The sequence below is a fragment of the Ranitomeya imitator genome, chromosome 6, assembly GCF_032444005.1.
Source record: "Ranitomeya imitator isolate aRanImi1 chromosome 6, aRanImi1.pri, whole genome shotgun sequence".
Classification (NCBI taxonomy): Eukaryota; Metazoa; Chordata; class Amphibia; order Anura; family Dendrobatidae; genus Ranitomeya; species Ranitomeya imitator.
In genome coordinates this window covers 44,054,064-45,207,496 of record NC_091287.1, presented here as the reverse complement: position 1 = coordinate 45,207,496, position 1,153,433 = coordinate 44,054,064, and the positions used below count along the sequence as shown (strand labels likewise).

The 1,153,433-nt window shown below is 43.5% G+C and overlaps 5 protein-coding genes across 29 annotated transcripts; 3 read left to right on the top strand and 2 right to left on the bottom strand.

The window, feature by feature from the left end:
- Positions 1 to 26,912: 26,912 nt before the first annotated feature.
- On the bottom strand, positions 26,913 to 108,695 carry THNSL1 (threonine synthase like 1). Of its 5 annotated transcripts, XR_011313953.1 has the most exons (4): positions 107,552 to 107,630; positions 85,427 to 85,531; positions 32,263 to 32,363; positions 26,913 to 27,388 (listed from the first exon to the last, which is right to left on the bottom strand). XR_011313953.1 is itself a non-coding variant. In XM_069729587.1 (2 exons), exon 2 carries the CDS (start codon positions 102,663 to 102,665, stop codon positions 100,494 to 100,496), a length of 2,172 nt encoding a protein of 723 aa, XP_069585688.1. In that variant the 5' UTR covers positions 102,666 to 102,721; positions 108,635 to 108,683; the 3' UTR covers positions 100,082 to 100,493. The 5 variants fall into 5 exon arrangements, 2 of the variants coding, with proteins under 2 accessions (XP_069585688.1, XP_069585689.1); XR_011313954.1 differs by lacking the exons at positions 85,427 to 85,531; positions 107,552 to 107,630 and adding an exon at positions 108,635 to 108,695; XR_011313952.1 differs by lacking the exon at positions 85,427 to 85,531.
- Positions 108,696 to 120,232: 11,537 nt separating this feature from the next.
- ENKUR (enkurin, TRPC channel interacting protein) lies at positions 120,233 to 138,712 on the top strand. Its single transcript, XM_069729589.1, has 5 exons — positions 120,233 to 120,397; positions 126,129 to 126,274; positions 131,370 to 131,620; positions 135,668 to 135,814; positions 138,452 to 138,712. The coding sequence occupies exons 1-5, from the start codon at positions 120,321 to 120,323 to the stop codon at positions 138,623 to 138,625; spliced, it is 795 nt and encodes a 264-aa protein (XP_069585690.1). The 5' UTR covers positions 120,233 to 120,320; the 3' UTR covers positions 138,626 to 138,712.
- An 8,343-nt stretch (positions 138,713 to 147,055) lies between these two features.
- Positions 147,056 to 187,629, top strand: PRTFDC1 (phosphoribosyl transferase domain containing 1). Of its 2 annotated transcripts, none has more exons than XM_069729585.1 (10): positions 147,056 to 147,175; positions 156,102 to 156,181; positions 160,470 to 160,576; positions 164,393 to 164,576; positions 170,838 to 170,903; positions 172,037 to 172,054; positions 175,950 to 176,032; positions 178,198 to 178,241; positions 182,204 to 182,280; positions 187,198 to 187,629. In XM_069729585.1, exons 2-10 carry the CDS (start codon positions 156,131 to 156,133, stop codon positions 187,243 to 187,245), a joined length of 678 nt encoding a protein of 225 aa, XP_069585686.1. In that variant the 5' UTR covers positions 147,056 to 147,175; positions 156,102 to 156,130; the 3' UTR covers positions 187,246 to 187,629. The 2 variants fall into 2 exon arrangements, with proteins under 2 accessions (XP_069585686.1, XP_069585687.1); XM_069729586.1 differs by lacking the exon at positions 147,056 to 147,175 and adding an exon at positions 147,372 to 147,412.
- A 165,039-nt stretch (positions 187,630 to 352,668) lies between these two features.
- ARHGAP21 (Rho GTPase activating protein 21) lies at positions 352,669 to 499,757 on the top strand. Of its 6 annotated transcripts, none has more exons than XM_069729578.1 (25): positions 352,692 to 352,958; positions 414,776 to 414,955; positions 421,446 to 421,470; positions 431,712 to 431,804; positions 433,981 to 434,059; positions 434,810 to 434,864; positions 452,486 to 452,515; positions 453,538 to 455,389; positions 476,113 to 476,274; positions 478,868 to 478,967; positions 479,075 to 479,114; positions 481,672 to 481,797; positions 482,589 to 482,885; positions 483,446 to 483,516; positions 483,775 to 483,920; positions 484,787 to 484,923; positions 485,015 to 485,170; positions 485,256 to 485,334; positions 486,952 to 487,025; positions 487,787 to 487,876; positions 488,536 to 488,661; positions 488,846 to 488,887; positions 492,375 to 492,480; positions 496,643 to 496,674; positions 497,594 to 499,757. In XM_069729578.1, the coding sequence occupies exons 1-25, from the start codon at positions 352,872 to 352,874 to the stop codon at positions 499,244 to 499,246; spliced, it is 5,838 nt and encodes a 1,945-aa protein (XP_069585679.1). In that variant the 5' UTR covers positions 352,692 to 352,871; the 3' UTR covers positions 499,247 to 499,757. The 6 variants fall into 6 exon arrangements, with proteins under 6 accessions (XP_069585681.1, XP_069585679.1, XP_069585680.1 ...); XM_069729579.1 differs by having other exon boundaries at positions 352,703 to 352,958; positions 479,078 to 479,114; XM_069729580.1 differs by lacking the exon at positions 452,486 to 452,515 and having other exon boundaries at positions 352,669 to 352,958.
- Positions 499,758 to 513,572: 13,815 nt separating this feature from the next.
- On the bottom strand, positions 513,573 to 1,028,050 carry KIAA1217 (KIAA1217 ortholog). 15 transcript variants are annotated; one of them, XM_069729562.1, is made up of 20 exons: positions 1,027,571 to 1,028,047; positions 912,118 to 912,395; positions 725,403 to 725,598; positions 664,748 to 664,946; positions 642,180 to 642,273; positions 582,923 to 583,746; positions 552,816 to 552,920; positions 549,958 to 550,010; positions 539,372 to 539,538; positions 531,867 to 532,042; positions 526,521 to 526,648; positions 524,366 to 524,513; positions 523,147 to 523,630; positions 521,734 to 521,905; positions 521,237 to 521,367; positions 520,943 to 521,068; positions 520,022 to 520,141; positions 516,924 to 518,513; positions 516,434 to 516,559; positions 513,573 to 515,824 (listed from the first exon to the last, which is right to left on the bottom strand). In XM_069729562.1, exons 1-20 carry the CDS (start codon positions 1,027,785 to 1,027,787, stop codon positions 515,330 to 515,332), a joined length of 5,829 nt encoding a protein of 1,942 aa, XP_069585663.1. In that variant the 5' UTR covers positions 1,027,788 to 1,028,047; the 3' UTR covers positions 513,573 to 515,329. The 15 variants fall into 15 exon arrangements, with proteins under 15 accessions (XP_069585663.1, XP_069585667.1, XP_069585666.1 ...); XM_069729566.1 differs by lacking the exon at positions 1,027,571 to 1,028,047 and adding an exon at positions 979,200 to 979,342; XM_069729565.1 differs by lacking the exon at positions 1,027,571 to 1,028,047 and adding an exon at positions 924,811 to 925,013.
- Positions 1,028,051 to 1,153,433: the final 125,383 nt, after the last annotated feature.

Here is a 1,153,433-nt window from a genome sequence, read left to right as displayed (position 1 = left end):
AACCTGGGGAACACCTTGGAGTGGAACACACCATCTCTCTACACCCCATACCCAATTTGTAGGCCCAATGCAGCGTAGTTTCCAACAACTACTAAACGAGAGCATGATGATCGAAGCATTGGCGAGGAAACCTGGGGAACACCTTGGAGTGGAACACACCATCTCTCTACACCCCATACCCAATTTGTAGGCCTAATGCAGCGTAGTTTCCAACAACTACTAAACGAGAGCATGATGATCGAAGCATTGGCGAGGAAACCTGGGGAACACCTTGGAGTGGAACACACCATCTCTCTACAGTGGAACACACCATCTCTCTACACCCCATATCCAATTTGTAGGCCTAATGCAGCGTAGTTTCCAACAACTACTAAACGAGAGCCGGAAGATCGAAGCTCAGGAAAGGCAACCTGGAGAACACCTTGGAGTGGAACACACCATCTCTCTACACCCCATACCCAATTTGTAGGCCCAATGCAGCGTAGTTTCCAACAACTACTAAACGAGAGCATGATGATCGAAGCATTGGCGAGGAAACCTGGGGAACACCTTGGAGTGGAACACACCATCTCTCTACACCCCATACCCAATTTGTAGGCCTAATGCAGCGTAGTTTCCAACAACTACTAAACGAGAGCATGATGATCGAAGCATTGGCGAGGAAACCTGGGGAACACCTTGGAGTGGAACACACCATCTCTCTACAGTGGAACACACCATCTCTCTACACCCCATACCCAATTTGTAGGCCTAATGCAGCGTAGTTTCCAACAACTACTAAACGAGAGCATGATGATCGAAGCATTGGCGAGGAAACCTGGGGAACACCTTGGAGTGGAACACACCATCTCTCTACACCCCATACCCAATTTGTAGGCCTAATGCAGCGTAGTTTCCAACAACTACTAAACGAGAGCATGATGATCGAAGCATTGGCGAGGAAACCTGGGGAACACCTTGGAGTAGAACACACCATCTCTCTACACCCCATACCCAATTTGTAGGCCTAATGCAGCATAGTTTCCAACAACTACTAAACGAGAGCCGGAAGATCGAAGCTCAGGAAAGGCAACCTGGAGAACACCTTGGAGTGGAACACACCATCTCTCTACACCCCATACCCAATTTGTAGGCCTAATGCAGCGTAGTTTCCAACAACTACTAAACGAGAGCCGGAAGATCGAAGCTCAGGAAAGGCAACCTGGGGAACACCTTGGAGTGTAACAAACCCTCTCTCTACACCACGGAAGGGCTGATTCTTAGGAAGGAAGGCTGTCGGAAAGAAGCAGGGCGCGTCCGAGGGTGATTATATTCTTATTAGGTATATACTCACCCTCGGACGCGCCCTGCTTCTTTATTTGTAATGAATGTTTATTTGCAATGTGGTTTTGACTTACTCTATTTTTTTGGTAAATAATGATTTTATTATTTTCATTGTTTTGCATCTTCTTGGCAATAATATAAAGAAGACGCGACAGGACAACACTCGGTGGATGCCATATCTGTGTTTAAAATTGAAAAAACCTTTCAGTTAACTACTTGCAGGAGAAAGTTATTGTAGCTGGTGGCCATTTTTAGTACTGTACCAGATTTTTGTTGTATGTGTTTGTTTTTAATGTTAAAATGTCTGCATTTGATATCTCTCCAGTATTTTCTTTTTTATAAGCAAAATACTTATTTTTATATTTTCTGATGTTGGTTCCAGGGGTACACGGGCAGCAGTGGTGTGGTCAGTGGAGGCCTAGTGGAAGGAGTGACCGCAGACAGGCATCGAAGGCCTAAAATAATAACACATAGCTGTAGGCAATTTTAAATTGGTTCCAGGGGTACACGGGCAGCAGTGGTGTGGTCAGTGGAGGCCTAGTGGAAGGAGTGACCGCAGACAGGCATCGAAGGCCTAAAATAATAACACATGGCTGTAGGCAATTTTAAATTGGTTCCAGGGGTACACGGGCAGCAGTGGTGTGGTCAGTGGAGGCCTAGTGGAAGGAGTGACCGCAGACAGGCATCGAAGGCCTAAAATAATAACACATGGCTGTAGGCAATTTTAAATTGGTTCCAGGGGTACACGGGCAGCAGTGGTGTGGTCAGTGGAGGCCTAGTGGAAGGAGTGACCGCAGACAGGCATCGAAGGCCTAAAATAATAACACATGGCTGTAGGCAATTTTAAATTGGTTCCAGGGGTACACGGGCAGCAGTGGTGTGGTCAGTGGAGGCCTAGTGGAAGGAGTGACCGCAGACAGGCATCGAAGGCCTAAAATAATAACACATGGCTGTAGGCAATTTTAAATTGGTTCCAGGGGTACACGGGCAGCAGTGGTGTGGTCAGTGGAGGCCTAGTGGAAGGAGTGACCACAGACAGGCATCGAAGGCCTAACATAACAAAAATGTCAATACAATGGTATTGTCAGTGGCAGGCATTGAAGGATGTCAGCGCATAGACTAAACATTGGTGGAGCTGTGAGATAATTTTGCAAGTGGTAGAGCACTGTTTGAGCTGGGGGGGGGAACTGTCTTGTGGCCGGCGGTACAGGCCCAGGGCCCCTCATATTACAACGGTGTGTCTGACGTTGGGTGCGCACCACCACCGCCAGAGACACTTTATTGTACTAGGAGGGACCCAGTGGCAGTGCCGTCGACCAAAAGCGGGCTCACCCACCTCTTCAGACAAACTGCACTCTCACGGGTGCTGTCGCCAAGTGTCGATTCCACGGCCCCGTGTGGGGAGTTTGGCCATTTAGTGAGGTGTAAACATGTCGTATGCTGGACAATCAGGTGCAGAAAATTACGAGATTGGAAAAGGCATTCAGAATAGTCCACAGGCAAGACCTTTTCATAGGAAAGCTAGGTGTCAGCCGGGCAAGGTGGGGCAAAAGATTTCGAAATCCAGTTGTGGTTCATTTTAATGAAGGTTAGATCATCTACATTTTGGGTAGCCAGACGAGTCCTTTTTTCTGTTAGTATTGAACCTGCAGCACTGAATACTCTTTCTGATAGGACACTAGCTGCCGGGCAAGCAAGCTCCTGCAATGCATATTCTGCCAATTCTGGCCAGGTGTCTAATTTTGATGCCCAGTAATCAAATGGGAATGACGGTTGAGGGAGAACATCGATAAGGGATGAAAAATAGTTTGTAACCATACTGGACAAATGTTGTCTCCTGTCACTTTGAATTGATGCTGCAGTACCTGTCCTGTCTGCGGTCATAGCAAAATCACTCCACAACCTGGTCAGAAAACCCCTCTGGCCAACGCCACTTCTGATTTCTGCCCCTCTAACTCCTCTGGTCTGCTGGCCCCTGCAGCTCGTGTGAGAACAATCACGGGCGCTGTGTGCAGGGAATGCCAGAAGCAAACGGTCAACAAGAGTTGATTGTTTGGTTGCTAATATTAGTTCCAAGTTCTCATGTGGCATTATATTTTGCAATTTGCCTTTATAGCGAGGATCAAGGAGGCAGGCCAACCAGTAATCGTCATCATTCATCATTTTAGTTATGCGTGTGTCCCTTTTGAGGATACGTAAGGCATAATCCGCCATGTGGGCCAAAGTTCCAGTTCTCAAATCTGCGGTTGTGCTTGGTTGAGGGGCAGTTTCAGGCAAATCCACGTCACTTGTGTCCCTCAAAAAACCAGAACCCGGCCTTGCCGCGCCACCAATTTCCAGTGGCCCCGGAAAAGCTTCCTCATTAAAAATATAATCATCCCCATCATCCTCCTCGTCCTCCTCCTCCTCTTCGCCCGCTACCTCGTCCTGTACACTGCCCTGGCCAGACAATGGCTGACTGTCATCAAGGCTTTCCTCTTCCTCAGCTGCAGACGCCTGATCCTTTATGTGCGTCAAACTTTGCATCAGCAGACGCATTAGGGGGATGCTCATGCTTATTATGGCGTTGTCTGCACTAACCAGCCGTGTGCATTCCTCAAAACACTGAAGGACTTGACACATGTCTTGAATCTTCGACCACTGCACACCTGACAACTCCATGTCTGCCATCCTACTGCCTGCCCGTGTATGTGTATCCTCCCACAAAAACATAACAGCCCGCCTCTGTTCACACAGTCTCTGAAGCATGTGCAGTGTTGAGTTCCACCTTGTTGCAACGTCTATGATTAGGCGATGCTGGGGAAGGTTCAAAGAACGCTGATAGGTCTGCATACGGCTGGAGTGTACGGGCGAACGGCGGATATGTGAGCAAAGTCCACGCACTTTGAGGAGCAGGTCGGATAACCCCGGATAACTTTTCAGGAAGCACTGCACCACCAGGTTTAAGGTGTGAGCCAGGCAAGGAATGTGTTTCAGTTGGGAAAGGGAGATGGCAGCCATGAAATTCCTTCCGTTATCACTCACTACCTTGCCTGCCTCAAGATCTACAGTGCCCAGCCACGACTGCATTTCTTTCTGCAAGAACTCGGACAGAACTTCCGCGGTGTGTCTGTTGTCGTCCAAACACTTCATAGCCAATACAGCCTGCTGACGTTTGCCAGTAGCTGCCCCATAATGGGAGACCTGGTGTGCAACAGTGGCAGCTGCGGATGGAGTGGTTGTGCGACTGCGGTCTGTGGGCGAGCTCTCGCTTCTGCAGGAGGACGAAGAGGAGGAGGAGGGGGTGCGAACGGCTACAGCCAATTGTTTCCTAGACCGTGGGCTAGGCAGAACTGTCCCAAACTTGCTGTCCCCTGTGGACCCTGCATCCACCACATTTACCCAGTGTGCCGTGATGGACACGTAACGTCCCTGGCCATGCCTACTGGTCCATGCATCTGTTGTCAGGTGCACCTTTGTGCTCACAGATTGCCTGAGTGCATGGACGATGCGCTCTTTAACATGCTGGTGGAGGGCTGGGATGGCTTTTCTGGAAAAAAAGTGTCGACTGGGTAGCTCGTAGCGTGGTACAGCGTAGTCCATCAGGGCTTTGAAAGCTTCGCTTTCAACTAACCGGTAGGGCATCATCTCTAACGAGATTAGTCTAGCTATGTGTGCGTTCAAACCCTGTGTACGTGGATGCGAGGCTAAGTACTTCCTTTTTCTAACCATAGTCTCATGTAGGGTGAGCTGGACTGGAGAGCTGGAGATCGTGGAACTAGCGGGGGTGCCGGTGGACATGGCAGACTGAGAGACGGTGGGAGATGGTATTGTTGCCGCCGGTGCCCTAGATGCAGTGTTTCCTACTACGAAACTGGTGATTCCCTGACCCTGACTGCTTTGGCCTGGCAAAGAAACCTGCACTGCCGGAAGGGATGTTGCGTTGCTGACTAGCTTCATTGGCCGAGGGTGCTACAACCTTAAGGGACGTTTGGTAGTTAGTCCAGGCTTGCAAATGCATGGTGGTTAAATGTCTATGCATGCAACTTGTATTGAGACTTTTCAGATTCTGTCCTCTGCTTAAGGTAGTTGAACATTTTTGACAGATGACTTTGCGCTGATCAATTGGATGTTGTTTAAAAAAATGCCAGACTGCACTCTTTCTAGCATCGGATACCTTTTCAGGCATTGCAGACTGAGCTTTAACCGGATGGCCACGCTGTCCTCCAACAGGTTTTGGCTTTGCCACGCGTTTTGGGCAAGATACGGGCCCGGCAGATGGAACCTGTTGCGATGTTGATGCCTGCTGCGGCCCCTCCTCCTCCGCTTCAGAACTGCTGCCGCCTGCACCCTGTTCCCCCAATGGCTGCCAATCGGGGTCAAGAACTGGGTCATCTATTACCTCTTCTTGTAGCTCGTGTGCAACTTCGTCTGTGTCACCGTGTCGGTCGGTGGTATAGCGTTCGTGATGGGGCAACATAGTCTCATCAGGGTCTGATTCTTGATCAGCACCCTGTGAGGGCAATGTTGTGGTCTGAGTCAAAGGACCAGCATAGTAGTCTGGCTGTGGCTGTGCATCAGTGCACTCCATGTCAGATTCAACTTGTAATGGGCATGGACTGTTAACTGCTTCACTTTCTAAGCCAGGGACGGTATGTGTAAAGAGCTCCATGGAGTAACCCGTTGTGTCGCCTGCTGCATTCTTCTCTGTTGTTGTTTTTGCTGAAGAGGACAAGGAAGCGACTTGTCCCTGACCGTGAACATCCACTAACAACGCGCTGCTTTGACATTTACCAGTTTCACGAGAGGAGGCAAAAGAGCTAGAGGCTGAGTCAGCAAGATAAGCTAAAACTTGCTCTTGCTGCTCCGGCTTTAAAAGCGGTTTTCCTACTCCCAGAAAAGGGAGCGTTCGAGGCCTTGTGTAGCCTGACGACGAACCTGGCTCCACAGCTCCAGACTTAGGTGCAATATTTTTTTTCCCACGACCAGCTGATGCTCCACCACTACCACTACCCTCATTACCAGCTGACAATGAACGCCCCCGGCCACGACCTCTTCCACCATACTTCCTCATTGTTTTAAAAACGTAAACAAACTAACGGTATTTGTTGTTGTCACACAAATTACACGGTGAGCTATAACTTCAGTATGATTTAGCTACCCCTTTACAGGTGAGTGAGACCACAACGAAAATCAGGCACAATGTTACACACTCTGTTGTTGGTGGCAACAAATGAGAGAGATGCCACACACGCAGGACTGTCACTGAAGCACAAATGTAAATATTAATCTCCCACTGATTTGATTTTTTTTTTTTTTTTAAGGGAGACTTTAGGAAAAAAAAATAGAATAAAATGATTTTTTAAGGAAGAATTTAGAAACCAAATAAAATAAAATGATTTTTTCAGGGAGAATTTAGAAAACAAATAAAACAAAAAAAGGCTTTCTATGGCCCACTGAGTGAGAGATGACGCACACAGGAGTCAGGAGTGGCACACAAGCCCAGAGGCCAATATTTATCTCCCACTGATTGATGTAGTGATTTTTTCAGGTAGATTTTGGAACCCAAATCAAGCTAAAAAAATAATAGGCTTTCTATGGCCCACAATTGGAGAGAGAGAGAGAGATGGCACACCCAGGAGTCAAGACTGGCACACAAGCAGAAAGGGCAATATTAATCTCCCACTGATTTGTTTTTTGTTTTGTTTTTTTTCAGGGAGACTTTAGGAAAAAAAAAATAGAATAAAATGATTTTTTCAGGAAGAATTTAGAATCCAAATAAAATAAAATGATTTTTTCAGGGAGAATTTAGAAAACAAATAAAACAAAAAAAGGCTTTCTATGGCCCACTGAGTGAGAGATGACGCACACAGGAGTCAGGAGTGGCACACAAGCCCAGAGGCCAATATTTATCTCCCACTGATTGATGTAGTGATTTTTTCAGGTAGATTTTGGAACCCAAATCAAGCTAAAAAAATAATAGGCTTTCTATGGCCCACAATTGGAGAGAGAGAGAGATGGCACACCCAGGAGTCAAGACTGGCACACAAGCAGAAAGGGCAATATTAATCTCCCACTGATTTGTTTTTGTTTTTTTCAGGGAGACTTTAGGAAAAAAAAATAATAGAATAAAATGATTTTTTCAGGAAGAATTTAGAAACCAAATAAAATAAAATGATTTTTTCAGGGAGAATTTAGAAAACAAATAAAACAAAAAAAAGGCTTTCTATGGCCCACTGAGTGAGAGATGACGCACACAGGAGTCAGGAGTGGCACACAAGCCCAGAGGCCAATATTTATCTCCCACTGATTGATGTAGTGATTTTTTCAGGTAGATTTTAGAACCCAAATCAAGCAAAAATATAAATAGGCTTTCTATGGCCCACTGAGTGAGAGATGACACAGACAGGGATGGCACTCTAGCAGAAATGCCAATCTTAATCTCCCACAAAAAAAAAAAAAAAAAAAAAAGGAACTGTCCTTCAATTACTATCTCCCTGCAGTAATCTCAGCCAGGTATGGCAGGCAGCAATAAGGAGTGGACTGATGCACAAATTAAATAAAAAGTGAGGACAAACAAACAAGATAGCTGTGCAGAAAGGAAGGAACAAGAGGATTTGTGCTTTGAAAAAAGCAGTTGGTTTGCACAGCGGCGTACACACAGCAATGCAGCTATCAGGGAGCCTTCTATGGCAGCCCAATGAGCTACAGCGCTGAGGGAAAAAAAAAAAAATGTAGCTTCCACTGTCCCTGCACACCGAAGGTGGTGTTGGGCAGTGGAAATCGCTACAGCACAAGCGGTTTGGTGGTTAATGGACCCTGCCTAACGCTATCCCTGCTTCTGACGAAGCGGCAGCAACCTCTCCCTAGGCTCAGATCAGCAGCAGTAAGATGGCGGTCGGCGGGAACGCCCCTTTATAGCCCCTGTGACGCCGCGGACAGCAAGCCAATCACTGCAATGCCCTTCTCTAAGATGGTGGGGACCAGGACCCATGTCATCACGCTGCCCACACTCTGCGTTTACCTTCATTGGCTGAGAAATGGCGCTTTTCGCGTCATTGAAACACGACTTTGGCGCGAAAGTCGCGTACCGCATGGCCGACCCCGCACAGGGGTCGGATCGGGTTTCATGAAACCCGACTTTGTTAAAAGTCGGCGACTTTTGAAAATGTTCGACCCGTTTAGCTCAACCCTAGATTTGAGGTGTGGTGCACGCATTTGGAAGGTTTTGCTGTGAAGTAAACATGCAGTCAAAGGAGCTCTCCATGCAGGTGAAACAAGCCATCCTTAAGCTGCGAAAACAGAAAAAACCCATCCGAGAAATTGCTACAATATTAGGAGTGGCAAAATCTACAGTTTGGTACATCCTGAGAAAGAAAGCAAGCACTGGTGAACTCATCAATGCAAAAAGGCCTGGGCGCCCATGGAAGACAACAGTGGTGGATGATCGCAGAATAATCTCCAGGGTGAAGAGAAACCCCTTCACAACAGCCGACCAAGTGAACAACACTCTCCAGGAGGTAGGCGTATCAATATCCAAATCTACCATAAAGAGAAGACTGCATGAAAGTAAATACAGAGGGTTCACTGCACGGTGCAAGCCACTCATAAGCATCAAGAATAAAAAGGCTAGACTGGACTTTGCTAAAAAAAACATCTTAAAAAGCCAGCACAGTTCTGGAAGAACATTCTTTGGACAGATGAAACCAAGATCAACCTCTACCAGAGCAGCACACTGCAGCGCCAAAACATGCAAACTTGAAAACACGAAATTTGAACTGCATTACTGCACTAGAAATATGAAAAATGAGAGCTTTTAGCGCATAAAAATGGCCATATTTATGTGTACCTCGTAGCCACTTTACGGCATCTCTCTTATACGAGGTCCTACGCTTGACCTACCTAATGTATTCTCTAGCCTTCTGATCGTGCACTCCCGCCTCCTAGCCACAGGTGTTTTAATTATAGTAGGTCTAATACCCCTCCACAGAGAGTGAGAATTTGAGTCCAAGAAGAGGTTTCACATGTACCCATTCAGATGGAGACGTTTATTCTCAGCGAGGTAGGTCAAGCGTAGGACCTCGTATAAGAGAGATGCCGTAAAGTGGCTACGAGGTACACATAAATATGGCCATTTTTATGCGCTAAAAGCTCTCATTTTTCATATTTCTAGTGCAGTAATGCAGTTCAAATTTCGTGTTTTCAAGTTTGCATGTTTTGGCGCTGCAGTGTGCTGCCCTTTATACTTAACTATATACGAGTTGGCGACACTGGGTTCAGCACCTGTTCACACTCAGTCTGTGTTTGGATGTGCAGGTCAGGTTTTTGAAATGCAACCTCTACCAGAATGATGGAAAGAGAAAAGTATGGCGAAGGCGAGGTACAGCTCATGATCCAAAGCATACCACATCATCTGTAACACCCGGCGGAGGCAGTGTGATGGCTTGGGCATGCATGGCTGCCAGTGGCACTGGGTCACTAGTGTTTATTGATGATGTGACACAGGACAGAAGCAGCCGAATGAATTCTGAGGTATTCAGAGCCATACTGTATGCTCAGATCCAGCCAAATGCAGCCAAACTGATTGGTCATCATTTCATACTACAGATGGACAATGACCCAAAACATAAAGCCAAAGCAACCCAGGAGTTTATTAAAGCAAAGAAGTGGAATATTCTTGAATGGCCAAGTCAGTCACCTGATCTCAACCCAATTGAGCATGCATTTCACTTGTTAAAGACTAAACTTCAGACAGAAAGGCCCACAAACAAACAGCAACTGAAAACCACCACAGTGAAGGCCTGGCAGAGCATCAAAAAGGAGGAAACACAGCGTCTGGTGATGTCCATGAGTTCAAGACTTTGGGCAGTCATTGCCAACAAAGGGTTTTCAACCAAGTACTAGAAATGAACTTTTTATTTAAAATTATTTAATCTGTCCAATTACTTTAGGTCCCTTTAAAAACAGGGTGGCACATGTTAAGGAGCTGAAACTCTTAAACCCTTCATCCAATTTTAATGTGGATACCCTCAAATGAAAGCTGAAAGTCTGAACTTCAACTGCATCTGAATTGTTTTGTTTAAAATTCATTGTGGTAATGACTATAACCAAAATTAGAAAAATGTTGTCTCTGTCCAAATATATATGGACTTAACTGTATATATATACTGCTACTGAAGATAAGTGCAGGATTATACAGGCACCCTGAAATAGAGGAAAAGAAAACTCAAGTCATACAAACGGGGGTCAGACACAGAGAGGGCGGCGCGATACAGAAGGGACGAGCAGAGAATAGTCAGAACGTAAGCAAATGAATATATAGATTAGAGCACCATATAATCTAATGCGGAGCAACTCCCAATAGTCTATACACAATAAAGCAAATGGAGTCAAAGAGGCTCATTCATGAATACAAAAGTATAACATTTATTAAATACATCGTCATAAAACAATCTAAGCATAATAATACAAAAGTTAGTTATACAAAAAGAGGATTTCTCACTATTTGTACAAGGATCCAGGTAAAGATGTTCCTACACCCACACAAACATAAAGTGTATCGGCCAGAGGTTCAAGTTCTCAATGCTATGATATTACAATTGCATGTAGCCACTATACAGGGGCTGCCGTTACAAGGTGGTACAATATTAAAAAGACTGAACCTCACCCATGTTTGCCGTAGTGTGGATGCGGAACCGCCAGCCCCTACGCGCGTTTCGCGTAGGCTTCTTCACCTTGTAACGGCAGCCCCTGTATAGTGGCTACATGCAGTTGTAATATCATAGCATTGAGAACTTGAACCTCTGGCCGATACACTTTATGTTTGTGTGGGTGTAGGAACATCTTTACCTGGATCCTTGTACAAATAGTGAGAAATCCTCTTTTTGTATAACTAACTTTTGTATTATTATGCTTAGATTGTTTTATGACGATGTATTTAATAAATGTTATACTTTTGTATTCATGAATGAGCCTCTTTGACTCCATTTGCTTTATTGTGTTCAGAACGTAAGCAAGTAGTCATATACAGAGATAGCAGCGCAGTACAAAAGGGACAGACAGAACTCTAAACGGGGACAGAACCAGATCAGAACCAGACAAGCATAAATTAGCACAGGCACAAAGCACAGGCACAAAATACAGGCACAACAGGGTCACACACACTCGGCCAAGAGTCAGAGTACAAGCGACAGAGGATGGCTCCACAATGAGGCTATAAAAGCCTCCCAAAATCCCAGAGTGAGGCTATCCAAGTTAACCCTAAAACCACCTAATCCCAGAAACTCAGCAGACCATGACAATATAGCACAGCCACGTAGTATATAGCACAGCCACGTAGTATATTGCATAGCCACGTAGTATATAGCACAGAGATGTAGTATATAACACAGCCCAGGCAGTATATAACACAGGCCACGTAGTATAGAGCACAGCGATGTAGTATATTGCCCAGCCACGTAATATATACCACAGCCACGTAGTATGTAGCACAGCCCACATAGTATACAGCACAGAGATGCAGTATATAGCACAGCCCACGCAGTATCTAACACCACCATATCCCTGTTAAAAATAGAATTAAAATAAGGACGCTCCGGTCCCAAGAGTGCATTGCGGTCTCGCGAGATGATGAATAGCGGTCTCGCGAGACCGCTACGTCATTATCTCGTGAGACCACAATTCATGGACCGGTCACCAAAGCGTCGCGAGGAGCGGGAAAGGCCTCGGCTGGATCTGAGGAGCCAAAGGAGGGTGAGTATTGTTGTGAATTCTGTGGCAGAGCTCCCTCCTGTGGTCACAAGTGGTACTTCGGCTGATTCTCTCTATGAGCTTCCGTTGGTGGAGGAGAGTGGTACTGCGGCTTCTGAGTTTCCTTCCTCAGGTGATGTGGTGAAGTTGTTAGGTGCTTCTCTATTTATTTCCACCTAGTGCTTTGATCCTGGCCTCCAGTCAATGTTCTAGTATTGGACTTGCTTCCTCCTGGATCGTTCCTGTGGCCTGCTGCTCTGCATAGCTAAGTTTCGCTTGTGTTATTTTTGTTTGCTGTTTTTTCTGTCCAGCTTGCTTATTTGGTTTTTCTTGCTTGCTGGAAGCTCTGGGACGCAGAGGGTGTACCTCCGTGCCGTTAGTCGGTACGGAGGGTCTTTTTGCCCCCTTTGCGTGGTTGTTTGTAGGGTTTTGTGTTGACCGCAAAGTTACCTTTCCTATCCTCGCTCTGTTCAGAAAGTCGGGCCTCACTTTGCTAAATCTATTTCATCTCTACGTTTGTCTTTTCATCTTAACTCACAGTCATTATATGTGGGGGGCTGCCTTTTCCTTTGGGGTATTTCTCTGAGGCAAGGTAGGCTTATTTTCTATCTTCAGGCTAGCTAGTTTCTCAGGCTGTGCCGAGTTGCATAGGGAGCGTTAGGCGCAATCCACGGCTGCCTCTAGTGTGGTTGGAGAGGATTAGGGATTGCGGTCAGCAGAGTTCCCACGTCTCAGAGCTCGTTCTATGTTTTTGGGTTATTGTCAGGTCACTGTATGTGCTCTGACTTCTATGTCCATTGTGGTACTGAATTACCTAATCAGAACAGTACTGGAGGCCAAAAGTGCTAATGATTCTCAATAGAGGGAAAAAAGAAGTTCTGAGACCATTTTTTTTTCTCTGCACTGTGTTTTGCCTTTTTTTTCCCCTAGACATTTGGGTGGTTCAGGACACAGGTGTAGCGATGGACATTAAAGGTCTGTCTTCATGTGTGGATCAGCTCACGGCAAGGGTACAAAATATTCAAGAATTTGTGGTTCAGAGTTCTATGTTAGAACCAAGAATTCCTATTCCTGATTTGTTTTTTGGAGATAGAACTAAATTTCTGAGTTTCAAAAATAATTGTAAACTATTTCTGGCTTTGAAACCTCGCTCCTCTGGTGACCCAGTTCAACAAGTTAGGATCATTATTTCTTTTTTACGTGGCGACCCTCAGGACTGGGCATTTTCTCTTGCGCCAGGAGATCCTGTATTATGTAATATTGATGCGTTTTTCCTGGCGCTCGGATTGCTGTACGATGAACCTAATTCGGTGGATCAGGCAGAGAAAAATTTGCTGGCTCTGTGTCAGGGTCAGGATGAGATAGAGGTATATTGTCAGAAATTTAGAAAGTGGTCCGTACTCACTCAATGGAATGAAGGTGCGCTCGCAGCGATTTTCAGAAAGGGTCTCTCTGAAGCCCTTAAGGATGTCATGGTGGGATTTCCTATGCCTGCTGGTCTGAATGAGTCTATGTCTTTGGTCATTCAGATCGGTCGACGCTTGCGTGAGCGTAAATCTGTGCACCATTTGGCGGTATTATCTGAGCATAAACCTGAGCCTATGCAGTAGGACTTTGACCAGAGTTGAACGGCAAGAACACAGACGTCAGAATGGGCTGTGTTTCTACTGTGGTGATTCCATTAATGCCATCTCTGATTGTCCTAAGCGCACTAAGCGGTTCGCTAGGTCTGCCACCATTGGTACGGTACAGTCAAAATTTCTTTTGTCCGTTACCTTGATCTGCTCTTTGTCATCTTATTCTGTCATTGCATTTGTGGATTCAGGCGCTGCCCTGAATTTGATGGACTTGGAGTATGCTAGGCGTTGTGGGTTTTTCTTGGAGCCCTTGCAGTGTCCTATTCCATTGAGAGGAATTGATGCTACGCCTTTGGCCAAGAATAAGCCTCAGTACTGGACCCAGCTGACCATGTGCATGGCTCCTGCACATCAGGAAGTTATTCGCTTTCTGGTGTTGCATAATCTGCATGATGTGGTCGTGTTGGGGTTGCCATGGCTACAAGTCCATAATCCAGTATTAGATTGGAAATCCATGTCTGTGTCCAGCTGGGGTTGTCAGGGGGTTCATGGTGATGTCCCATTTCTGTCTATTTCGTCATCCACCCCTTCTGAGGTCCCAGAGTTCTTGTCTGATTACCGGGATGTATTTGATGAGCCCAAGTCCGATACCCTACCTCCGCATAGGGATTGTGATTGTGCTATCGATTTGATTCCTGGTAGTAAATTCCCAAAAGGTCGACTGTTTAATTTATCTGTGCCTGAGCACGCCGCTATGCGGAGTTACGTGAAGGAGTCCTTGGAGAAGGGGCATATTCGCCCGTCATCGTCGCCATTGGGAGCGGGGTTCTTTTTTGTGGCCAAGAAGGATGGTTCGCTGAGACCTTGTATAGATTACCGCCTTCTAAATAAGATCACGGTTAAATTTCAGTACCCCTTGCCGCTGTTATCTGATTTGTTTGCTCGGATTAAGGGGGCTAGTTGGTTCACCAAGATAGATCTTCGTGGTGCGTATAATCATGTGCGTATTAAGCGAGGCGATGAATGGAAAACTGCATTTAATACGCCCGAGGGCCATTTTGAGTACCTAGTAATGCCATTCGGACTTGCCAATGCTCCATCAGTGTTTCAGTCCTTTATGCATGACATCTTCCAAGAGTACCTGGATAAATTCCTGATTGTATACTTGGATGATATTTTGGTCTTCTCGGATGATTGGGAGTCTCATGTGAAGCAGGTCAGAATGGTGTTTCAGGTCCTGCGTGCTAATTCTTTGTTTGTGAAGGGATCAAAGTGTCTCTTTGGTGTTCAGAAGGTTTCATTTTTGGGGTTCATTTTTTCCCCTTCTACTGTCGAGATGGACCCTGTTAAGGTCCAGGCCATCCATGATTGGACTCAGCCGACATCTCTGAAAAGTCTGCAAAAGTTCCTGGGCTTTGCTAATTTTTATCGTCGCTTCATCTGCAATTTTTCTAGTATTGCTAAACCATTAACCGATTTGACCAAGAAGGGTGCTGATGTGGTCAATTGGTCTTCTGCAGCTGTGGAAGCTTTTCAAGAGTTGAAGCGTCGTTTTTCTTCTGCCCCTGTGTTGTGTCAACCAGATGTTTCGCTTCCATTCCAGGTCGAGGTTGATGCTTCTGAGATTGGAGCGGGGGCTGTTTTGTCGCAGAGAAGTTCTGATTGCTCGGTTATGAAACCATGCGCCTTCTTTTCCAGGAAGTTTTCGCCTGCTGAGCGAAATTATGATGTTGGCAATCGAGAGTTGCTGGCCATGAAGTGGGCATTCGAGGAGTGGCGTCATTGGCTTGAAGGAGCTAAGCATCGCGTGGTGGTCTTGACTGATCATAAGAACTTGACTTATCTCGAGTCTGCCAAGCGGTTGAATCCTAGACAGGCTCGTTGGTCGCTGTTTTTTGCCCGTTTTGACTTTGTGGTTTCGTACCTTCCGGGCTCTAAAAATGTGAAGGCGGATGCCCTGTCTAGGAGTTTTGTGCCCGACTCTCCGGGTTTATCTGAGCCGGCGGGTATTCTCAAAGAGGGAGTAATTGTGTCTGCCATCTCCCCTGATTTGCGGCGGGTGCTGCAAAAATTTCAGGCTAATAAACCTGATCGTTGCCCAGCGGAGAAACTGTTTGTCCCTGATAGGTGGACGAATAAAGTTATCTCTGAGGTTCATTGTTCGGTGTTGGCTTGTCATCCTGGAATCTTTGGTACCAGAGAGTTAGTGACTAGATCCTTTTGGTGGCCATCTCTGTCGCGGGATGTGCGTTCTTTTGTGCAGTCCTGTGGGATTTGTGCTCGGGCTAAGCCCTGCTGTTCTCGTGCCAGTGGGTTGCTTTTGCCCTTGCCGGTCCCGAAGAGGCCTTGGACACATATCTCTAAGGATTTTATTTCAGATCTTCCCGTCTCTCAAAAAATGTCAGTCATTTGGGTTGTTTGTGATCGCTTCTCTAAGATGGTCCATTTGGTACCCTTGTCTAAATTACCTTCCTCCTCTGATTTGGTGCCATTGTTCTTCCAGCATGTGGTTCGTTTACATGGCATTCCAGAGAATATCGTTTCTGACAGAGGTTCCCAGTTTGTTTCGAGGTTTTGGCGAGCCTTTTGTGCTAGGATGGGCATTGACTTGTCTTTTTCCTCGGCTTTCCGTCCTCAGACTAATGGCCAGACCGAACGAACCAATCAGACCTTGGAAACATATCTGAGATGCTTTGTTTCTGCTGATCAGGATGACTGGGTGTCCTTTTTGCCTTTGGCTGAGTTCGCCCTTAATAATCGGGCCAGATCGGCTACCTTGGTTTCGCCGTTTTTCTGCAACTCTGGGTTCCATCCTCGTTTCTCTTCAGGGCAAGTTGAGTCTTCGGACTGTCCTGGTGTGGATATTGTGGTGGACAGGTTGCAGCAGATTTGGACTCATGTAGTGGACAATTTGACCTTGTCCCAGGAGAAGGCTCAACGTTTCGCTAATCGCAGACGCTGTGTGGGTCCCCGACTTCGTGTTGGGGATTTGGTTTGGTTGTCTTCTCGTCATATTCCTATGAAGGTTTCCTCTCCTAAGTTTAAACCTCGTTTCATTGGTCCGTATAGGATTTCTGAGGTTCTTAATCCTGTGTCTTTTCGTTTGACCCTTCCAGATTCTTTTTCCATCCATAATGTATTCCATAGGTCATTGTTGCGGAGATACGTGGCACCTATGGTTCCATCTGTTGATCCTCCTGCCCCGGTTTTGGTGGAGGGGGAGTTGGAGTATATTGTGGAGAAGATTTTGGATTCTCGTGTTTCAAGACGGAAACTCCAGTATCTGGTTAAGTGGAAGGGTTATAGTAACATAGTAACATAGTTAGTAAGGCCGAAAAAAGACATTTGTCCATCCAGTTCAGCCTATATTCCATCATAATAAATACCCAGATCTAGGTCCTTCTACAGAACCTAATAATTGTATGATACAATATGTTCTGCTCCAGGAAGACATCCAGGCCTCTCTTGAACCCCTCGACTGAGTTCGCCATCACCACCTCCTCAGGCAAGCAATTCCAGATTCTCACTGCCCTAACAGTAAAGAATCCTCTTCTATGTTGGTGGAAAAACCTTCTCTCCTCCAGACGCAAAGAATGCCCCCTTGTGCCCGTCACCTTCCTTGGTATAAACAGATCCTCAGCGAGATATTTGTATTGTCCCCTTATATACTTATACATGGTTATTAGATCGCCCCTCAGTCGTCTTTTTTCTAGACTAAATAATCCTAATTTCGCTAATCTATCTGGGTATTGTAGTTCTCCCATCCCCTTTATTAATTTTGTTGCCCTCCTTTGTACTCTCTCTAGTTCCATTATATCCTTCCTGAGCACCGGTGCCCAAAACTGGACACAGTACTCCATGTGCGGTCTAACTAGGGATTTGTACAGAGGCAGTATAATGCTCTCATCATGTGTATCCAGACCTCTTTTAATGCACCCCATGATCCTGTTTGCCTTGGCAGCTGCTGCCTGGCACTGGCTGCTCCAGGTAAGTTTATCATTAACTAGGATCCCCAAGTCCTTCTCCCTGTCAGATTTACCCAGTGGTTTCCCGTTCAGTGTGTAATGGTGATATTGATTCCCTCTTCCCATGTGTATAACCTTACATTTATCATTGTTAAACCTCATCTGCCACCTTTCAGCCCAAGATTCCAACTTATCCAGATCCATCTGTAGCAGAATACTATCTTCTCTTGTATTAACTGATTTACATAGTTTTGTATCATCTGCAAATATCGATATTTTACTGTGTAAACCTTCTACCAGATCATTAATGAATATGTTGAAGAGAACAGGTCCCAATACTGACCCCTGCGGTACCCCACTGGTCACAGCGACCCAGTTAGAGACTATACCATTTATAACCACCCTCTGCTTTCTATCACTAAGCCAGTTACTAACCCATTTACACACATTTTCCCCCAGACCAAGCATTCTCATTTTGTGTACCAACCTCTTGTGCGGCACGGTATCAAACGCTTTGGAAAAATCGAGATATACCACGTCCAATGACTCACCGTGGTCCAGTCTATAGCTTACCTCTTCATAAAAACTCATTAGATTGGTTTGACAGGAGCGATTTCTCATAAACCCATGCTGATATGGAGTTAAACAGTTATTCTCATTGAGATAATCCAGAATAACATCCCTCAGAAACCCTTCAAATATTTTACCAACAATAGAGGTTAGACTTACTGGCCTATAATTTCCAGGTTCACTTTTAGAGCCCTTTTTGAATATTGGCACCACATTTGCTATGCGCCAGTCCTGCGGAACAGACCCTGTCGCTATAGAGTCACTAAAAATAAGAAATAATGGTTTATCTATTACATTACTTAGTTCTCTTAGTACTCGTGGGTGTATGCCATCCGGACCCGGAGATTTATCTATTTTAATCTTATTTAGCCGGTTTCGCACCTCTTCTTGGGTTAGATTGGTGACCCTTAATATAGGGTTTTCATTGTTTCTTGGGATTTCACCTAGCATTTCATTTTCCACCGTGAATACTGTGGAGAAGAAGGTGTTTAATATGTTAGCTTTTTCCTCGTCATCTACAACCATTCTTTCCTCACTATTTTTTAAGGGGCCTACATTTTCAGTTTTTATTCTTTTACTATTGATATAGTTGAAGAACAGTTTGGGATTAGTTTTACTCTCCTTAGCAATGTGCTTCTCTGTTTCCTTTTTGGCAGCTTTAATTAGTATTTTAGATAAAGTATTTTTCTCCCTATAGTTTTTTAGAGCTTCAATGGTGCCATCCTGCTTTAGTAGTGCAAATGCTTTCTTTTTACTGTTAATTGCCTGTCTTACTTCTTTGTTTAGCCACATTGGGTTTTTCCTATTTCTAGTCCTTTTATTCCCACAAGGTATAAACCGCTTACACTGCCTATTTAGGATGTTCTTAAACATTTCCCATTTATTATCTGTATTCTCATTTCTGAGGATATTGTCCCAGTCTACCAGATTAAGGGCATCTCTAAGCTGTTCAAACTTTGCCTTCCTAAAGTTCAATGTTTTTGTGACTCCCTGACAAGTCCCCCTAGTGAAAGACAGGTGAAACTGCACAATATTGTGGTCGCTATTTCCTAAATGCCCAACCACCTGCAGATTTGTTATTCTGTCAGGTCTATTAGATAGTATTAGGTCTAAAAGTGCTGCTCCTCTGGTTGGATTCTGCACCAATTGTGAAAGATAATTTTTCTTGGTTATTAGCAGAAACCTGTTGCCTTTATGGGTTTCACAGGTTTCTGTTTCCCAGTTAATATCCGGGTAGTTAAAGTCCCCCATAACCAGGACCTCATTATGGGTTGCAGCTTCATCTATCTGCTTTAGAAGTAGACTTTCCATGCTTTCTGTTATATTTGGGGGTTTGTAACAGACCCCAATGAGAATTTTGTTACCATTTTTCCCTCCATGAATTTCAACCCATATGGACTCGACATCCTCATTCCCTTCGCTAATATCCTCCCTTAAAGTGGATTTTAGACAAGACTTTACATAGAGACAAACCCCTCCTCCTCTCCGATTTTTACGATCCTTTCTAAACAGACTGTAACCCTGTAAGTTAACTGCCCAGTCATAGCTTTCATCTAACCATGTCTCGGTTATTCCCACTATGTCAAAGTTACCTGTAGATATTTCTGCTTCTAGTTCTTCCATCTTGTTTGTCAGGCTTCTGGCGTTTGCGAGCATGCAGTTTAGAGGATTTTGTTTTGTTCCAATCTCCTCACTGTGGATTGTTTTAGAAATGTTCTTACCTCCCTTCTGAGTATGTTTTCCTGGGTCGTCTTTGTTCGAGTCTAATGTTTTTCTTCCCGTCCCCTCTTCTTCTAGTTTAACGCCCTCCTGATGAGTGTAGCGAGTCTTCTGGCGAATGTGTGTTTCCCAGGTTTGTTGAGGTGTAGTCCGTCTCTGGCGAGGAGTCCATCATACCAGTAATTCACACCGTGGTCCAGGAATCCAAATCCTTGTTGTCTGCACCATCGTCTTAGCCAGTTGTTTGCATCAAGGATCCTGTTCCATCTCCTGGTGCCATGCCCGTCTACTGGAAGGATAGAAGAAAAAACTACCTGTGCATCCAGTTCCTTTACTTTCTTCCCCAACTCTTCAAAGTCCTTGCAGATTGTCGGTAGGTCCTTCCTTGCCGTGTCATTGGTGCCAACATGTATCAGAAGAAATGGGTGGACGTCCTTGGAGCTGAAGAGCTTTGGTATCCTATCGGTCACATCTTTGATCATCGCACCTGGAAGGCAGCATACTTCTCTTGCAGTTATGTCCGGTCTGCAGATGGCTGCTTCGGTGCCTCTCAGTAGTGAGTCTCCCACCACCACCACTCTTCGTTGCTTCTTGGCTGTACTTTTTGCTGTCACTTGTTGCTGTGTGCCCTTTTCTTTTTTGCTTGCTGGTATTGCTTCATTCTTAGGTGTGCCATCTTCATCCTCTACAAAGATTTGATATCGGTTCTTCAGTTGTGTGGTTGGTGATTTCTCCATGGTCTTCTTGCTTCTTTTGGTCACATGCTTCCACTCATCTGCTTTTGGAGGTTCTCTGACACTTTTTGCACCTTCTGTGACCAGTAGAGATGCTTCTGTTCTGTCTAGAAAGTCTTCATTCTCTTTGATGAGTTTCAAAGTTGCTATTCTTTCTTCCAGACCCCGCACCTTTTCTTCTAAAAGGGCCACTAGTCTACACTTCTGACAGGTGAAATTGGATTCTTCTTCTGGTCGATCTGTGAACATGTAGCACATGCTGCAGCTCACCATGTAGGTTGTCACATCTGCCATGTTGCTCCTAGATCCTGCTGACTTGCTGTGTGTTTTCCTTCTTGTGTAATCTACTCAGCCAAGCTCTCTTGCAATAATGTCCTACAGGCAAAAATTGGTGATGCTTTCGAAGCAGCTGGTCCCGGCTGTACCCAACGATCTTCTAGCTTAGGGAGACTTCGCTTCTCCCAGAAGGCACCTGGAATATGCAAATTAGCCTCCTGAAGCTTGAATCCCTGGTTTGGTGATGCTTTCGAAGCAGCTGGTCCCGGCTGTACCCAACGATCTTCTAGCTTAGGGAGACTTCGCTTCTCCCAGAAGGCACCTGGAATATGCAAATTAGCCTCCTGAAGCTTGAATCCCTGGTTTGGTGATGCTTTCGAAGCAGCTGGTCCCGGCTGTACCCAACGATCTTCTAGCTTAGGGAGACTTCGCTTCTCCCAGAAGGCACCTGGAATATGCAAATTAGCCTCCTGAAGCTTGAATCCCTGGTTTGGTGATGCTTTCGAAGCAGCTGGTCCCGGCTGTACCCAACGATCTTCTAGCTTAGGGAGACTTCGCTTCTCCCAGAAGGCACCTGGAATATGCAAATTAGCCTCCTGAAGCTTGAATCCCTGGTTTTGAAGCTTGAATCCCTGGTTTTCCTTGAATCCCTGGTTTTCCCTGGTTATGCTCAGGAAGATAATTCCTGGGTCTTTGCCTCTGATGTCCATGCTCCCGATCTTGTTCGTGCCTTTCATATGGCTCATCCTGGTCGTCCTGGGGGCTCTGGTGAGGGTTCGGTGACCCCTCCTCAAGGGGGGGGGTACTGTTGTGAGTTCTGTGGCAGAGCTCCCTCCTGTGGTCACAAGTGGTACTTCGGCTGATTCTCTCTATGAGCTTCCGTTGGTGGAGGAGAGTGGTACTGCGGCTTCTGAGTTTCCTTCCTCAGGTGATGTGGTGAAGTCGTTAGGTGCTTCTCTATTTAACTCCACCTAGTGCTTTGATCCTGGCCTCCAGTCAATGTTCTAGTATTGGACTTGCTTCCTCCTGGATCGTTCCTGTGGCCTGCTGCTCAGCATAGCTAAGTTTCGCTTGTGTTATTTTTGTTTGCTGTTTTTTCTGTCCAGCTTGCTTATTTGGTTTTTCTTGCTTGCTGGAAGCTCTGGGACGCAGAGGGTGTACCTCCGTGCCGTTAGTCGGTACGGAGGGTCTTTTTGCCCCCTTTGCGTGGTTGTTTGTAGGGTTTTGTGTTGACCGCAAAGTTACCTTTCCTATCCTCGCTCTGTTCAGAAAGTCGGGCCTCACTTTGCTAAATCTATTTCATCTCTACGTTTGTCTTTTCATCTTAACTCACAGTCATTATATGTGGGGGGCTGCCTTTTCCTTTGGGGTATTTCTCTGAGGCAAGGTAGGCTTATTTTCTATCTTCAGGCTAGCTAGTTTCTCAGGCTGTGCCGAGTTGCATAGGGAGCGTTAGGCGCAATCCACGGCTGCCTCTAGTGTGGTTGGAGAGGATTAGGGATTGCGGTCAGCAGAGTTCCCACGTCTCAGAGCTCGTTCTATGTTTTTGGGTTATTGTCAGGTCACTGTATGTGCTCTGACTTCTATGTCCATTGTGGTACTGAATTACCTAATCATAACAGAGTATATAATGATTTTTTATTTTTTTTCACATTAGATCTTTTTACTATTGATGCTGCATAGGCAGCATCAATAGTAAAAAGTTGGTCACACAGGGTTAATAGCAGCTTTAACAGAGTGCGTTAAAACGCGGCATAACGCAGTCCAGCCATTTTGCCACTGGACTGTGCCCGTTGCGACTTGGGATTTCCGTGACAGAAAGAAAGACAGACAGAAAGACAGACAGACAGAAGGAGAGACAGAAAGACGGAAGTGACCCTTAGACAACTATATAGTAGATAACATAATATAAACAGTATTTATAAATCACCTTTATCCGGGATGTAATAAAAGGGATATGGGCGCGCATCAGTTCTTGAAACCCCTTACAGGGACATCATATTGTTTGTGGGGAACTGTGTGATCTCTTAATATGTGTGGGGAGCTGTGGGGTCTCATACTGTGTGTGGAAGACACATCATACTATGTTTGGGGAGCTGTGGGTGCATCATACTATTTGGGGTGAATGTACTTTGGGGACATCATACTGTAAGGGGACAGTGTGGGGGCATCATACTGTGTGTGGTAGTTGAAACTATGTGGGCATCATACTGTATGGGGGGCATCATACTGTGTGTGGTAGTTGGAACTATGTGAGCATCATACTGTATGGGGGGCATCATACTGTGTGTGGTAGTTGAAACTATGTGAGCATCATACTGTATGGGGGGCATCATACTGTGTGTGGTAGTTGAAACTATGTGAGCATCATACTGTATGGGGGGCATCATACTGTGTGTGGTAGTTGGAACTATGTGGGCATCATACTGTATGGGGGGCATCATACTGTGTGTGGTAGTTGAAACTATGTGAGCATCATACTGTATGGGGGGCATCATACTGTGTGTGGTAGTTGGAACTACGTGAGCATCATACTGAAGGGGGGCACCGTGGGGGGATCATACTGTGTGTGGTAGTTGGAACTATGTGGGCATCATACTGTATAGGGGGCAGTGTGGGGGCATCATACTGTGTGTGGTAGTTGGAACTATGTGGGCATCAAACTGTATGAGGGGCACGGTGGGACCATCTTAAACTGTGTAGGGGCTGTGGGCGCATCATACTGTGTGTGTTGAACTGTGTGGGTGGCTGTGGGGGTATCATACTGCATTGTTTTAGTGCTTTTTCAGGCGAGTTCCAGACAGAATCCATCTGAAAAGACATTGTGCGCACATTATATACTAAAACTACCAATAAAAAAAGAACTGTTTTGGTTGATCATAGCAAAAAACAGTATTTTCAGAAATGTTTTTTTGTAAATGAGACACCCCCTTTTAATGAAATTAAATGTCTTCAGCCTCAACCGTCTAGACAGTGTGTAATAAAGTGCAAGGTCTGAAACTCGAATCTGCCGTGACCGCAATAAATCTATTCACTTTTACATTCTCGCTCAGTTCACAAAATAAACTCCGGTGTTTCTTCCTTCATTTCATATTTCATTATCCGGCAAAGAAACAAAGCAGAGCTGCCAGTCTAAACTAATGACTGATACACTGGATCACACACAATCAATTTTAGCTTTGTTCATTTATCTTTTAGCTACATTTCCCAGAAATGAAGAAAGCGAATTAATCAAATGGAGCTTCAGTCTCCTGATTGTTTAGAAACAAAGTGTCAATGTTCACATGACAAATATATCATTAGTCCTCAGAATCCGCGTACACTCATCTGGACACTCGTCCATCACATCAGCTTCCTCCATCAAAGCAGCTTGTAATCCAGCCTGAAGAAGATTTTATAATATGCAATGATATATGAAATATTTATGTAGAAAGCAAAGTAAATGGCAAAATACGGCATCCTATCTCAGCCAAGAGCAATACCTTGTACTTAAGTTGTGGCCAAAAGTATTGACACCCCTGCAATTCTGTCAGATAATACTCAGTTTCTTCCTGAAAATGATTGCAATCACAAATTCTTTGGTAGTATTATCTTCATTTAATTTGTCTTAAATGAAAAAACACAAAAGAGAATGAAGCAAAAAGCAAAACATTGATCATTTCACACAAAACTCCAAAAATGGGCCAGACAAAAGTATTGGCACCCTCAGCCTTATACTTGGTTGCACAACCTTTAGCCAAAATAACTGCGACCAACCACTTCCGGTAACCATCAATGAGTTTCTTACAATGCTCTGCTGGAATTTTAGACCATTCTTCTTTGGCAAACTGCTCCAGGTCCCTGATATTTAAAGGGTGCCTTCTCCAAACTGCCATTTTTAGATCTCTCCACAGGTGTTCTATTGGATTCAGGTCTGGACTCATTGCTGGCCACCTTAGAAGTCTCCAGTGCTTTCTCTCAAACCATTTTCTAGTGCTTTTTGAAGTGTGTTTTGGGTCATTGTCCTGCTGGAAGACCCAGCTTTCTCACACTGGGCCCTACATTATGCTGCAAAATTTGTTGGTAGTATTCAGACTTCATAATGCCATGCATACGGTCAAGCAGTCCAGTGCCAGAGGCAGCAAAGCAACCCCAAAACATCAGGGAACCTCCGCCATGTTTGACTGTAGGGACCGTGTTCTTTTCTTTGAATGCCTCTTTTTTTCTCCTGTAAGCTCTGTGTTGATGCCTTTGCCCAAAAAGCTCTACTTTTGTCTCATCTAACCAGAGAACATTCTTCCAAAACATTTTAGGCTTTTTCAGATAAGTTTTGGCAAACTCCAGCCTGGCTTTTTTAAGTCTCGGGGAACAAAGTGGGGTCTTCCTGGGTCTCCTACTATACAGTCCATTTCAATCAGATGCCGACGGATAGTACGGGTTGACACTGTTGTACCCTCGGACTGCAGGGCAGCTTGAACTTGTTTGGATGTTAGTCGAGGTTCCTTATCCAACATCCGCACAATCTTGCGTTGAAATCTCTTGTCAATTTTTTAGCGACAGTGCCATGGGCTTTAAACTTCTTAATGACACTGCGCACGGTAGACACAGGAGCATTCACAGAGGCACATCTGTAAGATGCGCCTATTCTGGCACTTAGCCTCTCTCTTCCCACTCCTGAGTAGCGGTGGGATATGGGGTAGTAAGGGGTTAATGTCACCTTGCTATGTGCCTTTTCTGGGGTGGCTGAGGGCAGATGTTTTTAGCCAGGGGGAGCCAATAACCATTGTCCCTCTCTGGGCTATTAATACATCCCCTCAGTCACTGGCTTTACCACTCTGGCGGAGAAAATTGCGTGGGAGCCCACGCCAGATTTTTCCGCGATTTAACCCTTTATTTTAACAGCTAGAGTCCCCAAATTTTGCACACATACACTTCTAACATTAGTATTGAGGAATATGTAATAAAATAAGGGATATGAAATCGTTTACTGTATGTAAACCATGTCTCATATCCTGTCGGGTTTGGGAAGGAGATAGCAAAAGCCGGCAATTGAATTACCGGCTTTTCTGCTATCTAGCGCTGTATGAAATATAAATATGTATATATATATATATGTCTCACTGACATATATATATCCCTATACAATGTGTAGACATAAATTTTATCTATTCTATTCTGTTCTGTCAGTGTGATTTTACTGTACACCGCACTGAATTGCCGGCTTTTCTATAGAACACCGCTGCGTATTTCTCGCAAGTCACACTGATGGTCCGTGTGTAATCCGATTTTTTCTTACCCCCATAGACTTTCATTGGCGATTCTCGGCCGAGATACGCTGACAATCGCAGCATGCTGCGGTTTCACTCGGATACTGAATACAGCCGAGAAAAAAACAGATAATAGGAGCTGCCCCATTGATTAACATTGAGCCGAGTGCAATGCGATTTTTTATTGCATTGCACTCGGCCGTATTACGGTCTAGTGTAACTCATAGAAATGCACACCACTTTTCAGATGCGCTGGATTCATCAAGATGTATGACTCCAACAAGCCCCCTCATCAAGACCAACATTGGTAATGCCAGTCTGGATTGTTACACATCTGTCCCGGGTCTGGACTTTGGTCCCTTCATCTCGATCCACTGCCATCTGTTGTGCTTCACATCAGGCTTTGCAGGTTGCACCGACAACCGGGTTTTATGTACCCACCCGGATCGGGACTTAGCGGGTCCACTTCACAAATTCAGCCTCACATGGATGAATCGTTGACTTAGTGTTCTAATTGCTGCTGAAACTGAAGCTTAATCAAATATGCTACTAAGGCTGCTTGGTGCACCCTTGGTGTGACCAAGACGTTCAGTGCCCTTTTTCAAGCACTGGTTTTGCATGCTCCTGCTTCCCCCCAGTGGTGATTCTGCCAGGAGTGAGGACAATCTGCAGAGAAAGTTCAGGCAAGCAAGGGCTGTCAATCACTAGTAAGAGAGGCAGGAACATGCAAAATCAGTAGGCAGAACTGTGTACTGAGTGTCTTGGTCAAACCAAGGGTGTGTAGGATGCTAGCAGGTGCGTAGGATGCAGTGACAGACAAGAGGCAGAGCAAGGGTTAACAGGTTCTTTATATATTGGAACAGTAATGGTACAAGCAGGGGGGTAAAGGATGTTATTGGGGGATGGGGAAAGTCAAATGCAATAGGATACAGCAGGTAAACTTATCAGTCTCTGTGCGCTGGAGGAAGGGGGCTGGAAGATCCCTCGGCGGCGCCGCAGACGGCATGAGATGTCTCCATGAAATATGTGGAAACAGTGTTTCCAACCTATAAGGTCAGTGTATTTTTACAATACCTTTTGTGCAGAAATGAAATGTGCCTTGGGCTTCTAGAAGTCTTTTCTTCCTTTTCTATTCATGATTGTGACCCAGATAGGAAAGTTCCATTTTTGCTTGATTGCATGTGGTATTGAATAGTAATGATACATTAACAACCACGGCTGGCTGCTACATCAAGTAGAAGTTTCCGTCCCTACAGTTGGAAAAAGCAGCTTTAAAAATAAAAATGTATAGCAAGTTATATAACCGCTTCTGCAGTAAAGTGACTTTAGGTTTAGGTCGTCCTTGGATCCTTCTCTGCGCAATTATCGGATTTATTTCATCATGTTCATTACCGTACTCATTTTATATTATGATTTATGCTTTATAAATTATGTCTAAATTAGTTAAATAATTAATTAATAAATTAAAGCTGAAAGTGCCATATGCTGATGTAATTTAGAACATTTTTTTTGCAACGAACGCATCATAAACTAAATGTATGAAAGCTCTTTAAATTTTAAAGGATATGGACCCCCCTTTTTCTTGTGCTTTGGTTTTACTTAAATGCAAGTACTTTGGCTGCAAATCATTTTTCTTGCAATTTCTTTTCATCAATCAAACTTTTGATTAAAGAATGGTGGATCGATCAGCAGGTACCGTAAAAAAGCAGCTTTTAATTCCCACCTCCCGCACCAAAAAATGGAAAGATTATTTAATAAAATTATTTATTATTATAGCGTCATTTATTCCATGGCGTTTTACATGTGAGGAGGGGTATACATAATAAAGAACAAGTACAATAATCTTGAACAATACAAGTCACAACTGGTACAGGAGGAGAGAGGCCCCTGCCGAGAGCTCACAATCTACAAGGGATGGGTGAGGATACAGTAGGCGAGGGTAGAGCTGGTCTTTTTGAAAGCCTGATAAATATTGGGCGTTCAAGACATTTGTTTTCCTCCACATATTGGGTATCTGCATACTCAGGAGAAATTGCACAACCAATTTTATGGAGCAATTTCTCTTGTTACCCTTATGAAAATGCAAAAGTTTATCTGGGAAAAATGTGATTTTATTTATTTTCACGGCTTATCGTTATAAACTTCTGTGAAGCACCTGGGGGTTCTAGGTGCTTAGTACACATCTAGATAAGTTCCCTAAGAGGTCTAATTTCCAAAAGGGTATCACTTGTGGGGGGTTTCCACTATTTAGGCATATCAGTGGCTCTCCAAACGCGACATGCATCCGCGAATTATCCCAGTAAATTTTACATTCAAAAAGTGAAATGGCGCTCCTTCACTTCCGAGCCCTGCCATGTGCCCAAACAGTAGATTTCCCCCACATAAGGGGTATCGACGTACTCAGGAGAAATTGCACAACAAAATGTATGGTCCATTTTCTCCTGTTACCCTTGCGAAAGTCAAAAAAATTAGGAAACTTTTTGTGAAAGAAAAGTACCGTAAATGTTTATTTTTTTCTTCCACATTCCAAAAAGTCCTGTGAAGCACCTGATGGGTTAATAAACGTCTTGAATGTGGTTTTGCGCACCTTGAGGGGTGCAGTTTTTAGAATGGTGTCATAGTTGGGTATTTTCAGTCATACAGGCACCTCAAATTTACTTCAAATGTCAGGTGGTCCATAAAAAAAATGGTTTTGCAAATTTTTGTTGTAAAAATAAGAAATTTAAATAAGAAAACTTTTAACCCTTATAACTTCCTAACAATTAAAAATTATGTTTCTGAAATTCTGCTGATGTAAAGTGGACATGTGGGAAATGTTATTTATTAACTATTTTGCGCGATATGATATGATGCGATATGATTTAAGGGCATAAAAATTAAAAGTTTGAAAATTGCAAAGTTTTCATAATTTTAGCCAAATTTCTGTTTTTCTAACAAATAAAAGCAAGTTATGACCACATAAAGTGACAGTGATCAGAATTGTAAAAATTGGCCGTGTCAGTAAGGTGAAAACAGGCTTCGGGGTGAAGGGTTTAAAGTGAAGCGATCACCTCATTTGATCTATCTAAGGCTTCTTTCACACTTCCGTCGGCAGGGGCCATCAGAATGCGTCAATGCGACGTATCGAAGGATGTCTTAAAGGGAACCTGTCACCCCGTTTTTTCAGTATGAGATAAAAATACAGTTAAATAGGGCCTGAGCTGTCCGTTACTATAGTGTATTTTGTGTACCCTGATTCCCCACCTATGCTGCCAAAATACCTTACCAAAGTCGCCGTTTTCGCCTGTCAATCAGGCTGGTCTGGTCAGATGGGCGTGGTGACATCGCTGTTTCTTCCCCCAGATCTTGCATATCTTTCCATTGGTGGCGTAGTGGTTTGCGCATGCCCAACAGGCAAATCCACTGCGCAGCTGGAGGAAAAGAGCGCGATCTGCGCTATTCAGCCGTTTATCGGTGGGCGCGGCCATCTTTGTGAGGCCGCGCGTGCGCAGATGGTACTACCTGGCTTCCCGGGGCTTCAGGAAAATGGCCACGGGATGCCGTGCATGCGCAGATGGAGATCGCGGCGGCCATTTTCCTGAAGCCAAGATGCGAACTCGGCTTCAGGAAAATGTCCGCCGCGATCTCCATCTGCGCACACGCGGCATCCCGCGGCCATTATCCTGAAGCCCCCGGAAGCGACTTTGGTAAGGTATTTCGAAGCATAGGTGGGGAATCAGAGTACACAAAATACACTATTGTAACGCACACCTCAGGCCCTATTTAACAGTATTTTTATCTCATACTGAAAAAACGGGGTGACAGGTTCCCTTTAAAAACACTGCACAACGGATGCAATGCATCCTGTGTCCTGACGGATGCGTTGAAGTTGGCGCTGCCTGAATTTCAATGTATAAAATTCGAGAGAGAGAGAATATAAAATAAATATATATCTCCTTGCAGGCATGCTCAGAAGAGAAAAAACGGGATACGTCACTGGATTCCTGTTTTTGACGATCAGCGACTGATCCTGCGCCCATTGGCTTCCATTATAGCTACCGACAGGCAGCGCAGGACCCGTCGCTGAGCGATTTTCCGACGTGCAGAAAGAATGTTCCTCTGAACGTTTTCTCCACCCAACGGACAGTTATTTTCCGACGGATCCAGTGCACAACGGATAAAACTGATGGCCATCCGTCACAATCCGTTGCTAATACAAGTCTATGGGAAAAAACAGGATCCTGCAGAAAAATTTGCAGGATCCTGTTTTTTCAAAATTCGATGGATTATGACGGGAGATAAAAGATGGAAGTGTGAAAGAGGCCTAAACTGTTAATATGGGCATACAGGTTATAGACTGCAGATGAGAGTGATACCTGTATGCCTCTTATCAGATATCTTGTTACTGAGAAATCATGGTAGCACAGTGGCTCAGTGGTTAGCACTGTCTCTATCAGATATTTTGTTGCTGAGAAATCATGGTAGCACGGTGGCTCAGTGGTTAGCACTGCAGCCTTGAAGCACTGGAGTCCTAAGTTCAAATCCCACCAAGGACAACATCTGCAAGGAGTTTGCATGTTCTCCCATTGATTGCATGTGTTTCATCCGGGAACTCCGGTTTCCTCCCACATTCCAGAGACATACTGATGGGGCTCACAATCTAAATTCCCTATCAGGGACAGCAATAATAATTAGTGATGAGCGAGTATACTCGTTGCTCGGATTTTTCCAAGCACGCTCGGGTGGTCTCTGAGTATTTGTTAGTGTTAGGAGATTAAGTTTTCATCGCCTTAGTTGAACGATTTACAGCTTCTAGTCAGCTTGATTACATGTGGAGATTCCCTAGCAACCAGGCAACCCCCCACATGTATCAGGCAGGCTAATAGCTGTAAATAATTCAACTCCGAACACTAACAAATACTCGGAGATCACCAGAGCAACGAGAATACCCGCTCATCTTTAATGATAATGTGTGCAAACTGTAAAGCACTGTGGAATATTTTGGTGCTATATAAAATTAAATATTATTATGATCTTTTATCACTTCACATAAATGACTTCTTCTAGCCTATGGGGAGGACGCTGCCTGGAAGATAACTTCAGAGCTTGTTTTACATGAAGGAAGAGATACCAGTGTGAGACAAGTAACTAACCCAAAACAGGAGAAATTACCTTTACCCTCTTGCAAACACATTTTTCCAGCTCTCTGAGCCTTGCTGTATTGTAACAATATCACAACCCTGTCTTCCTGTAAGGTGGAAGCTGAAGCTGGGAAGAACCTGCAGATGCATCCGGTATAATCATACAGAGTTGTGCTGGGAGATCAGGAAAGCAGGAGGTGGCCATTATCACATTGGTAACTCCCTCTTACATTTAAAAGTAGCTCTGGAGGCAGATTTATCTTCCAGGCAGCGTCCACCCCAGAGCCTGCAAAAAAAAATATTTATTGGGCGAATTTTACATCTGTGACTCTCAACTAAAGAGAAAAAGGGGTTCGGAGTTACTAATTCATAACAGCCACCAACATCCAATTTTACTATTACAATCAACAAGGTGGTTTCAATATCTGAGTGAGTCTCTCGCTATAAGAATCTATGGGAGTTATGGAAAGTAGCACTTGGCTCCTAATTAAAGGGGGTTTCCGGTTTTAAAAAAAATTGCAATGGTGAGCCATGCCGATAAAAGAAAAAAGTGCAATCACCTCAGGAATCTGCTCCACCACTCCTGCTGCTGATGGATCTGAATCCGTAAAATCTCGACCACCAGTCTCTGGAACCTGCAGCCAATCAATATCTGCAGTGGTCAGGTGACAGATGGCCGTCACGTCATCACATGTGGACTGGCCAAGGCCTTCAGAGCCACAGTGCTGGAGCCGAGAGTGGATTCCCAGGGTGAGTATAGCTTCTTTCCTTCTTTTATCCCCATGGTCCACAACTTAAAAATATGAAGGAAAGACCCTTAAACTTGATGGACTTCAATGGAAAGAGCCAGGGAACCAGTGATGTATCCCGAACCTGCAGGGCATTCATGGCATATCCTTTAATCAATATTCCCCAATGCAGTGTGAATAGTCCTAGATGATCCATGCTCCCCACAATGCTAATAATGGCAAACATAGAGATTACTTTAATTAAGTTAACATTACCTTTTGAAGCGTTGTCACAGCTCATGGTTGAGTATTATTCTCTTTTCCTCGGGTGTTTCATGCAGACTGGCATACTGTCAAACAGCATAGATTATGCCGAGCTAAAAGGAACAAAGACGGGGGAGAAGAAAGTCAAATCCTATTATCTGTTAGAACATGCGCAAAGTGTTGACTTATGACAGGTTTGTTTTTTTAATATTATTTATTTATTTAGATTGGATCATAGGGACATATCTGAGCCTAATTGTCTATAATCAGATCTTAACTGTGACGTAACTAGGGTCTGATGGACCAAGGACAAGTTTTGGGCCCGTCACCGAAAAACCTCCAAATTATCACCCCTAGTTCTCTGTATCTTCCACCAGCTCCCGTAGACATCAGAATCCCGTTTGTCTTTTTTATTCACTAAACCTGTATAAATGTCAGTATAGTATAGTGTAGATGTATTAATATACTCACCGATCACCATTTTCTAGGGTTAAACGTTCATCCGGTCCTTTTCTGGGTCACGTGATGGCTCTTCCGACTCTCCAGGTCCCATTGTGCTCTGTGTGTGAGTCAGAAGTGAGTTTTACCCTGTAAGTTTATGGAACGTCAGAACGAGACTCCATCGACTTACATTGTAAAAGCAACTTATGGCGTACACACAAAGCGCAATGTGAGCTAGCGAGTCCGAAGACCCGAACCGTGACCCAGAAGAGGCCCAGAGCAGCGTTGGATACCGGAGAGGATGGTGATCGGTGAATATAATATCACACTTATACTACACAACATATACATTCACACAGGAGTAGGGAATAACGAAAATATTGGGAGTACTTCTTTAAGAGCACGGAAACTGGAGCTGCTCAGCTCACATGTACCCTGACACAGTGGTAAAGTCCAGGGAGCAGCTCCTCCATATGAGCCTGGCTCAGCTGAGACGAGGACCCACCCGACCCCTCTTCAAAAGCTTCTTCATCACACGGGTCTGCAATGGACTCCATCGCTGTCCACACAAGACTTACGACAGTGTTTTTGCTTCTTTGTAGGTGGGCCCTTCAGCTCCCACCCATGCTCAATCCTGGTTGCGCTTCTTGAGATCTTAAGCAGATCACTGTTGTCTTTGCTTTTGCCGAGTCTTGGCCCATTTAGAAAAGCTGATAATTGGTGAACCAGTATTCATGACACAAGCTCTAGATAGGCCGGCCTTTACCCTACAAATGTGCAAAATGCTTGTTAGTTGGGTGCAATGTTTTTTATCAAGGTGAAAGATTTTCCAGCTGCTTTTCAGATTAAAAAGATCACAGTCCTGATACCTCCAAGAAACGTATTTTTCCTACGCATTTCAGACTAAATCTAAGTCTCTAATAGTAATCATGGACTTATATTATATTATGTTCCTTGGATGTGCCAGGATTCAGATTTTTATCATTTTTGGCATAAAAGTTTTGAATATTTTTAATTTGAAAATCGGCTGGAAAATCCCTCACTTTGATTGCAGCTTTTTCATATGAGGCAGGAGTTTCAATGGTGAGGAATCCTGAAAGCCTTAATTAGGGTGAACTTGTTTATACCCGTTTTATGCAATGATTTTATGCATGTATAAAAATCAACTTTTTTGGCAACACATTTTTTATGTAAATGTGTGATGTGCTGCTGGAAAGGTGATGCTGATCTCCCATTGTTTGATTGGCTTGTGTAAACACACCAGTAAATTATCACTGATTGTCCTCTATGTAACCAATGACTGGTTGCTGAATGGCCTGTATGTTTGGGCCACAGAGTTGGCTTTGAAGACTTAACACTGTGGCTGCTGAATCCAGTTGAAACTGTGCCTGCTTGTGGTGGCCATTAGCCACGCGATTCTTCTGGTCGATGGATGTATTATTGTCACAGTGGGTGAGAGAGAAGCAAGGTGCACAACAGCACAACAACAGGAGAGTGAGGGAAGGCCCAAACACTAGGGAAGGGGGGAGTGGCGACCCCTAGGCAGATCTAACAACACCCAGTCTACCCTACACATCCCAAAAACAGGTTCTGCACCTGTTGCCAAGCAGGAACCTAATCCCTGCCTGACCCTAGGCTAGGGAGGGGACTGGTGAGAGCTAGTCAGCCCCCACTACATCTAAAGAGAGGGTAAATAAACAAGGTGATACACTTAGCTTGACAAGATATCACTCCAGCAATCCTCCAAGAGTACTCAAAGGATACACTAGCTGACTGCTAGTACTTCCAACCAGACAGAGGGAAATTGAGCTAACACCCATACCCTGCTGCAGAAACTGAATGTATTTAAACCTTCAGAAAAGGTGTGTTAATTAGCAGCAGAAGGTGAAGGTAACTAGAGGGAGAAGAATATCACTCTATAACAGAGATATAAAAATCAAACAGGTGCTTATAGAGCTAAACACAATGACCTTCTACAGCTTGATCCAGGATGTCTGTCTGTCACACCTGACACACCGGTGACCCTATTATATTCAAGATCCTGTATCCATAGACCACCTCATGCAGGCCTCGTTTTGACCACATGCAGCAGCCAGAATGGAAAGACCCAACCTAAACCCGAAGGTGTTTCCAACATGTTGTTCTTCAACTGTTGTGAAACTACAACATTCAGAATGCCGGGACATCTTCAATCTCCCTAGGTTGGAGACCACAGAAATAATGAGTGGCCAGTGAAGCCTTCCTATTATTCCAACCAAAGTAAACAACTGATGTCCTCATAAATAATCATCCAGATAGCAGTCATGAGGAATGTTATAAGCCTGTACAAAGTTCCCACTGCAAATACAATCTGTTCAGGATGAAAAATCATCTAGACCCATGACAGCTAATCAAGGAGAATGATAGAAAAGACTAAGACAAGTAAATGTCTGTTACACCCTGGGGGCACAAAAGTCATTTATCCTGCATGAATAGCGTGGTAACGTGAATAATCAGCGCACGGAGAACAAGCTATTTGCTACAGCTAATGAGTGCAGAGAATTTTTCCTGTGGTTTGGGCCTTTTAGAATTTTATTTAGGCGACCCATCACTGCCCCTGACATTTCCGTTTAATAAATTCCAAATGAAATATCAATTCTGGATCATCGTTTCTTAAAACACTGTGTTGTGATCCTCCTCAGTCACTCTTCTTGGAAATGGGTGTCCAGTACCATCAGTTCTGACAGTGTCAGATAGGTGGTAGCATCCAAAAGACATCATTTACGAAAAGACATCATTCACTAATCTATCCACGTTTTTGGCCACATGCAACAGCTGCAAAATGAAAACATGTTTTTATTGCTGCCCAAAGAAGGAAAGACATTTCTCTTTCAGGTGGCTCTCCGCTCCATATTTTCCAAGGCGTTCTGTAAACAGATTGTAGAATGACAACCATGCAATTGACCATGGAAGATAAATTGCTGGTGGACAGAGCAGATTCTTCTTCTACTTACCTGGTTCCGGCATTTCTGCTAGCCGCATCGGTCATGCGGTCAGGATGTGCCATATTCTATGAACTATGGAGTGTGCATTATACAATATGAAGGACTATGTTGTTCATTATTATACAATATGGAGGACTATGGAGTGTGCATTATGCAATATGGAGGACTATGGAGCGTGCACATTATACAATATGGAGGACTATGGAGTGTGCATTATACAATATGGAGGACTATTGAGTGTGCATTATACAATATGGAGGACTATGGAGTGTGCATTATACAATATGAAGGACTATGGATTGTGCATTATACAATATGGAGGACTATGGTGTTCATTATTATACAATATGGAGGACTATGGAGTGTGCATTATACAATATTCATGACTATGGAGTGTGCATTACACAATATGGAGGACTATAGAGTATGCATTATACAATATTCAGGACTATGGAGTGTGCATTACATAATATGGAGGACTATGGTGTTCATTGTCATTCCTCTGCTCCATGCCTGATTGTCATTTGTCCTCATTTGACCCAGGTCCCTCTGTACCTTGCTCTGTCCTGTGCGTTCGCCATACCTTGCTCTGTCCTGTGCGTTCGCCATACCTTGCTCAGTCCTGTGTGTTGACCATTCCTTGCTCTGTCCTGTGTGTCCGTCATACGCTGCCTGTCCTGAGTTTCCGCCATAACCTGCCTGTATTGTGTTTCCGCCATACCCTGCCTGTCCAGTGTTCCCGCCATATCCAGTTTGTCCTGGGAGTCCGCCATATCCTGCCTATTCTTACTCTCAGCCATTGCCAGTCAGTCCTGTGTCTCCATTACAGCCAGTTCTGCGTCTTTTCCGCTCCTACTTCCTGTCCCCGGGTATCAGCTTCTGCGGCAATAGTCTCCCTTGGGCCTGCCCCTAACACCCCTGTATTGGTGGTGGTCCACCTGGCCAGCTCACCCTTGGGAGGTTCGTTGTCGTGGTTCTGCGGGTTCACTTTAGGAGTTCCAAAAGAGCTGACAGTACAATCAGGCCATGGACCTCGCTGTTACCCCGACTCCTACCCAAAAGGAACTACTGTTTCTCCAAGAGAACCAGTCTAGGATCATGTCCTTCTTAAAATCCATGGAGTATCATCTCTTGTCTCTGCAGGCCTCCGACCCTGGGACTGCTCTGCAGCTGGCAGGTCTCCAACAGGAGCTTGCTCAGCAGCGTGACACCCAAACTCACATCCTTAATTTTATGGCTTCCGTGGATGATCGCCTTCGAGTCCTCCAGTCACCAGCTCCAGTTTCCTCTCAATCCTCGGCCCCTCATCCCCCGCTTTGCCTGGCTAAACCACTTCGTTACAGTGGGGATCCTAAATTATGTAGGGGGTTTCTGAACCAGTGCCAACTCCATTTTGAGTTGCTCCCTATGCAGTACCCTACTGATCGAGCAAAGGTGGCCTTTGTAATTTCCCACTTAGAGAGAGAGGCTTTAGCTTGGGTAAACCCCCTTTGGGAGTGAGGTGATCCTCTTGTCTCTCAATTATCCATCTTTTTAGATACTTTTTGTAAAGTATTCGATGAACCGGGTCGTTTGGCCTCTTCCACCGAGTCTCTTTTTAACCTTCATCAGGGTTCTCTGTCTGTGGGTCAATACGCCATTCAGTTTTGCACACTTTCATCTGAGTTAGGATGGAACAATGAGGCTTTGGTGGGAGCCTTTTGGCTCATCTCGAATTAAGGACGAATTGGCAGGTCGGGATACTCCGACTACCTTGGAAGATCTAATATCCCTGGCAACCCGCATAGACTTATGTTTCCAAGAGCGTACCCGAGAATCCGCTAGGGAAAGGAGAGTTCCTCGTCTTCCTTCGGCTATTCTGTGTCCTTCCCGTCCGTCTCCTGTGACAACTTCTGCTGTTTCTGTCCCAGAGCCCATGCAGGTGGATCATCTCAAACCAGCGGAACAGCGCCGGAAGGAGAGACTGGCTCAAGGTCTCTGTTTCTATTGTGACAGTGCAGCTCATCTTTTGCATTCCTGTCCTTTGAGGCCAGGAAACGCCTCAACCTAGGACAGGTAAGAGAGGTCTCCCTAGGTATCCCTGAACCCTCTCAACCCCTCACTCTTTCACTTCTTTCGCCTCTGGGTAATAAGCATTTTTCTGATTTTGCTTACATAGATTCCGGGGCGGCCGGGAATTTCAGCCAACTCGAGGCAGTTAGGATGTTGCAGATTCCGGTCAGATCCCTGGAGACTCCTCAACAAATTGCGTCTGTCGATGGTCAACCTCTGCGGGAGTCCGTTACCTTGGTTACAGAAGAGTTGGAACTCCAAATTGGAATCCTGCATCAGGAGAAGATCGTCTTCTATGTGCTGCCCTCCTTGTCCCATACTATTTTGCTTGGTCTTCCTTGGTTGAGGACTCACGAGCCTTGTCTTGACTGGCGGTCTGGTGAAATCCTGGGCTGGGGACTCTTCTGTCAGAGTAAATGCCTGCTTCCTGTACAGCCAAGAAAACCACCCTGTCCAAGTTTTGTGCCTGCTAATTTACCTTCCTCATACTTGTCTGTCTTGGATGCCTTCGACAAGAAAGAAGCAGAGATCTTGCCTCCACATCGGCCATACGACTGCCCAATCGATCTTGTACCTGACTCCACTCCACCCTGGGGTCCTATCTATCCAACCGAGACCCAGGCCATGACTGAATATGTCCAGGAGAATTTGGCTAAAGGCTTTATTCGCAAATCTTCCTCTCCTGCAGGTACTGGTTTTTTCTTCGTAAAGAAGAAGGATGGATCCCTCCATCCATGTATTGACTACCGAGGCCTCAACAATCTCACAATCAAAAACAAGTAGCCTCTACCTCTTATTCCAGAGCTGCTTGATCGCCTTAGGGGAGCACGAATTTTCACGAAATTAGATCTTCGCGGAGCTTACAACCTAATTCGTATTTGTTCTGGAGACAAGTGGAAAACCGCCTTTAACACCCGAGACGGCCACTACGAGTATCTTGTAATGCCTTTCAGCCTGTGTAATGTTCCAGCGGTGTTCCAGGAGTTCGTGAATGATGTCTTCCGGCTTAACTTCAATGTTAACTTTTTTACTCAGCACAACTTGTTCACATACAGGCACTTCAAGTATCACAGTTGATTTCTTTCTTTTTGTCCCTTCTCTGTCCTTTCCTTCATTACGCTCAGCCTGTCGGACTGTATCTTCCGGTCCTGCAGAATCTGTTCGCTCTGGAATTCTTGCCGCACATGAGGGAGTCCTACACTGCTTCGCCCCAGTTCTAAGAACTGCTGCCCAGGCAAAGATCTGCCACATCTTGCTTGTGCTGCCCGGCTGAACAATCTTCTTTCTCTATGGGGACAGATTCCTTTAGCTACACCTGCAGCGTTTCCGCACTACTTTCCTCCTTGAGGAATCTTTAGTGTGCTGTTCTATGCTGGGCCATGTTCTTCAACATTGCGGGGCACAGTGACTTCTGGCTGGGCAGCCCTGTGAGCTGCACGGGCACCCAGGCCCCGAGTGACAAAAAACAGGAAACCTAACTATTCTTATCACACTGTGCCCCTCCTACTCTAACTATACACTACAGTGCCCCCCTCTAGTGGCCAACTATGGACACTACGCCCCTATCACTATACTGGGCCCGGGGACAAACTTTCCCTATCAACAGTGTGCAATTTGTGCCAAACACATATATATATATATATATATATATATATATATATATATATATATAAATCAGAGCAATGTACAGACAGTATAGCAATGCTCTTGTACACGGTGGTAATATACTTTATGTGTAGCAGTACCACCATGTACAAACACATTAATAATATACAATATTTGCATTCTTAAAAGGGTTGGAGAGAATAGGGAACACCATCCCCTTCATACCTGTTTTTGAGAATTGACTTTAAGCATTACTGCCCTTAATCATGGTTACATTTCAGGGCCATAATGCTCGAAATGCGTATAACATGTACATATTTTTGAGAATTGATTTCAAGCATTACTTCCCTTAATCATGGTTACATTTCAGGGCCATAACATTCAAAACGCGTATAACACATACCTATTTTAATTTTTTCAATAAAGAAATTTATTTTATTGAGTGCTTGATTTTCAGAAAATTTTTCATGATCCCTTGTTGCTGTTGGCATATTCATTGTTCACTTCAAGGTGGGAAAAAGCTGTCTCATTATGTGAAGAACAAAAAAGGCACAGAACATATTTAGATGAGGATAATATCTGAGCATTTTTACTCTACAAACCTCTGCCTGACCATCTGAACTCGGGCTTCTCATCCATTTTTTGGGATAGACAAACCGGTTAAGTGATCTGTTGCATTGGTTATGCAAACAGAAACAGTGGGTCCTCACCGATTATTATGGGGTCTGTCTGGGTTCCATTTTTTTCTAGAATGGAAGAAAAAGCTCTGAATGCAGGACTATGCGGGCTTCAGTCCTGCTCTGCCATTATTCACACTGAGGTCATTTTTTGTCACATGGTGAGGTTTTAATATTAGCAACGGGCTAGGAACCTCCCGATTTGGGTACACCTTGATGCAGTTTTTACTGATGGTTTTTACACGTTTTGTTTTTTAAAAACATAAACAGTATTTACTAAGTTCCCTATGTTATTTATATGCGCTATTATGTGTTACTTACAGCAGGGTATTTGCCCATTTTATTTCCATCCTAGGTTTTGTCTGTATAATAGCCAGCGCTCTTTATTTTTGTCTTTTACCTGTTTTGCGACTATTTAGTGCAAAAGTTGCATATTGCTCTGAAATGATGCAAAATTTGCACCAAAATATATGTCATACATAAATCACTCCAGGGGAGGGGGAGGGTGGAGTACATTTATAACAAAATTTACAACTTTTTTGAAAAGTCGTAAACGATTCAAGCGAAATTATTTGAAAAATCTAAACTCTTTCCATAGGGCAAACTAAAAAAAAAAACAAAAGAAAAAAAAAGAAAAAAGCAACAAATGACCACATAAAGAAAGTGACTTAACAAAAAAATGTAAATAGGGAGTTGAATAAGGTGCAAACAAACAAAAAAAGTAAAAAAAAAACACCCAGGAGATTTAAAATACCTACATGTACTTCTTTTCCTTTATTTTTTCTTCCCCTTCTCTACTTAGCCTGTTACCAAGGGATACATTTATTCTGTCTGGAAGAGAATTGCTGAAACAGAAACCTTTCCCAAATTAGAAACCAAGACTAGACCTTGTGCTTCAAGGGGTTACAGAATTGTTATTTTCCTTTTTGTTCTTTTTTCACTTTTGAGTCCCTTGTTTCATAGAGAAGGAAAGGCTCTAACAAGGTGAAGAGGCACCAGAGGTTATGATGAAAACAAGAAATGTAATGCGCAGGATTAGAGAGTAGGGGTCTAATCATTGGGATTATCAGCAGATGCCAAGTTTACCCCCTCTTAACAATGGCTCTGAAGATGTGCTACATACAGACAGGAGAGCAGGAATTCCTCATGTCTCGATGTGCTGTGTATGGGAGACATCAGTCATGCTCCATCCACTAGCTCAGAGACAACTGAAAATTAGAGATGGAACCTGCAAAGGGGAAAACTGGAAAAGAACACAAGATATAAATCATATAATGGCCAGAATTAGTATTATTCGTCTTGTACACACAAATAACATCTTATTCTAAAACGTTATCTGAAATTAAAAGCACAAAACATGAAGCCATAAAGTCAATATCATCTGGAAAACATGCATAGTACATCTGGAAAACATACATAGTGGGGGCCCTAGGCAGCTGCCTAGTCTGCCTGCCCCTAACGCCAGCCATGGGAGGATGGCAGGACACATTAAATAATTCATGCAGCCTAATGCCTCAAATCCAGGCTGTTGTGGGTATTTCACTAGGATGCTCCCTAATTAATAATTTCTACACGAGACAATGGTTCGTAATCCATTTATGTAAAAAATACATCAAAGTTTATTTCATCAATATATAACACAGACGAGCAAAACCAATAAACAACATTATAAAAACAGTCAACAAAAAGCAAAAACACAGGTGTTTATAGCAAATGGACCACAAAATGTACTGGGCAAGAGTGGTGAGTCCTAAACATGTAAAGAAAATTATGTAGAGATCATAGTATATCCCTATCCCCATGTGATGACACGAGCTAAGAATTTATGAGGAGACTAATGTCAACATTGTAAACATGTCCTAAGTCTACACTGAAAGTAAAGCTAATAAAGTGCATGTGCATCTGACCTGGGTTCATATATCATATATATCATCACCATGTCTACCATCAATAACAGCTCATGTCAGCAAAAAATTCAAAGCACATGTGCAAGCGCAGAGATGGTATGGTAATAGGGGAAAGATTAACACAGAAAAAGGAAGGAGCCTTACTCATCATGAACCCATGTGGACCCACAATATCAGCAACCCCATCCGTTACACTGATGCCTCTACCCTGTGCCAGTCATTGCACTGGTTACCCATTCTCCCCAAAGTTCAATAGAAACTTATCACTTTCCCCCACAAAGCTCTCCACGGTTCAGCACCACCCTACATCTCCTCCCTCGTCTCAGTCTACCACCCTACCTGTGCCCTCCATTCTGCTAATGACCAAATATTAACATTCTCACTAATCAGAACCTCCCACTCCCGTATCCAAGACTTCTCATGTGCTGCTCCAGTTCTTTGGAATTCGCTACCCAAGACAATTCGATTAATCCCCAATACCCACAGTTTTAAGTGTGCCCTAAAAATGTATTTCTTCAGACTGGCCTACGGCTTCACCACATTTATCTAACTATCTCTGTATTGCACATTCAAAATTTTCTTCAAAACTAGGACCCTTATATCATCTGTCCCCACACCCTTTATGCATTTAATAGCCCTCTGTGTCTGTACTTTTACACATACTGGTTGGTAACTGGCTCATACAGCATTACATGAACACCCGATTTATTACATTGATTGCTGGACCATACAATGAAAGCAATTGTTACCATCCACCTTTCGTTTCTCCCCTATTTTCTCATAGATTGTAAGCTTGCGAGTTGCAGAGCCCTCATTCCTCTTGGTATCTGTTCAGGGCTGCCACTAGGAATTTTGGGTCCCATACTGGCAAAATTTTCTGGGCCCCCTTGAGACTCCACCCAGGCTCCACCCCTCAAACTGCCCACAGCCCAACCGTTCTCTCTTGGAAAAACTCCACTTCTCACCAATCAAACATTAACAGTTCCAATCACCAGATCACACATATAGCCAGCAGCTTTTGTTATAGCCAAAAGATTTTTAAGCCGCCACCACGACAAGGTAGACTCTTTTGGCCGAGTACTACTTTACTCTATCCTATTACGGTAATTATTTGTTAAAATATCCAATTCAATTTTGGTATATTTTTATTTATTTATTTTTCAATTTTTAAAATGACCAATAATATCACATACCTGGGACAAATACCATCGCACCATGACCAGACACCATTTAACCACCACATAGTGACCTATAATACCATATACAAGGAACAAATACTGCCACACCATGTCCAGACCACATATTACCACCACAGTGCGACAGTGACCGAAAAATATCACATACAAGGAACAAATACCACCACACCATGTCCAGACCACATATTACCACCACATTGTGACCAAATAATAGCACATACAAAGGACAAATACCACCACACCATGACCAGACCACATATTACCACCAAATAGTGACAAAATAACAGCACATACAAGGAACAAATACCGCCACACCATGGCCGGACAATATTACCTTCACATAGTGACTGAATACTACAATACTGATCATTAATAAAAAACAATACTAATATCACCATAAGTGCCATTATACACAAGAGATCTCTACTTAGTAAGCAGTGTCTGTGTACAGGTAATACAGTGATTACCAATGACATTATACACAGGAGCTCTGTATATAGTGTACAGTGTACAGGTAATACAGTGATCACCAGTGACATTATGCACAGGAGCTCTGTATACAGTATCAATGTACAGGTAATACAGTGCTCAAGATGGACATTATACACACAAGCGATGTATATATTGTACAGGTTATACAGTGATCAATGACATTATACACAGAAGCTCTGTATATAGTGTCAGTGTAAAAGTAATACAGTGATCACTGGTGACACTGCACACAGAACTGCTGTATATAGTATACAGTGTATAGTGTCAGTATACAGGTAACACATTGACTCACCAGTGATGTCTATAGGTGAAGTCCTTCATCTTTGCTTTTCATCTTCATCCAGCACAGATCACCATTACTTATTTTAGCCAGAGATTGTCTTATTATTTTAGCCAGAGAGGAAATAACACAGTTATCTAGAGCACCGCTTGCAGAACACATTACTTATTTTTTTTCCAACTTCTGCACTACATCAGATGAAGAAAAAAAGGCAACATAGTGTCGCTCTGCACAGTAACAGGACTGCTCCCCATTTAAAACAGTATCCTCAAAAAATAAAATAAATACATAACTGCCTTAATTAGCCCCTATGTTAATAATATCCCTCATCCTGGCCCCCGTGTGTCTCATACCTGGCTCCAGCCATATGTTCTCCCATCCTGGCCCCATATGTTCTTCCATCCTGCCCTCATCAGTATCCATTCTGCCCCCATGTGATGTCCTGTGATCCTTCCCCATCTGCCCCATCTGTCTCCATTGTATCCATCCTGCACTATGTGTCTCCATCCTGCCCCCATGTCTACATCCTGCCCCATGATCCTGCACCATGTGTCTCCATACTGCCCCATTTTACTCCATCCTGCCCCATGATCCTGCCCCATCTGTCTCCATCTTGCCCCAGCTGTCTCCATCCTGCCTCATGATCCTGCCCCATCTGTCTCCATCCTGCCCCATGATCCTGCCACATCTGTCTCCATCCTGCCCCCTGTGTCTCCATTCTTGCCCCATGTGTATCAGTTCTTGCCCCATGTCTTCATTCTTGCCCCATGTGTCTCGATTCTTGCTCCCTCTGTCTCCATTCTTCCCCCCTGTGTCTACACTCTTCCCCCTGTGTCTCCATTCTTCACCCCTGTGTCTCCATTCTTCCCTGTCTCCATTCTTGCGCCCTATGTCTCCATTCTTGTCCCCTGTGTCTCCATTCTTCCCCCTGTGTCTCCATTCTTCCCCCTGTGTCTACATTCTTCCCCCCTGTGTCTCCATTCTTCCCTGTCTCCATTCTTGCGCCCTATGTCTCCATTCTTGCCCCCTGTGTCTCCATTCTTCCCCCTGTGTCTCCATTCTTCCCCATGTCTCCATTCTTCCCCGTGTCTCCATTCTTCCCCCTATGTCCATTCTTCCCGTTTCTCCAGTCTTGCTCTCTATGTCTTGATTCTTGCCCCGTGTCTTCATTCTTCCCCATGTGTCTCCATTCTTTCCCCTGTCTCCATTCTTTCCCATGTGTTTCCATTCTTTCCCCTGTCTCCATTCTTGCCTCATGTGTCTCCATTCTTGCCCCATGTGTCTCCATTCTTCCCCCTGTGTCTCTATTCTTCCCCCTATGTCTCCATTCTTCCCCCTGTGTCTCCATTCTTGCCCCCTGTGTCTCCATTCTTGTCCCGTGTCTCCATTCTTCCCCATGTGTCTCCATTCTTTCCCCTGTCTCCATTCTTCCCCTGTGTCTCCATTCTTCCCCGTGTCTCCATTCTTCCCCCTGTGTCTCCATTCTTCCCCTGTGTCTCCATTCTTCCCCCTGTGTCTCCATTCTTCCCCTGTGTCTCCATTCTTCCCCTGTGTCTCCATTCTTCCCCCTGTGTCTCCATTCTTCCCCGTGTCTCCATTCTTCCCCGTGTCTCCATTCTTCCCCCTGTGTCTCCATTCTTCCCCGTGTCTCCATTCTTCCCCCTGTGTCTCCATTCTTCCCCATGTGTCTCCATTCTTTCCCCTGTCTCCATTCTTGCCTCATGTGTCTCCATTCTTCCCCGTGTCTCCATTCTTCCCCGTGTCTCCATTCTTCCCCCTGTGTCTCCATTCTTCCCCATGTGTCTCCATTCTTTCCCCTGTCTCCATTCTTCCCCATGTGTCTCCATTCTTTCCCCTGTCTCCATTCTTGCCTCATGTGTCTCCATTCTTGCCCCATGTGTCTCCATTCTTCCCCCTGTGTCTCTATTCTTCCCCCTATGTCTCCATTCTTCCCCCTGTGTCTCCATTCTTGCCCCCTGTGTCTCCATTCTTGTCCCGTGTCTCCATTCTTCTCCATGTGTCTCCATTCTTTCCCCTGTCTCCATTCTTCCCCTGTGTCTCCATTCTTCCCCGTGTCTCCATTCTTCCCCCTGTGTCTCCATTCTTCCCCTGTGTCTCCATTCTTCCCCCTGTGTCTCCATTCTTCCCCTGTGTCTCCATTCTTCCCCCTGTGTCTCCATTCTTCCCCCTGTGTCTCCATTCTTCCCCGTGTCTCCATTCTTCCCCGTGTCTCCATTCTTCCCCCTGTGTCTCCATTCTTGCCCCTTGTCTCCATTCTTCCCCCTGTGTCTCCATTCTTCCCCGTGTCTCCATTCTTCCCCGTGTCTCCATTCTTCCCCCTGTGTCTCCATTCTTGCCCCTTGTCTCCATTCTTCCCCCTGTGTCTCCATTCTTCCCCGTGTCTCCATTCTTCCCCGTGTCTCCATTCTTCCCCCTGTGTCTCCATTCTTGCCCCTTGTCTCCATCCTTCCCCCTGTGTCCCCATTCTTGCCCCCTGTGTCTCTAATCTTCCCCATGTGCCTCCCATCCTGCTCCCGTGTCTCCCATCCTGCCCTCGTGTCTCCCATCCTGCCTCCCTGCCGCTTTCAATAAGAATTAAAAAAACCTTTCTCCTTACCTTTCCATGCTCCTGTGGCGATGTTCCCTCCATGCAGTTCAAGCGTGCCCTCACCGGCAAATGGAGCCACTATATATATGCACACCACGGACATATGAAACAACAATAACTCATATAAAGTAACAAGAATTTTATTGGCAAACCACACAAAAAAATTTAAAACATAATTTAAAAAAATGCATATAAACAACTTGGTCCATCCATTATTATAAACATATAGTGTTATAATACACAATCATATGCCCGCAAAACAATATAAAGGGAAAACCTATCCCCTGGCTCATGAGGTCAAAATGGGGACATACCCAAAACCTGGACACAAATACTGACCGCCCTGAACCACCAAACTGATGGAAAAGTGCAAGCAAAGGAGCAGAAACAGTAGCTAACTGCACAATAACATAGTGACCTACAAGCGATCACTCATAATGGACACATGGGGGAAAATCCCCAAACAAGAAATAGGCAGTGAGACAGTGCCCAGTACGATTAGTGGGTTAAATAACCCATAATAGAGCCAAGAGGTGCAGTATTACCCAGAGGAGTAACAGGCAGGCACACCGGAACCAAGACAACGCGACCCCACGCGTATCGCCCTCTGAATAGGGCTTCGTCAGGGCCAAGGGATAGGTTTTCCCTTTATATTGTTTTGCGGGCATATGATTGTGTATTATAACACTATATGTTTATAATAATGGATGGACCAAGTTGTTTATATGCATTGTTTTTAATTATGTTTTAAATTTTTTTGTGTGGTTTGCAAATAAAATTCTTGTTACTTTATATGAGTTATTGTTGTTTCATATGTCCGTGGTGTGCATATATATATAGTGGCTCCTTTTTCTCTTTTTTCTGGTTGTACATTGGCCACTTTTTGCACCCCGGCTGACACCTATTTTATACAATTTATTAGTTGTGCGCTTGGTGTTTTTTGGTTTCTCACTCACCGGCAAATGACAATGATCTCATACGCCAGCGACATGCGCGCTGACGTCAGCTGCCAGCCTCCGATTGGCTGGCGGCTTTTAACTATTGCCGTGCGTGCCCGGGCCCGCATGACAATAGAGTTTAACTGAAAATGCCTCTCTGACGCAGGTTCAGTTTCTGCATCGGAAGAATCCTGCCGCTGGCGGCCCTGTGTCTGTTGATTTATGTGATTCTTGTTATTCTATAAAGTCTTTTATTTTCTGTACAAGTCCCCTCTAAATTGTGAAGTATCTTGCACAATACATGAAGCTTTAGCTCCTTTGATAGTCTGTTATACCTTTCATCCATTATTCTTCCATTCTTCAGTTTGGAATAGATCCCACTAGATTCCCGATGTGGTACCATAAGTATAGTATAGATCCCTTTCTTCGTTTGGTGCTGCACGGAGCTATTACGGGACAAGGCTTGCAGCTGTACAGGAGATTGTGCCCTCCATTACTGTGTTCTCATGATCTGTTGCCCAACTCCCATTTACTGTTCATTCTGATATAATCAGTCTGGGAAGACACAGATTATGTAGTCTCCGTCTGCCTTCTCTGTTTTCTTTCACTGATTAATGTTTGCATCTAAATTTTGGCATCACAAGTGATGTTTGCTTGTAAATGCTAGTCAGCCGACACATCTATTCAGATGGCATCTGTGACGCATCAACAATGCCAATTCAGAATCCACTGTGCTAAGGAGGGTGCAGGTCCGGTTTTAGACAAAGTTTAACGTGGGACCCCACATGCTGACATATTGCACCATCACACAGAAACATGTTGGCTGTATTTACATGCGCTGAGTTCAGGCCGTTAAATGAGCACAATCAACAATATTGAAGTTTCTCGACGCTTGTTTACAGGACTCCTTACACCGGCTGAGGGACAATGATTGGCACAGAACGATTAGTAGTAGATCAAACTGTCTCCATACAGTATGATGTTATCAGCGGCATATCTGCAGTTTTCTCCAGACGATGTGCTGCTGAAAACAATGATTTTTATTCCGGCATTAACAATCCAACCACTCGATGAATGGGAAACATTTTCTTGCTTAGTATAAAACACCCCATAGTGCTCCATATAGTATAATAAGCACCCCATAGTCCTCCATATAGTATAATAAGCACCCCATAGTCCTCCATATTGTATAATGAGCACCATAGTCCTCCATATTGTATAATGCACACTCTATAGTCCTCCATACTGTATAATAAACACCATAGTCCTCCATATTGTATAATGCACACCTCATAGTCCTCCATATTGTATAATGAGCACCATAGTCCTCCATATTGTATAATGCACACTCTATAGTCCTCCATACTGTATAATAAACACCATAGTACTCCATATTGTATAATGCACACCTCATAGTCCTCCATATTGTATAATGAGCACTATAGTCCTCCATATTGTATAATGCACACTCTATAGTCCTCCATATTGTATAATAAACACCATAGTCCTCCATATTGTATAATGAACACCATAGTCCTCCATATTGTATAATGCACGCTCCATAGTCCTCCATATTTTAAAATGAGCCCCATAGTCCTCCATATTGTATAATGCACACTCCATAGTCCTCCATATTGTATAATGCACACTCCACAGTCCTCCATATTGTATAATGCACACTCCATAGTCCTCAATATTGTATAATGCACTCTCCATAGTCCTCCATATTGTATAATGCATTCTCCATAGTCCTCCATATTGTATAATGAATGTCAGCTCTTTTGGAACTCCTAAAGTGAACCCGCAGAACCACAACAACGAACCTCCCAAGGGTGAGCTGGCCAGGTGGACCACCTCCAATACAGGGAGTGTTAGGGGCAGGCCCAAGGGAGACTATTGCCGCAGAAGCTTATACCCGGGGACAGGAAGTAGGAGCGGAAAAGACGCAGAACTGGCTGTAATGGACACACAGGACTGACTGGCAATGGCTGAGACTAAGAATAGGCAGGATATGGCGGACGCCCAGGACAAACTGGATATGGCGGGAACACTGGACAGGCAGGTATGGCGAACGCACAGGACAGAGCAAGGTATGGCGAATGCACAGGACAGAGCAAGTTACAGAGGGACCTGGGTCAAATGAGGACAAATGACAATCAGGCATGGAGCAGAGGAAGGGCGTACCTTAAATACATGGTGTGCAGGAGGACTTCCGGGTCAGGGTCCTCCAGGCCATAGAGAAGAGAAGCAGCGTGCCAGTATGTCACAGAGGAAGTGCGCGTGTGCAGAGGGAGATGGAGTGCGCATGCACGGCCGGCGGACACCAGGAAGCTGCGGTGCATCAGAAGGAGAAGGGTGAACGCGCGCCTGCAAGAGGAGCGCGCTGGAGAGAGTAAGTATGCCGGCGAGGGGGGGGCGGACCAGCAAGCGGGGCGGGAGGAGCAGCAGTGCCAAGTGGCACCGTGACAGTACCCCTCCCCTTACTCCTCCTCTTCTAAGACCAGAAAGGAATCTGGCTAGAATACAAGGAGCCTGTATGTTTTCACAGGGTTCCCAAGACCTCTCCTCAGCGCCAAAACCCTTCCAATCGACCAGAAAGAGAGTTTTACCTCTAGACCTCTTCATGGCAAGAATATCTTTAACCTCAAAGATATCCGGGTCAGAAACCGGTAAAGGAGTTTGAGGAGGAGAAGCATGGAACTGATTAAAAACGACAGGTTTGAGAAGGGAAACGTGAAAAGAGTTGGGTATGCGAAGTGAAGCAGGCAACATCAACTTGTAGGAAACTTCATTGATACCAGCCAAAACCTCGAAGGGACCTATGTACCGCGGACCCAACTTATACGAGGGGATCTTAAGACGAATGAACCTGGAAGACAACCAGACCTTATCACTTGGCCGATATTGCGGAGGATCCAGGCATCTCTTATCGGCATGTCTCTTAATCCTGACTTGTGCCTGTTCAAGAGCAATTTTTGTCTCCTGCCAGACCCTGGAGAACTCCTCGCACAAAAGGTCGGCAGCTGACACACCTGAGACAGGAAGCACCGGCAGAGGAACTCTAGGATATTGCCCATAGACGATGAAAAAGGGAGATTTGGAAGAAGAATCATTGATATGGTTATTGTACGTGAATTCGGCCCACGGAAGCAATCAGCCCAGTTATTATGATGACTGTTGGAAAAATGAATGAGATAGGTCATTAGAATTTGGTTAGTGCGCTCAGCTTGTCCGTTGGTCTGTGGATGGTAAGCAGTAGCGAAATCCAAAGTAACATTCATCAGCTGCATAGAACGCGCCAGAATCGAGAGGTGAACTGGACTCCTCTATCTGAGACAATGTGTAGAGGAAAACAGTGAATCCGGAAGATGTGAGCTATGAAGATTCTTGCCAACTCTGGAGCGGATGGTAAACCAGGCAAAGGGACAAAGTGCGCCATCTTGGAAAATCGATCCACGACTACAAAAGTGACCGAATGTCCAGAAGAGTGAGGAAGATCAGTAATAAAATCCATGGTGATGTGTTGCCAGGGAGCCAAAGGAACTGGAAGCGGATGCAAGAGACCGGAGGGTAAATGTCTAGGAACCTTGTTCCTTGCACAAGAAGGACATGAGGCGACAAAACTTTGAACGTCTTGTAGAAGAGACGTCCACCAATAATAGCGTGTGATGAGAGCGAGTGTCTTCTTGTACCCTACATGACATGCTAATTTGGAAGCATGACCCCAACGTAGAACTCGAGACCTCTTGTTAGCCTGGATGAAGGTCTTACCTGGAGGTAAAGAAGACATGCTGATCAGAGCTACAAGAATGATCTTGCTGGGATCCATGATATGTGAAGGTTCTTCTTCTACATCAGATGCAAGAAAAGATCTGGAAAAGGCATCAGCTTTAAAGTTTTTGTTGCCAGGATGGAAATGTAGTTCAAAGTCAAAGCGGGCAAAGAATAACGACCATCTGGCCTGTCGGGGATTTAGTCTTTGCGCAGAACGGATGTATTCCAGATTCTAGTGGTCAGTATAGATCTTGAAAGGGTGAACAGCTCCCTCCAGCAAATACCGCCACTCCTCCAGCGCCAATTTGATGGCCAATAGTTCTTTGTCGCCAATGGCGTAGTTTCTCTCCGAGATGGAGAAAATTTTGGAAAAGAAACCACAAGTAGTCAATTGTCCAGAAGATGATCTCTGGGAAAGTACCGCACCAGCGCCAATGGCAGAAGCATCTACCTTAAGGATGAAAGGCTTGTTGACCTCAGGACGACGAAGTACAGGAGCAGAAGCAAAGGCTTGCTTAAGAGATTGAAATGCTTCTTCAGCTTCCAAAGTCCAGATGTGAGGATTAGACCCTTTGTGAGTTAAGGTAGAAATTGAGGAGACCAGAGTAGAGAAATGTGGAATAAACTGCCGGTAGTAGTTTGCGAACCCGAGAAAGCGTTGAATTGCCTTTACCCCTTGAGGACATGGCCAGTTAAGAACGGCAGAGACTTTATCCAGATCCATCCGTAAGCCTGAGTCAGAGATGACATAGCTGAGAAACTGTAACGAAGATTGTTCAAAGACACACTTCTCGAGTTTGGCATAAAGATGATTCTGTCTAAAACGAGATAGGACTTGGCGGACATCTCTCCTGTGGGAAGCAAGATCCGAGGAAAACACAAGAATGTCGTCCAAATATACCACCACACAGGAGTAGAGTAGAATCCGGAGTGGGTCTCCTTTATTGTGGAGCGGTCTGTGATGAATCCATCCCCGTAACGGGCAAGTCCAGATGGCGCAGAGAGCCAGCTACAAGGTACTGTAACAAAGAGATGGGATCTTATGCAGGAGGGGGTCCAGGGAGTGATACAGGGATTGCTGTCGGCCATGGCTACCTCCCTGGCTCCCCCTTCCTACAGGTACATGTCATACGTGTTTCAAGCGTTACTGCCCTGAATCATAACCACCGTTAATGGCGGTAATGCTCTAAAGCAATTTTTCTGAAAATTTTACAAAATTTGACTCAGAACCAGGGAGGAATCCAGAGCACCCATCACACAAGGGATACAGACTTACTTTTGTGGGCTTAATATGCAGTAATAAGTTCCCTTTTGTTAAGCAATTGGAGAAAACTGCAAAATTGAAGCTAAAAAATATAATAATTTTTCCTTTTGCAAAGAATAAACTTTTTCTTTTTTGCCTAAACTACAGTAGTATATCTCTTTAAGCTTGCACAATTGCTTTAATTGTAGAATACCCGCTGCGGATCAGCAGCCCAATCATCAGTCAGTGTCCTGCTTCCTGCTTTGATCTCTCGACATTTCTGAACTTTGTTGGAAAATGGAAAGTTCACCCGAATTTCACTTTTTTTTTAAAATAACTTTACTTGGAGATAAGATGGTTTGTCATCATCACAGATCCAATTTACATGCAAATTGCTATTTTCCCGGTGTGTCCTTTGATTGTAAAGTAATTATAGCACTATCATTAGTCAAGCAAATAAACATAATTAGGTTACAAACATAAAAACTCCGTAGACCAGAAGAAAGGGACCGCGCACTCATTTTTCATGGGCTATAAACAAATAAAAGGCAATAGGACTGAACGTTTTTTACAGACACATTTTCCTTTAATATTTCAATATAATTCTTTTATTAGCACGCAATCGTGGCACGCAATGTCGTTGATGCACTGCGGCTCATTAACGCGTGTTTTTTTCTTGGGTGTATTATGCACTCTTGATTAAGATAAATAAAAACACTTCAGTCGCTGATTGTATGATTACGTTTGTGAATTTTCCATGTTTTTATCTAGATATTATACCCAAGCGGCAACTGTGGACAAAAAGGAAAGTTAAAGGTTAAAGACGGTTAAAGAGAAGGCATATTTTTAGTGATCCATATTCTTTTATCTATTTTTTTTTTTTTTCTGGTTGTATTTTTTTTAAATTTTATTGTGTGTATATGGTGGAGGCAGCTATCGTTCCTCAGTTCTTGTTAGTAGCCACGTTGACTGCAGACAGAAATAAGGGAACATTTTTTGCTGCCTAAGGCTACTTTCACACTGGCGTTTTTTGCCAGACGTCGCAATGCAAAAAACGCATCCTGCACTGACTAGGCCAAAAGGCTGTAAGGCTATGTGCACACGTTGCGGATTAGGCTTAGGAATTTCTGGTGCGGATTCTGCCTCTCCCGGCAGAAAACGCACCTACGGATTTGTCGCGTTTTTTGTGCGTTTCTGCAGCATTTTTTGTGCGTTTTTGCTGCGGTTTTCTTGCGGATTTGCTGCGTTTTTTACCCCTGCGGTTTTCTATAATGGAAGAAGAGAATCCGCAACGTGTGCACATACCCTAATGGTGACGGCAGAGAGAACGTGAGCTGAGCGTGCGCTTTTTTTCCCCCATACATATAGCTGCATGACGGCTTGTTTTCTGCAGGACGAGTTGTACTTTTGAACATCACCATTAATTTTACCATATTGCGCACTGGAGAGTGGGGAAAAAATTCCAAGTGCATTGAAATTGCAAGAAAAAAAGTGCAATTCCACAATTTTTGTGGGGTTTTATGTTCACTATATGGTAAAACTGACCGGGCAATATGATTCTCCAGGTCATTATGATTACGCAGACACCAAACATGTATAGTTTTTTCTTTTTTTTTAAGTAAGTGGTGAAAAAAATGTGGAAATTTGTAAAAAAAAAATTATTGCTTTTGTCGCTATATTCCAAGACCCGTAATGCTTTCATTTTTCATGATCCGGGGTTGTGTGATGGCTTATTTTTTGTGCCCTGAGCTGATATTTAACTGATAACATTTTGGGATAGATACAATGTTTTGATCTCCTCTTATTGCATTTTATTTCAATATTGTAGTCGCCCAAAAAAACGTAATTCTGGCAATTTAATTCCTTTTTTTTCACTATATCGTTTACTGATCAGATTTATTTCTTTTATATTTTGATAGATCAGACAATTACGAAAGCAGTGATACCAAATATGTGTATTTTTTATTTTTTCTAATTGTTTTATTTTAATGAGGCAAAAGGGGGGGTGATTTGAACTTTTGGGTTTTTTATTTTTTTTTTCATATATTTAAAAAAATGTTTCTTTCCCCCTTTCTTTGTATGTAATAGTCTCCTTAGGGGACTTGAAGCTGTGATTGTCCGATCGCTTGTGCTGTACATAGCAGGGCTGGTTTTCACATGAGGGTTGTAATAACAGGCAAGGAGATCATCAGTAGACTCCCGGCTTTCTTGACAACCCAGAGTCACGTCATGACAAGGCTGAGGGGAGTGTTGAACGATGCGCCCTTCTACCGGCGTGTGTTAGATGCAGCTGTAAGAAACTAACAGTGGAAATCAACAGGTTAACAGCCACGGGCAAAGTTTCACCTGCAGCTGTTAAAGGCACATGATGGCTGGTTAAACTGGTCATCATGTACGGGGAAAGATGCAGTCTCGATTTTTGACGTACATGTATGTCAAAAGTTGTGAAGGCATTAAATATATGATACCAAGAAATAAACCAACCACATTTATACCATGTACCAGCAGTGAATAAACTTCATACATACAGTGAGTAAAGTGAAAACATAATTATATAGCATAAATATAAATATATAACAGCAGTGAATTTACCGCAATCATACACACATCCCACATATACAGTACGTGCCAGCAGTAACCAAACTGCATACAGAAATACGAACTACAAACACAAATATATAACAGCAGTGAATTAAGCACAATCATAAACATATCCCACATATATGTACTAGCAGTAATCAAACTTCATACAGAAATATGAACTGCAAACACAAATATATAGCAGCAGTGGAATAAAGGGGTTGTCCGGTCCAAACTGATAAGTCTGCAGTCACTTTGGGTAACTCCAGACTTATGAATCCCCTCAACTAATGCATTGTTCGCTGCAGAAATTTGCTGGTTTCTGACCCAGGACCGGAGGGTTTGTATGAGTTATACATACTCACCCTTGAGGAAGCGGCGTGGCAGAGCCGCGAAACGCGCGTCGGGGTCTCTTTTCCGGCGGGACCCTCCTCCTCTGCCTCCCCCCTGTGCTGGTAAGCTGACCTGTGACACTTTACTTGGGTTGTAATGACTGTCTATATTGTGGTCTGACTGGATCACTGTATTACTTACCATTGACCGGCTTGCCATACCATTAAGATACAGCACATTAAATGCAGATCTAGCAGAGCTCTGAATGCTGAGCTCTGTATAACCCCGCCCACACCACTAATTGGCTGCTTTCTGTGTACACTTTATATAAGCTGTTAATTAGCAATGGTGAATGCTTGGACCAGGAGGCACAAGACACCTAGTCCTGCCATGATAATCTCCTGCTGATAAAACACTGGTTTTATTGACACAGCAAAATAAAGTCCAGTAAGTGACACATCCCTGTAATCAGGGTCTCTGCCCCTACATCATGCTGCTCTCAGATTACACAGGAAAAACCTGATGACAAATTCCCTTTAAATACACATACAGAGATATACGGTACATACATTCAGCTATGACTGGGATGTTGTTTTACAGTTATTCCTGTCTGAAGCCACTCACTATACTTCCGGGTGTATTAGTGTAGGGAGCATCATCAGCACAAGTTCATAGCTTAATTTCTTAGCGCTGACATCAAATTACTACAAGACAGGTATCATTTTATTGTTATTCTACAACCTATACAGTCATACCACTAGTTTTAGTAGTAAAGTCATAGCGGCAAATTCTCTTTAAGGAAACATTGTGAAAGTTTTAATCATTCTATTCAAAAATAAAGTAATAATTTATCATGCGTTATATGTGCTAACCAGATCTTCATAACATTTACTTTTCCCAAGGCTGAGTTTTTCAGGTTACCACTCTTTCATGTTGCTGGTCTTCAAGTAAATTACTGGGGGGATACAGATTGGGCATCAGAAATCCAAATACGATGAGATTGGACATTAGTGCCATCTGGAGGTAATTAGTAGGAACTACATCACATAACCAAGAAAGTTGATTATACCATAATTTTAATTACCTTCTTTATTGATCCCTCCCCTTCCCCCCAATTCTGTAGACTTGCAAAAATAGACAATTATCTGCAGGCAGTATGTAAAATGAGCATACATAATTCTTCCACATTCTGCATAACTATAATAACGGTGACACAAATATTTATGGATTAACTCATAATCAGCCGATGTCTCAGTTCCTGAAAGTGCAACTCAGGGATATTGCATTTTTAACATCGCATTTTGTCACTATCTGCTATTGACTTCATATCATCATGGAAGTCCCATCACCACCATTCACAATCAAAGATCTGAGAGAATGGAGACAGTATCTTTCAAGCCTTCAAGGCCAGTCTCACACGTCCAGATAATTCCGGTACCGGAATTATCTGTGTCCGTGTGTCCGTGGGCTCCCGTGGTACATCAGTGTGGCACACGTGCGGCACACGTGTGCCGCCCGTGTGCCGACTGGGTACCACACGGAGCGTGCAGGAGACAGCGCTAGAGATAAGCGCTGTCCCCTGCATCTGGTGCTGAAGCGGCCATTCATATCTTTTTTCCAGCAGCGTTCGCTGGAAAGAAGATATGAAAAATCCTTTTTTTTTTGTCCTCGTGTTTAAAATAAAGATACCTGTCGCCACCCCCTCCCATCCCCTGTGCGCCCCCCCGCTGTTACTAAAATACTCACCCAGCTCCCTCGCAGCGTCCTGTCCTCGCCGCACCTTCTCCTGTATGAGCGGTCACGTGGTGCCGCTTATTACAGTAATGAATATGCAGCTCCACCCCTATGGGAGGTGGAGCCGCATATTCATGACTGTAATCGGCGAGCAACGTTTTTTTGTTCGGACGGTCCGCCACAACATGACGCAACCGCCGCAATGCGTCGCTAATGTTAGTCTATGGGGAAAAAAACGCATCCTGCAGACAACTTTGCAGGATGCGTTTTTGCCCCGAAACGACGCATTGCGACGTATCCCAAACGACGCTAGTGTGAAAGTAGCCTTAGTCCTGTGTTTGGAGGAGTCAAAGGAGATAGCTGTCAGCTGGACAATCATTCAACTATCAGCTATGTATTGTGTATTGGGGCCTTAACCCCTTCAGGACCTTGGGATTTTCCATTTTTCCCGTGTTAGTTTTTTGTTCCCCTCCTTCCCATAGCCATAACTTTTTTATTTTTCCATCAATTTGGCCATGTGAGGGCTTATTTTTTGCGGGACGAGTTGTACTTTTGAACGACATCATTGATTTTACCGTGTCGTGGTACTAGAAAATGTGGAAAAAATTTCAATTGCGGTGAAATTGCAAAAAAAAGTGCAATCCCACACTTGTTTTTTGTTTGGCTTTTTTTGCTAGCTTCACTAAATGCTAAAACTGACCTGACATTATGATTCTCCAGGTTATTACGCGTTCATAGACACCTAACATGTCTAGGTTCTTTTTTATCTAAGTGGTGAAAAAAAATTCCAAACTTTGCTAGAAAAAAAAAAATTGCGCCATTTTCTGAATCCCGTTGCATCTCCATTTTTCATGATTTGGGGTCGGGTGCGGGCTGACATTTTTAGTGATACCATGATACCATTTTGGTGCAGATACGTTCTTTTGATCGCCCGTTATTGCATTTTAATGCAATGTCGAGGCGACCAAAAAAAACGTAATTTTGGGGTTTAGAATTTTTTTCTCGCTACGCAGCGATACCAAATATGTGTATATTTCATTTTATTTTTATTGTTTTATTTTGAATAGGGCGAAAGGGGGGGTGATTTACACTTTTATATTTTTTTTATTTATTTCATATTTTTTAAACATTTTTTTTTTACTTTTGCCATGCTTCAATAGCCTCCATGGGAGTCTACAAGCTGGCATAGCCTGATCGGCTCTTCTACATAGCAGCGATCATCAGATCGCTCCTATGTAGCTGAATTACAGGCTTGCTATGAGCGCCGATCACAGGGTGGCGCTCACAGCAAGCCGGCATCAGCAACCATAGAGGTCTCAAGGAGACCGGAAGCGGTAGTTAAATGCTGCTGTCAGCATTTGACAGTCGCATTTAACTAGTTAATAGCAGCGGGTGGATCGCGATTCCACTCGCCGCTATTGCACGCACATGTCAGCTGTTCACCGCCGGAGCCCACATCAAAGCATGGGATCTGACCTCGGACGTACTATCCCGTCCGAGGTCAGAAAGGGGTTAAAGGAGTTGTCCAGGCTTCCGCACAAGTCTACCGGCACTATATATGTCTGCAGACTTGTGAATCCTCACAGCGCACAGTGCACACTGTCAAGATTCTCCAGTGCCAGCAGCGAGCAGTAAAGGGATCACAAGTTTTTTTTATTTGCATACTTCCAGCTACATTCAGACTAGAAGTATCTGGACTCGTTCAATTCACTTGTATTGAGTGAGGCCACACATGTCTAGTTGGCATGTGACTGCATGTATGCAAATCACTTACTTGGCCGCACACTTCCGGCAGTGAAAAATCCTGACAGCAAACACACTGTGAGGCCAGTCTCACACGTCCAGATAATTCCGGTACCGGAATTATCCGTGTCCGTGTGTCCGTGTGCTTACGTTGAACATCAGTGTGGCACACGTGCGGCAGCCGTGTGCCGCCCGTGTGCCGACTGAGGACCACACGGACCGTGCAGGAGACAGCGCTAGAGTTAAGCGCTGTCCCCTGCGTGCGGTGCTGAAGCCGGTTTTCATCCCTTCTTCCCAGCAGCGTTCGCTGGAAAGAAGGAATGAATAATCTTTTTTTTTTTTTTTTTTAAATAAAGTTGCCGGTAATCTGCTCCCTCCCACCCCCTGTGCGCCCGCCCGCTGGCATTAAAATACTTACCCAGCTCCCTCGGCGCTTACATCCTCTCAGCGTCGCTGCTTGTCCTGTGTGTGCGGTCACGTGGTGCCGCTTATTACAGTAATGAATATGCGGCTCCACCCCTATGATTAATTAATTAATTACTTTACACCTTGCAATAGAGGGATAAAGGGGCAGCTATATATAAAGCTATATATAAAGGCAATTTTGCAAGTGGAGCAAGCCTTGGTAGCATCAAAACAACTGTGCTGCACAAAGCTTGGCGAGATATTGGAAAAATGACTCCTGAGCTATGTTGGCATCATCTGGTGAGTATTTGTACAAGGGGATCCCCCACAGGAAAGATGCCTCTGCTATATATGCAGCGCTTTCCAACATTTCTGGTGTCATTGTGAAGGTTTGGGGCGGCTGCACATTTGACCCGTTGCTTTGCAAAGAATGGAATTCTCCCTGTCATGCAATGGATCTCAAACCTGCAGTTCTGTTCCGTGTATGTTCTAAATATCTTTTTTGCAACATGTGCATGAAATGTCTTAAAGTTTTATGCACTATGTTACTTGCACTGTAAAATATTTTCACTATGTAGTAACTTACCCTTAGGCCGGAGTCACACTACCCTATAATACGGCCAAGTCCTATGCTATAAAAAAATCACATAGCACTCGGACCAGTATTAATCTATGGGGAAACTCAGATCACCGTTTTTTTTTTCTCGGGCGTATTCAGCGTGCGAGTGATATTGCAGTATGCTACGATTTTACGCATATATCGGCTGAGTCTCGCCAATGCAAGTCTATAGGTGTGAGAAAAAAAAAATCGCACACCACGCGGACCAACCGTGTGACATGCGAGAAATACGCAACTATTTTCCTCATTGCAGCCCATTGAGCCATTAAATTCAATGAGGAAAAGCAGTGAGAAATGTAAAGCCATATGCATATCATGCGCATGTCATACGGATACTTAGATACCAGGAAATCGCATCCTCGCATTGCAAACGGATTACATGCGATCACCATACGGAGAACATTTGTACGATTCTCGGGAGAGAGAATCGGACCGATTTTTCATACATTAAGTGTGACTCCGGCCTTACAGAGGTTGTCCAGGCTTGCCTTTGATTTGGAAATAAAGTGACTCTATTTTTCAGAGTATACATAATGAATATGCACTGCACATCCAGCAGCAAAAAAATAAGCAGTTAAGAAAAAAAAGTGAATATCGTAAATAAATTACATTATGTATATATATATATATATATGTGTATATATATATATATATATATATATATATATATACAGTGGGGCAAAAAAGTATTTAGCCAGTCAGCAATAGTGCAAGTTCCACCACTTAAAAAGATGAGAGGCGTCTGTAATTTACATCATAGGTAGACCTCAACTATGGGAGACAAACTGAGAAAAAAAATTCAGAAAATCACATTGTCTGTTTTTTTAAACATTTTATTTGCATATTATGGTGGAAAATAAGTATTTGGTCAGAAACAAAATTTCATCTCAATACTTTGTAATATATCCTTTGTTGGCAATGACAGAGGTCAAACGTTTTCTGTAAGTCTTCACAAGGTTGCCACACACTGTTGTTGGCATGTTGGCCCATTCCTGCATGCAGATCTCCTCTAGAGCAGTGATGTTTTTGGCTTTTCGCTTGGCAACACAGACTTTCAACTCCCTCCAAAGGTTTTCTATAGGGTTGAGATCTGGAGACTGGCTAGGCCACTCCAGGACCTTGAAATGCTTCTTACGAAGCCACTCCTTCGTTGCCCTGGCGGTGTGCTTTGGATCATTGTCATGTTGAAAGACCCAGCCACGTTTCATCTTCAATGCCCTTGCTGATGGAAGGAGGTTTGCACTCAAAATCTCACGATACATGGCCCCATTCATTCTTTCATGTACCCGGATCAGTAGTCCTGGCCCCTTTGCAGAGAAACAGCCCCAAAGCATGATGTTTCCACCACCATGCTTTACAGTAGGTATGGTGTTTGATGGATGCAACTCTGTATTCTTTTTCCTCCAAACACGACAAGTTGTGTTTCTACCAAACAGTTCCAGTTTGGTTTCATCAGACCATAGGACATTCTCCCAAAACTCCTCTGGATCATCCAAATGCTCTCTAGCAAACTTCAGACGGGCCCGGACATGTACTGGCTTAAGCAGTGGGACACGTCTGGCACTGCAGGATCTGAGTCCATGGTGGCGTAGTGTGTTACTTATGGTAGGCCTTGTTACATTGGTCCCAGCTCTCTGCAGTTCATTCACTAGGTCCCCCCGCGTGGTTCTGGGATTTTTGCTCACCGTTCTTGTGATCATTCTGACCCCACGGGGTGGGATTTTGCGTGGAGCCCCAGATCGAGGGAGATTATTAGTGGTCTTGTATGTCTTCCATTTTCTAATTATTGCTCCCACTGTTGATTTCTTCACTCCAAGCTGGTTGGCTATTGCAGATTCAGTCTTCCCAGCCTGGTGCAGGGCTACAATTTTGTTTCTGGTGTCCTTTGACAGCTCTTTGGTCTTCACCATAGTGGAGTTTGGAGTCAGACTGTTTGAGGGTGTGCACAGGTGTCTTTTTATACTGATAACAAGTTTAAACAGGTGCCATTACTACAGGTAATGAGTGGAGGAAAGAGGAGACTCTTAAAGAAGAAGTTACAGGTCTGTGAGAGCCAGAAATCTTGATTGTTTGTTTCTGACCAAATACTTATTTTCCACCATAATATGTAAATAAAATGTTAAAAAAACAGACAATGTGATTTTCTGGATTTTTTTTCTCAGTTTGTCTCCCATAGTTGAGGTCTACCTATGATGTAAATTACAGACGCCTCTCATCTTTTTAAGTGGTGGAACTTGCACTATTGCTGACTGACTAAATACTTTTTTGCCCCACTGTATATATTTATATATACACATATATATATACATAATGTAATTTATTTACGATATTCACTTTCTTTTCTTAACTGCTTATTTTTTGTTGCTGGATTTGCAGTGCTTATATATATATATACTGTGTATACTGTATATATATATATATATATATATATATATAATCTTAAATGCACATTCTTTTTTGCAGTTGGGTTTAATTGAAAGTTTTTCATCATCAGACACCTATAGCCTCTGTATTGCACTGTCTATTGCTGGCTGCAGAATTAGTTAACTGAGAATCCATTAGCTACAGGTGCTTCTCACAAAATTAGAATATCATCAAAAAGTTAGTTTGTTTCAGTTCTTCAATACAAAAAGTGAAACTCATATATTATATAGAGTCATTTCACCCAGAGTGATCCATTTTACTTGGAGTACAATTCTGAAGTCACACAGCACAGTACGGGCTTTGGGAGCGGGCAGGTGCGTGACCATAAGTATGGGATTGCATACTTCCAGTCACATTCCAACTAGACCCAATGAGACCCCGCACGTCTAGTTGGCACATGACAGAAAATTGCATACTTGTGGCTACACACCCATCCATTTCCGACGTCAATGCTGAAGTATCCTGACAGCTCACACACTGCACACTGTGAGGATTCACAAGTCTGCAGTCACATAATGTCACTTCAGACTTGAGCGCCAAGCCTGGATAACACTTTTAAAAGTGCTTTTTCTATATATTCCCTATAAAATATAGAACGTCCTTTTGAGTTCTTACCTTTTCCCAAATGGATAGCACAATGTAGTCTGCTGAGACACCCAATGAGAAAATCATAATAAACTCATTATAAGGCTGCTGTCACACTAGCAGTATCTGGTCAGTATTTTACATCAATATTTGTAAGCCAAAACCAGGAGTGGAACAAATAGAGGAAAAGTATAATAGGAACATATGCACCACTTCTGCATTTATCACCCACTCCTGGTTTTGGCTTACAAATACTGATGTAAAATACTGACCAAATACTGATAGTGTGACGACAACCTAAGTCAACAGGAAGCCCAAGGTAGAATGACGGCTGTTTGGAAACATTTCCTTTAAACTTACTTGTCGGAAGAAATTAAAATAAGGCAAATAAGAATGGAACAAAAAAAATAACTAAATAAATGTCAGTGTTGTATTGTATCTTTACAGTTGGCAGGCTTTCTGCTGACTTATTTTTAGCAAAAACACCAAAATATTTCCAATGTTTGTAAAAAAAAAAAAATCTCATTTATTTTTTATTAAAACTTTGACATAGGGTATATAATAATATTGAAAAAAAATCAAAGCTTCGAAAGCAGAGTTCCATATACATTTCTAAACGTAATAAAATAATGCATTATACATACGGCCTGTCGGATCCCGACTCTGTTCTACTTGCTGTTGAGTTGCCCTGAAAAATTTATTTTCTTTTGTTCCTATTCTTTTTTCATATGCAGGAATAGAAATAAAGTAGATTTAACATAAAGCTGACTGACACCGTGCAGATTCATCCGGAAAATACTTCTGAGATAAAGCTCCAGGGAAACGGGGCCAGACTGAGACACCTCTTTTCAAAAGGCTTCAGCGACAATAAAAATGTTTTCATATTTCAAGATTGAAGCGAAGAAAAGAACATTCGCACATTTGGAAATAAAGTGACTCTATTTTTCAGAATATACATAATGAATATACACTGCGAATCAAGCAGCAAAAAATAATCAGTTAAGAAAAAAAAGTGAATATCTTAAATAAATTACATTATGTAAATAAATAAATATACACAGTACAGACCAAAAGTTTGGACACACCTTCTCATTTAAAGATTTTTCCGTATTTTCATAACTATGAAAATTGTACATTCACACTGAAGGCATCAAAACTAGGAACTAACACGTGGAATTATATACTTAACAAAAAAGTGTGAAACAACTGAAATTATGTCTTACTAGATGGCAGCCCGATTCTAAAGAATCGGGAGTCTAGAATCCATACATACTTTATTTATTCAAATGTAAGAATAATACAATTAATAAATAATAGTAAGAAAGAACAAAAATAATAGGCAGTATATGGAGAAAACACCAAACAAAAGTTCAAAATTGGTGTGAAAATGTCACTGAACCACTTCACAACTAAATATATATAGTTTTGGTAAATGGTATTATCATTTTTTTGACGAAATTCGGCAGGAGCTTGAAGAGCAACGTCACTGGGCCCGCCTCCACGCAGTAGAAACTTGCTGAGGTAAAAATTCAAAAATCACACCAAAATGGCGGGCGGAGTGTGTCACAGTACGGCACGTTTCTGATTGGTCGCTCGCAGCAGGCGGCAACCAATCAGACACTGGACACTGTTGACGTCACTTATCTCCGGACATTAGCTCCGGACATTAGCTCCGGACATTAGCTCCGGACATTAGCTCCGCACATTAGCTCCGGACATTAGCTCCGCACATTAGCTCCGGACATTAGCTCCGGACATTAGCTCCGGACATTATCTCCGCACATTAGCTCCGCACATTAGCTCCGGACATTAGCTCCGGACAAAGCCACGGAAGTTGGCACAAATTGCAGGAAGTAGTATTATAGGCAATTAATCTCCGGACATTAGCTCCGGACATTAGCTCCGGACATTAGCTCCGGACATTAGCTCCGGACAAAGCCACGGAAGTTGGCACAAATTGCAGGAAGTAGTATTCTAGGCAATTATATATTAGATATTCTAGGTTCTTCAAAGTAGCCACCTTTTGCTTTGATGACTGCTTTGCACACTCTTGGCATTCTCTTGATGAGCTTCAAGAGGTAGTCACCGGGAATGGTCTTCCAACAATCTTGAAGGAGTTCCCAGAGATGCTTAGCACTTGTTGGCCCTTTTGCCTTCACTCTGCGGTCCAGCTCACCCCAAACCATCTCGATTGGGTTCAGGTCTGGTGACTGTGGAGGCCAGGTCATCTGGCGTAGCACCCCATCACTCTCCTTCTTGGTCAAATAGCCCTTACACAGCCCTTAAACAGTCGGTTTCTTGTGCACCTTTTTCTACCACACATTTTTCTGCCACTCAACTTTCCATTAATATTCTTGGATATAGCACTCTTTAGCAATGACCTTTTGTGGCTTACCCTCCTTGTGGAGTGTCAATGACTGCCTTCTAGACTTCTCTCAAGTCAGCAGTCTTCCCCATGATTATGGAGCCTACTGTAACAGATTAAGGGACCTTTTTAAACCCTTGGGAAGCATTTGCAGGAATTTTTGTTAATTACCATATATACTCGAGTATAAGCCGACCCGAGTATAAGCCGACCCCCCTAATTTTGCCACAAAAAACTGGGAAAACTTATTGACTCGAGTATAAGCCTAGGGTGGAAATGCAGCATTTACCGGTGAATTTCAAAAATAAAAATAGATCATTATTTCCCCATAGCTGTGCCATATAGTGCTCTGCACCGTTCATATTTCCCCATAGCTGTGCCCCATATAGTGCTCTGCACCGTTCATTTTGTCCCATAGCTGTGCCCCATACTGTGCTCGGCACCGTTCATTATTGCCCCATATCTGTGCCCCATATACAATGCTCTGCACCGTTCATTTTGTCCCATAGCTGTGCCCCATATACAGTGCTCTGCACCGTTCATTGTGCCCCATAGCTGTGCCCCATACAGTGCTCTGCACCGTTCATTGTGCCCCATAGCTGTGCCCCATATACAGTGCTCTGCACCGTTCATTGTGCCCCATAGCTGTGCCCCATATACAGTGCTCTGCACCGTTCATATTGCCCCATAGATGCTCCACATAAATCTGTGCCGCCGCTGCTGCTGCAATAAAAAAAAAACACATACTCACCTCTCTTGCTTGCAGCTCCCAGCGTCCGGTCCCGGCGCCTCCATCTTCCCAGCGTCTCTGCACTGACTGATCAGGCAGAGGGCGCCGCGCACACTATATGCGTCATCACGCCCTCTGACCTGAACAGTCAGAGCGCAGACGCCGGGAAGATGGAGGCGCCGGGAAGATGGAGCGGCGCCCGGCGGCTGGAACGCGGACAGCTGAATATTACATACTTACCTGGTCCCAGCGATCCTGACGCTCCCTCTGCCTGGTCTTCGGTGCCGCAGCTTCTTTCTCTATCAGCGGTCACCGGCACCACTGATTAGAGAAATGAATACGCGGCTCCACCCCTATGGGAGGTGGAGCCGCCTATTCATTTTCTTAATGAGCGGTCCCACGTGACCGCTGAAGAGGGGAAGACGCTGCAGCACAGAAGATCGTGGGAGGGCAGGGGGAGCGCCAGGATCGCCAGGACTAGGTAAGTATACCTCAGCGCCCTCACCCCCTCACCCGCTGACCCTGCCACCCACCTTGACTCGACTATAAGCCGAGAGGGGCACTTTCAGCCCAAAAATTTGGGCTGAAAATCTCGGCTTATACTCGAGTATATATGGTAGTCTAATTTATGCCCCTTTCACACATCAGTTTTTTGCCATCAGTCACAATCTGTTGGATCGACGCATCCGTCGCAGATTGTGAAAAACTGATGCGACGGATCCATTTTTTGGACAGATCCGACTAGGGCATCTGGCTAATTGGATCGGAGCATGATTTGACGGATCTGGCGTTATAGACTTCCATTCTAGCAAACGACAGATGGCGACGGATCCATCGCTGTCCATTTTTTCAATGTACACAAAATATGTTACTTTGTCCGTTGTCTCCGGCCACCGGACAATTTTCGATGGATCCGGCAAACGACGGATGAAACGTGAGGCAATCCATCGCAATCCGTTGCTTATACAAGTCTATGAGAAAAAAAAGATCCGGCGGCATCAGTCGCAGGATCAGTTTTTTTAAAAATTCGACGGATTGCGACTGATGGCAAAAAACTGATGTGTGAAAGGGACCTTACTGACATAATTATTTTTGGGTTTTCATTTTCTGCAAGGCATAATCATCATCAACACTAACATAAATAAGCACTTGAAATAGATCACTCTGTAATGACTCTATATAATATATGAGGTTCACTTTTTGTATTGAAAAACTGAAATAAATTAACTTTTTGATGATCTAATTTTGTGAGAAGCAACTGTAGCTTGTTTTTTGCAACTCTGCTATTTTATTATTTGTCTTTTACACAGACCTCATCAAAGGAGAGCTGAACTTTCCTTTAATCATAAATCAAATACGTCACAAACCCTCATCAGAACAAACTCACTGATGGATTCTTAGTTAACTCATTCTGCAACCAGCATTAGGGCTCTTCCACATGTCCTGATATTTCCGGTATCGGAAAAACCAGTACCGGAGATATCAGTGTCTGTGTGTGTAATACTTGTGGCATATGTTTGACAATCATGTGCCAGCCGTGGGTCGCATCAGTACCACACGTACTGGCACTTGGGAAGCAGCGATACTGTTCACGATGTTTCCCGGCTCTGGGTGCTGAATATAGCCTGCATCATTCTACCCTTTTCATTCTGCGAACAGCGCCAGCAGGGGAGAATGTTCAGAGTTATATTCAACTGATAACAGTATTCACCAGCTGCCACCTGCACTATAATTAAATAAGAAAACTGGCATGGGATTCCCCTGTATTTTTGATAACCAGCCAGGCAAAACTGACAACTGAGGGCTGCATACATCAGCTGTCAGCTTCAGCAAGGCTGGTTATCAAGAATAGAGGGGTTCCCAAGATCTTTTTTTTAATTATTTAAATAAATTATGAAAAAACGGCATGGATTCCCACCCCCTTTTTTTGACAACCAGCCAAGCTAAACAGACAGCTGGGGTCTGGTATTCTCAGGCTGGTAAGGGGCCATAGATATTGGCCCTTACCAGCCCAAAAATATCAGCCTGCATCCGCCCAGAAAATGTTCATCTATTAGATATGCTAATTCTGGTTCTTTGCCAGGCTCTTCCCATTTGCCCTGTGGCAATGGCAGGTGGGGTTCAAATATGTGGGGTTGATGTCACCTTTGTATTGTCTGGTGACATCAAGGCCTCAGCATAGTAATGGAGAAGTGTCTATAAGACACCTGTACGTTACTAATCCTATAGTATTGTAAATAAAGACACAGCCAGAATAAAGTCCTTTATTTGAAATAAAAACAAAACACACCTCTTTTCCATTTTTATTTAAAAATAACAAAGTTATAGTCACCTAACCCCTAATTTAATTGAATAAAAAAACAATATCCCTCACCTGTCAGTCGTTCTGTCCCACGCTGTAATCCATGTCTGAGGATAAATAGTTTTCAGCTTGAACGGTGCCAAGATGCGACTGTCCAGGCTGAGAACCACTGGTGAATGAGTTGCTGCGAGCACAGCATCAGTGACTAGTGGTGATGTTATTGAGGTTACCGCCGGTCACTGAGGTTGCGTTCCAAGCCAGGCTGAACTGCAGTGACCTCAGCACCGTGAGAAAAAGTCACTGAGTTCACCGCAGTTCAGCTCACTGAGTTCACTGCAGTTCATCGTGAGAAATTTTAATAATGCCATCATAGCTAGCAGATCCAGTGAGCAATTCTCATGCACCATTGGTGGCTCCATGCTGACCACCCACAAGGTCCAAAGTAGTAAAAATTACAAAGATTCCGTGGAACCAGAGAATTTATATTGGGATAAAATGTAGCCAGAAATACAACAATAATGATAGCTGCTATTTATCATTGTATTTCTGGCTTGATAAAGGCCTGTCATGGCTGAAACTTCACATCGTCTACCTCATTTTTGTATTTTCACTGTGTGATTTTAAGAATGGAATAAAAGCTACACTTCATCCCAATGTAAATTATCTGGTGCCTCCGAATCTTTGGAATTTTTATCTTAGCCAGCAAAGTTCCCCTATAAATAGTAACACGATACTGCAAAAAAGTCCAGCTGTATATTATTTGTGGCGGTCTTTGGGACTCGAGTGGTTGATGAGTACATCCCTAACATTTTAAGGTGGTGCAGTTGTTATGATCAAATATATTTTGAGTTATTTTTTGTAATTATATAGTATGCAAATTGTCTCGTCAAAGTGGAAGAGGACTAGAACTCTAGCGCCACCTATTGGAAGTAGCAGTCCTAAAAGTCAGTATTGACCCTTTAACTAGCCTTGCCACATGACTTAGGATAAAAGCCTCATTGTGGTTCTTACCCATTAGCTGTGACATTTCTATGTTTAATATCCCTTTTCTGTGACACCACTGTACACAAACTTACAAAACTGTGAAATTGCTGCATGCAATAACTCTTTTGTAAGACTGTAGAGTGTGTAGTGACTAGAGATGAGCGAATTTGATCGAGTCCCCGCTTATTCAGTGAGCGCTATAGCTTGCCGAATAAGCAGGGACCCGATCAAATTAGCTCATCTCTAGTTGTGAAACCACTGAATTTGTTATTTTTCTTGTGACATCAATGTATTTATTATTTTTTCTGTGACATCACTGCATTTATCATTTCTCTTCTGTGACAACACTGTAATTAATATTTCTCTTCTGCGACCTCGCTATATTTATTTTTTCTGTGACATCACCGCACTTATTATTTCTCTTCTGTGACATCACTGCATTTATCATTTCTCTTCTGTGGCATCACTGCACTTATTATTTCTCTTCTGTGACATCATTGTATTTATTATTTCTCTTCTGTGACATCACTGTATTTATTTCTCTTCTGTGACATCACTGTATTAATTATTTCTCTTCTGTGACATCATTTTATTTATTATTTCTCTTCTGTGACATCACTGTATTTATTTCTCTTCTCTGACATCATTGTATTCATTATTTCTCTTCTGTGACATCATTGTATTTATTATTTCACTTCTGTGACATCACTGCACTTATTATTTCTCTTCTGTGACATCATTGTATTTATTATTTCTCTTCTGTGACATCACTGTATTTATTTCTCTTCTGTGACATCACTGTATTAATTATTTCTCTTCTGTGACATCATTTTATTTATTATTTCTCTTCTGTGACATCACTGTATTTATTTCTCTTCTCTGACATCATTGTATTCATTATTTCTCTTCTGTGACATCATTGTATTTATCATTTCTCTTCTGTGACATCACTGCACTTATTATTTCTCTCCTGTGACATCACTGTATTTATTATTTCTCTTCTGTGACATCATTGTATTTATCATTTCTTTTCTGTGACATCACTGCACTTATTATTTCTCTTCTCTGACATCATTGTATTTATCATTTCTTTTCTGTGACATCACTGCACTTATTATTTCTCTTCTCTGACATCATTGTATTTATTATTTCTCTTCTGTGACATCACTGCATTTATCATTTCTCTTCTGTGACATCACTGCACGTATTATTTCTCTCCTGTGACATCACTGTATTTATTATTTCTCTTCTGTGACATCATTGTATTTATCATTTCTTTTCTGTGACATCACTGCACTTATTATTTCTCTTCTGTGACATCATTGTATTTATTATTTCTCTTCTGTGACATCACTGTATTTATTATTTCTCTTCTGTGACATCACTATATTTATTATTTATCTTCCATGACATCACTGCACTTATTATTTCTCTTCTGTGACACCATTGTATTTATTATTTCTCTTCTGTGACATCATTGTATTTATTATTTCACTTCAGTGACATCATTGTATTTATTATTTATCTTCTGTGACATCATTGTATTTATTATTTCTCTTCTGTGACATCAATGTATTTATTATTTCTTTTCTGTGACATCATTGTATTTATTATTTCTCTTCTGTGACATCACTGTATTTATTATTTCTTTTCTGTGACATCATTGTATTTATTATTTCTCTTCTGTGACATCACTGTATTTATTATTTCTCTTCTGTGACATCATTGTATTTATTGTACTTGTTCTGTAACATTTCTGTTCAAAATAGAAGGGGCCCTGTTAGATGTTGTGTTGGTGCTAGATACATCTAGGGGTATATTCACACAGTGTTTTGTTCACCTGTATTTGGAAATGGGTTAGATTCATAATACTCTCTGAATATTCTCTGATGTCGATGTACCCTTAGACCCCTATATAGATTAGTTGAAAATCAGCTGAACCAGCCAATATAGTTGGCATTGACCAGCCACCGAATTTGTGTGATGACCTCCATATTCTCCCCTAACAGATGATGTCAAGGGAGACTTGGGTCTGGTAGTTTAAATACAGATGTACAACCCTTTTGTTCTCTTGGAGATAAGTCGCTCTGGTGGTGGATTTTCTCCTCTCTCCCCATTGAATGCACAACCTAGAGTTCACGTGTTTGGAAGAATTGGGAGAGACAACTGCTGACCGGACATTCTTGTTTGTGTATGGCCAACTTAATTGTCGAATCAAAAAATGATTTTATAGCAAAGTGTCCCATTACAGGACAGTCAGAGATCTTAAGAACTGCATGAAAACATCTTAGAAAATTTGATAATTTATTATTGTAGTCAAAAAACTAAAATGATAGGCGCCTGTGATACAACAAAAGAATGTAATCAATGTCCTCAAGAATGGAGTATGCAGTCCACTCTCCACCGATTAACAGATCAGGGAGAATTATTCTAATGTAAACTAGTAGATGTTCCATTTTATGCCTCATCCATAATCATCCACAGTTCCATCATTCAAGTCTCATGAATGTACAGACACCAGCTGAATTGAAGGTAATCAATGCTTCCTCCCCCATGCCAGTCCAGTAACATGCATCCAACTGGTGAAAAGAGACAGTGCAGATCCACCGACTTTCAGAGTAATAATAGAATATTTCATTTAATACCTTTACAAACACAGCTTACCCCTGACAAAGCTAAGTCTTCTGGGTAATTTCACAATGCATCGCCGGGAACGGAAGATGGCGGCCGGCGCGGTGGACAACGGAGGGTGAGTATAGCAGGTTTTTTGTTTTTTTTAATTATTTTTAACATTACATTTTTTACTATTGATGCTGCATAGGCAGCATCAATAGTAAAAAGTTGGGGACACACAGGGTTAATAGTGGCGGTAACGGAGTGCGTTACCCGCGGCATAACGCGGTCCATTACCACTGGCATTAACCCTGTGTTAGCAGTGGCTGGAGGGGAGTATGCGGGCGCCGGGCGGTGACTGCGGGGAGTAAGGAGCGGCCATCTTCTTCCGGACTGTGCCCGTCGCTGATTGGTCGTGGCTGTTTTGCCGCGACCAATCAGCTACTTGGATTTCCTTGACAGACAGAGGCCACAACCAATGAATATCCATGACAGAAAGACAGAAGGACAGAAAGACGGAAGTGACCCTTAGACAATTATATAGTAGATATATATATATACATAGCACTGTTTAATAGCTTTCGCTTGTTACCCTGAAGAACCTAAGCATCCCGAAAGGTACCTGTCCCTAAGTAGTACTTCTACAAGTGACGTGTCTATGGCCTGTGAGCAGTGAGTTCATTGCGTGTGTGGCTTTGGGACTTCTGCCCTTTGGTAAGTGGTAGCAGCATGGATTGACTTGGGTGTGTGGGCTGGTTGGGGGTACATGTTGTGCACAATCTGCAGAACGTGAGTGAGGGGCGAGTGTAAGATAAAGCTGTAGAATAACGTGGACCCCTTATAGTCACAACCATGTCACGGGGACGAGTGAGGACCCTGTCTGAGATAGTGAGTTAATTAAATAAGCTATTCTATGTCTACCCAGGTTTGCCTGGTCCTTGGTTTTGTGCCAGGTCAATAGACTGTATATTGGCTTTTTTTAACCCCTGCCCTCCGGCTTAACCTTAGCGAATGAGGTCGCATTCGGCTGAGTCTCAGCCTCATTGTAATAGTATGAATCATTTATAACCATTAGAATAACCGCTTCTAACAAATTTAATCACATTTTTTATTAAAGTGCAATTCAGAGAGGGTTTCATTTAATTCCCTCTGCGATTTTTTTTCTTTTATTAGCAAATTTACAGCATCAAAGAATTTGAAGCTGCAAAATTAAATCTACAATGGGAATAGAGTATTAAGCCCAATGGATTATAGATCTGTGACTGCCAATCGCGAGATGGTGAAGCTTTAATTAACTGCATTGTGGCGACTGAAGGAACATCAGCACGTCTACTCTTTCCGTGATTTTATTCATACTGATTAATGCAAGCAAGCAATACACACACATTTCCAGTGCTGTATAAAAGTTTTAGGCAAATGTAGAAATAATGCTGCAGAGCATAAAAATATACCGTAAGTGTTAAAAGTTTATTTTTATCAATGAACAAAAAAATCAAATCAAGATTTGGTCCAATCGCTCTTTGTCTTCAGAACTGCGTCAATTTTTCTAGGTACACATACACACAGTTTGGGATTCCTGAAGATAATAGGTGTATAAGTAACCAATTATACCAATTACGAGATAAGGATCATCATTTTACTTCTATTGATGAAAACATTCTTACTTCGCAGCAGTTTTTTTTCACACCTGCCTAAATCTTTTGCCTTGCACTTTATATATACAAAACAGTTACGGTACTCTGATACCTGACCCGGCTCGTTATTGACTTTGTTCCTAGATTATCCTTAAATTGATGTCTGTAGTAGACCTTCCTGGACTGATTCACCCTTTTTTTGCCCGTTTACTTTCTCTCTAATTCCGTGTCTGGTTCTGACCTTGACTTTTTTTCTGGCATTTACTGATGCACTCTGTGGCTCTATCTTCCCTGAATAAATCTGGCTAAATTACAATTCCTGCCACCTCACTCCACCAGCCAGCAATTACTCCATCAATGTAATACAGAGACTTTTGCAGTACAGGACAGATCCCTTTACATGGTAAAAGGCTGAACATCAAAGCATTCTTTGGAAGCAGGGTAGCGGGCTGCAAAGAATCAAGCTCTTTAAAGAGTTGCCAGAACTCCACATACATCCCATTACAATGTCATCCTGGGACACCTATGACCCCAGTGTGGTAGGGATATTAAGAGTTCAGCTTTCAGCTCTACAAAACAAGTGCATGCCCTTTACGATTAGTTTGAGGCATAGTTTATTCTAACCAAAATTTCTTGAGAAGAACAGATTTGTCAGGAAGCAGGCTTTACGTGCCTTCATTTAATGGGCAAAACATCTATAAAACCCAGACTGTCAACCTCATCTGCTTGATTGAAACACTACAAATCATCGGAGACATCAACAAAGGTTGTCTATTCAAACTGTTTATTATTAGATTGTGACCATCTATAACTGCGATTTGGGCAACAATCTGACAACATTTTGTTGGTTTTTAATGCAGAAATCCAGGTACAGACACGGACGAAAGTGTTGGCACCCTTGAAATTGTTCAAGAAAATGAAGTATGTCTCCCAGAAAATGATTGCAAATATACATGTTTTGTTATAGACATGTTTATTTCCTTTGTGTGTATTGCAACATCACAAAAAAAAACAGAAAAAGGCAAATTGGACCTAATTTCACACAAAACCCCCAAAATGGTCCGGGCATAATATTTAGCACCCTCAACTTTATATTTAGTTGCACATCCTTTGGAATAAAGAACTGCAGTCTTATAATCAACAACAAGCTTCTTATACCTCTCACCTGGAATTTTTGACGACTCTTCTTTTGCAAACTGCTCCAGGTCTCTCGTATTTGAAGGCACCTTCTTAAGATTTCTCCACAGGTGTTCAATGGGCTTTCGATCCGTACTCATTGCTGGTCACTTCAGAACTTTCCAGCACTTTGTTTCCATCCATTTCTGGGTACTTCGTGAAGCATGCTTGGCGTCATTGTCCTGCTGGAAGACCTATGACCTAGGAAGCAATCCAAGCTTTCTGACACTGGGCTCTACATTGGGACACAAAGTCCTTTGTCAATCTTCAGATTTCATGATGCCTTGAACACAGTCAAGGCACCCAATGCGAGAAGCAGCAAAACAACCCCAAAACATCTTTGAACCTCCACCATATTTGACTGTAGGTACTGTGTTTTTTTTCTTTGCAGGCCTCATTAATAGTAGAATGATGTGCTTTACCAAATAGCTCTATCTTGGTTTCATCTGTCCACAAGATGCTTTCCGAGAAGAATTTCGGCTTATTTATGTACATATTGGCAACTTTTTTATGTCTCTGTATCTGCAGTGGGGTCCTCCTGCATCTCTTCTCATAGAGTTTCATTTCATTCAAATGTTGATAGATAATTAGAGTTGACGCTAATGCACCCTGAGCCTGCAGGACAGCTTGAATTTCTTTGGAGCTTGATTGGAGCTGCTTATCCACCATCCAGACTATCCTAAGTTGAAACCTTTCATCAATTTTTCTCTGTCGTCCATGCCCAGAGAGATTAGCTACAGTGCCATGAGTTGTAAACGTCTTTATTATGTTGAGCACTGTGGACAAAGGAACATCAAAATCTCTGGAGATGGACTTTTAACCTTGAGATTGTTGATATTTTTCAACAAATTTGATTCCCTAGTCCTCAGACAATTCTCTTCTCTTTCTGTTCTCCATGCTTAGTGTGGCACACATAGACACAAAATGCAAAGATTGAGTCAACTTCTCAATTTTATCTGATTTCAGGTGTGATTTTCATATTGCCCACACCTGTTACTTGCTACAGGTGAGTTTTATTGAGCATCACTTGCTTGAAACAAAGTTGTTTACCCACTATTTTGGAAAGCTGCCAACAATTTTGTCCAGCCCATTTTGGGGGTTTTGTGTGAAAATTATGTCCAATTTGCTTTTTTTTCTCTGTTTTTTTGTGTTGTTCCAATACACATAAAGGAAATAAATCTGTGTAATTTCAGTAATTTTATAAGAGAAATACTTAATTGTCTGGAACAATCTCAAGGGTGCAAACACTCTCAGCTATCACTGTAACTCTAAAAGTATTTGCACACGTCACATTTTTCCCGCTTTTTTGCCACGAAAATCGCAGGATTTGAAGTATATGAGGTTTCTGAAATCTCATGCACACGTTGCTTATTTTTTACTTGTAGATTTAAAGTAGTTTCAAATCTGCGGTATTTAAATTTTTTTCTCCGTTTTTTATTCATTCTAGTGACTGGGAAAAAATACGTAAAACAAAGCACCAAAAACGTAGCAAAAACACGCTTATTTTCCTCTACATTTTACCTGCTAACATGTCGGTATTTGCAGAAGAAATGTCTGTAGTAAAAGCTTAATGTGTGCACATACCCTAATGGATTCACTTACCGAATATACTCGAGTATAAGCCGACCCGAGAATAAGCCGACCCCCTAATTTTGCCACAAAAAACTGGGAAAACTTAATGACTCGAGTATAAGCCTACGGTGGAAAATGCAGCAGCTACGGGTAAATGTCAAAAGTAAAAATAGATACCAATAAAAGTAAAATTAATTGAGACATCAGTAGGTTAAGTGTTTTTGAATATCCATATTGAATCAGGAGCCCCATATAATGCTCCATAGAGTTCATGATGGGCCCCATAAGATGCTCCATATTAAAATATGCCCCATATAATCCTGCATAATGGTTAATAATGGCCCCATAAGATGCTCCATAGACACATTTGCCCCATATAATGCTGCACAAATGTTGATTATGGCCCCATAAGATGCTACATACAGACACTTGCCCCATATAGTGCTGCACAAACGTTCTGGCCCCATACTGACACTTGCCCCATATAGTGCTTCCCAAACGTTCTGGCCCCATACAGACACTTGCCCCATATAGTGCTGCACAAACGTTATGGCCCCATATAGTGCTGCACAAACGTTATGGCCCCATAAGATGCTCCATACAGACACTTGCCCCATTTGCTGTTGCTGCGATAAAAAATAAAAATCACATACTCACCTCTCCGTCGCTCAGGCCCCCGGCACTTTCAATATTCCCCTGCTCCTCGTTCCGGCGCCGCTCCATCTTCAGCGTCTTCTGCATTGACGTTCAGGCAGAGGGTGTGCACTAACCACGTCACCGCGCCCTCTGACCTGAGCGTCACTGCAGAAGGCGCTGAAGACGGAGCGGCGCCGGAACGAGGAGCAGGTGAATATCGCGCAGCGCTGCACTCCCCGTTATACTCACCTGCTCCTGGCGCGGTCCCTGCTTCCCCGACGCCGGCAGCTTCTTCCAGTACTGAGCGGTCACCGTTACCGCTCATTACAGTAATGAATATGTGGCTCCACCCCTATGGGAGGTGGAGCAGCATATTCATTACTGTAATGAGCGGTACCATGTGATAGCTCAGTACAGGAAGAAGCTGGGGCGCCGGGAAGCAGGGACGTGCAAGGACCGCGCCAGGGGCAGGTGAGTATAATTAGACAGCCCCCCGCTCCCCTTCCCCTGCCAACCCCTGGGTATGACTCGAGTATAAGCTGAGAGGGGGACTTTCAGCCCCAAAAAATGGGCTGAAAATCTCGGCTTATACTCGAGTATATATGTGTTATGTAGGCAATCCAGTGACACAGTGTGCCAGCAATCAGAGCACATACAGTGCTCTGACAATAACCCAAAAACAATAGAACGAGCTCTGAGACGTGGAATCTCTGTAGACCGCAATACCTGAACCTAACCTTAACACAACTAAAGGCAGCTGTGGATTGCGCCTAACACTACCTATGCAACTCGGCACAGCCTGAGGAGCTGACTAGCCTGAAGATAGAAAAACAAGCCTGACTTGCCTCAGAGAAATACCCCAAAGGAAAAGGCAGCCCCCCACATATAATGACTGTTAGCAAGATGAAAAGACAAACGTAGGGATGAAATAGATTCAGCAAAGTGAGGCCCGATATTCTAGATAGAGCGAGGATAGCAAAGAGAACTTTGCAGTCTACAAAAAAACCCTAAAGCAAAAAACCACGCAAAGGGGGCAAAAAGACCCACCGTGCCGAACTAACGGCACGGCGGTACACCCTTTGCGTCTCAGAGCTTCCAGCAAAACGAAAAGACAAGCTGGACAGAAAAAGTAGCAACAAAAGAAAAAAGCACTTATCTAAGCAGAGCAGCATGCCACAGGAAGATCCAGAAGCTCAGATCCAACACTGGAACATTGACAAGGAGCAAGGAAGACAGAATCAGGTGGAGTTAAATAACAAAGCAGCCAACGAGCTCACCAGAACACCTGAGGGAGGAAGCTCAGAAGCTGCAGTACCACTTGTGACCACAGGAGTGAATTCAGCCACAGAATTCACAACAGTACCCCCCCCTTGAGGAGGGGTCACCGAACCCTCACCAGAGCCCCCAGGCCGACCAGGATGAGCCACATGAAAGGCACGAATAAGATCTGGAGCATGGACATCAGAGGCAAAAACCCAGGAATTATCTTCCTGAGCATAACCCTTCCATTTAACCAGATACTGGAGTTTCCGTCTAGAAACACGAGAATCCAAAATTTTCTCCACAATATACTCCAATTCCCCCTCAACCAAAACCGGGGCAGGAGGCTCAACAGATGGAACCATAGGTGCCACGTATCTCCGCAACAACGACCTATGGAATACATTATGTATGGAAAAGGAGTCTGGGAGGGTCAGACGAAAAGACACAGGATTGAGAATCTCAGAAATCCTATACGGACCAATAAAACGAGGTTTAAATTTAGGAGAGGAAACCTTCATAGGAATATGACGAGAAGATAACCAAACCAGATCCCCAACACGAAGTCGGGGACCCACACGGCGTCTGCGATTAGCGAAAAGTTGAGCCTTCTCCTGGGACAAGGTCAAATTGTCCACTACCTGAGTCCAGATCTGCTGCAACCTGTCCACCACAGAATCCACACCAGGACAGTCCGAAGACTCAACCTGTCCTGAAGAGAAACGAGGATGGAACCCAGAATTGCAGAAAAATGGAGAGACCAAGGTAGCCGAGCTGGCCCGATTATTAAGGGCGAACTCAGCCAACGGCAAAAAGGACATCCAATCATCCTGGTCTGCAGAAACAAAACATCTCAGATATGTTTCCAAGGTCTGATTGGTTCGTTCGGTCTGGCCATTAGTCTGAGGATGGAAAGCCGAGGAAAAAGATAGGTCAATGCCCATCCTACCACAAAAGGCTCGCCAAAACCTTGAAACAAACTGGGAACCTCTGTCAGAAACAATATTCTCAGGAATGCCATGCAAACGAACCACATGCTGGAAGAACAAAGGCACCAAATCAGAGGAGGAAGGCAATTTAACCAAGGGCACCAGATGGACCATTTTAGAAAAGCGATCACAGACCACCCAAATGACTGACATCTTTTGAGAAACTGGAAGGTCAGAAATGAAATCCATCGAAATACAGTGGGGCAAAGAAGTATTTAGTCAGTCAGCAATAGTGCAAGTTCCACCACTTAAAAAGATGAGAGGCGTCTGTAATTTACATCATAGGTAGACCTCAACTATGGGAGACAAACTGAGAAAAAAAAACCCAGAAAATCACATTGTCTGTTTTTTTATCATTTTATTTGCATATTATGGTGGAAAATAAGTATTTGGTCAGAAACAAACAATCAAGATTTCTGGCTCTCACAGACCTGTAACTTCTTCTTTAAGAGTCTCCTCTTTCCTCCACTCATTACCTGTAGTAATGGCACCTGTTTAAACTTGTTATCAGTATAAAAAGACACCTGTGCACACCCTCAAACAGTCTGACTCCAAACTCCACTATGGTGAAGACCAAAGAGCTGTCAAAGGACACCAGAAACAAAATTGTAGCCCTGCACCAGGCTGGGAAGACTGAATCTGCAATAGCCAACCAGCTTGGAGTGAAGAAATCAACAGTGGGAGCAATAATTAGAAAATGGAAGACATACAAGACCACTGATAATCTCCCTTGATCTGGGGCTCCACGCAAAATCCCACCCCGTGGGGTCAGAATGATCACAAGAACGGTGAGCAAAAATCCCAGAACCACGCGGGGGGACCTAGTGAATGAACTGCAGAGAGCTGGGACCAATGTAACAAGGCCTACCATAAGTAACACACTACGCCACCATGGACTCAGATCCTGCAGTGCCAGACGTGTCCCACTGCTTAAGCCAGTACATGTCCGGGCCCATCTGAAGTTTGCTAGAGAGCATTTGGATGATCCAGAGGAGTTTTGGGAGAATGTCCCATGGTCTGATGAAACCAAACTGGAACTGTTTGGTAGAAACACAACTTGTCGTGTTTGGAGGAAAAAGAATACTGAGTTGCATCCATCAAACACCATACCTACTGTAAAGCATGGTGGTGGAAACATCATGCTTTGGGGCTGTTTCTCTGCAAAGGGGCCAGGACGACTGATCCGGGTACATGAAAGAATGAATGGGGCCATGTATCGTGAGATTTTGAGTGCAAACCTCCTTCCATCAGCAAGGGCATTGAAGATGAAACGTGGCTGGGTCTTTCAACATGACAATGATCCAAAGCACACCGCCAGGGCAGCGAAGGAGTGGCTTCGTAAGAAGCATTTCAAGGTCCTGGAGTGGCCTAGCCAGTCTCCAGATCTCAACCCTATAGAAAACCTTTGGAGGGAGTTGAAAGTCCGTGTTGCCAAGCGAAAAGCCAAAAACATCACTGCTCTAGAGGAGATCTGCATGGAGGAATGGGCCAACATACCAACAACAGTGTGTGGCAACCTTGTGAAGACTTACAGAAAACGTTTGACCTCTGTCATTGCCAACAAAGGATATATTACAAAGTATTGAGATGAAATTTTGTTTCTGACCAAATACTTATTTTCCACCATAATATGCAAATAAAATGTTAAAAAAACAGACAATGTGATTTTCTGGATTTTTTTTTCTCAGTTTGTCTCCCATAGTTGAGGTCTACCTATGATGTAAATTACAGACGCCTCTCATCTTTTTAAGTGGTGGAACTTGCACTATTGCTGACTGACTAAATACTTTTTTGCCCCACTGTATGTGTCCAAGGCCTCTTTGGGACCGGCAAGGGCAAAAGCAACCCACTGGCACGTGAACAGCAGGGCTTAGCCCTAGCACAAATCCCACAGGACTGCACAAAAGTACGTACATCCCGTGACAGAGATGGCCACCAGAAGGATCTAGCCACTAACTCTCTGGTACCAAAGATTCCAGGATGACCAGCCAATACCGAACAATGAAGTTCAGAGATAACTTTACTAGTCCACCTATCAGGGACGAACAGTTTCTCCGCCGGACAACGATCAGGTTTATTCGCCTGAAATTTTTGCAACACTCGCCGCAAATCAGGGGAGATGGCAGACACAATGACTCCTTCCTTGAGGATACTCGCCGGCTCAGATGAACCCGGAGAGTCGGGCACAAAACTCCTAGACAGAGCATCCGCCTTCACATTTTTAGAGCCCGGAAGGTACAAAATCACAAAATCGAAGCGGGCAAAAAATAACGACCAACGGGCCTGTCTAGGATTCAAGCGCTTGGCAGACTCGAGATAAGTAAGGTTCTTATGATCAGTCAATACTACCACGCGATGCTTAGCTCCTTCAAGCCAATGACGCCATTCCTCGAATGCCCACTTCATGGCCAGCAACTCTCGGTTGCCCACATCATAATTACGCTCAGCAGCCGAAAACTTCCTGGAAAAGAAAGCACATGGTTTCAACACTGAGCAACCAGAACTTCTCTGTGACAACACCGCCCCTGCTCCAATCTCAGAAGCATCAACCTCGACCTGGAACGGAAGAGAAACATCTGGTTGACACAACACAGGGGCAGAACAAAAACGATGCTTCAACTCCTGAAAAGCTTCCATAGCAGCAGAAGACCAATTAACCAAATCAGCACCCTTCTTGGTCAAATCGGTCAATGGTTTGGCAATGCTAGAAAAATTACAGATGAAGCGACGATAAAAATTAGCAAAGCCCAGGAATTTTTGCAGACTTTTCAGAGATGTCGGCTGAGTCCAATCCTGGATGGCTTGGACCTTAACCGGATCCATCTCGATAGTAGAAGGGGAAAAGATGAACCCCAAAAATGAAACTTTCTGCACACCGAAGAGACACTTTGATCCCTTCACAAACAAAGAATTAGCACGCAGGACCTGGAAAACCATTCTGACCTGCTTCACATGAGAGTCCCAATCATTTGAGAAGATCAAAATGTCATCCAAGTAAACAATCAGGAATTTATCCAGATACTCACGGAAGATGTCATGCATAAAAGACTGAAACACAGATGGAGCATTGGCAAGTCCGAACGGCATCACTAGATACTCAAAATGACCCTCGGGCGTATTAAATGCAGTTTTCCATTCATCTCCTTGCCTGATTCTCACCAGATTATACGCACCACGAAGATCTATCTTAGTGAACCAACTAGCCCCCTTAATCCGAGCAAACAAGTCAGATAACAATGGCAAGGGATACTGAAATTTCACAGTGATCTTATTAAGAAGGCCGTAATCAATACACGGTCTCAGCGAACCATCCTTCTTGGCTACAAAAAAGAACCCTGCTCCCAGTGGTGATGACGATGGGCGAATATGTCCCTTCTCCAGGGATTCCTTCACATAACTGCGCATAGCGGCGTGTTCAGGCACGGATAAATTAAATAATCGACCTTTAGGGAATTTACTACCAGGAATCAAATTGATAGCACAATCACAATCCCTATGCGGAGGTAGGGCATCGGACTTGGGCTCTTCAAATACATCCTGATAATCAGACAAGAACTCTGGGACCTCAGAAGGAGTGGATGACGAAATAGACAAAAATGGAACATCACCATGTACCCCCTGACAACCCCAGCTGGATACCGACATAGAGTTCCAATCCAATACTGGATTATGGGTTTGCAGCCATGGCAACCCCAACACGACCACATCATGCAGATTATGTAGCACCAGAAAGCGAATAACTTCCTGATGTGCAGGAGCCATGCACATGGTCAGCTGGGTCCAGTACTGAGGTTTATTCTTGGCCAAAGGTGTAGCATCAATTCCTCTCAACGGAATAGGACACCGCAAAGGCTCCAAGAAAAACCCACAACGTTTAGCATAATCCAAATCCATCAGATTCAGGGCAGCGCCTAAATCCACAAACGCCATGACAGAATACGATGACAAAGAGCATATCAAGGTAATGGACAGAAGGAATTTGGATTGTACAGTACCAATGACGGCAGACCTATCGAACCGCTTAGTGCTCTTAGGACAATCAGAAATAGCATGAGTGGAATCACCACAGTAGAAACACAGACCATTCAGTCGTCTGTGTTCTTGCCGTTCAACTCTGGTCATAGTCCTATCGCACTGCATAGGCTCAGATTTAATCTTCGACAATACCGCCAAATGGTGCACAGATTTACGCTCGCGCAAGCGTTGACCGATCTGAATGGCCAAAGACATAGACTCATTCAAACCAGCAGGCATAGGAAAACCCACCATGACATCCTTAAGAGCCTCAGAGAGACCCTTTCTGAACAAAGCTGCCAGCGCAGATTCATTCCACAGAGTGAGTACTGACCACTTCCTAAATTTCTGACAATATACTTCTATATCATCCTGACCCTGGCACAAAGCCAGCAAATTTTTCTCAGCCTGATCCACTGAATTAGGCTCATCGTAAAGTAATCCGAGCGCCAGGAAAAACGCATTGACATTACTCAATGCAGGGTCTCCTGGCGCAAGAGAAAATGCCCAGTCCTGAGGATCGCCGCGCAAAAAAAAAATAATAATCAAAACCTGTTGAATAGGATTACCAGAAGAATGAGGTTTCAAGGCCAGAAATAGCTTACAATTATTTTTGAAATTAAGAAACTTAGTTCTATCACCAAAAAACAAATCAGGAATAGGAATTCTTGGTTCTAACATAGATTTCTGATCAATAGTATCTTGAATCCTTTGTACATGTGTAACGAGATTATCCATTGAAGAGCACAGACCCTGAATATCCATGTCCACACCTGTGTCCTGAAACACCCAAATGTCTAGGGGAAAAAAAAGACTGAACACAGAGCTGAGAAAAAAAAATGATGTCAGAACTTCTTTTTTCCCTCTATTGAGAATCATTAGGTTGGCTCCTTGTACTGTTATATAGGCAATCCAGTGACACAGTGTGCCAGCAATCAGAGCACATACAGTGATCTGACAATAACCCAAAAACAATAGAACGAGCTCTGAGACGTGGAATCTCTGTAGACCGCAATACCTGAACCTAACCTTAACACAACTAAAGGCAGCTGTGGATTGCGCCTAACACTACCTATGCAACTCGGGACAGCCTGAGGAGCTGACTAGCCTGAAGATAGAAAAACAAGCCTGACTTGCCTCAGAGAAATACCCCAAAGGAAAAGGCAGCCCCCCACATATAATGACTGTTAGCAAGATGAAAAGACAAACGTAGGGATGAAATAGATTCAGCAAAGTGAGGCCCGATATTCTAGATAGAGCGAGGATAGCAAAGAGAACTTTGCAGTCTACAAAAAAACCCTAAAGCAAAAAACCACGCAAAGGGGGCAAAAAGACCCACCGTGCCGAACTAACGGCACGGCGGTACACCCTTTGCGTCTCAGAGCTTCCAGCAAAACGAAAAGACAAGCTGGACAGAAAAAGTAGCAACAAAAGCAAAAAGCACTTATCTAAGCAGAGCAGCAGGCCACAGGAAGATCCAGAAGCTCAGATCCAACACTGGAACATTGACAAGGAGCAAGGAAGACAGAATCAGGTGGAGTTAAATAACAAAGCAGCCAACGAGCTCACCAGAACACCTGAGGGAGGAAGCTCAGAAGCTGCAGTACCACTTGTGACCACAGGAGTGAATTCAGCCACAGAATTCACAACATATATGGTACTTTTTTTGCATCTGTAGACCTCAGTGGCAAGAAATCTTCTTTATAGTCATCCTCAGATGACATAACTAGAGATGAGGCGACCAGTGGATCATCAGGAACGTCGGGTTCGACCAAGCCAAAAGCCACATAGGGAATGAAAGGTGCGAGGAACGAGACAGAGCCCTGCCGCTACATTCTAAGGGTATAAAACTTCCTCCTTCTACCAATCAGTTCATCTCCCGGCGGTATGACTCCCACCGTACGTTATCACCTGTACCATATGTGACTTGTTTTCACTGGACAGCCTCTTTAACTATGACTGAGCAACCAAATACCAACTATTTATAGGACGATATATCATTTATACTATTCCAAATCGCTCTTGCCAAGCACTTTTTATTCAATGATATATTACATGCAGACGGGGAAAAGAGATTATTTGTAAAAACATCTTAATCCAAGCTAACAGTAAGGACCCTTCATCATCTAAAATAATTGTCATTTCTTCAAAGCTTCACAAGTGACTTCTTATGACAAGTGGATTCCAATGATGCTACACCCGAAGCCAGACGTTAGCACGGCAATCCGCATATACAGTTCGTTAAGTTTATGCTAATTTTTTTTCTTGTAAATGTACTTACTTCATTAAACCACCAGAGGTCACCAAAAATCAAAAAAGGAATTTGCATGAAGCTGTTGGCTGCTGAGCTGACCATAGATTCATTAACACCAATACCAATCCAGTCCTTAAAGGGAAAGTTAAAATATACATAAAAATTCAAAAAGATTTAAAAAAATATATATTTTACTTATCTTGATTTAATTTTAAGAAAAATGTTCAGCACTAATATAAACTGTTAGTATAGTGTCTGTTTCTCACTGCCGCAGAACACGCTGCTTATCCAGAGTCTTCGTTGTTGCCTGTATCTGTCTGACTGATGAAGGGCATTATATGGCCGAAACGTCTTCTTTATTTTTGGATTGCCTACGCACAAAATTATCTTCTTACCAACATTTATCTGAATGCAAAGTTTTCTACAAGATTTATATGGGATAGGATCCCACTTGGGCACCATCCATGGATTGCCGAAATTACTATTTTCATATGTGTAGTTATAGGCTTTGCCTTATTGTGATAATGTCGTAGAGTGCACAGTATTGTAATGATGAGGTTAGAATATTGTGTGCATCTATCTGCTCTACTCTATTGAGAAAGAATGAAAATATTGTGTATCACTTTAACCCCTTAATGACCGCTTATACGCCTTTTAATGGCGGCAGTTAAGGGGCCTTTTTCGTCAGCGCTGCTTTTTAACGCACAGAGGAATAATTGTATAGCACCCCCCAGCGTCGTAAAATCTCAGAGGTCTTGGCTACCGGGGGTAGCTGAGACCCCGGAAAACATGATTCTGGTCGGTTTTTACAGTCTCCAGTCTTGTCATCGCCATTATTCATCAAATAACGGCGATCACAAAAGAAGTCAGATTTTTCATTCATTTCTCTCTCCTTTGATATGATCTAGCATACCAGAGGTGAGAGAAATGGGGTCCCCTAAGCCCCCCCGATACCTCCGCCATCCCCGGATCCTCCTGCTCCGTCCCCCGGCCCTCTGTGTTTTCTTCCTGGAAGAAAATGGCAAGCGCATGCGCAGTGTGCCCGCCGAGATCTGCTGGCCGGTACCCGACAACAATAGGAAATTTTCCTATTGGTTACATACATAGTTATTAAGGTTGAAGGAAGACTATATGTCCATCTAGTTCAACCCATAGCCTAACCTAACATGCCCTAACATGTTGATCCAGAGGAAGGCAAAAAAAAAACATGTGGCAAAGAGTAAGCTCCACATTGGGGAAAAAAATTCCTTCCCGACTCCACATACGGCAATCAGACTAGTTCCCTGGATCAACGCCCTATCAAGGAATCTAGTGTATATACCCTGTAACATTATACTTTTCCAGAAAGGTATCCAGTCCCCTCTTAAATTTAAGTAATGAATCACTCATTACAACATCATATGGCAGAGAGTTCCATAGTCTCACTGCTCTTACAGTAAAGAATCCGCGTCTGTTATTATGCTTAAACCTTTTTTCCTCCAACCGCAGAGGATGCTCCCTTGTCCCTGTTTCAGGTCTATGATTAAAAAGATCATCAGAAAGGTCTTTGTACTGTCCCCTCATATATTTATACATTAAAGTAAGATCACCCCTTAGTCTTCGTTTTTCCAAACTAAATAGCCCCAAGTGTAGTAACCTATCTTGGTATTGCAGACCCCCCAGTCCTCTAATAACCTTGGTCGCTCTTCTCTGCACCCGCCCCAGTTCAGCTATGTCTTTCTTAAACACCGGAGACCAGAACTGTGCACAGTATTCTAAGTGTGGTCGAACTAGTGACTTGTATAGAGGTAAAATTATATTCTCCTCATGAGCATCTATGCCTCTTTTAATGCATCCCATTATTTTATTTGCCTTTGTAGCCGCTGCCTGACACTGGCCACTGAATTTAAGTTTGTCATCCACCCATACACCCAGGTCTTTTTCATTGACGGTTTTGCCCAGAGTTTTAGAATTAAGCACATAATTATACATCTTATTACTTCTACCCAAGTGCATGACCTTACATCTATCCCCATTAAAGCTCATTTGCCATTTATCAGCCCAAGCTTCTAGTTTACATAAATCATCCTGTAATATAAAATTGTCCTCCTCTGTATTGATTACCCTGCAGAGTTTAGTGTCATCTGCAAATATTGAAATTCTACTCTGAATGCCCCCTACAAGGTCATTAATAAATATGTTAAAAAGTAGAGGGCCCAATACTGACCCCTGTGGTACCCCACTGCTAACCGCTACCCAGTCCGAGTGTGCTCCATTAATAACCACCCTTTGTTTCCTATCCCTGAGCCAGCTCTCAACCCACTTGCACATATTTTCCCCTATCCCCATTATTCTCATTTTATGTATCAACCTTTTGTGTGGCACCGTATCAAAAGCTTTTGAAAAGTCCATATACACTACATCCACTGGGTTCCCTTGGTCCAATCCGGAACTTACCTCTTCATAGAAACTGATCAAATTAGTCTGACATGAACGGTCCCTAGTAAACCCGTGCTGATACTGGGTCATGAGGTTATTCCTCTTCAGATACTCCAGTATAGCGTCCCTTAGAATGCCCTCCAGGATTTTACCCACAGTAGAGGTTAAGCTTACTGGCCTATAATTTCCGAGTTCAGTTTTTGTTCCCTTTTTGAATATTGGCACCACATTTGCTATACGCCAGTCCTGCGGCACAGACCCTGTTATTATGGAGTCTTTAAAGATTAAAAATAATGGTCTATCAATGACTGTACTTAATTCCTGCAGTACTCGAGGGTGTATCCCATCCGGGCCCGGAGATTTGTCAATTTTAGTGATGTTTAGACGCCGCCGCACTTCCTGCTGGGTTAAGCAGGTGACATTTAATTGGGAATTTTTATCACTAGACATTTTGTCTGCCATGGGATTTTCTTGTGTAAATACTGATGAAAAAAAGTCATTTAGCATATTGGCTTTTTCCTCATCCTCATCCACCATCTCACCCAGACTATTTTTAAGGGGGCCAACACTATCATTTTTTAGTTTCTTACTATTTATGTAGTTAAAGAATATTTTAGGATTATTTTTACTCTCTCTGGCAATGAGTCTCTCTGTCTCAATCTTTGCTGCCTTGATTTGCTTTTTACAGAATTTATTTAATTTTCTGTATTTATTTAATGCCTCCTCACTACCTACTTCCTTTAATTCTCTAAATGCTTTCTTTTTGTCACTTATTGCTCCCCTTACAGCTCTATTTAGCCATATTGGTTTCCTCCTAATTCTAGTATGTTTATTCCCATACGATATATACTGTGCACAGGTCCTATCCAGGATGCTAATAAACGTCTCCCATTTTCTTTGTGTATTTTTGTGTCTCAGGATATCGTCCCAGTTAATTGCACCAAGATCCTCTCTCATCCGTTGGAAATTTGCCCTCCTGAAGTTTAGTGTCCTTGTAACCCCTCTACTACACATCTTTTTAAAGGATACATGAAAACTTATTATTTTGTGATCGCTATTTCCCAAGTGACCCCCAACCCTTATATTTGATATGCGGTCTGGCCTGTTGGTTAATATTAGGTCTAGCAGTGCCCCCCTTCTTGTTGGGTCCTGAACCAGTTGTGAAAGGTAATTGTCTCTCATAATTGTCAAAAACCGATTACCTTTGCTGGAACTGCAGGTTTCTGTTCCCCAATCTATTTCAGGGTAGTTGAAGTCCCCCATAATAATGACTTCTCCTTGAGTCGCAGCTTCATCTATTTGCTTTACGAGGATATTCTCCATTGCTTCCATTATTTTTGGAGATTTATAACAAACCCCTATCAGTAATTTATTATTTTTTCCCCCTCCCCTTATCTCCACCCACAGGGATTCTACATTTTCATTAAATTCACCTATGTTATCGCGCAGGATGGGTTTTAAGGATGATTTTACATATAGACACACCCCTCCCCCTCGCTTATCTGTACGGTAATTTCTGAACAGGCTATAGCCCTGCAAGTTAACAGCCCAGTCATGGCTCTCATCCAGCCACGTTTCAGATATCCCCACCATGTCATAATTATGCTCCAACAACATTAGTTCTAATTCGTCCATTTTGTTGGCGAGGCTTCTGGCATTAGTATACATGCACTTTATGTTCCTCTCTGTACTTCTATTTCTTAAATTATTAACTGTTCTGACCCCACCCCCCATGCCACCGCCACCCCCAACTTCCTTATTTGTGCCCAGGTCTCTGTCTGCACTATCTTCCCCTCCTATAAAATGAATACCCTCCCCCCCAATTCCTAGTTTAAACACTCCTCCAACCTTCTAGCCATTCTCTCCCCCAGCACAGCTGCACCCTCCCCATTGAGGTGCAGCCCGTCCCTAGCGTAGAGCCTGTAGCCAACTGAGAAGTCGGCCCAGTTCTGCAGGAACCCAAACCCCTCTTTCCTACACCAATTCTTGAGCCACTTATTAACCTCCCTAATCTCCCGTTGCCTCTCTGGCGTGGCACGTGGTACCGGCAGTATTTCGGAAAATACCACGTTGGAGGTCCTTGCTTTCAGCTTGCAGCCTAATTCCCTGAAATCATCTTTAAGGACCTTCCACCTACCTCTAACTTTGTCATTAGTGCCAATGTGCACCATGACCGCTGGGTCCTCACCAGCCCCTCCCAATAATCTGTCCACCCGATCAGCGATGTGTCGGACTCGAGCGCCAGGTAGGCAGCACACCGTTCGACGATCCCTGTCTTTGTGACAGATTGCCCTATCTGTTCCCCTAATAATTGAGTCGCCCACTACCAGCACCTGTCTAGCCTGCCCTGCTCTCCTATTTCCCTCCTTACTGGAGCAGTCACTCCTCCGGCTTTCAGAGGACATGCCTGGCTGCAGCAGTGCTACCCCTGTACTGGCACCCCCCTCATCTGCCAACTTAGCAAACTTATTGGGGTGTTCCAGATCAGGACTAGCCTCCCTGGCACTCTTCCCTCTACCCCGCTTCCTAACTGTCACCCAGCTTGCTACTTCATTGTCCTGCAGCTCCATCCCACCATCCCCCCCTCATCTGTCCCATTGAGCGTCTGCTCCGTGAGCAGAAGACTCCTCTCCATATTGTCTATGGATCTCAGTGTTGCCAGCTGCACATTTAGAGTCAGAATCTGGGTTTCCAAATGCACAACGTGCTCACATCTCGCACAGCAGTATGCACCCTCGATCAGCTGCTCAAGGACTGCATACATGTGGACCCCATCACAGTGATCAAAATTTAAAAAAAAGTTAATTAAAGCTCCCTTTATCACCCCCTTAGTTACATAAAAAATTATAAAATAAAAAAATGTAATTTTTTCCATTCTTTGCAGTTAGGGTTAGGGTTGTGGCTAGGGTTAGGGTTGGGGTTAGAGCTGTGGTTAGGGTTGGGGCTAGGGTTAGGGTTGGGGCTAGGGTTGTGTTGGGGTTAGGCTTGTGTAGGAGTTAGGTTTGGGGTTACAATTGTGTTGGGGTTAGGGTTGTGGTTTGTGTTGTGTTATGGTTTGGGTTGTGGTTAGGGTTGGGATTAGGGGTGTGTTGGGGTTAGGGCTGTGTTAGGGTTGGAGTTAGAATTGGGGGGTTCCACCGTTTAGGTACATCAGGGGGTCTCCAAACGTTACATGATGCCCGCCATCGATTCCAGCCAATTTTGATTTTAAAAAGTCAAACAGTGCTCCCTCCCTTTTGATCTCTGCCATGTGCCCAAACAATGGCTTTCTGCCACATATGGGGTATCGGTATACTCAGGAGAAATTGCACAACAAATTTTGTGGTCCATTTTCTCCTGATACCCTTGTGAAAATTAAAAAAAGTCTGGGTCTAAAGTAAATTTTTTGCGAAAAAAGAAAAAACATTAATTTTTTCCTTCCTCATTGCATTAGACCTCGTGAAGCACCTGAAGGGTTAATAAACTTCTTGAATGTGGTTTGGCGCACCTTGAGGGGTGCAGTTTTTAGAATGGTGTCACTTTGGAGTATTTTCTGTCCTGCTGACCCCCCAAACTCACTTCAAATGTGAGGTGGTCCCTTAAAAATGGTTTTGTAAATGTTGTTGGAAAAATGAAAAATCGCTGGTCAACTTTTAACCCTTATAACGTCCTAACAACAAAAAAATAATGTTTCCAAAATTCTGCTGATGTAAAGTAGACATGTGGGAAATGTTATTTATTAACTATTTTGTGTGATATGACTCTCTGATTTAAGGGCACAAAAATCAAAAGTTTGAAAATTGCTAAATTTTCCAAATTTTTGCCAAATTTACGTTTGTTTTTTTCATAAATAAACGCAAGTCATATTGAAGAAATTTTACCACAAACATGAAGTACAATATGTCACGAAAATACAGTCGCAGAATCAGTGGGATACGTTGAAGCGTTCTAGAGCGATAACCACATAAAGTGACAGTGATCAGAATTGTAAAAATTGGCTTAGTCATTAAGGTCAAAATTGGCTCGGTCACTAAGGGGTTAAATGACATTGGAGCAGTTTTGTGTATTTTTAGGCTGTTTTCTATTATGATGTCACAGTTTTTTGTTTTTTTTACACTTTTATGTTCCATTGTGATGTGAATGCTGGATCCCGATTATCAGCCTGTGTAAACATGTTATTGACCATCCGACGAATGAGCTAAAGAATCGTATATCGGGTGATGGGATTTTATTATGTTGATATTGTTATCGGTACACATCGCTCAGTGTAAACGGGATGTGCTGCCGACAACATGACTCCCTATGGGAACAGAACATTGCATGAGCCATCAGTTTTTGTTAGACCATGAAAACAGATCAGTAACGAGCACTGATTGCTTTGAATATAGTTGATTGGTACTCAGTTTTAGAAAACTACTGTCCCCAGCTGCAATTTATTTATTTATTTAAATGCTTTACTCACCCTACCTGGGTCCAGCAGCTTTGACTCATCGATGGACCAGGGGAGAGTGAGTGACCAACAGCTTGTTTTTGCTTGTTTTTTTAAACAAACTGCAGCCATGAAATATTTTTTTTTCAAAAATGAAAAACCCACTTAAAATAATGTTACACGTGAATCAATGATAACTAAGTAGGTGTCACTACTATGTATTACAGAGTTGCTGCTTACGCCCCTGGACCTTACAGATAAGTTAAGGAAGTTTCTAATGACACACTTGCCAACATAAACAGTTGGACCCCTGGACGAAGCATTTAATTACGAAACGCGCGTCGGGTGTGGTGGGTCTCCAGGAGCGCTCCTTAGGTAATTATTGATGATTACTATATACACTTGTATTTACTTTGATTATTTATTTGCATGTTTGTACATGGTCACTTGGCACAATCATATGTTACGTTTTGTATTATGATATAAATATTTCACTATATTTGGAGTTTGCTCTCCTGGTTAGCCCACCTCTTTACCTGTGCTGTGGTTTTTACCTGTTACTGCTTACTACTTTTAAACATTCATTAATAAAGTATTTATGGATTTTATTGGCCCTGTGTGAAGGATGGCTTCTTCGGTGTTTGTAGCTGGTTATTCCCTTCATGGTATATATATATACAGTGGGGCAAAAAAGTATTTAGTCAGTCAGCAATAGTGCAAGTTCCACCACTTAAAAAGATGAGAGGCGTCTGTAATTTACATCATAGGTAGACCTCAACTATGGGAGACAAACTGAGAAAAAAAAATCCAGAAAATCACATTGTCTGTTTTTTTAACATTTTATTTGCATATTATGGTGGAAAATAAGTATTTGGTCAGAAACAAAATTTCATCTCAATACTTTGTAATATATCCTTTGTTGGCAATGACAGAGGTCAAACGTTTTCTGTAAGTCTTCACAAGGTTGCCACACACTGTTGTTGGTATGCTGGCCCATTCCTCCATGCAGATCTCCTCTAGAGCAGTGATGTTTTTGGCTTTTCGCTTGGCAACACGGACTTTCAACTCCCTCCAAAGGTTTTCTATAGGGTTGAGATCTGGAGACTGGCTAGGCCACTCCAGGACCTTGAAATGCTTCTTACGAAGCCACTCCTTCGTTGCCCTGGTGGTGTGCTTTGGATCATTGTCATGTTGAAAGACCCAGCCACGTTTCATCTTCAATGCCCTTGCTGATGGAAGGAGGTTTGCACTCAAAATCTCACGATACATGACCCCATTCATTCTTTCATGTACCCGGATCAGTCGTCCTGGCCCCTTTGCAGAGAAACAGCCCCAAAGCATGATGTTTCCACCACCATGCTTTACAGTAGGTATGGTGTTTGATGGATGCAACTCAGTATTCTTTTTCTTCCAAACACGACAAGTTGTGTTTCTACCAAACAGTTCCAGTTTGGTTTCATCAGACCATAGGACATTCTCCCAAAACTCCTCTGGATCATCCAAATGCTCTCTAGCAAACTTCAGACGGGCCCGGACATGTACTGGCTTAAGCAGTGGGACACGTCTGGCACTGCAGGATCTGAGTCCATGGTGGCGTAGTGTGTTACTTATGGTAGGCCTTGTTACATTGGTCCCAGCTCTCTGCAGTTCATTCACTAGGTCCCCCCATGTGGTTCTGGGATTTTTGCTCACCGTTATTGTGATCATTCTGACCCCATAGGGTTGGATTTTGCTTGTTGCCCCAGATCGAGGGAGATTATCAGTGGTCTTGTATGTCTTCCATTTTCTAATTATTGCTCCCACTGTTGATTTCTTCACTCCAAGCTGGTTGGCTATTGCAGATTCAGTCTTCCCAGCCTGGTGCTGGGCTACAATTTTGTTTCTGGTGTCCTTTGACAGCTCTTTGGTCTTCACCATAGTGGAGTTTGGAGTCAGACTGTTTGAGGGTGTGCACAGGTGTCTTTTTATACTGATAACAAGTTTAAACAGGTGCCATTACTACAGGTAATGAGTGGAGGAAAGAGGAGACTCTTAAAGAAGAAGTTTCAGGTCTGTGAGAACCAGAAATCTTGATTGTTTGTTTCTGACCAAATACTTATTTTTCACCATAATATGCAAATAAAATGTTAAAAAAACAGACAATGTGATTTTCTGGATTTTTTTTTCTCAGTTTGTCTCCCATAGTTGAGGTCTACCTATGATGTAAATTAAAGACGCCTCTCATCTTTTTAAGTGGTGGAACTTGCACTATTGCTGACTGACTAAATACTTTTTTGCCCCACTGTATATATATATATTGTGAGGTGCCAAGGGGAGAAGTACTAGAAAACAGATATGTTTCTCCCCGTTTCATTTCATATGTATCACGGTATTGATTGTGAAGCTGTTTATTTCTCTGTAATCCGGTCCTGGTTTCTTTAGTGATCAGCCTGAAAGCTCTGGTGCTTCCCTTCCACACATACGATCCAGCTTTTGCTTCAGCTGATATAATCAAGGAACTGCTGGGATCTCAGTCTCTCATCTGCTGGTCTGGGAGCTGACACAGTAAGGTTGCACAAACTTCTTTCTTGTTGTGTAGGTTTATTTTGCAGTTAGTATCTTGTTGTTAGTTAGTGGCCAGACGGCCTTAGACATTTTATTTCATGTTTGGCACGTGTAACATTGTACGGCAAATGTGTACAATAAATACACCTGACACATACCTGTGTGGAACTCGCTAGCCTGCTATTGTTCGTTGTGACTCCATAGCCACCTGCTTGGGCCAAAGCAGAGATCCCTGATGAGCTATATTCCCACAAATGGTTTTCAGAATGCGGGCATAGTGGCTGTTGGACTGTGACTGCAGATAAAGTGCTCTGTGTATGTCCTGGCTGAAAGCTCCGGTGCTTTTGAAGAGCCAAGAGTCCAGTAATATGGAGGAACTAGTGAAACAGTTATTGCAGGCAAATGTGCAACAACAGCAGACCAATACTTACTTCCAGCAAGCCCTGGACCAGCAAAACCAGATTCAGCAAGAGCAGTTGAATGCAATAAAGCAGGCTTCGATTCGGCAGCCCCGAGATGAGAGGGATCATGCACAAAGTGTTGCTGGTGCACGGAAAGCCGTACAAAAAACCCTGCTTAAAATGACTGCTGACAATGATGTAGAAGCGTATCTCACCGTATTTGAACGTATTGCAGAACGTGAGCATTTACCGGTGGACATGTGGGCTGAAGTGGTTGCGCCATTTCTGAGTGGAGATCCACAAAAGGCCTATTACGATTTAAGTGGAGTGGATGCTATGGACTATACCAAATTAAAAAGCGAAATCCTGGCAAGGCTGGGAGTAAACACATATGTACGAGCACAGAGGGTACATTTATGGACTTTTGTGGAAGATCAGCCAGCCCGCTCACAAATGCATGATCTTATCCATCTTGTAAAAAAATGGCTGCAACCAGAGATTTTGACATCTGCAGAGATGGTGGAACGTGTTGTTCTAGACAAGTACCTGCGGTCCTTGCCCCCTAAGTTACAGAGGTGGGTTGGACAAGGTGACCCATATACAGCCGACCAGTTGGTGAATATGGTCGAACGCTACAATGCTTCCGAAAGCCTACTCCAAGGGACGTTATCACCTCGCTGGGCTCCCAAGAAATCGCCAGAAAATACTGCGAGACCTACTTCATCTTCAAAAGAAGAGAACGTTGCAATAAAGGGTAGCAGACCCACAAAGAACTATGGAGGCGGTACAGTCTCACAGCAATTCAGCAGACCCTATCAGGCGTCTCCGGCGAGGAAGCAAGGACCTATACAATGTTGGCGATGTCGCGGGCTTGGCCATGTAGCAGCTAACTGCCCAATGACTACAGAGCCAATGGACTGTAACGCTATGAGACGTCTTTCGTTATATGTACAGTCAGTCTGTGTTGCAGAGGTCCTCACAGGAAATGAACGACACGTGTGTTGCCTCGAGGTCGACGGCCATAGTGTGAATGCCGTCTTGGATTCCGGCAGTCAAGTAACTCTGGTACATGCCAGTTTGGTGGACCCTAGAGCCCTAACGAACTCAACCCTGGGCATTAGTTGCATCCATGGTGATATAAAAAACTACCCCACTGCCTGGGTCACCCTTGCCACGTCAGTAGGAACCAAAAGACATCAAGCGGCAGTCCTAAAGTCTATGGGACATGATGTAATATTGGGGAGAGACTTTCCCTTATTTTGGGACTTGTGGAACCTTAAAAATGGCATGAGCACTCTAGTTGAGGAGGGTGCCGTGGGGCTAACCCCTGAGCTATTGCAGCAAGAGGGGGGGAGTCCATCTCAGAGGTAACTCCAGAATCTGTAGACTCACCTCTGGCTGTATATGCAGGCGACGCAAGTGAACTAGAGGAGGCTATAGAAATGCCAGGTCTTGAGGTGGCCCGTGGAAAGTTCGGGACCGCTCAACACCAGGACCCTACTCTGGCAAGGGCATGGGAAAATGTAAAGGTCTCTGAGGGAAGACCATTGTACCCAGGGGCTCAAAATGAGTTCCCACACCTAGCTGTGCAACAGGGTATGCTGTATCATATAGACAAAGTGCGGGGGGTGGCGGTAGAGCAACTAGTGGTGCCCAAGTCCTTTCGCCAGGTAGTTTTGGAACTGGCACATAAACATCCCTTGGGGGGACACCTGGCTGGAGAAAAAACAAAACACCGTATTCTGCAGCGTTTCTTTTGGCCGGGTCTAGGGGGGGACGTGACCCGGTATTGTCAGTCCTGTCCTACGTGTCAATTGACCACACTTATGTCACATTTTAGAAGCCCCCTTGTGCCCTTACCAATAATAGAGGTGCCCTTCGAGAGGATAGCAATGGATATAGTGGGTCCATTAGTTAAATCTGCCAGGGGACATCAGTACATTTTGGTAGTACTAGATTATGCCACTCGTTACCCTGAAGCAGTGCCTCTGCGGAATGCCAATGCAAAAGCAATTTCAAAGGAGCTTGTTAATATGTTTTCTCGCACCGGCATTCCGAAAGAAATACTAACAGATCAGGGAACCCCCTTTATGTCTCGAATACTTAAGGACTTGTGTAAGCTACTAAAAATCTCCCACTTGCGTACTTCAGTATATCACCCTCAGACTGACGGGTTGGTGGAGCGATTTAGTAAAACCCTGAAGGGAATGTTGAAAAGGGTGGTAGATAAGGACGGGAGGGATTGGGATGCTCTCCTACCATATCTCCTGTTCGCTATACGGGAAGTACCCCAATCCTCCACAGGCTTTTCGCCTTTTGAGTTAGTTTATGGGCGATGTCCTAGAGGCCTGTTAGATATTGCTAAAGAGACTTGGGAACAAGAGGTGACTCTTTATCGCAGTGTAATTGAACACGTAATGCTTATGAAAGATAGAATTGAGGCGGTCATGCCAATAGTTAAAGAATGTTTAGAACGTGCGCAACAGGCCCAAAGCACGGTATATAACCGAGCGGCTAAAACACGAGTCTTTCAACCCGGAGACAGGGTGTTAGTATTGGTACCCACTGTAGAAAATAAATTTCTTGCGAAGTGGCAGGGCCCATACGAGGTGTTGGAGAGAATAGGTGAAGTGAATTATAAGATATATCAACCAGACAAGGGGAAAACCGAACAAATCTACCACATAAACTTGCTTAAGGCCTGGCGGGATAGGGAGAGTCTAATGACAAAAGCCACCCTTAATGATGGACCTCGTAGGGCACCCCCATCTGTGGTAAATGACCCCCAGGTAGCATTGCCAGAGGTGGGTATTGCCGAGACACTATCCGAAAGTCAAAAACGAGAGACTAAGGAATTTATACAGAAAAACGCAGAGGTTTTTTCAGAGCTTCCTGGTCGTACTCACTTAATTAAACACGACATTGTTACTGATCCACAGGTCCGTGTACGACTAAAACCATATCGAATTCCGGAGGCTCGGAGACAAGCCATTGCCCAGGAAGTCGAGAAAATGTTAGAACTTGGAGTCATTGAAGAGTCCCGGAGTGATTGGGCTAGCCCAATCGTGCTAGTGCCCAAACCCGATGGGACTATTAGGTTTTGTAATGATTTTCGGAAATTAAATGAGGTATCAAAATTCGATGCCTACCCGATGCCGAGAGTTGATGAACTTATAGAGAGACTGGGTTCGGCCAGGTACATATCTACTATCGACTTAACAAAAGGTTATTGGCAGATTCCCCTCACGGATTCAGCCAAAGAGAAAACGGCCTTTGTAACGCCCCAGGGACTGTTCCAGTACCGTGATATGCCATTTGGGTTGCATGGTGCTGCAGCCACCTTCCAACGTCTAATAGATATTGTCCTTAAACCCCACGTCCGGTATGCGTCCGCATACTTGGACGATATCATTGTCTTTAGTGATGACTGGGACACACATTTGTCAAAAGTACAAGCCGTCTTAGACTCGATAAAAACTGCTGGGTTAACTGCCAATCCTAAGAAATGTACCTTGGGATTGGAAGAGGCTCGCTATCTGGGATATAGCATAGGGCGAGGAGTCGTAAAGCCACAGACCAATAAAGTGGACGCTATTCAGAATTGGCCACGACCGGTCAACAAAAAACAGGTCGGAGCCTTTTTAGGGATCGTTGGCTATTATAGGCGCTTCATTAAAAATTTTGCCACCATCGCGGCCCCTCTCACAGAGCTTACCAAGGGCTCAAAATCTATCACAATAAAGTGGAACGCAGAAGCAGAGAAGACCTTTCAGTATTTGAAAACGGTCCTCTGTGACCAACCAGTGTTGGTTGCCCCTGACTTTAAACGGGAGTTTATTGTCCAAACGGACGCCTCTGGTGTCGGCCTCGGTGCAGTGTTGTCACAGGAAGTGAATGGCGAGGAACACCCAGTAAGCTATCTGAGTAGGAAGCTTACCAGGGCAGAAAAGAATTATAGCGTGGTTGAGCGCGAAGCCCTGGCTGTGAAATGGGCCCTATTCACCTTACGCTATTATTTACTAGGTCGCCAATTTAGGCTAGTAACGGACCATTCACCCCTAACATGGATGTCCCGCGCAAAAGAGGGCAATGCGAGGGTGACACGCTGGTTCTTGGCATTACAACCTTTTAACTTTTCCGTTGAGCACAGGGCAGGCGCAGCGCACGGGAATGCAGATGCGTTATCCAGAACACACTGCTTAGTGACTCATCGTGTCCGACCCTACAGGCTCGAACAAAGGAAGGGGGTATGTGAGGTGCCAAGGGGAGAAGTACTAGAAAACAGATATGTTTCTCCCCGTTTCATTTCATATGTATCACGGTATTGATTGTGAAGCTGTTTATTTCTCTATAATCCGGTCCTGGTTTCTTTAGTGATCAGCCTGAAAGCTCTGGTGCTTCCCTTCCACACATACAATCCAGCTTTTGCTTCAGCTGATATAATCAAGGAACTGCTGGGATCTCAGTTTCTCATCTGCTGGTCTGGGAGCTGACACAGTAAGGTTGCACAAACTTCTTTCTTGTTGTATAGGTTTATTTTGCAGTTAGTATCTTGTTGTTAGTTAGTGGCCAGACGGCCTTAGACATTTTATTTCATGTTTGGCACGTGTAACATTGTACGGCAAATGTGTACAATAAATACACCTGACACATACCTGTGTGGAACTCGCTAGCCTGCTATTGTTCGTTGTGACTCCATAGCCACCTGCTTGGGCCAAAGCAGAGATCCCTGATGAGCTATATTCCCACAATATATATATATATATATATATATATATATATATATATATATATATATATATATATATGTTTTTTTTGTTGTTTTTTTTTTAGTGTACAAAAGTGGCCAAGGCCTTTAAAATTGACTTCAACATTGTGCCTCTGTCTAGTAAAATAAAAGTCCACTTTGGATACAAGCAAGATGCCGACAACATATTTATTATTGAATCGTTCTCTCCTAGTATAGACAGTCATTGGGGTAATTTGTACATTTTAGGGAATCGCTCATACCGCACTTCCTTTATATATGTAAAGTATATAAACAGCAGTTGTACCCACTTCCATAGTTAATTACTAAGTATTTGGTGTCATGTTTTCCTACAGGATTACAATACATTCCTGGCAAAACAGCCTAATTATAGATTGGTCTTTCCTTTTCTAAATTAGTATTGAAATAGCTTTCCTGCAATGTTTCTATGTTTTGCTCAATTTCCTAATCTGTTTTGGCGGAAGTTATTTTGCTATTGTGTTTTTATCTGGTTTTTCCAGTAGACGACTTTTTTTTTTTTTTATCTTATAGGAAAGATGATTACCGCCTTGGCCCTTAGTGAACCTTTAAAAATAGACTTTGTAGGTAGTTTTCGACACAGTCCATGACATGGATAGAATCAGCCTGGCATTTGTGGGTTTTGTGATGGTCTTTGTCTTTAAGCATTCCTAGCAGTGACTTGTGAGCCGGAGGCAAAGGGTGGAAGGAATTCAACACATGGAGCTGAGTTAATGGATTTTGCTTAATTTCTTCAATCCCTAATGCATGTAAAATAACAGGTGCAAACTTGGCGTAATGAGCAGTACATGATATGATAACTGGACATGTACGGTCCTGAACCCTGTCTGCAACTACTTTGGCAACAGCTGTGTGTGTGTCTAGGAGGTATCCTGTTGCACCGTAAACGGCACGGATTGCCGATACGCAGTCCGACTCCGAGCACCAGTCGCCAATAAGGTCGTGCTGTAAAAGACGGAGTAAATTATCTGGTAGCTGAAAATACCCTTGGCTATCCAATTGACTGTAGAGTTCATTGACAAGTCTTCCATCTTGGTTGGCAAGAAGATGCAAATAGCGTTCTAAATTGGACGATTTAAGGATATCAATCGCCGGGGAGAAGGACTGACGCAACTCCCTTCCGCGGAGATCATAAAGCCCAGTTTTTATAAAATCAGTCAAAATGTGATTTTGATTGGACGCACAAATAAATTTACGGATAGGAATCCCCATTTGTTTTGCATAAAGCGCAGCCATGATGTTGCCAAAATTTCCAGTGGGAATACACACATCGACTGGGGATCCGAAAGTAATAACGCCCTGACAAACCAGATCTAGGTAGGCAGACGCATGGTAGACGATCTGAGGAAGCAGTCTGGCCCAGTTGATGGAGTTAGCGGTACTTAGACTTGTTCCATATTCAGCTGTAAGAAAGCCAGTGAATTGTGGATTAGTGAACATTTCTTTAATGGCTTTCTGACAGAAATCAAAATCAGATTCCACTCCCACAGCTAATCCGTTCTCTCCCTGGCAGGCAATAATTTGTGATTTTTGCACTTGGCTAATTCCATTTTCTGGATAGAGACAAAATACGGCAATTCTCTGCTTGTCGAGGTCACTCAGGCGGCTGAATCCATCCAACACCGCACTGCCTGTGTCTCCAGATGTCGCTACCAAGACTAGGTAGTTACATACTTTTGGAATGCAATAAGCAAAAATATGAGGCATGAACTGTAAGGCCAAGTCCTTGAATGAAGCTGTTGGTCCATGAAATAGTTCGAGGATGAACTGATTCCCTGACAAATGTCTGACGGGAGCAATTTTATTACAAGAAAAGTTGTCACCATAGGCTCTTTCAAGAATTTCACCTAAAACTACGGAGGGTACGTCAGCCGGATGTATACACCTTTCCATTATCACCTGAGCCCTTTCGATGTATGACGATTGGACAAGTCTTCTCCATTCACCATCATTAAGCTTAGGAAGGGCGCTTCCAGGAACATAAAGTCCTCCATCACTGGCCAAGCCTTCTACGACGACATCACTGAAGAATTTTGATTGTTTTTGGTTTGCTTCTCGAGATCTCGTAGAAACAAAGGTTTCAGAATTGACACATTGATATCTTTTAACGGCATCGATGACTTTGTCAGCAACCACATCTACGCAATCCCCCGTCTGACAAAGTACACGCACATCATGCCACTTTTTATAAAAATGCTTCCTTTTCTTAAGTATGTCGCCTATTGAAATGCCGGCCCTTTGGCCAACAATGCGATCCACTTTCATTTGTTCAAGCCTCTCAATAATATCCTGTGAGTGGACATCAAGATAAACAACGATTCCGTTTTTCTTAGCGTGTTCCATGCTGCTAAGGTGAAGAGGGTTGGATCCCGTAAGGGAAATTACACTTCCAGATGCTGAAAACTTTAAAAGAGCTTTTCCTTCCTCATCTAAAAATTGCTCATCACCAACATCCTGCAGTTTATTGGAGACGCTCATATTCCAAGTTTTTTCAAGGACGTCATCATCTACATCTATAACGGGGCAACCAAGTTTTTGACCAAGTATTCTGCCAACAGAGGTCTTCCCCGAGCCTGGAGGACCCATTAGAATCAAATTCTTCTCTCCGACAAGAGAACTGAGAGTCGAGAGCTTGGAATGTGTCAAGGAATTTGAAAACAGAAACCTAGACATTTTCACTATGGAAAGCAGACTGCGGAGACTTGCCATTTTCTTCAGATTTGTAAACCTCTTATCAGTATTAGCACATGCATTGGTATGGCTCGCTGAAAAACAAAAATAGGGATTTCATCAACTGAAGTTTAACATCTAAACAATAAGAGCAAGTATATGTACAATTACGTATCTGGACCAGAAAGCCACTGAACAGCTCCATATAATCTCCAGAATGGATCACGGCATAAGAGGCTATAGGGTCGGGACAATATATTGTTTAAAAATGTATTACAAAATATACTGCACCATTGAATCTCTTGATCATTTCATACAAATGGTGATATAATGGATCTTTGCATAAGTTGTGTATTTAGTACATGGGACAGGTTCAGATCTGATCCTAGGGGTATAAAAAAAAGTCTTTACCAAAGGTCAGTAGTCTCATGTCCACAAACTGCACGTGAAAAATTCATCTTTGGTTACTATAAAAGAATACTCTGGGCAAGCTGACCAACTCTATTATGCCTAGTGCAGGGTTTGAAAGGAAAGGACATAAAACGGAGACTCTTTGTCATGCTCCATCTTCTCAGCTTTTACAAGAGTTATTCAACCTCTTGGCGCAATCTGCCCAATATTTATTGTGGATAAGAAAGGAAGTGTATGGAGCATGCTCAGGAGCTGAACTCAATCCGTACATAGCGGGTGACCACCAGATGTATTAATGATATGCAAGTGATGTAAAAACAGAAACAAACAATTTCAAAATATCCCGATTACGGTAATTCAGTATCGAATATGAGCTCCACATGCAGAAATGCCCTCACTTACATGTCTTGACTGCAACAAATGAAGTTATTAATGGTTTTCTAAGGAATGATCTGCCACAATGAATGCACTTGGGCAAATCATCAAGATTCTCCGCTGGCAGCTCCTGGACAACTACCAACCAACGACGTCCCAGAAGTGCTCGATGGGAGACAAGTCTGGAGACACTGCAGCCATGGTAGCACGTTTAGGCTACACATGCTGCTCACAGTAATAAGTGCGACAAATGGCCTCATGTTGTGGTGAAAAATGGCTCCTGGGACGCTTTGGAGAAATCGCCATATTACTGATTACACGATAGATCCATTCTGTACTACAAGTGATACTGGATATCACATACCAAGCCAAGGGATGACTTCAGACATCTGAATAGCATTTTGTGTATGGACCTTGATGTATGGATTAGTCATGGGTCTCCTGCCCCAAACTTGTCATCGTCATTGGTATGCACAGTATCAGACTGTTGGAATGTCTAAATTCCCCCTAGAGGCTCAATGTTTATGCAAACCATCAAAAAGCATTTGGACTACAAGCCACATGTTACAGATGTCCATTAACTTCACTCCACCGCTCTCAAACGCAATCATGGTGCAGAGGAAGATGGCAATGGAGGTCTTTCCTTTTCAATGATGAATCCCACTTTTGTCTTTGATCTTTTGTCAATGGTTTGGAGACCACATCGGCAATGCCACGAAGAGTCCTTCACGAGGAAACGTTAACCTTGTCCTACTCTCGGGATTATGGTTTTGGGTGGCATAATGTACAGTAGCTGGACCCCTATATTCATCATTTCAGATACACTAAAAGCTTGGCATTATATTGATTTGGTTGCAGAATCAATGGTGTGTTTAGTTTGGGTCTGGAGACCCACAGACCGTACAAGGTTGGTCTTTTACAAACGTCTAAATTAGACCTTACATTGGGCAAGATTCATTTTGCAGGCCTATCCCTATATCACAATATCCTGCCATGTTTTTTAACTTCTCTTGACGTCATCTATTTTTTGGGAGGGGGCCAAAGGAAGAATAATATTGCCATTACCGATTGGCTGGATGTCAACAAGAAGTAAAGAAAGGTGGGTTTTTTATTAGATTTTTTTTCAATATTTATAACTATGTGCCAGATATCTTTTATAGAGTAATGGTAAGCGCGACCATCCTGTGCAACACTCCTATTTCATTTTTCACAAATGTAATAATGTGAATTCCAATCGGAATAGTGCAATTTAATGTTGCATGTTAGTTATGTGCCAGGTACATCAATTACAATCCTAGCAACTCTGCATCTGAGAGCTCCAAGAAACGCGGTCCAGGGATGATGCCCAGCATTATTATTATTATTATTATTATACATTTTTATAGCGCCATTTATTCCATGGCGCTTTACATGTGAATACGGGGCAAATATAGACAAATACATTAAACATGCATATGACTTTCCTAGAGGATTCGGACATCTTCAGGGGCTTATAATTAAAGGAATGGATTTTTTGGCCAAAAAGCATTTTTGCAATATTGTCTCATTAAAAATGTTGCCCTGTTTGGTTTTTGTACAGTGGCCAATGTACAGAAAATTAAACGGGCCCTGTGGTCTTCAGATGTTGATGACCTTTTCTAAGGAGAGATCATCAATATCAGATTGGTGAGGGAATGACATTGTCCCCCGATTGATCAGCTTTTATTAACTCTGGTGGTAAGTGTGTGTTAACAGTGAATAGGGTACACAGTGTAGTGACCATTACCAAAAACTGCACATCAGCTCTTAATCTTTCGAGCTGCAGATCTGGGCAGCAGGTCACTGCACAGTGCTCGGAGCTGTGCTGTTCCAGCTCCATCCACTGTTTACATCCAGCTACCACCGGAGCTAATAAGAGCTGGTCGGCGTGAGGCCTGGTCTCGGACACCCACCAATAAGATATTGATAACTATCTTAAGGACAACCTCTTTAATGGCTACATGCAAATTTGATGTTGGAAAAATGGGTTAGAGAAATCTGATCTGAGGTTGTTCAAGGGTTGTTCCATCTTACACATTTGTGGCCTATCAACAGTAGAATAGGTCAAATACAGTGGATCAGGTAGAGACAGCACACAATCCAAGGTCAGGTCCATAACGGGATCAAAAGGGTTAGTCAGCAGAACAAAGCAAGGAACAAACTTGGGATCAGAACAGTACAAATCAATTCAGAATCAGCAAAACTAGGAAAAACTGGAAGTCACCGCAGAATTTATATAGGATTTTATGTACTCCCATTGGCATTCTGCAAGGAGGGCTACCATTGGAGAAGGTCTGGAGGCCTTTGCTAGTTGGCATGTGCATCTCTCAATGGAAGGAGTGATCACCCCCTGAATGAATGGTGGACTGAGCAGTGAGGACCCACAGAATCGGAGTGGAGGCACCAGGAGTTAGATAGAGGTCAGGTGAGTAGGTAACATATCCCCTATTCCATAGGTCAGTGGCAGTGCCGTACACCTCAATAAATAGAAATGGAGAGCAGTATTGATAAAAGGAGTCCTGCTGAGCCATCAAGGAATATTCACAAGCTTTAATGCAAAGATTTAATGCAAAAAAAACCAAAACAAAAACAACAACATTCTGCTACGGAAAATCTGTTCCATTCATCTGAATGAGTTCACAATTGGTGCAAACACATGGATTTCTGAAGACCTCATTCATACAAATAAGACAGTATCAGAAGCTTCTGCAACCTGTCTGCCATGTGCGACAACATTAAGTAGTGTAACTGCTTCTCTACAGTCTTATGTTCTGCAGAAGCTGGAGGCGTCTGTGATTTTTAGCAGCTGGTTGCATTGGCTTTGAAGGTCAAAGAACTCAGTGTCTTCCTAAGTTGTTGTGGGGTCGGTAACATAATCAATAGAGATGGGCAAAGCGGAACGATCACCTAATGTTTGGGCACGGACCCCGAACATAGATTTCTCTAGGAAGTCTGTGTGACTGTTGAGGTTCGTCACCCCGGACATCGGGTGTTTCGTACTCTGTCTGAATGACAGCCCAAGAAACATCGGCGGCTCTGATTGGAGGTAAGATTATTACTGCCGATCAGAGACCTGCGGTTCCCACGTTGTCAGATGACAGCATGAGCCAACAGCCGAGACTGGTGGTAAAAAGTTTACCGCTGGTCACAGGCGTCGGCTGATGAGAGAGTACTATTCCCATCAGCCTACACCTGCTGTCGCCAATAACCCCCGACAGCAGGAACCACTGATGGGAGTATTCATCAGAATTTTCTCACGGTGCTCGTGGTGATCTCATTGAGGTCATCACAGTTCATCGGACCACTCACAGTGAAGCTGCGTTTTAGGCAACTCGTTTTACCGTTGTTTTTCAGCCTGGATGCTTGCATCATGGCACCGTCCAGGTTGTAAACCACATATTGCAGAGATTTCGGCATGCGACATCTTCACTTCAGACAGGTGGTTGTGTATTTTTTGGGGGGGTACCTAAACCAAACTTTTTTTTTTTTTTTAGATGTTTGGCCGAACCTGCCAGACCCAAACATCCAAGGGATTGCCCATCACTAATCAATATAAAGTTAATGGAAATGATGAATTTGAATATTTTCTGCACAACAGATTTATGAAATGTGCAACTAAGTGGGTTTTGCACTTATATAAAAGTGTTTGGGCGCTCCACTTTTCTTTAAGTGCAATAACAAACAGATCAGGTATTCACTCTCCCTGGGTCCAGTGCTGGCTGTACACCACCGCTCTGGTCTCTGTGTTTTCACTACAGCGGTTGTGTCACATCACCACATAGCCAATCACTAACGACTTTGTGTGCCATCTTCATGAGCAGAGCCACAGAGCTCAATGATTGGCTGCAGCGTTGATGTGAGCTGTTAATGTCATGTCACTGCTGCAGCCAAAACATTGAAATGAGAACAGTATTGGAGAGTCATCAGCGTTTACTTTATGTATATAAAACGCGTTTTGGGTCCACGTCTCTTAAAGTGGAAAACCCCTTTAATTTTATAACTCTTTACACTGTAACAAGTGCATGGTAACATTGTATCCGGTGTATTTATGTTACAGAACTATATTTACACACACATGTCCATTCATAGAGTGGCCGCTGTGTACCGTATACGCTTCTTACCTGCAGACCTGGGGTTCGTTTACCCTGGCACTGACAGCAGTGGCAGCACAAGGCAGGTCTGCGCTCTTCTTCCTCCCTGCCTGACAAAGACACCTACCCACAATGCTTCACTTCACTTGTATTAAAAGGGAAACGTCTTAAATGGGCGATGCTTCCCATGATATTCTGCAAACACAGAAGCAAAATGCACTCGCCCTGAAGCAAAGTTTGCAATTTTAGACTGGTTACCAGTATATCTTACATATCCTTTTTGAAGGAGGAAACATTTCCTACTTTTGCCCCAACTTTTTCAATCCCATAAAAGATCTGCATTAGTAATCGAGACACTAAAAAACAAAGCCATCATATATATGAAAACAGTCAGCAAAGGACAAAAAAGTATTTCATATTTGCCAAATCAGATACGGTTGACAGTTTTCTTCCAACTCATGGAGAACTTGTTTGCATTCTCTTGCCTGCAAGTAAAAGTGCATTGACGCTGGCTGAATATCGGTTACAAGCATTCCTAGGATCGCTCGTTTCCCAATTATTGATCTGGCTAAATAGGTTGCCAATTAACCGGTGAATGAACAAAATGCTTATTCCTTGGGTGAAATGATTTTTAAAGGTTGCTTAAAAATCGTTGTTCTCGGCAGCACATCAGAACCTGTGCTGCCGAGGACAATATTCTATGTGCACAGAACGATCTACTTACCAATCATTCTGTGTGCATGGGAAGTGTAGTCTGCCTTACTAAAAAAAGCTATTAAATTACTTTTATGTAGTCGAGATCGGCAGTCGTTTAATGGGCGTTTGTCTGTCAGCCCACCATAAATCTCAATGTTGCAGCTGGACTTCTTAAATTAGAACCAATCTTCCTCCAAAGTGAATCAAGATCCACATCGGCTAGGTTCACATCTGTGTTGAAGGCTTGCGAATGCTCTATTTTTTTATCGTACAATTAGGACTCAAATCTGTGCAGTGTGAACACGGCCTTAGTGTTCCTGTTTGATTAACCAAATGGATGTAATTTGTGTAACACTATTGCCAATTTCCCTGCCTGGTTCCCCTTCCCCCTCCATGCAGGGACGCTGGCATACTCACCACTCTGGCCCCGCAGTATGGTTCCCGTCAGCTGGCAGGTCTCCTGTTTGCTCAGACTACATTTCTTGGCGGCACACCTAGTGTGCGCACTTCCCCATTCTTAAAGGTGTAGCGCGCGCACATAGTAACATAGTAACATAGTAACATAGTAACATAGTTAGTAAGGCCGAAAAAAGACATTTGTCCATCCAGTTCAGCCTATATTCCATCATAATAAATACCCAGATCTACGTCCTTCTACAGAACCTAATAATTGTATGATACAATATTGTTCTGCTCCAGGAAGACATCCAGGCCTCTCTTGAACCCCTCGACTGAGTTCGCCATCACCACCTCCTCAGGCAAGCAATTCCAGATTCTCACTGCCCTAACAGTAAAGAATCCTCTTCTATGTTGGTGGAAAAACCTTCTCTCCTCCAGACGCAAAGAATGCCCCCTTGTGCCCGTCACCTTCCTTGGTATAAACAGATCCTCAGCGAGATATTTGTATTGTCCCCTTATATACTTATACATGGTTATTAGATCGCCCCTCAGTCGTCTTTTTTCTAGACTAAATAATCCTAATTTCGCTAATCTATCTGGGTATTGTAGTTCTCCCATCCCCTTTATTAATTTTGTTGCCCTCCTTTGTACTCTCTCTAGTTCCATTATATCCTTCCTGAGCACCGGTGCCCAAAACTGGACACAGTACTCCATGTGCGGTCTAACTAGGGATTTGTACAGAGGCAGTATAATGCTCTCATCATGTGTATCCAGACCTCTTTTAATGCACCCCATGATCCTGTTTGCCTTGGCAGCTGCTGCCTGGCACTGGCTGCTCCAGGTAAGTTTATCATTAACTGGGATCCCCAAGTCCTTCTCCCTGTCAGATTTACCCAGTGGTTTCCCGTTCAGTGTGTAATGGTGATATTGATTCCCTCTTCCCATGTGTATAACCTTACATTTATCATTGTTAAACCTCATCTGCCACCTTTCAGCCCAAGTTTCCAACTTATCCAGATCCATCTGTAGCAGAATACTATCTTCTCTTGTATTAACTGCTTTACATAGTTTTGTATCATCTGCAAATATCGATATTTTACTGTGTAAACCTTCTACCAGATCATTAATGAATATGTTGAAGAGAACAGGTCCCAATACTGACCCCTGCGGTACCCCACTGGTCACAGCGACCCAGTTAGAGACTATACCATTTATAACCACCCTCTGCTTTCTATCACTAAGCCAGTTACTAACCCATTTACACACATTTTCCCCCAGACCAAGCATTCTCATTTTGTGTACCAACCTCTTGTGCGGCACGGTATCAAACGCTTTGGAAAAATCGAGATATACCACGTCCAATGACTCACCGTGGTCCAGCCTACAGCTTACCTCTTCATAAAAACTGATTAGATTGGTTTGACAGGAGCGATTTCTCATAAACCCATGCTGATATGGAGTTAAACAGTTATTCTCATTGAGATAATCCAGAATAACATCCCTCAGAAACCCTTCAAATATTTTACCAACAATAGAGGTTAGACTTACTGGCCTATAATTTCCAGGTTCACTTTTAGAGCCCTTTTTGAATATTGGCACCACATTTGCTATGCGCCAGTCCTGCGGAACAGACCCTGTCGCTATAGAGTCACTAAAAATAAGAAATAATGGTTTATCTATTACATTACTTAGTTCTCTTAGTACTCGTGGGTGTATGCCATCCGGACCCGGAGACTTATCTATTTTAATCTTATTTAGCCGGTTTCGCACCTCTTCTTGGGTTAGATTGGTGACCCTTAATATAGGGTTTTCATTGTTTCTTGGGATTTCACCTAGCATTTCATTTTCCACCGTGAATACCGTGGAGAAGAAGGTGTTTAATATGTTAGCTTTTTCCTCGTCATCTACAACCATTCTTTCCTCACTATTTTTTAAGGGGCCTACATTTTCAGTTTTTATTCTTTTACTATTGATATAGTTGAAGAACAGTTTGGGATTAGTTTTACTCTCCTTAGCAATGTGCTTCTCTGTTTCCTTTTTGGCAGCTTTAATTAGTTTTTTAGATAAAGTATTTTTCTCCCTATAGTTTTTTAGAGCTTCAATGGTGCCATCCTGCTTTAGTAGTGCAAATGCTTTCTTTTTACTGTTAATTGCCTGTCTTACTTCTTTGTTTAGCCACATTGGGTTTTTCCTATTTCTAGTCCTTTTATTCCCACAAGGTATAAACCGCTTACACTGCCTATTTAGGATGTTCTTAAACATTTCCCATTTATTATCTGTATTCTTATTTCTGAGGATATTGTCCCAGTCTACCAGATTAAGGGCATCTCTAAGCTGTTCAAACTTTGCCTTCCTAAAGTTCAATGTTTTTGTGACTCCCTGACAAGTCCCCCTAGTGAAAGACAGGTGAAACTGCACAATATTGTGGTCGCTATTTCCTAAATGCCCGACCACCTGCAGATTTGTTATTCTGTCAGGTCTATTAGATAGTATTAGGTCTAAAAGTGCTGCTCCTCTGGTTGGATTCTGCACCAATTGTGAAAGATAATTTTTCTTGGTTATTAGCAGAAACCTGTTGCCTTTATGGGTTTCACAGGTTTCTGTTTCCCAGTTAATATCCGGGTAGTTAAAGTCCCCCATAACCAGGACCTCATTATGGGTTGCAGCTTCATCTATCTGCTTTAGAAGTAGACTTTCCATGCTTTCTGTTATATTTGGGGGTTTGTAACAGACCCCAATGAGAATTTTGTTACCATTTTTCCCTCCATGAATTTCAACCCATATGGACTCGACATCCTCATTCCCTTCGCTAATATCCTCCCTTAAAGTGGACTTTAGACAAGACTTTACATAGAGACAAACCCCTCCTCCTCTCCGATTTTTACGATCCTTTCTAAACAGACTGTAACCCTGTAAGTTAACTGCCCAGTCATAGCTTTCATCTAACCATGTCTCGGTTATTCCCACTATGTCAAAGTTACCTGTAGATATTTCTGCTTCTAGTTCTTCCATCTTGTTTGTCAGGCTTCTGGCGTTTGCGAGCATGCAGTTTAGAGGATTTTGTTTTGTTCCAATCTCCTCACTGTGGATTGTTTTAGAAATGTTCTTACCTCCCTTCAGAGTATGTTTTCCTGGGTCGTCTTTGTTCGAGTCTAATGTTTTTCTTCTCATAGTGAATGCTCTCAGCCAGTTGCTGTGAGGTATTAAGTATAAATAGTACACCTGCACAATGGCTCCCAGCCAATTGCTGGGAGTCATCCTGTACAAAAGACTCCCTTCGCCTTAGGGAGTCACCAAAGCAGCAATTTTCATTACCGTGTAGTTTCTCCTACTACTGAGTTGTGAGGTCTCCTGGTCCAGGTGTGGCCAGGGTCCTGAACCCGAATCCCTGGTCCCGGTGTGGCCAACGTACTCAACCCAAACCCCTGGTATGTGTGTGGCCAGAGTCCTGAACCTGCTCCACTGGTCAGTGTGCGGCTAGTGTCTTGTACTTGCTCCCCTGGTCAGTGTGTGGCCAGGGCCTAAACCTGCTCTCCTGGTCAGTGTGCCGCCAGGACCTAAAGGTACCGTCACACTGAACGATATCGCTAGCGATCCGTGACGTTGCAGCGTCCTGGCTAGCGATATCGTTCAGTTTGACACGCAGCAGTGATCAGGATCTTGCTGTGATGTCGTTGGTCACTGCAGAAAGTCCAGCACTTCATTTCGTCGCTGGACTCCCTGCAGACATCGCTGAATCAGCGTGTGTGACGCCGATTCAGCGATGTCTTCGCTGGTAACCAGGGTAAACATCGGGTTACTAAGCGCAGGGCCACGCTTAGTAACCCGATGTTTACCCTGGTTACCAGCGTAAAAGTAAAAAACAAAAAAACACTACATGCTTACCTTCCGCTGTCTGTCCTCGGCGCGCTGTGCTTCCTGCACTGACTGTGAGCGCCGGCCAGCCGGAAAGCAGAGCGGTGACGTCACCGCTCTGCTTTCCGGCCGCTGTGCTCACAGTCAGTGCAGGAAGCACAGCGCCGAGGACAGACAGCGGAAGGTAAGCATGTAGTGTTTGTTTTTTTTTTACTTTTACGCTGATAACCAGGGTAAACATCGGGTTACTAAGCGCGGCCCTGCTGAACCTGCTCTCCTGGTCTGTGTGTGGCCGGTGACTGAACCTGCTCTCCTGGTCTGTGCGTGGCCAGTGCCTGAACCTGCTCTCCTGGTCTGTGTGTGGCCAGTGCCTGAACCTGCTCTCCTGGTCTGTGTGTGGCCAGTGCCTGAACCTGCTCTCCTGGTCTGTGTGTGGCCAGTGCCTGAACCTGCTCTCCTGGTCTGTGTGTGGCCAGTGCCTGAACCTGCTCTCCTGGTCTGTGTGGCCAGTGCCTGAACCTGCTCCCCTGGTCTGTGTGTGGCCAGTGCCTGAACCTGCTCTCCTGGTCTGTGCGTGGCCAGGGCCTGAACCTGCTCCCCTGGTCTGTGTGGCCAGTGCCTGAACCTGCTCTCCTGGTCTGTGCGTGGCCAGGGCCTGAACCTGCTCCCCTGGTCTGTGTGTGGCCAGGGCCTGAACCTGCTCTCCTGGTCTGTATGTGGCCGATGCCTGAACCTGCTCTCCTGGTCTGTGCGTGGCCAGTGCCTGCACCTGCTCCCCTGGTCTGTGTGTGGCCAGGGCCTGAACCTGCTCCCCTGGTCTGTGTGTGGCCAGGGCCTGAACCTGCTCCCCTGGTCTGTGTGGCCAGTGCCTGAACCTGCTCTCCTGGTCTGTGCGTGGCCAGGGCCTGAACCTGCTCCCCTGGTCTGTGTGTGGCCAGGGCCTGAACCTGCTCTCCTGGTCTGTATGTGGCCGATGCCTGAACCTGCTCTCCTGGTCTGTGCGTGGCCAGGGCCTGAACCTGCTCCCCTGGTCTGTGTGTGGCCAGGGCCTGAACCTGCTCCCCTGGTCTGTGTGTGGCCAGGGCCTGAACCTGCTCCCCTGGTCTGTGTGGCCAGTGCCTGAACCTGCTCTCCTGGTCTGTGCGTGGCCAGGGCCTGAACCTGCTCCCCTGGTCTGTGTGTGGCCAGGGCCTGAACCTGCTCTCCTGGTCTGTATGTGGCCGATGCCTGAACCTGCTCTCCTGGTCTGTGCGTGGCCAGGGCCTGAACCTGCTCCCCTGGTCTGTGTGTGGCCAGGGCCTGAACCTGCTCCCCTGGTCTGTGTGGCCAGTGCCTGAACCTGCTCTCCTGGTCTGTGCGTGGCCAGGGCCTGAACCTGCTCCCCTGGTCTGTGTGTGGCCAGGGCCTGAACCTGCTCTCCTGGTCTGTATGTGGCCGATGCCTGAACCTGCTCTCCTGGTCTGTGCGTGGCCAGGGCCTGAACCTGCTCTCCTGGTCTGTGCGTGGCCAGGGCCTGAACCTGCTCTCCTGGTCTGTATGTGGCCAGTGCCTGAAACTTCTTACCCCTGTCCGTTTCTATCCAGCCTGCTAAAACCAAATTAGCCCAGTCTGAAAAGAGCCCGAATCCGTGTTAGTAACTGTTCTGTAGCGGAGCCAGAACTTACCAGTCTGAACGGGGTCCTAGTCCTTAATCAGTGTAAGCGAATCTGAACAGACGCCGTACCGGGTTCTGCCTAGGAGTGGTACCTGGCGGCTACCTGCAGCCAAGCCTGTCTCCACCTTCAGGAGTTTCAGTGAACACATAGCTACACCCCTTCCTAGTCAGGCCCGGCCCTGTGGCACAGTGGATCCACGAATCATGTGCGCCACCTGCAGGAGTGGCAATTTGCCAAATATTTACTATAAAATGGTCATTTGTATGGTATAGTTAGATAATACTTTATTGTTTCTGCTCAGTGTTCTGGCACAAAATTTGGTGCAGGGGGTATTTGCCCAAAATATTTTGTAACTTTCTGCCCTTTTGCACCAGTCCTGATAATTTTTCTAAAAGTGTACAAAGAAAATGGGACAGTGACAACCACTTGGCAATAACTTTATTAAAATATATGCAGAAAACTGGCACACCTTCCTACTGAAATCAATGGCAGCTGTTGGTTTTATTTTCTGATGCACTACAGCCCGAAGATTGGCACACTTTTCTATGAGTTTTTAGTCCAAAATTGGCTCATAAAGTGCAACTTTTGATAAATTCTCACCACTCACCCAAATTGTGCCTATCTATACAATTAGCCACTTGAGTCCTAAGAGGTAAGAAATGTGGCAACATACCCCTTCCGAACCGGACTGCAAGGTGTTGATGGCACGGTCTTGGCACCAGGTGCCTAATTGGGGTTCCCTTGTCTGCCATGTTTGTACACCTATGAAGCCTATCTTGCGATTCTACAATGTGTTGTATAAGGGATCAAGCAATCATAAATTCAAGTCTCGTAGAAAGACTAATGAAAATACTAACAACAGTTACAAATATTTTTAAAATATAAAAACATACATGTAACTGTTCAATTCATGCCCTTTTTTCCAAAAGCTGAATAAAAAATCTAAGAAAAATAAAGCAAATAAAATATTTTGCATTATCATGTGTACAACTGACCAAATAAATAATACATCTTATATCTATCCCATGTTGTGATATGGCTGAATTGCTGTATTTTGGTCTCTTTGGTTCCCTTAAAAAATGAATAAAAAGGTGACAGAGTTGTATAGACCGCAAATGGAGCCGATAAAAATTACAACTCATACAAAAAAACAATAACATCCATAATTCTAAGAATTTGGCGACACAGATTGATTATAAATTTAGCATTGGGCCATCCCTACATATATGCTGATCAACAGGGGCTTTGAAGAAAAAAAAATGTCTAGGATTCCCCATACCAGACTGTCAGTCAGGATTAGCGAATATTCATTTCAGGTGATTTTCATATGAGTTGCATAAAAGCCATCGTTCTTTGCAGCTCTTCTTCCGAAGCTGCAGCATAATGCAGATTATTGATTTGCCAGAGGAAGGCTTTGGTTCTAGCATTGTAAAACTGTTGGCAGGCGGCTGAAAATGAACTTCATGCTAAAAAATGAAAAACTTCTAGCGTCCACAAGATTTTCAGTTGTGTTAAAGGGAAGCTGTCATCAGATAATAAGCTATTGTTTAAATCAAGTTTTTGTAATTTTTTCTCTATCTTTTTCTATAAAATAATGTTCCAGATAATTTTCTGTAGCTAAAATAAATAATAGAAATCTTGCAATTTTTCACACCGGCTTCTGGGGAATTTTTAAACTCCAACTACCTGTTGTTTCAGGAAATAATACATGTACATAGCCACAATGGTCAGACCCTAAGGGTATGTGCAGACGTTGCGGATTTTGCTGCGGAGTCGCAGCAGTATTTCCTGAGTTTACAGTACTATGTAAAACTATGGAAAACAAAATCCACAGTGCCCATGCTGCGGAAAAAAACGCGCGGAATGGGCGTTGTTTATTCCGCAGCATGTCAATTCTTTGTGCGGATTCCGCAGCAGTTTACACCTGCTCCATAATAGGAATCCGCCGGTGTATAACCGCAGGTGGAATCCCCACAAAATCCGCAAAAAATTGCGGTAAATCCTCTGTAATTCCGCAAGAAATCCGCAGTGCGGATTACCTGCGGATTTACCAATATCAGTCCGGAAAAATCCGCACCAATTTCCGCAACGTGTGCATGTGGCCTCACAATATCTTTTGTATGGAAGCATTCGATGAGTGGGCGGAAAGGTAATTGGGAATGAAGGCGGGGGAGCAGCATCAGCTGTGATATTGCCTAATGTGATTGGTGGATTTTGTATTATCACAGTTGTTATCTGTCATTGTAATCCTGCCTCTGATGATAAAGAGACTGCTGAAAACTCTTCCTGAAGGAACAGGAAATATGAGACTAAAAAAGCACCAATGGTCAGTGTTAATATTTACATGATTACTAATTGTGTCTTTTAATAATAATGTATTAAAAAATTGCAAAAAAAACCACAACACAAAAACCTGATTTAAACAATAGGTCATTTTTTGGTGATAGTTGCCCTTATTTTTATTGGGAAAATAAATGCACAGTAAATGATGTTGCTGTAGTTGTTATGTATGCTGTGCACAGAAGAATAATACAACCTATAGGGGGCAGCACACATCCGGTATACTGGAGTTTAGATTACTGGCTGATTACGGTGGCTCAGTGGTTAGCACTGTTGCTTTGCAGCGCTGGGGTCCTGGGTTCAAATCCCACCAAGGACAACATCTGCAAGGAGTTTGTATGTTCTCCCTGTGTTCCCTTGGGTTTCTTCCGGGTTCTCTGGTTTCCTCCCACATTCCAAAGACATACTAATAAGGAATTTAGATTGTGAGCCCCATCGGGGACAGTGATGATAATGTGTGCAAGCTGTAAAGCGCTGCGGAATATGTTGGTGCTATATAAAGATTATTATTATTATTTATTTATTATTATGTGATGCAGGCTGTCAGGTTGAAGTAATGGATAGTTGTAGCTCAGTGCCTTGTGGTAGGACCTGGGCTGAACCAGGAGGTGTCCTCAGTCTCCTAGGAACTGTACATTGCCATGCTGCAGTCCTGGACAAATCACCTGTATCATTATAGGATGTGTATTTCCTACTCACAGTAGGGGCAGGCAGAATCAGAGAGTATTGCAGTAATTGTTTTGGGATGACAATAGTTGTACATTATCGGGATTCAAGATGAAATAGAAGATGAAATACATGGCCAGTTACATAGGAGGGAGTTAAGCAGGAATGGATGAAGGTGTCCCTTCCGACTCCCGTCAGTCCCATCGCAACATGATTTCATAGTAGTCGATGGGACTACTTATTCATTTTACTCAATTATGCAGCACCATTAATTTCACAGAGTTTTACAGACACTATTATCACTGTCCCCATTGGGACTCACAATCTAGATTCAATAAAAAAAAGTGAAACTCATACATTATATAGAGTCATTACAAACAGAGTGATCTATTTCAGGTGCTTATTTCTATTAATGTTGATTATTATGGCTTACAGCCAATGAAAACCCAAAAGTCATTATCTCAGTAAATTAGAATACTTTATAACACCAGCTTGAAAAATAATTTTAGTAGTCTATTTCAGTAGGCTCCACAATCATGGGGAAGACTGCTGACTTGACAGATGTACAGAAGGCAGTCATTGACGCACTCCAAAAGGAGGGTAAGCCACAAAAGGTCATTGCTAAGGATGCTGGCTGTTCACAGAGTGCTGTATCCAAGCATATTAATGGAAAGTGGAGTGGAAGGAAAAAGTGTGGTAGAAATAGGTGCTCAAGCAACCGGGATAACCACAGCCTGGAAAGGATTGTTAAGAAAAGGCCATTCAAAAGTTTGGGGGAATAAGGAGTGGACTGCTGCTGGAGTCATTACTTCAAGAATCACCACACACAGATGTATCCAGGACATGGGCTACAAGTGTCGCATTCCTTGTGTCAAGCCATTCAGGACCAATAGACAATGCCAGAAGTGTCTTGCCTGGGCCAAGGAGAAACAGAACTGGACTGTTGCTCGGTGGCCCAAGGTGTTGTTTTCAGATGAAAGTACATTTTGCATTTCATTTGGAAATCAAGGTCCCAGAGTCTGGAGGAAGAGTAGAGAGGCCACAATCCAAGCTGCTGGAGGTCTAGTGTGAAGTTTCCACAATCAGTGATGGTTTGGGGAGCCATGTCATCTGCTGGTGTAGGTTCACTGTGTTTTATCAAGACCAACGTCAGGACATTTTAGAGCACTTCATGCTTTCCTCTGCCGACAAGCTTTTTGGAGATGGAAATTTCATTCTTCAGCAGGACTTGGCACCTGTCCACACTGCAAAAAGTACCAATACCTGGTTTAAAAACAAGAGTATCACTATGCTTGATTGGCCAGCAAACTCACCTGACCTTAACTGCACAGAGAATCTATGAGGTATTGTCAAGAGGAAGATAAAAGACACCAGACCCAACAATGCAGACGAGCTGAAGGCTGCTATCAAAGCAACCTAGGCTTCTGCAGCGCCCCAGGGTCCTGGTTGTTGCAGTAATATCGTTCTCCTCTAGGGGGGAGTGATGTTTCGTTTGAAGGCAATAAAGGAGATCTCTTTACCAGGTAACACCAAGCACTCTTCACAATTAGGTAAAACTGGTGGCCTGGATAGGAAGTTAGGGAGATGCGATCTGAGCTTTGCTCAGGCAGCTGATATCTGAGCTCTGCTCAGGTAGTGGGTCCCTGACAGGGGTGAGATCCTGTCAGAGGCCTAGAAAGAAGGACACGGAGCTGCACCTGCCCCATGTGCGGCAGTTCCTAAGGAACAGACACGAACAGAGAACTGTATTGTAGAGAGTGAGAAGAAGTCATAGCAAAAGGAGAGAAAACTAGAAGGAGTTCTGCCCTACTCAGGCTGCCTCCTTCTGAGGCACAGGATCCCGGTAGCCGGAATACTGAGGGAGTAAGGATCTCTACGCTTTACTTCAGAGAGTGTCAGGACAGCTAATTTCACGTTACTGATCCGCCCTATACCCAGGAGGCAAGGTGGCACCCACGAGAGGCTGGGGCATGATAGAGTCCCTGTAAAAAAGCCTCACGCCACCAGTCATGCGGGTTTGTCCTATCCATCTGGGGGACAGAGAGAGACATAACATCTAGCACATCTACAACAGTTGTGAGGACCTTATGAGAGGCTCAGCAGTAAGGTACTACAACACTCAGGCACTAGAGGAAGGCTACTGATTTCCAACTGGATAAGGGGACTCTGGATTTGCCTTCAGACCGGCCGGACTGTGCCTGCCCTGTGATCTGGTGCTCTGGACTGTGGATGCTGAAGTCTTCAGTAAAAAGGTAAAGAGACTGCAACCTTGTGTCCTCGTTCTTCACTGCGCCTCACACCATCCACCATCTTACACACTGGGAAGCCCTGGGGACACACTTCACCTGTGGGAAGGTATACCATCTAGCTGCCATAACATCACCCCAGCGGACCCCTTAAAGCAGCATCGGTCACCCTGACTGAATACCACAGGTGGCGTCACGAACATTTCCCCTTTAAAGACCTTTCCCTTTTATTAACGGACCTTCCGAGGGCCATGGACCGGGTCAGCCACCGTGACATCCCCCTTGAGAACCGAAGGACCCGGTACTGAGTACCCCTTGCCCTACACGGGGGCGATTCACTTCCATAACCCCTCAGCAGTGCCACAGGCTGATCGCCTCCATGCCACCCCACATTGATGGATTAATTGATGCAAAAGGAGCCCCGACCAAGTATTGAGTACATTTAGTGAACATACATTTCAGTAGGCCAACATTTCTGATTTTAAAATAATTTTTCAAGCTGGTGATATAAAGTATTCTTATTTACTAAGATAATGACTTTTAGGTTTTCATTGGCTGTAAGCCATAATCATCAACATTAACAGAAATAAACACATGAAATTGAACACTCTGTTTGTAATGACTATCTAATATATGAGTTTCACTTTTTGTATCGAAGAACTGAAATAAATTAACTTTTTGATGATTTTCTAATATTGTGAGAAGCACCAGTAGATCGAATTCTGCTAAAAGTGACAGTCTCCACACCTACCTGTGGTTCTAAAATTACAACTGTTCAAATAAAGCTAGTTGGAAAAAAATTAGAAAAAGCAGCCAGGGAAGCAGCAGCTGAGCAGATACTGTTGCCGTGGTGACGGTAGAGACAACACTGCTGCGCACAGGACTCGGTGACACAGAGCAGCATCAGCAGTGTGTCCTCTGTTATACGACCAGACCCCGAAAATGAAGACCATGAACCCAGCTGAGAACATCTATAACCTCATCCCCACAGAGGAGGTGAAAGTGCTGAAACCCCCCAGGTAAGTGACACAGGGGATCTATGACTGCTAAGTGTGGGGGCAGAGGTAATAAACAGCAAGCAGGTAATGCTATATATGTATACTGTGCTCCTCATTGTTCTCATATATGGCACATACAGTGGCTTGCAAAACTATTCAGCCCCTTGTCATTTTTCATGTTTTAATACCTCACAACCTTATTGTGAAGCAAATAACAAATAGGACAAAATAACTGAAAACTTCAGTGTGCACAACTATTCACCTCCCTAAAGTCAGTACTTTGTAGAGCCTCCTTTTGCAGCAGTTACAGAAGCTAGTCTTTTTGGTTAAGCCTCTATGAGTTTTCCACATCCTGCCACTGGGATTTTTGCCCAATCCTCAAGGCAATACTGCTCCAGCTTCTTCATTTTAGATGGTTTCCTCTAGTGAATAGCTATCTTCAAGTCTGACCACAGATTCTCCATTGGATCAAGGTCTGGGCTTTGACAGGGCCCCTCCAAGTTATAGCAAACAAAAAGGGGACGCGCTTCCTGGATAGGAGTCTCAGACAGTGTTAGTGCAAGGTTCAAGTTCACATACAAGCTGCGATGGGCCCTAACAGTACTAAGCTCCCAAACAGCAAGAGGGTGCATCAGGAATCTAGGGCAGATCCCTGGAGTAAGGGATTGGAGTATGCATTGGAGTCCTGGTCTCAATCTCTCATAAGAGGAAGAGGACGGTTGGGGAAGAGCGAGAGGGAACGGTGGCAGCCATCAAGAAAGATGGGTTGCTGGATGGGGTCATTTCTTTAGGAACAAGTGGATAACACTTTAAAACGCGTTGAATAGAATAAAAAACATTTATTTGAACAAATTGCTGAGAATTGATGTCTTCCATACACAGCAGCGTGGGAGGCATCCACAAATTATTCCTATATTCTCTCCTAAGAGATACAGACTGGTTGGGGAGAGCAAGAGGGAATGGTGGTGGACCTCAACAAAGCTGGGTTGCTGGGTGGAGAGTTCCTACTTCCAATAGAAGCTGTGGAAGTGGGGACAGTTCGGGCAGACCAGAGGCAGGACCTTAAAGCATTCTGTTTTATGGTGGGTGGCCCTCTTTGGCAGGTTTGTTGTGGTACAGTTGTATTTTTCCCTTTTGATGATAATGGATTTGATGGTGATGGGGCTTATCAGATAATGGGATTTTTTTTACATTTTTTTTTATATAACCCAGCCCCAACTTGTACTCCTCAACAACTTTATCCCCGACTTGTTTGGAGATACCCTTGGTCTTCATTGTGTTGTTTGGAAATCTCCTTGGTCTTCATGGTGGTTTTTGGTTAGTGGAGCCTCTTGTTAATGGTGTTGCAGCCTCTTTATCCTTTCAGAAAAGGTGAAGTGTATATACTGACAGACATGTGTCACTTAGATTGCACACAGGGGGACGTCCTGTCACTAAGCATGGGATTTATTAAGGTAATTTTCTAAGGGTTTCATGGCAAAAGGAGTGCATACAAATGCACGTGCCAATTTTTAGTTATTTGATCCCATAAATTTAATTTATGCCTATATTTTTCTCATTTCACTTCACTAACTTAGACCATTTAGTGTTAATACATCACAGACAAATCCGATTACAAAAATAAAAATATTTAAACACAGGTTGTAATGTAACAAAATAGGTTAAAAACCAAGGGGGTGAATACTTTCGCAAGCCACTGTACATAGAAAATATATAGAGGGGTAGACAAAGAAAAATGGATGGCTTATCCATCTCTCCATGTATTTCATATCTGTTATTTCATATCTATCTCTATCTAGCTATCTATCAATATACAGTATTTAAAGTCATGGCCGAAAGTGTTGGCACCCTTGAAATTGTTCCAGAAAATGAAGAATTTCTCCCAGAAAATGATTGCAATTACACATGTTTTGCTATAGACATTTTATTTTCCTATGTGTGAATTGCAACAGCACAAAAAAAAAGAGAAAAAAGGAATGAACTTTTATGTCAAATAAAATACCCAAAAATGGTCCTGGAAAAATTGTTGGCCCCTTTCAAAAATTTGGGTGAACAACTTTGTTTCAAGCATGCGATGGTCATTCAAACTCACCTGTGGCAAGTAACAGGTGTGGGTAATATGAAAGTCAAACCTGAAACCAGATACAAAGGGGAGAAGTTGACTAAATCTTTGCATTGGGTGTCCCACACTAAGCATAGATAACAAAAATATGAGAAGAGAACTGTCTGAAGACTTGAGAACTAAAATTATTGAAAAATATCAGCAACCTCAAGGTTATAAGTCCATCGCCAGAGATCTTGATGTCTCTTTGTTAGCAGTGTGTAACATAATCAACACTGTAGATAATCTCCCTGGACGTGGACTGCAGAGACAAAGATAGAGCTTTTTGGTAAATCACATCATTCTACTGTTTACTGAAAAAAAGAATAAGGCCTACAAAGAAAAGAACACAGTGACTACAGTTAAATATGGTGGAGGTTCGAAGAGGCTTTGCGGTTGTTTTGCTGCCTCTGCCACTGGGTGCTTTGACTGTGTGCCATGCATCATGAAATCTGAAGATTACGAAAGGATTTTGGGTCACAATATAGAGCCCAGTGTCAGAAATCTGGATTTGCGTCCTAGCTCATGAGTCTTCCAGCGGTTCACAGGGGGATGTCATGGTGGCTGACCCGGTCCGTGGCCCTGGGACGTCCATATAAAAGGGAAAGGTCTTTAAAGGGGAAAAGTCTATGTTCGTGACGCCACCTGTGGTATTCGGTCAGGGTGGCCGACGCTGCTTTAAGGGGTCCGCTGGGGTGATGTTATGGCAGCTAGATGGTATAACTTCCCACAGGTGATGTGTATCCCCAGGGCTTCCCGGTATATAGATGGTGAATGGTGAGTAGCGCAGTGAAGAACGAGGACAAAAGGTTGCAGTCTCTTTACCTTTACTGAAGGTAAAGGATGCTTCAGCATCCGCAGTCCAGAGCACCAGACCACAGGGCAGGCAGGGTCTGGCTGGTTTGGAGGCAAGTCCAGAGTCCCCTTGTCCAGGTGGAGAATAAAAGCCTTCCTTTGCGCTGTAGTGGTGTAGTCCCTTACTGCCTATGGCTTCACATAAGGTCCTCACAGATGTTATCTCTCTCTCTCCCCCGGATAGGATAGGACAAAACCCGTATGACTGGTGACTTGAGCCTGTTTATAGGATCTCTTAGATGACCGGCTCTATGGGTGTCACCGTGCTTCCTGGGTGTAAATGCAGACAAGTAACGTGCAATTAGCTGTCCTGCTGTTCTTTGATGTAAGGCATAGAGGTCCTCACAACCTCGTTGTTCCGGCTACCGGTGTTTCTGCACCTCAGAAGGAGGCAGCCTGCTCAGGGCTGGTCCCCTTCTGGTATCCTTTCCTGTGCTTCCTCTCCTGCACGCTCGCTGCAAACAATTCAGCCCTCAATGTCTCTTTCTGGGAGCTGCAGCTCTGTGGGCATGCACAGCTCCGTGAACCTTCTATCCTCCTCAGACGGGTGTCTGGAACTCACTGAGCTGAGCTCAGCCAGCAACCAACTTCCGCCTGGAACTCACTAACTTGCCCTACAGACCACCAGTTATATATATATATATATATATATATATATGGGGAGTGACCTAATAGGAGCAAAAGCTCCCCCTGGTGGCCTGGAGTGTTGCGTGTTTGTGGTACCTAGATGCAGTTATCCTTCTTTGCCTCCAAACGTAGCATCACTCTCCCCGGGAGGAAAGTAATACCACTGTGACGACCAAGACCCTGGAGCGCCACACATATGTTCAGAATTTGTTGACCAAATTAATTTCAACTTAATTGGTTGTCCAGTGAAAACAAGTTATCACCTATACACAGGATTGGTGATAACTTGTTGATTTGTAGGTGCTTGATCGCTTGAATCTGCACAGAATGGCAAAAACTGTGATATTTGTCACCAACTGGGATGTTTGATGCCTGCTACACCATGGAGTGGCAGGTCAGATGCCTGACCACTACTGGAAAAAGCTGAGTGCAGCACTCAACAGCCTCACAGGTTATGAATTGAGTACTGGCCAAGCATTGTCACCGCTGCTCCAGTCTAAAGAGGATAAAATTCCCCACTCTGTTGAACAGTGCAGGTTCCAGTAGTCGGTTCCTCATTGATCAATACATTATCACTAGTGATGGGCGAACCCCTAGATGTTTTGGGTACAGCCGTTCGGCCGAACAGTTAAAAAAGTTTGGTTCCAGTACAAGAACAGTATCCAAACCCTGACCCCATTAAGATGAATGGGGGGCCCGATCATCCATTGTTGGCCACTCTGTCATCTGCATAACAGTGCGGCAAACACTGCCTGTGATTGGCTGTAAGATTATTACTGCGGGTCAGAGAGTTGCGGTTCCCACGCTGTCAGATGACAGTGGGAGACAGCAGCTGTGACCGTAAAGTTTCTCACTCTGGTAGCAGAGATCTCACTGAGGTCACCGCAGTTGATCGGTCAAGCTCACACTAAAGAGAGCTGTGAATGCAGCCTCAATGATTGGCAGTAACCTCAATGACGTCACCGCTTGTCACTGACACTGCACTCACAGCAGCTAGGCACCTTTCAGGTTCAAAACCCATTGTTGCAGACATGGATTACGGTGTGAGACAGTTTGTTGAACAGGTGAGGCATAGGTTGTTTTTTAGTTTTGTATTTTCCACAGGAGACCAGGGCTTCAATGTATTGGGTGTTAGGTGAGTATTATTGTTTATTATTTTCTGTTTTTTTTACAAGGGACCAGAGCTTCAATGGAATGGACGTTAGGTGAGTATAACGCTGTTTGTTATTTTTTAACGGTGTGTATTTTTATTTCAAACAAAGGACTTTATTCTAGGTGTTTTTTTTATTGACAATATGACTATGAGGTTAGTAATGGATATGCGTCTTATAGATGCCTACTCCATTTACTGTGGGCTTGTTGTCACCTGACAATACAAAGGTGACATCAGCTCTGCAAATATTAACCCCACTTGTCACCACCACAGGGTAAGTGGGAAAAGTTGGGCAAAGCACTAGCATTGGAGCATCTTACAGATGCGGCTTTTCTGGAGGCTACGGGCTGCTATTTTTAGGCTGGAGGGACAATATCCATGGCCCCTTACCAGCCTGAGAATACCAACCCCTAGCTGTCTGCTTTAGCTTGGATTGTCAATTATTTATTTAAATAATTTAAAAAAAAACACATGGGGACCCCTCTAAGCTTTATCATGTCTAGTTATCAAGGAAACAGTTGAGGGTTGCATCCCGCAGCAGTCAGTTTTGCCATGCTGGTTATCAAAAACAGAATAGACACCACTTCATTTTTTAATTTATTTATTTATAATGCTCGCACTGTTCTTACCTCCAGTCACAGCTGCTGGCTCTCAGATGAACCGCATCTCTCTGACCGGCGGTAATCATCTTACCGCCGATTAGAGCCACCGGTGTTTTTTGCGCTGACATGCAGATGCAGTGTGAGAAACAATTGATGTTTGGGGTGTCAAACCAGAACAGTAACATGGATTTCTTGGAGAAGTCCACGTTCGGGTGTCCGGCCCAAGCAGCAGGTGTTCGATATGGACCACAAACTTTACTGTTCGAGTTCACCCATCACTAGTTATCACCTATCCTGTGGATAGCATCCTCTTTAAGCTCTTTTACTTTTTTAGGTCTTTCCCCTTATTTTAATGGGAATGTTGTAAATTCTACTAATGATATTATCTTACTACTTTTCAATCTTTGTGTTCAGATATATGTCAACGTTCAGGGATTCGGTGAAGCTGGAAGAGAAGAAAAATAAAGCAGCCCACAAAACCTTGGGTCCAGCCAAAATAGAAGTGCCTTCCCCTAAAGAGTTCCTACAGAAGCACACAAAAGAGGCCACCCTGGCACAAAGTAAGTTACCTCTTACATGTACAGGTAAAGTGTGCCTTGAAGATGGCTTCATCATGGTTTCATACAGAAGCTGTAAAATACCAGGATCAGCAAGAATAGTTTTCTCTACAGAAGCAGCGCCAACAGATGGGTGTAGAATAGATGATGGAAGCATGTGGCAGCCACATGAAGCAGACCCTATCCAAAGACTGGGGCTATACAATGATTTTGGCCCCTACACAGACTCTACATCACAGCATAGTGCAAGTGAATGGGGGCAGATTGTAACCTGCAAGGTACCACAACAAGCAATGGTTCCAACCTTTTGCGACTTGATTGTCAAGGTTCCTTATGGGGAGCAATGAAACCCCATTCAATTACATTATGTTGATGTATAGCAGGGATATATAGTGATGTTTAGATGCATGGACTTTGTCACTACCAAAGCCACCATGTAGCCCATCCTAATGGAGTTTTCCCATTCAATAAAATGATGGCATCATGGTAGGATATGATCAGTGAGGGGTGCAACCTCTGCTACCTTATCAATGCTCTGGCTACCTGGCTGTCAGGGATTTGTAGCCTATGTCCAGCAAAGTGAATAAGACCAGCTTCGTTTTCCTTTGTTTCCGGGTGATCAAGAGTGAAGCTATGCAAGGAACAGGGGGGACACGGGTTCATTTTCAGCAAAGATCCACATTGATCATAAAGTGATATGACATCATTTTATGAGCTGAGAATAACCCTTTAAAATCAAGACTTGCAGCAAACAGTATATTAACCCCTCTGTGACCTTAGACGTACTATCCCGTCGAGGTGCCCTGGGCTTATCTGACCCTGGACGGGATAGTACGTCATAGCCGATCGGCCGCGCTCACGGGGGGAGCGCGGCCGATCGCGGCCGGGTGTCAGCTGCTTATCGCAGCTGACATCCGGCACTATGTGCCAGGAGCGGTCACGGACCGCCCCCGGCACATTAACCCCTGGCACACCGCGATCAAAGATGATCGCGATGTGCCGGCGGTGCAGGGAAGCACCGCGCAGGGAGGGGGCTCCCTGCGGGCTTCCCTGAGACCCCCGGAGCAACGCGATGTGATCGCGTTGCTGCGAGGGTCTCACCTCCCTCCCTGCTCCCTCCAGCCCCGGATCCAAGATGGCCGCGGATCCGGGTCCTGCAGGGAGGGAGGTGGCTTCACAGAGCCTGCTTAGAGCAGGCACTGTGAAGGCTGCAGCGCTGCTAGTCAGATCAGTGATCTGACAGAGTGCTGTGCAAACTGTCAGATCACTGATCTGTGATGTCCCCCCCTGGGACAAAGTAAAAAAGTTAAAAAAAAAATTTCCAAATGTGTAAGAAAAATAAAAAAAAATATTCCAAAATAATGAAAAAAAAAAAAAAATATTATTCCCATAAATACATTTCTTCATCTAAATAAAAAAAAAACCCAATAAAAGTACACATATTTAGTATCGCCACGTCCGTAACGACCCGACCTATAAAACTGTCCCACTAGTTAACCCCTTCAGTAAACACCGTGAGAAAAAAAAAAAAAAACGAGGCAAAAAACAACGCTTTATTATCATACCGCCGAACAAAAAGTGGAATAACACGCGATCAAAAGGACAGATATAAATAACCATGGTACCGCTGAAAGCGTCATATAGTCCCGCAAAAAAAGAGCCGCCATACAGCATCATCAGCAAAAAAATAAAAAAGTTATAGTCCTGAGAATAAAGCGATGCAAAAATAATTATTTTTTCTGTAAAATAGTTTTTATCGTATAAAAGCGCCAAACCATAAAAAAATGATATAAATGAGGTATCGCTGTAATCGTACTGACCCGAAGAATAAAACTGATTTATCAATTTTACCAAACGCGGAACGGTATAAACGCCTCCCCCAATAGAAATTCATGAATAGCTGGCTTTTGGTCATTCTTCCTCACAAAAATCGGAATAAAAAGCGATCAAAAAATGTCACGTGCCCAAAAATGTTTTCAATAAAAACGTCAACTCGTCCCGCAAAAAACAAGACCTAACATGACTCTGTGGACCAAAATATGGAAAAATTATAGCTCTCAAAATGTGGTATTGCAAAAAATATTTTTTGCAATAAAAAGGGTCTTTCAGTGTGTGACGGCTGCCAATCATAAAAATCCGCTAAAAAACTCGCTATAAAAGTAAATCAAACCCCCCTTCATCACCCCCTTAGTTAGGGAAAAATAAAAAAAAATGTATTAATTTCCATTTTCCCATTAGGGCTAGGGTTAGGGCTAGGGCTAGGGTTAGGGCTAGGGCTAGGGTTAGGGCTAGGGTTAGGGCTAGGGCTAGGGCTAGGGTTAGGGTTAGGGCTAGGGTTAGGGCTAGGGCTAGGGTTAGGGCTAGGGTTAGGGCTAGGGTTAGGGCTAGGGTTAGGGTTAGGGCTAGGGTTAGGGCTAGGGTTAGGGCTAGGGTTAGGGTTGGGGCTACAGTTAGGGTTGGGGCTAAAGTTAGGGTTAGGGTTTAAATTACATTTACAGTTGGGAATAGGGTTGGGATTAGGGTTAGGGGTGTGTCAGGGTTAGAGGTGTGGTTAGGGTTACCGTTGGAATTAGGGTTAGGGGTGTGTTTAGATTAGGGTTTCAGTTATAATTGGGGGGTTTCCACTGTTTCGGCACATCAGGGGCTCTCCAAACACGACATGGCGTCCGATCTCAATTCCAGCCAATTCTGCGTTGAAAAAGTAAAACAGTGCTCCTTCCCTTCCGAGCTCTCCTGTGTGCCCAAACAGGGGTTTACCCCAACATATGGGGTATCAGCGTACTCAGGACAAATTGGACAACAACTTTTGTGGACCAATTTCTCCTGTTACCCTTGGAAAAATACAAAACTGGGGGCTAAAAAATAATTTTTGTGGGAAAACAAAAAGATTTTTTATTTTCACGGCTCTGCGTTATAAACTGTAGTGAAACACTTGGGGGTTCAAAGTTCTCACAACACATCTAGATAAGTTCATTGAGGGGTCTAGTTTCCAATATGGGGTCACTTGTGGGGGGTTTCTACTGTTTAGGTACATTAGGGGCTCTGCAAACGCAATGTGACGCCTGCAGACCAATCCATCTAAGTCTGCATTCCAAATGATGCTCCTTCCCTTCCGAGCCCTCCCATGCGCCCAAACGGTGGTTCCCCCCCACAGATCGGGTATCAGCGTACTCAGGACAAATTGGACAACAACATTTAGGGTCCAATTTCTCCTGCTAACCTTGGAAAAATACAAAACTGGGGGCTAAAATATAATTTTTGTGGAAAAAAAAATATTTTTTATTTGCATGGCTCTGCGTTATAAACTGTAGTGAAATACTTGGGGGTTCAAAGCTCTCACAACACATCAAGATGAGTTCCTTAGGGGGTCTACTTTCCAAAATGGTGTCACTTGTGGGGGGTTTCTACTGTTTAGGTACATTAGGGGCTCTGCAAACGCAATGTGACGCCTGCAGACCATTCCATCTAAGTCTGCATTCCAAATGGCGCTCCTTCCCTTCCGAGCCCTCCCATGCGCCCAAACGGTGGTTCCCCCCCACATATGGGGTATCAGCGTACCCAGGACAAATTGGACAACAACTTTTGGGGTCCAATTTCTCCTGTTACCCTAGGGAAAATACAAAACTGGGGGCTAAAAAATAATTTTTGTGGGAAAAAAATTTTGTTTTATTTTTATGGCTCTGCATTATAAACTTCTGTGAAGCCCTTGGTGGGTCAAAGTGCTCACCACACATCCAGATAAGTTCCTTAGGGGGTCTACTTTCCAAAATGGTGTCACTTGTGGGGGGTTTCAATGTTTAGGCACATCAGTGGCTCTCCAAACGCAACATGGCGTCCCATCTCAATTCCTGTCAATTTTGCATTGAAAAGTCAAACGGCGCTCCTTCCCTTCCGAGCTCTCCCATGCGCCCAAACAGTGGTTTACTGCCACATATGGGGTATCAGCGTACTCAGGACAAATTGGACAACAACTTTTGAGGTCCAATTTCTTCTCTTACCCTTGGAAAAATAAAAAATTGGGGGCAAAAATATAATTTTTGTGAAAAAATATGATTTTTTATTTTTACGGTTCTGCATTATAAACTTCTGTGAAGCACTTGGTGGGTCAAAGTGCTCACCACACATCCAGATAAGTTCCTTAGGGGGTCTACTTTCCAAAATGGTGTCACTTGTGGGGGGTTTCAATGCTTAGGCACATCAGTGGCTCTCCAAACGCAACATGGCGTCCCATCTCAATTCCTGTCAATTTTGCATTGAAAAGTCAAATAGCGCTCCTTCCCTTCCGAGCTCTCCCATGCGCCCAAACAGTGGTTTACTGCCACATATGGGGTATCAGCGTACTCAGGACAAATTGGACAACAACTTTTTGGGTCCAATTTCTCCTGTTACCCTTGGTAAAATAAAACAAATTGGAGCTGAAGTAAATTTTTTGTGTAAAAAAGTTAAATGTTCATTTTTATTTAAACATTCCAAAAATTCCTATTAAACACCTGAAGGGTTAATAAACTTCTTGAATGTGGTTTTGAGCACCTTGAGGGGTGCAGTTTTTAGAATGGTGTCACACTTGGGCATTTTCTATCATATAGACCCCTCAAAATGACTTCAAATGAGACGTGGTCCCTAAAAAAAAATGGTGTTGTAAAAATGAGAAATTGCTGGTCAACTTTTAACCCTTATAACTCCCTAACAAAAAAAAAAATTGGTTCCAAAATTATGCTGATGTAAAGGAGACATGTGGGAAATGTTACTTATTAAGTATTTTGTGTGACATATCTCTGTGATTTAATTGCATAAAAATTCAAAGTTTGAAAATTGCGAAATTTTCAAAATTTTTGCCAAATTTCCGTTTTTTTCACAAATAAACGCAGGTACTATCAAAGAAATTTTACCACTATCATGAAGTACAATATGTCACGAGAAAACAATGTCAGAATCACCAGGATCCATTGAAGCGTTTCGGAGTTATAACCTCATAAAGGGACAGTGGTCAGAATTGTAAAAATTGGCCTGGTCATTGACGTGCAAACCAAAAGGGGTTAAGAATATGCATCCTATAGATTTCATCGCTTATATTTTTTGCCCTCTTGTTGACAACAAGAGAGCGCTTTATATGATTCCACAGGTAGACCCCCCCGGTGCTTGGCAGAAGACAAGCGCCCCCCGGTACCACACAGAACAGACCAACCACTCATGGGAGTGCAAACTAACAAAAGCTTCATCACAACCAACGTAGCCGAGGCCGTCATGGCTGTGCCTAAGAAACCACAGCCCATCTATGTGGACACCAAAAAAGGGGATAAACATCTCCTGGAGACCTCTGGACTCGTTCCTAAATACATCAAAAAGAAGGTAATATTTCTGTATACGTCACACATGCTCTTAACATAACAGGAAAGAGTACATAATTTATACACTGCATTAATAATAGGCCGTATCAATCATCTCAAGTGGCAGTTATCATATACTTACTAAGCACTCCCTCTGATCTATACCGTCTTGTGCTCCACATAGCGTTATACCTAATGCATTGGATATATAATATGCTATAAACATGGCAATTACCTATTCTGAAGGACTCATATTCAGAAGTAAATGCATCCTCTGTAAAAAAAAAAAAAAAAAAAAGCAAAAACAAATCATTCAGAAAGATCTGTAGGAATCTCACACACTTTAGATAAAAGTAACTTGAACCCAATGTCTAAGAGGCCTTCTGACTCTCCCATGTCAAGTGATGTAAGGGGAAATAAGGATCGAGGCAACTGGAATTTTTTGGATTGATTCTTTTGATCGAGGCAACTAGAATTTTTTGGATTGATTCTTTTGTTCTACAAGCAAATAAACTGCATCTTAATGAGTTTGGCAGCGGCTTGCTCTACTCTCCCCATAGAAAACACCAGTGCGCTTGGCTGAGCCCGGAATTCATGTGTATGGGGGAATGGGAGCGATAGCTGTTGGTTGAACAGCTGTGTATGGGCATTTTTAAGTATCCTAAACTTGGCTGTTAAGTATTTGAAAGTTGCCAAAAAAGAAGGAATCAAAATTTCTGGACAAATCATCAACAATCTTAAATACGCAGACCATGAACATTGATAGCATAGATTTACTGCTACTCAACACAAAGAAGAAAAAGATATTGGCTATTGCCAGGTACAACTGGGACACATTAGAGATGGATGACGAACTCAAAGTTGTAAAGGACTTCAACTTACTTGGATCAATGATCCCTCAAGATGCAATAACGACACCGGTAGTCAATAGGAGAAGAACTATGGTGAAATCAACAATGAAGTCACTGGACAAGGTCTTCAAGTCGAGGAACACTTCACTGCCACTAAAGACATGACTGGTACATAGTTTGGTCTTTTCTGTGATGACATACCTGGATGATAAAAAGACAAGACAGAAGAAGAATTGACACCTTCGAAATGTTGTGCTAGAGAAGGATGTTAGTAATACCATAAATGGCAAGAAAATCAAATCAATTTCAGAACAAATCAAGCTAGACATGTCAATTGAAGCAAGGATTACCAAGCTACGACTTGCCTACTTTGGAGACATCATACAAAGACAGAAATCATTGGAGAATGACATCATGGTCGGAAGACTAGAAGGCACAAGGCTATGAGGAAGACCAGCAATCTGATGGCTTGGCAAATCATGATTACAGCGGAGAAGACCCTGCTGGACCTATCTAGGCTTGCACAAGATCGATCTACCTACAGATCGTTCCTCCATCAAGTCACCATGGCTTGAGATTGAGCTGCAGACCATTAAAAAAAAAACCTGGCCTTTCACATTAGATGGCTGTTGGCTGAAAGATCGTTCAGCAGACTCCCCCAAACAAAAGAGTGTTCATTTGGCTGAGTGCTTTTGTGTTCTCTATGAGAAAACCTTCAATTCACGTCAGCCGGTGGCTTATCTCATGGACAACAATGCAGTTAGCAGTCCGCAATTGGACATGCCTGATTGACATCTCTCCCGACCAGCTGTTGGACGGCACCCTCATACAGATTAGACCATCTATTGAACCAGTCAATATTGGGTTCAACCTACATAAGTTTTATGTGAATGGCTAGCTTTGGCTGTTGATTATAATAGAGGAGTACTTTAGCCATAGATGTTGATAAAACCTAAGTTAAAAGCAAAATAATAAAATACCCTGCAGTAAATAAATAGCAACAACGCATGAAAATATTATAGAGTACTTGGTTAACATAATTTTGATTAAAAAAACGTAAATTGCATCCCACCACGTCAAGGTGACCCTATTCGGAACAGTCCTAACTTCTAGTATTAAAACGTTACCATATGTCAAGTGACACAAGTGTGAATAAGGACTAAGGAAGAGAAGTGTGAATAAGAGCTGAGAAAGAAGTCCTGAGCCCTCATTCACACTTACATCACTTGACATATGGTAAGGTTTTAATACTAGAGGTTAGGACCTTCGCAAATAGGGTCATCTTGACATAGTGGGATGACTTATACATTTTTTAATCAACATCATATTAACTAAGTACCCTCTATTATTTTCATGCACTGTTGCTATTTATTTATTTACTACAGGGTATTTTCTTATTTTGTTTTTATTTTTGGTTTTGTCTGTTTAGTGGCCAGTGTGAACTACATGCCACTACAAGCTGCAGGCACACAAACTTATATTTCACCTCATCTCTAGGTTTTTGTCAGATATTGATGACATATTCCAATTATACACCATCAACATCCGATCCAGAAACATTGCAGCAGTCTTGCTGAGTAATGTTTCAAGAGTCTTGCTCGAAAAGATAAAAGCTTTAGAGCAAGAGGAAAACATTACTTAGTGCTGCAGCCCAGTAACTTAAATATGGACTATGGATAGAGTTGAACATCAGAATATTTTTTCAAGGCTTTTTGGTGAAGAATGAATAGCAAGATCAGTAAAAGATGGAAATCTATCAAAAATAGGATGTGATACACTTATGATCTTGAAAACAGATACAAAATCCATTGAGAAAACATTTACTTAAAGGGAACCCATCAATATGAAAGTCATTTTAAAAGGATTTAATAAACATTTCCTCTTTTATTTCTCCTTAAAATGTTTGAATAAAATGACTGATAGATGTAACCATCTACCTTGTAAAAAATGTGTGTACCAACAAAGTCTGAAAGTACCCATACACACTAAATATGAGCTCTCTCTCTCCCAATTTCTAGATAAAGTGAACACTTGGTTTGGCTTCTTTTCAATGGAGGAGAAAGATGCTAACAGACTGCTCTAGCAGTGGCTTATCTTCCCTGAGATGGTGTTTCTGCACCATGAGACTTTTTCTTACCGAGGTCACAGCAGTTCAGGGGCCCAGCTGGGACCACAGACTCAGTGACTGGCGGTAACCTCTATGACATCACCGCTTGTCACTGAAGCTGCGCTCGCAGCAGCTGATTACCCAGTGGTATTCAGTCTTGAAAACTGTTTGTCCCCAGACATGGATTACGGCATGAAACAAGACGACGGACAGGTGAAGGATATAGTTTTTATGTTATTTTTAAATAAAAAAGGAAAAGTGTGGATTTTTTTATTTCAAATAAAAGACTTTATTCTTGCTGTGTGTTTATTTACAATATAACTATAGGATTTGTAATAGATAGGTGTCTTACAGACGCCTCTCCATTACTAAGCCGTAGGCTCGATGTCATTGGACAACATAAAGGTGACATCAACCCCACAAATATGAACCCCAATTGCCACCACCACATGGCAAGTGGGAAGAGCCGTGTATTCAGACTCTTCAAAGCAGTATGAGTCTCTGAACCCTTAGCTATCAATCCCTTAGATAACTGTATGATTGTTGTACTCACATGCCAGGCTTCCTCAGACAGTGCCAACTCAGCCAAACTGACTTGTAATAAGAGTCCAGGAGAAACAGAGTTGATATTCTCTGAAATCTTGTATTAAGTACAATGCAGCAGGTGGAAAGAGTAATCCAAACAGAGGAGTATACATGTGCATCCAAAGATGGGTACAGAAAACTGATAATGAGGAAGAAGGGAGGGGCAAGGGCTAACATACCGTAATCAACTACAGGGGAGACAAAGGGACAAACTTCAGAGGGCAAGCTTCTCCATAGCAACAACAGAATGCAATGCAGAATACAGAAACTACACATGTTGTTCCCATTCATGGGACACAACACCGGGCAAAGCGCCTGAATTTGCGCATCCAATAGATATGTACTGTAGTAATCCACTGTAGTGTGAACTGTTGTAATCCTTTTTAAAAAAATTGGATGTGCCTTACGGATTAGGATTCTGCTTTATTGGGCTACAGCATATGGAGCAACCATCGGAAGATTTACAAACTAGATGTGTACGCTTCTCACATTTTTATTGCTCTTTTTGTTATTTTTTACCCTCCAGGATTATGGTTCTACTCCTGAGTATTTAGCAAAGAGAAATGAAGAAGTACAGAGAGCTCAAGAGGAATACGATGCCTATGTGAAGGAACGGCTTAGGATGGGAGCCATGAAGCAGCTCTCTGAAGAAGAGAGGCAGAGCGTGATCGAGGTAACCAGGTCTATGTTGTAGTCTTGTATGCAGGCACTTTTGGACACCCAAAGGCATTTTCTGGTCTTTATTTTTAGATTCTGTCTCTCACAGTTGAATTGAACCTACAGTAAAAATTACAGACCTCTTCATTCTTTGTAGGCTGGAAAACTTGCAAAATCGGCAATGTATCAAATAGTTATTTTCCCCACTGTGCATGACTCAATTAAACATGATTAAAAAGATTATACATAGAAAATAAGTAGGTAAACCAAATAGGACTGATTCAACAAAGTATTCAAATTGCAAGGTAATAAGGTATATCACATGTAAATCTGATATACTTAAAGTCTAAATTACCCAAAGCAGCATACGGTAATCGTTATAAGTAATCACCATATAGAGGACAGAGGCATTGTCACTAACAAAAAGCAACAGTTCAAAAAGTAAATATACTAAGATAGACCAGAACCCATATATCTAGACATGGTTCATCCATTAAATCCGACTTATGTTTCACACACGACTTAGTCAGGAGTGGTTGGTGAAAAATGTCTTTATGCAACCTTGGAGTAATTAAAGAATTACTTAATCAAATAAAATTACACAGGTGAACTTGAAGTGTGATCAAAACTGCTGGACAAATCATCGATTGTTGATGATTTTTTCCAGCAATTTTGATGACTTTTTCTTTTTAAATACGCAGACGATACAACATTGATAGCAACAAGTGTAAATTCAATAAAGGACTTATTACAGAGGGTGAAGATGGAAAGTTCAAACATGGGACTGCTACTCCACACAAAGAAGACGAAGATATTAACTACTGCCAGATACAACCGGGACACATTTGAGATGGACGGCGACAAACTGGAAGTTATAAAGGACTTCAACCTACTCAGATCAATGATCACTCAAGATGCAGCGATGACACCAGAAGACAATAGGAGAATAGCTATGGGCAAATCAACAATAAAGTCACAGGACAAGGTCTTCAAATCAAGGAACAATTCACTGGCAACAAAGACACGGCCCGTACATAGTTTGGTCTTTTCTGTGGTAACATACAGTTTTCAAACCTGGACAATAAAAAAGCAAGACAAAAGAAGAATCAACGCCTTCGAAATGTGGTGTTGGAGAAGGAGCCATAAATTGGAACTGCATTAACACAAGAAAGCACAACACTGGTGAGGTGATGATAATAACCACCTATAAACAAGTGCGAAATGGGAGGTTGTCACCACACAAATGTATCATCATTTCACTAGTTTTGTTCTTTACTGTGTTCAGTTCTGTAAATATTGGCGGGAAAGGTGTCTGACTCCCATTTTTGTCACAGATTAGCAGAAGTGCTCTGATCCATGTGGAGGTGTCTATTGCTGCAGCACATTCATTTAATGATCGGGGCTGGGCAGCAGTAGCAGACACGCGAGTGCGGCTGCACGGTCCCGTTTGACCTGAGGCTTCACTACTGCAGCTGACCTTCCACCATACTTCACATTGGGTCTGGTCATATGGTTAGACCTTGTTCTGTTTTTTGTTTGTGCCACAAGTTAACGGTTTTGTGCGCTCACATACAACTTACCGTATTTTTCTGACCATAAGACGCACTTTTTTCCCTCCAAATTTGGGAGGAAAGTGTGGGTGCATCTTATGGTACGGATGTAGCATGTGGGGAGGGGGGCAGCAGTGAGTGGGATCGCACTGTTATCCCACTTCAGGATGTCCCGCTGCCCGGAATCAGTGCTGGGGAAACTGTGTGGTCCCGATGATTAAGTGCAGTGAATATTCATTAGCTACTCCCCGCCCACCTATCAGCTGAGTGGTGAGCCAGGAGAGGCAAATGAATACTGCACTTAAGCAGGGATACACATGGCTTCCCCAGCGCTGATTCCTGCAGCAGCTGGGGAGATCGGTGTGTCCGGGGGAGAGGAGGCAGCAGCAGCAGGGTCCAGGGAGAGGAGATCAGTGCTGGAGCTGAGTGCTGTGCAGGAGGACCTGTGATGATGTCAGAAGTGGGCGGGCTGGAGGATCACATGGCAGCACAGAGCCCTTCCTCTTCTTGACATCATGACAGGTCCTTCAGACTCCAACACTAGAATCTGCTGGCTTCCATTACTTGTGCTGTGGAAAGGCAACAAGAGAGAGGGCTCTGTGTGCAGTCATGGGATGCTTTTACCTCACCACAGTGTGGCTGGCTGCCACAATTAAGAGGTTAGTCTTTCCAAAACACAATAAAGCACTCTGCCACTTCTTTAGTGAACTATAACTCCCAGCATGTCATAGGATCTGCAGGACATACTGGGAGTTATAGTTCTCCCATTGGATTTTAAAGCAGCACTCCAGTGTTATTTTGCAGTGCTGGAGTGGTGATTTAAATATAAGCCCTGTGCCCCCATTCTTATACTCACCCTCCAGCATCTTCATATAGTACTGTACAGACACCACACTGGTCCCGCAGCTTCCAACATAATAACATACTACTATATGTGGTGTTATTATATATAATAGTATGTTATTAAATATTTTACCACATTTTTTTGCTTCAAATATTTTTTTCCCTATTTTCCACCTCTAAAACCTGGGTGCGCCTTATAGTCCGGTGCGTCTTATAGTCCGAAAAATACTATCCTAACTGCATTTTTCTTCTTTTTATAGGGAATGAAGAAAAACTGGGATCAGTTCCACCATGAGTATCAAGGGCTATCAGTTGTGATTGATACGGTCCCCAAGAAAGCGCACAAGGAAAGGCTGGAAGCAGAAATGAGACAGTTGGAGCGAGATATTGAGATGATTGAACGACACAAGATCATCTACATCGCTAATAACTGAATACTCCCCACTCATGTACAGTGTGCACAGAAAGAATAGCAGAGACTAGCATTTCTAGTGGAAGCTAATAAATTATATTATGAGTAATTCTTTATTTTGCACTTGATTACATTAACAGTGTACAAAAATATATATTATATAGATGGGAGTGAAAAGCAGCAGCATTCTAGTAGTGCGGTGCAGACCCCAGGTCACTGACAGCTTGTCCTCCATGGCAGTATAGAAAAACCGTCAGCACCACTCTGTAGTAGTACCCAGCTTGTCCTATGGGCATGTACACGAAATGAGCCCTTCCTTCCCATCTTTTTAATAACAAACGACGTGTGTGTGTGTGTGTGTGTGTGTGTGTGTGTGTGTGTGTGTGTGTATATTCACATGTGCAATTTTTTTACATATGAGAAAAACACCAATTATTCTGACCAGTCTTTGATCAGAGTGTGGTCCAATGGGCAGAGTGTCATCTGATTTTCTCATACATGGAGAAATAAAAAAAATTTCTCCACCTTCTCCTTCTGTCAATGAAAATTGGACCATACTCGGATGACATCCGAGTCCTGATCAATGTTTTTCACAGATCCATTGACCTGCATTGATGATTTCGATCCGACCCTTGGATCAAAATCGGACATGTCTCTGATATTTTCCGCTGAACACTTGGTACGAGGAAAAATATCAGACAAAAAATCACAGATAGCACTCGTATGTGAAAACTGGACATCTAAATGTGTGAAGTACTTTTTGCAGATGAAGCCCCCATGAGCTGAACGAGGTCAAATTCAGACCTCCATGAAACACTGTTTGAGTAAGTAAGGACTGTGATGAAGCAGTTGAGTTCGGGTCAGGACACCCGTGACCATTCTGGCCTTCACTCTGCATACTTACACCATGCTTCATAGATATCTGAATTCAGCCTAAAGACAGCGAGATTCCTGATTGGCTGTGTAGTGCAGCAGGGATGGTGCAGTGTGACAGATAGGCAAAGACCACAGAAAAGTTCAAAGCAAATGTATTTTAATGTCCAAAAACTGACACACAGGAGTGCTGTCCTCCGATTTGCAGCCGAGTTTCCATAAACACAGTCCAGAACTCAAAACGTTGCCGTGTACAATGACCCCATTGTGTCTCTTGGGTGCAGCAGCCGCCTGGAAGTCCCTGGCTCTATGTTAGCTCCACACAGACCTGAGTTGCACAGAGCCACCTGCTCTGCAGCTTGCAAACTCCAACACTGACATCCCCAAGGCAAAACTGACAGATTTAAATGGAATCATGGCCATAGGGCCACTTCCAAAACCCGGAATGGAGAGAGGGATTCGCCCCACTACCAAACCTGCAAATCCCTCTAAAAATAAAAGCCCTTAACGGGTTTTCCTAAAAATATGACTGAGTCACTTGGACCCAATCCACTCATTCTTTTATTTTTTCTTGTGACTCACAGGCATCCTGCTGTGAACACAAGGCACTCCAGTGGGTTTAATAGTACTCTGTCTGCATCCTGGAGGATACATATCGCCCCTCACATATAATCCCCCTCACTGCCTCACAGCTGCCAAACCCACCCAGTAATTGGGTGGGACTTTGGATGTGCAATTTGCTAGAAGTGCCGCCTATCAACTTAGTTGTAAGTCGGGGGTCACACATCCATTTTTCATGGGCCAAGTAGAGACCAAAATGCACATAGTGACCATGGGTTTTCTCATCCAAACTTAAGTGCCTTATAGGCATATGCAGCGCCCCAGAGACCTGGTCGTTGCAGTATGGCCCCAAGGCGAGTAGCGGTACGTCCGATGGCACTAAAGAGTTCTCCTGACCAGGTATCACCAGAACACATTACACTTCACACTCCGGCCACTAGGGGGAGCAAAAGGCTTTATTTATTGGGCCACTTCTCACACTGGTAAAACTAGGGGCTGGGGAGGAAGTTAGTCAGAAGCTGACTGGGTTGGAACCAGGCAACATCCCGTGGCAGGGGGTGTTGCGGGGAGAAGACACAGGGGGGTCTCTGTCAGGCGTGGGAACCTGGCAGGTGCCTAGTGACAGAACAGAACGTAACGGAACCGCGCCTGCACACCTTGCGGCGGTATCCTAAGAAAGAGACAAGAGGGGAAGAATATTGTGGAACAGTGTAAATGAGATCAGCACAAAGGAGAGCCAGTAAGAGTCGTGCCGAGAGAGGAAGGCAACATCTTACTGAGGCGCGTAGTCGGTGGCCGGATCACCGTAGGAGTAACTGACTTCAGGCCTTACTTCAAATTCCGCTGGACAGTTGATTATAGGTTGGCTGTCTACCTATTACACCTACGAAGACATAGGGGGCAACATTGGGAGAGGGGCGTCTCTAGGGTTCCGGAAGACCTCCAAGCCTTCCCGTCAAACGGGTGGCGTCCTAGCCATACTTTATCTGGGGGACGTTAAAAACTAGCAACATCTGGAACCAAAGAACGTGAGAGAGAGAGAGCTGTAGAGAACGAACGAAAGAGAACAGCAGTTGTGAGGACTATTCCGAATGCTCAGCAGGGTAGGACTACAACACACAGGCGCTATTGGTAGGCAACGATTTCCATCTGCGAGGGAAACTCTGGATGTACCCATCGGACCGGCCGGTCTCTGATAGCCCGGTTGAACGTGCTCTGGACTGAGTGTACTGAAGCCTTCAGTAAAAGGTAAAGAGACTGCAACCCTGTGTCCTCGTTATTGCCTGCACCTCACACCATCACCATCCACCTTACTGGGAATCCCTGGGAAAATACTTCACCTGTGGGAAGGTATACCATCCAGCTGCCATTCCATCACCCCAGCAGACCCCACAGCAGCGTCGGTCACCCTGACCAAACACCACAGGTGGCGTCACAAACCCCTGACAGACTGTACTACCATTTCCATTGGACGCCCCTTAGCAGGGTCACGACCGGGTCCAGCCACCGTGACAACCGCAGAACAGAAGGAGAAGGGACCGGTACCGAGTGACTTGTGGCCCTGTGCCTGGGGGCGCTCCACATATCTAAGACTGTAAAGTTAGGATCAGGAGAACCGTGGTCCATATACTGACTTTCCCCCAAGCTAAAGCAGCCCACATGGGCTCACAATATAAATTCCCTATCAGTGTGTCTTTGGACTGAGAGCAGAATCCAGAGAACCCGGAAGAAACCCACGCAAACACAGGGAGAACATACAAACTCCTTACAGATTATGTCCTTGGTGGGATTTGAACCCAGGACCCGAGCGCTGCAAAGCAACAGTGCTAACCACTGAGCCATCCTTCTGCCATGAGATGGTTATGATCCCCTTAAATGAACTTTACTCAGATTTTCTTGTGGACCATAATCCAGAGGGCTCCAAGAAAAAAAACATACATTCACATGTAGAGGTATCATGAGGACATGGAAAGCTTATTAGGATACGGAGGAGACGGTTGAGGAAATAACCGGGGCTGACTGGAGCCATTTTAAAGAAACCACCATTCAGGGTCATAAATACCAGGAGAACAGGTTTTAAAACACTGAAATCTGACTCAGCTCAGAGCCATTTACCTAGACAAACACAAAAACCGGATCAGTGACCCATGTGCTTCCACGGATGTAAGACCTCGCTGCAGATGGATAATAATGCTCCTACAGAAGATACAAATGAATGAAGGAAAGATTTTAGAGATTCCTAATAAAAAATATCAGATCTAGGATTGCAATTAATGGCACCAAATAATTTGAATGTATGAAAATACTTCTTCATACCGCACCTGGCACATGTCCACAAGTCCGCATTCTGGAGCAAATGAATTTACTACAGAAGGCAGCACAGAGCAATTAGACAGTTATTGCTTTTGTAGAAAGCACATGTGACTGTCAGAAGTGAATGATTCTCATTAGTCACAAAACAAGGCAGCTTGTGAATGTTATATTAATGGACATCACATGTCACTAGAGAAACCCCCTACACTTCAAAATGTATCCTATACCTCCCGCAATATCAAGCCCTGACATAGCCTTCTCTGCTACCCAACCCTGCAGAGATATCTAGCTGCCATCCAATCAGCAGCAGAGATGAGCGAACCCCTGGATGTTTGGGTTTGGCAGGTTTGGTGAAAAATTAAAAAAAGGTTTGGCTCGTATAACAGAACAGTACCCCAGCCCGAATCCGAACCCAGACCCCATTTACTTGAATGGAGAGCCAGAACATCCAGTATTTGCCACGCTGTCATGTGCATGACAGCGTAGAAAACGCTGCTTCTGATCAGCAGTAAAATCATTACCGCCGGTCAGAGAGCCGCTGTTCCCATGCTGTCTAATGACAGGGTGAGCTCACAGCTGTGATCGGAAGTAAAAAGTTTACCTTCAGTCACTGGCATCAGCTGATGAGAGTACTGCTCCCATCAGCCGATGCCTGCTGTAGCTAATGAGAGAGAGCAGGCGGCAGTTGATGTGAGTATTCAACAGCCGGCACCTGCGCTCTAAATACATAATTTAAAAAAAAATTGTGTGGATTCCCTTGTATTTTTGATAACCAGCCAGGCAAAACTGATAGCTGCGGACTGCAACCCTCAGCTGTCAGCTTTAGCGAGGTTGGTTATCAAGAACAGAAATCAAGAAATTTCTCCCAGTGAACTGCGGTGAGCTCACCTCTGCACTGTGAGACTAATTGTCAGTGTGCTAGCGGTGATCTCATTGAGGTCCCCACAGTTCAGGGCCCTTTCTGGGAATGCAGCCTCAGTTACCGCTGGTAACCTCGATGACATCACTGTTGGTCACTGAGGCTGTGCTCGAAGCAGCTCATTCCCCAGTGGTTCTCAGTCTGGAGGATCACATCTTGGCTACGTCCAGGTTGAAAACTATTTATCTCCAGACATGGATTACAGCATAGGACAGAATGACGGACAGGTGAGGGATATTGTTATTATTTATTTTCTAAGTATTACAGGAGACGAGGGCTTTAATGCAATGGGCGTTAGGTGAGTTTAACGTTGTTTGTTATTTTTAAATAAAAAGGGAAAAGTGTTTTTGTTTATATTTCAAATAAAGATCTTTATTCTGGCTGTGTCATTACTTACAATACAATTATACGATTAGTAATGGGTAGGTGTCTTATAGATGCCTCTCCATTACTAAGCTGTGGGCTTATATCACCGAACAATAGAAAGGTGACATCAATCCCACAAATATGAATCCCACTTTCCATCACCATAGGGCAAGTGGGAAGAGCTGGGCAAAGAGCCATCTAATAGATGTTCCATTTCTGGGCAGCTGCGCTGTTTTTTTTAAGCTAGGGGAGCCAACATCCATGGTCCCTTACCAGCCTCAGAATACCAGCCCCCAGGTGTCTTCTTTTGCTTGGCTTCTTGTCAAAAATGGGGGGGGAACCCCGAGCTGTTTTTTTTTTTTTTTCATTTTTTTAAGTAATTTAAAAAAACAGCGTGGAGACCACTCAATTCTTGATAACCAAAATACAGGGGAATTCAAGGAGTATTATTATTATTATTATTTATTTAGCGCACAGGCAGCGGCTGGTGAATACTCTCATCAGCTGCCACCTGCTCTCACTGTTATTAGCAGCAGCAGGTGTCGGCTGATGGGAGTAGAAGTCCTTTCAACTGATGCCAGTGACCGTAGGTAAACTTTTTACCTCTGATCTCAGCCAATCATTTGACAGTGTGGGAACCGCGGCTCTCTGACCGGCGGTAATGATTTACAGTACCGCCGGTCAAAGTCACAGCTGCGGGATCACGCTGGCATCAGACTGCATGGCCCTGCAGTGCTCTGACCTACGGTAACCTTTCTGACTTTGAGAGCCACATTCAGCTGTGAAAGACGTGTCGCGAGCAACAATAAGCTCCTGCCCCTCTCACAATGGTGACACCCAGAGCCCCCATTACTGGTATAATGACACCCAATGCTTTTCCATAGAAATCACACTGAGGCAGTATACCAACATCCAGGTGTTCCAACCTTACCCACCTTCAACAAGCACTCCCACCACACTGTCCCATCCAGCTTCAAGAACTTCCTCTGACTGGCAATATCATCCTATCTCCCGCTTACCAGCGTGAAATGTCCTCTGAACCCCCAAACCAGTATATGCGCATCCAGATATGCTCTTCTGTGCTGGGCTACTCCTAAGAGTCACCATCTGGAGACTTGCTCTTCATAGCTGTTTGCTAGACCTGGTGGTAGCGCACCAAGCTGGCAGACAACCTCAATCTTCACATCATGGGCCAGCAAGCCACTTGTGGCTTCTGAGCCACAGGTTGGGGACCCCTGCTCTAGTCCATGACCACAGATTCTGGACAGGTGACCTGTAGACATTTAGGACTCATGAATGGGGTAACACCAAAAGGGTGCTAGTTTTTATTATGCTCAGCGCCATAGCAAGAAGAGTCTGGGCTCCATAGCAAACTTTTGAATGAGACTTCCTCCGGCACTCGCTGATCACTGCCAGACCCTCCCGTACGGCTGCTGCCTCTGTCATTAATTGCACATACGGTAATCTGTGACCACTGGACAGAAACCCTGAGACCTGCCTCTTATCTGACAGCACCGAGGCTCTTCTTTTGATTAGCTGGCCTGGCTCAACAGCACATGCATTTCACATCACAATGATGTTGCGCCAGGCTGGCTAATCAAAAGGATAAACTAAGATGCCATCAGTCAGGGAGTAGGCAGTACCCAGGGGTCCTGTCTAGCGGGCATAGATTACTGACATCACCGCTCATTACAGTCGCCGGATGTCGCGGAGCTCAGCAAAAGCCAGGTGTGGCTGCTGGTGATGAGCGAGTGTACTCGTTGCTTGAATTTTCCAGACCTCCGAGTATTTATGACTGCTCAGAGATTTAGTTTTCATCGCAGCAGCTGGATGATTTACAGCTATTAGCCAGCTTGAATACATGTGGGGATTCCCTAGCAACCAGGCAACCCCCACATGTACTCAGGCTGTCTAGTAGCTGTAAATCATTCAGCTGCCGGGATGAAACTAAATCTCCGAGCAGTCATAAATACTCGGAGGTCACCCGAGCGTGCTCGGGGAAAACCCGAGCAACGAGTACACTCGCTCAGCACTAGTGGCTGCTGCTTAAAGCTTATGGAACCTCAAAATGAGTCTCGGTAGCCTTTGATCGCCGGAATCGAAGAACGTCTTGGGAAGCGCTGGACTACGTTGGATCTGCGTGGTAACTTTGCTTTCTAATAAATTGGTGAACAAGGGACAGTCTCTTGTTTTTATTTCTCTCTTTTGATGTCTTTCAGGTTTCCATTTGTGGACTATGGGGGATTCCCTGGACTATGTCAGACCTGCATGGGTAATTTTTTTTTTTTTTTAATAAATTGGTGAACCAGGAAAAAAGTCGGGAGTGTTTTTTTAAAATAAAATGTTTGTGTGTGTTGGTTTCTTTTTACTTATTGGGTTAGTAATGGGGGTGTCTGATAGGCGCCTCTCCAGTACTAACACCGGAGCTTGATAGTAGCTGTGTTTTGTGACAATTCCCAGCTGACATTAACCCCAACTACCATTACCCTGATTGCCAATGCACCAGGGCTATCGGTAAGAGTGAAAGCGAAGTGTCAGAATTGGCACATCCAATGTGATGCTCCACTTCGGGGGTGACTGCGGGTTTGTATTTTTAGGCTGGGAAGCGCCCAATAACCAGGGGTCTTCCCAGCCTGATAATATCAGGTCACAGCTATCTGCTTTACCTTGGCTGGTTATCCAAAAATATTTTTTTTTTTTACTTTATTCATTTATTAGGTTAAACACTCTTTAGTGCCATATAAAATCCTCTAAGGGGTGTAAGTTAATTATACGTAGGGCACTTGCGACATTATATATCTACAGTAGATCTATCTATTCTAATATCTTTCTCTCATTTAGTTATCGTTTTATTTATTTTTTTTCTTTGAGATTTGTGGATGACAATCAGATGGCATACGGATGGTCTGATTTTTTTTCTCGTACCCATTGACTTGCATTGATGAGTCTCGGAAGTTTTACGCGGCCATACGCAGTATGCTGTGATTTTTTTTCTTTCCCCGGCACGATTCCAGCTGAGTAAAAATCTCACAGATAATTACTGTCTCATTGAATAACATTGGTGCAAGCGCAATGCGATTTTTAATTTTTTTTTATCACATTGCACTCGGCGATTTATACGCAGATGTTAGCGAACCCTTAAAGACTTGCAGTAATAGGAGGCCCCGTTGGAGCTTTTGCATTTGCGCCCATGAGATACAATTTACACCATTTCTGACCGGCTGTAGTAACGTTATCCCCATAGTCGCAATCTTACGTTTTTTTAGCCTTTTCCAGTTTTCCTAAACTTCTTGACCAAATAGGACTCACGCTTTGCAGTCTCTTCCTCCCAACATCTCACATGGCTCACGTTACGTAAGCCATGTGCGCTGCATGCCTCTCTGGGAAGGAAAGGGTTATCACTTGAGTCTCAGATTGCCAGCAAATTGTAGGGAAACAAGCAGTGTCTTTGAGCTGAGCCCTCCTTCCCCTCTCAGATCCTAACCTCCCCCATGTCCCCTTCTTCCTTTTTTCCCTCCACAGAAAGGAAGGAAAGTTGAGGTGAGCTGGGGCTTTGGGGTCTGCACATGATTGGGGAGGGGGGTCTTTAAGTGATGCAGTTAGAGGGGGGCTTCTACATATAGTAGAGTGGAGTTTCCTGGATTTTGGAGCTGTGATTCTATCAGCCAACACATGGGTCTGTATGGCTGTGATTTATGGGTGGGATCTCTGTAGGCTTACTGAGGAAGTAAGGGGCAGCGAGTAATGATAGATTATGGAAGATGATGTGGATGACACGTGAGTGCATGCAAAATACTGCTGCTTTATTAATGCAACTTATTAGTGTTATTACAGGTTAAAAGTTCCCAACAGGAGGCGTGAATTCTAGAAAATGCTTATTGATTCCGCATCTTTCTGCATCAGGGCCCGTTCACACTCTTATTTCTGGGGCACAGAACTCTAGCATATTCTCATGGATTTAGTTTTTGCCCATAGAAGTCTTTGTGGTTAATTGAAAAATGCATTCTTTTTCATGTACGTAGTCGCCTTTCTGCAGCTTTTCGTAAACCGCAATTTTAAAAAAAAGTGAATTTAGTTATAATGAAAAATCAAAAAAAATAAAAAAAATGCAACAGCGCAAAAAAAAAAAAGTGGAACAAAATTGGAGAAAAATATATCAAATGAGGATGCACAGAGTGCTGCTTTATAGCAATTCTGTGCTGCTCGATTATTTCACAGGCATGAGGCCGGGTTCAGGTGAGCGTATGCAAAAAATGTCCATTTTTATGTCGTGAAAAACAAGATTTTTCATCTGTATTGTTAGCCATATTCCGTTCGTGTCTCATTTTTTTTTTTTTAACATCTGCCTAAATAATAAAAGATTAAATACAGTTTGCTATGACAATTGCAATGGATCTGTTAAAAATTGGATGCTATATGTATGGCAACCGGTATGAGATCCGCTGTTTTGCACACCATTGATTTACAGTAGGCAAGTCTGGTCCAACATATGACTCAAAGTAGCGCATGCCGCAAATTTATGTATTTGTTTAATATGTAGATGATTGGTCCCTGTGAGTAAAAAAACGACTACATTGACTTGCACTGGTCCTTGTGTTGTACCTATGCTATTAGTTTTGCACATAGACAGCATATATAGACTAACTGTATACGCTTGACCGCACACACCCCAAGAATGAGATGATGGCATTCAATCCCTTGAACTCTGTTCACATGTTTCAAGTGGAAAACGCTTGTGGAAATCCTGTTTTGGAGAGTGTTTGGTTTTTTTTTTTTTTTTTAAAAACCTGTTTAGGAAAAAAATTCTGATTCAAACAGCAAAGTGGATTTTCCATAGAAATTAATTGGAAGAGTTTTCAAATAGCTTTGGTGCAGGAATATAATGAGGATCCTTTCCACACAAAAAAAAAAAAACTTTTCAAAAACCTAAATGTGAATGTTACATATATGAGGATTTCACACTCCGATTTCTAAATTGAATTCAACAGTGTTTGTATGTTAAAAACCTGGGTCAATTTTCTGCACTTATTTAACTGAATTTTGTGTATTTTTTTTGGTGCAACAAACCCAGGAAAAATAAAATGGACCAGTGGACCTCTCCATGGGATATAATGGGTACATGTCTGTAGGGAAAAAAAAAAAAAAAACAGAAATAAAGCATATGTGAAAAACTGAGTTATAAATGAGGCCAGACTTGAAGCTCCAGGGCCTAATGCAAAAAAGCTAAAAAAAAAATGTAACCTCTCCTGCCATGTGTCTTTTATGATATGCAAAAAAGGTTGCACTCTATCGTGCCAAAGCATATCTAATATGAAATACATGAACTATGAATAGCAAAATGGCTTTTGAACATTAGGAAAATATTTGAGAGACGCTTTGCACAAAATTTGATCAAATAGTGTGAGCCCATCAACCATCGTCAAGGTGGCCTCATTAAAACTGATGGGTCCCTGACCTCCCTGTCCAAATGTGAACACTTACTTTTACAATGGTAACCAGGGTAAATATCGGGTTGCTAAGCGCGGCCCTGTGCTTAGTAACCCGATATTTACCCTGGTCACCAGTGAACACATTGCTGGATCGGCGTCACACACGCCGATTCAGCGATGACAGTGGGTGATCAGCGACCAAAAAAAGGTCCTGATCATTCCCCATGACCAACGATCTCCCAGCAGGGGCCTGATCGTTGGTCGCTGTCACGCTTAACGATTTCGTTAACGATATCATTGCTACGTCACAAAAGGCAACTATATCGTTAACGAAATTGTTATGTGTGAAGGTACCTTTACCGAAGGCCAATGTCTGCATGCTTGGGTGAATGTGGACCATTTTGCTATTCATATTTCATGTATTTCATATTAGACAATGCTTTGGCACAATAGAGTGCAACCTTTTTTGTATATTGTGTATGCACCTATTCACACTAGTTTGGATGTGCCAGTCGTTTTTCTGTCATGTGTCTTTTATGAGGTTAGTCTTCTTGCTGCAGAGTCTTTGGAGCAGAAACTTTAAAAAGCTTCCAATTTTTTGAGGAGTTTTGAGATTTGTAGAGTTTTTATGCTCAGGGGTAAGATTTATAATCTGGCAATAGAGCCACAGGAGTTTTCTTTCACAAAGCCGCATTTGACAGTGGCTTTTTTTTCCTGAAGTTTGTTTGCGCCGATTCCGCCGCCGGCAGTTTTTCCGTCTCTTAAGAGAAGGATGAACATATTAATACTTTTAACCACTCCAACCCTGAAATGGTTAAAAAAGTAATAAAACACTGAACATGTGAACAGCAGTGACATTGTTGTGCGTTAGGTCCATTTTTTTTGGCATGCTTTTTCAGGTGGGTTTGGGAGTGGAATCCGCCTGAAAAAGATGTTGAGTGCACTAAGCCAGTTTCCAATCAAAAACTCCTTATGTAAAACTCTGTCTGCACATAACCCGAGACTTTGTGCATATGATGTCTTTTTCAGGTGGATTCCGCCTCATAAACCTAGTGAAAAAAAAACCTATAAAAAAAAAAAAAATTCAAAAGAATGAACATAAATACTTCTATGATGGGCTATGTTCACATAGTGAGCGTTTGGTGAATTTTTGATGTTGCAGATTTTCTGCACCCATTAAAGGGAACCTGTCACCCTGTTTTTTCAGTAGGAGATAAAAATACCGTTAAATAGGGCCTGAGCTGTGCTTTACAATAGGGTATTTTTTGTCCCCTGATTCCCTACCTATGCTGCCGAAATACCTTACAAAAGTGGCCTTTTTCGCCTGTCAATCAGGCTGGTCAGGTCAAATGGGCGTGGTCACATCGCTGTTTCTCCCCCACATCTTGCTTATGTTCCCGTTGGTGGCATAGTGCTTCTCGCATGCACAAGTGCCGAATGCACTGCGCAGCTGTAGAAAAAGAGAGCGCTCGCCGCTATTCAGCGGTTTCTCGGTGGGCGCGGCCATCTTCCTGAGGCCGCGCGTGCGCAGATGGAGTCTCCTGCTTCCCGGGGCTTCAGGAAAATGGCCGCGGGATGCCGCGCGTGCGCAGATGGACATCGCGGCGGCCATTTTCCTGAAGCCGAGATTCGAACTCACAGACTTGGCCCTATCCTGGATCTTGTCATACCTAACTGACCGAACATTCAGCGTCTCCCATTCACACACCACCTCCTCACCTCGCCCCTTATCTGTCGGAGTCCCACAAGGTTCAGTTCTAGGACCCCTGCTCTTCTCCATTTACACTTTTGGCCTGGGACAGCTCATAGAATCTCACAGTTTTCAGTATCATCTCTATGCTGATGACACACAGATCTACATCTCTGGACCAGATATCACCACCCTACTAACCAGAATCCTTCAATGTCTGTCCGCTATTTCATCCTTCTTCTCCGCTAGATTTCTAAAACTTAACATGGACAAAACAGAATTCATCATCTTTCCCCCATCTCATGCGACTCCCCCACTGAACCTATCCATTTCAGTAAACGGCTGCCCACTCTACCCAGTCCCACAAGCTCGCTATCTCTGGGCAATCCTTTTGACCAATCAGCAACATTGGCGCGGGATCTAATGTTAAAAATAATTTTTATAAAAAATCATTATATACTCACCTTCCAGATCCAGCCCAGGCCTTTCCTGCTCCTTGCGACGCTTCGGTGACCGGTCCATGCATTGCGGTCCCGCGAGATGATGACGTAGCGGTCTCGCGAGACCACTACGTCATCTCGCGAGGCCGCAATGCACTCTTGGGACCGGAACGTCGCGAGGAACATTGGTAAACGTCCCTGCTAGATCTGGGGGGCAGATGGAGGGTGAGTATGTAACTATATTTTTTATTTTAATTCTTTTTTTAACAGAGATATGGTGCCCACATTGCTATATATTACGTGGGCTTTGTTAGATACTGAGTGGGCTGTGTTATTTACTACATCTCTGTTCTATATACTACGTGGCTGTGCTATATACTACGTGGCTGGGCAATATACTACGTGGCTGGGCAATATACTACGTGGCTGGGCAATATACTATGTCGCTGGGCAATATACTGCGTGGGCTGTGTTATATACTACGTGGCTGGGCAAAATACTACGTGACTGCTATATACTACGTTGGCTGTGCTATATACTACGTGGCTGGGCAATATAGTACGTAGGCTGTGCTATTTACTATGTGGCTGCTATATACTATGTGGGCTGTGTTTTATGCTATGTGGGCTGTTATATGCTATGTGGGTTGTGCTATATTTCTCTGCTGTATCTGTGCATCATGAATCGTGGTATGTGTTAAAGAGGGGTGCCCACTGAGACTCGTTCGCCCGGGGCCCTCAAAAACCTGGAGCTTGCCCTGGCTTCACTGATTGGTCACGCCCGGCCACGAACAATCAGCGACAGGCACAGTCCGCCCGCGAATTGGCGCGGAATTTGAACCACGCTTCGCTAATTGGTCGCGGCCAGCCGAATCCTGTGTATAAATTGCATTATTCTGAAAACTTCATAAATAAACTACATACATATTCTAGAATACACAATGCGATAGAATCGGGCCACCATCTAGTAATAATAATAATAATAATAATAATAATCTTTAGTTATCTAGCGCCAACATATTCCACAGCACTTTACAGTTTAACAGTTTCAAACACAAGTCATAAGTAACAACATTAACAATACCATAATTGAAGCACAATAAGACGACCCTACTCGTGTGAGCTTGCAATCTACAATGAGGTGGGGGAGATACAAAGTACAGGAGCTTATTTACAGTGATGTATTTACAATGATGGTCCAGCCATCTTCAGGGGGTGGGGGATAGATGGAAATAGTGAATTGAGCTACACACGTGCCCTTACACATAAAATGACTTTTATTAGGGAATGTGATAAGCCGCTCTGAACAAATGTTTTGAAGGCGCGCCTAAAACTATGCAAATTGTGAATGATCCTAATTTCTTGGGGTAGAGCATTCCAGAGGATTGGTGCAGCGCCGGAGAAGTCTTGGAGACTGGAGTGGGAGGTACAGATTAGTGCAGAGGTTAGTCGAAAGTCATTTGCAGAGCACAGTGGTCGGCTAGGGAGGAGATATATGGGGGGGCCGCACTGTGGAGAGCTTTGTGGGTGAGAACAAGTACTTTGAATTGGATCCTATAATGAATGGGCAGCCAGTGTAACAAATGGCAAAGAGCGGCTGCATCTGAATACCCATTAGCCATGTAGATGACCCTGGCTGCTGCATTGAGGATAGACTGAAGAGGGGAAAGTCGAGTAACGGGGAGGCCAATTAATAGAGCATTACAGTAGTCCAGGCGGGAGTGTATCAGGGCAACATTGAGGGTTTTTGCTGTTTCCATGGTGAGGAAGGGCGGATTCTAGAGATGTTCTTTAGGTGTAAGCGGCACGAGCGGGCAACAGATTGTATATGGGAAGTAAAGGAGATATTGGTGTCAAACGTAACACCCAGACAGGCGCCTGCTGCCGGGGAGTTATTATGGTGCCACCCACGCAGAGGGAAGTGTCAGGTTTAGGGAGGTTAGTAGATGGTGGGAGCAGAAGAAGTTCAGTTTTGGAGAGGTTGAGTTTCAGATAGAGGGCAGACATGATGTCGGAGACTGCAGACAGACAGTCACTGGTGTTCTGTATTACAGCAGGAGTAAGGTCAGGGGATGATGTATATAGTTCTGTCATCGGCATAAAGATGGTACTGAAAGCCAAATCTGCTGATGGTCTGTCCACATGGGGCCGTGTCCACATGAGCCCTGTGGTACTCCGACAGTGAGAGGAAGAGGGGACAAAGTGGAGCCAACGAACGATACACAATGGTTGTATATACAGTTTACAACCCGGAAAGCTGCTAATGCAACCACTCCTGGCTGTAAACTACTGGGGAATGAATGAAATGCTGGGAGCGGAGCTTCGGTGACATCACCAAAGCTGCGCTCCCTGGTGGCCTGAACTAAGATGATCGCTTTAGCTGACATTTTCCCATGCTGAAGAGTTCATTTGAGTTCATGCCGGCAGGGAGCGCAGCTTTGGTGATGTCACCGAAGCTCCGCTCCCAGCATTTCATTCATTCCCCAGTAGTTTACAGCCGGGAGTGGTCCCATTAGCTGCTTTCACGGTTGTACACTGTATATACCCCAGATATGGATTACTGCATGGGACTTAACTGTACGGCGGACAGGTATGGGTATATTGTTGGTTTTTTATTTTGACAGGAGATTGAGGGCTTTGCTTGGAATGGCAGAAAAATAGAGATGGAAAAACTGTGTGTATTGTTTTATTTCATTAAAATACTTTTTTCTTACAGTGTGTGTGTGTTTTTATTAACCCTTTAACAACTGTAGGATTAGTAATGGAGAGGTGTCTTATTGACACCTCTCCATTACTAAGGCTACTTTCACACTAGCGTCATAATCGGCCCGTCGCAGTGCGTCGAGCCGACGTACCAACGCTAGCAGTGAATGCGCCGCACAACGGGGGCAGCGGATGCATTTTTCCAGCGCATCCGCTGCCCCATTGTGAGGTGCGGGGAGGTGGGCGCGGAGTTCCGGCCGCGCATGCGCGGTCAGAAATGGCGAACCGTCGGCAGCAAAAAACGTTACATGTAATGTTTTTTGCAGCCGACGGTCAGCCAAAACACGGCGCAACCGTCGCACGACGGTTGCGACGTGTGTCAATGCAACGCAATGCGTCGCTAATGTTAGTTTATGGGGAAAAAACGCATCCTGCAGACAACTTTGCAGGATGCGTTTTTTCCCCTAAACGACGCATTGCAACGTATTGAAAACGACGCTAGTGTGAAAGTAGCCTAAGCCGGCTTAATGTCACCTTACAATAGGAAGGTGACATTAATCCCTCATTACCCCATATGCCACTGCTACAGGGTAGTGGGAAGAACCGGGCAAAGCTCCAGAATTGCCACATCTAATAGATGCGCCTTTTCTGGGCAGCTGTGTGCTGCTATTTTTAGGCTGGGGTGCCCATATCCATGGCCCCTTACCAGCCTGAGAATAGCAGGCCGCACCTGTGAGTTTTTTTGCCGGGTTGGTTTTAAAATATAGGGGGGAACCTACATCAGTTTTTCTTTCATTCATTCTCCCCGACTCGCGCTGCTCATTGGCCGAGCAATGGAGAACGGATGACAGCCGGCTTCAGCACCACTTGCAGAGGAACAGCGCTTACTGTAGCGCTGCTTCCCGGCGGCCGTCCGTGTGGTACTAAAGAGGCACATGGCTGCAGCATGTGTGCCACATGGATGTGTCACACGGATATCACCGGTACCGTGTTCACCGGTACCGGAAATATCAGGACGTGTGAAACCGGCCTAATGAGACTGCTCATCATGGCCACCAGAACAACTGAGAGTAGCGTGAGAACCTGGCTGCAGTGACAACAGGTAATGTCACTAAGATTACGCAGTTCACAGCTGGCAGCTCACACAGAGGTTAACATAAGCACAGCCGGCTGTGACCTGCGGTAACCTTAGTGACGTCCCCATGGTACTGTGTGTTCCGGTGGCAGTGGTCAATGGTCATGTTACTGATGTCACCGCTCACAACAGCATCCGGATGTAGCAGACATGAGGATCATCATGGGACATCCATATTACGGATTTATGGCAGACCCTATGGATTTTTTTTTTGCTAATAAATGGGTAAAAGAGGGTAATTGTTGGGAAGTGATTTTTACAATTAAAGAACTTTTTCTCTGTGTGTTTATTTCAACTATAGGGTGTCTTATAAGATGCCTCTCCATTACAAACCCCTGAGCGTGATATCAGCAGATATTACTCAATAGACATCAACCCCAAAGCCATTATTCCAACTGCACCAGGGCATATTTTGCAACATTGCGTGATGATTTACTCTCTTTTAAGAGTTTGATAAATCCCCTCCTTTGTTTCAATTGACATCTCTCGTGTTGGAGCCATGATTCATGTCAGTCCACTTGGTGCAACAGCTCTCCAAGGTGTGATCACTCCTTTTTAGATGCAGATTTAATTTGATGCAGGTGTTATTTTTGGCTATGAAAATTTACAGGCTGATTCCATAATTTTTTCCTCAGAATTGAGTAACTCCATAATTTTTTCCTTATGCTTGGTTAAAAAAAGTAACCATTACTGACTACCACATTTTTTGTTCTTGATTTCTTTTAGTGTTTCTTAAAGCCAGAAAGTTGCCATTTGAAATGACTTTAGTTTTGTGCCATGTCTGTGATCTGCTTTGTTTCTACAAAATGAAACAACTGAATGAACATCCTCCAAGGCCGGTGATTCCATAATTTTTGCCAGGGGTTGTAGTATACATTATATACGGACCGGAACAATAGATTTCTATGTAAAGCCCAAGTGTGGGGAATTTGCTTGTCCCAACAGTTTTACAGGAAAGCAAACATGAGATCTTGGAATATACAGGTTATATTGTTTGCTCTTTGTATAAACCTGCCAAAAATTACCTGTTACAACGGGTATCATACACGTTGTGTTCCCTCCTCCTGCAGAGCTCGCAAGACATCCGGATCTGGCATAAATGGATGACAACTTCTCCCAGCTTTCTCACACCTCAGGTCGTGGACTGGTGGTAAGTAAACCCACACGTCTTTTGTAGGATTGGTGTAAGGCTCCATTCACACCTGCATTTTCAGTTCCTGATTCATGTGAAAAACTGATCCATTGAACAACGGATACAAAGTGAAGGATGAGGGCCCCGCTGACAATCATCGGGCCTGTCCGGTTTCCATTTTGCAGCATGCAGCACTTTTTGTTTTATTAAAAATAATTATTATAATAGACACAAACCAAAAATTAGGTGGACCCCAAAATACACTCAGCAACGACCACCACACACCATCGCTATATGGAGCGAGCTCAGGAGCTGAGCCTGATCCATGCAGCAATGGCGCTGGCCATGTTACACAGCCGACACCCAAGAGTAACTGATGCAACCAGAGAAAGTCCCAATCGCAACAATCTAACCCTCCTATCTCCTGCCCACTGTGCTTTTATTTTACTCAGCGTAAACTGACCTATGGTGCAGGATTCACATCAGCAACGTATCAATTTCTCTTGCGGTTACACCGAGTCTTATGTCCAGATTTTACCCATAGACCTGTATTAGATGCGGAAAATCCGCAGGTAAAAAAAAAAAATGTACATGTGCCTTTAGTGTGTTCCCATGGCGGAATCGCATCAAAAACACATGGGATCCGCAAGTGACCTGTATCCAAAAAGTTTTGTCACTGCCAGATACCAGGAAGCATCACAAACAAAGTGGCTTTATTTAAAGCATAACACACCAACAAGAGAAAGTAAAAAATGCATGTAAAAAGAAAAGGTTAGAATTCCATCAAGGAAACGGAACCTTGTCATGGCTGGTGAACACACAGGGATTGACCAATTTGGGCAGTAAGAACCTCAATTTTGCAAGTATATTCTATATGGTGATAAATATCGTTGCATATAATGTATATGCACAAACAAAGAAAAGAAAGAAGCAGCAATATGTGCGCGCTGAAATATTTGCAAGCATTGACTATATAAAAATGAATCGTCATTACCGCCATGTAGAATATACTTGGAAACTGAGGTTCGTACTGCACGGATTTACACAGGGGCCCACCAGGGGATTCCTCTATGAGCCAGTTCGAGCCTGGTTTCCATACAGTATACTGCACTCCCCTTAGTCCTCCATACAGTATACTGCACTCCCCATAGTTCTCCGTACAGTATACTGCACTCTCCATAGTTCTGCTTACAGTATACTGCACTCCCCATAGTTCTCCGTACAGTATACTGCACTCCCCATAGTTCTCCGTACAGTATACTGCACTCCCCATAGTTCTCCGTACAGTATACTGCACTCCCCATAGTTCTCCGTACAGTATACTGCACTCCCCATAGTTCTCCGTACAGTATACTGCACTCCCCATAGTTCTCCGTACAGTATACTGCACTCCCCATAGTTCTCCGTACAGTATACTGCACTCCCCATAGTTCTCCGTACAGTATACTGCACTCTCCATAGTTCTCCGTACAGTATACTGCACTCTCCATAGTTCTCCGTACAGTATACTGCACTCTCCATAGTTCTTCGTACAGTATACTTCACTCTCCATAATCCCAATACAGTATAATGCACTCCCCTTAGTCTTCCATACAGTATAATGCACTCCCCGTAGTCCTCCATACTGTATAATGCACTCCCCGTAGTCCTCCATACAGTATAATGCACTCCCCTTAGTCTTCCATACAGTATAATGCACTCCCCATAGTTCTCCATACAGTATACTGCACTCTCCATAGTTCTTCATACAGTATACTTCACTCTCCATACAGTATACTGCACTCTCCATAGTTCTTCATACAGTATACTTCACTCTCCATAATCCCAATACAGTATAATGCACTCCCCTTAGTCTTCCATACAGTATAATGCACTCTCCGTAGTCCTCCATACTGTATAATGCACTCCCCGTAGTCCTCCATACAGTATAATGCACTCCCCTTAGTCTTCCATACAGTATAATGCACTCCCCATAGTTCTCCATACAGTATACTGCACTCTCCATAGTTCTTCATACAGTATACTTCACTCTCCATACAGTATACTGCACTCTCCATAGTTCTTCATACAGTATACTTCACTCTCCATAATCCCAATACAGTATAATGCACTCCCCTTAGTCTTCCATATTGTTTAATGCACTCCCCGTAGTCCTCCATACAGTATAATGCACTCCCCGTAGTCCTCCATACAGTATAATGCACTCCCCTTAGTCTTCCATACAGTATAATGCACTCCCCATAGTTCTCCATACAGTATACTGCACTCTCCATAGTTCTTCATACAGTATACTTCACTCTCCATACAGTATACTGCACTCTCCATAGTTCTTCATACAGTATACTTCACTCTCCATAGTTCTCCGTACAGTATACTGCACTCTATATAGTTCTCCATACAGTATACTGCACTGTCCATAGTTCTTCATACAGTATACTTCACTCTCCATAGTTCTCTGTACAGTATACTGCATTCCCCATAGTCCCCATACAGTATAATGCACTCCCCTTAGTCTTCCATATAGTATGCTGCACTCTCCATAGTTCTCCGTACAGTATACTGCACTCTCCATAGTTCTGAGTACAGTATACTGCACTCCCCATGGTTCTCTGTACAGTATACTGCACTCCCCGTAGTCCCGCATACAGTATAATGCACTCCCCGTAGTCCTCCATACAGTATAATGCACTCCCTGTAGTCCTCCATACAGTATAATGCACTCCCCGTAGTCCTCCATACAGTATAATGCACTCCCCGTAGTCCTCCATACAGTATAATGCACTCCCCGTAGTCCTCCATAATACAGTATAATGCACTCCACGGTGTCCTCCATACAGTATAATGCACTCCCCATAGTCCTCCATACAGTATAATGCACTCCACGATGTCCTCCATACAGTATAATGCACTCCCCGTAGTTCTCCATACAATATACTGCACTCCACGTAGTCCTCCATAATACAGTATAATGCACTCCCCGTAGTTCTCTGTACAGTATACTGCACTCCCCTTAGTCCTCCATACAGTATACTGCACTCTCCATAGGTCTCCATACAGTATACTGAATTCCCCATAGTCCTTCATACAGTATACTGCATTCCCCATAGTCCTCCATACAGTATAATGCACTCCACGTTGTCCTCCATACGGTATAATGCACTCCCCGTAGTCCTCCATACAGTATAATGCACTCCCCGTAGTCCTCCATACAGTATAATGCACTCCCCGTAGTCCTCCATACAGTATAATGCACTCCCCGTAGTCCTCCATACAGTATAATGCACTCCACCTAGTCCTCCATAATACAGTATAATGCACTCCACGTTGTCCTCCATACAGTATAATGCACTCCCCGTAGTCCTCCATACAGTATAATGCACTCCCCGTAGTCCTCCATACAGTATAATGCACTCCCCGTAGTCCTCCACAGTATAATGCACTCCCCGTAGTCCTCCATACAGTATAATGCACTCCCCGTAGTCCTCCATAATACAGTATAATGCACTCCACGTTGTCCTCCATACAGTATAATGCACTCCCCATAGTCCTCCATACAGTATAATGCACTCCACGTTGTCCTCCATACAGTATAATGCACTCCCCGTAGTTCTCCATACAATATACTGCACTCCACGTAGTCCTCCATAATACAGTATAATGCACTCCCCGTAGTTCTCCGTACAGCATACTGCACTCCCCTTAGTCCTCCATAATACAGTATAATGCACTCCCCGTAGTTCTCCGTACAGTATACTGCACTCTCCATAGGTCTCCATACAGTATACTGCATTCCCCATAGTCCTCCATACAGTATAATTCACTCCCCGTAGTCCTCCATACAGTATAATGCACTCCCCGTAGTCCTCCATACAGTATAATGCACTCCCCGTAGTCCTCCATACAGTATAATGCACTCCCCGTAGTCCTCCATACAGTATAATGCACTCCCCGTAGTCCTTCATACAGTATAATGCACTCCACCTAGTCCTCCATAATACAGTATAATGCACTCCACATTGTCCTCCATACAGTATAATGCACTCCCCGTAGTCCTCCATACAGTATAATGAGCCTCCTGGGCTCACGGGTCCCAAAGCAGCCGCGTGGCTTACCGCCATTGGCAGTGTAACACTTGGTATCCCCTATAGTTAGTGACTTAAATATTTTTTTTTTATCAATGATTATTCATTAATTTTACAGCTAAACATAGACTTGTTATAACTAAGACAGTCATGAAATGTGCAGCTTTCGTGTCATTGTTGCATTACAAAATGTACGAAGAATGACTAATATTTTGACTTTGTAGATTTCTGACAACTGGACGGGATACAACTTAGATGTGTTCAGCCTCCCCAACCATTACCTCGAGGATCTGGAATGTGTCTTCATACCACACGGAGTCATAGTTGACAGGTATTCCCAGCACTGGGTGTCATACTGGCAAGCAAGTAACCAACAAAAAAAACAACCTGGTATTATCCCTCAACCATCCAGAAAAAATGTCTGATAAACATCTCCTCTCCTTTATTGTTCCCTATAATAGTTTTTTATGTATAGTTTTTCCATTCCCAGTGACAATAGATACATTGGAGCAGATTTCTCTTTGTGTTTACAAATAACATTAAATCTGACGTTTCCATCCCAATCTTTGAAGCCCCTGTAAGTGATGAGATTAATATTAATTAATTATCCATTAGACTTGCTCATTAATTCATAAGAATGAAGTGCACCATAAATATTAGTCACAAAGTATATACCGCTGAGGCCATACCCATGGAGATCGCATGGAAGCATCACACATGCTCATCATTTCATGCTCTATCAGAAACTGTCAGCAAGCAGGTTAGCTTTAAGAAAAAATCTGCCATTGTAAAAACAAAATAAACCTCCAAATAAGCTTGATGGTAAAGGTTCAAAGACTGGGGCTTCAGTACTGAGAAATTCAGATGATCCCATTGATTACATGTCCCATATGATTTGTTTCAAGTGCTGTGATAACACGGAGACCTTGTGTGGACTTATATTCCAGTGGGCTCAACAGGATTTTCAAGGATTACAAAAACATGTCTGCTTCCATTCAGAAGCTACGCCATCACTGACTATAGATCGTGACTTGTTTTGCGACTCAGCCCCATTGAAGTGAATGGAACCGAGATGCAATACCACAGGCAACCTGTAGTCAATGGCGGCACTGTTTCTGAAAGAATGCAGACTTTTTTTCATCCTGGACAACCTCTCTAAGAATTGTCAGCCATGTGCGTGCATTAAAAAAATATAAAAAAATATCTATGATTGTAGTTATTTGGGTTCACACAAGGTCATCAAAACAAGTCTACACCTAACAAAAATCAAAACAGGAAATATCCTCATCAGGATCCGTCAGTGTAGGGCAGCCTCAGATTCTAAGTGTGTAACTTCACGCCTCAATAATTTATCTTGGGGGGGGAAAAAAACATTTTAAAACTAACTGTGCTTTACACAACCTCCCCGGGTCCAGTGCTGTCTCTCCACAGCTGCTCTCATTGTCTGGTGTTATCTGCAGATTCCTCAGTGCTGGAGCCAATAACTGAGCTCAGCTGCTCTGCCCAAGTTGACAACAACGGCCATTGGGGGCAGTGTCTGACACTCAGCGCTTGACCTGGGGAAGGTGAGTAAGCGCAGTTTGTGTGTTTTAAACAAACTGCAGCCAGGAAAAAGGAGTTTTCCAAAACGTTTTTGGCTTATACTCCAGGTCTTTGGATTCCTCCTAATCTGCACAATGTAGAGGCCATGATGATGCTCCTGGATGTGTCCACTTTATTCGATACCCATGCATAGCAGATTTTCCATACGGGCGTCTTTGCCTGGTATTGAGACTTTATCTGATTCACTTCCATTGAAGTAAAAGGGATGAGCTACAGAAGACCTTTATGTGCATGTGTTAATAATGAAGGCCCCTTCATAGTGCTAGGTAGTTGGGTTCCTAGATGTCCGACCCAACCAATCGAGCATTGATGGCTTTTCCTCTAAGGTTTGGAGAACTTCCTTACGTCCGTTATAGTATACTAGATGGAGGCCCGAGGCTGTCGGGAGGGCGGTAACGTCAGGATGGGGGCAGGCATGCGATGCTGTTGTTGCCTAATGCATCCTGTGATAATCTAATGACTTTTGCATCAGGGGACTCATGTGCTTGACGCCTACGCTTATATGCATTGTTTTTGCCCCAGCGATGCTGTTGCTCTTCAAGAGTCTCATTTGCCCTTTGTTGTCTTCGACGTTGTGCCTTTGCTTCTTTCCTTTCATTGTCATTGGCGTACTTTTTTATGAGGAGTCAAGTTGGCGTTGATATTTGCTTTTTAAAGGGGTTTTCCCACGAACAAAAGTTCATTTTAAAAATTGTCTGTCTGACCGTGTACTGAACATACCACAGCTCCTGGGCAGGGGAGGAAGCAAAAGACAATACTGATATTACAGCAGGAGATTGCAGAGGATACATTTTGTGAGGTAAAATATTTTTTAAAACCAGTCAGTGAAATATTTTACCTCACAAAATGAATCCACTGTGATCCCCTGCTCTAATGTCAGTATTATCGTTTTGCTTCCTCCCCTGCCCAGGAGATGTTGTATGCTCAGACACAGTACATTTTTTAAATAAACTTTTGTTCATGGGAAAACCCCTTTAATGTGACCGGCTTCCTCTGCCTGCAGACACGTCGCGCATCTGCCGCTGGGATCAGCCGAATGATTCACTGCACTGCGCATAATTTGCGCAGGCACAGTAAATCAGACCGCCGCCATCTTTGTGCAGACAGATAGCGGCGGTCACGTTAAAACTGCTCATGCGCTCCTCCTGCACAAAGATGGCGGCAGTCAGTGAATCATTTGCCTGACACCGGCGGCGGCGTGTTCGCGACTGTGTTCCGCTGGTGGTACTGCGCAATAGGTTGGTACCAGCAGCAGTTTCCATATTGAGACACCCATCACTTGGGTGTCCCAATAAGGCAGTCGGTGAACTTCCTCCGCTTGGAATTCTGGGATATGGTTACATCTGGACAGAACAGGAAATGAAAACATTACAAGGCAATTATATAAATAGATAGAAAAGAAAAAAAACTATAACAAGCGTCTCTCGTTTTGGAGAACCCAGTGTGTCCTTGTATTACATGACCAGGCCGCTATTTTTACAATACGGTGCATATCCCGAAGAAGAATCCACTCAAATCCCCAAATTAATGCAAGTTAAAAGTATCTAAATTAAGAAAAACTTTGAAAAAAAGTGGCTCAAAGAGTCATCTGCTTCTTCATATTGCAGCACCAACAAAGGACCCACCATTGTCATTGGTTATTTTGACCACAACTGAGTCCTGGTGGAAGAAGGACTCTTCATATTGCCCAACGAAGCAACGTCTGTCCTATTGAGCATGACACCCAAATCAGCCACCAAGAGTGAAGGTCACATTCAGTGGCATAACTTGAAACTCATGGGCCCCGATGCAAAAGCTCCAACAAGGCACCCCAATATTTTAAAGCTTTAATAGCAATAATCTTTTTCTATAGGCCAAAGGGACTTTTAGGGCCCCCTAGGCTCCAGGGCCCGGGTGCGATTGCAACCCCTGCACCTGTTGTAGTTACACCCCTGGTCACATTTTAGGCTGTATAGACCGTTACTGGGCATTACCATACCATTAGCATTACCTCTCCTCAGTGGTGTAACTTGAAGGTCATGGGCCCCGATTACAGCAAGTCTTTAACAGTATTGGTCTTTTTATATAGGACTTTTTGGACCACTTAGGCTCAAGGCCTGGGTGCGATTTGAACCCTTATGCCTATTGTAGATACCTCCATGCCTCTCCTTATGCAATAACTTTGGGAATACGTTGTGCGTCGTATGCTGAAATTCCATGGCAGCCGCACATTGTGTCTTAACGTTGTCCACATTGCATCATTTTCCCACACTGCATTGTCCGTCGGATCTTTATATATCGGACTCACCCTTTTTTTTCTCTCCGTAGTTTCTATTAACAATAGTCTGGATCTTGAAAGAGAGAGGACGCTCTGATGTTCGCTGAAGAGCAGCTTTCATCTCTTACCTTTTGATGAGGACAATAACCTGACGTCCTGTAACCTCTATTATATTTTCCGTAATATCCTTAATGCCGCCGGCGTTAGATAATGACTCTCTTCCTCCTCCTCCGCTCTACTATGACGGCACATTGGACTCTGACACATTTTCCTTGTTTTGTTTTACAGGATAGAAAGATTGGCCAATGATATCATGAAAGACATCGGGGACAATCAGATCACCGTCCTGTGTGTGCTCAAAGGGGGCTACAAATTTTGCGCTGATCTTGTAGAACAAATCAAAAACCTGAGCCGCAATTCGGAAAGGTTCATCTCTATGAGAGTAGACTTTATCAGGCTGAGGAGTTACTGTGTAAGTCAATTATTATGTTATAGTCTTTTTCGAAACGGCATAAAGTAAAGAGGTTTTGGTTCAAGACAAAAAATAAATAATTTCAGCATGAAGTAATATTTCTATATATTTTGTGTAATCAGGTTAGTTTCACAAGGTCAACCCCTGTCCACAGGCATCACGGTAGAAGACCTCATACATGGGGAGGAAGGGATGGTGTAGGGGTCAGGGCAACCTGCAAAAATGGAAGTCTCCTCTTTAGGATGTTTGAGATCCTGCTTTCTTGTGTTACATGAAATGTACGGCTGGACTTGGCACTGGGGTTATAGAAGCTGGATCCATGACCATCTGTTGATTCCCAAATTTGCTGCATGAGTTGTAATTTTAGTAACAAGGATGGTATTAGATACTATCATGGAAGATCAATAAAAGCCTTTTGGAAATGTTTGCCTGATATTCCAGTAGAGCTTCTGATTTTTCTCATGGATGGGTATAACTATCCATGGTGGTGGCTTTTTGTCACTTAGCTCCTCTGAGGGTTCTCCTTTGTGTAGAAGACCTAAGTCTATGGCAGTGGTCCCCAACATTTATTATCTCGAGAGCCACTCAGCACTGAGAGGTTTGTGAGCCACATTCAGTGCCCCCGTTTAGTCACATCAAGCTCCTTCCCCCACACTAGTGACACCCAGATCCCCCTATATAACAGCCAAAGCTTCCGCATGGCTCCCCCATAATAATAATAATAATAATAATAATTTTATTTATATAGCGCCAACATATTCCGCAGCGCTTTACAAATTATAGAGGGGACTTGTACAGACAATAGACATTACAGCATAACAGAAATACAGTTCAAAACAGATACCAGGAGGAGTGAGGGCCCTGCTCGCAAGCTTACAAACTATGGGGAAAAGGGGAGACACGAGAGGTGGATGGTAACAATTGCTTTAGTTATTCGGACCAGCTATAGTGTAAGGCTCAGGTGTTCATGTAAAGCTGCATGAACCAGTTACCTGCCTAAGTATGTAGCAGTACAGACACAGAGGGCTAATACTGCATAAAGTGTATGAGAACATGATGCGAGGAACTTTTTTTTTTTTTTTTTTTTTTATTCTAAATAGGCCACACAGGGATCGTTAGGTTAATGCATTGAGGCGGTAGGCCAGGCTGAACAAATGAGTTTTTAGGGCACGCTTAAAACTGTGGGGATTGGGGATTAATCGTATTAACCTAGGTAGTGCATTCCAAAGAATCGGCGCAGCACGTGTAAAGTCTTGGAGACGGGAGTGGGAGGTTCTGATTATTGAGGATGCTAACCTGAGGTCATTAGCGGAGCGGAGGGCACGGGTAGGGTGGTAGACTGATACCAGGGAGGAGATGTAGGGTGGTGCTGAGCCATGGAGTGCTTTGTGGATGAGGGTAGTAGTTTTGTACTGGATTCTGGAGTGGATGGGTAGCCAGTGTAATGACTGGCACAGGGTAGAGGCATCGGTGTAACGGTTGGTGAGGAATATGATCCTGGCTGCAGCATTCAGGACAGATTGGAGCGGGGAGAGTTTTGCAAGAGGGAGACCGATTAGTAGAGAGTTACAATAGTCCAGACGAGAATGAATAAGTGAAACAGTCAGAGTTTTTGCAGAGTCGAAATTAAGAAAAGGGCGAATTCTAGAAATGTTTTTGAGATGCAGGTAAGAAGAGCGAGCCAGTGATCGGATGTAGGGGGTGAATGAAAGGTCAGAATCAAGGATGACCCCAAGGCAGCGGGCATGTTGCTTTGGAGTAATGGTGGAACCGCACACGGAGATGGCAATGTCAGGCAAAGGTAGGTTAGTAGAGGGAGAGAACACGAGGAGTTCAGTTTTTGACAGGTTTAGTTTCAGATAGAGGGAGGACATGATGTTAGAGACAGCGGTAAGACAATCACTGGTGTTTTCTAAAAAGGTCGGTGTGATATCGGGAGCAGAAGTGTATAATTGGGTGTCGTCAGCATAGAGATGGTACTGGAAACCAAATCTACTGATTGTTTGTCCAATAGGGGCAGTATACAACGAGAAGAGTAGGGGGCCTAGGACTGATCCTTGAGGAACCCCAACAGTAAGGGGAAGGTGAGAGGAGGAGGAACCAGCAAAACATACAGTGAAGGATCGGTCAGAGAGATAGGAGGAGAACCAGGAGAGAACGGTGTCCTTGAGGCCGATGGAGCGGAGCATAGTGAGGAGGAGCTGATGATCCACAGTGTCGAATGCTGCAGAGAGATCCAAGAGAATTAGCATGGAGTAGTGACCATTAGATTTAGCTGTTAGTAGGTCATTAGAGACTTTAATGAGGGCAGTTTCAGTAGAGTGTAAAGAGCGGAAGCCAGATTGAAGAGGGTCGAGAAGAGAGTTATCTGAGAGATAGCGGGTAAGACGGGAGTGGACCAGGCGTTCGAGGAGTTTAGAGATGAAGGGAAGATTAGAGACAGGTCTATAATTAGCGGCACAGTTTTGATCGAGGGATGGTTTTTTAAGTAATGGATGTATGATGGCATGCTTAAATGAGGAGGGAAAAATACCGGAAGTGAGGGAAAGGTTGAATATTTTTGTTAGGTGAGAGGTGATAGCCGGGGAAAGGGACTGGAGGAGATGTGACGGAATGGGGTCACTGGTGCAAGTGGTCGGGCGAGAAGATGCAAGGAGCCTGCTTACTTCTTCTTCTGTAACTGCTTCAAAGTCAGAGAGTGAACTAGATGCAGTGGGGGAGGGAGGACAGTGCATGGTATGAAGAGATTGGGAGATGATTTCCTGTCGAATGTGGTCAATTTTTTCTTTGAAGTAATTGGCCAGATCGTCAGCACGGAGATCCGTGGTTGGGGCCTGCTCTCTTGGGTTGAGTAGGGACTGGAACGTGTCAAAGAGACGTTTAGGGTTATTGGACAGGGAGGTGATGAGGGTGTTGAAGTAGGTTTGTTTGGAGAGGTGAAGGGCAGAATTGTATGTCTTTAGCATGAACTTATAATGGATGAAATCTTCGGGTAGATTAGATTTTCTCCACAGACGTTCTGCGCACCTGGAGCACCGCTGCAGGAAACGTGTTTGCAGCGTGTGCCACGGTTGTTGCCGTCTGTGCCGAGTTGTTTTATGTATAGGAGGAGCAGCTTCATCCAGAGCACTTTGCAGGGTTTCATTGTAATGCTTCAATGCAGAATCAGGACATGAGATGGAGGAAATAGGGGCCAATGAGGACTGCAAGTTCATCATAAGTTTCTGGGTGTTAATGGCCTGTATGTTTCTATAGGTGTGGAAAGTGGGGGTGACCTGAGCGGGATGGCAGTTCTTGATAGAGAATGAAAGAAGGTTGTGGTCAGAGAGCGGGAGAGGGGAGTTTGTGAAGTCATCCACTGAGCAAAGTCGGGAGAAGACCAAGTCAAGGGAGTTTCCATCTTCATGTGTTGGAGAGTTAGTATGCTGCGAGAGGCCAAAAGAGGAGGATAGAGATAAAAGGTGAGAAGCAGATGGGGAGAGGGGAGAGGCAATGGGGATGTTGAAATCACCCATGATAAGGGTGGGGGTGTCACAGGAGAGAAAGTGTGGAAGCCAGGTGGCAAAGTGATCCAGGAACTGATGAGAGGGGCCGGGAGGACGATACACCACCGCCACTCGCATGGAGAAGGCAACGTACTTACATCCAGGGGTTCACACTTTCTCCATTTGGTATTTTTGCATCAACCACTCCCACTGTATTATTGCATCCATCTTCAAGCAACCCTCTGACCGACAGTGTCCTCCTTTCTCCACCTTACCATAATTCATTTACATCTTCATACAGTAGACCAATATAAGAGCGTTCTGATCTGCTCTATGTGCATCGCTTCTCGCAAAAGTCACCACCTAGAGACAAGTTCTTTTATAGCATTGTTAGACCTGGTGCTAATGCACCAACTTGTGGCTCCTGAGCTACAGGTTGCGGACCCTCTGTTCTAGGGGATGTCCGGTTTATAAAAGTGCACGTTCATGAATTAATAATGGGGGTCCTAAGTTCTGGATTCTTATTTCTCTTGCCCAAAATGGAGAGCTGGACATGCCAGAAGTGTCCGAGTCCGATATCTTGTGAATGAGAATCCGCGGAGCGCCGTCAGGATTTAAGAGATGCGCCTTTCTTGCGATTCATTTGTACAGTAGAGTTGAAAATTGCTGGCCATATGGGTAGCACCTTTCCAATTCTGCCAGTTTGCAACATGGCCCCGTTCTCCACAAAGAGGTAGGTCGGGGAGATGGGATTCACAGCTAACAGACATGACATATTCCATTAATATGCTATAAATGTCTCAGAGGGGATGTCACCTTTTGGTTCCCCTGTGATCGGGCTGCAGGGAAAGGAAACACTTTTTAACAGATTCCCAGCGGATTCTAATAATTGATCACTGGGAGACCAAATATTATTATTATTATTATTAATAGCACCATTGTTTCCATGGTGCTTTACATGACAAGGGGTTACATACAAGTTACAGATATCACATACAGTAAACAAACTAACAATGACAGACTGATACAGAGGGGCGAGGACCCTGCCCTTGCGGGCTTACATTCTACAGGATTATGGGGAAGGAGACAGTAGGTTGTGGGTTGCAGGAGCTCCGGTGTTGGTGAGGCGGTAGCTTCGGTAGTGATGAGGCGGCAGCGGGATCAGTGCAGGCTGTAGACTTTCCTGAAGAGATGGGTTTTCAGGTTCCGTCTGAAGGATCCGAATGTGGTTGATAGTCGGACGTGTTGGGGCAGAGAATTCCAGAGGATGGGTGATATTTGGGAGAAGTCTTGGATGCGGTTGAATGAGGAGCGGATAAGTGTGGAGGAGAGAAGGAGGTCTTGGGAGGACCAGAGATTACGTGAGAGAAGATATTGGAAGATTAGTTCAGAGATATATGGAGGAGACAGGTTATGGATGGCTTTGTAGGTCAGTATTAGTAAATTGAACTGGATACGCTGAGGGAATGGGAGCCAGTGAAGAGATTTGCAGAGGGGGGAAGCGGAGGAGTAGCAAGGAGAGAGATGAATTAGTCAGGCAGCAGAGTTAAGAATGGACTGGAGAGGTGCAAGGGTGTTAGCAGGGAGGCCGCAGAAAAGGATGTTGCAGTAGTCAAGGCGGGAGATGATGAGGGCATGCACAAGCATTTTAGTAGATTGACGGTTGAGGAAAGGACGGATTCTGGAGATATTTTTGAGCTGGAGGCGACAGGAGGTGGAAAGAGCTTGGATGTGCGGTTTGAAGGACAGGGCAGAGTCGAAGGTTACTCCGAGGCAGCGGACTTCCGGTACGGGGGAAAGCATGATGTCATTGATTGTGATAGATAGGTCAGGTAAGGAAGATCTATGGGATGGAGGAAAGATGATGAGAATATTGGAACACTTTATCTGCTTATAATTAAAGGACCCTTCTAACAAGTAGGGTTTTTCCAAAACAGAGCTCCTAAAGCAGATCTGTTGCCAGATTTTACATTAGAAATGGTTTCCATTATTAAATGGATGACTTGATGGTGTTCTTACTTTGAAAATCCATGTTAGGATGTCTATGCAATTCTCATTTAAAAATGAGCATTCTACGAGATCAGATAGAGTCCAAGTGTATTCACTCTCCGCCAGCCCAGCTTGAATGACTGCTGCAGCTTGTTCTGAGCAGTGTGAGATCTCTGCAGGGAGGAGGGACATTGAGGAGCTAGGTGGGTGGAAATTGAGTGTAAACTTTTTTTAAAAGAATGTGTGATACCTAAAGACAGATCTGCCTTAAAGGAAGGAAGAACCAAGGAACTAAAGGTTCCTGTGGCTGGTTACTAGTGATGAGCGAACGTGCTGGGATAAGGTGTTATCTGAGCATGCTCGGGTGCTTACCTAGTGTCTTCGGCGTGCTCGGAAAATATGTTTGAGTCCCCGCAGCTGTAAGAACATTGACCTCATCAGTTGCCACATCAGTCATTCTCTTATTTCCAAAGTACCGGATCACTGTGGAAAAACCACGTGAGATCTACCATACTTTAGTTTTTATGCATGTTCCAGATTACTGAAAACCAAATTCTTCTCTATTTTGGAATTTTCTGTGTGCAATACTTTACTATAGCTTTATCTTTTTTTTTTTTTGCTATAAGCCACAAGTATTTTCTCTTTGAGCAATCCTGGCTATGTCCTTCCGCCTCTCGGGGTTGCTGCTTTGGCATTTCTAGGTGTAATGCTGATAATGGATGTGATATGACTCACGGATGAGTGTGCCGGTAATTTCCCGCTAATATCCCCATCTTGTTTTATTCAGAATGACAAGTCGACAGAAGACCTGCAGATAATTGGAGGGGAGGACCTGTCAAAATTGACTGGAAAGGTATTTCATGCATCATTTCACTTTAATATAAAGTGACTCCACTTAAACATTTACACCTTTCCCTACACACAACAAAAGCCGTATCCAGCTGATTCTCACTGGATGGGATGAAAATGTGGTATATGAGCAATGTTCATGTGACTAGTATTATTTCTAATTCAATAGGTGCTATCTATTGACTAAGGGTTCCGCTAAATACTAGCCCTGGCGTCACTTTCTTGTGCCAAATTATATTGAGCCTTAGCTAAATCACTTCTAAGAATGCCCTATTGGGTCACTTGGAGCTATTCACTTGACTGTACCAGTGTGTATCAGATCTTTGAAAAAAAAAAACTTGAAGGGAAACTGTCAGCAGGTTTTTACACATGGAAGTAGAGGTGTGACTGTAAAGGTGCTAGTCCACTATGAAAAATGAGACCTTTTTTCTAGAGATCCGATATGCCAGTCATGAGAAATTTAGTGGAGAAGATATATGCAAATCATACTGAAAGAGCACAGGGGGTGTGTCAATACACGGACAAGCTCCCAGTCCACTTCCATCTTGATTTGCATTTGACTTCTACAGTAGATTTCTCATGACTGACATATCGGATCTCTAGAAAAAAGGTCTCATTTTTGTTGGAGAATAAGCACCCATGCAGCAAAACCACTACTTCCATATGTAAAAAACTGCTGACTGTTTCCCTTTAAGGAGATATTCTCATGCTTATCGCATATCCACACCTTTTGGGATCTGCACCCTTCTTGAGAATGCGACCCTGTCTCGTGCCGTTGCAAATGGCTGCCCATACCCAGGTCTCTCTGTTTACTCTCAACTACCAGACATTTATGGCATATCCTGGGGGAAATCTACAGAGAATTGAAAATAAAAATATATATTGTAAAGTTGTATAATCGGTAATACCATAAAATGAGAGGATTTATAAAGAGGTCGTCTGAGATTAGAAATGGCGCCACCAGTGTCTGTGGGCTATACCTGGTATTGCACTGGTACAGACAAGTGTCGCTGTTTATGGAGAAGAAAGAAGTTTTTTCTTTTTAATGTAATCAGGGACAGCTCATTTATAACAATACCCTGTAACAGAATATCATGAAAATACCTGACAATTCATTTGAGTTTCTCTTTCTTCCAGAATGTCCTGATTGTAGAGGTAAGTACATTTGCGTTTTTTAATATTCTTTCTAGATCTTTTTTTTTTTTTTTCATGATATGGAGGCAGCCACCTATGGGGCCCGTTCTGCACTGTGCACGATCATTGTTGATGAGCTGCGATCCTATTGGGGGCTCTGTGCACAGAAATGCCTTCAGGACATGTTCACACATAGCGTTTCTGCTGGGTTCTTTCTATGTTTTTTAGGGGGGGGCAAAATTGTATTGTTTTCACAGTAGAAGCAAAATAAGATTTCTAAAATTTAATTCACACAGTGCTTTTTTTTTTTCTTTGTGTCTTTTGTGCTGCAGTATGTGTGTTTTATATAATTTTTTTAAACTGCTTTGAATGGGTAAAAACCCTTTCAACTGAATGCACAGAAAACTTTTTCTCCCGCCTTTTTTTTTTTCTGGCTCTTTTTTTCCCCGCCTTATTTCCATCACCTCTTTTCCCCCACCTCTTTTTTTCCCCTGCCTCTTTTTTTTCCCTGCCTCTTTTTTTCCCCTGCCTTTTTTTCCCCTGCCTCTTTTTTTCCCCTGCCTCTTTTTTTCTTTTGCCTCTTTTCTCTCCTGCCTCTTTTTTCCCCTGCCTCTTTTTTTTCCCCTGCCTCTTTTTTCCCCTGCCTCTTTTTTTCCCCTGCCTTTTTTTCCCCTGCCTTTTTTTCCCCTGCCTCTTTTTTTCCCCTGCCTCTTTTTTTCCCCTGCCTCTTTTTTTCCCCTGCCTCTTTTTTTCCCCTGCCTCTTTTTTTCTTTTGCCTCTTTTCTCTCCTGCCTCTTTTTTCCCCTGCCTCTTTTTTTTCCCCTGCCTCTTTTTTTCCCCTGCCTCTTTTTTTCCCCTGCCTTTTTTTCCCTGCCTTTTTTTCCCCTGCCTCTTTTTTTCCCCTGCCTCTTTTTTCCCCTGCCTCTTTTTTTCCCCTGCCTCTTTTTTTCCCCTGCCTCTTTTTTTTTTTTTCCCCTGCCTCTTTTTTTTTTTTCCCCTGCCTCTTTTTTTCCCCTGCCTCTTTTTTTCCCCTGCCTCTCTTTTTTTCCCCTGCCTCTTTTTTCCCCTGCCTCTTTTTTCCCTTGCCTCTTTTTTCCCCTGCCCCTTTTTTCCCCTGCCTCCTTTAACCCCCCACCTCTTATTTTTTTCTCTTTTCTCCAAGGGAAAACTTCAGTTTGGCAATATAAAGTATAAAAAAAAATGGTGCTCTCCTGTGGCTGACCTTCTTCTCAGTAGCACTTGTATGGCGACTACAGGAGTCTCAACAGGCTCTCGGCTGCAAATAGAAACCCATTGCCACATTGCGATCTTGTCCCAGGGGATGCCTGAATAAATGCCCCACCCAGGATCATGCTACTTAATTGCTGTTGTCAGAGATTGATTACACCATTAAAATGGTTAAATTGGAGCTGGCTGGGATTGCTACTGTTAATTAATAATTTGTCACGAAAATGGGAAAGGAGTTAAAGGAACATATCATATTTAAAATGCCATCTGTGCTGCAAGAGGAGATCAGTAGCCTGATATATCATTTTGCCATAAAAGATTCAGATTCAGTAGAGCTTGCAATCTATTAATTGAAATTTCAATTTATTTGCGATTTAAGAGTCCAGTGGGCGGTCCTATCTTTAATAGCGATCAATCGGTAGATGATCCCGCCCACTTGATTCAAAACCAAATAGACTTTTCCTGGAATCAATGTACTCGGCAAATCCTGCTTTGATCCACAGTACAGGGAGGGAGAGTAGACAGAAAGTTCCACATGACTGGTTACGATATGACTTTCTGTAGCCACCAATGGGGGGAAGTTTTTACATGCTGATATTGACCTCAGTGCCGTGCACTAATTTCCCCTTAGTGGTGACTGCAATATTTTGCACATATTATATAATATATATTAATATTATAAAATATATAATATTATTTTTTTATTTATTTTTTTTAAGACCGAGCCTCACAGATGTGAACAGTGGCCAATGCCATACTTGCTGTAAACGTTCTATTTCATGGCTTCTAGAACTACTCACACGGAGCATAAACTGCATTAGGCCAATTCACACATCCAAAGCGTTCCTCTGATTACTCGCCCCAGTAATATTTCTTGTACTATGAAGATAATTGGGCCTGACATAACTGTGCGGAGCTCTGCGCTCGCTCCCCGCCATGCGAACATGCCCATGTTAAATAACGATGTTGAAGCTTTGTGTCACCGATAGAACCAAGTCTAATATATGTTACACGGAGAAAGAGCCCGGACTATCGGATCTTGATGACTTCCCAAATTTGCTGTTTATTAAAACACCCTGTTACTTTAAAAATGAAAAAGTTGCGTACTTTGGCTGCGCCTCTGTACCTCTCCATCATAGTCGGCACTGTCCAGGCACAAACGGGTAACGAAAGGTCCAAATGACCCTCCGATGGGCTCGGGCTCTGAAACAATCATGGACACCAGAGATCCAGCAGAAAACCATTTATTTTAGACATGCCTTTAGAACTAATCACAGATTGGGACCGCCCACCGGACTCCTAAGAATAGAATGGGTGGGATTTAAAAAAAATAAAATCTAATTCTAGTTCAACTGAAGTATACCTCAATCTTTTCAGCTCCTCCTGTGTTGACACGATGGCGGACAGTGGAGGTTATATTGAATCTTTTCTTCCCAATCTATATATCAATCTATTTAGCTATATAATATGCTGCCTCCAGATCTGATACTATGTTCTATGTGACAAGTTCCTTTTAACTTATGACACTGTTATTAGAGAGGTAAAATAGTATAACGGAGGGGTTTCCACTTCTGGTGACAATTTTTAATTTTTTTTACTTAAATGCTGTTATTCGAGGCTAAAAAATTTCATTTTTCCAATTCAATTTGATTACATTTTGCACCATTTGGCTTTTACCTGCTCTTTGTTTCCTGGATATTCAACTTTCATGATGTCTGTGGTCATAAATCAGCGTAGAGGAGCAAAAAAAAAAAAAAAAAGAAAGATAGGAGTTACAAACTCTTCCATTGGCCTGTCATGATGAGCCCACTGACAGATTCTCCGTTAACTCATTCTGCATATAGACTCAGACAGTCCATCACGGAGGTCATAGGAGGATAATGGTGCAAAACTTGTAATGAAACCCAACTACCACAATGTTTTGTATATGCATTTAAATAAGAAAAATAAATGTACACAAAGGCGGAGAACACTTTAACACTAGATTTCTGTTCTGGGTACTGCCCATTTGTCTGTGACTTCACAGCTATAGATATTCAGCACACATCACTGTTATCTGTATAGAAAGATATTTAGAATTGAGAGTCCTCAGTGCTTGATACCTTTTAATGGCTAACTGAAAAGCTGGTAACGAACTGCAGCTTTCGAGACTACACAGGTCTCTTCATCAGGAATAGACTAAAACAAATTCTGAAGAATCACATATTTATGCACAACATGGCATAGAAAAAAAGGGTAAAACCATGGATAAGACAGGTGACATGAAGCAGAATTACCATGAGTGATAAACAGTTATGTCCATAAATATTGGGCCAGTTCTTAGATAAGGATTGTTTTATTGGGGTCGGGTTCTGTTGTGATGACCCCTCATAGTCTGAAGGGCAAGTTCCTTAGTTGATGTAAAAAGACATAAATCCATGCGACACATTCATTCCTGCACTAAGACTGTCAAAGGTCGTCATCAGTTTATATTCCCAGACTCTTCTGTCCTCTGAGATTTGAAGCTACCTTTTAACACAAGTAATTTCATGTCCATAATGTTATGATTTGGGAGACAGAAATGTATTGCCACAGGTAGATCCATTCTTTTTTCTCTTATTGTGTGGCGGTGAGAATTCATTCTTGTTCTAAGCTTTTGCCCTGTTTGCCCTGTATCTGTATAGTTACCCGGTGTCTTTATAATCTGCAGGATGTTATAGGAACCGGCAGAACGATGGAAGTTCTGCTAAGTCATCTGGAGAAGTACAATCCAAAAATGGTGAAAGTGGCAAGGTTGGTATCTGCACTAGATGGCTCTCTATACCCTTATATCTAGACCAGATTTTCTGCGACTACTTTTTAGTCCTATCCTAAACGATGTGCACTTGATAATGGCGCTAAACCTTTTTTTTTTTACAACCTTAAGGTAAAAATGGAGGAAAGGTACAAAGTTTTCTTGTCTATGATATTACCACAATTACAGTATATATTTTTGTCTAAAAACCATTGTTGTCATTTAAATCTTTTGCACCTTTTGCCATCTATATCCTCTGTGCTGTGGAATGAGTTAACTGAGGATCCATCAGTGAGCTCATTTTGACAGTCCAAGGAAAGATTTTCAAATGCCTTTTCATTCATTTTTTTAGCTCCTTCCAGTTGATTTGTGACCACATCAAAATTGGTTGTGTTAGGAAACCAAGAACAAAACCGTTTAAACATGTTTTAGTTTTTTTTTTTTTATGGAACCAAATTTTAAAACTTATTTTTAGACCCAAATACATGCATTTTAAATAATAATAAAAAAATAATATAAAATTGTCTCCAGAAATGAACGGACACTAAACCTAATCGACAAAAGTGTAAATTCAGCATGAAATATAGACTTATATGCAACAGCACACCACAATTAAAGGGGTTGTCCACTACTCGGACAACCCCCTTCTCAATCCTTATGTCTCCCCCAGTAAAATAATAATACTTATCCCCTTCGGTGTTGGTGCTATTCCAGCGGTGTCTGCACTCGCTCTCCCGGCCGTTACGTGAACCCTGCCATCAGTCACACTTTCCAAATCTGCTGCGTGTCAATTCTTTCAGCATTTTTCATCCATTAAAATGAATTGGAAAATAACGAATCGCAAACTTATTTTACGCAGCAATTTCCTGAAGAAAAATTTGCCGCAAAAATGAAATGTTTGCACATAGTCTTAGACTTCTTGGCCTGGAAACAGCCAGAAATCCTGCACAGAACAAAGAAGTAATCCCCTGCTGATCAGTTTTATCTTGGCTGGTGATTGGCTGAAGCCACGCCATTTTAGCCAATGAGCAGGGCTAAGTCACTTTTATCTGTCCTACTGCAGACAAGGAAAAGGGGGGAGGCTCCTGCTGCAACCATTTCCCATATGACTATATGAGAAGTTAAAAGGGCCAGGATTTTACCTCCCATCAATATAGTTTTTGTCAAACATCTAAACCTTACCCTTAGAGATTGTAGGACTTCTCCTAGCCTCCTTCATCCAGTACGTGGGTCAATCGGTGCCTGCTGGGGGTGTATTAAAGGGGGGCTGTCCACTACTTGGACAGCCTCTTGTTAAATGAAACAATGCCCCTCTGAAAATAAAAGCAGCACATACCCCCTCTCTGACCAGCGCTGTTTCAGCATTGTTTGCACCGTGTCTGCTAGCGCTCGTGTGACATTATTTCACATGAGCGCTGCAGCCAGTCGATTGTTAATATATAACCAGAATATGCTCTTGACACTTAAGTGTAGCCCCCCCACCACCTTTGTTTAAGAAAGTGATGTCCAAGTAATGGACCAGCCCTTTAATTTATGCAGATACGGAGGTTGTTGATTGGGTTAGCGATCCCAAGATCTCTACTATTGGATAAAACTTTGGGAGTGGCAAGAGATGAGCGAATCGGTTCAAGGAGGTGACTTGAATTTGCTGCAAATTTTATGCTTTTGAATCCAAATTTTTCATGCAAATTCTACGAAATGGCGGATGGACCCAATTTTTCCTGAATTGTGGAGAGTCGTAAAAGGGGATAAAAAAAAAGGTTAATGTTCTCGTCACTGTTTTCTCCCGTCCGCTCCTCCGCTCCCTACGGCCACTTCTTTCCTCTAGCACACGACGTGCTCCTCGGACACCTCCGCTCTGCACCGACACCGTGACGCATGTTTCTCGTACAACATTTGATAATAAAGAAACGCACATTACATTTTCTGGCCAAATTACGAGCGAATTGTTGAAATCGAATTTCACAAGGAAAGGAAATGGAAAGGGAAAGACATTGACGTTGGAACCACTGCTGCAATCTAAAAGCCAAGTAGAACTATGGCTGCCAAAAGTCGTCCCAGTGGATGGAGAACATCTGTTTCGCATGTTTCCTATGAATGGATGTGATTGGCTTTGTACATATAATCTATTCTTCATTTATTTTTTTCTTCTTCTTCCTTCCAGTTTGTTGGTGAAGCGATCGGCCAATAATAAATACAGACCGGACTGTGAGTCATTGGAACATTTCATTTTTATTGCAATGATTTTGATTTGATAGGGACTCTATAGCGACAGGGTCTGTTCCGCAGAACTGGCGCATAGCAAATGTGGTGCCAATATTCAAAAAGGGATCTAAAAGTGAACCTGGAAGTTATAGGCCAGTAAGTCTAACCTCTATTGTTGGTAAAATATTTGAAGGGTTTCTGAAGGATTTTATTCTGGATTATCTCAATGAGAATAACTGTGTAACTCCATATCAGCATGGGTTTATGAGAAATCGCTCCTGTCAAACCAATCTAATCAGTTTTTATGAAGAGGTAAGCTATAGGCTGGACCACGGTGAGTCATTGGACGTGGTATATCTTGATTTTTCCAAAATGTTTGATACCGTGCCGCACAAGAGGTTGGTACACAAAATGAGAATGCTTGGTCTGGGGGAAAATGTGTGTAAATGGGTTAGTAACTGGCTGAGCTGAGCTGACGGCGAGAACTGCAGTGCAGGTGACCGCCGAGACCTAGTTATCTCCGGTGGTCATCTGTAAGCTCCGCAGTGTCTGGATGTCAGGCTGGATGGAGGCATAATGCCACCGTTCAGCCAAAGGCATCCAGATGTAGCAGAGCTGGACTCGTCGTGGGACATTATGGATTACCTTCTCTGCGGACAGGTATGGTATAGTGTTGCTTTTTTATTTTACTTTTTTTTACAGGAGACCGAGGGCTTTGGGGAATTGGGTGTTGCAGTAACTATAGTTTAATTTAGAATATTAAAGAAGTCTCTGTCTTTATTCCAATTAAAGGACTTTATTCTGGCTGTGTCTTTACCATGTAGCTATAGTATTAGTAATGGATAGGTGTCTTATAGATGCCTCTGCATTACTAAGACGTGGGCTTGATGTCACCGGACAATACAAAGGTGACATCAACCCCACAAATATTACCCCGCTTGCCACCAATGCAGGGCAAGTGGGAAGAGTCCGGAAAAGTGTCACAATTGGCACATCTTTGGATGTGCCAAATGTGGGGCGGCTGCAGGCTGCTATTTTTAGGCTGGTGAGGGTCAAAATCCATGGGCCTCACCAGCCTGAAAATACCAGGCTGCAGCTGTCTGCTTTTTCCTTGGCTGGTTAACAAATATAGGGGGACCCCACGCTGTGTTTTTTTTGAGGGGATCCCACTATTTTATTATTTTTTTTTTTCCAATCCGCAGCGTCCAGATGTTACAGCATAGTGGAGGGGGATTTCATGAAATCCCATCTCCACTATGCGTGCAGGGATGCCTCCGGCTTTCCTGTGTATTCGCACATGCGGCGCGTCTTTCCAGACTGCAGTATGTCTATTTATCTTGCTGAGACTCTCAGTCTCCACAAGATAAATATCACAGTCAAATGTATAGGATGCGGTGATTCCGCACGGTTCAATGAACACATGCGAAACCACGGGAGTTCAAAAGCCGACAGCGCTTTGGATGGAGCAGACATGCCAATACTGACCGTGGACACATACCCTTAGAGTATGTGCACACACAGCCTTTTCGCTAGGTTTTTTTGAGCAGAAACTTCAAGTTTTTGAGTTTTTAGGAGGAATTTGAGTTTCCAGTCACATTTTGCTCCAAAACCTCTTTGTCTGCACATTCCCTCATTGTCAGAACTATACGGTAATTTTTCTCCAGCTTCCCCGGGGTGCGCACAGTAGCCAAGGTGATGGCTTACTATGCAAACACAAGGTTAGACTTGCCCCTGTGCATAGAATTTGCCCCGGGGGCAGAGCTGTGTGTCGCTGATAGTGGACTTATTCCTGTCTGCTGTTTAGTCAGCGTTTCATACAAGCTTAATTTTAAGCAAGGAGGGAGAAAATAAAATTCCTAGCGCGGCATTTCACAGATCGTATCAATATTTCCATTATAATGAAGCTTTGATGTTTAGAGCAGGAATGCAGAAATGTTACAATGTTCTGCCGCCTGGTAACAGAAATATATAGTTAGAACTTCGATCACCATTTAGTTTTTATATTTTATTTGTATAGTGACAACAAATTCTACAGAGCAGTACAGAGGTCATCCATCTCCATTCTGGTCACCATCTACATTCCAACTTATTGGAAAGTTTGGGTTTTTTTTTGTTTGTTTGGGGTTTTTTTTGAGGGTTGGAGGAAATGTAAGATTCTAGAGCAAAAACCAGGTAACACACAAAGTCTATGCAGATTTGAGCTCTGTTCACACATTGCGTTTTTTTGGAGAGAAAAAAAAGTGCAGATAAAGCAGGAGGTGAAATTCATTTATTTTTGCAATTTTCCCAATATAAACCATAATCTCTTGGAATCGTCACACGAGTATGGATGTTAGTATTTTTTTTTTACAATGTAATTTGCACTTACCTGTAGTTTTTTTTTTTTTTTTTTTTTTTTTAAAGCAACATCTTAATTAAATTACTGATATGCAAAAACCTGGAAGTTGCATCATGAATTTTTTTGGGTTGGGCACTAAACTTTATCAGCAACAACAAAAATGCAGCAAATACGCAGCAAAAAAAAAATGCAGCAGAATATGGCAGGAATATGGAAAGAAAAAAAAATTGTCTTCACCTTCATGTGGTTAACTGCATGTTTTCTAACGTTGACCACAAGGAGGCACTGTTCTGTAGAAGTCTATAGATTATCTCCTTTACCCTGTCTTATACCAGCCAAGAAAGTGGCGACAACCATATTACTGATGACAAAAAGTGATGGAAACATTAAAACCATTATGGTCAGGGTGTTGGGCCTCATTCACACATTTTTTTTTCTTCGTGTGCGATAAATACAGACCAAGTTTCATCAGTTTGGTCTGGGTGTCGTCAGGTTTCTCGTACGTAAAAAATCTTCTCCATCAGAGTCCGTAAAAATTGGACCGCACTTGGATGCTGTCCAACTTTTTTTTTATGGATCCGCAGACTTGCATCAGTAATCCTGATCCGACTCTGATCAAAATCAGACATGTCTACACGATTTTGCACAGACCCCTCGGTCCGAGGAAGAACCGGACATGTTAATGGCCTCATATATTATCAGGGGTCCGAGTCCTATCCTTGAAAAACACAACGCTCGTACAAGAAAAACTGAAGTCTGAATGAGGCCTTAAGCTTAGAGCATTTTATTCCATGTAAATAGGATGGATGTGAGGAGAGAACCAATTTGCTAATAAACTACATCATCCTCCGTCCTTCTATTTACTCAATTCTGATGCCACAATGTGAGTTCCTGCCCAAAAAAAATAGTGGTTGGAAATATTGGAAACATTTGGGTAGTAATTGCCTTAAAATCTCCATGAATTTTACTTTCGACAGATTTACAGACCGCGAATAGCTCATCGTGCCTTCTACTTGTGTCGCATCGTGCAGCAAGTTTACTTAAAGGGAATCTGTCATCAGGTTTTTGCTACCTCATCCGAGAGCAGCAGGATGTAGGAATAGAGACCCTGAATCCAATGATGTATCATTTAGAATACTTGGTGCAGGAGTTCTGACACAATCAGAGTTTTTAGATTTAGCAGTGCAGCAGAGCTGAGAAAGCTAACCCCACCCACATCAGTTAATCCCGCCCACACCAGGCTCTCTGAGTACATTGTATATTGATAGTGAGCTGCTTATCAGAGGAGGGGGCGTGGCCTATCTAGCATGCTCTTGCCAGCTAGTCAGGGCAAGGATAATCACCGGGTGATAAAACCTTCATTGAAAGTAAATAACAGCACACAGCTTGATAAGTGACACATTGCTGAAATCTGTGTTTCAGCCTCTATCTCCTGCTGACTTCAGATTACATAGCAAAAACCTGCTGACAGATTCCCTTTAATCTGATACATTGTCATACTGATCTCTGCCTACATAATTAGCGCTGACAAACTTGTCTCTGCTACATCTGTAATAGTGTTTCAATGTTGACAAATGAAATATCTCCATCTACCATTTTATATAATTTCTTTTTTCCTTTCTTATAGATATTGGATTTGAAATTCCCAATATTTTTGTGGTTGGTTATGCGCTAGACTACAATGAACACTTCCGAGACCTTCATGTAAGTGATCTTCACAATCATTGAGTGCTGAAATAATCTTTTTTCTGATCGAAGAACTTAAACAATAAATGAAAGGGGTAGAGGAGAGATAAAAGGGAATTTTTGTTTTCATTTTTTCAGAAACTCCACCATTTTTAAATAAGGACCCTCTAAATTTTCTACTTCTCTCCACTTAATGGATTAATCCAATGATCTGCCTTCAGAAGCGCACCGCTCCCCAGCCTCCTGACGTCCTGATGGCTGAGGAGCAAGCGCTCCTGAATGATTGACAGATCAGGAGAGCAGCACTGTTGCACAGCTGACCTGACACGTGCGCTCCCTCTGCAGCATCGGAGGAGCGCAGTGTGGCTGAAATTGGCCAGGACTAGGAGCTAACGGTGTGCTCCAGAGATACAATCAACTTCAGAGCAGCGCTTACAAGCTCTATAAGAAAAAGCTTGTAAGCTCTGCGCATATTTGGCCACTTCTGCTATACAGTAGCGACGACCGATTTCCTTTACAATAAGCAGTAAACAAAAAAAAAAAAATTTTGTGAAAATTAAAACTAAATTTTAATAAGCAAATTGCAAAGTTGCTTGTTTTTACAATTACTTGGCAATGATAGTCATGTTAGAAGATGAGAATAACCCCTGAATGGGTTATTCTCATCTCAGACATGGGGGTATGCCCAGGCTCGGACTGGACCACAGCCGAACAGGAGTGTTAGGCTACTTTCACACTAGCGTTTTTTGCAATACGTCACAATGCGTCGTTTATGGGAAAAAACGCATCCTGCAAAGTTGTCTGCAGGATGCATTTTTGCCCCATAGATTAACATTAGCGACGCATTGCCACACGTTGCAACCGTCGTGCGACGGTTGCGCCGTGTTGTGGCAGACCGCCGGGAGCAAAAAACGTTACATGTAACTTTTTTTGCTGCCGACGGACCGTTTTTTCCGACCGCACATGCGCGGCCGGAACTCCGCCCCCACCTCCCCGCACCTTACAATGGGGCAGCGGATGCGCAGGAAAAATGCATCCGCTGCCTCCGTTGTGCGGCGCTTTCACTGCTAGCGTCGGAACCTCGGCCCGACGCACTGCGACAGGCCGAGTCCGACGCTAGTGTGAAGGTAGCCTTAGGAGTCGAGTTCCCGCCGCTGCACAGGGGGAATCTCGAGCCGTGTCTGCTGCGGTCTCCCATTCTGCATCAGCCACAGTGGAGCCTGCTCAGCGGAGATGTCGGCCCCAGGGTCTCACTCAGCCTGATACTGTGCAAAGGGTTACTGCTGCCTTTTCAGGCTCTGCTATTGTACCCTGCACTGGTCTGCAGCGAGCAGGCTTTTCTGGGACTAAGTCCTGCTTTGCACACACTGAGCATGCCCAGGGTAAGATCTCTCAGTGGAGGTCTAGGGTCACATGCTCAGGTACTGCAGCGACTTCCATTGGTCCTCCAGGAAGGCCCTGTACCTGATCAAGTTCTGTGGCAGCCTTCCATTGGTCCTTCTTGGAAGGTCCTGTACATGCTGCAGCTATAAAAGGTTCGCATGGCCGCACGGCCATGCGCTAGTATCAGCTCATGTCATGAACTTGTTAATTGTGGTTGCGCCTGTATGTATGTGTTCAGGGACCCGGCTGAAATAAGCCCTTAGAATACCGGCAGCTCCGGTGAGGAGTGTTTGTGTGCTTTTCTGGGTGCGTGACCACTGACTGCCTCCAGCTCAGCAGTTAGCTGTGTTCCCCTGTGACACTAACAGGGCACAGCATCTTATTTCTAGCGACTCTGTGGAGTTAACAGAGTTCGCTTATACCGCCGCCATTTGCCAGCAGCAGGTTCCTCTCCTGCACGGTGGACCCCGGGTTGCGAACGCACCTTTTTATATATAACACTGGGTATACAACAAATATCTGAAGACTATTAGCAATAAAGGTCCCATATATCAAACACACTAAAGGGCTAAACTTGTTTGATATACTACAACAAAAGAAAGTAGGAAGAAAACCTATATTTACCCGTTAAAAAAATTCTCCTGATGAAGAGTTAACGAAACGTGCGTTGGGGCGGTGGGAACGCTGCAGGCAGCTGGGACAGTTACATGTAAGTTTATATACTGTTACCCTAGCTTCCCTTCTGTTGCAGATATGTGTTGGAAAGTTTTAAGCAATTAATCACAGTATATTTAGGGGACTATGTTATACTAATGCTACACTTTGCATGTCCTTTCACCTCCTGCATATGCCGATGTTCCCCTGCATGTGTATGCCACCAAGAACAACATCTGCAAGGAGTTTGTATGTTCTCCCCGTGTTTGTGTGGGTTTCCTCCGGTTTCCTCCCACGTTCCAAAGACATACTGATAGGGAATTTAGATTGTGAGCCCCAATGGGGACAGCGACGATAATGTGTGCAAACTGTAAAGCGCTGCGGAATATGTTAGCGCTATATAAAAATAACGATGTTGATGATAATGTATGCTTAGTAGCCTCCATTTTCTTATTCTTTTTTTTTTTGTGTATGTATGTATCAAGCCAATAAAGTATTTTTTAACGGGTAAATATGCTCTGTAGCATTCTTCCTACTTTCTTTTGTTGTTAAATATCTGAAGAATGCAGGTTCCATCTCACTAATTTTGAGAATGGAGGTCCCAGGCCTCGAATACTGGAGAGGAAACCAAGCATGCAAAGCTTACTCCTTTCACTTTTATGAGAGTTTCAAAAATAGCTTTTGCTATGCTATTTCTTTTTTTACTTCTAGCATGCACACACATGGTTTGGTTTTTTTTTTTGTCATCAGTATTTTGTGCTTTGCAATTTTTTTGGACATAGAGCGTGTCACTTTTTCTGAGTTTTTTTCAGCATTTTTCACCCATTGAAAGCAATAGGTAATGAAAAAAAGCAAGTACAGCAGTAAAAGAAACCCATTTATTTTTGTGATTTCTTTTTCCAGGTTATAACTATCTTGTCTTGGTCACCTGAGATGGTAGTTTGGATTAGTACAGTTGAATTAAATTAGTGATGCGTACAAAGTAAACATTGGCCAACAAAAGTGTGAGATTGAGCAATGCCTTTGGCTGACCAAGGTGTGAGATTGCACAGTGCTTGAGCAACTCAATGGCTGACCAAAGTGTGAAAGTTGAACAGTGTCCTACAAACTCAATGCACTGCCAGTGTCTTAGGTAAATTATTTCAGACCAATTCACCTCCCTCAGCTGTTGGTGTGCACTCAGGTCAGGGTGTAGGACCACACAGCTAGGCGCGGGATGCGCCGCTGACCCTACACAGGACTCCACACAGGCCCATAGAACCTATTACGGCCAGTCGTGTGCCCAGTTCTTCTTTACTCGGGACAGCAGCCCCTACTGGTTATACTGACAGGTCATGTCTTATACATAAGGGAGCACTTGCTTTTCCCACACTACCGCCACCTTTATGCGCTCATATCAAAGGACTAGAGTAACCCCATGAATAAGACCCGGGAGGGTCGAAACGTCGGGTTCATTGTCTACTTTTACCTATGTGGCAACCATCAATTTTTGTATTATTTCTTTGAATAAAATTGGCATATACCTTTTCAAGCACTATTCCAGTATTGAGTGTGCGGTAATTTTTCTCTATTATTAGCAGCAATGAACAGTCTCCGGATCTATCTTGGATCCTGTATTATCAGTTGTGTATAGATAAGTCACCTGTCATTGTAATCCTGCCTCTGATGATAATGAGCCTGCTGAAAAACTCTTCCTGAAAAAAACAAGCAGAGTCTAAAATAGCCCAAGTGACCAGTGTGAAAAGTACAAGTTTACTCATTTAGTATTTGAGATTTTTTTTTTTTAACAAAGATTATGACATGTAAAAAAAATATCATCGACAATTTTTGTTTTTTTAAAATACATTTTAACACAAAAACTTGATTTAAAAAAACGGGTAATTTTTGGATCATTCCTTCCCTCTACGTAAATGTTTCAATTCCATACTCCAATGTATGAGAGGGGCGATAAACTGCAAATAGGCTCCAGAGCTGAAATCTCTAAGGTAAGGGCACTGGTGGTCTAGGGCAGTAGAAGGGTTCTTTGTAATAACACCAGTTAGTTGGTGACTGGTGGGCAGTATAAAGGCTGAGCCTACTCTAATCTCATCCAGTAGTTCTTGCTATGATTGGGCAGAATCCACATTAGGAGAACCTGGAGTTTCCAGCATCTTTACATAATGCCTATCCTATGGAGGATCTAATACACTGAGACCTTTTTGGTGATCTATCCGGTAACATATGATAATTTTAACAATTCAGACAGATTACCTTGGAAACTGAACACACATGGAAGGATTAGGACTGTAAGACGGTGATATAACGAGATTTGTTGTGTTTAATTTTACTGTGTACAGAACGCATTTATATCTGTATAAGCCAATTATTACATGGGGATCGTAGACTATAAATACACAGCAGAAGCATCTGGGCGTCTGTGACATTTCTGCACTGCTGCCCTGTAGGATCCGGATATTCCCTGATGTACGGAGGTCGTTTTGCTGTAGTCCCCATAGCTGCTAAACCAAGCAATAGGAATCAACAGTGGTTTCCCGTAACGCACGTGCGCCACTGCTCCATCATTGTGTATAGGACTTCCATACAGGACTATGCTCTACTCCAACCAAAGGGGCATTTCAGATCCCCATTGCCGAGATTGTTCGGAGTGGGAGTCCCTGCAGTCAGACCACGTGTTGTGTATCCTGTAGATAATGAGATCTTGTTCATTTGGAAATCCATTGTTTAAATATTGGAGCCGGGTACTGATAAATAAAGGTAGATAGTGTAACATGAAATAAAGGTAGATAGTGTAACATGAAAAAATCCAATAGTCATATCCAAAAACCTAAAGTCAATGCGTTGCTGTGATTTTTAATTAATGTAACCATCTATAATCATTTCTCATTTTGGGTTTTGCAGCATTTATGTATCATCAGTGAAAAAGGCAAAGAAAAATATAAGGTGTGACAAGTGGTCGTCTGCAATAATCAACATCTGTAAAAGGAGAAAACCAAGTGAAACCTGAAAAGAACTGGAAAGACATTCTAATTAAAATACTCGCAATATTTCTTCTATACAACCTTGTGTACATTTCTCCTCCCAGTTGGATCTTTTTTTTACTTTAAGCATTTCATGTCCAGAGTTCATCCAGCAAAAGTCTGTATCATGGATGCGGCCCCGTTACTTTGCATGTCAATGGCTAAGGATGGACATTATGCAGCATATTGGCTAGTTCATGGTTAAAAGACTCCATGTACGGCAATCAGACTAGGTCCCTGGATCAATGCCCCATCGCAGAATCCAGTACCCATGACCGGTAATATATTTATCAATAAAGGCGTCCAGACTGTTGTGCTTGTTTATTCAATCTTCCATTACAACATCATGTGGCAGAGTGTTCCATAGTCTCTTACAGTAAAGAATCCATAGTCTCACTGCTTGAACAGGAAAAAATCACTTCCTGTGATAATGATTAAACCTTCCTTCCTTTCAGTCGTAGAAGATGCTCCTTTGTCATTGTTGTAGGCCTAATATGAGGCATACAGGTAGGACTGGTGTATCATTTCTATTACCTGTATGCCCATATTAATAGGTAATATACATCCCAGGGGGAACAGATTCCCTTTAATAGAGTTTTTTGATTAAAAAGGGAAATGATGGGGAATCAAAAAGAACAAACTAAGCATTACTTTGATGACCCTCTCTCTCCACTGCTCTACCAGGGTTTTCTTGATGGGTCTGCGGCGGTGGTGTCAACATATGACTTCGGCAGCCAATCAAAAGCATCAGCAGCTTTGAGCTGCCTACCTCAACATGAATCGATCAGTTGCAGGACTGCGGTCAGGAGATCACCACCGCTCAAGATGTTTAGCGCTATGTGTGGTGCTTGTATTATAAATAGTGATGAGTGAATATACTCGTTACTTGAGATTTCTCGAGCACGCTCGGGGGTCCTCCGAGTATTTTTTAGTGCTCGGAGATTTAGTTTAAAGCTGGAGTCACACATAACGATATCGTTAACGATATTGTTGCAACGTCATGCTTTTGGTGACGTAGCAACGAACCCGCTAACGATCTCGTTATGTGTGACAGCGACCAACGATCAGGCCCCTGCTGGGAGATCGTTGGTTGTTGGGGAATGATCAGGACCATTTTTTGGTCGCTGATCACCCGCTGTCATCGCTGGATCGGCGTGTGTGACGCTGATCCAGCGATGTGTTCACTTGTAACCAGGGTAAATATCGGGTTACTAAGCGCAGGGCCGCGCTTAGTAACCCGATATTTACCCTGGTTACCATTGTAAAAGTAAAAAAAAAAAAACACTACATACTCACATTCTGATGTCTGTCACGTCCCCCGGCGTCCACAGGGTTAAAACTGCTTTCGGCAGGAGCGCTGCTAATGCACGCGCTGCTGCTGAGATGCACTGACTATGTCAGCGCCGGCCGTAAAGCAGAGCACAGCGGTGACGTCACCGCTGTTACTGCCGATGCAGACACATTCAGTGCATCTCAGCAGGAGCGCTGCTAATCCACGCAGTTTTAACCCTGTGGACGCCGGCGGGGGACGTGACAGACATCAGAATGTGAGTATATAGTGTTTTGTTTTTTTTTTTACTTTTACAATGGTAACCAGGGTAAATATCGGGTTACTAAGCGCGGCCCTGCACTTAGTAACCCGATGTTTACCCTGGTTACCCGGGGACTTCGGCATCGTTGAAGACAGTTTCAACGATGCCGAAGTCGTTCCCCTGATCGTTGGTCACTGGAGAGACCACACAGTGACCACACAACGACTTACCAACGATCACGGCCAGGTCGTATCGCTGGTCATGATCGTTGCTAAGTCGTTTAGTGTGACTAAAGCTTTACTTGCCGTAGCTGAATGATTTACATCTGGTAGCCAGCTTGATTACATTTGGGGATTCCCTGGCAATCAGGCAACCCCCACATGTACTTATGCTGGCTATCAGGTGTAAATCATTCAGCTACGGCAAGAAAAACTAAAGGTACCGTCACACTAAGCGACGCTGCAGCGATACCGACAACGATGCCGATCGCTGCAGCGTCGCTGTTTGGTCGCTGGAGAGCTGTCACACAGACAGCTCTCCAGCGACCAACGATCCCGAGGTCCCCGGTAACCAGGGTAAACATCGGGTTACTAAGCGCAGGGCCGCGCTTAGTAACCCGATGTTTACCCTGGTTACCAGCGTAAACGTTAAAAAAACAAACACTACATACTTACATTCCGTGTCTGTCCTCCGGCGCTCTGCTTTCCTCTGCACTGTCAGCGCCGGTCAGCCAGAAAGCAGAGCGGTGACGTCACCGCTCTGCTTTCCGGCTGGCTGGCGCTGACACAGGATGCAGGAGGAGTGCAGAGAAGCAGAGCGCCGGGGACAGACAGCTGAAGGTAAGTATGTAGTGTTTGTTTTTTTAACGTTTACGCTGGTAACCATGGTAAACATCGGGTTACTAAGCGCGGCCCTGCTCTTAGTAACCCGATGTTTACCCTGGTTACCAGTGAAGACATCGCTGGATCGGTGTCACACACGCCGATCCAGCGATGTCAGCGGGAAGTCCAGCGACGAAATAAAGTTCTGGACTTTCCTCAGCGACCAACGATCTCCCAGCAGCGGCCTGATCGTTGGTCGCTGTCACGCATAACGATTTCCTTAACGATATCGTTGCTACGTCACAAAAAGCAACGATATCGTTAACGATATCGTTATGTGTGACGGTACCTTAAATCTCCGAGCACTAAAAAATACTCGGAGGACCCCCGAGCGTGCTCGAGAAATCTCAAGTAACGAGTATATTCGCTCATCACTAATTGTAAAGCCATCCCTTTTGAAAAAAAAAAAAAAAACTATTCCAGTTAATTGTCCTCTGACCTTTTATCCAATAATTCCTAACATTCTTATTTGTACAGGGAGGCCCTAATTAATCAAAGTAGTAAAAAATTAAATTAAATTGTGCTCCCTGCCCCACAACCCTCCAGCGGCACCCTCATCAGTGGTCTGTTCTGTCTCCAAATCGCCGCTCCCTTGGAAGTTGTACGTTTAATACAAGGAAAAACTTGTCAATGACTAGAAATCCATGGCTGCCTTTACCAAAAATGCAGTTCCACTCTAGTCTCCTGGCTATGACTAAGGCCGGAGTCACACTACAGCGAGATACGGCCGAGTCTCGCAGGTTAAAACCAAGCTCTGGCACCGGCACTCCGGAGCGGAGCGTGCGGCTCCATGTATTGCTGTGCGGCTGCACGCTCCGCTCCGTAGTGCCGGTGCCAGAGCTTGGTTTTAACCTGCGAGACTCAGCCGTATCTCGCTGTGTGTGATCCCGGCCCAATATTCCTGCTCAGCTCCATTGAAGCTACTTGGTCTAGAGATGGGAAAACCACAGTCACCCTGCAGACGGGGCGGGGGCTGCACCATTTTTGGAATTTAGCAACCATGTTTTTCAGTTACTTGGAAATCATTTTGACGGGTCGTTTGAAATTTTTCATCGGATTTTTCCCAAAATGTAGATTTGCGCTAATCACAATACACAGAGAGTGAGAAGGAGATTTTTTTGTGAGGGGGTAGAAGATTGAACAGTGTTTGAATTCATTTCAAAAACCTGACCTGCACATCCAAACATAGACTGAGTGTGAACAGGTGCTGAACCCAGAGTCGCCAACTCGTATATAGTTAAATAAATAGGGCAGCACACTGCAGCGCCAAAACATGCAAACTTGAAAAAACGAAATTTGAACTGCATTACTGCACTAGAAATATGAAAAATGAGAGCTTTTAGCGCACAAAAATGGCCAATTTTATGTGTACCTCGTAGCCACGTTAAGGCATCTCTCTTATACGAGGTCCTACGTTTGACCTACCTCACTGAGAATAAACGTCTCCATCTGAATGGGTACATGTAAAAACCTCTTCTTGGACTCAAATTCTCTCTCTATGTGGAGGGGTATTGGACCTACTATAATTAAAACACCTGAAGCTAGGAGGCAAGGAGTGCACGATCAGAAGGCTAGAGAATACATTTCAAAAACCTGACCTGCACATCCAAACATAGACTGAGTGTGAACAGGTGCTGAACCCAGAGTCGCCAACTCGTATATAGTTAAATAAATAGGGCAGCACACTGCAGCGCCAAAAAAGTGTTTGAATTCACTCATAAGTTACCATTCGTTTAAGGAATTTCGACTTGAACTCGATCCTCTGTGGATTGATCCGTTCATCTTTAACTTTCAATGTTGGAATCTGTTGGTCAATAGTTTGTCAGGAAATGAACTCAACGTAATATATAAAACATAAATCAGACGATGACGTTCCCTCTGGTGGAAATATGTAAGGCTCATGGCCTAGGAGGACGAGGAGGAGTATCCTCCCGAATTGCTTCATGTGTCTCTCCAGCCACCTGGTGACATGTCATCAGATCTGGAGATGAAGCCGGGTGATCAGCTGTGAAAGTGACCCATCAGCAGCTCAATTAATGACCCTCCACTTTGTGCCTTGTAGACTGTATGGAGAAAATGAGGGGATCAAAGGAAGAGTTCTTTGAAGTCCGTGTGCATGTCATAGTCTGGGAATGCATAAAATTAAGATTATTCTCTAACCACAATTTTCATGACAATAGTGCAGTTAAAGCCCAAATCCCTCCGACCCCAGCTGCACTTTGTAATATAGAGATATCGCCTTATTCCTGAATCCACAATGCAGATGATTAAAAACACTTTACATGTTCCTTACAGAAATGTGTATATCCTACATTATAATGCTGCTGCCCAGAATAAAACCACAAATTGGCTGCAAACTCTGTGGTAGCGCTGAGGTTCTGCATGGAAACTGGTTCATACAAAATACAACAAAATTCTTTATAGATTTCTATGGGTGAAACGGCTTTTCTGGCGCGCATCCCAGTTTTCATTAATCATCTCCATTGTGTTTTTCAATTTTTCCACTGAGTTTTCTGGGTTCATTCCATATACCAAAAAAAACCAAAAAACATACGAATAGTAAAATTCAGTATTGCTATGGCGTTGTTTTGGCCTTCAGGAGGTGTCCATAGGATAAGGCATCAATGTCTGATCAGTGGGGGTGCGACCCGGTACCTCCGCCAATCAGCTGGAGCACCAGGAACTGCTCACTTACGGAACTGGATAGCAGAGCGCCGTCAACTGTATAGTGGCCGCGTTTGGGTACTGCACATCCGCCCACTATTCAAATCGATAGGGGACGGATGCGTAGTACCCACTCGTGGCCACTATTCCGTCTGTGTAGCTCTGTAACTGAGCAGTACTGGTCACTGACATTGGGAACCGCTGATCATCGGGGGTTAACGTTTTCGTTTTTTGCTCCCCCCTTCTTCCCAGAGCCATAACTTTATTATTTTTCCACCAATATGGCCATGTGAGGGCTTGTTTTTTTGTGGGACAAGTTGTACTTTTGAACGACACCATAGGTATTAACATATCGTGTACTGGAAATCGGGGAAAAAAAACAAAATTCAAGTGTGGCGAAATAGCAAGAAAAGTGCAATTCCACAGTTGTTGCTGTTTTTTGTGTGTTTTTTTACCGTGTTCACTTTATGTTGATTCTGACCTGCGATTATAAGGTCATTGACACCAAGCGTGTCTAGGTTCTAATTCTAACGTTTGGTTAAAAAAAAAAAAATGGTGCCATTTTCCGTGACCTGTGGCGTCTCCATTTTTTGTGATTTGGCGCTGGGTGCGGGCTTATTTTTTGCGTGCTGAGCTGATGTTTTTATAGATACCATTTTGGTGCAGATACGATCTTTTATTCGCCCGTTATTGCATTTTATTGCAATGTAGTAGTGACCAAAAAAACGTAATTCTGACTTTTGAGGGTTTTCTTCGTTACACCGTTTAGCGATCGGGTTACTTCTTTTTTTTTTTACATTGATAGGGCGATTCTGAATGCAGCGATCCCAAATATGTTTATATTTTTATATTTTTTTTATTGTTTTAATTTGAATGGGGCGATAGGGGGGTGATTTGAACTTCTATATTTTAATTTTTTTTAAAATGTTAAATTTTTTTTATAGCTTTTGCATGCTTCAATAGTCTCCATGGGAAACCTAGAAGCTGCACTACTTCGGTCGCCTCTGCTACACACAGGTGATGATCAGATCGCCTGTGTGTAGCAGAAATGCTCACTTGCTACGAGCGCCGACCACCGGGCAGTGCTCATAGCAATTTGGCTATGACAACCATAGACGTCTTGTAGAGACCCCTGGTTGTCATGCCAACCCATCCGTAACCCACAATCATGTGATGGGGTCACCGATGGGCAGGATTAGTGGTTCGGCTCCGGTAAGTGCAAGTTAAATGCCGCTGTCCGAAACTGACAGCGGCATTTAACTAGTTAACAGCTTCGAGTGGATTGTGATTCCACCCGCGGCTGTTGCGGGCACATGTCAGCTGTATATATCAGCTGTCATGTGCCCGGTAAGGGGCGCACCAAAGATGGGGAGTCTGACATCAGCGTACTATTACACCCGATGTCAGAAAGGGGTTAAAGTCCTGGACAACACTTTTCAGAAAATGGTGCCATAGCCCTGATTTAAGTGTAGAAAAAAAGTGTAGCCCTGATTAAAGGGGGCAAAGGCAACTAGTGCATTTTTCCTGGGTTCTAGGTGGCAGGAGGTGCCAAAAAGCCAACTTTGATAGAGCCAAGGTATTTGGATACAGAGTGAGAGAAGTAGATAAGATGGCTCAAAATGAGTTTGCCACCCTCTTCCAAATATCACACTTTTACAATATGGCTACAAGTTGAACTGTTTAGGACAGTGCTAATGCCATGTTAAAGGGAACCTGTCAGCAGGTTTTTGATATGGAATCTGACAGCAGAATGATGTAAGGACAGAGAGCCTGATTCCAACGATGTCTCACTTAGTTTACTGGGTGAAGTCGTTGCGATAGAATCACAGTTTCTCTGCGCAAAGCTCTGAATGCTGAGCTCTGTATAACCCCACCCACACCACTGATTGGCAGCTTTCTGTGTGTACTGTATAGTGACCGAAAGCTGCTAATCAGTGGAGGGGAGGGGTTGGACCAGGAGGCTAGTCCTCTAGTGATAATCTCCAGCTGATAAAACATTAATTTTTATTTAAACAGCAAAAGAGAGTCTAGTAAATTTTTCTGGCGTCACCGCTGTGCTCTGCTTTACGGCCGGCCGGCGCTGACAGTCAGTGCGGGAAGCTGAGGCTGGGGGACGTGACAGACACCGGAATGTGAGTATGTAGTGTTTGTTTTTTTTTACTTTTACAATGGTAACCAGGGTAAACATCGGGTTACTAAGCGCGGCCCTGCGTTACCAGTGAACACATCGCTGGATCGGCGTCACACACGCCGATCCAGCGATGACAGCGGGTGATCAGCGACCAAAAAAAGGTGCTGATCATTCCCAGCGACCAACGATCTCCCAGCAGGGGCCTGATCGTTGGTCGCTGTCACACATAACGATTTCCTTAACGATATCGTTGCTACGTCACAAAAAGCAACGATATCGTTAACGAAATCGTTATGTGTGAAGGTACCTTTAGTGCCATTATTTTCAGTAACATCTCGCACACAATGAAACATACTTTAGTTTTGCAGGACAACCACTTTAAGATAGAAAACATAATTTTTTGAAAATCTCTTTGGCCACTGAACTTGTTTTACTGGCAGAAAATAAAGAAAAGATATTGAGAGATGTTTCTGCCAAATCTCATTCATTTCTATCAGTTTGTATGCAGCAATAAAGACTTCATTTAGAACAGAACCTGCCACAGAAATCTCATTACTAACTCTGGTTGTGATCACGGTACATGATTCCTAGGGTAAGAGGCCGCTCCAGCTCCTCTGCCCCCTTATAGGATGAGCAGCTTTAGCTTTCGTTTCCATTTGCAGTAATGTGATTTTCAGAAAGATAAATGTCATCATTTTATAAGCAAAAAGACATTATAATATAAACGGATATTAAGCAAATATAATTATAATATAATAATGTAAAGAGATTTCTGCCTCTGTGGAGCCTCAGATACCATGTAGATATAATCATGGGTGGGGGCACAGTATTAGGGTGCACACCGCGAAACGTCGGGTGTGAGAAAGGAGAATAACCACAGTGATGTCATCACACAGGCTTACTAAACGGTGACATCACAAAAGAGAGAGGAAGGAGGAAAATATGTCACAGTACAGGAATAAAAAAAATAATCACGGCCGAGGGATAAATAGTGACGTTATAGTACAGGGATAATACACAGTGATGTCACAGTACAGGGATAATACAGGGTGGGTCATTTATATGAATACACCTAAATAAAATGGGAATTGTTGGTGATATCAACTTCCTGTTTGTGGAACATTAGTATATGGAGAGAGAAAACTTTTGAAGATGGGTGGTGACCATGGCGGCCATTTTGAAGTCGGCCATTTTGGATCCAACTTTATTTTTTGTCAATGGGAAGAGGGTCATGTGACACATCAAACTTATTGAGAATTTCACACCAAAAAAACAATGGTGTGCTTGGTTTTAATGTAACTTTATTCTTTCATGAGTTATCTACAAGTTTATGACCACTTATAAAATGTGTTCAAAGTGCTGCCCATTGTGTTGGATTGTCAATGCAACCCTCTTCTCCCACTCTTGACGCACTGATAACAACACCACAGAAGAAATGCTAGCACAGGCTTCCAGTATCCGTTGTTTCAGATGCTGCACATCTCGTATCTTCGCAGCAAAGACAATTGCCTTCAGATGACCCCAAAGATAAAAGTCTAAGGGGGTCAGATCGGGAGACCTTGGTGGTCATTCAACTGGCCTACGATGACCAATCCACTTTCCAGGAAACTGTTCATGTAGGAATGCTCGGAGCTGACACCCAAGATGGTGCACCACCATTATAGAAATACATGCAGCCGCACACTCCGGTCCCGAGTACCGGCGGCAGCACCGGGTGTTGATTTGAGAGACTCGCGCGAGTTTCTCACATCACACTCGCAGTGTGACCCCGGCCTAACTCATGCATACCCTCCGGTCCCAAGTCTGAAACCGGCAAATCCCCCGCAGCGGACAGTGAGTTCACTGGGGTATTCATAAATCTGCAGTCACACAGAGTGATTGCAGACTTACTTGTTTGGACCAGACAACCCCTTTAAACAAAACTAAAGCTTCCAGAAAAAAACATGCCTTCAGACATTAATGTTGAAAGAAAAAGAAAAATAGGTTGTTGGAAAAAGGTGAGGAAAAAATGAAAAACTTCCTGGTTCTTAAAGGGTTAGCTAATAGATCAAATAGAGGAGTAGATGTATGGGTTTGGTCATTTCTTAGGTAATAGTTATTAAAAAATAATGTTTTCACTTATTCTTTCATAATATGGGAACTGGGACAATGTCCTTAAAGGGAACCTGTCACCCCGAAAATCGCGGGTGAGGTAATCCCACCGGCATCAGGGGCTTATCTGCAGCATTCTGTAATGCTGTAGATAAGCCCCCGATGTTACCTGAAAAAGGAGAAAAAGACGTTAGATTATACTCACCCAGGGGCGGTCCCGCTGCTGGTCTGGTCGGATGGGCGTCTCCGGTCCGCTGCGGCGCCTCCTATCTTCTTTCCATGACGTCCTCTTCTGATCTTCAGCCACGGCTCCGGCGCAGGCGTACTTTGCTCTGCCCTCTTGAGGGCAGACAAAGTACTGCAGTGCGCAGGCGCCGGGCCTCTGACCTTTCCGGCGCCTGCGCACTGCAGTACTTTGTCTGCCCTCAAGAGGGCAGAGCAAAGTACACGCCCCCAGGAGGAAGGTGTCGCGAAACGCGCGTCGGGGTCTGACAAGGTGTAGCGTGCCACGCGGCTGCTAGCAGAGATCTCCCAACAGTTAGGTAATATGCATCTTACAGATCTGTTTAGCGCTGTTAGGTTTTAGGCATCTGTTGCCAGTAATATTTGGGTTTATTGAAGGGTAACTTGTTAGATTATATGGAAGTTAGAGATTTGTGTGTATCCGTATACGTGAGCAGCAGGTGAATCTGATATGTGCTGTACAGCAGCTTAAGCTCAATCTGTGTATAAAGGACCTTTGTTGTATATTCTTTATAGGTCAAGCAATTTTGGCTATGGTATTAGGCTTTTCTAGCAGTTTCCAATTGGTATCTATTTATCTGAGCAGGTTATTGATTGTAATTGCTGGACAGTAGATCAGCTCATTTTTTGGTATATAGGATTCCACTTCCCGTATGGGTAAAGCACTTTGGCTATGACATCAGGTTACCAAGTATCTATTTATCTACTAACAGCGGTTGACATTTTTGCACTGTGAAAAAATCCAATTTTGGTCTTTGTGTAAAGATGCATAATTCTATAAACTAATCTAAAATTCGTCGCTCTAGTTATGAGTTATCTGCTAAGTAACACATGTTTAATACGCTTACCTGTCAGCTACTTTGTTTATTGTGGTTCAGAGGTATTGTTTTAATAATTTTTTTATATGTAATGTGTTTTTCAATAAAGTTGTAACTTTTTATATAAAATTAGCAAAAGACACTTTTTGACTCAGCATTCGGTTTAATAACTGGTTTAGTTGAGTAGTATGTTGATATATCTAGGAAAGTGTTGCCCGCCCCAAGTGTGAGGGTATGGGCGTGGGTAATATGTTTACCCATCTGAGAGCAGCATAATTTTGTTGCAGAGACCCAGATTCCAGCCATGTATCTCTAAAAGTACCTTCACACATAACGATATCGTTAACGATATCGTTGCTTTTTGTGACGTAGCAATGATATCGTTAAGGAAATCGTTCTGCATGACAGCGACCAACGATCAGGCCCCTGCTGGGAGATCGTTGGTCGCTGAAGAAAGTCCAGAACTTTATTTAGTCGCTGGACTCCCTGCAGACATCGCTGGATCGGCGTGTGTGACACCGATCCAGCGATGTCTTCACTGGTAACCAGGGTAAACATCGGGTTACTAAGCACAGGGCCGCGCTTAGTAACCCGATGTTTACCCTGGTTACCAGCATAAAAGTAAAAAAAACAAACACTACATACTTACCTACCGCTGTCTGTCCCCGGCGCTGTGCTTCTCTGCACTCCTCCTGCATCCTGTGTCAGCGCCGGCCAGCCGGAAAGCACAGCGGTGACGTCACCTCTCTGCTTTCCGGCCGCTGTGCTCACAGCCAGTGCAGGAGGAGTGCAGAGAAGCTGAGCGCCTGGGACAGACAGCGGTAGGTAAGTATGTAGTGTTTGTTTTTTTTACTTTTACGCTGGTAACCATGGTAAACATCGGGTTACTAAGCACGGCCCTGCGCTTAGTAACCCGATGTTTACCCTGGTTACCCGGGGACTTCGGGATCGTTGGTCGCTGGAGAGCGGTCTGTGTGACAGCTCTCCAGCGACCAAACAGCGACGCTGCAGCGATCGACATCGTTGTCGGTATCGCTGCAGCGTCGCTGAGTGTGAAGGTACCTTTAGTGGGCTGCTTGCTGCAGTTTTGATAAAATCACAGTATCCTCTGCTGCAGATCTACCATTTCTCTAAATGCTGAGCTCTGCATAACCCCGCCCACACCACTGATTGGCTGCTGTCTGTGTAAACTGTTTATAGACAGAAAACTGCACATCATTGATGAGGGTGTGGTTGGACTACCTGGCAGCAAGTTTACTAGTCCTCTAGTGATAATCTCCTGCTGATAAAACAATGATTTTATCAAAACTACAGGAAGCAGCTCAGTAAGCAACACATCACTGAAATCAGGGTCACTGTCTCTACATTATGATGCTCTCAGTTCAGGTAGCAAAAACCTGGTGATAGATTCCCTTTAAGGACTTTCATCTGGGTCTTATTATGTGATGATTGAAGAAACTGATGTCTCCATTTTAAAAGACAAATAAGACACATTTGAAGCTGTGACCTCATATTTCCAGCCTTCTGCATTGTATTCAGTCTGCCAAATCCAAAAAATGAACTTTAAGAAAATTTCTGCACATTTGGATCTGCAACTCTGGTGACCGGAAATTTTTAGCTACAGAATAAACCTGAAATGAGAAAGCCCCCAAATTTCAATCATTTTCTGATGGGGGGAAACTTCCAGATGTTGCTGTGCAAATGTAACGCTGCAGCAGATTGTGAGTCATAGGGTGTAACCATTCATGGTGAGAGATACTGGATGGAGCAGTCAAACATTCCAAGGAAAGGCAATTGCTGATCCGAGAGCTATTCACCGTCCATGTTGGCTGGTTCCACTTCATAACCTGAAGTGACTTCCCTAGTGAATCAATGGAATTATTGACTGGACCAGCCCTCTAGGAACAAAAGCTTTTCTAAAGTCTAATGCATGAAGTGTTCCATAGAATAAGCAGAGATGTAATAAAAGGCTTCGTGTTTGGAAAACAGTAACAAGAAATTTCTAAAATGTGGTTTAAAACACTTTTAGCATTGTGCCTCACGACTGTAATATTCAATCTACCCAAGGAGGAGGTGAACACCTTTTTCCGCACCCTACTGATACTTCATACCAGACTCTTCCCTGTGAGATGGGACCTCTACAGATGTGTTGTTTTTCCAGCACATCCCATAGATGCTTGATACGACTGAGATCTGGAATATCTGGAGACCAAGGTAACACTTTAAGTTATTTTTTTCTTTCTTCACGCGACTTGTAGTATAACTAAGCAATTTTTGCAGTGTGGTGGGCCATTAGGAATTTTATTATGTATACCCCTCCTCACATGTAAAGCGCTATGGAATAAATGGTGCTATAATAATAAATAAGAATAATAATTAGGAAGCAAATGGCCATCCTTTTCCCTTCATGCACAGTAATGATATTACACACCTGTCCCGGGTTTCTCAGATTCCCCTTCCTTCATCTCGTTGTGCTGCCCTCTGTTGTGCTCCGGGTGGGAGTTTCGCAGGTTGCCCAGTGTGATGCAGTGACATTATCTCCCTCTGTGCACACTGTGCTTAAAGAGGTTGTTCACTACGAGGACAACCGCCTTCTCAATCTGAATGTTTGCCCCCGTTAAAATAAAAATCACATATACTCATCTCCCGTGCTGGCACCGTTTAAGCTGTGTTGGAATTCGTGTTCCCGGGACTCGCGTGAGGTTTTTACATCTTTTGTGCCAATTCAGCCCGACGTCACTGTCCTGCCTTCAGACGTATGAGTAACCACAAAGTGAGAGCTGCGGCTGCTGTTCATGTACCCACCCGGTACTATGGCTTAGTGGGTCCTCTTCACAAGCTGAGCCTAACAAATGAGTTGTTGTAAAGTATCAACCTCATGCAGGAATCAGCAGTGGCTGATGGTGGGACACTGAAAGCCATGGGTGGGAGCTACTATGTTCTGTAGAGTAGTTAGGAGGATTCCTGCTGGTTGGTGAAAATTACAGTAAGGTCTAGTTTCCCTGATGTGTGGTCATGTAGTACAGCCTTCAACCATACTGTCAGGACCAAAACAAAAAGCTACCCAGTTGCAGGATAACTCACCAAAAAGGACATCACATTCAAAAAACATCACATCACAAAAAACTTCAGCTCCACCCCGGCAGTTCTTTCAACACCATTCCCGCCTTCGGTAGCAGGACCTCTTGTCCATTGAATGAGTACCTGGTCAGTCAGGTGAAGCTTACCTTCGCCTCACTTGTGGCCTTTTCCCACGGCATCCGAGGATGATAATGTGTGGAAGGCCGTCAGCACCGGACTTGACCGCATCCCTCTGTACTGTCAGGCCCCTCATGTCCAGCTCTTTCACTTCTGCTGTCGCCCTCCGGAATGCAGATCTTTGGGCTGCCATATTCTTCCTTTGACAAACCATGCACTCCTCACTCCTTGAGCTACGGTGGCAAAATGGTGCCGTTCTCTGACCCACTACATGCTTCTTGCTTGTTGGACTCTGCCTCGTCCAGGGTCTTTCTTCTGATGAATCCGCCACCTCATGTATCACTGTCGGTGACTCTGCCTTCAGCCACATCTCCTGCGCTTGCTGTTCTTCACCTAATGGGCCACACTTCGATTTGCACAACGCCCTCCTCCGGCATGCATCTCCCATCTTCGGCCGGGTCCAAGCTGCAGGGTACACCCTATTCTGGTCCGACATTCCAGTGGACTTGGCACCTTTTTGCACTCTCAGACACCATCCACTCCCACAACAGGCGTATTTTCTCCTTTTCAGTCTACCGGCCATCACTAGATTTGAAAGCATGCTTCTGGCCACCATCTTTGGTCAGCTATTATTAGGCGCCCCTGTTGTCTGCGCTATGGGTCTCCTCCACCCCAAATTCTTCCTGCAGGCAAACCAGATCCTGCCAACTACACAAATTCAGGTGTAAGAGGGGAATTCGATGGACAGCTGTCTCCACGCCCCTAACAACTTACATAGATGTCCTTAAGTGTGTGGGTTGTGTCTCGGCTTTCTCTTCTTTGAACTCACGGGGATGAAATCAGATCAGTTTGCAAAAATAAAGTTGTTTTACTTACTATGAAACTTATGTAGGGTAGCACGGTAGCAGGAATAAAGCTTGCTATTTTCATCTGCATAATACAGAGGCACATTCTTAATGGTACGGGACAGCAGCACATTCTTAATGGTACGGGACAGCAGCACATTACTTGTGAGAAACCTTACAGATGAACTACAGGACAGATTGGGTAACTCCATTTTCCTGGAACAGGGCCACACGAGTCGATGTGTTTTGCTGTGACCACTGCACAATAATTGCACTCTTGGGGTCAGCCTGGTTGACCCCATATTCCTTCATGGCTAAGCTCCAGGTCTGGCTAACACCACCATTTCCTTTAGCTTTTCCAGTCCTTAAGTGCCCCAAACTATGACAGCTATGAAAGCCTTGCCAGCTATGAGGAACTGCCGCCACTGAAGATCATTTGGTAAAATTTGCTCCCTTTTCTTGTCTTTTGCCCCACACACACCCAGTCATGATAACTTTCCTCAGACAGTGTCCTTTCTTGTCTTCTGCTCACTAACAACCAACTCTCAAACCAGAAACTGACATACTGGTCTCTAATACTCCTCCACAACTAAGGGTCAGCCCTACAGTTAACCCTGTCACCCCTGACAAACAGCAACTGCAGCCTCCAGGAGGATAAAAAAAATGCAATACAATACATTAGATGTGAATCTGTAAGTAAAACCTCTATTAAAATTAAAAATTGGAACCCTACGATTGTACTAGGGTCCAACATAATCTACGGGATCTGTACATGTATCTGCAATGTGACAGTACGTATGAGGTCTATCATGTCGCCATGATGTTAGTTTGCTGCATGTACACAAAGCACATATACGGCTGAGCTTCCTTGTCAGTCTGTGAAGAATCAGTTTATCACTCTGTGTGGGAAGCTATGGGGATATCTATATTTAACCTTTCAATTTGTATTTGCTAAAGTAACGAGAATAGCAGAAGAGATTGCTTTAATTTAATTAGAATTTCCAGTGATTATGTGAGACAGGATACTAATATATGTGGAGGAGATCTGTTTTATATCATTCATACATAATTGCAGTAATAGAAGAATTGTAGCTGAACATAAAGATGATGTGGTAGTTAGTTTGGCCATAGTCTACACCGTAATCAGCTTTTATCACAAATCAGCGCAATTTTCAGGCCCATTGTGAAGTCCATGTGTGACCTTCCTAAAGCACTTCTCATAACTATCAGCCACTGGCCACGAGACGATTTCCTATGTAAAAGGAGATCTGTCACCAGATTTCACAATACAAACTGTATAAATTACTAAATACTGTGCCTTGCGAAAGTATTCTGCCCCCTGGAACTTTTCAACCTTTTCCCACATATCATTTTTCAAACATAAAGATACCAAATGTAAATTTTTGGTGAAGAATCAACAACAAGTGGAACACAATTGTAAAGTTGAACGAAATTTATTGGTTATTTAAAATTTTTGTGGAAATTCAAAAACTGAAAAGTGGGGCATGCAATATTATTCGGCCTCTTTACTTAATACTTTGTTGCGCCACCTTTTGCTGCGATTACAGCTGCAAGTCGCTTGGGGTGTGTCTCTATCAGTTTTGTACATCGAGAGGCTGAAATTCTTGCCCATTCTTCCTTGGCAAACAGCTCGAGCTCAGTGAGGTTTGATGGAGATCGTTTGTGAACAGCAGTTTTCATCTCTTTCCACAGATTCTCGATTGGATTGAGGTCTGGACTTTGATTTGGCCATTCTAACACCTGGATACGTTTATTTATGACCCATTCCATCGTAGATTTTGCTTTATTTTTGGGATCATTGTCGTGTTGGAAGACAAATCTCCGTCCCAGTCTCAGGTCTTTTGCAGAATTCAACAGGTTTTCTTCATCCATCTTCCCATCAATTTTAACCATCTTCCCTGTCCCTGCTGAAGAAAAGCAGGCCCAAACCATGATGCTGCCACCACCATGTTTGACAGTGGGGATGGTGTGTTCAGGGTGATGAGCTGTGTTGCCTTTATGCCAAACATATAATTTCCTTTGGCATTGTTGCCAAAAAGTTCGATTTTGGTTTCATCTGACCAGAGCACCTCAGGGCAGCAAGGTGGCTCAGTGGTTAGCACTACAGCCTTGCAGCGCTGGAGTCCTGGGTTCAAACCCCACCAAGGACAACATCTGCAAAGAGTTTGTATGTTCTCTCCGTGTTTGCGTGGGTTTCCTCTGGGCTCTCCGGGTTTCCTCCCACATTCCAAAGACATACTGATAGGGAATTTAGATTGTGAGCCCCATCGGGGACAGCAATGATAATGTGTGCAAACTGTAAAGCACTGCGGAATATGTTAGCGCTATATAAAAATCAAGATTATTAAAAATAAAGATTATTATTGACAGGTCTCTTACATAGTGACTGAGAGCGGCACCAGGAAAAGGTTCCTTTTATTAACATTAGAAAAGATGTCTCCTTTCTTCCACCAACAATGCCATCTGTGTCCACTGGTTATATCTGATATCCAGGCTCAGCTCCATTCACTTTAATAGAACCGAGTTACAATAGCAGATACAACCCATGGATAGATGTGGCAATGTTTCAGGAAGGAAGAAGCCATTTTTTATTCCTGTACAACTTGGTACTTTAGTTTGGAAAAACAATTCACATGTATTTACATTTTTAAAGTGAATCTTTCAGAAGGTCAAAAGTGGTCATTTTTTCCCCTCCTATTTTATTCCCGCTACTCCCTTAAATATTTCGCATTTTGGGGTTTTCCTATGTGGTTCCAAAGTTATGAGCCTTTTTATTTAGTACAAATTTTTTATGGATTTCACCAAGGGGTGGAGCTAACAGATCCTCTGGGGTGTGTTTTTAGGCTGCTCTGCATAATTTCCCTGTGAGCCACACCCCCTTGTAAAGTCTACTAAAAACAAGCCCGAAATAAAAAGGCCCATGTCTGTGGAACTGTATTGTGGATTTTAGCAAAACAAAAACCGGAATACTCAGGGGAGCAGAGGAAATAAAATAGAAGCAAAAACTGGTCACTTTTGACTTGATGATATGTTCCTTTTAAAGTAAGTTCTTGACAGATTTGTAGAAAATTTACCAAGGATTACGCTATGTTAGGATGGGTGAATAGTAAATTAGGCGGAAGAGCTCAGCATTAACATCACATTCATTATAAGCAGTGACTCATGCTATATATATATATATATATATATATATATATATATTCTGACCTATTAGCTGCTAATTTACTCCTCCTCCGTGAATCTATAATGTTATTTAAAATCTAATTAAAATGGTCACTAAGAAAAATGTTCCCCTGGGACTAATAATAAATATATCATAGGACTTGTGTAATATGCTGGAAGGATTTCATAAACTTGGAATATTGAATTTCTGATTCCTGGTAGGCAAATTGCAGGATAAAGTGTGGTGAGTCATATTGGGAGAAAGTGTCATTAGCGGAGGTTTTGGATCTCCTGTTTCTACTACAGGTAAAGGGCATTGTGTATTTGCAAATGCATTGAGGTAAATTAACGACATTTGGTCATTTGCATCCAACCCTGAAAAATGTGGAAGGTTTCGCACTGAATGAAAATAATGTACCGTATTTTTTTGGACTATAAGACGCACTGGACTATAAGGCGCACCCAGGTTTTAGAGGTGGAAAATAGGGAAAAAAATCTTTGAAGCAAAAAAATGTGGTAAAATATTTAATAACATACTATTATATATAATAACATCACATATAATAGTATGTTATTATGTTGGAAGCTGCGGGACCAGTGTGGTGTCTGTACAGTACTATATGAAGATGCTGGAGGGTGAGTATAAGAATGGGGGCACAGGGCTTATATTTAAAGCACCACTCCAGCACTGCAAAATAACACTGGAGTGCTGCTTTAAAATCCAATGGGAGAACTATAACTCCCAGCATGTCCTGCAGATCCTATGACATGCTGGGAGTTATAGTTCACTAAAGAAGTGGCAGAGTGCTTTATTGTGTTTTGGAAAGACTAACCTCTTAATTGTGGCAGACAGCCACACTGTGGTGAGGTAAAAGCATCCCATGACTGCACACACAGAGCCCTCCCTCTTGTTGCCTTTCCACAGCACAGGTAATGGAAGCCAGCAGATTCTAGTGTTGGAGTCTGAAGGACCTGTGATGTCAAGAAGAGGGAGGGCTCTGTGCTGCCATGTGATGCTCCAGCCCGCCCACTTCTGACATCATCACAGGTCCTCCTTGTGCACACTGCTCAGCACTCAGCTCCAGCCCAGGAAGGTACAGCGATCTCCTCTCCCCCCAGACCCTGCTGCTGCTGCCTCCTCCTGCCCCGGACACACAGATCTCCCCAGCTGCTGCAGGAATCAGCGCTGGGGAAGCCATGTGTGTCCCTGCTTAAGTGCAGTATTCATCTGCCTCTCCTGGCTCATGGCTCAGCTGATAGGTGGGGGGAGTAGCTAATGAATATTCACTGCACTTAATCATCGGGACCACATGGTTTCCCCAGCACTGATTCAGGGCAGCGGGGACATCCTGAAGTGGTTTTACAGTGCTATCCCACTCACTGCTGCCCCCCTCCCCACATGCTACATCCCTACCATAAGACGCACCCACACTTTCCTCCCAAATTTGAAGGAAAAAAAGTGCGTCTTATGGTCAGAAAAATACGGTACTTGAAAGTCTGTCAAAGGCGTCAATCGTCATCGCGATCCTGCCTCTGATGATAAGGAGCCTGCTGAAAACTGTTCCTTGAAGGGAAAGAAGTATGTAGTATAAAGTATTATTCGTTTTGTTTGTCAATAAAGATTGTGATATGAAAAAAAAACATTGACAAGGTTTAAAAAAAAATAAATAAATGTAATACAAAAAGCTGATTTAAACACTAAGCTATTTTTGAATGACCCTTTCCTTTTAAGAGGTAATCCTTAGGAAATTACTACGTTTCTCATAAGAGACATTTATTACATATTTATGGACTATGGCATAAATGTCTATCTCCCCCGTCTAGCCCCAGAATGGATATCCACTGAGATGTATTTGGACCCCCCATAGCAAAAAATGGAGAGAACTGCGGGGCAACCTCTCACTGCTAATCAGACCCCAGCCGGGAATAGGGGGACGGAGAACACCCAGCTAAGAATTTTCCACTTATGGTAAAGCACAAGACAATTTCGTAATCTTTACTGAAATTATGATTTTTGCAAGGAAAATTACCTAAAAATAAAACTCCTTTAGTCTATCTATTATGCAATTTTTGTCTTTCAAAATTTGACAGCTATAGCTGCTTCTGGGATAACTGGGAAGCTCCAAAAAAAGGAAATGACAGAAGATATTCCTATGAAACAGAACTAGAATTTTTAAAGGATTGCTTAAAAGGGTCACCTACATTTAGAAAAATGTCTTCAAAATTACAAGTGCAGCTAAAACCTTTCTCTTTATCCTCACATCCCATCGATGTAATACTACATTTGTCCTGTGGAGGAGCTGCAGGGAAACTGAGCACATGTTGCTGTGTTCTCCCAAAAATATCAACTGATTGCTGGAAGTCCCAACAGCGGGGACACTTTTTCATGAGTTTCGTTTTGGCAGGTCCCTTTCACATGAAATGCAAATTTAATTGGAACCTTCAGGAGCAATTGCAGTGAAAGGTGGTCCTGCAAAAGTATTGACCCAACACAAATCCACGTCACAATTTTCAGATTCAGATTTTGAAAATATTTAGAAAACCATGCATCATTTCCTTTACACTTCACAAATATTTGCGGCTTTGCTTTAGTATTTCACATAAAACCCCAATAAAATGCATTTAAGTTTGTGTCTGTAACCTGAAAATAAATTGGAAAAGTTCACAGGGTTTGAATACTTTTTCAAGGCACTATAAATTCCCCCAAATATGGTTTTACTAGGCCTGTAAAATATTAAAATAAATAGATCCATTCTCTTCTCCTGATTGATTAGCTTCATCTTAAAGGTGTGGACTACCTTATCTTTATTGTATGGTTCTAACCCCAACACAAAATTCATAAGATTTTACTGAATCCTTCTTTTTTTTCACAACCTCCTCCTTTTCTCTGCTCTTTGACTACACCTTATAATGATTAATGGATATATGTTACAAGTTGCTACCCCATCTGAGAGCAGCATGATGAAGGGACAGATACCCTGACTCCAGTGATGAGTCGCTTACTGGGCTGCTTTACTGCTGTATTGATAAAATCACTGTTTTCTCTGCTGCAGATTTAGCAGTTCTATGAATGCTGAGCTCTGTATGACCCCGCCCACAACACTGATTGGCTGCTTTCTGTGTGCACTGTGCAGAGGCAGAAAGCTGCCAATCAGTGGTGAGGGTGGTGTTATTCAAAGCTCACGATTATGGAGGACTACATGACAGCAAGTTTACTAGTCCTCTCATCCTTCTAGATCACGATGATTGTCTTCAGGTCCTCGGCCTATACAGACAGTGTTTCTTGTTTCAGTAGGAAACCAGAAAAGGGTGTGAGGGTGGTCGGCGCACTCCTTATTTCAGCAGCTAAACCATCTCCATTTTCTGTCTATGCATTGATTTGACAGGAAAGGGGGCTGGCTTAGCTTTAGAAATGATCGGTAGTCAGTCCCCTTCACACACTGCTGACACAGGAAATGCTATATCATACCAGGGTTTAAGGGGTTACCAGGGGTTACGTGGCCTAACTGAACTACAGTATATTACTTTATAAGTTAGTCTTTAAAGGGGTTTTCAACTATTAGCGGCTCCACCAGTGACAGGATACAATTACAAACAGAATATGGAGCAGAACACCACAGCTTTCTACACTGTGTAGTAGCCTTTCTCGAGTACTGCAGTTCTACAAATTGGCCCGGAAACTAATTTTGGGAAATTCGATCATTTCTATTGATGACCTATCTATAGCTATTGATGATTTATTCCATTTATTTCAATCTGAGCTGAGCTCCAGTACCCAAGAGCAGCCACTACACAGTATATACCGCTGTGCTGTTCTGGCTTTATACATTGTTTACGCAGCCAATTTTTGATTAAAATTGGCCCTCACGAAAAATCCAAACATGATGTAGTTAATTCATAATTAAGACTTTTTTTTATGTCTGAAACGCACAGGAAACTGTTGTGAATTCAGCTTTTGGGCTCCCTCCGGTGGTTGTAGAGGGTAATGCAGTTGTGACTGGACTGCAGGATTGGACAGGTGTATCTACTAATTGCAAAACTGACTGGGGTATATAGCCTTGCTGGACTCTTTAGTCCCTGCCAGTTGTCCATTGTTTTTGAAGGATTCACTTCCCTGCTGGTCTCTCCAGTTTGCTGTGCTTTTCTACAAAGTTAAGTCATGGCTTTGTTTTTGCTGTCCACCTGCGGTGGACCTTATAGTTCTGTGCATATTCATGTTTTTGTCTTGTTCAGCTTTGTCTGTGAAGGATTTTTTGCAGCCTAGCTATGTCTCTGGAGATGCAGATATACCCCCCATGTCTTTAGTCAGATGTGGTGATCCGTATTTTCTGTGGTGGATATTTTCTAGTGTTTTTGTACTGACCGCATAGTACTCTGTTCTATTCTTTCTTTTTAGCTAGTATGGCCTCCTATGCTAAAATCTGATTTCATATCTGCGTATGTTATTTCCCTCTCCTCTCACAGTCAATATTTGTGGGGGGGCTATCTATCCTTTGGGGATTTTCTCTGAGGCAAGATAGGTTTCCTGTTTCTGTCTTTAGGGGTAGTTAGATCTTAGGCTGTGCCGAGGGGTCTAGGGAGTGTTAGGTACCCCCCACGGCTACTTCTAGTTGCGCTGCTAGGTTCAGGGTTTGCGGTCAGTACAGGGACCACCTTCTCCAGAGTCCGTCTCATGCTGCTCCTAGGCCACCAGATCATAACAGGAAACTACACCATGCTAAAATTTATTGCGAGCGCCAATTCTTACAATATGGGACAACATTTATTTTAAAGATTTTTTTATCAAGAATCGGCTACAAAATCTTCTGTTTGCTATGAAGTCTTTGGCCATAAGAGGCAGGAGTGGCATTTTCAGGACTAGATCTGTTTACATCCAGCCACCATTAGAGCAGCCAGTGGCCGATAGGTGTAGATGTCGGGGGTCGGACCCCCATCAACAAAATAATGACCTATCCAATAATAGTTCACCAACATCTAAATAATGGACAACTTCTATAAATGTATTGTAGAAATATGTTTGGGCATGGTATAATTTCTTGAAATAAAAAAAAAAATCTAAAAATTAATAAATGAAAATGTTCACTTCTAAGTCCTGCTTGGAATTGGCCAGATTAGTGCTTTCTTGGACAATATGGTTTAGGGTGCGTGGTATAATGAATAGGAGAGTGGCGATGAGTAATTAACATCTGGTCAAGACATAAAAAGAGCTAAGATTAAAAATATTTAAAAAAAAAATATACACATAGCATTTCATGGAGTCAGATGAAAAATGGGAGAACAATGACTCCAATGTCGGATATTGTAGGAATATGGATCGTGTGGTTTCTCCACAGAGAAGCCTTTAACTCTCCAGCTGCAGATTCTTCCATGGGAGCCAATGAATGTGCAGCGCTTTCCGCTTGGATGTGTACAGTTAGACAATAGTTTCGGGACCACTCCCTTCATCTTTAGAATTACCAAGGGAAACTCAACAACCAACAACAACAGTTGAACAGGAACTCACTTTAATGTGTTTTCTGGCCTGTTGTGAAAAGTCACAGCCCACTACTTTCTGGATCAGATGCAAATTTAATCCAATAAAACGGAGCATCTGGATTCTATCAAGAACCATAAAATGAAATACTTGAGCGCAGTAGACGTAACGTGCACGTCCCAGATTAATGAGGCTTCTTTTTGCAAAGGCTCCATCTCTAGTAAATAGCAAAATAACAAAAGGAAGAGAAAACTATTGAAAAGTGCAGTTCCCGATGTCCCTCCTCTCCCTTCCCCCATTCTACCTGTTCCCGTTTTTCACCTCGTTCTCCCCTTTTTCCATGTTTGTTTTGTTATTACTAGAATGGTTTTCCCTTCTGTGTATTGTTAACTAGGGTTGAGCGAAACGGGTCGAACATTTTCAAAAGTCGCCGACTTTTGGCTAAGTCGGGGTTTCATGAAACCCGATCCGACCCCTGTGCGGGGTCGGCCATGCGGTACGCGACTTTCGCGCCAAAGTCGCGTTTCAATGACGCGAAAAGCGCCATTTCTCAGCCAATGAAGGTAAACGCAGAGTGTGGGCAGCGTGATGACATAGGTCCTGGTCCCCACCATCTTAGAGAAGGGCATTGCAGTGATTGGCTTGCTGTCTGCGACGTCACAGGGGCTATAAAGAGGCGTTCCCGCCGACCGCCATCTTACTGCTGCTGATCTGAGCTTAGGGAGAGGTTGCTGCCGCTTTGTCAGAAGCAGGGATAGCGTTAGGCAGGGTCCATTAACCACAAAACCGCTTGTGCTGCAGCGATTTGCACTGTCCAACACCACCCTCGGTGTGCAGGGACAGTGGAAGTTTTTTTTTTTTTTTTTCCCCCTCAGCGCTGTAGCTCATTGGGCTGCCCTAGAAGGCTCCCTGATAGCTGCATTGCTGTGTGTACGCCGCTGTGCAAACCAACTGCTTTTTTCAAAGCACAAATCCTCTTGTTCCTTCCTTTCTGCACAGCTATCTTTTTTGTTTGTCCACACTTTTTATTTCATTTGTGCATCAGTCCACTCCTTATTGCTGCCTGCCATACCTGGCTGAGATTACTGCAGGCAGGGAGATAGTAGCTGCCTGCCATACCTGGCTGAGATTACTGCAGGCAGGGAGATAGTAATTGTAGGACATTCCCTGTTTTTTTTTTTTTTTTGGTGGGAGATTAAGATTGGCAATTTGGCATTTCTGCTAGAGTGCCATCCCTGTGTGTGCCATCTCTCTCACATAGTGGGCCATAGAAAGCCTTTTCATTTTTCTGTATTTTTTTTTGTGGGGTGTATAAATTCTCCCTGATAAAAATACAGTGGGAGATTAATATTGGCCTTTGGGCTTGTGTGCCAGTCCTGAGTGTGCCATCTCTCTCACAAATAGTGGGCCATAGAAAGCCTATTTAATTTTTTTTGGGGTTTTATAAATTCTCCCTGAAAAAAAGGGAGATTAATATTGGCCTCTGGGCTTGTGTGCCAGTCCTGAGCGTGCCATCTGTGCCAGTCCTGAGTCTGGCATCTCTCTCACAAATAGTGGGCCATAGAAAGCCTATTTAATTTTTTTTTGGGTTTTATAAATTCTCCCTGAAAAAAAGGGAGATTAATATTGGCCTCTGGGCTTGTGTGCCAGTCCTGAGCGTGCCATCTGTGCCAGCCCTGAGTGTGCCATCTCTCTCACAAATAGTGGGCCATAGAAAGCCTATTTAATTTTTTTTTGGGTTTTATAAATTCTCCCTGAAAAAAAGGGAGATTAATATTGGCCTCTGGGCTTGTGTGCCAGTTGTGAGCGTGCCATCTGTGCCAGTCCTGAGCGTGCCATCTCTCTCACAAATAGTGGGCCATAGAAAGCCTATTTAATTTTTTTTTTGGTTTTATAAATTTTCCCTGAAAAAAGGGAGATTAATATTGGCCTCTGGGCTTGTGTGCCAGTTGTGAGCGTGCCATCTGTGCCAGTCCTGAGCGTGCCATCTCTCTCACAAATAGTGGGCCATAGAAAGCCTATTTAAATATTTTTTTGGTTTTATAAATTCTCCCAGAAAAAAAGGGAGATTAATATTGGCCTCTGGGCTTCTGTGCCAGTCCTGAGCGTGCCATCTGTGCCAGTCCTGAGCGTCCCATCTCTCTCACAAATAGTGGGCCATAGAAAGCCTATTTTTTTTTTTTTTTTGGGTTTTAGAAATTCTCCCTGAAAAAAAAAGGGAGATTAATATTGCCCTTTGGGCTTGTGTGCCAGTACTAAGCGTGCCATCTCTCTCTCTCTCTCAGTCAGTGGGCCATAGAACGCCTATTTTTGGTTTTATTTGTTTTCTAAATTCTCCCTGAAAAAATCATTTTATTTTATTTGGTTTCTAAATTCTTCCTGATAAAATCATATTTTTTTTATTTTTTTTTTTTCTAAAGTCTCCCTGAAAAAAAAAAAAAAAAAACAACCAAAAAAAACAGTGGGAGATTAATATTGGCCTTTCTGCTTGTGTGCCAGTCTTGACTCCTGGGTGTGCCATCTCTCTCTCTCTCTCTCTCTCTCTCTCTCTCTCTCTCCAATTGTGGTCCATAGAAAGCCTATATTTTTTTTCCTTGATTTGGGTTCCAAAATCTACCAGAGAAAATAACTACATCAATCATTGGTAGAAAAATATTGGCCTCTGGGCTTGTGTGCCACTCCTGACTCCTCTGTGCGTCATCTCTCAGTCAGTGGGCCATAGAACGCCTATTTTTGTTTTTATTTGTTTTATAAATTCTCCCTGAAAAAATCATTTTATTTTATTTGGTTTCTAAATTCTTCCTGATAAAATCATATTTTTTTTATTATTTTTTTTTCTAAAGTCTCCCTGAAAAAAAAAAAAAAAAAACAACCAAAAAAAACAGTGGGAGATTAATATTGGCCTTTCTGCTTGTGTGCCAGTCTTGACTCCTGGGTGTGCCATCTCTCTCTCTCTCTCTCTCTCCAATTGTGGTCCATAGAAAGCCTATATTTTTTTTCCTTGATTTGGGTTCCAAAATCTACCAGAGAAAATAACTACATCAATCATTGGTAGACAAATATTGGCCTCTGGGCTTGTGTGCCACTCCTGACTCCTCTGTGCGTCATCTCTCAGTCAGTGGGCCATAGAACGCCTATTTTTGTTTTTATTTGTTTTATAAATTCTCCCTGAAAAAATCATTTTATTTTATTTGGTTTCTAAATTCTTCCTGATAAAATCATATTTTTTTTATTATTTTTTTTTTCTAAAGTCTCCCTGAAAAAAAAAAAAAAAAAACAACCAAAAAAAACAGTGGGAGATTAATATTGGCCTTTCTGCTTGTGTGCCAGTCTTGACTCCTGGGTGTGCCATCTCTCTCTCTCTCTCTCTCTCTCCAATTGTGGTCCATATATGGTCCTATATTTTTTTTCCTTGATTTGGGTTCCAAAATCTACCAGAGAAAATAATTCCATCAATCATTGGTAGAAAAATATTGGCCTCTGGGCTTGTGTGCCACTCCTGATTCCTGTGTGCGTCATCTCTCACTCAGTGGCCCATAGAAAGCATATAGTTTGTTACATTTGTTTTCTAAATTCTCCCTGCAAAAATCTATTTTTTTTTTTTTGGGGGGGTTTCTAAAGTGTTCCTGAAAAAATTAAAAATAAAAAAAAAATAATAGTGTGACATTAATATTAACATTTGTGCTTCAGTGACAGTCCTGCGTGTGGGGCATCTCTCTAATTTGCAGCCACCAAAAACAGAGTGTGTAACATTGGGCCTGATTTTCGCTGTGGTCTCACCAACCTGTAAAGGGGTAGCTAAATCATACTGAAGTTATAGCTCACCGTGTAAGTTGTGTGACTGCAACAAATAACGTTAGTTTGGTTACGTTTTTAAAACAATGAGGAAGTCTAGTGGAAGAGGTCGTGGCCGGGGGCGTTCATTGTCAGCTGGTAATGAGGGTAGTGGTAGTGGTGGAGCATCAGGTGGTCGTGGGGAAAAAAATATTGCACCTAAGTCTGGAGCTGTGGAGCCAGGTTCGTCGTCCGGCTACACAAGGCCTCGAACGCTCCCTTTTCTGGGATTAGGAAAACCGCTTTTAAAGCCGGAGCAGCAAGAGCAAGTTTTGGCTTATCTTGCTGACTCAGCCTCTAGCTCTTTTGCCTCCTCTCGTGAAACTGGTAAAAGTAAAAGCAGCGCGTCGTTAGTGGATGTTCACGGTCAGGGACAAGTCACTTCCTTGTCCTCTTCAGCAAAAACAACAACAGAGAAGAATGCAGCAGGCGACACAACGGGTTACTCCATGGAGCTCTTTACACATACCGTCCCTGGCTTAGAAAGTGAAGCAGTTAACAGTCCATGCCCATTACAAGTTGAATCTGACATGGAGTGCACTGATGCACAGCCACAGCCAGACTACTATGCTGGTCCTTTGACTCAGACCACAACATTGCCCTCGCAGGGTGCTGATCAAGAATCAGACCCTGATGAGACTATGTTGCCCCATCACGAACGCTATACCACCGAACGACACGGTGACACAGACGAAGTTGCGCAGGAGGTACAAGAAGAGTTATTAGATGACCCAGTTCTTGACCCCGATTGGCAGCCATTGGGGGAACAGGGTGCAGGCGGCAGCAGTTCTGAAGCAGAGGAGGAGGAGGGGCCGCAGCAGGCATCAACATCGCCACAGGTTCCATCTGCCGGGCCCGTATCTTGCCCAAAACGCGTGGCAAAGCCAAAACCTGGTGGAGGACAGCGTGGCCATCCGGTTAAAGCTCAGTCTGCAATGCCTGAAAAGGTATCCGATGCTAGAAAGAGTGCAGTCTGGCATTTTTTTAAACAACATCCAATTGATCAGCGCAAAGTCATCTGTCAAAAATGTTCTACTTCCTTAAGCAGAGGTCAGAATCTGAAAAGTCTCAATACTAGTTGCATGCATAGACATTTAACCACCATGCATTTGAAAGCTTGGACTAACTACCAAACGTCCCTTAAGGTTGTTGCACCCTCGGCCAATGAAGCTAGTCATCAACGCAACATCCCTTCCGGCAGTGTAGGACCACCATTTAGCGCACCACCTGCTGTATCTGTGCAGGTATCTTTGCCAGGCCAAAGCAGTCAGGGTCAGGGAATCACCAGTTTCGTAGTAGGAAACACTGCATCTAGGGCACCGGCGGCAACAATACCATCTCCCACCGTCTCTCAGTCTGCCATGTCCACCGGCACCCCCGCTAGTTCCACGATCTCCAGCTCTCCAGTCCAGCTCACCCTACATGAGACTATGGTTAGAAAAAGGAAATACTTAGCCTCGCATCCGCGTACACAGGGTTTGAACGCCCACATAGCTAGACTAATCTCGTTAGAGATGATGCCCTACCGGTTAGTTGAAAGCGAAGCTTTCAAAGACCTGATGGACTACGCTGTACCACGCTACGAGCTACCCAGTCGACACTTTTTTTCCAGAAAAGCCATCCCAGCCCTCCACCAGCATGTTAAAGAGCGCATCGTCCATGCACTCAGGCAATCTGTGAGCACAAAGGTGCACCTGACAACAGATGCATGGACCAGTAGGCATGGCCAGGGACGTTACGTGTCCATCACGGCACACTGGGTAAATGTGGTGGATTCAGGGTCCACAGGGGACAGCAAGTTTGGGACAGTTCTGCCTAGCCCACGGTCTAGTAAACAGTTGTCTGCAGCCGTTCGCACCCCCTCCTCCTCCTCCTCCTCCTCGTCCTCCTGCAGAAGCAAGAGCTCGTCCACAGACCGCAGTCGCACAAACACTCCATCCGCACCTGCCACTGTTGCACACCAGGTCTCCCATTATGGGGCAGCTACTGGCAAACGTCAGCAGGCTGTATTGGCTATGAAGTGTTTGGGCGACAACAGACACACCGCTGAAGTTCTGTCCGAGTTCTTGCAGCAAGAAACGCAGTCGTGGCTGGGCACTGTAGATCTTGAGGCAGGCAAGGTAGTGAGTGATAACGGAAGGAATTTCATGGCTGCCATCTCCCTTTCCCAACTGAAACACATTCCTTGCCTGGCTCACACCTTAAACCTGGTGGTGCAGTGCTTCCTGAAAAGTTATCCGGGGTTATCCGACCTGCTCCTCAAAGTGCGTGGACTTTGCGCACATATCCGCCGTTCGCCTGTACACTCCAGCCGTATGCAGACCTATCAGCGTTCTTTGAACCTTCCCCAGCATCGCCTAATCATAGACGTTGCAACAAGGTGGAACTCAACACTGCACATGCTTCAGAGACTGTGCGAACAGAGGCGGGCTGTTATGTTTTTGTGGGAGGATACACATACACGGGCAGGCAGTAGGATGGCAGACATGGAGTTGTCAGGTGTGCAGTGGTCGAAGATTCAAGACATGTGTCAAGTCCTTCAGTGTTTTGAGGAATGCACACGGCTGGTTAGTGCAGACAACGCCATAATAAGCATGAGCATCCCCCTAATGCGTCTGCTGATGCAAAGTTTGACGCACATAAAGGATCAGGCGTCTGCACCAGAGGAAGAGGAAAGCCTTGATGACAGTCAGCGATTGTCTGATCAGGGCAGTGTACATGACGAGGTACCGGGCGAAGAGGAGGTGGAGGATGAGGAGGATGATGGGGATGAGTATATTTTTAATGAGGAAGCTTTCCCGGGGGCACGGGAAATTGGTGGCGTGGCAAGGCCGGGTTCTGGTTTTTTGAGGGACACAAGTGACGTAGATTTGCCTGCAACTGCCCCTCAACCAAGCACAACCGCAGATTTGACAACGGGAACTTTGGCCCACATGGCGGATTATGCCTTGCGTATCCTCAAAAGGGACACACGCATTACAAAAATGATGAACGATGACGATTACTGGTTGGCCTGCCTCCTTGATCCTCGCTATAAAGGCAAATTGCAAAATATTATGCCACATGAGAACTTGGAACTAATATTAGCAACAAAACAATCAACTCTTGTTGACCGTTTGCTTCTGGCATTCCCTGCACACAGCGCCCGTGATCATTCTCACACGAGCTCCAGGGGCCAGCAGACCAGAGGTGTTAGAGGGGCAGAAATCAGAAGTGGCGTTGGCCAGAGGGGTTTTCTGACCAGGTTGTGGAGTGATTTTTCTATGACCGCAGACAGGACAGGTACTGCAGCATCAATTCAAAGTGACAGGAGACAACATTTGTCCAGTATGGTTACAAACTATTTTTCATCCCTTATCGACGTTCTCCCTCAACCGTCATTCCCATTTGATTACTGGGCATCAAAATTAGACACCTGGCCAGAATTGGCAGAATATGCATTGCAGGAGCTTGCTTGCCCGGCAGCTAGTGTCCTATCAGAAAGAGTATTCAGTGCTGCAGGTTCAATACTAACAGAAAAAAGGACTCGTCTGGCTACCCAAAATGTAGATGATCTAACCTTCATTAAAATGAACCACAACTGGATTTCAAAATCTTTTGCCCCACCCTGCCCGGCTGACACCTAGCTTTCCTATGAAAAGGTCTTGCCTGTGGACTATTCTGAATGACTTTTCCAATCTCGTAATTTTCTTCACCTGATTGTCCAGCATACGACATGTTTCCACCTCACGAAATGGCCAAAGTCCCCACACGGGGCCGTGCTATCGCCACTTTGCGCTTGGACCCTTGAGAGTGCTGTTTGTCTGAAGAGGTGGGTGTGGCCGCTTTTGGTCGACGGCACTGCCACTGGGTCCCTCATAGTACAATAAAGTGTCTCTGGCGGTGGTGGTGCGCACCCAACGTCAGACACACCGTTGTAATATGAGGGGCCCTGTGCCTGTACCGCCGGCCACAAGACAGTTCCCCCCCCCAGCTCAAACAGTGCTCTACCACTAGCAAAATTATCTCTCACAGCTTCACCAATGTGTAGTCTAGGCGCTGACATCCTTCAATGCCTGGCACTGACAATACCATTGTTTTGACATTTTTGTTATGTTAGGCCTTCGAAGCCTGTCTGCGGTCCCTTCTTTCTACAACTACTACACTGACCAGGCCACTGCTGGCCGTGTTACCCTGGAACCAATTTAAAAGTGCCTACAGCCAGCCCAAGTTTGTTATGTTAGGCCTTGGAAGCCTGTCTGCGGTCACTCCTTCCACTAGACTTCCACTGACCAGACCACTGCTGCCCGTGTACCCCTGGAACCAATTTAAAAGTGCCTCCAGCCAGCCCAAGTTTGTTATGTTAGGCCTTGGAAGCCTGTCTGCGGTCACTCCTTCCACTAGACTTCCACTGACCAGACCACCGCTGCCCGTGTACCCCTGGAACCAATTTAAAAGTGCCTACAGCCAGCCCAAGTTTGTTATGTTAGGCCTTGGAAGCCTGTCTGCGGTCACTCCTTCCACTAGACTTCCACTGACCAGACCACTGCTGCCCGTGTACCCCTGGAACCAATTTAAAAGTGCCTACAGCCAGCCCAAGTTTGTTATGTTAGGCCTTGGAAGCCTGTCTGCGGTCACTCCTTCCACTAGACTTCCACTGACCAGACCACTGCTGCCCGTGTACCCCTGGAACCAATTTAAAAGTGCCTACAGCCAGCCCAAGTTTGTTATGTTAGGCCTTCGAAGCCTGTCTGCGGTCACTCCTTCCACTAGACTTCCACTGACCAGACCACTGCTGCCCGTGTACCCCTGGAACCAATTTAAAAGTGCCTCCAGCCAGCCCAAGTTTGTTATGTTAGGCCTTGGAAGCCTGTCTGCGGTCACTCCTTCCACTAGACTTCCACTGACCAGACCACCGCTGCCCGTGTACCCCTGGAACCAATTTAAAAGTGCCTACAGCCAGCCCAAGTTTGTTATGTTAGGCCTTCGAAGCCTGTCTGCGGTCACTCCTTCCACTAGACTTCCACTGACCAGACCACTGCTGCCCGTGTACCCCTGGAACCAATTTAAAAGTGCCTCCAGCCAGCCCAAGTTTGTTATGTTAGGCCTTCGAAGCCTGTCTGCGGTCACTCCTTCCACTAGACTTCCACAGACCAGACCACTGCTGCCCGTGTACCCCTGGAACCAATTTAAAAGTGCCTCCAGCCAGCCCAAGTTTGTTATGTTAGGCCTTGGAAGCCTGTCTGCGGTCACTCCTTCCACTAGACTTCCACTGACCAGACCACTGCTGCCCGTGTACCCCTGGAACCAATTTAAAAGTGCCTCCAGCCAGCCCAAGTTTGTTATGTTAGGCCTTCGAAGCCTGTCTGCGGTCACTCCTTCCACTAGACTTCCACTGACCAGACCACTGCTGCCCGTGTACCCCTGGAACCAATTTAAAAGTGCCTACAGCCAGCCCAAGTTTGTTATGTTAGGCCTTCGAAGCCTGTCTGCGGCCCGTTCTTTCAACTACAACTACACTGACCAGGCCACTGATGGCCGTGTTCCCCTGGAACCAATTTTAACTTGCCTACAGCCAGCCCTATGTTATTATGTTAGGCCTTCGAAGCCTGTCTGCGTCCCGTTCTTTCAACTACAACTACACTGACCAGGCCACTGATGGCCGTGTTCCCCTGGAACCAATTTTAACTTGCCTACAGCCAGCCCAATGTTAGGCCTTTGATGCCTGTCTGCCGTCACTCCTTCCACTAGGCCTCCACTGACCTGTCTATTGCTGCCCGTGTACCCCTTGAACCAACCTAATAAAATATTTAAAAAATTAATTTGATTATAAAAAATAAGATCGTGTTGAGATCTCAAATGCAGACATTTTAACAATCAAAACAAACACACAACAAATATCTGGAACTGTACTACAAAGGTCCAACAGCTACAATTTCTTTCTCCTGCAAGAAGTTAACTGAAAGTTTTTTGGAGTTGTTAACACAGATATGGCATCCACCGAGTGTTGTCCTGTCGCGTCTCCTTTAAATTATTTCCAATAAGATGTTAAACTATTAATTTAATAAAATCAATAATTAAAAAAATAATTGAGTAAGTCAAAAGCACATTGCAAATAAACATTAATTACAAATCAAGAAGCATGGCGCGTCCGAGGGTGAGTAGATACCGAATAAGAATATAATCACCCTCGGACGCACAATGCTTATTTACAACAGCCTTCCTTCCTAAGAATCAGCCCTTCCGTGGTGTAGAGAGAGGTTGTGTTACACTCCAAGGTGTTCCCCGGGTTGCCTTTCCTGAGCTTCGATCTTCCGGCTCTCGTTTAGTAGCTGTTGGAAACTACGCTGCATTAGGCCTACTAATTGTGTATGGGTGAAACAGTGGCGCATCTGCGGTCCCTCCTTCCACTAGGCCTCCACTGACCTGTCTACTGCGGCCCGTGTACCCCTTGAACCAACCTAATAAAATATTTAAAAAATTAATTTGATTATAAAAAATAAGATCGTGTTGAGATCTCAAATGCAGACATTTTAACAATCAAAACAAACACACAACAAATATCTGGAACTGTACTACAAAGGTCCAACAGCTACAATTTCTTTCTCCTGCAAGAAGTTAACTGAAAGTTTTTTGGAGTTGTTAACACAGATATGGCATCCACCGAGTGTTGTCCTGTCGCGTCTCCTTTAAATTATTTCCAATAAGATGTTAAACTATTAATTTAATAAAATCAATAATTAAAAAAATAATTGAGTAAGTCAAAAGCACATTGCAAATAAACATTAATTACAAATCAAGAAGCATGGCGCGTCCGAGGGTGAGTAGATACCGAATAAGAATATAATCACCCTCGGACGCGCAATGCTTATTTACAACAGCCTTCCTTCCTAAGAATCAGCCCTTCCGTGGTGTAGAGAGAGGTTGTGTTACACTCCAAGGTGTTCCCCGGGTTGCCTTTCCTGAGCTTCGATCTTCCGGCTCTCGTTTAGTAGCTGTTGGAAACTACGCTGCATTAGGCCTACTAATTGTGTATGGGTGAAACAGTGGCGCATCTGCGGTCCCTCCTTCCACTAGGCCTCCACTGACCTGTCTACTGCGGCCCGTGTACCCCTTGAACCAACCTAATAAAATATTTAAAAAATTAATTTGATTATAAAAAATAAGATCGTGTTGAGATCTCAAATGCAGACATTTTAACAATCAAAACAAACACACAACAAATATCTGGAACTGTACTACAAAGGTCCAACAGCTACAATTTCTTTCTCCTGCAAGAAGTTAACTGAAAGTTTTTTGGAGTTGTTAACACAGATATGGCATCCACCGAGTGTTGTCCTGTCGCGTCTCCTTTAAATTATTTCCAATAAGATGTTAAACTATTAATTTAATAAAATCAATAATTAAAAAAATAATTGAGTAAGTCAAAAGCACATTGCAAATAAACATTAATTACAAATCAAGAAGCATGGCGCGTCCGAGGGTGAGTAGATACCGAATAAGAATATAATCACCCTCGGACGCGCAATGCTTATTTACAACAGCCTTCCTTCCTAAGAATCAGCCCTTCCGTGGTGTAGAGAGAGGTTGTGTTACACTCCAAGGTGTTCCCCGGGTTGCCTTTCCTGAGCTTCGATCTTCCGGCTCTCGTTTAGTAGCTGTTGGAAACTACGCTGCATTAGGCCTACTAATTGTGTATGGGTGAAACAGTGGCGCATCTGCGGTCCCTCCTTCCACTAGGCCTCCACTGACCTGTCTACTGCGGCCCGTGTACCCCTTGAACCAACCTAATAAAATATTTAAAAAATTAATTTGATTATAAAAAATAAGATCGTGTTGAGATCTCAAATGCAGACATTTTAACAATCAAAACAAACACACAACAAATATCTGGAACTGTACTACAAAGGTCCAACAGCTACAATTTCTTTCTCCTGCAAGAAGTTAACTGAAAGTTTTTTGGAGTTGTTAACACAGATATGGCATCCACCGAGTGTTGTCCTGTCGCGTCTCCTTTAAATTATTTCCAATAAGATGTTAAACTATTAATTTAATAAAATCAATAATTAAAAAAATAATTGAGTAAGTCAAAAGCACATTGCAAATAAACATTAATTACAAATCAAGAAGCATGGCGCGTCCGAGGGTGAGTAGATACCGAATAAGAATATAATCACCCTCGGACGCGCAATGCTTATTTACAACAGCCTTCCTTCCTAAGAATCAGCCCTTCCGTGGTGTAGAGAGAGGTTGTGTTACACTCCAAGGTGTTCCCCGGGTTGCCTTTCATGAGCTTCGATCTTCCGGCTCTCGTTTAGTAGTTGGTGGAAACTACGCTGCATTAGGCCTACAAATTTGGTATGGGGTGTAGAGACAGGTTGTGTTACACTCCAAGGTTTTCACCAGGTTGCCTTTCCTGAGCTTCTATCTTCAGGCTCTCATTAAATTGTGGTTAAATGGAACAACTGCATTTGGCGTACTAGTTGGTTTGGGGCCTACTATCGGTGTCTGCCACTCCTTGCTGTTCTCCTGGTTTCCTGTCCTGAAATTCCATTTTCAGCCTCTCGTTAAGTAGTTGTTAATGTTAGACTGCATTTGGCCTACTAGTTGGGTTGGGGCCTACTATCGGTGTCTGCCACTCCTTGCTGTTCTCCTCCACTGAACAAAGCTGTGCCGCCTGTTTACTACGGTTGTCAATTTTGAACTGCATTTCGACTACTTACTGATTTGGCCCTACTCTCTGTGTCAGCCTCTCATTCCAGTTGTCCTCCACTGCAATGCCCCCTGGTTATTCCTGTGTTACCAATTTTGAACTGCATTTAGCCCACTTTCTTCTTTGGGCCTATATCTGTGTTTCCACTTCATCGTGCCCATTGCCCAGCCAGTGATAGATGAGTCTGCTGGTACATTGACCCATAATGCAACATTCCCCGTGCACGCTACACAACAACATTGTGACCCTGCTGAAAGTCAGGTTGCTCTTCCCGCATACCATACCACCTTACACGGGGACAAAGAGGAAGGTGCAGATGAAAGTGCAGGTTCCTTCATCAGGTGGGGGGAGGAATACTAGTTGGCGAAGTCACTGGCACAGGGCCTCTCATAGTACGCAAAAGTGTTGCTGCCGGTGGGAGGCGCCCCCGCCGTGCAAACACACCGCTGTACTTTGAGGGGCCCTGTGCCAGTGCCAATGCCAACGAGTGGGCCCCCCTGCTTGCTCAGGTTCACAGCACTTGCAAAGTTGAAATACTTACCTCTCCCTGCTCCACTGCCGTGACGTGGTCCAGATTTCCTGGGCCCACTAATTACTTGAACCAGCCCTACCCCACACAACTTTAGCCAAATGACCCCCAATTTCAAATGCCTTCCAATTATTATAAGGTAAATTACGCTTGACAAGCTTCATTAAGAAGAATGGATGGTTTTGACATTAAAATGGGCACTCTAGGTGTTTTCCTGGCCCCCACTCACTGCCGACTATGCTGCCCCATTGACTTGCATTGGGTTTCGTGTTTCGGTCGATCCCGACTTTACGTCATAATCGGCCGATTTCACTCGACCCGACTTTGGACATAGTCGGGTTTCGCAAAACCCGGCTCGACTCTAAAAAGGTCAAGGTCGCTCAACTCTATTGTTAACCCGTCCCTCAAAAACTCAATAAAACTAGTTTGACGAAAATGAAGTCCAGGGATGGATAAAAAATCCATATGGGGCGAATTATTTGGATCTCTTCTTGAAGATGTTTTATTCCAAAAGACTAATACTAGAATGATCTGTGTCAGGGTTTGCTTGAAACAAGTATTCATTGCAAAATAAAGATAGGGAAGTTTCCCAAAAATAAAGACACGACTTAGTCTCCCACAGCTAAATCATTAGTGGACAGGCTGCTCCTAGTCTTTAGTCCAACTGTGATTCTTCTCATGACTAAGACCACATCGGCTTTCAGCTAGCCACAAGTTTCAGGTGGACAGTCCTCAGTCATTACTGACAATAGGTCAAAGCGGAGTTTCAATGCTCACAACACTCGGAGAATTCATTTTGCTGCTCCATGTCTCCTTCTGACTTCTCCACCCAACAGAATGGTGTCACCACCTACATTGAGTTCTTCCTAGGCCTATGCAGATGTTCATAACCACCCTGTGAACTACAGGCCTTAATAAGTATTGATTAACTAATGCCCATTAATGCCCCTTTAGCAGCAATCACCTCCTACAATTGTTTCCTGGAGTTGCAAATCAGATTTACACGACCTTGAGAAGGAAGTTTTGATCTTTGCTCCCTGCAGATGTGTTTCAGAGAGTCCTTCCAACTCTCATCAGGTCCTGCCACAGATTCTTGATAAGGTCTGGACTCAGATTTGGACATTGTAAGGGTATGTGCACACGTTCAGGTTTTTTTGCGTTTTTTTCGCGCTAAAAACGCTATAAAAGCTAATTAAAAACGCATGCATTATGCATCCTATCATTTAGTAACATAGTAACATAGTAACATAGTTAGTAAGGCCGAAAAAAGACATTTGTCCATCCAGTTCAGCCTATATTCCATCATAATAAATCCCCAGATCTACGTCCTTATACAGAACCTAATAATTGTATGATACAATATTGTTCTGCTCCAGGAAGACATCCAGGCCTCTCTTGAACCCCTCGACTGAGTTCGCCATCACCACCTCCTCAGGCAAGTAATTCCAGATTCTCACTGCCCTAACAGTAAAGAATCCTCTTCTATGTTGGTGGAAAAACCTTCTCTCCTCCAGACGCAGAGAATGCCCCCTTGTGCCCGTCACCTTCCTTGGTATAAACAGATCCTCAGCGAGATATTTGTATTGTCCCCTTATATACTTATACATGGTTATTAGATCGCCCCTCAGTCGTCTTTTTTCTAGACTAAATAATCCTAATTTCGCTAATCTATCTGGGTATTGTAGTTCTCCCATCCCCTTTATTAATTTTGTTGCCCTCCTTTGTACTCTAGTTCCATTATATCCTTCCTGAGCACCGGTGCCCAAAACTGGACACAGTACTCCATGTGCGGTCTAACTAGGGATTTGTACAGAGGCAGTATAATGCTCTCATCATTTAGAATGCATTCTGCAATTTTTGTGCACATGATGTGTTTTCTTCCGTGAAAAAAACGCATTGCGGCATAAAAAATGCGCAAAAAACGCAGGAAAATTTCTGCCAGAAATCCTGACGTGTGTACATACCCTAAAACACAAATCCTTTTTTGCTTTTTAACTATCCCTTTCGTTGAATTATTTGCGTGCTTTGTGCCATTGTCTTGTTTGATCACCCATCATCTCTTGTCTTGTCTATCATCACCTCAAGGTCATGGGTATACTTTTGAATTAATTGTTCCCCTCAGTAATTGCAATGTTCTTGGGGCAGCAAAACTAGTCCCAAACCATGACGTACCCTCATCATGATGTACCCTTCATCATGACGTACCTTTCACCATGACATACTCTTCACCATGACGTACCCTTCACCATGACATATGCTTCACCGTGACGTATGCTTCACTGTGACTTATCCTGTGCACTGATGTACTCTTCACCATGACATACCCTTCACCATGACGTACCCTTCACCTTGACGTACCCTTCACCATGACTTATCCTTCACCATGACTTATCCTTCACCATGACTTATCCTTCACCATGACGTAGCCTTCACCATGATGGACCCTTCACCATGACTTATCCTTCACCATGACATAGCCTTCACCATGACGTACCCTTCACCATGACGTATCCTTCACCATGACGTATCCTTCACCATGACGTACCCTTCACATATGTTCCTTCAGGCACCATGCGTCCAGTAGCACAACGTATTCACTATATAAGCGATGTCAGTCACTTGCCTTAGAGCGCCACACTTCTAGTCACCCCTCTCTTACAGAAATCTGCACCATTCTGATGAAGGTCTAGATGTTTGACCGAAACGACAATATTAATTTCCATATTTTTGGATTGCACTAATAAACTTTTCTTCTATTTTATTTGCATACCTTCGAGTGCTGACTTTCTTTTTATAACATTATACACCCATGTTGTGAGGTCTTCTGAAGAAAGTTTGGCTCAAGGAATGGTTTAGACTATTCAGTCTCTCTTGAGACGTTGATTGTCGGTTGGTAAGAAGGTCTTATTTATGTGATGCTTTTTGAATCTTATATTACTTTCAGTGAGTTGTTTTTAATTTCAGACAATAAGGACCCTTGACGTGGGTTGTGAGCTTCAGTATTTTGGCCAAAATAACGTCGTGCATTTTTCACATCTTTTTCATCTGTTTTTGTGCATCTTTTTTTCCTTTTTGTTCAGGATGCAGTCAGGCTTTTTAGCGTTGGCTGGAGGAACTTGGGGTATATTTCCTTGAGTTGTGCACTTATGCAATGCTGGGCATGCCCACCTGATCTAATAGTATGTGCGTGACCAATTGACTGAAAGCCATCATGGTGCACTACTTGTATCTGTGTGATTGGCGCCCTATACAAGCCTTATCCATGTGCATTTATAATAGTAGGCAACAGTCCCTTCCATGAATGGTCGGAGTGGTTGTTTCATCAGTGTTTTGCACCTGTGCTACCTCCACCTTTATCATGGGGGCTGATGCATCATGCAGTGCATTAGTTTTGTGACCTGCTGTTGGTAAATACAGCTCCTTTTTCTTCTGCGAAGTGTTTTGAATATTATGATGTTTCTTTTTTCTTGCGTACACCAGGTTTATCATTGACCAGTGTTCTTCTATTTAATGGGCGACACCCACGAGGAACCCAAACTTTCAATCTCATCTGTTTACTTGAAGCATCTTTTGCCAATTATCTCTTGGAGAAAATATAGTATTAACATAAAGGTTCACTTGCTTATTTTCCATGTACTGTGGATTTAATGAATAATAGGAGACACAACAGCCGTTTGTATTATTAGTTTAGCTAAATCGTGTTTTCCTATTAATAGATACAGAAAACATTTTTTTTTCTAGTAATCAATACAGAAATATGACTAGTTCCGTAGGGTTCGTTTACTTTTTCATGCAACTGTATGAAGGAAGGAGCAAGTAATTAATATTGCTGTCTCAATATAGAAGTCTTGTTAGGCTAAGCTACAATTTGTTTGCAATTTTTGCGCAGGTTTTTGTCCTGTTAAAAACCAGTAGTATACTAGTAGATCCACTGTCTTCCCATGAACTGATGACAGCCGGTTATCTAGTGAGTATTTTCTATAACCGTGACCAGTACGGAACAACAATAGAATGAATGGATAACCAGGGTTTAGGTAAGTCCTCACGTCCACACGGCACACAAACAGCTGGCCAGTTGGCTAACGAACGAATCATCTATGGAAACTGTGAACAGATAACTGGACAGATCTCTCCTTATTCATAAAAGTTCAGCCTGCAACTCATAAAATGTTCCATTGACTGGGCTGGAATGCAGACGTCAGCAGAGCCATGATCTCCTGGCACCTGTATTGTGAACATTTCATAGAGGAGAACTTCTTTTTTTTCCACTGTTTCGTCAGCACAATGTGTGTATTGAAAACAACTGCACAGTTCCTGAATTTCCCTGTACAGAATACCTGGGGAAGGCAAACAATAAGGGCATTTCTTATGAAACATCAGAAACTTTTGCATTTCAACTTTCAAGACTTTTTATCGCCTGTTCACTTTTTAGGGACAAGATCTGTATTCTAAATGGAGACCTATAGAATTACATGGGTGGAAATAATGACTTTTCACTTCTGCTTCCGTAGCAAACATGTTGCACTAATTCTCACAAGCTAAAGTCATTCCTTTTAGTAGGGAGGACCTTGGACCTTCTAGAACAGGGGTGTCAAACTGCATTCCTCGAGGGCTGCAAACAGGTCATGTTTTCAGGATTTCCTTGTACTGCACAGGTGATAATTTAATCACCTACACAAATAATGAGTTGGTGATTAAATTATCACCTGTGCAGCACAAGGAAATCCTGAAAACATGACCTGTTTGCAGCCCTCGAGGAATGCAGTTTGACACCCCTGTTCTAGAGCACCAACTCCCATTTGCAACTTCTTCTCCATTCATTGTCTCGGATCCACTGCCATAATTAAAGTTTTGAATATGCTTTTTTGAGTGAACCATTCATTTTTATTAATTCTAACAAGGCAATAAAATAATTTGTTTTATAAATGTGACCACCTTTACAGGTATGAAACAAACTATTATTCAGAAATCTTCCAAAGCAACATAAAGACCTTTGTTCGGAGCTGGCAAAGCTTCCCCTTACGGGATCTGCTTACAAAACTAATTAGTCTGCTGGTACTTCGTTACCTTATACAGTAATATGAATATAGTCATATATGTGTGTTATAAAAAAAAAAAAAAGCTAGCTAGAAGCATTTTAGGGCTATAGTTATAAAATAACTCTATTTTTGACCATTTTTTTTTTTCATATTTTTGGGGACCTGAGAGGGGCCAGGTCCTGAGATGTCCATCGATCACTCAAAAGACTATTCTTCAATGAGCATTTAAAGAAGTTCTCTGTTTAATTCTATCCTGCTTGGGGCAAACAATGTTATTAAATGATTTTTACTTCTATGTGTAGAGTACTTTTTTTTCAATAGTTGATTCGGGGTCCATAGTCGGACTTTAAAATCTAAATTAAATCGATATTTTGTGTGACCGCCCATTGCCTTCAAAACCGCATCTATTCTGCCATCATCTGAACTCCAAATGAGTATGTTCTGAGAGCAGTGCAGCTGAAGGAAGGCAAATACGCTGGGGAAAAGCTGGGGTTTGGAAGCCACTTACGTGCAATTTTTGTTTTACAGGAATGAAGAAAAATCGCCTAATTAAGTGATTTACAAAGTTTCAAAATTTTGCATGCTGGACAAAATTCTGAAAAAAAATAAATAAATGTTTAGTCACTAGTGTGCTCGTATAAGATGTTATCTGAGCCCGCCCGGGTGCTAAAAGAGTATCTTCGGCATGTTTGACTATTTTCAAGTCACCATCAGTGATGAGTGAGTATGCTCGTTACTTGAGTTTCTCCGAGCATGCTCGGGTGTTCCCCGAGGTATTTTGGCGTGCTCGGAGATTTAGTTTGTCGATGCAGCTGTAAATCATGCAAGTGGCATAGTTATAGGGTGGCAGGGGCTACAGTTGCATCTCCAGTTTCCCTTACGTGAGGCCTGGTGGTAACAGAGCCTGATGTGAGTGTTGGCCATATCAGTATTTTGCTATGTTGGAGCTATTTAATAAAAATTAAAATAAGTCTGTACTGAGGCACATTGATTACGATTCATCAAGACCGGCATTTTCACACTGGTCTTGATGAGGGGGCATGCTAGAGACAGACGTGCCCGATTCCTTTAGAGGCGCACACTTTTTAATGAGCCAGGTGTGTATGAAAAGTGGTGTGTGCCTTCCGTGCACCACACAAGAAATCTTACTCCCGTCAAACACTGAATTAAGATTTCTGCCTTAAGAAAACACCACCACTTGTCATGAATTAGACATGATGTGACGTAACGTCTTCTCTTCTGACTCCGCTCCTGCCCCTGGTCCTCTCATTTCAGCAAACCTGGGCAAAACTGGAGCAAAAGCTCTAAAAGTTCCCCAAATTTTGCAACTTTTTAACTGTTTTAGGCCAGTTTTCTGGCGTAAACACTTTGATGAATCAAAGCTTGTGAGTCCATGCTCTCAATATGATCTCTTTCTTTTTACAAAATTTCTGCCGCCTTCCCGTTCCAGTTCCGTCAATTTTGGCAGAGCTGGTCAAAACTGGAGTAAAAACTATAAAAGTTGCAAAAACTTTGGGGACTTTTCAAAAAAAATTTCAACAGTTTTCTGGTGTAAACACTATCATTAATCGGGGGGGCCTATGAATTATACAACCTACCTGCTTCATACAACCTACATGTACAAACTCTGCAAAAGTTACGGGTACACTGTAATGGCTGTGTGCAATGCAGAGGTTATATGGTACTATAAAGATGTGTTCACACATTGTATTTTTTCAGCATTTTTTTCAATGCAAAAATCACAGTGTTTTAAATTACCAGCAAAATGAATGAGATTTCTGAAATCTCATATGCACAATGCTTTTTTTTTATTTCTTTCAGATTAGAACCTTAAAAACGTTTTTGTAGAGTTTTTCTCCCACTAAACTGAATAAGAAAAAAAGCTAATTAAAATGCATAAAAAACACACACACAACACAGCAAAATAGCAGATATTTTATGCAATCTGTTGCAAATAACTCAATGTGTGTGCACATAACCTAAGGATGTCATATTTATTAGACCCAACTTCCATTTTACTATTCTGGATTACTGTGCAATGCAAAGTTAGGGACTTCAAGCCCCTCTCTTATTACTGTAAGGACATTCTTCTTTACTATGTTTTGTGATATGGGACAGCCACAATCATTATTTTCAATGCAGCCGTGGTCTTCCTAGGAAAATAGCACTGCCACCCAATTATTGCGGCAATGTCGATTCTCTGGACAACAGCTTTTAGTAATATTAGTATCGTGAATTACACGAGTCACATGTCAGAAATTATATATTCAAAAGTGAGCCCAAGGGAAGCAAGGAAGAGCTGCCAAACAGGAATGAGACCTAGTACTTGACTGATGTGAACAATTGGAGTGAAATGATATCATCAAATTGACTTCTGGATAAGGGAATAGACTAATAATAACCAAAAAAATAATAATAATTTCCACATTTGTGCGTAATAGTCTATGACTTGGTTTTATACATTTCTTCATATCTTATCAGCCAGCACAACATTACAATGAAAAGCTGTATTTTAGCTTAACCATGATTAAGCATGATTTTTTTTTCCATTGTCTCATTCTAAGAGGAATAAAAGAATGTTATTAACCATAAATCCCAAAGGTGTTTTTTTTTGTATACTTTTGGATCTAGTTTTATTGTTTAACCCCATCCCAATCACTGACGTATATCCATCATGGAGTGTATCCTGATTCCATAACTAGGCTTCGAGTTTGGGGCTCTGGAGACATCATTTTCTTGGCTGTTTCTATGTACCAGTACTCACAAGAAGAGATTTCATCAGATAGCTTGACTCAACTGCAGAGGTACGTATGAAGATTCCAGAAAAATGTTGGTTTCCAAGCTGAATTCTTGTAGTTACGCACCATTACAGTAGGTTAAAAAGACTATTCTGAACAAAAGATGCAAGACATGAGCTTCTTAACATGGCTGACATACACTATCTGGGGAATGAAAATGGAGGGGTTATAGACATCAGAGCAGAGGAGACAGACAGGGAGAGAAGGAGGACAAACTTCTAAAAGGCAAACCTGATTACATAGCAGTGTAACAGAAACAATAGAATCAGGGTTGAGTTTAGAGAAGCCAAGGTCCCAGGCTGTTTAGAAGGTGTGTGTCCCCCGTCCCCCAATGTATCACGTGACATGTCACATGACCCCCTTTGATAGATCATGTGATAAGTCACGTAACTAGCACACAGGTGCATTGGTTCACATCTGTAGATGCAAAACAAGAGAGATAGTGGAGCGCTATGCACATTGTTTTCCCGTATGTACAGGATAGTGCTAAATATAATAGAGCAGGCAGGAGCATAACAATCACAGTCGCAGAGGTCACTTCTTCGACTGGGCCCATGTGGGTGGGGGCTGTCGATGCCACCTCATACTTCAGCTGGATGTGCATCCTTGGCTGTACATTCAGCTGAAGTGTAGTGCAGCGCAGAGATTCACCAGATCCCGGTGCTGCAATACACAGCACCGGCAAATTAGAGGCTGACAGCTAACGTCTGTGTCCCATTAGCTGGGAGTGCATGGCAGTGAAGATATGCACTTCCCATCGCTTGCACACTGAATTCAGCTGTCGGCTTCAGAAGAGGATGCCGTGTGGTGGTGTGGAATGCAGTGAAGGTGAGTAGAATCGTTTCATTTTTTTCCCTACATTAAAGAACGGTGAACATATACAAGAGGATGGGCCCTAGATAGGAGACATATATATAAAAATATGAGGAACATATATTTATACCAAGATGGGCTCAGATGGGGGACATATAGACCAAGATTGACCCATATTGGGGATATTTGGGCCCAGATGGGAGATATATATATACTAGCATGGACCCAGATGGGAGACCTATACACCAGGCTCAGATGTGGGGCATAAATAACAGGATGAGCCTAGATGAAAGACATATATATATATACCTTGATTGGAGGCATATATACCAGGATAGGCCCAGATGAGAGACATATATACTAGGATGGGAGACATGTATATCAGGATGAGCCCATATGGGAGACATATATACCAGAATAGACCCAGATTGGGGACAGATATACCAGGATGGGCCCAGATGGGAGACATAATTACCAGGATGGGTATGTATCAGAACGCCCACATAGCTCCCTATAAACAGTATGTGCCCCCATATAGCCTCTTATACACAGTATGAGCCAAACGTTGCCCCCTATATATAGTATGAGCCCTCACATAGCCTCCTAAAGACAGTATGAGTCCCTACATAGCTTCCGTTATACAGTCTGAGCCCCACATAGCCCCCTATTTACAGAATGAACCCTCACATAGCCTTCTATATACAGTATGAGCACCAATTAGCCTCCTATTTACAGTATGAGCCCTCACATAGTTTCCTAGATACAGTATGCATCCATATGGCCTCTTATATACAGTATGAACCCCTACACAGAACCCCATATACAATATGAGCTCTCACATAGCCTCCTGCACACAGAATGTGCCCCCACATAGCGTCCAATATACATTGGGGGCCCCTATATACCTTACTAAATAATGTATGAGCACACATAGCTCCCTATATACAGTATGAGCCCTCACACAGCCCCTTATATACAGTATTAACACACTCAAATAGCAACCCTATATACAGCAAGAGCCCTCACATAGCCTCCTACAGTATATACAGTTTCAGTCTCCACATAGCTCCATATATACAGTATAAGCCCTCATACAGCCTCCTATATACAGTGGGATTGTAATCGATGTTCAAGGCCACATGACAAGTTATTGAGACATTGACATTTTTAATTGGGGTATTGACACTGTGACTGTAGGAAAGACAGGGAGGAGGGACCCTATACTGTCCCGCAATTTAGAAGGGCCCTAGTCTATCCCTAACTCTGGAGTTACACCTGAAGGTGGAGATGCCAGGTTCACGTGCATCTCTGTGCTCCTACGAAATCGTACGCTTCATACAAGGCAGGTGCCAGCTGTATTATGCAGCCAGCACCACCTGCTTTTAACAGCACATCGGGGCTAGCTCTGAACAGTGCTATTTAATCACTTAGATGTCGTTGTCAATCTGGGCACCCTTCTTTTTTGCCGCAATCTTGGTGTTCCCGTGAACCCTTCTGGGCTTTGAAGGAGACCGTAATTTTTACTATATACTGCAATAATGTGTATACTGAAGTATTGTAGGCTGGCCTTCATAAAGAACATAATTTTGCCTATATACTGGAGTATTGCAGTATGTTGATCAAGCGAATGAACAATCACAGGCTCAACTCCCTTTGGGGGGGGGGGGAGAGTAGAGATTAAAGCTATTAAAAAACTTCATAGAACTTTGAATCACTCTCATTTTCCCCATCCAAAAATAAACAAATTAAAAAGGAAAAAACAAACATATTTGGCATTGTCGAATCTGTACAAATTCAATCTACCAAAATATAAAATTGTTTAACCCATAAAGTGAATCGAAAAAAAAAAAATGACAATCTTACCTTTTTCAGTCTCCACACCTTCTACAATAAATGACCCCAAAATGTAAAATCAAAATAATATAGGGGCCCTAAAATGATACCAATAAAATTACTCAGCTATGCATGAAAAATAGGCCCTCACACAGCTCCCTTAATGAAATCATAAAAACATTACGGGTCTTGGAAAGTAGAAATACAAACCATGTTTTTTATTTACAAAGTTTAATTTTTTACAAGCTCTCATAAAGCTGTGTCAAAGTAATAATACAATAATACAAAAGTTGTGGGTCTTGGAAGAAGAGGAGGATAAAATAAAAATGCAACAATGAAAATGGGCTGTCCTTAGGGGGTTACTATTACCATTTTGGGTTACATGTAAAGTACAGTAGATATACATAGTCTACACACCCTGGTTAAAATTTCAAGGTTTTATTTTGTAAAAAAATTGTATAAAAAAGAAACATTTTGGGAATTTTACCACCTTTAATTTCACTGATAATATGTACAAATCCACTGAGCAAATGGAATCATTGCGAGGGGAAAAATAAAAATAACAAAACTAAAATGTAGTTGTGTAAGTGTGAACACCCTCTTATAATTGGGGATGTGGTTGTGTTCAGAAGTAACAATTCACTTTTACAATCATGGTCAGTAATAGTAGTCGGAACACGGCTGCCATCATTTACACTGATTCTGATTAACCCCATACATTTTAGCTGTTCTAATAGGATTTTTTCTAACATTTTCTTTGTTGCATTTTACAGCAAAATTCATCTACTATATAATTGTCTAAGGGTCAATCCGTCTTTCTGTCCTTCTGTCACGGTTATTCATTCGCTGATCGGTCTCGCCAGCTGCTTGTCATGGCTGCCACGACCAATCAGCGACGGGCACAGTCCAGAAGAAAATGTCCGCTCCTTACTCCCCGCACTCACTGCCAGGCGCCCGCATACTCCCCTCTGGTCACCGCTAACACAGAGTTAATGCCGGCGGTAATGGACCGTGTTATGCCACAGGTAAGGCACTCCGTTACCGCCGCTATTAACCCTGTGTGTCCCCAACTTTTTACTATTGACGCTGCCTATACGGCATCAATAGTAAAAAATGTAATGTTAAAAATAATAATAAAAAAAAAAAAAAAAACCTGCTATACTCACCATCCGTAGACGCTCGCGCCGGCCGCCATCTTCCGTTGCAGGTTCCGGTGGCAAAGATGGTATGGCAGAAGGACCTGCCATGACATCACGGTCATGTGACCGCGACATCATCGCAGGCCCTGCGCGCCTGCGCGAGAAGGACCTGCCATGACGTCACGGTCATGTGACCGCGACGTCATCACAGGTCCTGCGCTCATACCAACCCTGGGACCGGAAGCTGCCGTGGACTACAAGGGGCCCTCAGAAAGGTGAGTATATGTTTATTTTTTATTTTTTAAACTGTGACAAACCTGGCTGGGCAATATACTACGTGACTGGCGAATATACTACGTGGCTCTGTGCTGTATACTATGTGACTGGGCAATATAATATGTAACTGGCCAATATACTACGTGGCTCTGTGCTGTATACTACATCACTGGGCAATATACTACGTCACTGGACAATATACTATGTGGCTGCGCAATATACTATGTCACTGGGCAATATACTACGTGGTTGGGCAATATACTACGTGACTGCAATATACTACGTGGCTGGGCAATATACTACGTGGCTCTGTGCTGTATACTACGTCACCGGGCAATATACTACGTGGCTCTGTGCTGTATACTATGTCACTGGGCAATATACTACGTCACTAGTCAATATACTACGTGGTTGCGCAATATACTACGTAACTGGGCAATATACTACGTCGCTGTGCAATATACTACGTTGCTGGGCAATATACTACATCACTGGGCAATATACAACGTCGCTGCGCAATATACTATGTCACTAGGCAATATACTACGTGGCTGGGCAATATACTATGTGGCTGGGCAATATACTACGTAACTGGGCAATATACTACGTGGCTGGGCAATATACTACGTGGCTGGGCAATATACTACGTGGCTGGGCAATATACTACGTCACTAGGCAATATACTACGTGGCTGGGCAATATACCGTACTACGTGACTGGGCAATATACTACGTGGTTGGGCAATATACTACGTGGCTGGGCAATATACTACGTGACTGGGCAATATACTACGTGACTGTGCAATATACTACGTCACTAGGCAATATACTACGTCGCTGGGCAATATACTATGTGACTGGGCAATATACTATGTGACTGGGCAATATACTACGTGACTGTGCAATATACTACGTCACTAGGCAATATACTACGTCGCTGGGCAATATACTACGTCACTAGGCAATATACTACATAATTGGGCAATATACAATGTGGCTGCACAATATACTACGTCACTAGGCAATATACTAAGTGGCTGGGCAATATACTACGTGGCTGGGCAATATTCTACGTGACAGAGCAATATACGGTACTATGTGGCTGGGCAATATACTACGTGGTTGGGCAATATACTATGTTGCAGGGCAATATACTATGTGGCTGGGCAATATACTACGTGGCTGGGCAATATACTACGTGGACTGTGCAATATACTACATGGACTGTGCAATATACTATGTGGACATGCATATTCTAGAATACTCGATGCGTTAGAATCGGGCCACCATCTAGCAGTCAATAAACAGCTTACAACACAGCAAAGCGGCAGAATACTGGGTGCTCAATGGAAAGTATCAACCATAAAATTCAGAAGGAAAACCAAAGCATTCCAGACTCTAATGTAAAGACATTTATTGATACGGTTCATCAGCATATTGGTTTTATGGAGTTTGGCCAACTTTTCTGTCCCATTTGGACCATGGTGTGCCTTGGCTATCCTTCTGAAAATGAAACAATGAACTAATGGGGAAAAAAATCATTGAGTGCGTATGACATTTTTTCTTCACGTTCTTGATATTAGTTGACTTTGTTGTCTGTACGAGTATCACTACATGTATCATGAGCCGTAATCAAACTTTCTTCACATCTTGACTATGCTTTGTAGCTCATATTTACATGATCTCTCTCTTCTTACTTATGGATTTGTCATATTACTCCAAGACAAAAAAAGCCAAGTATGAATAATCCTATCAATCCCATAGATAGTAGAGTGTTTTTGAAGGAGTGCATGAGATTGCAAGGAATTGAATGAATCTCAATTGGTTTCTGCAAATCAATATGTAAGCATTGTCAAAGAATGCCGCTCTTAAATGGGAACTCCAGGTATAAACAAACGGGACAATGCAACTTCTGATAGACACACCTGTCAACTAAGGAGACAACAATGCCTCTGTTATCCAAGGGTTAATAAGCAACAGAAATAAAAATACAAGTGAAAGATGTGATTAAGTAAATGACACTGTTGAAAGGTTTCTAGGAGTGTCACGATATTTGTTTCAAGAAGGGAGTTCCACCTTTCGAAAACAAATTCCATCCTCGCCTTGCAATCATTAATGATATTTAGAATCTCAATAATCAAATTAATCTCCAGATTACCCATCAAATAGCACCCGTACTCTTCTCCATCCTCCAGAGCTGTAGGGACTCCATGTGCTCTGTCCGAGATGTATAGTTTTACTAGATCTGTAAATGTAAAGCAGCTAGTGGCTGGTACATGACATGGTGTCATTCTTCAGTATTGGGATCAGTCCAGGTATTTCCAGTTGTAAACCAACTTAATCAACCCCCCTTACAAATTGGGGTTCGTTAACAAATGTTATAAACTTTCTATTTTTTTGCGATGCACCGTGAAACAAGATGTATCTCAACACAACTAATATAACAAGAGGTGTCTCCAAATTCAGCACAAGATGCCACTGTTACTGACTACTGCAGTTTCAGAATTATTGTAATTTAATTGTTTTTATTATTTAATAGAGCCCCTCTGGCTGTTATGACCTGCTGCAAACATTATAAGTAGTCAGACTCCAGCTTCTAGCTGTATTCCTGAGGAATCTTAGCCCATTCCTCGTGTGCAATAGACCAATTCTCCAGTTCATTAATATTAGATTTTTTGTGGAATTCAAGTCATCAGCTCTGATGGTCACTCCGGAATCTTTCAAGACTTCTTCTGAAACAAAGCCTTGGTGGACTTTGAGGTATGCTTGGGATCACTGACCTGTTAGAATGTTCAATGAGGCCCAAACCACAGCTTCATCATAGATGACATTTCTCCAAGGATTTCCTGATACACACTGCAGATTTCCTGTGCCATTGAAAGCAAAGCCCAGAGCATCACCAAGCCTCCACCATGATTCACTGTAGGCAGGGTCCTCCATTGTTCATCTTTCAGGGATGCTGCTAGATCCTCTGGTAAGCCCAGATTCTGACACAAATATGGGGCCCTGTCCAAGATCCGAACATATCATGTCAACCGAGTGCAGCTGCACAGGAGCCTGATAAATTAAAGGTACTCTAAAACAAGATCACAGTTACTATTGTCAAATCTCTAACTGGACCTGCTCCAGCGACATCTACTTCAGTCACCATTATCTACAGTCTGCGGGCAGCGCTGGTGATGGAAGAGACATCATGGGCAGCTTCTTCAGTGGCACATACTCTGTCCAGCCAGATATTAGTGTGGCTGAGACTTGTGGTATGCCTAGCCAGTCTGAGGGGTGTGCGATGTCCGGTATGTCAGTAGGAGTAATCAGCTTCCTTCTGTGTACGATGGGTAAGTATCACACCCTACATCAACTCCTATCAAACTGCTTGGACCTGTCAGATATTGTGCCTGGATTACTCCCTGAGCTCTTGTGCTATTAATTGTTTTGCTATCTCTGGTACAGACCCGGCTTGTGAGCCTTATTACGTCCACCTCTGTGATTTCCTCATCTTGACCTTATGTTGTCTGACCACATTTTGACTAATTCCTGGCATTCACCTTGGCTATTTTCTTGACTACATTTTGGCCTTCTGGTTCTGTTCCTTCTGTTACAGATCGGACTAGTATGAATATTGCTGCCTTAGCCTCTCTCCTCTGGCAAGCAGCCGCTCCATGGATGCAACCCAGGGGACCCCATTATAAGTCCTCTGGGACCTGCTGGATGGAGTGGCCAGAACCAAGTCTGTCCAAGGTGGCCTCTTGAGCCTCTGATAGGTTTACCAACTGGTGGATTGTTATATAGACATAACGAGGCGCTCTATAATGAGCTTTTGGATAAGCAAGGAGCCAAATTATTAGTTTAGCATGGGCTCCTCTGCCACTGGCCCGGTCACATATATAACCCATAACGTTCAACAATAACAAACCCACGAGGGATTTTATCTTCCTTTCTAGGGGTATTTCACGAGTAATATTAGTTTTTTCCAGTAGTATAATCTGTACAAAGAAAGTCTGCAATACAAAAAAATAGTGGTTTTGAGTCTGTTCTGAGAAGCTAATGTGCAACAGAGTTTTCTCTGCAGTTCACCTTGAAATGTAACCAAGAGGACATGAGCAGAACTTCCGCATTCCAGCCTCCTAACAAACAACATTCAGATGATTTTCGTATCCGTCCTGCACAAATTGTACAATTACAAAACAAAGTAGAGTTACAAAGTTACATAACCAATGAAAAACACGTACATGGAAATAATGTCACTCATAGACGGATCCACCAGATGTTACCATATTTGCGTGGAACCGTTCTATGAAAGCGCCACGTATATCAACTCGCTATAATCACACACTCCCTGTGATCATTCTAAGAAAATCAAAGAATGAAGTTTGTCACGAAAATCATATTTTGGGAAAAAATATTAATTGCTCTTACAAAAATATTGAATTTGATTTACTAATGTTGCACTTGCTGTAGTTTACAGCCCAAACGTTTTAGTTTCTTAGGTTGACAAAAAAATATTTATGAAGCCACTGGAGCTGAAACGTCACACACATATGTGGGGGTGCAGGTGATGTTACTTTGGAACTTTTGGAACTGTTGGTCTAAGCTAATGTTGTTTGTAATCTTTTTTTTTATAATTATTCATAAAAATATATTCACTTTTTTTTTCATAAGTCTTCAAAGACCTTGGGCAAAAGTCACACCTATTTTTGTATATGCGGACCATGTCTCTTTTTTTCTACTGTTGACAGGGCCCTATTTAGAGTTTCTGCTGTCCTAGGCACTTTTAGTGCTGCCTCCCCCCTTTGGTGAGTATGAGAGTTGATTGTGACTTGTAGGATCGCTACTTCCAACAGGTGGCGCTATAGAGTTTAAGTCCTCTTTTTCTCAGAAGAGGCAATTTGCATATGACACTATTGGCAGTGACTTTGGCAAGAATCGCTGATGTGAAAGTCGCCTTTTGCAGCAGATCCGGCAGATTTTCTGCATGTGCCACATAACACATCAATTACGGCAACACTGCGTTTGGCCTCATTCATTCCCTATGGGATTTGCGGCACTTGCCATGATCTGGCAAATGCAGTACCATACCTCCCAACTTTTGAAGAAGCGAAGGAGGTATAAAGTTTGCGGCGCACTACGTGCACCGCAGCAAATTTTAGGCCACGCCTCTGACCACACCCATTTCACAACTAGTCACACCTATATCCACGTCCCAACCACACCCATATAGCACTGCTGATCACACTGTTTCATATACAATAATTATAAACAAAAATAAATATGGCCACACAGTGCTCCATACTGTATAATGGCCACACATGATGCTCCATACTGTATAATGGCCACACATGATGCTCCATACTGTATAATGGCCACACGCAGTTCTCTATACTGTATAATGGCCACACATGATGCTCAATACTGTATAATGACCCTGTTCCATACTGTATAATGGCCACACATGATGCTCAATACTGTATAATGGCCACACATGATGCTCCATACTGTATAATGGCCATACATGATGCTCTATACTATATAATGGCCACACATGATGCTCAATACTGTATAATGGCCACACATGATGCTCCATACTGTATAATGGCCACACATGATGCTCCATACTGTATAATGGCCACACATGATGCTCCATACTGTATAATGGCCACACATGATGCTCAATACTGCATAATGGTTACGCAGTGCTCCACATACTGTATAATGGCCACACATGATGCTCCATACTGTATAATGGCCACACATGATGCTCCATACTGTATAATGGCCACACATGATGCTCAATACTGTATAATGACCCTGCTCCATACTGTATAATGGCCACACATGATGCTCAATACTGTATAATGGCCACACATGATGCTCCATACTGTATAATGGCCACACATGATGCTCCATACTATATAATGGCCACACATGATGCTCAATACTGTATAATGGCCACACACAGTTCTCCATACTGTATAATGGCCACACATGATGCTCAATATTGTATAATGACCCTGCTCCATACTGTATAATGGCCACACATGATGCTCAATACTGTACAATGGCCACACATGATGCTTTATAGTGTATAATGGCCACACATGATGCTCAATACTGTATAACGGCCACACACAGTTCTCCATACTGTATAATGATCCCACATGATGCTCAATACTGTATAATGACCCCCTCCTGTATGCATGGCTCATCTCCCTCCCATCCCATATGTATGGCTCATATCCCCCCTCCTGTATGCATGGCTCATATTCCCCCCTGTATGCATGGCTCTTATTCCCCCACTGTATGCACATGGCTCATATTCCCCCCCGGATGCATGGCTCATATTCCCCCACTGTATGCATGGCTCATATTCCCCCCTGTATGCATGGCTCTTATTCCCCCACTGTATGCACATGGCTCATATTCCCCCCCGGATGCATGGCTCATATTCCCCCACTGTATGCATGGCTCATATTCCCCCCCCCTGAATGCATGGCTCATATTCCCCCCCTGTATGCTTGGCACATATTCCCCCCACCGAATGCATGGCTCATAATCCCCCACTGTATGCATGGATCATATCCTCCCCTGTATGCATGGCTCATCTCTCCACCCCCGCTCCCATCTTGCATGGCGCGGCTTACTGTCCTCCTTCATCCCCCTCCCCTGTCCTCCCGTCCCTCATACTCACCTGTCCCACACCGCGCGGCCGCGCCGACATCCCCCTGGCTCTGTACCGACTCCCGACGCAGCACCTTCTTCCTGCGTGAGTGGTCATGTGATACCACTCATTAAGTCCATGAATATGCGCATATTCATGACCTTAATGAGGGGTACCACGTGACCGCTCATTCAGGACGAGCTTCAGATGCCGAGAACAGGCATCGCTGGAGCAGGGTGAGTATCGTCTTCAAGGAGGGTGGGTGGGAGGCGGCCGGGCGGCCGAGAGGGGGGCGGCCGGTCGGGAGGTGACCCAGGACTTATTAAAAAAAAATTAAAAAAAAAACAAACCTTGCTCGGGTGCCGCCCCCTGCATTGTCCCTGCCCTAGGCACGTGCCCTCAAGTGCCTAGTGGCAAATACGGCCCTGACTGTTGAGCATTTTACTACTAGCCTCTATAACCCTGATCATCATGTAGTCACTTTAACCCAAGTTTGGTACCAGACCTGTGTTTGATGTAGGTCAGTACTGGCAATTGACCAGAACAATGTGAAAAGAGAGCTGGCAGAGCTAAGCCAGCCCCCTTCTCCAATGTATAAACAGGGTATGGGGCTGGCTTAGCTATTGAAATAACCCTCAGCCAGCCCTCTTCACCTGCTGCTCTGCTAGCATAGGATATACTGTACGGGAGGCTAGGACCACCAGATCTAAGTTCTATAACTTACTATTTTCAGCTCATTTCTAAACAGTTTATGTTTCCATAGAATAATACCCCCTTTAACCCCTTAACTACCAGAGGTATTTTCGTTTTAGCATTTTCGTTTTTTGCTCCCACAGCCATAACTATTTTATTTTTCTGTCAATATGGCCATGTGAGGGCTTTTTTTTGCAGGACAAGTGGTACTTTTGAACGACACCGTTCGTTTTAACATATCGTGTACTGCAAAAACAGGAAAATAATTCAAAATGCCGTGAAATTGCAAAAAAAAAGTGCAATTCCACAGTTACTTTTAATTGTTTTTACCATGTTCACTAAATGCTTACAGTGACCGGCCATTATGATTCTCCACTACGAGTTCATAGACACCTAACATGACTAGGTTATTTTTTATATAAGTGGTGACAAAAAAAACCAAAGTTTGGTAAAAAACAAATAGCTCAATTTTTCGAGAACTGTAGCATTTCCACTTACTGTATTGTGATCTGGGGCTGGGTGAGGGCTTATTTTTCTGGGCATCATGCTGATGTTTTTATTGATACGATTTTGGTGTACATATGGTCTTTTGATTGCCCGTTATTGCAATGTAGCGGTGACCAAAAAAAGGCAATTCTGGCGTTTTTACTTTTTTTCTCCTTACGCCGTTTAGCGATTGGGTTAATTCTTTTTTTACATTGATAGATCGGGCGATCCTGAACACGGCGATACTAAATATGTGATTTGATCTGATTTGATATCTGATTTGATTTTATGGTTTTATTTTGAATGGGGATAAAGGGGGGTGATTTGAACTTTTATTTTTTATTATATTTTTAAAAACATTTTTTTTTACCTTTTGCATGCTTCAGTAGTCTCTGTGGGAGACTAGAAGCTGCGATAATCCGATTGCCTCTGCTACATACAGGCGAAGATAAGATCCCCTCTGTGTAGCAGAAATGATCACTTGCTATGAGTGCCGACCACCTGGTGATGCCCATAGCAATCTGGCTACGGCAACCATAGAGGTGTGCTGAAGACCTCTGGTTGTCATGCCGACTCATCGGTGACCCGCAATCATGTGACGGGGTCACCGATGGGTGAGATTAGTAACGTGCTTCTGGTAAGTGTGAGTCAGAAATTGACAGCGGCATTTAACTAGCTAACAGCCGCGGATGGATTGCGATTCCACCCGCGGCTGTTGCGGGCACATGTTAGCTGTATAGATCAGCTGTCATATGCCCGGAAAGGTGCGGGCTCAGCGCCGGAGCCTGCGCCAAACAGGGGGAGTTTGACATTGTCGTACTGTTACGCCCAATGTCGGAAAGGGGTTAAAGCATATTAGTATATGGAGAAAGCTAAGAACTGGTAGTTGTAACCTTATAGTGAGGAGAGACGGCAGAAAATGTTATTTCAGAAGACACAATTATCCGTTGAACACTACGAGGTGATGATGTTGAGTCACGTTGTAGCAGCTGGTGGGCCAGTCCATTGCTATTTTCTGGATAAAGTATTTTCTGTTCCATGTGTGGGCATTATGAAGCCGATGACAGGCGTGCTGAGATGTTAATCTCCAACATATTTAGTGCAGCCAGATGTCTGCTCTCCCTGTGAAAATATCATTCTAGAAATCATTATTAAGAAAAAAAAAAAAAGAGATGTTTCTTCTCTTCACAGAACTTTTTTTGTTTCACGGTAAAAATTCAGTTTCAACCAATTCAGCCTGGACACACAATCTCTTAATGTTCCTCACATTACTGGTTGCCCTGATATAATAATTCTCTCCGGATTATAAACTGGGAAAACTTTCAACATTTATGGTTAAAAGGAACCAAAAATTACAAAATAATATTACAAAAACTAAAGGATTTAGTAATGACTTTGGCATAGCAAGTAGAGCCATGCATGTTCCTTTTCTCCCTTGCATACATCTGTTGCAGACTGGTTAGCCCTAGTCAGGGACAGTGGCAAGGCTTGAAGTTTATGGGCCGCAAAGCAAAATTTCCAAGAGGGTCCCTAACGATCATGGGTCTGTAATAGTATTGGTCTTCTAATATGTTTGGCTTGGGCCCCTTTACATTCCAGGGACCGGGTGCAACTGCCACCCCTTTTAGTAACAGCCCTGATCAAGGACATCAAAGTAAAGGTTGGTGGTCGCAACTTAGCTCTGGTGCCTGAGGAAGCCCAAAGCTCCCTCTGGCACATAAGAAAACACCACTACTATAAATGGCACATGGCACAATTTGTGTTGCTGCCAAGGAAAATCAAGTTATGCCACAGTCCTGATCAGTTCAATATATCCAAAGCGTCAGTCTGTTAGACAGGCTTTGGGGCTGATTCATCATAGCTTTTATGCAAGAAAACTACAACTTTTGCCGTTTTCACACCTTTTTAAGGCTGCTCCGTCAAAATTGTCAGAGCTGTTAAAAGTTAGCCGTTAAAAGTGCTGGCATTTCTCATGCCTGACCGGAATAACATTTCTGGGGATTCACATTGAGGTGCACGCCACGTAGAAGATGTGCCAAGTTCATTAAGTGGCATGCCTCATCATACTTCAGCAAACCTTTCATTAAGACTGGCGTGTGCATCTACACTTGATGGACAAGAAACTTAGAAAGGAGCACTTGGAAATGCATGTTTGCCTCACTTAAATGTTTCAGATCACCAAACAAATTTAAATATTAGACAAAGACAACACAAGTAAAACCAAAATGCAGTTTTAAAATGAAGATCTTTATTATTAAGGGAAAAAGAAATCCAAACCTACAGGACCCTGTATGAAAAAGTGATTGCCCCCTAAGCCTAATAACTGGTTGGGCCACCCTTAGCAGGAACAACTGCAATCAAGCATTTGCGATAATTAACAATGAGTATTCTACAACACTCTGGAACAATTTTGGCCCACTCGTCTTTGCAGAATTATTGTAATTCAGCCACATTGAAGGCCAGAAAATTGACTAGGCCACTCCAAAGTCTAAATTTTGTTTTTATTAAGCCATTCAGAGATAGACTTGCTGGTGTGTTTTGGATCATTGTCCTGCTGTATAACTCAAGTGCCCTTCAGCTTCAGGTCACGAACGGATGGCCGGACATTATCCTTCAGGATTATTTGGGATACAGCAGAATTCATGGTTCCATTTACCACAGAAAGTCTTCCTGGTCCTGAAGCAGCAAAACAGCCCCAGACCATCACACTACCACCACCATATTTTACTCTTGGTATGATGTTCCTTTTCTGAAATGCTGTATTACTTCTACACCAGATGTAATGGGACATACACCTTCCAAAAAGCTCAACTTTTGCCTCATCAGTCAACAGGGTATTTTGAAAGAAGAAATATAAGCCAGCTCACCCGTGATGCATAAACCAAACTTCAGGAGCACGGACCCGCTGTGTCCAGGCGTATAAAGTCCAAAACAAGAAGAGAATGTCCAGCTTCACTGAATCCATAAAAAAAAGTTTTCTTTATTCACAAACTTTAAGCATAGAGGATACAGACTTCAGCACGAACCATATAGGTAAGAATGTCAACGCGTTTCTGGAGACTAAGCTCCCTTAATCTGGACATTCTCTTCTTTCTTGTTTTAAACAGGGTATTTTCCCAAAAGTCTCGGTGATCATCAGGATATTTTCTGGCAAAACTGAGACAAGCCTTTATATTCTTATTGCTCAGAAGTGGTTTTCATCTAGAACTCTTCCATGCAGACCATTTTTGCCCAGTCTCTTTCTTATGGTGGTGTCATGAACACTGACCTTAACTTAGACAAGTGAGGCCTGCAGGTCTTTGGATATTATTGTGGGGTCTTTTGTGAGCTCCTGGATGAGTCATTGCTGCGTTCTTGAGGTAATTTTGGTCGGCCTGCCACACCAGGGAAGGTTCATTACTGTTTCATTTTGCAAACCACCGGAGGGCTAAGATGTGCCCTGTAATGTTCAAGTAATTCCATTTAGTAATGGAATCATTAAAATAACAATTTAAAATCCCATGACATAACCTTATGAACTTGAAATATAAAACATCATAAGGTCTATTGTCCACTGACCAGCTACAGCCACCTCTACCTTGTGGTTCTTCACTTGATGTGAAATTCCAGCACTGGATGTAAGACTAACAAGAGGTCTCAGTCATCGTCTTCAACATGCTGTATTGCAATGTAGTAATATAACGGGAGTTAAACAGTCACATTGACTTGTTTTTTATCCCTTCAATGTTAGCAGACAGAGGTGAGCGGATCTTTTGAAATTACAATTTGCCAAATTTTCCCCCAAAATTTGGTTAGTTGCGAATAAATTCATGTGAATCTCCATGCTAGAAAAATTATAATTGTAATCGTAAAATACACATGGGGTAAATTAGAGAAAGAGAGACAACCCTGCTGACCATACGTAAGACCTCCCCCTCCTCCTCGGACTTCATAATGAGCAGCGAATGCGTCGGAAAGCTGCATCCGCTGCCCACGCTGTGCACAATTTTGCACAACGTCTGTCGGTACTACTACTAGTGAATTCTATGGGGAATATGTCGAAACAAACAGTTTCATAATAGAAAATGCTGCATTAAATGCTGTCTTCTTACAAAATTTAAATACCCAAATGGTCAATATGTATCAGCTTACCAAATACAAACCCCTATTAAAATATAACTTTTAATGAATATAGATAAATAAAATAAAACCCTAATAAAGATCCCCCAGACTGAAAATGCCTCAATACACTGGGCTGAGAGACAGTGGAGCAAGACAAAATCGATAAATACACTATACTTCTCTAATAAACTAGTATACAATGATTTGAGGATATTACCAAAACTTCCTTTGTCAACAGTACAAAAATATCCAAAAAAATGCACCCAGTATTGGACCTCACAAACGAATAGCACCACAGTAGGTGGTAACTAAAAAATGGTGATATAATAGTGCTGGTATGTAACAACAGTCTTACTCAGCCAATGTGCAGAAATGAGCGACCTGTCCCTAAATTTCACTCTACCTGGATATCTACCTAGGTGCGGAGATTGGCACCCTAAGATACACCAGAATGGCGCCCCAGCTCGTGCGACGACTGTCCCTTATCGCCTACTCACACCCTATAAGACTTAAACACAGAAACAAAGGGCCAGATGGCCTGTATTATCTGTATGATGCATTCATGATATCTTGGCAGTGAAGAGTTATAGTAAAAGTGTCAAATCTTACTGAATCTCTAATTTGGAGAAGAATAAGGGGCTTGTTATTAAGCCCTCCGACAAGGGGGGCAACATGGTAATAATGGACCATACACAATATTTGTCTATGTGTCAACAAATATTAAGGGATGGAGAGACATGTGAAATCCTTAAAAAGGATCCCACTCCCCAATATGTTGATACTTTGATGGAGATCTTGGTCGGTGGACTGGATCTCAGGTTAATCACTAAGGAGGAATATTAATATTTACTACCTTCATTTCCCTGATGCCTGCTTTTTACTCTCTTACAAAAATACATAAGGGGCTGATCCTCTTAAGGGACGGCCCATTGTGTCGGGTGTTGATTCCTTAGGCCAGAACATTGGAGTGTATGTTGATAAAATCCTTTGTCCATTTGCTATATCTTTACCATCGTATTTGAGGAATACTATGGACCTACTTACTAAGTTTAAAATATCAGCACTGACACATACTTGGCCTCTATTGATGTGGAAGCGTTATACAGTAATATTCCACATAAGGTGGGCATCAGGGGTACAGAATTCTTATAATTCTTCCTTAACACTAGAGATACTCATCTTACCCCTCATAATGACTTGGTTATTGCACTGTTAACATACATTCTCCATCACAATGCCTTTCTGTTTAATGGGCGGACCTACCACCAGCTCAGGGGGACTGCGATGGGGAGTCCCTGTGCCCCATCGTATGCAAATCTCTTCCTGGACTGATGGGAGAAGACCATTGTTTTTGTGGAGGATGCATGGTGGTTCCCGTACATACTCTTCTGGTCGAGATTTATCGACGACGTTTTTATCTTGTGGACTGGATCGGTGGATGAGTTTAACCGGTTCATTATATGTCTAAATGAGAATGACATCAATATGAGATTCAAGTCCGAGATACACAGGGAAACTATCACCTTTTTGGACTTTCAAATAAGTAAAAATGAGAGCGGGGGTATCACCACCAAAACATTCAGAAAACCTACGTCCACTAATGGTCTCTTGCGTTGGGAGAGCTCTCATCTGGGTCCGCTGCGTAGGGGTATACCCAAAGGTCAATTCCTGCGTATTAAGAGGAATTGCTCCAACAATCAGGACTTTGTCACACAGGCTCATGACCTCAGGAGGAGGTTTCGCCAGAGGGGCTACCCGGGGGATATATTGGATGGAGCATGGGAATATGCGGCACGATGCAATCGCCATGATCTGCTACATCCACTACCTAGGGATACAATACCTGATATCCCAAGAATTATTGGTATGTTTGACAACAGATCAAACGCTGTACAGAGTATCCTTAGGAGACATTGGGGGACACTAAGAGCTGATCCCGAGTTAAGGGACTTTATCCCACCGACCCCCAGTATCACCTATAGGAAGGGTAGGTCCATTAAAGATCGGTTGGTACACAGCTTCTGTGACAAACCTAGACCACAGGGTACCTGGCTAGATCGTAAACCGTTTGGCACGTTTAGGTGTGGAGACTGCAATTTTTGTCCGTGGATAAGAAGGGAGAAATCATTTAAAGGCACCAAGTCAGATAGGGTGTGTTTCATGCGAGATTTTGCTAATTGCAAAACGGAGGGAGTAGTATATATGGCTACGTGGGCCAGATGGCCTGTATTATCTGTATGATACAATGTTGAAACAGTACATGTGTAAAATATATTTTATTATTTGTAAAATATTTATTTTATTACTGCTGTTTTATCTGATTCAGTGTGCACTATCACTAGCCAGAACTTATACTGGTACTTAGTTCCAGGAATTACATAAATTATTCTATGATGTTATTGTTAAACCCCTCCTTCTTTTTCCGTTTTTCCTCCCATGTCTTAGGGGCACTGCATTAATCATTAATGCACCTTTAGCATCCTTGCAGTAATTTTTTCATAATTATTTTCATGGCATTGTATAGCATTTAGCCCTACACCAGCAACTATATATATTAATAACCGTGTTTATAAATAAATCTCTTTGTTGTCTCTTATGTGCACTTTTACATCTATAGGTGTTGTGTAAATGTATCTGCTATATCTCACGGTTTAGGCTGCTGTTTTATATGGGCAATGTGTTACAGACGCTGTTTATTATGCTGTCTTTTAATCATGAATTTTCCGATATCGCATGTTCAGATAGCCGCTCCCCTGTAGTGGTAATTAGAAGAAGGGCAGCCTCACTTTTACTATAACGCTTCACTGCCAAGATATCATGAATCTCTCCTGATGAACCCGGTTGGGGGAAACGCGTCGAGAGTTGCTTCCTTCATCTAAGGAGTGATATCATCATGATTTTCAGCCGTCTGTATACAGTACTACATCGAGCAGATAAGTATAGCTTTGCAGGGGGACATATTCCTTTTTGTGCCCCTATTTAATCATTGTACAGTGAGTTGCCCAGCACTATTATATCACCATTTTTTAGCTACCACCTACTGAGGTGCTATTCGTTTGTGAGGTCCAATACTGGGCGCATTTTTTTGGATATTTTTGTACTGTTGACAAAGGAAGTTTTGGTAATATCCTCAAACCATTGTATAGTAGTTTATTACAGAAGTATAGTGTATTTATCGATTTTGTCTTGCTCCACTGTCTCTCAGCCCAGTGTATTGAGGCATTTTCAGTCTGGGGCATCTTTATTAGGGTTTTATTTTATTTATCTATATTCATTAAAAGTTATATTTTAATAGGGGTACATTAAATGCCGCACAAAAAATGTGCAGAGATATATACAGTATGTTACTCTACGCTTACAGCATTCATCCAGCCTCAGGCTTTACAACTAACTCTCTAGCCAACTTGCCTTAGGCAATGGTCATATCTTATGGACAAAACAGAGCAGCATGTGGACATCATGATGGAAACCTGATGGACGTTCTTATAGTTGGTATCCATCATGTAACAGATCGAGTACTGTCATTATTTTTATTTCGCTGTTTTTCTGTGCGCTTCTTCGCCCATTTAGGTGCAGGGACAGCGGTTCTGGCCAATAGAGGTGTCCATCTAATGAGACAATAAGGTGTTGGATCGCTGACATTTGACTATATAGTGAAACAATCTTATTAAATAGCCACTCTGACTGTGCTTTATAGTGAGGTTCACTCAATAAATGGTAATTATGTCATCATAAGTGCCGACCTTGATAAATCTTTCATTGTAGTAGAATAAAATCCATATCTATTTAATTATTTAAGAATTCTCCATTATAACCATTTTGCATTGATTTTCTTCATTGCAGTTATTTAATTGGTGGAATAATATTTCATTAAATTATTTTTACCATGCTGGCTGATTTATTTGTAGCATTTCATTCATAGAGGGGCTCTCTAGTAATAGAAGACAATAAATACAATAAATATCCTTAGAAATAAATTAATAAATATACTTGATTAGCAAATCATGCTGGCTATTGCTATAGTACATTAAAATGGTCACTGTTTTGTTACACTGACATACCATATTTTTCGGACTATAAGACGCACCGGGCCATAAGATGAACATAGGTTTTAGAGGAGGAAATTAGGAAAAAAATTGAAGCATAAAATGTGGTAAATTCTGTACTTAATATCCCCTATCCTGATACACATGGCCTCCTCATCCCTACCCTGGTACGTATGGCTCCTCTTCCCTATCTTGGTATGTGTGGCACCCCTAGGGGTATTTGCCACAAAAATAGTTACTGACAGTAAGTACAAATACTAAAATAGCAAGACTGCACTACCACCTCCGGCCAGAAGGGGGAGCTCCAGAGACTCCCCTTGATCCATTCTGGTCTGAGAGAAGAAATGGCAGTTGGGCCAAGGAGCTGATAGTGAGAGGTCATACAGTTGAATCTCTAACAGCCCTGTGACTGTTACCAGGCCTAAATCACCGGCCTGAGGAGAAGAGGGATAGAGAAAAAGGACATTGTGAGAACCGGGTAGCATTAATCACTACCCAGAACAGGCGCAAAGACGGATACCGGATCCGTGGCTGTATTCATTATATATAATACAGCAACCGGAAAAACGTGAGGTGATATCAGCTTCACTAGGGTCGGATGCAGCAACAGACACAGAGTTCAGCGGTACTCCCAGAGGGGGTAAACCGATAAAAGGACTCGGGTTGCCCGTCGAACCAGGACCCGGAGGGGACAGATTGGGCCGGCAGCCAGGTCACATACAGCAGCAGGGCCACACAGAAATTGCGCACAATAAGAGGCGAAGACCCCGGCAGAGTCAAAGTAACTCAGAGTTCCCATACAGACTCCGGTGACAGGACTGGTTGTAAATCCTTTTATGTTAAAGTAAACTGGTTAAACGTTTCAGTGCCTCAGTCTTTCATTTGGACAATAGCCATCTATCCAGGATCAGGATCGTCACCGCTGGGAGAACCTGCTGCTGATCAAGTAAGTGCCTGTCCCCTCATGATACCCCTTACACTGTGCATTGCCTGAGGCCACAGCACCGGGTCAAGCCACCCGTGACATCCCCCTCAAGAGACAGACTCCATTGGTCCGGTGCTGGGTATCCCGGTCTCCTGGGCGTCACAATTGGCGTCACGAACAGGATCTAGCCAGCCCGTATACCGGGTATTGTGTGCCGTGATTGGAGCCCAAAACTGTGAAAACTGGGATGAAAAATCTTGAAAATTGACTTTATTAAAGAAAAATCCATTCCCCATTGAAAACTATTGAAAGTGACTTTTCCCCATTGGTTATAATGGAGTAAAGATGGCCGCCATCCCCTGAGGTAATCACTTCATAACCGTTAGGCACGAGACTGTTAATTGAGCTACGCCATCACCTGAGCCCCAGTCTAACTGAAAAACTTCAGAATCCGCCATTACAGAGCGCGGTGGGTGGGAGCAGCAGGGGGCGTGTCATTGTGGGCGGCACCAAGCTGAGCGCTCTGACATCAGAGCAAGGGGAAAATCGATCCTGCTGCACAGCGGAACGAATCTACACTATCCCGACGGAAGCGGAGGACCGGAAGGGTCCGGATTAACTAAGGGGGCACAGTATGTCGCAGCACGGAGACGCCGCAGCACCCGGCGACGCTAATGCAGCTGAAAGACAGAGTGTCAATAGAGAGTCCGGCAGCGTAGCGGTGCAAGGAGTGGCGCCCATCATGCCGGTGCTGATGCCATATACCCCGGGTGGCCCATGGCTTCCAATGTATGAAGGTGAGCCTAATACCCTTGACGATTTCAGAGAAAAGATGCTGGCCCATTTTGACATGTTCCCTGTGGGTGAAGTTCAGCGTGTTAGTCTCCTGATGATGCAGTTAAGTGGCCATGCTAAGCGAGAAGTCACAGCATGGGCAGCTGATCTAAAAGGCACTGTTGAACGCATATTTGCTGGATTAAAAGCTACATTTGAAACCACGGCCAGCAGCAAAGCTAAAATACGATTCTTTAGTTGCAAACAAAAAGCTAATGAGGGCGTGAGAGACTTTGCCTTAAACCTGCAGGAAGCCCTTAAATCACTTACACTGGCTGAACCCATTTTTAACACCGGAGCGGATAAACTGCTAAGAGATCAATTTATTGAGGGACTCTACACCCCTTCTCACCGGGGGCATGTGAGCATGCTTGTTTTTAAGAACCCTGAATTGACATTTGCCCAATTAAAGGAGAGCGCTATACGTCTCCAGCTGGCAGAGGCACCTCAGGATCAGGATCCTGCGCAACCCATGGCAGAGGCACCTCAACAACAGGGAGTGCCAATGACATCAGCTATGTCTGGGGCCATTGCTAAGCCCCTGGGGCCCAGTACTAATGAGGCTCTTCAACAAAAGCTTGACTCTTTAGCTGATGTTGTTGCTTCAATGGCTAAAACCATGCAGGAGATGAGAGGACACAAGATGGAGTTGGCAAACTGTAGAGAGGATGTTAAAAGGATGAGACCCCGGAGATACCCGACATGGAGAGGACGACCACGCGACCGCTACCAACCGGATGGACAGCCCATTTGCCGCCGTTGCCAGCAGCCGGGCCACTTTGCACGAGATTGTGATTTAAACGGGAATCCCCTGGGAATGCGGGCCGCTTCGCAGGAATGAACTTTCAAGGCCCAACACCCTGGCACGACAGGTACATCGGAGGACGACCCATTATCCCTATCGTGCTGGACGGAATTCCCCTCAACGCTTTGCTGGACACAGGTTCCCAGATTTCATCTATACCGTATATCCTTTATAAGAGGTACTGGGCTGATGCAGATATTGATAAAGGGCCCTCTGATGTTGAACTAGATATATGGGCCAGTAATGGTAAGTTGGTACCGAAACTAGGATTCAGGGAGATGACCATAAAGATTGGTAAAGTAGAACTGAAGAAACAGGGTATAATTGTTGTTGATGTTGACCGGCGGAACTGTGAACCAACTGTATTGATAGGAATGAATGTGTTAGAGAACTGCTTTTCCGAAGTCATTTCTGTCTTACAGCAAATTGCTGAAACTGCCCAATCCTGCCAGCAGAGAGTTCTCCGGAGGGAAATAAAAGTATTGATGTTAAGGCAACAGGTAGAAGTTGCAGGTGGAGAAATCGGCAGTGTGAGGGTAAGTGATCCAACGTCTATTGTAATCCCACCAAAAACAGAAATGCTGGTATGGTGTAGAGCAGCCATTGGTACTAAGGGACGAGATTATCAAGCCTTAATAGAACCAGTGTACACCGACAGCAGGCCCACTATACTCACAGCACGAGGGATAGTCGAGGTACACCGGGGACGAGTGCCGGTACGACTTTTGAACTGTGGAGAGGAAGAGGTCACTTTGCCAAGGTATGCTACAATGGCAAAGCTATATACTGTTGACAACAATGCCATCACAACCATTGAGCCCTTAGAACCAACCTGTCAGGTGGAAGGCAATGGCTCAGATGGAGAAATGGAGGATTGGTGCCAACAGCTACACGTGGGCATAAATTCAACACCTACCCATCAAAAACAAGGGGTGTATAGGCTAGTGACGGAATATGAACAAGTCTTCAGTAAACACCCATTGGACTTCGGACGGATAGAAGGGGTAGAACACACAATCCCCACAGGTGACCATCCCCCAATAAAAGAAAGATATAGACCCATACCGCCCGCTCACTATCAATGTGCAAAAGATATGCTGAGGGAAATGAAACAGGCCGGGGTAATAAGAGACAGCTGTAGCCCCTGGGCGGCCCCTCTAGTGATTGTCAAAAAAAAGGACGGAACCATGAGAATGTGCGTAGACTACCGGAAGATTAATAACATCACCCATAAAGACGCCTACCCCTTGCCTAGGATAGAAGAGTCCTTAACTGCTTTGAAATCTGCTAATTATTTTTCCACCTTAGACTTAACAAGCGGGTATTGGCAAGTCCCTGTGGCTGAGAGAGATAAGGAAAAGACGGCATTCACCACACCAATGGGTCTATGTGAATTTAATCGCATGCCGTTCGGACTCTGCAACGCATCCGGTACCTTCCAGCGGCTGATGGAATGCTGCCTCGGACACAAGAACTTCGAGACCGTCCTCCTGTACCTAGATGATGTGATCGTCTACTCAAAGACTTACGAACAACACTTAATAGACCTGGCAGAAGTGTTCGAAGCCTTATCCAGGTATGGCATGAAAGTCAAGCCATCCAAATGTCACCTTCTCAAGCCAAAGGTACAGTACCTGGGACACATCGTGAGTTCGGAGGGAGTAGCACCAGATCCCGAGAAAATAAGCGCCATAAGGGATTGGCCAAGACCTACCAGCGCAAAAGAAGTGAGACAATTCCTGGGATTGGTGGGTTACTATCGCAGATTTATAAAAGGATTTACCAAGTTGGCAGCACCCTTGCAAGACACCTTGGTAGGGCAGACGAAGAAACCTTCAAACCGAAACCCTCCTTTTCAGTGGAACGACGAAAGGGAAGACTCCTTTGAACAACTAAAGAAGGCACTAACCGGAGAAGAGGTTCTGGCATACCCAGATTACCATAAACCTTTCATCCTCTACACCGATGCCAGTAATGTGGGACTAGGAGCGGTGCTGTCACAAAAGCAAGAAGGTCGGGAGAAAGTCATCGCCTTTGCAAGTAGAAAGCTCCGGCCTACTGAAAGAAATTCAGAAAATTACAGCTCCTTCAAATTGGAACTACTGGCAGTAGTTTGGGCTGTGACGGAGCGTTTCAAACACTATCTGGCCGCTGCAGAATTTATTGTCTATACTGACAACAATCCGTTGACCCACCTGGACACAGCCAAATTAGGTGCGTTAGAACAGCGATGGATAGCCCGGTTATCTAATTACAACTTCATAATCAAGTATCGAGCAGGTCGCAAGAATGGAAATGCCGATGCCCTATCCCGGATGCCACACTTGAGAGATGTAGAAGAGGAAACGGGGGAGCTTGAAGAAATTGAACTACCAGCCTTCCATCGTCCCAAGGCAAAACATCATCAGTCAAGTACCTATCAGAAACAACAAGAGGTGAATTTTAATCCGTTAGCACACCATAGATGGGCTGACACCCAAGACAGCAATCCGGCTGTGAAGTTGGTGAAGGAACTGTTGACTGAGCAAAGTGCATATCCCTATGAGGATGCCCCAGAAGAGACGCATCAACTCTGGAAAGAGAGAGGCAAAATGTTCCTGTATCAAGGGAAGCTCTGTAGAAGATACACCAATCCGAAAACACATGAATTGGTTTGGCAGATTATTGTGCCTAAACAAGATGTGAAGATGGTCCTCGAAGCTTACCATAATGGTGCTGGTCACTTCGGTTGGAAAAAGTTAGAAGTACTTCTAAGAGAAAGATTTTATTGGGTCGGGATGAGAAAATCAATCGAACAGTGGTGCAGAAATTGTGGCCCGTGTAACCTCAGAAGAAACGATCAAAAGAACCAAAGAGCACCACTGCAGCCCATAATCACCAAACAACCACTTGAACTTGTAGCCATGGACCACGTGAAGTTGACACCAAGCCGGTCCGGCTATGTCTATGCCTTGACCATCGTGGACCATTATTCACGTTTCTTGGTAGTAGTACCCGTAAAAGATCTGACAGCAAAAACAGCAGCCAAAGCGTTCCAAACGTACTTTTGTAGACCCCATGGATATCCGGAACAGGTTCTCACCGACCAAGGTACAGCCTTTGAATCAGAGATCTTCAGAGAATTCTGTAATATGTATGGTTGCAAAAAGATCCGGACGACGGCCTATCATCCACAAACAAACGGCTTATGCGAGAAGATGAACCATATTGTAATAGACCTACTAAAGACTTTACCTGAGACAGAAAGGAATCAATGGCCAGAGAAATTGCCTGACTTGGTGGATCTGTATAATCATGTCCCGGTGAGCTCCACCAACTGCACCCCAGCTTACCTTATGCGTGCAAGACCCGGCCAATTACCAATCGATCTAGAAATGGGAATTCTGAAACCAGACGCAGAAGTTCAAGACTCCAATTGGGATATCATACGGCAAAAGCAGTATCGCCAAGTGCAAGAGAGTGTGGAAAGAAGCCTTCAGCAAACTAGAGAAAGACAAGAGCGAACTTTCAACCAGAATGCTCTAGCGACCCCATTAAGACCGGGTGACCAAGTGCTCAAGAGAAATCGTCGAACCAATAAACTGGACAATCAGTGGGAAGCCGTACCCTACACAGTTTTACCAACAAGAGTGGATAATCCTAAAATGTGTCTCATTAGCAAAAACGGAGGCTTAACATCTGTACTAGTGTCAAGAGACAATCTTAAATTATGTCCGGAAGCATTGAAAGAGCCAGACGTTGTCCAGCCAGAACCAGAAGTTATTCAACCCATACAGGTTCAACCAGTAAAGGAAAAAGAAGAGGAAGTGTATCACACCTGTATAGGAGACTTTCCCAAAACCCTACTAACATACCATGGTGCAGTAGTGGTTCCCATGGTGGCCTTTTACCCAACACCGAACCCAATACCAGAAGTCCCAAGACAGGAAGAGGCTGACCCCGTACTACAGGAGGTTCCAGGCCAGGAAGAACAGATTCCTGGTCAGAGTAATCCCATTCACGGTGGACTTGCCAACTCCATAGTCGTGGAATTATCTTTAGCAGAGCGGACAGATCCTACATCCGCAGTAGACAGTAGTACACCACATGAAGAGACACCGCTATTACGTAGATCACAGCGTAGTACCCAGGGTCAATTACCGGCCAGGTATGCAGATTACCAACTATAAAGCTCATAATGTGAATTGTATATATGTTATGCCGTATATAGTTAAACAGAAAATGTAGTATAGTCATTGCTATCAGTCTGCAACGTTTAAGCCCAGTGCCTACAGAGACTTGTCTGTATGAACTTATTGCATATTCTTGAACTTTTTATCAGCCCGGAGGCACTAAATCAAAGCTCCGGAAAGACTGCTTTTTGAACTTTGCTTTTTGCTCTTTTTGAACTTTCTTTAGACTTTATATTGATAACTCCGTTGGAAAAATGGAACTAAATTCCTGGACATTAAGTACAGTGCCGTTCCTAATACCTTCAAGGATAGAACTGTATTAATGGACGCTATTTGAAGTGACTTTTTACAGAACTCTATTTTTGTTTCCTTGAGTGGTTTTTGTAACTTTTCATTTTTAAGACTCTGTACATATTAATTGTTATTTCAAAATGTTATTGTCCCACAGTCCCAGAGTACTGTTCTTAACTAAGGGGGAATGTGGCACCCCTAGGGGTATTTGCCACAAAAATAGTTACTGACAGTAAGTACAAATACTAAAATAGCAAGACTGCACTACCACCTCCGGCCAGAAGGGGGAGCTCCAGAGACTCCCCTTGATCCATTCTGGTCTGAGAGAAGAAATGGCAGTTGGGCTAAGGAGCTGAAAGTGAGAGGTCATACAGTTGAATCTCTAACAGCCCTGTGACTGTTACCAGGCCTAAATCACCGGCCTGAGGAGAAGAGGGATAGAGAAAAAGGACATTGTGAGAACCGGGTAGCATTAATCACTACCCAGAACAGGCGCAAAGACGGATACCGGATCCGTGGCTGTATTCATTATATATAATACAGCAACCGGAAAAACGTGAGGTGATATCAGCTTCACTAGGGTCGGATGCAGCAACAGACACAGAGTTCAGCGGTACTCCCAGAGGGGGTAAACCGATAAAAGGACTCGGGTTGCCCGTCGAACCAGGACCCGGAGGGGACAGATTGGGCCGGCAGCCAGGTCACATACAGCAGCAGGGCCACACAGAAATTGCGCACAATAAGAGGCGAAGACCCCGGCAGAGTCAAAGTAACTCAGAGTTCCCATACAGACTCCGGTGACAGGACTGGTTGTAAATCCTTTTATGTTAAAGTAAACTGGTTAAACGTTTCAGTGCCTCAGTCTTTCATTTGGACAATAGCCATCTATCCAGGATCAGGATCGTCACCGCTGGGAGAACCTGCTGCTGATCAAGTAAGTGCCTGTCCCCTCATGATACCCCTTACACTGTGCATTGCCTGAGGCCACAGCACCGGGTCAAGCCACCCGTGACATCCCCCTCAAGAGACAGACTCCATTGGTCCGGTGCTGGGTATCCCGGTCTCCTGGGCGTCACATATGCATGGCCACCTCTTCCCTATCCTGTTGTGCATGGCCCCCTTATCCCTACCCTGGTATGCATGGCCCTCATCCCCAACCTGTTATGTATGGCTCCCTCATCCCTAGCCTGGTATTCATGTCCCCCTCATCCCTGGCCTAGTATGCATGTCCCCCTTATCTCTAGCCTGGTAGGCATGGCCCTCTCATTCCTATCCTGGTAGGAATGGTCCCCTCATCCCCATCCTGATAGACATGCCTCCTCATCCCTATCCTGGCATGCATGGCCCCATCTTGTCCTAGTATGCATGGCCCCATCCCTATCCTGGTATACAGGGCCCCATCCTTAACCTGGTATGATTGTCCCCTGTTCTGATCAGGTGACCTTGGAGCAGCATGAAAACTTTCACTGGAGTAGGTGGTAATTATACTGACCGCAAACCCTGATCTTATCACCGCAACTAGAAGTAGCCGTGGGGTGTGCCTAACAAAACCTAGACACCTCGACACAGCGAGAGGACTAAATACCCCCTAAGATGGAAATAGGAATACTATCTTGCCTCAGAGCAGAACCCCAAAGGATAGGCAGCCCCCCACAAATAATGACTGTGAGTAGTAGAGGAAAAGACACACGCAGGCAGGAAAACAGGATTTAGCAAAAGAGTCCACTTCTAGCTAAATAGGAAAGGATAGGGCAGGATACTGAGCGGTCAGTATTAAAATCCTTCCAAAAATATCCACAGCAGAAAATACAAAAAACTCCACCACCTAACTAAAGATGTGGAGCGTATATCTGCAACTCCAGAGAATCCAACCAGACTGAGAAAACACTGACACAGTCTAAGCTGGACAATAGGAAACAAATGAATAACACAGAATATAAGCACACAGCATGTGTGCCACAAAGAAAGAAACAAACATTTATCTTTGCTGAATTGGCAGCTAAGCAGGAGAGGCCAGGCAGAGATCCAACACTTCCCAAGAAACATTGACAACTGGCAAGGACTAATGAGTCCTGCAAACCTAAATACTCCAGTCAGAATTGCAATCAGCAGATACACCTGTCCAAGACTGCAGCCCAGGGACAACTGCATTACCATCTACAACCACCGGAGGGAGCCCAAAAGCAGAATTCACAACAGTACCCCCCCTTGAGGAGGGGTCACCGAACCCTCACCAGAGCCCCCAGGCCGATCAGAATGAGCCAGATGAAAGGTACGAACCAAATCAGCGGCATGGACATCAGAGGCAAAAACCCAAGAATTATCCTCCTGGCCATAACCCTTCCATTTGACAAGGTACTGAAGCTTCCGCCTCGAAAAACGGGAATCCAAAATCTTCTCAACAACATATTCCAACTCCCCATCAACCAACACAGGGGCCGGAGGATTAACAGAGGGAACAACGGCTCCACATATTTCCGCAATAAAGATCTATGGAAGACATTATGGATAGCAAAAGAGGCAGGAAGCGCCAGACGATAAGACACCGGATTAATAATCTCAGAAATCCTATAAGGACCAATAAACCGAGGCTTAAACTTAGGAGAAGAAACCTTCATAGGAACATGACGTGAAGACAACCAGACCAGATCCCCAACCCGAAGCCGGGAACCAACACACCGACAACGGTTAGCAAAACGTTGAGCCTCCTCCTGAGACAACACCAAATTGTCCACCACATGAGCCCAAATCTGCTGCAACCTGTCAACCACAGAATCCACACCAGGACAGTCAGAAGGCTCAACCTGCCCAGAAGAAAAACGAGGATGAAAACCAAAATTACAAAAGAAAGGCGAAACCAAAGTAGCCGAACTAGCCCGATTATTAAGGGCAAACTCGGCCAATGGCAAAAAAGCCACCCAATCATCCTGATCAGCAGACACAAAGCATCTCAAATAAGTCTCCAAAGTCTGATTAGTTCGCTCGGTCTGGCCATTTGTCTGAGGATGAAATGCAGAAGAAAAAGACAAATCAATGCCCAGCTTAGCACAAAAGGCCCGCCAAAACCTAGAAACAAACTGGGAACCTCTGTCGGACACAATATTCTCCGGAATACCATGCAAACAGACCACATGCTGATAAAACAATGGAACCAAATCCGAAGAGGAAGTTAATTTAGGCAAAGGCACCAAATGAACCATCCTAGAGAATCGGTCACAAACAACCCAGATAACCGACATCCTCTGGGAAACAGGAAGATCGGAAATAAAATCCATAGAAATATGCGTCCAGGGCCTCTCAGGGACCGGCAATCGCAAAAGCAACCCACTAGCACGGGAGCAACAAGGCTTGGCCCGCGCACAAGTCCCACAGGACTGCACAAAATAACGCACATCACGTGACAAAGAAGGCCACCAAAAGGACCTAACAACCAAGTCTCTGGTACCAAAAATGCCAGGATGACCAGCCAACATGGAACAGTGAACCTCGGAAATCACTCTACTAGTCCATCTGTCAGGAACAAACAGTTTCCCCACAGGACAGCGGTCAGGTTTGTCAGCCTGAAATTCCTGAAGAACCCGTCGTAAATCAGGGGAAATGGCAGAAAGGACCACCCCTTCTTTCAGAATACCGACCGGTTCCAAGACCTCAGGAGAACCAGGCAAAAAACTCCTAGAGAGGGCATCAGCCTTAATATTCTTAGAACCCGGAAGGTACGAGACCACGAAATCAAAACGGGAAAAAAACAAGGACCATCGAGCCTGTCTAGGATTCAGCCGTTTGGCAGACTCGAGGTAAATCAAATTCTTATGATCGGTCAAGACCACAATACGGTGCTTAGCTCCCTCAAGCCAATGTCGCCACTCCTCAAACGCCCACTTCATAGCCAACAACTCCCGATTGCCGACATCATAATTGCGTTCAGCAGGCGAAAACTAACGGGAAAAGAAGGCACACGGTTTCATTTAGGAACCAACAGGATCCCTCTGAGACAAAACGGCCCCTGCCCCAATCTCAGAAGCGTCAACCTAAACCTGAAATGGAAGAGAAACATCCGTTTGGCACAACACCGGAGCAGAAGTAAATCGACGTTTAAGCTCCTGAAAGGCAGAGACAGCCGCAGAGGACCAATTCGCCACATCAGCGCCTTTCTTCGTCAAATCGGTCAAGGGTTTAACCACGCTGGAAAAATTAGCAATGAAACAGCGATAAAAATTAGCAAAACCCAAAAATTTCTGAAGGCTCTTCACGGATGTGGGCTGAATCCAATCATGATTGGCCTGAACCTTAACCGCATCCATCTCTATAGACGAGGGAGAAAAAATAAAGCCCAAAAAAGAAACCTTCTGCACCCCAAAAAGACACTTAGACCCTTTCACAAATAAGGCATTGTCACGAAGGATCTGAAATACCATCCTGACCTGTTGCACATGAGCCTCCCAATCATCGGAAAAAATCAAAATATCGTCCAAATATACAATCAAGAATTTATCAAGATAAGTCCGGAAGATATCATGCATGAAGGACTGAAAAACAGAGGGAGCATTAGAGAGTCCGAATGGCATAACAAGGTATTCAAAATGGCCTTCGGGCGTGTTAAACGCAGTTTTCCATTCATCACCCTGCTTAATACGAACAAGATTATATGCCCTCCGAAGGTCAATCTTCGTAAACCAACTAGCTCCCTTAATCCTAGCAAACAAATCGGAAAGCAAAGGTAAAGGGTATTGAAACTTGACCGTGATCTTATTCAAGAGGCGATAATCAATACAGGGTCTTAAGGAACCATCTTTTTTAGCAACAAAAAAGAACCCCGCTCCCAACGGTGAAGAAGATGGTCGAATATGCCCTTTCTCCAAAGACTCCTTAATATAGCTCCGCATGGCGGTATGTTCAGGTACAGACAGGTTGAAAAGTCGACCTTTAGGAAACTTACAGCCTGGAATCAAGTCAATAGCACAATCGCAGTCCCTGTGCGGTGGAAGGAAACTGGACTTGGGCTCATCGAATACATCCTGAAAATCAGACAAAAACTCTGGAATTTCAGAAGAGGAAGAAGAGGCTATTGACATCAAAGGAACATCATTATGAACCCCCTGACAACCCCAACTAGTCACAGACATGGACTTCCAATCCAAAACAGGATTATGCACCTGCAACCACGGAAAACCCAGCACGATAGCATCATGCAAATTATGCAACACCAGAAATCGACAATCTTCCTGATGGGCTGGCGCCATGCGCATGGTCACCTGTGTCCAAAACTGGGGCTTATTTTTAGCCAAGGGTGTAGCATCAATGCCCCTTAAAGGAATAGGGTTCTGCAAAGGCTGCAAGGGAAAACCACAATGCCTAGCAAACTCAAAGTCCATTAAGTTCAAGGCGGCACCTGAATCTACAAACGCCATGACAGAAATTGATGACAATGAGCAGATCAAGGACACAGATAACAGAAATTTAGGTTGTACAGTACTGATGGTAAATTAACTGGCGATCCTCTTTGTCCGCTTAGGGCAGACAGAAATGACATGAGAAGCGTCGCCACAATAATAACACAACCTATTCTGACGTCTGAAACCTTGTTGTTCTGTTTTAGACAGAATCCTATCACACTGCATAGGCTCAGGAATTTGCTCTGAGGACAACGCCACAGCGCGCACAGTTCTGCGCTCCCGCAAGTGCCGGTCAATCTGAATGGCCAGAGACATAGAATCACTCAGACCGGAGGGCGTGAGAAACCCCACCATAACATCTTTAACGGATTCAGAAAGACCCTTTCTGAAAATTGCCGCCAAAGCTTCATTATTCCATTTAGTCAACACAGACCATTTTCTGAATTTCTGACAATACAATTCTGCCGCCTCCTGACCCTGAGACAGGGCCAACAAGGTCTTCTCAGCTTGATCCACAGAATTAGGTTCATCATGTAATAATCCTAATGCCTGAAAAAAGGAGTCTACATTAAGCAAAGCCGGATTCCCAGACTCCAGGGAAAATGCCCAATCCTGTGGATCACCACGCAGCAGGGAGATGACGATTTTAACCTGCTGAATGGAATCACCGGAGGATCGAGGTCTCAAAGCAAAAAACAGTTTACAATTGTTTTTAAAACTCAAAAATTTGGACCTGTCACCAAAAAACAAATCAGGAGTAGGAATCTTAGGTTCTAAAACAGGAGTCTGAGCAATATAATCAGAAATACCCTGTACCCTAGCAGCAAGCTGGTCTACACGAGAAGCTAATTCCTGAACATTCATGCTAGCACAAGGCTCCTCAGCCACCTAGAAATAAAGAGGGAGGAGAAGACAAAGCAGACTGAAGAAAAAAAAATGGCTCAAGAGCTTTCTTCCCTTCTTCTGAGATGCATTTAACTCATTATTGGCCAGTTGTACTGTTCTGATCAGGTGACCTTGGAGCAGCATGAAAACTTTCACTGGAGTAGGTGGTAACTATACTGACCGCAAACCCTGATCTTATCACCGCAACTAGAAGTAGCCGTGGGGTGTGCCTAACAAAACCTAGACACCTCGACACAGCTGAGGACTAAATACCCCCTAAAGATGGAAATAGGAATACTATCTTGCCTCAGAGCAGAACCCCAAAGGATAGGCAGCCCCCCACAAATAATGACTGAGTAGTAGAGGAAAAGACACACGCAGGCAGGAAAACAGGATTTAGCAAAAGAGGCCACTTCTAGCTAAATAGGAAAGGATAGGACAGGATACTGAGCGGTCAGTATTAAAATCCTTCCAAAAATATCCACAGCAGAAAATATAAAAACTCCACCACCTAACTAAAGATGTGGAGCGTATATCTGCAACTCCAGAGAATCCAACCAGACTGAGAAAACACTGACACAGTCTAAGCTGGACAATAGGAAACAAATGAATAGCACAGAATATAAGCACACAGCATGTGCGCCACAAAGAAAGAAACAAACACTTATCTTTGCTGAATTGACAGCTAAGCAGGAGAGGCCAGGCAGAGATCCAACACTTCCCAAGAAACATTGACAACTGGCAAGGACTAATGAGTCCTGCAAACCTAAATACTCCAGTCAGAATTGCAATCAGCAGATACACCTGTCCAAGACTGCAGCCCAGGGACAACTGCATTACCATCTACAACCACCGGAGGGAGCCCAAAAGCAGAATTCACAACAGTACCCCCCCCTTGAGGAGGGGTCACCGAACCCTCACCAGAGCCCCCAGGCCGATCAGAATGAGCCAGATGAAAGGTACGAACCAAATCAGCGGCATGGACATCAGAGGCAAAAACCCAAGAATTATCCTCCTGGCCATAACCCTTCCATTTGACAAGGTACTGAAGCTTCCGCCTCGAAAAACGGGAATCCAAAATTCACAACAGTCCCCCATCTCATTCCTGGTATGGATGGCGTCATCCTTATCCTAGTATGATTGGCCCTCACCCCATCCTGGTATGCATGGCCCCATAAGAAAACATTTAAAAAAAATTACACTTACCTTCCCAGCGCTCCCTCTCAGCGTACTGCTGTTTTATATAAGATAAAATAATAAAGCAACCTAATACTCACCTCTCCGATGAGAAGATAACAATCCAATTGTCCCACAACGCGTCTAGCTCTGCTACATCTAGATGGCAGGCTGCATTGTTGCATGATGCAACAATACAGGCTGCCATTCAGCTGTCACTGAGCAGTGTGTGCTAGTACTGCTCAGTGACTCAGTTCACATGCTCGCTGTGCCATCAGGAAGGTCTTGGGAGTTCACAGAGAATGAGCACAGTTCAACTCACTGACGTCAGTATGAGCGACGATAGAACTTTTCCCACGGTACTTGCACTGACGTCAGTGAGTTGAACTGAGTTCATTGGCTGTGAACTCGAAGGACCTATCTGATGGCACCATGAGCATGTGAATTTTCTCATGCTGGCGGTGATATCAGTGAGGTGAAAGGAGTTCACGGCGAAGCACTGAGATAAGCAAGCATGCACAGCTCAATGTCTCTGCTGGATGGCAGGCTGTATAGTTGCAAGAAGCAATAATACAACTTGCAATCTAGATGTAGAGCTAGATGTGTTGCAGGACAAATGGATTATTATCTTCTCAACAGACAGGCGAGGAATATTGTTGTTTAATATTTTTATTCTGTTACAGGACATTTCTAGGGCAACTGAGAGCTGATGGTTTTTATCTGGGAGGGGGCCATTACCCATGGCCCCTTCCTAGGCTATTAATATAATCCAGCAGCTGTCTGCTTAGCCTTTGCTGGTTATTAATTATAGGGAGATCCTACATAAATTTTTGGGCAAGTCCTCCATTTTAATAACCAGTAAAGGCTACGTATTCAGCTGTGACCTGAAATTAATAACCTGGGAAGCACCGTGGGAATTACCCCCTTCCCAGGCTATAAACGTCTACTCCCAGCAGTCCGCTTTCCCTATGCTGGTAATAAAATGTCAGAGGATCCCACGGCATTTTTTTCAGAAAATAATTTATTATGTAAAAAAATACTTGTACAGTATTACATGTACACAAGCACTGTACTAATTATATATGTGACTTACATCTTTATATCTGTCTATTCTATGTGTACATGTATGTATATGTATGTATTTTTCAGATTATAAGATGCACTTTCATGATCCCTAAAGTTAGGGGGAAATGGGGTTGCGTCTTATAAACAGAACACTGTTCTTACCAATGCTGCGGGCCCAGAGCTGGGTGTGTTGTGTTGGTGGTGCGGTGGTCCTGTGGTGTGCAGTGGTGGTGCGGCAGTGAGCAGTGGTCCTGTGGTGGTGGTACAGTGGCAAGCGGTGGTCCTGCGGTGATGGTATGATGGGGAGTGGTGGTGGTACAGCGGTGAGCGGTGGCCCTGCTGCGGAGGCATATAGCGGTCGCCATTCTTCTTCCAGGGTCCGGTGTCCAGCTTCTCAATCAGCACAGGTGCAGATGGAGGAAAGACACGATCTTCATCCACGCCTGCCTCTATCAGATGTCTCCAAAAAAATTGCCGCAGATACGGTGCAGGCGCAGATGTGCTCTCGGCCCTGCCTCGATGATGTCACCGCTGGTGAATGATGCTACGCTCTCAGCAGCTCATTCACCAGTGGTTCTCAGCCTGGACGGTCGCATCTTGGCACCGTCCAGGATGAAACCTGTTTCTCCCCTAGACATGGATAACGGCATGGGACAGAACGACAGACAGGTATGGTACATTGTTTTTTTATTTTACTTTTATTACAGGAGATCGAGGGCTTTGGTGGAATTAGGCGAAGTCGTAAGTATGGTTTAATTGAGATTATTAAAATAGTCTGTGTCATTTTTTCAATTAAAGGACTTTATTCTGGCCGTGTCTTCATTTACCATATAACTATAGACACCTCTCCATTACTAAGCCGTGGGCTTGATGTCACCTGACAATACAAAGGTGACAACAAGACAACAAATATGAACCCCACTTGCCACCGCTACAAGGCAAGTGGAAAGAGCCAGGCACAGCACCAGAATTGGTGCATCTAATAGATGCACCTTTTTGGGGCAGCTGCGGGCTGCTTTTTTTTTAGGCTGGGGAGGGCCTATATCAATGGCCCCTTACCAGCCTGAGAATAACAGCCTCCAGCTGTGAGCTTTAGCAAGGCTGGTTGTCAAAAAATGGTGGGGATCCGACACCATTTTTTTAAATTATTTATTTACGATAAATAATTTAAAAAACAGCGTGGGGACCCCTCTATTCTTGATAACCAACCTTGATGAAGCGGACATCTGATGTTGCAGCCCCCAGCTGTGAGTTTTGCCTGGTTGGTTTAAGAAAATAGGGGGTAACCCACGTTGGGTGTTTTATTCATTTATTTTATTTTGCAGGCGGCGGCTGAGGAATACCCCGATCATCCGCTCCTGCTGTCACTGTTATTAGCGGCAGCAGGTGTAGGTTGATCGAAGTAATAGTCCAAAAAGTTTTTTGAGACCACCTTGATGTTGGTTGATGGGCAGGCATGATTTGGCCAAATTATGTGCAAATTGTCTCATTTTTTTCCTAATATTCATAAGCCGTATTGCTATTCATATTTCATATATTTCACATTGACATGCTTTAGCACGATAGAGTGCAACCTTTTATTGTATACAATGGGAGCAGCAGTGATAAAAGGCGGCGGCAGGTGATTTTAAGAGTAGGGGCAAGGACTTTACATTAGTAGCAACAACCAACACTGCAATTAAAAAAAAAACTGCTGGAGTGGTGCTTCAAGTGAGTGTGTAAAAAATTATGCAGAGTAAAAATGCTTTCACAAATTGAAGTCTTAGTGGTTTATTTTTATGAAATAGCAAAATGCACACTGAATTAACAAAAAAAAAATCTAAACCCTATTGGAATTTGGTGTGACCGCCCTTTGCCTTCAATACAGCATTAAAGCATCACATCTTCTAGGTACTTACACAGGTTTAGGAGCAAGTCAGCAGGGAGGTTGTTCTAAATATCTTGGAGAAATAACCACAGGTCTTATGTGGATGTCACTTGGGCAAATCATTCAGTCTCTTTATGTAATGCCAGACAGACTGGATGATGTTGAGATTAGAGCTCTGTGTGGGCCATATCATCACTTCCAGGACTCTTTTTCTGGACCCCAGTTCCTATACTTTGGTGCACAGTTGGAATTTTTTTCCCCACCTGCTCTTTACTGTATATTTTTTTGCATTTGTATTATGGGATAATACTCCCTCTTTTGCCTCTCCTGGATATTAGACAATGACAGCTTTTATTATTTGATGACTTCATCATAATACACCAACACAGCCGAATAAAAGTCCATGAGCTACAGGCGCGTAGGAATCTATCACAAAGTGATCTATTAATAAAACGTTGACTCATTACATTAAAAATGACCCGCCTGCAACCTCCTTAAAAAAAAAAATAAAAATAAAATATCGAGGCTGCCCTACATTCATTATTTCAATATCTGACCTTCACGGTGCATGGTTACCAAATTCAGATTTCGTTACTTGTACCTAAGTTGATCCACTTTTTCTACGACCTGGCTGGGAATAAATGATGGCAAGGGTTCGGACACCCAACGCCACGCTCGGCAATAGACGGGCAGGGTGGCGGCTTTGAAGACATGAGGTCATTGCCACCTATTACATAACCATTTCCTGCGTTTATAAGATTATTATTGAAGGTCGCCGCACTAGAAAGGAGAAAATGAATTAACGATAAGAAATTGCACTCCGATATTATGATTCGGTCATACATCATAAAAAACAAATAACCTTGGCACGGGGTATTATGTTCAATTTCGAGGACTACGCCCTAATGTTTATCAAGTGCTTTCAGCTCTGACTCACGCAAGGCGGAGAGGATTTAAGAGTTTTCTGCTTCTCTGTCAGCCAACATCTATAAATGACAACGCTGGGAGTAATTATTACACTCTGTCTATTTTCCGCCAGCTTCCATTCTAGGCAGCTTTTTTTTTTCTTTTCCAAAGATTTCCTTAATGCATGAACGTATATGGGTAAAAAGGGATTTATTTTTGGCACAAAGGAAAAAAAGTGGAAAAAAAAAAATCAGAGCAGTGAAATAAAGTCTTCGAGCCTTTGAAAAATAAAACAAAATCTGCTGGAATAGATGATTTCTCAATATTTCAATTTTCAATTTAGGTCAACATGGAAATGTTGGATGAGAGACAGAAACTGTTGCCAAATCTGGGGAAAATGTTTTTGTGTCTCCAAAAAATACAGGTTTTTTTTGCAAGGTTATCCCTTTAAATGGTCCTTAAAGAGGTGGTGCCATTATTTCTGTCCTCCAAAACGGGCGTTTATTGGAGGATTTATGTCTGTTCCTGTAAGATTAGAGATAGGGATTCACATTTTGGGAGTACAGATGTATGATTTGCTGCATCCATACTGCAACTTTTTCCCCTCTCGTAACACTGATTTTCATTTCTCTCCATGACAATGACAAATAGTATCCAGGGACACAGATTAATCGCAGGTTATGAGATGTTTTTACTGCAGAAATGTCCATACCGTCCATGTTCAGGAGTTTTGTTTCAATATCACATGACATAAAACATTGCATAAAAGTTAATACTGAACTAAAGTCAAGACCCGAAAAATCAGGAGTGACTGCATTTAAAGCCATCATCCCTGCTCCTAAAGCCTCTTTCACATGTCCATGTCTCTGGTACGTGTGGTGACAGTTTTCACACGTACCGGAGACACGTACACACGTTAAACCCATTCATTTGTGCACATGTCAGTGTGTTTCCACGGACCGTGTGTCCATGGGCAAAACACGTTGACATGCCCATTTTCAACCGTCAGCACGGATGGCAAAACGTACACACAGAGAGCACACATTGATGTCCTCCGTGTGACACGCATCGGCACCGAGGAAGAAGTGCTACAGTAAGCGCTGTTCCCCAGCGGCTGGTGCTGAAGCCGGCTGTCATCATTCTCCTCTGCTCACTGGCAGAGTAGGGGAGAATGACAGCCGGCTTCAGCGGCTGGTGCTGAAGCCGGCTGTCATTCTCCCCTACTCTGCCGGTGAGCAGAGGAGAATGATGACAGCCGGCTTCAGCACCAGCTGCTGGGGAACAGCGCTTACTGTAGCACTTCTTCCTCGGTGGCCATCCGTGTGATACTGATGCGGCACACGGGTGGCACACAGTTGCCACACATGTGCCACAAGTAGTACACACACGGACACGGATATCTCCGGTACCCTGTTTTCCCGTGTGAAACCGTCCTAAGGCTGTGTGCACACATTGCTTTTTTGCGGCATCTACAGGCAAAAACCTGCGCTCTTGGCAGTAAAGAACTTGCTTACAAAAAGCAAGTTTGCTGCTTTTTGGTGCTATTCTGCTGCATTTTTTTGTAGCTTTTTTGTATAGTTGTCATTTTTTTAACGAACATGTTTAATAAAGATAGTTTAATTCATCAAAAAAAGTAGCAAGAATGCATGGCTGCGTTTTTTGCAGCGTTTTTTGCACTTTCCTCATTGCTTTCTGTGGTTAAAAAAAATGCTGGAAAAACACTGAAAAGAGTGACATTCTGCAGTTTTTAAAAAATCAGCAGTTTTCCAATTCAGTCAGGGGGGGAACAATGTGTTTGTAAGAGAATTCTGAAATCTCATAGGTTTTGTTGGTACTATAAAAAGCAGCTATTAATTTACATTAAAAATGCATTTTTAAAAAAATGATGCAAAACTGCAACGTGTGAACATAGCCTTAATGTCTGTAAAGTGCTGTGGAATTAATGGCGCTATCTAAGTAAATAAAAAACTTGCTGATCACATGGGGATCCACCGCTGGTGTCCTCACCGATAGTCATTAAATGACTCCCATCCCCAGTCTGTCACTATATAATCATCGTATTTGCTCTGATGAACTGGTGCTAGCACTAGAAGGTCACTGTATGGTGCCAATATTCGTCTTTTTTTGAATAATGGCCCTTATTGGTGTTAGACACCGATCACTCAACCCAAGCCCTCACTTCTCTGTTGTATTTGTACTTTATATACCAGAAAATGTTATAAAGTTCCATTGTTTTTACATAGAAATTTTTTCCCTTTGTAGAATCATTTTATAAAAAAAAGAACAATGAATAGTAAAGTAAAGTGGAGCAATTCACAGCAGTGCAAGAAGCCGCAGTCTGGTCCATTACAGGCAATATGTGTGAAATGGTCACTTGGAGCTTATTAGAGAGTGACTGCTGTGAAGGCTGAAATATATCCAATGCTACATGAGAAAATCATGGCAGCCAGACACAAAATATAATCCCAAACCAAACAAGCCATCTGTGTTCTATACTCCCACCTCTCCTCACTGCCGCATACAACTCTATGTATCACACCAGCCTGCTGTAGTAGCGTAGAAAACTGGGGGGCAAACACAAGCGCAATAGGGTCTTAACTGGTAAAAAACGGGATATGCCCCCTGAGGAAGGAGTTCTTCTCCGAAACGCGCGTCGGGGATAGGACTCTTGGCCCCTCGCTCCAGCACCACATAGGTATGTTATGTGCGGCGGTGTGCCGTTAATGATATGTATATTGCATTACCATTCTGATTTAGCAACTGTGCGCTCCTGGTACATATATGTCTGTGGTGATGTGGGGGTGTGGGGCTGATTGAGTCTTTTTCAGCATGTCCGTGCTACGTTATGGGCACTAATTATCTCCCACTTTTTGTGACATTTACCTGATGTTTGTATTGATTTTAATGATTATCTATTAAACTTTGCTATTTTATGGGTCCTTGTTGACTGCTTTTTCTGTGGTTTTTTGTATGTAGTAGCGTAGAAAACCGGGGAGCAAACACAAGCGCGATAGGGTCTTAACTGGTAAAAACGGTGAGAATCAAATGGAGTACTAACTCACCTGATGGGGTTGCAAAATAGCAACATGGACAACAACTTAAAGGGAATCTGTCACCCCATTTTTCACCTATAAGCTGCGGCCACTGCCATCAGGGGCTTATCTACAGCATTCTGGAATCCTGTAGATAAGCCCCCGATGTATCCTGAAATATGAGAAAAAGAGGTTAGATTATACTCACTCAGGGGCTGTCCCGCTGCGGTCCGGTCCGATGGGCGTCGCGGTCCAGGTCCGGCGCCTCCCATCTTCATGCGATGACGTCCTCTTCCTTGCTTCTTGTCGCGGCTCAGGCGCAGGCGTACTTTATCTTCCCTGTTGAGGGCAGAGCAAAGTACTGCAGTGCACAGGTGCTGGGTCTCTCTGACCTTTCCCGGCGCCTGCGCACTGCATATAGAAAATACCCCAAATTCTGTCAAAAGGCTAATAAAATAAAAAAATACACAAACAAATGAATTTGTAGCATTGAAATCAGTCAAAAATAAATTACCATTTTCCGTAAGGGGTTTAAAGGAGATGCACTAAAATAGTAGAACTTTGTAGAATTAAGTTTTCACTAGAAAGTAAGAATTCCGTGTCCTAACAGTCTCACATGACCCGACGGTAAGCAGAGATCAACACGCAGTGAACTTTGGATACCCTCTTATGTATGTGTAGTATAAGCCAATTAGTCAAGCAGCACGTTACGCTGTAGTGTGCCTCTGAATGCAGAGAGGTGTACGGTGTGGGCAGACAGCGGGGTCTTTGTTAGCACGAACACTGGTTTGTGCCAAGGAGCAATGAACGTGACAGTACATCAAAGATGGAGTTGGATTACTATGGCCCCGATTCAACAAGATTGGCGCATTGTATACCAGATTTAATGAAGTGCGCGCTGCAGGGAGGTGCACCCCATTAATTAAGAGATGTGCGCCTTTAAGGAATTTGGCACCCTTTTCAACTGCCATCGCAAAAAATGTGCGAAAGTCAGGGACTGTCAATGTATGTCACTTTTGTGGCTTAAATTATGATGAGTCTGTCGGGCATGCTTGGCCATTCTTTCCCTCCACTTTTCAAAAGTTGGCTGATCTGGCTGGACCCAGTGTAAAAACGCCAAAAATCACAAAAAAATGGTATAAACCACTCGATGAACCAGCCGTACTTGATGGGTCTTGTACATCGTTTCCAGGATTTTTAAGTCACTTTCTTTGCACTGTAAGATTCAAATTCTTTAAAATTCCAAATTCTTTAAAATGGCGCACTTGGTTCATATATTTAGAACAAAATCAAAAATTCAGATAACTTTTTACTTTTTTTTGCTGCTTTTTAGTGCAAAAAGTTTTATGTTGAACTAAAATGTCACAAACTCATTTAGGCGGGGGCAAGAGTAAAATTGTGAAAATTGTTGCTACTTTTCGAAAAAGTTTAAAATGATAAATTAGCAAAAATTATCTGGAAATACTAAGACGAAAAACTGATGTGCTGTCCAAGTAAGAATCTAACAGAACACAGATGAATGAAAGTTAATAGGATTAATCAGATGACAGATTATTTTATACGGACAGTCTGCCCATGAGAAAGAGAAGGTAGCGCGCAATATTCGCTTCCAAGTATCGGATGACTCTTGCCCATTGAAGTCTGTGGTTTCTCAAAAAAAGTTTGGATCCCGTGCGGAACATCCTTATTGCATCTGACTTTTATGGATACTGTACATTGCCATTATTATTCTGGGAATCTGTATTTGATCGTGTACTTTTTAAACTGTTGATGTATAAAAACAGATGGAACACTGATGTAAAAGCGGACGTCACATGGATGAAAATCATCTGAGTTTTCTGGATAAAAAAGAGCAAAACATCAAACAATGGAAAAACAGGCACAAAAGCAATAATGAATTGAGCCACATATGTCTAAATCAACTTTTAAATAGGTTGTCCAGGCTTGGGGCTCAAGTCTGCAGCCACTTTATGTAGACTTGAATCCTTACAGTGTGTAGTGTGCGTGCTGTCAGACTCTCCATTGACGGCGCTGTCAGCAAGCGCACAAATGACCACAAGTATAGGAAGCAAATTCAGGAGAATTGAGTGAGGTCTAGTCAGAAAAAGTGGCTGTAAGTATGGAATTCGCTGGCAACGGAGAATCCTGACAGTGCGCACTGTGCGCGGTGTGAGTATTCACAAATCTGCTGTCTCATAAAGAGACTGTAACTTGTACCCCAAGCCTGGACAAGCTGTTTAACGATACATTTTTATTATTATTATATTCAATGGCACTATTTATAGTATACGCGTCCTGAAATCTTGCAGGTTTTACATTGGCCACTCATCCTAATACTGAGCTTATACGTTCTGTTCTGTAGAGATAACTTTTTAGTGGTGCATGTATGTGAATATTTACATACGTATTTACCATCTATTTTTGGTACATTTCAGGATATGTTCACTTTGTTATAAGGGTTCGTTACATCAGATTTCGTTTTTTTTATGACTAGTTCCTTATCGCCAAATTCTGAAAATGCGAACGCAGAAATTCAAAATCAAACACATATGATTTGAAAAAACAAAATAATCATTTAATGCATGCCACCAATAACGGGGTTATCCGGGACTTATTTTCAGGTTATGTCATCAAGATCCGATCGGTGGGTGCACGACACCCGCCCCCCCAGGTCTGCTGTTTGTAGAACATGCTACACTCCACAGCCCCATACACTGTAGAGTGGTCATATTTGGATATTGCAGCTCAGCTCTTATTGAAGTGGGTATATATGACAAATTGTATCTTTGTGGTTTTACATTCTATTACTATTGTGTTTTATCTGCTGATGATTTTGGCATCAACACTACATAGACGGGTTATGAAAGGAAGTTAGAAAAATCTTTGGCCATTGTTGCGTTGTGGATTTGAAAAAAAAATGTTGATGTTTTACAGGATGTAACTAAACACAAGCAACTAAATAACTCTTGGACAACAACAAATTAAAATCTTCATTGAATTGAGTCCAGTCGGTTATTACTTCGTCATGCTATGCAGTTCTATGCAAAAGTGTGTGCACCCCTGGATTTATGACTTAGTTACATGGTTCTGAATACTGTGACAAAGTCACTGGTAAAGTACTGAATGTGAGATTTGTATCACTGAGGTTCTTAGCTTCAGTGATAGGAACCTAGAGAAATTGCTCCAACACATCAAGCGGTAAGAGGGGTTAATCAGCCATGTTAAGGGCTAGGTTTTTAAGTGGACAGCTTAAGAGCCTGTAGGAGGATATTCAGCATATCTCCTCACCAGGTTTAGAAGGTAGATAGTCATTCAATGGTGACTGTGCCTGGAGTTGTGAACTCCAGAGCTGTGTGTGTGTGTGTGGAGGTTGCAGATCTCAAGGATTTTTTCATGCCTTTGCAAAAAGGACAAGAAGCTGGACTCTAAGCCAGATGGTCTTACCAGCATTATGATATGGACTTGTTACTTTTTGTTTGACCTTATGCCGGACAAAGGCTGTATTTACATTTTCTGGTGACGGGGTGTATGGGCATTGCAATAAACCAGCCTGACTTTAAATAGAAACGGTTCCTGTGTCTACCTCTGTGTGCAGCCGAGTGAGCCGATCAACCACAATACAATGTGTGAATACACGTGGAATAATAATTTTTGAGGCCATAATATGACTTAGATGCTGCATTATTAACCAAGTTCTCTCTCTACAGCCTCTAGCTCTGTTTTTCCGTTGTCTCTGAGCTAGTGGGTGGAAACCGAATGCTATAATGCATTTCATAAACAGCACAAAGAGTCTTAAGTTATTCTTGTTCTCCTGTCTTTGTATGGCATGTTTTCGGAATCAGCAGAAATAACATAAAAGACACAGTGTAGGTGTGAGTCTGACACTTGGGCGGGATAAACACTTACTAGAAAGCAACAGCACTGCTCTACCTTAGTATGTACCTCTTTTTTTCACTTTAAGTCTGGGACCACATGACCATCGATTATCAGAGAATCGGGCAGATTATGTTAATGACACTTGGTTCAAAACCAGAGTTTAATCTGAGTGTCACCTTAGTGTGATCCGATTTTCTCGCATGTGAGAATCATATCGTAGATGTGGAGAGGATAGAGAACTTAATTTCTCAATTTTCTCCTTTCTTGCTGTCAACAGCAATCGGACTGCATTCGGATGACATCCGGTGCAGGCCGATTTTTCACAAGCACTCATAGATTTGTATGGGTGCGTGTGATCCAATTATTGGAAGTACTCACAGCATGCTGCGATTTTTTGATGCCGGATTGGCATGATAAATAAATTGCAGATCTGCACTGCCCCATAGTATATCATTAACCTGAGTGCTATCCGATAAAACACGATCCCTTAATTAGACTTTAAAGAGCACAGTGGGCTCGCTACTTTTCCTGTAGATTTCAAGTACTATCCTTTGCTTGGCTGCTGTTCCTAACCCAGACCTTATCCCAGTTCCTGGATTAAGTTCCCACCTCGTCCGTTGTCTCTGACCACATTAAGTTTCATCCCTTGGTCTGTGTCCTGACTACAGGTCCATCTCATCCCTGTTACTGCATTCTGGTTGCTTTTTCGTTGTCAACCTCAGGTTACATTACTGACTTCATTGCAAGTTCTCCACTAACGTGCAATCCACAAATTTCCTCCAGATTGTGGCCTGGGAATCCGACCAGGAAAAATCATACCCCCTTGGTGAGGTTCAAGGTGCTGGACAGAGATTCTCTAGACTCTGCATCTCAGTCTAGCCAATTTTGGCTTCGAAGATCCATCTCTCTAGTGAGAAATCTATTAGATATTTAAATTATGGTTGAAACCAATTCTTAAAATATCTGAAAACACAATTACAGCTCCTGCGACTTGGCCGGTGATGTGGACACGTTGTGGTCTAGATTGTTCTCTGTATGTTAACACACTACCACATGTTTAGTCGTATTATTATTCATCAATGTCTTCATTATTATTCTTCACTTCTAGACTTCATCATTATGTTCAGGCCAAAGAAATGCCAAATATTTAGAGGAAAAACAGAGAGACATTTTTTGTGATGTTTTGGGACGGTATGTGGGTGGGGGACAGCTACTCATGTGGTTTACATTACACAATATTTAGTAGAAAATAATCACTCCAAGTTCATGAGGTTTATCGTAAATATATAAGATATTATCATCATTTATCAAACACTGTCAACTGGATAACCAAGCTTTCAGGTCGTGGTCATGGGTGGCCTTATAAAATGTGAATTTCAGCTTTTATTTTTATTATTATTATTATTATTACTATAGCGCCATTTATTCCATGGCGCTTTACATGTGAGGAGGGGTATACATAATAAAAATAAGTACAATAATCTTAAATAATACAGGTCACAACTGGTACAGGAGGAGAGAGGCCCCTGCCCGCGAGGGCTCACACTCTACAAGGGATGGGTGAGGATACAGTAGGTGAGGATAGAGCTGGTCGTGCAGCGGTTTGGTCAATTGGTGGTTACTGCAGGTTGTAGGTTTGTTGGAAGAGATGGGTCTTCAGGTTCCTTTTGAAGGTTTCGATGGTGGGCAAGAGTCTGATATGTTGGGGTAGAGGGTTCCAGAGTAGGGGTGATACGCGAGAGAAATCTTGTATGCGATTGTAGGAAGAGGAGATAAGAGGGGAGTAGAGTAGGAGATCTTGTGAGGATCGGAGGTTGCGTGCAGGTAAGTACGGGAGATTAGGTCACAGATGTAAGGAGGAGACAGGTTGTGGATGGCTTTGTATGTCATGGTTAGGGTTTTATGCTAGAGTCTCTGGGTAATGGGGAGACAGTGAAGGGATTGACAGAGGGGAGAGGCCGGGGAATAGCGGGGGGACAGGTAGATTAGTCGAGCAGCAGAGTTTAGAATAGATTGGAGGGGTGCGAGAGTGTTAGAGGGGAGGCCACAGAGCAGGAGGTTACAGTAGTCGAGACGGGAGATGATGAGGGCATGGACTAGGGTTTTGCAGATTCTTGGTTTAGGAATGTACGGATCGGTGAAATATTTCTGAGTTGAAGGCGGCAGGAAGTGGAAACCGCTTGGATATGTGGTTTGAAGGAGAGATCAGTGTCAAGGATTACCGCGAGACAGCGAGCTTGTGGGACTGGGGAGAGTGGGCAGCCGTTTACTGTAATGGATAGGTTTGTTGGGGGGGTTGCGTAAGATGGGGGAAAGACGATGAATTCTGTCCATGTTAAGTTTTAGAAATCTAGTGGAGAAGAAGGATGAAATAGTGGACAGACATTGAGGGATTCTGGTTAGTAGGGAGGTGATATCTGATCCAGAGATGTAGATCTGTGTGTCGTCAGCATAGAAATGATACTGAAAACCGTGAGATTCTATGAGTTGTCCCAGGCCAAAGGTGTAAATGGAGAAGAGCAGGGGCCCTGGAACTGAACCCTGCGGGACTCTGATAGATAGGGGGCGAGGTGAGGAGGTGGTATGTGAGTGGGAGGCACTGAATATCCGGTCTGTTAGGTATGACGAGATCCAGGCCAAGTCTGTGATGCCAAGGGATGAGATGAGAGGGTCTGTAGTAATAGGGGATGGTCCACTGTGTCAAAGGCAGAGGATAGGTCCAGAGGAGGACAGAGTTGTGTCGCTTGCTCTTGGCAGTTAATAGGTCATTGGTGACCTTAGTTAGGGCACTTTCAGTGGTGTGGTGTGACCGGAAGCCAGATTGTAAGCGGTCGAAGAGGGAGCAGGAAGAGAGATGGGAAGACAGATCAAGCTGGACGTGTCGTTCCAGTAGTTTTGAGGCATAAGGGAGAAGTGATATAGGGCGATAGCTAGATACAGAGGATGGGTCAAGAGAGGGCTTTTTGAGGATAGGTGTGATTGAGGCATGTTTAAAGCTTGAGGAGAAAACACCAGTTGTTACTGATAGCTTGAAGAGATGGGTTAGGGTTGGGAACAAGACTGTCGCGAGGTTTGGGATGAAGTGGAATGGGATCGGGTCAAGTGCATAGGTGGTGAGATGCGATCTTGAGAGTAGAGTGGAGAGTCGATCTTCTGTAATAGTGGAGAAGTTGGTTTTGGAGGTGGAAGGCTGGGCAGTTGGGAGGAAGGGCTTTGGGGGTTGTCGACTAAAACTTTCTCTGACGTTATCAATCCTCTGCTTGAAAAATGAGGCAAAGTCTTCAGCTGAGATAAGTGGGCAGGGAGGAGGTGCTGCGGGACGGCGGAGAGACAAGGAGGATATGAGAGATGAGAAGTAGGTTTGTTTCGTTGTGGCGAGTGTGGTCTTGAAAGTAGTGAGGGACTGTTTGAATGCGATGAAGTGCTCGTTGGAGTGGGATCTTTTCCATCTCTGCTCAGCAGCCCTGGCAGCACGCCTCAGTTCTTTGGTCAGGCTGGTGTGCCAGGGCTGTCTGTTGATTTTGCAAGCTTTGGTATGTGTGAGAGGGGTAAGAGATTCCAAAGCTACAGTTATTGTGGTGTTATATAGAGCGGCAGCATCATCCACATTGTGTAGGGAACTTATGTCTGTGAGAGGGAGGAGGGATTCAGAGAGTGAGTGTAGATCAAGGTGTTTAAGATTTCTGCGAAGGTGTGCAAGTTTGTGGGGTGGGGATTCTAGACAAGGAGTGGAGAGGGAAAAGATTGCGAGTAGATTGTGGTCAGAAAGAGGAAGTAGTGAGTTAGAGAGGTTAGATAGGGTGCAGAGGCGGGTGAAGATGAGGTCCAGTGTGTGACCATCTTTGTGAGTGGCTGCAGAAGACCATTGAGTAATGCCGAAGGAGGAAGTGAGAGATAGAAGTTTAGTGGCAGCTGAGAGGGAAGTGTCAATGGGGATGTTGAAGTCGCCCATGATGATAGTGGGGATGTCCGCAAAAATGAAGTAGCCAGGTGATAAAGTGGTCAATGAAGGTGGTAGCTGGCCCTGGGGGGCAGTAAATGACAGCCAGTTGGAGGTTGGAGGGGGAGTAGGTGCGCACAGAGTACACCTCAAAGGAAGGGAGGGTAACGGGGTGGCAGTGGGATTTGGGGTGAAAGAGCAGTTATCTGACAGGAGAAAACCAACTCCTCCGCCATGCTTGCTACTGGGGCGGGATGTGTCAGAAAGGTGGAAGCCACCATACAAAAGTGCAGCAGGAGAGGCTGTGTCAGAAGGGGTGAGCCAGGTTTCGGTGATGGTGAGGAAGGAAAGTTTGGTAGTAACAAAAAGATCATGGATGTAGGAAAGCTTGTTGCTGACAGAGTGAGCATTCCACAGAGCTCCTGTTAGTGGGACTGAGGAAGCAGGGGCTGGGCGCACGGTATAAGGTTAGAGAGGTTACGAAAATTTGTGACGGAGCGTGGATGGGAGGTAGAACTTACCGTGGGGATGTGGTGAGGAGGACCAGGATTTGGAGAGATATCTCCAGCAGTGAGAAGGAGCAGAGAAAGTGTTAGCTGGTGGGAGCAGGAGAGGGCATGAGGTGGATGTCTGTGCTTGGAGAGAGAGGATTGTATGGTGAGGAACAGTTCAGAGGAGGAAGTGAGATGGATGGGGAGGATTGAAGAAGAGATGAACAGTTCCTTACTAGGTGTAATGATTAGGGGGTTAGCAGAAAGTGAAGGATTATAGGGGTGAAAGTGAAAACAAACAGAAACATTGTTTACAGTGACTGTGTCCAGTTACTTTCTGTTCCCTTCTGGTTGAATTCTGGTTTCAATTCTACATTAATCTTCACACTTCTAGGACACACTTAAAGGATACACACTGCAGACTAAAGTCTTTGCAGACTTGTGCTATGCAATATATGTGCTACAAAGTGCATTCAGGTGTGAAGCAGAGAGGAGTGGTCTCCTTTCATCTTGGTCAGAGAATTAAGAGTGGACCAGATGCATACAATCAAGCCAAAGTAAACAACATAATAAATAACACTGGGGTAAGCTAGGGTCAGCTGAAACTGCATGTAGAAAAGCCGCAGACACACCATCACGTGTTTCTCAATGCAAGCAATAAATAGCCAGGTCTTTCACCGGGAAGGAACAACCACGGGAAGGGCAGCATCCCAAAAGGGAAAACCACCTATGCCAAAACATGGTATCCATCCACAGACAGCTGTTTCGGGGTATTTGCCCCTCATCAGTGTGGAGTAGGAAACTGGCTATTAGCAGCAGTGCCTAGTAAAAGGACTATAAACATAAGGATGAATGACCTCGGAGAGATCAAAACATCCGACACAGCGGAGACACCATCACGTGTTTCTCAACGCAGTGATCCAGAACACTGCTCCCATCCCTTATGGGAAATATGCAAATGCATGTAGAAAAGCCGTGGAGACACCCTCACGTGTTTCTCAACGCAAGCAATAAATAGCCAGGTCTTTCACCGGGAAGGAACAACCACAGAAAGGGCAGCATCCCAAAAGGGAAAACCACCTATGCCAAAACATGGTATCCATCCACAGACAGCTTTTACTAGGCACTGCTCCTAATAGCCAGTTTCCTACTCCACACTGATGAGACGCAAATACCCCGAAACAGCTGTCTGTGGATGAATACCATGTTTTGGCATAGGTAGTTTTCCCTTTTGGGATGCTGCCCTTCCCATGGTTGTTCCTTCCCTGTGAAAGACCTGGCTATTTATTGCTTGCGTTGAGAAACACGTGATGGTGTCTCCGCGGCTTTTCTACATGCATTTGCATATTTCCCATAAGGGATGGGGGCAGTGTTCTGGATCACTGCGTTGAGAAACACTTGATGGTGTCTCCGCTGTGTTGATGTTTTGATCTCTCCGAGGTCATTCATCCTTATGTTTATAGGGTTATCTGAAAGACATACCATGTGAATGCTAGGAGCAGAGAAAGTCTGTGTAGAAAGTTGGGTGATGTTCTATATGCACTTCATAGACAGACAAAGCAGGAGAGCTGGGTGGATGAACATACCTGTAGGAAGAATAGACATTCTTCATTTGTTTGGCCCCCATACACATTAAACTAATGTCTACTGCGTTCGCTGATATCAATGGATTTAAGTCAACAGTCTAACGTATATGGGGGCCTCCCAAAGGTCCACTGATTGATGATGTCGGGCAACAAAAATGTCTGGGTTGTTGTGTCCGATACAAGCTTGGCGCTCCTGTGTATGGGAGACTTGGTAGCGAGATAGCTGTTAGCTGCTCGATCCATAAATTCATTATTTGGCTGAATGTTATCTAAGATGTAGGTTTTTTTTTAAGATGAACTTGCCTTGAATTCTGCCAAAAATGTTTGCAATTCGCTTTGTGCGATATCAGCAAGATGGCATATAGCTGCCATTTCGCTGAATTATAGAATGATGAAAAAAATAAATGCTCATGTCGCTACTGACCTGTCCCTCCGTCTCACCGTCATTTCATTCACGTGTCCTCTTGGACTCGTCTGTCACCTTCACTCAACAGCAAGTACGTCTTAGATGTCACAATGTGCTAAGTGAAGATGATGGAAGAGCAGAAGAGGAGGCAAAGCAGGTCGTGAGATAGGTGAGATGAGTATTTTTTTCATCCTACGTATGTTTATTATTTTCTGCAATCCAGAGAGATCCCAAATAGAGAAGAGCAGATCGATCTTCAGAGTTGAATTTCCTAAAATTGGCAGTTTCACTTGAATTTCAGCACTTTGCTCTCCTATAGAGTGTAAGCTCTTATGGTCAGCGGAGTCCTCTCTCTCTCCTGTAGAGTGTAAGCATTTATGGTCAGCGGAGTCCTCTCTCTCCTGTAGAGTGTAAGCTCTTATGGTCAGCGGTGTCCTCTCCCTCTCCTGTAGAGTGTAAGCTTTTAAGGTCAATGGGTTCCTCTCTCTCTCCTGTAGAGTGTAAGCTCTTATGGTCAGCAGGGTCCTCTGTTATGATCCGGTGACCTTGGAGCAGCATGAAAACTTTCACTGGAGTAGGTGGTAACTATACTGACCGCAAATCCTGATCTTAACACCGCAACTAGAAGTAGCCGTGGGGTGTACCTAACAAACCCTAGACACCTCGTCACAGCCGGAGGACTAAATACCCCTATAGATGGAAATAGGAATTCTACCTTGCCGCAGAGCAGAACCCCAAAGGATAGGCAGCCCCCCACAAATATTGGCTGTGAGTAGGAGAAGAAAGACACACACAGGCAGAAAACAGGATTTAGCACAAGAGGCCACTCTAGCTAAAATAGGAAAGGTTAGGACAGAGTACTGTGCGGTCAGTATTAAAACCCTTCCAAAAATATCCACAGCAGATTATACAAAAAATTCCTCCATCTAACTAAAAACGTGGAACGTATATCTGCAACTCCAGAGAATCCTACACTCAGAGCAGAAATACAATCAAAAAACAAGCACACAGCTTGTGTGCCATAGAAAAAGAGACAGACACTTATCTTTGCTGAATTGGCAGCTAAGCAGAAGCCAGACAGAGGTCCAACACTTCCCAAGAAACATTGACAACTGGCAAGGACTAATGAGTCCTGCAAACCTAAATACCCCAGTCAGAATTGCAATCAGCAGATACACCTGTCCAGGACTGCAGCCCAGGGACAACTGCATTACCACCTACAACCACCGGAGGGAGCCCAAAAGCAGAATTCACAACAGTCCTCTCTATCTCTCTCCTATAGAGTATAAGCTCTCATGGTCAGCAGGTCCTCTCTCTCCTATAGAGTGTAAGCTCTTATGGTCAGCGGAGTCCTCTCTCCTGTAGAGTGTAAGCTGTTATGGTCAGCGGTGTCCTCTCTCTCTCCTGTAGAGTGTAAGCTCTTATGGTCACCGGAGTCCTCTCTCTCCTCTAGAGTGTAAGCTCTTATGGTCAGCGGAGTCCTCTCTCTCCTGTAGATTGTAAGCTCTTATGGTCAGTGGGGCCCTCTCTCTCCTGTAGAGTGTAAGCTCTTATGGTCAGTGGGGTCCTCTCTCTCTCCTGTAGAGTGTAAGCTCTTATGGTCAGTGGCGTCCTCTCTCTCTCCTGTAGATTGTAATCTCTTATGGTCAGCTGGGTCCTCTCTATCTCTCTCCTATAGAGTATAAGCTCTCATGGTCAGCAGGTCCTCTCTTTCTCCCATAGAGTGTAAGCCCTTGTAATCAGCAGGGTCCTCTCTCTCCTGTAGAGTGTAAGCTCTTATGGTCAGTGGGGTCCTCTCTCTCCTGTAGAGTGTAAGCTCTTATGGTCAGTGGGGTCCTCTCTCTGCTGTAGAGTGTAAGATCTTATGGTCAGTGGGGTCCTCTCTCTGCTGTAGAGTCTAAGCTCTTATGGTCAGTGGGGTCCTCTATATTTCTCCTGTAGAGTGTAAGCCCTTATGGTCAGTGGTGTCCTCTCTCCTGTAGAGTGTAAGCTCTTATGGTCAGCAGGGTCCTCTCTCCTGTAGAGTGTAAGCTCTTATGGTCAGCAGGGTCCTCTCTCCTGTAGAGTATAAGCTCTTATGGTCAGCAGGATCCTCTCTCTCTCTCCTGTAGAGTGTAAGCTCTTATGGTCAGCAGGGTCCTCTCTCTCCTGTAGAGTGTAAGCTCTTATGGTCAGCAGGATCCTCTCTCTCTCTCTCTCCTGTAGAGTGTAAGCTCTTATGGTCAGTGGGGTCCTCTCTCTCTCCTGTAGAGTGTAAGCTCTTATGGTCAGTGGGGTCCTCTCTCTCCTGTAGAGTGTAAGCTCTTATGGTCAGTGGGGTCCTCTCTCTCCTGTAGAGTGTAAGCTCTTATGGTCAGTGGGGTCCTCTCTCTCCTGTAGAGTGTAAGCTCTTATGGTCAGCAGGATCCTCTCTCTCTCTCTCTCTCCTGTAGAGTGTAAGCTCTTATGGTCAGCAGGGTCCTCTCTCTCCTGTAGAGTGTAAGCTCTTATGGTCAGCAGGATCCTCTCTCTCTCTCTCTCTCTCTCCTGTAGAGTGTAAGCTCTTATGGTCAGCAGGGTCCTCTCTCTCCTGTAGAGTGTAAGCTCTTATGGTCAGTGGGGTCCTCTCTCTCCTGTAGAGTGTAAGCTCTTATGGTCAGTGGGGTCCTCTCTCTCCTGTAGAGTGTAAGCTCTTATGGTCAGCAGGATCCTCTCTCTCTCTCTCTCCTGTAGAGTGTAAGCTCTTATGGTCAGCAGGATCCTCTCTCTCTCTCTCTCCTGTAGAGTGTAAGCTCTTATGGTCAGCAGGGTCCTTTCTCTCCTGTAGAGTGTAAGCTTTTATGATCATCAGGGACTTCTCTCCTGTAGAGTGTAAGCTCTTATATCCAGTAAGGTCCTCTCTCTCACGTCTATTTTCTGAGCAATTATCAGTTTCCAAGTAATGAGATTCATGTGAATTTACCACAAATCAAATTATTTGGGGAAAATGCAGCAAAGCCTGCATTTTAAATTTCAAATGATCTGCTGAGCTCTAACTCCAAACCATAAAGAACATTTGATTTGCACTGAATAACATTTGATGCGATTTGAGTTTCCTGGCGAAATTCGAACAAACTTTCCACTTCTGTCAGATTTGCTGATCACTACACACAATGCATTAATCTAAATGAGTAAACATCTCACCTCCTCAAAGTCAGCTGCACAAGGATTACAGAGGGCTGAATAATTTTTGAAACTGATGAGACTGGTGTACTTACTTTGAAAATTACATCAGGTAAAAAAAATTACATCAGGTAAAACATTACATATTCGTGGCAAGTGATACCTCCTCTTTATGTAGTATGAATGATTTGGATAATGTGACTTATACTTGCACTTATTTTCTAGTAAGTTGCTAGGAGAGGTTTAGAAGCTCTGATGGCTACAATCCCTGTAACACCGAGTCTTTTCATATTTTATTTAAGAGGTTTCCTTTTACCTTCATTATCGCCCCATTTACTTCAATGGAAGTAAGTGCACATTGCCCTAAAGTAAGTGGAAGATGATGATGACTCAACATCACTTGTAGACCCGACAGCAATATCGTCCTCTGACCACGACATCAGAGAATAGATAATAACATGGATCCAATGCATACTATCAATTTAATAAAACATAGGGAAATAATAAAGATTACGAGAGCCGCAAGAACTTCCCCAAATCCCACATTGCACAATGTTTAGGATTTTACAAATTCCTAGACTTTTAGGATATTTATCCATTTCAATCAAACAGAAATTATTTCAAAGAGGGTATAAATTACAGCATGCAGTAATGTAAACCCAGGACGTAATATGGAACAAATTATCCAGTGTGTGATTGAGAAATCTGTTCAGATGAGATGGCGGATGTGGGGTCCTTCCTAATTGCTGCTTTGTTCCATTTACTCAGTTTTATTCCTTGCATTACACTCAGGGCCGTAACTATAACGGGTGTAGGGGTCGCAGTTGTATAACGTGTCGGAGAGCACTAGTCGCGTCCGGTTGGGCTCTTGCAATTTACAGACAAGAGGTGTCTCAGTCCCAGTGTGCTGTAGGGTGTGAGGTGCACACACTTGTAGGCCACAAGCCTCCGCTGCCTCCAGGCTTCCGTCCTCAGGAGCCACCGCTCTCTATACACGGGACACCAAGCTCTTTGTAACTGTCAAACTTTTACTAAACAGTCCAAGTTCATCAGGTGGGCACAAGAGGGATATGGCACAACAATTTGCACTTCTTTCCGCCTTAGTACAACTTGTCTTCTATGTTGCCATGCATTCGTTCTGGACTACCCCTAAGCCCGCTGTCTCCATCATCCTCATTGTCCACTACATCAGTGCACGCAGGACTGATCCCCTGCCCTCCCTGTAATCCAACGTCCACTGACCTCATGATGTCAGAAGACCAGGCCGGCTATGACCCAACCCAAGCCCTAGGCTTCAGATGCTGTTGGAATGTCCATCAGCGAACTCCATTTGGCCGCCCACTGCCTCGAATGTTTGGTCCATGCTGCCCCTAGCAGCCCACTGCACCTGAACTTAAACTCCACTATACACTTCACTGGCTGATAATGAAATCCCTATAACCAGTAAGTGCCCCCTTATCAGCACTAGTGCCCACCCACTGGGCTAGCTTTATCTTTAACCATTTCCTATATTATGGGTTAGCCTATTATCCTCATTCTATAGCCTGTGCTGTCCTAAGCTTATCCTATGCTATATTCACATTATGCTTCCCACCTTATATACTGTACATCACCATAATACATTACATTAGACGCATGTCACGGACTGTACATATGAAATCGCACGGCGGCATTCACAGAGCACGTCTGGAACGAGGTAAGACAGTCCACAACCCTACAGTTGTACCCGAGTTCATAACAGAAGACAAATGCTAATAAATAATTAGGGGCCCTGTTTGAGATTTTGCATTGGAGCACACAAGCGTTAAAGAATACGTATCTCCAAAATCATCAAGGCAATTTTTTTTTATTAAAACAGAAATTAAAAAATATTAACTTTGAAAATGAAATTATTTATAAAAGAAAATAACGTACGTTGCATACCATGCAATACTATACTCATGGCATTCAAATTGGCAGCATTTTTTAGAAAGGTGCACCAAGCAGCCAAGTTTGAAGCTCCAATTACGCCAAGCGGCACTACGCCACTCCCCAGCAGTGAACACTCTCTCCCAAAAGCATCAGGATCTCGCAACTCAGTGTGGGGGAATGTAGGCTGATAATTCTGATGTGTGCACACTGTTTTTACTTTATTTCAGCAGCTATTACTGCCGCTCGACTGTGCTGCGCTGGGCATTACTATCAATCATCCATAGAGAGCTCCCACTGCCCCGCACAGCTAGATTTCACTGTTCTGACGAAATCACACTGTGGATGGCAAACAAAGCTCTCTATGGAAGATTGCATTCATGCCATAATCTATTATAATTGATTGTACACTCCTCAACATTGAAATTGCAACATCAAGAAGGAAAAGTCATTGAAATATGGAAATCACAGGATGGATAGACACACGACTGATATGTAAATTATGACAAAAATGGAAACAAAAATTTCAAAACATCTCATTCCATTCAGTATACAGTCAGAAATCCCCGCACTTACACGCAAGATTTATCTGAGGAATGTTCTGCTGCTCAGAAGAACTTGGGCAAATCATCAAGATCCACTGATGGCAGCTCCCTTTTCAACTGCCAACCAATGACGTCCCAGATGTGTTCAATGAGAAACAAGCCTGGAGACGCTGCGGGCCATGGTAGCATGTTTAAGTCATGTGTTACAGCTGTGACCGCAGACGCGGCCGAGCTGACGCCTCCACGTCACCTGACCATGACAACGTGGACGAGCGTCCCAACAAGGAAAGCAATGTGGACCCACTGGACCACATAGAGTAACCTGGACCTACCCAGACTAGGGAAGGGCAGCGAGCAGAGTCTGTGGCAGCTGAGCATGTGAACAAGATGTCGATATGCAGAATTAGACTACACCGCACAACTTCAAATAAAAGCACAGTACAGAACAAAACATAATGATGTCAGGATCCCGATTCCACACGTCTTGGAAGGGTACACGTCTCAGACGTCAGACGATGGCAGGAGTCATCACGGGTTGATGCAGTCCAGGGTCATCTGGTACGGGCTTACTAGAATGGCCTCTCTCTCAGGCTTCAGGTGTAGCGCAGGCTCAGCAGGAGAACATCAGACACCGATCCCAGAAGGACGTCGTCACAGGGTCCTCAGGCCATCAGGACACAGGCAGGACATCAGGACACAGGCAGGACATCAGGACACAGGCATGACATCAGGACATCGGACACTGGGTAGACATCTGGGACAATGGCGTGGCAGCCGAGGTCATCGGCTGGGACACTGGTGTGGCAACCCAGTGTATCAGGACATCGGACACAGGAAGGACATCAGGACAAAAGCAGGACATCAGGTCATAGGCAGGACATCAGGACACAGGCAGGACATCAGGACATCGGACACTGGATAGACATCTGGGACACTGGCGTGGCAGCCCAGGTCATCGGCTGGGACACTGGGTGGCAGCCCAGAGCATCAGGAACATAACACAAAGGACACAGTTCAGACAGGATCAGGTACTGGATATGCAGCCTCCAGGACAGGCGGATATGGGTACTCAACCCCAGAACAGGCGGAAAACACAAAACACAAATGGACTGGATATGCAGCCTCCAGGATAGGCAGGTCTGGGTACTCTGCCCCCAGAACAGGCGGACAAAACAAGATACAAACAGATCTGGGTATTCTGCCCCCAGAGCAGGCAGGATCTGGGTACTCTGCCCCCAGAACAGGCGGACAAAACAAGATACAAATGGATCTAGGTATTCTGCCCCCAGAGCAGGTGAGATCTGGGTACTCTGCCCCCAGAACAGGCGGTAGACAGGTATCAGCTCTCCCAGAACAGACTGCAGACAGAAAGGGAGCTGCATACCTAACTCACTAGGCAAGACACAGAAACACAATGCAATGCTCTGGCAACGCCCAACAGGAAAGAGGGAGTTTATATAAGAGCTGCTCCTCAGCAATAGGCTGAGGAAGCAACACAGGTGCACACTCAAACCCTAATAAAGCAGGGTAGGTGTGGCCGCGCGCACCCTAAGCACAAACAGCACATTACACCACAGTCAGTACAGGAACTGTAGCTTAGGGCACCTGGTAGCGACTGCTAGCCTGGACACACGTGGAAAGTCATGCACCAGCTGCAGAGGACCTCGCAAGCCGTGGCTAGCTTCCATAACGGCAGCCAGGGACTGCACATGCGAGTGGCCATGCAGCAGAGCAAAGACATCACAGCACATGTACAGCTACCCAGCGGTGGCAGGGAACTGAGCAGCGTCCATACAGGTAACAGACAACAGTATCCCTGCACATTAAGGGGAGAGGAGCAAGGGTTAAAGCAGAGACATGCAGAGTAACGCAGAAGAAACAAGGTATAAACCCAGCGGCATTACATCATGCAGGCAGCTCACAGTAGCACTAACAATACGCGGCCTGGCTCCTGACTTTGCTCTGTTGAAAAATGGCTCCTGGACACTTAGGGTAAACAGCCGCACCACTGGTTCCATGACTGATCCAATCTGTACAAAATGTGAAGTTAGACATCCCATACCAAGCCTAAGGCTTCAAACAGTTTCAACCATCGGAAGGGGTTTGCACAACATTGGGCTACAAACTAGACGTCCAGCTACGGGTGCTCCATTGATCTCATGTTCTCGCTCTCAAGCACTATCATGGTGCAAAGCACAATGGCATTGGATTCTAGAATAAAAGTCCAACCTCTTCAGTGATGAGTCACGTCTTTTTTCTTTGAAATCAATGATAGTTGGAGTTTGGTCTGGAGACGACATGGACAACTCCATGAAGAGACCTTCACGAGGTAACGTCACACCAGTGTTACTCTGGAATTCTGGTGTGGGATATCATAATTTCATCATTTCTTTTATCCAGGAGCCTCTAGTCTTCATTCCAGGAACACTAACTGCTCGGCGTTACATTGATTTGAAAGCCAAGCCAAATGGTACAGCCATATTTCCAATATGTCCCAGAAGCCTTTATTTAACATGAAAATCCCAGACTGCATGTTGCTCGCACTACTAGAAGTAGCCTGTGTGGCCTAAACATGTTATCATGGCTGCAGGATCTCCAGACTTGTCTCCCATCAAGCACATCTGGACTTCATTGGTTGGCATTTGCACAAGAGCTGCCAGCAGCTGATCTTGATGATTAGCCCAAGTGCATTCAAGGTTGTAGAACCTTCCTCAGATGACCATTAACCGCTTAATCCCATATGATGTACTATCCCGTCAAGGTGACCAGGGACTTAATTCCCAGTGATGGGATAGTACGTCATATGCAATCGGCCGCGCTCACGGGGGCTCACTGACTATCACAGCTGACATCCGGCACTATGTGCCAGGACCGCCCCCGGCACATTAACCCCCTGATCGCAGCGTTCCGGGGGCATAGGGAAACATCGCGCAGGGAGGGGGCTCCCTGCGTGCTTCCCTGAGACTCTCGGTACAAGGCGATGTGCTCACCTTGTACCGAGCGTCTCCTGTCATGATTCCAATGGCAGGGAATCACAAAAGGACAAGCACCAACGAGCTCTAGGGTGATGGAACCTGAGCTGACCGCGACCCTAAACCTGAACACACAAATAACAATAGCCGGGGAACGTGCCTACGTTGATCCTAGACGTCTCGCACCAGCCGAAGATCTAACTTCCCCTATTAGAAGAAACACAGACCTCTCTTGCCTCCAGAGAAATACCCCACAGAAATAGCAGCCCCCCACATATAATGACGGTGAAATGAGAGGAAGGCACATACACAGTATGAAATCAGATTCAGCAAAATGAGGCCCGCTAAAACTAGATAGCAGAGGATACAAAAGTAAACTGCGCGGTCAGCAAAAAACCCTTCAAAAAACCATCCTGTAATTACTTGAACTCATGTTCCAACTCATGGAACATGAGGAGCAATTACAGCCCGCTAGAGCAACCAGCAGCAAAGAAACAATTATATGCAAGCTGGACAAGACAAAAATAAATCAAAACGTGGAACAAGAAAATCAAAAACTTAGCTTGTCCTGAAGATTACTGAAGCCAGAAGCTGAGGTAACAAAACACTCTGATAACCTTGATAGCCGGTGGGGAAATGACAAGAAAGCCCGGTTAAATAGGAAACTCCCAAATCCTAATAGAACAGGTGGACACCAGAGACAGCAGAACACAAATCACCCAGTACCATCAGTAACCACCAGAGGGAGCCCAAAAACAGAACTCACAACAGTCTCCTCCCTGCATGCCCCGGATCCAAAATGGCCACCGGGCTACTTCCGGGTCCTGCAGGTATGTGGCTTACAAGCGCCTGCTCAGAGCAGGCGCCTGTAAGCCTGGAGCAGTGCACGTCAGATCGCTGATCTGACACAGTGCTCTGCAATGTGTCAGATCAGTGAACTGTCACTATATAGTGATGTCCCCCCCTGGGACAATGTGATAATGTAAAAAAAAAAATTTAGATGTGTAAACAAAAAAAAATAATAATTCCTAAATAAAGAAAAAAAAATATTGTTCCCATAAATACTTTTCTTTATCTAAATAAAAAAAACTAAACAATAAAAGTACACATATTTAGTATCGACGCGTCCATAACGACCCGACCTATAAAACTGTCCCACTAGTTAACCCCTTCAGTGAACACCGTTAAAAAAAAAACAAGGCAAAAAACAACGCTTTATTATTATACTGCCGAACTAAAAGTGAGATAACACGCGATCAAAAAGACAGATATAAATATCCATGGTACCGCTGAAAACGTCATCTTGTCCCACAAAAAACGAGTTGCATACAGTATCATCAGCAAAAAAATAAAAAAGTTATAGTCCTCAGAATAAAGCGATGCAAAAATTATTTTTTCTATAAAATAGTTTTTATCGTATCAAAGCACCAAAAAATAAAAAAATGATATAAATGAGGTGTCGCTGTAATCGTACTGACCCGAAGAATAAAACTGCTTTATCAATTTTACCAAACATGGAACGGTATAAACGCCCCCCACAAAAGAAATTCATGAATAGCTGGTTTTTGGTCATTCTGCCTCACAAAAATCAGAATAAAAAGCGATAAAAAAAGTCACATGCCCGAAAATGTTACCAATAAAAACGTCATCTAATCCCGCAAAAAACAAGACCTCACATGACTCTGTGGACTAAAATATGGAAAAATGGAGACGCAAAAACTATTTTTTGCAATAAAAAGCATCTTTTAGTGTGTGACAGCTGCCAATCATAAAAATCCACTAAAAACCCGCTATAAAAGTAAATCAAACCCCCCTTCATCACCCCCTTAGTTAGGGAAAAATAATAAAATTTAAAAAATGTATTTATTTCCATTTTCCCATTAGGGTTAGGGCTAGGGTTGGGGCTAGGGTTAGGGCTAGGGTTAGGGTTAGGGCTGGGGTTGGGGCTAGGGTTAGGGCTAGGGTTAGGGCTACAGTTAAGGTTGGGGCTAAAGTTAGGGTTAGGGCTGGGGCTAAAGTTAGGGTTAGGGTTGGGGGTGTGTTGGAGTTAGGGGTGTGGTTAGGGTTGGGATTAGGGTTAGGGGTGTGTTGGGGTTGGGGTGTGTTCGAGTTAGGGGTGTGGTTAGGGTTGGGATTAGGGTTAGGGGTGTGTTGGGGTTAGGGTTTCAGTTAGAATTGGAGGGTTTCCACTGTTTAGGCACATTAGGACTCTCCAAACGCGACATGGCGTCCAATCTCAATTCCAGCCAATTCTGCGTTGAAAAAGTAAAACAGTGCTCCTTCCCTTCCGAGCTCTCCCTTGCGCCCAAACAGGGGTTTACCCCAACATATGGGGTATTATCGTACTCAGGACAAATTGGACAACAACTTTTGGGGTCCAATTTCTCTTGTTACCCTTGGGAAAATAAAAATTTTGGGGGCTAAAAAACATTTTTGTGGGAAAAAATTATTTTTTATTTTCACGGCTCTGCGTTATAAACTGTAGTGAAACACTTGAGGGTTCAAAGTTCTCACAACACATCTAGATACGTTCCTTGGTGGGTCTAGTTTCCAATATGGGGTCATTTGAAGGGGGCTTCTACTGTTTAGGTACATCAGGGGCTCTGCAAATGCAACATGACGCCTGCAGACAAATCCATCTAAGACTGTATTCCAAATGGCGCTCCTTCCCTTGGATCTCTGCCATGCACCCAAACGGTGGTCCCCCCACATATAGGGTATCCGCGTACTAAGGACAAATTGGACAACAACTTTTGGGGTCCAATTTCTCCTGTTACCCTTGCGAAAATACAAAACTGGGGGCTAAAAAATAATTTTTGTGGAAAAAAAAGATTTTTTATTTTCACGGCTCTGCGTTATAAACTGTAGTGAAACACTTGGGGGTTCAAAGTTCTCACAACACATCTAGATAAGATCCTTAGGGGGTCTACTTTCCAAAATGGTGTCACTTGTGGGGGGTTTCAATATTTCGGCATATCAGGGGCTCTCCAAAAGCAACATGGTGTCCCATCTCAATTCCAGTCAATTTTGCATTGAAAAGTCAAACGGCGCTCCTTCCCTTCCGAGCTCTGCCATGCGCCCAAACAGTGGTTTACCCCCACATATGGGGTATCAGTGTACTCAGGACAAATTGCACAACAACTTTTGGGGTCCAATTTCTTCTCTTACACTTGGGAAAATAAAAAATTTTGGGGCAAAAAGATCATTTTTGTGAAAAAATATTATTTTTTATTTTTACAGCTCTGCATTATAAACTTCTGTGAAGCATTTGGTGGGTAAAAGTGCTCACCACACATCAATATAAGCTCCTTAGGGGATCTACTTTCCAAAATGGTGTCACTTGTGGGGGGTTTCAATGTTTAGGCACATCAGTGGCTCTCCAAACGCAACATGGCATCCCATCTCAATTCCAGTCAATTTTGCGCTCCTTCTCTTCCGAGCTCTGCCATGCGCCCAAACAGTGGTTTACCCCCACATATGGGGTATCGGTGTACTCAGGACAAATTGTACAACAACTTTTGGGGTCCATTTTCTCCTTTGGTAAAATAAAACAAATTGGAGCTGAAGTAAATTTTTTGTGAAAAAAAGTTAAATGTTCATTTTTATTTAAACATTCCAAAAATTCCTGTGAAACACCTGAAGGGTTGATAAACTTCTTGAATGCGGTTTTGAGCACCTTGAGGTGTCCAGTTTTTAGAATGGCATCACACTTGGTTATTTTCTATCATATAGACCCCTCAAAATGACTTCAAATGTGATGTGGTCCCTAAAAAAAAATGGTGTTGTAAAAATGAGAAATTGCTGGTCAAATTTTAACCCTTATAACTCCCTAACAAAAAAAAAATTTGGTTCCAAAATTGTGCTGATGTAAAGTAGACATGTGGGAAATGTTACTTATTAAGTATTTTGTGTGAGATATCTCTGTGATTTAAGGGCATAAAAATTCAAAGTTGGAAAATTGCGAAATTTTCGCCAAATTTCCGTTTTTTTCACAAATAAACGCAGGTAATATCAAAGAAATTTTACCACTATCATGAAGTACAATATGTCACGAGAAAGCAATGTCAGAATCACCGGGATCCGTTGAAGCGTTCCAGAGTTATAGCCTCATAAAGGGACAGTGGTCAGAATTGTAAAAATTGGCCCGGTCATTAACGTGCAAACCACCCTTGGGGCTTAAGGGGTTAATAACCTCAGTGATAGCAGCCGATTTCTGAACGTGACACTCAGGCTTGATACTAAATACCTCGAAATGTTTTGAAAATGTTGTTGCTACTTTTCCATTTGCTGATAAGTAACATGTCTATCCATTGTGTGATTTCAACAACTCCACAACTTTTCCTTCTTTTAGGGGTTTTGCATTTTCAATTTCCAGGAGTGTATTGTTAAAAATTACTTAATTTATACCCTGCCTTTTCGGTCTGTGAGGGTGCCGGTTAGTCCACCTTGGAGCTGGGCAGCTCGGCATCTTCCATGGTGTCACTTCAGCTCCGATTGTAGATACAATTTGAGTGTCCTTTAATGATAAATCAACTTTTGCTTTTAATTTCGCCATGCAAGTTATACATAAACCACATTATGACTCTTTGAATAATGGAGTCGGGGGAGTATTATATTCTTATAAAAGGTTACAAAAGCCATAAGTATAATTATTCTGAACCAAACCTTTTTTCCCAATTGAATAGATATATAAACAGTCTGCAAGGTGCTGCCTTTGAATTTACCCTGTGGGTAGCTCCACGCAGCCCCCAGGATAGTAATGTCATGCAAAATCATACACTCTAGGGAGCTTTTCTTTGCTATTGTATGATCGGAATATGTATAAATGCATTGTGGGCAAATCCAGTCTCAGACAAGAATAATAGACTTCTAGTGACATGACCTTTGAGATACAGAATCAGCATCAATAGAAGAAAAAGCTTTAATAATATTCAGAGATCACTTGGAAATGGGGAGATATAATCCCAAGTATAACATTTCATTAAATTCGTGTGTGCATCTCTCCTCTAATCCGTTTAATGCCAGGATTGTGCCATCTGCTTTACAAATTTAAGTGTGACCGCTTTTCTGATCTACATAACAATTATAAAAGGACTTAGGGGAATATGGAAAATATGAAAATAGAGGAACATGTATTAAAGAGTAAAGTAAAATAAAGGATCGGATCTATTTTAGGCTTTGAAAAAGTAGAAGGGAAAAGCGTCTACTGCAAGAGAGGAAGCAAATATGTTAGGCAGGCAAAATTGTTTCCATAGTGCAGTCATAGCGAGACTGGGCAAGTAGGTGCTAATAGTTGGGATAACTTATTAAAGGAAACCTGTCATGTCGCCAAACGCTATTACCCGGCAGATATAGTGCTAATCTACAGGTTAATAGAGTTACAATGCTGTCCATCTGTGTTACTGAAAGTGTAGCTACAGGGTGAAAATGAACTTTATACCTCCCAGTAGCCGCCATCTCTTAGTCATAGAGGTGCAACCGTTAGGGCTACATTCACTTATCAATACACAGTAAGCATTGGATGTAATCATGACCCGACACTTTGATTGACAGCTCACTCTGCAGCACATCTGGGCAGACCGAGCATTAAATCATAGTACCAGCGATGGTGGTGCTGGTGTTATATTCTTGTTCTGATGGTGGTTCTTGTGATGTATTTCTGTACTTATGATGGTTCTTGTGCTGTATTCATATACTGATACTAGTTATGGGTGTTATGAATGTGTACACGTTCACACAAGGGAAATGACGCATTTGCAAACTACTGATCCCTGTACAGTGTAGAAAGGCAGTAGCCACAAAGCAAAAAACACCATATAGGATATAACTACCTAAAAGGCGGTCAAGGGGTTTCTTGTACCTCCTGAAGAACCAGAGGGGAGGCCACAACACACTGACAACAAGGGGAAAGGAAAGTGTGAAGTAAGATACAAAAATCCAAGGTGAAAAACTAAAACACATTCATATAGGGCAGAGAGGGAAATCTAAGAAGAGCCAAAAATAAAAGGAACAAGTATAACCTTCCAAAAACCCAACAGTGGAAAAAGGTGCTGGAAAGAAAAGCAAACAGGCTCACTGTAAGAGTACAGCTGGAGTTTACCAAGCAACCTAAACCCCTTAGGTGAAGGGCTGGAACTCCTGAACAGACATCCACCAAGAGGTATAGAAAGAGCAAAGAAATGCAGTGAAGAGTGAAGTTATAAAACCCCAGCCAAAAAGTGAAAGGGCAAACTAAAACGGGAAAATGAGAAACACCTGGAGAGGAGCAAACCAAGAATATAAAACAAAAACAATAGAAACCATCAGCATTTGGACAGGGAACAAAGCGCAAGTGCAATAACTCAACAGACAGGGGAACCGATCACGCAGGAACAGGTCACTGGATTGAATCCCCTAAACCAAGCAATGACACTCAGTCTATATTCATGCACTGATGGTGGTTCTGGGTCTGTATTCATGTACTGTGATGTATTTCTGTACTGATGATGGTTCTTATGATGTATTCATATACTGCTATTAGCTCTGATTCTACACACATGTAACAACCTATACCTTACCATGAGGCATGGTAATCAAGAGGTCCAGGGTCTGATACAAAGAGAGCTCCTCAGGGGAAGGACAGAGGCATAGTCAGGTCGCGGTCTGAGGTCAGAGTTCCATGAAGTTAGGGGATCAAGACAAAGGGGCAAGGCAAATGGAAATTTAAATGCAAATCCAAGTTCAGGCAACAAAGATCAGAATACAATAACTCAGAGCACAGAGCAAACACATACAACTTGAGCTAAGCTACAATTGGAAGTAATTGGATGCAGAGAGACAGCTAAATAACCAGGTAATCACTCTGAACAAGAGACACATGGAGGAAGCCCCGCACATTCCGGCCCTGATTGGGTGACTGAATTGTCACTCAAAACACTGACAGCTCAGCACGCCCCAGACTCCGATTAGACGGCTGAGCAGTCCATCACCACACTGATCAGAAAGCATCAGACCTAGATTGGAGGGCTGAACTGTCACTCACTGTATCCAGACACACCGATAGGAGGGACCATAGCAGTTAGATAATACGATACATGGTTATGTTAATAAAGTATAGTGAGCAATGACTGAATATTAATGGGTCAAATCGCTCAAATGTGGTGCCAGATTCCCTTCAAACAGAAGAACCACAAGTATCAGATTTATTGATGTAAAACCTCAAAATTAAGCTTTAATCAGTCTGCGCCAAATAAACACAACATCATAACAATAACTGATTCCAAATTTCCTGGTACAAGCGGCAGCTGCTCACAACATTCAGATTGGGCTGGTAACAAATGAAAACTACACAAACTCCAATGTCCCTTAACTACATTGTATTCTTCATCTTGGCCAAACGGTACCCTAGCGGATACAGCTTAGGAGTACAAAGAAAAGTTAAAGAATGAGACTTGTATAACTTTTTGCAATGTACAGTTGTGTGAACAAGTGTTTGCCCCCTTCCTGATTTCCTATTATTTTGCATGCTTGTCAAGCTTAAATATTTTAGATCACCAAACAAATTGAAATATTAGACAACAATAAAACGAAGGTCTTTATTTTTAAGGGAAGGAGAAATACAAACCTACAGGGACCTGTGTGATAAAGTGTTTGCCCCATATAAAAAATAAATTAAATATGGTTTATCACATTTTTGGAAAGCCAAGTTCAAATTCCCTAGCCACATCCAGGCCTGAATATTGCCACACCTGTTCTCAATCAAGAAATTGCTTAAATAGGAGCTGCTCCACAAAACTAGAACAAAAGATCCTCAAAAGCTAGACATCATGTTGCGATCCAAAGAAATTCTGGAACAAATGAGAAACAAAGTAATTGAGATCTATCAGTCTGGAAAAGGTTATGAAGCCATTTCTCACGTTTTGGGACTCCAGTGAACCACAGTGAGGGCCATTATCCCCAAATGGCAAAAACAAGGAACAGTGGTGAACCTTCCCAGGGGTGGCCGGTAACCAAAATTACCCCAACAGCGCAGCAATTACTCATTCAAGAGGTCACAAAATAACCCAGAACAACATCCAAAGAACTGCAGGCCTCACTTGCCTTAGTTAAGGTCAGTGTTCATGACTCCACCACAAGAAAGAGACTGCACAAAAATGGCCTGCATGGCAGAGTTCCAAGACGAAAACCACTGCTGAGCAAGAAGGATATAAAGGCTCATCTCAGTTTTGCTGGAAAACATTTTGATAATCCACAAGACTTTGGGAGCATATTCAGTGGACTGGCGAGACAAAAAGTTGAGCTTTTTGGAAGGTGTATGTCACATTACATCTGGCTAAGAAAGTAACGCAGCATTTCAAAAAAGGAACATCATGCCAACAGTAAGACATGGTGGTGGTAGTGTGATGATCTGGGGCTGTTTTGCCGCTTCAGGACCTGGAAGATTTGCTGTGGTAAATGGAACATGAATTCTGATGTCTACCAAAAAATCCTGATGGAGAATGTCCATACATCTGTTTGTGACCTAAAGCACACTTGGGTTATGCAGCAGGACAATGATCCAAAACAACAAGTCCACCTCTGAATGGTTGAAGAAAAACAAAATTAACCCTCAAATGTGGCAGTATTAAAACAATTCTGCAAACATGAGTGGGCCCAAATTCCTCCAGAGCGTTGGAAAAGACTCATTGCCAGTTATCACAAACGCTTGATTGCAGTTGTTGCTGCTAAGGGTGGCCCAACCAGTTATTAGATTTAAGGAGCAATTACTTTTTCACACAGGGCCTTATAGGTTTGGATTTCTTTATCCCTTCATAATAAAGATCTTCATTTAAAAAACTGCATTTTGTGTTTACTTGTGTTATCTTTGTCTAATATTTAAATATGTTTGGTGATCTGAAACATTTCAGTGTGACAAACATGCAAAAGAATAGGAAATCAAAAAGAGGGCAAACACTTTTTCACACAAGTGTATGTGGGAGGTTTAAAGGGAACCTGTCACCTGAATTTGGCAGGACCGGTTTTCGGTCATATGGGCGGAGTTTTCAGGTGTTTGATTCACCCTTTCCTTACCCGCTTGCCTTGCGCAGGCGTGTACTATGGAGGACAGAGAATGAACTTCAATCCAATATTGCGGCCAGCATGCAGCCAGCGGGTAAGGAAAGGGTGAATCAAACACCCAAAAACTCCGCCCATATGACCGAAAACCGGTCCCGCCAAATTCAGGTGACAGGTTCCCTTTAAGTAGATTGTATCATAAAATGCAAAATAATTTGAAGCAACCTTAAAGGCTATTTTATGATTGCAATCTTAGGTCATCCATGTCTGTCGTCATCCTACCTTAAACACCATGTCTTGGAATTTCCACATGGATTGAATTGACATTTCATGTTCTGGAGCATCTTTGTCTATGACGCCCCAAATAGATGACAACATAAAGAGCAAATAAACAGAAGCCAGAAGTATCAGCACATAATAGAAATGGCAGAATGCGGAGTGCGCTCATCAGATGCCTGACTGCAGACATCATGCTCCTGTCTGTTTAATGGAATCTTTGTCATTGCTGAGCTATGACATTACGCTCATTCATAGCAGGCAGCGCTCACACACAGCGGCAACTGTTGTCACAGCCAGGATCAATCGTACACAGCGCAGCTCATTTAATAATTCAGTCAGCACAAAAGTGTAGTAATGCTGTGTGGTTATCAATGGAAAACCTTTATATGACCCGTAAATGGAAGATTTTATACAATTTCTGAAATTATTCTTGGCTCTGGGTTTTGTAACCTCTCAAACATGAAAAGTCATCCGCCATAAGCAATGAATGCATGTCTTCTGTCATAGGCATCCAGTCTGTCACCTGTAATATGGGCATAGCTTACAGCGCACCGTAAAGCAGGACAGTCCTCATCTTTGCAATGTTTATGGATATAAAGATCTGAAATTTCCATAATATCAATTAAAAGTAAGTATAAAACAGTACAAAAAAAATTGCTATTGATAACAAAAAGTAGTGTTTTCCAGTAAATAAAGAAATAATGCCATTCAACACTTAGATAGACAATACCCTACAGCTCACAAGCAAATTACAAAATTGTATCCACTTATACTGTATATATATTGTAATTTATGTAAAATACAACTCTGTATCCATAAAAAATATTGCCATGCAGCACCCAGATAAATAGTGACCAGATAAAGTGTATTACTTTTAAATGAAAAATGTTATTCAAAACCCAGTTAAATAGTGGCCTTCACCTTTCCAGTCAACTACAATACTGCATTCACATGTATGTTGCCATGTAGCACCCAGATAAATAGTGACCAGATAAATTACTGTTAACATTATTAATTTATTCAAAACCCAGATAAATAGTAACCTCCAGCTCACCAGTCAACTACAATACTGCATTCACATAAAATATTTCCATGCAGCGCCCAGATAAATAGTGATCTAAAGATTACAGGTAAGTGACTAAACTGTGTCCACATTAATATTGTCATGCAGCTCCCAGATAAGTAATGACCCACAGACTACATTGGAATTACAATAACATAGTCACATGAATTATGACAGCCAGCACCCAGATAAACACTCAACAAATAAAGTAGCACTCTACTTGTAGCATCTTACCTTCTCATATAAATGTAGGCTTTCACCCAAGAGAGGATTCAAATTAGGCAGGTTCCCAGCAACGAGAATCACCTTGTTGTGGCTGCTGGGTACACTTCAATTGGCCAATTTATGCGCAAAGTATTCTCAGTTTTTCTAATTTTCTAGAGCTGTAATGTAATTCCAATTTAATACATTTCATGTTTGCATGCTACAGCTTTACAGATTGCAGCTTTATTTGTTAGTTATATATGGAGATTCTAGTACCTGTTTGTTAGGTAATCCCTGCATGTGTTGCAGCTATGGAACAGCCGCGAGACATGCAGCCGCGGGGACTCGAACATATTATTCGAGGACACTTGGTTAGCACCCGAGCATGCTCAGATAACACCTTATCCGAGCACGTTCGCTCATCACCACCCAGAAACAGAAAAATTCTGCAGATTCAGCTACTTTTGAGAACCCCATTCACGAATCTAGCTATTACTACTAGTTTAGTATGGCGTTTAGCGCAACATGTATAAAAATTAAATAATCTTTAAAAGTAGAACATCAAACTGCAATTATAACCAGAATTCATTTTGATTACATTAGGGGAAAATCCAAATTGTAGGATCTCTTCAGGAGCTCATATCCCATTGTCCGTGCACACATTACAGATACAAAGGTCCACAAAGGTCTGCTCTATATTTCTTCATTCCTTTCTTTTTTTCATACAGCCTGTGCTTTTCTTTTATGCCCCTCTAAACTTTGGCTGAACTTCTTTTGCCCTCTCTTTAGAATGCAGCAGAGCCGTCTTGAATTTGGATTCCACAGAACATGTCGATGGAGGAACGTCCAAATATCTCTTTAATAATTTTAGTGATGGGAACTTTGTAATTAAGCCACTACTGATAGTAATAATATACATTCGATTGGGCCCATAACTCCTGATTGCTAGATTTAGGCCCAGGTGACCTTTACTTAATGGCTTATACTTCTGTTTTATACAGATTGCAGCTAAATACTCACATTAGGGGAGAGCAATATAAGCAACTCATAATTATGTTTCTATTATGTATTTTAATTAAAATAATGTTTAATGTTAATAAAATATAATTATGTTATTATATTTAACTATATATACAGTACAGACCAAAAGTTTGGACTATGAAAATTGTACATTCACACTGAAGGCATCAAAACTATGAATTAACACATGTGGAATTATATACTTAACAAAAAAGTGTGAAACAACTGAAAATATGTCTTATATTCTAGTTTCTTCAAAGTAGCCACCTTTTGCTTTAATGACTGCTTTGCACACTCTTGGCATTCTCTTGTGTGTTAATTCATAGTTTTGATGCCTTCATTGTGAAGGTACAATTTCATAGTCATGAAAATACAGAAAAATCTTTAAATGAGAAGGTGTGTCCAAACTTTTGGTCTGTACTGTATATATATATATATATAATATCTTGCTATAAGGGCTCATTCAGACATCAGTTTTTGAGGTACGAGTGCTTTCCATGTCTTTCATGGATAGCATTCATATCTATGATGCCTTATTCAGACTTCCGATTTTTGCGTACCAGTTTTATCTGTGTTTTTCACGGATTGCTCTTGTACCTGTGATATTCTATAGGGCTGCACACACGTCCAAATTTTTCCTCGGACCAAGTGATCAGTGGAAAATATCATGTCCGATATTGATCCAAGGGTCGGATCAAAATTAGCAATGCAAGTTAATGGGTCCATGAAAAAAATCAATTATATGATTTCCGAGTGAGACCCAATTTTCACTGACAGTCGAAATGGAAAAGGTGGAAATTTTTCATTTTCCATTTTTCTATGTACAAGAAAATCAGGTGACTCTCAAATAAAACTCTGATCAGAATAATAGATCTGTTTGCGTAAAAAAAAAACCCTGATGCCTGAACGAGCCCTGATAGTCTATGGGGATGTTCACATTTCTGTGCTTTTTTTTGAGGACTGAATGGTCTGAGCAAAAACGTGGAGACATGTCCAATGTTGATCCGAACGTTGGATCCAACTCCGCAATGAAAATCTATGGGTCGATGAAAAAAATAGGACAGTTCTAGATAGAAGACAGTGGAGAAACTTTTTTTTTATATTTCTTAAAAGAGAAAAATTGAAGAAACTCTGACCAAATGCTGATGACACTGATGAAACTGATCAAAAGCAGAGAAAATAACAGACGTGTGCATGAGCCCTAAGGCTTTTTTCAGATGTCCTCGTTTGCTCAATGAGTCAGATTTTACAATCAGAATTACATCAGGTTTTCTCGTATGCAAAAATAAAACTGATGGAGGCTTCCTAACGTCTCCTTTGGGCTCATTCACATGTCATTTTTTTCCATGGAGAAGAAAAACTGATCGAATTTCACCAGTGATTTCGGTCAGAGTTTCATCATAGTTTTATAAGAGTTTGGTCTAAGTTTGGGATTAGTTTTATCCATTATTCTTGTATGTGAAAAAAAAAAGTTTCCCTATGTTTTCCTATCTAACAGTCTGTGAAAAGCAGATGCGGACTCGGATGGTATCTGATCTTCTCATGGACCCAAAGACTTTCACTGACAATTTTGATCCAACACTCAATCTTGGACGTGTCTTCTCGAATTTGAGCCGACTGGCCGGTCTGCAAAAAACCAAAGATATGTGAATGGCCCCATTCACTGTTATAAGTACGAGTTCTATCAGTCAAAAACAAGTATAGTAGTAGTATACAAAAAGTGGACGTCTGAATGGGCAATATCGGTGAAAATTGGACAACATTTGGACAACAACTAGAGTGTCATCAGTGTGTTGTCCTTGTTTTTCACTGACCCATAGACTTGCATGGATGATTTTGACCTGAGATTAGCTTCAAAATCAGACATGTCTCCATTTTTTGGGGACACTTAGTCCATAAAAAAAACGGATTTGTGAACAGCACCATAAATTATATTGGGCATGTGTTCTTTCCATGAAAATAAACAGAAGAAGAGAAAAATAGACAAGTGAGACCTAAGTCCGAATTTAGATGTCTGAGTATGGACGGAGATGCATGGACCGGCCACGGGTCTTCTGACCTGAACTCAGCAGCATTATAAGTACATATGAGGCATTCGGGTCAATCCATGCATCACGATCTGTACTTGGACAGTCTCAATGTAAAAATGAAAAATATATAAACGTAACCTGCCCAGAAATGACAGAATTGTGCATTTGTTTCACCATTTCACTCCACCTGGATTTTTTTTTCTAGTCTTTCTGTACATTATTTGCTAAAATAAATGGTGTCAAGCTCTCACACGGCTATGTGGATGGAAAAATAAAGAAAATTATGACTCTGGAATGAAGGAGAGGAAAAAGTGAAAGCACCAAACCTACTCGTAGCTGCAGCCAGAATGGTTTATATTTAGGAAGCTATTTACAATGACATTTCTATTATTTATCTATTTTTTGTATATTCCTGGAGAATTCCCTAAAGCACCCCATATTGTTCCTCACTTTCTTGGGCATAAGGCCTTGGAGTGGTGGTGGGAAACCTATGGAGAACACACGTGAAGGCACATTTCTTACGCAAATTTGCAAACTTTTGTACAAAAATGGACTGTAAGAAGGGACTAAGACATTTGGACCCCATTTATTAAAACAATCTAAAAGAAAAATTGTATTTTGTGCCCATATGAACCAATCAGAGCTCAGTGTTCTTTTCTTTTTAAAAAAAAAACGGCTTTGGGAACATCAAATCTGAGCTCTGAGTGATTGGCAGGAACAGCAGAGTCCCATGATTTACAATTTAGTGTTTATAGATGACATATGGTACAAAGTTATGTTATTAAGGGGAGGTGCAGATGAGTGTATTTTTTGTCATTCGAGAAAATTATGCTAATCACACTCTGATCAGAGTATGATCATGCTGTTATCCGATTTTTTTGGATGTGGAGAAGATGGAAAAAAATGTCTCCATCTTCTCCATTCTGTCAGGCTGTAGAAATCAGACTGAACTCAGATGTCATCTGAATGACGTACAATTTTTTTTAGCAGACTTATTGACTTGTATGGCCGAGTGCAATATGACTATCAGAAATTTTTTTTTAATTTTCATGGCCCAATATACTAACATTAATCACATGTATCAGATAAAGGGGATGTAAATAATAATTTATTAAATCTGTCATGAGAACACAATGTACTGTCAGTAATCCATCAAGACAAAAACAAATTGCTGTCATCAGTAAAGTATTTGCTGGCTGATTACTTTTGTAGTATTTTTGTAGCTGAGGCGTTGTCTGGTTCAGTCATGCCATTGAAAAATATTTATTTAGGACACTTGTCTATTAGAGATGAGTTAATTTATTTGAGATGAATTTTAAGATATTTATTGGATCCCGAGGAATTCAAACAATTTGCAAAACTTACCAAAAAATGCTCATTGCCATTTTTCATTAAAAAGAAAACCGCATCCGCCAGAGAAGATTCACAAGTAGGGATGAGCGGACCGGTGGTAGTTCAGGTTCTTGTACCCGACCCGAACTTTAGTTCAAAATTCGGTTCGGGTACCAGAACTTTACCCGAACTTGAACCAGAACTCGAACCCCATTGAAATGTATGGAATGTTTGGGAACCGAATTTTGCAGATGGAAAAAATGATCTCTCCATCACTTCCCCCGGAACCCTGAACATTGCAACGGACATCCTGGGGAAGTCTGTTTTTGACATTTAGCCTTTGACACTAACTGTCCGACACAAACCCCTTTTAAGTTCGGGTTTGCTCATCTGTATTTACATGACCTTAGGTAAGGCCACATGGGCTGCCTCATAATGCCTTGCAGCTTTCATATCACTTGGTAAAGAACAGCAAATTGACAGGGACTACTATGGCCAGTATAAAAGCTGAGGCAGGGAATGCAGCAGTCACTTTGTAGTGAATCTAGATAGTAAGATTACATCACAATTCATGCTTTAGTAATAGATATAAGGAGAGAAAGCCATAAAAAAGCGAATATTAGAGACATTGTGTGACAAGATAGCAGTGAATAACAGCTACTACTCTTTTACTCATAGCCTTTTGCTGAATATGATGGCAGAGGGGGTATTTTTGACCGTCTACTGATGTTTTGCTAGATCTCATGTTTTGTTTTGCACTGCTATGCACTTTTTAAATGTTTTTAATATTATTTTTTGACACAGATTATTTGTACAGATTCACCTAATAAGCTGCAAGTGCTTCAGAAACAAACAAAAAAATACGCAAAAAAAAACCACTGACGTACCTCCTGAAGTGTCTTTCCCTTGGAATACCCAGCAGGGTCATCTACTTTTAAAAGACGCCACGTGCACATACCCTAACAGCTATTAGAAACAGTAGAACGGAGAAATACATTAACCCCTTAAAGACTGCTGATACACACTAAAATGGTGGCCACTAAGGGGCCATAAATCAACATTCGGGAATAAGGGAATAGCCCCCCAGAGTCTGAAGATCTCCAGGGGATAACATGGCCAGGGCCGTTTTTTCCAGTCCCTGATCACGATATAACATTTCAGAGGAGAGACAAATTATGTCACTAAGCCCTCTTGGTACCTCCACCATCCCCGGGTCCTCTTGCACCATCTCCCGGACCTCTGCTTCCTGATAATGAAGAAAAATGGCGGGCACATACCCAGTGTGCCAGCCGAGATTATTATGCCAGCAACAGCAGGGATTTTTCTTATTGGTTCCATTTTGATCAGTGTGACAGACCCTGTCACGGTGATGAAAAGCCCAATTAGTAAATCACCCCCCCTTGTCATCTCCTTAGTCAGACTACATTTTTTATAATTTTTATTTCTATAATTCTTTGCCGTTAGGGTTAGTGCTGGGCTTACGGTTGGGCAAAGGTTTAGGGTTAGGCTTAGAGTTAGGGTTGGTTTAAATATTTTTGTAATCCAATTTGTGTGTGATGCATCAGCACTAAATACTCTAAGCTGGTTAAGTGAAGTGTGAAAAATATAGGGATAAATTAAATGTATGGCAGCAAATAACTAAAAATTCCAATGTGCATATGTATTCACTCCTTTTGCTGTGAAGCCGTTAATAATTTCTGCTGGAAACAATTACCTTCATAGGTCACATGTGTAGTGAAATGAAGCCCACTTGTGTGCAATCTAAGTGTCACATGTTCTGTCAGTATATACACACATTTTATGAAAGGCCACAGAGGCTGCAACACCATTAAGCAAGAGGCTCCACTAACCAAACACCATGAAGATCAAGGAGATCTCCAAACAAGTCAAGGACAAAGTTGTTGAGAAGTACAAGTCAGGGTCGGTTATAAAAGAAATATCCCAAATCCATCATCATCCAATGGAAAGAACATGGTACCACAACAAACCTGCCAAGAGGGGGCCGCCCACCAAAACTCTCAGCCCCGGCAAGGCAGCACAGAGACCAAACGTAACCCTGATGGAGCTGCAGGATTCCCAAGCAGAAACTTGAAAATCTGTCCATACAACCACAATAAGCCGTACACTCCATAGAGGTGTCCTTTCCGAAGAGTGGGCAGAAAAAAGCCTTTACTTACACAATAAAAATTGTAAGTCTTATTTTGAGTTTGCTAAAAGACATGTGGGAGACTCCCCAAATGTATGGAGGAAGGTGCTGTGGTCAGATGAGAACAAAATTTAACTTTTTGGCTAATAGGGTAAATGGTATGTCTGGCACCAAATCAACACAGCTCACCACCCTAAGAACAACAACCCCAAAGTGAAACATGGTGGTGGTAGCATCATGCTGTGGTGATGTTTTTTTGCAGCAGTGACAGGGAAAATGGTCCACATCAAGGGAAAAATGGATGGTGTGAAATACAGGAATTTTCTTGAACAAAACTTGTCAGTGAACTGAGACTGTGACAGCGGTTCACCTTCCAACAAGACAATGAGCCAAAGCATACTGCTAAAGCAACACTCGAGTGGTTTATGGGGAAGCATGTAAATGTTTTAGAGTGGCCTAGTGAAAGCCCAGACCTTAATCCAATGGAGAATCTGTGGTCAGACTTGAAGATTGATGTTCACCAGAGGAAACCATCTAACTTGAAGGAGCAGGGGCAAAAATCCCAGTGGCAAGATGTGCAAAACTTATCCAAAGAGACTAGCTTCTGTAATTGCTGCAAAAGGAGGCTCTACAAAGTACTGACTTTAGGGAGGTGAATACTGTAGTTATGCACACTGAATTTTGTTGTTTGCTTCACAAGAAAAAAAAAACAATTGTTTACAGTTATAGGTATATTCTTTATATGAACTGATGCAAATCCTAAAAAAAAAGTGAAATTCCAGGTTGCAAAATATGAAAAATGCAAAGGGGGTGAATACTTTCGCAAGCCACTGTATATCCTCTTAATACAATCATAATGAAGGAAAGGGTAGAGAATCTGAAATTACAATGGAGCATATGGACCGAATTCTAAAAAGTAACTAAAGAGATGACAAATGGTTTATAGCAGGTGCAGAATGAGAATTTTCAATCTTCATAATTGCCATCCCAGGGGTAAACGAGTGCACAAGCTGAACAGACATAATATGAAAATAGCACAGAAGGACTGAATTGTTTACTATCCGGATTTCTCTGACTACATTCATCCGCAGAGCTCTGAGTTACGTCATCCAGACAGACTGCCGCATTTACCTGCACATGACTAAGGTGAAATAAATGCAACACCTATTATTTCTAATTCAATCTTATGGTCTGCAAAATGTTAATGGCATTGTGGTTTTTGCTATTAATTTAAGTAGCATCTGCAAAAAAATGTTTGCAAGAATTTCAACATTAAAGAGGTTGTCAAGGATAAGGAAAGATGGCTGCTTTCTTCTGAAAATGGCACAGGTTGGCGTGGTATTGCATCTCTGGTCTATAGTGGCATAGCATGGAACAAATTTTATAAGGGTGTACAAACTTGCGTCTCCGCCCTCACTGCTGCTTTTTATTGGAGTGGTGCAAGGCAGTGGCACATGCCCACCTGGCGAGCAAGACCCCTGTTGTGATTGGCTGGGTGCATTACATCCTCAGAATTTATAAAATGACCGGGGCCGCCACGCTTGGCTCACTGATTCCATTTCACAGCTCAGGAACAGTTCTGATTGGAGGGAGAGAGTACTTGTCCAGACCTGTGGGCACAGTTTTGGGAATCAGAGTCCTCTAGTGGTGATGCTTTGCTGAACCATCATACTAAAAGCCCTTGTGCTTGGCTGTTTCTATGCAATATAGTCAGCATTTAGCCTTGAAACAGCTACTGGAGCAGGGAGAAGGGCTGAATACAGCCTCTAGGCAGGGATTAGGGATTTGCATTCTGTTGCTAAATATGTAGCTGCTTCCCGGGACCACATTTTTTGGGGGGAGGTGAAAAAAATTACTATATTGATATCCGTACAGTTTTAGTTTAACTTAATTTTATCATAGAGTGTACTCAGAGAGCACGTTTATATGTGTACGGTGTTTATTGTTGTTTTTGTCATTTTATTTAAAACATTAAACTTATATTTTATATTTCATATCTACTCCAGGGGGTTTTCTACTTCAGCCACTTTGTGATTTGAAACCTTTATAGACCAACTTTTCCTCAGATGACAGCTATGATCGGCGGTAAAAAGGTTACCGCCGGTCACAGGTGTCGGCTGATGAGAGAGTACTACTCTCATCAGCCTACACCTGCTGTTGCTGATAACAGTGAGAGCAGGCATTGCTGATGGGAGTATTCATCACTAGGCGCCTGTGCTATAAATACAAAATTTTTAAATTGACATGGGGTCTCTTATTTTTGATAACCAGCGCAGGCAAAACTGACAGCTGTGGGCTGCAACCCTCAGCTGTCAGCTTTATCATGGTTGTTTATCAAAAATAGAGGGGTCCCAACATGGACAGCTCCAGGTTTTCTTGGGCCCCGGGTGAAAGAGCCTCAGTGGGCCCCTTTAACAAATACCAAGATTCATGATGCACAGATACGGCAGAGAAATATAGGTATACTGCAATGCCAAAGATTTCACTTCTTACATTATATGAGTGATATCTATTGTAAATTCTACAATAGCTCAGAAACTGGACAGTATAGTCATCCATACAGTATTATGGGCACCGCATAATGCTCCATACAGAATAATGAGCCCCATATATTGCTCTATACAGTATTATGGGCACCACATATTGCACCATACAGAATAATGAGTCCCATATATTGCTCTATACAGTATTATGGGCACCACATAGTGCACCATACAGAATAATGAGCCTCATATAAAATTCCATACAGTATTATGGGCACCACATTGTGCTCCATACAGAATAATGAGCCCCATATATTGCTCTATACAGTATTATGGGCACCACATAGTGCACCATACAGAATAATGAGCCTCATATAAAATTCAATACAGTATTATGGGCACCACATAATGCTCCATACAGAATAATGAGCCCCATATATTGCTCTATACAGAATTATGGGCACCACATAGTGCACCATACAGAATAATGAGCCTCATAAAATTCCATACAGTATTATGGGCACCACATTGTGCTCCATACAGAATAATGAGTCCCATATATTGCTTCATACAGAATAATGGACCCCATATAATGCTCCATACAGTATAATAAGCCCCACGTATTGCTCCATACAGTATAATGAGCCCCATATATTGCTCCATACAGTATAATGAGCCCCATATATTGCTCCATACAGAATAAAGGACACCATATAATGCTCCACACAGTATAATGAACCCCATATATTGCTCCATACAATATATTATGTTCCCCATAAAATGCTCCATACATAATAGACCCCATATATTGCTCCATACAGTGTAATGAGCCCCATATATTGCTCCATACATAATGAGCCCCATATAATGCTCCATACAGTATTTGATGGTCCCCATATAATGCTCCATAAATAATGGTCCCCACTTGTAGGCACTGACACTGGGCCCACAAAGCACGTTGGTGTCCCCAGCACTTCCCCGGGTGCGCCGGGTGCTGATGCCGGGGTCTCAAGCCGTTTTTTTAAATTATTTAAATAATTTAACAAAAAAAAAGCCCTGTGTAGTGACCCCCATGGGGTGCACAATCTCACACCTACAGGCTCCAGATATGTAAACCCGATACTGTGTATAGTACAGGCTATTGTTGGAGGTGCATTTGTTACCATCACGGACTCATAGTTACATAGGTTCGTCCATCAAGTTCAACCTTTCTCCACCAATTGCACATTTTGTCACTAAATTAACTATAACCCCCAATGTTATGTGTATCGAGGATATCGTCCAGCTCTTTCTTTAAAGCCGTCATAGTGTCTATCATTACTACCTCTTGTGGTCGGCATGCCACAATCTGACTGCTCTAACTGTAAAGAACCCTTTCCCTTTCCTATTTGCCAAAATCGACTCCATCTGTAAAACTAGAAATGAGCGCAGGGTCTATGGGAAAAGAAGTGACCAACCATTTTGCAGTGCGATACCAGTGCACAGAAGAGCAATGACTTTAGGTCTAATCACACATGAAACCCATCATTACCAGTGCTTGAGATAACAGACTTGTTGACATCGGCATCACAATTACTAAACAGGAACTGACTAATCCCGGCAAAAATTAAAACATGGAAACACCATTCGAAAACAAAGTCTGGCATGTTCCTTCTTCACTTGGTATTTTCATAGAGGGATGGTGAAATCATCAGACGCAGATTAAAATACTTAGAATTATTTTCCCTTATTTCTTTATCCAAAAATAGGACACATACCTACCTACCTACCTATCTATCTATCCATCCATGTATCTACTGTATCTAACTATACATAGATAACATAGAAACCTTGTAATTTTCACAATGGCCACAAGGCTTAATGCTAGACTCCTACTTTTTGTCATGTACAGAAGTTTTCAGCTGTTTTATCATCATCACAGCCTGGATTACAATCATAGGTAAAAACTCTATAACTTGAAGATAACAAAGTATCCACCATTCACAATAGGAGATGTCACAGCTCACCTCCTCCTCCTGTACAATGACTGATAACACCTCTATATACAGTAGATAACACAGAATCCATCATTCACAATAGGTGATATCACAGCTCACCTCCTCCTCCTCCTGTACAATGACTGATAACACCTATATACAGTAGATAACACAGGATCCATCATTCAGAATAGGTGATGTCACAACTCACCTCCTCCTCCTGTACAATGACTGATAACACCTCTATATACAGTAGATAACACAGGATCCACCATTCACAATAGGTGATGTCACAACTCACCTCCTCCTCCTGTACAATGACTGATAACATCTCTATATACAGTAGATAACATGGGATCCACCATTCACAATAGGTGATATCACAGCTCACCTCCTCCTCCTCCTGTACAATGACTGATAACACCTCTATATACAGTAGATAACAGGATCCACCATTCACAATAGGTGATGTCACAGCTCACCTCCTCCTCCTGTACAATGACTGATAACACCTCTATATACAGTAGATAACACAGGATCCACCATTCCCAATAGGTGATATCACAGCTCCCCTCCTCCTGTACAATGACTGATATCACATCTATATACAGTAGATAACACAGGATCCACCATTCATAATATGTGATGTCACAGCTCACCTCCTCATCCTGTACAATGACTGATAACACCTCTATATACAGTAGATAACACAGGATCCACCATTCACAATAGGTGATGTCACAGCTCACCTCCTCCTGTACAATGACTGATATCACATCTATATACAGTAGATAACACAGGATCCACCATTCACAATAGGTGATATCACAGCTCACCTCCTCCTCCTGTACAATGACTGATAACATCTCTATATACAGTAGATAACACAGGATCCACCATTCACAATAGGTGATGTCACAGCTCACCTCCTCCTCCTGTACAATGACTGATAACACCTCTATATACAGTAGATAACACAGGATCCACCATTTAGTGTGTCTTGCATTGAAAGCTGCTGCAATGACCCGGGTACACAATTTTTATCCGCTCCGCACGTGTTAACCTCTGCGAAATGTCAATGGCTGTAAACAAAGAGAAACTTCTAAATAACTCTTGAAAGAATAAAGAAACATTAAAACCAAGCACACCATTGTTTTTCTTGTGAAATTCTCAATAAGTTTGATGTGTCACATGACCACCTTCCCATTGGAAAAAATAAAGTTGGATCCAAAATATCCGACTTCAAAATGACCTCCATGGTCACCACCCATCTTGAAAAGTTTCCCCCTCCCATATACTAATGTGCCACAAACAGGAAGTTGATATCACCAACCATTCCCATTCTATTTAGGTGTATCCATATACATGGCCCACCCTGTAGATAACACAGGATCCACCATTCGTACCATAGTAAAATGACGAAATAGTGAATTCTACGGTGAATCGCAGCCTTCTCTATACATACACTACCATGCTACAGTATCCTAAAAAGGCAAAAAAAAAATTGTGAAATAAAAAATAAAGTTGAAAAATAAATGAAAAATGTTGAAAAATCTAAAATTAAAATCACTTCTCTTTTCCCAGCACGAAGATAAAAGAAAATGTTATAAAGAAACATATTTGATTTTGTGTCCATCCTGGTATGAGCTGACAAAATCTATAATCTTAAAATAGGCCGGCAATATGCAATTTTCCCACTAAGGTACACAGCTCTGGCAAAAATTAAGAGACCACCACATCCAAACCCCGTCATGGTCTTCCCAATCTCCAGACCTGAACCCCACCGAAAACCTCTGGAATGTAATTAAGGGGATGATGGAAGTCACAAGCCATCAACCAAAGAAGAACGGCTTCAATTTTTGCGCCAGGAGCAGCGTGAAAGACTGGTGGAAAGCTGCCAAGACGCATGAAAGCTGGGATTAACAATCATGGTTATTCCACAAAATATTGATTTCTGAACTCTTCCTGAGTTACAACATTAGTATTGTTGTTTCTAAATTATTAAGAACTTGTTTTCTTTGCATTATTTGGGGTCTGAACGCACTGGGTTGTTTTGTTTTGTTTTATATTTTGACTATTTCTCCTTTTCAGAAAAAAAATACAAAATGTATTGCTTGGAAATTCGGAGACGTCAGAAGTTTATAGAATAAAAGAAAAATTTACATTTTACTCAAAAAAATACCTATAAAGAGAAAAATCAGACAAACTGAACATTTTGCAGCGGTCTCTTAATTTTTGCCAGAGCTGTAGTATGTACTTCCTTCATCATATTCCTACATGGAATGCGTATTGCTGCCCGTTTTATACACCGCAGGGTTACACACCACGCATGCTTTTCTTGTGTTTGATAGATTTCATAAATGTTTTGTTTTTATTTTTCTTATCTTGTCAGTAAAACTCTACAGATATATTTCAGCCAGAAAGGAAATCAGTCCCTGAGGAATGAATGTCATTATTTCGCTTTCATAACATTCCAGTGTCTTGAAGCCAGACTATTGTCCCAGAATGTCAGACTGCAGCAAATGTGCTTGTCCTGGGTCCAAAAACTTATGAAAGTGACTTACGGGAGTCTGCAGCTCATGGATCCACTCACATCACTGATCACTGACTCCTTCCATCGTGGAAGAGAAATAGACCAAATATTAGGAGCGTTTCTAGAATAGTTGTTATTTCCAATGTTGTATCAATCTTAGAAGATTTGGCCCCAAAACAACTTCTTTGGGCCCATGAACCTGGTTGTAATATTCAAAACCCCAAGCTGTACAGAACTGTCCTGCCATCAGCTGACCATTCAGTTTTTCCTCCTGCCCCTCCTTTAATGAGGCTTAAAGGGAATCTGAGAGGAGCATTATGTAGGGGCCAGACCCTGATCCAGAGATGTGTCACTTACTGGGCTGTATATTGTTCCATGCCAAAAGGAGAGCAATTCAGAGCAATGATTTATAAAACAAACTTTAATTGCCATAAATAATACAAAAACATATCAAAATATTACATTATCTAATGACTAGAGCACAGGATGAATGTCCCAGGAATGCTGGAAAAGCGCCCATCCCCCCACTCCCCCAGATGTAAATACCCTTGTAATGGTATGCATAAGAAAAAGCACCTACACTATCCAACCAAGGTCACCCCAAAGCAGTGGGATTCTACAGTAATGCCATTAAGTATGGTGGTGGAAAAAGGGTGCTAGCACTTACCAGTACACAGAGGTGTGGGGGGGGGGGGGGGCGGTCGGGCGATGGTCCCCAACGCACGTTTCGTGGCCACCAGTGCCACTTCCTCAGGGGGATAACCATGTACTGCCTAACAGGACCTTAAAATAGCCCTTGGCCCCGGTCACATGGTACACAGCAGCCAATCACAGTGGCGCCATCGGCACATGTGCACTGTGTCCGGCAAGTCCCAGCAGTGGAACTCAGCGTCAGACCAGGTGCGCACGCCCAGGGCAAAGAAAAAATGTCCGGAGCGCACACACCGAGCCCTAAGACGCCGGTCCACACAGGGACAGGACGAATCACAGCGCAATGCGCACGGCCACTAGTGAGGGAAAATACTAAAAGTGCACAATATAAGTATAAAAGCTACTCCCTCCACATCCACTACTCATAGCTACTACCAATACAGGACAATTGGGGACCCATCAAAAATACAGCTCACAATAAAAACCGGTAAATGAACAAATATACAAAGTGGAACTAAACCGTTTTCTATACATCGGCATCACATTATAGTGGAAAAAGTGCATCGCTTCAGTTTAACAGTCTTCATAGTAAGAATATTTGTCCCATTCTCTCTGAAGCAGATGTCTTGATGAGTCCACTTTGCCCGGATTTGGATGGTATCCACGCTGGTTACTTGAACGGCGCCAAGGACATATTCAAAAGGCATACCTTAAGGCCACGGATCAATTATTATCACTAATAATGTAAATAAACCAGAGGTTAAAATCACAAACACAAACATAAAAACAAATGCTAAAACCAAAAGATCCCGAACCATACAAGCACTGGTCAGTTCTTGGGGCTGAGCCCTCTCTGGCGGCCTCCCTTGGCCCATACCCTCAGATGACCTCTAGGAGATGTAAAAATTTGAATGACCTGCTGGTGCGTAGCCACTATGTCCCCAGTCCGAGTAACCCATTTGGTTCGAGGGGCCCCACTTTGGGGTGTTTCCCCTGCGGGCACTGTCTTGCCTGCACCAATGTCCTGCGATGCTCCAGTTTCACTTCTACTGATGGAACGAGAGAATTTGACATCAGGGAACGGATCTCATGCGGCACAACCAATATAATCTACTAGGCGACATGCCCGTGTCCCATGATTTACATAGGTCTTACCACACGGGAGCTGAGAGTCCGTGTCCGTGAGCATGTCCGGGACATTGGTGCTGCCAAGACAGTGACCGACACATCAGACCTGAAACCCATTCCACGACATTTTTTGCGGCACCATAAGTGCAATGCAAATCTATTAAAGGTGAGGGGTATTGATGCCTTGCACTTGGGTATTCGGGGTGGGGACAATAAAAAACTTCTAGCACAAAAGGAAACTAGGTGGATAGTTAGACTTGGTACTCTGTCACCAGCGGGTCTGAATGAGGCTCTGAGCTTTGCTCCCTACTTATGAGTACTTAACGGCCAAACGGGAATCCCTGGTACCGTTTGTACTCATTATTTATTCCTTATTTGTGTGTGCCAAGGTGTCATCCTCTGCCTCCTTTTGTATTTAAATATATGACCCTTCCAGCCCTGGGCGTCCTTAACCCCTGTATGGTTCGGGATTTTTTTGGTTTTAGCATTTGTTTTTATGTTTGTGTTTGTGATTTTAACCTCTGGTTTATTTACATTATTAGTGATAATAATTGATCCGTGGCCTTAAGGTATGCCTTTTGAATATGTCCTTGGCTCCGTTCAAGTAACCAGCGTGGATACCATCCAAACCGGGGCAAAGTGGACTCATCAAGACATCTGCTTCAGAGAGAATGGGACAAATATTCTTACTATGAAGACTGTTAAACTGAAGCGATGCACTTTTTCCACTATAATGTGATACCGATGTATAGAAAACGGTTTAGTTCCACTTTGTATATTTGTTCATTTACCGGTTTTTATTGTGAGCTGTATTTTTGATGGGTCCCCAATTGTCCTGTATTGGTAGTAGCTATGAGTAGTGGATGTGGAGGGAGTAGCTTTTATACTTATATTGTGCACTTTTAGTATTTTCCCTCACCAGTGGCCGTGCGCATTGCGCTGTGATTCGTCCTGTCCCTGTGTGGACTGGCGTCTTAGGGCTCGGTGTGTGCGCACATTTTTTCTTTGCCCTGGGCATGCGCACCTGGTCTGACGCTGAGTTCCACTGCTGGGACTTGCCGGACACAGTGCACATGTGCCGATGGTGCCACTGTGATTGGCTGCTGTGTACCATGTGACCGGGGCCAAGGGCTATTTTAAGGTCCTGTTAGGCAGTACATGGTTATCCCCCTGAGGAAGTGGCACTGGTGGCCACGAAACGTATGTTGGGGACCATCGCCCGACCGCCCCCCCCACACCTCTGTGTACTGGTAAGTGCTAGCACCCTTTTTCCACCACCATACTTAATGGCATTACTATAGAATCCCACTGCTTTGGGGTGACCTTGGTTGGATAGTGTAGGTGCTTTTTCTTATGCATACCATTACAAGGGTATTTACATCTGGGGGAGTGGGGGGATGGGCGCTTTTCCAGCATTCCTGGGACATTCATCCTGTGCTCTAGTCATTAGATAATGTAATATTTTGATATGTTTTTGTATTATTTATGGCAATTAAAGTTTGTTTTATAAATCATTGCTCTGAATTGCTCTCCTTTTGGCATGGTTTGTTTTGAGCTGATTTGGTGAGGTCGGGGTCTTTTGGCGTATTTACTGCCAGACCTCGTGCGCTCACAATATGTAGCTGTGAGTTTTGTATTGTATATTGTTTCAGTACAGTGTTTTATCAGCAGGAGATTATCACTGCTGGACTAGGTGTCACGTGCCTGGTAGTCTATTGCTCTGTATAGCCACGCCTCCAACACTAATTAGCAATTTACACAGAAAGCAGCCAATCAGTAGTGAGGGCGGGGTTATACAGAGCTTAGCATTCAGAGGACTGCTAAATCTGGAGAGAAATCTGTGATTATATGAAAATACCAGCATCCAGACCAGCAGGTGGCACATCGCTGGAATCAGGCTCTCTGTCCCTACATCATTCTGCACTCAGACTACATAGGGAAAAAACCTGATGACAGCTACACTTTAACCTGGTGAGGAGCAATATTAATCTGTTGCCAAAATCAGAACTCTGGGTCAGCTCAAGTGTTAAGTGTGTTTTGGACTTATGTGCTTTGGTCAATCTGTAGTACAGAACATGGTAGAGAAATAGAATAACATTTAAGCTATGTGCACACGTCAGGATTTTCTGCCGAATTTTCCTGAACAAAACCGGACTTTTTCTGCAGGAAATCCGCATGCATTTTTTTTCAGCGTTTTTTATAGCGTTTTTTTCTGGAGCTTTCCCAATGCAATTAAATAGAGGTAAAAACACGAAAAATCCGCAAAATTAAAGAACATGTTGAGTTTTTTACCGCAATGCGTTATTTTCACAGAAAAAAATGCAACATATGCACAAAAATTGCGGAATGCTTTATAAATGATGGGATGCATATGTATGCGTTTTTAAAGTGTTTTTATAGTGAAAAAAATGCAAAAAAACGCAAAAAATCCTGAACGTGTGCACACAGCCTTAGGGCCACTAGTCTGACAGAAGGGGTTTAGACGACCGCAGATTTCCCTTACAGCTTAGGCATTGTTCACATCTGAGGCACCTCTGTGGCACAACTGCGACAGATATTGCCACTATTTACCCCTTTAAAATTACAAATGCCAAAATGTAACTTAACAGAACCCATTATAAGTCATTGGGGCCCATCAAGTGGTCCTGGTGTTCGCCTTACAACAGATCCAGCACTTTGTTGTAACTTATGGAAGTGGATGGAAGTGCGCTCGATAATGTAAGATCAGAGATGCAAGTGGAGTTGAGATAAGTGCAAAAACTGGAAGACATGAAGAGTTTGCTGTATACTCTTATAGGATGCAAAGTGTCAGGTGTTAATTGTGATAAATAGATGATGCTAGAAGTTGGACAAGCTCATATCATCAATGCAGACAAGACATTGTAACCCTCCTGGGTCTAATTCAATAATATCAGAGGTGCTAAGGTAAGAGGCCGCTCACACTGCTGTCCACCCTGTCTATCTGATCTAATATTGGAGACACCAGGAGTGCTGAGGTAAGAAGAGGCTGCTCACATTGCTGTCCATTCTGTCTAGCTGATCTAATATTGGAGATACCAGGGGTGCTGAGGTAAGAAGAGGCTGTTCACACTGTTGTACACCCTGTCTAGCTGATCTAATACTGGAGATACCAGGGGTGCTGAGGTAAGAAGAGGCTGCTCACACTGCTGTCTATCTGATCTAATACTGGAGACACCAGGAGTGCTGAAGTAAGAAGAGGCTGCTCACACTGCTGTCCACTGTCTAGCTGATCTAATACTGGAGATACCAGGGGTGCTGAGGTAAGAAGAGGCTGCTCACACTGCTGTCCATTCTGTCTATCTGTTCTAATACTGGAGATACCAGGGTGTTATGATAGGCAATTCAGTACCACAATGGACATAGCGGTCAGAGCACATACAGTGATCTGACAATAACCCAAAATCATAGAACAAGCTCTGAGACGTGGGAACTCTGCAGACCGCAATTCCTAATCCTCTCCAACACACACTAGAGGCAGCCGTGGATTGCGCCTAACTCTGCCTATGCAACTCGGCACAGCCTGAGAAACTAACTAGCCTGAAGATAGAAAATAAGCCTACCTTGCCTCAGAGAAATACCCCAAAGGAAAAGGCAGCCCCCCACATATAATGACTGTGAGTAAGATGAAAAAACAAACGTAGGGATGAAATAGATTCAGCAAAGTGAGGCCCGACTTTCTTAACAGAGCGAGGATAGGAAAGATAACTTTGCGGTCTACACAAAACCCTAAAGGAAACCACGCAAAGGGGGCAAAAAGACCCTCCGTACCGAACTAACGGCACGGAGGTACACCCTTTGCGTCAAAGAGCTTCCAGCAAAACAATTAGACTAGCTGGACAGAAAAAATAGCAAACAAATAGCAAAGAAGAACTTAGCTATGCAGAGCAGCAGGCCACAGGAATGATCCAGGGAAAAACAAGTCCAACAGTGGAACATTGACAGGAAGCCAGGATCAAAGCATTAGGTGGAGTTAAGTAGAGCAGTACCTAACGACCTCACCACATTACCTGAGGTAGGAAACTCAGAAGCCGCAATACCACTTTCCTCCACCAACAGAGCTCACAGAGAGAATCAGCCGAAGTACCACTTGTGACCACAGGAGGGAGCTTTGCCACAGATTTCACAACACCAGGGGTGCTGAGGTAAGAAGAGGCTGTTCACACTGTTGTACACCCTGTCTAGCTGATCTAATACTGGAGATACCAGGGGTGCTGAGGTAAGAAAAGGCTGTTCACACTGCTTTCGACCATGTCTCATCTAAGGCCGGGGTCACACTTGCGTGTGCAATGCAAGAAACTCGCACGAGTCTCTCGCATCAATACCCAACACTGCTGCCAGCACTGGGGACTGGAGTGTTCAGCTTCATGTATTTCTATGCAGCCACACACTCTAGTCCTGAGTGCCAGCGGCAGTGCTGGGTATTGATGTGAGAGACTTGCGCGAGTTTCTCACATTGCAATTGCAAATGTGACACTGGCCTAATCCTGTCGATACCAGGGGTGCTGAGATAAAAAGAGACTGCTCACACTGCTGTCCATGCTGTCTATCTAGTCTAATACTGGAGATGCCAGGACTACTGAAATATGAAGAGGCTGCTCACACTGTTGTACTCCTTGTCTATCTGATCTAATACTGGAGATACCAGGGGTGCTGAGGTAAGAAGAGGCCGCTCACCCTACTGTCCAGCCCGTCTATTTTATCTAATACTGGAGATATCAGGGGTGCTGAGATAACAAGAGGCTGCTCACACTGCTGTCCACCCTGTCTATCTGATCTAATATTGGAGACACCAGGAGTGCTGAGGTAAGAAGAGGCTGCTCACATTGCTGTCCATTCTGTCTAGCTGATCTAATATTGGAGATACCAGGGGTGCTGAGGTAAGAAGAGGCTGTTCACACTGTTGTACACCCTGTCTAGCTGATCTAATACTGGAGATACCAGGGGTGCTGAGGTAAGAAGAGGCTGCTCACACTGCTGTCCATTCTGTCTATCTGTTCTAATACTGGAGATACCAGGGTGTTATGATAGGCAATTCAGTACCACAATGGACATAGCGGTCAGAGCACATACAGTGATCTGACAATAACCCAAAATCATAGAACAAGCTCTGAGACGTGGGAACTCTGCAGACCGCAATTCCTAATCCTCTCCAACACACACTAGAGGCAGCCGTGGATTGCGCCTAACTCTGCCTATGCAACTCGGCACAGCCTGAGAAACTAACTAGCCTGAAGATAGAAAATAAGCCTACCTTGCCTCAGAGAAATACCCCAAAGGAAAAGGCAGCCCCCCACATATAATGACTGTGAGTAAGATGAAAAAACAAACGTAGGGATGAAATAGATTCAGCAAAGTGAGGCCCGACTTTCTTAACAGAGCGAGGATAGGAAAGATAACTTTGCGGTCTACACAAAACCCTAAAGGAAACCACGCAAAGGGGGCAAAAAGACCCTCCGTACCGAACTAACGGCACGGAGGTACACCCTTTGCGTCCCAGAGCTTCCAGCAAAACAATTAGACTAGCTGGACAGAAAAAATAGCAAACAAATAGCAAAGAAGAACTTAGCTATGCAGAGCAGCAGGCCACAGGAATGATCCAGGGAAAAACAAGTCCAACAGTGGAACATTGACAGGAAGCCAGGATCAAAGCATTAGGTGGAGTTAAGTAGAGCAGTACCTAACGACCTCACCACATTACCTGAGGTAGGAAACTCAGAAGCCGCAATACCACTTTCCTCCACCAACAGAGCTCACAGAGAGAATCAGCCGAAGTACCACTTGTGACCACAGGAGGGAGCTTTGCCACAGATTTCACAACACCAGGGGTGCTGAGGTAAGAAGAGGCTGTTCACACTGTTGTACACCCTGTCTAGCTGATCTAATACTGGAGATACCAGGGGTGCTGAGGTAAGAAAAGGCTGTTCACACTGCTTTCGACCATGTCTCATCTAAGGCCGGGGTCACACTTGCGTGTGCAATGCAAGAAACTCGCACGAGTCTCTCGCATCAATACCCAACACTGCTGCCAGCACTGGGGACTGGAGTGTTCAGCTTCATGTATTTCTATGCAGCCACACACTCTAGTCCTGAGTGCCAGCGGCAGTGCTGGGTATTGATGTGAGAGACTTGCGCGAGTTTCTCACATTGCAATTGCAAATGTGACACTGGCCTAATCCTGTCGATACCAGGGGTGCTGAGATAAAAAGAGACTGCTCACACTGCTGTCCATGCTGTCTATCTAGTCTAATACTGGAGATGCCAGGACTACTGAAATATGAAGAGGCTGCTCACACTGTTGTACTCCTTGTCTATCTGATCTAATACTGGAGATACCAGGGGTGCTGAGGTAAGAAGAGGCCGCTCACCCTACTGTCCAGCCCGTCTATTTTATCTAATACTGGAGATATCAGGGGTGCTGAGATAACAAGAGGCTGCTCACACTGCTGTCCACCCTGTCTATCTGATCTAACACTGGAGATATCAGGGGTGCTGAGATAACAAGAGGCCGCTCACACTGCTGTCCACCTTGTCTAACTGATCTAATACTGGAGATACCAGGAGTGCAGAGATAAGAAGAGGCTGCTGACACTGCTCTCCTCCATGTCTGACTGATCTAACACTGGAGATATCAGGGGTGCTGAGGTAAGAAGAGGCTGCTCACACTGTTGTCCACCCTGTGTATCTGATCTTATACTGGATATAGCAGGGGTGCTGAGTTATAAAGAAGTTACTAACACTGCTGTCCATCCAAACAAAAGCATGAACAATGGAAGTTTTATTCATAATACTAGAACCTGTATTAACCCTTGCATATAAGAGATTTCCGAGAGAAGGGAAATCCTTATCACTTCCATTACTAATTTAATGTTAACTCAATCAATAATAGTTGTCTATTAATCTAAAATTGAAACCTAGTAAAGGAATGTAAGACCAAGAGCAAATGTGGGTATCTTCAAATGGCTCCCTACTGGGCGTGTAAGTGTACTAAATAATGCCACAAAAGAAGCCCAAAAAGTTAGTATTAGAAAATCGATATCAAGAATTATTGACAATAAATAAAAACAGTGATAATACAAATAACAAATGGTGAGAGGAACAGCTAAAAATACATAAGTGGAGGAAATAGAATGTCATAACCCCTTATGGAGACTCGTCTCTCTCCCTAAGCTGTGCGCTTAAAGGGAACCTGTCACCCTGAAAATCGCGGGTGAGGTAAGCCCACCGGTATCAGGGGCTTATCTGCAGCATTCTGTAATGCTGTAGATAAGCCCCCGATGTTACCTGAAAGAGGAGAAAAAGACGTTAGATTATACTCACCCAGGGGCGGTCCCGCTGCTGGTCCGGTCGGATGGGCGTCTCTGATCTGCTGCGGCGTCTCCCATCTTCATTCTAAGACATCCTCTTCTGATCTTCAGCCACGGCTCCGGCGCAGGTGTACTTTATCTCCCTGTTGAGGGCAGAACAAAGTACTGCAGTGCGCAGGCGCCGGAAAGGTCAGAGAGACCCGGCGCCTGCGCACTGCAGTACTTTGACAAACAATGACTGTCAATTATATAACATATGATGCATTAAGGAATATATCACAAAGGTCTAAAGCGCTAACTATAGGCATAGTAAATACAAAAGGGAAAAAGTGCACATAGTAATATGGCAGGTTCAATATTATACTTAATAAGAAGAGTCCAGGGGCAATAGGCCGCTCCTGTTAATGACAGTCATTGTGAGGGAGCCAACATAGCAGGCAATGAAATATCAGAAACATCTAATAAAGTGCGTGACGTAGGCAGGGATACATCAATGACATAATTATTGGTAGGATAAAATACCTTGTGACATGATGTAGGCACGTAAGCGCACAGAAGGGGATGACAGGAGCGCATCAATGCACGTTTCACCTGCATGGCTTTGTCAGGACGCCTCCTGAGTGCGCCAATACCCTACATGTAATCGGGAATAATTTTTCAGGCACAGGGCAAAACTCAGAAGGGAAGGAGCACCCTAATATAGTGCAGATTTACTGTTATGGTTTGCGGGTACCATGACACACTGGGAGAGCCCCTTAGTTGCCAGAAGCCCCCATAAGTGACCCCATTTTAAAAACTACACCTCTCAATGAATTCATCTAGAGGTGCAGTGATAATATTGACACCACGGGTGTGTCACAGAATTTTATACCATTGGGCAGTGAAGAAAAAATTATTACATTTTTACCACCAAAATTTGTTTTAGCCCTAGATTTTCCATTTTCACACAAGAAGTTGGTAAAAATGGCACCAAAATTTGTCCTACAATTTCTTGTGAGGAACTCGGAAGGAACGGAGCGCTATTTGCCTCCTGGAGCGCAGATGTTACTAGAACAGTTTGCGGACTTCATATACAGAGCCCCTAATTGCTAGAAAAGCAGAATTCCCCTTCAAGTGACTCCATTTTGGACATTATACCCCTTTGGAAATGTATCTACAGTTGTAGTGCCGATTTCAACTCCATGGGTGTTTTCCAGAAACAAGCAGCAGTGGATGTTGCCGAGTGAAAATTGCAAGCTGCCGTTGTAGTGACCAGTACGTTGCAGTCACCAGTACGTTATGCCCAGCCCGTGCTTCTGGAGGTATACAACCGTAAATTAGGCATGCTCTCAACGCTTCAGAAATGCCAAAAATGTGGACGCTATATGTGGTTTAGGCACACTGGGGCTCAGAAGGGAGGGTGACATTTGGATTTGGGAGCGTGGAATTTACTGAATTTTTTTGAGAGTTGAGGAGTGAGCTCTCATCGCTTCAGAAATGCCAGATATGTGGACACTATATGTGGTTTAGGCACACTGTGGGGCTCAGAAGGGAAAGGCCATTTGGATATGGGAGCGGAGAATTTGCTGAATTTCTTTTGGAGGGTGAGGAGCCTTTGTACTACCAGTAACGTGGAAACCCCCTATATTTCCATTAACAGATGACAGAACTGAGTGGGGACATGTTTTTTTGTGGATTGAGTTGAAGCTTTAATTGGGAAAATTTTACATAACGTTTAAGATCACAGTTATCCGGCGCTCTACGCTGAGCACTTACTTTGGGGTTTCCATCTAAATCTCTGAGTGACATGACTCAGGTGATCCATTCACTATAATGAGGCAGCAGAGTTACTCTGGACTCCATCTGGCCTCTGTTCAGCGGTGTCCTTCTTTTCAAAAGTGCACAAAACTGTGGCCGACGGCACTCTTATTATTATTATTATTTATTGTTATAGCGCCATTTATTCCATGCCGCTTTACATGTGAGGAGGGGTATACATAATAAAACAAGTAGAATAATTTTAAATAATACAAGTTATAACTGGTACAGGAGGAGAGAGGACCCTGCCCGCGAGGGCTCACAATCTACAAGGGATGGGTGAGAATACAGTAGGTGAGGATAGAGCTGGTCATGCAGCGGTTTGGTCGATCGGTGGTTACTGCAGGTTGTAGGCTTGTCTGAAGAGGTGGGTCTTCAGGTTTTTTTTTAAGGTTTCGATGGTAGGCGAGAGTCTGATGTGTTGTGGTAGAGGGTTCCAGAGTAGGGGTGATACGCGAGAGAAATCTTGTATACGATTGTGGGAAGAGGAGATAAGAGGGGAGTAGAGAAGGAGATCTTGTGAGGATCGGAGGTTGCGGGCAGGTAAGTACCGGGAGACGAGGTCACAGATGTATGGAGGAGACAGGTTGTGGATGGCTTTGTACGTCATGATTAGGGTATTGTAGTGGAGTCTCTGGGCAATGGGGAGCCAGTGAAGGGATTGACAGAGGGGAGAGGCCGGGGAATAGCGGGGGGGCAGGTGGATTAGTCGGGCAGCAGAGTTCAGAATAGATTGGAGGGGTGCGAGAGTGTTCGAGGGGAGGCCACAGAGCAGGAGGTTGCAGTAGTCAAGGCGAGAGATGATGAGGGCATGGACTAGGGTTTTTGCAGATTCTTGGTTGAGGAATGAACGGATTCGTGAAATATTTTTGAGTTGAAGTCGGCAGGAAGTGGAAAGGGCTTGGATATGTGGTTTGAAGGAGAGATCAGTGTCAAGGATTACCCCGAGGCAGCGAGCTTGTGGGACTGGGGAGAGTGGGCAGCCATTTACTGTAATGGATAGGTTTGTTGGGGGGGGGGGTCGCGTGAGATGGGGGAAAGATGATGAATTCTGTTTTGTCCATGTTAAGTTTGAGAAATATAGCGGAGAAGAAGGATGAAATAGTGGACAGACATTGAGGGATTCTGGTTAGTAGGGAGGTGATATCTGGTCCAGAGATGTAGATCTGTGTGTCATCAGCATAGAGGTGATACTGAAAGCCGTGAGATTCTATGAGCTGTCCCAGGCCAAACGTGTAAATGGAGAAGAGCAGGGGCCCAAGGACTGAACCTTGTGGGACTCCGACAGATAGGGGGCGAGGTGAGGAGGTGGTGTGCGAGTGGGAGACGCTGAATGTCCGGTCTGTTAGGTATGATGAGATCCAGGATAGGGCCAAGTCTGTGATGCCAAGGGATGAGAGGGTCTGTAATAATAGGGAATGGTTCACTGTGTCAAAGGCAGCCGACAGGTCGAGGAGGAGGAGGACAGAGTAGTGTCGCTTGCTCTTGGCGGTTAAGAGGTCATTGGTGACCTTAGTTAGGGCAGTTTCAGTGGAGTGGTGTGACCGGAAGCCAGATTGTAAGCGGTCAAAGAGGGAGCAAGAAGAGAGATGGGAAGACAGTTCAAGGTAGATGTGTTGTTCCAGTAGTTTGGAGGCATAGGGGAGAAGTGATATAGGGTGATAGCTAGATACAGAGGATGGGTCAAGAGAAGGCTTTTTGAGGATAGGTGTGATGACGGCATGTTTAAAGCTTGAGGGGAAAACACTCTTATGGAATTCTAAAAAGACGGACACCGCCAGATCACAGGTCAGACAGTGTCCACAGTACCTCCATTTGCCTCATTACAGGGAATTTTCCGATAAGGCTTCCATCTGAATTATGTATTTCAGAGATTTACACGAAATCCCGGTGTAAGCGCTCAGCACAAAGCGCAGGATAAATGTGCATTGAGCCATACTGTCATCTTTGGGATGCAGAATGAAAAAATCAACAGCATGTGAAGAATTGGTTTTATTTATTTTAGGTTTTGTTTATTTTTTATGCCGTTCCTCGTGAGGTATAAGTGATTAGGCGACTTTACTCTTCGGGTCCGTGCAATTACAGCGATACCAGATTTATATAGGGTTTTTATGTTTGGCAGCTATCACACACTAGAAGACGCTTTATTGCCAAAACTAGTTTTTGCATCACCATATTTTGAGGCTATAATTTTTCCATACATTGGCCCAAAGAGTCATGTTAGGGCTTGTTTTTTGTGGGACAAGTGGACATTTTTATTGGTCCCATTTTCAGACACATGACGTTTTTTGATTGCTTTCTATTTAAATTATTTGGGAGGAAGAATGAACAAAAAGCAGCAATTCAGGATTTTTTTAAATGTTGCGCTTATGGTAAGATTGATAAGGCAGTCTTATTCTTCGGGTCAGTAAAATTACAGCAATACCATACTTATATATTTTTATGTTTTGGTGCTTTTACACAATAAAAACTATTTTATAGGAAACAAACTTATTTTTGCATCATTTTATTCTGAGGGCTATAACTTTTTAACTTTTCTGCTGGTGGAGCGTATGGCAGCTTGTGGGACAATTTAACGTTTTCAGCGGTACCATTGTTATTTATATTCGTCTTTTTGATCATGTTTTATTCCACTGTAGATTCAGCGGTATGATGATAAAGTATTGTTTTTTGCCTTGTTTCTTTTTAATGGTATTTACTAAAGGGGTTAACTAACAGGACAGTTCTATAGGTCGGGTCGTAGAAATAGATAAAGAGAAAGGTTGATTTACAACTGAAATGTTGCCACACCAGATGGGATAAAAGTTCACTTTTCCCACATTTATGTTTTGAAGTGCTGCCTCCTATAGATAGATAGATAGATAAACAATAGATAAAATGATAGATAGATAATAGATGATAGATAATAGATAGATAGATGATAGATAATAGATGATAGATAGATAGATAATAGATTATAGATAGATAATAGATAGATAATAGATAGACAAATTATAGATAATTTGAAAGATGGATAGATAGATAAATATGAGATAGATAGATAGATAATTTGATAGATATGAAATAATGATACTGTAATGTGTTAGGAATAACTGATCAAAAGAAGGGCCCCTTCCTTCCACCTTTCCATACACCGGTGACCCCTCTCCCAATCCACTGATATAATGTGTGCTGTACCTTCCCTTACTCACCCCCTTTAGTAATGTACTAAGACCAGAATTATAAGCCATGAGGGCTTTATGTCCGTCACTATTTTTCTTATGAGCTTTGGGATCCCAGACATTGACATGCATGTACTTGACGGCTGGATAACAGATTTAGGGAAGTTTATGGAGAGCCACTATGGATGATTGAGATTCTCCCTCCTTTAGCCACTCATGAGCCTACATTCTTCCCTCATTCCTCAGACTGGGGTGTAGAACATGTGACAGCTGACTGTAAGGGGTTAAACGCACTAAAAAAAAAAGCAATTTGCTGGAATGTGAGCTTCACATGCTGGTAAAAATTAACTTTTAGGTTGAAAAGTTAAACTTTATGACTAAAATGTGAAAATGCTGTGAAATGAAGCTTTGCTTTGGAAGAGCTTTATCTCGTTACAGACTGGGCCATATTTGCTTTCTGCACTTTCGATTTTGTCTCTACTTCTTTCAAGAGATATAACTTTTTCCCATTACATATAGTCGAATGAGGGTTTATTTTTGCCGGAAAGTTGGGATGCGGTTGAATTTGTTTTATATCTTTTAATGTTTCCTTAAGGGATCTGAACCTGCAATCTCTTGATTGCTTGCACCATGCACTGCAATACTAAGGTATTGCAGTGTATTGAAACCCAGCCGTGGGCTTTACCCTACAGACAATTAAAACAATGGCGCAGATTAATATTAGGGTTGTTCTCTACTGAAAAAAAATCCTTGCTAATGGACTCAACTTCCGGAATGGCATTGCTCCTCCGAAGTCGTCACTGCATCCCCTGCCCAATGCTGACTATGAAGGACTGGTGCCAGATCGGGAGGGGAGTATCATTTTTTTTTTTTTTTTAGTTTTCTCATCTCCATGGGGCCGATAGTGGACAAGGGCTTTCCGCAACCAACTTTAATTTGCTTTTGGTTACATGCTAATACAGACAGGTATCTGTGATTATCAGGACAACTTGTAGATCTGAGTCCATTCAGGCTGCTATCAACAGCATCTGAAAGTCTGTAAAAAAAATTAATAGCAACAGACAGAATCATTGCTATTTATCCGATCTTCCAATAAACTGGATCCCCAAAAGGTAAATCTGCAAGTAATTCTGTAATCCCATAAATTCATCATCCATATGTGGGAGCAGCAGCCTGTGTCTGACATATTGTATTTACCAACACTGATGGTAATAAAGGAAATGACAAACTTTATATGGTGAGTGTCATCGTCTTCTAATACTTATATGATCGGTAAACAGTAATTACTCTCCTGCCCAATCTTGTCTAACAATAAAACATATTCTCCAGGATTAGAACAGCCATAAAGGAAAAAGCCCCATGCTGACAGTTAACATTCCCAAAAAGATATTGTGCAACAATAGAAATTCTGCAAGAGACGGGAATAATTTTGGCAACTACTGGTAGTTTTTGAGGAAGCTGAACATTTGTCATTTCTTGCGCAGGTGTATGTTATATGAAAGGATAATGCTCATCGTTAAAAAGCAGGAAAATAGAACATTATATGATATGATGATTTCAATGCAATTAAGAGCCTCTATCTCTATGTCCAAAATGTTTCCTTTACATTTGAGATTTAGGGTATGTGCACACGTTGCGGATTCTCTGCGGATCCGCAGCGTTTTTTGAGGTGCAGAAACGCTGCAGATCCGCAATTGATTTACAGTGCAATGCAAATCAATGAGAAAAAAAAATGCTGTGCACACTTTGCGGAAAATCCGCTGCGGAAATGCTGCGGTTTAAAAGAAGTAGCGTGTCACTTCTTTTTTGTGAATCTGCAGCGTTTTTGTACCCATTCCATTATAGAAAACCGCAGGGGTAAAAAAGGCAGCAAATCCGCAAGAAAACCGCAGCAAAAACGCACAAAAAACGCTGCGGAACTGCAAAAAAAAGCGACAAATCCGCAGGTGCGTTTTCTGCCAGGAGAGGCAGAATCCGCACCAGAAATTCCTAAGCCTAATCCGCAACGTGTGCACATAGCCTTAAGGCTTGCAACCTGCAGAAAATACTATTTACATTGGAGAACTCACTTACATTAACTTAGTTGTTTAAGCAGAGACCCCAACCAATCAGCTGAAGGGGTCACTCACACTGCTGTTAACATGGTCTGTCTGAACAAATATTGGAGATACCAGGGATAGCTATGGTAAGAAGAGGCTGCTCACACTGCTGCCCACCCTGTCTATCTGATGTAATAGTGTAGATATCAGGGGTGATAAAGAAAGAAGAGGCTGCTCACACTGCTGTCCATTCTGTCTATCTGATCTAATAGTGGAGATATCAGGGATGCTGAGGAAAGAAGAGGCTGCTCACACTGCTGTCCACCCTGTCTATCTGATCTAATACTGGAGATATCAGGGGAGCTGAGGAAAAAAGAGGCTGCTCACACTGCTGTCCACCCTGTCTATCTTATCTAATACTGGAGATACCAGGAGTGATGAGGAAAGTAGAAGCTCAAGAAAAAACACCAGAAAAAGATATGCACAAACTGGGATCAACCATATATACTAAATTTTATTTTAACAAGTCTTTACTTCAAAAGGCAATAAGCAAAACACACAATTAAAAGCATTTAAAACCAGAACAGACCAACCCTCCTCCTCCAGGATTAAGGTAATGTAGATAAGTATACAGATGTTACATAGGGCATGAGATCAAAAAAACAGATACATATAATCCAAAATTTGGTCACATAAGAGATCAACAATGCCCCATAAGAGAGTCCATCCAGACCCCTACTTATAGCAATTATTTAGATAAACTCTCTAGCCCCTAATAAAGCAGCAGTAATGCGAAAACAGAGCACCAAATATACACCCAACCAATATGGTGCTGCACCCTATACCCGCACACCTGCTACACACCCAAACCTGGACAGCCAATCTCATACATCACCTAGTCTGGAAAAGATCCAGATCAATGCAGGAATAGTCCCTAGGTGGCCAAGGTACTGGACAAACAAGGAAAGGGTAATCAGAAACCCCGGTACGCGGAATAAATGTGTCCCTAAGAAGGGCTGAATGTAGCGAGGGGGTAGCTGACAGGGAGAGAAAGTCCAGGAGGAGGATGACGGCCCCACGCGTTCCGACGCTACTAAGGCGTAAGGGGACTTACAGAAAACGTTTGACCTCTGTCATTGCCAACAAAGGATATATTACAAAGTATTGAGATGAAATTATGTTTCTGACCAAATACTTATTTTCCACCATAATATGCAAATAAAATGTTAAAAAAACAGACAATGTGATTTTCTGGATTTTTTTTTTCTCAGTTTGTCTCCCATAGTTGAGGTCTACCTATGATGTAAATTACAGACGCCTCTCATCTTTTTAAGTGGTGGAACTTGCACTATTGCTGACTGACTAAATACTTTTTTGCCCCACTGTATATACATATATACATATCTTTTATATATATTTTGTGCCCATTGTTGCTATTACGTTTTTTCTGAGGTAAGAAGAGGCTGCTCACACTGCTGTTCACCCTGTCTATCTGATCTAATACTGTAGATTCCAGGGAAGCTGAGGTAAGAAGAGGCTGCTCACACTGCTGTCCACCTGATCAAATACTGGTTGTACCAGAAGTGCTGAGTTAAGAAGAGGTTGCTCACAATGCTGTACACACTGTCTTACTGTCTTTCTGAATGCTGAGTCAGCATGCAACCTAATACACTATCCTGAATACATTCTTAGAGAAAACTAAAGTTATTAAAGAGGAACGTTCACTAAATCTTTTACTGCCTAAATGTAATGTAAGCCAATGGAGCCAAGTTCTGAAGCTCCATAGACGTACACGGAGGTATTTCACAAGTAGTAGACATCGCTTGATATTGCTGAGATTTTTGGCAGCAAAAATTCAGATTTGACTGCAATATGTTTTCTATCAATGTGCTACATCTCTGATCACTAAGAGGCCGAAGAGTCCCAGATCTGCATTGTCAGTGGAATTTAATCTTAATCTGTAATTCAGAACAGTTGATGTTCTTTTGATCTTTAAAATTTGCCAGAAACCTACATCTACCTGGGGAAATGTGAAAAATGTAGGCACATCATGATGGATCCGTCTCATCAGCAGACACAGCGTGTTTACACTCCTCCAGTCAGCAGCTGATCTAAATAGCAAGATGACTCATTTTAACTAAAAATGTAAATGATGTGAAATTCCACGTTCCCTTCTAATTAGCGAGCACCATTTCACCACATCGCTCTTCAATCCTTTCTGCCAACAGCTGAATATTTCTACTCATCAAAATAACACGAGCAACAAAATATTCTAAATTCCACATTCCACAATTATGGAGATACCGTGGATCCAGTAACCAGGTATGGAAGAAATGCCTTCAAAATTTGATATCACAAGTATAGTGATAATTAGGGAGAATGTCAAGGTGATGTGGAGGAAGATTCTGATCTTCACAGAACTACAAACTATTGTGGTAGTTAGTTTGCTTAGGATTTCACTCCATGTTCAGGACCTTGTGTACATGGATGTAGAGGAGCTGCGGAGACACCATCACGTGTTTCTCAACGCAGGCAGTGAATAGCCAGGCCTTTCCCCGGGAAGGAACAAACAAGGGAAGGGCAGCATCCAATAAAGGAAAACATCCAATAAAGGAAAACCACCTATGCCAAGCATTGTATCCATCCACAGACAGCTGTTTCGGGGTTTTTGCCCCTCATCAGTGTGGAGTAGGAAACAGGCTATCAGGAGCAGTCTGTGGATGGATACCATGCTTGGCATAGGTGGTTTTCCTTTATTGGATGTTTTCCTTTATTGGATGCTGCCCTTCCCTTGGTTGTTCCTTCCCGGGGAAAGGCCTGGCTATTCACTGCCTGCGTTGAGAAACACGTGATGGTGTCTCCGCAGTTCCTCTACATGCATTTGCATATTTGGGGACAGTGTTCTGGATCACTGCGTTGAGAAACACGTGATGGTGTCTCCGCGGTGTTGGATGTTTTGGTCTCCACGAGGTCAATCATCCGTGCCTTTATAGACTTGTGTACATGGAGACATATGTGCAGGACATGTCCATAATGTTTTGTATTACAGAGCCGTAGCCACTCTCTAAAGAGATTTCCCCGAAGAAATCAATAGAATATGGCATCCGTTTCGCCACCCTGCCTTCATCTGGGGTTTCGGTACACTGCAGTCAGGGTTGGCATCATTCCAGAAAGACTCTATATGGGTATGTTTCCCTTAGTTTATTGAGGCTTACATTATGTATTACTTCGTACTATATACTCTCAGATGTACACTGGTATCTTGCCTTTGCTGTCCTCCCCTACTGTCTTTGATACTTTTACTGTAGAACTCATGTTATTGTGTTATATGTTCTCAATAAGGTTTATATTTGTGAATATATTAAAATCAATTTTTCTTTTTTTCTCTTATTTTTGTGTTTGTTTAAAAATAGCCAGTCCATGTTTTTTGACCACCTGCAAGAGATGGGTTGCCCTAAGCTTCAGCCAAGGATGTCCTCCTGTCCTGTGGCCTTCTAGTTGGGTTATGGTTTGGAAAATATGTTGGTTTCTCTTTTAACATTCATAGAGGGCTTTGGAATTGATTGACATTTTTTTTGGCATTTTCCATGAAGCAGAGGGGGCAGAAGATGATGGGATTCCAGACTGGATACAGCTCTCTGAGCGGCAGGAGAAAAAGAACAGAGTAAGATACCTCCCTCAGGTGGACCTCGGAGGTCTTTGATGCCCATTTATGTCATGATGGAAAATATACAAGTCATGGTAACAAATGCAATCCAGTAATGATCACAATGTCCTCACAGCCCCAGAATTACCGACGGCCTGTTATTCCATTACTTCTTATTAGTTATTCATTGACCGTCCAGTTCCAGGTTCACTGAGGAGACTTCTTTAGAAACTTTATAAATAAGAATCTAAGTTCCACGTTTCCTTGTCTGGGAGTTATATAACCAGCATTCCAGCCTTGTACTAAATGTCAAATGCTTAAAGGCAAACTATGCTTATTTTTTACTATACAGCCATCCACCTCTCGTGTCTCCCCTTTTCCTCATAGTTTGTAAGCTTGCGAGCAGGGCCCTCACTCCTCCTGGTATCTGTTTTGAACTGTATTTCTGTTATGCTGTAATGTCTATTGTCTGTACAAGTCCCCTCTATAATTTGTAAAGCGCTGCGGAATATGTTGGCGCTATATAAATAAAAATTATTATTATTATTATTCTATTATATACAGCCGAATTCACACATCAGATTTTTTTCTTGTATGCAAAAAAAAATCACATTTTCCATCAGTGTGCTGTTTTTAATTTTTATCCATTTTTTATTAAAATGTCAGCTTTTATGATCCATGTGTCATCCGTTTTTCTAAAATGAGTAAAAATAAAGGGATGGAGTTTTCCCAAGTTACTCTGAGCTAAGGCCATGTGCCCAAGGAGTTTTTCGATGAGTTTTTGGAGCAGAAACTTTCCAAATCTTTATCTAAAAGTCGAAATTCCTTAAAAATGTTCAGTTTCTGCTCTGAAAACTCAGCAAAAAACAGACAGAACATTGGTGCAATATGGATTACATCCATGTGATGTCTATTTTTGTGGCCCTATCCACTTAAAATGCGCTAGTTTGAGCCACATATTGGATCAAAATTTGGCATGACTCCATTTTTATTTTTCGGACTGATGTCCCATAAACAAAATGTTTGAATGGTGCACAGCAAATGATGTGCCAATAAGGCTACTTTCACACTAGCGTTTTCTGCAATCCGTCACAATGCGTCGTTTTGCAGAAAAAACGCATCCTGCAAAAGTGCTTGCAGGATGCGTTTTTTCCCCATAGACTTGTATTGACGACGCATTTGCGACGGATTGCCACACGTCGCATCCGTCGAGCGACGGATGCGTTGTGCTTCTGCGGACCGTCAGGAGCAAAAAACGCTACATGTAATGTTTTTTGCTCCTGACGGACCGCTTTTTTGCCGACCACGCATGCGCGGCTGGAACTCCGCCCCCACCTCCCCGCACCTTACAATGGGGCAGCGGATGCGCCGGAGAAATGCATCCGCTACCTCCATTGTGCAATGCGCTAAACGCTAGCGTCGGAATCTCTCCCCAACGCATTGCGACGGGAAGATTCCGACGCTAGTGTGAAAGTAGCCTAATCAAAAAGGGGCAACAATTGAGCCAGGGTACTATAGGCTGGGAAATTTAACCTTGGTTGTGGGCAAACTATTTGATGGTTTTCTAAGAGACGCTATCGTGAAGTTTGTTGAAAAATATCGTCATAATTTAGCATCAACTTGAGTTTGTGAGGGATTAGTCATGTCAAACTAATCTGATCAGATTCTATAAGGAGATACAGTAAGTTCCAGATTGGACCAGGGTAAAGACATGAGTGTCGCCCATTTTGACTTTTTAAGGGCATTTGATAAGGGGCCACATAACAGCTGGCTTAGTTACAGGATACAGAGGGTTGTTATTAATGGCACATAATCCGAGGGTAACTTGTGGATCAGTATTGGGCCCTCTTCTTTTTAATATACTTAATGTTGAGCTGATTGAGGGCATTCTTAAGAGCAATGAGACTATGGATTCTTTACTGCAAGAGCAGTGAGACTATGGATTCTTTACTGTAAGAGCAGTGAGACTATGGATTCTTTACTGTAAGAGCAGTGAGACTATGGATTCTTTACTGTAAGAGCAGTGACACTAAGGATGCTTTATTTTAAGAGTAGTGAGTCTATGGATTTTTTATTGTGTAACAGAGACTGTCAGGTTCCTGTCCCCTGAAGACAACAAATTGTGTAGTTTGAATACTCTCATGCGTTTTTACTGCGTTTTATGGTGTCATGTGAAATGTAAAATTTATGGAGTGTAATGTGAACAATGCAAGTATGATAGGTAGTGATGCTGCAATGTGGGTACTGTAAAGGTAACACCCACGATAACTCTGGTACACTCAGCTCGGGTATAGGGAAAGTATATGGTACAGTCTAATGCTTAGGTTAGAGATAGATAAGTACCATAGATACAGTTAATTATTTTGGAATAGCCCAGATTGGGAGGGGCTTGGGCAAGTTAAAAAAGGGAGCTACTTCTTGGTTTAGTTAGTTAGAGAAAGGGATGGTGAACGTGTTCATTGGAGGCAAGGTCAAGTTCAAGTGGCAGAAAGCATGGTGGTGGTGAATCATTTTGGTGGTATGAAGTTGTACAAAACGCCCAACGTATTCCTGCAATGTCCAGAACTATGGAAAGCACCAACAATGGAAGATGGACATGGAACCGCAAGAGGGAAACATAGCGGATCCTGGGAATACTGCGGTGCCGGACAGGCAATCCCTAGGGATAACAAGAACTGTTAAAGTAGGGATAGTTCGAGCTGAACGTAAGAAAATGATGGAAATGTATCGCTGTAGTGTAAGTGTTATGCCCGATACTGCGTGTTAAAGAGAAATGTAATTGATCTGTCCAGTAAAGTAGAACTTGTTAGAACGAACTGGGTGTCCCCCGATGTGCGGCTGCTCCAGGAACCATGGACGTGGACACAAGGGAGGCCTCCGGCCTACAAGTGAGTGCAATGCAATCCACAGGACACAACACATATGGACTGGGACATCATTTATTTGTAATGTGCCAGGGTGTTATGGAGCAAACCCAAAAATGATAACAACTGAATAAACGTGTAAAAATGGAGCAAGAAAGGATAGAATACAAACATTTACTATAAAAAAAAGAGCAAAAAGAATAAACAATCAGGACCTTTTTGTGCCACCGCATGATACCTCTGGACCAAAAACAGGACATACTGCACCATATTTGTAACCCATGTAGCTACACATGGGCCCAGACGGCCGGAGGGCATGAGATCATCAGTTCCTAGTACTAGTTTACGTGTAATGATACATTTGCATGAACAAATTTTCCCACTCCCATTGTCAGATCTCCAAAGAAAATCCGGTGTATCGTTCACATGTGAACATACCCTAAGGGCAGTCAGTGACAATTATTCCCATGGAATAAATACATAGGCCAAGATGCACAATGAACAATTTAATCTTTGCTAATTGGCTGTAGGAGGGCAGTGGGGGCCGCATTGAGCTCTGCAGAGTGTCCCACCGACCCCCCCTATATACAGCAGTGATCTACATGTAATTATTAGCTAGAAAACCCCTGTAATACGGCATGTCATACAGTAAGCCATGTGTCTGCTGAACTCTGTATAAATCCAACAGGATACACCTCCGTATGAACTCACAGCCATACAGCACGACCCCATGACATGACCATGTGCATGAGCATTTGTTATTGTTTTTGCCCATTGGGGGCATTATAAAAATGAATAGTGATGTAGGTACGATTTTTACTATTTCTTTAAGCAGCTGCATCCTCACTTTATCTTGGGACAGCAAACAAGATGCTTTATTCAATTGGGAGAAACCCTTCCGTAGGTTTTTGGAGACACCGTACCTACGTTTGACCTAAGTCCATCTTTACTCAGTTTTTATCAAATAAGTAGATTTTAGGAAGTCATTTTTTAGTTCCTACGTGTAACTTGTGTATAATTTAACAATTGGCTAGCAGTGCAGAAACTAGAATCCGATGGGCCCCTGTGCAAAATTTGGACACGGGCCCCCACCTGCATGTTGGTCAGATGTATGGTGCCTTGTAGTGTTCTAGAACCTATAAAAACATGCGTATTCATCCCTGCAGGTAATAATGTCCTCCGCCGTGTCTCCTTCCTGTAATAATGTCCCCAGTCCTGGCCCCTTCCTATAATAATGCCCTCATCCTGGTCCCTTCCAGTAAAAATGTTCTCCTCTTGGCCCTCTTTCTGAAATAATGTCTTTCTTCCTAGGCCCCTTACTATAATAATGCCCCTGCATCCAATAACAAGGTCCTCCATCCTGGTCCCTTCCTAGTGTAATGTCCCCCAACCTGGGCTCCTTCTTGTTATAATGTCACCCATCCTGGGCCCCTTCCTGGTATGTCTTCCATCCTTTGCCCCTTCCTGATATACTGTCCCTCATCCTGGGCCACTTCCATGTATAAGGTCCTCCGCCTTTGTCACTCATCCTGGGCCCTTTCCAGTAATAATGTCCCCATCCTGGCATCTTCCTGTAATAATGCCACCTTCCATACTGGATAATGGGCCTCATCCTATAGCAATCTTCCCTTTCCTGTAATAATGCCTCCCTCCATCCTTGACCCCTTCCTGTTATAATGTCCCTCATTCTCGACTCCTTCCAGTAATAATGTCCCTTTTTCTTAAAAAGAAACAAATGATTATTCTTACTTTCCAGCACTCCGAAGTCCTGCGGCGTCCTCTTCTATAGCTGGCCTGGAAACCGGCAGCTGACATCACAGGCAGCGCCTGTGCCATGTGCCGTCCGTGATGGGCAAGTTGACATCAGCTGCTGGCCTCTAATTGGCTGGCGGCGTGCATTACAGTGCAGAGACCTGGAGGGTCTCTGCGCTGCAATATATTTCAACTGAATGCGTGTCGGAGGATGCACATCCAGGTGAAATAAGCACTGGCGTCGACAGGTCTCTCTCCTGCTTGGGCCCGGTTGCAATCGCACCCTCTGCAGCCACGATTGTTATGCCCATGTTGGCTACAGTTTATTAAGAATGTATTAATTCTATGATTTTTGCTTTTATGTAATAATCAAAAAATAACATTATTATCTTGATTTTATATTATTACAGCAATGCAGTGTATCCCAGTGCAGGTATACTCTAGATATAATATAGTCTATGCCGGATGCACTTTAAAGGGATTGTCTGCTATATATAGCCCCCTATCCATATGTACTTGTATGGTATATACAATGTAGTATATGGTGTCATACTTATTCACATAGGCTCCTACAGGACGACAACTATGGTTAGACATTTTTGAGTAACTTCACGCCACCTTTTCGTTGATTTACTTTTAGATGAAATTTTCGAAGCATAGGTCTTCATTTCAACCCTTTAACAAAAGCCCCACCTTTTCTATCAAGCCGCACTCTTTATCGCGGGCATAGCGCAAAAAGTGTATAAAATACATAATAAATAGGCCAAAAACTACATTTGACAGTTTTGTGCCAAATGATTGAAAATATGGTGATTTTAATGCCAAAATTGACGCTCGCAATAAATCAGCCCATTGTCAGATCGATATATTCTGCTGGCTATCTAGAAAAAAAAATAACTTAAAAAAAATATATCAAAATTAACTTTTTAAGTCCAGAAGCGTCCCTAATTTTCGATAATAAAATCAGTCGCATACCTAAATCATCTGATAAACACTTTCAGACAAATGGAACAGAACTTCTGGCCTTTAGATATTACACATTTAGTAAGTTGCAAAAAAAATATATATATATATACATAACAAATATATTTACATTTTTTTAGACGTAAAATAAAACTGTCATACTTAGCTTTAGATAATGCTGCCATCATGTGAAAATGGTTAAAAATGATCTACATGGAGTTCTTTTTTTTCTTTTTATCCCCCCAATGGATGTTTCCTCCCGTAACATAGTGCCAGGTCAAACGGCTTCCCACAAAATTACCACTCAAGTCTGGAATAATTAGCTTAGGTGGGGTCTCATTAATTGTCGAGATGGATTGAAGCCAGTCCGGACAATGTGTGCACGGAACTACGGAATAAGGCGGCACTACATATTAAAAAAAAATAATAATAATGCCATAATATACTGTATATATGGTGTTTTTTTTAAACATACATCAATTCTGTTGCCTTGAACCCTGGTCATGTCCAACGTCCTAAAAGCCAGACAAGTAACTGAAGGGGAAGCCGAGCTATACAATCTGCCAGCCGTGTTCATTGACTCTATTCATTGGCAGAGCAGCATTTGGTGGGGGGTATTGTTCTTATGCCCCCCTCGGTGCTGGAGGGTCTTGTATGTGGCGCTCTGTTAATCCGCTCTGTGTTACGGGAGGCCGCGGAGCATTGATATGTTAATGCAAAATTTCTAATTCAGCATTTATGATGAACTGACCGGTTAGCAGCACCGTCTTGTCTGGTCTGGTCTCTTCCAGTTGTTGTGCAGCTCTGGCTTTAATGCTACATTTTTCTTTTTTAATCCACTAACATCTTTCTTTTTCTCTGCTGAACTCATAGTTTTAATTGCATTTTATTTTAACAAAAATTTTTTTTTCCAAAAGAAATCATTAGCATAAAGACAGAATATAAGATTTCTCAGGAAAAAGACCATTAATATGAGCATACAGGTAGGACTAGTGTAACATTTCTATTACCTGTATGCCCATAATAATAGGTCATATACGTCCCGGGAGGTGACAGATTCCCTTTAAGATTAAAATAAGATTAAAGAATAACACATTTCACATTGTGACATTTCCTCTTATTATTCCATGTAATTTTATTTAAACCCCGAGGAAATGTTCAATGATTCAAAAACCTGTTAGAGTCGTTTATCCACAATTTTGTCTGGCCCATCTTGTGATGTTTTGTGTGAAATTATGTCCAATTTTTTTTTCTTTGTTTTCTTTTTTACACAGAGGAAATAAACATAGCAAAACATGTGAAATAGTCATAATTTTCTGGGAGAAATAACAATTTCAAGTGTGCCAACACTTTTAGCCATGACTGTATAGTCTTCCCATGGGCAGGTGTCTGAACATTCAGACCCCTGTCCTGACCTATATTGACACAAAAGGTGAGGTTTCAATACTAGAGACAGGTTGGGCCCGCCCCGATTGGGTACACCTTGTCGCGGTGGGATAGGTTTTACGCTTTCTTGGTTAAACTATGTTAGGTAGAACAAAATGGCAGAAGTACTTAGCTTATCTGCGGAGAGTGTAGGCACCGGTGTACAGACCCATTAAAGCCAAAAGGAGGGGCTCAAAGGGGTGGAGTTTCATTTGATATTTTTAAAGCCCTCTTATCATCAATGAGTATTGTAGTGCAGTGGGGTTGTTGCAGTGCGACAGATAGGCCGCGACCACAGGAAAGTTCAAAGCAAAAAGTTTTTAATGTCCAAAAGAAACTTACAAATGGAAAACAGCGGTATCTTCCGGATCGTAGCCGGGGCATTAAAACTGGCCATATCTGAGACCTGTTGCCGTGGGCGACTGCACCACCGTGTAACGCTGAAGGGGCGCCAGACGTTCGCTTCCCATGGCTCTGTGTTAACTGCACACCGAAGTCAGATGTTGCAGAGCCACTGCTCTGCAGCTTGCAAACCAACACTGACACCCCCAACCCTTTGCTGCAGGGTTTTTACATGGAATCTGTGGCCGTGGGCCACTTGTAAGACTCAGCCTGGAGGGAGCGAACCGTCCCACTACCATCCTGTAGTTCGCTCCAAAAATAAAAGCTCTCAACGGGTTTTCCTAAACATTGCCATGGCCAAATAACTTGACCAGGTCAACACTTACTTTTGTTTTGCACTGCGATCACAGCTTTGCCTGTGACTGCAGTGCACTCCAGCAGCCTCAATACTATTCTATGCACATTCTGGGGGATACATATCGAGATCCTCCTCACTGCCTCACAGTATGTACTTTTTTTATTTTTGTGAACATAAGGTGGTAATTTGCTCCTTGAGTGGTTATGAAAACAACTGCAATAAAAGAGAACTTGCGGCAGCTCCTCCTGGCACCAAATGATAACCCAGATCAGGGAAGAATCGCTCGGAAATGTGCTGTGGAATCATTATCAGGTGACAACGAATGACACTAGTTTATTTTTAAACTAACCACACACAAATTTCAGGGAAAGTGCTGAAAAGATCTATTTTTGTGACTAACTTGACTTCCTTGGCTGCTTTTCACTGAGCCGGGGACAGCTCAAGGAGCACAGTCTATGGAGTGTGACACAGCGGGGGATCTGTCTGGTCGAAAAGTGAAAGTTATTTGTTCTCATTAATCCACAGACAATTTCTGATTTTTCAAGAAAGAAAAAAAAAGATCAGTTCTGGGAAACAAAAAGATGGAGTAAAAACCACAGATTCTTTATTCCTGAATCTGACGTCGCTAATGCAAATGTATAACTTTATGAGTTCACGGCATCGGTCCTTTTATTTTTTTTTGGCCAGAATTTTTTCTACAAATTAAATAAGTAAAAAATGTTGAAAAAAGAATAATAAAATAGTACTTAATGCAATTCTATCTTTTTTTTTTTTTGTTTAAATACAAAGCATGTTGGCCAGTACAGAAGTTAATAAAGATGTTCCTGTAGTAGATAGATAGATACTGTAGAGATATAGATAGATAGATAGATAATAGATAGATAGAGAATAGATAGATAGAGAATAGATAGAGAATAGATAGATAGAGAATAGATAGATAGAGAATAGATAGATAGATAGATAGAGAATAGATAGATAGATAGCACTAAAAGGTTGAATGGGTGTAAAGCAGGGCCGGACTGGGACTAACATTCAGCCCTGGCATTTGCAGTCACACACGCCCACTTGTCACATGGTGACTGTATAATATCTTTGTACACTTGTAGGTTACAAGTAGTGAGGGGAGTGTAACACGACTATATAACATATAATCACAGCTGTATCCGGCATTACAGCTCAGTCCTATTTATTGCTTTTAGTTGCAGAACCAAGAAAAGCCGCTACTTTACCTACATAACTGGATCTGGTAGATAATGAAGGGATGAGACGACCAAAGGCTGTGGAACCTCATTCTGATGCTCCATACACTTTGCCTACAGCCACTTTTGGTTCCGCTGCGCAGCACGAGACCCGGTGACTGCAGAGTGGTGGCATCAGAAACGTCACCACTCTTCAGATATTCCGGGTCTCGCGCTGAGCTCGGCGACTGTGAAGAGCGGTATTGTTACTATCGTCACCGCTCTTGAGTCGCTGGGTCTCTCCAGGTCTGGGCTAGTAGTGGGGTGACTGATAGACACCTCTCCATTACTTACACCAGGGATTGATAGCAGCTGACATTACGCAGCTGACATCAACCCTAAAATTCATTACACATACCAGAATTAAATGCTCTGGTGGCTGGAAAAGCAGTAGAGTTAGCGCTATTCCCAGGCGCCGGGTGCTAACTACAACCGTCATCATCTTTGCCTGGTCTCCCTGCGAAGCATTTCTGTTGTATTTACATGCGCTGATCTCAGGCCACTAAATAAGTGTGATCGACAATACTGAAGTCGCTCGCTTGTTTCCCGGCCTCTTTACACCAACTGAGAAAGAATGAAGGGAACAGAACAATCACAGTTAGATCAATCTGTCCCCATACAGTATCATGTTATCAGCAGCACAACTACAGTTTACACCGGCGATGTGCTGCTGAGAACAAGGATTTCTGTTCCCACATAAACAATCCAATCACTCCATGAATAGGCAGCATTTTGCTTGTTTAGTATAAAACACCCAATAGTCCTCCATATATTATAATGTGCACCTCAGTACTCCATATAGTATAATACGCTCCTCAGTCCTCCATATAGTATAATACACTCCTCAGTCCTCCATATATTAAAATACACTGCAATTCCTCCATATAGTATAATACACTCCTCAGTCCTCCATATAGTATAATGTACTGCCACAGTCCTCCATATAGTATAATACCCTCCTCAGCCCTCCATATAGTGTAATACACTCCTCATAGTGCTCCATATAGTATAATGCCCTGCCATTGTCATCCATGTAGTACAATTCACTTCCCATAGCATAATGCACCCCATAGTTCTTCATATAGTATAATGTATTCCCCATAGTCCTCGGTACAGTATAATGCAGCCCACATATAGTATAATCGTGCCACCCCACAGACTATATTGTAGCCCATTGAGTATAATGTAACCCCCAGAGAAAATAATGCAGCCCCATCCTATAGTATAATGCAGTCCCTGCATATATATGGTAGCCCCATCATAGAGCATAATGCAGCCCCCCCATAGAATATAATACAGCGCCCCATAGAATGTAATACAGCCCACCTCCCCATAGAATATAATACAGCCCCCATAGAATATAATGTAGCCCCCATAGAATGTAATACAGCCCCCCCATAGAATGTAATACAGCCGTCCCCCCCATAGAATGAAATGCAGCCGTCCCCCATAGAATGTAATGCAGCCAGCCCCCATAGAATGTAATGCAGCCAGCCCCCATAGAATGTAACGCAGCCAGCCCCCATAGAATGTAATGCAGCCAGCCTCCATAGAATGTAATGCAGCTAGCCCCCATAGAATGTAATGCAGCCAGCCCCCATAGAATGTAATGCAGCCAGCCCCAATAGAATGTAATTCAGCCAGCCCCAATAGAATGTAATGCAGCCAGCCCCCCATAGAATGTAATGCAGCACAGCCCCCATAGAATATAATGCAGCATAGCCCACATAGAATGTAATGCATCACAGATGCCGGTATAGTTGAATGCGGCGGCGCTGGAGGGGGGTGAGTCGGCGGTGGCGAGCGGCCCACTACTGCCACCGGCCCTTCTGGCATTTGCCAGAACTGACCGATGGCCAGTCCGGCCCTGGTGCAAAGTCTCCCAGCAATCAATCCATACTTGCCAATATGTATTAGGTCGTGCCACACCATGTGGACCTAGTAAAGTCCACCTCTTTTGGAAACTATTTTTTTGGAGTGCTGCCTCCCGTTTTTTGACTATTAGATAGATTTATCCTGTTGGGAGAAGACGAAAAGCGTGGTCGATAAAGCAGCGCAGTATGTGAGTGCATGTCACAGGCTGAGAGAAAGAGATATGATATTGACTTTCATAACCTCAACCCTGCCCCATCCATCATCCCCCACAATCCCTATCCTTAATGTACACTTGTAGTGTGTCTGCGATGCAGATACTGACAGCTTGGCCATCCAATCTGGTACTGGGGTGTGCTGAGCTGTCAGTATGTTGATTGACAGCTCGACTATCCAATCTGAGACTGAAGCATTGGCTGCCTCCAGGTGTTCATTATTCCAGGTAATTGCCATGCTTCTTAAGTGTGCTGTGTTTCCCAGAACTCTGCCAGATGTACATTCAGCTTGTGCTCTCTGTACCTTGTGTTCTATATGCTTGATTTGTTGCCTGACCTTGGACTTTGTTCTGACCATCTGCCTATTTAACTCCTTCAGCTCTGACCCGTTGTCCTCCTAGTACTCTGACCTCGGAATGTTACCTAAGCTTTTGTCTCTTCCTTCTGTTTATGACGCACTCTCCTGGCTTCTGACCTTGGACTCCTTGACCATTCTGACTCACGGTTTGGCCATTAGAAGTGAGTAGCATCACAATAGACAGACAGACAAATATATGGAAGGACAGGTGATAGAACATATGTTGGAATTAACATATTACTTAGATTCACAAATGTGTTAAAATTTAAACCTTGCATGATTCTTCTCCACAACTTTATCCCTGACCTGTCTGGTGTGTTCCTTGGCTTTCCTCATGCTATTTGATCCCTAATGTTTTCAAACAAACCTATGAGGCCTTCACAGAACAGCTGTAGTTATACTGAGAAGAAATTACACACAAGTGGACTCAATTTACCAATTCAGTGACTCTATTTAGGGGTGTCACACTACAGGCTGAATACAAATGGACGTCACAATTTTCAGATTTATATATATATATTTTTTAAATTATTAGAAAACCATGTATCATTTCCTTTACACTTCACAAATACTTGCTGCTTTGTGCTGTGCTATCACATAAAATCCCAGCAAAATACATTTACGTTTGTCAGTGTAAAAAAAATGTGGGGTGTGAATAATTTTTCAAGGGACTGTATACATAGATAGATATGAGATAGATAATGATGATCAGCGTGGACCGATTAAAATCTGTTTTTTTGGAGTTTTTAGATAGACAGACATATGAAGATAGATAATAGATAGATAGATGGATAATAGAGAGATAGATATGAGAAATTTGTTATTATCGGGCTCCCACCATCCTGCGCTGGAACTACTGTAAGAAGAGTCCCATGAAATGTTAATATTTAATGAGCGGACAGATGCGGCGCTCGCCCGGTCCCAGCAGGGGGGCACCGTCAGCATTAGTCCGGCCATGGGCTCACTTTACATAAGCTTCTCTTACACAGTCACAGCCTGGCTTCAGGGAGTGCGGAGAAAGTGGCCGTATACCAGTAACGGACATACGGTGTCGATGGCTGCGCCGCTGGCACAGAGAAGCGGCCATGAATTGTGAGATGAATGACTGGGTGCAGCCTTGTCCCGGCCACATGGGCTCAGGCTCGGGGTGGGCGGAGGGGGGATATACACTCGGGGGGACGCCGCTCTCCCTCCGCTCCTGCCGTGCACCTGCTCCCAGCCACAGCTGAGGCAGAGATGGGCCGGGCACAGCGGGCATCCCAGACACACATTACATCAGACGTGATATGGGGGCAGCCATTGTCTGTGAGGACAGGACCGCCGGGGAATACAGCAATTTCGGATCATTGTCTGCACAGGGAGGTGGCAGCACTTTGTAAGGGAAATGTAGACAACAACAAAAAACTACTGTATATGGATTTCCAGAAAAATATGTCCGTGTAGCTGCAAAGCTCTGCGGAAACAGAATTACACCTGTAACATTCACAGGACCACAGCAGTTTCTATGTAGGAGTCAGATTGACAGATGTCGCCGAATGTAAAGGTTCCATCATACGATCCGTGTATACATCTATATGGGATATATCGGTAATCCAGCAGTGCGACATTCCCCCCCGATGGTTCACACGGCCGCAGCTTATGACCACAGCCTACAGGCGTTCACACACTCTGCTTTATTCAGTACAAGAGCTGTAGGTTATGGCTGTAAGTACAGCAGAATATATATGTCAAAATGTGTTTTGTTTTTTGTGTGTCTTCATTTTTTTTAGGTGTAGCTTTTTATTTATTAATGTGTTTTCCTCTATAATTGTAAAGCGCTGCGGAATATGTTGGCGCTATATAAATAAAATGATTATTCCATAGGCTTCTTTATAAAAAAAAAAAAAGGAAGGTACACAAAAAAGGCATGAGTGCAAAAAAAGACCCCAAAAACACTAATAAAAATGAAAGTTATTTTTCCAATCCATAAAAACAGCGTTTTCTGTAAACATTTTTGATTTTTTTGTGGGTTTTTTTTTTGTCGATCTTCTCTTGTTTTTGAGGAACAGCTCCAAAACACTCCCCAGAAAGCTAAGTGCACGTACCCTTATGTTATGTGCACATGGCGTCTTTTAGACTCCTGCGCCCCTGTTGGGTTTTTTGCCGAGTGAACTGACACAAAGAGGCATATAGCAGTGCGCACATTCATCGACACTATTATTGAAGGGTTATGTAGCTTCTAAAAAAAAATAAAAATAAAAATCAACAAATATCATTTAAAAAAAATAAATAAATAAACCTACAAGCCTTTTGGTGGTCCCGCACAGCAGCTCTTCTCTGCATGTTACCTCTGCCAGCATGTTACCTCTGCAAGCAATCAGTGGCCATAATGGTTATGTGCTGCGCTTTAAAGCCATCATGGTACACTGCGGTATTACCAGAAAAGTGCAGCCAAATTAGATCCCTTGCTTTGCAATGATGAGGGGTAAATACCCCAAAACACATCTGGTTTGGATTTTATCCTAAAGGTACCGTCACACTGGACGATATCGCTAGCGATCCGTGACGTTGCAGCGTCCTGGCTAGCGATATCGTCCAGTGTGACAGGCAGCAGCGATCAGGCCCCTGCTGTGCTGTCGCTCGTCGGGGAAGAAAGTCCAGAACTTTATTTCGTCGCTGGACTCCCCGTAGACATCGCTGAATCGGCGTGTGTGACACCGATTCAGCGATGTCTTCATTGGTAACCAGGGTAAACATCGGGTAACTAAGCGCAGGGCCGCGCTTAGTAACCCGATGTTTACCATGGTTACCATCGTTAAAGTTAAAAAAACAACCGCTACATACTTACCTACTGCTGTCTGTCCTCGGCGCTCTGCTTCTCTGGTCTGGCTGTGAGCACAGTGGCCGGAAAGAAGAGCGGTGACGTCACCGCTGTGCTTTCCGGCTGCCCGGCGCTCACAGCCAGACCAGAGAAGCAGAGCGCCGAGGACAGACAGCGGTAGGTAAGTATGTAGTGGTTGTTTTTTTACTTTAACGATGGTAACCAGGGTAAACATCGGGTTACTAAGCGCGGCCCTGCGCTTAGTAACCCGATGTTTACCCTGGTTACCGGGGACCTCGGGATCGTTGGTCGCTGGAGAGCGGTCTGTGTGACAGCTCTCCAGCGACGCTGCAGCGATCCGGATCGTTGTCGGTATCGCTGCAGCGTCGCTGAGTGTGACGGTACCTTTATACTGTCAAGTCAGAAGGAAAAAAACAAAAACCCAAAAGTGTGGAAAAATAAAGCTGAACAAGGCTGTGTGCATACGGAGATTTTCAGGAAAGCTTCCAAATCCTTCTCCAAATCTCAAAACTCCTCAAAAATTTTGGGCTCTATTCATCAAGACCGGCGGATCTGGGAGAAATTGGCATGAAGACACCAAAAGTCGCGAAGTTTTGGTACCACGCTGAGTTGTGCCTAAATTTTTCAACGTTTCAAGGCTTTTACGCCAGAAATTTGGGTGAAAGCTTTGATGAATCAGGTTCTTTGAGTTTCTGCTCCAAAAACTTTGCAAAAAGACTCCGTGTAGATGTAGCCCCAAAATGTATCAAACACTGCGGTAGGAAACGGAAAAAAAAAAATCCCCCAAAAACAATCAAAAAAACCCCCACCAGCCATGCCTGAAGTGGAATCCTCTTGAAAACCATGTTGGATTTATTCACCTCCTAAAAACTCTGTGTGAACATACCCATGGGGTACACTAGTATGACGTTTGTTTTCTGCATGGATTTTTAATCGGATCTACTTCAAAATTCATATCAAGCATTAAATTACTTAGTTAACGGGAATATATTGCCAGGTTTTTGCTATATGATCTGACAGCATCATGATGTAGAGGCAGAGAACCTGATTCCAGCGATCTGTCGCTGTGTGCAGGAGGTGTGATAGAATGGCATTCATTATAAAGCAGAGCTGTGAATGCAGAGCCCTGTGTAGCCACATCCAAACTCCTGACTGGCAGCTTCCTGTGTACACTGTGCATAGGCAGAAAGCTGCCAATCAGAGGGGGAGGTGTGGATGGACCAGGAGGCACCAGACACCTTGTCCTGTAGTGATAATCTCCTGTTTATAAAACACTGATTTTACAGAAACAGCGAAACAGCCTAGTAAGTGACACATAGCTGGAATCAGGGTCTTTGTCCCTACATTATGCTGCTCTCAGATTACATAGCAAAAACCTGCTGACAAATTGCCTTTAATGTATATTTGTAAATGGCATCTAATTTTATTTTAACCCCTTAAAGACCTATGAAGTGCTATGTCCGTCATAGGTCACCTCCTTATCTTTGGCGCAGGCTCCGGTGCTCAACCCGAACCTTTTCCACCACGATAGCGGATCTGATCAGCTATCATGTGCACCTAACAGCAGTGCGTGGAATCGCGATCCACCCGTGGCTGTTAACTAGTTAAATGCAGCCGTTAATCTGCGACAGCGGCATTTAACTGACGCAAATAGGATGCGCGACTTAGCTCCGCCCATCGGCGCCCGTGTCACATGAATGCGGGTCGCCGATGGGTTGGCATGACAACCCGGTGTCTGCAGGAGACCCCTGTGGTTGTTATTGCTGAACTGCTCTGGGCGCCACCCGGTGGTCGGTGCTCATAGCAGAAGAGCATTTCTGTAGCACAGGCGATCGGATGATTACAGCTTATAGTCACCCATGGAGGATATTGAAGCAAGTAAAAAGTAAATAAAATTTTATTTTTTACAAAATATTAAAAAAAATAAAATTATAAAAACGTAAAATCACCCTTTTGCCCCATTCAAAATAAAACAATTAGAAAAAATAAAAAAAATGCACATATTTGGTGTTTCCGTGTTCAGAATCGCCCAATCTAACAACATATAAAATAAATGAATCTGATGGGTAAACGGCGTAACGAGAAAAAAAACCAAAACACCAGAATTACGCTTTTTTTGGTTGCTGCAACATTGCAATAAATGCAATAGCGGGCGATCTAAAGATCGGATCTATCCCAAAATAGTATCATTAAAAGTGTCAGCTCGGTGCAAAAAATAAGCCCTCAATCAACATCACGAAAAATGGAGACGCTACGGAGATCGGAAAATGGCGCCATTTTAAATATTTTTTTTTTTTTACAAACTTTGGAAGTTTTTTCAAACAACCTAGACATGTTTGGTGTCTATGAACTCGTAATGACCCGGAGAATCAGAATCGCAGGTCAGTTTTAGCATTTACTGAACAAGGCAAAGAAAAAAAACAGTTTGGGATTGCACTTTTTTTGTAATTTCACCGTACTTAGAATTTTTTCCCCGTTTTCTAGCACACGACGAGACGGTAAAACCAATGGTGTCATTCAAAAGTACAACTCGTCCCGCAAAAAACAAGTCCTCTCATCGCCATAGTGACGGGAAAATAAAGTTATGGCTCTGGGAAGGAGGGAGCGGAAATGGAAACACTTTAGCGCCTTTTAATGCAAAAAAAGCCGATGATCACAGAGACCTGCAGAGTCAGATCAGTCAGTTCTACTAAGTAATGGAAAAAAATAAAATGCAATTTTCATATTTTCCTGTTAATTAGAATCTTTCCCCAGTAATAAGAGCCGTGTCTCTGGCCTCGCTGAACTCCAAGGGCAAGTGTACAGCCACCTGCCCGGCGGCGCGGCCGGTGACCCAGCCCACTCCTGTCCTCGGACTCCGCTCCTTCTGCCCTCAACAGCCCCCGACACAGTTTTTAAGCGTTCAGGTATGTGACGTCACTTAACACCGCCCCCTTTTCCTTAACCTCTTCACTGCTAGCGCCGACTACAAGACACATTTACTTTTAAACGAAAACTTACGTCTCCGAACAGGTTAATAGAGTGGGCGGGGCAGATGACACCGACGTCGCCTCCTGATTGGTCGGAGTGGTGCAGACCCCGCCCACCCCCGCCGCTCTGGGCGCCTCTCACTCACACACTCTCTGTACACGGGGAGCGGGTGACACGATGTCCTCTCCGCTCCGCCGGACGCACGACCTGCCGCGGCCGCCCGTGTCCCGGTGACCGCTCCGCCTTGCTCCATGTCACCGCGCTCCTTCCTTCCCTCCAATGTGGACTCCTTCGCTTCTCCTTTGTAATTCTCACGGGGAATCATGGCGAGCCGCCGGACTGCTCCACCTGAGGGAGACGGCGAGGAGCGGCAGCAGCAGCAGGCGCTCGTTAGTCCGGGCGCTGAGGAGGTGAGAGGCTGTAGTGCCGCACAGGCCACCTGTAGCGGTGCATGCTGGGAGATGTAGTTCTCCACCAGTCCCCCCTACGGTGTCCCGCAGGGATCATCCCCAGTGTGGCCAGAATACCCCGCACTGCCCCCCTCTGCAGGACTCCGCTCCGCCCCTTTAATTCTCTTTTTATTCCTGCTTAGTAGCCGGTGCACTCAGACAAGTGTGTGATCCTGACTGCTGCAGAACCTCTTGGAGAGGGGGCTGTGCTCGGTCCTAACATCAGATATATGGGGCAGCCTGATGGGGATTGGTTCAGGCTGTGATCGGCTCTTGTGCGGTTTTGTGGGGTCACCACCGCAATGTGTGAACTCAGCCTGACCCGAATGTCTAGGCCGGTGCTTATTGTCCAGCTGCAGACACTATGGATCCACCAGGAGATGTCACCAAACCAGTATGGGACTGGGACCAGTGCTGACCCCGTGAGCCCTGCACTGGTGTTATGGTGAACGCTGGGAAATACGCTGACCGTTGTCATTGGAGATGATTTACATCTGAAGGGGGGTGTGCACTGTCCCCACAAACAGCGCCTCTCTAGTGCACAGGTCGTGTCTGGTATTGCAGCTTTTCCATAGTCGCCTTTTTGGGGCTGAAATGCAATACCGGGCGCGACCTGTGTGGAAGAGTGGCGCTGTTTGTGGGTGGATTTTATTTGCTGGTTGGATGAGGGTCTTTCTATTGTGTAACTGATTATTGGGGGGTCCCATCCCCTTTATCGCTGCACTGTGTATGTGGCTCTGCTGATGGTCTCATGTTAGTTGTATTATCGGAGAATCCTTTATAAAGGTTGAAATCTGCACACATGGTGTGTGGATGGCTGCTGCAGAGCCTCTTGGCAGGGTTTTGTCACTGTGCGGTGGTGGCTCTCTGGTTTCCTGCCTTGTGGTTACTTTGTTGCCATGGAGCGTCTTCCTTGGGGTTCTCCTCCCTGTAATCATCGCCCCTGGGGGCCGTGGATGTGTGAGATCTTGTGGAGACAGGTTGTTACTTGGTGTCTGGATGTTGCCAGCTGCTGCTGCCGAGCGTTTACACGGGATCCTGAGCTCTCGCCATATGTTACTGTGTCGGCGCAGCCTCGGAGCTTGTTTCTGTGCCGTCCTGTGACGTTCAGCTGCTGGGAGCCGGGCAGAGTGTACAGAAGAGAGGAAAGTCCTGGGCACCGTCCCCATGTGTCACACTGGAGACTGGCAGCGTTGTGGTGCTGGCCAACGTCCCCATGTGTCACACTGGAGACTGGCAGCGTTGTGGTGCTGGCCACCGTCCCCATGTGTCACACCGGAGACTGGCGGCGTTGTGGTGCTGGCCACCGTCCCCATGTGTCACACTGGAGACTGGCAGCGTTGTGGTGCTGGCCACCGTCCCCATGTGTCACACTGGAGACTGGCAGCGTTGTGGTGCTGGCCACCGTCCTCATGTGTCACTCTGGAGACTGGCAGCGTTGTGGTGCTGGCCACCGTCCCCATGTCACACTGGAGACTGGCAGCGTTGTGGTGCTGGCCACCGTCCCCATGTGTCACACTGGAGACTGGCGGCGTGGTGCTGGGCACCGTCCCCATGTGTCACACTGGAGACTGGCGGCGTTGTGGTGCTGGGCACCGTCCCCATGTGTCACACTGGAGACTGGCGGCGGCGTGGTGCTGGGCACCGTCCCCATGTGTCACACTGGAGACTGGCGGCGTTGTGGTGCTGGGCACCGTCCCCATGTGTCACACTGGAGACTGGCGGCGGCGTGGTGCTGGGCACCGTCCCCATGTGTCACACTGGAGACTGGCGGCGTGGTGCTGGGCGCTCATTGCTGCACAGCCTACAGAAATGGCAGTGCAACTCTGCCACACATCGAAGGGGTCAGTCCACTTTAACAGACCTGTTGTTACATCACTCTAGAAGGGTCTGTGACCTGGGACCACCACTGAAATCACCGACCATCTCACCTGGTCTGGTGACCTGTCCTCTAGGTAAATTGTAGAGGGGGCTGTGCGTTTCCAATAACGGTTGGGTGAGTGCTGGTCTGGCCCCAGCTATTCCTCCTGGACACCCAGTATACCTCTGCGCTTGCTACAGATGGCAGGAATTTTTCCCAGGACCCCCGTACACACTAGGTTCGGCCCGCCACTTCTATGTCGCACATGTGCACACGGATTGACTGGCAGCTATTCCCCCTGATCCCCCCCCCCCCCCCCCATACATCGCACACACTTGGTTTGTTGGATAGCTATCCCTTCTGACCCCCGTACACACGCACGCTCAGTTCAGCTCTTCTTCCTGCCATATACCTGTGTGCACTCCAGTTAAGTTTTCTCCTGACCCCCGTGTGTATATATATATATATATATATATATATATATATATATATTTTTATTACACGCTTGTTTTGACTGACAGCTATTCCTTTTACCCCCCCATCCCTGTACACATTCCCGTGCTGTTCAGCTGACATCTATACTTTGTTGCCCCCCATACATGTAGAAGCTCAGACTCACCGCTATTCTTCCTGCCCCCTCCATACACACGCAATGGATCAGCTGATGTCGGTTTGCCCCCATTCTTGGTTCGGCTGGCGGTTACTCCTTTCAGCACCCTATACACCAGCACAATCATTTCGGCCTAGCTCCCGTGTTTTCTCAAAGGGCAGAGAAGGGACACTTAGAAAATCAGTCCCACCACATGATAACAAAGGATAGGGCCTGTGGAAATTCAACATGCCCAATCCCTTCTGCTGTAGAAGTATGTGCCCCCTTCCTGTGCTACAGGGATGTGCGCTGACGGCTGTCGGGAGCGATCTGTGCTGACTTGTCTGGTGGAGGCACCCGTGAACTTACACACCTTCCATCCGCGGAGGCAGCTGCGCATCGTACAGTAGACGAGGACTGCCTGCAGCGCTGCTGTCACTCCCTGGGCCCCTATCCCCTGCTTATCACTCTCCTCTGCTGCATATCATTTGTGACCAACACGGCCCCGGGCGGCGGCAGCAGCAACGATGGGAATGAAGCAGGTTAAATGCTTTACGCTTGACATAATAATCTGCCTCGCATTTCTGGTGAACTCCCTTCTGTAACGTTAACGCCGCTTTACGGATAAACCTTTCTTTCATTAAGAAATTCAGCAAGTGCACGACTTTCCTTCCTGCAGCTCGGGCTGAACCCCGCAAAGGAAAAATCCCTATATAAATATAGAATATAGCCTTGGATATTTTTTTTAATTTTTCCTTCATTCTTTCCAGCATCGGGGCAGGGTGTGTCATTTTGGCATATTTAACACCTCAAGTAGGAAGCTATGAGGAACACCGACATATAAGATCATACTAAAGTGAGAGCCGCCGAGATCTCCATATGTCAAGAGTGGCCATGCTGTCGTCGCTGGCCTCTGGAGATCTGATTTCTGGTGGACTGTATGTAGAGGTTTGTTTGAGATTAAAAAACTGTTTCTTTTACCCCCAGAAAGAGCGCCACTCTTGTGTGTAGGCCGTGTCTCGTATTTTAGGTGTTTATTTGAAGACTATTGTTGGCAAGAATAATATCTCCATAAGAACCAAGCTGTCCTATTCATGGCAGATATATTTGGATAAGGCTAAATAAAGATGATCGCTTTTAGGGTTTTTTCCAAAATGCCTGTAGAATAGGGGAACCCCACTTCATTGAGGCCCGTACTAGGCCTCATGCATCTCCACCTCATACAGGGCAGGCTGCTGCGCCCATCGCGGTTCCATAATTCCGATCTCAATCACTAATGGTTCCAGAATTCCGGACCTTAGCGATCAGCATGTTTCCCCTTTTTTCTAGATAGGCGATAGTCTGTATCTTTGGGGGGAAAGGGCGCAGTCAGACGACTGTCTAAATCTGACCGCAATGCACGGACTGGCCTGTTGCTTCTTGCATTTCTATACAGTTGTCATACGCTGGTTGGTAGAGCAACCGACCAGTCTGTGCGCTGTTACAATTTATACGGCCGTCTGACTGCCACTAATGACTAGTTTCCAAATAAAATATCACTCGTTTTACTTGTCGTTTTATTTTAGATTTTTCACAAAGTGAAATAAGGAAAGCATCGCCACGTCTTTGGGAAATGTACATAATTGGACATGTAGTCTAGGACAGAACGATCAGAGAACCCTCTTCACGCTTCATGTATGTTACAATATGGGGGTCTATATAAGGACCAGACCCCAGATACTCACCTTTCTTGGATGTCCTATGGAGGGTACTCTTCCTTGTCATTGCCACTTTACACTGGGCTACAGAAGTGGCCTTTGAGGAGAAATAAAAATAATTCTGGACGACCCTTTTTTAATTGAGTAATATCAGATGAGGGTTTTGGTGCCAAGTATATAACCCTCACACATCATATTGTCCAGGTGTGAATAGACCGGCGGGCGGGCCTCGGCTCACATTCTTAGTAACACTCGGAGCTCTGCCAAATCCAGAGCAGGAAGTTGTGTGCACCATGGATAATTTTTGGTTTGGTCCGTTTTCCTAGTTTACTATAAATTACCCAGTGACTGGCGTCGGGTTCTCTTGTAAGTCCAATTATTGCTGCATAAGGCCTCAGTCACACTCCTGTGTGTAAAGGCGTAAGTGGGGAAAAAAGGTACTAGTGTAAACGGTGCTTTGGATTAGTTTGTCATCCATAGATCCGTTTCTACCATCAGTGTTTGGTCTGTGTCCGTATTTACTGTCAGTGTGCCGTCCGTGTTTGGTCAGTATTTACCGTCGGTATTTACCATCAGTGTGCCATCTGTGTTTGGTCAGTATTCCGTCAGTATTTACAGTCAGTGTGCCATCCGTGTTTGGTCAGTATTTACAGTCAGTGTGCCATCCGTGTTTGGTCAATATTTACCGTCAGTGTGCTGTCCGTGTTTGGTCAGTATTTACCGTCAGTGTGCTGTCCATGTTTGGTCAGTATTTACCGTCAGTATTTACTGTCAGTGTGCCGTCCGTGTTTGGTCAGTATTTACCGTCGGTATTTACCATCAGTGTGCCATCAGTATTCCGTCAGTATTTACAGTCAGTGTGCCATCCATGTTTGGTCAGTATTTACAGTCAGTGTGCCGTCCGTGTTTGGTCACTATTTACTGTCCGTATTTACAGTCAGTGTGCCTTCCATGTTTGGTCAGTATTTACCGTCAGTATTTACTGTCAGTGTGCCGTCCGTGTTTGGTCAGTATTTACCGTCGGTATTTACCATCAGTGTGCCATCCATGTTTGGTCAGTATTTACAGTCAGTGTGCCTTTCATGTTTGGTCAGTATTTACAGTCTGTGTGCCATCCGTGTTTGGTCAGTATTTACAGTCAGTGTGCCATCCATGTTTGGTCAGTATTTACAGTCAGTGTGCCATCCATGTTTGGTCAGTATTTACAGTCAGTGTGCCATCCATGTTTGGTCAGTATTTACAGTCAGTGTGCCATCCGTGTTTGGTCAGTATTTACAGTCAGTGTGCCATCCATGTTTGGTCAGTATTTACCGTCAGTATTTACTGTCAGTGTGCCATCTGTGTTTGGTCAGTATTTACCGTCAGTGTGCTGTCCGTGTTTGGTCAGTATTTACCGTCAGTGTGCTGTCCGTGTTTGGTCAGTATTTACAGTCAGTGTGCCATCCATGTTTGGTCAGTATTTACCGTCAGTATTTACTGTCAGTGTGCCATCCATGTTTGGTCAGTATTTACAGTCAGTGTGCCATCCATGTTTGGTCAGTATTTACCGTCAGTGTGCTGTCCGTGGTTCGTCAGTATTTACCGTCAGTGTGCCGTCGATGTGCTATGAGTTTTTATTCATGGCTAAATAAATGACAAAGCTTCTCTTATACTTTGTGCTGTTAAATCCGTTTTCTGTGCCTGTTTTTCACGCATTGGCCCTTGTCATCTGTGCTGCTTGGGGAAAAAAAAACCCTCCAAAAAACGGTAATGCGAACATCACTGTAGATTATAATGGGGGGGGGGGGGGGGTGTGCTGTGTCCATGAGAAGTGGATGTCACATGTACAACACGGACGTGTGAACAGGGCCTTAATTGGAGGGGGGCCTCTGCAGTAGAAGCCCCCATACACCTGAGACATACTGTATATGGGCCGATGATTGTTAGGCTGCCGTCACACTATCAGTATTTGGTCAGTATTTTACATCAGTATTTGTAACCAGGAGTGGAACAATCAGAGGAAAAGTATAATAGAAACATATTCACCACTTCTGGATTTATCACCCACTCCTGGTTTTGGCTTACAAATACTGATGTAAAATACTGACCAAATACTGACAGTGTGACAGCAGCCTTATGGTAAATCTGCTGCACTGCTGATTAGTGGGGTCTCATCAGGGTGGTCTGTGACATTACCATAACAATCTATGTAGAAACCTACCAGTAACCTGGCTGTGGATTTGCAGGGCCTATAAATCGCCAGTGTGTGCCATCCAGTTACCCATAGGTGTATGATGGCGAGCGGGAGTTTTGCAGGGGCGGCTGCCGGCTGCTGTTGCGCGGCTGCCGGCTGCTGTTGCGTGGCTGCCGGCTGCTGTTGCGTGGCTGTCTCCTGCCATTACTTCTCTACAGGTCTGACTGGAGCAATACAGCATCTGCCCTGGGTTAAGAATAAACAGCTTTGAAAAACAGCGCCACACCTGTGTATATAGGCTGGGTGTGGTATTGCAGCTGGGGTCCATTTATTTGGTGCGGTTTCTAGACCTGATTTCTGTCGCAGTTTCTCCCTTTTATGATGCGGTTGGTAATGGTTGACGAACCAGTTAGAGCCCCTCGTCCTCAGATTTTTGCCCCTCGCTGTATGAGGGGTGTTGCGCTCTCGCTTCTCTGCCCACAGACGTCTGCTTATTATTTTTCTGACCCGTGCAGGGTGTGCCGCCTTATCCAGCGGTGATCGCCGGTGCTGGAAGTGTCAGGGCGAGGTGAGGAGGGCGGAGGTTACATCATGGCCGTGATTCCCTGCAGATCTGCAGCTACTGGAAGCCGCAGCCGTTCCCGAAACGCCGTCCTGCTGATTTCTGGGGAAGGAAACCCCCATCCCTGCATTGATCCCATTACACAAGCTGATGCTGGGAGTTGTAGTTACTGACCCACACGCCTGTCCTGCTGCCTCCTCCCGAAATGAATATGCCGTTATTACATTATCATTTTTTTGCAATCACTGCTCTTCTGGGGGATGTCACTCTGCTTTCCTGGAGTCCTGAATGGCAGCACCTTACCATCAGTGATGCTGCTGGTGGGATTTCCTTTAGTGTCTGGATCTGGAAGCGCTGTTTTCTGCAGAAATTGATGATCCTCGCAGGGAAATGCGATGTCGCAGGGCTTTCCACTGTGCGACGTCCTAAGATGTCCCCGCAGAGTTGCTGTCTGACACCTGCCAGTGACCGGTCTCGTGCCGCATCTCTCGTCGCCGGCTGCTTCATTTGGGGGATTGCAGCGTCTCTTTGCCCATATTGGCCCAATAAAATAGTGTGCATATTGAAATTTGACTTTGATCTCATTGGATATAATCTGATGGCCGCTCTCTCCATTGGAAACACGAGGACTCGGGAGAATCTGGCGCTGTGCGGGGTTTACTGTGCGGGGTTTACTGTGCTGGGTTTACTGTGCAGGGGTTACTGTGCGGGGTTTACTGTGCGGGGTTTACTGTGCGGGGTTTACTGTGCGGGGTTTACTGTGCGGGGTTTACTGTGCAGGGGTTACTGTGCGGAGTTTACTGTGCGGGGTTTACTGTGCAGGGGTTACTGTGCGGGGTTTACTGTGCGGGGTTACTGTGCGGGGTTACTGCTCCGCTGCCCCTCTGTCACTCTTCAGGCTTCGTGTCTGAGGCCAATAGAACCATTGTCTACTCTCCTGTCTTGGCTGATTTTTCCCTCCTTACGACTCGTGCCCGGCTTTCTGGCCTTGTGCCTGTGGTTCCTGGGGCTGCGTCCTCCCAGTCCAGAGGTCGGCGGTGATTCACTACTTCTGTCATCTTGTCCTTTGTTGCTTTGCTGCCTGTTTAGTTATTGGAAATGTTTAATGGAAAAACACGTCGGTGACAGCTCTCGCGTAACCGTCAGATCCGAAATGTTTTGTAGCTTAAAAGGGTATTCACATCTCCAAGATCCTATCCCAATATCTAGTAGGTATAATAATATTAGCAAATACCTCCAATTAGAAATGTAGTATAGTTCTTCTGATTCAGTATATCTTTTCTCATGTGCGGACATTGCAGGACCTTGGGTATCCATGATTACGACTACTAATAGGTAGTTGCTAGTGGTCATAACCATGGATACCTAAGGTCCTGCATTGCCTGCACATGAGAAAAGAGACATCGCAAATCAGAAGAACTATACTACATTTCTAATTGGAGGAATTTGCTAATATTACATCTGCTACATATTGGAATAGGATCTTGGAGATGAGTACCCTTAAGGCCTCATTCAGTGATTTTTCTGGTACAGAAAAAAATTCTGATTTTCATCGGTGTCTGGTCAGTTTTTTTCCATCACTGACTTTCTTGTATAAAGCAATAAAGTTACAAGGTTTCTCCTATGCATTCATTGTTGATGGCGGACTGTACACTGATCCATCTGCTGTCTGTGATTTAATGGACCCATTGGGTTGGGGGGGGTAATTTAGTTCAGTGACTCTGTTTTTGGACCAGACCTGTTTCTGTGATTCATTTTATTGCAGACACAAAACATGGGCACCAGAACAGCCCCATAGGTTGTAATGGTATGTATTCTGTATGAAAACCACGGATAGGACACGTATGTGAAGGAGGCCTTAAAGGGTTGTGTGGTCTTAAGCTATAAGTCTGCAGTCACTCTTACTGTGCGCTCTGCGGACAAGTGCGCGATTTGTATTCTCCCGGTCACATTCCTACTAGACTGTATCCGGCCTCGCTTAAGTGAGGTCATCCCCGTCTAGTTGGCACGTGACCGCATGTATGCAAATCACCAACTTGCCGTCACTCGCCTGGTGGCGGCCTCTGGGAATTATTCTCAATGTGCAGTGCGTGCGAAATGAGGGCTCGCAAGACTGCACACTTAAGACCGGACAACCCCTTTTAGGGGTCCGTTTACACAGTGACACAGTACGACTGGCAATCGGTAAACTTGCCAGTCGGCGGTAGTTTTAATGCCTGTTCGCACAGGCAAAGCAAACAATGCTTTTTTGCTCAGTGCACATAGGCTGCCGTAGTTCTCGGCAGTGCAGGTCCTGATTACACAGGACAACACACTGCTGAAAATGCCTTTTGCTTGTTCTTCGGGTGATGGGCAGCCTGTTTATATGATTTTAACTCTCATTCAAGATGATCTTGTATTGTAAATGGCTCTTAAGGATTATTCCTTAAATCACATTGTGCTGTTAAATATGCGTGCCTATGTATGTATAATTTGTGCCAATATGACTCCTTAAATCTGCCTCCGTCTTGCACGTATAGCCCCCTACGGCTGCCTCTCCAAGCTCTAATTAACCTCCATTGGACTGGTCCCGTCGTTCTCTTGGCCGCACACGCGCAGTGATGGCCGCCTCTCGGCTGCTTCCAGCGTAGCTCGTCTGTGCCTCCAACATGGATAGCCGAGTCTATTCTACAGTCATTGCCAAAAGTATTGACACCCCTGCAATTCTGTCAGATAATACTCAGTTTCTTCCTGAAAATGATTGCAATCACAAATTCTTTGGTATTATTATCTTCATTTAATTTGTCTTAAATGAAAAAACACAAAAGAGAATGAAGCAAAAAGCAAAACATTGATCATTTCACACAAAACTCCAAAAATGGGCCAGACAAAAGTATTGGCACCCTCAGCCTAATACTTGGTTGCACAACCTTTAGCCAAAATAACTGCGACCAACCGCTTCCAGTAACCATCAATGAGTTTCTTCCAATGCTCTGCTGGAATTTTAGACCATTCTTCTTTGGCAAACTGCTCCAGGTCCCTGATATTTGAATGGTGCCTTCTCCAAACTGCCATTTTCAGATCTCTCCACAGATGTTCTATGGGATTCAGGTCTGGACTCATTGCTGGCCACCTTAGAAGTCTCCAGTGCTTTCTCTCAAACCATTTTCTAGTGCTTTTAGAAGTGTGTTGGGGTCATTGTCCTGCTGGAAGACCCATGACCTCTGAGGGAGACCCAGCTTTCTCACACTGGGCCCTACATTATGCTGCAAAATTTGTTGGTAGTCTTCAGACTTCATAATGCCATGCACACGGTCAAGCAGTCCAGTGCCAGAGGCAGCAAAGCAACCCCAAAACATCAGGGTACCTCCGCCATGTTTGACTGTAGGGACCGTGTTCTTTTCTTTGAATGCCTCTTTTTTTCTCCTGTAAACTCTATGTTGATGCCTTTGCCCAAAAAGCTCTACTTTTGTCTCATCTGACCAGAGAACATTCTTCCAAAACATTTTAGGCTTTTTCAGGTAAGTTTTGGCAAACTCCAGCCTGGCTTTTTTATGTCTCTGGGTAAGAAGTGGGGTCTTCCTGGGTCTCCTACCATACAGTCCCTTTTCATTCAGATGCCGACGGATAGTACGGGTTGACACTGTTGTACCCTCGGACTGCAGGGCAGCTTGAACTTGTTTGGATGTTAGTCGAGGTTCTTTATCCAACATCCAACCCTAATCAAAACCCTAAATCCAACACACCCATAATCCTAATCTCAACCCTAACCTCAAACCTAACCCTAATCCCAATACACCCCTAATCACAACCCTAATCTTAACCCTAATCCCAAACCTAACCCTAATCCCAAGCGTAACCCTAATTCCAACCCTAACCCTAATACCAACCCTAATCCAAACCCTAACCCTAATCCAAACTCTAACCCTAACTTTAGCCCCAACCCTAACCCTAGCCCTAAGGCTACTTTCACACTTGCGTTGTTTGGCATCCGTCGCAATCCGTCATTTTGGACAAGAAACGGATCCTGCAAATGTGCCCGTAGGATGCGTTTTTTGCCCATAGACTTGTATTGCCGACGGATCGTGACGGATGGCCACACGTCGCGCCCGTCGTGCACTGGATCAGTGTTTTGGTGGACCGTCAGCACAAAAAAAGTTCAATGTAACGTTTTTTTGTACGTCGCATCCGCCATTTCTGACCGCGTGGCCGTAACTCCGCCCCCTCCTCCCCAGGACATAGATTGGGCAGCGGATGCGTTGAAAAACTACATCCGCTGCCCACGTTGTGCACAATTTTCACAACGTGTGTCGGTATGTCGGGCCGACGCATTGCGACGGCCCCGTACCGACGTAAGTGTGAAAGAAGCCTAACCCTAAATTTAGCCCCAACCCTAACTCTAAATTTAGCCCTACCCCTAACCCTAATCCTACCCCTAGCCCTAACCCTAGCCCTAACCCTAGCCCTAACCCTAGCCCTAATTTTAGCCCCAACTGTTCTTCTCCTGCCGGCCGGCAGATGGAGACAGATGGCGGGCGCACTGTGCATGCGCCCGCCATTTTCTTTTGCCGGCGGCCAGGAGGAGCAGCAGGAGGACCCAGGGACACAGGTGAGTATGGCAGGGTCCCCGAATCCCCCTATTTCTCTGTCCTCTGATGTGCGATCACATCAGAGGACAGAGAATTACACTTTGACTTTTTTTTTTTGTGCGGTTGCCGGTAAACAGTTAATTACCGGCGATCGCAAAACAGGGGTCGGTAAAACCGACCCCGATCATGCTCTTTGGGGTCTCGGCTACCCCCGGCAGCCGAGACCCCAAAGATTCTCGCGGTGCCGGCCGGCGGGCGCACTGCGCATGCGCCCGCTATTTTGAAGATTGCGGCGCCCACCGGGAGCCACGAGGAGCATCGGGGGAGATAGGTAAGTATTGGGGGGCTACCTGGGACCCCTTTTCTCTGTCCTCCGATGTGCGATCACATCGGAGGACAGAGAAATTAAAAAGAGAGCGCGTTTCTTTTTTTTTTTGCGATCGCCGGTAAACGGTTAATTACCGGCGATCGCAAATGCGGGGTGGGTTAAAAACCCCCCGAATCATGTTCTCTGGGGTCTCGGCTACCCCCGGCGAAAATGTGACTCTGGGGGGCGCTATTTACTTTTTCCACAGCGCCGTTAATTAACGGCGCTGTGGTTTAAGTACCCTTAGCGGCCACCGTTAAAAGGCGTATCGGCGGTCGCTAAGGGGTTAATCCATGTCAACTGGCTGCAAGTGTGATTTAGGGTACCGTCACACTATACGATTTACCAACGATCACGACCAGCAATACGACCTGGCCGTGATCGTTGGTAAGTCGTAGTGTGGTCGCTGGAGAGCTGTCACACAGACAGCTCTCCAGCGACCAACGATGCTGAGGTCCCTGGGTAACCAGGGTAAACATCGGGTTACTAAGCGCAGGGCCGCGGTTAGTAACCCGATGTTTACCCTGGTTACCAGCGTAAAAAAAAACAAACAGTACATACTTACATTCCGGTGTCTGTCCCTTGCCGTCTGCTTCCCGCACTCACTGACTGCCGGCCGTAAAGTGAAAGCACAGCACAGCGGTGACGTGCTTCACTGGTAACCAGGGTAAACATCGGGTAACTAAGCGCAGGGCCGCGCTTAGTAACCCGATGTTTACCCTGGTTACCATGCTAAAAGTGAAAAAAACAAACACTAGATACTTACCTACAGCTGTCTGTCCTCCAGCGCTGTGCTCTGCTCTCCTCCTGTACTGTCTGTGAGCCGGAAAGCAGAGCGGTGACGTCACCGCTCTGCTTTCCGGCTCCCAGACAGTACAAGAGGAGAGCAGAGAAGCAGAGCGCAGCGCTGGAGGACAGACGGCTGTAGGTAAGTATCTAGTGTTTGTTTTTTTTTACTTTTAGCATGGTAACCAGGGTAAACATCGGGTTACTAAGCGCGGCCCTGCGCTTAGTTACCCGATGTTTACCCTGGTTACCGGCATCGTTGGTCGCTGGAGAGCGGTCTGTGTGACAGCTCTCCAGCGACCAAACAGCGACGCTGCAGCGATCCGGATCGTTGTCGGTATCGCTGCAGCGTCGCTAAATGTGAAGGGGCCTTTAGTTATTGCCAACACCTGTTAGGTGCCACAGGTAAGTTACAGGTGCTGTTAATTACACAAATTAGAGAAGCATCACATGATTTTTCGAACAATGCCAATACTTTTGTCCACCCCTTTTTTCTGTTTGGTGTGGAATTATATCCAATTTGACTTTAGGACAATTCTTTTTGTGTTTTTTTCATTTAAGACAAACTAAATGAAGATAATAATACCAAACAATTTGTGTTTGCAATCATTTTCAGGAAAAACTGAGTATTATCTGACAGAATTGCAGGGGTGTTAATACTTTGGCCATGACTGTACATTTGGAATACACTGGTGCCATACTCTAGTCTGCCGCTGCACCTTTATCTTCTGCCAGGCAGAACAATCTGTCTTCATGTGTGCTCTGTACATCATTGATCTGTTGGCTGGTTTCAAGCAAAGATCAACAGATCTGCACTCCATTTCACTCTGTGCTGCCTGCACAACCTGAGCTATTGAATTGTAATCAGTGTGTAATTAGTGAGATGGACAATTATCTGGTTTGGAGGGGTGGCTGGGGGGAGCCCAGTCCAGCAGATAGTCAGAACTCAAGTGTTAAACTTTAATTATTGACATTGCTGACAATGAGAAGTGAAACTGTCCAACCTCATTTACATTGGAATCTGATGCACAGATTTGTGATCTCCAAAACTGGAGACCCTTCCTCCCACAAAACTGCTTATAAAGAGACTGCTGACCAGCCGAGGGCTCACACTGGAGATGGGGCAGGTAGGCGTCCTGCTACAAAACCTAAGTGCAGGTACAGTCTATTGCGAATGAGGACACTCCGAATTTTCCATCTTCAAGTGGGCGTAATTCAGGTGCTTTTTTTTTTTTTTTAAATTCTAATTACCGTGTAATTGTGTTTGTTTTTTTTTCCCCACTTTTATTTATTTCCGGATAGGGGTCCAAAACGATGGTCTTTGTCCCCCATTTGGTGGCGTGTGCACCCTACCTTCACTCTTAAAGTCTACAACGCTCAGCCATCTATATCAAACGAATAGAATTTTAATAGAGAGGCCGCGTTCATGCACGACGGACTCATCCGTGAAAATGGAAAGTAGATTCGAGACCCCCTCCCTGTCCGGATGACTGGTGGCTGCTCAAGAGGTCGTTCTGCCAACAATTTAACAACTGACCAGATGCGTTTTTGTTTTGTTTTTTGTTGTATTTCTGCATTTTGACTATTTCATTATGTAGTTATACACCCCAGAGAAAAGTAAAATGGCGCTCAGTTGTTCATTCATTGATACGTTTCCAGAAGGATTTGTAGAGGAATCGATGCTGCAGTTATAATTTTAAGATGTTCCAGAATTATTTCATGTGGATTGCAATTGTTATGGTAAAACAGAAGGATGTGTCAGGAGACCACATAGGCCATCTTTAAAGCAACCCAATGGGGTTTTGTGTAGGATTGTATTTTTTTTATTTTATTTTATGGACAGTCTTTTTCTAGTAGTGGTTAGGTTGTGGCGGTGAGGCATCCATGCCGGAGGTGCACATTTTGCTTTCCTTGGTCAGCTGTAGCTGTATGGAGTTTGCTTGGCGACCAGAGAGACATATTGTGAAGAGCTGGAGAGGGCGTCTGAGCAAACAATGGCCGAGCTGCCTTCTGCCTGTGATCTACTGTAGGCAGAGGGCTCCTCATATACTCACACCCCATTGTTCTGGGGGCTACCTGCTGGGAATGTTTAGACAAATGTGCTCACTGTTTATCTGCAGTGTTTGCTCTGAGGCCCCTCTTGGCCTTCTGGTAACCAAGTATGGAGGACATTCCAGAGGCGTAGCTAGAGCTTTTGCCGCCCGGGGCTGGTCCCGAGCTTGGCGCCCCCCCCCCCCCCCCCCCCCAGCAGGAATAAGACCTCAGATGTAGAACTTTAATTGTTTCGCCGGTGAATGTTACCATCACATGATCGGGACTGCAAAAATAACCAAGTTCTGCTTACCTGACCGCGCTCCTGCTCTCTCCACGCAGCTGAAACGTGCACTCGCCGGCGACTGACAATGATGTCAGACGCCGGCGACATGCACACTGGGACTGACGTCAGCTGCCAGCCTCAGATTGGCTGGCGGCTGTTAACTATTGACGTGCGGGCGCGGGCCCACACGTCAATAGCGTTAAACAGCTGCAGCGCCGGCCGCAGCCCGGTGACCCACCCCCAGGGCCGGCTCCAGGTTTTTGAGGGCCCCGGGCAAAAGAGTCTCAGTGGGTCCCCCCCCCCCCCCCTTTAACACATACCCCGATTCATGATGCCCAGATACGGCAGAGAAATCTAGGTATAGTCCAATGCCAGATTTCACTTCTTACATGAGTGACAGCTATTGTAAATTCTACAGTGTATATATACAGGATAGGAGGAGTGGTACTGTGCAGTGTATATATACAGGAGGAGTGGTACTGTGCAGTGTATATATACAGGAGGAGTGGTACTGTGCAGTGTATATATACAGGACAGGAGGAGTGGTACTGTGCAGTGTATATATACAGGAGGAGTGGTACTGTGCAGTGTATATATACAGGAGGAGTGGTCCTGTGCAGTGTATATATACAGGAGGAGTGGTACTGTGCAGTGTATATATACAGGACAGGAGGAGTGGTACTGTGCAGTGTATATATACAGGAGGAGTGGTACTGTGCAGTGTATATATACAGGAGGAGTGGTACTGTGCAGTGTATATATACAGGACAGGAGGAGTGGTACTGTGCAGTGTATATATACAGGAGGAGTGGTACTGTGCAGTGTATATATACAGGAGGAGTGGTACTGTGCAGTGTATATATACAGGACAGGAGGAGTGGTACTGTGCAGTGTATATATACAGGACAGGAGGAGTGGTACTGTGCAGTGTATATATACAGGACAGGAGCAGTACTGTGCAGTGTATATATACAGGACAGGAGGAGTGGTACTGTGCAGTGTATATATACAGGAGGAGTGGTACTGTGCAGTGTATATATACAGGAGGAGTGGTACTGTGCAGTGTATATATACAGGAGGAGTGGTACTGTGTGGTGTATATATACAGGACAGTGGTACTGTGCGGTGTATATATACAGGAGGAGTGGTACTGTGCAGTGTATATATACAGGAGGAGTGGTACTGTGCGGTGTATATATACAGGAGGAGTGGTACTGTGCGGTGTATATATACAGGACAGTGGTACTGTGCAGTGTATATATACAGGAGGAGTGGTACTGTGCATTGTATATATACAGGGCAGTGGTACGGTGCAGTGTATATATACAGGGCAGTGGTACGGTGCAGTGTATATATACAGGGCAGTGGTACTGTGCAGTGTATATATACAGGGGAGTGGTACGGTGCAGTGTATATATACAGGGCAGTGGTACGGTGCAGTGTATATATACAGGGCAGTGGTACGGTGCAGTGTATATATACAGGAGGAGTGGTACTGTGCAGTGTATATATACAGGAGGAGTGGTACTGTGCAGTGTATATATACAGGAGGAGTGGTACTGTGCATTGTATATATACAGGGCAGTGGTACTGTGCATTGTATATATACAGGGCAGTGGTACGGTGCAGTGTATATATACAGGGCAGTGGTACGGTGCAGTGTATATATACAGGAGGAGTGGTACTGTGCAGTGTATATATACAGGAGGAGTGGTACTGTGCAGTGTATATATACAGGAGGAGTGGTACTGTGCAGTGTATATATACAGGAGGAGTGGTACTGTGCATTGTATATATACAGGGCAGTGGTACGGTGCAGTGTATATATACAGGGCAGTGGTACGGTGCAGTGTATATATACAGGAGGAGTGGTACTGTGCAGTGTATATATACAGGAGGAGTGGTACTGTGCAGTGTATATATACAGGAGGAGTGGTACTGTGCATTGTATATATACAGGGCAGTGGTACGGTGCAGTGTATATATACAGGGCAGTGGTACGGTGCAGTGTATATATACAGGGCAGTGGTACGGTGCAGTGTATATATACAGGGCAGTGGTACGGTGCAGTGTATATATACAGGGGAGTGATGGTACTGTGCAGTGTATATATTTCAGCAGCCGCCCAGCCCAGGCCCCCAGCACTTGTCCTGTATATATATTATATATACTGTCATGCAGGCTGTATAGATACAGTATATACATATACAGGACAGGTGCTGGGGACCTGGGCGGCTGCTGAAGTATATAATATACAGTATATCAGCTGTGGCCGCCCCAGGTCACCCAGACTGTCAGAATACAGCGATACATCGCACTCACTCAGGGCGGCAAGGCTTGCCAAGGAGCTCCTCCAGAATCTGCCTGTCCTGATGTAAGTTCAGCAGTCAGCGAGGGGCGGGCGGAGGAGCAGAGCAGGAGAACTCTCCGCCCACAAAACAATGTCACGCTGGCTGCCTTGTTAACCCCGATGTGCCTGCACTGCCTGGCCCTGCACTGACTGAAGAGATGCTTGTGCCAGCAGGGCTAGATGCCCGCCCCCCGCATTGTGCCGCCCGGGGCGGCCCGCCCCCCCCGCACCCCCCTTCCTACGCCACTGGGACATTCCAGGTCTGGCGAGTGCACAAGATCCCTGAAAAAAAAAAAAAAAAAGCTCAGAAGTGGAAAGTTGTTTATTAAGGGGAAAAAGTTTATGAAAGTGAAGACAAAACTTTCAACAATCTGGTGGCGTCTCTTCCCCGAACGTTCTTTGTATTTTCCATATTGACTCCTTGCATTTTCTGGAGAGGCCACACAGATTGTGATGGAGCTGGTCTGTGTAATACACGGGGGTCTTTATAATACTTGGTGGTCTTTCCCGCTAGCGTTATGCCCTGCCCCAACTTATTCTGCCATAATTAAATATTTACCTCTGTATTAGAGGGTTTTATTTTTGTTGTCTTTTTCGTACTCGGCGTAAATGCTGCGGAATCCGGCAGGCTTTCGTTTTCTTCTTGCCTCTCTCCATTCCTGATTTCCTGCGTATAAATCCAGTTAGTCCCTTCTCTGGCCATTAGAGAGATGACTACGCCCACTTGGAAAATAAGTACTACATTTACATATAGGAAAGAGGGGAGGGCTGTGCCTCAGGTGCAGGAACAAAAGAAAGCGTCCGATTCAGAGCGTTCACGCTAGGCAGAAAAATAGAGTTATGGAATATGACGCTGTGGTTATAAATTGAGGGGGATTAGGAAAAATGTTTAGAATTGAGAGTCCTCAGTGGTTGATACCTTTTTAATGGCTAACTGAAAAGATGGTAACAAATTGCAGCTTTTGAGACTACTCAGGTCTCTTCATCAGGCAAAGACTAGTAGAAATTCTGAAGAATCACATATTTATGCACAACATCGTATAGAAAAAAAAAAGGAAACACCATGGATAAGACAGGTGACATGAAGCAGAATTACCATAAGTGATAAACAATTATGTCCATAATTATTGGGCCAGCTCTTAGATAAGGATTGTTTTATTGTCCTCTGATTAGGGTCTCTGTTGTGATGACCCCACATGGTCTGAGGGGCAAGTTCCTTAGGGTACCGTCACACTATACGATTTACCAACGATCACGACCAGCGATGCGACCTGGCCGTGATCGTTGGTAAGTCGTAGTGTGGTCGCTGGAGAGCTGTCACACAGACAGCTCTCCAGCGACCAACGATGCCGAGGTCCCCGGGTAACCAGGGTAAACATCGGGTTACTAAGCGCAGGACCGCGCTTAGTAACCCGATGTTTACCCTGGTTACCAGCGTTAAAAAAAACAAACACTCCATACTTACATTCCGGTGTCTGTCCCTTGCCGTCTGCTTCCCGCACTGACTGACTGCCGGCCGTAAAGGTACCTTCACACTCAGCGACGCTGCAGCGATACCGACAACGATGTCGATCGCTGCAGCGTCGCTGTTTGGTCGCTGGAGAGCTGTCACACAGACAGCTCTCCAGCGACCAACGATCCCGAGGTCCCCGGTAACCAGGGTAAACATCGGGTTACTAAGCGCAGGGCTGCACTTAGTAACCCGATGTTTACCCTGGTTACCAGCGTAAACGTTAAAAAAACAAACACTACATACTTACCTACCGCTGTCTGTCCCTGGCGCTCTGCTTCTCTGCACTGGCTGTGAGCACAGCGGCCGGAAAGCAGAGCGGTGACGTCACCGCTCTGCTTTCTGGCTGACCGACGCTCACAGCCAGTGCAGGAGGAGTGCAGAGAAGCAGAGCGCCGGGGACAGACAGCGGAAGGTAAGTATGTAGTGTTTGTTTTTTTAACGTTTACGCTGGTAACCAGGGTAAACATCGGGTTACTAAGCGCGGCCCTGCTAGTGGTGGTCACACATGCTCACTGCCTCTCCATTCACTGTCTATAGTAGTGGTGGTGGTCGCTCATGCTCACTACCTCTCCATTCACTGTCTATAGTAGTAGTGGTCTCTTATGCTCACTATCTCTCCATTCATTGTCTATAGTAGTGGTGGTCGCTCATGCACATTACAGCTCCCTTCATTGTCTCTAGCAGTGGTGGTCGCACACTCATTACCGCTCCATTAATTGCCTATAGTAGTGGTCGCACATGCTCATTACCGCTCTCTTCACTGTCTATAGTAGTGGTGGTCTCATGCTCACTATCTCTCCATTCACTGTCTATAGTAGTGGTGGTCGCACACTCATTACCGCTCTCTTCACTGTCTATAGTAGTGGTGGTCGCACACTCATTACCGCTGTCTTCATTGTCTCTAGCAGTGGTGGTCGCACACTCATTACCGCTCCCTTCATTGTCTATAGTAGTGGTGGTTGCTCATGCTCATTATCGCTCTCTTCACTGTCTATAGTAGTGGTGGTCGCACACTCCTTACCGCTGTCTTCATTGTCTCTAGCAGTGGTGGTCGCACACTCATTACCGCTCTCTTCACTGTCTATAGTAGTGGTGGTCGCACACTCATTACCGCTCTCTTCACTGTCTATAGTAGTGGTGGTCGCACATGTTCACTACCTCTCCATTCACTGTCTATAGTAGTGGTGGACGCACATGCTCACTATCTCTCCATTCACTGTCTATAGTAGTGGTGGTCGCACACTCATTACCGCTCCCTTCATTGTCTATAGTAGTGGTGGTCGCTCATGCTCACTACCTCTCCAATAGAGGACACTAGGAATATCAGCAATCATACATTTATCTTTCCCATGGATAAATGCGGTGATCCGTTTGAGGACATTGCATTTGGTATTGGTGACCCTGGCACTTTAACGAGCTACGTACGCTGTGGTATTCTATACACTGGTAATATATCCGGAGGGTTTTGCTCCGGTGCTTGGTCTTTATATTTCTCCGTCCATGATTGTTGTAAACATTGTTCTTCAGGGCCGCTCTCTTCTTACCTCACCAAGTAGACGCTTCCTTGAATTGTGCCGCGTCTTGATGCATGGCCTCACCTGCTTCCTTACAGATGACATGAATAGGAAACTGCTTCATGAGAGCTGTGGACATCAGAATCTCCCTGCCAGTGATTGAGGGTCTACCCCTATTTAGCGGAGCGGTCACTAGAATATGACGGAAGTGGCCATCTTGGAACGCGTTTCCTGTTGGAAACAGCTAAGAGTTTTCTTGAAGTCCGAGCAGAAACGTGCTTTCCAGGAGCAGGTGTCGATCTACGTCGTACTCTGCGTTTTTGGGGGGCTGTCGGCAGGGCAGCGCTGATGTTCTCATACTCTGTGGAGGTTTGTAGGCCTATCCTTCCATCCTCATGGCTGAAGGTGTCGCTTCCCATTCTTTGTTTTGTTGGTGGTTCATCCAGCTGGTCAGATGATCACCATCCACTCATTGATGGTCTTTGTTAGTCAGTCTGTCAGCACAAAACGACTGTTCAAACCAAGCACCGGCCCTTGATGCACCCTTGGAGTGGTCGATCAGTTTAGGGAACTTCTACCTACAAGGCTTCCACCTTTATCTGCTCCCTCTGACTTGTATAAAGTCAGCTGTCAGTCATGGAAGAGAAGATGGATGCGAACTTGGAAGTTATATCGAACGGCAAAGAGCTTTGGTGCTTGGTCTGAACAGTCATTTTGTGCAGGCAGATTCCTTCAATGGGTAGGTCATCAAACCCCCCCAATCCACTTCATAGAATACAATGATACACCCATCAAGAAGGTACCATCTGTGGTGACACTTCTTGAGTAGACTTTCCCTAAGCATCAGTTGTAGCAGGTTTTCCAGATCGGCTGCGGACTTTCTGCCCCCTGGATCCATGAGCTCCTCAGTGACCTTTTATAGGGCTGTATATTGAGGGAAGGTTCCCCCAATGTAAAAGTAACCCAGAGATCAAGCTACTGAAACCCCTGAAATGTTATATCCCTTGGAGTTGTTGGATGACCATGGTTACATGAAGGTGGAGGAGATACGAGCGGTTCTTCACAGCAGGCCTCTGCCCTAGAGGAGGACTATTAGGTATGGAACCTCATGGTGATGTCCATCTTCTCTCGTCTGCCCATGTGCTGTGAGTACAGGGGGGATATTTATGTATCCTGTGCCGCAGGGGTCCCCAACCTGTAGCTCGGGAGCCACATGTGGCTCGCGGTCCCATGAATTCTGGCTCGCGACTGTCTGCCAGCTTGGTGCACTGGCTCCAGGTCTAGTAAACTGGTATGAGGAGCACATCTCGAAATGGTGAATTTTTGTGAGCACATCTGGATGCACATATACAGGTCTTGGGGGTTTAGAGATAATTTAAGTATGGTATGCTGGAGACAGGATGATACTACTGGTCAGGGGAGGTTCTTGAAGTTGGATGTGACAGTGTTTGGAGTGCTTGATGGTAGAATACTGCATGGGGACATTGTGGGAACCCTGGATCTTGGTATACTGCTTCAGGGGGATTTCTGTAGAAAAGCTTTGGTTATCATTGTACCTGTAATGGGGGCTTTCTTTCCATTACTGTGAGGTGGTGGGAGCTGGATGTGTCTCTCGAGGTCTGTAAGGTTGGAGAGCACCTCTGTACAGGGAACTGATGAAGTTTTGGGTATCGCTCCATGTGTCAGTGAGTCGGGTGAGATTCCTGGTTTCATCCATCTTCATGACCATACTTGGTGATCTGCTCTCGGAGCTCCTTTAGTCATCTTCTAGGTGTGCTCCGTCCTTACAGGTGGAGTCTCTGGTCCTGGGCAGGTTTCTGTTTATGCAGATCTGTAATGAGTCTTGCACAAGCATTAAATATAATGTATGTAGCAGTTATGGGGGGGGGGGGGGGAAGCAAAAAATAGGAGCCAGTAAATAAAAAGGGAGTGGTTTAATTTTCGGCAATTATCGGCTTTAGTTTTTAACACTTGTGTAAAGTTTCTGTACCTGCGTGGGAAGATCATCACTCATTAGTCAGATGCAGAGAACGTCGGTGTTACAGTGCGGACACGCTGGCTCTGCCCGGTGCCGCCTCGCCATAGACGACATATGGACCTGGCCTTTGGCAATGCTTGCTCGCACTGAACCTTGGCACACGTTTGGTCTGCAGGTGAGTCACTATCACTCTTCAGTTATATTTATTAGCCATCTGATGTCATGGGGCAGGACCATCACTGCTCACATGCAGCTCCTCTGCTATGCCCAAGATAAAGCTGATCTCTGAAATAAGTGATGAGTGGAACCTCCATATCACTCACTGGTTACTGAATTCTGGGTGGTTTTGTCTTATTCCCAGTGTTCCCTAATTTTGCATTCCGGAATATCATGACTTTTAGAGTCTTAGATTCTTCGAGACATCTTGCATAATGTTTTCATAAGTAGAAGAGTGAAAAGTGACGGCAACTGCTAACTTCTAGTTTTTGTGACTGGAGATCCATAAAACAGTCTCCATAGATGGAAAATTGTCCAATGATCTCATAGAAAATTTGGGGAATTGTGGAGGGGGAAGAACTTCACCAATCCTGCTGATTTTAGTGGTGTATTAGGAGGTGACGGATCTTCCCGCCAGTTGTTGGAGGTGAGGTTGATCCAGTATGTTGGGTTTTAGCAGGTCCTATATCTGTTGGGGTAAGCTACCATCAAGAGGTGCCTACTAGTGGCTTATTCCCTCCCCTCATTTAAAACGTATGCCCACTTGACCGAATGTATATATGGGGGGGACAGAGGGTAAGTGTTGGGGTGGTCCTCCTACAGTTTCAAACCTCTTTACAAATGGTACCAAAAGTTACTGCCTATTGGGAAGTTATCGCCTACCTATTCCATAGCTGAAAATTGTTTGCTACTGGTCCTTCTGTTGAGCCCCCCACTGATTGGAGCTTTAAAATGAAAGCTCTTAGTAGAGCTTTAAAAAGCCCCTTTAGTGTGTAATGGCGGCCGCACATTACTTCCAGAAGACCTGTAGACAACAGGAACTTAGGACCTAGGGTCAAACAACCATTTGGTGGGCCCCCAATGATGAGCAAGTTTTCACCTATGCTGTGGCTAAATAACTTGCAAAGTTGGGACCCCCCCTCCTCCCCATTAAAATTCTAGTTTGCTTTTTCTTCTTCATCTTAGAAGTAGATTGTAATCTTTACCATAAGGTCGGTAAACTGTGGGAACGTTCTGGGGACGGTTAATGTACACAATGTAGGTAATGTAACCTTGTATTTTTACACTCCGGTTTCCCTAAAGCTGTGACTGACCTACATATCACTTACAGAAATAATAGTCTAATTGTAATCAGGTGGAATAATTCTCCGCGGCGGAGGGTAACTCTTCATGTGGGCGATGTTCATGGCCCGCTGCCGAAGTCGGGAGAAACCGATTGCGGTCCAAAGTAGATTGGAATCGACTCGATGGAACCAGCTGCCAAATTCTTCATCGCCTTTCCAGAAATAGAAGTAGTAATTTTGTTCTAGGCAACCCTTGCATGTGTTGCGCCTGTCGAACAGCCTTGAGACATGCAGCCGCGGGGACTCGCACATATTCGAGCACGCTGAAGACACTCGGTTAGCACCTGAGCGTGGTCGGATACCCCCATATTAGAGCACGCTCTCCATCACTAGTTTTCCAAATTTTTTTTTTTATTTGACTGCACTTCATAAGAGATTTTGTGTGTGACCTTGCATGGTTTTATGTATTTGTCATTGACGGACTGTGGCTGAACTTTGACATGTCACATGCCTTTTGGCGCTTCTTTTCGAAAACATCTGCGTATATAACTGTCGGTCTGTTAATGGATCTTCATTGTGGTTCTGTCCTGTTGGATAACTTCGAAACGCGTTGACACTGTAACTACCTAATCGATATTGCATCTAGAACTCCAGCGTCCGAGTCCATTCGTGGAATCCTACCGGCAGCGCAATGAAAACTTATTATGGCATTGTTTCACCTCTGGAATTAAAGCTCCAAATTCGTGCTTTTATGTAGTTTCAACCTTTTGGGACCATAGTGAAAAGCTCTGAAGTTGGTGGGAACATCTTCATGTTTGAGACCACATGGAGGTGGAGATATTATAAATGTGACTGTAAGTGGATGTCGCCAGTCCACAGGATCGGTGATGAGATGTTAATCACTGGATGTCGCGCCTTGTGCACCCCACCGATCCTGAGAACGAGACCCTGGAGTTTCCCATTTGAGTGACACAAAGTTCGGGCATTTGCGCCCTTGTCTCTCGGAGTGTAGCACCAATACGCTTAGATCTGTCCATCTCCTGACCCCCTTTTCCCCTTGCATATGCATGCTCATTTGGACTGAGTGCGCATGTGTGTTTTGTGCAGGATGGGGGCAGAGTAAGCTGCTGTCGGATACCTCTGAAGCCGACTTACATCCGCGGAGATCAAAAAGATTAGTGTTGAAATTCAACATGTCTGGTCCTTCTCTCCCCCGACATCTTCTGCCTGGAGGAGGCCCCCATAAGGTCTGGTTCAGCCACCTTTTTTCCTAAGTTGTGTCACTGATTTCCATGACGTTTGTTCTTCCCTGAAGATCTAGAATCAATAAAATCCATGAAATAACGATCCTTGCATCACTTTTCTTGTAGTTCTGTTGATTTGTGTTTTTGGTCTTACTATTGTTCACTGTTTTTCAGCTTTTGCCATAAAATTCTGTTCCTGAATACTTTTTTTTTAGATTTTTTTTTTTCCTCCCTTTTTCAATGAGCCGTTTTCGGTGTGCTTGTCTGTCTATGGAGTTAGGTTTAATACAGTATGATACGAGGGTGCAGGAATGTTCCCCTCATGCCGGAGAGACAATGGGACAATAGTGTTTCCAGACAGGCCGATTATTCATACCCACCTAGTAATTCTTAGCTAATTTATGTCCATGCTGGGGATTGTTGTTGGGGTTGTGCTATTATTGTCCCGTGCAAGTGAGTTCTCAAGGTGCGCTAATCACGGGAATAGAGGTTAGACGAGCAAGCATTAGATTCTGGGCAGCACGGTGGCTCAGTGGTTGGCACTATGGTGGCTCAGTGGTTGGCACTATGGTGGCTCAGTGGTTGGCACTATGGTGGCTCAGTGGTTGGCACTATGGTGGCTCAGTGGTTAGCACTGTATAGTGGCTCAGTGGTTGGCACTATGGTGGCTCAATGGTTAGCACAGTTGCTTTGCAGCGCTGGGGTACTGGGTTCAGATCCCACCATGACCAGATCTGCAAGGAGTTCTATGTTCTCCCTGGGTTCCCATGGGTTTCGTCCGGGTTCTCCAGTTTCCTCCAACATTCCAAACACATACTGATAGGGATTCTAGATTGTGAGCCCCAATGGGGACAGCGATGATGTCTGTAAAGCGCTGCGGAATATGATGGCGCTGAGTAAGGTAAATAATATATTGTGATTGTATGAGTGTCTGCTTTTTCTGTATCAGACGAGGCATGCCCAGAGTCATAATCTATATTCTCAGGTTAGATTTTCTGAAGTTATAAGTTATCCAAAAAACAAAACAAAAAAAAAAAACTTGCTTGTCACTGGGGGTCCAACTTCTTTGCTCCCCGGCAATCCTGAGAATGGGGCTCTACCATGGACTTTTCATTACTTAATTCATTGTCTATGGGACTGCCTGAGAAAGCGGAGTACAGCACATGGTTTTGCCAACAGTCCCATTGATGGATGAAGTCCAAGCTAAGCGTGCCTTACCACCGATCCAGCCAGTTGAAGCTCCATTCTCACGATTGCTTTGTAGTTTCATAGATTGAATCACAGAAGATTTGCAAGTTATGTCCTATCCTGAATGTGGAGGATATCTTACAATTTAGGAATAACCCATTTTAAGGAACTTTGTTGCCCTTTTTTCACAGAACCCAGAAAAGCCGCCGTCATCTGCAAACCTTGGCGCCTATAGAAGGTCATATACGTTCTGAAAATCAGTGCATTTCTAGGTTTGTGGTCATCCTCTGCCTTTAGGGTGGTACTTGTTTGCTAGTGTCCTACAGCGCCCCGCCGGACTACAGGTTGTACGTTGGTGCCATTTTAGGATGACGGCCGCCTTGATTTTACGAATGCCGTTTAGCCCCGGGCCTCAGGTTTTGAGGACTGTCCTGTGTTCTTCAGTAAGGCGTAGACATGGTGCAAGACTGGGCTGTGATAAAGCGGGACGCTTCCCGTCAGCACCAGGCACGTCCGTGACTTGTCTCCCAATGGCTTTAATGTTTTTATTGAGTCTCCAGTCTTAATAAACCATCATTTACTCGTCTGCAGATGTAATTGCAAGTGCCGCGTTCTGATCTTTTTCTGTTAATTAAATTGACAACCGGTTATTATAAATGACATTTGTTAACTCTACGCCGTACAGAAGACCGGTGATTGACGGGCGAACCCTTAACGGAAAGCACAGGGCGTGTAGTAAAACGTGTAAATGGAATTTACAGGCAGATTTTGTAAGAGTAGCAATCGTAAACGGGTGGATTCTTTTTTTTTTTTTTTATTTTTTTTTTATTTTTGATGCATTGTGTGGTTTTTCTTTTTAACGTTAGTGTTACTTTTATGATATTTTATATAATATATCTGGTGATACAAGACTCATCGGTGGCAGAAACAGACTGAAGAGAACAGATTGTTGCCCCTCTGTGCGTGTCGGTGGCCCCCTTACCTCTGGAGCCCCTGTGCGGATTGACACATTGCGCCAATGTTATGTCCGCTCCTGAGACTAACGATGGCTTCTCCCCCACTGCAGGTTTTCTGCATAAATTTCCCGTATAAGTGAATAGGATTGTCTGCAGCGCTCGCTTGATTTCTGCATGTTGCTTTCAGATAAATGGGACAGTCGCAGAAATTTCTGCGTGGTAACATAATCTAAAGTATTGTAGCGTCAGGGTATACGTTCACACATTGCATTTTTCCCACGAAAAACGCAGCACTTTAATGTCCCAGCAAAGCGAAAGAAATTCCTATTAATGGGTGCACAGCTGATTGGCTGCAGCCGTCGGTTACATCAGACGGGAGAGTGAGCGCTGCAGCTAATCAGCGGCTGAGTGCTGGGCGACAGGACCACCATGTCCTTCCTACTTGTCCAGCACAAGTCTCATGTAGACGCTTGGTTCGTGGTCCGTCCGTCTGGGCTGATGGGTTCTCCTGGTGCTTTAGCGAGTCCATACATCTGAACAATGATGACCAGGACCCAACCAATCCCCCAGGGTTTCCCATAAGGGATTTCTATAGCCATCCCTATTATTCCTCAGGGAATCCTGCAGCAGGTGGAAGTGTTTTGTTGTCAGACGTTGCCAGAGAGATGCACTCTGAGCATTGATCTCGGGACGTCTCGCTGTTCACCAAGTCTCCTGTTCAGAAGGTCTAACCAGAATATGTAAATTGTGGTCATCCTTGAAAGGAAACATCTGGTTTTACAAAACCACCAAGTGCTCAGAATAAGCCCTTTTGTTAGTTTCATCACTTATTAACTTCCTCTCCTTAGCCTGTGGTGGATGGATGAACTGTTTTATTGTGCTGTCAGGTCTCTTATAACCATTGTCATAGCGGAGAAAGTGACCATGTCCGACACCGTGCTGCGTTACTAGCCGACAGTCCTGAATGCGAAGGAAAGACCCAGTTATTAGTTATTGGATGTGAGCCGACCCTCAAAGTAGCGGTTTCCAGTGCTCGATAGGTTACATGGTTTGTCCATTAGCACCTACCTACAGGACTGGATTGATGATAATGTGCAGGGGTCCAGGTGCCGTGGTTGCCCGAGGGGATCCAGGTGCGGTTGTTGCATGAGGAGGTTTAGCTGCTGGGTTTGCTTGAGGGGTCCAGGTGCCGTGGTTTGCCCGGAGGGGGTCCAGGTGCGGTGGTTTGCCAGGAGGGGGCCCAGGTGCGGTGGTTTGCCAGGAGGGGGTCCAGGTGCGGTGGTTTGCCAGGAGGGGGTCCAGGTGCGGTGGTTTGCCCGGAGGGGGGGCCAGGTGCGGTGGTTTGCCCGGAGGGGGGCCAGGTGCGGTGGTTTGCCAGGAGGGGGTCCAGGTGCGGTGGTTTGCCAGGAGGGGGTCCAGGTGCGGTGGTTTGCCCGGAGGGGGGGCCAGGTGCGGTGGTTTGCCCAGAGGGGGGCCAGGTGCGGTGGTTTGCCCGGAGGGGTCCAGGTGCGGTGGTTTGCCCGGAGGGGTCCAGGTGCGGTGGTTTGCCCGGAGGGGTCCAGATGCGGTGGTTTGCCCGGAGTGGGGTCCAGGTGCGGTGGTTTGCCCGGAGGGGGTCCAGGTGCGGTGGTTTGCCAGGAGGAGTCCAGGTGCGGTGGTTTGCCAGGAGGAGTCCAGGTGCGGTGGTTTGCCAGGAGGGGTCCAGGTGCGGTGGTTTGCCCGGAGGGGGGTCCAGGTGCGGTGGTTTGCCCGGAAGGGGGTCCAGGTGCGGTGGTTTGCCCGGGGGGGGTCCAGGTGCGGTGGTTTGCCCGGAGGGGGATCCAGGTGCGGTGGTTTGCCCGGAGGGGGGTCCAGGTGCGGTGGTTTGCCCGGAGGGGGGTCCAGGTGCGGTGGTTTGCCCGGAGGGGGGTCCAGGTGCGGTGGTTTGCCCGGAGGGGGGTCCAGGTGCGGTGGTTTGCCCGGAGGTGTCCAGGTGCGGTGGTTTGCCCGGAGGTGTCCAGGTGCGGTGGTTTGCCAGGAGGGGTCCAGGTGCGGTGGTTTGCCAGGAGGGGTCCAGGTGCGGTGGTTTGCCCGGAGGGGGGCCAGGTGCGGTGGTTTGCCCGGAGGGGGGCCAGGTGCCAGGTTTGCCTGAGGGGGCCAGGTGCGGATTCCGAGACAGTTGCCTGTGTGAATGGAGCTTCAATGAGTATGAGCGGTGGTCGCACATGCCAATGATGCTTCGTCAGTTGTACTATGCTGTGAAGTAAGTTGCAAAAAAATCCATCTGGCTCCGGCTTTTTTACTTGCCGCGGTCGTGGTACATTATGAACTGTGGGTTAATTTGCATTCAGCTGTGATGTAGCAGTGTTGCTGCCAAAGACGCAGTGTTAACTACATCCATGATCAGAGTTATTAAAGAGCCCAATAATGTATGGCTTTATAGTCCAAAAACCAGTTGGTCGCTTTCCCTTTACAGAATATGGTAGAATGTTACAAGCACCCATATATGCACCCGTGCCAGCCTTCTCTGCCCTGTCTGGACACGGGGCATTTACGGTTTTATTTATTTTTTTTCTTGACTGAATGTGCAGAAGTTTCCCAACCCCAGAGCTTCACGGTTACTATAAGCCGTCTCCATGTTGTGGCCCAGGTCCCGTTACATATTGGCACGACTGCGATTTTTGCCATGACATCAGCTGTACACCACGGTGGTGAATGAGCCCAGAGGTCGCTTTTGGGTGATGCCAAAAAACAACTCGACACCGTCACATATTCATCCGCCCTGTGAGGCCGTCACGCTGAGCCGGTGACGCCGTGCTTCTCTAGAAGCCCGTGCTTCGGACACCATTGATTCCTGGCCCTGCACCCTTCTCAATGTACCCGCTGGCACAGACCTGATGTCACTGGGGGATTGTGCTGGACTTGGAGGGTCCGAGCGTCTTTCTTGCAGCGCATTCATTGAGAATCTGACAGCAGTTCACAGATGAATGTTCTTGGCAGCGGAGGGTGGAATATGCTAAGAGATCTATGGAGTTTATTACTATTCTCACCATCTGCTCCTTTTTTTTCCTTTCCCCAACTTGTGACTGTACACAGCGCTTATTGTGGTGCCTCGGTGAGCAATTCTCGGTGGGAATTGGAGGGGTGGGGGCAATTTACTGAGCTGTGAGGTAACAATCCATATTCAGAGATGACGGAACATTGTGAGCTGTGGCTTTGAAGCTCTGGAGGGGGACGGCTTGGGAGAAGGTGCTAAGCAAAATGGGCTACAAGTAATCAACTTCTGCCATCCCCTGCAGAGTGCAAGGGGCAGAAGAGGCCGATACCCCATCAGTCCTTATACAAGAGGCAACACTACCGCTCTCCGCCGGGGTGTGATGATCCGCGGGACACCACCAGTCTCTGCCGGGGTGTGATGATCCGCGGGACACCACCAGTCTCTGCCGGGGTATGATGATGCGTGGGCACCACCAGTCTCTGCCGGGGTATGATGATGCGGGGACACCACCAGTCTCTGCCGGGGTGTGATAATGCGGGGACACCACCAGTCTCTGCCGGGGTGTGATGATCCGCGGGGACACCACCAGTCTCTGCCGGGGTATGATGATGCGGGGACACCACCAGTCTCTGCCGGGGTGTGATGATGCGGGGACACCACCAGTCTCTGCCGGGGTGTGATGATGCGGGGACACCACCAGTCTCTGCCGGGGTGTGATGATGCGGGGACACCACCAGTCTCTGCCGGGGTGTGATGATGCGGGGTCACCACCAGTCTCTGCCGGGGTGTGATGATCCGCGGGACACCACCAGTCTCTGCCGGGGTGTGATAATGCGGGGACACCACCAGTCTCTGCCGGGGTGTGATGATGCGGGGACACCACCAGTCTCTGCCGGGGTGTGATGATCCGCGGGACACCACCAGTCTCTGCCGGGGTGTGATGATCCGCGGGACACCACCAGTCTCTGCCGGGGTGTGATAATGCGGGGACACCACCAGTCTCTGCCGGGGTGTGATGATGCGGGGACACCACCAGTCTCTGCCGGGGTGTGATGATCCGCGGGACACCACCAGTCTCTGCCGGGGTGTGATAATGCGGGGACACCACCAGTCTCTGCCAGGGTGTGATGATGCAGGGGCACCACCAGTCGCTGCCGGGGTGTGATGATGCGGGGTCACCACCAGTCTCTGCCGGGGTGTGATGATCTGCGGGACACCACCAGTCTCTGCCGGGGTGTGATGATCCGCGGGACACCACCAGTCTCTGCCGGGGTGTGATAATGCGGGGTCACCACCAGTCTGCCGGGGTGTGATAATGCGGGGGCACCACCAGTCGCTGCCGGGGTGTGATGATGCGGGGACACCACCAGTCTCTGCCGGGGTATGATGATGCGGGGTCACCACCAGTCGCTTCCGGGGTGTGATGATGCGGGGACACCACCAGTCTGTGCCAGGGTATGATGATGTGGGGACACAACCGCTCTCTGCCAGGGTGTGATGATGCGGGGACACAACCGCTCTCCGCCGGGGTGTGATGATGCGGAGGCACCACCAGTCTCCGCCGGGGTATGATGATGCGGAGGCACCACCAGTCTCCGCAGGGGTGTGATGATGCGGGGACACCACCAGTCTCCGCTGGGGTATGATGATGCGGGGTCACCACCAGTCTCCGCAGGGGTGTGATGATGCGGGGTCGCCACCGCTCTCTGCAGGGGTGTGATGATGCGGGGGCTTTACCAGTCTCCGCAGGGGTGTGATGATGCTGGGGCTTTACCAGTCTCCGCAGGGGTGTGATGATGCTGGGGCACCACCAGTCTCCGCCAGGGTATGATGATGCGGAGGCACCACCAGTCTCCGCAGGGGTGTGATGATGCGGGGTCGCCACCGCTCTCCGCAGGGGTGTAATGATGCGGGGGCATTACCAGTCTCCGCAGGGGTGTGATGATGCGGGGACACCACCAGTCTCTGCGGGGGTGTGATGATGTGGTGATACTACCGCTCTCTCTGGGGTGTGATGATGCGGGGACACAACCGTTCTCAGCAGAGGTGTGATGATGCGGGGATACCACAGCTGTCTCCGTGGTATGATGCGGGGGCATTACCGGTCTTCGCAGGGTGTGATGATTCGGAGAGGCCTTAAAACATTCGACAGACATTACCGAATCTTTTTTTTTTTCCCCCGCAGGTCTCTTCAGTAAAGTACGCAAAAATGGTCTGCTCTGAATATTGTTTTTGCTGCTTTTTTTGTTATGCCTTTTTCAACTTTTCTTGTACTGTTAGATGCAGAGGATTTTCCACAAACAAGGAGCATTAATTCTCTGCATAAACATGGCTTTAAAAGGAAACGGTCACCAGGTCTTTACTACTCCTATCTGAAAGCAGCATGATGTAGAGGCAGAGACTCTGATTCCAGTGATATATCACTTACTGGGCTGCTTGCTCAAGTTTTAATAAAGTCCTTCTTTTCCCTGCTGCAGATTTAGTAGGTCTCTGAATGCTCTGCTGTGCGTAACCCCGACCCACACAACTGATTGGCAGCTTTCTGGCTATGCACAGACAAACATAACCAGAGAGTATATACCTATTAAAAAAAAAAAATAAAAATCATTATTTAATGTAACAGATTTAAAAACCGAATAGAAGCAAACTACTGGACATTAAATATTGGGGCACGCTAAATAGTGCAAATAGAGCATAGTAAAGTGCTTATCACATCATGTAAATCAACAAGGGAGATACCTCATACAAGTGTCCCCAACGCACGTTTCGTCTCAGTACTCTGTAAAATAAAAATGTCAGTTCGAATAAAAAAAAAAATCATTCTCTTCTAGTAAAAATAATAATAATTTTGACCATTTACAATACTAAAAACTATAAATGTTTGGTATTTCTGGAAATAATCTTTTTACCAGGCCTTTTTTCTGCTCAATGAATCTTTTTTTTTTTTTTTAACTTTTGTACAATGTCACCCCCCCACCCCCCCATTTTAAGATCCTGGAAGATTCTTGAAAATTGGCTGCATCGGGAAGGGGCTATGCTAAAATTGTGCGCTGAGCAAATATTAGAACTGTGTACCATTTGCAGAACTACAGCTCCCAGCATGCCACGACTTTGTGGTTGGGAGTGCATGCTACGAGTTGGGGCTTTAGGGTTAAAAATATCGAAAAATATTTAAGGAAGGTGAGTGTGGCATGTAGGGATTGCGGAGGCGATGCGCCCGCTGGCGGCCTTACGGTACTTTTGTGCTTTTTCGGGAATGTTTGTGTACTGTAGTCATAAATTAACTAATTTGAGCCCTGGAAATGAATAGCTTGTAATTGAGGAACCATTTGTTCTACCATGTTATTAAAATGCAGATTTTTTTTTTCCCCTTCTGCCTCCCTGATTTGTACGTTCTTCTGGAACATTAATTATTCCCTGGCTCCTCTGATCGCGCCTTGTTCTGGCCGCCTTCTGCCGCCATTATTTGCGCCTAGTGACTAGGATCTGTGCATACATCACTTTCCAGTTCTCCCAGCAATTTTCTTTGCTTGTTTTGCCGATTTGGCTGGGACCGACGACCATTTAATCTTCTATGTGGGAACGCGCGTAATGAAAATGCATGCACGCTCGGCCGATCAAAGTGTATAAAGGGGCAGCAGAGCGGTCCTCAGACCTAGGGGTCCGCCAGCAGTATGTGAGACCTTTAAATGGTACCTGGAAGGTATTGAAACCACTTGGTTCTGCTTCCTTGGAGGAAGGGTTGGGGTTTGAGCCCCTCAGTGATGTCGCCAGTCGCAGCCAATCGGAGCTCTGCTGATGCCCATGTGATGAACAGCTGAGCATACTGATTGGCTGCAGCGGTAAAGTCGCCACAGACCTGCGCAGTGGTGGACTCCCTGGGGGAGGGGCAGTAAAGCTCGGGCTTTTTGAACCTGCTGGGTGAAGACTGACAAAAGGAGAAACCCGGAAAGCATGGCTGTCGCTGACTATGGCCAGGGCTATGTTGATTTATGAGAACCCTCACAACTTCTTGTTAATATGATGTAAGACTCTCAAAACGTTGGTGACATGTGGAATTAGGGTTAATAGTTGGGTGTGACGCTCCAAAATGCCCGGGAGGCTTAGACCTTACATGTCACATACTGCACCGTGCCGGCAAAACGAAGGAGCCAAAGCCACGGCATGGATCCGAGCCATCAAAGGACATCAACCCTGAGGTGGTGCGTTCTCCACCCAAGTGCAGCAAAGAATTCAGAGTGCCACACAAATTGCAGGAGGGTCACAAGCCCACTCGGGACAGAACGGCCCCCAATAAACAAAACCTCAGCCCTTACACCAAGCTCCGCTCTTGCAGATGTCTCTTCAATTGAAGTTTCCCCCAAAATGTTAGAAAATCTTATATTTCTCCATGTCTGCGTAAGGCAGGGGTGTCAAACTGCATTTCTCGAGGGCTGCAAACAGGTCATGTTTTCAGGACTTCCTTGTACTGCACAGGTGATGAGTTGGTGATTAAATTATTATTTGTGTAGGTGATTAAATTATCACCTGTGCAGTACAAGGAAATCCTGAAAACATGACCTGTTTGCAGCCCTCGAGGAATGCAGTTTGACACCTCTGGCGTAAGGAACACGCAGAATCTTTGACGAATGTTTATAGTTTTCGGAGAATATATTTTGAACTGTAGACAAAGTGCACATGTAATCCCCACCCTTCAAAGTATGCAAAAGCAGAGAACAACACCGCAAAACGACCTTATGAACGCAGCGTTTTTACTGCCAATAGAGCGGAGATTTCGTCAGCAGTAAAAAAAAAAAAAAAAAAGTGTCAAAAACGCTGCAACTTTGCAACGGCATCTGGTTTTGGAAAATCGCATAGTAGGAGCCAAAGGAACGTGTCGCTACTTTGGGAAAACGCTCCACACTAGGCCCTGTCCAATCAAAAGGATACAAAAAAAAGGTAAAAAGCTTTAGGGGAAAAAAAATCTGCAAAAACACTTGAAAAGCTCTTCAAAAACAGCATCCGGAAACGACAAGAGTTTTAAGTTTTCGATATAAAGGCTTTGGGAGTCTTTTTCAGAGTTTTTGGAGCAGAAATGAAGTGCAAAACCATTTGGAGGAAGATTTGGAAAGTGTCTGCTCCAAAAACTCTTGTGTGCACATCTCCTCCGAGAGGCTTTATGACCTTTTGGCCAAGTTCCTGCGGCAGAGTCCGGTCACGGTGAAGACCCCCAATCCCATTGAGAATCATTGGTGTCAGTATGGGGGCACCTGCTGGGACTGTCTGGGGTTCACCACTGCTATATACCAGTGCCCGCTCTGGGAGAAGAGTATATCTCCATGTCCAGTGACAGGCCGGCATCTGTGTGATTTGCCTTTGATGTCATGGGCGTTGTTGGCACCGGAGCGCCAGTCATGAGATTTATAACCGCCCCAGGCCAGGAATGCCAAGATCTGCCGGCTGCACCCTTGTTTGCCAGGTGGATGTAAATCATAATCACTCGGATTGGCTCACCTATAAACACTTTTCAGGCCAAATCTACAGAATATTAAAGGGGTATTCTATATCTGCTTATTCCCATATCGGAAGGGAGGGAAGGGGCCAATATCATGTCTTTTGATACCGGCCGGGTTGCGGCCCTTATCCGTAGACAAGACGGCACTGATGCAGAAGTGTGTGGGGCTGTGATACTCCTATAGTGTTGTGGGTTATATATAATTTCACTTTAAATTTTATCCTAAATGTAAAGCGTTTTTTTTTTTTTTTAAGCTAAAACATTTTGGACTTTGAATGTTGAATGGAGGGCTCATAAGCAGTTTTTTTTGTCCCCCTCCCCGTAGGAGATTTTGTGGATGGTCTATGTTAAGAGACAACGTGATGGAATGGACTCTTGACATCTGTGATTTGCCCCCCCCCCCCCCCCCCCCGGCACCTGTATAAACGGAGCACGTCTGACCAATGCTCTAAAAGGAGTAATCCTTCCCCATAGAAGTGAGTGGAGCGGTGGTTTAGTCTGCTCACTACAGCTTCATGTACACAGATTGCTCTTGGGGTGACCTGTTAATTGTAAACATGAGCTGTTGCTTTAAGAGGTAATTGCTATTAGGGGTTCTTTTTTAAGATTCTTCGCTGATTTAACCCTTTGCAGAGATTCCCGGGACCATGATGGTTGTATTGGGGGACTTTAACATTTGCATCTGTCACAAGTCTTTACGGCTGGGTGGCCACTGAGCGTGAAGGGGTTACCCAGGACTTGTATAGTGATGGCTAATCCATAGGTTGTCGTCTTCCATCGTCATACTCGTGGGGGGGTCACCCCAGCCATCACCTTCTGGGTATATAGGGCTGGGGTCCGGTTCCATTCGCTGCGCAGTGGCTGTTCTGTTACCGTTCTCATTGAAGGGAATGGAAGCAGAGCCTCAGTACCTGAGAATGGAGGGAGCCGTAAAAAGCTGATCAGTATCGATCCTCCTCCGATTTTATACCATGTCATGAACTACCCCTTTAATACCAGGCATTACACAGATAAATATTTGCTCCCCCCCCAGACTGCAGATACTGCGGACATGACAGCTGGATATTGCTGCTGCATCCTATTTCTGCTCTTTAAATCAAGCTGTGCGACCAGCCCGGCTCTGCTACCTCTGCGTGATCATGGCTGCGAGTGCTCAGCATATTGGGCACTCGGCTGCACCATCCCGAGTCTTCTGTCCTGGTGGACCTGAGCCGTGTTTGTGGGATCCTGCGCTCTCTGATTGGTAAAGTGCTCGGCTGCTGCTGCGCCTCGCTGAGTGGCCGGAGTTGGGGAGAGGACGTCTCTGCATCACTGTGTAATGTGCCAGAGCCGGTGCTGCTCGCTAGGGGAAGCATGGCCCAGTTCGGGATCCTCGACTGTATGCTCAACCCCAACTGGAAGCTGCTGTGCAACCTGTACTGTGCATGGGGCAACCAGGTGAGTGCAGGTGGGGCTGATCGCCCGCAGCGGTGACCTTCACCTCCGGCCGGATGATGGGAGCGCGGCTTACCTGGCCGGGATGGCGGGGACTATGACAATACCTGATTTCATGCATTATTGTCCCTCCATTACAGCTGGTCGTTTCTGTGATTCTGGCATTGTAAGGACTTTCTGCTGCAGAGCATTCAGCGTCCTGCGGAGCCGATCGTTACATAGAGCTGCTCCGAGGGCGACGCTCAGCCGGCTGCAGTAGGCGCTGCTCTGGTTTGGGCTAAGCTTGTCGGGCCGCATCTCGCCTACATGGGAAATACTGCAGCATCACTAGGAACTCTGATTTTAAAGGGGCCAGACAGACAAGGGTTAATGAAAAGTTTTTTTTTACTTTTATACTGTTTCCATTCCTCAGTGATTTTGAAAATTAATGAGGAACAGAAACAAAAACAAAAAATTTTAAAGTTTGGACTTCTCAGAAATCCTGGTCTGTGCCGTATCCTGTGGCCACAACCCCGGCAGCCTCCCGGGATCCACCCCGGGATCCATCGTATAAAGCCTGGAGTCCTGGAGTCGGGATTGTCCTCGCTGGATACAGTTGTCACCCGTGAGACTGAGGTCTGCGCCAGGTGTAAACAGGGAAGCGTTCAGTCACAGACCTCAGACCGACATCCTGGAAAGTAAATTGTGGTAGAAAGTTACCTGGCCGTTAATTAGACAGTGATTATGAGTGATTTACATAAAGCTGGAAATCCCGGGAACGTGCAGATAATGGCATTATTGAGTTACCCGGACGGTTTTTGTGATTTTTCTTAATTAGGATTTCTCCATCCGTTTTCATGTCGGCACGGCCGGGTCACTCGTGTCTTATTACCTGCATAGATCTGATACTTTTTTTTTTTTGCAGTAAACTTATGGTGGCTAATGGTGAGACATCCTTCCAGACTGTGGCAATTGTAAGGTGTACGCACCCAACCGTGTCCACAGCTACGGCCACCATTGTTGTACTCCTTCACACACTTGAGATAGATAGAGATATATATATATATATATCTTTATACCTTCGAACACTCTTTTTATGGAAAAGACTAAAGGCCACCCACACACTAGATAATTTCTCCATACCTGTCAATTTTGGTCACTGTGGCCCCCTGGCGCTCATGGTTGGTGGTGGCTGTGGGCGCACATGGTTGGTGGTGGCTGTGGGGCCCCCTGGCGCGCATGGTTGGCGGTGGCTGTGGGCGTGCATGGTTGGCTGTGGCTGTGGGCCCCCCTGGTGCACATGGTCGTTGCTGTGGGCGTGCATGGTTGGCGGTGGCTGTGGGCCCCCCTGGCGCACATGGTTGGTGGTGGCTGTGGGCGTGCATGGTTGGTGGTGGTTGTGGGGCCCCCTGGCACGCATGGTTGGTGGTGACTGTGGGCGTACAAGGTTGGCGGTGGCTGTGGGCCCCCCTAGCGCGCATGGTTGGCGGTGGCTGTGGGAGCGCATGATTAGCGGTGGCTGTGGGTGCGCATGGTTGGTGGTGGCTGTGTGCTCCTTGACACACATGGTTGGCGGTGGCTGTGTGCTCCTTGACACACATGGTTGGCGGTGGCTGTGGGCGCGCATGGTTGGCGGTGGCTGTGTGCTCCTTGACACACATGGTTGGCGGTGGCTGTGTGCTCCTTGACACACATGGTTGGCGGTGGCTGTGTGCTCCTTGACACACATGGTTGGCGGTGGCTGCGGGCTCCTTGACACACATGGTTGTCGGTGGCTGCGGGCTCCTTGACACACATGGTTGGCGGTGGCTGTGTGCTCCTTGACACACATGGTTGGCGGTGGCTGTGTGCCCCTTGACACACATGGTTGGCGGTGGCTGTGTGCTCCTTGACACACATGGTTGGCGGTGGCTGTGTGCCCCTTGACACACATGGTTGGCGGTGGCTGCGGGCTCCTTGACACACATGGTTGGCGGTGGCTGTGTGCCCCTTGACACACATGGTTGGCGGTGGCTGCGGGCTCCTTGACACACATGGTTGGCGGTGGCTGCGGGCTCCTTGACACACATGGTTGGCGGTGGCTGCGGGCTCCTTAAAACACATTGTTGGCGGTGGCTGTGGGTGTTGGCAGTGGCTGTGTGCTCCTTGACGCACATGGTTGGCGGTGGCTGCAGGCCCGCCACCACGACACGCTCAGCTTGACTTCCTTTTTATATGGCAGCCTGTGAACATGGCTGTCCAGACAGTGTGGCATTTTTCTTTGGACTGGAGTCTGTGCTTTATAGGCTTTGGCAGCATCACGACTCTGCTAGTGTGAACAGGGCAATGGCGGAGTTGAGTCTACAGCAGGACTTGTAGAAAGCAACAATGGTTGGTTGCTGGGGGGAAGCACCCTCTAAGGGTATGTGCGCACATCGGCTTTTTCAGGAAGGTTCAACTCTAAATTCCTCCTGAAAACGTTCTACCTAAACTCTCAAAAGAATATACCTATGGATTTCCACGTTCCAATGACTTGCAGTTAGTTCAGTCTTTTGAGTGACTTTTAACCACTTCTGGTTTCACGCCAAGCTGTTAAGAGAAAACACGCTCTATACTTTGGAATGAAAGTCAATGGGAAAACTGAAAGGACTCCTAGAAGACACCAGCAACAACGCTCAAAAACCGTTTGTGGCTTTCAAGTTCATGAAAATGTGCGGCAAACCTTAAAATAAACCTAAAGATGACTCCCGAAATTGTGTATTAAAGTGGTCATCAATATCAGTGTGGTGGCACTCGATCACCTGCACCCCACCCTGATCATCAGCACTGTTGCGTATACAGCACAGTTGTGTACACCCGGTGGTCATTCTCAGGTACTGCAGCTCTTCTCCCACTGCAGTGAATAGGAGCGATGCTGCTGCAGTACCGGAGAACGGCCACTACACTGTACGGCGCTGTGATGTTTTGGTTTTGTACACCTGGCTGCAGGGGGCGCTATAATCAGCTGATTGGTGGGAGTCCCGGATATTGTACCCCAACCTATCCAATATTGTTCTGTTATTTTAAGGATAGGCAATGCTCTTTGTAGCCTTTTTCTACAAGAGAAGGCAGGGGGTTTACAATTCTAGTAAATTTTGACGTTTTTTTTCTTCATATTTTTAAATCTAGGAAGCACTTTACCCATTGCTTGGTGAATGAGCGTTTAAAGGTGATGACCAGTAGCCATTTTTTTCCCCCTCTAGATGACACTTAAAGGGGTATTCCCATCTGCAAGATTCTATCCCAATATGTATTAGGTATAATAATAGCAAATACCGACAATTAAAAATGTATAGTTCTTCTGATTTGCTAGGTCTCTTGCCCCATGTGCAAAGTATTGCAGTAGTTTAGGTATCCATGGTTACGAACACTTGTGTAGTGACAGTTGTTAGTGATCGTAACCATGGATACCTAAGCTACTGCAATGCCCTGAGGTAAGTGGCATAGCGAATTGGAAGAACTATACCACATTTCTGATTGGAGGTATTTGCTAATATTACTGCTACTACATATTGGGATAGGATCTTGGAGGGGAGAATACCCCTTTAAGTATTGATGCTGATTGTATAAGTGCGGGGAGAAGTACAGTGTCTGTTCCTGTGTATGGATGGTGGTATTGATCGTGGCGGTCTGTAGACGCCTCTTATGCCGCCATATACTGTGGCCTCGTGCCATGGGTTATATTTGTGTTAAAGCCATTATGTTCACTAACTGCTTGTTCATCCGCGCTGTTCCTGCAGGTCCATTCCATCGCTGCAGCCAGGAAGTAATTAGGCGGCATTAAGTGAACCCAGGCTTTTTATGGTGAATGCAGCAATTAACGGGCAGAGTACTCGGCCGGCATTACTCCTGGATCCGCCAGAGTGATACCTGTGGCTTCTCAAAATGCTTTACTTCCTAGCACTAATCTGCAGAATAAAAACACCAGCGACTCTCAGAAAAGCTTGTTACAACGGAATATTAATGTGCCGTGCTCCGCTCACCCCCCTACTTACAGGCGTTGCATTAAGGGGTCTCCAGCTACGACTGTGTTTACTAACATTCTTTGCTGACCCCAATATGGTGGTGGTCTCAAAACCGCGCAGCTCCGCTTTCGCATTGATTGGTGCTGTAGGAGGGTTTACTTTGCGCATATGGTCGGTGCTGTGTGAGAAGGGGCTGGCTAGCTCACTTCAATAGCTAAGCCAACCCCCTTTGTAGACAATGGTGCAAATCAGAGATGAGCTGATGGATTTGCGGGACTCTGGTCCAGGTCAGTGATACCTGGCGGCTAGGTGGGAGGCCCGCGGAGTCTCTTACCTTTTGGCGTACCCTCCCCTGGCTGCCCCATGAGCCGTCTCCCCCCCCCCCCCCCCCCCCTTCCAAAAACGCAGCAAAATCTTTTTTTTTTTGCAGCAAGTTTCTTACTGCCAAAAGTGCAAAGTGTGAACATAGTCCAACTCTTCACAATAACTTAGTTTTGATCAGGGGTGCCCAAACTTTTACATGCCACTGTATGACTTCTTAAACTAGAAGAGTGGCAGCACCCAGGTATACTTTTTTATTTTTCTTTATACGTTTTTAGGAGAAATAATAAAAGCAGCACAATATGCACGAACATGCGCACATACATACACATGAACATGCATACATACATACACATGAACATGCATACATACATACACATGAACATGCATACATACATACACATGAACATGCATACATACACATACAGACACGCGCGCACATACATACACATTCATGCACACACGAGCACATGAACATGCACTCACGCATACATACACATGCAGACACGCACGCACACATACAGACACATTCATACACACACATACATACATACATACATGCACACACATGCACACACATGCACACACATGCACACACATGCACACACATGCACACACATGCACACACATGCACACACATGCACACACATGCACACACATGCACACACATGCACACACATGCACACACATGCACACACATGCACACACATACATACACACACACATACACACACACATACATATACATACACACACACACACACATACATATACACACACACATACGCGCACACGCACACATACGCGCACACGTGCACACACACACCTACACATTCATGCACACACCCCCTATGGATCGGAGGCAGCGCTCCCAGCACTTACTGCCTGGATGATTCACACATTCTTCAGGGAGGTGGTTCAGAATCTGCTGCAATGCAGAACCAACCCGCACATTTGGACTTGCTCATCCTGAGACTTGCTGCTTCACCAATATATCACATGCATGGGGAAATACCTTCCATCCAGAAAGTCTGATAATGCGGTGCAGAACTGTAATATAAAGTGTGATCTCGCCGGCTGTAAGCTGAGGACTCGGGACATTTTTCTAGTTTAAAACCAGTTGTCCCTTATTTGAGGTCACCTGTATGTTTGATTCTTGTTCATGGAACATGCAAGTTTTACAAATTTTTCTGACTGTTGGATAATGTTTCATTCTGGCATGTTGCCCTTGTTGAAAGGAAGGTTACATATGTGTCTGTATACGAGCTGTACACTAAAGGTATGTGCACACGTTGCGGATTTTGCTGCGGATTCACAGCAGTTTTCCATGAGTTTACAGTACCATGTAAACCTACGGAAAACAGAATCCGCAGTGCCCATGCTGCGGAAAAAAAACCACGCGGAAACGTAGCGTTGTTTATTCCGCAGCATGTCAATTCTTTGTGCGGATTCCGCAGCGGTTTATACCTGCTCCATAATAGGAATCCGCAGGTGGAATCCGCACAAAAAACGCATAAAATCCACTGTAAATCCGCAGGTAAAACACAGTGCTTTTTACCTGTGGATTTCTCAAAACAGGAGCGTAAAAATCCGCAGAGGTTCCATCTACGTGTGCACATACCCTTACTGTTCGGAATGTGCAGAGTTGCCCTGGACTTTATGGATTTAGTCCTAGAAAATTTGGGATGTTCCCACCAAAAAAAAAGTATGGCGTAATGAGAGCGCGTCCATACATGGTGGCTTCGGGCAGGACTAAAGCGGCCTTAACTTTCCAAACTGACCCGACAGGGCACCAGAGGAGCCTCGAGAGTCCAATGATGGGTCCTTGAAGGGTTAGTCTATCGGCACAACATGACTGGTCAAACCATGGTGCGCCCATACAGTCCAGTGCACCTTCCCACCTTCCTGGTTTTCCTCCTCCTCCTCCATTGACAGCTCTTTCTGTTTAGAGCCAGAGATCGGTGGAGAAAGATCCCTGAACTGTTTGACCGCCCAGGGTTCACCGAGCGCCGGTACGGACTCTGCCTGTAATACCGCCGGACATCACATTTTGGGATGACCAGAACCAGGGTCTCTAGGATCTCTGGATCTAATTGATATGTTCTGGGTGCACATGTTCTTTAACAATCTATCATAAGCGGATGGTCGGGTTGTAATTGACTGTTTAGATATTTGTCATGTTGGGAGTAGTAATCCTATTAGAACTGGCGGCCGATCTGATTGCTGTTGTATGAGACGTTGGTGCATCCAAATCTGTAGTGGGTGAATTTTGTGCTCAATTATCTCTTCACTGAAGACTTTCTAATAATCTGCCTGGTAAACAAGTCTTCTGGCCCTAATCTGCCGAGTCTAGCCTCCAATCTAATCCCCCCCCCCCCCCACCGGTGCCCACCCCAAGCCTTCTAGTCAGTGCCACATTAAAGTGCTTGCCCACTTATAAACACACTTTTTTTTTTCCCCCCCTTAAATGCACGTTTGGATCTAAAAATTATTTGCAAATGTGGGGTGTTAAAATGTCTGCACCGTTTGGCTTTTACAGGCTCTCTGCTTCCCAGCACAATCAACGTTGTAATGGTCAGTGATCGTAAATCAGCTGAGAGGAGCTCAGAAAGACAGATAAGGGAGTCGGAGACCATAACGGCGCGCTCACTGACTGATTCTTACTTAACTCATTTGGCAGCCAGTGACTCAATACAACACAGCGGTTGTAGAAGGCGAACTGTGCAAAATTTGTTTTTATTATGTATAGCCCTCCTCACATGTAAAGCGCCATGGAATAAATGGCGCTATAATAATAAATAATAATAAAACCCAATTGCAAAACTTATTTTAGCCGCAGTTGCATGCATTTAAGACAAAGGAAAAAATGTTCTCCAAGGTAGACGACCCCTTGGGGAAACGTCGTATTACCCGACCGCCGCTCAGATGATCTTGTATTATAAAGTGCGCCGGTGCGGGTACCTCTCCATTCCGGCTCAGTAAGGGGTCTCTGATATCCATGAACAGTGGGGTCCTGAAGAGTAAATCGTCCGCCTGTAGATGCTATTAATGATCACCTAATACAGGTGCAGTAAGATTCCAATAATCCGGCTTTCTTCGGTGCTGCAGTCACAGCCGAGCGCTGTAGAGCGAAACTGCAGAAGGTGAACTGGAATATCCCAAAAACTGGCACCTGGCTGTCTTCTTTTGTAAATGCCGGATTAAAGGAATTTTCACCGAAATATCATAAATTCTGTTTGGCTGCTCTGTCTTCTCAGTCTTCGGCTCGATCTTGAGCCATGGTGAAGACTTGGGTGACCAATCTGTAGGAAGATCAGACTTATGTTAGCCTAGATATGTCCTCCAGGGTCTTCTCCACCATCTTGATAGTAACAAGCCATCTGGTTGCTGATCTTCCTCTTCGCCTTGTTCCTTCTATTCTTCAGACCATGATGTCCCTCTCTCTTGTATGATGGGAAGTCCTATCTTAGTGATCCTTCCTCCGAGTGACATGTCTGGTCTGATCAGTTCCAGAATTGATTTTTGTTCCTCGGTATTGATAACGTCCTTCCCAGCACCACTTTTCCAAGGTGCTGATTCTTCATCACACCATACATGTGACCTGTGTGATCAGCCGAGGCTTTGTGCTCTTCCTAGTTACAGACCTGGTGCCGGGAAGAAGCCGCCATTGTTTTCCCAGTTATTCATTAAGCCCAGGCGTGTCGATCTTCTCCTGATGGGCTGTGATGTCCGATATCGGCCATGTTGCGTTCCTCCCTTCTTGTGTTCTTTCTTGATGATGAGTCAGCTTCTTTCTGGGTCGTGGTCAGATTTCCTTTATGACGTGTTCACTTTTGTCAGACACAACTTTTTGGATACTTTTTCCTGTAGACCATGAATGGCGGACATGTGGAGTTGATCACATTCTGATGTAACATTTTGCTGCTGTTCGGTTCCATTTTTCTATAATCTACGGTAAAAGGAGCTTTGTTTGTTTTATTTTGTGGGGTAAATTCTATTGTTTCTTTAATTGGATACATAAAGCAGCTGGTATTCTGCGATTGCTCAGTCCCGGGCTGTTCTTGTTTTCCTCCGTCCGTGCAGTCAGTCCACCTGTGGTGCAGTCAGTCCACCTGTGGTGCAGTCAGTCCACCTGTGGTGCAGTCAGTCCACCTGTGGTGCAGTCAGTCCACCTGTGGTGGGCCGCTCTTGTGCAGCAGCGGGGTCGCTCTGCTGTCAGTTCTGCTGACTGGATGATCCGCACAGTAACTTTTTTTTTGTAAGCAATAAAGAGGAATGTAGCTTGTAGCAATCAAATGGACCAGATTTCAAAGGCTCCCGCAGATGATGGCATGGACTGCGGCACGGTCCCCAGACACGTGACTGTCCTGTCCTGCCAGGAATGGCATTTTATAGCCGCAGGCTGCAGTGTGTAAACATCACTGGCTTGGTAGCCGGGATGTCTGTGGTCTCCGCTGCTTATCTGCGGCCCCCAGTTGCCTCTTTAGTGTAGTAAGGCAATATAGGATGCTGGGATTGTGGTTTGCAAACCTTCTAAGGCTACGTTCACATTTGCGTTGCGCGCCGGTGCGTCGGCGACGCAACGCACGACGCACAAAAAACGCGCGCAAAAACGCTGCGTTTTGCGACGCGTGCGTCGTTTTTTGACGAAAATCGGACGCACAAAAAATGCAACTTGTTGCATTTTCTTGCGTCCGACGCTAGCGTCGGAAACGACGCACGTATCGAAAAACGCGACCAAAAAAACGCACGCGTCCCCTATGTTAAACATAGGGGCGCATCGCCGCTGCGTCGCCGACGCAACAGCGACACACATTAGCGTAACGCTAATGTGAACGTAGCCTAAAGTGATCACTTGGAGGAGAGCTGGAGACTACAGGAGTAAATCGATGCAGAAAGTCGAAAATATTAAAGGGGGTCTCCAAGGCGTACGTATTGCGTGTACCCTGCGGATGTCATCTGTCCCCCAGACCCATTCATGAGCCGCAGCGCTGGCCATGGCTACCTGTACAGATGGGCCGTGTGTGTAGTCAATGGAGAAGGTTACAGTCCCTTGATTGGGGGATGTTCATGAGGATGATCGAGTCCCAGAGTCTAAGTTCCCGGCATTCCCTAGAATAGTTATCCAGTGTATATACGTGTTTATGAATATAGGTCACTTATCTGAGTCGTTCATGTAGGAGCAGGATCAGCTGTATAATAGGGCAGGACGGCTCCAGGGAACTTCATACAATGCAGCAGTGGTGTGTATAGAAGAGGGGGCTCCACAGCCAAGATTAAAGATGAGCCCTTCCATGTGATGCCAGGTTTTGCATCCCTGGCTGTGTGATCCTTGTCCTCCCATCTCCTTCCCACAAATGCCGTTCCTTTGAATAGTAGATTCTTTCACATGTTATCATCAAATTGCAAATGGTACGGGGTGCACCCGACCTGAGCACCAATGTCGTAGCCCCCCCATGGCAATCTACGGTGTGCAAGCTTTTGTAATGCAGCAATATTCGTATATATCGAGGCTGTGGGGTCGGTAAGCCAAACCACCAACTACTCCATTTCCCTAACTATGACTCCACAGCACTTCCTCACTACTGAGCATGTACGGTACATAAAGTGCTGGACAGATTCATCTCATATACGACTCCACAGCACTGGTCACTACTGAGCATGTACGTAAAGTGCAGCACAGATTCATCTCATATATAACTCCACAGCACTGGTCACTACTAAGCATGTACATAAAGTGCAGCACAGATTTATCTCATATATAACTCCACAGCACTGGTCACTACTAAGCATGTACGTAAAGTGCAGCACAGATTCATCTCAGCTACGACTCCACAGCACTGGTAACTAATAAGCATGTACGTAAAGTGCAGCACAGATTCAGCTCATATATAACTCCACAGCACTGGTCACTACTAAGCATGTACGTAAAGTGCAGCACAGATTCATCTCAGCTACGACTCCACAGCACTGGTAACTAATAAGCATGTACGTAAAGTGCAGCACAGATTCAGCTCATATATAACTCCACAGCACTGGTCACTACTAAGCATGTACATAAAGTGCAGCACAGATTTATCTCATATATAACTCCACAGCACTGGTCACTACTAAGCATGTACGTAAAGTGCAGCACAGATTCATCTCAGCTACGACTCCACAGCACTGGTAACTAATAAGCATGTACGTAAAGTGCAGCACAGATTCAGCTCATATATAACTCCACAGCACTGGTCACTACTGAGCATGTACGTAAAGTGCAGCACAGATTCATCTCAGCTAAAAGCTAAGAGCCTTTGATCAGTAACAGACATTTATAGGACATTTCATAACTTTCCCAACTTCTTATCAAAACCTTTACAGCCCATCCTGCATTGTACTACTGTACCCAATGTATTATATATTTTAGGAGTCGGACCATTTTTTTCTGACTCTGACTCCACCAAAATGAACTCCGACTCCACAGCCCTGGTATATACAAGACCTGCCGTGCTATTATTGTAGGACGTCCTATTGGAGTGAATTGCTGTAGACAGAACTTGAAATTTTTCCAGAAAATGAAGTATTTCTCGCAGAAAATTATTTCAATTACACATGTTTTGTTATACACGTGTTTATTTCCTTTGTGTGTATTGGAACAACACAAAAAAGCAAATTGAACATAATTTCACACAACCCCAAAACTGGTCCAGACAAAATTGTTGGCACCCTCAACTTAATATTTGGTTGCACGCCCTTTGGAATAAATGACTGCAATGAATCGCTTTCTATAACCATCAGCAGGCTTCTTACACCTCTTAACTGGAATTTTGACCTTCTCTTCTTTTGCAAACTGCTCTAGGTCTTTCATATTTGAAGTGTGCCTGGTCCCAGCAGTAATTTTAGTATCTCTCCCTGGTGTTCAGTGGGATCCGGACTCATTGCTTCCACTTCAGAACTCTCCAGCGCTTTGTTTCCATCTATTTCTGGGTGCTTTTTGAAGTATGTTTGGGGTCATTGTCCTGCTGGACACGACTTAGGAAGCCAGCCCAGCTATCTGACAACGAGCTCTACATTATGACCGAAAATCATTTGGTAATCGTCAGGTTCCATGTGCCAGCAAAACTTCCCTGAACCTCCACCATACTTGACTGTAGGTACTGTGTTCTTTTCTTTGTAGGCCTCATTCCATTTTCAGTGAACAGTGGAATGATGTGCTTTACCAAAAAGCTTTGTCTTGGTCTCCTCTCCACAGTATGCTTTCTCAGAAGTATTTTGGATTACCCATGTGGATTTTGGCAAACTACAGTCTAGATGTTTTTGTCAGCAGTGGGTCCCCCCTTGCTATCCTGCCATAGTTTCATTTCATTCAAATGTCGACTGATGGTTCGCGCTGACACTGAAGCACCCTGAGCCTGCAGGACAGCTTGAATTTTTTTGGGAACTTGATTGGGGCTGTTTATCCACCATTCGGGCTATCCTGCGTTGAAACATTTTATCAATTTTCTCTGCCATCCATGTCCAGGAAGTTAGCTACAGTGCCATGGGTTGTAAACTTCTTGACTATGTTGCGCACCGTGGACAAAGGAACATCAAGAACTCTGAAGATGGACTTGTAACCCTGAGATTGTTGATATTTTTCAACACTTTTGGTTCTCCAGTCCTCAGACGGTTCTCTTCTCCATGTTTAGGCTATGTGTACATGTTGCGGATTTAGTACGGATCCGCAGCGTGTTTTCCGCGCAGAAACGCTGCAGATCCGCACTGTGATTTACAGCACAATGTAAATCAATAGAAAAAAAATGCTGTGCTAACGGTGCGGAAAAATCCGCATGAAATCCGCTGCGGATCAAAAGAAGGAGCATGTCACTTCTTTTGTGCAGATCTGCAGCGTTTCTGAACCCTTCCATTATAGAAATTGAAATATATACTACGTTTAACAGTTTATGCAACATGGATGTGCGTTTAATAAACTCGTACTCATTGTGTGTTTTTTATGTTGTGTTCACACTTTGCGTTTTTGCTGCTTTTTTAATGCAAATTTCAAGCTGCGTTTTACACTACCAGCAAAACCTATGAGGTTTCAGAAATCTCATGCACATGTTGGTTTTATTTTCCTGACTGATTTGGAAAACTTCAGCAATGTCACTACTTTGAGCGTTTTTTATTTCTGCGTATTTGCACCATTTTTTCACCCAGAGGAAACAATGGGTAAGTGCAAAAACTCCGGTATCTGTTTTTGCTGTGTTTTTGGTGCAGAAACAAAAGGAAGTTATATCGGGCGTTTTTTTTTTTTTTTTTAGGAGCACTAAACTTATCAACATGCACAAGCGACAACAAAAACAAAGCAATAAAAAAGCAGCAAAGTCTGCTTTTAGCAAGCAGCTTAAAATTTGCATTAAAAAACAGCAAAAATGCCTCGTGTGAACATAGCCTTCTAGATGCTGTTGATCTGTGCATTTCTCCTCCACGCCTCCCTTAGTCTCTGCATTTCTGTGCTAAATGCTATTAAAACACTATCAAACCTGCACCAAAAAAAAAAAAAAAAAAAGCCAAAAAAAGCAATAATTGAAGTAAATTGCGTATACGATCTGTACAATTTTAATACTTTTAATATGCCGGTTTTCTTTCTAAGCTGTGCTAATAAGTTGGTGACGTTTTATATCCCGATGGCTGAATTCTTCGTCGTTTATCGGCCTCTGAGGTTGAGGCTTCTGCCTTCTGAGGGTCTTCACAGCCGGTCTACGGGAGTTGGCGAACTTTGAGCTTATCAAACCTTTGCCTACATCCGATTTCACCCCCACATTTTTTTATTTTGTCTAAATCTGTCTGCAGGGTGATCAGATTTGCTGTCATTTACACAAAAATCAGAGTAACATTAATCTGCAGTGGATTTGTTGTGGCACCAGGGCAGCTGGAAATGTGCAAAATTGTATTAAGTCGTTAATCTTGGTGCAATTTGCTTTTTAAAGGGATTGTCTCTGCAGGTTTTTGCTACGAAATCTGTGTAGGGATAGTGACCCTGATTCCATTAATAGATCACTTAACTCGGCTGCTTGCTGCAGTTTTGATTAAAATCCATATTTTCTTTGCCGTAAATGTAGCAGAGCTATGAATGCTGAGCTGTGTATAACCCTATGTACACTGTGCATTGTCCGCAAGCTGCCAATCGGTGGAAGGAGACTGGTTACACAGATTAGCTGGACCGGGCTGCATGTGAGACCTGGTCCTCTAATAATAATCTGCTGACAACTGATTGCCGATTGTGTCGAAGCTTCACAGGCTAGTAAGTGATACATTGCTGGAATCAGTGTCTCTGCCCCTACATCGCGCATCTCTCAGATTAAATGGCAAAAACCTTCTGGCAGATTCTCTTTATGTCTAATACCTGAGGGCTGTCACATGCTTATCAGGGGGTAAAGTGGAGCGATGTTATCTCATATGCGCAGCAAAATTGCTAATTAATATCCCGGTTGTCCGTATGCCACAATGCTGCAATCCATTTTTCGGTTTTGTAAATTGTATTGTATGTCACTTGTAACTTGCTGGCCACAATATTGCAATACCGGGTAACCGTCTGGGGGTCCTGTGCCCTCATCACGTGTCCCACACAGGACTGCAGGCCGAAATCCTGACCCTGGGAGGGAAGGAGGCGCAAAATAAATAGCTGACCTTCCCGATGCACAATGCAGTGGGCCATCTACAAGCTGCGGCGTGCTGGGAGTTGTAGTTCTTGATTGCAGTTCATGCCCCCGCTCGGTGCAGCTGTCACCAGATCTCCAGGCCATTACCAGCGTCTTGGGGGGGCTTACATTGCTGTCAGTCCCGAGAGGTGTTATTGATTCACCAGCCTCAATGTAACCTAATTCTGACCGTCCCCGACGCCATATGTCCCCACAAATATTCCATTTATGCCGCTCTTTCATTGTGATGGAGAATATAGGGGCGAACCCCGGCTAATATTCGCTTTCTATTTCTGGTGCCGGGTGGGGGAGACGCTTTGTGCTCGGTCTTCTGGCTCCTGGATGGACAAAGGTCTCTTAGGTAAGAAGAATATTTTGGCGGACAAAGATCCCTGTAAGCTGGATCCTTAATCACATGATGGCTTTCTCCACTTGTATCCTCCATTCCCAGGGTCACCAACGTGCTGCAATCCAACTATTGTGGAACTACAACTCCCAGCATACTCTACTGCTGCTGCAGGCGCATGGTTTTAAGATCCATAGGATACGTTACCCCCCCCCAGGGTAATTAATTCCTGATTAAATTATTGCTGTAACCAAATATTGTAAGAAGATAAAAAATGAAGCATAAGGTGCAGGTTTGTAGATGCATCCACACATGGCACTGAGGGTATGTCCAGGTCTGCATTATAAGGGCTGCCTGTCTCCATGAAGTAGGGTCAGAACCCCTGATTCCCGCGATGCATCACTTACTGGGCTGCTTGCTGCAGTTTTGATAACAATTCTGTTTTCTCATCTGCAGATCTAGCAGTTCTCTGAATGCTGAGCTCTGTATAACCCCACTCGCACCACTGGCTGCTTTCTGCCTATGCACAGTGTACACAGAAAACATATAATCAGTGTTGCGGGTGGAGTTATACAGAGCCTTTGACTATGGAGGGCTACATGGCAGAGCAGGGTCACTAACCCTCTAATGGTGGTCTGCTCATACCAAGCAGTAAATGAAACCTCGCTGGAATCAGTCTCTCTACATCATTCTGCTCTTAGGTTATGAGGCCTAATCCCCGTGACGGCTTACCTTTTTAAAACTGCTGTATAAATACTTGTCACACCTCAAATCTTAATCTGTCAACACTTAATCTGTGCTGCCTCCCTTCAATAACGCTTCTGACGAAGAACTCCAAATCCTCCGCAAGAGCAGCCATTCCATTACAAAGTTCTGCCTGCCAGGAGCCGCCACTAGAGGGAGCTCAGGAGCCATACTCTTTGTACACAAAGCTCCCTCTAGTGGCGGCTGCCAGCATTGTCCTTCATCTCTCTACATGGATCTGGATTGCAAAATTGCAGCTCTGAAATCTAAAAAATCTCCGATACAATGAATTCATACAGCATCTCTGGCCAAACAAACATGGTATTAAAAGATGAATGTTTACTTTAAGGGCAAATTTGCACATAAGTGTGGTTTTGCAGAATCTTGCTGGTACACCCCTAGTGATCCATGTCACCTTACTATACAAAATCCAAGGTATACAGCGTTATTTTGTCCAGAATTGTTGCATGCTGCCATATACTGTACCTGACGGAGCATTGCATGGCTGGGGCATATTGTGTGCCGCCGTGCATCGCCAGTTTGCTTTTATTCCTAGGTATAGTTGTGGCGTTTCTTAGGTTTAGGTGCGCTCTCCAGTCTCCTGGTAAAGACCTATAGATCTAACCGTATAGGCGTCCGGTCTGTAGGGACTTCATATTGCCTCTGTACTTTCTGATCCGGCGGCGGTGTGGTAGTGTGCGGTTCGCACAGCAGAGCCGCATTGATCGGAGCCCCATGGCGGGAGCTGTAATATCATCCTCGCTGGATATGCCCCATCTAGTCCCTGCATAATCTTCTCCCCTCCCGGGGGATTCCTCAGCACTCTGCAGCTGCAGCCCAGATTTAATCACAATAATTTATCTCTTCGCTGACTGCGGATCAAGAGAAATGGGAAAAATCCCGAGATAAAGCTTCCTTTAAATGAGACCATAGAACATTACAGATGCAAAAAGGCCCGAGACCCCTGTGCTTCCCGGCAGCAATGTGTGCACTGGTCCCCCAGATACTGGAATTCCTGCAAGCCGGGAGATCCCAGGAACACAATGGCATAAAAGCGCAATTTATTGTTTTATTTTTTATTGTTTTGAGAGGGGGGGAGATTTAGACCATGGTTCATCAGATGTTAAAAGGCTTCATGAGCGAATGGATGCCATTATAATTCAATGGGGTCATTAAAAAAAATCCCCTTGTACTGGGAATAACGTGCTGATTATTGTTGGGGGTCTGGTCTGAACACTGGAGACCCCCCTCCCCCGCGTACCCAATGTACCGCACTCTTGAATGGAGCGCAGGTGTACATGCCCCACTTCTATCCATTGTCCACGGGACTGCCAAGTACAGCAACGAATGGAGAAGAGGCCTCCACTTTATTCAGGGCCCTTTGCATTTTTTTTTTTGGAGTGTAATAACCCTTGATAGGATATTCCCATTTTTAAGATCCTATCCCAGTATATAAAGAATAATAATTACCTCCATTTAGAAATGTAGTATAGTTCTTCTGATACGCTATGCAGGCATTGCAGTAACCTTGGTAACTATGGTTACAACCACTCATATAGTGAGTTAGTTGCCAGTGGTCGTAACCATGGGTACCTAAGTCCTGCAATGCACTGCACATGGGGTAAGCGACGTAGCATATCAGAAGAACTAGGCTACATTTCTAATTGGAGGTATTTGCTAATATTATTGCACCTGCTACATATTGAGAGAGGGTCTTGGAGATGGGAATACCCCATTTATAAGCCCTCTGGTCTCCATTTCTGTCTTTGTCAATGATCTGGCGTCGTCCATCTCAGGTGATGTTCTGCTATGGAGGCCTCCTCCTCACCAGAGCCTGAGCCTTCTTCCCACAGAGTTGGCTGTGAGGCCCGGCCTCCTCCTCACTGGAGCCTGAGCCTTCTTCCCACAGAGCTGGCTGTGAGGCCCGGCCTCCTCCTCACCAGAGCCTGAGCCTTCTTTCCACAGAGCTGGCTGCGAGGCCCGGCCTCCTCCCACCAGAGCCTGAGCCTTCTTCCCACAGAGCTGGCTGTGAGGCCCGGCCTCCTCCTCACTGGAGCCTGAGCCTTCTTCCCACAGAGCTGGCTGTGAGGCCCGGCCTCCTCCTCACCAGAGCCTGAGCCTTCTTCCCACAGAGCTGGCTGTGAGGCCCGGCCTCCTCCTCACCAGAGCCTGAGCCTTCTTCCCACAGAGCTGGCTGTGAGGCCCGGCCTCCTCCTCACCAGAGCCTGAACCTTCTTCCCACAGAGCTGGCTGTGAGGCCCGGCCTCCTCCTCACCAAAGCCTGAGCCTTCTTCCCACAGAGCTGGCTGTGAGGCCCGGCCTCCTCCTCACCAGAGCCTGAGCCTTCTTCCCACAGAGCTGGCTGTGAGGCCCGGCCTCCTCCTCACCAGAGCCTGAGCCTTCTTCCCACAGAGCTGGCTGTGAGGCCCGGCCTCCTCCTCACCAGAGCCTGAGCCATCTTCCCACAGAGTTGGCTGTGAGGCCCGGCCTCCTCCTCACCAAAGCCTGAGCCTTCTTCCCACAGAGCTGGCTGTGAGGCCCGGCCTCCTCCTCACCAGAGCCTGAGCCTTCTTCCCACAGAGCTGGCTGTGAGGCCCGGCCTCCTCCTCACCAGAGCCTGAGCCTTCTTCCCACAGAGCTGGCTGTGAGGCCCGGCCTCCTCCTCACCAAAGCCTGAGCCTTCTTCCCACAGAGCTGGCTGTGAGGCCCGGCCTCCTCCTCACCAGAGCCTGAGCCTTCTTCCCACAGAGCTGGCTGTGAGGCCCGGCCTCCTCCTCACCAGAGCCTGAGCCTTCTTCCCACAGAGCTGGCTGTGAGGCCCGGCCTCCTCCTCACCAGAGCCTGAGCCTTCTTCCCACAGAGCTGGCTGTGAGGCCCGGCCTCCTCCTCACCAGAGCCTGAGCCTTCTTCCCACAGAGCTGGCTGTGAGGCCCGGCCTCCTCCTCACCAAAGCCTGAGCCTTCTTCCCACAGAGCTGGCTGTGAGGCCCGGCCTCCTCCTCACCAGAGCCTGAGCCTTCTTCCCACAGACCTGGCTGCGAGGCCCGGCCTCCTCCTCACCAGAGCCTGAGCCTTCTTCCCACAGAGCTGGCTGCGAGGCCCGGCCTCCTCCCACCAGAGCCTGAGCCTTCTTCCCACAGAGCTGGCTGCGAGGCCCGGCCTCCTCCTCACCAGAGCCTGAGCCTTCTTCCCACAGAGCTGGCTGTGAGGCCCGGCCTCCTCCTCATCAGAGACTCAGCCTTCTTCCCACAGAGCTGGCTGTGAGGCCCGGCCTCCTCCTCACCAGAGCCTGAGCCTTCTTCCCACAGAGCTGGCTGTGAGGTCCGGCCTCCTCCTCACCAGAGCCTGAGCCTTCTTCCCACAGAGCTGGCTGTGAGGTCCGGCCTCCTCCTCACCAGAGCCTGAGCCTTCTTCCCACAGAGCTGGCTGTGAGGCCCGGCCTCCTCCTCACCAGAGCCTGAGCCTTCTTCCCACAGAGCTGGCTGCGAGGCCCGGCCTCCTCCCACCAGCGCTGGCTCGGGCCCTTGTTGCCATAGAGACACAATGCAATGTGCTGGGCCCATCAGGGAGCTGCTGTTTGTTCTGTGTTCTGCCAATGGCTCCGGCCTCGCTGCACAGAACAGCATTCTGTCACCTGCCGCCGAAAACCGCGTCCCCCACAAAATAAAGGCCAAATCGCCTCAGGCTTTCATATCTATCTTTCTCCCATGTGTAGAATCCCTGCACTATATACGTGTAGGCGCTGCCGTGCTGATCCGCCGGTCTTAGCTGTTGCTATGGCGATAGCGGAGATGTTTATTTGTCCTTTTTAGGTAATAATGAGGAAGACTGCAAATAAAAAAATATTCGTCATGAACAGTGTTTGCCGGAAGCAATAATAAAGGCGGCTCAGGCCCTTCTAATGTGTCGTATTCCAAGAGTTAATGTAAAAAAATGTCCATACGTCGCCATGTTGTCTCTGGACTGCAGACGGACTATAAGGCCTCGTACGGACAGCTAATATTTTAGCTTCCATATTATGGCCGCAATCCTGACCTTAAAGTGGTATTCCCATCTCAGAGATACTATTCCAGTATATAGTGGGTATAATATTAGAAAATACCTCCAGTTAGAAATGTAGTATAGTTCTCCTGATAACCTATGTCACTTACCCCATGTGTAGGTCATTGTAGTACATTAGATATTCATGGTTACAGCCAACAACTGTCACGGAGTCGTCGTAACCATGGATACTTAATGCAATGCTCTACATGAGGTAAGTGACCGGTTATCAGGAGAACTATTCTACATTTCTAATTGGAAGCATTTGGTAATAATTGTCCCTTTAAGCTTCCACATAAACATAAGATGAAAAATATTGGCTTTTTTTTTCGGATAAAGATGCTGCCAGTGTTGATTATCGGCCCAAAATATCAAGCATTCCTAACCAGTGTTTAGAAAGAAGAACGTTCATCAGTCAAAACAATCATTCATTTCATTATAGCAACCGATAATCACTCGTTATGGCCGACATTTGCCATGTTGTTGAGGTGAGGTAATAGGCCTGTCTAGATATGTGTTTTTAAAGCATACTTAATTATGTGGGGGCCTTAAATATTCCCTGGACCTGGGTAATCCATTCCCGAAAACTGGCGCAACACGAGGGAAGACTTGGAGATGGAAGTGGGATGTTTGAATTACGGAAATGTTACAGAAAGGAGGACAGTGGTAGGATGATGAGGGAGGAGAAGGATGGTGGCGCAGAACTGTGGAGCGCTAAGGCTACTTTCACACTAGCGTCGGAATCTCCCCGTCGCAATGCGTCGGGTAGAGATTCCGACGCTAGCGTTTAACGCACTGCACAACGGAAGCAGCGGATGCATTTCTCCGGCACATCCGCTGCCCCATTGTGAGGTGCGGGGAGGTGGGGGCGGAGTTCCGGCCGCGCATGCGCGGTTGGAAAAAGCGGTCCGTCAAAGCGGTCCATCAGGAGCAAAAAACGTTACATGTAGCGTTTTTTGCTCCCGATTGTCCGCCAAAGCATGACACATCCGTCGCACGACGGATGCGACTTGTGGCAATCCGTCGTAATGCGTCGTCAATACAAGTCTATGGGGAAAAAACGCATCCTGCAAGCACTTTTGCAGGATGCGGTTTTTTCTGCAAAACGACGCAATGTGATGGATTGCAGTTAACGCTAGTGTGAAAGTAGCCTTAGTGAGTCAGACCAGTTTCTATTGATTCTGTAGCTGATGGGTAACCATTGCAATGACTGGCACAATGTGGAGGCATCGGTGTAGTGGCTGGATAGAAAATCAACCATGGCGGCCACATTCGGGGTGAACGGTAGAAAGTTTTTTTCACAGCCTTTGTCTAGTCCTGAGGGGACTTCTTTAGTTAGCTGCTAATCTCGTATATTTGGGTCTTGTTGTGAGGGAGTTGTGTGCAGGACAATGGAAAACAATGCGGTGTGATTGCCTATCTGGGGCACCACCCGCTGATGGGCTGGAGTGGTATGTGATAAGGTAGCAGTGTTGGACACATAAGATAACGCCTCTGTTATGTAGTTTACACGCCCGCTATGTCACCACTGTGTATGGAGCGATGGATCACTAATGTATGTACAAGTTTTATGTATGATTATTATTATTCTAGCGCCATTTATTCCATGGCGCTTTACATGTGAGGAGGGGTATACATAATAAAAACAAGTACAATAATCTTGAACAATACAAGTCACCACTGGTACAGAAGGAGAGAGGACCCTGCCCGCGAGGGCTCACAATCTACAAGGGATGGGTGAGAATACAGTAGGCGAGGGTAGAGCTGGCCGTGCAGCGGTTTGGTCAATCGGTGGTTACTGCAGGTTGTAGGCTTGTCGGAAGAGGTGGGTCTTCAGGTTCTTTTTGAAGGTTTCGATGGTAGGCGAGAGTCTGATATGTTGTGGTAGAGGGTTCCAGAGTAGGGGTGATGCGCGAGAGAAATCTTGTATACGATTGTGTGAAGAGGAGATAAGAGGGGAGTAGAGAAGGAGATCTTGTGAGGATCAGAGGTTGCGTGTAGGTAAGTACTGGGAGACGAGGTCACAGATGTATGGAGGAGACAGGTTGTGGATGGCTTTGTACGTCATGGTTAGGGATTTGTACTGAAGTCTCTGGGTAATGGGGAGCCAGTGAAGGGATTGATTCCAGGGTCAGTAAGTCCAGGTTCTGATGCCTCCATTTCCCTCTCCCCACACACATTCCAACTCCTTACAATCTTTATAAATTAAAGCGTCTGTCCACCTTTTGTTGACAACTTTTTTTATTTTCCTGTATAAGTACTTGGGGCTTAAAAACCTTTTAGTGTTTGAAAGAAGAACAAAAATCATGAGCAGCCATGTCTATTTCCCATAGAAACACTTGGAAATCTTTAAATTCTGAAATTGCAGCTGAGCGCCATAAAAAGCTTAACAAAAAACTAACTTTCAAGTGAACATAATTTTTTTTTTTTTTGAGGGCTATGACAGCTTCAGTATGCACCAGGCCTCTCCTGCCACCAGTCCGTGCATCACTGTCCGATCTCGCTCCTCTTAGTACGGACATCTCAATGCGCTGTTGGACTGAGGTTCGGAGTTGTACTCGCTCCAAAGATGGCGCCTTTATACCCATAATGGTGGCTTTCTTTAGAGCCTTCATAACTAGGGCTTTTTTTCCCTCCCTTTTGGCCTATGATGTCCTGTAACGTCTCTCCCATAGAAACATTTGCTGTCCTCTTTTTTTTTTTTTTTTTTTTTTTTTTTTTTTTAACAGAATCCCAAACTGATGTTCTGTTTCCTGGAGTTCTCAAATGGCAAATAAACAGTTATCCTGGAGAAGAAATCTGCCTGGAATAACAATGTGATCAGTCATTGACATTTACTGTGATACTGACATTTTACTTACCGTAATCCAGATCCGATGGAGGAGATTTGTGTATATAGTCTTTCTGCACCAGATCCGTCACTTGCCTGATAAGCCGTCTGCTGGTATAGGGGGGGCTGCACCAGATCCATAACTTGCCTGATGAGCCATGTGCTGGGATGGGGGCGCTGCACCAGATCCATAACTTGCCTGATGAGCCATGTGCTGGTATGGGGGCGCTGCACCAGATCCATAACTTGCCTGATGAGCCATGTGCTGGTATGGGGGCGCTGCACCAGATCCATAACTTGCCTGATGAGCCATGTGCTGGTATGGGGGGCTGCACCAGATCCATAACTTGCCTGATGAGCCATGTGCTGGTATGGGGGCGCTGCACCAGATCCATAACTTGCCTGATGAGCCATGTGCTGGTATGGGGGCGCTGCACCAGATCCATAACTTGCCTGATGAGCCATGTGCTGGTATGGGGGTGCTGCACCAGATCCATAACTTGCCTGATGAGTCATGTTCTGGTATGGGGGCGCTGCACCAGATCCATAACTTGCCTGATGAGCCATGTGCTGGTATGGGGGGCTGCACCAGATCCGTCACTTGCCTGATGAGCCATGTGCTTGTATGGGGGGCTGCACCAGATCCGTCACTTGCCTGATGAGCAGTGTGCTGGTATGGGGGGGCTGCACCAGATCCGTCACTTGCCTGATGAGCAGTGTGCTGGTATGGGGGCTGCACCAGGTCCGTCACTTGCCTGATGAGCAGTGTGCTGGTATGGGGGGCTGCACCAGGTCCGTCACTTGCCTGATGAGCAGTGTGCTGGTATGGGGGGGCTGCACCAGATCCGTCACTTGCCTGATGAGCAGTGTGCTAGAATGGGGGGCTGCACCAGGTCCGTCACTTGCCTGATGAGCCATGTGCTTGTATGGGGGGCTGCACCAGATCCGTCACTTGCCTGATGAGCAGTGTGCTGGTATGGGGGGCTGAACCAGATCCGTCACTTGCCTGATGAGCCATGTGCTGGTATGGTGGGCTGCACCAGATCCGTCACTTGCCTGCTGAGTAGTGTGCTGATGTTGGGGTGCACCAGATCCGTCACTTGCCTGCTGATTGGTGTGGGGGGGTGCATGATGGCCATAATAACCTGATTTGGAAGAAGCGTTTTCATTTCCTCTTATTGGGACCCGCTTGACCGCAGACAATAGGGGCCTCTGTTGTGACATGTTCTATTGTCTAACTTAATGCAGGAATAATTTACCCTTTAATGCTGAGGTTTGCTAATGTGTTTGGATGGAAATACAATGTAGCACATGAGATCAGACTTCATTATCACAGGATGAAACCCTTGGCCAATAAGTGAAATGGCCTTTGCCCCTTTAATGTGCTCCTCATCATTTCACTTAATGTTTTCTAAACCTGAGAATGTTATTGGTGAATTCTGCGATAATAAAGGGGCTGAGAACTTCAGGGTCCTCATCCTTTTTTAGGCTCCCATACACATTATAGGAAAGACTGATCGGCCGACCATCTGATCTGTATGGGAGCACCCCGACTCTCCCATCAGATGACTGTTGTGGAGGAAGATAGATCAGACGTTGGATTTTCAATGCCTTTTTTTGTTCTTAGAGGAGATAAGCTGCTGCCAGAGGAGTCTGTCAGCGGCTCTCCTCTCTCCCCATTGAAAACTCATTAGCACTCAGCTGAGTTTACTGGTCTCGTGCATGGTGCAGTCGGCAGAGGTGTCTGAGTAGTGACACAAACTTCATGACTATGGACCGTGATGGTATCGTATGCCCAACATTCATGGTCTTAGTATGGACCGTGATGGTATCGTATGCCCAACATTCATGGTCTGAGTATGGACCGTGATGCTATCGTACGCCCAACAGTCATGGTCTTAGTATGGACCGTGATGGTATCGTACGCCCAACATTCATGGACTGAGTATGGACCGTGATGGTATCGTACGCCCAACAGTCATGGACTGAGTATCGACCGTGATGGTATCATATGCCCAACATTCATGGTCTTAGTATGGACCGTGATGGTATCGTATGCCCAACATTCATGGTCTTAGTATGGACCGTGATGCTATCGTATGCCCAACAGTCATGGTCTTAGTATGGACCGTGATGGTATCGTACTATGCCCAACAGTCATGGTCTGAGTATGGACCGTGATGATATCGTACTACGCCCAACATTCATGGTCTGAGTATGGACCGTGATGGTATCGTACGCCCAACAGTCATGGTCTGAGTATGGACTTTGATGGCCAGAATGGCCGCGAGTCTCCTTGCTGAAACTTTGCAGCCTCGTGTATGCCTGAGACTGCCGAGTTTGGGTTAGGAGTCCAGTGGGTGGTCCATACCGCACTATGAATGTTGGTTGTATAAAACTGGCCCTAATTAGTGATGGATCTATGACTATTTGCGAATGCCGTCCTAAAGGATGTCAAAACTTTGGACCGACTTTGATGGTGGAGTTTTCCTTTCCAAAAAGCCATATTTTATTGCTAAAGTAGTAAGTCAGCCGTGATGATGGAGTTCCTAATTTCCGTATCTCAGATATCTTATATTAAAATGATCACCGTGCTGAGCCCCTCCGAGATGTCGCCCTCGGTGTCTGGCTGCTGGGGGGTTTGTCCTCTCGGTGGCTAGCCAGTGCCAGTTAACGACTTGTTCACATACAGATTGTTATCTCCGGTGACAGAATTTGCAGAATGTGGGCTTGTTTTCAAGGGGGAGGGCCGCAGGGCAAAAGGTCAGAACTGAGCCGGAGTAGCAGCTGCCGTCTCCATGTAGCACTATGTATATGGCTGCTGAGTCTCCTTCCCCTGCCATGGAACAAAGGCGATGTCTGCTGCAAAGGTTCAGTGCGTCCTCCGCTTTTGTCATTCGGTGTAACTGGGATACAAACCTTTATTATGCCGCCGTGTTATATATTTTTGTGATGCAGTGAGAATGGGCTTTTTTATATATTCTGGTTTTTAATAACTTTCATCTTTCCCCTTTTTTTTTTTAAGGTGTCGAAAAACAAAGATGGACGAGAACATAGTGAGATGGTATCGCCGACGGAGGAGGAAGTCTTCTGCTGGCCCGGTCCAAAGAATGTGATGTTGCGGAGGGCCTCGGAGGGCTTTGGTTTTACATTAAGGCACTTCATTGTTTACCCGCCTGAGTCTGCAGTCCAGACCTCCATAAAGGTGAGTAATTGTCCGCCATCGGCCACCCCATCTCACGTGGGGTTTGTTTTGTTGCTCGCACACTTCCTTCGAGCAGTTAATGAGTAATTTTTAGCAAATTTGTATTTTTAAGGTCCCAGTTCTTTACTCATTTTCTGGGGTTTGGGACGGCATCATGGAGGGTCTTCTGCTTGCCATATACCGGCTGTCTGTCCAGCCTGAGAATCGGAAACTCCTCGCAGAATACAGGGACGGTTTATGGCCGCTCAGGATCGTTCTGAAAGGATACGGACGCCTTCTGGGGGGATCTGTTTTGACTATTTTATATATAATAATAATAAATAATAATAATAATCTTTATTTTTTTATATAGCGCTAACATATTCCGCAGCGCTTTACAGTTTGCACACATTATCATCACTGTCCCCGATGGGGCTCACAATCTAGATTCCCTATCAGTATGTCTTTGGAATGTGGGAGGAAACCGGAGTACCCGGAGGAAACCCACGCAAACACGGAGAGAACATACAAACTCTTTGCAGATGTTGTCCTGGGTGGGATTCGAACCCAGGACCCCAGCGCTGCAAGGCTGCAGTGCTATCCACTGAGCCACCGTTTCTGCTTGGTGAGGGGACTGGGTCCTGAGACCCCAAACCAGTATGATCCAAACATGGCTCTGAAGTCCACGTATCCTGCATGAGCGGTGCACGGGTTCAGTAGTAAATCTACGGGGTCCATACACGGCTCTGTGAGAGTGAATGTACAGACCCATAGACTTATGAATGAACCCATATGTTGCCCCTCACTGACCAATTGGCGGGGGGCTCAGGACCCAGACTCCACCGATCAGAAACACTATGTTAGGGGTTTAAAGTTTAGTAGCCATTTTTTTCCCCCCAGAAATTTACAAAACCTGTTTCTTTAGGCACCCATTCAGATTTAAAATGACTTTTGCTGGGCCTATATATTGGAAACTCTCCAAAAGTGATAGTTTTAAAAAAGCTCACCCCTCAAAACTGTCAGGAAAATTAGCCCTTCAGGTGCTATACAGGAATTAATGCAAAATGAAGTGAAAAAAAAGTTGTAATTTTTCCTCTAAAATGTTGCTTTAGCCCCAATTGTTTCACGATTACAAGGAATAACACAAGAAAATAAACCCCACAACTTGTTACCTAGTTTCTTCTGAGCGCGTCGATACCCCACATGTGGCCAGAAACTCTTGTTTGGATCCATGGCAGGGCTCGGAAGGGAAGGAGCGACATTTGATTTTTGGAACATAAATTTGGCTGAAATAGATGGCGGGTGCCATGTTGCAATTTGTACGGCCCCTAAGGTGCCAAAACAACAACAGACACCCACAAGTGACCCCTTTTTGGTATATTGAACATTTTGAACCATCATGTACTCCACAGAATTTGAGAACATTAAGTCGTCACATGAAAATTTTCCATTTTTTTGGAATTTTTTTTTCTTACTAAAATGTTTTAGCCCCAAATTTTTAATTTTTACAAAGAATAATTGGAAAAAATGGGCCCCAAAATTGGTTACACGATTTCTTCAAAACACGAAGATACCCCATGTGTGGTTAAAAACTGCTGTTTGTGCGCATTGCAGCGCTCAGTAAGGGTGCTATTTGATTTTTTTTGGAGTGTAAATTTTTCTGGAATAGATTGTGAATGCCTTGTCACATTTTTGAAGCCCCTTAGGTGCCAAAACAGCAGAAACCCCCACAAGTGACCCCATTGTAGAAATTACACCTCAGTGATTTCATTTACGGCTGCAGTGACTACTTTGGAACATCCACGGTGGGGCTCTGAAGGAGGGGGGCATTTAGATTTGGGAGTGCAGAATTCACTGGATTTTATTTGAGGGGGTAGAAGCCATGTCGCTGTTCCGTAGTTTTTGTTCTACCAGTAATGTGGACACCCCCTATAGTTCGTGACAGATGACATGCCTGAGTGGGGGCTGGTTTGGTGCGGAATAAATTAAAGTTTTTATCAGTAACATTTTGGGGTACATAAAATTTTTTTGATCGGTTCCAGAATAAGGCTGGATGACCTCCTTGTTATATGCCGATCACTTACCTCAGGGATTCCGTGTAAATCTCACAAAAATGTTATTCAGAAGAAACCCCTAACAGAACCTCTGACTATGAGGTAAATGTAGACGCTTTGGACTTTGCTTGGCGTCTGCGCCAGTGGTACGGAATCGCAGAACTGTTATCATCTACATTTGTGCTCTAAAAAAAACACCTAAAATGGACTCAGACTGGTCTTATTTCCAGTGGTGTCCCAAGTGACTCCATCAGCATCAAAAGTGAGTGGTTCCATCGGGGTTTTGTCTGAAACGCATTATTGGGGAATTTACACAAACGCCAACGTAAGCGCTCAGCGGAGAGCGCAGGATAAATGTGAGCAGAGCCTGGTTCTGATTTTTGAGTAGCAGTATAAGAACCATCATGATTTTGCGCTGTTCACCGTGCGATATGTGATGAGAGAACTTTATTCTTCGGGTCAGTGCGATTACATCGATACCAGACTTACCGTATATAGTTTTTTCACGTATTCCTGACTGCTGTTTAAAACTGCGGAACCGTAATGACGCCCCTTAACGACTGCCGTTTTAATGTGTATTGGCGATCGCTAAAGAGTTGTCCAGGATTAAAAAAAACACGGCTGCTTCCCACTCATCCACGGCGCCATCCTTGACCATAGGTTGTGTGGTGTTGCAGCTCAGCTCCTTACACTTTAACCCTTTTGCCACCACATGATGAAACATTGCATTATGTGGTAGATAGGAGCACGCTCAGGAACTGAGCCCCTATCAACCCCTGTGTTACACATCCAACATCTGCATGGAGCAGCAGCAACCAGAGCTGCTCCAATGGCTGCTGTTCAGCTATTTAGATGCCCCCCCCACCACAAAGCAATCACTGCAAACCACAATGGTATCCAGTAGGCCGCTCACGTTCCCCGTAACTCCCATCTTGGTAATAATGTCCTCACACGACCCCATTGATGGGGAAAAAATTGTATTACAGGAATTTAAGTTTGTCACCACTGATTTACAAGACCTGAAGAGGTTAAATGAACAGGCCTTTTTTTTTTGTGTGTGTGTATAATCCCGGACAATCTGCATAGGGTCAGATCCTAAATGGAAAGTCGTCAGTGTTAGATAACCCATCATGGCTGTCTTTATTGGATTACTTTCCAGTAGACAGATGTTGAAAAACTGGTGGGATGAAAGAATAAAATGCCAACAAAGTTCAATAGATTTTCGTGAGGAGACCCCCCACCCCCCCATAGACGTGAGTAGAAAGATTTCCTACCACTGATATGAACTGAGCCTGAAACTGAAGGTTTTTTTGTGTTTGTTTTATTTTCATTTTAGTTTGGCACAAAAAGAGTTGTCAGATTACTTTTTCATCTGAGGTTATAATTAAGCTTCTCACACACAAAGTATTGTGATGGCAAGCAGTGCTCTCCTGAGGGTTGGAGTTGATATACAGCCTGTGGGGGGGAGGGATCATCACCCTTGTAAAAGTTTTTATAGTTATCAACTTGGGGCGAACGTTACAGCCCCAGAGTGCGTCCCAGTCCTGGACTAAGCATTTCAGTGCGAAACGCGCGTCGGTGTGGTGGGTTCCTTGATCTTTACACCGTAGGTAAAACTACCTTGACAATGGTCTAAATTAATGATTGTGGTTTACATACTTTTTTTTAAGTACCGTACCTACTATTATTGCCTGTTTAAAAAAATGTTCTATATAACTTATGATACTGTTATCTTGTTCGTTAACAGGCTCCTTTATTATTTTATTTATTTTACTCACTTACCGTATATTATTACACACGGTCATCCTGTTCAGTGGAATTTCGTTGTTTTCTCAGATTCTGTTATTACTAATCGTTGCTACTTAAAGGGACATAACTATTTTGAATAATACATTAAGAGGATTGTCCCCATAAGGGAAAAAACGATAGACTATAATCCCCCCGCGCTTCTCTCCAGCTCTGCCGGACTTGAACCGGTAGCATCATTGACCACCAGTGGCCGGACAGCCGCCCCTCCCGTCCCCACCTTTCCCCACTGGTAAATTTACTTGTAAGAGAAAATAAATTTATACTGCCCAAAGTTTGTGTAAATTTAAAGGGGTTTCCCAGGCTTACGAGAGTGATTCCCTAACATTTAGGACAAGTGTGAAGTAACGGATTGGTGGGGATTTGACTCCCGGCTCACCCACCAATCAGCAATTGGCACAACTCCATACACCATGTAGTGGCCGTTCCTGGGTACTGCAGCTCAGATCACATTCTCTTCAAAGGTGGAAGAGCTGCAGTACCTGAGAACGGCCACCATACAATGTGTGGCGCTGTGCTGGTCTAAATTATACCAGTGTTTTCCAATCAGCTGTTTTTCCAAAAAGGAGAATCCTTCAGTTAATTATCTTGTGACTGACAAAAGGAATTTATTTTTTATCAAAAACTGATCCAGTCTACAGGCTGTCTCTTATTAGCTGCAGTGCCAGGCACCACCTGTAAATAAGAGTGGCGCTAGAAGGAAAGCACAACCTTTTTCTACACCCCAATCAGAGGATGTAAAACCATAAGACGTATTTGTTGTCTAGTACAGATCCATGGGGGGCTTGTGTGTTTTAGTGTGACATTGGGGGGGGGGGATCCTTGGTTCTGCCTGCCAAGCGTTGACTGAACTCTTGACTATACCACTTCCCCGGCTTGTTTTCCCTCTGCGAGCCGTAGACGTGCGCTCCGCACCACATCCTGCAGCAGGAAAGCCTCGTATTGTACTGTAGATGGAGATTAATCGGAGAGACGCGCTCGTACAGTGGTGTCGGACATCCAGCGGATCCCCCTCGGCTCTGTGTGCACACCCGTCTTACCAGTGATAATCTCTTCCTGTTTGGTTCTTGGCCGTGCTGCCGAGGACTTTTATTTTTCCTTCGCCTTCTGCGGATTCCTTTGTCAGCTGCTGCTTTTCGGTGTCATTCCTTAAGAACTCCGAAAAGCTCCTTGTTTTTACTGCTGAAGTCTCCGGTCATCTGGGAAATAAACCTAAGGCGCAGATCCTCCTCCGTGTCATTGTGCCGGCGGCGGCTGCTCCAGAGCAGCGCTCTTTGTTTTTTGTTTTTTTTGTATGTGAATTTCGTTTGTATATATTCCATTAGGCTGTGTTCACACATTGGATTTTTCTGCATTTTTTTTTCAAGCTTAAAGCTGCGTTTTACAGTATCAGTAAAGTCTGAGATTTCCAAATCGGTCAGGAAAATAAAACCAATGTGTGTATGAATTTTTTCTTTCAAAACTACTGCGGTTTTAAAACCTGCAACTTGTTGCGTCTTTCAGCTTTTTTTTTTTTCCTGTGCTTGTTTGCAATAGTTTTTTCACCCATAGGAAACCATGAGTAAATGCAAAAATGTTTCAACAGCTTTTTGCTGTTTTTGGTGCAAAAACCTAAGGAAGTTGCATCAGGCTTTTTGGGGGCTACAAGACCTTATCAATATGCACAAGAGACAACAAAAACGATTATGCAAAACCTGCTTTTTGTAAGCAGGTTTTGACTGCGGAAATAAACGCAGCGTGTGAACATTAACTTTAGACGATGTACACAGGCCAGTCAAAGGTTTTTTTTTTGTTTTCTTTTAAGGGATTGTCTTCAGAAAGTGATCTATTGTTTAAGATTGTGATGCGAATTTTTGTGTTTTTTTTTTTTTTTTTTTTTAAATATATATTTCGTACAACTACAAAGAAAAGCAAAAAAAAACAAAACAAAAAAACAAAACCATCACAGAAATCTTACATGCTGACTACTAGGCCTAATATTAGGTTTCTTCTTCCTGTTCTTTTCTGCAGCCACATAAAGCAGTAGACCGTACTGGACACTGGTTTGTGTAGATGTATAAACTGGGCTTGGTTTCATCTGGACAGAGGTCATTGTGAAGGGAGGGGGAGGAGGTGAGCTGTAACATCTTTTTGCAGTGTTAGGGGTCATTGTAATCCTGTCTGTGATGATAATGAGACTTCTGAAAAGTCTTCTGTAAAGATCAGGAAGCATCATTGTAGTTTAAAGGGAACCTTTCATGTCATTTTTAGCATCTTAAAGGCCACCAGTGCATCTCACACATTTTTTCATTAAAAACGGTGCTGTAATCATCTCCAAAAAGCACTTATTTTTTTTCACGGGCTCCACCTCCCGAGTAATCTGATGTTCTGCTGTAAAATCCAGTCTTGATGTCCAGACCAGGTCTCCTGACCTGAACTCAGCAGCCTCCTATAGACGGATGTAGATATATACCCCGTATGTAGAGATAAAATACATAAATCCTATTTGTGCAGTGCAGTGCAGGAGATGGGTGAGTGACCCACAAACACCGGATCGCCCCGGCGCCCTGCGGAGCCTCCTCCGGCTCTGCACCCGATGAGACCGTAACACTTATTACACACTAGAGCTGTATGTCCGATTCTGATTTGTTTTCCGATCTTATGTCTTACAGGATGAAGAAAATGGAACCCGTGGAGGTGAGTTAATACTCCATTTCTTTGTCTCAGTTACTACATTCTTGACTTTAACTGCTTGTGAACTGGTAAAGGACTTGACATGTCATGGAGGTCCGCATGGAACTCTGCGAGGAGGTACTAGATTGTCTTTTGAGGCCGTGCAGCTGCAGGAGGCGGCTGTCTGAGACCGGCAGTCTCTCCATACAGAAGGCAGAGATGGTTTGTTACCATCTCTGCCTTCCTGATTACTGTACACACTGCGCTAAGGGATCACTGTGTACACAGATTAGAAAGTACTGTTAAAGCGTCCTCCTCTCTGGTCCCAGGAATCATGTGATGTGATGTGATGGAGCAGGCGCTGACCCAGAACAGTTTTACAGGGGACACAAAAACCCAAACCCTGTATATCTGATATTTTAATTCTCGGATAAGACCCAATTTGCGCTGATCTTAAGGTACCGTCACACTAAGCGACGCTGCAGCGATACCGACAACGATCCGGATCGCTTATGCGTCGCTGTTTGATCGCTGGAGAGCTGTCACACAGACCGCTCTCCAGCGACCAACGATCCCGAGGTTACAGTTTTTCCTTGGTTATCTGATACTTTAAAAATAATTATTTAAAAGGAAAAACACATATTAGAATGCGTTTTAGTAGTCCTTTGTGGTCGTTAAAATAAATAAAAATAAAATAAAAAAATAGGCGGCATGTCTGGTCGTGAATGGGGGTAAAAGGCCCGGCCTTGAACCACTTGGGGGGAAAAAAAATTGTGGACTAATCGGGGTAATTTACGAAGACTACAAAGGGAATCTGTGCGTGAATCTGCTCATCGGTCGTGTGTTGGCGGAAGCACGGACATTCTTGTAATTTTCTGTGCTGATGGGGATGCGCAGGCAGCCATGACGGCCATGTGAGCGCGCTGACAGCTCCTGTTTGTGTAGGATATTCACTGAAGAGCCTCTCCCATCGTCCATCTTTTGTTCTTTCCTGTCCTCTGTGGGGAGGTTATGTTTATATAACGAAAATCCCACTTAAAGGTCTGAAAGCATCTGCCATTTATGTGAATTCCTTAAAGAGCGGCGGGTCCTTAGACGACATCGTGTTTGTTTTTTTTCTTTAAATACGGCCGTATAAGTGCAGGACAATAGACGGCGGTCAGATTGTGCTGTGCGGGGTGGAAGCTGGACTGGTGTCCTGGAGGTCTGTGGAGGAGGGTATGGATCAGGGGGACATCTCGGGACCCTCGGATTGTGGTGGGGAGGGAGCGGGAGACTGACCCCGGGGGCACCGCAAATTAGATCCTTAAAGGGTTTGTCTAGCGTCAGACGTCTGCATTGGGAGCGGAGTGGCATCAGACGCTTGCACAATCACCAAGTATTATCCGATTTATTAGGACTACTTTCTACTAGTGCAGTAATGACTGGTGCTGGACAATCCCTTTAATGGATTTTCTCATTGATAAGTGATGCAGTCCTAGGATATGCCATTATTTGGTTGGAAGTCTGACCTCTAACCCTAAGAGTTCTTATTTATAGTCTGGGGTGTATTTTCCTCATCACTGGGAACTCCCTCCCCCCCTCCCCCGCACACTATCCTGGAAATGGAGCCACTGGAACCCCAAAAAGCCAGCTCTGCAGCCCAGTCCTGATGGAGCAGTGGTCGCATGCGCAGCCTGCACTTTATTCACTGCCTATAGGGCTGCTGAGCGCTGCGCATGACTCGGTGTCCCATACACGATGAATGGAGCAGCAGTGGCCATGTGTGACCACTCCACCTGCAGGGGGGAGGGACCGTGGTCATCGGGACCCTCAGTAATCGGAAAATAATGCAGCTATGCTGCACATTACTAATTATCGTCTTTCCTAGGAAACTCCTTTTCATTCCAATCCATGCAGGGGGTATGGAGCTCTGCTCTAGAAAAATGGAGCATATCACTATACACGACAAATATTCAGGTCAGAATTTGCTCACTAATGGCCTCCTGCTAAAACAGGGGTAGGGAACCTTTTCTTTTCTGTCAAGGACTATATATGCCAAGTGTAAATTCTGGCTAAAAAAGAGCCCGCTATATTTGGTCAATCATTTAATTAACTCGCCCCTAATGTGAGGGCTGGAGCTGCTCCGCGTTGGTGCGGCTGTGATGTTGGGTGGGATTGGATGATGCTGCTCGTAGCTGCTTTTCCAGGTTGGCGTCGATCTGGAGCGCATTCGACTCGGGAATGAGTTTGGTAAAGAACTTGCCGCAGTACGTCGTACCGAATACAGATGAATTTTACACTGTGTGTATCCTCACCGTAGGAAATTCATCACTACTCGCGTAACATAGAACTGAAGCAGTGGGAGGACTGCAGTATATACATCACATAGGAGACACGGAGACTGCTGTATATACGTCACGTGGGAGACACGGAGACTGCTGTATATGCGTCACGTGGGAGACACCGAGACTGTGGTCTGTGCGTCACGTGGGAGACACCGAGACTGCGGTCTGTGCGTCACGTGGGAGACAGAGATTTCGGTCTGTACGTCACGTGGGAGACACGGAGACTGCTGTATATGCATCACATAGGAGACAGATTGCTGTATATACGTCACATGGGAGACACCGACACTGCGGTCTGTGCGTCACGTGAGAGATACAGAGACTGCGGTCTGTGCGTCACGTGGGAGATACCGAGACTGCAGTCTGTGTGTCACGTGGGAGACACCGAGACTGCGGTCTGTACGTCACGTGGGAGACACCGAGACTGCGGTCTGTACCTCACGTGGGAGACACAGAGACTGCGGTCTGTGCGTCACGTGGGAGACACCGAGACTGCGGTCTGTACCTCACGTGGGAGACACCGAGACTGCGGTCTGTGCGTCACGTGGGAGACACGGAGACTGCGGTCTGTACGTCACGTGGGAGACACGGAGACTGCGGTCTGTACGTCACGTGGGAGACACGGAGACTGCTGTATATGCATCACATAGGAGACAGATTGCTGTATATACGTCACATGGGAGACACCGAGACTGCGGTCTGTGCGTCACGTGGGAGACACCGAGACTGCGGTCTGTACGTCACGTGGCAGACAAAGAGAACTGTGGTCTGTCATGTTGGAGACACAGAAACTGCGGTGTATATATCTATACTGTGTATATCGGCTGCAGCCTTTTAGCATTTTGTCAGCACCAACATTGCTGTTACATCGCTGCTATGGTAGTCTAGTATCGATCGTTTTTATTTTTCATGGAAGTGAATAAGTGGGATCTGTCCAGTAGTGCAACCCCCTTAAATTAGTTTATATAACTATATAAGTGACACTTGTCCTACCATTAAAAAAATGTTATTTTTCTTGGAAAGAGAGGGATAGCGTATTAGTCGTATGCAAATCAGGCAGGAAGTGTATAGGGGGTGTGGAAGAAGCAGTCCCGAGTGTATTGACACGCCCCCGGTGCACTTCTAGTCTCTTTTGCATATTACTTCCAGACTAGATTTCTCAGGACTGGCCATCAGACCTCTTAAAAAAAAAAAATAATAAAAAGCTGTCATTTTAATGGGAGACAAGCACCTACACAGCCATACCACCAATTCCATATGTAAATGTGACGACAGCTTCTTCCCCATAGGGAAGGACAGCCATGTAAAGGTCATCACAGGTCAATAAGAACCCGGCTGCACATTCCGGCACCTCTGCATTATATGGAGGCCCTGAACTAGGATCCCCTGACGTTGATATGTTCCACAGTCTCTGTAATCCCTGGGTTACTGGCTGTCCGGTGTCAGACTGCTCAGATACAGGGGGCTGTTTGATGGGGTCACATTTAGCATTGTGGTGGTGACTGCTTTGTTACTCTAGTGGTATGTATTGCACAGAAGCTTTTGCAGAATATGATGACTGGAATAAGGCTGATATATTGCATCTAGTCATGTGTTTATAGTGCATCTAATCGTGTTTGTTTTTCTTTTTTTTTTTTTTAACTTTTGAAACACTTTTTTATTATTGCGAATAAAGCGCCATCTAGTGGACGTTTAGGCACGTGCAGCTGTATCTTTCTAATCACTAAAGCATGACACATTTTTTTTACCATTTAATGTTCCCAAAAATTTCTAAAATGACAAAATCCACAGCTATAAATTGTACAATCTAAAGAATTTAAAGAAGGTATTGAAGCCATCTACTGACTAATTGTGGCAATATGTCTAATTATGGCCAAGGTGATTAACTCTTCTTGTAGTGAAACAAGATCATGTAGATTTTAATTGGGAGAGTGATTAGGTACCTAGCACGGCTCATGTACCTGTTGGTATTCCCACTTGCCTCTTTTTTTTCCTACACTCCCTGGCATGCTGTATTCTCCTTTTTAAAGTGAAAAGGTCACCAGATTGCACATTACAAACTGTATACATTTAATAGAGGTCTTAAGCTGGATAAGGCTGGTGTACTTACTTTGATAATCCATTTCAGAATTGCTGCATAATCCTGACCTTTTAAGATGAGCGTTTCTGAAGTTCATCTATAGTGAGAGCCGATTAGTCCACGTTTAATCAATATCTGCCCACCCAGCCTGACTGACAGCTTGTACTGAGTAGGGTGAGATCTCAGCAGGGAGGCGAACACTGAGGAGCTGTCATTGGGGCTAAGATTGCATTAAACTTTAACAAGATTTCCACTTCCATGTTTCGCGGTCAGAATACGAGCAGCGATATACAGGTCTGCTGACCTGACCTTGATTACCATATAGGCATCAATAGAGCAGTCAAGGTCAGGAGTCCCGGGGCCTGTCCATGCATCGTGGTTCATATTCCGACTGCAAAAAAAAACCCCAGATGTGTGAATCTGACCTTGGACCTGATGAGGCTGGTGTTCCTGTGAATTCGGTCGTTGTGACCTATTTAGTAATGTATGCAGTTTGTACTGTGACCTCTGGCGACAGACCCACTGTGAGTGGATATTACTGTCCTCGGGGTCACCGTGCAGCGACACCTCCGGGCCCGTGACCGCTCAGGGGCCACGAGGCTTGCATTGTTTATATTGGCGCCCATTTTTCTGCCCCCTGGAGATGACTCGTGAATGTATTTGTGGCTCTGACTGTAATAGGATATTATTTACCAGGAGATGGCATTCCTATTAATGAGGCAGCGAGGACGCGGAGGGTCCGGCGTGTTACCCATGTCAGAAATGCCGCAGTTAAGAATAGTCCGGCATCTCGGGAATGCGGTGCGGCCGGAGAGGTGGTGATATTTTGTTGTGACCGTGCTGGATTTACGTGCGACATTACAGCCACCGCGGCCAAGTCTGGTCCTGCGCACGCCATACATACGGATGGACACGGGCTGCATACGGGAACATACATGTGTATCCGTGTACCATTACCGGTGACCCATATGGGACTTTATGGTTTTGGATAGTCCGTCAGCTCAAGAAAGGTGGGGGTCCAACACCACCATTATCAGCTGTACCATCCCTACCCGCCATCACTTACTCAGGCGTAGTGCCGCTATGGTGGTTGCGGCTGTATTCACTTTATATCAGACTTCACTGCTGTAAGCTGCAGTACCAGGCATGACCATGATGGTAGGTGTGGTGCTGTCTGGGTAAATAAAGGGCACCCTTAAACTGCTGGCGCTGCTGGAAGTTTGACCCAGACCACTATAATGATTCTGATGACCTCTTCAATATCTGATCGTGGGGGTCCGACACTCAACACCCCCTGTAATCAGCTGTTTTTAGCTTTGGTGGCCGGATTCTAACAGTGGCGTAGTTGTAAAGCCCCTGTTCACTTGATGGCTTTGTAGATCAGCGCCGCACTCATTGGAATATCTGCAGAACCCCAGCAGCAGCCACTGCACCATACATGGAGTTGGTGTTCCATCTCGCTGCTCAGAGGGGGTGCAGTTTCGGACCACCTCCGGGGATCGGTCGTCAATAGTCATAGTAGTGAAATACACCTTTATGTAAGGGTCTTCTAAAATGGCAGCATAACACTAGGATACGTCAGCACGTTATGGTTGGTAAAGGTCTGACCTCTGCGATTCCCACCTATTCTGAGAATCAAGGGCCTGCAGCACTGTATCCCCTGCCCTGTTTCCCCCCCCCCTGCAGCACTGTATCCCCTGCTCTGTTTTTCCCCCCTGCAGCACAACACCATATACCCGACTAGTGCTGTAATTCGACGCTGTTTTCGGGAAAGCTCAGACATGGCGGAGCTAACTCCGTGCTGCAGTGCTTTAATTTTTGGGGACAATGAAGGTTCCCAGACGTCAGATCCCCATGAATTATGGATTGATGGCGAATTTGCAATCACTTTAAAATGAAAATGGGTCCCAGAAACCCCTTTATAAAAACCCCATGACTAACGCCCTAGGTGGGGCTTCATGTCAGAAGCCGTCTTGTCTTTTTCCAGAGGGTCTACAGAATCCCCTGCACCAGCTAATGATAGGGAAAACACCTCAAGGTCCTGATCACAAAGGGGTCTTTCTGCATTACCAAACCTGAGCTGCTCCACCCCTCACGGACTCAGTCAGACGTCAATATTCCATGTAGGTATGTTGTGTGTTGTTCATTGGAAGGATACATACATACCCATTTGGAAACGTTTTCATGATTTATTTTTTTTTAATGGTTTTGGTTTAATGTTTTTTTTTTTTTGTTTCTTTTTTAAATGGGCAGAACAATGGTTTTCATTTTTATTTTATTTTTTTTTTTTTTATTATTTTTTTTTTTAAATAGTGGTCAATTTGTAGGGCAAACTCGCGTATTGAAGTGGAGATAATGGGTCCATGTGTCATCCGAGAGCTCACAAACATTTACTGTGCTCTTAACTCTTCTCCCCCATTTTCTTCATACTCATGAGAAGGCACTGATGGTAAAATGATAGAAATCGGGCCGTTTTTTTTCTTGTAGGCAGAATAAGGCCTAATTGTGACCATGAATAGGGGCTCTCCATGGTAGAGCTCTGGCCATCACGGCTGTCTGACACCGAGCTTGCCCCAGATGAAAGAAGCCTCCATACGAATCCTCTAGACCCGGCTTCTTCTAGTGTGACCTCCGGATCGGTATCAATAATGAGATCCCATTAGGGCCAAGTAATTGGCCGAGCGCAGGTGCACCTTCAAAGGAGACCTAGACCGGACGTTCCTGGACACTTACTACCTCTCCATACTTCACAATCTCGTGCGTTCTCCAGATCTTCGGTAACCTCCGTAGCCCGGTGGCTTTTGGACGCCGCATCAATGTAAATGACCGAGGAATTGATTGAAATCTGATCCGGTGTGTCCAGAGTTTGCCGAGCATGCGATCAAAATTACCGATGAGAACATTGGAATGGCTAAAAAAGACGGCGTTTTATTAAATAATTGACCCATGAGCGAGGGTTAATTGACTCTCGATACAGGAGATAACCCAAAATGATTCCACTTTATATTTTAAGTATTTGCTTAGTACCTGCCAACACTCTGCACCGACCCGGGAAAGCCACGGACGGGTGCGGATGGGAAGTGTTTTGAAATACTGTAAAAAATATATATATCTGCGCTAAAATAGCCGGTCTTTAAGGTCAAGTTTTTACATTATATTTTGTCCTTTGTGATATCTAAATAAATGAGATCTTGATGTATTGACCACTGATGGGCTGAAAAGTGTTCAGTGTAGATCACAGCTGTCCTCCAGCACAATGTCATCACACGGGACCAGTCATTGAGAGTAGGTGACATCACAGCTCACCTGCGGCCCTGTCTGCCCCAGGCCCCCTCTCTGTCTGCCCCAGGCCCCCTCTCTGTCTGCCCCGGGCCCCCTCTCTGTCTGCCCCAGGCCCCCTCTCTGTCTGCCCCGGGCCCCCTCTCTGTCTGCCCCCGGCCCTCTCTGTCTGCCCCGGGCCCCCGGCCCGCTCTGTCTGCCCCGGGCCCCCTCTCTGTCTGCCCCGGGCCCCCTCTCTGTCTGCCCCGGGCCCCCTCTCTGTCTGCCCCGGGCCCCCTCTCTGTCTGCCCCGGGCCCCCGGCCCGCTCTGTCTGCCCCGGGCCCCCGGCCCGCTCTGTCTGCCCCGGGCCCCCGGCCCGCTCTGTCTGCCCCGGGCCCCCGGCCCGCTCTGTCTGCCCCGGGCCCCCGGCCCGCTCTGTCTGCCCCGGGCCCCCGGCCCGCTCTGTCTGCCCCGGGCCCCCCTTCATTAAAGGGGTCCTCTGGGAGTGGACGGGGCGTCCGACTGCACAGGTTTCCAGCAGTGTGAAAACACCAGGCCGTTTTCATTCAATAATGATTACCTCCCTAGATGAAACACATGTGATTTGCTAATTCAGAGGTATTTAGGAATTTATTATTTTCTTTAATGTGTTTTTTTTCTTCTACTTCTTGAGAATCTCACTTAGGCTACGTTCACATTTGCCTTGTGCGCCGGCAACACACAACGCAAACAAAAACGCAACAAAACGCACGCAAAAACGCTGCGTTTTGCGACGCATGCGTCGTTTTTTGCCGAAATTTGGACGCAAGAAAAATGCAACTTGTTGCGTTTTCTTGGCCCGACGCTTGTGGCAAAAAAAAAAAACGCATGTGTCGCACAACGCAGCACAAAGACGCATGCGTCCCCCATGTTAAACATAGGGGCGCATGACGCATGCGTCGCCGCTGCGTCGCCCGACGCAAACATGCATAATGCTAATGTGAACGTAGCCTAAGTGACATGGCTTCCAAATCCGTGCAAACCGCAGCACCGCCATCACATGGGAGCGGTTTTCATTTGGATCTTTCCCGCTGTGCACAAATTTTTAATGTGGATCTTTAAGTGTGACCGTACTGTTGTTAATAAAGGATTTGATTGTATTAGGTCAGAGATGCATGAGTCTGCATAGGTGCTGTGGACCCAAAACGGCAGATATTTTTTTCTTATTTGCATTGTTGGAAAATTTGCTTCATCCTTAGTCTCAAAAATAGTTCTAAAACGTTTTAAAACAAGTTGCCCAAAGCACCACAAACCTGCCGCTAACGGTACCGTTAGCGTAATGGTGAGGGCCCCCTTTAACCCTTTCCGTTTTTGTTTTTCCGTTTTTACCTCCTACTTTCCAGAGCCATAACTCTTATTTTTCTGTCCACATACACATAAGAAGGCTTGTTTTTTGTACTTTTGAATGACATCGTTCATTTTTCCATGTACTGTGCTCGAAAATGGAGAAAAAAAAATCCAAATGCACTGAAATTGTGAACCCGACCCCACCACACCCCCCACAATTGAGTTTTTTGGGGAATTGTTTTCACTGCGTACATTTTGTGATAAAATTACCTCTCAATATGATTCTCAAACCTGTCCAGTTTTTTTTTTTTTTTTTTTATGTGGTGAAAAAAAATCAGAAATTTGCAAGAAAATTTGGGGGTTGTAATTTTCTGAGAACCGTAACATTTTTTTTTTTCTACATTTTTGTTTTTGAACCACGGAGCAGTGTCATAGCTTTATTTTATTTATTTTTTTGCGGGGCAAGAAGTTTTTATTAGTGCTGTTTTGGGATAGATGTGACTCTTGATCGCTTGTTTCAGCGTTTTTTGTGTAATTTCACCTACCACAAATACCTAATTTTGCCATTCTTATTTATTTATTTTTTTTCTTTCCGTTTATGGTGTTAATTGATTGGGTAAATTGTTTTTAAATTTTGATTGGACTTTTCTGAATGCGGCAATTACACCTGTAATTTTTTTTTTTTTTTTTTTAATAAAGTGATTCGAACTTTTGTTTTTTTTTTTTTTCTTTTAACTTTTTTTTTTTTTTTACTGTTTTTGTTAGCCCCCTTAGGGGACGTCACACTTGTGCTATATGCAGCGATCAGTTTCTCCTTTGAAGCCCGGCCACAGGCAGAATTTCAAAGGAGTTCCATAATGATAGTCACGCGGGTCATCACCTGACCCCCGGCTGTGATGACAACAACCCATCATGGGTGTCATGGCTGCGCCAATGGGTGGGGTTAATGATACGCATGTTAAATTCCACTGTCAGAGATTGACAGTGGCATTTAACAAGTTAACAGCCATCACCTGCCCGGTATGGGGCGGGCTCGCTGCATGAACCTGCTCCATACGCCCGTTCATGACATGCGCCGTACATATATGGCGGATGTCATGAAAGGGGTTAACAATTGCATCTAAAAAAAAAAAAAACAACAACCTATAAGCTCTGTAAGGCTTTGTGATGTATTTGTAGCCTGCCTATGGTGAATATAGCATCCACACTACGGGACTTGTGATAGTTGTATTGTGCGAGTCCTTTATTGTAAAGATCTACATCTCTTCCATAGGAAGACCCCGAAACCGGCTGGAGCCAATGGACACCATATTTGTGAAGCAAGTTAAGGAAGGCGGTCCAGCACATGAAGCCGGGTTATGCACAGGTGATTTATTACTTTGTTAAAGGGACTATTTAGTCAGAAAATGACTTATTTAAATTAATGTTTTATGTTAAAATGAAAGAAAAATTTAAAGGGGTTTTCCATTTTCATCAAAGTGCACCCCCAAACTTGTAAGGCGTCTAAACCAGATGATGCTTTCCTTCCCCCACTCGAGTTTTTGCAGAGAACCTTTGCTGGACCCGGACATGGTACAACTGGGTTTTGGTGTTGTACATGCCTGAAAACATTTGGTGTACTTTGCTGAAAATGGAAAAACACTTTTAACTATTACGTTGTTTTTTTTTCTTCCAACTTTACATATTACTGCCTATATGATGGATATAAGAATTCTTTCAGGTTTCGCACTCGCCACTAGACGTACTACTAGATCCATACTGTACTGTGCTGCAGACTGTTCAGCAGTCTCATTATCATCACCGAGCAGAATACAATGAGTGGTAACCCCTCTATATACAGTAGATAAAACAGGATCCACCATTAAAGGGAACCTGTCACCATTTTTTTTTGCCTATCAACTAAAAATATCATCTAATAGAGTGTGAGCTATACATTCCCCAACTACTTGTGAAACCCCCCTGACTCCCCATGAATCCCCCATAAGAACCTTTTATATTTCTCCAGCGCTGTATGGAAATATCCTCGGTCCGATGGGTGTTGGTTCTGGCCCTTCTCCCCACCCCAAATCGGCGTGCTGTACGCATTCCGTTCTGTGAATAGCGTTGTTCGCGTACAGGTCCCGCGCGTGCGCCTTCAAATTGCCTTCTGCGCGTGCGCAGTATGCTTTGCCCAACTGCGGGCAAAGCCGAAAAGCGATTAGTGCACATGCTCCGGAAGTACTATGTCCCTGAAGTCTTTCACTGTGTTCCGGGACGTAGTGTACCGGTGCATGCGTGCTAATCGCTTTTCGGCTTTCCTCGCAGTTGGGCAAAGCATACTGCGCACGTGCAGAAGGCAATTTGAAGGCGCACGCGCGGGACCTGTACGCGAACAACGCTATTCACAGAACGGAATTCGTACAGCACGCCGATTTGGGGTGGGGAGAGGGGCCAGAACCAACGCCCATCGGACCGGACCAAGGATATTTCCATACAGCACGGGAGAAATATTAAAGGTTCTTATGGGGGATTCATGGGGGGGTTCACAAGTAGTTGGGGAATGTATAGCTCACACTATTGGATGATATTTTTAGTTGATAGGCAAAAAAACTGGTGACAGGTTCCCTTTAACAATAGGTGATGTCACAGCTCACCTCCTCCTCCTGTACAATGACTGATAACACCTCTATATACAGCAGATAACACAGGATCCACCATTCACAATAGGTGATGTCACAGCTCACCTCCTCCTCCTGTACAATGACTGATGACACCTCTATATACAGTAGATAACACAGGATCCACCATTCACAATAGGTGGTCACAGCTCACCTCCTCCTGTACAATGACTGATGACACCTCTATATACAGTAGATAACACAGGATCCACCATTCACAATAGGTGGTCACAGCTCACCTCCTCCTCCTCCTCCTGTACAATGACTGATAACACCTCTATACACAGTAGATGACACAGGATCCACCATTCACAATAGGTGATATCACAGCTCACCTCCTCCTCCTGTACAATGACTGATAACACCTCTATATACAGTAGATAACACAGGATCCACCATTCACAATAGGTGATGTCACAGCTCACCTCTCCCCCCTCACTTCACAATGACCTAGATTAGTGCATACCCAGTTTATTCTTACAGCGTCTGTCAGTCTGATTTAAACATTCTGTGATTTTCTGACGATCTCTCTAAGGGTGAATACTCGCACCACGTAGGAGATCAGCAGACATTTAGAGGACCCCGTAAATGAATGGAGTTTTAAAATCCATATCCACAGGTAAAGGAAAAGGTCTGTGGAATCGAGATTCCCAGTCGCGGCATGCGAACTCTGTGGCCGATTTTTTTTTTTTTTCCTGCAGATTTTCCCTTTTCCAGTGGGTAGGATGAACCCACATCAGTTTACAAATTTGTGGCAAATTTTGAGTCCAGAGTGTCTGGATTTAGCCTGCATCTGCCGATTAGATTTCCCTTGTAATGTGATTTTTCGATGTTCTCTTGTTACCGGAGTCTTTGTATAGAATTCTTTCCTTTTTGATCTTTTAGGGGATAGAATCATCAAGGTGAACGGGGAGAGCGTCATCGGGAAGACGTACTCACAAGTGATTGCGTTAATCCAGAACAGGTATGTATTGCACTGTGTAGCGTCTGCCTGTGCGGGGGGTTTATATCTTCTGCTTTATGATCTATCGACAAGGGGTCTATAATAATTTTATTTCTAGAGCGCCAACATATTCCACAGCACTTTACAATTAAGCGGGGACCCCCGTCTTAGAAGTGATTTGTGTTGGCGTAAAATGCGCAATAATAAAAGTAGCTCGTCCTTCGCTGTTGATCTAAAGTGGCGCAGATTTGCTTTGTGATTTTTTTTTTTTATTTTTTTTTATTTTTTTTTTAAATTGCCATTTCTGGTGTAAAATCTGCACGTGCTGCTGGAGGTTTGGTCCTCTGTGCAATTGCTCCTGCTATTTTTGCCACTTCTTAAACATGGTGGAAAGAGTAAAAAATTGCTAATGTTATCCTATGCATGATGCGCCGATAGGTGACCACTAGTGATGAGCAAACGTGCTTGGATAAGGTGTTATCTGAGCATGCTCGGGTGCTAACTGCCATCTTTCCTATGTTATGCTATATATATAGATATATGTTTATACACATTTTCACGTCGGCCTCGTTTACCATGCCAGGCCAAAGATGTTTCCAAATAAGGAAGAGATGACTAATTTTTCAGATGAGAGATTGGGTAAGAATTTTGGGAATGTGGTATTTGGGGCAGAAACGGGCTCCTGCTAAGTTTTCAGTAATGTGAGATGGAGACGTTCAAATGCCAATAAAGATGTAACTAACCAGGATGTAAAATGTCATTTTTTTGCAGTGATTCCACCTTAGAACTTAGCGTGATGCCAAAAGATGAAGACATTCTCCAGCTGGTAAGTGTCTACCTGTAGTACCTGGGGTGAAGGGTTTTAGGCTGTAACATTCTAAGGCTGCATTCACACTGAAAACTCCCATCGGCATATGTCAAATATATCCATAGGTGACGATTTACTCAGCAACGGCCAAATGTGGCTGAATAAAGACCTCAAATGCAGCCAGAAAGAAGCCATCGCAGGGCTCGCTGGAGGGTCCCTGCAGTAATGGAGACAGCATTGACATAGAGATACTGCCCCTGTTACTGAACTGATAGGAAGATTTCAGATTGTAATTTTTTGTTTTAATTATCTCCCGAGCTTTGCAAAGTGATAATTTTTTTTGTAATTGCCTTCTCCAAAGTTTTTTCACATGGCCAGTTTATGCTTCTTTAGAAGCTGCTTTCAGCTGCTGCTCAACAAAATCTGTACACTACATTAAAAAAAAATCAACAGTACAGTATTTGCCTTGTTTGTGCAGGAGACTTTATTTTTCTTGGCCTCTGCTACCAACCTCGTACTCGGACAAGCAACTTTTTGATTCTTTTGAATGTAGCGTAGGGATTTTTGTAGTGCAGCAGTGAAAAGTCATTTCTAAAGGAGCATGAGCTGGGTGCTGAAACGGTACTGCAGCATTTTGATTGGGATTAAAGGAAGCAAAATAAGGTAATGAAATGTAGCAGAAGTTCTTCATAGCATTGCAAAGCCTTGAGGATAATTAAAAAAAAATAAAATAAAGTTACTCTTTAAGAGGGATAAACCAGAAAACCTATAATGCACAATTGTAGAATTTCAGGTTGTATGTGGTATTGCAGCTTAGTCTTTCGTTTTAACAGCGTTTAGTTCACTAGACACAATCAATAGCAGCTGTAACAGTTTACAAATGACTCCTTTGCTCCCTTAGAAACTGCTTTCAACTGCTGCTCTGCAAAATTCTCTGCTATATTCAAAAGAAAGCAGCCATGTTTGTTTTTTTTCAATAGGCAACTGCTCTTAATAATGTTATAACAATCAGTAATTGGGGCACAGGTCGGGTCAGATTGAAGATTGATGTTTTGTGTAAACCCAACCTAGAACTTGCAGGAGCGGCGTGCACGCCAACAAATTGAAGTCATGTGGAAAACATGTTGAAATAAGTTTAATTGTTGTTTTTGACTTTTGCCTCTGTCTCATCGTTGTATTGAGCAATGCGTGATGAGTCAAGGAGGTGTTTTTAGTTTGTTTTTTGGCAAAATTGTAGAGTAAATTAAATTTCTCAGCGCATCATTTTTTTTCCTCCATACTTTTCATTTTTGAAAATAACCTTTGTAATTAAATATAACTTATCGCTTGCTATAAAATATCTGGTTAAAATCTCTGAGCTCTTGTGATTCCGCTGGTCTTTCCCGGTTTGCACTTCGTCGCTCCATTAGAGAGAGGTTCACATTTGTTTCTTCTGGAGAGCAATATGTGAAATCTCTGCTTCGCATCCCAACTGGGCGATTCTTCAGTCTTTTGGGGGCGTGCACTTTCACCCTTCTAGTTCAGATGTTTCCAATCACAGCTCACCAGGGTCTGAGACTTAAACTGCAAGATCAGCTGCTGAGCTGTGATTGGCCGCATAGAGTGGTGAAGCGCACGCCTCCAGAGAAGACTGAAGAAATGCCCAGTTGGATTGCAAGTGGAGATTTCACATAATACGCTCCAGAAAAACAAATGCGAGTATCTCCGCAATAGAGCCACGCAGCCTAAAAGGGAAAATAGCGTCAGAATCAGCAGAGCTCAGGGAATCATACAAAATATTTTTCAATTTTTTGTGAGCAAGTTACCAGTCCTCTTTAATGTTACATTGGTAGAATGTAAGTAAGCAGTTTGGTTTTATTGACCGTGGACTACACCTTTAAATAAATGAGGCCTTTTTCACAGTTTATTTATTTTTTTGGATTGGTGACCATTTTCTGAAATAATTGATGTAGTCGTATGGAGTGGGCTCGGGAGCAGACTATTGCCTTAAAAGTACAATGATTTGTGATTCCGATGACGCTGGGATCATCACGTAGTAGAAGGTGAAGCCTCTGGGAATGATCAATTTTCTTTTATGCGAGAGTCTAAGTCTCTGGTAAGAGCTGCCTGCACGGCGGAGTACGATCCTTAGCGTGTTCTCTGTCAATCAGCCGACTCGTTGCCATGGTTACTCGCAGCCTCTCTCGTTACTTAATTACAGACTTGTGCTATATGTTTTGTACATCAACCTATACAACATGAATCCAGGCGCTTGCTTCTGTTTCTTTCGTTAACTGCTAGTTCCCCAGCTGAGCTGTCACTACTCCTTCATCCAAACCTCCACCCTATTTATAGCATTAGACAAGTTTCATTTTTCTCTGTAATTTTTGTAGACTTTTCCTTTTGTAAGGGTGCTCATTTATTTTTGGAGAATGACATTTTTCCATATTTATAGAAGTGCTAATGGCCAATTGACGCCACTGTATAGAGCAAGCCTATGGCCAACAGCTGCCACTGTATGCCTATATGGTAGAGCCTATGGCCAACAGCTGCCACTGTATGCCTATATGGTAGAGCCTATGGCCAACAGATGCCACTGTATGCCTATATGGTAGAGCTTATGGTCAACAGATGCCACTGTATGCCTATATAGTACAGAGAGCCTATGGCCAAGAGATGCCACTGTATGCCTATATAGTACAGAGAGCCTATGGCCAACAGATGCCACTGTATGCCTATATGGTAGAGCGAGCCTATGGCCAAGAGATGCCACTGTATGCCTATATAGTACAGAGAACCTATGGCCAACAGATGCCACTGTATGCCTATATGGTAGAGCCTATGGCCAACAGATGCCACTGTATGCCTATATAGTAGAGAGCCTATGGCCAACAGATGCCACTGTATGCCTATATGGTAGAGCCTATGGCCAACAGATGCCACTGTATGCCTATATAGTACAGAGAGCCTATGGCCAACAGATGCCACTGTATGCCTATATAGTACAGAGAGCCTATGGCCAACAGATGCCACTGTATGCCTATATAGTACAGAGAGCCTATGGCCAACAGATGCCACTGTATGCCTATATAGTAGAGGGCCTATGGCCAACAGATGCCACTGTATGGCTATATAGTAGAGAGCCTATGGCCAACAGATGCCACTGTATGCCTATATAGTACAGAGAGCCTATGGCCAACAGATGCCACTGTATGCCTATATAGTAGAGACAGCCTATGGCCAACAGATGCCGCTGTATGCCTATATAGTACAGAGAGCCTATGGCCAACAGATGCCACTGTATGCCTATATAGTAGAGACAGCCTATGGCCAACAGATGCCACTGTATGCCTATATAGTACAGAGAGCCTATGGCCAACAGATGCCACTGTATGCCTATATAGTAGAGACAGCCTATGGCCAACAGATGCCACTGTATGCCTATATAGTAGAGACAGCCTATGGCCAACAGATGCCACTGTATGCCTATATAGTACAGAGAGCCTATGGCCAACAGATGCCACTGTATGCCTATATAGTACAGAGAGCCTATGGCCAACAGATGCCACTGTATGCCTATATAGTAGACAGCCTATGGCCAACAGATGCCACTGTATGCCTGTATAGTACAGAGAGCCTATGGCCAACAGATGCCACTGTATGCCTATATAGTAGAGAGCCTATGGCCAACAGATATCACTGTATGCCTATATAGTACAGAGAGCCTATGGCCAACAGATGCCACTGTATGCCTATATAGTAGAGACAGCCTATGGCCAACAGATGCCACTGTATGCCTATATAGTAGAGAGCCTATGGCCAACAGATGCCACTGTATGCCTATATAGTACAGAGAGCCTATGGCCAACAGATGCCACTGTATGCCTATATAGTACAGAGAGCCTATGGCCAACAGATGCCACTGTATGCCTATATAGTAGAGACAGCCTATGGCCAACAGATGCCACTGTATGCCTATATAGTACAGAGAGCCTATGGCCAACAGATGCCACTGTATGCCTATATAGTAGAGACAGCCTATGGCCAACAGATGCCACTGTATGCCTATATAGTAGAGACAGCCTATGGCCAACAGATGCCACTGTATGCCTATATAGTACAGAGAGCCTATGGCCAACAGATGCCACTGTATGCCTATATAGTACAGAGAGCCTATGGCCAACAGATGCCACTGTATGCCTATATAGTAGACAGCCTATGGCCAACAGATGCCACTGTATGCCTGTATAGTACAGAGAGCCTATGGCCAACAGATGCCACTGTATGCCTATATAGTAGAGACAGCCTATGGCCAACAGATGCCACTGTATGGCTATATAGTAGAGAGCCTATGGCCAACAGATATCACTGTATGCCTATATAGTACAGAGAGCCTATGGCCAACAGATGCCACTGTATGCCTATATAGTAGAGACAGCCTATGGCCAACAGATGCCACTGTATGCCTATATAGTAGAGAGCCTATGGCCAACAGATGCCACTGTATGCCTATATAGTACTGAGAGCCTATGGCCAACAGATGCCACTGTATGCCTATATAGTACAGAGAGCCTATGGCCAACAGATGCCACTGTATGGCTATATAGTAGAGAGCCTATGGCCAACAGATGCCACTGTATGCCTATATAGTAGAGACAGCCTATGGCCAACAGATGCCACTGTATGCCTATATAGTAGAGACAGCCTATGGCCAACAGATGCCACTGTATGCCTATATAGTAGAGACAGCCTATGGCCAACAGATACCACTGTTTGCCTATATAGTACAGAGAGCCTATGGCCAACAGATGCCACTGTATGCCTATATAGTAGAGACAGCCTATGGCCAACAGATGCCACTGTATGCCTATATAGTAGAGACAGCCTATGGCCAACAGATGCCACTGTATGCCTATATAGTAGAGACAGCCTATGGCCAACAGATGCCACTGTATGCCTATATAGTAGAGACAGCCTATGGCCAACAGATGCCACTGTATGCCTATATAGTACAGAGAGCCTATGGCCAACAGATGCCACTGTATGCTTATATAGTACAGAGAGCCTATGGCCAACAGATGCCACTGTATGCCTATATAGTACAGAGAGCCTATGGCCAACAGATGCCACTGTATGCCTATATAGTAGAGTCTATGGCCAACAGATACCACTGTATGCCTATATAGTACAGAGAGCCTATGGCCAACAGATGCCACTGTATGCCTATATAGTAGAGCTAGCCTATTGGCCAATAGATGCCACTGTATGCCTATATAGTAGATTCTATGGCCAATAGATGCCACTATGTCTATATAGTAGAGCGAGCTTATGGCCAACAGGTGCCACTGTATGTATGCATATTAGTACTCAAAAAATCCTAAATTCCCTAGGTCACACTTCATACATAACTGTATTACTTAGAAGCATTAAAGGCACATGAAGTGTATAAGAAGTCATTAAAGTTTATTTCAAATAAATCCACATAAAATCTTGTCAATCATATATAATGGATGCCTCAAAGAACAACTAATGATGATGATTTTTGGGTTTTCATTGGCTCTGAGCCATAATCAACATTAACAGAAATAAACACTTGAAATAGATCACTCTGTAATGACTCTATATAATGAGTTTCACTTTTAACATTGAGGAACCAAAATAAATTAACTTTTAGATGATATTTTAATTTTATGAGAAGCACCTGTAAGTGGCGGACGTGCTTAGCGGTACCAGTCTGTCCCGGCTCACTTTATAGTAAATACTGATGATATTTAGGCTATGTGCACACGTTCAGGATTTCTCTCAGAAAATTCCTGAGAAAAACCTGAAATTTTCTGCAAGAAATTTTCATGCGTTTGACGCGTTTTTGGTGCGTTTTTGATGCTTTTTTTTCCGGACATTTCCCAATGCATTTTGTAGTGGCAAATCTGCACAAAAACCGCAAAATTAATGAACATGCTGCGTTTTTTACCGCGATGCGTTTTTTGCGCAGAAAAAAAAAAGCATCATGTGCACAAAACATGCAGAATTCATTCTAAATGATGGGATGCTTATTGTATGCGGTTTTTTTTTTTTGCGGTTTTATAGCGTTTTTATCGGGTGCACACAGCCTTACTGTCAAGGGACAAGACCATCAATAGTTTTTTTGTGTTTTTTTCCTGTAGCCCATCATCCCTCTCCTCTTGCCCATCCCCAAGAAGCCATGATGTGAAGTCTTCCTGGTATTTGCCATGAGGACCACCCTTACATTTGAGCCAACAGTGTTTAGCCACTTGCACAATTCTATTATAAGTTGATAGATCTGAATATAACTAGCCGGCCATGACACACGCGCGGCGGAAGTCCAACATTCACTTATTACACACTAATTCCATGTGTGCACACCCCACATACCGCACTCATTCACACACTGATACTAATCAGTAACCAGGCTCAGGGCGTGCATTCTCGTCACATTCCCGTCCCACTACCCGTATTACTTACATTTTTAAAAGGTCAATTAGTTTGTTGATTTTCCTAGTATTTAAAAGGTTTTTTGTGTTTTTTTCTTCTATTATCTAAAGTACGCCACCACTGATTTATGAGGCTCCCAAACACTTTTCTGGGTTGCACTACTGAGCTCCCTTAAAGAGTAACCCTTTAATTTTATGAAAAATTATTTTAATTCTCCTTTAATTGCAAGCAGATTATAATGTTTCAGGTCCTGAGACGCCCACCTATTGCCCAAAGAAAACCCCACCAGAGAAGTGCACCTGTCAGCAGACAAGCACAGCTCGTGCCTCGCAGCCCGTGAATCCATGCTCCGCTCTGTGCGCACACTCACACAGGAGCTTTGTGCTCCCGTCTGCTGAGCTACGCACCCATGAGGGTGAGGTCGAGTGATCGGTGCGGTGGGTGTCTAGGGACCTGGACTAACACAATTCAGCAATTAACCCTGCTGTTCTGTTGGTCAAAAATGACCGACTTTGAACTTCAATATTCTTTAAAATATTCAAGATGCGGCTCTGAAACCCGTGGCCGACCGACCCATCCTCATTTAAGTCAATCAACCACAAGTTTCAGAACCGCATCTTGAACACCCCAAAAAATACCAAAGTTCAAAATAGGTCTCCCCAGACCGAACAGAACAGCAGGGTTAAAAGGGCAGTTAAAAAAAAAATATATATATATATATATATATATATATATATATATAATATATATTTGTTAAAGGTTTACATTTTAAACTTTTACAAAAGTGACCCCAGGATCCGCAGTCCTAGTGGCTGGAATATCTTGATGCTAATTTCCTATAGAAAATAAAATACTAAAAAACACTGCACTTCTGTTGATGAATACATTTCAGCCCACATTTGCAGATATAATGGAGATTTTTCTATAATTCAGTAAGTAATCCTAAATTTAAAGTACATATCTCAGCATAATGTGTCGGCCGGAGAAACAGCGTAATGAAATAACTTGTGATAAGCAGTAACATCAGCATTAATAAGGAATACGTACGTACGTATACGCTCTCATATATACATATATGTATACACACTACCGTTCCAAAGTTTAGGGTCACTTAGAAATTTCCTTATTTTTGAAAGAAGCAGTTTTTTTTTCCAATGAAGCTAACATTAAATGATTCAGAAATACTCTATCTATTGTTAATGTGGTAAATGACTATTCTAGCTGCAACCGTCTGGTTTGTAATGCAATATCTTCATAGGTGTGTAGAGGCCCATTTCCAACAACCATCGCTCTAGTGTTCTTATGGTTCTTTGTATTTGCTAACTGTGTAAGAAGGCTAATGGATGGTCAGAATACCCTTGAAAACCCTTGTGCAAGTATGTTAGCACAGCTGAAAACAGTTTGGCTGATTAGAGAACCTATAAACCTGACCTTCCTTTGAGCTAGTTGAGAATCTGGAGCATTACATTTGTTGGTTCCATTAAACTCTCAAAATGGCCAGAATAAAAGAACTTTCATGTTAAACTCAACAGTCTATTCTTGTTCTTAGAAATGAAGGTTATTCCATTCGAGAAATTGCCAAGAAACTGAAGATTTCCTACAATGGTGTGTGTACTACTCCCTTCAGAGGAGAGCACAAACAGGCTCTAACCAGAGTAGAAAGAAGTGGGAGGCTCCGCTGCACAACTGAGCAACAAGACAAGTACATTAGAGTCTGTAGTTTGAGAAATCGACGCCTCACAGGTTCTCAACTGGCAGCTTCATAAAATAGTAAACGCCAGTGTCAACGTCTACAGTGAAGAGGCGACTCCGGGATGCTGGACTTCAGGGCAGATTCTTGCTTTTTATTGAAGTCCTGCCCTATTCCAGGGAATTTCCATATTCTCGCTACACTCCAGTTCCTCCAGATCAGATGAGTCACTATTGGTATTTAAGACTCCTGCATTCTTCCGTTTAATATGACGTCATTTCACGTGTAGCACCAGGACCCTCGGTGGGATTGCAGGAATAAAAAATCTCTGCTGCCCGCTTCCACAAAATGAAAAACAGCGCCACTCCGCTTTATAGGTTTTGTTTGGTATTGCAGATCACCTCTTTTTGAAGTTAATGGTGCATTTCCTCTTGCAAGGGCAAGTGGTATTAAATAGCGCCCATTAAAATGAATGGGTGACCTTGTGCTGAGTAAGAGCTGCATGATTGTAACTAGTGATGAACGAACGATAAGGTGTTATCTCAGCATGCTGGGGTGCTGACCGAGTGTATTCTACGTGCTCGAATAATATGTCCGAGTCCCTGCGGCTGCATGTCTCACCGCAGCACCTGCAGGACCACCTCCTAGACTCTGCCTCTATATAATCTAGATAGAGATGGGACCATGTCCTAGACTCTGCCTCTATATGATCTAGGCACAGATGGGACCACCTCCTAGACTCTGCCTCTATATAATCTAGGCACAGATGGGTCCACCTCCTAGACTCTGCCTCTAGATGATCTAGGCACAGATGGGACCACTTCCTAGACTCTGCCTCTATATTATCTAGGCACAGACGGGACCACTTCCTAGACTCTGCCTCTATATTATCTAGGCAGAGATGGAACCACTTCCCAGACTCTGCCTCTATATGATCTAGGCACAGATGGGACCACCTCCTAGACTCTGCCTCTATATTATCTAGGCACAGATGGGACAACTTCCTAGACTCTGCCTCTATATAATCTAGGCACAGATGGGACCACTTCCCAGACTCTGCCTCTATATGATCTAGGCACAGATGGGACCACCTCCTAGACTCTGCCTCTATATTATCTAGGCACAGATGGGACAACTTCCTAGACTCTGCCTCTATATAATCTAGGCACAGATGTGACCACCTCCTAGACTCTGCCTCTAGATGATCTAGGCACAGATGGGACCACTTCCCAGACTCTGCCTCTATATGATCTAAGCACACATGGGACCACCTCCTAGACTCTGCCTCTATATGATCTAGGCACACATGGGACAACCTCCTAGACTCTGCATCTATATGATCTAGGCACAGATGGGACCACCTCCTAGACTCTGCCTCTATATGATCTAGGCACACATGGGACAACCTCCTAGACACTGCATCTATATGATCTAGGCACAGATGGGACAACCTCCTAGACTCTGCATCTATATTATCTAGGCACAGATGGGACCACCTCCTAGACTCTGCATCTATATTACCTATTGTGCAAATTGCCTCTTCAGAGAAAAAGAGGACTTGAACTCTATAGCGCCACATGTTGAAAGTAACGATCCTACAATCACAATCAACCCTTTAACGAGTCGTGCAAGATGACATAGGATATATTATCTAGGCACAGATGGGACCACCTCCTAGACTCTGCCTCTACAGTATATTATCTAGGCACAGACGGGACCACTTCCTAGACTCTGCCTCTATATTATCTAGGCACAGATAGGCCTGCCTCTCAGGCTCTGCCTCTATATTATCTAGGCACAGATAGGACAGCCTCCTAGACTCTGCCTCTATATTATCTAGGCACAGATGGGACCACCTCCTAGACTCTGCCTCTATATTATCTAGGCACAGATAGGCCTGCCTCTCAGGCTCTGCCTCTATATTATCTAGGCACAGATAGGACAGCCTCCTAGACTCTGCCTCTATATTATCTAGGCACAGATGGGACCACCACCTAGACTCTGCCTCTATATTATCTAGGGACAGATAGGCCTGCCTCTCAGGCTCTGCCTCTATATTATCTATGCACAGATAGGACCACCTCCTAGACTCTGCCTCTATATTATCTAGGCACAGATAGGACAGCCTCCTAGACTCTGCCTCTATATTATCTAGGCACAGATGGGACCACCACCTAGACTCTGCCTCTATATTATCTAGGGACAGATAGGCCTGCCTCTCAGGCTCTGCCTCTATATTATCTATGCACAGATAGGACAGCCTCCTAGGCTCTACCTCTAAATTATAATATCACCGATAATATCACCTATCAGTGGTGGCAGGAGCCACTGAGGATTTTTGGTTTCTGGACTGTGGCAGTAAATAAAGTTATAGGTGATGGCTAAGTGAGGAGTTACGGAGGCCTCTGATACTTCATGGTTGAGGAATTGTTGATAATTTTACATGAAATTAATTAGCTGATTAGTCTTCTCCGGATGGCGTTGGACACAATCATGCTTTTCTTGACGGGAGGGGAGGATTCCTCATAATCCGCATTCTCGGCTGCTCTTGGTCTGATACTTGTACAGTCCGCACTGTCCATTGCTGTATGGATGAGTGAGAACAGTAGCCTTGTGTTTAACACAATGGAGCATATTTATCAACCCGCAGCTCCGCAGTCTAAAATAAAATGGCAGAAAATTTACTTTTTGACCGTCGTCTGGCTGCAGTTTAATGGCTGATCTGTAGAAAACGTCTTTTATCTTTTGTTTTCATCTTTTTAATATGTAAGGGGGCCGTAGAGGGGGTGTCCTGGACTTTTTTTTTGTAATTTGCCTTACGGCCACATTAACCCCATATGCTCTTTCTCCTCTTGCGGCTGGGGTTTATTACAGTATTAGATGGAGTTGTAGTGTTAAGTATATGGCTTATATGTCACATCTTATTTTATGTGAAAGGTGGGCCTGCCAGTGTGAGACATGTAGATCAGGACAGCAGACTGTCAGCCATTACACGTCTCTCACTAGTAACTCCTCCATTCATATAAAATAAGCTCTGGAGGCTGATTCTCGGGGAGATCTATGTCCAACCCATAGATCTTAACAGCTCATTTACATATTAAGAAAAATGTGGATTTCTCTGGCACAAGACATCGGATCTCACATATCAAGGTATCATTTTATTCGGCTTCTTATGATCTACATGCCCATATAGATGGCTTAGGAGGGTTGATCCTACTGACAGATTCCCTTTTAAGTACCCTCCATCCCAGTCAGAACACCAATTTTTTTTTTTTGTCAGGGCTTACATCATCCCTGTCCCTTTTGACCCAGGAGTCCTGGAAAATCTAGGACATTAGACAAGGTTGTGATCGGGAACATAAAATTTTATCATTCAACCAAATTATTATTTTTTTTTTCTATACAAATATTCCAACGGATAGTCAAATTTTTGGGATTACTAATGGTTGCGTGTTGGCAGCAGAACGACTTCCAATCTCTCACGTATTGTGTTGTAACGTATCCTCTGTAAAGGATTATTGATGAGTGAGCATGCTTGGATAAGGTGTTATCTGAGCATGCTCGAGTCTGAGTATTTTCGGTGTGTTCGAATAATATGCTCGAGTCTTCGCAGCTCCGTGTCTCATGGCTGTACAACAGCTGCAACACATGCTGGGATTGCCTAACCAACGGGATCCCTGGATGTGTTGCGGCTGTCGAACAGCCATGAAACCAGGGGACTCAATCATTTTTGTCGAGCACCCAGAAAACGTCTTATCTGAGCATGCTGAGATACATCTTACTCTGAGACTAAAGGGATAAATCATCCAGATGACATAAGTGCTGCCCCTTACTGATCTCTGGGTAAGCTATTGTACAAGTCACTGCCCCTTCATTCCTCCATTTGGGTGGTCTCGGGTCTCTGACCCCTGATTAACGAGGTCAAGAGGCGTTGCAGCAGGTACAAATGAATAATGGCTGATGGGGAATACTGCAAATTCTTTCTTTACTCTTGTGATTTTGGTGGAAAAGCCTGACGATGTCGCGAGCGTCCCGTCCGTACGTCTGTTGGCGGGATAAGACGTTGCGCAATTTACTATGAATTGGGAAGAGGAAAGTCATTTGATCGTGTCGGGTCTCGTTTCCCCTCATATTTCTTCAGCTTACATATAGGTCTTGATACCGAACTAGAAGTAACCAGTGTGTCGTCTCCAAAGGAGAAAAAAATAAAATATCCGCCGAGGCATGCTGGAAACCGTCAGTCGCTTACCTTCACAGGAGACCGTTGTCTAAGCCATGGCTTGTATTACTATAGCATGATAATTAGATAAAGTCTAATCATCATTTCCTTTCTGTAAGTAATTCTCTGCCTGGCACCAACTTGACCCACACATTGTGGAGTGGCCTGCAGATGGCTCCATAGATTCATGTAATTACGTAGAGCGGTATGTCACACACGGGCTCAATACCTTGAAGACGTGGCTGAAAGCTAGAGATTAAACGATACATTAAAAGGAATCTCTCAGCAGGTTTTTGGCTTTGTAATGTGACAGCAAAGGGATGTAGGGACGGAGACCCTGATTCCAGCGATGCATCACTTAGTTTACTGGGTGCAGCAGTTGTGATAGAATCCTAGTTTTCTCTGCTGCGGATCTAGCAGAGCTCTAATGCTGAGCTCTGTATGACCCCGCCCACACCTCTGATTGGCAGCTTTCTGTGTATACACCGAAAGAAGCCAATCAGGGGTGGGGCCTGGTGGGACCAGGAGGCACGAGACACCTAGTCCTGATGGTAAAAAGTGACAGAAGAACCAAACACTGAAAATCCAGACTCTTTGCGTGCGAGAAAAATCATTGACTTCTAAGGGCTGGTGCAGACGAGCATATTTTTCAGTCTGAGTACGATCCGACAACATTAAATCGCACTCAAAACCAATGTTGGTCTATGGGGCTGTGCACATATCCAAGTACGGATTCTGATCACATTCGGCCATGCATGTCAATGAGTCCGTGGAAACCATCGGATTGCACTCTGATGAATTCTGAGTGCAGTCCGATTTCCACATGTTAACAGGATGGAGAAGATGGTGCACTTTTTCTTTTTTTCTCTTTTTTCCCTCAATCTCCTCATCCGAGAGAATCAAATCATACAGACGCCCTCTGATCGGAATTTCATCGGTGTCAATTGCATAATCGATCCAATTCTATCCATGGTTGTCTGCACCATCACTGAGTTTCAGTTCGCACTTCTTCCGTTCTGCCCTGGGGAATAGAGGAGGTCAATGATATATCAGGTTGTTGTCCAATAACTCTATTAAAGAGTGGTTCCTACTCTGGAGGACTCAGCGCCACCATGTCTTATTCAAATGAATGGACAACTTGCGCTACCAGACTTCGCCTGCAGAGGCCGCTGCAGTGAAAATGCTCAGCTTCCCACAGTGGTGACATTTGATCGCTAGTGATTCTACCAATTTTTTTGTAAACAGATTACATTCCTTATCTTGTTGGTAATTCTCATGTGATGCTGCAGGCGGCTCCATCAACAATATTCTCATTATTCCCGACAACAGCTCTGGGTGATTTCAGACCATGTATTAGGTTAAAATAACTGATTTTTCACGGTTTCTGTAACCTCACACGCTCCTGTTTTTCTCATTGTCCATTTTGCGCAGATAAACATGGTACTGTAAGAGGTTTTCCCATTAATGTTGCACCAGTGCCTTACTGTGTTATTACAAGGTTATAACGCAGCGTTAAAGTGGTCCTCCATTTGCAGAGTTGCCACGTGCAGATGAGAGAGCAGCCCCTTTTAAAGTTTCCAAAAGATAAAAATGACTCTTCGTGAGGAACGCACTTCTCCTCTGCCTCCCTGCTTCCTGTCCTCCAGGGGCCGATGTTTTCCCTAAGATTGTCCGGACCAGCTGCATGGTCGCACTGCGCTGGCCCAGCTGTGTTCTCTGTTAGATGCGGCACGCAGAGACAGCTCGGACTCTGTAGCGTCAGAGGAGCACAGAATCCTGCCCGGCAATCTGCTCAGCTTCCTACGCAACGCTTGTAGGCTCTAAAAGAAAAGAGCTTGTAAGCGCACACTCAATGTCTAGGAAATAATCTGCAGAGGTGGCCGGTAACCAAGGCAATGAGCAGTACACTATTAAGCTAAAACTGTGAGCCTTGGAGGTGGGGCTGTGAGCCTTGGAGGTGGGGCTGTGAGCCTTGGAGGTGGGGCTGTGAGCCTTGGAGGTGGGGCTGTGAGCCTTGGAGGTGGGGCTGTGAGCCTTGGAGGTGGGGCTGTGAGCCTTGGAGGTGGGGCTGTGAGCCTTGGAGGTGGGGCTGTGAGCCTTGGAGGTGGGGCTGTGAGCCTTGGAGGCGGGGCTGTGAGCCTTGGAGGCGGGGCCCAACTGTCTCCTATGTGCATGTGAGGCTGATACGGTGCCAGAACATGAATCTGGAAGGCTCTGTCTAAATTTCCCGGCACTCATTGCATCCAGTTCTTGCACACGCAGTGGTATGGTGCTCTCGTATACTGTAGCTACGTACTAATGCTGTCTGGGCGATACTGAAAAACTCAGAATGGAGTCTGAACAACTCAACATTCTCACTGATGAGTACAGGCTGGTGCGTCAGTGATTTGTCGGCGTATGTCTGCGTCGTCCTCTGTGACTCTCGGCAGATGAGTAGTTTTACTGTTATGAGTATTCATGTGATCCGCGCACAGTTTGTTGTGAGATTAGACTCCATTTAATCCTCCTCATCCACCGATTTATTGTCTGCCTTCTCTGCCGCCATTATGCCTCTTTGTGGAATAATATTTTGCCCCTTAAATTTACTTCACACATTTAATATGTCCCCTGCTATAATTCCCATTCTTGATATTACATGCGGTAGTCCAGCTCTGCATATATTGCATTCATTTCTTTTGTGCCTTTTGTAAAATAAATAATGAAGCGGCTTTGCAAATAACCTTAATTGGAGTCTGTCACCAGGTTTTGTCACCCCGATTCCTGTGATGATACTTACTGGGCTGCTCACTATAGTTTTGATGAAATTGTCACTAGAGGACTAGTAAACCTGCTGCCAGGTAGTCCTCCATATTCATGAACTCCGTATAACCCCGCCCCCACCACTGATTGGCTGCTCTCTCTGTGTATAGGCAGAAAGCTTCCAATCAGTGGTCACCAGGTTTTTGCCACCTAATCTGAGAGCAGCTTACTGTAGAGACGGAGACTCTGATTCCAGTGATGTATCACTTACTGGGCTGCTTGCTTTGGTTTTGATTTAGAAAAAGATCACAGCAGGAGATCACTAGAGGACTAGTAAACCCACTGCCATGTAGTCCTCCGTATACGTGAGCTCTGTATAACCCAATCACCGGCTGCTTTCTGTCTACACTGGCAGCTTTCTGCTTATGCACAATCAGTGGTGGGGACGAGGTTATAGAGCTTTTTTTTTTTTTTTTTTTCACACAACAGTACAAAACAACTCAACCACGAAAGGGGCCCGGTCCCTGTTGTATCCTCTCCACAATACGTCACCCTTACAAACATAACACTTTAAGACATGGGGTTCACTCAAAGACAACTGTGGGACTCCATCCAGTATTTCAGACCACAGCCCCTCTTCAATAGGGGCTATCATGCCCTCCCACTTTTCTGGGGTGTTTTATTAATACAAGGTCCAACAGATGCGTATAAAGTAATGAGATTAGTCCCCAGAGTTATGGGAGCTGGGTTTGGGACTGCAAGGCCGCCCATTGTTTTTTTTCTCTTTGCAGAGTTTCGAGTTTAATTCTTGGAGTTCGTCTTCCCCAGATTAAGTCCCTGAACTAATTAATTGTAATGAAATATCTCTGGGGTAGCGGAATTGGAGCATTATGTAATACATATAGCAATGGTGGCATCCAGGTCATCTTGGTGCGACCCACCACTGACGGTGCTAGTATAGACCACGTGTCTAGTTAGGGTTAGAATCTCGCCAGTATTGGGTTGAGGTTAAGTTTCTCCTAGTAATTTTAGATGTTACATTGATACCTAGATATTTAAAGTCAGTGACCACTTGAAATCCCTCATCAGTATAGTGAGGTGCATTAATGTTCCCGTTATCCAGTGTTGGCAATACCGATTTAGTCCAATTAATCACCAAACCCGAATAATTTCCCAAACTTCTCAATTGTCTTCATATCCGCAGGTAATGTTTTGGAGGCGTCAGCCAAAAATAATAAAACATTGTCAGCGTAAAGCGTAATTTTCTCCTCCATATTCTTTCTGCGCCATCCCACTACCCCAGAGGGCTTCCTAATAATCACAGCTAATGCGAGCAATGGCGGGGACAGAGGACAACCCTGCCGCGCACCCCCCGCCAGTGCAAAGGCTGATAAGGACTAGCAGATTTGCAACCGATTAAAACAGCAAGGAGTTCAGTAAATGACCGTACTGGTATCGGGGTCTATGTCCTCCGATTGGGGAGCATAATCCTGGGGACAAATTCCCATTAGGTCCTGTCTTTCTGGACCCATGTTCATATGCAACATATAGATATAATTTGTAATAGAACAGTTTTTTTAGTTTTGTAACGTCTGGAGGACCAAGCAAGACCCATGGATATAAACTGGGACGGCCCATTGTTTTTCGGTAGTCACTATGTAATACCTCATTTCCCCTGCGGGAGTGCTGTAGGGAATTTGAACACTTGCTGCTTATTCCTCCATACCTTGTATTCGCTGGGTTTTATTGGGTGATCCTTTTTGAACAAAAATGTATACTTGAGGGAGAACTCATTCATCCTGCTGGGAAGAAAGACTGTGTACAGCGCCGCAGAGCATGTTGGAGCTATATATGTAATGGATAAATGGCTCTGCTGTAGGTACTTCCCCCATTTCATTGTAAGATGTATGTGCTGGGACTTGTAGTCCCAGGCCAGAGCCACAGGTTGCCTGCTGCAGCCCTATAGAGCAGACTTTGTATGCATGTGCCATCCACCCACCCAGATAAATGCTTCCCTGTGGATGTGTGCATTGAAGAAATCTCCACGGCGTCCTTCTAATTTTAGCAGGAATGTGGAGAAGGGGCAGCTTGCAGTCAGCTGAGCCGGTGCTCATGATTGTATGGGAAGCCGCACAGTTGGGGATGCATAATAGAGCATTGGTTTCGTCATCTCTAAGCTGCGCCGCCGAACGCTGTGGAGAGGGGAGCGAGCGTTATTATCTGTGGTGCATGGGAAGGAAGGATCGGTACATGTTGCAGAAGACCTGTCCATGAGCAGCACCCAGGCTCTGCCATCCTCCTCCTCCTCCTCCTCCAGCAGACGAGAGCCGTCCATGCAGTGACATATGCGTGTGCGAGCCCCTGCAGCCCTAGGAGGAAATGGGAATGAATCTGCTCCACCGCCTCGTCCATTCTTTTTGGTACCTTCCACAGAACCCAGCGTAGATGTATTTTTAGCTCGGCATCAATACGACAACATAATTCGATCTTTTACACCAATAAGCAGCTTTTTCTTCTTTTTCTTTTTTTTTTTCTTACTATGCTTTATTTCCTGCCCAGCTGCAGTTTCCAAAGGAGATCACAGCTCTGGTAAGATGCACAGAAGCCATGTCTCTCTATGGAATGTTTAATTTTCATTTAATATGTCTGACATCCTCGCTCGTTAACACCGGAACTGGTTATATTCCAGCAGTGCTTCACGTCTGTGTCTTGAAAATGTGGATTTGCATGCGATGCCTTTTTTTAAATTATTTTTTATAGAATTATTCCATTATTTTTGTATTCCATTTTTTTTTTTTTTTTGCATTTTTATGCATCGTTGTGAATGCTGCAGGGGGAGGTCAATGCCTCGCCCCGGGATCACTAGTTTCTGGGTGCACGCGTTGGCTTTCTACCCTCCCGAATGCACGGGAGGAGCGAGCAGGCTGGGCTCTTCCTCAGGAGGATGTCACCGGCTGAGCAGGAACTGCTGTAACCTGATCCCACACCTGTACTGTATAAATACCTGCGGACACCAATTCCATTTTTTCTTCCTCTCTGCATCGGCAGGCTCTGCAGTCAGCTTTTTGTTTTGCTCCGTACAGGAACCTTTTTTTTTTTTTTAACAGGATTTTTACCCGATGGAGCTCCTGTACATTCAGATGCTTGCCGTTCCCTACTAACCTGTAAATTACCCCCCCTCCCTTTGAATGCCGGAATTGTATTTTGCCATGATCTCTGAAGTGCGTTTTGATACGCAAGGGAGATGGATAAACCGTGCCAAATTTAGTTTAACGCTTTTTCAGAGGAGTCGGTCTCTAAGGCGCTACAAGGTAAGGTCTCCGCCATTGTGATTAGAAGGATTTGTGTTTCCTAAGCTCGTTCACAAACTGGGCCAAATACGTTTTTCGGTTAACCGCATCTACGGTGATAATTGGGTTAATAAGAAATGTATTTTTCTTTTGCATGTCGCTTTGCTCATCTGGCCTAAAAAAATAAATAAATATTGTATGGTTTATTCCCCATCATGCCCATTTGCTTTACGATTTCAGGTGGAACCAAGGATCTGTGTTGCAAAAATTGTTGTCAAATTTTTTCTACTATTTTTCTAATTGTTACTTGTCTCCATCTAGGCATATTCCCAAGATGCTTACCTGAAGGGAAATGATTCATACAGTGGCATCGCACACAATATTCCCGAACCTCCACCTATATGTTATCCCCGTGTAAAATCTGCACCCTCGGTGATGGCCCAACTGGCCGAAGCTTCACCTCAAGACACATCTTTGGCTAAGCAACCTGTTCGGCCGGTAAGAACATCAACACAACCAGACAGAAACCACCGAGTGGAAATCCAAGTGCCTCCATCGCCAACCGAGCTTGTGAAGACGAACACTGCTCTTTGCGTCTGCAATGAAGCTGTAAGAACTGTTATAGTGCCTTCTGGGAAGGTGGTAGAGCTTTCATCAAGTAGACCGAACAGTGCTGGTCCTTCACATCGGGTCGATCCGTGCGCACTCATGAAACCAAGGACCACATCTCCACCATCTGCAGCTGTCCCGGTCATGTCGATGGTAACCAGACCAGTTGATGGTGGACTTAAAAGTAAACCTCCAAGCTATGGAGGCCATGTTGACTCTCTTTGTACTGGGAGGGCAATTATCCCAGGCGAGGAATCGCCATCTCCTACTAATCATTATTCTTCAACTTCTCCCCAGCACATAGACTGGAGAAATTACAAGACATACAGAGAGTACATAGATAACAGACGTATGCAGATGTATGGCCACAGAACCATACAAGAGAGACTGGACAGCCTTAGAGCTGCATCGCAAAACACGGAATACAGCCAAGTTTCCCCCATCCGCTCATCATTCGAGATCCGTCGCCGCAGTACATCTCACGATAGGGTTCCTCATCCTGCCCAAATCCGGCAACGGAGCGTTTCTCAGGAAAGGCTTGAAGATCCTGTCATTTTGAAAGGTTGGAAAGAATGGCCCCGTAGTGCTTCCCAAGACACTCTTACATCACAGTCTGTCGTTCCCAGGAGCAATAGATCGGGGTCATGCGATTACCTTACTAAAAAACCAGATCACTATACTGGTGATCCTCGAGATGCAAATGGTGAAATAAAGCACAACTACAAATGGACTGGATTTACTGAACAGGATGATCGACGGGGTATTTATGATCGATCTAGACAGCATTCTATTCACATGTCCCTTCGAGCCCCAAACTTCCCTGTCGGACCCATTGTATATAGTTCAGATAACAGACGTCGCGTTTTAGGCTCGGCACATCCTTTGCAGAAGGTCCCAGCTGAGCATAAAGGCTCACCGGTAACGAGGAACTTTCAGAGTTCCTCCTGCAGATACTCACACTCTCGACCGCCTATATCCGAAAGAACCAACTTTCCACTTGCAAAAACGAATTCTGTAAAAAGCTCTTCCTACGGACCTAAACCGTTTTCCCCAAATATGAACTTCGATGACGCAATCGTCAAAGACCAAAAATCGGTGAACCACATCAGCAGACTTGGGACATTAAACACGCAGAAAGCCTCTCCGGCAGAAGCCGCTCATAATTTACATCTGGATGCAGTCATCAAATCTCCCATCTCTACTTCTTCACCGATTCCCACCAGACCTGTGCAACAACAGGTGACAAAAAGCTTAGCTACCTCCGATAGCATGGACGTTCAGAACGGGCAAAGCCCCGCAACAAAAGTCCATTTGTCTGCTTCAGAATTTAATTCTGTGGATCCCGTGATCTTAAGAGATAAATCTCCGTCTGGAAGCCAGGCGCTCCAGCCTCTACGTCAGCAATCTTACATTTTTGCCGTCAACGAGCAGGAACCTGTGTCCGACACGACCTGCTGGTTACCCAACGACGCCCGGAGAGAAGTCAAGATAAAAAGTATAGAACAGAAGAAGGTATCTGGAGCCAACTCACCGGGAGATTCACTGGCCTCCATACCCTTCATAGGTAAGATCTAGATTATTGATTGCTGATATTCGGGTTTGCCTATTTGGACTTTATCCTTTTAAGTATGGTGGCACCTCGTTTTAGGATTTCTTTTTGGAGGGCCATTGTGTGTGACACCAGTTGGGAGCTTCTTGAGTAATTCCATCATGAAATTGTCTAACTAGGCTTACCTTAATTTGGTAGACTAATTGCACCCCCCATTTGTGATTTATTCCTTGTAATACTGGTTCGCATTAAAGAAATCTGATCAATTCTCCTTTCCTGTTGAGATGACGACATTTGCTATCTAGTTTTTTTTTGTTATCTTCAGAATTGCAGATAATCATCCACGTACTGGAGGAGATCCGGTGTAGATCTGTTGTTAGTCAGATACATTGCAGAAGGCTTCATGTTGTTTGTGCCTAGGTGTATAGGAGGGAAGCTCGCACGGCCGGGTGTTGTGTGTACGATGGGCCCTGCCCTTTCTCTTCTCTGTGGAGATGCTTATCTGCCATATGCTTGCATCATAAATTAGTATATGACTCCTGATTAATTATTGAGCCTGAGTCAGTGACCTATTACCACTAATAACACTGCTGTCACTGGAGCGATGGCTCATACACCGGGCTATACAGTATGGGCCATCATCGGGATGTGCCGGCTATACATTGTATGACTACACAGATGTTTTCATGGATCCTGTTGTCACGGTCTTTCTGAAGCAGGGTCGTGGTCACACATGTAGGACTTTCTAGGTTTATGGGCTTCACCAGAGTGAGGAGATGATGATGGTGGGCCGTGTAGCACGGTCGGCTCTATAGTAGGACATCGTGGCTCATTTACTACAGTAGATGAAGTGAAGAATTCCCGGCACTCCGATATTGTGGACCTTGATTCTTTTATTTGTCAGAATCTGAATTTTTCAGCTCCACCCGAGCGTTCAACATCAGAAACGTTCAAGATTCACAATATCTGAGAGCCGGAAATTCTTCACTTCATTTAACTTCCACATGCACCACAAGGAGTGGAGTGTCTCACATGCCCCTGGCTTGGGTCATCATTGGTCCCCCACATGGCCCTGGGTATAGGCCCTCTGGCTCAGCATTAGGAGTGCCCACCCCCTCCCTCCGCTCGCATGGCCCTGGCTCAATGCGTGGGTTACCCCTAGCATGGCCCTGGCCCATGGATGACCACCCCCCCCCCACCAGCATGGTCCTGGCCCAAGACATGGGCTACACCCCCCGCACCCCAGCGTGTCCCTGGCCGAAGGCATGGGCTACCCCCAACATGGCCCTGGCCCAAGGCCATCCAGTTTCATATTTTCTAGAAAATGAGCCAACCTTACAGTGCTTGTCTTTTCGTGTAGACACCAGAATCCGTTCTTTGGTCAGTTCAAGAGCATGTATAGGGGCCATGATTGTTCATATAGTGTGATTATGCACCCGCAAGGTGAGCGCCTCTAACTTACAGGTGTCTCTCACAAAATTAGAATATCATCAAAAAGTTAATTTATTTCACTACGTCAATACAAAATGGAAATTTCATTCTCCAGCAGGACTTGGCACCTGTCCACACGGCCAAAAGTACCAACACCTGGTTTAAAAACAACAGTATCACTGGGCTTGATTGGCAGCAAACTCGCCTGACCTTAACCGCATAGAGCATTTCTGAGGTATTGTCAAGAGAAAGATGATAGACACCAGACCCAACAATGTAGATGAGCTGAAGGCTGCTATCAAAGCAACCTGGGCTTCCATAACCCCTCAGCAGTGCCACTGGCTGATCGCCTCCATACCACGCTGCATTGATGCAGTAATTGATGCAAAAGGAGCCCCGAGTGCATTTACTGATCATACATGTCAGTAGGCCAACATTTTGGATTTTAAAATAATTTTTCAAGCTGATGTTATAAAGTATTCTAATTTACTGAGATAATGACTTTTAGGTTTTCATTGGCTGTAAGCCATAATCATCAACATTAACAGAAATAAACACATGAAATAGATCACTCTGTGTAATGACTCTATGTAATATGAGTTTCTCTATTTGTATTGAAGAACTGAACTAAATTAATTTTTTGATAATATTCTAATTTTGTGAGAAGCACCTGTAATTGGAAGTAATGAGATCTAGTGAGTTTCCTTACCACGTCAGGAGGTCCGTCTCTAGGCCCCATTACTGAACACGGGGATATGGCTGGGGTCACACTTACGAGTTCAATGCGAGAAACTCTCATCAAGTCCCGGCACTGCCGCCGGCACTCGGGACCGCAGCATTTGGCTGTATAGAAATACATGCAGCCGCAAACTCCGGTCCCGAGTGCCGGCGGCAGTGTCGGGACTTGGTGCGAGAGACTCTCGTGAGGTTCTTGCATTGAACTCACAAGTGAGACCCCGGCCTATATCTGTCAGATCGGCCCAGAGTCTGTTAGGGCCTTTTGACAGATGATCTCAGGGTATCGTTGGATTTCGAGCAGCCGATCCTTTTGATCTCCTGGACAAAATGAATCTGTTAGCGGCTCTGTATTAGACAGCCGAGCGTTCCTGTGTATGGGGGGTGAGAGGGCCGTCGGCCAAACCATCATTCGGCTGGCAGATTTGTAATGGGGTTCCTATAGGTGCGGATGTTTATGTAGGTGCATCGCTGCCGCCCACGCCGTGCATCATTTACCTGCCATTTACAAGTCGTGAGCTGGGATTATTCCGAGTGTCTTGTAGGATGTGTCACCACGTCAGCCCCGCTTGTTCAGCCTACACATCCCCCGCGCCTCGGTATATGCTGCCCCATACAGAAATCATCGGTGTGCCATTAACGCTTTGTGGCTGTAGACTCAATCATTTACTACATAGTCTTATTCCAGCCCCCGTCCTCCTTTTAGGGATATTTTGATTTTTTTTGTCCAGTATTTGGCCAGTAAAGCAGGTTGTGCACAGATATGGTTGCCATTACGGCTTTAATAGGAGGTATTCAGCATCATAATTACTAAGGTTGCACATTTGAGCATATTTGGTTAATGTTGGGAAAGGAAAATTCATATAGAAAGGAAACTATCACTCATTACATTCTTTTTTTTGTATCCTGTTAGTTCAACGATTTGCTATAATCCACTGCAATTGTTAATTTTGCCTGCAGCACCCCCGAAGGTGAAATAAGGCATTACATTCTACTCATTAAAATCACAGCTATACCTGGTCCTCCAGTAGGTGCTGTTTTTTGTAATTCACTTTCTGCTTTGACTTTACCTGATATAACTTAGTGCACTTTGAATACTAGAAGAAACAACTTGAAAAATAGCCCAAAGAGCTGATAAATTTAGACGCTTTTTTTTTCTTCTTGTAGCGCTACTGGTTGACTTTAAGCAACGAGCTGCAATTCAAGGGGATCCGTGGTGTTGTATAAATTATGGCCGTCCAGCAATAATAGTGCTACATAGGGTCTCCGTGTAGCCCAAACCTTAATCCAGTGCAGTTACATATTTTGGTTCCTGTCCCTTTAAATGTCTGTAAATCTATTGGATTGTTTTATATATTTACCACCTGTACATGGAGAAGAGGTCGGCGTTAAGATCAAAGCCTCCCCTCGTAGGACACACAGGCGCACGCACGCACGCGTGCTGCCGATCACATGGCCGCGGCGCACATCTGTTACCATTTCAGCTCGAATTCCTCCATACTGCACCACGTGATGTGCCGCAACGGGCTTGTAAGGTAACAGACAGATAAAACGTTGCGTAAAAAGAAAAGGGGTATGGCTTTGCTAAAAAAAAAAATTTAAATAAAAAAAATCATACGTGTGAGCGGCGGGGGATGCGGGCCCGGTGTGTTCCGCGGTAGATCAGCGTTCTGCACCCTGGTGTCTTGGCATCGGGCCACACCAGAGAAGGGTGAATCCACTCTCACTGCGGCTCTACCAGTACAGACAGACAGGTTCATTAAGGAATGACTGGTTCACGCCGCCGGCAGGTTAACACTTTCCTTTCCCTGGGAGATCGCATTGGTTTAGATTACGTTGGTAAAACACAAATGATTGTGTCGAACTTCTGTCTGATGAGCGGCGCACCCCATGGTGGGCTCACCTCGCTGCGTTTTCGACAGCACTCATACGAAATGCTATTCTTTTGGTACTGCAAATGAGAATTTTTCGTCGTCTCCCCACAGCGTACACCAAGTTATTTCACATGGTGGAGGAGACTCCCATTCAAGTCTACAGGTGCGCAAAATAAAAATTGATTCCATATGGAGCCACCCTGCAGTTATCGATTTTTACCGATACATTTGCGATTCTCGAACATAGGAATCTGTATTCAGTCTTGTAAATTTTTAATAGTTGCCGATCTGTAAAAACGGATCAAAAATGAGAAACTAGTTTTCAGCTTATTTTTTATATACTTGTGACATTTTTTGTTTTGTTTCGTGATTGGTGGGGGTCTCCAAACCAATCTCTCCCCCCACCCACACCTGTTAGTATATAAAAAGAAAAATTAATAAAAAATAAATAAAATAGATGAGTAGGTAGTTGAGAGGATTCATTCTAGCCAGCTGCCGGCACTCAGAGATGGATGGATCGACTTTAATCCACCATTTCTCCATATTCCCTATTTACAAATTGAAAAAGAAGCAGGAGTAGAAAAACTGGTTTTTACTTTTGTCACCCGAAAATTTGCATATTGTCAGGAAGACTTATTTCTTTTATTTTCCCACCGAGTTTTATGTTCCTGATTTGTTTGATTTATATTTGTGCAACATGTCAACCTGTTCACCTATAGATGATCTGGATACCCCCTACGTGAAAATAATCAAGTGTGCACATAATATATATTTTGGATGCATCAGGCAGGAGAATCTGTGGAGCCAGAGCTTCTCACGCCCTTAGATGTGACTCTCCAAACCATCTCGGGAACATCTGCAGATTTACAGTAGGACACTTGCTCATCCCGTGGCCACAAGAAAATCCTACGGCCATTTTGTTCTCATTGACAGATGTCTGCATATAGACAGTCCCTTTAGAAGCCATTCTAACTTTTCACCCCCAAATTCTACCGAAATTATTATTCAAAGCTTTGGACTCCTTTTGAAATGTGGGATAAATCTAAATATCTGCCTCCAATCTTTTGTTTTTAGACCCCCTAATATGTAGTTTGCGGGTTATCCAAGTTTCAGATTTTTCTCTTGTACGAGCGTCTCTCCCAGTAATATAGGCTGGATTTGGTGCTCCTATATATCAGCACAGCTTCTATCCTGCATTGATTTCCTCTTTTCCTCTCCTATATACGGTAGCCTGTTTTTCCTCTGACCCCTGAGACGTCAGTGCATCGTCTTCTCTCCACTCTTTGGATGTCTCCGTACAACCCCTCGATCTGCTGTTATCTCCAACACTGAAAGAAGGGAAGGGAGGGCAGTCGGCGGCAGAAGCTTTGCTGGATGTATAACATTTTTGCCCATCCAGATACAGGTGCAAAATGGTAGAATATTTTTAATGAATATTTTAGATTTATTTCTTAATTTTGAAATTTATAAAAAGGTATGCTGAGGACCTCTGTACATGGTTGTGGAGACAGATTTTTCATTTAGTAGCTTGAGAAGCTACTTAAGAAGTAATGGCGGCCATATTCATTTTTTTTTCATCCTGATAACATGTCCATTAGAAATGTCTCGCCACTTGCAAAAAGCGTTAAAATGCTTAATTTGAGTTTTTATTGAGACATTAGCAAAGTATCCAGGCTTTAACAAGCAGAAGCAAGATGCATTAGTGTATATCCACTTAGCTAGTATTGTGGTACAACAGTACTAAGTGGCGGCACTAATGCATCTTGCTTCTGACTGTCTGAGCAGAGATACTTCCCTAGTGTCTCCATTAAACCCCAGTATGTTGACGACGTGTGGGTCATATCAGCTTGGACTTCAATGTACATGATCGCATTGCTAAATCTGACTTTGGATCGTTACTAATCAGAAGGACAGGAGTTATGATGGCTCAGCTCGGAAATAAATGGCAATCTGACCCCTTACAGTGCGATTAATATAGGTGGTCCTTGCTGACTTTGAGCCTCGCCATAAGATCATTTTGACTGGAACTCCTCCCTATGAATAATTTCACAAGAATTTCCATTGTTTCATTACAAGAGAGAGAAAGGCAACATTGGAAGAGACCTCCTGCGTCATCGTGTCCAACCCCCTGCTCAATGCAGGATTCACTAACCCATCTCAGACAGATCTGTCCAGCCTCTGTTTAAAGACTTCCATTAAAGGAGAACTCACCCCTTCTTGTGGAAGCCTGGTCCACTCATTGATCGCCCCTCACTGTCAAAGTTTTTTTTTCTATTTATTCCATTGCTTCTCGTGTCTCCATGTGCAAATTGAAATGATGATCCCTCTACACTGTGACAGCCCTTCAGATATTTGTAGACCGCTATTAAGTCGAACTATTTTGCAAGCTAAACATTCCCCAAACTTCTAACCTTTCCTCATAGGACAATGTTACATTTCCTTTGTATTTTAGGCAACAATATATATACACTGCTCAAAAAAATAAAGGGAACGCTTAAACAGAATCTAACTCCAAGTAAATCAAACTTCTATTAAATCAAACTGTCCACTCAGGAAGCAACACTGATTGACAATCAATTTCACATGCTGTTGTGCAAATGGAATAGACAACAGGTGGAAATTATTGGCAATTATGAAGACACCCTCAATAAAGGAGTGGTTGTGCAGGTGGGGACCACAGACCACATCTCAGTACCAATGCTTTCTGGCTGATGTTTTGGTCACTTTTGAATGTTGGTTGTGCTTTCACACTCGTGGTAGCATGAGACGGACTCTACAACCCACACAAGTGGCTCAGGTGGTGCAGCTCATCCAGGATGGCACATCAATGCGAGCTGTGGCAAGGTTTGCTGTGTCTGTCAGCGTAGTGTCCAGAGGCTGGAGACGCTACCAGGAGACAGGCCAGTACACCAGGAGACGTGGAGGGGGCCGTAGGAGGGCAACAACCCAGCAGCAGGACCGCTACCTCAGCCTTTGTGCAAGGACGAGCACTGCCAGAGCCCTGCAAAATGACCTCCAGCAGGCCACATATGTGCATGTGTCTGCACAAAGGGTTAGAAACAGACTCCATGAGGATGGTCTGAGGGCCCGACATCCACAGATAGGTGTTGAGCTCACAGCCCAACACCATGCAGGACGCTTGGCATTTGCCACAGAACAGGATTGGCAAATTCGCCACTGGCACCCTGTGCTCTTCACAGATGAAAGCAGGTTCACACTGAGCACATGTGACAGACGTGATAGTCTGGAGACGCCGTGTATAGCGATCTGCCTGCAACATCCTTCAGCATAACCAGTTTGGCAGTGGGTCAGTAATGGTGTGGGGTGGCATTTATTTGGAGGGCCGCACAGCCTTCCATGTGCTCGCCAGAGGTAGCGTGACTGCCATTATGTACCGAGATGAGACCCTCAGACCCCTTGTGAGACCATATGCTGGTGCGGTTGGCCCTGGGTTCCTCCTAATGCAGGACAATGCCAGACCTCATGTGGCTGGAGTGTGACAGCAGTTCCTGCAAGATGAAAGCATTGAAGCTATGGACTGGCCGCCCGTTCCCCAGACCTGAATCCGATTGTACACAACTGGGACATCATGTCTCGCACCATCCACCAACGTCACGTTGCACCACAGACTGTCCATGAGTTGGTGGATGCTTTAGTCCAGGTCTGGGAGGAGATCCCTCAGGAGACCATCCACCGCTCCATTAGGAGCATGCCCAGGCATTGTAGGGAGATCATACAGGCACGTGGAAGCCACACACAATACTGAGCATCATTTCCTTGTCTTGAGGCATTTCCAATGAAGTTGGATGGATCAGCCTGTATCTTCATTTTCCACTTTGATTTTGAGCATCATTCCAACTCCAGACCTCCATGGGATATTAGTTGTGATTTACATTGATAATTTTTAGGTTTTATTGTTCTCAACACATTCCACTATGTGATGAATAAAGATTTACAACTGGAATATTTCATTCAGTGATATCTAGGATGTGGGATTTTAGTGTTCCCTTTATTTTTTTGAGAAGTGTATATAGGCATATATATTTTCATCAATGGGCCAATGCAAAAGTTTGGACACTCTGCATGGTTAGTACCCAGTAGCACCCCCTTTTGCAAGTATCACAACTTGTAAATGCTCTTTGTAGCCAGACAAGAGTCTTTTTTTCAATTCTTGCTTGAGGAATTTTCATTTTTTCTTCTTTAGAAAAGTCTTCCAGTTCTGTGAGATTCCTGGGTCTTCTGCTATTTTGCGGTCTAGCCACAGAGCTTGTGATGCTCAGATCAAGGGACTGTGAGGGCCATTGTAAAACCTTAAGCTTGCACCTTTTGATGTTGTCTATTGTGGATTTTAACGTGCTTAGGGTCATCCATTTGTAGAAGTCATTGTCTTTTCAACTTCAGGTTTTTAACAGATGGTGTTATGTTTGCATCAAGAGTTTGTTGAAATTTCATTGAATCCATTCTTCACTCTACCCATGAAGTATTCCCTGTGCCACTGGCTGAAACACAATCCAAAGCATGATTGATCCAACCCAATGCTTATTGGTTGACGAGATATTCTGTGCCCTTTTTTCTCCACATATCCCATAGAACTGTTTGGCCACAATGATCAATTTTAACCTCATCGGTCCACAAGACTTGTTTCCCAAATGCATTATGCTTGTTTGGATGCTCTTTTGGATACTTCTGATGCTGAATCTTATGGAGAGGATGCAGGAGAGGTTTTCTTCTGATGACTCTTCCATGAAAGCCATGTTTGTACATGTGTCTCTGAACAGTAGAACAATGTACCACAGATCCAGAGTCTAAATCTTTATGAAGGTCTTTTGCAGTCGAGCAGGGGTTATTTGTCTCTCTAGCAGTCCTACAAGCAGCTCTCACTGAAATTTTTCTTGGTCTTCCAGACCTTATCTTGACCTCCACTGTTCCTGTTACATTTCTTAATTGCATTTCGAACTGAGGAACGGGCAACTTGAAAACTCTTTGCTTTCTTCTTATAGCCTTCTCCTGCTTTGTGGGCCTCCACCATTTTCTTTTTCAGAGTTCTAGGCCGCTAATTTCAAGAACCCATGGCTGCAGTTTTTGGCACAAGGTTAGAGGAGGCTGTGTGTTTATAAAGCTGGGAAATTTGCTCACCTGGCCTTTCCGAACGATGATGGTGAACAAGCCATAACCCCAACAACCCTTGGTCAATATCTAATCTAATAACAGTAATTTTGACCAGGGGTTCCCAAACTTTTGCATGACATTGTATACCTTGTGTAGTACCCACTTATGCGTACATGTCCTTGGATTGTGAACGTGGATGTTCATTGGGGTGTGGGAAGCTGTATGGCCCTGTTCCTTAGGCTATGTCCCCACAAGTTAGCTTTTGGTGATTTTATCTACACCTATTAAATTGGGTTACTTGTGTTTTTTTTTTTTTTATTGCGTTCGTGAGTGCATTTTTGTATATGCATTCTGGTTTTTGACACTTTTTTTTTTTTTTTCTTTTTTCTGGTTGGTGTCATGTTTTAAATAAAGCTGTATTTGTTTTTGATGCCTCCTGGTATTTGTCTTTGACGAAACATTATTGATATAGTCCTGTTTGGATAACAACATGTTTTTGATGCTTTTCTGCAGCAGAAACTTAAGTTTTTAGTATGTTCTTTCTTTTTACGTGTGGATTTTCCACATCTAATGCTAGACTTTGGGAAAGATCTGCATATAAGTGTGTACCCACAAGAGATGTTAACTTGAAAACTCCCACTGAAGGTCAGATTACACGAAGGAAAAAAGTCCACAGTGGGCAGGAGATCTCTAGAAGTCTTACCTGCTTTGCTGGAACTGTAAGATGCTGTGTTTTTTAAGGGATCGAAAATTTGCAGCATCAAAAACTCTTGGCGGGCACAGGGCGACGATGCCGCTGCGGTGACGGGTGCCGCTGCGAACCAGCTAAACCATCTGCTCCACTAATGAGCGGAGGTCCCAGTGTACCGGGATAGAAGCCACCCACTGACACGAATCTGCTGCGGGAGATAAAGGTCATACGTTGGAGGACGTCCCTGAGATTAGTTATTGCACCGCTCTTGTTCATGGGCTACATCTGGTATTTCAACTTTGCTTGCATCACGGCACCCACCTGCAGTACCCCACATTGCCCACAGACAAGAGTGGCGCTATTTACAGCGAAAAATAAAATAATGCAAAATGCCAATAACTTTCTTTCCATAGCAGACATGCCATTCCCAAAGTAACATCTACAATGTGATATTGTCAAAATCACACAATGGCATCACTTTTTTTTAGGTACTTGCTATTTAAGGAATTCTCTAAATCTGAATATTTCTTTGGGTATGTTCACACCCGTTTTTCTTTACTTTTTTTTATGCAGAAAAAAAAAATGCATTTTACCGTATCAGCAAAGTGAATGAGAATTCAAAAAATCATGCACGCTTTTTATTTTATATATTTTCCCTTTTTTTTTTTTTTTTAGCTTTTATTTATTTTTTATGTTTTAAATCTTTAGCACGTCAATTCATTCGGCATTTTTACTTTTTTTTTTTCTCCCACCGATTTCAATTAATAGGAAAATTATTTGTGCATATTGTACGCAGCAGTTTTCCTGCCTCCGCTCTGGTTTTTGGTGCAAGAAAATAAAAATAAAATAAAACCTCCTGTGTGTGAACATAGCCGCGCACCTGGCTGTGAGACTCCTCCTGTGTGTGAACATAGCCGCGCACCTGGCTGTGAGACTCCTCCTGTGTGTGAACATAGCCGCACACCTGGCTGTGAGACTTATCAGACATGAGCCCGGCCGTGTGTGACCAGGTTCTTCTCCCTCCACACCTTGCTTGTCTGCCGCACGCTGACTCACTTTCCTGCAGCCGGGCTTTGCACGTCATCGGGCAGACGGTGACAGCACAGCGCGGTTACTCATAGCCCTATTTTTGTGCACATTTTACAACGTAAAAAAAATTGACAGAAGAGAAGGAACCTGTAAAGTTCTTGTGGTCACGGATGAGTCTTTATTAACAGCCATTTCCGCCTTTCATAAAATTGGAACACCGCATTCCTAAATTTGCAACCACTCTGGTAAAATCCTGTAGTCAGTTTTCTACTGGCCACTAGTGAGGTAGAATGCTATTTTATGGAGGACATCTTTTTTGGAGGATGCGTAAGAGCAGCAAGCAAGTGTACTCTTATGTTCGACTGTTTACAACCCACCTACAAATTAAAGCAGACCTGTAAATTTGATACCATGGCTCCCTATACTTAATGAATGGGAAAGCATCTACAGTCTCATGGAGGACAGAGAAATTAATTTATATAAATGGAGGAAAGCATATGAAGTGCAGGATAGAAGTTGAGCTGCACCCTGGAAACATGTAGACCTCAGATCCAGCCTATATTGCTGGGAGAGACACTCCCACAAGAGAAAAACCTAACATTTAGTTCAGGTTGAAAAGTGCATATCTTATGAAAACGAGTGAAGGAATGAAGATGGCAGGATGTAACTTATATCTTCCTGCCCAGAACATTTATCATTCACTGGATAAGTGTCACATTTGTGCGTATACTATGATCTTTTCTAGACTCGCCAAACCGGTTTCCTGTAATTAATTCATGAAGTTAAGCAACAGTGTAGTTTTCACCCAGTGATACATTGGTGGAAACTTTTTGCTTTTTGGAAATACATGTGATACATTCATTCCTCTTGTACCAACTTGTGCTGCAGTCTGCAGTGCCGGCTTTGTGCAGTGCACCATTATATTGCCGCTTTTTACAGAGCAACTTGTGATTTGTTAAGGGAAGGGGGGAAAAAGGCACAATGCATCTCTAGCAGAAGCCAGAACAAAAGTGTGCTTGTTAATATTCCCGGGACTGGTTGCGGAGCCTCGCACATCGAGATGAAATCACCTCGGACGCTCTGGGAAGCGCGTATCGATCCCTTCATTCTTTTTATTACCTCTTTTTACCCTTTTTTCCATTGGGGCGCTGACGTAAGGCGTTACATGACGTGGACCCATGGCGCTTTACTTTATGGACATCGCGATTAGTCGAAGAATCACTCCTTGGTGACCCCATGGCACTCCTGGCTGTCGAGAGCGGTGTTTGCTGGACTTGCTTGGACTGTCAGGACTTCTATGAAGTATTAATAGAAGATGGCAGTGGTATGTTATCCGGCACTTGTCCCTGGGCTTTTACGTTGAAAAGCTTTTTATTGTAGGATAAGTCAAAGGTGTTCTTGGGTCATGGGGTTAATGATCGTGTATGGTTTGGGTTGTGGTTTGAGCTAAAAGGGGGAAAAGGTTATGCAAAATCGTTGGGTGCCTTATTTGCTCCGTGGACTAGAAATTTAGACATGGAGTGACATTTAAAGGAGTTTCTTAAGTAGAGAATCCCTTTAATCAGTAGAGCGGAAGGGCACCTCCCATTGCAGTATTGGCCAGCTCCCAATCCGGAGCATCTGGTTATTATACAGAAGACCTATGCCCCAATCTTGGTCACCCAAAGTAACTGCTGGTGATGGTGAGGACAGTAAACTATTCTCTGCTCTAAAGCATTATCGGCTTATTATAGTGGGGATCTTCCCGGTGCTTATTTCCTAGAATATTAGAGTTGGAATTGACCCCCAGAGTCATCGTGTCCAACCCCCTGCTCAATGCAGGATTCACTAAACCATCTCACACAGACGTCTGTGCAGCCTCTGAAGACTTCCATTGAAGGAGAACTCACCACCTCTTGTGGCAGCCTTTTCCAATCATTGACCACCTTCACTGTCAAACATTTTTTTCCTATTATCTAATCTGTATCTTCTCCATTTTAGTTTCATTCCATCTCGTGTTTCCATGTATAAATGTGAATAAGGATGATCCCTCTACACTGTGACAGCCCTTCAGATATTTGTAAACAGCTATTAAGTCTCCTCTTGGCCTTATTTTTTTGCAAGCTAAACATTCCCAGATCCTAGAAATATTTGCCTTTTTTTTTTGCTGCTGCATCACACTGTTGACTCATGTGCAGTCTGTGATTTATTAGTTTACCCGAGTTTTCTTCACACGTGCTGTTGCTTAGTTCTATTCCTCCTATTCTACAGATGTAATTGTCCTTTCTTGCCCAGAATCTTGCGCTTCTCCCTGTTAAATACCATTCTATTAGTCGCTGCCCATTGTTTAAACTTATCATAGTAACATAGTAACATAGTTAGTAAGGCCGAAAAAAGACATTTGTCCATCCAGTTCAGCCTATATTCCATCATAATAAATCCCCAGATCTACGTCCTTCTACAGAACCTAATTGTATGATACAATATTGTTCTGCTCCAGGAAGACATCCAGGCCTCTCTTGAACCCCTCGACTGAGTTCGCCATCACCACCTCCTCAGGCAAGCAATTCCAGATTCTCACTGCCCTAACAGTAAAGAATCCTCTTCTATGTTGGTGGAAAAACCTTCTCTCCTCCAGACGCAAAGAATGCCCCCTTGTGCCCGTCACCTTCCTTGGTATAAACAGATCCTCAGCAAGATATTTGTATTGTCCCCTTATATACTTATACATGGTTATTAGATCGCCCCTCAGTCGTCTTTTTTCTAGACTAAATAATCCTAATTTCGCTAATCTATCTGGGTATTGTAGTTCTCCCATCCCCTTTATTAATTTTGTTGCCCTCCTTTGTACTCTCTCTAGTTCCATTATATCCTTCCTGAGCACCGGTGCCCAAAACTGGACACAGTACTCCATGTGCGGTCTAACTAGGGATTTGTACAGAGGCAGTATAATGCTCTCATCATGTGTATCCAGACCTCTTTTAATGCACCCCATGATCCTGTTTGCCTTGGCAGCTGCTGCCTGGCACTGGCTGCTCCAGGTAAGTTTATCATTAACTAGGATCCCCAAGTCCTTCTCCCTGTCAGATTTACCCAGTGGTTTCCCGTTCAGTGTGTAATGGTGATATTGATTCCTTCTTCCCATGTGTATAACCTTACATTTATCATTGTTAAACCTCATCTGCCTTATCTAGATCCTTCCGAATCCTTTCTGTTAGCTATCCCTCCTAGCTTCGCATCATCTGCAAATATCATTTGTTTACCTTCTGTTCCCTTATGTAGATCATTTATAAACATGGGGCCGGGACAGAGCCTTGTGGTCCCCCTCTTGAAACCCTTTTCCAGTTGATTGTGCAACCATTTATTACCATTCTTTGAGTACGGTCGCTGAGCCAGTTATATATCCACCTAACCGTAGCCTTGTCAACCCCATACTTGGTCATATTTTTTTTAATAAGGATAGTATGAGATACAAAAAAAGAGTTGTCGAAACCGGATGACCCATTTAAAAGTGAATAAAAGGAGTCTAGGGATAGACAAGCACCACGGTCTGCCTCAACAGCCATTTTCATTATTTTCATTAAAGATTGCACACTAAGGGTTAGCTGTAGCCCCATTGATGGTTCGGACAGCCATCATCTTTCCTGACTCCTCCATGGCCAGAATGTTTTCTTCATCGAATGCACTTGTGTTCTGAGCGAGCCTCTGCCAGACTTTTCTGGCGGCTTACCTTGCTGAGAATAAAAGGATCAGCAGTCCTAAATCAAAAACATGCTGATTCCTTATCTCCCCCAACATTTTTTGTTGGGAAAGTGCTAGAAGGCCCACCACACACATCGACCATTCCCACTGATCTGTTTGCGTGGTCGTCGATGGTGTACTGGGAGCTTAAAGAGGATCTCAATCACTGTCTCCCCTAAGAAAAAATAATATCCCCTAAACTCTCCTCTGGTGCCTGCGCCGTTCCAGCAGCGTTGCCATTGGTTCTCTGGCTTGTCTGACATGATCCCTGCGGTCCCCTTACTGTCTGCTGATTGGTTGCAGTGATCGCCTCTGCGGAGGGGAGTATTGATGATCTTATTTGGAGGATACTTAGTGACTGAGAAGGGGCTGTCCGAGGAGTAGACCTAAAACATGGCGTAAACCTATATCTTGTAGATACCGTGACCCGTTAACCCATTATCTACCAATGTCCTGTTTTTGGGACGCCTAATCTTTAGCTTCTAGCAACTAAGATTTTATAATTTTTACAATTAGGTCCAATTTTTTGTGTTGTGTTTGTAAAATGAATGTTTTCAAAATAGGAAATCACGTCATTGCCTTTTTTAATTGAATATTTGGACGCCCTTTTCTGGAAAATCCGTACTTGAAAAAATGTTGCAAATTATGTTTCTGATTCATTATGACCCAAATCATTAAAAACCTGTCATAAAAATTTTTTTTTGTGCTAATTTGGCAAGTAATGGGTTAAGAGAAATTGTGAATTGGATAAGAAAAACGTAGCTGCTTTCTCCAGAATTCACTCCACAATGTAGGTTGTTTCTGGTATTCCATCTCATCGCCGGCAAAGGGAATATGTCCTCAGAAAATAAATATTTTTTTAAATAAAGGTTTTTATTGTTATCACTATATTAACCCCTTCCCGACCCATGACGCCACGTAGGCGTCATGAAAGTCGGTGCCAATCCGACCCATGACGCCTATGTGGCGTCATGGAAAGATCGCGTCCCTGCAGATCCGGTGAAAGGGTTAACTCCCATTTCACCCGATCTGCAGGGACAGGGGGAGTGGTAGTTTAGCCCAGGGGGGGTGGCTTCACCCCCTCGTGGCTACGATCGCTCTGATTGGCTGTTGAAAGTGAAACTGCCAATCAGAGCGATTTGTAATATTTCACCTATTATAACGGGTGAAATATTACAATCCAGCCATGGCCGATGCTGCAATATCATCGGCCATGGCTGGAAATACTAATGTGCCCCCACCCCACCGATCGCCCCCCCAGCCCCCCGATCTGGCTGGTACACTGCTCCGGCTCCCCTCCGTCCAGTGCTCCGCTCCCCCCCGTGCTCTTGTCCGCTCCCCCCGTGCTCCAATCACCCCCCCCCCCCCCCGTGCTCCAATCACCCCCCCTGCATTCCGATCCACCCCCCCCCGTGCTCCGTTCCACCCCCCGTGCTCCGTTCCACCCCCCGTGCTCCGTTCCACCCCCCGTGCTCCGTTCCACCCCCCGTGCTCCGTTTCACCCCCCGTGCTCCGTTCCAGCCCCCCCCGTGCTCCGTTCCACGCCCCCCGTGCCTCCGTTCCACGCCTGCCGCGCTCCGATTCCCCCCCGTGCTCCGATTCCCCCCCCCCCCCCCGGTGCTCCGATCCCCAAGGTGGTCCTCCCCCACCCCATCATACTTACCGATCCTGCCGGGGTCCCGTCCGTCTTCTCCCTGGGCGCCGCCATCTTCCAAAATGGCGGGCGCATGCGCAGTGCACCCGCCGAATCGGCCGGCAGATTCGTTCCAAAGTGCATTTTGATCACTGAGATAGATTATATCTCAGTGATCAAAATAAAAGAAATAATAAATGACCCCCCCCCTTTGTCACCCCCATAGGTAGGGACAATAAAAAAATAAAGAAATTTTTTTTTTCCACTAATGTTAGAATAGGGGTAGGGTTAGGGTTAGGGGTAGGGTTAGGGGTAGGGGTAGGGTTAGGGCTAGGGTTAGGGTTTCGGTATGTGCACACGTATTCTGGTCCTCTGCGGATTTTTCCGCTGCGGATTTGATAAATCCGCAGTGCTAAACCGCTGCGGATTTATGGCGGATTTACCGCGTTTTTTTCTGCGCATTTCACTGTGGTTTTACAATTGCGATTTTCTATTTGAGCAGTTGTAAAACCGCTGCGGAATCCGCACAAAGAAGTGATATGCTGCGGAATGTAAACCGCTGCGTTTCCGTGCAGTTTTTCCGCAGCATGTGTACAGCGATTTTTGTTTCCCATAGGTTTGCATTGAACTGTAAACTCATGGGAAACTGCTGCGGATCCGCAGCGTTTTCCGCAGCGTGTGCACATACCTTTAGAATTAGGCCATGTGCACACGGTGCGGATTGGCCGCTGCGGATTCGCAGCAGTATTCCATCAGGTTTACAGTACCATGTAAACATATGAAAAACCAAATCCGCTGTGCCCATGGTGCAGAAAATACCGCGCGGAAACGCTGCGTTGTATTTTCCGCAGCATGTCAATTCTTTGTGCGGATTCCGCAGCGTTTTACACCTGTTCCTCAATAGGAATCCGCAGGTGAAATCCGCACAAAAAAACACTGGAAATCCGTGGAAAATCCGCAGGTAAAACGCAGTGCCTTTTACCCGCGGATTTTTCAAAAATGGTGCGGAAATATCTCACACGAATCCGCAACGTGGGCACATAGCCTTAGGGTTAGGGTTGGAATTAGGGTTATGGCTACAGTTGGGATTAGGGTTAGGGGTGTGGGGGGGGGGTTACGGCTACAGTTGGGATAAGGTTTAGGGGTGTGTTGGGGTGTGTTGGGGTTAGGGTTGTGATTAGGATTATGGCTACAGTTGGGATTAGGGTTAGGGGTGTGTTGGGGTTAGTGTTGGAGGTAGAATTGAGGGGTTTCCACTGTTTAGGCACATCGGGGGTCTCCAAACGCAACATGGCGCCACCATTGATTCCAGCCAATCTTGTATTCAAAAAGGCAAATGGTGCTCCCTCACTTCCGAGCCCTGACGTGTGCCCAAACAGTGGTTTACCCCCACATATGGGGTACCAGCATACTCAGGACAAACTGCGCAACAATTACTGGGGTCCAATTTCTCCTGTTACCCTTGTGAATCTAAAAAAATGCTTGCTAAAACATCATTTTTGAGGAAAGAAAAATGATTTTTTATTTTCACGGCTCTGCGTTGTAAACGTCTGTGAAGCACTTGGGGGTTCAAAGTGCTCACCACACATCTAGATTAGTTCCTTTGGGGGTCTAGTTTCCAAAATGGGGTCACTTGTGGGGGGTTTCTACTGTTAAGCCACATCAGGGGCTCTGCAAACGCAACGTGACGCCCACAGAGCATTCCATCAAAGTCTGCATTTCAAAACGTCACTACTTCACTTCCGAGCCCCGGCATGTGTCCAAGCAGTGATTTACCCCCACATATGGGGTATCAGCATACTCAGGAGAAACTGGACAACAACTTTTGGGGTCAAATTTCTCCTGTTACCCTTGGGAAAATAAAAAATTGCAGGCTAAAACATCATTTTTGAGAAAAGAATTTTTTTATTTTTATTTTCATGGCTCTGCGTTATAAACTTCTGTGAAGCACTTGGGGGTTCAAAGTCCTCACCACACATCTAGATTAGTTCCTTTGGGGGTCTAGTTTCCAAAATGGGGTCATTTCTGGGGGATCTCCAACGTTTAGGCACACAGGGGCTCTCCAAACGTGACATGGTGTCCGCTAATGATTGGAGCTAATTTTCCATTTAAAAAGCCAAATGGCGTGCCATCCCTTCCGAGCCCTGCCGTGCGCCCAAACAGTGGTTTACCCCCACATATGGGGTATCGGCGTACTCGGGACAAACTGGACAACAATATTTGGTGTCAAATTTCTCCTATTATCCTTGGCAAAATAGGAAATTCCAGGCTAAAAAATCATTTTTGAGGAAAGAAAAATTATTTTTTATTTTCATGGCTCTGCGTTATAAACTTCTGTGAAGCACCTTGGGGTTTAAAGTGCTCAATATGCATCTAGATAAGTTCCTTGGGGGGTCTAGTTTCCAAAATGGGGTCACTTGTGGGAGAGCTCCAATGTTTAGGCACACAGGGGCTCTCCAAACGCGACATGGTGTCCGCTAACAATTGGAGCTAATTTTCCATTCAAAAAGTCAAATGGCGCGCCTTCCCTTCCGAGCCCTGCCGAGTGCCCAAACAGTGGTTTACCCCCACATATGAGGTATCGGCGTACTTGGGAGAAATTGCCCAACAAATTTTATGATCCATTTTATCCTACTGCCCATGTGAAAATGAAAAAATTGAGGCGAAAAGAATTTTTTTGTGAAAAAAAAGTACTTTTTCATTTTTACAGATCAATTTGTGAAGCACCTGAGGGTTTAAAGTGCTCACTAGGCATCTAAATAAGTTCCTTGGGGGGTCTAGTTTCCAAAATGGGGTCACTTGTGGGGGAGCGCCAATGTTTAGGCACACAGGAGCTATCCAAACGCGACATGGTGTCCGCTAACGATGGAAATAATTTTTCATTCAAAAAGTCAAATGGCGCTTTTTCCCTTCCGAGCCTTACCATGTGCCCAAACAGTGGTTTACCCCCACATGTGAGGTATTGGTGTACTCAGGACAAATTGGACAACAACTTTCGTGGTTCAGTTTCTCCTTTTACCATTGGGAAAATAAAAAAAATTGTTGCTAAAAGATAATTTTTGTGACTAAAAAGTTAAATGTTCATTTTTTCCTTCCATGTTGCTTCTGCTGCTGTGAAGCACCTGAAGGGTTAATAAACTTCTTGAATGTGGTTTTGAGTACCTTGAGGGGTGCAGATTTTAGAATGGTGTCACTTTTGGGTATTTTCAGCCATATAGACCCCTCAAACTGACTTCAAATGTGAGGTGGTCCCTAAAAAAAATGGTTTTGTAAATTTCGTTGTAAAAATGACAAATCGCTGGTCAAATTTTAACCCTTATAACTTCCTAACAAAAAAAAAATTTTGTTTCCAAAATTGTGCTGATGTAAAGTAAACATGTGGGAAATGTTATTTATTAACTATTTTGTGTCACATACCTCTCTGGTTTAACAGAATAAAAATTCAAAATGTGAAAATTGCGAAATTTTCAAAATTTTCGCCAAATTTCCGTTTTTATCACAAATAAACGCAGAATTTATTGACCTAAATTTACCACTAACATGAAGCCCAATATGTCACGAAAAAACAATCTCAGAACCGCTAGGATCCGTTGAAGCGTTCCTGAGTTATTACCTCATAAAGGGACACTGGTCAGAATTGCAAAAAACGGCAAGGTCTTTAAGGTCAAAATAGGCTGGGTCATGAAGGGGTTAAAAAATGTATTTGTTTTAAAAAAAAAGTGCAACTTTCAGTGTTCCCAAAACTTAATATTGACGCTCTGCTCTTGAGGCAATAGACGGACTCTCGCACCATATTTGTTTTTGGAGGAATGATCTGAGCATGCTCTAATCTGGCAAACGTGAAGGGAGGGGGAGGAGGTGAGCTGCGACATCACCCGTTGTGAATATTGGATTGTGAATTACATACAGCCTGTTACCTTTTCATTACGTTCCGGTCTGTGATAACGGCGAGACTGCTGAAAAGTAGTATGTACAGAAATAAAAAAGCATCCGTCAAAAAAAGAAAGTCAAATGTTTAAAAATGCATTTTTGCAGAAAACGTGTTAATAAACCATAGTTCATTTTCTGATGAGACAATGAAGCTGAGATTTACGACTACACACAACCGGTGGATAGGACTGGTGCAGTTTTTGAAGAATGAAGCCGTGGCAAATCGTATAGGCTATTCTGGGACTTGGAAGTAACTGTGCCCAGCATATGTTCCATGATTTAAATGCTAAAAAAAAAAAAAAATACAGAATAATCTATTGGAGACATTGTGCAAATGAACACTTGAGAATTTTCTGTGTACGTGGATTTATTTATTTTTTTCAGCAACTGGAGAGCCGCAATTTGATATTGCCGATTATTACTTTATTTGCTTTTTGCCTTTTAGACTTGGTTTTGCTGTATTTTTTGTCATTTTGATTGGATTTTGTATATGCCTAATCTGTAATATTTCACAAGTTATGCAGAAAGCGGTGTTTGATATGTTAATAGTGATTCTGTGGAATGTTTTCCTTTCTCCCCCTTGCAGATGAGCCGACAAGTCCCAGTTTAGACCACGAGATAGCGAACATTCCTGCGTCTGCTGTGATCTCCACATCTGCGCAGCAGCCGCTCCCCACCATCACTACTGTTCCTCCCAGCCCCACGGCGTCTGAACCTTCCTTACGCCGTCTCCATTCTCATGATAACGGTAAATATTCACTGACCTTTAATTCTTTCATTGATCTTAAAGGGAATCTGTTATTTAGATTTCATCCCCCCCCAAAAAAATGCATATGTACCACTTTCAAAGAAAAGTCCTGCAACACCTTTCCTTGGCCAGTCTGTTCCTCCGTTACTGAGAAATCAGCGTTTCAATTTGGCAAATGAGGCTGAAGAGCTATGTGTAGATCTGAAGCCTCTGCCACTCCAGCTCTATTCCCGCCCATTGCCACGTCGTCCTGCTTGATTGACGGCTCCTCTGCCTGAAGTCACACAGAGGCTCAGTTGAGCAGGAGGAGGTGGTGCTGAGCGTGGAATAGAGCTGGAGTGACAGAGGCTTCAGATCTACCATAGCTCTTCAGCCTCATTTGCATATCATTTCAAACACTGATTTCCCAGTAACAGAGCAGCGGTCTGCCCATGTAAAGGTATTGCTAAACGTTTCTTTGAAAGGGCTACATGGGCATATAAATTGGGGGAGGAGGTGAAATCCTGCTGAAAGGTGTCCCTTTAAGTGTAATGGCTGCCTAGATCTTGTAGTATGAGTCAGTGTTACTGTAGCGAAGCTGCACGGCACTGATTAAAAACGCAAAAATTTCGCCCATCTAGCCGATCATAGGCGGTAATATCAAATGGACAGCTGTGTAAATGTTGCCACCTAGTGGTAAAAAATCCAGCAAAAAATACTTTCCACAGTGAACCTGTTGGCTGATTCATGACGCCCGAACAGCAGGCAGCAGTATCGGTGGCTCTGCCGTATCGGTGGCTCTGCCGTATCGGTGGCTCTGCCGTATCGGTGGCTCTGCCGTATCGGTGGCTCTGCCGTATCGGTGGCTCTGCCGAGCCATATCGGTGGCTCTGCCGTATCGGTGGCTCTGCCGTATCGGTGGCTCTGCCGTATCGGTGGCTCTGCCGTATCGGTGGCTCTGCCGTATCGGTGGCTCTGCCGTATCGGTGGCTCTGCCGTTTCAGCCCTGACCATGACTGTCTGGTGTCTAGTCCCAGGGGCCGGTCCCCGGCAGCTTCTTCCGCCCTCTTCTCCTTGAGTGACAGGTCAAGAATGAATCCAGTTCCCTTTTAAACAGGAATTGATTATTAAAATTGTTATTATTGTGCAACTCGGTTATTTCTCTGCTGAACGGTTTTATACGTGCAGTAAATATATTTTTTCCAGTCCGTGCCAAGTGGCGAAGGTAGAATGTGTCAACACGGGATATCATTTCTCAAGAATTGAATTTGCTTTTACTGTTTGCATACGGTTAATAAATTACCAACGCCAGTGTATACATGCCCGGGCTTAGTGTGGATAAAGCAATGACTGGTGCATGGCCTCCCTACTAGTCAAAGCATGAAGTAAAATAATTATATATATATATTTTAATATTTTTTTTTTCCCCCTATTTTAGAACCTTGTAAGCTGTTGTTGTAGCAGGTCATGGAGTTACTGTCCCTTTTTTTATGCTTCGTATCGATGCAGTCATCATGTTGTGGCTGAAAACCCCATCAGTCCGGTCTTTTACTACTTCCCAGGATGGTCACTTAATTTTGCAGGGAAATAAATACAGCTACATTACATAGCACGACTACAGCATCATAGCACGGCCGCTGAGTGTGAACACAACCTTGAAATTCTGCAGTTTTAATACGGACTTTAAAGGGAATCTGTCACTGGGTTTTTGCCACCTAATCTGAGAGCAAATTACTGTAGAGACGGAGACCCTGATTCCAGTGATGTATCACTTACTGGGCTGCTTGCTGTGGTTTTGATTTAAAGATCACAGCAGGAGAACACTAGAGGACTAGTAAACCCACTGCCATGTAGTCCTCCGTATACGTGAGCTCTGTATAACCCCATCACCGGCTGCTTTCTGTCTACACTGTTACACCAGCAGCAGGGAAACCTGTGATTGGCTGCAGGGGTCAGAGCAACACGTCATTGGCTGTTTTTCTGTTGACGCACTGCACAAGTCGCCTGACCGGAACAGTGTCGTTTCCTCTTCCTGTTTCATTGGAGACCACGGAGCAGTCAGCGCCAGATCAATAGGCCACTTAATTTGTTATAGCTCCAGCTCCAAACCCAAAAAGTTTTTTTTTTCTTTTTGCCTGGACAACCCCTTTTAATATATAGGTCATTAGTGTGCCTTACTGTAAAATCTGTTTGGTAGCTCCTTCGTGTAGATCAGTAAAAACAGTAGAAACAACGAAGTTGCTTGAACTACTTTCACCACAAACCTTATGTAGTGTAATGGAGCATCCATACTGGTTGCAGAATAAACTAAATCCAATGTGCGCGAGGCCTGAGCGTGGGTGCGCCGTGCGCGAGGCCTGAGCGTGAGTGCGCCGTGCGCGAGGCCTGAGCGTGAGTGCGCCGTGCGCGAGGCCTGAGCGTGAGTGCGCCGGGCGCGAGGCCTGAGCGTGAGTGCGCCGGGCGCGAGGCCTGTTTCAACTCCTAGGACTTTGCAGTTTTAGCTACTTAGATTTATTTTTTTATGCATCTTACCAGTTGTACTCTGCGACATGTATTCTGCATATTGTATGACGGCTCTGCAGACCCACAACCTATCGGTATTATCTAATTCCAGAGCCCATCAGACCCAGCGCTCTTGAAGTCCATTCCGCTTCAAAGACTGAAAGGTCTAAATCCTGCGATGAAGGACTGGATGAATATAAGGAGGGGAAAGCGTAAGTTGCAGTAAACCCGCATTCATTCCTTGGACAGATTTCATCAGGTCACAGATCATCTGATCATTTTCTTCCCGTCTTTTTCCTATTTTTTTTTCTTTTTCCAGCAGCGCTCTGAAGCATGTATCCAGCTTGAAGCCCATAAAGGTTTGTACTGCTCCACTTGTTGTATGCAGATGACCTACAGTGCCTACAAGTAGTATTCAACCCCCTTCAGATTTAGCAGGTTTAATAAGATGCAAATAAGTTAGAGCCTTCAAACTTCAAACAAGAGCAGGATTTATTAACAGATGCATAAATCTTACAAACCAAAAAGTTTTGTTGCTCAGTTAAATTTTTATAAATTTTAAACATAAAAGTGTGGGTCAATTATTATTTAACCCCTAGGTTTAATGTTTTGTGGAATAACCTTTGTTTGCAATTACAGCTAATAATCGTCTTTTATAAGACCTGATCAGGCCGGCACAGGTCTCTGGAGTTATCTTGGCCCACTCCTCCATGCAGATCTTCTCCAAGTTATCTAGGTTCTTTGGGTGTCTCATGTGGACTTTAATCTTGAGCTCCTTCCACAAGTTTTCAATTAGGTTAAGGTCAGGAGACTGACTAGGCCACTGCAACACCTTGATTTTTTTCCTCTTGAACCAGGCCTTGGTTTTCTTGGCTGTGTGCTTTGGGACGTTGTCTTGTTGGAAGATGAAATGACGACCCATCTTAAGATCCTTGATGGAGGAGCGGAGGTTCTTGGCCAAAATCTCCAGGTAGGCCGTGCTATCCATCTTCCCATGGATGCGGACCAGATGGCCAGGCCCCTTGGCTGAGAAACAGCCCCACAGCATGATGCTGCCACCACCATGCTTGACTGTAGGAATGGTATTCTTGGGGTCGTATGCAGTGCCATCCAGTCTCCAAACGTCACGTGTGTGGTTGGCACCAAAGATCTCGATCTTGGTCTCATCAGACCAGAGAACCTTGAACCAGTCAGTCTCAGAGTCCTCCAAGTGATCATGAGCAAACTGTAGACGAGCCTTGACATGACGCTTTGAAAGTAAAGGTACCTTACGGGCTCGTCTGGAATGGAGACCATTGCGGTGGAGTACGTTACTTATGGTATTGACTGAAACCAATGTCACCACTGCCATGAGATCTTCCCGGAGCTCCTTCCTTGTTGTCCTTGGGTTAGCCTTGACTCTTCGGACAAGCCTGGCCTCGGCACGGGAGGAAACTTTCAAAGGCTGTCCAGGCCGTGGAAGGCTAACAGTAGTTCCATAAGCCTTCCACTTCCGGATGATGCTCCCAACAGTGGAGACAGGTAGGCCCAACTCCTTGGAAAGGGTTTTGTACCCCTTGCCAGCCTTGTGACCCTCCACGGTCTTGTCTCTGATGGCCTTGGAATGCTCCTTTGTCTTTCCCATGTTGACCATGTATGAGTGCTGTTCACAAGTTTGGGGAGGGTCTTAAATAGTCAGAAAAGGCTGGAAAAAGAGATAATTAATCCAAACATGTGAAGCTCATTGTTCTTTGTGCCTGAACTACTTCTTAATACTTTAGGGGAACCAAACACAATTCTGGTGGGTTGAGGGGTTGAATAATAAATGACCCACTGAAAAGATTTTTCACAATTTAAAAAAAAATAAACAAAGAAATAACATTCTTTTTTGCTGCAGTGCATTTCACACTTCCAGGCTGATCTACAGTCCAAATGTCACAATGCCAAGTTAATTCCAAATGTGTAAACCTGCTAAATCTGCAGGGGGTTGAATACTACTTGTAGGCACTGTATATATTCATCACCGTTCCCCATATGCTGAGTAACGAGTTCTGCGTTCCTGGACGTCAGGAGACATCACATTGTGTGATGGGTTTAGACTGATCTTGTAGAGATAGCGAGAAGCATTTACACCATGGAGATCCCGACATTATTTATAAGTGTGGTTATCTGCACAGTATTTCCATGCAAAAAAAAACCCCAAAACATAACGAGCGTACACCCTACCGCAAGTAGATAGTAATAGTACATGTAAATAACATGAGGTCCTTGGTTAGCGCTATTCTGATCCGAAGGGCATAAAGCCCATCCCACCGCGTCAAGGCGTACCCACCAGACGGACCTAACCTGACTAGTACTAAATCCTTACCTTGTATTTCTATGGACGGGAGATCTCAGATTCTATAAAGGATAATGTATAATATATGCGCTTTACAATTGTCTGATCAGTCCATTAAATTATCCCCATTTTTTTTGCTGACCACACACTTGGTGCTCCGTAGGAAGGCTTGGACAGGAGCATTTCTGCATGATGGAAGTTATTGATTTCTCTATTAAAAAAAGAGAGTCCTTAGTAAGGGAATATGTCCACAATGCCTATCAAATTTATCGCAAGACTGCAGTCAGACCAGCGTAACCGGTGTTTAACAACTCGTCTTGTGCACATTACATCAAAAATTGCCGAAACGTGAATATTTGCACAATGACCACTCGATAATTAAATACATGACCGATTTATCACGGTATTTAAAACCTGCCTTATGGCCTATTTAAATGAGCCAGTAATCGAAAAGCGCGTTGGTAGGAAATGGGCCAGCGATCACCCTACAAATGAACGTAATCATGTTACCCGCAGGGAATTACCCGCGTAAACACGTATTCTATATCCACAGTGTTAGATCGGCCAGTCGGGTTGTACCCACATGTCTTTTCTTTCAGGGCCCACAGAGCTTGCAGTCTTCCGAAGACTCGGACTCCAGAAAGGATTCTTCCTCGGATGTCTTCATCGATTCGAACAAGGAAGATTATTTATACTTCCGACAGCTGATCACCGATAAAGGAAAGGTAGGCGAGGATGAGCGTTCAGTCTGTGGTCATCACGATAGACCATCTCTCATTTTAGGTCGAAGACATCGAGTATCAGTCAGCAGAATAAAAGGGTCAGGCGTAGACAGTAACCGGATCACAACGATCACCATGAGACCTTCTCATGGCTTTATATTGTAGTGTCAAGCTAGTAAAGTGAATATATTCACCAGCTTTTGATTCACCGCAAATTTCCTGGAAGAATTTGAAGGACTCCACAGCCTACAATTGCCCTGAAAAGATGTGGTTGTAAGAATTTTAACCACATCGGCAGCTGCCAGCCGTGTGTCCATACCTCACAGAGAGTGGGTCCTCCGACTCTGACACAGTGGCTCTCCTCCTATCAATTAAATCTGTAATATTCACTTTACTTGCACACTAATTTTCACTGTCGTGCGGTCACAAACACTATATGTTTTGTTTGTTCTGTGTTTTATGACTTTCTCCCTATCTATATGGCTAAGCTGTGATCTGTAACATCTTCTCACTATCTAGATTCACCAGAAAGTGGCTGCTGCATTTCCTGCTGTAGCTTTTATACAGTCTTTGACAGACCCTCCTGATTGGCTGTGCTATACCATACAATGTTGTAGCTATAAGGCATTAAGGGTGCTCCAGGTTCTGCAAATTCCACAAAAAATTCAATGGAAACTTGATTTACATGAAATCGGTTTGCTCATCGCGACGAGCTCTTGCCGTAATTTAGAATCTACCCAATATGATATTGATCTGGTTTTGTAATCTGGCTTTTGTACCATGTTTATTTCCAGAAAGTTGGTGGCAGTATGAGGCCTTGGAAGCAGGTCTATGTCATCTTGCGCAACAGTTCCCTATATCTACACAAGGACAAGAAGGATCAGACTGGACACTTATCCTCGCAGTCTGAAGAAGAGCAGCCGATAAACATTACCGGCTGTTTAGCCGATATATCCTACAGCGAAACCAAGAGGAAAAATGTGTTTCGGATTACAACCTCCAACCAGGAGTATCTTTTCCAAGCTAAAGACAGGGATGAAATGTTGGCGTGGATCAATGTTATTCGAGAAAATGGCAACCAGAACGATGAGGTGAGTCTTCTTGTATATGTTGGGTTAAGAAAGGACCGTACAAGAGCTCATCAGTTGTCCCACAAAAACTTGCATTTGGTATCTAAAAGGCTCAGCTTTTGATCAACCTTCAACATAGACATTTTACATTATGAATCGCTCCAATTATAATCACGAAACCCAAACTTTTCTAATTTTGAAGCCACAATAAAGTGTAACCTGAGATGTTGAGCCATGCATAGACCCTGGCCACGTAATGTGAGAACCCTACATTTGTTGTCTATGGTGGTAAAATTTCCTGACGTATAAACCAATCTCTTCTGTGGAGCTCCATTCAACCAGTAGAGGCCAAAAAGTGTCCCTTTTGGCTTCCATCAGTCCGTTGTACATTTCTGTACCACATTTTCCCACTGATGTATACCCCAAAGTGTAAGGCTCTTAACATGACTTACAAAGAACCCAAGGGTGAAGTGAGCAGCTCTCCTTTGAAATTTGATTTTGTTCTATGATTTTAGTCATTGTGTATCAAGACTTGTAAGTACAACATTTATTTTATTTATGTTTTACCCCTTGCCATTTAGGAAACTAACCAGGCAAGCAGGGACCTCATAGAAGAACAACGGAAGCGCAAAGACTACAATGCCGCAGTGAAGTAAGTGATTTGAAGTTATTCTTTTTGGGGTTTTCTTTTTGGGGGTTTTCTTTTTGGGGGTTTTCTTTTTGGGGGTTTTCTTTTGGGGGTTTTCTTTTGGGGGTTTTCTTTTTGGCGTTTTCTTTTGGCGTTTTCTTTTGGGGTTTTCTTTTGGGGTTTTCTTTTGGTTGTTTTTTTTTTCATTTATGACACAATGTTGTCTCCTTTTGTAACGAGACAATTCAAAATCTTTATTTTCATTTTTTATTTCTATTTCAGATCCTCTAACAATAAAACCGAACCATCCCCCAAACCTGGCCGCCCACCCCTCAGTATACCAAATATCCTCAGCGCTAAAACAGATTCCAGGCTGCAGAGTCCGCACTCCCCGAAGCAGGATTCTGAGCGGAAGCTCGTCAACAAAGGTTCAAACTTATCTTTTTTTTTTCCCGATGAACTTTTTTCTCTTGACTGTATTATGACTGCGTTTAACGCCTTCCAAACATCCGCCATGCCTATAATTTTGCATGTCAGCTGCATAAAGAAAGGTGTGGAGGTGATTCTACTCCATAGACTGCAAAGTGCCGGCTGTGTTATATACACTTGGTACCTTATTTAATCCATACGGGAAACTTTGCAAAAAAAAAAAAAATCAAACCTCCAGAATGGTGGAGTTTTTTTTTTTTTTTTGGTTCTTTTCATCTTGCTTCCTTCAAAGAATGTTAGAAGCAATCAAGAGTTGGTATGCAGCCCCCAAAAAGTAACAAAAATATACTATAGCATGCCTTGCCATAAAATAAAAATTCACACAGCTGAATGGACTGATGAAAAAAAAAGTTATGGGTCTTGAAAATTGTCGATACAAACCAATTTATTTTACAAACTTAATTTTTTTGGAATCAGCAAAATCTTTAAAAAAAAAAAGGTTTGAATAATTTTACATGGGGGACTACTTCATTTAAAAAGTTAGACAACCCCTCTAAGGTAAACCACCCTCCTTCCCCCCCGCCCTTTAATAACTCCGTATTTCTGAGTGTGTTTTCGTACCCAGGCGACTCCCATTGTTGTGTTATCCACCGTGTGCGATGTAAACAGATAAATCTGGCAGCTCCGAAGTTAGCGATGAGCCTTCCTCTCTCCCATGACATCGCAGGCTGCTGACTCACTGATACTTCTGTTAATCACTTGACTCCTTCACACACCGGTCGGTTTACAGGGTTGTTGAGTTCACGGAGGCTGACTACCACTACTACTACATGTATTTATTGTATTTATTTTTTTTTAATCCAAGATGAGACCAGTCCTCCTAAAGACAAATTAACGTGGCGGCGCGGCATTAATAACATCATGATGAGGGGTAAGAAGCGAAGCAGCGGTGGTACCTTCGGCGTCCGCCTCGATGACTGCCCCCCCGCGCAGACCAATAAAGTAAGGACCGTTTCCTCTCGCCTGCCCGCAGTGTTCCTCTACGGTACTATCTCAGCCTTACGCAGTTTTTTTTTTTTTCGTTTTTTTTTAGTTTGTACCATTGATCGTGGATGTGTGCTGTAAATTAGTAGAAGAGCGAGGGTTGGAGAATACTGGGATATACAGAGTTCCCGGGAATAACGCCGCCATTGCCAGCATGCAGGAAGAGCTCAACAAAGGATTTACAGACATCGACCTGGAGGATGACGTATGTTTCTTCAAACCCAGTTTTAGCCTTTATGGAAGAAGGGCAATGCCGTATTTTTAACTTGGATTTTCCATCTCTTCCCTAGAAATGGCGGGACTTGAATGTCATCAGCAGTCTGCTCAAGTCTTTTTTCCGTAAACTTCCAGAGCCCCTGTTCACTAATGGTAAGAAACGTCACATTAATGACTGTACGGACATCGTCTCATAGATTAAAGCCTTTTCTTATGCCCATCTCCTGGTGTCAGAGGGGCTTGTGACCCCTTCACTATGAGCCAATATGCAATCCTTGTCCTAAAGAGTCGCCTTGGAGGACTCATTCATGTATTTGATTGGATGCATGCAGTACTACATTTCACTTGTGGTTGGTCACAACCCCTCTATTAAGGTTCCCCCCTTCATGCTCCATTAAGAGCTGCGTTCACTCTACATAAGGCAGGAGCCAGCTGTGTTATGCAGCCAGCGCTGCCTCTATTGGCGCCAGTTATTACTGATCCATGCAATTAAACCATTTAATCTTCCTACGCCAATCTCTGACAGTCCTGATGGGGCGTCTGTTCTGGTGCCCAACTACACCCTCCTGATTTGCAATTACGGAGTGTTGGTGGTTTGCCATGCCGCCCTGTCTCCGCCGTGCCGCCCTGTCTCCGCCGTGCCGCCCTGTCTCCGCCGTGCCGCCCTGTCTCCGCCGTGCCGCCCTGTCTCCGCCGTGCCGCCCTGTCTCCGCCGTGCCGCCCTGTCTCCGCCGTGCCGCCCTGTCTCCGCCGTGCCGCCCTGTCTCCGCCGTGCCGCCCTGTCTCCGCCATCTTGCTGAATAGGAGACTGTGATTCTATGGTGGGCGCTGGTATTTTTAATTCCATCTCTCGCTTGTTGCGGGTGACATGGTAAGAGCGAAGGGTGTTTTGGATGGCGTCCAAGTGGTTCTGCAGCGATTCAGCCCTTGACCTCTTTAAGTGTTAGCAGTAATGGCTGCTTAAGTGCAGTTCTTTTACATTGTGTTGACTGTAACTACATTAAGTCACGCTATTCAAGCTCCGGTAAGAGGAGCCGGTGTCCCAAAAAATGCAATATTTCTTAATTGCTCACAGGCATGTGCACACAAGCATTGACCAACTCTGGAAAGTCCTCGGCCTGGCTTGAACTTCACTTCTCTTTCCTCTTGTGTGTGGTTTTGCAACTCCGTCCCGGCCTTGTCATTGGAGCCGAGTTGCACTACCAGATACAACCCCATTCTCAAGTGTCGTTTTGTTCTAATCCCATGAAATGCAAATTAAGTGTCGTTTTGGACTTGGTCGGTCATGGGTATGCCAGTGTCCTTCTCGTTTTTCTGCTATATTATGGTATACAAAGAAATGACAGACTCTAAACTATACTTTTCTTCTTAGGATTTGATTTGGGATTTAAAAAAAAAAAAAGCTCCATTTGTCCAAATTTGACCGAAGGATCCTGTAGTCTCCTCTAGTGTAGCCTGCAGAGGACAGATTTTGTCCCCCTGTCTGTGCAGGAAATGTAAGGCCCCATTCACTTTAGACCAAAGTCAGCCAAATCGGCAAATATTTTTAGGGTTGGCCGACAGTGTAATATTTATGGGGCGTTTCAGATTCTTTCCCAATAGATGACATGGAATTTATCGAGTTTCAATGAGCGGGCCTTTGTTAATTTTCCAGTGTTGAGATAATCCATTGCCGGAGCCGTGAGGCCGCTACTCTCTTATGGTGCAGCTAGATGGATGGCGATCTCATGGCCGTGCTCCGACTGATGAATGTATGTATTTTGTTCCCAGATAAATACAATGACTTCATTGAAGCAAACCGTAAAGAAGACCCCAAGGAAAGGCTCATAACCCTAAAAAGACTGGTAAGATTCAGCGCCTCTCCCGCCATAGTAGGCCTTAGTCCTCATTAGTACACTTTCACAAGGATGGAGTCTGAATGATTTATTTTATTCTTTACAAAATGTTTGCATTCCTAATTCTGGGCTTTTGTAGGATTTTGAGAATTGATGCCCTTTATGTCTTTACACATGGATGTAAATTTGTGTACCATTAATGTGTGGAGACCATACGGCCATACGTAGTCCCATACTAGGCGCCTGGGACTTTTGGCTGGCTATATTTATTTTCTGACTTTCAGACTTAATTTAAAGGGGTAGTCCATGGCTGTTATATTGTCTGGTTAGATCACTATTATCAGACTAGCGGGGGCTTACATCTAGCACTTACCGATCGGCTGTTGTCAGCTCTGTTGGCGACTGGATGAAAATGGTGGATGGAGTCCAAACAGCACCGCTCCCTACACCGTGTAGTGGTCATTCTGGGTACTGCAGCTCAGATCCTAGTCACTTCACCAAGGGACAGTCGCTATGCAGTGTGCGGAGCAGCGCGGTTGCAGCTCAGTACACTGTTTTACATAATACCTGATTTGTGGGGGCGGTCGGGTGTCGTACGGACATTTAATCTTGATTTTTAATATGGTAATCTATTTTCTGGATAGGTCAACAGTATCAATCCCCCGAATGGTGACCTGGTGTCACAATGTTTGGTGATGCCCATAAAATTGCTGCTGCTGCTGCTCCACATGAGATAATTGTTTTGTTTTGTTTTTTCTTGTATTTTGCAGATCCATGAGTTACCAGATTATCACTTTGAAACTCTCAAATTCCTTTGCACGCATCTGAAAACGGTGGCGGAAAATTCTGAGAAAAATAAGGTGACTAGTCGGAAACATTGTCTTGGATCAAGTTCTGTTAAACTGCTTAGATCTATGGCGGCAGGGTGGCTCAGTGGTTAGCACTGGGGTCCTAGGTTCAAATCCCACCAAAGACCACATCTGCTAGGAGTTTGTATGTTCTCGTTTTTTGTGTGGGTTTCCTCTGGGTTCTCCGTTTTTTTTCCCACATTCCAAAGACATACTGATAGGGAATGTAGATTGTGAGCCCAAATGGGGACAGCGATGATGTCTGTAAAGCGCTGCGGAATTAATGGCGCTATATAAGCATAATAAAAAAAAAATTTTTAATCTATGTACGGCCTGGATGCACAACGTGAAGACTTTGTGAAAGAGGAGTATGAACGGAGTACTTTCACGATTAGGGTTAGATGGTCTTCTAGGGGGGCAGTCCCACCTTATATGTCCTGATCCAGCCTTTGTAGTTAATGGGGGAACCCCACGAAGTCCTGTCCTACACCAGTAGATTTATGGTCTTGTTACTCTCGTTAATACTGCACATACCAGTATAATTAGTCCAGGAACCCTCTGGATTCTCCTGCCCGTTAACTTGCCATCTGCTCCTCTTCAGTCAGTGGTCCTTCTTCATCAGCGGCCATTGCTGTATATGTGTTAAAACATTTAGATTTTTTCTTTATTAGATGGAACCCAGAAATCTGGCCATCGTGTTCGGCCCAACGTTGGTCAGAACATCCGAAGACAACATGACGCACATGGTCACACACATGCCTGACCAGTACAAAATAGTAGAAACCCTCATTCAATGTGTAAGTGATCCAGTGTGTATATATATATATATATATATATATATATATATATATATATATATATATATATATATATATATATATATATATACACAAACATACATACACACACACACATATTTTTTATTTATTTTTTTGCTAAATTAAAGGTCTCACTTCTATTATGTTTATTTTGTGTTTTTAGCACGATTGGTTTTTCAGTGACGAAAGTGCAGACGAACCAATTGTAAGTATTTTCCAATTTTATTTTTTTATCCTTTCTTTTTTTTTTTTTTAAGGAGGTAACTAAGACTGAACAATAGCGCAGCGCTGGTACCGATGACTTACTCAAAAGATTGATATGATGAATAGAAGGAAAAATCCTTACAGTTCAAAATATTTGCAAAACTTGAAATACAACTGATCTATGTTGTAAAAATGTAGGTGTAGCAGAGCTGAACGTGTCATGTAGGGTTTTTCGGTCTGTTATGATTATGGTATGCAAAAACACTTGGAACATTTGCTACGATGTCCTCTTTGTTATAATTTACAGTCAGATCCAGTGTTAAAAATTCAATAATTATAATGTGCTGATGTAGATCTGACCGATATTTGAGGTTTGGCGAAAAATGAATAAGTAGATGACACTTTGTAAGCGCATTATTTCTATAAATGCATGTATTTTTGGTGAAAGCATTTTTACAATAAGGTTTCATAGAAAAATGTTCAGCTTCTACAGCCTCTAGGTACATAGACGGCAAAACCCTGATGGCAGGGTTTGTAAGCCTCATTTATCATTCCTAGATCTTTAAAAAGTGCATTTACGCTGAATGATCATCGCGTATGAAGGTTCTCGGGGGCTAATCTGTGGTGGTTTAAACCACATTTGTGACCAGTTTAAGCTTTAAATGCATTGTTATACATAGAGGCTGCAGATAAAAAAAAACTAATTTGTACTGAGGTTATAGAAGCCAAACGGTCCAACATTTTTAATGAGACCCAATTATGAAACTACTTTTTACCCAGAAATGCATATTTTATATATTAAGCCAAGGTTGGGGTTTAATCCAACTTTTTAAAGGGCCATCATCTGTCCTCTTATTATGACTGCTTGGACTACCACTAATTACTGTAGTGGTTCATACATCCCTCAAAAAATTGAGAGAATATGATCAGGATTTTTCACGAACATGTCCTCAAATGCGAACCATTTAGTTTATATTCATTAGCAGACATGGAGTACATACACTTTTTATTATTATTATATTATTATTATTATACATTTTTATAGCGCCATTTATTCCATGGCGCTTTACATGTGAATACGGGGCAAATATAGACAAATACATTAAACATGAGCAGATAACAAGGCACACGAGTACATAAGGAGGGAGGACCCTGCCCGCGAGGGCTCACAGTCTGCAGGGGGTGGGTGAGGATACACTAGGAGAGGGAAGAGCTGGCTGTGCGGCTGTTCAGTAGGTTGAGGATCACTGCAGGCTGTAGGCTTGTCGGAAGAGATGAGTCTTCAGGTTCTTTTTGAAGGTTTCTATGGTAGGCGCAAGTCTGATGTGTTGGGGTAGAGAGTTCCAGAGTATGGGGGAAGCACGGGAGAAGTCTTGGATGCGGTTATGGGAAGAAGAGATGAGAGGGGAGTAGAGAAGGAGGTCTTGGGAGGACCGGAGGTCGCGTGTAGGTAGGTACCGGGAGACCATGTCACAGATGTATGGAGGAGACAGGTTGTGGATGGCTTTGTATGTCAGTGTGAGGGTTTTGAACTGGAGTCTCTGGGCGATAGGAAGCCAGTGAAGGGCTTGACACAGGGGAGAGGCTGGGGAATAGCGGGGGGACAGGTGGATTAGTCGGGCAGCAGAGTGTAGGATGGATTGGAGTGGTGCCAGAGTGCTAGAGGGGAGTCCAGAGAGTAGGAGGTTGCAGTAGTCGAGGCGGGAGATAAGGGCATGCACTAGCGTTTTTGCAGTGTTGCGGTCAAGGAAAGCACGGATCCGGGAAATATTTTTGAGTTTGAGACGACAGGAGGAGGCAAGGGCTTGGATATGTGGCTTGAAAGAGAGGGCAGAGTCGAGGATCACCCCGAGGCACCGGGCGTGTGGGACTGGGGATAGTGAGCAGCCATTGACATTGATGGATAGGTCTGGTGGAGGGGTAGAGTGAGATGGGGGAAAGATGATGAATTCTGTTTTGTCCATGTTCAGTTGTAGAAAGCGAGCAGAAAAGAAGGCTGAAATGGCAGACAGACAGTGCGGGATTTTGGTAAGCAAGGAGGAGAGGTCAGGTCCGGAGAGGTAGATCTGCGTGTCGTCAGCGTAGAGATGGTACTGCATACCGTGGGATTCTATGAGCTGTCCCAGGCCGAAAGTGTAGATGGAGAAGAGTAGGGGTCCTAGAACAGAGCCTTGAGGAACACCGACTGACAAGGGGCGAAGTGAGGAGGTGGTGTGGGGGAGGGAGACACTGAATGTTCGGTCTGTCAGATATGACGAGATCCAGGAAAGGGCCAAGTCTGTGATGCCAAGGGATGAGAGGATTTGTAGCAAAAGGGAGTGGTCTACAGTGTCAAAGACAGAAGACAAGTCCAGGAGAAGGAGGACAGAGTAGTGTCGCTTGCTCCTGGCAGTTAGTAGGTCATTGGTGACTTTAGTTAGGGCAGTTTCAGTTGAGTACACTTGACTACTTGCTTATTTTTGCAAACCTTCTTTTTTACGATAATGTATTTTTTTCCCCCCATGATAATGTATATTTTTTTCCCCCATACCAACATAGGTTGTGCAGTGTCTAATGCCCTTTTAAGTTTTGCTTCCGTCAAGTTTCCTTGGGGCTGTGCATTGTGCTGTTCCTCCATAATTCTGCCTGGACGTGTATAAATAAACGGGATGCGACGGTTTCCTTTGCTAAATAGGATGTGGTCTTACATACTCATACGGTGTCCAATCAGTGCGGAGAATGTAAGGGCGGTTTCACACTTCCGTGTTTCGCCATCCATACATCGTAGAACGTCTGACTACTCTCGACAGGAGACCCTCAGCTGGTCCGTGCACCACAGTCCGGACCATGAAATAAAAAACCTGTGAACCGGCATAAGGACTCATTCAAACTCAAACGAGAAATTCATCCCAGTTTCAGGGTTTTATCAGTTTTACCCAACTTTTTTTTCCTTTTTTTTCTGTGCTTACGTTTTTCATTTATTTTCAATGTAGCAGTTTGTGAAAAACGGAACCCCATTTTTTATTTTTATTTTTTTTCCCCCAAGGATCCACAGGTTTGCATTGTCGATTTTAATCCAAAACTCTGCTCAAAATCTGACACATCTTTGCAATTTTGCATCGAATATTAGTTCTGCGAAAAAAAATCATATTAGACGTACGAGTGCGATCTGTAAAGAACGCGTATAGCTCTTGTACGCAAAAAAAAAAAATGGAATGGTGAACGAGTCCTACACGTTTCTATAGTGGAACGAAATGTTTTTTTTTTTTACATATTGCATTTCCAGGAGAAATAACAGAGGAACCGCACAACAGAGTTCTAAAGAAATTCTGCGCCCAAATTTTTGTTTTTCCATGCAAGTAATTAATCCAATGAACCAAGTCAGGAAGAGGGGACGGGTCCCCATTGCTGGAGAAAAAAAATATGCAGAATGTAATGGCCGTAGAATTCTAGAATAGTCGTCGTTTTTTTGTGTGATGATGTTGAAGATCTCTGTTTATTAACTGTAGACAGCTGTACAGGAGGAAAGCACAGTAGAATCTCAGCCAGTGCCAAACATAGATCATTTACTCAGCAACATTGGAAGGACCGGCTTGTCCCCTGGAGACGTATCAGGTAACTCTTGCCTGTGCAGACAGCGTTAACCTGCAGGCTACACAGACACACACCAGCCTCTTCTCTTATCAAGAGGTTCCCAGGTTCTAATAAATGCTTCTTCTGTCTTATATTCCTGCTTAATGTCCCTTCAATCCTTACAAGTGTCCTTATTTTGTGCAGACCGTAAAGGATAATTTCACCCAAAGCTCGAAAAAAATGTTTTTCTATTGAATATCTGCTCCTTTGAGGCTACCCAGGGGATCGCCATTGCATATTCTTACAAGTGCCCTCATCATAAGGTTCATCCTCGTGCACAAGTTTTGGGTGGAATTATCTTATTGGCCACAACTGGTTAATACTATTTTGTTTTAGTTGAATCCTGCACAGCATTTTTGGGATCTGATGTAGAGTACAGGTTTCGTATTACTGATAACCCTACAATGAGCTATTGTCGATAAAAGCCAATATTATATGTAAATGCTCCGGCGTGTAAGCTACTGCATGGTCCTGAAAACAGACAAAGGTTTTAAAGCAGTGTTGCACGCTTGACAAACTGAATGTCCCCCAGAAAGAACTGAGGCTATGTTCACACGCTGCAGAAATGTTCCATGTAGATTTAGGAAAAAAATAATGTAAAACTTTATTTCCTGTGACTTAAAAAGGAGCCAAATCACAATTCATCGAGCAGTTTCCCCCAGAATTCTGGTGTAAAACTGCTTGATTACAATTTCGCTAAATTCTGTTTGGTTGATCTGCCATGTTGGATTTTCTTGGTCACGGTCTGTTGCTTTCGTTGAAAAGTTATTCATGCCAAATTAAAGATCTGCATCCTATGGAAGTATAGACCAAGCCACAGAACACAGCAGTGATTCACCGGTCGTTTTGTCTAAGCTGTCATTTCAGTTTACGTCATTTTTGTCCAAGGTGACAGCTTTCAATTTACGGAACTGTTGTCTGAGGCAACAGCTTTCACTTCACGACACTGTTGTCCAAGGTGATGGCTTTTAATTTAAGGCATTTTTGTCCAAGACCACCGTTTTTACTTTATGACCTTGTTATCTGATGCAAGAGCTTTAGCTTTAAGGTACCTTCACACACAACGATTTCGTTAACGATATCGTTGCAACGTCACGCTTTTTGTGATGTAGCAACGATCCCGCTAACGATCTCGTTATGTGTGACAGCGACCAACGATCAGGCCCCTGCTGGGAGATCGTTGGTCACTGGGGAATGATCAGGACCTTTTTTTGGTCGCTGATCACCCGCTGTCATCGCTGGATCGGCGTGTGTGACACCGATCCAGCGATGTGTTCACTTGTAACCAGGGTAAACCCGATATTTACCCTGGTTACCATTGTAAAAGTAAAAAAAAAAAAAAAAAAAAAACAGTACATACTCACATTCCGCTGTCTGTCACGTCCCCCGCCGTCAGCTTTCCGCACTGACTGTGTCAGAGCCAACAGTAAAGCAGAGCACAGCGGTGACGTTACCGCTGTGCTCTGCTTTACGGACGGCCGGCGCTGACACAGTGGACGCCGGGGGACGTGACAGACATCGGAATGTGAGTATGTAGTGTTTTTTTTTTTTTTTTTAACTTTACAATGGTAACCAGGGTAAATATCGGGTTACTAAGCGCGGCCCTGCACTTAGTAACCCGATGTTTACCCTGGTTACCCAGGGACTTTGGCATCGTTGAAGACCGTTTCAACGATGCCGAAGTTGTTCCCCTGATCGTTGGTCGCTGGAGAGAGCTGTCTGTGTGACAGCTTCCCAGCAACCACACAACGACTTACCAACGATCATGGCCAGGTTGTATCGCTGGTTGTGATCGTTGGTAAGTCGTTTAGTGTAACGGTACCTTAACTGCATTGTCCAAGGTGACCGTTTACAACTCAAAGCCTTGTTGTCAAAGACTGCAGCATTTTATTTACAGCACTATTATTTAAGGCGACCGCTTTCAATTGACGGCACAGTTGTCCAAGGGGACGGCTTTCCCAGATTAATCGTAAATGATTAGACATTTTTTAAAGTCAAAAATCCCTACCCCATGGCCAGCCTTGGCATTTTTAGCCAAAATGAAATAATAATCCACTATTGGTGAATTAGTAGGTACGTCTTGTTGAAGCCACCAAGATCTTAATTTATTTTCTGCTTCCAATTCGGCTGAGCAGTGTGCGATATCCACAATTCCTATATATGCCCCTTCTCCCTGGTCATAGCAGGCTTTACCACTGCGAAATTGGATGGAAATGTGCAACTTTGCTTTAAAACCTGATATTTTATTTTCAATGTGAATGCCTCCTAAGCAGAGCCAGCCATTATGTAGACTCGGGCAACACTTGAACGTTCTCCTGCCTAGTGCAGGCACGGAGATGTCGATAGGCCGCAGCATCAGGAATATTGCCCAGTCTACAAAATGCTGGTTTCCTCTACAAATATGAAGAAAAAGATGCAATTTCAGCTATGACGTGTGTACTAAAGTTCCTTTCCCTTCTGTCTTTCCACTTGCAACCTGTTCCTTGGCTAAGTACTAGTATCACAGGCGCTCTCGGCAAATCTCCCTTATCTGCTATCGCACTAACCAAGCATGTTATACTGCACAATAATATCCCTTTATAATACACAAGTGATATTACGTTGCTCCTAAACCCCAGTAATTAGCATCTGTGTATATATAAGCTATGACATCACAGCTATCAATGGAGGCGTTGTGATGTCATCGCTCAGATTAGTTGTGATGTCATCATTTCACATCTCGAAAACTTGTGTATCATAAAGACTACTGCGCTCCCTATTGTAAAGGTTCTCTGATGTCACCGCGGATTTCCATTACCCGTATAAAAGCATGCGGCTCACCACCCCTTGCTTTTATTCGCTTGCGGAAGTCCTTGATGACTACGGATCTCCGCGATCTTTACAGTAGAACGTGCGCTAACTCATATCTCTACATAATTCGGAGAGCATTTTTGCTTTTGTTTTTTTTTTGTTTTTTCTCCTTACCTTTTTTACTGTACCAATAAATCTATGCTGATGTGTAAACAGGCGAAATGGGAGGAGTCTATCACACAGTGATGTCACTAGTGGATTCTATGATGTCACTTATGGACAGCTGGAACTGTAGGAAGAAGGAGGATTGCTGCCCACATTGTAGCTGCCTTATCTGCAGAAATCCCCGATTTTTGTGAATGGACTTTGATATTTTTCAACTCTTTTTTTTTTTTTTTTCCCTTAATTAATTTTATTTTTTTTTAATTGGAAATCTGATCTTTAATTTAAAAAAAAAAAAAAAACCTGCACTGTACAATTTTTTTTTTTATTTTTCCTGCTCAGCGTAATTTAAACAGATCAATGCTACTTTCTTAAAAGTCTTTCTGCCGTTTCTTGTTATTTCTGAAGCAGACCCTGAGGAGAGCTAGCATGGTATGGTGGTCTACTGGTCTTCTTAGTCACAAGCATTAGCCATGTGTCTATAAGGGGTGTGGCATGGGGCTTAGCTCTCGCATTATTTACCAACGTAGAAAATTTACCATTCCAATTGACATTGTAGAACGGCCAGCTAGCCCCCTTCTACTCTCTTTATTCTTGTCTAGCCTCAGTTTTCTTTCCCTATAATTGATTATTTGATGTTCATTCCTCATCTCATAACAGCGGTAGCCCAGTCTAGCTACGTACCCCCCTCTATAAAATACCAGATTCTGAATTTCAGCATTGATTGCTCATTGGCTCGGCAATCAAAAACCTAAAATTTAAAAAAAAAAATTCAGATATTTCAATTTTTAGTTCCCCTGTGTATTCAGCTTTAAAGGGATCCAGATGCAGAGTAGTCTATCTGGTTAAGTTTGGGGGCCTCTCGCTCTAGATCAGCGTGCTTAGACGGGTCTTTTTAAACATCAGTGTTTTTTATTTTCTTTTTTGTTATTTTGAAGAACAGGGGGTTCCTTGCCATTCCTCTCATTGAGCTGGTTCTGCCTACAATTCACAGCATCCTTTCATGGCGGTGGCTTTCTGTGGTGAAGCTTGCATCTTCTGTGAGCTATGACTATCCCCTTTGTTTTCTTTTGCTTTGACACATTTTGTTCTGTGCTTGTCCTTTCCATGAAGCCTAGCATTATTTGTCACCACTGTGTATCTCGGCAAACACCGCTGACACGTTCCTTTCTATTATGATTTATTTTAACAGATTCCACTACCAGTGACTCTGCAAGATCTAAGGTATGTCTCCTTTATTCCCTCTTACATGTGTGGTCTTCTCCGGTCATCCTCCACTGTCATATGTCTAGCTGTCCTTGTGCAAAAGCCGGTGTCAATATTTGGATTTTCCAAGAGTGCACATTGATGGCTCATGATTAAGGTACCTTCACACTCAGCGACGCTGCAGCGATACCGACAACGATGTCGATCGCTGCAGCGTCGCTGTGTGGTCGCTGGAGAGCTGTCACAGCGGCAGCTCTCCAGCGACCAACGATGCCGAGGTCCCCTGGTAACCAGGGTAAACATCGGGTTACTAAGCGCAGGGCCGCGCTTAGTAACCCGATGTTTACCCTGGTTACCAGCGTAAATGTAAAAAAAACAAACACTACATACTTACCTTCTGCTGTCTGTCCCCAGCGCTGTGCTCTGCACTCCTCCTGTACTGGCTCTGAGCGTCGGTCAGCCGGAAAGCAGAGCGGTGACGTCACCGCTCTGCTTTCCGCTCACTGTGCTCACAGACACAGTGTGACAGCTCTCCAGTGACCAAACAGCGACGCTGCAGCGATCCGGATCGTTGTCGGTATCGCTGCTGCGTCGCTTAATGTGAAGGGGCCTTAACGATATCGTTGCTACGTCACAAAAAGCAACGATATTGTTATGTGTGAAGGTACCTTTAGGCTAGGGTCACATTACTGTATTGTCTCTCATCTGAGCAAATCGTGTGGTTGGAGTGTGGGGTTGGAGTGTGGGGTTGGAGTGTGGGGTTGGAGTGTGGGGTTGGAGTGTGGGGTTGGAGTGTGGGGTTGGAGTGTGGGGTTATCCCGTGGTTGGAGTGTGGTTATCCCAGTACAGTGCAATGTTTTTCCATGGGCGAGTGCAATCTGAATATTGGATTTCAGTTGTGCATACATGTAAATTCTGGTTTTCTATTTTTTTTCAGGGTTCTTGGGGTTCTGGAAAAGATCAGTATAGCAGAGAGCTGCTAGTGTCCTCTATTTTTGCTGCAGCCAGTCGAAAACGTAAGAAGCAAAAAGACAAAGTTCAGCCAAGCAGTTCCGAGGATGAGCTGGACAACGTATTTTCCCCTCAAGAGACACAAATATCAGAGAGTAGCAAATGTGAAACTCCAAAAAATAACAACGTGCCTCTAAAACCCAAAGCACTGACACTGAAAATAAATACAGAGAATCTAAGCATAAGTGATGCGAATGCATGCGTGGATGTAAAAGCCAGGAATGACAGTACCCCTTCTGATGAGCCAACTACTCCCTTAAAGCCGTCTCGTTCTCCTGACAGTAGACTAACACTGACTGTGCGGCCTGATGACAGAAAAATATTCCATTCCCAGGAGAGCATGTCCGATTCAGGAACTGTCCTCAGCACTTCATCCCAGACCTCCAGCCATCGACCAAAACCTAAGATCATCATTAGCCCCGATATAAGAAACAGTGACTTTCTAACCGCCGAGGTGAGCTCCATCACTTCAGACTACTCGACAACATCATCAACATTATACACGGTTGGGCTGGAACCAAACCTAATAAATCATGAGGTTCAGTCTGTAGCAGAAAGCAAAGGTGACGAGGCCGATGATGAAAGGAGTGAATTAATAAGCGAGGGTAGGCCGGTGGAAACCGATAGTGAAAACGACTTTCCAATATACGCTTCAGGCAATGCATTCGACAGGCAAAATCGGTTGAAGGTGGAAGAGTTCTCCCTTGGTAGTCGAAGGAACTCTGAAGGAAGTGCTAGCTGCACCGAGGGGAGCTCAACCCCACGGATGGACAGCCGACGGTTTAGTTCTCATAAACTCATTGAATGTGATACTTTATCAAGGAAAAAGTCTGCACGACAAAAAACGGACAGTGAATGTTCAACTGAAGGCAAAAATGACGAAACTCCAGCATCTTCTAATGTTGCAGGGGTTGTCGGCAAAGGAAAGCTTTCTGGCAACGCAGACTTGTCAATAAAAAGTGACCCAGAAAAGCAGGAACTTGGGTGGAGGCTTAAAATAACGGACAGGCTTAAACTGCGCCTTAAAGCTTCTGCAGACGATATGTTTGGAATAGGAAGTCAAAAAGCACATGCCAGCGAGAACAGAAAGAAGAAGAATATTCGGAGGAGGCACACACTGGGAGGGCAGCGAGACTTTGCTGAAATAAGTGTTTTAAATTCTTGGAAAATCCACGAACCATCTCGTGGTACAGAATATGAACTTTCTGCCGTGGATCGATTGAAACCAAAGTGTCCATCACAAGACCTCTCAATCTCCGAGTGGCTCGCACGAGAGCGTTTACGCACTAGCTCATCGGAACTCAGTACCGGAAATTTTGAGGAGTCCTCTTTACAGAACTTAAAGGAATCATCAACGCTAAATCCACAGACGTCATCTTCATCCCAAGTCAACTCTGCCGCCTCCAAAGATGGAATCGAAAATCTCTCCGACTTGACTTCTCCACAGTCAACCGATCAATTAAATGGAGAGAGCTACCAGAGCAAGAACAAAAGTAACTTTAGCCCTGCTGTTGACGCTCACCCGCATAAGCTGTCTGGTACTCAGGTCGCGAGATCTACTTTCTACCAGTACCTTTAAAGAACTTCAAATAAAAGTTACCGATGGGACTTGTATTGTAGTATGACCAGTCGGTGAGCGTAAAGCTTGCCTATATCTTGAGTAAAAATTCCAGTCTATATTGTTCTGTGCCTGAATTTGTTTTGATTTTTACTCGTCTGCAGCCTGTATAAGGGCTGAATTCACTCCTAGGCCCTGTGGAAAGTCTTCAGAGCGGCCGCAACAACACAAACACCTTCTCGAAATGGAAGTACTTCAAAAATTTGAACAAATTGTTTTTGCTTCTCGATTGTGCATCATGGAATCTGTAACCCAGGGTTTTCTTGTTAGCAGACATTCGCTATGTAACATATGTAACAATGTCCCGATTTCTGTTTTTTTTTTTTTATTTTTAGTCACCAAGAAAAGTGCCTCATTAAAAATTCATCTGTTGTGCTAGGGTGCCATATTGTTACATGCTAATTGGAGAAACCTGTCGCGAGCAGAACATTTTAGCAATTTCCAGATTTCATTAAATTTTACCGATTTTTAACAGGTGGACTCAGCGCTTCCATTCGTTGTGCATTCCGGTAGATTCAAGTTTTTTTTATATGCCAACTTTTTAATACAGTTTTACGTGACTTGAATTTTTAATCTTTCTGTAAGATACAGTAATAACTTAATGTGTATAGAAATATATATATATATATAAATATATATATTACATTGTGTATCTTTTCTTCAGATACCGGATTTGATATAAATATTGTAAGATAGGCATGTAGATAGTAACTGCTGGGTGAAACTGGTTCTTTCATTGAAAAGAGTATAATTCTGCATGACGATCTAATACCATCCTGTACATGCCTGTGTGCATACCCACTTAAACACTGGAAATAAAATTTGTTTTGGTGATTTTTTTTTTTTTTTTTTTAATTTCTAAAAAGAAAAAATTCTTAAATGCAACAAATATTTTTTCACAGTAGCAAATTAAAATTTTACAATTTTTTTAACTCCCAATTTAAAAAAAAAAAAAAGGTGTGTACATATTGCATTTCTATACGGTTTGTGATGTCCGCTGGCGTTCTCGGGGTTCCGTGGTTGGAATGTCTCCAGTGTTGGCGAGAAGCCGCCTCTAGTGCACTCCTTCTTATTGGCTGGCCTGTACTAGAACACAAATTGCTAGTTGCCCACGTAAACGGTTATATCGCTGAGATATCGAGAATGTGTGACCACCGGCTTCGGACAAATGGACAAGTATGAATCTGCATCTAGAAAATAGAACCATTTTTTTTTTTCCTTTAAAATTGTTCCATTTGATCACTTAGTATGTTTTTCAGGATCCTCTATAAATGATTATTTAACATTAGAATTCCTGCCGTATAAATTGCAGAGCTCGGACTGGCCGGCTGCTCTCCCGAGTGTGACAGCTTCATGTATTTCTATGCAGTAGGTAAAGCCACCGGCCAGTCCAAGCATTGTGTTCCGATCTGCGCCCTTGGGTATGTTCATAAATGTCACCTGATTCCGCCAGAGCTGCAGACAAACACAAAATCGTACTAATTTTTAGTTTCAATTTTCTTCTAGTTGACTTACTGGTGAAAAGGCAAAAAAAAAACAAAAAAAAATCCGCTATACTCTCGTCCCAGTAGCTGTTAGTCCGGATTCTCTGGCAGTTCTTGTACAACTCTGCCTCCTGTGATGACATCACTTCCCTTGTGACCCCTGGAGGTCTGTGATTGGCTGCAGCGGTCACCTACAATAAGGCATTGTACAAAGGCCAGCTAGAGAGCCACGTGAATATACGCGGAGGTTAATTATGAACTTTGCAAAAAAAAATGTTTTCTTTTATTCACAGGGCTGTCTGCAACAAACGTGGCTTACTTTCACACTGGAACTCTGTGAAAAATCCACAACAAAAATGAAATCTGCCCTGCACCACAGTTTCTATGCAGTTTTTGCCTGTTTTTTTTTTTCTTTTTTATATGCAGCGTGTAGAGGAGATTTAATAAAACCTAAAATCTCCCCCAATTTTCAACCAATGAAAAACAGATCATATCTCCTCCATATGGACATACCCTTAAAAAAATTTTGGAAGATGTTAGTGACAGTCTTCAGTGTGTTTACTGCAGGTACACCAATAAATAGTCTGGATCACAGAGGTAGAATTGAAACTTCCACCTTTCTTAATATTTGGATTTATTTCTGGTTTTAGTCTTAAAAAAAAACAAAAACCAAGATGTTTGATCCGGGCCTGACATTTTCTGACGAGGAGTCAAATTACTACACGTGGAAAATTGTCTCAATGGTCCTAACTAGTGGTGAGTGAGCGTGCTCCAAATAAGGTGTTATCTGAGCATGCTTGTGTCCTACTCGAGTATTTTTGGCGTTCTTGGAAAAAAAAATTGCAGCCGCGGCAACTTGAGCATTTTTTTTTCTCTCCAAGCGCGCTGAAAATATTCGATTAGGAAATGAGGGGCTTCAGTCTTAACTCAAAACTTTGAAGCCAAACTAAGGGTTGGGTGCAAAGACGGAAGAGGATGATACAGATCTTTTCTAAATTTATTTCTCCTGTGTAAAGTTTCAGTGCAGATTTTTACTGAATATAGAATACTGACTACATCAGCACTGTGTGAGTAAGGACTAAAGGGTAAATGTAAGGCGATGCCTTGGAAAACAATCTGCATGACCGGCCTGTCCTCTAACAGGACGTTTGCTCAGGGTTCAGTAGGAAATGCCCTGGATGTCACACGCTTGGTTTACGGAGGAAGGACGGTGGGAGGTGTTGGAGTCTTATGGCTGGAGCTTACTCACTTTTAACATAAAATCTTCTATAAAATGATATTTAAAGTGTAACTAAATTATTTAGTTCAAAGGGGCTCCTTCAAGCTGCACCTATAATAAAAAATTACTAAATGATAGTTATTGATTTGCTTCTAAAATGTTAAGTAACTTTGTAAATTAAACATTTCTGACGCTTTTCCTGCTGCCTAGTAAGTGCCGGTCCTTCACCTATCAGGTAAGTCTGCAAAATCTGACCATAGTCTGGAGCAGAGCGCGGATGGGTTCTTCTTTTCCCTGACATTACTTTACCCCTCATCTGTAGAACTGTGAAAAGCAGACTGCACACGTCTGGCATCCAAGTGCTGTCTAAATGTTGTATTTTTCATGGATCAATTTGGGATTCGTCTCTTGAATGTTTTTTTATTTATTTTTTTTTTTCTTTTACCTTGGATAGTGGTCTGTGTAAAGGCAGACATGTGAATGGCCCCATAGACTATAATATTCACCAGTGTTATCCCTGAAAAACACAGATGGCACTTGTACAAGAAACATTTGTGTGAAGTTACCCTAAGGCTGGGTTGGGAGTATCTCATCTTTTGGTCAGTGTGCTGATTTGCACTCAGCATTTCTAGTCATTGTATATTTAAATAGAATATAGATTTTGAAGTGCTGCCTATTATAGATTTAAGTGGCTTTTAATTTGTTCTGTATGTTACAATAATAATTTATAGATACCTTATTTTTTGGATTATAGGACGCATTTTTGTTCCCCTCAATTTTGTGTGTGTGTGGGGGGGGGTTTGCATCTTACAATCCGAATCTGTGTGCTGTGCTGTAGAGGAGGGGGGCGGCTCTGGAGTGGTGTTTGGGGGCTGGGGTGGCGGATTGCAGAGACAGCGGGAGGTCACATGCTCCCGCTCATTAGCCTCATGTAATATTCACTGCACCCGCTGTCCATCACATCGGTGCTGAAATCGCTCCAAGTTGGTTGACGGGAGCGGAGCCTATTGCACGTGCCTGCACTCCCCCAATCATGAATATGCTACTTCCCCTGGTCACTCTGCTGGCACGCACATGATGGAATAACAAACACTTAACTCCCCTTCCGATGATGGCTCCGTGCTCCCAGCTGCCCCGTGGCTCTTCCTATGTCTGTGCCGACATCCGATCGGCACAGCACAGTGATGTCATCACTGTGTGCCCAGGTCACATGATCGGATGCCCAGGAAGCGCAACCGTGGAGCTGGGAGCACAGCCATCATCGGAAGGTGAGTTAAATGTTTCTTATTTTATCATGTGTGTGCCAACAAGGGAACCTATAGAGGAGGGTGTCATGTGCGTGCCAGGAAGGGGTCATATACCGTGACCGGGGGGGCCATATCCAGGATGGGATGGGGGGAGGCTATGTGCCAACACAAGGGGGCAATGTGCCAGCAGCACGGGGGGTGGCCGTGTGCTAGCAGTGCTGACAAGGGGCAGATGTGTACCAGCAGCACTGGGGTTATATAGATACCAGGATGAGGGACATGTATGATTTGCAAGACTGACACTAGCATTATTTTTCTTCACCAAATTTGGGGATGCGTCTTATAATCAGGTGCATCTTATAAAGTGAAAAATGCGGTAAACTATATTGCTATATATTCTGTATCTTAAGATAATGGATTTGATATGCACTCCTCAAAAAAAAAATAAAAGGGAGCACTTAAACAACACTATGTAACTCCAAGTCAGTCATACTTCTGTAAAATCAACTTGTCCAGTTATGAAGCAACACGGATTATGAATCAATTTCTCCTCTTGTGCAAATGGAACAGACAACAGGTAGAAATGATAGGCAATTAGCAAGACAACCCCTATAAATGGGGTAGTTCTGCAGGTGGTGACCACAGACCATTTCTCTGTTCTCATCCTCTTTGGATACTTTTGCATTTTGTCATTGCTCTCACCCCTAGAGGTACTGTACAGTAGCATGAGGAGGAGTCTACAACCCACAGAAGTGGCTCAGGTAGTGCAGCTCATCCAGGATGGAACATCAATGTGAGTGCTGTGGCAAGAAGGTTAACTCTATCACCACAGTGTCCAGAGCATGGAACTGATACCAGGAGACATGGAAGGAGTCATAGGAGGACAGAAACCCAGCAGCAGGACAGCTACCTCCTTTGTGCAAGGAGGAGCAGGGCCAGAGCCCAGCAAAATGACCTCTAGCAGGCCACTAGCATCTATAAGTCTGCTCAAATTGTCAGAAACAGACTCCTTGAGGGTGGTATGAGGGCCTGATGTCACAAGTGGGTGTTGTTTACAGCCCAACACCGTGCAGGGCGATTGACATTTTCCAGAGAACAAGATTGGCAGATTCAACATTGCGCCCTGTGCTCTTCATGGATGAGAGCAAGTTCACTCTGAGCACGTGTGACAGTCTGGAGACACTGTGGAGAATGTTCTGCTGTCTGCAGCATCCTCCAGCATGACTGGTTTGGCAATGGGTTAGTAATGGTCTAGGGGAGGCACTTGGAGGGTTGCACAGCCCTCCATGTGCTAAGTAGAGGTACCGTGACTGCCATTAGGTACTGGGTGGAGATCCTTGGACCATATGCAGGTGCAGTGGGCCCCGGGTTACTTCTGATGAATGACAATGCTAGCTAGGCCTCGTGGCTGGAGCGTGTCAGCAGTTCCTTCATGATGAAAGCATTGATGCTATGGACTGGCCTTCTAGTTTTCCAGACCTCAATCCAATTGAGCATATCTGGGACATCCTGTCTTGTTCTATCCACCAACGCCACGTTACACCACAGACTGTTCAGGAGTTGACTAATGCTTTAATCCAGGCCTGGGACATGTCTCAGGAGATGCTGCCTCATCAGAAGCATACCCAAGTGTTGTAGGGAGGACATACAGGCACGTGGAGGCCACACACACTACTGAGCATCATTTCCTTGTTTTGAGGAATTTCCACTGAAGTTGTCAGCCTGTAATTTGATTTTCCACTTTGATTTTGAGTATGATGTAAAGTCAAGGCCTCCATGGGATATTAATTTTGATTTACATTGATCATTTTTATGTTTTAATGTTCTCAACACATTCCACTGTGTAATGAATAAAGATTTGCAACTGGAATATTTCATTCAGTGAAATCTAGGATGTGGTATTTTAGTGATCCCTTTTTTTTTTTTTTTTGAGCAGTGTATATATAGGTATGTAGATATACGGTACCTCTCCATAAAACTGGTTCTTTCAGTGAAAAGTCTAATTTTGCATGACTAATAGCAGCATCCTGTACATACATACACACTTTAAACTTTCCAAATGAGTGGGAGGGAGGGGGTTCTCAAAAAATATTGTATTGAATGCAAAGTTAGTGAATGAGAAAATGCACATGAGGAACATGTACAAATCTTGTCTGATTAATGCATGAGAACAGTGCATGTAATGGCAGGTAGTGATATGTGCTGTGGACAAGTGCATGGGACTGCAGGAAGATCCAGCCACGCCTGCCCAATAATTTCTCAAATTAATAAGCTTCCAATTTTCCACTTTTTTTGCTTCTTGAACCCACTGTGCTGGTAAAATAAGTACAGAATGAGTCAATCATGTGGATGAGATAAATATTGCTGCTGCCAAGAAAAAATAATGTGCAGATCATGATCCCTTCTACGAAAGCTGGTTTGGACTCAGAATAGACTAAGAGGAAGTTGTCTTTGGTTCTTCGAAACGCGTCGACTGAATAAAGTGTAACCTCTCATACTTTCGGACTTGCTTTTGGATTTATTCCATGGGATACCAGCAGTGCAGATTATCTGCAAATCCTCCTTATCTCTGTATATGAATTGGACAGTTTTAGAATATTTTGCAGCAAATCTGCCATATGTGAATTTTTCCTAACTGGCGTTTAGAGTAAGCTGTAAAGTTATTAGTAATGTCTCCCCCGAGCGCCACATAAATCATTTGATAAATTGCATTTCTTACCATATGTTATTGCCGTTTTCTTATTGATTGTGTCTGGTATTTAAATTGCTTAAAACCATGGGCTGTCATGTAGTTTCCTCCAGCTCCCAAGTAAAGGGAACCCTGGTGGATCATATCCGATAGGCACAGATATCAAACAGAAGTGACAAAAGAAAAATAATAAAGAGGGGTGCAGTCAAGAGGCAATATATCTTCTGTGCACTGTAGGAAATACAGCAATGAAGTACAAAGTGCTGCTGCATAAGGTGAAACTCTGCAAGATGAGGAATTTTCACATTTATTTTTTAAGAGACGCACTTTAAATTGTTCTTCAAGTCATTTCCCAATGTAGGCGATTGATTCATTTAACCCCTTTAGCCCCCAAGCCTGTTTTCACTTTCCTGATCAGGCCAAATTTTACAATTGTCCTGTGCCACTTTATGAGGTAATAACTCTGGAACCATGATGGTGGTAATATTTCTTCCATATGACTTGCGTTTATTTGTGAAAAAAAAAAAAAAATTTGGAACAAATTTCAAAATGTCGCCATTTTCAAACTTTTTATTTTTATGCCCTTAAATCAGAGAGATATGTCACACAAAATAGTTAATAATTAACATGTCTACTTTACATCAGCACAATTTTTTTTACTTTTTTGGTTTTTGTTAGGAAGTTATAAGAGTTAAAAGATGACCACCAATTTCTCAGTTTCTCAACAAAATTCACAAAAACATTTTTTTTTTTTTTGATGGACCACATTACATTTGAAGTGACGTTGAGGGGTCTATATGACAGAAATACCCCAAATTGAAACAATTTTAAAAACTGCACCCCTCAAGGTGCTCAAAACCACATTCAAGAAGTTTATTAAGCCTTCAGGTGCTTCACAGGAATTAATGGAATGTAGAAGGGAAAAAAAATGAATTTTAACTTTTTTTCACCAAAATTTTACTTTAGATCCCATTTTTTTTATTTTCACAATAACAGGAAAAATTTGACCCCAAAATTTCTTGTGCAATTTTTCCTGAGAATGGCGATACGCCATATGTGGGGGAAACACCACTGTTTTGGCGCACGACAGGGCTCGGAAGGTTAGGAGCGCTATTTGACATTTTGAATGCAAAATTTGCAGGAATTATTAGCGGACACCATGTTGCGTTTGGAGAGCCCCTGATGTGCCTAAACAGTGGATACCCCCACAAGTGGCACCATTTTGGAACCTAGACCTCTCAGGGAACTTATCTAGATGTGTGGTGAACACCTTGAACCCCCAGGTGCCATCACAGAAGTTTATAACATTGAATCATGAAAATAATTTAAAAAAATCATTTTTCCCACAAATGTTTTTTAGCCCAAATTTTTTATTTTCACAAGGGCAACAGGAGAAATTGCTCCAGAGTACATTGATACACCAATATAAGGGGGAAAACTACTGTTTGAGCGCATGGCAGGGCTCGGAAGGGAAGGAGCGCCACTAGACATTTTGAATACAAAATTTGCAGCAATTATTAGCGGATGTCATGTCGCATTTGGAGAACCCCTGATGTGCCTAAACAGTAGAAATTCCCCCAAATGACACTGTTTTGGAAACTAGACCCCTATGAAACCTTTCTAGATGTGTAGTGAGCACCTTGAACCCCTAGGTGCTTCACAGAAGTTTATAACATAGAGCTGTGAAAATGTAAAAAAAAAATCACATTTTTGCTAAAAAAAAATTAATTTAGTCCCAAATTTTTTATTCTCACAATGTAACAGGAGAAAATGGACCCCAAAATTTGTTATGCAATTTCTCCTGAGTGCGCTGATACCCCATATTTGGTCAAAAACTACTATTGAGGTACAGAATGGAAGGGAAGAAGCACCATATTGGACTTCAGATTTCGTTGAACTGGTTTGCAGTGATCACATTGACATCACGTGTGTGTCACAGAATTTTATACTATTGGGCAGTGAAAAAAATTACATTTTTACCACCCACATTTTGTTTTAGCCCCAGATTTTACATTTTCACACTGGGAAATGGTTAATAATGGGACCAAAATGTATTCCACAATTTCAGCTAAATGTAAAAAATACCCCATATGTGGCTGTGCTGTACTGCTTAGCCATACGTCGAGAGACACTGGAGGGATGGAGCCTTATTTACCTGCTGGAGCGCAAATTTTCCAAAATAGTTTGTGGACTCCATATACACAGCCCATGAGCGCTAGAAGAGCAAAATATCCCCCTTATGTGACCTCATTTTGGAAATTATACCCCTTTTGGGATTTTATCTACAGGTGTAATTACTATTTTGACTCCATGGGTGTTTTCCAGAAACAAGCAGCAATGGATTGGATGTTGCTGAGTGAAAATTGCAATTTGCCGTTGTAGTGACCAGTACATTGCAGTCACCAGTACGTTATGCCCAGCCTGTGCTTCTGGAGACACGCACCCGTAAGTTAGGCGGGCTCTTATCGCTACAGAAATGCCAAACGTGTGGATGCTAAATGTGGTTCAGGCACGCTGGGGCTCAGAAGGGAGGGGGGCATTTTGATTCGGGAGCTCAGAATTTGCTGAATTTCTTTGGGGGGGGGGATCCATTTTGCTTTTCCAGAGCCTTTGTGCTACCAGTAATGTGGAAGCCCCTATATTTTCAATGACAGACCTGAGTGGAGACTTTTTCTGTGGATTGAGTTGAAGCTTTTATTGGGAACATTTTACATAACGTTTGGATTCACATTTATCCTGCACTCTACGCTGAGCACTTACTTTGGGGTTTCCATCTATATCTCCAATTGACATTCAGATGAAACCCCCGAAGGATCCATTCACTATAATGATGCAGCAGAGTTATCTCTGTTAAGTGATGTCCTTTTTTTCAGAAGTGCGCAAAACTGGTGGACCGTGCTTTTATGCACATCTAAAAAGACGGACACTGCTCGATTGTAGGCCAGACGGTGTCCACAGTGTCTCCATCTGCCTCATTATAGAGAATTTTCAGCCGGGGAATCACGTATTTCAGAGATTTACGCAGAAACTCCAATGCAAGAGCTCAGGGCAGGATAAATGTGTGCCGAGCCTTGCTGCGATCTTTGGGAGGCAGAATGAACAAATCAACAGGAGGTGGAAAATTGGTTTTATTTTTTTTTTTTTTACGCTGTTACTTGAGTGATAAGTGATTAGGCGACTTTATTCTTCAGTCGGTGTGATTACAGCGATACCAGATTTATATCGGGTTTGGCTGCTGTCACACACTAAAAGGTGCTTTTTTTTTTTTTTTCAACAAAAAACAAGTTTTTGAATTGCCATATTTTGAGAGCTATAATTTTTCCATATTGCGGCTGACAGTCATGTGAAAGCTTGATTTTTGAGGGGAGAGTTGACGTTTTTATTGGTACCGTTTTCAGACACATGACATTTTTTGAGCGCTTTCTATTCTGATTTTAAAAATACATATTTTTTTTTAATTTTGTGATTTTTGAAAAAATATCTTTACACTTCTTTTTGCTTTTATATTTTGTCCCACTATGAGACTTTCACTGTTTGCAGTCTGATCGCTTGTAAAGCATAGCAAAGCTCCGCCTTTACAAACTGTCAATGCTGCTTTTTTTTTTTTTAATGCATTTTCACACTTATTTGATGCGTCTCTGGTGCAGATGTGACGCCACAATTTTAATGTTTTGGGTTTTTTTACAGTACAGAAAAGCTTTGATTCTGCACTTAAAAAGCAGCTGCATTTTTACATGTGTTTTCCACATCGAAAACAAGAGACAAAACTAAAAAGCACCAATACTGCAGAGTTCAGCAGAATCCTTGAACGCACAGCGGGGCGCAGTTTTCATGAAATCGCATCCACTTTGCTTGGACAGTTAAACGCAGAATTTCTGTGCAAAAATAAAAAACCTCCAGCGTTTACGCTACATGTGAATATGGCCTTAATGTCCAAGCAAAGTGGAAATTATTTCATTAACATTTCTGACCGCTGTGCGTCAAAAGACGGATCTGACTTGTGCAGTTTTGCTGCAATTTATCCAATTTTCTATGTGGAGCCTGAAATAAACACAAGTAAAAAAACGCTATTGTATTGTTAAGTGCAAGATCAAAGCTTTTCTGTACTGTTAGAAAAGGCTTAACTGTTCTTTCATATCTGCACCAAAAATGCATCAAAATAAAGAGAAAAACGCATAAAAACTGCAGCAAATAATGCAATAATCAGAGACTATTATTGCATAGTGTGGTGCTGGGAAAAAAAAATCAACATTTACATTAAGTGTGAACACGGCCTCAGCATTATATTTTTAATACTTTTTTATGAGTTTAATAGAGAGAAAAAAAAAATCAGACACCATTTTTTTTTCATGCTATTTATTAATCATCGTAATCTGATCACTGTGCTGCATGGGTCGTTATGATTACAGGGACACCAAATAAGTCTGAGAGCTGCTGATTTGTGATGTTTGCTTTTTTTTTTTTTTTCTTAAACTTGCATAGAAAAAATTGCATTATTGTAATGTCATTATTTTTTAGTAATTTTATAGGAAGACAATAACCGGACTTCTTTTTACTCTAGAATACAGGGACATAATAATACACAGCTATATACAATCTATATCTAATATATACAATATACCTGTAACTTCACAGCGTACAAGGCACATTCTCCCATACCTGTCAGTGCCGGCTTTGGCTCACAACTTTTGATGCTGCCTACAATTATGCAGGTTGTGGGTTTGAATCCTGGTGAGATCCGATCATGAAAAAAAATTGTTCATTTAATTGAATGTACGCATGTGCAGAGAAGCTGGCCACGTCACCTGAGCAGGAAGAGAAATGGTGAATGAAGAAAGCTGGAGAGAAGACATTGTACTGAGTCCAACCTCGCATGACAAGGGGACACCTCCCTCAAATTGGGACAATCCTACTGGATCCAGGACGGTTGGGAGCTGTGGGTACTCTGAGTAGAATCTTACCGTAGTGATTGTTGGGAATCCAAGTGCTCGGTCCACCAGCATTCCTGAGAATGGCGCTCTAACTTAGTAATCATTGGTAGTTCCGGTAAGTGCTGAGACCACCAGCAATCCTGAGAATGGCGCTCTTAGCAATCATGGACAGTCCTAATAAGTGCTAAGACCACCAGCAATCCTGAGAATGGCGCTCTAACTTAACAAACATGGACAGTCCTAATAAGTGCTAAGACCACCAGCAATCCTGAGAATGGCGCTCTAACTTAATAAACATGGACAGTCCTAATAATAAGTGCTGGGACCACCAGCAATCCTGAGAATGGCGCTCTAACTTAGTAATCATTGGTAGTTCCGGTAAGTGCTGAGACCACCAGCAATCCTGAGAATGGCGCTCTTAGCAATCATGGACAGTCCTAATAAGTGCTAAGACCACCAGCAATCCTGAGAATGGCGCTCTAACTTAATAAACATGGACAGTCCTAATAAGTGCTAAGACCACCAGCAATCCTGAGAATGGCGCTCTAACTTAATAAACATGGACAGTCCTAATAATAAGTGCTGGGACCACCAGCAATCCTGAGAATGGCGCTCTAACTTAATAAACATGGACAGTCCTAATAATAAGTGCTGGGACCACCAGCAATCCTGAGAATGGCGCTCTAACTTAATCATTGGTAGTCCCAGTAAGTCCTGGGGCCACCAGCAATCCTGAGAAAGTGGTTCTGCAGCCATGAACTGAGCATAGGTGCTCATGTTCGCTATCTGCCATATTGTCTATAACACTGCCAGAAACGTAGAGCATGTCCTCAAGTCCCAAGATAATGAATATGACGGAGGTTGAGTGCCAACTTCCACTCCATTCAAGACAGGGCTCTAAGAAACCCCATTCTCAAGACTACTGAGGGTCCCAGTGGTGCGACCACCAGTGATCATTGTTGTCCCTTACCCATAGGGGGATAACTTTCAATTCTGGGTTGGGATTTACCGTACAGTCACAGGGACCTGTAAACGCCATACTTAGGAAATGTAGGCATCAACCTCCCTTCCACAGCGGTGACATGTTTTACTGTAGGGCTATAGGAGGAGCTCACTGACCATCCCGTTCCTCCAGGCCACTTATCTACTGAGAAAGAGGCCCAGATACTCATCGTTGTCAATAGTCCCAAGTTTCCAGAAATAATTCTGGTGGATGCAGTCACGTCCCAGTGAAGTAAGGGAAATGGTTTATGTAAATCATGTCCAAAAGTGACTTCTCTGTTTGGGGTGAGCCAGGCGGGTGTCCTATATTTTACCAACCAAGATGTGGGTGAGTATGAATACTGACCTCATACTGGGGCCTTCTTCTAGTAAATGTCCAATCGCTGTTAAGACCCGTAGCACACAGTAACTTAGGATTGAAATTTACTTTGACCCGTGGCTTCCATGTTCTGGAGTCCGGATGTCTAGCTAAGTTTTAGTTTCTCTATTTGTAGGATGAGCGGGGCCCCATCAAAAATAGAAAACACTTTATAGAAATAAAAATGGGATGGAATTTGCAGAGCTTTAATGTCCATGGCAACCATGTTTCTAAATGTACAGTGCTCTGTTCTGATCTGTTATAGTTTATTTTTTTGTGTATTGTACGAATGGCTTTCATTTTCTTGGTTGTTAGGCCCAAACCTTGTTATTGTATGCATGCATGCATCAGTTAGTTGTAGTACCTATGTATTGGCCACTAGATGGCTCCAAAGCACCATACAAAGCACAGCGTGCAGGAAAGTAGATACTGCAGTAATGTTGTCAAATAGTCTCCTGTGCTGCTGCGGAGTCAGCGACATCTGCCCTGTGTATCAGTACTTGTAAGCCAAAACTAGTAGTGAGTCCTTTAGAGCAGAGGTCCCCAACTCCAGTCCTCAAGGCCCACCAACATGTCATGTTTTCAGGATTTCCTTAGTTTTGCCCAGGTAATAATTGCATCACCTGTGCAATGCAAAGGAAATCCTGAAAACATGACCTGTTGGTGGGCCTTGAGGACTGGAGTTGGGGACCTCTGCTTTAGAGGTGCAAATATTTCAATATTTTTCTCTGTATATGGACCACTCCTGGTTTTAGTTTACAAATACTGATTAACCTATGGCAAAACCAATATAATTTGTGATGGCACTAGGCGTGGCTGCAAAAAGATCATACTATTCGTTACCATTCATAAATCAATAGTACGCGTGAAAATGAGAAACTTTATAATATATCTTATCAGAGAAATCTGCTTCTTTCTCCGCCTGGAATTGATCATTCATTTTCAAAATTCTCAATTCTTGAGTAGAATCTGAATTCAGTGAAAACAGATTGTTACATTACTGAGATTAGAAATTATGGTTGGTGCTCATAACGTTCTATCTAGCAGAGAGGGAGGAGCTAGAAGCAGAGCTCCTCCCATCTACATAGCTCTTATGAGCTCCAAATGCCAGATTGTACTCTAAAATTGAGAATTTTGAGAATGAATGATCAGACCAGGAATAGAAAGAAGCCGATTTCTCTGATAAGATATATTACAAAGTTTCTTATTTTCAGATGTACTATTGATTTATGGAATAAAAATTAAAACAACAATTACTCTTTTACACATCGTAGTGTAGAACCAGCTTCGGGACTGGTTTGTTTCTCCATACCTCCAAAATAAAAAATTCTGCATTTATTCAACAGGACACATCGTATAGAGAACCGCATGCATCACTTTATTTTATTTCAGAAAAGTGATCTGCTTTTTACAGATATTTGATACAGTAGTTATACAAATTCAGAAATTTACAAAATCTGTGCAAACTCTTTCTTTCCAAGTTGCCATTGTTTGAACGCATGCATAAACAATGAGCGTTAGGCAATGCCTGGCCAGGACTACAACTGCTGTCGTCTGCTTCGCTGGGATGAAAGGAGTTGTAGTTGTACTGCCCCCTAGTGGCCCGCATTGCCTAACTGTACAAATCATGAGCACGTTTCTATGTAAAAGTAAAAAGTATGTCTATGTACACGCCCGTAATGTGCATCACAGGACAATAATAAAAAAAAAGAATATGGTCGGCAAGAGCAATCTGGAAAATCTAAACTGATAAATATGTGAAATCTTCAGAGCAAGAGTCTACACGATTCATGTTCTCGACTATAACCACAGGGGCAGTGGTGCCACTTAAAGGGGGTCGATCATCAAAAATATTACCTATAGTTCTTGTGGGTTTTTTTTTTCCATAAAGGCCTCCAAATGAAGTTACATTACAAAATTAAAATTTTCCATAACTTTATTATTAAAATAAAATATGCTTTGTTTGCTGTATATTTTGCAGCATTGTCAGTGTTTTGCTTTGTGGCAAATTTTTTTGTACACATTGGAAAAGATGCAATTGACATTTTGATAGACATTTACCAAGCAACATAACATATATAGATATCACAACTATAAAAGCACCAAGCCACAATGTCGTATAATATTATAATTTAATAGCAGGGGGGCTCGTTAGTCTATAAAATACATGTGAGCTGCTGCAGAACCTCTTTTTTCACTAGTAATGCATATATTCCTTTCTATTATTAATTGACATAAACTGTCTTCATTATAATTTTACAGAACCTGGGGGATTTATTATGAGATTTTGCTACAGATGGGGCAACAAAATTGTATAATCATCACTGCAGCTGCTGAAGAACCTCTTCCTTAATGAATTTCTGCAAAGCGATCATTGACCGGCCTCTACTGGGTACTGAGATAATCGGCACCTATGCAATGTCGCTTATCTCTGTGTAGTCAGAATGTGACATTTCTACAAATATTTACATCATGTGTGGAATATTTCCTAACTATTCTAGTAAGAAAATATTTTCTAGTCCCCGATTTTAGAACTATTTTTTTTCATTGATAGAAGATTTATTTTTGATGAAAGAATCCCTTTAAGAATATTTCTCTTGGTTGACCCCCTTCCCAGCCCTCCCGAATTCCCCAAAATACTATAAACATATTCTATGTCTCATTATAAGAAAATATTTTGGCAAAACAAAAAAAAAATAAAATAAAAGCAATCGTGATGTATAATTGAGAAAAATAGAAATCTGTAGTCAAAGCCAGCATGATTGTAAAATAAAAGCAAACAAAAACTCCACGCTCGAAAATTCATCTCCTGCAAGTCTGATAATGAAAAATATTCTATACAAAAAATAATCTGCATCCTCACGTAATGCCTTCCGAAGATTTACACACACATGCAGACATACAGAATAGTAATATATATATACAGTCACACACACACGCACTAATTTACATAGAAACAGGGACCAAGAAAAGAAAAGGCCTATAATTACAACAGCAACTATCTGGACAAGGATACATCGGTGTGTTATGTACATAGATGAAGACAACATGCCAGCGAAGGGTGCTGCAGTAGGTGCTGCACTGACGACACCTAGACTGATGAGTCTGCACAAGTTAGGAGGAGTCCTTTGGCGTTGCGACCTTGGTGGCGCTTCCATTCTGTGACTTGTAGCTGGTGAAGCTAGGTGTGTGGATGGTACGGATGCTCTTCATACCGTGAGTCAGTGAAGTGGGAGAGACAGAAGAAGAGGGGGAAGTAGCAGAAGAGGAAGGAGAAGGAGGAGATGGTCTGCCATTTGCATTCTGCAGTGAAAATGAGAGATGGTGACCTTTACCTGAATAGGTTGGGCTCTGCAGCTTCGACGTGCCGTTATGAACAGGACGGATAAGGGAGGAAGCGTTAACGGTACGACTGGGCTGAGAGTTAGAATTGGGTACAGGGACGTGAGACTTCACAGGCGGATTATGGGGGTTAGAGGTATCGTTACACTGAGCAGAAACAGAGCTGCTTTTTCCAGTGTTAGGAGAAAGAGCTGGAATCTTAGAAGCAGATAAAGTAGGGGAAGCAGCCTTAATATCCCCACCAGCTTTCTTAGTACCTCCGTTAGCCTGCAAATAAAGATGGCGGGAGACAGTTTGTCAAAATGTTTAACATTAATACACCAACAGGGGCGCAGGAAAAAAAAAGCCCCCACCCAAATGGAAACATTTAATGTTCTCACTGGACCTGGAAGAAACCATAAAGCACAGAAAGTTTTGGAGAACTTGGGACGTGAAAGATGTGGCGCCCAACCTGGGAGATGCGGTGCTCTGCTACATGCATTGTGAGGAGAATGGTGGCAAGCGGTTAATGGAATGCGGTGGCACATACATGTTAGTACCGGACGACATAGACACCACTGCACACACGTGCACTCTGATTTTGGGCTGCCGCATGTTACCACAGTATAAGCTGAGGTTTCACGCATCTCAGCTGAACATCTTGAAGTGGAACCAAGCAGTGGGTGTTTTATTGCGGGCATGCAGAGATATGGCAAGAGTGAGATAATACTACAGGATTTCTCATGCCACCAGATCCAGATGTTTAACGAAAACAAGAGTGAAAGCATACGCTATCCTTGTTTTGGTTACACTGATTCAGTAACTTGGCTTGAAGTCATTTTTAGTTTTCAAAATCTTTTTTGTCCTTCCAAAATTGCGTTTCTAAGGTAAAACTACCTGTCTGAATTGACGTTGTGGCTCCTGTAGCTTTGGCTGTTTGCTAGTTTTTTCCATACTTCCTTGTCTAGTTTTAGAAGACATTGGTATTGGCATTCTGCTGGTTTGTGAAGCTCCATTTGATCCCTACGGGAACAGCCAACAGGAAGAGAGAGACAGAAAAAAATAACAAATCAAATGACAGAACTGATTTCACCCAGTGTTCACATTCCATGCTTGACCAACATCATATCAATCTCTATAGTCATGCAGAAGAAACATCAGAGGTTATAAAAATCATGGAAGAAATACAAAAAACACAGGTCATGTCAATCAAGCAGGTTCTGTTTTGTTCTTCATCTGCCCATCACCAAGTTATCAAGCTTATTAAACCAGCATCTTGTTAGACACCTACAGGAAAAGCCAATCACCAGAAGAACACCACTCAGAGGATTAGGCGCAATTTGTCATCGGCACACTGTTAGGTTTTAGCAGTCTTGTGCACTGGTACCTTACGTGCTGTAGTAGGTATGGATGATGGAGTCTCAACAACTGTTTTTGTATCATCCACTAATGCAGATTCTTTAACAACCACAGAGGTGATCATCAACATTTTGTTATTGTCCCTGGATTCTATGAGATCAGATCCTGGTTTTGGGTTCATTTCACTTATTGTACTTTCTAGCTGCTTTATGGTTTGCTCAAGACTGTCTAAGGTTCTGTATGTATTTTGCCTGATCTCATCGGTTCTTGACACACAACCTGGTTCTTCAAAGTTGAGGCCTTCTGTTTGGCTATCGTCTTCTTTGCACTTCGATCTTTCAATTTCAAACCTTTTTGCTTCTTTGTGTTGCTTTACAGTCCCATCGAGCTCCTCCTCATCCTCGTAGACCACGACTTGTAGGGTCTTCTTCCCAGTTTTTGTCCCTGTACGGATGGCTTGTGTGAGAGCCACCAGCTGTTTTTTGGGAAATTTGAACTTAAACTTTTTCTTCACGTCTTGTCTCTGGCCATACAGGTCGTCGGAAATATCTGACTTTTCTTCGTCTACCGGGATTCCTTGGGAGACAGTATTATCGAGAAACATACTTTTCTTCATTTCTGCTAGAGATGGATAATTAAATCTGATTTTATTTGGAGACAAAAGACTTTCCTGATTATTGACCATTTTGGTTTCTTCAACCTTTTTTTCTTTGGGTGGAGAGACAATTGGTTCTTTATCTTCTTCTTCTTCCTCCTCCTCCTCCTCATCAATCTTTGCCTCTGACATAATTTTTTCCAAGTCATCATCACATTCTTCAAATATTGTTGATAACCTTTTATAGGCGGATTTTATATCCATTGGTTCATCAAAAATGATAATGACCGGCTTTTTGTCTGTGCACTCAACCGGATCTTGTAGGTCGGAATTGTTGGAAGGAATTTTCACATTTTCTTTATCCACGGAAACAGTTTGTACCTCTCCACCTTTCCGGTTTACAATATCTTGTACTTCACCTGTTGACAGGACCTGAACCTGAGTATTCGTGATAATAAAAGCAATGTTATCTGCTGGAGATCTTGGTTCAGGTGATGAGATAGTCGGAGATTCAATGTCCTCACTCTGTTGGCTTGTAGTCCTTCGAGTATTCTTCTGTCTTAATACAACTGTTTGGCCTAAGTCTAAGTAGGGCATTCCCTGTTCTTGGGTTGGAGAACTACCTACTGGGCTATCCTGGCTCTCTACACTAGAAACTTTGACAAATGTGGACTTGGACTCTGAGATTTTGTGATCTGTTCCTCCATTAACCACCTCTTGCATTGTAGAACTCAAGTGCTTTAGGTTTTCCTTATTGTGAAATTTATATATGCCCAGGTTTACCAATTCTTCATTTTTAATTTCTTTATTAGATTCTTCGCTATCTTTAGAGCTCGGCTGGTCCCTGCCTATGAATAGACTGTAGGTTGACTGTTCATTTGCTACAACCTTCTCCACCTGCCTAATCTGAGAAGAAATAGGTGCAGAACTTGGTATCGATTGAATTTTCCACTTGTCCTCTTTGCTTTCAACAAGTTTTGGGCTTTCAGGACTTACACTTTCTTTTGAAATAATGCATGACACCTATGAGGAAATATTAGAGGGGAAATCAACTTAATTAGAAATGTATTTCTCAATAAAAGTGAAATAAATCTATAATAAATGGTAAGTATGTTGTTAATTATAGAGATGAAATATGCTGACTTACATCTTGACTAAATAAAAAAAATAAAATAAGCAAATGCATTTTGATCAAACTATAGCCGTACTGTGCAATTCTAGTAAAATCTAGAGAGAAAGCTAAAAATATTTCTTGGAAATATTTAAAAAAAATGAAATTAAAATTTGTAATATTTTTTATTTATTCATAAAGGTCTCTAAATTAGTTCACCAAACACATAGATACACAGCAAGGAATATTCACACCCGCTGTGCCTAAGGATGGGGTCACAAGACCGTATTTTCTCTCGGCCGTGAAAATCTGTCCGATTATGCTAATCACGCTCTGATCAGAGAATGATCACAGTGTGATCTGATATTCTCAGATATGGAGACGATGGGAAAAAAATGTCATCATCTTCTTTATTTTGTAAGGCCGGGATCACACGTGTGAGAAACTCACACGAATTTCGCATCTCAATATGCAGCACTGCCGCCGACACTCGGGACCGGAGTGTGCGGCTGTATGTATATCTATGCAGCCGCACGCTTCGGTCCCGAGTGACGGCGGCAGTGCCGGATATTGAGATGTGAGACTCGTGAGTTTCTTGCACGTGTGATCCCGGCCTAAGTCCAATTTTTTGACAGAGCCATGGACTTGCATGGCCGCTTGTAATCCGATTTATGGATCCAAATCACGCATACTGCGATTTTTCTTAGGACCGACTCGGTCGAAGGAAAATATTGGACATGTGCATGACCCCTTGGACTAACATTGGTCAGAGTGTGATCCGATGTTTTGTCTGTCATCTACAGGAGCTCAAAAGGTTTACAGGGGCAGATTTCTTACCATAAAAAGGCGCCAATCAACCAATCGGTGCTCATTAAACTCCCTTTTTTTAATTTTAGGTGTTGCATTTCCCTGCAGTGGCCACCACAGGCTAAACTAAGAATTACACAATGTCATTCCAAATCACTGGGCTGTTTGCGTGATGCAGGACAGGACAGGTCCTTCAGAGAGAGAGACCCTCTTTAAAAGGTTGCTCTCCGATCTTGCTAAGAATTGAGGATTTCAGCAATGGGAACCCCCCCTCTATTAACTACGAATCTCAATGGGTTTCAAATCCATACAACCCATTTAACTACATTTCCCAGAATGAACGTAATCATAGCAGGCTCTTTGTAGATGTCAAACATGCAAGAAACACAGATTCGAAGCTGTCAGTAAATATACAGACCAATGAGAAACTGTAGATCTGCATGCAAGGTTGAAAGTGAGGTGAGGAAGTATCCGCTAGGGATAAGACATCTTGTAAGTCAGTTAGATACACAAGAGACTTCTAGCAGCTTGGGATATTGCACTGGTTTTTAGTAACTTTGGGTTAGTTGTATAGGCCTAGAAGGTTACTGATCGGCCTCACACATGAAATTACCTTCTTTTCCTTGGGTAGAGCTAAACCCGCAGTTCTGTAATCTCTCTCGTGAACCTCTGATTTAGGGGGCTCATATTGCACCTTTGAATTGATTTCCACTACAGAGCACTTCTGGAAAGCCTACGAGATGTACAACGTGACACACAATCTTAGAACTGACACAGAAATATTTTTTCTATATTCTCCTAAAGATATACAAGAAATTCAATATATACATAGGTGGTTATAGTCCAAACCAGTGGTGCCAGTACATATGCATCAGCACTCCTGTAGACAGAATGCTATGACCAACCATGGAGAACCAAAGAGCTGCCATCAGTCTCCTACAATCGGGTCTAAAGTAGAGGAGGGTGACCCCTTCTATAAGACTGAGGTCTGCGGCAGGGAGAGGCTACTGATCAGCTACAAATAATATCTTCCTTTACAGGTGGGTAGAGAGGTGCAGGGGTATGGGGGAAGATGTCTTATAATGGCCACCACTATTTTAAAGAAGACCTGTTTCCAAGTTAAAAGGGCCACTTTTGGTGATTATTTTATTCATGCTGCTCCTGGGGGGAGTGTCTTTTGGCTACTCTGCATTATTACCCTATGAGCCACGCCTCCTTGGAAAAGACTACAAAAAATTAGCACTAGATAAAAAGACCCATATCTCTGGGACCGTATGGTGGATTTTAAGAAAACACAAACCTGAGTACTCGGGAGGGCAGTAGGAATAAATCAAGAGCAAAACTAGCCACTTTGGACTCCGTGACGGGCCCTCTTTTAGGCTACGTTCTCATCTGCATCACTGTTGTAAAACAGGGTCAAAACCCATTCACTATAAAAATAATCTCTTGGATCCTTTCCTAGTTTTCCCTACATGGCAGAAACCTAAAAGGCAAAAACTATTGTACTACATGAAAAATAAAATGGGTCAGTTACCTGAAGTTCTGCCATGATTCTCTCTCCTTCCTCTTCCTCCTCATCTACTTGAGAAGTCTTGACGGGACTCTCCATTTCAGGCTTGATGGTTTTTGGTGGTGGTGGAGGAGGGACGTCTTCTAAATCCTATATTGATTTACAAAGGACATAATAATATGTTATTGGGATCCTGGTATAATGCTTTTTGGATGCTCGGACTACATCGCATGAAGGACATTTTGTAGTCACAGACGTACAAAGTCTAGTGATTAACTTACAGATGGCAGACAATGTGGCACCACAGACTCCTCTCACCTTGCTGTCTTTCCAGTCGGACGTCCATGAAGTGCTCAAACTACTTCCAAGGGGGTACATGCGACGAGGAGGGGGTGGAGGAGGAGACTTGATTAACTTATCATTTTCTTGCTCACTTTCCTGACCTCCTTCTAAAAGACAAAACAAGTGTAAGCCATAACCACAGCTAACGCTGGTCTTGATGCTGCTACATGACCAGAGATGTGTGGTTCAACTGGGTCACTGGTCAGATGTCCACCAACCCTACTCCATATGTATGTAACCTACTAAGAAGATGCGAAGGTCCACGGAGAAGGAAAAGCTCTCACACCTTTTCCCAACTTTAGAAATTAATCTATATTTCCTGTTCATAAGTTACCCAAAAACAAACAGGTACCCAATGAGATACCTTTATACGTGTTCTATTTATATTCTCAAAATATAGAAAATCCCACATTAAACACCTAAGATCCTAAAGCTAGTAAGTAAAGGACATTGTTCTTTATCGTGGATCATACCATTGACCTCTGATTTTTCTAGGCTCTCTAGTTTTGAAGTCTGGGGTGGCATTTCTAGGCTGGGTATTGACTTCATTATATTGGCTTGTGCTTCTTCCAGCATCTTCTCAAATTCTTTCCCATTGTAATGGTCCAAGTTTTGTCTTTTTTCTTCAAATTTCCTCTCTGCTTCCTAGAAGGAGAAACATGCAATCGATGACTAAACATTTTTCAAAAATGTAATGAACGTTTTACGGAATCGATAAAAATCTGTATGGTAAATAGTGAGGAGCACTAAAGGACACAACTCACACCGCCCAGTCCCTGCAACCAGGAGGCAAAATGACCACGAGGAGGGTCAAGACGAAAATGTATCTTTCTTGTCCCTTGCATCAATTATTCAGATACGATCATGGAGGTGACTTAGGGGGAAGATTCAGAAAGATACCGGGAAAATACAGCTACATAAAAAAAAAGCAGTGGGGAAATCTCACCCCAAAAATGACTTGTTTTAGTCTCAATTATACATTTAAAGGTTGTCCATCATTCATGATTCCAGAATGCTGAAAGGACTCACAGAAGAAACGGAGGTGGCAAGACATACAGAGTCATATTTAGGCCAGTTTCACGCACCCTACATTCATGGACAATATATGAACCTTTATGTCCAGACTCCCCGCCCGTCTCTAGACCTGAACGCGACAGCGTATGAAGCAGTTGACTTTGGGTCATGACTGAGCCCTGCAACCGGTACAGACGTTGCGGATCGTGAATGACGGACATGTGAAATCGGCCCTATAGAAGTCTAAAAAGCTTCATGCATAAAGCTGAAGCCTGGCGAGGTCGACAACTCTCTGGATGCCAAGTATGTATAAACCTGCTCTAGACCACCAACAATGCTGGTAATAATGCCCACTCATACACTGCCATAGACCACCAGGGATACACAATTTAACTCTTTCTTTGGTCAATTCTACCAGTGATACTCATATCAACACCTTCACTGCCACAGACCCCAAGATATTAGTATTAGGCCGGGATCACACACAGCGAGATACGGCTGAGTCTCTCTGGTTAAAACCAAGCTCTGGCACCGGCACTCCGGAGCGGAGCGTGCGGCCGCACAGCAATACATGGAGCCGCACGCTCCGCTCCGGAGTGCCGGTGCCAGAGCTTGGTTTTAACCTGCGAGACTCGGCCGTATCTCGCTGTAGTGTGACTCCGGCCTTACCATAAACCCACTCACTACCTTAGCTAATTATGACAAATTATTTGGAGCTATTTCAGGTCACCCAATTTAGCAGGAAAAGTCCTAAGTCCTCCTAACTTTCCTACTCAGTGGTACTACAATGTCTTGGGGGGAATATTGGGGGGCCATACAATAAATTCTGACACCATTATGCATAAAGAATAATACTCTAGTATTTCATGTACCTCTATAGACACTGCTCGATTCCTGTAGCTTACATGTTGAATTTCTTCAATAAATAAGCTTTGGCCAGAGGATCCGTTGTTTAGTTGAGTAGGTTGTGCCGTTGGAGTGTGCTCCGGTGTCGCGGGAGCTGCTGTGCTTGATGACTGGTGATTTGCTGATGAATCTACTAAATGGCTGCTCTGGGTATTGGAAGTAAAGGCATGGTTCACCAGAGCTGAGGAGTGTTGGGATTGCTGCATGAGGACGGGCGAACTCTGCACGTGGAGAACTTTAACTCCAGCAGACAACGGTACCACCTCTGACTTCACGGAGGTAGTCTGGGCTTCTACTGTGGCTCCTGGTTCGATCGGCGCTGACTGAAGGTAGACTTGACTCTTCTCTTCTTTGCTTTGGATTATTTCAGTTTCGGTAACTTTCTCGCTGATGGTGTATTGGTTATTTTGATTGTAGTCAACAGTCTTGGATGATCCATCAGAAACATGTCTAGAGATAAAATAAAGCAAACACCATGTGGCCACGAGAATTGTTTGAGACGAAGCGCTCTTCAGAATTTTGCTAATATTGAAGTTGCGGTACCACTTTCCTTCATTTTCCCCTCAGCACATGCTTTCATAGATAACAGTGCAGCAATGACACTGCCCATGAGATCTAGTTGAGATGAAACAGACGACTCTATACAACTGCTTGTCCTAGAATATGGCTGTGTTACCCCTTTAAAGTGTCCTGGTTGACCTCAACTTCTACTAGAATATGAAGGAGGTTCTGATGCCTTAATGGTCTCCCTCGGGTGTCAGGATTTTTTTAATTAAACTGGCTCTGTTAAGATTATGTTAAAAATTACACAAGTTTTACAGCTGTATAGATCACAGAATAACAAGAAAAATGACACCTGTCTTGTAGTAATCCGATGTGCCAGTGCTAAGAAATCCATCTTTTGCAGTAACATACAAAGTACCCTGGAAGTGCATTGGGGCGTGTTGATGCACCCTGAGCATATGGACACGCCCCCAATGCACTTCCATCCTGCTTTGCATGTGACTTCAAAGCTTGGTATCTCAGCGCTGGTACATAGGATTCTTACGAGACAGGTATCATTTTTATCGATATGATGAGACCTAAGCAGCCATGCCACTTGTTTCAGTAATAAAAACATACCGATCTGTTCCCTTTAAGTTTTAAACATGAAAAAAAAAAATGCACGTATTGAATTGAGCTCACCTTCTTAAGGCAGACAGGGCATCAGTCATGTTTCGGATCCTCTTCAGTAAGCTGTCCAGTTTGTGTGGCTCCTCCTTCAGAAACCTAACTGCTTCCACCTCAACCCGTAAGACAGCCCTCATTTTATTCTGTAGGTATGGAAATTCCCCTAAAAGTACAAAGAACATGCTACCTTTATGTTGAAGACTTAATGATGTCAGAATAAAGGCAAGGTGACTTGACTTTGCCCAAAAATTTCTAAAAATTATTTCTTAATAATATGCAAAAGGTAAAAAAAAATCATCTATCAATAATTGCAGAAAAATCTCATTGAACTTTCTAAATTTTTGCACTAAAACACATTATGGACTGACTCACTTCACACTACAGGAACGAGGGTCTTACACTCTTGCAAGACACGGCGACATTTTAGGTTGTAATGACACCACTAGGTGATGCTATTCTATCAAATTTTGCCCAAAAAGTATCATGTCTATCACAGATCTGCCATATGCTATTTTGTTAAAGCATTTTACACCCCTGTCTTAAACTATATGTATATATATATATATGTATTTACGTACACATACATTACTGTGCAAAAGTTTTAGACAGGTGTGTAAAAATGCTGCACAGTATGAACAATAGAAATGCTAATAGTTTATTTTTGTCAGTGAATAAAAGAAAAATTTAAACCAATATTTGATGCTTCCAAAGCATCAATTTTTGTATGCACGCAGTCAGGGGTTTTGTTCGAGTATGGTCTGGTGTATGAGCAACAAATTCTACCAAAAAGGTGGTAATGATCATCATTTTTCATACATAGGTGGAAATATAGTTATTAACCAAAACATAAACAAGTGGATATGAGGCTGAAAACTGGGTGAGTAACAGACACATTCTGCTACACAGGTGAGGTTGTGGAAGACAGTTTCATCCTATAGTAAAATATATACTTTATTAATATTATTAAAAGTAACATAGAAACCCTAATATTATGTCTGAATGTAATACGTCCAACCCACTCGCATAGTGGTCAGACCGAATTGTTACTTTTAATAATATTAATAAAGTATATCTTCTAATATGTGGGGGGGTTTCTTGATGTTAGAGGTGTTTAGGTTCTCTATGATTTATACGTGGAAGAGTTTCATGTCACAGGTCATACACCTTGGCAAGACTAAGTTCAGCAAAAAGATACAAGTGCCCCCACCCCTCCCCCCCCGATTCATCAAAGCAATTTTTATAGAAAAATTGCTAAAATTTTATGCAATTTGAAGTTGCTGAAAAATGTTGCGGCTTTTGGCGTTTTCATGCCAGTTTCCTCGAGCTCTGCCGATACAGGCAAATTGGGATGGGGGGCTCGTCAGCACAACTTGCCTAATTCCTGATGAGCTGTGGCGTTCCCTACACCAGAACTCTTACTCCGGTCAGAGACTCTTGATGCATCAGGAACGTCTGACTCTCAATCTATCACCCCATCAAGATCGATGAGTAAATCTCTGGTCTTGATGAATCACTGCCTACACTACTCCCCCAGGCAAAAATTTCAAAGCAAAAAGGGGTTTCAAGATGAGGGTTCTGGGAAGTTTGGGGCTGCATTTCGACAAATGGAATTTAGGGATTTGGTCAGGATTTATGGTGTCCTCAATGCTGAGACATACAGGGAGACACTTATCTATCCTGCAATACCATCAATGAGGAGTCTGATTGGTTCCAAATTCATTCTGTAGAAGGAAGGTGACCCTAAAGAACTATCTTCAGTGTACAGAAAACAAAAAGTCCTGGCAGTGGTGATAGGGTCCCCACAGAGCCTCCATCATAGACTCTGCCTGGGATTACACAAAGAGATTGAACAATTTGCACAAGTCACATCTTGAGAAGACCCGTGGTTAGCTTTCTCAGATGTTTGGAAAGACCTCCTGCCGAGATCCTTCAGTAACTGTCTGCAAGTGCCTAGAAGAACAAGTGACGCCTTGATGCAACTTTGGTTACTCCAAGTATTGATTTAGTTTTGTTCATTTACTTTGTTAATTGATAAAAATAAAGCTATAAGCTCTTCTGTCTGTAGAAGCGTTCTTACTCTGCAGCATTTTTTTCACCCCTGACGAAAAGTTTTACACAGTGCGGTATATGATGAAGAACCTAAACACACATGACGTTTCTTAGTCCCTACCTTTCAGGTTAGACACGGCTTCACCAATCTGACGCAGGACAAACGCCCGATCCTCCACATCCTTCAGAGTTACTCCTCGGGTACAGCTGGAATCCTTCTTTACGTCTTCTACAAAACTCTCCAAGTCACTGGAAGAAAGGGCAACAAAACTCATAATCTGACATCATTTTGAGCTTAAACCCATTCTCTTGGTTAAAGGGATTGTACAGGATTAAAGAAATATGTTTTCTTCCCAAAAATAGGCCACACAGACACCTCTGACCCTTCTCCATTGTTTGTGCCTCATCATGTCAGTATCAGGGGGAAGATAAGCTTTGTTGATGCCCCCTGATGGACAAACATTCATCTGAGAGCTTAGCCCCAATTTATCCAGCGTCCTATGCAGCTGCCTACTGTGCCAATCCCTGTTTTAGCCTTGCTCTTTAATTCATTTGGTAGGTATGTCCGGAAGACAGCGCACAGGAGAAAACAATTCAACCTCTTTCTCAGAAGCCATTATTATATGTGAATACATGCAGTTTAGTATTTGCAATAGTGAATCTTGAGACATGTCCGTTTAAGAAAAGAAGAATAAATTCTTGGAAATGTGCATTAATACGGAGAATTTTCCAGGAGGAAATCTGTCTGCCTGTAGCCACTGCTTGGCATTGCATACTAAACCTGGATGGGCATAGAATTGCAGGGGAGCTGTATACATTCGTATACAATCAGCACCCCCTAGTGGTGGCTTCAGACAGCCAGAAATGTATCATTCTTCTCTGAGGTTGTGAGATGAAAAGAAGGGGAACTGAAGGTTTCAAAATGCGTTTAAAGCGAAACAGTCACCAGATTTCAGAAAAGTAACTACATAAATATGTAAAGAAATCTTCAAACTGATGAGGCTGGTGTACTTACTTTGAAAATACATTTCAGAATGTCTGTATCATTTTTTAAAGCTTCCTTGCCTAATGATAAAATGAATGTTTTAGAAGTTCAGCCAAAGCTGGGATTAGATTAGGCATATCTGGGTACAACTTGTGCTTTTCTCTTACTTTATTATATCTCTTAGATCACTATTTTGCACCAATAATAAATCTGACATATTTTGCAGCTTCTCTTAGCCGTGGCTACTTTTTTTTTTTTTTTTTGACAATTGTGTAGTAAGGTGAAAAAATAAGTATCTAAAGCATATAATAATTGTGGTGCGGGACATGGATGCAAGTTTTAGTGCATTCTGAGCTATAATTTTTGTGCATTTGGAATAGTAAATCTGCCTTGATGTTTGTGTCGGACACAGGGAAATGAGATTGTGAGCTCTGTTGGGGGACAAGGACGTATATGAAAGGCGACGATCTCTGATAATTAGATACCAAGATCCTTATGTAATACAGACATTATTAAAAAGATCTCTTAGACCTGAGGAGGCAGGCGTACTTACTTTGAAAATTGTTTTATGAGCCTCTTATTAAAGTGATTATTTTAGGCATCTGATGTCTATCTTGGATAGTTATTGTAAATACAAGCAATTTTGTAATTTACTGCTTATTAAATTCTTCAGCCATTCTTGAGATATTAACACTTTTATTTTAGCTACAGCTCGTTTCCTTGGAAACCGACCTCTGCTGCTAGACAGTAAAACACAGCAGGGCTTATTACAAGCTCTTTACTATTAAGATATTAGGCATTGTTTTGAAACTGACAGTAGCCATCTATTAAGAAATAACTCTTTAACAAAAAGTCATGAAAACATTCAAGAAAGCATAATACAGATGTTCTGATAACATTTTCTTAAAAGTAAGTACACCAGCCTCATCAGGTTTAAGGTTTATTTAATAATGTTTGTCGTGTGAAATCTGGTGGCAGATCCAGTTTAATAAAAGTAGCAGGCCTTTGTCTGGCAGTGTGAACCAGGCGTAGATCGGCGACAGGTTTACCGCCACTTCTGAAGAGCAGCGAGAGAAGCGCAAATCTGATAAAAGTGGCAAATTGCGTAAATGTGGAGGATGCAATAATCCCCTGGTGCGTTTTACATAGATTGAGGGCGTCCGCAGACAAGATGAGCGCCTTATTCAGGTGCGACGGGTTACAATGGGAATGAGTGAAAATGGGCGCAGGTGGATATAGTGGCAGACACAAGATATGGCGGCAGACACAAGATATAGCGGCAGACACAAGATATAGCGGCAGACACAAGATATGGCGGCAGACACAAGATATAGCGGCAGACACAAGATATGGCGGCAGACACAAGATATAGCGGCAGACACAAGATATGGCGGCAGACACAAGATATAGCGGCAGACACAAGATATGGCGGCAGACACAAGATATAGCGGCAGACACAAGATACGGCGGCAGACACAAGATATAGCGGCAGACACAAGATATAGCGGCAGACACAAGATATGGCGGCAGACACAAGATATCGCGGCAGACACAAGATATGGCGGCAGACACAAGATAAAGCGGCAGACACAAGATACGGCGGCAGACACAAGATATAGCGGCAGACACAAGATATGGCGGCAGACACAAGATATGGCGGCAGACACAAGATATGGCGGTAGACACAAGATATGGCGGCAGGCACAAGATATGGCGGCAGACACAAGATATGGCGGCAGACACAAGATATGGCGGCAGACACAAGATATGGCGGCAGACACAAGATGTGGCGGCAGACACAAGATATGGCGGCAGACACAAGATATGGCGGCAGACACAAGATGTGGCGGCAGACACAAGATGTGGCGGCAGACACAAGATGTGGCGGCAGACACAAGATGTGGCGGCAGACACAAGATATGGCGGCAGGCACAAGATATGGCGGCAGGCACAAGATATGGCGGCAGGCACAAAATATGGCGGCAGGCACAAGATATGGCGGCAGACACAAGATATGGCGGCAGACACAAGATATGGCGGCAGACACAAGATATGGCGGCAGGCACAAGATATGGCGGCAGACACAAGATATGGCGGCAGACACAAAATATGGCGGCAGACACAAGATATGGCGGCAGACACAAGATATGGCGGCAGACACAAGATATGGCGGCAGGCACAAGATATGGCGGCAGACACAAGATATGGCGGCAGACACAAGATATGGCGGCAGGCACAAGATATGGCGGCAGACACAAGATATGGCGGCAGACACAAGATATGGCGGCAGATACAATATATATCGGCAGACACAAGATATAGCGGCAGACACAAGACGGGTGATTGATTTCACCAGGACCATCCCCGCCTGTTGCAGGGACGTTCCGTTAGAGGGAGCGGATCGGCACAACAGCTGCTGATGTCTCGGAGACGAATCGCTGCCGAAAACGCTGTCACTGAAAACCGAAGAGCTGAGAATAAAATAAAAAATCCCCTAAACTGGAACATTTCTATAAAAATGTCAGCGTCTCGTAGACTGCGGGGGGATTATGGATGTAGACCAAGGGCACCGATATCCGGCAGTAAATATGGACAGATTATGTGTCCTCGGTGACTAATGACCTTCTGCAGGAGAAGAGAGGAGGAGAAGACTGCGGCTGACAACAGCGACATAAATCCTATGTGTTACAGAAGGCGAAACTAGCAACTGCTGCTTGTATTAATGCATGAAATGCTGGGAATTGTAGTTCCACATGAGCTACGGGTTATAAAGTGAGGACTTGTATAATGCCGTCATGTGACGCCAGCACAAAATATAACATTTATACTGTATACAAGATACAGTATTCCAGGAGATATATATATATATATATATATATATATATATATATATATATATACATATATATATATATACATATATATATATATATATATATGTATATATATATATATATATATATATACATTTCTAAACACAGCAGGTGAAGCAAGTATTGAACAAGTCATCCATTTTCTAAGTAAAAGATGCTATTGGCATGAAATTCTCATCAGATGTCAGTAACAACCCATCCAGTCCACACAGGCATAGAAATCAAACCTGAGATGTCCATAACTTAATGTATGAGTAGTAATGAGAAATGACACAGGGAAAATATTGAACACAAGGAAAGAATGAAAGAAAGAGAGTGAAAGATAGAAGGAAAGAAAGGAAGGAGGGAGAAAGAAAGGAAGAAGGAAAAAATGAAGGGGAGAGAAAGGAAGGAAGGAAGGAAGGAGAAAGGACGGAAGGAAGAAAGGAAGAGGGGAAAAAAGAATGAAAAGGAGTAGGAAGGAAAGTGAAGGAAGAAAAGAAGGAAGGAAGGAGAAAGAAAGGAAGAAGGAAAAAATGAAGGAAAGAGAAAAAGAAAGAGAAAGAAAGAAAGAGAGAAAAAGAAAGAAAGAAAGGAAGAAAAAAAGAAAGAAAGAAAGAAAGAAAGAAAGAAAAGGAAGAAAGAAAGAAAGAAAGAGGGGAAAAAGAAAGAAAGAGAAAGGAAGAGGGGAAAAAAGAATGAAAGAGAGTAGGAAGGAAAGCGAAAGAAAGGAGGAAAGAGGGAAGGAAGGAAAGAAAAGAAAGATAGAAGTATGCAAGAAAATAAAAGAAGATAAGGAAAAAGAAACAAAAGGAAAGAAAGACAATTTAATAACCTGTCTTTCTTTTCTTAAATTGTATTTACACAGTTTATATATTTTCTATTTCCTACTGCTAATATATCACCACTGGATTCTGTAGCGCAGTACAGAGATTGTCATCATTCTCATCAGTTCCTGTCCCCTATTTCATCTCTCATATACATAAGTGATGATTTCATAGGAAGCTAGATTACCTCATCGTATTTTTTGGGAGTGTGGCACAAACCCAAGTACCTGACTGAAACCTACACAAATATGGGAGAGCACCGAAACTCCATGCAGATGATGCTTGGATTAGTACACATCTTTATATCATGATATATTTACAGGATTATGGTTGAAACAAAGGTTGCTAAATTTTCCTATTTCCTCCTGGTTTTCAAAATTATACTGTCATTCAAAAGAATTCTTTACCAGGACAAGTCGTGTGATGGACTCACAGGTGCACAGCTCAGTACAAGCGTGATGGACTCACAGGTGCACAGCTCAGTACGAGGTCATACCACCGTGTGAGCACCACATGATCAGGACAGGTTATTTAGGTCATGAAACTAAAAGCGTTATCCCAACTTCTGAACTGGGTAAAATTGCAATGTGCTTGTGAAAAAACAGCAACTTTGTGATTTACTTATTAAAAACCCCCTTCATTCTCCAGAACAGAGGGATTTTTAATGGTATAACCCCCGTATTGCGCTGCGCTATGCCTGTATTCTGTACTCCTCATACAGTAATGGGGTTGTGTCTCTTTTACGCCTTTTAGGACATTTCCATTTACTAGACAATCATGTCCGATTTGTTTTTGTCTTGTACCTTAACTTTAGGACGATCTGCTCCTCGTCCTGGAGGTATTTCTGCCGCTCTTGCTCCACCATGACGCGTTGTCTCTGCACCGGGTCCTCCAGGTTTTTGACCATTTCGGTCATTTTACTACTGATTTCCTGCTCGGCTTTCTTCATCATGGTTCTCACCATCTCCTGGTTCTGCACCTGCAATAATAATAATAAAAAAAGTTATTTTTTTCTTTTCCGTTCCTGTGTTTCCCCTCTCATGGTGGAGATGGAGCCAGCGAGGAGACGGTGATAACATAATAATACTGGGTGAGATGGAAGATTGCTCTCTGGCTTCACCATAAACCCAGCAGATATGGATGATGACGAGGACTACTTAGGCGCAGAGGCGTAACTTGCAGATCATGGCCCCAATGCAAAAGTTCTAGCAGGGCCCCCAATTAGCAAATGTATTTAATAGTATTGGTCAAAGGGTGTTCTGGGCCCCTCTAGACTCTAGGGCCCGGTGGACTACAGTTACACCTCTCATTAGAATTGATTGCCATTTCTATGGGTGTTTTCTTTAATTTTCTTTAGTCCCGAAACACATCAAAATGTGAGAAGGTGCAATTGATTGGATTAAAGGGAATATGTCACCAGGTTTTTGCCCATCTAGAGCAGCATGATGTAGGGGCAGAAATACTGATTCCAGTGATGTATCATTTATTGCGCTGCTTGCTGTTATTTTTACAAAAACACTGCTTTATCTGGTGCACATCTAGCAGTTCTCTGAATGCTGAGCTCTGTATAACCCCGCCCACACCACTGATTGGCAGCTTTCTGTCTATGCACAGTATACGCAGAAAGCTGCCAATCAGTGTTGAGGGCGGGACTGGACTATCAGGCAGCAGGTTTAATAGTCCTCTAGTGATAATCTCCTGCTGATAAAACTGTGATTGAATGAAATCTACATTAGGCAGCTCAATCATAGATACATAGCTGGAATCAGGGTCTCTGTCTCTATATTATGCTGCTATTATGCTCCCTTTAAGAAGGGATCTTTTGTGGCAAAGCTCTTAGTGTCTCTCTGCAGATGACAGAGACTGTGCAGACTTCCAGACCCGAGGGTTATGCAGTCTTTCCTGATGAATTTTAAGATAGGTGTGGCCATAAAAACGAAAAAAAAAATAAGCACACACTACTCCAAGTTTGGCCCTGAGATACGTTACTCTACAGTAATAATCATGGTGGGGTGGTCAATATTCCAGTCCAGACAAATCATTTTTGTTCCAAAAATAAGCTGATCACAGCGATCAGCTGAAAACTTTGGAGGAACTTGACAGTAAGTGTTCAGTTTCTCTGCAGCGCCACCACTGGGGAAATGTAGCATTACAGGACAGGCATTGAAAGCAATAATCTATGTAATGTATGGATATGTTGGGTCCTCCAGATCTAGAGATGCTTTTAATGATTTCTCTCTTCTCTCTCTAATTCCTAGAGGGGCTCTCCTATATTAATGAAGAACACCCTAATAGGGTGTTTAATGTAAAATTCTACAACTTCTCGTGTCCCAATTTTATAACATCACGGCTTTTCTCCCATGGAGTAGATATGACAGGATGACTAAGAGTCCATGGAGAAAAGTCTAATTACCGTATTTCTCACCAATTACTGGAAATAGATCTTCTGCAGATGACGAGTTTTAGGGAAGGAGAACACTAAGTTCCACGGTGGAGAAAGAAGCAATTAAATAGGCTGGGATTCATGTAAAATGTTGGATATATAAAAGGGAATGTGCGTGTTTTTTTAATGCCTCCTAATTACATGCAGTTACAATTCACAGATGAAAACTCTTCATTCCCGCCGAGGAAACAAACACGGCTTTTATGATAATTAAACAGCAGCCACATCGCTGCAGCCCGGCGAGCTAAATGTGGATTCATCACAGATCGACCCGGAGAATCCGAGCCGACGTCCAAAGCCACCGCTTATTACAGGGCGGCCGAAAACAAATTACAGGCTCCATATTGGGGGGTCCACATGTGTCGTGTATTTAGGGTTTGGATGTCAGATATTTTTCTCATGGAAACTTTGTTTGGATCCAAATATACAAAATACCGTGAAACCCAAAATTTTGCATTAACCCTGCTGTTGTCTTCGGTCAAAAACGACCGACCTTAAACTTCAATATTCTTTAAAATATTCAAGATGCGGCTCTAAAACCCGTGGCCGACCGACCCATCCTCATTTAAGTCAATCAACCACAAGTTTCAGAACCGCATCTTGAAGACCCCCAAAAATACAAAAGTTCAAAATAGGTTTCCCCAGACCGAAGACAACAGCAGGTTAAAAAGTGGCCTCCTAGGGGGTGGTCCTTTCAAAGAAGATGGGCACTATGTATAAAACATGGTGAAGCGCACAGCCAAAAATATTCATCAATAGGTACATTCCCATATGAATTCCACACTTATTCTCTGACCCTTCTTCTATCCCAATTTTCCCGAGACCCTGGGGCATAAGAAACCTTCACCAGTTTTCTGGAGGGTTTCAGTAATTTATGGCATTCCTACTAATTGGGTCACTTGTTCCCCTGAAAAAAAACAGAATGAGAAATAATCTATAATCATTACTCATACGGACAGCTTAATTTCCAACTCTGGCCGGATTCATCAGCAGGTGGGGTTTATTAAAGCCCTGCCTAAGAGTGGGTGCTCTCTGGTGGACCAGGGCAATACTGGCAGGAGTGGGTTGTGTACAAGGAAAGGCGAGGCTTAGTGGGGTGTGTTCAAGGAAAGGCGAGGCTTAGTGGGTTGTGATCAATAAAAGGCGAGGCTTAGTGGGTTGTGATCAATAAAAGGCGAGGCTTAGTGGGTTGTGATCAAGGAAAGGCGAAGCTTAATGGGTTGTGATCAAGGAAAGGCGAGGCTTAGTGGGTTGTGATCAATAAAAGGCGAGGCTTAGTGGGTTGTGATCAAGGAAAGGCGAGGCTTAGTGGGTTGTGATCAAGGAAAGGCGAGGCTTAGTGGGTTGTGATCAATAAAAGGCGAGACTTAGTGGGTTGTGATCAAGGAAAGGCGCGGCTTAGAGGGTTGTGTTCAAGGAAAGGCGAGGCTTAGTGGGTTGTGATCAATAAAAGGCGAGGCTTAGTGGGTTGTGATCAATAAAAGGCGAGGCTTAGTGGGTTGTGATCAATAAAAGGCGAGGCTTAGTGGGTTGTGATCAATAAAAGGCGAGGCTTAGTGGGTTGTGATCAATAAAAGGCGAGGCTTAGTGGGTTGTGATCAAGGAAAGGCGAAGCTTAGTGGGTTGTGATCAAGGAAAGGCGAGGCTTAGTGGGTTGTGATCAATAAAAGGCGAGGCTTAGTGGGTTGTGATCAAGGAAAGGCGAGGCTTAGTGGGTTGTGATCAAGGAAAGGCGAGGCTTAGTGGGTTGTGATCAAGGAAAGGCGAGGCTTAGTGGGTTGTGATCAATAAAAGGCGAGGCTTAGTGGGTTGTGATCAAGGAAAGGCGAGGCTTAGTGGGTTGTGATCAAGGAAAGGCGAGGCTTAGTGGGTTGTGATCAATAAAAGGCGAGGCTTAGTGGGTTGTGATCAAGGAAAGGCGCGGCTTAGAGGGTTGTGTTCAAGGAAAGGCGAGGCTTAGTGGGTTGTGATCAATAAAAGGCGAGGCTTAGTGGGTTGTGATCAATAAAAGGCGAGGCTTAGTGGGTTGTGATCAATAAAAGGCGAGGCTTAGTGGGTTGTGATCAATAAAAGGCGAGGCTTAGTGGGTTGTGATCAATAAAAGGCGAGGCTTAGTGGGTTGTGATCAAGGAAAGGCGAGGCTTAGTGGGTTGTGATCAATAAAAGGCGAGGCTTAGTGGGTTGTGATCAAGGAAAGGCGAGGCTTAGTGGGTTGTGATCAAGGAAAGGCGAGGCTTAGTGGGTTGTGATCAATAAAAGGCGAGGCTTAGTGGGTTGTGATCAAGGAAAGGCGCGGCTTAGAGGGTTGTGTTCAAGGAAAGGCGAGGCTTAGTGGGTTGTGTTAAAGGAGACGAGTGAGTTGTTCTCTAGTGGTCAACTCCAGCTTAATCAATTCAAGACCCCTTATAAAAAAAGTGTATAGTCGACTTCTGCAGCGTCACTGATCTAGTGATGTTGGTGGTATGTTTTGCATCACATGCCAGCTGCAGTCAATGAGCGAACACTTGTCAGCTGTAGCCTTCACTATTTCATCCACTGGAGTGAAAATGCCAAAAGTCACAAATCGTGATGAGCAAACGTGCGCAGATAAGGTGTTATCTCAGCATGCTCGGGTGCTAACTTAGTGACTTCTGCGTGCTCGAAAAATATGTTCAAGTCCATGTGCCTGCATGTCTCATGGTTGTTTGACAGCCGAAACATTTGCACTGATTTCCTGTTTGTTAGGCCATCCCTGCATGTGTGGTGGAAGTAGAACAGCCATGAGACATGCAGCCACCGGGACTCGAGCACGTTCGCCCAACACTAGTCACAAAATCTTTGCTCAAGTATATGTTAAGCAAAAAAGTGCAACTTTTTAAAATTAGTTTTCCAGCATAGAATGCTCAATGAATCGGGCCCCATAAACTGGCTGCCATTTACTTTTTGTGCCTTTTTGGAATAAAAGTTTGTTTTGTTTTTAAATATTTGGATTTTTAGACAGATTTATTATGGCTTTTGCAACATTTTTACTCAAATTTTTTCAGCTTGCTATATATTTTTTTGCAAGACAATGTGGGAGCGGTTTACATTAAACGGCTTGTTTTCAGCTAATTTAGTACTTGAGACTTTTTTGAAATGTTGCTAAATTTTGGCAGAAATGTACAGTCGCTGCAAACCCAGAACATCTATCTAATGTTTTTTCTGCGGCTATCGTGAAGGCTATCGTGAAGGCTATCGTGCAACTTTTTACGTTTTGTGGTAAATAAAGAGGGGAAAAAAGCATCTTTGCAAGGTCATGAACAATTTTTAATGAGTGTGGTGGAAAACCTTCCAATGCAAAAAGACAAAAATATAACATAAAAATGCAAATGATGGATTGGAGAATTAGAGTTATATTTGGTACAAAGTTGGTGCAAATCGATTCACCCATCCCAGTCTATCGGCCCCTGGCGGCCTGTGGCTGATGGAACCGCCTGATGACATCAGCATCTCATCTTCTTGATCAGCCGGACTGATGCCACATCATTGCTGCGGCGTGATGCACATGTCACGTCCTGATAGATGGACTGGGAGGTGTGAATCGATTTGCACTTATATAATACTATTCTTCAGCAGTTTCTCCAAAATAACCAAAGAAAAAAAAACAAACTTGGAACATGAGGTGTAATTCTTGCAACCCACCTGTAGGTGGTGCAATGAGTATTGTTATAAATATATGGATCTATATAAAGTATTTTCATTAGGTAAGACCATATGTTATACATAATATACACACATACCCCAATAAAATAGAAACTAGTGCTGGAAATCTCACTCATACTTATATGACTGCTTTAAACTAACCCCAATGAAATCCACTAGTCATTATCTCGTCTATTTCCACAGACGAAATCTGATAATAATTTGGCAACGTCCCAAAATTGCAATTCTATGAAAATGCCACTGTCCTGTGCTATTTATTACAATGATTCATACAACCTTCCCACAAGGAGTCGTATCCAGTATCTGCGAATAAAGGTTTTACTTGGTAATTACTTCCTATAGTCAGTCATTCACTTAAATGGTGCCGAAACCCGGGGCCCATAGAGCTATAATGATCCCTACTAGACTTTCATAAAGCTAAAAAAGAAGTAACGGCGACTGCAGATGACCAGAGTGGAGAAGGGCTCTGCCTCCAAAATATTTCCTAAATCCGATTATCATCCGAGAGCATAAAAATATTATTTTACTATATGCTTTATCCCTGTTTGGATCTATCCTGTGGATTATACTCCGGATCCCACTGGCAGCAGGTAGGGAAGGAATACAGCAGGACAGAGCAGCAGCCTCACACCTGCTGGGAGGTGTAGTTCCCAGTCATGTGCCTTCCCTTTCCCTGGCCCAAAAATACAAAGTTAGTATCGAGCAGGACGAGCGTTTTTTTTTTATTCTTTTCGCATTGTTTGTTTGCCTTTTTCATACTTAATTTTTGAGATTCCTTAAAAAGTTAACATCATTATGGGGGGAAAAAAATCTGAAATGCCAAATGGTTCAATGAAAATGTGTATTTTCATTACTAATACCCCAGATAGATTTACTTACGGTAATTTTTTTTCCCCAAATCTTCATTATTCTCCGCACACGTATTTCTGGACTTTCTATAAGTCCCTCTTTCCCCATTACGTCATCTTCTCCGCCCTCCCCTTACTTTCCACTCTTGCCGCCAGCATCTTATTACCGCTTATTCCATTTTTACAATTGCATAACTTGGCCAAAACCGTGCCCACCTCCCTCCATGATTAAGTGTAATGAAGAAGGATATAGATTCCAACAGATCACAAATGTACAGTAACACCACGGCGCCTATGGAACGGGAGAGGAGGAGATGGCGGCTCAGGAATGAACATCTGTAAATGCAATATGAGGACACAGGTGCTCGAGACAATGGTGGAAAATGTGCATTGGACGCATGCCCTGAACCTTTTCTGATCATTCACCAGGACTCTGGATGTGGTTATGGATACAACCCCCTGTAGATGATGGGAATGAGCAGAGCAGCAGCAGATGAGTGTGTTGATCTTGTAGGAGGCAGTGACGTCTTCATTTTTTTTAATAGCATCCAATGATTCTGTCATGCGAGAGAATCGGATGCTATAAGCAAATGACCCTCAGCTCGAACTCTGCTGCGAGCGTGAGCCGAGTGTCAATTTACTGTGATCCGATTCTCTCGCATGCGAGAATCGGATCACAGGTATGGAGAAGATGGAGAACTAAATTTCTCCATCTTCTCCATTGTGTGAGTCGGCATATATCAGAGTATATCAGACTGTGGGATGACATCCGATATTTTGCACACACCCATAGATTTGTATAGGTGCGCATTGTCCGATATACACTGCCAATCTCAGAAACGCTAGTCGGCGCCACTCCATAGTATAGTATTGGCGCACGTGCTATCCGATGACTCGTCCAAGTTATATGCTTGCTACTTGCCAGAATGAGTGAGCCCTAATACAGGAAAGTCAGTATATAACTGGCCCTGCAGGTAAACGAATGTAAGCAAGTAAGGCAAGCCAGAGATCATCATCTACATGCCAAAGAGGCTGTCCACACTGGCCACATAATCCAGGAAACACGGGCCGGGGGTCTCCTGACCCAAACTCATCAGTCTCAAATATGTCTATGAGACTGTTGTGTTCGGATCAGGAGACCTGAGGACAGTTTATTCTTGGACCATGAAACACCGATGTGTGAAGGCGGTTGAGTCGGAGGTTTGAGTCGGAGATCTGGTGCTGAACCATCTTTGAGAACAATTGTTGAAGAGCAGAGGAGCACTAAAGACGTCCTGATCCACACGAGTCACAGAAATTGTGCATTAAATGAAAGGATGCCATCGTGACCACTGACCTGCAGCTGCCTCATCTTCTGCAGCTGGAGTCGGAGTTCTGCCACATTTCGTCTCATGTCATAGAGACTGACTTGCATATTGGTTGAGCCGGGAGGCAGGGCTTGAGAAATGATGGCCGTTGTTTCGACGATCGTTAATGAATTTTTCCCACCGGATGCAGTGTGACCTGTACAGACAATGTAATCCATCATTTTAAAAGTAACAGAAAAGATTTGTCAACCGGAGATTGGAGATTATATTAATATATTACTACACAGCAAATCAGGAAGTCGAGAATCCTAAAGGTGCTGTCACTGATTAGAAAATAGAATCTGATTTTATTCTCCAGAAAAAGCACCACCCTTGTTCATGGCTGAGGGTAGTATTGCAACTCTTTTCTATTGAAATGAATGAGGATGAGCTGTAATACCAGACACTGCCATTAGATAGTAGTGGTGCTATTTCTGCAAAAAAATATACAATATATTCTGGGACAGAATATATCTCAAGGATAGAATACATCTCAAATCTAATTTCCCGATTCCAGACATACACATACAGGTAAGAGCCAAAGTACCTAGAGGAGCCCAATACAATAATGAGGGCACCATATAAAACTCAGGCAGTCGATGTCCCTGTCTATTTACATCTCAAGACCCCAGTGCTGCAAAGTACTATCACCAAGGAAAGACCTATGTATACAGGGTGGGCTATGTATATGTATACACCTAAATAAAATGGGAATAGTTGGTGATATCAACTTCCTGTTGGTGGCACATGAGTAAATGGGAGGGAGAAAACTTTTCAAGATGGGTGGTGACCATGGCGGCCATTTTGAAATTGGCCATTTTGGATCCAACTTTATTTTTTCCAATGGGAAGAGGGTCAAGTGACACATCAAACTTATTGAGAATTTCACAAGGAAAATAATGGTGTGCGTGGTTTTAACGTAACTTTATACTTTCACTAGTTATTTACAAGTTTCTCTTTGTTTACAGCCATTGACATGTCGCAGAGGTGACCACGTGAGGAGCGGATAGAAATTGTTTTGAGGTCTGGTGAAAGTAGTAGCCGGGTCATTGCAGCAGATTTCAATGCAAGACATCCTACGCAAGAAAACTGTCACCATTCTCATTTGAATGGCCCACCCCAAAAAGTTTGCCTCATCACTGGACATAATGTTTGGTGTAAACTAAGGGTCCTGTTCCAATTTTTGGTTTTCCCAAACTACAAATTCACTGCGTCGATTTGGCATCAGTCGAACATCCCTTCAGCGGATATTAGCTACTCACAAATGGCACCCTTACAAAATCCAGCTGCTGCAGCATCTCAATGAGAATGACCCAGATCGGTCAGCTAAATTTGCCAAATGGGCAAAACAAAAACTGGAACAGGACTCTCAGTTAATACAGAACGTGACCCTCTTCCCATTGGAAAAAATAAAGTTAGATTCAAAATGGCCTACTTCAAAATGGCCACCATGGTCACCGCCCATCTTAAAAAGTTTTCCCCCTCCCATATACTAATGTGCCACAAACAGGAAGTTGATATCACCAACCATTCCCATTTTATTTAGGTGTATCCATATACATGGCCCACCCGGTAGTTTGATCGGATGCGAAACCTGGACACTAATGAAAGAAAATAGAAGAATCAATGCCTTCGAAATATGGTGCTGGAGAAGGATGTCATCAGTACCATGGATGTCAAGAAGAACAAACAAATGAATTTTGGAACAAATCAAGCCAGACATGTCACTCGAAGCAAGGATCATCAGGCTATGACTTGTCTACTTTGGACACAGAAGAAGACAGCAATTACAAGAGAAGGACATCATCGTGGGAAAAATAGAAAAATCAAGGTGAAAAGGAAGACCAGCTACCTGACGGCTTGTTACTATCAAGATCATGACAGAGAAGACCCTGGTGGACCTATCTGGGCTTGCACAAGATCGATCTTCCTACAAATTAATCATTGATAAAGTTGCTATGGCTCGAGATCAAGCCGAAGGCTGTTAAAAAAAAAAAAAGAAAAGACAAAAAGGGGTATTAGCCCTGTTTTTATAACTGATACACTTTTATAGTTTTAGATTTCTAAAAGGTACAGTATGTCTCTTTAAAAAGAAATATCTGGAGAACTGGCTGGTTGACAATGGGACTTATAGAATGCAAATTCTGTGCTGGCAGAGAACATGGCCTTGGATTATATGAAACGTACATGCAAATATAGGTCTGGTAGCATGAAAGGAAACTTTGTTTGGAGCAAGAGAAAGCTGTGACTATGCATGCATGAATCAGAGATTATCTACTGCACCTCTCCGATTCCAAAGGATATAAAAATGGCTACTTTTGTTATTGCGATACAGGTATAACAGATATTTGACTGACTTCCTGAGAGACAAGCCAAGACAGGAAGAGTTGGCCACTGACGGGAAGACAGAAAATGCTCCCTGGGTTCTTCTGTTTACAGATGAAGCCTACAAGGAAGGGCCGGGCTTCCTTGGAGTGTTGAACTTGGAGCACCTTACACTTCTGTGTGCACTTATCGCTTGTTATAGCCAGAAACATTTAGATTTGTCAGGGTTCCTAGCATGATACAACATGAATACACAGCAAGAGCTGCGCGCTACCCATACCAACCCTTTTACACTATTGGGGTCACTTGGCCCAACTTTAGCAAGTCAAGCTTGTTTTTATTATAAAAAGTTAGACAACTTTTTACTTTAATTTTTGAATCAATTTTGTGGGGTTTTTTGTTTTGTTTTTTAAGATTTCTGCTTGTAGGAATTCATAAAAAAACATTCACCGTATACTTCCCACAATTAAAAATTTGCATTGGTCATATGAAGGACACAAAAGTACAAGGCCCAATAGAAGGCAAAGCTCTGATGTACTGCAATTAGCTGGCACCTGTATGCCGGGCACATGACATGGTCAGATATTTACATATCAGAAGTTTTCTATTTAATGACAGCAGGAAGAAATCTTAAAAACTGTGATCAATTCATATAGGAAGTATATTGGGAAAATAAGTTTAAATTATAAAACAATAGTTATGGACTCTACATCTTTAATTTCCATCAATTGCAAACTTTTTTACGTCACCAGCGTAGGAGCTATGAAGATGCTGAGGAAGCATCTGAGACAACGTTATCCTCCTTACATTTAATGAAATCTCAAACTCTACGTCACTTATTTTATAAATGTAAATGTTCTTTATAAAAAGGCAATAACCGTGCATTCAGAGTTAATTACTATCACAAGGTTCCTGTATTCTTAGTGGACATACATGCATTAGAAGATGAAGACCTAGCCAGACTACAATTTAAAGACATTTCAAAAACCTGACCTGCACATCCAAACATAGACTGAGTGTGAACAGGTGCTGAACCCAGAGTCGCCAACTCGTATATAGTTAAATAAATAGGGCAGCACACTGCAGCGCCAAAACATGCAAACTTGAAAAAACGAAATTTGAACTGCATTACTGCACTAGAAATATGAAAAATGAGAGCTTTTAGCGCACAAAAATGGCCAATTTTATGTGTACCTCGTAGCCACGTTAAGGCATCTCTCTTATACGAGGTCCTACGTTTGACCTACCTCACTGAGAATAAACGTCTCCATCTGAATGGGTACATGTAAAAACCTCTTCTTGGACTCAAATTCTCTCTCTATGTGGAGGGGTATTGGACCTACTATAATTAAAACACCTGAAGCTAGGAGGCGGGGAGTGCACGATCAGAAGGCTAGAGAATACATTTCAAAAACCTGACCTGCACATCCAAACATAAAAAAATTGTCCATTTTTGTGCGCTAAAAGCTCTCATTTTTCATATTTCTAGTGCAGTAATGCAGTTCAAATTTCGTTTTTTCAAGTTTGCATGTTTTGGCGCTGCAGTGTGCTGCCCTATTTATTTAACTATATACGAGTTGGCGACTCTGGGTTCAGCACCTGTTCACACTCAGTCTATGTTTGGATGTGCAGGTCAGGTTTTTGAAATGTATTCTCTAGCCTTCTGATCGTGCACTCCCCGCCTCCTAGCTTCAGGTGTTTTAATTATAGTAGGTCCAATACCCCTCCACATAGAGAGAGAATTTGAGTCCAAGAAGAGGTTTTTACATGTACCCATTCAGATGGAGACGTTTATTCTCAGTGAGGTAGGTCAAACGTAGGACCTCGTATAAGAGAGATGCCTTAACGTGGCTACGAGGTACACATAAAATTGGCCATTTTTGTGCGCTAAAAGCTCTCATTTTTCATATTTCTAGTGCAGTAATGCAGTTCAAATTTCGTTTTTTCAAGTTTGCATGTTTTGGCGCTGCAGTGTGCTGCCCTATTTATTTTACAATTTAAAGACAGACTTAGGGTAGAAAGCAAATACCGTCCTAGGTTATAAGATAAAACAGAGGACGAAGAGCTTCCCAAACCAGATGATAAAGACTTAACAATAGAATAAAATTACCTACTCGGGAGAGAAGATGAAATTTACCAAAGTTGGAAGATCTAGACAACCCAGAAGATATAAACCTAATCGCTAATCAGACTAGAAGATGAAGACCCACCCAGACTAGATGAAAACCTACCCAGACTAGAAGATCGAAACCTACCCAGACTGGAAGATGAAGACCCAGCAAGACATCAATTTAAAGTCCTACATGGGGTAGAAAGCAAAGACCTACCTAGGTTAGAAGATAAAACATAGAGGACGAAGAGCTTCCAAGACCAGAAGATAAGGACATAACTTGGCTAAAAGACCCAGGTTAGAAAATTAAATCTATAGAAGATCCAGAAGACCCAGGAGATAAAGATATAATCACCAATCAGACTAGAAGATGAAGACCTACCCAGAATAGAAGATGAAAACCTACACAAACTAGAAGATTAAGACCTACCCAATCTAGAAAAAGAACAACCCATGTTCGGAAATAAAAACCAAACCATGTTAGAAAATCAAGATCTACCAATATTAGAAGGAGACCTTTCCAGGTTAGCAGATCAAGACCTACACAGGGTGGAAGATAAAGGCCTACCTCTGTTAGGTCAGGTTCACACTAGAAAAGGAATCTACTGGATCGTATTGTAATGAATCGGGTCTGCTGGGCGTTGTTCGTGTCCATCATGAGACGGATCCGATACTACCATTTTTTTTTTTAGTTCTGTTCCCATGACGGAGCAGAACAACCAAAATCAAAATGTGTAGAGATGAACAAATAGAGCCTTACAAAATAGATACCTGCCTAGACCTACATGGGCGAAATTATATACAGTACAGACCAACAGTTTGGACACACCTTCTCATTTAAAGATTTTTCTGTATTTTCATGACTATGAAAATTGTACATTCACACTGAAGGCATCAAAACTATGAATTAACACATGTGGAATTATATACTTAACAAAAAAGTGTGAAACAACTGAAATTATGTCTTATATTCTAGGTTCTTCAAAGTAGCCACCTTTTGCTTTGATGACTGCTTTGCACACACTTGGCATTCTCTTGATGAGCTTCAAGAGGTAGTCACCGGGAATGGTTTTCACTTCACAGGTGTGCCCTGTCAGGTTTAATAAGTGGGATTTCTTGCCTTATAAATGGGGTTGGGACCATCAGTTGTGTTGTGCAGAAGTCTGGTGGATACACAGCTGATAGTCCTACTGAATAGACTGTTAAAATTTGTATTATGGCAAGAAAAAAGCAGCTAAGTAAAGAAAAACGAGTGGCCATCATTACTTTACGAAATGAAGGTCAGTCAGTTTGAAAAATTGGAAAAATTTTGAAAGTGACCCCAAGTGCAGTGGCAAAAACCATCAAGCGCTACAAAGAAACTGTCTCACATGAGGACCGCCCCAGGAAAGGAAGACCAGGAGTCACCTCTGCTTCTGAGGATAAGTTTATCCGAGTCACCAGCCTCAGAAATCACAGGTTAACAGCAGCTCAGATTAGAGACCAGGTCAATGCCACACAGAGTTCTAGCAGCAGACACATCTCTACAAGAACTGTTAAGAGGAGACTTTGTGCAGCAGGCCTTCATGGTAAAATAACTGCTAGGAAACCACTGCTAAGGACAGGCAACAAGCAGAAGAGATTTGTTTGGGCTAAAGAACACAAGGAATGGACCTTAAACCAGTGGAAATCTGTGCTTTGGTCTGATGAGTCAAAATTTGAGATCTTTGGTTCCAACCACCGTGTCTTTGTGTGACGCAGAAAAGGTGAACGGATGGACTCTACATGCCTGGTTCCCACTGTGAAGCATGGAGGAGGAGGTGTGATGGTGTGGGGGGGCTTTGCTGGTGACACTGTTGGGGATTTATTTAAAATTGAAGGCATACTGAACCAGCATGGCTACCACAGCATCTTGCAGCAGCATGCTATTCCATCCGGTTTGCGTTTAGTTGGATCATCATTTGTTTTTCAACAAGACAATTACCCCAAACACACCTCCAGGCTGTGTAAGGGCTATTTGACCAAGAAGGAGAGTGATGGGGTGCTACGCCAGATGACCTGACCTCCACAGTCACCAGACCTGAACCCAATCAAGATGGTTTGGGGTGAGCTGGACCGCAGAGTGAAGGCAAAAGGGCCAACAAGTGCTAAGCATCTCTGGGAACTCCTTCAAAATTGTTGGAAGACCATTCCTGGTGACTACCTCTTGAAGCTCATCAAGAGAATGCCAAGAGTGTGCAAAGCAGTCATCAAAGCAAAAGGTGGCTACTTTGAAAAACCTAGAATATAAGACATAATTTCAGTTGTTTCACACTTTTTTGTTAAGTATATAATTCCACATGTGTTAATTCATAGTTTTGATGCCTTCAGTGTGAATGTACAATTTTCATAGTCATGAAAATACAGAAAAATCTTTACATGAGAAGGTGTGCCCAAACTTTTGGTCTGTACTGTAGATACACCCACTCTACAGCATGGACATCAGCCCAGGCTAAAAGAATACTGGGCAGCACGGTGGCTCAGTGGTTAGCACTATTTTGCAGTGCTGGAGTCCAGGGTTCAAATCCTACCAAGGACAACATCTACAAGGAGTTTGTATGTTCTCCCCATGGTTACGTGGGTTTCCTCCGGTTTCCTTCCACACTCCAAAAACTGACTGACAGCAAATTTAGATTGCGAGCCCCAATGGGGACAGCAAAGATAATGTCAGTAAAATACTGTGGAATTTACACGCTATATAAGTGAATAAACTAAATAAATAAAAGAAATGCATCTGAGAGAATTGTTGGCTGATTTCTTCCTGATATAAAATACTTCCAGCCTGGAAATGCTCCTACAAATAAACTCGGGCTCCTGTATTTGCTTCTCCAAAACACACGACTCAAAGTGAGTGAAGAGGTGACAGCGGTGAAATAATCGTGTCAGAGGTTTTGTTATTTCTTCTTGGTGGAAGCATGTCTTCACGTTGGTCTTATATCCCCCAGACTCATGGGTTAATCACAGTCCTCCAGCTCATTGTGCTGAGCACGACAGACTACGCGCCTTCACTTTCTGCTGAAAGGAAATTTACTTTGGACGGCAAACCGCATTTCTGTGGCTACTTGACTGAGCTTGTCTTTTTTTTTATACCCAGACAATGAACGATCGTAATCAATTAGGTAGATAATATAAAAGAATTTTCTATTAATTGGTAACCACTGACAGTTCTATCAATAAGTAACCCACATACGGTAACTTAATTATGAACAGGCCAACATTTAAAGAGAATTTTTGTTCAATTTTCAATATCATTATCTACATTAAAAACAAAAATCGGAAGTTCTGCAGATTTCACACTGGTCCCAGGGCTAGTACTATGTCCATACTTTGTGTTCTGCACAAAAGACTTTTCATCAGACTCATTACCGTCACAGGCAGGATGACATTGAAAGGTAACACCTCTTTAAACAGTAGGATTCACCATTACCAATAGGTGATGTCACAGCTCACCTCCTCCCCCTCCTTCCTTTACAGATTACTATGACTAGGATCTGAGCATGACCAGAAAATACTTATATATAAGATCGGGTGTGTCTTTCATTCCCAGAACATTTGCTATTTAGGGTTAGTCAGGACGCTGACCTCATCTATACACACAGTGACGTCACCAATAACATTCAATAAGATTGTATCATTCATTTCTTAGAAATAAAAAAAGCAGGAAAAATATGTTTATCACAAAATTAACACAAAATTGTCAGTTATTTCAGCTTTGCAGTATATCATAAAGGAAGGAATTAAATTCCCGACCATCACAACGTAATCAGTTCTGCAGCATTACAAATAATTCTATTAATGTTAACAATTCTCTAGAGGGGTCGTGTCTTAAATAGGACCAATAGGACCTTTCACCAGTTTAGAAGTGGGCAGTTTTTGCTCTTATTTTTTTTCCTGTTGTTCCCCTGAGAATTCCGACTTAGTTCCAGACATCTGGGCATTCTTAAGAATCCGGTAAGCCACGCCCCTTTGGTAAAACCAATGCAAAAATTTGCATTAAATAAAAGGTTCCATGTCTCTGGAATGTACTGTATGGTGGATTTAAAAAAAGAAATTCAGGGGAGAAGCGAGAATAAAATAACTGGCCAGTTTTGACCATTCCCAACTATTAAAGTTACCACCTATTCATAGGATAGGTGATAATGTGCAGATCGGTGGGAACCCAACCATTGCAACCCTCGCTGATCCAAGAACAGGGCTCTGAAATGCCCCATCAAAGCCGCCACCACTTAGTACATTTTCTGTGTGACTGATTGAGAAGTACAGGGCTAGGGTTTTTCCGCCAGTCCCATAAAGAATGAAGCAGTGGCCACAGCTCCCCACCGACTTGATATTTCAGGGTACCCTTCTTGAAATAAGTGTGGTATTAGCTGTCCGATCTCCAACGATCCCCAATTTATTACATCTCATAGGGATAGGTGTCAACTTTGTATGTTGGGAACAACCATTTGACACAAAACAGTTATTGGCCGTATGAGCCTTTGTAAGAAAACTTGTTTCCCATCATTTGACTATGTCCGCAAGGCCAGTAATCAGCGGAATGTCAGGGATTGTTTGTCCCCATATGGTTTGCATTGACCCATGCAAAAGACCCTTTAAATAAGAACCTATTGATTTGCGATGGCCGGAAATTAGAGCGTTTAAAGGACCCTAGTTATCTAGACTGACATTTTTTCCTCGTCCCTGGTGTCCTCTTACCAGGACTTGTGTCAAAGAGTCAATAGTTGTGTTTTTTTCAGTAACCGGTCAGATTTCTGGTATAAACAGTTTAATGAATTAGCCCCATTATATGTTTGGAATAGCAGTAAATTTAGAGAATTGCTCTGTATTAAGGGGAATCTGCTAACAAAACCCTCAAGATATTAGTATTAAGGTACCGTCACACTCAGCAACTTTCCAACGATCACAACCAGCGATACGACCTGGCCGTGATCGTTGGAAAGTCCTTGTGTGGTCGCTGGAGAGCTGTCACACAGACAGCTCTCCAGCGACCAATGATGCCGAAGTCCCCGGGTAACCAGGGTAAACATCGGGTTACTAAGCGCAGGGCCGCGCTTAGTAACCCGATGTTTACCCTGGTTACCATTGTAAATGTAAAAAAAAAAAAAACACATACTCACATTCCGGTGCCTGTCACGTCCCCGGAGTCCGCTTCCCTGCACTCCTCCTGCATCCTGTGTAAGCGCCGGCCGTAAAGCAGAGTGGTGACGTCACCGCTGTGCTCTGCTTTACGGCCGGCCGGCGCTGACACAGGATGCAGGAGGAGTGCAGCGAAGCGGACGCCGGGGATGTGACAGGCACCGGAATGTGAGTATGTAGTGTTTGTTTTTTTTTACATTTACACTGGTAACCAGGGTAAACATCGGGTTACTAAGCGCGGCCCTGCGCTTAGTAACCCAATGTTTACCCTGGCTACCAGTGAAGACATCACTGGATCGGCGTCACACACGCAGATTCAGCGATGTCAGCGGGAGATCCAGCGACGAAATAAAGTTCTGGCCTTCTAGCTCCGACCAGCGATGTCACAGCAGGATCCAGATCGCTGCTGCGTGTCAAACACAACGATATCGCTATCCAGGACGCTGCAACGTCACGGATCGCTATCATTATCGTTCTAATGTTGCTCAGTGTGAAGGTACCTTAACTGTAAACCAGGATCTAATGGGATCTATCTTTTGTAGAGCTTAAGATAAGGGATTTACAAAAGTACAAGGACCACAACAAGCAGACATTATTGCAAATTTTTCGCATGCCCCAGTTTAGATGTCCACAGTGCCCCCCACATTAGGGACAACTCCATAAACGCTCATTTAAGCTGAATTCAGATCTAATTGCCTTTGTTTATTAGGTGCTGGAAGTAGAACTTGCTCTTAAATGTTCTCGTAGTGCCATTTCAGGTCCCACAGTCCTTCTGTTTGGCTGGGAAGGCCAAGGGAATAGTTTAGAGCTGTATTAACATTTACTGCGGGGCTGAGTTAGTCTTTTAGGCATTGGGCCAGTAGCCGACGGCCCTTGGCCAGGAGTAGACCACTTCCTCTGAGTCACGTACATTAAAATTTGATTGCAAATTCTGTACAAAAAAAATAAGCAAAACGTAAAAAAAAGACCACACTAAAGCCACTGTACCTGAGCTGTCGGTGACCGGCGGAGTGCTGCTCGCAGACTTTATGACTTTTTCACTGCAATAAGGAAAACAGAAAGATCAGCTAATATAATATCGAAACAGGAGAAAGAATAGACCCTGAGTTATTCCAATGGAGTCATGGATTGTCGATACACTCAATAATGCCAATCTTTTACGTGATACAGACTGGAAACATGAACTTTCCAAATCTATATTCCATAATATTTAGGAGCACAAATGATATTACAGATGGTTATCAAAGTCCTCCAAATAGAGACCAATGTTTATGTTACCCACTGCTGTAAGAGTGTGTTAGAAAAGTTAATGTATCACATGCATAAACACCTTTTATTTCATGGGGGGGATTTTTTTTGTCAAAAGCTATATGTCCTCTGCAGCTATTCTCCTCCACGCTCAAACCATGCAGACAAAATACTAAATAATTGCATCCAAGATTGGAAAATAACAGTACTCCGGCAATTGGAAAGTGGGCGAATAGAGCGTCTAGCACTTTCATTTTTTATAATTTGTACGAATCGAAAATGAATTTCTGATGCAAAGTTCCAAACTCCCTGCATAGCCATAGATTTAAAAGGGATGTCCACTACATATTTGTCTTTAGATTAAAGCACCACACCAGTGGTTTTTTTGTCTATTGCAGCGCTGGAGAGGTGCTTCTAAAGTAAGTTTCCTGCCTTTACATTATACTTACCAGCCGTCGTCTTCAACTGTTCCCAGTGCAGCTTCTCTCAGTCTCCAGCAGGTTGCGACCCAATTCAATGGAAATCTGTAAGAGCCAGAACCAGGGCAGAACAAGGCTCTCATAGACTTATATTGAGAGCTTGTGACCATTTGCCCTGACTTATGGTCAGTCAGAAAGTGGGGTCACAAGTTGGCTTCGCAGGACCAAAGCGGCGCCAGGAAGAGCTGAAGATGGCAGCTGGTGAGGGCAATACTAGGGTCAAGGAACTTAGATTAGTAGCACCACTCCAGTGATGCAATAAAAACACTTTAAAAATGGGTCCATGGGAGTCATAACGCCAAAAAGAACAAATACTCACCTACCGGACCTGGCTCAGAAAGGACATCAACCAGTTGTCACTGATTGACTCCATCCACCAATGATAGGGGAAGCCAGAAAACCAGTGGTGGAAATAGGCGTCAGTTCAGTGCAGATGTCTGGTTGCTGAGTATCTGTACTATTTCATTTTATGACACCTATGGGGCAGATTTTAATTAAAATATATATATGTATATATATATATATATATATATATATATATTGTGAAGTGTCACTGCGCATGATGGCGTCAGTGATGTAAAACCAGAGTAGTTTCCTCCAGCACACTATGTGTTGAGAGGATAAAATGAGAGTTATGTTATGGGCTGGTTTTAGTGGACCTCCATAGAGCAGGTGAGAGGGGGTTCACCGTATCTCCACCTGCAGAGTACTGACAGGACCTGTGTGATGTCAGGGTCATGTGATGAGCCACAATGTCTGGGCTTAAATGGCTGAAGGCCAGAGCTTTCAGTTTTCAGTATGTGCCTGGAGAGGGAGCATTCCATTAAGGTGTTGCTTGGACTTGGAAACCTGAACAACAGTGTGTGTGTGTTCTGCCAGCCATGAGTGAGAGGAACACTGCTCACAGAAGGACTGTGTTTGTTCTGCCGCCATTTTGCTTTGTTTTCCTGTTTTGCCCAGAGGGCTGTATTTTTCTTTACTACACCTTGGTTTATGCTGCCTACAATAAACCAAAGGAAGTTCTTAAAGCTGCAGTATAACCGTGTCTTCCTCCTTGGGCAGCCGAGTGAGCCGATTATATATATATATATATATATATATATATATATACACACACACACACACATACACACACATACACACATACACACACTGGACAGCCCCTTTAAGTTTCAAAATTCTGTTTGAATGCAGATGCCGCTAGCGGAAGCTTCCTGTCAGGGGAGGATAAACAATTAGTGCAACCAGTGCAGGGCTCCAAACGGTAAGGGGGCCTGACTTCCACCTCTAATGCAGCTAAAATTATGCATTATTATGAGTGATTGGTCTGCAAAGAGCCCATATATTGTTTTTTCACTAAGACCCTCTTCTGACTGTGTCCACTCCTGCTCTGTGTAGTCATTTTCATAAAATCACCCTTAATTAAGCACATAGAGTCGAGTGCTGAGACCTCTGTTGCCTTGCACTGCGGCTGTTTTGCATTTTTTTACTTCTACTGTGCATAGGTAGAAAACTGGAAATGAACGGGAGACGGTCAGCTTAGGAATATCGAGGACTTTCTGGGCTGCACACATAGTGGAGAGGACTCCAGTACTCGGTTCATTGCTGCACTTAATAAAGTGTAATGTTACCAAAACTACTGACAAATCAAAAACCGGGTAACAAATTCCCTTAAAGGGGGACCAGTCACCACTTGTTGCTTGTCGGTGTTGGTAAATATTTGCATTCCGCAGAAAGTAACAATTCCAGAGCTTCGTTTCTGGAGCTTTGTGTTGTTCGGTTTCTTCTGTTTTTCCTTCTAAATATTTGAATTTGAATTAACTGACACCTGTCGTAGCATTCCGCTTATCAAAGGGGCGTGTCACTGCACAGTCAGCACTGATTGGACGGAGTCAGAGTGTGCAGGGACACACCCCTCAATGGTAAAATCCCACAAGTCAAATTATTCATAAATCTCCAGCAATTTCCAGGCTGCACACTTCTGGAGGTGACATCGCAGCTACTCTATGTTTGCAGTTTCAAACATTTTTGACCAAACCCACTAATATTACAGCCAACATAATAAATTCCTCCCTGGGTATGGGCTAGACGAAAAATGAAAATCGTTCACATATTTACCCAGGTGCATCCTTATTGCTGCTTGGGCTGGGCCCTTTTAAAAGTGCATTCTGAACCAGGCCAGTAAGACTAGCAATCTGTTTCTCCATGGCATGCATCCTCTCTCTGCAAAACAAGGGAAGACCAGAATCTGCCATGTAATTAAAAAAAATAATATAAAAATAAACTAAAAATTATCTGGATTGAAAGAGTGGTCCAAAAAACAACTTTTATAGGTAATAGAAGAGACTATAAGTGCCAATAACGAGCACAGGTTTCCAGTATGATCGCAGCACTAGTGAGCATGTGCAACCACTGACCCATTCATGGTCTATAGGAGCAGTGGTCACACATGCTCACTACTGCTCCATCACACAGAGGACTTTGACCTTGTGATTAGTGGGAGGTCTCAGCAGTCCAGATCAAAAGAGATCGCACATTTATTCTCTATCCTGTGGATAAGTGATAAAAGTTGTTTAAAGAACTAACCCTTTAAGTGGTGGTCACAAATTACAGTCTAACCGTTACATACAGATAGTCAGACATTAAAAAAAAAAACAGATTTTTTTTTTCGAAATAGAAACTCAACAATAGGGTGGAAGGGGATGAAATATGATTGTGTCTTCTGGGAACCATTGATGGAGGGTAAGATCAAAATTATGGATGCAGATAACATAATCCTATCCTTAATTCACATTTAAGAACTGACCATTACAAATACATTCTATCACTGATCTTAAAAGTCCAGTCCTGAGTATTGCGTCATTGTGATGGGATGATGAGTGTATACACCAAATTACTTGTGGGCTGGAGAGCTAGGCTTACCGGTGGCCATCTTTCCCAACAACCACCCACTTAGCTTCATCTCACATATTTGAAGTCTCCATCTCTTACCTAAGGCATTATGTTGCTGTACAGCCCTGGTCTTGGCCACAAAGCCTATCTCCGCTAACTATATATTAACCAATTAACCAAACCAATAATCAACAAAAGTTCAAAACTCTTCAAATAAAAAAAGTGTTTAGAAAAATGTCTGTCTACAATATTGGGTGCTCATAGGGAGACTTTATAGCAGTGCACTTTTGGAATAGCATTATTAAAAAAAAGGCAAATAGTATTTCCATAGCTAAAAGCCATATAGACAAAAATTCATGAGCCTTAGGCTTCGTTTACACTTGCCGTGATTTTTGCGGCCCGTTTTTGCGGGCCGTATTGCCATCATTTTCACGGTCTGCTACAAAAATGGGCCGCAAAAACCTTGTGGATCACCGTTTTTCTGGTTTACAATAGAAGGGAAAAAGTAGGGGGGAAAAAAATCGGCAATCCGCAAATACATTCTTGATAGTGCACCTCAAAAACAAGCTTCCATTGTTTTGCTCGTGTCCATAAGCCGTGAAAAATATCGAGCAGGCTCGATAATTTTTCACGGCCGTAAGTAAATACGGTCCTCACGGCCATACGGTGTACGGCGCTCCAACAAATTTATGCGGCCCGGTTTTGCAGCCCCATACAAATCTATTGGGGCTGCAAAAACGGGCCGCAAATACACGGCAAGTGTAAAAGAAGCCTAAGCGTTAACCCCTTAGTGACGGAGCCAAATTTTTGAAATCTGACCAGTGTCACTTTATGTGGTAATAACTCTGGAACGCTTCAACAAATCCCAGTAATTTTGAGATTGTTTTTTCATGACAAATTATACTTAATGTTAATGGTAAATTTAGGTCAATATGTTTTGTGTTTATTTATAAAAAATATCAAACATTTGAGAAAAATTTAAAAAAATTAGCAATTTTCAAACTTTGAATGATTATCCCTTTAATCCAGATGGTCATACCACAGCAAAACATTAATAAATAACATTTCCCTCATGCCTGCTTTACATCAGCACCATTTGTAAAATGTTCTTTTATTTTGTTAGCATTTTAGGAGGATTAAAACTGTAGCAGCAATTTTTCATTTTTTTCAAAGAAATTTACTGAATTTATTTTTTTAGGGACTTATCCATGTTTGAAGTGATTTTAGGGGTTTCATATATTGGGAAACCCCCAAATGTGATACCATTTTAAAAACGGCACACCCTGACATATTGAAAACTGCAGTCAGGTAGTTTATTAACTCTTCAGGTGCTTTACAGGAATTAATGCAAAGTGGCATGACAGAAATGAAAATGTGTATTTTTACCACCTAAATACCTCTAACTTCTGAACAGATTACTACAGCAGTCAGACTCTAAGGCCGCTATTTGGTCGTGAATTGCCATGGCAAACATCAGAACCACAAAATCATGATCTGAGGGCACCAATTGGGACAAAGAGGAAGCCCCCACACTCTGTTAACCATTTATAATGATGTAATCACTATTGACAGCAGCATCTAAGGGGTTAAACAGATATTGACGGTGCAAACACTTATCGTGGCTGATGCAGAAAGTTGTCAGCTATAGTGTACAACCGACAGATGCTGGATTGTCACCTGTATGCGGAGGCCATTCTCTTATATGTCAGGTCAGTTAAAAGACGTATTGGCGGTCATTAAGGGGTTAAATATATAGAGATGCAAGTATTTAATCCTGCCGAAGGATCTGAACCGATAGTAAATCCGAAGACTAGAAAATGTATCTTTGGTGTAAATGAACATCTGGTGTCTCCTGACCTTAAAGAGGACCTTTGACTGGATTTTTTTTTTATTTCAATTTCTTTCAATTAGCACTGCTGCTCTAATTCGGGAACAGTCGTCCTTTTTCGTCTGTGCCCCTCCATTCCAACGATATTTGCCCATGTAATAATGGTGCACATTCTCCCTTCAACCAACTGGGCTTATACTCCCAGAGCTTCTCTGTGGGCATTTCCTTTTTCCCCTCTGATGCTGACCAATCAAAACGCAGCCATACGCACATCGATGTTCTGAGGTACACGCCCAGTTGGTTAATGAAAAAATTATCATCGGAGGTCATAACTTTGGAATGGAGGAGCGCACAAGAAAAAGAAAAACTGTCCCAGAATCTGTAGATCAGTGACAATTGGAATAGGGTTTATACAACAAAATCCATGGGAAAGTCCTCTTTAAGGGTCTGGTTCAGAAACCCCATAGACCAGAGGTGTCAAACTGCATTCCTCGAGGGCTGCAAACAGGTCATGTTTTCAGGATTTCCTTGTGTTGCACAGGTGATAATTTAATCACCTGCACAGAATGATTCCATCACCTGTGCAATACTAAGGAAATCCAGAACATGACCTGTTTGCAGCCCTCGAGGAATGCAGTTTGACACCTCTGCCATAGACAATGAATGCGCAATAATTGTTCCATTTAAATGGGGGCATTTTAGAGCCTCATTTTTGGGACAAGTGATGGCCCTAGATCAGTGGCAATGTTCAGGGTCTCCTTAAAGAAATGAATCATACTACCCAAAATAAACTTTTTCTTTGTAGAAAATATTGACCAAGCTTTGGATGAAATCTCGACTATGTCAAATTTGTCAAAAAAGTCATTTAATTTAGATTAAGATTTCATAATAAAGAGATGACATTTCCTTCTTGAAGCGGCCATAAAGTCCGGCTGTAGGACAAGATATATGTTTTCTAAGCTGCACAGTGAGGATCCCGGTCTATTTCTAGGTTGAGAAATCTGGAAACAATTCTGAGCTTTAAGTAAATTATGACTTTTCAAGGATGATCTTGGCTTTCGCTGGTAAACCACAGCATATATCATTTCTGGCAAAAAAAAAAAAAAAACGACTCGGAATTGGGGTAGAAATGTGAAAACTATCTGTTTTTTTTTTTTCCTGTCGCGAAATTCTATTATTTGAGATGTGGTGAGAGAAGATGAAAGGAAAGTGATGTAAAATTCCTCATATTTGACTCCATCGGGAACAGAGAAGTTCAGGGTGTTATTATCACTGTGTGCCGAGCACTGGAGATTAGGGAAGAGATGCGACGGCTCCAGCCATTCCCGAACAGACACCTATGTTTACAGGATGCTGACTGACAGCAGAGATAATAACATTTTTCTACATACTGTCATTCACTTGTCTGTTTTCTAGTCAGGTGGAAAGCATTAAACCATTCCGTTTGTTTTCTACTATATGTTAAACCCCCAGAAATTTGACATAAAGTAAAATTAAACATTGAAATTCAAGTAACAAACTAGAAAAAGCAGCTTTACACAGCGAGCAAGTAATACCGTCACACAACAGAGTGACCAAATACTACCGCTATAGAGCGGGATCATGTAACTAAATATACTGTGCAAAAATAGTACTGCGATCCAGTGACGAATTAACGTTACCGCATAATATTACCATGCAGCGCCAAAATAATATAGCACCTAAATCCTGCCACTATGGAGGAAGTCTGACACATAATTGAACACATGAATTCAATGCTGTGTCCACATAACAGGGCCATACAGTGCTGAACTAACAATGCCAAATAATACTGCCATTTAATACCAAAACAATACAGCACTTAAATACCAAAACTTATAACACTGTATAACTGAAAATATATAACTCTACCATAGTGTGCCAAAATAACAGTGCCATACAGTGTTGGAATAACAGTGTCATACAGTGCTGGAATAACAGTGTCATAAAGTGCTGGAATAACAGTGTCATACAGTGCTAGAATAACAGAGCCATACAGTGCTGGAATAACAGGGCCACAGAGTGCTGGAATAACAGGGCCATACAGTGCTAGAATAACAGGGCCATACAGTGCTGGAATAACAGTGCCATACAGTGCTGGAATAACAGTGTCATACAGTGCTAGAATAACAGTGTCATAAAGTGCTGGAATAACAGTGTCATACAGTGCTGGAATAACAGTGCCATACAGTGCTGGAATAACAGTGTCATAAAGTGCTGGAATAACAGTGTCATACAGTGCTAGAATAACAGAGCCATACAGTGCTGGAATAACAGGGCCATACAGTGCTAGAATAACAGGGCCATACAGTGCTGGAATAATAGTGCCATACAGTGCTGGAATAACAGTGTCATACAGTGCTGGAATAACAGTGTCATAAAGTGCTGGAATAACAGTGTCATACAGTGCTGGAATAACAGTGTCATACAGTGCTGGAATAACAGGGTCATACAGTGCTGGAATAACAGTGCCATACAGTGCTGGAATAACAGTGCCATACAGTGCTGGAATAACAGTGTCATACAGTGCTAGAATAACAGAGCCATACACTGCTGGAATAACAATGCCATACAGTGCTGGTATAACAGTGCCATACAGTGCTGGAATAACAGTGTCATACAGTGCTAGAATAACAGTGCCATACACTGCTGGAATAACAGTGCCATTCAGTGCTGGGATAACAGTGTCATACAGTGCTGGAATAACAGAGCCATACAGTGCTGGAATAAAAGAGCCATACAGTGCTGGAATAACAGAGCCATAAAGTGCTGGAATAAAAGTGCCATACAGTGCTGGAATAACAGTGCCATACAGTGCTGGAATAACTGGGCCATACAGTGCTGGAATAGCAGTGCCTTACAGTGCTGGAATAACAGTGCCATACAGTGCTGGAATAACAGTGTCATACAGTGCTGGAATAACAGGGTCATACAGTGCTGAAATAACAGTGCCATACAGTGCTGGAATAACAGAGCTATACAGTGCTGGAATAACAGGGCCACACAGTGCTGGAATAACAGAGCCATACAGTGCTGGAATAACAGTGCCATACAGTGCTGGAATAACAGAGCTATACAGTGCTGGAATAACAGGGCCACACAGTGCTGGAATAACAGTGCCATACAGTGCTGGTATAACAGTGGCATACAGTGCTGGAATAACAGAGCCATACAGTGCTGTAATAATAGTGCCATACAGTGCTGGAATACCAGAGCCATACATTGCTGGAATAACAGTGCCATACAGTGCTGGAATAACAGTGCCAAACAGTGCTGGAAAAAAAGCCATACAGTGCTGGTATAACAGAGCCATACAGTGCTGGAATAACAGTGCCATACAGTGCTGGAATAACAGAGCCATACAGTGCTGGAATAACAGAGCCATACAGTGCTGGAATAATAGTGCCATACAGTGCTGGAATAACAGAGCCATACAGTGCTGGAATAACAGTGCCATACAGTGCTGAAATAACAGTGCCATACAGTGCTGGAATAACAGAGCCATACAGTGCTGGAATACCAGAGCCATACAGTGCTGGAATAACAGGGCCATACAGTGCTGGAATAACAGTGTTATACAGTGCTGGAATAACAGGGTCATACAGTGCTGGAATAACAGTGCCATACAGTGCTGGAATAACAGTGCCATACAGTGCTGGAATAAAAGAGCCATACAGTGCTGGTATAACAGTGGCATACAGTGCTGGAATAACAGAGCCATACAGTGCTGGAATAACAGTGCCATACAGTGTTGGAATAACAGAGCTATACAGTGCTGGAATAACAGAGCCATACAGTGCTGGTATAACAGTGCCATACAGTGCTGGAATAACAGAGCCATACAGTGCTGGAATAACAGTGCCATACAGTGCTGGAATAACAGTGCCATACAGTGCTGGAATACCAGAGCCATACAGTGCTGGAATAACAGTGCCATACAGTACTGGGATAACAGTGTCATACAGTGCTGGAATAACAGAGCCATACAGTAACATAGTAACATAGTAACATAGTTAGTAAGGCCGAAAAAAGACATTTGTCCATCCAGTTCAGCCTATATTCCATTATAATAAATCCCCAGATCTACGTCCTTCTACAGAACCTAATAATTGTATGATACAATATTGTTCTGCTCCAGGAAGACATCCAGGCCTCTCTTGAACCCCTCGACTGAGTTCGCCATCACCACCTCCTCAGGCAAGCAATTCCAGATTCTCACTGCCCTAACAGTAAAGAATCCTCTTCTATGTTGGTGGAAAAACCTTCTCTCCTCCAGACGCAAAGAATGCCCTCTTGTGCCCGTCACCTTCCTTGGTATAAACAGATCCTCAGCGAGATATTTGTATTGTCCCCTTATATACTTATACATGGTTATTAGATCGCCCCTCAGTCGTCTTTTTTCTAGACTAAATAATCCTAATTTCGCTAATCTATCTGGGTATTGTAGTTCTCCCATCCCCTTTATTAATTTTGTTGCCCTCCTTTGTACTCTCTCTAGTTCCATTATATCCTTCCTGAGCACCGGTGCCCAAAACTGGACACAGTACTCCATGTGCGGTCTAACTAGGGATTTGTACAGAGGCAGTATAATGCTCTCATCATGTGTATCCAGACCTCTTTTAATGCACCCCATGATCCTGTTTGCCTTGGCAGCTGCTGCCTGGCACTGGCTGCTCCAGGTAAGTTTATCATTAACTAGGATCCCCAAGTCCTTCTCCCTGTCAGATTTACCCAGTGGTTTCCCGTTCAGTGTGTAATGGTGATATTGATTCCTTCTTCCCATGTGTATAACCTTACATTTATCATTGTTAAACCTCATCTGCCACCTTTCAGCCCAAGTTTCCAACTTATCCAGATCCATCTGTAGCAGAATACTATCTTCTCTTGTATTAACTGCTTTACATAGTTTTGTATCATCTGCAAATATCGATATTTTACTGTGTAAACCTTCTACCAGATCATTAATGAATATGTTGAAGAGAACAGGTCCCAATACTGACCCCTGTGGTACCCCACTGGTCACAGCGACCCAGTTAGAGACTATACCATTTATAACCACCCTCTGCTTTCTATCACTAAGCCAGTTACTAACCCATTTACACACATTTTCCCCCAGACCAAGCATTCTCATTTTGTGTACCAACCTCTTGTGCGGCACGGTATCAAACGCTTTGGAAAAATCGAGATATACCACGTCCAATGACTCACCGTGGTCCAGCCTATAGCTTACCTCTTCATAAAAACTGATTAGATTGGTTTGACAGGAGCGATTTCTCATAAACCCATGCTGATATGGAGTTAAACAGTTATTCTCATTGAGATAATCCAGAATAACATCCCTCAGAAACCCTTCAAATATTTTACCAACAATAGAGGTTAGACTTATTGGCCTATAATTTCCAGGTTCACTTTTAGAGCCCTTTTTGAATATTGGCACCACATTTGCTATGCGCCAGTCCTGCGGAACAGACCCTGTCGCTATAGAGTCCCTAAAAATAAGAAATAATGGTTTATCTATTACATTACTTAGTTCTCTTAGTACTCGTGGGTGTATGCCATCCGGACCCGGAGATTTATCTATTTTAATCTTATTTAGCCGGTTTCGCACCTCTTCTTGGGTTAGATTGGTGACCCTTAATATAGGGTTTTCATTGTTTCTTGGGATTTCACCTAGCATTTCATTTTCCACCGTGAATACCGTGGAGAAGAAGGTGTTTAATATGTTAGCTTTTTCCTCGTCATCTACAACCATTCTTTCCTCACTATTTTTTAAGGGGCCTACATTTTCAGTTTTTATTCTTTTACTATTGATATAGTTGAAGAACAGTTTGGGATTAGTTTTACTCTCCTTAGCAATGTGCTTCTCTGTTTCCTTTTTGGCAGCTTTAATTAGTTTTTTAGATAAAGTATTTTTCTCCCTATAGTTTTTTAGAGCTTCAATGGTGCCATCCTGCTTTAGTAGTGCAAATGCTTTCTTTTTACTGTTAATTGCCTGTCTTACTTCTTTGTTTAGCCACATTGGGTTTTTCCTATTTCTAGTCCTTTTATTCCCACAAGGTATAAACCGCTTACACTGCCTATTTAGGATGTTCTTAAACATTTCCCATTTATTATCTGTATTCTCATTTCTGAGGATATTGTCCCAGTCTACCAGATTAAGGGCATCTCTAAGCTGTTCAAACTTTGCCTTCCTAAAGTTCAATGTTTTTGTGACTCCCTGACAAGTCCCCCTAGTGAAAGACAGGTGAAACTGCACAATATTGTGGTCGCTATTTCCTAAATGCCCAACCACCTGCAGATTTGTTATTCTGTCAGGTCTATTAGATAGTATTAGGTCTAAAAGTGCTGCTCCTCTGGTTGGATTCTGTACCAATTGTGAAAGATAATTTTTCTTGGTTATTAGCAGAAACCTGTTGCCTTTATGGGTTTCACAGGTTTCTGTTTCCCAGTTAATATCCGGGTAGTTAAAGTCCCCCATAACCAGGACCTCATTATGGGTTGCAGCTTCATCTATCTGCTTTAGAAGTAGACTTTCCATGCTTTCTGTTATATTTGGGGGTTTGTAACAGACCCCAATGAGAATTTTGTTACCATTTTTCCCTCCATGAATTTCAACCCATATGGACTCGACATCCTCATTCCCTTCGCTAATATCCTCCCTTAAAGTGGACTTTAGACAAGACTTTACATAGAGACAAACCCCTCCTCCTCTCCGATTTTTACGATCCTTTCTAAACAGACTGTAACCCTGTAAGTTAACTGCCCAGTCATAGCTTTCATCTAACCATGTCTCGGTTATTCCCACTATGTCAAAGTTACCTGTAGATATTTCTGCTTCTAGTTCTTCCATCTTGTTTGTCAGGCTTCTGGCGTTTGCGAGCATGCAGTTCAGAGGATTTTGTTTTGTTCCAATCTCCTCACTGTGGATTGTTTTAGAAATGTTCTTACCTCCCTTCTGAGTATGTTTTCCTGGGTCGTCTTTGTTCGAGTCTAATGTTTTTCTTCCCGTCCCCTCTTCTTCTAGTTTAACGCCCTCCTGATGAGTGTAGCGAGTCTTCTGGCGAATGTGTGTTTCCCAGGTTTGTTGAGGTGTAGTCCGTCTCTGGCGAGGAGTCCATCATACCAGTAATTCACACCGTGGTCCAGGAATCCAAATCCTTGTTGTCTGCACCATCGTCTTAGCCAGTTGTTTGCATCAAGGATCCTGTTCCATCTCCTGGTGCCATGCCCGTCTACTGGAAGGATAGAAGAAAAAACTACCTGTGCATCCAGTTCCTTTACTTTCTTCCCCAACTCTTCAAAGTCCTTGCAGATTGTCGGTAGGTCCTTCCTTGCCGTGTCATTGGTGCCAACATGTATCAGAAGAAATGGGTGGACGTCCTTGGAGCTGAAGAGCTTTGGTATCCTATCGGTCACATCCTTGATCATCGCACCTGGAAGGCAGCATACTTCTCTTGCAGTTATGTCCGGTCTGCAGATGGCTGCTTCTGTGCCTCTCAGTAGTGAGTCTCCCACCACCACCACTCTTCGTTGCTTCTTGGCTGTACTTTTTGCTGTCACTTGTTGCTGTGTGCCCTTTTCTTTTTTGCTTGCTGGTATTGCTTCATTCTTAGGTGTGCCATCTTCATCCTCTACAAAGATTTGATATTGGTTCTTCGGTTGTGTGGTTGGTGATTTCTCCATGGTCTTCTTGCTTCTTTTGGTCACATGCTTCCACTCATCTGCTTTTGGAGGTTCTCTGACACTTTTTGCACCTTCTGTGACCAGTAGAGATGCTTCTGTTCTGTCTAGAAAGTCTTCATTCTCTTTGATGAGTTTCAAAGTTGCTATTCTTTCTTCCAGACCCCGCACCTTTTCTTCTAAAAGGACCACTAGTCTACACTTCTGACAGGTGAAATTGGATTCTTCTTCGGGTCGATCTGTGAACTTGTAGCACATGCTGCAGCTCACCATGTAGGTTGTCACATCTGCCATGTTGCTCCTAGATCCTGCTGACTTCCTGTGTGTTTTCCTTCTTGTGTAATCTACTCAGCCAAGCTCTCTTGCAATAATGTCCTACAGGCAAAAATTCGCGCGCCTTACGGCGCGCGGTTTGGTGATGCTTTCGAAGCAGCTGGTCCCGGCTGTACCCAACGATCTTCTAGCTTAGGGAGACTTCGCTTCTCCCAGAAGGCACCTGGAATATGCAAATTAGCCTCCTGAAGCTTGAATCCCTGGTTTGGTGATGCTTTCGAAGCAGCTGGTCCCGGCTGTACCCAACGATCTTCTAGCTTAGGGAGACTTCGCTTCTCCCAGAAGGCACCTGGAATATGCAAATTAGCCTCCTGAAGCTTGAATCCCTGGTTTGGTGATGCTTTCGAAGCAGCTGGTCCCGGCTGTACCCAACGATCTTCTAGCTTAGGGAGACTTCGCTTCTCCCAGAAGGCACCTGGAATATGCAAATTAGCCTCCTGAAGCTTGAATCCCTGGTTTGGTGATGCTTTCCAAGCAGCTGGTCCCGGCTGTACCCAACGATCTTCTAGCTTAGGGAGACTTCGCTTCTCCCAGAAGGCACCTGGAATATGCAAATTAGCCTCCTGAAGCTTGAATCCCTGGTTTGGTGATGCTTTCGAAGCAGCTGGTCCCGGCTGTACCCAACGATCTTCTAGCTTAGGGAGACTTCGCTTCTCCCAGAAGGCACCTGGAATATGCAAATTAGCCTCCTGAAGCTTGAATCCCTGGTTTGGTGATGCTTTCGAAGCAGCTGGTCCCGGCTGTACCCAACGATCTTCTAGCTTAGGGAGACTTCGCTTCTCCCAGAAGGCACCTGGAATATGCAAATTAGCCTCCTGAAGCTTGAATCCCTGGTTTGGTGATGCTTTCGAAGCAGCTGGTCCCGGCTGTACCCAACGATCTTCTAGCTTAGGGAGACTTCGCTTCTCCCAGAAGGCACCTGGAATATGCAAATTAGCCTCCTGAAGCTTGAATCCCTGGTTTGGTGATGCTTTCGAAGCAGCTGGTCCCGGCTGTACCCAACGATCTTCTAGCTTAGGGAGACTTCGCTTCTCCCAGAAGGCACCTGGAATATGCAAATTAGCCTCCTGAAGCTTGAATCCCTGGTTTGGTGATGCTTTCGAAGCAGCTGGTCCCGGCTGTACCCAACGATCTTCTAGCTTAGGGAGACTTCGCTTCTCCCAGAAGGCACCTGGAATATGCAAATTAGCCTCCTGAAGCTTGAATCCCTGGTTTGGTGATGCTTTCGAAGCAGCTGGTCCCGGCTGTACCCAACGATCTTCTAGCTTAGGGAGACTTCGCTTCTCCCAGAAGGCACCTGGAATATGCAAATTAGCCTCCTGAAGCTTGAATCCCTGGTTTGGTGATGCTTTCGAAGCAGCTGGTCCCGGCTGTACCCAACGATCTTCTAGCTTAGGGAGACTTCGCTTCTCCCAGAAGGCACCTGGAATATGCAAATTAGCCTCCTGAAGCTTGAATCCCTGGTTTGGTGATGCTTTCGAAGCAGCTGGTCCCGGCTGTACCCAACGATCTTCTAGCTTAGGGAGACTTCGCTTCTCCCAGAAGGCACCTGGAATATGCAAATTAGCCTCCTGAAGCTTGAATCCCTGGTTTGGTGATGCTTTCGAAGCAGCTGGTCCCGGCTGTACCCAACGATCTTCTAGCTTAGGGAGACTTCGCTTCTCCCAGAAGGCACCTGGAATATGCAAATTAGCCTCCTGAAGCTTGAATCCCTGGTTTGGTGATGCTTTCGAAGCAGCTGGTCCCGGCTGTACCCAACGATCTTCTAGCTTAGGGAGACTTCGCTTCTCCCAGAAGGCACCTGGAATATGCAAATTAGCCTCCTGAAGCTTGAATCCCTGGTTTGGTGATGCTTTCCAAGCAGCTGGTCCCGGCTGTACCCAACGATCTTCTAGCTTAGGGAGACTTCGCTTCTCCCAGAAGGCACCTGGAATATGCAAATTAGCCTCCTGAAGCTTGAATCCCTGGTTTGGTGATGCTTTCGAAGCAGCTGGTCCCGGCTGTACCCAACGATCTTCTAGCTTAGGGAGACTTCGCTTCTCCCAGAAGGCACCTGGAATATGCAAATTAGCCTCCTGAAGCTTGAATCCCTGGTTTGGTGATGCTTTCGAAGCAGCTGGTCCCGGCTGTACCCAACGATCTTCTAGCTTAGGGAGACTTCGCTTCTCCCAGAAGGCACCTGGAATATGCAAATTAGCCTCCTGAAGCTTGAATCCCTGGTTTGGTGATGCTTTCGAAGCAGCTGGTCCCGGCTGTACCCAACGATCTTCTAGCTTAGGGAGACTTCGCTTCTCCCAGAAGGCACCTGGAATATGCAAATTAGCCTCCTGAAGCTTGAATCCCTGGTTTGGTGATGCTTTCGAAGCAGCTGGTCCCGGCTGTACCCAACGATCTTCTAGCTTAGGGAGACTTCGCTTCTCCCAGAAGGCACCTGGAATATGCAAATTAGCCTCCTGAAGCTTGAATCCCTGGTTTGGTGATGCTTTCGAAGCAGCTGGTCCCGGCTGTACCCAACGATCTTCTAGCTTAGGGAGACTTCGCTTCTCCCAGAAGGCACCTGGAATATGCAAATTAGCCTCCTGAAGCTTGAATCCCTGGTTTGGTGATGCTTTCGAAGCAGCTGGTCCCGGCTGTACCCAACGATCTTCTAGCTTAGGGAGACTTCGCTTCTCCCAGAAGGCACCTGGAATATGCAAATTAGCCTCCTGAAGCTTGAATCCCTGGTTTGGTGATGCTTTCGAAGCAGCTGGTCCCGGCTGTACCCAACGATCTTCTAGCTTAGGGAGACTTCGCTTCTCCCAGAAGGCACCTGGAATATGCAAATTAGCCTCCTGAAGCTTGAATCCCTGGTTTGGTGATGCTTTCGAAGCAGCTGGTCCCGGCTGTACCCAACGATCTTCTAGCTTAGGGAGACTTCGCTTCTCCCAGAAGGCACCTGGAATATGCAAATTAGCCTCCTGAAGCTTGAATCCCTGGTTTGGTGATGCTTTCGAAGCAGCTGGTCCCGGCTGTACCCAACGATCTTCTAGCTTAGGGAGACTTCGCTTCTCCCAGAAGGCACCTGGAATATGCAAATTAGCCTCCTGAAGCTTGAATCCCTGGTTTGGTGATGCTTTCGAAGCAGCTGGTCCCGGCTGTACCCAACGATCTTCTAGCTTAGGGAGACTTCGCTTCTCCCAGAAGGCACCTGGAATATGCAAATTAGCCTCCTGAAGCTTGAATCCCTGGTTTGGTGATGCTTTCGAAGCAGCTGGTCCCGGCTGTACCCAACGATCTTCTAGCTTAGGGAGACTTCGCTTCTCCCAGAAGGCACCTGGAATATGCAAATTAGCCTCCTGAAGCTTGAATCCCTGGTTTGGTGATGCTTTCGAAGCAGCTGGTCCCGGCTGTACCCAACGATCTTCTAGCTTAGGGAGACTTCGCTTCTCCCAGAAGGCACCTGGAATATGCAAATTAGCCTCCTGAAGCTTGAATCCCTGGTTTGGTGATGCTTTCGAAGCAGCTGGTCCCGGCTGTACCCAACGATCTTCTAGCTTAGGGAGACTTCGCTTCTCCCAGAAGGCACCTGGAATATGCAAATTAGCCTCCTGAAGCTTGAATCCCTGGTTTGGTGATGCTTTCGAAGCAGCTGGTCCCGGCTGTACCCAACGATCTTCTAGCTTAGGGAGACTTCGCTTCTCCCAGAAGGCACCTGGAATATGCAAATTAGCCTCCTGAAGCTTGAATCCCTGGTTTGGTGATGCTTTCGAAGCAGCTGGTCCCGGCTGTACCCAACGATCTTCTAGCTTAGGGAGACTTCGCTTCTCCCAGAAGGCACCTGGAATATGCAAATTAGCCTCCTGAAGCTTGAATCCCTGGTTTGGTGATGCTTTCGAAGCAGCTGGTCCCGGCTGTACCCAACGATCTTCTAGCTTAGGGAGACTTCGCTTCTCCCAGAAGGCACCTGGAATATGCAAATTAGCCTCCTGAAGCTTGAATCCCTGGTTTGGTGATGCTTTCGAAGCAGCTGGTCCCGGCTGTACCCAACGATCTTCTAGCTTAGGGAGACTTCGCTTCTCCCAGAAGGCACCTGGAATATGCAAATTAGCCTCCTGAAGCTTGAATCCCTGGTTTGGTGATGCTTTCGAAGCAGCTGGTCCCGGCTGTACCCAACGATCTTCTAGCTTAGGGAGACTTCGCTTCTCCCAGAAGGCACCTGGAATATGCAAATTAGCCTCCTGAAGCTTGAATCCCTGGTTTTGAATGCCAGTGCTGGAATAAAAGAGCCATACAGTGCTGGAATAACAGAGCCATACAGTGCTATACAGTGCTGGAATAACAGGGCCATACAGTGCTGGAATAACAGAGCCATACAGTGCTGGAATAACAGTGCCATACAGTGCTGGAATAACAGTGCCATACAGTGCTGGAATAACAGTGCCATACAGTGCTGGAATAAGGCTGTGTTCACACGTTGCGTTTTTTTTGTGGTTTTTTCGCGGTTTTTCCCGATAAAAACGCTATAAAACCGCAAAAGAACCGCATACAATAAGCATCCCATCATTTAGAATGAATTCCGCATGTTTTTTGCACATGATGCATTTTTTTCCGCAAAAAAAACGCATACCGCACAAAATCCGGACATGCTCTATCTTTTTGCGTTTTTTTGCGGATTTCCCACTCCAAAATGCATTGGGAAGTGTCCGGAAAAAAACGCGGCAAAAACGCGTCAAAACCGCGGCAAAAACGTGTCAAAACCGCGGCAAAAACGCATGCGGATTTCTTGCAGAAAATGTCCGGAATTCTCAGGAATTTTCTGCAAGAAATCCTGAACGTATGCACATAGCCTAATAGTGCCATACAGTGCTGGAATAACAGTGCCATACAGTGCTGGAATAACAAGGGTCATACAGTGCTGGAATAACAATGCCATACAGTGCAGGACTAACAATGCCATACAGTGCTGGAATAACAATGCCATACAGTGCTGGAATACCAGAGCCATACATTGCTGGAATAACAGTGCCATACAGTGCTGGAAAAAAAGCCATACAGTGCTGGTATAACAGAGCCATACAGTGCTGGAATAACAGTGCCATACAGTGCTGGAATAACAGAGCCATACAGTGCTGGAATAACAGAGCCATACAGTGCTGGAATAATAGTGCCATACAGCGCTGGAATAACAGAGCCATACAGTGCTGGAATAACAGTGCCATACAGTGCTGAAATAACAGTGCCATACAGTGCTGGAATAACAGAGCCATACAGTGCTGGAATACCAGAGCCATACAGTGCTGGAATAACAGGGCCATACAGTGCTGGAATAACAGTGTTATACAGTGCTGGAATAACAGGGTCATACAGTGCTGGAATAACAGTGCCATACAGTGCTGGAATAACAGTGCCATAGAGTGCTGGAATAAAAGAGCCATACAGTGCTGGTATAACAGTGGCATACAGTGCTGGAATAACAGAGCCATACAGTGCTGGAATAACAGGGCCATAAAGTGCTGGAATAACAGTGCCATACAGTGCTGGAATAACAGTGCCATACAGTGCTGGAATACCAGAGCCATACAGTGCTGGAATAACAGTGCCATACAGTACTGGGATAACAGTGTCATACAGTGCTGGAATAACAGAGCCATACAGTGCTGGAATAACAGAGCCATACAGTGCTGGAATAACAGAGCCATACAGTGCTATACAGTGCTGGAATAACAGGGCCATACAGTGCTGGAATAACAGTGTCATACAGTGCTATACAGTGCTGGAATAACAGGGCCATACAGTACTGGGATAACAGTGTCATACAGTGCTGGAATAACAGAGCCATACAGTGCTGGAATAACAGTGCCATACAGTGCTGGAATAACAGTGCCATACAGTGCTGGAATAACAGTGCCATACAGTGCTGGAATAAGGCTGTGTTCACACGTTGCGTTTTTTTTGTGGTTTTTTCGCGGTTTTTCCCGATAAAAACGCTATAAAACCGCAAAAGAACCGCATACAATAAGCATCCCATCATTTAGAATGAATTCCGCATGTTTTTTGCACATGATGCATTTTTTTCCGCAAAAAAAACGCATACCGCACAAAATCCGGACATGCTCTATCTTTTTGCGTTTTTTTGCGGATTTCCCACTCCAAAATGCATTGGGAAGTGTCCGGAAAAAAACGCGGCAAAACCGCGGCAAAAACGCGTCAAAACCGCGGCAAAAACGCATGCGGATTTCTTGCAGAAAATGTCCGGAATTCTCAGGAATTTTCTGCAAGAAATCCTGAACGTATGCACATAGCCTAATAGTGCCATACAGTGCTGGAATAACAGTGCCATACAGTGCTGGAATAACAAGGGTCATACAGTGCTGGAATAACAATGCCATACAGTGCAGGACTAACAATGCCATACAGTACTGGAATAACAATGCCATACAGTGCTGGAATAATAGTGCCATACAGTGCTGGAATAACAGTGCCATACAGTGCTGGAATAATAGTGCCATACAGTGCTGGAATAACAGTGCCATACAGTGCTGGAATTACAGTGCCATACAGTGCTGGAATAACAGTGCCATACAGTGCTGGAATAATAGTGCCATACAGTGCTGGAATAACAGTGCCATACAGTGCTGGAATAACAGTGCCATACAGTGCTGGAATAACAGTGCCATACAGTGCTGGAATAACAATGCCATACAGTGCAGGACTAACAGTGCCATACAGTGCTAGAATAACAGAGCCATACAGTGCTGGAATAACAGGGTCATACAGTGCTGGAATAACAGTGCCATACAATGCTGGAATAACAATGCCATACAGTGCTGGAATAACAGTGCCATACATTGCTGGAATAACAGTGCCATACAGTGCTGGAATAACAGTGCCATACAGTGCTGGAATAACAGTGCCATACATTGCTGGAATAACAGTGCCATACAGTGCTGGAATAACAGTGCCATACAGTGCTGGAATAACAGTGCCATACAGTGCTGGAATAACAGTGCCATACAGTGCTGGAATAACAGTGCCATACAGTGCTGGAATAACAGAGCCATACAGTGCTGGAATAACAGTGCCATACAGTGCTGGAATAACAGTGCCATAAAGTGCTGGAATAACAATACCATACAGTGCAGGACTAACAGTGCCATACAGTGCTAGAATAACAGAGCCATACAGTGCTGGAATAACAGGGTCATACAGTGCTGGAATAACAGTGCCATACAGTGCTTGAATAACAGTGCCATACAGTGCTGGAAAAACAAGGTCATACAGTGCTGGAATAACAGGGCCATACAGTGCTGGAATAACAGTGCCATACAGTGCTGGAATAACAGGGCCATACAGTGCTGGAATAACAGTGCCATACAGTGCTGGAATAACAGGGCCATACAGTGCTGGAATAACAGGGCCATACAGTGCTGGAATAACAGTACCATACAGTGCTGGAATAACAATGCCATACAGTGCTGGAATAACAGAGCCATACAGTGCATACAGTGCTGGAATAACAGGGCCATACAGTGCTGGAATTACAGTGCCATACAGTGCTGGAATAACAGGGCCATACAGTGCTGGAATAACAGAGCCATACAGTGCTGGAATAACAGAGCCATACAGTGCATACAGTGCTGAAAAACCGCAGCAAAAACACGTCAAAACCGCGGCAAAAACGCATGCGGTTTTCTTGCGGATTTCTTGCAGAAAATGTCCGGAATTCTCAGGAATTTTCTACAAGAAATCCTGAACGTGTGCACATAGCCTAATAGTGCCATACAGTGCTGGAATAACAGTGCCATACAGTGCTGGAATAACAAGGGTCATACAGTGCTGGAATAACAGTACCATACAGTGCTGGAATAACAATGCCATACAGTGCTGGAATAACAATGCCATACAGTGCAGGACTAACAGGGCCATACAGTGCTGGAATAACAGGGCCATACAGTGCTGGAATAACAGGGCCATACAGTGCTGGAATAACAGAGCCATACAGTGCTGGAATAACAATGCCATACAGTGCTGGAATAACAATGCCATACAGTGCTGGAATAATAGTGCCATACAGTGCTGGAATAACAGTGCCATACAGTGCTGGAATAACAGTGCCATACAGTGCTGGAATAACAGTGCCATACAGTGCTGGAATAATAGTGCCATACAGTGCTGGAATAACAGTGCCATACAGTGCTGGAATAACAGGGTCATACAGTGCTGGAATAACAGTACCATACAGTGCTGGAATAACAATGCCATACAGTGCAGGACTAACAATGCCATACAGTGCTGGAATAACAATGCCATACAGTGCTGGAATAATAGTGCCATACAGTGCTGGAATAACAGTGCCATACAGTGCTGGAATAATAGTGCCATACAGTGCTGAAATAACAGTGCCATACAGTGCTGGAATTACAGTGCCATACAGTGCTAGAATAATAGTGCCATACAGTGCTGGAATAACAGGGCCATACAGTGCTGGAATAACAGGGCCATACAGTGCTGGAATAACAGTGCCATACAGTGCTGGAATAACAGTGCCATACAGTGCTGGAATAACAGGGCCATACAGTGCTGGAATAACAGGGCCATACAGTGCTGGAATAACAGTGCCATACAGTGCTGGAATAACAGGGCCATACAGTGCTGGAATAACAGTACCATACAGTGCTGGAATAACAATGCCATACAGTGCTGGAATAACAGAGCCATACAGTGCATACAGTGCTGGAATAACAGGGCCATACAGTGCTGGAATTACAGTGCCATACAGTGCTGGAATAACAGGGCCATACAGTGCTGGAATAACAGAGCCATACAGTGCTGGAATAACAGAGCCATACAGTGCATACAGTGCTGGAATAACAGTGCCATACAGTGCTGGAATAACAGGGCCATACAGTGCTGGAATAACAGAGCCATACAGTGCTGGAATAACAGAGCCATACAGTGCATACAGTGCTGGAATAACAGTGCCATACAGTGCTGGAATAACAGGGCCATACAGTGCTGGAATAACAGTGCCATACAGTGCTGGAATTACAGTGCCATACAGTGCTGGAATAACAGAGCCATACAGTGCATACAGTGCTGGAATAACAGTGCCATACAGTGCTGGAATAACAGGGCCATACAGTGCTGGAATAACAGGGCCATACAGTGCATACAGTGCTGGAATAACAGTGCCATACAGTGCTGGAATAACAGTGCCATACAGTGCTGGAATTACAGTGCCATACAGTGCAGGACTAACAGTGCCATACAGTGCTGGAATAACAGAGCCATACAGTGCTGTAATACCAGGGCCATACAGTGCTGGAATAACAGGGCCATACAGTGCTGGAATAACAGTGCCATACAGTGCTGGAATAACAGTGCCATACAGTGCTGGAATAACAGAGCCATACAGTGCTGGAATAACAGAGTCATACAGTGCTGGAATAACAGTGCCATACAGTGCTGTAATACCAGGGCCATACAGTGCTGTAATACCAGGGCCATACAGTGCTGGAATAACAGGGCCATACAGTGCTGGAATAACAGAGTCATACAGTGCTGGAATAACAGTGCCATACAGTGCTGGAATAACAGTGCCATACAGTGCTGTAATACCAGGGCCATACAGTGCTGGAATAACAGGGCCATACAGTGCTGGAATAACAGAGCCATACAGTGCTGGAATAACAGGGCCATACAGTGCTGGAATAACAGTGCCATACAGTGCAGGACTAACAATGCCATACAGTGCTGGAATAACAATGCCATACAGTGCTGGAATAACAGAGCCATACAGTGCTGGAATAACAGTGCCATACAGTGCTGGAATAACAGAGCCATACAGTGCTGGAATAACAGAGCCATACAGTGCTGGAATAACAGTGCCATACAGTGCTGGAATAACAGAGCCATACAGTGCTGGAATAACAGAGCCATACAGTGCTGGAATAACAGAGTCATACAGTGCTGGAATAACAGTGCCAAATGATACTGCCATTCAGTATTAATGTATTACAGTGCCCAAATAATTTGTCTAGAAATTTAGAAATCAATTAAATAACTATGGCCAAATAACACTACCATATTGTAATAAAATAATACCACCATACAACACAAACGGGTACCAAATACAACTATCCACAAATCAAAATAAAATTCCTTCTAAAATTACTGTCTACTTTTAGACAGCATCAAAGAAAAAGGAGACATATATGTCTCCATTATATATATACATTAGTGTGATAAAATAATACTGCCATACAGTAGAAGCTGGTACCTAATAAAATGACCCTACATGCTAAAACAGATTACTGTATACATTTAGAGATTAATGAGGCAAAATAAGGCAAACTAAGAATACCATAAAGTACTAAAATAATACCACCATATAGAAGAAAAATAAAACCAAACAAAGTTCCTTATAGATTTACGCACACATTTGCACCTTGACTAACAAAACTACAGTCATGGCCAAAATTTTTGAGAATGACACCAAAATTATATTTTCACATGATCTGCTGCCCTCTGGTTTTTATTAGTGTTTGTCTGTTTATATCACATACAGAAATATAATTGCAATCATATTATGAGTACCAATAGGTTACATTGACAGTTAGAATGAGTTAATGCAGCAAGTCAATATTTGCAGTGTTGACCCTTCTTCTTCAAGACCTCTGCAATTCTCCCTGGCACGCTCTCAATCAACTTCTGGACCAAATCCTGACTGATAGCAGTCCATTCTTGCATAATCAATGCTTGCATTTTGCCAGAATTTGTTGGTTTTTGTTTGTCCACCCGTCTCTTGATGATTGACCACAAGTTCTCATTGGAATTAAGATCTGGGGAGTTTCCAGGCCATGGACCCAAAATCTCTATGTTTTGTTCCATGAGCCATTTAGTTATCACCTTTGCTTTATGGCAAGGTGCTCCATCATGCTGGAAAAGGCATTGTTGGGCGCCAAACTGCTCTTGGACGGTTGGGAGAAGTTGCTCTTGGAGGACATTCTGGTACCATTCTTTATTCATGGCTGTGTTTTTAGGCAAGACTGTGAGTGAGCCGATTCCCTTGGCTGAGAAGCAACCCCACACATGAATGGTTTCAGGATGCTTTACAGTTGGCATGAGACAAGACTGGTGGGAGCGCTCACCTCTTCTTCTCCGAATAAGCTGTTTTCCAGATGTCCCAAACAATTGAAAATGGGATTCATCAGAGAAAATGACTTTGCCCCAGTCCTCAGCAGTCCACTCCCTGTACCTTTTGCAGAATATCAGTCAGTCCCTGATGTTTTTTCTGGAGAGAAGTGGCTTCTTTGCAGCCCTCCTTGAAACCAGGCCTTGCTCAAAGAGTCTCCACCTCACAGTGCGTGCAGAAGCACTCACACCAGCCTGCTGCCATTCCTGAGCAAGCTCGGCACTGCTGGTAGTCCGATCCCGCAGCTGAAACAGTTTTAAGATACGGTCCTGGCGCTTGCTGGTCTTTCTTGGGCGCCCTGGAGCCTTTTTGACAACAATGGAAGCTCTCTCCTTGAAGTTCTTGATGATGCGATAGATTGTTGACTGAGGTGCAATCTTTGTAGCTGCGATACTCTTCCCTGTTAGGCCATTTTTGTGCAGTGCAATGATGACTGCACGTGTTTCTTTAGAGATAACCATGGTTAACTGAAGAGAAACAATGATACCAAGCACCAGCCTCCTTTTAAAGTGTCCAGTGATGTCATTCTTACTTAATCATGACTGATTGATCGCCAGCCCTGTCATCATCAACACCCACACCTGTGTTAATGGATCAATCACTAAAACGATGTTAGGCTACGTTCACACTAGCGTTATGCTAGTTTGCGTCGGGTTAGCGTCTGGCGACGCAGCGGCGACGCATGCGTCATGCGCCCCTATACTTAACATGGGGGACGCATGCGTTTTTGTTTGTTGCGTTGTGCGACGCATGCGTCTTTTTTGCAGCAAGCGTCGGACCAAGAAAATGCAACAAGTTGCATTTTTCTTGCGTCCGAATTTCGGCAAAAAACTACGCATGCGTCGCAAAACGCAGCGTTTTTGCGTGCGTTTTGCAGCGTTTTTGCGTGCGTTGTGCGTTGCGTCGCCGAGGCAGCGGCACACAACGCTAGTGTGAACGTAGCCTTAGCTGCTCCTTTTAAGGCAGGACTGCAATGATGTTGAAATGTGTTTTGGGGGTTAAAGTTCATTTTCTGGGCAAATATTGACTTTGCAAGTACAGTAATTGCTGTTAAGCTGATCACTCTGATATTCAGGAGTATATGCAAATTGCCATTAGAAAAAATGAAGCAGTAGACTTTGGAAAAATTAATATTTGTCTCATTCTCAAAATTTTTGTCCATGACTGTATATACTCCAGAGGGAACATATGCAATTGCCACATGGGTGAAACACATGGGTGAATGCTCATGATGGTTGGATATGCAGATGAGGGGTGTAGGGGAAACATATACGTAGGTGACTTTTCAGAAAACTTGGGTCAGGGCCAGCTCCAGGTTTGAATGGGCCCTTGGATGAATTGTCTCTCTTTGCTTTCAATTTTTCCTCCTCGCCTTTCAAGAAAAATAATTTTTTTTGTTAATTTTTTGGTTGAAATGATTTGGGGGAAAACATCACTTTCTGGTCTATATTTATCCTATTTTTATTTAATTTTTTATTTTCATTTTGACATTCACTAGATATATTTTATTTACTTGGACACATATGCACGTAGTGACACCAAAATATATTAACTTTATTTTATTTTTTTATTTCATTTATGTTCCACAAAAAGGAGGACATTGAATTGTTAGATCCATTTTATATATTTTTTATTGTTTTTTTAACTCTTTTTTTTGCCCCAGTTTTATTAGTAGCTTCATAGCTAACAATGCAATTACCATTCTTTTATGAAACTCACCACAAGCTGGTGTACGAACATGGCAGTACCTTCAACTTCAACAAGTCCTCTACTGCCATAACCAATGCATCAGCACCATGTTTCCAACCGCTTAAATTCTGCTGTCACAATAGACAGTGGTATCTAATGGGGTTGAACCGCAAGCACCGATCGCAGCAGTTACTTGGTTGCCTGCTGTGCGACACAGCTGGCGCCTGTGCTGTAAGTAGTGAGCTCCGCTTCTGCAGAACATGTCCACCCTGTCCCCGAACACAGCAGACTCCACCACTTGCCAGTTTACACTGGGTGCTGACGCTGACCCTGAGTCGCCATTCGGAATGCTGTAGTCTCAACTTTGGGCAAGCGATACGGAAATGGCAGATTTTTTTATTTTTTATTTTAAAATAAAAAATGTTAGTGCAGCGCCCCAGGGTCCTTGTCGTTGCAGTAATGTCGTTCTTCCATCAGGGGGAGTGATGTTACATCTGATGGCAATAAAGGAGATCACCTTACCAGGTATCACAAACCACACAACACACTTCACACTCCAGTCCACCAGGGGGAGCTATGCTCCTATTTAGTAGGGCACTCTTCACAATTAGGTAAAACTGGTGGTCTGGATAGGAAGCTAGGCAAAAGCTGACTGGGCATTGACCCAGGCAGAAGCTGGCTGGGGATTGACCAAGTCAGAAGCTGACTGGGCTTCACCCAGGCAACACCTGTCAGGCAGACAGGGGAAAGGAGGAGCATCAAACAGCTGCAGACAGAGAGGTCCCTGACAGGGGTGGGACCTGTCAAAGACCTAGCCAGAAGGTTACGGAGCTGCGCCTGCCCCACATGCAGCAGCATCCTAAGAAAGGACACAAAGAGAATTGCATTGCTGAGAGTGAGAAACAAAGTCATAGCACAAGGAGAGGAAACCAGAAGGAGTTCTGCCCTGCAATAGGCTGCCTCCCTCTGAGGCGCAGAAGCCGGTAGCCAGAACACCGAGGGAGTAAGGATCTCTATGCTTTACTTCAGAGACTGGCAGGACAGTTAATTCCACGTTAGCTGCCCGACCTTATACCCAGGAGGCACGGTGGCAACTTGTGGGGGCTGGGGTGTTGTAGGGTCCCTGTAAAAAGCCTCAGGCCATCAGTCATAGGGGTTGTTCCTGTCCATCTGGGGGACAGAGAGAAAGAGACATAACATCTAGAACACCAACATCAGTTGTGAGGACCTCACCAAGAAGCTCATTAGGGAGGTAGTACAACACTCAGGCGCTAGAGGAAGGCTACTTATTTCCACCTGGATAAGAGGACTCTGGAGTTGCCTTCAGACCGGCCGGACTCTGCCTGTCCTGTGATCTGGTGCCCTGGACTGTGGACTCTGAAGCCTTCAGTAAAGGTAAAGAGACTGCAACCTTGTGCCCTCGTTATTCACTGCGCCTTACATTATCCACCATCTACACTCTGGGAAGCCCTGGGGACACACTTCACCTGTGGGAAGGTATACCATCTAGCTGCCATAACATCACCCCAGCGGACCCCTATGCAGCATCGGTCACCCTGACCGAATACCACAGGTGGCGTCACGAACATTATCCTATTAACTTTCGTCCTTTTATTGGACGCCCCTCAAAGGGCCACGGACCGTGTCAGGCCACCGTGACATCCCTGACGAGAACCGAAGGGCCCGGCTCCGAGTACCCCATTGCCCTAACGTGGGGGCGATCCATTAGGATTTTATGGAATATTATACAGAATATTTCTATTAAACATTGCACTGCATATAATAAAAAAAAACGATCCTTCCATTACCGTATGGACCTTAGCTCGTGTGGTGAAGACTAAGAACCGGGCTCAAGGAAAAATCACATAATCACAGTCTACGGTCTGTGGTTTGCGTCTCGTCTAAGGCACGGGCTGGAGATGGTTTCTCCCTAATAAGCACTTCTCACCACCGGTTTTCAGAACGTTATGGCGTAAATATAACAAAATGTGACAATCGACTGACCGCTCCGCTATTATTTATAGTGATTATAGCTTTTATTGCCTATAAATGACACATTTATTCTGGGAAGGGAGTTGGTCTTGACTTCACTACTGCAGAGTCTCAGACATGATATGGTTGAAGTCTGCGAGTGGCGGGCATTTCCACCCACAAGCCTTATAGTGAGGACTCAGGGTCACGGGGAGGCGGGAAGAGCTCTGTAATTATGAATACACCGGACTCCTAAATTATGTGTCCCTTGCATTCTTTCACAGGCCGTAGCTGCAGAACATCGCAACAATTTTTTGTCGTTTTGCTTTCTTAGAATAAGGATCTATATCGGTCATATGTTGCTCTAAAGCAGGGGTGTCAAACTGCATTCCTCGAGGACTGCAAACAGGTCATGTTTTCAGGATTTCCTTGTACTGCACAGGTGATAATTTAATCACCTACACAAATATGAGTTGTTGATAAAACTATCACCTGTGCAGTACAAGGAAATCCTGAAAACATGACCTGTTTGCAGCCCTCGAGGAATGCAGTTTGACACCCCTGCTCTAAAGGATACAGACCCTTTAGGGGCATTTTACTATTTTAAAACATTAATATTGTATTTTGGGCAAAAAAAAAAATCACTTTTTGCAATAGAGTTTTTTTGTTACAATTTTTGGCTTCTAGAGCCTCAGTATGGCATTATCTAGTCCTCATTGCAGGATGAGTTATCTGAGAATCTGTCAGTGAGCTCATTCTGACAGGCCGATAGATTTATGACCCGGGTTGAACTCCTTGGCTATATATTAGCTGACCTCAGAGAAAAGGAAAAAAAAATAGTTATAATCTCTGCAGTCAGAACGAGTTCACTGGTGAATTCTCATTTACCTTATTCTGCAGCTAGCAATGCACAGGCAAAGAAAGAGCCTGTAAATGCCAAAATACATGCATGTAAAAAAAAAATTGTCCATATTCTTTAAGCTTCAAGAAAACTCTTTTCAAATACCCTATTAGGACGTACAGGGGTAAATGAAGGTGATGAAAATAGTGAAATGTGAATGCAAATCAGTACCAGAGCCCAATAAATCATTAAGACACGTGTAGTGGGTGGGATTTAGGGCTGTTCATGGGAGGTCCCATCAGGAACTCCGCCCAGGCCAGAATAGGTTACGCCTTTGAGGATCTAGCTCACTGGTAAGGGGTGCTCAAAGTAAAAAATCCAAAACAGTATTAATTATTATTATAATGCCTTGGTATTAGGATCAATAATCCATCGATCAGGACTTTTAACCAGTGACTCATTATATCCAGCAATATTTAACCACGAATGGTGGTTTCTCCATAATCAGATCCAGTATAAACAAAACCTGCGGCTACATCTTGCCTTTGGATACACACATAATAAAAACATTATATCCATGCAGCGCCATAAAACTCTCCAGCTCATGAATATAATAGCGGAGCAGCACTCAGGCGCCAGTTGGCAGCCAAGCTGAAAATGAAACTCTTCTTTAATAAAAAAAAAAAATTATAGCTACATTAAAAGAGAAGACCGTTATACTAGAACCAATATTAACATATAAACAATTCATAAAGCTATGCTTTAATTACAGGTATTATTAGCTCATCCAGATGAAAATATTCTAATAATTCTGTATGTAGGGAAAAAATGATGAATGGACTTAAAAGAGTTTTTCAAGGATTTGTTTTAATTCCTCTGTCTGGTCTAAAGCAAGAAATAATGAAAAAAAAAAAAAGAAAAAATACTCTCCTTCCCTGATCTCCCACAGCTCCCATTCTGGGCTCACTTTTTCCCTCACTGGTCTGAGCTTACTGGTTCCATCACTGTGTGCAGAGGACAGGATTAGGAAGCACAGAACAGCAGGGACCGGGTGTTTCCCGCATTGGGTATTGAGGGAGATGGATTCAGGGAGTATCAATTCTCGGAAAAACACTCTACTGTATACTAAGCAAGTTATTATTTCTGATATCTTCATTATATAGAGTGCATCTTTTAACAGGACGTTTCACTAATTTGAGGTTGGACACATAAAAAAAAAAGAGACGGTAAGGGAAAACCTTAACTTTCAAATTGATCATGCAGTAGAAACTTCTATTTAGCAATTGTTTAAAGGGAACCTGTCACCAGTTTTGTCAGGTGTTAATGTGTCATGTGATATTCAGCCCCTGTGTTGCATTACATAAATGCTCATATAACCTCTTGACTCCCCCTATATAGCCCCCCATAACCTTTTAAAGTACTCCCACGCTGTATGGTCATCTGGTCGATCCGGTCCGAGAGGCGTCCATTCTGGGCTCTCTACTCTTCCTCCCAACTGTTCACCGTCCCCCTGCTTTCAATGATGTGGATGACTCCTCCTGCAGTCATCCATGTAACCGGGTGAAATCCCAAGCCTGCGCAGAGAAATCACCAGCTCATGCATGCGCACTACGCTCAGCCCTACTGCGGACAGCATCAAAAACGTCAACGCGCATGCGCACAGCATTGGTGAGCAGGAAAGACATGAGCCGGCGCATGCGCACTGATGTTTTCGTCTCTGTCCGCAGTATGGCGGAGCATAGTACGCAGGCGTGGGATTTCGGCTATCTGGATGATGCAGAAGGCGTCATCCACGTCAATCAAAACAGGACGACCGCCAGCAGCACCCTGGAGGAAGGGCAGAGGGCCGCCCAGAATTCCAGAATGGACGTCTCTCAGACCGGACCGACCGGATTACCATACAGCGCGGGAAAACTTGAATAGGTTTTTTGTGGGGGTATACAGAGGGAGTTAGGGGTTTAAGTAACCATTTATGGAATCCAGCTCAGGCGCTTAATAAGGTGATAGCTTTAGTTGACACATGACAAGACTCGTGACAGGTTCCCTTTAAAAGGGTCGTCTACTTTACAATACCTTGAAATATGCATTACAGAGTTAAACTGTTGTAAAACATTAGAAAAAAAAGCATGGCTGATTATTTCCAGAAACAGCGCCACAGCTGTATACATAGGTGGTTTGAGGTATTGCATCTCAAGTGCAATAACTTTAATAGCAGCAAGTTGCAATAGCTGATACAACCCAAGGACAGGTGAGACGCTGTTTTTGGAAAACTGTATCCACGTTTTTGTAGTTCTTTAAAAGTGGAATGTTCTCCATCCAGGAACCTCATCTGTTAGCCAGAGCACACAGGGTGTGCAATCAGAACATATTTTTTGGAGACCACTCAAGACAGCACCTTTTATTAGGAACTGTGTAAGGTTCAATTTTCAATTTAATGGTGCTGCGGGGGCTACGTTCACATTAGCGTTTTGCGGGGCTGCGTCGGGCGCAGCCGTGGCGACGCATGCGTCATGCGCCCCTATATTTAACATGGGGGCGCATGGACATGCGTTGTCGTGCGTTTTGTGACGCATGCGTTTTTTTTGGTGCAAGCGTCAGGGCGCAGAGGACGCAGCAAGTTGCATTTTTTTTGCATCCAAAATCATGCCAAAAAAGGACGCATGCGTCACAAAATGATGCGTTTTGCATACATTCTTGTTTGCGTTGTGCGTTGCGTCTCCGACGCAGCCAGCACCGCACAACTCAAATGTGAACGTAGCCTAAAGTGATCACTTCCTATAGACTTTTTCCAGAAAATACAAATGATCTTCGACAATCCCTGGAGCAAAAACAGGGATCCTCTATCAGACAACCCCTTTAAGCAAATATTACTTAGAAATGGCTCAATACCAACTACTCGGCAGATGAGTACAACTCCAGTTCTCCAACTTTCTGGCAATATTATGATTTTAAGGGGATTTGGATTGAAACTGCATTTCATTTGCATTTGTATAGCACAGCAGAAATATATCCCTACAAGTATCAGCAAAAATACAACCCTACAAGTATCAATCTGCAATTTTCATCCTCACATCCATAAACTCTGGGAATGAAGCCATCAAGAAAACCGCAGCATCGGCGAATGAAATTGGAAACAGAAGACCTTGTAATATACCATCAGAAGAGCAAAAACATCTGCATGGAGGCATGTACCCAAACACAACACAAGGACTGCGCAACTAGGCAACTACCGGTGCGGACTACCTGCTAGAAGAAACTGTATTCTTAACTTTTCAAAGTTTACCAGGATGAAAAATAATAACATTCATGCTCCATGCACCATGATGTTGTTCTGTTTATAATCCAACCTTTGATCCCAATAGTGTACTGAGCCTATAAAATATTCCCAATACACACAACGAGGCAAAAGTTCCAAACAAAAAAATTGCAATAATTCAACGTATTGGTGAAAAAGATGAAGAATGCGAAAAACATTTCATTGGAATATAGATAAGAAATTTTTGATTTTTTTCTTAAATTCTCAGTCCATAGTTTTGTTATTGTGCAACCATCTACAAGCATCATGGCTACTCATGCGGTTTAGTTGGTTAGCCTTTACAAGTAGAGTACATGCATATGTAAATGTGAAGAACCACTCAGTTCATTAATGGTCAACCCTTGATGATAATAACCAGAGGACATTAATTTTCAAGTACTAATTTTACATATACGTCCTAAGTGTGGCAGCAAAATAATTTTCCATTATGAGGTTAATCCTCATCAGAACATAAAAGGTTATACAGGATCGCAATATTGCTTACCGTGTAAAATTATCTTTGGGAGCTCCATATCCAGCGTACATTTGCTTTTCGGTAGAAGATGGGACTATATCAGCCATACCAAGTATTCCACCAGTGTTGCGGACTTTGGCTTCGACAAACATTCCGGGACCCTGATCTTTTTTAAAGGACTGTCGGATTGGAGAAGATCTCTCGCTGTGTATACCATGGGGAGGTACATGAGCGTTATGACCATGCATCTCCATCATCCTGATGTCAGTCACTCTCTGAGGCGAGGCTGGAGGAGTTTTAGATCCAAGGGTTGGCAAAAGACTGTCCGAGTGTTTTCTATTTTTCTGCCTATAAACTGATTGTTCCATCATTTCCACTTGCATAGAAGTGTTAGAATAAGTGCTTGAAGACCTCATTGCCCCTCTATGGAAAGCAATCAGATGATCCGGCATGTCAAGAGGGTGCCCGCCATGTGAAGACGCAATGCTCATCCGGCCTTCGTGATACATGTAGGGGTCTCCGTACATACTATCATTTCGCATCAATGGGACATTTTTATTACCCATATCCTCATCTGGTTTCACGTCCCTCCTTTCCAAGATGGCACTGGGGCTAGGCGAAATAGATCTTGAGATAGGCAAACTGGATAAGCGTTCCCTTGGCATCGTTGTGTTACTCTGTCCAACAGGTGGACGCCCTCCACCATATGGGATCCTGGATGGAGAAGGCGGCATGGAATGTGGCACAGGGGTAGGAGGAGGAGATATTGGGCCTCCATGTGAGGGGTATGTTGCTGACCCAGGCCGGTGGACTACTGGGCCTTCTCGAACGTTATAGGAAATATCCCTTTGCATCTGATGGAAACAAGAAAGAAAAATTAAATAAGATTTCACAAAGATCAAAATTTTTGCCTTAGAAAAAAAATAATGAGGTTCATATACAGAATATATTGAAAATGTTGAGTAATCAGTTTTCTTCCTGAATAATTTTTTTTTTAGAAGGCATTACATATTCAAGATGGCATAATTTCTAAGATTGTCAACCACTAACTAAAAAAAAATAGATAAAGAACAATTATATTATTTTTAAATATTTTACTTTTGCATGCACTTCATTAGAACCTTCAAAAACATTTTGAGACTTAGGAATGGAAACGATTACGTGAATTTTTGCAGCTATTAGTATATACTTTGATTTACCAGTTATATCATTTTATCTTTTTTGGCGTAAAATCTGTGTATCTCTATCCAAAAGTTTGATGGTTTGTTATTATGTAAGGTTAGTAGAATAAAGCCTTATCTAACATCAATTATATATAATTTTACTTTCCTCATATTACTCCAAGATAGTTCTCGTTTGGATTACTGCAATCCATTTCCCTCTGACTAAACCCTCCCCTTTCCAATCTATTCTGAACGCAACAGTCAGGGTCATATTTCTGTACAGCCTCTACACCGATTCCTCAACCCTGTGCCAGTTATTACACTGGTTACCCATCCGTTACAGAATACAATATAAACTTATAGCTCTCACCCATTAATTAAATTTACAGAACTGATCGCAAATATAGTCACCCAGATTAGCCAAAACCACAATAAGAGTTACAATTTAGTTGATCAATTTCAGGAACTTTCAGGCATGTAACACAGACAAAATTTACAAAACTAACTGCAGAGCCACCATGTTTCCCAATTATAGAAACAACTTAAAGGGGAAAATATCCCCAATTCTACGATAATCATGAATATTTATTATTTCTCAGAAATGTTCATACCTTTGTGTTGTGTTGGTGTGGAATTTGGGCTGCTTAAACTGGATATATTATAGTGAACCCTATGCATTTAGACATACTTGGTCTGTATAGCTTCGGCTCACAGCAGAGGTCTCGAATTTTAGAACAGAAACACGAATATATAAAAGTAATCTAGGATTAGAAATGAGGATATAACTTTTATTCCCCAGATGTAACACCATGCTTGTCTTTGGACTGTCTCCGGCAATCCAGTTTAGTACCATTCACTTGAATAGGGTTAAGCTGCAGTACCAAGCATAGCCTACAGACAGGTATGGCGCTGTTTTGGGAAAAATCTTCTAATCCTGGACAACCACATATCTATCCCCTTTAATGATAAGACTATATATACTCTACATTTCTTGGAACAGTCAACTAATGTGTTGGCTGAAGAAACGCTGCTTCTAGCACCATTACATTGTCTGTGGGATCGTTTGAATATTTTTGGTATGATATAACTGCAGCAAACTATCATATGCCACAGGAAAAATCCAGGCCATATGAAATCTACCGCAAGGAAAATTTATTGCAAGCATGGCTCTCTCTCCGAACTGACGTCTAGCAAAAGTCATATGTTATAATTAGGCTAAGAATTTTATTTGATCCTTTTTAAAGACCTCCGGCTCAAATCACAAACCATGACCTGCGAGAAGAGAGGCAGGAGTCACGTCAACCTAAGAGCTGCACCCTGGAAGTGTGAGGGAGGGCCAGGGCTATAGTCGTGGCTGAGATTAGCAGGTCTTGCACGCCCTGGTCTCCCATCACATGCAGATAATGTCTCATGGTTAATGTACTTGCCTCTTTATTGTTTGCACCATCTGGGCCTTCTCTCCGTTGCCTAAGGTCCCCTCCGGTCGTTTAGGTACAAATAGAGACACAGTCCAGTTGCAACTTGAAACATAAAACTTTACTTTCTTCTTTGCACATCCTTAACAGACACAGCATTTGCATAGGGTTCCTTAGAGCTCACACTTTCCACTTTCCCTGCACTCTTCCCTTGGTCCTTCAGTACCTGCTTGAGTCGTACCGCCTCTTGCGGTAACGCAGCGTCCTCCCTGTGCAGATTCTGTGCGCTTGGGGATTCCCTCGTCCATTTCGCAATGGATCTGAGGGTGTCAGCCCATGCGATGATCTGCCACATATTGAACGACCTGCTTCCCGGAATTGCGGTGGACCCACTGTTACTTCTGCTCCACCGCTGTTGAACCCCGGGCTAGTTCAGCTGTATTTCTGTCCACCGAGTCCTGGATGGCTGGGTCCTTCACTTTAATGCTGCAGGGCTGCTAAGTAGCTCGGGCTCTAAGCCCACCCGAGCTGTACGGGCTCCCTAGCACCTCTGGTCTACCTAGAGAACAGTTTCTGCCTTATCCCTCAGCTAACCCCTCCTACAGTTAACTAGTTACACCACTTACTATAATACGGTGTCATGGGTCCCATCTAGTGGGCCGGGCGGCGTACTGCGCTTTCCCTACGCTCAACACTATGTATTAGCCAAACATAGATGTATATATATATATATATATATATATATATATATATATATATATATAGATATATACACACACACAGTAAGTATCACACCGTCCCTGTATACCCCTTACAGAAGGGGCAATTTCTTTCAACATTCTTTGATATTAACCGCATTACTTATCTACGGGCAGTAGAGACAACATCTTCTATAAAGATAGCGGCTACAGTGATCAACTGATCAGTACAAGTGTGGTGTCTGGACCTTCTAAATGAACGAAGAGGATGTACTACATGGATCTGCTGGGTCCAACAAAGTGGAGGCCCAAATACACCCCTTCTAGGTCTTTCATATGCCCATATCGATGGAGGGTGTCTTTATAGGACAGCCACCTTCCACCAGAGGTCCTCTTTTGGACAACAGAGCTTTATACTTGTTATACCAAACTCAAATGTCCTGTTGTATCACAGCCAAATGTTTAGGTCTATGACCATTTGGGGTATGTGACAACTCACATGGCCATTATCACAGCTCCCATATGGAAGGGTATATTCAGGAGGCAGAAAATTAATTACCGTAGGTAGAAATCCAATTCATATCTCCGCAGGGTTTGTAGACACCTCATTCAGAGGTTTAAAAATGCATATCTGCTGTACAAACCTGCAGCGTGTGACCATAACACATTGCATCTTCATTGTATTTCTAGGCAAATTTCCCACTCAGGAGTCTAGAGAAAGTTTTCAATATGCTGCAGAAAAACTTTATTTGCAGTTTGCAAAAATGAGAGAAGACTTGATAGAAGAAAGATAGAGAAAAGATAGAGCAACTCATGACCAAGGAGGCTTATACACATGGTGGCATCCTGGGGCACACTTTGTGCTCCTATATGGTGCCTTTGTGTAGCTCCAGCAGTGGATAAACTGTCATGGGGCTACATTACGGCTCTTAAAACCAGTGGGCATCTGACCAACAAGGTTAATGGGTTTCTGAAATACAACGACATAGGTCATTAAGGGGCAAAGGGTTTAACTGATCAACAACATCCGAAACTACAACAATGTTATTTTGTAACATGATAAGTCAATGATTGCTAGTAGTCTGGCTGCTGAGACCCCCATCAATCCAGAGAACTAGGTCCAAATTCCGCATGTGAATGGAGTGGTATTGTGCATGTGCGACCACCATCCTTATATGTACAAGTTGTGTACAAGCAGCTGCTTCTTCATGCTCTGGCATCCTACAGAAAAATTGCGTTCAAATCCCGGTGTGCTGCTATGTGTGGGGTGCATCACACTTACTTGTGGCCAATAGGCCCTCCACTTCCTGCAGACATAACATAACCCTAATTCTCGGTCTGGATGGAGCATCCCTCTTGCTAACTCCTCTAGCACTATGAATTCTTCTTCATCGAAGGCAGTGCAGGCTCACGTTGGCCCTAGCAGCTCAATGCATATGACCACTACTCTAGCACTTCACCACACTCCCTCTAACTGAACTAACACTTCCTGAACTTGACACTAACTCGCAGTTCCCCATCCCAATCTTGGCCGGGTGTTACAGTTAACCATGTTTAGGCTATACTGCAGCCCCAGGGGGTTTTGCTTTCTCACTTGGGGAGAAAGAGATTGGAACACTATCTCCACCATTCCTACACATGTACGACCACATCCTTATATGAATGGAGTGGTACTGAGCATGTGCAACCATCATCCTTATGTGAATGGAGTGGTACTGAGCATGTGCAACCATCATCCTTATGTGAATGGAGTGGTACTGAGCATGTGCAACCACCATCCTTATGTGAATGGAGTGGTACTGAGCATGTGCAACCATCATCCTTATGTGAATGGAGTGGTACTGAGCATGTGCAACCACCATCCTTATGTGAATGGAGTGGTACTGAGCATGTGCAACCACCATCCTTATGTGAATGGAGTGGTACTGAGCATGTTCAACCATCATCCTTATGTGAATGGAGTGGTACTGAGCATGTGCAACCATCATCCTTATGTGAATGGAGTGGTACTGAGCATGTTCAACCATCATCCTTATATGAATGGAGTGGTACTGAGCATGTGCAACCATCATCCTTATGTGAATGGAGTGGTACTGAGCATGTGCAACCATCATCCTTATGTGAATGGAGTGGTACTGAGCATGTGCAACCACCATCCTTATGTGAATGGAGCAGCGGTCGCACATACTCCACTGCTCCATTCATACATGCTACTTTGGACTCTCCGATCTCAGGATCAGTGGATGTTCTAGAGGTCAGATCACCATGAATCATATATTTCTCATCTATCCTGTAAATGTTGTTTATTGGGCAGATCTTTTAATTAATATAAATTATAATTCAGATTTTTTTTTCCTGAAAACAGACAATTTTTTCTATTCATTTATACATTATTTCTAATAATATAAAACCCAAAGGTATAGCTTCCAGATAATTTTATTAGCTTTGGATGAGATTAACATTTAATATGAATCTGTAAATTTCATAAGTGTGCTCTATGAGGATTCCCTGGATATGATAACGCTGAACATACTGATATTCCAGACTGACATAAATGTGAAATTGGAGGATTTTGTATTCTTATAACAACGCTGTGATTCCCGCTGTCTTTTTTCCTTGGGCGCTTTCCTTTTTCTTTTCTGTTTTTGATCTTTGTGTTATTAATTTAACTGCTTCAACTCCTTCCAAAATACGATTTTAGCAGAGAATTTCAAGTTTTGATTGTCCAATGCCTCGCACTATGGAGATCATATTATGTGCTTCGCAGAATCAAAATGGTTACAAAAAATACAGTTTATGAAGGGGATGGGTGAGGATGTGAATGCGGAAGAAAAGGGACATTGTGTGTGTTATATTGGTTATTGCTGTACACTGTCACTGTTTGATCACTCCCTTAAAGGGGATTTTTCATTTTCAAGTTTCTTCAGCTCATAGGCTTGTGCCAACTAAAAAGAGCACACATTTCAATAATCCAGTGCAGGCTCTCTCCGGGTGATTGCTCACAGACTGCATTGGTGATGTTTACCGTTTGCAGCGGGAACGTCACAACTACAGTGCACATGATCTGTAAACAGTAACTGGAAGCACCGGCGGAGCACCGACACTGCAGCTGAAGGTGGATAGCACTCAATGTATTATTATTTTTAGCTAGCACAATGCTATGGTCTGAAAAAATAGAAAATAGAAACTCTTAATATACGCTGCTCAAAAAAATAAAGGGAACACTTAAACAGCAGAATATAACTCCAAGTAAATCAAACTTCTGTGAAATCAAACTGTCCACTTAGGACGCAACAATGACTGACAATCAATTTCACATGCTGTTGCGCAAATGTAATAGACAACAGACGGAAATTATTGGCAATTATCAAGACACCTTCAATAAAGGAGTGGTTCTGCAGGTGGGGACCACAGACGACATCTCAGTACCAATGCTTTCTGGCTGATGTTTTGGTCACTTTTGAATGTTGGTTGTGCTTTCACACTCGTGGTAGCATGAGACAGACTCTACAACCCACACAAGTGGCTCAGGTAGTGTAGCTCATCCAGGATGGCACATTAATGCGAGCTGTGGCAAGAAGGTTTGCTGTGTCTGTCAGCATAGTGTCCAGAGGCTGGAGGGGCTACCAGGAGACAGGCCAGTACACCAGGAGACGTGGAGGGGGCCGTAGGAGGGCAACAACCCAGCAGCAGGACTGTTACCTCAGCCTTTGTGCAAGGAGGAACAGGAGGAGCACTGCCAGAGCCCTGCAAAATGACTTCCAGCAGGCCACAAATGTGCATGTGTCTGCACAAAGGGTTAGAAACCGACTCCATGAGGATGGCCTGAGTGCCCGACGTCCACAGATGGGGGTTGTGCTCACAGCCCAACACCATGCAGGAAGCTTAGCATTTGCCACAGAACACCAGGATTGGAATATTCGCCACTGTCACCCTGTGCTCTTCACAGATGAAAGCAGGTTCACAATGAGCACATGTGACAGACGTGACAGAGTCTGGAGATGCCGTGTATAGCGATCTCCTGCCTGCAACATCCATCAGCTTGACCGGTTTGGCAGTGGGTCAGTAATGGTGTGGGGTGGTATTTCTTTGGAGGGCCGCACAGCCCTCCATGTGCTCGCCAGAGGTAGCCTGGCTGCCATTAGGTACCGAGATGACAGACCCCTTGTGAGACCATATGCTGGTGCGGTTGGCCCTGGGTTCCTCCTAATGCAGGACAATGCCAGACCTCATGTGGCTGGAATGTGTCGGCAGTTCCTGCAAGATGAAGGCATTGAAGCTATGGACTGGCCCGCACGTTCCCCAGGCCTGAATCCGATGAGCACATCTGGGACATCATGTCTCGCTCCATCCACCAACGTCACGTTGCACCACAGACTGTCCAGAAGTTGGCGGATGCTTTAGTCCAGGTCTGAGAGGATATCCCTCAGGAGACCATCTGCCGTCTTATCAGGAGCATGCCCAGGCATTGTAGGGAGGTCATACAGGCACATGGAGGCCACACACACTACTGAGCATCATTTCCTTGTCTTGAGGCATTTCCTTAAGTTGGATCAGCCTGTAACTTCATTTTCCACTTTGATTTTGAGCATCATTCCAACTCCAGACCTCTGTGGGATATTAGTTGTGATTTACATTGATCATTTTAAGGTTTTATTGTTCTCAACACATTCCACTATGTAATGAATGAAGATTTACGACTGGAATATTTCATTCAGTGATGTCTAGGATGTGGGATTTTAGTGATCCCTTTATTTTTTTTCAGCAGTGTATAAGGATGAAATAATAAGAAGCTAGAACAACTTCGAAACGCTTTGTAAATAAAATTCCCCTGTTTCCAATTTCCTGGTTACCCTGTTTTCTCTGGACCCAGTAGTACCCGCAAATACCGCGTTTTCAATTTTTTTCCTTTCATATTTAAGGAACACTGCATCAAAAGAGCAAAGAAGTCCAGTCCACCCAGAAGTGGAATTTGAATGAAGCAACAATACTGTTATGAAAGGCAATTCAGTACCACAATGGACATAGCGGTCAGAGCACATACAAGGATCTGACAATAACCCAAAATCATAGAACGAGCTCTGAGACGTGGGAACTCTGCAGACCGCAATCCCTAATCCTCTCCAAACAACACTAGAGGCAGCCGTGGATTGCGCCTAACTCTGCCTATGCAACTCGGCACAGCCTGAGAAACTAACTAGCCTGAAGATAGAAAATAAGCCTACCTTGCCTCAGAGAAATACCCCAAAGGAAAAGGCAGCCCCCCACATATAATGACTGTGAGTTAAGATGAAAAGACAAACGTAGAGATGAAATAGATTCAGCAAAGTGAGGCCCGACTTTCTTAACAGATCGAGGATAGAAAAGGTAACTTTGCGGTCTACACAAAACCCTAAAGAAAACCACGCAAAGGGGCAAAAAGACCCTCCGTACCGAACTAACGGCACGGAGGTACACCCTTTGCGTCCCAGAGCTTCCAGCAACAAATTAGACAAGCTGGACAGAAAAAATAGCAAACAAATAGCAAAGAAGAACTTAGCTATGCAGAGCAGCAGGCCACAGGAATGATCCAGGGAAAAGCAAGTCCAACACCGGAACATTGACAGGAAGCCAGGATCAAAGCATTAGGTGGAGTTAAGTAGAGAAGCACCTAACGACCTCACCAGATCACCTGAGGGAGGAAACTCAGAAGCCGCAGTACCACTTCCCTCCACCAACAGAAGCTCACAGAGAGAATCAGCCGAAGTACCACTTGTGACCACAGGAGGGAGCTCTGCCACAGAATTCACAACACAATACTCTGTAATGGGGACTAGCGACCCACCTCCCAGTCATAAACAGAAGTGCGGTTAGTGTTTATGAATTAAAAACAAATATTTGTCTACTGTCCTCGGGGGCTGGTAGCCCCACCTCTGAGGATCACTGCTATGGAAAAAAAGATCCAGACAGGAGTCTTCAATAATTATTGTCCTAAACAAGTTAAAAGAACATGAACATTAGTGCGGACATTGGTCATTTTACTTGTCAGACAGAAGATAATTTATTTCTATGGAGCAGGTGAAGTTAATTATAGACCGTGTTTTCCTTCTTTACAGAGAAGATTTACTATATGGGTGGAACCGTCTCATAAACAAGCCTCTGTGTAAAGAAGAGTTTTGGTAATCCGACAAAGGTTTTCAAGTCAGCAATGTGTTTACTCAGGATAACATTACAATCTAGCTGCTATTCAGAGTCCACGGCCAGATGGCAAATCATTGTCTTGTTCCCTTCTGATTTAACCACTAACTTTGCTAGTATGACATTAACCACATGCTCGTATGCCAAGTCACAGAAAAATCACCGGTTCCCAATGTGGTGCTGTCGAGCCCACAAAGGCTGAGAAGAGATGGGTAAGGGATCTTAGGGGTGCAATCGGCGGACTTTATTTTATATACAAAAGGGAATCTTTAGCTCTACTCATAAGGCAGAATGCAATGACATACCAAGCCAGTCACCTCTCCTGCCACAATATAACAAAAACTATAAACTATTTTACTATACTATACATTTTTATTTAATTACAAATCTTGAGAATTACAATTTTTATAAATTTTAAATGGTTGTTTTTTTGCGGTTTTTCTTTCTTTTATTTTTAAACATCACACGCATAGCACTTTTTAACTATGCATTTTGCATTACAAAATGTTAAAAATGCCAAAAAAAGGTCTTGAAAAAAAAAACATGTAAAATGTGCCTTATTTTACAGTGCGTGCGTGTGTGTGTGTGTGTGTGAAAGAACGCAGATCTAGGAATAATTTCATAAAATTATTCCTATATCTGACTACACCCCACCCTTTTATAGCTAATCACCCTCCTCCATAAACTACCATTTTTAAGGGCATTAAATATCTGTACGTCACGTGATTCCCCCATAACTTACCCAAAATGACATACCTTCAGCCAGGACCGTCCTTTCCCTCTTTACTCTTACTAGATGTACAGCCAGAGGTACGACTGTAGAAAGCCTATCACATTGCGATACATACCAGTGTGCGAGTCCTTGGGCCATATTTAGCATGTACTTCTAAAGGGTAAGATACGTTTCACATGTTGCAATCCTGTGCATTGAAATGGAGAACATGGTAGACCATTGTGGTGGACCAGGACTAGGATTTTATTTTTTGCCATATGTCCTAACATATGGTAACTTTAGGGTTTAACCATTATTTGAATGAAAAAAAAAGAACTAGATTATTGGTTTGCAGAATCTTTAAAGGGCAACTGTACTATCAGCTTTTCATAATAAACTGTTTGATGTGAGTACATGAGAAATAACTACTTCTGACCGTTATATGTCTTGCATTCTGCATTTTTACCAGTTTTCCTCTCTGCGGATTCTATCTCTCATTTTGCAATCTACTCTGAGCTGGAGGGAAGGAAAATAGCTTCTATGAGGTCTCCAATACACATCATACAGGGATGGTTTCCTGTTCTCCATTCATTTTTTTATGAACAGAAATATGGAGGAAATTACACAGCAGTAGTGATCAGGACAGATATTAATCCAGCACTGAAGTGAGGTAAAATACTTGCTAGAAAGCTCAGTATGATCTTTCTATGTCTCCCTCTGCTTGTTTCCTCACTCTGCTCTCTCCATAAAATATAAAGTGCTGTGTAAAGTGATACCACTGTGAGCCTTAAGTGCTTGTCTGAGATGGATGGATTTGTGCTGTTTTCTTGAGAGTGGAAGGTGAGTTCAGGAGGCAGACGGGAGAGAAAGATGTGTCTGACAAGTTGGGAAGGAGGCAGATTTCTCAAGTTTCTTCCATTTGCCTATAGTATTGATTTATGAAGTTTGTTGAAAATTCAATTTTCATTTTATTTCTATCCCTCCTTTCCTGCAGTTTTACACCTTGGACAACTGATGGATGAAGATCAACCACTATTCATCTCAACATCCCTGTATGCATGCCCTCTTGGCTAAGGAAGGAGTATAAGCCACTACCACACTTCTGTAATTTATCGTAAGCTTGAGGAAAGCATTGGACATGTTGAAATCCATCCTGCAATACCAATATAATCCAGTCTGGCTGGTTTTACATGAATAGATGGAAAGATTTACACAAGCGTCATACATGGAAGATCTGTGGTTAGTTCTCCAAGATGTTTAGAACAACCTGCCGAGTTCCTTCAAAAACTGTGTGCACGAACCTAGGAAAAATTGATGCTGTTTTAAAGGCAAATAATGGTCACACTAAAAATTGAATTATCTTTTTTATTTTGTTAAGTGCAAAAAATAAACTATTTATTTATTATGCTTGTTTATATAGCGCCATGATATTCTGCTGCATTTTATAGACATTGTCATCAGTGTCCCCTTTGGGGCTCACAATCTAACTTCCCTATCTGTAACATTTCCATTTTTGAAAGCATTCTTAGTTTGCAGCATTTTTTTTCCATAACTGCCTAAAACTTTTGCACAGCACTGTAACTAAACATTTCTCTGGCTTGGTTTTCAGGTTGACAAGGGATCGGTCAGAACGGAGGATACGGGAAGAGACAGGAAGGAACATTGCTTTTATTTATGACACTCATCCTGTTTCACGTAAAACCATTGTTTCTGACTTTGGATAATCTTTAACCCTAATCATTATATAAACATTTCCAAGATGTAATGAGCAATTTAACAGATGGAGGGAACCCACAAAAATGAATTCTGTGAAATCAGGAGGCTCTATGACTTTCACAAAAAACAGTGCCGAAAAGTCGTCATCTGAATGCCTAAAGCCTGGCGGGGATTATTCTGCTAGTGGACCTTGTAATAAATATAGATCACTATGTACGTAAATGAAGTCTAATTAAAATTCAGCACAAGACTTGAAGGTCTGCTTCCAGCCACCCGACCGACAATCAGATATTCAGGAGACTATCATTGATATGACTTTCAAGACGGATGACAGTGCTGCGCGACAACAGGTGCTGGCTGGCTATAGTCCCCGAAAACCAATGAGTTTTGTGACTTTGGTTTATAAAATATATATTAACCTGAGCAAATCAAAATATAAAACGTGATCATGCCTTATTACGGTATGATCACAGTGGCTCAGTGGTTAGCACTGCAGCCTTGCAGCGCTGGAGTCCTGGGTTCCAATCCCACCCAGGACAACATCTGCAATGAGTTTGTATGTTCTCTCCGTGTTCCCGTGGGTTTCCTCCGGGTTCTCCGGTTTCATTCCACATTCCAAAGACATACTGATAGGGATTCTAGATTGTGAGCCCCATCGGGGACAATGATGATAATGTATGCAAAAACTGTAGAGCGCTGCGGAATATGTTAGCGCTATATAAAAATTATTATTATTTATTATTATTTTGAGCTTATGATGGGAGGCCTGACACCTGGGACGTACATCTACTTGCCGGGGTACTGTACAACAGGGCGCATAAAAAAAACAGAGGATGTGATGGACGTACATTGATTTTAATGGGTAGTCTATAAACCATTATTGTAGGAAAAAAGGAGTGTTTCCATAGGGTCACCCTCAAACTAAAAGGGGCAGTACTCTTTCTTGATTGCAAGCGTCAGTCCTGATCTGCAGCATCGATAGCAGAACAGGAAGTTCCAGACATGTCACTTCCTGTATCCCGATAGTGGAGGAAGAAGCAGCATGCAGGTCAGTATGCACCCATTAGAAATCAGCAGCGATTGCCACAGCACATACTGACATGCTGCAGAATTAAATTCTGCGCCACAAGTCAATTTTGGATGCTCAGTTTTTCCAGAGTGTGAGATGAGATTTCATCAAATATCACCCCCATTGCTGGTATTGTAGTACGCAATGGATTTTTTTGCATACAAATCCAAACTGGAAAATCTGCTGTATATTTATCCTTTGGTGACAAAGCCTAAAAGTCTCCATACATAATGGATAAAAGTCGCCTGAACCTGAAGACTTTCTAGGGATCGGTCCAGCTCAACAAAGGTGCATTAACATTTCTTCAATTCATTATACCACAATGATTAGAAGCAGCATTAGCAAAACCATAAAAAATCCATACCGCCAACGCGTTTCTGGCAACAAGTGCTCTAACTCATCCTGTTCATGTACATACACCATGAGTAAGGACACTGGATGCCAGAAATGCGTTGGCGGTATGGATTTTTTAAATGGATTTGCTGTAACGATTTTAAACAATTTTGGAGGAGTAAACAATGATTTAGTATATCGCTGAACTAGAGAGGAGTGACCAAGTTATTAAAGGAATGGGTGGACCTCAGAGCTAAGACAGGTTATCAAACTTGGAGTTACTCAGTTTGGAAAAACAACTGCTTAAGAGTAATCTTATTACAACATACAACTATAAGAGGGGACAGTACAGTGATCTGTATAATAATCTTTCTACACCTAGGCCTGCGACTGGGACTAAGATGCATCTTTTGCATCTAGAGGAAAGAAAGTTTAATTATAATCATAGATGCAGATTCTTTACTGTAAGAGCAGTGAGACTATGGATTCTTTGCTGTAAGAGCACAGACTATGGATTCTGTACTGTAAGAGCAGTGAGACTATGGATTATTTACTGCAAGAGCAGTGAGACTATGGATTCTTTACTGTAAAAGCAGTGAGACTATGGATTCTTTACTGTATGAGCAATAAGACTATGGATTCTTTACTGTATGAGCAGTGAGACTATGGAGTCTTTACTGTAAGAGCAGTGATACTATGGATTCTTTACTGTAAGAGCAGTGAGACTATGGATTCTTTACTGTAAGAGCAGTGAGACTATGGTTTCTTTACTGTATGAGCAGTGAGAGTATGGATTCTTTACTGTAAGAGCAGTGAGACTATGGATTCTTTACTGTATGAGCAGTGAGACTATGGATTCTTTACTGTATGAGCAGTGAGACTATGGATTCTTTACTGTAAGAGAAGTAAGACTATGGATTCTTTACTAGAAGAACAGTGAGACTATGGATTTTTTACTGTATAAGCAGTGAGACTATGGATTCTTTACTGTATGAGCAGTGAGACTATGGATTCTTTACTGTAAGAGAAGTAAGACTATGGATTCTTTACTAGAAGAACAGTGAGACTATGGATTCTTTACTGTAAGAGCAGTGAGACTATGGATTCTTTACTGTATGAGCAGTGGGCCTATGGATGCTTTACTGTAAGAGAAGTAAGACTATGGTTTCTTTACTAGAAGAACAGTGAGACTATGGATTCTTTACTGTAAGAGCAGTGAGACTTTGCAGCTCTCTGTCACATGATGTTGTAATTGTTAACATGCTACTAAAATTTGAGAACGGTCTGGATGGCTTTCTTGAAAAATACATTATTATAGGTTATGGGTACAAGATTATGCAATGGGACATTGTCTGATTGCCGTATGTTAAGTCGAGAAATAATTTTTCCCCTATTAGTGTCTGCCCCATGGGGATTTTTCCTTCCTCTGGATCAACATGTTAGGCTATAGGTTGAACTCAATGGACTTAAATCTACCATCAACCTTTAAACTATGAAACTATTTAACCCCTTACCGGCATCGGACGTACTATACCGTCCGATGCCGGCTCCCCTGCTTTGATGCAGGGCTCCGCGGTGAGCCCGCACCAAAGCCGGGACATGTCAGCTGTTTTGAACAGCTGACATGTGCCCGTAATAGGCGCGGGCAGAATCGCGATCTGCCCGCATCTATTAACTAGTTAAATGCCGCTGTCAAACGCAGACAGCGGCATTTAACTACCGCTTCCGGCCGGGCGGCCGGAAATGACGTCATCGCCGACCCCCGTCACATGATCGGGGGTCGGCGATGCTTGTGAATGGTAACCATAGAGGTCCTTGAGACCTCTATGGTTACTGATTGCCCGTCGCTGTGAGCGCCACCCTGTGGTCGGCGCTCACAGCACACCTGCATTTCTGCTACATAGCAGCGATCAGCAGATCGCTGCTATGTAGCAGAGCCGATCGTGCTATGCCTGCTTCTAGCCTCTCATGGAGGCTATTGAAGCATGGCAAAAGTTAAAAAAAAAAGTTAAAAAAAAGTGAAAAAAATAAAAAAAACATAAAAGTTTAAATCACCTCCCTTTCGCCCCAATCAAAATAAATCAATAAAAAAAATATCAAATCTACGCATATTTGGTATCGCCGCGCTCAGAATCGCCCGATCTATCAATTAAAAAAAAGTATTAACCTGATCGCTAAACAGCGTAGCGGGAAAAAAATTCGAAACGCCAGAATTACGTTTTTTTGGTCGCCGCGACATTGCATTAAAATGCAATAACGGGCGATCAAAAGAACGTATCTGCACCGAAATGCTATCATTAAAAACGTCATCTCGGCACGCAAAAAATAAGCCCTCAACCGACCCCAGATGATGAAAAATGGAGACGCTACGAGTATCGGAAAATGGCGCAATTTTTTTTTTTTTTTTTTAGCAAAGTTTGGAATTTTTTTTCACCACTTAGATAAAAAATAACCTAGTCATGTTAGGTGTCTATGAACTCGTACTGACCTGGAGAATCATAATGGCAGATCAGTTTTAGCATTTAGTGAACCTAGCAAAAAAGCCAAACAAAAAACCAATGTGGGATTGCACTTTTTTTGCAATTTCACCGCACTTGGAATTTTTTTCCCGTTTTCTAGTACACGACATGCTAAAACCAATTATGTCGTTCAAAAGTACAACTCGTCCCGCAAAAAATAAGCCCTCACATGGCCAAATTGACAGAAAAATAAAAAAGTTATGGCTCTGGGAAGGAGGGGAGCGAAAAACGAACACGGAAAAACGAAAAATCCCACGGTCATGAAGGGGTTAAGAAACCTGTAATACTAGAATAGTGACTTTAAACCTCTCTGTTCTGCATCATTTCAGGTATAGTATGTAGAGATGGGGGGGAAAAAAAAAGCAGTTAACCAATTAAATATCTAAAATGGCTGGTCATACTAAAGTGAGTGATGGCAGACTCATCCTGCCGATAAGTGATTCTCTCCCATGTGGAGGGTATGAGAACGGCATTGAAAAAGGCACAGCTCCCCACATATTACACTCCTGGACAGATCTGCCTTAAAGTTGTCAGTGAGTTAAATAAGTTGTATAGGATTAGAAAATATACTTGCTATGTTCCAAAAAAAAAAAAAAAGCGCCACACTAATCCACAGTTTGAGTGCGGTACTGCAGCTCAGTCATGTAGCGGAGTTTCCATACCAGACCCATAGACCAATGTGGAGCTGCTTCTGGAGAAAAGCCGCATTTTTTTTTTTTGTGTGCAAATCCTTTACAGCCCATTTTTAAATACATTTTCTGTTGTGTGTTGTTTACATCTAATGACATCTATTTTCTGTTTTTTTTTTCTTTTGTTTGCGCGTTTCAAAAAAACATTTAGAAATCTATCGGCACAGCAATATCACACCAAAAGCGGAGATTGCGGAGCGCCAGCGGTGATACAAAGCGGATAATGTGCGGTGATTGCAGGAGAGAAATGACAGTGCTTTTAGAGTAAAATAAGGAGATCTAATTTAGCTGTTGCTGTATTATTATTATTATCGGTATCATTATGTCTCTTTTGTGCTCGCGCAGCTCCCCTATGAGCACGAGAATAAATCCTCGCACCAAACAAGCAGCAGTCAGCGACAATGCAGCAGCAGGCGACGATTCACTGAACGCTCATTTTATTCTGTCCTTGTGGAGACTATATAGATATTTAGGACAGACCCCTGAGATTTATAATGTTCCAGAAATATTACACATTTAAATATTTTATCATGAAATATAAATAAACATTTGTGTTTTTTTTAATAGGGGATATATCATGGAATTTGCACTTTTCCAGTCTGAAACCTATAAATTCACGAGGCACTTGTGTTCGAAGAAGATTTTCATTGATCCTTCCTTCTAAGCATCGCATTGTCCGTGTGCAATAAAAATAGTCCAATGTTGGCCGTTGGAGAGAAGGGGTCCAGTTGTAGTTGGTCCCATTTCCTTGGCCATTGGGCAGGACTTTATTCCCTAGAGCAGTGTTCCCCAACTCCGGTCCTCGAGAGCCACCAACAGGTCATGGTTTCAGGATCTCCTTAGTATTGCACAGGCAAGCATTCAATCACCTGTGCAATTCTAAGGAAATCCTGAAAACATGACCTGTTGGTGGCTCTCGAGGACCGGAGTTGGGGAACACTGCCCTAGAGGAACTGCACTGGAAGTGGAGGGGATTGGTCATTGAAGGTTTTTGAAAAAGGGAGAAGGGTGGAAAAAAAACACCCGTCCCATCTGTTTTGGATGCCAAAAGCTTGCACTCTTACAGGGGTTTTATTACGATACATGGCCCCATCTCTTTTATGCACATCTTTGACAACGTGGGAGAGCAAAGCAGTGCACTGCCTCTTCGTAGACCCAATACCAGATTGCAAGATAAGCAGTAGGGTGTGGGGTATGAGAGTGCCAACATCACCCCCACAGAGGTGTAATGTGATGCCCCTACAATTCGAAAAGTGGTCTGATATGGGATAAAAGGATCTATTGAGCGGCGCCCGGTCTACAGAACGTGAGAGCAACCTCTGAACACCATTTACGATATTGGTGTAAGTTCCAACAATGGGACTCTCATCAATAGCCAGAATGGTGGTCTTGTGTCCCCCATTCTTCTATGGTCCTCTACTGGCTGCAAGACAATGGTCAGGTTTTGAGGCCAAGGGAGAATCGAGGACTTTATGTGATTGTGGGGGTCCTAGCAGTTGGACCACACTGATCTAACATTTACAACATATCTCATAAATGGGTGATAAATAGAGATGAGGAGATTGATTTGCAGGACTCCGATCCAATCGGAGGCACCAAAAATCTGTTACCATCCAGCGTCCCCCAGCATTTGGCGAAACATCATCTGTGCAAATTGACATAGAGGTGATGTGTAGCCAGCCCTAGATAATTGCAAGGCTTACTGTGGAAGCCACAAGGTAAAAGATTCATTATCCTCCCAACTCGCTGCCAGATACCACTGACTTGGACACTGGACCAGAGTCCCGCAAATCAATCCATTCCTCTCTGGTAATGAATTATGTAGACCAGAGTACCGCTTTAGAGACCAAATTTGGAAACGTTTTACCTTTGGTCCCAGTAATTGGAGAAATGGGAAAATCATGGGATTAAGGTTGGAGCAAAGGCATCTTTGTGACTCTGAAGGCCACCTTTGTAGGAGAACCTTTTGGCATTTATTGTAGCCTGAGACTTGGCACCTTCATTCCTGTCTAGTTTTAAGCACGTTTTGGGAAGCCTTTATGCCTCTTGGGTCCTTCCTTCTGAGCATCGCTTTGTCCATGTGCAATAAAAATAGTCCAATTCCATCATTAATCGATCTGTCACATCTCTCCGTTATACTCAAGCTGCATTGCCTCACTTTCCACATTAGTAGTCTGGATTTCTCTGATAGAAAGCAGACGGCTGGTTTAATAAGCTGCTATAGTCACTGGTAACTCACATTTCAAAGTTTACCAGATACTTAAAAAAAAAAAACCCCGGAAGGCCTGGACGCTAAAATTTCCACTCATTGGCTATTTTCGGGCCAACCGACTTATATATGGCCAAGGTCCAAGCCTGATGTATGAAGTTAAAAATGCCCCGACGCTGCTATAAAGAACTGACATCACCTGGAAGCGGAGACTCGGACTATTCATAACCATCCCAGTCATGTGCAGGTTCTTCTTGGGTCACGGAAAACTGAAGAGATGCCACATTTACAAGACAACTAACTTTATAGGAGCAGAATATTAAGAATCGTCAAAATGTTTTGACTATATTTATCATGGTCTTAGCACACAAGGAAGTACTATATATAACAGTATCCTATAGTCTTTTATAAATATGGTATGTCTTGCTAACATCATATTATTCCAAGCAACCTTCCCCTCAATTATAACCCACAAACATTATGTTGACCATGACAAGGATGTACCATGAAGACAGTCAATGGTCAGCACTTCTGGGCGAGTCAGAGCCAACCTCAATCCCCATCTAACATGCTTGGTTCTTCATCCCTAACAGTACAATTGGGGACTTAAAGAGTAACTGTCATTTTTCATTTTTTCATAAATCAATAGTACAAGTGAAAATAAGAAACTTTGCAATATATCTTATCAGAGAAATCTGCTTCTTTCTTCTCTTGGACTGATAAATCATTCACAAAATTCACCGTTAAAATCTGTATTCAGTGAACACATTATTAAGATAGAAGAAGGCAGTTGGTGCTCATAAGGTTCTCTGGAGAACGGCAAGTGTTGTTTCAGGAGAACTTGTAAAATGTCCTCGTCTGCCTCCTTCCTCTCCACAGAATTTTAAAAGCACTAGCTGTCATTTCCTAGATCAGTAATGGCCAAGTCTGTCTTCTCGGAATACAGATTTTACTCATGAATCGAAAGAGGAGGAGAAAGAAGCAGATTTCTCAGATAAGAAATATTACAAAGTTGATTATTTTCATGTGTACTATTGATTTATGAAATAAAACTTGATAGTTGTTCCTTAGCTATTTTGGAGGCAGGGGTTGTAATCATATCCGGGCCTTGGTGCCTGGTGAGCCCAAAAAGTCCCTTTTGGTCGTATGTGAAGATCAAGATTTGGAGCAATATGATCCAGTCCCCTATTCCCCCCCACCCCCCCCCCCCACTACCAGAGTGATTTTACGTATAAGAGCAATTTTTACAACATTTTGAAGAGAGTGTGACTTTTTGCTGTAAAAAAAGTCACAAAAATAGTTAGACAGAAAAAAAAAGGACAATTTTTCACTTTGCGTAAAATCAATGAACCGTGTTGGGATAAATTTTACACAAACATCAGTGAATACCACAAGATAAAAAAATAAAAGTGGATTTAACAAAAACCCACAAATGATAAAGCCTGCATCATGTGTTTTTTTTTATAAGGAGAAAGGAATAAGTTGCTGCCAGACTCCTCTAGTGGCAGCTTTCTCTTCTCAGGCTCAATATTTCCAGATTAGCAGTTGGGTGGGAGGAACTGTTGTGCTAACATCATCTCCACACAGAGGTAGCATGATGGCTCCAATTAAAAATCAACTAGGCTTCCTCAGGGGCATAACTATAGGTGAAGGGGTTACAATTGCACCCAGAGCCTCAGTGCCTAATGGGTTCAAAGGGTCCCCATGGTCCATATAATAAGACTAATATTAAAGACCTGCAATAGTTGGGGGTCATTTTGGAGATTTTGCGATTGAGCTCACGAGCTGCAAGTTACGCCAATGGGCCTCCTGTACATTTCAAAGTGATCTCATATGGGAAAAAAGAAGTATTACGCCCCTTTCTTCCAGTCCTGGGTGCAAGTTCCACCATACCGTAGGACCCGTATAGAGTTACACCCTTCCCACTGTAGTCCTTTTCAAGATTGGCCAGCTATCAGACAGTCCCACTTCTGATTTCAAGTTGGTATAGGTTTTGTCAAGAAGGGGGACAAGTATTATGTAAGGCCAATTCATAGAAGCTCATGTAACCCAAGGAAAGGTAATTCTCATTTCGTATAGGGCCATCATCCAACCTCTCTTGATACCTCTAGTGGTTGACTAGCTCCTGGTAGCCAAATAATCAGTTTTGGAAATTTAGCATGTTCATCCTTCTTTATCTAGACATCATCCACCAGGGAAGAACCAGAAGGCTTTATTCATATCGGAGAGTCGGGAGGTATTGCCAACACTGTTGGGTTTGGCCAACTTTGCACTAATGTGTAGGACAAATACTCTGCTTGTCCCCAGTGGCGCAACTTGATACTTGAGGACCCCAATGTAATATCTCCAATGGGGTCCTTACTAGTGATGAGCGAATATAATCGTTACTCGAGATTTCTCGAGCATGCTCGGGGGTCCTTCAAGTATTTTTTAGTGCTCGGAGTTTTAGTTTTTCTAGCCGCAGCTGAATGATTTACATCTGATAGTCAGCATAAGTACATGTGGGGGTTGCCTGGTTGCTAGGGAATCCCCACATGTACTTAAGCTGGCTATCAGATGTAAATCATTCAGCTGCGGCAAGAAAAACTAAAACTCCGAGCTCTAAAAAATACTCGGAGGACCCCCGAGCATGCTCAAGAAATCTGGAGTAACGAGTATATTCGCTCATCACTAGCCCTTACCTAACACAGGACTCTAATTGTCTTTTCATATGGGGTAAAGGGACCTCTGGAGCCCCCTTAGTCTCCAGGGCATGGGTGCGATTGCAACCCCTGCACCTATTATAATCACGCCCCTGCTTGTCCAGATAGTTTATTGTCAAATATAACATCTGGAAACCTCGAAACCCCTTGCAGAATTCCCTGATGAAAATCAAAACTCTACGATTATACTTCAGTACGAAGTTTCAGGTTTCCTTTGTACATTGAGTCATTAGCTTCAGCAAACAGAGAAAATCCCTAAATGAACTTTCTTACGGCCCAGTGATTGTGAAGAAGCTCTGGTCGATACTTTAGGGATTATCGCAGTAAACAACCTGGAGGGATCAAGACTCCTGATAAATGAAGTGAAGTGACAACCACAGAGCGGAGGGTGTCGGAGACATTGAACGATGCCGACTGAGGAGGGATACGATTTAAAAATGTTTATGTGCTAAAGCGACTCATTCTGGCAAAGATATTTCAGGTCTATATTTAGACTTAAACATTTAACCAGCCCCGAAGCCGAGACCTCGGAGACTCTGTGGCTGCGCAAATTCTCTGCTGCTATTCCAAGAACCACCATCTGTGATTAACACTCGCCTGCTAGAGGGAGCAGCCCCTAAAACTTCACGTATGGCCCAGACAGCAATTATTTCCAAGAGCATTTTATCTATTGACATAATAATCTGTGGGTTTGACTCTAGATTAAAAGGGTTGTCCAGGTTTATCACAAAAGTCTGTAGTCACTCGTACCCATGTGAGGATTCTCCAGTGCCGGCAGTGAGACCAAGCGGTCTTGCGACCGCAAGTATACGGCTTGCATGCTCCTGGCCACATTCCGACTAGACATGGCCACTTGTGTTGAGCGAGGTTGCGTTCGTCTAGTCTGAGTGTAATGGGAGTATACATATCCCATACATATGACCACTAAGTCTCACCGCTGGCACCAGATTACCCTCACAGCGCGTGATGTGAAGAGTCACAAGTCTGCAGTCACAGAGTGGCTGCAGACTGTTGTGAAAAACCTAGGGAACTCCTTTAAGTAATAAGAACATTAGGAGTACAGGTAAAATATAACTCTAGATCTTTTTAAGAGAGAGATTTTTTTTAAAACAAGTATGCATTGCAGATTCCTCAAAAACAGGCTGCCCAATCCTGGTGGGGGCCATCACTAAAATGTTGTGCAATATCCCCTCGAGTGAGTCATGGAAAGAGCTTGAAATGGAAAATGACAGTCCTGGGTAGCAACACCAAACGCATCAGGGCCCTCCTAGTAATCAAAATGGGACTCCCTGATGGTGCTGCTTCCTAAAACTGCTTGGGCTCTACTTTATTCCCATTCTCCCTTTGACACATTCATTAGCACTAATGATGGATGGTGACAACATTACCATGTGGTAATGCATGTAGCGCCAACATCTCTGCTTGCTGCCCCTCTTCCCCGACAAAGATGCAGACTTACCGCTGCAGCCCCTGTCTCTCACTTCCTGCTCCACCTGCTGATGGCCGGTTGCGTGCAGTGCGTGCAGATCCCCAGGCACTGTGCTTAAGGCGCACTTGTGGTTCTCAAGTGTCCCCACCCAATGGCTCGTAGACCCTCATCATTTGAGGCACTTGTACCTGAAGTGAGGTGCCTGTGCAGTGTTGTAAGTTTGTTCCTAAACACTATTGTTAGTTCTTAGGTCCCAGTGCTCTTATTCCTGTATACCTGCCTGTGTATCAGCCAAGCCTGCCTGCCAGCTGGCCCAGCCTGCACCTGCTAGTGCTCATCTGACAACAGCTGTTCCAGGCTGCACCTGCCAGTGCTCATCTGTACATCAGCTGGTCCAGCCCATACCTGCCAGTGCTCATCTGTACATCAGCCGGTCCTACCCGCACCTGCCAGTGCTCACCAGTACATCAGCCGGTTCAGCCCACACCTGCCAGTGCTTATCTCTACATCAGCTGGTCCAGCCCACATCTGCAAGTGCTCATTTGTACGTCAGCCGGTCCTGCCCGCACCTGCCAGTGTTTATCTGTACGTCAGCTGCTTCAGCCTGCACTTGCCAATGCTCATCTGTACGTCAGCCAGTCCAGCCCATACCTACTAGTGCACATCTATATATCAGTCGGTCCAGTCTGAATCCTTGGCTCCCGTGTTTCTACAGCTCCTGCCTGCTTCTACTGTACCTTCCTATGAGTTATCCCAGCATCAGTCCCTTGGGGGTCACCTGCCATCTACGCAAAGTCAGTTCTGGTGTAGCACCTGGTCCACCTCCTTTGTCTCTCATTGGATCACGGTATTGTCAGCCACTGTGTATCCAACGTTGGATTAGGTGAAGCTCCTAGTTACGCCCCTTGGGCCCCTGCACAGTGATTCAACCACCCAGCCCGTTACAATGCACACAAGTTAGCCATCTGGTCCTACTGTAATCGGTTTGGTCTGCTGTCACTTATCTAAAGTGGATGCATTCATCAAATCTAAAGAACCAGTTACAGAATGCTGTAAACTCTAGTTTAGACCACTTCCCTCCAATGCCGTACAATGGCATGACAAATGACAAAAGAATGTAGTATAAACTGCTAAAAGAGTGGCCTCAGGGGTCAATTCTGCTCCGTCATAAATCACAGAAGAGAAACGCCCATCTCAAGCATGTTTCAAAAGTCTGTGAGACCAAAAAAAAGTGGCATGGTCAAAAATTTCATGAGCTTTCAACTTCAGGAAAACCTTAAAAACTGGCCAAGAGGCAATATGGTTTACATTGGTCACAATAGACTGGAGTCCTTGACATTACAAGACTTGGGTGGCAAGACTTCACCATCTGGAGAAGACTTGCCACACAAAGCAATCTCCAGGTCTCCAAGCCTTTTGCTAAGGATGCCACTGGCTGGCTCCATTAGGGCAGGAGACATTGGTAATGAATACATTGCTCGGCACCATGTTTCAAAGCTCTACGACTACCATTATGATATTGGATACGATGACGTTCGTTCCTTTTGTGATAGGAAATTATACTGTCTCCCCTAATATTTAAATATTAATATAAAATGCCTCCATTCATCAGCTTCTGTGTTCAGGTGATTAATCGAGCTGAAAATCATTACTCCATTCCATGATATGAATTTTCAAAGATGCATTAACAATCCAATGAGTGATGAATAGTCGGTTCCCGGCCGTATTCCCATCACAAAACCCCGACGGTGGAAGTGGCTAAAACAAGTGCATAAAGCGTTTCCCGTCGTCTGATACATCCATACGAGTCGCCTCGCGCTTGGCATTAGCCAGTATTCCCTGACTGTTCCTTGGCCACAAGGATGTAAGCCGCTCCGTGTGATTAACACAGGTTTGTAGAAAAACATAACCCTCAGGTCGGCTCTTCTAATTGACTGAATGAAAGCTCTCTTTGTGCTGCGGGACTGTGGAATGTAGCGCGTTAAGGCCACTGCCTCGCAGAGGTATGTTCTAATCTGAATCCTTTGCAATGGAAAGATCTCACAAAGCTGCAACATTTTTTTTTCAGTTTGTACAGAACTTGATATAATGCAAGCCGCGGGGCCGAAAAAAAGTTCGGCAAACATTTACCATTCTAATGTAATATTACTAGCCACATGAGCTATAATTATGTAATATTTATTTTATCCCTCTTATATAGCACCATTAACTAGACAGCACTCTACAGACATCATCGCTGTCCCCATTGGGGCTCAGTATCTAAATTCCCTATCAGTATGTCTTTGGAGAGTGGGAGGAAACCGGAGAACCCGGAGGAAACCCACGCAAACACGAGGAGAACATACAAACTCCTTGCAGAATATATAAACGTCACATATGGCCAGGTACGGAGGAGGGTATTTTCGGTCAGTACATTAAAAGTGCGGCACATAGGCAACAAACGGACCAATGTGAGTGAATGGGTGAGTTCAGATGAGCGGCACAAATGGCACAAACCCAGGACTGAAAAAAAGCAGCATAGACTACTTTATTTTAAAGATTAAACTCACACCGTGTCAGTCTAGATGGAGTACAGGAGGCATCAAATTCCTTGAGAGGAGTACAGCACTTACCAAATCTGGCACCTCTGCTGAGTGGAGTGCGCCACGCCAGAAATGCTACTCCAGTCACAGACTAGAGTAGCATTTCTGGCATCCAAAACTCCAGAATTTTTGATACATTTTCCAGGCGCGTGCCCCCTCCCATCCACACCTGTACTACAAAAGACAAAAGAACAAAAACTCCAAACAAAAACTACAATTTTTTAAAAAGATTTTATGCCAATTTTCTGACATAAATGTTTTGATGAATTGTTCCTAATGGGATCTGAAAAAAGTTGGATAGTAAAGGTACACAGTCTGTATGGCATTGTAGGGGCAGCGTGGCCGCTCAGTGGTTAGCACTGTATGGTGGCTCAGTGGTTAGCCCTGTATGGTGGCTCAGTGGTTAGCACTGTATGGTGGCTCAGCAGTTAGCACTGTATGGTGGCTCAGTGGTTAGCACTGTATGGTGGCTCAGTGGTTAGCACTGTATGGTGGCTCAGTGGTTAGCACTGTATGGTGGCTCAGTGGTTAGCCCTGTATGGTGGCTCAGTGGTTAGCACTGTATGGTGGCTCAGCAGTTAGCACTGTATGGTGGCTCAGTGGTTAGCACTGTATGGTAGCTCAGTGGTTAGCACTGTATGGTGGCTCAGTGGTTAGCACTGTATGGTGGCTCACTGGTTAGCACTGTATGGTGGCTCAGTGGTTAGCACTGTATGGTGGCTCAGTGGTTAGCACTGTATGGTGGCTCAGTGGTTAGCACTCTATGGTGGCTCAGTGGTTAGCACTGTATGGTGGCTCAGTGGTTAGCACTGTATGGTGACTCAGTGGTTAGCACTGTATGGTGGCTCACTGGTTAGCACTGTATGGTGGCTCAGTGGTTAGCACTGTATGGTGGCTCAGTGGTTAGCACTGTATGGTGACTCAGTGGTTAGCACTGTATGGTGGCTCAGTGGTTAGCACTGTATGGTGGCTCAGTGGTTAGCACTGTATGGTGGCTCAGTGGTTAGCACTGTATGGTGGCTCAGTGGTTAGCACTGTATGGTGGCTCAGTGGTTAGCACTGTATGGTGGCTCAGTGGTTAGCCCTGTATGGTGGCTCAGTGGTTAGCACTGTATGGTGGCTCAGCAGTTAGCACTGTATGGTGGCTCAGTGGTTAGCACTGTATGGTAGCTCAGTGGTTAGCACTGTATGGTGGCTCAGTGGTTAGCACTGTATGGTGGCTCACTGGTTAGCACTGTATGGTGGCTCAGTGGTTAGCACTGTATGGTGGCTCAGTGGTTAGCACTGTATGGTGGCTCAGTGGTTAGCACTCTATGGTGGCTCAGTGGTTAGCACTGTATGGTGGCTCAGTGGTTAGCACTGTATGGTGACTCAGTGGTTAGCACTGTATGGTGGCTCACTGGTTAGCACTGTATGGTGGCTCAGTGGTTAGCACTGTATGGTGGCTCAGTGGTTAGCACTGTATGGTGACTCAGTGGTTAGCACTGTATGGTGGCTCAGTGGTTAGCACTGTATGGTGGCTCAGTGGTTAGCACTGTATGGTGGCTCAGTGGTTAGCACTGTATGGTGGCTCAGTGGTTAGCACTGTATGGTGGCTCAGTGGTTAGCACTGTATGGTGGCTCAGTGGTTAGCACTGTATGGTGGCTCAGTGGTTAGCACTGTATGGTGACTCAGTGGTTAGCACTGTATGGTGGCTCAGTGGTTAGCACTGTATGGTGGCTCAGTGGTTAGCACTGTATGGTGGCTCAGTGGTTAGCACTGTATGGTGGCTCAGTGGTTAGCACTGTATGGTGGCTCAGTGGTTAGCACTGTTGCTTTGCAGCGCTGGGGTCCTGGATTCAAATCCCACCAAGGACGACATCTGGGCAGAGTTTGTATGTTCTCCCATGTTTGCGTGGTTGTCCTATGGGTTCTCCGGTTTCCTCCCACATTCCAAAAACATACTCATAGGGAATCTAGATTGTTGAACCCCAATGGGGACAGTGATGATGTCTGTAAAGTGGAGTAATTGTCCTATATAAGCAAATAAAATAAATATATTTTAATGGATCCATTTAAAAAATAATATAAGAAACTGAATTGGGCCTTTTATTACAGTATTTTAATTGTGGATTTAAAAAACAGACATACAGATGTAGAAAGGGACAGCGGAGGGCGAACAGCAATTTCTGCAGGAGCAGCGCCATCTCACTTTACTGCTGCTGTGATAAAATCCCCTCTGCAACCAACACCATTAAAGACACGTGATAGTTGGAGAATTGGGCATTAGGACCCACGAGCTACACGTTACCCCTCTGTTTATCGGTTACCTTCATAGACTTGTTCCTTTGCTTTATACCCTTTTCCCAGCGTATAAACAATGCAGAATATTTAGCTGCAGCACGGAGTGAAATTCAGATCACAATGTCGCAAAATCGAACCTTGTGAAAAAAAAATCTGCTGCCTTTATTTGATCTATTCTTATACAACCAAATTAAACCTTCACTAAATTATCAGATTAAACTTTGTGATAGTCACCCAGGCTTCCCCGTCGCCCCTGCTCGCCTCCCTTCTCCAATCTCCTCTGTAGCCTCTAATATTAAAGTTCAGATCTAATTCAGGGCAATATGGCAGCCCGGGAGCAAAAAGTTGTAAAACGCGAAGCAAGAAGTGACATTTATTAGGAATAACGTTATAACAATATTTCCTTCCCCGTCACATGGATTGCTGGGACCACTAGTGCAGTCGCATATAACACAACAGACAAGGCTTTGCCCTCACAGCCAGCGCTCCCTCGAAAGAAACAAAAGCTGAAATGTAATCGAAATGACAAGAACAAGAAAAAGATTTTTTGTTATAATTCTTTCCACACAACTTTGCTGTGTCATGTCACCGCCATGGAGCGGTAGGGGAATAAGAGTCGGACTCCGCAGCGCACAATCTCTGCTGTCAGTCACCAAAAAGTGTTACGACAACAACAACTTGTCAGAGTGAATTACGGGAACTGCAGCTCCAGGCTCCGAATAATGGAGCAAACTGCAGAAACAGAGACCCCCTGAGCAGAAGACAAGACCCCTGTGCATCAGCAGATATTCATCAGAAAATTAATCGCCATATTACGGATGTAGGAGAGCAAAGTTTGTATCAAACATTCCAAATAAACATCACATTCGCGTTCCATAAATATGTCATTTTTTAAACTTGGTGTAAATGCCGCTGTTCTCCTGAATCCGGAGTTGTTTTTATAATAATAATAATAATAATAATTTTTTATTTATATAGCGCCAACATTTTCCGCAGCACTTTTCAATTAAGCGGGGACATGTACAGACAATAAATTCAGTACAAGTTAAGACAATTTAAATAGTGACATTAGGGGTGAGGTCCCTGCTCGCAAGCTTACAATCTACACGGAAATGGGGGGACACAATAGGTGAAAAGTGCTTGTTATTTCAGGTCTGGCAATTATAATAAAACTAGATGGCGGCCCGATTCTAACGCATCGGGTATTCTAGAATATGCATGTCCACGTAGTATATTGCACAGCCCACGTAGTATATTGCACAGCCACGTAGTATATTGCCCAGCCACGTAGTATATTGCCCAGTCACATAGTATATTGCCCAGCCACGTAGTATATTGCCCAGCCACGTAGTATATTGCCCAGTCACGTAGTATATTGCCCAGCCACGTAGTATATTGCCCAGTCACGTAGTATATTGCCCAGTCACGTAGTATATTGCCCAGCCACGTAGTATATTGCCCAGTCACGTAGTATATTGCCCAGTCACGTAGTATATTGCCCAGCCACGTAGTATATTGCCCAGCCACGTAGTATATTGCCCAGTCACGTAGTATATTGCCCAGCCACGTAGTATATTGCACAGTCACGTAGTATATTGCCCAGTCACGTAGTATATTGCCCAGCCACGTAGTATATTGCCCAGCCACGTAGTATATTGCCCAGCCATGTAGTATATTGCCCAGTCACGTAGTATATTGCCCAGCCACGTAGTATATTGCCCAGCCACGTAGTATATTGCCCAGCCATGTAGTATATTGCCCAGCCACGTAGTATATTGCCCAGCCACGTAGTATATTGCCCAGTCACGTAGTATATTGCCCAGTCACGTAGTATATTGCCCAGCCACATAGTATATTGCCCAGCCACGTAGTATATTGCCCAGCCACGTAGTATATTGCCCAGCCACGTAGTATATTGCCCAGCCACATAGTATATTGCCCAGCCACGTAGTATATTGCCCAGTCACGTAGTATATTGCCCAGCCACGTAGTATATTGCACAGTCACGTAGTATATTGCCCAGTCACGTAGTATATTGCCCAGCCACGTAGTATATTGCACAGTCACGTAGTATATTGCCCAGTCACGTAGTATATTGCACAGTCACGTAGTATATTGCCCAGTCACGTAGTATATTGCCCAGCCACGTAGTATATTGCACAGTCACGTAGTATATTGCCCAGTCACGTAGTATATTGCCCAGCCACGTAGTATATTGCCCAGTCACATAGTATATTGCCCAGACATGTAGTATATTGCCCAGCCACGTAGTATATTGCCCTGTGACGTAGTATATTGCCCAGTCACGTAGTATATTGCCCAGCCACGTAGTATATTGCCCAGCCACGTAGTAAATTGCACAGTCATGTAGTATATTGCCCAGCCAGGTAGTATATTGCCCAGCCACGTAGTATATTGCTCAGCCACGTAGTATATTGCCCAGCCACGTAGAATATTGCACAACCACGTAGTATCTTGCCCAGCCACATAGGCAGCATCAATAGTAAAAACTTGGTCACACAGGGTTAATAGCGGCGGTAACGGAGTGAGTTACCCGAGGCATAATGCGGTCCATTACCGCTGGCATTAACCCTGTGTGAGTGGTGACTGCGGGGAGTATGGAGCGGGCGCCGGGCACTGACTGCGGGGAGGAAGGAGTGGCCATGTTGCCATCGGACTGCGCCCGTCGCTGATTGGTCGTGCCAATGGTCATGGGCGTTTTGCCACGACCAATCAGCGACTTGGATTCCATGACAGACAGAGGACGCGACCAATGAATATCCGTGACAGACAGAAGGACAGACGGAAGTGACCCTTAGACAATTATATTATAGATAGGGATTTTCATATAAAGCTGCATGATCCGGTCATCAGCCCGTGTGTTTAAGAGCAATAATCAAGTATCAAGTGCAGTTATCATGTGCATGGAGGGTGTGGAGACAGATGAATAGTAGGGTGCAGATTCACATGCAGATAATATTTGGAAGGAGGGAACAGGACAAAGTTAGTTTGCTGAGTAGTTGATGTGGTAGGCTTGTTTGAAGAGATGGGTTTTCAAAGCGCGCTTGAATAGGTCGGGGCTAGGTATCAGCCTGATCGTCTGGGGAAGTGCATTCCAGAGAGCTGGGGCAGCACGAGAGAAGTCTTTGAGACGGAGGTGCTAGGTTCGGATTACGGGGGATGTTAGTCTTAGGTCATTTGTAGAATGGAGGGCACGTGTAGGGCGATAGACGGAGATGAAAGAGGAGATATAAGGCGGTGCAGAACTGTGGAGAGCTTTGTGGGTGAGAGAGATGCGTTTATACTGGACCCTGTAGCGAATGGGTAGCCAGTGTAATGACTGGCACAAGATGGAGGCATCGGTGAAGCGGCTGGACAGAAATATGACCCTGGCTACCGCATTCAAGATGGATTGGAGAGGAGAAAGTTTGGAAAGAGGGAGACCGATCAGAAGAGAGTTGCAGTAGTCCAGACGAGAATGAATGAGAGCGACAGTAAGAGTCTTAGCAGTTTCCAAGGTGAGAGACGGTCGGATTCTGGAGATGTTTTTAAGATGCAGGTGACAGGAGCGAGTGAGTGATCGGATATAGGGAGTAAAGGAAAGTTCGGTGTCAAATATGACCCCAAGACAGCGGGCATGCTGCTGGGAGTTATGGTTGAACCCTCCAGGGTAATTTCGATGTTGGGTAGAGTGAGGTTAGTAGAAGGGAGAAACACAAGAAGTTCAGTTTTGGAGAGATTTAGTGTCCGATAGAGAGAGGACATGATGCTAAAGACAGCAGACAGACAATCCTTGGTATTTTGAATTAGAGTAGGGGTGATGTCGGGGGAAGAAGTGTATAATTGGGTGTCGTCAGCATAGAGATGGAACCATCTTTTCTTTCTGTGCCTCTCCAATTTATTCTTGATAGTCAAGTGGGAATGATCTTAGGTTCTTCATGGGCGTGTCCTTGATGATCCCGCCCAGCTGGCTAACGAAAGACTTGATTTCTTTACAGTAAAGAGGAGGCCATATCTCTGGAACGCAAAGGAGCAGCAACAAAAGAAAAACAACGCCGGAGTCAGGAGAACAGCGACATTTACACCAGGTAAAAAAAAATCATATTTATGGTAAGTGACAGATCCAATTTAAACATCTGTGTATCTACGGTGTGTAGTTTCCCCATACCAGATATCTATAACCCTGTATGTAACCCCTTTCTCATGTACAGCACCATGGAATTAATGGTGCTATATAAATACATAATAATAATAATAATAATACCAGCCCTCTAATGCTTCAAGCACAGACTTGATACACACTAGATTGAATCAGTTTCAGCAAATCACTACTCTGAAAAAAAAAACAAAACTACTTTACTTGTTGCTGAACTACAAGTCCCAGCATCCTACCTCAGTGTATGAAATGATCAGACTTGCAGATAGAGTCACAATAAATAACATACGTAATTGAACTTCATTACATATGTTATTTTTTAATTGACATGGGACTGTCAATTAAAAAATAATGTAATGATAATGTGTGAAAAACTGTAAAGCGCTGCGGAATATGTTAGCGCTATATAAAAAAAAATAAAAAAAGAAAAAAGACTGCAGGTACACCCCAGATTTATATTTCATAAGTTACCTGTTACACGCTAGATTGTATCTGTTCACTGCAATTTATTCAGCTAAAATGGAAACAATGAGACGTGTCTCATCATCATCATCAAATTCACCTGTTGCTGAACTACAAGTCCCAGCATCCTAACTCCAACTATAAATGGATGTGATTTGCAGATAGAGATTTGCAATTATCTCACATATATTTAGTCTTTTCAAGACTTATTTTTGCTGTTACATAGGACTGCACTCATATTATCTTGATATATAGAATCTTCATTATAGTATGTAATCTGTGGATTTACATAGGACTGCACATCCCCCCCACTGCATTACAATCTATATAAAGAATCTACATCACAATGTGCTATATGTAACTTTACACAGGACTGCAGGTATCCTCTTAGCTCTATATGTCTTTGCCACAATGGGTTACCTGTGGGTTTACATGGGACTGTCAGTATTTCCATTGCATTATGTGTATATAATGAATCTAAATCACAGTATATGTGCAGTTACATAGGTCTGTAGGTATTATCTCTACATAATGGGCCTTTTTTACAATGTTTTATCAGTGGATTTACATAGGACTGCAGGTATCACCACTGCATTGGAGATTTCATTAATGAATATTTATATACTGAAGCTTCAACACTGCTTGCTGCGTGTGGATTTACATTGGACCTTTATTGCAATGCTATAGGAATATATTTCCATAGGACTGCAGGTATGTCTATTTATAACTTTGATATAATAAATCCTCTTCACAGTATGTGAATTTACATAGGGCTGCAGGTTCCCACCTGCATTATTCTTACATGGAAACGTATTCTAATGCAGGAAGGAATCTCTCTGGATTTGCATAGGACTGTGTATGTATCTCCATGCCTTGGATATTACATTGTTGCATATTTATATAATGAATATTCATAGCAGCAGATGTGAATTTACATAGGACTGCTGCTGTTTCATTTACATTATCTTTATATATTGAGCACATCTTTGTACAATGTTTTAGTTGATTTTACATAGGACTGTGAGTATGTCAATTGCATAATCTTTATATTATGAATCTTCATCACAATATGACCTACTGGAATTTACATAGGACTGCAAGTATGCTCATTGCATGGTCTTTACATAATGAATCTGCATCATAATGTGGACTGCAAGCTGCGATTTTTTGTTTGCAAAAAAAGGCTCATTATATACAGATAATGCAATTTAAAAATATCTGCTTGCAGTCCTATGTAAAGCCACATGGACCACATTAGGGAGAAGATTCATTATATAAAGGTCATAGAAAACGAAACCAAGCGATTGCTGCTCACATATGGATTAAATGGAGAGTTGTCCTAAGATGATGCAGTCCTATGTAAATCCACTGACTAAACATTATAAGTAATGCTTGTTATATAAAGGTAATGGAATTTTCTTCCGGTGGATCGACATAGGACTGCAGGTATCTCCACTGCATTACTTTCATAAAACGAACATCCGTCACAACTTTATCTACGTGGATTTACACAGGGCTTCAAGCAGGTATATTTGCCTTTGCATTATCCTTATAGAACAAGCCTTTTTTTTTTTTTACCAAAGAAAAATATCTATGTCCGCAGTCCTATGTAAATCCATAACTACGCTGAAGATTCGTCCTATAAAGATCAGACCAAGTGCGTTCATTGTGTTGCCTTTACATGACAAATCTTCGTCATAACGTGGTCTATGTTGATTAACATAGGACTGCAATCCGATATGTCTTTGCACTATCTTTAGAGAATGAACCTTCTTTTTTTGCAAAGTAAACATCTATGCTTGCAGTCCTATGTAAATCCACCAAGACTGCATGGTGATGAAGACTCATCTTATGAAGATAAAACAATGAACATACTTGTAAACCTGATGATGACAAAACATTCTAAAATTAATGCAATGTGTTTTTTCTTCCATTTTTTTTTCAGTGAATTTACATAGGACTGCAGATATCTCCATTGCACTATTTTTTTTCCCATAAAATGAATATTCTTCGCAATATAGTCTTGGTGGATTTACATAGAACTGCGAACCTACCCTCTGCATTGTTTGGAAAGTTAACCTATTGCACAAGAGACGTTGTTACGAGTTAAACAACGCATTCGGCTCTGCTTCATCTAAGGATCGAACGGTGCAGGGAGTGAGATGATTGCAATGGACTGACAGCCGGCGTCACCAGGGCAGATGGCAGCCGCTACAGGTGCCGTATGTACGACGATACGTGCTGCAGACTTACCTTGCATGTCACCCTGATCTCAGGCCGGGGAGCGCACAGCTACGGAGGAAGCCGAGAGAATGAGAGCGAGCGAATGCGAGAGCCCTCCGGATACTGCGATTCCCTCCGTCTACCGTACATCCAACCGCTGCGAAAGGCTCGATCCTAATAAGTGCAGAACTGCAGCCATCCCTGATTCTCGCAGTCACTGCCCGCTGCGGGGCAGGATTCCTCATTACAATGTCACTTTAACTCTTCCCTCTCCAAGAACGCACAGATTAGAGGGGGGGGGGGGAACGTTGGGACTGAGCCCCCTCCGGGAAGGAAGGAGGCACACGTGACGTTTCTAAATCCAACATGACTCCTGTTAGCGTAACCTTCATCAATGACGAGGAAAAAAAAAATCCCAAGAGCAATATTGCCTCAGATTTCGAGGGTCCGTCCATCCAGCGTTCGACACATGCACCCTCCCCCCCCCCCCCACTCCACTCAAAAAAAGATAAATATATGTATTTTTTATTTTCCCTAGCCAAAAGATCCAAAACACTGGAACAAATATCAAACGCGGCCGGTCGCCTGCACTGGGAGTCGTTCTGGCGTTTTGCTTTAGAAACTTTGCCCCTGAGCAAAATGCGTTGTGATATCGGGATGAGAGGCGAAGGGAAGAGTCAAAGTCACCGCAGCGACGGAGCCGGAGCCGACAGGACACATTACAATCACAGAGACGGGCGCCGAGACATTGTGTTTGACGGAGGAAAAGGAAATTCTCAAAAAGTAAAAAAAAAAAAAGGTCATCAGGCTGCGTTACTGAACATGGGGATAAAATCTGTGGTCCCCGCACTGTCAGACGCCCCCCGAACCCATCTGATAATGTGATGAATACACAATCTGAACAGCGCTTTATATAAACACGACGCATTACCTGCCGTAAATAGGTCATCTGTGTACCCAGTCTAAATGTCGCTGTTCTCGGAAATCTTGTGTCGTTTTTCCTGTCCCGTTCCTCCCTATTCGGTGTCGGACTGGGGTACCAAGGGCCCACCAGTAACCAACTCCAGAACCCCACTATTCAGCTACATGCAGATGTGACATTATCCTCAATCGCAAAAGTATATAACAATGAACGGGGTAGATTGTCTGTACTTAGTGATACAAGTATATAGTGCCAAAGGGCCTGCACAGGGGCCCACCAGAGGATTCCCCGGTTTTCCTGTGGGCCAGTCCAAGCAAACATAGTCTTTACAACCAACCGGGCAGAGTTATCAACTCTTCTCTATGAGTATCTTCTTGAGGATTATGTCCAGTTGGTTAAAAAGATTAGATTTATGTACTGGGAAGATGAGGGCCTTATCTCAGGAATGGAGAGGAGCAGGAATACAAAAGATTCAGGAGAACAGTGGAATTTAAACCAACTACCAAAATGTTGTATTTATGGTAACTCTTTAAAAATTCTGGTGTCTCAGCGATGAAAAAATGCCCCAAAATGCAGCTACTTGGTGTCTCTCCTCTGTGTTCTCCACAGCCAGTTGTCAAGTGTATTTCATTTCCAGCAGTGGAAATAGATTACAGGAAGTGGGGGCAGGTCTTAATATTGCTACACAAAATGGGGGCGGATCTTAATATCGCTACACAAAATAAGGGCGGGTCTTCACTTTGCTACAAGAAGTAGGGGACGGGTCTTCACCTGGCTACAAGAATTAGGGAACGGGTCTTCACCTCGCTACAAGAAGTAGGGGGAAGGTTTTCATCTCGCTATAAGAAGTAGAGGGAAGGTTTTCGCCTCACTACAAGAAGTAGAGGACGGGTCTTCACCTCGCTACAAGAAGTAGGGGAGGGGTCTTCATCTCACTGCAAGAAATAGGGGAGGGGACTTCACCTCGCTACAAGAAGTAGTGAATGTGTCATCTCCTCGATACAAGAAGTAGGTGACGGGTCTTCACCTCGCCAAAATGAGTAGGGAATGGGTCTTCATTTCGCTACAAGAAGTACGGGAAAGGTTTTCGCCTCACTGCAAGAAGTAGGGGGAAGGTTTTCTACTCACTACAAGAAGTACGGGGAAGGTTTTCACGTCGCTACAAGAACTAGGGGGAAGATTTTCACCTCACTACAAGAAGTAGGAGATGGGTCTTCACCTCACTACAAGAAGTAGGGGGAAGGGTTTGAACTCGCTACAAGGAGTAGGGAAAAGGTTTTCACCTCGCTACAAGAAGTAGGGGGAAGGTTTTCACCTCGCTACAAGAAGTAGGGGGAAGGTTTTCACCTCGCTACAAGAAGTAGGGGGAAGGTTTTCACCTCACTACCAGAAGTAGGAGATGGATCTTCACCTCGCTACAAGAAGTAGGGGAGGGGTCTTCACCTCACTGCAAGAAGTAGGGGAGGGGACTTCACCTCACTGCAAGAAGTAGGGGAGGGGACTTCACCTCGCTACAAGAAGTAGGGGAAGGGTCTTCACCTCACTACAAGAAGTAGATGATGGGTCTTCACCTTGCCACATTAAGTAGGGGAGGGGTCTTCACCTCGCTAAAGGAAGTAGGGGGAAGGGTTTCACCTCACTACAAGGAGTAGGGAGAAGGTTTTCACCTCACTACAAGAAGTAGGGGGAAGGTTTTCATCTCGCTACCAGAAGTAGGAGATGGGTCTTCACCTTGCTACAAGAAGTAGGGGGAAGGTTTTCACCTCACTACAAGAAGTAGGGAGGAAGGTTTTCACCTCGCTACAAGAAGTAGGGGGAAGGTTTTCATCTCGCTACAAGAAGTAGGAGATGGGTCTTCACCTTGCTACAAGAAGTAGGGGAGGGGTCTTCACCTCACTGCAAGAAGTAGGGGAAGGGTCTTCACCTTACTACAAGAAGTAGATGATGGGTCTTCACCTTGCCAGATTAAGTAGGGGAGGGGTCTTCACCTCGCTAAAGGAAGTAGGGGGAAGGTTTTCACCTCACTACAAGTGGGGGGTCGAAATGGAACATCATCTGCACTGTAAGTGAGTATCTGTTATTAATATTTACAAGGAAGAATACTTTATTTAAAAATGGGTTGACCAGGTAGTAGCCCCTTTAAGAGGTTAGAAAGAAGGATGAATGTACCATGATTCAGTCCCAATTCCTGCCTTTAGCAGCAAAAGATACGTAGGGCTGAACAAAGCCTAAAACTGTACTACCACAATGGTAGCCCATTGGGCTGATCCGCGGCCCCTGGAGGGATGCATTTCAAGGTGATCCCCTCCCCATTTCACAAGAATGAGGTCTCTATTGAGGTTACAATATACTCGAGTCATGAGAATGGGATGGGGCACCAGGACTTGTGTTGGGGGTGATCAGATTTTGAGGTTTCTTTTCATCTGTGCTATGTAATTACACCACTGATGAACTTCCGATTCCATTTATTGGCTTTCAGTCTGACATGATGGCACGGACTGTGCACCGACTGACACATTTATAAGGAATTATCGATGCATATTGATCTGCTCTGTTCTTGGGTTTCTTCTGCTCTGTTCTGTTCCTCCAGCCCCATCGAGGTGTTTTCATTATGTAATCTATATCTGTTCTCTTGTCTAGCCCCGTCTGTCATTCCGCCGCATACACTAGCAATGATTTTGACAGCTTTTGCCTTTTAAGTCAGGATGACATCTTTACAATTCACCACGAGTCTGCGGAAATGACCTTAACATTTATAAATGACCAACCAAACTGCTAGTGCAGAACATTCGGAGACTCGGCCGGTTTCCTACTTAGCAGATACGAAGTAGCGATAATCGTATTAGCAGGAGATGGGAAATTTACCATGAGATCGGCCTCCCATAGAACATTATTTATAAGAATATGAGCATTAGGACTGAACGATGGCTACATTTTATTACATCCTTGATTTGGGGTTACGACAAAGGTCATGGCTCTATTCATTGTGGCTGGAGAGCAACCATTCTAAGAAAGTCTAAGGCTATGTGCTCACGTAGTGCTGGCTGGTAAAACACTGTGGAAAATATCTGCATTTTTGTTTCGTATTTTTGCCCACTCATTATTATGGGTGAAAATCGCTGCAAAAATTTACATGTTGCAGATTTGAAACTGCTGAAAAAATAACCGACATTTGTATGAGATTTCAGAAAGCTCATTCGCTTTGTTGATACTGCAAAATGCTGCGGATTTTACACATCAAATCTATGCCAAAAAAAACGCAACATGTGCACATAGCCTAAAGATCCATAAAAAAGCTGAGCCTTGAATTAGCGGAATTTGACCAATTACCAGCCACAATCAAAGTAGACCTCTTTTATAGTCCAAACCCAACTTGTACTTATCATTTTAATATATTCCAATCATCACATTATATAGCACTATGTACTTACAATTGTCTATGACATCACGTGATTAAAAAAAGGACTAGCTGAATCCTTCTAAGCTCAAGGTAGAACCCTGCATGAGTCATCATTAGAACTACAATCCTACATCACTGCAAAGTCACTGGCAGGGGGAGGAGTGGAGCAGCTGAGTCAGAAGATAAAGAAGAGGAGGGGCTGGGCTACCACTGACTTTACAGCAGGGGTGGATTATAATGGGGTCAATCTGGGCGGTCTGATGTCATTCTCATTCGCCGGCGAGTGCGCGCTTCAGCTGCGAGGAGAGAGCTTCGCCAAAGGAGCGTGGACAGGTGAGGAGAACTCTTTTTTTTTTTTATTGCGAACGGCAATCGGGGTTGGGGGTGGGGGGGGGGGGGGGGGTGGGAGGGATGCCTGGCCAGAATGCTGGAGACACTGAGGGCAAAGATGCTGGGCACACTGGGGGCAATATGCTGGAGAAACTGGGGCAGAATGCTGGACAAACTGGGGGCAATATGCTGGAAACACTAGGGGCAATAATCTGGAAAAACTGGGGCAGATTGCAGGACACACTGGGGACCATATGCTGGACACACTGGGGGCAATATGCTGGACACACTGGGGGCAATATGCTGGACACACTGGGGGCAATATGCTGGACACACTGGGGGCAATATGCTGGAGACACTGGGGCAGAATGCTGGACAAACTGGGGGCAATATGCTGGAAACACTGGGGGCAATATGCTGGAGACACTGGGGCTGATTGCTAGACACACTGGGGGCAATATGCTGGACAAACTGGGGGCAATATGCTGGACACACTGGGGGCAATATGCTGGACACACTGGGGGCAATATGCTGGACACACTGGGGGCAATATGCTGGACACACTGGGGGCAATATGCTGGAGACACTGGGGCAGAATGCTGGACAAACTGGGGGCAATATGCTGGAAACACTGGGGGCAATATGCTGGAGACACTGGGGCTGATTGCTAGACATACTGGGGGCAATATGCTGGACAAACTGGGGGCAATATGCTGGACAAACTGGGGGCAATATGCTGGACACACTGGGGGCAATATGCTGGAGACATTGGGGCAGATTGCTGGACACACTGGGGGGCAATATGCTGGACACACTGGGGGCAGGATGCTGAACACACTGGGGGCAATATGCTGGACACAGTGAGGGCAATATGCTGGACACACTGGGGGCAGGATGCTGGACACACTGGGGGCAATATGCTGGAGACACTGGGGCAGATTGCTGGACACACTGGGGGCAATATGCTGGACACACTGGGGGCAGTATGCTGGACCCAGTGGGGGCAATATGCTGGACACACTGGGGGCAGGATGCTGGACACACTGGGGGCAATATGCTGGAGACACTGGGGCAGATTGCTGGACACACTGGGGGCAATATGCTGGACACACTGGGGGCAATATGTTGGACACACTGGGGCAGGATGCTGGACACACTGGGGGCAGGATGCTGGACACACTGAGGCAGGATGCTGGACACACTGCGGGCAGGATGCTGGACACACTGGGGCAGGATGCTGGACACACTGGGGGCAGAGATGATGGACACACTGGGGCAGGATGCTGGACACACTGGGGGCAGAGATGCTGGACATATTGGGGGCAGAGATGCTGGACACTGGGGGCAGAGATGCTGGACACTGGGCCAGAGATGCTGGACACTGGGGGCAGAGATGCTGGACACACTGGGGGCAGGACTGGAGACAGATGGGGCAGGACTGGAGACATGGGCAGAATGTAGATATGGGGCATGATTGGAGACATGGGGCAGAATGAAAGACATGGGGTAGGATTGGAGACAGATCGTGCAGGATCATGGGGCAGGATGGATACGATGGAGACTGATGGGGAGATCATATGGGGTAGGATGGGGAGATCATATGGGGCAGAATGGATACTCATGAGGGCAGGATGGGAGAACATATGGCTGAAGCCAGGAATGAGATACATGGGGTCAGGATGGGGGATATTATAATTACCATACAATTAAGGGATATTATTACTGCAGTGATGTATTTATTTTATTTTTTGAGGACACTGTTTTAAATGGGGGGGCGGTCCTGTTACTGTGTAGAGTGACACTATGTCGCCTCTTTTTCTTCATGTGGTGTAATGTAGAAGTTGGGAAAAATTAAGTAATGTGTTCTGCAAGTGGAGCTCGAGATAACTGTGTTATTTCCTGCAGAGACAAGTCCTAGCTGGATGAAGTGATGACGGTCTGTGCTGGATGAAAGATGAAGGACTTTACCTAGAGACGTCACTGGTGAGTCAGTCTTACCTATACACTGACACTATACACTGTATACTATATACAGAGGTCCTGTGTATAATGTCACCGGTGATCACTGTATTACCTATACACAGACACTGCATACTAAGTACAGATCTCCTGTGAATACTGGCACTTATGGTGAAAGTACTGTTTGTTTGTTTTTCTTCCTAACTGAAGGGTAAATTGACTAGATCAATGGATGTTTGACAGGTTATAGTTTCACACAGCAACTATTTTTCTGGAATAATCTGGTTCAGGTATATGATGACACCGTCGCATGACCCCGTCACATGATCGGGGGGCCCACAGTGTCTAAACAGCCCGGGGCCCTGGTTACCCTTAATCCACCCCTGCTTTACAGTAATGTAGAATTGTAGTTCTAATGATGACTCATGCAGGGATACTATCTAGAATGGTTCAGCTAGTCATTTTTTAATCACACGATGTCATAAACCCAGTGGAAAAAGAAAAGAATGAACTGGGTAGAAAGGCAAAATGAGCAATTGTAAGTACACGGTGCCATATAATACGATGATTGGAATATATTAAAATGACAAAAACTTTGATGGGAGGAGTACTTTTTTAATCAAGGGTTTTTACACAAGGTTCAGCGTACATGATTCAGCTGCCCTCCTGAAATGGATAGCCAGCAGGGTAGTGTAGTGAAAGTGGCTCTCTTCCCAGTTGTAACAATTAGTAATATGGCAGCTGGTATCCAGAGATTTAGGTAAAGCTCCTGGGCCACAGTACTATATAGGGAAGGGGCAACAGGTGAATCTCCTGCACCCATGTTGTCTGGAAGTGCAATTTCTCAATCCCCTTATGGCTATAACAGTACAAGTAATAAACAAAGTCCTTCTAAAAAAATAATAATTATTTGCAATTTAATTCATATAACAAAATCCTCTCCATTCTCAATAATGGAAGGATTTATAATTTTATAGTTTACAGCTGATTTAGGTGAATAACAAGCGCAGTGCTTACAAGTTCTTTCCAGTAGAGGAGCCCTGGATTGCTGGAGGTCACTGCTCCTGTTCCCGTGAGTTTCAGTGCTCTAGTGCCCCTCTGCAGCTACGGCGCACGTTCAGTTTAGGCGGGGAGCTTGATAAAGTCACTGATCTGGCCTATCAATCAAGCGAGAGTGCACAGCCCACAGCATGCAGCAAGACGAGACAATCCCTTTAAATTTTTAGATCACTCCTGAGCACTGAGAGACGATGTTTATCCATGGGCACTGAAAGTGTTCACCGCATGTGATGAATCCACATGACTGGTAATTGCCATAATAGTGTCAATGTTGATAGTGTCACCACAAAATTCTAAAGAGTAAAAAAAAAAACAATGTATGAACACGCAAAACAACAAAAGAGGTAAGAAGCACTTTCCTTCCTTTTTTTTCAACACTTTATTTAGATGGATTTAGCATCACATATATTAAAAGGGTTGTCCAAGACTATGGCCTATAGTTAGGATAGGTCGTCAATGTCTGATCAGTGGGGGTGCGACACTTGGCGTCCCCGCTGATCTGCTGTTTCCGCTGTTGGCTGGAACTGTTCAGTTACAGAGCTGCACAGCTCCAACGGCGGCATAGTGGTCGCGACCGGGTACTGCACATACTCCCTATATTGACTTGAATAGGTGGTGGCGGTGCAGTACCTGCCTGCGGCCACTATACAGTTGATGGAGATTGAAAAAGGCCATCACGCCAAAACGCGCGTCGGGGTGGGTGTACTCGGTGGGCACTTGATTCCCTAACCTGCTCAGGTAATTATGTATTTAAATCTATGAATTTGCTATGGATAAATTGTACTGTATATATTTACGCCTGGGCTTGTGTTTAATAGGGTTGGACTTTCAATAAGATTTTATATAACTATATTCATATCGCCAGTATTACATAGGCTCGGATATTAATCTAATTGATGTTTATATTTGTTACCCATGAATGTGCACCCCTGCGTTTCTTACATGTGCAACATGGTATGAATCCTGTTTCCCTATGCTCTATATCCTGGAAATATTTAATAAAGTTTTTTCATTTTTTGTAATTTTTGGGTGTTGTTTGATCGCTTTTTTACTGCAGTTCGTATATATAGTTGATGGAGCTGTAATATGCAGTCTATGCCGGCACCGGTAACAGCTGATCGGCGGGGGTGCCGTGTGTCGCACCTCCACCGGTCAGACATTGATGGCCAATCCTAAGGATAGGCCATCAATATTAAAGTCCCGAGCAACCCCTTTAATGGAATAGTGTTGTTGAACTTTAGATTTACTCATTCTGAAAGTTTCTTCTCCAGTCACATCTCAAGCAAAAAGTACAACTTCTGTCAGATGCCAACAGGAATGTATTTGTGTCTTCTTTACAGTCCACATTAATCTACCACACCGGTCAGGTTTTTCTAGTTATGCAGCAGAAGTCACTGAACAGTTTTGTTGAAAAATATTCAGAATAATTTGTGTTTTACTCTTTGAAATCCCTTCTCTTTCTGAGATTAGGAGTCCAGTGGGCGGTTCTACTGAGAAATTGACAGCTATCAATATATTTAGTCATGCAGGATACACTTTTCGGTGCTTCGGAGTATGGTGTGTGGGTCATTATAGTAACTGCCAGCCATATCTGTATTTGCAAAGCTGTCAATCAGTGATTAGGACCGCCTACTGGACTCCTAAGCTCAGAAAGTGCAGCAATTAAAATTAATGAAACACTACTTTTACTGAACCTTTTCCCACAAATCTATGTATCAATCCACTCAATTCTTTTCACTCTTTAACATAAGGAGCACGGTATTGAATGCTATTTTCAATGTGACATATTCCCTTTAAAAGCTTAGATAAATAAACATATAATATGTACATGATCTACGACATGGACGCTCGACCATAGTGTGCAACCAAGTAAGGACATCCAAGGTAATATGCCGCACATGGAATAATTGGTGTGTATATCCCTTGTAAGAACTTGCCGTAGCCAGACTTATGGAAACCGTTGATGATGTAACATGACCACTGTCTTAAAATCTAGAGGTGATTCGGTTTACTCTACAAATGTAAGAGACCCAAGAACCAACCAAAGCAGTTCTGAGGGTCCAGGGTGGGAATTCACATAATCCAGGTTGTCATTTCAGATGCATCAGTAGTGATGAGTGAATGTGCTCGGATCAGGTGTTATCTGAGCATGCTCAGGTGCTAACCGAGTGTCTTCGGTGTCCTTGAATACTATGTTCGAGTCTCCGTGGCTGCATGTGTGGCGCCCCAGGGTCCTGGACCTCACGGGGAGAGTGATGTTATGTTTGGAAGCGATGAAGGATATCTTTTATCAGGTAACCACAATATACACATGTTCACACTCCAGGCCACAAGGGGGAGCTTTTGATCCTATTTCTAGGTGACTCCCCTATATATATATTGTGGTTTGGAGGGAAAGAGAGATTAGATTGTCAGAGACAGAGGAGAGACTAGACCGACACAGAGTGTCAGAAAGTCTGAAGGGGCCATGTAGTCTGAAGTACTACAGCTCCAAGAAAGAGACACATAGAAGGAAAGGACATTGTTCAGTGAGCGTGCAGGAGAGCAAAGCACAGGAGAGTGACACCAGGGGGAGGACAGCAGCGAGCAGACTGTCTTCCTGGCAAAGTGCAGATAACCGGTAGCCAGACCACTGAGGTTGTAAGGTACTCTAGGACTTACATCAGAGACTGGCAGGACAGCTGAATTGCAAATTACCTGTCCGCCACACACACCTGAGACACAGTGACACAGAGCCCGGGGCGTGCTAGAATCCCTGTAAAAAGGCTCGAGTTACCTGTCATGCAGGTATTGTCCTATCCTATATGGGGGACAGAGAGAAGAACAGTGCGGACCTTATCTGAAGCTATAGGCAGTAAGGGACTACAACACCACCGCGCTAGAGGAAGGCTTTTATCTCCACCTGGTAAAGGGGGCTCTGGATTCGCTTCCAAGCCGGCTGGGCCCTGCCTGACCTGTGATCTGTACCCTGGACTGTGGCTGCCTGAAGTCTTCAGTAAACACGGTAAAGAGACTGCAAACCTGTGTCCTCGTTCTTTACTGCACCATCTACACACCGGGAGCCCTGGGGACACACTTCACCTGTGGGAAGGTATACCATCCAGCTGCCATAACATCAACCCAGAGGACCCCTTAAAGCAGCGTGGGTCCCCACTGACCGAATACCACAGGTGGCGTCACCAACATAAACTTTATTCAAAATCTACCTTTTACATGGGTGCCCAGGGCCACGGACCGGGTCGCCACCATGACATCCCCCTGTGAACACCGGACCCGGTACCCCGCGGCCCTGGCAGGCGACTCACATGTCTCACAACTGCTTGACAGCCGCAACTCATACAGGGACTCCCTGTTTGTTAGGTGACCCCTGTATATGTTGCCGCGGCAGGGACATGAACATAATATTCGAGCACACCGGAGGCACCCTGTTAGCACCTGAGCATGCTGAGATAACACCTCACTAATCAGGAGGGCTCATAGATGGACCTGAGCATCACGAGATATTAGAGGGGTGCGGGGTACTACATCCAGCTCCATGGTTGGAGTAGTGGAATCCACTAGTGTTTTCATATATAGAAAGTGAAAAAAAAAATACTTTTGTGACTCCTAGATCATCACTATAAAAAGCCACCTTAGATGTCAAGATGATTAATTACAGGATTACTGTATCTTTCTGGTACCAGCATGTGAACTGGAGATGGATGTGTGATACGTCCAAACAAGAAGGGACACGTGACGTAATGGAGCTCGTGACTTACTACGACATCCCCAAACTAATACCCTCCATATACAGGAAGACAGATCAGGGCCCCACACACCTGTTTCTCCCAGTTAAAAATATACACAGACATTTCATTATAGGAGTTGGGTTTCTGAAATAGATCAGGAGTAATCAGATGATATGTATCAACCCACAAACCATTTTCCTTCACGGAGCTTAAACCTTAGTGGAATTTTCAGAGAGGTAACTATTAGGATGGGCCATTCATAGCCGATTGGTGGCCCCTCGGCCATCACCTGGTTTATCAAACAGCGCCAGACATTTGTTTGTGGCTGTGGCTGGTACTGCGGCGCACAGAAGCCAAGTCCCACTCACAAGGGCGGACGGATCACAGTACCAAAACCTCTTGTGATCATCTTAATCATAGAGATCCAATTTGACTTAACTTAACTTATTCTCAGTTTTTTTGTGTTTTTCCAACATAGACAAAGGAAACAAACATGTGTATAACAAAAACATGTGTAATCGCAATAATTTACTTTAGTTTCTGAAGCAATTTCAAGGGGGCCAATACTTCTGACCATGACTGTAGATAGAAAAATTGTTGTTTGATTTATGCATTTCGCATATATATTCCTCAATGTGGCTCTATAAGGATAACTTCACTTTAATGGGAATTTCTAGTAAAAAAAAAAAAAATTAATAATAATAACAATAGGGCTCATATAAGTCTATAAGGAGAATCAATATGTTTCACTGTACAGCTCCAGTTCCAAAACTTATCCGGTCCCCGGTGGCCACAGCAGAATTTCCAGTTCAGCCAATCATGGACAATAGCTGTGGCATAACTTGGCAAACGTTTGTCAAAAATGGCATTTCATCCTTGTCAAGAGGTGATCGGGAAGTAGATACCAGCGGAAACAAGATAAGGCTAGGGGCACACAAAGTTTTTTGGAGGAATTTTTGGAGCAGAAACGGAATGAAAAATCCGAAACCATCGCACCCAAAACGCATCAAAAACTTTTGCTCAGTTTCTGCTCCAAAAACTCAGCGAAAAGTCATGTTGGGAACCAAAGGGTAACGTTTCTCCTTGCGGAGAGTGACATGCCAAGGTGATGGATCCTAAGTCATGTGACAAGGCTCCTTAGGGGGTCGATATTGACTTTTAGGATTGCTACTTCCTATAGGAGCTAGAGTTCTAGTCCTCTTCCTCTAGTTGCATAGCCTTGTTGGAACAGGAGCTGCTCGGATAACAGCCTTTATTGATTCTTTTCCTAAATTTTTATTAAAAAAAAGTCAGAATCCTTTGAAATATATATTTTTATCTACTGAATAACTCCTTTAAAAGGAACCAGTGATGAGGTTTCTGCTGCCCGAACCACAAGCAGCATGAATCGGACTCTGGCCACATTATTGTTTTACTCGTTGGGTTTACAGATTTTAAAAAGCCGTCCGAGGACGGTGAGGACCTTAGGTAGAAGACGAGACCCCCGGTTCAGGCTCTTCACACTATGATTTCACAGAAACGCCGCAGCGAATAAAACATCCCAGGCGGCACTAACGCACCTGCTTCGGGCAGCATTAAACTCATGGCAGTTTCCCTTTAAAAACCTGAAATTACTTTTTTATTGTCTTACTGTTGGCAGAACTGAGTTGTGTTTATTGCTTTTATTTTTTGTTAGAAAGACGTTGGTGTAATCTACATGAACCGAGAAATGGAAAAATCAGAAGAGGACACAATGTGAGCGTATGATGGCGTACGGCCAGGAGAGGACAAGGGCGAGTTGATGGAGTCACCTTGGGAATACGGCAGAATTCTTGTAATATTATTACACATATCTTACATATATTATCAGGGCAGGCCGGGATGCAGGGAACGTCGTGTTTACAGTGGAAAAGTTTTATTTTTCTTTGCAGTAAAACTAAACTTGAAATATATTTGGATATTTTGTGCTTTGTCAGCTCTCCGGGAAAGTTCTACCCGCCGGAGATTACACAGTCGATCCCACATCCATGTACATTGCGAGCGATCAATATAGACTTGACGTAACTTTAGGTAAAAGTCCATCTCACACCTATAATCTTTTAACCCATTTAACTCATTAGTGCAGTTGGTAAATACGCTGGTGGGTTATGCGGCAGGTACGGTACCAACAAGACACATTATTACATTTCAAGGCTTGGACAGCAAATTGAAGTTTTGCTTTGGGTGAAGAAAAATTCTAATTGTGGAGAATGGAGAGAAGTGCTGTATGTGACGAAGGGGGCTGGCTGAGTGATTTATTTCAATAGCAAAGCCAGCCCCCTTCTCCATCATGGATGATGCAAAGATTTTTGATATGAGAAGCCAGTCCGACAACCTTCACACACGGCTCCGATGGCATGCCAACATAGGAAATGTTCTCGTGACAAGCTCAAGATTGAACTGGAGGTGCCAGACCCAACAACACTACCTACTGTAGAACTTGCAATTTTAATATCTTCTTCTTTAAAGTGGACATCCCCTTCAACTCATTAATAAACCAGTCTACAGAAAGCCACTAAGCATCCCACCGAGCGACAACCGCAGGCAGAATTTACTCAACGAGGGTCCACGAGCGGAATTTGCAGTTCTGTATGGGGAAAATGGAAGCTTTGACCGCTATAAACAAATACAGAATAAATAAAAAATAGAATAAAGAATAAATCCAATAAATGAATAGATTTTCCCAGAAGATTTCTCCCTGAATTCACTCTGATGGACGCGGTGATCTGACATGTTGGAACCGTCTCAAGAAAAGCTGAAAAAAGTGCGTAATGAAATTTAGTATTTCAAAGAGTTTCTGTTTGGTTCCCAAAGGTGTTTCATCTTCCACATGACAAGTGGCTCCAGCATCAGGCCTGCTGAGCGCGTGTAACATGCGGGGGCTTCTTGCAGGCATAAATCACCCCCCTATTCCTCAGTAACTCGGCAGAAGTGAGAAATAAATGTATTTAGGCTAGACATGTCCTGCACACCACGGCGCCGCTGACAAGTCGCGCTCTGTTCTCCTCCCATGGTTTTGCTATTGTTTTATAAAATAGCGTTTACTTGCAAACGCTCAAGTGGAAGAAATTTATTGTCCTAAATCCCATCCCAAAAGGGCAATCCCTAATGGGGTGGCTGGCCCTAGGTTACCAGACTGCAGTCACTCTGTGGGACTGCACATTTGTGAATCCTCACATCGTGCACGCTGCGCACTGTGAGGATTCTCCGCTGCCGACACCAGGACCTGTCAGTCATGTGATCACAAGTATGTGATATGCATATGAGTTGCCCCGGCAGGGCAGTGGGGTACTCGGTGGCTGTGACCCGATCCGTGGTCCTGGGACTCACTTTAAAAGGGGAACGGTCTTTAAAGGTGCTTTTGTATAAAACTTGTCGTGACGCCACCTGTGGTGTTCGGTCAGTGGGGACCGATGCTGCTTTAAAGGGGTCCTCTGGGGGATGTTGTTGCGGCAGTGATGGTGACGCTTCCCACAGGTGAAGCGGGGTCCCCAGGGCTCCCAAGGTGTGTGGCGATGGCTGAGTGGTTAAGCTCTTTGACTGCGGAGTGGGAAACATGGGTTCTATTCCCAGTGAAAGTAAATTTCTTACTGGATGGACAAATGTCTTTTTTCGGCCTCTGGGCCGCCAACAGTGCAGGTTTTCAGGATTTCCTTAGTATTGCACAGGGGTTGGAATCATCACCTGTGCAGATGATCACATTACCACCGATGCAATACTAAAGAAATCCTGAAAACCTGCACTGTTGGCGGCCCTCGAGGCCTGGAGTTGGGGACCCCTGTACTATATCATACAATTATTAGGTTCTGTAGAAGGACGTAGATCTGGGGATTTATTATGATGGACTATAGGCTGAACTGGATGAACAAATGTCTTTTTTCGGCTTCACTAACTATGTTACTATGTTACTATGATGAATGAGGTAAGGACACAACGTTGCCGTCTTATCCTGGTTTACTGAAGATGTAGCAGGCCTCAGTCCAGGGTACCGGCAACAGGTACATAAGGAGTCCAGGCAGCCCGGAAACAAGTGAAATCCATTTGGCAAGTCAGGTTGGGAGCTTTCCACTTTGCGCTCACTATACGTTCCTTGCTGCCTGAGGTATCCTAACAAGGTCCTGGTCCTCTTTCTGTCCTAAGACAGTGCCTGTATGATAGGCAGCTTGAGCCATTCCTTCTGGGGTCTCAGAACGGTGACTCCAGGCTCCAGAATGCTGCTGTACCACAGGCTTAATGAGGACAGTATATGTATAGTTCTATGCCCTCCGATTCTGCTGTGGGGCTTGCAGCTCCCCACAGCCTCGGGCTCCCGGTACCTGAGCCTCGAGCTCCCGATACCCGATCCCCGCGCTCCGGCTCCTCAGATGCCCAATAACAGCCTCCTTGAGCCCTAAATCTATCCTCTGCTCCTTTTCCTTCGCTGTCTGCTCCAACCTAAACTAGCTCCTCCTCCAGACCAGGATCTTTATTCAGGGAAGCTGCCCTGAAACCGGGTTTAGTGCTCCTCCTCCTGGCCTGGATTCAGAAGGTGTTGTGTGTGGTTTACCTGCCAAAGGAATTCCTCTTGTTTCCCGGCATAGCACTACCTTCCCCAAGAGGAAGGCAGCACTACTGTGGTACCCGAACTCCTGGGGTGCCACACATACTTCAGGCCACATGCAGACTAGACAGTGTTCAGCCTCGTTCAATAGACTTTCATCTAGTCCCCATTTAGTCGGCACGTGACCACATTACATTCTTATGGTCAAGAACCTGCTGCCAGCACTGGAGAATCCTCACAATCCACAGTGTGCGCGCTGTGAGGATTCACAAGTCTGCAGTCACATAGAGTGACTGTAGGACTGTAGACTTGTAGTCTGAGGCAGGACAAACTCTTTAACAGCATATATAATAAGTGATAAAACGTTTCATACTGCGACCTATTACTTTTTAATATGGTGGCTCAGTGGATAGCACTGTTGCTTTGCACCTCTTAAGTCCAAGGTTGAAATCTCACCAAGGACAAGAACTGCAAGGAGTTTGTATATTCTCCAGTTGTTCTCGTGGGTTTCCTCCGGGTTCTCCGGTTTCCTCCCACATTCCAAAGACATATTGATAGGGAATCTAGATTGTGAGCCCCAATGGGGGCAGTCATGATGATGTCTGTGGAATTAATGGTGCTATACAAGAGTAAAATAATAATAATATTAGTCTACAAAGGAAAAGATATTCAGATTGAGATAGGTTAAAGCTCAGCTCGTCACACTGGGCATCAACATAAGAGATCGTTAATCAACAACTTTACAAATTAGTTTCTTATGGTGCAAAAAGTGAATAAAATAATTGCCCCTGATTTTGCTCTAGCCTTCAACACCCCCGAGCAGTAGTTATCTGACAGGTACCATTGGCCGCTATTCTTTATAGTAGCTCATGGTGCTACCTTTTTTTTAACTACTCAGCCAACAGACAGACTTCTTTTCTCCTTATGTCCAAAAATATCCAAAAATTCCAGGACAGTCTGTAAAAATAGGATACTTTTTTGCCCTGTCTGTAAAAAAAATGCAAGCGTCCATGATTATTTTGAAGTTCAAGAAACTTCTGATTATTTTGACTGTAATTCTCATCACTTTCCAGTTTGGAATGAAAGCGGCCGAGGTCTCGTATCAGAATTATGGGCTGTAGACATGGATCGCTTAGGACCATACTGATATGATAGCAACCCTGCCTTAGTGTAGTCATCACTAAAAAGTATTTTTTAATGAAAATATTATAATTTTTGGGACAACGTTTTACCGTTCTCAAGTCCGGTGCTTTACTCCTTTTGTTGGTGATGGATTTATCTTTTTGGTGCATTGATAGATTAATAAAAAATAAGCACATTGTAACACGGGACCCTAAAAAGCGTTTAGGAAAATTAGGACTGAGGGAGGTGTCCGATGTATAGTGACACCATGGGGTTAAAAGGTGTGAAATTGACATACATCATAAATAGAAGGAGAACAATATATGTTTACATAGGACTGCTGCTATAGCATATGAAGTTATAAAGGGTAGGAGGAGCGACAGAGTATTTTTAGAAAATAGAGCCAACCCTGGTAGATCCAGCCCACAAAACGTGGAGCGAACCGCGTGTTATAAGGCGTCCATGGTCCATGTACTGACCTCACTTCTTGCGTGTACAACAGCATAGGAAACCCATGAATCAGCTGATAACAGCAGCGGTGGCAGCGCAGTGTTTATCTAGAAACAGGGAGGGGCGCAGTGACGTAACAGGTGCAACAACCTGAACTTGCTTTAAAAGGGACACACTGCAAACACCCTACAGCAAAATCCAAGCACCTGCATCAAGTCGAGCATGAGAACGAGATCTATTTTAGCAAAAAATCTAGGACATAAATTAGAAGGAATTTTCACCTACATTTATTTTTAGAAAAATATAATTAAAGGGTAATTAAAATGTAAACCATGCCTGATATGCCGTGGCTCCTTTTTGGTAATTTTCATAAGTGTGGGGGTCTGGGTAATAAGACACCCACCGATCATTCAAGCTAGCAAAGTTGTTTTACGGTTCCATATCAAAGGGTCGGCATTGGGCCTCCCTCATGAGCCCCCAGCTTGTCATGATCACAATCCGCTAGGTTACCATTTTGTGGGGGATCAATAGTGGTAACAGAGGGTCTTCTGTCTAACCACTTAGATGCTGTTGGTCACTATTCATCACAGCATCCAAAAGGTTGAACTGCTATGATCTGAGCCAGCCACTGGCGTTTGTCTGCTGTGTAATACAGCCGGTACCTGCCAGGTGTGCAGTGGGCACAGCATGTGAGCCCACTGCATGCAATTCCTGCCATTTTTGTTATACACTGCTCAAAAAAATAAAGGGAACACCAAAATCCCACATCCTACATATCTCTGAATGAAATATTCCAGTTGCAAATTTTTATTCATTGCAGAGTGGAATGTGTTCATAACAATAAAACATAACAATTGTATTATCAATGTAAATCAAAATGAATATCCCATGGAGGTCTGGAGTTGGAATGATGCTCAAAATCAAGGTGGAAATCAAATTACAGGCTGATCCAACTTCAGTGGAAATGCCTCACGACAAGGAAAAGATACTCAGTATTGTGTGTGGCCTCCACGTGCCTGTATGACCTCCCTACAATACCTCGGCATTCTCCTGATGAGGCAGCGGATGGTCTCCTGAGGGATCTCCTCCCAGACCTGGACTAAAGCATCTGCCAACTCCTGGATAGTCAGTGGTGCAACGTGACGTTGGTGGATGGTGCGAGACATGATGTCCCAGATGTGCTCAATCGGATTCAGGTTTGGGGAACGGGCGGGCCAGTCCATAGCTTCAATGTCTTAATCTTGCAGGAACTGCTGACACACTCCAGCCACATGAGGTCTGGCATTGTCCTACATTAGGAGGAACCCAGGACCAACCGCACCAGCATATGGTCTCACAAGGGGTCTGAGGATCTCATCTCGGTACCCAATGGCAGTCAGGCTACCTCTGGCGAGCACATGGAGCGCTGCGTGGCCCTCCAAAGAAATGCCATCCCACACCGTTACTGACCCACTGCCAAACTGGTCATGCTGAAGGATGTTGCAGGCAGCAGATCGCTCTCTACGGCATCTCCAGACTATCACGTCTGTCACATGTGCTCAGTGTGAACCTGCTTTCAACTGCGAATAGCACAGGGCACCAGTGGCGAATGCCAAGCATCCTGCATGGTGTCGGTTGAGACCACAACCCCCATCTGTGGACGTCGGGCACTCAGACCATCCTCATGGAGTCGATTTCTAACTGTTTGTACAGACACATGCACATTTGTGGCCTGCTGGAGGTCATTTTGCAGGGCTCTGGCAGTGCTCCTCCTTTTCCTCCTTGCACAAAGGCAGAGGTAGTGGTCCTGCTGCTGGGTTGTTGCCCTCCTACAGCCCCCTCCACGTCTCTTGGTGTACTGGCCTGTCTCCTGGTAGCACCTCCAGCCTCTGGACACTACGCTGACAGATACAGCAAACATTCTTGCCACAACTCGCATTGATGTGCCATCCTGGATGAGCTGCACTACCTGAGCCACTTGTGTGGATTGTAGAGTTCGTCTCATGCTACCACGAGTGTGAAAGCACAACCAACATTCAAAAGTGACCAAGCCATCAGCCAGAAAGCATTGTACTGAGATATCGTCTGTGGTCCCCACCTGCAGAACCACTCCTTTATTGAAGGTGTCTTGATAATTGCCAATAATTTCCATCTGTTGTCTATTCCATTTGCACAACAGCATGTAAAATTGATTGTCATTCAGTGTTGCTTCCTATGTGGACATTTTGATTTCACAGAAGTTTGATTTACTTGGAGTTAGATTCTGTTGTTTAAGTGTTCCCTTTATTTGTTTGAGCAGTGTACATATAGGGCAGGCATCAGGAGAAGTTGCCACCATTAGGGAAGACGGTGGCGTCCAGCACTGGACCTACGCACCTCATGGATTTTATTGTGTCCGCTTGGTCTGCCGCCATTGGTAGTACGCCACTCTCAAAATGATCAAGGATATACAGAGCAATACTTAGTGTCGGGAGGTCTCAAGACCCAGACCACTTATAATCAATCCAGGGACAATAAAATAGAAAAAAAATGTAAAGTTCAGTTAATCTGCAACTTTAAAGTGGCCATACATATTTGACAGTCGGTAGGCCAATATCTAAACCTCCCGACCACCATATATGTTCTCAAGGGCGAGAGGACAGCGAGCTGGTGCCAGACACCTCTGGAGGCGGCTTCTCTCCCATATGAACAAAGGATCTGCCTTCAAAATTCAACACTTTGTCCACATCAGATGGTCAGCTGATCCTGTCGAAATCGGCAGCTTGGCCACCGTGAGTCTAATGTGCATGGCCAACTCTACAATGGGGCTGTCAGCAATACCAAACCAGACACGGGCGAGTATCGTTCAATCATCCTGACACGGGCGAGTATCGTCCAATCATCCTGACATGGGGGAGTATCGTCTAATCATCCTGACACGGGCGAGTATCGTCCAATCATCCTGACACGGGGGAGTATCGTCCAATCATCCTGACATGGGCGAGTATCGTTCAATCATTCTGACACGGGCGAGTATCGTCCAATCATCCTGACATGGGCGAGTATCGTTCAATCATTCTGACATAGGCGAGTATCGTCCAATCATCCTGACACGGGGGAGTATCGTCCAATCATCCTGACACGGGCGAGTATCGTACAATCATCCTGACACGGGCGAGTATCGTATAATCATCCTGACACGGGCGAGTATCGTCTAATCATCCTGACACGGGGGAGTATCGTTCAATCATTCTGACACAGGCGAGTATCGTCCAATCATCCTGACACGGGGGAGTATCGTCCAATCATCCTGACACGGGCGAGTATCGTACAGTCATCCTGACACGGGCGAGTATCGTCTAATCATCCTGACATGAGCGAGTATCGTTCAATCATTCTGACATGGGCGAGTATCGTCCAATCATCCTGGCACGGGGGAGTATCGTCCAATCATCCTGACACGGGGGAGTATCGTCCAATCATCCTGACACGGGCGAGTATCGTACAGTCATCCTGACACGGGCGAGTATCGTCTAATCATCCTGACATGGGCGAGTATCGTTCAATCATTCTGACATGGGCGAGTATCGTCCAATCATCCTGACACGGGGGAGTATCGTCCAATCATCCTGACACGGGCGAGTATCGTACAATCATCCTGACACGGGCGAGTATCGTATAATCATCCTGACACGGGCGAGTATCGTCTAATCATCCTGACACGGGCGAGTATCGTTCAATCATTCTGACACGGGCGAGTATCGTCCAATCATCCTGACACGGGGGAGTATCGTCCAATCATCCTGACACGGGCGAGTATCGTACAGTCATCCTGACACGGGCGAGTATCGTCTAATCATCCTGACACGGGCGAGTATCGTCTAATCATCCTGACACGGGGGAGTATCGTCCAATCATCCTGACACGGGGTATCGTCTAATCATCCTGACACGGGCGAGTATCGTCTAATTATCCTGACACGGGCGAGTATCGTCTAATTATCCTGACACGGGGGAGTATCGTTCAATCATCCTGACACGGGGGAGTATCGTCCAATCATCCTGACATGGGCGAGTATCGTCTAATCATCCTGACACGGGCGAGTATCATCTAATTATCCTGACACGGGCGAGTATCGTCCAATCATCCTGACACACGGGAGTATCGTCCAATCATCCTGACATGGGGGAGTATCGTCCAATCATCCTGACATGGGGGAGTATCGTTCAATCATCCTGACATGGGCGAGTATCGTCCAATCATCCTGACACGGGCGAGTATCGTTCAATCATCCTGACACGGGCGAGTATCGTCCAATCATCCCGACACAGGCGAGTATCGTCTAATCATCCTGACCGTGACTTGCAAGGTTTTATACATGGCGCCGACACCTTTAAGACCATTAATGATTAACCACCTCCTTATGTAACGTGTAATCTATATTACAAGATAGATTTTTGTCCTCGCTGAAGCAGAATTACAGATTTTTCTGCATCATCATAATGCGCCGATTTTGACGACACCGGGCGACCATGATGTTTATAGAGGTCTCCTGACTTTTCCCTGACAGGTTATGGTCAGCTTTAGACATGTTATGTGTTTTGTCTTTCAATGGGGCGTTAACTTACTGAAAATGGGGTATGACCTAAATGTGACACTATGCATTAAGAAATGCACAAAAACTTTTACACAAATTTCAGGCACAAACTAAGCTAAAGTTCATAAAAATAGCATGAAATGTTGATAAATTAGACAGTGTTAATAAATCTGTCACTATGTATAAAAGGAATAGGGAGCGAAACGTGCGCTTCTGACCGCGTGCTATCACAGTCCTGTGAAATGAGAACAGAGTGGGAAAGGGGGCTAGCGGTCTGCTTATGTCAATGGTGAAGCCAGCCCCCTTCTGTGTCTGTGTCACAGATTCCAGCTTATGGCACAAGGACAACTGAAGATGCACCAGTTTACTACTTCAGAGGGCCTTAGTTTAAAGGGGTTGTCCAGCATTAGACAACAAGCCTGCAGTCACTAAGTAACTGCAGACTTGTGAATCTTCACGTCGCAAGCACTGCTCACTGTGTGGATTCTCCGGTGCCGGCATTGGGAGAAATGGGCATGTGATTTGCATACACTCAGTCACATGCCGACTAGACGGATGCCAGATACAGTCTAGTCGGAATGTGGCCGGTAATATGCAATCCGGATACTTGTGGTCACATGGCCGCCCGCTCTCAGCACAGGAGATTCCTCTCAGCTTGCAGTATGCACAATGTGAGGATTCAAAAGTCTGCAGTCACACAGAGTGACGGCAGTCTCATAGCCTATGGCCGGACAACCCCTTTAAGATTGGATAATAAAACACCAGTGTTTATGAATTCCCACATATATAACATTTATATGTTCCTATGGGTGTATAACCCTCATTGTTCTCCCAGGCTTTCTTGTATGTCTTAAAATACTAAATTCTAAGTGCCTTCTATATGAAATGGTCACAGACTAGTGCGTATGTTTGTCCATAAAAAAAATATAACCCAACGCAAGATTAATAAAAAATTCTCCATTTATAGGGAATCGATCTGACCTCTATAGTATTAATTCCAGAGTGATCCAACAGTGTCCGTTTTTAGGAAATGATCTTTCTCTATTTAATCCCTCGAGTCACCCCTTACATCGTAATAGAATATAATAAAATGTATATGCCAGGACACAAAGCAAAGTATTATAAAAAAAAGGTGAAATAATCAGTGCGGGGGAAAGTCCTCATATAGGCAACTAATCACGTAACTAAAAATATCAAGACCTTGATGTCACCGCAATAAACTACTAATCCTACAGAACCGCATGTGATTCCAGCACTTAATATCCCAATATCTGCGTTATTGTGGACTGGTCCTCATCCAGCTCCAGTCTGCTGCTTTCCATTAGTTGTCAATATAACACTACATCGTATGGGGCCGCCAACCCTCGTCTAGAACAGTGGTGCCGGGCATTGCAACGTATAGCAAGAAAGCGCCATCAGAAAATATCTTAAAGGGCCACTACACCTATAGTTAAATGTAAACTCTATTTCACTGTTACCAGCCATTCAGGCAGATTTTAAAAGGGAAGTTATCAGACAAAATAACCTATTGTTAAAATCATTTTTTTATGTCATATGTATTTATTTTTTTTAAATTGACAATTTGTTTTTTCTTTATATCACCATCTTTATTTAAAAGAAAAAAATTAGAAATCTTGCCATTTTCACACTAGGATTATTTTATACTCATATTTCCTATTCTTTTAGAAAGAGTTTTCAGCAGACTCCTTATCATCAGAGGCAGGACAGGTAATGCCTCTATACACATGATAACACAGGATCCACCAATCACAATAGGCGATGTCATAGCTAGCTGACTCTGCTCCACTCTCCAATCACAATGACATTTGCACATGCTCATTAGATACTTCAATACAAAAGATAGGGTCTGGGATTGACCGTCGCTGCTAATGTACATGTGTTGTTTTCAGAAAAAAGGGAAGTTAAGACTCTAAAAAGGACCCAGTGGCCAGTGTGAAAGTATTTTTATTACACATATATATATATATATATATATATATACACATATATCATGCAACTTTCAAACTTTCACACCGGCCACTGGGTCTTGTTTAGACTCTAACTTCCCCTCTATAAAGTATATATATGGCTTGAGAAAGGCGGAGAAATCTGCCAAAACGTTGCTGCTAACGGATCAGTAAAGCCATGGTTTTTCATTTTGATTTTTGGAGTGCTGCCTGTTTTTTTTTCTGATTTTCTACTTTGGAGGTTTGGACATCACCTTTAAAGGTTTTATTACACCCGGGTTTTTTTTTTTTGGTAGTGCTGCCAAATGTTCTTTAACTAATTTATATCTATCTATGTATATATATATATATATATATATATATATATACATATATACACACACATTTAAACAATAGATAATATTCTGATTACAGATTCCCATAAATGGAATTATGGACAGGAAAATCAAAAGTCGGCAGTCCTCCCCAATGATGTACGCAGTCCTCCCCCATGATATACTGTAGGTGGTGTCTTTATAACTATACATAGGCATATAGGACACATTTCCATGTATATCTATGAGTATTACTGACTTCTATACATATAGTTACGTAGTTAATACGGTTGTAAAATGACAATTATCCATCAAGTTTAATCGCCGGTGGAACGTGACGGACTCTTATATGAAGAAGGATACTGAAGAATAAGGAGGCACTTACCCTTACGTCTCCATTGACCGTCCTGGGAGTGTGGTTGAACGCGTGAGCTGGGTCTTTATTGTAAACCTTCAGGAAGGATCTGTCTTGAATATTCCTGGAAACACAAACATGAATATCTGTTGCAGATGAAAAGGCTTTGGACGTGTCCCCTTTCACATTTCACCTCTTCGTCTTCCAGCTATATGTATTTGCAGGAGAACACGGACAAGGCGAGAAGGACAGTTCTCTAAACTTTGCAGCCCTTTGACTCCAGGAGAACTTGTGTTCTACCAGAATAGCTCCACACCCTGTGAAATCAGATGGTGTCGGGCTCAGCAGACTGAAACCTGAATAAGAGCAAACTCCGGAAGAGAAATATTAGCAGAAGCATTTAACCATAAACTCAACCCTGGTTTGGTTAATATTTAAATGTCTCATTGAAAGCAAACACAAGAGACACATAGGAATGACCTGAGCCACGCACAAGCCGGGCTTTGTTCAGCACCAGGCAGTACTAATATACATTAGACCCAACTTACAGCCAGGCAGCTCTGCAATCTCTATCTCCTTCTTGCATTTCAGCGTCCAGACATCCTGCAGTCACCCGACTGCACAACTTCAACCGCCGGAAAAACAATCGGATGGATTTTCCAGCGTAAAAAATTTAACCGGTTCCAAAAAAAAGCCACAAAAGAATAAAGAAAAAGTCTGTCTATAGCTTTTCTTCAAACGCCTTCAGGAAAGACATTCCTTCTTAGATTGGAACCAGTGAATTAGGACGCTTTCTAAATGAGGGCTGAATTCCATTGCTCCAGGTGCAGAGACGGGGTTTGGTGGGTTGTGCTTAACCAGGGAGATTATGTTCAAGGGAAGGAAAAAGAAAAAAAAATGAAGAATGTTTTGGGCTGGTCTTACTTTAGTGCTTTTAAAAGGATAGTTTCCAGATTAAGCACAGAATGAGATACTGTCCCTCCCGGTGATATCAGCGACCAGATACATAGTCAATTCCATCCGCTATACTAGATTTAGCTTCTATAATGAGATAGAGTGGGAGACGCAAGAGAGAAGGAAACTTCCTTTGGGCTAAGTCCACACAACTGTATTAAAAAAATAATCTAATTTTCATCTAAATAGAAAATAAACAACAACACGATTTCTCATCTGTATTGTCATCCAGAGTGTGAGATTGAGGTGCCAAGGGTCCACCAGTAACCACCTCCAGGGCCCCACTATATGCAAATGTGAGATTATCACAGACTTCTATAACAATGAACTGCGTAGATTGGTAAATGAATAAGATGTCGCCTTTATCGGTACACAGTGATTCATGTATATTGTGCCAAGTACTGCTCATACAAGAGGGTGGTGGCCCACCCGAGGATTCTCCTACTCTCCTGTCGGCCAGTCCAAGGTTGCTCATCTATGCAGCATTCCTTTTTATATTAAGCCTTACAAGAACAAATACAGTTTCCTATATTACTCATTTCAATTATCGAATTATATACGGTTGATCTATCCAACTTTTAATGCGCACCCATAGACTTGAATAGGTGAGTCTCATCTGAAAGACGGAGACTAGTATATGCTCCGGTCATCTGAGCAGCCCTAAAGAATAACATTAATGAAATTGTTGTCCGTGCAAAATCATTTCTTTCCATGGACAGATCCCGGACCAAAAATATAGTCGTATGAACGTAGCCTAAGATGTCAGCACACTCTCATATCATCATTGGTCTTTATATTTTTATATTGATGTCGTATTCTAAGGTGATACAACATTCACCTTATTGAGCTGGATTCCATTAATGGTTATACAACCCCCCTGACTCCCCCTGTATTCCCCCCATAAGCCTTCTGAAGTTCTCCCACTCTGTATGTTAAACCTTTCAGTCCGGTCCGATAGGTGTCCTTCTCTATCCCTCCTCCCAGCTTCTCTATCCCTCCTCCCAGCTTCTCTATCCCACCTCCCAGCTTCTCTATCCCTCCTCCCAGCTTCTCTATCCCACCTCCCAGCTTTTCTATCGCACCTCCCAGCTTCTCTATCCCTCCTCCCAGCTTCTCTATCCCTCCTCCCAGCTTCTCTATCCCTCCTCCCAGCTTCTCTATCCCTCCTCCCAGCTTCTCTATCCCTCCTCCCAGCTTCTCTATCCCTCCTCCCGGCTTCTCTATCCCACCTCCCAGCTTCTCTATCCCACCTCCCAGCTTCTCTATCCCTCCTCCCAGCTTCTCTATCCCTCCTCCCAGCTTCTCTATCCCTCCTCCCAGCTTCTCTATCCCTCCTCCCAGCTTCTCTATCTCTCCTCCCAGCTTCTCTATCACTCCTCCCAGCTTCTCTATCCCACCTCCCAGCTTCTCTATCCCTCCTCCCAGCTTCTCTATCCCTCCTCCCAGCTTCTCTATCCCACCTCCCAGCTTCTCTATCCCTCCTCACAGCTTCTCTATCCCTCCTCCCAGTTTCTCTATCCCTCCTCACAGCTTCTCTATCTCTCCTCCCAGCTTCTCTATCACTCCTCCCAGCTTCTCTATCCCACCTCCCAGCTTCTCTATCCCTCCTCCCAGCTTCTCTATCCCACCTCCCAGCTTCTCTATCCCTCCTCCCAGCTTCTCTATCCCTCCTCACAGCTTCTCTATCTCTATCTCTCCTCCCAGCTTCTCTATCCCACCTCCCAGCTTCTCTATCCCTCCTCCCAGCTTCTCTATCCCTCCTCCCAGCTTCTCTATCCCTCCTCCCAGCTTCTCTATCCCTCCTCCCAGCTTCTCTATCTCTCCTCCCAGCTTCTCTGTCCCTCCTCCCAGCTTCTCTATCCCTCCTCCCAGCTTCTCTATCTCTCCTCCCAGCTTCTCTATCCCTCCTCCCAGCTTCTCTATCCCTCCTCCCAGCTTCTCTATCCCTCCTCCCAGCTTCTCTATCCCTCCTCCCAGCTTCTCTATCCCTCCTCCCAGCTTCTCTATCCCTCCTCCCAGCTTCTCTATCTCTCCTCCCAGCTTCTCTATCCCTCCTCCCAGCTTCTCTATCCCTCCTCCCAGCTTCTCTATCCCTCCTCCCAGCTTCTCTATCCCTCCTCCCAGCTTCTCTATCCCACCTCCCAGCTTCTCTATCCCTCCTCCCAGCTTCTTTATCCCTCCTCCCAGCTTCTCTATCCCTCCTCCCAGCTTCTCTATCTCTCCTCCCAGCTTCTCTATCCCTCCTCCCAGCTTCTCTATCCCACCTCCCAGCTTCTCTATCCCTCCTCCCAGCTTCTCTATCCCTCCTCCCAGCTTCTCTATCCCACCTCCCAGCTTCTCTATCCCTCCTCACAGCTTCTCTATCCCTCCTCACAGCTTCTCTATCTCTATCTCTCCTCCCAGCTTCTCTATCCCTCCTCCCAGCTTCTCTATCCCTCCTCCCAGCTTCTCTATCCCTCCTCCCAGCTTCTCTATCTCTCCTCCCAGCTTCTCTATCTCTCCTCCCAGCTTCTCTGTCCCTCCTCCCAGCTTCACTATCCCTCCTCCCAGCTTCTCCATCTCTCCTCCCAGCTTCTCTATCCCTCCTCCCAGCTTCTCTATCCCTCCTCCCAGCTTCTCTATCCCTCCTCCCAGCTTCTCTATCCCTCCTCCCAGCTTCTCTATCTCTCCTCCCAGCTTCTCTATCTCTCCTCCCAGCTTCTCTATCCCTCCTCCCAGCTTCTCTATCTCTCCTCCCATCTTCTCTATCCCTCCTCCCAGCTTCTCTATCCCTCCTCCCAGCTTCTCTATCCCTCCTCCCAGCTTCTCTATCCCTCCTCCCAGCTTCTCTATCCCACCTCCCAGCTTCTCTATCCCTCCTCCCAGCTTCTCTATCCCTCCTCCCAGCTTCTTTATCCCTCCTCCCAGCTTCTCTATCCCTCCTCCCAGCTTCTCTATCTCTCCTCCCAGCTTCTCTATCCCTCCTCCCAGCTTCTCTATCCCACCTTCCAGCTTCTCTATCCCTCCTCCCAGCCTCTCTATCCCTCCTCCCAGCTTCTCTATCCCACCTCCCAGCTTCTCTATCCCTCCTCCCAGCTTCTCTATCCCTCCTCACAGCTTCTCTATCTCTATCTCTCCTCCCAGCTTCTCTATCCCTCCTCCCAGCTTCTCTATCCCACCTCCCAGCTTCTCTATCCCACCTCCCAGCTTCTCTATCCCTCCTCCCAGCTTCTCTATCCCTCCTCCCAGCTTCTCTATCTCTCCTCCCAGCTTCTCTATCGCTCCTCCCAGCTTCTCTGTCCCTCCTCCCAGCTTCTCTGTCCCTCCTCCCAGCTTCTCTATCTCTCCTCCCAGCTTATCTATCCCTCCTCCCAGCTTCTCTATCCCTCCTCCCAGCTTCTCTATCCCTCCTCCCAGCTTATCTATCCCTCCTCCCAGCTTCTCTATCCCTCCTCACAGCTTCTCTATCTCTATCTCTCCTCCCAGCTTCTCTATCCCTCCTCCCAGCTTCTCTATCCCACCTCCCAGCTTCTCTATCCCTCCTCCCAGCTTCTCTATCCCTCCTCCCAGCTTCTCTATCTCTCCTCCCAGCTTCTCTATCTCTCCTCCCAGCTTCTCTGTCCCTCCTCCCAGCTTCTCTGTCCCTCCTCCCAGCTTCTCTATCTCTCCTCCCAGCTTATCTATCCCTCCTCCCAGCTTCTCTATCCCACCTCCCAGCTTCTCTATCCCACCTCCCAGCTTCTCTATCCCTCCTCCCAGCTTCTCTATCCCTCCTCCCAGCTTCTCTATCTCTCCTCCCAGCTTCTCTATCTCTCCTCCCAGCTTCTCTGTCCCTCCTCCCAGCTTCTCTGTCCCTCCTCCCAGCTTCTCTATCTCTCCTCCCAGCTTATCTATCCCTCCTCCCAGCTTCTCTATCCCTCCTCCCAGCTTCTCTATCCCTCCTCCCAGCTTCTCTATCCCTCCTCCCAGCTTCTCTATCCCTCCTCCCAGCTTCTCTATCTCTCCTCCCAGCTTCTCTATCCCTCCTCCCAGCTTCTCTATCTCTCCTCCCAGCTTCTCTATCCCTCCTCCCAGCTTCTCTATCCCTCCTCCCAGCTTCTCTATCTCTCCTCCCAGCTTCTCTATCCCTCCTCCCAGCTTCTCTATCCCTCCTCCCAGCTTCTCTATCCCTCCTCCCAGCTTCTCTATCTCTCCTCCCAGCTTCTCTATCCCTCCTCCCAGTTTCTCTATCCCTCCTCCCAGCTGCTGATCGCCGTCCTCCTGCTTTGATATACACGGATGACTCTTACTGCAGTCATCCAAATGGAGGGGCGAAATCTTGCGCCTGCTCAAAGAAATCAAGGCTCATGCCTGTGCACTATGGTTTGCCCTACTGTGGGCAAATGCTCAATTACGTTTTCGGCTTTGCCCACAGTAGAGCAAGGAATGGTGCGAAGGCGTGAGAGGTGGATGATGCAGGAGGAGTCATCCATGTCAATTAAAGTGGGAGGACAGCGAGCAGCAGCCAGAAGGAAGGATATAGAGAGCACAGAAAGGACACTTATCGGACCGGACTGACAGGATTACCATACAGCGAGGGAGAACTTCAAAAGATTTCCAGAGGGTATACAGTGGGAGTCAGGAGGTTATGTAACCAGCTACAGAATGCAGCACAGGCGCTGAGTATCGTGATAGTTTTAGCTGATTATGACAAAACTGGTGGCAGGTTCCCTTTAAGTCTGCAAACACCAGTGCGACCGGGATTCTACTGGCAGTTCTGGTCACAAGATTTGTTGTCATGACTCGACAGATGAGAAAATATGCCCGTAATAAGGCTATATGAACCTTCCCTTATGTGTTTGTATGTTTGGGTTCAGTTCGATGCATCAAAAAATGGGGCTACTATGTCCGTGATTGGGGCCCCCTGTTTATCTGTATGGCACAAAGATGCAGGACCAGACTTTATTGCATGCACTATTCCTTCCCGTGAAATAGACATGAGTAGTGCATGGAGCGATTTTTTTCCATGTGGATCATCAGTACCGATGGAAAAAGGTCCATGTGCACTGCACATTGGCTACGATTGATCCGTATGTGGTTTATCTTGCACGAACGTATAAACGAGCCCTTAGGCATCAGGAGACATGGGGGTGTAAGGGTGGTGGACTATGCTGTCGCGTTTCTATCCCCGAAGACACCAATCGTGTTGTGTATGCATCTTCTGTAAAACCGTGTCATGTAATGTATTATGTATACAGTGTGATAAGTATTGTAAGTATAAAATGCATAATGTTAGTAATATAGAATGGAGGGTACGATAGATATGTAGATAGTTGACGGTAGGGTAAGATAGAGTTAATGTTTGGGACTAGCCCACAGGGGGAGGGGTTAGTGTTATGAAAAGGGTCTGCTTCCTGTTAGTTTGACTATAAAAGTTTGGGAGTGCAATGTGAGCAGTGCTGCATAAAGATGGACTCTGAATGAGAGGAGACTAAGAAGAAGGGATAGTGCAATCCTGAAGAAAATTAGACAGAAAGGGATGGAATGGCCTTGCGGAGTTGGGTCCCAACAGAGTAAGAGAGGACTCCTAGCCCCGAGCATGTAACAGAGAAGATAGCAGGCTTTAGCAGGACTGAGAGATGGACACTAGTGAAAAGTCCTGAGCGGTAGATCCGGGGCACCAGTAGTGTAAGAAATAGGACGTGGAGCCACTGAGCAGTAAGGAGACTTGTTAATCAGGACTGTAGAGTTAAAGCTGGGCGATGGCAAAGTAGGGAGAGACAGTGTGCCTTGTGAACCCTTGCGTAGACTACAGAAGAAGGATACTGTGCAGAATGATGATTCATACTGTAAAGGAAACGTCCATAAGACTTTGTACCCACTGTCCCTTGTACATAACCCTTACCGAGTCACCGTTCAGTAAAGATTTTATTATGGAATGGTGGTCTCCCTCATTGAGCTGTGCAACATCTGGTCCTGGTAAGCCCACAACACTGGCTACACACCCAACCAGGACCCACACTTTCATGTAACGTGTCAGGGCGCTACACACCGAACCTGGACCCACACTTTCATGTAACGTGTCAGGGCGCTGAAGATGAGTGCTTCACCCTCAGCTACCGCCCCACATCACGTTACAGGGGCATACAGAGTTGTCGTGTCTATACAATGCTCCATTAGGTGCTCCCCTGTCAGCACTGTAGTGGTATGCTATGTTCTAATGACTTCTATTGCTGGTACGTGCATGGGACCTAAAGAAGCATAACGAGGTACACAATGCCGACACAGTTACTCACTGTGGCGCTATACTACCAGGCTGTAGGCACTGTGAGCAGCCGTATGAAGCCTCTGTACAGCACAGCATTACGGAGATAGACCACACTGAATCATTACTGTGAGATCTTATCAGACTTCTCTCATGCTGCACCCCTGTTTCCATCTCACTTCCACTCTTTCTCACCATCTACATATTTTACTCAATTTACCTGTTATCTCAAAGACTAGCTTTTATCCATCGGGTGGTCATTGGGATATGCTTATTGGAGTTATCTCATTGTATTCATTTAGAACATATTAACAGCATATACTATAAATGTCTGATAGATGCAGGTTCAACTATGGGTTACACATATATCTCATTAATGGGGGCCTGTCACAAGCCGTCGATTATGGAGTGGTGGCTTTTTATGTTCAGCTCTCTCCATTTTTATAGGAGTTTAAAATTTGCTGAGCAAACGAGCTCCAGACTTAGTTCTCGAGAGAGCTGTAGGTCCAAGCAGTGGGACCTGCATTAATCAGACATTACTAATAAATCCTTCAGGATGGGACGGTGCTAGTAGAAAAATGGATGGGATGACTTTAATTTAGCTGTTGTCTCCTAACTGAAACTGAAAGGTAGAAGATACAGATTAGATATTAAAAAAACTATTTGACAGTGAGGGACATCAATGAGTGGAACAGGCTGCCACGAGAGGTGGTGAGTTCTCCTTCAATGGAAGTCTTCAGAGGCTGGACAGACAACTGTCTGAGATGGTTTAGTGAATCCTCTATTGAGTAGGAGGTTGGACACGATGACCCTGGAGGTCCCACCCAACTCTAACATTCTATGATTCTATGTAGGGAATATAGGGAGATGTATGCTAACAGAGTTGACCATAAATCAAGTGATCTTGGTACTAAAACCTGGACTTCTCTGACATTCTTTGCCCTTTAATATTGGAAAGGCGCAAAAGGATTTCATTGGTTTAAAAACCATGTATCTACAGCCACAGCTCCATCTAATAAATAAGCGGTGATCTATGCAGGGATGGAAGTGCAAAACTGGCCATTCCAAGCCAAAGAGATAAAGTCATTTACAGGATGTCAATAAATTAATGTAGTTGGCGTTCTATTGACAATTTTTTTTGTTTTTCTGAGCGCCTTGTGCTGACAATTGGCAAATACTGCAATCAGCGGCTCAAAGAAAGTACGAGCTGTAACAGCAGCGACAGCTGAGCAGAGACAGATTGCAGAAATCAGCTCGAGACGACATTGAGTAAATTTGACTCTGATAAGAGAATGAAAACTTTTATGTAGAAATCTGTGAAAATGTTACAAAATACACAACATATTTCATGGCGCAGCTTGTACTCTTGGTCTAGATTTCCCCTATGGGAATTTATACGCGAATGTGAAATGAAACAGATTATTTGGCTCGGGCTGCCGACACAAAGACAAATTATTTTCAGCACCAACTAGTGGAAACTTGCAGAGATTAGATGGTTCTTATTAAATATTACAAGGATAGTAAGGTCAATGAAAGAGTCAAGAGCCAGACGTTCTAACCAACGTACGTGATACATAGGGGTGCACAGTTCCCAATGGAGCTTGTGAGATCTGCAAGACTTGGTCCAGCACCAACAACCTTACGTGGGGTCCAATACACCCAAAAATATAGATAGAAGTACGGGTTTATATACAGTACCTAGCCTAGGTGTCATCATTCTTTCCTTTAATCCATTCCTTCCTTATTTTCTTCTCGTTTTTATTTCTTTTCTTTTTTTTCCCTTTTCTCTTTCTTTCCTAGCTTCTTTTCTTCTCTCTCTCGCTTGTCTTTCATTCCCTCATTTTTTCTCTCCTCTCTCTCCTTCTATCTTTCTCTATGGCCCTGATGCATCAAAGCTTTTACGCCAAAAAAAAGTGGCATAAAAGCTTTGAAAAGTCGAAAAAATGTTGGTGCTAGTAGGAGTTGCAGCAAAACTTTGCGACTTTTGTTGTTTTCATGCGAGTTTCTCCCAGCTCCCCCAAAATGGGTGGAGCTGGGGCAGGAAGGGGGTGTGATGTCTAATTCATGAGGAGCTGTGGCGTTCCCCCTGACAGATATCTCACTTCAGTCCCTGACTGTAGAAAGATTTCTGGCATGGCGCACACCACTCATCAGATGCACCTCTTCATGAATCAGGAGCATCCGGCGGCCTACCACTAAGGCTCTGTGCCCACGATCACGCAGTTAAATCCATGTGTTCAGTGATCCTGATCGTGGACACTACCCTAATAGCAACAGATGACCCAGCTGCTATGGCAACATTGAATATGAGGGCCCCAGCACAGGCACCGCCACCGCCCTCCTGTCAACACTACTGTATATCCACGGCCTGGATGTAGACACAGTTGAAAGCAACGATGGAGGAGACTGCATCAGCTCTCTCCTTCATCATTTCCTAATGCATGATTTTTTTTTTAAGCACTGAGTACATTGTGCATGCAATCAAACTATTTGGAAGGCTATTTCTGAGGAGATCATACTATTGGTAGGCTATTTGTGGGGCCATCATAATATTTTGGAGGGCTATGTGATGCCATCATATTATTTAAGAGTGCATCATACTATTGGTAGGCTATTTGTGTGGCCATCATACTATTTTTGAGGGCTATGTGATGCCATCATACTATTTAAGAGTGCATCATACTATTTGGAGAGCTATTTGTGGGGCCATCATACTATTTGGAGGCCTATGAAGAGGCCATCATACAATTTGGGAGCATTATACTCTTTGGAAGCCATCATACTAATTGGAGTGCTATGTGGAGGTCATCATACTGTTTAGGGGGGCATCATACTATTTGGAGGACTATTTGTGGGGCATAATACTATTTGGACGCCTATGTGGGAGCCATCATACAATTTTGGAAGGCATCATACTATTTGGAGGCCATCATACTATTTGGGGGCATCATACTATTTGAAGGGATATTTGTGGGGTCATCATACTTTTTGGGGGACTACGTAGGACCATTATATTGTTTAGAAGGCTGTCAGGGGTGCATTATACCTTGAGGAGGATCATAGGGGGGCAATATACTGTTTGGAGTGCTATTGAGGGCCATTATAATGTGTGCAGGCCATCATACGGTGTGGAGGTTTGTGTGGGTGCCATGATACTGTATTGAGGGCCATCAAAGTGAATGGAGGCCTGTATGAGGGTCATCATATTGTGTAAAGGGCTATGTTGGGGCCATCATACTGTGTTGGGTTCAATTTGGTGGTATCATACAGTACTACCATAGGGTACAGTGGAGAAATTCACTGTGGGGGTATCTTACTTTGGGGGACACGTTTCTTGGCATCATATTTTATGGGAGCCATAAAAGGGATATTTTAAGGTACCGTCACATTTAGCGACGCTGCAGCGATATAGACAACGATGCCGATCGCTGCAGCGTCGCTGTGTGGTCGCTGGAGAGCTGTCACACAGACAGCTCTCCAGCGACCAACGATGCCGAAGTCCCCGGGTAACCAGGGTAAACATCGGGTTACTAAGCGCAGGGCCGCGCTTAGTAACCCGATGTTTACCCTGGTTACCAGTGTAAATGTAAAAAAAAATAAACACTATATACTTACATTCCGGTGTCTGTCGCGTCCCCCGGCGTCAGCTTCCCTGCACTGTGTAAGCGCCGGCCATAAAGCACAGCGGTGACGTCACCGCTGTGCTCTGCTTCACGGCCGGCCGGCGCTGACACATTGCAGGGAAGCAGAACGCCGGGGGACGCGACAGACACCGGAATGTAAGTGTGTAGTGTTTGTTTTTTTTTACATTTACACTGGTAACCAGGGTAAATATCGGGTTACTAAGCGCGGCCCTGCGCTTAGTAACCCGATGTTTACCCTGGTTACCAGTGAAGACATCGCTGAATCGGCGTCACACACGCCGATTCAGCGATGTCTGCGGGAGATCCAGCGATGAAATAACGTTCTGGCCTTCTAGCACCGACCAGCGATATCACAGCAGGATCCAGATCGCTGCTGCGCGTCAAACTCAACGATATCGCTATCCAGGACGCTGCAACGTCACGGATCGCTAGCGATATCGTTGTTAAGTTGTTCAGTGTGAAGGTACCTTTAGAGTGGGGAACATCAAAAGGGCTTCAATAGGGACAAAATTACTTTGTAAGGGCTGCAAACTTGGGATATGACTTCTGTGACCCGCCAAATATTATTTTGTGGGGGGGAGTGGGTAATTAGGACTTCTGCTATGGTGCCCCATGATTTCTATGTTCGCCCCTGGGAATGTCTGACTCCACCATTCTCCCTCATCTAGACCGGCGACAAAACTCACCAGTCTTGATGAATTGGGGTCTGTCTGGGTGTCTCTTTCTCTTTCCTTTTATTTCTCTTTCTTTGTGTTGTTCTTTCTTCCTCGGGCTCTCTTTCTATCTCTCTGCATGTCGATTTTTTTTTCTCTGTCTTTCTCTTTTTAGGTCTCATTCTGTCATTTTTTTTCTATTTCTTTTTCTTCCTTTCCCTGATTTACGGAAGGTTTCCCAATCAATCAATGGTCTAATGCTCTCTCTAATTAGTTGCTTCATTGGAGAGGTCTGACCAGTAGCAATCAGACTATTGATTAGGGAAGGGAGAGATGTCACAAGATGCTCATGGGACATCTAATCTACTGGCAGAGAACAATGTGGCACAGATGGCATAAACAACACCCCATCCGCCAACTATTTTACTTTAGAAGTTAATTATACAGGGGACTAGGATAAAGGGGACCTTCCAAAAAAAAGAAGTCTGGACATTTAATTATTGCCACATTGTTTTGAACAAATCATATGGAAGATTTTGTTTTGTTGCCCATCAAACTTTTTTTCAGATGCGGAGACATAGCCTGTACGGGACAATTCAGGTTTCCCATTATTAGGGTCAACTTATTTTAATATTAGGTTCAGTTTTGGTTATTCAGTTATTAGTGATAAGAACAGTATAGCATGCAAACACCAGAACAAAAGGAGCAGAGACTATGAGGACCTCAATATAAGATCTTCTACAGTATGTCTCCTGAATATATTGTCTACAGTATATGATTTATTATGGATGCATCACATCTGTCTTGGGTTCTGGAATAACGGGGTCCTGCTTCTTTGTGCTAACAATACTATACACATACATACTAAACACAAGATCCTCTTTTCTAGATTTTTTTTTTTTTACTTTTTGCTTTATTTGGTCTATATTGGGTGACCTTTAGGTCATCACAAGGACATACCGTTATATGAAAAAGTTTGGGAACCCCTATTAATCTTAAGCTTAATGTTTTATAAAAATTGGTTTTTTTTGCAACAGCTATTTCAGTTTCATATATCTAATAACTGTTGGACACAGTAATGTTTCTGCCTTGAAATGAGGTTTATTGTACTAACAGAAAATGTGCAATCTGCATTCAAACAAAATTTGACAGGTGCATAAGTATGGGCACCCTTATCATTTTCTTGTTTTAAATACTCCTACCTACTTTTTACTGACTTACTAAAGCACTTTTTTTGGTTTTCTAACCTCATTGAGCTTTGAACTTCATAGCCAGGTGTATGCAATCATGAGAAAAGCTTCTTAAAGTGGCCACTTGCAAGTTGTTCTCCTGTTTGAATCTCCTCTGAAGAGTGGCATCATGGGCTCCTCAAAACAACTGTCTAATGATCTGAAAACAAAGATTATTCAACATAGTTGTTCAGGGGAAGGATACAAAAAGCTGTCCCAGAGATTTAACCTGTCAATTTCCACTGTGAGGAACATAGTAAGGAAATGGAAGAACACAGGTACAGTGCTTGTTAAGGCCGGAAGTGGCAGGCCAAGAAAAACATCAGAAAGGCAGAGAAGAAGAATGGTGAGATCAGTCAAGGACAATCCTCAGACCACCTCCAGAGAGCTGCAGCATCAACTTGCTGCAGATGGTGTCACTGTGCATCGGTCAACTATACAACGCACTTTGCACAAGGAGAAGCTGTATGGGAGAGTGATGCGAAAGAAGCCGTTTCTGCAAGCACGCCACAAACAGAGTCGGCTGAGGTATGCAAAAGCACATTTGGAGAAGCCAATTTCTTTTTGGAAGAAGGTCCTGTAGACTGATGAAACCAAGATTGAGTTGTTTGGTCATACAAAAAGGTGTTATGCATGGCGGCCAAAAAACACAGCATTCCAAGAAAAACACTTGTTACCTACAGTAAAATTTGGTGGAGGTTCCATCATGCTTTGGGGCTGTGTGGCCAATGCCGGCACCAGGAATCTTGTTAAAGTTGAGGGACGCATGGATTCTTCTCAGTATAAGCAGATTCTTGACAATAATGTTCATGAATCAGTGACAAAGTTGAAGTTACTCAGGGGATGGATCTTTCAGAAAGACAATGATCCAAAACACCGCTCCAAATCTACTCAGGCATTCATGCAGAGGAACAATTACACTGTTCTGGAATGGCCATCCCAGTCCCCAGACCTGAATATCATTGAACATCTGTAGGATCATTTGAAGAGGGCTGTCCATGCTCGGCGACCATGAAACTTAACTGAACTGGAATTGTTTTGCAAAGAGGAATGGTCAAAAATACCTTCATCCGGGATCCAGGAACTCATTAAAAGCTACAGGAAGCGACTAGAGGCTGTTATTTTTGCAAAAGGAGGATCTACTAAATATTAATGTCACTTTTCTGGTGGGGTGCCCATACTGATGCACCTGTCAAATTTTGTTTGAATACAGATTGCACATTTTCTGTTAGTACAATAAACCTCATTTCAAGGCAGAAACATTACTGTGTCCAACAGTTATTAGATATATGAAACTGAAATAGCTGTTGCAAAAAAAAACAATTTTTATAAAACATTAAGCTTAAGATTAATAGGGGTGCCCAAACTTTTTCATATAACTGTATATAGGAATAAAACTGGACAGCTGTGGGGATGTCTTATATGGTGTTTTCTTTAACAAAATACTTCTAAAGTGGAAATTCAGAATATATACACCACACATCATATATGTGATACATAATGCCAAAGTGTCAATCCATGATAGGGGTTTCCGATGGAAAGTAGGATGATGGTGAAAAACCATCCGTCCGACGTCTTTTATGGCGTGCTGACATATATTTATACAGAGATTTAAAAGCTAAAACAAGAGGCTGCGTTCTGAAGATGAAAGGATCAGGGTAATGTCAGGAGAGGAATGATGAATTCTAGAAAAGGTTATATGTACAAACTAGACAGGCGATTAAACATAAACCCGTCATGTATACAGGAGGAACGGAATTAAAGCAGATCCCTACAATCATCCTAATAGATGTATAATATAAGTGACGGGTGTGTTTTATTACCTTGCTATAAAATTTAGGTAAGATTAAACATCTGAATACATGATATCGTCATTCAATCTTATTGTTTTAAAGGGGATGTCTACAACTAGGACAACCGCTGCTCATTTACTATGCTTGGTCCCGATAAAATAGAAAAGCTTAAACTCAACTCCCGTGTCAGCGCCATTCCTGCCGTGTTGGCACTCGTGGTCCCGACGCTCTTGCGGTTGTTATGGCACTTGAGCCCGGCACCCAATCAGATCTGGCGTCACTGTCTCCGCCTTCGGACAAATTGAACATGAAGAGGAAGTTTGGGCCGCAGCTGATTTGTGACTTCCTCTTCATGTTCAATTTGTCCATAGGCAGAGACAGTGACTCCAGCACTGATTGGGCACCATGTGTAATGCTCCCGCATGAAAGCACTGGGACCACAGGTGCCCATGTAATGCAGGTGTCTGGATGCAATGCACAGGCGCACAAGGCGGAACCAATCAGGGATAATTATAGTTCTATTTATACCCAGTGATTTAAAATAACACCAAATAAATAGTGTTAGTAGCTAGGCATTAAAACAAAGAGAACAATAAACTTGGAAAAACAAAGGAAGACTTTCTATATCTAACATCAATGTTCTGTTAACAACAGTGGTGAGCCCAGTTGTGGGAGCCACAATGTAAGTTCTCTCTCTCTTTCTGTTCATCTGGCCCAAGTTTCCCCCTAGGCTGCAAGTCTCTCTCTGACATAGTTTATCAAAACACGTTGAGCCTCCCACGCACCAACCGGCCCCATCTCAACCTGAGACCCTAATCCCAGCCAACCCCGGTATTGTATAGGATAGCTGATGGTCCGGCTCACACACACTGTCCTTCTGCAGTCCCCTGTGTTGCAGTCTCCTTATGAATCTTTTTGGTTTGACCGTTGACGGAAGTCTCTTAGGATTGGAACAGAGTGGACTATGGCTTGGCTCTTGACAGGCCACGTCTGGCCTCTTGAGCTTTACTGGCGTGGGCCATAAATCCTGGTCCTGACTAGTGCAGGCAGACCTTGGAGTCCTCCTGTGCAGAATCGGGGCCTTGTCAGGTGATGGACGATGCATTGATGTTGCAGACTTTCCGCTGAGGCCTGTTACGCTGCTCTCAGCGACATTCCTGGAGCATATCTGCTCCACTGTCTTTTCTGGCGTCATATCTGCCTGCGATTTGGCATGCACGGCTTTTGTATCAAGGAAGTCGTTCTTGTGGGTCACCTGATCAAGTCGAGGAAATCTTCCAGCACAATTTGGTTCCACTTGATTTCACTTGGCCAGCAGATGGCAGTCTCTTCTCATTAATGGCACATCCTGCAAGGGCTCTTCAGGGATTTCACTGCTTCTTATTACATTCCTTCCCCCTTTTTGCTCGCCAATCCTTGGAGGAGTGGATTCCTTTTGAGTTTGAAGTTTCCTGACAGGTAGCTCAAGTACGAACGCACTCCTTAGTTTTCTGTTATATCTAGGACCAGGGAAATTCATTCTGAGTTACTGGATAGGGGGAATTTTGGTGTTAGCATGCTGAGTCCTGTGGAGCGCTTCCCGTAGAGGCGCTTCTGGACTACTTGGAGACTCAGCCATCGGAGGTTGTAAGTCGACTTCTGGTTCATTTTCGGTCTCATTCAAAAGCAGCACCGGCATCTCCGTTGAACTCATCGGCCCTGCATGCAATTCTTCTTCTAAGGCTCCCCTTTGCGGGACCTCCACGACATCCATGGAGAGCGTCTGCTTCACTCTCTTCTCTGGTGCCAAATCTGCCTGTGGTTTAGTGCGCAGGGCTTTTATATCAAGTCATTCCTGTAGGTCACCTGATCATGTCCCGCGCACGGGAAGTCTCTTCCCCTGCAAATCTTCCAGCACAATTTGGTTCTGCTTGGTTTCGCCTGGCCAGCAGAAGGCGGTCTCTACTCATTAATGGCACATCTTGCAAGGGCTTTCATCGTGCGAGACTTGCACGGGAGGTGAGCATAGGCTTTCTTATTTTATAGGGGCCAAGCGTGGGAAGGAGAAGGGGTAATGGACAACCAATTGAATATTTATGTGAGAGAAAAAAAATAGTTTTTATGCTTCCCATTTACTATATTGGTAATAAGAAACCACCAATGAGTGGCCCCTGATGGATTAGTAGTTCTACATTTACCATTATTTGAAAAAATTGGCTAAAAATAGTAAGATAGCCTCTCCTGTAAACCTGCTGTATACTTTACTACTCATGCAACCTTACAGATTAAGACCTTAGTATACCCTAGAACCCCATGATTTTCTGTTTTTTGCACATTTCTGTTTTCCAACTCTTCCTCCGAGAGCCATGTCATGATATGTACTTTTGCCCTGTCCTCTATTTGAATAATATGCCATTTGATGTATGTAACTGTTCTCTGGTTTCTATTAGGCTACGTTCACATTAGCGTTGCGCCGCCCTGCGTCGGCGACGCAACGCGCGACGCATGTTAAAACGCGCGCAAACGCGCGCAAAAACGCGCGCGTTTTGCGACGCGTGCGTCGTTTTTGACGAAAATCGGACGCACAGAAAATGCAACTTGTTGCATTTTCTTGCGTCCGACGCTAGCGTCGGAAACGACGCACGTGGCGAAAAACGCCACCCAAAAAACGCACGCGTCCCCTATGTTAAACATAGGGGCGCGTCGCCGCTGCGTCGCCGACGCAACAGCGGCGCAACGCTAATGTGAACGTAGCCTTAGCTGTAATTTATGTATTTTCTTGGCTGGGAGTTCACCTGTAACAATGTCTCCTTCCCCCAATACTTGCAGCCCTAAGCTATAATGTAATTAAGCTTTGTCAACATCACTAGTGGAGGAATAGCCATTCTTCCTCACAGCAGGTGGCTAGTCAAATGTACATATTACATAGACTGCCTGGAGCCCACCAGTCTAGAATCTTCTGGTGGACCCAACCATTGAATAGAAGGTGTAACCCCTACCCCTTCATGGGCGGATCCCTGGAGCTCAGACAATCCATTTTTATTTTGAGATCAGATGTGAGTTGATCCTTGAAGGAGAAGGATTCGGGATTCTTAGCTGAGGCAAGACCCCATGTTCATCTGGGACTGCGGAAGCGAACGGGGCGAGACTTGAGCTGAGGACATATCTCGTCGTTTGTGAGATTGTTTTGGGATCTATTGGACTCATGTGGACTATTGCTTTGTTACCTGGCACAAGGATTATCGGGAGGTGCCCCCGAACCTGTTCCATTGGACTAATTGTGGACTCGTTAGATCTACCTGCATGTGTTATTTCAGCGTTCTTGATAATAAATCTGTTGAATCATCCCTCGGCCTGTTGTCCCTTCTTGCTCTGCCGTACACCCCGTCACAAGCCATACCTTTTTTCCTTTGACATAGCTCAGTTAATAAATACATTATAACACTGATTAATACGACTGATGAATAATGTGGACAATCAGTGCACTTGCCGGAATTGGCGTGGTCTTGGTGCACTTGCGGCCTTATTTGCTAGCACCACTGCATCGGGGAGAGCAGTTAAAATATACAAACTTATGTGCTTGGTCGTTCAGGCTGCATGACAACAGAATCCTACGTGTCCTCACAATACCATGGGAACGGATTCCATGGTCACCCATCTGTTTGACCAATCATATTGATATGGTTTAGCGTCCCTCCTGTAATCTCCACTGCTTAACATTGAAATTGCAACAGCAAGAAGGAAAGATGTGGAATTATGGAAATAGCAGGATGGATGCAAATGATGAAAAAAATTGAAACAAAAATTTCAAAACATCTCGATTTATTCAGCATCAAGTATGCGCATCACATGCAGAAATCTCTGCCCTTACAGCTGAAACCTATGAGGTTATTAATAGTTGTCTGAGGAATTTTTTACCACGCTGAATGCACTTGGGAAAATCATCAAGATCCACTGCTGGCAGCTCCCTTTGCAATTGCCGACCAATGATGTTCCAGATGTTTTTGATGGGGGCAGGCTGCTCATAATAACAAGCATCATGCAGCCTGATGTTGTGTTGAAAAAAACACTCCTGGGACACCTTCAAATTTTCTCATGAAGGCCTCTTCATTGGGTTGCCCACGTGGTCTGTAGACTAATTTCCTGCTATCATTGCATACAAGACATAAGAGCAACACATGGCTGACCAGCATATAAACCCATTCCAGTCCCCATTGCCGTCTTGCTCCGCATCATGATAGCTTTTAAAAACGATGGAGGGAGGTCAATAGAAATGTAGCTGGATGTCCGGTTTGTAGCCCAACGTGTAGAAATGTCTTCTGATGGTTTCTGCAGACAGTGTTAGACACCTTAGTCTTGTTATGCCATGCATAATTTCACCTGCAGCATAGATTGGATCACTACGCGCTAGTCTTCAAATCTTGATGGGACCATGTGGGCAAAGTCATGAAAAGGCCTTCATGACGGAACATCACATCGGTCCTACTTCTTGTTGTGATGGGCCATAATATATGGTAGCCAGACCCCTCCTGTCTTCAGTCCAGCTATACTTCAGCTCGGCGTTACATCGATGTGATTGCGGAACCAGTGGTATGTCCATTTCTCCAAAGTGTCCGAGGAGACGATTTTGAGCATGACACCAGGCCGCATGTTGCTCATGTTCCTGTGAGTGCGTAGCCTATATTTGTTAGCATGGCTGCAGCATCTCCGGAATTATCTCCCACCTCAACCACATCTGGGACGTCGTTGGTCGGCAATTGCACAGGAGCTGCCAGCAGTGGATCTTGATGATTCAGTACAGCACAGAATTCCTCAGATGACCATTTTAACCTCATTGATTACACCCAGGGCTGTAAGTGCTCATATTTCTTCACATGGCGCTCAAGCTGGATAATGAGTATATCAAGATCATGACCATTGAACTTTTTACACTTGTGTTCCAATATGTGAAAATGACATAAAAAGCCCAAAGCCTTTTCATTGTTTTCAAAATATATATGTATTTTTTTATTAATAATCAGTAAAATTACAAGTTAGTCTTTAACTTCTTATCTTATTAATTTTAGCGTTCCAAATGCCAGAGTAATAAAAATGCTTCAGCTTCAATAGACACTAAAAAGCGGCGAATCTGCATTCATCCAGGAATAATGCCCATCTCCTTTTTATGGGTTGTTCATTACTACAGCAGCTGGACATCCGTTAGCTAAAATGTAAAAAAAAATCTAAAAAAAAACATAAGATAAAAAGTAATAAAATTCTGTCTAACTTTTATGATTTTTTTTAAAACTAATTATACAGAATCAATAAAAAAGGAGAAAGCGCACCTTAATAAACTTTGTCATATAACGTGGAAGTGTTTTCCCACTCAATGGGAAAGTAGTAGACTTTTGCTTTTACTGAAGGGGGTAAAAAGTGATACAAAAAATTTACCAAAACTGAACGATAAAGTACAGAAAAAGCCATAGAAGTTATTTGTGTTAATTTCCATTATTTGCACATTCTGCATAATTCTAATCATATGCCCTGGTGTAATACTGTAATTTCACATGATAATGATAATGAGGCACTCGGAACGAGTCCTAAGGGTGAGATTATAGAATATTAATATCACTACTGCAGTACTTAAATTGCCTCGAACCTCCATGATGACTGACTTCGTATCAAGAGCCGTGAATGTCTAGAATATTAATAATCGCCATTTATTCTGATCTAGTGCTGACAGTGTACGCTGCACCCCATGTACAGGGATAACACGAGTCTTATAAATCTGGTGTTAGAGTATTTACACTTTCATTTTCCGGCACAAGGCAGAGAAGTGAGATGAATCAACTTTCACAAGATGTTACATTTTACATAAAATTTGACTTCGCTTATAAAGCTAAAATACAGCCGTCCTCATGTAGCGCTGCAATGATCCTACAGATCAAACAGAACAAAATGGTTTTAAAAGAGTCACATTACTGAGCTAGGATAATGAAGAACAAGAACCACAAACTGGGAAAACTTTGCCATCCTAATCTGTGGTCCTTGGGACTTGGCGCCCAGATCGTGAGAGCAAGGAATTCCGATGGGTGTGTACGAGTCTGACCCTCGATTATGGTATGGGCTTGTAGAAGGTTACAAGGAGGGTAGAAGTTGCTCATAAGGCAGTTTTCAGGTTATTGTAGGTTGGAGGTGTTTCTGAAAATACAGATTTTAAGGTCATTCTTGAAGGTTTCGATGGTTGGGAAGAGTCTGACCAGTTGGGGTAGAGAGAAGGACAGGCGGAATCCTGGAGATAGTGGTTTGAAGAGCAGACAAGTAGAGATTGAAGAAGGAGATGATTAAGTGTTGGGAGATAACGGGGGATTGGGTCAGAAATGTACGAACGGGATAGGTCATGGCCGTGTTTGTCAGTGTTAATAGATTGACAAATAAGAGAGGAAGAAAGGGAATGAGTAGAGGGGTGCATTAACTGAGGAAGCAGACTTGAGATTGGATCGGAGAGGAACAAGAGTTAGATGAGAGGCCACAAAGAAAAAATGTTGATGTGGTCTAGGGAAGAAATTATAATAGCAATTTTGTTGACTCAAGATTGAGGAAAGAGCATTTGAGATGTTTTTTTTTTAGATGGAGGAGGCAGGATGGAGTAAGGGATTGGATGAGAAGTTAAAAAGCCAAGATCATAGAATCATAGAATGTGAATGTTAGAGTTGGAAGGGACCTCCTGCGTCATCTGGTCCAACCACCTGCTCAAAGCAGGATTCACTAACCCATCTCAGACAGATGTCTGTCCAGCCTCTGTATGAAGACTTCCATTGAAGGAGAACTCACCACCTCTCATGGCAGCCTGTTCCACTCATTGATCACCCTCACTGTCAAAAAGTGTTCTCTAATATCTAATCTGTATCTTCTCCCTCTCAGTTTCGTTCCATTACTTCTCATGTCTCCATGTGCAAATGAGAATAAAGATGATCCCTCTGCAGTGTGACAGCCCTTCAGATGTTTGTAGACCGCTCTTAAGTCTCCTCTTAGCCTTCTTTTTTTTGAAGGCTAGAGTTTGTTTGGGAATGTATGGAGCAGTTAACTACGATTAATAAGTCTGGTAGGGAGTGAGTCAGATAGTTCAAAAATAAAGATAAACCGAGTTTTCTCCCATGCTAAGTTTTAGGAAATGAGAGGATATATGTGAGGCCCAGTGGTACGGGAAGATATGGGATTCCATGACATGTTTAAGGGCAGAGGTATGGATAAAGAGGAGTAAGAGGAAAACTGCAGAGCCTAAACATTTACTCAACTTTTTTTTAAATTAAGTATCCTCCTTGCAAAGTTATAAATTTTTGCAATACTTTGTAATATGTTATTACCTTATTTTACTTTCTTCTCTCCCAAACAAAATCAGCAGTTTCAATGCCCGCTTCATGATTCTTTAGGCACTGCTTTTAACTGCTGCTCTGCAAACAGCTGTACACTATATTCAATAAACTTGGATACATGAAATCCCCCTTCTGAGTACAGCCTTGGGAGACATGGGAATGAAAGGCTGAAAGAGAGGAATTCCCGTACACACAGTGTGTGGTTATCATGTACAGATGTTTGTCGAGCAGCAGTTGAAAACAGCTTCTAAAGGAGCCTGAACTGGGTATTAAAAGTAGAACTGCAGAGAAGTGTTTGGGAGAGAAGGAAGCAAAATAAGGTAATCAAATATATTACAGAAATTTACATATTTGAAAAAGCCTGGAGGATAATTAAATAAAAACAAAAAATGTTTAGATAATCTTTAAAAGATACCAACACACCAACGCAGGGAGCCTGAGATATTGAGTTGATACGTGAGGAGACATTTTATATTCAAACACATTTTACATTATATGTGTGATAATGGTAAATGAGATAAAGAAACACAACCCCCTGTTAGGGTATGTTTTCTGTCGTCGCTGGGTTTAATTTTATACTGTGCATTATGTACATTTTTTGGGGGCGCTCTCTTGGTACTTTTTTGGACAGATTCCCAGTGGAACCGTCTGAAAAAGACGTCGTGTGCACAAAGCCTTGTTAGAGATTTTTTACAATTTTTCTATAGATTACATGCTAATACTCATAAATATAATTCTCCAAGTATTACGTTCGCTTTGTTCTCTTACCTTACATCGCTCAGCTCATAATACAAATTCCTTCCTTCATCCTTTATATAAATGGCGGTACTGGGGGATTCCAGCACCTTCATTGTCAGCTGCTGCGGGAAGGCACTTACAAAGAGGGCACGTATGGTGTCTACACTGGTAATTTCATTGGGCATCTGGAGCTTCTTTGTGTCTTCTCCATACTGTAGAAAAAGCACACCTGCAATAAAACGGAAAGTGGTGCGTTAGTAGATGCTGACTACCGCTAATCGGCAAATAATACGAACAGTTTAGAAATGTCTAATGTGCCCATAGTCTATCATTTGCCAGATGTACAGAGGTTTCTACCCTTATCTCATCTTGGATTTGGTTTAGGATTTCTCACAAAATAATGGAAATAAAGTATGGTGACATCCCAGCAAACCTCTCGACGGGCCACAATCTACATCCCAACTACAGCATAGCCACAATAGACACATATAGCATAGACATCCCCCTTACAGAGTATCACAAATGATGTATTTCTTAAAAACTCATACAACATATCTCAAGACATGTTATGTTAAAAGCAAAGGAAACGAAGAACAAATCTTTATATCAGGGTGTCCTAATATATGATTGGTCAAAATACATTATTTCACTTATAATTGATGTACAATAATAAATTGTATTGTGGTACCGTGTTAGCCCAAAAAATCGATGTGAATATTTTTCTGCCCAATGATGGCAGAAGTATTCTAGGAGTGATACCTTTATTGGCTAACCTGAAAATAATATGTTTGCAAGCTTTCAGAGCACAGAGGCTCCTTCTTCAGGCAAGATTACAAAAAGTAATCATGCCTGAAGAAGGAGACACTGTGCTCTGAAAGCTTGCAAACATATTATTTTCTGGTTAGCTAATAAAGGTATCACTCCTAGAATACTTCTGCCATCATTGGGCAGAAAAATATTCACTTCACTTCAAATTGAAATGTTTGATAAAAAGGAGTGTTCCCAGCTCGTACAATTAGTCCGTATCCATAGGATATGTCCTACATATATATTAGATGTAGGTCCCGGCAATTGGACCCACATCTATTATGAGAAAGGGGCCTAGTTTCACCCTACTTTCAGTGGAGAATTGGTCCCAAACAAATTAATGGGATTACCGACCAACTCTCCACTGACAATGGCAGGCATCAGGGCCCCCTTGTTCTCAAGACAGATGCAGGTCCCATTGGTGGGATCCACATATACTACGCATTTATGGCAAGGCGCTGGGGTCCTGGGTTCAAATCCAACCAAGGATGACATCTTCAAGGAGTTTGTATGTCCTCCCGGTGTTTGTGTGGGTTTCCGCAAGGTTCTTCGGTTTCCTCCCACACGTCAAATACATCCTGAAAGGGAATCTAAATTGTGAGCCCCATTGGGGGTTAATTTTGGGTGCCAATGGCAGACCTATGGAACGGCATAGATATCCATTTCATGAAAAATATTAAGTGGTACCAGAAAAAGTAATGTGAGGGAAACCATAAGACATGATGCAATAACCCCCATAAAAACCAGAGCAAAGTCAACAAAACCCACCAATTTTGGCAGTTCCCAACACTTGTCCCAACAAAGTTTACCACTGAGCCATTGTGCTGCGGTACCGAAATACGCACTAACAAAACAACCTTGGAAATGTCCATCAATAGCCAATCATAAGACGCAAATTGGCCGATTTCATTAAAACTGACATTTTGTTTTTGAATGGGAGTGGTGTAAAAATGACAAAAGTTGCTAAATTTGTGCAAACAATTTGTGACTTTTCAAAGTGATTTATGCCATAATTCTGGCAAAAAAAACCAAAACACTTTCTTGAATCAGGCCCTAAACCTTATCTGCTCAGGTTAATAAAAAAAAGTATTGTATAATAATATAGCTGGAATGATGTTTATATTCATAGTCCGGAACTTGGACCTTTCGCTGTCGCTCTTAAGCTGTTCCATAGGAGTCTGAAATCAATTTTGCATCTCTTGCTCTTCCATTCCTTAATCATAACAGGATTATAATTCCTTTTACAACCTCTGAGGATAACAAGCGTGACATACACATGAATTTATGCATGAAAATAGCTACTCGGGATATTTAAACACCCGAGAAAACATTGACAATCTAATGGTTAAAACATTAATAAAGTAAATTATGCACTGATTAAAGCAGAGCCGTCTACACTTTTTTTTGTCGCTATCCTCGGGGGAGAGAATAACATATGGTTGCCGGGATAACTCAATAGAAATAGGTTTCTTCCAGACAATTTATTTATTTATTTTGCTCAAGGAGGATTTTCTGAAACGGTTTCTAAACTCCAGTGTATTTATAGAAATAGTATGGAATATTTAGATTAAAGTGTTTGCTTTTTTTTGGAAAGGTTTTTTTTTTTTTTTTTTTGGAAGGATACATTATCAATATTCTGCCCACAAGGTGTGTAACATCTGGAATCACCAGTGATCAGCGGTAATCAAAGCAAAAGCAAGTGTTCTGTTTTCCTACAGTGCCACCACAGGTGCAATGAAGTATTACACCATATTGAAATCGATGGACTTTATGTATAATGAAGACATGCTGGGTCCTCCAGAGTGAAAACTGATCCCAATGATATGTTATATTGGACTAAAATGTTTCTTGAATTTTCCTGAAGATGTATTTTTTATTAAATGAAATAAAATAGGTAATTTTTATAGACTACATTGAATTAGGTATTTCCTCACAATAAGACGCTCCGGAGTCTGACAGTTGCAATCAATCCCACCAGAGAATATAAGAGACAATGGAAGTTTTGGTTTCTAACAGCATTTCAGAGGCTTCTTCAGCTCTCCTGACAAGTCTGTCTTAATAAATGCTTGCATCTGCAATAAAATGCCAATTCTAGAGAATCTTCTCTTATAATGTTTTATTGTGCCGTCCTTCTATTATTCCTCCTAGAAGTTTATAAATAGACAGTTAGGTGTTACTATTGCCTTGTCAAATGGGTGTTTCTCTGAACACTTTGACATTGACCAATCAATGACAGACATTGTAGGGACACACCCCTGAGGACCTTGGGAACAGTAATGCCCAGTGGTGTATTTAAACATATGATAGGATCAACAGAGCAACGGCACAACACATAGCTAAGAAAACATGCTATAGAATTATTATTTCATGAGGGTCACAAGTATTTACCAAAGCAAAAATGTCAGGTGTCACAGCGCCTCTTCCTGCCACCGCGTCTGCCGCTGCACCTGCCGCACTCTTCCCTGCCCGCTGGCATACTTACCCATCCCGGCGTGCTCCTGCGGTGTGCAATCGCCTTCCGGCCTCTTCTCTTCATGACTCGCCGCTGGTCCCAGGTTCCCGTTGGGTGCGCGTGCGCACCTCCCACTCTAACTCCCTCTGCGCACGCGCACTTTCTTGTTCTCAACTGCAGACACTCCATTCCTCCACTCGGTGACCCTGGAGGACCCTGACCCGGATGTCCTGTGGCACGCAGCCTATTTAAGGTTACCCTTCCCTCTGCTCCATGCCTGATTGTCATTTGTCTCCATTTGACCCAGGTCCCTCTGTGCTTTGCATTTCTCTGTCCTGTGCGTGCGCCATATCCTGCCTGTCCTGTGTCTCCACCATAGCCAGTCTGTCCTGTGCATCCGCCATATCCTGCCTGTCCTGTGTCTCCGCCATAGCCTGTCAGTCCTGTGCGTCTGCCATATCGTAACCACCGATTGACCAATCCGCTGCATGACCAGCTCTACCCTCACCTACTGTATTCTCACCCATCCCTTGTAGATTGTGAGCCTTCGCGGGCAGGGTCCTCATTCCTCCTCTACCAGTTATGACTTGTATTGTTTAAGATTATTGTACTTGTTTTTATTATGTATACCCCTCCTCACATGTAAAGCGCCATGGAATAAATGGCGCTATAACAATAAATAATAATAATAATAATATTAATAAAGTGTGTGACCCACATTAAAGTTGCGCAGCTTCCAAGACATAGGGCTTGATTCACCATTTGCATTGTTTTAATTACTTTTATTGTTTTTTGTCTTTTAGTATTTGTTTGCGTTTTTTTTCCCAACAATTTCTTAAAATGCTTTTTTATTTTTCTCTTCAATCCCTACAGCCTTATATTGCATGTACTGTTAAAATATTGCACAATTTACAGAAACAAATTGAGATGCACATAAAATCACTGGGACTGAGTATTTGCAAAAAAATGTTTCAGCTTTTTAAAAAGTCACAATTGATAAAATCATCTGAAAACATCTGCAAACTCCAAACACCGTCTACAATGCTGTACATAGAAAACAGGAAAACATGTAAATTAGACTTCAAAAAGGGAGCAACTCAAAAAAATAAAAAAGCGCAAATGAAAAAATAGTGATAGGCCATCAATATAAAAGTCCTGAATAAACCCTCTGACACCAATTTTATCCTCATAATAAAATACTCTATAGGTTGATTATTAAAAAATGTTCGTGAAGATAAACGATCAACTCTAATTTTATGTGTTTATTTCATTATTATAAAGTCCTATTAGGAGCATATGAATAAACTATGAAATGAAGACAAAAATTAATGTTGAGTCAAATGGATACTCCTGGAAAATACAGGTAAAACTCCAATTATTTCTAACGTAATAAAAAAAATCTTTAAAAAGGGGTTGTCAAGTTTAAAAAAAAACAAAAAAACATTTTCTACATCCCTTTTCTGGATGATGAAAGAGCGTTTAATGATCTGGAGGACCTGTCCTTCCTTCATTATGCAGAAAAAGTATTGATTTCAATTGGCATTCTGTAATTCTTACATTTTCCTGCGGGGGTGCTGCTCAAAAATTGAGCACTTACTTCCGGGTTCCCCTACACTGCCTACTGCATAGAGCTAATTCAGTCTCAGGAAAGGGACATTGTATTGCCAATTTATTGATGGACTATTCTAAAAAGTAGAGATTGTCAAAAGCCGAGAACCCAATTAAAGACCAAATAAGATGATTCTTTTAGGATTGTTGAAAATCTAACTAGGGACTACGAGAAAAAAAAAAGGCAGAGAAAGAATTATCTGATTATTAGTAAAGTATAGAAATGGATTTAGGTTTACTGCATTATGGAGTCATTTTTTAGAACCCAAATTCTTTATGAACGAAAAATTACAAAATGTTCTACAAGACTTTTTTTTTTTAACAAGCCTTAAAAATATCAGTTATAGCAAAGAATTAGACTGTATTTTACATACATGAAAGGTTTGAAGCTAATTCAGGAAGGGTGACTGGATATTGACTGTTCTGCCAATATTTAGAAACATCTGGTCAGACATTATTCTTTAGAGAAGAAAAATATTTCCAATTTTGGTAGTAAAGTGTGTTCTTCATATCTTTCATTTTAACAATGTTCTTCATAAACCTACCTCCCAAAACCTCCAGATCTTACATCAATGCATTGTGTCTGGTGACAGCTGGCTTTTCTGGATAACAATGTGAGGATGGGGATCAAAGCAAAAAGGATCAGAAGTTATAAGAGAGAGTTTTTTTAAATGCTAAGTGCTTGTCTTTAGAACATTATGAGGCCTTTTTTCGTGAAACGTAACATTGACCACATTACATATGATTAATTTTGAAGATTATCAGCTTCTCAAACCATGTGATGTAGATCTTATCTTCATAGTATAATTGTCCAAAGCTTTATCTTACTACTGAATTGTCAAAATCGGTCCATTTATCCAAAAAACTGCCCAAATGGACAGTGGAACTTTGCCCCCATGGGGCTCAACGTTACAGTAGTGTTCTCCATTGAGCCCAGATTCTGATATGACAATATTGCTTGAAGGTCTTGGAGAAAACAATCTCGTTTGTAATTGAGCTGAAACCACTGAGAACTTTTATAGCATCAACCTACAAATAACGTATTTTAGGTAACAAACCCATTCCTGATAGGGCTATGTTTAGTTTTTGTGTTTCATTCTTTTCCAACAGGTGGCCCAAGACTTCTAGTCTTCTTACTCTCTGCATGTTTAATTTCCCAAAGGAGCATGCACGACTTATAAGTCTCCTCACTCTGACATGCCAGGCTTGGCTTGTCTCTCCACAAGGAGGAATGTTACCCTTTAGGCTCAAGTTCTTTTTCCTTCAAAAGTCGTAACTTTTGTTTATTTTTCTGTGCACAACGCTATATGAAGGCTTGTTTTTTTATGGGACAAGTTGTACTTTTTGAAATATACCATTCATTTTACCTTACAGTGTACTAAGAAACAGGAAAAAAAAAATCCAAGTGAATAGTGAAAAAAATGCCATGGTAAAATTGACCTGGTAATATGAGTCTTCAGGTCTCCAGGTTATTATGATTACGGTGATATCAAACTTGCAAAAAAAAACAGTTAATGTGACTAAAGGAAAAAAATAAATTTGGTAAAAAAAAAATTGGTTTGTACGAGTTGTAACCCCATTTTCTGATACCTTTAATATTTTTATTTTTCCATCAGTGGAGCTGTATAAGAAATTATGCTTTTTGTGTTGAGCTGATGTTTTCATTTATGCCATTTTGGATTGTATATACAACGCCTTTGAATAATCAATGTTTGGCTAACATTTGTATATTGACGTGTCAAAAGTATCAGATTAGAAAACGTTCAGTAGATGGGACATAAACATAAAAAAACAAAAACAAAATAACACTGGTTGCAAGAATAAATACACCATAGTCTTCTCAGCCCTTATCTTAATAGTATGAAGCCATCCGGTTGCTGGTCTTCCTCTTCGCCTTGTTCCTTCTATCCTGCCGACCATCTTGTTCTTCTCCAGTGATTGCTCTCTTCAAATGATGTGTCCAAAGTAGGCAAGTCGTAGCTTTGTGATCCTTGCTTCGAGTGACATTTCTGGCTAGATTTGTTCTTCTTGGCCATCCATGGTATTGATAGCATCCATCTCCAGCACCACATTTCGAAGACATTGATTCTTCTTGTCATGTTTCTCTATCATCCAAGTTTTGCATCCATATCTTACTACAGAAAAGACCATACACACATTCACCCATACTCATAGTGATTGTTCCCCTATACAAAAAAGTTCATTATAAGTTACAAATCTAATTTCCCTAAATTGACGTTAGTTAAAGTCTGGATCAGACTGCCTTCTAGAACACGAAAGACTTCTTTGTTGAGCTCAGGTTCGACCAACAATATGGGCCCCAGTGCTCAAGCAGAGGACTTCACTTGTCACTCGGCTCTTTTTCCTATGGATTGATTCACAAATAACCTTTCAGATTTTATTCATAGTGAATCATGTGCAATGAAAACAATTAAGAATACAACGCAACTAAAGGTGGACGAGAACATGTTCTTCATCGATGGTTAGTAGACCCACCAAAACATCTTGGGTGGACCCAAGGAACCCCAGTCTTATATTGTTTTATGGAGTCAGTGTAATGAATGCATCATAGTCTTGGTAAAATCAGTAGAGATTAGCCATTTCAATAATTCTGTCAAATTATTGTATTCACCGTTTAATAATTACGACCCTCCCGAACCAATTGGCCGCATCCGTCATATAGTCGCCACTTTGAAACAAAGAATGGGAACTGCAGCAGGTATGAAAAAAAGAATGGTCAGGGCTGGAGGAGGTGAGCACCATTTATTTTTCTGCTTTATAACGTTTGCCGGTATTTAGATTTTTATAGACGTTGGATAACGCCTTTAATTTGTAGGACTTCGTCCAGGTCATCGTTCCTCTTTCGTCAAGGTGATTATTTTCTTTCATACATATATCTCCTCTGTAACAGGCTATTAACATCATCGTTATCAGGACTAAATAAAGCATACATCTCCAAAAAATGAACCTCAACAAAAAAAAAATCCTGGGTAATAACACACCGTCTAATGAAACAATGTACGGTATATGTTTCTCATCCTCAGCAAAGAAAACATAGTAAGATAAAGAGTACATCTGGTTTTTAGGAATGTCATAAAAGACAAAGAGGTAAGGAGGTTTTTTTTTCTTCAAAATAAGGTCATAGAAAGTGCAGGAGGCCCACAAATACTGATTGTATACTTAGGAAGACCAAGTCTACGATACCATGGTGACCCCACCTTCTTAGGACTATACAAACATGTGGAGATCACAGATATTACTTTTCTCTTTCTAATAACCTGAGATTGTTCTCCATCAAAAGGGCATAAGAAGTAAGTGAACCCACATGGGAGACATAAATACGAAATATTACATTTTTTTCCTTTTATGGTGTACAGTAAATATCGTAAGTTTGAAGAATATGTTCTAAAAATAACAGCAATATCGATTTAATATTGTGGAATCTATCTACTCTCCTCAATATTAGAATTAGAACACCGAGAACGAAAAGTCATAAAATGATATAAATCACAGGATGGATAGACACGTTAATAAAATGCAAATAATGAAAAAACATTTTCAAAACATCTCGATTTATTCAGTATGGAGTATGGCGCAACGTACAGAAATCCTCGCCCTTAAAAGCCTTTGCTGCTACCAATGAGGTTATTAGTGGTGGAGGAATTTTGTGCTATGCTGAATGAATAATCATTGGGCAAATCATCAAGATCCACAGTTGGCAGCTGCCACCGCAACTGCCGACCAAATATGTCCTAGATGTAGCACCAGCAACATGCAGTCTGGCATCGTGGGGTTGAAAAACGGCACCAGGGACACTTTGGAGAAATGACCATGTTCCTGTCAGTGACTGCTACACATTTAAAGGGACTCTGTCAGCACAGAATGACTGTTGAGGCCAAGTACAGGCACTCGGTGCATCATGGTGCGGCCAGTCATTTAAATACACCTTCTCACCTGCTTTTTCCCCTCCACCCTCCACTTCTTTCATTGACAGTTCAGGCTTCATAGAGCCAGAGAAGGGGCGGAGATAGATGGAATCCAAGCAGGTGGGAAGGTGTATGTAAACGTTTGGCCGCACCATGATGCACCGAGTGCCCGTTATTGGTTTGAACCGTCATTCTGGGCTGACAGAGTCCCTATAATGAAGCATGAGTCTTCAGCTCTGTTCCATACGTTTACATCCAGCTACCAGAGCAAATACCAGTTGGTCGATGGGGTGCCAGGTGGCGGACCCCCACCAATCTCATTTTCTTGATCTATCCTATGGATATTGATGACCTATCTTCATCAATATGGTGTGATCGAACGATCGCTTTATTAACTCTGGTGGTCTTCACTGGGCCTAGATGTCAAAACATCCCTTTCTTTGGTTTCCCGATAGATGAGGCTTGTGATTGACTGCAGAGATCAAGTGGTTGGAAAAGAACATAATCATATTAACCATATGTGAATCGATGAGTATGCCTCTATTTAACAAAAAAAGTTGTTTTTTTGCTCAGTTGAGTCGAACAACCCCTTAAATGGGGTAGTCCGGGCTGCTCTTTTCTAAATCAGTGCCACTTATATCCAAGTGATGTGTCTTGAATTGTAGCACAGCTCCCTTCACTGCAATATCAGACTATTCCTGGATAACTATTTTAAAGGGAAGCTATGAATCATTTTTTTTGTGTTACATGTTTTTTTTTACATTTCTCAATCTTTATTAAAAAATATAAAATTAGTAATCTTGCAATTTTCACAAGGGCCACTTGGGCTTTTTTAGACTCTTACTTCCTGTCCTTTCAGGAAGAGTTTTCAGCAGGCTCCTTATCATCAGAGGCAGGATTACAGTGACAGGAAACACCTCTGTACACAGCTGATAACAAAGGATCCACCAATCACAAACAGGCGGTGTCACAGCTGACCCTTCTCCCCCTACCTTCACGATGAACATTGCACCCTCTCATTAGACACTTTAATACAAAATTTTGGGACAGGGTCTGACCACTGTGGCTTTGTACATGTTGAAGTGCTGTCCCCCTGTATCCAGATTCATGTGATGTATAACACCAGTTAGTCTGATTATAAAGGAAAGGAAAAGGGAGGGGTAGACATTTGAAAAAATACCACAATTTTACTTTTATTGTGATAATTAAAAAGCTCATAATTAAAATGTCCCTATACCTGACCAAGCATTCCCTTTGGGGGTAAGAGAGAATAAACCGAGGTCTACAATTCCAAAGGTACAAAAATCCCCCCAATTGAATTCAGTAAGACCCAAAAATTAGAATACTGACTCTGCTTTTCAGGGTAAATTGTATTCGATAATTAAATTGGAAATTGAGGACCCCGGTTTATTCGCTCTGAATCCCCAAAATAATTCTTATTCAGAGATAATGATGTTTTAATTATGAGCATTTTATTTATCACAATAAAATAAATTTTAGTATTTTTTTCACATGTCTACCCCTCTCTTTGCCTCTCCTTTATAATCAGGCTTTGTACATGTGTTGTTTCCTGATACAAAATAAAGTATAAGTCTTAAATAGCCCCAGTGGTTAGTGTGAAAATTGCAAAGTACCTATTATCTTTTTTTTTAATACAGATCATGCTATGTTAAAAAAAAATAAAAATGCTAAACATTTTTTCAAAATACTTTGAATACAAAAACCTGATTTAATAATAATGGGTAATCTTCAGATGACAGATTCAGTTTAAGATCTTCAAGGGAATTTTGAAGAAATTTTGTAAATCACGTTCGGTACTTTATCTTCCGGATGAACCTCTTGAGATGAAAGTGTTAATATCAATAGCGTCTTTTTCCTCTCTTTTTTTTTTTTTCTACGTTGCTAGACTTAAAATACAGAGATTATTCATGAAATTAAATCCTGTTTCCAGGGCCAAACTCATCAAATTGCACTTGCCGCTGATATGGTGAATTTACTAGGAATTTGCCACTAATCCCCCATTTCAAAGGGAGAGAGGCGGCTCGCACAATGGGTCAGCGCTTCATAAAGGAAGGTTAGCTCGCACTAATGTTTATAGCTTGCTTTGCGTTTGTTCTCGATTCGTGTAGAACATTTTTCTCGTGGAGCCGGGATCAATTTAACATTTAATTCCTCCTGACAATAAAGACTTCTTAAACTCCTATACGTTTTCGCAGGGTTCACTTTGTCAGACCCTACACAATGTGCCGTCTGCAGCTATTTGAGGCTCTGATATATTATGTCTTATAACTTGGGATCAAGTGATCGCCGTTTAATTTTCTTTGACTTTTAAGAAAGTAATAGGGAGGATTTCAGGTGGCGGATATTATATATACGGCACAGGACTGTCATATTGATGGCGGGTTTTTAGATTTACAGCAATAGCCACTACTGGCAGAGTGATTGTAATGCATTTCTATGATTTACGGACAGTATATTTTTTTTACAGCGAAGCTGTTAGGCGGAGGTTGGGTTGGAAAGACCATGATTTGGGCGACCTTTTAGTCCGTTTTTTTTATTACAAAAAATCTTGTTTATTTAGATTACAATAGTAAAATCCTAAATAATAGATTTATTGTTATCAAGATTATTACCTCAAAAGGGTATGAGGTAGGTGGGCTCACTCGGCTGCACACGGAGGTAGATACAGGTACACTGTCTCTTTAAATGTTCCACTGGTTTATTAGACATGTGGCATAAACCAACGCAAAATGAAAATAAACACAGCCCTTCAGGCAAAAAACAGGAAAAACCAATAGCCAATATCACAATAACGAACCATATTAGGTGAATAAATCCCATAGAAGTTATTAGTGTTCTCCAGCTCGTCACTTTCCAGCATGTCCTGACAATTGGTGCAGGGCGGTGTCTGCAGTTTTGCTGAAGACCCCTGATATACAGCTCTCTGTCCTTCATAATGTAATCAGATTGGCTCCTTCAGATATAAGTAAATATTGTGGCGATAATGGTGGATTTATAGTTTAAGCAATCTCCGAAATTATCCAAAGTGTCTGGTCTAGACACGTAATAATTGTACAGGATTTAGGACAATTTGTGGTATTGATGGATTTTTAAACTTCCGCCTCAATTGCTTTGAAGACGTTACGAGATTAGGGATTTTGAATAACAGAACACAGATGATGGGAGGAGGAACATCTGACTTTCATCTGCCCACATCATTCAGCCAAGGTCAAGGCTTAGCGATACTGGTGGTCTGTCAGCGTTCACTTTAGAAAAGCCAAAAAACATAGACTAGAACACAATAGAGAACAAAGAGCCTACAGGCCCCAGCCACAACAGGACCCAGGAGGTCCAGCAGAGTTCACGATGTGAAGGGGACAGCATATAGGGAAATGAAGGGGCTTCCAGCTCATCTTTTCTGGTGGGATCAAGGTGGTATAGTCAAACCCCAACAATAGATGTCATGTTCCAGTCAGAAAACCACTGCTCTTAAAGGGAACCTGTCAGCAGGATTGTGCACAGTAACCTACAGACAGAGTCAGGTTGGCGCCGTTACACTGATTAAAATGATACCTTGGTTGATGAAATCTGTCTTGTGGTTGTTGTTTAAGCTTTATTTGCAGTTTTCAGTTAATGAAATTCTCGTGCTTTGGGGCAGGGTTGTTGGCGGGGTTGTGGGCGGGGTTGTAGGCGGGGTTGTGGGCGGGGTTGTGGGCAGGGCTTTATGTGATGCTCTGCTTACATATTCATCTGTATGGGCTATGACAGGTCACTGATCCCTCAGGGACCTGCTCCCTAATTTACATACTGAACACCCAAAAAACGATAAAAGTCCTCCAAAATTATTATAAAAAATCTCACAAAAATGTACTGTTGGCAGGGCCTCTTTAATTTTTTAAGAACCATTAGAAATGTCCTTTAAAGCAACACTCCGATCAAAATGTTTATCCTCTAAATATATTGCAGTCATCATACAGTTATGGCCAAAAGTATTGACACCCCTGCAATTCTGTCAGATAATGCTCATTTTCTTCCTGAAAATGATTGCAAACACAAATTCTTTGGTATTATTATCTTCATTAAATTTGTCTTAAATAAAAAAACTCAAAATGAAATGGTCCTAAAGCCAAATTGGATATAATTCCACACCAAACATAAAAAGTGGGTGTACAAAAGTATTGACACTGTTCGAAAAATCATGTGACGCTTCTCTAATTTGTGTAATTAACAGCACCAGTAACTTACCTGTGGCACCTAACAGGTGTTGGCAATAACTAAATCACACTTGCAGTCAGTTGACATGGATTAAAGTTGACTCAACCTCTGTCCTGTGTCCTTGTGTGTACCACATTGAGCATGGAGAAAAGAAAGAAGACCAAAGAACTGTCTGAGGACTTGAGAAACCAAATTGTGAGGAAGCATGAGCAATCTCAAGGCTACAAGTCCATCTCCAAAGACCTGAATGTTCCTGTGTCTACCGTGCACAGTGTCATCAAAAAGTTTAAAGCCCATGGCACTGTGGCTAACCTCCCTAGATGTGGACGGAAAAGAAAAATTGACAAGAGATTTCAACGCAAGATTGTGCGGATGTTGGATAAAGAACCTCGACTAACATCTAAACAAGTTCAAGCTGCCCTGCAGTCCGAGGGTACAACAGTGTCAACCCGTACTATCCATCGGCATCTGAATGAAAAGGGACTGTATGGTAGGAGACCCAGGAAGACCCCACTTCTTACTCTGAGACATAAAAAGTCAGGCTGGAGTTTGCCAAAACTTACCTGAAAAAGCCTAAAACGTTTTGGAAGAATGTTCTCTGGTCAGATGAGACAAAAGTAGAGCTTTTTGGGCAAAGGCATCAACATGCCTTTGCATCAACATGCCTTTACAGGACAAAAAGAGAGGCATTCAAAGAAAAGAACATGGTCCCTACAGTCAAACATGGCGGAGGTTCCCTGATGTTTTGGGGTTGCTTTGCTGCCTCTGGCACTGGACTGCTTGACCGTGTGCATGGCATTATGAAGTCTGAAGACTACCAACAAATTTTGCAGCATAATGTAGAGCCCAGTGTGAGAAAGCTGAGTCTCCCTCAGAGGTCATGGGTCTTCCAGCAGGACAATGACCCAAAACACACTTCAAAAAGCACTAGAAAATGGTTTGAGAGAAAGCACTTAAGACTTCTAAGGTGGCCAGCAATGAGTCCAGACCTGAATCCCATAGAACACCTGTGGAGAGTGTTATGACCTGGTGGTGAGGACAATAATGGACCTGGTGGTTAAGAGTACACGGAATGACCTGATAGTTACTAATAATACAGGACAAGCTCTGAGACGTGGGAACTCTGCTGACCGCAATCCCTAATCCTATCACACACACTAGAAATAGCCGTGGATTGCTCCTAACGCTCCCTATGCAACTCGTCACAACCTAAGGAACTAGCTAGCCCTAAAGATAGAAAAATAAAGCCTACCTTGCCTCAGAGAAATTCCCCAAAGGAACAGGCAGCCCCCCACATATAATGACTGTGAGTTAAGATGAAAATTACAAACACAGAGATGAAACAGATTTAGCAAAGTGAGGCCCGACTTACTGAACAGACAGAGGATAGGAAAGGTAACTTTGCGGTCAGCACAAAAAACTACAAAAAGACCACGCAGAGGGCGCAAAAAGACCCTGCGCACCGACTCACGGTGCGGAGGCGCTCCCTCTGCGTCCCAGAGCTTCCAGCAAGCAAGACAAAAATCAAAATAGCAAGCTGGACAGAAAAAATAGCAAACAGAGAAAAACAAGCAGGAACTTAGCTTCTGCTGGGAAGACAGGTCACAAGAACGATCCAGGAGCGAACTAGACCAATACTGGAACATTGACAGGTGGCATGGAGCAATGATCTAGGTGGAGTTAAATAGAGCAGCCAGCTAACAAATTAACCTCGTCACCTGTGGAAGGAACCTCAGAAGCCGCAGCCCCACTCACAACCACCAGAGGAAGCCCATGGACAGAACCAGCCGAAGTACCATTCATGACCACAGGAGGGAGCTTAACAACAGAATTCACAACAGTACCCCCCCCCTTGAGGAGGGGTCACCGAACCCTCACCAGAGCCCCCAGGCCGACCAGGACGAGCCAAATGAAAGGCACGAACCAGATCGGCAGCATGAACACCAGAGGCAAAGACCCAGGAATTATCTTCCTGACCATAACCCTTCCACTTGACCAGGTACTGGAGTTTCCGTCTCGAAATACGAGAATCCAAAATCTTCTCCACCACATACTCCAACTCCCCCTCAACCAACACCGGGGCAGGAGGATCAACGGATGGAACCACAGGCGCCACGTATCTCCGCAACAACGACCTATGGAATACATTATGGATGGCAAAAGAAGCTGGAAGGGTCAAACAAAATGACACAGGATTGAGAACCTCAGAAATCTTATACGGGCCAATGAAACGAGGCTTAAACTTAGGAGAGGAAACCTTCATAGGAACATAACGAGATGACAACCAAACCAAATCCCCAACACGAAGTCGGGGACCCACACAGCGCCGGCGGTTAGCGAAACGTTGAGCCTTCTCCTGGGACAATGTCAAATTGTCCACCACATGAGTCCAAATCTGCTGCAACCTATCCACCACAGTATCTACACCAGGACAGTCCGAAGACTCAACCTGCCCTGAAGAGAAACGAGGATGGAAACCAGAATTGCAGAAAAACGGCGAAACCAAAGTAGCCGAGCTGGCCCGATTATTAAGGGCGAACTCAGCCAAAGGCAAAAAGGACACCCAATCATCCTGATCAGCAGAAACAAAGCATCTCAGATATGTTTCCAAAGTCTGATTAGTACGTTCGGTTTGGCCATTTGTCTGAGGATGGAAAGCCGAGGAAAAAGACAAATCAATGCCCATCCTAGCACAAAAGGATCGCCAAAACCTCGAAACAAACTGGGAACCTCTGTCCGAAACGATGTTCTCCGGAATCCCATGTAAACGAACCACATGCTGGAAAAACAACGGCACCAAATCAGAGGAGGAAGGCAATTTAGACAAGGGTACCAAATGGACCATCTTAGAGAAGCGATCACAAACCACCCAAATGACCGACATCTTTTGAGAGACAGGGAGATCCGAAATAAAATCCATAGAAATATGCGTCCAGGGCCTCTTCGGGACCGGCAAGGGCAAAAGCAACCCACTGGCACGAGAACAGCAGGGCTTAGCCCGAGCACAAGTCCCACAGGACTGCACAAAAGAACGCACATACCGCGACAAAGACGGCCACCAAAAGGATCTAGCCACCAAATCTCTGGTACCAAAGATTCCAGGATGACCAGCCAATACCGAACAATGAACCTCAGAGATAACTCTACTAGTCCATTTATCAGGGACAAACAGTTTCTCCGCTGGGCAACGGTCAGGTCTATCAGCCTGAAATTTTTGCAGCACCCGCCGCAAATCAGGGGAGATGGCAGACAAAATTACCCCCTCTTTGAGAATACCCGCCGGCTCAGGAACACCCGGAGAGTCGGGCACAAAACTCCTTGACAGGGCATCAGCCTTCACATTCTTGGAGCCCGGAAGGTATGAAACCACAAAATCAAAACGGGAGAAAAATAGCGACCAACGAGCCTGTCTAGGATTCAACCGTTTGGCAGACTCGAGATAAGTAAAATTCTTGTGATCCGTCAAGACCACCACGCGATGCTTGGCTCCTTCAAGCCAATGACGCCACTCCTCGAATGCCCACTTCATGGCCAACAACTCTCGATTGCCAACATCATAATTGCGCTCAGCAGGCGAAAACTTTCTAGAAAAGAAGGCACATGGTTTCATCACCGAGCCATCAGAACTTCTTTGCGACAAAACAGCTCCTGCTCCAATCTCAGAAGCATCAACCTCGACCTGAAACGGGAGCGAAACATCTGGCTGGCACAACACAGGGGCAGAAGAAAAACGACGCTTCAACTCCTGAAAAGCTTCCACAGCCGCAGAAGACCAATTGACCACATCAGCACCCTTCTTGGTCAAATCAGTCAACAGTTTAGCAACACTAAAAAAATTACTGATGAAGCGACGATAAAAATTAGCAAAGCCCAGGAACTTTTGCAGACTCTTCACAGATGTCGGCTGAGTCCAATCATAAATGGCCTGGACTTTAACAGGGTCCATCTCGATAGTAGAAGGGGAAAAAATGAAACCCAAAAATGAAACTTTCTGAACTCCAAAGAGACACTTAGACCCCTTCACAAACAAAGAATTAGCACGAAGGACCTGGAACACCATTCTGACCTGCTTCACGTGAGACTCCCAATCATCCGAGAAGACCAAAATATCATCCAAATATACAATCAGGAATTTATCCAGGTACTCTTGGAAGATGTCATGCATAAAGGACTGAAATACTGATGGAGCATTGGAAAGCCCGAATAGCATAACCAGGTACTCAAAATGGCCCTCGGGCATATTAAATGCTGTTTTACATTCATTGCCCTGTTTAATACGCAAAAGATTATACGCACCACGAAGATCTATCTTGGTGAACCAACTAGCCCCCTTAATCCGAGCAAATAAATCAGACAGCAGCGGCAAAGGGTACTGAAATTTGACTGTGATCTTATTAAGAAGGCGGTAATCAATACAAGGTCTCAAAGAACCATCCTTCTTGGCCACAAAAAAGAACCCTGCTCCCAATGGTGACGACGACGGGCGAATATGACCCTTCTCCAAGGATTCCTTTATATAACTCCGCATAGCGGTGTGTTCTGGCACAGATAAATTGAACAGTCGGCCCTTAGGAAACTTACTACAAGGAATCAAATTGATAGCATAATCGCAATCCCTATGAGGAGGTAGGGCACTGGATTTGGGCTCATCAAATACATCCCGGTAATCCGACAAAAACTCCGGGACTTCAGAAGGGGTGGATGACGAAATAGACAAAAACGGAACATCACCATGTACCCCCTGACAACCCCAGCTGGACACAGACATAGATTTCCAATCCAATACTGGATTATGGACCTGTAGCCATGGCAACCCCAAAACGACCACATCATGCAGATTATGCAACACCAAAAAGCGAATATCCTCCTGATGTGCAGGAGCCATGCACATGGTCAATTGGGTCCAGTACTGGGGCTTATTTTTGGCCAAAGGCGTAGCATCAATTCCTCTCAATGGAATAGGATACTGCAAGGGCTCCAAGAAAAAACCACAGTGCCTAGCAAACTCCAAGTCCATCAAATTCAGGGCAGCGCCTGAATCCACAAATGCCATAACAGAATAGGATGACAAAGAGCAAATCAGAGATACGGACAAAAGAAATTTCGACTGTACCGTACCAATGGTGGCAGACCTAGCGAAACGCTTAGTGCGCTTAGGACAATCGGAGATAGCATGAGTGGAATCACCACAGTAAAAACACAGCCCATTGCGACGTCTGTGTTCTTGCCGTTCAGCTCTGGTCAAAGTCCTATCACATTGCATAGGCTCAGGTCTATGCTCAGATAATACCGCCAAATGGTGCACAGCTTTACGCTCACGCAAGCGTCGATCGATCTGAATGGCCAAAGACATAGACTCATTCAGACCAGCAGGCATGGGAAATCCCACCATGACATCCTTAAGGGCTTCAGAGAGACCCTTTCTGAAAATTGCTGCCAGCGCACATTCATTCCACTGAGTGAGTACAGACCACTTCCTAAACTTCTGACAATATATCTCTACCTCATCCTGACCCTGACACAGAGCCAGCAAGATTTTCTCTGCCTGATCCACTGAATTTGGTTCATCATAAAGCAATCCAAGCGCCAGAAAAAACGCATCAACATCACGCAATGCCGGATCTCCTGGCGCAAGGGAAAATGCCCAGTCTTGAGGGTCGCCTTGTAACAAAGAAATAATGATTTTCACTTGTTGAACAGGGTCACCTGAGGAGCGAGGTTTCAAAGCAAGAAACAATTTACAATTATTTTTGAAATTCAGAAACTTAGATCTATCCCCAAAAAACAAATCAGGAATTGGAATCCTAGGCTCTAACATCGGATTCTGAACCACAAAATCTTGAATGTTTTGTACCCTTGCAGTGAGATTATCCATACAAGAGGATGTCCATATCTACACCTGTATCCTGAACCACCCAGAGGTAAAGGGGAAAAGAGAGACAAAACACACTGCAAAGAAAAAAAAATGGTCTCAGAACTTCTCTTATCCCTCTATTGAGATGCATTAATACTTTTGGCCACCTGTACTGTTATAACCTGGTGGTGAGGACAATAATGGACCTGGTGGTTAAGAGCACACGGAATGACCTGAGTTACTAATAATACAGGACAAGCTCTGAGACGTGGGAACTCTGCTGACCGCAATCCCTAATCCTATCACACACACTAGAAATAGCCGTGGATTGCTCCTAACACTCCCTATGCAACTCGTCACAGCCTAAGGAACTAGCTAGCCCTAAAGATAGAAAAATAAAGCCTACCTTGCCTCAGAGAAATTCCCCAAAGGAACAGGCAGCCCCCCACATATAATGACTGTGAGTTAAGATGAAAATTACAAACACAGAGATTAAATAGATTTAGCAAAGTGAGGCCCGACGTACTGAACAGACAGAGGATAGGAAAGGTAACTTTGTGGTCAGCACAAAAAACTACAAAAAGACCACGCAGAGGGCGCAAAAAGACCCTGCGCACCGACTCACGGTGCGGAGGCGCTCCCTCTGCGTCCCAGAGCTTCCAGCAAGCAAGACAAAAATCAAAATAGCAAGCTGGACAGAAAAAATAGCAAACAGAGAAAAACAAGCAGGAACTTAGCTTCTGCTGGGAAGACAGGTCACAAGAACGATCCAGGAGCGAACTAGACCAATACTGGAACATTGACAGGTGGCATGGAGCAATGATCTAGGTGGAGTTAAATAGAGCAGCCAGCTAACAAATTAACCTCGTCACCTGTGGAAGGAACCTCAGAAGCCGCAGCCTCACTCACAACCACCAGAGGAAGCCCATGGACAGAACCAGCCGAAGTACCATTCATGACCACAGGAGGGAGCTTAACAACAGAATTCACAACAGGAGAGATCTAAAAATGGCAGTTTGGAGAAGGCACCCTTCAAATATCAGGGATGTGAAGCAGTTTGCCAAAGAAGAATGGTCTAAAATTCCAGCAGAGCATTGTAAGAAACTCATTGATGGTTACCGGAAGCGGTTGGTCGCAGTTATTTTGGCTGAAGTTTGTGCAACCAAGTATTAGGCTGAGGGTGCCAATACTTTTGTCTGGCCCATTTCTGGAGTTTTGTGTGAAATGATCAATGTTTTGCTTTTTGCTTCATTCTCTTTTGTGTTTTTTCATTTAAGACAAATTAAATGAAGATAATAATACCAAAGAATTTGTGTTTGCAATCATTTTCAGGAAGAAACTGAGTATCATCTGACAGAATTGCAGGGGTGTCAATACTTTTGGCCATGACTGTATTATATAGTACTGTGTACTTACAATTGCTCATTTTTCCTTTCTACCCAGTTAATTCTTCTCTTTTCCATTAGATCTATTACATCACATGTGTAAAAACTGACTAGCTGAATCCTTCTAAGCTCTATATAGAAACTGGAGGTCAATTTTCCCTGCACGAGTCATAGGTCACTGAAATAGTCCCGAGCAGCTGGGTCAGAAGGTGAAGAGGGGAAGGATAACTGCAGGGACAAGAGACTTCCTGTTTCTACATGGAGCAGAAAAAAGAGAAAGAATAACTAGGTAGAAAGGCAAAATGAGCAATTGTAAGTGCACAGTGCTGTATAATATGATGACTGCAATAGATTAAGAGGATAAAAACATTGATGGGAGGAGGAGGAGTGCAAGTAGGCAAGAAGGTGCACTAAGCCTTTGTTTAGTTTGAAGAGTCATTTTGTGCTCAGGAGCTTTATGTTTTGTCTTCGGCATCTTATATGCCGCTATCAGTAGTCAGTGACTTATCCGAGGGTGGGGATGTAAAACCAGAGAGCTTCTTTATTTTTCTGATTTTTCTAGCCTTTTCAGAGGACATGACCCATGTCAAGAACAGGAGTCCAGCTCCCCACTTGGATAGCCCTTGTGGGGCAAAACGGGGCAGGAGATCCTTGACCTCCACATAAGTGGGGCAGCCCTACGGTGGAGGTCCCAAATAGTAGAAGTTCCACAAAAAATGTGATGTTTATCTGTATATTATACCTGGCTGAATTTTTCCTCCTTGTTTTACTATCCACAATTCTTTCTTTGATGTCATTTTTTTTTTTCACTAAAATTGCACGCAGCTTCCAAATAAAATCGATGTCCTGGCAAAAGCGAGGGAGAGATGAGAAAATTGAAGTCATTTAGAATAATAAAGATGACAAGCTTTAATCTAAAACAACTATTCACTCTCCCAAGTTTTGATATCTCCCTGTAATTGCGACGGATACGTTAAAAATCCATGCAGCTGCTTAATCAAAGCATGTGCATAATTCTACCCGAATAACAAACGGACAGGAAGACATTAATAATACAAAAATCCTAAAATTCTACCAATACGATTGGAATTATTTCATCTCCTCGAAGTTTATGGACCGGTTTATATCACTGGTAAAATCATCCTGATCATGCTTTCCCATGATTACTTTTGTACGTGTAGATGAGATGATGCGACGTATCGGTTCTCGAAGGCAAAAAAATAAAGCGTGACAGAATAAGGGAGTTTTGAACGCATTTTTCAGATTTTTGATGGCCTTTTTTTAACTGTTTTTGCATGGCTTTCTCCATAGTGTTCCCAATAAAACTTCAAAAGGCTTGTATAACATGGCAGAAAATACAAAACACCACTAAGAACTGTTAAAGGGGTTGTTCGGTCTAAAATATACAAAGTGACTGCAGACTCCTTTAAGACCATCATAGGCTACGTACACATTAGCGTTTTGCGTGTTTGCGTCGGGCGACGCAGCGGCGACGCATGCGTCATGCGCCCCTATATTAGACACGGGGGACGCATGGACATGCGTTGTGCTGCGATGTGCGATGCATGCTTTTTTTTGCAGCAAGCGTTGGGCGCAGAAAACGCAACAAGTTGCATTTTTCTTGCGTCCAAATTTCGGCAAAAAACGACGCATGCGTCGCAAAACGCAGCGTTTTTGCATGCGTTTTGGTGCGTTTTTGTTGTGCGTTGTGTCGCCGACGCAGCGGTGCACAACGCAAATGTGAACGTAGCCATAGATGACCGTTGGCCAAACAATGCATCGCGCGATCATTCGGCCGTCCCTCCCTCCTATACACAGGAGCGCTCGTTCGGCCAATCACTTCTCTATCAGACTGAGTTCTTGGTGCGTTTTTTTTACTGTACCAAAAACTTGCTCTTTTGGCAGTAAAAACCCTGTTTGCGGCATTTTTCGCTGCTTTTTTTTTGCAGCTTTTTTATGGTGTGTATTTTTTAATAAAATTAGTTTTATTCATCAAAAACACCATTTATTCCATTTTCTTGCAGCGTTCTATCCACTTTCTCTTTGCTTTCTATGGGTGAAAAAACGCTGATAAAATTGACATGCTGCGTATTTAAAAAGCGCTGAAGTTCTACAATTTGGACATGAGAATAGAAACAAACATGTGAGATGGATTTCTGAAATTACATAGCTCTTGGTGCTACTATAAAAACAGTTTTTAATTTGCATACAACACACGAGAAAAAAATTCTGCAAAAATTCTGCATGTGAACGTAGCCTAAGAGAGCTGCTGACAGATCATCTGGCGTCAACTTATCTAAGGGAGATCAAAAGAATTGGCAGCTGACGGCCCCCCTGAGGAAGCCTATGCGAAACGCGCGTTGGGGCTCACAGCATCTGATCTCAAGTGGATACAATGGGCAAGAACAAAATTTAGCCTGATTTCTGCAATTCTCGTTCCCTTAAAGCAATACACGCCTCATTATTTTATCAGTGATACACATCCTTCTTACATATATATTTTTTTCATATATAGTTTAAGAATTAGCACCTTTTCTGCAGGGGATCAATAACTGCAAGGGGCACTGGCACTTTATGAGACTTGCAGCTATTTTTTGTCTCCCCCATCCACTATACCTACTGGGGACCATGTGCTTTAAACCTGTGTAAATCAACTATACACTTTGTCTTTCTTTGTGTTTTATGTCATTTAGTTTTTTGTATTGTAATATATTTTTTGAATACACTTTATATATTTTATATGGGATAATTAATGCTCTTTTTCTTCTTTGCGTATTCATTAATTATGGAAGTATCCCATACTAAAATGGCCCGCTCACCACTTGGTATAGGGTTTGACATTATTATTATTATTATTATTATTATTATTATATGTTCTGTTTTAAGCATTCTGATTTTACCCTTTTGATGCCATGCATGAGGCGTGCAATGACTTTGAGTTGGAAGAACTAATGAGAAGAGGCGCCAGGGATGCCGACAGCATGGAGGAGGTTGTCAGGACTCTGGTCCAGCGCCCATGGACTACTGATGCATCCACTGGACCAAGGTCTTGCAAATCTTTGGGTACAACTCTAACAATGCCATGACCATCCTGCCAAGAGCATGATAATGTGGTGCTCCTTGCACTTGTGAGACACTGGTTCTTACATGAACAGTGCAAGTGGTTGCGTCATGTCTTGCAGTTTAGCTCCATAATAATGAATATGGATTCAGCAAAAAATGACTGTTCAAACCAAGCACAGGTTCTGCATGCATCTTTGGTGACAAGTTCAGTGCACCTTCCCACTGATTCACCTTCCTTGATTCACAGCTCTGGGTTTACAGGAGCCAGAGGAGGGTAGAGAACGATGGAAAACAAGTAGGTTGGAAGGTGCAATGAACGATTTGGTCACACCAAGGGTGCACCTGTGCTTGGTTTGAACAGTCTTTCTATGCAGGCCGGCTATTTTTAAGCAACAATAACACACACAGGAAACATCAATCCATGACATTCAGATTGGGGATTGGAGAACTTTCCATACATATAAGTGAAGGAAGAGGCCAGATATTTGCATAACACACAGGAATCTGGCGATCCCAGCCTTCAAGCCCGGCAAAGAAATGAATAAGATTCTATCAAGAAGTAGTTAATAATTTCATCAGGCAAATGTGATATTCATTCAATAGTCCTGCAGTCAATTCTTTAATTTGAAGCGATAGAGATCAGAATTAGATGAATGTCCCAATGATTTTGTAATGGAGCGTTTGTCTCGGCAGACATAAAAAGGCAATGTGCTACAACAATAGGAATAATTACCGTATTACAGTTTCCATTGCCTATGGTAAATATTATTCTGCAAGTACATTTGTAGTAATACGCAATTGTATCAATAAGTGCAGGCAGGAATACGATATATGGGGTGCAGTGGTAGTAAGGCAGGGAGATGATATATGGAGTGCAGTGGTAGGTAGTATTTGCAACCGGGTCCTGGTGTCCAAATTCCTCCTTGCATAATAAAGTCAGCCAAAACCACAGATATCGTTAAGACTGCCAACAGAGCAGTGAGACCATGGATTCTTTACTGTAAGAGCAGTGAGACTATGGATTCTTTACTGCATGAGCAGTGAGACTATGGATTCTTTACTGTAAGAGCAGTGAGACTATGGATTCTTTACTGTAAGACCAGTGAGACTATGGATTCTTTACTGTAAGACCAGTGAGACTATGGATTCTTTACTGTATGAGCAGTGAGACTATGGATTCTTTACTGTATGAGCAGTGAGAATATGGATTCTTTACTGTAAGAGCAGTGAGACTATGGATTATTTACTGTATGAGCAGTGAGACTATGGATTCTTTACTGTATGAGCAGTGAGAATATGGATTCTTTACTGTAAGAGCAGTGAGTGTTAGGGCTAGCGGAACGCACCAAATAATAAGACTGATAGTGTACGGTGCGTTCGTAGCCCGGGGTCCACCGTGCAGAGATGGAACCTGCTGCTGAGTAATGACGGACTATATGGCGGTACTCATAAGTCTACTCGCGTGGGTTAAACTTCACCCAACGTGAAGGAAGCGATCCTGTTGCGTCACAGGATCGCGGTACCGCACATAGAAGGCGAGCAAGCAGTCAGCGAACTTAACCCCAACTAGGATTGAAGTCCGATTAGACCACTTGCTGGCACAACACCGCAACAGGGTGTGTTAGGCAACTCTTATAATTAGAGCACCGAAGTGCGAACTGTGCCGTGCTGGCAGGCACCACTAAGCACCCAGACGTGGGTCAGGAAGCGCACTACTGGCGCGTGGCGCCGCACTGGCGGTCACAGCAATAGACGCTGATACGTGTGTGACACGTTGAGTGATTTGTCGGGCGCTAGATAGCAGCCATACTCCATACGCGAACAGTCATACAATAGGGTAGGGGTATTTAATGAACGACTTGCACTCACAACAAACACACGTATTCAATTGTACACTAGCGCATGGCCGTGCGGTCATGCGCAGTTTATATAATTGCAGGACAGGAAGTGGCCACAGAAACTTTGCCCTTCCAGGGCCTGCCAAGAGGACCAATGGAATGCGCTGCAGAGCCAGAGCACATGACCCTCGATCTCCAACGGGAGATCTTGCTCTGGGCATGCTCAGTGTGCGCAAACAAGGACTTAGTCCCAGGGAAGTCCACTCGCCGCTGACCAGCACTGACTTTAATGGCAGGAGCTGAAGAAGCAGCAGTAACTCTCTGTACAGAGTGAGAGCAAGCAAGACACTGGGAGCGACGTCCCTGCTGAGCAGACTCCACTGCGGCTGGAGGAGAATGGGAGACCGCAGCGGAGACGGATTGAGATTCCCCCTGTGCAGCAGAGGAAACTCGACTCCTAACATTACCCCCCCCTCCTAGGGCCCCCCCCCTCCTTGGGCCTCGCTACGTTCGAAGGCAGCAATGAGCTGTGGGGCCCGAATGTTTTCAGCAGGCTCCCAAGACCTGTCCTCTGGACCATAACCCTTCCAATCCACCAAATAAAACTTTTTGCCGCGTACCACCTTGCACCCCAAAATAGCGTTCACCTCGTAATCGTCCGTAGACGAACCCGATGTCCCGGCAGATGACTCGGAAAACCGGGACATGTATACGGGTTTCAAGAGGGACACATGAAAGGTGTCGGTGATACCCAAGCGTGGAGGAAGAGCCAGGCGGTAGACCACAGGATTAACCTGTTCGAGAACCTTGAAGGGACCCAAGTAGCGAGGAGCAAACTTAGTGGACTCAACTCGCAGCCTGATGTTACGGACGGAGAGCCACACCAAGTCGCCAGGGGCAAAAGTCGGAGCGGGGCACCGATGAACATCGGCGGAGGACCTCATTCTCTCCTTGGAGGCCCGAATGGCATCCTGCGTGCGATCCCAAATGTCCCGTGCCTCCACAGCCCAGTCTGCCACCCTGGGATCAGCGGAAGACACAGGCATGGGCACAGGAACACGCGGATGCTGGCCGTAATTTAAGAGGAATGGAGTCTGACCGGTGGAGTCGGCTACGGCATTGTTAAGTGCAAACTCTGCCCACGGTAGCAAGGATGCCCAGTCATCCTGTCTGTCAGAAACAAAATGTCGCAGATATGTGACCAAGGTCTGGTTGGCCCTTTCTACCAACCCATTCGTCTCGGGATGATATGCCGAAGAGAGATTTAACTCAATACTGAGTAGACGACATAGCTCCCTCCAGAATCGAGACGCAAACTGGGGACCCCGGTCACTAACAATTTTGTCTGGCATACCGTGTAAGCGAAAGATATGCTTGATAAACAAGACAGCCAACGCCCGTGCAGATGGTAGCCGTGGAAGAGGCACCAAATGCACCATTTTGGAAAAAAGATCGGTGATCACCCAGATAATGGTGCAATTACGAGACTTGGGTAAGCCAACCACAAAGTCCATCCCGACCATCTCCCAGGGCCTGTCAGCCACGGGCAGAGGATAAAGCAAACCAGCTGGCCGTTGCCGAGGAGTCTTGTTCCTGGCGCAAGAGACACACGCCCGAACGTACTCCGCGACATCACGAGCCATATGCGGCCACCAGTATGTCCTCGCCAGTAACTCTGATGTCCTTTTAGTACCAAAATGTCCACCCACCCTGGACGAGTGCGCCCAAGAGAGAACCTCCGGTCGCAAACTAGATGGAACAAAAGTCTTGCCCGGGGGCACAGACTCCAGCGAAACCGGGGCCACGGTTCTCAAACTCTTGGTGGGGACAATAAGCCGAGGCTCCTCCTCCTCCTCCGCAGATGACACAACGGAGCGAGAGAGAGCGTCGGCCCGAATGTTCTTCTCCCCAGAAAGGAAATGGAGGGTAAAATGAAACCGGGAGAAGAACAAGGACCATCTGGCCTGGCGAGAATTCAACCGCTGAGCTGTCTGCAGATACACCAAATTTTTGTGATCTGTGAAGACTTGGAAGGGAAAACGTGCTCCCTCCAAGAGATGTCTCCACTCCGAGAAAGCCAACTTCATGGCTAGCAACTCCCTGTCCCCGATGGAATAATTCCTCTCTGCTGGTGCGAAGGTCTTGGAGAAAAAGAAGCAAGGATGCTTCCGACCTTGAGCATCCTTTTGGAAGAGGACTGCTCCAGCACCAACAGAAGAGGCATCCACCTCCATGATAAATGGCTTATCAACATCGGGGCGATGAAGAATGGGAGCGCTAGCGAAGTGTGACTTTATAGAGATAAAAGCCTTGGAGACCTCCTCAGACCACAATTTGGGATTCGCCCCCTTCTTGGTGAGGGCAACCAAGGGAGCTACCAAAGTTGAGAAATGCGGGATGAACTGGCGATAATAATTGATGAACCCCATAAAGCGCTGCACCGCTTTAAGAGAATGGGGTTCCTGCCAGTCCATCACAGCCTGTAGTTTGGCAGGATCCATAGCCAATCCCTGGGCTGAGATGATGTAGCCTAGGAAAGGTAAGGACTCCTGCTCAAACATACACTTCTCCAACTTGGCATAGAGGGAGTTTGCCCGTAGGAGGTCGAAGACTTTGCAAACATCTCTCCGGTGGGAGTCAATATCTGGAGAGTAGATGAGAATATCATCCAGATAGACTACGACCGAGGTGGAAAGCATATCCCGGAAGATATCGTTCACAAAGTCTTGGAAAACGGCTGGGGCATTACAGAGCCCAAAGGGCATCACCAGATATTCATAGTGCCCATCCCTGGTGTTAAAAGCCATCTTCCATTCGTCCCCCTCACGGATGCGAATCAGGTTGTAAGCACCCCGCAGATCTAATTTAGTAAATACCCTTGCTCCCCGAAGCCTATCAAACAGTTCAGATATCAAAGGCAAAGGGTATTTATTCTTAACGGTGATGGCGTTAAGACCCCTGTAGTCTATGCATGGACGCAATTCCCCACTCTTCTTCTGCACGAAGAAGAACCCTGCCCCAGCAGGTGACACTGACTTCCTGATGAACCCTCTTGCCAGATTTTCCTGGATGTACTGTGACATTGCCTCCATCTCCGGGAGAGATAGCGGATAGACTCGACCCCGGGGAGGCTCAGCACCAGGCAAGAGGTCAATAGGACAGTCATAGGGGCGATGGGGCGGAAGGGTCTCCGCCGCCTTTTTGGAGAATACGTCTGCATACGACCAATACTGCTTGGGGAGAGAGGAAAGATCTGCGGGTACCTCAGTTGTAGCTACCTGAACGCACTCCCTCTGACACCTACCCTCACAAGATTCACCCCATCCCAGAATTCTGCCTGAGGACCACTCGATATGAGGAGAGTGGTACCGTAGCCAAGGTATTCCCAACAGGACTTCATCAATTCCCTCTGGAATGACGAGCAGAGAAATAATCTCCTGATGAGATGGCGACATGGACAGAGTAAAAGGGATGGTCTGGTGAGTTATCTGTGAGGGCAGAGTCGACCCATTCACCACTCGTACCGTTACAGGTTGAGCTAGCATAACCAGAGGTATTGCGTGGCGTTGGGCGAAGGCAGAAGACATAAAATTGCCCTCCGCCCCAGAATCCACGCAGAGCTCTACCGAGTGGGAGAATGAGCCTAAAGTAATTGTCCCCTTAAAGGACAATTTAGAGGCAAACGTCGCCGTGTCTAGTGTACCTCCACCTACGACCACTAGACGCTGACGTTTCCTCGACCGCTGAGGACATCTGGTGGCTAAATGTCCAGACTGCTGGCAAACATGACAGACCCTAAGTGCACAAGCGGTCCGGGACTTAGGTCCCGCTTGTGACACTTCCCTGGCCTCATGTGACTCAGGAAACAGGACCGGAGATTCCAGAGGTTTGGCGAAAGTAGGAGCCAGCCGAAACCTCTGCCTACACTGGGCTCGCTCTAACCTCCACTCGTTAAAACGGAGGTCAATTCGAGTGGAGACTGTTATTAACTCCTCCAGTGTGGCAGGAATCTCCCTAGTGGCCAGAGCGTCCTTTACATGGTCAGCCAAGCCCCTCCAAAATATGGGGATAAGAGCTTTATCCGACCATTCCAGCTCAGATGCTAAAGTGCGGAATTGGACGGCAAAATGACTGACCAAGGACTCACCCTGAGTTAATGCCAGCAGTTGGAGCGCAGTGTCATGGGTGACTTGAGGTCCTAAAAAGACCTGCGGCTGGAGGAGAATGGGAGACCGCAGCGGAGACGGATTGAGATTCCCCCTGTGCAGCAGAGGAAACTCGACTCCTAACAGTGAGACTATGGATTCTTTACTGTAAGACCAGTGAGACTAAGGATTCTTTACTGTATGAGCAGTGAGACTATGGATTCTTTACTGTAAGAGCAGTGAGACCATGGATTCTTTACTGTAAGAGCAGTGAGACTATGGATTCTTTACTGTATGAGCAGTGAGACTATGATTCTTTACTGCAAGAGCAGTGAGTCTATGGATTCTTTACTGTAAGACCAGTGAGACTATGGATTCTTTACTGTATGAGCAGTGTGACTATGGATTCTTTACTGTATGAGCAGTGAGAATATGGATTCTTTACTGTAAGAGCAGTGAGACTATGGATTCTTTACTGTTAGAGCAGTGAGACTATGGATTCTTTACTATGAGAGCAGTGAGACTATAAATTCTTTACTGTAAGAGCAGTGAGACTATGGATTCTTTACTGTAAGAGCAAAGATATATGGATTATTTACTGTAAGAGCAAAGATATGGATTATTTACTGTAAGAGCAGTGATACTATGGACTCTTTGCGATAAAAGCAGTGAGACTATGGATTCTTTACTGTATGAGCAGTGACGCTATGGATTCTTTACTGTAAGACCAGTGACGCTATGGATTATTTACTGTAAGACCAGTGAGGCTATGGATTATTTACTGTAAGACCAGTGAGGCTATGGATTATTTTCTGTAAGAGCAGTGACATTATAGATTCTTTACTGTAAGAGCAGTGAGACTATGGATTCTTTACTGTAAGAGCAGCGAGACTATGGATTCTTTACTGTAAGAGCAGTGAGACTATGGATTATTTGCTGTAAGAGAAGTGAGGCTATGGATTCTTTACTGTAAGAGCAGTGAGACTATGGACTCTTTACTATAAGAACAGAGAGACTATGGATTATTTTCTGTAAGAGCAGTAAGATTATAGATTATTTACTGTAAGAGCAGTGAGACTGTGGATTCTTTACTGTAAGAGCAGTGAGACTATGGTCTCTTTATTATAAGAACAGTGATACTATGGATTCTTTACTGTAAGAGCAGCGAGACTATGGATTCTTTACTGTAAGAGCAGTGAGACTATGGATTATTTGCTGTAAGAGAAGTGAGGCTATGGATTCTTTACTGTAAGAGCAGTGAGACTATGGACTCTTTACTATAAGAACAGTGAGACTATGGATTCTTTTCTGTAAGAGCAGTAAGATTATAGATTCTTTACTGTAAGAGCAGTGAGACTGTGGATTCTTTACTGTAAGAGCAGTGAGACTATGGTCTCTTTATTATAAGAACAGTGAGACTATGGATTATTTTCTGTAAGAGCAGTAAGATTGTAGATTCTTTACTGCAAGAGCAGCGAGACTATGGTCTCTTTATTATAAGAACAGTGAGACTATGGATTATTTTCTGTAAGAGCAGTAAGATTGTAGATTCTTTACTGTAAGAGCAGCGAGACTATGGATTCTTTACTGTAAGAGCAGTGAGACTATGGATTCTTTACTGTAAGAGCAGTGAGACTATGGAACTCTCTGCCACATGATGTTGTAATGGTTGATTCACGACCAAAATTTCAAGGGGGCTCGGATGTGTTTCTTGAAAATTAGAACATTGCAGGTTATGGGCACTAGATTCTTTAATGGGACATTGATCCAGGGAACCAGTCCGATTGCCGTATGGAGCATTGAAGGAAATTTTCCTGTAATATGAAGCTATTAGTCTCTGCCCATGGGGTTTCTTGCCTTCCTCTGGATCAACATGTTAGGCTATAGGATGAACTTGACGGATTTAAGTTCTACCTTCGACGTTAAAAACTATAAAAACAGTTTAATTTGAAAGGGGCCCCCAGCTCCACCTCAACAATGATGTTGGTGGACAGAAGGATCAGTCTGTTGGCATTTCAATGATTGATCCACTCTTTCAGTGCCGAGACAAGCCACTTCCAGAGGTGTGTGCGGAACTCTCATAGAGAACCCAAGAATGCTCGGCAGAGCCAAGTGTGGGGGAGTCCGGAGGGATAGCTGTCGGCAGAACGATATGTTTGATCAACAGATATCTAATGTGTCTGTTGACCCTAAAACTCCTGTGCCATATTAGAAAAGAAGGCACCAACAATTTAAATGTTAGGTGGGGGGCCTGTTACAGATTTTTAATTTTGTCCAAAAGCTCTAAGCTACTTGTATGGGGACAGATTCGGGTTTCCAACCCATGGAAACAGATATCAAGCTCACATGTCCCACTGGGGTTACCATACATCCAGTGCCTGACAGTGACAGTGATCAGACCCTTGAAAATTAAAGGTCATGGGCCTTTTATCATCCACTATTGCCATGGAACACTAGAGTTTGACTGATCAAGGGACGGTGGCCCGCTCCTGGCAATGGGCAGCTGGCACTGCCCTGATGGTTGGCTGTCAGTTTTCCGTTCCACCCAACTTGCCAGGTTCATGGATGGCAAAACAGTTTAGTTTATAAAGTGATATGTGAGTAGCAAGACTAGGAAGCGCGGGCAGGTGTGTGACCATACGACCGATACGGAAGCCATGTTAATGTGTGATCATTACGTTTAGAATGTAACTAGTATTTCGGCCAATAATCCTTCTTCTCGCAGTTTCCCGATATATCACACGGCTGTTATTGCACCATTACGGATAATGTTTTTTTTTTCTTCTAACTTGCGGTCAGTGTGTAGATTGGATACTTTTGCCTCTTGTTTTTGAGATTTATGGTAATAGAAATTGGTTTTCATAGAATCTCATTCAGACCAATGCAAAACCTCATCCTGTCTCTTCGGCTAAACTGCCAAGGAAATGTTGCCAAGTAAAAGTTACCGGACCATTTACTTTGGCCTCGGTGTGCGTGTGGGTAGCTGCCTTTGAACTATTAAACTGTGGGCAGGAAAGTATAACATTGCACAACATCTGGAAGCAAAGAATTAAATCAGTAGAGGAACACGATCTACAGCACATTGTTAATTCTACGACAAAACTTCTTTACACCAAGTTCACACTGGAGGATTGGACAATAATTATTTTGGTGTCACTTTGTTTGTTTTTTTCAAGGTACGGGGACAAGAAATAGATCCAAATGAAAGCAGAAGTTTATAGCAGAAATGGATTTCAGTGACAAGTATAGAAAGGGAATTGCTTCAAAACAATATAAAGTGGAAATAGGTTGAAAATAAAAAGTTAAAAAAGCGGGAATGGATCACAGGATCCCAAATAGAGGAGAAATATATAGCAACAAAGCGGAGCTGTAGCTGGATGTTCTTTCAGTTAGGGCAGAAGGTTTAAGGTACGGCCCGTATAAAGTATTAAATTCCCCCGGCCCCAGCAAACTATCTTGTCGGCACCAACCCGATACCCAACACTTATGACAATTGTTCTGCTTGGTCCCCTTAGCTGCACATCTGGACAAAGGAGTGTAAAATAGTAAAGAATCCATAAAAACAAGAAGTAAAAAGTAGAACAGATCCCAAGACCCAAAAGGAGTGATCACACAAGGAGAGAAGCCGTATACAAATTGTGAACGTTCCATAAAAAGGAGAAGACAAAAGTGGAAGAAATTCCAGGACCCCAAAGCTGAAACAGATGCTAGTTAGATACAGCTTAGAAATAGTTAGAAATAGATCCCAATGAGAGAAAAATGAGATAGGATCCCAGTGGAAAGGAAGTTTAATTCGAAAAGTGGGAGAAGATCCCTTAAAAAAGAGAAAAAGATAAAACGAGAGAGAAAAGATTACAGGATCCCAAATAGAGGGGAAATGTAGGAACAGATCTTAATGAGAGAAGGATAAAAGGGAACAGATCCCGATGAGAAGCGATATAGTGAATTAGAACAGGCCCAAATGGGAAAATAAATAGTAAAGGGTGTAATGCAGCGGTAGCATAGTACGCAGTGAAGAGGCAGTGACCCACAAAGTTCAAACACAAAAGTCTCTTTACTGTGTTACATCACACACGAAGATGCATAACGTTTTACAATACACGAGACACAGTTGCATCTCGGCTCAGTGCCCGTTTCACAGCACTACACATCATATGGCTTTTAGATTGCAGTCCCTAAACATGCCGGACCTCTCCTCTGACTAGTTCCCGTGGGGCGACTATATTACAGTCTCTATACACAGCCTCATATGTTCAGTCACTACACACGCCAGCCCTCCTCTGACTAGTTCCCGTGGGTGTGATCGCTGTATCAAAGTCTCTCTACTCACACAGCCGTACACAGCCCAGGATATCCTCCGGATAGCAGCCGGGCACCATATCCACCTGTTTGCAATCGTTACACATGCTAGTCCTCTTTCAGGCACAGGACATCCACCTCCCATAAAGGACTGTCCACATCCGAAACCAGTCACCATGGACGCCTTGCATCACTGTGTACGCTGCGGGTGCCAGGGTATTCAGTTGCTCAGGGTGCTGGCTCCGCTGGCCTGTGCCTCCATGCACTTAGCCAGCGCTTTGCAGACCTCTGCTCTGCACACCAGCACACACCAGACTGATGTTGCACCTGACACATTTGCCACAATCATACCCTTTACTGCAGGGCTTTTAACACACAAACCTGTGGCCATCAGCCACAAGGAAAACCCGTACCGGAAATCCGTGACTCCCATGCACACCCATGGCCTTCATGCGCCTCTGTGCCCATTCTGGGGAGCAAAAACAGCGCCCCCTAACTGGAACAGGAGTCACTGCCTCACAAGGGCAAAATATCTGAAAACAAGAGGCAAAAAGTGGGAATGAATTCCAGGATTCCAATGGCAGATACATATGGTACACATAGTGGAAAGAGCTCTGATTAAGAAGGGAAGAAAAAAAGAGGGAACAGATCACAGATAAATGGGAGCAGATCCCAATGAGAGTTAAGTTAAAATATAGAACAGATCCCAGAAAAAATAGCAGAGTGAACAGATCACAGGAACACATAGGGGAGATTTAAAGTGGGAAAATACCCAAAAGAAACTTAGTTAATAGTATTTTGATCAAAAGAGCCTAAAAGTCATCCCACTGCAAAAAGGTGACCACGGTGTGAATGTGCACACATTGCACTTATACCAATATGTGATCCGGCTCATTTATTTGGTTTTGCTTAAGCTTTTGTTCTTTATGCATACATGGGCTTCCCCACCTTTATGGGCTGTGCATCTTGTCTGTGTACTTTTCCTTGAGAAGGTGCAAAACAGTCAAGTCTGGATCCTGCGCTGCCCCACGTCAACTTTGAGGTCTGCTGAAACATAGTGAGGTGACCTATAAGAGCAAGGCCTCATTCACAAGTAGAGGTGAGCGAAGCTGAATTTAAAAGTCGAGCTTTCATACTGGACAGTTAGTGTGTGGTGCTAAATAATAATAATGATAATAATATTATATAGCTAAATGCCAAACATGGACTTCTGAAGATGAAAGCGAGAGTGAGAGAGAGTGAGATGGTAAGGGAGAGCAATAGGAAGAGAGTGAGATGCAGAGGGAGTGCAAGAGTGAGAGAGAGTGAGATGAAGAGCGAGAGGGAGATGGAGAGGGAGAGCAATAGGAAGAGAGAGTGAGATGCAGAGGGAGTGCGAGAGTGAGAGAGAGTGAGAGTGAGATGGTAAGGGAGAGGAATAGGAAGAGAGAGTGAGATGGTAAGGGAGAGCAATAGGAAGAGAGTGAGATGCAGAGGGAGTGCAAGAGTGAGAGAGTGAGAGAGTGAGATGAAGAGCGAGAGGGAGATAGAGAGCAAGAGGGAGAACAAGAGGAGAGAGAATGAGATAGAGAGGGAGAGAGTGAGTGTGAGATGGAGAGCGAGAATGAGAGAGTGAGATGGAGAGGGAGAGCGAGAGAGAGTGAGATGGAGAGGGAGAGCGAGAGAGAGTGAGATGGAGAGGGAGAGCGAGAGAGAGTAAGATGGAGAGGGAGAGCGAGAGAGAGTGAGATGGAGAGGGAGAGCGAGAGAGAGAGTGAGACGGCAAAGGGAGAGCGAGAGAGAGGGAGATGGAGAGGGAGAGCGAGAGAGAGGGAGATGGAGAGGGAAAGCAAGAGGAAGAGAGAGTGAGATGGAGAGGGAGAGAGAGGGAGTGCGAGAGTGAGATGGAGAGGGAGAGCGAGAGTGAGATGGAGAGGGAGAGAGTGAGATGGAGAGGGAGAGCAAGAGAGAGTGAGATGGAGAGAGAGAGTGAGATGGAGAGTGAGATGGAAAGGGAGAGAGTGAGATGGAGAGGGAAAGCAAGAGGAAGAGAGTGAGATGCAGAGGGAGTGCAAGAGTGAGAGAGTGAGAGAGTGAGATGAAGAGCGAGAGGGAGATAGAGAGCAAGAGGGAGAACAAGAGGAGAGAGAATGAGATAGAGAGGGAGAGAGTGAGTGTGAGATGGAGAGCGAGAATGAGAGAGTGAGATGGAGAGGGAGAGCGAGAGAGAGTGAGATGGAGAGGGAGAGCGAGAGAGAGTGAGATGGAGAGGGAGAGCGAGAGAGAGTAAGATGGAGCGGGAGAGCGAGAGAGAGTGAGATGGAGAGGGAGAGCGAGAGAGAGAGTGAGACGGCAAAGGGAGAGCGAGAGAGAGGGAGATGGAGAGGGAAAGCAAGAGGAAGAGAGAGTGAGATGGAGAGGGAGAGAGAGGGAGTGCGAGAGTGAGATGGAGAGGGAGAGCGAGAGTGAGATGGAGAGGGAGAGAGTGAGATGGAGAGGGAGAGCAAGAGAGAGTGAGATGGAGAGAGAGAGTGAGATGGAGAGTGAGATGGAAAGGGAGAGAGTGAGATGGAGAGGGAGAGCAAGAGGAAGAGAGTGAGATGTAGAGTGAAAGCATGAGGAAGAGTGAGAGAGAGCGAAAGAGAGCATGAGATGGCGAGATAGAGAGTGTGACACAGAGAGGGAGAGCGAGAGAAAGGAAGAGGGAGAGAGATTTCCAGCTGAAATGTTTGGGTCATGATTTTCAATGGAGTTCGGGTTCGGGTTCAAGTTTGGGTAAAGTTCTGGTACAGAACTTCCATGCGTCCGCTCATCTCTACTTGTAAGCAAAAATCAGGATTAGAGACTATGAGAAAAAAAACAACCAATAGTTAAAATAAATGGACCCATTATGTGTTTTGGAGCTACTCTTGGCTTTCACTTTAAAATACTGATGAAAGACTGACCAGAAACACTGATGTGTGAGTTAGGCCTTAGGGTCCATCCTGATTGGATACTCCCTGTTGTGGCTTTTATGCTCTATTGATCAAAATAATGTGAACTAAAGGTACCGTCACACTAGACGATATCGCTAGCGATCCGTGACGTTGCAGCGTCCTCGCTAGCGATATCGTCCAGTGTGACAGGCAGCAGCGATCAGGCCCCTGCTGTGCTGTCGCTGGTCGGGGAAGAAAGTCCAGAACTTTATTTGGTCGCTGGACTCCCCGTAGACATCACTGAATCGGCGTGTGTGACACCGATTCAGCGATGTCTTCACTGGTAACCAGGGTAAACATCGGGTAACTAAGCGCAGGGCCGCGCTTAGTAACCCGATGTTTACCCTGGTTACCATCGTTAAAGTAAAAAAAACAACCGCTACATACTTACCTACCGCTGTCTGTCCTCCAGCGCTGTGCTCTGCACTCCTCCTGTACTGGCTGTGAGCGTCGGTCAGCCGGAAAGCAGAGCGGTGACATCACCGCTCTGCTTTCCGGCCGCTGTGCTCACACAGCCAGTACAGGAGGAGTGCAGAGCACAGCGCTGGAGAACAGACAGCTGTAGGTAAGTATGTAGTGTTTGTTTTTGTTTTATTTTTAGGATGGTAACCAGGGTAAACATCGGGTTACTAAGCGCGGCCCTGCGCTTAGTTACCCGATGTTTACCCTGGTTACCGGCATCGTTGGTCGCTGGAGAGCTGTCTGTGTGACAGCTCTCCAGCAACCAAACAGCGACGCTGCAGCGATCCGGATCGTTGTCGGTATCGCTGCAGCGTCGCTAAGTGTGACGGTACCTTTAGTCCCTAATGTTATTTACATGCACTATTACTATTTACTCACTGCAGGGTATTTGCTCATTTTGTTTTTATCTGTTATATGGCCACAGTGTGACTGAGCTCCTACACATCGCACTTATACGAACACAGGCTTCTGCTCATTTCTTTGGTTATATAAATATAAAATAGTAATAAGATTAAAAAATATAAAGCTGAGATCCCAAAGACAAATAGAAGGAAAAAGCAGGACTGGATCCCAAATATTGGGGAAATGTAAAGTCGGAACTGATCCTAAAGACAAAATGTAAGAAAAAAGACTAATAGGACACCAACAACATCTCAAGGACAGGAAAATAGAAATGATAACAAGAAAATAAAAACTGTAGGGAAAGTGGGAACTTATTTTATGGAATAAGAAGTGAAGCTTTTCTTCTATGTATATAACTATTGCTATGGGACTGACGTTCTGCATAAGGGAGTGTAACATTTCCTAGCGCGAGTTTACGTTACCGAACAAGAAAAACGGGTTTTGACTTTTCATAGGAAACTGGCAGTTGAGTGTAAAAAAAAAACGCGACTCTTTTCTATATAATGGTCAGAAAGAACAAGTCAGTCACAATAGATAAACTGTAACTGTGTTAATATCCTGTAATTGTAATGGACTTATGTACTGGAGGAGACATCATTATGAATGGGGCTCAGCTGCAGTACCAGACTTAGCCAATGGACTAAAGTGGCGCTGTTTATAGGAAAACAGAGGTAGACAGCAAGTCATTGCCGCAGCTAAGTAAATCGCTGCAGAGGTGGCACTGGAGCATTGAGGGATGGAAGAGTATAGATTCTTTTTGGTATTTTATTATATTGCCTATCTTGGGTTAAAATTAGTTTATGATCTCAGAAACTCCCTTTAAAAAGTAATATTTCTTTAAATGTCGCTCAAGGCTATATTTTATCTTTTGTAACATTTTTTGGCTGATTTTATTTTATTTTTTTTATGGTGTTCATTATATTGGTTATAAACAGTTTTATAGCTTGGGTTGTAACAGATCAGCAATAATAAATGTGTACTTTATTGTTTACTTTAGTTTTTACATAAGACAGCATTTTTTTGTGCCAAAATATATTTGTTATTTTTTCATGCTTTTTTTTTAAATTATATATATATATATATATATATATATATATATATATATATATATATATATATATATTTTAAATATTTTTACAATTTTTCACCTTTTTGGCCCTCAATTTGCCCCATATAATAATAATAATAATATTTTTTATTTATATAGCGCCAACATTTTCCGCAGCACTTTACAATTAAGCGGGGACATGTACAGACAATAAATTCAGTACAAGTTAAGACAATTTAAACAGTGACATTAGGGGTGAGGTCCCTGCTCGCAAGCTTACAATCTACAAGGAAATGGGGGGACACAATAGGTGAAAAGTGCTTGTTATTTCAGGTCTGGCAATTATAATAAATAGGGATTTTCATATAAAGCTGCATGATCCGGTCATCAGCCCGTGTGTTTAAGTGCAATAGTCAAGTATCAAGTGCAGTTATCGTGTGCATGGAGGGTGTGGAGACAGATGAATAGTAGGGTGCAGATTCACATGCAGATAATATTTGGAAGGAGGGAACAGAGCAAAGTTAGTTTACTGAGTAGTTGATGTGGTAGGCTTGTTTGAAGAGATGGGTTTTTAAAGCGCGCTTGAATAGGTCGGGGCTAGGTATCAGTCTGATCGTCTGGGGAAGTGCATTCCAGAGAGCTGGGGCAGCACGAGAGAAGTCTTGGAGACGGAGGTGCGAGGTTCGGATTACAGGGGATGTTAGTCTTAGGTCATTTGTAGAACGTAGGGCACGTGTAGGGTGATAGACAGAGATGAGAGAGGAGATATAAGGCGGTGCAGAACTGTGGAGAGCTTTGTGGGTGAGAGAGATGATTTTATACTGGACCCTGTAGCGAATGGGTGGCCAGTGTAACACTGTCTTACTATTGGCCCCATATTATAATTCTGGACACCATCATGTAATAATTTTCCACTCTGTAAAAATGTCACCAATCCTGTCCTCCATCTTGTAATAATGTCCTCCTCCCTGTGATAGTATCCCCATTCCTGTAATAGTGTCTGCTATCCTGGCTCCCATCCTGTAATAATGTTCCCCATACTGACCTCCATCCTGTAATATTGTCCCTCATCTTGTCCTGGCCGCCATCCTATAATAAATGTTCTTCATCCTGTAATAGTGTCCCCATTCTGGCACCCATACTTCCCGTAATAATGTCCCCATCCTGTCATTATGTCCTTAATCCTGGCCCCATCCTATAATAATGTCCTCATCCTATCATTATTGTCACGGGTTTACCGCGACAGACAGTGGCCAGAAGATCGGTGCAGGTTTCTGTTAGCAGTGCAGGGGTTAATCTGTTCAGCTTGGAGTCTCTATAGCTTCCCATCTCAGATAATCTAAGCAGTTCAGTATTAGTCACTTCCCTCTCCTATACAGTATATACTCACCTCTGGCAATCTTGATTGCCAGTGCTAGTTTTGTACTGCCTGGTGAGGAGTGGAGGAGTCGGATGTTGATAGAGGCGTTTGGAGTTTAGATTTGTGACAGTTGCTAAGTGTTTTGGCTTTGTGCAATTCCTTTTCCTCTCCTATTTGGTTTTCCGTCATTTTCACCCCAGTGTTCCCCTCTGTTGTCTGTGAGTGCATATTTTTATGTTTGACATTTTTGTTTATCCCTGTATGTCCTTCCTTGTTTGTCTGGTTTGTGTATATAAATACATTATTACTCATAGAATGTAAGTCCGCAAGGACAGGGTCCTCTCCCCTTTGTACCAGTCTGTCACTGTAAACCTGCTTACTGTAATCGATATCTACAGTATAACCCTGTATGCAACTCCTTTCTCATGTACAGCACCATGGAATTAATGGTGCTATATAAATTAATAATAATAATTATTACTCCCCATGTCCTTGGGTAGGGGAGGGGGACAGATATATACGGCTGATTCAGGAGTTCAGCAAGACACGTGGCTTTATCATCTTCACCATCAGAAGCAATACGAGGTGGAGGGATTGCTAGCATTAGGGACAGGAAAGGAGCCTCTTGCTCCGGATATTCCGACAACAGAGTTGTGGCTATTATGTCTTTTTTTCCTGGCCCCCATCCTGTAATAACATCTCCAATCATGTCCCCTATACTGTAATAATGTTTCTCTTTCTGTAATAATGTCACCCTTTACGTAATAATGTCCCGAATCCCGGCCCCCATCTTGTAATAATGTTCAGCACCCTGACCCTCATACTGTAATAATGTCCCCCTTCCTGTAATAATGTCCTTTATCCTGGCCCCCATCCAATAATAATGCCCCATATGCTATAATAGTGTCCCCATCCGGTAATAATGTCCTTTTTCCTGGCCCTATTCTCTAATAATGTCCCCTTCCGTAGTTCCCTTGCTGTAATAATGTCCTTCACCTTGGCCCCATGGTATAATAATGTCCTCTAACCTAGCTATCTCTCTGTAATAATGTAACTCAACCTGTAATAATGTAACTCAACCTGTAATAATGTCCTCTATCCAGGGATATCTTCAAAGCAATCATATTTCCAGAAGCTAAAATCACATAAACCAAAAACAAGGAGGACCTACTATAAGCATATAGCCTCATGGATCTGATATTCTCGCCATGAGGCATGGGACAATCGGACCCTTCTTCTGCTGAAGTGCCCCTTCTCTGGTTCCTTAAAGGCCAGAGCTGTCAATCAAGGAAATTCCGGGCGTAGATAGGTGGAAAACATGTAGGAAGGAGGTGTTCTGACTGTGCGCCCATGCTTGGTTCGAACAGTCATTTTTCGCTAACAGACTCCCTTTAAGGAATACATGAAAAGACTCTTATTTACGGGTAAAATCTTAAATTGTTCTTGGCCTTGAAATATGAAAATTTCTGGCCTTTGGCATCATCCATATAGTCACCATTAAATCCAATGAAATAGAAACTTTATCCAACAAAGTCATAGTAGAAAAGAAAATACAAACTTCTGTATAGAATGTTTTAATTGGCAAAGTTATTAGTGGGAAATCGAGAATTCCTCCGTCCGCGCTGTACGTGGGCGAGCGCTAATACGTCTCATTTCTGGTTCCTGTAGGCAGTAATGAGGGTTTTGCGACCATTAATACAATGCAGCGGACAATTTGTTGTGTTTGTAGTCTGTGATTATTACAAATCACGGACACAATGTTTCATTCGAGGGCGAGGCCGTCTGGATTCTTGGTAATTAACCAAAAAAAGATCGTGTTTCTTTGTGAATCATTCGTTTGCGGGATGTTGGGTCCAGCGTTGCTCAGCTCATCTTTCTGGGACCACTGGGAAATCCGGCGTTTACTTCTTTTATACATATCGCTAGGCACTAGGGCTTGGCAATAATTCTGCTTACATTCTCAATGTCCAGGTGGATTATTATAGGCCGTAATATATAGAAGCATTAATAACAACAGGAGCCAAAGTCATGACAACGTTATCATTAGTAACGAGGATATATAAACTGAGAAGCAATCCTGCCAGGACAGGGTCACACTCTTCTTATAGTGGGGTTATACTGGGTCACAGCAGGCTACTGGTATGCACGCACGCATGCACGCATGGTAAATCTGAAATTATTGCAATATCTTAGAGGGACACCTACAGGGGGTTATTCAGTATAACAATAATAAGGCTGCCTTTTTCACATACTGATCGTAAGTTGTATGTAATATTTCAACTCAACTGCAAGCACGTCAATGGCGGTAAATATCAATACCCGACACAACCCATGAACTGGTATGGTCCCATTTCTGGAAGAAAGAAGAAGTTCTCCATAGGGTACAGTCAGAGGCCTTAAAAATTGGACCAAGATCAGACGGGCCGGCGGCTCTTCCCACCAAGCATGACCACTTCATGTATTTCTATGCAGCTGTCATGCTTGGGTCGGAAGAGCCACCGGCCAGTCCGAGCATTGCAGTCCGATCTCTGATTTATAAGGCCGCCTGACTGCGCCCTAATCCTGTATAATCCGCTTAGTTTTTACATAAATTAATGGACGGAGAAACTTTGAATATTTAGTGTGCAATACATTTTGCAAGCTCCGGAAAGATATGCTCAAACTCGGAAAGGCTGTGGTTGGGTCGTGGTGAAGGTTCGAGGAGGATCATGGACGGACGTACAATTGGGCAGACCATATACTGTTCCTGCACAAGGGCCCTCTTTTATTGATGTCCACCACTGAGGATGATCAGTGGAAGCCAACGAAAATATACAACGAGTTCTAGCTGCCCTGTAGGTGTTGCCGGAACAAGACCAGACTGGGTGAAGTGAACAGTGGACGGGCGTCTTTATGGAAGTTCTTGAGATGGTCACTTGGGTCTGCAGGCTACCCTAATGTTAATTTGTGTAAATCTGGAGACGGTCCTAATTCTGGCCCTCTAGTAAGATTGCCTACTGGATAGAATATTAGAGTGAGCAAAGAAGTGCACTTAGGATCAAGCACAAAACAACCAGCGCTGCCGAGAACAATGATCTTTTGTGCAGCACAAATCAGTAAATTGTGCCGCAGATCATTTCACCCATTCATTAGCTGATTAGCAGTCTGTACTATTATCGTGAAATGAGTGTTTCTAGGAATGCTCGTTTACAATAATATTGCAATGTAACTGGACCCTAAGAAATTAGCATGAGACCTTCTGAAATAACACAATGTTTCCGTGATCCTTGTGAGAAGAACAGAGACCTGAGCAAGAAGAGTACACAGATTTTTCTGTGTTTTATTAGTTTGTTTTGTTCTACAACATTTAAAGGGAATCTGTCAGCTGTGCATGAAGCTTTCAGAGACAAGTCCAGCAATGCCTATAAATGACCAGTTCGTTTCTCCATTAATAAGAAATCTGCGTTTCCATTTATATGCAAATGAGATTGAAGGACTATGGTAGATCGGAAGCCTCTGTCACTCCAGCTCTATCCCCCACAGAGCGACGCCTCCTCCTGCTTGATTGACAGCCTCTATGCTGTGTGATTTCAAGCAAAGGAGTTGCCAGTCAAGAAAGAGGAGGCGGCGTTGGGCAGGGAGTAGAGCTGGAGTGACAGAGGCTTTAGATTTACAAACAGCTCATCGGCCTCATTTGCATATCAAATAAAACACTGATCTCTCAGTACTGGAGGAACGGACTGCTCATATAACAATGAATGCAGTAAGGGTTGAGCATGCACACTTCGGTTACATTTAAGACGGGACTCTGTAGAACTTGGTTCCTGGGTTTCAGAGATCCGTTCTCAGGATCGATGGGGGTCTCAGCAGTCAAGATCCTAAATTTGAACCTACTATTTTGGGGGATAACCCTTTATTTCCATATGACAGCTTCATATAACTCACAACTTGTACAAAGAAGTCATGAGAATGAGACCTGAAAATAGTGTAGAAGCTTTGTATATTTGCTTACATTGGTTGTAGAGTTACATTGGAAAATGAAATATAAATGCTTAATTTCGAGTTAAAGGGGTACTCCGGCGCCATTCATTTCCCCATCCTATTGTAATGAATAGGACAGAGGCATGATACCAGTTTTTCTCTGCACACGAATAGCAGATATCTGCGTATCTGACATTACTGCCCCGCTTCCTAATGCGGAAGTGAACAAATCTAGATCACCTCTTTAATTATCAGCTTTATAATTTACAAGTTATTAAAAATGGCCTGAAATGTAAATGAAAACCTTTATGGGCTGCAGGCAGGAAAATAATAACACGTCAGGTATTAAGAATTGTGCACTGAGCGGAGTTTTCTTTTCCACACGGTGATGAGACGAAGACGCAGAAAATCACATTTGTATTAAGGTGTTGTCATCTTCCTAATGAGAAGTAATCGCAATATTTCATCTGGATCAGAGCGGTCCTTCATACTGTGCGAGTTAGTGCCACCGGATAATAAATAACAATTATTATTTGCTAATCATAGGCTTTACAGAAATAATCCCATGCTATTCGCAGGGGCATCGGAACGCTCAGCTAACGGGAGGAATTACATGGACTTTTCATGCTTTTCTATTTTTCTAGAGGTATTTATTTTACTGTATCTCCACCTACTTGTCTAATTTTTTTAAAATCTAGATTGTTTAAAAAGAGATTTATGAAAAATGAGGACATGGAAGTACATTTTAAGAAAGGTTAGAAGTGACAGCAATAAAATATAAAAATGTGTTTCTTTGTAATATATGTCAAAGGAAATAGATAAAATGTCTAAATAGAAAAACAGATGCACTATATCGGTTAAAGTATCAGGACCCCTACACATTAAACCTGTTGTGACTCTTGAGACATCTCATCCTAAATCCATGGACAGTAGTATTGAGTCGGCACCTTGGCAGCTGTATGAGCCTCCACTATGGTGGGAAGTCTTTCCACAAGATTTGGAGGTTTCTGTGAGAATTTGTGCCCGTTCATCCACAAGAACATTTGTAAGGTCAGATAGTGATGATGATAATGATGGAGAAGAGGCCAGGCTCACAATCTCTATTCTAGTTCATCCTAAAAGTGCAAGATGGGGTTGAAGTCCGAGCTCTGTGCGGTCGGCAGCTACGTTTTGACAGCTGACTGCCCTTTAATTTCTTATTACTCTATGAACACGGGCAAGGAATGTTCAGTACTGAACGCTGTGGCATGAGCAATGAAAGATTATGTCGTGATGATTACCAGTGCCAGCATCAGGAAGTATTTTGTTGGCGGTGTTAGCACGCAATACGCTCCCGTCGCACAAAAGTGCACAGAAGAAGACAGCAGTGGAAGAACCTGTGTCTCCTGTGATGTATATACCGCAGCCCAGTTCCTCCTTTCATGTCTATAACGCATCCTCAGGTCTCCTGTGATGTATATGTCCCAGCCGCATATCTCCTGTGATGTATAGACCCTAGTCACATGTCTCCTGTGATGTATATACAATAGTCTTGATATCTCCTTTGTGATGTATACAGCAGTCTCAGTGTCTACTATGTGATGTATACAGCAGTCTAGGTGTCTCCTATGTGATGTATACAGTAAGTCTCTGTCTCCTGCATGATTTATGTAGCAGTATTCTTGTCTCTTATGTCATGTATTTACAGCAGTCTTGTTGTATCCTATGTGATATATATTCTGCAGTCTCAGTGTCTCCTATTTGATTTACATACAGCAGTCTCAGACTCCCTTATGCGATGTATATACAGCATTCTCGGTGTCGACTATGTGATGTACATATGGCAGTCTCAGTGTCTACTATGTGTGTTACATACAACAGTCTCTCTGTTTCCTATGTGATGTATACACAGCAGTCTCGGTGTCTCCTATGTGATGTATACACAGCTGCCTCGGTGTCCCCTATGTGAAATACAGCAATCTCGGTGTTTCCTATGTAATGTATATGCAGCAGTCTCAATGTCTCCTATTTGATTTATATACAGCAGTCTTGGTATCTCCTATGTGATGTGTACAGTAGTCTCAGTGTCTCCTATGTTATTTATACAGCAGTCTCAATGTCTCCTATGTGATCTATATACAGGAGTCTGAGTATCTCCTATGTGATGTATACAGCAGTCTCAATGTACCTATGTGATGTATACAGCGGTCTCGGTGTCTCCTATGTGATCTATACACAGCAGTCTCAGCATCCCATATGTGAAGTATATACAGCAGCCTCAATGTATCTTATGTGATGTATATACAGCAACCTTTATGTCTCTTATATGATATATACAGCAGTCTCACTGTCTCCTATGTGATGTATACAGCAGTCTCAATGTCTCCTATGTCATGTATACAGTAGTTTCGGTGTCTCCTATGTGATGTACACAACAGTCTCGGTGTCTCCTATGTGATGTATATACAGCAGCCTCAATGTATTTTATGTGATATTTACAGTAGTCTCAGTGTCTCCTGAGTGATTTATACAGCAGTCTCTGTATCTCCTATGTGATGTACACAGCAGTCTCATTGTCTCTTGTGTGATGTATACAGCAGTATTGGTGTTTCCTGTGTCATGTATACAGCAGTTCCAGGAAAAGGATGTGCACACTGTCACTAGGTTGGTGCAGGCATGAACAAAATAGTCCAAGTATAAGAAAAATCAGCCGCACTCAAATGGTTGAAAGTTCAGCAAACTGTGTAGTTTCTTTATTAACACAAACAATAAACATCACCAAGTGCTTTTTTAGGAGGTAAATGGGTGGCGGACTATTCAATTCGGGTAACGTTTCGACACCAGCGGGTCTTTATCAAAACCTCCGCGATGTACTGTACACCGCACTGAATTGCCGGCTTTTCTCTCTAACACCGCTGCGTATTTCTCGCAAGTCACACTGCTGGTCCGTGTGTAATCCGTATTTTTATACACCAGGGGTGAGGGGCTGGATGTTATACACCGGGGTGAGGTGTCTCCTATGTATACAGCAGTTCCAGTGCCAACTATTTGATGTATATACAGCAGTCTCTGTGCTTCCTATGTGACGTATATACAGCAGAACTCCCACTGCTTAAGTTCTTAAAATGTTACAGGCGTAGTAATGGATTTCCCACTGTAAGAAGGCTTGCAGTGTAATATACATCTGGTTCCGTATGACTACTGCTGCAAGTTCTTTACAAAGCTTATCACAAAGTATTGCATGCGCTCCAGACAGACACAAACCTGGAAAAGCAGTTACAAATAGCAACATCATCAATACCACCTAACCTCAAAGGTCAACCAAAGAGAAGCAGCTCCAGCCGTCACATTAGGGGTGTTAATTAATTGCACATAGCAGGGTCATTTTCAAGTTGGTAAATTTGCACGGTCCCCTCATAGGAATGGTATAAACATCCAAATGGCCTTAGGCAGAAAAAAAGGTTCCCCACTCCTCGTCTACACCAAACTTCCCCCATAGGCCATGTACACTGCACACAGTCATAGGAACAGAAAAGGGCTTTCCCAAACTGTTCCCACAAAGCTGGAAGCTACAATTGTTCAAAATGTCTTGGTATGCTGAAGCTTTATTTCCTTTCATATGAACTAAGGGGGAGAGGCCAACCCCCGAAAAATAACCCCATAACATTAAAACCTTCAAAAAGAACCTGAAGACCCAACTCTTCCGACAAGCCTACAACCTGCAGTGATCCTTAGTTTGCTGAACCGCCGCACGACCAGCTCTACCCTCTCCTAGTGTATCCTCACCCATCCTCTGTAGACGGTGAGCCCTCGCGGGCAGCGTCCTCTCTCCTTCTGTATTTGTGTGTGCCTTGTTTTGATCATGTTTATTGTATTTGTCTATATTTGCCCCTTTCATGTGTAAAGCGCCAGGGAATAAATGGCACTATAAAAATGTATAATAATAATAATAATAATAACATTATTCCTCCTCCATCAAAATTTATAGCTGGCACAATGCAGTAAAGCAGGTAATGTTCTCCTAGCATTGACTAAATCCAGACGCGTCCATCAGTTCCCAGATAGAGAAGTGTCACTGCACAGAGCACGTTTCCCCTTCTCCAGACCCCAGTGGTGGTGGCTTTACAACTCAAAGCCACATTGTGCTTGGTGATGTAAGGCTGCATCCAGCTGCTCGGCCATGACGCTCCCGGTGGGGGTGCAGTGCTTGTGCTGATGTTAATATCAGAGGAGGTCTGGACTCTGCAGATTGGGAGTCAGTAGAGCAGTGTTGACTTTTCTGCCCTCTGCTCCACAGCAGTTGACCCCCCGCTCTGTAACGTTACATGGTCTCCACTTCATGGCTGAGTTGCTGCAGTACCTTCAACTCCTCAATAATATCACTCACAGGTGATGTGAGAAGATTTAGGATGGAAAAAATGTCTTGAATGACTTGTTACATCGGTGGCTCCTATTACAGGAGGTGAGGGGTGGGATGTTATCCACGGGGGGTGAGGGGTGTGATGTTATACACTGGGGTGACGGGCTGGATATTATACACCAGGGGTGAGGGGACAGATGTTATACGCCAGGAGTGAGGGGTGGGATGTTATACGCCAGGGGTGAGGGGTGGGATGTTATACACAGGGGGTGAGGGGTGTGATGTTATACACTGGGGATGACGGGCTGGATATTATACACTAGGAGTGAGGGGACGGATGTTATACACCAGGGGCGAGAGGCTGGATGTTATACACCGGGGTGAGGGGCGAGATGTTATACACCGGGGGTGAGGGGCAGGTTGTTATACACCAGGGATGAGGGGATGGATGTTATACACCAGGGGTGAGGGGTGGGATGTTATACACAGGGGGTGAGGGGTGGGATGTTATATACAGGGGGTGAGGGGTGTGATGTTATACACTGGGGATGACAGGCTGGATATTATACACTAGGAGTGAGGGGACGGATGTTATACACCAGGGGCGAGAGGCTGGATGTTATACACCGGGGTGAGGGGCGAGATGTTATACACCGGGGGTGAGGGGCAGGTTGTTATACACCAGGGATGACGGGATGGATGTTATACACCAGGGGTGAGGGGCGGGATGTTATACACTGGGGGTGAGGGGCTGGATATAATATACCAGGGGTGAGGGGCGGGTTGTTATACACCAGGGATGAGGGGATGGATGTTATACACCAGGGGCGAGGGGCTGGATGTTATACACTGGGGTAAGGGGCTGGATGTTATACACTGGGGGTGAGGGGCTGGATATAATATACCAGGGGTGAGGGGCGGGTTGTTATACACCAGGGATGAGGGGATGGATGTTATACACTGGGGGCGAGGGGCTGGATGTTATACACTGGGGGTAAGGGGCTGGATATAATACACCAGGGGTGAGGCGACAGATGTTATACACCAGGGGTGAGGGGCTGGATGTTATACACCAGGGGTGAGGGGCTGGATATAATACACCAGGGGTGAGGCGACAGATGTTATACACCTGGGGTGAGGGGCTGGATGTTATACACTGGGGGTGAGGGGCTGGATATAATACACCAGGGGTGAGGCGACAGATGTTATACACCAGGGGTGAGGGGCTGGATGTTATACACTGGGGGTGAGGGGCTGGATATAATACACCAGGGGTGAGGCGACAGATGTTGTACACCAGGGGCGAGGGGCTGGATGTTATACACCAGGGGTGAGGGGCTGGATGTTATACACTGGGAATGATGGGACGGATGTTATACATGAATATGAATTCAATAATTAATACGTTTGTCCCAAAACTTATAATGTAGATAGATGTGAGATGATAGAGCTTGGACTGTCATTATGGGGTCGGTAGGAAGTTTCCCATTATAACTGAACGTGGAGGCCATGCTTGTGCAGTGATGTTCTGGTTCACCGGTGAGTAATTAAAAGTCGAGGAAGTAACTAGTTCTGGTTCAGAGCCTGAGCCCCAGCAACGGGCTGGGAAAATAAAATGACACGGATTTAATGAATTGTAAGTCCCAGGCCGAGGATAAAGGTGATGGAGCTACTCCCCTGCTCCCAGGCCTATTCCACATTGTTCTCATCCTTCGCGTGTCTGGGTGTGTGCAGCTGCCTGCTGTATCTGTGCCTCGGGGAGGTGGCGGGTCCCACCTAACAAGCACATGGCATGTACGTCGTTCAGCTTCAAAGATGATTTATGGCGTCTTCTACATATTTGTTTTCATATTATTACAGCCAGGCATCCAATACATGCCCTGAGGTTTTGTACCAATGTTCCTCTTCTATTATTTATCTATTTCACTTCTTCCTTCCGTGGTCTCCGGACTCGTCTGGATGGATTCCAGTCACATCACCATTTACGAGCGCTTCCGTCCACAGTGTGACATGGAGGTATAAGGCTGCGGGGTTGGAGTAATATATGAAGCCATACAGTTATAGAGCGGCACTAATGCTGATAAAGAAATCAATATGCAAGGGTTCATTTGTATTTGGATGGCACCTATTGTCTGTAGAGTTTTACCGAATTGTTGTTTTTGCTGTGGGTTGTGTCATGATCCCAATGGCAGGGGATCACTAAAGGACAAGCACAGATACAAACAAGCTCTAGGGCGATGGAACCTGAGCTGACCGCGACCCTGAACCTAACACACAAATAAAAGTAGCCGGGGAACGTGCCTACGATGATCCTAGACGTCTCGCTCCGGCCGAAGATCTAACTTCCCCTATTAGAAGAAACACAGACCTCTCTTGCCTCCAGAGAAATCCCCCACAGAAATAGCAGCCCCCCACATATAACGACGGTGAAATGAGAGGAAAGCACATACGCAGTATGAAAACAGTTTCAGCAAAATGAGGCCCGCTAAAGCTAGATAGCAGAGGATACAAAAGTGAACTGCGCGGTCAGCGAAAAACCCTTCAAAAAACCATCCTGAAATTACTTGAACTCATGTGCCAACTCATGGTACATGAGGAGCAATTTCAGCCCACTAGAGCAACCAGCAGCAAGGATCACATATCTGCAGGCTGGACTAAAAACCAAATAAAGCAAAACACCAAAACAGGAAAATCCAAACTTAGCTTGACCAGAAGGTTCTAGGAGCAGGGAGCAGAGGTAACAAGACACACTGGATACATTGATAACCGGCGAGGAAATGCCAGCAAAGCCAGGTTAAATAGGAAACTCCCATATGCTGATGGAACAGGTGGAACCCAGAAACCCAGGAAAGACAAGTCACCCAGTACCATCAGTAACCACCAGAGGGAGCCCAAAAACAGAACTCACAACAGTACCCCCCCTTGAGGAGGGGTCACCGAACCCTCACGAGAACCACCAGGGCGACCAGGATGAGCCCTATGAAAAGCGCGAACCAAATCATCAGCATGAACATCCGAGGCAACCACCCAAGAATTATCCTCCTGACCATAACCCTTCCACTTGACCAAATACTGGAGTTTCCGTCTGGAAACACGAGAATCCAAGATCTTCTCCACAACATACTCCAATTCTCCCTCCACCAGCACTGGAGCAGGAGGCTCAAGAGAAGGAACAACAGGTACCTCATACTTCCGCAACAACGACCGATGAAACACATTATGAATAGCAAACGATGCCGGGAGATCCAAACGAAACGACACAGGGTTAAGAATTTCCAAGATCCTATAGGGACCGATGAACCGAGGCTTGAACTTAGGAGAAGAGACCTTCATAGGAACAAAACGAGAAGACAACCACACCAAGTCACCAACAAGAAGTCGAGGACCCACGCGGCGACGGCGATTAGCAAACTGCTGAGCCTTCTCCTGGGACAACTTCAAATTGTCCACCACATGACTCCAAATCCGATGCAACCTATCCACCACCATGTCCACTCCAGGACAATCAGAAGGTTCCACCTGACCAGAGGAAAAACGAGGATGAAACCCCGAATTACAAAAGAAAGGAGAAACCAAGGTAGCAGAACTAGCCCGATTATTAAGCGCAAACTCGGCCAGCGGCAAAAAGGTAACCCAGTCATCCTGATCAGCAGAAACAAAACACCTTAAATAAGTTTCCAAGGTCTGATTAGTTCGTTCAGTCTGGCCATTCGTCTGAGGATGGAATGCAGACGAAAAGGACAAATCAATGCCCATCTTAGCACAGAACGTCCGCCAAAATCTAGACACAAACTGGGATCCCCTGTCAGAAACGATGTTCTCAGGAATCCCATGCAAACGAACCACATTCTGAAAAAACAGAGGGACCAACTCAGAGGAGGAAGGCAACTTAGGCAAGGGTACCAGATGAACCATTTTAGAAAAGCGATCACACACAACCCAGATGACGGACATTTTTTGAGAGACAGGGAGATCCGAAATAAAGTCCATGGAAATGTGCGTCCAAGGCCTCTTCGGGATAGGCAAAGGTGACAACAATCCACTGGCCCGAGAACAGCAAGGCTTAGCCCGAGCACAAACCTCACAAGACTGCACAAAAGAACGCACATCCCTCGACAAGGAAGGCCACCAAAAAGACCTGGCCGCCAAGTCTCTAGTACCAAATATTCCAGGATGACCTGCCAACGCAGAAGAATGGACCTCGGAGATGACTCTACTGGTCCAATTATCCGGAACAAACAGTCTCTCAGGCGGACAACGATCAGGTTTAGCCGCCTGAAACTCCTGCAAAGCACGTCGCAAGTCTGGGAATACGGCCGACAAAATCACCCCATCCCTAAGGATACCAGTGGGCTCAGAATTTCCAGGGGAGTCAGGCACAAAACTCCTAGAAAGAGCATCCGCCTTCACATTCTTTGAACCTGGCAGGTATGAAACCACAAAATTGAAACGAGAGAAAAACAGTGACCAACGAGCCTGTCTAGGATTCAGACGCCTGGCAGACTCAAGGTAAATCAAATTTTTGTGATCAGTCAAGACCACCACACGATGTCTAGCACCCTCTAGCCAATGACGCCACTCCTCAAATGCCCACTTCATGGCCAAAAGTTCCCGATTACCAACATCATAATTCCGCTCAGCCGGCGAAAACTTTCTAGAAAAAAACGCGCATGGCTTCATCACTGAGCCATCGGAGCTTCTCTGTGACAAAACCGCCCCTGCTCCAATCTCGGAAGCATCAACCTCAACCTGAAAAGGGAGCGAAACATCTGGCTGACGCAACACAGGAGCAGAAGAAAACCGGCGCTTAAGTTCCTGAAAGGCCTCCACAGCCGCAGGAGACCAATTAGCAACATCAGCACCCTTCTTAGTCAAATCCGTCAAAGGCTTAACAACACTAGAAAAATTAGTTATAAAACGACGATAGAAATTAGCAAAGCCCAAGAACTTCTGTAGACTCTTAAGAGATGTAGGCTGCGTCCAGTCACAAATAGCCTGAACCTTGACGGGATCCATCTCAATAGTAGAAGGGGAAAAAATATACCCCAAGAAAGAAATCTTCTGGACTCCAAAGAGACACTTTGAGCCTTTTACAAACAAGGAATTGGCCCGCAGGACCTGAAACACCTTCCTGACCTGCTGAACATGAGACTCCCAGTCATCAGAAAAAACCAAAATATCATCCAAATACACAATCATAAATTTATCCAGATATTCACGGAAAATATCGTGCATAAAGGACTGGAAGACTGAAGGAGCATTAGAAAGTCCAAAAGGCATTACCAAATACTCAAAATGGCACTCAGGCGTATTAAATGCGGTTTTCCACTCATCACCTTGCTTTATTCGTATAAGATTATACGCACCCCGAAGATCAATCTTAGTGAACCATTTAGCCCCCTTAATGCGAGCAAACAAATCAGTCAACAATGGCAAAGGATACTGATATTTTACGGTAATCTTATTTAAAAGACGATAATCTATACAAGGCCTCAAGGAACCATCTTTTTTGGCCACGAAAAAAAAACCTGCTCCCAAAGGGGACAAAGATGGACGGATATGTCCCTTTTCCAAGGACTCCTTAACATAATCCCGCAGAGCAGTATGCTCTGGCACTGACAGATTGAACAAACGACCTTTAGGAAATTTACTGCCTGGAATTAAATTTATAGCACAATCGCAATCCCTGTGAGGAGGAAGCGAACTGAGCTTAGGCTCCTCAAAAACATCCCGATAGTCAGACAAAAACACAGGAATCTCAGAAGGAGTAGATGAAGCGATAGAAATCGGAGGTGCATCATCATGAACCCCCTGACAACCCCAGCTTAACACAGACATTGATTTCCAGTCAAGGACTGGATTATGAGTTTGTAACCATGGCAGACCAAGTACTAGAACATCATGCAAATTATACAGTACCAGGAAGCGAATCACCTCCTGATGAACGGGAGTCATACGCATGGTCACTTGTGTCCAGTACTGAGGTTTATTCATAGCCAAAGGTGTAGAGTCAATTCCCTTCAAAGGAATAGGGACTTCCAGAGGCTCCAGACTAAACCCACAGCGATTGGCAAATGACCAATCCATAAGACTCAGGGCAGCGCCTGAATCCACATAGGCATCGACGGAAATGGATGATAATGAACAAATCAGAGTCACAGACAGAATGAACTTAGACTGTAAAGTACTAATGGCAACAGACTTATCAACCTTTTTTGTGCGTTTAGAGCATGCTGATATAACATGAGCTGAATCACCACAATAAAAGCACAACCCTTTTTTCCGCCTATACTTTTGCCGTTCACTTCTGGACTGAATTCTATCACATTGCATTATCTCAGGTGACGGTTCAGACGACACCGCCAAATGATGCACAGGTTTGCGCTCCCGTAAACGCCGATCAATCTGAACAGCCATAGTCATAGACTCATTCAGACCAGCAGGCGCAGGGAACCCCACCATAACATCTTTAATGGCCTCAGAAAGGCCATCTCTAAACTTTGCAGCCAGAGCGCACTCATTCCACTGAGTAAGTACCGACCACTTCCGAAATTTTTGACAATAAATTTCTGCTTCATCTTGCCCCTGAGAGAGGGCCAACAAAGCTTTTTCAGCCTGAATCTCTTGGTTAGGTTCCTCATAGAGCAAACCCAATGCCAGAAAAAACGCATCCGCATTAAGCAACGCAGGGTCCCCTGGTGCCAATGCAAATGCCCAATCCTGAGGGTCACCCCGCAGGAAAGATATAATTATCTTGACTTGCTGAGCAGGGTCTCCAGAGGAGCGAGATTTCAAAGAAAGAAACAACTTGCAATTGCTCCTAAAATTCAGAAAACGAGATCTATCTCCAGAAAAAAACTCTGGGACAGGAATTCTAGGTTCAGACATAGGAGCATGTACAACAAAATCCTGTATATTTTGAACCTTAGTGGCAAGATTATTCAGGCTGGAAGCCAAACTCTGGACGTCCATGATAAACAGCTGGGATCAGAGCCATTCAAAGATTAAGAGGAGGAGGAAGTAGCCACGCTGCAATAAGGCTAGGCAGCAAACTCTGAGGGAAAGAGAAAAAAAAAAAAAACTTCCTCAGACTACTTATCCTCCTACTTCAGCCAATACAATTAACACTTTGTGGGCCGGTTATACTGTCATGATCCCAATGGCAGGGGATCACTAAAGGACAAGCACAGATACAAACAAGCTCTAGGGCGATGGAACCTGAGCTGACCGCGACCCTGAACCTAACACACAAATAAAAGTAGCCGGGGAACGTGCCTACGATGATCCTAGACGTCTCGCTCCAGCCGAAGATCTAACTTCCCCTATTAGAAGAAACACAGACCTCTCTTGCCTCCAGAGAAATCCCCCACAGAAATAGCAGCCCCCCACATATAATGACGGTGAAATGAGAGGAAAGCACATACGCAGTATGAAAACAGTTTCAGCAAAATGAGGCCCGCTAAAGCTAGATAGCAGAGGATACAAAAGTGAACTGCGCGGTCAGCGAAAAACCCTTCAAAAAACCATCCTGAAATTACTTGAACTCATGTGCCAACTCATAGTACATGAGGAGCAATTTCAGCCCACTAGAGCAACCAGCAGCAAGGATCACATATCTGCAGGCTGGACTAAAAACCAAATAAAGCAAAACACCAAAACAGGAAAATCCAAACTTAGCTTGACCAGAAGGTTCTAGGAGCAGGGAGCAGAGGTAACAAGACACACTGGATACATTGATAACCGGCGAGGAAATGCCAGCAAAGCCAGGTTAAATAGGAAACTCCCATATGCTGATGGAACAGGTGGAACCCAGAAACCCAGGAAAGACAAGTCACCCAGTACCATCAGTAACCACCAGAGGGAGCCCAAAAACAGAACTCACAACAGGGTTGACTTTTTCATACTATGTTATGTTTCATAAACTTACATAACGCAAAGTCATCCCCTACGGCCATACGTGCCAACAGACCAACAAACTGAGCCATAGAACAGACAGGGCTTACGCAAATCGCACCCCAAAGTAGGCATTCCTGGACATTTGGGGGCTCTCCGGAGCAAAAGTGATAACGTGATAAGATGGGAATAACCCTTTAAATCATGTATGCCTTTAAAGGGGTTGTCCAGCCTTGGGGTAAAAGTCTACAGTCATACAGAGTGAATCCTCACAGCGTGCACTCTTTGTACTGTCAGGACTCTCCAGTGCTGGCGCTGAGAACGGGCAATCATGTGACTACAAGTATGTCATCTGCATACTCCTGGCCACATTCCGACTAGACATGTCCGATCTCACTCAATACACTTGCATTGATGTCGTGCACGTCTAGTCTGCATGTATACAAAGAGTATAGTTGCGGTCACGCCCTGGCCGCTCATGCAGCCAGAGATTCCTAACAGCACGTCGTTAGGATTCACAAGTCTGCAGTCACATAGAGCAACTTGTACTCTAAGGTCGGAAAACCCCTTTAAATTAGGCCCCCATAGTCAATTGATAAAAATTGGCCGAACTGGCAAATTTCAGCAGTGCCCCACCACTAAGGCTGTCCATAGGCACAAGCCCACTTGCCTACAGGTAAAACCCACCTTCTTCTGCTCTTACTCGTGAACACACCTGAGTATATACGATACAATATTACAATATTACACCTATTAGAAATAATCAGGTCCTAGATATTGTCTGCATTTGGCGTCAAGTAAATCTCCTCTGCCCTCCGGCAGCAGTTGTGCTATTAACATGTAATAATAATTTAGTATTCATGCGTTTATTGCTGTTTCAGTCTCCTGTTTTGCTTCACACTATATTTTGACTACAAATAATATTGTAATGGCCGCTGCTGAAAAACTAAAGCAAAATCTAAATTTTAGCCTCTCTCCCATTGCCCATGGCAGTAACAATTTGAAGGTACAGCGCCCTCTGCTGGACCAGATCATCACGACTATAAATATTTACAAGATTCTTTTTTCTTATACAGATAATCGGAGAACACAACAAAGTGACCGTATGACAGCAACACAATGTGAACAAATCTGACCCAAATTACCACCTATTTCTATGTGCTAGAAGCTACAGTACGTATATGACGGGAACAAAACAGTAAAACAAAGTATTTGACCTATTTCACTTTTTAATGCAGAATTTACTGGTGAAATGATGTTAAAAGTAATATTTCATACAATTGAATCCAGTGTAAATAGAGTGACCAAACTCCGATGACGCTGATGAAACTCAGTACAAAAAAATGAGGCCAAACTATTATTGCAAAGCTCTTTTAAAGGGGTTGTCCACTACTGGGGTAACCCACTTCTCATTCCCTACATAAAGCCTATACTCACCTCCCGTGCTAGCGCCATTCCAATGGTGTTGACACTCACGGTCCCGAGCCTCTCGTGCGCTTGTACGACACATGACCCCGGCGCCCAATCAGATCTGGTGTCACTGTCTCCGCCTTCGGGCATATTGAACAGGAAGAGGAAGTCCGGGCTACGGCTGATCTCACTTCCTCTTCATGTTCTACTCGACAGAAGGCGGGGACAGTGACGGCAGTGCTGATTGGGCGCCCGTGTCACAGGCTTTTTTATTTTATCGGGGCCAAGCGTGGGGTATGAGAAGGGGTTGTCCTGGTAGTGGACAACCCCTTTAAACTACTAAGGATCTACAGGTCATGAGTTACTATTTCTCATGCTTCGTAGGGGGGGCGACTTATGAAAGGTTCTGGGTATACTGCTCTACGTGGCTTTAACAGTGTTCAGAAACCTAATTTAGCATTGAAAGAGCGGAATTTGCCTCTGGGGCAATATTTGTGGATTCCGTGTCGGCGTTGTACAGGAAAGTGTCTGATGAAGGCTTTGAAATGAATGCCCACACACGTGCCAGTCACAGTGGGTCAGAATGTGATGAAAAGCACAAAAAAAAACAACTGAAACTGTCGTAAAGTGGCCGTTTGTTTAAATAACTTTGATTTCAGCAGCTCGGGGTGTAATAACGATCCAGAATTGAGCGTTTGTTCTCCCCGGTATGTAAAGTAACACGGTAATATTCAATGAATAACTATGGATTAACACAGAAATCACAGGCTGTCACATCAGGACGGAGCCCGCCTGATAAATGATGTTATTTGGACATTATGTCGCCATTTTCTACAGCCTGCTGACAGTCATCGTCCTACCGCGTCACACATCTAATATATAATTGCCTAGAATACTACTTCCTGCAATTTGTGCTAACTTCCGTGGCTTTGTCCGGAGCTAATGTCCGGAGCTAATGTCCGGAGATTAATTGCCTAGAATACTACTTCCTGCAATTTGTGCCAACTTCCGTGGCTTTGTCCGGAGCTAATGTCCGGAGCTAATGTCCGGAGCTAATGTGCGGAGCTAATGTCCGGAGCTAATGTCCGGAGCTAATGTCCGGAGCTAATGTCCGGAGATAATGTCCGGAGATAAGTGACGTCAACAGTGTCCAGTGTCTGATTGGTTGCCGCCTGCTGCGAGCGACCAATCAGAAACGTGCCGTACTGTGACACACTCCGCCCCCCATTTTGGTGTGATTTTTGAATTTTTACCTCACAGCAAGTTTCTACTGCGTGGAGGCGGGCCCAGTGACGTTGCTCTTCAAGCTCCTGACGAATTTCGTCAAAAAAATGATAATACCATTTACCAAAACTATATATATTTAGTTGTGAAGTGGTTCAGTGACATTTTCACACCAATTTTGAACTTTTGTTTGGTGTTTTCTCCATATACTGCCTATTATTTTTGTTCTTTCTTACTATTATTTATTAATTGTATTATTCTTACATTTGAATAAATAAAGTATATATGGATTCTAGACTCCCGATTCTTTAGAATCGGGCTGCCATCTAGTTTAACATAATGTTGTAGAAATTGGTCACAAATAGTCACAAATCACGGATCGCACAGGATAGCTCCGGATGAATGGGCATGCAATTAAAGCGCAGGGATAGTGTATTTTTATATCTTAAAAGTAATCTGTCACCAGGTTTTTGCTATGTAATCTCAGGACATCATTATGTAGGGGCAGAGACTCCGATTACAACAATGTATCACTTACTGGGCTGCTTGCTGTAGTTTTGATAAAATCCCTGTTTTCTCTGCTGCAGATCTAGCAGTTCTCGGAATGCTGAGCCCTGTATGACCCAGCGCCCACACCACTGATTGGCAGCTTCCTGTGAACACTGAGTAAGCAGGAAGTTGCCAATCGGTGGTGGTGGCGAGGTTACACAGAGCAGGAGGACTAGTTAGTAGGAGACAACTAGTCCTGCAGTGATAATCTCCTGCTGATAAAACGCTGATTTTATTGAAAATACAAGCAGCCTAGTAAGTGACACATTGCTGGAATCAGTGACTCTGTCCCAGCATGGTGCTGCTTTCAAATTACATAGAAAAACCTGCTGACATATTCCCTTTAAAAATGATTAATCTGGTATGTCTTTTTTTTCAGTAAATCCTTTGATTCCCTGTGAAATAACAATTCTAGAGCATCCTTACCTAAAACTGTGGCGTTATTGTTCATTTCTTATTCCTGAAAATGTATAATACATTGATAACTCTTTCTCAATGGAAGAGGAATTGTTGCTAAAATTATAATCTTTTAAAACAGTATCTTATGATCCCCTTTGTGGTGGCTGTGTACTGACAGAATTTTTATATTTTCAATGGTTTCTGTAATTTCAGACAACTTGATCTCGTTTGATTGATAAGGTGATAAATAGACAATCTGCAAATCAATTTATTTAAAAATTAAGTCGTCCTACCCCCAGATCATCACCCCAAGGTGACAGCCACTAGGCGGTCTCATCTGTTTAATTTGCTGTGCACTGCCTGTTGTTAAGTATAATCCGTCACTCAGCAGAGATGGGTTATAAGAAGTGGCTTGCAGATTGTCTCCATTGCTGGCAAAATGCTAGAGAAGATTAACAGTCCAATCAAAAAGGTTTAGTTGGCAAGTTACAGAGCAAGAGAGTTTGGACTATGCTTAGACATATTACACTCGTATGTGCACCATATGAAGTTTTAAAGGAGGTATCCGGGACTTTACAAAAAAACAAAAAATGTATCTAAGCATTAACAGGCAGGCAAATGGAACTTACCTGCTTGTTGTGCCCAGCGCCGTTGTTCCCTGGTACAGAGTGGTCAGAGACCGCTCCTGCCGTGGATTCAGAGGCCTCTGCTGATGCCACGTATACAGAGCAGAGGCTTCTTCCATGCTAAGCTCTGTCAATGGGGCGGGATTTGCAAGGTCATTTTGATTGACAGCCAGATGCCCGCTGCCGAACTGGTGGAGCCGGATGTCAGTCTGTCAGTCAGTCTGACCTCGGACGTCCTGCTCTATCGCATTAGCAGAGGCAGCTGAATCTCCGGCAGGAGCGGTCTGTGCCAGGGAAGAACGGCGCCATGCACAACAGGCAGGTAAGTTGCAATTACCCGCCTATTAGTGCTTAGATACATTTTTGTTTTGTAAATTCCTGGATACACACTTTCAATTGTTGATGACACACATTTCAAAATTTGCTTCAATCCAATTATCATCTAATATTGTAAAATAATCCTTTACCTAATGACCTCTCCTTTGTCTGATTTGTTGACCTGACAACCGGCAGGCTGGCTCTCGTCCGGCTGCCTCTGATGAAGGACCCTGTTGATTCTCCTTCAAACATGGCTTCTCCGGAATCAGCGGACACCTCTGAGAGATCCTCCGACGGTTCTCCCAGGCTTGGCTGTGGACTTGACGAGAGCTTTGGACTTTTTGTCTATAAAAAAAAAAAACACAATAATTAATTAACATTTTTATATAAATATTATGCATTTAGTAATACTTAATTATTCATTTAAAGGGAATCTGTCAGCAGAATTTGACTCCCCAAACTATTTATCTGCACATCTAGTTCCTTCAAAGTCAAGTCCAGCAATATATTTACATGGCCAATCCACTCCTCCATTACTGAGAAATCAATGTTTAAATTAAAATGCAAAAGGTTGCTAAAGGGCTATGGTAGATCTGAAGCCTCCGCCACTCCAGCTCTATTCCCCACCCAGCGGCGCCTTTTCCTCCTTGACCGACAGCCTCTATGCTGGGTGACTTTTAGGTAAAGGACTCGTCAGACAAGTAGAAGGATGTAGAGCTGGGCGGTCAATAGAGCTGGAGTGACAGAGGCTTTATATCTACCAGTAGTTCTTTAGATTTACTTGCATATCAATTCAAACGCTGATTTCTCCAAAATGGAGGAATGGACCAGCCATGTAAATGTATTGCTGGACTTTTCTTTGAAAAAACTACAGGTTTGGGGGTTGAAATCCTGCTGACGAATTCCTTTACGTTTTATAATCAAATGACCATTGCACATTACAGTTTTCAATCAGGAAAGCCAAATACTTATGAGTCATCTGTATATTATTTTCAGCACATATGTTATACTTTACACAACAGCTCTCAGCTGTTTATTTTACATAGATTTATCTGTTTTCGTAAGCTAAAGGTTTAAGGCAGTGGCGTAGCTAAAGGTTTAAGGCAGTGGCGTGGCTAAAGGGGTGATGGAGGTTTAGGTATTCCCAGACACTGGTGTCACAAGGATACCATGACAGAGAGAGGCCAGAACATCGGCTGAACTCCTGCACGAAGTAGAACTACTTTACCATCCTATTAAACAGTGCAGGTTTTCCTTGCTCTGTCACTGCAAGGGTTAATCAGTTCAGTTGATCTGTTGGAGCTCTCCATCCTGAATTGTCTCAGCTGTTCAGTGTTGGCCACTCCCCTCTGGTATACATGCTCACCACTGGCACTTGGGAGTTGCCAGTGATAGTTCTTCTACTCCCTGGTTTGTTGTTGAAGGAGAAGTTCAGTGTCTGAAGTAGATGGTTGAAAAGTTTTTCATGAGATTGCTGCATGGAGTTGGTTTGCGTGTTTATCCTTATCCTCTCATATTTGGTTTGTGCCTCTTATTCATCCCGTTTCCCACTCTGCTGTTTTGTGAGTGTATTTGTATGAATGTAGTTTTCTTTCATCCCTGTCTGTCTTCCCTTGTCTGTCTGGTTATTGTTTTCCAATAGACTTCGGCCTCACACCTCCCTGAGTGGGGGAGGGAAGAGATGAGGGTTAACCCCTTCCCGACCCATGACGCCACGTAGGCGTCATGAAAGTCGGTGCCAATCCAACCCATGACGCCTATGTGGCGTCATGGAAAGATCGCATCCCTGCAGGCCGGGTGAAAGGGTTAACTCCCATTTCACCCGATCTGCAGGGACAGGGGGAGTGGTAGTTTAGCCCGGGGGGGTGGCTTCACCCCCTCGTGGCTACGATCGCTCTGAGTGGCTGTTGAAAGTGAAACTGCCAATCAGAGCGATTTGTAATATTTCACCCATTATAACGGGTGAAATATTACAATCCAGCCATGGCCGATGCTGCAATATCATCGGCCATGGCTGGAAATACTAGTGTGCCCCCACCCCACCGATCGCCCCCCCAGCCCCTCGATCTGGCCGGTACACTGCTCCGGCTCCCCTCCGTCCAGTGCTCCGCCCCCCCCGTGCTCTTGTCCGCTCCCCCCGTGCTCCAATCACCCCCCCGTGCTCCAATCACCCCCCCTGCACTCCGATCCACCCCCCCGTGCTCCGTTCCACCCCCCCGTGCTCCGTTCCAGCCCCCCCGTGCTCTGTTCCAGCCCCCCCGTGCTCCGTTCCACGCCTGTCGTGCTCCGATTCCCCCCCCCGTGCTCCGATCCCCCCCCCGTGGTCCCCCCCCACCCCATCATACTTACCGATCCTGCCGGGGTCCCGTCCGTCTTCTCCCTGGGCGCCGCCATCTTCCAAAATGGCGGGCGCATGCGCAGTACGCCCGCCGAATCTGCCGGCCGGCAGATTCGTTCCAAAGTGCATTTTGATCACTGAGATAGATTATATCTCAGAGATCAAAATAAAAAAAATAATAAATGACCCCCCCTTTGTCACCCCCATAGGTAGGGCCAATAAAAAAATAAAGAAATTTTTTTTTCCACTAATGTTAGAATAGGGTTAGGGTTAGGGGTAGGGTTAGGGTTAGGGTTAGGGGTAGGGTTAGGGGTAGGGTTAGGGGTAGGGTTAGGGTTAGGGTTAGGGGTAGGGTTAGGGGTAGGGGTAGGGTTAGGGGTAGGGTTAGGGTTAGGGTTAGGGGTAGGGTTAGGGCTAGGGTTAGGGGTAGGGTTAGGGCTAGGGTTAGGGCTAGGGTTAGGGTTTCGGTATGTGCACACGTATTCTGGTCCTCTGCGGATTTTTCCGCTGCGGATTTGATAAATCCGCAGTGCTAAACCGCTGCGGATTTACCGCGTTTTTTCTGCACATTTCACTGCGGTTTTACAATTGCGATTTTCTATTGGAGCAGTTGTAAAACCGCTGCGGAATCCGCACAAAGAAGTGACATGCTGCGGAATGTAAATCGCTGCGTTTCCGTGCAGTTTTTCCGCAGCATGTGTGCAGCGATTTTTGTTTCCCGTAGGTTTACATTGAACTGTAAGCTCATGGGAAACTGTTGCTTTTCCGCAGCATGTGCACATACCTTTAAAATTAGGCTATGTGCACACGGTGCGGATTTGGCTGCGGATTGGCCGCTGCGGATTCGCAGCAGTGTTCCATCAGGTGTACAGTACCATGTAAACATATGAAAAACCAAATCCGCTGTGCCCATGGTGCGGAAAATACCGTGCGGAAACGCTGCGTTGTATTTTCCGCAGCATGTCAATTCTTTGTGCGGATTCCACAGCGTTTTACACCTGTTCCTCAATAGGAATCCGCAGGTGAAATCCGCACAAAAAACACTGGAAATCCGCGGAAAATCCGCAGGTAAAACGCAGTGCCTTTTACCCGCGGATTTTTCAAAAATGGTGCGGAAATATCTCACACGAATCCGCAACGTGGGCACATAGCCTTAGGGTTAGGGTTGGAATTAGGGTTGTGGTTAGGGTTATGGCTGCAGTTGGGATTAGAGTTAGGGGTGTGGGGGGGTTAGTGTTGGAGGTAGAATTGAGGGGTTACCACTGTTTAGGCACATCAGGGGTCTCCAAACGCAACATGGCGCCACCATTGATTCCAGCCAATCTCGTATTCAAAAAGTCAAATGGTGCTCCCTCACTTCCGAGCCCTGACGTGTGCCCAAACAGTGGTTTACCCCCACATGTGGGGTACCAGCATACTCAGGATAAACTGCGCAACAATTACTGGGGTCCAATTTCTCCTGTTACCCCTGTGAATCTAAAAAAATGCTTGCTAAAACAAAATTTTTGAGGAAAGAAAAATGATTTTTTATTTTCACGGCTCTGCGTTGTAAACGTCTGTGAAGCACGTGGGGGTTCAAAGTGCTCACCACATATCTAGATAAGTTCCTTGGGGGGTCTAGTTTCTAAAATGGGGTCACTTGTGGGGGGTTTCTACTGTTTAGGCACACCAGGGTCTCTGCAAACGCAATGTGACGCCCGCAGACCATTCCATCAAAGTCTGCATTTCAAAAGTCACTACTTCCCTTCTGAGCCCCGACGTGTGCCCAAACAGTGGTTTACCCCCACACATGGGGTATCAGCGTACTCAGGAGAAACTGGACAACAACTTTTGGGGTCCAATTTCTCCTGTAACCCTTGGGAAAATAAAAAATTCTGGGCTAAATAATTATGTTTGAGGAAAGAAAACGTATTTATTATTTTCACGGCTCTGCATTATAAACTTCTATGAAGCACTTGGGGGTTCAAAGTGCTCACCACACATCTAGATAAGTTCTGTTCGGGGTCTAGTTTCCAAAATGGGGTCACTTGTGGGGGGTTTCTACTGTTAAGCCACATCAGGGGCTCTGCAAACACAACGTGACGCCCACAGAGCATTCCATCAAAGTCTGCATTTCAAAACGTCACTACTTCCCTTCTGAGCCCCGACGTGTGCCCAAATAGTGGTTTACCCCCACACATGGGGTATCAGCGTACTCAGGAGAAACTGGACAACAACTTTTGGGGTCCAATTTCTCCTGTAACCCTTGGAAAAATAAAAAATTCTGGGCTAAATAATTATTTTTGAGGAAAGAAAACGTATTTATTATTTTCACGGCTCTGCATTATAAACTTCTATGAAGCACTTGGGGGTTCAAAGTGCTCACCACACATCTAGATAAGGTCCTTTGGGGGTCTAGTTTCCAAAATGGGGTCACTTGTGGGGGGTTTCTACTGTTAAGCCACATCAGGGGCTCTGCAAACGCAACGTGACGCCCACAGAGCATTCCATCAAAGTCTGCATTTCAAAACGTCACTACTTCACTTCCGAGCCCCGGCATGTGCCCAAACACTGATTTACCCCCACGTATCAGCGTACTCAGGAGAAACTGGACAACAACTTTTGGGGTCAAATTTCTCCTGTTACCCTTGGGAAAATAAAAAATTGCAGGCTAAAAGATCATTTTTGAGAAAATAATTTTTTTTTTTTATTTTCATGGCTCTGCGTTATAAACTTCTGTGAAGCACTTGGGGGTTCAAAGTCCTCACCACACATCTAGATTAGTTCCTTTGGGGGTCTAGTTTCCAAAATGGTGTCATTTCTGGGGGATCTCCAATGTTTAGGCACACAGGGGCTCTCCAAACGTGACATGGTGTCCGCTAATGATTGGAGCTAATTTTCCATTTAAAAAGCCAAATGGCGTGCCATCCCTTCCGAGCCCTGCCGTGAGCCCAAACAGTGGTTTACCCCCCACATATGGGGTATCAGCCTACTCAGGACAAACTGGCAACAATATTTGGGGTCCAATTTCTCCTATTATCCTTGGCAAAATAGGAAATTCCAGGCTAAAAAATCATTTTTGAGGAAAGAAAAATTATTTTTTATTTTCATGGCTCTGCATTATAAACTTCTGTGAAGCACCTGGGGGTTTAAAGTGCTCAATATGCATTTAGATAAGTTCCTTGGGGGGTCTAGTTTCCAAAATGGGGTCACTTGTGGGGGAGCTCCAATGTTTAGGCACACAGGGGCTCTCCAAACGCGACATGGTGTCCGCTAACAATTGGACCTAATTTTCCATTCAAAAAGTCAAATGGCGCGCCTTCCCTTCCGAGCCCTGCCGAGTGCCCAAACAGTGGTTTACCCCCACATATGAGGTATCTGCGTACTCGGGAGAAATTGCCCAACAAATTTTAGGATCCATTTTATCCTACTGCCCATGTGAAAATGAAAAAATTGAGGCGAAAAGAATTTTTTTGTGAAAAAAAAGTACTTTTTCATTTTTACAGATCAATTTGTGAAGCACCTGAGGGTTTAAAGTGTTCACTAGGCATCTAAATAAGTTCCTTGGGGGGTCTAGTTTCCAAAATGGGGTCACTTGTGGGGGAGCTCCAATGTTTAGGCACACAGGAGCTATCCAAACGCGACATGGTGTCCGCTAACGATGGAAATAATTTTTCATTCAAAAAGTCAAATGGCGCTCCTTCCCTTCCGAGCCTTACCATGTGCCCAAACAGTGGTTTACCCCCACATGTGAGGTATTGGTGTACTCAGGAGAAATTGCCCAACACATTTTAGGATCCATTTTATCCTGTTGCCCATGTGAAAATGAAAAAATTGAGGCTAAAAGAATTTTTTTGTGAAAAAAAAGTACTTTTTCATTTTTACGGATCAATTTGTGAAGCACCTGGGGGTTCAAAGTGCTCACTATGCATCTAGATAAGTTCCTTGGGGCGTCTTGTTTCCAAAATGGGGTCACTTGTGGGGGAGCTCCAATTTTTAGGCACACGGGGGCTCTCCAAACGTGACATGGTGTCCGCTAAAGAGTGGAGCCAATTTTTGAATCAAAAAGTCAAATGGTGCTCCTTCCCTTCCAAGCCCTGCCGTGTGCCCAAACAGTGGTTTACCCCCACATATGAGGTATCAGCGTACTCAGGACAAATTGGACAACAACTTTCGTGGTTCAGTTTCTACTTTTACCATTGGGAAAATAAAAAAATTGTTGCTAAAAGATAATTTTTGTGACTAAAAAGTTAAATGTTCATTTTTTCCTTCCATGTTGCTTCTGCTGCTGTGAAGCACCTGAAGGGTTAATAAACTTCTTGAATGTGGTTTTGAGTACCTTGAGGGGTGCAGTTTTTAGAATGGTGTCACTTTTGGGTATTTTCAGCCATATAGACCCCTCAAACTGACTTCAAATGTGAGGTGGTCCCTAAAAAAATGGTTTTGTAAATTTCGTTGTAAAAATGAGAAATCGCTGGTCAAATTTTAACCCTTATAACTTCCTAGCAAAAAAAAATTTTGTTTCCAAAATTGTGCTGATGTAAAGTAGACGTGTGGGAAATGTTATTTATTAACTATTTTGTGTCACATACCTCTCTGGTTTAACAGAATAAAAATTCAAAATGTGAAAATTGCGAAATTTTCAAAATTTTCGCCAAATTTCCGTTTTTGTCACAAATAAACGCATAATTTATTGACCTAAATTTACCACTAACATGAAGCCCAATATGTCACGAAAAAACAATCTCAGAACCGCTAGGATCCGTTGAAGCGTTCCTGAGTTATTACCTCATAAAGGGACACTGGTCAGAATTGCAAAAAACGGCAAGGTCTTTAAGGTCAAAATAGGCTGGGTCATGAAGGGGTTAAGCTAGGAGCATAGCAAGGTACGTGACACCGGCGTCTCCATCATCTGTGGTAATCCAGGGGAAAGGGAAAGCCTAGAGTTCCCCTACTTCGAGGGATCGGGTAGGTGACCACAGTCTCTTGTCACTACGTGACACCTGGAGCCTAAGCATGCCACGTGGCCTGTTTGTTACATAACAGAACATTGGTGGGGGTGTCCTGCTACAGATTCTGCACTGGGTGCCCACTTATGGTTGAACACCTACATTTCTAATCAAGAACACAGGAGTTGGAGGAATGGCAGGTGTGTACATATGAGAGAGATTGTCTATGTGGCACTAGTCAGATGTAGTGATGAGCGCGTGTACTCGTTGTCCTGAACATGCTCGGGTGGTCTCCGAGTATTTGTTAGTGTTCAGAGATTTAGTTTTCATCACGGCACCTGAATGATTTACAGCTATTAGCCTGCTTGAATATATGTGGGGATTCCCTAGCAACCAGGCAACCCCCACATGTACTCAGCCTGGCTAATAGCCGTGAGGCTATGCGCACACGTATTTAGGTCCACTGCTGATTTTTCCAGTGGAAAACCACTACGGATTTATGGCGGATTTACCGTGGATTTTCTGCGGTTTTCACTGCGGTTTTACAACTGCGGTTTTCCATAGGGGCAGTTGTAAAACCGCTGCGGAAAAAGCAGAAAGAAGTGACATGCTGCGAAATGTCAACCGCTGCGTTTCCGCGCGTTTTTTTCCGCAGCATGTGCACAGCGTGAACTGTAAACTCATGGGAAACTGCTGCGGCCCCGCAGCTGCGGAAAAGCCGTGGATACACAGCAAAATCCGCATCGTGTGCACATACCCTCAATCATTCAGCTGCTGCGATGAAAACTAAATCTTCAAACACTAACAAATACCTGGAGACCACCCGAGCGTGCTCGGGAAATGAGTACACTCGCTCATCACTAGTCAGATGCTCAATAATCAACATGACCTATTCTGTGGAAAAATGAGATGGGAGTATCTCTTTAAGGGATAAACCGTTACCCTTTTTGCTAGGCATACACACAATATGAACTCGAAATAGAAGCATAACCTGAAGACCTAATACAAAAACTGTGACTGGCTATGTGCGCACAGCGTCTTTAATCTGACGGCTCCGGCACCAGCGGCTTTTTGCTCATAAATCCGGTTCATGAAAAGATCGGCGGCTTCTTTTTCTAAAGTAGCTCTGCTGACATTTTTGGACCCATTTTCACGGTAACTCTGCCACCATTGTCTCTATTGCCTGCCGCCTGGTGACTTTTCCGCTTTTTTTTTTTTAAGAGAGCAGAAGACCCCCAAAAAGAATAAGTATGTCACTTATTTTAAACGCTCTACGGTTTCCGAAGCCTGACGGGGTTAAAAGAAGTATCAAAAGACTGAACATGTACACAGCAATGTCATTTTTACATTGCTGTCCATTATGTCCTTTTTTAGGCCGTTTCGCAGCGCTTCTTCAGGCGGAATCCCCCTGAAAAAGAAGTCATGTGCACAGAGCCACTAGGGTCATAGCTACTATGTGTCAAATCATAATTATACTTGGGAATGAGTGATTTTCACTACTTCCGCACCCCCTAATAGTTATATGTTTGGTCATAATATAAGTAAAAAAAATGAGCTAAAATGAGAGCTTCAGGTCGATCCTGATTGTACGCATATCCTTGTAAGGAGGTGCTGCATCTCGAAATTTCAGGTACAATGAAGAAAAGCCTCTGTGCCAATTACCGTTTTTACTGGAGGATTGATTAACCAGGTGCATTATATTATTAGCGCCATTTGTAAGCTCGGGATTGTAAGAATACGTTATATATTTATTAGTTACATTTTCATTAGCGGAATAAGCCGCCTTCCAACAATTGTCGGCTTCTGTCACCGCCATTAAATTGTAATTATATGACAGGAATAAGTAGCGTGGAGAGCAGACCATCTGGAGGTCATGTCTGTGACATGTTGCTATTACAATATTAGGTATAATCTGGCACCCCGCCGTGAAATCAGTTGGATGCGTTTGCTCGGCAATTAGCAGGAGCTGGCTGCAGTATTTTTAGCAAGCAATATGCTTTCTCCTTCCATTGCACAATATAAAGTGTTTACTAAAAACACCGCGTGCGCTGCGCTCGGCTCCTCACCCCGGCATTACTGATCTGTTGATGACAACCTGATGTTATTGAATTACCACCGTGTTGCACATAGTAGCACTTTACTCTGATTGATCCCGAATGCCGGGCTGACATTTCAACCATCCATTTATTTTATTCTCCCGACGCTTTATGTCCATGGTGTTACGCTATTATGTCATCATGATGGTGGAAATAAATGTGTGGCCTTAAGGGAAAAAGCTTTTGATTCTGATAGCAAACCTTTATAAAAGGTATTTCCAAGAGTACCCCCCCCCCCAAAAAAAAAAAATGGCCGATTTCTTCCAAAAACAGCACCACGCCTGTCCACAGGTAACCTTTATTGCTCCATAGGGCCAGTTTCACACATCCTGATATTTCTAGTACAGTCCTGTTTTTTTTAATTATTTAAAGAAATAATTTTTGACAACCAGCCAAGCTAAAGCAAACAGCTGTGGGTTGGTATACGCAGGCTAGTAAGGGGCCATGTATATTGCTCCCCTCTGAGCCTAAAAATGGCAGCGCGTAGCTGCTCAGAAAAGACACATCTATTAGATGCACCAATTCGCTGGATAAATTATGTAGGTTTTAGATGCGTTTTTGGAGCGTCTTTACCCCATTCGTTTGAATAGGCGGAAAAAACGCTGAAAGAATTAATATGCTGCAGATTTAGGCTGCCGTCACACTGTCAGTATTTGGTCAGTATTTTACATCAGTATTTGTAAGCCAAAACTAGGAGTGGAACAATTAGAGGAAAAGTATAATAGAAACAACATCACCACTTCTGCATTTATCACCCACTCCTGGTTTTGGCTGAGAAATACTGATGTAAAATACTGACCGAATACTGATAGTGTGACGGCAGCCTTAAAACAGCGCTTTGATGGTTCAATTCTGCAAGAATGAAATAAGCAGCATGAGCATGCGTTTTCAGAAATTGTATTCACTTCGCTGGTACTTTAAAACTGCTGTTTTTTTCAGCAGCAAAAAACGCAGTATGTGAACAAGCTCTTAGAGTATGTGCGCACAATGTCTTTTTTTTTTCAGGAGGAAGATCCTGCAGAGTTTTTCTAGAGAAAGATGTTTCAGGAAACATCTGCATTTTTTTTCTTCCTTGAAATGTCTTTTTTGTCTGTTTTCTTTTTAAAATGTAGTTTCCTGGGAATTTTTTGGACATTTTTGACTGTCAGTGGTGTCTTTGAGCGTTTTTCCAGCAATTTTGTGGCACAACTTTTAGGCTGCCTTCACACTATCAGTATTTGGTCAGTATTTTACATCAGTATTTCTCAGCCAAAACCAGGAGTGGAACAATTAGAGGAAAAGTATAATAGAAACATATGCACCACTACTGCATTCATCACCCACTCCTGGTTTTGGCTTACAAATACTGATGTAAAATACTGACCAAATACTGATAGTGTGACGGCAGCCTTACTGGTCTTTCCAGATTATTATTTTTTTTTATTTTGAAGAAACAGCAGTTTTGGAAGCAAAATCACAGGCTAAAAGCTAAAAAAAAAAAAAAAAACTCCCGGACTTCTCTTGAGCCTACTCATTGACCTGTATTGTAAAGTATTGAGCGTCTTCCGGAGTGGAAAACCCCCGAAGAGCCTGAACAATGGATAGCTGACTATTAACAGCTTGATATATTGGAAATCTAACGATGCTCAATGGCTGAACGACATGTGGCTTTTACATACAAAATGCTTATGTTCATTCTTTTTGGGCATTTAGTTGGCACTTTATCAGGTGGTTTTTGGAGCAGGATCTGCCTGAAAAAGAAGTTGTGTGCACATACCCTTAAAGTGAATGGCGCAGTACCAGACTCGACATATGGACTTGTGTGGCGCTGTGGCGCATGCTTTTTTAATTCTGAACAACCCTTTTAATCCAAAGTTCCTGACATATGAGCAGTGAGGTACCCTGAGGATATCGAGGCATCTTCCTGGCATGGCTAGTATGTAACTTGTGCTTGTATGACCCTAGATTATACAGAAACCATTTCCTCTACCGACTATTTCCCCAGCTCATCACCCATCCAGCACTAACTTAGGCGCTGAATTTCCTCTCTAGCTAAGAATTGGGGCACTCAATGGCTATTTTTCAAGCAGATCATTACTTTTCTTAAGGGCTCATTCACATGTCCGATTTCTATGTACAAGGGTTACCTGTGGGTTACCTGTAGCACTCGTACCTGTGGTAGTCTATCGGGCCATTCACATTACATGATTTTTTGTCGACAGAGTGGTCCGCGGAAAATTGCGAAGAGATGCCTGATTTTGACCCAAGAGTCCAATCAAAATCGGCAATGCAAGTCATTGAGTCTGTGAATAAATTGGACCATACTTGGGATGACATCCATATGTGATCTGATTTTCAAGGACTGCTTGAATGGAGAAGGATGGAGAAACTTTTATTTATCTCTCCACGGACAAGAAAAGTGGATGATGACACTCGGACCACACTTGGAAAATCTGATCAAACTACAATCAAACTCCGATCAAACTCCAATCAAACTCCAATCAATCTCCAATCAATCTCCAATCAATCTCCAATCAATCTCCAATCAAACTCCAATCAATCTCCAATCAAACTCCAATCAATCTCCGATCAATCTCCAATCAATCTCCAATCAATCTCCAATCAAACTCCAATCAATCTCCAATCAATCTCCAATCAATCTCCAATCAATCTCTAATCAATCTCTAATCAATCTCCAATCAAACTCCAATCAAACTCCAATCAATCTCCAATCAATCTCCAATCAATCTCCAATCAATCTCCAATCAAACTCCAATCAATCTCCAATCAATCTCCAATCAATCTCTAATCAATCTCCGATCAATCTCCGATCAATCTCCAATCAATCTCCAATCAAACTCCAATCAATCTCCAATCAATCTCCGATCAATCTCCGATCAATCTCCAATCAATCTCCAATCAATCTCTAATCAATCTCTAATCAATCTCCAATCAAACTCCAATCAAACTCCAATCTCTGATCAAACTCTGATCAATCTCCTATCAATCTCCTATCAATCTCCTATCAATCTCCTATCAATCTCCGATCAAAATAATTGGTCCATTTTTTTCATACATGTAAAAATCTGACATACGAACTGCCATGAATTTGCTCAAGTTTATCTAGATTTTGTAAGAACTGTAAGAAAACACTAAGTTATACCTGCCGCTCAGAGATATCTGCCAGGGAGTAAAGAGGTTGTGCAGCGACTTTCATGTCACGCACATCTTATTCTAATTAAAAGGACATATTGGTCATACCTGCTGATGTTAAAGGGAGTCTGTCAGCACAGAATGACTGCTCAAACCAAGCACAGACGCTTCGTGCATCATGACGCAGCCAAACCGTTCCGTGCATATCGCAGTATACAGCTATTATCATGGTCTTGTATGAAGCCTATTCAGTGGGGTACCAGCACGGCAGCTCTGGGGGCTTTTGCAGGCCCTGGTAACTATTTGACACCCCATGATCACGTCTTAGGGGGGCTGAAGGGTACAGCGGTCCTTAAAAGCCGCTGTGAGAGAATGATAGCGGCATTTCAAGTATTAACAGCAGCGATCAGAGCTAACTCCGACCACTACTGTTACAGACAGATACTGGCTGTATAATACAGTCGGCATCTGCCACGTATAGTCCGAATTCCTAATCCTGCCCAGTAAACCCGCACCCAGCTCTGTACAACTATGGCCGACATACATCGCTATCATCCTCCCTGCAGTACTTCTTGATTCAGCCTATGATTTCATATGGAAACCTTCTTAATTATTTTTTTCTTATTCCACATTTTCAGATGCAGAATGATGGAGATATTCATATGACACACGGGGTCTCCACAGCTCCGCCACGTCAGAGACCTTACTGACATTCACGTTACTGGATTTCTCCTACGCCAATCAGTATGGCATTAATAACATTCTTCTTCCTAGGAGACAATTTTCCATCTGACTCCGTGCAGACTGAATGTCGGCGTTTCTCTGTACGTGTAAATCCAGGGCTCATATTCAAGGTGACATCTATTAATGCTGCCGTATGTAAAGCCTCACACTGATAAGCTGTCCGATTAATAAATATGCCCTCAGAATATAAAGAGAATAAATGCTATAAATATATAAAATATTATAGATTTCTGCAGATGCTTCAATTCATTGTTATAATCAATAGGATTTCTACAACAGGAGCTCAAAATGCTGAAAATAAGGTTTCTATATTTCATTTTTTTAAATTATTTTCCATGTCACAGTCTATATAAAAAAACCTGTACAATGACTGTGATAATACCTCTATATACAGTAGATAACACAAGATCCACCATTCACAATAGGAGATGTCACAGCTCTCCTCCTCCCCCTGTACAATGACTGATAACGCCTCTATACACAATAGATAACACAGGATCCACTATTCACAATAGGTGATGTCACAGCTCACCTCCTCCTCCTGTACAATGACTGATAACACCTCTATATACAGTAGATAACAGGATCCACCATTCACAATAGGTGATGTCACAGCTCACCTCCTCCTCCTGTACAATGACTGATGTGATGACACCTCTATATACCGTAGATAACACAGGATCCACCATTCACAATAGGTGATGTCACAGCTCACCTCCTCCTCCTGTACAATGACTGATGACACCTCTATATACAGTAGATAACACAGGATCCCCATTCACAATAGGTGATGTCACAGCTCACCTCCTCCTCCTATACAACGACTGATAACACCTCTATATACAGTAGATAACACACAATCCACCATTCATAATAGGTGATATCACAGCTCACCTCCTCCTGTACAATGACTGATAACACATCTATACACAGTAGATAACACAGGATCCACCATTCACAATAGGTGATATCACAGCTCACCCCTCCTCCTCCTTTACAATGACTGATAACACCTCTATATACAGCAGATAACACAGGATCCACCATTCACAATAGGTGATGTCACAGCTCACCTTCTCTCCCTCCCTTCACAATGACCATTGCATTGATGAAAGCATGCCCATTAAATGCTTCAATACAGTTCAGTAGGCTTAGAGTAAGTCTATTGTGGCTAATGTTCATGCACCCAACAGTTAATACTAGTCTAATTTTAGGCCTAGTAGGCAGCGTGAACATTTGCAAATATTTTTAATATTAAAAATAATATTAAAAACAAAATATATATATTTTTTTTTAAAGATACATTTAATAGAGATGAGCAAATCAATTTCATGGGATTCGAATTCGAATAATTTTCTTTTTAAATTAGCTGAATTTAAACAATTAGAGTTCTGATTAACGCAAATTGCCTAAAACGGCCACAGCACCTTTACACATTGCAGAAGGATGGATCAGCCAGAATAGTCTCCCATATCCTCAGGTGGTTTTCCTCTGAATGCCTTACAGCTAGCTGTCACATCACATGGTTTAACAAAGCCAGTCAGGAGGAACTATCATAGCCTGCATAAAAGCAGAGGCAGGGAATGCAGCAGCCATTTCATGACCACTCTGGATAGTGAGTGGACCTCACAGCTCACAACTTAGCCGTAGAAATAGAGAGAGAGAAAGACAGAAAACTCTATAGTGTGACAGCACCGCAGTAAAGAAGATTAGTGCTTTAGAAAAAGAACTTTGCAGAACCTTCTATTTGCAAGTTCAAAAATCAAGGAAACGTCTTTTTTATCAGCCTCATGGATGAAAAGTACCAATACAAGTCTAAGGGTCCATGAAAATCATGTACAGCAGACAGATGGCATCAGTTCTTATGTGGCGTCCATAATTAAAGGGGTAATCTGGGAATTTTCTTCTTTTTTTTACAATGTGCCTGAGCACTAAAAGGCAGGTAGTTGATCTCTCCTGGCACAGAGTGGTCACAGACGACTAATAACAGGGATTCTGTGGCTCCAGCAGACGTCACATCAACAGAGCAGCACCTTCTCTTCTACTCTGCTCTGTTGTGGGCGTGACTGCTGATGTCATGCTGATAGGCAGCAGGGAGCGGGCTGTCCAGCTGAGGGAAGCCAACTGTCAATCAGCATGACATTGGCAGTCACACCCAACCGACATAGCAGAGCAGAAAAAGAGCTGCTCTGTTGATGTGGATGAGCAGAATCACCGGCAGGAGCAGTCAGTAACTGCTCTATCTGAGCCAGCATCAGTTGCAACAAGCACTTAGTTGCCTTGGTAAGCTACTACCTGCCTTTTAGTTTTTAGGCCTGTAGTAAAAAACAAAACAAAACAAAAAAAAATTGGATAACCTCTCTAACATTGCAAAGGATAAATGAAGCTTTGTAATTTATTTATTCATCCATACGTGAACGTCAGTGTTGAAACACTTATGGTACATGGTGACACTGAACAACCACTGATGACACTTGTACCTTGTTTTTAAAGCCTGAATGAGGCCTTAATCGATAGATCATTGTCTGATGACATATTTCATTTAACAAATAATCTTTTAATGAAAATTGATTAAAAAATACCTTCCCAGTGCAGACAGAACAATAAATTCATTACGCTATAGGTCTTATTACAATAACCTGTGAATTCCCTACACTCGCCTGCTATCCCTTCCTAGCAGTGGGGGTGGGCACCCTACTAGACACGATTGTTTGGCGCCCCCACTCCGCGACGGCTGTCCATGACTAGCCCTAGTACATACTGTTATGCTAAAGGTTGGAAAACAATGAGCAAGAAAAGAAATGAAGGGACAGAACTTATCAATTTACAGAGAACAGGTTATCAAAAGTGTTGTGCGCCCTCTTATAATCTCCCTGCAATAGTCAGGTTAGGTTCACAAACATGTCCTGTTAAGACCATATAAATTAGATATATGATTTTTTACATTTAGATAGAACTACCACAAAAAAATCAATATGAGTGATTGGGACTAGTGAGGACTCGGCGACTGAATAAAGATAATAGTCCCTTCACAATTTTAACAGGACTTGCAAACACCATCAGAGGGGTCACACAGCTGATTAGACAGCATGGTTCACGCAAGAACAATTAACCACAATAGGTCACATAAAGACACATTGAAACATAATTAGTGGTCATTGAGAAGTAGTTGAAAAAAAGCCTAGCTGGTGTATTATCCCAGAAAACTTAGCTTCCAGCCTCGACGCGTTTCCCCGTTCATGCGGTTCATCAGGAGGCGCAATATGGAACCAGCTACTCCATAGATGTGAGGTGCCGCGATGAAGAGACAGACCCGTCCAGACCTATTCAGGGCTGATTTAAATACCCCCAAATGGAGTCAGAGGACCAATCAACTATTAAAACCACACCCCTTTTTCCCAGGGTGCACCGGGTGTTTCCTTAATATTACAGTTAGGTCCATATATATTTGGACAGAGACAACATTTTTCTAATTTTGGTTATAGACATTACCACAAAGAATTTTAAACAAAACAATTCAGATGCAGTTGAAGTTCAGACTTTCATTTTTTATTTGAGGGTATCCACATTAAAATTGGATGAAGGGTTTAGGAGTTTCAGCTCCTTAACCTGTGCCACCCTGTTTTTAAAGGGACCAAAAGTAATTGGACAGATTAAATAATTTTAAATAAAATGTTTATTGTTAGTACTTGGTTGAAAACTCTTTGTTGGCAATGACTGCCTGAAGTCTTGAACTCATGGACATCACCAGACGCTGTGTTTCCTCCTTTTTGATGCTGTGCCAGGACTTCACTGCGGTGGTTTTCAGTTGCTGTTTGTTTGTGGCCTTTCTGTCTGAAGTTTAGTCTTTAACAAGTGAAATGCTGCTCAATTGGGTTGAGATCAGGTGACTGACTTGGCCATTCAAGAATATTCCACTTCTTTGCTTTAATAAACTCCTGGGTTGCTTTGGCTTTATGTTTTGGGCCATTGTCCATCTGTAGTATGAAACGACGACCAATCAGTTTGGCTGCATTTGGCTGGATCTGAGCACACAGTATGGTGGCTCTGAATACCTCAGAATTCATTCGGCTGCTTCTGTCCTGTGTCACATCATCAATAATCACTAGTGACCCAGTGCCACTGGCAGCCAGGCATGCCCAAGCCATCACACTGCCTCCGCCGTGTTTTACAGATGATGTGGTATGCTTTGGATCATGAGCTGTACCACGCCTTCGCCATACTTTTTTCTTTCCATCTTTCTGGTAGAGGTTTATCTTGGTTTCATCTGTCCAAAGAATGTTCTTCCAGAACTGTGCTGGCTATTTTAGAGTTTTTTTTAGCAAAGTCCAGTCTAGCCTTTTTATTCTTGATGCTTATGAGTGGCTTGCACCGTGCAGTGAACCCTCTGTAGTTACTTTCATGCAGTCTTCTCTTTATGGTAGATTTGGATATTGATGCGCCGACCTCCTGGAGAGTGTTGGTCACTTGGTTGGCTGTTGTGAAGGGGTTTCTCTTCACCATGGAGATTATTCTGCGATCATCCACCACTGTTGTCTTCCGTGGGCGCCCAGGTCTTTTTGCATTGATGAGTTCACCAGCGCTTGCTTTCTTCCTCAGGATGTACCAAACTGTAGATTTTGCCACTCCTAATATTGTAGCAATTTCTCGGATGGGTTTTTTCTGTTTTCGCAGCGTAAGGATGGCTTGTTTCACCTGCATGGAGAGCTCCATTGACCGCATGTTTACTTCCCAGCAAAACCTTCCAAATGCAAGCACCACACCTCAAATCAACTCCAGGCCTTTTATCTGCTTAATTGAGAATGACATAACGAAGAGATTGCCCACACCTGTCCATGAAACAGCCTTGGAGTCAATTGTCCAATTACTTTTGGTCCCTTTAAAAACAGGGCGGCACATGTTAAGGAGCTGAAACTCCTAAACCCTTCATCCAATTTTAATGTGGATACCCTCAAATGAAAGCTGAAAGTCTGAACTTCAATTGCATCTGAATTGTTTGTTTAAAATTCATTGTGGTAATGTCTATAACCAAAATAAGAAAAATGTTGTTTGTGTCCAAATATATATGGACCTAACTGTATCTCTTATAATCCAATCCGCTGTACTAGTGCCCCCTTGATTACATTGGAAAGACGAGGAGGGAATTGAGAACCAGGATTGGTGAACATTTGGGAGATATTAGAAACAAGAGGGATACCCCCATTGCCCCTCATGTTAATGATATACATGGTGGACACCTGGATGACATCTCCTTTTGTATGATTGAATTAGTAAGACCAAAACCTTGGGGAGGAGATTTTGATAAAGCTGTCCTGAGGCGTGAGGCGGAATGGATTTTCAGGATGCAGTCGGTGTCACCGGGGGGTCGGAATGAATCCCTTTCGTATGCGTATTTCATATAAAATGGCTATTCTTCCATCCCACTGTTAAAAACTCTGTTGGATTAGACTATTTGGACATGTCTGTCCCGTATATGTTGGTGCGGGACCTAGTTTCAGGACCTATTCTAGAATCCTGATAGTATATCAGGTACCAATTATGGTTTAGTATGGTTTATTTCTTTATTTCCCCACAGAAATCACTTATTGTACGGATATAAAAGTAATACGCTGTGAGTCCAAGCAATTGGGGAATATGTATCACTATATGATAGGCCATGATGTATTGTTTTGAGAATTTAATAGATAAAAAATGGACGTTGGCATAAGTCCATGTGCTACCTGAATATATCTGTATATACTGTATCTATATATTTCTATTCATTTGGCCATAATATTTATTATTAACATATAGATGAAATAAAAATGAACGATAGAATCACTATTCCATCTCCTGTTTCTTTCCATCTATCAGATTGACTATTATATCTTAACTGCTATTCTTTGGTTTTTTATTTATACGTCCATTGATAATTACTATGAGGCCTTATTATTGCGCCAGGGAGACCAAGAATCTGGCATTTAATAAGGCTAGGTTCACATTACGTTATGTGAACCCGTTTAACGGACTACGTTACACCGCCGCATAACGCGGTGTAACGTAGTCCGTTAACGCCGCCATTGCTTGTAATGGCGAACGCATCGCTAGCGCACGCCCACATTGGGCGTGCGCTAGCGATGTGCCGTCATTTGAGTGATGGACCGCGAACGCTGCTTGCAGCGTTCGAGGTCCGTTCCTCACTAGCGCAGATCGGGTATCTGCGCTAGCGGGATCGGCAAACGCGATCCCTTTTGGGACATTGCGTTAGCGCAGTCCGTAGCGCTATGCTAGACGGACTGCCCTAACGCAATGTGAACCTAGCCTAACACACAAAGCAATAGAGATCTATAGCCCCTATGTGAGCGCTCTGGGACACCGCGCCAGGTATCTTCACAAGATGCTTAGCAACAGCCCGACGCGGCGCATGCGCATTGCCGCGCTCTAGTGAATCTGTATGCGTCACACGCTAGAGCACAGGAGGAAATGTCCCTGAAACAGGAAGTCCTATGACGTTTATCCTAGCAGTACGGGAGATGGCTTGCGTTCCTGGCTGGAACGCTCGGCGTATTCTTAGGTATCCATCCTTTTATTTATATATTGCTACGCTGTTCTTTGATCTTATAGCGTTATATATCTTATAGTGTTCGGGGATGGGCTCCAGTTGATGGACTAGTACAGGGGATTGGATTACAAGAGATAATATTAAGAAAACACCCGGTGCACCCTGGGAACAAGGGGTGTGGTTTTAATAGTTGACCGTGATTGGTCCTCTGACTCCATTTTGGGGTATTTAAATCAGCCCTGAATAGGTCTGGACGGGTCTGTCTCTTCATCGCGGCACTTAACATCTATGGAGTAGCTGCTTCCATATTGCGCCTCCTGATGAACCGCATGAACGGGGAAACGCGTCGAGGCTGGAAGCTAAGTTTTCTGGGATAATACCCAGCTAGGCTTTTTTTTCAACTACTTCTCAATGACCACTAATTATGTTTCAATGTGTCTTTATGTGACCTATTGTGGTTAATTGTTCTTGCGTGAACCATGCTGTCTAATCAGCTGTGTGACCCCTCTGATGGTGTTTGCAAGTCCTGTTAAAATTGTGAAGGGACTATTATCTTTATTCAGTCGCTGAGTCCTCACTAGTCCTAATCACTCAGTCATATTGATTTTTTTTGTGGTAGTTCTATCTAAATGTAAAAAATCATATATCCAATTTATATGGTCTTAACAGGACATGTTTGTTATCCTAACCTGACTATTGCAGGGAGATTATAAGAGGGCGCACAACACTTTTGATAACCTGTTCTCTGTAAATTGATAAGTTCTATCCCTTCATTTCTTTCCTTGCTCATTGTTTTCCAACCTTTAGCATAACAGTATGTACTAGGGCTAGTCATGGACAGCCGTCGCGGAGTGGGGGCGCCAAACAATCGTGTCTAGTAGGGTGCCCACCCCCACTGCTAGGAAGGGATAGCAGGCGAGTGTAGGGAATTCACAGGTTATTGTAATAAGACCTATAGCGTAATGAATTTATTGTTATGTTTGCACTGGGAAGGTATTTTTTAACCAATTTTCAATAAAAGATTATTTTTTTAAGGGATTATATGTTACACAGTTGATTTTTTTCTCCCTTTACCTTATAATATAATTTTTTGTACACATTTCATTTAACCCCTTAATGGCCGTCAATACGACTTTTTAGTGACCGGAGATATAAGAGAATGTATGTTTTTTTTTATTACATATAGAATTATTCTACATTGAAAGATGAGTAAAAGTTGTAAATACATTATGTCACTTATTTTTGGGGTAAATATGTTGTTTTGAATATTTCATACCCTAAGGTTGCTCACACTTTGATTTGCAATTGAGTTGGTGAATGGCACATTGATTATCTGCAGTGGATATCAATACCTCTGTGTACCTTCTACATGTGGCTCTATACTGGGGTATCCCCTGGTTTAAATAAAGTGCACCAAACCATTTCTATTATAGTTCCTTATACCTAAATATTCGATACAATAAGGAACATCGTAGAGTTCTATGGATTTGGTGGCACATTGCATACCGACCGGATGACATTTTTATGTCCATTTTTGCACATTGCACTTTAAGTATTGTGTCCTACTATTTGTGTCATTTTGGATTTTATAAATACCTTATTAAAAGGTAAATTTTAATCTCATCTGTTACACGTTTCCAATGTTCCAGGGATAAAATCCTTGCCATAAACATTTGAATTCGGCAATTGTGTATAGATGAAAACCTGGACGGACAGTAATCTGCCTGTAGAAACCTACGAAGAGCTCTCGTCACGATACACGAGAACAAAAATTCTAGACTAATTCAATAAAAGTTGGAGCAAGTAAACATTTAACTTTTTTTTGACTTGGTAGAACCTTCCTCCTCTGATGCAAAAGTTGGAAGATCAAATACCAAAAAGTCAAACGTGAGATCTAATTAGTGCCAATATTTTACCCAACCTATCGGCCAAAATTGTCCGACTACATCATTTCTCCCAACGTAACTCTATTCCCTTTGGTAGGTTCTCAGCGGTGTGTGCCATGGTTGTAGAACCTCACCTGTAGAGGGGGATTTTACCCAACCTATCGGTCAAAATTGTCCGACTACATCATTTCTCCCAACGTACCTCTATTCCCTTTGGTAGGCTCTCAGCGGTGTGTGCCGTGGTTGTAGAACCTCACCTGTAGAAGGGGATTTTACCCAACCTATCGGTCAAAATTGTCCAACTATATCATTTCTCCCAACGTAACTCTATTCCCTTTGGTAGGTTCTCAGCGGTGTGTGCCATGGTTGTAGAACCTCACCTGTAGAGGGGGATTTTACCCAACCTATCGGTCAAAATTGTCCGACTACATCATTTCTCCCAACATACCTCTATTCCCTTTGGTAGGTTCTCAGCGGTGTGTGCCATGGTTGTAGAACCTCACCTGTAGAGGGGAATTTTACCCAACCTATCGGCCAAAATTGTCCAACTACATAATTTCTCCCAACATACCTCTATTCCCTTTGGTAGGTTCTCAGCGGTGTGTGCCGTGGTTGTAGAACCTCACCTGTAGAGGGGGATTTTACCCAACCTATCGGCCAAAATTGTCCGACTACATCATTTCTCCCAACGTACCTCTATTCCCTTTGGTAGGTTCTCAGCGGTGTGTGCAGTGGTTGTAGAACCTCACCTGTAGAGGATTCCACCCCCTCTTCTAGGATGGTGATAATTCCGTAGCACCGGACCTAAGTGCAGCATTTCCATACTCAGGGAACTTTCCATTGGCTTTCCTTTGAGGATTGTGAAGACACCCTCCTATACGGTTACTCTTGATGGGCTGCACATGCCAAGCATATCACTTATTCTTTCAACACATAATGAGCCGAAGACACTAGGTTCATCGGGAAGAGCAATGTGACCTTTAACTACGCGACTCTTAATGCCAACTTGAAAGAAGATAAATCCTGAAACTGAATTATCTCCTTATTTCTGCTTTGCAAAGAATGCCAGTGGCATGCGCGGGAGGGGAGGATAGTAAAGTTCAACAGCGCAAATGACATTCTTAAAGTGGTTATACACTTAAGGACAAACCTTTAAAAATATCAAACGATATTGTACATAAAATAGAAGCCTCGTCACTTCGTTACACCTCGGTCATTACACCTCGAATTCAGTATCATTGTGTCCATGTAGAATAAAGACCCCTATAGTGACCCTATACTGGACCCTATAGAATTTATAGAAAGACACATCAGAATCTGTAAGAAGAAAAATTATGGAATGATTAATTGGATGGGAAACATTTGTCAGCTATCTGAAGATGATAAATGTATGACTGCCGGGGGTCCAGATTTTGAGACTTCCACCGATCTGGAGAACGGGAGGTCCAAAGCCCTTTGGGTGACTGGAGCAATATTGAGCATGTGCGACCACTAGCCGTACAGATATTGTATGTAGTAGCTAGCACTACTATTACTTTTATAATTGGTAAATATGCACCATATAGGTCACAGCTTATTGGTTTGTGTTTTTTCTCAGCAAACAAAGAATGACCATCATTTTAATTTTTATTTCATAAATCAATACACATGAAAAAGAGCACATTTGTAATATATCTCATCAGAAAAATGTGCTTCTTTCTCCTCCTGGACTGATTTTTCACTCTCAATTCAGGGGAAGAATTTGCATTCAGACGACAGTTGGTGCTTTGAAGGTTCTATGGAGAGGGGAAGGGGAGGAGCTAGAGGCAAACACAGACATTCTGCCGCTAATTCTCCTGAAACCACAGTTACATTTTTCCACTTTATGAGCACCAAATGCCATCTCCTATCTTAGAATTTCTGATTTCTCTGATAAGATATATTATGAAGTTTCTTATTTTCGTGTACGATTGATTTATGAAAAAAATTAAATGCCGGTTACTTTTTAACACAAAAATATGTTAGAAATATATCTTGCAAGAGAGTAAAAAGTCATGACAAAAACAATAATGCTAAACTGAAACAGCATTCCCCTTAATACAAAAAAACCAAGGTCCTGAAAGTTTTATTTGCATCAAGGATAAATAGACCTCATGTATTATTTGGGCACTATATATTATACGTTTATTATTTGACAACACTATAATTGTAATATCTGGGTACTAAATGGTTGTATTTTGGGGGGCAGTGTATATTTCTACTATACTGTCTTAATTGTATTACTTGAGCACCATAGTATTGGAATATTTGGGCACTGTTACTTATTCTCTTTAGGCACCGTAGCATTGGTATCTAATTTTATCATTTGGGTACTGTACTAGTCTATTGTTTCGGCCCTATCTGATTGTATTATGTGGGCACTGTAGTTTTGTAACATGCAGTTTTGTAATATTTGGGCACTGTAATTACGGTATGCATTATGTGGGCACTGTCTAATTGTATTATTTGACCACTGTAGTATTTCATTATTTGTGCACTATTTTTTTTTATGTGGTCACCGTCTAATTATATTATGTAGGCACTGTAGTATCTTGTTATCTGGGTACTATTTAACCCCTTAGTGACAGAGCCAATTTGGTACTTAATGACCGGGCCAATTTTTACAATTCTGACCACTTTCACTTTATGAGGTTATAGCTCGGAACGTTTCAACGGATCCCAGTGATTCTGAGAAAAAAATGTTGTGACATATTGTACTATCATTTCTTTGATATGACTTGTGTTTATTTATTAAAAAAATGTAAATATGGCGAAAATTTTGCGATTTTCAAACTTTTAATTTTTGTGCCCTTAAATTAGAGAATGGGGTCACACAAAATAGTTAATAAATAAAATTTTCCACATGTCTACTTTACATCAGCACAATTTTTGAAACATAATTTTTTTTTGTTAGGACGTTATAAGGGTTAAAAGTTCTAATTTTTCCAACAACATTTACAAAACCATTTTTTGTAGGCACCACCTCATATTTGAAGGGAGTTTGGGGAGTAAATATAACAGAAAATACCCAAAGTTCGGAAAACTGCACCCCTCGGGATGCGCAAAATTACATTCAAGAAGTTTATTAACGCTTCAGGTGCTTCACGAGAACTAAAGCAGTGTGGAAGGAAAAAAATCGACATTTTACTTTTTTCACAAAAAAAAATACTTTGGAACCAAACTTTTTATTTTCACAATGGTATCCGGAGAAAATGGACCACAAAATTTGATGTGCAATTTCTCCTGTTTGGGCGCATGGCATGGCTCAGAAGGGAGGGAGCACTGTTTGAATGCAAAATTGGCTGGAATCAATGGCGGGCGACATGCCACGTTTGGAGACCCCCTGATGTACCTAAACAGTGGAAACCCCCCAATTCTAACTCATACCCTAATACAGCCCTAACCCCAACACACCCCTAACCCTAATCCCAACCCTAACCATAACCACAGCCCTAACCTTAACACCACTCTAACCCCAAAACCACAACCCTAACCCCAACACAACCCTCACCCCAACCCTAACTCTAGCCCAACCCTAACCCTAGCCCCACCCTAACCCTAGCTCTAACCCTAGCCCTAACCCTAGCCCAACCCTAGCTCTAACCCCAACCCTAGCCCCAACCCTAACACTAGCTTCAATGCTAACCCTAGCCCAACCATAACCCTAGCTCTAACCCCAACCCTAACCCTAGTCCCAACCCTAACCCTAGCCCCACCCTAACCCTAGCTCTAACCCTAGCCCTAGCCCAACCCTAGCTCTAACCCCAACCCCAACCCTAACACTAGCTTCAACCCTTACCCTAGCTCTAACCCTAGCCACAACCCTAACCCTAGCTCTAACCCCAACCCTAGCCCCAACCAACCAATTAGATTTATTTAACCAAGGAGGTGATAATGGGGGTTTGATTTGCCATTTTTTTATTTTGATTTCTGTGATAGGATCTATCACAGTGATCAAAATGACCCAATCGGAAAAATCTCCCATTGTTGACGGGTGCTGGCCAGCAGATCTTGGCGGGCGCACTGCGCATGCACCCGCCAATTTCTTCCTGGAAGAAGACGCCGAGAGCGGGGGGACAGGACTGGAGGATGTAGTAAGTGCTGAAGGTACCGGGAGGGCTCAGGGGACCCCATTTCTCTCTCCAAAAAGGGTGTCTATATATAATACTGCGAATAACATTAAAGTAAAGGGAATATGTCAGCAGGCTTTTGCTATGTAATCTGAGAGCAGCATGAGATATCAGCTGATACACTAAATTCAAACATGTGTCACTTTTTTAGCTGTTTGCTGTTGTCTACTTACAGTGAAGGTGTTATCACTAAGAGATTATCACTGCAAGACTACATCAGCGCTTGAACCCTGGTCTGGCTCCGTTCCCTCCTGTGATAAGCAGCTCACTATCAATAGATATGTACATACAAAGCCTGGTGTAGGCGGGGTTAGCTTTCTGAGATCTGCTGCATCCTACATTTAAGAGCTCTGATTGTGCCGCAACTTCTGCATTAGGTAAACTAAGTGATTTATCATTGGAATCAGGCTCACTTGCTATATTATACTACTCTCATATTAAATAGCAACAGATTCCCTACAAGGCTGAAAAGTGACAACAACCTAATGGAGGCTGTAATGGTAGCCATGTGTGTTTTTACCCCACTTAAAGGGAATCTGTCCTTAGCCATCTATATGGGCATAGGAAGGTGAATTGATATCTTGATATCTGCGATCTGATGACTAATTTCTGATAAGTTAACATTTTTCTTAATATGTAAATGAACTGTTAAGATCTATGGGCCGGACATAGATCTCCCTGAGAATCTGCCTCCAGAGATTATTTTAAATAAATGGGGGCATTACCAGTGTGAGACCTGTAATGACTGACAGTCTGCTCTCCTGATCTACATGTCTCACATTGGTAGCTCCGCTTTTCATTTACAATAATCTCTGGAGGCAGATTCTCAGGGAGATCTTTGTCCCGCCCATAGATCTTAACGGCTAATTGACATATTAAGAAAAACTTGGATTTCTCTGGAATAAAACATCAGATATCAAATATCAATATATCGTTTTATTCAGCTTCCTATGACCTACATGCCAAAATAGATGGATTAGGAGGGTTAATCTTACGGACAGATGCCCTTTAATAAATTTCTCACCCGATATACCAGTATTACTCAATTGGTCTTTTTTTGGGGTTGGAACTGCCACTTTTGATACACCTAGTAATGACGTGTAATGCATGCAATCCTCCTACCAGGTTAACAGGTGCATTCACACTGCAAAATACACACGGGTTAGAAGAGTAAAATCTCAGGGCATAAAAAAAAATAAAATAAAACACACACAAAAAAAAAAGGAATAATGTACTAACTCTCTGAGAGGATTCAATTTTCATCAAGTACCTTTGAATGTCAAGTTCTGAATGGAGCGAGGCCAGCATACACTGCACAGCCTGCGAAAGAAGAAGGAAGACAAAAAGAGAAAAGAAAGAGGCAATTTGTAGCAGGAAAATAAAAAGATTTGTCCTGGCTCCTTATCCCTGTCATTATCTCTACTCACAATGGGACTAAATAAAGACAAGTTACAGACAAAAGTCAATGTGGATTACGAGACGGTGAAATGACGCGAGGTGGAGCTGAATTCGGGGACGATATTATCGTGGTTGGGAAGACAATGCCACTGTGCAGCGGGGAATTAACGGCCGACGCCTGTTTGTCGCCGCCGCCGCCGGTGGCATATCGCCCTTCATGTCAGCACCAGACTCTTACCACAGTGCTCGTCTCCCCACTTATTGTGATAACATCACTTATCCGGGCCGCTGAGTGGCGTACATGGCACTCAACCCATCATCGGTATGAATGGTGCTCAACGAGCCACTTATGCGGCATCAGAAATAGAAAGCAATGCCGACTCAGCCGCTATTACACCACGGCGCGCCATAAAATAAAGCATCACATTCAATGCAAGAAAAAAAAAATTATAACCAAAATGTTGGTCATTTTAGAAGAATGGAAGCCATCATCAAAAAGTCACCGAAGGTTTAAGTCAAGTTTTTTTTATGTGATATGTATTTTTTTTAAATTTTGGCAATTATTTCGATCCGTATTTTACATACGGATCGTATTTTACATCAGTGAAAAATGCAGAAGTGGTGACGTGTTTCTATTAGGCCGGGGTCACACGAGCGAATTACACGGGCCGAGGGCGATCTGATGTTTTATCAGATAGCACTCGGCCCAGTGTTATACTATGGGGAGTGCCGATCAGCCATTATTTTCTCATGCCGATTCAGTAGCATGCTGTGACTGGCAGTGAGACTCGGCTCACATGCATCCATGCAGGACTATGAGTGTGTGTGTGAAACATCGGACTGCACTCGGATGTCACCCGAGTGCAGCCCGATATATGCCGAGACAGGCAGCGGAGGAGATGGAGAAATTGCTTTCTCCATCTCCTCCACACCTGTGATATGATTATCTGATGCGAGAGGATCGTAGCACGCTCGCAGGAGCGGATCATGATCGCAGGCTATCGCATCAAATGCTATACGCTCGTCTGACTCCTGCCTAATACTTTTCCTCTGATTGTTCCACTCCTGATTTTGGCTTGCAAATACTGGTATAAAATACTGACCTAATACTGAACGTGTGAACGTGGCCTCAGGGCTACCCCATATTATTAATAAATAAATTGGCAACAGTTAACTGAATGAGGGCTGCCGTGCTGCATGACCTGGGTTGAGCTTCTATTGTTTTAACTTTCCAAAAAATTCCAAATAAGGTCCACAAGGACTAAAAAAAAATTCAATATTGCAGAAAGGCTTTTCCACAAACATCTGAACTTTGAGATGACATACAATCAACAAGACATGGTTTACGCCTACCTTCTAAACAATCTGAAATCACTAGCTTAAAAATGATTTTCCATAATGCAATTTTAATTTTAGCATTCTTCATTTATTTTTTTTTCTGATACAGTGTTCCAATTTCCCAGCATAGACATGGATTTCAAAAATAATAACATCCAACCACCACTAGAGGGAGATACAGAGCACGGAATGTTGAACTGTTTAGAATCTTTGGATTTATAGGTATCTGCACTTGAATGACAATTTAAGGGTACATATTTAAAGGGGTTACCAGGTAATTAGTGTTAATCACCTTGCTCTGGCATTAGGGTCAGGCGCTGTGTTATCCTCAAGCCTCAACCGACTCTCTCTGCTCTTCTGCGCATTGGTTACCAATGGTAAACTGGTGTAGGGCAGCACGGTGGCTCAGTGGTTAGCACAGCAGCCTTGCTGTCCTGGGTTCTAATCCCACCCAAGACAACATCTGCAAAGAGTTTGCGTGGGTTTCCTCCGGGTTCTCCGGTTTCCTCCCACATTCCAAAGACATACTGATAGGGATTCTAAATTGTGAGCCCCAACGGGGACAGTGATGATAATGTGTGCAAACTGTAAAGCGCTGCGGAATATGTTAGCGCTATATAAAAATAAAGATTATTATTATTATTATAGCCTGGCTTGCTCCCTTAGTCAGGTAGTCGATGAGCACACTGCTACCATGGACTGCTCTGCCGTCCTTGCCTTGGAACTTGTGACAAACACAGCACTGATACAATACTTGGCAATTCTGCTATATCACTACCAAGTTCTGATCATGGACCTTCTGACAAACCCAGCTCTGAAACAATGTTGAGTAACTACTATACTGCTGATCAGTTCTGACCTTGGACCTTATGAAAAACTCAATTCTCCGACATCACTGAGTCACCTGTGCACTAACACTAACTGCCCCCTCTGCATTGGACTCTGTGACAAACTCAGCTCTGCTACAGAGTTGCTTAGTCACCTCTGCAGTATCGTTGTGCTACTCAGTTTTGTTTTTCTGGGTCTTCATCACTGAGTCTGCTCTGCTTCATTGTATCCCGAGGTTCCATGTGTTCCTCCTTCAGCCGTTCTGCCATAACAGCGTCCGTTGTTCCATCTACACCAACATCATCTGTCTGTGCTGCATAACTGATCCGGACCAATGGCTTCCAGAATCCAACTCAGAAGGCGAGATAAATGTATGATAACACCAACCACTAGTCTCCTATACTAATGGGTCGGTGGTAGTGTGCATGTATGACCACTAGTGATGAGCGAATATACTCGTTACTCGAGATTTCTCGAGCACGCTCGGGGGTCCTCCGAGTATTTTTTAGTGCTCGGAGATTTAGTTTTTATCGCCGCAGCTGAATGATTTACATCTGTTAGCCAGCATAAATACATGTGGGGGTTGCCTAGTTGCTAGGGAATCCCCACATGTAATCAAGCTGGCTAACAGATGTAAATCATCCAGCTGCGGTGAGGAAAACTAAATCTCCGAGCACTAAAAATTACTCCGAGGACCCCCGAGCGTGCTCGAGAAATCTCGAGTAATGAGTATCTTCGCTCATCACTAATGACCACCACCTCTCAATTCACTTCTTTGGTCTTACGGGAGTGGTAGTGCACTGCTGTGACCACCGAGCCCATAGACTGTGAATAAAGTGGTGGACCCACATATGTCTTTGGTACCCCCGTTTTCATAATTGGTGGGGGGTCCAATCCCCCAATGATCACACATCTATAACCCGCATATATCACCCATATAGACTGTTTATATAACAGTACCACTTTGCTTAGCCGTAGGCTTAGTACCTGCTCCTTGGCCTTCTGGTAATTTCCATTTACACAGCACATCCTTCACTTTAGTGCCAAATAATCTAGGGAAATACCAGATGGCCATTTATCATGGAAAGAAACCACTACAGCATGGAATATGAGAAAGACTTGTGGGGGAGGTTGACGGAAAAAGGATGAGAGGAAGGAAAACTTCTCGTTGAAGCAGTGTGCAAAAAGGAAGAAATCCGGAACTTGATAAGTCTCGGGCAGATCCATTGCCTCTCACCCCCCACCCCGCCCCGTGGGAAAGGAAAGGTGAAACTTGGAATGGAAATTAGGCGCATATCAATTTGAGCTGGAAGCAGATCACTAACGAAAAAGCCTAGAGACAAGACAAAGCTGCGCGTATCACCAATATCTGACCCAGATATTCTTCCTAACACCCATGATAAATCTAATGCAGAGCAGATCTTCTAAATCCAAAAGGGCGAATTTTTATGTACTGAGGTCAAAATATTTCAAAAATCCACTGTATGTACAGTTATCCTATAACAATCTACTCTACAGAACTGCCAGGAACCTATTCCTCCTAACTCCACCACAGGCATACTTTATAGGTAACAGGGTCAGGACACCGGGCATCTGGACATCATGGAGCAGAGCGCTCTGTTGGCCTCTCTCTATTATCCAACGTATAGCCAGTGTCGGACTCAGTTGGCAAAGGCCCACCGATAACTGATTCTTGGGGCCCTCTGTTCTGCACATGCAAAAATAACCTGACCCTAGTAAATAAATTTACTTTTGCCTCTATGGAATATTAATATGGCTAGCTTGTTTAATGAATGATAAGATATCACTTTTTTTTGTACTACTCATTAGGACTTCTTCATAGCGGCCTACCGGAGGATTCTCCTGTTCCCCTGTGGGACAGTCTAATCCTGTGTATAAGCCACGTTACATTGTTAGTCCATCCCCGCCCTGAAGAAGGCTGCGTGCCGAAACGCGCGTTGGGAGGACGCCATCTAGGAGAGATCCATATTATTTTAGTAATTATCACTATTTTTCCACATATGGACCAACAATTACCCGGTCATACTTTGAACTCTCCTCTCTCTTGTATAACATCCCTATGGTGCCTGCATACTTCTCTTTATTTTTGCATTTACAGTGACTCCACAGTGACACTTGGTTACATCTAAAATCTTCTTTATTGGAGTTTTTCTTTACATTTAGCATTAAGCACTTTATTAAAAGGGTGTATGTATTTTTGTTTTCTTACAATTTTTCATCATAATTTTTAGTATGCATCTATTGGCATTTATATTGAGATTGGCACTGTACCCTTGGCCTTGTTATAACAATTTTGGCCATTCTTCGTACATGGATGTGTGGCCTTGTTTTTAATGTATTTTTTATACACATTGATGTGTTGTTTCCTAATTGTACCTCTATTTTACTATTAATAATAAATATTACCAAATTTTTCACTATTGGACTTTATGGTCGGCTTTTTTTCTTTCTGTTTGCTTGCTTCTTTACCAGCGTAGACTGGTCCACGGGTCTTCACTGGGGTAGGGCTAGGTCTCAGGTCTTGACCGGCATAGTCAGACACACAAGTCTTGACCGATGAGGTTTGGATCGCACTCACTGGCTCACGATGTCCCGTTGGGCCCGGCCTCCAAGCACATCCCGGTGACTGGGCCACGGTGTTCCTCTAAGCACACTTCTTTCAGGTTTCACTTATTGGCGCCTACTGGCTTCCCACCTTGCCACTCCGGCCTTTCACATCTGGTAGCTGAGTTACAGATGTCACCGACCCGGTGCTCTTTTTAGACCCGTCCTTCCAGAAACACTTTCGCCATCCTTTAGTTCTGCTGAATTCCGTTTGTACAGTAGGTGACCGTCTCGGGTCACAAATGCTGTACAACGCTGGGGAATCTCATCTTGCACAGCACACCCCCTTACATGTGCACCTTGACGCCTCCTTCTTAGATGTGTGGCACACCATGAGTCCGGTTGCCACAGTGGCATTGCCTTCCTCCGGGGGGTGATGCCAAGCCTGGAAGCAAGAGGAGTCCCCTTTCCAGGTAATTTCAGCACACAGCACCTTTCCTGTCTCCAGACCAGAAGGGGGAACTGTTTTATGGGAGCTTACCCATAAATTCTGGCCTGGAGGCGGGGTTAGTCAGTTCAGTGTGAGAGAGCACACGGTTAAGGAGGAAGAGGCAAGAAGTGAGGAGTATCTGGGGGATAGGAGCTGCAACTGAGCTCACCCCAGGACTAAGCGCCGAAGACTGGAAACCGGAGTCCATGTTTGTGTGGGAGAAGACTCTGAAGAAAAACCCAGTGGCACTATAGACAGAGATTTCACAAACTGCCTTCTGAAAGCAATATATGTGAAAATCTCAATAATGGAGCAATGTGGCTCAAAATTGAAATAAGCAATACATTTAGGGAAGCTTAGAGATATTATTTGAGGTATTTCGCCTAATTTTTTTGAGAAAGTGACAAGTGCTCCAGCAGTTTAGTATTGGGAAAAAAAATGTAAAATAATGTAATACAGAAATATGACCCGTCTTAGATTTTAGATTTTGATCTGATGACTATATCAGGCGAGATTCGCTTTAAATACATTGTCGCTTTCAGCAGATTTTTATTATGTTGTAAAACAAATGTACGCTTGTAAGAGGGATTGTGCTGGCAAATCCTTTTTGATAACATTCAGTAGTCATCTCTTTTTCTTTGTGTACGTTAATTCCATTTCTGCTGCTGCATTAATCCAGACTCTACCTGTTCTCCTTTGTATGAGGCATATTGCATTAGCTCAGATAACCTTATTTATATCGCTTGCATTGTACTGGTATTAATAGGGATCCTTTGCTTTCCAGACACAATCTCACCGAGAAACGAGAACACAATCCACCAGGCTTAGGCTCACAGTCCCAATCACACTGCGGCCATTGTACAGTACTACCCATACAGATAGTCTGTGTCCAGACAATCCTGTAAATGACAATCCTTTATTAAAAATGTTTTTGAAATTTAGCTGGAATCTGTGATAGAGGATAACATTCCTTTTATCTCTAGATCAATTTCTTAACACTAACATTTTCCCATGTATTCAGACTACAGTACACAGTTTGACTCGGAAACTGTGTAAAAAAAACTGCTGCATTATTTATATCAATTATTGAATGAGTAATTAATTATATCCAACAGGTGATAATGATCATCATTTTTATACGTTGGTTGAAACACAATAGTCATTAACTGAAACAGAAACAGCTGTGTAAGAGGCTTAAAATTGGATGAGGAGCAGCCAAACTCTGCTACAAAAGGTGAAGTTGTAGAAGACAGTTTCATGTCAAAAATGAGTACAGCAACACGATACAAGGTAGTTATACTGCATCAGCAAGGCTTCTCCCAGGCAAAGATTTCAAAACAGACCAGGGTTTCAGGATGTTCTGTTCAAGTTCTTTTGAAGAAGCACCAAGAAATGGATGAAAAAAAAAAGGACTGTAGATACAATGGTTGGCCAAGGAAACTTTGTGGAGAAGAGGAAAGAGACATCATGCTTACTTCCCTTTGAAATCAAAGGATGTCCAGCAGTGTCATCAGCTCGGGACTGGCAGCAGAGAGTGAGACCAAGCTACACCGAACTACTGACTAGGTGGTCTTCATGGAAGAATTGGGGTAAAAAAAAAAGTCATAACTTCGACATTGAAACAAGGCCAAGTGACTCAACTGTGCATCTGGGGAGAACAAAAATGCGGCAGGTGCCTTTTTAAAGTATAGTGTGAAATCATGGTGGACAATAAAAAGTTTATAACTTCAATAACTCTTAAAAGTTTCATGCAACTTTCATTAGTTTCTGCACAAATTTCATAACAAGACAAAGCATAAAACAAAATTACAATAAGATAGATATGAACTTTTTTTAAACATTAAGCTAAATTGCTATATTATAAGAGATGACCATCCACGCCTGACCATTAGATCTCCATGAGCTCCATGCTGAAATACAAGTTTACTGAGTAAAGACATAAAAGGGTTTTTCAAAACATAACATTAAAAGACTATTCTACTGCCATCAATACATCGTCGGTGAGGCTTTGACAGCCAGAATCCAAACCAATCAGCAGAACATATTGGCCACCAGAGATGGCGCAAGGCATTCCACCAGCACATGGATGGTGCTGTGTCAGATACTGCAAAGCACCATGGCTCCTATTTTTTTGACCCAAGAGTCGAACCCCACCAATCACACATTAAAATTAGGCCATCAATGACAGTCAGTCATAGAATAATGCATGACCGAACATGATCTGAGCATGATAGTTCACTTTAACTCTGCACTTAAAGTGTTGAATCAGCCATGAACTGTAGGCATTTTGTTGGAAAACGATGGTGACCTATTTACAATTCACATTATTAAAAAATAAAAAGTTTTGATTGGCAGAAGAGAAATTGTGGTAATCAGATATACAGGACATGTCAAGCTGTAGAACAATGGAGGGAAACTCGCATGAGTAAATTCATAAACAGTATATCCATAGAAAACATCTGAAAAGTTGCTGTTCCACTGAATCAACCATATTATCATAAGCATTGGATCATCGAACATTATATTATTTTCCAATTTATTCTGTCCTTGCTAAAATGGAAAGAGTAGACAAATATCCATACATTTCAACTATGAAAATAGCTTGATAGACCGTGAGGATGGAGGTAACAACCTCCTCAAGACAATTTAACCATTTCTGGAAGAAACTGGACCCCGATACACAATAGATTAAAGTATGTTACTGATTAAAAGATTATTTCAATGAGCACAGACGTAATCTAAGACAAAGTTTTAGTCCATATTGCCGATCTAGTCACACATGGTCAGTGACAGTGAGCAACAAAGAACGATCTTTCTGGGAATTATTTCAATGAGAGATCATGGATGAAGGATTTTTCATCGAAATTTTTTTTTCTCATCTGTCTTACACCTTGAAAATAAAATAGAACATGACCGACGTAATTTGAAATCTGAGATTTTCACGGACTGACAGAACCGAGAAAGTGGACAATTGTTTTTTCCATCTTCTCATCCAAGAAGATTGGATCACCTTATGATCAAAAATACGCTAGTGTGACCTTAGCCTTATTTTTGGTAGGTTGGATTTCTGGAGACATCGAAAAAGGGGAAAAAAAACTTTTCAAGAATACAGAGCACTTATCCTATGTCGATGGGCACGTTTGTATGACTTTCAAGACCAGTGGAGATGTGAATGAAAAATGATGATTTTCTGGAGGTCTCTAATGCTCAGTGAGTTGGCCCATGTTCTTAACTCTCTAGCTGGCCATACATGAGATAACTGTTCAGCAGAAATCTATTTTCGAGTACCTCGTATATGTGAGCACTTGGCTTGCCCAAGTGTTCATGTGTTTCAAGAAAGATGAGAAAGTCAATGTCAGACACTTTTAGGAGCGGCTTGTCAACTTTGAAAAGTAAAGAAATAGCTGTTGAAATTCCAATGGTCCAAACCTTCTGTGCCCCCAATATCATCTGTCCGGGGAGAATCAGGTGACCACATAGACATGAGATACTGTAGCAAAATAAGGTACGGTAGTTCTTTGAACTTTGATATAATGTGTTTTGTGAAAGAAAACTAGAGACACTTTCTCGAAGAGGAAATCATGAAGGTAATAATATCCGTGAAGCCTCTGGAGAGTTAGAGGTTGAAGACCACTGTTCTAGAAGTCTGAGAAGATAGAGAAGACTCAAAGCCAGAGAGAACACAAACAATGCAGAACGAGCAGTAAAAAAAATAGTTGGCTAGAGTTAATTAAATAACAGAATTCGAGCCACTTCTGACCGGCCCAGTGATATCCTTAATTTAAAATTAACCTAATGATCAAACAGATTCTAGGGCTTTATATTAACAAGCAAACTAACAGCGGCGCATAGCCAAGTGCTTCAGTCTCCCCAAATAATTCCTGGGCACTATGACAAGTTGGCGCAGGGATTTTATGCAGGCCTATATCAGCGCACAGATGCTGCATTAACAATGTATTATCCCCATGAATGCAGGAATATTTTTGGCATGCAAACATACAAGAAACTATTAAAATCCATAATAATTATCAAACATATTTAGACTACAAAAATAAAGTTTCCTGAAGTTTTGGAATTTCCTGTTTAGCTCTATCCAACTTGGTCTATAGTAAAATGGTATTTATTTGAATATCAGATTAGCTACTAACAACCACCATTGCATTGAAAAAATGTCTTCTAGATGATAGCCTTCTCACAAAAGATACCTTCAAGGTTTTTTTTTATTATTATTTAAAAAAAACATTCAAAGTAAACAAAATATACGTAACCAGGGTTGTGGAGTCAGTATGCCAAACCTCAGACACAGACTCCTCAATTTCCCTGACTCCTAACTCTACAGCACTGCCTCACTAGTGAGCATGTGCATAAAGTGAAGCACAGATTCATCTCCACAACGACTCCACAGCACTGGTCACTACTGAGCATGTACATAAAGTGCAGCACAGATTCATCTCAACTATGACTCCACAGCACTGGTCACTACTGAGCATGTACATAAAGTGCAGCACAGATTCATCTCATCGATGACTCCACAGCACTGGTCACTTCTGAGCATGTACATAAAGTGCAGCACAGATTCATCTCATCTACGACTCCACAGCACTGGTCACTTCTGAGCGTGTACATAATGTGCAGCACAGATTCATCTCCACAACGACTCCACAGCACTGGTCACTACTGAGCATGTACATAAAGTGCAGCACAGATTCATCTCATCTACGACTCCACAGCACTGGTCACTACTGAGCATGTACATAAAGTGCAGCACAGATTGATCTCATCTACGACTCCACAGCACTGGTCACTACTGAGCATGTACATAAAGTGCAGCACAGATTCATCTCATCGATGACTCCACAGCACTGGTCACTACTGAGCATGTACATAAAGTGCAGCACAGATTCATCTCATCTCATTTGTAATGCAGATAGTAAAATTAAAAATGTATCCAAAATATATATATAGAAAAAAATACATTTAACATAAAAATCTGATTTAAAGAGAACCCGTCTTCAGGATTTTATAACCTGGACTAATGGCCTGTATGTCAAGCCTATAAAATGCAGCATAAATCCTCACCTTTCTGGTAGAAATCTGTTTTGCCATTTTAGAAATATCCATAGATGAAATTGTATGTTAATGAGTCACAAGTGCAGTGGGCGGGGCAGGGCACCTACAGCTCTCCTGCCTCTCTGCCTACTCCCTGCCCACTGACTGCCTCCTGTCTCTGCCTTACAGGTCTCTGGAACATGAGTGACCTGTCAGTCAGAGATAGATGGCAGACAGTGGGCGGAGATTAGGGAGAGAGGCAGGAGAGCTGTAGGTGCACTGCCACGCCCACTGCACTTGTGACTCATTAGCATACCATTTCCTAAAACAGGAAATCCGATTTCCACAAGAAAGGTGAGGATTTACTCAGTATTAAAGCGCCTACATGTTCTCTTTAAACAGTAGGCCATTTTCTGATGTCAAATTCCCTTAAAGGGAACCTGTCACCCCGAAAATCGTGGGTGAGGTAAGCCCACCGGCATTAGGGGCTTATCTACAGCATTCTGTAATGCTGTAGATAAGCCCCGATGTTACCTGAAAGAGGAGAAAAAGACGTTAGATTATACTCACCTAGGGGCGGTCCCGCTGCTGGTCAGGTCGGATGGGTGTCTCCGGTCCGCTGCGGCGCCTCCCATCTTCATTCCAAGACGTCCTCTTCTGATCTTCAGCCACGGCTCCGGCGCAGGCGTACTTTGTCTGCCCTGTTGAGGGCAGAGCAAAGTACTGCAGTGCGCAGGCGCCGGGCCTCTGACCTTTCTGGCGCCTGCGCACTGCAGTACTATCCTCTGCCCTCAAGAGGGCAGAGCAAAGTACGCCTGCGCCGGAGCCGTGGCTGAAGATCAGAAGAGGACGTCATGGAAAGAAGATAGGAGGCGCCGGAGCGGACCAGAGACGCCCATCCGACCGGACCAGCAGTGGGACCGCCCCTGGGTGAGCATAATCTAACGTCTTTTTCTCCAATTTCAGGTAACATCGGGGGCTTATCTACAGCATTACAGAATGCTGTAGATAAGCCCCTGATGCCGGTGGGCTTACCTCACCCGCGATTTTCGGGGTGACAGGTTCCCTTTAAAATAGTCACTGAAAAAAAATCTTCTTTAGTTGCAGTTATGCTTTAAAAAATATATAATTGAATAACTCCCCAAAGATACTTTTTATATTTGCCCTGGAGCCCAATCACTTCTTTGCACAAACCTCTGTCATGCTTTACCCGTTTTTCCTCATTCTTAACTCTTATCTTCCCAGGGCATAATTAAAGCTTCTAGTTGTTGCATGTTTCATAAAACGCAAGATCATGACTGCTGAAGGCAATGCCATCTAAGCACAGTATGTCTATCTATCATCTAGAAGTGTCAGAAGACGCCGGACCCGATTAGTCATTTTTGCAGATTTTAGAGGTTTATCCATCTATTCTTTAATGTGTTTTTTTTTCCAGAGACGTGTACTTAGTACTAAGGTAAGAACGTGCAGTTTTTCTACCAAGACCAAGGAAAGTAAAAAAGGTTTCCATAAGAGCCCAGTGACATAGCCCAGTACAGTATGTCCACATAAGGATGTAGACTATGAGGACTACGGTATGCCGAGAGATTGCAGCCACCGGCCACTGGCCATCCTCAGCGCTAAGCCACCAGAAAACCATTACAGACGTTGCACCGGAGCCGAGCTGTAGAAATTCATACTTTTCTTGAACCCCGTGGACATGTTCCCATGTAGAATAATCACAGCATTTTTTCCGCTGTGCTTTTTTTCTGCTGCGCTCCACAGTTCATGCAAAGTTGACATGATTTCACAAAATTCAGGTAAAAATACAGTTGCTTTTGTAAGAGCGGAATCCTAGAGTTTACGTACAAAAATATGAGTAACCATAGACATGGAATAAAAGGAGGATGATGGGTCCATCAGTCATCATTCATGAAATAATCTGCGTGGTACCTTTCATTGGCACTGTCTTTATAGTGTAAAAAATATATATAAATATAAGAGCTATGTACTATGGTGCCCAAAGGGCAGTACCATAAGTTAGCCAAATGACACTTCCGGACAGTTACCTAAATTACAATGCTAAATTAGTGCCACCGCCAGCATATAACACATAGGTATACCCTATAGTGCCAACTGTATGCAGCAGTGTCACATACACAGTGGGCAACTAATGCCAACATACAGTGACCAGATAACAGCTCCGCATATAAAGTAATCTTATAGCTATGCTATGCCAGGACATGTGAGAGACGTTTTCTAGCAGGGGTAGCTCCATTCTAACCTGCTTGTGCTAGCACCACTTCAGCTGCCCATACACATGAGATAGCGGTCGGCAGCATATCTATTCCGCAGATAGCCATCTGTCCCGGTATTCCTATACACATGCGCTCAGCTTAACCAAGCTTTCGTTTGTCTTCAAAAGGGAATGATGAGAAAGCCGCTGCCAGACACCTCTGTCAGCAGCTTTTTCCCCCTGAAAACAAAATAATTAGGTGCTGAATTCCTCCACGTCATCAGTCGGGAGAACCCCCTACACATAAGATGGTAAACTGGTCATGCTGAAAATGGCGGCCTTTATACTAGGAAATAATCTATGCTGTGAAATTATTAATCCTCAGCGACTGCCCTTGACTGAGGATTTATTATGGTGGTTCTACACTAGGGCCCCGATTCATCAAAACTAGCGATTGTCTCGCCGGTCAAGGACGTGGTGGAGCCATAGTCTCCTGATTCATGAAGACGTGTACGCCTCTTACTGAAACTGGAGCATCTATCGAGTGGCGCGCGCTACGCCATAAATCTTACTCTCGTTAGTCACTGGAGTTAGATTTCTGACATACAGAATGCCACAGCTTTTCATGAATTAGACAAGCTGTGGCCTCACACCCCTTATGCGCCTTTGTCACATTATTGGTGGAGCTACGAGAAACTTGCGGGAAAATTCCAAAAACCACAAGGTTTTAATGCAATGCCAAATTGCACCAAAATTTTGTGACCATTCAAAGATTTTATGCCCCTTTCTTGGTGTAAAAGCTTTGTCGAATTGTGGCCTTTATGTATTAAAGTGGACCATCTAGTGTGTATGTGTGTATAAGAGCGCCCCGACTTTAACCCAAAACAGATGTTGGGGGAAGGAAGGATCAGGCTGATAGATTTTAACATACTTTAGCTCTTAGGGTAGATAATCTTCCATCAGAGGCATCTGGCAGCTCTTTACTCAAGTGTCCTCATCCAGAACACATGCACGCTCAGCCAAGCCGAGCATGCATGTGTATAGAGGTTCAGCTGTCAGTTATGTAGATTTTAGTGACCGTTACTTGAAAGAATCTGTTCTCCTTTGTTTATTTTGTTCCCGATATTATTGTCTTTTTCTCATATTTTATATTCTCTCACTTTCAGAATCAATGTAATAATTCCGTATATAAATCTGCTGTTTGGAGCATTATAGTATGGGTACATCTGCAGGAACAAGCCGCCTGGCAATATTCTGCTTTACAGCACATTTCCGTTTAGTTATCGGTGCTTTGTATTCCGCTTGATGCAAGAGAACATGAAAGCTTCATCTTTTTAACGTCAGTTTAACACTTCATAAATTATACAGCATGCCTTGCAGTGGATCCAATTAATATGACAAAGAGAAACATAAATAAATGGAAAACAAAAAACAATAATCCCCATCATTCGGCTATTGTTCATCTTTGTACACAGCTTGCCTAAAACAAACATTTTGGGGGAAACTTCAATTGAATTGAATTTAGCACAGACCAGCTGTTCATTTCATTTCCTGCCTGCAGGGAGATCTGGGTCGGTAAGAAAGAACATAGGGGTAGGACGTAGGCTTGAACGTAATTGTCACAAAAAAAAAATAATTCAATAAAACTTAAGCAACTTTGCTCATTTAAATGAAAATATTAAGACTTTAGAGAATCTCCAGAAATTCGACTCAAGCGGATTCACTCAATTCAGGGAGGAAATGTCAATGTAAGGTGATGGACATACCGCCCACGTTTCCTCTTGAAGACACGAATATTGCTGTATTGTATATGCAAATTGCCTCTTCTGAAAGGACGAGGACTTGAACTCTAGCACCACCTATTGGGAGCTGCAATTCTAAAAGTCAATATCGACCCTGTAACGAGCCTTGCCATATGACTTAGGATAATAGTCAAACCAGAATATCAATATGCAGACACGGTGTTTCGGGGTATTGCTGCTCGTCAGTGCAAAGTATGAGATCCGATTTGGCTGGGTGAGAGGCTTAAGAGCCAAATCAGTTCTCATACTTTGCATTGATGGGGGGCAATACCCCAAAACACCATGTCTGCAAATTGAGATTCTGGTTTGGCATTTATCATAAGTCATATGGCAAGGCTCGTTAAAGGGTTGATATTCACTTTTAGCATTACTACTTCCAACAGGTGGCATTAGAGTTCAAGTCTTCTTCCTCTCTGAAGAGGCAATTTGTATATTTAATCTCATGCATGGCGTTTAAGTCTTCTCACTCTGACATGACAGGCTTGGCTTGTCACTCTCCACAAGGAGAAACCTTAACCCTTAGATTGCTGGTTTGTGTAATGTCATGTGTATTGTGACATGCGTTATTAGTGATAAATTATATTTTGCCCTACAGTAGGGAGCATTAGGGTTAACGGTTGGGACTAGTCCAGAGTGAAGAAGGGGCTAAAGTGCAACAGAACAAGCCTTAGGTTTGACTCGTCAGCAGAGCCGCATGACAAGAGTGTCCCTGACGTGAGTGGAGACCGAGGTAGTGGATAGCAAGATCATGAGTAAAGATAGTAAAAGTGACAGAAGGACACTGGAGACGGGTCCTGGGACAGGTTGCCTAACAGTACGGCCCTGAGTTCGCAAGACAGAGAGGTAACGGGCCAGGAAAGAAAGGGGAATGTGAGACGAAGAGAGTGCCCCGAGCGGTTGTTCAAAGGCATCAACATGCAAAGAAATTAAGTAACAGCCATAATGGCAAACTAGTTCCCCTAAGGGAAAGGAGATTGTAGAACCGCAGATTGAGAATGGGACTCTTACTTACTGGACTGTAGTACTGTGCTGGGTTGTGGTGAAAGCAGAGGAATATGGGGGCAGAAACTAATAAGCCTTGAAGAGTTAGGGTGTGAAAATGCCCCATGTTGTAAAGGAAACTTTAGCAGAACAATATTGACTGGAACAGAACAATATTGTATCATACAATTATTAGGTTCTGTAGAAGGACGTAGATCTGGGGATTTATTATGATGGAATATAGGCTGAACTGGATGGACAAATGTCTTTTTTCGGCCTTACTAACTATGTTACTATGTTAAACATTTGTGAAGTTATCCATCTGCATCTATTGTACACACATGACCCCTGATGAAGCAGAGGTGAAACATGTGTTGGGTCTTGTGGTAGGTGAGCTGATCACTGTCATGCAGTACTACCTTTTTCCCTTGCGTATGTGTAAATATTACCTTACTACTACTAATATTCATTATTATATACCTTTGGTATATTTGTACATTTACCTTTATCAGCTGAACAATTCTATTAAACGTTTCATGTCCATGCATACCGGCACCTATTTTACCTACTACTATAGGATCATACTTTTTTGATCACCTGCGATTGTGCTTTCTTAGTACACATGTACTTGTGAAAGCTCCATGATTAGCTCACCATGGTTATATGTATGCACATGCATGTACTCTTGTATGTATCATGTAGCTTTTTTATGGCGTCTGTTTGTCTTTTGGTGTTTGCTTTAATTATTTTGGATATACATGTTCTTAATTAATTCATAGAATAAAACTTTACTTTTTAAATGATTCTTGTGATATATTTCATCCCCGGAACAATCTTTTTCTTTCTTTGGTTATTTTATTGTACAAAGTCCTCAACAAGTTGATGATCAGTTAAAGACTTCATTTTGGAGTGGTGGTCTCCCTCATTACACTTTACACCATCTGGCCCTGACAAGCCGAAGTCACCGGCATCATGCGTCCTCCAAGAGCGTAGCGCCCCCATTACGCACACACCCAGCCAGGACTCATATCTTTATATGGCGTGACGGGGCGTGGAAGACAAGTACCTCGCCCACGGCTACTGCCCCGCGCCACATTGCATCATCGGTCGTGCGATCTACTCTTCTGTCGTCTATGTTCTTTCTCCTATCTTCCTTCCATCCGAGTCTTCTGTTCAATTGACGTGATGGCGTGGGGCCTAGTGAACAGAAAATCAGTACAGAAGGAAGATAAAAGAGCAGATAGGAGGACAGGTATGGCGGAAAAGAGGAATAGAAGACTATTTTAAACCCCTTACTATGGTTTAGTAAAATTGCAGCTGCCATTTTACTAGATTAGCCTCCTAATAAATAAATTTAAAAAAAATCAGATTCTCGTGATTCAATTTTTCTTTTTTAAATTCAAGGTAAGATTGAAATATTTTACCATGTTGAGTTTAGAGCTCCTCAATAAAACCATGATTAGCAGCCTATAGATAGTAGATATATCTACATCAATTGTTGGCGTATTGATAGGATATTCCATCATCAAGGTCCGATTGTTTTGATCCCCATGGTCCTCAGATTGAAGGGTTTAGAGGAGCTGTAATAGCATTTGTCCCTTAAATCTCAGAATCAATGGATGTCCCAGAGGTTGAACACCCACCAGTCAGTATCTTATGGTATATACTATGGATATGCTATAACCTTGAGTGATAGGAATATGCCTTTAAGATGAGAAAATATTACAGGTTATAGTTATAAACCCTTTTGAACTTGATTTTTTATTGTTTTTCGCTTCCTAAATACAATACTGAGCAACTTTTTAAGTAGTCTTGGTAAAATGTGCAACAATATGCTCCTGTAGTATCTAAGTTACTCCTTCACATAGCTGGCTGTGCTGCAGGTTCTGATATAACAGAATACAGCTTGTAGCAGTGTTGGTTCTCTTTGGCTTTCTCCTTTGTTCTTTCAGTGTGAGAGATGCCAGCATGAGATCAGAAAGTGAAGTGGTAGGAAAGCATCCAAGCATTGAACAAGGGCAGATCACACAGGCTGTAGATAGGGAGGAAAGCACAAACAAGGCAGACTGGAGGGAAGCGTGTGGATCACATAGGCTAGGTATAAGCATACAGAGATAGCAGAGAACCTATGGCAGACTATATAGGGGGAAAGAAAGAGAAATCAAACAATGCTCAGCATCAATATATGACCCTGTCAAAGGAGAAATCACTTCAGGAATGAAGCTGCGCAGAATCATGAGAGCTAGTGAAGACAGCAGCATCCTGGACACAAACCTCACATCTTAACGGGTTTTTTCCATAAGTAATATCTTCACTCCCCATTACAATGCTCAGCATCAATATATGGCAGTACATGGTAGAAGAGACTCTGTCAAAGGGGAAATCACTTCTGGAATGAAGCTGCGCAGAGTCATGAGAGCTAGTGAAGACAGCAGCATCCTGGACACAAACGGCACATCTTAATGGTTTTTTTCCGTAAGTAATGTCTTCACTGCCAATGTTGCCAATGCCTGTTCTATGTTGGCTCCCTGCGTAGCAGTGACATCACAACTACAGCGTACGTGATCACTGCAGCCAATCACTGAACTCAGTGGATATTCCATGTACATCAGCCAAGTTGCTGTGCCCAGGGATTGGCTGCGGCGGTCACGTGTGCTGGACACAGTACATCATTGCTGCAGTCTATCAACAAAGATCCGGCTGCAGTAGAGATGCAGCTCCGGATCTGAGGAGGATACAGGGCCGGTGTCAGCACCCGGCATACCCGGGCAAGTGCCGGGGCCCTGGTGAGACAGGGGGGCCCATTCAGGGCCGGCGTTAGGGGCAAACAGCTGCCAGTGCCCCCGCTCCCCCAGTGGCCCTCAGCTAGCGGCACATCATGCAGCTGCTATGGGGCCCCTGTGAAGCAGGGGGGCCGCCTGTCACAAGCGCCAACTCCCCCGCCGCCGGCGTCTGCCGGTAAAGTTCAAAGCAAATGATGGAGGAGAGAGCATCACCTGATGCTCCCTCTCCCATCATTCCCCACTTTGCCTTTAACACTGCTGCTGCGGGTGCGCGATGATGTCATCGCACACTCGCTGTGTGCCAGGCAGTGCAGCGGCAGCTGCCGAGACCAGAGCAGGGAGGGAGCAGCGTGGCACGGGAACGTTGAGAGGTGAGGAGTGTTTTATTTTTTTTTCTGTTACTAACAGTGAGTACTGGACTATGGGGCCATTCTTGGGGGGAGGTGGGCTGTGCTGTGTACTACATGTCTGTGCCATATACTACATGGCTGTTCTATATACTACATGGCTGTTCTATATACTACGTGGGCCGTGTTATATACTACATGGGCTGTTACATGCTACGTGGGCTGTGCTTTATACTAAATGGCTGTTCTATAAACTACGTGGGCCGTGTTATATACTATGTGGCTGTGCTATATACTATATGGGCTGTTATATGGTACGTGGGCCGTGTTATATACTACGTGGGTCGTGTTATATACTACGTGGGCTATGTTATATACTACGTAGGCTATGTTATATACTAGGTGGGCTGTTATATGCTACGTGGGCTGTGCTATATACTACATGGCTGTTCTATAAACTACGTGGGCCGTGTTATATACTATGTGGCTGTGCTATATACTATATGGGCTGTTATATGCTACGTGGGCTGTGCTATATACTACTTGGCTGTGTTATATGCTACGTGGGCTGTTATATGCTACATGGCTGTGTTATATGCTACGTGTCTGTGCTATATACTACGTGGGCTGTGTTATATACTACATGGCTGTGTTTTGTGTTTCTATGTGATCATGAATCATGGTACTGTATGTGTTAAAGGGGGGGCCCACTGAGACTCTTTCGCCCGGGGCCCTCAAAAACCTGGAGCCGGCCCTGGGAGGATAGGCAACACCTGAGTTTATTAATGTAAAGCAACAACAGCCAATGGGGAGGAAAAGTTATTCATGGAAATCCACTTTAACTTTTTAATTATTATTATTTAAAGCTCTTTAATCCCTAAAAATCAGGGAATTAATTCTAACACTTGGTTCACCAGTAAGAAGTTTTACAAAATAAATGAACTGCCAGTAAAATGTGTAAATGCGAGGACATATGCACATGTCATGCATTCAGTTCTCTAAAACGTCAGCTGCGTTTCTATTTCAGGTCCAGGCTGTGACCATACATTATATTTCGGGGGGACTTCTAGGCCTCCTCTCTCCAGACATTTTTTAAATAAACTCAATTTGAAAAATCATTTCTTTGTGTCAATGATACCTAAAATAGCCTTGGACCACACAGTCTGGAACATCTCCATATACATGGCTGGGTGCTGCCTTCAGACTCTCTCCAGTAAGATCTGGCAGTAGTTATTGTCTGCAAGTCAGAAGATAAATATACTAAGGCTTAACATCTGTAGAATAACCGAGAAAGAAATAAACAGTTTTGTCTTCTAAAATCTTTTAGGCCGTGAAAGTCAGCTGTATCCATTGGCCAGCTGTAATTTGACGTGTCGGTAAACATTAGGTCCCAGCCACATGATGAACTATGAAGACTGTGACCAATCATCAGTTTTAACATTGTCCATGTGCGGGTGGTGTTGGGTACCTATACTATTAAATGCATATCATTGCCTTGAAAGGAGTTCTTCACTTGTAAAAATTACCTTTAGACATACTTAAATGATCAACTTGTACAACATGTTAATATACTTGCTAACTTTGGCCATGATAAAGATCAAGCCAATCACCCTTCATACCCATCACAAGTTATTCTGACTCTATAACTAGGCTGCAAGTGTGGGGCATTTGAGACAGCGTTTCTATGGAGGTCTGTATTGGCTGGTACTCACACCAAGAACTTTGTCAGATAACTTTAACTCAACTAAAGAGGCACACATGAAGATTCCAGAAGAGGTTTGTTCTCGGGCTGAATTCTTGTATTATGCTGTTAGGCTCACCAGGTGAAGTGGATCCTCCTAGCCCAAGGTCCTGGTGGTCACACGGGCGTCGGTGCAGAAGCTAAGTGGAGCACAGATGAGAGACTGGAACCACAGGTAAGCAAGTGTAAAGCTGGAAACCGCCGGCAAGCCGAAGTTCATGACACTACAAGCAAGCAGGTGGGATGATGGAAACCACAGGCAGGCAGAAGACATCAAGGAAACCACAAGCCAGCAGGCAGGAGACATCCAGGAGGCCACAGACTAGCAAGGATGATGATGGAAGCCGCTGGCAGGCAGAAGACATTCAGGAGACCATAGTCGGGCTGGTGAGATACATCCAGGAGACCACAGGCGGGATGCTGGAAATTGTTCGCAGGCAGAAGACTTCCAGGGGATTGCAAGCTGGCAGGCAGATGGGAGACATAAGGAGACCATAAAGAAGAAGGCAAGATGCAGGAATCTGCTGGCACGTGGGACACATCCAGGAGACCGCATTCAAGCAGGCGGGATGCTGGAAACCACTGGCTGGTGGAAGACAGCATCTGGGCAGGTTAAGGTGTGTAGAGCAAGCCAGAATCAAGCAATACTGTAGATTTAATGTCAAGACTTAGGTGTGTGTCTTGGTGAGCCTTATATAGGCCCAGGCAGATAATCACATGGGAGCACGCCAGAGTCCATGCAAAGTGGAGCACCGCAGAGTTTATTTAGCAGACTGGGATGAAGGAAGCAAAGCATGGATCTGGGACAGGTACTTAATATATGCACAATTGCATTAGCTGCAGCAGCAGCAGTAGGTTAAAAGACAATTCTGAAACAGAGATGTATAGAAATGATCCTAGCAAAATAGCAGACTAACACTGTCTTATTAAAAAGAGAGGGGTTCCTTACATCAGAGCTGGGCTACAGGGAGAGAGACAGGACAAACTTGTGGCAAACCTGTTTGCATAGCAGTGTAACAGCAATAATACAGTGACAATACAACACTCTATGATTCCCAAGTCATGTGATATGACACTAGTCATAGGAAGTGGGGAGAAAGCCCTTTCCTATGTCAACACATCCATGGATTACAGGGACAACTTATTGATTTTAATGAATAGTGCATAACGAGTGACAGAAGAATCCCACCCATCACACCTCCCCATAGGAGAAGATCGCAAAACTGTATTTGTATTGTCATACAGACCAGAGCATTGTGCTAGTGATCAAGTGCTCATAGTTTCAAGCCCCCTAGTGGGACAAAAAAAATTGTTTACAATTAAAAATAAAAATAAAAAAGTTTGAATTATTCCACTTCCAAATTTGAAAAAAAATCAAAACAACAAAATAAAATTAAAGTATAAATAATTGGTATTGCTACCTTTGTAAAAGTCTGAACCATTTAACCTCTTCCTGTCGGAGCCATTTTTTATGCTTCTGTTACTATTTTTTAAAAAATATTTTTCTACATAGCCGTATGAGGGTCTGTTTTATTGCAGGACGAGTTATAGTTTTTAAAGACACCATTCACTTTTCCATATAATTTAAATGCCAGAAACACGGAGCAACAGTCCTTTCAAAGAATTATTTCAAAATTGTAATAATACATATAAAGACAGGTATATACTGTAAACATATATATTACATAATGAGACAAGATAATATGAAGGGTTCAGTGGGAACAGGAGGACATATGGCCCCTCGAGGAAGCCCATGCGAAACGCGCGTTGGGGCTGCTGATTGACTCATCCTAGTAGTTCTAGAATAGATTTTTTTCTCTCCATACATGCATTTGTATGCAGTTTGGGATTTTTTTCTTCCTAGCTTAACTTCTTGACTGATTATGATTAAATACCATTTTACCAGCAATATCATGTTCTGTATTGGGATGATTCGAAATGCTGAAGCACTGGCACTTTATGATTGGAATTTTTGCACTAATTGAAACCCTCCATGGTTCATTTCCCATATCTACTATACTTTGCTCTTGGATGAGCCATTCTTCCTGTTCCCACTGAGCCCTTCATATTACTTTGTCTCTATATGTAATGTACATGTTTATACACCTGTCTTTATATGTATTTGACTGAATAAATTTTGTAATAATTCTTTGAAATTACTGTTGCTCTGTGTTTCTGCTGTTTAAATAGTATTTATGGAGTGACCATAATACATTTTGCCTATTTAAGGCAGAAGGCCTATACTTTGGATGGTCTATATAACTATGGTATCTGTTCTAGTATTATTGTTTTCACTTTTCCATATAATGTACTGAAAAACGGAAGAACATATTTTTTTCACCACTTTTTTTAGTCTCAGTAGGACACTTGAACCTATATATCAGGTACTTTAGACTGCAATACTGCAGCATATAAGTGGTTAAACAGTGGAGCGAGCCACGATCATGGTTGATAGAAGCAAGTGCATGCTATATAACACAGCCAGCAGCTGCCATGGATATATTGGGCTCAGCTCCTGAAGTCTTCAGACAATGAAATTAAGAAGAAAACATATGACTTGGAAAATCATAGGTGAATAAATGAAAGTAAAATCATAAAAAACAATAAAAAAAACATGATCTAGTCCTTATGGGGTAAAGCTGGTGTAATAATGAATGCTGAAGAGATAAAGGCGCTTCCAATCTGACGCCATAGTCTAATAATTACGATATATAGTAGCACCCAGGTAAATTACTTTTGCAAGGTTTTGCATTTTCAGCCTTAGAAGTTTACAGCATTAGCAAATCGGAAAGAAATGTCCATGCAAAGCTGTAATCTCCCTGAAAATGCATATCCTTCCCTCAAGTGATCCTGAACAAGAACCGAAATTGGAACATCCATCACCCCCTGAACCAGTCAGCATTTACTGGGATTAGCTCTTAGTTTGTACAAGAAAAACTTTTCGGCTTACGTCCTGACTCAGGGTGTTAGGAGAAGATAGGCTCTGGTCTTCGTCTATGTGAAACTTTATTTCCAGGTCTGAAGATTACGTAAACTTTGAGTCTAAGTCTTATTATAAACAAGACCCTAAATGAACCTGCGGCATTTCTTTATATGGCAAATTGCACCTTCTGTCATGTCAATGAGGAACTTATTTATGCCCAAATGGTAGCCATGAATAATAATGTATTTTTTACATAGGCGCCAATGGAAAAACGGTCATGATAATCCAAGGAGATAGATATATGGCATGGCCTTAGCTTTACTAATGTCTTGCCTTTAAGGGAATGTCTCACGTATGCTCTTTTAATATTATATATTTTTTCTCATTTTTAAAAACTTATGTGGCCAGATTCTGTAATGTCTGTATTGACAGTGCAGCAATGTGTGCGCTTTATGGCAGCTCTAATATTGAGAAGTAACGGCCACAAACGTTTCCAACTAATACAGTTTTTGTGAAGTAAAAGCCATCATACACTTTACATCCTTTTGTTTAATCCAATACTTTTGTTTGTCGGAGAGATAATCCTCTCTCATAAAGAACACGATCTTCTGAGCGGAGTTTTCAAAAATCTGGGGAAAACTATCTTTTGTACGTCAGCTATATAACGTATATAGTTAGCTTTATATAGCACAGCTGTAAGGAGATGGAAATGCTGCCCGTGTTCTCCCTTGAATGATATGTGTATTATTGATGTGTACGGTGAAATATGTTACGGTGTTGGTATTGTATTCTGCCCAGCAACAGGTAGTTGACAGGGACAGTTAAAGTTAATGGTTGGGACTAGCCCAGAGAGGGAGGTGCTAAGCCGAAGGGACAAGAGACAGTTCCTGTCAGAAAGTGAAATAGGGCCCAGAGTGCATTGAAGAAGACCAGAGGTCTGATGTGACCAGTGCCGCTGTAAAGGATACCGCACTCCCCGTGCTTACCGAGTCAGTGCGCGTGGCCTGAGTTGAGCGAAAGGTGCCCAGAGAGTCCAGAGAAGGGTGCTTCAGGTAAGAGGACCTGAAGCACGTGACCGCAAGGGGAGTGTCAGGGGCAGAGACAAGCTCCGGACCCCGGAGCTCTGGCTAGAGAAGCTCAGGGGGAGACCTGACAGGTGTGGGTAAACCAAGAGACGACACAGTACAGACGGAAATAGCCAATGACGTGGTCAATAGCAATCCAGGGTCAGAAAGCCGGAGATAGCAGCGTGGTATCAGACGGGAAACACAAAGCGGAAGGTCAGGGACAAGCAGAGGTCAAAACCGAGAGACTAAGCAAGTACAGAATCGGGTAGCAAACTGAGAAACAGGCCTGGACCGGGTAATACACAAGCAATCCCACACAGACAGTATCCACAGATACATGGGAATCAGGAACTCAGCCGAGGTCAGAAGTATCACTAACAACGGACAGAGCCCAAAAGAGGCTATTTAATGCCCTCCCACTGCCAGAGAGAGGCCAACAGCATTAACCCCTGAAGCACTAGACAAGAACTTCCATACAGACCATGACAGCCGCAAGACGTATTGAGCTGGGATGTGGTGAAGAGTAAAGGAACGTTGAAGATAGAGGATAAGAGATTAAAAAGGAAAGAATTGATATTGTGTGTCTAAAATGTCCCGTATTGTAAAGGAAACGATCATCAAGATATGTGCCCGCTGTCTCCTATATATAATCCCTTCCCAAGTTAGCGTTGAGTGATGAGTTTATTTTTGACTGGTGGTGTCAAACACCTGGCCCTGGCCAACCCAAATCATCGGATACATGCGGCCTGCAAGGCCCACATACACAAGTCCACACACCCAGCCCTGACCCTCGCCTTCACGTAACGCGCCAGAGCTCACAAGGTGAGCACCTTGCCCACAGCTACCACTCCGTGCCACTTTACACAGCCTTATTGCCCAGTGAAGGAGATTCATACAGACTTATATCTTTGCGTATCATGTTGGTATTCTGTCGTATCTAGGCCTTCAGTAATAGAATAAAACTGTTATCCACATGATCTATCAAGAATTAAATGACTCTGCAGACTCTACTCCAGTCAACACAGAAAATTGAAATGTGAGCTGCAGAAAACAGAAAACAGCAACTTAGTATGTAAAACTTGATTTCAGAATAAGATTAATATTAGAAAATGGGGGACAAAATAGCAAAGATTCTCTCAAGGGGGGTAATATCTGCCAGATGGTCGGTCTGTATGGTATGTCCACCACCAAAATATAATGAAGTGTTACACCATAGGTCTGGAGCATGTCGTAGGTGGCTGTATATGAGCGTCTTGTTATTGTTACTTTTGCATTCAGCATTCTTAAAACTGAATTCCGTAAGTCAACAAAGGTGTAGAAGGTCACCGTAATCTTGTATGGACATCTAAATGAACGACATTCTTTGGAAATCAGATGCCCGTGATTTCTGGGTTCTAAAGAAATTTATATCCAGTATGGTTCATACCACGGAGCAGAAAACCATGATTTGTGCTAACAAGCTGTGAAGGCTCATTTATTGATTTCCTCATACTGTGATCCATCCTTTAACTAAACCTCATTTCAGAAGAGCATTCGGACAACATCGAGGCTGGAGCCATATTAAACCGCATCCAGAAATCCAATCACCTCCTTGAGTCTGGTGTCAAGGATTCAAGTATCTCGTTAAGTAGAAACCAACATGTGTAGTGGCTTCTATTACTGGAACCGCAAATCAACCGTTGCATAATAGAGAAAGACGTCCTGCAAGGGATGAAAATAACAACATGGAGACCCAGAAAGGGTATTCACCGAGGTACAGCCAAATATCGCTTCCTTATATAGAAAGAAATCGAATATGCTGTTGGAATTGGCTGCCGGATATGATAAAGTTTCATAATATCAACTCCGACCTTGACGAAGTAAACACTGTGCAGTCAGACTGTGCCCGGTAGTGATCGAGGCTTTACAGATTTTACCTTGTTTGTTTTTTTCTATAGTTGATTTGGACATGAAAATAGTTTTCTTTATGTACTTGTGGCCAAGGTTTCTTATGCCCGAATTAATTGTATAATGATTCAGAATTTGTAGCCAAGTTCAAATAATGCTAGAAATCATCAAACTGAATACTCCATCCACTATCACATATTAGGGTATGTGCACACAGTCTTTTTCAGGTGGACTCTGCCTGGAACCCACCTGAAAAAGCGCTAAAAAATGTAAAATAAAAGGAACATGTACACATCAAGGCTGAAACGACTTGTTGTGCTCATGTTCCATCTTTTCTATGTTCTTTGAACCACCTCAGGCTTCGAAAGCCAGGAAGTGCCTAAAATAAGTGACCGCCGGTCCATTCTTCTGTTGGCTTTCATTTGGAAGGCCCAACTATTTTATATATGGAATGTATAATAATAACAAAAAAGAAAAGAGGAAGATGCTGGCAACAAAACCGCTGCAAAAGACTTCTAATAATACGTCATAAAAGACATTTCAGGAAAAACAAGGTGTGAAATACGATATGTGCACATAGAAGGGTACTGCAGGGGACATGTGGTATTATTATTAGGCACCCATTCGAGTGAATGGTTGTCCATATTCTATAGTAGATGGTTGCACCAGAGCTATACCTGGTCTTTGCGTTTCTCCATGGGACAAACTTCCTTTCCACGTTCCACCATAGCGGGGCTAAGTTAAGCTTAATAATTAGGCGTCCAATTACTTTTTTCTTTTTTTGAGGATCCTCTTACTCCATAGTAAATTATTAATACATCAACTTTTAGGATCCTGAATATGAAATAATAATAAAAAAATTATGCCTTTTCGAAAAGTCTTCATTGTCCGGTAGGAGGACAGACTTTTCTAGTTAGTCACGAGACTTCTGCATATACATTGTGGTATTAGATTACGTGTTATGGCTTTATTATACAGGGTTCAGACATTTGCTCCTAAATCAATGCAACAAACAGTGGAGAACAATAAGAAGTCATCCGTACTGAGCGCAGGAGAAAACACGAGGATGATACATTATTCGAACAGTACAGATAAATTCCAGCTGGCGAGACATCTTATGGAGAGTGTAGGGAACGGCCTGTAATTTATAGTACAGTGATCTATAAAGCTAAACGCTTTCACTTACTGTGGATGAAGGAATGGAGAACACATACCCTAGTGCTATGAAATTCCTGAATGCGGCTTTATAAAGCTGCGCCGGCCATCCTAATATTCTCATTGTCACATTTCTTCTAGAGTCCCAGGATTTAGCGAGTTGTGCTCAGGATTAGAGGACATCGGTCACCACTGCTTTGCTTTCTGCCAAAGGGATCCTTTTTTTTTAAAGTCTAAGAATGTTTTTTAACAACTTTTTTCAGATATTTTCTAGGCACAACGTTCACCATCTCCAGCTGAGCTGTTGGGCACTTCGAGTCGTTGCTCGCTGATTATGTACGGTCCAGTGATATATTTGAAAAGGAATTGGGACCGGTACTTTTGTCCTGTGGGATTATGGTACCTTCAAATGGGCAACCTAGTCGTGTTTGACCCCACCTCTGGCCTTGACCGAGCTATGTGTCCTTCAGAAATGCCACCCAAAAGTATTGTCTGAAGCAGAGGTGAAGTACATATTTGTAGTCGGTCTTCCTCCTGGTTTTTACCCCTGGATTTAATTCATTTATACTCCAGACAATACTATCTATCGCCAATCAGAAAATTACTCTGGGGTCTTCAAACTGTGAAGCTGACCAGGAAAGTCAATACCAGCTGGTGAAAGTTAACATGTTTTTTTTTTCTTACATACATGGAATTGGGGCTAAAAATATATTTTTTTACTTGGGTTATCATTAAAAAATTTGCACCGTTTGCCTACTATAGCGGCTGTGTTACACGGCCTACTGCCGGATGAATGTTGGGTTATCGGGGTTGGCCACATCATCTTTAGCTTATCAGATGTCTTTGGGTCCTGATTTTGTGGCACTTACTAATATATATGTGACCAGAACTGTCCATCGGTCTTGGCCTATTGAAAATCTCACACGACAAAACTGATGGACGGGTCTAGTCACTACTCCTCCACCAGCAGCCATTGTATGGACTGGAGAACGGTGCAGTTTGTGAGGAAAGCTACACTAACAAGAGCAGGAGGAGAACCTGTCCTACCTATACAATGAGAAAGAAAGGAAAGAGGCGCTCCATGTGTATTACCGCAATAATAAGTGGATAGATAAGGGAGGTTACCGCTCACCTGAGTAGGTCCTGGCACAACTCCGCAGAACACGATAAAGCACAATAGGCGAGTTCTGCTCTGGCCACTGACCCACATCCGGCCACAGAAATTGGAGAAACTGATGGAAAAAAGTGGCATTTCCCTGGCGCTGCCAAAAATATTAGGAGACTGAGTCAATGCGGAGAATTTATTCATACAACACGTTTCGGAGACGGTTCGATTCCTTCCTCGGAATTTCATGTACCTGAGGAAGCATTGGACCGTCTCTGAAATGCGCGAAATTCTCCACATTGACGCACATGTAGTGGGATACACCACTTTTTTTTTATCAGTTTCTCCTATTACTATACAATAGTAAGTGCCATAAAATCATGTCCTTAACACATCTGATAAAAAAAAGATAATGTGGCCGACAGTGTTATCTCATTCTGCAGCTGGCAACAGACAGTGTAATACCCCGGCTATAGGAGGCAAACGGTGCAATATTTTTAATGAAACCCAATTGCGAAAATGATTAATTTTTATTTCCCCAATTGCATGAACTTAAGAAAAGAAAAAAAACCGTGTTCGCAAATGTTGAACAACCCCTTTAATGGGTTTGTACTAGTGATGAGCTAACGTGTTATACGAGCATGCTCATTTGTAATCCAAGCATCTTCGACGTGCTCGAATAATATGATCGAGTCCCTGTGGCTGTTTTACAGCGTGGATTGCCTATAAGTCCTAACTATGGCCAGAAAGAGGCCAGCTCGAGACTCTCATAGACTTTTATTGAAAAGTGACCTTCGCGCTGCTCCATGAAACAGTGGAGCTGGCGGCAGGTCACTTTTCGCCAGAGACAGCCGGTAGCAGCGGTGAAAACAGATGAAGGCGGCGGCACATGACTATGAGAAGGGGGGCAGGGGACTTACATATAAAGCACCACTCCAGCTGTGCAACAAAAAAATGGTGGAGTGTTGCTTTAAGAATGTACAGATACTGTTTGGAGGAGCGTCTTTTCATTGTGGAAAACTCATTTGAAGACAGAGTCCTTAAAGAGATGCCAAAGTGAGTTTCTAAAGAAGTTTGGAGGTCGAAATCCACCGTCCAAACCGTGTATTGAAGCCTTCTTAGATGACAGCGCAATCTCCAAGGGACTGTGGCCACCATAATCAACTGATTTAACACCGCCAGAATTTTTCCTTTGGGGCCATTTGAAGGGTCGGGTGCACATTAACATTACAAGCACACCGAGAGAATGTTCAGCGAGAAATTCAGGTTGTGACCCCAGACATCCTGCGGAATTCATTCCACCATATAGAGCGAATCATGCAGACGCAATTGGATGTGGACATTTTCAACACCTGCTTTAAGACTAGGACTACTGGACTCGTAAACCCTGACTAGAACTATATCAAGTAAGTAGTCAAAATGACTATACCAGTAGTCCTAGTGTTAAAACAGCAGTTTCTCATGTACCAAGGTGTGTACAGTCAAAATGTCAGTACAATAGTCTCTTTTAGAAGTTACAGCAATCTTTCTGGGTGAAGTAGCGAGGGAGTTGATGGGCTCCGCTATGCGGCTGGCACTGTTGTACACTATTTTTCACTGTATTTAGCAGAGTGACCCGCGAGGTTGACTCTTCACTAAGAATATATTAGGGTGTTATATATCCACGCCATTATTTCTGCCATATTGATGTATTCCCGCAGCGCCCCTTCCATTATCCACTCTAACAAAGTATTGGAAATGTTCACAGCCATAAAATCTTCTTCTCCGCTTGAACATCATCAGAGCTTATCAAACCGAACAACTATTTTACCCTTGTTCTGTTTGGCTGAAAGATGAAAGCTTCGGGATAATTCATCTTGTTTTTTAATCTCCTAACCGTGTCTTACACAGCGGGGGGCAGGAAGCGATGACGCAGCTCCATGCCAGTCAAGACTACCGATCCCCGGGGTGAGAAGATGAAATCAGTGGATTAATCGCTGCACTTTAGTGTTTATTGCATTTATGTGAAGATTTGCCCCGCTGAGGATCTGAGCACTCTTATGGCTGTTTATATGAGGGGCGATTGATGTCTCTTACTCACCTGTATCGGCCACCTGGAGCTACATCATTACCAACACCGTCCATACTGCAGCGGCGGGGGCATGTTATACCGATCCCAATGACAAGAAATGGTGACGCTTTCATTACTAAGCCAGATTAAATGGCTTATCCATAAGTAGGAAGGATAGATGGATAATAGATAGAAGGTAGATAGATAGATAGATAGATAGATAGATAGATAGATAAAAAGAAAAAATTAGCACAGCACAGTAAAAATAGGGTGCAAAGCTTCACTAGGCACATACCAAACCTCATGAATAAAGAAAAAAAAGTTGAAGCAGCACTCCATAAGGCAGTTGTAGGGTGCTTTTTATTGGCCCATGTGTTGACGTTTCTGTCCTGGATGCAGACCTTTTTCAAGCTTGAGAAAGGTCTGCATCCAGGACCGAAACATCGCCACATTTGCCAATAAAGAGGACCTTACAACTGCCTTATGGAGTGCTGCTTCAACTTTTTTTTATTTTTTTTTATTTTAGATAGATAATAGCTAGATAGATATGAGATCGATAGATAGATAGATAGATAGATAGATAGATAGATAGATAGATAATAGACAGATTTTTCTGTATTTTCATGACTATAAAAATTGTACATTCACACTGAAGGCACCAAAACTATGAATTAACACATGTGGAATTATATACTTAACAAAAAAGTGTGAAACAACTGAAATTATGTCTTATATTCTAGGTTCAAAGTAGCCACCTTTTGCTTTGATGACTGCTTTGCACACTCTTGGCATTCTCTTGATGAGATTCAAGCTTGAAGGAGTTCCCAGAGATGCTTAGCACTTGTTGGCCCTTTTGCCTTCACTCTGCGGTCCAGCTCACCCCAAACTATCTCGATTGGGTTCAGGTCTGGTGACTGTGGAGGTCAGGTCATCTGGAGTAGCACCCCATCACTTTCCTTCTTGATCAAATAGCCCTTACACAGCCTGGAGGTGTGTTTGGGGTAATTGTCCTGTTGAAAAGTAAATGATGGTCTAACTAAACGCAAATCGGATGGAATAGCATGCTGCTGCAAGATGCTGTGGTAGCCATGCTGGTTCAGTATGCCTTCAATTTTGAATAAATCCCCAACAGTGTCACCAGCAAAGCCCCCCCACACCATCACACCTCCTCCTCCATGCTTCACGGTGGGAACCAGACATGTAGAGTCCATCCGTTCACCTTTTCTGCGTCCCACAAAGACACGGTGGTTGAACCAAAGATCTCAAATTTGGACTCATCAGACCAAAGCACAGATTTCCACTGATCTAATGTCCATTCCTTGTGTTCTTTAGCCCAAACAAGTCTCTTCTGCTTGTTGCCTGTCCTTAGCAGTGGTTTCCTAGCACCTATTTTACCATGAAGGCCTGCTGCACAAAGTCTCCTCTTAACAGTTGTTGTAGAGATGTGTCTGCTGCTAGAACTCTGTGTGGCATTGACCTGGTCTCTAATCTGAGCTGCTGTTAACCTGCGATTTCTGAGGCTGGTGATTCGGATAAACTTATCCTCAGAAGCAGAGGTGACTCTTGGTCTTCCTTTCCTGGGGCGGTCCTCATGTGAGCCAGTTTCTTTGTAACGCTTGATGGTTTTTGCCACTGCACTTGGGGACACTTTCAAAGTTTTCCTAATTTTTCGGACTGGCTGACCTTCACTTATTAAAGTAATGATATCCAATAGTTTTTCTTTACTTAGCTGCTTTTTTCTTGGCATAATACAAATTCTAACAGTCTATTCAGTAGGACTATCAGCTGTGTATCCACCAAACTTCTGCACAACACAACTGATGGTCCCAACCCCATTTATAAGGCAATAAATCCCACTTATTAAACCTGACAGGGCACACCTGTGAAGTGAAAACCATTCCCGGTGACTACCTCTTGAAGCTCATCAAGAGAATGCCAAGAGTGTGCAAATCAGTCATCAAAGGAAAAGGTGGCTACTTTGAAGAACCTAGAATATAAGACATAATGTCAGTTGTCTCACACTTTTTTGTTAAGTATATAATTCCACATGTGTTAATTCATAGTTTTGATGCCTTCAGTGTGAATGTACAATTTTCATAGTCATGAAAATACAGAAAAATCTTTAAATGAGAAGGACTCCAAACTTTTGGTCTGTACTGTAGATAATAGAGATGGATATAGATAGATAGATTTGAGATAGATATTGAATAGATAATAGATAGATATGAGAGATAGATAGATAATAGATAGATATGAGAGAGAGAGATACATAGATGGCCAAAGTCTCATCCTCCAGTCCTTCGCATGCAGAGCACAGAGCGTGTTTTCCTATAATCCTCATCACTGACTGACATCTGTCATGTAAATAATCTCCATCTGCTGAGAGCAGGAAAATGGAGCCGATGAGAGAAGTCACCGAGAGCCGAGTGGGTTTCCACAGCCACCATGAATCATCTTCTCTCTCCACAGATGTTCTGTACACGGAGATCACGTGCGTCGCCGCTGAGCTGTCACAGGATCGGTACAATGACAGACGTGTCGTCTACTTAACTTGTGTCTGCTGTAACTTACTGTATAAAAGTGCGCCTTTCCCTTTAAGAAGCAGATTACTCATGTAATATAAAAAGGACTTGGCACAAATATGAAAAACGTATCCATGAATTGAGCCCTTACCCCAAATACCAACAGTCTCAATAGTTTTATTTAGATTTGTAAAAAAAAAATTGAGTTTCCAATAATGTCATAGTACAATACATACAGGCACCAAAAATGTGGAGAATGGTAAAATTCCTTGATTTTCCAACCAATAATCCAGGCCTAAAGCTCAATACAATATTCTGATAAACATGCCCATTAAAATATTTATTCAGGTGTCCTGATAACGTAAGTAGAAAAAGATAACGACACCTTTTTTTCCCTTAAATTCTTGTATTTTGAACTTAAGATCATCTTTCCTGTTGGGTTTCATTAAAATTTCTGCCTTATTTGGCTTTTACAAGCTTTTTGTTACGCTGAACATTATTGGCTGCAAAATGAGTTAAAGGGAACCTGTCTCCTGAATTTGGTGGGACCGGTTTTCGGTCATATGGGCGGAGTTTTCGGGTGTTTGATTCACCCTTTCCTTACCCGCTGGCTGCATGCTGGCCGCAATATTGGATTGAAGTTCATTCTCTGTTCTCCGTAGTACACGCCTGCGCAAGGCAATCTTGCCTTGCGCACGCACAGTATGCATTGCCCAACTGCGGGCAAAACCGAAAAGCAATAGTGCGCATGCGCCGGCGCACTATGTCCCGGAATACAGCTAAATACTTCCGGGACATAGTGCGCCGGCGCATGCACACTAATGCTTTTCAGCTTTGCCCGCAGTTGGGCAAAACATACTGCGCGTGCGCAAGGCAAGATTGCCTTGCGCAGGCATGTACTACGGAGGACAGAGAATGAACTTCAATCCAATATTACGGCCAGCATGCAGCCAGCGGGTAAGGAAAGGGTGAATCAAATACCCGAAAACTCCGCCCATATGACCGAAAACCGGTCCCGCCAAATTCAGGTGACAGGTTCCCTTTAACTGAGAATTAGTGATGAGCGAATATACTCGGTACTCGAGATTTCCCGAACATGCTCGGGGGTCCTCCGAGTATTTTTTAGTGCTCGGAGATTTAGTTTTTCTTGCCGCCGGTTGGATGATTTACATCTGTTAGCCGGCATAAGTACATGTGGGGGTTCTCTAGCAACCAGGCAACCCCCAAAGCCCGTTACTTGCATTTTTGCTGTGTTTTTGCGAAGTGACATGCTGCAGCAGTTTTCCAATTCAGTCAGGGAAAAAAAAAACAATGTGTGTGTGTGAGATTTGTGAAATGTCGTAGGTTTAGCTGGTACTGTAAAGCGCAGCTTTTAATTTGCATTAAAAAAAAGCACAGCAAAAACGCAAAGTGTGACCATAGCCTAAGAGTCAGAATGAGCTCACTGATGGATTCTCCCCATTCTGCAGCCAGAAATATTCCGGGAAAGGAGCCTGTAAAAGTTATATAAAATGACCTCCTAGGGCAAAGATCTGCATGAACTAATAATACAAACAACTAAATAAAAATAAAAAATATTCTGTCTTCCAAGCAGCCGTGCGGAGCGGGGACTGTCCGCAGTTATTACTGTCTGTGTTGGATTTATGTCATTTTCCTCATGTAAATATGCAGATTGCTTACAAGGAATCCGGAGGGGGAGGTCTTGCTGCTTAGTGATCCCTTTCAACATCATTTTGCTAATCGTGTGTTGTCTTAATGGCGCTCTCTGGGTAAGCGCTAATTGTGGAAGCCTGGTAGTAGCTTTTTCCTGCTGGGAGACGCCATTGTGTATATCAGCAATTACCGTTAGAACAAATAAGGCAAACAGTGAGGTGACGTGTTCTTCGTAACCGGCCTGCGATCTATGTGGACATTTATTATTTATTTATCACACTTATATGGCGCCATTACAGCACTTTACAGACATTATCATCACTGTCCCCATTGGGGCTCACAATCTAGATTCCTCACCGTCACCAGTATGTCTTTGGAGTGTGGAATCTGGAGGAAACCCACACAAACACTTGGAGAACATAAAAACTACTTGCAGATGTTGTCCGTGGTGGCACTTGAACCCAGGACCCCAATGCTGCAAGGCTGCAGTGCTAACCACTGAGCCACCATACAGTGCTAACTGCTGAGCCACCATACAGTGCTAACTGCTGAGCCACCATACAGTGCTAACTGCTGAGCCACCATACAGTGCTAACTGCTGAGCCACCATACAATGCTAACTGCTGAGCCACCATACTGTCCTAACTGCTGAGCCACCATACAGTGCTAACCACTGAGCCACCATACTGTCCTAACTGCTGAGCCACCATACAGTGCTAACCACTGAGCCACCATACAGTGCTAACCACTGAGCCACCATACAGTGCTAACCACTGAGCCACCATACAGTGGTAACCACTGAGCTACCATACAGTGCTAACTGCTGAGCCACCATACAGTGCTAACCACTGAGCCACCATACAGTGGTAACCACTGAGCCACCATACTGTCCTAACTGCTGAGCCACCATACAGTGCTAACCACTGAGCCACCATACAGTGCTAACCACTGAGCCACCATACAGTGGTAACCACTGAGCCACCATACTGTCCTAACTGCTGAGCCACCATACAGTGCTAACCACAAAGCCACCATACAGTGCTAACCACTGGGCCACCATACAGCATTAACCACTGAGCCACCATACAGTACTAACCACTGAGCCACCATACAGTACTAACCACTGAGCGCTAACCACTGAGCCACCATACAGTGCTAACCACTGAGCCACGATACAGTACTAACCACTGAGCCACCATACAGTGCTAACCACTGAGCTACCATACAGTGCTAACCACTGAGCCAGCATACAGTGCTAACCACTGAGCTACCATACAGTGCTAACCACTGAGCCACCATACAGTGCTATCCACTGAGCCACGATACAGTACTAACCACTGAGCCACCATACAGTGCTAACCACTGAGCCACCATACAGTGCTAACCACTGAGCTACCATACAGTGCTAACCACTGAGCCACCATACAGTGCTATCCACTGAGCCACGATACAGTACTAACTACTGAGCCACCATACAGTGCTAACCACTGAGCTACCATACAGTACTAACCACTGAGCCACCATACAGTGCTAACCACTGAGCTACCATACAGTGCTAACCACTGAGCTACCATACAGTGCTAACCACTGAGCCAGCATACAGTGCTAACCACTGAGCTACCATACAGTGCTAACCACTGAGCCACCATACAGTGCTAACTGCTGAGCCACCATACAGTGCTAACCACTGAGCCACCATACAGTGCTAACTGCTGAGCCACCATACAGTGCTAACCACTGAGCCACCATACAGTGCTAACCACTGAGCCACCATACAGTGCTATCCACTGAGCCACGATACAGTACTAACCACTGAGCCACCATACAGTGCTAACCACTGAGCCACCATACAGTGCTAACCACTGAGCTACCATACAGTGCTAACCACTGAGCCACCATACAGTGCTATCCACTGAGCCACGATACAGTACTAACTACTGAGCCACCATACAGTGCTAACCACTGAGCTACCATACAGTACTAACCACTGAGCCACCATACAGTGCTAACCACTGAGCTACCATACAGTGCTAACCACTGAGCTACCATACAGTGCTAACCACTGAGCCAGCATACAGTGCTAACCACTGAGCTACCATACAGTGCTAACCACTGAGCCACCATACAGTGCTAACTGCTGAGCCACCATACAGTGCTAACCACTGAGCCACCATACAGTGCTAACTGCTGAGCCACCATACAGTGCTAACCACTGAGCCACCATACAGTGCTAACCACTGAGCCACCATACAGTGCTAACCACTGAGCCACCATACAGTGCTAACCACTGAGCCACCATACAGTGCTAACCACTGAGCCACCATACAGTGCTAACTGCTGAGCCACCATACAGTGCTAACCACTGAGCCACCATACAGTGCTAACCACTGAGCTACTGTGCTTCCCTTTTATAATTTTATTTAATGATTAAAAAAAGATATTTTAATTATTTCACATGCAGCAGTGTACGTGTGTGAGAATAATCAATGGAAAAACTTTCAGATTTGAACACTTGCCAGAACAAATAGTTAAGTTATAACGGTCTTTTTTTTTAATGGCCAAGAAAGTACCTATTGGATTTTTTTTCAGAGTGGTCACTCGTTTTTAACTTTTTTTTATCTTACATGCGTGTATTTGGGGCTAAAAATCATTTGTTGCAATTGGGTTTCATGAAGAATGTTGTACTCTTTGACTTTTAAAAGTTCTTTGTTTCTCCAGCACGTTCCACGTTTTATGTGATTTGTGGTCATAAATCAGATAAGAGGAGCTCAGGAAAAAAACAGAAAAGAGTTAGGGCTCATGCACGCGACCGATTTTCTCGGACAAGCACAGATAGTACTTGTACCTATAATATTCTATGGGGAGCGGCACATGGCCCATTTTTTCCTCTGTTCCAGTGGTCGGCATAAGAAAAATTGGTAATGTCCAATTTCGATCGGAGTGTCTGATAAAAATTCTCACTTGACTCATTGTGCAGAGGGCAATAGACTGCGCAACACGGAAGTTGTAGAAAGCAGACAGTGACAATTTTGGTTAAATCGGACAGCACATGTCCAACTTATACACTTGTCTGTACGAGACCTTAATGTGGTAACATACAGAGGCGCCAAACAGCACCAGAAAGTGCCTATGTCAAGTAACGTGTTCATGAAGAATTAGGCCGGCGTCACACTTGCGAGTTTTACGGACGTAAGAGCGCAGAATCTACGTCCGTAAAACTCGCAAAAAATACGGCACAATTATTCTCTATGCCCCTGCTCCTATTTGCCGTATTTTACTGATCAGTATTATACGGCTTTCTACGGCCGTACAAAATCGCAGCATGCTGCGTTTGTCACCGTACTGCGCAAGAAATACGCCAATGAAAGTCTATGGAAGCGTGAAAAATACGGATTACACACGGACAAGCAGTGTGACTTGCGAGAAATACGCAGCGCTGTTAGAGAGAAAAGCCGGCAATTCAGTGCGGTGTACAGTAAAATCACACTGACAGCTTACAGTCCAATAGGTAGAATAAATGTGTACACATAGAATAGGTATATATATATATATATATATATATATATATGTCAGTGAGACACATATATGTATATATATTAATATTTATTCCAGCGCTATACAGCTTGAAAGCCGGTAATTCCAATACCGGCTTTTTCTTTCTCCTTCCTAAAACCCGACATGATTTGAGACATGGTTTACATACAGTAAACCAGGTCTTCTCTCCATTTTTTTTGCAGATTCCACACTACTAATGTCAGTAGTGTGTATCTGCAAAATTTGGCCGTTCTAGCTCTTAAAATAAAGGGTTAAATGGCGGAAAAAATTGGCGTGGGCTCCCGCGCAATTTTCTCCGCCAGAGTAGTAAAGCCAGTGACTGAGGGCAGATATTAATAGCCTGGAGAGGGTCCACGGTTATTGGCCCCCCCCTGGCTAAAAATATCTGCCCCCAGCCACCCCAGAAAAGGCACATCTGGAAGATGCGCCTATTCTGGCACTTGGCCACTCTCTTCCCATTCCCGTGTAGCGGTGGGATATGGGGTAATGAAGGGTTAATGCCACCTTGCTATTGTAAGGTGACATTAAGCCTAATTAATAATGGAGAGGCGTCAATTATGACACCTATCCATTATTAATCCAATTGTAGTGAAGGGTTAAATAAAACACAAACACATTATTTAAAATTATTTTAATGAAATAAAAACAATGGTTGTTGCAGTATTTTATTCAACGCCCAATCCAGTCACTGAAGACCCTCGTTCTGTGAGTAAAAAAACATAATAAACCAACAATATACTTACCCTCCGCAGATCTGTAACGTCCAACGATGTAAATCCTTCTGAAGGGGTTAAAACATTTTGCAGCAAGGAGCTGTGCTAATGCAGGCTGCTCCTCGCTGCAAAACCCCAGGGAATGAGGCTAAAAATAGATCAATGATCTATATTTAGCATCATTTGCGGTGAGGCGCCCTCTGCTGGCTGTTCATAGATCGTGGGAAATTACCTAGAAAGCCAGGGAGCCAGGGAGCTTTCTAGGTAATTTCCCACGATCTATGAACAGCCAGCAGAGGGCGCCTCACCGCAAATAAAGCTAAATATAGATCATTGATCTATTTTTAGCCTCATTCCCTGGGGTTTTGCAGCGAGGAGCAGCCTGCATTAGCACAGCTCCTTGCTGCAAAATGTTTTAACCCCTTCAGAAGGATTTACATCGTTGGACGTTACAGATCTGCGGAGGGTAAGTATATTGTTGGTTTATTATGTTTTTTTACTCACAGAACGAGGGTCTTCAGTGATTGGATTGGGCGTTGAATAAAATACTGCAACAACCATTGTTTTTATTTCATTAAAATAATTTTAAATAATGTGTTTGTGTTTTATTTAACCCTTCACTACAATTGGATTAATAATGGATAGGTGTCATAATTGACGCCTCTCCATTATTAATTAGGCTTAATGTCACCTTACAATAGCAAGGTGGCATTAGCCCTTCATTACCCCATATCCCACCGCTACACGGGAATGGGAAGAGAGTGGCCAAGTGCCAGAATAGGCGCATCTTCCAGATGTGCCTTTTCTGGGGTGGCTGGGGGCAGATATTTTTAGCCAGGGGGGGGCCAATAACCGTGGACCCTCTCCAGGCTATTAATATCTGCCCTCAGTCACTGGCTTTACTACTCTGGCGGAGAAAATTGCGCGGGAGCCCACGCCAATTTTTTCCGCCATTTAACCCTTTATTTTAAGAGCTAGAACGGCCAAATTTTGCAGATACACACTACTGACATTAGTAGTGTGGAATCTGCAAAAAAAATGGAGAGAAGACATGGTTTACTGTATGTAAACCATGTCTCAAATCATGTCGGGTTTTAGGAAGGAGAAAGAAAAAGCCGGTAATTGAATTACCGGCTTTCAAGCTGTATAGCGCTGGAAAAAATATTAATATATATACATATATGTGTCTCACTGACATATATATATATATATACCTATTCTACGTGTACACATTTATTCTACCTATTCTACTGTAAGCTGTCAGTGTGATTTTACTGTACACCGCACTGAATTACCGGCTTTTCTCTCTAATATATGTGTCTACTGACATATATATATATATATATATATATATATATATATATATATATAGACAGTATATATATATTTTCTTTTCTTTTTGGGACACATGGATCACTTCTATAGCGGTATGTTGGTTTTGCTAGCCTGCGAGAAAACCACGCAGTACGGATGCCATACGGATTACATACGGAGGATGCCATGCGCAAAAAACGCTGACACACCCTGCCTACGGAGGAGCTACGGACCACTTTTTTCGGGACTTTTCAGCGTATTACGGCCGTAATATACGGACCGTATTGTTTTACGCTGTGTGTGACGCCGGCCTTAGTGTGGCCAAGGGCCCTCATATATTAGGTAAAATGGCTACAAAGAGTATACCTCGCTCTGAAGAACCTATACATCCATGTATTATTTCATAATGTAAGTCCACGATTGTGTAATACTAAATTTCTCCTGCGGAGGCACTGCAGAATTTGCCAGCAGGTTTACTGACGCATAGTGAATGAAGCTTAGATGCACACGGTTGGAAAAGTTGGGAATAGTTTACTATTGGTAACATTTTCTCCTTTGGCGTCGTATGTTTGACTAATGTTATTTTACAGCAATATCAATATACTGTACATACCGTAATAGTAACAGTGCCGACAGGACAAGATGCAAACAATGCGGGGGCACGACCATAACAAGAGCAGCACTTCATAAAGGGAAAGGTGATGCTTACTTTATTGAGACCCATTAACCTTTAATGTCACCATGAAGGTCAAACAGATGCAGCAGGCGTGTTCCCATTAACTGTTCAACCAAAATTTTTTCCGTGAAGCGCAGTCTCCACCTCAGTATAACCACACATGAGACGTTCTTCTGTTTACTATCAAATATCATTAAACAGTATCACTGCTCCAATGTCCTATTCATTCTATGTACCAACATCATCTTTAATGGGTATTCCCATTTTGTAATTCTAAGATTTGCCATAACTTTTTGACTAGTGCACATCCTTGTACATCCGTGCTCCCATCCTCTTAAAGGGGATATCCGGGACTTTTAAAAAAAATGATGTCATGCTGATTGACAGCCGCCTTCAACCAATTAGGCAGCGGAGAGCCGGCTATCAATCAGCATGACACTAATAGTCCCTCCCTGACAACTGCTGCTCTCTTGACGGGGAGTAACTAAATCTCTGGCAGGAGCGATCAATGACCAGCGTGGAGTACAATAGACAGATAATTGCCTCTGTTAACAACTATATGACTTTTCTCTAAATTCATGAATATCCTCTTTAAAACCTGTCAGCAGGATAGTGCACAGTAACCTACAGACAGTGTCAGGTCGGCGCCGTTATACTGATTAAAATGATACCTTGGTTGATGAAAGAAGAACTGTAGAACAGCTGAAATCATTAAATATACAAGAACTATGTCAAGTAAGCAGCAATACACAATGTCAGGCAGAGGTTGAAAAGGCAAACACAGTTTTTGGATGTACAAGAGATAAAGACTTGTGATTCTAATGTAATATTATTCCTCTGTCAATCCCTTCTGACATGGCACCAGAGTCAAAGCTGCCAATCTTGGTGTTCTCTGCAAATGCCAATTGCCCTGAACGGTGTTGAACAGTAAACACAACACCCACTTGTGGACATCAGGTCCTCATATCACCCTCATGGAGTCTGTTTCTGACAGACTGAGCAGACACATGAATATTAGTGGCCTGCTGGAGGTAATTTTGCAGGGTTCTTGCACTGCTTCTCCTGTTCCTTCCTCCTTTGAGAAAGGTGAGCAGTCCTGCTGCTGGGTTGTTGCCCTCCTACGGCCCCCTCCATGTCTCCTGGTGTACTGTCCTGCCTCTCATCTGCTCCATGCTCTGGACACTGTGCTGACAGACACATCTACCCTTCTTGGCACAGCTCACATTGATGTGCCATCCTGGATGAGCTGCACTACCTGAGTAACATCTGTGGGTTGTAGAAACCTTCTCATGCTATTGTACCTCTATGGGTGAGAGCAATGACAAAATGCAAAAGTGACCAAAACTACAGCCAAAAAGGATGAGAACAGAGAAAAGGTCTGGGGTCACCTCCTGCATGACCACTCCTTTATAGGGGTTGTCTTGCTAACTGCCTATCATTTCTACCGGTTGTCTGTTTCATTTGCACAAAAGGAAGATAAATAAATTCACTATCGGCATTGCTCCATAACTGGACAGGTTGATTTCACAGAAGTGTGATTGACTTGGAGTTATACTGTATTATTTAAGTATTCCCTTTATTTTTTTGAGCAGTGTATAATTATTGAACTTGAGGTGCCTTTTTTTCAAAATATGTAATGATCGAAAAACTGCAGGAAAAGGAAATTTGCGTCTATGTATAATCCTAAAATCTGGCCATGGAAATATGGCCCCAGGGTCAGTGCACACTGCTTTCCGCAGCACGTGAAGCGTCTAGGGGTCTGTACTACGAATTGCATGAACACACTGTATGCCGCCAGGTAAAGTAAAGGGCATTGCTCCTGTAGGAGGATATTGTAGTAATATATCAAGGCAAGATGCACGCTACAATTGTATATTTCACAGATTCAGGGAAAAAAACACCATTGTGCCAATGGATAAAATCACACTTGGCATAAAGGATTAGTATGGGCCCACAGCGCCATATAACCAGTCCACGCAGCGCGGATGTCTGATGTGGTTCTGTGCATGTTGCGTCACTTCAGTTTATTAGAAATACATATGGCTATTATAGAATATAACTCTACTCAATTGTTTAATTTTAAGCAATATTGTCTTACAGATTTCCACCGGACAATATTGCAGGAGCGCAATATAGAGGGGTAACAATGAATTGAGAATTAATTTGGTGTAAATAGGACAGAGCGGCGTATTTACCAGCAGAACGAGTTCTCATTACCCCAGTCTCATATACATGACGCACAGTGCTGTATTATTACTGTGCTGGGAACAATGACAACCCCACACAATGAGGTCAGATGAGACGTGGATGCCCTTTATTCGTGTGCGGGTTTTAATCTTGTCTGCACAGATGGGCACCTGCTGTACAAATATCTGTCCATAAGACCCAAGCTTAATAAATTCTGTGATCTAGAATTCCAGTATTCTCTGCGTCCATCAAGAACTGTTACAAGATTAGAAAAGAGCTAGCTCAAAACGGAGGAGTCATGTCCCTGTTTGTACAAAGTACAAGAAACTACAGCAAAACCAAGAAATGAGCTGGAGCATAAGATGTTTGTAACAGCAAGTTCATACTGTGGCCATATAATAGTCATAACCTAAGACAAAATGAGCTTATACCCTGTAGTAAGTAAACAAATAAATACTTAGTTAACACAATTTTTATAAACAAAAGCGTAAACTCCATCCAACCACGACAAGGTGCACCCAATCAGGAATGGTCCTAACTTTCAGTATTAAAACCTCACCTTGATACATTTTATTTATATAGCTTCCCACGGACAGGTGTCTGAACAGTCGAGCCTCGGTCCTGCTCTGCCTCCATCTATATTGAGGTCGGCTGAAACAAGGTGAGGTTTTAATACTAGAAGATAGGACCATTCCGATTGGGTTCTCCTTGACGCGGTGGGATGGCTTTTAAGCTTTTGTGATAAAAAATGTTAACCAGGTTCCCTATGTTATTTACATGTACGATTAATATGTACTTGCTAACTTACTACAGGGTATATGCTCATTTTATTTTTGCCTTAGGTTTTCAAGATTAGAAAAGGGGTCTGCCATTTTCCAGATACTGTGGTGCATGGGTTGTGTTCGATATAGCCTTATTGATACGAGTGTAATTGAGCTGCAACACGAAACAAGGTCACGAGTGGCGCCATTTCTGAAACAGAGAAAAAAAACACCTACACGATCTTAACGGATTAAATTTTCACATGTAAGATATTAAAGGCGTTAATAACGCTTGCACAATCAGAATGACATGCTACATCAAAAAATTTGTCTTACAGCAAAATACTGATTCCATGACACATTGTGACAGCATTTTATAGACTTCGTGATCCGCATTAATGAAGGTGTAACCTCATGACTGAGACAACGATTGACAATTAGGCTTTTCATGAGTTTTTAGTGTGCACTAATAGATAATAATCCTCATATTATGGAACGTGTCCTCGGAATCCATCACATCCTGGAGAAAACGTAAAAACATTCAACATTAGTCACGTACTAGGAGAGGAAAAAAAATGTGTCCGCTTTGAACTTTACTGATTTTTTTTTTCAGTTAGATGTTCTAACGATAAGCTGAATGTACAGTGTTTCATTGCTGAGAATCACAGCAATTGGTTGAAATCTACATTGGAGTCTTGCTGCGGGTGTAGAACTCTACTGCAGTGCCTCCGTAGGCAAAAAGCGGCATTGCATAGTGCTCATTAAAGTTAATGGGTTAGCTGTGTTCTGCGTGGATGTGTTTGGTCCTCCAGAGCTCGGTTCTCGATTGTGGCTTAAGGATCATATTCCTCACCAACCGTTACACCGATGCTTCTACCCTGTGCCAGTCATTGCACTGGTTACCCATCCACTCCAGAATTCAATATAAACTTATCACTCTCACCCACAAAGCTCTCCATGGTTCAGCACCACCCTACATCTCCTCCCCGTCTCAGTCTACCACCCTAACTGTGCCCTTTGTTCTGCTAATGACCTGAGTATAACATCCTCAATAATCAGAACCTCCCACTCCCATCTCCAAGACTTCTCACATGCTGCGCCAATTATTTGGAATGCACTACCCAATGAAAGCAATTGTTACCATCCACCTTTCCTGTCTCCCCTATTTCCTCATAGATTGTAAGCTTGTGAGCAGGGCCCTCATTCCTCTTGGTATCTGTTGTTTATGTGATTATTGTTATGCTGTAATGTCATTAGTGTCTGTACAAGTCCCCTCTAAAATGTAAAGTGCTGCGGAATATGTTGGCGCTATAGAGTTAAAATTATTATTATTATTATTATTATTAGTATTATTAATTGGGGGAATACTACTACATGCCCTACATTTTACAGTTGAGAAGGTCAATAGACTGAGAAATGGAATAACTTCATGCACAGATAGGAGTCACTTTTGGATTTCTTTTGGAGTTATAGTAAATAATCCCTCATGTATAACATTTTTCCCGACATACACTGATACATTGCCTGCGTCCGCCTCCATCTGTGGCATCATATCATCCCCGACTAGTTTAATTTATCAATATCCCTGTACAAGGCACCAACGGACCCGCCAATGTAACAGATCACATTTCATTTTATGATTACAATTATCACATTACATTCATACAAATCATTACTGATTGATTAATGATTGTGGGGCCTATTTAAGTCACATTTTCTTTTTAGCAGAGATGTAGATTAATATTTAAAGTGTCCCCCCCTGGGTTACCATAAGTTTGTGTAGTATATCAAAGTACTGATCTGACAACACAAGTCATTACTCCTCTACAGAAGCCATTGACCTACTCACGCTCCTAAATTATTAAAACGGGTTTGGCTAAAAAAAAAAAGATTAAAAAAAAAACACTTATCCAACAGGATACATACAGTAATAAATATATGATCACTGAAGGTCAGACTGCTGGGACCTCCACATATCTTCAAGATCCCCCTACGCAAGCCAGCACATGTCTAGGCCCATATGAAGTTCACCAATGACCATCTGGATGATCCAGAGGAGGCATAGGAGAAGGTCATGTGGTCAGATAAGACCAAAATAGATTTTTTTTGTATCAAACCCACTTGCCGTGTCTGGAGGAAGAAGAAGGATGAGTACAACCCCAAGAACACCATCCCAACTGTGAAGCATGGTAGAAGAAACATCATAATTTGGGGGTGCTTTTCTGCAAAGTGCACAGGACGACTGCACCATAATGAAGGGAGGATGGATGGGGTCATGTATTGTGAGATTTTGGCCAACAACCTCCTTCCCTCAGTAAGAGCATTAAATATGGGAGGTGGCTGGTTCTTCTAGCATGACAAGGACCTGAAAGACACAGCCAGGGCAGCTAAGGAGTGGCTCCGTAAGAAGCATTTCCAGCTCCTGTAATGGCCTAGCCAGTCTCCAGACCTGAACCCAATAGAAAATCTTTTACGGAAGCTGAAACTCAGTATTGCCCAGCAACAGCCCTGAAACCTGAAAGATCTGGAGAAGATCTGTATGGAGGAGGGGGCCAAAATCCCTGCTGCAGTGTGTGAAAACTTGGTCAAGAACTACAGGAAACGTCTGACCTCTGTAATTGCAAACAAAGGTTTCTGTACCAAATATTAACTTCTGTTTTTCTATTGTATCAAATACTTATTTCATGCAATAAAATGCAATTTCATTATTTTAAAATCATAGATGTGATTTTCTGGTTTTTATTTTTAGATTCTGTCTCTCACAATTGAGGTATGCCTATGATAAGAAAATACAGAAAAACTGGCAAATTCGGCAGTGTATCAAATCACTGCTGTGTATATATACAGTATATACAGACACACACATTGTTTTTTATTGTTTTTTAGTCTGTATATAAAATTGCATTACTTCTTAGCTAACAGCCTTTAAAATGCTAAGATGAGTATTTTTACTCTGCTAAAAATATTTAGTATGACCTCGGTTTGAAATCGTTTTCTTTCCATGGAAACTAATGGACAAAGTCTGAACAGAGCAACCAAATTGCTTTGGTAGAAAATAAAGTGGTAGAATAATGGCTGGAGGTATCAACAATTCTGAGTTTGGAAATGGATGGATGTTTTGAAGAGGAAGCGAGACATAAAAACAAATGCATTACCTTACATGTCCACCGATTCAGGCTTCATGTATTGCCCTGTATACGATTCTAATATTTTCTGATAAATGGATAGTGAAAAGCTGTTGTGTTAATATTTATTCCTAAGAAAGGATAAAAAGCCCCTTTAAGTATGATGAAAAGTTTAGTAATTTTCTAAAATATTAGGAAGATATTAATGCAGGGTGTGTTCAAAAGTTGCAGAACTTTTTTCAGCCATTTTTCAAACTACATCCCCATCACATACAGTACACACATTGAACTCATCATTTGCTCTGAAATACTGGTGAAATTCATACATAGAGACTGAGGAACGAAGTTACTTGCTGACCACAGAAATCGATGTAGAGGAAAGGGGGAAGCAGTTGCAAAGAGAGACGCAGATGATGCTGCTATTTCCTAGTAAGTGTTTTATCTAATTCCTATTGTTGGATTCACAGCTACACTGCTCTGTACTTCTGCAGACATGTGATAGGTAGAGATAGGAGAGCAGGAAACCTTCAAGTCTATGTGTACTGTCTATGGGAAACGATATGCAATCTTCTTCTTATAGCTCAGAGACAAATGAAAATTAGAGACAGAGCTCACAGAAGGGAAAAAACTGGTCAAAAATATAGGATCCAAGTCACATAATGGCCAGAAATAGAGCAGCCATGTAGACACACAGGACAGTTTATTCTGAAAAGATACCTGAAATGACAGGTACATTTTATCTGAGCTCCTACTTACATGCAGGGTTAACCAACTTTTTCTAGAATATATGTCAATGTAAGTGATGTCTAAGGGGTAACATATCTACTTGTGGAAAGTGACATGACTGTGTAAAGAGACTTATAGGCCATGCAATGTTCTTCCGGGAAATTAAATATGCAAACTGCCTCTTCAGTAACTCCTAGTTACATGCAGGGTTAACCAACTTTTTCTAGAATGTATGTCAATGTAAATGATGTCTAAGGCGTAACATATCTACTAGTGGAAAGTGACATGACTGTGTAAGGAGACTTAGAGGCCATGCAATGTTCTTCCGGGAAATTAAATATGCAAACTGCCTCTTCAGAGAGGATGAGGACAGGAACACCTCTCTATTGGAAGTAGCAATACTAAAAGACAATATAAACTCTTATCGAGCCTTGTTACATGACTCAGGATAAAAGCGAAACCGTGTTTCGGGGTATCTATGTGTTTATGGCTAGGCTTTTGTCCTAGGCTTGTCAAAGGGACGATATTTACTTTTAGGATTGCTACTAACAATAGGAGGCACTAGAGTTCTAGTCCTCCTCCTCTATGATGAGACAGTTTGCACATGTAAATGGTAAAATGGTGTCAAATGTATTTTTAAATATTCTCCTTATGTCAAAAGTGTTTTACATAGCTGATCTTCAATACCACATGTGTGCCCATTTACCCACACTTCAGTGATCTACTCTATTTAATAATCCATGGTCCAAACTACTCTGCTGTCATCCAGTTCACTCTCAGGAGCAGCTCGTTTTTCCGAATGCTAATAACATGTACGTAAAATGATACAACAATGAACTGGGTAGATTGCTAAATGAATAAATTGATGCCTTTGTACAGAGTGATTCAAGTATATATTCCAAGTATAAGAAAGTGGTGGACCACACTTTCACAGGGGCCCACCGGAGGATTCTCCTGTTCTCCTGTGGGCCAGTCCAAGCCTGCCAGTACTATTCTTACCGTTGCTGTGAAAAAGTTGTTTTCCTGATTTTTCTCCTGCAGAGTTTTCAGTGATTTTACATTACAAAGTATTTCAAAGAAACATTTGGATAATAGCGTTTTCCTTTAATAGCAGCTTTTTGGAGTTTTTTCAAAGAAATCACATCAATAATTGTCTTTTTCATCCTGTTGTGCTGAAACATGCAGTTTTGTAACTTTGTTGATGGAACTAAACAACTGCAGGTTTGGCGAAATTCAAAAATTGCTGAGAACGGTCCTTTCTGCTTATTTACTTAAAATCCCAGAAAATACATTTAACGTGTGAGGTTAGGCAAGAATACATTGTGGATATTTTGTGATGAATATAAAGCGAGAAGGACAGTGGCTGATATTCTGTCGCAAATGTTTGTGAACTGATATCTGCTTAAAGGGTTTCTCTAGGATAACAGATCTGAGATAGCAGAGCCCAAGGTTTGCTTTATTCCCCTGGTTCATAAATTGCTACTGTGGAAAAACAAACATGTGTAGCATGCATGGACAATAGAGACCTATGTATATATTACTTGTGAGATGATGGGACATAACTCAGCAAGCCTCCCCACCAACACACATTTGTGTTCCATATTTTCACTAGAAGCTGTGATGCAGTGACCCATGTTACAGCCAGGGGGCCCTGTATATGCTCTTCAGGATACGCACGGTGGCGTATCTGTAGTAGTGATAATGAAACAGTGTCCAGCAAGATTGTAAATGGCCGGTATGTGTTGCAGAGGAAGTCTGCGCTGTAAGCCTGTAGTATTGTTGTTCTGGGACATGTAGTCCCATAAGTATTTGTTTGATTACTAATAAGGGAGGCTTGCAGGGTTAGCTGGTGAGCTGGGCAGGACTGGCTAACCACACCCACCACCCATCTATGGGAGAGGTCACAGCTAAATAATGTGACCAGGGATTGGGTCACATGTTCAGAGTGCATTGCCTGTGTGTTGGAATCTCCTGGAGTGGGCTGGATTCCTGGAAGCACATGGTGAGACCATGGACTGAAGGCCTGTGTGTTGGAAGTGCCTGTGACTGGGCTTCCTGAATAGCGCACGGAGAGGCCATATCTGCAGAGCCTGGGACGGCTACTGTGTTGGGGAAGCTACAGTTCCTACTTCGGGTCTGGACTATCTGAGGTGCCCTGGTCACAAGGACGGTGATCCCAGTGATGCAGCTTTCCCCTGGGAACCTGGACTGACAGGAGTCAGTGTGTGGAGCCGAAGCTCCTGTAAGGTAACTCCAGATGAAGGGGGTTACGGGCATAGACGTATTTGCCATTGGAACAGACTGTCGGTGGTTAATGTGTTCCGTTGATGTAAATAATGAACTGGTCGTGGTGCGGTTTATGATGATTAATATACCGGATAGACTATTTATGTGGAGAAACCGTGCTGAGTGCTTTAATCCCGTTGCCAAGCGAGTTTCCCCAACCCACTTAGGTAGTGCTATCACCACAAAGCGTTACGTTAGACATTTTCCAGATTTGTCAAAAAATTACTCTTAAATTATGTGAAGTTTGAGTTTTTGGAACAAAAATGCCAGAAAATTGGCCTAAAAACAGTTGGAAGACTCTTCCTACTTATTGCAATGTTAATCCTCTTTGCTGTTCATGAACAGATTTTGAAAGTTTTTTTCGACTTCATGTTCTGAAAAATGCCTGTTGGATAAAAAAGAAAGTGAACATCATCACTTCTCTGTTGGAATCCATTCCTAAATAGGTACCGTCAAATCTAAAAAGGCTGGAAATACAGTTCTGAAAAGTTTAAAAATTCTTCAAAACTACTCCAGAAAACACTTTAGAAAAAGGAAAAACTCAAAAAACTTCTTAAAAACAAAACGTTTCCTGAAGCATTTTCAGTATGAAAAGCTCGTAGTTTCTGAAAGCCTCAAAAAAAACCTTTCATCTGATATTCATTTACTTACCTCAAAAAACAACAAAGATCATATGTCATCTCTACCTTCATGACCACTGTACTTAGCCACCGGCCTCAGTGGTGGATGGCACAAGACCGCTCAGGCTTGCGATTGGTGGCAGCAGTCATGTGGGTAGGTTGTCTACTTGCCAATAGCGGGAGTAATCCAACATTGGTTGGAAACACCAGGGTAAATGCCAGGGGACTTATGGGGTAAATAATATTTTTTTTATTCCATTTACATGTGGATTTCATAGTTAACAACTTTGGTCCCTGCTGGTTCTCTCTGAGAATCTGCCTCCAGAGCATATTTTACATTAAGAGGTGGGTGAGCCATGTGAGACATGTAATGACTGACAGTCTGCTCTCCTGACCTACAAGTCTCACACTGGTAACACTCACTTCCATATAAAATAACCTCCAGAGGCAGATACTCACGGAGATCTATGTCCGGCCCATAGATCTTAAAAGCTAATTTACATTTTTTTTTTTTTTAAATGGGATTTCTCGGGAATAAAACATCAGATTACAGATAGCAAGGTATCATTTTATTCAACTTTCTAAGACCTACAGGCCCATATAGACGGATTAGGAGGGTTGATCCTACTGACTGATGCCCTTTAAATTTCTGCTGAAGATTTTTGCAGCAGAGTTTAGATGACATTTGATAAAATGTCATCCACTTTGTTGCTACTTTAATTTGCCATGTTAGGAAGTTAGAGTTCAAATTGTTCTCAGCTTTTTCGTCCGCAGAGTGTGTAGAAGTGTAGTTATAGGGGGTGGAGAGGTAGCTGTCGCACTGGAGCCTAGTACAAGAGCGGAGCTGAGGGTCTTTACTACTTCTATATAAGACACCGGTGGCATGAATGGTTGGTGACTGATTTAATTGGAGCCCAGGAACGTCAAGTTGCTCCTCCAGGAGACATCCTGTTATGGAGAGTTAGTTATAAGCCAGTGCAAACACAGGGCGTATAAATAGACATACACCCTAGAAGTTGTTGTGTTTGTCTCGTCACTGCTCAAGTATTCTGTTGTCCTGTCGAGAAGCTATTACCCTTTGTCGTAAGATTTTATTTACCTTCGTATGTATTAGTTTCATCCTGCAACCAGTGATTATAAGATAAAAGAAGGGGACTAATTTTAGACTCCCTGTATTTAGTCACCGGACTGGAAAAAAAAAAGTTGAACGACGTTTTCACATTAGACCAGCAGGTTTGTATCTGCAAAATAGAAAATCTGGTTCTTGCTAAAAGAACACGTGCCTCTGAATGAATATGAGTATCTCAGTGGACTGGGGAAAAGGCACTCAGATACTGTATGTGCACAGGAGCGGAGTGGGAACCCAGTGAACCAGGGCAAGGTCCAGGCCCTCTGCACCCAGGTGGCCCACTCGGTCTTGATTTCCATTGGCGACATCCACTGTACATGTATGGCAGAGTGTATGGTGCTGGTATTACTTCCTAAATGCAAAGCTAAACAATTTTATGAATAGATTTCATTAAAATGTTTCTACTATTTTGCTGATGCAGAGTTTGTAAGTCATTTAAAGGGGTTGTCTGGTCTTAAGCTACAAGTCTGTAGTCACGATTTGTGACTGCAGACATGTGAATCCTCACATCGCGCGCCCTGCACCCTGTGAGTATTCTCTGGTGCCGGCACCAGGAGCAGGGGGTGCATGATTTGCATACATTTTTTCACGTGCCGACTAGATGGGCACGACCTCACTCAATGCAAGTGTATCGAGCAAGGCTGGCTATAGTCTAGACAGGGGACAAAGAAAACTGCCACAATAGTGTTGGGACTTTGAGTGTTAACCAGGTCCCTAAAAACTAGGGTCGCCCTAGTCTATCCCTGTCCCCCATATTACTCCTGAAGGTAGATACTCTGGGTTTGTGTGCCTGTCTAAGCTCCTATATCAACCCTTATCTGTCCCCTCCCCCACCCATAGTAGTGGAAGCTAAAGTATATAGGAACACACTAACCAGACAAACAAGGGAAGACAGACAGGGATAAATGAAAATACCAACCATACAAAATTCACACACCAAACACCAGAGTGGAACACAGAGGAGCTAGTGGAAGGAGAAACCAAATAGCAGAGGATGAGGAAGTGCACACAGACAAAACCACAAGCAACAAACTCCTGAACAATCTCCAAATGCCACCTTCAACCATGAAGAATACTTCTAACTCCAGAACCAGGAAATAAGAACTAACACTGGCAATCCATAAGTGTCAGAGGTGAGAATATATAGCAGAGGAGAGTGGCCAACACTGAACAGCTAAGACAATCCAGATAGGAAAACTCCAGGAGCCTCAACTGAATAGATCAACCCTTGCACTGCTAGCAAGGAAAAACCTGCAGTGTTTAATATGATGATGAGGTACAGACACCGCAGTCTTCTGGCCCATCTGTTGCTGTATCCCCGTGACAAAAACAAGCTAAAGACAAGGAGGAACGAATATGAAGAGGAAATAAGTGCAGGACTGATACATGAAAGCAAAAGAAGACAACAGCATTCTAGACACGCAGATCTCGTTTCCAGCCTATATTACTGGGAGAGACACTCCCACCAGAGAAAGATCTGAAGCTTAAATCAGGCTACAAATTCCATATCAGGGGTCGGAATTAAAGAAGATTGCAGGATGTAACCTAGCGCAAATTTACTAAAGGTAATCTCTAACATATGCAAATATCATTTTTTTTCAATGTTAAAAGATGTCCACATAGTTTGTCTTTGCTCAAAACAATTTTTTATTATTGGTATGAAAGAAAAACATTAATCAAGGTATTGATTATTAAATCTGGTCACATGATGGCCGGTGGCCTAGGTGAATAATGTAATGCATGATGGTGATTTATGTTAATTGAGTAGCTCCGCCATTCTCTCTCAGCGCATCATCATAGCGCCCCGCAGACATCGCGCTCGCGGCTGCCATATCTATAACTACATGAGATTCTACCTATTCTGCAAACTGAAAAAAACTACAATATTTCTCACTTTTGTCCTAGCATGTAGAATATATAGTACTAACATTTACTAAAATGACATCATTTACTTTTAATCAAAGAGAAACGAGGTGGAGCAAGCGGAGAACCAGACAGTATCACACACAATTATCTTCCACTGCAATGAAACATGAATGTTATTTAAAAGTCAGCGAAGATAAGAGTCGCAGTGAAGACATCGGCTATTAGAGATGCTCCCAGTAATTACTTGACATTTTCATTAGGATGACACAGTAACAATGCCATCAGCTGCAGAAATTCCAATTCCAGACAACGCAACAACCAATGGCTGGTGGAGGATAGATACAGAAATTCCGAACGGAATGTTATAAAACAATATTATTATCGCGATATTTGGGAAGTGGTTGTTTGAAGCAATTGTGAAGGGGGTTATCACCCTATTAAAACACTTGGGTGTCAGCAATGCAGTACCGACAGTTCCTTGCTGTTCCTGACTATTTTCTACGGAGAATCTGGAACTCCCCCATAGAAAGATGTGCCATTGACAACCATGATTTTTAAAGCGTTCTGTTACCAGATTTTACAACATAAATGGCATACATTACTAAATGGATCTTAGACCTGAACAGGCTGGTGTACTTACCATGAAAGTCCACATGAGAGTAGTTGCATAAAGGTTTTAACTTAACCTCTGCTCACCTTGTCTGATTGATAGCTCCTCAGTGTCCCTCTTTTGTGCTGCTGCTAAGATCTTACACAGCTCGGTACAAGCTGCAGTTGTCAGCCAGGCTGGGTGTGCACAGATTTAATACACAGTCTCATGAGTCTTCTCAGTCTATAGCTGGACTTAAACTGCTTGTCTTAAGGCTCAAACCCATCACCATATTTTTGAGTAAAATGTAAATAGTTCTTTTCTATAAACTTCTGACAACATGTTTCCGAATTTCCAAGCAATACATTTTGTATTTTTCTTCTCACACAGTAAAATGGTAAAAAAAAACAAAAAACAGTGCTTTCAGACCTCAAATAATGCAAAGAAAACGAGTTCATAATCATTTAGAAACAACAATACTAATGTTTTAACTCAGGAAGAGTTCAGAAATCAATATTTTGTGGAATAACCATGATTTTTAATCCCAGCTTTCATGCGTCTTGGCATGCTTTCCACCAGTCTTTCACGCTGCTTCTGGGGCAGAAATGTAAGCCGCTCTTCTTTGTTTGATGGCTTGTGACTATCCATCTTCCTCTTGATTACATTCCAGAGGTTTTCAATGGGATTCAGGTCTGGAGATTGGGCTGGCCATGACAGGGATTTGATGTGGTGGTCCTTCATCCACACCTTGATTGACCTAGCTTGTGGCATGGCGCATTGTCCTGCTGGAAAAACAAGTCCTCAGAGTTGGAGAACATTGCCTGAGCAGAAGGAATCAACTATTTTTCCAGGACAACTTTTTATGTGGCTTGATTAATTCATCCTTTGGAAAGATTAACCTGCCCAATTCCAGCCTTGCTGAAGCATCCCCAGATCATCACCGATCCTCCACCAAATTTTACAGTGGGTGCAAGACACTGTGGTTTGTACGCCTCTCCAGGTCTCTGTCTAACCATTAGTTGACCAGGTGTTGGGCAAAGCTGAAAATTAGACTCATCAGAGAAGATTACCTTACTCCAGTCCTCTATGGTCCAATCCTTATGGTCTTTGGCAAACTTCAGCCTGGCTCTCCTTTGCTTCTCATTGATGAAAGGCTTGAGTGCTGCCTCTAGGAGCCTGTTACAAACTGTTCTTGCCGTGCACTTCACCCCAGCTGCCATTTGCCATTCCTTTTGTAGGTCACTTGATGTCATCCTGCGGTTGCTGAGTGACATTCAAATAAGATGACGGTCATCCCGGTCAGTGGAGAGTTGTTTTCGCCCTCTGCCGGTCTGTAGCTTCGTTGTCCCTAATGTCTGCTGCTTGACCTTGTTGTAATGGATTGCGGTCTTAGAAATTTTAAGGATGGGGGCAACATGATGCTCACTGTGTCCCTCTGCAAGTAAAGCCAGAATTGAGCCCTTCTTTTCCTCACTCAAGAATTTTCAACTCCTTTGGCATGGTTAAAAGTTATTTTTTCATTCCTTTTACTTTTGGATATTACTAGCACTTGTTTTGCCATCCAGCTTGTTCTATTGTAAGAGGATTGTGAACACCACAGCAGGTTTTTATACTTTCCTTCGTTAAATAAGATTTGGTTCAGGTGATCACCTAATCAGAAGCACATTAAGTAGAATGAGGTGAACTCTGGTTGGAATTCAACTGACACTGGAATTGAATGGCTGTCAGACATGTAGAGAAGCTGATTTTTATTAATATATCTATATCAGCCCGCAGTTGTTTGCCTAGCTTTTGCTGGTAGAGATTTAATAGGGGGACTCTATAGAGATAGACGCCTCTCCATTACTAACCCCTGGGCTTGACGTTATCTGACAATACAAAAGGTGACATCAAGCCTCCTATCACCCCACTTGGCACCATACCAGGGCAAGTGGGAAGAGCGAGGCTAAGCACCAGAGCTGGCGCATCTAATGGATGCACCATTTCTGGAGTGGCTGAGAGCTGATGTTTTTAGTATGGGAGGGGGCCAATATCCATGACCACTTCCTAGGCTATTAACATTAACCCACAGCTGTCTGCCTAGCCTTTGCTGGTTATGACTTATATAATATAAAATACAATTTTATACAATACAAATACAATAAAATACAATTTTTTTTTATATAATATAAAATACAATTTTTTGGGGGTGTCCCTCATTTTAATAACCAGTAAAGGTGAAGCTGTGAGCTGATATTAATAGCCTGGGAAGCTTCATGGATATTACCCCCTTCCCAGGCTATAAACATCAGCCTCCAGCTGTCCGTTTTCCCTCTGCTGGTTAATAACATTTTGAGGGATCTCACACCATTTTTTTTCAGAAAAAAATGTATTGAGTAATTAAATACATGTACAGTAAGCTGCACAAGCACTGTACTAATTATATATGTCACTGACATCTTTCTATCTATCTATTCTATTCTAATTTGTCACACTGTGATTTTACTGTATGCGATAGACGAAATGTCAGGTTTTCAAGAACATTGGTGTGTAAAAATTGGATAGCACTTGCATGGTCCGAGAGCCGTGTGATTTTTTTATCACACCAATTGAATTACATTGGCAAGTCTCGTCTGATATATGCAGCCAATTTCACCATGCTGTCATTTTTTTTCCAGCCTGATTTGAGTTGAGAAAAAAATGGCAGATGAACAGGGACTCATTGGTCAGAGTGCAATCTGATTCTTTATCGGTTTGCACTCGTGCGTTTTTCCTGTAAATGAGTATGAGCCCTTATACAGCCATTCTGAAATTGATTTTTTCACAGTAAATACACCAACCCCATTGGGCCTAAGCGATCTATGCAGGGTGGATAAAAATCAATGTTTTTTTTTTTAAAAAATCAAAAAAATCGGATTTTTTCTATTTAAATCGGATTTTTTTTATTTAAATCGGATTTTTTTTATTTAAATCGGATTTTTTTCAATAAACTGCTTTTTGGGGAAAATATTTTACCATCCAAAGGTTCTTCCATCATGAGATAAAGCTGAGTTGTTTAACTCAGTAGAATAAAGGCTGTATATGTGTAACATTCACAATGCCATGCTCTTCTAGAGGTTTCTGTAGGATTAGTGGGCAGTTTCTCTCCTATATTATCACAGACGCTCGCTTTACTTACGCAGTTCTCAAAACTGAATTTGACTCCGCAGAGGTCCCAGCCTCTTCTTCATGGCAAAAATGTTACAACATGAACAGAGTTGAGAAAAAGACCTTAATCCTATTGTTCTACAAACCTATGAATACAGAATCAACCCCTTCAGTGCCAAGTCCAAGAAGTTAGACAATATGTTTCTGATTGTTTGGAGTGGAATAGATCTGCACAACACAAGTAGAATGTGAATCTAAGTGTGAGTAGGAGAGGAAGGGCAAGCAGACAAGAAAATGAAAGTGAAACTTTGAGCACAATACTGCAGCATAGCCACAGACAGACAAGTCTGGATCTGTTTGTGTGTACGATCTGAGGTTTATTACATTCTTTCCTTGTAATGGCAGCAGGCCGTAAAAGAGACCCAGTTTGGGAATATTTTAATGAAGCTCCTTCACCTATCGGTAAGGCAGGCATGCGTGCAAAATGCAAACGATGCAACAAAGAGATGCAAGGCCTGGTGGCGCGAATGAGGCAACATCATGAGAAGTGCGGTGATGAAGATGACCAAAGAAACACTTCTGAACAGGCAGGATCTTCAGGTTGGTAAACATTTTTATTGAATCCTATTTCTAAAGACTGAACTGTCATGTGTGAGAAAAATTATATTTCTTATTATTACTGCATGTTACTGTCATTTGGTACAGTTATGAAGAAAAACAAATATTCATTTTGGGGCAGGGGCAGTGATGTGTTGTGTACAATAAGCAGAAATTGTATAAACAATAAAATAACAGCATTGACTTTTTTTATTTAGGGGAATTCATGGATTCTGGAAACTATCCACCTCCAAGATCACCATCATCCTGTTCTACAGTTTCAGAGTTATCCATCCAGGATAGTGCTTCATTAGCAGCAGCATCATCATCAGACACCCACAGCCACATATCACCATCACCCAAAAGGAAGAAAAAACCTTTACCTCCTGGAACCACCATAGATAGGTTTGTGATAAGAACTAGCAGATTAGAAAAAGAGTTGATTGATGAAAAAATTGCCCAGTTTATTTATGCAACGAACTCTTCTTTCCGTCTGATTGAGAACCCACATTTCATTAATATGGTTCAGTCACTGAGACTAGGATACAGTCCACCCAGCAGAGCTGATGTTGCAGGGAAACTGCTGGAACAAGTGTATGATAGAGAAATGGAGCAATGTGCAACAGCTCTGGAGGGTAAAATTGTTAACCTAAAGGTACTGTCACACTAGACGATATCGCTAGCGATCCGTGACGTTGCAGCGTCCTCGCTAGCGATATCGTCCAGTGTGACAGGCAGCAGCGATCAGGCCCCTGCTGGGAGATCGCTGGACGGGGAAGAAAGTCCAGAACTTTATTTCGTCGCTGGACTCCCCGTAGACATCGCTGAATCGGCGTGTGTGACACCGATTCAGCGATGTCTTTGCTGGTAACCAGGGTAAACATCGGGTAACTAAGCGCAGGGCCGCGCTTAGTAACCCGATGTTTACCCTGGTTACCATCGTTAAAGTAAAAAAACAAACAGTACATACTTACCTACAGCCGTCTGTCCTCCAGTGCTGTGCTCTGCTCTCCTCCTGCTCTGGCTGTGAGCGTCGGTCAGCCGGAAAGCAGAGCGGTGACGTCACCGCTCTGCTTTCTGGCTGCCCGGAGCTCACAGCCAGACCAGAGAAGCAGAGCGCCGAGGACAGACAGCGGTAGGTAAGTATGTAGCGTTTGTTTTTTTACTTTTTAGGATGGTAACCAGGGTAAACATCGGGTTACTAAGCGCGGCCCTGCGCTTAGTTACCTGATGTTTACCCTGGTTACCGGGGACCTCGGGATCGTTGGTCGCTGGAGAGCGGTCTGTGTGACAGCTCTCCAGCGACCAAACAGCGACGCTGCAGCGATCCGGATCGTTGTCGGTATCGCTGCAGCGTCGCTATGTGTGACGGTACCTTAAGTATTGATGGGTGGAGTAATGTCCACAATGATCCTATTGTATGTGCTTGTATAACAACAGAAGAAGGTAAAGTCTTCCTTGCACAAACAACTGATACGTCAGGAAATGCACACACAGCAGAATACTTACAAGAAGTGCCAGTAAAAGCTATAACGACATGTGAACAAAAATTCAAATGTCTAGTACGCAGTTTGGTCACTGACAATGCTGCAAACGTATCCAAGATGAGAAGAGATTTAGAAGAGCAGGGAGGGAATACAAAGCTGCTAATAACATATGGTTGCAGTGCTCATTTGCTGCACCTCTTAGCCAAAGACTTAAGTGTTCCAGAAATAAAGGCTAATGTTGTTGAAATTGCTAAATACTTTCGTAATAATCATTTTGCTGCAGCAGCTCTGAAAAGGATGGGTGGAACCAAGCTAACGCTCCCACAAGATGTTAGATGGAACTCTGTGGTGGACTGTTTTGAGCAGTATATCAAAAACTGGCCTATTCTGATGACACTTTGTGAAGAAAATCGAGATAAAATAGATGGCACTGTCACGGCCAAAATCCTCAACATTGGGCTTAAGAGAAATGTTGAACATATACTGAGCTTCCTGAAACCCATCTCTCAAGCTTTAAACAAAATACAGAAAAATAGCTGTTTTATTGCGGATGCTGTTGAAATTTGGAAGGAACTGAGTGAACACTTAAAAACAGAACTACACATGGACAGAATTAAATTACAAGCAGTAAACAAACGAATGGGACAAGCACTGACTCCAGCTCATTTTTTGGCAAATATTGTCAATATCCAATATCAGGGTCAAAACCTAAGTGCTGAGGAAGAGGCGTTAGCTATGACATGGGTATCCAGCAATCATCCATCTTTAATGCCAACTATAATAAACTTCAGAGCTAAGGGGGAACAATTCAAGAAATATATGTTTGCTGAAGATATTTTAAGGAAGGTCACACCAGTAAACTGGTGGAAGTCACTTAAGCGCTTGGATTTAGAGACTGTTCAAGTAATGATTTCACTTTTAACAGCAGTAGCTTCTTCTGCAGGCGTTGAAAGAATACAGTTAGGTCCATATATATTTGGACAGAGACAACATTTTTCTAATTTTGGTTATAGACCTTACTACAATGAATTTTAAACAAAACAATTCAGATGCAGTTGAAGTTCAGACTTTTAGCTTTCATTTGAGGGTATCCACATTAAAATTGGATGAAGGGTTTAGGAGTTTCATATCCTTAACATGTGCCACCCGGTTTTTAAAGGGACCAAAAGTAATTGGACAATTGACTCCAAGGCTATTTCATGGACAGGTGTGGGCAATCCCTTTGTTATGTCATTCTCAATTAAGCAGATAAAAGGCCTGGAGTTGATTTGAGGTGTGTTGCTTGCATTTGGAAGGTTTTGCTGTGAAGTGAACATGCGGTCAAAGGAGCTCTTTATGCAGATGAAAGAAGCCATCCTTAAGCTGCGAAAACAGAAAAAACCCATCCGAGATATTGCCACAATATTAGGAGTGGCAAAATCTACAGTTTGGTACATCCTGAGAAAGAAAGAAAGCACTGGTGAACTCATCAATGCAAAAAGACCTGGGAGCCCATGGAAGACAACAGTGGTGGATGATCACAGAATAATCTCCATGGTGAAGAGAAACCCCTTCACAACAGCCGACCAAGTGACCAACACTCTCCAGGAGGTCGGCGCATCAATATCCAAATCTACCAGTAGTATTTAAGTTTTTCATGTGTCGGCTGGGCTGACAGTCTAAGTTTCTTATAATATATATATATTTTGTTTAGCCAAATTAGTTAACAAACATGGATGTTTGTTTAAGAAAATAACTTATGCTGTAATGTTGTTATTGTTTCAGTTGAATAAATCTATTTAAATTGTTATTAAGGTCAGGATTATTTTTCTCCTTCCTAAGTACAACAGAACAGTGGTGTCCAAATATGACTGATTAACCCATTAAACTGGGGAGAAAAAAGTAATATAAAAAGTGATTCTAAAAATCTTCATCTACTTGCATGTTAAAGTAGCAAGAACTAGTTTAGGTAGAAACTTTGATTTAAATCACTGATTTAAATCAAGCCTTGCTGACTAGTGATTTAAATCGTGATTTAAATCAGTTAGATTTAAATCAAATCCACCCTGGATCTATGTAATCTATACAATTTGTATTATGAAATCTGGTGACTGATCTGCTCTAAACCTGAATAAAATGGTTCAATCAGCTGACAAACTTTGCATTTTGCTTGCTCCTCGGCTAATTATTAAAGAATTAACAGAAAGTATAAAAAGTATTGTCTCCTTTGAGAAAGGTTTTCCCTATAAGCTCTATAGTAGTCTAAACGAAAATCTCTGAGTTATACTCACCCTCCCTAGGTCCAGTGCCGAGTCTCCGCCACTGCTCCCAATATCTTTTGTGGTCTGCAGCAGTGACGTCACGTTGACAGCGCTGCAGCCAGTGATGGAGCTCAGCGGTTCTGTCCAATATAGACATTATGAGCCGCTGAGCTCCTTTTATTGGCTGCAGCGCTGGAGACGTGACTTCAGCACTGCAGACTAGAGTTGAGCGACCTTGACCTTTTTAGAGTCGAGCCGGGTTTTGCGAAACCCGACTATGTCCAAAGTCGGGTCGAGTGAAATCGGCCGATTATGACGTAAAGTCGGGATCGACCGAAACACGAAACCCAATGCAAGTCAATGGGGCAGCATAGTCGGCAGTGAGTGGGGGCCAGGAAAACACCTAGAGTGCCCATTTTAATGTCAAAACCATCCATTCTTCTTAATGAAGCTTGTCAAGCGTAATTTACCTTAAAATAATTGGAAGGCATTTGAAATTGGGGGTCATTTGGCTAAAGTTGTGGGGGGTAGGGCTGGTTCAAGTAATTAGTGGGCCCAGTAAATCTGGACCACGTCACGGCAGTGGAGCAGGGAGAGGTAAGTATTTCAACTTTGCAAGTGCTGTGATCCTGAGCAAGCAGGGGGGGCCCACTCGTTGGCATTGGCACTGGCACAGGGCCCCTCAAAGTACAGCGGTGTGTTTGCACGGCGGGGGCGCCTCCCACCGGCAGCAACACTTTTGCGTACTATGAGAGGCCCTGTGCCAGTGACGTCGCCAACTAGTATTCCTCCCCCCACCTGATGAAGGAACCTGCACTTTCATCTGCACCTTCCTCTTTGTCCCCGTGTAAGGTGGTATGGTATGCGGGAAGAGCAACCTGACTTTCAGCAGGGTCACAATGTTGTTGTGTAGCGTGCACGGGGAATGTTGCGTTATGGGTCAATGTACCAGCAGACTCATCTATCACTGGCTGGGCAATGGGCACGATGAAGTGGAAACACAGATATAGGCCCAAAGAATAAAGTGGGCTAAATGCAGTTCAAAATTGGTAACACAGGAATAACCAGGGGGCATTGCAGTGGAGGACAACTGGAATGAGAGGCTGACACAGAGAGTAGGGCCAAATCAGTAAGTAGTCGAAATGCAGTTCAAAATTGGCAACCGTAGTAAACAGGCGGCACAGCTTTGTTCAGTGGAGGAGAACAGCAAGGAGTGGCAGACACCGATAGTAGGCCCCAACCCAACTAGTAGGCCAAATGCAGTCTAACATTAACAACTACTTAACGAGAGGCTGAAAATGGAATTTCAGGACAGGAAACCAGGAGAACAGCAAGGAGTGGCAGACACCGATAGTAGGCCCCAAACCAACTAGTACGCCAAATGCAGTTGTTCCATTTAACCACAATTTAATGAGAGCCTGAAGATAGAAGCTCAGGAAAGGCAACCTGGGGAACACCTTGGAGTGTAACACACCATCTCTCTCCACCCGATACCCATTTTGTAGGCCTAATGCAGTGTAGTTTTCTACAACTACTAAACGAGAGTCGGAAGATCGAAGCAATGGCGAGGAAACCTGGAGAACACCTTGGAGTGTAACACACCATCTCTCTCCACCCCATTCCCCATTTTTTAGGCCTAATGCAGCCTACTTTCCGACACCTACTAAACGAGAGCATGAAGATCGAAGCTCAGGAAAGGCAACCTGGGGAACACCTTGGAGTGTAACAACAACCTCTCTCTACACCACGGAAGGGCTGATTCTTAGGAAGGAAGGCTGTTGTAAATAAGCATTGCGCGTCCGAGGGTGATTATATTCTTATTCGGTATCTACTCACCCTCGGACGCGCCATGCTTCTTGATTTGTAATTAATGTTTATTTGCAATGTGCTTTTGACTTACTCAATTATTTTTTTAATTATTGATTTTATTAAATTAATAGTTTAACATCTTATTGGAAATAATTTAAAGGAGACGCGACAGGACAACACTCGGTGGATGCCATATCTGTGTTAACAACTCCAAAAAACTTTCAGTTAACTTCTTGCAGGAGAAAGAAATTGTAGCTGTTGGACCTTTGTAGTACAGTTCCAGATATTTGTTGTGTGTTTGTTTTGATTGTTAAAATGTCTGCATTTGAGATCTCAACACGATCTTATTTTTTATAATCAAATTAATTTTTTAAATATTTTATTAGGTTGGTTCAAGGGGTACACGGGCCGCAGTAGACAGGTCAGTGGAGGCCTAGTGGAAGGAGGGACCGCAGATGCGCCACTGTTTCACCCATACACAATTAGTAGGCCTAATGCAGCGTAGTTTCCAACAGCTACTAAACGAGAGCCGGAAGATCGAAGCTCAGGAAAGGCAACCTGGGGAACACCTTGGAGTGTAACAACAACCTCTCTCTACACCACGGAAGGGCTGATTCTTAGGAAGGAAGGCTGTTGTAAATAAGCATTGCGCGCCCGAGGGTGATTATATTCTTATTCGGTATCTACTCACCCTCGGACGCGCCATGCTTCTTGATTTGTAATTAATGTTTATTTGCAATGTGCTTTTGACTTACTCAATTATTTTTTTAATTATTGATTTTATTAAATTAATAGTTTAACATCTTATTGGAAATAATTTAAAGGAGACGCGACAGGACAACACTCGGTGGATGCCATATCTGTGTTAACAACTCCAAAAAACTTTCAGTTAACTTCTTGCAGGAGAAAGAAATTGTAGCTGTTGGACCTTTGTAGTACAGTTCCAGATATTTGTTGTGTGTTTGTTTTGATTGTTAAAATGTCTGCATTTGAGATCTCAACACGATCTTATTTTTTATAATCAAATTAATTTTTTAAATATTTTATTAGGTTGGTTCAAGGGGTACACGGGCCGCAGTAGACAGGTCAGTGGAGGCCTAGTGGAAGGAGGGACCGCAGATGCGCCACTGTTTCACCCATACACAATTAGTAGGCCTAATGCAGCGTAGTTTCCAACAGCTACTAAACGAGAGCCGGAAGATCGAAGCTCAGGAAAGGCAACCTGGGGAACACCTTGGAGTGTAACAACAACCTCTCTCTACACCACGGAAGGGCTGATTCTTAGGAAGGAAGGCTGTTGTAAATAAGCATTGCGCGTCCGAGGGTGATTATATTCTTATTCGGTATCTACTCACCCTCGGACGCGCCATGCTTCTTGATTTGTAATTAATGTTTATTTGCAATGTGCTTTTGACTTACTCAATAATTTTTTTAATTATTGATTTTATTAAATTAATAGTTTAACATCTTATTGGAAATAATTTAAAGGAGACGCGACAGGACAACACTCGGTGGATGCCATATCTGTGTTAACAACTCCAAAAAACTTTCAGTTAACTTCTTGCAGGAGAAAGAAATTGTAGCTGTTGGACCTTTGTAGTACAGTTCCAGATATTTGTTGTGTGTTTGTTTTGATTGTTAAAATGTCTGCATTTGAGATCTCAACACGATCTTATTTTTTATAATCAAATTAATTTTTTAAATATTTTATTAGGTTGGTTCAAGGGGTACACGGGCCGCAGTAGACAGGTCAGTGGAGGCCTAGTGGAAGGAGGGACCGCAGACAGGCATCGAAGGCCTAAAATAATCACACATGGCTGTAGGCAATTTTAAATTGGTTCCAGGGGTACACGGGCAGCAGTGGTGTGGTCAGTGGAGGCCTAGTGGAAGGAGTGACCACAGACAGGCATCGAAGGCCTAAAATATTAACACATGGCTGTAGGCAATTTTAAATTGGTTCCAGGGGTACTTGGGCAGCAGTGCCCTGGTCAGTGTAGTAGTAGTTGAAAGAATGGACCGCAGACAGGCATCGAAGGCCTAAAATAAAAAAATTGGGCTGGCTGTAGGCAATTTTAAATTGGTTCCAGGGTTACACGGGCAGCAGTGGTGTGGTCAGTGGAGGCCTAGTGGAAGGAGTGACCGCAGACAGGCATCGAAGGCCTAAAATAATCACACATGGCTGTAGGCAATTTTAAATTGGTTCCAGGGGTACACGGGCAGCAGTGGTGTGGTCAGTGGAGGCCTAGTGGAAGGAGTGACCACAGACAGGCATCGAAGGCCTAAAATATTAACACATGGCTGTAGGCAATTTTAAATTGGTTCCAGGGGTACTTGGGCAGCAGTGCCCTGGTCAGTGTAGTAGTAGTTGAAAGAATGGACCGCAGACAGGCATCGAAGGCCTAAAATAAAAAAATTGGGCTGGCTGTAGGCAATTTTAAATTGGTTCCAGGGGTACACGGGCAGCAGTGGTGTGGTCAGTGGAGGCCTAGTGGAAGGAGTGACCGCAGACAGGCATCGAAGGCCTAAAATAATAACACATGGCTGTAGGCAATTTTAAATTGGTTCCAGGGTTACACGGGCAGCAGTGGTGTGGTCAGTGGAGGCCTAGTGGAAGGAGTGACCGCAGACAGGCATCGAAGGCCTAAAATAATCACACATGGCTGTAGGCAATTTTAAATTGGTTCCAGGGGTACACGGGCAGCAGTGGTGTGGTCAGTGGAGGCCTAGTGGAAGGAGTGACCACAGACAGGCATCGAAGGCCTAAAATATTAACACATGGCTGTAGGCAATTTTAAATTGGTTCCAGGGGTACTTGGGCAGCAGTGCCCTGGTCAGTGTAGTAGTAGTTGAAAGAATGGACCGCAGACAGGCATCGAAGGCCTAAAATAAAAAAATTGGGCTGGCTGTAGGCAATTTTAAATTGGTTCCAGGGGTACACGGGCAGCAGTGGTGTGGTCAGTGGAGGCCTAGTGGAAGGAGTGACCGCAGACAGGCATCGAAGGCCTAAAATAATAACACATGGCTGTAGGCAATTTTAAATTGGTTCCAGGGTTACACGGGCAGCAGTGGTGTGGTCAGTGGAGGCCTAGTGGAAGGAGTGACCGCAGACAGGCATCGAAGGCCTAAAATAATCACACATGGCTGTAGGCAATTTTAAATTGGTTCCAGGGGTACACGGGCAGCAGTGGTGTGGTCAGTGGAGGCCTAGTGGAAGGAGTGACCACAGACAGGCATCGAAGGCCTAAAATATTAACACATGGCTGTAGGCAATTTTAAATTGGTTCCAGGGGTACACGGGCAGCAGTGGTCTGGTCAGTGGAAGTCTAGTGGAAGGAGTGACCGCAGACAGGCTTCCAAGGCCTAACATAACAAAATTGGGCTGGCTGTAGGCACTTTAAATTGGTTCCAGGGGTACATGGGCAGCAGTGGTCTGGTCAGTGGAAGTCTAGTGGAAGGAGTGACCGCAGACAGGCTTCCAAGGCCTAACATAACAAAATTGGGCTGGCTGTAGGCACTTTAAATTGGTTCCAGGGGTACATGGGCAGCAGTGTATGGTCAGTGGAAGTCTAGTGGAAGGAGTGACGGCAGACAGTCTTCGAAGGCCTAACATAACAAAATTGGGCTGGCTGTAGGCACTTTAAATTGGTTCCAGGGGTACATGGGCAGCAGTGTATGGTCAGTGGAAGTCTAGTGGAAGGAGTGACCGCAGACAGGCTTCGAAGGCCTAACATAACAAAAATGTCAAAACAATGGTATTGTCAGTGCCAGGCATTGAAGGATGTCAGCGCCTAGACTACACATTGGTGAAGCTGTGAGAGATAATTTTGCTAGTGGTAGAGCACTGTTTGAGCTGGGGGGGGGGGAACTGGCTTGTGGCCGGCGGTACAGGCACAGGGCCCCTCATATTACAACGGTGAGTCTGACGTTGGGTGCGCACCACCACCGCCAGAGACACTTTATTGTACTATGAGGGACCCAGTGGCAGTGCCGTCGACCAAAAGCGGCCACACCCACCTCTTCAGACAAACAGCACTCTCAAGGGTCCAAGCGCAAAGTGGCGATAGCACGACCCCGTGTGGGGAGTTTGGCCATTTCGTGAGGTGGAAACATGTCGTATGCTGGACAATCAGGTGAAGAAAATTACGAGATTGGAAAAGTCATTCAGAATAGTCCACAGGCAAGACCTTTTCATAGGAAAGCTAGGTGTCAGCCGGGCAGGGTGGGGCAAAAGATTTTGAAATCCAGTTGTGGTTCATTTTAATGAAGGTTAGATCATCTACATTTTGGGTAGCCAGACGAGTCCTTTTTTCTGTTAGTATTGAACCTGCAGCACTGAATACTCTTTCTGATAGGACACTAGCTGCCGGGCAAGCAAGCTCCTGCAATGCATATTCTGCCAATTCTGGCCAGGTGTCTAATTTGGATGCCCAGTAATCAAATGGGAATGACGGTTGAGGGAGAACGTCGATAAGGGATGAAAAATAGTTTGTAACCATACTGGACAAATGTTGTCTCCTGTCACTTTGAATTGATGCTGCAGTACCTGTCCTGTCTGCGGTCATAGAAAAATCACTCCACAACCTGGTCAGAAAACCCCTCTGGCCAACGCCACTTCTGATTTCTGCCCCTCTAACACCTCTGGTCTGCTGGCCCCTGGAGCTCGTGTGAGAACGATCACGGGCGCTGTGTGCAGGGAATGCCAGAAGCAAACGGTCAACAAGAGTTGATTGTTTTGTTGCTAATATTAGTTCCAAGTTCTCATGTGGCATAATATTTTGCAATTTGCCTTTATAGCGAGGATCAAGGAGGCAGGCCAACCAGTAATCGTCATCGTTCATCATTTTTGTAATGCGTGTGTCCCTTTTGAGGATACGCAAGGCATAATCCGCCATGTGGGCCAAAGTTCCCATTGTCAAATCTGCGGTTGTGCTTGGTTGAGGGGCAGTTGCAGGCAAATCTACGTCACTTGTGTCCCTCAAAAAACCAGAACCCGGCCTTGCCACGCCACCAATTTCCCGTGCCCCCGGGAAAGCTTCCTCATTAAAAATATACTCATCCCCATCATCCTCCTCATCCTCCACCTCCTCTTCGCCCGGTACCTCGTCATGTACACTGCCCTGACCAGACAATCGCTGACTGTCATCAAGGCTTTCCTCTTCCTCTGGTGCAGACGCCTGATCCTTTATGTGCGTCAAACTTTGCATCAGCAGACGCATTAGGGGGATGCTCATGCTTATTATGGCGTTGTCTGCACTAACCAGCCGTGTGCATTCCTCAAAACACTGAAGGACTTGACACATGTCTTGAATCTTCGACCACTGCACACCTGACAACTCCATGTCTGCCATCCTACTGCCTGCCCGTGTATGTGTATCCTCCCACAAAAACATAACAGCCCGCCTCTGTTCGCACAGTCTCTGAAGCATGTGCAGTGTTGAGTTCCACCTTGTTGCAACGTCTATGATTAGGCGATGCTGGGGAAGGTTCAAAGAACGCTGATAGGTCTGCATACGGCTGGAGTGTACAGGCGAACGGCGGATATGTGCGCAAAGTCCACGCACTTTGAGGAGCAGGTCGGATAACCCCGGATAACTTTTCAGGAAGCACTGCACCACCAGGTTTAAGGTGTGAGCCAGGCAAGGAATGTGTTTCAGTTGGGAAAGGGAGATGGCAGCCATGAAATTCCTTCCGTTATCACTCACTACCTTGCCTGCCTCAAGATCTACAGTGCCCAGCCACGACTGCGTTTCTTGCTGCAAGAACTCGGACAGAACTTCCGCGGTGTGTCTATTGTCGCCCAAACACTTCATAGCCAATACAGCCTGCTGACGTATGCCAGTAGCTGCCCCATAATGGGAGACCTGGTGTGCAACAGTGGCAGGTGCGGATGGAGTGTTTGTGCGACTGCGGTCTGTGGACGAGCTCTTGCTTCTGCAGGAGGACGAGGAGGAGGAGGAGGAGGAGGGGGTGCGAACGGCTACAGACAACTGTTTACTAGACCGTGGGCTAGGCAGAACTGTCCCAAACTTGCTGTCCCCTGTGGACCCTGAATCCACCACATTTACCCAGTGTGCCGTGATGGACACGTAACGTCCCTGGCCATGCCTACTGGTCCATGCATCTGTTGTCAGGTGCACCTTTGTGCTCACAGATTGCCTGAGTGCATGGACGATGCGCTCTTTAACATGCTGGTGGAGGGCTGGGATGGCTTTTCTGGAAAAAAAGTGTCGACTGGGTAGCTCGTAGCGTGGTACAGCGTAGTCCATCAGGTCTTTGAAAGCTTCGCTTTCAACTAACCGGTAGGGCATCATCTCTAACGAGATTAGTCTAGCTATGTGGGCGTTCAAACCCTGTGTACGCGGATGCGAGGCTAAGTACTTCCTTTTTCTAACCATAGTCTCATGTAGGGTGAGCTGGACTGGAGAGATGGAGATCGTGGAACTAGCGGGGGTGCCGGTGGACATGGCAGACTGAGAGACGGTGGGAGATGGTATTGTTGCCGCCGGTGCCCTAGATGCAGTGTTTCCTACTACGAAACTGGTGATTCCCTGACCCTGACTGCTTTGGCCTGGCAAAGATACCTGCACAGATACAGCAGGTGGTGCGCTAAATGGTGGTCCTACACTGCCGGAAGGGATGTTGCGTTGATGACTAGCTTCATTGGCCGAGGGTGCAACAACCTTAAGGGACGTTTGGTAGTTAGTCCAAGCTTTCAAATGCATGGTGGTTAAATGTCTATGCATGCAACTAGTATTGAGACTTTTCAGATTCTGACCTCTGCTTAAGGAAGTAGAACATTTTTGACAGATGACTTTGCGCTGATCAATTGGATGTTGTTTAAAAAAATGCCAGACTGCACTCTTTCTAGCATCGGATACCTTTTCAGGCATTGCAGACTGAGCTTTAACCGGATGGCCACGCTGTCCTCCACCAGGTTTTGGCTTTGCCACGCGTTTTGGGCAAGATACGGGCCCGGCAGATGGAACCTGTGGCGATGTTGATGCCTGCTGCGGCCCCTCCTCCTCCTCTGCTTCAGAACTGCTGCCGCCTGCACCCTGTTCCCCCAATGGCTGCCAATCGGGGTCAAGAACTGGGTCATCTAATAACTCTTCTTGTACCTCCTGCGCAACTTCGTCTGTGTCACCGTGTCGTTCGGTGGTATAGCGTTCGTGATGGGGCAACATAGTCTCATCAGGGTCTGATTCTTGATCAGCACCCTGCGAGGGCAATGTTGTGGTCTGAGTCAAAGGACCAGCATAGTAGTCTGGCTGTGGCTGTGCGTCAGTGCACTCCATGTCAGATTCAATTTGTAATGGGCATGGACTGTTAACTGCTTCACTTTCTAAGCCAGGGACGGTATGTGTAAAGAGCTCCATGGAGTAACCCGTTGTGTCGCCTGCTGCATTCTTCTCTGTTGTTGTTTTTGCTGAAGAGGACAAGGAAGTGACTTGTCCCTGACCGTGAACATCCACTAACGACGCGCTGCTTTTACTTTTACCAGTTTCACGAGAGGAGGCAAAAGAGCTAGAGGCTGAGTCAGCAAGATAAGCCAAAACTTGCTCTTGCTGCTCCGGCTTTAAAAGCGGTTTTCCTAATCCCAGAAAAGGGAGCGTTCGAGGCCTTGTGTAGCCGGACGACGAACCTGGCTCCACAGCTCCAGACTTAGGTGCAATATTTTTTTCCCCACGACCACCTGATGCTCCACCACTACCACTACCCTCATTACCAGCTGACAATGAACGCCCCCGGCCACGACCTCTTCCACTAGACTTCCTCATTGTTTTAAAAACGTAACCAAACTAACGTTATTTGTTGCAGTCACACAACTTACACGGTGAGCTATAACTTCAGTATGATTTAGCTACCCCTTTACAGGTTGGTGAGACCACCGCGAAAATCAGGCACAATGTTACACACTCTTTTTTTGGTGGCTGCAAATTAGAGAGATGCCCCACACGCAGGACTGTCACTGAAGCACAAATGTTAATATTAATGTCACACTATTATTTGTTTTTTATTTTTATTTTTTTCAGGAACACTTTAGAAACCCCCCCAAAAAAAAAAAATTGATTTTTGCAGGGAGAATTTAGAAAACAAATGTAACAAACTATATGCTTTCTATGGGCCACTGAGTGAGAGATGACGCACACAGGAATCAGGAGTGGCACACAAGCCCAGAGGCCAATATTTTTCTACCAATGATTGATGGAGTTATTTTCTCTGGTAGATTTTGGAACCCAAATCAAGGAAAAAAAATATAGGCTTTCTATGGACCACAATTGGAGAGAGAGAGAGAGAGAGAGAGAGAGAGATGGCACACCCAGGAGTCAAGACTGGCACACAAGCAGAAAGGCCAATATTAATCTCCCACTGTTTTTTTTTTTTTTTTTTTTTTTTCAGGGAGACTTTAGAAAAAAAAAAAATAAAAAAAATATGATTTTATCAGGAAGAATTTAGAAACCAAATAAAATAAAATTATTTTTTCAGGGAGAATTTAGAAAACAAATAAAACCAAAAATAGGCGTTCTATGGCCCACTGACTGAGAGATGACGCACACAGGAATCAGGAGTGGCACACAAGCCCAGAGGCCAATATTTTTCTACCAATGATTGATGGAGTTATTTTCTCTGGTAGATTTTGGAACCCAAATCAAGGAAAAAAAATATAGGCTTTCTATGGACCACAATTGGAGAGAGAGAGAGAGAGAGAGAGAGAGAGAGAGAGATGGCACACCCAGGAGTCAAGACTGGCACACAAGCAGAAAGGCCAATATTAATCTCCCACTGTTTTTTTTTTTTTTTTTTTTTTTTTCAGGGAGACTTTAGAAAAAAAAATAATAAAAAAAATATGATTTTATCAGGAAGAATTTAGAAACCAAATAAAATAAAATGATTTTTTCAGGGAGAATTTAGAAAACAAATAAAACCAAAAATAGGCGTTCTATGGCCCACTGACTAAGAGAGAGAGAGAGAGATGGAACGCTTAGTACTGGCACACAAGCCCAAAGGGCAATATTAATCTCCCTTTTTTTTTCCAGGGAGAATTTCTAAAACCCCCCCCAAAAAAAAAATAGGCTTTCTATGGCCCACTATTTGTGAGAGAGATGGGACGCTCAGGACTGGCACAGATGGCACACTCAGGACTGGCACAGAAGCCCAGAGGCCAATATTAATCTCCCTTTTTTTCTGGGAGAATTTATAAAACCAAAAAAATATTTAAATAGGCTTTCTATGGCCCACTATTTGTGAGAGAGATGGCACGCTCAGGACTGGCACAGATGGCACGCTCACAACTGGCACACAAGCCCAGAGGCCAATATTAATCTCCCTTTTTTCAGGGAAAATTTATAAAACCAAAAAAAAAATTAAATAGGCTTTCTATGGCCCACTATTTGTGAGAGAGATGGCACGCTCAGGACTGGCACAGATGGCACGCTCACAACTGGCACACAAGCCCAGAGGCCAATATTAATCTCCCTTTTTTCAGGGAAAATTTATAAAACCAAAAAAAAAATTAAATAGGCTTTCTATGGCCCACTATTTGTGAGAGAGATGGGACGCTCAGGACTGGCACAGATGGCACGCTCAGGACTGGCACAGAAGCCCAGAGGCCAATATTAATCTCCCTTTTTTTCTGGGAGAATTTATAAAACCAAAAAAATATTTAAATAGGCTTTCTATGGCCCACTATTTGTGAGAGAGATGGCACGCTCAGGACTGGCACAGATGGCACGCTCACAACTGGCACACAAGCCCAGAGGCCAATATTAATCTCCCTTTTTTCAGGGAAAATTTATAAAACCAAAAAAAAATTTAAATAGGCTTTCTATGGCCCACTATTTGTGAGAGAGATGGCACGCTCAGGACTGGCACAGATGGCACGCTCACAACTGGCACACAAGCCCAGAGGCCAATATTAATCTCCCTTTTTTCAGGGAAAATTTATAAAACCAAAAAAAAAATTAAATAGGCTTTCTATGGCCCACTATTTGTGAGAGAGATGGGACGCTCAGGACTGGCACAGATGGCACGCTCAGGACTGGCACAGAAGCCCAGAGGCCAATATTAATCTCCCTTTTTTTCTGGGAGAATTTATAAAACCAAAAAAATATTTAAATAGGCTTTCTATGGCCCACTATTTGTGAGAGAGATGGCACGCTCAGGACTGGCACAGATGGCACGCTCACAACTGGCACACAAGCCCAGAGGCCAATATTAATCTCCCTTTTTTCAGGGAAAATTTATAAAACCAAAAAAAAAATTAAATAGGCTTTCTATGGCCCACTATTTGTGAGAGAGATGGCACGCTCAGGACTGGCACAGATGGCACGCTCACAACTGGCACACAAGCCCAGAGGCCAATATTAATCTCCCTTTTTTCAGGGAAAATTTATAAAACCAAAAAAAAAATTAAATAGGCTTTCTATGGCCCACTATTTGTGAGAGAGATGGGACGCTCAGGACTGGCACAGATGGCACGCTCAGGACTGGCACAGAAGCCCAGAGGCCAATATTAATCTCCCTTTTTTTCAGGGAGAATTTATAAAACCCAAAAAAAAATAAAATAGGCTTTCTATGGCCCACTATTTGTGAGAGAGATGGCACACTCAGGACTGGCACACAAGCCCAAAGGCCAATATTAATCTCCCACTGTATTTTTATCAGGGAGAATTTATACACCCCACAAAAAAAAATACAGAAAAATGAAAAGGCTTTCTATGGCCCACTATGTGAGAGAGATGGCACACACAGGGATGGCACTCTAGCAGAAATGCCAAATTGCCAATCTTAATCTCCCACCAAAAAAAAAAAAAAAAAAAAAACAGGGAGTGTCCAACAATTACTATCTCCCTGCAGTAATCTCAGCCAGGTATGGCAGGCAGCAATAAGGAGTGGACTGATGCACAAATGAAATAAAAAGTGTGGACAAACAAAAAAGATAGCTGTGCAGAAAGGAAGGAACAAGAGGATTTGTGCTTTGAAAAAAGCAGTTGGTTTGCACAGTGGCGTACACACAGCAATGCAGCTATCAGGGAGCCTTCTAGGGCAGCCCAATGAGCTACAGCGCTGAGGGGAAAAAAAAAAAAAAAAAACTTCCACTGTCCCTGCACACCGAGGGTGGTGTTGGACAGTGCAAATCGCTGCAGCACAAGCGGTTTGGTGGTTAATGGACCCTGCCTAACGCTATCCCTGCTTCTGACAAAGCGGCAGCAACCTCTCCCTAAGCTCAGATCAGCAGCAGTAAGATGGCGGTCGGCGGGAACGCCTCTTTATAGCCCCTGTGACGTCGCAGACAGCAAGCCAATCACTGCAATGCCCTTCTCTAAGATGGTGGGGACCAGGACCTATGTCATCACGCTGCCCACACTCTGCGTTTACCTTCATTGGCTGAGAAATGGCGCTTTTCGCGTCATTGAAACGCGACTTTGGCGCGAAAGTCGCGTACCGCATGGCCGACCCCGCACAGGGGTCGGATCGGGTTTCATGAAACCCCGACTTAGCCAAAAGTCGGCGACTTTTGAAAATGTTCGACCCGTTTCGCTCAACCCTACTGCAGACAATAACAGTCACAAGGATCAGCATCAGAGACTCCACCCTGGACCCGGGGAGGATGAGTAAAGCTCAATATGTTTCTGTGGTTTTTTTCTACTAGTAACAACAGAGCTTATAGGAAAAACTGTTCTGAAAGGGGACAACCCCTTTAATGATAACGTCTGACTGCAAGCTTTTTCCATTAAAGGCAAATTTCAGTCATATTAAATGAAAGCACATGAGTAGGATGTGCTAGACCCCGACTAGTGCATGATGCCTGGGGTGGGTCCCCATGGTTCTGTCCACCGCTGTATCTCCTCCTATACACTGATCAGTGCTGTGCAGGTCCTGAAACTCTACTGTGTGACTGGTGGACGTCCCCGGCATACAGCCCCCCACACATCTGAAAAGCAGAGAAACCCCTTTTATCCCTTTTTTTTTTTTTTTTTTGCAGCCTTAAAAACAATAGCGGGAAACAAACTGGAGCTTCCAACTAGAAACAGCTTTACAACTTAGCCATATGAAAAGTGATGAATATGAAGCAGAGCTGAACGTGTCACTTATCTCCGCACTGTTTGTTCCTTATCTTTACTGAGAGCGTTATCACAAAATTTCAAAGTAGATCTTCCTGTAAATCCACAGATAACACCTTGTGACCGAACTGTGCTACATCTGACAAACTCCGCTCTGCTACATCAGACAAACTCTGCTCTGCTACATCTGACAAATTCCGCTCTGCTACACCGGACAAACTCCGCTCTGCTACATCAGACAAACTCTGCTCTGCTACATCTGACAAATTCCGCTCTGCTACATCTGACAAACTCCGCTCTGCTACACCTGACAAACTCTGATCTCTACATCTGACAAACTCCGCTCTGCTACATCAGACAAACTCAAGTCTGCTACATCTGACAAACTCTGTTCTGCTACATCTGACAAATTCCACTCTGCTACACCTGACAAACTCTGATCTGCTACATCTAACTCTGCTCTGCTACATCTGACAAACTCCGCTCTGCTACATCTGACAAACTCCGCTCTGCTACATCTGACAAACTCAATTCTGCTATATCTGACAAACTCCGATCTGCTACATCTGACAAACTCCGCTCTGCTTCATCTGACACAAATTCCACTCTGCTACATCTGACAAATTCCAGTCTGCTACACCTGACAAACTCTGATCTCCTAGTCCTACATCAGACAAACTCTGCTCTGCTACATCTGACAAACTCCACCCTGCTACATCTGACAAACTCCGCTCTGCTACATCTGACAAACTCAATTCTGCTACATCTGACAAATTCCACTCTGCTACATCTGACAAATTCCACTCTGCTACACCTGACAAACTCTGATCTCCTACATCAGACAAACTCTGCTCTGCTACATCTGACAAACTCCGCTCTGCTACATCTGACAAACTCCGCTCTGCTACATCTGACAAACTCAATTCTGCTACACCTGACAAACTCCGATCTGCTACATCTGACAAACTCCGCTCTGCTACATCTGACAATCTCAATTCTGCTACAACTGACAAACTCCGATCTGCTACATCTGACACAAATTCCACTCTGCTACATCTGACAAACTCCGCTCTGCTACATCTGACACAAATTCCACTCTGCTACATCTGACAAGCTCCGCTCTGCTACATCTGACAAGCTCCGCTCTGCTACATCTGACAAACTCCGCTCTGCTACATCTGTAGAATATTTGCTATCTGTACACGGTAGTTTCTGCTGTGGGATAAGTGTCAGATCTATTATTACAGGTCACACCGGAGTATCCTCTACCTTCCTGATTCCGGATTGGTGCCTGGATCCGGTGCAGCACAGCGATACGAATCTTTTCTCGCCTCGGCTCTTCTTGTCGGATTGTCCGTCTTTCTCCATCTCCATTCGCCCTCAGCTCCGGCTTGTGATCGCGGCCATGGAGCGTCTCGTCAGCAGTCGTCTCGTGCAGTCGTCTCGTGCAGTCGTCTTGTGTGAACATGTCCAGTTGCCGGATATTAGAGCGCGGTCTTCTTGTCAATGTCTCATTATTACACGGGAGACGCACAGAATAGGAGAAGGTGGAGTTATAAAGAGTGTAAATGTCTAAATCACCAAATCACCACTGCCCAAAAATAAGAAGCTCAGATGATCCTCTTAGGAATCCAGATCACAGAGGACAGAAGAATATCCCGTGCTCTTCGCTTCTCACCGCCGGCGCTGAATAAATCCTACTATAGGTAGAGATGACTAATAGAAGAGCGCAGCTGAGGGGCACAGAAAGCTGAGGGGCACAGAAAGCTAAGGGGCACAGAAAGCTGAGGGGCGCAGGAAGCTGAGGGGACCAGAAAGCTGAGGGGTGCAGGAAGCTGAGGGGCACAGAAAGCTGAGGGGCTCAGAAAGCTGAGGGGTGCAGGAAGCTGAGGGGCCCAGAAAGCTGAGGGGTGCAGGAAGCTGAGGGGCACAGAAAGCTGAGGGGCTCAGAAAGCTGAGGGGTGCAGGAAGCTGAGGGGCCCAGAAAGCTGAGGGGCTCAGAAAGCTGAGGGGCCCAGAAAGCTGAGGGGCTCAGAAAGCTGAGGGGCCCAGAAAGCTGAGGGGCGCAGAAAGCTGAGGGGCTCAGAAAGCTGAAAGGCTCAAAAAGCTGAGGGGACCAGAAAGCTGAGGGGCTCAGAAAGCTGAGGGGCACAGGAAGCTGAGGGGCACAGAAAGCTGAGGGGCGCAGGAAGCTGAGGGGCGCAGAAAGCTGAGGGGCTCAGAAAGCTGAGGGGCGCAGAAAGCTGAGGGGCTCAGAAAGCTGAGGGGCCCAGAAAACTGAGGGGCACAGAAAGCTGAAAGGCTCAGAAAGCTGAGGGGACCAGAAAGCTGAGGGGCTCAGAAAGCTGAGGGGCCCAGAAAGCTGAGGGGCGCAGAAAGCTGAGGGGCTCAGAAAGCTGAGGGGCCCAGAAAGCTGAGGGGCGCAGAAAGCTGAGGGGCTCAGAAAGCTGAGGGGCGCAGAAAGCTGAGGGGCACAGAAAGCTGAGGGGCCCAGAAAGCTGAGGGGCCCAGGAAGCTGAGGAGCGCAGAAAGCTGAGGGGCCCAGAAAGCTGAAAGGCACAGAAAGCTGAGAGGCCCAGAAAGCTGAGGGGCCCAGAAAGCTGAGGGGCTCAGAAAGCTGAGGGGCACAGAAAGCTGAAAGGCTCAGAAAGCTGAGGGGCCTAGAAAGCTGAAAGGCTCAGAAAGCTGAGGGGCCCAGAAAGCTGAGGGGCCCAGAAAGCTGAGGGGCCCAGAAAGCTGAGGGGCTCAGAAAGCTGAGGGGCACAGAAAGCTGAAAGACCCAGAAAGCTGAGGGGCCCAGAAAGCTGAAAGGCTCAGAAAGCTGAGGGGCCCAGAAAGCTGAAAGGCACAGAAAGCTGAGGGGCCCAGAAAGCGGTGGGGCACAGAAAGCTGAAAGGCTCAGAAAGCTGAGGGGCCCAGAAAGCTGAGGGGCCCAGAAAGCTGAGGGGCCCAGAAAGCTGAGGGGCTCAGAAAGCTGAGTGGCCCAGAAAGCTGAGGGGCTCAGAAAGCTGAGGGGCACAGAAAGCTGAAAGGCTCAGAAAGCTGAGGGGCCCAGAAAGCTGAAAGGCTCAGAAAGCTGAGGGGCCCAGAAAGCTGAGGGGCCCAGAAAGCTGAGGGGCCCAGAAAGCTGAGGGGCGCAGAAAGCTGAGGGGCGCAGGAAGCTGAGGGGCACAGAAAGCTGAGGGGCACAGGAAGCTGAGGGGAGCAGAAAGCTGAGGGGCGCAGAAAGCTGAGGGGCACGGGAAGCTGAGGGGCACAGAAAGCTGAGGGGCACAGGAAGCTGAGGGGCACAGAAAGCTGAGGGGCGCAGAAAGCTGAGGGGCGCAGAAAGCTGAGGGGCGCAGGAAGCTGAGGGGCGCAGAAAGCTGAGGGGCACAGGAAGCTGAGGGGCACAGAAAGCTGAGGGGCACAGAAAGCTGAGGGGCACGGGAAGCTGAGGGGCCCAGAAAGCTGAGGGGCACAGAAAGCTGAAAGGCTCAGAAAGCTGAGGGGCCCAGAAAACTGAAAGGCCCAGAAAGCTGAGGGGCCCAGAAAGCTGAGGGGCCCAGAAAGCTGAGTGGCCCAGAAAGCTGAGGGGCTCAGAAAGCTGAGGGGCCCAGAAAGCTGAAAGGCTCAGAAAGCTGAGGGGCCCAGAAAGCTGAGGGGCACAGAAAGCTGAGGGGCCCAGAAAGCTGAGGGGCGCAGAAAGCTGAGGGGCGCAGAAAGCTGAGGGGCACAGAAAGCTGAGGGGCACAGGAAGCTGAGGGGCACAGAAAGCTGAGGGGCACGGGAAGCTGAGGGGCCCAGAAAGCTGAGGGGCCCAGAAAGCTGAGGGGCGCAGAAAGCTGAGGGGCGCAGAAAGTTGAGGGGCGTAGGAAGCTGAGGGGCGCAGAAAGCTGAGGGGCACAGGAAGCTGAGGGGCACAGAAAGCTGAGGGGCACAGAAAGCTGGGGAGCACAGGAAGCTGGGGAGCACAGAAAGCTGAGGAGCACAGGAAGCTGAGGGGCACAGAAAGCTGAGGGGCACAGGAAGCTGAGGGGCACAGAAAGCTGAGGGGCACAGAAAGCTGAGGGGCACAGGAAGCTGAGGGGCACAGGAAGCTGAGGGGCACAGAAAGCTGAGAGGCACAGAAAGCTGGGGAGCACAGGAAGCTGAGGAGCACAGAAAGCTGAGGAGCACAGAAAGCTGAGGGGCACAGGAAGCTGAGGGGCGCAGAAAGCTGAGGGGCGCAGGAAGCTGAGGGGCGCAGGAAGCTGAGGGGCACAGGAAGCTGAGGGGCACAGGAAGCTGAGGGGCACAGAAAGCTGAGGGGCGCAGAAAGCTGAGGGGCGCAGGAAGCTGAGGGGCGCAGAAAGCTGAGGGGCGCAGGAAGCTGAGGGGCGCAGAAAGCTGAGGGGCGCAGGAAGCTGAGGGGCACAGGAAGCTGAGGGGCACAGAAAGCTGAGGAGCACAGAAAGCTGAGGGGCGCAGGAAGCTGAGGGGCGCAGGAAGCTGAGGGGCACAGAAAGCTGAGGGGCACAGGAAGCTGAGGGGCACAGGAAGCTGAGGGGCGCAGAAAGCTGAGGGGCGCAGAAAGTTGAGGGGCGCAGGAAGCTGAGGGGCGCAGAAAGCTGAGGGGCCCAGAAAGCTGAGGGGCGCAGAAAGCTGAGGGGCGCAGAAAGTTGAGGGGCGTAGGAAGCTGAGGGGCCCAGAAAGCTGAGGGGCCCAGAAAGCTAAGGGGCGCAGAAAGCTGAGGGGCGCAGAAAGTTGAGGGGCGTAGGAAGCTGAGGGGCGCAGAAAGCTGAGGGGCACAGGAAGCTGAGGGGCACAGAAAGCTGAGGGGCACAGAAAGCTGGGGAGCACAGGAAGCTGAGGAGCACAGAAAGCTGAGGAGCACAGGAAGCTGAGGGGCACAGAAAGCTGAGGGGCACAGGAAGCTGAGGGGCACAGAAAGCTGAGGGGCACAGAAAGCTGAGGGGCACAGGAAGCTGAGGGGCACAGGAAGCTGAGGGGCACAGAAAGCTGAGAGGCACAGGAAGCTGGGGAGCACAGGAAGCTGAGGAGCACAGAAAGCTGAGGAGCACAGAAAGCTGAGGGGCACAGGAAGCTGAGGGGCGCAGAAAGCTGAGGGGCGCAGGAAGCTGAGGGGCGCAGGAAGCTGAGGGGCACAGGAAGCTGAGGGGCACAGAAAGCTGAGGGGCACAGAAAGCTGAGGGGCGCAGGAAGCTGAGGGGCGCAGAAAGCTGAGGGGCGCAGGAAGCTGAGGGGCGCAGAAAGCTGAGGGGCGCAGGAAGCTGAGGGGCACAGGAAGCTGAGGGGCACAGAAAGCTGAGGAGCACAGAAAGCTGAGGGGCGCAGGAAGCTGAGGGGCGCAGGAAGCTGAGGGGCACAGAAAGCTGAGGGGCACAGGAAGCTGAGGGGCACAGGAAGCTCAGCGCCACCGCGCAGCCTTTCATGTCACTTTGCCTCCTTTCTATATTATACTCAGTAATTCAAGACAAACTAGTTAACTCCTTCGAAATCTAAAGTTTCAGCCGGCGAGGATCCAGCACTGACCTGATTCGCATTTCACGGGTTTCCAACGTGATGTCCAACAACAAAAACAGCAACAACAACAGACATAAAAAACGCAAATAGATTGCGAATGACCTGTTTAGCTGTTTGTTAAAAATTGGGGCCATCCTCCCTCGGTGGCCGCAACCTCTCTAGCCCCCTTATCTTCATACAGAGGTCTCCTTACTTAACTTTCCTTATTGATTGGCATATCCCATAATGATTGGCGAGAAATGGCAAGTTTAAAAAATATATATTGTGTGATACTCTGTTGGGAGAGGGTTATGCTATAAGTATCTATATATCTTTACCCAGGCCTTCTAAAGTGATCTGTAGCCTGTTGCGGGTTTTACATTGTAGAGCTGATGAAGTCACCTTTACCTTCCAGTAGAGGACCACTAACTGAGGCCGATTTATGCCCATTAATGATCATGATCAACTATATACCAGCTGATCAGCGATTGTTTAAAGAGGATGTATAGGACTTTAACACTGATGGCCTTTCCTTAGGATCAGTGGAAGGGGTGACAACCGATACCCCCGTCGATCAGATGTTCCTGGTGTCAGCATTGGTTGAAACTGCTCAGGTATGGAGCGGCACAGCTCCACCAACTGTATAGTGGCCGTGGTCAGGTACTGCACATCAATCGCCTATTCAAATCAATAAAGAGTGGAAGTGCAGTACCCAGCCGCGCCACTATTCCATGGATGGAGCTGTGCAGCTCCATAACTGTCGACACTGGGGAAAGCGGTGCGACACCTGGCCGATCAGACATTGATGACCTATCCTAAGAATAGGCCATCGGTGGTGTTATAGTCCCGGACAACCCCTTTAATGGTCCATTCATAAAGTCAAGCACAAACTGTATAAGAACATAATAATTATTCGGTCCCCATGCAACGTGCATATTGTTATCAGCACATCCCCAGTTTACACGGAGGATAGGCCATCAATATTAAAGTCTCAGACATCCCCTTTAATGGAAAGTAATATATGGCAACCATGGAGAGGACAGATACTAGGGATTATATCCCCTGCACTGCTCTGTTTGGCAGATTAGCATTGGATGAGTAACAACTTGGATAAATCAGAAGACAAAACAATAAGGACAGAAAAGTAGCGCCCTGACTCCCTGACGTCGTATTTATTTCCTCTCTCTGTGGAACTGGATGTGCAGATTTCAAATCTCCAAAAAGGTTAACTTTTGTTACAGATTTGCATTGCGGATATCATCAAATGTGAAATAAGCAGAAAATCTGCATCAAAATCCGCAACAGATTTTTGTAGATTTTGCTGAGGATTTTTTTTCCCCACAGATCCACATCAGTTTGTATGTGTCAACATAACCTTACGCTGACTTTGCTGTATAAATCAGAGTCCTGAAACAGCATGTTCTGGTCATGTGAGGCTGCCCTGGATTATTCTACCGCCTGGCACAGGGAGTGCCCTGCACTTTCTTTCTATTATGTAAATGAGAAGTCACATTTTGCCCGGTAAAACCTGTCCGACCTGCGCTCTTGTGAGGACACTGCCAGAGGCTGTAATATAGAGCAGGCTGAAACTTTATCTGCGGTGCTAAACACTACAGTAGCTCTGTATTCTGCGATACTTTCATCCATTGCTATTAATAATCATCAGTGATTTCTTCACAATTTAATAGAATAATCAACAATCATGAAAAAACGGCATAAAACATTGCAAAAATCCAATCGGGTTTATCAAGCGTAATTAAACTTTTAACTAATACAGATATAATCTATGCAAATTCATGACATTACTTGTGCTGATTCTCACTGCCTGTATTATACTTCAGAGCTGCATTCACAGTTCTGCTTGCCATCATTAGTAAAGACAGCTTTTTTTATGCTTTTTTTACGCAAATATTCAGTTGCTTTTTACAGTACCAGCAAAGCCTATGAGACTTCAGAAATCTCACGCACACACATTGTCTTTCTTTTGTCCTCAGCAGTTTGTGCTTTGCATGTTTTTTTGGACATAGAGCGTGTCACTTTGTTACTTCTTTCATGTTTTTTCACAGATTGACATGAGTGGGTGGGGAAAAAATGCTGAAAATCTGCAACAAAAACGCAGGTGTCAGGTTTTTTTGCGTTTTTTTTTTTTTGTGGCAAAACCTGATTCTGTACAATAGGACTTTTTTTCAACACTTATCTGTATCAGCATGCACAAGATACAAATCTAGCATGCCAAAAACACAAAAAAATGCACAAAAACTGCAGCAAAAAAAGCAAGGAAAATCTGCTTTATTTCTGCAGCTTCTTTCCTGCCAAGAGATCAAGTTTTGCTGCAGAAAAAAATATTTAAAAAAACGCCTAGTGTGAACTTAGCCTTAATATTAATAAATTATGGATTTTCTACAGATTACGCTCCTCCACTGCACATCTATCCGTGACAATAATCTGAGTGTCAGCTTCAGATTTTGGCCATTTTTGATGGATTCTGTACATTTTCGATTAACGTAAGTCATTTAGTATCTCAGATGTATCATTCCGAATCCTTAGCTTTTGACTCAATAGACTCAAAGATTTGTAGAGCAAGATAACCTGATTTTTAAAAAATCCACAATTTTGTAATACTCTGTGAAGAATTGTTTATGCTGTGTATGTCTGTATGAGGCCGTCCTTTAGTTGTGATGTGATATGCAGCGCCTGGGTTTTGCTAGTAACTAAACATGTATTATTAATACTTTATTATTATCAGCATGGAAAGGTAGGAAACTTTTTAAATCACTTAATTAAGGAATTTGTCTTCATTCCTGTGAAAAAAAATTGCATGCAAGTGTCTTCCAAGCCCCGGATTGACTGCCTTCATCTGCATGGATATCAGAGTGTACACATTTGGAGTAAAGAAGATGGCAGTGAAAGGGTCAGCATCTCATTAAGGGTTCATTCACACATCCAATTTTTCCACGTACAAGAAAAATGGACCAATTGTCTGATCAGTGTGTGGTCCAAGCATGGCCTGAGTGTTGCCTGAGTGTGGTCCATAGCATGGTCCGAGTGTGGTCCAAGTATGGCCCGAGTGTTGCCCAAGTGTGGTCCAAGCATGGTCCGAGTGTGGTTCAAGCATGGCCCGAGTGTAGTCCAAGCATGGTCCGAGTGTGGCCCAAGCATGGCCCAAGTGTTGCCCGAGTATGGTCCAAGCAAAGCCCGAGTGTTGCCCAAGTGTGGTCCAAGCATGGTCCGAGTGTGGTCCGAGCATGGCCCAAGTGTGGTCCAAGCATGGTCCGAGTGTGGCCCAAGCATGGCTCGAGTGTTGCCCGAGTGTGGTCCAAGCATGGCCCGAGTATTGCCCAAGTGTGACCCAAGTGTGGTCCAAGCATGGTCCGAGTATGGTCCAAGCATGGCCCGAGTGTGACCCGAGTGTGGTCCATGCATGTCCCAAGTGTGGTCAAAGCATGGTCCGAGTGTGGTCCAACCATGGCCCGAGTGTTGCCCGAGTGTGACCCGAGTGTGGTACAAGCATGTGCCGAGTGTGGTCCAAGCGTGGTCCAAGTGTTGCCCAATTGTGGTCCAAGCATGGTCCGAGTGTGGTCCAAGTGTGGGCCATTTTTCTTGCATGGAGACATAAATTAAAAAAGAGTTTCTCCACCTTCTCCATTCTAATAGTCTGTAAAAATCGGACCGCATTTGGATGTCACCTGAGCGTCGTCGATTTTTTTTTCATGGACCCATTGACTTGCATATCCGATTTTGAAAGTCGGACATGTCTCGACAGTTTTCTGCAGATCACTCGGTCAGCAGAAAATAACGGACATGTGAACTCTCACAGGTACGATTTTCACAGATGGCACTCGTACGAATGAGCCCTAACTCTGGGGATATGGCTTCTGCAGGAGAATGTTCCGATGGGCACAACCTTCAGAGGAGGATACCGGTGCTGACCCATCACTGCCATCATCTGTACTCTAAAGGAGTACATGATATCAATGTAGCAAAATGCAGGTGAATCAATTGGGAAATGCCGGGGTTTGGAAGTCACCAACATTCTAATTTTTTTTACAGAAATTAAGAGTTATCTCCTAAAAAAATATTTGCAAAATTTCCTAACTTTTCATGCAGGACAAAATTACTAAAAAGTTAATTTAAAGTTTTGTTATTCTAACAAAATTCATTAAAGGTTAAGGAAGCACACATGTCCTCAAGATTCCCTTAACCATGAGGATATTTACATAAATAAAGCAAAGTGATACTAAAAGAAGACAAAGTAACATAATAAAATAATATACAAATGTATCAGAGCCAAGAACTTCTCCTGGGCTGGAAACATAGACTGTGGCTCTGGTAGAGCCTATTCCACAGGTGTCTTTTCGTTATAAACGTTAAGTGAGAAATGTATTTATGGAAAGGACCAGATATTTCTTCTTTCACTTAAATTCTCTGCTCACATAAAATCAATGGAACATAAAATGTAAATAATTAAAGGCATAGTTTACAGAAATTACAGCATGACAGGAAGCTTTTCGGGCTCCGCTGACGACTCCATCTGTAATTACTTCTCAAACGGTGTTATTGTGCAATTACTAAATTGATTCTACCGGTGGCTGTTCATTAGTAGAGACACCACACGACTGACAGCTTCCATATGGCAGACGTGGACCGGAACTGATGCCCCCCGGCGGGAATTGGACGTTTACAAACATCACAGGTTGTCTAAGGAGGAGAAATCTTCAGAGATGAAGACGTAGAAAGGTGTCGGAAATGTTTAGCGGATTGTGTTATCGATGACGACAAGTGATTCGTATAATTTAAAGAAATACTTAATGAAATGCGGCGTGTACTAGCGCAGTCATAGGAGTCAATTCATCATTTGCCTTTTTATGGAGTAAAATGTTTTCTATAGGTATTTTTTTATTTACGTCTTATTCATTATCAAAGTAAGGGCTCGTTCACACTGCATTTCTTCGCAGACAAGTGCTGTAAATGTTTTTCACAGATAGCGCTCGTACCTGTGATCAGACAGCGCTCAGATGCCATTCGAGTGCAGTCTGTTTTTTTTTATTGATTTAGATAGGAGAAACTTTTTTTCACATATGAGAAAATTGGACTAAGTAAAGCACTTATGAAACTAGCACTGTTTTTCTCAAATGTGAAAAAAAACCTGATGTCTGAACAAGACTAAACTTTACCGTACTGCTCTCTATTATACTGCATGGGCTAAACTGCACTCTACCTGTACATATACCATGCTGCACTCTACCTGTACATATCCCATGCTGCACTCTACCTGTACATATACCATGCTGCACTCTACCTGTACATATACCATGCTGCACTATCCTTTACATATCCCATGCTGCACTCTACCTGTACATATACCATGCTGCACTCTACCTGTACATATACCATGATGCTCTCTACCTGTACATATACCATGCTGCACTCTACCTGTACATATCCCATGCTGCACTCTACCTGTACATATCCCATGCTGCACTCTACCTGTACATATACCATGCTGCACTCTACCTGTACATATACCATGCTGCACTCTACCTGTACATATACCATGCTGCACTCTACCTGTACATATCCCATGCTGCACTCTACCTGTACATATCCCATGCTGCACTCTACCTGTACATATACCATGCTGCACTCTACCTGTACATATCCCATGCTGCACTCTACCTGTACATATACCATGCTGCACTCTACCTGTACATATACCATGCTGCACTCTACCTGTACATATACCATGCTGCACTCTACCTGTACATATACCATGCTGCACTCTACCTGTACATATACCATGCTGCACTCTACCTGTACATATACCATGCTGCACTCTACCTGTACATATACCATGCTGCACTCTACCTGTACATATACCATGCTGCACTCTACCTGTACATATACCATGCTGCACTATCCTTTACATATCCCATGCTGCACTCTACCTGTACATATACCATGCTGCACTCTACCTGTACATATACCATGATGCTCTCTACCTGTACATATACCATGCTGCACTCTACCTGTACATATACCATGCTGCACTCTACCTGTACATATCCCATGCTGCACTCTACCTGTACATATACCATGCTGCACTCTACCTGTACATATACCATGCTGCACTCTACCTGTACATATACCATGCTGCACTATCCTTTACATATCCCATGCTGCACTCTACCTGTACATATACCATGCTGCACTCTACCTGTACATATACCATGATGCTCTCTACCTGTACATATACCATGCTGCACTCTACCTGTACATATCCCATGCTGCACTCTACCTGTACATATCCCATGCTGCACTCTACCTGTACATATACCATGCTGCACTCTACCTGTACATATACCATGCTGCACTCTACCTGTACATATACCATGCTGCACTCTACCTGTACATATACCATGCTGCACTCTACCTGTACATATACCATGCTGCACTCTACCTGTACATATACCATGCTGCACTATCCTTTACATATCCCATGCTGCACTCTACCTGTACATATACCATGCTGCACTCTACCTGTACATATACCATGATGCTCTCTACCTGTACATATACCATGCTGCACTCTACCTGTACATATACCATGCTGCACTCTACCTGTACATATCCCATGCTGCACTCTACCTGTACATATACCATGCTGCATTCTACCTGTACATATACCATGCTGCACTCTACCTGTACATATACCATGCTGCATTCTACCTGTACATATACCATGCTGCACTCTACCTGTACATATACCATGCTGCACTCTACCTGTACATATACCATGCTGCACTATCCTTTACATATCCCATGCTGCACTCTACCTGTACATATACCATGATGCTCTCTACCTGTACATATACCATGCTGCACTCTACCTGTACATATACCATGCTGCACTCTACCTGTACATATCCCATGCTGCACTCTACCTGTACATATACCATGCTGCATTCTACCTGTACATATCCCATGCTGCACTCTACCTGTACATATACCATGCTGCATTCTACCTGTACATATACCATGCTGCACTCTACCTGTACATATACCATGCTGCACTCTACCTGTACATATACCATGCTGCACTATCCTTTACATATCCCATGCTGCACTCTACCTGTACATATACCATGATGCTCTCTACCTGTACATATACCATGCTGCACTCTACCTGTACATATACCATGCTGCACTATCCTTTACATATCCCATGCTGCACTCTACCTGTACATATACCATGCTGCACTCTACCTGTACATATACCATGATGCTCTCTACCTGTACATATACCATGCTGCACTCTACCTGTACATATACCATGCTGCACTCTACCTGTACATATACCATGCTGCATTCTACCTGTACATATACCATGCTGCACTATCCTTTACATATCCCATGCTGCACTCTACCTGTACATATACCATGCTGCACTCTACCTGTACATATACCATGATGCTCTCTACCTGTACATATACCATGCTGCATTCTACCTGTACATATACCATGCTGCACTCTACCTGTACATATACCATGCTGCACTCTACCTGTACATATACCATGCTGCACTCTACCTGTACATATACCATGCTGCACTATCCTTTACATATCCCATGCTGCACTCTACCTGTACATATACCATGATGCTCTCTACCTGTACATATACCATGCTGAACTCTACCTGTACATGTACCATGCTGCATTCTACCTGTACATATACCATGCTGCACTCTACCTGTACATATACCATGCTGCACTCTACCTGTACATATACCATGCTGCACTATCCTTTACATATCCCATGCTGCACTCTACCTGTACATATACCATGATGCTCTCTACCTGTACATATACCATGCTGCACTCTACCTGTACATATACCATGCTGCACTCTACCTGTACATATACCATGCTGCACTCTACCTGTACATATACCATGCTGCACTCTACCTGTACATATACCATGCTGCATTCTACCTGTACATATACCATGCTGCACTCTATCTGTACATATACCATGCTGCATTCTACCTGTACATATACCATGCTGCACTCTACCTGTACATATACCATGCTGCATTCTACCTGTACATATACCATGCTGCACTCTATCTGTACATATACCATGCTGCATTCTACCTGTACATATACCATGCTGCACTCTACCTGTACATGTACCATGCTGCATTCTACCTGTACATGTACCATGCTGCACTCTACCTGTACATATACCATGCTGCACTCTACCTGTACATATACCATGCTGCACTATCCTTTACATATCCCATGCTGCACTCTACCTGTACATATACCATGATGCTCTCTACCTGTACATATACCATGCTGCACTCTATCTGTACATATACCATGCTGCACTCTACCTGTACATATACCATGCTGCACTCTACCTGTACATATACCATGCTGCACTCTACCTGTACATATAACATGCTGCATTCTATCTGTACATATACCATGCTGCACTCTATCTGTACATATACCATGCTGCATTCTACCTGTACATATACCATGCTGCACTCTACCTGTACATATACCATGCTGCACTATCCTTTACATATCCCATGCTGCACTCTACCTGTACATATCCCATGCTGCACTCTATTTGTACATATACCATGCTGCACTCTACCTGTACATATACCATGCTGCACTCTACCTGCACATATACCATGATGCACTCTACCTGTACATATACCATGCTGCACTCTACCTGTACATATACCATGATGCACTCTACCTGCACATATACCATGCTGCACTCTACCTGTACATATACCATGCTGCACTCTACCTGTACATATACCATGCTGCACTCTATCTGTACATATACCATGCTGCACTCTATTTGTACATATACCATGCTGCACTCTACCTGTACATATACCAAGCTGCACTCTACCTGTACATATACCATGCTGCACTCTACCTGTACATATACCATGCTGCACTCTACCTGTACATATACCATGCTGCATTCTACCTGTACAAATACCATGCTGCACTCTATCTGTACATATACCATGCTGCATTCTACCTGTACATATACCATGCTGCACTCTACCTGTACATATACCATGCTGCACTATCCTTTACATATCCCATGCTGCACTCTACTTGTACATATCCCATGCTGCACTCTATTTGTACATATACCATGCTGCACTCTACCTGTACATATACAATGCTGCACTCTACCTGCACATATACCATGCTGCACTCTACCTGTACATATACCATGCTGCACTCTACCTGTACATATACCATGCTGCACTCTACCTGTACATATACCATGATGCACTCTACCTGCACATATACCATGCTGCACTCTACCTGTACATATACCATGCTGCACTCTACCTGTACATATACCATGCTGCACTCTATCTGTACATATACCATGCTGCACTCTATTTGTACATATACCATGCTGCACTCTACCTGTACATATACCATGCTGCACTCTACCTGTACATATACCATGCTGCACTCTACCTGTACATATACCATGCTGCATTCTACCTGTACATATACCATGCTGCACTCTACCTGCACATATACCATGCTGCACTCTACCTGTACATATACCATGCTGCACTCTACCTGTACATATACCATGCTGCACTCTACCTGTACATATACCATGCTGCATTCTACCTGTACATATACCATGCTGCACTCTACCTGCACATATACCATGCTGCACTCTACCTGTACATATACCATGCTGCATTCTACCTGTACATATACCATGCTGCACTCTACCTGTACATATACCATGCTGCACTCTACCTGTACATATACCATGCTGCACTCTACCTGTACATATACCATGCTGCACTATCCTTTACATATCCCATGCTGCACTCTACCTGTACATATACCATGATGCTCTCTACCTGTACATATACCATGCTGCACTCTACCTGTACATATACCATGCTGCACTCTACCTGTACATATACCATGCTGCATTCTACCTGTACATATACCATGCTGCACTATCCTTTACATATCCCATGCTGCACTCTACCTGTACATATACCATGCTGCACTCTACCTGTACATATACCATGATGCTCTCTACCTGTACATATACCATGCTGCATTCTACCTGTACATATACCATGCTGCACTCTACCTGTACATATACCATGCTGCACTCTACCTGTACATATACCATGCTGCACTCTACCTGTACATATACCATGCTGCACTATCCTTTACATATCCCATGCTGCACTCTACCTGTACATATACCATGATGCTCTCTACCTGTACATATACCATGCTGAACTCTACCTGTACATGTACCATGCTGCATTCTACCTGTACATATACCATGCTGCACTCTACCTGTACATATACCATGCTGCACTCTACCTGTACATATACCATGCTGCACTATCCTTTACATATCCCATGCTGCACTCTACCTGTACATATACCATGATGCTCTCTACCTGTACATATACCATGCTGCACTCTACCTGTACATATACCATGCTGCACTCTACCTGTACATATACCATGCTGCACTCTACCTGTACATATACCATGCTGCACTCTACCTGTACATATACCATGCTGCATTCTACCTGTACATATACCATGCTGCACTCTATCTGTACATATACCATGCTGCATTCTACCTGTACATATACCATGCTGCACTCTACCTGTACATATACCATGCTGCATTCTACCTGTACATATACCATGCTGCATTCTATCTGTACATATACCATGCTGCATTCTACCTGTACATATACCATGCTGCACTCTACCTGTACATGTACCATGCTGCATTCTACCTGTACATGTACCATGCTGCACTCTACCTGTACATATACCATGCTGCACTCTACCTGTACATATACCATGCTGCACTATCCTTTACATATCCCATGCTGCACTCTACCTGTACATATACCATGATGCTCTCTACCTGTACATATACCATGCTGCACTCTACCTGTACATATACCATGCTGCACTCTACCTGTACATATACCATGCTGCACTCTACCTGTACATATACCATGCTGCACTCTACCTGTACATATAACATGCTGCATTCTACCTGTACATATACCATGCTGCACTCTATCTGTACATATACCATGCTGCATTCTACCTGTACATATACCATGCTGCACTCTACCTGTACATATACCATGCTGCACTATCCTTTACATATCCCATGCTGCACTCTACCTGTACATATCCCATGCTGCACTCTATTTGTACATATACCATGCTGCACTCTACCTGTACATATACCATGCTGCACTCTACCTGCACATATACCATGATGCACTCTACCTGTACATATACCATGCTGCACTCTACCTGTACATATACCATGCTGCACTCTACCTGTACATATACCATGATGCACTCTACCTGCACATATACCATGCTGCACTCTACCTGTACATATACCATGCTGCACTCTACCTGTACATATACCATGCTGCACTCTACCTGTACATATACCATGCTGCACTCTACCTGTACATATACCATGCTGCACTCTACCTGTACATATACCATGCTGCATTCTACCTGTACAAATACCATGCTGCACTCTATCTGTACATATACCATGCTGCATTCTACCTGTACATATACCATGCTGCACTCTACCTGTACATATACCATGCTGCACTATCCTTTACATATCCCATGCTGCACTCTACTTGTACATATCCCATGCTGCACTCTATTTGTACATATACCATGCTGCACTCTACCTGTACATATACAATGCTGCACTCTACCTGTACATATACCATGCTGCACTCTACCTGTACATATACCATGCTGCACTCTACCTGTACATATACCATGCTGCACTCTACCTGTACATATACCATGATGCACTCTACCTGCACATATACCATGCTGCACTCTACCTGTACATATACCATGCTGCACTCTACCTGTACATATACCATGCTGCACTCTATCTGTACATATACCATGCTGCACTCTATTTGTACATATACCATGCTGCACTCTACCTGTACATATACCATGCTGCACTCTACCTGTACATATACCATGCTGCACTCTACCTGTACATATACCATGCTGCATTCTACCTGTACATATACCATGCTGCACTCTACCTGCACATATACCATGCTGCACTCTACCTGTACATATACCATGCTGCACTCTACCTGTACATATACCATGCTGCACTCTACCTGTACATATACCATGCTGCATTCTACCTGTACATATACCATGCTGCACTCTACCTGCACATATACCATGCTGCACTCTACCTGTACATATACCATGCTGCACTCTACCTGTACATATACCATGCTGCACTCTACCTGTACATATACCATGCTGCACTCTATCTGTACATATACCATGCTGCACTCTATTTGTACATATACCATGCTGCACTCTACCTGTACATATACCATGCTGCACTCTACCTGTACATATACCATGCTGCACTCTACCTGTACATATACCATGCTGCATTCTACCTGTACATATACCATGCTGCACTCTACCTGCACATATACCATGCTGCACTCTACCTGTACATATACCATGCTGCACTCTACCTGTACATATACCATGCTGCACTCTACCTGTACATATACCATGCTGCACTCTACCTGTACATATACCATGCTGCACTCTACCTGTACATATACCATGCTGCACTCTACCTGTACATATACCATGCTGCACTTTACCTGTACATATACCATGCTGCACTCTATTTATAATAATAATTTTTATTTATATAGCGCCAACATATTCCGCAGCGCTTTACAAATTATAGAGGGGACTTGTACAGACAATAGACATTACAGCATAACAGAAATATAGTTCAATACAGATACCAGGAGGAGTGAGGGCCCTGCTCGCAAGCTTACAAACTATGGGGAAAAGGGGAGACACGAGAGGTGGATGGTAACAATTGCTTTAGTTATTCGGACCGGCCATAGTGTAAGGCTCGGGTGTTCATGTAAAGCTGCATGAACCAGTTATCTGCCTAAGTATGTAGCAGTACAGACACAGAGGGCTAATACTGCATAAAGTGTATGAGAATATGATGCGAGGAACCTTTTTTTTTTTTTTTTTTTATAAATAGGCCACACAGGGATCGTTAGGTTAATGCATTGAGGCGGTAGGCCAGTCTGAACAAATGAGTTTTTAGGGTACGCTTAAAACTGTGGGGATTGGGGATTAATCGTATTAACCTAGGTAGTGAATTCCAAAGAATCGGCGCAGCACGTGTAAAGTCTTGGAAACGGGAGTGGGAGGTTCTGATTATTGAGGATGCTAACCTGAGGTCATTAGCGGAGCGGAGGGCACGGGTAGGGTGGTAGACTGATACCAGGGAGGAGATGTAGGGTGGTGCTGAGCCATGGAGTGCTTTGTGGATAAGGGTAGTAGTTTTGTACTGGATTCTGGAGTGGATGGGTAGCCAGTGTATATTTGTACATATACCATGCTGCACTCTACCTGTACATATACCATGCTGCACTTTACCTGTACATATACCATGCTGCACTCTATCTGTACATATACCATGCTTCACTCTACCTGTACATATACCATGCTGCACTCTACCTGTACATATACCATGCTGCACTCTACCTGTACATATACCATGCTGCACTCTACCTGTACATATACCATGCTGCACTCTACCTGTACATATACCATGCTGCACTCTACCTGTACATATACCATGCTGCATTCTACCTGTACATATACCATGCTGCACTCTACCTGTACATATACCATGCTGCACTCTACCTGTACATATACCATGCTGCACTCTACCTGTACATATACCATGCTGCACTCTACCTGCGCTACATGTACTGTACTGCTCTCTACCTGCGCTACATGAACTATATTGCTTGCTACCTGAACTGATGTACTATGCAGAATGTACTAAATTGCTCTTTAGCTGTCCCTATACCATGCTGCACTCTCTACCAGTGCTACATATACTATACTGCTTTTTACCAGTACTATAGTTTTCTACCAGTGCTACATGTACTATATTGCGCTCTACCTGTATTACATGTGGTACTGTACTGTTCTCTACCTGTACTACATATACTGTACTGCTCTCTACCTGTACTACATGTACTGTACTGTTCTCTACCTGTGCAACATGTACTGTACTACTCTCTACCTGTACTACATGTACTGTACTGCTCTCGACCTGTACTACATGTACTGTACTGCTCTCTACCTGTGCTACATGTACTGTACTGCTCTCTACCTGTAATGGACATACTCTAGTGTTCTCTGCCTGCACTACATGTACTGTACTGCTCTCTACCTGTAATGGACATACTCTAGTGTTCTCTGCCTGCACTACATGTACTATACTGCTCTCTACCTGTAATGGACATACTCTAGTGTTCTCTGCCTGCACTACATGTACTGTACTGCTCTCTACGTGTAATGGACATACTCTAGTGTTCTCTGCCTGCACTACATGTACTGTACTGCTCTCTACCTGTAATGGACATACTCTAGTGTTCTCTGCCTGCACTACATGTACTGTACTGCTCTCTACCTGTAATGGGCATACTCTAGTCTTCTCTGCCTGCACTACATGTACTGTACTGCTCTCTACCTGTAATAGAAATACTCTAGTGTTCTCTGCCTGCACTACATGTACTGTACTGCTCTCTACCTGTAATGGACATACTCTAGTGTTCTCTGCCTGCACTACATGTACTGTACTGCTCTCTACCTGTAATGGGCATACTCTAGTGTTCTCTGCCTGCACTACATGTACTGTACTGCTCTCTACCTGTAATGAACATACTCTAGTGTTCTCTGCCTGCACTACATGTACTGTACTGCTCTCTACCTGTAATGGACATACTCTAGTGTTCTCTGCCTGCACTACATGTACTGTACTGCTCTCTACCTGTAATGGACATACTCTAGTGTTCTCTGCATGCACTACATGTACTGTACTGCTCTCTACCTGTAATGGACATACTCTAGTGTTCTCTGCATGCACTACATGTACTGTACTGCTCTCTACCTGTAATGAACATACTCTAGTGTTCTCTGCCTGCACTACATGTACTGTACTGCTCTCTACCTGTAATGGACATACTCTAGTGTTCTCTGCCTGCACTACATGTACTGTACTGCTCTCTACCTGTAATGGACATACTTTAGTGTTCTCTGCCTGCACTACATGTACTGTACTGCTCTCTACCTGTAATGGGCATACTCTAGTGTTCTCTGCCTGCACTACATGTACTGTACTGCTCTCTACCTGTAATAGAAATACTCTAGTTTTCTCTGCCTGCACTACATGTACTGTACTGCTCTCTACCTGTAATGGACATACTTTAGTGTTCTCTGCCTGCACTACATGTACTGTACTGCTCTCTACCTGTAATGGGCATACTCTAGTGTTCTCTGCCTGCACTACATGTACTGTACTGCTCTCTACCTGTAATAGAAATACTCTAGTTTTCTCTGCCTGCACTACATGTACTGTACTGCTCTCTACCTGTAATGGACATACTCTAGTGTTCTCTGCCTGCACCACATGTACTGTACTGCTCTCTACCTGTAATGGACATACTCTAGTGTTCTCTGCCTGCACTACATGTACTGTACTGCTGTCCACCTGTAATGGGCATACTCTAGTGTTCTCTGCCTGCACTACATGTACTGTACTGCTCTCTACCTGTAATGGGCATACTCTAGTGTTCTCTGCCTGCACTACATGTACTGTACTGCTCTCTACCTGTAATAGAAATACTCTAGTTTTCTCTGCCTGCACTACATGTACTGTACTGCTCTCTACCTGTAATGGACATACTCTAGTGTTCTCTGCCTGCACTACATGTACTGTACTGCTCTCTACCTGTAATGGACATACTCTAGTGTTCTCTTCCTGCACTACATGTACTGTACTGCTCTCTACCTGTAATGGACATACTCTAGTGTTCTCTGCCTGCACTACATGTACTGTACTGCTCTCTACCTGTAATGGACATACTCTAGTGTTCTCTGCCTGCACTACATGTACTGTACTGCTCTCTACCTGTAATGGGCATACTCTAGTGTTCTCTGCCTGCACTACATGTACTGTACTGCTCTCTACCTGTAATGGACATACTCTAGTGTTCTCTGCCTGCACTACATGTACTGTACTGCTCTCTACCTGTAATGGACATACTCTAGTGTTCTCTGCCTGCACTACATGTACTGTACTGCTCTCTACCTGTAATGGACATACTCTAGTGTTCTCTGCCTGCACTACATGTACTGTACTGCTCTCTACCTGTAATGGACATACTCTAGTGTTCTCTGCCTGCACTACATGTACTGTACTGCTCTCTACCTGTAATGGGCATACTCTAGTGTTCTCTGCCTGCACTACATGTACTGTACTGCTCTCTACCTGTAATGGGCATACTCTAGTGTTCTCTGCCTGCACTACATGTACTGTACTGCTCTCTACCTGTAATGGACATACTCTAGTGTTCTCTGCCTGCACTACATGTACTGTACTGCTCTCTACCTGTAATGGACATACTCTAGTGTTCTCTGCCTGCACCACATGTACTGTACTGCTCTCTACCTGTAATGGACATACTCTAGTGTTCTCTGCCTGCACTACATGTACTGTACTGCTCTCTACCTGTAATGGACATACTCTAGTGTTCTCTGCCTGCACTACATGTACTGTACTGCTCTCTACCTGTAATGGGCATACTCTAGTGTTCTCTGCCTGCACTACATGTACTGTACTGCTCTCTACCTGTAATGGACATACTCTAGTGTTCTCTGCCTGCACTACATGTACTGTACTGCTCTCTACCTGTAATAGAAATACTCTAGTGTTCTCTGCCTGCACTACATGTACTGTACTGCTCTCTACCTGTAATGGGCATACTCTAGTGTTCTCTGCCTGCACTACATGTACTGTACTGCTCTCTACCTGTAATAGAAATACTCTAGTGTTCTCTGCCTGCACTACATGTACTGTACTGCTCTCTACCTGTAATGGACATACTCTAGTGTTCTCTGCCTGCACTACATGTACTGTACTGCTCTCTACCTGTAATAGAAATACTCTAGTGTTCTCTGCCTGCACTACATGTACTGTACTGCTCTCTACCTGTAATAGAAATACTCTAGTGTTCTCTGCCTGTGCTACATGTACTGCACTGCTCTCTACCTGTAATAGACATACTCTAGTGTTCTCTGCCTGCACTACATGTACTGTACTGCTCTCTACCTGTAATAGAAATACTCTAGTGTTCTCTGCCTGTACTACATGTACTGTACTGCTCTTTACCTGTGCTACATGTACTGTACTGCTCTCTACCTGTAATGGACATACTCTAGTGTTCTCTGCCTGCACTACATGTACTGTACTGCTCTCTACCTGTAATGGACATACTCTAGTGTTCTCTGCCTGCACTACATGTACTGTACTGCTCTCTACCTGTAATGGACATACTCTAATGTTCTCTGCCTGCACTACATGTACTGTACTGCTCTCTACCTGTAATGGACATACTCTAGTGTTCTCTGCCTGCACTACATGTACTGTACTGCTCTCTACCTGTAATGGACATACTCTAGTGTTCTCTGCCTGCACTACATGTACTGTACTGCTGTCCACCTGTAGTGGACATGCTCTAGTGTTCTCTGTCTGCACTACATGTACTGTACTGCTCTCTACCTGTAATGGACATACTCTAGTGTTCTCTGCCTGCACTACATGTACTGTACTGCTCTCTACCTGTATTGGGCATACTCTAGTGTTCTCTGCCTGTACTATATGTACTGTACTGCTCTCTACCTGTAATGGACATACTCTAGTGTTCTCTGCCTGTACTATATGTACTGTACTGCTCTCTACCTGTAATGGACATACTCTAGTGTTCTCTGCCTGCACTACATGTACTGTACTGCTCTCTACCTGTAATGGACATACTCTAGTGTTCTCTGCCTGCACTACATGTACTGTACTGCTCTCTACCTGTAATAGAAATACTCTAGTGTTCTCTGCCTGCACTACATGTACTGTACTGCTCTCTACCTGTATTGGGCATACTCTAGTGTTCTCTGCCTGTACTATATGTACTGTACTGCTCTCTACCTGTAATGGACATACTCTAGTGTTCTCTGCCTGTACTATATGTACTGTACTGCTCTCTACCTGTAATGGACATACTCTAGTGTTCTCTGCCTGTACTATATGTACTGTACTGCTCTCTACCTGTAATGGACATACTCTAGTGTTCTCTGCCTGCACTACATGTACTGTACTGCTCTCTACCTGTAATGGACATACTCTAGTGTTCTCTGCCTGCACTACATGTACTGTACTGCTCTCTACCTGTAATGGACATACTCTAGTGTTCTCTGCCTGCACTACATGTACTGTACTGCTCTCTACCTGTAATGGACATACTCTAGTGTTCTCTGCCTGCACTACATGTACTGTACTGCTCTCTACCTGTAATGGACATACTCTAGTGTTCTCTGCCTGCACTACATGTACTGTACTGCTCTCTACCTGTAATAGAAATACTCTAGTGTTCTCTGCCTGCACTACATGTACTGTACTGCTCTCTACCTGTAATGGGCATACTCTAGTGTTCTCTGCCTGTACTACATGTACTGTACTGCTCTCTACCTGTAATAGAAATACTCTAGTGTTCTCTGCCTGCACTACATGTACTGTACTGCTCTCTACGTGTAATGGACATACTCTAGTGTTCTCTGCCTGCACTACATGTACTGTACTGCTCTCTACGTGTAATGGGCATACTCTAGTGTTCTCTGCCTGTACTACATGTACTGTACTGCTCTCTACGTGTAATGGACATACTCTAGTGTTCTCTGCCTGCACTACATGTACTATACTGCTCTCTACCTGTAATAGAAATACTCTAGTGTTCTCTGCCTGCACTACATGTACTGTACTGCTCTCTACGTGTAATGGGCATACTCTAGTGTTCTCTGCCTGTACTACATGTACTGCACTGCTCTCTACCTGTAATGGACATACTCTAGTGTTCTCTGCCTGCACTACATGTACTGTACTGCTCTCTACCTGTAATAGAAATACTCTAGTGTTCTCTGCCTGCACTACATGTACTGTACTGCTCTCTACCTGTAATGGACATACTCTAGTGTTCTCTGCCTGCACTACATGTACTGTACTGCTCTCTACCTGTAATGGGCATACTTTAGTGTTCTCTGCCTGCACTACATGTACTGTACTGCTCTCTACCTGTAATGGACATACTCTAGTGTTCTCTGCCTGCACTACATGTACTGTACTGCTCTCTACCTGTAATAGAAATACTCTAGTGTTCTCTGCCTGCACTACATGTACTGTACTGCTCTCTACGTGTAATGGACATACTCTAGTGTTCTCTGCCTGCACTACATGTACTGTACTGCTCTCTACGTGTAATGGGCATACTCTAGTGTTCTCTGCCTGTACTACATGTACTGCACTGCTCTCTACCTGTAATGGACATACTCTAGTGTTCTCTACCTGCACTACATGTACTGTACTGCTCTCTACCTGTAATAGAAATACTCTAGTGTTCTCTGCCTGCACTACATGTACTGTACTGCTCTCTACCTGTAATGGGCATACTCTAGTGTTCTCTGCCTGCACTACATGTACTGTACTGCTCTCTACCTGTAATGGACATACTCTAGTGTTCTCTGCCTGCACTACATGTACTGTACTGCTGTCCACCTGTAGTGGACATGCTCTAGTGTTCTCTGCCTGCACTACATGTACTGTACTGCTCTCTACCTGTAATGGGCATACTCTAGTGTTCTCTGCCTGCACTACATGTACTGTACTGCTCTCTACCTGTAATGGACATACTCTAGTGTTCTCTGCCTGCACTACATGTACTGTACTGCTCTCTACCTGTAATGGACATACTCTAGTGTTCTCTGCCTGCACTACATGTACTGTACTGCTCTCTACCTGTAATGGACATACTCTAGTGTTCTCTGCCTGCACTACATGTACTGTACTGCTCTCTACCTGTAATGGACATACTCTAGTGTTCTCTGCCTGCACTACATGTACTGTACTGCTCTCTACCTGTAATGGACATACTCTAGTGTTCTCTGCCTGCACTACATGTACTGTATTGCTCTCTACCTGTAATGGGCATACTCTAGTGTTCTCTGCCTGCACTACATGTACTGTACTGCTCTCTACCTGTAATAGAAATACTCTAGTGTTCTCTGCCTGCACTACATGTACTGTACTGCTCTCTACCTGTAATGGACATACTCTAGTGTTCTCTGCCTGCACTACATGTACTGTACTGCTCTCTACCTGTAATGGACATTCTCCAGTGTTCTCTGCCTGCACTACATGTACTGTACTGCTCTCTACCTGTAATAGAAATACTCTAGTGTTCTCTGCCTGCACTACATGTACTGTACTGCTCTCTACCTGTAATGGGCATACTCTAGTGTTCTCTGCCTGCACTACATGTACTGTACTGCTCTCTACCTGTAATGGACATACTCTAGTGTTCTCTGCCTGCACTACATGTACTGTACTGCTCTCTACCTGTAATGGACATACTCTAGTGTTCTCTGCCTGCACTACATGTACTGTACTGCTCTCTACCTGTAATGGACATACTCTAGTGTTCTCTGCCTGCACTACATGTACTGTACTGCTGTCCACCTGTAGTGGACATACTCTAGTGTTCTCTGCCTGCACTACATGTACTGTACTGCTCTCTACCTGTAATGGGCATACTCTAGTGTTCTCTGCCTGCACTACATGTACTGTACTGCTCTCTACCTGTAATGGACATACTCTAGTGTTCTCTGCCTGCACTACATGTACTGTACTGCTCTCTACCTGTAATGGACATACTCTAGTGTTCTCTGCCTGCACTACATGTACTGTACTGCTCTCTACCTGTAATGAACATACTCTAGTGTTCTCTGCCTGCACTACATGTACTGTACTGCTCTCTACCTGTAATGAACATACTCTAGTGTTCTCTGCCTGCACTACATGTACTGTACTGCTCTCTACCTGTAATGGGCATACTCTAGTCTTCTCTGCCTGCACTACATGTACTGTACTGCTCTCTACCTGTAATGGACATACTCTAGTGTTCTCTGCCTGCACTACATGTACTGTACTGCTCTCTACCTGTAATGGGCATACTCTAGTGTTCTCTGCCTGCACTACATGTACTATACTGCTCTCTACCTGTAATGGACATACTCTAGTGTTCTCTGCCTGCACTACATGTACTGTACTGCTCTCTACCTGTAATGGACATACTCTAGTGTTCTCTGCCTGCACTACATGTACTGTACTGCTCTCTACCTGTAATGGACATACTCTAGTGTTCTCTGCCTGCACTACATGTACTGTACTGCTCTCTACCTGTAATGGACATACTCTAGTGTTCTCTGCCTGCACTACATGTACTGTACTGCTCTCTACCTGTAATGGACATACTCTAGTGTTCTCTGCCTGCACTACATGTACTGTACTGCTCTCTACCTGTAATGGACATACTCTAGTGTTCTCTGCCTGCACTACATGTACTGTACTGCTCTCTACCTGTAATGGACATACTCTAGTGTTCTCTGCCTGCACTACATGTACTGTACTGCTCTCTACCTGTAATGGACATACTCTAGTGTTCTCTGCCTGCACTACATGTACTATACTGCTCTCTACCTGTAATGGACATACTCTAGTGTTCTCTGCCTGCACTACATGTACTGTACTGCTCTCTACCTGTAATAGAAATACTCTAGTGTTCTCTGCCTGCACTACATGTACTGTACTGCTCTCTACCTGTAATGGGCATACTCTAGTGTTCTCTGCCTGCACTACATGTACTGTACTGCTCTCTACCTGTAATGGGCATACTCTAGTGTTCTCTGCCTGCACTACATGTACTGTACTGCTCTCTACCTGTATTGGGCATACTCTAGTGTTCTCTGCCTGCACTACATGTGCTGTACTGCTCTCTACCTGTAATGGACATACTCTAGTGTTCTCTGCCTGCACTACATGTGCTGTACTGCTCTCTACCTGTAATGGACATACTCTAGTATTCTCTGCCTGTACTATATGTACTTTACTGCTCTCTACCTGTAATGGACATACTCTAGTGTTCTCTGCCTGTACTATATGTACTGTACTGCTCTCTACCTGTAATAGAAATACTCTAGTGTTCTCTGCCTGCACTACATTTACTGTACTGCTCTCTACCTGTAATGGGCATACTCTAGTGTTCTCTGCCTGCACTACATGTACTGTACTGCTCTCTACCTGTAATAGAAATACTCTAGTGTTCTCTGCCTGTACTATATGTACTGTACTGCTCTCTACCTGTAATGGACATACTCTAGTGTTCTCTGCCTGTACTATATGTACTGTACTGCTCTCTACCTGTAATGGACATACTCTAGTGTTCTCTGCCTGTACTATATGTACTGTACTGCTCTCTACCTGTAATGGACATACTCTAGTGTTCTCTGCCTGTACTATATGTACTGCATTGCTCTCTACCTGTAATGGACATGCTCTAGTGTTCTCTGCCTGCACTACATGTACTGTACTGCTCTCTACCTGTAATGGACATACTCTAGTGTTCTCTGCCTGTACTATATGTACTGTACTGCTCTCTACCTGTAATGGACATACTCTAGTGTTCTCTGCCTGCACTACATGTACTGTACTGCTCTCTACGTGTAATGGACATACTCTAGTGTTCTCTGCCTGCACTACATGTACTGTACTGCTCTCTACGTGTAATGGGCATACTCTAGTGTTCTCTGCCTGTACTACATGTACTGCACTGCTCTCTACCTGTAATGGACATACTCTAGTGTTCTCTACCTGCACTACATGTACTGTTCACACAGGTAATATACAGATGATCAGGTTTTTAAATACATCAGATAGGGATTGCATACATTAGTTAGGACTGCTCTGATATGGGTATACCGTGAAGATTGGTAGAGCAGCTTAGTATACATTTTTTGCAAAAAACGTATCAACCAAATACCCTGTTATTTACATCTTTTACTAGCACTTGCGGATTACTGCAAACATTTTTTCAAACTGAGTGTTTTTGGTTTTACCATTCTCTTTTGTGTCTTCTGTAATGGACATACTCTAGTGTTCTCTGCCTGCACTACATGTACTGTACTGCTCTCTACGTGTAATGGACATACTCTAGTGTTCTCTGCCTGCACTACATGTACTGTACTGCTCTCTACGTGTAATGGGCATACTCTAGTGTTCTCTGCCTGTACTACATGTACTGCACTGCTCTCTACCTGTAATGGACATACTCTAGTGTTCTCTACCTGCACTACATGTACTGTACTGCTCTCTACCTGTAATGGACATACTCTAGTGTTCTCTGCCTGCACTACATGTACTGTACTGCTCTCTACCTGTAATAGAAATACTCTAGTGTTCTCTGCCTGCACTACATGTACTGTACTGCTCTCTACCTGTAATGGGCATACTCTAGTGTTCTCTGCCTGCACTACATGTACTGTACTGCTCTCTACCTGTAATGGACATACTCTAGTGTTCTCTGCCTGCACTACATGTACTGTACTGCTCTCTACCTGTAATGGACATACTCTAGTGTTCTCTGCCTGCACTACATGTACTGTACTGCTCTCTACCTGTAATGGGCATACTCTAGTGTTCTCTGCCTGCACTACATGTACTGTACTGCTCTCTACCTGTAATGGACATACTCTAGTGTTCTCTGCCTGCACTACATGTACTGTACTGCTCTCTACCTGTAATGGACATACTCTAGTGTTCTCTGCCTGCACTACATGTACTGTACTGCTCTCTACCTGTAATGGACATACTCTAGTGTTCTCTGCCTGCACTACATGTACTGTACTGCTCTCTACCTGTAATGGACATACTCTAGTGTTCTCTGCCTGCACTACATGTACTGTACTGCTCTCTACCTGTAATGGACATACTCTAGTGTTCTCTGCCTGCACTACATGTACTGTACTGCTCTCTACCTGTAATAGAAATACTCTAGTGTTCTCTGCCTGCACTACATGTACTGTACTGCTCTCTACCTGTAATGGGCATACTCTAGTGTTCTCTGCCTGTACTACATGTACTGTACTGCTCTCTACCTGTAATAGAAATACTCTAGTGTTCTCTGCCTGCACTACATGTACTGTACTGCTCTCTACGTGTAATGGACATACTCTAGTGTTCTCTGCCTGCACTACATGTACTGTACTGCTCTCTACGTGTAATGGACATACTCTAGTGTTCTCTGCCTGCACTACATGTACTATACTGCTCTCTACCTGTAATAGAAATACTCTAGTGTTCTCTGCCTGCACTACATGTACTGTACTGCTCTCTACGTGTAATGGGCATACTCTAGTGTTCTCTGCCTGTACTACATGTACTGTACTGCTCTCTACCTGTAATGGACATACTCTAGTGTTCTCTGCCTGTACTACATGTACTGCACTGCTCTCTACCTGTAATGGACATACTCTAGTGTTCTCTGCCTGCACTACATGTACTGTACTGCTCTCTACCTGTAATAGAAATACTCTAGTGTTCTCTGCCTGCACTACATGTACTGTACTGCTCTCTACGTGTAATGGACATACTCTAGTGTTCTCTGCCTGCACTACATGTACTGTACTGCTCTCTACCTGTAATGGGCATACTCTAGTGTTCTCTGCCTGCACTACATGTACTGTACTGCTCTCTACCTGTAATGGGCATACTCTAGTGTTCTCTGCCTGCACTACATGTACTGTACTGCTCTCTACCTGTAATGGACATACTCTAGTGTTCTCTGCCTGCACTACATGTACTGTACTGCTGTCCACCTGTAGTGGACATGCTCTAGTGTTCTCTGCCTGCACTACATGTACTGTACTGCTCTCTACCTGTAATGGGCATACTCTAGTGTTCTCTGCCTGCACTACATGTACTGTACTGCTCTCTACCTGTAATGGACATACTCTAGTGTTCTCTGCCTGCACTACATGTACTGTACTGCTCTCTACCTGTAATGGACATACTCTAGTGTTCTCTGCCTGCACTACATGTACTGTACTGCTCTCTACCTGTAATGGACATACTCTAGTGTTCTCTGCCTGCACTACATGTACTGTACTGCTCTCTACCTGTAATGGACATACTCTAGTGTTCTCTGCCTGCACTACATGTACTGTACTGCTCTCTACCTGTAATGGACATACTCTAGTGTTCTCTGCCTGCACTACATGTACTGTACTGCTCTCTACCTGTAATGGGCATACTCTAGTGTTCTCTGCCTGCACTACATGTACTGTACTGCTCTCTACGTGTAATGGACATACTCTAGTGTTCTCTGCCTGCACTACATGTACTGTACTGCTCTCTACCTGTAATGGACATACTCTAGTGTTCTCTGCCTGCACTACATGTACTGCACTGCTCTCTACCTGTAATGGACATACTCTAGTGTTCTCTGCCTGCACTACATGTACTGTACTGCTCTCTACCTGTAATAGAAATACTCTAGTGTTCTCTGCCTGCACTACATGTACTGTACTGCTCTCTACGTGTAATGGACATACTCTAGTGTTCTCTGCCTGCACTACATGTACTGTACTGCTCTCTACCTGTAATGGACATACTCTAGTGTTCTCTGCCTGTACTACATGTACTGCACTGCTCTCTACCTGTAATGGACATACTCTAGTGTTCTCTGCCTGCACTACATGTACTGTACTGCTCTCTACCTGTAATAGAAATACTCTAGTGTTCTCTGCCTGCACTACATGTACTGTACTGCTCTCTACGTGTAATGGACATACTCTAGTGTTCTCTGCCTGCACTACATGTACTGTACTGCTCTCTACCTGTAATGGGCATACTCTAGTGTTCTCTGCCTGCACTACATGTACTGTACTGCTCTCTACCTGTAATGGGCATACTCTAGTGTTCTCTGCCTGCACTACATGTACTGTACTGCTCTCTACCTGTAATGGACATACTCTAGTGTTCTCTGCCTGCACTACATGTACTGTACTGCTGTCCACCTGTAGTGGACATGCTCTAGTGTTCTCTGCCTGCACTACATGTACTGTACTGCTCTCTACCTGTAATGGGCATACTCTAGTGTTCTCTGCCTGCACTACATGTACTGTACTGCTCTCTACCTGTAATGGACATACTCTAGTGTTCTCTGCCTGCACTACATGTACTGTACTGCTCTCTACCTGTAATGGACATACTCTAGTGTTCTCTGCCTGCACTACATGTACTGTACTGCTCTCTACCTGTAATGGACATACTCTAGTGTTCTCTGCCTGCACTACATGTACTGTACTGCTCTCTACCTGTAATGGACATACTCTAGTGTTCTCTGCCTGCACTACATGTACTGTACTGCTCTCTACCTGTAATGGACATACTCTAGTGTTCTCTGCCTGCACTACATGTACTGTACTGCTCTCTACCTGTAATGGACATACTCTAGTGTTCTCTGCCTGCACTACATGTACTGTACTGCTCTCTACCTGTAATAGAAATACTCTAGTGTTCTCTGCCTGCACTACATGTACTGTACTGCTCTCTACCTGTAATGGGCATACTCTAGTGTTCTCTGCCTGTACTACATGTACTGTACTGCTCTCTACCTGTAATAGAAATACTCTAGTGTTCTCTGCCTGCACTACATGTACTGTACTGCTCTCTACGTGTAATGGACATACTCTAGTGTTCTCTGCCTGCACTACATGTACTGTACTGCTCTCTACGTGTAATGGACATACTCTAGTGTTCTCTGCCTGCACTACATGTACTATACTGCTCTCTACCTGTAATAGAAATACTCTAGTGTTCTCTGCCTGCACTACATGTACTGTACTGCTCTCTACGTGTAATGGGCATACTCTAGTGTTCTCTGCCTGTACTACATGTACTGCACTGCTCTCTACCTGTAATGGACATACTCTAGTGTTCTCTGCCTGCACTACATGTACTGTACTGCTCTCTACCTGTAATAGAAATACTCTAGTGTTCTCTGCCTGCACTACATGTACTGTACTGCTCTCTACCTGTAATGGACATACTCTAGTGTTCTCTGCCTGCACTACATGTACTGTACTGCTCTCTACCTGTAATGGACATACTCTAGTGTTCTCTGCCTGCACTACATGTACTGTACTGCTCTCTACCTGTAATGGACATACTCTAGTGTTCTCTGCCTGCACTACATGTACTGTACTGCTCTCTACCTGTAATGGACATACTCTAGTGTTCTCTGCCTGCACTACATGTACTGTACTGCTCTCTACCTGTAATGGGCATACTCTAGTGTTCTCTGCCTGCACTACATGTACTGTACTGCTCTCTACCTGTAATGGACATACTCTAGTGTTCTCTGCCTGCACTACATGTACTGTACTGCTCTCTACCTGTAATGGACATACTCTAGTGTTCTCTGCCTGCACTACATGTACTGTACTGCTCTCTACCTGTAATGAACATACTCTAGTGTTCTCTGCCTGCACTACATGTACTGTACTGCTCTCTACCTGTAATGGGCATACTCTAGTGTTCTCTGCCTGCACTACATGTACTGTACTGCTCTCTACCTGTAATGGGCATACTCTAGTGTTCTCTGCCTGCACTACATGTACTATACTGCTCTCTACCTGTAATGGACATACTCTAGTGTTCTCTGCCTGCACTACATGTACTGTACTGCTCTCTACCTGTAATGGACATACTCTAGTGTTCTCTGCCTGCACTACATGTACTGTACTGCTCTCTACCTGTAATGGACATACTCTAGTGTTCTCTGCCTGCACTACATGTACTGTACTGCTCTCTACCTGTAATGGACATACTCTAGTGTTCTCTGCCTGCACTACATGTACTGTACTGCTCTCTACCTGTAATGGACATACTCTAGTGTTCTCTGCCTGCACTACATGTACTGTACTGCTCTCTACCTGTAATGGACATACTCTAGTGTTCTCTGCCTGCACTACATGTACTGTACTGCTCTCTACCTGTAATGGGCATACTCTAGTGTTCTCTGCCTGCACTACATGTACTGTACTGCTCTCTACCTGTAATGGGCATACTCTAGTGTTCTCTGCCTGCACTACATGTACTGTACTGCTCTCTACCTGTAATGGACATACTCTAGTGTTCTCTGCCTGCACTACATGTACTGTACTGCTCTCTACCTGTAATGGGCATACTCTAGTGTTCTCTGCCTGCACTACATGTACTGTACTGCTCTCTACCTGTAATGGGCATACTCTAGTGTTCTCTGCCTGCACTACATGTACTGTACTGCTCTCTACCTGTAATGGACATACTCTAGTGTTCTCTGCCTGCACTACATGTACTGTACTGCTCTCTACCTGTAATGGACATACTCTAGTGTTCTCTGCCTGCACCACATGTACTGTACTGCTCTCTACCTGTAATGGACATACTCTAGTGTTCTCTGCCTGCACTACATGTACTGTACTGCTCTCTACCTGTAATGGACATACTCTAGTGTTCTCTGCCTGCACTACATGTACTGTACTGCTCTCTACCTGTAATGGACATACTCTAGTGTTCTCTGCCTGCACTACATGTACTGTACTGCTCTCTACCTGTAATGGGCATACTCTAGTGTTCTCTGCCTGCACTACATGTACTGTACTGCTCTCTACCTGTAATGGACATACTCTAGTGTTCTCTGCCTGCACTACATGTACTGTACTGCTCTCTACCTGTAATAGAAATACTCTAGTGTTCTCTGCCTGCACTACATGTACTGTACTGCTCTCTACCTGTAATGGACATACTCTAGTGTTCTCTGCCTGCACTACATGTACTGTACTGCTCTCTACCTGTAATAGAAATACTCTAGTGTTCTCTGCCTGCACTACATGTACTGTACTGCTCTCTACCTGTAATAGAAATACTCTAGTGTTCTCTGCCTGTGCTACATGTACTGCACTGCTCTCTACCTGTAATAGACATACTCTAGTGTTCTCTGCCTGCACTACATGTACTGTACTGCTCTCTACCTGTAATAGAAATACTCTAGTGTTCTCTGCCTGTACTACATGTACTGTACTGCTCTTTACCTGTGCTACATGTACTGTACTGCTCTCTACCTGTAATAGAAATACTCTAGTGTTCTCTGCCTGCACGACATGTACTGTACTGCTGTCCACCTGTAGTGGACATGCTCTAGTGTTCTCTGTCTGCACTACATGTACTGTACTGCTCTCTACCTGTAATGGACATACTCTAGTGTTCTCTGCCTGCACTATATGTACTGTACTGCTCTCTACCTGTATTGGACATACTCTAGTGTTCTCTGTCTGCACTACATGTACTGTACTGCTCTCTACCTGTAGTGGACATGCTCTAGTGTTCTCTGTCTGCACTACATGTACTGTACTGCTCTCTACCTGTAATGGACATACTCTAGTGTTCTCTGTCTGCACTACATGTACTGTACTGCTCTCTACCTGTAGTGGACATGCTCTAGTGTTCTCTGTCTGCACTACATGTACTGTACTGCTCTCTACCTGTAATGGACATACTCTAGTGTTCTCTGCCTGTACTATATGTACTGTACTGCTCTCTACCTGTAATGGACATACTCTAGTGTTCTCTGCCTGTACTATATGTACTGTACTGCTCTCTACCTGTAATGGACATACTCTAGTGTTCTCTGCCTGTACTATATGTACTGCATTGCTCTCTACCTGTAATGGACATGCTCTAGTGTTCTCTGCCTGCACTACATGTACTGTACTGCTCTCTACCTGTAATGGGCATACTCTAGTGTTCTCTGCCTGCACTACATGTACTGTACTGCTCTCTACCTGTAATGGACATACTCTAGTGTTCTCTGCCTGCACTACATGTACTGTACTGCTCTCTACCTGTATTGGGCATACTCTAGTGTTCTCTGCCTGCACTACATGTACTGTACTGCTCTCTACCTGTAATGGACATACTCTAGTGTTCTCTGCCTGCACTACATGTACTGTACTGCTCTCTACCTGTAATGGGCATACTCTAGTGTTCTCTGCCTGTACTATATGTACTGTACTGCTCTCTACCTGTAATGGACATACTCTAGTGTTCTCTGCCTGTACTATATGTACTGTACTGCTCTCTACCTGTAATGGACATACTCTAGTGTTCTCTGCCTGTACTACATGTACTGTACTGCTCTCTACCTGTAATGGACATACTCTAGTGTTCTCTGCCTGTACTATATGTACTGTACTGCTCTCTACCTGTAATGGACATGCTCTAGTGTTCTCTGCCTGCACTACATGTACTGTACTGCTCTCTACCTGTAATGGGCATACTCTAGTGTTCTCTGCCTGCACTACATGTACTGTACTGCTCTCTACCTGTAATGGACATACTCTAGTGTTCTCTGCCTGCACCACATGTACTGTACTGCTCTCTACCTGTAATGGGCATACTCTAGTGTTCTCTGCCTGCACTACATGTACTGTACTGCTCTCTACCTGTAATGGACATACTCTAGTGTTCTCTGCCTGCACTACATGTACTGTACTGCTCTCTACCTGTAATGGACATACTCTAGTGTTCTCTGCCTGCACTACATGTACTGTACTGCTCTCTACCTGTAGTGGACATGCTCTAGTGTTCTCTGTCTGAACTACATGTACTGTACTGCTCTCTACCTGTATTGGGCATACTCTAGTGTTCTCTGCCTGCACTACATGTACTGTACTGCTCTCTACCTGTAATGGACATACTCTAGTGTTCTCTGCCTGTACTATATGTACTGTACTACTCTCTACCTGTAATGGACATACTCTAGTGTTCTCTGCCTGCACTACATGTACTGTACTGCTCTCTACCTGTAATGGGCATACTCTAGTGTTCTCTGCCTGCACTACATGTACTGTACTGCTCTCTACCTGTAATGGACATACTCTAGTGTTCTCTGCCTGCACTACATGTACTGTACTGCTCTCTACCTGTAATGGACATACTCTAGTGTTCTCTGCCTGCACTACATGTACTGTACTGCTCTCTACCTGTAATGGACATACTCTAGTGTTCTCTGCCTGCACTACATGTACTGTACTGCTCTCTACCTGTATTGGGCATACTCTAGTGTTCTCTGCCTGCACTACATGTGCTGTACTGCTCTCTACCTGTAATGGACATACTCTAGTGTTCTCTGCCTGCACTACATGTGCTGTACTGCTCTCTACCTGTAATGGACATACTCTAGTGTTCTCTGCCTGTACTATATGTACTTTACTGCTCTCTACCTGTAATGGACATACTCTAGTGTTCTCTGCCTGTACTATATGTACTGTACTGCTCTCTACCTGTAATAGAAATACTCTAGTGTTCTCTGCCTGCACTACATGTACTGTACTGCTCTCTACCTGTAATGGACATACTCTAGTGTTCTCTGCCTGCACTACATGTACTGTACTGCTCTCTACCTGTAATAGAAATACTCTAGTGTTCTCTGCCTGTACTATATGTACTGTACTGCTCTCTACCTGTAATGGACATACTCTAGTGTTCTCTGCCTGTACTACATGTACTGTACTGCTCTCTACCTGTAATGGACATACTCTAGTGTTCTCTGCCTGTACTATATGTACTGTACTGCTCTCTACCTGTAATGGACATACTCTAGTGTTCTCTGCCTGTACTATATGTACTGTACTGCTCTCTACCTGTAATGGACATACTCTAGTGTTCTCTGCCTGTACTATATGTACTGCATTGCTCTCTACCTGTAATGGACATACTCTAGTGTTCTCTGCCTGCACTACATGTACTGTACTGCTCTCTACCTGTAATGGACATACTCTAGTGTTCTCTGCCTGTACTATATGTACTGTACTGCTCTCTACCTGTAATGGACATACTCTAGTGTTCTCTGCCTGTACTATATGTACTGCATTGCTCTCTACCTGTAATGGACATGCTCTAGTGTTCTCTGCCTGCACTACATGTACTGTACTGCTCTCTACCTGTAATGGACATACTCTAGTGTTCTCTGCCTGCACTACATGTACTGTACTGCTCTCTACCTGTAATGGACATACTCTAGTGTTCTCTGCCTGCACTACATGTACTGTACTGCTCTCTACCTGTAATGGACATACTCTAGTGTTCTCTGCCTGCACTACATGTACTGTACTGCTCTCTACCTGTAATGGACATACTCTAGTGTTCTCTGCCTGCACTACATGTACTATACTGCTCTCTACCTGTAATAGAAATACTCTAGTGTTCTCTGCCTGCACTACATGTACTGTACTGCTCTCTACCTGTAATGGGCATACTCTAGTGTTCTCTGCCTGCACTACATGTACTGTACTGCTCTCTACCTGTAATAGAAATACTCTAGTCTTCTCTGCCTGCACTACATGTACTGTACTGCTCTCTACCTGTAATGGGCATACTCTAGTGTTCTCTGCCTGCACTACATGTACTATACTGCTCTCTACCTGTAATAGAAATACTCTAGTGTTCTCTGCCTGCACTACATGTACTGTACTGCTCTCTACCTGTAATGGGCATACTCTAGTGTTCTCTGCCTGCACTACATGTACTATACTGCTCTCTACCTGTAATAGAAATACTCTAGTGTTCTCTGCCTGCACTACATGTGCTGTACTGCTCTCTACCTGTAATGGGCATACTCTAGTGTTCTCTGCCTGCACTACATGTACTGTACTGCTCTCTACCTGTAATGGGCATACTCTAGTGTTCTCTGCCTGCACTACATGTACTGTACTGCTCTCTACCTGTAATGGACATACTCTAGTGTTCTCTGCCTGCACTACATGTACTGTACTGCTCTCTACGTGTAATGGACATACTCTAGTGTTCTCTGCCTGCACTACATGTACTGTACTGCTCTCTACCTGTAATGGACATACTCTAGTGTTCTCTGCCTGCACTACATGTACTGTACTGCTCTCTACCTGTAATAGAAATACTCTAGTGTTCTCTGCCTGCACTTCATGTACTGTACTGCTCTCTACCTGTAATGGGCATACTCTAGTGTTCTCTGCCTGTACTACATGTACTGTACTGCTCTCTACCTGTAATGGACATACTCTAGTGTTCTCTGCCTGCACTACATGTACTGTACTGCTCTCTACCTGTAATAGAAATACTCTAGTGTTCTCTGCCTGCACTACATGTACTGTACTGCTCTCTACGTGTAATGGGCATACTCTAGTGTTCTCTGCCTGTACTACATGTACTGCACTGCTCTCTACCTGTAATGGACATACTCTAGTGTTCTCTACCTGCACTACATGTACTGTACTGCTCTCTACCTGTAATAGAAATACTCTAGTGTTCTCTGCCTGCACTACATGTACTGTACTGCTCTCTACCTGTAATGGGCATACTCTAGTGTTCTCTGCCTGCACTACATGTACTGTACTGCTCTCTACCTGTAATGGACATACTCTAGTGTTCTCTGCCTGCACTACATGTACTGTACTGCTCTCTACCTGTAATGGACATACTCTAGTGTTCTCTGCCTGCACTACATGTACTGTACTGCTGTCCACCTGTAGTGGACATGCTCTAGTGTTCTCTGCCTGCACTACATGTACTGTACTGCTCTCTACCTGTAATGGGCATACTCTAGTGTTCTCTGCCTGCACTACATGTACTGTACTGCTCTCTACCTGTAATGGACATACTCTAGTGTTCTCTGCCTGCACTACATGTACTGTACTGCTCTCTACCTGTAATGGACATACTCTAGTGTTCTCTGCCTGCACTACATGTACTGTACTGCTCTCTACCTGTAATGGACATACTCTAGTGTTCTCTGCCTGCACTACATGTACTGTACTGCTCTCTACCTGTAATGGACATACTCTAGTGTTCTCTGCCTGCACTACATGTACTGTACTGCTCTCTACCTGTAATGGACATACTCTAGTGTTCTCTGCCTGCACTACATGTACTGTACTGCTCTCTACCTGTAATAGAAATACTCTAGTGTTCTCTGCCTGCACTACATGTACTGTACTGCTCTCTACCTGTAATGGGCATACTCTAGTGTTCTCTGCCTGCACTACATGTACTGTACTGCTCTCTGCCTGTAATAGAAATACTGTAGTGTTCTCTGCCTGCACTACATGTACTGTACTGCTCTCTACGTGTAATGGACATACTCTAGTGTTCTCTGCCTGCACTACATGTACTGTACTGCTCTCTACGTGTAATGGACATACTCTAGTGTTCTCTGCCTGCACTACATGTACTATACTGCTCTCTACCTGTAATAGAAATACTCTAGTGTTCTCTGCCTGCACTACATGTACTGTACTGCTCTCTACGTGTAATGGGCATACTCTAGTGTTCTCTGCCTGTACTACATGTACTGCACTGCTCTCTACCTGTAATGGACATACTCTAGTGTTCTCTGCCTGCACTACATGTACTGTACTGCTCTCTACCTGTAATGGACATACTCTAGTGTTCTCTGCCTGCACTACATGTACTGTACTGCTCTCTACCTGTAATGGGCATACTCTAGTGTTCTCTGCCTGCACTACATGTACTGTACTGCTCTCTACCTGTAATGGACATTCTCCAGTGTTCTCTGCCTGCACTACATGTACTGTACTGCTCTCTACCTGTAATAGAAATACTCTAGTGTTCTCTGCCTGCACTACATGTACTGTACTGCTCTCTACCTGTAATGGGCATACTCTAGTGTTCTCTGCCTGCACTACATGTACTGTACTGCTCTCTACCTGTAATGGACATACTCTAGTGTTCTCTGCCTGCACTACATGTACTGTACTGCTCTCTACCTGTAATGGACATACTCTAGTGTTCTCTGCCTGCACTACATGTACTGTACTGCTCTCTACCTGTAATGGACATACTCTAGTGTTCTCTGCCTGCACTACATGTACTGTACTGCTGTCCACCTGTAGTGGACATACTCTAGTGTTCTCTGCCTGCACTACATGTACTGTACTGCTCTCTACCTGTAATGGGCATACTCTAGTGTTCTCTGCCTGCACTACATGTACTGTACTGCTCTCTACCTGTAATGGGCATACTCTAGTGTTCTCTGCCTGCACTACATGTACTATACTGCTCTCTACCTGTAATGGGCATACTCTAGTGTTCTCTGCCTGCACTACATGTACTGTACTGCTCTCTACCTGTAATGGACATACTCTAGTGTTCTCTGCCTGCACTACATGTACTGTACTGCTCTCTACCTGTAATGGACATACTCTAGTGTTCTCTGCCTGCACTACATGTACTGTACTGCTCTCTACCTGTAATGAACATACTCTAGTGTTCTCTGCCTGCACTACATGTACTGTACTGCTCTCTACCTGTAATGGACATACTCTAGTGTTCTCTGCCTGCACTACATGTACTGTACTGCTCTCTACCTGTAATGGGCATACTCTAGTGTTCTCTGCCTGCACTACATGTACTGTACTGCTCTCTACCTGTAATGGACATACTCTAGTGTTCTCTGCCTGCACTACATGTACTGTACTGCTCTCTACCTGTAATGAACATACTCTAGTGTTCTCTGCCTGCACTACATGTACTGTACTGCTCTCTACCTGTAATGAACATACTCTAGTGTTCTCTGCCTGCACTACATGTACTGTACTGCTCTCTACCTGTAATGGGCATACTCTAGTGTTCTCTGCCTGCACTACATGTACTGTACTGCTCTCTACCTGTAATAGAAATACTCTAGTGTTCTCTGCCTGCACTACATGTACTGTACTGCTCTCTACCTGTAATGAACATACTCTAGTGTTCTCTGCCTGCACTACATGTACTGTACTGCTCTCTACCTGTAATGGACATACTCTAGTGTTCTCTGCCTGCACTACATGTACTGTACTGCTCTCTACCTGTAATGGACATACTCTAGTGTTCTCTGCCTGCACTACATGTACTGTACTGCTCTCTACCTGTAATGGACATACTCTAGTGTTCTCTGCCTGCACTACATGTACTGTACTGCTCTCTACCTGTAATGGACATACTCTAGTGTTCTCTGCCTGCACTACATGTACTGTACTGCTCTCTACCTGTAATGGACATACTCTAGTGTTCTCTGCCTGCACTACATGTACTGTACTGCTCTCTACCTGTAATGAACATACTCTAGTGTTCTCTGCCTGCACTACATGTACTGTACTGCTCTCTACCTGTAATGAACATACTCTAGTGTTCTCTGCCTGCACTACATGTACTGTACTGCTCTCTACCTGTAATGGGCATACTCTAGTGTTCTCTGCCTGCACTACATGTACTGTACTGCTCTCTACCTGTAATGGGCATACTCTAGTGTTCTCTGCCTGCACTACATGTACTGTACTGCTCTCTACCTGTAATGGACATACTCTAGTGTTCTCTGCCTGCACTACATGTACTGTACTGCTCTCTACCTGTAATGGGCATACTCTAGTGTTCTCTGCCTGCACTACATGTACTATACTGCTCTCTACCTGTAATGGACATACTCTAGTGTTCTCTGCCTGCACTACATGTACTGTACTGCTCTCTACCTGTAATGGGCATACTCTAGTGTTCTCTGCCTGCACTACATGTACTGTACTGCTCTCTACCTGTAATGGGCATACTCTAGTGTTCTCTGCCTGCACTACATGTACTGTACTGCTCTCTACCTGTAATGGACATACTCTAGTGTTCTCTGCCTGCACTACATGTACTGTACTGCTCTCTACCTGTAATGGGCATACTCTAGTGTTCTCTGCCTGCACTACATGTACTATACTGCTCTCTACCTGTAATGGACATACTCTAGTGTTCTCTGCCTGCACTACATGTACTGTACTGCTCTCTACCTGTAATGGACATACTCTAGTGTTCTCTGCCTGCACTACATGTACTGTACTGCTCTCTACCTGTAATGGACATACTCTAGTGTTCTCTGCCTGCACTACATGTACTGTACTGCTCTCTACGTGTAATGGACATACTCTAGTGTTCTCTGCCTGCACTACATGTACTGTACTGCTCTCTACCTGTAATGGGCATACTCTAGTGTTCTCTGCCTGCACTACATGTACTGTACTGCTCTCTACCTGTAATGGACATACTCTAGTGTTCTCTGCCTGCACTACATGTACTGTACTGCTCTCTACCTGTAATGGACATACTTCCTGTAATGTTATGAACTGTATGGGAAGTCATCCTTTCATTCTGTTATCAATTCCATGAGAACGAGGAGACACCCGTCAATATGGGGTAATCACCCTGAGTATCAGGATCCATCCTTTCACTGTAAGGTCATCGGTAACCCGGGCATACAGAACCATTCTGTCGCCATGTCATCAGTCAGAACACACATCCTCCATCAATATCTCAGCCCTAATGGAAGGAAGTCCAGGAGCGGTGCTTCTTCCAGGTGGAAGCATGCCTTGTGCAATTGATGTACTCCTGTGTTCTCATCCTACTTAATGGCAATATAAATGACATCAAATCCGATTCCAGATGTCTACTGACACTCATTTCATCCCTCAGCTTCCCTTTTATAGCCCCAGATTGATTAGCCATAGACTTGTTAGATTTTTGAGACCGGGGATTTATTACAGCCATTCAAAGCTTCCCAAAACCCAGAACAACATTTTAGACGACGCGCTTTGTTAGTTTTATGTAATACGAGATCCCCACAGCTATATAATAGCCGCCCATAAATAAGCGCTTTCTTCTTCACACGTACGCGGCTAATGATTTTACACAGCTCGTTTGTCACTCTTCCCGTGTTTATCTGCTGAATGTCTATTTAATAAATATGAAATAATCCGGTATAATATAATATAACACAACATCAATATATAATAAAATACACGCAATTCCGGAAGACCTTATCTAAACAATTCACGAGCAACCAATGGTGGTGGTCAGGCCAATAGGTCTAAGATATGTCTAAGGCCACGTTCCCATGACGAGTTTTTGATGTTGCAGATTTTCTGCACTCACTAAGCAAAATAGGTTACTTGCATTAAAAAAAACAACAAAAAAACGCAGCATAAAAAAAAAAATCAGCAAAACTAATTGTGGGAACGTAGCCTTATGGCTTTTACTTTGTGGAAGGTTCAGTCTCTGATAGTTGGGAAGCAACAATTCCAGTCCGGATCTCTCCTGCTGCGAGCGTCTCAGCTCCTGCATCCCACTGGCACTAATTCCTGCCCAAAAAATATATTCAGAAGTACCGCAAAAAATAAAAAAATCTGCTGGGGATTTCTTTCGAAATCTGCAAAAAAAATACGCTTGTATGACATCGTTGCAGATTTTTCCTTATGCATTGAAATCCGCGGTGAAAATCTGCAGAAAGCATTGATACGATGGAGATTTAAACCGTACCCAAAAAAAAAAAAAAACAGGAGCGCCAGCCAAAAAAGCAAGAAAGGAGATCTCTCAACCACATTTGCAAATGTGTGACTTGGGAATAAGCCCCAAAGGCAAAGTGCGCACATATCAATCAGGGCTAACAGAGGCAATGAAAAACCTCAGAAATCACTGACGTGTTGTGTTTGATCATTTTGGAGTTGTATTGTTTTTTTTTATTATTATTTTTGTGTCGCTACATAAAGTCATAGGTTTTTATTTTTCATGAATGATCCCGTTTTTGCTGGTCAGGAAAAATGCAGCCAAGACATCTAAAGTATCTGACAGAGAGAGAGAAAGAACAACTACTGTGCAGAACCAATAAAATTCCTCATACTAATGATAGAATGATTCCTTTTTAGTTTAAACCCAAGTAAACCAATAACGGTAATGAAGGAACAAGTAATGAAAAATATAACAACATTTTATTTGGATATATAAAAGAATGTAATAAACAAATAGAATAGTTCATGAATCATGACACAAAAGTTAAAATTACACTTCGACACAATAGCACTAGCTATGTAGCAGAAGCACGCCACATCACATGATTTAGATTGCCTGGAATGTTAGAGAAATGTTATGGGTATTTATAGAATAGATAAATCCAAACCCTTGTTATAAAGCAGATACCTATCAAAGCCAATTACAAATTTAGCACAGGTAATGGACAGATCTAAATAATTAGTAGAATTAGCACCATTAATAGGGATAGCGCAATGTAGGCGCATATAATCATATATCCATGAGGATGTCTAATCAATTACCAGTAGCCATAGTGTGAGAGATGTGTGAACTGCTCACTTGCACCTCGACGCGCGTTTCGCCGCCTCTATAGCTTCGTCGAGAGGAAGAGCAGCTCAGTGATTAGCACAATATAAAATAGGGCTAATCGCTGCGCTACTCTACCTCTCGATGAAGCTGCAGAAGCGGCGAAACGCGCGTTGAGGTGCAAGTGAGCAGTTTACACATCTCTCACACTATGGCTGCTGGTGATTGATTAGATGTTGATTAGTTAGCCGAGCATGTGTGCTGGCTGCATCCGCCATGTTGCAGTGTCACAGAGGGGACGGCGCTCAATGCCCACGTCATCCAATCATGTGACCCGGTCGTGTGACCGGCCTCATAACCAGGATGAGGCGCCGCACTTGGCCTTATTCTTTAATCATACATATATACCTAAATATTTAGTTACATATGAGGAATATGATAAATAACAGTATTCATATATTGGAATAAGTTACAGTCATCTAACATATTACAGACTATAGGATGACACACATAAACATTTGTTGCTATACTGTATAACCCTGCCTGTTTCATACAGAAAACACATGATAGACTAATTTGTTTTCAGCACTGGACATATTAACAACTACTGCGATCAGAGTTATTCCTTGACCATGGACTGGCACCATGAGTAAGATCATAAATCTTCTATGGATTTTAGAATGATTTTCTTTTTGTTCCCGATTGATTCCAGAACACAGATTAAAGAATAAAAATAAAGTTTCCGGCGTTCTAGACGGACTGCACCTTTGGTATCATTCTGCGTTCCGTGTCGGCCTGTACAGGGAGCGCACATGTCATAACAAGAGTAAAGTATGCACCCGCCGCAGCCTGAAATATATCCGCATCAGCACTCCTGTCAGTTTTTGTGATTTGGTTTAGCCTCTGTTATCATTATCTTACTCGACAAACTCAGGCGAAGCTTTTACTCTCACGTCAGTCCCAATAAGGGAACATGAAACACGATCTTCTATTCAGATATTTTATGGTTTAAGCAAAAACAGCAAAAATAATAACTAGTATAGAAAGTACCAAAACTCTAATGATCTATCTTTCACGAACGAACCTCGAAAGATAGATCCAAGAGCTGGCACCCAAGAGAGAGTCACTAAATTCTCTGAATGGCTCGCACTGGCGTAAAATCCCGGTGTACGCGGACATAACTCCACCCACTCTAACCAAACTCCTCCCATTCACCACTCTAATTGGATAACAAAGTAGGCGGAGTTTCTGCCATAGGTGGGCGGGGTTTCACCTATTGTGAACACATATTTAATACGGAACCATTTAGGATCCAAAAGCGCCGGCTTTTTTTGGTGAGATCCCTAAATAGAGCTGGACTGCCTATCAGTACAACAGTCACCCATTGTATAGTATGAATGCTACTCCAATTTCTAGATATCCACCAAAGCCTGATAGAGTAAATTCTGATAATTCTCTTCACCAGTATGTTCTACTAATTTATGGTACAGGACAGCGCCTCCTAGTGGTCGGATAATTTAATAAACTGTGAAGCCTGTAGTCTTACAGTAGGTTCACATGTACATTGGAGGCTTTGTTTAGAACAGTGTATCCCAAACTCCAGTCCTCGCGGCCCCCACGGGTCACGTTTTCAAGATTTCCTTAGGGTCTAATGTGTAACGTTTCTTCTTATGGAGTGACAAGCCAAGCCTGGCATGTCAGAGTGAGGAGACTTATAAGTCAGACATGCTCCTATGGGAAATTAAATATGCAAATTGTCTCATCAGAGAGAAAGAAGACTAGAACTCTAGCGACACCTATTTGAAGCAGCAATTTTACAAGTCACTATTGACCCTTTAACGAGCCTTGCAATATGACTTAGGATAAAAGCCAAATCAGAATGTCAATTTGTAGACATGGTGTTTCGGAGTGTTGCCCCTCATCATTGCAAAGCATGAGATTTGATTTGGATTGGTGAGATGCTCTGGGTTCTAAGGGGTAACATTTCTCCTTGTGGAGAGTGACAAGCCCAGCCTGGCATGTCAGAGTGAGGAGACTTATAAGCCATGCATGCTTCTCTGGAAAATTAAGTATGCAAATTGTCTCTTCAGAGAGGACTAGAACTCTAGCGCCAATTTGCATGCAGGATTTCCTTAGCATTGCATAGGTGAGAGAATTCCTGATCCTGAAAACATGACCTGTGAGGGCTGGAGTTTGTGAAACACTGGTTTAGAGCCGCTGTCACAGGTTCTGTCTCAATTACCAGTACTGGTTCCAGTAACAACACACACCATGATGAAAACGTGATAGATCCCACCATAGTTAATGGGATCTATCAGATATCGTTGGTGTCCAACAAGTGACAAATCAATTTGGGAATAAAAGTCAGCTTCCCATGTATTCTCCTGGGCGGTCACATTTTGCATTCTCAGGTCACAAGCCAACTAGTCTCTCCTGGCTTCTTTCACTAGAGGAAAACTGAGAGTCTAGTTGGCCTGTGACCGCAAATATGCAAATATGACTGCACACCTGCACAGGGAATACGTGAAAATCGTGACAGTGTCAGGACGTAGCACACTGTCATAATTCGTCGGAGAATTAGCATTTCAGCATATTTGTATAATAGGTGGAGATCCTTACATACAAAACTAAAATGCAGGTTACCCCGCAGGCATTAGTAAGAGGAGATCAGTAAAAACATGTATGCCGTTAGCTCCCCCTACTGGTAGTTGTATATAATCAGACTTATAATATTTAATACTGTCTTTGCAGGGGATATGGCTTTATATATATATATATATATATATATATATATATATATATATATATATATATATATATATATATATATAGAACTCCGACCACTATAATGAAATTAGACCGTGCAGAATTTTGGGATTGAATATATCTTGAATCAATTTAATAGCTTCTCGACACCCATCGTTCTTGTCCGGTGCATATTTGGTGCATTTAAAAACAAATACACATTTGGCATTTCCACATTCACAGAAGCCCGAGTCAACAAAATATTATTTTATTTTGTCGTGCATGATAAAAGCTGTAAAGTGCAAAAAAAAAAAAAAAGAAAGCAAACTTAAATCATATTGCCAGGTCACCTTTACGACACAATTAATGTTATCAAAACAAAACAAGGGAGGAATTATGTTTTTTTTTTTTTTCACCATTTCATTTTTTTTTCCATTTTTTCAGTACATAATGGGGTAAAGTAATTGATCTGATTAAGGGTAAGTTCACACTAGGGTTTTTTTTTACCATTTTTTTTCTGCAGCAAAACCTGATCTTTTGGTAGGAAAGAAGCTGCAGAAAAAAGCATGTTTTTCTTGCTTTTTGTGGTGGTTCAGATTTGTCTCTAGTACATGCTGATAGGATTTTTTTTTCATTACTAATCTAATTCGAAGAATGAGGTTTTGGCACAAAAACTGCTGCAAAACATGATACCTGCGTTTTTGGTGCATTTTTCCACTACCCATTCAAGCCAATGGGTGAAAAACACTGAAAACAGTGACCTGTTCTATATCCAAAAAAACATATAAGGCTATGTGCACACGTCCGGAAAGTATGCAGAAATTTCCTGAGAAAATTTTGAGGTTTTCCGCAGGAATTCTGCAAGTGTTTTTATTGCATATTTTGCGCGTTTTTTGTGCAGATTTTTCGTGTTTTTTTCCGGAGGTTCCCAGTGCAATAACATAGTGAGAAATCTGCTTAAAATCCGCAAAATTAATGAACATGCTGCGTATTTTTCCGCATGCGTTTTTTTGCGGAAAAAAACGCAACATGTGCACAAAAATTGCGGAAACCGTTAAAAATAATAGGATGCTTAATGTATGCGTTTTTAAGCGTTTTTTGCAGCGGAAAGCTGCCGAAAAAAACACGCGAAAAATCCACGAATAATCCGGAACGTGTGCACATAGCCTAATAAAGCACAAAATGCTGATGACAAAATAACCAGTGTGTGTCCATCAGATTTCTGAAATCTCATAGGCTTTGCTGGTACTGTTAAAAACAGATGAAAATTTGCATAAAAAAGCAGCAAAAACGCCTCCAGTGTGAACTTAGCCTTAAAACTACAACTGCCAAAAAAAACAAGCTCTCACACCGCAGGGTCTATGGAAGAATAAAAAAAAATGATGGCTTGTGGAAGAAAAAAAAACAAAAGCACAAAAATGAAAATTGGCCGTTGTGGGAAAATAGAAGTTAAACCCGTATGATTAAATATTAAACGTTGTGCGGCGTTTTAGTTGTGCTTACTTTAGTCTGGTTACTTCCGTCCATTCTGTGTGCGTCCTCGCAGCAGAACGCGCTCCGTGCCTCCACTCGCTGGATGACACTGCACTGTCTGACAGTGCGGCTGGACTGCATTCATCGACACAGCGCTGACCAGAGGCGCCAAGTGTCACTCAGCACCTTGTAAATGAGCCATGAAGCTTCATTATTTACCAGATCCCAGAGAGAGAACTTCCCTAAACTAGTTTTTCTGCTGTGAGCATGTGCCAGGGAAAAAAATTAACTTTTCTGTGCAGGAAGTGAGAAGAGCGACTGCCTCATACACAGAATTCCTTACCCTACAAATAAAGCAAAACCCTAAAGCCAGGTAACCAGTTCTTTTAAATAGTGGCTTCAGGGGGACAAACCTTGGAATTTGTCTTTCAACCTGTCTATATTTATTATTATTATTTATTATTATAGCGCCATTTATTCCATGGCGCTTTACATGTGAGGAGGAGTACACATAATAAAAACAAGTACAATAATCTTAATCAATAGAATTCACGACTGGTACAGGAGGAGAGAGGACCCTGCCCGCGAGGGCTCACAATCTACAAGGGATGGGTGAGGATACAGTAGGTGAGGATAGAGCTGGTCATGCAGTGGTTTAGTGGATCGGTGGTTACTGCAGGTTGTAGGCTTGTCGGAAGAGGTGGGTCTTCAGGTTCCTTTTGAAGGTTTCGATGGTAGGTGAGAGTCTGATATGTTGTGGTAGAGAGTTCCAGAGTAGGGGTGATGCGCGAGAGAAATCTTGCATGCAATTGCGGGAAGAGGAGATAAGAGGGGAGTAGAGAAGGAGATCTTGTGAGGATCGGAGGTTGCGTGCAGGTAAGTACCGGGAGACGAGGTCACAGATGTATGGAGGAGACAGGTTGTGGATGGCTTTGTATGTCATGGTTAGGGTTTTGTACTGGAGTCTCTGGGTAATGGGGAGCCAGTGAAGGGATTGACAGAGGGGAGAGGCCAGGAAATAGCGGGGGGACAGGTGGATTAGTCGGGCAGCAGAGTTTAGAATTGATTGGAGGGGTGCGAGAGTGTTAGAAGGGAGGCCACAGAGCAGGAGGTTGCAGTAGTCAAGGTGGGAGATGATGAGGGCATGGACTAGGGTTTTTGCAGATTCTAGGTTGAAGAATGTACGGATCCGGGAGATGTTTTTGAGTTGAAGTTGGCAGGAAGTGGAAAGGGCTTGGATATGTGGTTTGAAGGAGAGATCAGAGTCAAGGATTACCCCGAGGCAGCGAGCTTGTGGGACTGGGGAGAGTGGGCAGCCGTTTACTGTAATGGATAGGTCCATTGGAGGGGTCGAGTGAGATGGGGGAAAGACGATGAATTCTGTTTTGTCCATGTTAAGTTTTAGAAATCTAGCGGAGAAGAAAGATGAAATAGTGGACAGACATTGTGGGATTCTGGTTAGTAGGGAGGTGATATCTGGTCTAGAGATGTAGATCTGTGTGTCATCAGCATAGAGATGATACTGAAAACCATGGGACTCTATGATATATATCCCCCTAGAAAGGAGGCCCAGAATAAGGGACATATATACCAGGATGGGGCCCAGGATAAGGGACATATACAGCTCTGGCAAAAAATTAAGAGACCACTGCAAAATTTTCAGTTTCTCTGATTTTTCATTTAATATGTATATGTCAGAGCTGTATATCAGGATGGGGAACATATATACCAGCATGGGGCCCAGGATAAAGGACATAGATACCAGGGTGGGGGATATATATATATATAGCAGGATGTGGGGGGGGCCCGGTCTATATCGTGCAATCGGGCCCATCAGACTCTAGTTATGCCACTGCCAATAGACATTGAATCAAGTGGTGGTATGCAAAAGTGACCACCGCTCCATTCAATCTATTTCCAAAAGTGAAGTTTGTCCCCTTTGAACAAGACTGATTTGGCTTTATATCAAGTCATATGGCCCTTTAAATGGAATTTGTCAGAAAATCACCTTTTGTTTAAATGAGGTTTGTTACGTGATTTTTTTAAAAACATTTTAGACTTATTCTTCCTTCCCTTTTCAGGAAGATTTTTCAGCAAGCACCTTATCATCAGAGGCCGGATTACAGTGATATGTAATGCCTCTCTAGTCACAGCGAATAACCCAGGATCCACCAATCACAATAGGTGACATCACTGGTTACCCAGCACTCCCTCTCTTCACAATGACCTTCGCACCACACGCTCATTAGATGCTTCAATACAAAAGATAGGGTTGGACTCAATCTATTGCTGCTAATGTGCATGTCAGTTTCATGAAACAATAGTAAGTTGGAGTTTAAAAGTGTGAAAAATACAAGATTTCTAATTTTTACCTTTAATGACAATTGCGATATATAGAAAAAAGTGAACATTTTTAACATTTAACACAAAAACCTCATTTAATGTAAATAATGTCATTTTCTGATGATACACTGACATTAAAGATTAATAATGTTGAATTCCAGGATTGCTACCTCTAATAGGTGGCACTTGTGATTTTCCTCTTTAGAGAGGCCATTTCTAAACTTCTGCACCAGGAATAGGACCTGAACTCTCCTTTCGTCATTATTGCTAGATATCCCGAAAACCTCCAAGCATTAAATGCCTTTGAAGTATCACTGTATTGTAAAAGTTGGAGGAAAACTTCTTTCAGAATAGTTATGAGCTGGGAAAAGAATAAATGCTCATCCAACAATAAAACGGACTGAATGGGTAACCTATCTATTTCTTGCTGTCTGCAATCACATTTCTGGTTTCTAAAGAACTCACACAATTGTAAAAACCTGTTTGGCGACACGGTGATCTGGAATTTCCTAGGTAATGCTAAGATTTACAGTCACTTAAAAAAAAAAAAACATTAAGGACACCTATGGTAAACATGTTTTCTATTTTTTAACATAGAGAATATTGTCGTATGATGAGCTAAAATAGACCTGACACCTGCTACTTTTTATATGTACTGCACACATAGCAGTAGCAATATACTCTAGCCTCTTTGCGCTTTATAGTTAGTAAGTAACATAGTTAGTAAGGCCGAAAAAAGACATTTGTCCATCCAGTTCAGCCTATAAAAAGTTTAGCAATTCCATTTGCAAGTTCCCATGGCGGGGCTAGAACCGTGGTCTCCCATGCGCTAAGCAGCAGTCATTACCACTGGGCTACACTGCTGGCTGAATGGCTGGGTTTAAATGGGCCCCCTGAAAGATTGGACCCATTAGCATCTGACATGTCTGGGAACAAAGGGGTATCTCCATCTTCATCATATTTGACATATCTGGAGGATACATGATCAATGACTGGTAAGGGTGAGCGACACATCTGGATTCCTCACTTATCGGGAGAAAAGGGGTCACGGCAAATCATGGAGGGTGTCTTGTATAGAGTATTTCGGCAACTCCCATGCGAGCATGGCCACCTCTCTATTCACTTCTATGGAATCGCTTGTCACAAGGTGCCCAATCGGAGAGGGAACCAACACTTATGAGCCTTCCCTACATCTTACATGTGAATTTGGTCATAGTCCATGAGATATTCTTACTTCTTCTCCATACACATAGGTATGATAGGAGCACCTCAATTACTCATAGGCACGTAATGGCCCATAGCGATCATAAGATTTTCTCTGTTATTATCTATCCGTCTATGATCGGCTTAACTTCTCCTTTTCTTTACGGGATTAATAGCAGACAGGACCTTTATGGCTGTTTGCCTAGACTGAGCAGGTGATAGAGGTAAATAAGGAGCGGGATTATTTCTCTAGTACACTGATTTCTTTCCAGTCGTTGATGACAGTGAGTTACTCCAACGTATCACCTCTACAAGACCTGCGTAGACATTAAAAAACACAGATCCTCTGACCTGAGCCCTTCCAAACACAGCTTCACTAACGGAATTCCCGATGTTCTTCAGGCTTCATTCACACAAAGCTTTCGAGCAGAGATTTTGGCAACATGATTCTTCAGGTCAATACTATTACGGTGATAACACAACCGCCACAGCGAGCCAACGTAATACTACCGCAGCCAATATAGTATATACTAATATATCTTAAGGTACCGTCACACTTAGCGACGCTGCAGCGATACCGACAACGATCCGGATCGCTGCAGCGTCGCTGTTTGGTCGCTGGAGAGCTGTCACACAGACCGCTCTCCAGCGACCAACGATCCCGAGGTCCCCGGTAACCAGGGTAAACATCGGGTAACTAAGCGCAGGGCCGCGCTTAGTAACCCGATGTTTACCCTGGTTACCAGCGTAAAAAAACAAACAGTACATACTTATATTCAGCTGTCTGTCCCTTGCCGTCTGGTTCCTGCACTGACTGCTGGCCGCAAAGTGAAAGTGAAAGCACAGCACAGCGGTGAGTCACACAGCGGTGACTCACCGCTGTGGCTGTGCTCTGCTTTCACTTTATGGCCAGCAGTCAAGGCAGGAACCAGACGGCAAGGGACAGACAGCTGAATGTAAGTATGTACTGTTTGTTTTTTTACGCTGGTAACCAGGGTAAACAGCGGGTTACTAAGCGCGGCCCTGCGCTTAGTTACCCGATGTTTACCCTGGTTACCAGTGAAGACATCGCTGAATCGGTGTCACACACGCCGATTCAGCGATGTCTGCGGGGAGTCCAGCGACGAAATAAAGTTCTAGCCTTTCTTCCCCGACCAGCGATCTCCCAGCAGGGGCCTGATCGCTGCTGCCTGTCACACTGGACGATATCGCTAGCGAGGACGCTGCAACGTCACGGATCGCTAGCGATATCGTCTAGTGTGACAGTACCTTTATGCTGGAGAGGGGTTAAAGGGTTTTCTGGTTTCAGGAAGTCCCTGACCCTCAGAGCAGGTTATTAAAAAAAAACGAAACTGAGCTTTACTCACCTTCCTCAGGTCCAGTGCCGAGTCGCAAACATTGCTCTAGGTGTCTGGTATTGCTTGCAGTGCTGACATCACGTCAATAGCCCGTGGCATACATCATTTCCTGCGACCCTTGGGCAGATCTCCAGGGGCCACAGTGCTTGGACCGCATGCCCTTTTATCATACCAAAGGGTGTGCACATGCAGCATTCACTACTGAACGCTGTGGCGCATGCAATGCTGGATTACGTCCTGATGCTAGCCAGCGTTAATGTCAGGATGTTCCTTGTGTGTGGTGTTAGCATTCCCTGTGTTCCCATCCCACTCCTTGTAATGTGCTCACTAGATGTAATACCCTGTGGAATATATACAGAAGACACAGCATAGCCTTTATGATATATATACAGCAGTCTTAGTGTCTCATGTGTGATATATATATCTATACAGCAGTTTCTGGGACTCCAAAATGATGTATACATCAGTCTCAGTGTCTCCTGTGTGATGTATAAACAGCAACCTCAATGTCTCCTATGTGCTGTGATGTATACATAGCAGTCTTGGTTTTCCCTATGTGATATATATGTCAGTCTCAGTGTCTCCTATGTAACGTATATACAGCACCCTTGTTGTTTCCTATGTCATGTATACACAGCAGTCTCAGTGTCTCCTATGTGATGTATACATAGCAGTTTTTGTTTTTCCTATGTGATGTATATGTCAGTCTCAGTGTTTCCTATGTAACGTATATACGGCAACCTCGCTGTCTCCTATGTGATGTATACACAGCAGTCTCAGTGTCTCCTATGTGATGTATAGACAGCAGTCTCAGTGTCTCCTATGTGATGTATACACAGCAGTCTTGGTGTCTCCTATGTGATGTATACTGCAGATCTCCCACTGCTTGGGTTCTATAAATGTAACATGAGCAGTGATGTGATGAATTTCTCACTATGAGGAGACCTGCATTGTAATATACATCTGTGTTCAGAACAACACCAAAGAGAAGCAGCTCCAGCCGTCACATTAGGGGTGAGTTAATGAAATTATTAAAAATGATCCTGCTATATTTGGTCAGGCTGATATATTTTTTGTGGCTGCAAATGATGTTATAAATATCCAAATGGCCCGTGGTAGAAAAAATAAAGTTCCTCATCCTCACCCTTGCTGTACAGTGTCATCTTTCGGAGAATTTTGATGGGTGTTTACATCTGACAATTAAATGTATACTTCCGACAGACACTGCAAAACGCAATGTGAAAAGGGCCTGAGAGCATAAATTAATTCATATAAGATACTAGTAAAAGATGGAAATATATTTTGTTACGTAGCCCTAGATTTGACAGGGTGTGAGGATCAATGATGGCGCCTAACTTTCAATTAACATGGAGAGCACAGAGAAGTACAAGAAAAGCTGCAGGGACAAGGTGATGGAGGTCTGCTGCAGGCTGTGCAGCCAATAATTTCAACATTTGGCCTATAAGCGCCCTATGGAGATTTTCAAAGTAATAAAATGTGCAAAGCATTCTGGGTTTTCCATACAATCACAAATGACAGGACCTTCATTTTGCACTAAAATGGTTTCATCTTGTATAGAAAGATTTCAGATTTAGAAAACTGTAAATGTCCAAAATTTTATGACAAAATATATAGAAATAACTGTAACAAAATGTTCTCGGAGGTGAGAATCGTTCCAATGAAATACTCCAATGTTCCATTATGTGTGTTCAAGTGCCAATTGAAGAGGTGGATGCGTAGATCCTTCATAGTCGTGTTCTTAGATCTCATGTACAAAGCTAGACCTGAATGGTGTATCCTCACCCATCCCTTGTAGATTGTGAGCCTTCGCGGGCAGGGTCCTCATTCCTCCTGTACCAGTTATGACTTGTATTGTTTAAGATTATTGTACTTGTTTTTATTATGTATACCCCTCCTCACATGTAAAGCGCCATGGAATAAATGGCGCTATAACAATAAATAATAATAATAAAAATAATAATAATAATGGTGGTGTAACAACTCTGCTGGCATCAAGCCATGGCCTCTCATCTCTCACACTATCTTACCCACTGCTCCAGGTCATACTGTGGTTTCTGTTTGTTGCCAGCTCCATATTCTGTGCCTCTGCTCTCTGCATGCTTCCTGGTTGTGTGCATAGGGGGGGGGCGGTGCCAGAACTCTCTGGTTCTTATAGAATCAGGGCGCACCTGCCTAATCTGTTCCTGATCAATTACCAAGAGGCCTCCAGTATTTAGGACAGCTCCACCCTGTGGACTGGGCCTGTGCAATGTGTAAACTCAGTGTTTAGCTTCTGAACTGCCAGACCTTGCTCTGTGTTCCTCCATCTCTGGAGGCTCTACCCTTAGCTTTGCCTTGTTCTTGTTGGTCTGCCCTCCAGGAGGCTGTATATCCTGATCTCTGTGTCTGTGTCCTTGCTTTGCCTTGTTTAGGTTTGTCCGCCCTCCAGAAGGCAGAATATCCTGGTCCCTGTGTCTTTGTTTTTGTACCTTGTCTTGTTCCATTACCTTGTCTGAACTTTGTCCAACCTCTGTCTCCTTGTCTGTGGTTTCCTTCCCTGCTGTGTTTTTCCTTTCGTCCTTTCTGTTTGCTTATGCTCTGCACTCTTGTGGCTCTTGTGACTTTGCCTGTGCTCCGCTATCTTGCAGCTTTACCTCTGCTGCTGCAGTAATCTCTTGCTGCAGTTCCTCTCCGCATTCCTTGTGGCTCCGCTCTGCTTAGCTTCTGCCGCTGCAGTAATCTCTTGCTGCAGCTCTTCTCCGCATTCCTTGTGCTTCCGCTCTGCTTATCTTCTGCTGCTGCAGTAATCTCTTGCTGCAGCTCCTCTCCGCATTCCTTGCGGTTCCGCTCTGCTTAGCTTCTGCTGCTGCAGTAATCTCTTGCTGCATCTCCTCTCCGCATTCCTTGTGGTTCCGCTCTGCTTAGCTTCTGCTGCTGCAGTAATCTCTTGCTGCAGCTCCTCTCTGCATTCCTTGCGGTTCCGCTCTGCTTAGCTTTTGTTGCTGAGCTATCTCTTGCTGCTCTTCCACTCCTATATGCAGCCTTGCACTTCTCTTCCTGTGTGAACAGGTCCCAACCTGTTCCTTCATACTCCTTTCCTTCATCCTTCATATCCATACCTGCATCTTCTGTGTGATCAGGTCCCAACCTGTTTCTTCATACTCCTTTCCTTCCAGCTTGCATCCATACCTGCACCTCTTGTGTGAACAGGTCCAAACCTGTTCCTTCATACACCACACCAGCCAGCCCTGTGTCTCTGCCGTTTCTGCCAGCCCTGTGTCTCTGCAGTTTCTGCCAGCCCTGTGTCTCTGCAGTTTCTGCCAGCCCTGTGTCTCTGTTGTTCCTGCCAGCCCTGTGTCTCTGTGGTTCCTGCCAGCCCTGTGTCTCTGCCGTTCCTGCCAGCACTGTGTCTCTGCCATTCCTGCCAGCCCTGTGTCTCTGCTGTGCCTACCAGCCCTGTGTCTCTGCCGTTCCTGCCAGCACTGTGTCTCTGCCATTCCTGCCAGCCCTGAGTCTCTGTCAGCCCTGTGTCTCAGCCGTGCCAGCCTACTCGTCTGAGTTTCATCCGTGCTCATCTGCCAGCCCTGCCTGATGCCTGCACCTGTCCTAGTGTTCCTGTTCTCCAAGTGGGATCAGCAGCCACAGCCAGACACCACACTGGAGTAGCACCTGGCAGCTGCCTGCCGCAAAGTCTGACGTCACCATCAGAGGCTCCAGCGAAGACCAAGGCAGCTGTCATAGTTACACCCGTTCCAGGGTAGTCTGGTTTGTGGCACAGTGGGGCCACAAACCCCCCGAGCTCGCACCCACCAGTCAGGGCGTGAATCTATCACTTCCAACATTCAATTTAAACTACTTATACAGTCCTATAGGGGACTTAGCCCCCCTAAAACACATGCCTGCAGTATAGATTTACCTTCTTTAATTGTACAGAAAAACATTTTAATTGCTTATGCAAATTAGGGCTGCTTGGTGCACCCTCTGTGTGGCCAAGGGCTGAGTGACCGCTTACATCCCATCAATCATCATGCCATGCACCTCCCCTTAGATTGATTTACAGCTTTAGCTTGCCCAGAACAAGCACTGTCTAAATAGAAGCCCAGAGAGTGAACGCACACACAGTGTCACTGAGAGTGTGCTTGCTTTCACCCTCTTGCCTTTCCGTAATCAGGCTCAAGAGAGTGTGGAGTGTGTCAACACTGGCACAGGGCGGTCACGTGCTTGCTGAGTTTCTGCAGTATCAGTGTGGATGTGTAAGGCTTGGAAATGCAGTCAATCAACAGAAGGTGCACGACATGTTGATTGTAGGTATGAAATGCTGCACAGAGTCCTTAGCTATGCCAACAGTGCACCAAGGTACCATCATTAGCAATAAAACCGTTATTCTGTGCAATTCACCAATAGAAATCTATACCAGTCTGTAGGTATTAGTTTTTCAGGGGCTAAGTCCCATATATTTATATATATTGGGATTATAGGCTCTGTGTGTCCATAGCATAGTACCTATTTAAAGGTTTATTCCCAAAATAATATATCCCATCCATAACTTAATGATCGCTGAGGATAAATTACGAATGGTTGGAGGCCCCACTGAGATCCACTGAAATCCCAAGATCAGGTCTTTGGAACTTGGACTCTGTAGTGCCCTGACTTGCATGGACAGTAGGAAGGCATTCCTGTCCTCCACTCCATTCATTGTCTGTGGGACAGGTAGAGAAATTTGATTGCATCTCTACTCCTGTCCTCTGCAGAGCCTGGGTGCTAGTGTACCCAATCGGGAGGGCAGGTGGTTGTTTGGGTACAGCAGTGTGACGTCAGTGATCCCCTATCCATAAGAAAATATTTTGAAAATATCTCTTTAAGACATGGAAATGCTCCATAATAGAGCATAATAAAGCATTCAGCATGAATCAGGGGCCTTTGGGCATGGTGGTTTTGGTGGTTAGCACTGTTGTTAAATTATTCTTACACCACAAAAATGTACCATTAGGTTGACTGACTTTTTAGAAATGATTCCTACAGTGTAAAAAATATGCACGTCTCAGGATATGTCCGCTTGTATATATTGACATTAAAGGGGTATTTACAATTCTAAGATCCTATCCCAATACGTAATAGGTGAAATAATAATATAAACAAATACAATTAGAAATGCAGTATAATTCTTCTGATTGGCTATGTCCCTTACCCCATGTCCAGGGCATTACAGTAGCTCAAGTTACACCCACTGATATAGTGACAGCTAGTTGCTCGTAGTCATAACCATGGATACCCAAGCAACTGCAATGCCCTGCACATGGGTTAAGCAACATAGCTAATTATAAGAACTATACTACATTTCTAATTGGAGGTATTTGTTAATATTATCATTATTAGGCCCCCTTCACATGTGTTTGACAGTTTCCACACGTACTGGAGACACTTACACACGTAGACCCATTATAATCTATGGTGAAAGAAAAGCTGAACTCACAAATTCGATTAAAAAATTAAAAAGTCCTTTATTCCCAACTTGGGACATGGACAAGTGTATGCAGGGAAGCAGAGGAATGTGGGGAGACAGACAGGACGACAATGTATTGCGTTAGTCCAACGTTCATTCTCAAGGGGAATGAGAAAGTGACACATCTAACACACGAAACGCGCGTTGGGGCATTCCATCCAGCCTTTTTTGACAGCCTGAGTCTTTCCCCTCCATCTAGGTAAGAGGCACTTCTCCAATTGTGTGCACTTATATTGGTACATCCACCTAGAGACTAATATTATGTTAGCAGCTGCTTTGGGTTGTGCCTCTTTCACTTTACCGCATTATTTTGAATAGAGTATATGATATTTGATTGACTTACGACTATCATTTCGTTTGCTTGTCTTTGTCTCTCCTTTTATAGACTTTTTTATAACTATTAGCTGTTTTTCATGTGATTCACCTATTAAAAACTTTTTCATGTAAACTTGCTACTCTGTTTCCTCTGGGGTTTTTTTCACGTATTTTTTACGGCAGAAATCTAGTTTCTGTTTTCTAAATTCATTGTTTTTAGCATTTCAGACTCTAAGAAAGCCCCAATGGCCAGTGTGAAAATTGCAAGATTTATATATATATTTTAATGCAATTTGTGATAAATAAAAAAATAAGAAATAAACACCATTACCATATAAAAAATACATTTAAACACAAAAAACTGATTTAATCAATTGGGCACTTGTGTGTCTGTAGGGGCCTAGGTCCAAATTTTGCACTGGTGCCCATCGCACTTTAGCTATGTCACTGGTTACAAGACAAAGATAACTGAATATGATACACATGGGGACATTTGAAGGTCGCATATTTCCCAATCATTATTTAGTGAAATGCCCTTTAATGATCACAAAGTCCGTGCAACTATTATTATCTGCTATCTGTGGGATGATGCAACGTTCTGCCGTCCTCCAAAGAAAAAAAGCTTTGAGCTTGTTTATATCCATTTTATAATTCGCCACGTGATGTAATCCTAGATCATTAGACAAACTGTAAGATGAGAAAATGGACTGGTCTTCATACCGCACATGATAGAACTTGCCTTCTGTATCCATAGGCTTAAATGACGTTTATCAATATCAGCCGTACATCTGAGATAATGAGATTCCAAAGCAGAGGTATTTTACTCTAGGGGCTTTTTTCCAAATATGTAAGCAGAAAAGTGACAATCACAAGAGTCCCATCTGAGTCTACGTCAGAGATATACGAGGGGGATCCCCCAACACCCACCTCCCAGCGTACAATGGCCACGGGAAAAAAAGGTATACGTGGAAGGGTGAAAAAGGGGCATGTCTCTGCAAACATCGAAGGTATACATTGTGAAATGTGCCACACATATACCTCCACATGTGCCCACAAACCCACTTCTGCTGGAAAAATCTTGGGAAATGGACCTTTTAAAAGGGTTACAATTTAGCAAACCTACACCCGAAAGTGGCTGTTTTATGTGTTTTTGGGGTGGGGGGTTGGAGAAGTGGAATCTAGGGGTGGGATTTGAATGTCCAAAATTTTGCGTTCTAAATGTTGGTAAGTAATGCATTAGAATTTTTAATAAAGTTTTGGTGGTTATCCCACCCAAAATAAAAATTCTAGGCAAAGACATGCCCTCTAAATAAAGGCCCACCCATATAGATTAGACTAATATCGATATCGACGGATGGGTTCAGCCGACCCTCTAACGTGTATGGGGCCGCCGACCAAATGAACGTTGGGGGAGATGATGATCTGGCACGTCCGATTTTGGTTCGCCAATCGATTTGTTCTCCTAGAAAGTAACCTCTGGCAAAGATGTCTCATAGAGAACACAGCAGCTCTCCAGTGTATGGGGGAGAAAGACAAAATAGCTGAATGCTGAACGATCAGCCGAAGCATTGTCCTCCCGACAGCCATGTAATGCGTATTTTTGGCTTAAGAGGTTCCAGTTTATTTCTTTATTCGAATGTCTCAACGTGTGTCATCTCAGGTGAATAGATAGATAGATAGATAATAGATAGAAATATAGATAATAGATAGATAGATAGATAATAGATAGATAGATAACAGATAAATAGATAATAGATAGAAATATAGATAATAGATAGATAGATAGATAGATAGATAGATAGATAGATAATAGATAGATAGATAGATAGATAGATAGATAATAGATAACAGATAGATAGATAATAGATAGAAAGATAGATAATAGATAGATAGATAGATAGATAGATAGATAGATAGATAGATAATAGATAGATAGATAGATAGATAGATAGATAGAAAGATAGATAATAGATAGATAGATAGATAGATAGATAGATAGTAGATAGATAACAGATAGATAGATAGATAATAGATAGATAGATAATAGATAGATAGATAAATAGATAGATAGATAGATAAAAAGATAGGTAGATAATGGATAGATATGAGATAGATAATAGATAGATAGGTGATAGACAGATATGTAATAGATAATAAATATGAGATAGATAAATGTAGAAAAAAATGGCGATTCAGACATCATGATTGGAAAGGGTTCTTTACAGTTAGAGGAATTATAATATGGGAAATGCCCTAGGCACCTAAAAGTAGCAATTGCAAATATGGAATTAAAGTGCAAGGTTTAATGGAAAATGGCCTTAAGGCTACACGTAATATAGAGATGAACGAAGTTTATATGCTTGGAAAAGTTGATAGATTTATTTTTTAAACCTAAGTAAGCAGCTACAGGCGCAACCACTGTGTGGTCTAAAGGGGCGTTTTTTGTTTTTTTTTAAGCCTGTCATATGACATTATTAGTCTGTGTACCTCTGATTTTATAGCAATAAATTAAAGGAAAAAAATTATTTTGTCATATTTCATGAGATGACGTTGCATTATTGATTAGAGAAGGACCATACAGAGATACCTGGATGCAGAACGAGATGACTCCGTGTACCACGCAGGTTCCTACATACAGCTAGATATACATGGGGGATGAAACGCATCTGCTCTCCTTTGTTATTATATACAATTATTAGGTTCTGTGGAAGGACGTAGATCTGGGGATTTGTTATGATGGAATATAGGCTGAACTGGATGGACAAATGTCTTTTTTCGGCCTTACTATGTTACTAACTATGTTACTTACTAACTACTAACTATTTTACTATATACACTTTCCATCCCGTAAGAAATATTAGTATTTCTCGCACTACACTGGCTGGAAATAACCGCCGGTCTGTGACCAAAGACATAAAGATACGATCTGTGGCCCGTGCTCAAGCTCAGGTTCGGTCCCAACAACGTTTTTTTTACCATCCAATGTCGGTATTCTTGATGGTGATCACAGTGTGGAGCTGGAGGAAAAAAAATAAAACATCTTTCCACCTTCTCCATTACGTCAGTCCGTGAAAATGTCATCCAAGTGCGGTCCTATTTTTTTTCATGGACTGGCAAACATGAATGGGCAAGTGCCATTCAATTTTTGGAGGCAAATTGTGCATGCTGCAATTATTTTCCCCGGACCACTCGGTCCAGGGAAATAGTCAGACATGTTCACAGTGCCATAGAATATCATGGGTATGAGTGTGATCCGTCAAAACCACGATTAAAGCGGTTGTCTTCATGAGCTCTCACGTCATGGTTTCTGTATATAGTAAGAATCACACCATGATCGTCACCGATCGTCTCCACTGAATTTCCTGGGATCGCTCCTGCAAGAAATGGTCATGGTCATAAAAAAATACCGGAATACCCGATAGAAAATGAATAACGAACACAACCTAATACTATTATGTTTTGTATCCACTCCAAAGACGCATCAAATAGAGTTCTGTGAGAATCTGACCCCGTGGCGGTGCCACCCAGAGGAGGGTGGAGGAGCCATATTTTATTCTTGATGCAATCACCTTCTAATTTCACAGTAATCCCAATTCCTTTATAGACCAGACCTGAGGCGATGATTCCTGCATTGTTCACATCCTGTTCATTACTAGGTCACATGCACCAACCCAACCTCGCCCTCCCAAATCCAACCTTGTTTTGCAGATTCTTAGCATAGACATGATGAGGAAAATATATAACTTGAGTGTAAGGCTATGTTCCCGCGATAAGTTTTTGGTGCGTTTTTTTTCTAAAGCGTATTTCTGGAAAAAAATGCAAGTAACCTATTTTGCTTAATAGGTTCAGAAATGGTGTAGAAAATCTGCATCAGCAAAAACTCCCCTAAAGCGGATCATGGGAACGTAGCCTTAAAGTAAAAAATTCATATAAATGTTCTGCATTGGGGACATTAAAGTCGGCCACACACATTAGGTGGCTGTCGGCTGAACGATCTGCTTTGGCTGACAGCCATCTCATCCGACTCTTCCATACACAACAGTACTCGTTTGGCCGAGCGCTTCTGAGCTCTCTTTGGGAAAGCCACTGAGGAACATCTCCGGGAGAGCAATGCGATCGGGAATCCAAAATCAGACATCTCTGCCAACCATCAGCTAGCTAGTGTCCCCATACACTGGGCATTCTGCCAAACCCATCGATATCGGCACCAAACGATTATCACCATAAAACTGCAGCAGAAATTCCAACTTTTCCAAAATTCCTGGAAAAATCATTTATGGCACACAGATCACCATAAACACACACGCCTGTGCCAGGGGCACATATAATGACCCGTTGAAGGACCCGTTGAAGTGCCATCTAGCACAAAACGGCCGTTGTCCGTTTGCTTTTCACATTCCTCCCTGCTATTGTTTTAATATATGTCCGAATAAAGTTGTGACCATCGCACCGGGGTAAGTGCGCTTCTTTTTCTTCTTCTTTTTTATGGCACATATAATGACGCCCACACATGCAGAATGCTGCACAATAACGGACTGCAGCACACACTGCCTGAAACCTTTATTTTCACATACCTTCAATGGAGAAAGGTATTGGGACACAAGTCTTAATGTCCTGCTATAATGGTAAGGAAGGGTGGCCTCAAACTGTGACTGAAACTGTGACCCTAATTATCCCTGTCCCAGGGGGTACTCTTGATGGTAGAGAGGCCTGTGTCTCCACCCTTACTATGCTCCTGTTAAACCCTGATCTGTCCTCTCCCCAACATATAAGGCCTGGGACAGAAATATAAGGCAAACAAGACACAATGACAAAACAGGGATAACAAGGAACAAACATACTGAGGCTAGTTTCACACTAGCGTTTTGAGGAGCTGCAGAGGGCTGCGGACTTCCTCCGTGAAGCCCCGCCCTCGGCCGCTAGCTCCGCCTACTTCTGCATGCGGCCGGCATGCGGCCTGCGTACCTATCTTTAACATTAGGTACGCAGGTCGTGCCGCTGTATGCGGATGCTTCCGCATGGTCGTTTTGACGATGCAGAGAAAAAAAAATTGCTACAAGCTGCGTTCTACGCTGGTCGCCGCATCGTCAAAACGACGCATGCGGAAGCATCCGCATACAGCGGCACGACCTGCGTACCTAATCTTAAATATAGGTACGCAGGCCGCATGCAGAAGTAGGTGGAGCTAGCGGCAGAGGTGCGGCCGAGGGTGGGGCTTCACGGAGGAAGTCCACAGCTGTCCACAACGCTAATGTGAAACCGGCCTAACACAAAAGGTAAAGAGGTACATAGAGAAGGATAGGACTGAACCAAACAAATAGGAACAGAGACTAGGAAATAAACACACGCGTACTACAGCAAACTAAAGATCACTACTACAACAACTCCACTCCAACCAGTAAACAGCACAGGAAGACGAATCTCCAGTAGCAACAACAATGTCCTATGCAGAACAGCATCTCCAAGGAGCTAGGAAGCAAAGCTTTCACTGGCAAGACAGAGAAGGTCTGGCCAGGTTTTATAGGAAGAGGTAATGACCAGATCAGAGGCAGCTGAAAATGGAGCTGCAAGTTTCTGACCAGCATAGAAAGGGTCATTAAACTCTTCAGCCCCAAAGGAAACAAAAATCCATTTAATATGGGACACAAACACACAGGCTAAATGGAAGGTCTGCAATTCACAATATGCAGTGATCTTCTATCCCCCAGGTCTCCCAGGAGGACGTGACACACTCATCGTGACACTTAATCATTGAATTCAGGTTTCTTATTCTTTTCCATTACCATGTGTATTTGGTGCAGCCCGCTCTCACCAATATGATGGCGCTGCAGCAGAGCGGAGTTGTGATAACTTTAGAAGTGAAGATCGTGCAGTCATTTTTGTGTAGTACCTCATCCATTTGACTTGTGCCAAATGTCAATCCCAGTGTAGATTAATTCTTTTCACTTTTATTAAAATATGTAATGCTAGTTATTGCAACAGCAAACCAGCTCTGCTACATCAGGACCCATTGTACGCGAAAAGTGCAGAATTTTTAACAGTAACCAATGCTTCATCTATCCTAGCTCAATGCACATGTATGCGATTGTAGCCAAGCAGTTTCCAATTCGTTATTATCTACCGTGCACAGTAGCTCAGCTCTGCTACATCTCCGTATACGCCTGACTGTAGACAGTTTTCACTTTCACACTAAATTTCCAGCTTGTACGAACATGCAGACCGTGCGGAGGGCTCACATTTCATCAGGATACCAATGATACATTTAAACATTACGGTAACATTTCACAGGTATCGCTGAAATACTTCATAAGCGATGTAGCAGGGTTGAATGTGTCATTTAACCCCTCAAGGCTGCATCGATGACGAGATCTTAGAATCCATGGTGCGTGGTGACGAGATCTTAGAATCCAGAGTTGGAAGGGACCTCCAGGGTCTCCAGGTGTCGGACCCCCTGCTCAATGCAGGATTCACTAAACCATCTCAAAGTTTGCCATCCTAGGGGGCGTCACGCAAAACAAAAGAATGGGTCCTAAAAATACGTCTCAAGGCGCGTGATAACATGCTCAACAAGACAACCCGCACGCCGCTGCTGAGGATTATCTATCATGCTATGCAAAAGCGTATTATCAAGATTTGCGCCACATTGCAAACTCGGCTCTACTGCGTCCGACAAAGCCAGCTCTGCTGCATCTGCACTTTTTTTTTTTTTAAAGCATTTTAAAAAGCTATTCGCACTAACAAATCCAACATTAACACTCGCTTTATGCTCTGCAAATAGCAACCAGCATGTGCATCTGATAAGACTCGCCCGCAATAGGTGACTTATTTATTAAAGGGGGTGTCTGCGGTTACCTGGCGGAGGGCGGCAAGGCGTCCTGCAAAGTCGCAATCCAAAGTCAGATCCTGGGCAAACCCTTGCACTCCTTTGACTCGGTCAGGTAAATACTGGCGCCATCTCCCTCCTGTACTTTCTTGAAAACTGCTTGCAGCTTATGGGACCTTCTACCGCTGCAACATGTCGACTCTGCTGCCTTGACATGCTTTCCCAACCGTGACATCATAACATCTCCATGGTGACTACAACCCCACCTGGCAAAACTACTTCTCACAACTACTGGCTAATGTGAAGAAAAAGAAAAGAGGAAAAAGTTTAAAAGTTTTCTTTTTTTTTTTTCGAAAATTGTTTTTTTCTAGCACCTTCTGCTTCCTGAGCTGTCAGCACCTCTCTCTGCCTGAAGTTCCCCAGTGAAGAGGGTTGATGATGAGTTTTGCAGAGGGCCACTGGTGTTGAATAGAACAATGCCCTCTCGTTATCTGCCCCTCCCTGTCTGACAATGTCACTATCTGCTGAACAGTTGCCCCTAGGTTTTTTGCTGGCAGCGCTGGAGGGTCCCAGTATTCTGCCCCAGCAGGTTTTTTGTTTTTACTATTAAACAATCTTTCTATTGTACTATTACATTTTCAGATTTTACTCTTACTTTTATGTTGACTTTTTATTTTTTTCAAACTTTTTTCATGGAAATGTTCCCCCCCCAAAATGATCTTTTTAACTATTTTTCAATCACTTGTTCCAGCTTTGTGGGAAAAAAAAATCTATCCCCTTCCATCATTTCTACTGTTATTGCACAAATGGGGCAAAGTTTGTGTAGATGATACATACAGTGCCTTACGAAAGTATTCGGCCCCCTGGAACTTTTCAGCCTTTTCCCACATATCATGCTTCAAACATAAAGATACAAAATGTAAATTTTGGGTGAAGAATCAACAACAAGTGGAAGACAATTGTGAAGTTGAATGAAATTTATTGGTTATTTTAAATTTTTGTGGAAATTCAAAAACTGAAAAGTGGGGCGTGCAATATTATTCGGCCCCTTTACTTTCAGTGCAGCAAACTCCCTCCAGAAGTTCATTGTGGATCTCTGAATGATCCAATGTTGTCCTAAATGCCTAATGATGATAAATATAATCCACCTGTGTGTAATCAAGTCTCCGTATAAATGCACCTGGTCTGTGATAGTCTCGGGGTTCTGTTTGAAGCACAGAGAGCATCATGGAGACCAAGGAACACAACAGGCAGGTCCGTGATACTGTTGTGGAGAAGTTTAAAGCCGGATTTGGATACAAAATGATTTCCAAAACTTTAAACATCCCAAGGAGCACTGTGCAAGTGATCATATTGAAATGGAAGGAGTATCCTACCACTGCAAATCTACCAAGACCCGGCCGTCCCTCTAAACTTTCATCTCAAACAAGGAGAAGACTGATCAGAGATGCAGCCAAGAGGCCCATGATCACTCTGGATGAACTGCAGAGATCTACAGCTGAGGTGGGACAGTCTGTCCATAGGACAACAATCAGTCGTACACTGCACAATTCTGGCTTTTAAGGAAGAGTGGCAAGAAGAAAGCCATTTCTTCTTTGGATATCCATAAACAGTGTCATTTAAAGTTTGCAACAAGCCACCAGGGAGACACACAAAACATGTGGAAGAAGTTGCTCTGGTCAGATGACACCAAAAACAAACTTTTTGTAAGCAATGCCAAATGATATGTTTGGAGTAAAGGCAAGAGAGCTCATCACCCTGAACACACCATCCCCACTGTCAAACATGGTGGTGGCAGCATCCTGGTTTGGGCCTGCTTTTCTTCAGCAGGGACAGGGAAGATGGTTAAAATTGATGGGAAGATGGATGGAGCCAAATACAGGACCATTCTTGAAGAAAACCTGTTGGAGTCTGCAAAAGACCTGAGACTGGGACGGATATTTGTCTTCCAACAAGACAATGATCCCAAACATAAAGCAAAATCTACAATGGAATGGTTCACAAATAAACATATCCAGGTGTTAGAAAGGCCAAGTCAGAGTCCAGACCTCAATCCAATCGAGAATCTGTGGAAAGAGCAGAAAACTGCTGTTCACAAACGATCTCCATCAAACCTCACTGAGCTTGAGCTGTTTGCCAAGGAAGAATGGGCAAGAATTTCAGCCTCTCGATGTACAAAACTGATAGAGACATATCCCAAGCGACTTGCAGCTGTAATTGCAGCAAAAGGTGGCGCAACAGAGTATTAAATTAAAGGGGCCGAGTAATATTGCCCGCCCCACTTTTCAGTTTTTGAATTTCCCAAAAAATTTAAAATAAAGAATAAATTTCGTTCAACTTCACAATTGTGTTCCACTTGTTAATTCTTCACCAAAAATTTACATTTGGTATCTTTATGTTTGAAGCATGATATGTGGGAAAAGGTTGAAAAGTCCAAGAAACCGAATACTATTGCAAGGCACTGTATTTTTTGGGCAACTTACTAGGCAGCACTGATGGTTACTCGTACATTTATATTCAGAAATATAGCTTTAAGGGGTTGTCCAGGCTCGCTTGAATCCTCACAGTACACACATTGCGCTGTCAGAATTCTCTGGTGCTGGCGCCGGGAGCGAGCAGTCGTATGACTGCAAGTATGTGACTTGAATACTCTCAGCCACATTCCAACTAGACATATCCAGCCTGCTCAATTGATCAACGGCACATACGTCTAGTTGGCATGTGACCGTATATATGCAGCTCCTTCTGCCGGCAGCAGAGAATCCTGACTGCGTGCTGTCAGGATTCACAAGTCTGCCCTAACATAGAGTGATGGCAGACTTGTACCCCAAAGCTGGACAATCCTTTTAAGCTGGGCAGAGGTAGCAGTTGCATGTGGGTTCGGGTAGCAGCGCATCTACTAAATAGGAATGATATGTGGGGGATCAGTTACAGATTTTACAAGTTACTTAAAACACATCCGTGATTCACATACGTGTTCTAGGCGTCATAGCTCAAACTCGCTCATTTAAATCAATGGGCAGCACATGGATGCCATCGTGCGTCATCTTTGTCCTGACCGTTTTTACTGTTTAATGGATAGGGTAAGCATGGTATTTTTTTTTTTCATAGACGTAACACAGATGTAACGCTGATGTCAAAAATGGACACACCGACCAAAAGTGTAGAAAATCATATTCACCACATTGAAGAAAAACGCTCTATTTTTCACATTTATAAAGACTGTAGAGCAGCTGGTATTTCCACATATTAGGGTAAAGTGAGATGGCCACATAAATCTGAGCAAGATCAGGCCTTATAAATCTGAGCAAGATCGGACCGCAGTGCATGGACTGGCTGCCGGCTCTCCCGGCCTGAGCGCGACAGCTACATAGAAATATTTGAAGCTGTCAAGCTTAGAACGGGAGAGCCTCCGGTCAGTTCGAGCATTGCGGTCCAAAATATACGGCCGTCTGACTGATCAGAATAAATGGTTAACTGACTTTAATATCCATTGTTTCCAATGGCATCTAATGGGGAATCACAGTGGTTTTCATTGATTTCATGGTAGGAATAGTGTTGCCATACTGAAATGCTGGAGGCACTAATGTTACTAAAATGGGGCATGTTAGGCCTCATCCAGATATCAGTGATTCTTCTCACCAATTTTATTACTTTGGGTCAGATTTTCACCAGTGTTTGGTCAGTGAGTCAGTTTTTAACCATCAGAGTTTCATTGGTTTATTTTTTGCATATGAGAAGGTTTCTCGAGTTTCTAGGGTCGATCTAAACTGAAAGAGGACAGCAAACAGATACAATTAGGATGGCATCCAAGTGCCTATCCACTGTCCAAATTGTTTTTTCATGAACTAATAGATTTGCATTGGTGAGTTTTATCTGTGACTCGCATCAAATTCGTACAAGTTTCCATGTTTTGATGCAGATCACTTGATGCCACAAACATGTGAACAGTCCCATAGACTATAACGGGTACAAGTTCTAACTGTGAAAAAGAAGAGAAAAAAAACCGCTCTTCCACGATGTCTTTAGGGTTTTGAATCAAAGAATATATATTCATTGTAGGAGGCACAAAGTACTTGGCCTGAGATATGGAGACATAGGCGCCCATGTAGGATGTTTCGACCCTTCTGGATCTTTTTCACATGGTCACTATGCCAAAAGATGAGGAGGAGAGCAGGGAGTGCACATACCTTAGCGCACACATACCTTAGCGCACATTGCTCCCTGCTCTCCTCCACATCTTTTGGCACAGGGACTATGTGAAAAAGATCCAGAAGGGTCGAAACGTCCTACATGGTTGCCTATGTCTCTATACCTCACGCCACGTACATTGTGCCTACTACACAAATACTCTTTGATTCAAGACCTCAAAAACCTCACGGATGAGAGGTTGTTTTTCTTATACACTACATTTTGGGACAATCCTTCAAGTAAACCATCACCTCCCAAAAGCGCTAAGTGCACACCAATTTTTCTTCTCCATTTGTGAAAAACACATATCATATGACTCACAAACGTCTAAATGAGTCCTCAGAAAACTCAATGGCTGATTAATAACAGAACATAGTAACATAACATAGTTAGTAAGGCCGAAAAAAGACATTTGTCCATCCAGTTCAGCCTATATTCCATCATAATAAATCCCCAGATCTACGTCCTTCTACAGAACCTAATAATTGTATGATACAATATTGTCCTTCTCCAGGAAGACATCCAGGCCTCTCTTGAACCCCTCGACTGAGTTCGCCATCACCACCTCCTCAGGCTAGCAATTCCAGATTCTCACCGCCCTAACAGTAAAGAATCCTCTTCTATGTTGGTGGAAAAACCTTCTATCCTCCAGACGCAAAGAATGCCCCTTCCTTGGTATAAACAGATCCTCAGCGAGATATTTGTATTGTCCCCTTATATACTTATACATGGTCGTCTTTTTTCTAGACTAAATAATCCTAATTTCGCTAATCTATCTGGGTATTGTAGTTCTCCCATCCCCTTTATTAATTTTGTTGCCCTCCTTTGTACTCTCTCTAGTTCCATTATATCCTTCCTGAGCACCGGTGCCCAAAACTGGACACAGTACTCCATGTGCGGTCTAACTAGGGATTTGTACAGAGGCAGTATAATGCTCTCATCATGTGTATCCAGACCTCTCTTAATGCACCCCATGATCCTGTTTGCCTTGGCAGCTGCTGCCTGGCACTGGCTGCTCCAGGTAAGTTTATCATTAACGAGGATCCCCAAGTCCTTCTCCCTGTCAGATTTACCCAGTGGTTTCCCGTTCAGTGTGTAATGGTGATATTGATTCCTTCTTCCCATGTGTATAACCTTACATTTATCATTGTTAAACCTCATCTGCCACCTTTCAGCCCAAGTTTCCAACTTATCCAGATCCATCTGTAGCAGAATACTATCTTCTCTTGTATTAACTGCTTTACATAGTTTTGTATCATCTGCAAATATCGATATTTTACTGTGTAAAATATTTATCCAGATGAGTTGGGAACATGGACAAGGTGTCAGTTTATGGCGACTACAGTGCAAGAACTACAGACGGAAAAACAATAATGTGGAAACAAAGTGCAATTCTTTTAAAGGGGTTGTCTCAAATGTGTAGATATGCTCAAGGCCACTATTAGCTGAGTAGAGACCTTGTGCAATCTCTGGGCTTTTCTCTGGCTGACCCAAATAATTCATTTAATGTCTAAAAAAATGCAAAAATTAAAAAAAAAATTATACTAAAATATATCCATGCATCTTTTCCCAAAACAATTTTAATTTTTTTTACATGCTCAGAACCATTTTCAATTGTTTGAGGATGAGATTAATATCGTTGACTAGCACAGAAAACCAACGTTGCATGGTAAAGACCCTTTGGTCTGGTAACTGGGAGAATGTGGAAGCTAATTGTCTAGCCCCAGGTCGCAGGGAGACCGGGCAGGATCCGAGCTAGACTTCCTGCTCCACGGCTGGAGTCAAAAGGTTTCCAATTGTCTTATAATTGGGTTATAAATAGGATGAGATCATGTGAGGAATGTGATGGAGCAGGTCCTATGGAGCAACATGAGGGCACTGGTGCATGACGAAACCCTACAAGTTCAAGTCATATTCTGGAATACGGAAAATATATACCTAATATAATTTCTATTTCTAAAAATTTCCGAGGGTGTATTATTAAAGAGCAAATGCACCAAAAAATGATTGTCTCACTGCTGGATATCCCTATATAGCATTTATTTCTATTGCATCGTGAATTATTACACCGATGCTCTCCGACCTAAGAGTCTCCGGCTACGGATATCGGTGTATAGCGGGGAACGTCGTTGTGCAACAACATAGTGACCATTGAAAAGAAGTGTCCTGCCGAGCGGAAGTCACCGAGCCAGCCTCAACTATACTGTCTCCATATGTCTCTGTACTATGGAACTGTCCGACAAATGGTGCCTCCATATGTTGGGAACAACTGAGATGCAATTGACCTTTTTGGTATTTTTCCATAGTTCTAAAGAAGCGCGACTGCATGTTGTCACATAGCCTGAGCCAAGGGGTTGTCCGGTTAAGTGGGACACCAGGTGATCATAATATTTTCTTTTCGAAAACGTGCCCCAACAAATGGTCTAAAAAGTGAGAACTCCCTTTTGAAAACTCTACTTTTGGAATGTAAAAAATAGATGTAATATTTTAATAAATCCCAGCAAAATTAGCAGCATATATAAGTCTATAAGTGTAGTGTTACTCACATTTTTCGTTTTGGCATTTTGTGTTTTTTTTCCTATTCTTCCATGAGCCATAACATTTACCGTATATTTGTTCGCTTGTTTTCTTGCAGGACGAGTTTGTAGATTTCAATTACCTTACATCATTTATTTCATAATATACCATTAAATGTACAGAAAAAAGGATTGAAATAGTTAAAAAAAAAAAAAAAACACAATTTTGGGGGTTTGGTTTTCATGGAGTTCATTGTGCAGTAAAAATGATCTGGTGACAAAATTCTTCAGGTTAGAGCTCGCTCGCACGTGCGGTATAAACAGGATGCAGAAAAAAAAGGCAGCAAATAATGATACCTGTGTTTTTGCTGCGTTTTTTCAACACCCATGCAAGCCAATGGGTGAAAAACGCTGCAAAAAAGCTGAAAGAAGTGACATGTCCAAAAAAAGCAGCAAAGCACAAAATACTGATGGCACAAAAAAAATCAATGTGTGTGCAGGAGATTTCTGAAATCTCATAGGCTTTGCTGGAACTGTCAAGGCTATGTGCACACGTCAGGATTTTTTGCGTTTTTTTTGCAGATTTTCCCGATAAAAACGCTATAAAATCGCTAAAAAAACGCAAACAATATGCATCCTATCATTTAGAATGCATTCTGCATGTTTTGTGCACATGTTTGCGTTTTTTTTCCGCAAAAAAAAACGCATTCCGCAAAAGGAAGTAGCATGTTCATTATTTTTGCGGATTTTTTGCGGAAAAACGCAAAAAAATCAGCACAAAAAACGCGTAAAATCCGCCCAAAAAACGCGCAAAAAACGCATGCGGATTTCTGGCAGAAATGTCCTGATTTTGTCAGGAAATTTCTACAAGAAAATCCTGACGTGTGCACATAGCCTTAAAAGAAGCTGAAAATTAGCATAAAAAAGCAGCAAAAACGCCCAGTGTGAACTTACCCTAAATGGTCCTGTAAAAGATTAATAGCTGCAGAATTAAAAAAAAAAACGTATTGTACATGGATGAGACGTGAGAAAAAAATCGCGTCACCCATTTCGGAATCAGAATGGGACTGATTTTTTATCTGCTAGTGTGAGCGCACCCTCAATACGATAAACACCTACAGTGGCATGAAAAAGTTTGGGCACCCCTGGTCAAAATTACTGTTAGCTCAGGGAACCACTAGCGTGTGTGAGAGCGTCGGATGTGATTTGCTAATGACCCTCGGCTCCTGCTCTGCTGAGAGTGTGATCCAAGTGTCATTCTACCTTGCTCCGATGCTCTCGCATGAGAGAATCACAGCACAGGTGTGGAGGAAAAAGAGAAATTACTTTCTCCGTTTCCTCTGCTGCCGGAGTCGGAGTGAATCGCACTGCACTTGGGTGACATCCGAGTGCAGTGTGTCATTTCACAAGCACCCATAGACTTATATGGGTGCGTGTGATCCAAATTTGGCAGGCAAGCACAGCATTCTGAGATCTTTTTCCTGTTAAAACGCGATCCGATCGGAGCAGGAAGAGAAACGCCATTGAGGACACAAGCATAGGATTAAATTGGTACAAATACAATCTGATTTTTAATCACAAGATGGAACAAGCCCTAATTGTGAACAGTTAAGCAAGTTAAAGATGAAATGATCTCTAAAAGGCCTAATGTTAAAGATGACACATTTCTTTTACATTTTAGGCAAAAAAAAATTATGTCTTTTATATTTTAAAAATTACTAAAAGTAAAACTGGCCGATGCAAAACTTTGGGCACCCTGCATGATTAGTACATAGTAGCACCTCCTTTTGCAAGTATCACAGCTTGTAAATGCTTTTTGTAGCCAGACAAGAGTCTTTCAATTCTTGTTTGGCCGGTTTCACACGTCAGTGGCTCCGGTACGTGAGGTGACAGTTTCCTCACGTACCGGAGACACTGACTCACGTAGACACATTAAAATCAATGAGTCTCTGCACATGTCAGCGTGTTTTCACGGACCGTGTGTCCGTTTGAAAAACACGGAGACATGTCATTGTTTGTGGGAGCGCACGGATCACACGGACCCATTAAAGTCAATGGGTCCGTGTAAAACACGTACCGCACACGGATGCTGTCCGTGTGCAGTTTGTGTGCCGTGCAGGAGACAGCGCTACAGTTAAGCGCTGTCCCCTGCGTGCGGTGCTGAAGCCGGTATTCATCCCTTCTTCCCAGCAGCGTTCGCTGGAGAGAAGGAATGAATAATCTTTTTTTTTTCTTTCCCCATAAAAATAAAGTTTGTGTGTCCCCTCCCGCCTCCCATCCCCTGTGCACCCCCCCGCTTGCCAGGAAATACTCACCGACAACCAGCTCCAGCGATGTCTCCTCTCAGCGCCGGCAGCCTGTGCTGTGTGAGCGGTCACGTGGTCCCGCTCATTACAGTGAGGAATATGCGCATATTCCTCACTGTAATGAGCGGGACCACGTGACCGCTCATACAGGGCCTGCTGCAGCCGCTGAGAGGAGACATCGCTGGACGAACAAACTTTATTTTTAAGGGGAAAGAAAAAAAAAAGATTATTCATTCCTTCTCTCCAGCGAAAGCTGCTGGGAAGAAGGGATGAATACCGGCTTCAGCACCGCACGCAGGGGACAGCGCTTAACTCTAGCACTGTCTCCTGCACGGTCCGTGTGGTCCTCAGTCGGCACACGGGCGGCACACGGCTGCTGCACGTATGCCACACTGATGTGCTACGTAAGCACACGGACACACGGACACGGATAATTCCGAGACCGATTTTTCCAGTACCGTAATTATCTGGCCTTTGAGGGATTTTCATCCATTCTTCCATGAAAAATGTCTCCAGTTCTGTGCTCCTCTGGGAAACTAAATATGCAAATTGCCTCTTCTGAGAAAAAGAAGACTTAACTCTATAGCGCCACCTGTTGGAAGTAGCGATCCTACAAGTCACAATCAACTCTTTAACGAGTCGTGCAATATGACTTAGGATAAAAGCCAAATCAGTATCTCAATTCGCAGACACGGTGTTTCGGGCTGTTGGCCCTCGTCAGTGCAAAGCATGAGAATAAGTCTCCTTACCTTGACAAGCCAGCTGATATGTCACTCTCCATAAGGAGAAATGTTACCCCTTAGACCAGGGGTGTCAAACTGCATTCCTCGAGGGCCTCAGACCATGCGTGTTTTCAAGATTTCCTTTGCGTTACACTAGGTGCTGGAATAATTCTGTGCAGGTGATTAAATTATCACCTGTGCAATACAAGGAAATCCTGAATGACCTGTTTGCGGCCCTCGAGGAATGCAGTTTGACACCCCTGCCTTAGACCCCAGTCCAGAGCCTCTCACCTAGCCAAATCGGTTCTCATGCTTCGCAATGACGAGGGTCAACAGCCCGAAACACCGTGTCTGCGAATTGAGATACTGATTTGGCTTTTATCCTAAGTCATATTGTACGACTCGTTTAAAGGGTTGATTGTGACTTGTAGGATCGCTACTTCCAACAGGTGGCGCTATAGAGTTTAAGTCCTCTTTTTCTCAGAAGAGGCAATTTGCATATCCAGTTCTGTGAGATTCCTTGGTCGTCCTGCATCCTCTGCTATTTTGAGGTCTAGCCACAGATTTTCAATGATGGTCCGATCAGGGGACTGTGAGGGCTATTGTAAATACCAGACTTGTATATACATTTTTATAATTATTTTAGTGGTTAAAAAAACCCAGAAACTTGGTTTGTGCTGTCATTTTCGAAGACCCCGTCGGGGTGACCCTATGTCCCCATCCTGGTATAATATCCCCCATCCTGAATCCCTCCTGGTATAATATCCCCCATCCTGGACCCCTTCCAGTAATAATGTCCCCAATTCTGGTGTAATGTCTCCATTTTGGGCCCTTTCAGTAATATATCTCACCATCCTGGGCACTTCCAGTATTATATGTCCCCCATCCTGGTGTAATATCCTCATTCTGGCTTCTTCCAGTTACATATGTCCTCAATCTTGGCCCCGCCCAGTTATATATGACCTCCATCCTGGGCCTGCACGCCGACGTCAGCTGCTGGCCTCTGATTGGCCAGCGACATGTATTGAAGTGCAGGGATCAGGCAGGTCTACAATTCCGAGGACGCACATCTATCTGAAATAGGCAATGGTGTCAGTAGGCCCAGCTGCAGTGACCGCGATCATTGCGCCCTTGATCATAGTATATACGTTCAAGTCCATCAGGTGAAATAAAAAAAACTTTGTTTTTTTTGCAATACAAAAAAAATAAATAATACAAAACTTGAAATCATCTCCTTTTCCCAATTAAAAAAAATGGAAATAAAAAAATAAATAAACGTGAAATTGCGGCATCTGAAAAAGTCCATGCCATGATAATATGAAACTAACTAAAAAGGTAAGCTGCCTAAAGAAAAAAACCTATTGAATTGTATTTTACAAGCAATGCACTTCCCGCAAAAAAAGCAATTGAAATTTCATATCTACCCCAAAATTGTATTTACAAAAATTACAGCTCATCACACAAAAAAAACCAAAACATTGCACAGCTTCATCTACAAAAAAAAAATAATAAAAACTTATGGGCTTGTGTTTTAGGTCTGGGGCGGGTGTGGGATATTTTGACGGGTCTTGCTGAAATAATTAACAACTGTATGCAAAAAAATGTTTTCCGCTCTGGAATGTAAGTGTGAAGCATGCCGTCATCTCACACTAGATGATCTGGTAGAGATAGAAAATTAAAAAAAAGTAATTATGGGGAGAGACCTGTCAATCAAGTCAAGTAAGGCAGGAAGAAGCCAGAAGGAGACAACTGGTGGACTCTTCTCCATGTGTCAGGAGTCCTCTCCCCTTGTCCAGCTTGCTTTTCAAATTACATTTGCTCTGGATCAATGACACATGTAGAGTCTCTGAAGAGGCAATTTGCATATTAAAATTCCCAGAGGAGCATTGCATGGCAAATAAGCCTCCTTACCTTGACAAGCCAGAGCTGGTATCTCACTCTCCATAAGGAGAAACGATACCCCTTAGGCCCCAGTCCAGAGCCTCCCACCTAGCCAAATTAGTTCTCATGCTTTGCACTGATGAGGGCCAACGGCCCGAAACACCGTGTCTGCGAATTGAGATACTGATTTGGCTTTTATCCTAAGTCATATTGCACGACTCGTTAAAGGGTTGATTGTGACCTTCCAACAGGTGGCGCTATAGAGTTCTCTGAAGAGGCAATTTGCATACATGTAGAGTAAACATAGAATTCTGTAATGAGAAAATCTCTAAATTTCATGCTGCCAATGGTTCAGGTGGACAAGTTATCTTTCACTGTTGTCTCAAGGAACTTTGCATAAATGAATAGTACAAGCGATACAAGAAACTTTGCAATATATCTATTATGAGAAATAAGTTCCTTTCTTCACTTATGAGCCCCTTCTTATCCTTTCCTTGCCCCCACAACTCTTCATTCACTGCTAATATCCATCCTGGTCAAGCTCACTTAGATTACAGCTTCTTGTTCAAGTCTGTGCAAAGAGTAGGGAAAGGAAGGAGAGAACAGAGAAAGGAAGACGCATGCAGACCATCCACAGAGCTGGATTCACAGTTACACTGTTCAGTATTGCTGTATAATGTCCTCTATATTGATGCTGCTTCTGAACATGCACTACAGAGAGACGGGAGAGCAGGAATCCCTCATGTCTCTGTGTGCTGTGTATGAAAATATCATAGTAGCTAGCCACAATAGAACAGAGAAAGGAAGACACATACAGACCATCCACAGAGCTGGATTCACAGTTACACTGCTCACTACTGCTGTATAATGTCCTCTATATTGATGCTGCTTCTGAACATGCACTACAGAGAGACGGGAGAGCAGGAATCCCTCATGTCTCTGTGTGCTGTGTATGAAAATATCATAGTAGCTAGCCACAATAGAACAGAGAAAGGAAGACACATACAGACCATCCACAGAGCTGGATTCACAGTTACACTGCTCACTACTGCTGTATAATGTCCTCTATATTGATGCTGCTTCTGAACATGCACTACAGGGAGACGGGAGAGCAGGAATCCCTCATGTCTCTGTGTGCTGTGTATGAAAATATCATAGTAGCTAGCCGCAATCCACTAGATCAAAAACAACTAAAAATTAAAGAAGGAGCCAGCAGAGGGGAAAACTAGTGAAAATACTGGATACAAATCATATAAAGGCCAGAAACACAGCAGTCGCCTAAATCGACAGGTTCACTTTCAATTATAATTTAGTTTTCTCCAACACAAGAACTATTTCACATGACTTTTGTAGTATTTTACATACTAAGCATTGATCAAACCTATGAGATAGAAGAGATAAGAGATTTATTGACTCGTAATCTTCCTGCCATGAAAACACTTCTGGACAAATCTACAGAGAATTCCACGTTCGGGTTAATAATTCGCAGATGTTATTTCCGATTGGATGCGGTGTGGAATGTGTTGTGTGCTTTTTATATTTAGTTTGACCTCTGCGTACAGTTACAGCACCAGTCCTCTCGGCTTTCTGTGCGTGGACACACTGGATCCTTGCTCTCACACATGCGGGGACTCCCGGGGGCTGTTTTCATGCTGTTTCTCGTTTGTGTATTTTCTAAAGCTTGGAGCAGAAACAAAAGGAAAATATAAAAGAAAAACTGATACATTTGGGGAAGTAAGAGCGCGTTCACACTTGTCAGAATGTTCGAGGTTCTGTGTATAGGAATCCGCAATATAGAAGCGGTGGAGAACTCTGTAGACCGGCAGATATGTCATTAGGCTCGATAAATTAAACAGTTTGTTGTTTTAACTCTTTCCTTAACAGATTGAGCCTAAAACACCCATACACATTCGACAAAAATTGGTCACAACCACTGATCGTCCAACAGTCTTATGCATATGGGGGCATCCTGACTCACCCCCCAACAGATCACGTCGGGGAAGAGAAGGTTCGGCATGATGGATTTCCAACTGCAGCTCTCTCATAGAGAACACAAGAACGTTTGGCCGAGAGTTCCTTTGTATGGGTATGGGGTTCCTTTGTATGAGGATTTTAAATGGAATTTGTTTTTGCTACCTAATCTGAGAGCAGCATAATGTAGAGACATAGACCCTGATTCCAGTGATGTGTCACTTACTGGGCTGCTTACTGTAGTTTTGCTAAATCACTGTTTTATCAGCAGATTATCACTAGAGGACTAGTGACTGCTGCCATGTAGTCCTCCACAGCCTCTGTAAACCCCGTCCCCACCATGGATTGGCAGCTTTCTGCCTATGCACTGTGTACACAGAAAGCTGCCAATCAGTGGTGTGGGCGGGGTTATACAGAGTTCAGCATTCAAAGAACTGCAGCAGATAAAAGAGGGATTTTATCAGAACTGCAGCAAGCAGCCCAGTAAGTGACGCAACCCTGGAATCAAGGTCTCTTCCCGTACATTATGCTGCTCTGAGATTAGATAGTAAAAACCTGGTGACAGATTCACTTTAAAAGTGAACACTGGTTGCTGCAAATGTACAGCAGAACCACACAAATATTAGCCTTAATGTTATTCAATGGGACTGATCCTTGTATTTTCCATGTGTAATCCACGAAAATAGGGAGACTGATTTTTTTTTTCAAGGTGTGGGCAAAAATCCACGTGGAAACTTTTCAGAAACTTTATTATATGCATGGGTTGGGGAATGTCATGTAAACTGACCCCGAAGCTATTAGGTTATGGTTTTTCAGTACACAGAAATCTAAATATTTGCCATGGAATGAAATAGTATAAATAAGAAAGTTGCAGAACTTTTCAATGCACTGTGGCCAAACTCCATTTCCCCTTGTGTTTCCCAGATGAAGCCGCAGACGGTCACTGAATAGCGCGCGCGTGATTAACATGCGGAGGATCTGCAGGAGCGACGACTGAGCAACAAATAACACATCAAAAGCAATTCCAATCTAAATTCAGAGAACAGGATTATTAAAGGGAACCTGTCACCTGAATTTGGCGGGACTGGTTTTGGGTCATATGGGCGTGGTTTTGGGGTGTTTGATTCACCCTTTCCTTACCCGCTGGCTGCATGCTGGCCGCGATATTGGATTGAAGTTCATGCTGTGTCCTCCGTAGTACACGCCTGCGCAAGGCAAGATTGCCTTGTGCAGGCATGTACTATGGAAAGACACAGCATGAACTTCAACCCAATATTGTGGCCAGCATGCAGCCAGCAGGTAAGGAAAGGGTGAATCAAACACCCCAAAACTCCGCCCATATGACCACAAACCTGTCCCGCCAAATTCAGGTGACAGGTTCCCTTTAACAAAGCGTCACATTTCTGAATGTGCTCGTTACAAACAAATCTTATAAACAGCAGATTAGGAAAGTACACTCCATTATTCTTCACAAATATTAATATTATATTCCCAGCTGCCTCCACTGTTTAGCATATCAATGTGCTGGAGGACTGAAATGCATCTCTCGCCAATTGTAAAAACTGAAAATACTGGATGTTCAGATCGACAGCACCTTATTAATCTGTATACTGCTTATCGTATATGTGTCGGTGGTATATTATGGTGGCAGCCAAAGTTGCCGATGCTGCCACCTGCGAGCTCGTGTCATCCTGATCTAAATGATGGGTACTGCTGCCTGTAAGCAGCAACAAATATTGCACAACGGCTGTAAAACATCACCAAAACCCACACATGTAGTCCATGGTGATTTACTCTGCCGTGCCACCGCAAGGACTAGACTACATTTTTGTTGTAATTTCCTCCTCTTTTCAGCATAAAATTTTGCTGAATTTGTCGTCAATGCTTATACACACAGTCCCTCGAGTAAGCTTTGTCCACTTTTCCAAAAATTGGCTGCTACTGGCGTAAAAATGACGGGGGCCACAAATTTGCTTTTGCGCAATAATAATAATCTTTATTTTTATATAGCGCTAACATATTACGCAGCGCTTTACAGTTTGCACACATTTTCATTGCTGTCCCCGTTGGGGCTCACAATCTAAATTCCCTATCAGTATGTCTTTGGAATGTGGGAGGAAACCGGAGTACCCAGAGGAAACCCACGCAAACACAGAGAGAACATACAAACTCTTTGCAGATGTTGTCCTTAGTGGGGCTTGAACCCAGGACTCCAGCGCTGCAAGGCTGCTGTGCTATCCACTGCGCCACCGTGCTGCGCAATGAGTTGTGCCTTTATTTTGCAACATTTCAAGTAGTTTAATGGCAGAAAACTGGCAAAATAGGGGACAAAGAGTGCAGTACCTCCTTACTGACCCTGTAACAAACACTTTCCACAATGCTTGTAAGATATGAAAAGGTATGTGTCATGGTTAGGACATGGTTAATGTCCTGTTCTCTCAGGGTTAATGTTGTTGGCCTCTCTTTCAAGATGGGAGGAGTATTTATACTCACTCCTAGCTGGGTTTCTCTGTCAGCTATAGGTTCTGCTTTAGTCTGTGTGCTTGACCTCTGGAGTGTGTGCCCTGTTTGCATTGTGTTTCTCTTGCTCTCCGGGCATTACTCTGTTTGTTCTTCTATATAATACTGAACTCTGGCTTTGCTTCTGACTATCCCCTGTCTCTCCCTTATGGTACCTCGTGATCTCCTGGCTCCGATCTTTGCTTGTTTGATAACTCTCTACATAGTGTTTATCCCTTCTCTCTTCCCCGGCATCTGGCTCTGCCTCCTGATCTCCTCCCACTCTGTCACATGTCTATGGTCCTGTTGGTTACCAGGTTAGTAATCCGGTGTTTAGCTCAGCTCCTTTGCTGCTGTGTGCAGCTCTCCCCGCAGCATCAATACCCGGGAGCCGTAACAGTATGAGAGAAAGGAATTGTAACTAGTGATGAACGAACATGCTTGGATAAAGAGTTATCGGAGCATGCTCACGTGCTAACCGAGTGTCTTCGGCATGCTCACATATTATGTTCGAGTCTGCATGTCTCGTGGCTGTTCGACAGTCGCAACGCATGCAGGGATTTTCTAACAAACAGGCGATCCCTGCATGTCTTGATGCTGTCGAACAGCCATGAGAAATGCAGCTGCGGGGATTCGAACATATTTTATGAGCACGCTGAAGACACTCGGTTACCACCCGAGGATGCTTGCATAACACCTCCTCTGATCACGTTTGCTCCCCACTAGCTATAACATCATTTGGGGACTCCCCCTCCGATAACCAAATCAAGCAGCAAGAAATCAACTCAAAATTACTACTACGAAGTTTGGTAGATTTTGACATTTTTCTCGATCAGAATCATTTTGGCACAAAGTCGCAGAGGCTTCCTAAATAGAAGAGGCATTGATGATGCTAGGACCTAGTAATAGCATCTGATTTTCAGGGCTCTCGTTTGGTGGCCATGGACTATCGACGTAGCCACTGGACCATGATCTCGAGAATCATTTTGCTCAACTGCAGTAGATAGTCGGTAGGTACAAACATCGATCTGGTCACACTTCTGCCCCGCGGTTTTTAGTGATCGGTGAGGATCTCAGGACTTACCCTTTAAATTCCAGTCAAAGTAGCTTCCATTACAAAGACATTGCACCACAGGTTAATAATCCTGCTGTCCTGAGGTCTCCATGATATTATGGTATACAGTCAGCTCCTACCTGTGCCATGCCTCTAGCTATAAGCATATTAAGTGCATATTACAATTACATAAATAGTCTGATACTTTATCCAGAAATTATAATTTAGCAAATAGTAATAAATATATAATCACTAATGAAACTGTTTTCTTGAGCGCCATTTTTCCCATCCTTGCATGATACAACTCCAGGAGCTCATCCATGCTGACTATGGCTCTCGCTTGCCACAATGACGCTCACAATGGCTGAATCATCAGAGTACTTAGTCCTTTAGATGACATGTATTTATCACTGGCAACAAGATGGATCTATGCCATCACAAAAAGCAAGAAAACATCACTGAGAAGCCTGAAGACCCAAACAGAAGACAAGACGACCTGGAGGATCACAATGAATCAAAGTCAACCAAGATCTGATCACATACAGAAAGTGTCAGCTAAGTAGCACTGGAGTCTACTGTACTGTTGGATCGCATACCTGATCTCTCAGACGTTCTTGGTGACCCATTATTGCAGTTGCATGATGAGGGTATTTGTATTTAAGGTGCTCCAAAAAGGCTTCCCTCTTCCTGTCCATGTCTGATGACTGCATTCCCAAGATTTCTTTCGAGCTACGTGGCCCACCTACTGTGTGTCTCCTGGGAATATTCCGACCGCCTTTGGATAGGTTATGACTCTTTCCATTAGACAGATTCTCCTTGGATTGGTGACATTCTGTATCATCTAATGAGCCTCCAAATGAATTTTTCGTCTGACCTGAAAAAAAAAATAAAAAAAATCACATAAAATATGTTACTATATCAACAACGGATCCGATGCAAAATCTGTAGTAGCGGCTTCAACTCATGACCAGGCGGTGGGCTGTTTCTGAAGGAAAGCATCCACGTTTTTGAAATCTTGTACAACCCCCTCACAGGGTCTTAGATGCGCACCGGAAGATTTATATTGCAGATTTAAAGGATTTGGTTGGGGATCTTATAAACGTCGCCTAAGAGCAATAAATACTGAGTAATTAAATCCCACACCATTGCGATGTTTCGTTCCAGTGGTCTACGCTAGTCTTGCAGACAATCACTAATCTCAGTGGTCATATAGTGTAGTAGACTATAGCTGCAGCGGTCACATAGTGGCAGTACTGGAAAAGTAGGGGATTTAGCAGGTGAGTGTTAGTTATTATTATATTTGAAAAACATTTTTGCATATAGACCACTTTCTCAAAATCCTGAACACCTCTTGTAAAAGGGTTTGTCCTAGGTTCTGTGTTAAAGAGGCTGTTCACTACCCTGACTCAGTTAAGAGTTTTACCATAAATGCTTAAAGGGGTTGTCCACAATTTGGACAACCCCGTCTGATTCCCCACTCTTGGCCCCGATAAAATAAAAAACCTTATACTCACCTCCCGTGCTGGCGCCATTCCAGCACTCGCGTTCCCGGAGCTCCTATGTGGTTGTGACACGTGAGCCCGGCGCCCAATCACCGTTGACATCACTGTCTCCACCTTAGCGTGAATTGGCCATGAAGAGGAAGTGAGAGAGCAGCTGTGGTCCTGACTTCCTATTCATGTTCAATTTGTACAAAGATTAGATGCCAGGCTCACTTGTCACAACCACACATGAGCCCCTGGACCGCGTGTGCTGAATGGTGCCAGCACGGGAGGTGGGGAACGGGAAGGGTTGTCTAACTACCCCTTTAAAGATAATGTCCCTAAAGATTCCCAAATAGCTTTTCTGCCAGTTTCATGGTGTTTTATTCTTTTCTGTTTCACTTCTTGTGCCCTGGTACCAACTTTGCTGTCACAGTCAACACTTCCTCTTCAGCATCCTCTGCTCCATTCTGACTACATTTCCCACTATCCCATGTGCTAGGCTGCAAGCCAGCAGTGAGCACAGGTCTGTGACTCCTCTAAAATCCCTCTCGCTCCATCTGTAGCATCACACACAACACCAGCACGATCTCCTGTACTGAACACTGGTACAGGGAATAGAAGTAATGCACAAAGCACCAGAACAGTAGCCCCAGCAATAAAGATGATTCCCCTACTCACAATCACTGACTAATGGATGGGTGGGGAAAGAGATATGAATGTGTATATACATTACCCTATAATAGAGACTGTTGGTTTTTAGCATGACGGATAAGAGATTTTTAGGAGGCCATCTGGTTGGTATAACATTGGGGTGAGTCTTGCATGGTATGATTAAGGAAAACACTTAAAAATAATGACTTCGGGTGAATATTATAGGTTTTAAAACACATAGTCACCCAAACTTCATAGTCATACATTTTACCCTAGTATACTGATATAATAGAAATGTGTAACTAAAATGTAAAAAATGATAAATCCCATGGAACAGAAAACTCTTTCTCAACCTGGACCCATAGAGCTAATTTAATGGCTACACATTCCCTAAAAATTCCCATGCACCCACATCGATAACATTTTATTTTGTACACCACACGGCCAGCAAATACATAGTTAATAGGAATGTGCTTCCCGCTGCAGAAAGACTTGGCCGGCATTGGTGCGGAATGTCAACAATAGGTTATTTCCCCATGAAATGATGTTATGTGACCTTAAAGGGAACCTGTCACCTGAATTTGGCGGGACCAGTTTTGGGTCATATGGGCGGAGTTTTCAGGTGTTTGATTCACCCTTTCCTTACCCGCTGGCTGCATGCTGGCCGCAATATTGGATTGAAGTTCATTCTCTGTCCTCCATAGTACACACCTGCGAAAGGTAATCTTGCATTGCGCAGGCGTGTACTACGGAGGACAGAGAATGAACTTCAATCCAATATTTCGGCCAGCATGCAGCCAGCGGGTAAGGAAAGGGTGAATCAAACACCTGAAAACTCCGCCCATATGACCCAAAACTGGTCCCGCCAAATTCAGGTGACAGAGTCCCTTTAAGGGAAAACATGGTGAAGTATTTATCCTGCACAGAATCGCAGCCACATTCCACATCGCTTCCAAATCACAAGTAAAGTTACTGGAACCAAAACAGAAGTAATCGAGTCCCCCAGCTCCAAATATATCCCCGGCTGGACGCCTTCCAGGAGTCTATAAAGTCACCACTAATTCTCCCTACTTCACTCTTTGTTTGCAGTGGCTTAGCCCAATGCATTACACAGAGTACACCGACTTGTAGCAGAATTGGATTTGTCATTTAAAAGCATTTATGTAATGATTTACGGAAAATAAGTCCTCTTCTGTGAAGTGGTTACATAGTCTATTCTAGCCTATTCGTAAAGAGATCTGTGTATGGAAAGCATATAACGAGTTGCCCCGTTCCCTACAAGAGTTGCAACCGAGGACCTGGGGAACGTGACTCTGTGTATTGGAAAATTATATATACCATACTATGTAAATAATTAACATGGCGCTGAGTAACGATGGAGAATAATGGCCACAGCAGCCTTTATTGATTACCATATAAATATAACAGAAAACTTAAATCACCCTTCTTTCAGAGGAGATCCTTGATGGCCAACCAGAAAACACGGGGCTGTACAAACTAAAGCACTCACCGGTCGCACCGCTCCAACTCGGGGTTGACAAACTGTCATAGTACTGCCCACATAACCTTTTCACTGTTCCTCGAAACCGTTCCAGAGGGAACTTACCACACTGATTAAGGGTCACCATCCCCCTGATGTGCCCAAAGCCCATTTATCCAAGGTCATCCCTGACCTCCTCACCTCCAGCTGCCATGACAAGACAAACATAACAAATTGAATCCCACACAACCAAATGTGGTCAATGACACCGCCAAAATTAAGGGTGGGAGGTATTGACGTTCACTGGTCTTGAAACCTTGGAAATAGTGTTGGTTGAGGGGTCCTCCTCTTCCTTATAAAGGTACCCTATACTACTCCTCCCCCCACAACTTGTACCCAATGAAACCTAATGCCCCTTGTGTGACCTGCCCTTTTACCCATGCCCCCTTTTCCCTCTCTACAAGCCTACTATCATTAACCCTTTCCTTACTTCCTAATTTCAAACTCCTGTCATGTGCGGCCTTCCACTAGCTGTGCCCACTCCAGCTCTATCTTACCCAAGGGCTCCCAGCTATATGTACGGAGGATGCACTGATGAAGAGCTAAGGCAAGACTTTCATTCAGGGCAAAGATTCATTTTCCCTGACCTACGCCTATATACCAGGTCCAGAACCTGGCGTACACACCTGGACAAATTAGATAGATACAAGAGTAGACATATTTTATTATTTATTAATCTTTGCTTGTGTAGCGCTATCCTATTCCGCAGAGCATTACAGACATCATCACTGTCCCCATTGGGGCTCACAATCTACATTCCCTATCAGTATGTCTTTGGAGTGTGGGAGGAAAGAGGAGAAACCAGAGGAAACCCACGCAAATATGGGGAGAACATAAAAACTCAATGCAGATGCTGTCCTTGGTGGGATTTGAACCCAGGACCCCAGTGCAGCAAAGCAAGAGTGCTAACCACTGAGCCACCAGACAGTACTAATCACTGAGCCACCGTGATCTGAACCAGCACTGCTGATCTCCGCCTTGCTTGTGTCCTGTGTTGCTTATTGCACAGGGTACCAAGTTCTCTTTTGAGGCAGAACGTTAGGGGTAAAGGTCCCCTGGGCATCGGACTGTTCTCATTGGATGCATCCTTATAGTTTTATAAAATTTTGTTTTCTTCTAACAGCCTGTCAGCCCTGGGACTATACCTAAAGACCTCCGGCAGGAAAGGCAGAATCTCTAACAGTGAACCACAGATTGCACTGGGGTGTATCTGAGAATTTTCTCTGCCTAATAATCCTCAGTTTTGGTTTTCTTTTCCTAACCATAATGTACTGGTATATATATATATATATATATATATATATATATATATATATATATATATATATATATATATATATATATATATATATATATATATACATATATATATATATGTATATATATATATATATATATATATATATATATATAATATGTAGGGATATTGCAATATGCCAGTACATTGTAGGTTTAAAAAAAAAAGTAAAAGTCAGAGATTTTTTCCATACAGCTACTAAACATTTATGGTACAAAAACCATTCCAATAATCACATTTTTTGCAATAAACTTTTTAATATAAATGTCACAGTAAATAACATGAAGATATTTTGTATCCTTGTAACTGCAACAACCCACACAATACAGAAAACACCAAATTTATGATGTTCTGCAAATGTCAAATAAAAATGATGCAATTTTTTTTATTTCTGCTATTAACACATAATGGAATCTAAAATAATGTCGCTCATTTACGTAGACAGACAGATAGATAGATATGGGATAGATTGACAGATAATATATAGATAGATATTAGAGAGGTAGCTACAGAGCTATTATTCAGCATAGTTATATGACATTAGGATTATTAATTAGTTGCCGCAGTGTAATTTGAGTGCAGCTTCTACATTTGCAGTTCATACTTTGGAAGCCACCATATGTTACTGCACGTTACGTGCCAATATCCTGTGCCGCCACAGTGTGTTCTCTCTGCTCTTTCTCTCCTCTTTAACACCGGTAATCGTTAACAAGCCACAGAAATGACCTCCCGGCTCATCCTCACCCCAAGCATCCTCATCACATGTTTTCCTTGTGGCAAACTGCATGAGAACTGTCTTGTACGGTAGATCTCTGGTGAATGCTAAAGAGTCACAAGGAAAGACCGCAGAATACAGCGCTAATTCTGAGAACATACCGTATATTTGTTTTTTTCTAAACACAGTAGACTTCTTGTCAGTCATTACATTGATGCTATTGTCAGTTTAAGCTGCAGATAATAACATCAAAAACTGTGAAAATCTATTTGCTATAAAGGTTTACAATATTTTGGTAATGTTATTAAGAATAACTGTTTGAAATCTAAGATACGTGGATGCAGTCCAACCAAATCACTCTAAGTAGGAGGTCATCGATGTGACTATGGGGTTATATGGTGGCACTAGAGACCAATATGGATCCCTCTATAAATACTGCTTTCAAAGTTATCCGCGTCTTCATGAAGCGGATAGAGTTAAAAAATGTGGCAGAGCAGGGAGCAATACGAGCCTCCTGATGAAGACAAAGCGAAACGCGCGTAGAGGTGGCAGGATCGGGTCCCGATAATAACATTACACCAGTAATTATCTACCTATCTCATGCACTTTAATTCACTAGTGGTGCTGCACCATTAGCACTACTAAACACCTTATATTTTTTTCATATATACACACTTGTGTCCTCACTTGAGATTACTGTCCCATATTGTTTACACTAGCAATCTGCTGGTGTTACCCAACCTCTAATTTGAGTGATATTCTGTACTTCAATATTAGATTTTGCTTTTAGGGTAATTTTCATTCATTAAGTACATACAGTATATATGAGATGCTGGATATTATGATTTACTTCTGGTTGTTATCGACTGATCATGGACTCCCATTTATTCCTGCTTTGGCAGTATGATTCTGATTACTAACTACTTTTATGTATTCTATTGAAATAAAATGTATTATTTGGTACAAGATACTCTTTTTTTCCATTTTGCTTTAATTATCCTGTAAGGGTAGTGCATGCCAAAGTGTAAACATAGCCTAAGGGTATTTGCACATGTCAAGTATTTGCTGCAGAAATTTCGTCCTCATTTCTGCACTTCTCAGAAGGAGAAAAACAGTGCGATGAATAATTGTTTGCCACGTTTTTGTTGCCTTTTTTTACAAGTGTTTTTTGCTGCAGATTTTTCCCCTCTCATTAGTATGGGTGAAATCAGCAGCAAAAACGGTGAAAGAATTAACATACTGCAGATTTAAATCTGCAAGTCAAAAATAAGCAACGTGTCTCATTTACTTTGCTGGGACTAGGAAATCCTTCAAGTTTTGTGATAAAACCGCACAGACAAAACATAACAAAAATGCAATGTGTGTACAGACCCTTAACTTGGCACAAAGGTGGCATTATTACTTTTGGAGTGTGCACTCATTTGTCGTTATTACTTTTTAAGAGGGCATTATGTCTTGAAATGGTCACTCTAGGGTCATTAATGTTTTAAGGGGCACTCAGGGGGGATATTAATGCTTTATTCTGGGGTGAAATATTTGACCTGGCAATAGAAACCCCTGTCACCCCACTTCCTACAATATGGTTCACCTATTCTGTCTATTTGGGCAGATTTATACCCCTCAGACAACAGCCTCCAAACTTCTGTCCCTTACTTCATCTTTTGGACTTACTCAGTGGTCCTCCGCAGCCACTCACACAGACGGACATACATTAGACCTGGTCTTCACCCGTGTCTGCTCTCTATCTAACTTTACCACCTCCCATCTCCCTCTATCCGACAGCCATCTGCTCACTTTCTCATCCCTGTCCTCCTCACCAGTCACCCATGTCCAGCAACATGCGCACCCCCGCAGAAACCTTGCAAACTTAGACTCCCACACGATCTCTGACTCTATCCTACCACTGACATCCATTTCCTCACTCCACGACACAGAAAGTGCCACTGCTTTCTACAATGCCACTCTCGCATCAGCTATTGACACGGTCGCCCCTCTCATTCATGGCAGAGTGAGACATATCAGTAGACAACCCTGGCACAACACCACTAAAAAGCTCCGGCAAGTGTCCAGGGTTGCAGAGCAGCATTGGAAGAAAACACATTTGCAAGACGACTTCACTGCATTCAAACAGGCAACACTCGCTTTTAAATCTGCTCTCACCTCTGCTAAACAGGCCTACTTCACAACCCTCGAATCTTCCCTATCCTACAACCCTAAACAGTTATTCAAAACCTTTAACTCCCTCCTTCGCCCCCCACTGCCCCCTCCAACCTCCCTCATCTCTGCTGAGGACTTTGCCTCACACTTTAAAAATAAGATCGACCAAACAAGGCAAGTCTTCATTGTTCAACCACCACAACCCCTTTGTATACCAGACCAATGCCCAAACCCCATAACCTCCCTATCCAACATCACGGAAGGGAGGCTTAATTGCCTCCTCTCCAAATCGCACCTCACCACCTGAGCGCTTGACCCCATCCCATCCCACCTCCTCCCCAACCTCACCACCACACTTATCCCATCCCTAACCCACCTCTTCAACCTAACACTAACTTCTGGCACCTTCTGTGCTGCTTTCAAACATGCCACAATCACGCCCATCCTTAAAAAGCCAACCAGCTATTGCCCAATATCGCTGCTCCCATTCACTTCCAAACTCCTGGAGCAGCACGTCCACGCTGAACTTTCCTCCCACTTATTATAACTTGCTCTTTGACAATCTACAATCTGGTTTCTGCCCCCATCACTCAACTGAGACAGCCCTGACCAAAATCACTAATGACCTACTTACAGCCAAAGCTAACGGACAATACTCTGTACTCCTCCTTCTAGACCTGTCCTCTGCTTTTGGCACAGTTGACCACTGCCTCCTACTACAGATCCTCTCCTCCTTTGGCATCAAATACCTCGCCCTATTTGGGATCTCCTCATACCTTTTCAATCGCACATTCAGCGTCCCCCACTCCCACACTACCTCCTCATCCCACCCTCTCTCTGTTGGAGTCCCCCAAGGCTCTGTTCTAGGACCCCTACTCTTCTCAATCTACACACTTGGCCTGGGGCAACTCATAAAGTCCCATGGATTCCAGTACCACCTTTATGCTGATGACACTCAGATCTACCTTTCTGGACCAGATGTCACCTCTCTGCTGTCCAGAATCCTGGAGTGTCTATCAGCCATATCCTCCTTCTCCTCTCGCTTTCTCAAACTCAATATGGACAAATCTAAACTTATCATCTTTCCTCCATCACATAGATCTTCCATACCTGACCTATCTATCGCAATTAACAACATCATGCTTTCCCCTGTACCGGAAGTCCGCTGCCTCAGAGTAATACTTGACTCTGCCTTGTCCTTCAAACCGCACATCCAAGCTCTCTCCACCTCCTGTCGCCTCCAGCTCAAAAATATGTCCAGAATCCGTCCTTTCCTCAACTGTCAATCTACTAAAATGCTTGTGCATGCCCTCATCATCTCCCGCCTTGACTATTGCAACATCTTTCTCTGTGGCCTCACTGCTAACACCATTGCACCTCTCCAGTCCATCCTTAACTCTGCTGCCCGACTAATTCATCTCTCTCCTCTGTACTCCTCCGCTTCCCCGCTCTGCAAATCTCTTCACTGGCTCCCATTCCCTCAGCGTATCCAGTTCAAATTACTAATACTGACCTACAAAGCCATCCATAACCTGTCTCCTCCATATATCTCTGAACTAATCTCCCGATATCTTCCCTCACGTAATCTCTGGTCCTCCCAAGACCTCCTTCTCTCTTCCACACTTATCCGCTCCTCATCCAACCGCCTCCAAGACTTCTCCCGAATATCCCCCATCCTCTGGAATTCTTTGCCCCAACACATCCGACTATCAACCACATTCGGATCCTTCAGATGGAACCTGAAAACCCATCTCTTCAGGAAAGCCTACAGCCTGCACTGACCCCGCTGGCTCCTCATCACTACCGAAGCTACCGCCTCACCAACGCCGGAGCTCCTACTACCCTCAAAACTATTGTCTCCATCCCCATAATCCTGTAGAATGTAAGCCCGCAAGGGCAGGGTCCTCGCCCCTCTATATCAGTCTGTTATTGTTAGTTTGCTTACTGTAAGTGATATCTGTAATTTGTATGTAACCCCTTCTCATCTACAGCACCATGGAATCAATGGTGCTATATAAATAAATAATAATAATAATTTACAACTGGCACAGATTGATCGAACGGTGTAAGCGCATGCAGCAGATTTAGTCTGATCACCGATCTTGTTCTGTTCTGCAGAGGGCCATGATTTGCTGAAACCTCATGTCAGATCTTGGCAAGGCGACATTGAGGAAGGGTTTTTCAAACACGTCATTATTTATATTTGTTTGCCATTTTGCTGATCTCGCCTCTATCCATAGTGAAATGAGAAAATTTGGTCCAGATACTGTTTGTTTATATGGTGGGCGATGCATGACCCAATGGGGGGGATATTGGCAGATATCCGTACAGTCAATGTTGACACGACTCGGTCTAACCTGAAAGTAAACAGCAGATTTCAGGGGTCGCTGAGCAGAAAGCCTGAGAAAGTCTATTCCTTTCTTCATCGCTGTTTGCGCTGCACTGAACCGTAAATATACAAAACACACGACTATTTACACAGCGCACGGCGGCGGCACATCAGGGTGACCTAATGGCGGCTGGAAGACATCTCCATACATGTTGGAGTTTTTGCACAAACTGTTTTTACAGAATTGATCCTGAATCATAAAAGGACATTATATAGGGATATTATGTGTGCCGGGAATGTTTATGGAACAGTTTATCCCTACACATCAATATAATCATCATCTTGCGACATGTCTTGTCTTGAAGACATTATCAGATGTTTGCAGTCACCCAAGGGATGGTGACTGCTTAGTGTAAATAAAGTTTATTGAAACAATGGCCGTAGATTTTAAGAAACTGCCAAAAGTAAAAACAGATCTGTCTTTGTTGCCCCTAGCAACCAATCGCAGAGCAGATTTTATTTCCTATATTGCTCCTTAAAAATGAAGGCTGCGCTGTGATTAGATGCTACGGGTAACAAAGAGATTTTCTTTGAGACAGTTTTCATTGTATAAATAAGGAAAAAGGGGGCTCATAGCAAATAGGGCACACATATATTGGACACCCTTTTAATGCTCCTGTAGTTCATCGCATCTAACACAGCAGGGCTTGATACCTCCCCCATTTACTTTCTGTGATCTGGGAGTTGATTATGCACAACCCTGTTAATACACTGCTCAAAAAAATAAAGAAAACACTTAAACAAAATCTAACTCCAAGTAAATCAAATTTCTGTGAAATCAAACTGTCCACTTAGGACGCAACAGTGATTGACAATCAATTTCACATGCTATGGAATAGAGAACAGATGTAAATTATTGGCAATTATCAAGACACCCTCAATAAAGGAGTCGTTCTGCAGGTGGGGACCACAGACCACATCTCAGTACCAATGCTTTCTGGCTGATGCTTTGGTCACTTGTGAATGTTGGTTGTGCTTTCACACTCGTGGTAGCATGAGACCGACTCTACAACCCACACAAGTGGCTCAGGTAGTGCAGTTCATCCAGGATGGCACATCAATGCGAGCTGTAGCAAGAAGGTTTGCTGTTTCTGCCAGCGTAGTGTTCAGAGGCTGGAGGCGCTACCAGGAGACAGGACAGTACACCAGGAGACGTGGAGAGGGCTGTAGGAAGGTAACAACCCAGCAGCAGGACCGCTACCTCCGCCTTTGTGCAAGGAGGAACAGGAGGAGCACTGCCAGAGCCCCGCAAAATGACCTCTAGCAGGCCACAAATGTGCATGTGTCTGCACCAACAGTTAGAAACCGACTCCATGAGGATGGTCTGAGTGCCCAACATCCACAGATCGGGGTTGTGCTCACAGCCCAACACCGTGCAGGATGCTTGGCATTTGCCACAGAACACCAGGATTGGCAAATTTGCCACTGGTGCACTGTGCTCTTCACAGATGAAAGCAGGTTCACACTGAGCACATATGACAGAAGTGACAGAGTCTGGAGATGCTGTGGAGAGTGATCTGCTGCCTGCAACATCCTTCAGCATGACCAGTTTGGCAGTGGGTCAGTAATAGTGTGGGGTGGCATTTCTTTGGAGGGCTGCACAGCCCTGCATGTGCTCGCCAGAGGTAGCCTGACTGCCATTAAGTACCAAGATGAGATCCTCAGACCCCTTCTGAGACCATATGCTGGTGCAGTTGGCCCTGGGTTCCTCCTAATGCAGGACAATACCAGGCCTCATGTGGCTGGAGTGTCAGCAGTTCCTGCAAGATATGAAGGCATTGAAGCTATGGACTGGCCCACCTGTTCAACAGACCTGAATCCAATTGAGCACTTCTGGGACATCATGTCTCGCTCCATCCACCAATGTCATGTTGCACCAAAGACTGTCCAGGAGTTGGCAGATGCTTTAGTTCAGGTCTGGGAGGAGATCCCTCAGGAGACCATCCCCTGCCTCATCAGGAGCATGCCAAGGTGTTGTACGGAGATCATACAGATACGTGGAGGCCACAGACAATACTGAGCATCTTTTCCTTGTCATGAGGCATTTCCACTGAAGTTGGATCAGCCTGTAATTAGATTTTCCACTTTGATTTTGAGTATCATTCCAAATCCAGACCTCCATTGGCTATTCATTTTGATTTACATTGATAACTATTATGTTTTATTGTTCTGAACACATTCCACTATGTAATGAATAAAGATTTGCAACTGGAATATTTCATTCAGAGATATCTAGGATGTGGCATTTTAATGTTCCCTTTATTTTTTTGAGCAGTGTACATAATAAAGAAAAATTGCAAATTACAGTTTGCAAATTTGGTAAAAATCTGGAGAACTGTATGAACAGCTTATAACATGAGATGAGCGAACCTAAACTTTGGGGTTTCGTACCGGACGGTTAGTGTTCGGTGCTAAACGCTGAACACAGACTTCTCCCAGAAGTCCGTTGCAATGTTCGGAGGTCCAGGTGAAGGACAGAGAGAGAATTTTCCAATTCAAAAATTCAGATCTCCATTATTTTCATTTGGTTTCAGGTTCTGGTTCAAATTCGGGCACAATTCTGTTACCCGAACCGGACTTTGGAATAAAGTTACCAGAATGCCAGAACCCGAACTTCCACAGATCCGCTCATCCCTACAACTTTGCTGCACTTATACTCTGTCATCTAGCATGTCCATGTACAACAGCACATACACACAACCCATAAGGGGCCAGCGAAGAGATCTAAGCTATGGAAACAAATTTTCAGACGTTGTAAATTGCAAAGTGTACAATTGCAGTACGGCGAAGAGTAAATGCTAATCCCACAGAGACCATAACTTCACTGTACAAGGAATATTAAGTGCTGTAATTTTCAGATCATTTGTTTTTGTACGGAGAAAAACAGAGTAAACTGATACCGCCAAATGTCTACAGTATCAAGAAACGGAATTCTCTTACTTTTAGTTGTGAATGAAGGGGTTACGTAGTATAAAGCCGCGCACAGTATAGCTATATATATGTAGTAGAGCAGTACTAAAGCTCCGACCTCCTCGAAGACTAATCCTGTTACTCACCGTTGATTTGCCTGCCACTCAGAGCCAGGAAAGGCTGAGACTTGAGGATTCTATTTTCTTCCTCCATTATCAACAGCTGAAGGCTTTTTTTTTTTTTTCAACGAAACTTTCAAAACAGGAAGAGATTACGGAAAAAACAAAAGATCATTCCAGCCGGGTTTGATCCCACTCCCGGGAATAAGGAGGTTTCTGGTAGGACTCGACTACGGTCTGCCTTGGCTGGAGCTCCTGCTGCTGGTGTAGTCAACAGGTGATGGGCTTCTCTGCCCACTACTCCGCATATAGCTCCAATGACTGCAGCGTTATGAATGGAATGACTTCACTGGAGGGCGGAATTGTACCGAATTAAAATCCTAAGAGCGACATTAGTGTTTTTGTAGCCGGGGAACATAGCTCTGAGCTCAGCATGCCTTGATTTTATATTAACATGTGCACTTTTTCTTTCTAGCTCTGTGCGCTTGACCTATTGACCCTTGACTCATCCCTTCTTGCTGAAATATTACCCACCCACACTTACGAAATATAGAGCATTATGAAACCATAGAAAGATCACACACACATATATATTTATATATATATATATATATATATATATATATATATATAGGGATTTTCAACAGGATAGGTCGGAGTGTCGGAAAAGGTGGGACCTACTGGCTACCTTTAACATGGACACCTCCAGCTTTTCCTTGCAAAGTGGGAAGATGATAAAGTGTGTCTTGTGATAGGTCTTGGATATGTGGATGTTCCATAAAAAAAAACATTTAACATATAAAACCATTATCCGTCAGTCCTTGGTGTCCAATTAGTTACTTAAAGGGGTTCTTTGCCATCAGAAATCCCCTTTGTTTATTCTTACAGTTTGTTTCAAACAAACAAAAAGCTGTGCTTTACTCACCATTCATGGGTCCAGCGCTGAGTCTCTACCGCTGCTCCTGGAGGGTGTTTTTTTTTGTCTGCAGTGGTGACAGCGCTGCAGCCAATAACTGAGCTCAGCGGCTCTGCTCATGTTGATGGCGTGAGCAGCTCAGAGCCATGATTGGCTGCAGCAATGTGGTCGTGATGTCAGAGCTGCACACAATAATAGGCACAGGGAACAGCGGCAGAGACTTAGCGCTGGACCTGGGGAGGGTGAATAAACCACACGTGTTTTTTTAAGCAAATTGCAGCCTGGGAAAAGAGGCTTCCTGAAACCGGATATCACATTTCCACACAAGACTTGAAGAGGTTTTCAAGAACTCCAACACGATGGCCTCCCCCTAGAATAGATTGTCAATGTTTGATCAGTCGGGGTCCAACCCTCATTACTCCCTAATGATCAGCTTGACCAAGGGGGTCCTAGTGTGCCTTCATTTTTGCTTTCGCTGGTTATGTCTGATAGTGCAGCACAGTCCAATTACAGTGTTCTTTTGATCAGTGGTCATGGGGATGGGAACTCCATCAACATGAATGGCCTATCCTTAAGTCCTAAAAAACCCTTTTAATTGAGTACTCTGGCTATGATAATACCTTATAATATGCCCTATAAGGCTATTTTGAGATATTTTAAAATGACACTTTTTGCTCTAGAGAACCTTAAATGTCTGTCAATATAAAAGGATGGCCAATTGATTTCAATAGAAAATGCTCTTTTTTGCACACTGTCCCCCCACTGATAACAGCTGGCAGCTGATTTCCAATGTCCCAGTAACAGCATGGATCCATATTGATTGCAGTAGTTTATCACCACATAAAACACTTAAGAATACTACAAAAGTACCATCCACTATGTCCCTTTTGCAAAAATGTCAGCTTCAATAGCAGTAATGTCACTATCTATGTAAAACCCATAAGAAAAATGTTGTAAACAAACTTTCGTGTTTGGCATAATTTATTAAAAAATGATCATTACTAAATAGGAAATGTGATGCTATACCTCTCCTGACCACACGGTGTGCTATCATTGTGGAACATGTCAATAATTAACACAAGTACAAGCCCATATTAGTAAAGCATGATAAGTGCAATGTATTCCATCACCACCTAGTGGCAGAAGTATATAGTACAGTAATTCAATTGTCGGTAATTAATCACACAAATCCTGGGAATTGCTTCTATATTATGCCACAATATGCAAAATAAATAACCAGTTCTGGATAATAATTTCAGTTTTAATGACAAGTAGATATACCTGTAAAATGTTGGATAATCCTGTACATGGTTCAATTGTATTGTGAAATAAAAATAGTCATGGAGTTTAATGTACATTTGTAACATTAGATTTGCAAATTGTTTCTTCAGAGAAGAGGACTTGAACTCTAGCGCCACCTATAGGAAGTAGCAATGCTAAAAGTCAATATTGACCCTTTAACGAGCCTAGCCACATGACTATACATTATATTGTTACGATATATTTTGCTGACACATTTATTACATTATTTTGCTCACATTTATTCTTGCACTACTGGTACACAAACTCACTCACTTCCATCCTTTATATAAATAATATTGGTCAGTGACAGACAAAGATGGAAGAGGGCCCCTGTGCAAAAACAAATACGGCCCCGCTACAGTCCAAGCGCTTATCAAAATACAGAATTGCACCTGCTTTGGAGGAGACATTTGGCCCCTTAACCTCTTGGGCCATTGTACAGATGCACAGATTGCACCAATGATACGTCCGCCCCTGGTGTTAGTGCATGCATGACGGATATGATGACTGTAAAATACATATACAGTTGAAACTAGACGTTTACATACTCTATATAAAGAGACACATCTGCATGTTTTTCTCAATCTCTGACATGAAATCAGAATAAACCTTTCTTGTTTTAGGTTAATTAGGATTGCAATAATCTATTTATATAATTGCCTTGTAATGTTTTCATTTCCTGTTCTGTCCAGATGTCACCGTATCCCAGAATTCCAAGCGGAGGAAGTTCACCGACCGCCATATTAGGACACCCAAGTGATGGGTGTCTCAATATGGAAACTGCTGGTGGTACCAACCTATTGCACGGTACCACCAGCGGAACACCGTCACACCACACACTTACGCAGCCTCTTACGTGGTACCACCAGCGGAACACCTTCGCAAACACGCCGTCGCCCGAATCAGCCAAATGATTCACTGACTGCCGCCATCTTTGTACAGAAGGAGCGCATGGGCAGTTTTAATGTGACCGCCGCTATCTGTCTGCACAAAGATGGCGGTGGTCTGATTTACTGTGTCTGCGCAAATTACGCGCAGGCGCAGTGAATCATTCGGCTGATCCCGGTGGCAGATGCGAGACGTGTCTACAGGCAGAGGATGCCGGTCACATTAATGGAGTTTTCTCACTAATGAAAGTTCATTTTAAAAATTGACTGTGTCTGACCGAGTACGGAGCATACCATATCTCCTGGGCAGGGGATGAAGCAAAAGATGATACTGACATTACAGCAGGGGATCACAGAGGATTCATTTTCTCAGGTAAAATATTTTACTGACTGATTAAAAAATATTTTACCTCACAAAATGTATCCTCTGCGATCTCCTGCTGTAATATCAGTATTGTCTTTTGCTTCCTCCCCTACCCAGGAGCTGTGGTATGTTCAGTACACGGTCAGACACAGGGGTGAGTGTGTCTGACCGTGTTCGGAGCATACCACACCTCCTGGGCAGGGGAGGAAGCAAAAGATAATACTGACATTACAGCAGGGAATCACAGTGGGTTCATTTTGTGAGGTAAAATATTTCACTGACTGTTTTTAAAAAATATTTTACCTCACAAAATGTATCCTCTGCTGTAATGTCAGTATTGTCTTATGCTTCCTCCCCTGCCCAGGAGCTGTGGTATGTTCAGTACGCGGTCAGACGCAATTTTTAACCCCTTCATGACCTTGGGATTTTCCATTTTTCCGTGTTCGTTTTTCGCTCCCCTCCATGTCTAAGTTCTCTTTTATCTAAGTGGTGAAAAAAAATTCCAAACTTTGCTAAAAATTTTTTTTAAAACAATTGCGCCATTTTCCGATACCCGTAGTGTCTCCAATTTTCATGATCTGTGGTCGGGTGAGGGCTTATTTTTTGCGTTCCATGCTGACGTTTTTATTAATACCACTTTTGTGCAGATACGTTCTTTTGATCACCCGTTATTGCATTTTAATGCAATGTCGCGGCGACCAAAAAAACGTAATTCTGGCATTTCAAATTTTTTTTTCTCGCTATGCCGTTTAGCGATCAGGTTAATGCTTTTTTTTATTGATAGATCGGGAGATTCTGAACGCGGCGATACCAAATATGTGTAGGTTTGATTTTTTTTTGTTTTTTTTTAATGGGGCGAAAGGGGGGTAATTTAAACTTTTATATATTTTTTTCACATTTTTTTTTACTTTTCTTTTCTACTTTTGCCATGCTTCAATAGCCTCCATGGGAGGCTAGAAGCAGGCACAACTGGATCCAAGGACCTCTATGGTTACAATTCAACCAAGGACCTCTATGGTTACAATGCAGAAGCATCGCTGACCCCGATCATGTGATGGGGGTCGGCGATGTGCGCATATCCGGCCGCACGGCCGGAAGCGGTAGTTAAATGCCGTTGTCTGTGCTTGACAGCGGCATTTAACTAGTTAATAGCGGCGGGTGAATCGCGATTTCACCCGCCGCTATTGCGGACACATGTCAGCTGTTCAAAACAGCTGACATGTCCCGGCTTTGATGCGGGCTCACTGCCGAAGCCCACATCAAAGCGGGGGTTCTGACCTCAGACGTATCGGACGTACTATCCCGTCCGAGGTCAGAAAGGGGTTAAAATGAACTTTTGTTCTTGGGAAAACCACTTTAAAAAGCAAATATCGCCAATATGGCTCCTCCTAAAAAGTAAACCAATGACAATGAAAGGAAAGCAGCAAAGGCACAACGTCGAAGACAACAAAGGGCAAATGAGACTCTTGAAGAGCAACAGCATCGCTGGGACAAAAAAATGCATATAAGTGTAGGTGTCCAGGACACGAGTCCCTAATGCAAAAGCCATTAGATTATCACAGGATACCATTAGGCAACAAAAGCGCCGCATGCCTGCCCCCATCGTGACATTACCACCCTCCCGATGCATTGGGCCTCCATCTAGTTATTAATATATGCCAAATGACAGAATAATGAGAGAGAGAGAGAAAATGTTTTAAGGTATTTCTATTACTGCAAAGTCAAAAGTTTACATTAAAATGTAATTAGTATTTGGTACCATTGCCCTTAAACTGAATGACTTGGGTCGAACGTTTGGGATATCCTTCCACAAACTTCTCACTATAGTTGGTCACAATTTGGGCCCATTCCTCCTGACAAAACTGGTGTAACTGATCCAGGTTTGTAGGTCGCCTTGCTCGCATCGGCCTTTTCAGCTTTGCCCGTAAATTTTCAATAGGATTGAGATCAGGGCTTTGTGATGGCCACTCCTATACACTGACTTTGTTATTCTTAAGCCACTTTGTTACCATTTTGGCATAATGCTTCCGGTCATTGTTCATTTGGAAGATCCATTTCGGTCTAAGCTTTAACTTCCTGGCTGATGTCTTGAGATGTTGCTTCAGTATTGCCACATAATCTTCTTATCTCATGATGCCATCTATTTTCTGAAGTTCCCCAGTCCCTCCTGCAGCCAAACAACCCCACAACATGATGCTGCCACCCCCGTGTTTCACAGTTAAGATGGTGTTCTTAGGCTTCCAAGCTTCTCCCTTTTTCCTCCAAACGTAATGATGGTCATTATGCCCCCAAAATTCCATTTTAGTTTCATCAGACCACAGGACATGTCTCCAAAAAATAAGGTCTTTGTTCCTGTGTGCATTCGCAAACATTTTATGTTTCTTTTGGAGTAATGACTTCTTCCTGGCAGAGTGGCCTTTCAGCCCATGTTGATACAGTAGTCTTTTCACTGTGGATATTGATACAATCTTACCAGCTTCCGCCATCATCTTTCACAAGGTCTTTTGCTTTTGTCCTTGGGTTGATTTAGGGTACCGTCACACACTGCCATTTCGATCGCTACGACGGTACGATTCGTGACGTTCCAGCGATATCGTTACGATATCGCTGTGTCTGACACGCAGCAGCAATCAGGGATCCTGCTGAGAATCGTACGTAGTAGCAGATCGTTTAGAACTTTCTTTCGTCGCTGGATCTCCCGCTGGCATCGCTAGATCGGTGTGTGTGACACCGATCTAGCGATCTAGCGATGCGATCTAGCGATGCGTTCGCTTGTAACCAGGGTAAACATCGGGTAACTAAGCGCAGGGCCGCGCTTAGTAACCCGATGTTTACCCTGGTTACAAGCGTAAAACTAAAAAAAAAACAAACAGCACATACTTACATTCTGGTGTCCGTCAGGTCCCTTGCCGTCTGCTTCCCGCACTCAGTGACTGCCGGCCGTAAAGTGAAAGCAGAGCACAGCGGTGACGTCACCGCTGTGCTGTGCTTTCACTTTCACTTTACGGACGGCAGTCACTGAGTTACTAAGTCCTCGGTCCTGCGCTTAGTAACCCGATGTTTACCCTGGTTACCCGGGGACTTCGGCATCGTTGGTCGCTGGAGAGCTATCTGTGTGACAGCTCCCCAGCGACCACACTACGATTTACCTACGATCACGGCCAGGTCATATCGCTGGTCGTGATCGTAGGTAAATCGTATAGTGTGACGGTACCCTTACACATGTCAGACCAAAGTACGTTCCATCTCTGGGACACAGAACCCGCATCCTTCCTGAGCGATATGATGGCTGGACATTCCCATCTTGTTTGTACTTGCAAATAATTGTTTGTACAGATGAACGAGGCACCTTCAGGTATCTTGAAATTGTACCCATAGATGAGCCAGACTTGTGCAAGTCCGCAATTTTATTCCTGACATCTTGGCTGATTTCTTTAGACTTTACCATGATGCTACACAAAGAAGAAGTTTGTTTCAGGTGTGCATTAAAATATATCCACAGGTGTGTCTCTAACTCAGAAGTTAGCAGAAAATCTGTCATAAGCTTCCAAACACATGAGATCATCATATGGGCAGCCCACAATTGTTTAAAGGCATAGTAATCTTAGTATATGTACATTTTTGACTTTGCAGTAAGTAATAAAAATACCTTAAAACATTCTCTCTCTCTCTCTCTCTCATTATTCTAGCACTGGGCAAACATTAATAATTATGGCAATCTAACTAACTAAAAATGGGAAAGGTTAATTCTGATTTAAATGTCAGATATTGAGAAAACATGCATATGTGTCTTTTTATATAGTGTCGGGAAACTTCTGGTTTCAACTGTAAATACTCTATCTGTCAATCCAGGACTATGTACTTAAGACATGTTCTGTTTTGTCTTTTTTAGAAGAGACTTTCTTCCAGCAGTGGTTCAGGAAAAGTTTTAATCTTTCACGAAAACCATGATTTTTTGCACGACATTGCTCCATTGCAGCATCAAAGTCTCCACTGCTCAGCTGCCAGTCTAAAGGCCTTAAAGATGAAAGAATAATGACACGACACCTTCCTCGCCTGACCTAAACACTACTGAGAACTTGTGGACCCTTCTTAAACGGGATATTTATGGTGAAGGAGAACAGTCACCTCTCTGATCAGTGTCTGGGGGCGCTGGGGTTGGTGCTGCCCAAAAAGTTGATCATCAACAGATTAGGAAACTGACAGACTCCATGGATGGAGCTTATGATTGTTACTGATAACAAGGGAAGCTTTAATACTATATGGGTCACTGATATTTTTTTGAAATGTCAAAATTATATATTTATAGAATTTGAGTTGTTTGGTTATTATTCTCACTTTAACAGATGAAATTAAACAATGGAGATGAGAACATTTATGCTTTTCATTTACTTGCCCAATAATTCTGCACACACAGATATTCTCCTAAAGCCGGGGTCACACTAGACCGTAATACGGACGAGTGCAATGCGATAAAAAAATCGCATAGCACTCGTCCCAATGTTAATCAATGGGGCAGCTCCCATCATCCGATATTTTCTCGGCCGTATTCAGGATCCGAGTGAAATCGCAGCATGCTGCGATTGTCAGCGTTTCTCGGCCGAGAATCGCCAATGAAAGTCTATGGGGGTGAGAAAAAATAGCACAGCACACGGACCATCAGTGTGACTTGCGAGAAATTCTCAGGCATTGGGCAGGTGACAGGAAAGGCTCAGCCATTATTTGCTCATTTTGCAAGTGTGTGAGAAAATCTCACCATACGGATGCCATACGGATGTCACACGGATGTCACACGGATCATTTAATGCGAGAAAATCGCATCCTCGCACTGCACACGGATCATTGTTTTGGTAACATTTGTGCGATTCTCGTCCGTCAAAAACGGACCGTTTTTTTATACGTTGTGTGTGTCCCCGGCCTAAGACTAATCTTCACTTTTACTTTCTTAAATATTCAGTGTCTTGGTTAGGACATGGTTAATGTCCTGTTCTCTCAGGGTTAATTTTACTGGCCTCCCTTTCAATCTGGGAGGTGTATTTATAATCACTCCAGACTAGGATTCACTGTCAGCTTTACTTTCTATTCTAGGCTGTGTGCCTGACTGCTGAAGTGTGCTTGCTCTCCATGCTGTACTCTGTTTGTTCTTCTGGATTTCTGACATCTGGGTTCACTTCTGACAATCCCCTGTCTCACCCCTTTGGTACCTCGTGATCTCCTGGCTCCAATCTTAGCCTGTTTAACTACTCTCTTATGTTTATCTCTTCTCTGCACCCCGGCATCTGGCTCCGCCCTCGACCACCTCCCTCTCTGTCACATGGTTCAGGTCCTGGTTGTACCTGTTAGTAACCTGGGTTTTTGCTCAGCTCCCTTGCTGCTGTGTGCAGCTCTCCCCACAGCAGTATTACCCGGGAGGCGTGACATTCAGTTTTTCAGGTTAATTAACCTTTCAAATTGACCGACAGAGCTGTAGTTGTTCAATAATAAAAGTATTCATCAACAATACAGATTGCCTAATAACTGTGCAATCATCATGAATAAGAGTACAGAATGCACGAGAAACGCATTGATGTTTTAATTTATGGATGCACGTGAAGTCATTTTAACAATACACCAAAAAAAAATAAAGATTTTTACTCCATTGAGCTGCATAAACTGACTTTTTAGCTGTTTGTTATCGTCTCTTTCAGTGACATTCCTTACTGAAATATGATGCCAGTTCTCTTTCACAAGTTCCCAACCAAAATCTGATCCCAGATCTCTTTTACACGTTCCTGACCAAAATTTGAACCCAGGTCTCTTCTATACGTTCCCGACCAAAATCTGATCACAGGCCTCTTCTACATGTTCCCGACCAAAATCCGATCCCAGGTCTCTTCTACACGTTCCAGACTGAAATCTTATCCCAGGTCTTTTCTACCCGTTCCCGACCGAAATCTGATCCCAGGTCACTTCTCCACTTTTCTGGCCGAAATCTGATCCCAGGTCACTTCTCCAAGTTTCTGGCCAAAATCTGATCCCAGGTCACTTCTCCACGTTTCTGACCGAAATCGGATCCCAGGTCTCTTCTACATGTTCCTAAAGTTGGTGCATACTGGACGTCTCACTTAGTTATGTGTACAGGTTTTCCTTCAACTCTGCGAGCCTTTCTCAGTAGATATTTTGTAAAGTAAGCATTGTGTGCATCTCCTCTAAGCAGTAAGTACAGCTTGATAAAAAAAAAACACTGCTCTACATTGGGAACATGCATCGAGAACAAGCCGACCGGCGATATTAACTTTGCTATAAATTATATTTCGGAAATAACAACAGTGCACGTGAATGGTGAATGCAGACTAAGCTAAGACTACCAATGCTTATTAACTGAGCTCTATTCAAAGGAAAACTACAGTAATTTCACATATTAATCCTTTCATTTGGGTTTCAGGAGTTGGCAGGCCTCCCAGAATAGGAAAATGTGGATACAAAGAATTTATAGAAAAGAGGTCAGGTCATGGATAACTTGATCAGGCGTCTGCTACCTGCAATCCTTCTACGATGAATGACACACTTTCCACAGACTTTAGTCTAAAATAAAGTTTTGGGCATGATATTCTACACGAGAATAATCCTGTATGAGTATTATATTGACCAGTTATTAGGTAAGAAAGTACGGGAGGGAGTTTCAGCATTAGTGGGAGAAGAAGTAGTAGACCACCAGACCAAGTCAGGAGAACGTTGATGTCTTATGCCCTCTGCTTCACAGCACACGTTCTGTGACTTTACATGGCCTCCACTTTGTGGATGAGATGTTGTGGCTTCAATTTCTCAATAATGTCGCTCACAGGCGATCGTGGAATATTTAGGAAGGTAGTAATTTCACAAACTGACTTCTTATATAGCCCATCCTACTATAGGACAATAATGAGATCTTTAGAGAGAGATATTCTTTTACAATTTTTTTAAAGGCAAGCTGCAAGAGACTGATTTTATTCACCTTTGTCAATGGGACTCATTGAAATACTTAAAATCGATATGTACGTTGTTTATGGGAGAACCCCTTTAAGGCAGGCGTATAATCTGTAATGGAAAGCAATGGGTTAAATAGTGGTAAATAGAATTGGGCTATATATCACTTATATATTATATTGCTAGATTATGGCAGCAATGGAAATTTCCAATATTGCACTATTTCACTTTTGCTACAATAGTGTCATGTACAATGTGGGAAGACTAAGTGCAACACAAAGGGAAGAAGGGGAAGGAACCCCAAACGCTAGGGAAATGGAGAGTGGAGACCCCTTGGCAGATCTAATAGCACCTTGCTTCCCCTATCTTCCCTATATTGGTTCCACACCAATCGCCGAGCAGGAACCTAAGCCCTGTATTTCCCTAGAGCTAGGCTATGAATATGGAAGGGGGGATAAGAAGGGAGACAAGCAAGGGGGAAGCAACTCATCTTGAGCAGACTCCAGAGAGATAACAACAAACATCCTCCAATAGCACCAGAGAGGAAGTAAGCCGACTGCTATAGCTCCAAGCCTTAACAAGGGGAAAATGTGAATATCACCAGCAACTCCCTGTAGACTGGGAGTCTATAAATACCCAGGTCCAGGCGTGTCAATTAGAGCCAGATGAAGGTTGCCACTGGGTCCACGAGTCAGGAGGATTAAGAGCGCTGCAATGCCAAATGCAGAGACCTTCTGCAGCCAGATGCAGAGCGACTGTCTGTAGCATCTGACACACCCGTGGCAAATAGTTCCCCACAACCTGCACTGTAAAGCCAAGTTCAGCGGATTAGTCTCAGATTTGCAACTTGCAGTGTAACAGAAGCATAAAGAGGTTTTTTCAAAACCCTCATCACATATTGCGGAAGAAAACCTGCACAAAATTGAAAGCAAGGTGTAGATTTCAAAGATGCAGATTTTCTATGCGGTTTTCACCCTATTCAAGGAGCCTTATATGTACAACAGCAAACAATACGATGCAACTAAAAGTCTACTTATACATGGTCTGTATAGATAATGGATGATGGATCTTAGGCCCATTTTGCCCGAGGAACTTTTAGAATAACCAATTTTCTTAGTAAACTTATTTCCAAAGGTGATATGGACATGAAATTCTCACCAGATGTCGGTAACAACCCACCCAATCCACACAGGCAAAGAAATCAAACCATAGATGTCCATAAATTAAGTTATATGTAATAATGAGAAATGACACAGGAAAAACGTATTATTTCACCCGCTGTGTCTGCTGCAAAAGCGTTTGCTATTTTAGAGTAATAGAGTTTCATATCTGATATTATTTAACTCTTTGTTTCATTCCTCTCCCCTATAGAGCTTAATGATAAAAATGTAGGAACAGTTAATATAACGTATTTTTACCAGAAAAGCACAGTGATGCATGCTGAGTTATTCATCGCCTTTCCAGCAATCAAGTCCTTATATATTATAGTTATGGCTGCCCCAAATAGACAGCTAAAATACTGCGGAAAATACCATACAGAAGCAGGACAGCGCAGAGTAATGAGATACAGAGTACATAGTAGAAGAAAACTAGACTTCATTAAAAAAGATAGGACAGATAATAGGACTTTTTTACTGTTACTTTCAGTCTAAAATTTTTCATGCTCTGTGCACGCTTTGTAGCCCCCACATACAAAGAAAAGTTGTCCAAACATTTCAGCTGTACAAGGCAGTACTTATGAGCAAACATGGTCGGATAAGGTGTTATCTGAGCATGCTCGGGTGCTAACCGAGTGACTGTGACGTGCCCTAAAGAAAAGAAAATATGTTCAACTTATGCAGGGATTGCCTAACAAACAGGTAATCTCTGCATGTGTTGCCTCTGTCGAACAGCTGCGAGTCATGTAGCCGCGGGAATTCGAACATATTTTTCGAGCACACTGAAGACACTTTTACCCATTTATCATCATTAGGCCATCATCTTTATTTTATCACAATCCGTATAAGAAAGATGAACGAAGACACTCACCAGTCTTCAAAAAGTCAATTCTTTATTGATACCAACTCCAGATAAAATTCATGGTCGGGGGAGAGGGAGCCGAAGCTCGTGTGAGCAGGGGAAGACGACGGCCGTTTCGCGCTGTGTCTGTGCTTCTACGGGACCCATAGAAGCGCAGGCACAGCGCGAAACGGCCGTCGTCTACGGATTGTGAAGATAGATGTCTTTTTCCAGAAGAGCACCTAAGGTCCTATACAAGCGGTGTCTGAGTTTGTGATGTATTGCAACATACCCTGATCATAGTCTCGGAAAAACCACAGCACAAGGGACTGTGCCGCTCCTGATTTTTTCGTTTTTCTGGCATCTTTATTTTATGTCTTCTGTTTCCTGTGAGTAGCTGACTTTATACACCACTCTCGGCCATTTTCACTCTCATAGTGACGCATTTCGCGTCACCCGGTCACCCAGCAGGTCATCGTCCTTCCTTTCTCAATCTCAAGTAGCTATGGAAATAGAAGAAGACTCTCACCCATTTCACTGTGCTATGACATGACGAATCGAAGCCAACGTCTTTCTGCTTTTACATTTCTGAGAACATTTTCTTTACACAACAAAAGGACCATTGACGAATATTAACACATGTCATGTATGGATTACGCTGACATCGCAAGAATCTTGCATTTCAGGATGGGTACTAGTGTTAAGTATGTGAAATTGAGCATAATTTTATTCTTGTGTATGTTTAAATATGGGAACTTTACATTATTTTCTTAGTCTCTTTATCTGTTCTTTTCCAGCCATTACAATGTTTTCTAGATTCTTAAAACAGTTCTGTTTTTATATTGGAAGAAAAATAAACAAGTCAAAGCTAAATAAGAATAGAATACCACCAGCATGTTGATTTTGATACAGAGCTCCAAATTCCCTGCCTAGACGTACATTTCTATGATGACATACTGCCTTGATTCGCCACTTAGTATGCAATAAGTTCTGACTAGCGGTGGCACCAATTAAAACTACACAAATAAATGAAATAAACTGTTACTATATAGGCGAGATCTCTGAAGACCGACTTGTAACCTTAAGATTGTTGATATTGTTCAACAATTTTGGTTCTCAAGTCCTCAAACAGTTCTCTTCTACTCTTTCTGTTCTCCGTGCTTCGGGTGGCACACACAGACACACAATGCAAAGATTGAGTCAACTTCTCCCCTTTTTATCTGGTTTCAGGTGTGATTTTCATATTACCCACACCTATTACTTGCCACAGGTGAGTTAGAAGGAGCATCAGATGCTTGAAACTAAGTTTTCTATCTACAATTTAAGAAAGGCGCCCACAATTTTATCTGGACCATTTTTGGGTATTTGTGTGAAATTATATCCATTTTGACTCTTTTTCTATCTTTTTTATGTTGTTCAAATGCACACAAAGGAAATAAACACATGTATAACAAACTGTGTAATTGCAATAATTTTATGGAAGAAATTTCTCAGGCAGAGAGTGGCGGCATCGATAAGGTCACCTCCAGTCACCTTAGTGACGCCAGCGCCCAGCACTAAACCTGCCTTCTCACACTCAGCTCAGTGTCTCCTGGATGCAGGACTGAGTGGTCTCATTTTATGTGACCACTCAGCAAAGCATCCAGATGTAGCTGAGGGCTCTTTGCATGTCAAATGGATTATCGGTGGACAGGTGAGGATTTATTTTTCTTTGGACATTAATTAATGGGTAAATGAGGGTCAGGGAGTTTTTATTTTGAACAAAGGACCTTACTATGTGTTTGTCTTTATTTTATTTGACTATTGGGTAAGTAATGGGGGTGTCTTATTGAAGTCTGCACTACACTACTACTCCTAGGCTTGATGCCAGCAGACATTACAAAGCTGACATCCACCCAAATACTATTACTCCACTTGCCACCACACCAGGGAGCGAGAATGGATGCACCATTTCTGGGGAAGCAGAGGGCTGATTTTCTTACTCTGGGAGGGGGCCAATATCCATGGCCCCCTTGAAAATGGGCTGTCTGGTTAAAATAAGTTATTATAGTGCCTTGCGTAAGTATTCGGCTCCCTGGAACTTTTCAACCTTTTCACACATATCATGCTTCAAACATAAAGATACCAAATGTAAATTTTTGGTGAAGAATCAACAACAAGTGGAACACAGTTGTGAAGTTTAACGAAATTTATTGGTTATTTTAAATTTTTGTGGAGAATCAAAAACTGAAAAGTGGGGCGTGCAATATTATTCGGCCCCTTTAACTTAATACTTTGTTGCGCCACCTTTTGCTGCGATTACAGCTGCAATTCCCTTGGGGTATGTCTCTATCAGTTTTGTACATCGAGAGACTGAAATTCTTGCCCATTCTTCCTTGGCAAACAGCTCAAGCACAGTAAGGTTTGATGGAGATCTTTGTGAACAGCAGTTTTCAGCTCTTTCCACAGATTCTCGATTGGATTGAGGTCTGGACTTTGACTTGGCCATTCTAACACCTGGATACGTTTGTTTGTGAACCATTCCATTGTAGATTTTGCTTTATGTTAGGGATCATTGTCTTGTTGGAAGACAAATCTCCGTCCCAGTCTCAGGTCTTTTGCAGACTCCAACAGGTTTTCTTCAAGAATGGTCCTGTATTTGGCTCCATCCATCTTCCCATCAATTTTAACCATCTTCCCTGTCTCTGCTGAAGAAAAGCAGGCCCAAACCATGATGCTGACACCACCATGTTTGACAGTGGGGATGGTGTGTTCAGAGTGATGACCTGTGTTGCCTTTACGCCAAACATATCGTTTGGTATTGTTGCCAAAAAGTTTGATTTTGGTTTCATCTGACCAGAGCACATGTTTGTATCTCCCAGGTGGCTTGTTGCAAACTTTAATCAATACTTTTTATGGATATCTTTGAGAAATGGCTTTCTTCTTGCCACTCTTCCATAAAGGCCAGATTTGTGCTGTGTACGACTGATTGTTGTCCTATGAACAGACTGTCCCACCTCAGCTGTAGATCTCTGCAGTTCATCCAGAGTGATCATGGGCCTCTTGACTGCATCTCTGATCTGTCTTCTCATTGTTTAAGATGAAAGTCTAGAGGGACGGCCGGGTCTTGGTAGATTTGCAGTGGTATGATACTCCTTCCATTTCAATATGATCGCTTGCACAGTGCTCCTTGGGATGTTTAAAGTTTTGGAAATCATTTTGCATCCAAATCCAGCTTTAAACTTATTCACAACAGTATCACGGACCTGCCTGTTGTGTTCCTTGGTCTTTATGATGCTCTCTGTGCTTCACACAGAACCCTGAGACTATCACAGAGCAGGTGCATTTATACGGAGACTTGATTACACACAGGTGGATTATATTTATCATCACTAGGCATTTAGGACAACATTGGATCATTCAGAGATCCACAATGAACTTCTGGATTGAGCTTGCTGCACTGAAAGTAAAGGGGACGAAAAATATTGCACGCCCCAATTTTCAGTTTTTGAATTTCCACAAAAATTTAAAATAACCAATAAATTTCGTTCAACTTCACAATTGTGTTCCACTTGTTGATTCTTCACCAAAAATTTACATTTGGTATCTTTATGTTTGAAGCATGATATGTGGGAAAAGGTTGAAAAGTTACATGGAACCGAATACTTTCGCAAGGCACTGTACCTCTTTGCAGAAAAGGGTGAAAACTTGCTAATTATTGGAATTCCGAGTGCACGCTGCCACCGAGTGGTTTGAGGAAAAAAAATGGACATGTGCACAGCCTCATTGGATAACATTGATCCGAGTGCGATCCGATCTGTCAAACTTTGGTCATCTGCATAAGTCTTAATAGCCATAAGAATGATCTGTTCTGCCGATCAATGCCGGACCAAGTAGTCGGACACCCACTGATTAACAAGTTATCAGGTGATACCTTTTCTACACTGGACAATTCCTTTAATCACTTGATAATAATAGAAGAAAGATGAGAGCCTGTGTTAAAAACTAGATGTGAATAGTCAGTTCTCTAAATACCTGTGTTTTAGGTGAGGCCAACATGGAGGAGTTGAAATAATAGAGGCTTATGCACACACAGGCTCGGTCACTTACACCTGGTCTATTGCGAGATCTTCCCATTAGAGAAAGTAGCAGCGCATATGTTTTGGCGCAGAAAATCTGTGATCATTGGTAAAGAAGAGAAAACAATGTGTTCAGACATCTAGGAGAGGATTATGAGAAGCCCGAGTAAATCAAAGTGGAAAATGATCCCAGCAGAACAACATGTTGTTGAATACTAATATCGATTCAGTGGATGTCAATCTAATGTGTATGGGGGGCCTTAAGGGTACGAGGATGGTGGGTCCATTATGCTTTGATGAATACGTGAACTCAGCCATGCACATGGATGTCTTCCAGCATTTCTACGTATATACGTTCTTTCAGCAAGAATACGTTTTGTTCATTTTCTAAGCTGTATTATGTATACTGGAAAAGATCACCTCCTAGAAGACCACTTTCCAATTCAATCACAGGCGGTAATCTCAAAGAGATGGCAATGAATAATATTTCTTCACCCTTTGTGGATGTTTAGGGATTGTCATTGACTATTTCATGGTGCATCAACCAAGTTCAAACACAAAAAACGGTACAATGTCCTGAGAAAAGGCAATATCTGCTGATTTACGAAGCGTGACAAATATTTCCCTTCCTTTAGCTGATCATTAGTATCTTTCTGATAACCTACGTTACAGAGATTGCCCATTCATTTATACTAAAAACATTAATCACCCAGATGAAACAAAACTACTGGGCTGAAAGAGATAAATGATGAATGAATGGCATCTAGTATGTTTACGTAGGGCAAAAGGGATTCCATTTTTTACATACTCAAGTGATCAAAGGTAACATATCCCTTTGAATTAGAAATTTGCAAAGTCTAAGCTAATGAGAGGCAGCAATAATTAATGAGCTACGGAACCCGCATACAGGTGACGTGATTGTACAAAGTCTGAAGTCTTGTGAATAAGGCACCTAATGAGGAATGAGTAATATGGAAGGAGCCCGTGGAATGACTCCTGGAGTCCGCAGATGTTTAACCCTACCATGTAATGCCAGTGTTGGTCGTCAGGGCAGGGTTGGGTCAAAATTGTTAATCTTTCAGCGTTAGAAAAAAGTGTGAAAACAAAAATGTGATAAACTAACAAAATAAACAATGTTCACCTCTCCTATTCCCCAGCTTTCCAGCGGAGAAGCTCCAGTGATGTTACCCACCTGTCCCGGGTATCCTAGGCGGCTCTGCTCCCTTCTCCTGGGTCTGCTGCCCTCTGCTGTGCTCCACGTTGGGTTTTGCAGGCTGACCATCAGGGATCAATGACATTTTCTCCTAGACTTTTTAAAGGTCCATTGAAACGCACACCTGTGTCTTGGGATTGGGTTTCTAGACCTCTATGTTTTGTGTCCTCCACCTTCTGTGCATACTAGGTTTTACCTGCTACCATCTCTGCTGGGTTCCATTTAATCCATCCTGCTGTTCCTGAGATGATTCCAGAGTGCGCCAGGTCCTCGCTGCCATGTGTCTTCCAGCTTGCTGCCTCAATGCCCCTGGGGTCCATGTGTCCACCTGGAACTGGGGCTTTGAGGATCCAACTCACCTGGTGAGCCTTAACAGGTAGATCTTACCAGTGGCTAACAAGCGTCAGCTCCAGCCAACCAGTGAGACTGGCATTATTACTGGCATCGTGGCCCCAGTCGCTGAGCAAGTACACCAGAATTACAACACATATGACCACTGCTGCCACAATCAAAAGACTTTGGGGAATAAGGATAACTTAGTTCTCAGGATAAAGAGAAGAGGTACCGTAAGTATTGTATATTTTGATACATTCCATGTGAAAAAAAACACATGTACGGTTAATTAGTTTTCTTCCGGATTAAGAGAAATCTATTTAATCAGTGCCACCCACCTACAATAATTTGCACTAGCAAAATTTTTGTCTTTCCTTCCAAAATAGAGATACTCACAATTAGGCCAAATTCACACTACCATATTTTCAGTCTGAGTGCTGAAAAAAGCTGGTCACAGGGAAACATTAAGACCAATGTTATTCAATTAGGCTGTTCAGATAAGTGTTTTTTAATGGATCTAACCTGTGCACGAAAAAAATTGTAGCATTCGCTAGTCTCTTCCATATATCGGACGAGACTCTCCTCTTTCACGAATATGGGTCAGCCCTATAGCATCCATTTTACGAATAAATTGCAATTCTTTTAACATAGGAAACTGTATTAGGTGTTATAAATTTTTATAATTGCTGACGTACAAAAAATGCGCGTCGGAGAGAGTGGTTGCCCCGGACTGGACTGGTCTGGAGACATTATTATTATGGGTAATTAACCCTTTACTTATTTCATGTTCCATATGTTTTTCTGGTGCAGCGCTCTAGTATGATATGCAGCTTCATAACCTATAGTAGCCATATGTTTTTGACTGGGATTGCCTTACCTTTTTTTGTAAGCACTATATGTGGGCCAAGGGTTTATGATTTTTACCCTGTTACTACAATATGGCTACATATACAGTACATGTCTATTTTGATATTACTCTTAGCGCTGCATCATATGGGTCCAGGTTAGCGGCCACTCAACGTTTTCACCTTTTTGGATCACGCTTTTTTCCATACAAGTGAAGTATTTATTTATATTGCATTGATTTTCTATGTTTTGTGTTTTGGTATCAATAAATGTTATTTTTTAATATACGAAGACTCAGATTCTCCTATTTTCTAAATGTCATATCAGAGTCAGTATATTGGTAAAGATTGTATTATCCTGTGGCTGTTTTTTTGCATCTCATGTTATGTTTTTCTTTTATCTGAGAAAATTGGTCTGATTATACTCTGATCAGAGTGTGATCCGATTCTCTCGAAGGTGGAAAAAAAAAAAAGACACCGAGTCAGGTCCAATTTTTTTCCATGGACCAATAGAGTTGAATAGCACGACTAGTGGGATCCGATATCAGAGGCAAATCGTACATGCTGTGATTTTTTTCCTTGGACCACCTCGGACTGAGGAAAAAAAAATCAGAAATGTGCACAGCCCCATAGAATAGCATGGGGGCGCATGCTATGCCTGAAAACCACAGCTAGCACTCCTCTGATTTTTACGGTCGTCTACATGAGCCCTATGGCTCACTCTCTGACAAAATAATACCTCAACCGCTGGTAAAAAATGGCTGCTGTAAATTAGTTACTTTCTGGACCTACAAGATGGAGTTGGAGCGTGAATCGGTTGACATAGGATGAAACATAGAACATTGTAGAACAAATACAAGTTTTACGATAACATGAAGAATATTTTTATATTCTATACTGTGCTGTATATAGCTTCTTTTTTTTTTTTGCTCAGAAAATTAGTGAAGGAAGATGAATGTAAGAAGTGTCATATGTATGAATTGTAGTCATCTCCCCACCTTGGCAGGATCAGAGCTGCACATATGGCTACATGAATAATTCTCACTTCCTCCAGAGTATTTATATATTCATATATATGAGTAACATACCGTCCAACATCTCAACATTTCCATCCGCACTTTGCTGCTGGGTAGACTTGTACACGGTGCGCACACACACAATCATTGCTTCCTACAATGTCTCGAAGCCAGAAAACAAGTGAAACAATAATTCAACCTTCAATTTTCAACATGGCCCAAACTGGTTAAGATTGTGATGAATAAGTATTTTACTATATTTGCATTACATCTCGTGCATAATTAGAATTGTCCAGGACAAAAAACAAATACTTGGAACTCTTCATTAATCAGGACATGTGAGGACAATCTCATGACTGTGACTTTCCGCTTCCATGCAAAAATAGACGGTATACAAATGGACTGTCAAAGTCTAAAATCCATCAACGAATAGTCTTGCATTCTATAAGTGAATCTGACGTGATACAAGGCATTTTGTGTTTGAAACAAATACTGTTTTTTTGGGGGGAATTTCTTTAATATTTTACTGACCCAACCTATGGCCTAAACCGTGAACGAACAAGTGATCAATTAGTAAGAAGATACTTGAGTGGTAGACGTTCACTTGCCTACAGTTCATGCTCTTACTGTACCTTGGGGTAATATCAAGTGAGCTGTTGACAATGGAAAGGGGTTAGTCACGGGAACGAGGATTTACAGTAAGACTCCACCGAGCTTAATTGTGGAAAGAGTTCATGACTTGAAGAAACTGGATATTGCTAAAACTTTACAATAATCTGGTACAATTAATCTGGAACCCAGTGGTCTGGAATTTCTAGCCGTCCTCCATTGGGTCATATATAGTTACAGCACCACGCATGTATGTAACAGGACCGCGACAGTATATTATTGGACAGAGACTCAATGGTCCAAATGTAAAAGTGGTAATATAATGAGTCCTACACTGGAAAGACTTTTTTACATGTGATTTGCTCCGAAGGACTCGTATTACATTGTGTCCTAAGGCTCGTCCGTCAGTCTGTCAATAGTATAGCAGCAGGGACATAAAAAGCGGTTAAGATGGGGTAACTTTAACCCCTTACTGACAGGGCCAATGTTTTTTAAATCTGACATGTGTCAGTTTATGTAGTAATAACTCTAGTATGCTTAAAGGGAATCTGTCACCTCCCGGGACGTATATGACCTATTAATATGGGCATACAGGTAATAGAAATGTTACACTAGTCCTACCTGTCTGCCTCATATTCATGGTCTTGTTGTGGAGAAATGTTATATTCTGTCTTTATGTTAATGATTTCTTCCAGGCTCCGGGACGTGCGGTGCCTGGTAGAAATCCCTGCCCCCTATCTTCATTGTAATACTTACCCACCTCCCATCAGCGTCAGTTATGGCCCCAGAATCCTGCGCCCTCCACTCCCTCCACAATACATACCTCATCCTCCCTTCTGTGGGCGCTGCATTTAGGGATCATCTGCGCAGGCGCTGGTGGGTCACTGTGACCTCCGGTGTGAGCGCCGTTAAGGTGTTCTCCTCACTTCCTCCCTGCACAGACATCGTTTGGAACCATTTGTACATAGCGATGACTATGCAGGGAGGAAATGGGGAGAACACCTTATGGGCGTGCACACTGGAGGTCACGGTTACTCGCCTGCGCAGAAGATCATTGAATACAGTGCCCTTAGAAGGGAGGATGAGGTATGTATTTCCTAGGAAGTGCAGGGTGCAGGTTTCTGGAGTCATAACTGATGCTGATGGGAGGGGGATAGTATTATAATGAGGACAAGGGGCGGGGATTTCTTCCAGGCACCGCACGTCCTATAACCTGGAAGAAATCATTAAAATAAAGACAGAATATAACATTTCTCAGCATCAAGACCATTAACATGAGGCATACAAGTAGGACTGGTGTAACATTTCTATCACATGTATGCCCATATTAATAGGTCATATACGTCCCGGGGGTGACAAATTCCCTTTAAACATATCCCATTGATTTTGACATTGCTTTTTTTTGCGACACATCAAACTTTATGATAATGGTAAATTTAGGTTGATATGATTTGCATTTATTTATAAAAATATCAGAAATTTGACAAAAATGTTTTAAATATTGCAATTTTCAAATTTTGAGCGACTATCCCTTTAATCCAGATAGTCACAGCACACAAAAGCATTAATAAATAACATTTTCCACATGTCGGCTTTACATCATCACCATTTGTAAAATTGCTTTATTTTATTAGCATTTTAGAATGTTTGAAAAGATAGCAGTAATTTTTCATTTTTTCAAGGATATTCACAAAAATTATTTTTTTAGGGACCTATTCAGGTTTGAAGTGACTTTGGGGGTCCTGTATATTGGAAAGCAACAAAAGTGATAGCATACGCACACCTCTCAATATTTTGGAAATTACGTTCAGTTAGTTCATTAACCCTTCATCTACTTTTCAGGAATCAATGCAAAGTGGCATGACAGGAATGAAAAAGTTTATTTTTACCACCTGAATTTTGATAACTTTTGATCAGGCCGCTATAGACGTCAGACTTTAGGGCCGTTATTTGGCTATGAACTGCCATGGTAAACATCAGGACCACCCGATCAAGATCTCAGGGTGCCAATGGAATTAAAGAGGAAGACCCCACACTCTGTTAACCATCCAGATGCCGTAGTAACTATAGACAACAGCATGTAAGGGGTTAAACCATAGTTGATGCCAACACTGATCATGGCTGATGCAACAAGTTGTCAACTATAGTGTACAGCCGACAGCTACAGCACCTGACGGGGGAAGCTAGTCTGTTATATCGCAGGTCAGTAAAAAGACGTATTGGTACAGGAAAATAATGAAGGTACTGTATGTATGGGAATTGTGTAAAGCTATTGTCGGACAGGTTGCATTAGGGCGCCATCCTTTTTTATGTGAAACCCTCCTACTAGAATGATATGGTAGAAATGCATCTTTTGTTGAGACAGCCACATCAGTAAAATATATTTTCTCAGGCTTCCTCTGCTCTTAATTCATATACAAATAAAGCTTAAGTGCTCTGGGTGTGACCGGAGCACTTCCCAAGCCGTTGCCCCTCTGGCTCTATTGCTGCCCAGCCCAACCTATCTCTGTTTGACTGACAGCTCACTGGTGGGTGGATAGTGCTGACAGATTCCCTTTAAGGACCCAATAATTTGGGGTCTTCAGAACACTGTCTTTCCTTTTTTTTCTTTGCAGCTAACGAGGTCTTCTGTTTTGCAGGTCAAGTTGAAATAAAAGCCAAATTTTTGTATTTTACTAGATGCATATGATTTTTTGTCCTTAAGAACGTTCATACACCTGAACTGAAACATTGCCACTATGGGCTAAATAGACCACTCTTTTTGCCACTATTTTTGGAGTGCTACCTTCAGTTCTTGCTGTTCATATGATTTTTAGACATTATCATATTTTTTTGTACCGTTTATCGCATGATATCAGTTCACTCCCTCCAGCCGGGTCTTACAAGTGGCCCAGGGCAACAGATTCTATTTAAAAACCCTGCAGCAAAAGGTTGGGTGTGTAAGAGTTTGTTTGCAAACTGCAGAGCAGGTGGCTCTGCAACATCCGGCTTAGGTGTGCAGTTAGCACAGAGCCAAGGGAAGTGAACGCCTGGTGCCCCCTCAGCGTGACATGGTGGAGCAGTCGTCCACGACAATTGGTCTTGGGTACGGACTGTTTTGACGCCCTGGCTGCAATCCGTCATTTTCATTTGTAAGCTTCTTTTGAACATTCAAGACACTTTGCTTTGAACTTTCTGTGGTCCCTGCCTATCTGTCGCACTGCACCAGCCCCGCTGCACTACAATAGTGACTCGATAATGCCAACATACTATTGGTGGCACAACATTAACGCCATACAGTGACGATATGGCAGTTGTGCAGCTAGTACCGGGAATCCCAGGCACATACCCCAGACTTTTGGTCTGCGTCGGGAGTCCTTTTTTCTCACCACTTTCAACTGTGTCCACAACCTCTATCTGACTTTATCTTCGTCTCGTTATGTCACCTTAATCGCTGCCCTTTCCAAGTTATCGTTGGTTGACGCTCCATTGGTGATGAGAAATCACTACACACTCTCTTCCTGTCATTTTATACATAATTTATTTTTCCAGAACTTTTTTTTTTATGGCTAAGGAGAGGAGCACAAACTGCAAGACGTGAGACGTGTGACGGAGATGAGTAATACGATAGAGGACAGCAGTGCGGAATGCTTAATGGCCGGAGTATATCAGAGATGACAGGACGGGCTACCGGAGACTGATATCGGTGACAGCAAAATAGTTACCGAGTGCTTCTATATTGTTTTTTAATCAAGAAGGAAAGGTTGCTAGTTTTTACAACCAAAAGCAAAGGTTTCGATCAGGGGTATAAAGGTTTTCTGTGTAGAATTGCTATGGAAGACAAGTGGGCATTTGGGATTTATATCTATATATTTACAATAATGTCACAGGACATAAACCTAAAACACTAGACTAACATAAAGGAAGGTTCCTGGAGGTTCTGAAAACGCATACAATTAATACACATACATATAAAGGGAACCTGTCAGTCAAATAATGGCAGCATGAATCAGAGCTTGGATGCACCATTGTAGCCAAGTATATTATCCGCAAAACGCTCCGATGTTTACCGATCTGGCCGGGGACTGTAGAGAGAAGAGACCAGTCCGGCACCTCCCTCATCCTGATTCTTCCTTATTGCTCCACTTTATTCACAGGTCTCTGCCATGTGCATACATCGGGAGAACCGTCAATCACCTAGAGAGATCCGGGGCAGCGCCAGACTAGTCACGACCCCGGCCGGGTCATTAAACTATGTTTTCTCTAAAATACCAGAGTGTTTCGGAAAAAAACATACCTGGTTACAATCGCACAGAAGAATAACCGGCATGTTAAATTTCAGCCTCCGATCCTTATTATTCTCTCCAGAGATAAGTTGCTGCCAGAAGAGTCGACAGCGCCTTTTTCATAGACAACACAGAAGTGCTAAAGCAAGCGTTCCTGCATGAGGGGGATTTGGGAGTGACCGCTGTCAATCGACAATTATCTACTGCATATCGGGCCGCTCCTTCTGGAACATGGCCGCTGATGGAAGGACACATGACCAGATCAGTCCATCCATGGTCTCCAATAACAACATGCACGGGATGGAGGCCACTAATGGAAGAGTCAGGTTACAGCCCCCATTTCAGAACTATGTGAGTGCTTGGAACTTTGAAAATTTTGGAAATCATGGATTAGCAAATGCAAAATATTTGTCACTGCATATAAAGGGGTTTTCAGGTTTGGGGAAACCACTGCCTCTCAGTTCTAGTATTTTTTTGTGCTTTACTCATCCTCTATGGGTCCAGTACTGAGTCTTCACCGCTGCTCACAGTCACTGTTATTGTCTGCAGTGCAGATGCCACACGGACATTGCAGCTGTCAATCAGTGAGCTCAGACGCTTTGTCCGAGTTGCTGGCACAAGCTGCTAAGTTTACTGATTGGCTGCAGCGCTGCCGACCATAACTGACACTTGGAGCAGCAGTGAAGACTCTGCAGAGGACCAGGGGATGATGATCAAATGATCAATGCACAGTTTTATTAAAAGCCAGGGGAAAGGGGTTTTCCTAAACCTGAAAATCCTTATAAATTAATGTTCTTTTAATAATTGATAAACATTTTTTTTTTTTTTTTAGAAAAAGTGTCCAACTCCTTTAACCCATTACTTGCCAAATTAGAAATTTTCATTTTACGGATTTTTCAGAAAAGGGCGTCCCAATATTAATATTAAAAATGACAATGACATGATTTCCTATTTTGAAAACATTCATTTTACAAACACAACACAAAAAATTGGACCTAATTATAAAAATTATAAAATCTTAGTTGCTAGAAGCAAAAGATTAGGCGCCCCAAAAAAAGGACATTGGTAGATAATGGGTTAAAGAGAACGTATCATGATGCAACGCTGGCCGGTTCATTCCATGCCCTCACGAATCCAGAAGCCAGATGATGAGGATTTCTCTGTATTCTTCCTTTACACCAGATCTTCATATATTAGTGGATTCAAGCTACAGGCACATTATAGGATGAGATTTCACAGCAAAAATAAAGATGGCGTCATGATGCAACCCATAAATACATCTCCATTATTTTTCTGCAATTCCTTCTTTAAAGTGTCCCCATCACAACCTCTCACCGTCCCGGCTGGAGTTCTCTATATTCTTCTTTACCTTCTGTTGGTCAGAAAACACAGTATCTGAGCACACAAGGTGTTAACCCAAGAACAATGCTAAAAGTTCAGAAAAAAAAGCCATCGAGTATCGTCTATTGTTTGGAATAAGGTTAATTAACTGATCCCGATAAAAATAGACTTTTCCTTAAAAAGTAATGACTTACAAGAAGCAAAAAAAAAAAAAGTAACAATCCTCCCTAGAGGAAGTCGTCCAATGCATTCTTCCTACACAGGACGGAACGCAGCACACAAAACACTCGTAAAAGCGGTAATCAGGAATCTGGCGTCATTTCCAGGCCACTAATTGGTAAAATACCAGAACAGTCCTGCCAAACAACAACTAATAATTCACATGCAAATGCACCAGTGTGCTGCCTGAGCAGATAAGAAGAATAGTTTGCTGTAATTTGAACACATGCCAATCATTGCATTTGGCGGAAAGTCAGGTATTTGGGGTACAAACATGAGCCAGACAGGATTTAAAGGGTCCGGCGATTTACAGGGAATTAAAGAACATATACTTCATTGTTTGGGAGATAGAAAGTCCACATTTATGCTCAGCTGTCTGTCTACTGTATAGTACATCAATCTCATATCTATCTATCCATCCATCTATCTACTATATATCTATCCATCCATCTATCTATTATCTATCTATCATCTATTATCCATCCTAATATCTATCTATCTATCTATCTATTATATATATATATCTATCTATTATATATTTATCTATCTATTATATATCTATCTATTATCTATTATCTATCTATCTAATATCTATCTATTCATCTATCTATCTATTATCCATCCTAATATCTATATATCTATCTATTATCTATCTATCTATGAACCTTTCTCATCTATCTATCTATCTATCTATCTATCTATCTATCTATCTATCTATCTATCTATCTATCTATCTATCTATCTTATCTATCTATCTATCATGTATTATTTATCTATTATTTATCTATCTATCCATCCTAATATCCATCTATCTTTCTATCTATTTATCTATCTATAAACACCTCTGGCAAAAATTAAGAGACCACTGCAAAATGTTCAGTTATTTTTGAGTAAAATGTAATTTTTTCTTTTATTCTATAAACTACTGACACCATGTTTCCGAAGTTCCAAACAATACATTTTGTATTTATTTTCTAAAAATGAGAAATAGTCAAAATAACAAAAAAATGCATTGCTTGCAGACCTCAAATAATGCAAAAAAAAAAACCACTCCCATAATCATTTATAAACAACAATACTAATGTTTTAACTCAAGTAGGTGCTGCTTGGAGAAAATAGCGTAAATAGGGTCTTATCCAAAATTCAATCAAACTGCACTCACCAGATAGAACTATAAATTACGCTTATAGGAGATATCCGCTGCAGCAGATCCTCAGGTCCAGTAACGGCCACCAGATAAATAGAAATTAGGTAAAAAACGTGGACTTATTCTGCGCTGCTGAATAGCTGAAGATCCGAGTATATTAAATAAAATGTGGTTTTATTCAACGCGTTTCAAAGTACTGAGACTTCTTCATCAGGAAATACCACAAAACAAGGGATCGCACTTGGACCAATGATATTCTTTGGTTCTGTGCTCATGTCCGAGCTGTTTTTTTCATCAGAATAGTAATTGCGGTATGCATGATTTGCCTAAATAAATCAGATCGCTCTCTGATCATACTCTGATCTAACTCTGATCAGCGTTTAATCAGAATATGATTAGCCTGATCAGACTGATTTTCTCAAATGAGAGAAAATGCGGTCATGTCTGACCTTAGCTTTAAGGTGTGGTATATGTTGGATGATCAGTAGGAAGGAGATCACATAGTGATGCAAATTAGCCTAGTAGTGCATTGGGCGCGTGTCCATGTACTCTGAGCAGTGAGTCAGATAAGGATGGAGACCAGGTCCAGGGGAGATAGGATAATGCTTGAGGGTACATGACTCCACATGAGTCTGCAAGTAGTCCAACAGCTTGGGGAATAGTTATTCTAATTATACTCTTTCCTTTTGCAAATTGTCTCTTCAGAGAGGAAGAGGACTAGAACTCTAGTGCCACCTATTGGAAGTAGCAATCCTAACAGTCAATGTCGACTCTTTAATGAGTCTTTTCGCATGACTTAGGATAATAGCCAAACCAGAATCTCAATTTGCAGACACTGTGTTTCGGGGTGCTGCCCCTCGTCAGTGCCAAGTGGAGATCTGGTTTGGCTGGTTGAGAGGCGTCTGACCGGGATCCAAGAAGTATTGTTTCTCCTTGCGGAGAGTGACATGATAAGCATGTCGAGGTGAGGAGACTTAAAGCCACAATGCTCCTCTGTGAAATATGCAAATTGGATCCCGGTCAGACGCCTCTCAATCAGCCAAACCAGATCTCCACTTTGCACTGACGAGGGGCAGCACCCCGAAACACAGTGTCTGCAAATTGAGATTCTGGTTTGGCTATTATCCTTAGTTATGTGACAAGGCTCATTAAAGAGTCGACATTGACTGTTAGGATTGCTACTTCCAATAGGTGGCACTAGAGTTCTAGTCCTCTTCCTCTCTGAAGAGACAATTTGCATATTTCCCAGAGGAGCATTGCGGCTTTAAGTCTCCTCACCTCGACATGCTTATCATGTCACTCTCCGCAAGGAGAAACGATACTACTTGGATCCACTGTTTCCTTTTAAAAGAGAAAGTTCCAAACCCACCTGACTGTAATAAAGTTGGAGAGTAGGGAAAAAGTTGATTGGAGAGAATCATGAAATATATTCTAATCCCTAAATAGCAGTGATGAGTGAGTGTGCTCGTTACTCGAGTTTTCCGAGCATGCTCGGGTGTTCTCTGAGTATCTTGGGCATGCTCGTAGATTATGTTTGAGTACCTGCAGCTGCATGATTTGAGGCTGCTAGACAACCTGAACACATGCTGGGATTGCCTGTTTGTTAGGGAACCCCCACATGTATTCAGGCTGTCTAGCAGCCGCAAATCATGCAGCTGCGGGGACTCAAACATAATTTATGAGCATGCCCAAATACTCAGACAACACCCGCGCATGCTCGGAAAACTCGAGTAACAAGCACACTCGCTCATCACTACTAAACAGCAGTTAACCGTAAACATAGTAACATAGTAACATAGTTAGTAAGGCCGAAAAAAGACATTTGTCCATCCAGTTCAGCCTATATTCCATCATAATAAATCCCCAGATCTACGTCCTTCTACAGAACCTAATTGTATGATACAATATTGTTCTGCTCCAGGAAGACATCCAGGCCTCTCTTGAACCCCTCGACTGAGTTCGCCATCACCACCTCCTCAGGCAAGCAATTCCAGATTCTCACTGCCCTAACAGTAAAGAATCCTCTTCTATGTTGGTGGAAAAACCTTCTCTCCTCCAGACGCAAAGAATGCCCCCTTGTGCCCGTCACCTTCCTTGGTATAAACAGATCCTCAGCGAGATATTTGTATTGTCCCCTTATATACTTATACATGGTTATTAGATCGCCCCTCAGTCGTCTTTTTTCTAGACTAAATAATCCTAATTTCGCTAATCTATCTGGGTATTGTAGTTCTCCCATCCCCTTTATTAATTTTGTTGCCCTCCTTTGTACTCTCTCTAGTTCCATTATATCCTTCCTGAGCACCGGTGCCCAAAACTGGACACAGTACTCCATGTGCGGTCTAACTAGGGATTTGTACAGAGGCAGTATAATGCTCTCATCATGTGTATCCAGACCTCTTTTAATGCACCCCATGATCCTGTTTGCCTTGGCAACCTTTTACATTTTTTTTTGAACATATGCATTGAAATCCTTTTGTAAACTGACTTCACACCAAAGGTAAAACTCCCGCGCCCCAATGAAAATTCTGCCTCCCATATGGGGTATGTGGGTTCCTTCAGGCACTGGGGCCTGGGGGTGACTACAGCCAGTGCACCCCTGACAGACGACAGGTCATTCAACGATTTATGTAGTATACCAAATGACTGCTTGTTCAGTATCTCCGGCGCCCCTACAAGATTAAGAAATCCATTTTGCTCAGAAACAGTAAAATGCCAGCTGCTCAGTGTCGGATGCCTGCACGGTTTTTGTAATTCATCAACATATGGTAGTGATAGAAAACACAAAACATGGCCTGTGGTTGGAGAGATAAAATATTTAGGTGTTCACAGCTTCTCTTTTGGAATAATTCAATTGTTAATTAGGGTAAATGATATTCGATGTGGGCGTCTTCTCTGTATCTACTGTGGCGCACCTGTTCTTGGCCTAAGTGGAGCATTGCCGGCATTAATGGCTTAGGGTATTATGAGGACAACCTCATATTGTGGCATGAAGGAACGTGCGCGCTATTGCTTCTGCAAACTGTAAGTCTTTACCTACCTGCTCGGAAATATGAGGCAGCTGCCTGGTTAAAGTTCTTCACCTTCAGCTTCATTCATCTTTATGACTTTATGACCTACATGAGTTGGGTTTCCACCTTCAGGAAATTGGGCCATGAATGTTCTAAAGTACCTAACAAAAAAACAAAGACAAACAGACCAGGAACTCACTCATCCTATGTCCAGCGCCGGCTTCCTCCTTGCTGTTAGGTTCTTCACTAGTGATGAGCGAATATACTCGTTACTCGAGATTTCTCGAGCACGCTCGGGGGTCCTCTGAGTATTTTTTGGTGCTCGGAGTTTTAGTTTTTCTTGCCGCAGCTGAATGAATTACATCTGATAGCCAGCATAAGTACATGTGGGGGTTCCCTAGCAACCAGGCAACCCCCACATGTACTTATGCTGGATATCAGATGTAATTCATTCAGCTGTGGCAAGAAAAAGTAAAACTCCGAGCACTAAAAAATTCTCGGAGGACCCCCGAGCGTTCTCGGGAAATCTGGAGTAACGAGTATAATAGCTCATCACTAGTCTTCACCACTACAACCAGTCACTGAGCTCTGCTAAGATAGACAGCACGAGCTGCCGAGCTCAGTGTTTGGCTGTAATGGTGATGTGCACTGTAGACGTGACTTCACAGCTATAGCCAAAACATCGAGACCCGAGCAGCGGCCAGGAGCCAAGGAGAGTGAGTACTTGCTCTGATTGTTATTTTAGGTGTTTTAGAGAATATGGGGTCAACTTTCCTGAAAGTGGACAGTATACCCCTTTAAAGCTAAAGAATCCGTATTCCTTTGCTAGATCACAAAATGAAAAATAGAACACTTTTTCATTTGGATTGTTTGCACACTTGTTTTTGCGCCCTTGTTGTTCTTTTGATTTCCTCTCTACATTTGATCTTGGAAAACCCATTTGAAGATCTGACATGTCAGCTTTATCAAATATTTGTATCCCTCATTATATAACCATTCCGGAGTATGATTTCTTATAACCCATCGTTGTGCAGTTCTTCTGTCATTCCTCCTAAAAAATTATGAATTAGCAACTGGGTATAACCAGCTGGAGGTGTGTCCTAGACATTGTCCAATCAGCGCTGGCACTGTCAGGCTGTAAAGGGACACACCCCTTTGCAAGCGGAATGATAACGCCCAGTTGACAAATTATTTATAGTTTTATAGGAGGAATAACAGAGGAGAAATATACAGTAAGTTAGTATGATTTATTATGCTTTGCTTTTATAGCGCCATTAATTCCACAGCATTTTAAAGACATTACCCTCACTGCCCCCATTGGGGCTCACAATCTAGATTCCCTATCAGTATCTCTTTAAAGTGTGGGAGGAAACTGGAGAACCTGGAGGAAACCCACACAAAGACGGGAGAACGTACAAACTCTTTTCAGATGTCAAAAGTGGGATTAGAACCCAGGTCCTAGCGCTGAAAAACAACAGTGACAACCGCTGAGCCACCATACAGTGCTAACCACCGAGCCACTGTACAGTGCTAATCACCAAGTCACCATACAGTGCTAACCACTGAGCCACCGTGTTGTCCAATGAGAAAACTTGCACCAGAAGTGTTATTATATAATAATAATAATTTAGCAAACAAGATTATTATTTTCTAACGCAGACTCTTTAAACGTAATGTATCACCAATATTACATTTCATATTTTTATCCATTCAGTTTTTTATTTGTGTATTATTTACTTAATATTTATTTTAATTTTTGTGCATGATTATGGCGTCAATTGAATGGCCTGAACTGCCATTAATAGAGATATGCTTTACAGCAATCACACGGATTTTTTTTATTATTATTATTATTTATATAGCACCATTAATTCCATGGTGCTGTACATGAGAAAGGGGTTACATACAGGGTTATAGATATCGTTTACAGTAAACAGGTTTACAGTGACGGACTGGTACAGAGGGGAGAGGACCCTGTCCTTGCGGACTTACATTCTACGGGTGAGTTATTTAGGCACGCTCTGTGATCTGTGCAGAGGTCACTGTGCAGGGAGTAGGAGGACGACAACCTCATGCGAATCTTGTGATCTACATACAGGTGTTCTCTGCTATTGCAGTGCTGCCTATGATGATAATGAGACTGCTGAAAAGTCATCTCTACAGAACAGGAAGTATTAACATAAAAAACTTAACTTAAACAATTAGCCATTTTCTGCTGTCACTTAGGACCACACAATGTTCCAGAAGGATTAGCGCAGGAGGATTTACTCTCGTACACGAAAAAGTTAAATTTTGTGTCTTTCACGCACAGAATTGATGGATGGAGAACCCGGCGTAGCTGCTACCTTTGATTTACTGTTCTCTATCAGAAGTTTCTTTTATTTCCAAAATGTACAAACTGCACAGGGACAGCATTGATGTCTTTGAAAACTAAGTACAAAGGAATATTTTACATATTCATCAGATTTTTCTCTCGTCTGCAGTCAGTGATTTGCAAATTTTAATATAAATTTACTTACAATGGGGAGAAAAAAAAACACCTTTCTGATAATTTAATATGATTTTTGGCGCATTATGTTACAGAAGGAGAAACATATCAATAAATGGAGGAAAGAAAACGGTACACATTGGAGGATTATTTGCGGTCATTAGTAGCAGCCGACCATACGTGTTCTGTACAGCTCCGCCATTCAAACAAGTGCTAATCATAGGCAATTTCTCCCGCATTGAAGTGACTAACAATGCCGGGCAAATTTTATTTATTCTTTACCGATAATTGTCGGAAACGTAACGACAGAAAACAGCATAGGCCGCAGCTGTGCAGGCGGTAGTTACCAATCAATAAGGGTATTGCTGTGAATAATGGCGCTCATTATGGAAATCAGGAGTTCCTATGGAGCCGTTCACAGCGTAAAATGAATAATTTCATGGTGTAAACTAGGAAAGGATTGGCTGAAGTCAGTCCATATGGAGCCACTTATATCATTGCATTTACTTTCCATTTTCCAAAGTCCTTCTGCACATTTTTTTGCACAACTAAGGCCTTAATCAGATGTCCAATTTTTTGGCCGTACACGAAAATCAGACCAATTATTCTGATCAAACTCTGTGGGGCGAGTGTCATCTGATTTTCTCGTACATGTAGAAATGTAAAAAAAAAAAACAATTCCTCCACCTTCTCAATTCTAAGAGTCCGTGAAAATCGGGCTGCACTAGGTTGTCAATTGTTTTTTTTCACGAACTCATTGACTTGCCATTGTCGATTTTCACCCGACCCATGAATCAAAATCAGACATGTCTCCGATATTTGCTGCAGACCACATGGTTCAAGAAAAAAAATCGGACAAGTGAATGGTCCCATCATGGATACAAGTGCTATCCGCGAAAAACATGGATAGTTCTCGTACGTGAAAATCGGACATCTGAATGAAGCCTAGCAATGGTTGCCTAAGTAGAGAGCAAATCGTTAGAAGTGGCAGCGCTGCCGTGAAGGAGTTGTGCCACTTTGTCTTCTGTTGGCGCCACTAGACTTTTTTCAGAGACATATTCTAGTCTTGATACATAAGAAGAGACTGAAAGCGCACTCACCGGTTTTTGAACAATCAGAGCGGTTTATTCACATGAGATCATGCGGTGCAGGGAGGGTATATGAATACCCTCCCTGCACCGCATGATCTCATGTGAATAAACCGCTCTGATTGTTCAAAAACCGGTGAGTGCGCTTTCAGTCTCTTCTTATGTATCATATTGGATCTGTTTTTCTTAAGCAGCACCAAGGTATAATCTTTTCAGCGGTTTTTTTGTTTAGTTTGTTTTCTGACAAAAGGCTTAAACAGTGCTTTTTTTTGCCCCTGGAGCAGTAAGGGTCTAGCGTATAGCGGCTGTGCGATTGCATTTTTTTCTCTTTACTCTGATATTCTAGTCTTTGTCTGAACAAGGGGTCATCCAGAAAAAGCCAAGACTTGATCCTAGGGGACAAAGCAGGACAGCACTTTACTATTGCAGCTGCCACTTGAAGGGTTTGTCCACCACTCGGACCACCCTTTCTCAATTACTGTATTCCCCCATGTAAAATAAACACAACCTGTATTTACTTCCTGTGCCGGAGCCATTCCAGCTATGCCGGAGCCATTCCAGCTATGTCGGCGCCGGGTCTCTCGGGGTTTCCATGATCTTGTTATGTCACATCATGAGGCCAGCAGCCAATCAGTGGCTGCCAATCAATGGCTGCTAATTAGCTGCAAAGCTCATGTGACTTAATGTGAAGTGAGACCCGGCGCCGACATCGCTTTCAAAACCATATGGTATTTAGATTTTGATTTTTCAAGCACTTTTATCCAGGTCAGGGATTTGAACCGAGGACCAAAAAGCAATGGTGCTACTAACTACTGAGCCACCGTGCACATTTTTTTCTGCAGTTTTTGGTGCCAAAGCCTGAAGTGGGCACGGTGGCGCAGTGGTTAGTATAGCAGCCTTGCAGAGCTGGAGTCCTGGGTTCAAACCCCACGAAGGACAACATCTGCAAAGAGTTTGTATGTTCTCTCCGTGTTTGCGTGGGTTTCCTCCAGGTTCTCCGGTTTCCTCCCACATTCCAAAGACATACTGATAGGGAATTTAGATTGTGAGCCCCATCGGGGACAGCGATGATAATGTGTGTAAAGCGCTGCGGAATATGTTAGCGCTATATAAAAATAAAGATTATTATTATTAAGTGGCTCAGAAGAAATTGGAAAAATATCTTACACTTTCCATCTTTGGATTTCATGAAAAAAAAAAAAATTGCAATAAAAATTGCAGTGGTCTTTTTCCAAAAAATGCTAGTGTGAAATCACCTTTGCTCAGTTAAAATGCAATGTAAACATCGATAGATCCCTGCATTAAGGCAGCACAGAAGAAAAGAATACAAGGACCTTTATCTACTTAAGGGGATAAGCTCTTTGAACTCTACGACCCCTTTAATGTTTTTGAGGAAGGAAGAGATGAATGAAACCTTCCAATGAATAGAACTAATGTACGGTATGTTATATCACCAAAATTACTTTATTGTACATTTCTAGATAACGGCAGCTGTTTCATAATTACCTAAAAATGTTCCCATAATTGCACTGAATAAATCTTTGCCTGGAATATTAATTATCATCTGGTAAAATTAAGGAAAAAAAAAATAAAGAAAAACCCTGAAGTATCCAGTGAGGCTTAAAAATAAAAAAAAAATTGCAAACCCCTGGAAACTTACCTGTAGCTTTAGACTAGTTTCTCAAAGACACCGAGGGAATCTCTCAGGGGATCGGTGTCATATATTATTTAGAGTTCTTCACATAAAGTACCTGGAATGTAATAAACCAATACTGATATATTCACGGCTTCTTACAAGAGGCGGCGCATTAACCCCTTCATGGCCACCCGCTAACTTTCTCCGAAAAAGGGTTGCCTATTTCTAACAAAAAATTTGTCCGGAGCATGTATACAATGGGACCAATTTACTATTGCATTCAGACCTTTTTTGGTCTAGTTTTTTTTTAGTTTTACGCCTGGTTTAGATTTTTGACCAAATTCATCTTTTAAGTTTTGCCTTTTTTGAAGCCTAATTTTTTTTATGTATTTGCTTGTTTTTTTTTGCAATATTTGACAGTAAGGGTGTGATGTTTGGTTTTCAGATATGAGTGAGTCATCAATTAAGACTTTAAAAATGGCAAAATTTTGGTTCCAAATGTTCTCCATTTCTCCCCTAAAATGATTTCATGCACTTTTGATATTTCTGCTCAAATTATGTGACTTGTTAACACAACTGTGACATGTTGCTCTACAATGAAGCAATAAAATGAAAAAGACAAAAATAAAGAGCGTTTTTGATTTTGCGCAAAAATTGACAAACCTTTGAGCGCCATTTAGAAGAATTTGGTGCAAAAAAAAAATACCCCAAGGCAAAAAAGAAGTTATTTAAAAGAAAATCAAATGATGAATCTCGTCTCGTCAACATAAGGATGTGGAAGCGGTGGAGCAGCTTCGCACAACTATGATAATTCAGGAGATGAAGCTTAACGGGATATTTCCAATGCACACATTGGTTTTATATTGACATGCCATGCAAAAATGTCCCATGGATGCAAGGACCCGCCCCCACCATGCTGTCCTAACTCTAGATTCGACAGGTGGGGAGACCACCAGCTACAGCATGCAGGTAGGGAATGAATGGGGAGGTGGCCACACACGTGCACAGCTCTCCATTCACTTTCGTAAAACTAGGCTGCACCTTGGGTTTGTATTCAGATGCTAGATGCCAAATACTAGGATATTTTAAAAGGAAGGCTGTGCAATATGAAAAATAAGTGAAAACATTAAAAGAGGTTGTCTAGCCAGAACGAAAACTCCTGCCTATTCGGATTAAAACTCTACCAGTTTATTTGAGCAGCTTCAAATTCAGGTAAATGTAGAGATGTCGTCAGAGCAAAAACTGACGCGTTTCAGGCATGGTATTGTCCTTAGTCATGGGATGACTGAAATGCGTTGCTGATGATGAATTGAGCCCACCCTCTTCATTCAAGGATGTGGAACTGGTAGAGCAGCTTGGCACAACTATGATCATTACGTACAATCCCAGGCCCGAAATGCGTCAATTTTTTGCTCTGATGCCATTTCTACATGAATCTGAATTTTAAACTGATCAAAAAAATCTTAATCCAAAGTGGCTGGAATTGTTGTTCTATCCTTGTCTACATCTGTGATCCCAGCAGGAGCACTTTCCTCTCCGTGCTGAGAATTAATTACAGATGAACCGATATTCAGTATTACATGTAAAAACTGCCCAGGCTAAGAGCCAGATAGGGAGATGGGCGGTTTTAAAGGGGTTGGATTGGGGATATTTTACTAATTGCTAATGAACCCCTGAAATCCCAAGAGAGGGGCCTTGCAGAGTCCCGGCTGTATGGATCAAGTGTTAAGTATGCGCATTTCTGCTCACTGGGAAGAAAAAGATAAATGTAAGACACAGTGAGCAACGGATTGTATATGCTCACCTGCCTGGGTGCTGACCTGGCACATCACCATACTTGTAAGACTGAAAAGCTGCTGCGCCGACCAATGACCCACAAGCCGATAGGAAGAAATGTATTCAAGCTAAACAGCGTAGTTGATGAAGGAGTCAAAACAATTTCGAAACGCATTGTATGAATAAAGATCCAGAGAACATACGCACTTGTTTGGTTTGAATACATGGGGAACTGTCGTAGATAGTGGAGTACAAGGATTTGCTAACCCCAGCAGTCCCATAGTCAAAGAATGAAGCGCAAAGTCAAATGCCAGAATACCACTGCTGATGGACCCAGAGGTCAGACCCACAAACATCAGCAAGTTACTCCCAATCCTACGGTAACCTATAGATAACTGTGCACTAAGTCAACATTTGACACATAAAAGATTCTTGAAAAATATCTTGAAATCTTGGCCATATCAGACACCCATCTGTAGACAGCTGTTTCAAGGCTCCTTGAAGTCAAAGAAAGTTCTACTTCCGCACTGCTGCGATTAGCTGACCCCAAAGTGCACAACACCTTAAATCACATAAAATGGGCATGTATGGCTGATAATATCCTTTAACATTACCAACGGGGTGCTGCATCCAACAAAAGCATACAGAGTTCATGAAGAAAAAAACAAGAAAAAGATTGGAGCGCACTTACCCAGGTAAAATAGTCACCACTTTATTAGGACTTTGTACAAAAAGCAGGGAAGGGGGTGGACAAAGATCGGACGACGGCCGTTTCGTGCAAAGTGGCACTTCAACGGGTCCTATCTTGAAATCTTGGCCATATCAGACACCCATCTGTAGACAGCTGTTTCAAGTCTCCTTCCCTGTATAAATAGTGAAAAGGCTACTGGCCATCAGGGGGCACAGTTATCTATAGTTTTCTTCCCAATTTCCATACTTTTTCCCAGACATCATTTCTGTAAAACTCCCTACTGCACAGGTACGGACTGGGGCTGAAATTCAGCCCTGGCATTTGAAATCACACAGACCCATGCGGTCCCCATCCCCAAGCACTAGATGGGATATATTAGTAAGATTACCCTGGGTGGAGGAAGCAAGATCTACTACAAGAATTATTTCTAATGTTCCCTATGGCCTGCTGGCACTTTGTGCTTGTCACACCTCTTAACAGTATGGGTGTCTTGAGAACACCGATTCTGTTAATAACATAGCAGACAATGTGGCCCATGACCAGACAGGCCCTTTTGGCATTTGCCAGAATTGCCCAATGGCCAGTCCGGCCCTGCTACTGCAGTTGGATCTCTTCATCTCTTCAAGGAGTGTGCGTAACACCCCAAAAAGAAAAATGGAGAATTAAATGATTTGTTGAAAAATAAATTTCTATTAGCAATAAAAAAAAATCTCATACGAGTAGTTTCCCATCAGTCACTTCTTGCAGAAATAACCTGCGCAGGCCATTTTGTTTTAGCACCGTGTAATGCACATTGGACACGGCTGGAAATTCTCTCGATCAATCAATACAATGGAAATTAAATATCATACAGAAATGCCCTCATGACATGACTTCCAAGAGCTTTCACCAAACACTACGTTTTAATGAGTTTCATAATGATTTCATGACATTTACAAACACATATTAACAGATGGCGATTTATATTCCGTAAATTACTGACCAGGAAATACCGTATGTTATCTTTAATAGTAAAAATATTAACGTAAGATGTTTCACCGATTAAAAGCTTTGGGAGAGATTTCAAAGTTTGTGTCCTTCACAAAAATAAATATCATAAAATGCAGCAAAGTTGTAAGACGTTTCCTAAAAAGGGCAATTAGATCTTAATCCTCATGTAAATATTGAAACAAATTAATTTAGGATTGCCTGGTCATATGATATTGATGACCTACTCCTAGGAAAGGTCCAACACCTGGGATGCCCCCATGATCATCTCTGGTGACAGACGAGTTGTAATTCAAGTGAATATGGACTGTTCTGCGGTACCTAGCAGCGGCTGCTACATATTGAATCCTGCTGCCAGTATAGCTAAAAACAGCTGACCATGGGAGTGCCTGGTGTTGGACCCTCACAGATCTGATATTAATGATATATTCTGAAAACAGCTGATCAATATCATACCTACCAAAGAACTTCTTTAACAATTGGGTATTACCGTTCCCCTTGTCAATAGGCCATGTCCCTTCACAGTAGTATAGAATGTTAGAGTTGGAAGAGACATCAAGGGCCATTGTGTTGAACCACCTGCTCAATGCAGTGCAGGTACAGTTATTAGCTAACCATATATTTCCAGGAGGAATTGCAGAGGAATAGCACAATGCAGAGTCAGGCGAGTCTTCTTCTCTGTGGTTTTATGTGTAGGAAAAAACCCTTCTCATGCAGGAGCGGATGTTTTATTGGTGCAATGAGCTGAAGAGAGCATTCGGAACCAGACAACAGTCTTTCTCTTCAATCAATCCCTTACCAAAAGAACACCGTGTGATATATCGAATACACAGTGGTGCTCAGCTGCGTGCTTAAATAGAGTCCAAATGTCACGCACACTGTGGGAAGATTAAGTGCAACATGAGAGGATGAGAGGAAGGGAGCCCAACACTAGGGAAGAGGGGAGTGGGGACCCCTAGGCAGATCTAAAATCACCCTGTCTGCCCTAAACATCCCTATATAGGTTCTGCACCTATCGCCGAGCAGAAGCCTAATCCCTACCCAACCCTGGAAATAAGCCCTGCAAAGGGAAGGACAGGGTTTCACTAGTCAATCCCCACTACAACTAAAGACAGCTGGGATAGACAAACAAGGGGGACTCTTATCTTGAGTAGACTCAGAGAGATAACAGAGATGTCTTCCAACAGCACCAAAGAGGAAGATAGCTGACTGCTATAGCACCAAGCCTCAAAAGGGGGAAATGGAAATATCACCGGAGATTCCCAGAAGCAGACAGGAAGTCCATAAACATCCAGGTCCAGGTGTGTCAGTTATAGCTGGGGGGAGGTGGCCATTAGGTCCAAGAGTCAGAAGGACTAGAAAGGCATCTGCAAAGCCAATTACAGAGACCTTCTGCAGCCAGATGATGTGCGACTGTCTGCAGTCTCTGACACACCCGTGACACCAAATATGAAGAGAAGAAAAAGTGGCACTCACCAATCCATGAAAAATCAAGTATTTATTCCAAAGTTCAGGACATAGACATGGTACGCAGGGTGTGCGGTGAGAGAAGAGAGAAGAAGATGATGGCCGTGTCATGTTAATGCAGCGCTTCTACGGGTCCAGGTGGCAGTCTGGTGAGTTTTCCTTCTCTTCATATTTGGTATTGTTGGTGCAACCTGCGCAGCCGGACAGGGGCCCAAGAGGTAAGGGGGCTCTTTCCACCTCCAAGCCATGTGGAATTGTGCATTATGATGCACTTCTGGACTGCAAAGGGCACATATTAACTTCTTGCACAGGAGCCTCTTCTGTCTTTGTCCTCTAATGTTCCCACGTAAGAGGTCATTGAGAGATATTGCTCCTCTCTGCTGACTAGGCAATAGCGTCATACTTATGACCTTTTTAGTTGGTAGGTGCAATGCTTAAAGTTTAAGGGAAGTTTGGTAAAAAATAAATTCCTCTTATGACCCTAAATCAAGTGACTCATGGCAATAGTGGTTCGTAAAAGATACATAACCATAACCTTAAACATGAAATTCAGGGTGATATTGATGACTTATCATTAAGATAGGTGATAAGCACAATGTATACTTCCAACGACTGAGGGACCAGGTAACAGCTGATTGGTAGGCGATGCCAGGAGTCAGATCCCCATTAATGTAATTTTGATAACCTACCCTAGGGATAGTCAGAAGGAAATCAGCTGTGCTCACATGAATACTTAAGAAATTTTTATAATGCTGAAATTTTATTTCTACAAAACAGCAAAATAGCGTGATGCTGAGTCTGGGGATATAACTGATTGATTCCGAAGACGTGAGACGTTTCCACCAGTCCTGGGTCTTTTTCACATAGTCATTGTGTCCAGAGAAAGAGGCATGATGGTGTATAGCGCAGCGTGCGCTGAAGAAATAGTGTAAGTGCTATACACCACCATCCCTCTTGCCTAAGACTTGATGTGTGTGGTTGATTTTCTTCTGTCTTCTTGTTGGGAAGCCACACAGTTTGACCAGCACCTCCCCATTACTCTGCATGCATAGCAAATCTCCTGCTGGGATCCTAAGGTTAGGACATCAATGTCTAAGCCCTGGACAACACCCCTAATGCCAGGACCCAGATCACTCTTTGATCACCCCCGCTTAGAAACTTGAGTGGACCTTCAAAACTAAAACAAAGTTTCGTACATTGCATCAAATAAAAGTCTTATTAACCATATATTTCCAATTAATGCTTGGTTACATCCTTTGGAGTTTACCCTGAGAGTCTTGTTCGGGTCAAAGCACTAGTCTTCCACTCAGCAGGACTCGGAAACTCAGCTTGAGACAGCAAATTCTACATTCCCACTCAAACCGCAGCATCCTGAAGTTGTCAATCACTCGAAATACTGAAGAGGAAATGTTATCTATTTTTATATATCTGCTACTTATACTTGTATATAAATGTTTCATTCGACAGATGTATAGACATATTGGGAACAAAAAAACATATTGCTATTTATATTTCTGAATAAATGTAATTATTATATTTCTTTAAACAATAAACTTCATATCAGATTTAGAGGAGTTGTTTGGTCTAATGCTGGGAATTTCTGAGTTTATACATGAAGGTTCTCTGTTTGGGATGCACCTGTCTGGCCACAATGGAGCGTAGCTACAAAGAGAAAGAAAAGCTCTGGGGAATGTAAATGGTCACTGTTGTTTATATACAGTAAATCAATAATACAAAGAATATAAGAAACTTTGTAATATATTTTATGCTTTTTTTTCCAGCTATAAGTCACTTTTTTTTCCTACCCCTTATTATGTATTTAGAAATTCAGCTAAAATCCATATTTAAGCTAAAATCCATTCAAGACAAGACGAGTTGCCTCTCACTGAGGGACCATTTACAGGTGCCAATTGCAGTCTATAGAGAGTGCTGCTAATTTCTATTTTGTGTTTTATTTCACTGCAGTGCTGCATTCACATCTGCAGTGCTACATTCACAGCTACACTGCTTAGTACTGTTGTTTAATACCCGCCAAGCTACTCCTGCTTCTGAATATTTGTACTGCTTAGAAGCAGAATTGCGGAGTATGAGATATAGCTTCACAGGAAGTCTACACTCACTGACTGAGACAACTGAAAATTCCCATGCACAGAATAGAACTGGTGAAAAACGTAGGGTACAAGTCACAATCCTCATATACACACGCTGTAGCTTATTCTGAAAACTAAAGGTACCGTCACACTAAGCGACGCTGCAGCGATACCGACAACGATCCAGATCGCTGCAGCGTCGCTGTTTGGTCGCTGGAGAGCTGTCACACAGACCGCTCTCCAGCGACCAACGATGCCGGTAACCAGGGTAAACATCGGGTAACTAAGCGCAGGGCCGCGCTTAGTAACCCGATGTTTACCCTGGTTACCATCGTTAAAGTAAAAAAAACAACCACTACATACTTACCTACCGCTGTCTGTCCCCGGCGCTGTGCTTCTCTGCTCTGGCTGTGAGCGCCGGGCAGCCGGAAAGCAGAGCACAGCGGTGACGTCACCGCTCTGATTTCCGGCCGCTGTGCTCACAGCCAGAGCAGAGAAGCACAGCGCCGAGGACAGACAGCGGTAGGTAAGTATGTAGCGGTTGTTTTTTTTACTTTAACGATGGTAACCAGGGTAAACATCGGGTTACTAAGCGCGGCCCTGCGCTTAGTTACCCGATGTTTACCCTGGTTACCAGCGAAGACATCGCTGAATCGGTGTCACACACGCCGATTCAGCGATGTCTGCGGGAGTCCAGCGACGAAACAAAGTTCTGGACTTTCTTCCCCGACCAGCGACAGCACAGCAGGGGCCTGATCGCTGCTGCCTGTCACACTGGACGATATCGCTAGCGAGGACGCTGCAACGTCACAGGTCGCTAGCGATATCGTCTAGTGTGATGGTACCTTTACTGTAAAGAGTTTGCCTGGGTCATTAACATTGATGGCATATCCTTATGATAGGTCATCAATGTCTGATCGGTGGGAAGGCGACATCCGACACCCCCACTGATAAGATGTTACCGGTACTGGTGTAGACCGGAACTGCAGTTACAGAGCTGCAGTACACAGCTTTGTGAATGGAATAGTGGCTGCAGCCGGGTACTGCACATCAAATGATTAGAGGGTGGCTGTGAATTACTCAGCCGTGGCCACTATTACATCAACAGAGCAGCGCACTGCAGCTCCGTAACTCAGCAGTTCCAGTCGCCACCGACACCTGGAACAGCTGATCAGCGGGGGTGCCGGGGGTCGCACTCTCACCAATCTGACATTGATGGCCTACCCTAAGGGTAGGCCATCAATGTTAAAGTCCCAGTCAACCCATTTAAACTATAGGTACTCTTTAACACGTTTGTACCTTACATTTGCTTTGGTTGGCACCATGTAATGCTTAATTTTCCCAAAGGTGGAGGTGCAGATAAATAATAAAACAGGTTTGAGCTTACTATTAGGGATCCAACCACTGGTCACCCTATGATTAGTCACAGGAACCCTTTTAAGTGCAGCCAAAAAATGTAAGCGGCCCCCCTGGAGTTGTTCAATGGACCTCAGACTGTCTTGTGCCGTCATGTGTTCAAATGGGCATTACCTCATTGTACTTTCTCTTCCATATCAGGATGGTGTCGGACAATTCGGACTTTACGCTTGTCAGTCAGGTTAAGGAGACCAGGAGACACACAAAGGTTTGGACTGGCCCATAGGAGAACAGGAGAATCCTCCGGTGGGCCATAACCCTCTTGTATGAGCAGTACTTGGCACTATATACTTGAGTCACTGTGTACAGATAAAGGCGGCATCTTATTCATTTACCAATCTACCCAGTTCATTGTTATATACATTTGTGATTGAGGATAACTTCACATTTTCATGTAGCTGAAAAGTGGGTCCTGGTCCTGGAGTTGGTTACGGGTGGGCCCTTAGCCCCCCAGTCCGACACTGGACACACATATAGCATTGCACATGGACGCCCCGCTGTCTCTCACTGCAATTTTTTTATGCAACAGATTCGATAAACCTTGGCTTTGTGTGAACTCACTTGGCGGTACACCCAAACCATTTCTCACTTTCTGCAATGTGAATGGCAGATGGCTGAAATCCAAAGAAAAATAATATTTCTATATTTGGAATAATGAGAGTACAAGTCAGCGATTGGCTACACATACTACTATACATATTGCTCCCTGCCTGCTCCTAAAAGAAAGGTTGTTCTCAATAACCAGACTATAGATTTTTCCTTGTAGACTGTTCTCAGGTGGGATTTATATGTGCAGAGATGGGATCTGAAACTTCCGTATTGAAATCTGGAACATGGTCCCTGTCCTAACTCTGCTTCCTCTGCCCTCCGGTCTCCGTATATATCTGAAAAATTACTGTCTCTAGAATATCACAATGTAAGAAATATAAAACCACAACATATCAGACTCTCGCCTACCATCGAAACCTTCAAAAAGAACCTGAAGACCCACCTCTTCCGACAAGCCTACAACCTGCAGTAACCACCGATTGACCAAACCACTGCACGACCAGCTCTACCCTCGCCTACTGTATTCTCACCCATCCCTTGTAGATTGTGAGCCCTCGCGGGCAGGGTCCTCTCTCCTCCTGTACCAGTTGTGACTTGTATTGTTCAAGATTATTGTACTTGTTTTATTATGTATACCCCTCCTCACATGTAAAGCGCCATGGAATAAATGGCGCTATAATAATAAATAATAATAATAATAATAATAATAATAAAATAACATCTTACAGTTAGGAAAAAAAAGACAAATGGATTTGGTTAAAAAGGGACATGGTTATTGGACGTAATGGAATACGATGGTAGATATATGGATCGGGCAGCCTCCCTTACCGAAAGGTTTACAAGTTTCCATAATGTGTAGTTCAGTAGATGTTAAATTAACAATCATTCATGAAATTATGGATCCAGGTACCTCAGCGTTATCTGCGTCCAATATTGAAATCCACAAATTGCTCATTCCTTTTCACAGTGGCACCATAGGTGGTCACCTTCTCCGCTACCCCTTGTCCTGGCCCTTAGCGGAGGGATAGGTTGCAGTACTAAGATTTAGCAGACCTCGTCTCTGTAGAGCTATTAGTTATTAAATTATTAACTTTTTTTTATTTTTCTCCAGTAGCCGTACAGGTAAACTGAGAATTATGAAAATATAAAGATAATCCCATCAGCCTAAGCTTCCAGAATGAATCAACTGAGCTCTTGTTCTAGTCGAAATATCAAACGCATGGAGGATGAGAGATGAGATGTGTTCATACGATATTGCCAGTTACGATGCCACATGTTCTCCAGACTGGCAATATATACAATCTACAAGTATATGTATATAGTATATGTATTGCTCTCCATGCATGTGTTATGACTGTGACACAGCCACGACACATGAGACCGATCAGCCGCTGCGCTCCAGGTATCCGGGTTCCCTCTGCAGCTTATTCGGTAAGCGTTATAGCTTGCCGAATAATATATATATACATATTATATATTATATATACACAGATAGTGCTTAATATAGTACTACCAAAGTCCCTTCCATATGGAGGACACTGTACCATAAACAATTCAATATCTCACACTCAGCGCGATCAAATAATAAAATGATCTAGACTATGGTACTGATATAAAAACCATTATTTTTATTAAAGTGAATCACATGAAAACATCATCATTTAGAACCAACATATATCTACATGACAAGAAGGGTACATAATCCATAAACAAGGGACTATTCTGCCATAGGCTTTTTAAAAAAACCGGGCTGACCAATAATGCGTGTGTAAACACTAAACCAATGATGTAAAACCTGAGTATTTGATGAATCAATACATTGTTGCTATAGAGAAGTGTGCATGTCTGTTAGGATGCAAGTTTCATTCCACAATAGTACATGAGTAGGTAAACACCTATCCTCATAGCGATATAACAAAACCGCACACTACCGCAAGATGGTATACATAAAACATTGACGAATAATCAATAATATACCTTATAGTCAGCCACATGGAAAAATACCTTGGCGTCCCTCTGCCCCGACGCGCGTTTCGCAATGCTTCTTCGGGAGGCGTGTCAGGGCAGGGGGTTAGCCGGTTTAAATAGAGAAGGCCATGATGTTAATTGGACACGGGAGCCGAGAGCAACTACAATCAGCTGGAATGATGTGGTATTGCATAGTCTGCGCCGGCGCCTGAATGAGGAGCTTGCCGAATAAGCAGAAACTCGATCAAATTCGCTCATCTCTACTTAATATGTGTAATAAACAGATGAGCAAATACAAAGTTAGAGCCTACATGAGTCTCCTCCTGATGGAATGACGCCTGTCGACACATATTATGCAGCTTCAATGTTTCAGTGCTGCGTCTTTTTGGATACATGACATCTTATATTTTTTTGCACTTTGTAATTACATCTTTTTGCATTTTGCTCTTTGTTACATTGCCTATTCATGACATTCCTGCTTTCCAACTTTCCCAATAAATTAAAACCCCTTAACATCCCCCCGAGGTTTTTTCGGTTTTGCGTTTTTGTTTTTCGCTCTCCTCCTTCCCAGAGCCATAACTTTTTTTTTATTTTTCCGTCAATATTAGCGCGTGAGGGCTTGTTCTTTTGAACGACACCATTGGTTTTACAATGTCGTGTTTAGAATTTTTTTTCACCACTTAGATAAAAAAAGAACCTTGACATGTTTGGTATCGACGAACTCGAAATGACCTAGAGAATCATAATGGCAGTCAGTTTTAGCATTTAGGGAACCTAGCAAAAAAGCCAAACAAAAAACAAGTGTGGGATTGCACTTTTTTTGCAATTTCACCACACTTGGAATTTTGTTCCCATTTTCTAGTACACGACATGGTAAAACAAATGGTGTCGTTCAAAAGTACAACTCGTCCCGCAAAAAATAAACCCTCACATGGCCATATTGATGAAAAAAATAAAAAAAAGTTATGGCTCTGGGAAGGAGGGGAGCGAAAAAACGAAAACGCAAAACCGAAAAAAGCTGCGGTCATGAAGGGATAAAACATTAATAAAGAGCCTAGTAAGTGACATATCGATTCCATTTGAACTCAGCTTACCAAAGATGGGATAAACCGCAGTTCATTTATGTTTTAGAGGGAGGGGGCAATCACTTTTTCACGCAGGACCCTGTAGGTTTGGATTTCTTTTTCCCTTAATAATAAAGACCTTCATTTATAAACTGCATTTTGTATTTACTTGTGCTGTCTTTGTCTAATATTTACATTTGTTTGCTGATCTGAAACTTTTAAGTGTGACAAACATGCAAAAGACTAGGAAATCAGGAAGGGGCAATCACTTTTTCACGCAGGACCCTGTAGGTTTGGATTTCTTTTTCCATTAATAATAAAGACCTTCATTTATAAACTGCATTGTGTGGTTACTTGTGTTATCTTTGTCTAATATTTACATTTGTTTGTTGATCTGAGACATTTAAGCGTGAAACACATGCAAAAGAATAGGAAATCGGGAAGGAGGCAATCACTTTTTCACACAACTGTATATTTTTTTCTAGACATTCTTTACACTTCCACAGTTCTGCTTGGAAAACTGAATCTAAACACGTCAGTATGTATTATGTATTCAGGCATGATTTTGACAGATTTTCATTTCTGCTCACTTGTCCTTCAGGAGAATGTAACCAGCTTTCTGTTAAAGGAAACAAGTAAATGCAAATGTTCTTACCGTATGTGACAGCTTGTAATCCAAACTCGCACATGTATCAAAGATACCGTGAATTTGTTATCTGGTTTTATCAAGTCAGTTCTATAGGAAATTGCAAAGTGATTTCCTTATTCCACTTATTTATTCACATCTCTAAAACTATATAACATTTGCTCTAATATACTGCTGAACCACCCACGACAAATGTCATTGTGTCATCCTGTGAATCTAGAATTGTCGTCGCTTTATTGAATTCCAGATTATCAAAAATTCCAAAATGATCATCTCTGCATAGCACTAAGTTTCCTAAGGCCATGGTCCCACACTACACAGCACTTTTTTTGTGTATAAAATCTGCTGCTTTTAACAGTTAAAGCATGGCGGATGTAATTTCATGAAAACTCAGATGCTGTTTGGTGCATTTCCCCCCCCCCATATGCTTCGATTGGGAGCTTGATAAAAATGCATGGAAAAAATGCAATTGTGCTTTTAATTCCGTAATTTCAGGGTTTCAGGACTAAAAAAAAAGCATTTAAAAAAGTTATATCAAATTTGCACCAAAACTGCATAAAAAAGTGAAAACATATAAAACAATATTTCAAAAATGTAATACACAAAAACATATTTTGCAGGAAAAAAAATGCAGAGTTTTGAAAAGCGAGAGCATTGTCAAAAAGAATTGCAATAATCCATGTGGCAGTGCAAACTATGGAGGTCTTGGGATATGGCGGAACTACTAAAAAAAATCTCAACACCATTTTTGGTACTTTGTGAAAACAGCAACAGAATACTGTCACCTAGTGGGCAGTTAGTTGCAGAAACTGACGGCTACTTTACAGCTTCAAACCGTGAGGTTCTTAGCTACCCAGAATATCATAGTAATGCCTGGCAGTCAAAAGTAAGATTGATGGAAACCAATATGGCGGTAATACTTCTCCTACACTTGTGTCCAATATTACCCGAAAATCTGTCTATTCACACGGAAGAAAACAAAAAGAAAAACTAGGCAGCCACATTGGTTGTCACCCACGTTCCCAGAAACCATTGGCTAACATGTTAATAACAGAAGAAAGATAAATATGTATTTTTTTATTTACATTTATTATTACTCTTACTACATATGTAAAATTCCCATTGGAATGAAACTAAAACACATATTTGGAAATGTGTCTGAAAACAAACCCGCAGGTGATCTTAGGAGTGTTGTCAATGAAATTCAATCCGCAATGATCGGCATTAGAGGAGGGAGCTGGTGGCTACACATTTCTCCTGCAGTGGCCACTTCAGGAGAAAGGCAGTATTACATGGCATCCATCCCTTTAAAGGGGATCTCCAGGAATAAATAAAAGTTAAATAACTAAAAGAAATGTCATTACATTTAATTAGAAAATCTCAATTGTTTTGTCTAAGGAGTTGATCACTGTAGAATTAAAATGGCCACTGAGAGAAACCTGTCCCAGAATGTTATCTCCTGATCATAGCAAAGAGCTTCCTACTGCACATGCTCTCAAGGTCTTGTACTCTGGCACATGGTCACAGGCTCATGTCCTACAACATATGCTAACAGGCTTCTGTCCTACTGCACATGCTCTCAAGCTCCTGCCCTGCTGCACATTCTCACAGGTTCCTGTCTTACGGCACATGTTCACAGGCTCCTGTCCTACTGCACATGCTCGCATGCTCCTGTCCTACTGCACATGCTCACAAGCTCCTGCCCTACTGCACATGCTCACAGGCTCCTGTCCTACTGCACATGCTCACAGGCTCCTGTCCTACTGCACATGCTCACAGGCTCCTGTTTTATGGCACATGCTCACAGGCTCCTGTTTTATGGCACATGCTCACAGGCTCCTGTCCTACTGCACATGCTCACAGGCTCCTGTCTTACTACACATGCTCACAGGCTCCTGTCCTCTTGCACATGCTCACAAGCTCCTGTCCTACTACACATGCTCACAAGCTCCTGTCCAACTGCACATGCTCGCAGGCTCCTGTTTTATGGCACATGCTCACAGGCACCTGCCCTCCTACACATGCTCACAGGCTCCTGTCCTACTACACATGCTCACAGGCTCCTGTCCTACTGCATATGCTCACAAGCTCCTGTCCTACTGCACATGGTCACAGGCTCATGTCCTACAGCATATTCTAACAGGCTTCTGTCCCACTGCACATGCTCGCAGGCTCCTGTCCTACTGCACATGCTCACAAGCTCCTGTCCTACTGCATATGCTCACAAGCTCCTGCCCTACTGCACATGCTGACAGGCTCCTGTCCTACTGCACATGCTCACATGCTCCTGTCCTACTGCACATGCTCACAGGCTCCTGTCCTCTTGCACATACTCACAAGCTCCTGTCCTACTACACATGCTCACAAGCTCCTGTCCTACTGCACATGCTCGCAGGCTCCTGTCTTATAGCACATGCTCACAGGCACCTGCCCTCCTACACATACTCACAGGCTCCTATCCTACTACATATGCTCACAGGCTCCTGTCCTATGGCACATGGTCACAGACTCCTCTTACAGCTCATGCTCACAGGCTCCTGTCCTGCACATGCTCACAGGCTCCTCCCTTGTGGCACATGCTCACAGGCTCCTGTCTTCCTGGACATGCTCTCAGGCTCCTGTCCTCCTGCACACACTCACTGGCTCCTGTCCTACCAATCTAAGACAGGTTTCTGTCAGTGTAACAAGGTGATGGCCATTTTAATTCTACAGTCATTATTTCTCTAGACAAAACAATTATGATTTGATTAATTAAATGTATTTAGGAATTGATTTATAATGCCATTTCCTTTAGTTATTCATTTTTTCTATTCCATTCCTCGAGAACCCCTTTAAATAATATAAATATTTGTTATCTACAAATATATAGAAATTTTCTAGAGAAATACGTCCTAAGGTTAGACGCCATTCTACGGCATGTGCCAGTGTTTGCTGGAATTCTTATAGTCTGTGAAAAGCCTAATGCTGCGCTCCCCCCACAATCAATTGTACATTAAAGCAGATGCCTGGACTTTATAGTATGTGTATGGTTGGTGATATATGTAGACTCCCCGCCAGCTGGGTGAAAGCAATCATCCAAAAAAAAAGAACTGCACCAAGCATTATTAAATGTCTGACTATTTCCAGGCAACTAATTTGTCCTCATTATGAAGTTCCCAATGCAGCACAAAGTGGCAATCTGCAAACTGCCGTCTCTCCTTACATGTGCCAGGAGCTCACGCCAGAAGAAGTGGCCTAAAGATGCCAGCTTTTGGGACATTTAGTGGCCCACCTAGTATCGTCAGACGGTCAGAGCAATTCCTTAATATATCGTGATTAATGAAATCGCTCCTTTTGCAAGGAGAATCAATTTAATAAAATCCTATTTGAATGGACTCTCTCAGAAGCCCACTGCTTCTTTTTGTGACGGAATACAGACTGCTATAAACTTGAGCAATTCCCTAACATAATAATTAGAGACAATTACATTATTGAAATGATTAACTAGAAAAAAAGCTAGAAGCATAAGAATTTGTATTATGTTTATGGACTCTCCCAGAAGCCCAACACTCCCCTTTTGTGACAGAATACAGGCTGCCATAAACTTGAGTGATTACCTAATATGCTAATAAGCGGCATTTACATTATTACTAGTTAAATATTTCAATAATGTAAATGCCCTATTAGAATCTTAGGTAATTGCTCAAGTTTATGGCAGTCTGTATTCTGTCACAAAAGGGGAGCGCTGGGCCTCCAGTGGAGTCCATTCACATAATATGGATTCTGTTATTATCAGTGATTATTACTAGTTAATTATTTCAATAATCACTGATAATAACAGAATCTGTATGATGTGAATTGACTCTACTGGAGGCCCAGCGCTCCCCTTTTGTGACGGAATACAGACTGCCATAAACTCGAGCAATTACCTAATATGCTAATAAGCGGCATTTACATTATTGAAATAATTAACTAGTAATCATCACTAGTAATAACAGAATATGTATGATATGAATGAGTTCGATTAGAAGCCCAGCGCTCCCATTTTGTGACGGAATACAGGCTGCCATAAACTTGAGCAATTATCTAATATGCTAATAGAAGGCATTTACATTATTGAAATAATTAACTAGTAATGATCACTAGTAATAACAGAATATGTATGAGGTTCATGGACTCTACTAGAAGCCCAGCGCTCACCTTTTTGTGACGGAATACAGACTGCCACAAACTTGAGCAATTCCTTAGTATAACATTTAGAGGCAATTACGTTATTGAAATAACTAAATATTAATAATTACTAGTAATTACAGAATATGTATTATGTGAAAGAGCTCTCCGTCAAGCACAGAATCCTTTGTGACAGAATACAGACTACCATACACTGTAATATAATAATTAGTAGCAATTACGTTATTGAAATAATTTATTAGTAATAATAATAAGTGGAGTGTTATAAAAAAAAAAACAATTGAAACCTATCATATAATTGTAATTCTAGGGATCATATACCGCCTTTAGATAAAATAATACTGTCTTAGAAGTCACTAAAAACCTCCGATACTATATACAGCTATGTTCACACGTTGCATTTTTTCACGCTTTTTATGCAAATTAAAAGCTGCGTTTTACAGTACCAAAAGCGTCCATTTCAATAATCTCATGCACACAATTCTTTTTTTTCCTGACTATATTGGAAAGCTGCTGCTTTTTTAAAAGTCACTTCTTTCAGTGCTTTTTTAGCATGTTTTCACCATAGAAAGTGCAAAAAAACACATTTTTGCTGTGTTTTTGGTGAATGAAAATAACTTTATTAAACATGAGCTGCAGACAAATGAATCTGCCCCCAAAAAGCAGCAAAAAAGTAGCAAAACCTGCGCTTTGTAAACAGCTCTTTTTTTTTTTTTTTTTACTGCCAAGAGAACAGGTTTTGGCTGCAAAAAAAAAATAATGCAGCAATAAAGCAACATGTGAACATAGCCTAAAAGTATGAGATTATAAGTGGAGGATATGTTTATGGGTTGCACAATCTCAAGATCCCTTCTTATATTTTCTATTATGTAAATAAGAAAGAACATTCAAATCTCAACCGCTGCACAGCAAAAAAAAAAAAAGTAGACTAAATAGTCCCTTATTCTTTTTATGAGAAGTTCTGCAGCAGCTGCAATGGATTTTATGATGTTCTGCATCAGCTGGGACACTAAGCTGTATAATACATGCTACAGCTGCTGAAGAACCTCTTTGTTAAATAGAAAAGGAGAACAATATATTAATAAGGGCCCCTTTCCATTTGTGAGAAAAAAAAACGGTCCGTAATCTGGACCGAAAAAACGGATGTAACGTATGCGATTGTCATGCGTTTGTGATGCGAGTTCAATGCGGTTTTTTAATCGCACCATCCGTTTTACATCCGTATGCAATCCGCTTTTTTTCTCTGCAACTATTTTTATACAGTCATTTACAGGACTCTTTACAGTGTTCTATGCCACAGAATGGTAAGGTATCCGTAACAAACGGATGGAATATTGATGGTCCGTATTCCATGAGTTTTTTTTTTCTCGCATCCATTGACTTGCATTGGCGAGTCTCGTCCGAGACCCGCAGCATGCTGCGATTTTTTTGTCAGCCGACCCAGATTTTTCTCAGTCCGATTTCGGCTGAGAAAAAAAAACGCAAATGAAAAGACACCTATTAAATAACATTGGTCCGAGTGCAATCCGATTTTTTTATCGGATTGCACTCGTCCGTTTTCCTTGTAAGTGGAAATGAGCCCTAAGCGGGGGGAAAAACGAGACGAAAAACGAGTTAAAACGAGATAATCAGCGACGCTCATCTATGGGACATCGCCGCCTGGTCCTTATATCTGGGTTATTATAGACAAAGTAATGGAAAATTTCTAATATTATTATTTTCTAGGTAACGCAAGTTCAACATGCAAGGAAAAACTGATAGGACGGACTTCCACCAAAGTTTCCGTAGTTCTTTTTCCATAAAGCTGGAGACATCTAGACGTTATTCCTAAACTCGTATCTATCAGCCGAAACCCTACATGACGACTACAGCTCCCATCAGATGCTGTCATCTCGTGGAGTCGGAACTTACTGTTATCCAGGCTTATTATCCAGGCTGATGACTCCCACCAGTTTCATATGTCAGAAACAGATACCCAGACTGGATCCGCCGCACTGATTTTTCCAGATCTCATTATCCATTTACTGGAGAACGAATTTGCGAACGAAGGAAAAAAAAAAAAAAGAAAAAAAGTGAAAATATTTTTGTTCTTGCGTCCCAATGGCGGTGCCCCCTCTCTGCGGCTGCACCGTGACACTTCCTGCCTCACCCCCTCCCTCCGCTGCTCCTGTTATTATACCACAGTGTGAGGATGTCTGCCGAGAAATGGAACAGGCCTTAGAAGTTCTGCAACTTAAAGGAAAACATATGCAGGATTTCCTGCCGCTCAGCCCCTATTAAAACCTACGGGCCTTGTGGATATCTGTAGGATTCTCAGGGGCTCAGTTTGGAAAGGAGACAGCTACTGTTTATTCTTATCACAATATATGATGAAAGCAGATGGCCGCCTCTACTGGGTATTTCCTATGTTGGAAAACGCAGATTTCTTAAATAAAGCTTATATTATTCCTTATTTAAACGATCTGGACTCCTGTGACGCACATATGTTTTGTCTTTGTTTTTCATCAATTTCAAATATTCCAGGGAAATATTAATTTAAACGTTTTAAAATTGACCATAAATATGTAATTATTTTTTTTCCTCTGGTGTAAATGCCGCTGTTCTCCTGAATCCGGCGCTGTTTTTCTTCTGTTCCTGCGCCTCTCCAGTCCTGAGATATGCCTCTTTCTTTCCTGGATATAAATCTAGACTTTTTAGCCAAGTGGGCATGCCCCTCAATTTGGTCTCCGTAGAGATGAGTTGATGATCACGCCCACTTGGTTAACAAGACTACAGAAAAGATTAGGCTGTATCTCAGGAATGGAGAGGCACAGGAACGAAAGAAAAACAACGCCGGATTCAGGAGAACAGCGGCATTTACACTGCTTCGTGTGTGTGACAAAAGACAGGTCTTCTTTAAAACGAGGGCTCCACTTTTTTAGGCAGAGCCTGAACGCTGGCTGCTAGTGATAAGCGAACGTGCTCGGATAAGGTGTTATCCGAACATACTCAGGTTCTAACCAAGTGTCTTCTGTGTGTTCGAAAAATATGTTCACGTCCCTGATCCTGCAGGGATTGGCTAACAAACAGGGGATCCCTGCATGTGTTGTGGCTAACAGCCGCGGCGACTAGAACATATTTTTTGGGCACTCGGTTAGCACCCAAGCATGCTCAGACAACACCTTAGCCGAGCACGTTCACTCATCAATAATGGCTACTTCTTTGTGTTGCAGAGATATAGAGATTCCTGTGGGCAATGTTACGTTGGTTTATTATCACCCAGAAAACCCATTACAGAAAAAGGAAATATTTGAGCAAACCCCTATCTACTGTATATGAAAAACAATCTTTGTTGCCCTTCACAACCAACCAGTCACAACGTTTTCATGTATTAAAAACAGAATATGAAATCAAAACTCTGTGATTGGTTGCAAAAAGTTTTTCTTTTTCACATTTCTTAAATTTCCCCCAATAGGTTAAATAAAATTTTTATATATATTGTGAGGCAGTTATTTGCGAGGGTCGCTATGTGTGCGGATGCGCACAGAAGCGTATTGAGGCCGCTGGAGTGAATTGCAGTCATAGGCGTAGCTGTGATTGCAATGCAAAATAAAAGTAAGTGTTGATCTTGGACAAGCTACTTGTCCAAGGCAGATTTAAGAAGACCTGCCATGAGCTTTTATTTTTTAAAAGGACTACAGGATGGTAGTGGGGTGGTCCGTTTCCTTTCACCCAGGTCTTCCAAGTGGCCTACGGCCACATGTTCCTTGTAAAAACCCTGCAGCAGAGGGCTGGGTGTGTGTTTTGGTTTGCAAGCGTGCAGAGCTGGAGGCTCTGCAGAGCTCAACCTGTGTGAATCAACACGGAGCCAAGCCTAGCCAAAAGGCCTTGCACCCCTTGCAGTCGCCCATGGCAATCGGTCCTGGTTACGGACTATCTTGTTTCCCAGCTGCGATCCGGAGGATACGATTTGCTTTCTGTTTGTGAGTACGCTGACCATTAAAGAGACTTTGTTTTTTAACTTTCCTGGGTCGATGCCTGTCTGTCAGACTGCACCAACCCCGCTGTACAATATGTTTCCACTATAATCATTAATTTTACCCTTTCCCACCCTGCTTTGTAAAAAAATAGCTGATAGTCCAAAACACAGACTGGGTTTCCATTTGCGACATCCACAGCGCTATACAACCAGCTACCGAACCTATCTGCTGAGATCGGAACTAACTCTGATTGCAGCAATTTATCGTAACCTCTTTGATGCCACCATCGATCGTGACAGCAGCATAGAAGAGTCTGGGAATGGAGGAAGGTAGGCCTTTCCCCAGCACAACATGATTGTGGCGTGCCGATGGCATTGTCATGTTAGCCAAGGGGGTGTTGTCTCCTTCAGGCTCCTGTGTCTGCTATGTTTGTATATTTGTGCCTGCGGCGGAGTTTCATAGGAGAGCATTACTTTTTTGACACCCTGCAATACCGCCGTATTGCAGTGAATTGTACATGCGATCAAGTGTATTCAGGTTCAAGTCCTCTAGGAGAATCCATAAAAAATGTAAAAAAGTAGGTAATTATATTTTCTAAAAAATTTTTTAAAAAAATATATCACCCCTCTTTTCTTGGAACATAAATACAAGCTAAAAAAATATAAAAATAAAATATTTGATAAATGCCAAAATGAAAAAAAAAAAAGAAAAATGGCAGAATTGCAGATTTTGGTAATTTCGTCTCCCAAAAAAAATGGATTTAAAAAAGGATCAAAATACTCGCATCAGCCGCTCCTGTTCTCGCTGTTATTAGCGGCAGCAGGCGGCAGCTGATGGGAGCAGTAGTCCCATCCACTGACACCAGCGATCGGAGGTAAACTTTTTGACGGAATGGGAACTGCGGCTCTCTGACCTGCGGGGATTATTACACGCCGATTAGTAGCGGTCTTGCCGCGCTGTCAAGCACATGACAGATCAACAAATACCCGGTGTTCAGGATCCGAACCCAAACAGTAACACAGACTTCCTGGTGGTATTGTGGTACTATTCAGCTGTTACTGTATGGTAGCATTCTGTACACACTGTATAGTGGTATTATTCAGGGGTTACTGTATGGTGGCATTCTGTACACACTGTATAGTGGTATTATTCAGGGGTTACTGTATCGTGGCATTCTGTAAACACTGTATAGTGGTATTATTCATCTGTTACTGTATGGTGGCATTCTGTACACACTGTATAGTGGTATTATTCATCTGTTACTGTATGGTGGCATTCTGTACACACTGTATAGTGGTATTATTCCTCTGTTACTGTATGGTGGCATTCTGTACACACTGTATAGTGGTATTATTCAGGGGTTACTGTATGGTGACATTCTGTACACACTGTATAGTGGTATTATTCAGATGTTACTGTATGGTGGCATTCTGTACACACTGTATAGTGATATTATTCAGGTGCTACTGTATGGTGGCATTCTGTACACACTGTATAGTGGTATTATTCAGGGGTTACTGTATGGTGGCATTCTGTACACACTGTATAGTGGTATCATTCATCTGTTACTGTATGGTGGCATTCTGTACACACTGTATAGTGGTATTATTCAGATGTTACTGTATGGTGGCATTCTGTACACACTGTATAGTGATATTATTCAGGTGCTACTGTATGGTGGCATTCTGTACACACTGTATAGTGGTATTATTCTGGTGTCACTGTATCGTGGCATTCTGTACACACTGTATAGTGGTATTATTCATCTGTTAATGTATGGTGGCAATCTGTACACACTGTATAGTGGTATTATTCAGGTGTTACTGTATGGTGGCATTCTGTACACACTGTATAGTGGTATTATTCAGCTGTTACTGTATGGTGGCATTCTGTACACACTGTATAGTGGTATTATTCACGTGTTACTGTATGGTGGCATTCTGTACACACTGTATAGTGGTATTATTCAGGTGTTACTGTATGGTGGCATTCTGTACACACTGTATAGTGGTATTATTCAGGTGTTACTGTATGGTGGCATTCTGTACACACTGTATAGTAATATTATTCAGGTGTTACTGTATGGTGACATTCTGTACACACTGTATAGTGGTATTATTCATCTGTTACTGTATGGTGGCATTCTGTACACACTGTATAGTGGTATTATTCATCTGTTACTGTATGGTGGCATTCTGTACACACTGTATAGTAATATTATTCAGGTGTTACTGTATGGTGACATTCTGTACACACTGTATAGTAATATTATTCAGGTGTTACTGTATGGTGACATTCTGTACACACTGTATAGTGGTATTATTCATCTGTTACTGTATGGTGGCATTCTGTACACACTGTATACTGGTATTATTCATCTGTTACTGTATGGTGGCATTCTGTACACACTGTATAGTGGTATTATTCACGTGTTACTGTATGGTGGCATTCTGTACACACTGTATAGTGGTATTATTCAGGTGTTACTGTATGGTGGCATTCTGTACACACTGTATAGTGGTATTATTCAGGTGTTACTGTATGGTGGCATTCTGTACACACTGTATAGTGGTATTATTCATCTGTTACTGTATGGTGGCATTCTGTACACACTGTATAGTGGTATTATTCAGGTGTTACTGTATGGTGGCATTCTGTACACACTTTATAGTGGTATTATTCATCTGTTACTGTATGGTGGCATTCTGTACACACTGTATAGTGGTATTATTCATCTGTTACTGTATGGTGGCATTCTGTACACACTTTATAGTGGTATTATTCATCTGTTACTGTATGGTGGCATTCTGTAAACACTGTATAGTGGTATTATTCATCTGTTACTGTATGGTGGCATTCTGTACACACTGTATAGTGGTATTATTCATCTGTTACTGTATGGTGGCATTCTGTACACACTGTATACTGGTATTATTCATCTGTTACTGTATGGTGGCATTCTGTACACACTGTATAGTGGTATTATTCATCTGTTACTGTATGGTGGCATTCTGTACACACTGTATACTGGTATTATTCATCTGTTACTGTATGGTGGCATTCTGTACACACTGTATATTGGTATTATTCAGCTGTTACCTTATGGTGGCATTCTGTACACACTGTATAGTGGTATTATTCATTTTTTAGGCGGGTGTCATATTAGCGTTTCTGTGCACAGCGTAGGCCTGCGTACTTCTTTCCTTAAGATCCGCATAGATCCGCATGCGTCTTGCACCCCTATATTTAACATTGTGTACACAGGGACATGCGTTGTATGCGGATGCGTCCCCGTGCGTCGTTTTGATGTTGCGTTCGGCGGGCATGTCAAAACGACGCACATATGAGGGTTGAACCTACTGACAGATTCCCTTTAAGGCTGACCACATGTCCAGTAGTTATTTCTCTGTTTGCATCAGTTTTGGAAATAAAAAAAATTAAATGATCCAGGACTGAATCAATTCATTTGAAAAGGGGACAGAAATTCAATTTGACTAAAATCCAGATGCAATATGTTTTTTAGCCAATTATTTGCTTAACTTTAATGTCCTAAAAAAACACAAAACGGATGACAACTGGATCACTTTGGTAACTCATTAAAGTCAATGTGAACACACTTAAAGTGGATCCGTTTTTCTTCCTTTTGTAATTAATCCAGTTTTTTTGTTACTGGATCTGTTTCAAATGGATAATTATAATTACTGTACAGAGATGAGTTGTTCCTCTGTCTCTCTGGTGCCGCTTATGTCAGAGGAAATGTAGAATCAGTTAGGAAAAATCCAACATTATTATTTTATTTTTACAAAATCAACTGTCAGACTAGATTGTTGGTAATTCCAGAAAAAATAGGGGATATGCCGACAAAAACTAATGGATATGGACAGCTTCCGATAAGCAACTTCTATCATTATGATTAAAAGCACAAGTCCTCTTTATCTAACCCCTCATGTCTACTACAGATAGGCTAATTGTCCTGAAGGACATCAGAAAGATCCATTTAAAGTGCTTTTTTTTTTGTTTTTTTGCTTTAACTCTTTCACAACCACAAAGTCCTTTTCCTATTTTTTTTTAATCTTCACCAAAGCCATAACTATTTGATTCATTGGCAGGATGAGGGTTTGTTTTTGTCAGGTGAGTTGTATATTCCGATGAAAGTAGGAAATAGACAGCAATCCCACCATTTTTTTTTTAATCTTAAAAAGTAGGTAATCAGAAAATGATAAATAAATCAGATTTTTATAATAAATTTATTTAAAAACAAAAAACTTTGTTAATTTTTTTTTTTTTTTTTATAACATGACCGCCATTAAAAAAAGAAAATCTTGCCGTTTTTACACTGGCCACTGGGGCCGGGTGCACTTGATCCAGAAGTAGCAGCGCTTTGGACATGCTGGTATGGATGCGCCGCATGTTTGTCTCTGCAGGTGATCCGCGGATGACTGTGGACGCATTGTGGACATGGGATTTCTTGAAATACCATCCACTATGCTGTAACATCTGGACGCTGCGGGATTGACGCTGCGGATTTAGGCCAGGATCACACATGCGAGAAACACATCCGTGTCTCGCATGTGAAATCCAAGCTCTGCCTCCGGCACTCCAGAGCGGAGCGTGCGGCCGCATAGCAGCACATGGAGCCGCACGCTCCGCTCCCAAGTGCCGGCGCCAGAGCTTGGATTTCACATGCGAGACACGGACGTGTTTCTCGCATGTGTGATCCCGGCCTTATGCAGCGTCAAACCCACAGCAATTTCGGATCATGGGCACGTATCCTTATGCTTTCTGCTCTTTACCCACGACTTTTCATAAGTTTCATTATCATCACAGACAGGATTACAAACATAGGAAATACCTGTATCTACTGCAGGATCCGCCATTCACAGAAGGTTATGCCATCCTCTCCCTCCTATACAATTACCTTTTCACATGCTCATTAGATGCTTTAACCCTTTCATGACTTTAGGAGCTACAATTTTTTTTTTCCAATATAGCCGTATGATGGCTTGTTTTTTTTCTTGCGGGACGAGTTGTACTTTTGAATTACACCATTGAATTTACCTGACACTGGTATTGCTCTATGGGAAAAAGGGGGGAAATACCTCCTGCTCCAACCAATCGTTGACTCCACCTTTGATCCCAACCCGACTATTTACCCACCATTTTCCCAATTAAAGACAGAGACCGTTATTTCTTTGGAATTGATTAGGCCACAGCAGCCTTTTTATTAAACATACAACAATTAACAATGAATTTAAAAGCATAAACATTTTAAAACTAGGAGAAGTCCTTGGAGCCCACAAGAATCTGGTGATTTAACCATAACGTGAACATAACTTGACCAATATTTTACTCCCAGCCGTTGTAACCCTGGCTCGGGAGCACCAAGAACCCCACAAGAGGGTTCACTGTTCACAGTAATAATCTGGAGATCCGACCACCCCTGCCGGAACTCCCCACCACCAATCACCAGATCCGAAACATATTAAACTCCAAAACAGAGGAGCCATATACCGATGGACCCCCCCAAACCAATTTCCACCAACTTCAAGGACTCCCCCCAGCCGCCCCGACCGCAATGACCCCCAAAAAAACAACAACATGTATAAGAACTATAACTACCCGCTCAACGCGAGTAATATAAACCAAAAAAGACCACAACACAAGGGCAGGAGGGAGGGATGCTTCTCAGAGAGGTGAGCGGGAACTGACCGCCCCCCGCCACCTGACCCCTCTCCACCCCCCACCACTAGCCCCCCATGTAATTAGCCTATTCCACCCACCCCCTCCTCTCCAACCCATTGCCACGATGGCCTTCGCTTAGGCCATGGGGGGAGGGGACGGCTCGCTCCGGCCTGTCCTATATAGTCTACGGAAAATAGGATAAAAAATTCCAAGTGCGTTAAACTGCAAAAAAAATTCCACAACTGTTTTTTTTTTATTTACCATATTCACTATATGGTAAAATTTACCTGCCATTATGATTCTCCAGGTAAGTACGAGTACGCAGACACCAAACATGTCTAGTATTTTTTCATTTACGTGGTGAAATTTTTTTTTAGAGATTTGTAAGAAAAAATAATTTTGCTTTTGTTGCCATTTTCCAAGAACTGTATCGTTCTAATTTTTTGGGATCTGGGGCTGGGTGAGGGCTTATTTTTTGTGGATTGAGCTGACATTTTAATTGATACCATTGTGGAATAGGTGATGTTTTGAACGCCTCTTATTACAATTTATTGCAATGTTGCAGAGGCCAAAAATGTAGTTACCGATTGGATTAATTTATTTTATATTTTGATAGATTGGACATTTCAAAAAAGGGCGTGTTTTGATCTTTTGTTTTTTTTATTTCTTACATATTTTTAAAAACTTTTATTCTAACAATTTTTGCTGACTTCAATAGGTCCCTTAGGAGATGTGAAGCTTCGATTGTCTGATGCTGCGATTCACCTGTGCTCCAGCACTGCTATGTATACAGTAGTGAAAATTCCCAATGACATGCACACGGGTCTTTTATAGACCCTCAACTGTCATCACAACCCATCGGCGCCCTGCAATCATATGACAGTGATGCTGATGGGCGAGCTTTTTGATGAGCATCAGGCAGGTGGTGTGTTAAATCCCGCTGTCAGTGATTGACAGCAGGATTTAAGAGGTTAACAGCAACGGCGACGCACTGCTCCACCAGCAACAGTTAAAGGCACTTGATGGCTGATTAAATCAGTCATCAAGTGCGGGGAAAAGATGAGGGCTCAGCACAGGATCCCGTCACAAAGGCAGGAACACGACCTTTGACGTAAATGTACGTCAAAGGTCATGAAGGGGTTGATACAAAACATAGGGTCTGAGTCAGTCTATAGCGTCTTATGTAAGTGTTTATTTCCTGAACAAACAAGTGTGAGTCTAGAATCCAAGTGACAAGTGTCATCCCTGTGTCATCAGTGTGACATGTACCGGCACCTGGAAATCAGTTGTACTGTTCATGCTGTACCCCGGTGCTGGGTACTGAAATTAAGACAACTCACATCACTGTCCCCTGCTCATGCTGTGATCAGCACTAGCAGGGGACATTTTTGAGAGCTACAGTGGGGCAAAAAAGTATTTAGTCAGTCAGCAATAGTGCAAGTTCCACCACTTAAAAAGATGAGAGGTGTCTGTAATTTACATCATAGGTAGACCTCAACTATGGGAGACAAACTGAGAAAAAAAAATCCAGAAAATCACATTGTCTGTTTTTTTAACATTTTATTTGCATATTATGGTGGAAAATAAGTATTTGGTCAGAAACAAAATTTCATCTCAATACTTTGTAATATATCCTTTGTTGCCAATGACAGAGGTCAAACGTTTTCTGTAAGTCTTCACAAGGTTGCCACACACTGTTGTTGGTATGTTGGCCCATTCCTCCATGCAGATCTCCTCTAGAGCAGTGATGTTTTTGGCTTTTCGCTTGGCAACACGGACTTTCAACTCCCTCCAAAGGTTTTCTATAGGGTTGAGATCTGGAGACTGGCTAGGCCACTCCAGGACCTTGAAATGCTTCTTACGAAGCCACTCCTTCGTTGCCCTGGCTGTGTGCTTTGGATCATTGTCATGTTGAAAGACCCAGCCACGTTTCATCTTCAATGCCCTTGCTGATGGAAGGAGGTTTGCACTCAAAATCTCACGATACATGGCCCCATTCATTCTTTCATGTACCCGGATCAGTCGTCCTGGCCCCTTTGCAGAGAAACAGCCCCAAAGCATGATGTTTCCACCACCATGCTTTACAGTAAGTATGGTGTTTGATGGATGCAACTCAGTATTCTTTTTCCTCCAAACACGACAAGTTGTGTTTCTACCAAACAGTTCCAGTTTGGTTTCATCAGACCATAGGACATTCTCCCAAAACTCCTCTGGATCATCCAAATGCTCTCTAGCAAACTTCAGACGGGCCCGGACATGTACTGGCTTAAGCAGTGGGACACGTCTGGCACTGCAGGATCTGAGTCCATGGTGGCGTAGTGTGTTACTTATGGTAGGCCTTGTTACATTGGTCCCAGCTCTCTGCAGTTCATTCACTAGGTCCCCCCGTGTGGTTCTGGGATTTTTGCTCACCGTTCTTGTGATCATTTTGACCCCACGGGGTGGGATTTTGCGTGGAGCCCCAGATCGAGGGAGATTATCAGTGGTCTTGTATGTCTTCCATTTTCTAATTATTGCTCCCACTGTTGATTTCTTCACTCCAAGCTGGTTGGCTATTGCAGATTCAGTCTTCCCAGCCTGGTGCAGGGCTACAATTTTGTTTCTGGTGTCCTTTGACAGCTCTTTGGTCTTCACCATAGTGGAGTTTGGAGTCAGACTGTTTGAGGGTGTGCACAGGTGTCTTTTTATACTGATAACAAGTTTAAACAGGTGCCATTACTACAGGTAATGAGTGGAGGAACGAGGAGACTCTTAAAGAATTGTGATTTTCTGGATTTTTTTTTTCTCAGTTTGTCTCCCATAGTTGAGGTCTACCTATGATGTAAATTACAGACGCCTCTCATCTTTTTAAGTGGTGGAACTTGCACTATTGCTGACTGACTAAATACTTTTTTGCCCCACTGTATATTCAACTGTTAACAGCAAGAGCAGATGGTGGGTGATGTGAGTATTCATCAGCCACCGCCTGTGCTATAAATACATTTTTTTTTAAATTACGTTGGATTACCCTGTATTAGCAAGGCAAAACTGACAGCTGCTGGCTGCAATCCTCAGCTGCTAGCTTCAGCAATGCTGATAATCAAGAATAGAGGGGTTCCCACTCAGTAATTTTTAATTATTTAAATCAACAATTTAAAAGAGCAAAGTGAGGTCCCCTCATTTTTGACAACCAGCCAAGCAAAAGCAGACAGGTGGAGGCTGGTATTCTCAGGCTGGTAAGGGGCCATGGATGTTGCCCCCCCAGCATACAAATGGCATCCTGCAGCCCCCCAGAAAAGACGCATCTATTAGGTGCACCAATTCTTGCGCTTTGCCTGGCTCTTCCCACTTGCCCTGTAGCAGTGGCAAGTGGGGTTCATATTTGTGGAATAGAAAACCAAAACAGAAAAAACAAGGATCCCTAAAAAGCTCCTGTATCTTTTGTGTAGCTGCCTAACCCCTGACGAACCCCTGTTATCCCCAATGGGGGGGAAACGCGTCGGGCATTACCTGGGGATTTACTGACAGACTATGGTCAGGATGACATCTATTCCTCCACATGGATTTCTGGGTCAACTTGGAAATACCATAATACACCTCAACAAATAGATAAGTACAGCAGTGACACATTTTTAAGCGTACTGTCTATGTGGTCAGAACGATTGTGTTCAAGTACCTTGAGGATTACAAAAGAGGTGTATTCATGTTTTGAATTATTGGTCTATCTTGGATATCCATTTATTTACCTGGTGGATCCATGTCTTTAGAAGTATATGTCCTATTATGATGAGAAATATGCTGCCTTTTCATTGGTATATATATGTTGCACATTGATGTGGATCCAGTGTGTTCTGTAAGGCTATCCTGTTGCTATTAAGCACTCGTCTCTCATTGAACATTGTAATAAGACGGGTACTGTGTGATTAATACACATTTGTCATCAGACATATTCTGGTCAGGATAATTTGATTTGGACATAATATATCTTGACACTCCGTTATACCCACTTATCTGTAGAGGTATCTTTGGGGTGGCATATATTACTATGCTATACCCACAATATACTGCTATATATTAGCTGTGATAGCAATTGTACCCACAATATACTGCTATATATTAGCTGTGATAGCAATTGTACCCACAATATACTGCTATATATTAGCTGTGATAGCAATTGATTTTCTTTTTTCTTGTTCATTTTTTTGTTTTTCATTTCTCCATTTTTGTGTGTTTTTCACGGGTATCGGAGGTGTGTTTGGGACATCATCTTTTGTCTATCCCTATTACAGGGACTTATTAGGGACCCTAGGGCCAGCCGCCGAGGAGTGGGGGCGCCTACCGCAGAAATTTAGGGTGCCAACCTCCACTGTTAGGTAGTCATCAGTATAGGATTGGACTTTAGGGCTCACCAGGTTTCCTGTATCACAGGCTTCATTTAGGGTTTTAAAAGGGTGAGCCGTCGAGGAGTGGGGGCGCCAACCGCGGAAAATTAGGGTGCCAACCTCCACTGACAGGCAGGATTCATTGTAGTCCATTACAGGGTTCTGTAGGTACATTCTGTAATTTTTTATCATATGTGTTGTATAAAGTCCTCTATTTTAACTATTGTGATTAAAAGTTATTTTTTAGGGATCCTTGTTTTTTCTGTTTTGGTTTTCTATTGCTCTAGGGTTCCAAATTATTCAGATTGTTTTTTTTTTTTTCATATTTGTGGAGTTGATGTCACCTTTGTATTGTTCGGTGACATCAAGGCCACGGCTTAGTAATGGAGTGGCGCCTATAAACACCTATCCATTACATATTTTATAGTATATATAAAGAATCTAAATTAAACTATGCTTATGACATCGTCCAGTCCACAGAAGCCATGGTCTCCTGTAACAGAATTAAAATAATAAACAACAATATTTCTTACCTATCCATCGAGAAGTTAATAATCCACTTGTCCCACAACGGGCCTAGCACTGCTACATCCAGATGGCAGGCTGCATTGTTGCATGATGTGACTATACAGCCAGCCATCCAGTGGAAAGCCTAAGCAGCATCTGCTACCGATGCTCAGAGTCTCGAGGTGAACTCGTATGACCTGCTGACATCACAGCGGGTGTGAGAAAGTTCTCATGCTCGCGGAAAGGTCCTGGGAGTTCACAACCAATGAATTCAGTTCAACTCACAGATGTCAGCGAAAGCGCCGTTACAACTTTTCACACGATCCATTCAAGGGGTACGTAAAAAAAAAACTCAAAAAACATAGAGCCACATTCCAGAATCTGATTTTTATGGATACATTACAATTCTGTAACATAAGAAACTGTAAATTGTCTTGTAAATGACTACTGAGTAAAAAAAAGTTGTATTGTACAAAGATGGCAAGTGAGAAATAAATTGTTCCACTTTTCTGGGTGAAACGCTGACCGATTTTTTTTTTTTTTTTATACCTCCCTTAAATTGTGAAACACCAAATACTAAAATTTATATCTCAGAATGTAATGTGTCTATGAACAGATGGATATAAAATGATTGAATGTACAGCAGATTGCCGATTCTTCTCTGTGACTCGTCCTATTATTTACGTGTATCCCGGATGTATCGGCGTGTGACTGTTCGTGCTAAGAGATCAGTGAAAGTAAAGGAACCGACTTTTTGTGGCGGCCTTTTCCGGATAAGTTTAATTGCGGATCCAAGTAAAACAAACTTGTTCTTTTCTTATGACTGACAGAAAGTCTAGTTACAACACGACTGGACCAATTGTCATGCCGCCTGTTACAGCAATAAAGGATTTAAACAGATTAGCCGGCGTGACAACTTACTGAAGACGAAGTGCCAAGGGTTTTTTATTTTTTCATTTTTTTTTTTACTTCAGCAGCAGATGTAAGATACCGAGCTCCTAACAAAATTGGTAGAGAAAAGTGCAGCAACTGCAAGGGCATTGACGATTAATCTGTGCCGTCTGCAACATGACTTCTATTATAGGAAAACTAGAGATGTCCCATCAGAAATAATACAGAAAGTCAAAGTTTAGAAGTAGAATCAACAATACAACAAAGCTTCTTTCCTCCGAGGCATCATGATTTTTTAAAGACGCCTCCAATGCCCAACACTAAGATGTTTGCACTATTATGATGTCAATAATTGATAGAATAGAGGTAAATGGAGCTGGTTTACACACATAGCCTGTGCAGCACAGGGGCCCCGAGGTGACAGTTGAGCCCACAATGGTCATGGAAGGTTTTAACACTGCTATGCTGCTCCTCTTCCAACCTTCTCCTGTTGACGGTCGACAGGAGTCTCCCACATTACACAGATACTGCACCATTTCAGCAGCTTTAACTACCCGAACCCTTCACTGCCCCAGACTACAAGAAAATACTGACTATCCACGGCAAGGGAGCTGAGAGCAGAGCGGCGGGGAACTCACCGGGTTGCAAACAGGATCTGAACCATGTGACAGGGAAGGAGGTGGTCAAGGGCGGCACCAGACATGGGAGTGCAGAGGAGACAATGTACACTGGAGAGTAGCTAAACCTGCCAAGATCAAAGCAGGAGATAACGAGATAACCAAGGGTGAGGCAGAGGGATACTCAGAAAAGGAGCCAAAGGTCAGAAAACCAGCAGAACAAACAAGCAGAGTAACCCACTGAGCGCAAAGCAAACAAATGCAAACCTAGCACACATTCAAGGGGTCAGACACAGAGACTAAACGAAAGTATAGCTGACAGGAAATCCTAGTCTGGAGTGAGTATAAATACCCCTCCCACATCCAAAGAGAGGCCAGCAACATTAACCCTGAGAGAGCAGGACATGAACCATGTCCTATACCATGACATCCATTTGCTTGTTAGAATATGTATTTTTCTTAAAGGAGTTGTCCTGTTAAAGTTATCACCTATCCACAGGACTATCTCCAGCAGTCCCATGGACAATGTATTAATCGGTGTGAGACCCAACAGTCAAACCCCCACAATCACCTACAGATAAGTGATAACTTGCGCTTGTTGGGACGACACCGTTAAATAAGAAAATATGGAATTTATAGGCATGGAGGCAGATGAGAAAGCCGATAAGAAAGAGAAAAAGGAACTACGCTTGGACAAGCACATCCCACAATGTAATATTTTTCAATAACCTATATATTGATTAGTAAGAAGAAGGTTCCTTGTGGCCATCTCGACAAAATGTGATCTTTTCAGAACCTCAATATTTCTCTATGGGGGAAAAAGTTTCAAAACAATCAAGCTTTCCGCCAAGCTGCCAGATAATTTTTTTTCTCCTTTAATAAGATAGAGGCCTTGCAGTTCACTGCATTATGTATGAGCACAAGCACATGTGGGGTTAAACTTGAAAAATTAGGGAATTAGCTCTAAGGCTGATCTAGTACTGCACGTCTTGATTCTAGAGATTGTCAGACCCATACCAATTAGGAAGAGGTGACACCCCCATGCATGTTTGTCACACTTAAATGTTTCAGATCACCAAACAAATGTAAATATTAGACAAAAATAACACAAGAAAACACACAATGCAGTTTTTAAATGAAAGTCTTCATTATTAAGGGAAAAAGAAATCCAAACCTACAGGGTCCTGTGTGGAAAAAGTGTTTGCCCCTAAACCTAATAACAGGTTGGGCCACCCTTAGCAGCAACAACTGCAATCAAGCGTTTGTGTTAACAGGAAATGAGTCAACACTCTGGAGGAATTTTGGCCCACTCATCTTTGCAGAATTGTTGCAATTCAGCCACACTGGAGGGTTTCCAAGCATGAATCACTTTTTTAAGGTCAAGTCACAGCATCTCAATCAGATTAAGGTCAGGACTTTGACAAGGCCACTCTAAAGTCTTAATTTTGTTTTTCTTAAGCCATTCAGAGGTACACTTGCGGGTGTGTTTTGGATCATTGTCCTGCTGCATAACCCAAGTTTGCTTTAGCTTGAAGTCATGAACAGGTGGTCGGACATTTTCCTTCAGGATTTTTTGGTAGACAGCAGAATTCATGGATCCATTTACCACAGCAAGTCTTCCAGGTCCTGAAGCAGCAAAACAGACCCAGACCATGATACTGCCACCACCATATTTTACTGTTGGTATAATGTTCCTTTTCTGAACTTCTACTTCTACACCAGATGTAATGGGACATACACCTTCCAAAAAGTTCAACTTTTGTCTAGTCAGTCCCCAGATAATTCTCCCACAGGTCTGGGGATCATCAATATGTTTTCTGGCAAAACTGAGATGAGCCTTTATGGTCTTATTTCTCAGCAGTAGTTTTTGTTTTGGAACTCTGCCATGCCGGTCATTTTTGCCCAGTCTCCTTCTTATGATAGAGTCATAAACACTGACCATAACTGAGGCAAGTGAGGCCTGCAGTTCTTTGGATGTTGTGGAGTCTTTTGTGACCTCTTGGATGAGTCACTGCTGTGCTCTTGGGGTATTTTTTTGTCGGCCAACCACTCCTGGGAAGGTTCATCACTGTTCTAATATTTAAATTTGTTTGGTCATCTGAAACATTCAAGTGTGACAAATGAAGGGGCGAATACTTTTTCACATCTTTTTAAATTTAGGAAAAGGGGGTGATTTAAACTAGGGCTAGGCATCACATCTTCAGATCAATATGGCAGCCTGGCTGCTACAACAACCCATCGGCACCCTGAGATCACATAATTACGGGGTCGATGTGCACTCAAACCAACACCTAACTTGAATTGACCTTGCCTTAAATGCCACTGACATAGACTGACAGCAGCATATCTAGGGTTCAGTTGCTACTGCTGGCAGTGAGTGCTGGCTGTATAATACAGCCAGCATCTGTTAGGTATGTTTCAGGCCTGAACCCTCTTCATACACCCGCACCGGGCATGTGGCGTATATGTACATCACACATCAGGAAGAGGTTATGGAATCAACTATCACAGCTGTAACAACTTTAGTTGCTCTTCTCTGCACCTGCTGTAGATCAGCCATGTCCTTCTTGAAAGCTGGAGCCTACAATTGAACATACTATCTAAGTGTAGCCGCACTGTGACTTGTATAGAGGCAAAACTATGTCCTGGTCATGAGCCTCTATGCCTCTTTTAATATATGCCATTATTTTATTTGCCTTGGCAGCAGCTGCCTGACACTGATCACTAATGCTAAGTTTATGATCCAGCAAGATCCCTAAAGACCCCACCTGCAGCCTGAATTTCTCTGTTCCCTTACTTTCAAAAAATGGGAAGGGAACAAAGGTCTTGATGAGGTGAGGGGTCATGCTGGAGTCGCAGGTGCCTGATTTATTTTAAGAGGCGCACATGAATAAGGTGCGCCTGAAAAGTGACATGCGCCTTGCCACAAATCTTACTCCATTCGAGAACTAGAGTAAGATTTGTATCACAAGCCACGACGCAGCTCATCATGCCCCCAATCTGACACAGCTCCACTCACTTTGAGCTGGCTGAAACAGGCGTGAAAATGGCAAAAGTTGCAACATTTTTTAGCAACTCCGCGTTGCGCAACAATTTCACAAGTTTTCAAAGTTTTTTCCGCCGGAATTCTGGCGCTACCGCTGTGATGAACTAGGGTCTTATTATTTTTCCAGCTCTTTTTTGGCCCAACACTATGTTCCAGCCCTGGAGAGACATGCCGTTTTAGTTATTGCATAACCCTCCTCCATTTATCATATATTTGTAACCTACATGAAAATCTATCATAACCCTTGGCAATAATAATAACGGTATAAAAGTATTACGTTGTTATCACTGATGGCGGTAGCGGAATAATGAGTCCATGTGTCTGCACTGTCGTTGGTTCGGCTCTCTGCACCCCAGGCGCTTGTAAGGTTTTATTTCTTTAGGTACAGATGTGGGGACGGGAAGTGAAGGAGAATGACATTAGGATTCCGCAGTGATACATTGTTGCAACGGATGATTTACCGAGTGTGAGGGGCCAGTGTATCCCCTCTCTGTGGAGCACCATGTGTTTTTACTTGATCCTATAAAAATGTATCACAATTATATTTCAGCGAACATTCTCCATACTTAAATACATCCTCTGTCTCCAGCTCCAGATGATTTAATTCCTGTATCCTAAAAGGAACGTTCTTAGAAAACAGCAGAACTAAACTGACATCACCAGAGGCAATGAAGTTTTCATGTGCATTAGAGGTAAATTATTGTGTGCCTTGAAAGCTTTCTGCGTCCTTTCTATCAGAATCTCTTTATCCTTTAAAATGTCAGATATTGTCGCTGCAGGGAGATTTCATTACTGGCCGCTGCATAAATCGCGCTTATTAATTCACACTTTATAAAACAGTATGAAGCTGTCTGTAAAATCACAAAAAGCCTGATACTTCAACATTTATATCTCCCTTTGTAAATGTTGTGATGCATCAATAGAGCTCTTTCTACACTCTTTAAGGCTTTCGTAAAATGTATATACCTTTGATGGGTAATGGCGGCATCAGTCGCCCATTGAGTGCTACCGTAAAATCCGTAAAACATACTTTTTTTTTTACTGGATGACTCTTCATCCAATAGCTCGGTCTACTGCAGTAAAAAATGGAAATCCGACGCATATCACCCAAATTGGCCCCAATTGGATAATTGGGCGCTATGCATGGAGTAATTATTCACTACCATGTGGGCCACATGTAGGCCTAGATCTGGATGGACCGTACTGTCATTGACAGCCATTATAGCGCTCTACTATTGGTAGTTTTTTTACCTAAATATCACACCTCTTTGGCGTCCACCTTCTTGACATCGACTCCTCTTGATCTCATTGCTGTCCAATATGGCACCCAATGAAGTCAGTAGGAGAATATGGTCATACCTGATATACCAGAGCTCAGAAAGTGATTGTTTCCAACACACTGGAGTAATTGATTTTTCTATATTTTAAAGCTATTTTATAGCTTTATATTTTACATGCACCTTGGAAAATAAAGAGACAAAATAATTATTCTGCTACCCTGGAAATAGTCACTTTCTGATCTTATCTACAACTTGGTGGGAAGTTGTCCCAAGTATGCATGGACTTTGGAGCTGTGCATAGAAAAACCACCATGGATATGCCAGAGTGAGAGCCAATTATTGCAGTAGTTCTCCAGTCAGCAAAGATTCCCCTACGATTTCCATCGGAACAACAATTATCTATGGTCCAAGACAGTTTTCTGATGTCTCCTATTGGGAGGCTTGCGGATCAGAAAGGTTTGGGTTAGAGTCATAGAATGTTAGAGTTGGAAGGGATCTCCACGGTCATCGTGTCCAACCCCCTGGTCAATGCCGAATTCATTAAACCATCTCAGGCAGATGTCTGTCCAGCCTCTGTTTGAAGACTTTCATTGAAGGAGAACTCACCACCTTTCATAGCAGCATGCTCCACTCAGGTTTTTGCATGTGTAGACCTAGGATTTAGAAAATGGATTGCTATACACACTAATAGGAAATTCTAAGTCAACGGAGTCACATTTGTGTTAGATCCTTATTTCTTACAGCTCTCTTACACATTAATCTAATGTTGGCCGAACCCACCGATAATGTCGGATTTGGCTAACATTCTAATGTGTATGGAACCTCGGACAAATTATTGTCAATTGAGGTATCGGATGGCTGATCCATTTGTTCTGCTGTAGATAAGCCACTGCCACACATGGCTCTCTCATAGAGAACGGAGCGCTCAGTCAACAGCCTTCTCAAGTGTATGGCCGGCTTTAATCAAAGTGAAGAATGGTCACAAAAGTTCTCTGGAGAACCTGTCTTGTCCTTCTTACAGATAACCTACTGATCTGAATTGACCCTATATAATACCTTGTTTCTCCTTTGGTGGTGCTGCAGGGAAATCACACACCTATTGTTAGATATTGCTATAGATTTTCTGTAGATGACATCTGATTGTCAGAGTTTCGGCAGAAGGACACTTCGTTAACAGCTTATCATCATGGGAGAACATGGATAATAAGCAATAACTGTCATTTCCAGACACCAGAGTGCTGATGTTCTACTTTATACATGATTCACTGTTAGAATAATGCTTATTAATAAAAATATTGACTCACTTCTCTGTAGGTTTTTCTAATAATGCTGCCTGTCTCTGGATAATACTGGAATATTGCTAAGTTTACTCACAGATAAAAACAATAGAAGTTTTTCTTCTTGTAGATATTCACCCCTGCTTCTGAAAAATAGCAAATTGTACTTTCTCTTTTTTCTAAAGTAGAAAACTAAAATTTGAGAAATGTTCCCCAGAAATCATGGGCAATAATAAAATCATGTGCATTGCTTTGGTGTAAGGGGGATGGAGACTGGCTGTATAGTGGGCACTGAGACTGGCATTTGTATGGGCGCATAGAGCTGATATGATGGAGGCATTGTGGCTGGCTGTGTTCGGGGGATACCATTATGGGTACTGTTATGATGGTAGGATAGACACTAGGGTTGGTGGAGCAGTACATTTCAGGTGAACATTACTTTATCTTTTCAACACTTTTTTTCGGTGAACATTCCTGCAATTAATGTCCATAGTAGAGTTGAGTAGAAGGATTCACACTGCCCTGGTCTGGCGTCTAGTTCAGTTCTATCACAGCTCACTCAGAGCAGTCTCAGATGAAGCTCGCAAACCGGTATCCTGGACTCCTCTAGAATTTGCTGGACCTTGCAACTTTCTTATGTCGCAATTGTCTCATGAGGCTGTGTATCTAGACCCTGAGCAACGTGATGATGCTGCAGGGCTTAGTAACCGTCAGAGGTGCCCAGGCCAGGATGCCAGGCTGAGGAGGTTGGGTTAGCAAGTGAAGACTGCCCAGTCTGGCTACGACAGAGGAGTGGACTGGATGCCGGACCGGGGTAGCGCAAATCTTTTTGCTCAACTCTACTATGTATAATATTTGCAGGACTGTTCATCTGGTAAAGATGTTGAATAAGTAATGATCACTTGCCATGTAGTACCCTACTAATCCTACTGTGTCCTGCCCAAATATTCGTACCCCTTGTGCTCCCTAATAGACATAGCAAGACATGTAGAAGCTATATGTGCACAAAGGAGAGACACAATGTGCAGAAATGGCCTTGCCTCCTCACCTCGGAGTGCAGAAAATGTTGGTTAAAAGTAATCTGTTAGCAAAAATGACTGTTCAAACAATACACAGGTGTTTGGTGCAACCTTGGTGTGGCTTGCACCCTCCCACTTGCGTTTTTCTAACACTGTCCTGCCACCTTCCTTGAATGACAGTTCTGGCTTTACAGTAGCCAGAGGATAGCAGAGATAGATGGAAAATACATTGTCACTATTCTACCCCTCACTGTGTCCGAAGGATGCTGTCAATGACAGCTCAGCCCCCCCCCACCCACAGGATCAGGGACATGCTCATGTTGAAATGTCAGAATTGTTAGTGACAGCTCAAGCTGTCTAATCTGGCCAGGCCTGTGGGATATCCTCCAGGTATCACTTGTTCTGGGTATTTAGCTGGCTGGCAATGATTAGAACATTGCCAGTTGTAGCTCAGATCAGGTGGTGGGTATTTTCTCTGTGCTCTGAGTACTTATATTCTGATCTTTGTTGCCTATCCTTGAATTTGCCTTTGACCATCCATTTGCCTAGCCCCTTTCTCTTGATCTGCTACCTTCCTGGAATTCTGAACCCCGGACTGTCACCTGACTACTCCTTTGTCTCACTCCTCTGTCTATGAGATACCCTTCTGGCATATGACCTTGGACTTCTTGACTTCCCCTACTCCCGGCTTGCCTTTGAGAAGGGATTCAATGTCACATAAATACTATAGATATGAAGGTTAACTGATCAGCTCAGCCACGCCAAGGGTGCACTAACAGTCACGCCAAGGGTGTTTAAACAGTCATTTTGTGCTGACAGTGTCCCTTTTAGGGCAGAATGAAAAAGATGGAGACATTTTTTCCATCTTTTCCTAATCCGAAAAAATTGGATCACACTATGCTGACGCTCTGGTCAGAGTGTGATTTGCATAATCGGACGATTCTCTCGGATGAGCGAAAATACGGTCACGTGATCCTAGCCTTAATCAAATTCTCTGCACTCCTACTTAAGTATCTCCTACTACAATTTCTACAAAAATGAATGTAGCCAAAACAAAAACACATATTACACATGATTTTCTCCATAGTCCCGCCATTGCATATCCTAATCATTGGAAGCCCCCATTAAATAGTCCCATCTATAAATTCCGGAGTAGACATAGTCACACATGGTTTGCATTTATTGACTTCGATCATGTCTAATGTTATGTGCTAAGACATTAATTTGCTCCAATCAGCATTTATTTCCAGCGTCTCACTATCCTACGGCTTCTGCATTGTATTAGATGAAACCGCAGCACTTTTATTGACTCAGTCTTCAGTATTTCAAAGGAGCTGTGTTATAAGTGATAGCGTCTAGCAGAAGCATCACTCACAGATATTCCCACAACAGTCGCCGTTTGGAGCCGCAGAGTCCTCAATCTCGGCTTACTAACACAAAGTTTCTATTTTTTCCCCCAAGAAGCCTCTATCGGTGTCTGTATTTCATCTGCTGATCCGCGGTGTTGCGCACAGACGTGCCGTACACTTTCCAGTACGTCAAGAATATTTGAAGACATGGCCAGAAGTTGCAGTAAATTACCACAAGTCTCTAATTTAGTGAAAGTCTGTTCTGAATCCGAAAAAAAAAGTTTGCAGAAAGCGATTTTAGCCGACAGCCACGTAATAGTCTCAGGAAGGAACTGCACAGCGGCAACAGGGAATAAACCAATGGTTCAAACTGTCACACAAAGTGGCAAAAAGAGAATATCGAAAACATACAGAGCCACTACTCATTGGACAGTGCCTTCTGGAAAAAGTGCCGAGCTTACAAACTGAATAGAAAAGAGCTTGCGATTGTTCGACTACCAAGACAGCTGTGGTGGTCGGAATCCAAGGCAACAAGATGTAAACAAGAGAAAAGTGTTAAGAGTGGCTAAAAATTGTTATGAACACTAAAATACAAAAGTTCTTTTTTTTCGAGGGCTACATAACATTGCTCATTTTTGAAGATGGGAATAATTCACGGATTTTAGAACGGACTAATAATTTATTTATTTCATTTTCTTTTTCATTTTTTTATTTTTACATTTGAAGCGCTATGACTTTTTAATTTTTCCATCGATAACGCATGATGACAGATATTTTTTTTTTAAATTTGTTATGCTACATTTTTAGGGTTTATATAATGCATTAATTTTTTTATGTTGTTTTTCTGCATGTTTTTCTGCTTTTTATCACTGAGTGTAAGTAACAAGTTGCATTTATTCTACACTGTAGGTCAGTACAGTTATGGTGATGCCGATAACAAATTAGTAAAGTTTTTTTTACATTTTAATACTTTTGTATAGTAAAAACTTGTTTGTTTTGTGTTGTATTTTTTTAAGTCATTTTTATGTAGTCGAATTCTGAAAGGTTTAACTTTTTGAGTTTTTCCGTCACCGCAGACATATGACAACTTATTTTTTGGCTGAAATAGTTCAAGTTTTCATTAATACTATTTTGGGATGAATAATTTATTAAGTTATTTTCTTAGAATTTTGAAGGGGTTAGGATTGCAAAAAAAAAAAATCACCAAAAAAACATCAATTTCATTTTATTTTTTCATTTACCATGCAGTAAAAATATCAAGGTCATTCTATAGGTTGTAATGTTTGCAGGGGTAGCAACTACATATTTTTTGGTGATTTAAAAAAAAATATATATTTTATATTTGCAAAAAAATCACCCAAAAAAACATCAGTTTCATTTTATTTTTCATTTACCATGCAGTAAAAATATCAAGGTTATTCTGTAGGTTGTTTGCAAGGGTAGTAACTACATATTTTTAAGTGATTTTTTTTTAAATTAAATATTTTATATTAGTGATGAGCGAGCATGCTCGGGTGTTCTCATATATTGTGTTTGTGTCCGCGCAGCTGCATGATTTGCGGCTTCTAGACAGCGTGAATACATGTGGGGATTCCGTAACAAACAGGCAATCACTGCATGTGTTCAGGCTGTCTAGCAGCCAGAAATCATGCAGCTGCGGGGACACAAACATAATTTAGAGCACGCCCAAGATACTCGGAGAACACCCGAGCATGCTCGGAAAACTTGAGTATCGAGCATACTCGCTCATCACTATTTAATATACATTAAGTATTAAAACATTATTGGGGTGCAGGAAAGCTTTTTTCCCCCATGAAACATTATTGAACTTAGTTGTATTTTTGCTTCCTTACGGGGCTTGAACTGGCCAGTGTAAGCCCTAAATCTTCCATACGACAGAATCAACCCAATGCATTGTATTACTGGGGAACAAATTACGAATGGGAATCCACTTCCTCAATCGAACACCTTAGATGCCATGAACGCTATCAAATTACTTGACTAAGACTACATTGACTGCATTTTTATCAATTCTTGATGCCCATGGCTGTCTGAAACCACATTCCACAATGGGATTGTGAAACGCGTAGCCCTGTGGTCTTCAATTTAGGTTCTCATTGAGGAGTAAAGTCCTGGCAGGGCTGTACCTACATATGTCCCACCGCAATGTCTGCCAAAATGAGTGGAGCCGAAAAGAAAAATGTTTGTAACAATCACATTAATAGTGCTCATATATTTACATAGCCAGGCCTTTGTAGTGTCCCCCAAGTCCTACGGATTCCCTTCTTGAACGGAGAAAATCTTTAAAGGTTACCGGATGTTTAAAAACGCAATCAATTTTTGTTACAAAATTTAATTTCCCCAAAGTTTTTCCAAATGTACAATTGAGACGACCTAACGGAAGATTCAGAGGAGTAAATACAGTCCCATCTAACGTGCCTAGACGCAGTGCTGCTTGGCATCGCACCGTCCCTGGATAAATGTCAGCAGCCTGATGTGATTGCTACAAGGCCCCTGCCATATGGTGCATGTGATATGTATGAGATGGCTCATAGGCTTCTTGACATCGACCATCATTAATCTTCAATCTGTCATCAAGACTAATTTAATATAATGAAGTTGTGGAATACGGCGTAACGAGGTTTTCATTACCTGAAGAGCGTAATAGTGAATTAATGATTGCATTCAGACTCCGGGAGTGATAACGGGACGGTATGTACAGTATAGAAACCCAATGACTGGTCCTAGCTCATTGAGCAATCGTCATGTATAAAATAATTATTCATCCACTCTATATGTATATATAGTATATACAGTATTTACTAGAGCGGAGTTACCATAATCTTTATTTTTTTTTTTTTATATATAGCGCTAACATATTCCGCAGCGCTTTACAGTTTTTCACACATTATCATCACTGTCCCCCAATGGGGCTCACAATCTAGAATCCCTATCAGTATGTCTTTGGAATGTGGGAGGAAACCGGAGTGCCCGGAGGAAACCCACGCAAACACGGAGAGAACATACAAACTCTTTGCAGATGTTGTCCTGGGTGGTATTAGAACCCAGGACCCCAGCGCTGCAAGGCTGCTGTGCTAACCACTGTGCCACCGTGCCGCCCCCATCCATAACATACCCAATAAATGTGGTTGTAACAAATGTAGTTGTAACCAAATAGTGTTTTTTTTTATTTACTGATTTTCTTTTTTTAGAAAGTAAAAATGATTTCATAAGTATTTATATCATTATTAAACCCTGCACATCCTTACTTACAGGTAGTCCTCCAGGAGAAAGTGTTCCTTACATGGCCTGGCTCTTGAGCCGAGCTCTGCCTCTTCCTTCCTCAGTGGTCCTCTCCCACTGAACGTTTTGGGATAACATGGTAAACTGACGTGTGCCGATGATGTCACTCCCTAGGCTTTATGGTTGTGGCACACCACTTGAGTATTCAGGTAGTGTGGCATCTATGCGGTATGAGGAACTCTTTGCTTGTGCTCTTTGTGCCACTTAACGAACCTGGTACTGATGTACCTAAGTGCCTGACTGCATATATGACTCCATTGTTTCAAGTTGTCTGTACACACACTGGGCTATGCTGTATCAAGGTCCCTGTCTGCATGTTCAGTTCCCCATGCTGCCCAGCATATCCAACTTCACTGATCCATGCTGTTTATGTATTGTCCAGAAGATCCAGCTCCCCTATTCTGCATGCTGTCTTTCATATTCACGAGTACATGTCGCTCTGGGTGCCAACCTGCAAATCCAGCTCTGCTGCTCCACACGCCTTTCATCTTATTCAATTCTGCTGTATCTCAGTGCACCTTTATTCAGAGCTGACCATTCAGACCTTTGACTTAGCAAATCCACGTTATCAGGTCATAACAGAAAGGAGTTCAGGTTAAGTGGAATCTGTCAGCAGAACTTCATCTGCTATAAACTATTTATGTACATATGTGGTTCTTTCAAAGACAAATTCAGCAAAACCTTTACATGGCCGATCCACTCCTCCATGACTCAGAAATCAGCATGTGAATTGATATGCAAATTAGGCTAAAGAGTTATTTGTAGTTCTGAAGCTTCTGTTCCCACCCAGTGCTGCTGTCTCCTACTTGATTGTCAGCTCCCTTACCAGATGGACAGCATAGAGACTGCCAGACAAGTGTAGGGGGTAAGCCCCTGCTAAGAACTGAATTACATTGTGACTTTAAGAGACAATGCTCCCTTCTGATTTCTGTGCACTTGGACTTGGACGTCCTCCCTGCAGGTTGCTGTGTGTTAGTTTTGAACAAGGAACAGGAAGTGTGTCGGTTCAGGAAGTAAAGAGGGATCCACGTGCCTGTGAGAGACAGGTAGGACTATAACAGTGTCCTAACAACGAGAGACTGGTACATGAAATAACAGCTTCAAGGGAGAAGATCGTGTCCTGTTACCACAGGATTGATCACCAGGACTGTTTCAGAAGGTAAGAGTCGCATTGCACAGCTAGAGTGGTTCCCCCCCCCCCCCCCCCCGAGCAACTGTAACTTGAGAGAGAAAACACTGCCAGTAATCTCTCAACATTGAAAGTTGAAATGAGACTTGCTTGGATTCGGAAGAAGACAAACTTGGCTCTACTACATCAGGACCAAGCAGCAGATACCAGACTTTGTTCTGAGTGCTGCAGAACTGTGAGTATGACACTGATGTTCAACTATGTTAGGGTGTAGAGCCGGCTTCTTTACAAAGCAGCTGTCTTGTTTCTGCCTCCTCATCTACTGTACCGTATATAAGTTCTGCCAGTGCTGACATCAGGCACAACTACACAAGCAGGAAGAGACAGTGTTAGGTGGGAAATAGAGCTAGAGTGACAGAGGATTCAGATCTACCATAGCTCTTGAGCCTCATTTGCCAATTAATTAAAATGTTGATTTATCAGTAATTGAGGAACGGACTGACCATGTTAAGATGTTGCTGGATTTGTCCTTGAAAGAGCTACATGTGCATATATATAGTTCTGGGGTGAAATTCTGGTGACTGATCCCTTTAATATGAGATAGTTTTCTTCTTTCTGGAGAAGGGCTAATTTGCATACTCCCAACTTCTTTTTTTTAAAAGTTAGGACATTTTTATATTATTTACTAACACCAATTTGGGATTTTTATGTTTAATGCTGCAAATATTTTTGCAAAAGTGTCAACACAAAGTGCAGTCATAGAGGTTGATACTTATAAATTTGCACCTCAGTATTAGCAACTTATTTTGTCACCATGTTTATTCTATAAAAGAGCAACACAACTGAGGTGCTAATTAAGTAATGAGAGCTTTCTCTGATTCTGGAGATATAGGACATTTCCTCATAAAATATTGAAGACTGACATAGATAGATAATAGATAGATAATAGATAGGAAGATAACAGATAGACAGAAAAATTTTACACACCCGTTAAAATGCTAGGTTTTTATCAAATGAATAAGAATAATTTCATTACATTTTACACCTATAATAAGAACAAATCAAATTACAAGAAAATGGAAGCATTTTGTGGATGAAGATGCAAAACTAATGTGCCTGCATTACCCTATTATAATTAGGATATGGTTGTCCTCAGAATTACCTAATCACATTTAAACTCGTACTAAATAAGTCAGTACACAGCTGACATCATTTACAGTGATTCTGATTCACCCCATAGAAAGTTTAGCTCTTCTCTTAGGATTTTACTGACATTTTCATAGTTGAATTTTGCAGGAAAAGCCATGGTTCATAAACAGCTTACAACACAGCAATGGGATCTAATTGTTGAAAGTTATCAGTCATGAGAAAATTTTCAAGTCACTACATATACCATGGAAAACTGTGAAGATGTCATCAAGGACTGTCTTAAATTTGACACAACTGTGACATTACTTACAATAACACATTCCTTGAAGATTGATGAAAAGATAAGAAGGAAATTGGTCCAGGAGGCTGCCAAGAGGCCGCAAGCAACATTAAAAGATTAATAATTGTGTACTGCCTGTGACAACAATCTCCTGTGTTCTTCACAAGTCTAACCTATGGAGTTGGGTGGGAAGATGGAACCTTTTCTTACAAAAAAACAAGCACCCAAGCTCTGCTATGTTTGGACCTTTTGACCATAATTCTTAAAGGTATGTTTGGTGCAAAGTCAACACTGCACATCATCAAGAGAACACCATACACACAGTGAAACATGGTGAAGGCAGAAGTATATCAGTATATTCTGCAACAAAATCTTCAAATGTCTGATACAAGATGAAGAGGAATTTCACCTTTCAGCAAGACAACAACCCTAAGCATTCCTCCAAACCAACAAAAGAATGGCTTCGACAGAAGAAAATAAAAGTTTTGGAATGGCCCATCCACAGCCTAGAGCCACATCCGATTGAAAATTTGTGGGTGACCTGAAGAGGGTGATTTACACAGGCGATGCCCTATAGCAGGGTGGATAAAAATCAATGTTTTTTTTTAAAAAATCAAAAAAATCGGATTTTTTTTATTTAAATCGGATTTTTTTGATTTAAATCGGATTTTTTTTATTTAAATCGGATTTTTTTTATTTAAATTGCTTTTTTTTCAATAAACTGCTTTTTGAGGAAAATATTTTACCATCCAAAGGTTCTTCCATCATGAGATAAAGCTGAGTTGTTTAACTCAGTAGAATAAAGGCTGTATATGTGTAACATTCACAATGCCATGCTCTTCCAGAGGTTTCTGTAGGATTAGTGGGCAGTTTCTCTCCTATATTATCACAGACGCTCGCTTTACTTACGCAGTTCTCATAAATGAATTTGACTCCGCAGAGGTCCCAGCCTCTTCTTCACGGCAAAAATGTTACAACATGAACAGAGTTGAGAAAAAGACCTTAATCCTATTGTTCTACAAACCTATGAATACAGAATCAACCCCCTCAGTGCCAAGTCCAAGAAGCTAGACAATATGTTTCTGATTGTTTGGAGTGGAATAGATCTGCACAACACAAGAAGAATGTGAATCTAAGTGAGGAGGAGGAGGAAGGGCAAGCAGACAAGAAAATGAAAGTGAAACTTTGAGCACAATACTGCAGCATAGCCACAGACAGACAAGTCTGGATCTGTTTGTGTGTACGATCTGAGGTTTATTACATTCTTTCCATATAATGGCAGCAGGCCGTAAAAGAGATCCAGTTTGGGAATATTTTAATGAAGCTCCTTCGCCTATCGGTAAGGCAGGCATGCGTGCAAAATGCAAACGATGCAACAAAGAGATGCAAGGCCTGGTGGCGCGAATGAGGCAACATCATGAGAAGTGCGGTGATGAAGATGAGTCAAAAAGACATTTGTCCATCCAGTTCAGCCTATATTCCATCATAATAAATCCCCAGATCTACGTCCTTCTACAGAACCTAATTGTATGATACAATATTGTTCTGCTCCAGGAAGACATCCAGGCCTCTCTTGAACCCCTCGACTGAGTTCATAGTAAGTTCACCTATTCCACTCCAAACAATCAGAAACATATTGTCTAACTTCTTGGACTTGGCACTGAAGGGGTTGATTCTGTATTCATAGGTTTGTAGAACAATAGGATTAAGGTCTTTTTCTCAACTCTGTTCATGTTGTAACATTTTTGCCGTGAAGAAGAGGCTGGGACCTCTGCGGAGTCAAATTCAGTTAGGTAGAAACTTTGATTTAACTCACTGATTTAAATCAAGCCTTACTGACTAGTGATTTAAATCGTGATTTAAATCGTGATTTAAATCAGTTAGATTTAAATCAAATCCACCCTGCCCTATAGTCTGACAGATTTGGAGCTACTGCAAGGAAGAGCAAGCAAAAGATTGCCAGTTTGATATGTGCCATTCGGATAGACTCCTACACAAATTCACCCCCCAAATTCACTTCAAATGTGAGGTGGTCTCTAAACAAAATGGTTTTGTAAATTTTGTTGGAGAAATGAGAAATCGCTGGTCAACTTTTAACCCTTATAATGTCATAACAAAAAAAAATTATGTTTCCAAAATTGTGCTGATGTAAAGTAGACATGTGGGAAATGTTATTTATTAACTATTTTGTGTTACATCACTCTCTAATTTAAAGGTACAAAAGTTAAAAGATTGAAAATTGCTAAATTTTCTAAACTGTTGTCAAATTTCCATTTTTTTTCATAAATAAATGCAAGTTATATGGAAGAAATGTTACCACTAACATGAAATACAATATGTCACGAAAAAACTATCTCAGAATCAGTGGGATACGTTGAAGCGTTCCAGAGCTATAACTTCATAAAAGGACACTGGTCAGAATTGGAAAAATTGGCTCGGTCATTAAGGGGTTAAGATTGTGTTGTGTCCCACATCAGGGGATTAAACTCTGCTATGCTATCTATATATATAATTGCCTAAGGGTTTTTCCGTCTGTCTGTCTGTCTGTCTGTCTGTCTGTCCTGGAAATCCCGGCTCTCTGATTGGTCGAGGCCAGGCGGATACCCGATGCGTTAGAATCGGGCCACAATCTAGTAATAAATATATAGCTGAAAAGAACACAAAAGTTAAATAGGACCTTTGATGGCTCAGGAGTCAGGACTAGTCCGTTTTTCTAAATACTTGTATCCCTATAATATAACTATTCTGCAACTTTTCCTAAATGACAGCTGGGTGTTCCATTACCCTCGTCTGAAGGTTGGGTCCCTATGTAGTCTCATATTGACTGAAAAGTATCAGTCTTCACACAGAGACACATCCCACAAAAATCTAACACTATAACAGAAGCCACACAGAACCCATTGTAGTTAATAGGGCCCTTCCATTTCCATTTACATCCATCATTGATTCCTTTTCTCTGTTCCTACAACAGAATAGAGAATTACAAACTGTTCACAAAGCCTTACTAGTGCTCACCAATAGTGCGCTGCAATGTTCGCTACAATTGTAATTCTATTCAGTAAATTATCACCACTTTCAAACATCTGTGAACCTGCCAGTCCTAAGCCAAATTCAGATGTGCAATAAACACGGTCAGAGCATGGACCATGATGTCTGCTCAGGAGACCCTTGCCCATTCTCTGCATCACAGTCCATATTTTATTTTATGCGCATCTGAATTCGTCCTTTGAGTGGGAATTGAAATAAACTCCTCCTGAAAGGCAAATGCTTTAGAGGGTTATTCAGAAAAAAAAAAAAAACAATTTAACATCTACTATCCATAAGATAGGAGATAACTTTATGATCACTGGGGTCCAAATCCTATGAACGTCTGCAATTTTGAGATCAGGTCTGTGGAACCTCGACACCAGTAGCCCCATCCTGAATGAAACGGAGGTGCACATGGACAACCTCCACTCCATTCAATGTCTATGACAGCCACGGGCTGTTTGTGGCTTTTCTTTCGGTCCCCGTGTAGATTCCCCGGGATCACACAGTGCTCGAGCTGACAGCCATGTCTTGCTGGCCGCTGGGAATTTAAACCCTTTTTGCACTGGGAGCATGTGCATGCAGCATTCACTACTGAATGCTGTGGGGCATGCATTGAAGCCTGTGACATACAAGCTCCAGCCAAAATGTGTCCTGTGATGTATGAGCTCAAGCCCCAATGTCTCCTGTAATGTATGTGCTCTGGCCCCAATATCTCCTGTGGTGTACATGCTCCAGTCTAAATGTTTCTTGTGACGTATGCGCTCCAACCCCAATGTCTCCTGTGATGTACAGGCTCCAGTCCCAATGTCTCCTGTAATATATGTGCTTCAGCCCCAATGTCTCCTGTGATGTACAGGCTACAGTCCCAATGTGTCCTGTGATGTATGTGCTCCAGTCCCAATGTGTCTTGTGATGTATGTGCTCCAGTCCCAATGTCTCCTGTGATGTATGTGCTCCAGTCCCAATGTCTTCTATGGTGTATGTGCTCCAGCTTCAATGTCTCCTGTAATATATGTGCTTCAGCCCCAATGTCTCCTGTGATGTACAGGCTCCAGTCCCAATGTGTCCTGTGATGTATGTGCTCCAGTCTCAATGTGTCTTGTGATGTATGTGCTCCAGTCCCAATGTCTCCTGTGATGTATGTGCTCCAGTCCCAATGTCTTCTATGGTGTACGTGCTCCAGCTTCAATGTCTCCTGTAATATATGTGCTTCAGCCCCAATGTCTCCTGTGATGTACATGCTCCAGCTTCTCCTATGTGATATATATGCTGCAGTCCCAGCATCTCCGTTATGATGTATATATAGCAGTCTTGGTGTCCCTTATGAGTTGAATTTACTTCAGCCATAGCATCTCCTATATGATGAATATACAGCAGTTTCTGTGTCTCCTATGCTTCAGCCTCAGTGTCTTCTTTGTGATGCATATAATCCTGCCCCTCCTATGTATTGTGTACACAGCAGTCTCGGTGTCCCCTATATGATATATACAGAAGTCTCAGTGACCCCTAAGTGATGTATATACTGCAGTCTTTGTGTCTCCTACGTGATGTATATACTGCAGTCTCTGTGTCTCCTATATGGTGACTATACCACAGACCTCCCACTACTTGAGTTCTATAAATGTAACATGAGCAGTGATGGATTTGCCACTGTGAGGAGACCTGCAGTGCAATATATAGCTGTGTTCCGTATGATTTACAGATATATATTACACTACAGCAGCGAGTTCTTTACAAATCGTATCTTCACAAAATATCACCTGCACTCCAGACCAACACAAACCTGGAAAAGCAGTTGTGAGTAGCCCCATCATCAATACCATCTAACATTATACGTTGCACCAAAGAAAAACAGCCTCAGTCATCACAATAGGGGTGAGTTAATTATTTGACCAAATGTAGCAGAGTAATTTTCAAGTTAATAATTTTGTGCAACCCCCGAATGATGGTATAAATATCCAAATGGCCCTTGGCACAAAAATGGTTTCCCACTCCTAGACTATGGGAATTCTGATTACAGCACTCGAGGTGGCCGAGCAAGCACTTCTCTGCTATTTTCAGGATGAGGCCTTAAAGTCTTGGTCTCTGGGGTTCTAGAGCGGCAATCCTGGGATCGATGAGAGTCTCAGCATTAATATTTATAACTGATGTGTGTATGGATCAATGAAACCCTATGGGTCACTGTGCTGCCAAGAAGAAAAACGGACAACACTAGTATGTATCTCACGGATGTGTGACTTGTGCAGCCCAAGGTAGATAGCCATGATTTTCAATTTTCTATAAGAATATTGCTTCCACAGGGTCCTTGAAAAATAAAGAGAGAAGAAGCTATTTGTGACTCAGCCTGTGTAAATAAATTGTTGAGTTTTATTCGGCATAGGTTCTGGTCTGATGCAGTTTAATCATTGCCTATAGAGATTTCTCCCACATGGCCAACCTTACGCGAGCAATGCCAACCCTACCGCCCTGCTTCATAAGGACGTCACCACTCGGCAGAACTTGGGCTATTAAAATAAAATGTAATGGAGCAAATATTTTCCAACAGTCTTTCAATTTCACAGTCTCTCCACCAACTATTATTTTACCGAGACGTTAGAGGCTCCTCCGCTAAACCTCATAATAAGGGAAGGAACATCTATTATACTCTTTATGACTTTCGTCAACATCCAGCTCCCTTTTATTTGCTCCTCTCGGGAGCACGGGCTATCGTGTTTAGCATTCAGCAGATAAATAGCTCTAGATATCATCTTGTATAACAGAGGGGAATATATTAGCCTCTATAAATCAGCGCCCGGGCACTCGAAGATATCCTTGGTAAAATACACTTCCAAGCACCAATAAAAAGAATTCGATCAATACTTTCAGTTTCACGCTTTAGAAAATCTTCACATAAAATCCAGCCAACTTCGGATTAATTATCTCCAGAATGCGGTAAATTTAAAGTTTCAGCTGACTTCTTTATAACCTGCATTATATTTTTTTTTATCGCGGTTTCTGTTAGTTTTTAAAGATTTTAAATCCACTTTAATATAACTGTTGTTGGTGCTTCTGGTAAGGAGATATCAGGAGCTTTACTGCAGGAAAATGGGCAGCAATATTGTCAATAAATCAATGTAAAATTAACCCTAAGCAAGAAGACCTCTTTGGGTCTTAAAATGAGTGTTTCACCCCCAAAATGCATATTAAATGATCTGTACATTGATATAGGGGACTTAGCTCCTATAAAAATCATACTAGCACTATATGTATTAGTGAAGTGGATCCTCCCAGCCCAAGGTCCGGGTGGGCACATGGACCACAGGCATTGGTGCAGCAGATAGGTGGGACACGCGGGTTACAGACAGCCGGGGGCAGGAGACTGCTGGCAGGTAAGTGGGATGCAAGAAAAGGCAGGCAAGCGGAAGACATCCAAGTATCCGCAAGCAGGCAGGATGATGGAGACCGCAGGTAGACGGGCGACATCCAGGAAACGACAGGCAAGCAGGTGGTATGCTGGAAACCGTTGGTAGGTGAGAGAGACCAAGGAGAACACAGGCAAGCAGGTGGGATGCCGAAAATCACTGGCAGGTTGGAGACGTTAGTACACCACAGGCAAGTAGGTGGGATGCTGGAAACTGCTGGCAGGCAGGCGATGTCCAGGAGACCATAAACAGCAGTTGAGCAGGTCAAGGTGTATAGAGCAAGCCAGAGTCTAGCAAAATCAAAGTTTTAATACGAAGACACAGGTGTGTGTGTTGGTGAGCCTTATATAGGTCCCAGAGAATAATCACATAGGAGCACGCTGGGCCATCTGCAAAGCCTGACGTGGAACACAGCAGAGTTTAGTGGACCGGGGTGAGTGAAGCAAGGCGCAGATCCAGACAGGCACACAACGGGGCTTCAGTACAACCTTGAGTCACCAAGTTCTGCTTTTAATTTTCCATTGTATCTTCACATGTACCACGGCCCCTTCCCTTCAGCTGCCTTTAATCAGATTAATCCCATCTCATTTGGACCACATTACAGAAACAGCCAGCGTAACGAAAATCTGCACGAGGCATGACATTCCTGCCGATACATAAACTGCGGACAAGTCCTGTTAATAAAGCTGTGTGGATTATTGTAACCAGAGGATATAATCCCTGCACGCTGATGTTCAGCCCTGATAACATTACAGCCGGGCCTCGTACACTTATCACTATAGTTTTATGACTCTATATATTCTGAGTTGTACGGAACCATAATATGGCGCCAAATGACACATTGGTTTGGTTCACACATTGCATATTTGGTGCGGATTTTACATCCAGGTTTGTAAAATGATATCCGTAGCATTTCTGAATAAAAAAACCTGGGTATATTTTTGCCAACAATTCATGCATTGCTTTGTTGCGGACGCACACTAAAAAATACAACATAACAATGCCTGGCCAAGTTTAACCCCTATCTGACCTCGGACGGGATAGTACGTCCGAGGTCAGATCCCCTGCTTTGATGCAGGGCTCCGCGGTGAGCCCGCATCAAAGCCGGGACATGTCAGCTGTTTTAAACAGCTGACATGTGCCCGTAATAGGCGCAGGCAGAATCGCGATCTGCCCGCACCTATTAACTAGTTAAATGCCGCTGTCAAACGCAGACAGCGGCATTTAACTACCGCATCCGGCCGGGCGGCCGGAAATGACGTCATCGCCGACCCCCGTCACATGATCGGGGGTCGGCGATGCGTCTCGATTGTAACCATAGAGGTCCTTGAGACCTCTATGGTTACTGAACGCCGGTGGCTGTGAGCGCCATCCTGTGGTCGGCGCTCACAGCACACCTGCATTTCTGCTACATAGCAGCGATCAGCAGATCGCTGCTATGTATCAGAGCCGATCATGCTATGCCTGCTTCTAGCCTCCCATGGAGGCTATTGAAGCATGGCAAAAGTAAAAAAAAAAAGTTGAAAAAAATGTTAAAAAAATAAAAAAAATATAAAAGTTTAAATCACCCCCGTTTCGCCCCAATCAAAATAAATCAATAAAAAAAATATAAAATCTACACATATTTGGTATCGCTGCGCTCAGAATCGCCCGATCTATCAACTAAAAAAAAGCATTAACCTGATCGCTAAACGGCGTAGCGGGGAAAAAATTAAAAACGCCTTAATTACGTTTTTTTGGTCGCCGCGACATTGCATTAAAATGCAATAACGGGCGATCAAAAGAACGTATCTGCACCGAAATGCTATCATTAAAAATGTCATCTCGGCACGCAAAAAATAAGCCCTCAACCGACCCCAGATCACGAAAAATGGAGACGCTACGGGTATCGGAAAATGACGCAATTTTTTTTTTTTGTAAGCAAAGTTTGGAATTTTTTTTCACCACTTAGATAAAAAATAACCTAGACATGTTAGGTGTCTAAGAACTCGTACTGACCTGGAGAATCATAATGGCAGGTCAGTTTTAGCATTTAGTGAACCTAGCAAAAAAGCCAAACAAAAAACAAGTGTGGGATTGCACTTTTTTTGCAATTTCACCGCACTTGGAATTTTTTTCCCGTTTTCTAGTACACGACATGGTAAAACCAATGATGTCGTTCAAAAGTACAACTCGTCCTGCAAAAAAATAAGCCCTCACATGGCCAAATTGACGGAAAAATAAAAAAGTTATGGCTCTGGGAAGGAGGGGAGTGAAAAACGAACACGGAAAAACGAAAAATCCCAAGGTCATGAAGGGGTTACTCTGAGGATTTAGGTTCCTCATTGAAATGCATGGGTAAAATCCGCACCAAAAAAAGTGTTTCCGCAATTAAAATTTACATTTTATAAATTTTTCAAAAGCGACAATTGTTAATTTTAGTGCAGATTGTGCAAAAGTCCCCTGCCCCTCTCCAATAAAATTAAATAAATGCACCATATGAATAATAATAATCTAAAACTCATGCATTTTTCTGGTACTTTAAAATATTGTGGATTTTACGTAAGTAAAATCTGCACCAAATACGTAAACATGTGAGCCTAGTCCAAGCATGGATGATCTAATATCTAAAGCTGAGTGTATGTATGTGTGTATGTATGTATTGACCACGCCCACTCCACATAGTCCCGCCCACTCCACAACCAATCACTAAGCATCTTTCATTTCACCAGAGCTGTTTAAAAGATGAAAGCTGAGCTGTGATTGGTTGTTATGAGCAACAGTTTTCCTTGTAGACAGTTGTGGTAACTGAGGCCTATTATTCTTATCATTTCTATGGTGTTATCGTCTTTCTGTAGAGCTGGAAATAACACAATTTATAACCGTGCCGACACAGACCACCCTCTGCCACAGACTGCAGAGGAGCCCAGAATCAGGAACTTCTCTTTAGGTACCGTCACATTAAGGGACGTTGTAGCGATATAGACAACGATGCCGATCGCTGCAGCGTCGCTGTGTGGTCGCTGGAGAGCTGTCACACAGACAGCTCTCCAGCGACCAACGATGCCGAAGCCCCTGGGTAACCAGGGTAAACATTGGGTTACTAAGCACAGGGCCGCGCTTAGTAACCCGATGTTTACCCTGGTTACCATTGTAAATGTAAAAAAAAAAAACAGTACATACTTACATTCCGGTGTCTGTCGCGTCCCCCGGCGTCAGCTTCCCTGCACTCCTCCTGCATCCTGTGTAAGCGCCGGCCGTAAAGCAGAGCGGTGATGTCACCGCTGTAATCTGCTTTCCGGCCGGCGCTGACACAGTGCAGGGAAGCAGAACGCCGGGGGACGCGACAGACACCAGAATGTAAGTATGTAGTGTTTGGTTTTTTTTACATTTACACTGGTAACCAGGGTAAACATCGGGTTACTAAGCGCAGCCCTGACGAAGCTGACGCGAAACGCGCGTTGGGGCCACAGCGTGGAGTATCCTGTCTGCCAGCACCTGGGTAAGGACTAGTGCGGGTTTATTATTTCCCCTCACGTCTGTTTGACTATTGACTTTATTTACTGACCTGACCTCCAGTATCTGAGCCTGTGCGCAGGGCTCTATACACTTTATTAGTGATTGGTTCATTACCTCTTGGCAACATGAAAATACCTAGCCCTATGCCCATCCTTTACTTGCACTATGCACTTTAATAATAATTATATGGCATTCAGGAGTATCCAGGCTGTGCTTTTTCCATCTTTGCTACCTCCACCCCCCTGTTTTCTGTTTGTAATTTAATGTATTATGAAATATGATTTGTATATTTATACGGCTATGGTTGTTATTTGTGTAACTAATAAACTTGTTAATTTTTATGGACATTAACTCCGTTTGTTCTTCTATGCTGGGATATTAAGGATAGTAGTCCAATGGCTTTGACGGGATGTGGGATATTAGTGGTAGTAGTCTGGTGATTCTGGGTGATGGGATGATCTGGCATATTAGGGGCAGTAGTCCAGTGGCTCTGGCTGATGGGATGACGTGGGATATTAGTGGTAGTAGTCCAGTGGCTCTGGCTGATGGGATGACGTGGGATATTAGTGGTAGTAGTCCAGTGGCTCTGGCTGATGGGATGACGTGGGATATTAGTGGTAGTAGTCCAGTGGCTCTGGCTGATGGGATGACGTGGGATATTAGTGGTAGTAGTCCAGTGGCTCTGGCTGATGGGATGATGTGGGATATTAGTGGTAGTAGTCTGGTGACTCTGGCTGATGGGATGACGTGGGATATTAGTGGTAGTAGTCCAGTGGCTCTGGCTGATGGGATGACGTCGGATATTAGTGGTAGTAGTCCAGTGGCTCTGGCTGATGGGATGACGTGGGATATTAGTGGTAGTAGTCCAGTGGCTCTGGCTGATGGGATGATGTGGGATATTAGGGGTAGTTGTCCGGTGGCTCTGACACAATGATGTGGGATATTAGGGGTAGAAGTCTGGTGGCTCTGGCTGACGGGATGATGTGGGATATTAGGGGTAGTAGTCCGATGGCTTTGATGGGATGATGTGGGATATTAGTGATAGTAGTCCGGTGGCTCTGGCTGATGGGATGACTTGGGATATTAGTGGTAGTAGTCCAGTGGCTCTGGCTGATGGGATAATGTGGGAAATTCTCCACAGTGTCAGTGCACGGTGCAGTCCACTGTTTTCCACGCACTCACTGACTTGCATGGCCAAGTGAGGTCCGAACATTGGATCAAACTCGGTCATGCCATGACTTTTTCGACTTTGTTGAATAAAAAAATCAGGACATGTGCGCAGCCCGGTAGACTAACGTTGGTCCTTTCCGATGTTTTATTGGATTGCAGTAGGACCAATAATACAGTAATATGAGCGGACCTGATGTGTTTGGCCAGCCTTCCTAGCGGACCTGATATGTTTGGCCAGCCTTACCATCGCATAATTCATCGTTTAAACAATTATTTTCTTGTGTGCGTGAACCCTTATTCTGCTTATGCGTTTCTACCTATCTTGTCTCTTTGGTTCATGCCACTTCTATGGTTTAGATCAAAGTGTCTTTGCCATTACAGAAGACATGAACGCTTCCCGGAGTCACACTCATACTGACTTCTCAAGTCTGGTCTCAGATAGTCCTGAAATCCAGCTTTACTAATGAAGCACTTAATCCATCAGCTCTGATAAGGTAATGTGTCATCACCTTTGTTATGTGGCCTAGAGCAAGTCATGCTGAAAAAATGCTTTAAAAACCTCTCCAGAGCCACAGAGCCAGGAATGTTAACCTCTGAGGCCTCTGGGTAAACTTAAAAAGCAGTCGTTTCAGGTTACAAAATCCCATCCTGGCAGGTTTTGAGAACTTGCATGAGTAATGTTAGCAAGGCTTGAGGGAGAGCACGGCACATTTGGCAGGGAAAAGACTGGCAGTTGTTCTTGACTTCTGAGCAAATCACTTTATTTCACCTATAAATTGAGGCTTTCACACAAAAGGATCCACTTACAAAGGTGTGATAAAGGCCTCTTATTCATTGTGAGTCTCCCTGGAATCCTCCTGTGTCTGCTCTTGAAACAATGGACGTCTTGTTTGATGCCTTACTGTCTAATCGGAACAAGGAGAATGTTCTTTGCGCCCACTCGCAGCTATGGCAGCGTTATAAAAAATATGTAAACGTGTATTTTGGTTTTACATAAATTAATTTTAATCGTATTTTGAAAACTTCTACAACTTTCTAATATACCTTGAGGGGATATAATGAAAAGTGTCCTTTTAAATAACAGGTTTTATGAAACGTCTGCTGCAGTAAGTTGTGCCAAATTGACGTTGTAAGAATTTGGTGCATCTTTAGACTTTCCTTGTGCCAGAATCACAAATCTACTCTAAAAAAAAACTACATTAGTGTTGCACTATAATTTATTATGCTACTTTTGGCCATGTTCACACAGTGCGTTTTTTTCTGCGGAACCGCAGCGTTTTTGCCGCTGCGGTTCCGCAGCTGTTTTCCATGCAGGGTACAGTACAATGTACCCTATGGAAAACAGGAACCACTGTGCACATGATGCGGGAATCGGGAAAAAAAGCCGCGCTGAATAGCCGCGGTAAAAAAGAAGTACCATGTCACTTCTTTTTTCGGAGCCGCAGCGGTTCTGCACCCATAGACCTCCATTGTGAGGTCAAACCCGCAGTAAAACCCGCAGATCAAAAATATATCTGCGGGTTTTATTGCGGTTTGTGGTGCCGAACCGCTGCAGCAGGAAGTGTGGGGAAGCGGGCGGAAGTGCGTGGGCGGAGTGTGGCTGCCCCGATCCCACACCCCCATGCTCCGATGCCCCCCCCGTACTCCGATGCCCACCCCCCCGTGCTCCGATGCCCTCCCCCCGTGCTCCGATGCCCCCCCCCCGTGCCCTAATCTCCCCCCCTTATACTTACCCGGCCTCCCGGTGTCCGTCCGGCCGTCTTCTCCCTGGGCGCCGCCATCTTGCAAAATGGCGGGCGCATTTGCAGTGCGCCCGCCGAATCTGCCGGGCGGCAGATTCGTTCCAAAGTGCATTTTGATCACTGAGATATAACCTATCTCAGTGATCAAAATAAAAAAAATAGTAAATGACACCCCCCCCCCTTTGTCACCCCCATAGGTAGGGACAATAAAAAAATTAAGAATTTTTTTTTTCCCACTAAGGTTAGAATAGGGTTAGGGGTAGGGGTAGGGGTAGGGTTAGGGTTAGGGGTAGGGTTAGGGGTAGGGTTAGGGGTAGGGTTAGGGGTAGGGTTAGGGTATTTTCAGCCATTTTAACCCTAAAAAACTTCCTAGAAAACACACAGACTCTGCATAGAAAACTGCATAAAAAAAGCATCAAAAAACGCATCAAAAAAGCACCAAAAAAAGGACCTGCGTTTTCTGCAAAGAGCTGCGGTTTCAGTCCTGAAAAAAAAAGGAGGGAAATCAGGAACGTGTGAACATACCCTTGTACTATCTCTCCTGACTCACCATGCACAGGACAGCTCAGACTGGTCACACGCTTCTATGCTGTGTCCTCCAGACTCCTCTGCTGGCAGCAGCTTATCTCCAAGGATCGGCCATTGATATTGAACAGGCCAGAGTCTTCCCTCTCCTACTTTATCCATACCTCCCAACTTTTGAAGAAAGCGGCGCGTGCAATGGCAACATTTAGGCCACACCCCTGGCCACACCCATTTCACAACTAGTCACACCCATATCCACGCCCCAACCACACCCATTTATCACTGTTAATTACGCTGTTTCATAAACAACAATTATAAGCAGAAAAAAATATGGCCACATAGTGCTCCATACTGTATAATGACTACACATGATGCTCAATACTGTATAATGGCCACACAGTGCTTCATACTGTGTAATGGCCCCACATGATGCTGCGTACAGTATAACGGTTGCACATGATGCTGCGTACAGTATAATGGCCACACATGATGCTCCATACTGTATAATGACCCCACATGATGATGCATACCGTATAATTGTCACACATGATGCTCAATACTGTATAATGGCCACACAGTGCTCCATACTGTATAATGGCCCCACATGATGCTCCGTACTGTATAATGGCCACACATGATGCTCAATACTGTATAATGGCCACACATGTTGCTCAATACTGTATAATGGCCACACATGGTGCTCAATACTGTATAATGGCCACACAGTGCTCCATACTGTATAATGGCCCCACATGATGCTGCATACAGTATAACTGCCACACATGATGCTCCATACTGTATAATGGCCACACAGTGCTCCATACTGTATAATGGCCTCACATGATGCTGTGTACCGTATAATGGCCACACATGATGCTGTGTACACTATAATGACCCTACATGATGCTGCGTACACTATAATGGCCCCACATGATGCTGCATACAGTATAATGGCCCTACATGATGCTGCGTACAATATAATGGCCCTACATGATGCTGTGTACTGTATAATGGCCTCACATGATATTCTGTACTGTATAATGGCACCACATGATGCTGCGTAATGTATAATGGCCCCACATGATGCTGCATACTGTATAATGGCCTCACATGATGCTCCCTACTGTATAATGGCCTCACATGATGCTCCATACTGTATAATGGCCCCACATGATGCTGCATACTGTGTAATGGCCACACATGATGCTGCATACTGTACAATGGCCACACATGATGCTACATACAGTATAATGGCCCTACATGATGCTGCATACAATATAATGGCCCTACATGATGCTGTGTACTGTATAATGGCATCACATGATATTCTGTACTGTATTATGGCACCACATGATGCTGCGTAATGGCCTCACATGATGCTCCCTACTGTATAATGGCCTCACATGATGCTCCCTACTGTATAATGGCCTCACATGATGCTCCCTACTGTATAATGCCCTCACATGATGCTGCATACTGTATAATGGCCCCACATGATGCTGCATACTGTATAATGGCCTCACATGATGCTCCCTACTGTATAATGGCCTCACATGATGCTCCCTACTGTATAATGCCCTCACATGATGCTCCCTACTGTATAATGACCTCACATGATGCTGCATGCTGTACAATGGCCTCACATGATGCTGCATACTGTATAATGGCCACACATGATGCTGCATACATTATAATAGCAACATGGTGTTGAGTACTGTATAATGGCCCCACATGATGCTGTGTACAGTATAATGGCCCCACATGATGTTGGGTACCATTAATATTAAAATAATAATTTGAATTAATTTGCTAATATTAATATTGAACAGAATTAAATTCAGACTACTGGTTCTGCCCTCTGCAACAGTCACATTCTGTCATGTGGCTGGTCACGACAATTAATTGCCCACCCCTGCTTTAGACTGTTGGCGATCACTTCGATATCGGCAGATTCAGTGACATTTAGTTTATTGTGTATGGATCCCTTAAGCATTATGAGCCAGTTTTCAATTTTAAGCCATGATAATTTCTCCCTTTTCTTTCAATTTGGCACCATCTTAAATATCTAGGTTCTCTGTAATTGAACTAGACAATCTTTTATACATCTAATGCAGTTCTAATCTCCCCCATACACATTGGATTAAAGAATGTTGCTGATTGAATGAACTTTTACGAGAAATCATAACGTCAACCCAGTCGTACACATTTTAGTCCATATTGCTTGATATAGTCGTTCAACTTGGTCACATGTTTTCAGTGACACCGGGACGTGAATCTTTTTGGGCATGTTGTATATATGACAGGTCATTCAGATCCTTTGGATGACTTCCAGTAAAAAAAATAAGATCAGCTGACTTCATTTCAAACTGTTATGGTCTGTGATCGTATATTCACAATGATTGCTCTCAAAATTTGACATACATTCCTCCCAAACGGAAGGTAAAGTACTCAATAGCAAAATATCTCTCACATGTAGTGTGAACAAAAGTATAGATTAATCCACACTATGGTACTAGATAAAAGTACAGTTTATTTGAATCATATTAAAAACATATAAAATACATAACTACAAATCAAGAAAGGTGCATTAAATCCACAAAAAGAGGGACATAAATGCCATAGGCAAATTCAAAACCCACATATGCACTGTCACCTATACTGGTGATAACCAACTACAAAGGCCACTAAGGGTAAGTACATGTATGGAGGCCTCCAGAAGAAGCAAACGCGAAACGCGCGTCGGGGCAGAGGGACGCTGAGGCATTCACCCCGCACATACCACTAGGTAATTAATCCATATTTACCTCTACAGGCTGTTATTTCCGTCATAGCCACTTATGTTTGGGAGCACTACTACCCTTGGGCTACTTTCCCTTTGGGATTGCTTATACACTTTTTATTATATTGAGGTTTGTTGTAGCCCCTTACATTTTGGCATACATGTACTTACCCTTAGTTTGAAATAAAGATGGGGGCGTTTAGATTTTTATTCCTCCCCTCCCCCCCCCCCAATACATTTTTTTCTGTAGGCAGATAAATGGCTGCCAGGTGAATTAAGCTGAAGCTTACTCCACTCTCCCCATAGGAAACATTAATTTTAACAACACTGAGTAAAAAAAAAAGCACAAGGAAGGAAGCATGAGGTTTCCACAAATCCCATCTACTTTGCGGGAATTGTAAGACGCTGCGTTTTTGAAGCAGCAAAACTATGAAGCTTCAGAAACTCATTGAAAACTCAAAGTGATTTTTTTTTTTTGTATGTGGATTTTTCAGCTTGAAAAATCCTTGTTAAAAACTTGGATTTAAACCTTCCCTTTTAGTCTATTTTTGCATTTCCAATGGGTGGGTGGACATTTATTGACAAGCCGGGGTCCTGTGACTTCCACGCTTGGTGCACGCTGTAAAATGAGCCAGCGTGTTCCCCATGCTATTTATAAAGAAATGATGCAAGCGTAAAACAGCGGACATAATGCCGTCTCCCATGAGTCCCCCCAACATGTCATTCCAGAGGCAGAAATCATGACTTCTGACATTGCATCAGCAGACTCGGTGTTAATAGGAAACCGGGGCAAGTCAGGACACCAGTACAATCCTGAACTGTTTTGCGCTGTCGGAAAGTAAAAAAAAAAAAAAAAGAGGCCAAACAAGGTCTTTTCTTGACAGTCCTTCAATAACCAGAATACGGTGTAATTGATTCCAGGGCGGTAGATAACGGGCCATGAGATGGCGGTGAGTCCTGGACTTCTGCGGAGCTGGATACTACATGTCTAACGCTTCCGTCAAAGCAGCAGCAACATATGATGATCCCACCGCCGGCAGCGGCGGAGAAGCCTTCAGCCTCCGAGCACACGACCTTTTCTACATTTACATTGACTGCGGCCATTTCTCCCTTTACTGCCACATTTCTAACAATTTCATCAATTTCTTCCAGGAAATGTAGGAGAGTCTTTACCTGTTTCCATCCTAATAGGCCCCTGGCTATGATTTATTCATACTTCCGTGATAAGCTTTTTTGGTAAATGCCGCATTAACCTTGGCCGTGGCAACGGATTCAGCTTTCATGAGACTTTTCTCTATAGGAAGAATTTGTTTAATGAGCATCTGTCAGGAAAATTATATTTTCCGATTTTTTTTTTGCTTGTTTATTAATATCACTGGCCACACCGCTAACATGTATGGGGGGGTCCCTGACATCTGATCAGAAAAGTCAGGTAGGAGGGGAATAAAATGGAGAGGGGTGTCACATGTGCCTGGCTTTCCCTTTTGACGTTTACGGGAGTAAAAGAAACAGCAAAAAAAAAAAAAAAGCTTGGGACTGTGCAAAAAGGTTGTAAAAAGAGAGAAAATTCATTTTTGTTTATTTATGAAAATTAAGAAAATTTTTGTGATATAAAATTAAAGTATTCTAAATTAGGCGTTTGGTAATTTGAAGGTTGAAGGTTGAACTTAAGTCCATCGAGTTCAACCTATAGCCTAACACATTGATCGAGAGGAAGGCAAAAACCCCATGGGGCAGACACTAATAGCTCCATATTAGGGGAACAATTATTTCCTGACTCCATACAGCAATCAGACTATCTCACTGGATCAAGGCTCATTACAGAATCTAGTGCCCATACCTTGTAATATTAGATTTATCAAGAAAGGCGTCCGGACCCTTCTTGAATTTTAATAGTTACAAAATCATCTGGCACAGAGTTCCATAATCTCACTGCTCTTACAGTAGAGAATCCATACTCTCACTGATCATACAGTAAAGAATCCATAGTCTCACTGCTCTTACAGTATCTCACTGCTCTTACAGTAAAGAATCCATAGTCTCACTGCCATTACTGTAAAGAATCCATAGTCTCACTGCTCTTACTCTAACGAATCCATAGTCTCAATGCTCTTACAGTAAATAATCCATAGTCTCACTGCTCTTATAGTAAAGAATCCATAGTCTCACTGCTCTTATGGTAAAGAATCCATAGTCTCACTGCTCTTACAGTAAAGAACCCATAGTCTCACTGCTCTTACAGTAAAGAATCCATAGTCTCCCTTCTCTTACAGTAAAGACTCCAAAGTCTCACTGCTCTTACAGTAAAGAATCCATAGTCTCACTGCTCTTACAGTAAAGAATCCAAAGTCTCACTGCTCTTACAATAAATAATCCATAATCTCACTGCTCTTACAGTAGACTCCATAATCTCACTGCTCTTACAGTAAAGACTCCATAGTCTCACTGCTCTTACAGTAAGGAATCCATAATCTCACTGCTCTTACAGTAAAGAATCTGTGTCTGTGAATATGATTAAACCTTCTTTCCTCTAGACGTAGAGGATGCTTCCATGTCCTCATCACAGGCCTAAGTGTAAAAGGTTCATTGTTAAGGGAGGAGGTGAGCTGTGACATCACCTATTATTATTGGTGGATTCTGTGTTATCAGCTGTGTATTGAAGTTGTCATTGTAATCCTGCCTCTGATGCTAAGGAGCCTGCAGAAAACTTTTATTGAAAGGAGAGGTAGTATGAATCTAAAAATGCCCTAGTGACCAGTGTGAAAATGTCAAGATTATTTTTTAAAAACAAACAAACATTGTAATATGAAAAAATATACTGCCAAAAATGTGTTGAAACTACATAGAACACATTTACCTGATTAAATCAATAGGCAATTTTCTGACGACTCATTAAAGGGAACCTGTCCCCCCCCCCCCCCCCCCTGCCGTTTGTAACTAAAAGAGCCACCTTGTGCAGCACTAATGCTGCACTCTGTGAAGGTGGCTCTTTTAGTTCGGGTCCCTGCCAACGCTGAAATATTCGTTTTTATAATCTGCCCGCCATACCTGTAGTCTGTCCGGGGGGCATGTCTTTTCCCCCCCGACACAACCGCCTCCCAGCCGTCACTCATTTCCTCCGTGCGCCGGGCGCCGCCTTCTCTGCATTCATTTACGTTCCCGGCGCCTGCTCTGTAAGTTCCCATCATGTGATGGGAGTCGAAGGGCAGAGCAAACTGCGCATGCCCGGAAAAAAAAATTACAGCGCAGGCGCCGGGTACGTAACTGAACGCTGAGGAGGCGGCATCCGGCACAAGGAGCCAACGACTGATGGCTGGGAGGTGGTTGTGTCCAGGGGGGAAAAGACATGCCCCCCGGACAGACTACAGGTATGGCGGGCCAATTATAAAAATGATTATTTCAGCGGTGGAAGGGACCCCAAATAAAAGAGCCACCTTGAAACAATTAGTGCTGCACAAGGAGGCTCTTTTTAGTTAAAAACGCCAGGGGGGTGACATGTTCCCTTTAAAGAGAGGTAAGAGGTTTTTGGGAAGAAGCGTCACAAGACAATACATAACCAGACAGTTTCTATATGATACGCTGCAGTTTGCCAATTATATGACAATCAATAACAAGACAACCTTCTATAGGAATAGTGAAAACTGATGGCTTCCGTATAGGCGGCACGGAGGTAGCAGGCCCCAATGCGGACATGGCCTTAAGGCTGCATATAAGAAGACATGACCTATTGGAACCGCAAGTTATCATTTAAAGGGGTTTTATGATTTTGGAATACTATTGTCCTCCAGTTGCAGTTTGCGTTACCCATCCTACCCTGGTCCAACGGTGAGTCTATACCGGTGCTCTGAGTGTCCGTTATTGTCTGCAGTGCTGACGTTCTGTCGACAGCGCTGCAGCCGATCAGTGAGTCGCTGTCATCCATGCAGACAATAACTGACACCAGGAGAAGCGGCAGACACTCAGCGCTGGACCCGGGGAGGGTGAATAAAACTCAATTTGATTCTTTAAAACCACCTGCAACCAGGAGAGAGGGGTTTTCCGAAACCAGAAATCCCCTTTCTGGGAACTTCCACATTTACTTTCCAATCCCCAGTTGGCATTTATTGTTCCGAGCATTAACCCATTGCAAACTACTTTTGAAAAAGTTTAAGCCTCTTTTAGCGCTTGATGAGAAAACAAGAGCGAAATCCATCATCCCTAAGAATCCATAAATTTCTCCGCAGACAACGTAAGGATATGCCATAAAGATGCGGCTGAAGCATACGATGATCTCTAGACGGTGTCTTACCTTTGGAAGTGTTGGTCCCAGGCTGCTTGTTGGGTATCTGCGCCATTCTCGCCTGCTGCTGCTTCCTTACCAGGCTTCCTTCACTGCCGGCTCTCAGAATCTTTTCTCCTAAGCTGATTTTTTTTGATCTGCTGTTAAAATCTTCAATCCTACTCACGGGCAGCTTAGACGTTACGTTAGCTGACAAGGGCCTGGCCAAACGCGACGGCTTGGACATTCTCGATGGGATGTAGTAAATTTCCACCAAATGAAAAAGAAAAAAAAAAAAGAAAAGAAAAAATTTGATCCTTCTCCTTTTCAGTTTGGCATATTTTGCAGTTAAAGGAGCAGCGAGGGAATAGTCAGATGCACCTTGTGCTGCTAGGACAGAACTGCTGAGAGCTGCACGTTTAACCCGTCGGAGGGTAGAGGCAGCCGGCGGTCAGACGGGCGATTATCAGACCTGTGGAATGTGATTGTGCCCCAAGACCAAGGCTTATGACTCCTCTGCGGTGCTGCACGGATGCTGCCGGGAAGCGAGTGACTGGGCGAGAATCTGCTGCATGCTCAGACTAGAACTGACCATCGTTATAAAGTAACAGGAATTTACCAATGCCCAACCCACTCAGGTAACACTACAGAGGTGCACTCTACCCGAAAAAGAGACAGAATTGGTGTAAACTCTACCGATCGGCCTTATTGAGTGCAAAAGTACATATATATTTCGATATCGTACGTTTAATGGATTGGGACGCGGAATTAAATATTTCAATGTGTTTATGAGTTTATAAGTTTTGGGACTTATTATTGTTTTTTTACTCTTATATTAGACCTGGGTCGAAATTGACCCCAACAACTCAAATGTTATAATTTTAATAAGAGCATTTTACAATTTAATAAAATAGTTTTATTTTATTGTATTTTGTTTAACAATAAGTTACTGAAAAAGTCAAAAAGTCTTGATGCAATAAACAAATGTATGTAGAATTTGTATGCATTTAAAACCTAAAACGGGTCGGTCACGACCCTAACACTAGAGGAAGGTTAAAGAGAAAGTATCTCCACTTCCAAAACTAAAAAGTATATGTTGTATATCTAGACTCTAGACTGTAACTTCTAGAGCAAGATTTAATGCAATATATTATTACTATTTAAAGGCTGGAAGCAATGGGTTTATTTCTGCGCTGCCAGAAGATCTACGATGGAAAGGAGTCAGATATCCATGTGTAGGAACATGGTGGACCGGGCCGGTGATGCTTCTATTGTGCCGGTTCCGGAACTATCGGGGCTGTCACCATTGTTGTTGGGGGAAAGCTTTCCAAACCGGACAGACCTTTGCTCTCAATTGTAGGGGGCATGTAAGGTATAAAAGGGGTGATGTGCGGGAAAGCGGGACACTTGGCGGGAAGACAGAGCGCACAGCAGGAGAAGGTTGACTCACTTTCCGTGGGGCTACGCAATAACCCAGGCCGGCGCTGCAGTTCCTCAGACCTTGCACACGCTGACCGTGAGGGACGTGAGGTGGTGTGTCCGTCCATTTTGACTACCGAAGCTCTGACCCGCACTGCTCTGCTACCGGCCGTGAGTGTGCGGCCTAGAATTGACCAGGTGGATTGTTGAGAACCGGGTACATCCCCAGCACCAGCGCTGTTCAGAGACATCTTCCAGTGGAGGCAGAGATTGCTACACCTAGGGGATATTGCCCCGGTAACCCGCTACCGCGCCTGAGAGAACCAGGATATGCCATTTCCGCTGGGAGACAGTGCTTCACCTTCCTTCAAGAACAGTCCAGAGACTTCATGCGTCACCTATGGCGCCACCGTGGGATTTCCACAGCCCGGAAGCCATCAGACTGGTAAGTTTACTAGTTTCCTAACCGTTTGTACATACCCTGATGAAAATCCAAGTTTACTTTCCCCTTAACCATTTATCTCCCTGTGTGGAGTAATCTTTGTAATAAACCCGTTAACTCTTGCTCTGCCTCCTGCTCGTCCCTGCATCCCACGTTCCTGCTATCTCACACATGAATAGAAGATTTTATTGTCAACGCGTTTCGAAGTGGCACACAAGAAGTGTGCTACTGAGGCGAACTCCAACCACACCCCCTCCTGTGATAAGCAGCTCCCTGTCCATATACAATGTACACAGCGGTGGTTAGGGTGGGGTTAGCTTTCTGAGCTCTGCTTTATGCTACAACTAAGAACTCTGATTGTGTCACAACTGCTGAAACCAGGTACCTTCACACTCAGCAACTTTACAACGAGAACGACAGCGATCCGTGACGTTGCAGCGTCCTGGATAGCGATCTCGTTGTGTTTGACATGCAGCAGCGATCTGGATCCCGCTGTGACATCGCTGGTCGGAGCTAGAAGTCCAGAACTTTATTTCGTCGTCAGGTCGGCGTGTATCGTCATGTTTGACATCAAAAGCAACGATGCCAGCAATGTTTTACATGGAGCTAACAACCAGCGAGAACGAGAAGTGAGTCGCCGTTACGTCACTGGATCGCTCCTGCATCGTTCTGGAGTTGCTGTGTTTGACGTCTCTACAGCGACCTAAACAGCGACGCTCCAGCGATCGGCTCATTGTCTATATCGCTGCAGCGTCGCTGAGTGTGACGGTACCTTAAGTGACACATCGCTGGAAACAGGGTCTCTTTGAATACATTATGCTGCTCTCAGATGAGATAGCGAAAACCTGCTGAGAGATTCCATTTACCGTAAGTGGATTTTGAAGTGGATCCCCTTCAAAATCCTTATCAAAAATTGGTTTGAATACTATTCCCATTGAACTCAATGAAAAATCCATAAAGCATGAATTTGTTTTTATTTTTTTTTCGCTCATTTCCTGAGCATTTTCCCAGCAGTTTTTTGGGGATTTTTTTCCCATGGTTTTCAATAAGTTTTTTTTATTGTCATTTTTCAGGGTTTTTTTTCACTCCATTGAATAACGAAGAAACCGCGAGTGTTATTTGAAGCAAAAACTATAGTAAATCACTTCAAAAATCGCCAGGGCGTCTTCCAAGTGTGTTTTGACCTTTCCCATTGACTTGTATTGTAAATGGCAGAGCCGAAAAAGCCAGAAGAACGGACATATCTAGTGATGAGCGAGTAGCATTGTTGCTCTGGTCTCCCCGAGCACGCTCGGGTGATCTACGAGTATTTGGATGTGCTCGGAGATTTAGTTTTAATCACTTCAGCTGCAAGATTTACAGCTTCTGGACAGCCTGAATACATGTGGGAATTCCCTAACAAACAGGCTTTCCTCCATGTATTCAGCCTGGCTAGCAGCCGTAAATCATGCAACTACGTCAACAAAACCTAAATCTCCGAGCAGTCACAAATACTCGGAGATCACCGAAGCGCTCTCGGGAAAACCCGAGCAACGAGTACACTCGCTCATCACTAGATATGTCGCTTCTTTTAGACGCTTGGTGTTTTTAGAAACCTGTAGTTTTTACACACAGTAGAAATGCATGTGTTAGTTCCTTAAGTGTTTTCTGATGGCTTTTTCACTTGGTTTTAGTTAGGGACTCTGCCTGAAAAAGACGTTGTGTGCACATAGCCCAAGAACGTATCCTCACAAGCAATCACTTTCCATAAATACTGAAGTCTCCACCTATAGTTACAATCTAGCTGAGGTCGGAGATCGGATGTGCTGCAGACTACAACTATTCAGTCCATGTTACCGTCAGGGCTGACAATTGTCCCCGCAGTCACAGGCAATCTATAAGAATAGGAAGCTACGGCTATGCGGAGATAGATGCACCCGTCATTATTTTGTCACCGGAGGACGCCTGTCATGTGGGGCTGAAATGGTCTAAATTGGCCTTTGTTTAAGCTCATTCAACCATTGATTTCTGCAGTTCTTCGCCCGGAGACCACGGACCTAAAGGGAAGGAGACTTTTCTCTATCTCCATCTTGAGAATCTAACTGCGATCATCTTGTATTTCAGCTTACAGCTATTCATTTTAATTTTAATTTTGGAAATTCTCGGATATGGAAAGAGAAAAAAGTTTCTCTACTTTCCCCATTCTGACAGTCCGTGAAAATCACACGACATCCAAGTGGGGTCTGATTTTTTTTATTTTTTATGGACCCATAGACTTGCATTGCCGATTTTGTTCCAACTCTCAGATCAAAGTCAGACATGTCTCCAAAGGACCACTCGATCATGGACAGGTGCACAGCCTCATAGAAAATTAGAGCTACGAGTGCTATCCGTGAAAACCACGGACAGAACTCGAACAAGAAAATTGGTCGTGTGCACGAGCCCTAATACTCACCTTGGAAATTATACGCTAAATTTGTGCTCCCCAACTACTCTCTACACGCAGCAGTATAGTCATGGATGGTACTGCACCCAACAGAACAGCATTAGGGCAATGCATGTGCACCCTGGAGACATGGCGGGCACCCCCTGGGTTTAGAGGCACAGTAGTATATATAATACCTATGCAGACCTGACAGGTTCAATTTATCAAAACTATTTACAAAGCTGCTTCATACTTTATCTTAGATGTATTGGAACAATAAAAAAAAAATGGTTGCCATAGTGGATCTTCCCTTTAAAGAGGACCTTATGCCGTTAATATGTCTTTTTTAGGCCGGTTTCACACGTCAGTGGCTCCGGTACATGAGGTGACAGTTTCCTCACGTACCGGAGACACTGACTCACGTAGACACATTAAAATCAATGTGTATCTGCACATGTCAGTGTGTTTTCACGGACCGTGTGTCCGTTTGGAAAACACGGAGACATGTCAGTGTTCGTGGGAGCGCACGGATCACACTGACCCATTAAAGTCAATGGGTCCGTGTAAAACACGTACCGCACATGGATGCTGTGCAGGAGACAGCGCTACAGTAAGCGCTGTCCCCCCAGCATGTGGTGCTGAAGCTCCATTCATTTCTTCACTCCAGCAGCGTTCGCTGGAGAGAAGGAATGAAAAATCATTTTTTAAATTTTTTTTTTGTTTTTAAAATAAAGTTCCCGGTAATCTCCCCCCTCCCACCCCCTGTGCGCCCGCCCGCTGGCATTAAAATACTTACCCAGCTCCCTCGGCGCGTCCATCCTCTGAGCGTCGCAGCTCTTCCTGTATGAGCGGTCACGTGGTGCCGCACATTACAGTGATGAATATGCACCATGCAGGGGAGACAGCGCTTAGTGTAGCGCTGTCTCTCCTGCACGGTCTGTGTGGTCCTCAGGCGGCACACGGGCAGCACACGGATGCCGCACGTGTGCCACACTGATGTGCCACGTGAGCACACGGACACGGATAATTTCGGTACCGGAATTATCTGGACGTGTGGGACAGGCCTTAACCGGTATAAATGCCCCTGCCCATTAATCTGTTTCCTTTAGCTCCTACTCCTTTGCATTCTTCAGATATGGCCCCCTCTTCCTTGTATGTAATCTAGTCTTGTTAGCCAATGGGGTGTGGTACTCATGAAGAATTCAGCATCTCGCCCACTTGGCTAACAAGAGTAAATTTACATATAGTGAAGAGGAGGCCATATCCCAGGAACGGAGAGGAGCAGGAACAAAGGGAAAAGAACGCAGGATTGAGGAGAACAGCGGCATTAAGACCCGATAAAACAGTTACATATTAAATGGCAAGTGGCAGATCATCTTTATCATGGAAACATGGAGAATTATCAGATTACAGATATTATTAGGTATAACTCACTAGGTGCAGCTCAGAAACATTTTAGTCATTTTTTTTTTAATCACTTGATAGGAGGAAGAAACCACAACTTTACTTACCAGACACATTTACACATTTGTACCGTGTGTTAGCGAAACTGTGAAGAATTCTATTTATGTGCACTTGAGTGAACTTTCTCCTGATTTCCTTGGAAGCGACACACTGAGATGACTTATAAAACAGTAATGGTGCACTGGGAGACATTCCGAAAAAGTCATGTTCACGTGGATCCCCATCTAAACAGAAAGAAGACAAGATGGAGAACAAAATTTCTCCATCTTCTCCATTGTGTCAGTGCTCAGTAATCAGACTGCACTCAGATGCCTTCCGAGTGTAGTTTGATTTAAGTGATTGATTAAAGTCCGAAAACAGGGGATGAGTTTTTTTTCTCCCATCTATTCACTCACCATACCAAAAACCGCCCAGGAAGAAAAGTTGTACTTTTTCTGAACCATTTTTAATTAATTGAGCCCATTTAACTGTATTAAAATGCGACCACAAGTATACATTCTTTTTTTCCCCTCTGGCAGGTAAAGTTCAGTGAATTTATCCTCCATCTGGACAACAAACTTTTGTAATAATCTTTTGTATAAATTAAATCTAAAACATCTCCAGGCAAAAGTAATTATTCCCCTGAGAGTGCCTCGTTCATTGCGACTTTCATCGGAAAAATGCAATTACAAGTCCTTTCTCCTCCGCTAATAAACTCCTTGCTGTTTTGCAGCATTTACCACAAATCATCTGCACTGATAATAAATGAGAAAAAAGTATATATTCATCCACACATCCAATCTAGGGCATATCCAGCTCAAGGGAAACTTCACCGATATTCAAGAGGTGCTTCTGACGGAACTTAAAATAGTAATTAGAAGAAGTCGGAAACTATATGTTCAAAATTGTCTCAACAAGAAATTAAAAAAGGATGAGAGTTCTCTGAATGAAGTCAGTAATGTAAAAAATGGAGCTTGTTGTAACCATGTTAAAAGACGGACGGGTATGTCAACGGTGCCTGTGGTGGACATCATTGCATCAAACATACAGATATTGGAAGGAGGTACCTTCAGGAGGTATCAAAATTGTCTCTTCAGAAAAGAAGAGAACATGAACTCCAGCGTCACATATTGAAAGTAGCAATCCTAAAACTCAATGTCGACCCTTTATGAGCCTAGCCATTGATTTAAGATAAAAGCCAAACCAGACACTCAATTTGATGACATGTGTTTCAGGGTGTTTGCTCCTCATCAGTACAAAGCAAGACATATGAGTTGGCTGGATGAGAGGCAGGGTCTAAAGGGTAATGTCTCTCCTTGTGGAGAGTGCCCAGATAGTGTAAGGAGACTTATAGACAATGCAATGCTTGTCTGGAAAATTAAATATGCAAATTGTTTCTTAAGAGGAGAAGAGGACAGAATCTCCATCGCCACCTACTGGAAGTACAAATCGTAAAAGTCAATGCTGACCTCTGTCACATGACAGGATAAATGTCAAACCAGATACTATCTTGCTTTGCACTGATGAGAGGCCAAACACCCCAAAACACGTGTATGCAAATAGAGTGTCTGGTTTGGCTTTCATCCTAAGTCATGTTTCAAGGATCTTTAAAGGGTCAATATTGACTTTTAGCATTGCTACTTCCAATAGGTGGCTCTAGAGTTCTAGTCCTCTTCCTCTCTGAAGAGTTAATTTACTTATTTAATTTTCCAGAGGAGCATTGCATGGCCTTTAAGTCTCCTTACAATGGTTTGTACTCTCCACAAGGAGAGATTTTGCCCCTTACACCCCCTTCAGAAGGTGAGCATGGGTTGGAGTTTTGAAAATGTAGTTCCTTAGGACTTGCATATAGGGCATAACAGCTGGCATTGGGGCATGGAGGCTGGCATGGGACTATTGTGGCTGCCATGGGGGTAAGATGTGACACATATTGGCGGTACAGAAGGAGCCATTCTCAGGTGGCAACGTCTGCAGAAAAGCATCACAGCTGGTAATTTTCATGGTCTGGGCTGGACGGATAAGGCCTTTTCCACACTTCCGTTTTTACAATCTGCACAGAATCCGTCAAAATGTTGAAATGACGGATACTGTACAGATTGTAAAAACCGGGTGTACTGGGCCCGTTTTTCTGACGGACCCGTCGAGGCTATGTATACCTGTTGTGTATGCGTCTTCGCAGCGGTTTTCCGCTGCGAAAACTGATACACAACACAACCCAGGATAAAATAATTAAAAAAAAAAATCGCAATATTCTTACCTTCCGGCGTCCCTCGCAGCGTTACCGATGCTCGCGATGCTCCCAGCAGCTCCCGTTTCCAGTAATGCCTTGCGTGCAATGACCTCTGATGATGTAGCGGTCTCGCGAGACCGCGATGTCATCAGGTCATTTCGCAAAGCGTTACTGGGAACACTAGCTGCCGGGAGCATCGCGAGCATCGGTAACGCTGCGCGGGACGCCGGAAGGTAAGAATATTGCGATTTTTTTAAAAAAAAAATTATTTTTAACATTATATCTTGTTACTATTGATGCTGCATAGTCAGCATCAATAGTAAAAAGAGAGAGAGCGAGCAAGAGAGAATTTCCCTGACTGGAAATTCTTCCACGCATGCTCAGTTTCAAAAGACGGAACCCGTCACTGGATTCCTGCTTTTGACAGTCAGCGACGGATCCTGCGTCCATAGGCTTCCATTATAGCCAACGACGGGCAGCGCAGGATCTGTCGCTGAGCGATTTTCCGACGTACAGAAAAAACGTTCCCCACCCGACGGACAGCAATTTTCCGACGGATCCAGTGCACGACGGATGAAACGGATGGCCATACGTCATAATCCGTCGCTAATATAAGTCTATGGGAAAAAACAGGATCCAGCAGAAAAATTCAGTTTTTTCAAAAATCGACGGATTTCAACGGGAGCTCAAAGACGGAAGTGTGAAAGAGGCCTAACACGTGATAAGACCAATGACGAACAAATAATCTTTCACTTTATCGTAGTTAATTCTCTGATTGCTCCTGTCTTTTCTGTTTCTATGGTGGTAATAACTGGTCATGTTATTTTTATATTTGTAGGTACAGTATGCTATAAGTACGTACAGTATATTGGCCTAAGCCATGCTTCCCGCAGTGCTACTTCCAGCTGCCAGGACCTTCCCTTCAGTATAATCAGTAATCAAAGTGTTAGGATCCAGCAAGGTCCCTGCAACCTGCAGCTTTCCAGCTGTTGCAAAATGACTACTTCATATGTGTCCTGAGAGCCACATGTCCTTGATCACAGCTCTGGGGGTCAGAAAGGAACATGATTCTGCACTGCTGAAATCCCCATGCATAGTAACAATGGGCTTAGAAATGACACAATAGAAATGGAGTCAAATCTGATGAGATTTCACGATACAGTAAAAATCCCATTATTTCTAGCTTCCAATAATCCTAAAATTTTAACAATGAAAAAAAAAAAAAAAGATTAGGCCTAAAAGATTTAGGGTTTGTACACATGGGATGTATATGCAGTTGGATTTTTTTTTTTTGTCCGGAAAGTTTATTGCATATTTCAGTGGCAGCGTTATGGATGACATTTTATCGACGTGCCGCAGGGAAAATATTGTGCTGTGGATTTTACCTTTCGGAATGCAAAAGGTGATAAGGTTCTGCAACAAAATCTGCAGCAGTTTTTGCCGTTGCAAATTTTCTGTGTTCATAAAACCTAAAGAGACTACCAGGCTTTAGAAATACAAGGCTCTTTTCTTGTAGAAACAGTGTCACTTTTGTCCTTGGGTTGTACCTGGTATCGCAGATCAGACCCATTCAAGTGAATTTAGTTGGAATAACAGAATTACCTCAAAATAATCAGTAAGTCCAACCTATAATTCCCTTAACAGAAGACCTTGAGTACAAGCCTACCAACCCCCTTCCTTACAGATTTCAGGATCACCATGCCTCCTAATACCTATGAGCAGCTTTACTACCACAAGGGAGTTGGATAAACCTGTTAACGGTGAATTCAGACTTTCCGCTGAAAACCTGTTCTGCAGATGTGCATTCTCGTGCCAAATGGCAACTCTGTTTAGGGATTTTCCACGCTGCCAATGAAATGATTCAGAGCTTGAGGCCTTCAGTTGTATTGATGTATTATTAAGCAGATGTAAAATAGATCACCGGCTCTCTTCAACATGTGATGTTATGGGCACAGATTTTTAGGATGCTAAACCACAGAATTATCCAGTGACTGATTTTGCCCACCTCTACATCCCCTCATAGATCTGTTAGCCATGAAGACCTCTGTGCTAAATATTGATGTCTCTCTCATAGACATCAGTGGAGTTATTACAGGTTCCTATGGCCAATTTTTTGGGCCCATTTGCGGCATTGTTCTTCCAGAAATTAGGACTGTGGCAAATATAGATTGTATAGCGACCTCACCATTTATTCTCTTAAATCAGTGTATAGATTTATGGTATATTACATATGGATATCCATGCAATGAGGCCTATAAGCCAAATAGTGCACATGCCTCATAATATTGCCAGTCATAAAAAAAAAGAATTTCCATAACATTGCCAGCCGCAGTGCCCTCATAACAGTCCCAGTCAATGCTGCACAACACCACCCACTATAGTACATTTATTTGTGCAAACCATTGTTTCCCTTACCCAATATTCCCTGTATCTAGAATGTCCAAGACACTCTCAAAGATAAGCTTATCTTCCTACTTCAATGGAGCATTGAAGACTTCCTGCTTTCCAAGTCTACATTGTAGACTCAGCATGGAAAATGGAGGTGATTGTACCTTGGTCAAGATCAGAGAGTATGCATATGATGAAACTTTATAAAATTCTCAGTGGAAACAAGTCTTTTTCAGGCTTCACCACTAAATATTTTACAGTGAAGTAGTAGATGTCACGATTCCAGCCCTCAGTGTGTCTGAGATGCAGTTACTGACAGCTTAGTCATTCAATCTGGTGCAGGGACTTGCTGAGCTGTCGGTATTTGATTGACGGTGCTGGGCTGCCTTCAGGTGTTCCCTGTCCCAGGTGATTGCTCAGCTACTTAGCTGGGCTGTCAGTCTAAGACCTCTGCCAGATGCAGAGACTTTGCAACAGTAAAACTTTTACTAAAAAGTACAACTTCATCAGGTGGATCCAGGTGGGATAAGGCACAGCAATTCACACTTCCTTCCTAATAAGCACAACTCCTCTTCTGTTCTGTCACATGTTCATCAGCCCCAGGAATTTGTTGTCCACTTCACCTGCCCCTCTTGTAACTCCAAGTCAACCAACCTTGTGATGTTGGAAGACCAAACCCGCTTCATGGCACCTGGCCTGAGCCCTAGGCTCCAGCCCACAACTGTATGCTTTCCCTCAGCTGGGTATTAAAAATAAGGGGGACTCCACAATATTTTTTTATTTTATTTCTTTATTTATTAGCTAAATACATGTCCAGTAAGCTACACAGGAACTACACTAATTATATATATCTCACTGACATATTTCTTACTATGCACAGGTGTCGGCTGCTGAATACTCTCATCAGCGTCACCTGTTCTCACTTGAATGGGGTTCGGGATCACGTTTAGGTACCATTCTGAACCAAACTTTTTTTTATAAAGTTCGGCTGACAAATCCAAGCATCTACAGGTCTGTCCATCACTTCTTGTCATTAAATAATTACGATAAGCAGTCACAACACATAAAATGTCAATTAATAAGCAAGTTCTATAAGGACTGTTTTCTAAATTTCTCAAATTGTTCATTTTTTGGACCAGTGTAAAATAAAAAAAAAAAAACGAGAAATTGAAACAACATAAAAAGTTATGAAAACATTACAGGTTATGCTACAATTTTATATCTGTTAAAGTGACTCTCTGCTCTGACATAAACATGTAATATTGTCTTTGAAATGGAAAGTAAAGTTACCTATTTCTTCCTTATTGCATGCTTCTGCTGCTGATCTGCTGATTCCAAGGTTCTCTCTTTCACCCAACCAAAATGGCTACAACCATATGCACATTGTCTAGGTAATCTAAGACTTTCCTCCACATCTGTTTATATGGCTGGTATGACCTGTCCCACCTGGTAGGGTGGTAGGCAACTGCTCCATCCCAGTGGAGACTGAATGAAGAGGTGGCAGCTCATGTGTCTGGCGCTTACCATTGACTTCCGGGAGCAACTGTGACAGTCAATGTGAGACCCTCATTCTGGACATACGTGTAGGTACCAGAAGTTAGATCTGTATTTATCAAATAATTATAGCATATCCTGTGAATTTACCATAAATTCCTAAGGCGTTCATACCCGTGCCGTAGTTTTCATTAATAACACATTCCAAGGCACATTGCCATATCTGTCATACAACGGATGCCAATGGTGCCCATTGAAATCCATTCACTTCTAAATCAATATTATCTGCCAACAGTGACTTCTGACCAGTGGGGTAATGAGGACCGTTGCAGACGGTGTGACCGTGACTTGGCCCAGAAGGAAGGCGAAACAGCCAGATCCACAGGCAGAAACATCTTTAAATGGTACCTGCGTTCTCACGCCTGTGGCCTGAAGGAAGTTGGGAGTGTACAGAGGAAGCAAAAAGGGGCACTCTTGTATAGAGACACAAAAGAGCATTATTATCGTGTGGCGGCACAAAGGGGACATTAATAGCATATTGGGGCACATCAGGTGAATTATTATAATGTGGAGGCACAAAAGGGGCATTATTATGGTGTAGGGACACAAAGGGAACATTAATATTGGGCTTAGTGGCATATCAGGTGAAATGCTACAGTGTGGGGGTACAAATGGAGCATTACTATTGTGTGGGGGCACAAAGTGGACATCGTTATTATATGGATGAACAAAGGGTATGTTATTATTGTGTGAAGGCACAAATTGGGATCTGTTAGAGTTGTGGGGCACTATTACTGCGAGGGGCACAATGATGGGGTACTGAAACCATGTATAGCAATGGGAGGGATTATTGCTGTCTATTGCATGTTGCACTATAAATGTTTATAGTACTATGGTTTTTTTGTTGATGTGGTTGGCAAAATGAGGCACGTGGTTGGAAAAGCGATGAGGAAATGAAGTCTCTATTTTTCATTCTGCAGAGACGAAACAGTCATCATAGAGGTCTGGACCAGATGGAGAAGGGAACAACGAACCATTACAATTAGAGAAAACATTAAATCAAAAGTATATAAAAATACACGTAGCAAATCATAAATATGACAGATGCGTGCACAAGAAATACCTATGCAACAAAAACTTCCATATGCCTCTGTAAAAGATCAGAGGCACATAGAGCAACAATATGGGCCTACAGCAGGGCACGGGCTGCAAATTATCGATTTGTACCATGCAATTTCATAATACAATCCTGTTTGTTAGACCGAGAAATGCTTTTGCTTGGAACTGCTCTTTCAAATTGCAGTTGTTCCTGTTTCAATCTCCAGGTTATTTTTACTGAAACGTTACTTTTAGAACTATATTTAAAACCAATTTCATATATCAGCAGATTTTTCACATCAATATTCATCTGAATGTAATTTTGCTTTAACAATATTTTTTCTTAAGAAGAACAAGTGATTGAATTTTAATGATATTAGCATTGCATCTCTTGAAAGTAATTTAGCCTGGAGAATAAAATGTACCAAACGATATATTTTATTCATAAAAATGATTTACCATTTACCTTCTTAAGGTGCAAAATCTGCGTTTTAATCACCCAGCATCTGCTAATACAAGGAATGAGAAAACAAATATTACCTTGTATGTCTGTGTGTACAAATGTCAGGGTTTAAATGGATTTCTTGCTTGCACAGATAGTTTTTCCCGATGACCACTACTCAGCGGAGAGCTTACGTTTAGTGCCACTGTTGGACCACCGAGCAGTTTTTGAGCAATCAGTGGAGGTCTCTGGACAGAAATAAAGCAATACTTACAGAAAAAAATTAAAATTCATAAAGACATCTCCAGAGAAGATAGAAGAGCTGTCATGTCAACTTCCATTGAAGTAGGACTCCGCATTGAGCATATGGGATTAATTATAGCTGGAGAACAGAGAAAGTAAGTAAGTAAAAGAGAACTAACACTTCAACTTCCCTTGAAGTAGGGACATCCTGCAGTGTCCAGGTAATTACAACAGAGATATGCTTTGAGAAAAAGACAACAAGACCTGAATTTGTTTATCAGAGGCGGAGAAGTGCAGAGGTTTCCTTTGTTCCAAGGAAGGCGTATTCTCTGATCAAAGAACTTTGCTGAGACATTTTGCAGCCAGTGGTCAGTGATAAATTTTGGGGTTTTGCATCGATACAATTTTTATGGGAGATATAATTTGGCATCGCAACAAAGGGATGGATAAAACACATTCACTCACATCACCATATAGCTGGCAGAACCCTTCCAACTTAATATGATGGATAATGCTATACATGCCATATTTCATCACTATTGGAAGGTAAAACTGTGATAGGAACCAAACCATGACGACGATATCTACCGCCTGGGACCTCCACGGGTGAAGATATCCTTCCTGAATGTTGGGAATGTCATAAAATTTTGAAGGACTTAGCACATCTCACATAAGCTCATAAAGGGGAGGTGTTATGATCAGGTGGCCTTGGAGCAGCATGAAATGACCTTCGCTGGAGCAGTGGTAACTTTACTGACCGTAAACCCTGATCCTATCACCGCAACTAGATGTAGCCGTGGGGTGTGCCTAACCAGACCTAGACACCTCGACACAGCCGGAGAACTAAATATCCCTAAAGATGGAAATAGGAAAACTCTCTTGCCTCAGAGTAGACCCCCAAAGGATAGACAGCCCCCCACAAATAATGACTCTGAGTAGGAGAGGAAAAGACATACGCAGACTGAAAACAGGGATAAGCAAAGGAGGCCACTTCTACCTAGATAGGAAAGGAAAGTACAGGATACTATGCGGTCAGCATAAAACACTACAAAATATCCACAGCAGAAAAATACAAAAACTCCACCACCTAACTAAAGATGTGGAGAGTATATCTGCGACTCCAGCGAATCCAACTAGACTGAGAAAAACATCAGGCACAGTCTAGCAGGAACAAAATAGAAACAAGATAGCACAGAAAATAAACACACAGCAGTGTGTCTAAAACAAAATGAAGCAAACACTTATCTTTGCTGAATTGGCAGCAAGCAGGAGAGGCCAGGCAGGACCAACACTTCCAAAGGAACATTGACAACTGGCAGGGACTAATGAGTCCTGCAAAGCTAAGTACCCCAGTCAACTTTGCAATTAGCAGATACACCTGTCCAATCCTGCAGTCCAGGCACAACTGAATTACCCTCTACAACCACCGGAGGGAGCCCAAAAGCAGAATTCACAACAGTACCCCCCCCCCCCCTTGAGGAGGGGTCACCGAACCCTCACCAGAGCCCCCAGGCCGATCAGGATGAGCCCGATGAAAGGTACGAACCAAATCAGCGGCATGGACATCAGAGGCAGAAACCCAAGAATTATCCTCCTGGCCATAACCCTTCCATTTGACAAGGTACTGAAGCTTCCGCCTCGAAAAACGAGAATCCAAAATCTTCTCAACAACATATTCCAACTCCCCATCGACCAACACAGGGGCCGGAGGATCAACAGAGGGAACAACGGGCTCCACATATTTCCGCAACAAAGATCTATGGAAGACATTATGAATAGCAAAAGAGGCCAGAAGCGCCAGGCGAAAGGACACCGGATTAATAATCTCAGAAATCCTATAAGGACCAATAAATCGAGGCTTAAACTTAGGGGAAGAAACCTTCATAGGAACATGACGGGAAGATAACCAAACCAGATCCCCAATCCGAAGCCGGGAACCAACACACCGACGACGGTTAGCAAAACGTTGAGCCTCCTTCTGAGACAGCACCAAATTGTCCACCACATGAGCCCAAATCTGCTGCAACCTGTCGACCACAGAATCCACACCAGGAAGGTCAGAAGGCTCAACCTGCCCAGAAGAAAAAGGAGGATGAAAACCAAAATTACAAAAAAAAGGCGAAACCAAAGTAGCCGAACTAGCCCGATTATTAAGGGCAAACTCGGCCAATGGCAAAAAAGCCACCCAATCATCCTGATCAGCAGACACAAAGCATCTCAAATAGGTCTCCAAGGTCTGATTAGTTCGCTCAGTCTGGCCATTTGTCTGAGGATGAAATGCAGAAGAAAAAGACAAATCAATGCCCAGCTTGGCACAAAAGGCCCGCCAAAACCTAGAAACAAACTGGGAACCTCTGTTGGACACAATATTCTCCGGAATACCATGCAAACGTACCACATGCTGAAAAAACAACGGAACCAAATCAGAAGAAGAAGGCAATTTAGGCAAAGGCACCAAATGAACCATCTTAGAGAATCGGTCACAAACAACCCAGATAACCGACATCCTTTGGGAAACAGGAAGATTGGAAATAAAATCCCTAGAAATATGTGTCCAGGGCCTCTCGGGGACCGGCAATGGCAAAAGCAACCCACTAGCACGGGAGCAACAAGGCTTGGCCCGCGCACAAGTCCCACAGGACTGCACAAAAGACCGCACATCACGCGACAAAGAAGGCCACCAAAAGGACCTACCAACCAAGTCTCTGATACCAAAAATACCAGGATGACCAGCCAACACAGAACAATGAACCTCAGAAATCACTCTACTAGTCCATCTGTCAGGAACAAACAGTTTCCCCACAGGACAACGGTCAGGTTTGTCAGCCTGAAATTTCTGAAGAACCCGTCGTAAATCAGGAGAAATGGCAGAAAGGACCACCCCTTCCTTCAAAATACCGACTGGTTCCAAAACTTCAGGAGAATCAGGCAAAAAACTCCTAGAGAGGGCATCAGCCTTAACATTCTTAGAACCAGGAAGGTACGAGACCACAAAATCAAAACGAGAAAAAAACAAGGACCATCGAGCCTGTCTAGGATTCAACCGTTTGGCAGACTCGAGGTAAATCAAATTCTTATGGTTGGTCAAGACCACAATACGGTGCTTAGCTCCCTCAAGCCAATGTCGCCACTCCTCAAACACCCACTTCATAGCCAACAACTCCCGACTTCCGACATCATAATTGCGTTCCGCAGGTGAAAATTTACGGGAAAAGAAGGCACACGGTTTCATCAAGGAACCAACAGGATCCCTCTGAGACAAAACGGCCCCTGCCCCAATCTCAGAAGCGTCAACCTCAACCTGAAACGGAAGAGAAACATCCGGCTGGCGCAACACTGGAGCAGAAGAAAAACGATGTTTAAGTTCTTGAAAGGCAGAGACAGCCGCAGAGGGCCAATTCGCCACATCAGCGCCCTTCTTAGTCAAATCAGTCAAGGGTTTAACCACGCTGGAAAAATTAGCAATGAAACGGCGATAAAAATTAGCGAAACCCAAACATTTCTGAAGGCTCTTCACGGATGTGGGCTGAATCCAATCATGAATGGCCTGAACCTTAACCGGATCCATCTCAATAGATGAGGGAGAAAAACTAAAGCCCAAAAAGGAATCCTTCTGCACCCCAAAAAGACACTTAGACCCTTTCACAAACAAGGCATTGTCACGAAGGATCTGAAATACCATCCTGACCTGTTGCACATGAGACTCCCAATCATCGGAAAAAATCAAAATATCGTCCAAATAAATGATCAAGAATTTATCAAGATAACTCCGGAAGATATCATGCATGAAGGACTGAAAAACAGATGGAGCATTAGAGAGTCCGAATGGCATCACAAGGTATTCAAAATGGCCTTCGGGCGTGTTAAATGCAGTTTTCCATTCATCACCCTGCTTTATACGAACAAGATTATAAGCCCCCCGAAGGTCAATCTTAGTAAACCAACTAGCTCCCTTAATCCTAGCAAACAAATCAGAAAGCAAAGGCAAGGGGTATTGAAACTTGACCGTGATCTTATTTAAGAGGCGATAATCAAATACAGGCTCTCAAAGAACCATCTTTTTTAGCAAGAAAAGAGAACCCTGCTCCCAACGGTGAAGAAGATGGACGAATATGCCCCTTCTCCAAAGACTCCTTAATATAACTCCGCATGGCGGTATGTTCAGGTACAGAAAGGTTGATGTCATGATTCCAATGGCAGGGAATCACAAAAGGACAAGCACCAACGAGCTCTAGGGTGATGGAACCTGAGCTGACCGCGACCCTAAACCTGAACACACAAATAACAATAGCCGGGGAACGTGCCTACGTTGATCCTAGACGTCTCGCACCAGCCGAAGATCTAACTTCCCCTATTAGAAGAAACACAGACCTCTCTTGCCTCCAGAGAAATACCCCACAGAAATAGCAGCCCCCCACATATAATGACGGTGAAATGAGAGGAAGGCACATACACAGTATGAAAACAGATTCAGCAAAATGAGGCCCGCTAAAACTAGATAGCAGAGGATACAAAAGTAAACTGCGCGGTCAGCAAAAAACCCTTCAAAAAACCATCCTGTAATTACTTGAACTCATGTTCCAACTCATGGAACATGAGGAGCAATTACAGCCCACTAAAGCAACCAGCAGCAAAGAGACAATTATATGCAAGCTGGACAAGACAAAAATAAAGCAAAACGTGGAACAAGAAAATCAAAACTAAGCTTGTCCTGAAGATTACTGAAGCCAGAAGCTGAGGTAACAAAACACTCTGATAACCTTGATAGCCGGCGGGGAAATGACAAGAAAGCCCGGTTAAATAGGAAACTCCCAAATCCTAATAGAACAGGTGGACACCAGAGACAGCAGAACACAAATCACCCAGTACCATCAGTAACCACCAGAGGGAGCCCAAAAACAGAACTCACAACAGTACCCCCCCCTTGAGGAGGGGTCACCGAACCCTCACGAGAACCACCAGGGCGACCAGGATGAGCCCTATGAAAAGCGCGGACCAAATCATCAGCATGAACATCAGAGGCAACCACCCAAGAATGATCCTCCTGACCATAACCCTTCCACTTGACCAAATATTGGAGTTTCCGTCTGGAAACACGAGAATCCAAGATCTTCTCCACAACATACTCCAATTCTCCCTCCACCAGCACCGGAGCAGGAGGCTCAAGCGAAGGAACAACAGGTACCTCATACCTCCGCAACAACGACCGATGGAACACATTATGAATAGCAAACGATGCCGGGAGATCCAAACGAAATGACACAGGGTTAAGAATTTCCAAGATCCTATAAGGACCGATGAACCGAGGCTTGAACTTAGGAGAAGAGACCTTCATAGGAACAAAACGAGAAGACAACCACACCAAGTCCCCAACACGAAGTCGAGGACCCACGCGGCGACGGCGATTAGCAAACTGCTGAGCCTTCTCCTGGGACAACTTCAAATTGTCCACCACATGACTCCAAATCCGATGCAACCCATCCACCACCTTGTCCACTCCAGGATAATCAGAAGGCTCCACCTGACCAGAGGAAAAACGAGGATGAAACCCCGAATTACAAAAGAAAGGAGAAACCAAGGTAGCAGAACTAGCCCGATTATTAAGGGCAAACTCGGCCAGCGGCAAAAAGGTAACCCAGTCATCCTGATCAGCAGAAACAAAACACCTCAAATAAGTTTCCAAGGTCTGATTAGTTCGCTCCGTCTGGCCATTCGTCTGAGGATGGAATGCAGACGAAAAGGACAAATCAATGCCCATCTTAGCACAGAACGTCCGCCAAAATCTAGACACAAACTGGGATCCCCTGTCAGAAACGATGTTCTCCGGAATCCCATGCAAACGAACCACGTTCTGGAAAAACAGAGGGACCAACTCAGAGGAGGAAGGCAACTTAGGCAAGGGTACAAGATGAACCATTTTAGAAAAGCGGTCACACACAACCCAGATGACAGACATTTTTTGAGAGACAGGGAGATCCGAAATAAAGTCCATGGAAATGTGCGTCCAAGGCCTCTTCGGGATAGGCAAAGGTGACAACAATCCACTGGCTCGAGAACAGCAAGGCTTAGCCCGAGCACAAACCTCACAAGACTGCACAAAAGAACGCACATCCCTCGACAAGGAAGGCCACCAAAAAGACCTGGCCACCAAGTCTCTAGTACCAAATATTCCAGGATGACCTGCCAACGCAGAAGAATGGACCTCGGAGATGACTCTACTGGTCCAACTATCCGGAACAAACAGTCTCTCAGGCGGACAACGATCAGGTTTACCCGCCTGAAACTCCTGCAAAGCACGTCGCAAGTCTGGGAAGACGGCCGACAAAATCACCCCATCCCTAAGGATACCAGTGGGCTCAGAATTTCCAGGGGAGTCAGGCACAAAACTCCTAGAAAGAGCATCCGCCTTCACATTCTTTGAACCTGGCAGGTATGAAACCACAAAATTGAAACGAGAGAAAAACAGTGACCAACGAGCCTGTCTAGGATTCAGACGCCTGGCAGACTCAAGGTAAATCAGATTTTTGTGATCAGTCAAGACCACCACACGATGTCTAGCACCCTCCAGCCAATGACGCCACTCCTCAAATGCCCACTTCATGGCCAAAGGTTCCCGATTACCCACATCATAATTCCGCTCAGCGGGCGAAAATTTTCTAGAAAAGAACGCACATGGCTTCATCACCGAGCAATCGGAGCTTCTCTGTGACAAAACCGCCCCCGCTCCAATCTCGGAAGCATCAACCTCAACTTGGAAAGGAAGCGAAACATCAGGCTGACGCAACACAGGAGCAGAAGAAAACCGGCGTTTAAGTTCCCGAAAGGCCTCCACAGCCGCAGGAGACCAATCAGCAACATCAGCACCCTTCTTAGTCAAATCCGTCAAAGGCTTAACAACACTAGAAAAATTTGTTATAAAACGACGATAGAAATTAGCAAAGCCTAAGAACTTCTGCAGACTCTTAAGAGATGCAGGCTGCGTCCAGTCACAAATAGCCCGAACCTTGACGGGATCCATCTCAATAGTAGAAGGGGAAAAAATATACCCCAAGAAAGAAATCTTCTGGACTCCAAAGAGACACTTTGAGCCCTTTACAAACAAGGAATTAGCCCGCAGGACCTGAAACACCTTCCTGACCTGCTGAACATGAGACTCCCAGTCATCAGAAAAAACCAAAATATCATCCAAATACACAATCATAAATTTATCCAGATATTCACGGAAAATATCGTGCATAAAGGACTGGAAGACTGAAGGAGCATTAGAAAGTCCGAAAGGCATTACCAAATACTTAAAATGGCCCTCAGGCGTATTAAATGCGGTTTTCCACTCATCACCTTGCTTTATTCGTATAAGATTATACGCACCCCGAAGATCAATCTTAGTGAACCATTTAGCCCCCTTAATGCGAGCAAACAAATCAGTCAACAAAGGCAAAGGATACTGATATTTTACGGTAATCTTATCAGCAAGATTATTCAAGCTGGAAGCTAAACTCTGGATGTCCATGATAAACAGCTAAGGTCAGAGCCATTCAAAGATTAAGAGGAGGAAAAAAAAAAAAAAATCAGCCTGGCTGCAATTAAGGCTAGGCAGCAACCTCAGAGGAGAGAAAAAAAAAAAAAAAAAAAAACTTACTCAGACTACTTTTCCTCCTACTTCAGCCCAAACATTTGGGCCGGCTATACTGTCATGATTCCAATGGCAGGGAATCACAAAAGGACAAGCACCAACGAGCTCTAGGGTGATGGAACCTGAGCTGACCGCGACCCTAAACCTGAACACACAAATAACAATAGCCGGGGAACGTGCCTACGTTGATCCTAGACGTCTCGCACCAGCCGAAGATCTAACTTCCCCTATTAGAAGAAACACAGACCTCTCTTGCCTCCAGAGAAATACCCCACAGAAATAGCAGCCCCCCACATATAATGACGGTGAAATGAGAGGAAGGCACATACACAGTATGAAAACAGATTCAGCAAAATGAGGCCCGCTAAAACTAGATAGCAGAGGATACAAAAGTAAACTGTGCGGTCAGCAAAAAACCCTTCAAAAAACCATCCTGTAATTACTTGAACTCATGTTCCAACTCATGGAACATGAGGAGCAATTACAGCCCACTAAAGCAACCAGCAGCAAAGAGACAATTATATGCAAGCTGGACAAGACAAAAATAAAGCAAAACGTGGAACAAGAAAATCAAAACTAAGCTTGTCCTGAAGATTACTGAAGCCAGAAGCTGAGGTAACAAAACACTCTGATAATCTTGATAGCCGGCGGGGAAATGACAAGAAAGCTCGGTTAAATAGGAAACTCCCAAATCCTAATAGAACAGGTGGACACCAGAGACAGCAGAACACAAATCACCCAGTACCATCAGTAACCACCAGAGGGAGCCCAAAAACAGAACTCACAACAGGTTGAAAAGTCGACCCTTAGGAAACTTACAGCCTGGAATCAAATCAATAGCACAATCGCAGTCCCTGTGCGGTGGAAGGAAACTGGACTTAGGCTCATTGAATACATCCTGAAAATCAGACAAAAACTCCGGAATTTCAGAAGAGGGAGAAGGGGCGATTGACATCAGAGGAACATCATTATGAACCCCCTGACAACCCCAACTAGTTACAGACATGGACTTCCAATCCAAAACAGGATTATGGACCTGCAACCACGGGAAACCCAGCACGACAGCATCATGCAAATTATGCAACACCAGAAATCGACAATCTTCCTGGTGGGCTGGCGCCATGCACATGGTCACCTGTATCCAAAACTGAGGCTTATCTTTAGCCAAGGGTGTAGCATCAATTCCCCTTAAAGGAATAGGATTCTGCAAAGGCTGCAAGGGAAAACCACAACGCCTAGCAAAGTCAAAGTCCATCAAATTCAAGGCGGCGCCTGAATCTACAAACGCTATGACAGAAAATGACGACAATGAGCAGATCAAGGACACAGATAACAGAAATTTAGGTTGTACAGTACTGATGGTAAATGAACTGGCGATCCTTTTTATCCGCTTAGGGCAGACAGAAATGACATGAGAAGCATCGCCACAATAAAAACACAACCTGTTGAGATGTCTGAAACCTTGTCGTTCCGTTTTAGACAGAATCCTATCACACTGCATAGGCTCAGGAATTTGCTCTGAGGATAACGCCATAGTGCGCACAGTTCTGCGTTCCCGCAAGCGCCGGTCAATCTGAATGGCCAAAGACATAGAATCACTCAGATTGGAGGGTGTAGGAAACCCCACCATAATATCCTTAACAGATTCAGAAAGACCCTTCTTGAAAATTGCCGCCAAAGCATCATCATTCCATTTAGTCAGCACAGACCATTTTCTGAATTTCTGACAATACAATTCAGCCGCCTCTTGCCCCTGAGATAGGGCCAACAAGGTCTTCTCAGCTTGATCCATAGAATTAGGCTCATCATACAATAACCCCAATGCTTGAAAGAAGGAATCAACATTAAGCAAAGCAGGATTGCCAGATTCCAGGGAAAATGCCCAATCCCATGGGTCACCACGCAGCAGGGATATGATGATTTTAACCTGCTGAATGGGATCACCAGAGGACCGGGGTCTCAATGCAAAAAACAGTTTACAGTTATTTTTGAAACTCAAAAATTTGGATCTGTCACCAAAAAATAAATCAGGAGTGGGAATCTTAGGTTCTAAAGCAGGAGTCTGAACAATATAATCCGAAATACCCTGTACCCTAGCAGCAAGCTGATCCACTCGAGAAGCTAACTCCTGAACATTCATGTTAGTACTAGGTTCCTCAGCCACCCAGAGATTAAGAGGGAGGAGAAGACAGATCAAACTGAAGAAAAAAAAATGGCTCAAGACCTTTCCTGCCTTCTTCTGAGATGCATTTAACTCATTGCTGGCCAGTTGTAATGTTATGATCAGGTGGCCTTGGAGCAGCATGAAATGACCTTCGCTGGAGCAGTGGTAACTTTACTGACCGTAAACCCTGATCCTATCACCGCAACTAGATGTAGCCGTGGGGTGTGCCTAACCAGACCTAGACACCTCGACACAGCCGGAGAACTAAATATCCCTAAAGATGGAAATAGGAAAACTCTCTTGCCTCAGAGTAGACCCCCAAAGGATAGACAGCTCCCCAGAAATAATGACTGTGAGTAGGAGAGGAAAAGACATATGCAGACTGAAAACAGGGATAAGCAAAGGAGGCCACTTCTACCTAGATAGGAAAGGAAAGTACAGGATACTATGCGGTCAGCATAAAACACTACAAAATATCCACAGCAGAAAAATACAAAAACTCCACCACCTAACTAAAGATGTGGAGAGTATATCTGCGACTCCAGCGAATCCAACTAGACTGAGAAAAACATCAGGCACAGTCTAGCAGGAACAAAATAGAAACAAGATAGCACAGAAAATAAACACACAACAGTGTGTCTAAAACAAAATGAAGCAAACACTTATCTTTGTTGAATTGGCAGCAAGCAGGAGAGGCCAGGCAGGACCAACACTTCCAAAGGAACATTGACAACTGGCAGGGACTAATGAGTCCTGCAAAGCTAAATACCCCAGTCAGCTTTGCAATTAGCAGATACACCTGTCCAATCCTGCAGTCCAGGCACAACTGCATTACCCTCTACAACCACCGGAGGGAGCCCAAAAGCAGAATTCACCACAGGGAGGTATGTGGACATAACTTTGGCCTAATAAAAAGATACATTTGGGTTTGGTCTTTTGTCAGTCATTGGAAGGTATAGCTTGCTGTGGGTTCCCTTCGTTTTGCTAAGAAATATCTACCTCCGCTAAGCTCTGAGCCATTTCCATGACATCGGGTTTAGTAATTTTCTTTCGGTATTCCTTTTTATGTTATGTAATTGTATATACCGTATTGTTTGCTCCCATTTTGTACCATCTTTGTATATGTTTATAAACACTGCCTACCTTTCTGGATTAAATATATAAAATTTAATATCTCTGTTCCTCTTGCTCTGTAAACCGCACCCCTGAAGCCATGAGCTACCTACAATGGGTGTCCAATCAGCCTGTATTAACAATTGGTGGTAGCAGATAATTGTAATTGTGGAGTTGGCAATGACTGTATGGGGTATATGTATATGTTCCATGCATTGGAATCGAATGTGTATATACCATATGCTCACTAGGAGTTCCAAATTAACTGGCCTAGTAGTGTACACAGCCGCGGCCTCGTCCAACACTCATCAGCAGGAATGGACTGGGACTGAAATTCAGCCCTGGCATTTGAAATCACAGAGGCCTATGGTGTTTCTGCCCCCGAGCACTAGGTGGCGTATATTATATTAAACTGCCTGGATGAAATCAAGATTTATTACAAGACCAATATTTCTAATAATACCAATAATACTGCTATATAAGATTAAATAATTATAATATCAAAATAATAATATTGCAATATTACATACAAATACCAGCAAACCTTAACCAAATATAACCAGCATATACATTATTGTGGTATACTGGTATTATATTACCAGTGTGCTGATCGTTAAAGGGGTTGGGGTTAAAGTCCATGTAACTTTATACTTCTGAATCCTAATAGCGCACACGGTGAGGAATCTTCGGCGCTGGTAATAAGAGCAGGTCGTCATGGCTTTTGCTAATTTCACTTGTATTGAGCGAGGCCGTGCACATCCAGTCAGCACGTGATCGCATTTATACAAATCTCATACTTGCGGTAAAATGATCAGGGGCAAAACTACAGTAGGTGCAAGGGTTGCAATCGCACTCGGACCCTGGAGCCTAGGGGGCCCCAAAAGTCCCTTTGGCCAATATAAGAAAAACTAATGCTATTAAAGAGTTGCAATAATTGAGGGCCCCATTACAGGTTTAGCTTTCCTTGCCCAGGAAAGGTGACATATCAGGACAGGGACCCAACTTTAAAGGACGCCTTGATGTGGCAGTAGGGTTCACATATATTGGCCAATCAATGTGCTAAGTACTTTCTTTTTTACTGTATTTTTCATAGCAATTTTGCAGATGAATATTTCATACATACGCTATATAGCGCTTTTTTTCCTTTTTTCACATTTTTTATGACAGTAATGCAGTTTCAATATTCTAGCATAATCATTCTTGGTAATTCATGGTGCAACCTTTACAGTTTTTCATGTTACCATGTTGGTGCTGGCCTCGGTAGGTCGCAGACAAAAGGGATGCCAGTGGCCTGCTGGGGTAAGTGATGAAGCCAGCGACTTTGTGTTGTGTCACAAATGCTAACAGTGTGGGCGTCTTGAGGATGCAGATCCTGATAACAATGTAGCAGCCAAGGTGGAACAAGACCAGACAGGCCCTTCTGGCGTTTTCGAGATAGCCAGTCCGGCCTTTTCTGTCACTATCTACCTGCCCTCCGTGTATAGTGCAAGGGTCTGCCACTCCCTAGCTGCCCTCCATGTGTAATGCAGGTTTCTGTCACTCCCTACCTGCCCTCCATGTGTAGTGTGGGGGTCTGTCACTTTCTACCTTATCTCCATCTTTAGTGCGGGGGTCTGTCACTTTCTACCTTCTCTCCATCTTTAGTGCGGGGGTCTGTCACTTTCTACCTTCTCTCCATCTTTAGTGCGGGGGTCTGTCACTTTCTGCCTTCTCTCCATCTTTAGCGCGGGGGTCTGTCACTTTCTACCTTCTCTCCATATGTAGTGCAGGGGTCTGTCTCTAACTGCCCTCCATGTGGTGGGCACAGGTCTGTCACTCTATACATGCCCTCCAGGTGTAGTGTCAGGTTGAAAACTATTTATCCCCAGACATGGATTACAGCATGGAACAGAACGATGGACACGTGATGGATATTGTTGCTTTTTTATTTTTGTATTATTACAGGAGACGAGGTATTCAATACAATGGGCCTTTGGTAAGTTTAACTATGTTTGAGATAGATATATATATAGAGAGAGAGAGAATGTGTATCGAGCCACGCCCACTCCGCATAGCCACGACCATTCCGTATAGCGGGCACAGGACACATCTAGCTCCACTCCATTGTGTCTAGAATGGAGTTGCTTCTGTGAGGTATGACGTCAACAGAAAGGGAAGAGCTTCATGGATAAAGATGTGAGGGGGAAAATGAGAGATGTCAGGGGGAAATGAGAGAAGTGAGGTGCTGCTGCAGTATGAGGCTGTGTATAGAGAAGAGTGAGGCGCTGCAGGTGGAGGCTGTGTATAAGGCCACATTCACCCGTTCAGTATTTGGTCAGAACTTTATCTCAGTATTTATAAGCCAAAACCACGAGTGGGAAAAAAATACAGAAGTGGTGACCTGTTTCTAATAAACTTTTCCTCTGATTATTTTACTCAAAGTTTTAGCTTACAAATACTGAGGTAAAAATACTGAACAAATAACATGTGAAAGAGGTCTAAAGGAGAAAAGTGTGGTGCTGCACAAGAAGTAGGCTGTGTATACCATACGCTTTATTGCAATTAGTGCAATTTCTCTCGGGATCAAGTGTTTCCAATTGTATATGGAAGTGGAGTGGCGGTGCTGCCGGAGGAGGCTGTGTATAAAGGAGAAAAGCTGTGCTGCAGAAAAATGCAGTGTCTAAAAGGAGGAGCATGAGGTGCAGGAGGAATAAGGACCCTTAACTGCCACCGTTAAAAGTCATATTGGCAGTCGTTAAGGGGTAAATATTGTGTTAAAAAAATACTATATACAGGGGGAGATGACATACAGGTATATACTATATACAGGAGATGACACACAGCAATATTCTATATACAGGAGGAGATGACATACAGCTATATACAGGAGATGACATACAGGTATATACTATATACAGGAGATGACATACAGGTATATACTGTATACAAGAGATGACATACAAGTATATGCTATATACAGGAGATTACATACAGGTATATACTATGTACAGGAGTTGACATTCAAGTATATGCTATATACAGGAGATGACATACAGGTATATACTATATACAGGAGATGACATACAGGTATATCCTGAGGGGAAAATTAGAGGTTTGAGATGAAAATGAGAGGTGTGAGGGGAAAATAGTGGAGTGACCGGAAAATGACAGGTGTGAGGGGGAAAGTGAGAGGTGTGAGGGGGGGAAAATGAGAGGTGTGAGGGGGAAAATGAGAGGAGTGAGGGGAAAAGTAAGAGGAGTGAGGGGAAAAATGAGAGGTGTGAGGGGAAAAATGAGAGGTGTGAGTGAGAAAATGAGAGGTGTGAGGGGAAAAATAAGAGGAGTGAGGGGAAAAATAAGAGGAGGGGAAAAATGAGAGGTGTGAGGGGAAAATGAGAGGTGTGAGGGGAAAAACGAGAGGTGTGAGGGAAAAAATGAGAGGTGTAAGTGGGAAAATGAGAGGTGTGAGGGGAAAAATAAGAGTGAGGGGAAAAATAAGAGGAGGGGAATAATGAGAGGTGTGATGGGAAAATGAGAGGTGTGAGGGAAAAAATGAGAGGTGTGAGTGGGAAGATGAGAGAAGTGCTGTAACTAACCACAGTTACTATGCCCGTGCAACGCCGGGCTCTTCAGCTAGTCTAATATATAAAGCTGAATGTGTGTATGTGTGTGTGTGTGTATGTGTGTATGTATGTCCGGGATTGGCATCTGCACCGTCGCAGCTACAGCCACAAAATTTTGCACAGTCACACGTCTGGACCCCGAGAGCGTCATAGGCTATGTTGTGAGGCGAAATTTTAACCCCGCGCGTTCCAATTCACCAAACAATTTTGCCCCTATCTACATAATGGGGAAAAAGTGAAAGGAAAAGTGTTGGAAGCGTCGCAGCTACAGCAACAAAATTTTGCACAGTCACACGTCTGGACCCTGAGAGCGTTATAGGCTACGTTGTGAGGTGAAATTTTAACCCCGCGCTTTCCAATTCACCAAACAATTTTGCCCCTATCTACATAATGGGGAAAAAAGTGAAAGGAAAAGTGTTGGAGGCGTCGCAGCTACAGAAACAAAATTTTGCACAGTCACACGTCTGGACCCTGAGAGCGTCATAGGCTACGTTGTGAGGTGAAATTTTAACCCCGCGCTTTCCAATTCACCAAACCATTTTTCCCCTATCTACATAATGGGGAAAAAGTGAAATGAAAAGTGTTGGAGGCGTCGCAGCTACAGCCACAAAATTTTGCACAGTCACACGCCTGGACCCTGAGAGCGTCATAGGCTATGTTGTGAGGTGAAATTTTAACTCCGCGCTTTCCAATTCACCAAACTATTTTTCCCCTATCTACATAATGGGGAAAAATGAAAGGAAAAGTGTAGGAGGCAAATTGACAGCTGCCAGATGTGAACAAGGGGGACTTAAAGAGTGAGAGCGATGGCGCCAAAGAGTATATACCGTACAGTTGCTAAGGTGGGACCCTGACATGGGATACTCACCACACACGGGGATATGAACACACACAAAATGCGCCACACACTACCACGTGCTTGAACACATATACCACCCTCAGCACACATTTCACCACACATACACCAACCTCGCCACATAAAAGTCGAAACACAAAAGTCGTCGCTCAAAACTCACCACGCGCAAAACTCGCCACATGCAAAAACTAGGCTCACGCAAAACTCGCCACAAGTGCAAAACTCACCTCATGGAAAACTCGCCACACGCAAAACTTGCACACGCGGAAAAATTGCCACATGCGCAAAATTTGCAACACATGCAAAAGTTGCCTCACACAAAACTTGCACATACTCAAAAGGCACCAGACATAAAACTCACCACGCGCAAAACTCGCCATGCGCAAAACTTGCTGCACACAACTTGCTACACTAACCTGTCACATGCAACTCGACACACAAAAAGTTGCTACACGCATGTTGCCACACAAAACTCATCTCACAAAAGTCGCTACATGCATATCGCCACACACAACTCAACACACACAACCTGACAAACGAAACTCGCCCTAAAACACACACAAGTCTGGTATTAGCCTTCAAAAATAAAAATCTGATTAATAAGCAGACAAACTACAAGAGCAACAAATGTACCATATAGGAAATACGGCAGCTGTCAGTCACATGACATGTCTATTATGTGTATGTGTGAGCTAATATATACTGCCAGGGGGGAGGGCTTCCTGTTGGCTGGGGATCAGGCTGCCAATTTATCTTACAAATAATGAGGTAAAAATACTGAGCAAATAACGTGTGAACGAGGTCTAATACAGGAGATCACACAGGTATATACTATATACAGGGGAGATGACACACAGATATATACTATATACAGGAGAGATGACACACAGGTATATACTATATAGAGGAGGAGATGACATACAGGTACATACTATATACAGGAGGAGATGACATACAGGTATATACTATATAAAGAAGGAGATGACCCACAGGTATATACTATATACAGGAGCAGATTACCTACAGGTATATACTATATACAGGAGATGACATACAGGTATATGCTATATATAGAAGATGACATACAGGTATATACTATATACAGGAGGAGATGACACACAGATATATACTATATACAGGGGAGATGACACACAGGTATATACTATATACAGGAGGAGATGACATACAGGTATATACTATATATAGAAGGAGATGACATACAGGTATATACTATATATAGGAGGAGATGACATACAGGTATATACTATATATAGGAGGAGATGACATACAGGTATATACTATATATAGGAGGAGAAGACATACAGGTATATACTATATACAGGGGAGATGACACACAGCAGGTATATACTATATACAGGGGAGATGACATACAGGTATATACTATATACAGGAGATGACATACAGGTGTATACTATATATAAGGGAGATGACAAACATATATATACTGAGGTGAAAATGAGAGGTGTGAGGTGAAAATGAAAAGGTGTGAGTGCAAAATGAGAGGAGTGAGGGAAAATAGTGTAGTGATCGGAAAATGACAGATGTGAGGTCGAAATGACAAGTGTTAGGCGGGAATGAGAGGAGTGAGGGAGAAAATGAGAGGTGTGAGGGAGAAAATGAGAGATGTGAGGGGGAAAATTAAAGATGTGATTGGGAAAATGAGAGGCGTGATGGGAAAATAAGAGAAGTGACGTGCTATAACTAACCACAGATATTTACTATGCCCAGGCAACGCCGGGCTCTTCAGCTAGTTTTTAATAAAAATGAAAAGTGTGTTTTGTTTTATTTCAAATAAAGAACTTTATACTTGCTGTGTCTTTATTTACCATATAGACGCTGTATAGACACCTCTCCATTACTAAGCAATGGGCTTGATGTCACCTGACAATACAAAGGTGACATCAACCCCAAAAATATGAACCCCACTTGCCACCGCTACAGGGCAAGTGGGAAGAACCGGGCAAAGAGCCAGAATAGGAGCATCTAATAGATGTGCCGTTTCTGGGCAGCTGCAGGCTGCTATTTTTAGGCTCGAAGGGTCAATATTCATGGCCTCTTACCAGACTGAGAATACCAGCCCCCAGCTGTCATCTTTAGCTTGGCTGGTTTTCAAAAAATATTTTATTATTTAAATAATTTAAAAAACAGCAATCAACACCTGGTCGTCTAGTGGTTAAACAGAGACCTGGAGAGGCGTACAAGCTACAGTGTCTTGCAACCACTGTGAAATTCGGTGGCAGATTGGTGATGATCTGGGGATGCTTCAGCAAGGCTGGAATTGGGCAGGTTTTTCTTTGCGAAGGACGTATGAATCAAGCCGCATACAAGGTTATCCTGGAAAAAGAGTTGATTCCTTCAGCTCAGGCCACGTTCCCCAACTCTGAGGACTGGTTTTTCCAGCAGGACAATGCGCCATGCCACACAGCTAGGTCAATCAAGATGTGGATGAAGGAACACCACATCAAATCCCTGTCATGGGCAGCCCAATCTCCAGACCTGAACCCAATTGAAAGCCTCTGGAATGTAATCAAGAGGAAGATGGATAGTCACAAGCCATCAACCAAAGAAGAACTGCTTACATTTTTGTACCAAAAGTGGCATAAGGTCACCCAAAAGCAGTGTGAAAGACTGGTGGAAAGCATGTCAAGATGCATGAAATCTGTGAATAATATTCATGGTTATTCCACAAAATATTGATTTCTATACTCTTACTGAGTTAAAACATTAGTATTGTTGTTTCTAAATAATTATGAACTTTTTTTTGCATTATTTGAGGTCTACAAGCAATTCATTTTTTTGTTATTTTGACCATTTCTCATTTTCAGAAAATAAATACAAAATGTATTGCTTGGGAATTCGGAGACATGTTGTCAGTAGTTTATAGAATAAAAGAACAATTTACATTTCACTCAAAAATAAACCTATAAAGAGAAAAATCAGACAAACTGAAAATTTTGCAATGCTCTCTTAATTTTTGCCAGAGCTTTATATATGTGCGTCCCTATAGATAGATTTCCTTTCTGCGGTAGAAAGATGAATAGTTTTGGATGATTACAATTGTCCATTCATTGGTTGCGCCGTTGCTTCCAAATCACCGGTTCAAAAATTCAAAGTATGTCATTGGGTGGGAAGGGGTTAAACAGGCAGTTTGGATGACATCACAAAGGACATAAAGATCATAGACGTCATATGACATCACAATTGGCGTAGAATGTGCAAAGTGCAACACCTGAGCCATCTTGTTTCATTAGATTAGAGCCTGACAGCTTGAAGGAAACAAGTCCAGGTAGGGAACTCTTCACTTACGACTTCAATCACAAATTGTATGGATGGGGGTTTAGTAGTCCTTTAAAAGAAAATCTTAGCAAAACCCATTGTATCATGTGTCCTGTGACTGTTATAATGATTCTATGATTTAGAAAAAAATGTGATTGACTAGATTCCAAGGAAAGTATGAACATTTTGGTTCTTCATTAAGTCAGTGTGAACCCGGCCCTGGCGGGGTTACCAATCTGGACAACCCCTTCCCTAAATGAGGACTTGTTATCGATCAACTGATCATGTGTCAGTCGTCTTGAAGACCCTCAGCAATCGTCTGGTTTGCCCTCTGTGACACCCATGTACTCTAATGAAAGCATATAGAAAGGGGTGGGCCAGGTGAGACAACTCCATTTGGTTCCATTTTTGGGTAGCTTTGCCATTAATGTTGCGAAAACGTTATCGTAACAAGTTTAATTGCAGACTGCTACAGTTCTCCATTGTCAGCTGTCTTGGCCCTGTCGGATCAGGGGTGACCGGGAGCTGACAGTTTATCCTGTGTTTCCCTTTAGTTTATAGAACAGTAGGTGATACGGATTAGAATAAAATGGTGGAAAAGTTTAGGTTTTAACGTGCGTCATGACTCAATTAAAAATGAGGCTGGTGGTTATTTTCAGCCTCTGATTTTGTTTTATTAATTCTACAATTGGAAACCTGTTACATAACACACCAGTGGCCATTATTATGACATCACAGGGCACATGACATCAGAGATCACATGACCTCACAATTGGTAGAGAATGTATAAAGTTATTATCCTGAAGCACCTTGTGTCCCCAGAGGGAGCAGCTTGAGGAAAACAAGTCCCGGTAGGTAGCTGCTCACTTAACACTAAGGCCCCATTCATACAATGTGTGCCTTTGGGTTGTTCGTGGTGATGTTTAGAACTGCACCATTTACCCCTAAAAAATGTCAGCAAATATCTCTGACGTGTTGACTCTTGTGTATCAGAATGGTTCCTTAAATAGGACCTACCATTTAATCCTCTTTTTGTAATGATAGGTGTCATGTCTCATCTAGTTCAGATGAGCAGCTGTAATGAAGCACGGACAGATGACGGTGGCGCAGCAGGAAGGCTGAGCAGAAACAATAGACAACGTAGTGGCTTGATGCCAGCAGGAGGACCAGAACTGGAACCACAGGATATAATCAGCAGAACTGATTTAACTGCAATTGGCGTACTAGAGTTACAGACTCAGATCAGAGTTTGATGAAAGTGGCATCAGTTTTTCTCGGACGTGGAGAGGGGAAAAAAAGGTTTCTCCACCTTTTCTATTATGTCAGTCTGTGAAAATCGAATCGCACTCAGATGTCATTCAAGTGGGGTCCAATTTTTTCACGGGACTATAGACTTGCATTATCGATTTTGACTTGTTTCCGATTTTTTTCAGTGGACCACTGGGTCCGAGGAAAAAATCTGACATTTGCACAGCCCCATAGACTATCATAGGTACGAGTGCTATCCGTCAAAACCACGGATGGCATTCAGATGACAAAATTGGTCGTGTGCACGAGCCCTTATGTGGAGTTGATCAGTGGGCGACTGGGTCTTGAGAAACCCACAGCTGCTCTATAGCATGCTGCTCAACAGACAGAAGCACAGAGCTCTGCCTGAGTCGGCTCAAATCTATGTACAGGCTCGATAGAAAGGCTATTAGCCTGTATTGTACTCTGTGTACAGGCTTATAGAATTGCACAAATACACACAAACACATGGATATTTATTTATTTTAATCACTTACATAGCTCCATTAATTCCACTATGTATACATACTATATATAATAAATGTATTTATACATATATGTTTATATATATTTTCTCCGATTTTTAAACTGTCAAAATGGTGAAACTTTTTTTTCCCCCTCTCTACCTGTGAGAGAAATGGATGCCACTTCGATCGCACTCTGATGAAAGCCTGGTCGAAGTCTGAAATTCTATTATATATATGTAATTTGTGAACTAAAAGGCTACGTCCCCATAGTATTAGGCAGCGCTTTGGACGCAGCACATGTCCGCTCCGTCCAAAGCACTGCCGGCTTTTGAACGCAGGTGATTCCGCATGTGTTCATTGAACCGTGCGGAATCACCGCGCCCTATACATTGTATGAGTGATATTTATCTTGCGAAGACTGAGCATCTCCACAAGATAATTAGACATGCTGCGGTCTGGAAAGACGCGCCGCATGTCTGTCTCCGCAAGTGTTGGTGCACGCATAGTGGGTAGCTTGCCGGGGGGGGGGGGTGGCACCACAGGAGCCAGGGTCACTGCTTCAGCAGGCTGGCGGTGGCAACAGGAGTGGGCCGATGCTGCTGGCCCTGGGCTCTCATAAGATGTTTGTGCTGATGAGTGGAGTCCACTTTCCCATTGATTTCCCTGTGGTGGGCTTTGGGAAAATCGCTGCAGGAGGCCGCGCATGTTCGGATTCAAATCTTGGGAGAAGAGATCTTGGAAGACGAGATCTCGTCTCCAGAGATCTCAATCTGCGCATGCGCCACCTTCGGCAGCTATTTTTTCGAAGCTCATAGCAGGGAAATCGATGGAAAAGGAGGCTCTGCTCACCAGTGCAGTCATCATATGAGAGCCTAGGGCCAGCAGCATCGGCCCACTCCTGTCGCCTCCGCCAGCCTCCTGAAGGAACGACCCTGCCTCCTGTGACTTCGCTCCACCGCAGTCGCCACTTCGGTAAGCAACCTTCAGATTATAAAACGCACTCATTTTCCTCCAAAATTTGGAGGGAAAAAAGTGGGTTTCATAATTTGAAAAATATGGTATGCCTGCAGAAGCAGGGAGTTGCTTTGTGCATGGTCAAGTGTCAAGTTTGCACCCTTAACGCCGGCCTTGCATAGATGTTTAGAAACCTTGTGGTGCATTAAATTTCCCAGTGTGTGGCTTATTCCCACTGGCAGACTCAACTTCAGACGGTCAATGAGCGATCTGTAATAAATCATTCAGGTGCAATATTCTCGCCAGCACATGTCCTATTTACACAGGAGGGTGTGCCACCAAGAACGATGATCTTTTTGTGAGACAGAAAAGATCATTTCACCTGATGAACAAGAGTTTTGCTCATTCATTGGATGATCTGCTGCCTGTTTAGATTTTACAATTACCGTGAACGAGCGTCCCTAAGAAACTCTTGTTCGCAGTAATCTTGCAGTGTAAATGCACCTTTGGCAGCTGAATATCTATTGCTAATTAGATCAGCAAAGTATATATAGAATTGGATTGTAAACTAGGAGCAGGGTGTAGATTAGTCTGTATGCTTTCATTAGCATGTATATTGTATATTAGATTGCAAACTAGGAGCAGGGTAGGAGCAGGGTGTAGATTATTAAGTCTATAAACTCTCAGGGGCTGCCTGTATATTGTATATTAGATTGTAAGCTCCTTTAATGTTACACAAATAAATATTTTAACTTTTATTTCCTGGTTGGATTTGCCGACATATGCCCTCTCGTCATTTCTGTATCGCTCTAATGACCAGCGGGTGCGGCACCCACCAGCATGTCTCCAGGCTGAACCGAAGATCGCAAGATGTCAATGTAGTGAGCTCCTATACTCCCCTTCCCTCATTTACCTGTACATTATTCTGTATGCTCTCAACAGCATGTATATTGTATATTAGATTGTAAGCTCCTAGGAGCAGGGTGTATATTGTACATTAGTTTGTAAGCTCCTAGGAGCAGGGTGTATATTGTATATTACTTTGTAAGCTCCTAGGAGCAGGATGTATATTGTATATTATATTGTAAGCTCATAGGAGCAGGATGTATATTGTATATTAGTTTGTAAGCTCCTAGGAGCAGGGTGTATATTGTATATTAGTTTGTAAGCTCCTAAGAGCAGGATGTATATTGTATATTATATTGTAAGCTCCTAGAGCAGGATGTATATTGTATATTAGTTTGTAAGCTCCTAGGAGCAGGGTGTATATTGGATATTAGTTTGTAAGCTCCTAGGAGCAGGGTGTATATTGGATATTAGTTTGTAAGCTCCTAGGAGCAGGGTGTATATTGTATACTAGATTGTGGCCCGATTCTAACGCATCGGGTATTCTAGAATATGCATGTCCCCGTAGTATATGGACAATGATGATTCCAGAATTCGCGGCAGACTGTGCCCGTCGCTGATTGATCGAGGCAACCTTTATGACATCATCGTCGCCATGGCAACCATTATGACATCATCATCGCTGTGCCCGTTGCTGATTGGTCGAGGCCTGGTGGCATCGACCAATCAGGGACGTGGGATTTCCAGGACAGACAGACAGACAGACAGACAGACGGAAAAACCCTTAGACAATTATATATAGACTAGATTGTGGCCCGATTCTAACGCATCGGGTATTCTAGAATATGCATGTCCCCGTAGTATATGGACAATGATGATTCCAGAATTTGCGGCAGACTGTGCCCGTCGCTGATTGGTCGAGGCAACCTTTATGACATCATCGTCACCATGGCAACCATTAAGACATCTACGTCGATACTGTGCCTGTCGCTGATTGGTCGAGGCAAATTCGCGGCAGACTGTGCCCGTCAGGAGCAGGGTGTATATTGTATACTAGACTGTGGCCCGATTCTAACGCATCGGGTATTCTAGAATATGCATGTCCCCGTAGTATATGGACAATGATCATTCCAGAATTTGCGGCAGACTGTGCCCGTCGCTGATTGGTCGAGGCAACCTTTATGACATCATCGTCGCCATGGCAACCATTATGACATCTACGTTGATACTGTGCCCGTCGCTGAATCAGAAACGTGGGATTTCTACGTCCTTTATGACATCATCGTCGCTGTGCCCGTTGCTGATTGGTCGAGGTCGCCAGGCCTCGACCAATCAGAGACGCGGGATGTCTACGTCCTTTGACATCATCGTCGCTGTGCCCGTTGCTGATTGGTCGAGGCCAGAAACGTGGGATTTCTACGTCGCTGATTGGTCGAGGCCTGGCGGCCTCGACCAATCAGAGACGCGGGATTTCTACGTCGATGCTGTGCCCGTCGCTGATTGGTCGAGGCTTGGCGGCCTCGACCAATCAGAGACGCGGGATTTCCTGGACAGACAGACAGACAGACAGACAGAAAGACAGACAGACAGAAAGACAGACAGACGGAAAGACCCTTAGACAATTATATATATAGATTACTTTGTAAGCACCTAGGAGCAGGGTGTATATTGTATATTAGATTGTAAGCTCCTAAGAACAAGGTGTATTTATCTTTTCCCTTCCAAATCGACTCTCCTGAACTTATAATATAGTTAGATATAGAGCAATATGCAGCAGGACAGATGTGATCCAGGGAAATATCCGATCGCCACAACTGGGGTCAGGAAGGAATTTTTTTCCCCCCTGAGGCAGAACTCTCCGGGGGGTTTCTTCGCCTTCCTCTGGATCTTTCAATCCAGTGGCTCTCAGCCAGTCCTCAATGCCCACATCTAGTTCTGTGGTCTGCATAGGGCCTGACCAGAGAGTCACTGTGATCATGGTTTAATTTCTTAAAGGGACAGTAATATTTTTATTACAGTGTTGTTTATTGCTATTCCAATAAAAAAAAAATTAAAAGAAAAAATAAAAGTGTCATGGGAGTTTTTGTATTCACTTTCTTTTTACATAGTTACAATGATAGGAGTGATCATTACTACCCTCAATACTCTACAAGTTGAACCAGGAATTATAGGGGGGCGCTATTTACAGAAAACAGACCACATATATCTCCACCGTTAGTGGTATCATAATGTCAGCTCCTGTCCAAGATACATTAAGCCCTTAGTGACAGAGCCAAATTTTTTAAATCTGACCAGTGTCACTTTGTGGTAATAACTGTGGGACGCTTCAACAAATCCCACTGATTTTGAGACTGTTTTTTCGTGACACATTATACTTTATGATAGTGGTAAATTTAGGTCGATCTATTTTGTGTTTATGTATAAAAAATATCAGAAATTTGAGAAAAATGTTTAAAAATTGGCAATTTTCAAACTTTGAATGATTATCCCTTTAATCCAGATGGTCATACCACAGCAAAACATTAATAAATAACATTTCCCACATGTCTGCTTTACATCAGCACCATTTGTAAAAATTATTTTATTTTGTTAGCATTTTAGGAGGTTTAAAAATGTAGCAGAAATTTTTCATTTTTTCAAGGAAATTTACAAAAATTTTTTTTTTTTAGGGACCTATCCAGGTTTGAAGTGACTTTAGGGGTCCTATATATTGGAAAATCCCCAAAAGTGATACCATTTTAAAAACAGCACTCCCTGCCATACTGAAAACTGCAGTCAAGTAGTATTAACCCTTCAGGTGATTTTCGAGAATTATTGCAAAGTGGCATGATAGGAATGAAAATGTGTATTTTTATCACCTAAATGCCTCTAACTTCTGAACAGGTTACAACAGCCATCAGACTCTGAGGCCGCTATTTGGTCATGAATTACCATGGCAAACATCAGGACCACACAATCATGATCTGAGGTCACCAATTTGGCTAAAGAAGAAGCCCCCACACTCTGTTAACCATTTATATGATGTATTCACTCTTGACAGCAGCATCTAAGGGGTTAAACAGATTTGGGCGGTGCAAACACTGATCGTGGTTGATGCAGCAAGTTGTCAGCTATAGTGGACAGCCGACAGCTGCTGGATTGTCACCTGTATGGGGAGGCTATTCTCTTATATCTCAGGTTAGTTAATAGACGTATTGGCGGTCATTAAGGAGTTAAAAGTGTAATCGAGGCAGTGCCCTAAAGTAGCTTATGTCCTACACAACAAGCTACCTGATAGAAGACTGAAGACAAGGACACAGCACTGCGGAATGCAAGAGACACAAGTAGTGTAGGATTGGGGTGCCAAGGGCCCACCTGTAACCAACCCTAGGGCCCCACTTTTCTGCTGATAATGTGACATTATCATCAATCACAAATTTATATAACAATAAACTGGGTAGATTGTTCCATGAATAAGATGGTGGTGGTGCACTCTTACACAGTAACCCACTAGAGGATTTTCCTGTTCTCCTGTGGGCCAGTCAAAGCCTGGGTATAATATGTGTAATGTAAGTAAATGTAATACTTTGTGTTTGTAGTGGTGATCTGTCCAGCTACATACTGTAGGTACAGACATAGTTAAAGCTTGGGACTGGCCCATAGTGGGAGTGGAAAGCCCTAGTAAAACAGGACTACTTCCTGATAGCCAGATAGGGAAGTACAGTATGGTGGACAGCCATCATTCAAGGCAATGGGAGGTCTTACTGGAATCTCTTGTGGACATTCCTGCAACATCCGGAGCCTAGGGCTCAGTACAGATACTAAAAAGAGTGCCTTATCCTCTAATGTACAGAGGAAGTGAAAGGGAAACCGCGTTAAGGGAAGGTTGCACTGTGGGACTGGACATGAAATCCCTGGAAAACCAGTTAAAAGAAATCTGTCACCCCCCCCCTCAGGGCCTATTTAAGTAAAAGAGCCATCTTCAGCAGCACTGAGGCTACGTTCTGTGAAGGCGGCTCTTGTGTTTATTATCCCTAGGAACGCTGAAATAATGAGTTTTATAAATTTCCCACCATACCTCTATTGAGTCAGGGAGGTATGTTTTCTCCCCCTGACTCAACCGCCTCACAGCCGTCCATCATCCCCCTCTGACCTCCGGGCACCGCCTCCTCTCTTTCTCATGATGTCGCCGGCGCCTGCGCTCTGCAATGAGATCTCAGGTATGCACCGTGCGCGCTGCCCGGGAACTTACATCAGGATATCGTGCCTCCGTGTAGTGGAGGCCCCAGATCCCGCCCCGCAGTGTGTTATACTGTATTCACACTGCAGGGCTGGGAATCTGGCGCCTGCGCAGAGGGGAGGGTCACTGTGCTCCATTAAAGATAGTGCCGATGTCTTACGGGATTTGTGAAGTCTCGCTCTCGCGAGACTTTGGCACTTCTATCGAGGAGCACGGTGACCCGCTCCACTGCGCGGGGGGCATGGGGGGGGGGGGAAGGTTGGTGACAGGCTCCCTTTAACATGAGGATAGTCCAGAAGACATTATTGCAGCAAAAACTCAGGTATCATTATTTTCTGCCTTTTTGCTGCTGAAAATCCAAGGACACCAAAAAAAGCACCAAAAAAACCGCACCAAATACGCACCAAATACGCACCTAAGTTAGCATAAAAAAGCAGCAAAAATACGCAGCAAAAAAGTCCTGTGTGAACTTACCCTAATATATCTTATCAGGGAAATCTTCTTCTTTCTCCTCCTGGACTGATCATTCCTTCTCAAGTCTCAATCTGTATTAATTGAAGACAGATGTTTACATTACTGATATAGGAGATGATAGTTGGTGCATTTAAGAATATATATGGATGGGAGGGGGTTGGTGGAGGGAAGAGCTCCGCCTCTAGCTCCTCCCCTCCCCTCTTCATAGAAGTTTATGAGCACCAACTGTCATCGCCTTCCTTAGTAATCTAAAATTCAGATTTTACCTGTGACTTGAGACTTTGATAATGAATGATCAGTCCAAAGGGAGAAAGCAGCAGATTTCTCTGATACAGTGGGGCAAAAAAGTATTTAGTCAGTCAGCAATAGTGCAAGTTCCACCACTTAAAAAGATGAGAGGCGTCTGTAATTTACATCATAGGTAGACCTCAACTATGGGAGACAAACTGAGAAAAAAAAATCCAGAAAATCACATTGTCTGTTTTTTTAACATTTTATTTACATAGTAACATAGTAACATAGTTAGTAAGGCCGAAAAAAGACATTTGTCCATCCAGTTCAGCCTATATTCCATCATAATAAATACCCAGATCTACTTCCTTCTACAGAACCTAATAATTGTATGATACAATATTGTTCTGCTCCAGGAAGACATCCAGGCCTCTCTTGAACCCCTCGACTGAGTTCGCCATCACCACCTCCTCAGGCAAGCAATTCCAGATTCTCACTGCCCTAACAGTAAAGAATCCTCTTCTATGTTGGTGGAAAAACCTTCTCTCCTCCAGACGCAAAGAATGCCCCCTTGTGCCCGTCACCTTCCTTGGTATAAACAGATCCTCAGCGAGATATTTGTATTGTCCCCTTATATACTTATACATGGTTATTAGATCGCCCCTCAGTCGTCTTTTTTCTAGACTAAATAATCCTAATTTCGCTAATCTATCTGGGTATTGTAGTTCTCCCATCCCCTTTATTAATTTTGTTGCCCTCCTTTGTACTCTCTCTAGTTCCATTATATCCTTCCTGAGCACCGGTGCCCAAAACTGGACACAGTACTCCATGTGCCGTCTAACTAGGGATTTGTACAGAGGCAGTATAATGCTCTCATCATGTGTATCCAGACCTCTTTTAATGCACCCCATGATCCTGTTTGCCTTGGCAGCTGCTGCCTGGCACTGGCTGCTCCAGGTAAGTTTATCATTAACTAGGATCCCCAAGTCCTTCTCCCTGTCAGATTTACCCAGTGGTTTCCCGTTCAGTGTGTAATGGTGATATTGATTCCCTCTTCCCATGTGTATAACCTTACATTTATCATTGTTAAACCTCATCTGCCACCTTTCAGCCCAAGTTTCCAACTTATCCAGATCCATCTGTAGCAGAATACTATCTTCTCTTGTATTAACTGCTTTACATAGTTTTGTATCATCTGCAAATATCGATATTTTACTGTGTAAACCTTCTACCAGATCATTAATGAATATGTTGAAGAGAACAGGTCCCAATACTGACCCCTGCGGTACCCCACTGGTCACAGCGACCCAGTTAGAGACTATACCATTTATAACCACCCTCTGCTTTCTATCACTAAGCCAGTTACTAACCCATTTACACACATTTTCCCCCAGACCAAGCATTCTCATTTTGTGTACCAACCTCTTGTGCGGCACGGTATCAAACGCTTTGGAAAAATCGAGATATACCACGTCCAATGACTCACCGTGGTCCAGCCCATAGCTTACCTCTTCATAAAAACTGATTAGATTGGTTTGACAGGAGCAATTTTTCATAAACCCATGCTGATATGGAGTTAAACAGTTATTCTCATTGAGATAATCCAGAATAACATCCCTCAGAAACCCTTCAAATATTTTACCAACAATAGAGGTTAGACTTACTGGCCTATAATTTCCAGGTTCACTTTTAGAGCCCTTTTTGAATATTGGCACCACATTTGCTATGCGCCAGTCCTGCGGAACAGACCCTGTCGCTATAGAGTCACTAAAAATAAGAAATAATGGTTTATCTATTACATTACTTAGTTCTCTTAGTACTCGTGGGTGTATGCCATCCGGACCCGGAGATTTATCTATTTTAATCTTATTTAGCCGGTTTCGCACCTCTTCTTGGGTTAGATTGGTGACCCTTAATATCGGGTTTTCATTGTTTCTTGGGATTTCACCTAGCATTTCATTTTCCGCCGTGAATACCGTGGAGAAGAAGGTGTTTAATATGTTAGCTTTTTCCTCGTCATCTACAACCATTCTTTCCTCACTATTTTTTAAGGGGCCTACATTTTCAGTTTTTATTCTTTTACTATTGATATAGTTGAAGAACAGTTTGGGATTAGTTTTACTCTCCTTAGCAATGTGCTTCTCTGTTTCCTTTTTGGCAGCTTTAATTAGTTTTTTAGATAAAGTATTTTTCTCCCTATAGTTTTTTAGAGCTTCAATGGTGCCATCCTGCTTTAGTAGTGCAAATGCTTTCTTTTTACTGTTAATTGCCTGTCTTACTTCTTTGTTTAGCCACATTGGGTTTTTCCTATTTCTAGTCCTTTTATTCCCACAAGGTATAAACCGCTTACACTGCCTATTTAGGATGTTCTTAAACATTTCCCATTTATTATCTGTATTCTCATTTCTGAGGATATTGTCCCAGTCTACCAGATTAAGGGCATCTCTAAGCTGTTCAAACTTTGCCTTCCTAAAGTTCAATGTTTTTGTGACTCCCTGACAAGTCCCCCTAGTGAAAGACAGGTGAAACTGCACAATATTGTGGTCGCTATTTCCTAAATGCCCAACCACCTGCAGATTTGTTATTCTGTCAGGTCTATTAGATAGTATTAGGTCTAAAAGTGCTGCTCCTCTGGTTGGATTCTGCACCAATTGTGAAAGATAATTTTTCTTGGTTATTAGTAGAAACCTGTTGCCTTTATGGGTTTCACAGGTTTCTGTTTCCCAGTTAATATCCGGGTAGTTAAAGTCCCCCATAACCAGGACCTCATTATGGGTTGCAGCTTCATCTATCTGCTTTAGAAGTAGACTTTCCATGCTTTCTGTTATATTTGGGGGTTTGTAACAGACCCCAATGAGAATTTTGTTACCATTTTTCCCTCCATGAATTTCAACCCATATGGACTCGACATCCTCATTCCCTTCGCTAATATCCTCCCTTAAAGTGGACTTTAGACAAGACTTTACATAGAGACAAACCCCTCCTCCTCTCCGATTTTTACGATCCTTTCTAAACAGACTGTAACCCTGTAAGTTAACTGCCCAGTCATAGCTTTCATCTAACCATGTCTCGGTTATTCCCACTATGTCAAAGTTACCTGTAGATATTTCTGCTTCTAGTTCTTCCATCTTGTTTGTCAGGCTTCTGGCGTTTGCGAGCATGCAGTTTAGAGGATTTTGTTTTGTTCCAATCTCCTCGCTGTGGATTGTTTTAGAAATGTTCTTACCTCCCTTCTGAGTATGTTTTCCTGGGTCGTCTTTGTTCGAGTCTAATGTTTTTCTTCCCGTCCCCTCTTCTTCTAGTTTAACGCCCTCCTGATGAGTGTAGCGAGTCTTCTGGCGAATGTGTGTTTCCCAGGTTTGTTGAGGTGTAGTCCGTCTCTGGCGAGGAGTCCATCATACCAGTAATTCACACCGTGGTCCAGGAATCCAAATCCTTGTTGTCTGCACCATCGTCTTAGCCAGTTGTTTGCATCAAGGATCCTGTTCCATCTCCTGGTGCAGATAATTTGCATATTATGGTGGAAAATAAGTATTTGGTCAGAAACAAAATTTCATCTCAATACTTTGTAATATATCCTTTGTTGGCAATGACAGAGGTCAAACGTTTTCTGTAAGTCTTCACAAGGTTGCCACACACTGTTGTTGGTATGTTGGCCCATTCCTCCATGCAGATCTCCTCTAGAGCAGTGATGTTTTTGGCTTTTCGCTTGGCAACACGGACTTTCACCTCCCTCCAAAGGTTTTCTATAGGGTTGAGATCTGGAGACTGGCTAGGCCACTCCAGGACCTTGAAATGCTTCTTACGAAGCCACTCCTTCGTTGCCCTGGCGGTGTGCTTTGGATCATTGTCATGTTGAAAGACCCAGCCACGTTTCATCTTCAATGCCCTTGCTGATGGAAGGAGGTTTGCACTCAAAATCTCACGATACATGGCCCCATTCATTCTTTCATGTACCCGGATCAGTCGTCCTGGCCCCTTTGCAGAGAAACAGCCCCAAAGCATGATGTTTCCACCACCATGCTTTACAGTAGGTATGGTGTTTGATGGATGCAACTCAGTATTCTTTTTCCTCCAAACATGACCAGTTGTGTTTCTACCAAACAGTTCCAGTTTGGTTTCATGAGACCATAGGACATTCTGCCAAAACTCCTCTGGATCATCCAAATGCTCTCTAGCAAACTTCAGACGGGCCCGGACATGTACTGGCTTAAGCAGTGGGACACGTCTGGCACTGCAGGATCTGAGTCCATGGTGGCGTAGTGTGTTACTTATGGTAGGCCTTGTTACATTGGTCCCAGCTCTCTGCAGTTCATTCACTAGGTCCCCCCGCGTGGTTCTGGGATTTTTGTTCACCGTTCTTGTGATCATTCTGACCCCACGGGGTGGGATTTTGCGTGGAGCCCCAGATCGAGGGAGATTATCAGTGGTCTTGTATGTCTTCCATTTTCTAATTATTGCTCCCACTGTTGATTTCTTCACTCCAAGCTGGTTGGCTATTGCAGATTCAGTCTTCCCAGCCTGGTGCAGGGCTACAATTTTGTTTCTGGTGTCCTTTGACAGCTCTTTGGTCTTCACCATAGTGGAGTTTGGAGTCAGACTGTTTGAGGGTGTGCACAGGTGTCTTTTTATACTGATAACAAGTTTAAACAGGTGCCATTACTACAGGTAATGAGTGGAGGAAAGAGGAGACTCTTAAAGAAGAACTTACAGGTCTGTGAGAGCCAGAAATCTTGATTGTTTGTTTCTGACCAAATACTTATTTTCCACCATAATATGCAAATAAAATGTTAAAAAAACAGACAATGTGATTTTCTGGATTTTTTTTTCTCAGTTTGTCTCCCATAGTTGAGGTCTACCTATGATGTAAATTACAGACGCCTCTCATCTTTTTAAGTGGTGGAACTTGCACTATTGCTGACTGACTAAATACTTTTTTGCCCCACTGTAAGATATATTACAAAATGTCTTATCGTTATGTCTACAATTGATTTATGAAATAAAAATGAATACAATAAATACACTATAAGCCTCAATGTAAATAGATTAAAGATTTCTTTTTTTAGTCTTCTTATCTCCTGTAGCTCCAAACACTTCTGGCCAGCGTGGGCAGAACGGGAATATGGCGGCAATACGTGTGCTATACAATCTCCAGTGTAAGGGAATAATGATTGGAGTGATTTGATCCAAGAGATAAACTTCTGATGCTTATATCAATCCCGTAGTAATGGCCAAAACACTTTATATCTGATTGGTACATATAAGATGTAAGATGAATATTTATGACCTGTCATCCGAGCCTTGTGACCACGGGCGTATTGAATATTTATAGCCTCTCTAGCACCACTAGAACATCTTATTTGCGGCATATTGTAGCACTTGTACTATGACACTTAGCCTTAGGATAATACAAGAACTCAACTAGGAATTTTCTCTAAGGAAAATAACGGTAACATTTTGGCTATTCGATATTTATGATATTTAGTCCATTAAAGAGTAAGTAAACGCTGAGGAGATTTTTTTTTTCTACTTTATTCTCTTAAATTCTGAACAAACCAATGGGGGACCCAGGTCCTGAGACCCCATCACCATCCCCCATTGCGCAAAAGACCTTTTAAAAGTGAACAATTCCTACCTGGAAATATAAAGAACAGAAGCGCCTGAAGGGTTAATAATCCTATAATTATCTTATCAATATTAAATACCAGATTAAAAACCTAATATATCACACCGCTATTCATTTCTAGTGTATTCATGATACATAACTTTTAGTAAGGCTACGTTTACATTTGCGTTGTGCGGTGCTGCGTCGGCGACGCAACGACAACGCATGCAAAACGCAGCTTTTTGTGACGCATGCGTTCATTTTTGCATGATTTTTGGCGCAGAAAAAACTGCATCATGCAGCATCCTCTGCGCCGATGCTTGCGCCAAAATGACGCATGCGTCCCAAAACACAAGACAATGCATGTCCATGTGCCCCCCATGTTAAATATAGGGGCGCATGACGCATGCGTCTCCGCGGTTGCGCCCGACGCAGCACCGCACAACGCTAATGTGAACGTAGCCTAAATGATAACAATTTAGATGTAGAAAACATCTAAAAAATATCAGGGACAGAAGAATAACTTCTTCTGCACATTGAAGCTGCATGTGGTCGCCACTTAGATGATCGCCGGATCAGCTGGTTTTTAGTCGTATAACATTAGATAGTGTATGCGCCTGCAGGTCGCCACACTCGTTATTAAAGAAGTCTGGTTCCCTGTTCATTAAAGAATATTTAGGTCTGTCCCCCACCTCTACTTGTTTCGCCAGCTTCATCAGGGGAAATGGGTCAAAAACCATTTTTTTCACTATCCACACTCCTAGGCAATAGCTTGGGATCAGTACCGATGCAAGAAATGATGCCATGCTGCCTGAACTTATCCAAGGAGAGAATTTTAGAAGAGTATAAATGTGTGGCGAGTTTTGCCCTATATGTTGGAATTTTCACCAAATGATCCTTCTCGGAAACACGTTATATATGGGAAACAAGGACTTGGTACTTTCAGGAATCTCAGGAATTTTTGCTGCATCAATGCTCGGGGTCCATGTGCTCACCAGTACCTGAGGCTTAAAGGATCCACCTCACCAGGTGAGCCTAACACAGGGGTTGTCGGAGTGGCGCGTCACTCTCAGCAACAGGATGGATTAAATGGAATCCGGCAGGGATAGAAGCAAGTCAAAGTGTGCCCAGAAGATGGAGCACACCAAACATAGAGGTCTAGAAGCTCAATCCCAAGACACAGGTGTGTGTTCTAATGGGCCTTAAATAGGCCCAGGGAGATAATGTCATTGATCCACGCCGAGCAACTTGCAAAACCTAGCGTGGAGCACAACAGAAGGCAGTAGATCCAGGGGAAGGAAGCGGAGCACAGGTGTTGTGATAGGCAATTCAGTAACACAATGTACATAGCGATCAGAGCACATACAGTGATCTGACAATAACCCAAAGGAAAAGGCAGCCCCCCACATATAATGACTGTGAGTAAGATGAAAAGACAAACGTAGGGATGAAATAGATTCAGCAAAGTGAGGCCCGATATTCTAGACAGAACGAGGATAGGAAAGATAACTTTGCAGTCTACACAAAACCCTAAAGAAAACCATGCAAAGGGGGCAAAAAGACCCTCCGTACCGAACTAACGGCACGGAGGTACACCCCTTGCGTCCCAGAGCTTCCAGCAAAACAAATAGACAAGCTGGACAGAAAAAATAGCAACAAATAGCAAAGAAGCACTTAGCTATGCAGAGCAGCAGGCCACAGGAATGATCCAGAGATACACAAGTCCAACACTGGAACATTGACAGGAAGCATGGATCAAAGCATTAGGTGGAGTTAAGTAGAGAAGCAGCTAACGAGCTCACCAGATCACCTGAGGGAGGAAACTCAGAAGCTGCAGTACCACTTTCCTCCACAAACGGAAGCTCCCAGAGAGAATCAGCCGAAGTACCACTTGTGACCACAGGAGTGAACTCTGCCACAGAATTCACAACAGTACCCCCCCCCCTTGAGGAGGGGTCACCGAACCCTCACCAGAGCCCCCAGGCCGACCAGGATGAGCCACATGAAAGGCACGAACAAGATCGGGAGCATGGACATCAGAAGCAAAAACCCAGGAATTATCTTCCTGAGCATAACCCTTCCATTTAACCAGATACTGGAGTCTCCGTCTTGAAACACGAGAATCCAAAATCTTCTCCACAATATACTCCAATTCCCCCTCCACCAAAACCGGGGCAGGAGGCTCAACAGATGGAACCATAGGTGCCACGTATCTCCGCAACAATGACCTATGGAATACGTTATGTATGGAAAAAGAATCTGGGAGGGTCAGACGAAAAGACACAGGATTAAGAACCTCAGAAATCCTATACGGACCAATAAAACGAGGTTTAAACTTAGGAGAGGAAACCTTCATAGGAATATGACGAGAAGATAACCAAACCAGATCCCCAACACGAAGTCGGGGACCCACACGGCGTCTGCGATTAGCGAAAAGTTGAGCCTTCTCCTGGGACAAGGTCAAATTGTCCACTACCTGAGTCCAAATCTGCTGCAACCTGTCCACCACAGTATCCACACCAGGACAGTCCGAAGACTCAACCTGTCCCGAAGAGAAACGAGGATGGAACCCAGAATTGCAGAAAAACGGCGAAACCAAGGTAGCCGAGCTGGCCCGATTATTAAGGGCGAACTCAGCCAAAGGCAAAAAGGACACCCAGTCATCCTGATCAGCAGAAACAAAGCATCTCAGATATGTTTCCAAGGTCTGATTGGTTCGTTCGGTCTGGCCATTAGTCTAAGGATGGAAAGCCGAGGAAAAAGACAAGTCAATGCCCATCCTACCACAAAAGGCTCGCCAAAACCTCGAAACAAACTGGGAACCTCTGTCAGAAACAATATTCTCTGGAATGCCATGCAAACGAACCACATGCTGGAAGAACAAAGGCACCAAATCAGAGGAGGAAGGCAATTTAGACAAGGGTACCAGATGGACCATCTTAGAAAAGCGATCACAGACCACCCAAATGACTGACATCTTTTGAGAAACGGGAAGGTCAGAAATAAAATCCATAGAGATATGTGTTGTGAGTTCTGTTTTTGGGCTCCCTCTGGTGGTTACTGATGGTACTGGGTGACTTGTGTTCTCTGCGGTCTCTGGTGTCCACCTGTTCCATCAGGTTATGGGAGTTTCCTATTTAACCTGGCTTTCTTGTCATTTCCTCGCCGGCTATCAATGTAATCAGTGTTTCTTTTTACCTCTGCTACCTGCTTCTGTAATCTTCAGGACAAGCTAAGTTTTGATTTTCCTGTTCCACGTTTTGCTTTATTTTTGTCTTAGTCCAGCTTTCAGATATGTGATTCCTTGCTGCTGGTTGCTCTAGTGGGCTGAAATTACTCCTCATGTTCCATGAGTTGGCACATGAGTTCAAGTAATTTCAGGATGGTTTTTTGAAGGGTTTTTCGCTGACCGCGCAGTTCACTTTTGTATCCTCTGCTATCTAGCTTTAGCGGGCCTCATTTTTGCTGATTCTGTTTTCATAACTACGTATGTGCTTTCCTCTCATTTCACCGTTATTACATGTGGGGGGCTGCTATTTCTGTGGGGTGTTTCTCTGGAGGCAAGTGAGGTCTGTGTTTCTTCTAATAGGGGAAGTTAATCCTTCGGCTGGCGCGAGACGTCTAGGAATCATCGTAGGCACATTCCCCGGCTACTGCTAGTTGTGTGTTTAGGTTCAGGATCGCGGTCAGCTCAGGTTCCATCACCCTAGAGCTTGTTTTGTTTTTGTGCTTGTCCTTTTGTGATCCCCTGCCATTGGGATCATGACAGTTTAGCCGGCCTGAAAAAATTGGTCATCGTTTTGGCTGAAGTAGGAGAAAAAGTAGTCTGAGGAGGTTTTTTTTTTTTTTCCCTCCTCAGTGTTTGCTGCCTAGCCTTAATTGCAGCCTGGCTGCTTCTTTCCTCCTCTTAATCCTTGAATGGCTCTGACCTCAGCTGTTTATCATGGACGTCCAGAGTTTGGCTTCCAGCCTGAATAATCTTGCTGCTAAGGTTCAAAATATACAAGATTTTGTTGTACATACTCCTATGTCTGAACCTAGAATTCCTATCCCAGAGTTTTTTTCTGGAGATAGATCTAGTTTTCTGAATTTTAGGAACAATTGCAAGTTGTTTCTTTCCTTGAAATCTCGCTCCTCTGGAGACCCTGCTCAGCAGGTCAAGATTGTTATATCTTTCCTGCGGGGTGACCCTCAGAATTGGGCATTTGCATTGGCACCAGGGGATCCTGCGTTGCTCAATGTGGATGCGTTTTTTCTGGCATTGGGTTTGCTCTATGAGGAACCTAACCTAGAGATTCAGGCTGAAAAAGCTTCATTGGCTCTCTCTCAGGGGCAAGATGAAGCAGAAATATATTGTCAGAAATTTCGGAAATGGTCGGTGCTTACTCAGTGGAATGAGTGCGCTCTGGCTGCAAAATTCAGAGATGGCCTTCCTGAGGCCATTAAAGATGTTATGGTGGGGTTCCCGGCGCCTACAGGTCTGAATGAGTCCATGACTATGGCTATTCAGATTGATCGGCGTTTACGGGAGCGCAAACCTGTGCACCATTTGGCGGTGTCTTCTGAACAGGCACCTGAGATAATGCAATGTGATAGAATTCAGTCCAGAAGTGAACGGCAAAATTATAGGCGGAAAAATGGATTGTGTTTTTATTGTGGTGATTCAGCTCATGTTATATCAGCATGCTCTAAACGCACAAAAAAGGTTGATAAGTCTGTTGCCATTGGTACTTTACAGTCTAAGTTCATTCTGTCTGTGACTCTGATTTGTTCATTATCATCCATTTCCGTCGATGCCTATGTGGATTCAGGCGCTGCCCTGAGTCTTATGGATTGGTCATTTGCCAATCGCTGTGGGTTTAGTCTGGAACCTCTGGAAGTTCCTATTCCTTTGAAAGGAATTGACTCTACACCTTTGGCTATGAATAAACCTCAGTACTGGACACAAGTGACCATGCGTATGACTCCCGTTCATCAGGAGGTGATTCGCTTCCTGGTACTGTATAATTTACATGATGTCTTAGTGCTTGGTCTGCCATGGTTACAAACTCATAACCCAGTCCTGGACTGGAAAACAATGTCTGTGTTAAGCTGGGGATGTCAGGGGGTTCATGATGATGCATCTCCGATTTCTATCGCTTCATCTACTCCTTCTGAGGTTCCGGTATTTTTGTCTGATTATCGGGAGGTTTTTGAGGAGCCTAAGCTCAGTTCGCTTCCTCCTCACAGGGATTGCGATTGTGCTATAGATTTGATTCCTGGCAGTAAATTCCCTAAGGGTCGTTTGTTCAATCTGTCTGTGCCAGAGCATACTGCTATGCGGAATTATGTTAAGGAGTCCTTGGAAAAGGGACATATCCGTCCATCTTCGTCCCCTTTGGGAGCAGGTTTTTTTTTCGTGGCCAAAAAAGATGGTTCCTTGAGGCCTTGCATAGATTATCGTCTTTTGAATAAGATTACAGTCAAATATCAGTATCCTTTGCCATTGTTGACTGATTTGTTCGCTCGCATTAAGGGGGCTAAATGGTTCACTAAGATTGATCTTCGGGGTGCGTATAATCTTGTGTGGATAAGGCAGGGTGATGAGTGGAAAACCGCATTTAATACGCCTGAGGGCCATTTCGAGTATTTGGTGATGCCTTTTGGACTTTCTAATGCTCCTTCTGTCTTCCAGTCTTTTATGCACAATATTTTCCGTGAATATCTGGATAAATTTATTATCGTGTATTTGGATGATGTTTTGGTTTTTTCTGATGACTGGGAGTCTCATGTTCAGCAGGTCAGGAAGGTGTTTCAGGTCCTCCGGGCCAATTCTTTGTTTGTAAAAGGTTCTAAATGTCTCTTTGGAGTCCAGAAGATTTCTTTTTTGGGGTATATTTTTTCCCCTTCTACTATTGAGATGGATCCCGTCAAGGTTCAGGCTATTTGTGACTGGACGCAGCCTACATCTCTTAAGAGTCTACAGAAGTTCTTGGGCTTTGCTAATTTTTATCGTCGCTTCATAACTAATTATTCTAGTGTTGTTAAGCCTTTGACGGATTTGACTAAGAAGGGTGCTGATGTTGCTGATTGGTCTCCTGCTGCTGTGGAGGCCTTTCAGGAACTTAAGCGCCGGTTTTCTTCTGCTCCTGTGTTGCGTCAGCCAGATACGTCGCTTCCTTTTCAGGTTGAGGTTGATGCTTCCGAGATCGGAGCGGGGGCGGTTTTGTCACAGAGAAGCTCCGATGGCTCGGTGATGAAGCCATGTGCGTTCTTTTCTAGAAAATTTTCGCCCGCTGAACGGAATTATGATGTTGGTAATCGGGAGCTTTTGGCCATGAAGTGGGCATTTGAGGAGTGGCGTCATTGGCTTGAGGGTGCTAGACATCGTGTGGTGGTCTTGACTGATCACAAAAATCTGATGTACCTTGAGTCTGCCAAGCGTCTGAATCCTAGACAGGCTCGTTGGTCACTGTTTTTCTCCCGTTTCAATTTTGTGGTTTCATACCTGCCAGGTTCAAAGAATGTGAAGGCGGATGCTCTTTCTAGGAGTTTTGTGCCTGACTCCCCTGGAAATTCTGAGCCCACTGGTATCCTTAGGGATGGGGTGATTTTGTCGGCTGTCTCCCCAGACTTGCGACGTGCTTTGCAGGAGTTTCAGGCGGATAAACCTGATCGTTGTCCGCCGGAAAGACTGTTTGTTCCGGATAATTGGACCAGTAGAGTCATCTCCGAGGTCCATTCTTCTGCGTTGGCAGGTCATCCTGGAATATTTGGTACTAGAGACTTGGTGGCCATGTCTTTTTGGTGGCCTTCCTTGTCGAGGGATGTGCGTTCTTTCGTGCAGTCTTGTGGAGTTTGCGCTCGGGCTAAGCCTTGCTGTTCTCGGGCCAGTGGATTGTTGTCACCTTTGCCTATCCCGAAGAGGCCTTGGACGCACATTTCCATAGACTTTATTTCGGATCTCCCTGTCTCTCAAAAAATGTCCGTCATCTGGGTTGTGTGTGACCGCTTTTCTAAGATGGTTCATCTGGTACCCTTGCCTAAGTTACCTTCCTCCTCTGAGTTGGTCCCTCTGTTTTTTCAAAACGTGGTCCGTTTGCATGGGATTCCGGAGAACATCGTTTCTGACAGGGGATCCCAGTTTGTGTCTAGATTTTGGTGGACGTTCTGTGCTAAGATGGGCATTGATTTTTCCTTTTCGTCTGCATTCCATCCCCAGACGAATGGCCAGACGGAACGAACTAATCAGACTTTAGAAACTTATTTAAGGTGTTTTGTTTCTGCTGATCAAGATGACTGGGTTACCTTTTTGCCGCTTGCTGAGTTTGCCCTTAATAATCGGGCTAGTTCTGCTACCTTGGTTTCTCCTTTCTTTTGTAATTCGGGGTTTCATCCTCGTTTTTCCTCTGGTCAGGTGGAGCCTTCTGATTGTCCTGGAGTGGACATGGTGGTGGATAGGTTGCATCAGATTTGGAGTCATGTGGTGGACAATTTGAAGTTGTCCCAGGAGAGGGCTCAGCAGTTTGCTAATCGCCGTCGCCGCGTGGGTCCTCGACTTCTTGTTGGGGACTTGGTGTGGTTGTCTTCTCGTTTTGTTCCTATGAAGGTCTCTTCTCCTAAGTTCAAGCCTCGGTTCATCGGTCCCTATAGGATCTTGGAAATTCTTAACCCTGTGTCGTTTTGTTTGGATCTCCCGGCATCGTTTGCTATTCATAATGTGTTCCATCGGTCGTTGTTGCGGAAGTATGAGGTACCTGTCGTTCCTTCGCTTGAGCCTCCTGCTCCGGTGCTGGTGGAGGGTGAATTGGAGTATGTTGTGGAGAAGATCTTGGATTCTCGTGTTTCCAGACGGAAACTCCAGTATTTGGTCAAGTGGAAGGGTTATGGTCAGGAGGATAATTCTTGGGTGGTTGCCTCTGATGTTCATGCTGCCGATTTGGTCCGTGCATTTCATAGGGCTCATCCTGGTCGCCCTGGTGGTTCTCGTGAGGGTTCGGTGACCCCTCCTCAAGGGGGGGGTACTGTTGTGAGTTCTGTTTTTGGGCTCCCTCTGGTGGTTACTGATGGTACTGGGTGACTTGTGTTCTCTGCGGTCTCTGGTGTCCACCTGTTCCATCAGGTTATGGGAGTTTCCTATTTAACCTGGCTTTCTTGTCATTTCCTCGCTGGCTATCAATGTAATCAGTGTTTCTTTTTACCTCTGCTACCTGCTTCTGTAATCTTCAGGACAAGCTAAGTTTTGATTTTCCTGTTCCACGTTTTGCTTTATTTTTGTCTTAGTCCAGCTTTCAGATATGTGATTCCTTGCTGCTGGTTGCTCTAGTGGGCTGAAATTACTCCTCATGTTCCATGAGTTGGCACATGAGTTCAAGTAATTTCAGGATGGTTTTTTGAAGGGTTTTTCGCTGACCGCGCAGTTCACTTTTGTATCCTCTGCTATCTAGCTTTAGCGGGCCTCATTTTTGCTGATTCTGTTTTCATAACTACGTATGTGCTTTCCTCTCATTTCACCGTTATTACATGTGGGGGGCTGCTATTTCTGTGGGGTGTTTCTCTGGAGGCAAGTGAGGTCTGTGTTTCTTCTAATAGGGGAAGTTAATCCTTCGGCTGGCGCGAGACGTCTAGGAATCATCGTAGGCACGTTCCCCGGCTACTGCTAGTTGTGTGTTTAGGTTCAGGATCGCGGTCAGCTCAGGTTCCATCACCCTAGAGCTTGTTTTGTTTTTGTGCTTGTCCTTTTGTGATCCCCTGCCATTGGGATCATGACAGATATGTGTCCAAGGCCTCTTCGGGACCGGCAAGGGCAAAAGCAACCCACTGGCACGAGAACAGCAGGGCTTAGCCCGAGCACAAATCCCACAGGACTGCACAAAAGTACGCACATCCCGCGACAGAGACGGCCACCAAAAGGATCTAGTCACTAACTCTCTGGTACCAAAGATTCCAGGATGACCAGCCAACACCGAACAATGAAGTTCAGAGATAACTCTATTCGTCCACCTATCAGGGACAAACAGTTTCTCCGCTGGGCAACGATCAGGTTTATTAGCCTGAAATTTTTGCAGCACCCGCCGCAAATCAGGGGAGATGGCAGACACAATTACTCCTTCCTTGAGGATACCCGCCGGCTCAGATAAACCCGGAGAGTCGGGCACAAAACTCCTAGACAGAGCATCCGCCTTCACATTTTTAGAGCCCGGAAGGTATGAAATCACAAAGTCAAAACGGGCAAAAAACAACAACCAACGAGCTTGTCTAGGATTCAAGCGCTTGGCAGACTCAAGATAAGTCAAGTTCTTATGATCAGTCAATACCACCACGCGATGCTTAGCTCCTTCAAGCCAATGACGCCACTCCTCGAATGCCCACTTCATGGCCAGCAACTCTCGGTTGCCCACATCATAATTTCGCTCAGCAGGCGAAAACTTCCTGGAAAAGAAAGCGCATGGTTTCATCACTGAGCAACCAGGACCTCTCTGTGACAAAACAGCCCCTGCTCCAATCTCAGAAGCATCAACCTCGACCTGGAACGGAAGAGAAACATCTGGTTGACACAACACAGGGGCAGAAGAAAAACGACGCTTCAACTCCTGAAAAGCCTCCACAGCAGCAGAAGACCAATTGACCAAATCAGCACCCTTCTTGGTCAAATCGGTCAATGGTTTGGCAACACTAGAAAAATTGCAGATGAAGCGACGATAAAAATTAGCAAAGCCCAGGAACTTTTGCAGTTTTTTCAGAGATGTCGGCTGAGTCCAATCATGGATGGCTTGGACCTTAACCGGATCCATCTCGATAGTAGAAGGGGAAAAGATGAACCCCAAAAATGAAACCTTCTGCACACCAAAGAGACACTTTGATCCCTTCACAAACAAAGAATTAGCACGCAGGACCTGAAAAACCATTCTGACCTGCTTCACATGAGACTCCCAATCATCCGAGAAGATCAAAATGTCATCCAAGTACACAATCAGGAATTTATCCAGGTACTCACGGAAGATGTCATGCATAAAGGATTGAAACACTGATGGAGCATTGGCAAGTCCAAACGGCATCACTAGATACTCAAAATGACCCTCGGGCGTATTAAATGCAGTTTTCCATTCATCGCCTTGCCTGATTCTCACCAGATTATACGCACCACGAAGATCTATCTTAGTGAACCAACTAGCCCCCTTAATCTGAGCAAACAAATCAGATAACAATGGCAAGGGGTACTGAAATTTAACAGTGATCTTATTAAGAAGGCGGTAATCTATACACGGTCTCAGCGAACCATCCTTCTTGGCTACAAAAAAGAACCCTGCTCCTAATGGCGACGATGACGGGCGAATATGCCCCTTCTCCAGGGATTCCTTCACATAACTGCGCATAGCGGTGTGCTCAGGCACGGATAAATTAAACAGTCGACATTTTGGGAATTTACTACCAGGAATCAAATTGATAGCACAATCACAATCCCTATGCGGAGGTAGGGCATCGGACTTGGGCTCATCAAATACATCCCGGTAATCAGACAAGAACTCTGGAACCTCAGAAGGGGTGGATGACGAAATTGACAAAAATGGAACATCACCATGTACCCCCTGACAACCCCAGCTGGACACCAACATGGAATTCCAATCCAATACTGGATTATGGGCTTGTAGCCATGGCAACCCCAACACGACCACATCATGCAGATTATGCAACACCAGAAAGCGAATAACCTTCTGATGTGCAGGAGCCATGCACATGGTCAGCTGGGTCCAGTATTGAGGCTTATTCTTGGCCAAAGGTGTAGCATCAATTCCTCTCAATGGAATAGGACACTGCAAGGGCTCCAAGAAAAACCCACAACGTTTAGCATAATCCAAGTCCATCAAATTCAGGGCAGCGCCTGAATCCACAAACGCCATGACAGAATACGACGACAAGGAGCATATCAAGGTAATGGACAAAAGGAATTTTGACTGTACAGTACCAATGGCGGCAGACCTAGCGAACCGCTTAGTGCGCTTAGGACAATCAGAGATAGCATGAGTGGAATCACCACAGTAGAAACACAGCCCATTCAGACGTCTGTGTTCTTGCCGTTCAACTCTGGTCAAAGTCCTATCGCACTGCATAGGCTCAGGTTTAATCTCAGGTAATACCGCCAAATGGTGCACAGATTTACGCTCACGCAAGCGTCGACCGATCTGAATGGCCAAAGACATAGACTCATTCAAACCAGCGGGCATAGGAAATCCCACCATGACATCCTTAATGGCTTCAGAGAGACCCTTTCTGAAAATGGCTGCAAGCGCAGATTCATTACATTGAGTGAGCGCGGACCATTTTCTAAATTTCTGGCAATATAGCTCTATCTCATCCTGAGCCTGACAAAGAGCCAGCAAATTCTTTTCTGCCTGATCTACTGAATTAGGCTCATCGTACAGCAATCCGAGCGCCAGGAAAAACGCATCGATATTACTTAATGCAGGATCTCCTGACGCAAGAGAAAATGCCCAGTCCTGAGGGTCGCCACGCAAAAAAGAAATGACGATCCTAACCTGTTGCGCTGGGTCACCAGAGGAGCGAGGTTTCAAAGCCAGAAACAGTTTACAATTATTCTTGAAACTCAGAAATTTAGTTCTATCTCCAAAAAACAAATCTGGAATAGGAATTCTCGGTTCTAACAAAGAATTCTGAACCACAAAATTTTGAATATCTTGAACTCTTGCCGTGAGCTGATCTACACATGAAGACAGACCTTTAATGTCCATTGTAACACCTGTGTCCTGAACCACCCAAATGTCTAGGGGAAAAAAAAGACAAATCACAGTGCAAAGGAAAAAAAATGGTCTCAGAACTTCTTTTTTCCCTCTATTGAGAATCATTAGTACTTTTGGCTTCCTGTACTGTTGTGATAGCCAATTCAGTAACACAATGTACATAGCGATCAGAGCACATACAGTGATCTGACAATAACCCAAAGGAAAAGGCAGCCCCCCACATATAATGACTGTGAGTAAGATGAAAAGACAAACGTAGAGATGAAATAGATTCAGCAAAGTGAGGCCCGATATTCTAGACAGAACGAGGATAGGAAAGATAACTTTGCAGTCTACACAAAACCCTAAAGAAAACCATGCAAAGGGGGCAAAAAGACCCTCTGTACCGAACTAACGGCACGGAGGTACACCCCTTGCGTCCCAGAGCTTCCAGCAAAACAAATAGACAAGCTGGACAGAAAAAATAGCAACAAATAGCAAAGAAGCACTTAGCTATGCAGAGCAGCAGGCCACAGGAATGATCCAGAGATACACAAGTCCAACACTGGAACATTGACAGGAAGCATGGATCAAAGCATTAGGTGGAGTTAAGTAGAGAAGCAGCTAACGACCTCACCAGATCACCTGAGGGAGGAAACTCAGAAGCTGCAGTACCACTTTCCTCCACAAACGGAAGCTCCCAGAGAGAATCAGCCGAAGTACCACTTGTGACCACCGGAGTGAACTCTGCCACAGAATTCACAACACACAGGATACCTGGGACATGTGCGTAACACGCTGCTTTTCACTTATTTCATAACTCTAAAACGTATCCACAGCCGGCATTTGGGAGGAGGAGGTCCAGCAGCAATTCACGCATGTGTGGCAGTAAGCATCTGACAGCAGCATAATGTAGGGACAGAGACTCTGATTTCAGTGATGTGTCACTTACTGGGCAGCTTACTGTAGCTTTGATTAAATCGCTCTTTTATCAGCAAGAGATTATCACTAGGGGACTAGTAAACCTGCTGCCCTGTAGTCCTCAATATTCATGAATACCATATAACTACACCCACACCACTGATTGGCAGCTTTCTACCTATGAACAGTGTACACGGAAAGCTGCCAATCAGTGGTGTGGGTGGGGTTATGCACAGCCCAGCATGCAGAGATCTGCAAGATCTGCAGCAAAGAAAACTGTGAGCAGCCCAGTAAGTGATACATCGCTGGAATCAGGGTCTTTGCCTCTACATTATGATGCTCTCAAATAGGGTAGCAAAAACTTGGTGACAGATTCCCTTTAATCATTGGATTCAGGTTTGTCATTCAGTCCCATTGCCCCCAGTGTAGGACATCCCACCCCTTGCCTTGTAATTTGCCTTTTTCTAATATTTGTGATAAAATTGCTCACTGATGTCAGCGTGTTCCTGTAGCAGGATGGAGCAATGTTCGTCTTTCCTTAATGTTTTGCATGTGTCCGTGGCCTCACTAAATCAGCAGGCAGCTGTCTCCTGACTTTTTCGTTTCTTAGACCCTGTTATCATAATCTGATCACATGACCACTTAATACCAGGGGTCTTAACTTCTGCAACCCTGCCCGCTCTCTGGCTTTCTCTGGATACGGACTAAAGCCACGATAATAGCTCAGTTTCAACTACTCAAATTGGAAATTAACTACATATATTATACGATTTTCAAATGATGTCAGTGTACTTGCCAAAAACGAAGGATTCCAGTCCTGCCGTACCCAATGTGTATTTTTAGGCTTTCAGACCTGGCTGCTGCCCTGCCGATCTGTTCTCATGTAAAGCTGTTGTAATCCTGTCATTTAATTCAAATGTGTAATCGCCTGTCTCAGCCCGTGCCCGGGTTACCGGACCAGCGATCCGCATTTGTCACCTCCAGCGTGCTAATAATATTGTGGAAACGTATGGAGCTGTGATCTGTAATCTGCAGTCTGCCGGAAAAGTAGAAGATCCGGTCATGGTGGGACGTGGGACGTCTGAAAATAAAATTCTGATATAACAATTTTTTGGGTAATGGTCTTCTGCTCAATGATCAGTCATTTGTGCATAGCTTCAAGTCCATCTGTTAGGTTTCTTATATATTAAGGGACATGATGACTTTGGGGGATCTATGGATTTCTTTCATTTAAAGGGAATCTTTCAGCAAGTTTTTACCACCTAATCAGAGAGCAGGGTAATGTAGAGATAAAGACCCTGATTTCAGCGATGTGTCACTTACTGGGCTGCTTCCTGTCGTCTTGATAAAATCACTTTTTTTCATCAGCAGGAGATTATCACTACAAGACTAGAAACCTGCTGCCATGTAGTCCTCCATATTCATGAGCTCTGGATAAGCCCGCCCCCACCACTGATTGGCAGCATTCTACCCACACAGAAATCTGCCAATCAGTGTTGTGGGCGGAGTTATACAGGACTCAGCACTCAAAGGATTGGTAGATCTGCAGCAGATAAAACAATTATATCAAAACTACAGAAAGCAGCCCAGTAAGTGACACATCGCTGGATTCAGGGTATCTGCTCCTACATCATGATGCTCTCAGATGGGGTATCGAAAACAGATTCTCTTTAATTATTTTTTTTTTTTAATCTATTTAACTGCTGCCAGGAGGAGACAATCTATGGATGCCTTTACACTGGCCGACAATAGGGAACAAGCTTTGCAAGTATTAATTGTTTACCAATAATCGGCCAGTGTAAACAGGATGCCAATCACCGAACAAATCAAAAAAATTCACTTTTGTTAGGTGAAATGATTTTTAATGCGTACATGTCACATACTAAAACATTTTATTTACCTGCAGATTGAGTCGCAATTTGCAGGGAAATATTGTTTAAATTGTTTAGCTGGCATGCTGAAGCAGCAACAGGGAGAAAATGAAGTTATATTCTCCCTGCAGTCACTTGGTGCCATAAAGTAACATAGTAACATAGTTAGTAAGGCCAAAAAAAGACATTTGTCCATCCAGTTCAGCCTATATTCCATCATAATAAATCCCCAGATCTACGTCCTTCTACAGAACCTAATTATATGATACAATATTGTTCTGCTCCAGGAAGACATCCAGGCCTCTCTTGAACCCCTCGACTGAGTTCGCCATCACCACTTCCTCAGGCAAGCAATTCCAGATTCTCACTGCCCTAACAGTAAAGAATCCTCTTCTATGTTGGTGGATCATTTATATATATCGAGGAAGTGTAGTGATCATTTACAGTGACTGCCAACTACACAGTGACTGCACTGTAATCACATTGACAGACTACTCTGCATATATACACACATTAACATACGGGCACGCACACAAACACACATGGACGTACGCACACACGCACATACGCACACACACTCACTGCAGAGCTGGCAGCCAACCTGGTTTGGCCATACTATACACTGGTCACTGAGAACACTGGGGCACATACTGTAGATCAAAACTTAATTAAATAAACTGTCTTTAATGAGCAAGTGTAGCGTGGCATGGGGCGAAGCTCCTGTGCTTCATGCCCCGATACGCATCATGGAAATGGTGGTCCTGGCTGGGTGTGTGGACTATAGATGTGATGCCGATAAACCCTTGCAGACCGCATGATGCCAATGTATTTGGTCAGCCAGGATCAGATGTTACAGAGCTCAGTGAGGGACGCCATAGTTCACTAACAGACATATTTTTACTGAAGAATAAATTATGAGGAACCATGTACAGCAGGTAGTAGGTATTCATCTTCATAGACATTTCTGCTTTGACATGGACCATCATCACGCACTTTCTCCTCTTTTTCCTCGAGTCACTTTCACTTTCTACTCCGAATATTACTTACCTACCAAACTACTGAGCTCTTCTGCCTCAACACAGCCCCGCACACTATTCCGGGAGCGTCTTCATCCCCAATAACGGCACTCCAGTACAGGAAGCAAGAGCCCTATAATTCCACCGGCGGTTCTGCGTACTTCTCCCATTAGGGGAGTGTTCTCTGCCAATATGGCCGCTACTTAGCGTTGCACTTTATTGCTTCCCCTGGACTACCACATAGTGGTATTTACTCGTTGTCTCGCTCCATCCTGTTACTCTACTGACAGACAACTCCTTACCGTCCACTATACTTCTTGCCCTAGGCCACGATACTTCATCATTTTCTCTCGTTTGCTCCGACCGACTCCAGTCACTACTCACTTCCTTCTCATTGTTGCTTCTCTCGTAGGAGCTTACTACCTGCCTCCGTCATCTCTCTCTTGCCACCAAAGCACCCACTGCATGTTGTTCCGTTGACTAGCCAGACCTGAGGTCTGCTACTACTGCCGGCTCGTCCCTATCTGTCATTCTACCCCAGAAGCTCTTTGTTGTGCCCCCACTTAGCTCTTCCCCTCTGGGCTAGTCCCAGATATTAGTTCTAACTATATGGTGGCTCAGTGGTTAGCTCTGCAACTTTGCAGCGCTGGAGTCCTGTGTTCAAATCCAACCAAGGACAACATCAAGTTTGTATGTTCTCCCCATGTTTGAGTGGGTTTCCTCTGAGTTCTCTGCTTTTCCCACACTCCAAAGACATACTGATAGGGAAACTAGATTGTGAACCCTGATGGGGACAGCGATGATAATGTGTGTAAAGTGCTGTGGCATTAATGGCGCTATATAAGTGAGTAAAATAAATAAATAAGGGTACCGTCACACAGTGCCATTTTGATCGCTACGACGGTACGATTCGTGACGTTCCAGCGATATCGTTACGATATCGCTGTGTCTGACACGCAGCAGCGATCAGGGACCCTGCTGAGAATCGTACGTCGTAGCAGATCGTTTGGAACATTCTTTCGCCGCTGGATCTCCCGCTGTCATCGCTAGATCGGTGTGTGTGACACCGATCTAGCGATGCGTTCGCTGGTAACCAGGGTAAACATCGGGTTACTAAGCGCAGGGCCGCGCTTAGTAACCCGATGTTTACCCTGGTTACCAGCGTAAATGTAAAAAAAAAAAAACAGCACATACTTACATTCCGGTGTCCGTCAGGTCCCTTGCCGTCTGCTTCCCGCACTCACACTGACTGCCGGCCGTAAAGTGAAAGCAGAGCACAGCGGTGACGTCACCGCTGTGCTCTGCTTTCACTTTACGGCCGGCAGTCAGTGAGTGCGGGAAGCAGACGGCAAGGGACAGACACCGGAATGTAAGTATGTACTGTTTGTTTGTTTTTTTACGCTGGTAACCAGGGTAAACATCGGGTTACTAAGCGCGGCCCTGCGCTTAGTAACCCGATGTTTACCCTGGTTACCCGGGGACCTCGGCATCGTTGGTCGCTGGAGAGCTGTCTGTGTGACAGCTCTCCAGCGACCGCACTACGACTTACCAACGATCACGGCCAGGTCGTATCGCTGGTCGTGATCGTTGGTAAATCGTATAGTGTGACGGTACCCTAACTTTCTCTGTCAACTAAATCTGGATGGGTCAATTCTATCACTAGCAATATAAATTATATTAAACATACAAACATCATAATGTTTTACATCACATATCTTCACAGGGGAGTGTGGCAACACCTCCACCTCCTTACACAAGGAACCATTCAGCTTTCTGCTATCCAATGTCAGACTGAGGTGCTAAGGGCCCACCAGTAACATTGACTTTGGCGGAGCCCACTTTTCACCTGCATACAAATACGACACTACACTCGTTCACGAAGTTACTTATATCTCTATATAATAATAAACCGAGTAGTTTGGTTAGTGAATGATGATAGGCTGCTTTTTTCTGTACTGAGTGAATTAGTGGAATTATGCCAAGTACTGCCCATACAGTGGGGTTGGGGGCCCAAGTCTACACAGGGGCCCATCTGGGATTTTCCCTGTTACCCCATGGGCCAGTCCGAGCCTGCTGCTATCCATAAAGAAAGCACCATATACATCTGCAATGCAGAGTGCCAGTGACACACACACATCATTTGTGATCTTCAGGCCGCCCGTCAGTCAGACATCAGGCTAAGATTCACAGACCAGAGAAGTTGTGAACAAGCTGGTACAGCTAAAACAGATAAACGCTTCACAGAGCCGGCACATATATCGCACCTCTGCTGACAGTGTTTCCAAGAGAAGCCAAGAGCTACTGCCATATCTTGCAATCCATTACCTCCTCAAGTAATATATTCTACAAGACACGCAAGGTCAAACTCTAGAAAAGAAAACTGTAGCACGGCCTGGAAGCTACGGCTAAGTGCTTGTTGCACATTTTGACATTGAGATTAAAGGGAATCTGTCATCTACTTTTTCGTATATAAGCTGCGGCCACCGCCTTTAGGGGCTTCTCTACAGAATTCTGTAATGCTGTAGGTAAGCCCCCGATGTAACCTGAAAGATAAGAAAAACAAGCTAGATTATACTCACCCAGGGGCGGTCCCAGTGCGGTCCAGTCCGGTGGGTGTCGCGGTCCCGTCCGGCGCCTCCCATCTTCATGCGATGTCATAGTAACATAGTAACATAGTAACATAGTTAGTAAGGCCGAAAAAAGACATTTGTCCATCCAGTTCAGCCTATATTCCATCATAATAAATACCCAGATCTATGTCCTTCTACAGAACCTAATAATTGTATGATACAATATTGTTCTGCTCCAGGAAGACATCCAGGCCTCTCTTGAACCCCTCGACTGAGTTCGCCATCACCACCTCCTCAGGCAAGCAATTCCAGATTCTCACTGCCCTAACAGTAAAGAATCCTCTTCTATGTTGGTGGAAAAACCTTCTCTCCTCCAGACGCAAAGAATGCCCCCTTGTGCCCGTCACCTTCCTTGGTATAAACAGATCCTCAGCGAGATATTTGTATTGTCCCCTTATATACTTATACATGGTTATTAGATCGCCCCTCAGTCGTCTTTTTTCTAGACTAAATAATCCTAATTTCGCTAATCTATCTGGGTATTGTAGTTCTCCCATCCCCTTTATTAATTTTGTTGCCCTCCTTTGTACTCTCTCTAGTTCCATTATATCCTTCCTGAGCACCGGTGCCCAAAACTGGACACAGTACTCCATGTGCGGTCTAACTAGGGATTTGTACAGAGGCAGTATAATGCTCTCATCATGTGTATCCAGACCTCTTTTAATGCACCCCATGATCCTGTTTGCCTTGGCAGCTGCTGCCTGGCACTGGCTGCTCCAGGTAAGTTTATCATTAACTAGGATCCCCAAGTCCTTCTCCCTGTCAGATTTACCCAGTGGTTTCCCGTTCAGTGTGTAATGGTGATATTGATTCCCTCTTCCCATGTGTATAACCTTACATTTATCATTGTTAAACCTCATCTGCCACCTTTCAGCCCAAGTTTCCAACTTATCCAGATCCATCTGTAGCAGAATACTATCTTCTCTTGTATTAACTGCTTTACATAGTTTTGTATCATCTGCAAATATCGATATTTTACTGTGTAAACCTTCTACCAGATCATTAATGAATATGTTGAAGAGAACAGGTCCCAATACTGACCCCTGCGGTACCCCACTGGTCACAGCGACCCAGTTAGAGACTATACCATTTATAACCACCCTCTGCTTTCTATCACTAAGCCAGTTACTAACCCATTTACACACATTTTCCCCCAGACCAAGCATTCTCATTTTGTGTACCAACCTCTTGTGCGGCACGGTATCAAACGCTTTGGAAAAATCGAGATATACCACGTCCAATGACTCACCGTGGTCCAGTCTATAGCTTACCTCTTCATAAAAACTGATTAGATTGGTTTGACAGGAGCGATTTCTCATAAACCCATGCTGATATGGAGTTAAACAGTTATTCTCATTGAGATAATCCAGAATAACATCCCTCAGAAACCCTTCAAATATTTTACCAACAATAGAGGTTAGACTTACTGGCCTATAATTTCCAGGTTCACTTTTAGAGCCCTTTTTGAATATTGGCACCACATTTGCTATGCGCCAGTCCTGCGGAACAGACCCTGTCGCTATAGAGTCACTAAAAATAAGAAATAATGGTTTATCTATTACATTACTTAGTTCTCTTAGTACTCGTGGGTGTATGCCATCCGGACCCGGAGATTTATCTATTTTAATCTTATTTAGCCGGTTTCGCACCTCTTCTTGGGTTAGATTGGTGACCCTTAATATAGGGTTTTCATTGTTTCTTGGGATTTCACCTAGCATTTCATTTTCCACCGTGAATACCGTGGAGAAGAAGGTGTTTAATATGTTAGCTTTTTCCTCGTCATCTACAACCATTCTTTCCTCACTATTTTTTAAGGGGCCTACATTTTCAGTTTTTATTCTTTTACTATTGATATAGTTGAAGAACAGTTTGGGATTAGTTTTACTCTCCTTAGCAATGTGCTTCTCTGTTTCCTTTTTGGCAGCTTTAATTAGTTTTTTAGATAAAGTATTTTTCTCCCTATAGTTTTTTAGAGCTTCAATGGTGCCATCCTGCTTTAGTAGTGCAAATGCTTTCTTTTTACTGTTAATTGCCTGTCTTACTTCTTTGTTTAGCCACATTGGGTTTTTCCTATTTCTAGTCCTTTTATTCCCACAAGGTATAAACCGCTTACACTGCCTATTTAGGATGTTCTTAAACATTTCCCATTTATTATCTGTATTCTCATTTCTGAGGATATTGTCCCAGTCTACCAGATTAAGGGCATCTCTAAGCTGTTCAAACTTTGCCTTCCTAAAGTTCAGTGTTTTTGTGACTCCCTGACAAGTCCCCCTAGTGAAAGACAGGTGAAACTGTACAATATTGTGGTCGCTATTTCCTAAATGCCCAACCACCTGCAGATTTGTTATTCTGTCAGGTCTATTAGATAGACATGTCGTCCTCTTCCTTGCTTCCTGTCGTGGTTCCTGTGCAGGCTTACTTTATCTGGTTGAGGGCAGAGCAAAGTATTGCAGTGCGCAGGTGCCGGAAAGGTCAGAGAGGCCCAGCGCCTGAGCACTGCAGTACTTTGCTCTGCCCTCAACAGGGCAGATAAAGTATGCCTGCGCAGGAGCCGCGACAGGAAGCAAGGAAGGGACATCATCGTAAGAAGATGGGAGGCGCCGGACGGGACCGCGACGCCCATCATACCAGATCGCACCGGACCGACCCTGGATGAGTATAATCTAACTTGTTCTTCTTATCTTTCAGGTTACATCGGGGGTGGGGGGGCTTATCTACAGCATTACAGAATGCTGTAGATAAGCCCCTGATGGCGGTGGCCGCAGCTTATATATGAAAGGCAGATTTAAAGTTCTGCTGGTGAGAAAAGGCTTAGAAATCAGAAAAAGTGATACACATGGGATCTAAAGGGTATCATTTCTCCTTGTGGAGAGTGACATGACAGGTCTGGCATGCCAGTATGAGGAGATTAAAAGCCTTTCATGCTCCTCTGGGAAATTAAATATGCACATGAGGCCGGGTATTCTCCTCCACCGCGAGGATCCAAGAGCCCACTGCACCAGCAAAAAGTCTGACAATGGCTCTAAGGATTTCACACTGCTACCTAACAACACCAGGGTACTGTTGGTTTCTGCATCCCACAAAGGATTTGCCTCCACAGACCTCCATATTGGCCATACAGGATGTTGTTGCAGGCAGTATAATCCTCACCATGGCATCTCCAGTCTCTTTCACATCTGTCACATGAGCTCAGTGTGAACCTGAAGAGAATGAGATGCCAAGAGCAGACATGGTGTTCTCTGGTGATTGCCGTAGTGCTGGGCTGCAAGCACAGGTCCTACTATGACGTATCGCCCTCATGTAAACCTTCTAGTGATGTCACACATGGACGTGCCATAATGAAGAAGGTGAACTACCTGTATGGCTGCAGTTACCGCCTCATGCTACCAGTAGTGACAAGGACACCAGCAACATGCAAAACTAGAGAAAAATTATACAGGAATTTTGATGTGATTTAAATGTCTCCTTTATTCACCTCCTTTGCATTTTGTTGATTGATAGAAATAAATAAATAATGGGGTTGTCTACTAACTTAACAAACAAACTTTACAATTTTACAAGTCTCCCTTAAATAAATAAATAAAAATAACAGATGTTCACCTTTCGCACCAGCACCGTTTTATGTATTATGATCCCTGCACATCATCAGTCACGGCTGGGCTCTCACTTCCATCAAATGAAAGCAATGGCGGCTGATGTATATAATACCTAATCTTTATCTGATTTTTCTTGAAATGTATATATAAACACACGAACATACAGTATATATGTGGCACCACAGAAGTCCGGTTGCCACAATGGCATTGCCTTCCTCACAGGAGGGTGATGTCGTGCCTGGAGGTAAGGAGGGATTCCCTTAGCAGGTAATACAAACATACAATACTTTCCTCACTCCAGGCCAGAAGGGGGAGCTCTAAACCCGGTTTCAGGGTAGCTTCCCTATAAGTTCTGGTATGGAGGCGGGGTTAGAGAGTTCTGTGTGAGACAGTGAAGGGAGAGGAAACATGTGAGGAGAGAGTCTGGGAATGGAGCTGTGACTGAGCTCTTCCCAGGATTAAGCGAAAAAGAAACCGGACACCGGAGTCCGAGGTTGCACGGGTACTAAAAGCCCAGCAACTAGAACAGGAGGGCAGGAGATTGCAGGTCTCCTGGCCCATCTGACACCCGGAGGCACCACAGCAGGTCAGGAGCCTGGGGCTGCCAGTGAGAAGACAGTGCCCATGAGAGGTTCATGCTGTCAGCCATACGGGTTAGGAGTAACAGACACTGAGAGGAACTTGTGTAAGGCTTCAGGCAGCAAGGGACAGAGAATACAGGGCAGAAGGAAGGCTTCCAACCCCACCTGGCTAAGGGGATTCCAAGTTACTTCCAGGCTGCCCGGACCCCATCATCACCTGTGCCCCGGACTGCACCTGCAATTCACCAGTAAAAAGTAAAGGAAACTGCAATCCCTGTGTCCTCCAATCATTTCCTGCACCCTCAGTCCTGCACCCCACCGTCAATCATCCCTTACCAATTGTACCTGTAGCCCTGGGGACTAAGCTCTACCTGTGGGGAGCTATACCAACTCTGCTGCCACACCATAAGCCCCAGTGGTCTCCTTTGAGCAGCGTCGGCTATCCTTGGCCGAGTACCACAGGTGGCGTCACGAATTATCACCCATAGACTTTATTTGCCACTTCCCTTTGTCATTTTTTTGTTGGATGCCCAGGGCCACGGACCGGGTCACTGCTACCGTGACCACTCTTTTAAGTACTGCTGGACCCAGCCCAATTACCCCACGGTCCTAGCGAGTGCTCCACATACATATACACACACATACACACATGTCAAGACACATCAGATGAAAATTTGGTGTTATTTCTCCTATTGTCTTATTTTATGTGTGAAGAATTACAGACCTTGAAATGCGTTGTTGACTTTGTGTTCTTGTTTGCTTCTCAATTATTTTGGATGATGGTTGCCTCATTGCCTCAGGAGGATTCTATTTCCTTTTTGGATAAATATTTGTGAACTGTAAGGCAAACACTATATTTATAGTCTAAAATACAGTATTGTACTACATCTCTTTCAGGACAGCACAGCTAGAAGAAAAATTTAAATTATGACCCTGTAAATTGAGTTTTTGGAATCTCAAGGCTTACTATGCTTTTGTTAGACCTGTGGGCCTTGTGTCTTATGTGACAACTACTGCAGATTTTAGCTTTCAGCAGAATCATTCAAAACTCAGACATTGGGTAAGAATGAACTGGGTTTTTTTTAATTGGAACATACAGCAAGCATTATCTTCTTTCTCATAAGAGAAAAAAACAAAGTCCACAACACCGATGTAGACAATGATCCTGGTTCCGCTTTCACGAAAGTAGACATGAGGAGAAAAAGGCAAAAAGTCCAGCTACCTCAAAAAAAATTTTTTTAAAGAAAAACAAGTAAAAAATATTAATTAAATCATGCCGTATTTTTCGGACTATAAGATGCCCTTTTTCCTTAAAAATTTTGGAGGAAAATGGGGGGTGCGCCTGATAGTCTGGATGTACCTGCTGTACCTGTGGATGGGCAGGTGGAGGAGCGGCAGTTGCGGAGCAGCGGGTCACAGAGGCATGAGCCGGCTGCTGCAACTAACCTCTGTGCCAGTTGCTAAAGAGAAATTAATATTCACTGCTCCCCACGCCCATAATCCCTTCTACCTCTATGAACTGAAATCGGCCCTGAGAAGTGAGAGGGACTATGGGCATGGAAAGCAGTGAATTTTAATTTCTCCTTAATAGCAGGTACAGTGTTAGACTAAGCCACCAGCTTCTGCAGCCACCAGGCGATCAAGTGAGCCCACTATTAAAGAGAATGAATATTCACTGCTCTCCACTCCAATTGGCATGGGCAGCAGTAAATATTAATTTCTCTTTAGTAGCATGCACACTGTTAGCCGCAGCAGCTGGCTCCAGCAGCTGGCGGGCGATCATGCATGCCCTCTATTAAAGAGAATGATCATTCACTGCCCACCATGCCTGTGAGACTGGAGAGCAGTGAATATTCATTCTTTTTAGTAGCAGGCACACATGATCACCCAGCAGCCACAGGAAGTCAGCGGCTTCGGCTAACACTATGCCTGCTATTAAGAAGGTGAATACTCACTGCTCTCCACACCTATAGTCCCAGCGTGGGGAGCTGTGAGTATTCGGGCAGCTGTCCTCTGCTTTTAAGTATCACATGACGTCACTGCCATGCGCTGCTTACAGGAATAAATCAGCTGTAAGCAGCAGAACAGGACGCTGCAAGAGAGCGCAGGGAAGGTAAGTATAATGGTTTATAGGGTTTATATTTTTTTTCATGTTTTTCTGATGGAAGCCATGCATACCAGGATGGAAATGGGGGCCATGCCTTCCATAATGGGGATGGGGCCATGCATATCATAATAGGGATGAAGGGGACATGCATTCCAGAATAGGGATGAGATGGACATTCATACCAGGTTTGGGATGAGGGGGCCATGCTTACCAGGCTAGGGATGAGAGGGTCAAACATACCAGGATAAGGGTGAGGAAGCCATGCATACCAGGGTAGGGATGGGGGGCCATGCATACCAAGATTAGAATGTCATGCATACTAGGACAGGAATGAGGGGGGCATGCATACCAGGATAGGGATGAGGGGACATGTTTACCTGGATTGGGAACATATATATTCCAGGATGGGGGATATTAGTACAGAAATAACCACATTCTTTGCTTCAATTTTTTTTCTGTATTTTCCTCCTCTAAAACCTAGGTATGTCTTATAGTCCGAAAAATACGGTAATTTATTTGAATGCTCTAAAAACACGGGTCCTGGACCTGTAGACATGCGAAATGGCCGTCGTTAACTCCTCTCCCACACACCAAATAATTGTCCCTGAACATGGAATAAAGGACTTGTACTTTTAGGATACGGTGAGTGCAGCATTTCTTTCTCTTTACACAAACATCATTCATAAGAAGATAGCATGAACCATGGATAGGGTAGATCAATCTCTTCAGCAGAGTGTAAGCTCATGGTCAGTGGGGTCCTCTCTCTCCTGTGGAGTGATAGCTCTTATGGTCAGCAGGGTACTCTCTCCTGTAGAGTGTAAGCTCTTATGGTCAGCAGGGTCCTCTCTATCCTGTAGAGTGTAAGCTCTTATGATCAGTGGGGTCCTCTCTCTCCTGTAGAGTGTAAGCTCTTATGGTCAATGGGATCCTCTCTCTCCTGTAGAGTGTAAACTCTTATGGTCAATGGGATCCTCTCTCTCATGTAGAGTGTAAGCTCTTATGGTCAGTGGGGTCCTCTCTACCTCTCCTGTAGAGTGTAATCTCTTATGGTCAGTGGGGTCCTCTCTATCCTGTAGAGTGTAAGCTCTTATGATCAGTGGGGTCCTCTCTCTCCTGTAGAGTGTAAGCTCTTATGGTCAATGGGATCCTCTCTCTCCTGTAGAGTGTAAGCTCTTATGGTCAGTGGGGTCCTCTCTCTCCTGTAGAGTGTAAGCTCTTATGGTCAATGGGATCCTCTCCCTCCTGTAGAGTGTAAGCTCTTATGGTCAGTGGGGTCCTCTCTCTCCTGTAGAGTGTAAGCTCTTATGGTCAGTGGGGTCCTCTATATTTCTCCTGTAGAGTGTAAGCTCTTATGGTAAGCGGGGTACTCTCTCCTGTAAAGTGTAAGCTCTTATGGTCAGTGGGGTCCTCTCTCTCCTGTAGAGTGTAAGCTCTTATGGTCAGTGGGGTCCTCTCTCTCTCCTGTAGAGTGTAAGCTCTTATGGTCAGTGGGGTCCTCTCTCTCTCCTGTAGAGTGTAAGCTCTTATGGTCAGTGGGGTCCTCTCTCTCTCCTGTAGAGTGTAAGCTCTTATGGTCAGTGGAGTCCTCTCTCTCTCCTGTAGAGTGCAAGCTCTTATGGTCAGTGGGGTCCTCTCTCTCCTGTAGAGTGTAAGCTCTTATGGTCAGTGGGGTCCCCTCTCTCCTGTAGAGTGTAAGCTCTAATGATCAGTGGGGTCCTCTCTCTCTCCTGTAGAGTGTAAGCTCTTATGATCAGTGGGGTCCTCTCTCTCTCCTGTAGAGTGTAAGCTCTTATGGTCAGTGGAGTCCTCTCTCTCTCCTGTAGAGTGCAAGCTCTTATGGTCAGCGGGGTCCTCTCTCTCCTGTAGAGTGTAAGCTCTTATGGTCAGTGGGGTCCTCTCTCTCTCCTGTAGAGTGTAAGCTCTTATGGTCAGCGGGGTCCTCTCTCTCCTGTAGAGTGTAAGCTCTTATGGTCAGTGGGGTCCTCTCTCTCTCCTGTAGAGTGCAAGCTCCTATGGTCAGCGGGGTCCTCTCTCTCCTGTAGAGTGTAAGCTCTTATGGTCAGTGGGGTCCTCTCTCTCTCCTGTAGAGTGCAAGCTCTTATGGTCAGCGGGGTCCTCTCTCTCCTGTAGAGTGTAAGCTCTTATGGTCAGCGGGGTCCTCTCTCTCCTGTAGAGTGTAAGCTCTTATGGTCAGCGGGGTCCTCTCGCTCTCCTGTAGAGTGTAAGCTCTTATGGTCAGTGGGGTCCTCTCTCTCCTGTAGAGTGTAAGTTCTTATGGTCAGTGGGGTCCTCTCTCTCCTGTAGAGTGTAAGCTCTTATGGTCAGTGGGGTCCTCTCGCTCTCCTGTAGAGTGTAAGCTCTTATGGTCAGCGGTGTCCTCTCTCCTGTAGAGTGTAAGCTCTTATGGTCAGCGGTGTCCTCGCTCCTGTAGAGTGTAAGCTCTTATGGTTAGAGAGATCTCTCCTCCACAGGTATTTTCTGAGCAATCAAGTATTCAGATTCGTGCAAATACATTTGTCGCAAATTCAATCTCATGGGAAAGTTTGGCAAAGCCGGCAAATTCAAATTTCAAAAGATCCGCTCATCTCTTGTAGTAATGCCGGTCTAGATTAGAAGCTTGGGATGGGGTCAGGAAAACTTTTTTCCCTTAATTTGTTTCAAATAGCATCAGCCTCATGGGGTTTTTGCCTTCTTCTGAATCAACAAAGGTTATTACAGGTTGACCTTGTTGGATTTGTTTATCTCTTAATAGCTAGCGTTTTGCCAAGCAAACTTTCTCCAGAAAATATTATTATGTGCAGTGAATTTGTTCTACCCCTTAAAAAGGGGCTCATCTTTTAAGTTCTGCTGCCCATGATGTCACCAATGGTCCAATCGTTACTGATTAAATACTGTTAGCTTATTCTAGAGTTAACAATTCATGAAAATGTTTTTAGCTATCAGGCATGAAAAACTGTCCAATTACAGATTATAAGGATGGTGCAATGGTGTTTGCCTTTGTTATAAAAGTGCCAAGAACACTCCGGCCATGAGTAGCAGTTTTTTTTATATTTTGCATATGAAATCACTTGACAACTATGATATCTAAAAGAGATCACATGAGCTGAACAAGGAAGAATACAATCTTATTATCTTCTCAGGTGCAACAGAATACAGAGCCGACACTTGGCAATGACAGATCAAGGTGACAGATGGTAAACAAAGATACAAGTAAATTGCAAAGTCTTAAAGATCGACTCAAAGAGGAAACATCTGCTATAGGAAACCTGCTACAATAACTGGGAAAGGAACACAGTACAGTATTTCCTTTGCTTAGACCCTCCGATTCACCTATAACAGGACCGATGACTCAGCCTGAATGTAAATTTGTTTTCAATACATCGAAAATTTCATTTTCATCCAATAACTCCGAACACAAGAATGTTTACTGACTTGACTTCTTCCGAGAGTCTCGTGGGACCTTCTCACTAAAGGTGATAATTAGTGTTGAGCGATACCTTCCGATATTTGAAAGTATCGGTATCGGATGGGATCGGCCGATATCCAAAAAATATCGGATATCGCCGATACCTGATACCAATGCAAGTCAATGGGACACAAATATCGGAAGTGATCCTGGATGGTTCCCAGGGTCTGAAGGAGAGGAAACTCTCCTTCAGGCCCTGAGATCCATATTCATCTAAAAAATAAAGAATAAAAATAAAAAATATGGATATACTCACCCCTCCGACGAACCCTGGCTGTCACCGCTGCAAGCGTCTGCCTCTGTTCATAAGAATGCAGAGAGTGAAGGACCTTCATACGCCGGCCCTGGGCGGGTGGATCGCGATTCCACCCGTCGCTATTGCGGGCACATGTCAGCTGTTCAAAACACCTGACATGTCCCGACTTTGATGCGGGCTCACCAACGGAGCCCGCATCAAAGCGGGGGTTCTGACCTCGGACGTACTATCCCGTCCGAGGTCAGAAAGGGGTTAATATATTGCAATCATCATATTATATGTGTACTTACAATTGCTCATTTTGCCTTTCTACCCAGTTATTTCTTCTCTTTTCCATTAGGTCTATGACTTCATGTGATTAAAAACGGACTAGCTGAATCATTCTAAGCTCTATGTAAAAACAGGAAGTTTATATTTCCTGCATGAGTTAACATTAGAACTACAATAATACATCACTGCAAATTGAGTAAACTGGAATAAACATCTTAACATAATTTCAAGTGCAATAATACAGCTAATGAATGTGAGGGAAAACTTACCAAACATCAAAAAACCTGTCGCCATCTGGAAAAGGCAGGTACAAGAGGGATTGGGAATTTGTACTGTGGAAAAAGAGATACTGTTCAACCCTAGAAAATCCAGATTTAATTACAGAGAGATAGAAAAAGTACTTATCATGTTATAGTGGCCTCATGTTAGCATTGATGCATTCAGCGGAAGTGTCTTCTGAATGGGAGAACAGATTAACAAGGCGTAAACACATAAAATCGGGGTTTCCAGGATTCGGTATTGTCAGCCTTTATATAGTCATATGTAATATTACAATTCAATTTGACAGTAATGTAAAGCGCTGCGGAATATGTTAGCGCAATATAAAAATAAAGATTATTATTATTCTATTTTTTTCATTGAAGACTATGCAAAAAATAAAGTAATCACAGGGTGACCCAATGATGGAATTGGCAGCAATTAGTTTTGATCCATGGGGAATGCAGCAGCAGTTGATGCCCTTTGGTGGAGTTACAAGGTGTCTATGGAATTCACAGACTTACTATGTCCTCCATTGACCAGATATGCACAACGTACAGTATGACCCAGCGGCAACATGCAGCCCATCATGCCATTTTGTGTGGTTTTACTGGGCACATAAATGATAGTCTTTGTGTGGCTCTATACATGTAGTCTTCATGTCAGAGAGAAAAGGAATGGCATTTGGAAGCAGTAATGGACAAGTACTAGTGGTGCACTGAGCAGCCATCTCTAGGTCCCGTATATACGAGGAGATTGAGGTCTCTTGCCCCATTTGGAACCCCAGTCTATGATTGTATTTCTCTTCATTGTAGTTTGTGAGAGTTTGTAAACTCCTAGGCTTAGTCCAACACTCATAATCAAAGGAGAGAGACAAATTGATATCTGATCTTCTCCTTTCTGAGGACCTAATTGTGAAAGAAGGGGACCCCGATTCCCCTGCATAGAAGAGGGTCCCAAAAATAAAACCTGCACCTAGCAAACATTTATGGCTTTTACTTTTGATATAGGGAGCACTGTCAGCATTAAATTACTTTACAAACCAAGCACTGGAGCTTGGCATTGCCAAACAGTTTGTTAGACCTTCCAACCTACTTAATAATAATAATCTTTATTTTTATATAGCGCTAACATATTCCGCAGCGCTTTACAGTTTTGCACACATTATCATCACTGTCCCCGATTGGGCTCACAATCTAGAATTCCTATCAGTATGTCTTTTGAATGTGGGAGGAAACCGGAGTGCCCGGTGGAAACCCACGCAAACACGGAGAGAACATACAAACTCTTTGCAGATGTTGTCCTGGGTGGGAGTAGAACCCAGGACCCCAGCGCTGCAAGGCTGTAGTGCTAACCACTGCGCCACCGTGCTGTTTTCCATTTCTCTCTGCCCTTTCTCCTGGCTCCTGTAAAGCAAGAGCTGTTACTCAATGAAGAGGAAGGCAGCCATGCCATCGGTGCACTGTGTTTAGATCTAACTGTCTTTTTGTGCTGATAGACTCTCTGGAGAGGGTTGTCCTCTTCTGAGGCAACCTCTTCTCAATCAGCATGTTTATACCCAGCAAAATAACAACACTTATACTCTCCTCCAGCGCCTTCGACGTTCCAGCAGTGTCGTCACTCGCTCTCCTGGGATTTGCGTCACATTTTTATGTCACACAAGCCCTGAGCCCAATCAGAACCGGTTTCACTCTTTCCACCTCTGTCCGTGGATGAATCAAAATTAAAAAGAAGTCAGAGCTGTGGCTGGCAGCTCACTTCCTCTTGATGTCTGATAAGTCCAAAAGTGGGGAAAGTAAAGCCAGTGCTGATTTGGCGCAGGGTTCGCATTGGAGACTACCAACACCGCCAGAAAGAAGCTGGCACCAGGTGAGTGTAAGTGTTATTATTTTATAGCGGCAAACAAGCTACTCGGACAACCCTTTTAAGTTTTATGGTGCCACACAGGAGTAGCTTAATAGGACAATATGGTCTGTGGACTAAAAAAAAGTTGTGCGCCCCTTCTCTAGACTCATAATGGTGTAGCAAATATGAAACATCTTCTATTAAAAAGGCCTTTCGGGACTCTATGTAGCTCAGAACTATTCAAGGGACTGCAGTATCAGACACAACCAAAACGCTAGATATGGCATTGTGCCGCTAAACTAAAGGAAGAGGACGCGGTGCTTTTTGGGGTGTTAATCCCCATTCAAATACATGATCACCAGGGGTACCATGAGTAAGACAACCTACTGAAGAAATATTCATGGCCTATTTCAAGGAAAGGGCATCTAAATTAATGCTCAGGAAGACTCTTTCTACCATACTTGTCAACTTTCATGGATGCCCTCATGGGAGGTGATCTGTTGTGAATTCTGTTGTCGAGCTCCCTCCTGTGGTCGTGAATGGTACTTCGGTGAGTTCGGTCCGTAGGCTCCCTCTGGTGGCTGTGAGTGGAGCTGCTGCTTCTGAGGTTCCTTACACAGGTGACGTGGTTTATCCTTTGGTTGGCTTCTCTATTTAACTCCACTCAGATCGTTTCTCCATGCCAGCTGTCAATGTTTTAGCATTGGTTCAGTTCGCTCCTGGATCTGTCTGGTGTCCTGTCTTCTCCTACAGAAGCTAAGTTCCTGATTGTTATTATTGTTCTTGTTTCTTTGTCCAGCTGGTTATCTTGATTTTGTCTTGCCAGCTGGAAGCTCTGGGATGCAGGGTGGCACCCCCGCACCGTGAGTCGGTGCGGAGGACCCTTTTGCACACTCTGCGTGGTCTTTTGTAGGTTTTTGTGCTGACCGCAAAGATTCCTTTCCTATCCTCTGTCTATTTAGTAAGTCGTGCCTCCCTTTGCTGAAACCTATTTCATTTCTGCGTTTGTGACTTTCATCTTTACTCACAGTCATTACATGTGGGGGGCTGCCTATTCCTTTGGGGAATTTCTCTAAGGCAAGGTAGGCTTTATTTTCTTCTCTAGGGCTAGCTAGCTCTTAGGCTGTGTCGAGGCGCCTAGGGAGCGTCAGGAGCGCTCCACGGCTATTTCTAGTGTGTGCGATAGGATTAGGGCTTGCGGTCAGCAGAGCTCCCACATCCCAGAGCTCGTCCTGTATGAGTTTAACTATCAGGTCGGGTGCTCCTAACCACCAGGTCATAACAGTGATCAATTATAAGTTTTTCTATGCCCATGTCTTCTCCATGCTTCCACCATACCCCTCCATGCCTCAGACTTGACCTCTTAGTATGTGTTTGATAGAGCACCCTGGCATCATGCGCAAGAGATTTTCCGTAAGTGCTGCTTCTGGAAAGATTTTGGGGACGCCTTGAAGATTTGCTTCATATTTTACAGTAGTCTCCTGGACAGTCCTGTAGAGTTGATAAGTATGGCTGTAACTGAATGACCCCATACAATATCTAAAAATTTATTTTTTAAATTAGATTAACTCTTCAAAATCTTAAAAAAATCACAACTGTATCCAGCTTGCCACTGTGGACTTGCAAAGGTGAAATTACCCTCATGGATATGACTTGATAAAGAGGCAGTATTACTCAATTCACAGCCTCTGCTCATTCATATGACAAAGTGCTGCATCTCCTCTTCTCACCACTGCTGTTGAACCTTTTACATCGCTATGACAAGTTCATGTAGTACGTACTTGAGCATCATTGCCAAGCAGTTCGATGGCTCTCCACTCCAAATCCCGAGTGATTGCATTAACACAGTGGCCGACATAACAAGCTCAATTACATCAATGCGCACCATTTTGTAATTAAATGGGGTTATATGTGTACAGTCGGATGTCAAAATGAAATGCAGATAACTGCTGACAAAATTGTGATCTTCTTTTCCATAGTTAGAAAAACCTCCGTCACATCAAAGACTGTTGGGCAGTGGTTGAAGTTAGATCTGCCGAGGTTACCGATCCGGGTGGAATCCATTGTAATTTCAAACAATCCATGCTGATAGTGTTCTCATCCGACATCAGAGCAAAACGAATGTTAGGGTTAGCGGACCGCACCAAATATATTGTTTATTAAAAGGAATTAGTGCGTTCGCAACCCGGGATCCACCGTGCAGGAAAGTACCTGCTGCTAAATAATGGCGGCTCTATATGACGGTATATACCAACTCTGTTAGCTTCACAGAGTAACCGCGAGAGATGAGCTCTGTGCCCTGTTAGACTTTCACAGAGGCACAGGCCAACTACCCAGATGTGAGCAGTGAGTGGTCATGCATGCATACACAATCTCCTCGCCGGAGGAGCCAGCATTCTAGGGGCTTATTTCAGCCGGGTCCCTGAACACATTTATACACAATCTCCTCGCCGGAGGTGCCAGCATTCTAGGGGCTTATTTCAGCCGGGTCCCTGAACACATACAAACACATGACCACATTGGCGCAAAGCATATAGCAAAAGACGATACTAGCGCATGGCTGTGCGGTCATGCGCAGTTTATATAGTTGCAGCACAGGAAGCTGCTACTGAAGTTTTTGCCCTTTCAGGACCTTCCAGAAGGACCAATGGAAAGTGCTGCAGTACCTGAGCATGTTTTGCCCTTTCAGGACCTTCCAGAAGGACCAATGGAATGTACTGCAGCACCTGAGCATGTGACCGAACATGTGGCCCTCGACCTCCAATGGGAGACCCTGCCCTGGGCATGCTCAGTGTGAGTAAACAAGGACTTAGTCCCAGAGAGGCTCGCTCGCCGCAGATCAGTGCAGGGTACCATAGGAAAGCCAGAAAAGGCAGTAGTGACCCTATGCACCGAATCAGCCCCAGCGAGACGCTGGGAGCGACGTCTCCGCTGAGCAGAGCCCACTGCGGCCGATACCGAATGGGAGACCGCAACAGACACGGATCGAGATTCCCCCTGTGCAGCAGAGGAAACTCGACTCCTAACATTAACCCCCCCTCCTAGGGCCCCCCCTCCTTGAGCCTCACTACGCTCAAAAGCTGCGATAAGCAGCGGAGCCCGAATGTGCTCCACAGGCTCCCAAGCTCTATCCTCTGGGCCGTGACCCTTCCAGTCCACCAGATAAAATTTCTTGCCACGTACCACCTTGCACCCCACATTAGCATTCACCTCAAACTCATCCGTGGATGAACCCGATGTCCCAGCAGATGACTCGGAAAACCGGGACAAATGAACGGGCTTTAAGAGGGAAACGTGGAAAGTATCGGTGATACCAAGGCGTGGAGGAATAGCCAAATGGTAGACCACAGGGTTGACCTGTTCCAGAACCTTAAACGGGCCAATGTAGCGAGGAGCAAACTTAGTGGACTCAACTCGCAGCCTGATGTTACGGGCGGAGAGCCACACTAAGTCGCCAGGAGCAAAGACCGGAGCGGGGCGCCAGTGTGTATCAGCCGAAACCCTCATTCTCTCCTTGGAGGCCCGGATGGCATCCTGTGTGCGGTCCCAGATGTCACGTGCCTCCACCGCCCAGTCTGCCACCCTAGAATCGGTGGATGACACGGGCATGGGCACAGGGACACGCAGATGCTGGCCGTAATTAAGGAGAAAAGGACCAGTGGAATCGGCTATGTTGTTCAGGGCAAATTCCGCCCAAGGTAGCAAAGATGCCCAGTCATCCTGCCTAGCAGAGACGAAATGTCGCAAATATGTCACCAGAGTCTGGTTGGTTCTCTCCACCAACCCATTCGTCTCGGGATGGTATGCAGAGCAGAGGTTTAACTCTATGCTGAGTAAACGGCAGAGCTCTCTCCAAAACCGAGATGCGAACTGGGGACCCCGATCGCTGACAATCTTATCAGGCATACCATGCAAACGGAAAACGTGTTTAATGAACAACACCGCCAAGGCCCGTGCTGAGGGTAACCGAGGAAGCGGCACCAAATGCACCATCTTGGAGAAATGGTCGGTGACAACCCAAATAATGGAGCAGCCACGCGACTTGGGTAGACCCACCACAAAGTCCATCCCGACCATCTCCCAGGGCCTGTCTGCCACCGGTAGAGGGTAAAGCAACCCAGCAGGCCGTTGCCGAGGAGACCGATTCTGGGCGCAAGAAACGCACGCCTGAATATAGTCCTTGACATCTCGGGCCATATGCGGCCACCAGTATGTTCTCGCCAGAAGCTCAGATGTCCTCTTGGTCCCAAAATGCCCACCCACTCTGGAGGAGTGAGCCCAAGAGAGAACCTCCGGTCGCAAGTTAGCTGGTACGAAAGTCTTGCCCGGGGGCACAGACTCTAGCGAAACCGGAGCTACAGTTCTCAGGCTCTCAGGAGGGACAATAAGCCGAGGCTCCTCCTCCTCCTCCTCCGATGACACCACGGAGCGGGAGAGAGCGTCAGCACGAACGTTCTTCTCCCCAGAGAGGAAATGGAGAGTAAAATGGAACCGGGAGAAGAACAGGGACCATCTAGCCTGGCGAGAATTCAGCCACTGGGCCGTTTGCAGATACACCAAGTTCTTGTGGTCAGTGAAGACTTGGAAGGGAAAGCGAGCTCCCTCCAAGAGATGTCTCCACTCAGAAAAAGCCAACTTCATGGCCAGCAACTCCCTGTCCCCGATGGAATAATTCCTCTCCGCTGGTGTGAAGGTCTTGGAGAAGAAGAAGCAAGGATGCTTCCGACCTTGAGCATCCTTTTGGAAAAGGACTGCCCCAGCACCAACGGATGAGGCATCCACCTCCAAGATAAATGGTTTATCAACATCGGGGCGATGTAGGATGGGAGCGCTAGCGAAGTGTGACTTGATCGAGAGAAAGGCTTTGGAGACCTCCTCTGACCACAACTTGGGATATGCTCCCTTCTTGGTGAGGGCAACCAAGGGAGCTACCAAAGTTGAGAAGTGTGGAATGAACTGGCGATAGTAATTAATGAACCCCATAAAGCACTGCACCGCTTTAAGAGAATGGGGTTCCTGCCAGTCCATTACAGCCTGTAGCTTGGCAGGATCCATAGCCAAACCCTGGGCAGAGATGATATAACCAAGGAAAGGCAAGGACTCCTGCTCAAACACACACTTCTCCAACTTGGCGTAGAGGGAGTTTGCCCGTAAGAGGTCAAAGACTTTGCGAACATCTCTCCGATGGGAGTCAATATCTGGAGAGAAGATGAGAATATCATCCAGATAGACTACGACCGAGGTGGTGAGCATATCCTGGAAGATGTCGTTCACAAAGTCTTGGAAAACGGCTGGGGCATTACAGAGCCCGAAGGGCATCACCAGATATTCATAGTGCCCATCCCTGGTGTTAAAAGCCGTCTTCCATTCATCCCCCTCACGGATGCGAATCAGGTTGTAAGCACCCCGCAGATCTAACTTTGTAAATACCCTTGCTCCCCGTAGCCTATCAAACAGCTCAGATATCAGGGGTAGTGGGTACTTGTTCTTAACGGTGATGGCGTTAAGACCCCTGTAGTCTATGCATGGACGTAAGTCTCCAGTCTTCTTCTGTTCGAAGAAGAACCCTGCCCCTGCCGGTGACACTGACTTCCTAATGAATCCTCTTGCCAGATTCTCCTGGATGTACTGGGACATTGCCTCCGTCTCCGGGAGAGATAACGGATAGACTCGACCCCGGGGAGGCTCAGCACCAGGCAAGAGGTCAATAGGACAGTCATAGGGGCGGTGAGGCGGAAGGGTCTCCGCAGCTCTTTTGGAGAACACGTCTGCATAGGGCCAATAGTGCTTGGGGAGAGAGGAAAGATCTGCGGGTACCTGTGTAGTAGCAACCTGAACGCACTCCCTCAGACATCTACCCTCGCAAGATTTACTCCAACCCAAAATTCTCCCAGAGGACCACTCAATATGAGGAGAATGATAGCGAAGCCATTGTATCCCCAACAGGACCTCATCAATTCCCTCAGGAATGACTAATAGGGAGATTATCTCCTGATGTGATGGAGACACAGATAGCGTGAAAGGAATGGTTTGGTGGGTAATCTGTGAAGGTAGTGTTGACCCATTTACCACTCGAACGGTTACCGGCTTGGCGAGCATCACCAAGGGTATTGCGTGACGCTGGGCAAAAGCGGAAGACATAAAGTTACCCTCTGCCCCAGAATCCACGCATAGCTCGACCATAAGAGTGGATGGGCCTATGGTAATTGTCCCCTTGAAGGACAACTTTGAGGCAAACGTCGCCGTGTCTAGTGTACCTCCTCCAACTGCCACTAGACGCTGACGTTTCCCCGACCGCTGAGGACCCTTGGAGGCAAGGTGTCCTGACTGCTGGCAAACATGACGGACCTTATGTGCACGGGCAGACTGAGACTTGGATCCCGCTCGTGTCACCTCTAAGGCCTCATGTGACTCGGATGCCTGGACTGGAGATTCCAAAGGTTTGGCGAAGGTGGGAGCCAGCCGAAACCTCTGCCTACACTGGGCTCGCTCCAACCTCCGCTCGTTAAAACGGAGGTCAATACGAGTAGATATGGCTATGAGCTCCTCCAGTCTGGCAGGAATCTCCCTAGTGGCCAAAGCGTCCTTCACATGGTCAGCCAGCCCCCTCCAAAATACGGGAATGAGGGTTTTATCTGGCCATTCCAACTCAGACGCTAATGTCCGGAAGTGAACAGCAAAATGGCTGACCATGGTTGAACCCTGAGTCAAAGCCAGCAGTTGGAGCGCTGTATCATGGGTGACTTGAGGTCCTAAAAAGACCTGTTTCAGAGTGTCCAGAAACCTAGGAACACTCCGCACCACATGATCGTTGCGCTCCCACAGCGGCGTAGCCCACTCCAACGCTCTGTCCGACAGGAGAGAGATTATGAATCCCACCTTTGCCCGCTCAGTAGGGAAACGTGCAGCCAGAAGCTCAAGGTGTATACCACATTGGCTCACGAAACCCCTACAGGACTTACTGTCCCCAGAGTATCTCTCAGGCAAAGGAAGGTGAGATAGGGTCGGAACAGAGGTGGCAGTGGGTAAAGCTGCTGCAGCCACGCTAGCAGCCTGAACAGCTATTGCGGTAACATCCACCGCCGAGGTTGCACGCTCAAGAGACGCCAACCGGCCCTCCAGCAGCTGGATGTACCCCTGCAATCGCTGTTCATCCGCCATTACTTAGCCAGATCCTGGCGCTAGTATACTGTTAGGGTTAGCGGAACGCACCAAATATATTGTTTATTCAAAGGAATTAGTGCGTTCGCAACCCGGGATCCACCGTGCAGGAAAGAACCTGCTGCTAAATAATGGCGGCTCTATATGGCGGTATATACCAACTCTGTTAGCTTCACAGAGTAACCGCGAGAGATGAGCTCTGTGCCCTGTTAGACTTTCACAGAGGCACAGGCCAACTACCCAGATGTGAGCAGTGAGTGGTCATGCATGCATACACAATCTCCTCGCCGGAGGAGCCAGCATTCTAGGGGCTTATTTCAGCCGGGTCCCTGAACACTCTTATACACAATCTCCTCGCCGGAGGTGCCAGCATTCTAGGGGCTTATTTCAGCCGGGTCCCTGAACACATACAAACACATGACCACATTGGCGCAAAGCATATAGCAAAAGACGATACTAGCGCATGGCCGTGCGGTCATGCGCAGTTTATATAGTTGCAGCACAGGAAGCTGCTACTGAAGTTTTTGCCCTTTCAGGACCTTCCAGAAGGACCAATGGAAAGTGCTGCAGTACCTGAGCATGTTTTGCCCTTTCAGGACCTTCCAGAAGGACCAATGGAATGTACTGCAGCACCTGAGCATGTGACCGAACATGTGGCCCTCGACCTCCAATGGGAGACCCTGCCCTGGGCATGCTCAGTGTGAGTAAACAAGGACTTAGTCCCAGAGAGGCTCGCTCGCCGCAGATCAGTGCAGGGTACCATAGGAAAGCCAGAAAAGGCAGTAGTGACCCTATGCACCGAATCAACCCCAGCGAGACGCTGGGAGCGACGTCTCCGCTGAGCAGAGCCCACTACGGCCGATACCGAATGGGAGACCGCAGCAGACACAGATCGAGATTCCCCCTGTGCAGCAGAGGAAACTCGACTCCTAACAACGAATCCCTAAAAACTTCACTTTTAATAATTATGCATTAAAAAGTCGGCTATCAAACGTAATTTCAAAATTAGGGTAATGTACTTGTTCCGATTAAGACTATGTCACAACAAAACCAGTGAGTCTAAGGGGGAAAGATTCTCCTTGTGGCGAGCAGAAAGTTGGTGTAAAGAGAGATAAAAACTATCTAATGAACCGCTGGGAATTTAAACATGCAACGAGGAACCCTAAGGAAGAGGGCAGGGGCTCTAGCTCCACCTATTGTACGTAAGTCAACTTTGATCTTTTAAAGGCCTTGTCACGTGACTTAGAATGGGAAGTCATATCATAAACTCCATTTGCAGACATGTGTTTTGCTTGTTTGCACCTCATCAGTGCAAACCAGGAGGTTTGATTCTCTGAAGAGCCTATTTACATATTTATATTCCCAGTAGGACATAGCATAGCCTATACGTTTACCTACACCAAGTTGGCTCTCTCCGCAAGAAGAAACTTTACCCCTCAAGCCACTTGTCAGATGCTTCTCACCCAGCCAAATCAAACATCCTGATTTGGACTTGTTGAGTGTCAAACACCCAAAAGTTATGTGGGAAGGCTAGACTTTTAGGATTGCTACTTCCAATAATTGGCACTAGAGTTCTCATCCTTTTCTTCTCTGAAGAGCCTACTTGCATTCAACAAAATGATGGTGCTATCATCAACAAGAGCGCATAGGCAGAAACAATAAATGGAGCTCCTACTCACTCAACAAGAGGTATCCAATGATGTACATAGGTACAATCCTAGTCCACAAGTAATCCACAGAAGGCAGCAATATGACTGTAAGCACGCAAGTTATCTTAAGCCTATTGTACCCTATATTCTGCTGTCAGGGTGGTCAGATATGATTATTATTCACAGCAGCTTTTGACTAGCCAGAACTGGTGTGACATCATCATATCATCATTGCGGAGTATCTCACAGATGAGGTCGCCCCAACCCGGCTAATCCAAAGCCACCTGGGATCCAGGAAAGTAGGAAATCTGTCAGCTTCCTGTCCAGTGGCCAGAGACTCCTGACCTAGCCGATGGAACATGTCCCGCGAATCAATGGTTGGCTAATGGCACATTTACGCAATCCAATAATTGGCCAACATTGCTCCCCTGCACATGTTTTTTTTAATATCAGCTATACAGTTCCATAGATATAGACCTTCTTATTTATGTGCTAATTTTTCTGTTTTTCCCAAGGGACCAGTTCTCACAGAGTATTAATAAGTAGCAACGTAAAGACATGCCCCAGAGGATCCGGTGAGTAACTCCTCCTTGGTAAAGACCAAAAAAATGTGAAAAATTAGAAACCACATAATAATGCCCATATCTTTGGTATCATATGGCGAATCTAAAAAAATAAATTGTTCAAGGGAGCAGCAGGAATAAAAATAAAGGCAAAACTGGCCATTTTTTTTCCCGGTGACAGTTTTTTTTTTAATATGATCGTACTGTGCTTATAGAATATAATTTTATCTGCAGCATATTATCACAGGATGAAGTGCTGCCGAGAAGAGTCATTTTTAAGCCTGCTTACTGTTTGTCTTCCTGTTTAGTCAGACCAAAAGTCAGGAATGAGTTTTCCTAAGCACATTAATTCCCCATCTAATTACTAATGGATCTTTAGAGTGTAAACTGTTGATTAGAAATGTTTATCGATTCACACGGTCATTTTTTTTCATCACCAGCAAAAATAACAAAAAGTTAAAAAATTCCACTCTATGGAGTGAAATAAATTACCCCTTAGTCAATGATTAATGCATTTTTTGTTACCTAACCAATGATAGTAACTGGATGAAGCACAACCTAATTTAGGAAACTAAGTCTCAAAAGTCCCTAAAGTCCCTGAATGCTCCATTTTTCACACCTTTCCATAAAGAGCACTTATTGCCACTGAATAATTCATTGTGTAAAGATTAAACTTATAAAATATAAACTGGCATCATATACAGGGATGTGGAAAGGGCTTTATATTATCTTATTTAATAACCAGTTAACAACAAGATATTTATTTTTCAGCATTACAGAAAAGGTAGGAGCTATCTGTCAGAAAATTACACCAAAGCCTGCATACAATTAATACAGTATTTAAAAGGTTTTCCCAAGATCACAATATTAACAAAGTGTTTTGAAGTCTAAAAAAAATACACGTTAAAGAAAATCGCCTTTTTTAAATTAAAAAAATGCTGAATTATTGAGGGAAAACAATTATTGAGGAGCATACAACTATACAAAATTAGTATTGTTGCATCAGTAATTACTCAAGATATGAAATTTCCGTATCACGTTACCTATCTTGCATGGTGATAGTTGTATAGGAAATAAGAAGTATTAAAAACTATTCCAGAACAGTTTTTTTTGTATATCCTGCCAACGAAAAAGAGGGGAAAAATAGTCATAAAATTCCCAAAGTGCTGCCAGCAGACTGCAAGAACTTCTCATACAGCTCAGCTGAAGTGCTTTTATTGTGAAAAAGTACTAACACATAAAAAAAAATATATATATATATATATATATATATATATATATATATTATGAAAAAAAATTTTTGAAAAATTTTTTATGAAAAATATTTTTGAGTAGTATGATTCATATCGAATATTTGTCTGTGTTTTCACATGGCCTAGATTCATATACATGTGCTGCTGTGTTTCTTTATATCTATATGATACAGCTTGCAGCTTGCATGTGTTCACATAAGGAGTGCTGGTTGGTTATTTTTCTCTTTGTTTAGTGTATGGATGTGGCTGCATCCAGACTGATCTTGCACTCCTCCCATTGACCTTGCAGGTGGCGGTAATAATCTCTACTTGCCCATAAATTGTAGGTTTAGCCCAGAGTGACATGTTTGTCCTAAGTTGTAGGCTGGTGGCCCAAGAGTGGCATGTACAGTAGAGTTAGGACCCATCAGAGGGAGATCACCTTGCCGTGGTTGATGGGCACACATGAATTGGCCAATTTATGCGCTAAGAATCTTCATTTTATCTATAACTGTAAGTTTTATGAAAAAAATTTTTTGAAAAAATTTTTATGAAAAATATTTTTGAGTAGTATGATTCATATCGAATATTTGTCTGTGTTTTCACATGGCCTAGATTCATATACATGTGCTGCTGTGTTTCTTTATATCTATATGATGCAGCTTGCATGTGTTCACATAAGGAGTGCTGGTTGGTTTTTTTTCTCTTTTTTTTCTCTTTCTCTTTATATATATATATATATATATGTATATATGTATATGTATATATGTATATGTATATATGTATATATATATACAGTGGGGCAAAAAAGTATTTAGTCAGTCAGCAATAGTGCAAGTTCCACCACTTAAAAAGATGAGAGGCGTCTGTAATTTACATCATAGGTAGACCTCAACTATGGGAGACAAACTGAGAAAAAAAATCCAGAAAATCACATTGTCTGTTTTTTTAACAATTTATTTGCATATTATGGTGGAAAATAAGTATTTGGTCAGAAACAAACAATCAAAATTTCTGGCTCTCACAGACCTGTAACTTCTTCTTTAAGAGTCTCCTCTTTCCTCCACTCATTACCTGTAGTAATGGCACCTGTTTAAACTTGTTATCAGTATAAAAAGACACCTGTGCACACCCTCAAACAGTCTGACTCCAAACTCCACTATGGTGAAGACCAAAGAGCTGTCAAAGGACACCAGAAACAAAATTGTAGCCCTGCACCAGGCTGGGAAGACTGAATCTGCAATAGCCAACCAGCTTGGAGTGAAGAAATCAACAGTGGGAGCAATAATTAGAAAATGGAAGACATACAAGACCACTGACAATCTCCCTCGATCTGGGGCTCCACGCAAAATCCCACCCCGTGGGGTCAGAATGATCACAAAAACGGTGAGCAAAAATCCCAGAACCACGCGGGGGGACCTAGTGAATGAACTGCAGAGAGCTGGGACCAATGTAACAAGGCCTACCATAAGTAACACACTACGCCACCATGGACTCAGATCCTGCAGTGCCAGACGTGTCCCACTGCTTAAGCCAGTACATGTCCGGGCCCGTCTGAAGTTTGCTAGAGAGCATTTGGATGATCCAGAGGAGTTTTGGGAGAATGTCCTATGGTCTGATGAAACCAAACTGGAACTGTTTGGTAGAAACACAACTTGTCGTGTTTGGAGGAAAAAGAATACTGAGTTGCATCCATCAAACACCATACCTACTGTAAAGCATGGTGGTGGAAACATCATGCTTTGGGGCTGTTTCTCTGCAAAGGGGCCAGGATGACTGAACCGGGTACATGAAAGAAAGAATGGGGCCATGTATCGTGAGATTTTGAGTGCAAACCTCCTTCCATCAGCAAGGGCATTGAAGATGAAATGTGGCTGGGTCTTTCAACATGACAATCATCCAAAGCACACCGCCAGGGCAACGAAGGAGTGGCTTCGTAAGAAGCATTTCAAGGTCCTGGAGTGGCCTAGCCAGTCTCCAGATCTCAACCCTATAGAAAACCTTTGGAGGGAGTTGAAAGTCCGTGTTGCCAAGCGAAAAGCCAAAAACATCACTGCTCTAGAGGAGATCTGCATGGAGGAATGGGCCAACATACCAACAACAGTGTGTGGCAACCTTGTGAAGACTTACAGAAAACGTTTGACCTCTGTCATTGTCAACAAAGGATATATTACAAAGTATTGAGATGAAATTTTGTTTCTGACCAAATACTTATTTTCCACCATAATATGCAAATAAATTGTTAAAAAAACAGACAATGTGATCTTCTGGATTTTTTTTTCTCAGTTTGTCTCCCATAGTTGAGGTCTACCTATGATGTAAATTACAGACGCCTCTCATCTTTTTAAGTGGTGGAACTTGCACTATTGCTGACTGACTAAATACTTTTTTGCCCCACTGTATATATATATATGTATATATATATATACACACACTTGGTATAGCCCCTTACTGGACATGTACTGTATTTAAAGCCTATGGATACCTTGGATATGAGGAAAAAAAGTTTCATGCACGTTACCTTTAGTTAGTAAAATTGCAACTATCTTCGTTCCTACATTTATTTTCAGACCCCGTGATATGCAGTTTGTAGCCTAAAACAAGTCCGCAATTTTCTCTTTCAAGAGTGTCCATCCCAGTAATATAGGCTGGATGAGAGGTGTGTCATGTATCAGCACAGCTTCTATCGTGTATTGATTCTCTCTTCATGTGCTTTCCTTCTTATCAAAAGAACACTGGTGTTGACTTGCCCTCTCTTCACTCATATACAGTTATATGAAAAAGTTTGGGCACCCCTATTAATCTTAAGCTTAATGTTTTATAAAAAAAAAATTTTTTCATATAACTGTATGTATCTGTACAGCCTTCTCCCCATCCCTACACTGAGGAGATCAGTGGGAAGGAGATGTGAAAACCAGGAGCAAGAGCCCTGATAGATTTGTGTAAGTTTTGAGAAGCTCAGGAATCGTTAAAGCAGTCGGGCCATGGAATCCGGAAGCCTACTGAAGACCCCGTCACTGCCATCTTTGTACTCCTATAAAGTTAAGCCTTGTCTAGGCCTAAAAGAAGCACTAGGTAACGTGAAAAGGGCGCAGTTTTCTCTTCTATATGACCTGTCCGACATAAGCAGAAAGGACCGTCTTAAAAGTTGTTGGCAGAGACTCACAAATCTTCTGGATTTGATGAAGAATTATTTGCATATTGAGCACCACCACAGAATCAGAAACACCTGTGAAATACTTCAGACCCACTAACTAACCTCCAATATATTGATTATTTTTAGTAATGCTGTTCCAATAGAACCAGACACATAACTAGGGGTTCAGCTCAGGGGATGGGGCGAAACAAATGAGTGGGCCCCTAACTGGTAAGTCGGATTACAACTATGATGGCGGACCCTAATTGTGGGTATAGGGGAGCCTCAGCAGATGACAGCATGGTTACTGAAAATTCGTCTCTTAGTGATGAGCGAGTGTACTCATTGCTTGGGTTTTCCAGAGCACGCTCGGGTGACCTCCGAGTATTTATGACTGCTCGGAGATTTCGTTTTCATTGCGGCAGCTGAATGATTTACAGCTACTAGCTAGGCTGAGTACATGTGGGGGTTGCCTGATTGCTAAGGAATCCCCACATGTAATCAAGCTGACTAGTAGCTGTAAATCATTCAGCTGCCACAATGAATACTGTATAATGAACCCCTCAGTATAATGGCCCCCTCACTGTGTAATGACCCCCAACACTGTATAATAGCCCCCTCATTGGGTCTTACACTGTATAAGTGCCCCCACAGTAATCCCAACACCATATGATGGCACCAACAGTAGGTCCCAAATTTTATAATGACACCCACATTAGCTCCACGCTATATAATGGCTCCCACACTTTATGGAGTCCCACATAGTAGCCCCCACACTGTATGAAGGGCCCCACAGTAGTCTCTATAATGTATAAGGGGCCCCCATACTTTATGATGCCCCCACAGTCACAAGATGTCTCCATACTTTTTGATGCTTCCACACTTCATGCTGCCTCCATACTTTGATGCCAACAAATTTTGATGCCCCCATACTTTGATGCCCCACATTTTGATGTCCCCATACTTTGATGCCCCCATAATTTATGCTGTCCCCACACTTTGATGCCCCATACTTTATGATGCTCCCACAGTGACATGTTACCCTCATACTTTATGATGCTCCCAAATTTTGATGTCCCCATTCTTTGATGCACTCGTACTTTATGATGCCACCACACTTTGATGCCCCTTTACATTTTGTGGGACCATCATAGTCACAAAATGCCCCCATACCTTTTGTTGCCTTCACACTCTATGATGCCACCACACTTTGATGCACCCACACATTTTAATTAATATAAAAAAACATTATATACTCACCTAATCCCGGATCCTAATGATTAGTTCTGCATGCACTAGTCATCAGAGGTGCAGAATAATTACATCACTGGGCCGGGGTGCTGCCCTACTGCGCATGTGTCAGCGCTTCTGCTGTTATGTAGACCGCAGGCTTAAAGCACCCTGCGGTCTACAGAAAGGAGATTGATAGTGCATGGAGATCATGTTTCCCTGCACTATAGCCCAACTGAGCTATATCGGGGCGCTGCAATCGCACCTTCTGCCCATCTGGTAACTACGCTACTGAATACAGACATCAAAAATGGAGTACAAGAATGTATATAAATGTATGTAAGGAAAATGAATCATCTCAAAACTATAAGGACATAGATAAAAAACAAAATATCAAGCATAGCAATAGAAGACAGGGAGAGCATTGGCAATAGGGGATCACACTATCCCCTGTCACCCGGATAAGAGAACTGATTCCATAAGTAACATAGCTTTGAGCTAACAATGGCTCATTCACCAAGCAACCGACACGTGTTTCGCAACAGCTTCATCTGGGGTGAATTGCATTATATAGTACAAGAGATCAAAGAATCGCAGATTCATGTCCCCTAAAGAGAATAAAAATAATTTAAAAAAAAGTTTTAATATTATATATAAAACAAAAAATATTTGCATCACTCCCTTTTCCAAATGCAAAAAAATAAATAAATCAAGGAAATAAAAAATCATATTTTGTATCATCACATTCACAAAGACTGATCTATCGAAAGTATAAAATGAATTAACCCTTACACTACACAAAAAAAATGAAAAGCTTGAATTGATGTTTGTCACACTTCCCCCAAATGTTACAATAAGAAGCGATCAAAACATTGTGTGCATCCAAAATGTATGCCAATAAAAAATGACAGCTTGGCTTGGAAAAAACAAGCCCTAATAAAGCTCCATCAATGGAAGAATAAAAAAGCAACGGACCTCACAAAATTGTGACAAAACCAAATTTTCACACAGTTCTGAATATTTTTTTTAACCAGTAATTAAAATAAAAATGTGCAAAGTTCGGTATCGGGGTAATCATACTGATTTGAAGAATCATGTTGGACATTCCGGGTTCACGAATTTTATGAGTAGCGGTCAGCGCCGGCCAATATGTCAGTGCTCGAAGGAACCGATGTGAAAATGCCAACAGTAGTAAAAAATTTTAAGTTAAATTTTTCGACTTTTCAATGCTTTTATGCCAAATTTCTGGCTTGAAAGCTTTGATGAATCCGGCCGTTTGCTCTTGTAAGACGGAGCGCAAAAAAAAAATAAATTGAAATGTCTAAACGAATATTGGCAGATTGGGAAGGGGTTAATAGCACACCCTTTTGCCAGTGAGACGTTCCCTGTGAATTGTATTGATGCAGATGATATTGCAGTTTTGCTTTTTGTTATTAGAGAACGTGTAGAAAATGAATTTGCCTTTTTTTAGGAGTAATTGTTTGAAATTGGTATATGCCTCATTGATTCGCCCGTCCATTATTTCAGCGTTTATTGAGAACGCTGTCTATATTGCTTCCAGTTATTCATCTACAGTGAATGGAAAACAAAATGAGCAGCAGAGATTTGATGGAAGAACGACACTGTATCAAGCGCACATTTATTATCTGCCAGCATATAATATACGGCCACCTGTCACCACTCTCCAGAACAAACATTTATACAACACATTTAAAGCGCCATACATCACACAGGCCGGGTGATCACTTCCAGGAAAATCCATTACAGGCTCGTAGTAAATTAAATTTCGAATTTAAGAAAAATTTAAAAAAAATATATATATATAGAAAAACTCATCAGCATGTTCATATTGTATAGAGCATTACGGAGGCTGACCATAAGCAAAGCGCTCAATTAATTCACGGGTTCTGTTCCACGTGATCAGTTCCATATTACGTCAGGCGCTTTATGAAGGCGGAAGGTTTCACTTATTTATATGCATCCGTTTTTTGTTTGCTAACGTACCTATATAATGAAAATATAAATCTTGCAGGCTTTTCAAGCAATTTTTTTTTTTCAATTCATTAATAAACCCAATTTTTCTTTTTTGAACTTTCGTTAGTTCCTCCTTTTCTTCCAAGAGCAGTAACATTTTAATTTTAAGGAAATATTGATTTTTTTTTGCGCAGGAAGAGTTGAAGTTTAGAACGACATCGTTCATTTTACCATACAATGTACTGAAAAATAGGGAAAAAAAAATCCAAGCGAGATGAAATGGTGTAAGGTCACAATTCCATCATTGTTTTAAGGTTTTTTTTTTTTTTCCACCGTTCATTGCACAGTACCTGTATTCTTTATTTTATACTTTTGTGGCTTGAAAAATTTCTGAACTTTGTTAAAAAAAACAAAAAAAACTTGGTCTACGTCACCATTTTCCGGGCCCATAACTTTTTTTTATTTTTCTCTCCATGAAGCTATCTGAGGGCTTGTTTTATGACTGGCGAGCTGAGATTTTTATTGGTATATTACGGCTTATGATTAGTTTTATTGCATTTGAGGGAGGTGCGGTATGTGAAAAATAGCAATTTGGGCATGTTCTTTTTTTTTTTTTATTTACAGTGTTCATCTTTTCATTAAATATGCATGCCTACTATATAATTGTCTAAGGGTCACTTCCGTCTTTCTGTCTGTCCTTCTGTCTGTCCTTCTTTCTGTCACGGATATTCATTGGTCGCGGCCTCTGTCTGTCATGGAATCCAAGTCGCTGATTGGTCTCACCAGCTGCCTGTCATGGCTGCCGCGACCAATCAGTGACGGCCACAGTCCGATTAGTCCCTCCCTACTCCCCTGCAGTCAGTGCCCGGCGCCCGCTCCATACTCCCCACAGTCACCGCTCACACAGGGTTAATGCCAGCGGTAACGGACCGCGTTATGCCGCGGGTAACTCACTCCGTTACCGCCGCTATTAACCCTGTGTGACCAAGTTTTTACTATTGATGCTGCCTATGCAGCGTCAATAGTAAAAACATCTAATGTTAAAAATAATAAGAAAAATAAAAAAATCATTATATACTCACCTTTCCCACTCCTGGCTACGCTCCGGTGACCGCTCCATGCAAGCGGCAGGTTCCGGTGGCAAGGATGGTAAGCGACAAAGACCTCCCATGACATCACGGTCATGTGACCGCAATGTCATCACAGGCCCAGCGCGCCTGCGTGAGAAGGACCTGCCATGACATCACGGTCATGTGACGAGCTACAAGGGGCCCTCAGAAGGTGAGTATATGTTTATTTTTTATTTTTTAACCTGTGACATACATGGCTGGGCAATATACTATGTGACTGGGCAATATACTACGTGGCTGTGCTGTATACTACGTGACTGGGCAATATACTACGTAGCTGGGCAATATACTACGTGACTGGGCAATATACTACGTGACTGGGCAATATACTATGTGACTGGGCAATATACTATGTGACTGGGCAATATACTATGTGACTGGGCAATATACTATGTGACTGGGCAATATACTACGTGACTGGGCAATATACTACGTGACTGGGCAATATACTACGTGGCTGTGCTGTATACTACGTGACTGGGCAATATACTACGTAGCTGGGCAATATATTACGTGACTGGGCAATATACTACGTGGCTGGGCAATATACTACGTGACTGGGCAATATACTACGTGACTGGGCAATATACTACGTGACTGGGCAATATACTATGTGACTGGGCAATATACTATGTGACTGGGCAATATACTATGTGACTGGGCAATATACTATGTGACTGGGCAATATACTACGTGACTGGGCAATATACTACGTGACTGGGCAATATACTACGTGACTGGGCAATATACTATGTGACTGGGCAATATACTATGTGACTGGGCAATATACTACGTGACTGGGCAATATACTACGTGGCTGGGCAATATACTACGTGACTGGGCAATATACTACGTGGCTGGGCAATATACTACGTAACTGGGCAATATACTACGTGGCTGGGCAATATACTACGTGACTGGGCAATATACTACGTGGCTGGGCAATATACTACGTGACTGGGCAATATACTACGTGACTGGGCAATATACTACAGAAGCACATGAAGAAAAGGACAGCACCACAGCAATTGTGAAAAGACAGCTCCAAAGTTTATTCTGCCATCTGCAACGTTTCGGTCCGTGGACCTTTTTCAAGCATAGTGAAAAGACAATACAACCACCATTATATACCCTTAGGCCAAACCCATTAATTAACAAGCAACCAATGGTGTGGCTCCATATACCTGGAAAAAATACATCATAGTGCAACGTACATATATACATATAAAAACAGTCCCACATTGCCAGCCCCCTATATATACTAGCCGCTAACATAGTCCAACTACCTCTGATCGCTCGCCACTATTGTGTGACACTCGTAAATCCCCAATAAGTCCCCAAAGTCCACAATGTAAACAAATATCACTCGCACCAATCCGGGTACTGCATCCACGATCGTCATGGCATTGTGGGCGTGTTCAGAACAAGAGCAGTCCAATCAGCTCCTCAATCTTAAATCATGTGATCGACATATGCCCAGCATGCAGTGCTCCTCACCGCACTAGTTCATAGGCTGCTGGACCACATGTCAGTGGTAAACAAACACCGCCCACTCTTGTCCAATGGTGCACATTGTACTGTGCATGTCCGTGACATTATCCCTGTCCGTAGCTCATATGCGCATGTCGCAGTCCCGGACTCCAGTACAATCAGCACACTGAGTCCATATAGTCGGCAACTGCGTATGACAAAGGAATTCTCCATAAATCTCTTCATGACAGATGGTTCCAGTGAGCGGTCCCATAGCGCTATAATGACGGAATCCAGCATAGTCAGCACACTGAGTCTATTTAATCGGCAACTGCAAAGTAATTATAGGGTGCGGCTTTACTATTTATATTTGGGCAATATACTACGTGACTGGACAATATACTACGTGACTGGGCAACATACTACGTGACTGGACAATATACTACGCGCGCTGGGCAATATACTACATGACTGGGCAATATACTACGTGACTGGGCAATATACTACGTGACTGGGCAATATACTACATCACTGGGCAATATACTACGTCACTGGGCAATATACTACGTGACTGGGCAATATACTACGCGCGCTGGGCAATATACTACATGACTGGGCAATATACTACATGACTGGGCAATATACTACGTGACTGGGCAATATACTACGTGACTGGGCAATATACTATGTCACTGGGCAATATACTACGTGACTGGGCAATATACTACATGACTGGGCAATATACTACTTGACTGGGCAATATACTACATGACTGGGCAATATACTACGTGGGCTGTGCATCGTGGCTGGGCAGTATACTGAGTGGGCTGTGCTATATACTACATGGGCTATGCTATATACTACATGACTGGGCAATATACTACGTCACTGGGCAATATACTACGTGACTGGGCAATATACTACGTGACTGGGCAATATACTACGTGGCTGGGCAATATACTACGTCACTGGGCAATATACTACGTGACTGGGCAATATACTACGTGACTGGGCAATATATTACGTGACTGGGCAATATACTACTTGACTGGGCAATATACTACTTGACTGGGCAATATACTACGTGGCTGAGCAATATACTACGTCACTGGGCAATATACTACGTCACTGGGCAATATACTACGTGACTGGGCAATATACTACATGACTGGGCAATATACTACGTGGCTGAGCAATATACTACGTGACTGGGCAATATACTACGTCACTGGGCAATATACTACGTGACTGGACAATATACTACGTGACTGGGCAATATACTACGTGGCTGAGCAATATACTACGTGACTGGGCAATATACTACGTGGCTGGGCAACATACTACGTGACTGGGCAGTATACTACGTGGCTGAGCAATATACTACGTCGCTGGGCAATATACTACGTCGCTGGGCAATATACTACGTGGCTGGGCAATATACTACGTGACTGGGCAATATACTACGTCGCTGGGCAATATACTACGTGGCTGGGCAATATACTACGTGACGGCAATATACTACGTGGCTGGGCAATATACTACGTGGCTGGGCAATATACTACGTTACTGGGCAAGATAGTACGTCGCTGTGCAATATACTACATGGACATGCATATTCTAGAATACCCGATGCGTTAGAATCGGGCCACCATCTAGTGTATATATATATATACATACATATAAATATTGTGTTTTATATTATGATATAATTTTTTGCTTTTTACTGAAAATGCTAATGAATTTGCTTTTGGATGTTGTGGTTACAAAGAGCCTCCGCTGAGCAGAGTGTTTCCCAACAAGTTGCCGGCTGCGTTCACACCAGTGTAGGTCAGGCCCCTCAGAGATGCACAGCAGAGAAATAAGTGAAGCTGGTGCAAATACATCTGACCATGTACAGTGCTGGGCTATCTCCATCAGTCCCAGAGACAATGAACAGAGTGACAGCGCTGGTGTACGTCCTTGTCACTCCATTCAATCCTGAATGCTTTGGTGGTAAATGGGCGATAAGGATCCTACTTTTAGTGATCAGTAAAACAACTATGAAGAAAACCCATCACCAGATCAAAAATGTACAGTTTTTGTTGTTATTTTATTCCTCCTGCTCCACTAAGGGTACCGTCACACAGTGGCACTTTGGTCGCTAGGACGGCACGATCCGTGACGTTCCAGCGATATCCTTACGATCTCGCTGTGTCTGACACGCTACTGCGATCAGGGACCCCGCTGAGAATCGTACGTCGTAGCAAATCGTTTGAAACTTTATTTCGTCGCTGGATCTCCCGCTGACATCGCTGAATCGGCGTGTGTGACGCCGATCCAGCGATGTCTTCACTGGTAACCAGGGTAAACGTCGGGTTACTAAGCGCAGGGCCGCGCTTAGTAACCCGATATTTACCCTGGTTACCAGAGTAAATGTAAAAAAAAAACACTACATACTTACATTCCGGTGTCTGGTCATGTCCCTCGCCTTCAGCTTCCCGCACTGACTGGTGAGCGCCGGCCGGCCGTAAAGTACAGCGGTGACGTCACCGCTCTGCTTTCCGGCTGTCCGGCGCTCACTGTCAGTGCAGAGAAGCACAGCGCCGAGGGACGCGACAGGAAGGTAAGTATGTAGTGTTTGTTTTTTTTACGTTTACGCTGGTAACCAGGGTAAACATCGGGTTACTAAGCGCGGCCCTGCGCTTAGTAACCCGATGTTTACCCTGGTTACCAGGGGACTTCGGGATCGTTGGTCGCTGGAGAGCTGTCTGTGTGACAGCTCTCCAGCGACCAAACAGCGACGCTGCAGCGATCGACATCGTTGTCGTATCGCTGCAGCGTTGTTTTAGTCTGACGGTACCCTTAGTTTTCCATTTTTTATTGTTTTTAAATCTGCCATTTGGTCCTAGAGCTATGGGTCTTTCCATCTCCTGCTAATTGTTATGGCATTTAATAAGGGGGAGTGGCTTACAGGAGGATCCTCTGGGGCGTGTCTTTAGGTTGTTCAGCATAATTACTCTTTGTGCACCTCCTCCTTGATAAAGAGCATAAAAAAATTAACACTACGTTAAAGGCTCATATCTCTGGAACCATATGGCGGAGTAGAATAAATGGAAAAATGGAATAATCCCACAAATATTGGGAATAAAATGAGAGGAAACGTTTACTCTTTTGATCAAGTGACAGGTCCACTTTAAGTAATTATAAAGTAACTACTTAGGAGAACTAGCTGCATATGGACTTACACAGGTAATATACAATTGTATACAATTATATGCAGTGAGCTCCCTCTAGTGGCGGGTGGATAGCAGCATCACGTCAAACAAGTAATGTGCTTTATAGCCATTCCATGTTATTAGTAGCCATTATCCTCTACTTGGGCAGCCCCATCTTAAATACTCTGGTCCCCCCCGTGTAGAATTAAAAAAATCATATACTCACCTTCAGGACTGGAGCTGTTACAGTGATATCGGCATCGGGGTCTCCGTGTGACACTGTTATGCGTGAGCAACGCATCCAGTGATGGGCTGCAGCGCTTATACTTCCATGGAATGTCTGTTGGAAGTGTGAGCAAAGCAGCCCATCAGCGGCCAGTGATTGAATGCAGCGCTCACTCATAACAATGTCGCACAAGTGTTAGAAGACCCCCTGGAACCGCACCGATGTTGGCAGTGAGTATAAGGCTACTTTCACACTGGCGTTTTTTTGAATACGTCGCAATGCGTCGTTTAGGGGAAAAAACGCATCCTGCAAAGTTGTATGCAGGATGCGTTTTTGCCCCATAGAGTAACATTACCGACGCATTGCGACGCATTGTCACACGTCGCAACCGTCGTGCGATGGTTGCGCCGTGTTGTGGCGGACCGCCGGGAGCAAAAAACGTTAAATGTAACGTTTTTTGCTGCCGACGGACCGCTTTTTCCGCCCCCACCTCCCCGCACCTCACAATGGGGCAGCGGATGCGCCGGAGAAATGCATCCGCTGCACCCGTTGTGCGGCGCATCAAACGCTAGCGTCGGAATCTCGGCCCGACGCAATGCGACGGGCCGAATCCGACGCTAGTGTGAAAGTAGCCTAAGGGTTTCTTTTTTAAAAAATTTTACATGGGGGACCACAGCATTTTAAAAAATTAGTATCCAAGCAGTAAGTAGCAGTAAATGTTCTCATGAACTACAGTTGTTTTAAGTGATAATTTTCGACATCCAGCTGTTAGCCGCCATTAGAGATCCCGTCTTGCCCGTTACTGAGCTATTTCTGTATTCTCTCGTGGTTTGTGATAATAATCGTCATTATGATTCGTTATATCAGTAGCAATGATGGGGAATTACAGTCCTGTTGGGTTCCTGCAGTGAAGTTGGTCATTATGTAAACTCACTATATCAATATAATGATTGCCATTATGGAGGACTTATTACCATCGTCTGCGGATCTATAAACCTAGTTGAGAGCACTTTCCATAGAAATTAGTTGCATAACATCTATATCCAGATATAACTCGCATACTTACCGACAATCCATAATCCAAGTTAATGATATTGATAGCACATAACGTGTCATGTAAGGATTTCTATATTTCGATGTGAACATTCTAATAGCAGAAGATATCAAAAGATGAACACTACAGTTTGTTTTCTTTCTTTTTAGAAAACATATTGTTTTTGTATTCATTTGCATTGTAATTTGTAATACTGCATCGCTCCTCTCTTGTTAGTGCCATTAACCCCAGTAATAGCTAAACTTTCAGAATTCAAGGCTTCACCTGGTTAATAAATAGAGATTGTTATAGTATAATGCCTCCTCATATAAAATAATCATTCTAATTAGAAACCAGGACGTCTCTGAAGAAAATAATTTTTACATTTCAAGACAGCACTAAAGCTCGGAAGTTACAAAGTTATAACTTCTAAGGCCGGGATCACACATGCGAGAAACACGTCCGTGTCTCGCATGTGAAATCCAAGCTCTGGTGCCGGGACTTGGGAGCGGAGCGTGCGGCTCCATGTGTTGCTATGCGGCCGCACGCTCTGCTCTGGAGTGCCGGCGCCAGAGCTTGGATTTCACATGCGAGACACGGACGTGTTTCTCGCATGTGTGATCCTGGCCTAAGGCCGGCGTCACACACAGCGTAAAACAATACGGTCCGTATATTACGGCCGTAATACGCTGAAAAGTCCCGAAAAAAGTGGTCCGTAGCTCCTCCGTAGGCAGGGTGTGTCAGCGTTTTTTGCGCATGGCATCCTCCGTATGTAATCCGTATGGCATCCGTACTGCGTGGTTTTCTCGCAGGCTAGCAAAACCAACATACCGCTATAGAAGTGATCCATGTGTCCCAAAAAGAAAAGAAAATATATATATACTGTCTATATATATATATATATATATATATATATATGTGTCAGTAGACACATATATTAGGCAAAATTTGGCCGTTCTAGCTCTTAAAATAAAGGGTTAAATGGCGGAAAAAATTGGCGTGGGCTCCCGCGCAATTTTCTCCGCCAGAGTAGTAAAGCCAGTGACTGAGGGCAGATATTAATAGCCTGGAGAGGGTCCACGGTTATTGGCCCCCCCCTGGCTAAAAATATCTGCCCCCAGCCACCCCAGAAAAGGCACATCTGGAAGATGCGCCTATTCTGGCACTTGGCCACTCTCTTCCCATTCCCGTGTAGCGGTGGGATATGGGGTAATGAAGGGTTAATGCCACCTTGCTATTGTAAGGTGACATTAAGCCTAATTAATAATGGAGAGGCGTCAATTATGACACCTATCCATTATTAATCCAATACTAGTAAAGGGTTAAATAAAACACAAACACATTTTTTAAAATTATTTTAATGAAATAAAAACAATGGTTGTTGCAGTATTTTATTCAACGCCCAATCCAGTCACTGAAGACCCTCGTTCTGTGAGTAAAAAAACATAATAAACCAACAATATACTTACCCTCCGCAGATCTGTAACGTCCAACGATGTAAATCCTTCTGAAGGGGTTAAAACATTTTGCAGCAAGGAGCTGTGCTAATGCAACGCTACTCCTCGCTGCAAAACCCCAGGGAATGAGGCTAAAAATAGATCAATGATCTATATTTAGCTTCATTTGCGGTGAGGCACCCTCTGCTGGCTGTTCATAGATCGTGGGAAATTACCTAGAAAGCTCCCTGGCTCCCTGGCATCTTCCAGATGTGCCTTTTCTGGGGTGGCTGGGGGCAGATATTTTTAGCCAGGGGGGGGCCAATAACGTGGACCCTCTCCAGGCTATTAATATCTGCCCTCAGTCACTGGCTTTACTACTCTGGCGGAGAAAATTGCGCGGGAGCCCACGCCAATTTTTTCCGCCATTTAACCCTTTATTTTAAGAGCTAGAACGGCCAAATTTTGCAGATACACACTACTGACATTAGTAGTGTGGAATCTGCAAAAAAAATGGAGAGAAGACATGGTTTACTGTATGTAAACCATGTCTCAAATCATGTCGGGTTTTAGGAAGGAGAAGGAAAAAGCCGGTAATTGAATTACCGGCTTTCAAGCTGTCTAGCGCTGGAATAAATATTAATATATATACATATATGTGTCTCACTGACATATATATATATACCTATTCTATGTGTACACATTTATTCTACCTATTCTACTGTAAGCTGTCAGTGTGATTTTACTGTACACCGCACTGAATTACCGGCTTTTCTCTCTAACAGCGCTGCGTATTTCTCGCAAGTCACACTGCTTGTCCGTGTGTAATCCGTATTTTTCACGCTTCCATAGACTTTCATTGGCGTATTTCTTGCGCAGTACGGTGACAAACGCAGCATGCTGCGATTTTGTACGGCCGTACAAAGCCGTATAATACTGATCAGTATAATACGGCAAATAGGAGCAGCGGCATAGAGAATAATTGTGCCGTATTTTTTGCGAGTTTTACGGACGTAGATTCTGCGCTCTTACGTCCGTAAAACTCGCATGTGTGACGGCGGCCTAAGAGTTTTAGTGGCGCTTCCCTGGGATCCAGGATGCTGTTTTCAGTTACTTGTATTTTCTTTGTGTTCTGTTTGGTTGTGTCGTATTTGTTTTGACTTAAGAAACATTTTTTTTTTTTAATATGTTGTTGGTTTTTATACTTGTACCCAGCCTGAAGAAGGGTCCTTGTTTGTCCCCAAACATCGTTTGTAAGAAATAAGATTTGCACATGCAGTGTCTCCTATGAATCTAAAAATAAAAAAAAACCTTTGGAAGCCAGCCTGGGCATTATGAAATGATGTATTATGTTAGAAATATTTTTTGTGTGTGTAAATTTGATGTGGTTTTGATGTTGTTTTAAATTTCCATATCACAATTTATACAAGAAAATCCTGAAATCTTGAAAATGTCACTCTGGCAGCCAATAAGATTAGATATTTCCTGCTTTGCAGAGATCATTTTTTCAGTGGTTATTACCTACATTATTATCACAGACAGGATTGCAATAACATATATCATGTGTATAAATAATACAGAATCCATCATTCACAACAGGCGATGTCACAGCTCACCTCCTCCTCCTGTACAATATCTGATAACACCTCTATATACAGTAGATAACACGGGATCCACCATTCACAATAGGTGATGTCACAGCTCACCTCCTCCTCCTGTACAATATCTGATAACACCTCTATATACAGTAGATAACACGGGATCCACCATTCACAATAGGTGATGTCACAGCTCACCTCCTCCTCCTGTACAATGGCTGATAACACCTCTATATACAGTAGATAATACAGGATCCACCATTCACAATAGGTGATGTCACAGCTCACCTCCTCCTCCTGTACAATATCTGATAACACCTCTATATACAGTAGATAACACAGGATCCACCATTCACAATAGGTGATGTCACAGCTCACCTCATCCTCGTGTACAATGACTGATAACACCTCTATATACAGTAGATAATACAGGATCCACCATTCACAATGGTGATGTCACAGCTCACCTCCTCCTCCTGTACAATGATTGATAACACCTCTATATACAGTAGATGACACAGGATCCACCATTCACAATAGGTGATATCACAGCTCACCTCCTCCTCCTGTACAATGACTGATAACACCTCTATATACAGTAGATAACACAGGATCCACCATTCACAATAGGTGATGTCACAGCTCACCTCCTCCTCCTCCTGTACAATGACTGATAACACCTCTATATACAGTAGATAACACAGGATCCACCATTCACAATAGGTGATGTCACAGCTCACCTCCTCCTCCTGTACAATGACTGATAACACCTCTATATACAGTAGATAACACAGTATTCACCATTCACAATAGGCTTTATCACAGCTCACCTCCTCCTCATGTACAATCACTGATAACACCTCTATATACAGTAGATAACACAGGATCCGCCATTCACAATAGGTGATATCACAGCTCCTCTCCTTCTCCTGTACAATGACTGATAACACCTCTATATACAGTAGATAACACAGGATCCACCATTCACAATGGTGATGTCACAGCTCACCTCCTCCTCCTGTACAATGACTGATAACACCTCTATATACAGTAGATAACACAGGATCCACCATTCACAATAGGTGATGTCACAGCTCACCTCCTCCTCCTCCTGTACAATGACTGATAACACCTCTATATACAGTAGATAACACAGGATCCACCATTCACAATAGGTGATGTCACAGCTCACCTCCTCCTCCTGTACAATGACTGATAACACCTCTATATACAGTAGATAACACAGTATTCACCATTCACAATAGGCTTTATCACAGCTCACCTCCTCCTCCTCATGTACAATCACTGATAACACCTCTATATACAGTAGATAACACAGGATCCGCCATTCACAATAGGTGATATCACAGCTCCTCTCCTTCTCCTGTACAATGACTGATAACACCTCTATATACAGTAGATAACACAGGATCCACCATTCACAATAGGTGATGTCACAGCTCACCTCATCCTCCTGTACAATGACTGATAACACCTCTATATACAGTAGATAACACAGGATCCACCATTCACAATGGTGATGTCACAGCTCACCTCCTCCTCCTGTACAATGATTGATAACACCTCTATATACAGTAGATGACACAGGATCCACCATTCACAATAGGTGATGTCACAGCTCACCTCCTCCTCCTGTACAATGACTGATAACACCTCTATATACAGTAGATAACACAGTATTCACCATTCACAATAGGTGATGTCACAGCTCACCTCCTCCTCCTGTACAATGACTGATAACACCTCTATATACAACAGATAACGCAAGATCCACCATTTATAATAGGTGATGTCACAACTCACCTCCTCCTCCTTCTGAGCAATAATTGATAACACCTCTATATACACTAGATAACACAGAACCCACCATTCATTACCATCTGAGAAAATAAAGAATCTCATCCACAACTACCACAAAAGACTTCAAGCTGTCATTGATGTTAGAGGGGCCAATACACGGTATTGAGAAATGAGGTATGTGAGCTTTTGATCCGGGTCATTTGGATGTTTTGGGCTGTCATTATGATTTAACAGGAGAAAACACAGTAGTTTGACAATAAATGGCTTCACCCAACCACTAACCATGAGCGGAGAAAAAATTTTGGTGTTATCACTCATATTCTCTGAAAAAAGGCCAAGAAAGCAAAAATTCTGCCGGGGTATGAATAATAATAATAATAATAATAATAATAATAATAATAATAATAATAACAATTTTTATTTATATAGCGCCAACATATTCCGCAGCGCTTTACAAATTATAGAGGGGACTTGTACAGACAATAGACATTACAGCATAACAGAAATACAGTTCAAAACAGATACCAGGAGGAGTGAGGGCCCTGCTCGCAAGCTTACAAACTATGAGGAAAAGGGGAGACACGAGAGGTGGATGGTAACAATTGCTTTAGTTATTCGGACCAGCCATAGTGTAAGGCTCAGGTGTTCATGTAAAGCTGCAAGAACCAGTTACCTGCCTAAGTATGTAGCAGTACAGACACAGAGGGCTATTAACTGCATAAAGTGAATGAGAACATGATGCGAGGAACCTGATTGTTTTTATTTATTTATTTTTTTTAAATAGGCAATAGGTTTTTTTTTTTTTTTTTTTTTTTTTTTAAATAGGGCACACAGGGATCGTTAGGTTAATACATTGAGGCGGTAGGCCAGTCTGAACAAATGAGTTTTTAGGGTACTCTTAAAACTGTGGGGATTGGGGATGTAAACTTTTGAGCACTACTGTTCATTGGTATTACAGGAAGATAGTATGGAAACCAGTGGGGTAAAACTTACCTTATTACAGCATCAGGCAAATATTTGTAAGTTCAAATCCTCCTGTATCAGATAATAAACAGTATACACAAGCAAACTGAAGATAATCAGGGTAAGACTAGCAAAAACAATAAGAAATACAAAATAGCAGTCAAAATATTCGTGTGCACGTTTCGCCTTGCTTCATCACGGGGTGACTATATCACTACGAAAAATCTGTGGGCAGGCATAACTCATTCGATCTAAAATAGACTAAAGGCAACCACATTGTAGAGTTGGTTTAGCAATATAAGACCATCCTAGACCCAATTAATTCTTATTAAATGGAAAAACATATATTAAGCCCCAGACACGGGCATGTATGCCATACAGGAAGTCCATGTGTCGGGTATGGGGCCCATACAGAGTCCAAAATTGTCTCATCCCCCTTGTCCATGGAGGACACTTCTCTCCAGAGGAATCACATTTTTTTTTTTAGGAAATGTGGTAAGGAAATGGCCCAAGGGACAAAGAAAAAGGATATAGGGGTGAAACAAAAACCAAGCTTTTCTGTCTTTGGCAGCAATTATCAGCACAATAATACCGCCCACTTCAAACTTTTCATTACTACCGTGGAGACTAGTTTATAAACATGCCAGATCTCTCCATAGTAAAAAAAACGATGCCGCGCTTAGTCACAGGAAACCAAACAAATGTTGATTTTCTTCTTGAGTTAACATGAAATAAAGATTGAATATGCCAGAGGGAAATATTTTGATTACTGCTTCAAATTCCATTGGAAAAATAAAAAAAAATGAAGAAAAAAAAAAATCTATGCACTTTTAAGTAACCCCACTTGTCACCTAGCAATCTAATAGCAGCTTTTAAAGAATGGTACTGGGAAAGTCTGAGTGAAGCGTAATTATCATAACATCATCAACAGTATAAACATACCAGAGGAAATCGCAGGATAAAAGGTAGGCTCTCCATTGACAGATCATTATGTAGTCTTACTGTGATTTGCTGATGATTAAAGGCTCCGGGCAATGCAGCGCGGAAGCGAAACACTCAAATAGTTAGTCCATGGAGACATTTGTAGAAGAAAAATGTGATTATGTTATATTCAGATATGATAGGAATTTCACCACCCAGCTCTTACATGACAACTAATCCCCAAATGGATTTTTTTTTTAACAAACCAGAAACCTCAAATATAGGGAAGCATTCTACGAAAACAAAAAGGGGTTGTATAACATCAGAAAAACATGGTGCTTTCTTCCAGAAAAAAAGGACCTCTCTTGTCTATGGGATTTCTTTTCTTTGGCATTCGCTAGAATGAGGTAGAGTTACAAAACGAGGCAAGCCAGATGGAAAAAGCGTCACTTTTGTTGCCGTTTTTCTACTTTCGCACAATCCAAGGATAGTTAATTGTAGACGCACGTGAATGTTTAAGTAAATAAGGCAGCACACTGCAGCGCTAGAACATAGAAACTTGAAATACGAAATTTGAACTGCATTACTGCACTAGAAATATGAAAAATGAGAGCGTTTAGCGCATAAAAATGGCCAATTTTATGTGTACCTGGTAGCCCCTTTACGGCATCTCTCTTATACCAGGTCCTACACTTGCCTTACCTCGCTGAGAATAAACGTCTCCATCTGAATGGGTACATGTGAAACCTCTTCCTAGACTCAAATTCTCTCTCTCTATGGAGGGGTATTGGACCTGCTGTAATTAAAACACCTGTGGCTAGGAGGCGGAGTGCACGATCAGAAGGCTAAAGAATACATTTCAAAAACCTGACCGGCACATCCAAACATAGACTAAGTGTGAACAGGTGCTGAACCTAGAGTCGCCAACTCGTATATAGTTAAGTAAATAAGGCAGCACACTGCAGCGCTAGAACATAGAAACTTGAAATACGAAATTTGAACTGCATTACTGCACTAGAAATATGAAAAATGAGAGCGTTTAGCGCATAAAAATGGCCAATTTTATGTGTACCTGGTAGCCCCTTTACAGCATCTCTCTTATACCAGGTCCTACACTTGCCTTACCTCGCTGAGAATAAACGTCTCCATCTGAATGGGTACATGTGAAACCTCTTCCTAGACTCAAATTCTCTCTCTCTATGGAGGGGTATTGGACCTGCTGTAATTAAAACACCTGTGGCTAGGAGGCGGAGTGCACGATCAGAAGGCTAAAGAATACATTTCAAAAACCTGACCGGCACATCCAAACATAGACTAAGTGTGAACAGGTGCTGAACCTAGAATCGCCAACTCGTATATAGTTAAGTAAATAAGGCAGCACACTGCAGCGCTAGAACATACAAACTTGAAATACGAAATTTGAACTGCATTACTGCACTAGAAATATAAATAAAGACTAAATTTCTCTCTCTCTGTGGAGGTTTCACATGTACGCTCTCATTTTTCATATTTCTAGTGCAGTAATGCAGTTCAAATTTCGTGTGCTGCCTTATTTACTTAACTATATACGAGTTGGCGACTCTAGGTTCAGCACCTGTTCACACTTAGTCTATGTTTGGATATGCAGGTCAGGTTTTTGAAATGTATTCTTTAGCCTTCTGATCGTGCACTCCGCCTCCTAGCCACAGGTGTTTTAATTACAGCAGGTCCAATACCCCTCCATAGAGAGAGAGAATTTGAGTCTAGGAAGAGGTTTCACATGTACCCATTCAGATGGAGACGTTTATTCTCAGTGAGGTAAGGCAAGTGTAGGACTTGGTATAAGAGAGATGCCGTAAAGGGGCTACCAGGTACACATAAAATTGGCCATTTTTATGCGCTAAACACTCTCATTTTTCATATTTCTAGTGCAGTAATGCAGTTCAAATTTCGTATTTCAAGTTTCTATGTTCTAGCGCTGCAGTGTGCTGCCTTATTTACTTAACTATATACGAGTTGGTGACTCTAGGTTCAGCACCTGTTCACACTTAGTCTATGTTTGGATGTGCCGGTCAGGTTTTTGAAATGAACGTGAATGTTTGGCATTTTAACCTTGTAAAATTCATAAACTCTCTCTATACATATTATTATTATATATTATTATTATTATTATTTATTTCATTTTTTTTACTACAATACAAAGCAAATGTGTCATCTTTAACTTTAGCCCTTTTAGAAATTATTTCTTCTTCAACTTGCTTAACTTTTCACAGTAACAGTAATTTTGACCAGGGGTGCCCAAACTTTTACATGCCACTGTAGCTACCAGTCCTGTAGAACATTCAAGTGATTACAGTACAGTTATAGATGGTGACAGCAGACGTTTTTTCCTGATGGAGTATTTCACTTTTCTTGTTTTCTATCTGGCCCAGACCAACATACTAACTTCTTCCAGCCAGGACTCGTCTGTAGAGTTTACAACAAAGACACGTTTGACTTCTCACATTCCAGCCCCATCACCATCTATTCCCAACCTGCACAAACTCCTCATCCTGCTGATACCCTAATACACCCTCAACCTACTGTCTCCTTCCCCATAATGCTGTAGAATGTAAGCCCGCAAGGACAGGGTCCTCGCCCCTCTGTATCAGTCTGTCATTGTTAGTTTGTTTACTGTATGTGATATCTGTAACTTGTATGTAACCCCTTCTCATGTACAGCACCATGGAATCAATGGTGCTATATAAATAAATAATAATAAATAATAATAATACTGAGACGCTGCCACCGTATGTGACCCTATTACTGCACCTGATACCCCAATACTGAGCCACTGCTGCCGTATGTGACCCTATTACTGCACCTGCCGTGTGGCGCAAAAACAGCGCTCCTCTTAGTGACCCACATAATAATGCCCATTGCCCACCACTGTACCGGATACAAAGTAAAATGCTTCCGTTGTGCCCTCTAGATGGAAACTTGCCCTCTAGAAACTATTAATGCCCTGTGCAAGTGCTCTAGAAAACATTGCCCACATTTTGCCCCTAGAATGTAATAATGAGTCCTGTACGCATCTTTGACAGTCACAATACTCTGAGTGCCCCTATAACAATAGTGCTTTTTAAGTGAAAACATACAGTAGCGTGTAATGTCTCCTAAGACCCCCCACGTACAGCAATAATGTCCCAAGTCTCACCCATGTACGGTAATTATGTCTCCTGAGTCCCCCATGTACATCTCCTCTATGCAGAGTATGATGCCCTTACAGCTCCCCTATGCAAAGTGTGATGACTCCACAGCTCCCCTATGCAAAGTGTAATGCTCCCCTGCTCCCTTGCACACAGCAAAGTCGGCTCACGGCTCCTTTATACACAGTAAAATGTCCCCCACAGCCAGGTACGGACTGGGGCTGAAATTCAGTCCTGGCATCTGAAATCACACAGGCCCATGTTGTCCCCGTCCCCATTAAACCAGATGGGATATATTACTAATATTACCCTGGATGGAGGAAAGGAAGCTTTTCTACAAGACCAATATACTAATGATAGCCGTGGCCTGACGGAGCAACTTTTGTGATCGATCACAACTCTTAACAGTATGGGTGTCTTGAGAACGCCGATTCTGTTAACAACGTAGCAGACAAGGCGGCCCATAACCAGACAGGCCCTTCTGGCATTTGCCAGACCCTGCCCACAACTGACTATATACAGCATGATGAGCCCACAACTCCCCTATGCAAAATGTGATGGGCCCACAGCTCCTCTATGCACAGTAAGATTGGCTCAAATTCCCCCTATGCACAGTATAATGGACCCACAGCTCCTATATACACAGTATGATGGGCCCACGGCTCCCCAATGCACAATATGATGAGCCCACAGATCCCCTATGTACAATATGATGAGCCCACAGTTCCCTATATACAGCATGATGGGCCTACAGCTCCTCTATGCACAGTGTGATTGGCGCACAGCTCCCTATATAAAGTATTATGGGCCCACAGCTCCTCTATACACAGTATGATGATGTGCCCACAGCTCCCCTATACACAGTATTTTGTGCCCACAGCTCCACATACTGTATACAGTATGATGGACCCACATCTCCTCTATACAGAGCATGATGGGCTCAAAGATTGCCTATGCAGAGTATGATGGGCCCACAGCTCCTCTGTACAGAGCATGATGGGCTCACAGATCCTCTATGCACAGTATTATGGGCCCACAGCTCCTCTATACAGAGTATGATGTGCTCACAGCTCCCTATGCGCAGTATGTTGTGCCCACAGCTCCACATATACAGTATGATGGACCCACAGGTCCTCTATACAGTGTGATTGGCACACAGCTCCCTATATAAAGTATTATGGGCCCACAGCTCCTCTATACACAGTATGATGTGCGCACAGCTCCCCTATACACTGTATGTTGTGCCCACATATCCACATATACAGTATGATGGACCCACAGCTCCTCTATACAGAGCATGATGGGCTCACAGATCCTCTATGCACAGTATGATGGGCCCACAGCTCCCCTATACACTGTATGTTGTGCCCACAGCTCCACATATACAGTATGATGGACCCACAGCTCCTCTATACAGAGCATGATGGGCTCACAGATTGCCTATGCACAGTATGATGGGCCCACAGCTCCTCCATACAGAGCATGATGGGCTCACAGATTGCCTATGCACAGTATGATGGGCCCACGGCTCCTCTATACAAAGCATGATGGGCTCACAAATCCTCTATGCACAGTATTATGAGCCCACAGCTCCTCTATACAGAGCATGATGGGCTCACAGATTGCCTATGCACAGTATGATGGGCCCACGGCTCCTCTATACAGAGCATGATGGGCTCACAAATCCTCTATGCACAGTATTATGGGCCCACAGCTCCTCTATACAGAGAATAATGGGCTCACAGCTCCCTATGCTCAGTATGATGGGCCCACAGCGCTTCTATACAGAGTATGATGGGCCCATAGATGCCTTATGTACAGTATGATGGGTCCACAGCTCCAATACATGCAATCTAATCCCCCATAGCGCTCCTATGCACAGTAAAATCCCCCAAAGTGTATCATGCCCCCACAGTGGCCCCCACACTGTATGTCTGCCTTGATAAAGTCCCCAGACTGTATGTTTGTCTCCACATGGTTCATGTTGTATATAGTGTCTCTCCATTCCAGGCTCCAAGCAGGGGACCTTCCTCTAGGAGATCCATAACTCTTAATAGGGCATATGGACAGTCTTGTCTTCATGAGACATCTCTTTTAAATAGCCACTAATCATAAAGTCCTCAGATTAACCTGTATATTTATTCCCTATCCTTAAGTGATCAGACCATGAAAATTGGTTTTCTTGGTTCAGTGGATGAATCCATTTATCTAGCTTTCACTGTAGGACAGCGCACGATGCAAGCAAAACAACAAAGTAGACAACCAAGAATATCAGATTATCCAGGTACAAAAGAGCTAATGACACATTCATTATCATAAAACAAGAGACCATAGTGAATGATACCAATTAGTGAATATAAGGAGCATAGTGGATCTCTTCAATGGGAAAGGGGTGGGTTCATCAGAAGAACTGACCATACATTTATTTTAAACATGGGAATGTCATCGTTTCCGTGCATCACTCAGGATACATCACGGTCAATAATTAGACCCTAGTGACATGTGATTGGATACAGTTAGCTCTAAATGAACCTGTAGAGTTCATTACTATGTAAGAACCTAAACCCACCAGAGGATCCTCTAGTTTTATTATCACAGCTGCTGTGCAGCTCCAGGACTCAGGTCCAGACCCAGCCAAGAGCAACATTTGCATGGAGTTATGTGATCCCGATGTGTGTGTGGTATTGCAGTTTCCATCTACTCTCCAACAATATAATTATACGAGTCTGCATGGAAGAAATTGCAGCATGTATTATTCTGCTCTGATTTATGGACCACACTAGTGCAAATAGCAATATTCAGGACGTGACAGGCCTGAGTTTTTGTACTTAAGTAAATAGGGCAGCACACTGCAGCGCTAGAACATACAAACTTGAAAAACGAAATTTGAACTGCATTACTGCACTAGGAATATGAAAAATGAGAGCTTTTAGCGCATAAAAATGGCCAATTTTATGTGTACCTGGTAGCCCCGTTACGGCATCTCTCTTATACCAGGTCCTAAACTTGCCTTACCTCGCTGAGAATAAACGTCTCCATCTGAATGGGTACATGTGAAAACCTCTTACTAGACTAAAATTCTCTCTCTCTGTGGAGGGGTATTGGACCTGCTGTAATTAAAACACCTGAAGCTAGGAGGTGGAGTGCACGATCAGAAGGCTAAAGAATACATTTCAAAAACCTGACCGGCACATCCAAACATAGACTAAGTGTGAACAGGTGCTGAACCCAGAGTCGCCAACTCATATATAGTTAAGTAAATAAGGCAGCACACTGCAGCGCTAGAACATAGAAACTTGAAAAACGAAATTTGAACTGCATTACTGCACTAGAAATATGAAAAATGAGAGCTTTTAGCGCATAAAAATGGCCAATTTTATGTGTACCTGGTAGCCCCGTTACGGCATCTCTCTTATACCAGGTCCTACACTTGCCCTACCTCGCTGAGAATAAACGTCTCCATCTGGCCATTTTTATGCGCTAAAAGCTCTCATTTTTCATATTTCTAGTGCAGTAATGCAGTTCAAATTTCGTTTTTCAAGTTTGTATGTTCTAGCGCTGCAGTGTGCTGCCTTATTTACTTAACTATATACGAGTTGGCGACTCTAGGTTCAGCACCTGTTCACACTTAGTCTATGTTTAGATGTGCCGGTCAGGTTTTTGAAATGAGTTTTTGTACAGCCATCTGAACCCAGCCTTATAAGTCAAGCTCAAGTCCAAATGTATTCAATCTCCACCGACACAGTCTGATTGACATCAGGGTGTACTGAGCCGTGTGAGATCTCAGCAGGGAAGAGGGACACTGAGGAAATGTCAAATAGGCTAGGTGAGGAGAGAGTAAGATAAAACTTTCAACAGAGGTTACAAAGCCGTTCTAATGTGGATTATCAAAGTGAGTTCACCAGCCTCCTCAGATCCAATAGAACTTTTAATAATGTATGCAGTTTGCACTGTGAAATCCGGGGCAGATTTGTTCTAAATTATACAGTTGAATGCCCCCTTGCATATATTATGGATATCTATCTACAAGTAAACACCATACAGGACAGTTTCAGAATATTAAAAAAGTCTGTTATTGAAACATTAAAAAAATAACAAAGAGTCAAAGCACATGCAAAAACATAGATAAAAATGGTGAGTAAAACAAAACAACTAGCGTTAACAATAAACGTAAAAATAAACAGTCACATACATAAATTATGCATATGTTTCGCCAACTGACAAAGTCGTTGTGTTTGGTGGGTGAAAAGACAAGTGTGTATTTCCTACAATTCCATTGATATTTATACCTTTTGTATTTTGGTTAGGAAACTTATGAGACTGTTTTCTATGTTGTCTCTCAAATTTTGTTTTTGCATTTGACTTTAATATTAATATTTGGTGCCACCCGAATATAAGGTATGCTTGATACACCATTTAGAACTTACATTTCTGTTTATGGACAGTTGTTATCTGTGTCTTTCCTTTTGCTTTACAAAGTTTGTGACTTTTTATACATTTTAAGAAATTAAATCATTTTTATTGTTCTATACTTGGCGGGCACAGTGGTTTTTGTAGGAGTTATCTATGCATTGTTAAGAGCACTGGGCCGGTATCTTTATCCAGTCCTACTGTATATAGTTTTTGTTTTTTATACTATGGATTAGCAAAGGAGAATTATTTATCTTGTGGAGTTTTCCTTTTTCCTTGAGTCACAGCCACTCTATGTATAGTCATACAGTCTTGGTCGAAAGTGTTAGCACCCTTGAAATTGAAATTGTTCCAGAAAATGAAGTAATTGTCCCAGAAAATTATTTTGTAATATACCCTTCAAATATGAGATCAGTTTGTAAAGGAAGAGTGGTCCAAAATATCAGTTGAGAGGTGTAAGAAGCTCGTTGATGGGTATACGATGTGATTGATTGCACTTATTTATTCCAAAGGGTGTGCAACCAAATATTAAGTTGAGGGTGCCAACAATTTTGTCTGGGCCATTTTGGGGGTTTTGTATGAAATACAAGCCTTTTTTTCTGTGTTTTTTTTGTGTTGTTGAGAAATACTTTATTTTCTGGAACAATTTCAAAGGTGTCATCACGTTCGACCATGACTGTACATGGTCGCCATTAAAAATGACATTGCGCTGTTATTATTCCGCCTCTGAAAAAGATACACAAACACTTGAGAGTTAACTGCTAAGGGCTGAATGGGGAGATCAATAGTTTATTCTCTTTATGCTTAAAAGAGCTCTTTTCTATATCCACAATGTATGAAAAGAGTGGTAATGGTTGAGTATTCATGCATGACGAAAGTTCAGTTTTCTTTGTTAGATACTTAACAGCCCAGGGACCACTATTCCTCACCGTGCCACAAAGAGCATCGATGTTTACAACGCAATAATAATAACCAGCAAAAGTAAAGTGCAAGTGCTGTTTTGATAACTGCAATATCGAGGAAGCTTTTATTCCGACTAGCTCGGAGCTCATGCACACATCGCTGGGAAGAACTCTACAATTCTATCAAAATTCCTCTTTTATTGTTGTGTTCATTTCCCTGAAAAACATCATAACACACTGCGAAGACCTAAAGAGCTGAAGTTTCTTGCAATTTTTATTACATTGTGTCCATTCTCACTTACAAAGAAGCAACGTATGCAATGTGAAAAATAGTAATAAACAGGAAAAAAAAATAGAAATGCTAAGAACGGTTTGTGGTTTTTGTAAAAAGAGTTTGTTTCTTAAAGGAAAAGCTATTTCAGAATTGTGTCACTAGGGGGGAAATAGTGGGGGATTTGGACTCCATGAGAAAATTAGCCAGGGTTTTATAGATGCAGAACTGGGACTTAGAACTAAAGAATACTAAACCAAAGCTACAGACCCAGGATCTTATTTGGCTGACAGCTATCTCTCCCGAATGTTCGGCTTTCCATGAGAATCATCTGGCAACAACTTATCTTCCTGGCAAACAAAAATATCAGACAACGGAATTCCAAACGCCCAATCCTTATGTCTCCCAACAAAATCTGTCAGAGGGGTCAGGTGGAAATAAAATAACAAAAAATTGGTATATTTAGGGGCGCAGTGGAAATAAAATGAGAGCAAAAATGGACACCGTTGACTTGGGTGATCGATTCCTTAATTACTCAATTTGGGTCCAGCTTCAAACTGGAAAGGTATTTAGATGAGAGGATAAGAAGATCCCATTCTGTATTATCGATCCCAAATCTCTTCATCGGTCCCATCTGTACCAGAAGTGAACACAGACCTTGGTAAAACTTGTCAGAATTACCAAGAGCCATGAAATTAAAAAAAAAGTAAGTTTTATGGTCCCCTTTGCTGTTGTGTTTCAGATGGTCAGCTGATCACACTAAAATTTGAAGAATTTATCTAATTTTTGACTAGTGTGTTTGTAAACCTTAACATACCCAATAGGGATACCAAGAGAGTGAGACAGTTAAATTGCCCCTTCTGTTTCTGATTCGGCCGCTAAGCGATATCACACTTTTATTGCAGGTCGTGCATGACAATGGAGCTATGGGGTTAATTGTATTTTTTAATTTGTATTTTTTTTTAAAGACCTGGTCTTTAGCTGTGGCGACTTGATGGATGAATCTTGTGCTAGCCTAGATAGGTCCACCAGGGTCTTCTCCAACATTATTTTTATAGTATCAAGCCATCGGGTTGCCCGTCTTAAATTTCAACTTGTCCCTTCTATTCTTCCAACCATGATGTCCTTCTCCAGTGATTGCTCTCTTCGTATGTTGTGTCCAAAGTAGGCAAGTCTAAAGATTCTTGCCTCGAGTGACAGGTCTGGCTTGATTTGTTCCAAAATTGATTTGTTTGTTCCTCTTACCCTCCATGGTGTTGATAACATCCTTCTTCACCACACTTTAATTATCCATGGTAATTTGGGTCCAGCTTCAAACTGGGAAGGTTTTGTCATGGTGAGATGATCCCATTCTGTATTATAAATCCCAACTCTGTTCATAGATCTCATATCTCTTCCCATAGACCCTGGTAAAACCTGTCCGAATTACCGATATTTTCAGGAAAAAAAAATCCTACAAGTTTTATGGCCCGCTTTACTCTTACGCACACCAATTATTTAGTTGTCGTTAATCTGTAGGGATTTATATATAAAGACGTTTTCACAAGAGTAATACACTAATTTATTCCTATTATTTTTATCACTCTTGTAATAACTGGGACAATATAATAATAATAAGGTCACAGTCCTGTTGGGAACTCTTCCAACAACAAGTGAAGCCAGGAATAAATCTAATATCATATCATTCCGAAAATCTATTTTTAGTAAGAGTTTTATTCATTGTATTACATTTTATAACTGGCTTTTAATTTATTGATAATTTAATGTTAAAATATATTCGGCTATTTTTTAGGAATTTGTAACCTGGCTGTAATTTCCTTCTATTACCTCCACATGCTGAAGGTTACAGTATGTTCTTGAGAAATCACCGTACTGGAACGATCTGCTATAATATATTTTTAGTGATAGTCCACGATGTGCCCTTCGCAAGTGCAGGTCTAGTAGCTCAGCTCAATAAGAATATATTCTGATTACCACTAGAACAGTAGCAAACAATGCTAATAATACACATAAAAATCATTCTTATGTAACCATGACATAGTTTAACCGTGATGCAAATATGATAATAAAACAATTGCCTTGATGGAGGCACAATGGAAAGAGCTAGCAGACATCCCAATGAACTGAATAATTCTATTAGTAGTAGCAGCAGAGAGGCATTCAGCCAATTAAGAGATTTGGCTGACTGAATACACCCTGGTGATTTATAATTAAGATAAATTATATAAGATTCATGAAAATTGGTCCAGAACAAACCACTGAGGGCATCAAAACACGCTGCATGCAGACAACAGATGCAATACCACCTCCAATTTAGCAATTATATAAAATAATAATTTTGGAACACAGATCATGTAAGCTAGGCGTTTTGATAAGTTCGATATTAGTGTTTTACTGAAATTTATTTTTTCTTTGGTTCAACGTTAAAATATCAAAATAAGCTTTGGAAAACTTAAAGGTGATACTCAGTGTTTTAAAATGAATATCCTATCCTTAACCCCCAACTCCCCTATACACTCTAGAAAGCTGTTCGCCAAATGATGCTTTGGTCAATTGTTCAGCCTTACCCAGTGTTCTCATACAGAGGGGCGCTTCTGTGTTCTGTGCCACTTGCCAGATTCCTCTAGCAGCTTAATTCTTTGAGAACAAAAGGATTGGGTGCCCAAAATTGGACATCCGGATTCTTATATCTCACGACATCATATGTCAGGGAAGAATCGGGGGTCTCCATACACATTAGACTGTTGGCTGAACCTATTGATATTGGCAGGTTCAGCTGACATTAGGTTCACATTGCGTTAGTGGGTGTCCGCTAACGGACTCCGTTACATGGTGCAATTGTTGCAATTAACGCTATGTATCGGATCCGTTAGCGCACCCATTGACTGCAATGTGCTAACGGATCCCTAACGCATCGCAAACGTATGCCATTTTTGGCATTCGTCTGCGATGTGCCGTTAGTTTCGGATGGACCTCGAACGCTACTTGCAGCGTTCAGGGTCCGTTCCTCACTAGTACTAAACGGATTGCACTAACGCAATGTGAAACTTAGGCTTCTTTCACACTAGCGTCGGAATCTCCCCGTCGCAATGCGTCGGGAAGAGATTCCGACGCTAGCGTTTGCTGCATTGCACAATGGGTGCAGCGGATGCATTTTTCCGGCGCATCCGCTGCTCCATTGTAAGGTGCGGGGAGGTGGGGGTGGGGTTCCGGCCGCGCATGCGCGGTCGGAAAAAGCGGTCCGTCGGGAGAAAAAAACGTTACATGTAGGGTTTTTTTCTCACGGCGGTCCGCCAAAGCACGACGCATCCGTAGCAAGATGGATGCGAAGTGTGCCAATCCGTCACAAATGCGTCGTCAATAGAAGTCTATGGGGAAAAAACGCATCCTGCAAGCACTTTTGCAGGATGCGTTTTTTCTGCAAAACGACGCATTGTGACGGATTTAAAAAAAACGCTAGTGTGAAAGTAGCCTTAGTCTAATGGCTGAGGGGCATACTTCATTGCTCTAATATTGATGGTTTATCTTAAGGAACCTGGTTAATAAAGAAACAAGACAGAAGAAGAATCAACATCTTTGAAATTTGGTTCTGGAGGAGGATTTTATCAATACCATGGATGGAAAGAAGAACAAACAAATCAATTTTGGAACAAATAAAGGCAAACATGTCACTCGAAGCAAGGATCACCAAGCTACGACTTGCCTACTTTAGACACATCATACGAATACAACTATCACTGGAGAAGGACATCATGGTCGGAAGATTAGAAGGAACAAGTTGAAGAGGAAGATCAGCAACTCGATGGCTTGATACTTTCAAAATAACAGAGGAGAAGACCCTGGTGGAGCTATCGAGGCTTGCACAAGATCGATCTTCCTACAGATCGTTTATTCATCAAGTCACCATTGCTCAAGATTGAGATAAAGGCCGTTCAAAAAACCCTAAAAACTAAATCACAAATTTTAAAAGACTGGATAATCCCATTTAGAGTATATCCATTGCTGCTGAAGTTCTTTTCTTTACCAGAATTTTTGCTCTGGTGGCAGAAGACGCACTTAAGATTCGGTGGTACATTTGCTAAATCGGCCACATGACTTCCACATCGGCAGTTCTACAATCCAATCTGATGGTAAGAAAATAGGCCGTCAAAATGAATTAGTATGGTAGCTGAGATAACCCTACAATACTCAAAGCCTCTCCTTCTGGGAAGTTTAACTAATAAGAGCCAAGTATTTTAAGAATCTTTTTCTAAAACTGTATTGTACAGTTATGCTCAAAAGTTTACATACCTTGGCAGAACTTTTGCTTTCTTGTCCTTTTATCAGAGAATATGAATGATAACTCCAAAACTTTTTCTCAACTCATGGTTAGTGGCTGGGTGCAGCCATTTATTGTCAAACTACTGTGTTTTCTCTTTTTAAATCATAGTGACAATCCAAACCATCCAAATGACCCTGATCAAAGGTTCACATACCCTGGTGATTTTGACCTGATAATATGCACAGAAGTTGATAAAAATGTGTTTGAACGGCTACTAAAGGTAACATCCTCACCTGTGACCTGTTTGCTTGTAATCAGTGTGTGTGCATAAAAGCTGAGTGAGTTTCTGGGATCCAGACAGACTTTTGCGTCTTTCATCTAGCCACTGACATTTCTGGATTGTGAGTCATGGGGAAAGCAAAAGAATTGTCAATGGATCTATGGGAAAAGGTAGTTGAACTGTATAAAACAGGAAAGGGATACAAAAAGATATCCAAGGAATTGATAATGCCAGTCAGCAGCATTCACACTGTGATTAACAAATGGAAAATCAGGGACTCTGTAAAAACAAAACCACGGTCAGGTAGACCAACAAAAATGTCTTCCACAACTGCAAGGAAAATTGTTCGGGATGCAAAGAAAAACCCACAAATAACAGCTGAAATACAGGACTCTCTGAAAACTAGCGGTGTGGCTGTTTCAAGATGCACAATAAGGAGGCACTTGAAGAAAAATGGGCTGCAAGGCCGAGTCACACGAAGAAAGTCATTACTGTGCAAATGCAATAAACTATCTCTCCTACAATATGCAAAACAGCAGAGAGACAAGCCTCAAAACTTCTGGAACAAAGTAATTTGGAGTGATGAGACCAAAATTGAACTTTTTGGCCACAACCATTAATGTTACGTTTGGAGAGGGGTCAACAAGGCCTATGATGAAAAGAACACCATTCCTACTGTAAAGAACGGAGGTGGATTGCTGATGTTTTGGTGATGTGTGAGCTATAAAGACACAGGAAACTTGGTCAAAGTTGAAGGAAAGATGAATGCAACATGTTATCAGCAAATACTGGAGGCAAATTTGCACTCATCAGCCCGGAAGCTGCACATGGGACATGCTTGGATGTTCCAACATGACAATAATCCAAAACACAAAGCCAAGTTGACCTGTCATTGGCTACAGCAGAACAAAGTGAAGGTTCTGCAGTGGTCATCTCAGTCTCCTGACATCAATATCATTGAGCCACTCTGGGGAGATCTCAAGCACGCAGTTCATGGTAGACAGCCCAGGAATTTACAGGAACTGGAGGCTTTTGCCAAGAAGAGTGGGCAGCTTTACCATCTGAGAAAATAAAGAACCTCATCCACAACTACCACAAAAGACTGCAAGTTGCCATTGATGTTAGAGGAGGCAATACACGGTATTAAGAAATGTGGTATGTGATCTTTTGATCAGGGTCATGTGGATGTTTTGGGTTGTCATTATGATTTAAAAAGAGAAAACACAGTAGTCTGACACTGAATGGCTTCACCCAACCACTAACCATGAGTGGAGAAAAAGTTTTGGTGTTATCATTCATATTCTCTGAAAAAAGGCCAAGAAAACAAAAATTTTGCTGGGGTATGTAAACTTTTGAGCACAACTGTATTATCCTAGTCATCTACAACCTCTGCTTTTCCAGTTGTTGCAAAGTAGTTAGGCCAAAAGTTACAGGTTGGAGACCAGTCCCTTTCGCAATTACTGTTTTATCAAAATAGCAAAAACATTGGACAAATTCAAAATGGAATTCTTGCATACTTGAAGGGGTATTACCATTATGCGGCATCACTGATGGAAATGACCGTCTATTGAGGAAGCTGATCTTCTACATGTAATTTATAAAAGTTACATTCAAAATTGTACAACCCACCAAAAAATCAATTTCTATGGGAGCATATATATCATCTTCAATAGTGGTCATTTCCTAGTATTCTCACAGATTTTATTTCCTTAATCATGTGTCAGGAAGATGACACCAGCACGACGCACTGTGTCAGCAGGCAGAAGAAATAGTCAGATAGGCAAAGGTCGGGGTAGGCTGAGTACATTAACAACAGTAGAAAGGTCAAGGTCAGGGTTGTCAAACATTATAGTATAGAGGCAGAATGTCAGGAACCAAAATGAGCACATGGGTAAATGAGGTTTGGAGACAGGCTAGAGTCGAATTCTAAGGAATATGTAGCGGGAGAACCAAATTCAGAGACTCTAAGCAGAAGAGACACTTGGATATCTGGTCATGGAGACTCATCTACAGCAGAATGTAGAGGAGAATGGGTTGACAGCACTGAGACAGACGGCTCTGAAGAGGTGAGAGATAAAACACACAGATCCGAGCAGGAGACAAGTTGTCTTCAATGTAATTCTATTATACCCTACAAATCGTGAAGTAGAATTTTTATTAAGACCTTATTTGACACTTTCCGTATTATGCAAGAATAGAGAGAGACATGATTACATCTCCATTTGGTATCCATTCATTGCCGACTGACTCACCTAGTTCAGTGAGGGTCAGTGGATCTTTATCCTCTTGATTGATGGGCGCCCCCCATTTACCAGGCATTTAAGGCCTCTTTCACATTTCCGTCGGTACGGGTCTGTCGCTGTGCATCGGGCCGACGTACCGACGGACGTTGTGAAATATCTTCCCGATGTGGGCAGCGGATGCAGTTTTTCAACGCATCCGCTGCCCAGTCTGAAGTCCGGGGAGGAAGGGGCGGAGTTTCGGTCGCGCATGCGTGGTCGATAATAGCAGATACGACGGGCAAAAAAAGTTACATTGAATGTTTTTTTTTTGTCCGTCGTGTCCGCCAAAACACGACGGAACCGTCGCACGACGGGCGCGACGTGTGGCCATCCGTCACGATCCGTCGCTAATGCAAGTCTATGGGCAAAAAACAGATCCTGCAAGCACATTTGCAGGATCCGTTTTTTGCCCAAAACGACGGATTGCGACGGATGGCTAAAAGACGGAAGTGTGATAGAGGCCTAAATCATACTCTGTGAGATGGGAATACCCACGTGCGTTTATAATACAGTAGTATAGGTTTTATTTTGAGGCAAAAGTATAGAATAGTCTGAGAAAATTTAAATTATTTTTTTCAACTTGCAAAATTCATCTTCTAGAAGAACCCTATCATTTCTGTTCATAAAATGCAACAAAATATTAGGTCATAAAAGCTCACGCTGATGAGTGCCACACATCTTCCATGGTTTTCTTTAGAATTAGCTTTTGAAAAAAAAGTATTCATATTCTTAAATTCTCCAGTTCCATCCGATAATGTGTTTCATTCTTCCTCATTTTGTTAATTATTTACAACTGATATATGGCGCTGGCATCTTCGTTCATAACGAGCCATTTTTTAAAGCCATGCTTATGCCGAGATTTACTATCCTAATATCCCTCCATTGTCAGCACAGCAACAAATGTATAACTTATCGTAACACGAGCAGTTTGAGCTGGAATCTTAATTATAAGCTGATACTATATAATAGAATCAATTGCTCATTAGATGTAATGTACTTATGGGCAGAAGTGTTTGAGCTGAAACAATAGTTACTACAGAAGGAATTATCTTTACACTCAAAATTTTAATGGCTCTAATAGCATCTAAAATAAAAATGAGGCAACTTTGCAATAGAGTCTTAAATGGACTTTCCGGCATATAAAAAATTATGTCTGAAAGATCAATAAACAGTAAGTTAGATATCTTGGGATCAGTTCACATGTACAGTAGTTACTTCCATTTTTGGATGTTTTTGGATCAAAAATTAAATAATCCAGCACAGGATCCGTAAATTTGAATGAAAACAAAAGTGTTATAAAATGTCTTCTGTTTGTCTTCTTTCAAGTTGCTATCCGTTTTTTAATTTTTTTGCTGCATCAAAAAAAGTAGTCTGCACAACTTTATTTTTCAAGGGAACCTGTCCGTTTATCCTCTTAATATATTGCAGTCATCATACAAGGCACGGTGTACTTCCAATTGCTCATTTTGCCTTTCTACCCAGTTAATTCTTCTCTTTTCCATCAGGTCTATGACTTCACAAGATTAAAAGCCGACTAGCTGACTCCTTCTAAGCTCTATATAGAAACAGGAGATCTCTTTTCCCTACATGAGTCATCATCACTGCAAAAGTCCCTGGGAGGGGGAGGAGGAAGCAGAGAAAAGAGAAGAATTAGCTGGGTAGAAAGGCAAAATGATCAATTGTAAGTACACAGTGCTATATAATATGAAGACTGCAATATATTTAGAGAGTAAAAACTTTGAGTGCTTCTTTAACCTGCAGATATGAGTGTAATCTGAGGCTTAGTAGCGTTATGAAGGTGCCAGGCTGCTGCACTGAAAGTTCGGCACCAGGGAGAAAAAAGAACTTTATTTCTTCCAGGAACCGCCGGTTTTTAGCCATTCAGGTGTGCCAACGTGACTTCAAATACAGCTGTAATCACGCCCCATCACTTTGACTGACAACAAACTCTGCAGTGCCTCAGTATCAGGCCAGTTGTCAGTCATAGTGCTGCTCACTGTATGCTGAGCAGTGACTGTAGTCACATGACTAAAAGCCGGCGGCTACTGGGAAAAATAAAGTTAATTTTTTCCTGGTAGCCGCACTTTCAGTAAAGTGGCCTGGCAGCTTTATATCACTATTAACCTGCAGAATAACCCTACATCTGCCGGTCAATAGTGAATAGTGAAATTGAAGTCTATGTAAAACTTGTCGTAAGGTATTATCAGCATAATTTAAGGGTACTTTGAGGAATCCAATTTTTAACACCTAGTCTGTTTTTTTCACATGGGTTTTCTTACTCCTTGTTTCTTATGTGGTTTTGCTACTGAATATGAACAGGTGCGTGCCAAATTTTTGGTCTGAAGTCCATAAAAAATGGCAAAGGTGTTTCGAAATTTTTTATAATAATTCTCACTTTGTTGATCTTCATCGATTTGACTTTGACTTGACCTTGAATACTAGTAATGTGTTTCTCTGGAGCACAGCTAGGTCTTACAGAATATGTTCTTGATTGAACTTAATATAGACTGATGAATCAGAGAGGTCCTGAAATAAGCAGAACATATTGTACACGAGTTCTTTCCATACATCCAGATTTCACCGTACTCATACTGGGATACATTGACATGCTCCAAAACACATTTGAGATAAAAATCAGTTCTGTTCTGCAGAAATAGAGGATTATTTCATCCAATTACTTTCACTAGTAACATCCCGC

Coding starts and splice junctions, on each gene's coding strand:
- KIAA1217 (XM_069729562.1), bottom strand. CDS start 1,027,787: ATGTCCAAGCCGTCGCGTTTGGCCAGGCCCTTGTCAGCTAACGTAACG. Junction 521,368..521,733: donor AGAAAAATCAGAGGTCAATG/GTATGATCCACG, acceptor TTTGTCTTTTAG/AAGGAGGTCAGGAAAGTGAG. Junction 518,514..520,021: donor CTCTACCCAAGGAAAAGAAG/GTAATTTCATGT, acceptor ATTTCCTCATAG/GTGTCATGCATTATTTCAAA.
- ENKUR (XM_069729589.1), top strand. CDS start 120,321: ATGAAGACCATGAACCCAGCTGAGAACATCTATAACCTCATCCCCACA. Junction 120,398..126,128: donor AAAGTGCTGAAACCCCCCAG/GTAAGTGACACA, acceptor CTTTGTGTTCAG/ATATATGTCAACGTTCAGGG. Junction 135,815..138,451: donor AGAGGCAGAGCGTGATCGAG/GTAACCAGGTCT, acceptor TTCTTTTTATAG/GGAATGAAGAAAAACTGGGA.
- ARHGAP21 (XM_069729578.1), top strand. CDS start 352,872: ATGGCGAGCCGCCGGACTGCTCCACCTGAGGGAGACGGCGAGGAGCGG. Junction 434,060..434,809: donor ATTGCGTTAATCCAGAACAG/GTATGTATTGCA, acceptor ATTTTTTTGCAG/TGATTCCACCTTAGAACTTA. Junction 485,171..485,255: donor ACATCGACCTGGAGGATGAC/GTATGTTTCTTC, acceptor TCTCTTCCCTAG/AAATGGCGGGACTTGAATGT.
- THNSL1 (XM_069729587.1), bottom strand. CDS start 102,665: ATGGCAAGTCTCCGCAGTCTGCTTTCCATAGTGAAAATGTCTAGGTTT.
- PRTFDC1 (XM_069729585.1), top strand. CDS start 156,131: ATGGATGACAACTTCTCCCAGCTTTCTCACACCTCAGGTCGTGGACTG. Junction 156,182..160,469: donor CCTCAGGTCGTGGACTGGTG/GTAAGTAAACCC, acceptor TTGACTTTGTAG/ATTTCTGACAACTGGACGGG. Junction 164,577..170,837: donor TCAGGCTGAGGAGTTACTGT/GTAAGTCAATTA, acceptor TGTTTTATTCAG/AATGACAAGTCGACAGAAGA.